This window comes from Tenrec ecaudatus, chromosome 6 (assembly GCF_050624435.1).
Source record: "Tenrec ecaudatus isolate mTenEca1 chromosome 6, mTenEca1.hap1, whole genome shotgun sequence".
NCBI classification, from domain to species: domain Eukaryota; kingdom Metazoa; phylum Chordata; class Mammalia; order Afrosoricida; family Tenrecidae; genus Tenrec; species Tenrec ecaudatus.
Window position 1 is genome coordinate 162399914 of NC_134535.1, and position 1056684 is coordinate 163456597.

Consider the following 1056684-nt stretch of genomic DNA (forward strand, 5'->3'; position numbering starts at 1 on the left):
TGTGAATTCATCTTCATCTCAGAATTGGGCCACCTGTTTCCTTAGGCACTCCTCTCTCTTTTTTAAATATCGTTTTATTGGGGGCTCTTACAAATATCACAACATTCCATAGTTCAATCACATCAAGCAGCATTGTATAATTGCTACCACAATCAGTTTCAAAACAATTTCTTTCTTCTTGGACTCCTGGATATCTGATCCCCTTTATCCCTTACCCCCCCCCCTTCCAGGAACCCTTATTCCACTTTTTCCTTGCCATATATTACACAATCTGATATATCCATTCACACACAGTTCTGTTGTTCAAGCCCAATGAGTGGGGTTATACAGTAATCAATGCTATAAGCTCCCCATCCCCCCCTTCCCCACCTCACCCTTCCTCTACCCTCAGGGACCCAGTACTCCTGTTGCTGTTTCTTATGGGGTCTCTATATTGACTTTAGTGTACCAAATGATCTTAAATATGCAAATTAACATACATAAATCTAACATGTTAATAAGGTAAAACAAATCAAAAATCTTAATAGTAAGGGGAGGAAATACCAAAGAAATAGAGGATAGTTCTATGTTCCACCAGTGCTATGCCACACCACATCCCTTCTGTGTGGCCCTTCTGAGAGAGACTGTCCAATTATCTTACAGGTGGGTTTTGGAACATCACTATATCCACACCTCTTCACATCAATTTGGTTGCCTTTTTTGAACTTCTGACATCTTCTCCCATCGACACCTCATGATCCCACATGCTGGTATGCTTCTTCCATGAGGGCTTTGTTGCTTCCCTGATAGATGGATGCTTGTTTAACTACAAGCCTCTAAGACCCCAGATGCTATGTCTTTAATTAGCCAGGCACCATCTGCTTTCTTCACCACATTTGCTTATGCATCTGTTTTGTTTTCAGCGATCATCAGGAAGGTATCATACAGGACCACATCTATAGAGCAAACCATTCTTGTACTGAGATAAGGTTTAAGTAGAACTTAGGGACTCTTCTAACAATGCCAACAGTTTTAAGGTACTACCTGACAAGGGCAAAGAAGAACTTGTTCCCAAGTTGGCTAGTCCTGGGTTCAAATCCAACATCTGCCATTTACAAATGGTGAAACATTTGGGCAAATCATCTCCTTTTCCGTGTCTTGGCTCCTAAAACGAAAAACAGGTGAGTGATTATATCTATCTGGCAGCATGGTTGCTGACTGAATGATAATGTATGCAAAGCCTCTGCCAGCGTTTGTACATAAGTATTTAGTGATATTTCAGAGCATTGAAAACATATTGCTTAGACATAGAGAAACCATTTAAGGGTAAAAACGAGGGGGCCGGTGGAGATGAAATCATATCTGTTAGATTAACAACATCCAGAGCCTTTGTGGTATAGTGGGTTACACATTGAACTGCTAACTGCCAAGTCAGTAGGTTGAACCCACAGGCTGTTCTGCAGGAGAAATATGAGGCTGTCTGCTCCCCAAAAGATTTAAAGCCTCAGAAACCCATATGGGAAATTCTACTATGTCCATCGGATCACTGTGAATCAAAATCGACTCAATTGCAGTGAGTGTGTTATTCTAGGGTGTGTGTGTGTGTGTGTGTGTGTGTGTGTGAGAGAGAGAGAGAGAGAGAGAGAGAGAGAGAGAAAGAGAGAGAGAGAGACTAGTACCACATCAAAATCAAATGATTATATGATTATGATGATTATGATGGTCAGGGCTAGGAAAAGCCAAAAAATACCAAATTATCAATGAGCAAAATTAGATCTATGTGCCTAAAATAGCCACACATGACTCAAGATAGGTTGGTGATACATCATTTGATGATTAGTTGTGTTTCACAAGTCAACTAAATTTGCCTCCATTATTTTCTTGCTCATTTGAAAGGGGTCACCTTTTTATAAAAGAACCCCCACTTTCTTGAATCTTTAGAAACTCATCATTTCTCTGATTGATGCTTCCACAGCATCTTTTTTGTGATGTATATATTTTAAAGTACCTAAAAATATCTTTGCAATATATAAAAATCGTTCCAGTCTGTATTTTTAAAAGAAGTTGAGTGCTAAAAACACAAATAGTTTAAAGAATTAGATGCCAGAAAAATAATAAAGAAATGCATTGCATTGTTGAACCCATTTGTAAAATGGATTTCCTTATGCCGAGAGCAATGCATTAATGATAATCAGGGAAGGTTTGGATATAAATGCATTCACATTTTTTCATTTCAATACAATATGGGATGAAATTTCACTGTGTCTTAATTAGGTGCTGAGTTGGTAGGCCAACGTATCCTTTTACTGTAACAAAAGTCATGAGGAAAATTATTGAGTAGCCTCAAAATAATAAAGCGGTAGCTGACAATAGCATTTTGCCCCTACCAGATGCCTTCCTAATAGCTCTATGCAACCACTATTACCCCAAGCCTCAGTGAGGAGCGTCAGTGAAATTAAAACAGACAGGCTTCTCTTTTAGGCACTTGGTACAATTTAGTTTGACTTAATAGGGTCTTTCTTCAGGAGTCTGAATAGAAAGAGAAACCGTTCCATCCAAATGCACAGGTCTCGGTTGTGGGGAAAATGTCAGCTTCCTTTGATCATGTTCACATAGTCCCTTAATTTCCCTTGTACGTAAGGTTGGGCTATTGATATTGCCTCATTGCTTTACACGCTTAAATGTTTCTCTGGTTTTTGCTTCCAGTTAAATAAATGCGCATGCAAATTATGAGATTCCGCAGATCTGAATTCTACACACATCTTCCCAGGCAAGACGGTTCAGTTGTTATGTATGTCTCCCTCTGCATCCATTTGTAAGTCATGTATGTTATCACTCTTAGACTCAGCTTTATCATTCTATTTTCCAACAACTACAAAAGAGATCTTGCCTCTACCAAAATTACAAATGGAGATAACTTCTCTTTTATCTCACTAGAAGAGAAATGCTATACATTTTATTTTAAAATGCTGCCCTCTGTTTTAGCCATTCAGAACATCCGTGCACTTTGCTTTTTTTTTGTATTGTCTATCCTGTATCTAAAATTTTTTTAGGGTGCATATCCTGACTGTGGAACATTTCATAGCAACATGATATAAGAAAGGACACAATTTCTTTTCTTTTTTTTTAAGGTGAAACATTTAATGTTACTTTGATTCTTGTTTTTCAGTTACATTCCAGCAATATTCAGAAGGAAACACCCCTAAATTTATTTTGTGTGTCTCAAAATCAACTAAGTCAGTCCCTCTTGTCAATTAAATGTTTAATTATGACAGGTTCTAGGTAATGAATCTCAGCAAAGGAAGATTCTTTTTCTATACTAGTCACGTGAAATAGATTATTTTATTTTTATGTAATGCATAAGAGAGAGAAAGTAGACATGTGATTGAGGAATCTTCTTACAGACAGATTTGCCTCTAGGATCTGTATCTTGGCTAAAGTGTACTGAAGGAGAAATAGGGCAGCATGGGTTGGTGTGTTGGGGAGACTATAGTGGCTACATGGATGGTCGAGTTCCTTTTACTGGAGGAAGGTTCATGAGGACAGAACTTTCAGAGCTCAGTGCTGTTTTCTTACCTTACTAGACATTTGGCATCTTATCTCATCGGAACAGAGAAGCTCAGACAAGCATCCTCAGAGAATCTTAGATAAGCGTTGAGCTGCTAAAACCACAAAGCCAGCCACTGGCAACCACGAGCAGGAGAAAGAGGAGGCTTTCTACTCCTGTCAGTTTCCGGACGCAGAAACCCACAAAGGCACTTCTAACTTCTCCTATACGGTAACTAAGAGGTAGAATCAACTCGAGGCAGTGCGTTTGGTTTGGTTTGGTGTGAGTGTTCTATTGAAGGATCGTTTTCACAAAGCAGTGCCCAAGTAATGATGCTTAGAAATGAATCATTGCACTCATGACTCAGGAGATGAGCAAGAATAAGCCCCGATTTCAATATTTGTGAATAAAAGAAAATTGTTTGCCTTCTTCCAATGAAAGGAGCTAAGAATAATTCTGGAAGGTGATGCTATGAGAATCTGGCACCAAATTACACTGTTTTCAGAAATGCATACCTAACCTAATCCGTGTTTTGTGTAATGCTCATTTGCTGTAGCAAAGGTATTCACTACATATTTGTTGATACTCTCCTACCTTGTGTTGTTGATGGTGTTTGGGTTTTATATGGAGAACCTGAAAAGTACAGGGTTCTGTCTCAACACTCTCATAACTCTTCCTTTTATTTCAACACGGAACTCTGTAAAGACATAAGGATATATGAAAACACAAATTAGGAGAAAAAATTACTACATCGTAAGATAGGTGTGCCCTCAATGCACTTTTTAAAAATATTTTTATTAAAACTGAATGTATTCCAAAAATATTGATAATGTCTATTTTTTAAATGGGTATAAGGAGTTACAATAAAATGAACAGACCTAGGCTGGCTATCCAAGAAAAGAAACAGAGTGTTCTAAGCCCCTTTGAAGACCCCAGTATGCTACGATATACTACATGGAAAGAAAGCAAAACCCTTGCAAACAGACCAGCAAACATCATGAGAAATGGAGATCAGATGAGATTGAAATCGTCAAGGCTGTCGTATTACTGGGATCCATAATTAAAGATGGCAGCAACAGCAGTGGAGAAAAGCAAGGGAATTTCTGGTGAGGAGATTCCCACTCATGCAACCTCCTGCGGAGCAGAGTAGAATGTGTATCAGGGGACTGTCAATGACTAATTGTTTTTCCAGAAATGGATCACCCCGGTCTTATTTGAAAGGCACATCTGGGTAGACTCAAAGTACTAATGTTTCAGTCGGCAGTTGATTGTGTTAACCTTTTACACCACCCAGGATGCCAACCAGGAGTCCACTGGGGTAATATATATTGCTATGATTGGGTGCCGTCTAGTTAATTCTGACTCATATAGACCCACGCACGACAGGCCTGCCCTGTGGTATCTTCACAATTGTTGTTATGTTTGAGCACGTTGTTGCCGCCACTGTGCCCACCCATCCCAGACCCTCTACTTGACCACACACGAAGTCCTTTTCCAGAGACTGATCTCGCCTGATAGCATGTCTACATTCTACAAGCTGAAATGTGGCCATCTTTACTTCTCCAGAGCATCCTGGCTGCACTTTCACATGCAGGTTTCTTTGTTGTTGTTTTTTTGAAAGCCCGTGCTTTTCTTGATAGCTTAGCAAATATGCCCATAACCTTGCATAATAAATAACTTAGTCTTGAATGTTTTGAGGTTAGCATAAATGGCATCGCTGTCTAAATGCTTCTTAAATTTTCACTTTTTTAGCCTATTTTCTGGGATTCATCCACCTTGATGTGTAGAGTTTATAGTGTATCACTTACTCTTTCTCATGATCATATGTATTGCTACATTTCACTTTTTAAATAAAGATCATCTAGAAAACAATGCATGTTCTCATCATTTGTTGTTGAAAGGAATTCTGATCTTCACTGCCATTTTAGCTTTTGGTCCAATCTTATGTTTCCCTTGAAGAAAAAGTAAGAAATATTATGTTGTGCAATGTGGAGTCAATGTTAATGTTTGGTTGGCCCTACGGAAGAGAGTCCAACAATCAACCAACCCCTTTTTTCCCCAACCTTATAGAGGGTGTCCTAAACTACAGAACTAGGCCACCAGATTTTTTTTCTCTTATGGGATCACTGAAAGGGTTCGAACTACCAATCTTTTGTTCAGCAGCCACGTGCTTACCTCCTGCACATCCGGAACTCGAAAAAATTATTCAAATTTTCTACCTTATGTAGAAATATTTGAAACCCAGTGAAATGAAGGGATCCTTCCAAGGTCTCACAATAGCCAGGTTTTTAGACATCTAGCCCCCGCCTGCATTATGCAGCCCCTCAAACAGAAGAGGGTAATCCCTCTGCCACTCTTACTGCACTTTCTTCAGGAGTATTTTCTCATGATACTTAAGAAGGTCTCTACCTAGATTCACTTCAAAGTGGCCATGGTGCCTGATGGTTAGAAATGCACATGAGATTTGTTTATACAATGTGTATTGGAGCCTCTACGTGCTTGATTGTGCTCTGTAAATTGCAAAGTCTCCCTTGCCCACGAGCACTGAAAGAAATGAGTGAGGAATTAAGTTAAAAGGCTAGAGGCTGTGACTCTTAAACCTTAGTATATGCAAGAATCACCTGGAAATTCAGAATCAAGAATCAGGCCTTCGAAAGCACTGGTTTAGGCAAACTAGGGATGAATCCATAGTTTCCACTTTTAGCAAACACAAAGATAGCTGACAGAGGCATTTAACAGTAACTTACTCAAGAAAATGTACAAACAGAGCAAGCTTGTGAGTGTGTTAGAAAACTGGTTGCCCTTTCTCAAAAATAGAGTTGGAACTGCATAACATTGGAAATAGAGAAGGAAAAGGTAAATTTGTTCCCGTATATGCTTGATACACAAATGGTAAGACTCCCTCCTATCAAAGGTGTGACCCAGGAAGACGACACAGTTCCATTGAGTTCTGCCTTGTCCAGCTTTCACTGTATTTCAAATAGGAGCAGCAGAAGAAATGGCTATTCCAGAAATGGCCTTAGTACATGTAATAAGGGAAATTTCAGCAAATATATGGGACAGAATACTGTTCAGTGGTATCAGTGCCAAATCTGATAAGATCTTGTAATATTTTTCAATATGTGAATATACATCACTTTCATAGTACAGTTTGATTTCTTAATAGTATCTTTTGAACTGATTGCAGATATAGAAGGTTTTTACAGCTATTGGTGGCTTGCTTGCTTGTTTGTTTTCATCTGGTTCATTTGGTTTTTATTTTACTTTTATGTGTGCATGAATTGATTTTTTTAATCATTTTATTGGCGGCTCATACAGCTCTTAATCACATTCCATACATACATCCATTGTGTCAAGCACATTTGTACATTGTTGCCATCATCATTCTCAAAACATTTGATTTCCACTTGAGCCCTTGATATAAGCTCCTCATTTTTCCCCTCCCCCCCTCCTTATAAACCCTTGATAATTTATAAATTATTATTATTTTGTCATATCTTACACTGCCCAACATCTCCCTTCACCCACTTTTCTGTTGTCCATCACCCAGGGAGGAAGTTATATGTAGATCCTTGCAATTGGTTCCCCCTCTCTAACCCACCCTCACTCCACCCTCCTGGTATCGCCACTCTCACCACTGGTCCTGAAGGGATCATCCATCCTGGATTCCCTGTGTTTCCAGTTCCTATCTGTACCAGTGTACATCCTCTGGTCTAGCCACATTTTCAAGGTAGAATTGGGATCATGATGGGGGGTGGGGGGGGGAGAGAAGCATTTAGGAACTAGAGGAAAGTTGTATGTTTCATCATTGCTACACTACACCATGACTGGCTTATCTCCTTCCTGGGACACTTCCATAAGTGGATGTCCAGTTGCCTACAGATGGGATTTGGGTCCCCACTCTGTACTCCCCCTCATTCACATTATATGATTTTTGTTCTTTGATGCCTGATACCTGATCCCTTCGACACCTCGTGATCACACAAGCTGGTGTGCTTCTTCCATGTGGGCTTTGTTGCTTCTGAGCTAGATCGCCATTTGTTTACCTTTAAGACCCCAGATGCTATATCTTTTGATAGTCAGGCACTATCAGCTTTCTTCACCACATTTGCTTATGCACCCTCTTTGTTTTCAGTGATCTTCAGTGATCATGTCAGGAAGGTGCGCATCATAGAAAGCCAGTTTAGTAGAACAAAGTATTCTTGCATTGAGGGAGTACTTGAGTGGAGGCCCAATGTCCATCTGCTACCTTAGTACTAAACCTATAAACATATGCACGTAGATCTATTTCCCCATTCTCATATATAAATATATTTACATATGTACATGCCTTGCTTTAGACCTCTATAACTGCCCTTTGCCTCCTAGTTCTTTCCTCTATTTCCTTTTATTTTCCTCTTGTCGCACCATCATTGCCAGCCTGCATTTGGATTTCAGTAATTTCTCTCCGTTACATTACCCTTGATCATGTCCTACCAGGCCTATACCCTCCTCACCACCGATTTGGATCACTTGTTGTTCCCTTGTCCCTGGGTTTGTTAACACCACTTCCTTTCTGCCCACCTCCCCATCTCCTATGTCCCTCCAGAACCATCAGTCCAGTTGTTTTCTCCTCCAGATTGTTCATCCAGCCTATCTTATTTAGACAGACCTGTGGAGACAATAACATGCACAAAAACAAGACAGAGCAAAACAAAGTAGCAAAAGAAAATAAAACAACAAAAACCAATGATAAAAAAGAAAGAAAGAAAAGCCTGTAGATCATTCAAGGACTGTTTGTTGGCCTTTAGGAGTGTTTTCTGGTCGAGTCTGATGGGGTCCCACTCCCTGACCCCAAAGTCTATTTTTGGTGTTCCCTGGGGACTTCATTGTTCTGTTCCCCTTGCTGTTCTGTTGCACGCCCTTAGTGATTTGCCTCGGTGTGGTGGGGTCAGATTGGGTGCAATTCCCACACTGCATCTCCAGTGTTGTCCCGTGTAAGGCTATGGGTCAGTGAGGGATGTCGTGTCTCATAGTGGGGCTGGCTATATGGTCTTCTCTGTGGATTGACTGCTCTGAGCAGGAATATCATCCTCAAAGCTTGGTGGGTCAGGAAGTGCTCCACTCTCTCTTCCTCCCCCTTCATTTGCTCCCATGTGTTCTGATCAGACTTGTCCCTCTCCCTGAGCTATAATTTCACTACTGTCCTCTGAAATAAATTCTTCTGAGCGGGGAGGGGGTGCAGGTTTTATTTTCTTTTTCTATTAATATGCTTCCATTTATTTTGCTTTTTGTTGGCCATGACTTGGATCTTGTCCTTGGTTGATTTTTAGTATGTGTAAATTGATAGGGGACAACACTCACCTCCCACTATGAAAATCTATAAATCCAAAAGCCTCCTTAAAGCTAGGCAATGCTACATGAGCATCGCGATCAATCAGGACATCAGACAGAGTGAGTGGCTTCCTTTGTTTAATGGTAGTGGCACATCCAGAGGTAATACAGGCAGACTTGACCTGAAGTTATACATACACCTTTGAGAGCACTATGAACCACTAAAGTAATGTCTTCCTCAGCTGCCATGTCTAACTATAGTGAATTCTACATTAATTCACAAGTACCTTCAAGACTATAAAGAGAAGCAGAGAAATTGATCCTTAGCACAATTAAGAGATATTATTTCTCTATGTAAGAAGATAGTGCATTGGCAATATCTGAAAAGGATCAGACAGGTCAATTTCTCACTTTTCCTCTCTAAGATGATATAGTAGGTTACAATTTGGATGACTAACCACAAAGTCAGGTGTTCAAACCTGCCAGCCACCCCATGAGAGAAACATGAGGCATTTTACTTCTGTAAAGAGTTACAGTCTCAGAAACCCACAGGGACAATTAACCCTTCTTTACAAAGTCTCATGAGTCAGAATTGACTCAATGGCAGTGAGTTGTCCTTTCTAAGCTTGTTTGCTTCTCAAAATCGCCATATGTTAGTTGCAGTATGCCTCCCCGATGTTGGGAGAGATACTGCCCACACGTGTTCACAGCTCCAGGATGTCGTTGCCTTCTGCTCAAGGATATAAAGCAAGAGGTGTGGGGAAGTGTTCTTCCTGGGCCCTGAACTGTGTTAATCTCACGAACAGACATTTTGGATTATGAGTCATACTACTCCAGCACTGAACACGGGGTCTCATATCCAGGGATGCCCACATGTTCTCTCATACATCATGTGCGTGTGAGTGAGTGGGTATTAGGTGGGAGTCCTCCAGTGGTTCAAATGGGTAACTCACTTAGCTGCTACCAAAAGGTTGCCTGTTTGACTCTACCCAAAGGTGCCTCAGAAGAGAAGCTTAGTGATCAACATTGAAAACCCTATGAAGCCCAGTGGCACAAATGACACACCGGTTGAGCTTTATGAGCTGGAACCAACTTAGGGGCAACTGATTGTTATTTCTTTTTATTATGTGAGGACCTCTAAAAAGCAAATGTTGGAGGAGCAAGTATCACATCTTTCTTTTAAAATGTTTTCTTCGGTTTTAACATGAACTTGCATATGAACAATTGACGATTGCACGGTGAGCCCCTGGCCTCCTTACCGTTGCTGATATTGAGCAAGGTATCTTCATGGTCTCTTCCCATTGCTGCAGTCCATTTGACCTCTACATATTCTACCTGGAGAAGTCCAGCTATACAGTCACCGTGAGGGCTGTTGAGAAAAGCTATTGGCAATAAAGGAGTCATTGGTATTGCAAAGTTCCTTCTGCTTCATTTCTATCCCAAGGGCCAAAATTTCCAATAACTGTTCCTTCCCTTTTGTTTCCAACGCATGCATTCCAATCGCCAGTGATTGTAAATGCATTTTGCTTGCATATTTGATCAATTTCAAACTGAAGAGGTCAGTAAGTTTTCAAATTCTTCATCACTACCTTTAGTGGTTGGGGCATACGTTTGAAAAATAGTTGTATTGACTGGATTTCCTTACATAGGATATTATCCTAACACAGACAGCATTGTACTTTCTGATAGACCCTGAAATGTCCTCTCTGACTTTGAATGTCATACCATAGCTCTGGATCATGTCATTCCCAGCACAGTAAACTATATGATCATCTGGTTCAAAAGGCCCAGTACCAATCTATTCCACCTCATTAACACCTAAGGTATTGATCTCTATGCACTGCATTTCAGTTTTGATGACTTCCACTTTTCTTAGATTCATCTTTTGTACATTTCAAGTTCCAGTTATTAACTGATGCTTGTAGCGATTTCTTCTCTTTTTGATTCGTACTCTATCAGCCATGGAATGTCTCAAAGATTTTCTTCTGAAGACGTTACCCTGTCTGTGTCACTAGGGTTGACTCTGTATTGAGAAAGCAGCTCTTCCTCGGCCATGTTTTGAGTGTCTTTCAACCTGAGTGACTCATCTTCTGGCACTATCTCTGACCACGTTCCCTGCTCTTCATAAGTCCAGTGGCTAACACCTCAGACCTGGACAAACTCTTCCTAGTCCGTTCTTAGTCTGGAAGCTCTGCTGCACTCGTTTACTTTTGGTGACCCTGTTGGTATTTGAAACACCGGCGACATGCCTTCCAGCGGCACAGCAACACCCAAGCCCCCACAGTGTAACAAACTGGTAGAAAGGCATTCAACTGTGTGCACCGTAACAAACTATGATAGCCTTGAGAAGAACGGGAATTCTAGAATGCTTCGCTGTGTTCATATAGACCCTGCACATGAATCATAGGCAGTTGTACTTATAGATTGAGGGAATGCTGCGTAGTTTACAATCAAGACGAGTGTGTTTCAGGGTTGTATCCTCTCACTGGACTTATTCAATAGGATACTAAACCAATAATCTGAGAAGCTGGATTATATAAAGAAGAATGCAGCATCAGGATTGGAGGAAAGCTTTATTTTTTTAATCATTTTATTGGGGGCTCATATAGCTCATCAAAATCCATGCATCCATATATTGTGTCAAGCACATTTGTACATATGTTGCCATCATTATTTTCAAAACAGTTTCTTTTTATTGAGCCCTTGTATTGGCTCATTTCCCCTCTTCCCCCACCCCTTCCCTCACGAACCCATGATAATTTATGCATTTTTTATGTCTTATACTAACTGCTGTCTTCTTTTACCTATTTTTCTGTTGTCCATTCCCCCCAGGGAAGGGATTATGTAGATCATTGTGATCAGTTCCCCCAATTCTCCCACTACCTTCCCCTTACCTTCCTGGTATCACTATTCTCATTATTGGTCCTGAGGAGTTTATCTGTCCTGGATTCCCTGTGGTTCATGCTCTTATCTGTACCAGTGCACATGCTCTGGTCTAGCTGGATTTGTAAAGTAGAATCGGGGTCATAATAGTGGGTGGGGGGAGGAAGCATTTAGGAACTAGTGGAAAGTCATATGTTTCCTTGGTGCTTTATTGCACCCTGACTGGCTCAACTCTTCCCTGTGACCCCTCTGTGAGGGGATGTCCAATTGTCTACACATGGTCTTTGGGTCTCCACTAAGTGCTCCCTCTCATTCACATTGATAAGATTTTCTTGTTCAGGATCTTTGATGCCTGATCCCATTGACACCGCATGATCACACAGGCTGGTGTGCTTCTTCCATGTGGGTTTTGTTGCTTCTCAGCTAAATCACAACTTTTTTATCTTCAGGCTTTTAGGACCCCAGACACTATATCTTTTGATACCTGTGCACCATCAGCTTTCTTCACCACATTTGCTATGCACCCATCTTTTATTTAACAATCGTGTTGGGAAGGTGAGTATCCCAGAATGCCAGGTTTATAGAGCAAAGTGTTCTTGCATTTAGGGAGTACTTGAGTAGAGGCCCAATGTCCAACAACTGCTTTAATACTATATCTATAAATATATGTACATAGATCTATTTCCCTATTGTTATATATAAATAGATTTTCATATGTACATGCCTATATTAAGATTCCCTATAAATTTCCTTTGCCTCCTAGTTCTTTCCTCTATTTGGAAGAAGGCTTATTAGCAACCCAAGATATGCAGATGACACAATCTTGCCTGCTGAAAATAAAGAAAACTTGAAATATTTACTGATGAAGAGCCAAGATTGCAGCCTTCAGTATTGATTGCAACTCAACGTAAAGAAAAACAAAATCCCAACCATTGGACAAGTTAGAAACATCAGGATAAATGGATAAGAGAAGTAAGGATTTTGTCTTGCTTGGATACACAATCAGTGCTCAGGGAAGCAGCAGTCAACAGCTCAAATGACACATTGCATTTGGTAAAGCTGCTGCACAAGACCTCGTGAAAGTATTGAAAATCAAGGACATTGCTTTGAGGATGACGGAGCATCTGACTTAAACCAGGATATTTTCAATTGTCTCAGATGCATTGCGAATATGGGCATTGAGAAATGCATTTGACTTATGGTGCCAGTAAAGAACATTGTAAGTACTGCGGGGTGCTAGCAAACAACTCTGTCTTGGGAGAAGTACAATCTCAATGCTTCTTATAAGCCAAGTATGACAAAACCATCCCACATATCTTGGGCACGTCCCTATAACAGGACACCATGCTCGGTAATGGAGAGGGGTGGTTAAAAATAGGAAAATCTTTGACAAGATGGATTGACACGTGTAGGCAACAATGAGCTCAAACACAACAACAATTGTGAGGATGGTGCAGGATCCAGAGGTGTTTCACTGTGTCGTACATGGTTGCTAAGAGCCAGAACTGACTAAAAGGCATCTAACAACAACTTCCTATGCAAGTTTTGATACCTAAAGTCAATTTTTATTCACGGATTCCCTATAGGACGGAGTAGAACTGCCTTCATAGAGTTTCCTAGGCTGTCATCTTTCCACAGAGCAGTTCGTGGGCTTTAACCAACAGCCTTTCATTCAGCAGGTGAGTAACTAACTGCTGGCACTATCTCTGACAACGTGCACTGCTAGTCATAAAGTCTTCGGTGCCTAATTCCTCAGAAGTTGTGGTCGTTATATAATCATTTGTCAATTTTAGAGGATTCAGAGTGAAGGGGTGGAGCCTTGTCTGTCAATCAGATCATAGCCCATGAGGCCTTTGTGTGGGCATAACCTTCTCCTGAGGATTCTGGGAACTACTGTATTCCACCTTGGAGGCGGGAGACATTCTCTCTCTCTCCCTCTCTTTCCTCACTCCCTGCAAGACATTTCTGATGAGAAGTCACATAAAGCTACCTGATGCAGCCAGATCTCTGGGAGCTAGAGAAGCCACGTGGAGACCCTTGCCAGCACTGAGATGCTTACAACGCTGCCACTGGATCCACAAGATTTCTTACCCACTGGCCGGTGACCTTCCTGCATTCAGCGTCATTGCATGTGCTTCATGCATCAGAAAAGGACTTTATAGATTGGTATTGGTCATATGGGTGAATATCGGACTAGATGTGGACTAGGCTGGGATGTTTTCTCAATGTTCAATTGCTTTTGTAAATAAAACCCTTTCTTATACACATACAAGGGTCTATAAATCTTGTTTCTCTAGTCTACCCGAACTAACACAGAAGTGGACAAACCAAAAATCCTTAAGTACCTTTAATATGGAGCTGCAATGATAATGAAACCCTTGTCAGACTGGTTCTCTGGGCCTTGATGTGGCTGTTTCCTTTAATTCTTAACCTACATTTCTATTTCCCTGCCTTCCTGATGACTCCTGCTTAAATCCACCAGGGTTTTACACAGCTTCCATGGCACTTCCCAATATGCCATGGGCCCTACAAGCACTGTTGGATTTGTTAGATAATAAGGTCCAAGTGGCATAATTGTTTGTTTTGTACCTTAGATCAGCTGGAAAGTTTCTTCTCTCTCTCTCTCTCTCTCTCTCTCTCTCTCTCTATATATATATATATATATATATATATATATATATATATATATATATATATATATATATATATATATATATATATATATATATATAGAGAGAGAGAGAGAGAGAGAGAGAGAGAGAGAGAGAGATATTTTTTTACTGAGAAATTCCAGGTAAGTTTTATTTATTTTATTTTATTTATTTCTCTGTCTGAGAGAGAGAGAGAGAAATAAATAAAATAAAATAAATAAAACTTACCTGGAATTTCTCAGTAAAAAATGCTGGATTTCTAAAACTTTTCACATACCTTGGGAATTAGATATATACCCACTTTTCTTATTAATTGCTCTGATCTGAAAGGGTAATAATTTTTCTTATCTCCTCAAGAAGACTAAATAGTTCTAGGCTACAGTAGGTCCTAGGTTAAGCCCCCAAGGTGCCTGGAGATCCGAATCACTAGCTCTTGACATTCACACTTCAGAGAGGTACAAGCACCACTTGAAGAAGTCTCAAGGTCTTTCAAGTGATTTTTTTTTAAAGCATACAGGAAGCCTGGAAAAAGAAGACCCGTTCTGAAGGGCAGACTGCAGCTGCCCCTGAATAGACAGCAAGGGACAGTCATTTCTTTTCCTGTCTAGCCCCTCACCTACTCATGCAGCATAGTTGACTTGGTTCTCACGATGTTGTCTCGGGGGTCACACAGAGGTAAAGGGTGGCCGATGCACTCATTATTCACGATGAGGTATTTTACAAGAAATCTATCTCTGATCCCAGAGCATCACGTGTGTGTATTCAGAATACGTATGATACAGATGACTATTAACAACCAGACAGATAGGATAGAAGCTGACTATTTTGAAATGCATTTGAAGACCACGTCCATCAAATCACCCAAGGAAGTACACAGAGAGGTGATGGAGTGGGTGTGCAAATTTTAATTAGGAAAATTCTTAACTCTGTCTCCAAGTGACTGCCTTACAATTCCAGCATGGGACCTAGAAATGTGCATTATGACCAATTGTCTCCTCTAACCCAGGAGTTTGGTGGTGGTTTGGTGGCACTATGGGTTAACTGCTTTGAGCTACTAACCACAAGGTCAGTGTTTCAAACCCAGGAGCTGCTCTGCAGGAGGAAGATAAGGCTGTCTGTGCCAATAATATTTATCCTTTCAAAAAATCTATGTAGGGTTGCTATGAATTGCAGTTCCCTCAATGGCAGTGAGTTGGGTGATTACCCATGATTTATAAGGCAGATCAAAATATAAGAGACTTGATGTTATTTTTAATTAAAAGATTCTGGGGGACTCTTACAACTCTTGTAACAATCCATACATCAATTGTATCAAGGTTAATTGTATATATCTTGCCATCATTCTTTTCTAGACACTTTCTATTGAGCCCTTGGTATCAGCTCCTCTCCCTGCCCCACCCCACCCCCATTGACCCCTTAATAAATTATAAATTATTATTATTTTTACATCTTACACTGACCGCTGACTACCTTCCCCCAAGTTTCTGTTGTTCGTCCCCCTGGTGGCGGGAGTGGGGGGGGGAGGGTTGTGGTTAAATGTCGATCATCACGATCAGTTCCCCCTTCCTCTCCTTCTCTTCCCACTTTCCCCCTACTTTCTGGTATAGCTATTCCTATTCCTGATCCTGGATTCTGTGTTTCCTGAGCTCTTATCTCTTACCTGTACCTGTGCACATGCTCTGGTGTAACCCGCAGTGAAAGCCAGTACTGGGGTCATGAGAGTGTGAGGTGAGGAAGCTTCCAGGAACCAGAGAAAAATTATGTGTTTCATCGGTGCTTTACTGAACCCGGGTTGACTCATCCCTTTCCTGTGACCCTTCTGTGAGGGGCAGTCCCATTGTCTACAGATGGGCTTTGGGTCTGTGCTCTGACCCCCCTAGTTCTCAAGATATAGTTTGTTTTGTTTGTTTGCTTATTATGGGTCTTCTGATGCCTGTTGCCAGGTCCCGACAACACCTCATAGTCTTACAGGCTGGTATGTTTCTTCCATGTTGGCTTGTTGCTTCTCTGCTAGATGGCCACTTGTTTAACTTCAAGCCTTTAAGAACCCAGGGTGCTATATCTTTTGATAGCCAGGCATTATCTACTTTCTTCTCCACATTTGCTTATGCACCCATTTTGTCTTCAGCAATTGTGCCAGGAGGGTGAGCATCACAGAATGCCAGTTTGTTAGAACAAAGTGTTCTCGCATTGAGGGAGGATATGAGCAGAGGCCCAAAGTCCACCACCACCTCAGTGTATTGCCATATAAATATATGTACATTGGCCAATAAATCTATTTTTATGAATTAATGTATTTACATATATGTGCACATCTATGCTTATACCTCTATCTATAGATTTGCTTCCCAGATCATTCTTCTGTTTACTTTTAATTTCCTCCTGTCCCACCATCACGCTCACCCTACTTCAGCCTCTTAGTAATTCCTCTCGGCTAGATTGCTGTTGCTCCAACACCCCCAGGATCTCTATGTCCTAGTTGTTGTTGATTTTAATTCCCTAGTTGTTCCCCTGTCAATGGCATTGTTTGCTCACCACTCCCTTCCTCTGCCTCCTTCTCCCCCAAGTCCCTCCAGGACCATCTGTCCTATCACTTTCTCCTCAAGTTTGCTTCCCTTGTCAATCTTATGTAAGTAGGCAAATGACATCGACCAAACAATAAGAAAACAAAAGATTGAAAAAAAGAAGAAGAAAAATATACATAATTCCAGGTCTGTCTGCTGAACTTTATCACTATCTCCCCACTGGTCCTGGGGGGATTCCGGGAGCTGCCCCTCCTAGCCTGAAGTCTATTTGGGGGGGGGGGGCTTTTTAAGGCCTTTGTGGCTTGCCTTTGCTCCCGTTGCTGATCTGTTATGTTCCATTATTGGTTCGCCCCGCTCTGGCGATTCAGAAGGTACTAACCCCACACCATGTGTCCCCAGTATTGCCCTCTGTCACAGTATGCTCCTGTAAGGGGACCGCATAGCTTGAGTTGTTGTTGGCCCTACAGTCCTCTCTGTGCCTTAGCAACTCCACGCATGAATAAGGGGTCTAGACCATTCATTTCCCTTTTTCCTTCTTGGTTTGCTTCTGTGTGAACATGGTATGCTGGCCCTTCCCCCCAACCTGTAGGTTTAGTGTTGTTCTCTGTCACACATATTTCTAGGGAAGGGGCCAATTTGGCTCTGATTGGAGCCGGCCCTTTAGCCCAAGCTACACACCCACCAACAGTGGAGTAGAGTTCCTATCTTGCCACATTCTCTCCAGCATGTGTTGATCTCTGATGTTCTGATTTGGGCTATCCTCAAGGGTGTTAGATAGTATCTCATGGTTATTTTAATTTTCATTTCTCTGATGGATGAATATCAGGAGCATTTCTCATATGTTTATTGGCCATTCATATCTCCTCCCTAGTGAAACTTCCTCTCAGGTGTTTGGCCCACTTCCTCAGGGGGTTAACTATTTTCCTCTTTTGAAAGCTAGGAAGGTATTATAAATATTAGTAATAAGCCCTTTGTCTGCTGTGTCATTGCTAAAAATCCTCTCCTACTCTGTGGTTTCTCTTGTTACGCTCTTGGTGAAGTCTTTCAGATGCACATAGGTGTTTTATCCTTAATATATCCCACTTGTTGATTTCAGTTTAATCAGTGTGTGTACCCTTCCCTCTTGCATTTAGCCTATGTATTCCCTGAGCCAAAGTTCTTAGGTTTGATGGCCCTGATAGTTTGGGGTTTTACTTCTGTCTGTGATTTACCTTGAGTTTTTTCTTGTGCATGGGGTGATGTCAACATCTTGTTTCATTTTTCTACAGGTGGATATCCAGTTTCCAGAACCACTTGTTAAAGAGGCCATCTGCCTTCCACTTGATGCTTTTGGGGTCCTTGTCAAAGATCAGTTGTCTATATGCTGATGGCTTTATTTCTGGGGTTTCTGTTCTTTTCCACTGGTCTGAGGATTTGTTATTATACCAGTACCACACTGTTCTGACCACTGTGGCTGTGTAATAGGTGCTTAAGTCAAATGAAGCAAGCACTCTGATTTTGTCCTTCTTCTTGTTGAGTTCTCTGCTAATTCTGGGTTTCTTCCCTCTCCATATGAAATTGGTGGTAAGTCTTTCCAATTCTTTGAAGATTGTTGGTATTTAAATCGGGATAGCATTAAACTTATATCGTGCCTTGGGTAAGATCGACATCTTTACTACAGCCTTCCAATCCACAATCATGGGATATTCTTCCATTTGTGGAGGTTGCTTTTGGTTTCCTATAGTAGGGTCCTATAGTTTTCTTATAAGTCTTTTGTTATTTGGGGGCTAAATATATCCCTAGATATTTCAATTTATTCTTAGCTATTGTGAATGGTACTGCCTTCTTGATCTCCTCATCCATGGTCTTGTCCAATGTATACAGCAAACCAATAGACTTCTGTTGATCTTGTATCCTGCTACTCTTCCGTATTCCTCTATTGCTGTCAGTACTCATGTTGTGGAGCTTTGGGGATTTTCAATGTATAGAATCATGTTGTCTACAAATAGCAATAGTTTCATATCCACCTCTCCCAGTTGGAGACCTTTAATGTCCTTCTACTGTCTTATGTTGGTAGCTAGGACCTCCAGTACAATGTTGAATAGAAGTGGGGGAAAGGGGCATCCTTGTCTGGTCCTCTTTTTCAGTGGAATTGTTTTTGTCTTTTCTCCATTGACTATGATGTTGGCTGTTGGCTTTTCATTGATAGCTTGTATTAACTTGAGGAATGTTCCTTCCATTCCCATCTTCTTGAGTGAGCCTAGACTTTGGAGAAACAGATTATTTTATGACAGTGGTTTTCCATGTGTGGTCTAGAGACCCCCGAGTTTCCCTGGGCCCACTTCTGATAGTACAAGAAGCTAAAACTCTTTTTATAACAATACTCAGGTGCTATTTGCCCTTTTCACTCTAATACTCTCACAAGTGTACTGTGGAGTCTCTCAGAGACAGCAGCACCCAGAATGGATTCTTGCTTCTCACAGAGATGTGTGATCAGACATCTTGTGTCTATAATTTTCCTGTGTGAATCTCTGATATCATGAATGTGGAGCAAGACCAACCACATTAACAAAAGCCCTTTGGGTTCTTCCATAAGCTTCAGAAATGTAAAGGAGCCTTAGTTATATCTAAGGGTAAGGCCACAAGAGTGTGGCTCTAACAGAAATGTATTGTCTCACAGTCGAGGAAGCCAGAAGCCAGATTTCTGAGTGAGAGCTCCAGAAGACTTTCTGAATGGGGATAGTCTTTCAGTCCTTTCAGCATCAGTGGACACAGTGTCCCTTGTAGACCTCCATGTGTCTTTGTTCTCAGCATAAGCACCCCAGGTTCAAAGGATTTCCTTCCATTCCTACTTTGCCCAATACTCTTTCCTTTTATCATTTGTAATATAAAAGGTGATGGGGGATGTACCCAAAAGTTTAAAAACTTCTTATATTGGTTGATATTAAGTGTGCTGCATCCCACCCTAAATCCATTAAAATAGACTTTCTGATTACATCAGATCACATCACTGGAAGTTATTATATCATTACATAACTGCCCAAGGTCATCATTATGTAACTATCCAACTACTGAGAACCATGGTCCAGCCATATTTGGACGTAGAGGGACACAATCCAATCCAAGTCAAAAAAGGCTTAAAAACTCCCGTATTAAATGATATAGTGTTGAAGGATTGCATCTCTCCAGGTAGAACTTTCACTTATATAAGTTGAACACAAACACAGTTGCCTCAGAGTGGCTTCTGCCTCCTACTGACTGTATGGATGGCAGAACAGGACTGTGCTTTATTGGGTTTTCAGTGATGGATATTTTGGAAGGATTGTTAAGCCCTTCTTCTAAGGAGCCTATGGGTGGCCCCAAACCCCAGTCTTTTGGTGAACAGCTGGATGCATTGACCATCTGTACCATCTCCATGCCCAGGTTTACCCTAGAGGAACCTCAAGTCAGTAACTGTAATTAGAAAACGTGTTGTCCACTAAACTTATCTTGCTACCAGTGGGTATTCCAGGCCACTAGACCTTCCTGTCCCATTGTCAGAACAAGAGGATTGGAAACTTGACCAGGCATTTCTGAATGGTCACTACTCCCCTAGTTTAGAGTCAATATTCACTGAAAACTCTGTCATCTTTTTGAATGTGTTTGGTAATTTCCAGCACCAGTAAACCTTCATTCAGAAAAGGCCTGTGTAGCCGAGAGTTAAAAAAGATAAAATTTGTTTATTTCCATCCATTTATTGAACCTCTTTCCAGAGTATATCAGTGCTTTTCTTAGAAGGTAGAAAAATAATCCTGAGTTTGTTTAGAAATCCAGGATCTTCCAGTGTCGCAGGACAAGCATTTGAAGTATCAATTCTTACCCTGGAGCATGGATGCACAGGGCTCACAGTGTTCCTAATGAAAATATCTCATTTTCATATAGCATTCTCCTAATCATCATTTGAATTATAGTAACAGTAACTTAATCTTCTTAGGTTTTCACTTTCCCCTTATTACAGCCCGTAAAATTTACAACATACCAGACACCAATATGTGTTCCTTTTGTACAAGGAGTACATTGAGATTTCTGGAGTTCATATAAACTTTCAGTTAGTCAAGTTAAACTGTGCATTTTTTTCAATTAAACATTCATCTATTTCTATTAGTAATACTTAAATTTTCCGAGTAATATCTTTAGAGTCATAGTCAAGGCTAAGAAAATATAGACAAATGTATCTTTTATGTTGTTGTTTTGGGCCATTCTGATTATAACTGTGTTTTGTTTTGTTTTGTTTTTCTCTAATCCTAGTTTGTTTTTTTAACCAAAAAAGAAAGGCCTCTGCCAGCCACGTAAGCTCAGCCACATACTCCAATGCAAGCTTGCGACGAGGAGAAAGAACATTTTATTGAGAGATCAGTAACCTAGGGGACGGAGGGGATGCTTTTTCTAACTGCCTCACGGAGGGGAGGAAAAGGGATCATTTTTCTGTGAGTGAAAAAGGGATTCATCTGGGATATGAACATTACGAATATTGAAACTAAGTTGGGAGGCATTGTTCAGCAAACATCATGTGTTCTTTCCATGGTGCTTTCTGTTTCAGAGGTCCAGGAAGGGCAACCATCAGTGACGGCACAAGAGAAAATTATCCTATGATTAGTTCCTCTACAAAGCATTTCATACAACTTAGTCTTCGTTAGAACTTGTATGCCTTACAGGAATTTAAGTTGACAAACCTATGTGCTTCTGCTTGTGTTCCTCCGTCCAATCTCTTCCCAAGTTAACATATAACCATGATTCCAATTCAATCTTACAAATCTGGCTAGTTCAGAGCATGTACACAGGTACAGAGAAGAGCTTGAAACACAGGGAATCCAGAACAGATAAACCCCTCAGAACCAATAAGGGGAGCAGTGATACTAGGAGGGTAAGGATTGGGTGGTGGAGTAAGGGAGAACCAATCACAAGGATCAATGTATGGCCCCCATCACAGGGAGATGAACAGTAGAAAAGTGGGCGAAATGAGTCAGCAGTCAGTGTAAGACAGGGGTGGGGAGAGAATAATGTATAAATTATCAAGGGGGCATGGGAGAGGGATGGTGGGAAAGGAAGGGGGTAAAATGAGGAGCTGTTGCCAGGGGCTCAAGTAGAAAGAAAATGTTTGAAAGGATGATGACAACATATGTACAGATGTGTTTGACAAAATGGATATGTGTATGGATCATGATAAGAGCTGTAAGAGCCCCCAATAAAATAAAATTAAAATCAAACATATAACCAAAACCAAACTCACAGTCACTGCACTGGTTCCAATCATAGTGACCCTACAGAACAGGGGAGAACTGCCCTTGGGGGTTTCTGAGACTGTAACTCTTTACTGGAGTAGAAAGCCTCACTTTGCCCCCCTTGGAGCAGCTGTGGGGTTTGAACTGCAGGCCTTGAATTAAGCAGGTCAAAATGTAACCACTATGCCAGCAGGGCTCCTAGTTAACATATTTTTTAATTAAAAAAACACACACTGTCATCAAGATAATTCCCACTCCTGGGGACATTTTACAAGAGAGCAAGGTAGAATTAATCTTTAATTAATTCATTCATCTTTCTCCGCAGAGTGGCTGATGGTTGTGAACTGCAAACCTTGGGAATCACAGCCCAATGCGTAACCACGATGCCATGCAGAGGAGTTTAATTATTGGTGCTATCCCCCGCAAGGTTCAGATTTACCAAGAGACACCAATCCCTTAGGTAGAGTTAGCATACCCTCTGGACAGGGTTGCAGATCTCACTGCTTAAATCTATCCCCACTCATAAGGCTATCCATGTTTATGAGAGCAGAAAGACTGATCTTCCTCGCATGGAGTAGCTGGTGGGTTTGAGCTCTCAGCCTTATGGCTAACAGCCTAATGCTTAACCCACTACCCTACCCAGGGTATTCGAGTTTCAGGCATGAGACTAAACATGGCTCATGGGTGAAAAGTGGTTCGGTCTCCACTTTGCCAGAAGCACAGTTCTTATGGATCTTTTATCCTAATTGCAAATAAATCACGGAACCTCCTCTTAGAAAAAGGCAAGCCATTTCATGCGCCTGAAATCTTAGTTGGGCAGATCAGCTTTCAAGTCACAAGCTGGTTCCTTAAGGAAGCAGACATCTACACAGCTTCCCCACAGAGTGGAGCCACAGCAAGGAGGCTTCCCACACGAGGAAGCTTCCAAACGTTCGCGGAATGATGGGGTTAAAAGATAAGGGAATTTTCCCAGGAACTTCCGAAGCCCATCATCTGATCACAGGTGATTTCCAGACCTGAGTGAGGACATGGGGATGGCTCGGTGACACACTCAGAGCATCAATGTTTGTCAAGACACACTTCCTTCTCCAGGTGAACAAGGTGGTCAATACTTAGCAGAGAGAAATGAGATACGTCATTTCTTTGTGACTGCTCATTCATCTTTCTTGAATGACCTCCTAGAAGGGGGGCTTTGAAGTTCCGTGACACTATAAAGGATGCATGAGTAATGTGTTTGAATGACTTAAAAACAGAATTGATCGCCTTCTGAAGGAGGCTGAATAAGAAAGCTAAACTACCCAAAGCGGGAGCAGAAAGTATGGCTCTGATCCTGACGTGCTTAAACCAAGATGCCACTACTGTATTTGAGATTGATCACAAACTCTAACCCAAACTCACTGCCATTGAGTTGAGTCTGACACACAGTGATCCAATAGAACAGTTGAGCTTCCACTTTGAGTTTCTGGGTCTGTAAAACTACATGGGAGTAGAAAGCCTTATCTTGCTTTCAGATAGCAACTGGTGGTTTTGAACTGTTGACCTTGTGGTTAGCAGCCCAACACAAAACCCACTATGCCAGACTGATACCATCAGATAAATCACTCTTTGGGGCGAAGGTAGTGTGTTGCTAGCGTGTTCTCCATTGAGCATTAAAGGGTGTTATACATGCTTTAAAATGGATTCCACAGACTCGTTGATGCTCATAAACATGAGCAAATCTAGTTTTTAAGCAAATAGTTATCTTTACAGTAGAACACATCGATGCTTTAAAAAGCTATTAACTTAAGTTGTTCTGTTGTTAAGTGACATTGAGTGGATTTCAGCTCATAGTGATCCCACACACACAGAACAAAACACTCTCTTCCCAGTTGTTCCTATAACTGAGTACATTGTTGAAGTCCTTGGGTCACCCCACTTCATTGATGGCCTTCCTCTTTTTCTACCTTTCCAAGCATGGCGTTCTTCTCCAGGGACTGGTCCCTCCTGATACCATGCCCATCATGGGTAAGATGAAGACTACCATCCTTGAGGATATAGTGCATTCTGGCTGTACTTTTCCATCTGGGACCTAACAGGTAGAATGTTGCTAATTTGAATGGCCATGGGCACTTTTAAACCAATCTTTTTAAAATTTTGTTTTACTCAGAATGAAAAATACATATTTTCAAGATAACTGCTGATAATATGAAAATATTCTATCTGGGTAGACAATTCATGAATCCATTATAATTTACAAATATTTGAGTGAAAGAAAAACTCCATCAAATAATTAGCTTCAGAAGACAGAAACCTTCTGAGAGGGGGGATTTATATTTTGGTGTGCTTGAAGGCAATAACTGATATCTGGAAGGTGCTGGGGCCAGGCAAAGAGTCTTGCTGGTTGAGCTCAGATGCAGCACTAGTCAGTAAACAATTCTAGAAATGCTAGCATCCAGGGAAGAAGGGGCACCACTAAAAAGATAAAAAAGGAAGTGAATATGGAAAATAGTAGGAAGCACAAAACACAAATTTTGTTCATGGCAAGTTTTGCCTTGGACTACTCGAGCAGGAGCCCTAGTGGTGCAGAGATTAAGCACTTGGCTGATAACAAAATGGTTAAGAGTTTAAACTCACCAGTGGCTCTGCAGAAGGAAGATGCAGCAGCTTTGGAAAACCTATGCACTGTATAAAATCACTCTGAATCCGAGTTGATTGGTGGCGACCCTTTCACCATGAGTAGGAAGCAAAGAATCCAGTCTTCCTTATTTCCAGAAGCAGCCTGCCATTGTTGTTCTAGTGGCTTTTGAGAAAGTCCCCCAAATGCAATGCTTTCTGGAAACACCTTTTTAAAAACCCATTGCTGTGGAGTCCACTCTGACCCATGCCAACCCCCTGTGTCAGAGCAGAACTATGCCCCCAGAGGGTTCCCAATGGCTAAAAAAAATTTTTTTTTGGCAAGTAGATTGCCAGGCCTGTCTTTGAAGTGGCCTCTTGGTGAGCTCAACTGGTCAACCTCTGACTAACAGCCTAGCATGTTCATCACTGATGTCACATGTAAGTAATGACAAAGTGCAAAATAATGTCAGCCTTGAGCCCTGGTGCCACAGTGGGTTATGCGTTTGGGGCTCCTATCAACAAAGTTAGCAGTTGGAGACTATCACTCTAGAGGATAACAATGAGACTTTGTCCTCCTATAAAGAGTTACAGTCTTAGAAACCCACAAGGACAGTTCTGCCCTGTCCTTTAGGGTGGCTGTGAGCCAGAATTGACCCAACACTCAGTCGTTGTTAAACTCTCCAGGGCTCCTAAGAATAGCATCAGGCACAATTTAACGCCTGTCTTCGATGGCAAATGAGTTCTTGCTTACTATTTTAAAGTCACCTCTCAAAGCCACTGACTTTTTAATTCTGTACTCTGAATGTTGAGAGTTGAATATCCGCTGCCAGGCAAAAATGCCTGCAAAAGTTTCTCAGGAAATATTCCTTTCTTTTGAAAGTGCACTTTGAGTCAGGACCCTGAATTAGTATGCGAACACTGTTCTAATTTTAAAATTAGCCTTCTCAAATATTTGAAATGCGTGGTGTTCCCTTGAACCCCCAAGGCAGCACTTTGACACTGCCTCTCGCGATAACTGACTGCCGCTCAAATGGTGGCGATGGGCATCTGAGTTTGGGATCTGAGCTGCCATACTGGCGTGATAGCTTGAGGAAACCAGCAGGCACGTGTAGATGGGGACTTGAACTACAGGCTTTTCTGACTGAAGGGAAAATGTGTCTTGCCATCCCATGAATATTTTTTTCTCACCTAAAGTCATGTTTTCCATCTTAAGACTCACATCCAATGAAATATTTTCATGTTCGGTTTCTCCTGCCTGACAAGAGGTGTAATCTGCCTGTTATATGATGTGCTAAGATATTTGTACCTTATCAGCTATTAATTAGCATGACAGCCTGCAAGTTTTTTCCGCTCTTGAAGTTGGTGCCGCTCTCGGGTGTCTAGGCTTAGGTTAAAAGCGCAGGCTGACATAACTGCTCTCCTTTTACACTGACACCATGTTCCTAGGGTGCTGACAGAAATAGTTTTATGCTGATAAGTCAGGCTGTCTTGTTATCTGAAAGAAGAAAGAAAGAAAGCCAAAAAGTTAGAAATCCAGCATTTCCCTGGCTGCTTCCACGCTAGGAGGAAAGCAGTAGTCCCATGCCTCAGGCACCCTAGGGACATCTTTTTCCAATATAATTTATTTCAAAAACATCTAGTTTTCCTAGCATTGCAAAATAAACTATATGAATGATACTAGTCACAATAGCTGCAGTTTTAAAAGATGCAAAACCCACTGTCATTGAGTGGACTGACTTACAGCGATGCTGGAGGACAGAGTAGAAACGCCCCTTTTAGGTTTCCTGGGCTATAAATCTTTAGGGGAACAGAAAACCTCATATTTCTCACATGAAGTGGTTGGTGGGATAGAACTGCTGACCTTGTGGTTAGCAGACCCATTCATAACCCATTATACCACCAGAAGCCCCTGATTAAAACCAAAGCTTGTATTTCCACCTATTCCTGTCTTTGCCATTCTCTCTATACCCCAGTTATTTAGAAGGCATCTGAAAAGGCTCTTTAGGGTCGTGCCTCTATGCAGAACCACGGGTGTCACTTACTGCAGGTGCAGCTGCTAGGTCAGGTGTAAGCAGGGAGGATCCAGATGAGGCTTTGGTGAAATGGATGGGCAAGGAACAGCTCCCAAGCCAACCAAAGGGACTTCCAGCCAACCTGGTAATCAGGTGCAGAAATTTTAGGACACCTTCTCCATTTCACGTGTCTACTTTAAAGCAAAGTACAACACAGACAGCTGCTTAGAGCAAATGAATATTAGCTACTGGCATCACCGTTCAGAGAAGTTTGCCAATGCTATTACTGGAACATCAATTCAAAGATACATATCTAGAGGCAGATGGAAATACATCAAAAATCAGCTAAAAAATACAAACACATAGTCCTTGAGTCATACACATGGTGGAACCAATGGTTTGTAACAGGCTATTAGCCAAAAGGGTTGACATTCCAATTCACCCAGTAGTGGTGCAAATATAAATGTCCAGGGGGCTAATTCCTAAAGATAACCAACACTGAAAACACTGGGGAGCAGAGCTCTATAATGGCACTCCTGGAGTGACTGCGAGTAGACAGCAATTGGTTTGGTTTTCAGTGTTATATTTGGGTGCACTGGTTAAATGCTTTGCTTAATGAGCTAACCTCCCTGGAGGTAATCCCAAGAGTGTCTCCTGGAGGTAACTGTTAGAAGCGGTAACCCCGAACCACACTCGGAATTACACTGCAGAGAAGTCCCTTAGCAAAATTACTGACATCATTAGACTCCCAGGGAGGTTAAAGTTTATCATAGCTGGAATGTCTACTAGAGAGATTAAAATGAGTAATTTCTTAAGAATTACAGGTCTACAATATAAAACAACAAATGTTATGCAAAACAATGTGCTGCTTTGGGTACAAAATTACTGACATAATGAGACCGCCAGGGGTAATAATGTGGTCATCTGCATACGTTCATTGTGTTCTTGTTTGTTAGTTAGTTAGTGTGTTAGTTAGTTAGTTAGTTAATGACAAAGTCAGCATTGGTTTGCATTGCCTTCTACTTTATTCTCATTCTACTGCCTGCCAAAGGCACATGCATTCTGATCTCCAATTTCCATGGTTTCTTCCTGTTTAATGAGTGGGTCAGGGAATTCAGCAGTTAGAGTCCATGCAGTCAATAAGATGGAACAGCTACAATTTGCCTTAGGAATCAAGGGGTTAATTGAGGTCCCGCGGATCAAGCAGGACCTGATAGTATATCCTGACTCTCCACACTGGTGATCCACACCTGCCCTGGTTCTAATTTCAGCTCGGAAGTCCGTGAGAGCAGAAACGACTTCGCTCGGTTTCGTACACTTCGTGCAATATTTTTTCAGTCATACCCCACATAAAAGCCAGAGTCTTTGCAGGACCCACAAGAGAGGCTTCACCCAGGAAAAGCTTGGGGTCTCTAACTTACGGAGATAGTGAGGCAGGAGCCTGCTCCATCCTTCCAAATTTTGCAAACAGAAAGCAGCCTCTGTTCTCTGAACACTCACTCTCTGAAGAATATAAATTTGTATGCATTAGTGTTCAATTGCCTTTTCTGTATGTAACTAGGCAGACATTACTCCTTAAAGAGTGAGGCTGTTGCAGCTGATAGGTGACATTGAGCTGATTCTGGTTTCTTGTGAACCTACAGGACGGAGTAAATCTCCCCGGGGTGGGGGGGTTGTAAGGCTGTAAATCTTTCCAGATGTGTAATGCCACATTTTTCTCCCCTGGAGCAGCTGGTAAGTTCAAACCACTAACCTTTTGGTTAGCCGCCAAGCATTGAGCCACTGCTAATTCTGACTGGATAGCAGCGCCTTGGTGTGTTAGTCTGGGTACTTTAGAGAAACAAATCTACAGAAACTCATGTATAAGAGTTTTATATAAAGGGTAAGTGCACATCAAAAAAACACCCCAACCCAGTGCTGCCCAAGCCCACAAGTCCAACATTAACCCATATGTCCAACACCAATCCGCAAAGTCCTCCTCCATCTCACAAAACACACATTGTGACATGGACTGCAGGAGGAAAGCAGAATCAGTGAACGTGTAAGCATCTCAGCACTGGCAGGGGTCTCCACACGGCTGCTCCAGCACCCAGGGATGCATCAGGGTAGGTCCATGTGACTTTTCCTTGGGAATGTCTTGCAGGAAGTGAGCCTTGCCAGCTGAAGGAGGGAACTGGCTAAGGTAACGGCACCCTGATCCAACCATCAAAAAGCAAGAGACCCAAGAACTCGAAAGACGAGGCTCACCAAGCCATTTATCCCTCTGCCCTTCATTTAACCCCACATGTGTTTATCAGCCAGGTTGGTACAATAAACTAATGACCTCACTTGGGTTGGTTTATAATCTGAGGTAAAGTCAGGATTATTCATTTCTTATAAAATTTAGCTTGCTCACTATATGTTTAATTCTATTCCTGATTCTGGCAATTGGGGGGGGGCTTTTATAAGTCACATTTATGCCTTCTTTTATATCTCTATGAATAATGTTGGCAAATGGGAAATAAAATGTGCTATTTGTTGTCACTTTTAGACTCTGATTTATAACAGTACTGCTTTTCCTACTATCTGGAATTTGGCATCGAGGAGAGGCTGGGGGTAGAAATGCCTTGAATGCTAGGTCTTGAGAAGACCATGTGAAGCCATTGTGACACCGTGGTTTTGTTTTAGGCTGCAATCTAAAGTGTTGGCAATTGGAAACCACCAGCAACTCTGTAGGAGAAAGTTGGGGCTTTCTACTCATGTAAAAAGTCTCACAAACTCCAGGGGCATTTCCGTCCTGTTCTATAGGGTCACTGGGAGCCAGCATTTACTAGAAGACCCTAAGTTGTTTGTTTATTATAAGATTATGTATGCTGAGCAAATATTCTGAGAATCTAGACTCTGTAAATAACACAGCAGCAGGATAGGAGGAAGGCTTATGAACAACTTTTGATATGCAGGTGACACAACCTTGCTTGCTGAAAGTGAAGAGGACTTGGACCACCTGTTGATAAAGATCCAGGACTGTCGCCTTCAATATGGATTGCAAATCAAGATAAAGAAAACCAAAATCCTCACAACTGAACCAATAGATAACATTATGATAAAGAGAGAAAAGATGGATGCTGTTACAGATTTCATCTTCTTGGATCCATAATCAATGCTCACAGAAGCAGCGGTCAAGAAATTAAATGATGTAGTGCACTGGACAAGTCTGCTGCACAGACGTGTTTAAAATGCTGAAGAACAAGATGTCCCTTTGAGGGCTGAGATGTACCTGATCAAAGCCATGGCATTTTGGATAATCTAGCGTGTGAACACTAGACATTGAATAGGGGAAACCAAAGAAGGATAAATGCATTTATATTATGATGCTGGCGTCGAAAATTGAAAGTACCATGAACTTCCCTAGAACAAACAAATCTTGGAAAAATACATAGTCAGAATACACCTTGGAATTGAGGATGACAAGACTTTATCTCATGTGCTTTGGACATGTTATCAGAAGAGACCAATCCATGGAAAAGGACAGCATGGCTTGGTAAAGTAGAAGGACAGTGGAAAAGAAGATGGCCTTCAATAAGATATGGATGTACACAGTGACTGCAATATTGAGCTTAAACTTAACAATTGTAAGGAAGTTGAAGGACCGATCAGTGTTTTGTTCTACTGTACAGGGGGTCACTGACTTGACAACACCTAGCAACAACAACCAAAAAAGGCCATAAAGGAGCCGTGGGTTAAGCATTCTATTACCTGCAAGGTTGATGGTTCAAATACACAATCAGCTCTGCAGAAGAAAGATGAGGCTCTATTTCTGTAAAAATTGCATTCTCAGAAATTCTATGTAGCAGTTTTGTTCTATCCTATAGGGTCACTGTGAGAAACATGAGGCTTTCTAAACCTTGACATTTTACAGCCTCAGAACCTAAAGTAGTCGTTTTACTTGTCCTTTATGGTCACTATGCATCAGCCTTGACTCGAAGGCAGTGGGTGTCTAATGTAGGGCAGATATGGCATGTACTCCAGAAGAAGTGTGAAATAGGAGAGCCACTGAAAAGTTTCTATTCGCCTTGGTAGTTTCCATCTCAGCTGTGAGCACTCACTCAGCACGTCAAAATGTAACACTTTCGTATTTGAGAGCCTCCTTGGGTCAAAGCAAACTGTGTGATCTTGCTCTGCTGGATGAATATCAAAAGAGGAGAAACTAGGGGCAGGGAGGATGACTTTGAGCCTTACAGACCAATTGACATCCTTGAAAGCAAGATAGGTCCGGATGCAGTTTTCATGTAGTGCCATAATGTGTTAAGGAAGAGATTAATGAGCTAGACTTATACGTTTGAGCTGATGCTTAGGTAAAGTTATCGGAAAGATGGGGGAGAGATGCTTGGAAAGGGCACAAATTCAGTGCTTGACCTAGGAGCTAGTTTCTGTAGATATGTTTCTGATTAAAAGACCTTTTGTAGTTTGCTTATTTCTCAGCAGTTGATGACTTCAAAACTCCCCCAAAAATGTCCTTTGCCTACTTCTAAGCGGAAAGGTCAGGATACTAGATTGTTTTTACAGATCCCCGCCCCCCACTCTGAAAACTTCTGAGTCTCTGACAATCCAGGAAAGTGTTAGCTTGCCTTGGCAATTTGTCAAAGCTTCTGGTCTGTTCTCCACACAACTGAAAAGTAAGCAGGATACTTGGAATTGGGAATTACAGTGCTCCTTGACTACGTACTTATTTATTGTCTCAAATGACCCGTATAACTCTCTACTTTCCCACTGCTGTCTGGTACTCTCTCTATGTACACACACACGCACGCGCACACACACACACACACACACACACACGAGATGTGGCATCCTGGCCACCTAGGGTTTCCATTTCAGCTCTAACTGTGCTTCAACTGATCGATGACAGGCAACATTCTTGTCTAGATAGCAACAGCTACCATTTCTCTACCCCTTTATCAGTCCCTATTATAAGCCCTGTATTTCTATTAATGGTAATCCCAAGGTGTCCTGGTAGCATTGTGTGTTAGATATTGACTTGCTAACCACATGATCCACATTTGCACTCAGCAACTGTTCCTTGAGAGAAAGCTAAAGGCTGTCTAATTCCACAAGGAGTTACGGTCTCGAGCACCCAATGGGACAGTTCGACTCTGTCCTATAGGGTCACTATGAGATACCATTGTAGTTAGTTTAATTCTTTGGTTTGAAGCAGGAGAAGGGAAGCTAGATCAATGAAAACAGGACAAGTAGAATGGAAATAATGAGAATGCAACACGTTGGCAAAATTGGAACCAATGTCACAGAACAGTTTACATAAAAGTTGTTAAGTGAGAACTAAATACATGGTGTTAATTTTCACTTTTAAAATAAAATATTTGAAAAAATAAAGATCATCTCAGGGCAATCGTTTCTGGGGTTCTTCAACTTTGTGACTCCAGGAGGTTTGAAATCCATGAATATTTGACGTTATGAGATCACATTTTCTCTTTTGATCAATATTCTTCTATGGAATCTTTGATTTTAAACTGTTCTGTTAAAAAAAAAGTTCTGTAATAGTATCTGGGCAATATTGAGGTCTGGTCTCACTGCCAAGGAGACAGTTGTTCATGGGGGCAATTAACCCGAGTCCATTAAGGAAAAAAGAAACAACTCACTGCCCTTGAGTCATTACTGACACACAGTGACCTCGGTGGGTTTCTGAGACTGTAACTATTTACTGCAGTCGGAAGCCCAGTCTTTCTCCCTCAGAGGTGCTGGTGGTTTCAAACTGCCAACCAAGTGGATCACAGCCCAATTCATAGCCACTACATCACCGGGGCTTCTAAAGATTCCATAGCCTCCTTTTATTCCAGACTCACCTTCCTCTGTGGTTCTAGATCAGCGGTTCTCAACTTGTGGGTCGCAACTCCTTTTGGGGTCAAACAATCCTTTCAAAGGGGTCAACCAATTCAAAACAGTAGCAAAATGACAGTGATGAAGTAGCAACAAAATCATGTTATGCTTGGGGGATCATCACAGCATGAGGAACTGCATGAAAGGATCGCAGCATGAGGAAGGTGGAGACCCACTATTCTAGATGCTGCATCTTGGTTGGGCACTTGGTAGTTTGGAGAGCCTGGCACTACACATCCAACTAGAAGATAGGACAGAAGCACTGAACATATCACTAGATCAATTAAACGGGATGTTCCAGAAGTGCAAATCTTCCTATATTGCTCTTCTCTTTCTACATTGCTTTAGCCATTTAGGGCCTCTTGCCATTCCTTCTGAAGTTAACGACTGGCTTTTCTGTTTCTATAAAGAAGTCTGTTGGAATTTTTAGCATTGAATCTATAGATTGCTTTAGGTAGTTTTGGCACCAGAACAATACTAAGTCTTCCAACCTATGAATATGGAATTTTCTTCCATTTATTTAACCCTTGTTTAATCTCTGTCAGCAGTGTTTTCTATTGGATCGGTTTTATGGTGTATAAGTCTTGCACATCTCCTATTAGATTTACTACTAGGCATTTTATTCTCTGACGACACTATTGTAAATGGAATTGTTTCCCTAGTTTTCTTTTCAGATTCCATATTGGTGGTGTACGTTAACCTGGCTGATTTTTGTTTGTTGACTTTGGACCCTAAAACTTAGCTAAATGCCTCTATTTACTCTAAAAGTTTTCTTGTGGTTAAAGTATTCTTAAAGCACTATGAGAATATAGACATGTACAGACTTCAATAAATATTAGTTATTGCTAGTGCCACTACTTTCCTACTATTCTAGCCAATATTTTTTAATACTTGCTCTTAGATAGTCTTCACAGAGCCCTGGCATTTTATTTGCCTGATTCCCCCTCCCCTCACTCACTCACTAGAGTATTAGCTATATTCTTCTGGTTCCCCCAACCCCTTTCTGTCTGCTGCTCCTTACATCAGGAGATCTCCACCTGCCCTCTTGCAGGAAAGCATTCACTTATTCAATTCTGTTGACTGTCATCTGAGTAGACTGGAAAAACAAATTCATAGACATTCATATGTGTATAAGAAAAAGTTTCATATAAAAGAGGAATTATATATTGAGAAAACATCCCAGCTAAGCCCAGACTAAGTCTATAAGTCTGATATCAACCCATATGTCTGATACCATTCTACAGTCCAGTGGGTGGAAAGTCTTGTGGATCCAGTGGCAGCAGATGCATCTCATCACTGGCAAGGGTCTCCACGTGGCTCCTCTGACTCCAGAGCTCTGGCTGCACCCATGTAGCTCCATCAAGCTCATCAGGAATGTCTCACAGGCAGTGAGCATGTGTGCTGCCTTCAGCAAGCTATTCATCTCCTTAGCACCTCCAAATGAGACCATCAAGCTGCGACCTGATTGACAGGCTCCAATCCACCCCTTCACTCTTCAGTCTCAAATTGACAACAGATTATGGAACTACCATGCTGTTTCTAACTGCAGTGTTCTTATACCATATAATCCCTTCTGCCTAACAAAACTTCCAATAATTGACAGGACACCATATAAGGCACCTTTCATCTATTATGTCCTTTTATACACAACGTTGTGAAGGTTTAGAAGCTCTCTTTGCCATCTTCAACAAGTAAAGCTTGTATACATACATATACACATCCACAAAACAACAAACTATCCAACAATGCACTGCTATCAAAATGATTCTAATTCATAGTGAACCTATAGGACAGGGTAGAACTACCCCTACTAGTTTCCTAAACTGTTACTATTTGTAGGAGTAGAAAACCTCATCTTTCTCCCTTGGAGCAGCGGCTGGTTTCAAACTACTGACCTTGTGGTCATCAGCCCAACACATAACCCACTACGTCACCATGGCTCCGTATGTAGAGAGGTTTGTCTCAAGAAAATGGCTCATACAATTGTAGATCCAGGCAAGTTCCAAATCTGTCGATCAGATGTCAGGCTGATGTTTCTTCCTGACTTACACGTACCTTCAGAGGCTGATGAATTCAAGAGTAGTAGGTTAGACAGCAGACTTGTAAGTGCAGAAGCAAAAGAAGCCAAGGTTAGCAAGAAGGCTATTGACAACTCCCAGGGTCAGCAGGAGGCAGAGCGGACCCCTGGCTTACTTGCAAGGAACTAGAAGTTGGATGAAAAGCCCATTGCCAAGAACCAGACCCAGCAATCTTCAAGCAAGCTTTACCACAGAGTGCACTTATATTGGAAGCAGGTCATATCCTTGAGATTTCACCATACAGAATTGCTATGTCTTAACTGTCAAACCACTGAGAATCCTAGCCAGCCAAGTTGACCAAAAAACCGTCCCTATCACATCATGCATGGTGCCATTAATTTAAAAAAAAAACCCTGATTCCAAAAGAGCATTAAAGGTATAGGGTCCCGATCCAGTTAATTACACAATTGCTATCACAGTCTTTGTAGAAATTCTTTCCAAACAGATGGCTATGATTTTTTTTACTTTATTCTAGGTGGAGGACAGAAGTAAATTCTTATCTGCAATTATCTTAGCCATAACATGCTCTTCATATACCCTAGTAATTCCTTGAACAATATTTAATGAATAAGAGATACATTTTTGCAAATGACACAGGCAGTAGGACCCTACTGAGACTATGATTGAAAATGTATTCCTTACATAGTATATCTCATTTTAAAGCAGTATTTTAACTGTCTCAGAATATAAATTTAAACTAATTGGGTGAGAGAAAATAACAATTAAAAAGATATCCAAATGTAAACAAAAATTGTCCATATGACTTAAGGAAAAAATGAATTCAATTACTTGAATTATAAATTCAAGTCACCCTTTCGATGTTTGCTTGAAGTCTTCATTGTTTTGTTTTTCAACACTTAGAAAACTACCAGTTGGTATTCTTCACAGACACACATGTTGAATTTACAGTTCATGATTTGGTGGGGGGAGGGGGTTGGTAATTTCATTCTGTTTAGTCTTGCTCTCCACACTATTTAGTAGCGTTCAATAATTACATTGTTCTGTGCAAATATGAGGCGATGTCAAATAGCTCATAGAAACAATGGAATTAAAAGATAACAGAATTTTTCCAAGAATTTTCAGAAGCCCCGTCACAGTTGCCTTCAGCACTGAAATATACTTTCAGTGACCATTATATCACCTACTTCATATTAGTTATGAGTGATTGGCTATAGGAGGGCAGTTGTGAGTTTCAAATTGTGAATCCATCTAATACTCTTCTCAGGGCCGACGCTATAATCACAGTGCAAATGACACAGACACAGGCAGTCGAGTGCTCCCGGGAGTGGGATTATAGAATTTACAGGCTATCTGCTGGAACAAAGACCCCCCGACCCACCTGCCTTTGAACAAGTCCATTTCTCATTGGCACCAGCTTAGAGGTGAGATTGGTAAGAATGCTCAGCTTCACATGCCATTCAGAGTTTCCTTTCTACCTGGGGCTCCCTCCCCTGGGTCTAAGGCATTCTCTGTCCAAGAGAGGATGGTACTCAAATAGTACCCATGCCACTTGTACCCACATTCCATTGGAATTCAGTGGCGTGGTCTCCCTTAACCACAAAGAGACTGGGAAGTGCGGGCTAGCTGCGTGCCCAGAAGAGAGCATGAATTTCATAAACATGTACCAACATGTCACAAATACTAACATGATAGCTGCTTTGTGGGGTGGGGAATTATTTTTTTTTGTTTTAAACGTTTTATTAGGGGCTCATACAACTCTTATCACAGTCCATACATATACATACATCAATTGTATAAGGCACATCTGTACATTCTTTGCCCTAATCATTTTCTTTTCTTTCTTTCTTTTTTTTTCGTGGGGAATTATTTTATTTCAATAAAAATATTTCAGTACTGGAGTTGATATGGAGTCCCGGTGTGGTGCAAAAATGGAAGACTCAACGATAGTGGAAACGTTGGTAGTTCAAATCCATTCAAAGGTACCTCAGAAGATCCACTTCTGAAAAGTCCCAATCGTTAAAAATGCAAAACAAAACAGTACCCCTCTGGAGGCATCGCACCCTGCACACAGGGAAGGGGTCACCATGAGCCAGGGTTGACTCCGCAGCAACTGGTATTTCACCCTGTCGAAAATACTGAGCAAATGATTTGAGAAAAATGAGGGCAATGAATGTACAGATGTGCTTTACACAATTAATGTATGTATGGATTGTGATAAGAGTCGTTTGAGCCCCTAATAAAATGTTTTTAAAAGAAAATACTAGCCTGAGCAATAGAGGACTGTTTCACTGCAGTGGGGGTAGAACCACTGGTAGTACAACGGTTATGCTTTGGGCTGCTAACAGCAAGATGAGCAGTTCAAAACCTCCTGGCACGTGTCGGGAGAAAGATGCAGTTCCCTGCTCCTGTGGGAAGGTCACTGCCTGTCAAGTAGATTTAGCATTGTGACAGGGATCATGTGTTTCTGGTTGCCCTCTTTCAGAGACAGCATTTTTTAATGTTCTTATTTCTTTTGCTTCTAGATGAAGTAATAAGATATGGTGAGTGGCTAGTTGTATTCTCTGGAGGGATAAAGAATAGGAATTTTATTTACAGGAGAGCAATTTCCTAGAAACCAGGAGAAGCGGTTATCACACCAGGTCTAGAAATTACACCAAGCAAATCACCATGGCATTATAAGTTGTTACTTCCAATGAGCAATTAAAACTGACAGCAGTACCATTTACGGGCTGGTATCATAAACTGCAGCTTCTTCCTGTCGCTTATCTGGTAATTATCTGATTTACTTTATTTTCTGGCCTCTCTAGATTATGTCCATGGGCTGTTTTTGTGTAAATATTTAAAACAATGAGCTAAGGTGATAACAGCTTGTGTTCTTTGCAAAAGCTGAGCCCAAACAGCGAGGGCCTTTAGATGTCTGGTTTGATTCTATTCCCTGTGCCAATTTGGTGCTCCTGAGTACAGGTAATGGCAGAATTCAAAGATACTATGAAAAAGAAAAGCAGGCACTGTGGAAATGGAGGTGCATTTGAACTAAACCCTTAACTGAGGGATTGATTTAGGAGCCTTTGGTTCCTTGATAACGTGATTTTTAACTTAGTCATTGCTTCACAGGCATATGACAGTGCATTGATATTCCAGGATTCAAAGGGCATTTCCGAGGTAAGCTTCTCCAGGAAGAAAGGCTGTCAAATGAAGTTGGGCACAGGGCTTGAGGCTACATTTTCCTTTTTGACAGCAAACCATCCTAAAAGACGTCTGTCATCCAACATTGTTTCATCATTTAGTATATGTCTGTGCCTGTGGAAGCAGATTTGAGCATGGGGGCTGAGGAATGTTTGTTACTTTTTTGTTCGATACCTGGAGGGTGGAGGGAAGGTGGGGGGAAGAGGGAACCGATTATAAGGATCTAAATATAACATGCTCCCTGGAGGATGGACAACAGAAAAGTGGGTGAAGGGAGACATCAGACAGTATGGGTTCATGAGGGAGGGGAGAGTGGGGAGGGAGGGGGAAATGAGGAGCTGATATCAAGGGCTCAAGTAGAAAGAAAACGTTTTGAGAATGATGATGGCAACAAATGTACAAATGTACTTGACTCAATGGATGGATGGATGGATCGTGATAAGAATTGTATGAGCCCCCAGTAAAATGATATTTTTAAAAAAAAAACAATAGCATTGGTGCTTAACAAATCTTAGTTCTTAAATCAGTTCTGAGGTCAAATGGAATCACCGTCTAACCCAGATGCCGTCTACTACACCAGGTTTTCCTGGTTATATATTAGATTTCCCTGATCTTCTCCCTTGTTTGAACATCCCTGTTCGCAGGTTTGATAGACTCCTTGAAAGAAAACGCCTGCCTAGCTATGTGAAGGGTGTTTCCAACGACAGCTTTCAAAGAGAAATACAATCTGAAAGCGTTCCACTTTACTTCCAACGTTTGAAGGCGTGAACCAAAAAAGGACACAAAGAAACCAAATCCCCCGTCAAGGAGTCCAGTCTGACTCCGAGGCCCTGCAGGACAGAGCAGAGCGGATTCATAAGTTTCCCCGGGGGCAGGGATCTCTGCAGAAGCAGACTGCACCTCTTTCTCCCACAGAGCAGAGAGGCATGAGGATAAAACAGTTGACCTTTGAGGTAGCAGCCGAGCGCTGTCAGCACTGCCCCACCAGGTTCCTTGCCAGAAGTAAAGCCGTAGAAATGAGAAGCTGCGTGGGAAATCCATCACGAATCTCATCTCCTGGGTTGAATGCGGCCACGGGAGACTTTGGTCGCATCCATAAAGAAAACCTGAAGTCATTTTTTAACATGTGTATAATTTCACATCGGGTAGCATGGGCAAAGTAAAATATATAGCCTGATAAATAATGGACTTTGAGGCCTCTCCTTAACAACCGTTGTCAGGTACACATTTATATGGCTTCGTGATTGGAGGGCGTGCAAAGCAGTAGCCCGCACTGAAATCGCCGTGGAAGCTACTCTCCATGATCCATCTATTCATTATACAGTCTCAGTATAAGCCCCAGTCATTCCTAGTAATATTCAGTTCCCCGATATCCATCCTTCTAGGATTCTTAACCTCTAATTTTATTCTTGTCTCCTTTATCGCTGGGCCCTAGTTTTATCCCTTTTCCTGTTCCTAGGATTTAACCAGTCACCATCCTTTAGAACCACTGTACTCTCTCAATATGTTCCTTTTTTTGTTTCCCAGCTCTCTTTTTCAATTACATCCAGGACCGTCCAACACCCTAAAAAATAAAATTAAATCTTGAAATACTTCTCTCCTTGTCCTTTCATGATTTACATGAATTCACTTGTTTCATAGCCTCCTTTCAAAGTGTCATTCAACTAAGAAACGATGGTGTTATGATGTCAATCAAGTTGGGCCCCAGTCATGGACTGAGACCCGGCACCTCGATCTCCATATCTATTTTCGTATTTGTAACGGGGGAAGAAATGATGATGCTGTTGCTACTGCTGCTGGTGGTGCTGTTGCCAGGTGCTGTTGAGTCCGTTCCAACCCACAGTGACGGCAGGCACAAAAGGACAAACCCTTGCAGGATACTGCCCCATTCTCCCAAGTGTTCTTATCCTTGCACCCGTTGCTGCGATCACTGTGTCACCTCTTCTCTTCCACCGCTCCTCTACTTTACCTGTCACAATAAAGAAGACAAAGTCTCGCCATCCTTGCCTCTAGAAAGCAACTCATCAGTCACAACTTCAGTGCCTTCCAATGCCAGCGGCCCATTTTCTGACACTAGATACGACATGTTCTGCTTCCATTCAGTGGGCCCTCGGTATCTGGCAATGTTTCCTGCTATGCATAAGATTTCAGCAGTTACTTCCACCTAACTGGGCAGCTGACTCCATAATCTCTTCATAGTCTGGAAGCGCCCCTAAAACCTGTTCCCTTTGGGTGACCCTACTGGCATTTGAAACATAGTGACAAAGCTTCCAGAACCACAACAACAAAAGCCAGGGACTGGTCTCTCCTGGTAACCTGCTCAGAGTCGGTGACACAAAGTACCACCATCCTCGGTTCTAAGGTGTATTCAGCTGTACTTCCTCGCAAACAGATTGTTTGTTCTGCCAGTAATCAATGGTATAACTCGATCTTTTTCAGCAACACCATAATTCAAATGCATCAGGTTGTTCTCGCCTTCCTTGTTCATTGTCCGGTTTCCTTCTGCATATGAGGCGATTGAAAAGACCATGAATTGGGTCAGCGGCACCCTGGTCCTCAAACAGAAGCACGGCGGCCAGTTAAAACGCTCCAGTACAGTGCAGTGATTCTAAAGGCACAGGAAGACTCCTGGATTCAGAGACATGAAACAACGGAAGAATAAACCCCAAGTTGTATGTACTCTAGATCGTGACCCAGATCCTGCGTGTGATTCCAAATTGCCAGTGCAACCCCTCGGACTTGTTACCCTGGGAGAAAACCAGAAATGCTACTGAAGCTTTATGAAGACCTTGCATCTGGGGAAAATGCTGCTATCTCCTTTCCTCTTGCAGGTCTAGGCCCCTAACTCTAGCTATCAGGTCAGCCAAACCAGGAAGAGACAAGAAAGCTCTCTGCAGAATTTGGGAGCGCCCATAGTAGACTGGTGCCCAGTAAGGGCTGCCAGTGAGCAGACAGTCCTTGCTAAGAGGTTGGTCAGGCCTTTAGTTTTGGAAGAGCAACTCTGGCCTGGACCCTGTGTCTTGGCTGGGGCTCCTGGAGGGAGTGTCCCATCAGGGAGGGCGTGACACGCCAAGGGGTGTGGCCTAGAGAGTGGGCATGCCAGGTGTTGGGGGTGTGGCCTCTGGTGGGCGTGGCCCGGGTGTGGTGAGCATCCTGGGGCGTGACTTCAGGAAGGTGGGAGGGATAGGCGCAGAGAGGAGGAGTGGGGACACAGCTAAGTGCACACAGGTCATGAGGTCCCTTTGCGCAAGCTCACCGAGGGGAGTGATGGCGTGGGTTACAGTAGCAGGAAGGAGGGGGGTGGGGGTCACTGGTGACCGGTGGTGGCTGCTGAAGTCCTGGAGTCTTGCCTGCGGGAAGTCAGTCTCCTCCGCAGCCCACAGACCCACAACCGGGAGAAGCTGTTTAAAGCAGCCTCCCTGTGGCCCTGTTCCCCAAACCCCACGGGCTCTCTCCAAAACCAGGCACAAAAGGTCCTGGGCGCCAAGAAAGCCCCGCCCCCTGTTTCTCCGCGAATTTGGGGATGAAGGCATGTCCTTCAGGGCTGTCGCTCCTAGAGTGAGCTTTCAAAGCCAACTCCCCTAAGCCTTGAGCCTCAGCCTTTCCGTTTATTGTGACTGCCTTGTGGTCTACTATCTTAAAGACATTACAGATACGCTCACTGCGCGCTCCCTACGGAAGTGAACAAGGTCATTTACAGCCAGGGCGTCCTGGGGATATTCTTGAAGAGGCCCCCGTGCAGTGACATCGTCGAGAGGGAGGGCTCCTTTACAAAGAGCCCTCTCCTGCCTTGTTTGTGAACTTCAGGGTGCTTGTCCTTAAACCCCTGCTAAAGCTAGGAGAAAATTGACTGCACTTAACTCAACTCGCCAAAGGGAGCCACACACGCGTCGCCTGTCCTGTAGCATGAATCTGTAAGAAAGGGGCGCCCTAAGACTTCCTCTGCTCCTTTTTGTTTGACACAAACTGGAGGGGTGTGCTGCAGTTATCTGAAAGGTCTGGTATAACCCCGGAAATAACAATCCCTCCCGAATTAAATTTTAGCGTACCCTGAGAAGAAACAGATAGCAGACGACTTGCTGCCTTTTGATGGCAAGATATCAAGTGAGGTTTTTTGTTTGTTTGTGGTTTTTTTCTTTTAAAAAAAATCATTTTATTGGGGTGTCATACAACTTTTATCACAATCCATACATACATCCATTGTGTAAAGCACATTTGTACATTCATTGCCCTCATCATTCTCAAAACATTTGATCTCCACTTAAGCCCCTGGCATCAGCTCCTCATTTCCCCCCCTCCCTCCTCACTTGCCCCTCCCTCATGGACACTTGATAATTTATAAATTAGTATTTTGTCATATCCTACGCTGTCCGAGGTCTCCCTTCACTCAAGTGCGTTTTTAAAAGGGAATTCCAACCCCAAATGCACAACGTGTTACTCTCAGGATTTAGGTTTCATTTGTGAAGGCTGGATGGTGCTTACCTGTTATAAGTTTCTAAATATGCATCTAAAATATATTTTGGAATGACGTGGTAAAGCACGTTTTACTTTATGCCCTAGGTTTTAAATTGAACATAAGGATATCTAGATTACTAGATTACATCTAGTAATACATGTATGTTTTAATAACTACAGAAGGCAGCCCTAGTGGTTACGCATTGGCTTAGGAGCCGCAGTTTGAAACTACCCGTCTCAGAGAGAGAAAGCTGGAGCTTTCTACTCCCCACAGACAGTTACAGTCTCAGAAACCCACCAGGGGCCATTCTACACTGTCCAATAGGGTCTCTAGGAGTCAGCATAGGCTAGAGGGCAGTGCAGATTACTACAGGTTCCCAAGTTCCCTCTACCACAGATCTGAGGCTGCTTCCTGTAACAGCCCCTTCCTGTGGGTTGCAGGTACAGAAAGGGTAGCTGGGAATTTTAAAAGTGAGACAATGGAGGCCTTTTTGCTCCAAAGCCTTACCACGTGTTGTATGCCATCAAACTGATTGCAACTCATGTTATTGTGCTTGTTGGGTCCCTTCTAACTCAGAGTGCCCCTCTAGGACAGAGCAGATCTGCCTGCAGAAGATTTTCTGGCTGTAATCTTTTTTTAAAATCATTTTATTGGGGGCTCATACAATTCTTATCAAAATCCATACATACATCCATTGTGTCAAGAACATATGTACATTTTTTGCCATCATCATTCTCAAAACATTTGCCTTCTACTTGAGCCCTAAATATCTGCTGCTCATTTTCCCCTTCCCTCCCCATTTCCCCTGCCTCATGAACCCTTCATCATTCATAAATTATTATTTTGTCATATGTTACACTATTTAACGTCTCCCCCTGCCTTCTTCTCTGCTGTCAATCTCCCAGGGAGGAGACTATATGTAGATTCTTGTAATCAGTTCCCCCTTTCTACCCCACATTCTCTCCACCCTCCAGGCATTGCCACTCTCACCACTGGTCCTGAAGGAGTCATCTATCCTGGATTCCCTGTGTTTCCAGTTGCTATCTGTACCTATGTACATCCTCTGGTCTAGCCAGATTTTTAAGGTAAAATTGGGATCATGATAGTAGGGGGAGGGATGAAGCATTTAAGAACTAGAGGAAAGTTTTATGTTTCATCGTTGCTACCCTGCCCCACAACTGGCTCATCTCCTCCCCATAACCCTTCAGTAAGGTGGTGTCCGGTTGGCTACCAATGGGCTTTGAGTCTCCATTCTGCACTCACCCATATTTACAATGATATGATTTTTTGTTCCTTGATGCTCGATACCTGATCCCTTCGAAAGCTCGTGGTCACACAGGCTGGTGTGTTTCTTCCATGTGGGCTTTCTTGCTTCTAAACGAGATGGCCACTTGTTCATCTTCAAGCCTTTAAGACCCTAGATGTTACATCTTTTGATATCCGGGCACCATCATCTTTCTTCATCACATTTGCTAATGAACACATTTGTCTTCATTGATCGTATCAGGGAGGTGGGCACCCATTGATATGATTTTGGGTTCTTTGCCATCTGATAACTGATTGCTTCTACACCTCGTGGTCAGACAGGCTGGTGTGCTTCTTCCACGTGGGCTTTGTTGCTTCTCAGCTAGATGGCTGCCTGTTTATCTTCAAGCCTTTAAGACCCCAGATGCTGTATCTTTTGATAGCCGGGCACTGTCAGCTTTCTTCACCACCTTTGCTTATGCACACGTTTTTCTTCAGCAATCGTGTCGGGAAGGTGTGCATCCTGGAATTCTGGCTGTGATCTTTATGGGAGTGGTTTGTAAGGTCTTTCTTTCTTCCTGAGCAGCCAGACCCTGGGCGGATTCGAGTCCCAGACTTCTCAGTTAGCAGTTGAGCTCCTCAACTTTGGTACCAGGAGGGTTCTTTGTCTTTAACTCTGAGTCTCCCCATATTTTCTAGTCACACAAGTTTGTCCGTATCTCAAATTCCTCTAGTCAATTGCAAATCATAGGGACCCTAAAGGCCAGGATAGGCCATATGGGACACTATAGACCCCTCTCTGATGCCCCTGTCTAAGATGGTACCTCTTTACAGGAGTAGAATGCCTCACCAGTCTCCTGCAGAGCCACCAGCGATTTCAAGCAGCTGACCTTGCATTGGGTTCGGTATTCACTACCCACCATCAGTGTTCATGTCTAGGAGTAACTAAATCTATGCTCTGTGTAAACAGGATAGTAACAGGGTTCCTGTTTCAAAGAACTGTGTGGCCCTGTGGCGTAAGGGTTAGGCATTGAGCTACTAACTGCAAGGTCAACAGTTCAAAACCACTGGCTGCTCTGCAGAACAGTGAGTCTTTCTACTCCTGTAAAGAGTTAGAGCCTTCTATAGGGGCAATTCTATCCTGACCTCTAGTTGGTATTGACTGTCTGGCAGTGAGTTTCGAGTTGGGGTGGGTTGATGATAACAAGCAGAGCTTAACACAAACCTACTTAGCTTTTCTAGATACTCAAAGGTAAATGATCTATTGGTTTCTAACAATATCTAAAAACCTAAGGTTTTATGATTATGAGATCCTGATTTTATTTAGCAATACCTTTTCTCCTCAAAAGTCGTTGAGGTTTAAATGACAAGGTTCTCATGAAAGATCAATTTATTCATTCAGTAAATATATATTACATGCCTGGGTATTTCAGGTACTGGGCCTGGAGCCAGAGCTACAAGAAAACAGGATTAACAAGAATGCAATCCCCTTGACGACTACATCGACTCACCTGAGAGTTATTACAAGTTCAGTTCCAGATCACTACACTAATGTGAGACAAATGAGTTGTTGGCTTCTTAGTGCCTATAAGCGTTATGTTTACCTTATATTAGAATCCATTAAATGTGTGATGACACTGTGAGAAACTTTGAAATACTGTGAGAATTACCAACGGCTGATACAGAAACACGATATGAATGAACACATACTCTTGGAAAATGGCACCAATTTACTAGTCCAAGGAACAGTGGCCACAAATTTATAAACAAACTCACTGTTTATCACATGCAATAAAGGGAGGGGGGGCTGTGTTTGTGCTGGAAATAGAAGAGCCTGAGTAAACAAAGAAGGAGCCAACAAACAAATCAACAGGCAGTTATGGGGTAACTTTCTTTCTTGAGAAAGAAAATGGGGTAGTACTTTGAGTATCATGGTTAAGAGCAGTCCTTCGGAAAAAAAGGGACCTAACCATGTTCATTCACTGTACTGTGAGGCAGTACAGGAACTGTCTGAAGGCCTTTCTGCCTGGAACCTGGATGACACTGAAGATGCAGGCAGGGACCAGGGCTTTGTGCAGCCTGGTAGGGGCTCTGGATTTTAATCTAAGAACCGTAAGGAGCCTCTGTGCCATTGTAGGAAAGGATGGGGAGGCTAAGGCTATGGTGGTGGTAGCAGAGGGAAGGGAAGGGTTTTTCAAATGTCACACTATCATTGAGGTGTTCAGACTACCCTATTTATATGACCAGTCATCTGTGCTCCAATGTTTATTGCAGCACAATTCACAATCGCGAAGACTTGGAAACAGCCTAAGTTTCCATCGATAGACGAGTGGATGAGTAAACTCTGGCACATACACACAATGGAGTACTATGCTGCACTGAAAAGCACAGATGATCACATGAAACATGTCATTTCGTGGGAAGAGCTAGAAGGACTCATGTTAAGCAAGGTAAGCCAATCTCAGAAGGACAGGTATAGCATGAGTCCCCTGAGGTAAGTACAATCAGCACAGCAGGAATAGAAGAATAGACACTTCTCTCTCAATAAACAGGTGGAAGCAGAGATAGTTGGGGGGAGGGCACACCACACCCAGGGAGGTACAGGAGAGTCCAACATAACGAAGAGGAAGGGGGGTAGTAGGAGGCAGACTACCCTATTTATAATAACACTCCAACCACCTCCCACAGCCGGCATTCCCCATCCTCCTACTCAATTTCTTTTTCTCTATAGGACTTATCTTTGTATAGCATGCTTATTTGTAAATTGTGAATGGACTCTCTCCCTCCACCCATCAGCCACATCTTTAGCCACCCAGTTGATCTCAATTCTACTCTGACCCACAGTTGACCCTATCGGACAAAGTAGAATTGCCACACAGAGTTTGCAAGGCTGTAAATCTTTATGCAGTGGCTAGTGGGTTCGAACCACCAACCGTCTTCAGCAACAAGCTCTTTAACCACAGTACCGCCGGACTCCTTTAGTCCCTCCCAGAAGAATATAAATTAAATGAGGGCAGGGTTCCTTTCAGTTTTATTTGCCACTGTTTCCAAGGACCTCATAGTGTACCTTGCACAATGTAAGCTCTGAAGAAATACTTATCGGATGCATGGATTTCATATACTTTTCTGGAGTTTGATTCCATAGAATTTACTGTTGATTTGTGTGTGGTAATGTGAGAAACAGAAAGAACAAGCATGGTCCTCACTTCGCAACTATACTTCCTATAAGACAAATTGTTCATTATTTGGGCATCTATGATATATTCAATATTCTTTGCCAACACCATAATGCCAATGCATCAGTTTGTCTCTGGTCTTCAGTATTCATTGCTCAGTTTTGAAGCAATTGAAAACGCCATGGTTTGGGTCAAACACACCTTAGTCCTCAAAGTGAAATTGCCTTTTAAGATTTTTTTATATTAAAAAATTATTTTATTGGGAACTCTTATAGCACTTATAACAATCCATATATCAATTGTATCAAACATATTTGTGCATATGTTGCCATCATTCTTTTCTAAACATTAACTTTCTATTGAGTTTTTGGTATGAGCTCCTCTTTTTTTCCCTTCCCCCACCTTATGACCCATTGATGAATTATAAATTATTATTGTTTTCATATCTTATACCTACCACTGTCGCCCTTCCCCCATGGTTTCTGTTGTTTGTCCCCTTGGGGGGTGGGGGGGGTTATAATATTTTAAAGAGATCTTTTGCCGCAGATTTTCCCAATGCAACACCACATTTTCTTTCTTGACTGACTGCTGCTTCCATGAGGGTTGATTGTGGATGCAAGTAAAATTAAATCCTTGACGATTTTAATCTTCCTCCATTCACTATGATATTGTCTATTGGTCCAGTTGAAGACTTTTGTTTTCTTTACTCTCCATTTCAATCCATGCTGAAGGCTTTGTCTTTGCTCTCCACTCGAAAGGTCATCAAGTCCTCTAACTTTCAGTAAGCAAGGCTGGATCATCTGTATATTGAAAGTTGTAATAAGCCCTCCTCCCATCCTGAGGCCATATTCTTCCTGATAATGATCCAGCCTCTCAGATTATTGGTTTAGCATATTATAGATAGAATAAGTATGGTGCTAAAAAATAATAAAATAAGTATGATAGAAGGATACAACCGCGATGCACACAAACCTTTTTCTGGTTTAAGCCATTCGGTATCCCCTTGCTCAGTTCAAATGACTGTCTCTTAGTCTGCGTATCAGTGCACATGAAGTGTTTTATCATTCTTATTCTTCACATAGTATCCCTAGTTAGTTATGATCCACACAGTTGAATGTCTTAAGATGACTTAAAGCCAGGAAAGGTGTGTGTTGTGATTGTATCCTTTCTAGTTCTTTTCTGCTTTAGCCAAGATCCATTAGGTGTCAGCGGTGATATCCTTCTTTCAATATTCTCTTTGGAATCCAGCTTGAGTTTCTGACAGCTGTCTAGGTCCTGCTGCAAGCCAGCAAACTTCTCCCTGCATATTGTGGTGGCTAGATTTTATGCCAAATTTATGATACCTGTGTGGAGGGAGGGGTGGAATCCAGCCTGCCAATAGCCTGGTGATGCCTCTTGGGGGGATGTGACATTTTCATAAGAGATATACTGGGAACTTCTCTTTCTTTCTCTCGTCATTCACCCTTCCTGCTGCTCAGACTCTGTGTCTGCCTCCAGTGTCACCTCATATGAACTGCTGACTCTGAGAGGCAACCTGGGAGCTTGTAGGCACCCTGCCATGTTCCCATCAACGTTGGATCCAGGTGATTCTGCCCACACCCACTGCTTTGTGATTTCCCTGCTTCCTACTTCACCTTTCTGCATCATAGAACTGTAGATTCTTGAGTCTCAAGAAGGTTACATCTAGCATCAGACTCATAGACTTGAGTTGAAATGGACTGGGATGCCTTCTCAATATAAATGTCTTCTTGGTATTATATGCTTATTTCTACGTGTCATTGATTTCTTTGCTTTGTTTTTCCGCTAGAAAACCCATCCTAACAAACATGCCTTATCTTGTTAGATAATTTTCACGTTCTACTTTCTAGGTCACCTTTCTTTGAAAAGGGCACAAATATGGATCCTACCCTGTCTGGTAACCAAATAGCTGACTTTCAAAGGTCTTGGCATTGACTAGCAAGAGTGCAGACTGCTTCCAGTGTTGCATATGTTTATCGAAACACTTTTATTTGTATTTCATCAATTCTTGAGACCTATATTTTGCCAATGCCTCAGTGAAGCTCTGTATTTTTCCTTCAATGCCATTGGTTCTTGATCATATGCTACTGAAATGGTTGAACATTGACCTGCTCTTTTTGGTATAGTAACTCTTTGTATACTTTCCATCTTCTTTCATTATCTTGGCCATGAAATCCTTCAAAAATTGATTTTTTTCCAGTTCTTTCAGCATGAGATCTGCTGAGTATGTTCCTCTCTGTTGGTTTTCCATCTCCAGGTCTGTGAATATTTCATTATAATAATTTACTTGGTCTTCTCAACCTACTCTTTAGAAGTTTTCTGTTTAGCGATTTTACTTCATCATTTCTTGGATCCAAATCACATTCAAGAGCAAGTTTCAGAGTCTCTTCAGAGACATAACACTTTGATTTTTTTCTTTAATTTCTGTCTTTTTAATGACTTTTTATTGTCTTCGTGCATAGTGTTCTAGATGTCATCCCACAGCTCACCGTCTCTTCTGTTGTTCAAATTCTATGCATCATATCTGTTCTTGCGTTGTTCTCTACATCCAGGTGGGCTATAGTCAAGGTAGTATTTTGGCTCTTGAGGACATGTCTTAATTTTCTTCAGCTTCAGACTGAACTTTCATGTAAAAATCTCCCTTTTGAGCTATACAGGATATTAAAGGAGGCATAAAAAAGTTTGTGGAAACAGAATTTAAAAATTATTTTTCCACAAACATTTTTAATCTACCCGCCCCCTCATGTTATTAGAAAAATTGGACTCTTGAGAAGTACATCCTTTCAGCTTAGAGTTCGTGTCCATCGTATATTCCTATTCTGAAGTTTGGTCATAAGATCTCTCTCTATAAATATAACAGATGGGGACTTTGTGCGTGGATTGTAAAAATTTGGACATTAACTGAAGCCAAAAAATTTATTTCATGGGAGTAGTTGCTGACCTTGGAAAATGTCAGAACTCTCCCATATGCTTTGAATTTAGAACATGAGGAGGTTTCTCCTCAACTGAAACACAGTGGACTATACAGCAGTAAAGCTGAGAATCCCTGATTCTTACCATCTCGCTAAGTACCTCTAGGAACTTTACTGGTGGTTAGAGAAGTGGCCATATTCTTCTGTTTTCTTTATAATCTCTTTGTGATACATGAAAAATGCTCATGTTTTTCTAATTAGACTATATAACAAAAGCTGTATTTTTATACATACTACCCTCATTTAAAAAAAAAAGGAAGAAGAGTTTAAAAACAAGAAAAGCTATCTCAGTTGACATGAACGAGCTATTTGGTCCTGATTCTCCATTTCACAAAAGCAGCGCAAGTAACCTCTGCATGTAAAATAATTTCTTTTAGAAGAATGAATGGGCAGAAGTCCCAAGGTGGTAGAGATCAAAGTAGTTCCAAATGTCTACGTCTTCCAAGGTGCCCTTATGCTCCACTTCCCCCTCCCTCCTCCTTCAAGTGTATTATTTTCATGCCCCTTTGTTCTGTGACTCACTGCAATCGCTCATAGAAACTCATAAAATTGAGGACATTTCTCATGTGGTCATGGGTTCTTCTCAGTCCCAAATCCAAAGGTCAAACAGAAGCAAGCCAAATGTAGGGTCCAGGGCCAGAAGCGAAAACTGCCCAAAAAGGTCACAGCAGCTCTTCTTTCTTCTATCAAAACTCAGTCAGGAAATAGAGGTATGGCTTTTTGGGTGAAGTGATGTGTGTCTCTGGTCAGACCCTCTGCTACGGTTGGGTCTTAAAGATACCCTCGAGAAAAAGGGTGTGACTAGGTTCACAATCTCACCTTAATCCTTTCCATTTGTAGAGTAGAGAATGCCGTCCAAAATGGGATTTTATAATGGAGGGAGTGTGGGGTGGAAAGGCGGAACCAATTACAAGGATCTACATACTCTGTTTCCCGAAAGTAAGACATCCCCCGAAAATAATACCTACTTACAGTTTGCCTCTCATTGAAATATAAGGCATTCCCCCCCAAAATAAGATCTCCCTGAAAATAAGCCCCCCAAAGCTACCGTAACAATGGACTCTGGACCATAGCAGTGGGTGCTGCCATGCAGCTCACTGTTGGCCACAGTGCAGCTGGAGCAGACAGGAAGTGCAGGGTCTCTTTTAATAAAACAATAAATGTGTACTGTATTCTTCTGGATGGAAAAATAAGACGTTCCCTGAAAATAAGACGTAGCGCATCACCGGGAGCAAAAATTAATATAAGACACTGTCTTATTTTCAGGGAAACCGGGTATAACCTCATCCCTGGGGGATGGACAGCAGAAAAGTGGGTAAAGGGAGACATCAGACAGTGTAAGACATGACAAAATAATAATTTATAAATTATCAAGGATTCAGGAGTGAGGGAAGAGTGGGGAGGGACGGGGAGGAAATGAGGAGCTGAGGTCAAGCGCTTAAGTGGAGAGCAAATGTTTTGAGAATGATGAAGGCAATGAATATACAAATGTGCTTTGCACAGTTGAAGTATGTGTGGATTGTGATAAGGGTTGTGTGAGCGCCCAATGAAGTGATTTTTAATGGGATTACAGGCTAGATAAACAATCCGGAGGAGAAAGCAACGGGACTGATGGTTCCGGGGGCACATGGGAGAGGGGAAAGCAGGGCAAAGGAAGTGTGTGTTAACAAACCCAGGGACAAGGGAACAACAAATAATCTACAATTCATGGTGGGGGTGGGGGCGGTGTAGGAGGCCTGATAGGGCTTGAAACCCAAATGAAAGCTGAACATGATAGTGGGACATGAGAAAGATAAAAGTAAATAGAGGAAAGGACAAGGAGGCAAAGGGCACTTTATGTACAGACATGTACATATGTAAATATATGTAAATATATTTATATATGATGATGAGGAAAGAGGTCTACGTACATATACACATAGGTTTAGTATTAAGGTAGCAGATGGACATTGGGCCTCTAATCAAGTACTCCCTCAATGCAAGAACACTTTGTCCTATTAACCTGGAAATCCATGATGCTCACCTTCCCACATGATCACTGAAGACAAAGTGGGTGCATAAGCAAATGTGGTGAAGAAAGCTGATGTTGCCGGCTATCAAAAGATATAACATCTGGGGTCTTAAAGGTTTGAAGATAAACAAGCAGCTTCCTAGCTGAGAAGCAACAAAGCCCACATGACAGGCTTTGTTCATGTGATCATGTGGTGTTAATAGGATCAGGTATCAAGCATCAAAGAACACAAAGTCATATCATTGTGAATGAGGGGGAGTGCAGAGTGGAGACCCAAAGACCATCTGTAGGCCACTGGATATCTCCTTACAGAACGGTCACGGGGAGGAGATGAGCCAGTCAGCGTACAGTATAGCACCAATAAAACATACAAATTTCCTCTAGTTCTTTGTGCCACACAAGGCTTTTGCTGTGTTTTCAACCCTGACATTTGAGGGTGCATTAGTTCCTGCGCCGTAGACTAGCCTAGGTTGACTAATATACTCTGTAGAGTCTGAGTCATGTGCATATAGGGATCACTGGCCCTCACTTTATTAGATACTTCAGATCTGGAAGGTGCTGTATTATACCTAACAGAGTGTCATGACTAAGCCCCTCTTCCTCCTGGTGACATAGTAAGTGCACTCATGATTTTAAACAACATGTTCTAGTAAACTTCACGATCTTCATCAAACGTTGCAAAAATATCCTTTAATGTTTAGGTGCACTCTGTAAGGGTAGCAAGTACTAAAGGGTAAAATATACAGACTGGATGCTGAAGCATTCAGAATCAGGACTCTCATTTATACTTTTAAAAGCATGACTTATATACTTTCTAATTTCAGCACATGCCCAAGTTTCCAAAGAAGAGAACTACTCATAGGTGATTTTTAGAGAGCAGCTCTCTCCTTGATCGTGTTAAGAGCTGAAAGGCAAGCATTTACCCAAAGGTCAGGTTCAGAGGGTCAGGAATGGAGGACAAGAGGAGCAGGAACCATGGGGAGGAAGTGGAAGAAATGATTGTCCATCGAGAGGATTGTAGCTGATGAGTAGAATGTAAAACTGATGACCAGCTGCCCTGTAAACATTCACCTAATTCACAATAATTTTTTTTTTAAAAGAGCGTTGATTCTTCCCAAACGTAGTGGCAAATCGGTACGTTTCAGAAATTATTTTGTCGCCTAAAAGCATTTGAAATGAATCATCTATACTTATTTTCAAGTTTATTCTGACACATGGTGACCCTATAGGACAGATAAAACTGCCCTGTTTTCCAAGGTTGTAAATATGTATGGAAGCAGATTGCACATCTTTCTACCACGAACAGGCTTCTGGGTTTGAACTACCAACCCATGTGTTAACAACCAAGCACCGTAACAGCTGTCCCATCAAAGCTCTTTAATCTACACTTGCCATTGACTAACTTTTTGATTCGCTCCAAAAATATTTTCAGTATGAATTTCTGGCTGTCATATTTTGGCTCAGACCTAGGCTTTGCTCTTTAAGTCCTAGAGGCAGCATGTCACTCTTTTACTCTGACTTAACCAGAAGTGAAGCAGGGAGCATTTTGCTCTGGGCAGACTCACACTGTTTTCTTAAGGGATGTTGGCTATAAATCCATGCTCCCCAGAGGTTAACAATCAAAGTTCTCCCCCTTTCTTACTTAGAAGGAGTGAGATGATAGTGATAAATTGCTTGGACATGACTGCCCCAAGCACTGGTGTGATGAATGATGTTGTTTGGGCCATGACCAAAGATTCACCATTGTCAGTCTGAAATCTGGAGTATTGACAATGTTTATAAATAGCCTTCTGCCAATTTTGATCTCAGCTTTGCATATTTAATTCTCTGTTTTCTTGGATAATAAGCCTTTGTTCTTAACCATCTTTTCTTCCGATGAATTTACTTAGCTAATCACCCTTTCCTTTTTTTTTCTTCCTCCATACCAAAGGGCGGGGCTCTATATCCAGTAAACAGTGAGCCTGTCTTTGCAGAAACTGTTAAAATAGCAATTGTCGGTCCTTTTCACTAAATCTAGAGTAATAATAGCTTATCTTGCCACAGGATTAATCAAGTAATTATTTCGTGTTTGAAAGGCACTTTGAAGAGAATACTGATAAATATTGTTGTTAATTTACTGCTTTTTGTATGTAATTGAAAGTTCATTGTGACCACAAAATTCTTTATATAATTGTGTACCAACAAAGATTTCTTTCTTGATATTGCTTACTCTTTTCAAAATTATGTATGTATTGATTTTTAAGTATTTTAAATGTTTTCATTAAGTCTCAAAGTTATCTCATGCTTTCACCGTCCCATTTCTGCATGTCTCATCTACTGCACCCTTTCTATATCTCAGAGGTTAAATATTGCATGTGCTCTCTAAAAGTTGGGGGGAAATATGAAGCATGACCACCAGGTCAGGGATATCTCACATCAAACAAGCTTCTACATTATATTGTCTGTGGTACTTGCTTAACTTTTCAACAAGATTTCCTATTATAACCTGAAAAAAAAGAGTTGAAATATGATTTATCCCCTGATTGTTATCAAAATATATCCAAATGGACTAGTCTGAATTGTATGTGCCTATGTACAAGGTTTATAGATGCTTTACAGATCCAGAACCTCCTGGGGTAATTAAGGATCATTTCTTTAGCTTAGATTGGATGACCTCTGTTACTGACCTATAATAGTAATTGTCTTTGTTTGGAGATGACCCTTTTTGGAGTTATGTTCTGCGATTATCAAATTTGAGCAACCCGGTGAGGGCTGCACATCTTTAGAGAGCCCACTCAATTCAGGAACTTCTTCTTAACCCTTCTTGGAAGACAGCTTTCTAGTTCTGATTTGAAACACTGAAGTAATGAGATAAAAATAGGGGCAGCAGTATTAAATACGTTGTTTATTAAGCCAATAACATAAGCCAAAAGTACATACTCAAATAGCACTTAATAACTGAACTATGTGCTTGTAGGTTGTAGTTTGCCGTAACCGTCCAAATATTTGCTGTAGCAACTGGCAACTCTCTTTTACCCCAAAGTGCCTCTCTGAATCAAGCATTAAATCTTTCACCATCAAATCTGTTCTGACTCAAGGCGAACTCCTCCATAGGGGTATTTTTTGGCCGCCAGCTTTTCAGATCACCAGCTCTTGCTCCTATGCAACATTTGGGTGAGTTTGCACTGCCAGTCTTTTGGTTTGTTTCTGCTGAGTGCCATCAACACAGGTCCAACTCATAGTGAGTGGATATACAAAGACCGGGGTCTTTCATTGTCCTCCCAATTGTTAGACGGGAGCCCGTTGTTGCGGCCACTGTGTCCATCCATCGTCCTCTTTTTCACTGCCACTCTACTTTACCAAGCATGGTGTCCTTTTCCAGGGACTGGTCTCTCAGGACAACATATCCAAAGTTCATGAGATGAAGTCTTACCATCCTGGCTTCTACAGAGCACTCTGGCTGTGCTTCTTCCAACAGATTTGTTTATTCTTCTGTGGGTTCACGGTATATTGACTATGTTTTGACAGCACTATAACTCAAATACATTGATTCTTCGATGGTCTGCCTTATTCAATGTCCAACTTCCATGTGCATATGAGGTGATTTACAATAAAACAAGCCACTATCTAAGTGAGGCATTAGCTAAATCCACAAGGAAGAAGCACGCCACCATGTTTGATTCAAGGATTATGAATAATAAAATGCAAACCAGGAGGAGGGAATTGGTTTACAGAATGCTGCTGATGACAGTGAAAAATCTAAAACCCATTTGCAGGGCCCCCCCGCTGGAGAATTCTCTTCTATGGATCAGAGATGGAAAAGGTCTAGTCACCAGACAGAGGACACGGAAGGGTGGATACCTGCCATTGTAGTGAGGTCAATATGTGACACCTTGTCATTGAGCTCCCTCTTGATACAAGCTATAATTGCTCCAGTTATTTTTCTGAAGACTATCATGTTATTGGGGACTCTTACAGCTCTTGTCCCAATCCATACAGTGATTGCATCAGGCATATGTTGCCTTCATGCATTTGCAGACATTTACTTTCTATTGAGCCCTTGGCAACAGCTCCTCATTTTTCCCCCTTCCATCCCCTGCTCCAGACCCCCTTGGTAGATTATAAATTATTATTATTTTCATATCTTACACCGGCCACTGTCTCCCTGCCCCTGTATTTTGTGTTGTTCTCTCCCTCCCCCTGGAGAGGGGTATATGGCTATGTGTCAATCATTGTGATCAATTCATCCCTTCTCCCTTCCCCCCACCCTTTATTCCTACACTTATGGTATTGCTATTCCCACTCCTGTTCCTGGATTTCTTGTGCCTTGAGCCCCCATCTCTTTCCTGTACCTGTGTACATGTTCTAGTCTAATCTAAATTGAGAAGCAGCACTGGGGTCCTGATAGTGGGAGGCGAGGAAGCCACAAGGAACCAGAGGAATATAGTGTGTTTCATCGATGCTTTACTGCACCCTGGTGACTCATCCCTTCCCTGTAGCCCCTCGGTGGGGTAATTGTTCCATTGTCTACAGATGGACTTTGGGTCTCTGCCCCACCTCATTCTCCACAATATGTTTTTAGTTTGTTTGTTGTGTGTCTTCTGATGCCTATTACCCGGTGCCAATGATTCCTCTTGATCGCACCTGCTGGTGTGCTTTTTCCATGTGGGCTTGTTGCTTCTGTGCTGAATGACAGCTTGTTTAACTTCAAGCCTTTATGACCCCAGATGCTATATCCTTTAATAGCTGGGAACCATCCACATTCTTCACCACATTTGCTTATGCACCTGTTTTGTCTTCAGCGATTGTGTTGGGAGGGTGAGCATCTCAGATGACCGATTTGTTAGAACAAAGTGTTCTCGTATTGAGGGAGGCTATGAGCAGAGGCTTGAAGTCCATCCACTTCCACGGTGTATTGCTAAATAACTATAAGTACATAGGCCACTACCTCATCTTTTGTGGATGTTTTCTGCTTTGTTTTCAATTGAGTTTTTTCTTTGTTTCATTGTGTCATTGTTGTGCCATTTGTTTGTATTCTATCTTGAGTTTTTATGGTGTTCTGTATATGAAACCCAGATTGGACAAACCTACAGAGGCAACAAATGGATTAATAGATTCAAAGGGACATGACAGAAGAGGATGACAAGAAATGGGGAGCTAATAACCATGAGTACAAGAAAGAAGAAATTTCCTGGAACTGATTGTGGTGCTGGTTGCCCAACTCTTATGAATGTGATTGAGCTATTGAAATGTATGAGGTAACAATTGCAGTTCAGTGAAATTGGTAAAAAATAAAATAATTAATTGTTTTAATTTTTGGAAGATATTAAATAAAAGAAAATACCATGGCTTGGATCAGGTGCACCTTAGTCCTCAGAGTGACTTCCCTGCTCTTCAGCATTTTAAAGAGGTCTTGTGCTGCAGATTTGACCAATTCGTCATTTGATTTCTTGACTGCTGCTTCCATGAACATTAATTTCTGTGGTTGCAAGCAAGATAAAACCCTTGACAATTTCAACCATGTTTCACCAGTTCAACGGTCTTATCTATTGGTCTAATTGTGATAATTTTTATTTTCTTTACGTTGAGTTGTAAGCCATACTGAAAGATGCAGTACTTGATCTTCAGCAAGTATTTTGAGTACTCCTCACTATTAGCAAGCTAACAAGCAAGGTCGTACCATCTCCATACTGAAGGTTGTTAATAAGCATTCTTCTCATCCTAATATCACATTTTTCTTCATATGGTCCAGCTTCTCAGACTGCTGGCTCAGCAACCTAGATTGAGTCAGTATGGTGTGAAGATACAACTGTGACACATACCTTTCCTGATTTTTTAACCAAAAATGTTTTGCTTATTTATTATATTTCTGAAATATCACCAATGTCAGCATTTATGTTTAAAACTAAAATACATGTTTTCATAAAAAGCAAGTGTCAACATAGAGTTATTCTCAAGATTACTGAAATTTTCTGTTTAAGAAATTAACCAGTTGCTCTTAGCGTATCCGAAAAACAGTTTTGACATTTATTCAATTAACTAAGATTTGAATGCATTCTATGTGGCTGGCACTGCTTTTCAATGCTGGGGATAAAGCAATAAACAAAAGTACACAAATCTTTGACCTCCCAGTTTACATTTAGACCATCCCAAAATATAATAGACTCCAAAAATATCATAGGGAACACTTTCCCCACATAAATTAAAAATAAAAAAGAAGGGGTGATAAATTAAAAAAAGAGGGAAACGAATAAAGAAAAGGAGCAACCCTGTCTTTTTCACTCGGCATTCCCTTGTGCTCCAGTGACTGCCTCTTGTTCAAGTACAGGTTGTGCCGAGCACCATGAAGTGTTCTGGAATTTGGTAGGTAGTTGTGGCAGTCACATAATCTGTCAATTTGAGTGGAGGAGTGGAGTCCAGATTGCCAATCAAATCACAACCTGATCCCTCTGTGTGGGTGTGGCCTTCTCATGAGGATTCTGGCAACTCCTGTCTTCCTCCCAGGAGGCTGGACACACACTCTCTCTATTTCACTTTCCTGGCAACAAGCCACATAGAGCCATGCTGATGGCTTCCAAATCACTGGAGATGCTTCTACCAACACTGGATCCACAAAACTTCCTACCCACAGGCCTGTGATCTTCCTGCATTCGACATCATTGCATGGGCTGCATAAGTCTAAAGAGGAATTTATGGACTAGTATCGGACATATGGGCTAATATCGATTTATGGACATGATCTGGACTGGGCTGGAATGTTTTCTTAATATACAATTACATGTTGATATAAAGTTCTTTCCTGTACACATATAAGTCTCCCTGGATTTATTTTGCTAGTCTACCCAGACTAACAATGTGACACCAAGTCATTTTGCGCCACTCAGGCAAAACTATCAGCAAACAGGTCAGAAAGAAATAGGACGCCGTGTAATCCTCTCAGTTTTCCCCCCTATAGGGTGGCAGCTCGTGTTTAGGTTATTTAAATGTGTAATTCCCATTTTAGCAAGTGAAAATATATAAGGCCGTGGAATGTCTCTGATGAGAGACTATGGGTCAAAGAAATTATTTTAATTCAAAGGTGTAGGAAATATGAAAGCAAAATAAAAGTTTTTTTAAACATTATCTGTCGATCAATCATACATACAAATATTTTATCTGTGAGAAAATTTAGAATATCATTACAGTATTCCATCAGAACTGTAAATGGTTGTTTTTGTTTTAATCTTATGAATGTACATTGTACTGCAAATAGTGAGCGATCCTTAGAGGATTGTTATGCGGATACATAAGAGTGTTAACAATTGGGGTGATTGGTTAGGAATCTTCATTAAACTGTAAAAATTAATTTTTCCTGTCAACACTGTTTAAAATTCAAACTTTTTGCTGAAGCTCAGTCATGGAAACTTAGAGGTTCAGTCTACTATCCTCTCTCAATGTTTGTATTTTTTAAATGTTTTTATTTTAGAAATGTAAATAAAGGACTTTTTTAAAAGGAGGTGAAATGAATGTAAAAGCATACATAGTATCTAGTAGTGTCAACTTTGATACTCATCACGCTCTCAGAGAGATTAAATTTAGTAATGAGATTTGTGTGCACATGTAAGATAATAAGCATGTAAGCCGGATGTGATTTTTCACTATCAGTTCTTTAAAAAGTATGCTGAAACTCTCCGCTAGGCTTGTCTACGAGAGTGTCTTTATTAGAGTTGGCCTAGATGATTTGACACACGTCTTCATTTATCACTCCCTGGTACATGCCCTGTCGTCTATTGCCCCCCTTGAGTCCTGACGTTCCTACGGTTACAAAGCTTCCCAAGCTTGCAGTCGGTACCTTCGCAAACCTCAATCTTCCATTGCAGACACTCTGTTTCTGTTTACCAGCGTGCACATCTGATTAACACAGGAATTCAAGAAGAGGCCCCTGCTCCAAATGGACGATGCATGATTAAAGCCTTTTATCCAGTACCGTTAAAGATATAATCTGCTGTTTCGCTTTGAGAGAGCTTACGGGCGGTACTGTCAGGTAAGTGTTGGACTGTTGATTGCGAGTTTGGCAGTTCGAAACCACCAGTTTTTCCTTGGAACGATGTAGAGGGTCCATGGGAGTCAGAGTTATTTGATGGCAGGTGGTTTGGTTTGGGGGGACGGTTGTTGTCCCATCAAGTCAGGACCAATCCATAACAACTTTTTCTATGGCTGCACAAATTACTTCTGTGTCTTGGGTCATCCTCGCCATCTTTGCCAGGTTTGAGCTCATGGTTGCAGCCACTGTGTCGATGCATCTCATTGAGGGGCTGCCTCTTTGTTGCCGATGCTCTGCTTTATGCAGCATGATGCGCTTTCCAAGGGATTTCTCGCTCCTAACACGACCAAGGCGCATGAGAAGTCTTACCATCCTCATTTCTAAGTAGTGCTCTGACTGTACGAGGGGATATGCCCCCGAAAATGGAATTGTGCTGGATGGAGTGGAGCTTTCACTGTACTCATTTTTCCCACGAGGACTTCAACAAGCTATTTGTCTCCTTAGCACCTCCAAAGAAAGTCATCAAGCTGAGACCTGATTGACAGGCTAACCTCCACCCCTTCACTCTAATTGTCTCGAATTGACAACAGATTATGTAACCACCACAGCAAGTATCCCAATAAAGTCAGTCTCACCCTTTTTTTGGTTTGTTTGTTTCTCAGAACATGTAAGTTATGTTCGAATCTACTAAGTCTGAATGTGGTGCTGGTGAAGAATATTAAGAGTGCCACAGACTGCTAAAAGGGCAAACAAATCAGTCTTGGAAGAAGTAAGGCCAGAGTGCTCCTTAGAGGCAAGGTTGACTAGACTTTGTCTACATACTTCGACATGTTGTCAGGAGAGAGCAGGCCCTGGGAAAGAACATGTTGCTTGGTCAAGTCAAGGGGCAGCAAAACAGAGGAGACCCCTCGGTGAAATGGATTGACACCATGGCTGCAATCATGAATCCCAGCATGGGAACACTTGTAAGGATGGCACAGGACCCGGCATCTGTGGTGCCGTGGGTTACCATGACTCAGAGGGGATCGATGCCACCTAATGATGTCAGCAACAAGAGGATGGAAAAGTTTGAACTCCTGTGGGAATTACCGAACTGCGACAGGCATCTGATGTGAGCAAATGCTGGAGGAAAAAAAAAACCATCACGGATAGACTTGGTCCTTGGAAGGTTGCCACAAACCTTCCATATGTAACAAATGTATTGTCTGTGAAGCACAAGGAATTGAGATGGGCTTATACATATCCTTGCTATTCAAAAAAATAACGGCGATCCTGTCGATGCTGACTCGTCGTGACCCTATAGAGAGTCTCTGAGGCTGTAAGTCCTTATAGGAGCAGACAGCCTTATCTTGCTCAGGGCTGCTTTGAACAGCTGACTTTGTGGTTAGTAGCCCAGTGCTTACTCAATAACACCACCGGAACTCCTTTATGGTTAGCATGAAACCAAACACACTGATGACACATGGCGACCCCTGTGGGTTTCTGAGATTGTACCTGTGTATGGGAGCAGGAAGACCAGGCTTTCTCCCTCTGAGCACGAGTCCTTTCAAAAGGCTGACCTTGCAGTTAGCAGAACTATTTTCTAAATTCTCCCCATCAACCCTTGGAAATACTACATCCAGAAGGGTACTGACCTAGAGATGGAGGCGATGTTGAGAAACAATCACTTCACATGTTGCGTAACAAAAGTTTCTACGATTTTATAGTAACATAGTGTTACTTAGTCTCCTACATGCGTGTAGGGGCGCATATAGGAGGGATGCTTAAAATAAAAGTTTGTGGGATATTTTCATTACGGTTTATTGCATTTTCAATGATATTTTGTAAACCCCCTTGGATACATATGGTTTTAGATAGATGGAGTGTTTTAGCTATTATTTGGGAAATAGCCAATTATTTTCTGTTGCTTATTCGACCAGTATCTTAAGTTGAGGGCTAGTAATGCTCTTCTACATGAGTGCCTAATAAACAACTGTGTCTAGACACTATTACACCAGTGCCTATAAAAGGGCCTTTCAAAAATTCATGGAAAAAATTTCATCATCTTTAATTTCATCTGTCCACAAACTTTTTGAGACCCCTTCGTATTTTCTAACCACATCAATAGCTGAATGTGTTTAAGGTGTAAACAAGTGGAATTCATGGGAAAGCTGTTTGGTGCCATGGAGTCCAGTCTAACACCATGTGACAGGGTGTAACTGCTTCACACGATTTTGTTGCCGATAATCTTTATAAGAACAATTGCCAAGTCTTCTCTGTTGAAACTGCGGAGTGAAATTGAACCACCAATCTATCAGCAACAGTTCAGCGTTTAACTATTGCACCACAAGAATACCTTTAAAAAAAACACCCCACCTCACTGCCATGTGACCCACTCACTATGACCAGGAAAAGGTAGAGAACTGCCCATGTGCGTTCTGAGACTGTAACTCTTAATTGGAGTAAAAAGCCCCATCTTGCTCCTATGGAGTCGCTGGTAGTTTCGAACTACTGACCTTGAAGTTAGCAGTCCAAAAAGCAGTCACTAGCCCACCAGGGTCCTTAACTCTCACTGCCACCGAGTCAATACTGACTGATGGCATCCCCCCTGTGGGTTTCTGAGACTGTGACTGTTGATAGGAGTAAAAAGCCTAGTCCTTTCCCTGCGGAGCTGTTGGTGGTTTCAAAGTGACACTCATAGAGATTGCAGCCCAACTTGTAACCACTACACCACATGGGTTAGGTCTTCTTCAAGACTATTTAAAGTCTGCCTGGAGCCACAGAACTTGTATCTCAATGAAACTTCAAAGATCACCTTGGCTCTTTGTTTTTATTAATTAGAAAAGTGGTCCCACTGACTCATATTTTTTTTAACATTTTATTAGGGGCTCATACAACTCTTATCACAATCCATACATCAATTGTCTAAAGCACATCTGTACATTCTTTGCCCTAATCATTTTCAAAGCATTTGCTCTCCACTTAAGCCCTTTGCATCAGGTCCTCTTTTTCCCCCTCCCTCCCCGCTCCCCCCTCCCTCCCTCCTGACTTTTTTATATACATTTTATTCCTAATCTTCTGCAGTTGGTGAAATACTAACTTTTCTACCTCTTGAGGCACCGAAGTTCATTTTGTTTTCCATTCTTCTATTTTGAAAACTAGTAAAAAAATAAAAATAAAACAAACTAGTAAACCAGTGTTATTCTTTACTGACACGAAACCTATTTTATAACTACTGACTGGCCTTGGTAGCTCCTAGCGACCCTGTAGAACCCAATAGCGATCCCACGCTCTCCTAATGCCCCGGTGGGGTTTCTGGGGCTGTCAGTTTTTATTGTCGTAGAATGCCTTAAATTTGCCCTGCGGGAGCAGCTGGTGCTGTCCATCTGCTGACCTGTGGTTAGCAGCTGGACCATGGTGCCTGTCAGGGTCACTGGGAGGTGGAATCAACTTGAGGTTTTGTTGGTTGTTCTTTTAATTTAGGGGAGGTTTGGTTGTTTGTGTCAAATAAAAAAATTACCTATTGATTATTAGAAATGATTTATATTGCCCTAGTACACTTGAATGAGAGAAAAACTCTTTTGTTTTCCTAATTACTACCAATACATATTTTATATAATGATTCACATGATTTCTGCTCTTATGGCAAGTACACTTGGATTGACACATTCTAGACCAGCAGTTCTCTACCTGTGGGTTGCGACCCCTTTGGGGATCAAATGACCCTTTCATGGGGGTTAAATGACCTTTTCATAACTACAGTTATGAAGTTTTATGTAGTTTTAGCTACAGTTATGAAGTAGCAATGAAAATAATTTTATGGTTGGGGCATCACCATGACATGAGGAACTATATTAAAGGGTCACAGCATTAGGAAGGTTGTGAACTGTGTTAGTCTGGGTAGACTAGAGAAACAAATTCATAAACACACATTTGTATATAAGGGAGAGGTTTATATATAAGAGGAACTGAACATTGCAAAAACATCCCAACCCAGTACAGTCCAAGGTCATAAGTCCAATATTGGCCCATATGGTAGACAGCAATCTATAAAGTCCTCTTCAGAATCACGAAACACATGCAATGACACTGAATGTAGAAGATCACAGGCAGTGGGTAGAAAGTCTTTGGTGGTAGAAGCATCTCAGCTCTGGCAGGGGTCTGCACGGGGCCATTCCAGTTCCCATGGCTGCATCAGGTAGGTCCATGTGGCATCTCCTCAGGGATGACTCGCAGGGAGTCAGCCTTGTCAGTAGAGAGTCTCCAAGGGAATGAACCGGGAGAGAGAGTGTCTCCTGCCTCCAAGAAGGAAGTCTAAGGTTTCCCAGAATTCTCAGGAGAAGGTCATGCTGACACAGAAGTCTCATTGGCTATTTCCAGATTGACAGCCGACACTCCACCCCTACATTCTTAATCCTTAAATTGACACCAGATTGGATGACTACAACAAGAACCACTGTATCTAGACTCTTCGTTGTTAATACACAATTAAGTCTAATACTGCAAACAGCAATAAAACTGTCATGAGAGTACATTTGAGTATTCGTAGTGGGAAACTATGAAGATGAGTTATTGTGAAGATGTCATGGGGGTCATTTAATTAATGCAAGTTTGAAATAGGAGTAGGGTTGGCACAGATGCAACAATATGTACAACTAGGAGATGGGGTCACTTTTATTTATATTCCTATGGAAACTATTTGGCATTTGTTTTATATTGATTTTTATTTGCTTTTCCTTAACATGCTACTTAAAATATGCACCCCACATTTGTTTTGTGACCTGTTTAGAAAATAAAGTATCTTGAGAATTAAAAAAAAAAAAATCTCAGGGAGCATGTAGGATAGCAAGTGCCACAGAGACATTACCTATGAAGTTAAAAATAACTTCTAACAGAGGAACAGCTTATTTTGTTTATGTAATAGATTTCTATTGCTCCACAGCTTGTTTGGAAAAGTGGCTCTGAGCACTTAGAGAGTATATCTTCATCTTTACTGTGTTCCAATTAAAAAAGTGTTATTACTTCTTTTCAGAAACTCAGCCACAGAGCAATCCCGAGGTCTCCCGGGCACGTACAAGTGGAGAGAGGGAAATGAGCAGCCACGATCCCTCAGAGCGCTGGGATGCTCCCGAACCAGTAGGACAAGCCAATTCTTAACAACACCAGACACGTCGCCCATTGCTAATCCCTCTGCTGTGAATGTAACCTGGGACTACGAATTCCTGATCTGCTGCCCGTGTCTTCACTCCCACGCCTGCTCTGAAACCTGGGCACACTTACCTGCCATAAATGAATCGATGTATTCAGCCACCCAGGAACATCTTCATGATGGATATGCCGTGCGCCTTTGTGCTCAAAGTCCGTTGTGACGTTGTTCTCTCTTAAACGCTGAGGTGAGGGGATTCCTTGATTTTCCCCGGGGGTATTCACCGCCCTGCCTGGGAATGGCACAGGATTAGGGGTTCCTCAAATGAACACCATTCCCTGCCAGTCTCTGGAGCCAGTGCCGTTAGTCACTGATACAAGTCTTTTCCACCGTGACTCCAGCTACATACAGAAAGAAAGCCAAAGCGCATGCCTGGGCTGGGGCAGGACTTCCTGGGCTGAAGCTTCGTTCTTCTGGCTCCTGATCGGATGCTTCCAGGGACGGTCTGCTCAGTCTCATATTAGCAATAAAGCGCAAGGCCCAGCTTTCTCTTCAGGAAAACCTTTCCTGGTTTCCCCTTTTACCTGAAAAATGCCACTTATGTCCAAGACTCCGTTTATCCCACGAATATTAATTGTGCTTACTTAGACTGTGCATAATTTGTGTGAACTAGATTCACCTGTGAAGTCCTTGAAGTCAGGGACCGTATCTGGTTTTACTGCCCTACCACAGAGAGGAACTGGCTTGAATTGTACGGTTGTGTGATCCTAAGCAGACAAACTGGGTGGGGTGGGCAGGACCCTACATATTTTAAAAGGATACGCATTCTATTTAGGGTTCTATGGGGACCTTTGGGAAAGGGTCAGGCTTTGGTGCTAAGCATTACTTAAAAACATTTTTTAAGCTTTCATATCACAGCAACATGGTTCAATCACACTTAATCTTATATGGTAATGCAGTGACAATGAGGTGCTTTCTCTGGAGAATCTGTGCTAATACTATTAAAATGCTCTTACAATGTCAAAATGATTGCAATGGAGGCATGTGGGGACCATGCTTATGTGATTATGGTATTACAGCGATGGGCGATTACCATAGGAAACTACTAATTCAACTCTGTAGGGACTTGCATTATGAAGCCATTATAACATGAGATTATAATGACACAATAACTCGGATGCACATTCGTGATGAGAAAACTAAAAGCTAATTTGAATGTGAGTCGTATTTCCATTAAATAGTAATTAAACACAGAAAGCAATGCTTGTTTAAGTTCCAGGCAGAGACATACAATCCAGAAATGAAAATTGTTCATGAAGAATAGATGCCAAGGATAAGCTTGGATATGAAATGATGAGAAACAATTTGCAACGCTGTCCTGTAGTTTTCACTGGGCGTGCGTGGAAGCTCACATCCAAGTGGTCTGTCTCCTCATGCTTTCTCTCTATGTGTAAAAACGTGAGTCCCTCAAACTGCTAAAAAGAGGATTAGGACCAAAAAAATCCTGGATCTACTACCACCACTTCATATTTTAGACTTTTCCCCTTCAATCTTTGAATTGAGCATACTAGTATCTTACCTCCCTCAACACAGGAAACAAAAGAAATTATATGGGCTCTTTTCCTTCCCATTACAAAGAATGTGTTTTCTTTGAATACTACAAAATTAATTCGCATTTAAAATCAGACAACACAGATAAGCACAAAGGAAGAAATTAAATTAAACAAGTCTATCCTCTGAAGATAATCCATATTTAACATCTCTGGCTATTTTCGTTCAGATTTCTTTCTATATACAGCACACACAAGACAATTTTTCTTCAACAGAGTATATGGCACTTTTAAAGCGTGTTGCTTCCTCCCATCCCTTCCAGTTATAAAAGCCACTTTTGTACAAGAGAATGAGGTGATACGTTTCTGTTTGTGTCTTGAGGGACAACTCCAACTCAGTTGTCCTCGAGTTGATTCCAACGCTAGCGACCCTTTGCACAATAGAACAAAGCACTCTCTGGTCCTCCACCATCCTCCCGATTGTTCCTAGGTTCGCGCTCAGTGTTGCCGCCGCTGTGTCAATCCATCTCCGTCAAGACCTTCCTCTTTTTATTGCCACTCTACTTAACCAAGCATGAAGTCCTTCTCCAGGGACCAGTCTCTCCTGACAATATATCCAAAATACGTAAGACAGTCTCACTATACTTGCCTCTAAGGAAGATTCTTGCTGTACTTCTTCCCAAGACTGACTTGTGGGTTCTTTCAGTGGTTCAATACTCTGCCAGCATCATAATTCAGACACATTGATTCTTCTCATTCTTTCTCACTCAATGTCCAGCTTTCCCATGTATACAAGGCAAATGAAGAAAACATGGCTTGGACCAGGCATAGCTCAGTCCTCAAAGTAACCTCCATACTTTTTAACACTCTAAAGAGATCTTGTGCAGCAAATTTACCCAATGTAAGGTGTCATTTAATCTTTCAACTACTGCTTCCATGAACATCAATTGCACTGAATGCTACCCTTGAGAAGTCAGGTAGTTCTACTTTTTCAGTTGGTACTTGCTATACGGCTCAGGTAAGCATAAAGAGATATTTAGAAAATATCATTAAGTATGATTGGAAACTAACAAAATTTAGAAGCAAATGAATTTTTTAGATACACATCTAAATTATCTTGTTTAGATGCTATAACGATCCAAGCAACCCCAAATCCTTGACAACTTCAATCTTTTCTCCGCTTATCATGGTTACCAATTCTTGAGTTGTGAGGAGTTTTGATTTCTTTACATTGAGCTGGGATGCATTCAGAAGACTGCGATCCATGATTGTGATCCGCACGTGTTTCCCTGGTAGTGAATAGTACCTGGCAGGATGTCATTCTCGGCATAATTGAGTTTCAGGATGGTGCTAAAGTCTATTGTTCAGAAGTGATGAACAATACTATAGATACTTAAGGTCCTTGGGCGGAGCGCATGATGTGCACTCGAACACAAGCCTAAACATTGGCAATTCAAACTCACCCAGCAGCGTGGCAGGGAAAAACCTAGCAATCTACTTCTGTAAATACCTTTGTTCTTAGGTGCCATCGAGTTGAGTAGATTTTCTATTCATAGTGACTTCATGTGACAAAATAGAATTGTCCATAGAGTTTCTAGTCTCTGTTCTTTTTAAAAAAATCATTTTATTGGGGGCTCATACAACTCATCACAATCCATACATACAGCAATTGTATAAAGCACATTTGTACATTCGTTACCCCCATCATTCTCAAAACATTTGCTCTCCACTTAAGCCCCTGGCATCAGCTCGTCATTTCCCCCCTCCCTCTCAGCTCCCCCCCTCTCATGAACCCTTCATAATTTATAAATTATTATTTTGTCATATCTTACACTGTCCGAAGGCTCCCTTTACCCACTTTTCTGTTGCCCATCCCCCAGGGAGGAGGTTACATGTAGATCCTTGTAATCAGTTCCCCTTTCTACACCACCATCTCTCCACTCTCCACCCTCCCACACACACACACACAGCCAGTATCACCTCTCTCACCACTGGTCCTGAAGGGATCATCCACCCTGGATTCCCCATGTTTCCAGTTCCCATCTGTACCAGTGTACATCCTCTGGTCTATAGCCAGACTTGCAAGGTCGAATTGGGATCATGATAGTGTGAGGAGGAGGAAGCACTTAAGAACTAGAGGAAAATTGTGTTTCATCATTGGTACACTGCCACCCTGCCTGGCTCTTCTCCTGCCCACAACCCTTCCATAAGAAGATGTCCAGTTGCCTACAGATGGGCTTTGGGTCCCCACTCTGCACTTCCCCTCATTCACAATGATATGAGTTTTTGTTCTTTGATGCCTGATAACTGATCCCTTCGGCACCTCATGGTCACACAGACTGGTGTGCTTCTTCCATGTGGGTTTTGTTCCTTCTGAGTTAGATGGCCGCTTGTTTACCTTCAAGTCTTTAAGACCCCAGATGCTATATCTTTTGATAGCCATTTTCCATCAGCTTTCTTCACCACATTCACTTATGCACCCGCTTTGTCTTCAGCAATTGTGTCAGAAAGGTAAGCATCATAGAATGCCAGTTTAATAGAACAGAGTATTCTTACATTGAGGGAGTACTTGAGTGGAGGAGGCCCACAGTCCATCCGTCTAGCCTCTGTTCTTTATGTTAGCCACTGCATGGGTTCTAACCAGCAGTCTTTCAGTTAGCAGCCAAGAGGTATCATGCAAACTACATGAGAGCAGTTCTTCTTTGCAAAACATGGGGTCACCATGAGTCAAAATCAGCCCAACAGATTTATGGGTTTACAGGTGCTTAACAGATCTCTCTGTTTAGGAGTGACTGTTGCAATGAGATGGCATTGAGGTCTATTCTCTCCATTGGTAATTGCTATATGTCCATGCTAAACATAAAGATCAATTTAGAAAATAGCATTAAACATGACTTGAACTAAGCAAATTTAGAAACAACTGAATTTTGCAGATATAGACCTAAATTATCTTGTTCAGATGCCATAAGGACACATAGAAGCTAATACAGGCCCCCTCCTAATTATGACTAGAAATGTTCATTAGTTGAAAGATAGTTAAGATAAGGTTCTTTTGTCTTAAGTATTTAGTTAGCATTTAGATATGCTGTTGGCCTTACAGCTATTTTAACACTTCTTGCAAGAAGTAAATTAGACACATACGTCTACGTTACTAGGGTCCTTATTTTTATAATTATTAAAAGAAACGCACAGTGCAATTAACTCGCTCCCTTCATGTCGCCCAGCCAACAGTGGAGCTGGGGTTAGATTTTCTGGTCCTTGATTATTATAGCCTCTTCTTGAGTCCTAGAAGTGATTTTACATCTGCTTAGCACTCCCATGACAGTGGAAACAAGGATAGCTTACTGTGATATTCATAACAAAAACATCCATATAACGCACTGCCATTGAGTTGATTCTGTCTCATAGTGACCCTACACAGGATAGTCTAGAACTCTCCCTTCGGGTTTCTGAAGCTGTAAATCTTTACCAGAGCAGACAGCCTCGTCTTTATACCTCCAAGTGACTGCTGGGTTCAAACTGCCCACCTTGTGGTTAGTAGCTCAATGTGTATCGCTCTGCTACCAAGGATCCTATATACCCATATGGTGTAACAAAAATAACTCTAGACTAACAAATAGGACCACTGAGCTTTCCTCTTGGCTCCCTGACCTCCCAAAGATCAAGGATTCAGTTTACAACTCAAACAATTAAGTCTGGGAATTGAATGATCTCCATAGTCCTTCCACCTCAGAAATTCTGAGATCAAGCAGTATTTAACACTAATTGATTTGTGATTATTTTCATCATAGACATCATACACCTTATTAATATGTCCTTGAAAGTCATTCATCTAAATTCAAAAGCATATCTTCCTTAGGTGGCCTGTAATAAATTGGCATACCCTAATAGTAGATTTGTAATTTGACATAAATTGTCCTTAAGGGATATATTAAGATTCTTAAAGTTGCAGATATAAATTTAATCCCAAAGTGATTAAAACAAAACTCCTTTGGTCTACGTGTTATGCTGTTAAAAAGAGTTTGACCAACTTTAAAGGGAAATATATGCTTACCTACTTTTTCAACAAGCAAATTAGGTGGACAGTTAACAAATATTTACTAGTTTAGTTGTCTTTAACAATATTTAAAACATATGGTATGACATGAATTCTTAGGAAACAGATGATAGTCATGATTAAATAAATAAAAATAGTGTCCTAGACAAACCTTCCTTTGATCAAGCATGCAATCAAGACACACTGATAATTATTGGTGCTTGGAGTGCAAAAGTTGGAAACAACCAAAGTTGAAAAATATGGCCTGAGTGATAGAAACAAAGCTGGTGATCACATGATATAATTTTGTGAGATAAACGACTTCATAGAAAATATTTTCAACAGCACAAAGGACAAGCACACAAGTGGATTTCTCTGTATAGAATACACAGAAATCAAATTGACTACATCTATAAGAAGAGACCATTGGAAAGCTCAAACAAGGCCAGAGGCTGACTGTAGAACAGACCATCCATTGCTTATATGTAAGTTCAGGCTAAAGCTGCAGAAAATGAAAAACAAGTCCACAAGAGCCAAAATATGACCCTGAGTCTATCCCACCTTTTGTTCTGAGAATATCTCAAGGACAAATTTGACAACTGAATTTTACTAACAGAGACCTAATGAGCTTTGGGATGACGAGAAAGAAAGAAAGAGATCAAAGTGGAGGTCAGAAGAGACAACTTCCTCTTAGTTACAGAGTCGTGAAGGCATGCAGAAGAAATGAAGGAAAAGAGATGAAGAGAAAATTTCAAAGGGTAGCTCTAGAAGACAAAGTAAAATATTATAATGAAATATGCAAAAACCTAAGGTTAGAAACTTAAAAGGAAGAATAGCATACCTTAAGTTGACAAAAACTTGAAACTTCAAGTTGCAATTTTGAATGATTATATGGGTGAAATATTGAATGATGCAGGAAGCATTAAAGAAGATGGGAAGAATACACAGAATCCTTGTTCCAAAAAGACGTAGTCGACATAAAACCATTTCAAGAGAAAGCATATGAGCAAGACCCAATGGTATTTGCAGAAGTTTAAGCTGTGAGGAAACATTCATCTAAAACAAGACTTCAGGAATTGAAGTAATACCAATAAAATGTTTCCACACGTTGATGACGCATTGGATGCAGTCACTTGGTTCTCCCAGGAAATTTGGAAGACAGCTAGTTGGCCAACTGACTAGAAGAAATACATATTTGTACCTATTCCAATGAAAGGTGACACTACAGAATGCTTAAATTACAGAACAATACTTATTAATATCACATGCCAGTTAAATGTTGCTAATGAGCACTCAAGGACAGATGCAGGATTATATTGACAGAGAACTGCCAGGAATTTAGGTAATATTCAGAAGAGGACATAGAACAAGGACAGTGGTGGGATTCAGATAATTTAACAACCAGTTCACCCTTTCCACTTCCGCTGAACTTAAAACAATAGTTCTGACAATATCTTGAGCTCTTTGAACACTTCCAGGAATTGAACCATTCACTCATAATGTCTTCTGGACATTTGGGACCTAACACAAAGCTGAAAAGAATGCCAGCGTGTCATTATTTTATATGTAAATTCTTTATTTTATATGTAAATTTACTAACAACAAATGCAAGGGAATAAATATGTAGTATCTCATCGAAAGTATAGTGAATTTTATGAAATGAATAAACAAGCATAACAAACATAGTTCTGTCTAATTTTTTTATACCTATGGATGGAAAGAACATTACTTTGGGCACTTAGAAAATGCCACTGCACAGATAACCATTGGGTGCGATATAGTACGGATGAAGAACACAGCTTCCCCCAGATCCTGGATGCTTCCTCCCCCCAACTACCATGATCTGAATTCTACCTTGCAGGACTGGATGGGGCAGAGGTTGTACACTGGTGCATAGGGGAGCTGGAGGCACAGGGAATCCAGGGTGGACGATACCTTCAGGACCAGGGGTGTGAGGGGCTATGTTGGGAGAGTGGAGGGTGAGTGGATTGGAAAGGGGGAACTGATGACAAGGATCCACACGTGACCTCCTCCCTGGGAGATGGACGGCAGGGATGGGGGTGAAGGGAGACTCTGGATAGGGCAAGATATGACAAAATAACAATCTATAAATTATCAAGGTCTTGTGAGGGAGTGGGGAGCGGGGAGGGAGGGGAAAAAAACAATGAGGACCTGATGCAAAGGGCTTAAGTGGAGAGCAAATGCTTTGAAAATGATGAGGGCAAAGAATGTACGGATGTGCTTTATACAATTGATGTATGTATATGTATGGATTGTGATAAGAGTTGTGAGCCCCTAATAAAATGTAAAAAAAAGAGAGTTGTATGAGCCCCCAATAAAATGAATTTTTAAAAATAAAAAAAAGTCTGAGGAATGTAAATGTTTTATCTCCACCTTGAGAGGCTGTATCACCGCTCACCTGAGAGAGAACCCTGATTATATGTGTCATTTTAACAACCAGTTGACCAAACTCAACAACAACAAAAAATTAGGTATCTGTTCGTCTCAACCCATGCAAACTTGCTGAATCCCACTGCTGGGCAGGGGCCATCATCGCGGATGTCAGCTGGATCTTGGCTGATAGCAGAGAATAGCAGCAAGATGTTGACTTGTGTTCTATTGACTCTGCTAAGGCATTCAACTGAGTGGATCATAACAAACCATGGACAACCTTGAGAAGAACGGGAATTCCAGAACACTGCATTGTGCTCATGCAGAGCTTGTACGTGGGTCAAGAAGCAGTGGTGCAAACAGAATGAGGGAATAATACATGGATTAAAATCAGGAAAGGTACATATCAGGGTTGCATTCTCTAACCATACTTACTCAATCCGTATGCTTAGCAAATAATAAATTAAGCTGGATTATATGTCAAATTTGGCATCAGGATTGGAGGATGGGTTATTAACCACCTGTGATATGCAGATGACACAACCCTATTTGCTGAAAGTGAGGAGGACTTGAAGGGCTTGCTGATTAAAATCAAGGATTGCAGCCTTCGGTAGGGATTATAGTTCAATGTCAAGAAACCCCAAATCTTCACGCCTGGACCAACAGGTACAATTGTAGTAAACTGAGACAAGATTAAAGTTGTTGAGGATGTTGTCTTGCTTGGATCCATAATCAATGCTCATGGAAGCAGCAGTCAAGAGATAAAAGGAATGCTTTTCATTGGTTAAATCTGCTACACAGGGCCTTTTTTGAGAATTAAAAAGCAAGGATATTACTTTTAGGATTAAGGTGCACCTGGTATTTTAGATCACCTCGTCAGTAAGTGAAAATTGAATATTGAATGAGGAAGACAGAAGAAAAATCGATGTATTTGAATTATGAAGAGTTTTGAATGTACCATGGCCTACCAAAAGAACAGACAAATTTGTCTTGGAATAAGTACATCCAGAATGTTCCTGGAAGTCAAGGGTGGTAAGAGCTCGTCTCACACACTTTGAGCAAGCTATCAGGAGAAACTAGTCTAGAGAAGGGGACCACCCTTGGCAACATCATCTAAGTAGAGGGGCAGCACCAAGGAGAAAGGCTCTGGACAAGATGAATGGACACAGCGGCTGCAACCATGGGCTCAAATATAAGAACAAATGGGAGAATGGTCCAAGACAGGGCAGGGTTTCGATCTTTGTACGTATGAGTACATTTCTACTTCTTTAGTGGGCCTGTTATTAGCAAGATAATGATACATAATGAAACCCCTTTTAAATTTATGTATATTCAGATATATCCAGAGATTAATCCATTTAAGTTTTGTTATTTAATTCTGTTGAGTTTTTTATAATTCTGTGGAGTTTCTCCTCTATGAAAGTTAGCATTACTGTCTAACGTGTTCTGTTTGTTCTCATCTTTAAGATTAGGAAAGAGTGCTATTGCTTATGTCATTATGACAGAATTGTCCATGGTCCCAGTATAATAGACTGGCTTTCAGGAGTGGAAATAACTTGTAATATTCCATTGTTAGTACAGAAAATCCTAATCATTTCCCCAAAGAGGATTCTGTCACACTCTTAAGATCAGGCAAAGTTTGTCATCTTTCCTTTATGTTCCTCCTGACTCCTGAAGACTCGTAAGAGCTCGCTCTAACAGATTAGCTCTCAGGCTAAAAGATCTACAGATTCTCAGTATTTTTATTTTAGATTTAAATTCGTAGGATACTATAAAGAACTTCAATCATATCCTGTCTCCAAATAACCATTTTACAACCAAATATTGCCATAGGACTCTATCATCTGCATTTCTGCTTCTTTGGGGGACTTTAGCAATAGCAAATAATTGCCTAAAACACCAACACTTACTTTTTACTAGGAAATGTGTTTCTAAACTGGGGTCTCCAGCTTCCTTTGAGGCCCCTGGCTAGATTGTCTAAGACGTCGTATAGTGCTGGACTGCAACCAGGGCGTCCTAGTCTGTGAGGTGGTTTGGGCCTTTTCATTTTCTAAATAAGTTGTTAACTGTATCATATGTGCTAGTTGCAGGTGTTGGTTTCTCAGGGAGCCTAATAGGCCTTGTAGACTATATGATTTTAGGATCTCTAGCAATATTCTCAGGAGAAAGATGAGGCTTTCTATTCCTACAAAGAATCTAGAAACCCCATAGGGGTAGTTCTACCCTGCCTTATAGGGTTGCTAGGAGTCAAAATTGACTCAATGGCAGTGATTCTGAGTAATACCAAGTGTCAGGACTTATTCAAAATGTATAGCCTGTCCAAGTTTCCTCGCTCTTGATTTGCACTATTTCTTTAACGTCACCAATCCTTCTCTGTGTATTGTGAGTCCCTGGGTATTTCACCTGCTTGACTGCTAACTAAAGGACTGGAGAGTTGAAACACATTGGAAGAAACTCTTGACACTCTTCTTCCAAAAATTCAGCCACTGCAACTCTATGAAGCACTGTGACACCGATGAGATCATCATGAGTCCAAGTTGACTTCATGGTAACTGATTACTCAGAATATTGCCATCTTAGGACCTGTGCTAGTCTGGGTACACTAGAGAAACACATTCATAGACACTCATATGTAGATAAGAAAGAGGTGTATATACAAGAGCAATTGAATATTGATAAAACATCTCATCCCATTCCAGATCAAGTCCCTAAGTCCAATATTAGCCCATATGATACCAATCTATAAAGTCCTCTTCAGACTCATGAAATACATGCAATGATGCCAAATGCAGGAGGATCACAGGCTAGGGGGTTGGAAGTCTTTTGGATCTCTATGTGGCTTCTCCTGCTCCAGAGGTCTGGCTGCATCAGGGTAGGTCCATGTGACTTCTTCAGCTCACAGGGCTTAGCGCCATGTGTCTTGTCGGTAGAGCGTTTCTCAGGGAGTGAGCAGAGAGAGAAAGAGTCTCTCATTCCTCCAAGGAGGAAATCCAGAAATTCTCAGAATCCTCAGATGAAGGCCACACCCACCCAAAGGCCTCATTGGCTATACAATGATGGACAGACTAGACTCCACCTCTGCACTCCTACTCCTCAAATTGACAAATGATTATATAACTACCACAAGACAGGTACCCGCTCATCTGGAGGTAGATAAGAGAGAAGGAAGTGGTAGAGAGAACTCAGACAAGCTCCTGACAACCCAGGTACGAAAAGTAAAAGTAGGATAGGGTGGTTTGGCAAGAATGTTTTCTTATTGGTGTTGCATATTTGTATATTTCCTTGGGCACACATTTCAGGCATTCCTGAGTTAGTGCTGGTTGAATCTCAGAGAGGAAACCACTGAAGTCAGGGGCTTCATCCCCTTTTTAAAGGGCTCCCCGGGGATGCCCACAGAGCCTGCGGTGGGATATCCCGCCTTCAGTGCAAATGGAAGAGCGTTCATCGTTTTTGTCTGAACAATAACCCAATTTCTTCACTGGTGAAATGGGAACAATAATAATAAAAGCAGGTTTCATCTAAAACTGTTTCCTATCATTCAGTCTTCCGCTGTTGGATACTTTTAGATGACTCACCTTAGGCTGGTCCCCTGCCTACTTCACAGGGACATTAGGAGACTTAATTAAAGTGTGTTGAGTGTCTCAAGGTCCTCAGAGAAACACATAACATTATTACTGTAAATAATACTTCTGATATTCCATTATCTCTTGATGGGAATAAAACCAACAGTATAGAAAGTGGGGCTTCAATGCAGTTAGCTTTGTGTCACACAGCGTTATATTAATAGCAATTGTGACTGTGGGTTTACAAGTCCACACTTCAATTACTACAAACTTACTAATTGTACAAAATATTTTACTGGTTTTTTTCCCAAATGCAAAAAGCTTTAGTAAGTGTTTGAGTAACGTGGCTTTCAGTCAACTCTTCATTTTTCTTTTCTTAATCTATAAAACTTGTTTTTATTTCATTTAAAAATTTTCTGCTAATTTGTTAAAGGATATTAATTCTGCGTAGAAAAATATCCTTTTTATAGCTATATCCTTAGCTGGTTTATCTAGGTGGGGGAAGAAAAGGGGAACCAATCACAATGGTTTACATATGACCCCCTCCCACAGGGATGGATAACAGAAAAGTGGATGAAGGGACACAGCGGTCCGTATAAGACATGAAAAAAATTATAAATTATCAAAAGTTCATGAGGAAGGGCATGGGGAGGGGAGAGGGGAAATGAGCTGAAAACAAGGGCTCAAGCAGAAAGAAAATGTTTTGAAAATGATGATGGCAACATATGTACAAATGTGCTGGACACAGTGAGTAGATGTATGGATTATGATAAGAGCTGTATGAGCCATCAATAAAATGATTTTTTAATTCTTAAAAAACAATTAATCAAGCTCCTAAAGCTTTTCCAAAAGTCTAGAGCAGTCAATTAATAACTCAATGCAGCAGCTTAAATTTAATCAAAGGGAAATGTAGCCACTGAAAATGTATCTAATTTGAACTAAAATATTTGCATAAAGACAATATCAAATCTCAGACATAATTGAGAATTAGCAACTCTGTGCAAATAAACATTTAAATATCTCTGAAACTCATAAATCTTTGCTTCTCTATATGTTCTACTATAGATATTGGCTTAAGATCTATACTTTTTATTGCGTAGGTTGCATCAGTATAGGAATCTATCTGATTGGTTTTCTTTGGTAACATTAACCTTTTCCTGCAACATTTTACACCATTAAAAAACAATTCATAAACATAAGCAAACCGGGAAAATACATTAAATTATAATGAAGAAAATATTACATGTCTTCTCTCCTCTTACTATGACATTTATTCATTTCAATTACCAAACATTTCATAAACATAACATTTTAGTATTTCTACTTAAGCTCTGCATGTATGTGAATATATAAACTCACTAAAATGTGTTCCAATCCTTAAGCTAGAGTTTTGTAGTCTGTGTTTCACATGGTATAAGAAGAGCACTTTTCTGTATCATTATTCATTGAGAGTATAATGGAATTGTTTGCACAATATCCCTTCGTGTATGTACGTATCCCACAGTAGAAAACATGTTGGGTGGCCATGAACCACGCACCGTACTTTCTACGTGTGTATCTTGCGGTCCACTTTTCCAGAGGGGTCTTCCCGTCAGCTGGGATCAGATGTTCGACAGAGGAACAGTGAAAGATTATCATTAGTGGCTGCCACACAAAGTGAGATGAGGCCCCCGGAATGGCACACATTCCTATCAGAGTAAGGAAGAATACTGATGGGGAAATCAAGTCAGGAAGGGGAAAAGGAAGTACACACATCTTGGAGAAGACACGTGGATGACTGTTGAAAGAAAAGTCAGGAGAATCAACTCCCTAGTGGGTCTAAAAATGACTATCAATACTTTCAAAGACCCTAAGGGGGGGGGATGTGCCTGGTACTATGCTCCTAATAGGCCACCATGGTCTGAGTTTCTGTACACCCCTCAGGAACCCAGGCCATGTGGCATAGAATACTAGAACATCGAACCCTGTATCTTTAAGGCACAATGCAAACTCCAAAGGCCATATCATTAAGATGAGTTGAAGAAACCCCATTAGGTGAACTAGGTTCTACCTCAAATGCACATGAAAACCTTAAGGACTTAAGAATGAGATGGCATGATGTGTTAAGAAGCAGAATACAACCACACCAAGAGTATGGAACTGTAGGTAGGTAGACTCCCATTTACTTACTACTTCAATGCCATACTTGCTGTATTAGGATATGGATTATTCTGGAAGACCTGTGTCTGGCATTAGAAGTGACTATAATTGTAAGTTTTGCCTGACTACTCACTCCCATTGTTTGTATAAATCGCATCTTGTCACGTAAGGATTTAGTCTAAACAAGTCAATAATCCATGCATTGTGATATGGAGTTAGGCTACACTTGTTCAATCTCCCTTTCTCAATAGTGTTTTTAACTTATTTCAATAGGCTACTCAACATCAACATAAGTGGAAGGTCCAGGGAGTTGATTGAAAAGACTCTCTACCATCAAATAATAGGAATGTTTCTAAGGTGACCCAGAGACAGATAAGAAACATAGACTCAGGAATATATTTTGGGCTCACACTTAATTCTAGCTCTAATCTAAGAACAATTCATTCTTATGACATGGCCCTACTCGATATTTTCCCTCAGGAAGGGAACATGGAAGATATGGGTGCTATAGCAAAGTGTGGTGAAGAAATTAGATGGTTCCCAGCAATCAGAAAAAAATGGTGTCCGGGGTTAAAGGCTTGTTTTCAAACTCAGAATCGCCAAAGCTATGACGCCTCACACCATCGCTGAGGATTTACTGTGGTCAGTGGCCAAACACATTGTTTGAGTTATGATTGGAGAAGAATTTGTTATGAAAATGAGTGTAATTTCCTTATGTACCAACACTGTCTGCTGATATTCTTGATCAGGTAATCCAGGAAATTAAATCTGCTCCACTTCCAGCTTGATGGGCTACAGATGTTGCAAACTGTTCACAGATACTGGTCTACGTGAGATGTATTAATGATGGCGACTTTAAAGATTTCTCTTTTGCAAACCTCTTAAAATGACAACTAGTGGACGTGATGTATTTGACACAGTTGGTTCCTTTCTGAAAGAGCATAAGAGCATAAGGTTAGTGGTGTTTTCACAGATGGTGTTCCAGCTATGTGTATGCTAGGATGTCGATCTGGATTTCAACGTTTGGTACTGAATGAGTCACCAAAAATCATCGGAACTCACTGTATGATTCATCAGCAAATATTAGCAATGAAGATGCTGCCACAAGTTTTACAAGAAGTCATGAAAAGCGTCATAAGTTCTGTGAATTTTGTAAAGACGAGCACTTTAAACAGTCAACTGTTTTCACAACTGTGCAACAAGTTGGATGTGCTGAATAATGCTCTGCTATTTCACACTGAAGTGAGATGGTTGCCAAGAGGAAAAGTTTTAAAACGTGTTTTTGAGCTTCCTGATGAACTCAAAATGTTTTTTAATCAGAAAGCAAGACCACAGTTCGATGCACTTTTCAGCGATAAAAGTGAACTGCAGAAAATAGCTTGCTTGGTTGACATCTTTGCCATCTTGAATGAGTTAAATTGATCACTACAAGGACCAAATGCAACATGCCTTGATTTGTCTGAAAAGATCCAATCATTCAAAATGAAACTTCAGCTTTGGCACATACACACACAAATTGGATGAAAATAAAAGTTACATGTTGTCAACCTTATCTGATATATTTTAGGAACATGACATTGAACCAGGCAAAAGGATTGCGATGATAATGTCTGTGAAAGAAAACTTGCACATGCTTGCAGACAAAATTTCATCGTACTTTCCAAATCTACCTGACACCCCATTTATACTAGCCAGAAGCCCAGTCACAGTCAAAATTGAAGATGTTCCTGAGACAGCACAAGAGGAGTTCATTAAATTTATTAATAGCGATGCAGTGAGAACTGATATCTCTCTACAATGTCAATTACAAAATTCTGGATCAAGTATTTTCAGTCACCTCTTGTTCTGTCTGAGACTGTGATGCACCTTCTTATTCCATTTCCAACAACATATCTTTGTGAAACAGGGTTTTCCAGCTTGTTGGTTGTCAAGTCTAAATATAGAAGTAGACTTGTTGTGAAGATTAATTCGTTGTGCTCTTGCAAAGACTACACCGAGAATTTCTGATCTGGTGAGAAAGAAGCTATCTCAACCTTCACACTGATGTTGGCTTTTTAGGCATAGTGTCCCAAAATGTAGCAACAATGTAGTTTATTGTTGTTATATTAAGACTGCTCCCCATGCTACACCACGCTTCAAGACAAAATTTCATTTATTTGTAATTAGAAATAAATATTTCACAATATATAATTACATATTGTTCTGCGATTAATCACTATGCTTTAATTATGTTCAACTTGCAACAATGAAAACTCCTCCTGTGTATCATATATTTACATTATGATTCATAGCAGTAGCAAAATTGCAGTGGCGAAGTAGCAACAAAAGTAATTTTATGGTGGAGGTCACCACCACATGAACGACTGTATGAAAGGGTCGCAACATTAGGAAGGTTGAGAACCACTGTCCTATAGCGTCACTGTAAGTCATTATGACTTGATGACGGTGAGTCTGGTTTATTTATTTTAGGTTTTTAATTTTGTTTTTGCTGATCTATTCAAGAGCCACTGTTGCAATTGGACATTTTATTGGAAGGGTTTTCTAATGAAAAGAACAGAACAGAACAAGGTAATACTGTGTGGTTTAAAATCAGGTAAGTTGTGTATCAGGCTTGTATCCTTTCAGCATAGTGATTTAATCCATGTGCTAAGCAAATAATTTGAGATTATAGACCATAATGAAGAAAAATGCAGCATCCGGATTGGAGGAAAGCTCATTAATAACCTGTAATATTAATATAGCACAACCTTGTTTGCTGAAAGCTAAGAGACTTTGAAGTACTTACCAGTGGCTATTAAAGATTGCAGGCTTCTGTTTAGACTGCAACTCATTGTAAAGAAAGCCATACTCAAGTGATGAACAGAGAAAATATTGAAATTGTTTAAGATTTTATTTTTCTTGGAATCACAGCCAATGTTCATGGAATCAACTGTTAAGAAAGCAAATGACTGCATTGCCATGGGCAGATTTGCTGCACATGAACTCTTGAAAGTTTTGAGCAGGGTGTGTTGTTTTTGTACTTATTATTGTCTCTGCATGTCTATCTAGATAAGATAGGCGGAGTAAGCAATCCGGAGGAGAAAACAACAGGACCAACAGTTCCAGGGGGGACACAGGTGAAGGGGAGGCAGGGAAAGGAAGTGAGTGTTAACAAACCCAGGGACAAGGGAAAAACAAGTGATATAAAATTGATGGTGAGGAGGGCATAGGATGACTGGTAGGGCTTGATCAAGGGCAATGTAACCAAGAGGAATTATTGAAACCTGAATCAAAGCCAAACAAGATAGTGGGACAAGAAGAAAATAAAAGGAAATAGAGGAAAGAACTAGGAAGCAAAGGACATTTTTAGAGGTCTAAATACAGGCATGCACCTATGTAAATATATTTATATATAAGGATAGGGAAATTGATATATGTACGTATATTTATATGTTAAGTATTAAGGTAGCAGATGGCCATTGGGCCTCTACTTAGGTACTCCCTCAATGCAAGAACACTTTGTTCTAACAATCTGGTATTCCATGATGCTCACCTTCCCAACATGATTGCTAAAGATAAAATGGGTGCATAACAAAAGTGATGAAGAAAGCTGATTGTGCCCGGCTATCAAATGATATAGCATCTTAGGTCTTAAAGACTTGAAACAAACAAGCAGTCAACTAACTGAGAAGCAACAAAGTCCACATGGAAGAAGAACACCAGCCTGTGTGATCATGGGGTGTGGATAAGTTCAGGTATTGGACATCATCAAAGACCCAGAACAAAAATCATATCAATGTGAATGAGGGGAAGTTCACAGTGGAGACCCAAAGCCCGTCTGTAGACAATTGGACATCCCCTTATGGAAGGGTCACAAGGAAGACACAAGCCAGTCAGGGTTCAATATAGCAACAATGAAATGTATAATTTTCTTCTAGTTCGTTAATGCTTCCTCCCCTCTTAATCCCCTACCCTGACTATTAAGATCCCAATTCTACCTTATAAATCCAGCTAGATCAGAGCATGTGCATGGGTACAGATAACAGTTGGAAACACAGGGAATCCAGAAGAGATAACTCCTCTGGACCAATAATGAAAGTAGCAATACCAGAGGGTAAGGGAGTGAGGGGAGAAAGGAGAAACCAATCACAACATTCTACATATAACCCCCTCCCTGGGGGACAGACAACAGAAAAGTGGATGAAGGGAGACATCAGTCAGTCAGTGTAAGACATGAAAAATAATAATAATAAATTATGAAGAGTTCCTGAGGGAGGGAGGGTGGGAGTAGGAGGGAAAAAATGAGGAGCTAATACCAAGGGCTCAAGTAGAAAGAAAGTGTTTTGAGAATGATGATGGCAACAAATGTACAAATGTCCTTGACACGATGGATGGATGGATGGATTGTGATAAGAGCTGTGTCAGCCCCCAATAATTTTTTTTAAAGGAAAGCGTTGAGCAAGAATGTCACTGTGAGGCATAAGATGTGCCTGTCTCAAGCCACAGTATTTTCAATCACTTCATATGAATGTAAACATTGGACTATTAATAAGGAAGACTGAAGAATTGACGCATTTGAGTTATGGTGTAAGTGAAGAGTATTTAAAGTACCACGGATTTTTGCAGACCAGACATATCTGACTTAAAAGAAATTTGGTCTGAATGCACCTTAGGAGCCAGGATAACGAGACTCTGTCATGTATAGTGAACATGGTATCAGGAGATAACAAGCCAAAACCAAACTCACTGCCATTTAGTTGCTGTCAACTCATCGTCCCCAGAAAAAAGGTCATGCTTGGTAAAATAAGGGGGAAAAGTAAGACTCTCACCAAGATGATTTCAGGCAATGGCTGCAACAATGGGCTCAGCTATAACAATTTTGTATATGTCACTGGAATTGAGTCAGCAACATCTAACAACAAAAGCAACAATGCAACTGAGACAAATTTGTTATTGGGCGAATATGACTGCAGTCATCCAGTGGCCACAGAGACATATTCAAGCATGCTTGAGGAACAAATCTGTGTATGTATGAACTGGAAACCTAGCAAGGATATTTTTTCACTCACCTCTAGCGGTATTCATCTTGCTGTATCTTCTTAAACTTTAATGCTGCATTTGTACGTATGAAAAATTCCAGACTGTTATTTGATGTTTTCTGTGTTACTGATGTAAGTGGAATCTCTTAGTTATTTGGTATGTATATAGCTATTTAGAATTTGGATAGCTTTCCATTGTTTTATGTCCTCCAGAAATTATTCTTAAGACTCTACTGCACCTTATATTTACTTTGCAGTATGACAGTTGGGTATGCAACCCCTGTTGTCATTTACTTCTAGGAAGGTACAATTTAAATTAGATGGTCATATTTGTTTAGATACAAAATAAAAATAACTATTTATAATATAATTTTACTTTAATGGGATTTGGGGTATGGGTTTGCAAATTTCAGTAAAAGGAAAACATTCAAACGTTACAATTTCAAAGGTTTAGAACATTTTACTTTTTCAATTTGGAACATAATTCATTTTGGAATTTTTACATATTCTTTAATTAAGGTCACTTTCCTTCTCTCTGTTCAGTTTAGTTTCATTTTATAGATGATATAAAATGCTAGCTATAGTATATAAATGGGGGATAAAAGATCCTTATAGAGGAGTCAAATCTCAAAATAGATTACCTAGGTATAGTGTGGTATGCACTAGGATATCCTGCTGAATTTTGTTGCTTGAATGTTCATTATGAGTCCCCTTTAAAGGTTTTGTCAATAAACTACATCTGTGCATGAATGAACTGATGACACAAAAATTAATTCTCATATGTCATAGTTAAGGCTTTATGTCAGCTTGGCTGGGACAGGATTCTCAGTGCTTTGATGGTTAAGACCTAGTAATCCCTTTTGACAAAATCTAACACACTCCCATCACCTCCATAATAAAATGTGCTCTGAACAGATGATTAATTGAAATGATGTTTTCTTGGGGGCAGGGGTGGCCTACTTCCATAGAAGTAGATGCTGGGAAAAGATTGCTTGCTTTGGGCTGAATCTGGATTCTGAACCTGGCTCTTAAACCTCCAGTTCAACTTCTTCTTTTTTTAATCATTTTATTAGAGGCTCATACAACTCTTATCACAACCAATACATACAACAATTGTGTAAAGCACATCTGTACATTCATTACCCTCATCGTTCTCAAAACATTTGCTCTCCACATAAGCCACTGGCATCAGGTCCTCATATTTTCTCCTCCCTCCCTGCTCCCCTCTCTCTCATGAGCCCTTGATAATTTGTAAATAATTATTCTGTCATATCTTGCCCTATTCGACGTCTCCCTTCACCCACTTTTCTGTTATCCATTCCCCAGGGAAGAGGTCACATGTAGATCCATGTAATCAGTTTCCTCTTTCCAACCCACTCTCCCTGTACCCTCCCAGTATCGCCACTCATACCACTGGTCCTGAAGGTGTCATCCACCCAGTATTCCCTGTGCTTCCAGTTCCTATCTATACCAGTGTACATCCTTGGGTCTATCCAGACTTGCAAGGTAGAATTCAGATCATGATAGTTGGGGGTGGGGAGGAAGCATTTAGGAACTAGAGGAAAGCTGTATTTTTGATCATTGCTACATCGCACCCTGTCTGGCTCGCCTCCTACTTGAGACCCCTCTGAAAGAGGATGTCCAGTGGCTGACAAATTGGCTTTGGGTCTCCACTCTGCACTTCCCCACCCCACATTTACTATGGTAAGTTTTTTTGTTCTGATGATGTCTTATACCTGACCCCTTCAACATCTCATGATCACACAGGCTGGTGTGCTTCTTCCATGTGGGCTTTGTTGCTTCTGAGCTAGCTGGCTGCTTGTTTACCTTCAAGCCTTTAAGGCTCCAGATGCTATATCTTTTGATAGCCGGGCACCATCAGCTTTCTTTGCCACATTTGCTTATTCACCAACTTTGTCTTCAGCAGTTGTTTTGGAAAGGTGAGCATCGCAGAGTGCCAATTTAATAGAAGAAAGTATTCTTGCATTGAGGGAGTACTTGAGTGGAGGCCCAAGGTCCTTCTGCAACCTTAATACTAAACCTATAAATATAGGCACATAGATCTATTTTCCCATCCTCATATATAAATATATTTGCATATAAACATGTCTTTATCTAGACCTATATAAATGTCCTTTGCCTCCCAGCTCTTTCCTCTATTTCCCTTGACTTTCCTCCTGTCCCACTATCATGCTCAGTCCCCACCTGGGTTTCAGTGATTTCTCTTGGTTACATTACCCTTGATTATGCCCTACCAGGCCTCCCACACCACCTCACCACCAATTTGGATCACTTGTTGTTCCCTTATCCCTGGGTTTGTTAACACCACTTCCTTTCCCCCCACATCCCCCTATCCCATGTCCCCTGGAACTATCAGTCCCATTTTTTTCTCCTCCAGAATGTTCATCCAGCCTATCTTATTTAGAGAGAGCTGTGGAGATAATAACATCCACAAAAACAAGCAACAATATACAACAAAACAACAACAGCAAACCACTGACAAAGAACAAAACACAACAAGAAAGAAAAGCTCATAGTTAGTTCAAGGATCGTTTGTTGGCCTTTAGGAGTGTTTTCCAGTCCAGTGTGTTGGGCGCCATGCCTGGCCCCAAAGTCTACCTTTAGCTTCCCCAAGGGACCTCGTCACTCCATTCCCTTGCTGTTCCGCTGCACTCCCCCAGTGCTTTGCCTTGGTGTGGCAGGATCAGATTGGGAGCAATTCTCACACTGTGTCTCCGGTGCTGTCTCCCTCAGGGCCATGGGTCAGTGAGGGGCGTCGTGTCTCATAGTGGGGCTAGCCAGATGGTCCTCTCTGTGGACTGGTTGCTCTATTTGGGGTCATCGTCCTCAAGGCCTGGTGGGCCAAGATGTACTCCACTCTCTCCTCCTCTCCCTTCATCTGCTCCCATGTGCTCTGATCAGATAAGTCCCTCTCTGAGAGTGGCAGAATCAATGTCGTCCTTTGAAATAAATTCTTCTGAGGGGGGGAGACAGGCATCCACTTAATATTTGGGACTGGGGCCAGCCCCCCAGACCTCGCCACTGGTTCCCTCCTCCACTGGAATGTTGCATTCACACCTTGGGGAACTCCTCCAGTCCTTAGTACTTGTCTTATTACATGCTGATCCTGGGATTTATACGCAGCCTACCACCTTTCCTGCCGACCTTGAATTCATTCACCTCAGCAACCATAAACCTTCCTACCAAACATGACTTCATCAGCCTCTCAGCTACATAAATCAGAAGCCTTTAACTTAATTTCTCACTTGGAACTTACCTACCTCTATGCCTTTGTGAGCCATTTTCTTGACACAAATCGCCCTTTTCCTCTCTCCCTACACACACACACACACACACACACACACACACACACACACACACACACTCCTCACTGGTTTTGCTTCTCTAGAGAACCCAACCTAAAACACTATTCAAGCATTCCTTATTATTTCTTTCTGTTCCGCTTGCCATCTCAGGATCTCTTTCTCTTTTACAAGAAAATTCTAAATGAAAGTTCAAAATTTCTCTATATATCCCCAAATGTGTAATAAAATGTAAAGATAGGCAAAATAAAATAGAAAAGGAAGCAGTTTGCTATGAATTAATGAATAGGCTGTTGGAGTGAGGCTAAAATACACCTGAAGCCAATTGAGAATGTATTTGACTTTGGTGTCATCATCACTGAAGATGAAAATAAGTGCTTTTAAAAAGAACAAAATGTCATATCGATTTTCCAAAATTTTCTGGAAAAATAACATCTTTCATCACTATAAGGCAAAAGTCAAGTCAAGGTGCTATATCATGGTATCACATAATTGTGTCATAAAAGTCTACCTCTTCCTCTCTTCTTCCCATCCATGTCAGTTTGTAATACTGTGAAGGAATGTACATATCTATGAAGCTGGAGGCTATGCCATTGGTCATCGATGATTGACAGGCTAATGCAGAGGTTTCACACTAAGAGAGGTGAGGAAAAAAGATCTGATAACCAACTTCAAAAAATTAGCCGATGATAACCCTAAGTGACACAGGATAGGCAATGTCTCACTCTGTTGTATACACAGTTATAACAAGTCACCCTCAACTCAACACCAACAAGGTCCTCCCTAAAATGATACCCAACTTTGTCTGCACTATTTACTCTAAGAATTAGGACATACATATAATTATGACTTATTCTTTCTATTTTGTTCTTTTTAATCCCTTTATTGAGAGCTCTTACAATCCCTACATGCATCCATTGTGTCCAGCACATTTGTACATGTTTCCATCATCATTTTCAAAACATTTTCTTTCTACTTTAGCCCTTGGTATCAGCTTATTTTCCCCCATTCCCCACTCTCCCTCCCTCATGAACCCTTGAAAATTTATGAATTATGTTTTTCATGTCTTACACTGACCACTGTCTCTCTTCACCCACTTTTCTGTTGTTCATCACAAATTATTTTCATAACGCTTGTTTTTGTAATTTAAGCTATAAACCAACTCTTTGAAAAATGAGTTCTTATTCTATTTTGGTCTTTAATTATTTGGCTAGCTATTGCTTTTAAATAAGCCAGCTCAAAACTTACCAACTTCAAACAGCAACTGTTCTCATTATATGTTTCAATCCTGTGGCTTGGTCAGCTCCTCTGGGTTGACTGCAGCTGGCCTTGCAATCTCCATCTGGGATCTTGGATGGATAAGAATACCCACAATGGCATACTCACTTCCCTGTCCCTTTTCAAGGAAGCCACAACACTGAGCTCAGTGGGGTAGTGGATCACTTTCCATGTGGTGTCAGGACCTCTCTTTTACCTCAAGGCTTCTCCAAACAGTCTTTCCAAAAGCAGAAGCTGTCAGGTCTCCCAAAGGTTTGAATGCTACCATGTTCTTTTGGTTAAAGTGAATCACCAGGAGGCAAGGTTAAGCTCTCAACTGCTAACCAAAAGGGTGATTTGCACCCACCCCAGCAGCTCCCTCGAAGAACTATCGATCTGCTTCTGTAAGGATTACAACCTAGAAAATCCTATGGGAACAGTTATCTGTCTTATAGGCCACTATGAGTAGGCATCAACTCGATGGCACAGAAAATCACAAAGTGAGTCAGCTGATATTTAGTGTGTAAAAGGGCAGCATTAGGATCTGAATATTAGATGGTGTGGTTGAATGGAGGCCATCTTTGGAGACGAGCTAACACGCCGTATTAAGCACACTCATTTATAAAGGTATTTTCCAGTGCCATTTATCCAAGAATAATGAGGACCCCCTATAGCTGCAATCACTTTGGTGGGTCATATCCAATAGCCTAATGAGTTATGATGTCAATCACAACAGTCAATCTGCTTTTAACAATCACAAGCCTCAAGTGAAGAAATTCATTTATAAGCAAATTAGAGGTTCAGTTTGATTCATAAACCCTAGTCCCCTGTGGTTATTTTGTTAAAGAACAAGTTTTGGTTCATTTATCTAAGAATACTCAGCAAATATTTGGAAAACAATTCCAAGTGTGGACTAAAGTAATAATTCTGAACATTGTATAGTGCTTTATAATTATGATAAGTACTGCTTTCAGAGATCCAGGGGCTTGGTTTTTATTTCAAGCTTAATGTGGCAGAGCCAGAAGCTATTGCTACAGTTTTCAAATCAAGAAACTAACTCAGAACCTTTTTAATTTTCCAAAGTCATGCGGCTAAGAACTGTTGAAGCCAGGACTACAAGTTCAGGGTTTTTCAAACATTTATTCCTTCTTGTTGCTGTGGAGTCCACTCCAGCATGATGGACCCATGGTGGTAAAGCTGAACTGGGCTCCACTGAGTTTACAAGGATGGATTTTCGAAGCATTCAGTGCACTAGACCTTTCTTCCAAGGCACTTCTGCATGGATTCACACCTCCACCTCTTTGGTTAGCAGCTTAGCATTCATTGCTTTCATCACCTCTCTCTCAAAAACACACTTCCATTGAGTCAATGTCAACTCATGGTCACCCTTTAAGATTAGAAAGACCTTGAAATTTGCTCCTTTCCTTTCTTCTTTCCTTTCCCCTCCTTCCCATGACAATTCCCTCCATCTCCTCGGGGCTTTCTTTCATGTTCTCTCTCTTTTTGCTTTCTCTCATTCCACATGGCTGCAAATGAGTCTCCGTAGCATAGCAGGTTATGAATTGGGCTGTTAACCACAGGGTCAGCAGTTTGAAACCACCAGCTTCTCCCCAGGAGAAAGACGGGGCTTTCTACTCCCAAAAAGATATAGTCTCAGAAAAAACAGGAGGCAAAGGACATTTGTAGAGGTCTAAATACAGGCATGTTAATATTCAAATATATTTAAGTATAATGAGAGGGGAATAGATCTATGTACTTTATACCTATATGTTAAGAATTAAGGTTGCCTGGTGCTCCAAGACATGCATGCAACAGACCAGCATGCAGAAGAGAACCAATAACAAGTAACCAATAGAGAGGTCTGAGGGGCCAGTTCCAACCCCAACTAAGTGGAAAGCCCTCCCTCCCCCCAGAAGAATTCATTTCAAAAAACAGCCCTGAAGCTACAGCTCAGGGAGAGAGGCATGTCTGATCAGAGCACACAGGAGCAAATGAAGGGAGAGGAAGAGAGAGTTGAACACATCCTGACCCACCCAGCCCAGAGGCTGATATTCTCACTAAGAGCAGCCAAAGCACAGAGAGGACCATAGGGATGGCCCCACTAGGAGACATGACATCCCTGACTGACCCACAGTGCTACGGGGGACAACACTGGAGACACAGTGTAGGAATTTCACCCGATATGACCCCACAGACTGAGGCAAAACACTAAGGGTACGCAACAAAAGATCAAGGGGAATAGAGCAACCAAGTCCCCAGAGAATACCAAAAATACACATTGGGGCCAGGTTGTGGAACCCCATTAGACTCCACCGGAAAACACTCCTAAAAGTCAACAAATAGACCTTGAACTATTTCCAGGCTCTTCTTTTTGTCATTGGTTTTTGTTATGTTGTTGTTGTCTTTTCTTTTGTTTATTTGTTTTGCTCTGTCTTAATTTTTGCATATTATTATACCTGCAGGTCTATCTAGATAAAATGAGGAGCATAAACAAGCTGGAAGAAAAAACAATGGGACCAACAGTTCTGGGGAACATGGGAAAGGAAATGGGTGTTAACAAATTCAGGGACAAGGGCACAAGTGATTCAACATCTAGGGCAAGGAGGATGTAGGAGGCCTGGTAGGGTTTGATCAAGGGCAATGTAACTGAGGGGAATGACTGAAACACAAATGAAGGCTGAACATGATAGTGGGGAGAAGAGGAAAGTAAAAGGAAATAGAGGAAAGAACTAGGAGGCAAAAGGCAGTTATAGAGGTCTAAATATAGGCATGTAAATATATTTATATATGATGACATAGAAATAGATCTATGTGCATGTATTTATAGGTTTAGTATTCAGGTAGCAGATGGACATTGGGGCTCTACTCAAGTACTCCCTCAATGCAAGAATACTTTATTCTATTAAACTGGCATTCCATGATGCTCACCTTCCCAACATAATCGCTGAGACAAAGTGGGTGCATAAGCAAATGTGGTGAAGAAAGCTAATGGTACCCGGCTATCAGAAGATATAGTGTCTGGGGTCTTAAAGGCTTGAAATGAACAAGTGGCCATCTAGCTAAGAAACAACAAAGCCCACATGGAAGAAGCAAACCAGCCTGTGTTGATCATGAGGTGTTGATGGGATCAGGTATCAGGCATCAAAGAACAAAAATTCGTATCATTGTGAATTAGGAGGAGTTTGGAGTGCAGATTCAAAGCCCATCTGTAGACAATTGGACATCCCCTTACAGAAGGCTCACGGGGAGGAGACAAGTCAGTCAGGGTGCAGTATAGCATCGATTATACATACAACTTTGCTCTAGTTCTCTAAAATTTGCCCCCTCTCTCTCCACTATCATGATCCCAATTCTACCTTACAAACCTGGTTAGACCAAAGGATGTACACTGGTACAGATAAGAGCTGGAAACACAGAAAATCCAGGACAGATAAACCTCTCAGGACCAATAATGAGAATAGCAATACCAGGAGAGTAAGAGGAAGATGGGGGAGAGAGGAGGAACTGATCACAATGATCTACATATAACCCCACCCTGAGGGGATGGACAACAGAAAAGTGGGCGAAGGGAGACATCAGACAGTGTAAGACATGAAAAGCTATCAATAATTTATAAATTATCAAGGGAGGGAGGGGAAAATGAGGAGCTGATATCAAGGGCTCAAGTAGAAAAATGCTTTGAAAATGTTGACGGCAGCATATGTACAAATATGCTTGATGCAATAGATGAACGTATGGATTGTGATAATAGATGTAAGAGTCCCCAATAAAAGCATTTAATAATGATAAAAAAGAGTTAGTCTCAGAAACCCACAAGGACAGTCCAACACTGTTCTAAACGGATGCCTTAAGTCCAAATCAATTCAATGGCAGTGAGTTTGGGTTGTTTTTTAGTTTGGTTTTTGTTTTTGTTTTGTTTTTAAGTCATTTTATTAGGGCTCATACAACCCTTATCACAATCCATACATACACCAATTGTGTAAAGCACACTTATACATTCGCTGCCCTCATCATTCTCAAAATTATCTTTCTGCTTAGGTTCCTGGAATCAGCTCCTCACTTTACTTTTTCCCCTCCCTTCCCTCCCCACTTCCCCCTCCCTCATGAACCCTTAATAATTTATATTTTATTATTTTATCTTATCTTACACTGCCGAGCATCTCCCTTCACCCACTTTTCTGTTGCCCTTCCCCCAGAGAGGAGACTATATGTAGATCCTTGTGATCGGTTCCCCCTTTCTACCTCCTCTTCCCTCCAGGTATTGCCCCTCTCCCCACTGGTCCTGAGGGTTTCATCTGTCCTGGATTTCCTGTGTTTCTAGTTCCTATCTATACCACTGTGCATCCTCTTGTCTAACCGGGTTTGCAAGGTAGAATTGGGATCGTGATAGTTGGGGGAGTGGGGGAGGAAGCATTTAAGAACTAGAGGAAGGTTGTGAGTTTCATTATTGCTACACTGAACCCTGAGTGACTCATCTCCTCCCCACTACCCCTCTGCAAGGGCTGACCAGTTGTCTACAGATGGGCATTGGGTCCCCATCACGTCCTTCTCTCATTCATGATGATATGATTTCCCCTCCCCTCCTCCGCGTTTGGTGCTTGAAACCTGGTCCCCTCAGCCCTTCATGATCACACATGTTGGTGTGCTGCTTCCATGTGGGCTTTGTTGCTTCTGGGCTAGATGGCCGCTTGTTTACTTTCAAGCCTTTAAGATTCCAGACGCTATACCTCTTGATAGCCATCAGCCTTCTTCACCACACTTACTTATGCACACATTCATCTTCAGCATTTATGTGGGGACGATGATCACACAATGATGGTTTTGTTCTTTGGTGTCTGCTACCTGATCCCTTCAACACCTTGTGTTCATACAGGCTTGTGTGCTTCTTTTCTGTGGGCTTTGTTGCTTCTCAGCTGGATAGCTACTTGTTTGCCTTCAAGCCTTTAAGACCCCAGACGCTATATCTTTTGATAGCCGGGCACCATCAGCTTTCTTCACCACATTTGCTTACACCAGCCTTAACCAGAATTAGCCCAACCCCCACCATCGAAGGGAGTACCACAGAAAATGAAAATAGATCATCTGGTGTGGGAAAGAAACTGACCTACCACACCACACCCAGAAGGAAGCTGAAGCAAAGGAAGGAGGAAGAACGGAGTGGTGCACACCTGGGCCCACCAAGCTCAAAGGATGATAGCCCTGCTCGGAGGGTCCCAATGTACAGAGAAGACCATATAGCAAGCCCCATGGCAAGATGTGACATCCTGCAGTGACCCATGGTCCTACACAGGACAGCACCAGAGACACAGAGGGGGATGTGCAACTGAGCTGACCCCACCACACTGAGGCAAAACACTGGGGCGTGCAATGGAGCAGTGGGGGAAGCAGAGCAAGGAGCTCCCAAGAGAGTATAAGGGATGGACTCTGGGGCCAGGACGTGGCACCCCCATCAGACTCGTCCAGAAAACACTCCTAAAGGTCAACAAACAGACCTTAAACTACTAACAGGCTTTTGTTTTTGTTGTTGCCTTTTGGGTTTGTTTTTTTTTCTCTTTTTCTCTCCTTTTAAATCTTTTTAAAATGTCAGTGACTTTTTTGTTTGTCAGTTTGTCGGTGTTGCTGCCATCGATGCCATGTTCTTATATGCCGCTTTGGTGCTGGCAAAGCCATCTGCATTTTTACGCACATATTACTATATCTGCAGGTCCACCTAGATAAGATAGGCTGGACAAACAATGTGAGAAGAAAATAACGGGATTAACGGTCCCTGAGGGACATGAGAGTGTAGGAGGCAGGGGAAGGGAGGAGGTGTTGGCCAACCCAGAGACAAGGGAACAATGAGTGGTTCAAAACCAGTGAAGGGAGGGGATGGGAGGACTGGTAGGGAGTGACCAAGGGCAAGGTAACTGACAGAAATTACTGAAACCAGAATGAAGGCTGAACATGGTAGTGGGACAGGAGGAAAGCATAAGGACATAGAAGAAAGAAGTAGGAGGCAAAGGGCATACATAGACGCCTAAATACAGACATGTACATATGTAAATATATTTATGAGTATGGGGGAGATAAACCTATGTGCATATATTTATAGGCTTAGTAGTAGGGTAGCAGGTGGACATTGGGCCTCCTCGCACGCATTTCCTTAATACAAGAGCACCTTGCTAAGGTAAATGGTCATTCCATGAAACCCACCCTCTTAACAGAATCGCTGAAGACAAACACATGCATAAGTCTGGTTTTGTTTTAACGTGTCTTAACAGGAAAGTACATCCTCTTTTATATAGAAAATGATCTCTGAACGTTCTAAAAGGATAGACTTAAAGAGTTCCTTAGAAGCATAGTCTCAGTTGGAAGTCACCTTGTCGAAATTCACAGATAGGTAAGAGGCTCAAAGTGGTGAAGTTTCTTGACCAAAATTACCCAGGTATTTAGAAACTGAGTCAAGAGCACAAGGACACTGGCCTCATGGCTCTTTCACCTAGTCTAAGCCACCTCAAGAAATCTCACCTTCAGTGAAATTGGATGAGTAATATAGATATTTTATGCATTTAAGAGATTAATTAAGGCTTAGCAGGAATTAAAAATACCACAAAATTTCAGCTCCTTAATGACCAAATACAGTAAGAACCAGCTGTACATTTTGTTCAAAATATTGTTTTTCCCCGGAGACAATGCTTTGCTAGGAATCCGTGCAGCAGAAGCTTCCTTCTGGAAAAAGCTTAGCAGTTGGTACAGTGTGGGGAGTTCTTTGTGAAGAAACACAAGTGATAACTTGTATCAAGTAACTTGGTATATGTTTTTCCTCACAGAACTGGTATGTACCCTAGCCAAATCCAAAGATTTCCATCAAACACGCTTACAGCCTTTCGCTGGGGAATTGTCTTTGGAATAGGAGAAGGATTGAGATGAGATCTCAGTTTTTTTCAAATTCAGAAACTGAAAAGTCAGTTACAAAAAAACTTTGTAATGTGAGTGAAGTAGGGGTTTTCATATCAGATTATCATTGTGTATACAACCACATAAACATTTGGTCAAGTCTCTCTCTATGGCTTGCTCTACGTATGCTTCCTCTTTGCCCCATTTCGCCATTTTTGTAGGAGATTGCCTGCCCTTCACCCAAACTAATACGTACCTACCCTCTAACATATTACTTGCCCTGCCCACTCTGACAACCATCAAAACTTTTCTTTTAGTATGAACGCCTTCTCTAGATTTTTTTTTTCCTTCAATACTTGTCCGTTTGTGCTTGACAAACTTTACTTAGCATATTGTCCTCCAACTCCCCCCATATTGTGAGATGTTTCTCGGTTAAAGGTCAGGTTTTTTTTAATCATTTTATTGGGGACTCGTACAATTATCACAATCCATCCATCCATCCATTGCATCAAGCACATATGTACATTTGTTGCCATCATTATTCTGAAAACATTTGACTTCTACTTGAGTCCTTAATATTGGCTCCTCATTTTCCCCCTCCCTCCCCACTCCCTCATGAACCCTTCATACTTCATAATTTATTATTATTTTGTCATATGTCCGATGTCTCCCCCCTGCCCTCTGCTCTACTGTCCATTCCCCAGGAAGGAGGCTATATGTAGATCCTTGTAGCCGGTTCCCCATTTCCACCCCACTTTCCTTCCATGCTACAGGCATTGCCACTCTCACCACTGGTCCTGAAAGAATCATCTGTCCTGGATTCACTATGTTTCTAGTTGCTATCTGTACCAGTGTACATCCTCTGGTCTATCTGTACCAGTGTACATCCTCTGGTCTATCTGTACCAGTGTACATCCTCTGGTTTAGCCAGATAAGTAAGGTATAATTGGGATCATGATAGTGGGGGCGGGGGGAGAATTTAAGAACTAGAGGAAAGTTATATGTTTCATCGTTGCTACATCGCACCCTGACTGGCTCATCTCCTCCCCACAACTTAAAGGTCAGTTTTACGGAAGGCGTGTTTGACATCAACGTTGCACTTGTCCCTCTGAACTCTAAGGTGTCACAATAAAACGTCGTGAGTAAAATTCATTTTTAGTTGAGCAGGGATACTGGTTACTATTTTTCGTTCCTCCCTCCTTCCTTTGTCTCTCTTCCTCTCTCCCCCTCTCTTCCTCTTTTCTTTGCCTTCTTCCTGCCTAGATTTTCTCTTGTTTCATTTCCCTCTTCCTTCCTTTCTCTCCATCCCCACTTGCTCCCCCTTTCCCTCTCTCCTTCCTTCCCTTCCACACGATCTTCTTTGTCTGTGTTTTTGTCTTCCATCCTTTCTTTCTCCCTCCCCCACCCCTCCCACCCTTCTTCCCTTTCATCCCATTTTAATGAGATAATGTTTTCAGTTATTGGCAAAGAGCACACTTAAGAAACAGTAGTGCTAAGTACCAGGTCCACGGAGTGTATGTCTTGAAGGGTTCATGAGTCACCAAGCCTATCATGAATCTGTTCCCTTCAGTCAAGCAGACTGCGGTGGCCTGCATGCAGTGATGAGAGTTCACAGGGAGGAGCTCTGGACCAGTCTTGTCTTGTTTTGTTTTTAATTTGGAAATATCCCAGGTTGTCACTCCTCTGTCCTTAGTCAAGTAAATGGTGGGCGTGGGGGGGGGGATGGGTAGAGGAATTAAAACCTGGGCATGAAATGTCTTTCCCCTCCCTGAATACAAGACACAAGCTGCACGCCTGCATCTCAGCACTGTGTTGTTTTATTTATGCCACAGTTTGAAGAACTGGCTGTGTCCCCATTATTGCTCTGTGCACTGAAGTGCTTGGATTTCTTTCTCTTCACTCAGGAATGGTCATTGATTTTTTGACCGTATTTAATATTTAAAGTTATAAATCTACATGCGGCAGAACCAGTGAACCATAAATACCGGTGCTAGTGGAAATGTAACGTATACAGGCAGGGACTCTGTGTGGAACTGCTGCTCACGTCCAGCTCAATGTTGCTTGAGAAAAAGACTTGGTGCAAGGCTGAGCTGAGCGTGTATGCCATGGGAGTATTTAAACAGGCGTTAGAACAACACTATGCCGCTTTGTAAATGACTTTGTCACAAATCAAGTGTCAGCTTCACATGCGGTGTGTATGGAGGGCCACCACACAGTGCAGTCTCCATAAGTCTCCTTAAGTCTCCATTGTTGGGGTTTTTTTTGGGGGGGGGGTGATTTTCAAAGTACAAGTGAGTCCAGTGAGCACATTACATCTCCTTTGCCTCTTACTGCATCTGCTTTCTCTCCATCTCCACTGGCATCAGTCCCTGGCTTCCCCACCTTACAGCAGCACCCCACTGATCTCATCCCCCCTACCATCCACTCGCTGCGCAGCTGCCTGTCTAGTCCCTTCATATAGCTTCCCACATAGAAAACCTTCCATTGATTTCCTGCTTTTAAAAATTTATTATTATTGGTTAAGGTTTGATCTGGGGAACAACACAATTATAAGTGAAATGGAAGAAGAGATTCATTATGAGCATTCGACCTTACTCTGTTGTCAGGGAATTGATTTTCAATTCACCCAAAATCGACTTGCCAAAGGAACATTGATCTCCCAAACCAAACCCACTGCCATAGACTCGATCCTGGGTCATAGTGACCATTCATAGGGATTCTGAGGCTATAAATCTTCATGGGAGCAGATAGTGTCAACTTTCTCCCACAGAGTAGTTGATGGATTTGAACCACTGACCTTGCAGTTAGCAGTCCAGTGCTTTCCTAAGAGCACCACCAGGGTTCTGAAATAACCAATACAGCTGAAATTGCATGACAAATTCCTAGCACAGGACCAGATGTGACAGAAGCAAAGACAAGAAAAGATTACACAGCCGCACCGTACAGGGTTTGCCTTATGTCTGCCATCTATAATATCAAGGTTCTGAACAATCTAGCCTCTGGAATGTAATACGGCTGAAAAAGAATATTCGGTAGGTAGACAGAAACATTTTAAACATAATGATCAGGATGAAATAGTGGTGCAAAGCCTCAGTGAAACAAAGCCTGTCATCGCATTACCCACCCCGCCACCCAATTCTTTAAAAATATAGAGAGAGATCATTCATTATTAGTACATACACTACCAGCAGACTGGCTCTGTGTGCATTCGATTCTTTTCTTTTTCTGCTTTCCCAACATATTCAAAATGGCCCCTCCACCTGCTCAAGAAACTGTTAAAATGCTTTTCATTCCTTTGCAGTATGTACTGCCATTGACATTACCTTATTTGCCTAAATTATTTTATGTAATTGTTGACTGTCATCCCCACAAGGGGGTGGGGGAAGGGAAGAGATTTCAGGAGGTATATGTCTTGTCCATCTTCCTCTTTATTATATCCCCCAATGCACAGTAGATATCCAAAAAATTCATGCTTGAGTGGTTGAATGAATACATGAATGAAGCTGAAAAATATAATTGATCCTCAAAGAATTACATGAGGATTTACCAGTCCAGACCTTTTCAGATCTTGGATATGGCAATAAGATGTAGCTGATGACATTGGTACTGGAGTGTGATTTGTTAAAAGCTTTTCTTAGCAAATGAGGACTGATTTTTTAAAATTATAACACAGATTTAAAAGTATATACTGCTAACACTTATATAAACTTCTACATATATTCATCGACTTTATCCAGGCAATACTCTTATAAATAGATATAATCTCATTTTACAATACAGCTATGATTTTTAAAAAGGCAAATTATACATATGATCTCTAATCTCTGACCATAGGACAGAGAAGAACTTCTCCTTAAGGATTTCTGAAGCTATACATCTTTACATGAGCAGACAGCCTATCTTTCTCCTCATGGAGTAGCTGGTGAGTTTAAACCACCAGCACCTAACACATTACCCCAACAGGACACCTTTGAGCAGAACCGTATCCGTTTTATTCAGCCTTACAGTAGAATAAGGCACAAGAAAGATGAAATAGTCTTGGTTTCTACAAAAATTTACACCCTGGGAAACCCTAGGGGGAACCCCATTCTACTGTGCCGTCCAGGGTAGCATGATGAGTTAGAATTGACTGAAGTGCTTGGTTAGTATGAGAGAAGACTCAATGCCACTTGTTTGTTTGTTTACAATGAATGTTTTAATTGTGGCTCATTATAAATGTGTAGAGACATTTTAAAAACCACCTTTATTTAGTAACACTACTTGAAAGAGTGCATAAGTAATGAGTGAGAGCGATCACTTCTCCTAGAATTTTATTTATTTATTGGTAACTGGGATTTTATTGGGTGTCCTGAAGATCCGTACAAAGAAATGATAAACAATCTGTACATCATTTTGTTGTTTTCTGGGGTCACACTGGCTCTACTGCTGATGTTTGGGGTTGGAAGGGAATGTGAGGGCAGGCAGTTTGTGCACTCTGCTGCCATCAACTGGGGATGTCCTTGGACACTGTATCCACGGCCCAGGGAAGGCAAGCGCTCTGCTCTGGAGCTCCAGCTAACAGCCACGTGCTCGTCAGGGTGGTGGGGCTGAGTGTTCAGGGGAATAACACAGCAGTAGGCAGTAATCCAAGGTCTTACATGATAGTATACATTTCCCACAAGGTGGGCTGGCAGAGTCTGGAAACATCTCAGAAGAGTCAAGGTCTTGTATGGAGATCCAGGGGGAAAAAACGAAGTGGGGCTAACTGGAGCCATCTTCCTGGAAATCCTCGTTTTAAAGATTTAAAAGCTGCAAGTCCAGCAAATAATTGGAATTAAAATGTTGTTGTAAGAGGGGTTGGCTGAATCTTTTAAAAGTGAGGGCAAATTCACATAGCATTAAAGGGAAAGTAGGCATCGCCTGTAAGTCTGGAGTCTGTAACGTGGGGGTTTACTGCAAAGCATTTGCCAATATGTGTCTGCACTAGTTTCTGTTCAGGTATGCACATTGCTGGAACTTACAAGGAATGTTCTGCAGAATGACTGCAGACTACCTTTTCTTAGGGATTGCTTCTATCTGGGCAATTGTATGCTTGTATGCTACAGCTCTCAGTGTTCACTGATGTCCTCTTTGTTCTGTGAACTCTCACCTCTAGGGTGGTGGTGATTGTTTTTCATTACTGACAAATTGGCTTTAATTCATGGTGACCCCATGTAAACAGGATAAAAAGTTTCCTAGACCTTGATGATATTTTCAACTGCAGCCATGTTCTGATCACTATCTATTTGAAGTGTGTTATATACTAAGGGCTCCTCTTTGAGCCCTATATACTGGGCAATATTCTGTTGTGAGTCATAGGATTTTCATTGGCTAATATTAAAATCTGGATCACCGGGCCCATCTAATAGCCAGGTCCACATGAGTGGTGGCCTTTCTATTGTGGTGATTTTTTTAGATGCCATCGAGTCAAATGACCCTATGTACAACATAACAAAACATTAAGTGGTTCTTATTCATTATAAAGCTTTAACATGCATGTGAAGCCATTGAAAATACCACGGCACACTTTAATCTTCCAATAATATCCTTGCTCTTTGAAAAGTTCTTGGGCAGAAAATCTATTGACCCAATGCAAGAAATCACCTGCTTTTTTGAGTACAACTTCCCTGAGTGTAGGTTGGGGGTCCACGTGAAGTGAAATCCTTGGGATCTTCCATCTTTTCTCTGCTCACCATGATGCTGTTGATTGGTTTAGTTGTGAGGATCTTTGCTGTCTTAATATTGAATTGTAATTCATACTGGAAGCTGCAGTCTTTGATTTCTATCAGCACGTGTTTCAAACCCTTCTTGCTTTCAACAAACAAGGTCGTGCCGTCTGAACACGGCAAGTTGTTAATCACCCTCCAATCCTGATGCCATGGTTTTCGTCAAATAGTTCAGCTTCTTGGATGATTTGCTCAGCATACAGACTGAATAAGGATGGTTAAAGGATCCTACTCTGACACATACTTTCCCTGATTTTAAATCATGCAGGATTTTTAACCCACTGCCTCTGGATCTTCATCCAGGTTCCACATGGGCACAATGAGACTTCATACTAGACACACTGACTTTCTGGTTAGCAGTCCAAGGTTTTCATACAGGGCAGAAAGGCTACCCCAATACATAACCCCCCTCAAATAAAACCCCACTGTCATCCAGTCAATTCTGACTCATGAAGCCCCTGTATGACAGGGGAGCTGTGGCCTTGAAAGACTTACACGACTATCATCTTAATGAAGCCAACTGTTGAGCCTTTTCTCCCATGGGACTACTGGTGGGTTTGAACTGCCAGCTTCTCGGTTTTCTGACAGTGCCACCAGCACCCATTCTAACAAACTCTCTACCATCGAGCTGATTCCTACTCAGAGGGAGCTCAAAGGAAATAGTAGAACCAGTCCTTAGGGTTACTGAAACTAAATCTTTAAGGCAGCAAACAGTCTTCTGTCTCCCACAGAGAGGCTGATAGGTTTTAACCACTGGCCGGGTGTTTATCAGTCCAAATTATATCTCACAGAGTTACTAGGGTTTCTCTCATTTCATCTCACTGTCGGGAAGTTGGCGCTGACTCATATCAATCCTATAGGACCGGGTTGGACTGCCCCTGTCCTGTGAGTTCTGAGATAGAAATCCTGATACAGATACTGTCTTCAGACATACACAAATCCATGAACACAGGGTCAAGCCAATGGTTCTGTTTGGCTATAGTTTCTTCTTTATTATTGTCTTATTCTCCAAGTGTAGGTTGCATTTTGTGTCATCATTGGAAGCACCAACTAGCTCAGCCAGAAATCATTAGAAACATTTCTCGGAAGAGGTGACATTTCATAAGTGTTATCCTTTTTCACAAAAACTCAGCTTGTAATCTGGAAACCGACCAGCACTGTTCTTTCAAATAGACATTAATTAAATTTGCAGTTTGGTTTTCTTTCTTGTAAAATGAGAGTGTTTCAATAAGTTACACAAGCTTCTGTCCACCTGTGAGTGTCTGGAACACATCAGCCAGAATGAAGGAACCAGCGACACCACCCATATGGAAGATTGAACCTATTATTAATGGTACTCTGATTCCCTTAACTGAAGGAACTAACTACCTATCCCTTAAACTTAATAATAGAGAATAAAGCATTGAGCTGTCAGTTCCTGGATGTCGTCAGTGAGAAATATTGTGCTGTGTGACTAGCAGGCTGTTCTATAGTGACCCCGGAAAAGCAGATGGTATCTGCTTGTACCATCTCACATGTGATTTGACTAGATGTTGGAAACTTGGCTTGCAGAAGAACTTAATTGATTTAACCCATGTCATCACGTCCATTTCAATGCATAGAGACCCTATGAGTTAGTTTATTTTGCCAACCTGGCCAATAAACACATGTGGGGTTAATTGAAGGGTAGAGGGATAAATGGCTCCGTGAGCCTCGCCTTTCTAGTTCCCAGGTCTCTTGCTTTCTGATGCTCAGACCAGGGTGAGGCTGCCTTAGCCAGTTCCCTGCTTCACCTGGAAAGGCTGACTTCCTGCAAGACACCCCTGAGGAAAAGCCACATCAATCTACCCTGATGCAGCCCCCGGTGCTGGAGCAGCTGTGTGGAGACCCCTGCCAGTACTGGAATGCTTACACATTCACTGATGTGGCTTTCCTCCTGGAGTTGGCATCATTGTGTCTGTTTTGTGAGAAGGAGGTGGACTTTGTGAATTGGTGTTGGACATATGGGTTAATGTTGGCCTTGTGGGATTGGGCAGCACTGGGTTATGATGTTTTCTTGATGCGCACTTAACCTTTATATAAAGCTCTCTCTTATACATGAGTTTCTGTGGATTTGTTTCTCTAAAGTATCCCGACTAACACACCCTATATAGGGTTTCCAAAGGTTGCAAATCTTTACAGAAGCAGGCAGCTTCATCTTCCTCCCATACAGAGGCTTATGGTTTGAATTGTCAGACTTAAGCTTTGCAATCCAACGCCTAAACATAGTACAAGAAGAGCTCGTTGCTTTGCAGAAAAGCACTATTCTCTGGCAGTCTAAAGTCATAACTTATGCATTCCGGACCAATATATCTCAAGCTCTTTGATCTCCACTTTTGCCCTGCCTTTTGTGTACAATATATCTATGAAAGCCATATTCTTTGCCCATAGTTCCCTCCAATATTCTTCCATCTAATCAACCCCTTATGAAGGCCTTAGGTGATATGTCATAGCTCCTGCAGTTACAAGCTCACTGCCGTCAAGTTCATTCTGACCCTATAGGAGAGGATAGAACTGATCTCGTGGGCTTTCATAAACATTTATGAAAGTGGAAAGCCTCATCTTTCTCTATTTGTTATACTATACTTACACTATGTGCCAAGTGCATTTTAAGGTATTTTTATCTGAACTGTCTGATGTAATATAGTCTTTACAGCCCTATGAAATGTACATTATGATTGTCGTGTCAAAGAGAAAACTGATGCTCAGAAAGTTAGAGGTCTTCAAAGGACTTCAGGAAAAAATCATAAGGCCAGAGCATCTCTGGAAGGGGCCTTTAAAGATGCTCTCTTGTAATCAGTGTCTGGTGGTATTGGCCCCTTTCCTCAGTGAGGGTCCGGAGGGGCTCGTTGTGGAACCCTGTGTCCAGAGAACTTTTCGCTCTTGACATATAGGTGTTCAACTCATCGCCCTTCTAAAGAGCTTTCCTAGTGTATGTCTTGTAAGACCGATTTGTTCATTCTATGGAACAGCCAATACTCGTCACCAACCTGTGCTCTACAAAAAGGTGGAGAGGTGGTTTTATTTTACCATTTTATTATTTAAACCTAGGTGTGCTCCCTGTGGTCGGGGAATCATTGGACTGCTAAACACAATGCCAACAGTTCAAACCCACCAGCCACTCCCTGGGGAAAAGATGAGGCTGTCTGCTTTCATAAAAATTGACAGCCTCGAAAACTCTATGCACAGTTGCTATGAGTTGTCATCCACCAGATGATAGTGAGTGTTTTGGTGCTTGGGGAGGGTGCTCCTGACCTATTTTTCCTATGGGTTAAAATCTATAAAATCATCAAAGTCAAGGATCTTTCCTATGCTCTTTTATATTTCATATCTCCAGCACATATTAGGGCTTCTGCCCTAATATGATAGTGAATGAATATTGAATATTGGAATCGTTAGCTGCCTAAGTATATTTAATTTAGCTGAGTAAATGAACAAACAAAATAACTTGGTATAGGCCTAGTTTTTATATAAATTCTTGGTTATAGTTTCTTATAAGTGAAAATTATTGTTGTATTATCCAAGAAAGCAGAGCTATGACTAATGAAGCAAAATTAAGGAAAAGAAAAATGTGAACTGAATATCAAACCATATATGCAGTTGATGAGATTGGGGTTATATCCAGTGGAGGAGTCCCAGTGGAAGTGGGATGGGGAGAGATGCTTACAGCACATTAGTCACTCAGAGCGGCAGAGAACTCCAACAATTTGCAAGGGACAGATTTTGACTTTGTCAGGATGATAAGTGAGATCATATCTCCAATGCTACTGATTCTCTTTCTTGCACAATGCATATATTGACAGCCTCACGCTCGTCGCAGATAGGATTTATGCATGTGCTCAATTTTCTGATTATACTTTCTTTCCAGAAAGCACTCATTTTAAGCACCTCCTCACGGCACTCAGAAATGTCCTCCTTATGCAGCAAAGTGAAGACCATACTGGGCCTTGTGGAGCCAAGCAAACTGGGTCACACCCTGATCCATGAAGGTGCAACAATCAACTTGACTGCTGGTACTGCTTCCTTCTCCAGGCCATGAGGCATCTCCAAGGAAAACACTGTGATGAAAAAAAATCTATGTTCGATTCAGCAAAGCCTTTGGTCCCACAAACAGAGCCTTCGGTTGAATCAGGACACAGAAGTCATCATGGAAGAATTGTTGAATTTTAAGGCCAAGGACGAAGGGACGTTGGCGAAAACACAACCTCCGGGGTTAATGGAGACGCTAGCAGCATCCACGTCAGCTCTGAAGCTGGGCTGTATGTGGACAACAAAGTCAATAGAGCAGGTATAAAGTCCTAAATGCTTTAAAAATTGTGTATAAGTGTACAGTTGATTGGTACACTTAATGTGCTTAGCTCCTAAGTAAAAGATCGGCAGTTCAAGTGCACCCAGGCACATATGCCTTAGAGGCAGGACCTCAGGATTCCTCCTGAAAGATCAGCTATTGGAAGCCCTATGGAGCATTGTTCTTCTCTGACACACATCGAATCCCCACGAATAGTGATTGACTCAATGGCAACCGATTTTCCCCTTTTTCTCCTTTAACTATATGCGTTCAAACTAGCCAGCGCTGGAAATGTCATTGACTCAGGGGTACTGCGCGTGCTATCAACATTTGCAGGCTAACAAGGACCTCTGACAACTGGGATCCAAATCTGTACTGTGCACTAAGGAAAAGGTGTCAAGGACCATGATCTCAATGCAGTGGCTACTGCATTTATTGTATCAGATCAACACCGTGGCACCACCATCTATAAAAATCCCTCAGTCTTCCATTATAATCTTCAATTATGCAACTCAATTTTTTTATCTGGATTTCATAATAACCAGCAATAAAAATTCACTGTAGGGTGAAACTTGGCAGGCATAGACTTGGCACATTTGTGAATATGTTTCCATCTCCTTTTACAAAACAGGAGGGTGGAAGAAACTCTATTCCCCTGTTTTTGTCACAATATGAAGTTAAACAGGAATGGGCAGAAGCAATAGATCTTTTAGTGAACAAATAAAGAATGAGCCCCAAACTTTGTTTACACATGTATGTGCTGTCCTTCTATACACACGTGTGTCTAAACATATATGCTAAATAAATTTGATATGAGGAATATCAAATGTATGTATATTCCTGATATGAGGGAGCCTGATGGCTATACACAGGGATGCTAAACCAAAGGTCGGCACTTCAAAACCACCAGCCTCTCCCATGGGAGAAAAATGAAGCTTTCTACTCCTGTAGAGATTTACTGCCTTGGAAACGCATAGGAGTGGTTCTGTTCTGTCCGATAGGGTTACTTTACGTTCGAATCGACTCCATGGCAGTGACCTTGAGTTTGATATTCCATAGATGTATATTCCAGTGTGCATTAATTTAATTTAATGTGTATTTTACTGCCTGCTTGCTAGGCATAGAATATCAACAGAAGTCTTTGCATAACCCACCATTGCCATTGAGTTCATTTCAATTCAGGGTTTCCGGGGTTGCAAATCTATAAGGAAGCAGATAGCCTCATCTTCCTCTAGAAGAGTAGGGGATGGGTTTGAACCTCCTATCTTGTGATTAACAGTCTGACCCTTTCCCAACAATTGAATAATTTGAAATACAGAAAATTTCCTTTTCATATATCTATATTATTTGAAATCAACTCCGTTGTTAGGGATTACACAATATTTTTGACATTTAAGCAGTAAATAAAATCTTTCCAACTGAACAAATAAATAACATCATGATAAACAGGGGGAAAACATATTTTTAAGATTTCATTTTACTGAGATCCACAATCAACACTCAAAGAAACAGTAGTCAAGGTACCCAAGGACATGAGTCAATGGCAAAAGTTCCCATTCAAGTGTTAAAGAACAAAGACGTAGCTATAGGACTATGCACATGAAAGCTGGACAATGAACTTGGAAGACTGAACAATTGGCATCTTTAAATAATGCTGTAAGAGAAGAATATCGAAAAGGTGTCTACTGCCAAGAGAAAGAACAAATTTGTTTGGGAAGAAGTACAGTCACAGTGCTCCTTAAAAGCAAGAATGAATGACAGACTCATACTTTAGCATTTTATCACGAAAGACCAGCCCCTTTAACAAGAGGGCTTGGTATAAAGTAGGGGAAACAATCACTTATTGCTGTAGAGTCTTTGCTAACTCATAGGAACACTACACGACAGAGTAGAACTGCCTCTGGGGTTTCTGAGACTAATTCTTTACATGTGTAGAAAGCCTCATCTTCATGAGGAACAGCTGGAGGTTTTGAACTGATGATTTTGTGGTTAGCAGTCCAACTCGTAATACACTATGCCGCCAGGGATCCTTGGTAAAATGTAAGAGTCAAGGGGAAAGGTCAGACCATCTATGAGTTGGATTGGATACAGTGCCTGTAACAATGGGCTAAACATAACAACAATCGTGAGTGTGGTGCAGGACCACGTAGTACTTCAATGTGTTGTACATAGGACTTTTTCCATTAAGAGTTGATACTATGATCGCATGGGCTGGTGTGCTTCTTCTGTGTGGGCTTGTTGCTTCTCTACTAGATAGCCACTAGTTTAACATCAAGCCATTAAGACCCCAGACACTATATCTTTTGATAGCCACGCACCATCTGCTTTCTTCACATTTGCTTATGCACCCATGTTGTCTTCAGCAATTGTGCTGCAGGATAGAGCATCACAGAATGACAGTTTGTTAGAGCAAAGTGCTCTTGCATTGAGGAAGGATATGAGCAGAAGCCCAAAGTTTGTCCAGTACCTCAGTGTCTTGCCATATAACTATATGTACAGACCAATGCCTCTATTTTTATGAATTAATGTATTTACATATGTATACACCTACGCTTATACCTCTATCCATAGCTTGGCTTCCTAGATCATTCCTCTGTTTTCTTTTGCCTTCCTCCTGCATCACCATCATGCTCACCCTACTTCCACCTTTTAGTACTTCCTCTCAACTAGATTGCTGTTGCTCCAACACCCATAGGATATCTACGTTCTGTTGTTCTTGATTTAAATTCCCTAGTTGTTCTTCTGTCTGTGGCATTGTTTGCTCACGACTCCCTTCACCCACTTCCTTCCCAACAAGTCCCTCCAGGACTGTTAGTCCCATTGCTTTCTCCTCAAACTTGCTTCCCATGATCATCTTAGGTAAGTAGGCAAATCAACAATAACATAGACCAAACAATAAGAAAACAAAAGATTGAAAGAAAAAAAAAGAGACATACATAATTCCAGGTCTGTCTGCTAACTTTTATGACTATCTCCCCACTGGTCCTGGGGGAATTCCAAGAGATGCCCCTCCTAGCCTGAAGTCTATTTTAGGGGCTCTTTAGGGGCATCGTAGCTTTGCTTTGCTCCCATTGCTGATCTGTTATGTTCTCTTCTTGGTTTGTCCCATTGGGGGGCTTCAGAAAGGACTAACCCCCCACTGTGTGTTCTCAGTAATGTCCTCTGTCGCAGTATGTTCCAGTAAGGGGACAACATGTCTTGAGCTGTTATCAGCCCTAAAGTCCTCTCTGTGCCTTAGCAGTTCTGTGCAGGGACATCATCCTTCAGGTTTGGTGTGCCAGTATGGAGTCTAGACCATCGCTTTCTCTTTTTCCTTCTTGGTTTGCTTCCATGTGAGAGTTGTAAGCTGGCCCCTCTCCCCTACCTGTAGGTTTAGTGTTTTTCCCTGTCACATATACTAATGGGGAGGGGGTCAGTTTGGCTCTGATTGAAGCCAGCCCTGTAGCCCCATCTTTTCATGCCTTTCTCCACATAGTTGTGTTGCCCTCAAGGTTTGGTGCACCATTATGGGGTCTGTATGCACATTCCCAATTCTGTGGAGACATAACCAATACTCTCCCCCAAGGTGGGTCATGTCCTGTTCCCCTCCCCCACCCCATGCTATCATCTCTCCTCCCCCACTCTTTTCTATCTCGCCGTTCCCCCTTTCCCTTTCTTTGTGTTGGAATAGCATGTACCTTCTTGGGTTTGCTCTGACCTCTACCAGACTGCCTGTACCTCAACCTGTAGAGTGTGAGATAAGTGGATTCTTCTATACCTACTGTGCTGATTCCACTTACCTCGAGACTCAGGTTGCACTTGTCCTTTTGTGATTGGCTGACTTTGCTTAGCACCATTTCCTCCAACTCTTCCCATGAAACAACCTGCTTCATGTGGTCATCTGTGCTTTTAAGTGATGCACAGTACTCCATTGTGTTTATGTGCCAGAGTTTACTGATCTGCTTGTGTACCAATGGAAATTTAGGTTGTTTCCAATTCTTTGCTATTGTGGTTTGTGCTGCAGTAAACACTGGAGTGCAAACAACTGGTCATGATTTATTTCTTACCTCTTCTGGGTATACTGCCTTTCATTGCAAGTTAGACCAGAGTGTGTGCACAGGTACAGATAAGAGATAAGAGCTCATGGCACATGGAATCCAGCAATAGGAATGGGAATAGTGATACCAGAAGGATAGGGTGAAGGTTGGGAAAGGAGGGGAGAAAGGGAGAACCAATCACAATGATTGACACATAAACACATGCACCCCCCCACATCCAGGGGGACAATGAAAACTATGGTGGAAGGGAGACAGCAGGCCATGTAAGATGAAAATAATAATAATTTATAATTTATCAAGGGGTTCCCCGGGTGGGATATGGGAGGAAAAAAAGGAGCTGATGCCAAGGGCTCAATAGAAAGTAAATGTCTATAAAAGAATGATAGCAACATATGTACAAATAAACTTGATACAATTGATGTATGGATTGTTATAAGAGTTGTAAGAGCCCCAATAAAATGATCTTTTAATAAAATAAAAGGTATAACAACTCAACAGCAACTAATAGCAGAAACAGCATGCATATTAATCAAAAGGTGTAATATTAAAATTGTGCATTGTGCATTTTCTGTGCTATATTGGGTAAAGGACTGAATAAAGAAGGGGGAATTAAAGAATTACTTGACACCATATAGACATATGTTCAGTGGCATCGTTAACATGTTTTAGATGCTCCCCAGAGTGGATGTTGTTTTCTTGTTGTTTTATTTTCTCATTCTGAAAGATCCTTTGTTGTCGCTGCTGCTGTTGTTGAGACTGTGTTAATCCAGGTAGACTAGAGAAACAAATCCATAGATAATCATATATGTAAGAGAGAACTTTATATCAAGAAGTAATTATGCATCAGTCAAACATACCAGCCTAGTCCAGATCAAGTCCATAAGTTCAATATTAGCCCATAAGTCCCACATTACCCCATAAATTCCTCGTCACACTCACACAGCACATACAATGATGGTGAAAACAGGAAGATCACAGGCCAGTGGGTGGAAAGTCCTATAGATCCAATGGCAGTGGACCCATCTCCAGGGCTCTGGCTGCCATCATCAGTGTGGCTCCATGTGGCTGGTCAACAGGGAAGTGAAACAGAGTGTGTGTTCCACCTCCAGGAAGGAATACAGGAATTCCCAGAATTCTCAAGAGAAGGCCACGCCCACACAGAAGCATCATTGGCTATGACCTGATTGACAGGCTACACTCCATCCCTTCACTCAAGTTGACAGGAGATTATGTAACTGCCACCGAGACTTTGCACAGCAAAACATCCACCAATGCAATCACTTCTACATTTACAATTTAAGGACATGCAGAGAAAATAAAGTAATGGATTATATTGTTTGGATTGTGCATCCATCTTCACCCTCCCTTTCTGAGTTGCTCCTCCCTCACTTACATAAACTTACTTCCTCCTAAGGTCACTATCTAAATCTTGGAGTTGCTGGAGTCACTTGGATCCTATACAGATACTTCTTTTTAAGCATGTAATGCTTAAGGCAGACATTTTCCCCCCTCAAAGCTAAATAATTGATTTTAAAGAATGCTTCAGGGGATATTTTTTGTTTGAGGTTTAAAGATTATCTTAGGTCACCTGAGTTCATCCAGCCTCAATGTCTGAAGCAAATCTTTCTTCCAAAAAAACTTGAAATGTTGTTTTCCCCTTTTGTCAGGATTCTTTTATCAAAATGCTCAGTGCTGATAGCTGGGCATTAAATCTGAATGTTTCTGATTCTCAGTAAGTCACTTTTATTTTTCCTTACAGTTTCCCCTAAAGCCATACATTTCCCTTTCATTGATCAATCTTAATGAGTATTTGATTTAGAATCACTTGTTGGAGATTAGATTTAGTTAATACAATGCCTTTCTTATTGACTAATATTAATTGAATGTTAAATACATAAATTGAATGACAAAATGTATAAATTCATTTATATTCTGGAGTAAGTTTAAATGGATAAATTTCACTGTAAAATATTTTTATTGTTCCCATTCCTTAGCTCACTGGTACTCTTATTAATGACACTTTACTGGGAGTTGATAGGACCAATATTGAGTGTGGTGTTATTGGAAAAAATGTGTTGCTCTTGGTTTTAAGAGCAAGGGAAAGAAAAGTTCTTTAAGCAACAGCTCAGACCTAGGCTCAGCTGGACTATCCTTTTATTATCCATTCTGAAAGGAATCCAAGTGCATCATTTCAAATGATTTATTCTAAGAAGCAGAAATTTCCAAAACAGTTATCTACCCCTGGATAGAGAAACTTTACAAATTAATAAATTAATATCATCTGTCAAGCAAGCATAGCGGTGTGTTAGGAAAAGGACCTGGTGTTCTCTTTCCAAAGGTCAGAACCATGAAACCCCTATATTCTGCTCTCTATCGGTCACCATGGATGGGAATTGACGTTACAACTTGGCAACCAGTTGTTGTTCTTACTGGCCATCAATTCCAACTCACAGCAGCAACTTGTTACCAGATCATTGATGATTGATCAAATAAATAAAACCACCAATAAGCAGATCGATGAAAGAACCACTAACTACCTGGAAGACAGTACTTACAAAATTCTACAATTGATATTGTGGTACAGTGAACATTTTAATATGGCTCCTCTATCCATGTCTCTGTAATTCCCATCAAGTGATTGAGAGGGACTATGCAAATAGAGTGCATGTAACACTAAGCAAAGGCATTGGTCAATGTTGTTGTTACCCTGGCTGTAAGCAGAGAGAGAGAGAAATCCCAGAACCATTCGGGGAACAGCCACAAGGGTAGTATGTTGGAGATCTCTGTCTGCTGTCCGAAGTGCTGAAGGCCCAGATCAGATTCAACAGAAACTTAGGCAAGGAAACCATCAAACAGAACAGAGGGGCAGCACTGTGACTAAGGAGCTGTGAGACAAAGTGGCAAATGGGCTTCCTGGTCCTGAGAGGCAGCAGCCAGCAGACCACATGGCTAAGAGGCTGAGAACCAGAGACTCTTGGCTGCTAGCTGAGGACCAAGGACTGTCTCCTTACTGTTTATTGACCCTGACTTATGATCCTATCCTGAACTATTAACTTCCCTAATAATCCCCCATGGTTGTGAGTTTTGTCTGTGGGTTCTCTGTGGCCACTGCAATGAATGATCAAACCCAGCATAGAAGTGGAGTGTCATGGAAAGCATGGCTGGTGTCAGAATAGGTGGTGTCTGACCTCTGCCTCAAAGCCACAGTGCAGCCAGAGAAGGTCAGATATGGCCACCTACTCTACAGTTTTCATAGCTAGAACAGGAGCTGCTGTCGATTATAAGTCCTCACTCTGTGTTAGATAGTGTCCTTGGTATTGTGCACAACCCATCTCATTTAATTAATTTCTCTTAACCCTTTAGTCATGAACAAGTGCTAATGTCTGTTTCACTGCTTTAGCTCAGGATCCAGTAACCCTGTAGGAGAGCGTCGAACTGCCCCTGTGAGTTTCCGAGGCTGTAATACGTTACGGGAGTAGAACGCCTCATCTTTCTCCCTTGGAACAGCTGGTAGTCTCAAACTGTTAATCTTAAAGTTAGCAGCCCAATGAATAACCCACTATGCCCATGCCACTGCCGGTTCCATTTGTTCAGTATCTGCCACTGGTTAGTGATGCATTTATCTGAAAATACAGAGAATAGAAAGTGAGTGGTGCCATCCTGAGAAGGGATCCACGAATGCAAATGTCAAGCTGAACTACAGGTTGTAATTGGTGGCTTCTATCACCCAACTTTTGGAAAAACGTAATGTTGAAAAATAATAATCATCAGTAGAGTGCTGGTTGGTGGTATTGTACACTAATTACTGATGTAGACTCTAAATTTTCTCTAATGATTATGTGGATCAGAATTTCTAAACCAAGATATTAGCAGGATCATGTAAGAGAAGACTTACATGCCTGTGGTGACTCTAGGCGTACTTTGTCTTATGTCTTCATAAATCCAATTGCTGGCTCATCTTCTCTCTACGTCTCTATGTATCTGTTTCCCAGTCTATTCCTTGGTAAGGGTTTATCCTTAGATGTAGGTCCCATTCTAATCCTAGGTTATTTCCCAAGATCATTAATCTAATGGGTTCCAGGGCTTAGAAAATGGGCGTATTGTTTTAAAGGTCACCGTTCAACCTACTAAGGAGCCCTGGGGGCACAGAGAGTTACAAAGTGGCTGCTAGCTAATCACAGGCCAGCAGTTCAAACCCACCCATCATTTCAAGATGAGATTTTCTGATTATGAAAAAGATTTATAGCCTCCAAAAGCCAAAAGAGAAAGTTTACTCTGTCTTATTGGGTTGCTGTAAGTCAGAATCAACTCAATGAAAGTGAAATAGGGTTTTCATTTTTAATTCAACCTACTACATATTATATTAAATGTTTAGAGGGCTAGGAAAACAATCAACTATATAAACAGATGTTGCATGTTTGGAATTTTATGACTAAGCCTAGCAATGTTCCTAAAGGTAGTCATTAACCTTTAATTAATTTATTAACACAGTACCAATGAGACTACTATTATATTGCATTTATTTCTATCATGCATATTGAAATAAAGCTAGGTAAATAAACTGATAGATTGTAATCTTCAGACCTGATATTCTACTATTTAATAAACAAATAGCCCTACCAAATGTATTGATAAAGTACTTCTGTCCAATATAAATATTGTAAAATCAAAAATACACACATTATAGTTGTGGCAGAACAGAGTAGGCAGTATGAATGGAGAAATGGAATAACATAAAGGTAATGGCAATTATTCTGACAACTGGGTTGGTATCAAGATCAATAAATATATGCACTCATTTCAGTATTCTTTTGGTAATGCTAACGAAATTGAGAAATTTTTAGAAACTTGCCATAGAAGAGGTGTATCATTGTGAAAAGTCAAAAATCTTTGGACACAGGAAGACTTGAGTCTATGTATTAGCTGTACCATTTGGTGTGAGATCTTAGATGGCTTCATTTACAAGGAAAATTAAGTATGTGGTAATATTACATTTATGATATAGAGCATGTAGCATCTTTAATCAATAATGAAGATTCTTTTTTGATACTTTTAAATACTGTTAATTATATCATCCATACAAAAGAGTTTATCAATATGCTTATTGATAAATCTTGCAAATGTTCCTTGGTTCTTAAAAGGATTATGTTCTCAGAGCCAGAACAATAAGATAGAAAAATAAATTAAATGTAGCCATGTTGGAAAATAAAAATAAGAAGTAAAACTGTCTATATTCAAAGACAAAGTGATCCTATATATGGAAATTTCCAAATGTCTCAGCAGCTTCTAGAGTTAACAGAGGAATTTAGCAAAGTTACAGCATACAAGATCAACAAACAAAATTCAGTTGGGTTTCTAAACACAAAATCTGAAAAACCCAAACTCACTGCTATCTAATCAATTCTAAAACACAGTGATCTTATACACCAGCAATGAGAAATCCAAAAGGGGAATTGGGGAAACAATCCCACTTACAATAGTATCTAAGAAAAGAAACTATCAAGGAATAAATAGATCTAGGATGTGAAAGATTTATACAAGAAGCCTTCAAAAAGTTCATCGGGAAATCCCATTATCTTTTAATTCCCTTATTTTGTGACTTTTCTGAAGCTTCCTCATACAATGGAACTACAAAACACTGTTGACAGAGATTAAAGAAGACTTAAGTAAAGTTTAATGTTTCTTAAGAAGACTTAATAAAATGTTTAATGTTCATGAACTGGAAGACTTAATACTGTTAAGATGCCAATGCTACCTGAGTCAATCTGTCGATTCAACACAACTCTGAACAAAATGTCCACAGCATGTCCTGACTTTCCAACATACAATGCAACTATAGTAACCAATCAGCCTGGTATTGGTAAGACAGACACATAGACCAATGGAATAGAATGGAGAGCTCAGAAATAAAGCCGCATATCAAGGCTCAACAGAGAGGACAATGGGGCTGGGCCCAAGCCGAGCTGTTAACCCCTCTCTCCCAGAAGAAGGCAATACAGAGGACAGAATTGAAGATATAGCCTGGCAAGAGAGACAGTCCAGACCACATGGGAGCAAACTAAGAGAGAGAACCTTATCATGGCCCACCAAGCCCCAGGGAAGACATGCCTGCTTAGAGCTGCCATTGCACAAAGAGAACCGTAGAGGCGGCCCCACCACGAGACACAACATTCTCTTACTGACCCAGAGCACTACAAGGGACAGCACTGGAGACACTGTGCATAATGTGTGCCCGGTCTGCCTCGTGCACAGTGGGCTGAAGCACAAAGGGAGTGCAACAGGACAGCAAGGGGAGCAAAAAAAATGAATCCCAGAGGAATCCTGTAAATAGACTTCTGACTTGGGGCACAGGGCTTGGCACCTCATTAGACTTGATTGTAAAACATATATAAGAGTCAGCAGACAGACCTGGAAACATCTATTTTTTTCCTTGTTTTGTTTTGCCCTATGTCTATCAATATGAGGTAAGCAGAACAAACAATCCTGAGGAGAAAACAAAAGGAGCAGCAGTTCCAGGGAGACATGGGAGAGGAAGTGGCTGGGAGGGGGAGTGCAATGCCAACAGACTCAGGGATAAGGGAACAAAAGATCTAAAATTGATGTTGAGGAGGGTGTATCGTACCTGGTGGGGTTTAATCAAGTGAGTACAATGTATTTGAGAAGAATTACTCAGAGCCAAATGGAGGGTGAGCATGATAGTGGCATGGGAGGAAAGAAATAGGAAGCAAAGCTATTTATAGAGGTATAGCTATAGGCATGTAAATATATACATATACCAGTTTATAATGAAAGGGATAGAGGCCAATGTACATATATTTATATGTTAAGTATTAAGGTAGCAGATGGACTTTGGACCTCTACTCAAGGCCTCCCTTAACACACAAACACTTTGTTCTAATAACCTGGCACTTTTTTATACTCACCTTCCTGACATGATTGTTGAAGAAAAAAATGGGTGCATAAACAAATGTGGTGAAGAGAGCAGATGGTGCCCAGCTATCAAAAGATATAATGTCTGGGGTCTTAAAGGCTTGGAGTTTAACACTCAGTCATCCAGCAGGGAAGCAAATAAGCCCAGATGGAAGAAGCACACCAGCCTGTGTGATCATGAGGTGTCAATGGGATCAGGTGTCAGGTATCAAAAGATCCAACACAAACAAGTATATTGATGCAACTGAGGGGGTTTGGAATGGAGACCCAAAAGCCATCTGTAGACAATTAAATATTCCCCCACAGAAGGATTATAAGGAAGGGACGATTCAACCAAGGTGCAGTATAGCATGGACGAAACACCTGTCATTCCTCTAGTTCCTGAATGCTTCCCCACCCACACCCCCACTACCATGACCCAGTTCTACTTTAAAAACCTGGCTGGACTGTAGAACACACATTAGTACAGATAAGAGCTCTTGACACATGGAATTCAGGACAGATAACACCCTGAAGAACAAGGGTAGGAGGAGCGATATCATGAGGGTAGGGGGATGGCATGGGAGGATGAAGGGGGAGAAAGGGGAAACCCATCACATGGTTGGATATATAGCACCCCCCACCCCTGAAGAGGAGAAATAACAGAAATGTGGGTAAAAGGAGACAACAGTGTCAGGTATGAAATAAAATATAGTTGATCAAGGATTCACAAGGGTGAGTGGGTGGAGGAGGGCGGGGGGAAAAAGAGGAGCTTATACCAAGGGCTCAAGTAGAAAGTGTTTTGGAAATGATGGTAGCATGTACAAATATTCTTGATACCATTGATGTGTGGAATGTTATAAGGACTGTAATAGCCCCCAATAAAATGATTTTTTAAAGAAGAAAAGAAAACAAAGCAAAAAATATTTAAAATGATCTCAATTAAGCATTGGATCAAGAAGAAGATCAATGACAGGTGTCACATTTTGACCTAATCACAACATCAGTAATCCACCTCACAATGAACTCTGTTGGAAACAAGGCCCTTCCCCTCTCTGGTCCACAGTCAGAGAAGATTTGACAGAAGCTTACTCTGACAATTAAAAAAATTTGTTCATCTAGTGACCTTAACAAAATAGTAAAAGATAAGCTACCAAGTTGGAAAAATGCTTCTCAAGCCACATATCCAATAATACTATAATAAACAATATATAATATAACATATATGATAAGTTAAATACGAGGGGGTACCCCCCTAAAAATAACAGAAAAAAGCTCTGCTCGGCAGAACTTTCATAGTACGCATTTTTCCCACTAGGCAAGCAACTTACTCTGAGTTAGTGCACACGGTGGTGTCACCTGGGAAGGTTCTCTCTGGTTACAGTAATTTTTTTTTTGTAAGAGTAGTTTCACTGGAACCTTGTTTGGGTGATGGCTGATTTCAGAGAACAGTGTGCACCTGTGACATTTTGTTTCCTGCTCAAGAAAAATGCCACAGAAACTGCTGTGATGTTGAACACAGCTTACAAGGACAGCACTATGGGAAAAACTCAAGTGGACCAGTGGTTTTCTCATTTCAAAAAAAGGTGAAATGTCAATTGACAACAAACCTCATTCTGGACAACCTCTGTCAGCTTCCTGAACAGAACAAAATGTGGACTCGTGCTATATTTGGGGTTCATTCCACCAACTCAGACTGTTAATCAAACTTTCTGGTTAGAAGTTCTGAAAATAGTTCTGAAAGTATTGTCTAACCATGTGAGAAAAAATGCCTGATCCGTGGCAGATGGGGGTCTTTTTGCCATCACAACAATGTACCTGCTCACACAGCCATCTCAGTGTGCTGGGTTTTGTCATAAAACGGCATACCTCTCTGGACCCATACACTTTACTCACCTGACCTCACTCCATGCGACTTCTTTTTGTCTCCACAAATGCAGAGGGACATGAAAGGACAGCGATTTGATGATATAGAAGAAGTGAAGAAAAAATAAGGGAGGCACTGTCAGTCATCCAAACATGAGTTCGAAAAATGTTTCCAAAAAAGGAATCAGAGATTTAACAAATGGCTTAAGTGTAATGGAAAGTACTTTGAAGGTGATAAGTCTGTTGGTTTGTTTTTTTAATTATATATGTAGCTTTGAAAAGAAATTTTGTTTGGGGGGGGTACCATCTTGTATATACATGTATAAACATCAACAACTTAATAATCAAATAATAAAGTGGATAATGTCTTGAATAGACATTTCACCCAAGAGGATGTTCAAAAGGACATGAAAAGATGGTCAACATCACTTGCCGTCAGAGAAATGAAAATCCACCCGACAATGGAATGCGATTTCACTCTCACTACCATGGAATGACTGAGGTGAAAAAGGAAAAACCAGAAAAGAGCAAGGTGAAGATGTTGGGAAGCTGGAACACTTACCTTGTGAGGGTGGGAATACGAAATGGTTAGCTATGAGGGAGACTGTATGGTCCTTCCTGGAAAAGTTAACATTACAGCCACACATGGCCCAACAATTCTACTTCTCTGCATATGTAGCCGAGAGTTGAAAGCAGAGGCCCTAACACGGGTGTACACACAAGTGTTCACTGCAGTACTAGTTACCATAGTGGTATCGTGGGTTACGCCCCAATTGCAAGGTCAGTGGTATGAACACACCCTCTGCTCCCTGGCAGAAAGATGAAGCTTTCTACTCCAGTCAAAATTTATAGCCTTGGAAACCCACAGAGCTGTTTTACTCTGATCTGTAGGATTTCTATGAATTGGGATCTGCTCGATGGCCATGAGTGCTTTTTGATACTACTCTTTTGTGTTAGGATGACACTTACATTTCCACCCATATTTCAGAGTCCTTCTTTTTTAGCAGTGTCTCAGATTAATAGTATGTACTGGATTTGGGGGGTCTTACCTGGAACCTTTTTAATACTGAATTCAGTTCACTTATAATGATTGTGTCTATTGTTGTATTTGATCTACTTTTATCATAACTATTGTTAGAATGCTTTTTACTCCCCCTTTTTCATACTTCTGGCCCCTTTACTTCATTGAAAGGCATGTGTGTTTTGTCAATGGTTACAGTAGAACATTTGGTGTATATATTTAGTGTATCAAATTCTAAATCTAGTAATAATACATTTTACCAGCCTTCCTAGAAATACAAGGAACTTAGAACCCTTCAACTTCAACTATTTCCCCCTGATATGTTCTCCCCTTTCCTTCCATGATGTTAGGACAACTTGATTTTTTTCCCTTAATCTTAGCTCTTTCTGGGATTATTCTCCCTCTTTTTGAGTTATGGCATTTGGAGTTCCTTAGTGAGAGTGCATACTAGTAATATACGCTTAGGTTTTGTTTTATAAAAACATATTTACTCATTTGTGAGACATAATTTAATGGAATAAATAATTTTTATAACCAATAAAAATATAGTTCTGTTTAAACACTATGTTCATAAGCACTTTAGAAACATTCCATTTTCAACTGACACATATTATTGCTACTAATAAGTAAACTGAACATTTATTTTCCCCCCTTTTTTCTTTGTTTAATTTAATTTTGCTCTCTGGCTGCTTTTTGAATCTTTGTTTTTGGTATTATGCACTTTACTCTGATAAATCTCAGAGTAAATTTCTTTTTTATTGTATATACTTGGGATTCTTTGGAATTGCAAATCGGTAGATGTGACTTTCAGTCCTTGTTTTCTTCATTGAGTGTATAGGAAACAGTGTTTGTTACATGTTACACCACCTTTTCTGTTCCCCATATCTCTTAACATCACTTTCAGTTTTCCATCTATATGCATCTTTGAGCTGTACTTCTTGCTGGTCCTCTTCCTAACCAGCAATCAACCTGTTACTCAGTCTAACAATTTAGTTTGTAATATTCATAACTATCCTTTTGAAATTTATATGTGAGGTATTTAGTTACTTTTCAAATACAGTTAGTCATATTTAATTATTTATTCAACATATTTCATGCAACCTTTAAAAATATCAATGAATTTTATAACTTATAATTGATCATTCCAAACTCTATTATCTGTTTTCATTTTTATTATTAATTACTTCTACTAGCTGTCATTCATGCAACCTTGTTTTCTTATGTTTTGGTTGCTTTTTTATTGTGAGCTTAGATTTCTTGTAAATTATTTAAAGAAGTCCTGGAGATACAATGGATTATGCATTGGGTTGCTAACTATAAGGTCAGCAATACGAAACCACCAGTCATTCTTTAGGAGAGAGAGGAGGCTTTCTGCTTCCCTAATGAGTTACAGTTTCAGAAAACCATGGGGGCCCTTCTACCCTGACCTCTAGTGTCCCTATGAATTGGAATCGACTTGAAAGCAGTAAGAGGTTGGGTTTTTTCACCATGTGTTGGTTTCTGGTAAGCATTACCAATTGACAACCTTGAATTAGATGATAAACTCAAGGGATTTAGAGCTACACGAGTGCTATAAATTCTGGCTCCAATCTAAATGGTTGCAGAGTATGGTTTTGAATTCTCCAGCAAGATGTTTTCACCACCCACCAGCATTTCACCAGAAGATAAAACTGAGACCAACATATCATTTCTATAGACTCCCTCTATGGGCCAAGTTCATTCATTGAAGGAGTTGTCTCTGAGTCAGGGGCTTGCATCCTTCATGTATTCAAGGAGGAGGTGTCTGCAATCTGATCCTCCACAATTGGAAACCAGTCTCCAATTCACTTGGTGCATGGAAACCCTGTTATTTGTCCTCAAGGATCTTACACTAGCCTCCTAACTCTACTTCTCATTAACCCTGCTCTGCTTTTTGTTTCTGGTTCCTTTATTTTAACACACCAAACATTTAGATATTGTGAGAAAAAAATTTTTTTCCTCTTTAATGCTACCCAACATTTTACATGTACTGTGTAGCAAAGTAGGAGCCTGGTGTTGGTATGGATTGCATGTTGGGCTGATAACTACCAGGTCAACTACTGACACACACCAGCTGCTCTGAGGGAGAAGCTGAGGCTTTCTACTGCCGTAAAGATTGATGCCCTCGGAAACCCCACGGGGCAGTTACCCTCTGCCCTATCGTGTGGGAAAGTAAATGGACTGTACTAAAAATAAGGGAGTCCTGGTGGGCTCTGCAGAGGGCTGGTAACCTTAAGGTCAGTGCTATAAGCCAAAGAGCTGCTTTGTGGGAGATAAACGCATACATATATATTTCTAATTTTTTTTTGAAAAATCATTTTATGGGAGGCTTGTACAACTCATCACAATCCATCCATCCATCCATTGTGTCAAGCACATTTGTATATTTCTTGCCATCATCATTCTCAAAACATTTGCTTTCTACTTGAGCGTTTGATATCAGCTCCTCATTTTCCCCTCCTCCCCACCCATCTATCATGAACCCTTGATAATTTATAAATTATTATTTTGTCACGTCTTACACTGTCTGATGTCTCCACTCACCCACTTTTCTGTTGTCTGTCCCCCAGGGAGGGGGTTATATGTAGATACTTGTGATTGGTTCCCCCTTTCTATCCCACCTTCCCCTTCCCCTCCTGGTATTGCCACCCTCACCACTGGTCCTGAAGGGATCATCTGTCCTGGATTCCCTGTATTTCCAGTTCTTTTCTGTACCAGTGTGCATCCTCTGGTCTAGCTGGATTTGTCAGGTACAATTGGGATCATGACAGTGCGGGGAGAGGGAGCGAACATTAAAGAACTAGAGGAAAGTTGCATGTTTCATTGGTGCTATACTGCACCCTGGCTAGCTCATCTCCTCCCCATGGCCCTTCTGTAAGGGTTTGTCCAATTGGGTCTCCACTCTGCACTCCCCCTCATTCACAATGATATGATTTTTTTGTTCATTTAATGCCTGATACATGATCCTGTCAATACCTCATTATCGCACAGGCTGGTGTGCTTCTTTCATGTGGGCTTTTTGCTTCTGAGCTAGATGGGGCCACTTGTTTATCTTCCAGCCTTTAGGACCCCAGGAATTATCTCTTTTGATAGCCAGGCAGCATCAGCTTTCTTCATCACATTTGCTTATGCCCATATTTGTCTTCAGCAATCGTATTGGGAAGGTGAGCATCATGGAATGCCAGTTTAATAGAACAAAGTGTTTTTGCATTGAGGGAGTACTTGAGTAGAGGCCCAATGTCCATCCGCTACCTTAATGCTAAACCTATGAATATATTCACATAGATATATTTCCCCATTGTCATAATATTATTTATAATTTTTATTTCAAATAATAAATATATGTTATTCTTTCTATACATCTTCCTGGAATTGGTTCAAACTTGAATGGCGTAATTGATGGGACATCAGGCAAGCTCTATCCACTCTAATTTAAAAAAAAATCTGGAGGCCACCCTTCTTTCAAAGAGTTTCAGGATCCAAGTCCCTGAAAAAGAAATATATGGTTGCATAAGCTTGTCAGCAGGGAGGCAACTGGGGAAAATGAGTTTAGAAAGCAGTGTATTTGAAAAAAAAATTCAGCCAGATTATGTAGGAGACAAAAATCATGGAGGCAGATGCAAGCAACTTTAGCTTTTTGAGGTGAGTATTCACAGCAAGACAGTTGTCAAGCTGAAGTTGGACCAGGTCAGCCTTTCACAGAGGTCTGCTGCTCTGGGCACATAGTCTGATCTGCACTGAAAGGGAGCGGGCTTCGGCTTTCAGTAACGGGGACAAATCACAAAGGGCATGTATTTCATGCGACAAAATTCACAGCGGACACACAAAAAGCAGAGTACCCCCAAAACAAGGCCTCCAGGAAGGAAGGGAAAAAAAGAAAGAAACAGAAAATCCTTTCATTTTTTATTCCCACCATGCTTTGGGGGGCACAAAGGAGAAGATTCTGAAGCCACTGACGATTGTGGTTGCGAAGCAACAAACCCAGGAGGGGCTCTACCCTGTAGTCCCTTTGACAGTCTGTTGGGGGATTGGGGGGGGGTGTCTCTAGCAAGCCTGAAGCTGAGCCTTGACTATCTGTAAGAATCTGTCCATTTCCTCCCTCAGGAGAAATACATCTATCATCAAAAGGAAGGGTTACAGGATGTACACATCCAGACTGAAGCAAATAAAATCTTTTCAAAAGTATGTCCATTTTTATTCACTAGGATTCATGCATAAGATACGATACCTGAAAATACACACACACACTACACCATTCACTCACTCACATTCAGTCAGTTCTGACTCGTAGTGGAACTGCCCCTGTGAGTTTCTGAGACTGTCCCTCTTTATGGGGGTATAGCACCTCATCTTTCTCCCTCAGAGTGACTACTGGGTTCCAACGACTGGCCTTGTGGTTAGCAGCCAGACTCATAACTCACTATACCACCAGAGCTCCTTCTACTACAATGATATCAAATTCAAAGGCAAACCAGAAAAAAGGAAACTAGCTGCCTCCTCTAAGTTGGACGGTTGAGTCCTAAGAGGGAAGAGAAAACGAACAGCCATCACCTTAGGAGACCCCTGAACCATATTATGGTCATGTGACTATTGATGACCTGCCCAAGGTCATTTGCCTAGAGATAACAGCCTGACCAGATAAATCTGCTTCTGTGTCTAGGCCCTCCCCTAACCATCTGTTCTCTGTAAGAAATGTGTGTGTGTTGAAGTGCCCGCTGGCGGCTATCAATTTAACCCCAAGGAGCATTGCAGGGGGCTGCTCGTGGCAGTTACTGTCACCCAAAGTCAATGTTTGCAGACATCACAAGGGCTGAAGTGTTCCTGTTTGGGCTTTTAATCCACAAAGGCCTTGCACCTGTAATCACTTATTATTATTTTACAACCTGTTTAAGCTCTGCATTTCTAGCTGGCAGGGAAGCCCATCACTGCCTGTGCCCCTGATCCATACAGGGGACAGGAGATTGACAAAAACACCCTCAGGTGTCCTTCCTACAATTCATCTTCAAGTATTTTTATGACAAGATTATTCCATTACTAACAAAAAGCTGGGCAAAGCACATGCCTGGAAGGTATTATGGGCACCAACTATTTACTGATGAAATATTTAGTCCCCCAGTGGGCAGCAGACAGGTGCTGTGGTTAAATTGTTTTTCTACTTGGTTCTCTGTTTAACAAGTCAAAGGTTTTGCTGGAAATCTAGGGCCTAGAGTTTGATGAGGGCCATCGTGGCAATTCAGTGTATGACAACAGCACAACACTCTGTAAACTGTTCCCAGTAGAGGAATTTGATTCAAGGGTTTGTGAAAGAGGAAAATCAAGAAGGAGGTACTACCACATCTTTTTCCCTTTTCATGAGATCAGTCATGAAATACAGAACTCTGGGAAAGATAATGCTTTGATACATTTTAAAAGTTATATTTTGTGTTCATAATTAGATGGAGATGGCGAAGTACAACTTTATTCATTCACTTAGCAATTTTTTATGGACAGCCTAATTACCATAGAAGAGATGCTAGGATGTAGTAAAGAGATTGGTCCATTCTCTTTCAAAATGTTTCCACCACTTGTCTGTCAGTTTGTCATATGTCACTGGCATTTAAAATACCAGCAGGGTAACCTGGGGTGGATAGGTTTCAGTGGAGCTTCCAAGCAAACATGGGGACCTGGTGATCTATTTCTGAAAAAAGAAAAAGACAAGTGAAAACTTTATGGATTGTAGTGGACTGATGTCTGATAAAGTGTTAAAAGATAAAATAACCTCCTTGTGTTGGAAGGCACTCACAATACTACTAAGAAGAATCATCCATATAAAGAAGGGTCAACTTTCATGATGTGGGTTGAGAAAAGCTCTTGGAATATTCATTTGCTAATTGATATGACTTAAAACATAAAAGCAACAACCACAAATATCCAGTGGTAAGATGCAGCCAGTTTTCTCTGATGTGGCAGAAGCTATAGCGAATTCTTTGTTGAGTTTCGTGAATGGGTTGTTAAGATGACCTAATCAGGGTTCTCTCTAAGGTGAATGGCTGTAGAAATCACAAATTTTACATTCCTTACTCTTGAACAATCACCTGTGCAATAGCGTCTTCTAAGTGCCCATCGTTATGTTCATCCCATGCATAGATACACAAAATGAGACAGAACTGGGATTGCATTGTTTATGTATTCATTTCCTAAAACTCATTATACTTTTGATGAAAGACTACATGTTTTATTCTTTTGCATGTGTTACTGCAGTAAACAAATATATAATGTAAAGAGGAAAAGTGCCAGCCAGAGCGTGACAGGTTGTCATTACTTTCAGGTTTGTGTTATATCCCAAGTTTCTACAAAATAGTTTGAGTGAATTATTCAATTCCTGAAAGCATTCAAAGAATGCAAAATATTATCAGGAAGATTGCTGTAAGTTCAGCATAAGAATAAAGGGGTTTTTCAAAGATGAACATGATATGTTCAGAGAGAAGTCACTTGTTTATAATCTATCACACACAATGTTGTCTAATTGCCCTGTCTCTAAAGGAATTGGATCCTACTTCTACAGGGAAAAGATGGCTAAGGATAAATAACACAGCTGATGATGCTCAGATTAAAGTGATGAATATTACAAGTGAGGATGCAAATCAAGAAGAAATATAGAACGGGGGGTAAAGGAGAGATGATGTCAAGAAGTTCAGGAAGAAAGAGAATATTTTCAAACTGATTGTCACAGCAAATGTACAGAACTATGCAATGATATGATATCTGTATTACTTCTCAATAAAAATGGTTTGGGGGGAAAAGGAAGAAATATGGAAATATCTTAAACAACAGCTTTATTATTTTGTCAGGTATTTTTAAATATATTTTCATTAACATTTAAAGCTATTATAACATAATGCAGTTGTGTACCTCTTTAGTTCTTATTTAAGTATTAACTGTATGAAATTATAAACTATGTCTTTGTATGTATATTTTTATACTTAAAACTGTCATTAGGGCAGTGAGCTGGTTGTTAAGTTATCTGAATCCCACCACTGCAAATATCCATTATTAATCAGAATGACGACTGTACAAAGTAGGAATGTAGGAAAATTGAAAGTCAACGGAAATTAAATGGAATGTATAAATACAGACTTATTTGTTCTTCTGGTAATTCATAGTATTTTTACTATTCTTCATCAATCCTATTAGTCAAATAAACCAATTCTTCTCTAGTCTTCTTATACCCTGATTCCATGAGCATTGATTATGAGTCCAAGTAAAATAATATCCTTGATAATTTGAATCTTCTCCATTTATCATGCTGCTGTCGAATTGTAAGGGATTTTGTTTTCTCGAGTTTTGACCCACCCAGAAGGTGATAGTCTCTGGTCCTCATCAGTAACTGCTTCAAATCCACTTGATTTCAGCAAGGTGTGCCATTTTCACAGTGCAGGTGGATAATAAGCCTTCCTCCAATCTTAATGTCGAGTTATCTTCACATAGCCCAGTTTCTCAGACGATCTGCTCTACATACAGAATGGTGAAAGGATACAACCCTGATACACAACTTTCCTGGTTTAAATCATTCCATGTCTCTTTGTTCTGTTTGAACAACTTCATATTGAATACAGTTAACTGTTCTGGAATACCCATTCTTTCCCAAGACTATACAGACTTTGTTGTGATCCATGATTTTCAATAGTGAATAAGACACAAGTAAACCTCTTTCCGGTATTCTCTACTTTCATCCAAAATCCAGCTGGCATCAGCAATGATATCTATCCTTCCTTCCAGGCCCTCTCCTGAAACCAGCTAAAATTTCTGGCAGGACTCTTTTGACATACTGCTACTGCAAATGGTTTTGAATGGCCTTCAGTCAAATTTTACTTGTAATAGGAATGATATTTTTACATAATTTGCATATTGTATTGGATTACTTTTGTTTGCTATAACACAGATATAGATCTCTTGCATTCAATCACTCTTCCTCATTTACCAGGTAGCTATCTTTCAAATTTCTTGCTATAGACTAGTAAATGCCTCTAGTGCTTCATCTACATATTAAAACATTTCAATTGGTATTCTTTCAATTCTTGATGCCTTGTATTTTGGAAATTCCTGCAGTGAAGTTTGAACTTCCTCCTTTAATATCATCAGTTCTTGATGATATGCTATCATGTGTAATGGTTGAGTGTTGACCAATCATTCTTTTTGGTACTGTAACTCTGTGGTTTCCTTCCATCTTTTGTTGATGCTTTCTGCATCATTTCATATTTTACCCAGAGAATTCTGCAATATTGCAATTCAAGGCTTCGATTTTTTTTTAGCTTGAGATATGCTTGATGTTTTCTTTCCTTCTGATTTTCCAACTCCAGGTCTTTTCACATTCCCTTATAATGCTTTACCTTGTCTTCCTTAACTGCCTTTTGAAATGTTCTTTTTTTTTCATATGTTTGAAATGAACTTGTATGTCACTAAAGACTCCAATTCCACTTCAGCTTTACATTTCCTCCCTTTTTTCACCATTCAGACCATATTTAGATTTGATGGTAAAGTATCTGGAGGGTTTTTCACATTTTAAAAAACGTTTTGAAATGTTTTGTTTGGTTCTTTTACTTCATGATTTCTTCAATGCATTGTCGTCGTCTGAAAACTGTCTCTCAAGGATGACCCTGCTGGTATTTGAAATACCAGTTACATAGCTTCCAATATCACAGCAACATGAAAAACCACCACAGCACAAGTTGACAGACAAGTGGATAACTTGAGCACATTCCACCTGAATGATGAGGTAATCTCAACAATGGATTTGATGCCTTGAGTACTAATTTCCAATGGCCAGATAAGGTATAGAAAGACATCAAAGACAGCATACATGAGTAAAGCAAAAAAGTCATTAAGAAGCTGGTAAATCAATTTTTTAAGTAGATGTGGAAAAAGACTATAAAACTTAATTGTGAAAATCGTGTAACTAAACAGAATGGAAACAATGATGACATAAAAGAGCCTAGAAGAAAATTTCAAAGGCAGGTCAGGAAGACAAAGTACCATATATATTCAAGTACAAGCCATGTTTTTCAGCACATTTTAATGCAGTTTTTTTGTGGTGAAATTAGGTGTCTCGGCTGATATTCGGGTCAGCTTATACTTGAGTATATACAGTAAACAGCTATAAGGAAAATATCTGGAGTTAGAAAACTGAAAGGAACATTTCTCTGCTCTCTACACACTCTGCCGTCTCATGACTCTGGCAGTAAAGGAAAAAACAGGACCAGATCAGGGACAGAGCACTAGGCAATAGATGGGAAGTGGGTGTTTGCTATGGTTGATATTTTGGCTTTATCAACTGAAACATGAGGAGAAATATCACAAAACAAAAAGAAGTCTCATGGAGTGAGGTAAGGTAAGTTGTGTGGAAAAGAGAGACATTCTGCTTTTTTGCCAAAAACTTGCACACTGAGAAGGTTGTGTGAGCAGGTGCATTTTCATGGTGGTAAAAGCAGTCCCCAGTCTACCACAAATCAGGCAGCCTGCAAAAGCATTCCTATGACTTTCCCAAAGAGACAGTCCCGGGCTCTTTGTCTCTCTGGAAAATGGAACTGAGCTCCTCTAAAGTGACACTTAAACAGCAACCAGCCCAACAATCACAATGAAAAAATAACAACAAAAACCCCCAGGAGAAACAAAAGGCAATATCAGAAGAAGTCCAGAAACTAATGACGTGCAGAAAAGAAGCAGATATTGATCTGCAACAGAAAGAAAACTTCAGAATGCTGTTTGGAATCATACAAGATATGAGGGAAGCAGTACAGAAAAAGGATGAAATGATAGAGGAGATGAAGACCACACACCAAAGGGAAATACAAGATTTAGGGGATGAGCACAAAAGAGAAATACAGAATTCAGGAACAAGGGAACAAAAGCAATTACCAAGTTAACAGACATCACTAACGGACTAGAAGAAGTGGCGAACCAGATCAGTGACATCAAGGACAACCAGGCAGACTTCAACAAACAGGAAAGAGTCAAACAAGTTAATCAAAGAAGCTGAAGAAAACCTAAGAACAATGGCTGATTCCATGAAGAGGCACAACATTTGAATAATTGCATTACCAGAACAAGACACAACTGCAAATATAGCAAGGGGATTCCTGGAAGAAAAAGTTCCCCAGCTTAGTGAAAGAGAATTAGGCTACCATTCAGGAAGCAGAGAAAACACCAGTTAGACTGAATCCCAGGAAGGAGTCAGCAAGGCACATAGTAGTTAAACTATCCAAATTTGAGGAAAAGGAGAAAATCATAAGGGCAGCAAGGGACAAAAAAGGTAATCACCTATAAAGGTACTCAGATAAGAATATGCTCAGACCTATCAATAGAAACCATGAAGATGAAGAGATAGTAGAGTAATCTCTCCAATAAGTTTAAAGAGAACAATGTCAATCCAAGAATACTCTATCCAGCCAAATTATCTATCAAGATAGATGGAGAAGCACAAGTCTCCCCGGACAAGGAAAAGCTCAAAGAATACAGTAAAAGAAGCCAAGTCTTAAAAAAGAAACTTGCTGACCCAGTATGGGCAGAAGAACAACATTCACCAAGCACAAATAAGAGACCACCACATAAAACAACAACACCCACAGGTCAACAAAGAGAAAACAACCCCCAAGATAACATTGACTCAAGGGTGAAAAGAAGACAGGAATGAAACACAGAAACACACATGCACAACACACTGATAAGAAAGGGAGGTAGGAAACACCCAACACAAAAAGTACAAAATGAAATCACAGAGTCCACAGATGGATGTAATTAACCTGGGTATCAATGGACTAAACACAGGCATTGAAAGACTGAGGCTAGATGACTGCCTTAGAAAACACAGCCCATCAATCTGCTGCCTATGGGAGACATATCTCAAGATTACAGACAAAAGTGGGCTGAAAATCAAAGGCTGGGGAAAAATATACCAAGCAAATGGCTATTTAAAAATAGCAGGGACTGCATTCCTAATCTCGCACAAAATTGATCTCAAGGTGCAAGCCATAACAAGAGATAAAGATGGGCACTATAAAATGCTCAAGGGAACCGTAGACCAAGAATGAGTGGACATAATATACATAAATTCAAATATATTTGTAGAGAGAATAATAAATATATACTCAAGTATAAGTCGACCCAAATATCAGCTGAGGCACCTAATTTTAACACAAAAACTACATTTAGAATGTCCTGAAAATCGGCTTACACACGAGTATATATGATATACACTGCCAATGGGAGACTCACAAAATACATCATTCAAACACTCAAAGAGATGACAAAAGAAATCACAGACTCAACCATTATATTGGGTGGCTTTAATACACTGCTCTCTGAGGAAGATCGATCACAGGGGAAGAAGCTTAATGGGGAAGCTACAACTCTAAACATTACAATTATGCAACTTGACCTGACAGATATTTTCAGAGCTTTCAACCCAAATGCAAAAATGTTCACATTCTTTTCAGTCCCCATGGCCCATACTCGAAGATAGACCACATGCTGGGACACAAGTCGAATCTCTGTATATTCAAGAACATAGAGATCATACAGACGTCTCCCTCCAAACACTATGCCATAAGTCTGGAAATCAACCTAAGGACCATTACGAAAACAAGGCAAAAACAATTAGAGGATTAATAACTCTCCATTGCAAAAAGAGTGGGTACTGGCCCAGATCAGAGATGAAATTAGGAAGTTTCTAGAAATCAACAAGAATGACAATTCAACATACCAAAACCTTTGGGACACAGCAAAGGCAGTTATCAGAAGAAGTTTGGTTGAAAGAAATGTACACATGAAAAAAGAAACAGAGACTTATGATCAATATGCTGACACAAAACTTACAGTAATTAGAGCAGAGTAGACAGAATAATCCTACTATTTGCAAAAGAAGAGAAAAGAAATAATAAAAATCAGGGAGGAGATGCATAAGAGGGCAATCAAGAAAGCTACAGAAAGCATTAATGCAACTAAAAGTTGGTTCTTTGGAAGGATTAACAAAATCCACAGATCACTGGCAAACCTAACCAAAGAAAGGAAGAAACAAATTTCAATAGCAAGGAAGAGGGATAAAATGGGGACATTACAACAGACCCTAATAAAATCAAAAGGATAACAACACAGTTCTACAAAAGCCTGTACTTTAATGAATTCAACACCTTGGAAGACATGGACAAATACTTGGAAAAACAATCCCTCCCTAGACTATCCTTCCCTAGACTTTGCCAGATGGACGCCAAAAATTTCAATAGATTCATAGCAATAGAAGAAATAGACAAGGTTATCAAGGAATTACCAACAAATAAATCCCTCAGGTCAGATGGCATCACAGAGAAGCATACAGGGAAGAAGTGACACCAGTCCTACACAAACTCTTACAGAGTATAGAAAAAGACAGCAACCTCCCCAACTCTTTCTATGAAGCTAGTGTAACTCTGATACCTAAAGCGGTGAGTGGTTCCACAAGAATTGAGAACTACCGACCATATTCCCCAATAAACATCGATGCAAAATCCTTAACAAAATACTGGCCAATAACCAGCCTGTGTGATCACGAGGTGTCTAAAATATAGGGTATAAGGCATCATCAGACCAAAAAATCTTACCATATGAATGAGGCGGGGAGTGCAGAGTGGAGACCCAAAGCACATTTGTCGGCCATTGGAGATCCCCTTGCAGAAAGGTCTAGGGGAGGAGACAAGCCAGTCAAGGTGTGATGTAGCAATGATAAAAAATACAATTTTCCTCTAGTTCCTAAATGCTTCCTCCCTAGCCCCTCTATCATGATCCAAATTCTACCTTGCAAGTCTGGCTAGACCAGAGGATGTACACTGGTACAGACAGGAGCTGAAAAGACAGGGAATCCAGGGCGGATGATCCCTTCAGGACCACTGGTGTGAGTAGCAATACTGGGAGGGTAGAGGGAGAGTGGGTTGGAAAAAGGGAACCAATTACATGGATCTACATGTGACCTTCTCCCTGGGGGACAGACAACAGAAAAGTGGGTGAAGGGAGATGTCAGAGAGGGCAAGATATGACAAAACAACAATTTATAAATTATCAAAGGTTCATGAGGGAGGGGGAACTGGGAAGTGAGGGGGAAAATGAGGAGCTGATGCCAGGGGCTTAAGTGGAGAGCAAATGTTTTGAGAATGGTGAAGGCAATGAATGTACAGATGTGCTTTTCACAATTGATGTATGTATGGATTGTGATAAGAGTTGTATGAGCCCCTAATAAAATGATTTTTAAAAATACTGGCCAATAGAATACAAAAGTATATAAAACAAATAATTCATCATGAACATGTGGGATTCATGCCAGGGATGCAGAGATGGTCCAACATATGATGACCATTAGTATTATTCGCCACATTGACATGAAAAATTCTATGAACTACATGATAATATCAATAGATGCAGACAAAGCATTCGACAACATCCAACACAAATTCCTGTTAAAGAGATTCAAGAAAATAGGAATTGAAGTATAATTCCTCAATATAATACAAACTATATATGAAAAACCAACAGCCAACGTGGTATTCGATGTAGAAAAGATGAAAACAATCCCACTGAAAAACGGGAACAGACAAGGATGCCCCTTTGCCCAAGTCTTATTTACCATCATGCCAGAGGTCCTAGCTAACATTATAAGACAAAGAAAAGACATCACCCGAGTAAGGACGAGGTGAAACTAGCATTATTTGCAGATGATAGGACTTTACATATGGAAAATTCCAAAAGATCTACAAGGGAACTACTGGAAGCAATAGAGGAGCTTGCCAGAGTGACAGGATACAAGATCAACAACAGAAGTCTATCAAACTGCTATACAAATCAGACAAGACCATAGAAGAGGGAGTCAAAAAAGTAGTACCCTCCACAATAGCCAAACACAATTGAAATATCTAGCAATATACCTGACTCAAAAAAACAAAAGATTTGTATCAGAAAAACTACAGAACACTATTACAAGAAACCAAGAGTGACTTCAACAAATGCAAGAATATCCCATGTTCTTGGATTGGAAGGCTCAATATAGTAAAGCTGTCACTTCTGCCTCCAAACTATGTAAGTTTAATGCTATCCCAAAACAAATACCATCATCTTTCCTCAAAGAATAAGAAAAACACACTACCAACTTCATGGGGAGAAGGAAAAAGTCCAGAATTAGCAGAGAACTCCTCAATTAGAAGGACAAAGTGGGAGAGTTTGTGGTACCTGACCTCAGCACTTGTTATACAGCCACAGTGGTCAGAACAGTGTGACATTGTTATGATGACAGATGCTCAGACCAATGGAAAATCACTGAAAACCCAGAATAAATTCATCAGCATACAGAAAACCAATCTTTGATAAGGACCCACAAAATATCAAATGGGAATCAGATGCCCTCTTCAACACGTGGTACTAGAAAAAAAATGAATATCTATCTCCAGAAAAATAAAGCAAGACTCTTACCTCACTCCAGGCACAAGAATAAACTCAAGGTACATCACAGACCTTGAAGTTAAACCACAAACTATTTGGCCATCAACGAGGGTATTGGGACAAACCTGAGAACTTCGGCACAGGGAATACATAGGATATTGGAACTAGGGAAGGACACAAACACAGAGGAGGCACAAATTGACAAGTGGGATATACTGAAGATAAATCACCTGTGTACATAAAAAGATTTCACCAAGAGAGTAATAAGAATGCCCACAGACTGGGAAAACTTCTTTAGCAATGACACATCAGACAAAGGCCTTATTACAAAAATCTACAATACTCTGCTAGCTTCCAAAAAGAAAAAAATGAATTTCCCACTGAAGAGGTGGGCACAGGACATGAACAGAAGTTTCTCAAGGGCAGAAATCCTAATGACCAATAAACATATGAGAAAATGTTCCAGATCGTTAGCCATAAGAGAAATGCAAATTAAAATAACTGGAAGATACCACCTAACACTCTCAAAGATAGCCCAATTCAAAAAATCAGAAAGTAACAAGTGTTGGAGAGGCTGTGGGGAGATAGGAACTCTCATCCACTGCCAGTGGACCTGTAGGTATGTACAGCCATTAGACAAATCAATTTGGCGATATATAAAACAGATGGAAATTGAGCTACCATAGGACCCAGCAATCCCTGTTCTTGGCATATATACAGAAGAGGCAAGAAACAAACCACAGCAAGACATCTGTGTTCCAATGTTCATTGCAGCACAGTTCTCAATTGTACGGAGTTGCAAATAATCCAAATCTCCATTAATAGATGAATGGATTTGTAAAATGTGGTACATACATAGGATACCTAAAAAGCAGTGATGAATGCATGAAGCACATCACCACAAGGGAAGAATTGTATGGAATTATGCTCAGTGAAGTAAGTCAAGCACAAAAGGACAAGTACAACATGAGTCCATTGAGGTAAGCTTTAAAAACAAAAGGGGAAGCAGGGGAAGAGCTACTACATACACACATTCCTGGGGCAAGGGCCAGGTACTGTGGCAGGGGCCAGACCCAATCCAGGGATATATATGTCAGGCAACTAAAAAGGAGGAGGGTAAAAAGACATGGATAACAGGGGAACAGGACACTAACCCACCCAAGGGGAGGGTATTGTTTATATCTCCACAAGAGAGGGAGGGAGGGACCAGACTTCAACCTGGTGTGCCAAGATGTGAATGCACCATACCAGCATAGAAGAGCGAACCAATGGAGAGGTCTGCGAGGCCAGTCTCAATCCCAGCTACATGGATACACACCCACCCAGAAGGATGCACTTCAGAGGACATCACTAAAACTACAGCTCCAGTAGAGGAGTGCCTATGTTCAGAGCACATAGGATCAAACAAAGAGCACAAGAGAGAGAATGGAACACATCCTGGCCCACCAAGCCCTGAGGACAATATTCCTGCTCAGAGCAGCAAATGCACAGAGAGGACCAAAGGGCTTGCCCCACCACGAGGCACTGTGTCCCTCACTGGCCCATAGAGCTACAGAGGGCAACATTGGAGACACAGTGCGGGAATTATGCCTGATCTGACCCCATCACACAGGGGTGAAACACAAAGGGTATGCAACAGAGCAGCACAGGGAGCAAAGCCTGGTGGGGCTTGATCAAAGGCAACATAGCTAAGAGGAATTACTAAAACCAGAATGAAGGTCAAACATGATAGTGGGACAAGAAGAAAGTAAAAGGAAATAGAGAAAAGAACTGGGAGGCAAAGACATTTATAGAGGTCTAAATACAGGCATGTCCATATGTGAATATATTTATATATAACGATAGGGAAATAGATCTATGTACATATATTTATATGATAAGTATTAAAGTAGCAGATGGACACTGGGCCTCTACTGAAGTACTCTCTCAACACAAGGACACTTTGTTGGGTCTTAAAGGCTTGAAGATAAAAAAGCGGCCATCTATCTGAGATGCAAAAAAGCCCACATGGAAGAAGCACACCAACCTATGTGATCATGAGGTGTTGATGGGACCAGGCATCAGACATCAAAGACCCAGAACAAAAATAAAATTATATCAATTTGAATGGGAGGGAAGGCAGAGTGGTGACCCACAGCCCATCTCTAGACAAATGGACATTCCCCTTACAGAAGGGTCACAAGAAATAAACTAGCCAGTCAGGGTGCAGTACAGTATGAAACATACACCTTTCCTCTAGTTCTTTAATGCTACACACACACACACACACACACTATCGTGACCCCTTACAAATCTGGCTAGACCAGAGGATATACACTGGTATAGATAAGAACTAGAAACACAGGGAATCCAAGACATATAAACCCCTTAGGACCAATAATGAGAGGAGTGATAACAGGAGGGTAAGGGGAAAGTGGGGGGAGAAAGGAGGAACTGATCACAATGATTGACATATAACCCCCTCCCAGGAGGATGGACAACAGTAAAGTGGATGAAGGGAAAGAGCAGTCGGTGTAAGACATGAAAAAAATTCGCAATGGCTCATGAGGGAGGGAGGGTGAGGGAGGGGAAAATGAGCTGATATCAAGGGCTCAAGAAGAAAGAAAATGTTTTGAAAGTGATGATGCAACATATCTACAAATGCGCTTGACACAATGGATCATGTATGGGTTGTAATGAGAGCTGTATGAGCACCCAATAAAATGATTTTATAAAAAGAAAGAAAGAAAACCAAAAGGGAAAGATATGATCATCATTCCTCAAGCTGAATGGACTAAAGAAAAACTCGTTTCCACTTGCAATGGTCAATGATTCCATAGTAAAACGTTGAATAACATTGGAAGCATCAAAGGAGGATGAATGAAAGGCATGAAATCATTGTACCAAAAAAAATTGTTGTTCAACCATTTCAAAGGGCAGCATGTGATCAAGGACACTGAAGGAAGAGGTCCAAGGTGAACTGAAGGCCTTGGCCAGAAACAAAGTTCCAGTATTGACAGAATATCAATTGGGATATTTCAGCACATGAATGCAATGCTGAAAAGTCTCAATCATGTATGCCAAGACATTTGAAAGATAATTGTTGCACAATTTGATGAGTATAATAAAAAAATGAGGTATGCACCTTTCTGACATGATCGCTGAAGACAAAGTGGGTGCATAAGAAAATGTGGTGGAGAAAGCTGATGGTGCCCAGCTATCAAAATAGAAGATAGTGTCTAGGGTTTTTAAGATAAACCAGCAGCCCTCTAGCTGAGAAGCAACAAAGCCCACATGGAAGAAGCACACCAACCTGTGTGATCATGAGGTGTCAATAGGATCAGGTATCAAAAACCCAGAACAAAAATCATATCATTGTGAATGAGGGGGCAAATTGAGTGGAGACCCAAAGCCCATCTGTAGGCAATTGCACAGCCCCTTCCAGAAGGATCACAAGGAAGAGATGAGCCAGTCAGGGTGAAGTGTAGCACCAATGAAACATACGACTTTCCTCTAATTCGTTAATGCTTCCCCCCACTCCACCATCATGACCCCAAATGTGCCTTACAAATCTGGTTAGACCAGAGCATGTACTTGGGTACAGATAAGAGCTGGAAACACAGGGGCTCCAGGACAGATAAACCTCTCAAGACCAATATTGAGAGTAGCCATATCAGGAGGGGAAGGTGAGGGGAGATAGGGGGAACTGATCACAATGATCTACAAAGAACCCCTTCCCAGGGTGGATGGTCATCAGAAAAGTGGGTAAAGAGAGATATTGGTCAGTGTAAGACATGAAAAAATAACAATAATTTATAAATTATTAAGGGTTCATGGGGGAGGGAGGGCCAAGGGGGTGGAGGGGGGAAAATGAGGAGCTGATACCAAGGGCTCAAGTAGAAAGAAAATTATGGCAACAAATGTACAAATATGCTTGACACAATTGATGTATGTTTGGATTGTGATAAGAGTTGTATGAGCCCCCAATAAAATTATTTATGTATGTATGGATTGTAATAAGAGTTGTATGAGCCCCCAATAAAATAAAAAATAATTGAGCTGTACATTTTAAGCAGGATAAATGGCATGGCCTGTGAATTATAGCTCAATAAAATTATTACATATAAACAATATATACTATATGGCATATGTTATGTTATATGTCACAATTGTATGTAATCGTTATCTGTATATATATATATATATATATATATATATATATATATATATAAAAGAAATTATTTTGGAAGACAGTTTATTGAAGGCTTGTTTATCTTCAAGCCTTTAAGACCCAACAAAGTGTCCTTGTGTTGAGGGAGTACTTCAGAAGAAATAATTTTGGAAGTAACTGACTGGAAGAAATCCATATTGTGCCTATTCCAAAGAAAAGTCATCCATCATAATACAGAAATTATGAGTGCTTCTCGTGCTTCATCAGTTTATTGAAACATTAAGTGATATCATTAATATCATATGCAAATAAAATTTTGCTGAAGATATTTCAAAACTTGTTATCTGGAAAATTTGTGAACAATTCACAAACATAACCAAACACCTTGAAAGAATGAGTTGCTGATCCCAGGGATTGAGGACCAAAGTCTTAGTGGAAGATATGCCAAAGGTCAAAGGGCATAGCATGGTGCACAGAGTAATGCTTTATGTTTTACTTTATTGAGTAGCGATTGGGTTTTGAGAGGTCATGAGAGAATATCTAAGGTGGAAATATGGATCTCTCCCTGTCTGAAGGAAAGGAAGGGTACCAATGTACTAATGGGCCACATAGGCATCAGCTGCCACAGTGCTTAGACCAAAACAACTTGATGGGTACCCAGCATTCACTACCAACTACTCTGAAAGGAATCACCTTCAAAGGTCCTGAATAGAGTGGGGGGAAATGCGGCAAAAACTCAAAATTGTTTTTATAAACAGGTTTACTGGTTGACTAAAGACTGGTGAAACTTGTCAGACCTTAGCCACCCTTCAAGTCTGAACTCACTCCATGGCTCAATTTTCAACGAAGAGCCAACAGGTCCATACTGAGGTACACACACCTTAAACAAATCAACCATCGGAAATCACAAGGGCAGCATTTACCCAGGCCCAAAGTTCAAGTGGATTAAGAAAGAAGGAGAAATGGAAATTCAAAACCAGGCAGGAACTGGAATAAGTGATGTGACATTGTAAGAATTGCAATACTATCTGGCATATGGTAAAGCCAAATGTTAGGAATTGTTTGAATGAATAATTAATATGCCCCTTTAACCTTCACCCAATTCACATGGAAAAGTTCATCAGACAAAACAAAACAAATGGTTGCAGCATTACATCAACTGGAAACTGTTCAAAATTCAAGCAAGATTGAGAAGAAGTTGTGGAATAGGGTAATTATTACTAACATGACCTAGATCTTTGCTGAAAGTAAAGAATACCAGGAAAGTATTTATTTATGTTTTATTGACTATACAAATGACTTGTTATGTGAATCATAACAATTATAGATAATACTTGCAGGAATGAAATTCCAGAACACTTTTTTTTGTGTGGACCCAGAGCCTGGACATGGACCAAGAAGCAGTTGCACTAACCAAACAAAAGGAAATAATGTGGTTTGAAATCAGAATAGATGAGCACAAGAGTCCCTTCCTTTCCCCATACTTATTCAAGCCGCCTACTAAGCAAATGATTAAAGAATCTGGACTATGTGAAGAAGGACATGTATCAGGTTAGGAAGAAGACTCATTAATAACCTGATATTGCAGATAATAGAAACTGGCTGGCTGAAACCAAAAGGGCTTGACGTTGTTCTTGATGAAGTTCAGAGATTATCGCCATCGGTATGGGTTATAGCTCAACACAAAGCAAACAAAACAAATCAAAAACACCCTCCCCATTAGACCAATAGACAGCTTCATGATAAAAGAACAAACTATCGAAATTATCAAGGATTAAATTTTACTTGGATCCACAATCAATAACCATGGAAGTAGCAGGCAGGAAATCAAATGGTATCTTGGAAGAATCTGCTGCAGAAGACTTCTCTAAAGTATTGAAAAGCAAAGACGTCACTTTGAGGAGTAGGGTGAGCCTGATGTAAGCCATGGTTTTGTCCTTCATCTCACCTGTATGTGGAAGCCGAGCAGTGACTAAGGAAGACCCTGGACTACCGAAAGACAGACTACAAATCCATCTTGGGAGATGTGCAGCCAGAGACCCTTTAGAAGTGAACGTGGTGAAACTTCTTTTCATATACTTTGGACACATTATCGACAGTGATCAGTCCCTGGGAAAGGACATTCTGCTTGGTACAAGAAAGGGTCAGCAAAATGAGGAAGACTCTCAATGCCCTGCATCAACAGAGTAGCTGCAAGAATGGACTCCAAAACAGGATTGATTGTGAGGATGGCACAGGATGGGGCAGGGCTTTGTTCTGCTGCTTACAGGGTCACTATGAGTTGGAACCGGCTTGATGGCACTTAACAATAACAGCGTGGTGACTTTTAATCTTAAGGATGTCTTTTTTGAAAAAGAAACATCTGACATCCTTGGACCCAAACATTTTAAATTTCTGTGAACACTAGTGAATTAATATGAAGTTGTTCACCGAAAAAATCCTGGTGAAGTCTGGCAAATTTAAAAAGATCCACACTTCTTTGTATATTTAAATATTCTGAACTGCCCTTGTGTTTCAGTGGCTAAAGCACTGGGCTGCTAACACAACGATTGGCAATTCGAACCCACGAGTAGCTCCAGGGGTAAAAGATGTGACAATCTACTGCTGTAAAGACTGGCAGCCGAGAAACCCTATGGTGCACTCTGAGACTCGATTTTCAGTCAAAGAATAGATAATTCTATAATTTCAACAATCACACTAGTAAGGTACACACTTCTCAGAATAATCAAACAGTTGAGATCAAAAGGGAGGTGTTTGTCCAAGGATGAAGTTCAGAAAGGTTAGGAAAGAAAGGAGCATAGAGACAGGAAAGACAGGAAGGAAGTAGGTTAAGAAACGATTCATTCTGGGGATTGAAATGAATGATATAAAACAAAATGTGCATGGATTGTTTAACATCAACCAATGAAGTGTTGTGTAAACCTTTGCCCAAATCACAATGGAAGGCTTTTTTTCTTTCAATTCAGGCAACGAGAACGTATTTCTGAATCCTTGCTGACCAGTAAAGACTTGCTAAAAAGTATCATAGTTGGAAGTGTTTATTTGTGTTCGTTTTGGAAATAGATATGATTTCAATGATGCTCTCTTAGGAGGGCTGGCGGCACTGGCAGGTAAGCACTGGACTGCTAACCACAAAGTCTGTTGTTCAAACCCATTAGCTGCTCCACGAGGAAAAGTTGAGGCTGTCTGCTACCAGAAAGGCATCTAACCATATAGAGGGTCATGATGAGCTGTAATCAACATGATAGCAACGAGGTCTACGAGCATGACCACGGTGGGGATTGCCAGAGGGATCACAGAGGTTTTTATTGTGATTTCAGTAAAAACATACCTTGTTGGAAGAGAAAGTATTTCAAGGACATATTTACTCAGATGATGATTACAAAGGACAGTCTGAAACATCTTTCATTAAAAACTTAAAACCCGATGAGACAGTGCCACTCTGTCTTATTGGGTCACTCTATCAAAACCAACCCGACAGCAGTGGTTTGGTTTTCTGGGTTTGGTAGCATCTTTTTAAAGAGTCATAGGATATTATGCATATGAAATGATTTTTAACATTCAGAACTCTGGGATCGCTATGTTGCATTTGCTGGCAGTTAATTATAACTGTGCTCTATACTATGCACAGAGAGGAGTGGATATGAATTGTGTTCCATGCATAACGCAAGAACAACCTCTAATTGCTCCACCCCACCCCCATGGCCATCGATGATGAAAATGAGTTCCAGCAACAAAATACAGGTCTAATAAGTAAGTGCAGCTAAAAAAAAAACAAGATTTTTTTTCTTTTTTTTACATTTTATTAGGGACTCATACAACTCATCACAATCCATACATATACATACACCAATTGTATAAAGCACATCCATACATTCCCTGCCCCAATCATTCTCAAGGCATTTGCTCTCCACTTAAGCCCTTTGCATCAGGTCCTCTTTTTTTTTCCCCCTCCCTCCCCGCTCCCCCCTCCCTCATGTGCCCTTGGTAATTTATACATCGTTATTTTGTCATATCTTGCCCAATCTGGAGTCTCCCTTCCCCCCTTCTCTGCCGTCCATCTCCCAGGGAGGAGGTCACATGTGGATCCTTGTAATCAGTTCCCCCTTTCCAACCCACTCACCCTCCACTCTCCCAGCATCGCCCCTCACACCCTTGGTCCTGAAGGTATCATCCACCCTGGATTCCCTGTGCCTCCAGCCCTCATATGTACCAGTGTACAGCCTCTGTCCTATCCAGCCCTGCAAGGTAGAATTCGGATCATGGTAGTTGGGGGGAGGAAGCATCCAGGATCTGGGGGAAAGCTGTGTTCTTCATTGGTACTACCTCGCACCCTAATTAACCCATCTCCTCTCCTAAACCCCTTTATGAGGGGATCTCCATTGGCCGACACTTGGGCCTTGGGTCTGCACTCTGCACTTCCCCATTCATTCAATATGGTATATATATACACATACACACATATATCTTTTAAAAATGATCTTTACTAAAGACATTTCTCTTGTCCCACTTACTAACGTCCACTAGAATAAGAGAAGTACCCAGTGTCGCAAGGTGTGAATGCAATATCCCGGCGTGGAGGAGGGAACCAGTGGAGAGGTCTGGGAGGCTGGCCCCAGCACCATAAATTAAGTGGATTCCTGCCCCTCCCCCAAAAAGAATATGTTCCAAAGGACGACATTGACTCTGCAGCTCTGGGAGATGGACATATCTGATCAGAGCAAACGGGAGCAGATGAAGGGGCAGGAGCAGAGAGTGGAGCACAGCCTGGCCCACCAGGCCGTGATGATGATGTTCCTGAGTAGAGCAGCCAGTCCACAGAGAGAACATGGCTGGCCCTACTATGAGACATGATGCCCCTCAGTGACTAAGGTCGATACATGGGACAGCACCGGAGACACAGTGTGGGAATTGCACCTGACCTGATCCCACCACACCGAGGCAAATCACTGGGGGAGTGCAGCGGAACAGCAAGGGAATGGAGAGGCAAGGTCCCCAGGGAATGCTGAAAGTGGACTTTGGGGCCAGGGCGTGGTGCCCCAACAGACTGGACTGGAAAATGCTCCTAAGGGCCAGCAAACGATCCCTGAACTAACTACAAGCTTTTCTCTTGTGAACTGTTTTGTTCTGTTCTTTGTCAGTGGTTTGTTTTTGTTGTTTTGTTGTCTGGTTGTATACTGTTGCTTTGTTTTCCTCTGTCTTGTTTTCGTGCATGTTAGTGACTCCACAGGTCTGTCTGAATAGGACAGGCTGGATGAACTATCTGGAGGAAAAACAACGGGACCGACAGTTCTGGGGGGACTTGGGGTGGGGGGTAGGGGGGGTAAGGAAGTGGTGTTAACAAACCCAGGGACAAGGGAAAAACATGGGACCCCAAATGGTAGAGAAGGGGGAGTGGCAGGCCTGGTGGGAAATGATCAAGGGTAAAGTTGCTTAGAGAAGAGGTATACTCTAGCCCAGGTGGCGATGAAGCATGGTAGTAGGGCAGGAGGAAAGTCAAGGGAGATGGAGGAAAGAGCTAGGAGTCAAAGGGCATTCATGGAGGTCTAGACAAAGACATGTACATGCAAATATATATAGGAGGATGGGGAAATAGATCTATGTGTCTATATTTATAGGTCAAGTATTAAGGTGGCGGAAGGACCTTGGGCCTCTACTCAAACACTCCCTCTATGCATGAATACCTTCTTTTATTAAATTGGAACTCTATGATGCTCACTCTCCCGACACAACGGCTGGAGCCAAAGTGGGTGAACAAGTAAATGTGGTGAAGAAAGCTGATGGTGCCCGGCTATCAAAAGAGATAGTGACTGGGGTCTTAAAGGCTTGAAGATAAACAAGCGGCCATCTAGCTCAGAAGCAACAAAGTCCACATGGAAGAACACACCAGCCTGTGTGATCGAGTGGTCCCAAAGGGATCAGTTACCAGGCATCAAAGAACAAAAAAATCATATCATTGACTGCACACCTCCATGATAGGATCGCTGAAGACAAATGGGTGCATAAGCAAATGTGGTGAAGAAAGCTGATGGTGCCCGGCTATCAAAAGAGATAGTGTCTGGGGTCTTAAAGGCTTGAAGGTGAACAAGCGGCCATCTAGCTCAGAAGCAAAAAAGCCCACATGGAAGAAGCACACTGGCCAGTGCAATCAGGAGGTGCCAAGGGACCAGGTATAAGGCATCATGCAAAAAAAAAAAGATATAAGTGTGTGTATGTATGTGTATATATGTATATATGTATATGTATATATATACCATATTAAATGAAGGGGGAAGTGCAGAGTGGAGACCCAAGACCCAAGTGTCGGCCAATGGAGATCCCCTCATAGAGGCGTTTAGGAGAGGAGATGGGTTAATTAGGGTGCGAGGTAGTACCGATGAAGAACACAGCTTTCCCCCAGATCCTGGATGCTTCCTCCCCCCAACTACCATGATCCGAATTCTACCTTGCAGGGCTGGATAGGGCAGAGGCTGTACACTGGTACATATGAGGGCTGGAGGTACAGGATGATACCTTCAGGACCAAGGGTGTGAGGGGCGATGCTGGGAGAGTGGAGGGTGAGTGGGTTGGAAAGGGGGAACTGATTACAAGGATCCACATGTGACCTCTTCCCTGGGAGAGGGACAGCAGAGAAGGGGGGAAGGGAGACTCCGGATAAGGCAAGATATGACAAAATAACGAGGTATAAATTACCAAGGGCACATGAGGGAGGGGGGAAAGGGGATGGAGGGGGAAAAAAAAGAGGACCTGATGCAAGGGGCTTAAGTGGAGAGCAAATGCCTTGAGAATGATTGGGGCAGGGAATGTATGGATGTGCTTTATACAATTGATGTATGTATATGTATGGATGGTGATAAGAGTTGTATGAGTCCCTAATAAAATGTAAAAAAAGAAAAGAGGAGAAAAAAATGATTAGGGCAAAGACTGTACAGATGTGCTTTATACAATTGATGTATGTATATGTATGAACTGTGATAAGAATTGTATGAGCCCCTAATAAATTGTTAAAATTAAAAAAAATCTGACCTTGAAGAATTTTCTTCCATGAATTTCACTTATAATGAAATGTGCAAAGATCTAGAGTTAGAAAACAAAACAAGAACACAGTAAGCATATGTTATCTGAAAGAATCCGAGAAATAATTCAAAGCTCAAGTTCTAATACTGAAATATTCTATGAATAAAATAGTGAAAGATGCAGGAAGAGTCAAAAGATGGAAAGAGTATGCAGTCGTTGTAACAAAAAGAATGATTCAGCATTCAACCATTTCAAGAGGTGGCATATGAACAAAGAACCAATGGTACTGAAGGAAGATGCCCAAGCTGCACTGAAAACATTGGCCAAAAATTAGTGTCCAGGAATTGATGGAATACAATTTGAAATATTTCAACAAGCACTGGAAGAATTCATGTATATATGCCAGGTAATTTTGAAGACAGCTACTTGGCCAACTGACTGGAAGAGATTCATATTTGTACCCATTCCAAAGAAAGGTTACCCTCACAGAGTGTGCCCATTAGAAAACTATATCATTGATATCACATTGAGTTTGTGCTGACCTTGGCGATAAATACATGTGGAGTTAATTCAAGGATGGAGGGATAAATGGCTCAGTGAGCCTCGCCTTTTGAGTTCTTGGGTCTCTTGCTTTCTGATGTTTGGACCAGGGTGCAGCTGCCTTAACCAATTCCCTGTTTCAACTTGAAAGGCTCACTTCCTGCAAGACAGCCCTGAGGAGAAACCACATCGATCTACCCTGATGCAGCCCTGGGTGCTGGAGCAGCTGTGTGGGGACCCCTGCCAGCGCTGAGATGGCTTACACGCTTACTGATTCAGCTTTCCTCTTGCAGTCAGCATCATTGCGTGTGCTTTGTGAGATGGAGGAGGACTTTGTGGATTAGTGTCAGGCATATGGGTTAATGTTGGACTTGTGGGCTTGGGCAGCACTGGGTTGGGATGTTTTCTTGATATGCACTTTATATAAAACTCTCTCTTATACATGAGTTTCTGTGGATTTGTTTCTCTAAAGTACCCAGACTAACACACACATACAAGTAAAATTTTTCTGAAGATCATGCAACAACAGTTGCAGCAGTACCTTGACAGGGAGCTACCAGAGGTTCAGGCCAGATTCAGATGAGAACATGGAACAAGGGATATCATTGCTGACCTCAGATGGATCTTGGTTGAAAACAGATAATATCAGAGAGGTGTTTACTTGTGTTCTATTGACTATGCAAAGGCATTCGATTATGTGGATTATTAAAATACCATATTTTAGTAAAAGGGGAATCCTAAAACACTATATTTTTCTCATGGGGAACCTGTACATGGATCAAGAGGCAGTTGTGTGAGCCAAGCAAGAGAATAACACAAGGTTCAAGCTCAGGAAAGATATGCGTCTGGATGGTATCCTCTCACCACACTTACTCAATCTGCATGCAGGCAAATCATCAGCGAAGCTGGACTTTATGAAGAAGGCCATTAGCAGCTTGCAATATGCCGATGACATAAGCTTTTTTGCTGAAAGTGAGGAGGACTTGAAGCACTTGCTAATGAAAATCAAGGATTGCAGCCTTCTGTGTGGATTACAACTCAGTGTAAAGAAAATCGATATCCTCACAACGGGGCCAATGGGTACCATCATGATAAAATGGAGAAAAGTTGAAGTTGTCAGGGATTTTGTCTTCTTGGACCCACAATCAGTGCTCCAGGAAGGAGCAGTCTAGAGATCCGAAGCCACACTGCCTACTACAAATGGCGAGTGGTGTTGACTTGCTGACCTTGCTGTTACCATCCCAACGTGTAACCCACAACTGCACCAGGGTGGAGAAATACTCATATTACTCAACCAGCCAAAGTCACTGTTATGTTGAGCCTACGTAGGGTTTCAAGGCTCTAAATCTTTACCAGAGCTTCGGATTTCTTCAGCTGAATGGCTCCTTTGTTTGAACCAGTTGGCCACTTATTTATACTTGGCTGTGACGATTGGCTACATGTTACATAATTGTCTGTATCTATTTGCAGAGACTATTCACTGACACACTGTGGTCCAGTTGAATTTTTTTTTTCTATCAACATGATGACCGAGCGTAATCCTTGAAAAATAAAACAACTGGATGGGAAACTAAAGCCTTACGTGGTGTGTGTTTTTGTTTTAATATTTATTTTTATATTTTTAATTTTTAAAAAACATTTTATTAGGGGCTCATACAAATCTTATCACAATCTATACAGATACATACATCAATTGTATAAAGCACATCCGCACATTCCCTGCCCCAATCCAGTTGAATTTTTAATAGGACTTTTCTATCCATGTCTCTAATTCCCACTAATGATTGGGTGGGACGATGTACATAGGGCATCTTTAATACAAATAGAGGTCCGTTTTCTTTTCTTTTTCCCCCTTGGCATCCATTTTAATCTCTTCATTTTCTTTCTTGTCTTTTTCTTTTTTATTATTTTTAAATCCTTTTTGGAGGCTCATACAACTCTATCAAGTCCATACTTCCATCCATTGTGTCAAGCACATTTGTACATTTGTTACCATCATCTTTCTCAAAACATTTGCTTTCTACTTGGGCTTTTGATATCTGCTCCTTATTTTTTCCCCTCGCTCCCTCACCCTACCTCCCTCCCTCATCCTTGATAATTTATGAATTATTATTTTGTCATGTCTTACACCGTCCGACATCTCTCTTCACCCACTTTTCTTTTGTCCGTCCCCCAGGGAGGGTGTTATATGTAGATCATTGTGATTGGTTCCCCCTTTCTCCCCCACCTTCCCCTTGCCCTCCTGGTGTGGCTACTCTCATTTTTGGTCCTGAGGGATTTATCTGCCCTGGATTCCCTGTGTTTCCAGCTCTTACCTGTAATAGAAATCAGTTTTCACTAGCACCTCCTGTATGATTTAAAATTGGGAAAGTTGTACACTGTCATCATACTTGTTCAATCTATGTGGGGAGCAAATCTTCACAGTGCAGCATCAGTATAGGAGGAAGGTTTATTAATAACCTGCAGTATGCTGAAAGTAAGGAGGAATTGAGCACTTGCTCATGAAGATCAAGGATAGTCTCCTTCCTTGTGAGGGAGACTGAAATCCTCACAACTGGATCAAGAGGTAGTATGATAAGATGGGGGAAATGTTGGAAGTATTCAAGGATTTTATACTATTGGATCCACAATCAATGCTCATGGAAGCAGCAGTCAAGAGATCAAAACATGAGAGAAAGAGAGAGAGAGAGAGAGAGAGAGAGAGAGAGAGAGAGAGAGAGAGAGAGAGATCAAAAGACATATTGCATTGGGTAAATCTGCTGCATAAGACCTCTTTAGAGCATTGAAGAGCAAGGATGTAACTTTGAAGACTAAGGTGATTCTGACCCCAGCCATGGTGCTCTGCATTGCCTCATATGCATGTGAAAGTTGCACATTGTATAAGTAAGATCAAAGAAGAATAGATGCGTTTGAACTGTGATGCTGGGGAAGAATATTGAACATATCATGGCTGGCTCAAAGGATAAACAGATTTGAATTGGGAAAAGTAAGGTCAGAGTGCTCCTTAGAGGCAAGGATAGCTGGATAAATTGTCAGGAGAGACCAATCCCTAGAGAAAGACATCATGGAGGAGTGGTGTAAAAGAAAAGAAAATCCTCAACAAGATGGCTTGTTGCAATGCTTCATCAATATGCTCAGGCATCGGAATGATTGCAAGGATGGAACAAGCCCCGACTGTGCACAGGGTCGCTATGGGTCAGAGCTGACTTGATGGCACCTAAAAACAGCAAGAACATCTTCGAATGAAAAAGCCCGGCAGCATCTGAAAAGCACTTCATCTGAAGAACATGTCTGAAATGGCAGATTCAACAACCAGGCCTACCAGAGACTGTGGCCCAGAGACGACTGGGCAGAACAAGTGGAACAGGGTGGAGACTGTGAGACAGAATGACAGGTGGGTTTTGAGGCCAACAGATCATGTGACTAAGAAGCTGAGACTCAGAGAGAAACTCAGTGGTTGGGTGAGGAGAAGTGTTACCATGGACCAATGACTGTATCCTTACTGTTTAGCGGTCTTAACTGTGAGTGCCGTAGGAGGAATGGGTGAGGCCACAGTAAGTAAAGACTGGTGTGGAACTATGCCTGATTTCTGTCTTGTGGCAATAGGACAGTCAGAGGAGGTCAGATATGGCTATCCCCATGCTGTTTACTGCACCTATAAGCACAAACCTGGAATAAATTTGAGGGTGCAATTAGGTGTTCACATAGACAACTGCTTTTCTGTTTCTTAGTACAGTATATAGTTTATGTGCATACATAACTGAGGAAAATAGAGGCTATTAGAATCAAGTCACCTGGTTTCAAGTTCTGACATTTACTTGCTCCGCAAACTTTGGCAAGTCACTGAAATCCCCAAAACTCAGTTTGTTCATATGTCAAAAGGAGTTAGTAATAGTAATTTTTTTAAAAAGGTCCTTTACAAGAAACAAACCAAGGCCAGACATCTGTGTGCCAATGTTCATCGCAGCACAGTTGACAATTGCAAGGAGTTGGAAACAGCCCAAATTGCCATCAACAGACGAATGGATCAAAAAGCTGTGGTATGTACATACGATGGAGTGCTACGCGTCCCTAAAATGCAGTGAAGAACACATGAAGCATATTGCTACATGATAAGAATGGGAGGAAACCATGCTAAGTCAAGTAAACCAAGCACAAAAAGACAAGTACAACATGAGTCCCCTGAGGTAAGCCTAGAAAAAAAATGGGGCATAGGGGAAAGCTACTATACACATACATCCCTGGGGTGAGGTCCAGCAACTATGGCAGGGGCCAAACCCAATCCAAAGATACATACTGCAGCAAACTAAATAAAGAGGGGGAAAGAAAGAGGAAGGAAAAAAAGACATGGGTAGGAGGGGAGAAGGGCACTAATCCACCCAAGGGGAGGGTATTGTTTATATCTCCACAGGAGGAGAGAGAGACCAGGCTTCAACCCCATGCACCATATGCTGGTATACAACATACCAGCTTATGAAAAGGAATCAATAGAGAGGCCCACGGGCCGGCCCCAATCCCAACTATCTGGACATTCCACCCCCAACCCTCAGAAGAATGCACTGCAGAGGACAGCACTGGGGCTACAGCTCGGGGAGAGGGGCACATCAGATTAGAGCACATGGGAGAAACACAAAGGGATGGAAAGTGGGGAGAGGACATCCTGGCCAACCAAACCCCAAGGATGATGTTCCTGCTCAGAGCAGACAATGAACGGGTATAATATAGGGCTGGCCCCACCACGGGACATGGCGTCCCTCACTGAACCATGGCAGTGCAGGGGACAGCACTGGAGACACAGTGCATGAATAGTACACAGCCTGGTCCATCACGCTAGGACGCGGCACTGAGGGCAGGCAGCAGAGCAGCAGGGGGAGAAGACTGGTGAAACCCCCCAGGGAATGCCAAAAATAGACTTGGGAGACAGAATGTGGCACCCCATCAGACTCAACTGGAAAACACTCCTAAAGGCAAACAAACAGACCTTGAACTATTTATAGGCTTCTCCATTTTTGTCAGTGGTTTTCTTTTTGTATTGTTATTTTGTGTTTGATTTTTTTGTTATTGTTGTTATTGTTTTGTTGGTTTTGACTTCCTTTGTTGCTTTGCCTGGTTTTTGCACTTATTAATGTATCGTCATGTCTAACTAGAAGAGCTAGGTGGGATAAATAATTCAGGGATGAAAAGAATGGGACCAATGGTTCTGGGGGAATACAGGAGAAGGGGAGGTGGGAGAAAGGATCCAAAATCAGTGGCAAGGATGGTGTAAGAAGCCTGGTAGGGCTTGATCAAGGGTAACGTAACCGAGAGAAATTATTGAAACCCAAATGAAGGCTGAGCATGATAGTGGGACAAAAGGAAAGTAAAAGAAAATAGAGGAAAGAACTAGGAGACAAAGGGCATTTATAGAGGTCTAATTACAGGCATGTACATATGTAAATCTATTTATATATGATGATGGGGAAATATATCTATGTGCATATATTTATAGGTTTAGTATTAAGGTCACAGAAAGACATTGGGCCTCCACTCAAGTAATTCCTCAATGCAAGAACACGTTGTTCCATTAAACTGGCATTCCATGATGCTCACCTTCCTGACACAATCACTGAAGACAAGGCAGGTGCATAAGAAAATGTGGTGAAGAAAGCTGATAGTGCCCAGATATCAAAGGAGATAGTGTCTGGGGTCTTAAAGGCTTGAAGATAAGCAAAGGGCCATCTAGCTCAGAAGCAACAAAGCCAACATGGAAGCACACCAGTCTGTGTGATGATGAGGTGTCGAAGGGATGAGGTATCAGGCATCAAAGAACAAAAAGTCATATCATTGAGAAGGAGGGACTGTGCGGAGTGGGGACCCAAAGCCCATCTGTAGACAACTGGACATCTCCTTACAGAAGGGTCGCAGGAAGGAGACAAGCCAGTCAGGGTGCAGTGTGGCAACAATGAAGCATACAACTTTCCTCCCACCCTCAACTATCATGATCCCAATTCTACCTTACAAATCTGGCTAGATCAGAGGATGTATACTGATACAGATAAGAACTAGAAGCACAGGGAATCCAGGACAGATGACCCCTTCAGGACCAGTGGTGAGAGTGGTGATACTGGGAGGGTAGAGGGAAGGTGGGGTAGAAAGAGGGGACCAATCACAAGGATCTACATATAACACCCTCCCTGGGAGAAAGACAACAAAAAAATGGGTGAAGGGAGTTGTCGGATAGTGTAAGACATGACAAAATAATAATTTATAAATTATCAAGGGTTCATAAGGGAGAGGGAAGGAGGGAGAGAGGGAAAAATGAGGAGCTGATACCAAGGGCTCAAGTAGAAAGCAAATGTTTTGAGAATGATGATGGCCACAAATGTACAAATGTGCTTGACACGATGGATGAATGTATGGATTATGATAAGAGTTTATGAGCCCCAATAAAATGATTTTGAAAAAGAAAAAGAAGAAAAAGTGTGATTCATAAGAGGAAATTTTAATAGAGTGGACTTTTTAAAAACAAAAAAGGTCCTTTATAGTGCTATGCAAATTTGGGTTCCTAGTATTGTTTATTATGAATTTTCTCCCATTGATGCATTTTTTTTTTAAGTTCTGGAATCTCTTTAACCAATTGAAATGCATCAGAACCTCTTTATATGCATGATATGTTACACTCAATAAAACCCAAGTGAGCTATGGGGTTAGATGTTGGCAACTGATACTTATTGCAGTCCCAAATTGTTCCCTAACCCAGAAACATAGGCAGACCTGCCCAATGTCGGGACAAAGGAAAGCAGTGGCCACATATTCTATTCTGTACATCATACCTACTCAAGCCTTTCACTTGTAATTTTTTTCCTAAAGCAATTTTTTATGGCTCTGACACCATTCCCATGAAATGTGACATTTTAACAAATAGGATTGCCATGTCTATGAGATTTATCTTCACTCTCTTCAATACCATCATTTCTTGAACTGTGTATCGCTTTCCATGACAAACACAACCTCTTTTGTGCTGCGTGGCAGCTGGACAGCTCATATGACAAAGAGCCCTTCCTAGGCTGTATAAACTGCGAAATATATTTTAAAATAAAGTTTTAATTAGACTTTGCAATCCCAAGCCAACTTCAAGCTTAGTCTAATTGAAACAAGTTTTCTCTCTTACAGCCATCTGTTCCTCTACTTAAGTCATAATATTGAAAGTGTGACATCATTTCTCTTTATGATGTCATTAAACATGCCTCTCTGGACCCCCATAGTCAGAGAATGGAATAATGTGTCGACACCTGCTAGTTCATATATAAATAATGGAATAAAACAAATACTTGACTCTGAATTATGTTCTGATGTTTTCCATTCTCAAATACTGAAAATTCTGCTCCCTAAAAGTAAACCCTACACACAAAAAGAATCATACAAAAGAAGACAAGTATAGTAGAAAGAAAATATCAATAGCTATATGCATAAACGTGTATGTTAATGAGTGCACCTCTCTAATTGATGGCTGTTATTTTGTGTAAAACAAAGTCCCTGGTAAATATTTAATGGAAGTAACAAATGCTGTCTTTTGAAGATAAGTAGCATCTAGGCTATGCATCAAGAAGTTAAATCATTCCTATTCACTTTCCTTTTTTGCCATTAAAAGAAATCAATTAAAATCCATCCATTTAGAATTTGTCCGATTTCCTAGTTGTAGTGGAGCAGCTCTAAATAGTATAGGAACAGACATGGATAGTGTTTCTAAATTATATTAACATGGAATATATTCAATTATAATTCTATTAGTCATAGCAGATTTGATTATGATCATTTGATTGTAGTAACATGCATTAAGTTCGTATGAACATTGAATTATAAATGCATAAAATTCATTTTTAGGTTATCAGATGAATAGCTCTAAGTGTTTGGTAATTCTTTTAAGTAGTTGTTGAAAAAATTATCATAAAATAACAAAGGGCCCCTGTAACTCTATCTGTACAAATATCCATTGGTTTTACGTTAAGAAATTCATCAAGAGAAGGACACAAATAGATTCTTTCTTATTATCAATCTTTAGCATAATCAGTCATTGGAATTCAAAACTGTTTAATAAATCAGTTGTTCATGCAAGCATTTTCTTATTCTTGTGTCTGGATGCCAATATTTAAAAGTCTCTGGATCACTTTTTAAGTTTTAGCAGGGAATGTATTTTCTACCAGCCCCTGAACTAGCCTCATGGGACAACCAAGCTGTCCTCAGAAGGCGTCCTTTCTGTCCCTAGCACTTATAGGGGGCAATGGATGACTCAGTGTGACAGGGGCATAGCACTTGACCACTGTCTATTGATTAAACTGCTCTTAACCATCATCTGCTGTTCGGGGCATTTTTGTTTTGTTTTGGGATGTGTCTTATCATTAGTACTATGCATCTCACACAAGGTTGCATAATTTGGTTATAATGTTTTCATTCCCGTGCCAAGCCCCAAACAAAAATAAGTATCAAATTTATGAAGTATTGATAATGAAAATCAATAATAATGAAAATTTTAAAAAGGGAAAAAATGAGGCATTCAACTTACATCAGAAGCAACTTGTGACAGTCATTGGAGTGGAACCCTGTTGTAAGTTGGGGACTAACTGTAATGGAACGACACCGCACTAAGAGTTGCAGTCTCTGGGTTCAAAATCCCATGCTTTAGTCCCTTCGTTTGTGAAGCTATGCTAGTCTGTAGAAGAATTATTTCATCCATTTATTGAGTTTCACTCTCCTGTCTATTGGTTCTATTTAATAAACTTTAGCATCTTACTAGAGTCCCGGTGGCATAGTGGTTATGCGTCAGGCTACAATACACATGGGCAGCAGTTGGAAACCACCAGCAGCTCTGCAGGAGAAAGATGTGTCTTTCTACTCCTGTGAACAGTCTCAGAAACCACAGGGGCAGTTCTACCCTGTCCTATAAGGCCGCTATGTCAGTGTGGTAGTTACATAATCTGGTGTCAACTCAGGACTTAAGAGGATCAAGAGTCTAGTCTGTCAGTCGGGTCATAGCCAATGAGGCCTCTGTGTGGGCATGGCCTTCTGAGAATTCTGGGAACTCTGGTATTTCCTCCTTGGAGGTAAGAAACATCCCCTCTCTCAGCTCCCTTCCTTGGAGACTCTCTACTGACAATACACTTGAAACTATGCTAGTGCCCTGAGTCGGAGAAGCTATGTAGAGACCCCTGCCAGTGCTGAAAGGCTTACAATGCCACTAGATCAGGAAGACTTCCAACCCACTGGCCTGTGATCTTCCTGCAGTCGGCATCATTGCATGTGTTCGGTGAGTCTGAAGAAGACTTTATAGATTGATATCGGACATATGGGCTAATATTGGACTTATGGACTTGATCTGGACTGGCCTGGGACATTTTCTCAATATTCAATTGCTCTTGTATATAAACCTCTTTCTTATTCAAATATGAGTCTCTATGGAAACTGTTTCTCTAGCGTACCTGGACTAACACAGTCAGCATTGACTCAATGGCAGTGAGCTTGAGTTGATCACCCTACTGAAGAAGACAGACACTGGTTTCTTCTCCTCCAGCATTGTCATTCTAGTCACACCACCCCATGTCTATTCCTCCTTCTGCTTTTTCTGTTCTAGGTAATAACTGACCTATTCACTAGGATGTTAGCCTACCCCCTCCCCGTATAACCCCACATGGTAAGACCTGTCTACCTCATGAAGATTTCTGAGCACAACCGCCCCCCCCTCTCATCCATTCCTCTGTTGCTACTGTAATTGTGTCCTCATTCATCATCTGAACTATCACAATAGTTTACAAGCAGGACACACTCCATCAGTTCTGCTGCCTAGTCTATCCTCCACATGGCTTCCAGATTGATTTTTCCAAACAGCAATCTGATTATAGTCTTTCTCCTGACTTAAACATCTTTCAGTCACCCTCCTGTGCTTTCAGCACAAAATACTAACGTCTTGAACTTCTGGTCTCCATCCATCCTTCCTGTTCATTTCCAAGCACACACACACAGACTGATAAAGCCACATTGACTGTTGATGGTGCTTTTAAGTCTTTCATGCTGGTTACTCTTCCATGCTTTTGACATGCACTCCCCACTCTGTTGCAAATGTCCTATTCCCCCTGATCTATTTGGCAGAGGCTTTCAATAGGCAACTCCATAGGGTTTTTCTTCTCTGAGACGCTTTTCCTGGATGATTCAAGCAGAATTTAGTGTCTCTTTCTTTGTGCCAGCCCAATTCCTGGAAATGTTTTTGTTATTACACTTGTTAAGCCTTCCAGAGTAACTACTTGCTTCCTGTCTCTTTTTTTTTTCTAGTAGAATGTGAAGTTCTTGAAGGATAGAACTGTGTCTTATTATCTTTGTTTTCCTGAGACCTGGCTCACATCTCATAGTAAGTAGATGGTCAACTATTTCAAGTTAGATAAATGGTGTCTTCCCTTGTGTCTTTAGTCCTGAACTACAGTCATATCCTCAGGACCAGCCAATTATTTCTTATCTCTGAACCAATATCCCTACACGCTGCGTCTTCCATTCCTCACCTAACACCTCAGCTCCCCCCAATTGCTCTCTGAATAGTATACTTCAAACTCAGATGAATTACTTCTTTCACAATACGCTGCCTTTATATTTATGATGGCAATGTTTAGCACGTTAATTTATAACTAATAGTTAGTGTATCTCTTTCCTTCCTAAACATCAAGCTCTTTGAGACAGGACCTTAAATTTCTTATCCATAGTAGTATTCTCGGCACAGAACACAGTGCAAGTTAGACTATTTCTGTTCCTTGAAGGGGTGTGGCCTTGGGCTCTGGCTCCATGAAGAGTATGCTGACCTTAGAACCACTACATCTGCTTTGTTCTCGGATGTAGACTTTTTCTGGAGAATAACCAGGCATCTGTGGAGTAATAATAGAGATGTGTCTGGACGAAGCAGCCCCTCTTGGTTTCTGACCAGGATCAGGCCACCTGCATTTCATAACAATCTGCCTGCAGCCCCTTGCAAAGTGTTTCTGGGAAGGAAGTGTCTTGCAAGCTCCCTGCAATAAGGATTTTGTGAGTTTCAACACCATGGTCATTGTTACAACTGAAGAAAGGAACTTTGACACTTGGGCATAAAGTGAACACTCCAAGCACATGGGGAATTGAGTTCTAGGCCACGTACAGAAAATACCACGGTAATATACCAAAAGGAAGTTAATAGTGTAGATCACCTGCTTAATTATTACTATTTTTATAATGGGTTTCCTCTTGTCAAAAGCACTAAGGAGGAAATGAAGTTTAAGTAAGAAGGGAGCTATGGGCTTCGTAGCTAAAGGCCAAGAGTCGACCTGATGGAAGTACATGGAGTACCTTAGCCCATGGCCAGAGGAGGCTTTCATGGATTCTTCTGCCAGCTGCAAAACCCACTCTGGGTTCTTTCAGAAAGCAGACAAGCAAGATACAAACACAAGATACAAACACAACTGAATCTGATGTGGGGTCCACTTTCAGATCACACAGCAAAGTGATAGCAGATGAAAACTTTTCATTTCAGATAAAACAAAAAGCTCACTGCTATAGAGGAAAGTCCAACCCACAGGAATGAGACAGGACAGTGTAGAACGGCCCCTGTGAGTTTCTGACACTGTGACTCTAGGAGAGCAGAACGCCTCATCTTTCTCCCTCAGAGTGGCTGTTGGTTTGGAGCTCCTGTAATAGTAAACAGTATTCATGGTCCTCTTAAAGACTATAACAAGTAGGTGAGAGTGAATGAGTCCATGAAGCTGTGCTTAATGTTTTAATGTATTAAGTATATGAAATGAAATGCTAGAGTTGAGAGTGTTTTTGAAACTGTAGCGGCCAAGACAGAGGTTAGATGTTATTATCGTCTTCATCACATGCACGAACCATGTCCTCTCCTTTGCCCCTCTGTTCTTTCTACTCAGCTGGCCTACAGACCCTGCACTAAATCATCGCTTTACACACGTTTCCTTGCTCTCATTCAGAGTGTTTTTGACACTGAACCAAAACCTTCAGCACAAGGATAAGACCTGGAATACAAAGGGATTTTCAAAGTAGAACCAAATGTTTTCTACCAGCCTTAAAAGACAAAGTAAGTGATAACTGTATATACTTTTTTCTTTTTGTGTATTCTTAAAGAGCTCAATGCCATTGAGTTGATACCAATTCAAAGTGACCCTATGGGACAGGGTAGAACTGCCCCTGTAGGTTTCCCAGACTGTAACCATTTATGGGAGCAGAATGCTTCATCTTTCTCCCTTCAAGAGGTTGATTGTTTTGAAGTGCTGATCTTGAGGTTACCAGTTCAAAGCATAAGCCACTACACCAGCAGGGTTTCTTAAAGACAGCCAGATACTATTATGGATGGAATTGTCTCCCCTGAAAAATATGTGTGTCTAATTCTAGCCCCCTATACCTCTGGCTATAATCCCATAGAAATTAAAGAGCAATGTACCAAGCAGAGATACAGGAAGAGAAACGCTACACTACCTGAAGATCGTCAAGGAACCAGATTGTTCCTGAAAGCCAATAGGCATAGGAAACTTTCCCCTGAAGCTGACTCTCTGAATGTAGACTTCTAACCTGTGAGAAAATACATTTACTTATTAAAGGCACCCACTGATGATGTTCCTGTGATAGTTATGGTAGTACCAGGTAACGATGACATATTCCATTTTCTTAGCTGATGACCCTAGGTTTACCATAGATCTATAACTATTCTTTATTGAGCTTATTTATTTACTTATTAGTTGTGAATCAAAGGTGCTGGTCATGCAAGAGAAGAAACCATTGAACATGAATGATAAGGAAACTACTTGATATAAAAACTTCCTCTTCATCCTGGAAAACCCCATCATATTTTACAAACAGCATTGCAATGGCTTTATCCACCTTGAAGAAAAGACTTTCTTCTATGTGCAATGCCAAAGCTCTTTTGCCTCTCCTAATCACCTCACTGACTGTTTAGGGCAAGAAAGGAAAAATGCATGCCTTAAAGGATAAGAAATTGAAGTAAGGACAATGCAATTGCTTATGGGTGTGGAATATGGAATGAGGAAAACTGGCCGAGGTTAACACCTCCAAGAATCATGAGCTCACTGATGACTGGGGGGGCAGGACCTCTGGTTAATCGTTGTCTGGAATACGTCAAGAAGAGTACATTTCCCCATGAAACAATCCTTTCTCCAAGGGAGAAAACTCAAGTCACTTGCAAAAATGCAACCTCCATCGCACCTTGGCAGTCCTGAAAGTCATCCAAATGAATGTCAATGGAATGTAGTTCAGTCACCTTAATAGACGTCCATGGCACAGAAGGCTCTCTAGGTCTTTGTCATTGGATTTCGTTCTCCATAGAGTAATTGCCAAGCAAGAGAAATAGGGACACTGTGGTGAGTGGGTGAGGGGACATTCTCATTTCAGAAGGGGTACTGTGGTCTAAGAATGTGGATTCTAAAAAAATAATAATGATTAATTTTTTAAAAGAAAGTGGATTCTAAAGACCAAAGCAACTTAGGTTGATTTGCAGGGCCCTTGGTTTGGAAGCTGAGTTACTTAACTTCTTGGATCCTCGGTTTCCTCATACGTAAAGTGAGTGGCTACACTGTTCTGATGTAGTTTTTGCATGAATGAAATAGACATATACTAAATATCTGATAACTGGTGTTTATTTCCTTGCTTCACCTACCTCCCCAGCCTAACCCTCATCGACACCTGACACCACTTTCTATTTCTTCCAACTTTCCATTGGAAATGATCTTTTTTAGTTATATCTCTATTAATTTCTATTCTTGTTTGGCTTTTTTTCTTTTATTATTAGGGGCTCATACAACTCTTATCACAATCCATACATACATCAATTGTGTAAAGCGCATTTGTACATTCATTGCCCTCATCATTCTCAAAACATTTGCTCTCCACCTAAGCCCCTGGCATCAGCTCATCATTTCCATACATCCAAACCTTAGCTTTTTAAGGACAGTAAATTTATCTGCCCCTTTTCTTTAGCTGCATTTTCCTAAGATCCAAAATTCTAACTTATTGTTGTTGGGTGCCAGCCACTGAGTTGGTTCCAGCCCATAGTGACCCAATGTACAACAGAACAGAACCCTGCCTAGTCCTATGCCCTGGTCATCATCGTTGTTATGCTGGAGCCCATTGCTACAGCCCTGGAGTCCACCTCATCAAAGGTTGTCCCCTCTTTTGTTGCTCCTCTACCTTGCCAAACACGATGCCCTGTTCCTGTGACTGGTCACCCTCTCCTGATAACATATCCAAAGTATGGGAGATGAACCCTCACCATCCATCCTTGCTTGGAAGCAACATTCTGACTACACTTCTTCCAAGACAGATTTATTACTTCTTTTGGCAGTTTTGGTACTTTCAGTACTAGCTCAGATGCTCTTAACTAAAGAAATATTTCTCCTTTGTAATAATGATGTGTTTATGCTTGTGTCACATGCTATTCTACAAAGTAAGAATCTTCAGGGGTCAAGTCTATGTATCCCTGCAGATGAGTCTTATTGAACAGTGTTACATCTTCTTCTACCTATAGAGACAGTCTTTATATAATATTCATATTAGAGGCAACATTTATATATATGACATTTGGAACACTTGGTCCTCACATTCCAAACTCCTTATATTTTTCCTTGTATAATTTTTATATCATTTTATTGGGGGCTCATAGAGCTCTTATCATAATTCATATATGCATCCATTGTGTCAAGTCCATTTGTACATTTATTGCCATCATCATTTTCAAAACATTGTCTTTCTACTTCAGCCGTTGGTATCAGATCTTCATTTTACCCCCTCCCTCCCTCATGAACCCTTGATAATTGATAAATTATTATTTTCCATGTCTTACACTGACCAATGTCTCCCTTCACCTACTTTTCTGTTGCCCGTCACCCAGGGAGGGGGTTATATGTTGAGGTAGTTAGTTTATTGTGCCAGCCTGGCCAATAAACACATGTGGGATTAATGGAAGATATTGTGATTGGTTCCCCTTTTCTCCTCCCACCTTCCCTTTATCCTCCTAGTATCACTACTCTCATTATTGGTCTTGAGGGATTTATCTGTTCCGGATTCCTTGTATTTCCAGCTCTTATCTGTACCCGTGTACATGCTCTGGTCTAGCTGTACCCAATTCCTCTTTGAATGAGACTTGTCTAAGGCTAGAGCCACAGGTCTTCCATTTGGAAGCTGAGTTTTAACTGGAGTTAAACATTTGAGGCATTTAACATTGCCCCCAAATGATGCGAGGTCTTGGGGTCCATGATAAGATTTTGGCTTCTCCTCTGGGAGAAATGAGGAGTCATTGGAGGTAATGACGCACAGAAAGGACCTGATTTGACTAAGGTTTAAAGATGACACTTTGGTTGCTGTCTAAACAAATTCTGTGGAACAAATTCAGAAGCAGAGAGGCCAGTTGGGAAGCTGCCATAGGGCTCCTGCAAGAGACAGCAGTAACTTGGACCAGAAAGGGAGTAACTTGCATGGATTTTATTTTGAAGATCAAGTGCTAGCTTGATATGTTATACAAGGGGGTACCCCCCAAAACCAATGCTCATTTGTTTTCTTAGGTGAGGGGGATAGGGCATTTGGAGTTTGTGCCACCAGGTCAGACTGTTCATCAAGGTTTCTGTTTAGAGTTTCTGAAAAGATTGTGTAACAGCCTGATTTGTGGCAGCTGTGGGGCTGGTTTTGCCACCGCGACAATGCACCTGCTCATGCAGTCATCTCAGTGTGCAAGTTTTGAGCAAAAAAACACACAAATAAGCCAGCAGGCCTCTCTTGCCCCATGCACCTTACTCACCAGATCTCACCCCATGTGACCTTTTTTGTTTCCACAAATGCAGAGGAATTTGACGACATAGAAGAGGTGACGAAAAGAAACTAGAGAGGTGCTATGAGACATCTAAACAGATGAGCTTGATAAATGTTTCCAAGAATAGAATCACAGATTTGACAACTGTATTAACTATAATGCAGAGTACTTTGAAGGTGATAAGGTTGTTGTGTTAAAAAAAAAAACAGTTAAATACCATATATACTTGTGTATAAGCCAAGTTTTTCAGCACATTTTTATGTAGTTTTTGTGGTAAAATTAGATGCCTCGGCTGCTATTCGGGTTGTCTTATACTCGAGTATATACAGTACATAGCTTTGGGGGGGAAATTCCATTTGGGGAGGGGAGGGAATGTGAAAGTGAAAAAAGAAAACAAGGATGACAACAAGAAATTTGGCCTTGGAAAGTAGAAGGGTGAACTTGGCACGAAATAATAGAGAGAAAGAAGTTGGAGCAGTCGATTTAAGACAGAGGATGAAGGATCAAATTACTCAGCTTCCAACTAGAGATGGCAAGCAGGCTGTATTAGTCCAGGGACCTTGTTCAGAGATGTGCACTGGAGCTCAAGATAGAGGCCTGGTAGGAAGCCTCAGATTCTTCGGCAACAGCATCAGCAGTACCTACCCCACTGAGCACTTATGAGGATTAAATCAGTTGGCATTTGCAAGTGGTGTAGAGCAATGTCAGGTTTGTCATAAGGAAGTGCCTGGTGGTCATGATCAATGTCCTATGTTTCTTCCCTTCAATCCCTTGACCATGCCCCTTAAATTGTCCAAAACAACAGCAAAGGCCTAATCTTTCTTCTATGTAGCCACACACTAGACCAGCGATTAAAGACCTCTCAATTAAAGACCTCCTTTCTTGCCTTCCTGAATTTATCACCCCCGAATTTCCCCCATGCTGCCTTATGTGGCTAATTTTTCTTTTTTTTTTTGTTCCCAAGTATATTTTGAAGTTACTAATATCCAAATAAAGAAAATGACTATGTGGGCTTTCATTCAATACAATCCTGGATAATATACTTTAAGATGAAAAATATTACAGTAGAAGTTATATAGTACAATGGTTAAGAAAATAGAGTCTAGCCTTGAACCAAATTCAATTTCCAATGTGTCACTTTGAGTATCTAATCTCTCAATTATCAATTTTCTCAATTTTCAGATTAAAAGTAGATGGCATTGTGGAGAGTATTAAATAAGATAATAAATGTAAAACAGTTAGCACAATCACAGACACATAGGTATCTGTTCTGGAGAGGACTTAGACTCATGGTGACTTCACATACAATAGAATAAAGCATTGTTCAGTCCTCCATCACACTCACGAATGCGAGCATCTTTGAGACTATCACTGAGCTACTGCGCCACTTCATTCCACCAAGGGTTTCCTTCTCCCTTGTTGGCTCCCTAATTTGTCAAACATGACGCCCTTCTCCGGTGATATATTCTTCCTAATGAGGTGTCCAGGTGCTTTGGTGGCACAGGGAGGTACACCTTGGGCTGCTAACCACATGGAAGTAATGTGCAACTACCAGGTGTTCCATGGGAGAAAGATGGGACATTCTACTTCCTAAAAGAGTACAGTCTCAGAAACCCACAGAGGTAGCGGTACTCTGTCCTACGGGTTCACTATGAGCCAGAATTGACTTGATGGGAGTGAGTTGGGTTTTCATAATGATATTCCCAAAGGAAGAGAGTCAGACAATGCTCTGTGCCATCCATAAAATTTCAGTAGCTACTTTTTGAAAGTAGATCACCAGGCCTTTCCTCCAACTCTGTCTTTGTCTGGAATCCTTGCTAAAACCCGTCTAGCATCAATGAATCCACTGGTATGTGAAATACCATGGTCATAGCTTCCAGCATCACCACAACACATGAGTTACTGCAGTACAAAAACTGAACAGGTGTGTAGTGGGGGCACATACGTGTTTGTACTGATTGGGCGATATGATGATGATGATAAGCAACGTCCCTTCTTGCTTTCAATTGGAACAAACACTTAAAAGATGTTTCTGATGGCTTTAGAGCGGCTAAGTGGACTTCTCACTGAAGTGCATTCCATAACATAAAACTTAATATGTAGGACACTTAGCACCAAGGACCTAAGCTAAAGACAGAGAAGACATTAGAAGCGGAGACAGGGTTGGAGCCCATTTGCCATTAATGCCCACCCCCTCATTGACTTCCCTTCTTTGCCCAGCTCCTCGGTCAGATAGACTAGAATGGACTCATTGTGCTTATTTTATTTTGAAGTTTGTTCTTTGGAGAAAACACAAAATATATTCTACCAAAGGGCATGCTCTTTTAACTCTGTCATTTAGAAAGCAATGGATGGTCTCCATGGTGGGAAGACAGAAACAGAGTAATGCTGATAAGAGATAGTAAAGCAGTAATGAGCATTTTCTAGTATAAAGGAATGTTTGGTTTGGGTTGTTTTTTTTTATCCTCCCTTCCTAAAACTTCAGCGTGAAGTATAAGTTATGGTAACGTGGTGACTGGAATAAATGAACCAGTCACTCCTCAGGTGTGGTTGCTCAGATTGAAAGTCAGTGGTCATTTCCAGGGTGCATCCCAGGAAAGCAGAAGCCCCTTGCACCCATGGCCCACAGAGCCTCAATTAGCCCCCGCATGGTTTGAAAGAAAAGCTTTGAAAATACTTCTGACCTCTTACTTCTGACCTCTTAGCAATAGATTTATACTTATATTAGTGTTTTAATCCTTGCATCGTGGAGTTGCCAAAGTATAGAACATCAGAGCTGGATGAAAGCCTGATAAGATAATGGGTGACAGATATTCTCAACTCTTTTCCAGAACAATTCTGGGTTCCCAAAACACTTTCTATTGCTAAGTCTCTAATTCCCTTATACAATGTCCCTTGGATATATTTCCCCTCACATTTCCTTTTTACACATTGTTTCCTCAGAGTCTGAATCTTTGGAGTCTTTTAGGTTACCTTCACCCATTCCGTGGCCTAAATGTTTTGAGATAATCTATTCTCACTCCAGTTTCTCTGCTCCCGTGTCTGTCTCCTGTGTTTAATTTGAATTTCTTTCCCTTCTCTCTTCACTTACCTAGCCTTACCCTCTGAAATCGTGATGTATAAATAGTCTCTCTAATGAAATGAAAGACATTCTCAAGAATGACTACAAAGTAATTCAGATTATTTTAGAAAAGCATCCTTGAGTGTAAATAACCCTATTAATATTTCCCCTTAAAGGAAAGATAAAATAAACCTCTAAATGATATTCACATAGGCTCTGGAACTGATTTCAGAACCATTCATGAAATTTAAAAGAAAAGACTTGGTAGCTTACAGCCAAATCTTAATATCATTATATTTTTTTACCCAGATTATATCATTTGCCTAACTCACCAGGCCGAATACCAAATTTCCTTTGATCGTTTTCAAAGTTCACAGCAGCGCTCTTCAAAGAATAACAACATACCCCATTAAGGAATTTCAGGTGGTGCTGTTGGGTAAGCCTTGCACTGCTAACCAGAACAAAGACGGACTGTCTCCCCCCACAAGTACTCACAGCTTCAGAAACCATCTGTAGGGGTGCTATGAGTCAGAATCCATCCAACGGCACTGGTTTTGATTAGGGACTTTCAAGGATTTTCAAAAGGGACATCATGTTTAGAAAAGTAAAGGGTCAACAACAACACAAATGAAGACCCTCAACGTGACCGATGGACACAGTGGTTGCAATAACGAGCTCAAACACAGTGGCAATGGGGAAGATGGTACGGGGCCCAGCAGTGTTCCCTTCTGTTGTAGATAGGGCCACTGGGAGTTGGAGCCAACGGAACAATGCTCAAGGACAAGCATTTTTTTCAAGATGGTGGCACATATTCTAAAAACAATTCTGAAGGCGATTTTTTTATTGACAGCATAATTAAAACAAGTGTATAATAATTCCTTAAGGAAAGTCCTTTAGAAAAAGGAAACTTCCTTTTGGATGGGTAAGTTCTTTTCTGTCCGGTAACAAGTTGAACTTATTATTTTGTGGTCACATCACGAGAGCCAACTAAAAGTTGTGTTCCTTAACTTAAACTATGTTCTAGTACAGACTGTGCTTAAAACTTCTAATCTGCGCGTGTGGAAACGATGCTCTTACTCAAACCAATATGTCTGTTTTATTGTCTCTAGGATAAGCAGGAACTACTGGAGTCTGCTCAAGTTGGCTATTACTTAGAAAATGATTTCTTTCATACTGAACTCCTTCATTGTCAATTCAACCCAGAGACTGACATGCCCAATGATAATAAAAGAATTAGAGAGTAAATATAATGAAATCTCTCACCGTGTTCCCTTTTTTACTAGCCCGTGCGGATTGTCATATCTGGGTGAATATTAGCAAAGATTCAGGCTGAATCCGAACCCTGCAGAGAAAAAATATATTTAGACTGTTTCAGGGAGAAAACCTCTAGATATTATTTCTAGGAGAAAATGAGTCATCCTGAGTAGACAAAACCTTAGCAGAGTCTTAGAAGTTCAGTATAGATGGACAGCTGACTGGAAACACAGATAAAACTCCACTGCTGCCTTCATAATAAGAGAACAAAATACAGTCTCCTCTTGTTAGCCCTAACTAATAAACAACATCTTTCTCACAATGACCACCTTAAAGTCATCACGTACACTGAATATTTGAAATTTTCCTTAAAAGTATTCACTAAAGTGGTAACTACAACTTCAGTGCTAAAAGTGCTGCTGAAGACCATGTGAAAACTCCACCACGCACAATTCTTGAGTATGTGGTGAAAGTAAACAATGATAGGAATCTTTTCCTGCCAACAAGTAGAAGATCTCAGGGTGAGAATGTCTACCTGTTTGGGCCTTGGTCTATATATATATTGTGAGGTAAAGATAACCCAAAAATAAACACTGCCATTGAGTCAATCAACGGAGACTCTAAAGGACAGAGTCTGTGAGATTCTGACTTGATCATTCTTTAGGGGAATAGAAAGCCCCGTCTTTCTTCTGCAGAGGCCTTTGTGGTTTCAAACTGGGAACCTTGCAGTTAGCAGTTCAATGTATACCCACTGCTACCGGGGCTCCTTAATGATAAGGATGAGTTTAGCTTGGGAATATTTCAGTGCTGTTCTCCAGTGGGCCCTGAGATAAGGATGGGAAGTGCAGTGTAGATATTTGTGCTGAGACATACATTTTAGGCTATGTGACAGAACTATGGGAATAGATGAGATCACCCAGAGAAGAAGATGGGGACAGAACCCTGGAGAACACTGACATTTCATGGATGAACTCAGGGACAGTAGCTCAAGAACAAGTCAAGGAGGAGTTTTCAAGTAATAACAATAGCAGGGAAATACATTATTATGGAAGGCAGCGGAGAGAAATGCTTAAGTGAAATGTATCCATTAGATTCCGCAGCCAGAAGGCTCACATTTCACAATAAGTAGGAAAAACTTGATCTATGAGAGGTAGGTGGGGGAAAGGAGAGAATGTGAAGAAGCTTGGTAGCAAAGGGAATTAGGGACCTAAGACCAAGTCTAAAAAACAATACAGGATGATTTTGGTAAGACTTGAAGGATGCTCGTGTGGCTGAGAGCAAGCGGAGAGGGAGAATGGATGGATGGATGGACGGATGGACGGATTAATGAGGTAGTCGTGACTATTTGTTCAGGTTGCTAAATAGTTTATATGAAGTATTAATAAACTACCAGGAGTTTTTAACTCAGTGTGAGGCATTTCAATGTTAATATTTAAAAACCTGCAGACATAGTCAGTGTAGAGCAAAACTCCTGAGAAGCAAACAGTAGGTCGGATGAAAGGGGGGATGTTTCCTCCATTGAAATGAGAGGGGATGAAGTGGGTAATGGTGTGAATGCAAATAAATGTCTTAGATGATGGGAGCAGGAAGCTCAGGCCAGCAGTGAACATATTCTCTACTGTCCCCGTGAAGTAGACATGTAGTCACACACCGGAAGAAGGAGTCAGGCAGAATCATGGAATGAAGAACAAAGACTGGGAATGGTGTTAGGCAAATGAGAGAGCTATGGACTACAGACATGTTGCTGAGAAACCCATTTAAAGTTATAGCTCGTGGATTTCTATTGGCACTCACGCATGTAATTTGGTGATTTTTTTTCCCTTCCAAATTTATTTTAGTTTGGTAGTAAGACTACAGAAGGTTGCGAATAGATGCAGAAACTGTGAACAGGTAGAGAGATCCAGGTTGGGGTTCCATCTGAAAGATGCGCTGATGGCCAGTGAGACAAGGGAGCAGTTGAGATAAGAGTCACGAGGGAAGTTGGAAAGAGAAGAGTATGTAGACAGAATAAGTAGCTATAAATAAATAAAATAGCATGGGGAAATAAGCTCAATAAAATGGGTAAATATACATAGTAGAGAAAATATTGTGACAAAGGTGAAGGATGTCTCTTGTAGCCAGTTTGGGAACTTGAACTTTAAGCTTTCAAACTGGGAGTAGAAGTAGGACATAGATATGACTATTGGAAACTCACTAAAATGGGAGTAAACAAAACTGGGGTTGTTAAGTGGAGTCCAGAAACCGTGAATCTCAAGTATTGATATGCATTCATTCTGGAGCTGAAGGGAAGACCGTAACCTCTGACAATTGGACCAACCTTAGGTCCTTTTCGTGAGGCAGCAGAACTTTAGATGTGTAGGCTTTCTGACTTCACCTCCTTAGTTACCTCATTAACAATAAAAATGCTTCAAGATTAATATTGTTAAAAGGGTGCAGTACATTGAATTATGTAATAATTTAATGCTTTAGCTATAAACATGTAACTTCCACCAAATGTCTGGCTAGAACTAGGCAAATGAGGTGTCTGTGGCCCACTAAGGGTACTGAATAGTTTGTTAAGAACGTAAATAAAGTACGTGTGGCACCCTTGTGGGACTAGGACCATGACAATAAGGTGTATGTAACCCTAATCAGGAGATTGAATAGTTATCCCACTCTGCTAGGCTTAAAATAAGCCAATAGAGAGGCAATAACATTGAACCTCATGACCACTCAGAAAAACAAATCCATATGTAGAGTGGATTCTTTGAACCAGGGATCCTTGAGCTGAGAACCTCCTGGACCTAGGAAATAGAGAAGAGAGCCGTAATGTTTTTCTGAGAATGAATTACAGAAAGAAGCAACTGAGCAACAGTAGCAAAAGACCAACCAGAGGCCATGTGATGAGCTTCCATGTCCAAAGAAGGAGAAAGCTGAGTGACCCCAGGGGGAAGTTTTCTGGCCAAATGAGATGCCTCTGGGCAATTAGTGGAGCTAAGTTTGCCCATCCATAGTGCCAGATCGGAGCATGATCAGCCTGAGACTTTCAGACTGAGTAGGGGTACCTCTGGACACTTATCAATAAAGCTAAAAGAGCATGGTTATACTTGCCTGGTCAGAGCAACAGTCAAAGGGCAATGAGACCAAGAGGCTGAAGGGCAGAGAGAAGTATCCATGTGGACACTGCTGTGAAGAAGCTGTCCTCATTGAATAGCTACATCCTGAGGCTTTTCTGATCCTGAAGTACATAACCTGTTCCTTCCCTAAAAAATCCCATTATTGTGCATATTGTCTGTGAGTTCCACATGGTCACTGGATTTTATCAAATCAGCAGAGAAGTAGAGTGTGATGTGGGAATTGGAAAAGTGTTTGGAGGATGGACACACGTCTGACCTTTACTTCATAGGAATCAGCCTTGGGCTGTTGAGCTTGACCCTCCTCCCCTCTGTGACGTCAGAGGATGGTAGAGCCCTTTGACACACTCAAGACTTACAGAGAACAAGTTGATAAATATTACACCAGTTGTAAAAGGAAGGCTATTCTGAGTTCTACATTCAAGAACTACTTTGACTTGATCAATGATGCTAAGACTCTTTTGCTTTCTTAGTCCTCAATCAGGTCCTTGCCAAACCAATCTTTTATTTCTTTTGTTTTATGTTTTTAATTTATTGTCCAAGAACAGCATTCAATATGGGCAAATATGTTTTCCTTACTAGTTGGGGCTATATACAGAAGTCTTTATTTTTTACTTGAACTCACTGCCATAGAGTCGGCGCTGGCGCATAGCAACCCTACGGGTCAGGATAGAATTATTCTTGTGAGTTTCTGAGACGCTAACTCTTTACAGAAGTTACAGGAACCCCATCTTTCTCTTACCTTCACCCACAGCTATCTGCAATTCAAGGAAGTAGTGCGGTAGGTCTTCCTCATCATTCATGGTCTCAAAAAAAAAATTGAAGGATTCCCTGAAGGATGGCCTCCACACATGCTTTCCAATTCACCTGGAGCAAACCTAGCCTGTGCCCAGGACCCACTTACTTCTCCTAAGCTTCTTGTGGTAGAGAGGTGTCTTTTTCGAAACCTTGTGCCTTCTCTGAGGCTTGTAGATCTCCTGGGACACAAGAAAGAGGATCCATAGAGGAGACCCTATGATGGAAATCCACACAAGGCAGGTGTGACCGCCCTCTACAGAGTTCCACGCTGCTGAGGAAACCTCAGTCTGGCCTCTATGGTGATCTTGCCAATGTAGGGCAATTCCGCCCAACACCGGTGGGACCCTGCACTAAAAGGGCACACAAATGTGCCACCTTGGGGTAGGGTTTAAACCCCTCCAGCCCCACATTCAGGGCATCAGGGCTCAGCGATCTCTTCCCTCTTTATTTTTCTCTTCTCTTTCTTCTCTTTCCCACCACAGTCAATCTTAGCAAGCAGTTATGTCTTTCTCCCTTTTTCTCTTTCTTCTTTCTTTCTTCTTTTCTGTTTCTCTCCTCTCCCTCTCTTTCCTTCAACACGCCACTGCTGGCTCCCTGGCCCCTACTGTCTGCCTAGGAAAACTCCACCCACCCAGTGGGGAGAGCTCCAGCCTGCCCCTGTGCCAGTGCTGCCCACACCACAAGGCAATGCTACATACGACATGACATAGAGCTCAGCTATCTCTTTATCTGTTTTTTCTTCTCTTTTTTTGCTTCCTTGTTTTCTTTCACTTTTTCTTCTTTGTTACCCCTTCTTCTACCTCTTCTCTCTCTCCTGCCACAGTCTCAGCAGATTCAGTTTTCCTTTTTTGTTATTTACTGTTTTTGACTGTTTTCACTTTTGTCTTTGCATTTTCCAGTGTGTGTGTGTGTGTGTGTGTTTTATTTTTTTCTTGTCTTTGCTTTCTCCTTTCCCTATTTTTATTCTCTTCTCCCTCTCTTTCCTTTCACAAGCCACTACCAGCCTCCAGGCCACTCCCCTCTGCCTAAGGCAACTCTGCCTGCCCAGTAGGGGGAGCCCCATTCACACGTGTTGGCTTTACATGCAGCTGGGGAAATCATGCCCATCCTCCACCGTACCCCAAGCAGCTGGAGATCTCTGCTTCAAATTGGGGAAACTCCAGCCTACACCCCAAGGCTCTACAAGTGAGTGGAGGAACTCATGCCCACCACCGGTGGTGCTCTATGCTGCTGCAGAAACATCCACCCAACCTCCATGGCAATCTCTCCAACTAGGGTAACTCTGCCTGCCATCTATGGTGCTCTTTGTGGGTGTACAAAGTGGGGTACACCCACACACCCTCTGCAGCACCCCAGTTGCAGAGGGAAACATGACGTGCCACCTGAGGCACTCTAAGCACCATGAGACACACCACTATGGCTTATTGAGAGATCATCCATTGAAACTCCACCTTCGTGGGCCCACAACCACCTGACCAGCATCCCGTAAGAGGACTACCCAACCCACATTCCAAATAACAGAAAACTGACTGGCTAGGGTAAGAGTGAAACCACAGTAGGATACAGCAGTAGCCTGTCTCTCCAGTGCAGCTACCTGCAGATGGTTCGTAGAAGAACTCATATCAGTCCCCCAAGAGAAAGCCCAGTGCTCTTCAAATCTGGAAGATGGCACCAGGCTCCTCTAAAACAACACGTAAACTGCAATCAGCTTCAACAGCCTCAACAAAAAAGCAGGATAAACAGAAGACAATGCCAGAAGAAATGATGAACCTACTGACATTGCATAGAAGTGGACATTGACCTGCAACAGAAAGAAATGTTCAGAATGAATGCTACTTGGAGTCATATAGGATATGAGAGAAGCAATACAGAAAAAGGATGAAATGATAGAGGAAATAAAGGCAACACACCAACAGGAAATACAAGCTTTAAGGGATGAAGCAACAAAATCCAGTAGCCAATTAACAGAATTTGCCAAAAGACTTGAGGAGGCAGAGAATCACACCAGTGACCTAGAGCAAGAGTGTGACGCTAGCAACCTGTGGGCTGCATGTGACCACTGAGGTAATTTTTTGTGGCCCACGATGCTCTGAAATAAAATTGAAATAGAAAAAACATTGTTATGAAGAAAATAGCACTTAGGGGAGATTGAGGCAACACTGTGCACACAATTCCCTCATTACATTTTATTCAGAGTATTGGATTATTGGAGTAACATTCCAAAAATTGAAGGGAAATAAAGCAAACCCAAGAATGCTATTCCCGGCCAAGTTTTCTATTAATATAGATGGAGAAGTAAGAGTCTTCCCAGACAAGGAAAAAACTCAAAGAATACATATAAAGAAACCTACTAAAGATCCTTGCCAACCCAGTATGAGCAGAAGATCAACACACACCGAATACAAATAAGTGACCATCACATAGAACCACTCCACCCAGAGGGCAACAAAGGGAAAAAACACCCCAAGATAGCATTAGCTCAATAGTGGAAACCAGGAGAGAATGAACCACATACACAGCACAAACTGATAAGAGAGGTGGGTAGGAAAACACCCAACACAAAAGGTACAAAATGAAATTACAGAGTCCACAGATAGATGTAATAACACTGAATATCAATTAACTGAATTCAGGCATTAAAAGGCAGAGGCTAACAGACCGGCTCAGAAAACATAACTGATTGATCTGCTGCCTACAGGAGACACATATCAAGCTTGCAGACAAAAGCAGGTTGAGAATTAAAGACTGAAGAAAAATATACCAAGCAAAAGGCAATGCAAAATAAGCAGGGATGGCCATCTTAATCTCTGAAAAAATTGATCTCAAGGCACAAGTCATTACAAGAGACAAGGAGGGGCACTATATAATGCTCAAGGGAACAGCAGACCAAGAACCAGTGAGACCATGAGCATAATAAATATATATGTGCCCTACAAGAGACCTTGAGACTTTGAACTAGTTACAGGCTTTTCCATTTTTGTCAGTGGCTTTCTTTTTGTTATTGTTATTTTGTATTTGGTTTTGCTGCTGTTGTTATTATTTTGTTGTTTTATTTGGATTTGCCTGTTTTTTGCCCTTTTTAATGTATCTGCATGTCTATCTAGATAAGAGAGGTGGGGTAAATAATTCAGAGATGAAAAGAACAGGACCAATGGCCCCGGGGGGGATACGGGAGAAGGGGAGGTGGGAGAAAGGAAGGGGTGTGGGGAACCAACCCAGAGACAAGGGAACAACAAGAGAACTAAAATCCATGGAAGGAAGGTCATAGGATGCCTAGCAGGGCTCAATCAACGGCAATGTAGCAGCGAGGAATTACTAAACCTGAATGAAGGCCTAAAATGATGGTGGGACAAGAGGAAGTAAAAAGGAAATAAATGAAAGAACCAGGAGGCAAAGGACATTTATAGAGGCCTAAATACAGGCATGTACATATGTAAATATATCTATAATGAGAGGGGAATAGAACTATGTACTCATATCTATATATTAAGAATTAAGGTTGCAGATAGACATTGGGCCTCAACTCAAGTACTCCCCTCAATGCAAGAACACTTTGTTCTAACAATCCAGCGTTCTGTGATGCTCAGCTTCCCAACATGATCACTGAAGATATGCTGAAGATTGCATAAGCAAATGTGGTAAAGAAAGCTTATGGTGCCCAGCTATCAAAAGTTATAGCATCTGAGGTCTTAAAGGCTAGCAGATAAACAAGCAGCCATCTAGCTCAGAAGCAGCAAAGTCCACATGGAAAAACATCAGCCTGTGTGATAATGGGGTGTCAATGGGATCAGGTATCTAAGGCTCAGAATAAGGTGAATGGGAAGGGGAGTCATGGACTGTAGACCCCACAAGGTGAATGGGGAGGGGAGTCATGGAGTGTAGACCCAATGCCCATCTGTAGACAATTGAACACTCCCTCACAGAAGGGTCACAGGGAAGAGATGAGCCAGTCAGGTGGCAGTATAGCACCGATTAAACGCACAACTTTCCTCTAGCTCTTTGGTGCTTTCTTCACCCCATTATCATAACCTTTCTACTTTACAAATCAGGTTAGACCAGAACCTGCACACTGCTACATTTAAGAGTCTGCAAGACAGGGAATCCAGGATATATAAGCCCCTCAGGGCCAACCAGGAGAGTAGAGATACCTAGAGGATTAGGGGAGGGTGTGGGGAGAAAGGGAGAACAGATCACCAGGATCAAACTAGAACCCCCTCCCAGGGAGATGAATAACAGAAAAGTGGATGTGGGGCAATGGCGGACAATGTAAGATATGGAAAAAATAATCTATAACATATCAAGGGTTCATGAGGGAAGGTGGGTGGAAGAGGGTGGGGGAAGAAATGCCAAGCTGATGTGAGGGGCTCAAGTGGGAAGAGAATGCTTTGAAAGTGATGATCACACATATGTACAAATGTGCTTGACTCACTGGAGGAATGTATGGATTGTGATAAGAGATGTAAGAGCCCCCAATAACAGTATTTTTTTAAAAAGAAAGAATGTATTTTCTGTTATCATTTATAAGGTCATATGTAAACATTCTAGCTATATGACAATACAGCAATAATCTATGTGTATATATGTATACCTATGTATATATGTACGTGTACCTGTATATACTTACTCTTCCTTATATTAAAAGCATGCATTAGGTCACTTGACTCAGGTGTGGTGTTATTGCTAGCGTGGAGTCAGCCACCAGTGTCTGTTGAGCCCATTCACAGTGAAATGAAATGTTGTCCAGGTACCATCTGGATCAGTTGGGGGTTGGACCATTATGGACAGTAGGGATTTCATGAACTGGTTTTAACCTCCCCTGAGAGATGGGTGATGTCTGTGTGTGAGGTACACTGATCAGGAATTGAACCCAGGTCTCCAGCATGACGGTGAGAATACTATCAATGAACCACCAGTGTTTCCTGGTGTACATCAGGTTTATCCATGGATGACCTTTTGGATGGTGCTGCTCTGGTACCCCATGACCCTAACCATTTCAGGCTGTTGATTTTCATCATTCATCTGCAGTCCTTTTTCAATCCACACTAATCTAGCATGAAAGTGCAAGAACGCAGAAGCATGCTTCTGCCTACCTCTGGTTTTTAGCACCAGAAATTCAGTGTCTAACACCTGTCTTCAATCTTATGCTCCATTTCTCAAATCTTATTATATCTCTGCCTTTTTCACACTTTGTAGGCTCTCTAATATTTGTTTGCAAAACAGTAGCTCATTTGTATTTCTATAATTACTGTAATTTTTTGTCTTCTCATCTGTAGTGGTCCCTCCCTTCTGGCAGCATCTCTGTAGTCACTGTTCTTCTGCACAATAGCACAGCGTGAGGGAGGAGCTCTGATTCACGAGTGGCCAGGCTGTATTTCTTGATAGTCAGCATGCGATTATGTTTCTGTATCCATAACATTATCTTTCTTGTGAGAGAACTCGTCTGCAGATTCTTGATTGGATGCGTTCTAATGGTTCCTATTTTAAAGTAAGAGTATCTTCTCCATTATATCCTCTCGTTACTGCTTGAGAATTCACAAATTTTGTGTTTCAGGCTATCTCACAGTAATTATTTAACTGCATAATGTGCCTTTATAGTAACACCCTATCTTTTTTTTCTCAGACAAGGAAAAGAAACAAAAGCCTTTAGAAAAGACTCACAAATATAATGAAAAATTTACCCGAAAAACCTTTCCTGTGATTATCACCTTCCAGGCGGGAGACCTGGGTTCAATTCCTGATCAGTGTAGTGCACCTCACACACAGATATCGCCCATCTCTCAGTCTTTTTAGTTGTGGATTGAGATTTTTACGCCAAGTTGCAGCATGCCGAATGCGTTTTCGCCAAATCTTTCTTTCTTTTCTAAATTGTTTAACTTTCTTAGACACGTCCCCTAAATAGAACTGTTCCAAAAGGTAACTGAATATCAGAATTTTAGAACGTTACAGAAACTTCAGTGAGGCCATTGGCCCTGGTGGTACAATTGACATTTTATGTGGCACAGGCGGAGTGTATGTGCAGGAATGCAGATTTCTGGACAAAGCACCAAATCGGTTCTTCTCTGGCCTTTGCATCTCCATGGCCTGAAAATACACTGTTTTTGTTGATTTAAACTTGGGAGCTTGTGTTTCATGGGGTTTTAAATGACTGATATTTTTGGAAGTAAATCCCTAGGCTTTTCTTCCCAGGCAGTTCTGGGTGAACTTGAACCACCAACCTATTGGTTAGCAGGGAGTACATGAGCTGATGGCAACACGTAAGAGTTCTTTTTGCTTACCATAGTCATCAAAATGTTACTTGTAGGCTATACTGCTAAGAAATGCTATGGAAACAAAGAAGGATGCCTTCCTTTCAAATAGCCCCTGGAGGAAGTTGCTGCCTTCTATTTTTTATGGTGGGGATATGGAGACTGACAGGATCCTACAGAGAATCCCACAGAAGAGTATCTGCCTCCAAGTTGCAGCTCCTGCCCTTAGAGACCCACGCAAGTTAACGTGGGCACCGTCCAGAGTCCAGACACATACAGGTGATGATTGTCAGGAGGCGACACGCAGGAAAGATTACAACAGAGTGTAGCATTTTTAGATAATCTTTGGGAAGCTGTTCTTTTGTATGTTGATTAGAAATGTAAAGGAACTGCTCATAAGATAGCGTGGATTTTTATTGGTTGATTTAATGCAAAGCTTGAAGACAACCACCAAGTCAGAATTCCCATACCCTTCGAGGGGACAAATTGCTCAAAGTACATTTGCCTCCCTGCGTGAAATGACTGTCTAGCTTTGCACAGATTGTTCACTTTTATCCCAACAGGGGCTTGCTCTCAGAATGTTTTACTTGGACAAAGATTCCTTTTGTTCGCCAATTTTAATTCCCAATAGCCATTGATTTTATTTGCTAAATGAAAACAGAGAATGAGATCTGAAAAATGAATACAAATTCAGAACCAAGTTATTTAGTGAGATGTTGAAGTGGTCATTCATTCAAGCTGGCATATCCTATTAGAGGCTATCTTTGGTTCAGAATTGCCAGGCAATGTCATAAATATCACAGGCTGGAAATTTCTGTGTGCATGGAAAAGGGATCACGTTCCTGCCAGGATGCAGCAATATCTTTCTCACCACCACGCACTATTTATTAAGGGTCTCCTGGTCCTCATGCCACAAAAGTAGGCAGCATCATTACAACAAACATGATAGGTTTACCGGTAAAAAGTTTCAAGCACCCTGAAATTTTTAATGTCAACATCTGCCAGATAAAGAGTTAACGTTTTACAAAGGGTGCAGCTTCTGGTGGATGAGAGCTACCAAGATTGAATTCTGATGGCACAGGACATACAAGCAAAGCATTGACTGATGAAATATGGCGGTCACAGCAATTTGCATATCCGCGCCAACATTGTTCCTAAAATGTTACTCAGAGCTATGTCTGAGAATGCACTTGATCAGATACCAACGGAGAGCCCTAAGCAATAGCTAACATTCACGTTGGATGACTGCTGATGAGTTTACACCTTGAGTATAAAATGCAGACCGGCTGTGGGATATTAATCTGAGCTACCTAGGACTGACTAATGACTGGGAATTTTCTTTCCACGAGAATTAGAATTCTGCCTTCTTCAAAACTCACTATTAAACTGACACATCAAGAGAATGACTGGGTTGAATTGAGCCCTACAATTTTGCCTTTGTAAAACAAATAGAGAAGCATGCATATCTATTTCCAAATAACAATCTAAAGTCTGTCTCTCCTAAAGGGAGTGCTCCCCCCACCTCCTTTTCTTACTAATCTATCAGCTGCAATACTTGAAAAAAAAAATTGTAAGTGTTTCTGGTTAAATTATTCCCTTCTGGAGCAATCTACTGTTTCCTGTAATATTGATGATCCTACTAATTATCCTGCTGTTCTTTAATTAATGCTTAATGAATAATATGACGCTTTAAAATAGCTTTGGCAGCAGGGAAGTTAAATTGTGAGGCCTGTTTTTCAAAGGCCACTATGCTACAACAACAAATTTACCAAGATGAAAATATTTTGGAAGTCTGACTGTACGCTGATTGCCCATCAGTGTACTCTGTCATTTTTTGATACCTTTGAGAGTTGGGTATCCATTTTGTGGTAAAGTATGCTGTGCTTTGAGGAAAAAAAATTGGATGAGTAGGCATGAACGCACAAAGTACTGAATTATAAAATCAAATCAAAAAGTCAAAATATATTACATAATATAGTTTAATGAATTGTTACATTTATAATAACAAAGGCCACAATTTAATTAGTAAGATATAATGCAAAGAAAAGGGGGAAGAAGAAGAAGAAGAAGAAGAAGAAGAAGAAGAAGAAGAAGAAGAAGAAGAAGAAGAAAGAAAGGTTTGCCTTACATATATTCCCTTTATTTCCTTCAATTTTGTGTATGTGTGTGTTTGAATGGGTTTTTTCCCATGGGGCTAATGCAAAATAAAAATAATGCTTATTTATCTGGATTAAAGGTCATATCTATTAGAAATGACAGTCTGATTCTGGGGCTTGCTCTTTGAAATGTGCCCAGTCCTGGTATTTGTGAGTTAAGGAATAAAAATTAAAATGAGCTCTCAGTTGAAACTTAGTTGATATACACTGCTACTTCCATACTACTCCTTTGCTCCCAAGTCTCACTCTGCTACTAGGTGCCTAAAAATAAATAAATAAAAATGCAACTTCTGCAAGCCCTTGGTGTGAATTCCTCCTTCACAAATGCCTGTTGTTAAATGGAAACGAAATCTACTAGAACTCCTCCTTATCTTACATATTAGAAAGACCAAACAGAATTGGTCATCATTCTCGATGAACCGGGCAAATGCTTTTAGTCATGTAAACCATGACAGTTCCTCAGTCCGAGGCATTTCAACAAAGAAAACAACATCTTCAGATGGGAATGCCATGCATAGCTCTTTTGGAAAGTTGAGATTGCTACATAAAAGATATTTTTGGTTGATTGAAAATAATCAAGCATCCCATGTATTAGAACAGACAATACCAAAGAGGAACAAGCCGGGAGAATAAGCTAATTTCTTTAAGTGAAACAAAACAAATGCCCTTCACCAGTGAAACAAGCAGATTTTTAAGTCTCTCTCTCTCTCTCTCTCTCTCTCTCTCTCTCTCTCTCTCTCTCTCTCTCTCTCTCAACTTACTTGTCAAGAGACTTCAAAGGCAACTGAAAGAGGAGCAGATTTTTCATTGTAATTGTGGAAGTTGTCTGATAGATAGGATATATCAACATGCATTGCTAATCTTTTCCTTAGATTAAAGACATGGCTTTTGGCAGTGTAGCTAAACCAGAGAAAGGATTTGCACTACTCTCAAAATCTACTTTACTGTCAGCTTAGATCCACTTCAGGAAAAAAAAAAAAGCTCATTCAAATGCAAATAATTCATAGACATTGCAAAGGAGCGTCACCTCAGTTCTGAAGTCCTAGTCCAAACCATCTGCTCAGAGTGCAGGTAAGGAATTGATTGGTATATGATGATAAAGAAACCATAGCTTAACTTACACAAAGGTGACGACATGTGAGGCATTTTAACCTTTTTTGAAAAAAAATCAACTTTCTGAATAATCAAAGAGAAGTCATTTAAGCTATTTTGCTACTCCATTTATTTGTCATCCAAAATAAGTCCAATTATGAATATATATGTATATACACATGTATACATATATATATATATCTTTAAGTTAACTTTTGAGGCTATATAGCCATTGTGCCTTGTGTACTAAAGCCATATATATTATATTTCTTCTAACATATATATGTAGCAGGTATTGGTATAAAATATATACACTTTGCTGTCATATTAGCTATGCGTGAGACTATAGATCGTGAAATATTCTCAGGCCACAGACTTGCAGAAACTGTTCGAAGGCCTTGCCTGGTATCCCCTTGGCAATGCATCCAGCAGCTCAGATTAAACCTTTGTGCCCTGGGTTAGGATTACTCTCTTGTTCTAAAGAAGGCAAATGCCTCCATCTGATTTTGTTTTTAACCAAAGAATAGGTTTCTCAGACTTTCCAAGTAATTCTAAATGTACTCTATTGACAAAATGGAGACAGAGGATTTTCTAAATACCATACATAATTACACAGTAACACACTTAGAGGGTAACCCTATGGTACACTATCCATCGCTATTTTTTAAAGATTATCACCAAAAAGAGAGAAGTGAAAACCCATAAGAAAAAGAAAATGTGAAAGAGGTCACAGGTTTGGGAATTCCCTCAAATCCAGAAAAATCTAGGTTAAGGCTTGAAGTTGAATCATTCCCAGAACTAGCTCGAGAGTTAACAAAAGTACAAGGCAAACCATTTCTTTGGGGGCAAGCGGCATCGTTTCATGTAGACCTTCTCCTGCAGGGTAAGATCCCTTTCCCCACCCTGCAAATGGATCCCCAAGTGTCATAGTAAGCAGGTAAACTCACAAGAACCAAAGCTGACGTATGGGCAAAAGCAGCAAGATCACAGTACACAAAGTATCCTATATACTGAAGAAATAATTCATTGTCTTAGAATGTTCTATAAAAATTTGTGATCTATATAGGACTTCATTCACGTAGACACTAACAATAAGGAGTATTTGCTTTGGCGGTAGTGGATCACACATCTGCTTATCTTGCTTTAAATTTTTTTTTTTTTACAGAATGTTTTTTTTTTCTGAGTGATACAGATGTGAGTCAGGTAGCTTTTGATACACACAACGGAGGTGCCCCACATTTGGCATCTCCTGGGATCCTTGATTCGCTGACGTTAGCCGTACGAATCCAGCGTTCCAGCTCAGAAGAAGCAGCTTCGTCTCCGCATTATCAGTCCGCATAAATAATAAATCCAGAGAAGGTGCTGTATTTGTTGTTGTTGCCTCCATGAGCTTTCCCGCCATCTAACTTGATATAGACTTCATCGCCTGGCTCCAAGTGAAGGACCACACTGTTACTGGCATAGTCGTAATTCTGATCGGCATCTTGTGCAATCGCACTAGCGCGCACCTATGTGAAACAGACAAGAGTTAATATTCTCAAAAGAGAGCTCTCAAACGTCCTTCTCTTTCTTTATTTCTTTATGTCATTCATTCATGCATCCAGAGCACAGAATTTAGCACAGGCAGGTTTGCAGTTTGTCTCTTGTTGGGAAAGAGGAAGGAGAAAATAGTGTACTGATGGGGCTAGACTAACAACTTCTCCTACCGTAGGAGTACATTGGGAATGAAAGCCCGCCAGTCTTGCCTCTTCCTAAATTACTACTTGTTCTGATTCCCCCAAGTCCCTAAATTCCTATGCCCAATCACTTCTTGAAATAAATGAAGTTTTTTTTCTTTTCATTTTGCATTTTAATTTAAGCCAAATAGCAACATCCTAGCCAGCCGCTTATGCGTGTAGAAGGTCAAGGTGAACTTCAATAGTTCTCCACAATTACAGAAATGGGTAGAGATCTCTGGTAGATTAAAAACCCAGGCAACACTACTATTCACTGAGACAAGGAAAAACAAAGAAAAAATTCTTTGATTTGGGTCTCTCAAAATCTAATTCAGGTAAAGTCCCTTTGCCAGACTCCTTCAGAAGCCTGATTCATTGAAACCTCACTCAATTTTTAGAGTTCTTTATGAGTGCCCTTTGCTCACTTAATTGTGAGGCATGCATGTAAATCAACTATTTAAATCTCAACACATCTATTAAAAGTCATGAGAGGGATGACGTGTCTATGTTTGAACTCTTTAAATTGTCTATGTTTTTTTAACTTATTCGGGAAATGCACTTTTTATATTTAGGTGGTTCTTAATGCTTGGTTTGCTTCAGGGATGAGAGTTACATGTAATGTGCTCATGTTGAGCCTATGATCTCATTAGGGAGTTGATAGACGTTTGCAAACAGTCAAATTGCCTATCATATCAAGTACTATGGACAGTCTGTCATGTCCTAAACTCAAATTAGGCTCCGGATTCATTTAGCTCTATTTCGATTCCGCCTTGGAAAATCTTTCCATGGGTATTAGATTTATTTCAGTAAAATGTACTACTTTGCGGCTTGTTTCTATTCGACTATCATGATATCTCCCTTAATAACATAGTCAGTGATTTAGTGGATTTGTCAGCCTGCGCTCTGAAATAATGCATGACCTGGGGTACGAGATGCTGGGCTTTATCGTTTGGCCAAATGAGGGAAATGAGACATAGGTCAAGACATTGCCATATGCATTTATTTCAAATTTCAAATGAAATTCTCATGTGGTTGGTTCTCACATTAATGCTGAAATGCTAAAAAAGGAGAAGGCTCTTGACACTGGGGAACTTGTAAAGTAATTTGAGTTGTATTTTAAAATTTTCTTCCTGGATATCGGATAGCAGAAAGAGAAAGGGCTTAAAGGATTTAATATAACTTAGCACTGTGCTCTCACTAATACATCATGCAATGAAAGCAATACAGCACGCCATCATGCTCTGAAGCTCTGATTCCAATGTGGACGCCAATTTAGTGAGGGGATCTGTTTGGACCTTAAGAAATAATACAATCAAACTTTGTAGTATTTTCTAGGAAGGAATCATCAGTTTACTGGAGCTGAATGATGTGAATCGTTCATTTTATGCAGTTCTTAATTCTCAGAGGAAATAAATATATATAAATATATATAGGAGGAGGGTATTGTTATCATGCCCTGGTTTTTTTAATGTGGACTTGTAATGGATGAGAAAAGTTCAAGTACAAAATGGTAATTAGCCGTGCAATGAATAGGCTAATGAATAGTCAGTCTAGCATCTACTTCTCCCCTATTATTAATAGCTGGACTCGCATTTTCTTCAGTTTTTCAGGCAGTGCACTGTGTGTTCTCAGAGCCATGCTTTGACACTGTTTTTGCTATGAAGTCATTTAGGAACTGGGACTCATTAAAGTGACTCAGTTTAGAGACAACAATCCTAAATATAAATCCACAAAACCATGAGGATGTTACCATTTTTATTTAATAGGTATAACCACAAAACCCTGCCGATGCATTAGTGTGATCCCACAGACTGGAAAGTTACCCTTGTGGTCTTCGCTTCCTTTGTTGGATAAAGCCAGTGTGATTGTTTTTTAATGAAAGTAATTCTCTAAGATCTTAACCTAGACTCTACCCTAAGACTGTCTCCCAATTAAACAGCTGCCATGTCCCCGTTATATTTTACATGATTTTCACATGTCTGTTCACCTGATTTCACTCCAAAGGAATAATGGGACTTCAGATTGCAAGCCTTGGGATCTAGCTGAATGACTTCAGCAATTCTCCCTTTAAACCATCAAACTATTGAGGATGGGTAAGGACTTCACCCTGGAAGTCATTGTCAGGTTCCCCAAAGCACACTGATTTCAGTATTTTCCCTGGGGAGTCCCTGCATCCTTTCCTCAGCCAGCAGCCCCTGTTCTCCCTGCAGATACTTGTGTCAGCCCACAAGTTAACTCGTTAGATCCTGCTTTTTTTATATAAGCCCCTATTTCACTGTCCTTCCTTAAAGAAGATAATTAATTTGACATTTCATTAATATTGCTAATAAAAGAATTTCAACCCACAGACCATTCACTGTCTCTCTAGCATATTTCACGTTCACTGATGCCATAGCTAATAAATTCTGCGAGTGAAAATTGGTCTTTAATTATTTGACGGTGATCATGCTAAGCCAGTTTTATATTATAGCCATTTGGATATAGTGGCATTTGGGGGTTTGTCTTCAAATGGCAAGCTTTTGATTCAGGTTTCTCTGCTGAAAGTATATAAGCCTATTAAAACACAAAACAAAACACAAAAGCGTTTCCTGTTTCTATGTAAAGCTATTTGGGTCTGACTTTTCCTTTTAATATCCACTGTCATATGGATTCTCAGCAAATGGCAGGATTAAATTTAAGTTGCTGGTTTCATGGGGAAGTAGGGGAATTGTAGTTCATCTCGTGGCACGCCTGTGAGAAGGTAATCTTGTATGCAGCTTTGGCATGATCTTATTAGGGAGGATTTATCGTTAGAGGCAATATTTATGGTAACATTTGCTAATTTAATTAATTACTACTGATGCTCTCATAATTTCATTTTCATTGTACTTCTGTGGAATCATAAACAAAAGGTTAAGTGGCACATCCGGTTAATTTACTGGCCTTTGATGTTTCCATCTGTGATCCTGCATTCGACACAAAGCATAAATAAAATGGCTTTCTTACGGATCCGGTCCAGAAGCGCACCTCCATCCTAAAGAGAACTAAGTGCAATTTGAGTTTAATTTTTGTGCTTCTCAAAATCCACTAAAGCCACAGAACATGGCACTGACACGGATCGCTGAGTTTTTGTTTTATGAAAACAAAGCAGGTCAACTCACAGGGAGAAACCGCCCTTCCAGGAAGCGATGGGGTCGATTGGGATTCAAAATCAAGAGTATCTATTTACTGATAATAATAATAGTAATGATAATCATAAAACCCTTTAGAAGATTTCTCTTTTGTAAATGCCTGCAGCCAAGTCTTTAGAAAATAGCTCATTTGGGGAGACAAATGTTCTTCATAGTAAGATGGTGTTTCCCAAACTGGTCCAGACTGAAGTTAAAGACATATTGTTTACAATGATATATTTATATTTCTGAACGACCTGTTGCATACCTTTTGCAGCATACCTTTGGGAGCTGCTAAGTCATGCCAGTGGGGAGCAGTATTCAGATAAGGTCGGCTGTTTACCTTTTTATTTTCTCTCTGCCCCTTCTTGAATGCATACGCCAGGATCATACAAAGACGTGGTGTGCACGCCAAGCAGTGACATCATTTTAAAACAAAATGCATCTAGAACACCTCTCTGGAACGGTGTGCGCGGAGTCGGTGTAGCACACACAGGTTCAGCAGTGTAGAAACCAACGCGGAAAGTAACTAAAACAAATCCTTCCCTAGTTTTCCACGCCGTCATGATTTGTAGATTACATTTAAAGACGGCCGCCTCCTCAAACCTTTACGAATAAAACTCCAACCTTATTCCATTTTAATTAGTCTCTTGAGCTTATTGGTGCTTTCCCAACCTAGCCTTTGGGTGGAAAGAGAGCCCATTTGTAAATAACTGGGTGCCTGCGAGCTGCCTGCAGAGGGGCCGCTGGTAGACCACTTTGTTAGGGTGATAGAATTGTTCTATTTTGGAACGGTGAGTCACGCGCTTTGAAACCATTTACCATTTACCTACACCAGGGCTCTGTGAATAATTTTTATTTATTTTAATCTTCTTTTTTGGAAGGATAACTATAACAAAACAGCCATGTCAGTGCCTCCTGGTGGCCATGTTTCCTCTTTTTGTTCATTGTGTCCTGAAGGTGCCTTAAGCTATTTCTTTAGAAGGAAAGGAGTGGGTGGGGAGAGAGAGAGAGAGAGAGAGAGAGAGAGAGAGAGAGAGAGAGAGAGAGAGAGAGAGAGAGAGAGAGAGAGAGAGAGAGAAGCAGGATTGTCGGTCCTTTCTCCCTACCACATTTGGGACCCTTGTGTTCACTTCAGAAGGAATCCTGATACCGAATTAAGTGTTCAGAAAACAACCTGTTTTATGCTGCTAGTGGAAACCGGAGTTGTAGCATAAATGGTCTGAATTCCCCAAAGATGGGTGGCTGGAAGCCCCCCAACACTTATTCAATTCAAGATCGAAATTGCTGCATAAAATGAGGCCTCTCTGGCAGTCGCGGGGGAGGGGGGGCAGTCGCGGGGTGGGGGGTGGTTGTGGGCCATACCCCCGTGCCACTCAGTAGAGTTGCCTCCTGGAACCCAGGTAGCGAGACACCAGAGTGGTAACTGACTTCACACTGAGACGGGGTCTGATTACCCTTGTAGATTATTACAAATATTCGTTTCCTAAGGAGGATTTGCAATTTTCTATTAGGGTCACTTCAGTGTTCCTCTGAGAAATTCTCGGTCATAGCAAATCCTCCTTAGCCATGCGACCAAAGAGAGCAAGCCCTTGTAGCCATGGCTAACCTGAGCCGCAGCTGCCTGTGGTGGGGTCGGCAAAGATTGGAAAGCTTCTCACGCACGTGCTCCCTGGGGCAGCGGGCCGCGAGGTGCAGAGCGCTGGGGCTCCAGCTACTCTAGCCCCCGGCCACCATCGTGGGCGTCCTCCTAGGCCATTCAATAGCCTAGGCGCTTGTGTTTGGGTGTGTTTTACAGTGTAAGCCCCAGAGCCTCAACTTTCCCCTTGGGTATCACATTCCTGCCCTCTCCTCTGTCCTCTCAGCAGGAAACTGCAGTTTGAGGGCCTGGCGAAGTCTAGCCACACGGACTGGCCGTGGCTCTGGATGCTCCCCAAGTGGCGTGGGCCCTGCAGACCTTTCCTTTCTCCCTGGGGTCCCAGTCTTCCTTCCCGGGGTTTGTCACCCTGGCCCGCGCATTCTGGGCTACCCCAGCCCTTACTTTCCTGAGAACGCCTACAGGTGATTCTAAGCTGATCGCTCCCTGATCGTTTGCTCCTTTCCTGCTGCAGCGGGCCAGGGGGCGGCGGTGGGGTGGGTAGGAGGGGGGACACCCTGCTCCTGGCTTGCCGCGCCTTAAGGGGTCGCGCTCTCAAGCGAGTGCCTGTCCTCGCCTTGGGAACCGCCCTCTCCAGCCGCTAGACGGATGGACACCCTTCCCAGTGGACGGCCCCCTGCCTCTCCAGGGGGGAGCCACGACCTTCCGGGGCGTCTTTCTCTCTCTCTCTCCTCCCCGGGGGAGCCCGGCGGCCGCGCCCTTCTCTGTCGGCTCCCCAACCTCATTTGCGGGGTCTCCTCCCTCTGGCCCGCACCTGGGCGCTGGCTCAGCCCCGCACGCACCTGGTTGTTTTTGCAAAGATCAGCCCACATGCTGGTGCCGTCGCCGCCGCGCATCAGGACGTGGTAGGTGAAGAAGTAGATGCCCGGGATGGAGCAGGTGAACTTGCCCGTGGTGGGGTCGTAGTGGTTCCCGAGGTTGGTGACCACGTCGTCGAACTTGAGCACCTCGTAGCCTTCGTGCTGCCGCTTGAGGCCGGCGTAGAAGGCGATCTTGGGCACCGTGCTGTAGGTGGCGGCGCTGATGGCCCCGGCCGCATTCAGGCCGGGCGCCCCGGGCGGGCCCGGCAGGCCTTGGCGGCCCGGCTCACCCTTCTCTCCCGGGGGCCCCACGGGGCCCGGCGGCCCAGGTTCCCCCGGGGGCCCCCGCGGGCCCGCTTTCCCGGGCCGGCCCGCCTCGCCTTTGGGTCCCTGGATGAAGGTGGGCAGGGACTGCATGAGGCCGCGGTCGGGCGTGGCCGCCGTGCTGGGCGCCTTGGTGCCCCCGTAGGGGTCGCAGACCATGCGGCAGGTGCCCAGCATCTCGTAGTGCGCCGACGTGCCGGCCGAGCTCACCAGCACCGGGATGAGGATGACCAGCAGCAGCACCATGACCACCCCCAGCGCCCCGGCGGCGATCAGGCGCCTCCTGCTGCCCACCAGCCGGCTCAGCGCGGGCCGCTCCTCTTGTCTGCTTTTGGACAAAATTTTGAAGGTTGGGCGGGGACCTTGTCAGAGCCGAAAACAAGCCCCCTGCGAACCCCCCAAGTCCCTTGGGCCGGTGCGCTCCGGCCGCTCCTCTTCGGCTCTTGCTGCCCCCGGCGGAGGCTGCGGCCGGGGAGCGAGCTCCGGGCAGAAGTGACTTGAGCTGAAGTCCCGAGCTGGGCGGGGGGGTCAGGGGGGGCGGCGGGAGGAGGGGCGCGGCGGGCGCCCTCTGGCCTCCGGCGAACCCCCTCGCACCTGTGGCTGCGGCGGGCTCGGAGCGGGCACAACCAGCCGACGCTTCTGGCGCTCGCCGGGCTGCTCACACTTTTCCGCGGCTGTGGTCCGGGATCGACTTTTCCGAGGTTTGGGCAGACTGCGCCCGATCGCACTAACTTTCCGTCCGAAGTTGCCTTTGGCTGCGTCTCCGGCTCCGCCGCTCTCGCTCCCTGCGTTGTCTTCCTCGGTCACCCCCCCCTTTTTTTTCCCTCCCCTCTTGCAACCACCACAAGTCTAATAGAGGCGCACCCCAAAGCGCGGCTCAGCCAGCTCCGGCAAGGGACCCCTCTCCGGGGCTGCAAGGAGCAGCGGTGGCAGCGGCGGCACCCGGGGCTCGGGGAGCTGGTGAGCGGTGGCGAGCGCCTCACGGCCGGGAGCGCAGCGCGCGCGAGACTGAGCGTGGAATTCTGCTTGGGTACCACCTGCCAGGAGGCGAGGAGGCTGACAAACGCGCGCCGGAGCAATTTATAGGCACCCAAGGCACAGAGGAAGGGGAGCCGCTTTGGCATCTCATTGTAGCATCTGCTCTGCTCATCCCACTCAGAGAGAGTTTGGCATTACTCTGACAATGTGGGGATTTTTTTTTCGGCCTCTCCCCCCCCCTCTTCCTCGCCCCCTTCTGCACATGGATGAGCAGTGAGATCCCTTGTGGAAGCCAGGCGATGGCAGTGCTTTCGCGGGACAAACCCTGGGGGTTGGGAAGGGGCAGGGGTGGAGACAGGTAGGCCACAGCCTTCAGGACTCCAGGGTCACACCTCAGCCCCTAGCTCCCTACTGCCAGCAGCCCTTGCTAGATTAGAGGAGGAGGTGAAGGTTGAAAGGAGGCTGGTTGGGTGGACAGTATTTCCCTAGTGAGTCACCCACTCTCAATGCCTCAGGTGTTCTTCAAAATGCCACTTATGACATAAGGAGGACCCTTTAGCATGATCCAGCTGGTAGATGTGATTTTTAAAAAACCCCAACTCGGCAGTTTTCCTGATCCTCCTAAAGTGCAATAGGGCTGTGACTACGAGCACATGAAAGTGTTGAAAGTCAGAGGACATGGTTTCTCCATCGTTTGAAGCATGTCTATCACTGCCGTAAGGAGGAGGGCTGTGTTCTTTGTGGAAATACTACACGGTGGCCCATGGATTTGCGAGTGTGCCCATGGACATACATACGCTGCTTGCACTTGCTCCTGGCAACCTTTCAGGAGCTACTACTGCAAGGACCTGAAGCTCAATGTACTTAAAAAGAGCTCCGCGTGCAAGAAGACATCACTTGTCAGAATGCCTTCAAAAGTCTTAAGTCAACGAAGACAGTCTTGCCAAAAGTGTGTGGCTTGGTCTTTTCTTAAGGTATGGAAATAGTTACTAAAAGAGCAGTAGGGTGGGGTAGTATTGAGAAAAAATATGAGAGACAAGAGGCCTGATTCACGGTGGGAAAGTAGGAGAAAGAAGAGGCTGGATTTGTCATATTAATGAAAAGTCCCCAGAGTAGGTATTAATTATCCCACCAACAAATGCGTAAGGTATACAAGGATGGCTTTAAATAAATAAGGAGAATTGATTCCTAAATCATATTTCTGCATTCAGGAGCAATGGATGTCAATCAAACGTGGGTGACATTTGCTTGTCAATACAGGGATGATGGCTGGGCAGACGTGATTTACTCCATCCAGGCGAGAATGTGAAATGAGACACAGGAACAAATACGATTACAACAAGCAAGCGGTCACATCCCAGGTGGCAGCCTGTGATCTTGTCTGTGGTGTCCACAGCACAAAGTCTCCTCTCAGTTCCATCTGTCCTTGTCCCCTCTTCCCTCATCACCCTCCTCGTTTAGGTCTCTCTTCCCTTGTTCTCTAGCTCAAAATAAATAAGGTCGAATGAGCACACAGAAGGAAACAAGGATTCAGTGATTCTTTTCAGGAAAATGTTCGCAGCTCCTTGAGTTCTTCCGGGGAGAAGCTGCGCCAGGAAAACTGTCCTGGGTCTCCACGTTCTCATTCTCCCCTCCCCACCCCGACTGCTGATTCGCCTCTTCCCTGTTCCTGGAACTGGAACCTGCTCTTGGCCCCTCCCCAAGGCTATAACATGGATTCTAAGGTAGTGGTTGTATCAATGTGGGGCTTCAATACACACATTTTAGTCGTACTTCTGCTAGCATGAGCTGTCTGCTTGGTGGACTTTAAAGCAGAAAGCACATGATCGCTTATCTCCTGACCATAATATTTCTTTTCTCAGCCACCTCTGGATGGCTTTCCCAAAGTCAGCGCTCATTTGGGGACAAAAGGATTGGCCTCCGTTTGCAGCAATGGAGGTTAATACCTCCAGTTATCAAAATTGCTAAAGAAAACTTGGTGGCAGAGAAAAGGAGTTTTAAAAACAAACAAACAAACAAAAACTGTAGTGTAGAGGTGGGTAACATATTAGTTGCCATTTCAGCAAGTTTCATATGTCCAGGTCAGTGGCATTAAATATGTTCATTATGTTATTTTTCCACTAACCATTTTTTTTAATCATTTGATTGGGTCCGCTAACCATTCTTATATTTTTCCTTTACCCATAACAGAAGGTCCCCTTTGCCTCCTTTCTTCCATTGCCTTTCTCTCGCCCATCCCTGGTAACTACCAATCACCTTATACTCTCTACATCTTCGTCTATTCTAGGAATTCTAGAAAAGTGGAGCTTGTCCAGTACATGCCCTTTTGTGACAGACTTATTTCACTCAGCATATTTTTTTCAAGGCTGGTCTATGTTGTATGTAGTATGCATTGGGACTTGGTTTCTGAAAAGAAGAACTTTGTTAACAGGGAGTTCTGTATTCTTGAACTCTCAGCAAAAGCCTCAGGATAACTAGAACTTTCCTGCTGGAGAGTGCTTACATTGTGGAGGAACTAATCAAGGATCCTATGAAATATTAGAGATGAAACAGACCCTAGCCTTTAGTCTGCTCGCTTTGCAGATAAGAATACTGAGGCAGAACAGAGCAGAGTGGAATCCGGGCCATGGAGTGAGATGGTGGTGAGGGGGTAGTGGGCAGGGGTTCCCTAATACTGGGAAGCTCTGTTGGGATTCAGAAAGAGGCACAGAAGTTACCACTCATTATGAAGCCACGTGTTGACCCCAGCTTTTCCGTCATTTGTACAGATTTGGCCAATGGACACTTGCCATAGACACTGTGTGTGCATGTCAAGAGTGTGAGTGAGTGAAATTGGCTTAAATCATCGGTGCTTTCCTCTCTAGAAATTTCCCCATTCTGGACTTTTGGGGACACTGACTTTGGTTCTCTAAAGAGTTTCGGGTATGGTTGAGTGTTAGATGCCCTTGTGGAGGCTGAGGCCACTGTATGCTGCCTGGATTTCTCAGAAGGTTCTCTGGAAAGTTACTCACGCTTCAGCTCTCATTCTGACAGTTTGAATAAGCCGTCTGATATGGCATATTACTCATCATCTTTATATGTCTATAATAATAGAAAATGTGTCCATTTAAAAAATCTACTTCATTTTCTTCAGTCCTCATCAGAGAATCAAGTTTTCTCTCTTATTTGGTATTAAGCTTGGAAATGGGCCCTAGACTCTATCTAACTCTCCCAGAATTTCCCAAACATTCATGAAGCAAACAAACAAACAAACCACATTCCTCTTCCTTCTGTAGGAGACTTTGGGAGGATTCCTTCAGAAGTCAGTGTTCATCCCGATGATCCTCTGGGCTTCACTTTACCGGGATCATCTCTCCTCCTTTCAAAAAGCTGAGTGGCTCCTGAGCACACGACTCCCACACAGACGTGCCCCCCCCCATCCATCAATCTGTAGTGAGCGCCCACTGGCAGCGTGGTCCGACACAGGGCGAGCCTAGCAAGCAAGCATGTAGTCATGAGACTGGTGCCCAATCCAAGCAGCACTTAAACAGAAATAGCTTTTCTCGGAACAGGAATAAATAAATTAACTGAATTAAACTCAAAGGCTAGCTAGAGAAATCGAAAAAGTTGAGACTGGGTCCACTATTTATCATTCAATCTTGCATCTATAAATTGCGTTTCAGAATGCATGCTCCTCCAACGGAAGAATGATAGGCTTCCAGCCAGAAAAGAGCTGATTAGAGTCATGTGGGAAGACAGCATAGCCCTGTAGCTTTGGACGCAGGTCTTCATTTGAATCCAAGCTGTCTATTTACTAGCTGTGAATTAACACTAAGGCTCAATTTCCTTTTCTGTTAAATGGGGTAAAATGAATACCTGCCCCGGAGGTTGCTGGGAAGAGGAAGTGAGATAGGGCACTCACAGTGCTATCTGAGAACGTCCCTAACAAGAGTCTAATAAACGCCATTCTTCATCTGAGCATGTTGTATGTTCAGGAGGCCTGTATGAATGCAGGATTGGTTAGAAAAAGACAAAGCGCAGTCCAGGAAACTGAAGCTGAATGGTCAGACTTCAGGCAAATGGACACATATTATAGACACAGACATTGCTAAAAAGAGCGCAAAAGTCCTCCAGGAGAATTGTGTACATAAGCTGTTCAATGATTCCAAGCAAAACAAGGCAACACTCAAAACAAGGGCCTCCTGCAAAGTAAGAAAGCAACGATTGATATCAAGATCTTGCGATCCTTTTTAGTTTGATAAGCCATGTTTTCAGACTCCAAGGCTAGGAGGCATTCTATGGTGGAGCGCGTTTTTGTTGTCCTCTGCAAAGACTCCCAAGGCAACATGCTGCAAGAGGACTGCACATTTCTTGAAGCAGTTAATTCAGAAATTCCTTTTGTGGATGGTTTCCAAAAATTCAAGCATACTTACCTTCAGAGACTAGGACACTCCTGCACAGTTGGCCCTGGGAGCCATCACTCCAAAGAACACTTCAGTCATTGCCACATTCAGTGTGGGCTGATCAACACTGAGAGAGTGAGGTGGAACGCCATCTTAGCAAGCACATCGTCAAAAATTACCCAATTGCCAGATGGTAATAGTAACCAGAAAGGTAGATAAAACCGAGTTACAATGTTTCACTTTAAGCTAGTCTCAAATTCGAGCTGTACCAATCAATAGAAATATGAAATCCCCAGGGTAGAAATGATATTTGATACTTGCCATGGGTGGAATGTTTGATCCCCGCGGCCCTACTTAATACATCACACTGAAGGAAAAGCTATGAATGAGGTCTGAAAGGGCACTAAGTCTTCCCACAGTTAAGGTCTGCTCATGAGAGTTCAGGTATAAGAGGAAGATGGATGGATTCAAGAAACTAAAAGACGCTCCTGTGAGACTTTAGGGAAACTTGGAGCAGAAGATATAGCAGAGGGACACAGATAAGCAACTGGGTAGCAGACAGATAAACAGGGCAAACAGTGATAGGAGTTGTGATAAGCTTGCAGTTTTGATTCATTTCAAAAATCAAAAGCCTCATGCATTTTCAGAGACTCTCAACAGAACAGACACTGCCAAAAGCAGCTGATACTCTACAATCTGTCTCCAAGAGTAACTGGGCTAGAGGAGACCCTAGCAGCAAGTCAAGGCAGACACAGCCACACGCATGTGTGAGTGTAACCCTAGAGGAACTCACCTTAAATTCCGGATGACGCGCACAGTGACTAATTATCATGCCCCTTGTATGTAAACAGATAACTTGTATGCAGATAGCCACACCACCTTTTCCCTAATGCACGCAATCTCCTGAGGACAGGTTTAATCTACATAAAATAGAGATAATTGGAAACAATAATGCTTTGTACTTGTAATAAACTGCCAACGAAAGAAAATTAACCCATTGGAATATAGATGTACTATAAGTGAATGAATAAATAAATACATCTAATCATTGGCTCTGGGAAGTAGATAAAATCACTAAAAGCTTATCCTTCTGAGATGCAAACTTCAAGTGCTGTGATTTTTTTGGTCTCCTTCTTTTGTTCCTGAATATTTCAAGAAACAAGTGCTAATTCTGACATTTGCCACAGTACACATTTGCCAATATTGAAGGCCCTTTTAACCACACGTCAAAGGATGGGAAGAGTCTGAGAAACTAATGTGTCTCGCGTTTTAGCATCATACTGTCTGCTGCGACCTTCCTTTGCCAGCAACTTCGTGGAGACTGGAACAGAGGCAACATTGTCCATTGTGTTACAAATGGCACCTTTCCAGAGAAGAAGCTTAAAACTATTGGCGAGATTAAGAGTTTTCTGAACATGTTCATGGTTCAAAAGCTACCATAATGTGTGTGTTGATATAGGGGTGTATGTACATAGGATATATAGACCCTATAGATATATAGGTTATATGCCCTATGGTTTCTTTTATGCTTAGATGATATAGAACTTCTAATAAGTTGTATATTGAGTACTTTAAGGGGCATTACCATAACTCCCTTTAGGCAAGTAGGTGAGATGAAAGTTATTGTATAGAAGTGGGAGTGCATACTTTGCTCTAGGTCAGCGGGTCTCAACCTGTGTGTGGATCAAGATCCCTTTGGGGTTGAACCACCCTGTCACAGGGGTCACCTGATTCATAACAGTAGCAAAATTACAGTTATGGTGTAACAACAAAAATAATTTTATGACGGGTGCAATCACCACAACATGAGGAACTGTATGAAAGTGTCAAGGCATTAGGAAGGTTGAGAACCTTCTACAAGATTAGTTTTTGTAGATGGGCAGAAGACCTCAAGGACCAGGGAATGAGAGCAAGCAATTGATGGCTCCTGATGGCTTTTCTCCATCTGAACCCCCAGATGAGTTTTGGCACACCCATCTTAAGAATTAAATTGTGCCCTGCCTCAAATGTTCAAGTTCTATCTCCTGTACCGGTGAATGTGAACCTAGGGTGTTTCTTTTACTGTGCTAGTGAAGGCATGCTGGTATTGGGGAGATTGCCAGCCCAACCTCTTCTGGGTGGGTGGTTGGTGTATCATGAAGGGGAGAAGAGACCCAGAAAGAGAAACACAAACAGGGAGAAGACAGCAGATGACTATGATTGTACATGTGTCTATAAGCCTGAATGCCCAGAAATGTCAGACAAGTTGGGCCACTAACTCCAGGCTCAGCAGTTCAAGTGCACACACTGCGCCCCAGGGAAGAAAGGTGTGCCTTTCTGCTTCTGTAGTGATACATAGCCTCCGAACTCACAGGAGTGGTGCGTTTACCTAGAAGCTGAGAGGCTTAGAAAAACTTCTCCTATGTGGAAGGGCCTGAATTTGGACTTCTCTAGAACTACGAGAAAATAAATGTGTGTTCTTTGAAGCTACCCACGTGTACTTTGGGTTTGTTTGCTTTGTGTGTTTTGGCAACTAGGACACTAAGACAGGAGCACATACCAGCACTTACACTGGCATCTGACGGATCACTGATGTCTTAGCCCGTTTTCCTCAGGTCCGAGGACAGCGCCCACATTGGCTTTCAGTGGGGGAAATACTAGGAAAAGGAAATTATTAGCCAATTAAAAGAAAACTCAGAAGTGTGATTTCTCAGGTGTTGGGAGGAGGAACACACCTTAGGATTAAATTGCATAATCAATGTTTTCTTAAAAAAATTCAAAACAGGCAAAAAATTCAGAACAGGCACAGAAGGGCCTAATCTAATGTTTTATCTGGTGGTTGGCTGTACTGGTTAGAATGAATTCTCAGGATTAGTCCACTCTATTATCTTCTCATTGATGTGTTCAATTTAACGTAATTTTATTTACTGCACCAAGCAAAGCACTGGAGTTTGCTGTTTGCTACTGCTTCCTCCAAACTCAAAAGGCAAACTCAGTGCTTTGGCAGTGATCCAGTCAATTCTGAGTCATAGCCACCCTACGGACAGAGTGGAACTGCCCCTGTGGGCTTCTGAGACTAACTCTTACTGGGAGTTAAAGCCTCAAGGGAATTGCTGACCATGTTGTTAGCAGCTCAAAACATAATCAGTACACCAGCAGGCATCCAGCCAGTTTCTCCAGGTGGTTCCATTTCCAGGTCATCCCCCACATGGCATTTGCAATTCCCCTTCCCTCAGGAATGCTCAGAGCATGGCACCACTCTGTCCAAGCAATGAGTTCCTCAGGATCAGCATGGCCCCAAAGCCACTGACATCAACTTGAAAATGCAGTGGCTTCGCCTCTAGAGGTCTTGGTTTTCCATCACCTACCTTCTCCTTCTACCACCCTCCGAACCCACTGACCAGCATACAAGCCAGTTGCCATGACGTCATTGTTCTGTGGGATTTTCTTGGCTATCATCTTGATGGCTGAGGATGGACAGACCTTTTTCCGGCCACTGGGCGGGTTCAAACCACAAACCTTTTTAGGATGGTAAACCACACAAACAGCAAACCCCATGCCATCAAAGCACAACCACCCCTGATGGTTTCCAAGACTAGAAATCTTTATGGGAGCAGACAGCCTCCTCTTTCTCCTCAAGAGTGGCTTGTGAGTTTGAACCAATGACACTGTGGTTAGCAGTTCAGCCTTGATGTAGTACACCACAAAGACTCCCAGGCAAAACATTTGCTATTTGTCATCACCAGTGACCTCATTCCATTCTCCAGTTCTCAGTGATGTATGCCTGAGACTAATGTATGGTTTTGCCAGTTGTTTTCGTCTTTCCTTCAATCTTTTCAGCTTACTTCCTCTCCTGATGCCTCTAAATACCCATCTCTTTCAAGGCTCTGCTGCCATGGCATCCCCTTAGTGTCTCCTCCCAACAGCGCTCTCCGCCTTCCCCTGCCTTCCCTCCCGTGGCATCTTTCTTCCTTATGATTCCAGAAAGGATGCTGTCTTTCACTCCTAGCAACGCCCCTTGGCTCACCTTTGTTATAGGTGCTTGCCCTTCCTCCTGGTCTTGAAAGAAACACCAGAATTTTTCATCCTCAGCTGCCCACCCTGTGCCACGGCCACACAGCCACTAAGCACATGTTTTCTAGGGGCTAAATATGAGTTTGTTGATTGGAATTGTTGAATTGAGAAGGAACAGCACTTCTTTCAAAAGAACTTTCTAAGATTTAAGAATAAGCCTGGATTGGACATTAAACATTTCTAAGGTCTCTATTTCCCTCTAGTTTCCCTAGAAACTATTTAAACTTTGCCCTAAAGGCTAGATTAAGAACCAGCTTCGTATCAATTCCTCGTTGGAGAAGCAAAGATAAATGTGGTTTGAACCGTTGAAAGTAGACTTGATGACGGACACAGGCTGCCAGCCGAGCTCAGCCGGACAGCTCTGTCCACGTGGCAGAGTCACATCCAGCCTGGGTCCCGACAGCAGAAGGCCATCTGTCAACTGCGAATGTCTGCGTCACAGTAGAGACAGTTCAGAGTGACAAACTGCACGGCATGCACACATAGGTGTGTGTGCACACATGTACACACGCACAGGCACACACATTTAATACAAACCAAAAGCCTAAAATAAACTCTAGTTCTTCACAAAGAAAGAAAGTAGACTGGGTGGCCTGAAATGTGACCCCCTACCACCGCCTCATCCACAATCCAAGAATCACTTAATTTTTATTTTTTCTAGTCAAAGAAAAATAATATATGAAGAGAGAAATAGAAGAACTTAGAAGCAAATCTCACAGGAACTGCAGTTTAGAATGTAGTCGGGTTTTGTGGGGGCCCTGTGGGTACGGTGGTTATGCACTAGGCTGTGGTCCTCAAAGTCAGCGGTTCAAAACCACGGTTTGTCCACGGAAGAAAGATTGGCCTTTCTATCTCAAACTCACAGGGCTAGTTCTACCGTGTCCGATAGGGTCACTGTGAGTCAGCATTGACTATATGGCAAGGAGTTTGGGATTCAGAAATAGACTTTCACTACATTAGACAGAAAAAGATGCTGTGGACCTGTCTACATTTAAATCGAGTTAAAATAGCAGTTAAAAATACTGCTAGATTTGTTTAACCATTTCATTTTCACAATGCCTTGTGCTCTGTGTGTGTGTGGTAGTAAGCAGATATTCCCAAGACCATTGCAAAGGAAGGTGAATTGGGGCATTTTCCCCCCTATGATCCATCTAACTTACATGTCCCAGGGGATTCACTCCATGTTTCATCAGTTCTTTTCTTTTTTTAAGATTCAGAGTGAAGTATTGCTTATATCCTATTTTCTTATTTGCTCTTAGGAAATAGGGGGGGGGGTTGTTTCTTCTAAACTATAGATGAGTTCATCATATTTATTCTCTCAGTGCTACCCATTTCCAGGAAAATATTTTAAGTTTCTTACAAGAGGGGGGAAATGTATAATGTAGATCTTTTCAAATAAATATCCAAACCTAGAATTGAACTCACCCTAGTGGCTCAACCTGCAGCCAGACAATTGACAGGTCTATAAAGTGAACAACACTACCCGGGAAATACGCTCATCTTAGACCAATTAACTTCAGAAGATCAGAAGCCCCAGTGGCACAGGAGAGTCCAAGTTGAGCTAACAAGCTGGATGTCAGGAGTTTGAAACTCCCAGCCGCTCCTTTGGGTAACTTTGTGGTTGGCTGCTCCAGGAAAGATTCACAGCCTCACACACTTGCTGGGACAGTTCTACTTTGTCCTATAGGGTCACTCGGAGTCAGAATTGACCTGATGGCAGTGGGCTTTGTTTTGTTTTGAAAGCTCAGAAGCATGATTGGAAGAAGTGTCAAGGAGAAGGGGAAGTCAGTGTGATAGAAATATTAAGTCAAGGTTGGTGGATACCACAGAAAACACGGTAAACGTTCTGCTTCTCAGTAGCAAAAACGAAGAAGGAAGCCTGTGTGACTCATATCTGATTGTTTATAAAAGAAATATACCTTCTGGTATTTCAGATGTAGGGCCATTTTTCTTTTCTTTTGTGGTAGGGGGGGTCGTATCTTTTCATTTTTTATTTTTTAAGATCATGTTATTGGAGGAAGAGTCATTTTTCTTACCTCAGCAGTCTAAGAATTTGTCAGATGTTGACAATGAAACAATAGCATTGTGGGGGGTAGGGGGAGGTGAAGGGGAGGAGCTGACACTAAGGACTCAATAGAAAATAATGATGGCAACATATGTACAAATGCGCTTGATGCAACTGATGTGTCGATTGTTACAAGAGCTATAAGAGCCCTCCGTGAAATGTTTAAAAAGAAAAGAAACAAGAGCATGGATAACAGTTAAAGACAGCTTGACAGGAAAAGAAGAAATGTTCCCTAATGTGGAACTCGAGTACCAAGTCTTGTTCAGCTTGTCATGTAATATGGATTGAATTGCATCCTCCAAAATGTGTATTGCATCCCCAGCGTCTATATCTTTAAGTCTGATGCTGCCGGGACATAGGCTTTCTTTTGTTATGCTAATTAGGCCTTGAGTGCCTTGGGTGGACTTTAAATCTAATTGTTTCTGGGTTACAGAACAAGCAGGTTAGATACACAGCCCCCACTCAGGAAGAGGGAAGCCATGTGAGAATCATCTACGAAGCAAGGAATGCCAAGGAAGCCAGGAACACCCACAGCCCCCAACAGGAAAGGAATAAATGAGGTCAAGACTCTGATTTGAACTTTCAGACTCCAGCACTGTAAGAAAACCAATTCCTGCTATGCAAAGCCACTCACATTGAGGTTACAGTAGCACTAGAAAGCTAAGACACCATGCCCAAGCTCATCCCAAAATTCATTCAGAGAAAGTTGATGCTCGGAATAATGAGGCAGACACTACCTCAGAAAACAACCAGTTATCTAGAGCAGAGTAGATGGGAGACATTGAAGAGGAGAGAGTAACAATTTAAACCAGAAGGAATGATGGCTCATTTCTACAAATGCAAATCAAAAGTGCAATAAATGCTACCATTGGAGTGAGAAAAGCTCTGCAGCTAGAATACATGCAAATAAATTCCAGATTTCTCTTTCCTTTTAGTTTGTCATCTGAAAAGATCAGTCAAATGTGACTCGCTACAGAATAAAAAATGTGAAACCATTTGGTAGATTTGTTCCCAAGTCATGCCTACAATGTTTTGACCTGTGAATTACTACAGATATAAAAGTGTCACTACTTGTAATATAAAAACATCAAAACACAATCTTGAGCAAACATGGAAGTTAAAGAGAGTCACACTAACATCTCCAATTTTGAAAAGGAAAATGATGGCATATATTATTTGATAACCATGATCAAAATACCATCAGTACTCATATAAACAAGTGAACAACTGTATGCTTACCTGGGGTTTGCAGACACTGGATTGTTGTACAGCTGAGCAGATTATTTCTCATAGCAACCCCATGTGACAGAGTGGAACTGTCCCCTAGGGTTACCTAGGATGTATTCTTCTGGGGAGTGTAACCCCAAGCCTTTCTTCCTAGAAGCCTCTAAGTTGGTTCAAAACTTCCAACCTCTTGGTAAAGAATCAAGTACTTAGCCATTATACCACATGGATTCTTTAAATATTGATATACTTAATAAGGGCCCCCAGACCTGGAGGCAGATGCCCTTTTTAACAAATGGTGCTGGAAAAACTGGATATCTACCTGCAGAAGAATGAAACAAGACCCTTACTGAACTCTGTTCACAAGAACATATTCAAGATGGATCACAGACCTCGAGGTAAAGCCCAAAATTATCAGGATCATCAATGAGAAAACTAGGACAAAGTTAAGATCTGAGTGCAGAGAATCCATGGGCTATCAGAAATAAGGAAGGATAAAGGAGAGGAAGATAAAATAGACCAGGGGGACAGGCTAAAGATACAACACTGTACACGTCGAAATAATTCATAAAGAGAGTAATATGAGATCCTACAGACTGGATAAAGATATTTAGTGATGACATATCAAGCAAAGGACTTTGTACTAAAATCTACAGAATCCCAAAAGCTTACAGCAAACAAACAAATAGCTCACTGAGGAGGAGGTGGGCAAAAAACTTGAACAGAAAATTCACAACGGAGGAAATACAAATGGCCAATAAACCAAAATGTTCCTGATCTTTAGCCATGGGGAAAATACAAATCAAAACAACTATGAGATACCACCTAACACCCACAATGACAGCCAGTTCAAAAAAACAAAAGCAACAATTGGAGGGGGTGTGGTGAGTTAGGAACTGCCATTCACTGCTGGTGGTCTTGTGGACATTACAGCCACTGTACAAATGATTTGGAAATACCTAAAACAGTTGGAAATCAAGTTACCATATAACCCAGCAATTCCACTACGCGGCATTGACCCAGAAGAAATAAGAAACAAACCAGGACCAGAGACCTGCTCATCAGTTTTAGTTGCTATGCAGTTCACAGTCACAAACAATTGGAAACAGCCTAAATTTCCATCAGTAGACAGAGGGATTAAAAAAAACTGGTATATACACACAATGGAATACTATGCCTCCCTGAAAAAAAAATAGTGACGAAACGGTGAAACACCTTATCTCAAGGAAAGAGTTGGAGTGAAGTTAGCCAAGCACAAAAGGTCAAGTACAACATGAGTCCACCGCGGTAAGTTTAAATAGCAGAATAGGCATAAGGAAACTTCATACAACACACAATCCCCAGGCAGAGGACCAGATACTCTGGCATGAGCTAAACCAATGATGTCAAAAAGCACCTGTGCTGAAAGGCATCCCCCCACCCCAACCCCACAGCACTCCCGCAGCTCATTTGCCTTTAAGACCCACAGAGTGGGGGAATTAAAAAGATAGCACTGGGGTATCAGGGCACTAAGTCAGCTAAGGAGAAAGTATTATTTATTTGTCCACTGGAAAGGGAGAGCAAGAGTAGACCTCATTCCAGTTTGCCGATCCTTGAGAGCAATGGTCCTGCTCAGAGCAGCTCCTTCCCAGAAATGACTACAGGGCAACCTCTGCTCCAGATGTGGTGTCTTCTCCCTAGATGACAGAGCTACAGAGGACAGCCCTGAGGATACAGCTCAGGGAGAATGGCTGACCTGACCCGCCCACTTGGGGCAAACCAAGAGGGGAGTGCCACAGACAAGTGGGAGCAAAGCCACAAAGGTCCCGAGGAATCCCGATTATAGACTTTTAACTCGGGGGGAGGGGCAGCACTTGGCACCCCATCTGAACTGGTTGGGGGTTATACACAAAGGCACCACACTGAAAGTCTAAAGGTGGAAGGGGGAAAGGCGGGGTACTAGACCACTTTTAGGATGTGTGGCTTTCGGACATGGATGCTGAAGAGCAAAAAGGTGTATGTGTTGCTAGGCAAGCGGGACCTAGGATATGGAACCTGAAAGAAAAGGCGGCTGGACTGATGGATTATAACACGTCCTTCTCTTTATTTAAAAGAGAGCTATTCATCAGCTCTGTGTCAGGATCCCTGATAGACTTGTGACTACTTGTATGTTTTTCTTCTCTCTCTCTCTCTCTCTCTCTCTCTCTCTCTCTCTCTCTCTCTCTCTCTCTCTCTCTCTCTCTTGTTTAGGAGAGTGGTGAACCAGTGAAGACCAGTACAGGGGAATAGTAAGTGTTCTAAAATGGATGGAGAGGAGGATATAGCTTTTCCAGTCATGTCTGATCAATAGAATTGTATTTGAGAGGATTTCCTGAGAGGTGAATGATGGGTGAACATGATAGTGGGCAGAGGAAAGAAAGAAGAGGAAAGAAAAATATACATATATAGGTCTATATGCATGTATAAATATACATATATAGGTATATATGTGTACAATATATTCATATATAGGTATATGCATATATGTAAATATATAACTAGTTAAATATAGGTATATTTGTTTATATATGTGTATAAATGCAATGCCACAAGGAAACAGATGGATTTGGGGCCTCTACTTCAATCTTACCTCAGTACAAGAATGGTTTGTTGCAAGAATGGGGCATTGTATGATACCTTCCTGACATGGCCGCTGAAGACAAAATGAGTCTACAAGCAAATGTGATGAAGTAAGCTGATGGGGCCTGGCTATTAAAAGATACAGTGTCTGGTTATAGTCAAACAAGTGGCCATCCAGCAGAGAAGCAACAAATCTCACATGGAAGAAGCATCTGTGATCATGAAGTGTTGACTAGAAAAGGTATCAGAAGTTCAAAATCAAGCAACCAAATCGATGTGAAGGGGTGTGGATGTAGTGGAGACCCAAAACCCACCTGCAAGTTGATTGGACAGTCCCTCTCAGAAGGGTCATATGGAAGGGATGTGCAATCCAGGGTGCAGTAGGGCACTGATGAAGTGCATACCTATCCTCTGGTTCTTTAATACCCCCCCTCACTATTACGGTTTTTATTTGGTTCACCTCATTAATCATGTTAGACTTGCATGTGTTCGTTTGTTTACTTAAGATCGTTGGATACATGAAAGCCGAGAGAGATAACTCCTCGGAAACAGTAACAGGAGTAATGGTTCCCTGAGGGAATGGGAAGAGGGGGACTGGGGGGAGAGGGGGCCACTAATAGCACTGTTGGCTGTATGACACCAGTCAGGGGAGCAAACCACAGGATGGTACATAAATGGATACATTGGGTGGTGTAAGGTGTGGCAAAAAATAAATAAAAATTAGCATTTCTGGGGTGGGGATAAAGAGGAGCTAATATCAAGGAATTCAAGAAAAGGTTTTGAAACTGATTATGGTAGCAATTGGACAATGTTACTTGATGTGATTGAACTATGGAATGTTATATTTGTAAGAGCTGCTAATAAAATGATAAAAAATTATCTACCTACTGTAAATATAAGTCCTTCTACCTCACACCATTTATCTGAGTGCTTCCTTTTTGAAACGGTTTTATTTGTATATATGCACATATCGTGCAATTTAATACTGCAATCATATCTAGAGAAGCTGTACAATCATTACCACAACCAATTTTAGAACACTTTCTTCTTTTTGTACTCCTTATTACCTCCCCATCCCCTCCGCTCGCCTTCCATACACCCAAGAAATGTTTAATCCAGTTACCGTCTCTATAGGTTTACCTATCCTGAATGCCGTAAACACGAAAAACATAAAACAACAACAAACACTAACAACAATAGCCAAGTAAAGCAGAGAAAACCCTCAATTGAAGAGAAAGAAAAGATTAAAAACTAGATCAAGTTTAATTATAGCATTGTTTCAACCCAGAAGACATTTTATTTAGCTTATATCAAATTCACAGCCAGCACGTCGGCTCCAATTTATAGCAACCTCAATACGGTTTCTGAGACTGCGAATCTGTACAAGAGCAGACAGCGTCTGCTTTTCCCCAAAAAAGGGAATGGTAGGTTTGAACTGCCTGCCTTGTGGTGAGCAAGCCCAGTGTCTACCCCACAGAGTTACCCACACATCGCCATCAAGTCAATTCCGACCCGGAGCAACACTACAGGACAGAGTAGAAGTGCCTTTGAGTTTCCGTTGCTGTAAATCTTTATGAGATCAGAAAACCTCACCTTTCTCAAGTGGAGCCCCTGGTGGGTTCAAGCTGCTGACCTTACAGGTATGCTGACCTTACAGGTAGCAGCCAGCGAGTCAGCGAGTACACCACATTGATGTATCCTATAGGAAGTCATTCAATATGTACTCAGAATATGTGAGGTCCAGATGTCACAGTGCTTCTGAGACAGCCAGGGCATTCCTGGAAGACTTTTAAACAGGCAAAAGAAGACATGTCTTCATGCATGTCACCTCCTGTTAGAACTTCCCAGAGATACAGGAATATGAACTGTGATATGGACATAAACCTGAAATGAGTGCGGTGCCTGGCGATCCCACTCAAATGCGCCGAAGAGAAAAGACGCCCTGTTCCTAACAGCAGTCCACAACACAAAGTGGGGGGATATCTTAGACCATCCAAAGGGAACGGAACTAGAGAGATTAAAAATGCGAGAACAAATAAAGGCGGTTTAAACCAGGAAGGGAGAATCTAACCAAGAGATGAAAATGATTTGTGGATTTGCTGTCTTTGACAGCTTTCCACACCAGCTTTTCTGAGAAAAAGAACTCAAATTGTGAATATGGCAGCACATTTAGGCTTTGTACTTAAATTTAGTCACTGTCACGGAAAGATTTTGTAGCAATATGAGCTTATCTGAAGAATTTGAATCATTTCGAGATGACAGGGACACTATTTATCAGTGCAATTAGAAATCAGTCAAAGAGAAGGATGAGAGCAACTGAGTATTTGCCACATTGTCATCCAACTTTTCCTAACTCCTCATCCATGGTTATCCTTAAACAGCCCCCTGGTGGCATGATGAACCGTGGTCCTTCAGATTCATCAGCAACTTGATGGATGTGCTCTCTGAAGGAATTGCTGGGAGTCGGGCAACTCCAAATTAAAATCTTTCCTGTTTTGTTGGACAGAAGATTCATTCCCCCCCCCCATCACCCACTCAATATACTCCTCCCTTTGTTTCTTGATTATTAATTTTGGAATCATTACTGGTTTAATTTTTCAACCACAAATGTGATTATTTTAATGATTCATTTGTATAATATATTTTTTAATTTAATGCAAGAGAGTGCTTAATCTAAACAGAGCTTCCTGCCATGAAGTGGCCTCTTGATGGAGAACGGCTTTATTTGAACAGGATCAGAATCTTTTTGAGGAAGTGAGCTACAATCAGATAGCAGGATGCTTAGGGGCTGTCCCAGGGAAGTCTTAAAATGCCATGAACAAGACTGAAGTTGAAAACCCCTTTTTAGAAGAAATATTTGTGAAAGCAAAATAGCAAAGGGATTTTTATTTTCGTTCTCACTAGTAAAACTTTAGACCATGCTAAGGTGTTATAAGCACTGATCCTGGAGAAAATAAATAGAAAGGCTACTTTAGAAGGGTGAGACTTAGGTTTGAAGGCTGTTTACTCATTTGTTTTGCTTAGTGCTTAATAATGATGATGCAGACTACTTATAGAGAGGGAGACTATTAAAGTAAGGGGTGAAGAATCTCACTGGCATTACCTTTCATCTTTCAAATTATCCAAGTTATAGAGCAATTGTGTATTACGGGATTAGATCCTTTTCTTTTTTCTTTATTTATTGAATAATTTTATTGGGGGCTCTTATATCTCTTATCACAATCCATACATTCATCCATTGTGTCGTGCACATTTGCACGCATGCTGCCATCATCATTTTCAAAGCATTTTCTTTCTACTTGAGTCCTTGATATCAGTTCCTCGTTTTACCCATCCCCCTCCCACGATCACCCTCCCTGATGAACCCTTAATAAATTATAGATTATTATTTTCATATCTTACATTGTCCTCTGTCGCCCTTCACCCTACTTTTCTGTTGTTCGTGCCCCTGGGAGGGGGTTATATCTCCCAGGGGCATATATCTTGATCCTTGTTGTAGATTCCTCCTCCACACCCACCACCTTCCTCTTATCCTCCTGGTATCTCTACTCTCATTGTTGGCCCTGAAGAGTTAGTTTATCTAAACTGGACTCCCTGTGTTGAAGGCTCTTAACTGTAACAGTGTGCATATTCTGGTCTAATCCAATTTGTAAGGTAGAATTAAGGTCATGATTGTGGGGGGAAGGAAGTATTAAAGAACTAGGGGGAAATTGTGTGTTTCATCGGTGTTATACTGTACCCTGATTGGCTCATCCCTTTCTTGTGAGGGGATGTCCAATTGCCTAAAGATGGGCTTTGGGTCTTAACTCTACACTTCCCCCACCCCACCCCTGCCTCCATTCACATTGGGTATGATTTTGTTCTGGGCCTTATATGCCTGATACCTGAAGACCCTTTTCTTAGCAAAGTCCATCTTATTCCCTTTCCTTTTTCCCATTGCATCTATACCAGCACCTGCACACCAAGTAACTTTTCAATAATTGTTGAGATAGTTAAAGAAAACCATAATTTCTGGTGCTTGTGCCCAACTAAAATAGAGAGAAATTATAAAATTTGTTCAGCAATACAAAGTTCAGGATCAACTACTAAGAAAAACCTTCATCCAGAGAAATTGGCCCCCTAATGAGGTGGAATTCCCTTCCACACCCCCCTCCCTCCCCAAAGGGACTCCCTGCTCTCTGGGAACACTGGAGAGACACTGGAATAGACAACCTGTTCACACTTCTGTCCTTTAGGGCCCACTTCCATCTCTTCACCAACCACGTTCAGCCCCAAATGAGCCAAGCTGATCCCCTTTCTTAGCTTTGAAGAAGGCGATACAGTAACTGGGACCAGTGGCAGTTCCAAGTGCCCGGGCACCATAAACCATTAAGCATTGGGCTGCTTACTAAAAGGTTGCTTGCTCAAATCTACCCAGAGGCTTCTCAGAGAAGAAAGGACTGACAATCTTCTGAAAGATCACCCCAAACCCAAACCCACTGCCATTCACACAAGTCCAGCTCATAAGGACCCAATGCAGGATTCCCTTGGCTGTAAATCCTGGTGTGAGCAGACGGCCTCGTCTTGCTCCATTGGAGTGGCTGGTGGGTTTGAAACACCCTTGCAGTTAAACAACAGCATCAGGGCTCCCAGAAAGATCATAGGCATCAAAAACTTCATGGCGCATAGTTCTACTTGTGAGTTGTCATGAGTTAGAATGGATTCATTGACAAGTGAGATGCTTGTGGTGGTGGTTTTGGTGGTGGTGTATGGTTTGGCAGTTCCACAGAGGAAAGACCTACAGACACCTTCTGTGAATGTCCTTTGAGCTGTCCTTAGTTCTGTAACCAGTTATTCTGTCCTGTGGGATAGTTTATATCTTCCCAGGTGTACCACAACCTTGCTATTCCAAGCATTATTTATTTTCATATTTATTCTCTGCATAGAGTGAGTTTTAAAAATTATTTTACCACCCAAAGAACCTTAACAAGTAACCATCAGGTTAGAGCTATAAGGGAGATTGAAGGTACCCTCCATCCTAGCAATATCCCATAAAACTTTCTGCAATGATGGGGCTTTTGTATGTGCGTGCTATCCAATAAGCTACATCTGGTTCTTGAGTCTTGCTGAGTGGTTAATACAGCAGGGAAACAAGATTTCCATTGTTATTTTAATTGATTTTAAATTGAAATCGCCACAAGTGGCTAGTGGCTAGACCATCGGATAGTGCTGTGTGGTGAGGCTGATAGGAATCCTTTGTCTTCACTAAAGGAACAATTTCAAGAAAACGCCTTAAATTAAAGCAGTGCGTTTGCACATTGGCAGTGAGAAAAATCTCAAGAAGTTTCCTGGGTACCCTGGGATTCTGAGAAGTGGGCATCAGAGTAGAGTGGTTTAGTTCGGGTATGCCTGAGAGACAAGGAGTGATGAACATTCCAGTCACTGGTTGTCCAGGAACTTGCTGTCCCCCGAGACTGGAGACCTGCTCAGCATTCCAGCCCAGGCTTGGCTGCACCTCATGCATTCTAATTGCAGCATCAGATGGACTATAGACATGGGCATAGTTTTACTCTAAGCTACCATTCCTAGGGGGGATAATGAGTATGACTTATTTCATGTAACTAAGAGATGTGAATGTTGATTTTGACTCAGCTCTGTCTTCCTTTGAAATGTTCTCTAATGTTGAATACCTCTTCCTCCAAATGTTATCTAAAGCCAAGACTTAATCACCACACATTGTAATTCTCACAATAGTGTCCTGCATGATCTCCTGGGCTCCAGCTTGTCCCAGTTTGTTCTATGTAGCAGGTTTATTTTCTTCTCTCCAGGAGACCACGTCCATGGTTCCTCCTAAGGACTCTCAGTCCTGGTGCCTTGAGACAAACCTCAAATCCCTGACTTCACACCAGGTCACTGTATCACCTAAGTTCACCCCACAGATATAATGTCACTATCTATTGCTAAAACAAAACAAAGCAACACCCCCCCCCCCGTCCCAAACACCTATAGTTCTGCCTGCATCTATTTCCTCACTTTCCCCTGACACGTCTCATCACATCCCTTGCTCATGTCACCCTATCTGGAATGCCTTCCCAGACTCCAACTCTGGGATGCTTTCAAACGCTCAAGGTGTGTGCTATTGCTTAGGAATGCACATTTATAATCAAATGTTACTTCCCTGGAAATATCTTCCCTGCCCATCCTGGCTTGAGCTGTGCCATCTTTGTCTATCTCCTGTAGCCCTGCTCTATTTATCCTTATGATGTATCTAGCAGTCCCTGGTTGTTTTTGTTTTGTTCTAGAGTGGGAGGAAGGTCATTGCCCTTTCCACTCATCAAAAAGTCAAACTCATAAGGATAGACCCTTGGTTTTCTCCCTCCTATCTCCCTCGTGGAGTGTGGAGTGTTAGACATGTTTTTCTAGCTCCCTCCATTGTCATTAGGTGCTGTCGGTTCATTCCCGACACTTAGAGACCCCATGTACAACACAACGCAACCCTGCCTACTCCCCCGTGCCATCCTCACAATTGTTGTTAAGTTTCAGATCATTGTTGCAGCCACTGTGTCAATCCCTTTCATTGAGGGTCTTCCTCTTTTTCACTGCCTTTCTAGTCTTCCAAGCATGACGTCCTTTTCCAGAGACTGGTTCCTCCTGATTGTGTATCCCAAGGACATGAAGTGAAGTCTCACCATTCTGGCTTTTAAGGAACATTCTGGTTAGACAGATCTGTTTGTCTTTGGTAATCCGTGGTACTTACAACATTCTTCACCAGCACTGTCATTTAAGTCTTCAGTCTTCCTTATTCATTGAATGTCCAACTTTCACATGCATATAAGGAAATTAAAACACCCTTGCTGATTCAGGTCAAAGAACAAGGATGTTACTTCCAGGACTAAGGTGGCTCCTTCATCTGCCTCATTCTGGGGTTTAGTACGGGAGGCCCATTTGCCTGCAAATAAAAACTTCATCCTCAGCCTAGTATTGATTCATAATAAAAAGATATTGGTCTGTATATGCTTAATCTCAATTATCAGTTGGTTCAGAATTTGAGAGGACAAAAAGGGAATGGGTAGGTATCAGTTACTTTTACCCTCATTCTTTAGTGCCCAAAGTATCTTGCATATAGCTGAAATCAATAAGACCTTTATCAACTCATTCCTATTTATGCCTTATAGCAATTCCATACCTGCATATCTTCTTTCCTAGCTAGATTTCTAGCTTCCTCATTTCCACAACGCTGCCCCTGTAGAGTTCCTGTTATGTTGTTAGGTGCTGTCATCGATTCTCACTCATTGTGACCCCACGTGACAAAGACCAACAGCCACAGGGCTGCTTAGTCTATCATAGTTAGAGAAATAGATGACTTGGTATTTTCTCCAGTGGAGCCATTGAGTAGATTTGAACTATCAACCTCTTGGTTAGCAGCCAAGTACTTGATCACTGCACCACTGGGGCTCTTGTTGTTCCAGTAACAACTCAGCAGATCTATAATGAATAAATGACCAAATTAACAGCTTGAGGTCTGTGGACAATAATATATTTCTTCTGTGGAGCCAAGGGAATTTTGGTCTGGATCCCAGCAATTTCCCTTTCTTGTGCATTGTCTCATTCCCCTCTCCTTCCCTCCCCTCCCCTGTCTTTTCTTCTCGACAATGTACATAGCACGCAGGTGGAAGTAAGTGAATTTGAACCGTGAGTTTTTGCCCCTTTCTCCATGGCCCCAAGGGACCAGAGATGGGTGAGATACTACTGCGATTACTTCTTCTGGGACCAAAAGACTCAGGTCAGCCTGTTCTGACTATTGTATGCATATTGTGCAAATGTATGCAATATTGAGGGATAGTGCAAACTGATGCCTGTTGTCTCCGTTTTCTAGTGCTACTCTAACACAAATACTACCTGTGTATGCGTTTTTAAAGAGCAGAATGTTAGTTTCTCAATGCGAGATCACAAAAGTCAGAATGAAAGTGAGGTCTTTCGTACCTCTTCTAGGTTCCAAACCAGAAAAACAGAACAAAACCCAACCCACTCCCATCAAGTCCATTCAAACTCATAGCAACCCTATGCAGGATTTCTGAAAGTCTAAAGAAACAAACAGCCTCATCTTTATCTTGACAAGCAGCTGGTGGGTTTGAGCCACCAACTTTGTGATTAGCAGTGCAATGTCTAACCCACAGTGCCAACAAGGGTGCATAATCCAAGGCCTAGTACCCAGCCAGGCGTGGAGATTTTAGATTTATCGTTTCATCTCCCTTCTTTGTTTTCACCGGACTTGTCTTCTCCCAGGGTGTTCCTTGAACTCTGTATTTATGCTTTTCCAGGTCCTTATGAGCCAGAATCGACTGGGTCTCTGTGAGCTTGCATTGGATTATAACTCTGAGACCGTTAGATTTAGAGCACACCCTATGCAGATATGATCTCATTAACATAACAAAAACCCTATTCCCAAATGACATTACGTCTACATTTACTTCGTTGCTGTTGGTTGCCAGTGAGCCGGTTTAGCTAGATGAAAATGGGGTGAGGGGGGAAAAGGGGGGTAATAGCAGGAATCCTAAAATAATTGAGAGGTAGAGGCACATCCCCTGCCCCGCCCTCCAAACCTCTCCAGCACAAAGGAAGGCGAAGGGTGCATAAGAGAATGTCTTTATCAACAAGAGGTCAGAGATTGCAAAAAGGTGTTGCGGTTTAGGAAGAAAAGGGATTTTTCACCCTACTCCAACAATGACTAAAGAGATTCTTGGGTTGGGTGCCTAGGGACAGGGAAGATCTTGCAGTCTGCATTGCAGCGGTTCATGTGACTGGAGAGGGGAGGTGCAGGCCAGAAAAACAGCCAATAGCAGAAGACCCCCTGGAAAGGAGACCCCCATCATTAGCAGAATAAATGGCCTACTTCTACATGCTACCAGACTAGCTGAGGGCCTTTGGAGTTCTATATCAAAACACCCATTTAATAAACTCACTCTTTTCATTCAAACCTTGTCTCTGACTCTGGTCTGAGTGTTGTCCCTGCCTGAATTCATCCTTGTGAGCAGGACAAGAACAGAAGTGGAGAGGTTCAAGCCTTGACTCTCCTTCTGGTAACACATGGTGGCCCGTGTGACAGAGCAGACCTGCCCCATATGGTGTCCTGGGCTTTGGTCATCATAGAAGCAAATTGTCAAGCCTTTCTCCCATAGAATCGCTGAGCAGCTTTAGACCCAGCAACCTTAGCAGTGAACGGTTGGTTGTGCCAGTATGATTCCAACATATTATTTGGAGGGGATGCAATTCAATCCATAATGCCCCCCCCCAAAAAAAAGTAGCTTGCTGCAAAAGTGTAGAAAGAAGCAGTCAGGCAGAGGGGAGCAATATGGAGTTCCTGAGGACTTCCCAGACTTCCTGAACTTCCCAACTAGCATTTCTGCCCGAGGCTTCCAGGAGACCCTGCTGAGTGTGTGTCATCAATCCCCCTTCTTTGCTTAATGTGGTTTGTGTGTGTTTCTGTTGTTTGCACCACCAGCAGCAGCAGCAACAACAACAAGACAAACAAAACCATCAACTGACTCACCCTTGTGGTAAATTTTTTTGAAAGAGAGGTGATTCCCTTCTGATAACGAGGCCCAAAATATTGCTGCCTACCTCCCTGTATCTCAAATCGCCTATTAAAGCCCATTTACTTTGAGGTAATTTAGGACCCCTTCCCATGCATCAGTTAATGCACAGTGTTGGACAGCATTTCTTTGCAGTTCTTTCCAAATAGACGATAGTACACCTGTGCTCCAAAATCTACCAGGAGCACTCAATGTTTTTAAATCTATCTCTTTCCAAATTGCCTCATAAATTCTTGCTGTGCTCAGGATCACCTTTTCTCAACTCTACCAGCTGAGAACAACTCAGGTGGTTGCCCTAACCATTCCAAGATGTTCAAACTGGAACACTAAACAAAGATCATTATGGGCAGAAGGGCATTTGAGTTTTTCTTTGGGTTTGGTGTGCATTTATGGCTACACTGTTCAGCAGAAAAATATTGGGGGGGGGGGGGCAAATCCTAAAACGAAGTCCTAACTGGACCGAAAGAGCAGTTATTGGAATGACCGTCAAGGACTCGCACCCATCTTTCTTGGTATCATTTTTGATAACCAGTGAGGCGGGTGCAGCAGGAGATCAAGTCAGATGTTATTTCTCAGTCTCAATGGTGACAAATGGTCAATGGGTCTCATGGAGAATATGTATCCGGGACAGAGCACGAAGGGCATACACAGTAAAGGCAAAAGCAAAACCTACTGAGGAACAATCAACTCTGAAGAAAAGTGTGTTAGTCACCTAATCTGGTGTCGATTTAAGGATTGAGAGTGTAAGGGTGGAGTCTAGGTTGTCAATCTGGAGATAGCCAATGAGACTTCATGGCCTTCTCCTGAGAATTCTGGGAAATCTGGTACTTCCTTCTTGGAGGTGGAAGACACCTCTCTCTCTCTCTCTCTACCACTCCCTGGGAGACATTGCAGAAGACAAGCCACATGGACGCAACCAGACCTCAGAAGCTGGAGAAACTACAGAGAAACCCCTGCCAGCACTGAGATGTTCCCAGTGACACTGGATCCAAAGACTCTCTACCCACTGACCCGTGATCGTCTGCATTTGGCATCACTGCATGTGTTTCGTGAGTCTGAAGAGGACTTTATAGATTGATATTGGACATATGGTCTAATATCGGACTTATGGACTTGATCTGGACTGTGCTGGGATGTTTTCTCAGTATTGAATTGCTCTTGTATATAAACATCTCCCTTATTACATATGCGTGTCTGTGAATTTGTTTCTCTAATCTCCCCAGACTAACACCAAAAGGAAAACAGGATGATGTAACAATGTCCTGTGGACTAGCCTACGTTAAGAGAAAAGAATTCTCTGAGGAAGTCACGTAAAAGTCAAGCCCTGTGTCATGACTCAGGTGGCCTTATCAGTGTAGGCACTCCTTGGGAGAAAGTTAGGCTGTCTGCTCCCATCAAGATTCAAAGAGTCTATTTGGGGTTTCTGAGACCCTCTTTAGGATTGCTAGAAGATGGGACCGGTTCCACGGCAGTAGGTTTGGCTATTTTGTTGTTGTTGTTGTTGATGATGATGGTGGTGGTGGTAGTATCATGAGAAAGAATCAGACCTTGCTGAGGGAAGAACTAGCAATGGGGCCCTTCAGTAAGAATATAATGGACAAACGTTAGAAACGGAAAGATCAATGTAGCTAGAGCAGATCAATCAAAAGGGAATGAAGTCCGGGAGTCAGAAGAGGTTCACATGACCACAGAACAAGTTGCTGTGGACTCCAGAGTCACCCATGTGTGTCAGGACAGAACTGAGCCCCCTGGGGTTTTCCACGGCTCACTTTTCAGCTGTAGATCACCAGGTCTTTCTGGTGAGGCACCACTGAGTAGTCCTGAAGAGACTGTTTTATTCAGTCCTATCTCCCTAGCACCTGAAACAGTGCCAGCAAGTCCATAAAGATGTGTTGAAAGAATCAATTAAGCACGTATATTTATTCCATTTCATAAAGATATGTTCCCTGCCCATGTCCGGATTCAAGCTCCTTTAACAAATCTTGGTACCAGCTTTCTTCAGATGATAGATGCAAATTCTCTGATCTATTCTTTATTTTCAATGAACAATTTACAGGGGGTTGGGGTCAACACCATCCAGAAGAGGTTCTACCTTGATATCTTTATCTTCCACAAGTTTGAAAAAAATGACATTTGCTCCGGATGATTCTGTTTCACCTAAACTTTATAGTGTTTTTCTATTTATATTTTCTCCAAACATAAAAAAATCTAAATATCAGGAGCCATTGTATGCAAACAAATACTTCTGCTAACGACTCTGACCAAAGAAGTCTCTAGAGGCACATGGTTCTCTCAGGGGATAGATGGCAGCCAACTGAATTCTCTGGAGAACTGTCTCTATTCTTTGAGTTCTGCTATACCCAGAGATTCCCTATTTCTAGAAATTGAGTCAAAATATTATCAATTGAAAATGACAACGGAGCATTTCTTTTCTCTATAGGTTTAAAGTAGATAATTAAGTTTAACAACAATGTCTATTTTTCTTCTCTATGGGTTCAAAGTAGATAATTAAGTTTAACAACACTGTCTATTAAAAAAGCTCACTCCCATGGAGTCAATTCTGATTCATAGAGACCTTCTGCCTCTGAGGAGCTGCTGATGGTTTCAAACTGCTGACCTTGCGGTTAAGAGCCTGACATTTGTCATTATGCCACCAGGTTCCCATCACCGTCCTCAAATTCTCATCTGTGACACTAGAAACATTCTCAAAGGAGAGTCACCAACACAGAAGGGTCTGTATCACAGACATACACATATTTTAGAGTAAATACCATCAGGAATCAGCTGGGCACGCTATAATACCTTCCTTTTCCAGTCTGTATGTTCTAGCTCAAGTTTCTTTCTTTATTTTTTTTCCATTTTCTAATACCCTCTCTGTGTAGGCTTAGTTCTCCCATACACCCTCAGATTCTGGAAGAACCTAGTCTTTATCTGCTTAGCTAATTGCTGTAGTGACTTGGGGATACAGTCCTAAATATGAGGTCACATTCGGTGATTCGGACAGATTTAAGGCCAGGCTTCCCAGCCTTCCCAAGACCACGTGACAGAGTCATACAGGTTTTGCATAGTGGCCCTAAGTGAACTGGGTGGGGGTCACATCTCACCTCCTCTGGCTACCTTATAGAGGAGAATGTGTTTCGACATCAGCCCAAGGTAAACTGACACAAGACAGAGGTCAGACATGCCTACACTTCCCATCTTTCTTTTACCCACAACACTGTTCTGACACCCACGACATTCTGCTTTTCTGCTGGGTTGGGTACACAATTGGAATGGCCACACAGAATTTACAGACAAAATTCATAATTGTGGGGGTTTATTGGAGAAGTTATGAGAGTCTGGATCCGTAAATGGTAAGATACAATCATTGATTGCTCCCCAGCAGTGCCTCTCCTGAGCCAGCAATTAAGTTTCTCTCTGGTTCTCAGTCTTTCTGCCATGTGGTCCCTTAGCTCCTGCCTCTGGGGGCCAGGAAGCATGCCTGCTCCCCTCCCTCACTGTCTCCTGGTCTCAGATCTCAACAGCAAAGCCCTAGGCGAGGTCTCAGCAGAACCTTTTTGCTCTCTGTCCCCTGGTCTCCAGGCTGGGGCCTCTGGGGCCTCTAGTTTTGGCCTCTGCCACTTCAAGGGTAGAGTCTCTGCTGGTTGTTCTTTTCCCTAATGGTCCTGGATTCTCTTCTTCTGCTCCGAAATGCTTCATTCTTTCACCCACTAACCACTTCTATTAGCTTTTTGTGTACCCTACTGGCATGGTCCCGCCCAGCCATTTGGGGGGAGTTAATTGTGCTCATGGGATCCCAAGGCAGTTGTGTGAACAGAACAAAGGAATGTTGCATTGTTTAAAAGCAGGAAAGGTGAATTATATGAAGAAGAATGCAGCATCTGGATTGGCGGAAGGCTTATTAACAACTTTCCATATGCAGATGACACAACCTTGCTTGCTGAAAATGAGGAGGATTTAAAGCACGTGCTGATGAAAATAATGGATTCCAGCTTGTGATAGTTCCATAATCCGTTGTCAATTTGAGAGGCTTAAAGGTGAAGGGGTGGAGTTTAGCCTGTCAATCAGGGGGCAGCTAGATGACCTTATTTGGAGGTACTAAAGAGATAGGTGGGACACATGCTCACTCCCTGTGAGATATCCCTGTGGAGAAGACAAATGGGCAGAGGCTGATGGAGCCAGATCCCTGGACCAGGAAAAGCCATGTGAAGACCCCTACCAACCCTGAGATGCTTACACTGCCACTGGATCCACAAGACCTTCCACCCACTGGCCTGTGATCTTCCTGCATTTGGCATCATTGCATGGGTTTTGTGAGTCAGAAGAGGATTTTATAGATGGGTATCAGACATATGGGCTAATATTGGACTTATGAACTTGATCTAGACTGGGCTATTTTCTTAATATACACAATTGCTCTTTGTATAAAGTTCTTTCTTATATACACATGAGTGTCTTCCTAAATTTGTTTCTCTAGTCTACCTGGATTAACCACAGCCTTCAGTATGGACTGCAACTCAATAGAAAAAAACCCAAAATCCTCACAACTAGACCAATAGGTAACATCATGATAAATGGAGAAAAAGATTGAAAGTGTCGACGATTTCATCTTGCATGGGAACATAATCAATACTCATGGAAGCAGCAGCCAAGAGATCAAATGACATGCTGCATTGGGTACATCTGTACAAGGCCTCTTTAAAGTCTTGCAAAGCAAGGGTGCCACTTTGAAGATTAAGGTGTGCCTGACTCAAGCCATGGGAGTTTCCAGTTCCTCATATGCATATGACAATTGGACATTGAATCAGGAGACCAAAGAAGAATCAGTGCATTTGAGTTGTGGTACTAGAGAAGAATATTGAAAGTAAATGGACTGTCAAAAGAACAAACAAACAAACAAAAAGAAGCTCAGCGAGCAGGCTACTGAAAAGCAAAGATGGTGGGACTTTGTCTCACCTACTTTGGACATGTTATCGGGAGAGATCAGTCCTTGGAGAAGGACATCATGCTTGGTGAAGTCATAGGGCAGTGGAAAGAGGAAGGAAGACCTTCGAGGAGCTAGATTAATACAGTGGCGGCAACAATGGTCCCAAACATAAGACCGTTGTGCCATTGTGAGCATGCACAGGATTAGGCAGTATTTCATTATGTTGTACATAGCGTCATTTTGGGTCAGAACTGACTCAACAGCACCGAACAACTCAAAACAGAGAGAGAAAAACCATTCCGAGTGATTGCATTCCACCCAGGCTCTGAGGCTGACCTTGGCCCATGTACACACCACTGATTGAGGCAGTCATTTTCACTGTAGAAGGAATCATTGGTCTTTCTGCAACCATGATTTCACATCCAGGATGTCTTGCTGGACTGGAAGCTCAGCTTCAACTTCTAGTGTAATTTAAGGCTCATCAGTCTATGATGGTTTAAGGGTTGGACGCAAAGTTAACACAGTAATGATAAACTCCTTATTTATTACAATTATTTCTACTTACTATATTTGGTAAATTATATTTTATTTGATAGTATCAGTACATTTTATAATAATTTGAGATCAAATAAATTAAATTTACTTAATCACCTGAATTAAATTAATGAAATACAAAATATAATTTGAGAACACGATTTAAATTTGTAAACAAAAGTCTGGTAGCAAAAAATAAATAATTTTTTAATTGCCACAGTGAAAACATTGTCAGAAAAACTATAGTTTAAGAAACCGAAGATAAAACTAGGGTCTCTAATTCCCTTGCCACATGAATGCACATGATATTGGCTCACAGGATTTGATGACAATGGAAAGTCCCAGGATCCGAAAGCAGAATTCATGTGGTGTCTTCCCACAGAAGAAGGGCATATTGTCATTACACCTCAGAGAAGCGCCCTATCCCAAGGGGGCAAGGAGAAAAGAGTCTGTCTGCTGATGAACACATGGCTATGGTCTTAAAGAGCACCCCAAAGGATCTTGCGTGTTTTCCAGGCACTTCTGAAAAACCCGTTAAAGAGGCATGTTATGCAGAATCCAAAACCATGGGAGTAAAAAACCACTACCAATACTACCTAACAGTTATAAACACACTTAGTCATTTAAAAGTCACACGAAGGGAGTACTTCACAGCTGTCTGAAAGTCTTCTTTAGCCTCTTCTTGGTTATCTGGAAAGGGTAGAGGTGCTAAACTTGAAAGATGGCAGCTTCCACCCAGTGTGTGAAGGAAGAGAACAGCTGACTTGCTTCTTTCTCGCTTTCACTGGGAAGAGGCTGCCCTGCTTCTCTGGTTGCTGAATGCTTAGCAGCGCTTCCGCCAAATTTCCTTCAGGGGAATGAGAAGCAAAGTCTGAATTAGCCAGCCGTTTCTTTGGAACTAGCGGATACCGAGGACTCAAGTAAAAACAACGTGTTTTGAGAATGATGATGGCAACAAATGCGCATGACACAATGGATGGATGGGTGGAAAGTGATGGAGTTGTTACGAGCCCCAATAAAATGATTTTTTTTAAGTTGTTAGGTAGCCAGAATAGAGACTAAGGGGGTTGTCTCCCCAGATGCCTGCATAGAGTCACAACAAGGAGGTTGGGAAGAAATCAGGCACCCATTAGACACCTATGGAAAGATCCAAACTGAGCATGCTCAGACACAAGCCCCTAGGCCCAGGTAGGAGGTCCACCTGGGTGCACAGAGTAGATTCATCCGCATGATAGCACCCAAGTGTGCTTAAACTCAGCCAATGAGGTTGGCCAATACCTTCAACCGCGCCTCCCCAGCCGGAGGAGAAGGACCTGCTAGGGGAAGGCCAAGCCTCTTTGACACTTTTGACTCCTCGCTTTCTTGTTCGGTTGTGCTTGTGCAGGTCGGAGGGTGGGAGCACATGTGTTTGGGGCTTGGGCTCCCACTCAGACCCGTCTCTCTGGGCGCTCTTTTGGGATTTCCTGCTCTCAGCCCCTGGGATTTCCTGTCAATACCGGAAATTTCCCTTTTCTTCATTAAAGTCACTTGGATGACAAATGTGCATTGGCACCGTGGATTCTTGCAGCTTGCGGAGCAAGACCTGAGGCATACCACTTCAGAAACTAACAAAATGTGTTCTATCTTCATATTTCCCAAGAAGGCCAACTTATTTATTTAAAAAGAGAAGTTACTTGTTTCTTTTGATATCAACTGGCAAGTCTTTTTTTTTTTCTTCAAAAAAGATGTTAGCTTGATCTTTGTTATTTGAACTCCGATCTTAAAGTTTCGTGTTTAATTTTTAAATTTTAAAGTACATCCGATGTAAAGTCATGGATTTCCTTTCTCCTTTCCGGTTCAGCTTGAATCCGTTTGGCAGAGACTTTTCAATTTCCTTGGCTGGGTGACAACAGAGGCCAACTATGATATTTACTTATACTTCCTTGTTGTGAGAAACAATGTGGATAAGCCGCATCTTCAACCATCCCTGTTATGTGGAGGAAAAGGTTTGTCAGAAGGGAAAAAAAAAAAAGTAAGCTCCCTCTGCCGGTAGTGAGCTTCCAATGCAGAAACAAATTAAACATCCGTGTAAGGGCTGGGTTTTTTCAGTCCTTCTGCCCAGTCACAAAAGCTTTCTGGCCACAGAGGTAGGAATGGTCAGTGAACTTGAGACCACAGCGAACCTGCCAAGCAAAGGCTGGAATGTTGTCTCTGCAGATACTCTCTGAAGCTTCACATGTCAAACCTGGGATTCTGGGCAGTGAAATTAGAGCTTCACCACTCTGAAAAGGACAGATGGCAGACCTACCCTGAAATAGCTTTTTGTGGAAGAGTAACACATGGTAAATCGCATTAATTGTAATAATTGCTTTTTATGCCTGGATAAAAACTGGCAAAGACCTTCAAAGATCTTCTGATCATGGCAAATTAACTCAGCTCCTGTTAGCAGTGACATAACCAGAGAGCTTTGGCTTTGGCTTGCAGCCTGCAGGTTTTAAAAAAGCATAGGAACCACTGACGGAGGGAAGGGGTGGGCAGCTGAGGCCCTAAATACAACAGGGAAGTATCTGATCCCTTTGAGGGCCAAGTTACAGACATGGCTTGTAAGACCATTGTTCTTTCATTTAATAAGGCCTGGAGGCACTTCACTTCTGTACACATGACAGGTTATGTTGCTTTGAGAGTTTCCTTTCAAACCCAGCAGCAAAGTGCGGAAGAATGGTGGAGGGCAAACTTCCCTGCCTTTCTTGATTTTTCCTCTTTTATTTAACTAACCATGTGCCTCCAGGAGGATTGCTATTATCTCACAAAAGCGGTTTGGTTTTTCTTTTTTCTCTCCTAGGAAGGTTTTCATTGCACCCCCATTTAGTCGGTTATGTCAAACCCAGGCTTGTGGAATGGAAAATACAGCATTGGGCATTTCCCATTGCTTGTCGACCCACTCCTCACTGCTGTCAAGTAAGTCCTGACTCAGAGCGACCCCATGGGAGGGAGAGGACTGCCCCCGTGGGCTTCTGGGACTCAATCTTTAGGGAAGCAAAAAGCCTCCTTTTCTCCCATGGAATGGCCGGTGGGTTCCCTCTACTACCCTTGACGTTGGCAGCAACATGTGACCACTGGAGCCCTCGGGGCTCCTGTTCTTTGACGATCCCAGTCATATTGATGTCTGTTCCTGCACATTCATTCATGCAAAAATGCAAAAAGAATAAAAAGCATCTTAGGGCGATTATACCATATTGCAGGCACTGTTAAGCGTGGGGGATTCAAAGATTACTTATTGTTAATATTTTTTTGTTCTGAACACTATCCTGAGTGCTTTACAGCATCTCCCCTAATTCTCACAGCAACACGATGAATGTATTATTGGCCCCATTTTTACATGAAATATTTCCAGATCAGATAATTTCCCCAAGATCACACAGTGACAAAGCTGAACCCTGAAATTACTTAGTCCTCCTTCTGAGTCCCTTCCCTTCCTGGACTATCCCTCAAAATAGATCATGATCTAAGTGGACAAAGTAGAAAGTAAGCAAGCAATCAACTTCAGCCCCAAATGACCCCGTAGTACATGTGCAAATGTGCAGGAGGAGGTCAGTAACCTTTTCTGTCAAGGGCCAGATAGTTAGCCTTTAGGTTTTACCATTGCAACTGCTCATCTCTGCTGTACACACACAAGAACCCTGGGCAGTATACAAACAAAGGAGGTGGCTGTGTCCCAATAAAACTTTATTTACAAAACCAGGTTTGGCCCACAGGATGATTGTTTGATAACCTCTGCAGAGGATGACAAAAAGGGAGCATCAGTTCACCAGAGGTAAGAGACAGACGTTCTAATTAAGCCTGGATGCCAGACGATCAGGAGAGAGCACTGCGGGATGGAAAGTAGACCCCTGGGAAATGCATCCTGTTCTGAGTGACAGAATATGTGTGGGTCAATGGCACAAAATGAGCTCGGAAAGGAGATGCTTCTCTTGAATCATTTATTATAAAACAGCTGCTAACTGCAGTTTATTTTGATTTTCGTTAATTTTTCATTTTTCTGTGTACACAACTCATTTCTCTTTCCCAAATACAACATTTATACTTCTTCCTTTTAGCTGGAAAAAATTTCCTCCTATGCCATTTTACCAGCAAATGAGCGAGAAGAGAAGGCACAAAGGGCCAACCGTCTATACATGAATAACCATCTGGCCCAAGAAACATACATGCTATTTCAGCTATACGAGACTGAAGCATTCAAGGACATACTCAGAGCTGAGGTTGGTCCAATCAACTCAGTGGGATCAGGAAATACTTAGAGAGAAGATGAGGACAAATTTTTCTTTTGTAAAACCCTGTGGGTGTAATTTTGCCATTAGTCAAGATGGATGTTTCAGTGTTAAGACGTGAGGAATCGTTGAAACACCAATGGCATAATAAGAATGCTGCAGGGAAACAAAGTTGATTCTATTCTTTGTCTTGGGCTGTAAGTCAGCTAAACCTGCTTATGACAGCTTGCTGATGAAACATGATTTATAATGTTCACCGACACTTGTCTAAATTATTGAGTTTATTAGGATTACTGCATAGGTGTTAAAGCTATTGAGTACAGTGTTGGATTCTAGTCTTTAAAATCAAATGATCTTCCAAGGGATATATCTGGAAGAGATTCTCATAACAGCTGAGTCTCTTTATGGGAGAGGGGGAAAAAGTGGGGGGGGGAGCAGAGCTTGAAGAGAGATGCCTTTCTCTTGAAATGTAGGGTCGGTCCACTCTCTGTGATCAGGGAATTCCACTTATCTTAAGATTCCCTACCTGGGGGAAACAATTACAATTTCAATCAAAGCATTAGGGTAAACTAGCTAATATTTCTAAGTAAGGTGCTGGATCAACATGCAAATGTTCAAAAGTAAATCTCCTCCAAGCAGTCCACCATTCTGCATTCCCTCATCCCCAACTTGGGAACAAAAGGGGATGAAAGAGATAATGGGCTGTGGTGTGTCCCCATGCGCCACAGCCCATCCAAGAGAGGAGTAGGGTAGAGTGGTACTGTTCTTCAAGCCTTCTATGAGTTCCTCCTTAGGACCCTCGATAGCTAGAGAAAAATTGGAGGGGGCCCAATAGACTCCTGATCCTAAATGATGGGATGCAGGCTGCTAACTGAATGTGGGAAGGTTGAGCTGGGAATCGCCCTACTTTCTTAGAGTCTGTCAGGGTCAAGGGTGCATGCACGTGTCTCTTGTAGATTGGATGGGTCATGTGAGAGAGAGAGTTAACAAGGGATTGGCTAATTCAGTCCCAGGCTGTGGGGAAAGGGACTTCAGAGGAGGGAAGCTGCAGTGCATTTCAGAGTTTGAGGAAAGTTGCATGAGCTATCAAGTGGAAGAAAAGTAATTTTCCTTCCTTAAAGGAACTGTAGGTGGGAGTACCGAGTCTCTGAAGAACCCACAAAAGTGTCCAGAAAAAGAAAGTAGTAAGCATCTGCCAGGTTCACAATCAGGGTGTTGGCAGTGCCAATCAAAGAAGACCTTGTCTATCCCATCCTCAAACCCCATGTTGGCTCCTTCCCTCCTCTGCTCCAGTAGTGGGGGTGCAGAACTTGTGATTGCCAATATGGTAGAAGAGGAGTAAAGGAATGATGTTCAGGGAAATAGTGAGCACCTTCCCTGATCAGTTCCTCCAGCTCATTGGGCTGGAGTTGGGAGAAGACATGGAAACATCAACTTTAAAATACTCATCCATTCATGAAAATGGACATTCTAATCACTATATTAGGGGCCCGAGTGGCACAATTATTAAATGCTTTTCTGGTGATGTGAGTATATCAAACGAGTCCATAGAAGAACGCTCTGATGATCCACTTCCATAAATACTACAAAACAATAACAACAACACAAGACACACAACTACCATCTATGTGATAGTCATCCACTCCAAGGTTTACAAGATTGCAACTCTTTACAGGAACAGAAAGCCTCATCTTACTGCTGAAGAGGAGTTGGCAGGTTCGAAACACCAGCCTTATGACCAGCAACCTAATACCCAACCCATGGGCTAGTTAACTCTGGAGTTTTTATCAATTGAAAATATACTGGAGGACACACAACAACAATCACTACATTGACACAATGTGTTAGGACCCAAGAATTATCAGAGAGGTCCTGAAGTCTGTTAATATTTTCATCCAAGGTAAAGAAAGGTGAAATGAAAATAAATTTGCAGCAATTTTTCATCTGTCCTGGTAGGCTTGACCCTCGTTATCCACACATCCATTTCCTGTTCTACTCTGTTCTCATGGGTAAGTTAGCCACAACGTCTTAAAATGGCTTCTGAAATCCCCACTCCCTAGTGTGACAATACTACCATCGAGTAGTCAAAGAGAACGCATATTAACCTTATAATAACACAGAGCAGGGCTGCTATTTACAAAAGCTGACTGCCACATCTTTCTCCTGCGTTAGTGTCTGGTGGATTTGAACCACTGAAGTTCAGTAAGCAGCTGAGTCCTTAACCTCAGTGCCACCAAGCTTCTTTCCTCCGAGTACAGGTTCTATATAATCTCCTACCATTGAGTGTGGATGGAACCGGAGAGTATAACAAAGTAGTTACTTCCTTAGCATACCAGAGAGGAAGAATCTTCTGCTGGTTTTGAAGCAGGACTTTGAACTGGTTCTGCCCAGGTCAGTGCTGGCCAATGACTGTAAAATGTGGGGGCATGGGAAACTAATCGGTGGAAAAAATTGCAGATCAACTCCCTGCTAGAAACTTAGGTTCCATTTCATAAACAGAGGAAAGAGCTAGGATGTAAAGCTATACATAGAGGTATAAATGTAGGTGTGCACTTATGTAAATATTTTAATTAATAAAAATAGAGGTATTGACCTAGGTACTTATAATTATACGGCAATACATTGAGGAAGTGGAAAGACTTTGGGCCTCTGCTCAAGCCCTCCCTCAACACAAGAACACTTTGTTTTAACAACCTGGAATTCTGTGATGCTCACCCTCCAAACCACATTGCTAAAGATGTATGGGTGCATAAGCAAATGTGGTAACGAAAGCTGATGGTGCCTGGCTATCAAATGACATAGCATATGGAGTCTTAAAGTTAAACAAGCAGCCTTCTAGCAGAGAAGCAACAAACCCACATAGAGGAAGCACACCAGCCTGTGGGATCAAACATGAGGTGTTGATGGGATCAAGTAACAGGCATCAGCAGACCCCAAACAAACAAACATATTGTTGAGAATGGGCTGGGGGTGAGCAGAGACCCCAAACCTATCTGTAAACAATAGGCCATCCCTCACCTAACAGTCACAAGGAAGGGATGAGTCAACCAGGGCACAATAGCACCGATGAAACATACAACATTCCTCTGGTTCTTTGAGGCTTCCTCACCCCCCACTATCATGACCCCAGTCCTGCCTTTCAGTTCTGGCTAGACTGGAGCATGTACACTGGTACAGATAAGAGCTCACAACACATGGAATCCAAGTCAGATAAACCCCTCAGGAACATAATTGGGAGTAGTGGTACCAGGAGGGTAGGGAGAAGGTGGTGGATGTGGGGAAGAAAGGGAAAACTGATCTCAATGATGGACGCATAATCCCCCACTCCACCCAGGGGATGAACAACAGAAAGGTGGGTAAAGGGAGAGAGCGGTCAGTGTAATTATTCATGAAAACAATAAATAATTTAAAAGTTATCAAGGGGTCATGGGGGAGCTCATACCAAGAGGTCAAAAATAAAGTAAATATTTTTAAAATGATGATGGCAACATTCATGGTGAAGAGCAACCAAATCTCTTGCCTAGCAGAGTCACAAATAACACTGCTTTGCTCAAAAAAAAGATATTGACCACTTTGAATGAATATCATTTTTCACGGTCCTGACAATAATTTGATCTGCAGCATCAGACTCCTGAAAAAGCTTACTAAGCCTCTTCTAAGGCTCCCATTCCAGGCTTCAACATAATTTTTCCCACTTTGGATACTGTTCCAGACAATCATATTTTGAAAATTCCTGTCTGAATGAACCCGTTCGAATGGGTCCAAAGTCCTGCTTCAAAGAAATAAGCTGTCATGTTGTGAGAGGGCCAAATGACAAGGTAAAGGCGTCTTCTGGGAGCTACTCCAGGCTCCATGACAAGCAAGAAGAATGCCAACAACCATAAGGAAGTTCTATCAGCAACCTAAATGAAAAGAAGAATGCCTACAACCATAAGGAAATTCCAACAACAACCTAAATGAGCAAGACAACCGGACTCTCAGTTCCACCAACACAGCCAATGGAAGTGCTGAGGAAAGATGGAAGGGCTACAGGGAGAAACCAGAATTTGCTAGGGTTATTAGCTCATCACACATGTACATATATGTAATAATTTTTGAGAATTTTAAGTAAAAGAATGGCTTAAAATTGAGTCAATGAATTATTATTACCTTCTAGGAGGCTTTCATATTGGTAATAAATTACTTGAATTTATAAAAAACACATTGAAGACTTTATTGGAAAAAATATGCTTTCTTTGAGAATCTCAATTCCTATCTTAACATCCAATCTGTGTCAACATAAATCTTTGAATATCCCCTAGGCTGGTGCAAAAAAAATCCTGAGCCCATTCCAGAGACCTTGATAAAGGATTTCACCTCCTCCTCCCCCATCATTCTCTGATGCCTGCAATATGAACATGCACCATTCCCTAGAGGCACAAAGTCAGGACACTGCTGAATGCCCTGAAAGAAATCACACTAGGAGATCCTGGATAGCGTGGGAGAGGAATGTGGAATAAAACTCAACATTTAAAAAATGAAATTAATAAGAAAGGTCAGGCTGACTGGTCTAATGGAGACTGGTGGAGTCCTCAGGGGCATGGCAGGAAGGGCTATGGAAAGAGGAAGACTGGAAGCAGTGAGCACATGGAGGAAGAGGAAGAGTGCTGTGCCGGGGGGGGGGAGGATCACAATTGATGTCATGAATCACAATGTATATGAAAATTTGAATGGGAAACCAATTGGATCTATGAACATTTTCCAAATCACAATACAAAGCTCTTTCATTTTCCCTTTTAAGCCCAGCATTTGTAAGCACACAGAGAGCAAGTATCTCCAGAGTGTACTGGTTATTCAACAATGTATTTTACCCAAGGTAAATAAGACATTTCAGAAACCTGACTGATGACATTTCTTAAACCCTTCTCCTTTGCTAATGCTGGAAGACATTGCTGAGTGGAGGAGGCCCTTCCTCAAAGGAGTGAATTCCTAAGCCATTATAGATTTTAACTTTCTAACTCCTCTTCTGGCATGCCATTTGTAAAACAACAGTAATAAAGACTCTGAGGAAGGGATGCTCAGATACAAAAAATCATTAACCCCACAAAAATGAAGTTGTTGCACCATATTTGATTTAACATTTGTATTTGTTTTAACTAGTCATGATATCCTGGTTGTGATAAGTCGGTTTATTGTGTCAACCTGGTCAATAGGAACATAGGATTAATCAGGTCACAGTTGACTGGAGGGTAAAGATATAAAAGGCCGGGCAAGACCCGCCCCTTGCTCTTTTGCTCTCTGGTGATCGGACCAGCATATGGCTGATTTAGCTAGTTCTCTGCCTCAACACTACCTGTGGGACAGCCAACCCATGGATCATGTTGCTAGGGCTTGAGGTTCCTTCAAGACCTGCTTCGCCATGCTGCTGGTGCATACATCACTTGAGCTTGGGACTGGTGGATCCTGTTGTCTTGCATTGCTTGCAGTCAATATCCCATCTGGGCCTGGTTCACTAAGATCCTGAGTTGGTGACTCACCCTACTGTCTGTTGCCTGTGGGCAGATTCTGCCTGCATTGTCCAAGGGAAGACTCAGCTGTCTACTTCCTTGACCTTGACCAGGCAGCCCTCATGAGTTGAAGAACTTCTAGTTTATTAATTATTCCATGGAAGTGAGTTGAACTGGGTCATCTGTACTGCTGTGTGGACTAATTAGCTATTATATTCCTTCATGCTGTATGTATGTATGTATGCACATAATAAATGTCCTGGTTTTTTTTCCCCTAGAAAACCATGCCTAACACACCAGTGGTTTAGTGATTATGTTTTGGGTTACTAACCATAAGGTCAGCAGTGTGAAACCACAAGATACTCTTTTGGAGAAAGACAGGGCTGTCTGCTGTGATAAATAGTTACAGTCACAGAAACTCACAGGGCAGTTCTACCCTGTCCTATAGGGTCACTAGGAGTTAGCTTTGACTTGATGGATATGGATTTGTATCCAGGTGTGTTAGTCCAGATAGACTAGAGAAACAAATCCATAGAGACTCATATATGTATAGGAAAGAGCTTTGTATAAGAGCAGTTTTATATTGAGAAACATCCCAGCCCAGTCCAACTCAAGATCATAAGTCTGATATTAGCCCATATGTTCAATACCAATCTGTAAAGTCCTATTCAGACTCACAAAACATATGCAATGACACCAAATGCAGGAAGATCACAGGCCAGTGGGTGCAAAGTCTTGTGGATCCAGTGGCTGTGTAAACATCTCAGTGCTGGCATGTGTCTCAATGTGGCTCTTCCAGTTCCCAGGGCTTGGGGTCTATCAACGTAGTGCCATGTGTCTTGTCAGTAGAGTGTCTCTCAGGGAGTGAGCTGAGAGATAGAGACTCTCTCACCTCCAAGGAGGAAAAAACATGAGTTCCCAGAATCCTCAGGAGAAGGCCACACCCACATAGAGGCCTCATTGGCTATATCCCGATTGACAGGCTAGACTCCACCCCTTCACTCTTAATCCTCTCAAGTCCCCAATTGATACCAGATTATGTAACTACCACCCCAGGTAATGGCTTGGATTGTTGGTTAGTGCTCCAGATAGGAAACCAGCCTGTGTTGAGTAAAACTATTTTGTGAGTGTTGCTTTCATCCGTTTAAAACAGAAAACAAAATCAGTTGTCATTGGGTTTAACACATGACAACCCTGGGTGTTACATATGTTACCTAATAGAATGGTGGTGTAGGACTTTCTTGGCTCTGATCCTTATGGAAGTAACCTGGCTTTTCTTCCCCAGTACTGTCAGGTGGGTTCAAAACTTGAAATTAGTACAGTATATACTCAAGTATAAGCCAACCCGAATATCAGCCAAGGCACCTAATTTTACCACAAAATCTGCATTAAAAATGTGCTGAAAGATGGACATTGGGTCCATCTGACATGATTGCTGAAGACAAAATGGGTGCATAAGTAAATGTAGTGAAGAAAGCTGATGGTGCCCAGCTATTGAAAGATATAGTGTCTGGGGTTTTAAAGACTTGAAGATAAACAAGTGGCCATCTAGCTGAGAATCAGCAAAGCCCACATGGAAGAAACACATCAGCCTGTGTGATCATGAGGTATTGATGGAATCAGGTATCAGGCATCTAAGACCCAGAACAAAATCATATCCAATGTGAATGCGGGGAGGGGTATGGAGTGGAAACCCAATGCCCATCTGTAGAAAATTGGACATTCCCTCACACAGGGATCACAGGGAAGAGATGACCCAGTTCAGGGTGCAGTAGAGCACCGAGGAAACACACAACTTTCCTGTAGTTCTTTAGTGCTTCCTTCCCCCCACTATCCTGGCCTCAACTGTACCTTACAAATCAAATTAGACCAGAACATGCACACTGCTACAGATAAGAGCCCACAACACAGGGAATCCAGGACAGATAAAACCCTCAGGGTCAACAAGGAGAGTAGAGCTTCCAGGAGAATTAGGAGAGGGTGGGTGGAGAAAGGGGAATCAATCACAAGGATCAACCTAGGACCCCCTCCCAGGGGGACAAGCAACGGAAAGGTGGGTAAGGGGTGATGGAAGATGATGTAAGATATGAAAATAATCATCTAAAACATCAAGGGTTTGTGAGCGATGGAGGGTGGAGGAGGGAGGGGAAAGAAATGGGGAGCTGATATCAGGGGCTCAATTGGGAAAAGAATGCTTTGAAATTGATGATGGTAGCATATGTGCAAATGCGCTTGACACACTGGAGGAATGTATGGATTGTGATGAGATGTAAGAGCCTCCAATAAAAGTATTTTTTTAAAAACCCACACAGACTTGACAGAAAGAGAAGAAGATGCCATGCGGCCCCAGAGGGTGGCGTCAGGAGCAGAGGAGTAGGGTTGGGGCAGGCTGAGTGTCTTCAAGCAGGAGATTGGCCCGCAGGCTGGAGTGACCTTTGAACATGTATCCGTCCTAAAGGAGTTTCCTGACGCTTGAGCAGAGGGACCACACGGATGAAGCTAAGAACCAGACAGAGACATGCCTAAAACATGGCTGAGAAGAAGCAGTGTGGGCAAAAGAATTGTATCCTTAATGTCTTTTTGCTCTGTTACTTTCCCTAATAAAGCCCTTAATCATGAAAAACTCAGCTTATACACAAGTATATATGGTAGTTGGGTACAAAAACGTCTGCACCACCCAGTGGCCTTTCCCCTTAGACCTAATGATTATTGCTGTTCTTTTAGGCCAATGGTTGACTCTCAAGCATATCAAATGACTCATCTACCAGTAGCTCATCAGTAGCAGCAGGCAGAAGAAGATAATGATTCAACACATTCATCATCAGAAACCTAGACACAAACTTCACGGTGGAGTCAGTACCTCCTCACTTCGTGTTCTTTCTCACCTTTTCATGTACCTCCTCGCCTGGGACATATTTAACTCTGACCGCCTCGCCCAGTGTTACGGGAAGAACCATTAGTCCCGCATTTCTATAAGGAGGCTTCCAAAAAAATTCATGGAAAATTAGGATGAAAAGAGAATGTAATTTCCCCAGAAATTATCAGAAGCCTTCCTATGTGTGGGTGTGCTTTAATAATATCAAATGTGTGTTAAACTTACATTTTAAATGATATTTTGGATTTCTCTGTATTGCTTGAGTTTATCACCAGTTTGTACTTTGTTGTGATTAAAATGTAAGTCATTCTTGGTTACATATAGCCCACTTCCCTGGGGGATGAATAAGAGAAATGTGAGTGAAGGGAAACAAAGGACAGTGTAAGACAGGAAATAACAACAGGAATATATACTGGACCAAGGATTCACGAGGGTGGGAAGGTGGGGGAGGAAGGGGGAGAAGAGGAGCTGATACCAAGGGCTCCAGTAGAAAGTAAATGATTTGCAAACGCTGATGGCAACATATACACAAGTGTGCTGAGTGCCATTGCATAATGGATGGTCGTGACTTTTAAGATCCTTTCAATAATATGATTAATAAAAAGATAATCAATCTATAAGTCATTATTGAAGAAGAAGGGGAGAAACCAGAAGAGAACCAGCGGCAAAAGCAGAGCTTTTACAACAGCGTGGAAACGTTTGGCCCTTTAGTCATTTCCAGTTTGTGACAGTCTCAGAAACTCACAGGCACGACCCTCCAGGGTCACTCTGATTCAGTATGGACTCCATGGGAGTGAGTTTGCTTTGGTTTGATTCCGGGCCAGGGATGGATTGTCAGACCTTCTTTTCACACCAGGAACGTTTTGCATCGCTCAGGGCTCCGAGGGCAGTGGACAGACTTCCGGAAGAAAGAGCTTGGTGAAAAAAAATCAAAATATGAAATAATATAAAGGGGCCAGAGGTGAGATGAGGCCAGAGAGATGCTAATTATTTAGGGCCTCCAGATTGCTTTCCGGATGTAGAAGTGTATCCCAGTTTGAAGCAGGAGACTATAATAAGATTTGTGTACTTAAAGGAACATCCTTCTGGTGTTCCTTAAGGGAGTACTGAGTTTCCATTTGGGATGAGAGCAATGTTTGAAACTAGTATGGAGATGGATGCCCAACCTAGTGGATGTAATCATTGTCATTGGGTTATATGCTTAAAGATGGTTACAATGGCAACAGTTTTGTTCAAAATAGTTTGCCACAATACAGTTAGAGCAACAACAACAAAAAATTTGAACAAAACAGCTGAGGTGGCTGCTGTGTTGCAGATGCTTAGTACTAGGAAGACAGGAACTGCTGGCAAGTTTAATTAAAAACAAACAAAACAAACAATAAACAAACCAGAATATAGAGGTGATTGGGTCTGACTTGGACCCTGTTCAACTGTTCTGTGTCACCAGCATTTCTGCTCCAGCTGATGTTTGTGGTCTTCACATGTCTGCTCCTGCAGCCATCAGATCGTATGGACAGGCTAAAGTGTGGGCTTTGTCCACAATAGGAAAACTAGGCTTTGGTTAGTCACAAAGCTTGAGTTCCTCATTTCAGACAGGCAGAATTAAGAAGAGGGAGAAAGGAAAGGAGGGAGCAAATATTGCTCTGCTAAACAGACTTAAATTAAGTATGTGATGGAGTGGAAGGAGGAAAAAAAAAACAGAAGGGGGGAGAGTGGAAAAGAAAATAAAGATGAAAATAGCCGATGCTTACAAACCAGCATTAATCTCTTCAGTCTTGTAATTATTTAGCTCAATGGGTCTAGGCACCAGGTAAGGGACCCCAATGGGCTTGGATTAGAGCCATCGCTGTGACCAATTAGTGTCGCTGCCTTCTCTGCTCTGCCTCAACCATTTTTCATTGCCTCAGGTCAAGTACTTTAGTTTTCATGCCTCAGATTATTTCTCTATAAAATGGGGGCAGTGATATTTTGTTCTACTCAGAGGACTGCTTTGCAAATTTTGCCGAATTTACTAGAAGGAAGCTAGGTTATTACTATATAAAATAGAACTCTCAATTCAGGGTGAGTATATATACTTTTTACTTTCCTAATTTTGACATTGACAAAGATTCACTAAAGAACTACTTTGGGTTCACAATGCTGTTTAAAGTTCAAAGCTGTGAGGAATTTTTAATAAGGAATTAAAGGGTGATTTTTCATCAGAATGAACAACATTGGTCTTCGAAGCTCAATGCTTGCCACAGACAATAAAAACTGTTTTCAATATCTGTATCTGGCAATGGGCTATATCTAGAAAAAATAAAGAACTCTGAACAGCTCAGTTATAAGATGAGCAAATCTATTTAACATTTTTAACTTAATTAAAAATTGAATTAAAGATATGAATAGAAACTTCACAAAGAGTTTTATGAACAGTGTACTTGAAAAGATGTGCAGTCACCCACAGCTAGTTATCATCATACAGATACTCGTTTGGGTGACCAAAATATAAAAGACTGACAATACCAAGTGTTGACAAGTATATGGAACAATTTGACCTCTCAAATCTGCTGGTGGGGGACACCAAATTGTACAGAGACTGTAGGAAACCCCTTCACTGGTTTCTTATAATATTACATAGATATATCCCACCATTCTACTAAAGAGAAATAAAAATATGTGCCCACTTAAAGATGTATTCATCAATATATAAACTATCTTCGTTTATAATAGCCAAAACACCGGAAAGAAACCACATGTCCATTGTCAAATAAGCATGTACACAAATTGTGCTGTATTTATATAATGGAATGCTATGGAATAGAAACAAAGAAGAGGATAAAAATATTGCGCTATGCAGCCATGTGCATGAGTCTCAAACTAATGAGCGAAAGGGGCCAGATAGGAAACACTATTATACACCATAATAGCCCATCTATATAAAACTGTAGAAAAATACAAATCCTATCCAGAGTGACAGAAAATGGCTTAGTGGTTAAGGAGGAAGGCTGACTGAAAAGGGACAAAAGAGAGCCATTTGTCCTGCTGAAATATATGTTATATCTTGGTTACATGCATATATAAATTTGCCAACATTCATTGAAATGTACCATTAACATGAGTTCATTTTATTGTATATAAGATTAATTTAATTTTCACATTAAAATTAGAAGATGATTTTTTCCCCCCATCAAAGGGCTGCAGTTTAAGATGCATTGTATCCTCAGGACACTCTCTTCCAGATTATCAATTTGAGGAGGGGGAGCAGTCTCCAGCAGGGGATCTTAAAGCCTGTTCTAATATTAACATACTTTCTATATTAATGTTACCATCAATCATATTTCAATCTATAAAGTGACAAAGATGCTAAGTAAATCAAGTAGCATACCACGTCCCTCTCGACTATCCTTTCAACTGTCATCTACCTTCAAACAAATCACATTTCCTCTTAGGAGGTGCTATTCATAATATTTGTCCCATCAGTTTCAAATTTACTGTGCATACTGGTTAATAGTTAGACTCTTTTTTAAAAAGCTTAACAGACTTCGGTGGCATTTGAAAAATATCTGCATTGAAAAATATAGTAGGTGAGTTATTTCTTTAATCAGTATAATCTCAATGAAATTGATTATCTCAGTTTACAGCTGGTCCTAGCAAATATCTCCAAAGTCCCGGGCCACTGTCAAAATAAATGCATTACACATGATCAGTTTTATTATAAAACAAAAGAGAATGCATAATAAAAAGCTACATTTTCATAACTCTTCAACCAAAATTACTTCCAATTACTGTCACTTATTTTGTTCCTGAAATTTCTTGCCATTCCCTTTTCCTGACAAGTTTAATCTCTGATGTATCCACAGGGAACAAGAATCGTGGCATTGATATGGAGACCACTAGGTATAGCAAAGTAACATTTCAGGTATGCCAGAATGACGATATTTTCCTAGGGAGTGCTGCCTTAATTATTATGGGATGTTCATAGTCTAGTTCATGTGAAAAGTTCCGATGGTAGCGCTACCAGTGGTTGGATCCTTACATCCCATGCAGGGACCTGATTTTGGTTCCCAGCCCATGGACCTAATGCACAACCACCACTCACCTGCCAGTGAAGGCTTCTGCATCACCAGGATGCTGAAGCTAGTTCAGCTGAGCTTCCGGACTAAGATAAACTTGGAAAGCCTTGTGATCTATTTCTGAAGATTGGTCAATGAAAACTAGGGCTCACAGCTTACCATGGGATGGCACAGGACTGGCCAGCATTTCATGTCTTTGTGCACGGGGTCTCCTTGAACCCAGGTATGAGCCAATGAGGACTCAAGGGAAGATAACAAGTACAACCAACATGTGGTAGAGAGGTCCTTTGCAGTCCCCAGATGGATTAGTTGCTGTGTTATGGAATCCACGGATCCCACTTCTCCCTTTGTTTTCATTTGGACATGGGGAGAAAGGCATGATAAGGAAGAAGTGGAACTCTTACCACAACCAGTGCCTGTTATGTAATAGAAATTTTATTGTGGCATCCACCATCTATTTGAACGTACTTGAGTCATGTCTATTATTTACTTGTGTCACAGCCAGTATATTGCTAAAGTTAGGAGGAAAATTAACTAGCTAGTATCTTTTGTGTGCCAGGCACCATAGAAAGAGTTTCCAATTCATCCTCAAAACTTTATGAAATATTTATTGTTACTATTTCTGTTTTACCAAGGAAGAATGGTTACGTCATTTCTCCAAGGCCACACAGCTACAATTAGAAGATGTTGGCATCAAATGTAATCTCTTGGACGCTAACGTCACCAAGGCATGCTACTTTCTTACTAGGGACTGTGGAGCCTATTTATTCCACATGGACAATCTTATTATGTTCCATGGGAGATACATTTCGCACAGAGGAGATGCAGTGTATTTAAACAAGATCTAAAAGTCACTCTGGGATATAATTTTGACTTTATAATATACCATAAAGATATTACAATAAAATAGTGAAAATATGTGTTAATCTATAACTATTAATTTTTAACAATATTGCTTCAAGTAAATTTGCTTTTAATAGCTAACTAGCAGATAATTGGGAGGGCAGATTATTAATGTCTTTAAAGTAAGATAGCTCAGTTTTCACCCGACAATTACACTTCTAGGATCTGTATTAAAGAAAAAATTAGCCCATGTAGACCAAACTGCTTGTACAAAAACGACGCTTGCAAAGGTGATTGTACGAGCAAAGCTTGCATCTTTGCTGAAAGTTTACAAATTAACTTAGGTTCCCATTAGACGGCTTGCATATGAATATGTTCTGTGATCTTAGTTACAATATTAGTTAGATTTATCACAATGACTCAACATTCTCTTAGAATTTCTTCAGTTTGTTCCCTTTTGGGTAGTCTAGCTTTCATACACCTGGTCTTTTTAATAATTATTGAACTTTAAGTGATTTTTTTTTAGCAAAGCTTTGAAATTACTGGTAATAGCTTCTGTTGTGTTTGCACTTGCTATTTTGCTGAAAGATGATCTCAGTTGATAGGCTTGATGCTAGGTTTAAAGAGTGTCTCAGGGTGCCCTCGGTTCTCTACTGTTAGAATTTGTCTGGTTCTTTTTTTGTTTTTAAAGAAGAATTTTTGTTCTGTTGCGTATTTTTCTACCACTATTTCTGGTACTAAATATTGTGACCTCAGCCAGAGGAATCTGTGGTGATAGTGGGACACCATCTAGTTCTTATGGTCTCAGAGAAGATGGGGTTGTGGCTTCTGTCGATTTGTTTCTGCTGTTACCTAGGGTCACTCTGATTTGGAATCAAGTAGACGGCGGTGAGTTGCAATGATTGGATAATGGTCACGATTATCTTTCAATGTTCAACAAACATTGTATTTTCTCTTGGTAATGGCTTGTATATCCTCTTGGTAATGGCTCCGCTCATGTCCTTTGGCTATCTTATGAGTGGATTGTTTACCTTTCTGTTGTTGAGTTGTTTCCATTTTCCATACATTTTAGAGATTGGACCCTTATCATCTGAATCTTTTCTGCAAAATTTATCCAGGTTGTAGTTATCTTTTAATAACAAATTTTTGATGAGCATAAGTTTTTAATCTTGATGAGGTCCCAATTATCTATCTTGTGTTCTATCATGCATTTGTTGTAATGCTTGCTATCTTAATTTTCACAAAATATTAGGTCCCATAGTTTTCTTCCTGTGCTGTCCTGTGAGAATTTTATAGTTTTAGGCATAACATTCAGACTTGATTCATCTTGAGTTTGTTTTGGGTCTAGTGTGAGATATGTATCGGTCTTGTTTCGTTTTTATACAGGTGAATATCTAATCCAGTTTGCCAGAAGCAATTATTAAGAAATTGTTTCTGCTTCACTACCTGAACTTTGATCTTTTATTGAAAATCATTTCCCATAGAGACTGAGGTTAGCTCTGGGTTGGTATTCAGTTCTATTACACTTGCTTATATGTCTATTCTTGAATGAATACCAGTTGTTATGCTTTCTGCCGCTAACTGCAAGGTCAACAGTTCAAAACCACTCAGTGGAAGAAAGATGGGGCTTTTTATTTCTGTGAAGAATTACAGTCCCAGAAACTCATTTGGGCAATTCTATCCTGTCCTACAGGGTCACAATGAGACCTTATCAACTTCATAGCAGTGAGTTTGGTTTTTGGTTTAGTCTATATAGAATCCTTTGTTTCTCTTCTTCTTCTTTTCAATATTGCTTTGTTTATTTGTAGTTTCTTACCTTTCCCTATGATGTAGGTTATTAATTTTTCTATTTCAGTAAAGACTATTTGGGGAATTGTGTTGGGATTTCATTGAATCTGTAGTTTGCTTTAGGAGGAATTGATATTATAACTGTATTAAGTCTTCCAGACAATGAGCATTGGGTGTCTTTCTATGTTTGTAGGTTTCTTTTTGTCTTTTGTAGCAATGTTTTTTTTTGTTTTGATTGTATAAGTCATTCATGACCCCTCAGTAGGCTAGATCCACTGTATTTTCTTGATTTGAGGGTTACTGTAAATGGTATGGTTTTCTTTTCTTCTTCTTCAGAGTAGTTTTGTAAGTGGAGATGTGCCCAAACTGTTTTTTGTGTGTTGATCTTGTCATCTGCAATATTGCTAAATTCTTCTTTGAGTTTCAAAAGTGTCCTTGTGGCATCTTTACAATATTCTTCATGCTGCACCCTATCACCTGCATGAGATGATAGGTTTATTTCTTCATTTTAAATTTGGATACCTTTTATTTATCTTTCTTGTCTTACTGTTCTGACCAGGACTTCCAGTACGATGTGGAGTAACAGTAGTGAAAAGGACATCCTTGTCTTGTTCCCATTCGCTAACAGAATGCTCTCAGTCTTTCTCCCTTGAGTACAATGTTGGCTGCTGGTTATACATATATGCCCTTGATGATGCTAAGCCTTTTCTGTTCTAGTCTTATTTTCTTAATAGCTTTTATCAAGAAAGAATGTCCATTCTTATGGAATGCCTTTTTAGCATCAACTAAATATCATATGGTTCTTGTCTTTTGCTTCATTTACCTTGTGATCTATGTGGACCAATATTGTAATATTGAATCATCCTTGTAATCCTGGTATAAATCGCTTTAGTAGAAAGCATCGTGTATGATATTTTTTGCTGACGTCTGTTGGCAAGAATTTTGTTGAAAATGTTTGCATCTGTGTTCATATGTGATATTGGTCTGTGATTTTTTTTTCATGTGATGCCTTTGCTTGGCTGTTCAAACTTACATTCACGTCATAGAATTTAGTGGTGCTCTATATTTTTTTAAATGATTTAATAAGACCAATGTCAATGCTTCTATAAATGCGAGACAGAATTCTCCACGGTAATAAGCTGATCCTGGGATTTTTGTTTTACAGATTAAATTTTTTTTAATTTAAAAATGTTTTTAAATGATCTGTCTTCTGTTGTAAAGGGTTTGTTAAATTTTCTATTTTAGTACAAATGTGCTTGACACACTGGATGGATGGATAGATTATGATAAGGGCTGTACGAACACCCAAAAAATGATTTAAATGTATTTTTTCTATTTTGGTTTATTTTAGTTTGGATAGGTAGTTTCTAGGAATTTTCCCATTTCACCCAAATTTTCCAATTTGTTAGAGTATACATGTTTATAATAGTTTTTTTTAAAAAAGAAAGGAAAAATCTGTTAGATTGATTGTAATGTCAACCAATCATAATTTGGTTGTTTTTGTTTTACAACTTTTTACCAGTATCAACATAGCTGGCCGTTTGTCTATTTTGTTGATACTTTAAAAGAACCAACTTCTGGTTTTGTTGATGCTTTTCTTTGTTTTCCTATTGCATTTATTTCTGCCCTGATCTTGATTATTTTAGTAGCTTTTGGCTACCTTTACTCTTCCATTTTTATTTAAGTTGTTGTTTTAAGGCAGTGGTTCTCAACCTCCCTAATGACACAATCCTTTAATACTGTTCCTCATGTTGTGGTGAACCCCTACCATAAAATTATTTTCATTACTACTTCATAATTTTTTCGTTGTTATGAATAGGGCAACCCCTGTGAAAGGGTCCTTCAGCCCCCAAGGGATGGCGACCTATAGGTTGAGAACCACTGCTTTCAGGTAATGGTTTTGGATCTAACTTCATTTTAAATGTAGGTATGGATTTCTATGAATTTCCCTCAGAATATTGCTTTTGCCGTATCCCAAAAGTTATTTTTTCATTTTCTTCTTGAATTTTTAAAACTTTCACTTTTGATGGCTTCTCCAACCCAATAGTTTTTTCAGCTGTGTATTATTTAGTTTCACTTGCATATTTGCTTTTCCTGTTTCTAGTTGTGTACTGTTTCATTTCATTTATCTATTTATTTATTTATATTTGCTGTTGCATTTTAGCTTCATGTCACTGTGGTTAGAGAAGACAATTTTAGGATTTTAAAAACTTGTTGACACTTGTTTTGTTTTCAGCATATTGTCTACTCTGGGAATTTAGCCACGTGCACTAAAGAAGAATGTGTATTGTTCCCATCCTGGGTGTAGTATTCTGCATAAGCCCATTATGTTCCTTTGACTTATGGTCTCATGTAAGCTCTCAAAGTCTTCAGTGATCTTTTACTCAGATCAGTGGTTCTCAACCTTCCTAATGCTGCGACCCTTTCATACAGTTTCTCATGTTGTGGTGAACCCTTCCCCCCCCCCACCATACAATTATTTTTGTTGCTAATTCATAACCATAATTTTGCTACTGTTATGAACCGGGCAACCCTTGTGAAAGGATCATCCGACCCCCAAAGGGATCGCAACCCGCAGGTTAAGAACCACTGTCTTAGATGTTCTATATAACTGAGAGTGATTGAGTGTTTGAGTCTCCTATGATTATTGTGGAGTTGTCTATTTTTCCTTTTATGTTAGCCAGTATTTGTTGCATTATTCTTAGGTGAATGTATATTTTTAATTGTAATACCTTTCTTGCTCATTTATTCTGCTGTTTGTTTGGGTTATTTTTGTGGCATGCTGTGTACAATGTACTTTAATGAAGGTATATGACAAGTTTGTGTTTTGTAAGACCCCCTTCTTCAGGGGGGTATGGATGGGAACTATCAATGGGATATTCTCAGTGTGTTGGGGAATAGTTGGAGCAAAGACACCCCCCCCTATAAAAAGCTGAGGACATATATATTTTTACCACTGTAGCTAGGCCTGGTGGCCCAGGAGGCTCTTCCCTTGGAGGCCTGTTGACTGTGAGGTCCATCTCTATGTTGTTGTCAAATTCATGGTCATACCAGAAAATTAGCTTCATAAGGTGGTTCTTGAGGGTAATGCTGGTCCCAGCGTCAATGGTGGAAGAGTGGGTCTTTCAACTTGGCAGCTTTCTACAGATGGCAGGTGAGAACCACAACGGACACTTTGGCATTCAGCTCTGGGATAACCTTGCCCACAGCTTTGGCAGTGCCGGTAGACTCAAGAATAATGTTCTGGGCAGCCTCATGGCTGTCACACCAGAGTTTCCAAGAGGGGCCATCCACAGTCATCTGGGTGGCTGTGATAGTGTGGACTGTGGTCACACGTCCTTCCAGGATGCCAAAGTTGTCATGTATGACTTTGGCCAGGTGGGTCAAGTAGTTAGTGGTTCAGGAGGCATTGCTGACAATCTTGAAGGAGTTGTACTTCTTGTGATTCATATCCGTCACAAACATGGGGCCACAGGAAAAACTCGTCTGCTGGTGGCAAATTCACCTTGTTTTTGAATGACAGCTTAGTTGGAGATTTATTTCTTTCAGCATTTCCTATATGTTATTCCACTGTCTTGTGACCTCTGGAGTTTCTGGGGAGGTGTCTGTACTGATTTTTATGAAGACCTTTGGTATGTTACATTGAATTTTTCTCTCACTGCTTTCAGCATTATCTCTTTGTATTTTTCAAGAATTTGTTAGGAAAAAAGAATTTTATTAGATACTTCATGGATTTTATCTGTTTGTGTCTCTCCTGTTTGGTACATTTGACTTCCTGTATTTTCAGGCTTAGTTCTCTGTTCAGATCTGAGAAATTTCTTCTGGTTATATCTCAGAAAATTATTTCTATGCTTACTGTTGTCCTGATACTCAAGTTCTGATAATTTTAATTTTAGATTCCTTAATTGAACTTATATTTACTTTTAGATTTGTTCACGTTTTTTGTTCTTTAATTTTTCTTGTAACTTGATAAGTTTACTTATTCTGTCTTCTAGTAAGTTTTGTTATTCTGTCTTCTGGTTAGTTTACTTATTCTGTCTTCTGATAACTTTAGTTATTCCGTCTTCTGGTTAGTTTATTGTAACTTCCATCTGCTCTCCCCTATTGTTGGGTGTTTCGTAGCTTTTTCCAATACAATTTTCTTCTTCATCTGCGATAGTTCTCTCTCTTTTAAAAAATGTTTTCAATCTCCACATTGACTCATGGTGTTCCTCCATTTGCTTTCCGAACTCTGATCACTTGTCTTCCATGCAACTTTTGCTTTCTTTAAAGAAACAAAAAACAGGTGGGCCTATCTACAATAAAAAAGACATCTGAAAAAAATGTAGGGAAACAATACCATTTACAATGGTCATTAAAATGAATAAAGCACAGAGGAACTAATCTTAGTAGGGATATATGAGGGCGTATCCCTCCAAAATGGAATTTTTTTCCAAAGCTGTATATTTAAATATTTTTACCAAACAGCCTTATCACCTTCAAAATACTCGCCATTACATTTAATACCTTTGTAAAATCTGTGATTCCATTCTTGGAATCATTTTTCAAACTCACCTCCCTTGTTTTTTTCTTCACCTCTTCTGTGTCATCCAGTCATTGTCCTCTGCCATCCCTCTTTGATCACAGACACAAAAAGAAGTCGCACGGAGTGAGGTCAGGTGAGTAAGGTGTGCCAGGTAAGAGAGGCATGATGCTTTTTGCCCAAAACTGGCACACGGAGATGGCTGAGTGCATAGGTGCATTGTCATGGTGGCAAAACCAGTTCCCCATCTGCCACAAACCAGGCCTTATTACGCAATCTTTTAAGAACCTCTAAATAGAAAGCTTGATTAACTGACCAGGTAGAACAAATTCCAAATGCATGATCCTCACATCAAAAAACAAATGAGTATTGTCTTGATCTTTGATTATAGTTGATTAGCTTTTGGGGAGCAAGGTGATGATGGCATCTTCCACTGTTGATTAATGTTTGCTTTCAGGGTCCTAAGAACAGCATCATGTCTAGTCACTGGTAGTGACCTTGGAGAAATAGTCTGGGTTGCTTCTGAGCTGTTCTTTCAAAGCACAGCATGTTTCTAGGCGATGCTCTTCTTGTTGGTCAGTCAGAACCCAAGGCACAAATTTCACAGCGACCCTTCTCATTCTTAAAGAATGTCAATCTTTCATGAACATTTGCTGAACCGTGCTCCAATATAGTCCACATAACTCCCCATCTCTTCACGGGTTCACCATCTTCGGTCTTCAAGCACAAGTGAATGAATTTTGTCAACATTTTCATCTGTTCAGGAATTTGACAGGCGTCCAGAATGAGGTTTGTCATTAACTGACATTTCACCTTTTTTGAAACAAGATAACCACACGTACACTTGAGATTTTCCCATAGCTCTGTCCTTGTGAGCTGTATTCAACATCACAATAGTTTCTGCAGTATTTTTCCTGAGAAGGAAACAAAATTTCCTAACCATACACTGTTCTCTTAAATCAGACAGCACAAGGTTTATGTGAAACTGCTTTTATGGAAAAAAAAATTCACGGTGACTAGAGAGAACCTTCCCAAGAAATGCCACTGAGTGCACTAACTCGGTGAGGTGCTCATTGCTTGCCTAGTGTGGAAAAGCGTGTAGTATCAATGCTCCGCCAAGCGGAGCTTTTCTCCAGTTTTATTAGGTACCCCTATATAAGTGACATATCATGACAAAAACAAGAGACTAACAGTGATGTACAAAAATGGAAAGGTATCCCATGCTCATGGATTGAAAGACTTACTATGGCGAGAATACCAATTATTTCTAAAGCAATCTACTGAGTCAATAAAATCCCAGTACAAGTACCAAAATAGTCTTTACTGAAATAGACAAACTAACAACCAACATCATATGGAAAAGAATCCCCCAAACTGAAGCAATATTAAGAAGATGATGATGATGAACAGAGCATACTATACTGACACACTTTACTTGAAACAAAAACACTACCACCACCCCAACTCCAATATTTAGTTAGACACATAGACCAGTGGAGTACAACTGAGAACCAACTCAGAACTCAATAGACTGAGCAGTTTTCATTCTGTTGTCCATAGATTGACTATGAGCCAGAACCAACTCATGACACCCGAGAGCAAAAACAAGCAGCATGGTCAGAAAATCATCAATTCTTTCTGTTATTCTCGCCTCCATACAAAAAATGTCCTTGTCCTGTTTTGCTTTTGACTGGACATTCCTTACTGTTTTGTATATTTTGCTATAATTTGTTGGACTTAATTCATTTTGTCATCATTTTATTATTAATACCATATTCTTTTTTGTTTGTATAAGCCCCCAATAAAATGATCACAAAATTAAATTAAAAACAAACCAAAAAATCATCTGTTTGGACACCTGGGAGGCACCAGGGTCAAGTGATCAGCTGACAACTAAAAGGCCGGGACGCACACCCACCATCCAGTCCATGAGTCAAAGATGGACAGTTTGCCTCCATAAAGAGTCACAGGCCTGGGAAGACCCACAGGGCCTAATTTCTTTCCCACAAACCACTAGAAAGCACTATAATCTGTAGCTTTTTTCAGTGTTGATTCGGGAGATTGCGTGATGTCTAGAATTCAATATGCAGGTGAAGGAGTATTTCAAATGTTCATAGACTCTAATATAAGCAGTGGGGCTTGACTTTCCTGTGGTGAAGGTAAGGGACTCTCTAGGACTTTTCCTCCTGGTGACCCTGCCCAGCTCACCCACAATGTCCTGCTGTGGGCTGTTTGCCTGACAAAGGGAGGCATCCTCCTCCCCTACTGCCCTTGATGTCCCTCCTAGTCCTAGTCCCAGTGCCAATGCACTTCAGCAAAGTTCAAGAGCATTCTCGCCCAGCTCAAACACCGCCCTTTGCCCCCTCCCAGTTGCCCAGCCCAGGAACTCCTACAATTGCTTTACACTGCCTAAAACACAAAAAACACACTGGGGCACGGAGCGGTTGGTGGCTTATAGTTTTCCCAGCTTAGTTCCTTTTCTTTGCTCCCTGTTTGCAGTGCTCCCTGGGCCCCACATGTCTGTGATAAGCAGGCACTCTGGATGGTAGTGGGAAGGCTTTGTGCCACCCTCACTCCCCCTCTCCCTTGATTCTGGACTCATCCCAGCAGCCCCCCAACACCTCAGCTGCTGTCTGGAGTCCTGAGATCTCAGACTGCACTTGTTTAACTCCCTGTCCAATGCCTTAGCTGCCTGGGAAGTGAGAGCATCCCCTTAGGTGGCCCCTTCTTCCTCCTCATTCACTGGGGATTGATGTCAAAAATATCACTACATCTATTGAGTTCAGTGCATTAGGACTTAGGTTTCAAAGAAAGAGGTAGATGTATGTGATGTAGGAAGTTGTCAGAAATTTATTAGGAGGAGGAAAAACATTTCTAATAACGTGTACTTTGACCCTATATTTTGTTTCAATGAAAAGCTATGCATTTGTATATGCAAAGAGAAATCCAGAAGGATACATAATAACAGTGATTACTTCAGTGGAAGAAAATTGATGTGATGCCCTTAAAACAAAGCCTAATCATTGCTTTGTCCATTACTGTTCTTATTTTATTTTTGACGAAATACTTTTATTGGGGGCTCTTACATCTCTTATCACAATCCATATATTCATCCATTGTGTCAAGCTCATTTGCACACATGCTGCCACATTATGATGCTTACACCAGTTATATCCTTTTTCCTAAAAGCAAGATTCTCAAATTTACACTTTTTAAAACTTCCTTTACAACATATTCAGATATGCATATTCATTTTTTAAAACTGAACGATTAGATCAAAATGTTAAACGTGATTACCTCTAGGTGGTAGCACCAAGAGTTATTTTTATATTTCGGCTGTGCATATTTTTATATTTAAAATTTTAAACTAAATGAATATGCATTCTCTTTATCTTCGTAGTAAATTCTGTGTTTTCCTGGAAAAACAATCCTTTTCTCCGGAATTTGGCTCTACCAGCCATCCCAAGTGAGTTAGAATGAAGGAGCAGGTTGTTTCTTTACCTTGTTAGGCAAAACAACGCATCCTCAACATAAATATTTGGCTTGACCAAAAAAAAATGCTATGTTGGCTTTCTGAACACGTACAGGCATATTCTTATGTTTCAGATGGTGTGAGAAAGAGACTTCTTCTGCTATGTAGAGGAAGTGTGTTTCCTATAAAACATTTCATAAGTTAAGATGGCTTAAAGTGTAGAAACAGTTGCCATTAATTTATAAGGTGGGGCAGGGTGGAGAATTGAGCCTTCCTTAACACCGCCCCCCCCCCACCACCAAATAACTCTCCAAATCATACCAAATAGTACACAACCCCTTCAGCAATACTGTGGGAAACTGAGAACCTGGAAGAGAATGGAGGTGGCCAAATATACTCATCATAGAGTCTGGAAGGCCAACTCTAGTGGAAGAATGCCTTCACATCTGTGAGATAGAGATGACTCCTAGTCACATTCTCCTAACTGAAAATCGCCCCACTAAAAATCATCCCCAATATTACCTCCACGATAGTGCTACTTTAAATATGCCTCTTACAAGCACATGCTGGTTTCTATGTGGGCAAAGGCTAACTATCTCTAAGAAAAAACAAGTTCTATCATTCTCACTCAAAGGGTGGCTGACTCCTCTCTGCCTGCCCCCAATACTGCACTTGGGTTACTCCCCCAATGAACTCAGGGACATCAAAGGGTAAGAGACTGCCCATCTTGTCATGTGTGTAATTGATGGAACTTGGCTGCCCCAAGACTATATAAACCGGCTGGAAAATACATTCGCTCTCGTTCCTGACTTCAGGAAAGGTGAGCCCTGTCCGTATCTTTGTTTTCCCTCAAATTCACAGCTGCTCCTCAGGACCCATTTGGCCATGGGAGTGGACCTCACAGAATACTAACGTGTACTATTTACAGACCCTGCGCAAAGCTATGGCCACTGGATGCTAAAATGCTCAGTCTGGCTTCTGGACAAGGAGCCTGTGCTAGATAGACCAGGCTGATTTGGGGCAGGCCAAAGGGAACCAACACTTAAGGCAGAAAATGAGATAGTGGGATAAGGTACTTAACTGGGAAGATGACCAATACCACTGATGGTCTGATGGAGCAGTGCATATTGGGGAATAGCGGAAAATATGACTACAAGGGCAAAGTAGTGTAAGACTCGGGAGATACAGCTTTCCTGAGCAGTATTTAAACTGTGACGTTTTAAACAGATGCGGTTGTGATGAAATAATGTTTTAAGAAGATTGGCTTATGTGCAAAATATAGGATCCATTCCTTGGGGGCCAGCTTGGACCCAGAAAATAAACTGGAAGGCTGTATCCTTGATAGCTAGGAAACGGACTGCAGCGGTGTCGAAAGAAGTAGTGAAGAATCAGAAACATTTTATCGAGGAAAAAATGGACAGAACTTGGTTTAATATGGACGTGGAAGGAAAGAGATGAATGAAAGATCACTTAAAGTTATTGATCCCGGGTGGCCACAACGATGGATGGAAAAGGGCCACGCATGGCAAAGCCAAGAGCGGAAGCCAAGTTTTGCTCACAGGAAATCATGTGAGCTTCTTCAGGAACACATTGATTGAACTTGGGGTCACAATGACACATCCGAATCGAGAGGACCACTAGGCGACTGGGGATAAGGTCTAGGATCCCGAGAGAAGCATGCCACATTGTACCCCACCTAAACGTGGCAACGTGACTTCAGCCCAGTACCACCGATTTCATGGACGACGTGTAGATCTGAACTGGCACAATGTACACAGGACATGGACTCAGAAACTTGAAAGAAAAGAAACTTGTATGTGAACGAAACTCCAGGTACAGAATGTTTTCAATTCTGATAATTTCTCATTTAGCCATTCCATAGGATAGGGAGTGGGAAGAGACGATTAATTCTCTGAGAGGTTCTTTTAATATTTTCCAATAACATCATCAAGCAGAGGATTTATTTATTGCCAAATTAAGTGGGAGCTATCAGCAACTACACAGCGATCGTATCACAGATGTAGTCCCTGGCTTCTGGACTCTTCACTTGAACGAAGAGCTGAAGTATTTACACACAGAATGAAAGGTCCTAAGTGATGACGCGCGGGGGTACTGGCTGTAAACACTGGAAAGGAGAATGAGGACATCAGGTGTGGGCGAGAGTTCTACAGCCACACACATGGTACAAAAGGTGGTAGGAGCCATGTGGAAAAGGGGTCCGAAGGCCCCTCCATACCTCTGAGTCCCTGCACCATCTTTGGCAAATCACGGTGTTTTCATCTCTCCATCTGCTAAATGCCACTGGTCTTATCTGTGTGAGGAGACATTCGTTTGTTTGCTGTTTCAACAAACACAGGCTGCGTTTGCCTCCATATGCTGGTCCCTGTGGGTTGAATCTAGAAATGAATAAATGAGAGGAGCAGAACGCTTACTATCTCCTGAGGTTGTTTTTTGTTTAAATTTAATAGGAGGGAAAGGCATCAATTAGTAGGCTTTTGATTGTGAGTAATAAAAAAACAAATGAAACATGGTTTCCATAATAAAGTACCTATTATTTCACATTAGAAGACAAATCTAGAGATCCAGGGGTCTCTTGTTCTGACTGCGAGCTACCCTCCACTCAGGCCCACCTGTGGCTTCCTTACATACCATGGAGTCGACAGCGTTTTCACTGGCTGAATTTGCAAAAGTCACCAGGTTTTTGGTTCAAGGCCCTCTTAACCATGCTATTGAAACTGGGTTAGCATCACAGTGACATGCCAGTCTCCACTGACTGTGAACAAACCTCAACAAACCAGGAGGTGCTTTGCCTGGGTATCAACCCTTCGGTTGCATGGCTGGCGAGAATCCCATCGCTGAGCCGCCATCGTCTCTGGGGATGGTTAATTCAGTGACTCAGGGGCATCAAGAAGAAGCCAGGTGCTTTCTATCGTTCCACTCTGACGCGCCAATTACGTTGGCTTCTGTCTTCAGGTGGGTTCCCATGCATGGATAGGGGTCACCGTCTCCTGCAACGGAGGCACCCTGAGAAGTAAAGCAGAGATCAAGAATAGATTCTGGCGCGATGGAGGCTACATTTTATTATTTTAAAAATATTCTATGACAATTTCTCAAGATAAACTGCTCACCGATGTGCGCCTTAGCTCGTGTGCCTTGCCTTCCTAAGGCTCCTTAAAGGACCTTTCGCTCGAAGGGCAGTGAGTGGGGAGACTAGGTTGGGTCTACGTTGCCCATGGTGGCTTTCCGACCTACTCGGAGGTGAACGCTGCTGTGGGAGTGTCACTGTTTTTGACTAAGAATTGGGTGGTCTTCCTTTAGTTTTATTCCCTTCGCACCTTTCCCCTCAAACTGCGCACTTACTTTCTTGCTTTTTCGGGGGGGGGGGAGTGGGGGGGAAGGGAACTTATTTGCATTTCTTCCTAGCAAGTGAGAGGAAAAGCAACCAATGGCCAGGAGCCTGTAAGAAGAGCATTCTTGTCTTTACTCCCTCCTTTCCTTCTGCTGGAGACGCTGCCTAGCATTGGACCACGCCTCACGTGGAGTGAGTCAAACAAAGCACCTTAACAACTTCCCAGCTCTCCTGGATGCCAGCCGGTGTGTAAGCTATTTCCAGTAGAAAAAGTGCTCTCAAGGGTTTGGGGGAAACAGGCAGGTCATCTGAATGGCCTCTCCTGTTTTACTCGGACCACAAACACTCTGCCCTTGGGCTGGAGGGGGGAAGGCGGGTGGGGAAGAGTCCTGGCTCTCATTTCTGGAAAGAGGCTGAAGGGAGAGGCAACTTTAGAAGGATCTCTCTTGCTCATCGGTAGGTTGGCCTCCCAGGTTGCAGCTCCTTCACTGTCCCGGCTTTCTGTTTCCCCTTCATCCTTGATCGTCCTCATCCACCGGCCTCTTGCTGTTTGAGAATCGGGGTTGATTAATGTTGTAAAGACCAAACATCTAGCCCAGACCTAATTCCACTCGCACACACCGGCACGCTCTCTGCACCCCTGCGCTTCCCCATCAGAGCGCGCAGGTGGGTTCAATGCGTTTACTCAGAGATGCTTTATTAGCAAGATGGGAATAATTCTTAATTTCAAACCAAGCTTTCTGAAAGCCAAATTAAGTGCCTTTTCTTCTTCTTTTTTTAATGATTGCCATTAATATTTTAAAGGGGAAAATGATGGGGAATTTTTTGGGGTTTTTTTTGCATTTCCAACTGTGTGTTTCCATGAGTTTCCTGGTGGGAGGTGATGAAGGCATTTTTAAAAACTGACTAAAAATGGTCAGCCACAGCATCATGAAAATATCACAGAATGTTTTTCAACGGAAAACCCTGGGATGTGGAAATAGCCATTTCGAGGGGGGTCCAAGGGTTGTTGGTGCCTTTGAGTGGTGGATTTTATTCTTCTCTGGACCTCCCTCCTGATTTCCACACCAATGCTCATCTGCTTCATAAAGGCAGGCATCCTGGGGCAAAGAGGGGGTGGGAAAAGTGGGGCCATTGGTTATTTTGGACACCGATGATGCCAACGGAGGGAGGACATACATTAAAATGTTTCAAGAGACACAGCCTTTGAAATCCAGCAATAGATTCACATCTATTACAGACTCGTCCATAATGTAACCTCCCCACCCCCTCCATCGGCCGCAGAACCCTTTTGTGACTCTGCGTGCTTCAGATACTACCACCGAGCCACCTTTGTCAGGAGGTGGACTTCAGCTCGCTGCTTTTACTGATGTTGAACAAGAACTTGCACCACACACAGATCTAAGCATAAACTCATGGGAGACAACATCATTCTAGACATCGCTACCATTTTTAAACTTTTCTGGAAGTACCTTGCTCATTCCCCGGGGGGGGGGGGGGATGAACACCACCACGCTCGCAGGGTGCTTGGCATCTCTCAGCAAGGAGGTTCCAATGGATATGGCTGAAAACCCAAGAGACTTTAACTTCATTTGCATGTCCAACACAAAGGTGTGATGAAGGAGACTTAATTATTATTTGCTGTGACTTCAAGTAACACTAAATACAAATGTGAATCCTTTCATTTTAGCTGTTAATGACCCAAATGATTTTATGAAAATACAGTGTGTGTGTGTCTGACCTTTCCTGTCTCCTCAATGTTATTCCTAGTGGCTGTAGGATTTTGATGCCTGGACACCTAGCATCACACAGTCATCTCCCTAGATATTTATTTTTTCTGGTCACTCCTCACGCTTAGGACTTGTCACCTCATTTTGGAAGATTTTTAAGGAGGGTGTCAAGGCTGCAAGAGAGCAGGGAGGGTACGTTTGCAGCCAGGTTATCTCTGGACATTTCAGCAGGTTTAATGTTTCCCCCAGCCTGGAAGGCTGCAAACTAACCGTGAACCGAGTGACACAAAGGATGCTATGTGTAAATCTGGAGGGCCCTTGAAGCACCAAGGTGCTCCGCACCCAAGTCATGGCCTTTTCAATCAACCCACATGCGTGGGAAAGCCGACACTGCGCAAGGAAGACTGGTAAGTAATGGATACAGTTGAATGATGGTGCGGGCAAGGAATATTGCACGGTCAGAAGAATGAACGAAGAGGTAGAGTCACAGTGCTCCTTAGAAGTGAGAAGGGGGAAAGTTGGGCTCACATACTTTCATACGCTATCAGGACCGGCAGGGTATCTGGAGAATGAGGAGGCTTTCTGGTCCCATGAAGAGTTAGTCTCAGAAACCCATGGGGCGGTTCGACTGAGTAGCGAGGAGTCATAACGAACTTGATGGCAATGAGCTTTGCATAAGGACAGACCGATCGCCTGAGGAGGTTATCACGCCTGGATGTCAGCCAGCAAGAGGAAGACCTTCAATGAGATGGACTGATAACAGTGGCTGTGATAATGGATTCAAAGAGCAGGGACTGTGAGGATGGCCCAGGACTGGGCCGTGCTTTGTTGTAGAAATGCTCACGATGAGTCAAAATCAACCTAGTGGTACCTAACAGTAACAACAATATATACTGTATTGAATTGACTTAAATTTAGGTGAGGCAACACACTGAGCCAGGTGCCTATCAAGGGCCTGGTAAAATGAGAGTTCACTTCATTTGTCTTCTATCTATTTGTTTGTTTGGGAGCGAAATCTAATCCCATTTTTCATATTGGTTTACAGAGATGCGATGTTGGCATATGTCCCTGTAAGTTGTTCTAGAGAGATCTGTAATTCAAATATCGTTCTTTGCTCAGATAGACTTCAAAACGTGTCTGAAACCACCATTTCCATTCAGTAGCCTTGCTTTAACTTTCTCTTTAACTTTTTGTTTTGTTTTTCTTTGTTCTTCCTAACAAAAGTAATCTTTAGACACATGCTTTTTTTCCTTTTCCTTAAATGATGAATGAAGGCAGCTTGGCTTCACTTTGTTGGGCTGTGTACCCCCATCAAAAAGAAATCGCTGGCATTACCTAAATCTACTCAGGGGCTTCACATGCTTTCAATTGCACTTTTCCCCACACACGTGTTGGAGCCTCTCCTATGTCTTGTGTGTTGCATTCCAGCTGTGAGTCTTTGGCCATGTGCTCACTGAGTCAGGTGTGACTTGATCGGAGGAGTTTAGCTTCAAACCCGGTGAGGGGACTGAGGGACTATGGCCAACCCACAGCCACATCACGTTCTTAGGCTACTGATATGCTGCCACTGGCAATCCTGGACACTTTTCAGCTAGCAGATCTCCCAAATTACTCAAGTGCTTGTAGACGCAGCAGGGGAGACCACTATCATCATCCCCCCTTTTCAGGACACACACATGATATTCATGGAGACTCGTGTAAGTATGTTTCTGTTGCCTTGTTTGTATTCTTTCCCTTTAATATTTTATTTACATGAAACCTGAATTATGTGAAGACACTCAGATTCTTGTCCTAATTTTCTGTAAGACTGTGGAATTTCCAGGGTCACTTAACTTCTCTGGCCTTCATTTTTTCCCACCTGTCAAATAAAGTGGTTGGATGAGATGGTCTCTAAGAGCTAACCCTTGCCTGTTCTCCGACCGCCTGTTTTCATACTGTGATTATTACTTCAAAGAGGAAAGAATGTGGACCAGATGAAGTATTGTATTTCCTAGTGAGGAAAGTAAATTGGCTGAGCAGGGAACTTCTATCTCTCCCCACTTGTGTCCATATATAACAGTGTCAATCTCTAACTATATGCAAGGGAGCATTCCCTGGGAAAACGTGAAAAATGTAAATGTGGAGAGAGCTCTTTTATAATGCACACAGATGATCGCTACTTCATAAAGCTAGTGATCTCCATTCCCTTGCAGTCAGAAATCATAAAGGGAAAAATGTGCGGACTGGTAGGAGGGCAGTGTTAGTGCTCTTGAAAAATGAAATGGCAAAATAAAAGTTATCACAGAAGTGCTCTTAATTGACGCAGTGTGAGGTCTTGGTGCTTTGTCTGATTTGGCTTCCTTGTAAAGCATGGTTTGATGAGACTTTCCTAAGTGATGGGGCCACGGCGAGCTTCATTTGTGCTGATAACTATTCATGGTGAAATGCGCTTTATTCGATTTCTAAAAAGCTAGTGGTCTGCATGGATCACCAGATTAAAAACCACCCTCTCGATCCCTGGTCTCTTCCTGCAACAAACAGCGGGAGGGACCACATCTGACCTCTTCCAGCTTCTTGTGGCCAAGAAGCAGGAGTCAGACTCGCCTTCACACTCATCCTTCTTCACCGACCCCAACACCAATTGTTCCTCCCACGCCACTCTCCTTCTATGCTGGGTTTGGTAATTCCTTGTAATAGCCACACGGAACTCATTGGCAGTACTCAAAATTTTGGGGATTTATTAGAGAAGCTTATAGGTTCCCACAAGTCCAGATCAGTAAATAGTAAGGATACAGGCATGGATTCATAGCAACCCCTTCTCTCAGCCAGTAACCAAGTCTCTCTCTGGCCCTTAACCTCTCAGCCGCATGGTCTCTCAGCTTTTGCCTCTGTGAACCAGGAACCTAGCATGCTGCACTCTCTCTCAGGACCACAGTCTCGATGCCTCTCTTGCTAAGTTCCATTGTCTCCATGCCAGAGTCTCCGCTGCCTCTGGCCCACCACCACCTCAGACAAAGACGTGGAATGTGCTCTTCCAATGGTCCTGGGCCTTCTCTCTCTGCTGCTCCAGAGATGACTCATCATGATAGCCAAGGGTGTTATGAGAAAAAGAGTCATATTAAGAATTTTTAGGCCACCACACCTACAAAGATTATTCAGTGTGGACCCACTGTCACCAGGGAACAGACTGCTGCCATTTTACTTTCTTAGGTCAATACAGTAAGCATTAATAGTGTTCATTTGTGGGAATATGGTGAATCTGATTAGCTGCTAGCCAGAAGTTGGATGTTTGAATCCATAGAGGAGTACCTCAGAAGAAGGGATGCTGACCTACTGCCCCCGAATTAGCCACTGAGAGCCTTATTGGGCACTGTTCTACTCAGGCACCCATGGCAAAATGATCGTTGCTCACCTTGGTATTAATTTAGCAAAGAGCTCTCATAAAGGACTCTTCATTGGGGTACTGCAATGTCAAACCAGTGGGAAGCTACACCTTTCACCATGTCTCCTATGCAGCCTTTTAAATATCTGTGTTAGGGCATATGGTTTCTTTCCTGGAAATCCCCAATGGACATCTACGGGGCTTATAACAAACTTCAGAAGATGACTGAGCAAGCCTCCGGTGCCAGTGACCATGCCAAGCATGCCATTGGCCTTCACTGAATGTTTGCTCTGTGAGTGAAATTTCTGCCTGATCTGACCCTTGCTCACCTGTCCTAAGCCACCCAACCTGCTCCTGCAAGGCGTCTGCCAGGTCAAGAAATGGCACCGGTGCTTGCTTTCCTTATAGGCTTCAGCTCAGACACACGAACGCTCGTCTTGTCTGGTTAACATCAACTTTCTTTCAGGTCAAGCACCATTTCATCCAAGAGGCCTGCAGGGATGTAGCCATCTATGGGGTCCCTCTTCTGACTGCTTTGCAGTTCCTAGGATCACAGTAGACAGAAGAAAACAAGAAGTTGTCCTTTGTCCTAGGAGCATCAGATTTGTAATGATATAATTACTGTTTTGTCATCAAATCTTTGTATTCGACAAGACTATAAACTTCCATGATGGCAGGGTTGTCTCTGTCTGCTTGTTTCAGATTGCATGCTCCAGTTTCAATAGAGGGTCTGCACGTCTTAAATGTTCAAGACATATTTATTTCAAATTTAAATCAGGAAAACCACTGGCGGGATAAAATCCAAATATTTTACTTATTTATTTAAAATACCTAATATATATAGATAATAAAAACGCCAAGACATCAAAGCGGTATAGAATGAAGACTTAATCCCTGGGGTCTAACACCAGATGTGACTTTTGCAGCATTCCTTGGAATATTCCCTCAGGGACAGCCTGTATGTGCACATATCACGTGTTCAATTAATATTACTTTGATGAATATTTTTATGAATCACTCTCTTGTAGCTACAGACTTGAGACTATTAAGAGTGAAGGGGTGGAGGTTAGCCTATGAGTCAGGTCACAGCTTAATGACCTCATTTGGAGGCACGACGGAGATAAATAGCTCACTGGAGGCCAGACCCATGCTCTCTGCTACAAAAGCCACATGGAGCTACTCTGATGGGGCCAGAGCCCTGGAGCTGCAGGAGCCACGTGGAGACCAATGCAAGTGCTGAGATGCTTCTGCCGCCATTGGGTCCACAAGACTTTCCACCCACTGGTCTGTGATCTTCCTGCATTCGGTGTCATTGCATGTGTTGTGTGAATCTGAAGAGGAATTTATAGATTGGTATTGGACATATGGGCTAATTTTGGACTTATGGATTGATCTGGACTGCACTGGGCTTTTTTTAATATACGATTACTCTTTTATATAAAGCTCTGAGGTAGTTAGTTTGTTGTGCCAACCTGGCCAAGAAACACATGTGGGATTAATTAAAGGACAGAAGGATAAAGGGCTCAGTAAGCCTCGCTTTTCTTTTTCTCAGGCCTCTTGCTTTCTGATGGTCAGACCAGGGTGCAGCTGCCTTAGCCAGTTCCCTGCTTCAGCTGGCAAGACTCACTTCCTGCGAAAAAATCCCCAAGGAGAAGCCACAGGGACCTACCCCAATGTAGCCCTGGGTGCTGGAGCAGCCGTATGGTGAGATGCTTACATGTTCATTGACTCGGCTTTCCTCCTGCAGTGGGCATCATTGCCTCTGTTTTGTGAGATGGAGGAGGACTTTGTGGGTTGGTGTTGGGCATATGGGTTAATGAGTTAACGTTGGACTTGTGGGTTTGGATAGCACTGGGTTGGGATATTTTCTTGATGTGTACTTACCCTTTATATTAAACTCTCTCTGATACATATGAGTTTCTGTGGATTTGTTTCTCTAAAGTACCCAGAATATCACAACCTCTTTCCTATATATATATATGAGTCTCCCTGGATTTGTTTCTCTAGTCTACCTAGACTAACATACACTCTTATTATAAACTCATTATGAATGCTTTCAAAGTCAACTAGGAAATATATATATATGTATATACATACACATATATATACATACATATACACACATACTCTATATATAACAGAGTATAAAATAAGGCTTACCTAGGCAACAAAGGGTAAAAAAAAATTTAGTCAGCTCAGAAAAAAGGAAAAGCATATTGATTCTTTTTGTCCTTGTTTATAGCTCTGGACCAGAAATTAAGCATGAATGCGGCATGTCATCCAACACCTATAAAGAAATGAGACCTCTTTAATGAGGTAACCAAGACATGCTTCTTCCCCCGAAAGAGATGGTTCCATTTTTAGCCTTTTCTGAAGCCGTAGATGCTACCTGATGAGATAGAAACCACTCAGGTTGTTAGCTGGGGAAGCAGAGGCATTCGCCGGGAGAAGAGTTGAGGGGACACTCCGGGCTGGTTCCCTGGGTGCGACCCCCGTGGGCCTAGATAATAAGGACAGCCCCAGTTTGCCCTGGCTTCTCAAGCCTGACCCGAGACGCCATCACCAATCACTGCTAATCACTCCTTGCTGTGGTTCCTTGGCTTCTCCGGAAGCAGCCCGAACCTCCTTTGAGCTGATCGAAAATGCACAGGATCGGTCACTTGTGATCAAAGAAAGGCAAAAAAAAAAAAAAAAAGACAACCAATCAACCAACCAATCAATCAACTAATTGCTGGGAGCTGATAGTCAGCCCATGTGAGTCACACAGTACAATAGGGCTCCATAAGGTTTTCAATGACTGATTTTATTTTTTTTGGAAGTAGATATCCAGGCTTCCTTTAGGGTCTCTGGGTGCTCTGGGATCTCTCGCCTTTCAGTTAGCAACTGAGCACATCAGTTTTCTGCACCCTCAAGGACCTCTGAGAAAGGTTCCCACCTTGACCGTCCAAGGTAATTAACTGTACGCTGACCCTGCAGCTCCTTGGCAGTGGACAAACATCTTCACTTGTGCGTCCTTCACTAGTCGGCAAGGTAAATGACCACTCCCTCCAGCTGATTGTTAGAAGGTTAAGTGTGATTTTTCTCTGTCTTTCACACAAATCCTTTCCATGGCTGGCCCTCACAGGGACAAAGCTCTACTTTGCCCCGGAACTGCTAACTGATTTCTGTTATTAGGTGCTACTGAGTCAATTCCAATGCACTGTGGTCTTGTAGGACAAAATAGAACTGCCCCCATACAGTCTCTAAGTCTGTACTTCTTTACAGAAGCAGAATGTCTCCTCCTTCTCCTGCAGTCACCCATGGGATTGAACACCCAACCTTCCAACTATCAGCTGCGTGCTTACTACTGCGCCCTTAGGCCTCCTTGCTACATGGTTAGACAACATCAAAGCTAAAATCTGGTCAGGTGGCAGGGCCTGCCTTGATGGAAACATTGGTCCCACTGCTGGCGACTCAAGAAGTAACTCTGTTAAATTCCTGGTGGCGCGCTGACAAATCCAGCAGGCAGCCCACACAAGCAGTGAGACTGCCCACTTGGCATGGCAGGGATATTGGGGGTGAGACTCTGAGGGAGGTATGAATGGATTGTGCTTCATTCCCCACGTTCAGCCGTTCATCAGTGGAAGTATCTTGCTTCCTGGGGCAGAAATGAGGCTGCTTTGCTGACAACACCTGCACAGAGAAAATGTGAGTTTCAGAACATGCTGGGCCGTGGGAGCATTTGAAAGACAGTGCCTCCAGAGGCAGACTTGTTCCCGTGAATGTGGAAATGGCCATGGCTTCAAGGGTGGGGTTTCAGGACAACAGGATTCTTGACCTCAAGGAGCCATGTGTCCTGTCCACTGTGTAAGCCAAGCTTTGCCCAGGTCTCAGCTGAGAGGCTGGCTTATTCCCTCATTGGCTAGTGGTGAGCAACTCTCCTAATTAGAAGTCTTTTTGGATAACACTAGATTGCGAATTGTTTCTGAACCTATAAAGTTATGGGTACGACCTGACTCTTCAGAAAGCATCTAAGCATCCGTTCTTAGGACCTGGCTTCCCCATCTGTAAAACTGACGGTCCATGCTCCTGTAAAATAGCACCCAGGCACGAAGACCTCACATGCTCTTAGATTTAGAACGATGCTAGGTAAGACGCTAACAAGCTGAATCCGAGTGGATCTCTCCTCAGTCTCCGACCAAAGGCACAGGTGGTCTGAGCACAGCAGACGAACATGAAAATTACAGTTGAAAATCAAACTGTCTGTTGTCTCTTTCAGGAAAGACTGCTCTTAGGGCGAGTCGTGCATGGGGATCCCCTTTGGAGGACAGCACTTCTGAGGGGAGCGCATTTGCAGTGCTGCAGTTCTGGAGGAGAGATGCAAAGGTCAGAGCGCGTCTCTGGAGGGAGGCTTATCTGCTTTGGTCAAGAAAGAGCTGCTGGCTTTCAACTGTCATCACACCAAGCCAGGGGTGGGGTGGGGTGGGGTGGGGGATGCAGAGACAATAGTAACCAAAGGTCCTTTATTGATTGAAAGGGGATAAGTCTCACTGACCTTACTGTCATCATGCACTGACTTAAACATGTTAATCACATGGACATTTCAGGAGATCAGAAGCAAGAACTGCAGTTGAATAGATGGAGAGGGGGGGGGTGGGAAACGGCCTTTTGGATGGACTAAAGGAGACATGATTGGCAGTAGTGTAGCGTGCTTTTCTTGATGCTAGCTTGCCGGAGAGTTGATTGTGATTCATGGCAACCACATGTGGAAGAACAGAGGCTGTCAACGGAATCCTTCTTTACATTTTTTAAAAAAGAAATGCTTAAGTTTATATTAATATTTGAAACAGATTTAGAGAGTAAAACATATTCTGCCTAACCATAACTTTAGGCCTATACGTACAGGTCTAATACAAGTATGCATAAGGCTTGTATTATTCAATTTGTATTCTGTTGGGCAACAAATTCAGAGATTTTTAGCAGTAAAAAGGTAGTAATAAGGTAGTCACTACTAAAACCAGACTAAATACATAAACTGTATTTTTAAAAACCCAGTGCTTTAAAACTCTGAGGTGGATGACACACTTGGCTTAAGTAACAGCTCATGCCATACTTCATGATATATTAAGCTATTGTTTAAGGGGAGGAAGATTCAAGAAGGCAACTTTGGAAGAATTGCTCATTGATCATTACCATGAAACAAACCAAATCCCAACATCTCCCCTCAAACAATAAACCAGCTTGCCTGTCTCTACATAAACCCAGGTTCCCAAATACGGGAACTTCCTTTACATCTGTGTTCTTCTCCTTGCTGGCTTTGGGAAAGTTACTTCATCTCTCCATGGTCAAATTTCCTATAAAATGAGAATGACCAGTGAGCGAAAATGTAGGAGGGAAAAGGTGAGTGACACATGCAGGTCCACTAAATATTGAGCGCTGTTATGAATCATATATAATATATTTATTAAGGAGAAAATGACCACATTCTATTGGACATAAAATAAACATGGTCTGTGAAGCAATATCACACCATATGCATACTTGATCCTAATGGAAATCTGACTTCTTTCTAAAGAGCATCAGGATTTCCTAAGAAAGTTATGGACAGAAAGATGAGTCATGCAGAGTTAGCTGGGGGGTCAAGGTTACATACTCTGCTACGGATGGACAAGTCCATGGTTGGAATGCACCAGTGGGTCCAGAGAGCAAGACCTGGCAAGCTGCCTCCACAATGATGATGATGGGAACGATAGCAACAGCAAGGAGACTGACCCCATGAATCAAGTTCTGTGTCACATGGGGCCGCCGTACGTCAGCCGAGGCTTCATGGCTACTGATAAGATATGCAACGTAGTATCTGGCTATCCGGTGTAGGATATAAATGCATTGCATACATTGTATACATGCATGTGGTATATCGCACACAAGGATGTATCCATATGCATGTATGTATTTATCTAAAGATCTATTTGTATGATCATCTTGGCCCTGTTGGCACTGTCTGGGGTAAGCAGTGGACTGCTAAGTGCAAGGCCAGCAGATTAAACCCAGAAAGATGAAGGTCTCCGTCCCCATAGAGATGTACAAAATCTCAGAAACGCTGTAGGTTAGTTATGCGTTACCATCGACTCAATGACAGAGGGTAGTCATACGATAAGCAGGTTTGGAGCTGCTGTCACCTCGCTGATACTGATTTATAGATAGATAAGGTAGAGTGGTACTGGTTCATAGGATTCGCAAGGTTATAATCCTTATGGAAGCAGATTGCCCAACTTTCTCCCACACTGGTGGGGAGGTTCAAACAACTGACCTTGTGTTTAGCAACCAAATGTTTAGCCACCATACCCCCCTTGCTCTCTCTGTTAAAGAAGGAGGGAAACATGAAGGATCAGTTGTGCACTTGTCAATCTTTCCAAGCCTTTAACCATCAATTTCCAGAGAAGTGCATTGTGGTGGAGATCGACAGGTTCCTTTGACGTGAACCCGAATTGACAAGAACATGTTGAGTTTTGCTTTGGATGGGCCCTTCTTCTGGACTCTTAGCCAGGCATGTGGTGGCAGAGACCTTGGTTCAGGTGTTTTCAGCAGTCAGTGACCGCTTGAGACAGGCTTTAATTGCCTCATTGTGTGACAAGTGGAACCCTTTAAAAGAAGCCAAAACTTCAAGTAAAAGTTTGCTGAAACTGTTACAGGATTGAATAAGCTGTCACCTATAATACTATTCTGAAATCACTTCCTCTGATTAAATTATTTGCTCTGATTAAGAAAACTCAAGTGATAATGTAGAAAACCCCAAAAGAATGTCTAGGAATCTCTTCCATCCCTTCTCTTAATATTTTTATATTTTCCGAATAACAATAGTCTTGAATTTAATTCAAGTATTTATCGAGTCCTTACTCTACCTATCAGGCACCATTGTAGGCGTGAGGCTGACATAGTTGATTCTGATTTTTATTATCTGTGGTAGTTTTGTTTGATAAAGTTTCTGTGATCACGGACATGGTGAATAGTGAATTATTATGGCTCCTAGAGGAAATTCGGGGCTAGGTACACGTGAGCCTCTAGTTACAACAATTTCATCAACTAATTAACATGTAATCTTGTTTGGTACGGGTTCCTGTTTAAAGACACCTTATGAAAACATGCTACTGATCCATTAACATTGATCTCGCAGCCATCACCACACATACAAAGCTTGTGTAATAGAATACATTGGCTCTGCAAAGCATGTCTGTCTTCTGCTTACAAACATTGGGTGGTACTTCAGCACGACACAGGGGGCCCATTTTAAACAGTGCAATCACCAACATCGAGCACAAAGGTGTGAAACACGTGCACTAAACAGACCATGAAAAGAACACTCGCTCTCTTGTTCTTGGATGCAAGGGGAAACCACAAGCCAGAGCATCACCTGACTGGCTGAGACAGGAATGTGTGCATTGAGTAACTCAAACTTCTCACCACCATCTCCTGTTTGCAAATGGCCGTGTTCGTATTTGCTTTGTGGGGTGGTGGTCCACAAATGAAAGTTAAAAAAAATAGATGGATCCACAAATATAAAATCGACAAATGATGAAGACTGGCTAGGACAGTTAACAGAACAGAAGAGAGGTCATCAGACTTTTAACTAGTTTTGGCTTTGCATGCCATGTCTATAACACCCAGCTCCGCAGCCACAGACAACACATAAAACTGTGGTTTGCTGGTTTCATCTTTTCATGCACTGTTTTAAATTAATTGTCTTTTGGATTAACCAAAATATAATCCCCAACTCAAAAGGTAGGCCCCGTTTTTCCCCCCAGGAAGGAACCCTGCTGGCAGGTGGTTCTGTGCTCAGCTGCTAAGCGAAAGGTTGGTCGTTTGGACCCACCAGCTGTTCCTCAGGAGAAAGCCATGGCGTCGGCTTCCATAGAGATTACAACTTGTAAACCCCGTGGGGCAGTTCTACCCTGTCCTATAGGTCACTGGCTATTCTTTCTGACAGCCAGGTACCATCTAATTTCTTCACCACGCTTTGCTATTGCACCCATATCTTCAGTCGTCTGTCGGGAATGGTGATATCAAGTCAGGCCATGTTATAAGAACTTTGTTCTTAGATTAGGGCTATAGGATTAAGTGTGAGCCCCAAGTCCATTCATGAATGTACAGTTTATATATGTCCCTGGATCATCTGAGAGGCGGCATTGTCATTTCACTGGAGAGCATTTAAATCATCCTCAAGGCACAAAGTAATTCCCTTGATAGTATCAGTAGTTTAGCTAATGGTACAGAATTTACAATACTGTTGAGAAAAGGAAATGATCCATGTATAAGCTAGATTTTTAGACCAAAATATGTCCATTGTTGACTTGTACAGATCAAAAGCTAAAGTGATTAGACACTATTCACACATGCATGAAGGACAGGGGATAGGGTAAAACTTTCAGTAATACTCATTCGCCAAGGCAGACTAACATGTCATAAAAAAGCAGAGAGAACATAAAAAATAGAAATATCCCTGTTTTGTATTTCATCAACTAATTAACATGTAATCTTGTTTGTTACGGGTTCCTGTTTAAAGACACCTTATGAAAACATGCTACTGATCCATTAACATTGATCTTGCAGCCATCACCACACATACAAAGTTTGTGTAATAGAATACATTGGCTCTGCAAAGCATGTCTGTCTTTTTCTGCTTAGAAACATTGGGTGGCACTTCAGCACGACACAGGGGCCCCATTTTAAACAGTGCAATCACCAACATCGAGCACAAAGGTGTGAAACACGTGCACTAAACAGACCATGGAAAGAACACTCGCTCTCTTGTTCTTGGATGCAAGGGGAAACCACAAGCCAGAGCATCACCTGACTGGCTCTGAGACAGGAATGTGTGCATTGAGTAACTCAAACTTCTCACCACCCTCTCCTGTTTGCAAATGGCCGTGTTCGTATTTGCTTTGGGGGGTGTGGGGGTGGTCCACAAATGGTTTTCTGGTTTTCAGTATCGGAAACCCAGGATGGATGAACCTACTGAGACAGCAAGTAGAATAAGTGTTCCTGGAGGGTCTGGTGGGGGAGTGACGGTGGGAAAAGGGAGCCAATATCAAACAGTTCAAGAAGGAAGAAAATGTTTGGAAACTGAGTGTGGGAGCAATTGGACAATACTGCTTGATGTGCTTGAACTATGGAATGGTCTGATATCTGTGTTAGCTCCCAATAAAATAGTTTTGGGAAAAAAAAGAAAAATAATAAATATATGGTAGTCCAGGCCACCATACATCGGGTACCCTTAAAGGGAGAGATTCAAACCAATTCCCTAGTCTTGAGATAGCCGTCATCTGCTTCTTCTCACACCAGGGCATTCCTGCCTTGAGCCCCAGGGAGTATTTCATTCCCTTACATGTGATACAGCAGAGTTTAAAGTCAAGTCCAGCTTGCCTTAGAAGCGTTTCCAAATCAGGTCCCCCTGGTGTGGCCATGAAAGGTATTGCTACCTCAAAAGGTCTGAACCCAAAGTGCCAGTTGTCTATAGCCAGTGGCCTTGTTTTCTTACATCTGGATAGAAATCAGGTCAAAAACATCCAATTAGGAACCTAGTACCAGACACATTCTCCCCTTGGCATCTACATACACAATGGTAAGCGTTTTCCCCAACAGCTGGTGTCCCCAGCGAGTGTATCCACCAACAGATGTATACTTTCCTTTTCTGAGACAAGCATGCCCCTTCCCCCCTTGACTTGGATTCCCAATGGTGTTTCGCAAATCACCCTTGAAAGAAGGCTGACTTGGGGTGACCACTGAACAATGTTATGTAGCAGGAACTGACTGGATTTCTCCCTCTCCCCCTATCCTGAGAAACTGGTTTCAGCTGAGGCAAGGTCTCCTCCCTATCCGGAGGGGGGGCTGGAATTCTGTTCACGGACACTAGGCAAACTCACTATGTCATGGCTTGGGAGATGATTGGAAGAATACCTGAGCAGAGAGCAGGAGTCTGCCTTGTCTCGGCGTGTCTCCTTATAGGAGTGGAGTCACACAATATATCCCTTTTGTAATTAACTTCACTCAGGACAATGCTTTCCAGGTGCATGCATGTCATGAGGTGGTTCACCCTTATTTTTCAGGGATGCATAGTATTCTATCACGTGCATGTACCAGGGTTTCTTTATCCATCCTGCTGGGCAGTAGGGCTATTTTCAGGTCCTGCGTATTGTGAACTACGCTGAACAATGAACAAGGGAGAGTGTGCGTCTGTTTGTGTTGCGTCTCTTACTTCTTTGGTGTGTGTGCCTAGCAGACAGAGAGATCGCTGGGCCATCGACTGATAAAAGTTCAAGGTTTTGTTGCACATTTTCAAATTAATATTACCTTTCTGGAGAAAAATTTAAATTCTCCTAGCTGTGTATAAGAATGTATATCTCATGCCTCTCCTCCTGAACTCAATACTTTCTTAACACAATCTTTACCTCTTTCTTAACCTTACATATTATTTTTGCTGTGACTTTTGATTTCTTGGATGAGCAGTGATGCTAAGCGTTTTTCTTTTCATGTTGCTCAACCATTTCCTTCTTGCGAATTCATTTTGCCTCCTAAAGCTGTTCAGAAGCGACCTTCATAGTGTTCGACTCGACTAATCCAGCGTTGCTGGTTTCAGTTATGGTTCCCAATCAACGACAGAATCATTCTTTTCACATCAATTTCACAAATTAAAAACAAAACAAAACTCAGGCGTTCTATGCATGAGGTAGACATGATACCTAGAAAAATTACATTAGCACTATCCCCAAACAGGAGATGGCACCTGGGGAGTCTCCTTCTACAAAGGGGCCCTGTGAGTACAAGGATTAAATGTCCGGCTGCTAACCAAAAGGCTGATCATTGGACCTACCCATGGACACACTGGTTACTGTGAGTGGAAATTTAAGTCAACAGCACCTAACACAGTAACAGTCTGCGATCAGGAACTTCAGTAGAAATCAGAGTCATTCCATCTTGTTCATGGGCCTCTCCCATTTGGATACAAAGCTCATCTCCGCGGGAACTAAGGAGCTTTGTCCGGGTCTGGTTTTCTCCTGGGCCCACGGCTTCTAGGTGCTCAACTGTGTGAAAAAGAAAAGGTGATACAGGGCTAGGGGGGTGAGGGTGGGCTCTTGATACCAGAGAGAACGATGTCACACCTTGACCCATTCTGGTCTGAGGCATGAGGATACTGGCAGGCTTCTCAGAGCCCCGTTTCAGTCGGGATTGGTTTTCCCTTGCGTACCTACATGCCACTGTGTTTAACAAGGAAAGCTGTCTGTCACAGGTGTTCAACAACTGGGTGGCTGTTGCCTCTCCAAGTGCGGCTTCCACTCTGGCTGTGGTGTCGAGTGCACATGCTGAAAGCCCTTCTTTGGCACACTCCCATCCCTTGCAGGGAGGCACGGATCGGTGCTGCCAACCATCCGACTTGGGCTTTCTCTCTCTTCCTTCCACAGCCACTGGCAGAAGTTACCGTTTCTTCAGCTCGCGAAGCTGCTTTCCAAAATCTTTTGGCAGAGGCTCCCAGAGATTTGTTTTTTCGTTCCTTCCTAATTTAGAAACCAACTTCAAAGGTGGGGGCGGGAAACAAAACAGAACCAAAACTGAGGAAATTACCTCTGATTGAATAATTTTGCATTTCCTTCAAGGGCTTTTGATCTTCCATAATCAATTAAATTTGACAAGATCCTCTTTAGGGGGGAAAAGTAAACACATTTGTGGACCTCTCCTCAACCCTGCCACCAAGATCCGAAACGTTCTGTCTATCTACTAAAGAAGCAACATGTAATACCAATTCAAGGTTTTATTAAAGCCATTTGGAAGTTAAATTAACACAGTTTCTCGAAGGTGAAGGAAAGCGTGTAACAAAGCTACATCATGACTTCTGTGACTAAGCAGAAGAGTGAAGCGTGTTCAGGGTGACATTTAAATGGTTACATGATTTTAATTATTCTTTTTATAAGAAGCGGCTTTGTGGTATCTATTCAAGGAAGCGAGACCTGGGCCTGCTGTGGAATTTGAAGTTGAATTAGTGCTTTGTTTCCTGCTTTGGGCAATTTTAAGGAAACAAATGGAAATGGTTTTAAGAACTTATAAAAATCTACCACCTACCGAAAGAATTTAAAAGGCAAGGAGGCTAAGCATTTTTTTAAAAAGAGAGGAATGAGAGAGGGAGGGAGTGGGGGAGGAAGGAAAAACAGGCACAGGCACATTGTACATATTTGTGAGAGAGCAAGCGAAGCCAGGAGTGACCGTGTGAGAGACGGCCGAGAGCCCAGTCCATGCCACACCCTCATTTGTTTTTGGCTGTCAGGGGTTTCCGGCTGATCTTTTTCGATTTGTCATTATTCTTCTTCGGCGGTTCTGGGTTTGCCTGCATGTGTCTGCCGTAGAGGCTGAAAAGAGAGAGAGAGATGAAACCATGAGCTACTTTGCTCACACCAGAGAAGCTTCTATTGGCAGAGCTTTAAACGATACATCCATCTCCAGAAATATTCAATGAAGCTAAAACAAAAACAAAGCAAAAGTCATTTCTCTTTTCTCTGGGTCATACACTATATTTAAGAGTATGAAAATCTCTCTCTCTCTCTCTCTCTCTCTCTCTCTCTCTCTCTCACACACACACACACACACACACACACACACACAATGCCATGAAGTCCAATTCTGGACAAGTCTCTAGGAATTTCACACTCACTGGACAGGTCGTGAAAAGCAGCACTGGGCGAGATCTCAACGAGGGTAGGAACTGGGAGCAGGCACCCCAGCTGCTGCACGCTGCAGCTCCAAAGGCAATGAGTGTTTACATCGACAATGACAAAAATTGGGTTGAGCTGCAGAGATAGAGTGTCCATTTAGTGAAAAGTGAGCATCCTGCCTGGCCTGAAAGCCCGGGGGCTGGATAATGTGACAAAGAGCAATGGTGTCAGCCAGCTCTGGCTGCTCACACATGATGGATGATGCTGGGATGCTCTAACACATTGATGCCACATTCATAAGTACCGCTGATTACATGTTGACAAAGTGCCCTACGATTACCGTGCATGGTCTTCGGCAAGGCTAAGGTAGCTCCATGGCTGAGAGCATTGAACTGAACATCAGATATTAATTAATTGATAATTTATGCATAATTCTGATCAAACGAAATTAAATGCCACCTCACGTAAACCCAGCTCAGCCCTAATGCTGCTTGTGTTTTAACTGTCACAGAGAGAGCTCTGTGGGTGTCCCAGTATCTTCTCTACAGCAAAGGCGTTATCTGACTCTGTTTGTGGCAGCTGCCTGGTGCCCACTAAACAGGTGTTGACACCAAGACTAATTTCCCTGTACAACACACTCCTTATGGGTATCCCCTCAAGGAACTGACCCCTTTCTTGATTTGGACATTCTGCCAGGTGAACTGGTGGTCATGCACAAAGAAGCCTTCTTTGATGTCTACCGATACGCTAGATGACAGCATCACCTTGGTTGTTGACAGGCTCAGGGGAGGGTGTTGTATATGAAATTGTCAGGCCAAGTGATGGGGAAAGTTAGACACTAGCATTTGTTTTGGTAAGTCATATTGTATTCCATCTTCTCCAGAGTCTCCCAAGTGTCTCCTTCGAGGCTGAACTAACAAGGTCAACTAGCAACAATGATTAAGACTGGTCTCTGTTCTCGAGCACCACCCAGATCGTCATACTGAAGGGGACGTGAGTGTTGTGCTGGTGCTACTAGGTATGTGACTGGTAATGTGGGCAGGTTTCAGCAGGGCTTCGAGAACTAAAAAAAAGACCTGGTGATCTATTTCTAAAGATTAGCCAATGAAGAGTATAGATCACAAGAGAGTATCATTAGCTATCGTGCTCAAAGATTACTCCCCAGTCCCCCAAGGTTGGAAGGCACTACACAGTGGCTGTGACAAATGCGGGTAACATGAAGGCATTGCCTGGCCTTCTGGAAGAACACATCATGAGTGGAAGCCCACTTGCCAGCATCTACCAGCAACAACCACTGCCTGTTTCTCAGTGTGTTGGACTGTGGTCGTTGGTGTGTTGCGGTGACGCTGAAGACGGTGTGACTCTGATATTTCAAATACCATCAGGGTCACTCAAAGGAGACAGGTTTCAGCAGAGCTTCCAGAGTAAGAACAAACGACGGAAAAGAAAAAAGCTGCCCACTGCAGAGGAAGTGGCCACTGAAAACCTTCTGGGCAGCATTGGAACAGCGTCAGCAACTGCAAACCTCATGAACAGAAGCAGAAGATTGTCAGAGAGAGTGCCAGACGGTGGGCCCCACAGGTCAAGAGGCACTCACAAAATTGCTGAACAGGTGTTGAGACAAAGACTGATTTCCCTGTACAACAGACTCCTTATTGCCATCCCCTCAAGGAAGTGACACCTTTCTTGATTCTGACATTTTGTCAGGTAAACTGGTGGTCACGCACAACGAGAGCCTCTCAGAGCAGAGTGAACCATAAATGATGTGGAGCAAAGCCCGTGAGAGTAAAACTTCAGGGATCTTCATTTGCTGATGGGGCAGGACTCAAAATGAGAAAAAAAGTAGCTGCAAACATCAATTAGTAATTGGAACTTGGAATGTATGAAATATGAATCCAGGAAAACTGGAAGTCATGAAAAATTAAATGGAACAACACATCAATATTCTAAGTGTCAGTAAGCTTTAATGGACTGGTATTGGCCATTTTGAATTAAGAAATCTTCTGATTTACTCTACTAGGAATGACAGAGCGAGGACTCACATTGCATTCATCACCATAAAGGACATTCCCTGCACTATCTTGACATACAACATTGCCTGGATAGGATCTTTGTATGTCTATCTGCATAGAAGGAAATACAATTAATACAACTCTTATTCAAATTTATGCACCAACCACTAAAGTTAGTGATGCAGAAATGGAAGAATTCTACCAATGTCTTCAGTCTGAAAAAAGACCAAACATGAAATCAAGATGCATCAATGATTATTGGTGATTGGAATGCAAAAGAAGAAGGAACAGAAATTGAAAAATAGGGTGTTGGTGATAGAAGTGAAACTGGAGAGTGCATGACAGAATTTTGGAAGACCAGCAATTTGTTCACAGCAAATGCCTTTTTTTCAACAACACAAAAGGCAATCATACATGTGGGCTTCTCCAGGTAGAACACAGGTATCACACTGACTACATCTATGACACCATCAGCTAAAAAGAGACCAGAGGTTCATATGTAAGTCTAGTTCGAAGTTGAAGAAAATGAAAAGGAGTCCACAAGAGCCAAGAGACAACCTTGACTACCTCCCACCTGCATTTCGAGAACACCTCAAGAACAGATGTGATACATTAAACACTAATGACAGAAGACCTGATGAGCCGTGGGATGATGTCAAGAACGTGACCCACAAAGTAAGCAAGTGGTCATTAAAAATACAGGAAAGAAACAAAAGATCAGAGTGTGTCCCAGAAGGGACTCTGAGTCTTGCTCTTAAAGGTGGAGCTGCGAAGGCAAATGGAGGAAATGATGAAGTCAAATAGCCGAATGGAAATATTTCAAAGGGTAGCCTGAGAAGACAACGGAAAACACCATCATGAAATGTGCAAAGACCGATAGGCATGAAACCAAACAAGAAGAACATGGTAAGCATATTTTAAATGATAGAACTAAAGAAAAAAATAGAGTTTCTAGTTGCAACATGGATTCTATGGGCAAAACATTAAATGATGGAGGAAATATCAAAAGACAATGGAAAAAATACCATATTGCTGTATCACAGAGAAGTAGTTGACACCCAACCATTTCAGGAGGTAGTAATAACCAATGGTACTGAAGGAAAAAAAATCCAAGCAGCAGTGAGAGCATTAGTCAAAAGGATACAGGAATTGATGGAAGACCACGTGAAGCATTTCAAAAAGTGATGAAGCACTGGAAGAACGCAATCATCTACGACAAGAACTGACCGGAAGACAGCCAGCTGCATGTCTATTCAGGTGACTCCACAGAATCCATACATTGCCATTGATATCACATGCAAGTAAAATTTTGCTGAAGACCATCCAACAGTGGTTGCGGCAGTACATGGTCAGGGAGCTGCCAGAGGTTCAGGCAGATTCAGAAGAGTACATGGAACAAGGAATATCATTGCCCATGCCAGGTGGATATTGGCTGAAAGCCGAGAATACCAGAAAGATATTTACTTGTGTTTCATTGACTAGGCAAAGGCATTCTATTTTGTGCATCATAAAAAACTATGCACTTGGGAAGAATGAGCTTTCCAGAACACTTAATTGTGCTCACACAGGACTCGCACATGGATCAAGAGGCAGTTATACAAACAGAAAGGGGAATACTGCATGGCCTAAAACCAAGAAAAGTGCACATCAGGGTTGAATTCTTTCATCTTACTTATTCAATCTGTGAGCTGAGCAAATAATCAGAGAAGGAGGATTACTTGAAGAACGTGGCATCAGGATTGGAGGAGGAGTCCCGGCGGCATAGTGGAGACACATTGGGTTGCTAGCTATAAGGTCAGCAGTTCAAAACCACCAGCTTCTCCGCAGGAGAAAGAAGGGGATTTCTACTCCCATAAAAAGTCACTGTCCCGGAGACTCACAGGAGCAGTTCTACCCTGCCCTTGGGGCAGTTATGAGACAGCACGGGCTCCATGGCAGGATGCTGCTGAGTTTGGTTTAGTACTATGCAGATCGCACAACCTTGCCTGCTGAAAGTGAGGAGGCCTGGAAGCACTTGCTGATGAAGATCAAGGATGCAGCCTAAAGTATGGATGGCAACTGCCTGATCAATGAAGCATAAGAATGTATCTTTCCCTTCCTTCCTACCTTCCTTCCTTCCTTCCTTCCTTCCTTCCTTCCTTCCTTCCTTCCTTCCTCCTCCTCCTCCTCCTCCTCCTCCTCCTCCTCCTCCTCCTCCTCCTCCTCCTCCTCCTCCTCTCTCTCTCTCTCTCTCTCTCTCTCTCTCTCTCTCTCTCTCTCTCTCTCTCTCTCTCTCTCTCTCTCTCTCTAGTATTTTCTGCTTTCAGCCAAATGTAAAGAAACTCAAAATCCTCAAACTGGACCACTATGAATATCATGACAAATGGAGAATAGGCTGGAGTTGTCTAGTGTTTCTGCTGGCTGGGATCCACACTCCACGCTCCTGGAAGCAACAGACGAGATAGCAAATGACACGTTCCAGGAGGTAAGGCCGCTGCACAAGATCTCTTTAAACTACTGAAAAGCACGGAGGTTACTTTGAAGATGTAGGAGGACCTGACCTTCATCATGGTACTTTCAAGGTTGAAGTTGGATATTGAATAAGGAACTCCAAAGAAAAGTCGATGCATTTGAGTTATGGTGCTGGTGAAGAATACTGAAAGTGCTGTCAAAAGAACAAAGACACTTGTCTAGGAAGAAGTACAGTACAGCCTGAATGCTCCTTGGAGGCAAGGGCAGAGGGACTTCATTATCAGTACTTTGGACATGGTATGACGAGATATGTGGAGGATATCATGCTTGTTGATGCAGAGGGGCAGTGAACAAGAGGATGCCCCTCAACAAGATACATTGACACCGTGGCTGCAACAATGGGCTCACAAGGGAACACTTGTGCAGACGGCACTGCGCCAAGGGCTGTTTCATTCTGTTGTACAGAAGGCTTGAAACGTCCGCATCAACTCAAGGTCACCTAGCAACGAGAGCAACAACTGATGTCAGGGCATCTAAAATCCGGACTGTGACGCCCAAAGTAGGCAGACACTTAGAAGTGACATCAGATAAGGGAACAAGGCAGTCTCCTAGGACATTCTAGTCCACAAGTGAGCTCTCAACTTCCGTCTAGATTTATGCACTTAGAAGGCTTGCCCTGTTAGTCTTTGCCCTGCTTCCTGACAGTACCGCAACGGTACATCAGCCTTCTCCCTGTCCTCACCGGAGAACCTCCTCCTTCCCCAGGAGAACCTGCAATCCAGACAACCCTATAAACCCACATATGCTTTCAGAGCCTACAATGGTGAAGGGCCTCACTTGGATATCTTGGTCTTCCTTTGCTATTTTCACACCCTCTTCAGGGAGCCCTGGGTCTCAGGGAAAGAGCCGTTGTTTCAAGAGTGGAAAAGTTCCCCAAGTCACACGTTTACTGCAGTGGTGTCCCTAATCATGTGCTCTTTCCTGTCAGCATCTCTCCCATGCACACTAGTTCGGTGGAGGCCAACTTGAGCCCAAGTAGATTCACCAGTTAAATTCCCTCTGTACTCCACACATTCTGAAACACATTTCCCTCTGGATAGCCTTGTCCTCCCCTCCTCCTTTATTCAAAGTCACTCTTTCCATACTTGTGGCTTAATACTGCTTTAATTTGGAGGACAGTGGTTCCCAAATTCCTCTGACTTGGAACAAAGCCAAGCTTGGACTATGATCTTGCATCCACAAAGAAGCCTACCATCTCGGGATGTTCAGTCCTAAAGCTTTCTCCCAGCTTCGTGTCCCTTCCTTCATTTTCCAACTGGGTGGCCCAAATAGCTTGTCCTGAATGACTAGCCACCACATAGACAGTTTGAGTCCCACTAGTGGGAGTGGAGAAAGAACTGCTCATTTGCTTTTGTAACGATTACAACCAAGAACACTCGATGGAGTTGGTCTACGCTATAAATCTGGGGTTCCCATGGGTTGGGTTTCATACAAGTCCAAGGGCCTGCTCTAAAGGGGAAACAACTGCAAACATCTTCCTCGGAGCTCACAGAAACTACCAGGATTACAAGCAGCTACAGAAATACAACTGTACACATGCCATACACCTGGGAACAAAAGATGGAGTCCGGCAATAAATACATGTTGGGAAAGTTGTATTGGCAAGTTAGAAATCAGAGAAAGGCAGAAGGTCTTGACAAAGACCCTCTGAATGAGCCGAGAGTGCGGTGGGTCAAGGGATGCTTCAACAGAAGAGGTGGGCGTGCGCCTGGGCCCTGCAGGTGGGTCTACGGGACTATCATTTCTACAAGGAGGGCAAAAACCACCCTGAGGCTCTCCTTTTCAAGCTGGAACATTCCAAGGTTTAATTCCTACCTTTCAGTATCCAGACCCTACTCCACTGGGATTAGACTTCCTAAGGCTACAGAGCAAATCACGACAGAGGGTCAGCTGGGGACTGCGGCTCTGGACATGATGTTCAACCCTACATTTGCCACTTTATTATCAGCCACCCTCACCTGACCATGCCTTGATTTCCTCATCTGGAGAGCAAGGGTGGTATTCCCTGACAGAGTGGCTGTGGAGGTGATAGAAGCCCAGCAGCCGGGCAAGCCTACTGGAGGTAGCCAGTGATGCTTGGTGAAAAATTGGACTTACGTAGCTTAGCATGAGCATGTGAGATAAAGGTAGCCACATGATTCCCTTATACCTTAAGGGCTTTTTCTTCTCCCTGAGAAACTCAACAGACTCTTGGGGTGTCCTGATGGCCCCGTGGTTAAAGCTGTGCATGGCTAAACCCAAGCGTGGCCATTGGAACGCACCAGTTGATCTTGGGGCAGGGTGTGTCCATCGGTTTCTGTGAACAGTTACAGCCGTGGACTTACAGCAGTTCCACTCTGCCTACAGGGCTGCTCTGAGTCGGCATCGACTGGAGAGCAGGGAGTTTATTTCCTGTGAACACTGAGCCTCCAAACAGCTGTGTAAGAAAGGCGTGCGTCCTCTTTGAAAGCAGCAGAGGAGGATGAGCTAAATGCATCGCCCCACTTCTTCAGTGAGTCAGCGGCAGAGCAGGGATGGCGCTGTGGTCCACTGTGCAATCCTTTCAACTCCTCCCGCTGGCTGGGCAGAGGGTCATCGGCAAGGCACAGAGCGGCTGTTCCCATTTGGGGACGTGACTGTGGTAAGGCAGAAATAACAAGCCTCGGGGCCCAAATCTGGGCCCCAGTTCCTGGCCTTCCCAGCTAGGAGCCCAGAGTCTTTCTTTGGGAAGTATGGTAGACAGAAGAGGAATGATGGCCACTGAAGATCTCCACAGGGAGTCCCTGGACCCTGTGAATGGCTTACAAGGCAAAAGGCACTCTCTAGATGTGATTAAGGATCCTGAAGTATGTGTGTGTGTGTGGGGGGGGTGGTGGTGGAAGGAACTATCCTGGATTATCCAGATGGACCCAATGGACTCACAAGGATCTTTATAAGAGGAAGGCAGAGGTATCAAAGGCAGAGCAATTTCCAGATGCTACGCTCCTGGCTAGATCTGAAGATGGAGGAAGGCGCCACCAGCCGAGGCAGCAGGCAGCTTCTAGGAGCTGGGAAGGCCTGGAGGCAGAGCCTTCTTGAGCCTCCAGAAGGAATGTTGTCCTGATGCCGTCTGTGTTTGAGTTTCTCATGTCCAGAAACTGTAGGCCAGCCTGGTATTGTGTGAAGCCGTGAACGCGGTGGCAGTTTGTTAGATCAGCACAAGGGGATGCATTTCGTGAGTGAGTCTCTCTGGGGCGGACTGGTCAGCTCGGGTGAGGAGAGGCGAGAATCAGCTCACCTTCAGCATAAAAAGGAACAAGGTATGCTTCTGGAGTAGGAGATCACTGAAGGAATGAATGGAAAGTTGAAGAGCCAGTCTTTCCTGCATGAAAATGGGGTGCTGTTCCTACCAGAAGAAGCAAGCTGGGGCAGGCAAAGCAGTGGCTGGCTACTCCAGCTAGACTGGAAGGTATTTCACAGCTTCAATGATTCCTGAAAGCCCCCAAGATACCAATGCCTATGGCCCACACACCGCCTTCAGGGCAGCCTTCCGCCAGTCTTGACTGCCTGCCTTTTCTGCTCTCATGACACGCCCTTTTCCTCCCAGGAGCTTGGTGAATTCGGCATCTCTCACTTGCTCAGCCAGGTCTTTCCCACTCACCACCCTTGAGAACCCTCAGACAGCTTGGGGACCCTGGCACAAGTGTCATCTTCAAGACAGCAGGTCCTTTCTGTGCTCACGTCTCACCTGTCTGCCCAACAACAGATTCCTGGATAACCATCACAGGCCGCCACACACCTCTGACCCCCCCCCCCCACTTGGCCTGGTCTTGAATGACCTGTAATCCTATGAAAGTTACTAGCCAGCTACACTCTTTTTAAATTCTTTTGTCTGCACAATGAGGAGGACCATCCCCATCAGCTACCTTGCAGGGTCCGGCCGAGGATGGACTTCGACAGGTAAACTACTTTGTGTAGGCTGGCTCACACAGGTGCTGCCAACATGACTGCTACCTCCTTTAACATCTGTAAGGTCTGTGCCTAGAGTGCTTGGTCAGTGAATTCGTTCCATTTTCCATGGGCTGCCCTCTGCACACCCTGCTCCTCAGAGCAAGCCCCCCTCACTGAGAACTGCCCAGGGAGCACTGCTGTCTGGCTGAGGCAGGTAGGGAAGCTGTTGACAAAGGGAGTCCGCTGGCTCAAGGTCACCCACAAGGCAGCAGTTCCTGGTAGGAAATGTTCCACCCAGAAAATGGAGCTGAAGTTCCAGGCACCTCGAAAACCTTGCTTCCTGTAAAACTTGAGGTCCGCAGAAGGAAACTGGGAGATGACTAAGGAGGGGGTGAAAACCAACAGAGAGCACTCAAAGTGACAAGAAAGGATCAACTGCTCTCAGGAGTCTGGTGAATAGGCTCAGGCTTGAAAGAAACATGAAATGCAGCAGAGCTGCCTTGAGCAGCTCTCAGCTCTGTGAGGCGGGGGGAGAAGTGCTGCTGGGACCCAAGGGCTCTGATTTTCCCTGTGAAGCCCAAAGTAAAGAGTCAGAGTGGCCTTTGCCCTGAGCAGCCGCTCGACGGGTCCCTGAGGAAAACCGTTCTGGGAAGAAGGGTTAGCGGATGATTTCCCAGAAAGCCTGTTCACCACGCTGATCACTCAAGAGGCAGGCTGTTAAAAGCCTGCCATGGTGAGCTCCAAATGACCGGACCTCCCTGCCTGCTCGTATGCTTGTTGAAGGTGAAGCTGAAAGAAATTAAGACATGTCTGCGAGAGCCAAAATACAAGGGGGCTGCAAAGAGTTCAGGGTACACATGGGCTTTTCCCAGCAACATGTGATGTGTCCTCGTACAACCTTGACTAAGTCCTATCTCAATGTCAACATCATCTTAAGAACAGATGTGAGGCACTGAACATCAGTGACAGAAGACCAGACAAATGCGGGAGGACATCATACATACACAAACCGAGGAAAGGGGTCGTTAAAAAGACAAGGAAGAAAGGCAACAGAGCGCCACGGATGTCTGAAGGGACTAGGAAATTTGCTCTTAAATGTCGACTAGCAAAAGAGAGTGGGAGAAATGAAAGAGTTAAAAGAGCTGAACGGAAGATTTCAAAGGGTGGCCGGAGAAGGCAAAGGAGTAGAATGGAATGTGCAAAAACCTAGAGTTGGGAAACCCAAAGGGAACAGTATGCTCATCATTTCTCAAGCTGAAAGAACTGAGGAAGGAATTGGAGCCTCGAGCTGCAATTACGGAATAATTGTAAGGGTCAAATATTGAACAATGAAGGCAGCATCTGAAGAAGATAGAAGGAATACACTGTCACTGTAGCCAAAGGAGTGGATTACTCTTCAACCATTTAGAAGGGAGCATATGAACAGGAACTGATGATATTAAAGGAAGAATTCCAACAGGCGTCACTGAAGGTACTGACCAAACACAAGGCTCAAGGGAATTATGGAACACTAATTGAGATGTTTCAACAAATGGAGGCCAGTCCAAAAACACTCACTCACCCATGCTAAGATATCAGGGATACACTACTATGTTGCCAACACCCTGGAAGAGATTCAAATTTATGCCCATTCCAAAGAAAGATGATCCATCAGAATTTGGAAATCGTTGGAGAACATCATTAGTATCACAAGCAAGTAAAATTTTGCTGAAGATAATTAAAAACTTGCTGCAGCAGTGTATTGACGGGGATCTGCCAGAAATTCAAGCCAGAATCAGAAGACGTGAGACGAGAACATCACCATCGTCAACTGGCTCGTGGCTGACAGCAGGGAATGTCGGCATTATATTGCCTAAGAAAGGACGTATGACTGCGCGGATCATAACAAACTGGATACCGCTGCAAAGAATCTGTATATAGACCAAGAGACAATTGCTTGAGCAGAACAAGGGAAACCCCATGGTTTAACATCAGGAAAGATGTGTTTCAGGGTTTCACTCTTGTACCATATGTATTCAATCTGTATGCGAGAAGCAAATAATCCAAGAAGCTGCACTATGTGAAGAACAAAGTGGCATCAAGATGGGAGGCCGACTCAAAAACAAGCCACAATATGCAGATGGACATAAATTACTTGCTGCAAGTGAAGAGTCCTTGGGGTTATTACCGATGAAGATCAAAGACAACAGCCTTCAATAAAGATTACACCTTGATTACAAAAAGAAAACAAAAACCCTCACAACTGCAACAATAAGCAACATCAATGATAAACTGAGAAAATATTGAAGTTGTCAAAATTTACTTGGATTCATAATGCCTGACCATGGAAGCAGCAGGGAATAAAGGAAGTGACATATGACATTTGGCCAATGTGCTAAAAAAAAAAAAAAAAGGATATTTTAAAAAGAAGTGTTTAAAAATAAGGGTGTCACTTTGAAGGCTAAATGGCCCTCACACAAGCCAGGGTCTTTTCAATCACCTGTGCAATGTGAAAACTGGGCAAGCAATAAGGAAAATTCCAGAGACTAGATGATTTGCACTACGGTGGTGGCCAAGAGGACTGCATATACCATGAACTTCCAGAAGAATGAGCAAAACTGTCTGAATGCTCTTCAGAAATGAGAATGACAAGCATTGTCTTCCATAGTTTGGACATGTTATCATGAGGGAAAGGACTTTGTGCTTGGTAAAGGAGAGGGTCAGAAAATAAAGAAGCAGACCTTTGTGAGATAGACTCACACAGCTGCTGCAACAGGGGGTTACAACATACAATAACTGTGGGTGGCCGAGGTGGTACCCAGAGTCCTTATGAGTGTGAACCGGTTAGATGATACTCAGGTAGTTAATTTATTGTGCCAACTTGGCCGATAAATACATGTGGGGTTAATGGAAGAGATAAATGGCTCGGTGAACCTTGCCTTTCTAGTTCTCGGGTCTCTTGCTTTATGATGGTCAGACCATGGTACAGCTGCCTTAGCCAGTTCCCTGCTTCAGCTGGCAAGCCTCACTTCCTGCAAGACATTCCCAAGGAGAGGCCACATGGACCTACCCCGATGCAGTCCTGGGTGCTGGAGCAGCCGTGTGGAGACTCCTGCCAGCGCTGAGATGTTTACACGTTCATTGACTCGGCTTTCCTCCTGTAGTCAGCATCATTGGGTGTGTTTTGTGAGATGGAGGAGGACTTCATGCATTGGTGTCGAACATATGGGCTACTGTTGGACTTGTGGGCTTGAGCAGCACTGGGCTGGATGTTTTCTGGATGTGAACGTAACCTTTATATAAAACTCTCTCTTATACATAAGAGTTTCTGTGGATTTGCTTCTCTAAAGTACCTAGACTAACGCAACTTCCCTCCTTCAGTGTATCACGCATATGAGGAGACTTCAGGAAGTCCATAGAAAAATAGAATGAAAAGATAAAGAGATTTTCTCACGAACTTTTAAAGGTCCCCTCGTATATGAGTGATGGAGAATCTCTCCTTGGATTATGCACAGAAAACAGCATCTATCAGCCCATTGGATCTGGTCCGCAGCTGGTACCTGGCATAGAAGGGACATAGAACACACTAGAAGTTGCCTTCCTTGGTCTAATTTCACCATAAAAATAGTGGTCCAGTGGCAGGCAGTATGTAGTGCGGAAAAGAATAGTGATCGAAAACCGAGATGATGTTAGTAGTGATTTCACCACCAATTAGCTGCATGCCCTGTAATTAGTTCTAGTATCTCCAATATCTCACCTGGAAAATCTGGACATGCTTGACACGGTCTACCTCTCAGGAACTTTGGTAATTAGACAGGGTTGGCTCTTTAAAGTGCTTTTAGAAATAAGGTACGACAGACCTCGGCTGTGTGAGATCAGGCATTTCTGCCAGCTCATTTTCCTGTTGGTCTTCCTGCTTTTGCTGGTCTGTCTTAACCATGGACTGGCACACTTGCCCAGGCCCTTTGTGCCAGCCAAATCTCCTGCCGACTTTCAAGACTCACAATCCTTGCTTGCTCCTTCCAGGCATGGTAGTCACCTAATCCGGTGTCAATTTAAGGATCAAAAGTGTAGGGATGGAGTCTAGGCTGTCACCCCAGAGATAACCAATGAGCCTTCTGTGTGGGCCTTCTCCTGAGAATTCTGGGAAATCTGAGACTTCCTCCTTGGAGGCAGAAGACACCTCTCTCTCTGCTACTCCCTGGGAGACATTGCAGAAGACAAGCCACATGGACGCAACCAGACCTCTGAAACTGGAGAAGCCACAGAGAGACCCCTGCCAGCGCTGAGATGCTTACAACGCCACTGGACCCAAAGACTTTCTACCCAGTGACTTGTGATTGGCCTGCATTTGGCTTCATTGCACGTGTTTCGTGAGTCTAAAGAGGACTTATAGATTGGTATCGGACATATGGGCTAATTCAGACTTATGGACCTGATCTGGACTGGGCTGGGATGTTTTTTCAATGTTCAATTGCCCTTATATATAAATCTTTTTTCCTATACACATAGGTGTGTCAATGGATTTGTTTCTCGAGTCTACCCAGACGAACACACCGGGCAATCCTGATTTCGGCCTTTGCAACACACTTGGATTGGTCAGGGTCTAATGACTGGGTCCTTGAGATGACATGAAGAACCCCTGCTCTCGGATTGGTATTTCTAAGCAGGTCATGTCACGACACGACCATTGTGGCTTGTACTCGCCAGCCTTCACTGTCCACTCCTCATTGACACAACAATCCGAGGCGGTAGGTGCACTTAACAGCCCCATTTCTCAGATGGATAAACTGCCGAGTACCAAGTTTAAGGCCAGGATGAACTTACATGACAGTTACTCCAGGGTTCAGACTCAATGCAGTAAGCTACTCTCTCTCCCGTAGCCTTGGGCTTCTTTGGTATTGCTTTAATAAGACTAAGATTGTTTCGAGGGTGGAGACTGTCGGTTCAATTTCTTTTGTATTCCACAGACTTGAGGCACTGCAAGAAGCACATTGTGTGCGATGTAAATATTGTGCTTCAGAATGCCAGGTATATGAGAGGTACAATATGCTGTTCTTAAGTCATTTGCTCGTGTCATATGCCTCCCTCCTGTTGTTTTGGGTGTTTCCATGGAAAGTCCTTGTACCGACCGAGATGAGAACTAATTTTAAAAGCTAAGTGTGTGGCCGGTAAACAATGGAGAGAAATACATTTGTTTATAATCTGTAATCTTAGGGTAGGAGAGCTAAATTTAAAATCCCCACAAATAAATCTGAGGACAAAACGTGAAGCCTGGATTATTAATAAGCACATGCCATATCTTTATTTATCCTATCTGGCAGCTTGGAGGTGCTGGTGACAGAACCGTGGCACATAAATTACTGAGTCTTAAAGAAGGGAAGAATGGACGGTTACCCTTTTCCCGGGAGAAGTTTCATTCATTCAAAAGGCTACGATTCTTTTTCAAGCCAATCTCGGAGAGATGATTCCGAGCAATTCACGAGTGGCTGTGCATGTCACATTCTTCTCCATGATAATCCTCACTGACCCTCGCCCCCAACACACAATGCACAAACGAAGTGTAAACTTCCATGTGCCAGTGACATCCATATAAATAACCCAGAGGAATTGGGAGCTGACTTAAGACAGACATCCAGCTATGTAAAAATATAAAATCTAAGGCAGCTTAAAAAAACTATCCCATACATTCTAGACTTGCTCTCTGCCCCATTGGAGGGGAGACATGAGGGTCCTGGCAGAGGCAAACTAACAATATCATGCACAAAGGATGCTCATTAAACTTTATCATCCTGTCGACTTTAATGATGCTTTTCCTTAATAAGAATTCCGTGAGCAGTTGCAAGGATATTAGGCAAGGTCTTTGGTTATGTGTCAGAGGTCCCAGCTGTCACCTGCAGGCATGCCGCTCAGGAGGGATGCTCCCCAAGGACTGTGCGGCTCTCACAGAATACATGCAGAGAAAGCAGTAGCTGCAACTTGCTTCCCCGCTTAAGCATTTCCGGAAATAGGCAATCCTTTTCAATTAAACCGCAAAGTGCTAAACATGGCAATTTCCAAAGTGCACTCAAAAGCGGGAAGGAAACGAGGGAGGGGCCATGGGAAGTTTCCACACACAGAGACTTCATCACCCTGGAGTGATTTTAGAGTGACCTGATGTGAACGCGGAGTCATTTCTCACAGAGATTAAAAAGGGATCCTCGGTTATATATGTATATGTATACGTATGTATTTGAAATGCACAGATGTACAAACCTAAACGCTATCTGAGGGGATCTCAAAAATTTCATGAACAAATGGAATGAAAAGATAATGGACCTTTTCGATCAACTTTTTGAATCCCCTTCATATAATTACCAGGAAAAAACTGAACTCACTGTTACTGAATGGATTCCCACTCACAGTGACCCCACAAAACAGGGTAGACCTGCCCCTGTGGGTTTCTGAGATGGTAACTCTTTACAGGAGTAGAAAGCCCTGTCTTTCTCCTCTGGAGCGGCTGGTGGTTTTGAACTGCTGACTTTGCAGTTAGCCCACCTCAGGACCCCTATGCCACCAGGACTCCTCATAATTACTAGAAAGGAAGTGAGAAATTATTTTTATTTGCACCAAAAATCATTCTTAAAAACAACAAAAACACTAGCCTGGAAAATTCACTCTAGTGAATCTAGGCTTCACACCTAAATTATCAGTATTTAATAAGAGTCCTCAATAGGGATAACTGGATGCTAACACTATACAGTCACAAATTATTGCCTTTCTCTATATTATGTAACCTACCTTAAATTTCCGATGCTGCCAATATAGACTTGGCTGAGGAGATTACTGTAATTGGGGCAAGAATGAAGCGCCACCCAAGAACTTGAATTTTAAGGGAAATAAATCCTCTGAGCATTAAATTATAAAACCAACACAAAATGGGTCAAAGCAGAAACATGAAAAGTCACCCCAAATAACCCTAACACAACTCCCAAGCCAGCAAGACTTGACAGTTAAGTAGATCCAGAGAATTAACAAAGGCAGAGACTTCTCAGGAGGCCATTGACCGGCAACGAAAGCCAGGGGATAAGTGCAGGTCAAGGGCAGGTAAGCACCGTCCAGGGAAAGACAATGAGGACCCACAGGCTGTGAAGTCTTGACACCACTACCTCCTAAGAGGAAGCATGGCCGCCTCAAATTCAGAACCACATCTGCATGGCCCCACTTCCGGGCAGCTCCCTTCTCTTCAGCCAAGACCTTCCATGCTCGCAATGTCCCAGCACAGTGGCACAGGTTCAGCTCTGCCTCATTCTGAAGTCTATATTTCTATTTACTTATTCTTTCAGAGATTTTGTTGTTTGAGCGACCTGATCCACAACAGAAGGAAACACTGCTTGGTCCTGTACCATCCTCACAATTGTTGTTATGCACCATCCTCACAATTATCTGTTGCACTGTGGTGGCTTGTGTGTTGCTGTGTGCGAAAGACTGTGTCACTACTGTCTCATATACCAGCAGGGTCACCCAAAGTGAAAGGTTTCAGCAGAGATGCCAGACCGAAAATAGACGGCGAAGAAAGAATAGGCTGTCCGTTTCAGAGGGATTAGCCACCGAAGAGCCTATGGAGATCACAGAAACACCTTTCAGAGATAGGCTTTATTAAGTAGAAAAAACAGTTGCTTTGAAGTTGATCCCAATTGTTGGCAACTCCATGTGCGTATGAGTAGAATTGTGTTCTCTAGGGTTTTCAGTGCCTGATTTTTTTCATAAGGAGATCACCAGGTCTTTCTTCTGAGGCACATCCGGGTCGACTCAGTTGTCCAATCTTTCATTAACAGCTAGTTGTGTGCATTAACCATTTGTACTCCCCAGGGACTATACCCACTGTTACTATCTTGTGATAGTTAGGTTTTATGTCAACTTGACTGGGTGGTCTGATGATTAAGATCAGTAATTCCGCATAAAGTGATCTCACATAATGCAATCACCTCCATAAGAGATCTGTAGTGAGCAGATAATCATTTGTAAGAAGATAACCCTCCTGCAATTAAATCAAGGAAGTTTCCTCAGGGGTGTAAGAGGAAACTTTTCTTGCTTTCAGTATGTAAATGGATATGGTGAAAAGATGTGCTTGAATTTTGCTGGGTCTGGATCCTGCCTCTGGTTCTTTGGACTTGAGCCAATGGCGTGCCATGTTGCCTGCTGATCCTGAGAGTCATTAGTGGCATGTCCTATCTGCAGCTGCCAGTCTGACCTTCTGATGTTGGCGTGTCATGTAACCTGCTATCTTGGGTTCATTCCCCTCTGAAGCCACCAGCCTGTCATCTTCATCATTCCGAAGGTCCCGAGTTCATCAGTCTCTAAGCTATGCGGTTCAGGACAAGCCTTAAGCCTAACACCTGACCCACACACTTGGAACCTGCCCTTTCTACAACTGGGTGAGCCATTTTCTCGATTAAAATTTTTTTTCTCTCCCTCTCCCACACTAAGATATATCCCTAGTGTCTAGGTGAAGAAGCAGAGGTAGATGGATCTTTAAAACCATTTAATTGGATGTGGAGAGGATTTCAGCAAAGCTGAATCCCCTCATTTAAGCTGTGTTCGCGTTAGAGTGGTAAAGACCATCCCTAGAACAAGGCACATCGCATCGATTGGGGTTTACCTTCCATTTCTGATCCCAGTCTGTAAGGTACTGGGCAGTGATTAGGCTAAGAGGGGTGCAGCACGCCCAAGACGACGAGTGATTTGTCAATGTGAAGACAAGGTGATCTTTGGGAAGAAGGCCTCAACTGTCAGAGGAAGAATGAGGATTGCAGCTCTGAGAGCTCAACAGTAGATGAGACTTTGGACCACACCTTCCTTTTATTGTCACATCTCCTCTGAGCTTTATAAGGGAAAATACCCCAACAGGGAAGGGAAAAAATTTAAATACCTTAATCTCTGATATCAAAGGACTTCATATGAATCAGTTATTTCTTCCTACTTTTTAAAAATTTTTCATCAGATTTCCAAAAGTGTCTTAGAGACACTTGGACGGCTGAAGAAGAATCGGTGCATTTGAATTGTGGTGCTTAAAGAGATGATTTGAAAGTATCTAGGACTGTTAAAAGGGCAAACCAATATGTCTAGGAAGAAGTCTGGCCAGAAGGCTCCTTAGAGGTCAGGATGGTGAGACATCATCTTACATATTTGGACATGTTGTCAGGAGGGACCAGTCCCTGGAGAAGGACATCTTGCTTGGTAACACAGAGGAGCTGGGAAAAGGAGGCAGGTGTCTCAAGGACACGGAGGGACCAAGGCAGCATCAAAGGGTTCAGGTGTCGGAACTATCGGGAAGATGTTGCCACACTGGACAGTATTTCGTTCTGTTGTGCACAGGGCACTATGGGTCGGAACGGATGCAATGGCACTTAACAATGACAACATCGGGTATTTACGGTGTGCAACTGTAAAACAAATATCTTAAAATGAGCTATAAACAACTGCAACGTTTAGGGTCTAAGTTGGATGTTAGAAAAAGATTTGCTATGTTAAGAACTGTTGGTACACTTGCTCCTCAGAAAAATTCAACCAGGGGAGACCGAAGGGAAAGGGGGATCCCGGGAGGAAGCGGAAGGCATGCTGTTCCATCGACAGCATTGAAACGCAGGCATGAAACAAAGTGTGTATAAACTGGTGACTTGGAAATGAACTTGCCCTGCAAACTTTCACCCAGACCACAACATGACATGCAGAACCAAAAGGCTTTACAGCAGCGGTTCTCAACCTGTGAGTCGAGACCCCTTAAGGGGTCGAATGACCCTTTCACAGGGGTCGCCCGATTCATAACAGTAGCAAAATCACAGTGATGAAGTAGTAATGAAAATCATTTTATGGTTGGGCAGTCACAACATGAGGAACTGTATGAAAGGGTTCCGCATTAGGAAGGTTGAGAACCACTGCTCTACAGGATTCCAGACATTAACGATGCCCCCAGGGCGGGGACCTTGGGCGCGAGTGGGAAGACAAAGTTGCCTCCCTGGGATCCAGCTGCACTTGTTTGATGCCCCCCAACAGGCGCACACTCTGGGAGCCAAACTGTGCCTGTGGGTGGGGGAAGGAGGAAGGCAAGCTTGTCACAACATACCCTTTCATCCAAGAATCGCGAGTGTTTCGTCTAAGAATCTCACCCACAAAACACCCCTGTAAGGTGTTGGAGCATTCTAAACACAGATGGTGGAAGTAAACTTGGGGTGGGGTGGGGGGTGGAGGCGGAGCCACAGGGTTTCTGAGCAACAGAGTCAAGGGCTGGTCCTCTATGTCAGTTTCCAGTACAATGGTCTGATCACTAGGTGGCCGGGGAGACCGCACAGTGGATGAAAAGCCACAGAGGGTCCGCAAGGTACAACAGTTACTCTCAAATATTAACAAAGTGTGCTCTGTTAATACATGACTCAACTTGATGAGGTTTTCATGGGGAAAAATTTTTGTTGTTGTTCAATAATTATAGTTTAAGAAGATTCTGTCAACAATATTCTCTCTGGAAATGGTCAAACAAGGCCCTTTTATTTAGTAGTTGCAGCTAACATGAGGCTCTCCTAGAGAGAGTGAATATCTACCATCATTTAGGTATAAGTGAGGGGTACTGAAAATCTCATTACTTATTAGATTGGTCCTCCAATTTGGAGAGGCGCACATGCATATCACAAAAAAAGAAAAGGCCTGTCCATAGGAATTTATGGTGAGGCACACACGTAATGTTAAATATTCTAGTAGCCACATGGGAAAAATAGTCAAAAATGAAACAGGTGAGATTTATTTTAATAAGAGACTTCATTGAAGCCAACCCACTGATTATTTTGACATGCAATCCACATAAGAACTAGGAATAAGATGCTTTACTTTTTTTTTCATCCTGTGCCTTTAAGATACAGTGTATAATTTATACTTAGAGAAAATGCCACGCTAGGGAAACTACAATTAAAATGGTTAGTGGTGACATCAAGAGCACAGGACAGAAAGCGACACCATGTATAGGGGGGGTCTGATGAGCTACCTTCTCTTGTCCTTAGATGAAAGGCACTTTGATGACTGGAAGACCCTTTATTGGCACTTGGTTACTTTCAGTGCTTTAAAAAAAGAAGCGTTATATACCGTATATACTCAAGGATAAGCTGACCCGAATATCAGCAGAGGCGCCTAATTTTACCACAAAAACTGCATTAAAAATACGCTGGAAAACTTGGCTTATACACGAGTATATACAGTATATGAGGGGCTTCAAAAATCCGTGGACATGTGGAATTAAAAGGAGAATGGAGTTTATTCATGAAGGCCCCTTGTATGTGTGTGTGTATATATATATTTATTTATATATATATACACACACACACATACACATATAGGCATATATAGGGACAGTGTACACAGAGGGATTCTAAAAGTTCATGGCAAGGCCTGGCAATCTGCTTCCCTAAGTTTACAGCCAAGCAAACTCCATGGAGAGCAGTTCTCCTTTGAAGCACACAGGTTGCCAGGAGCCAGTTCAACCTGATGGCATTGAGTTTGGTTTTGGTTTTGGTAAGTCTAAAGTTTTACACAAAGCCTGTTTTGTTTTGTTTTTCCCTAAAGAGCTATTTAGATACATACTATGTAATACCTCTTAATGAATGCTCGAGGAAACTAGCAAATGGCAGTGAACGCAAGGAAGAGTCCGGGACCTAGAGCTACTGACAAATGTCTGGTGTTGGTTGAATACAATGTCTTCACCGTGGTTGTCAAGAGAGTGCAGGTGCAGAGTGGTGAACGGTGCTGCTGCTATTTGGAAGGCAGTTGGTTCCAACCCACCAGCTGCTCTGTAGGGAAAAGGTACGGCAGTCCATTTCCTTAAAGATCCCAGCCTTGAAAACCCACCAGGGGCTGTTCCACCCTGTCCTAGAAAGTTGGGATGCGTCAAAATCAACTGGACACCATCTGGTACCCTCCCCCACTGTCACTGAGTCGATGTCGACTCCTAGTGACACCATAGGATGGGGTGGAGTTGCCCCTGTGAATTTCTGAGACTGTTAACTCTTTACGGGAGTAGGAAGCCCCGTCTTTCTCCCACAGAGGGGACCAGTGGTTTTGAACTGCTGACCTTGCAGCCCAACATGCAGCCACGACACCACCAGGGCTCCTATCTGGTACAGCAGTCAACATCAAAGACAGTCATGGAGATTCTTTGAGGAAGAAGGTCTGGTCTCCTTTGCTCTGCCTGGCACTCTGAATGGGCAGCTCACCAGGTTAACTGAAGACAACAACATGAATAAGGGTACTGAGCACATCTTCAGTCCTCCTCTGGCTTCCGCTGGCCCATTCACAGGCTAAGTGGTTCTCCAAGCTATTCAGATGGGAACCCCGTTACGTAAGAGTCAATAATCTTTATGGTAACTGCAGTGAAAGTGTCATTTGTTGTAATGAACACTGATCATCAGTTAAGCCCTGAGCTGCTCTCTCTCTTATTTTTCATTAGACTGTTCCTTGCTCTGTTATATTTCAGGAGTACTGAGGGAATTCATCCAACTATGTTCACTAGTCAGCTCTTCGTTACTCAGATTAGATTCTGCTAAAATGCAACGGAGCAATTTGCAAACACACGAATGCTTAAGGAAATGCATCCGACTGGTTATTCGTTCTGCACTGCCCGTGCCGGCGGGGCACCCCCAGCCCCCTCGGTTATTTGTCCCTTGAACTTGCTATTTCCCTCTTTCTCTTCCTCCCAGTTCACACCACAGTTCTGCATGTCTCAATCTGAGAGCCCGGGCAGTGCTTTTCTGGGTGTCCCTCCCCTCTGCCCGCGTCTCTTTGTTCAATTCAACACCCAGAATAATGTTTCCAAAATCGTCACCATCGCCTCTCAGACAGCCCTCCCCTGCAAGCGCCAGTCTGCTGACATGACCGTCTCTCCCCCGCCGGCGATTTTAAAGGGGACTAATTCCAAGAGGCCTGCCCGCCATGGAAAACTGGAACATTTCCATTCTCTTAAGAATCCAATATGAAATATTCATTTTACATGTAGTGTGTTAAGCCTGCAAGTAGAATTTTCATGTGCCTCTGTGTTTCGTGCTCTTGGAAATTCTTCTAGCAGAGTTGCAAGTCCTTGGAGAGACGGCCTCCGGGTCACATCTCAGAGGTCACCGAGTCTGGGCTGTGTGGGCCTGCGTCCACACCAGCGGTTGACCCTTGACCAGGAACAACCAGCAGGCTTTGCCACACTTACGCTCAACCCTATCTGGCACTGGGCCTCATTCCTTTTCATTAGACTGTTAGCTCTGATCCTGTTTCCCATTGGGCCAGACGATAACATTGGAGGGATCAGAAAGTGGCACCTGCAGGCACCAATGATTCTGGGTTTGCCGCGCAGCCAGGGTGGAGGTGGGGGCATTTTTAGGGCAGATTTGGCTGGTGAGGCTACTTTTCAGGGGCATCTAGCTCAATGAACTCTGATGTATTCAGACAGGCATGGCACAGTAATGCTATATTCTCTGTTACTGTACTTTTTCCTGACACTTCTCAGAGGAAGCTGAGAAGAAACTTTTATTAAAATGTCTACAGATCTTTAAAAACAACATTTAAAAGTGTCTTTCCAGACATGACAGAGTTCTCCTGATGAGCGTCAAATTGTTATCGATGGATATGGTGCATGTGTGTATTTTGAATGCACATGAAGCAGTTCTACATCAATCAAAGTCCTGGGAAATTTGGGGTTCTATGCCAAATTAGTGAGATGGGCTGGGGGTCGTTGTGGAGAAGGTGGGGCTAGAGCAATAAAGAAGGAGTTAAAATCGGCTAATGAGGTGGATTCTTTTCATGTTGGGATCAGCTATGGGCACCCTAATGATATGAAAAAGAAGCACAGAACAGGTAAACCGAGTCAGCCTGTACTAAAGGCAAATAACCCTGCAGTGTGATTTAATTCACCCAAATTTCCATTTCAAATTAGATACACACAGAAAAACGGCAAACAAGCATCAAGAATGAGGAAAACGTAGTGACGATTGAATCCACGAATAGCTAACAATTGACAAGAACTCTACACAGCAGTAGAAATCAAAACAGAACACTGCTTTAGAATGAGCGACTCCCACAAGAATACATGAGCATTCACCTTCCCAACACGATCGCTGGAGACAATGCGGGTGCATAAGCAAAGGTGATGAAGAAAGCTGATGGTGCCCGGCTATCAAAAGAGAGAGCATCTGGGGTCTTAACGGCTTGAAGATAAACGAGTGCCCATCTAGCTCAGAAGCAACAAAGCCCACATCGAAGAAACACACCAGCCTGTGTGATCATGAGGTGTCGAAGGGATCAGGTATCAAAAATCATTGTGAATGAGGGGGAGTGCAGAGTGGGGACCCAAAACCCATCTGTAGACAACTGGACACCCCCTTATAGAAGGGTCTCAGGGAGGAGATGATCCAGTCAGGGTGCAGTGCAGCAACATTGAAACTTACAACTTCCCTCTAGTTCTTAAATGCTCCCCCGCCTCACCCCCCACACTATCATGAGCCTAATTCTACCTTACAAATCTGGCTAGATCAGAGGATGTATACTGGTACAGATAGGAACTGGAAACACAGGGAATCCAGGACAGATGATCCCTTCAGGACCAGTGGTGACAGTGGCGATACTGGGAAGGTTGGGATAGGTGGGGTAGAAAGGGGGAACCGATTACAAGGATCTACATATAACCTCCTCCCTGGGGGATGGACAAGAGATAAGTGGGTGAAAGGAGACTTTGGCCAGTATAAGACATGACAAAATATTAATAATTTATAAATTATCAAGGGTTCATGGGGGGAGGGGGGGAAAGATGAGGAGCCGATACCAAGGGCTCAAGTAGAAAGCAAATGTTTTGAGAATGATGAGGGCAACAAATGTACAAATGTGCTTGACACAATGGATGTATGTATGGATTGTGATAAGAGTTGTATGAGCCCCTAATAAAATGATTTAAAAAAAAGAATATATGAACATTCATTACTAGAGAGGCAAGGATAGTCACCCTGCCTGAGCCTCACTTTACTTACCTCTGAAATGGGTATTCTGCCCACTATCAACAGAGTGGTTGAAAGGATTACATGTCAAATGCTTAGTACCTTCCTGAACATGTGCAAAAGGCCCACAATCGTTAACAAAAGACTCCGCCCCAAACACATCCGTTCATTATGAGGAGCCCTGGTGACACACTGGATCAATCATTGGGCCACTAACAAGAAGTCTACCGAACCGTTTTCTTTTGTCCCAGAGGCTTGCTATTGACTGGTAGGGAAAATTTAAAACTGAATGGAAAGATAAACATGGAAGGCTGAAAACAAAAAATACCCGTTGCTGTGGAGTTGCTTCTGACCCCTGGGGATACCATCTGAGGGAAACTGAGGCCCAGAGGGTTTCCAGGCTGGAACTTTTCAGGGCCAGATTGCCAAGCCTTTCCTCCCAGCGGGAGTAGAACTATCAACCTCACTGAATGGTTTGTACAGCCCAGGGCCTCCTCATGGGTAGATAAGGCAAAAATATTATCATGGGCTTCAAAACACACACTTGGAATTGTGTCAGCAAACAAGGACCTTCTTGGCAGGATGCAAGAGCCCGCCATGGGATTTGGTGGTACTTACAGGTCTTCAGCAATGAAAACGTTGAAGATGATGTGGCCCCCCAGGGAATGACTCCCCTATGACAGAGACATGAATAATCGATGTGCCCAAGAGTGAACCAGTCTAAGCTTGTATCAAGCTTCTTGCCCTGTCTCTTGGTAAGCAAGGCTTAATCTCAATCCAGAGACATTTATTAAGTACAAGGAAACAAACAAACAAAAGAGAGAGAGGGAGTCAATCCTCTGCTCTGCTCCTCATCAGTCTATCCTTTGGTTGGGTGCTCCACGCAAGTATTATGGGTATTTGCGTGAACAAAACATGTGGTAGAGGCCGCCTCTCGGCCTAATGGTAAGCCCAGTCAGCTCTAACAGACCGTGACCCCTGACATACAAAGGCATGTATATTTGTACATGTACAAAGTACGGAGACATTGCTTAACTGGAATGTGAATTTCATTTGAAAAGAAATACAAATAAATCACAACAGAAGAATGTTAAAAAGATATGTCTATCCTATCTATTTACCTATCGAGAGAATAAAAAACCAGGGACAAATGGCTGCACCCTCTCACCTCCCCTTCGCCCCCTACAACATAGCATGTCCCGCGAGGGGTGTGTCTTCAAAGGTGTCTGGGAGATGACTATGCCACATGGCCAGGGATGCAAAGTTTGCAATGTCAATCTCAATGGATCTATTTTAATTACTGGTAAGTGAAACCAATTTATCATTCAGAATACTGAACGCTATATATTGAATACTGAACGGTATACATTTTAAAAATTGATTTAACATTGTGAATAATTTAAGGGACAATCGTGTATCCTATAACAACTCTTGTTGTTAGGGGCCAACCAGTCGGTTTCAACTCCTAGCAACCCCACGCACAGCGGAACGAACCATGAACCACGTCCTCACAATTGCTCTTAGTGTGAGCCCATTCTTGCAGCCTCTGCGTCAACCCATCTTGCTAAGGGCTTTCCTCTTGTTTGCCTAACAATACAGGGGCTATTTCGATTTAGCCATGAACAAAATCATTGTCCTTGAATAAAGGTGTCCCTGTGATGTTTTCAAATAACAGATAGGGAGCAGCAGTGGCTTAATGGGTTACAGAGTTGGGCCCTAACTCCAAGGACCTAGGCGTGCTCCTCTGTCGTACAAGGTTGCTCGGAGTCACTATTGACTCGGTGGGAGCTAGATCCCCACAGAGCTGTTTAACAGACTGAACTTGGGAGTGATGATGGCATGAGATGTGGTCCATCCTCCAAGCTACAAAATGAAACCGGAAGTGCAGATATATTTCCAAGGGTTCTGTTTCTCGGAACTGTGTCCTAACAGTACGAGGAGGGGTGTGAAAACCACGGCATTAAGGCAATGTTCTAGCACTCTCAATATGGCAACTGACCTGGACATTAGCATCCCGCAGGAGCACATAGGACTCTGGGAAATGCAGCAACATCTTGTCTCAGTTGGGAAAATGATTGTTCTGGGTGAGGCCTGGGCTAATTAAAAAGGCTTCTTAACTTGAGCTACCGAGGGTTGATGCACAGACACACGGGAGTACAGGAATGGAGACCAGCATCCCTTCAGAACGGATGCCAAAAGACAGAGCTCCATGGAGAGAGAGATGCAGCAAAAGGCAGCTCCCCAAGATGAATCTAAATCTTTAGGCCCTTGTGAATGGGCCACCACTGGGGCTCAAAGTTAAGTACCTTTGACCCAGAGGTGTACTTGCTCCTTGAATGCTTTCATGACTGGATTATTTCCTGCTTCAAAAAGAACTGATTTTTTTGTCAGTACCATATGTTTTCATTAATGGCAGGCATGATAAAATCACAGGGAAAAAATTAAGGAAAAAAATATGGATTTGATGTAAGGTTCCCAAGGAAACTGGTGGTAGGATTGATGGGGAAAGACCCATTGCTTCAGGTCCATGTAGCTATGTGGGTGTCCAATGTAGCAGGTACGACAGCTGGGGCGGTAGCTTTCCAAGAAACCCGAGCGCCAGAAAATATGGATGGGCCTGAAACTGTTAAAGGAATTAGTATTCAAGAAAAACCCCAACACTCCGATAATTAAAAGAATTTCAAGTTCACACAAGACTCAACAATCTGAGTCTCAGGTACTGAGAACATGGCAAATTAGATCACCATTTGAGCTTGGGGGCAAAAAAAATCACAGATCATTAGCAATCATTAGCACTCTATGTAAGGCAGAATCAAGAAAAAGTACCTTACAACTTAATCTTCACATGATCTTCCTTCAATTACTTGTAACTCAAGGAACGTGGAGTCAATGGATATTAACATAGCCATGTCAACAGAGACTTAGAATGAGGCGACATGGACAAAGATTTTGAGGTGTCTCATCTGAGAGGTGCCTTCTATGAAGCTCCTTGTTCTGGGTATAATTTTATTAGCAAGCTGGGTGACCCTGCCAGCTAGACTTCTGTTACGTCGCTGCTGGCATTCAGAGGGTGGTTCACGTCTCAGTCCTAAAATACTGGTTTTCCTTGTATATGCACAGCTCCTTGATGTGGCACTGATTCTGAAGGCAACGATAGTACCTTCTAGATCTCTGTCCACACAGCCAGGTCCCTGCCACACAAAGTATACTTAATAGATAATTGCTCAGGGGCTGATTGATTAGAAGAGGCTCCGATTTGCTCCGTTCTCAGCTTCATTAGAAGAAATATACCAAGAAGCTGAAGGCTACAGCTGGCCCCCTAATTAATATCAGTCACTTGGTGGTTCTTAATTAAGAACTCCAAAATAAAGACCCACCTTTCTACCATGCCAAAGAGGTATCACCCTCATTAGTATGGAAGTGATGTAACCACAACTTAATTTTTATGCTCTGTCCTCTGCCCTGCCAGATGGGAACATTAGATCATAGTATTTACTAATATAATAAACAAAGACAAGTGCAGAAGCTTAGGGAAGCTCACAATCAGCCCGCTTGCATTCCTATAGTACAAGTTTTAAATCTACGTGGCGGAAAGCCTTTTCATGTCTCACCCCTGGATAGCAAGAAGACTGGTAGGAAGTAGGCTCACACCCCAGTCATCAATTACAAGTAGCGTCTTCCTCTGGGGATCCAGTGCGTCTCCAGCAGGGTCACTCCTACCTGCTCTTATAGGTGAGGTCTAAGGAGGCTTGTCTATCGAGCCTTACTGCTCTTGGGAAGGGTGGGGTGTGGGTCTTCTAAAAAGGGGTCTCCACGAGATGAGATATTGTCCTTCTCTAACCGTCACTTTCACAAGGGGCTGAGTCTGGCCAGCTTGGCTGCTAATGGAAATGCCAGTGGTTTGCATCCAGTCACAAATGCCTTGGGAGTAAACCCTGGTGAGCCCCTTGCAAACAAACAAACAAAACAACAAACAAACAAAGCAACAAAACACCCAACCAATGGAGCACAGTCTTACTCTGACTCGGTGCGGTTCTACGAGTCAGAACTGACCCAATCGTGACCATTTGTTTGTTTGTTTGTTTGTTCTTTAATTGGTTAGAGTGGGGAAAAAGTAAAGGGAAATAAAAATAGAGCGAGAGCTGAATTTGGAGGTGAGAGAATAACAAACAGATGTCTTTGTAGCCCCTTTATAACCTAACCTTTCAGCCCCAGAAATAGAAACTTTAATAGCTTTTAGCTCTGAGATAATAGATTAAGATCATATTAGCAAAAGTGCCAGTCAGCAAGTGGACTTTGGGGCCAGGGCATAGTACCCCAACAGACTGGACTGGAAAACACTCCTAAAGGCCAACAAACTATTCTTGAACTAACTACAAGCTTTTTCTTTCTTGATGTGTTTTGTTTTGTTCTTTGTCAGTGGTTTGTTGTTTTGTTGTATACTGTTGCTTTGTTTTCCTCTGTCTTGTTTTTGTGCATGTTATTATCTCCATAGGTCTGTCTAAATAAGATAGGTTGGATGAACTATCTGGAGGAAAAACAACAGGACCGACAGTTCTGGGGGGACTTGGGATAGGGGGAGGTGGGGGGTAAGGAAGTGGTGTTAACAAACCCAGGGACAAGGGAACAACATGGGATCCAAATTGGTGGTGAGTGGGGAGTGGCAGACCTGGTAGGGAGTGTTCAAGGGTAAGGTAATGTAACGAAGAGTTATAGCTGTAACCCAGGTGGGGACGGAGCATGATAGTGGGGCAGGAGGAAAGTCAAGGAAAAAGAGGAAAGAGCTAGGAGGCAAAGGGCATTTATAGTGCTCTAGACAAAGTCATATACATGCAAATATATATATGAGGATGGGGAAATAGATCTATGAGCCTATATTTATAGGTTTAGTATTAAGGTGGCGGAAGAATCTTGGGCCTCTACTCAAGCACTCCCTCAATGCATGAATACTTTCTTCTATTAAATTGGCATTCTATGATGCTCTCACCCTCCCAACACAACCGCTGAAGACAAAGCAGGTGAACAAGCAAATGTGGTGAAGAAAGCTGATGGTGCCCGGCTATCAAAAGAGATAGTGTCTGGGGTCTTAAAGGCTTGAAGGTGAACAAGCGGCCATCTAGCTCAGAAGCAACAAAGCCAACATGGAAGAAGCACACCAGCCTGTGCGATCACGAGGTGTTGAAGGGATCAGGTATAAGGCATCATCAAAAAAAAAAAATCTTCCCCCCCTTTGGGGGAAGGGAGACTCCGGATAGGGCAAGATATGACAAAATAACAATCTATAAAGTATCAAGGGCTCATGAGGGAGGGGGGAGCAGAGAGGGAGGGGGAAAAAAAAGAGGACCTGATGCAAAGGGCTTAAGTGGAGAGCAAATGCTTTGAGAATGATTAGGGCAAAGAATGTACGGATGTGCTTTATACAATTGATGTATGTATATGTATGGATTGTGATAAGAGTTGTATGAGTCCCTAATAAAGTGTTTTTTAAAAAAAGTGCTAGTCAGCAGGAGGAGGCTTGGGTTAGCATCAACTTGACCTTTAGCCTGAAGAAAACAGTGCATGACTTGCGGACCTTTCTGGACCTTTGGGGGAAACTGATACTTTCTGATTCAGCACAGTGTTTAGGGCCCGTGGTATCTTGAGAGTCCTTATCAGTTTTAAGTATAGGGACACAAGATGGGGTGGGGAAGCATTTTTTTTTTAAGTGAAGGTGAGTTTGAAGGCCAGATCTACTTAACACAAGCTGGTGGACCTTGAAGAAGGGCTCAAGGTCTCAGACTCAACTTTCCTGGTCTGTGAAAAGGGAGTAAAAGCAACTGCATTTAAGTAACATTTAAAGAACTCCGCGTTTTAACACCACAGTTTTGAAAACAGTTCTAGACACGTGTGTGTGCTCTAACGTGGCCATGCTCCCTCTCTTCCTGCTCAACAGAGAAAGCAGGGCACGGGTAAAATGCATGGGCTCTTGGGTTGGACAGAGTGGAGTCTGAATTCTCACCCTACTGCTTTCTGGCTCTGTGCTTTTTCCTTATTTAAAAGATCACTTTATTGGGGGCTCTTATAGCTCTTATAACAATCCATACATCAATTGTATCAAGCCTATTTGTACATATGTTGCCATCATTATTTTCTAGACATTTATTTTCTATTTTTTAATCTCTTTATTGGGGCTCTTATACCTCTTATCACAATCCATACATAGATCCATTGTGTCGAGCACATTTGTACATTTGTTGCCATCGTCATTTTCAAAACGTTTTCTTTCTACTTGAGCCCTTGGTATCACCTCATTTTTTTCCTCCCTTCCTCACTCTCCCTCCATCATGAACTCTTGATAATTTATAAATTACTATTTTTTTCATGTCTTACACCGAGTGCTATCTCTCTTCACCCACTTTTCTGCTGTCCATCCCACTAGGAGGGGGTTATATGTCAATCATTATAATCAGTTCCCCCTTACTTCCCCCACCTTCCCCTTCCCCTTTTGGTATCGCTATTGAACCTTTGTTATCAGCTCCTCTTTTTTCGCTCCCCTCTACCCTCGTTATCACTTAATAAATTATAAATTATTATTATTATTTTCATATCTTACACCAACTGCTGTTTCCCTTCCCCCAAGGTTTTTCTTGTTTGTCCCCCTGGTAGGGTGTGTGGTTATGTGTCGGCCATTGCAATGGGTTCTCCCTTCCTCTTCTCATCTTCCCACCTTCCCCCTATTCTCCTGGTATTGCTACTCCCATTCCTATCCCTGTATTCCATGTGTCATCAGCTCCTGTCTCTTATCTGTACCTGTGCACAGGCTCTGGTCTAGCCTGCAGTGAAAAGCAGGACTGGGGTCATGATAGTGGGGGGTGAGGAAGCCTGAAGGAACCAGAGAAATACTGTGTGCTTCATCTGTGGTATACTGCGTCCTGGTTAACTCATCCCTTCCTTGTGTCCCTTCTATGAGGGGATGTCCCATTGTGTACAGATGGGTTTTGGGTCTCTGCTCCCACCCCCCCCCCATTCTCAATAGTATGGGTTTTTTTTGTGTTTGTTTTGGGTCTTCTGATGCCTGTTAGTTGATCTTGTCAACACCTCATGATCACACAGGCTGCTGTGCTTCTTCCACGTGGGCTTGTTGCTTCTCTGCTAGATGGCCGCTTGTTTAACTTCAAGCCTTTAAGACCCTAGGTGCTACATCTGTTGATAGCTGGGCACCATTAGCTTTCTTCACATTTGCTTATGCACCCATTTTGTCTTCAGCGATTGGATCTGTGCTTTTGGGAAAATGAGCTAAGTTTCCGTAGTCATATCCACAAATAAGGATAAAGACAAAATACCCTTGCCTCATGGAGTGGCATGCTCCTTGAAGACTTTTGAAAGTTTTGTGGGGGCATCTGCCTTGTCCTTATAGTTAGAGGCTCTACTGCCATTTACTGCAGAAGGAGTGAGATGCCAGGTGTCTTTCAATAAGCAGGCAGACCCACCACATTAAGAGTCACAACACAGGCTTCACGGCAAAGCGTCTGAAAACTCTAGCAGGTAAAACCCATGTTCCTAATTACTTAGTCCTAGAGCTTGAATTGATTTTACATGTCAGTAATTCAGTTTTAATGCAAAACAAGGTGAGACTCTGTGTATGTATTTGTATATGCACACAAGCAGGCTTCAAAAGGCTTGTATAAAAATGGGATTGAACTATAATGGATTTTTCCCACAGACTGTTTGAAGTCCCGTTGTATGCAGCGTGCTGGGGCTGTACAAAGATGTTAAGCACTTTATTAGTAGCCAAAGGCTGGCAGTTTGAACCTATCCAGAAACACCGCCAAACAAAGGACTACAGAGAAGCTTCTGAAAGGTCCCAACTTTCCTTCTCCATAGACACAGATCACAATGAGTAGAAGCAGCTTAGTGGCTATGAATAAGCCCCCCACCCCATCCCACCCCCACCCCACACACAAAGAGAGCGAGAGAGAGCGTTGTATGCTGTACTAAGTATTGCTTGCTATTTGGAAAGAGAAAAAAAACCCACAACACTGACATCAAAACCACTTAAAGTATTTGAATAACCTGTATGTCACATCTCCCTCCATCTCATTTAGACCTGTTGAGCTTGCTGGGTTTCTAGTTCCCATCCTCTAGTGTAGTCAGCCCAGGGGCTGTTGTGGTGCTATGGATTAATGCTGGGCTTCTCAACAATGGTTGGTGGTTCAAAGCATCTGCCACTCCATAGGTGAAAGATGAGACCGTCGACTCTCATAAAGATTTACAGTCTGTAGAGGATCTCTAAAAGTCACAATGGACCTAATGGCAGTAATATCCTGCCAGGAGTCTTGATGGTACAGTGGGCTAATTGTTGGGCTGCTAACCACAAGGTCAGCGGTTCTAAGCTACCAGCCTCTTTGAGAGGGACAGACGAGGCTGCCTGTTCCTGTAGAGATTTACAGTCTCTGAAACTCCTTGTTGCCATTATATTTTGTCCTTAAGGGTCCCTGTGAGTTGGAATCAACGCTACTACAGTTGGTTTGGTTTTGAATGCAGCCATCAGTGGGAATACCTATATCTAATCTATATCTAATAATGAACCTTGGTGGTCTTAGTGGGTTATGCATTGGGCTGCTAAGCTCAAGGTCAGCAGTTTGAAACCACAAGAGAAAGATTTCGGCTACCATAAAGAGGTAACATTCTTTGAAACCTAGCTCATTCTATAGGGTTGCTATGAGTTGGAATTGACTCAATGGCAGTGAGTTTTTAAATATATATCTATATAATGCATTTGTGATAAATCATATTCCTTTTTTCTCGATTATGGTTTGATTGGGGTATTACAATGATTTTTTAAATCTATGCGTCAACAAACTCAGCTCTCTGCCATCAAGTTGATTCTAACTCATAATGACCCTATCGACAAGATAGAGTAGAACTGTACCTGTGGGTTTCTGAGTGTATTAGACAGGGTTCTCTAGAGAGATAAAACCAGATTGCTATTAGATAGATAGATAGATAACACAAGAAATGAACTGTTAAATTATATAAAGCAGTACAAATGGCTCAGTACAACTCACTCCCATGAAAGAGTTGTGAGACACTAGCAGTCCTTCAAGTCTTGAGAGCCACCAGGTAGTCCTCTGTAGAGAGAGAGAGCTAGGCTATCCCAGCACAGGCAGCAAACAGCAAGGCAGTTTACCAACTGTTAGCTAGGTCACCAACTGTCAGTCCCCAGCTCCAGAGCTGTACATTCCAATCGTGTGGTCTTAAAGGCACCTCATCTTACAGCGACACAATCCACAGGCTAGGCATCCCACAGGTAGTGTACCCTTTAAACTGAGGCACAGAACAAGCAAGGCAGCCGCATACTGATACAATGATTAAAGAGCGAGAGACAAGAAAGGCGAGGCTCACCGAGCCATTTATCTCTCTGCCCTTCAATTAATCTCACTTGTGGTTATCGGCCAGGCTGGCACAATAAACTATCTCACTCAGGTTGTAAATCTTTATGGGAGTAGAAAGTCTCATTTTCTCTAGTGGAGCAGCTATTAGGTAAGGAGATGGTGACTTTGTGGTTAATGGCCCAACATTTAACCTTCTCTGCCACCAAGGCTCCCTAAAATCTATATGCAGAGTAGATTGTGTTAGTTATGAATTCTAGTGTAGGATTACAAGATATGGAGACATATTTGTTACATAGGCCTGAGAGGTTGGAGAATCGGTGACCTACTTCATGGGTCATGGAATTGAACACCCAGCAGCTGTCACTGTCATTAGCACCATCACCAGCAAGCACTCTTTGTAACCCATCTTCTTTGACTAAAGGAGCCCCGGCGGCATCGTAGTGGTTCCGCACTGAGCTGCGATCCGAAAGGGCAGCAGTTTACAAAACTACCAGCTGTTCTGTGTGAGAAAGATGGGGCTTTCTACTCCCATGAAGCGTTGCAGTCTCAGGACTTCATAGAGGCTCCTATAGGGTCACGATGGATTGGCATCAACTCGACGGCAGTGTGTCTCATTGGGTTAACTTGACAAACTCACTTGGATCACTGCTGGTCTTAAATGAAATTCTGTTTCCTATCCCTTCTCCAGATTCCCGGGGTGAAAGTGGTGCTGGTGAAGGACACGTTCCCTTGAATCAGGGGACAACTAATCACGGATGGCAAGCCACCCAGGAGGGAGAGAGACTTATTCCCAACAGCTCTGACACTCACAGAGGCTACTTCATTAGCCTGTCTATTACAAACCACTTAAGACGTGGATTTATTGACAACAATCTGCCAATTGATTAAACATCTCAATATAGGAAGCTGACTTCACATTAATTAGCAGTTTGGAGAACATGAGCCTGGAAGGCAGAATGGATAGTTTTGAAAATCCATTTACTCTAACATTCTGGACAATATCCGCACGCTGTGGAGTCAGAGTACAGAACCATCTTTCTTCGTGTCAGACCACCATAAGAAGGGACGCAATCCCCTTCTTCCTCAGTAGCTTCCGTCTACACTGCAATAAAGCCGCCTTTGCACATAAGACTCCAAACATTTGCTTTCCAATGTAATAAATCTTAAAAACTTCACTGAGCACAGATTTTAATCCCCGCCCCCCGCCCCGAGTGAGGTAAATTTTGAGTGTCATTTGTTAACTAGAAAAAAAACTGGAGGACATTTTATATTTTCACGACCATGTTAGGTACAATTGTGTAAGTTTAATAAACAGCCACGAGGCAGACAGGGAAGGAACTCGTGCGTGTTGCACATCTGTCGTTGACAATCAATATGAGGGCAACACATATTTCTTCTGACACATATGCCTTTTCAGTTTGTGGTTGTTACATTAGAAATGTGAACTTTTAGGGGAGGGGGAAACACTAAGAGGCAGAGCGTCCTAGGATTTGCTCAAAACAATAACCTCAAGGAGTTTGATTTATAACTAAATTTCCACCTTCACTTTTGATTAATTGTTGCTTTGTATCGATTGAACGTTATCATTTGAATTTCCAAACTATGTAGAGGTTACTTTTTTCTCCAAAGGATTAAAAAAAAAACACACCTCATGTCTTCCTCAACGACCAAAGGAGAGCATATGTTGGCCCATAAGAAGCGAGTTTGTTTTAATCTCTGCAGCCTCTTTTGTGCTTGGGTCTTGTTCGTGACTCACCACGGTCATGTTCGATGAGGCTCCTCACATCTATCCCTCGCACCGTCCCCTTGGACGACAAAATGATGAACACTTCATCACGGAGACAAGCGGGAGAAGGATGATGCAGTTAGCTTCCATGAAGATTGGACACATTATGGTGCAGTCCTACTCTGTCCCATGGATTGGTATGATGAGAGATTAGACTTGACAGCAGTGGGTGGGGGAGGAAGAATTACTCCAGGTGGATATGCAGAACGTCCCAACTTGGCTGTGCACAGGAACACCAAGGTACATTCTGAGCCTGTGCATCTGGGGCAGCGCTTAATCTTCAGCATTTCTGACTGATCGTAAGGTGGCGCAGTTACATGACTTCAACTTGAAGATATAAAAGTGTATGGACGGATTCTAGCCTGCCAATCAGGTCACAGCCTGATGGTGCCTCCTTGTGAGCGTGACCTGCTCATGAGGAGGGTCCAGGGACCACACACGCCCCTGCCCCTGCCTTCACCTTTAAGCCACCATCATTGGATCCACATGACTGCACTCATTGGCCAGTGATGTTCCTGCATTCTACATCATTGCATGTGGCTTTGTGAGTCTGGCAAGGGTCTTATGGACTCGTATCAGGCATATGGACTTGAGTTGGACTGGGCTTGGATGTTTCCTTGATATATAACGACTTCTTGATATAAAGCCCTTTCTTAAACATACAAGAACATTCCTGGATTTATTTCTCTAGTCAACCCGGCCTAACACACAAGAGATGCTGATAGTGTCAGCTGAGAGGTACCACATGATGGTTACCAAGACAGTAGAGGATCAGGTCACAATCAGATTATATTGGAACTAGAACCATGGGCAAGAAAATGGCCTGGGGATATGGCATCTTCTACATAAAACATATTTAAGAATGTGAAAAAAAAGAAAAAGCTGGGCTACAGTTAGTAGGTGTGATAAAAAATGGTTTAATTAAATATTTCTGTTTTATTCTACACACTGGGTACCAAGAGCTACGGGTCCTCTCTTGTGGGATGGGTGTTGTGGACGGAAACAGAATAGAAAAGGTGAGTGGTTTTTAGAGTCACAGAGAAATCCCAGGGTCAAGTCACCACTGAACATTCACTGATGTGTGACCTTAAGGAAGTTCATCTCTCTGCACCTCTGTTTGCTTCTCTGTGCAATGAGGATAGTACCCACATCCTAAGGACACATGGGTAGTAACTTTGTACGGTTGTGGGGAGGATGAAATGACACCCCGTTTGTTAGACTGGATGAAGAATAGCTACTTGGGAAATAGCAGTTGCTATTATCCAAACAAGTAGCCCTCAGCCAAAAGGTCAGTGGATCGTACCCACCAGCCACTCAGTGGGAGAAAGACGGGGCAGTCTGCCTACAAGGTCCAAAGAGCAGCATTTACGCAGGGACGGGCAGGGAAGAAGGATGAATGGAATCAGGGTTAAGGAGACAGCAAGTAACATCGTGAAATAAAACATCTAACTGTTGAATGAAAAGCTAACTTGCTACATCAACTCTCACCTGAACCTCACTCCCATCCACCCATACGCACACACTCACACACACACACACAGACCCTTGGAAGCTCTATAGGGTTGCTATGAGTTGAAGTTGACTTAGGAGCAACAGGTTTCTTTTAGTGGTTCGGGAAGCTGACTTTGAGTCCTTTTTGTCCTACATCAAAACTGGGTTTTGTTGAGTTTTCTTGCCAATTTTCATCCAACAGCCAGACTGCCAACCAGGTGGTGCATTGGGTGCTTTATGATGGCACCATTTTTACCATGGCAGAATGAGGGCAGACTGGGGACTCACAGCTGCTGTATACCAGGGCTTCGAATTGGTCTGTTCTAGTTGAACTCTGCTGAGAATCTGTTTCTACCCCAGAGAAGGCAGAGCATCAAGAAGTTCAAGGAAAAATGAAATTAAAAGATTTTTTTCCCCAAAAATTTTTTGAAGGATACTGCATCTGAATCTACATCTTAACCCAATTCCCAGGTGTCTCTTAGGTATGCGTAAGAACCACCTGGGCGTCTGGTTACAGTTTAACCGTTAAACTGTAGGTTCTGATTCAGTCTGTCTAGGGTGGGAAATCAAGGTTCTCAGCAGGCCTTTGAACTGGAAGGGGCCCATATGAAGCCCTGCTTGAAACGAGGGCTCTCTCCTCTCGGAGGGAGAAAGGAGGTCACCAAAACACTGCATGACTATCATCAAGACAAGGGAGATGAGGCAGAGAGAAATGTGAATTAATAAGTATAGCTGGTCACCATGGAGCCGATTCTGACTCATGGCGCCCCATGGGTGTCAGAGGGGCACTGTGTGCCACAGGGTTTCCAAAGGCTGATTTTTTTTTTCTTTTTTCAGAAGTAGATGATCAAGCCTTTTTCTAAAGTGTCTTGGGTTGTCTCGAACTGCCAAGCTTCTAGTTAGCACTCAAGTAGGCTAACCATTTGTCCCACCCAGGGGCTCCTGACTAAGTATTATTAAGCTCCCTCTAAGTTTGCTCCTGGGAATCCTGGTGGTGTTGTGGGTTATTTATTGAGCTGCTAACTGCAATGTCAGCAGTTCAAAAACAACCAGTCGCTCCAAGGGAGAAACACAAGGCTGTCTATCCCATAAAGTGTTCAGTCTTGGACACCCATATAGGCAGCTCTACCCTGTCCTACAGGGTCCTGAAGAGTCGCAATCAACTTGCGGACAGTTGAGGTTTTGGAAACCTGTTCTCAAGAGCCCGGTGGTGGAGAAGGTAACGCATTGGGCTGTTTGCAGCTAGCAGTTCAAAGCCACAGGCACTCTGCGGGAGAAAAAGGAGGCTGCTGGCTTCTGTCTGAGAAACCCACAGCAGCAGTTCCACCGTGTCCCACAGGCTCACTGGAAGTTGGACTGAACCCGATCTTAAATCTGATCTTGCATTTTTATGTTGGATGAAAAGTGGCGATGGGGGGTTGGGGAGCGTCAGGAAATTCAGCCCCCCAAAATTATGATTGGGGGATTTTCATGGGCTTTTAAAGGACCTCTCTGTAGCATGATTGTTTCCACAACCACAGTTTGTTCTGCCAGGCAACAATGCAGCTCAAGCACACATCGCTGCTTCTGAGTGGCTTCCCCCCAGACCTGCACCTGCTTCGGTCCTCCGAAGCCTTCGTGGGTCTCTGACTGAAATGGGCTCACTGCACGTGGGCTGATTTCCCAAGGAAAGCCCGGAGGAAAGTGGATGTTTCTGCCCAACATTCTCAGCAAATGATGAATTATGGAGATGCCGCATTAATTAGACAAAATTTATGTTTTTTAATTGTTATGGTGGATCAGCCACCTCATTAAACAAGAAATTACAAATCACTTAACTTCCTTGGTGGAAAAACAAAACCTATTTTAAACAAGCCATGGAGTGATTTATAAAAAAAAAGTATTTGTGGGTTCCTTTTATTAGCTTATTGGTTAAAATTTATTCTAGGATGTATCTTTGGAATACATCCTTGCCAAAACTCTATCATAAGTCCCTTTAAGGAGCCAGGAGCCTTAGTGGCGTAGTGGTTAGGAGTTATGCTATGAACCGCGTGGTCAGCAGTTCAAACAACCAGCTGCTCCATGGGAGAACGATAAGGCTTTCTAGTCCCGTAAAGTGTGACCGTCTTGGAAACTTAGAGGCAGTTCTATCCTGTCCTATAGGGTCCCTATGAGCTGGAATCAAATGAATGCCAGTGAGGTGGTTTTTTAAGTCATTATTTTAAATCCTGCTAAAGAAAGCCAATCCGTTCAAATACCTCTGTGGAGGGATCAGAAGTTTCCTGCTAAAGTCTTGCTTTCCCCACAGATACCGGATCTCTTGTTATTTAGTTTGTGACAAAGTACATCTTGTCACCTTCCAATGGCTAAAGGGTTGGGCGACCTTTCCTGTTAGCACACGCCCCTTCCCCCAGCCCCCAAAGCCAGTGACGACATCTGTCTCCTTGAGTCACACAGTCCTGTGAAGTAGCAACCTGCCTTCATCTTTATCCCTCATTAATGTAACTGGTGATGGGGAAGAACAGAAAGTTACCCACAGCCAGTCTTAGCCTGGGCCGACTGCCCAGCCGTCCCTTCGTGAGCTGGGTAGCTTTGTTCACGCCAGGACTCCACACTACAGGTGCGTTTCATGATTCCCTCTCATTGGTCATGAGCCGTTTAATTGAGAATAATTCTTCCCAGGTGGGACCTGCATTACAGGTTTCACAAACCAGGGCCACAGTGGGAAGTCCACTTGGATAATCAGACATAGACATTCTGGGAACACCTCCCCTAAATGTTGCCTCAAACTTAATCCATGCAAACTTTTGCTTACCCCTAATCTATCCGCACCTCGTCCCTTCTTTGGCCAAAATGAACAATTCACTAAGCGGCTCTCCAATCCCTTTCCCCATAACCATGAGGTGGAGCAACTCTAACTCAGATGAGTTCTCGCCGCCCAGTTTCCGGGCGCAATACGCACGGCTTTCAGGGGCTGGGGAAGCATTCCTTCCACAGTTTTGTTTGTCCCTTTCCCAACCACAACACACGCCAACCGATTTGGCCTTCAGGGCCCCAAAGGTTCTAGTCATAATTAGCTTCCAACTGCCTGCCAGCAAACCATTTCTGATCATTAATCTGGCCGTCACAGAGAAAGCTGTCATGTTCCACGGGACAGGATCAGAAGGGAAGCTTTCTCATGAGCGGCAATGTCATCAGTGGGGGAGAAGGCTCACATCCTGTCACCAGAGGGGAGAATTCAGCAAGCTGATCTAAGGCCTGGACAAGCCCAGGGCGCACCTTTGCTCGGTCCTGCTCACGTGGCAGGGGGCACAGCCACACTTCAGAGCGTGCACCTGCCCCGCAGCGGCTATCTCAGGACCTGGCTGTGTTGGCGAGCCCCCGTGTTTAACCACGCATCAATAGCACTCACTATTAAAGAGCCAACCTTGCCGGCTGCCCTAGCCACACCTCACTGTGCCAACTGGCGCACCATCCCTTAACAATCCCTCGCTAATTGCTTCAGCTCTGCCAGTTTCATTTAAAAGTGAAAATATGTAGGGCCTTCAATAAGTCTGTGGCTAAACAGAATGAAAAGATAATGGAATTTCCCCCCAAAGCTTTTTGGAAGCCCCCCCACCCCCTCTTAGTCATTCGATCATGATGCTTAAGGAGTGAACTTGATAACAGAGAAAGAAAGAAATTCACCTGGTGGGACCGTTTACAATCACATAGTCCTCTGCTTGTGCTGCCAGGTGCTGCCAGGAGCCCTGGCGTCCGTTTGGGACGCCCAGTGCCTTCATGGGAAAGCAGCACGGCCTGGTATGGTTCTCCTGGCGACCATCTTCAAGGAGGCAGATTGCCAAGTCTGTCTCGATTGGAGCCACGGGGTGGGTTGGAACCTGCCACCTTTCCCCTAACAGCCTCACATTCAGCCACTTGAGCCACCTCAACTCCAGGCACTCAATGGCCTTTCACTCGGCGATCATCATCCACTGCGGGGCCTGGACTCCCTTAGACCCGCCTTCCATGTCTCCATAGCAATAGGTTCTCTGTTCCCCACTGTCCTTTGCCTACTCCCCATTTAGAACAGAGTGGACACCCCAGAAACATGAATTCCATTGAAAGTCCGGATTGGTTTGAGGAAAAGGAACGGGGGCCGGGGCACTCAGGGAACATGTGACGGGGGCTGCCTCTGGAAGCCTCACAGAAGCACTACAGCTAACCTCATTAGCGGCTCCCCTGATTGACAGACATTTCTGCATTCTCTCTCAGCATGGGTTCTACACTCGAAGGCATGTGTAGAAAAGTCCTCAATGCTTACATCTGTCACACTACTATTTTTTTTCTTTATTAAAGCTTGCATCAATGTTTCTTTTGCCTTCCTGAGGCAATGGAAAAAAATTCTTAGAAATTTCCTATCATCTCCCTTACTCTATCAACAAAACAAATCCCCTACCAAACAATAAACAATGTAGCCGACTTAGAATTCCATGTAAAAGATGAAGAACAAACTGCTCTCTGAAACCTTATGAATAAACTATCGGAAAACAAAGCCTTTTAAGACTCTTGGATCCTGACTCTGCTCGCCATTCTCTTTTAATTGGGTGGAACACGGACCTCTTTGGTTTATTAGTAATACGTTAGATGTATCTGAAAAAAGCAAAACCAAATCCTGAAAGATCTCTTAGCGATAGGTTTCAATTTACATGTGGGAGGCATCCACCAACCTAAGAGGAAAGATAAAGGAGGACGCAAGTTGATGTCCACTGCGACCAGCAGGTACCACTCCAGCCTCCCAGTAACATGCTCCAAGAATTATCTCCGTGGCACATTGCTTGGTTCTTCTCTTCTGGAGGGACTTGAATGCAAGGTAAACTCTTAGGTTATGAAACCCAAACTCTTAGGCTTTCCAAGATATGAACTATGTTTGTTACATGCTGTTAAATCAATTTTCAAAATAAAGTAGCCATCTGCAGGGGTCCTCAAACTTTTCAAACAGGGGGCCAGTTCGCTGTCCCTCAGACCCGTTGGAGAACTGAACTATAGTTTAAAAAAAACTGAACAAATTCTTATGCACACTGCACATATCTTATTTTGAAGTGAAAAACCAAATGGGGCAGAAACACCTGATGGGTCAGATAAATGCCCTGTAAAGTATTAACTTCCCCAAGGGGTTTGCTAGGCTGTAAGTAAACAAGCGAACAAACAGAAGCCCAAGTTCACTGCCATTGAGTCACTTCGGACTGAGCCACCCCACAGGCAGAGTAGGACTGTCCCTGTAGGTTTCAGAGACTGTAAATCTTGACAGAAGTAGAATGCTTTATCTTTTTTCCCAGAGCAGCTGGTGGTTTCAAATAGCTAACGTTAAGGTTTGCAGCCCTATGCTGAATTCACTATGCCACCAGGACTCCTAGGGGTGGAAGTAGCAATTAAAAAAAACATACAGCTTTCCTCTAGTTCTTTAATGCTTCCTCCCCACATCCCCATGATCATGACCCCAATTCTACCTTACAAATCTGGCTAGACCAGAGCTTGTACACAGGTACAGATAAGAGCTGGAAACACAGGGAATTAAGGACAGATAAATCTCTCCAGACCTACCCATATATACTCGTGTATAAGCAAAGTTTTTCAGCACAAAAAATGTGCTGAAAAACTGGGGTTTGGCTTATACACGGGTCAGTGGTACCCCAGCGAGGTGTAACATCTCATGGGCGCTTGCCGTTCCTCCGCTGTTCATTCAAAGCCCTGCTGACACTGCAGGGCTTTGAATGTTTGTTTACTCACATCTAACCAATCAGAGCCGTCCTATGACGTGGTCAGCTTCAATTCGCAGAAGCACCTATAGTGATTCCGGCAGCTGAACTGGTAAGGATGTGTCTGTGGCTGCTTTCCGTCTCTCCCCTCTGGTCTCTGTGTTGATTCACATCCTGCATTTCCAACCCTAGGCTTATACTCGAGTCAATCAGTTTTTCTGGTTTCCTAGGTAATAAATAGGTACCTCGGCTTACACGCGGGTCGGCTTATATTCGAGTATATACGGTATATTGAGAGTAGCCATACCAAGAGGGTAAGGGGAAGGTGGGGGGAGGAAGGAGGAACCGGTCACAATAATCTACATATAACCCTCCTTGAGGGATGGACAACAGAGAGGTGGGTGAAGGGAGACTGGTCAATGTAAGATATGAAAAAAAACAACAAATTATCAAGGGCTCATGAGGGAGAGAGGGGAAAATGATAATACCAAGGGTTCAAGTACAAAGAAAATGTTCTGAGAAGGACGATGGCAACAAATGTACAAATGTGCTTGACACAACGGATGGACGTATGGATTGTGATAAAGAGTTGTACGAGCCCCCAATAAAATGGATGTGTGACACTGGGCAAATCGGCTGTCGAACAAAGAGGTCACTTTGAGGCCTAAGGTTTGCCTGACCCAAATCATGTTTGTTTGTATGATTTTTTTGTTCTTTGATGCCTGATACCTGATCCCTTTGACACCTCATGATCACACAGGCTGGTGTGCTTCTTCCATGTGGGCTTTGTTGCTTCTGAGCTAGATGGCCGCTTGTTTACCTTCAAGCCTTTAAGACCCCAGATGCTATATCTTATGATAGCCGAGCACCATCAGCTTCCTTCACCACATTTGCTTATGCACCTGCTTTGTCTTCAGCGATTGGGTCAGGGAAGAGAGCATCATGAAGAATTCCTATTCATATAGGTTGTTATGATCCACACAGTTGAATGTCTTGGCGTAGTCAATAAAACACAAGTAAGCACCTCCTCTGATGTCAGTCAAGATCCAGCTGACATGAGCAGTGAAATGCCTTGTTTCATGTCTTCTGAATCTGGCTTGAGTGTTTAGCAGCTCCCTGTCAATGCACTGCTGCAACCATTGTTGGATGATCTTCGGCAAAATTTTAATTGCATTTAATAGCAATAATATTGTTCTATATTTCTGTTGGGTCACCTTTCTTTGGGATGGAGACAAATACGAATCTCTTCCGGTCAATTTACCAAGTACCTGTCACCCAAATTTCTTGTCATACAGCAAATGAGTGCTTCCCGCACATTATCGGGAAACATTTCAATTTGTATTCCATCAATCCGTGGAGCCTTATTTTTGGCTAATGCCTTCAGTGCAGCTTGAACTTCTTCCTCCAGTACTATTTGCTTCTTGTTCATATGCTACTTCCTACAATGGTTGGATGTTGGTACAGTTCTTTTTGGGACAGTGACTGTGACTTATTCCCATCTTTTTTGGATGCTTCCTGCATCATTCAATATTTTTCAGACAGAATCTTTCGATATTGCAACTCGAGGCTTGAACTTTTCTTTCAGGTTAAAGATACGCTGAGTGTGTTCTCTTTTTGTTTTCTAACTCTGGGTCTTTGCACCTTTTATTGTAATATTTTGCTCTGTCTTTGTGAGCTGCCCTTTGAAATTTTGGTTGCTCTTTGACTTCATCGTTTCTTCCATGTGCCTTTGCTTTCCCACAATTAAAAGCAAGTTTATCTCTTCTGACATTCACTTTGATTTTTTCTTTTTTTCTATTTTTAATGATCTTTTGCTTCTTCAAGTATGATGTTCTTGATGCTATCCCAGAGTTCATATCGTCAGTGCTCAATGCATCAAATCTGTTCTTGAGAAGTTCTCAAAATTCAGGTGGGATATGCTCAAGGTTGTATTTTAGCTCTTGTAGACTTGTCTTGATTTTCTTGAGCTTGACCTTGAACTTGCACGTAACTAATTGATGGCCCCATTTTAGCTGAGTACATTGAGCTTCATCATCTTCTCACAAATGTAGTCATCTGGAGAAGACCATGTGTTTAACACCTTTTGTGTTGTTGAAAAAAATGTATTTGCTCTGAAGAAGTCATTGATCTTGCAAAAATTCTATCATGTGATCTCCAGCATCGTTTCTATCACCAAATCCATATTTTATAACTATTTGTCCTTCCACTTTGTGTCCAACTTTTACATTCCAATCGCAATAGTTATTGAAGCATCTTGATTATACATTTGATCAGTTTCAGACGGAAGGTATTGAAAAAATTCTTCTATTTCCGCATCACTAGTTTTAGTGGTTGGTACATAATTTTGAATAACAGTTATATTGACTGTTCTATATAGAATTTCCCAAGGCTGTTTTTTCAGTGATGCCAGGATTTTCTTCTGCATTACCTCTGAGTGGACTCCAAATTCCACACTTTAGGTTAGCCAAGTGAGTGTGTTATGGTTTTCCCTGGCATAGGGACTCCCCCCAAATGTCTCTAGACACTGCCAAATGTTGAGGGCGAGCATTTTAGAAATACAACCAAGTGAACTTTGGAACAGATTTAATGAGTCAACCAAATACAAGAAATAAACTGCCTTGAGAAAGGCGTCATCTATATGAAACAATGTAAAGACAAATCAGGCCCCTTGGGATAAGGTGGTGCTTGGCTGGGAAAAGCATCCAATGTGTACTTCTGTAGGCCCCCAGGAAGAAGATGAAGAAAATGTCTATGGTGTCCACTCTCCATCCTAGAGAGAAAGACAAGCCAGCCAGGGCAAACGCCTCTGTGCTAGCTGTGGGCATGATTTTGGTTTTAGATCCTTCTTCCCTGAAGGTTACAGAGCCCTGGCTTGGGAAGGTCACTCACAGAGTGAATTTTCTGAAAACCCCATGTACGGAGGCAGCGAGTTGCAGGTACTGTATTAAAGCAGATGCCAGCTGACAATCAGGCCAGGGGTGTGACGTTGTGGGGCAGACTCCACAGTGAACAAAGGTTTGACCTAAATAACCTCAAATGTTCTCCAAAGAATGCTAAAATTCCACAGGCACATTACATTGCATACCTTTCAATGTACAGATTTTTCCGTCTCTTCTCATAAACCTTTGACACGCAAAGGACATCCACTCTGCCCTGGGTAGGTCAGACTCTCTCATCGGAGCCCCAAGGATGACTGAGTCCATAAATGGGCACTTCCATGACATCTACCTCCATGGATATCCACCTCCACCCCCAACCAAGGCCGAGTCAAGGTGCCCCGCCTGGTTCAGCACAATCTCCAACTGGTTTCCCCTTCTCATTCCCAATTCTCATTAACAAGGCCAATCACAGAAGTACACGATCTCACACTGATGTTCAATCTGTCTTTTTTAGCATCTTCTATTTATCAGATGACTTCAATCAAGTTATCCACGGCCCCGCATCCGTTGCCTAAGTGCACCCTTCACAGTGCCGAGCTGAGGGATGGGAGCAGGCCCTGCCTTCTCTCTGTCTCTGTGGATGAAAACCCAGAAAGCGCAGCCAGAGGAGGTGAGTTGTGGGAATGTCACTGCCATATCCGTGTCATGGGAATCTGTTGTTAAAATCCACCACCACCCCCTTTTTAAAAAAGGTTAGACCAAGCTGTACAAGGCAGGTACCAAAATTTAAAAAGAAGAGGAAGAAGAAAAGAAATGGAGAAAATACAGAGAAAGGACTTGTGACAAGGCCACCATGCTAGCTGCATTCTGGATCCTAACTCTCTTACACAGTGACATCGTTCCAGCAATTCTCCTCTTTCTCCGGCAAAATCTACTTATTGACCTCACTCCGCTAGCCATCCACATGAGCATCATCACAGCTCTTAAAAGGACACTCCTTTACCCCAGCAGCCTCCTTCAGCTATTGCCCTTCCAGCCTTCACACTGAGCAAACTCTTCAAAGATTTACCTACACTCCCTGTCTCCAATACTTCTTCCTCCATCATCTGTTGAGCGCACCCCAGCTAAGCTTCCAGCTCCATTAAGGGCCCAAACAAGCTCCTGGGCTTGTTATGACCTCTTACACCACGAACTCCAAAGTCCCTATCCCGATCTTGCCTCACTCCAACTATCAATGGCAACTGGCAGAGCTGATCATTTCCACCTTTGATGAGCTGCACACTTCACTTGGTTTCTGGGACCCATGTTTCCTCCCTCCTGCGCTCATCCCTCCTTCCTCCTCTCCCCGCCTCCTGAACACTGGCAGGCGGGGAAACAGCCTGTAGAACCCCACACGCGATACCCACTTCTTAGGTGACCCATCTAGACCAAGCAGCCGACCACAGTATCCCCCAAATGCTTCCACACTCTTATCTCCAGCCGAGATCTCTATTGGGTCTCCCGCTTCAGGACAATCACTTCACCTGGATGTCTGAGAAACAATATCCAGGGGAGAGTGATTACGTAAGTTCACTGGCATCAAGTCAATTCTAATGAATAGCAATCCTACAAGACAAGAGAGAACTGCCCGGGTGGGTTTGTAAGAATATGCTATGAGAGCAGAAAGCCTCCTCTTGCTCCCTTGCAGCGGCCAGTGGTTTCACACAGCTAACCTTGCAGTGTGCAGCCCAAAGTATAAACCACTATACCAGCAGGGCTCCTGGGAAGGGAGAGCAATTTAAATCCGGGTGGAAGGAATAAATGAATAATAAAGGCATACTATTACGTTGGATCCAGTGAAATACAGCCCTCCGAGTTCCAGTAACTGAAGCATACAGATGAATTATCAACAAACCAGCTCACAAAGGCCACTGTTGAGGGGCTCGGTGCTCGGGGGTCAGCACAGTCAACAGCGCCAAGTCCATCGCTGCAGAAATGAAACCCTGCCTCTAAGTGAAAGCAATACGGCATCTTTAGCGCATCTGACGCTGAGTACTGATTCAGTACACACCTACCGTTGTGCAACTGCAAGCGCGAACTGTAAGGCAAACAGAAACGCTGGTGGCAGCTGAGCCCTGAGGAGGTTTGCTGTGGGGAATCCTGGGGGCCTATCTGGGCAGCGGGGCATTTGTTTGAAAGTTTAGAGCAACGTGGCAGAACTGGGCTCCAAAGGCGGACGGAAAATACAGACTCCCTGTAGACACACACTGAGAGATGGAGGGGTATCTGTGGACAGCAGTACCCATGGAATCTACTGAAATTGTACCCTGCTCTCATCATCTTTTAGAGAATGTTGCCTTAATATCAGCTCAAAATGACAGGTCAAGTTTGTGGATCTTTCACTTCGCACATGCTGGCACCACGTGAAAATGACAGCAGCACTTTCGTTGCTTTTCTCTGATGAAAATTGGCCTATGATATGCTCCGTGTCTCCCCCCACCTTTCTGTTCCTTCTCTCTAACAGAACATAATCACACGGCCTGCCTTGCCCCATGGAGGATCTGAGATACGAACATTCTCGGGGTCAACTTGCTGAATGATCTCTCCTGGCCAGCAGTAGAAAGCGAGCTGGTTAACCAGCATCTCAGTGGTACCCTCTCCTCTCCTCAAGGTCCCTGGGGCGCGTGACAGACCTCTGACACACATCTACCGACAGAGCTGTATTGGCATAAACACGGGTTATCTTGGCACTACAACCACTGGCAGTGAGCATTTAGAAGGCAGTACAAACCCCACGTAAAATGAGACAAGCAGATGGTCATTTCCCCGCAGTGAGTAATACATACCCTTCAAATCAAAAGCAATTATCCCAGCACAGGGGTGAGGGGGACAGGAAGGGTAAAGGCCCACCAGAGCATGGGGACCTGACCTGAACAATGAAGACGGTTGACACTACTTTCATTTTATGGTGCTTCTAAAAAGAGCACAGGAGATAAATAATCAGAAGATAGAGGCATAATACTTTATAGTTTGCAAATCACACTCACACATTTACTCTACCTTGAAACCATTGATGTGGTCGACAAAAGTTGAACTCCAGTTTTTTTTATCAATATCTAGAAAGAAATGAAGCCGTGGGGGCTTGGGGGTTACAGGTGGCTGGAAACAACTAGCCACATTGCAGGAGAAAGCTGAGGAGTCTCACTCCCACATGGAGTGAAGGAGGGAATAGTATCAGTCGTCGAAATTGGGAGAATTTGGTTTGCAGAAGGTTGTGGATGACCGTGGGAGGCCAAGATACATTTGTGGAAACTGCATAGGAAATAAGCCTCAGGTGATCTCCCTTTATCTATAATGGAGTGCACTGGGGAGGAGAGTACAGACAATCCAATGGATAACCTGGTCTTGAAAGGTTAACACCGTGTTAGTGGATTTCCCCCTTTGAAGCATGTTCGGCCTGATCTGGTTTTCAACCTTTTCTGTGTCTTTCTGTTTATTCATATTGGAGTTCATCTCAGATGTGCTTTTGTCAATGGGGGTGACCCTCTTGGATTTACATTTTTGTTGTTAAGTATATAAAACCCAGGCTTGATAAACCTATAGGGACAGGAAGTTGAATAAGCATTTCTGGGGTGGGAGTGGGGGTGGGTAGGTAGGTGGGTATGGTGGTGCAGGAAGAGGAGGTAGTAAAAGGGAGCCGATGTCAAGGCGTTTAAGAAGGAAATGAATGTTTGGAAACTGATGGTGGTATCAACTACACAGTAGTGCTTAATGTGACTGAGCTATGGAAGGATGTGATATCTGTATGAATTCACAATAAAACAGTTTTGAAAAGAGAGAACGATATAGTCTCAGAAGCCCACAGGAACAGTCCTTCCCAGAGCTAGAGGGTGGCTGTGAAGCAGTCCTCCCCTGTGCTAGAGGATGGCTATGTAGCAGTCCTCCCTGTGCTAGAGGGTGTCTATGCAGCAGTCCTCCCTGTGCTAGAGGGTGTCTATGCAGTAGTCCTCCCTATGCTAGAGGGTGTCTATGCAGCAGTCCTCCCCTGTGCTAGAGGGTGGCTATGCAGCAGTCCTCCCCTGTGCTAGAGGATGGCTGTGAAGCAGTCTTCCCTGTGCTAAAGGGTGTCTATGCAGCAGTCCTCCCCTGTGCTAGAGGATGGCTGTGAAGCAGTCCTCCCTGTGCTACAGGGTGTCTATGCAGCAGTCCTCCCTGTACTAGAGGGTGTCTATGCAGCAGTCCTCCCTGTGCTAGAGGGTGGCTGTGAAGCAGTCCTCCCCTGTGCTAGAGGATGGCTATGTAGCAGTCCTCCCTGTGCTAGAGGGTGTCTATGCAGCAGTCCTCCCTGTGCTAGAGGGTGTCTATGCAGTAGTCCTCCCTATGCTAGAGGGTGTCTATGCAGCAATCCTCCCCTGTGCTAGAGGGTGTCTATGCAGCAGTCCTCCCTGTGCTAGAGGATGGCTATGAAGCAGTCCTCCCTGTTCTAGAGGATGGCTGTGAAGCAGTCCTCCCTGTGCTAGAGGATGGCTATGAAGCAGTACTCCCTGTGCTAGAGGATGGCTGTGAAGCAGTCCTCCCTGTGCTAGAGGGTATCTATGCAGTAGTCCTCCCTGTGCTAGAGGGTGTCTATGCAGCAGTCCTCCCTGTGCTAGAGGATGTCTATGAAGCAGTCCTCCCTGTGCTAGAGGATGGCTGTGAAGCAGTCCTCCCTGTGCTAGAGGGTATCTATGCAGTAGTCCTCCCTGTGCTAGAGGGTGTCTATGCAGCAGTCCTCCCTGTGCTAGAGGATGTCTATGAAGCAGTCCTCCCTGTGCTAGAGGATGGCTGTGAAGCAGTCCTCCCTGTGCTAGAGGATGGCTATGAAGCAGTCCTCCCTGTGCTAAAGGATGGCTATGAAGAAGTCCTCCCTGTGCTAGAGGATGGCTGTGAAGCAGTCCTCCCTGTGCTAGAGGGTGTCTATGCAGCAGTCCTCCCCTGTTCTAGAGGGTGTCTATGAAGCAGTCCTCCCTGTGCTAGAGGGTGTCTATGCAGCAGTCCTCCCCTGTGCTGGAGGATGTCTATGAAGCAGTCCTCCCCTGTGCTAGAGGGTGGCTGTGAAGCAGTCCTCCCTGTGCTAGAGGGTGTCTATGCAGCAGTCCTCCCTGTGGTAGAGGGTGGCTATGCATCCGAAGTGACTTGATGGCAGTGAGTGAATGAGAGAAATGGAGGGTCTGATATGCTGCAAAAGGGAGTCAATAATCAGTGAAGTCTGAGAAATTCTAAGGTGTCTGGCCAAGAAGACATGCCTCCCAAGTGGAACCCAGAACCAGCTTTAGCATCACGCTTACCATATACTGCCTCGCACACAGACCAGTACAGTCTAAAGATTCTCCGCTGTCACTCTGTGGCCTCAAAAGCCTCCCCAGAACGGAAACCCCTGTGGGCCTATGATTTAAAATAAAATCTTTATCAAGATGACAAGTATACACTAGCACTGCGCCTGCAGCAGAGTGATCAATCACCAAGTATTTGTTTCCACACTCTTGTCCAAGGACAGGGGCTGGAGGTGCTCTCGCGGGGGCTCTTTGAGAAGTTAGTTTGGGATGGGATCAGACTGCGCTTTCCCCAAGATGGTAATGTGTGCCCTGAGGCTGGGGTTCATGGAGGCGGCTTTGCTAGCCCTGAGGTATAATATGACACACATGCTATTAAGATGCACACAGCTCAATCCAGTCCGTGCAACAGTTTCTGGCATGTGCCGGAGCCTAGCAGGGACTGGTGCAGGGAGGGCAGGCTGAGTTAGACAAGGAAATCCTGAAGCCCAGCATCAACCCAGATGCCTTTGGTTGTCATACCTTAATGAATGGAGGTGGATGCCACTGGATCATTCAGGCCTATTCCATGTATGTGATAGGATTGTTCTTCCTCTCCTTGTCTGTTTTCCAAAATGAACATAATGCAGGGTAAAATGACATCATGATTAAAAACATCCTTTCGGGAGAAATGCTCTTGGACAGTGATTTGGTTGTGGCCCTGAAGGATTTTGTTCTTGTTGATGAGCGGTAATGTATGGGGAGAATTATTTCTCCGATATCATGCAAATGAAACTTCTCGACTAATTACATATAAATTATTAAGTTATACAGCAACATTGCCAATAAAAAGTGGCTACAATAAGAAGTGTGATTAAACACACACGTGGCTTAGACTATTAAACAATAACGTATTAATCCATAAAGCTGTACGCAGCTTATCCAGTTACTATAATTAAAATATGCTTCATCATTAATAGCTTTCCCAAACCTTAAATTTCCCCAAAAGCATTTTCAAATGATGCCAAAGGAGCCCTGCAGTCTTCCCTCTGATAAGTCTCTTAGGCCCGGGAACTAAGAAATCCCGTGCACTAAAAAATTTTTATCTGTGTCCTAATGCAAAGCTATTGATTAGTAATAAATTTATAACCAGCAAACTATTTTGGTGAAATGAATGGGTCTTTAAAGGCAGGGAACCTATGTGCAGAACTGGAGGGGAATAACAATGTTTCACATATTTCTGCCAACATACTAACTAATCCAGCAACAAAGATCCTTGATATGTCATTTGCTGACTGATGAGTGCACGGAGCTGAGAGTCAAGCGCTGGATTTTATTGCCGAAGACATTTTCATCTCCAGCCAAATCACCAGGGAAACACTTTGTCAAACAATTTCCTTCTGCACGGAGACTTTGTGACAAATCTTGGCACCCTAAGAATTTGCTCTGGTGTTTCCTGTTGCATCTACCTGTCTGTGCCCGAACAGATTTACAGCCACGCCGCAATTCACGCAGGCAGTCGGTTAGCAGCCAAGCAACGGCCTAGCCAGCACCTGCTTCATCACCAGCGAGTTTAAAATAAGTGTTCCAAAGTTGTATGTTTTTAATATAAATGAGACAATATATTTCAGAGAGGTCTAGTGCCAAACTCCCGGTTCATATTAATCAGAAATGATCTAGCACGGCGCATCTGCACAGTTAGGGTCCAAGGAGTCTTTAACAGCACTGACTCTTCCTGCCTGGCGTGAGCCAGGAAGTTAGGAAAATGGTCACCCGCAGAGAAAAAGACAGAGGGAGAGAGAGAACAACCAACATTTAGGTCCTAGGTGAGTGCAAAGTGCTTGTGCCACCCAGGGAGCCCAGCCATCAGTTGCTGCCAAATTCTCGTCTCTGCACCATTCTCTCAACTCCATTCTTCACTTCCACACCATCACGCAAGCTCCTTGTGGCAGTTGCATAATTGCATGCCAACTTGAAGTGTAGGGGTGGAGTCTAGCTTGTCAGTCAGGCCACAGCCTGATGGTGCCTCCTTGTGGGTGTGACCTCCTCATAAGGAGGGTCGTGGGAACCTTCCCCAGTGCCTCTGCCTTCACCTTCCTATCCGTGAGCCACACTGGGACCTGCGAGAGGCCTCTGGTGCTTCCACCGCCACTGGATCCACACGGCTCTGCCTCCACTGGCCTGTGAACTTGCATTCTGCATCATTGCACATAGCTGCGTGAATCTGCAGAGGGATTTGTGGACTAGTGTCAGACTTACGGACTCGATCTGAACTAGGTTGGCATGGTTTCCTGTTGTATAATGACTTCTTGATACAAAGCTCTCTCTTACACAGATATGAGTGTCTCTGGATTTGTTTCTCTAGTCAGGGGTGTTTCTCTAACACACCCCTGAAACTGTCTACCTACCGATCTCTCAATTCCTATTTACCCCTTCGATCTATCCTCTATGTGCCTGTTAATGTATTCTGTTCAAAAAAACCCAAAACGTAACCACCACCCCCCCCCCCCAGCCTTTCACACTTGTCATTCATGTCTCTTTGCTGTGGAATACAAATCTGTAGTGTGGGCTACTGGGCAGGAAGGATGCGAACGGTTCCCTGAGTTCTGTCTGTTCCTGGGACAGCCCTTCTTGCTCTGAGCGGTCACTTCCTCAGATGTGCCCTGTCCTCACCCTGGTCTCTCACAGGGTCTTTCCACGTGTGGCTTTCTGGGCTGGGAATCCTCCCCAGGCTGCCCCTTCTAGCTCACTTACCTTCTCAACCTTTTATTTAGCGGCCTCGGCCACTTTTAATGCCTCTGTTCAACCACCAGGTCTCCTGTTAAAAGCTCTCAGAACCGAGTACATTATTAATACTGACTGTCATGTATAATCTAAGTTTATTCATGGGGTTATTTTATTATGGTGTGTATCCCCCTTAACTGTGAAGTTCACGAGGGTGGAGCATATATATACACCTGTAGCCATATATATATATATACACCTGTAGCTAGGCACCTGTGAACTGCGGCACCTTGGCCAAGGGGCTGCTGTAAATGTAAAACAGGTGCTCAACCCCATCTCTGTAGAGAAGGAAGACTCTTATACATGGACAATGTCACTATTAGGCAAGAAGACTTTCACACACACACAGTGGCTTTTGACAATTTGTGGAAAGTAGAGTTACAAGATAAGAGAATGAAAGATATTGGTTGTTGTAAGCACATCTGGATTGGGACCACTGGATGGCCAAAGATTCAGTTGGTGATGGCCAAAGATTCAGTTACTTTCATGGGCCTCTTGTAGCCTGAAGGATGTTCCCTCCAATCTCTCAAATGGATGCTGGGATGCTAATCCCTCTCCTGTGATGGAACTCCATTTGGAACAGGATTTTGCTGTTATGTTCATGAGGCCATAGGGCAGTGGTTCTCAATCTGTGGGTCGCGACCCCTTTTGAGGGTTGAATGACCCTTTCACAGGGGTTGGCTAAGACCATCAGAAAACACATATTTCCAATGGTCTTAGGAACCAAGACATTGCTCCTGTGTCTATCCCCAGGCGGGTCCACCCACATGCAGATACACCCATATACGAGCACATGGTGTGAAGACTGTTCCCCATGTTATACCATGCTTCAAGACAACATTTCATTTATTTGTCGTTAGAAATAAGTATTTCACAACACATAATTACATATTGTTTTGTCCTTTACCACTATGCTTTAATTATGTTCAACTTGTAACAATGAAAATATATCTTGCATATCGGATATTTATATGACGCTTTATAACAGTAGCCACATTACAGTGATGAAGTAGCAACAGAAATCATTTTGTGGATGGGGGGCACCACCACATGAGGAACCTTATGAAAGGGTCGCGGCATGAGGAAGGTGGAGAACCGCTGCCGTAGGGTAGAAGGTATGTCTTAAACCTAATCATTTCTGAGTCCCAGATGGAGCAGTGCAGTCAGAGAGAGACAAGCAGAGAGGGGAGAAGATGGAGGATACAGGAAGATCTCCAAGGGCCAGAGCATCCCCAGGGCTAACGGAGGGAGATGAATTCATGACCTTCTCTCAGAACCGAAAGAGAGCCTTCCTCCAGTGCCAGTGCCCTGGTCTCAGACTCCTCGCCTCCTGATCTGTGAGGAAACCCATTCTGCGCCTTAAAGTCTCGTGTCCCCTTGGGGCACTGTTGCCACAGGAGCAATAAGCTGGCTGGCTTTTAAAATTCTTTACTAGCTACACATCATCAACAGCCACATACCCACCTCCCGCCATACATGCTTTCAGTCCAACCCTCACATTGAGCTCAAAACAGTGCTTCGACAGCTGCCATCACCACCCTGGAGATTCAGGCAGGTGCCTACGCTAGCCCACCACTAGCAGCACCCACGTGGGTTTTCCTAGCTGACCGAGTTCCGCTCAGCTAAAAGCAGGAGGTGCCTGCCCCGGTATGCAGCTGGCTCATGAGAGGAGGCAATGCTCAGAGGGTGGGGGAAAGGGAGGGCTGCATCCTGGTGATTCCTCTTGGCTCAAACCATCCTAGATCTTGCCAACTTTTGTTTGTAAAGCGTCTTGCTCTGGCTTTTTCTTGTGTGAGGAAACAGGGATGGAACCGCGATAGCAGTCAGTCGAGTTTTACTCTCAGATTTCCTCCATCACCGAACTTATGACCTGAGGAAGGGAAAAATACCAACGCCCACTTTGTCCTGAACGAAGTTACCGACGATCACTCGGGCACCCAAAGAGAGCAGGTAGGGAGGAGGAAAAGAGGCGGTGGGCACAGGTAACAGGTATCTGGGAAACCGAACTCGCAGTGACCCAGAGAAGGCGTTGGCGAGCAAGGTCGTGGGCCGGGCTCTGTGGAGATTTGCTGAGGACACGTTGAGGGGTGAAGCCTACACGGGCACCCAGCTGCTGATGCTGGGCTCTGGGCAGCAAGTCAAAACACAGCAGAACAAACCATGAACCCACTGCTGTGGCGTCCACTCCGAGGCAGAGGGAGCTTACCCTGGATTTCTGAGATGTAAGTGTTTATGGGCACAGATGGTCTCATCTTTCTCCTGGTGTAAGGATGCTGGGTTTGAACTGCTGACCTTGTGGTCAGCAGTCCAACAACCAGGCCAGAGCCACCAGGGCTCCTTTGGTCGGCAATCGTCATCTTCTATTGGCTATCGGATTGGGGCCTCGAATCTTTACCCTCAGTGGCTTTCTCCGATTGTCCGCTGAGGAAAGAGCCACTTTCCTTTATGTTAAATTTTCTGGCTATTAATTATCTCTGGCACGGCAGGTTTTTATCCAGGGGGAAACCACAGAAACATCCTTCCTGGCTTTGGAGGGATAGCCTTGATATCGGATCCATGGCATTCTTTTCTTTTCCTATCGATAAATTCTAAAAAGAAACCACAAATATTATGTAAAAAACACACATCTTAAACCTAGCTTCAAGAGACTAACCGCTATATTAAATAAGGTCCCTGTGAGTCCTCTATTTTGAATTTATATATGAGTCTTTGCCACCTTCAAGATTTCAAATATTTATGGGCTTTCCCGTCCTTTTTAAAAGCTGGGTGTATTGAGGACTAATTTACATGCTGTGAAATGCCATGCTTATTCTTTCAACATTAATCCAGAACCAAAATTTATCAATGCTTAAAATTTAAATACCAATGATAAAGGCTGGAGGGGTTAAAAAAAAAGACCGTGAAAAATGCCTCTGTTTGGTATTTCATTTCCTTGAGACAAAACGAGAGCTATATTTTCATAATGACAAGCTTTATAAAACAGCCCAGTGATTCAGAGATGTTCCTTTGAAGGACTGAGACGAATCTGTGGAGAAGCGGTTCTTTAAGAACCTGATACAGTCTACAAAAGTCAGTCCAATAACGCCTGGCTCTGCGGCTCGTAGGAAGTTGGTGGGACGGCAAACACAGTCTGATGCTTTACAGAAAAGGGCAGCAGACGTGGTCTGCTGCTGAGAGGCGAAACGCCACGGCTACCTTAAATCTGATGGCTGGCTTCCACTTCAGAGTGACTTTCTCCTGGACACTTGAAGATGGAAAAATTATTTTCAGTTTATAAATAGTGCTCAGACATGAAAAGAATTCGTTAATATTGGTTCGTCGTGCACTTTAGGAATCAAAGCATAAGTTCTGATAATGTCTAAAAGCTCTCTAAAGTAGATTACATGAATTGCTATATTAAAATTAGACCACGGAATAAGTAACCGGTGAACTCTTATTACCGTTGTCCTCTTCCTCCTCCTCCAAGGATTAAAATGACCAACAACTTCTGCATCATATTCATTTTCACTCAACTAACATCAAAGGGTCAATATGTAAACGAATCCACATAGCTATTGGTCCTGGAGCCACCGTCAATAACTAGGTGACCTTGAGGAGCTGCTCTACCTCCTCCTTTGCCCTCAGCGTCCAAGTTTCCATAATAAAGAGAGTAAGAAAACCCAGCCCAGTGCCACTGGGGAGGCTTCTCGTCCTAGAGTCTCCGAGGCTCTGAATCTTTATGGGAGGCTCCTCTTTCTTCCATGGAGCAGCTGGTGGATCGGGGCCACCGACCTTTGGCTTAGCAGCCTTATGCTTAACCCAGTGTGCCACCAGGATCCTCGAGGAAACAAATAGCACCTGCTTTCTAAGGTTGTGGTTAAAACTAGATGAGAACACTGCGAGCACATAGGTGTAAGCTGTAGTTGCTAGGGTCAACCACTGTTCTATGTCACACCCTAACCTGGGTGTCTCTCACCTTACACAGGGAGCTCATGCTTTTGACAGAAGCCACCGCCACAACAAAACCATTTCTTGATAGCTTTGACTCAGCGCCATCGATTGGATTCCAACGCGTGGCCTCCCCTGCGTTATGGACTAGAACTGCTCCATCAGGCGTCCTGGCGATCACCTTTACACCAGCGGATTGCCAGACACTTTTTCCACGGCATCTCTGAGTTATTTCCAACACCCAACCTTAAGGGTTAGTAAACGAACGTTAACTATTCGTGCCACTCAGGAACATTCTGAGTAGTCCAGGAAATCTGAATTTAAACACTCCCTTTTCCCACTAAATAGATAGGGTCATGACTGGATGCTTCCCATATGCCAGGGCCTCTGCAAGCTGTCCATGTGCGGTCTTCTCGATGTGTGTGCACTGTTGCTGATTTGCCTGACTCAAGAGAGGACACTGAGATTGGAGAGAGGGGAGGGGATGCTCTCAAGGTGATGGAGCTACAAAGAGATGGTGGCAGGATCGGAACCAGACTGTGTGGGTCTCCACGGCCTCAGGGACCACCCGCCTGGGAAGCTATACGGTGAACTGGGGAGCAGCATTCAGTGCAGAAGGGGGCATGAATGGAGGCTCTCGCAGTGCGGGTAACAAAGGTGGTTTTATAAGCACAACTCTAGATTATAGGCTGCATTGCATTTACGAAAACACTCGTCCAAATAATTGAGCTTTAAGTATTTCATGGCTTTCCTGCACGACCCAATTTTTCACGAAAGCATTCCAGGAAACTCTTTGTTCCTGCTCGAATTTTATCCACGGGAAAATAAAACCAAGGAAGTTTTGTGACAATGTTGAATGGCTTGGCTTTCCAGTACCCTTCTTATAGATCTTTAAAAAAAATAAATGAAAATTAAATAACTTAGTGATTCCTTAGGCTTCAAGATACCAATCTATTTTTTCCCATAAGCCAGTGGGAAAAGCAATTTTATATGGATTTCTAAAATATCATGGCAGCATGCCAAATTTAGTAAACACGCATCAGGATCTGGGATAGTCAAGTTTGCTCAACGTCACCTCTCAGGTGCACGTCTTATGAGCGAGAACGGAGATTCTTTAAGGGACTGACATGCCCTAGGTGAGAAGGTAGTCTAGAAAGTGGTTTTATCTGAAAGCTTGACAGAAGATGACCTCGTCCTCCAAAACCATGACACAAGATCTCAGAAGGAGAGAGAATAACTTTTAAGTCAAAAATGAAAACACCCACAAAATAGAAAGGGCTGGAGAACCACTGCTGAAAAATCAGTCAGCGACAATCTAGTCTCTCTGCCCTACTCCTTTGCTTGAAACTTCTTCAGGTGGGATCCGTTCCTGGAGAAGGTCATTATGTTTGGTGGGGGAAAGCACCAGGCATACCCTCAGTGAGACGGACTGCCACAACAGCTTCAGCAGTGGATTCGAACATTCGGCCCCTGGTGGGAATGGCACAGGACCAGGTACATGCGGTTGCCATGTGGGAGAGATGGCTGGATAGCACTATCGAAGATACATGCTTCAGGTGGAAGAGTTTCTTTCAGGCATGTAAGGGACCCAGTTCCTATTTTATAAATCGGACATTACAAATGATAGTTTTTTCCTTAGAAGGATTTTTTTTTTCCAGATAGAAGTTTAGTACTTCCAGGGATCTGTATGCAAACGCAAACAAGAACAGGGTGTTTGGGGCCAAACGGATACAGGTCCAGTCCGATGGTCTTGCCCCGTCTTACACAATATAAGAAGGCATGTGCCTTCATCAGGGTGCTTGTAGCAATGGTGAAACAGATGAAGAGTGTTATTCGTTGTCTGTGAACTTGGGGGCAGGTGAAGGCAATATACAATCAGAGGGAGGGTATTGAAAAATGATGAGGGCAGGGGAGCAGTGGGAGGATGGAGAGCACGAGTTAGAGGCAACTGAGGCAAATACTGTTGTGTCGCTATAGGTCAGAATTACCCAGATGGCAGGGAGTTTAGTTTCATGTGCAGATGCATGGACAGACATGCAGATTGAATAGGTACCAATTCGGGGAGCATGGGAGTACACCCACACATATAAATAGGTTTGACAGAAGATATTAGCACATGGGTATTTACAGGGGGGGGCACCGTTCTGCAAGCCTCTTAGATATATATAACCCAACATAGTGAGGGAATGGGGGGTTGGGGATGATGGCTATAGGGTATACGATTTCTTTGTGGAGTTATGAAAATGCTCTGAACCTGACTGTGGTGAGATTAAAGACTGTGAATATACTTAAAGCTAACGGACTGTAGACTATCAACAGGCGAATTGTAAGCTATGCAGACGATAGCTCATTCAAGAAAGCGATGTTTAAAACACAAACACACACGAAGTTTGCTAGAATCATACCCTTCGTTGGTTGGCACCTAAGCTGGTCCCAGGATGATAAGTAAACTGCATTTATTTGAGGATGAAATCTCTTTGAATGCATTGCGACTTCAGTTTCTCAAGGGCTGATCATTTTAGGGAAAGGAAGGCAATGAAAACAACAGTTTTTTAAAAAATGAAGGTTCCCCCAGAAGATTCCACCATAGAAGACAGCACAAAGATACAGCCTGGGAGAGTGGCGGGTACCTCGGGAGCAAACTGAGAGGGAGGGAGAGAGCAAGAGTGAGCGCAAACTGCATCCTGGCTCCCCAAGCCCTGAGGATGACACTGCTGCTCCCAGCAGTCAAGGCACAAAGAGGACCACAGGGCCGGCCCCACCAAGAGACATGACATCTCACTGACTCACAAAGCCATAGGGGACAGCACTGGAGACAGTGTATGGGAATTGTGCCCAATCTAAACCCCCCTACCCCCACAGGGGTGAAACACAAAGGGAACAGAACAGAGCAGCAAGGGGAGCAAAGCAACGAAGTCCTTGAGGAATCCCGAAAATAGACTTCAGATTCGGAGGGCAGGGCTTGGCACCTCACCAGATTCATTTGGAAAACATACATAAGGGTCTTCAGACAGACCTGGAACTATTTATATGCTCCTCTCCCTTTTCTTCATGTCTTGTCCATATAAGATAGACAAGATAAACAATCCTGAGAGGAAAACCATGGGACCAATGGTCCCAGGGAGACAGGGCAGATGGGGGAGTGGGGAGAAAGGTAAGGTAGAGTCAACAAACCCAGGGACAAGGGAAGAACAAGAGATCTAAAAATCGATGTCGAGGAGGGTGTAGAATGCCTGGTGGGGTTTGATCCAGTGCAGTGTAGCCAAGAGGAATTACAAAGAGCCAAATGAAGGTCGAACATGATAGTGGGACAGGAGGAAAGTAAAAGGAAATAGAGGAAAGAACTAGGAGGAAAATGACGTTATAGGGGTATAAATATAGGCATATATAAGGACATAGGTCTATGTACATATATTTTCATGTTAAGTATCAAGGTAGCAGACTCAAGTACTCCCTCAATGCAAGAATATTTTGTTATAATAACCTGACATTTCGTGATGCTCACCTTCCTGACACAATCCCTGAAGACAAAATAGGCACATAAGCAAATGTGATGAAGAAAGCTGATGGTTCCTGGCTATTATAAGAAATAGTGTCTGGGGTCGTATAGGCTTGAAGTTAAACATGCGGCCATCTAACAGGGAAGCAACAAAGCCCACAAGGAAGAAGCACACCAGTGTGCTTACGAGGTGTCAATAGGATCAGTATCAGGCATAACAGAAGACCAAAAACAAACAAGAAAATCAATGTGAACAAGGGGGGTCAGGTGGAGGCCCAAAGCCCATCATCAGTAGACAACTGGACATCCCCTGACAGAAGAGTCACAAGAAAAGAACAAGCCAGCCAGGGTGCAGTATAGCGCCGATGGAACACACAACATTCCTCTAATTCTTTAATGCTTCCTCCCCGCAACTATCATGGCCCCAGGTCTACCTTACAAATTCGGCTAGACCAGAGCATGTGCACAGGTACAGAGAAGAGCTCTCGGCACATGGAATCCAGGACAGATGAACCCCTCAGGAACAGTAATAGGAGTAGTGATACCATGAGGGTAGAAGGAAGGTGGGGGGTTGAAAGGGGAGAAATGGGGAACAGATTGCAATGATCGATGGTCACACACACACACACACACACACACACCAGAGAGACAAGCAACACAAACCATGGGGGAAGGGAGACATTAGTCGGTGTAAGATGTGAAAATAATAATAATTTATAATTTTTCAAGGGGGCGCCAGGGTTGGAGGGTGGGGGAGGGAGTGGATAAGAAGAGCTAATTAGAAGAGATCTAGTAGAAAGAAAATGTTTAGAAAATGATGATGGTGACATATTTACAACTGATATATGGATTGTTATGAGAGCTGTAAGAGCCCCCAATAAAACAATCTTTTTTAAAAAAAAGAAATAGCCCTTTTGAGTCAAGTGGACACATGATCAGCATGTGTGAAAACCATGAGCTGAATTACTCTCCTTCTCTGAGAGAAGCATCTTATTTTTTCAATCCAACCAACCAGGACAATTTATTGCTGCAAATAAATGAGCAAGAATAAAAACAAAACAAAAAAACTTCAAAAGGGAGCCTGTGCCAGTATTTCTAGAGGAAGGAAGATGGGACTGAAGAACCCAAGATATGGCTTTGTGTATTATCCCGAGAGGCCTGTGAAATCAGAGCTACTGAAAAAAGAGAAAACAAATTTGAACTCTGCTACATGTTGTTAAATGCTTTTGAATGCTTCTCCTTGCACGCCAACCTGAGAGAGGGAAGCCTGAGGTAACGGAGTCTCACAGGGACAAACATTACTGCCCCTGCAATGGAGGTAGACACAACGTGTTCCCGACAGGCAGCAACGTTCTGATGTACGGTGATCCATGTGTATCTGTGTGGATTTCCAGGCTGCGACCTTTCCAAAGCAGATCGCCAGACCTTTCTTCCGTGATGCCACTGGGTGGGTTCAACTAGCAGTTGAATGCTTAACTGTTTGCACCACCCAGTGACTCATTCTTAAGTCAGAGACAAAGGAAGAAAGAAAGAGAGAGAGAGGGAGGGAATGAAGGAGAGAGCACAGGAGAGAGAAATGGATGGATGAACTCCACACCCTTATTGCCATGATGCCACACATCAGGATGGAGAAATGCCAAAGAGCTGAGTAATCTCCTGTCTTCCTACTGAGCTCTTTATAGAAGTGATTTTGGGGGTGGGGAGTGGGTTAGACAGCAGGACTCAATTATTAACAGAAGTTAGCACACAAAATTTCTACAGAAAAAAAAAAAAAGACCAAACAACCAGCTTCACAAAGCATCAATGCCCAATTTTACAGGCATTCACTCCTTTCATCTAATTGGAAGTGAAATTCTGTAAGAAATCTAAAGGCATGTCTTTTCTAAAAAGGAGCCATCATGGCGCCGTGGTTAAATACTCCGCTACGAGCGAAAAGGTTGGTGGTTTAAGTAATGTGTGCAGTCTTCCATAGGTACAGCTTCAGGGCCCTGTGGCGCAGTTCTGCTCGGGCCTTTTGCAGTGTCATGAACCTGACTCTGACTAGCAGGCAATGGGTTTAGTTTATTCCATCCTTCTCCCCGCAGCCCCATGGAAGAAAAGACCTGACAGCTGTCTCCTTAGTGATAGCATGTGGGCCGGGTCTCCTCTGGTCTGACTGGGTCGCTCTGAGTAGGAACGGACATGACAGCAAACAACATCAGCAACACTTTAGAAACAAACAGCCAACATTCACCCACTCGTTGTCAGGTGCTCTGACCCATAGGGACCTTATGCACAACACAATGGAACACTGCACAGTCCTGTGTCGCTCTCACAATGGTTCCTGTGCCAGAGCCCACTGATGCAGCCACTGTGTCCATCCATCTATTTGAGGGCCTTCCTCGCCTTCACGGCCCCCACACTTAGCAAGCATGATGTCCTTCTCCAGGGACTGAACGACACCTTCATTGGCACACACCGATCAATTCCCAACCCCCCACTGTTCAAGAATATAATCGTACCTGACATTGTCCTAGGATTTCTGTTTAAAACACAAAACACGAGCTGACACTTAAACATTTTCTTAAATGCTATCTCCTCCGAAGGATGGATTAAACCAGACCCGTTGCAGTCTAGGAAAAGTTGAACTCACAGCAAGCCAAAGGACAAAGAAGAACTGCCCCCACAGGATTTCGAAGATTATACACCTTTAAGACTTTACGGATGGTTTCAACCCCCCATCCCCACCTCCATCCCCACCCCTACCCCCAGAACAGCCAATGCAAACCTAAATTGATATGTGCAGGCTTGTCCATTCTGTGCATGGCAGAGACCATCTCTTTAGCTTATTATTACTCTTGAAAAAAAAATCTCCCTACATGTTCAAGCATTGTCAGAAAGCTGAGGGGCATAAGGAGGGTCACTTAGTCTCATTAATCATCTTTCTGTTACCGTCCAGAAGTAAATGAAGACTCTCAATAGCACAGTTAAGCATGCTTTACGCAGCACATTGTTTTCTGCTTTCTTAAAACACTGCCCACCTATGGATATCAGCTACGACATGCAGTAGGTGCTGCACCAATTCTCACTGATTAAGATAAAAGATGATGGCTATCTTTTATAGGCGAGATAAATAATCTGGATAAACAATCTAGGGGGCATGGGGGTGGGGGAGCTTGTTTACTTTCAAGCCTTTAAGACCTTAGACACTATACCTTTTGATAGCCAGGCACCATCAGCTTTCTTCACTACATTTGCTTATGCATCTTCTTTGACTTCAGTGAACCTGTTGGGAAGGTGAGCATCCTGGAATGCCAGTTTAATAGAACAAAGTGTTCTTGCATTGAGGGAGTACTTGAGTAGAGGCCCCATGTCCATCTGCTTCCTTAATACTAAACATAAATATATGTACATAGATCTATTCCCCCATCATAATATATGAATATATTTACATATGTTCATGCCTGTATTTAGACCTCTATAATTGTCTTTTGCATCCTAGTTCTTTCCTTTATTTCCTTTTACTTTCCTCTTGTCCCACTATCATGCTCAGCCTTCATTTGGGTTTCAGTCATTCCTCTCAGTTACATTGTCCTTGATCAAGGCCTATCAGGCCTCCTACACCCTCCTTGCCATTGATTTTTGGATCACTTGTTGTTCCCTTGTCCTGGTTTGTTAAAAAGAAAGTGGGGAAATGGCTACCTTTTAGAAAAGTGTTCCTGGTAGCACACTGGTTAGCCGCTCAACCGCTAACCAAAATAGTTGATGGTTTGAATCCACTGAGCAGCTCCACAAGAGAAAAAAGCTAGTGATCAGCTCCCCCAGAAATTACAGCCTAGAAAACTGTATGGGGTAGTTCTGCTCTGCCGCACGAGATTGCTATGAGTGAAAACATACTCTCCTCTATATAACAACAACAACAACAATGAAACAACCATCTTCATACAGAGATGCTCCTAAGGAGATAGTCAGAGAGCCTCACTGAAAGCCAGCACCCATAGGGAGTCATAAAACACTTAATTTTCATGTGTTTTTTTCCTAAAAAGAGAAAGCAGTAAATATTTCATAATATATATTTTATACATGCCTTTAATATTTATAACAGACATGTGCAATTTATGAACAAAAATGAAGACTATGGAATTTATTTAGATTTGATTTACTTGAATCAGCTTTATTAGATAAATTAATTTTTTATTGTCACATATCCAAGACGATTTTCTGCACATGAATTTTGTAGTATAAAACAGGTTAAAAATTTAAATGCTCCGTGTGTCTTTTTACTACTGAGCTATCTTGTTTCTTTTTATGTATTTATAAAACATATTTGTCAGGCTTATGTCAAAGAAGTCATATATGATTGAATTGATGAATTGAAGTAACCTCCTTATCCTCTTCTTTCTAGGCTCAAAGGTGTTCTGTGTTTAATGATGAAGCTTATTCCTTCATTTATTTTGCCAACTTTTCATCTAAAATTTATTTATGGAAGAACCAGCTCAAATTTACATTATTTGAAAGAAAATTGCCGAATGCTCATCCTTCGGGATTATTATTATTTTTTACCTTACTTTAGCATGCACAGATAAATTCTCCATGTCACTGCTGCTGAGTTGCCCTGCTAGTCTTATATTCTACTGACAGAATATCCAACACTGACAAATGTTGTAGAACAGACATAGTTATTAAAAGCTTCAATGTACAGTGAATAGTGACAATTGCTTTAGATGCTCATAAAGCAAAATCGACGAGGTACACATGTATAGGGAAGGTGGAGCGCACACACTGAAGACACTTTAGAAAAGCATTCAAGTAAGTAGCACTCATGTAAAATATTACAGCAAGGACAGTAATTTAGGTATTAGTTCACAGAATGAAGAGCAATGACAGCTTCTATTCGGATTTTTACTTATGAATATCTTGTATATCCACAGAAAGCTTTGAGAAATCACCAATCGCAGCATTGAAATGCAGCACAGGTGTTTTTTTTAACTAGTCAAGAATCACATCCTTATTTAGAGGAAAAAATAATCAAGCAAATAGGCATACTATATCCCTAATCGGAATTTCTTAAAAATCTTTTTTTAAACTGAATTTCTTAAAATGATAACAACTGAGATGTTTACTGTATTTTACTGCTCCATTTCTCACGGGAGAGAAGACTTCTAAGTGCACAAAATCTAAATAAATGCTGGGTGGTGTCAAGGGGTCAGATCATGTCATAAATTCCAGGGACAACACTGAAAACTATTTCTTATATGCATCGTCAGTGACCTCTCTGGGAGGGAACTCACCACGGACTTTCATCCACGAAACAGATGGTGAGCAGGAGCGGAGGGAGAGAGCACAGACCTGAGGAAGAACGATACTGGACAATCCATCAGTAAAAGGCAGCTACCTTAGAAAGTGTGCTTTCTGTATTGAAGGGGCGCAAATCACACAAAGCTGAACCTCACCTGAGTCCAGGCCAGAAAACGAAGTCAGGATCTGAGCAGATTTGGTTGGATGTCCCGGGAGGATGGGGCTGCTATGTGTCTTGACTGGGATGTTGGTTACATGGGTACAGGTATATTTCTGAGGGCTGGAAACACTAAAGTCTTGTGATGTGCACTTTGTGTATGTAAATGACACTACCATTAAAAATCTCATCAATGTGTGCCAGGGGTATTAGTTTATTGTAACGCATTACGCGCAAAGATTAAGAATCTCTTGCTAGTTTAAAAAAATGCTTTTCGTGTCTAGTGAATAGAAAATATCGACTAGAGAGCTAAGAAAATTTAGGAAAAACTTAGGGACAGCGCATACTGACAAATCGTGAAACTTTGAATCACCTCTGGGGGAAAGAATCTGCCTACAGATCCTACAGTCAGGAAACGATGCTTATATTTGTATAAATTTCACTGGGTACCTATTTTTACTGAGCAACCTTTTGTGTTATGATGTGCTAATAACAAAACACTTATTTTAAAAGGGAAGAGACACATGCCAAACAACCCAGTAATGTGCTTAAAACTCCCTGCCATCGAGTCAATTCTGACTCAGAGACCCCATATAAAGTACAGAGTCGAACTGCCCTTGTGTGTTTGTAAATCTTTACAGGTATAAAAAGGAGGCCTCATCTTTCTCCTTGGAGTGTGGCTGGTGGTTTCAAACTGCTGACCTTGTAGTTAGCAGTCCCACGTGTAACCCTGTACACCACCAGGGCTCCTCTATAATGTTCCTAAAAATAGACAATGAAGAAAAGCTTAGACTATAAGTAGGTCTCTAAGATTCCTACATACAATTCTTCTCATAAAGCAATACTCCGTGTGTGTGAAAAACAAAACCCCAAACCACAAAGCATTCAGTTACTAGGTTTAATGGCGTCTCTTCTAAATTCAGGTCCTCCCTGGAACTAAGCATGTGGAATCTGCTTAGAAAATACATATACACTACACTACACAAGTCATGTAGCTATACAGCTTCCTCTCCTTATTGGCAAAGAGTGTGGAAGAGTCTAAATATACTAAAATATGTTTAAAGTAAGGGAATGGCTTGACACCATTAATATACATATGAATGCATCTATATATTCACTCATTGCTTTTAAAATCTTCAATAAATTATATCTGGATATGTAAATACATATAAGCTAAATACTTAATTTCTGGTAATCGACTTCTACAACTCAGCCAACAGCAAAGAAAGATCCACAACTAACCGGGCGTGGCACAGAGCCAGTCATTTACAGGATATCCATGAGTCTGGGCCAGAGGCAGCTAGCAACAATAACAAAGGGGCCCTGAGGCTTCAGAGATTCAGCTTACTTTTATTATTTCATACCACTTTTATGATGATTTCATTGAAGTGAAGGATACATGATTTCAAAAGATGGGGAAGACTCTCTAAGCGGACATGGCCTGTGGATTGGGAACAAGATATACTTTTAAAACAATCTTAATAAGAATTGGAGAATACTACTCTCCAGGAGTTTCGTGGAGTCCACTCAGAGCCAATGGGACACATGAGATAACAGACTCTTGTCACACTTGACCTCTCGGATTCCTAAACACACAACAAAGCGTCTGCATTCATAATGCCCTTTTCCCATAATGCCTTTGCCCCACTGGTTCCAACTGCTTAGCATGACAGGATCAGCAGGACCATAGAACTTAAATGGTTTGTCCATTTGGCTCATTATACTTCCTTCCAATCCCCGAACCTATGGGGCATCTCTATTCTGTCCTATACAGTTACAATAAGTCAGAATCAACTTAAAAGCAGAGTTGTGTAATTTGTAAACGTGTGTGTGTGTGTGTGTGTGTGTATGTGTGTGTGTGTGTTGGGAGGGGAGCTTAACTAAATTGACTTACCTGACCTAACAGAATCTACTTACCATATATACTCGAGTAGAAGTCAACCCGAATATCAGCCGAGGCACCTAATTTTACCACAAAAACTGCACTAAAAATGTGCTGAAAAACTAGGCTTATATATGGTGTAATGTTTCTAGAAAAAACATTATGAAATGCAGCAAAGAAAAGTAAAATTGGGAAATTTTACTCAGGGCTCGGGAAAAAATATTTTGGAAATAATGTCATTCAATTTGAAAAAGCCAATTTTTAACTTCTTGTATTTTTTTAATCAGCAGAAACCATGTGACGGGCTGTTTAGCTACTGTCAATATTGTTTCTCAGTAACACATAGACTGAGGTAGCAAATGGATAAATAATGTTCAAAAAATGCCCTTCGCTTTATAGCTTGAAAATATGCAAATACAAGATGGCTTCAGAACACTGGAAAACTGGTTCTTTATTCCGTAGAGATCTTTCTGTCAGCGTAACAAGCTAAAAACAAACTATGAATGACAAGTGCACATACTTCGCTGGTGGGGAACAGAGTCCAATAGTAACCACATTAATCTCTCATACAGATTCCATGACTCCAGGGCAGAAATATTGATTCAGACCCTGTATGCAGCCACAAAGCCTGACAAGTATTCCAACGTGTGTTGGGAAGTTTCTCCTCAAAATAGGCACTTTTAGTTTAATTTGAGTTATCAAGAATTTCTATGAAAGTTTGTTTGTTAATAATAAATATCTCTATATCTATCTATCTATCTATCTATCTATCTATCTATCTATCTATCTATCTATCTATCTATCCACACACCTCACTAGATATGGAGAGCCGTCTTGGTGGCGTAGTGGCTATTATGTTTTGGGCTGTTATTGCAAGGTCAGCAATTCGGAACCACCAGCTGCTACACATGAGAAAGACAGGGCTTTCTACTCCCTTGAAGAGTTAAGTCTCAGGAACTCTCATTTCTACCTTGTCCAATAGGGTCACTATGAGTTGGCATCGATGTGATGGCTGTGAGACAGATAGGTAGGGAAAAACTAAAAAGAACTAGACAATTGTTAGTACATGCTCAGTGGGTTGGATTTCTAGTAATTTCTTTCCCCTCCCTTCACTTTTAATATTATCTTAACAACATAGTATGTCCAACAAAGATACATGTAATAGGTTAGATTTTATTCCTTCTGGATTAGTTTTTTTTGGTCTATTTATTTGAATAAATTGAAATTCAGAACATTCTCTCCCAAATCTTCTTCAGCGACTCCTGAAGCTAACCCTCCTGTTTTTGTTCGTTTAACTTTTGCGTGTGATTTGAGTGAAAGTTTACAGAGCAAACTGGGTTTCCATTCGACATTTGATGCACATTGTGTTTCATGGCACTGATTGCAATCCCTACAACATTAACAACGCTCTTCCCACTTGTTATTCGTGTTTCCTGTTTTCATTTTTCCGTTCCTGTCCTTCCTGCCTTCTGAATGTTGTCTCTGAACAAATGTTGCCCTTTCCATCCTTGATAGTGGATTGTTCTAAGGAGCACGTACCTTCCTGATGTTCTTGTTCTCTATTTAGGCTTATCATCTGGCAGAATATTAAGCCAGGAAAGTCTGTTTGGTTCTAGATGTGAGGCGTGACGAGAGGCCAAAGTCTGGGGAGTTTTGTCAGTCTCTATCAGACCAGTTAGCCCAGTCTTGTGATTTAGCATTTTGTTTCACATTTTCCTCCCTTGCATCTAAGATCTTCTAATGCAATAGCCTTCACAGCAGTTAGTGGTGGCTGGGAACCATCTACTTCTTCTGGTCTCATTAGTTGTTTGTACTAATTTTTTTCACGTATCATTCTGCTTTGCTCCAGACAAGGGGAGATCAATCGTTGCATCTAGAAAGATCCCTACAGTTTTTAACTCATGGCTTGAAAAGTCTGTGACCCATTCTTAGTGCTGCATGGCTAAGAATAACTGAGTTGTCTATGGGGCATTTCTAGTAACTTGGTTTTACGACTTAATCTTCTCTCTAAAACAGGGAAATTTAAGGGGCTTGGTCTTTTCTTTATTTTACCCAGTTAAATAGTTTTATCTTACTTTTCCATTTGGCTTGTCAAATTTAATTACAATAGAAATAAAAGCACAATACATGTTTTAAAGGACTATGCCTTAAAGTCCCCTTTCATTCAAAATAAAGCCTTTTCCATTCAGAATGGCCAAAATGTACAAAGAACCTGAGTGTTCATGAGCAGGTGATGGGATAAAATTGTGATTCATGCATACAATGGAATGAATGATTCAGCCCAAAAGGGGAGTTCTGATACATTTTATAACATGTAAGGAAAAATTTTAAAACTGCTGTAAAATATCCATATACCATGGATGATCCAGGAAACAGCTGTGTGAAAGAGATCTGACACAAAAGGGCAAGGACATGGTATGGCCCCACTTATACAAAATATCTAGTGCAGGCAAGTGCCTAGGAATAAAAGCATATTTCTGGTTATCAGGGGCTACAGAAGGTGGGCAATGGGGAGATATTGGCACTTAAGGGGTGCTACACCTCTCAAAAGGGCAATGAGGCACATTTGGAGATGGAGAGGAAGACACCTAGCCAAAATGGTCAATGCAATTAATGTCACTGAACTGTTTTCTTAAAAGTGGCTAAAATGATTACTAATCTGTTACATATACCTTTTGCCATGATAATAATTATTTAATGCTTTTGTATTATATTACATCTAGTTCTTTCACAGATAGAAGGCTTTTTAGAATCTCTGAACCTCGTAAACTTCATTTCTGTCTTCTCTTTTTATCCACATATTCAATAATCAGAACTCTTTCCTTTCTTGGAGATGTCTTTTGGAAATGACTCCTATTAATTTACCACGCAGGTGAGCAATGGGGACTATGGAACAGTTTCTCTATAAAATACAAGATTTAGGTCAAAGCTGTTCTACAATATCCATACACCTAGCAGGACCTCATGCATTTATCAGATTGACAGAGGTATGTGGTATTTTATCACCCCCCCCCCTTTGTATTTTGGAAATTTCAAGATGAAGAAGTTTTAGCGACCATCTTACATGAGGTGCCCCTGGCCACCACAGGCAGAACTTCTTCATCTGTAAGAAACATATCAGTGATTTCTTAATGAATACATTCTGATCAAACAAAAGACTAGAAATTATTGTTGACTTGTATTTGTGTGAGGGGCGTCTTAAACTATGACTCCATTCTTGAACGAGAAGTTCCTTTATACTTTATTCTTCCACATACAGCTTCTTACTTATTCCATAAACAGAACTCCGTACTTAATTTTCTAGTAAATTTACACCGGAATTTTTTTTTTCATAGTAGAAATTAGAGAAGTGAATCTGTTTAATTGGAACAAGCTATGAAGCAGGAAAATGACAACTGCAAGGTCAACTTGACGTAATCCTCTCTGTGACTTCACTAGAGTCCCCGGGCTGTGTAAATAGAGGCTCTAGTGCCCCCAAAAGCTCCTTGAAAGAAAAGCCTGGAGACCTCTTTCTAGGGAACGACAAAAAACACCAGCAATGTTTAGAGAAGCTTTGGAGCCCAGTCCCAGTCCACCACATAGCAGATCTCTGTGCGGCAGAGCCGACCTAGGTTCTACGGTAATTTCACGAAATGGATGTTTATCAATGGTCTCTACAAAGGGCATTTTTAAACCATCCTTCATGCATCCATTCTCACCCAGCTAACTATTAACAGTCTTTCAAAACACTGAAAACTCACTGTTACCAAATCAATTCTGACTCAGGGCAATCCTGTAGGGCAGAGGAGCCCTGCCTTTAGAGCAGGGGTTCTCAACCTTCCTGATTCCGCGACCCTTTCATACAGTTCCCCGTGCGGTGGTGACCCCTCTCCCCCAACCATAAAATTATTTCCGTTGCTACTCCATAAATGTAATTTTGCTACTGTTATGGATTGGGCGACCCCTGTGGAAGGGTCGTTCAACCCTCAAAGGGGTCGCGACCCACAGGTTGGGAACCGCTGCTTTGGGGTGTCTGAGGATATAAATCTTTATAGAAACAGAAAGCCTCACCCTTCTCCTGTGGAGAGGCTGGTGGTTTAAAACCGTTGACTTTGTAATTAGTAGCCCGACACATAACCCGCTATGCCACCGCGGCTCTTTCATACATTCTAAGTTGTTTTAATTTCCACAGATTTTAGTCACCGCTTAAAAATACCTTTGATGCCTTTGTATACATTATATCTTTTAAATCTCAGATTATAGTACACAAAAATGCTCCTGAAATTCTATTTGTGCTGAAACCAAAGACTTTTGAAACTGCAGTTACTTATTTTCTGGTAGCTCATATGTAAATTTTATAGAGCCTTATTTTAATTAATGAAAAAATTGTGTTATATATTTTCTCCCTCTTAAAAATTCGTAAGGCACAATAATAAAAGAACTCGGGCACAAAATGAAGTTTTGATGAGATTAAATTGGAATGCATTCTATAAAGTTAAAGATGAGATTAAATTGGACTGCAATTTATGACTGAGTCAGAAAGTTGTTGAAATAATTTGGGGCCCATCCCTCGGTAATCCTTCAAAAAGGCTCTATATTTGAAAGGATGAGAGCGTTATTTGTTCAATAGCACAAAAGAAGACAGAAATAATGACGTCAAGAAGAGGCCATTCTTGCTCTCCCACTGTTGCTTTGATTTCACGTGGTCTGTGCAGCTTTAAATATCTACCAATAAGACCTGTATGCACAAGAGGAGCTTGGCAGACATGTTTACGATTGTTCTGAAAACCTATTCAAGATGCTGCTGGTCTCATTAGGGCCTCTGACTCATGTCAACCCCAGATACAAGGAACAAAACGTGGCTCAGTGCTCCACCATCTCAATGCGCACGTGTGGATACGGCTGTTTTCATAGGCAGCCTTTCAGAAATATATCACCAAGCCTTTCCGGTCCTTCACAGCATGGAAATGCTGCGGAAAGCCATTAAGCATTGTAACAGCACACAAATTGAGCATGAGATTTCTTCCGGTCCAGATGCCGCACTCTACCTCAGGTAGCCCAGCTTCTCAGGTTATTCATGCACCACATATGCAGAGTACGTGTGGTGAAGGGAGACCCCCGGACACACACCTGCCCTGATTGTAAATCACCCGGTGCCCTTTTGCTCTGTTCCAACAACTGCCTCCTGGTCTATTCAGGAGGTGAAAGTGTCTGAAATTCACATTCTTTGATATCATTGATAAGAATCTTCATGTCTCCTTCTTTGGCATTAGTGGTTGGAGCACACATTTACAAGGACCTGGTGTTCCCCGTTGGCATAGGGATATTATTATCCCATGACTGAGAGTGTTACACTTGCAGACAGATCTGGAACTGTTTTTGGTGACAATGAGTGCCATGCAACGTGTCTTCTGTGTCGTTCCTGGCAGGGTAGACTGGATGACTGTCCAATAAAAAGGACCAAGCTTAGGCAATTTTAGCTCACTAATGCCAAAGATATCAATCTTCGTGCATTCCATTTCATTTTTGAAAACTTCCAATTTTCCTAGAGCCAGGCGGTCTTGGAAGAAGTATAGGCTTACAGGCGGGGCTAGTAAGTCCTTCCCTGGGGAAGGACAGCCTGCTTAGTAAAGTAGAGGGGCAGACAAACCAGGAAAGCCCTCAATGCGATGGACTGACACCGAGTGCGGGGAGGGACTCAAGCACCGGAACAACTGTGAGGATGCTGCAGGACTGGGCAGTATTGGGTCACTGCGGGTTAGAACAGACCCAATGGCACCCACAATGACGACAACATTGTACACAGCACCTTCCAATTCTTAATCGAGGCTTGCGGCTATTTCTTCTCAGTCTGAGTTGTCCCACACCAGTCAACAAAGGTCCCCAGAGCTTTACTCCTTCTGTGGCAGTGAGCTTGACTCCACTTTGGGTAGGTAGCTCCTCTCCGGTTGTATTTGGAATGTTTTCCAACCTAAGGGGCTCATCTTCCAGCACCGGAGCAGACCAGGTTTTCATTGGGCATTTTTATCCTCCAGAAACAGACTGACAAATCGTTCTTCTCCGTCTATCTTAATCTGGAAACCCCACTGAAACTGGTCCGCCATACGCTACTGTTGGTATTTAAAACACTGGTGGCATAGTTTCCAGTATTACAGCAACACGCAAGCGTGAAAAACCGTCAGCTGAATTACAGTTGTTAGGGATAGTCTACTCTACATCACCCTGCCTTCAAAAGGGGCGGGGGTGCAGGGAGGGAGGTACTATGTGTTCACATAAGGTAACAGAAACTTCATTTATAAAGCTCTCGCTTTTCTGCCCCATTTCACACCCTCAGAGAGAAGAGAAGGTTTGAGTCTTTATGTTGGAAAGATGAAAGGATGGATTACCATTTAAGGTTTTAATTTACTTATTGGGGCATCTACTTCCTTAAATTGTAAGAGCTGCACGATCCCTCTTTGAACATTTCCTCCTAATGCTCTTCCACGTGGCTTAAAAATATTCTTCCATTAAGTCTCAAACGGCTCTGCGGAATAAGCCGGGAGCCATCTCTCTCCATTGTGGAGTGTGGGAGTCGGCTCGGGCTGGGAGGCCATGCTGACAACCTCAAAGGTCACAGAGGGGGCCACTCCCAGCGAAGAAAGAGCACCTGTGCCGTCAGGATGCAAAGGTCACCCGGAGGGCTGGTTCATTTTGCACACAGTCTCGATGGACCTACAGAAGCACCCCTCTCTGCACACTGCACAGTGTGACATCCCCCCACCCTTTTTACTTTAGCTTCCACACCAAACTGCTGGGGAATCAGAAGGGAAGCTCCTCCCACGCTGATAACGAGGTCAAATCACCCCTTCGCTCAGATTTCTCTTTGGCTCCAAGCTGGCCTTACAGCCCGGGGTTGACAGTACTGCAAAAAGAGAGAGGCTGGGTGGTGGTGGGGTCTCTTTGTGGCGATGATGAGTAATGGGTATTTGCAAAGAATTCGACACTCAACCCTCGGGGAACCACAAAGAGCCAGGGGTTAAATATGCCTCCACGAACACGGTGCATGGTGCCAACACTGACCTTTCCTTTATTGAGAATTTTATAGAACCCAGTAAAATAGACAGCTCAGAAGCATCTAACGCATCTCCTTTAACACATTACTCAGTTTGATATAGGAGGAAGGGTTCATTTTAATTTTAGAAGTTTATGAGATCTCCAGGGAAACTCAAGACGACGTTGTAGACACTCTCTTTTCTGCATTCCTCCCAGGTACAGCTCTCCTTCACCGAGGGCTTCAAATGGGGCTGCACATGCTACTGAGGGCAACTCGAGCTCTGGGATGGCCAATTATTCTCTGCTGAGTGGACGTATGGATATTCTTAAATGAATTAATAATCACTAGGGTACCAATCACCACCCATCTGTTACTGAGTTTCTCTATGGTTGTTCACATATTGCTATGAGTCTAGGAGCTAGGCTGCTGGCATGTCACATACCAGCAGGGTCACCGCGATGGACCATTTTCGTGAAGTTTCTAAACTAAGGCAGACTAGGAAGACTGGTGAGCTACTTCAAAACTCAGCCAGTGAAAATGCTCTGGATCAAACAGGATAATCCTGGCCAACACAGTGCCAGAGGATGAGCCTCTTTGGTCACAGGGCACGACAATATGGTCGCACCGACGGGCTCAAGCAGAAGAGTGATCATGAAGATGTGCAAAACTGGAGACGACAGTTCACGCTTTGGAACATGGATTCACCATGCGTTTGAGGCAATGAATGAACAACTGACAATCACGGAGCACCCAATGAAGAACAGCAACAGAACTTCCAACTCACACCGTTGAGTGGACGCCGGCTCACAGTGGTCCTAAAGGATGGGGTAAAACAGTCCCCTTGGGTTTCTGAGATGGTAACTATTTATGGGAATACAGAGCCCTGTCTTCCTTCCTCAGAAGTGCTGACCTTTTGGTTGGTAGTTTGTGTTAGTCTGGGTTGACTAAAGAAACAAACTCACAGACACGCATTTGTGTATAGCAGCGGTTCTCAATCTGTGGGTCGTGACCCCTTGGGGGGGGTGAGTGACCTTTTCACAGAGGTCGCCCAATTCATAACAGTAGCAAAATTCCAGTTATGAAGTGGCACTGAAAATATTTTTATGGTTGGGGGGTGACCACAACATGAGGAACGTATTAAAGGGTCATGGCATTAGGAAGGTTGAGAAGCACTGGTGTACAAGAAAGGGCTTCATATACAAGAACAACTGAACATTGAGAAAACATCCCAGTCCAGTCCAGATCAAGTCCATAAGTCCAATATTAGCCCATATATCGGATACCCATCTATAAAGTCCTCTTCAGACTCATGCAACACTTGCAATGACACTGAATGCAGGAAGAGCACAGGCCAGTGGGTGGGAAGTCTTGTGGATCTAGTGGTGTTGTAAGCATCTCAGCACTGGCAGGGGTCTCCACGTGGTTCCTCCAGCTCCCAGAGCTCTGGCTGCATCAGGGTAGGCTCATGTGGCTTCTCATCAGGAATGTCTCACAGAGAGTGAACATGTGCCCCACCGCCAGCGAGCTATTTTTCTCCGTGGTGCCTCCAAATGAGGTCATCAAGCTGCAACCTGATTGACAGGGTAGATTCCACCCCCACACAAATGGAAACCACATTATGCAACTACATAGCCCACTATGCGACCAGGATCCTATAGGACAGGGTAAAACTGCCCTGTAGATTTCTGAGACTGTAATTCTTTACAGGAGTAGAAAGCATCGCATTTTTCCAAGGAGCGACTTGAGGTTACAAACTGCAAGCCCCACAGTTAGCAGCCCAATGTATAAGCTACTATGCCACCTGGGCTCCAAGGGCTTATTTTAAGGGTACTGGAAGGAGTCCTAGTGGTTCCATAAGATAAAAGTTAGGCTGCTGACCACAAGATAGATGGTTCAAACCTACCAGCTGCTCCACAGGAGAAATATTTTGCTGTCTGCTCCCATAATAATATATAGTCTCCATAACACTGTGAGTTTGAATTGACTCAATGGCAGTAAGTTTATTATATACTGGCTAGGATGACACATACTTTTGAGTTTCTGAAAAACTAACTACATGTGGGATGTGAAGTTTCTGCTGATCCGTCAGTGCTTTGCCACTGACAGCCCTAAACTTTCAGCCAGAAGACCAGGTTAGAGCCTGGCATTCTAGTGAGGTCATACTGGGGAAATGACCTTTGGGGGTTCACTTTCCATCCTCACAGTGAGAGAATATTATCGGAGGCTTCCTTTAACTCTAATATATGATCATTATTATTCTAGTGTAAAAATTACTGTATTTATTCATGTATAAGCCGAGTTTTTCAGCACAAAAATGTGCTGAAAAACTGGGGTTCTGCTTATACACTAGTCAGTGGTACCCCAGTGAGGTGTAACATTTCACAGGTGATTGCCATTTCTCCACTGTTATTCAAAGCCCCACTGACACTGCAGGGCTTTGAATGTTTGTTTACTCACATCTAACCAATCAGAGCCGTCCTATGACGTGTAACTTTGAACAAGCCTTTTAAAGACCATGTGCAAAGGATGAGGCATGAATGGATGGCATCTGGTCAAGCCAGACTAACAAAAGGAGGAAATCTCATGAAGCCTGACATAGAGTTAATAGCAAAATGGGTTCGAGATGCATGAGAAGACATTCCAGAAGACATGGTGCGACATGCCTTCCAGAAATGTAGTATAGTAATGCTATGGATGGCAGTGAAGACTGCGCTTTGTATGAAAATGACAGCAGTGATGGTGATGACGGCGATCTCAGTGAGGACAGCGTCTATGATGACCTCACACCAGCTGAAGCTCTGCATTGGGATACGGATGATGTTGAGGAATCCAGTTTTGAATTAGCTTGGTTGCTGATTGAGCTCAGGGAATAGTACTCTTAAGGTATTATTGTTGATACCTTATTGTTTTTGTTGAACCTATTTTCCACTTACTGTGCTAGTTTACTAAGGTTAAATGACTTGTTGTCCTTTTATTTATGTTTTTTTATTTAACATAAATATTTAAATACATTACCCCACTGATGTCTCAATTTTTAGAAATTTTATTTCCATTTGTTTTGATTATTGAAACTCACCAATACCTTCTGCATTTTCCACCCTAGGCTTATACTCGAGTCAATCAGTTTTTTCTGGTTTCCCAGGTAATAATTAGGTAGCTCGGCTTATACTCAGGTTGGCTTATATTTGAGTATATACGGTATATATATTTTTTCATGATCAAATCACCAACTACATTGTTACCAGTTAACGACATGCTGCTGGAGACTGGCTTTTTACTGTACATTCCTGTTAAAACCCTACTATTATTATTAACACACACATCATCTGTTAATCTTTACAGTGTGCACTCCATACTGCATGCAGGTCCGTCGCAGTTTGGGTGCCTGATACACATTCTCTTAAAGAATCTCCCTAACAACACTGAGATATACACCACTGTTGGTCAATTTTATGGGTGAGATCATGGACGGTCAAGGAGTTTCAAGGACAGAGATAATAACCAATGGACTCTGAAGGCATTCTGACTCCCAAACCCACAGCTGGACCACACAGCTGCAGCGATGGGCTGTGGAGGCACGTTCAAAATCCAATACACTAGACCAAGAGCCAGCAGAGTTCTGTACAAAACCCATGTGAAGACAATGAACTCCTATTGCTCTTCCGACAAAGAATTCATAGCTTGTTCAAAATTTTAGATAACAGGAATATTGGGACAACTAAATATTAATATTATTGCACCTTTCCATACTGAATATTTTCATCTATAATTTATTGCTTAAAAGAAAAAATATCCCTATAATTTTTCCATAAAGACAATTTCTTCTAAACCCATGTAAAAGATCATATTAGGCAAAATGGAAATGATAAAATATGTATTTTAGGAGACTCTGACACTAAAAATATTCCATGGATCATCCTAAAATGTGGGCACATTTCTATTACAACACCATGGTAAACCAGGAAAGATAATATATACTGGGTCAAGAACAGGAACGCAACAGTTCATCTAGACAGCTATGCAGTTATGAATAATTTTAATAAATATGCAAAGCTGGTATTCTGCCACATAAAATAGCTAGTCAATTGTGAACTTGAAATATATTTTTAGACTATAATGTGCCTGTCCTTGGAATTAAATAATTAATTGTCACTTTCATGAATACTACTCTTTTTGATTCTAGTCTGTCTGTGTTTTGTCTTGTGCATTTTAAAGATTCATTTTGGTCTCACCATTCTATCTGTGACTAGTTTATAGATTAATTTTATAGCTCCATGTGTCTTCTACAGCTAGATTCTGTGTGCTGGAATACATTGCTGCTTACATGCCACATTCATCTCTGGACTCCAGAGGCAACGCTACTGGACTCGCCTCAAGGATGTGATTTGAAACAATAAATCATATCGGCCCGGTACAAAACATTAGAGGATGACATGGAATACACGTGTAAACAAATGTAATTAAAAGACCCAAGAAAGACTGAAGCAAGTTCTCATCTGCTGTAACTGAATAAGGACATAAAACAAACAAACCCAAAAATTGTGTCTAGTTGAAAACACTTAACCCTTTTGAATGCTTCATGCTTGCATTTCTAGTTCATATGTTAACCCCCACCGGTCCATACAGGTACTGTATCTGCCTTGATCCCAAGGAGCAAATATATTCTTATCAAGAAAGAAATGTTCGATTTAGCTGCCTTCACAGTGAAGAATTAAGAATCAGTACTGGGATGCAGTTCATTTTCTAAGACGTATGCCCTGAGCGATTTCACCGTCATGGTTAGAGGCCATCAAGCAGGTTCCAACTCACCGTTGCCTGTGTGGCAGGGCAGGACGGCCTCAGAGGGTAGGCTAGGTGGTCATCTTTACAGGGACAGCACCTCCCGTCTTTCTCCCCTGAGCTGTAAGGGGGAATTAATGACCCATTTCCCAGTGAGCTCAATGAGCCACCAGGGGCCCTTGAGCTATGTTCATTACATGATTCAAAAAAGGGGGTATTGAATAAAGAGTGTAGAGACCTGAATGTTAGGCTCAGATCCTGTCTTCTGATCTTATGCCAAGTTACTAAAAAACCTGTTTACTGTAATTATATCACTTCAGTATTGAGTATTAGCTAGTAGTGTTGAGTATTAAGGCACAAGAACCATGGGGAAGTTGGTGCATATTATCGAATTTAATCCTCACAGCCCTCACCATTTACAGATGGAAAAAAATGTATCTAAGGTGTGCTCTATGTCCCGAACTATCTTAGAAGCAAAACAGAAATGCTGAACCAAAAGATATATAGTATCAGCTCTTCTGAAAGTTCGTAAGACCATGTGTATTAATAGGAAAACAAGCACTAATCAAAGAGTCACACAAATAAATATACATGTACAGAAGTAATGCATTCTAAGAGAGGTACCAGAATCTTGACCACAGAGAACTGGTAGACCGGGAAAGTGAATCCCATTCAGAACTTGGAGCGAGGCTGCTGGGGGTTGAATTTCAGCTCGCCACGTATGTGTGTGACCTGCAAAGTTACTCGTGTTCTTTTCATGTCAGTCTCGCTCTCTGTAAAAGGAGGGTAAATATGACCTCCCTCCTGGATTGTCATGACGGTGATGAAATAATAAGTGTTGGAGAGACATGGGTGATGATGGTTTCCTGCCTCTATTGCATCTTGTCAATGGTTGGGTGGAGAGGCCACGAAAGAGTCCTTTGAGAGAAAGGTCAATCTCTCAAAATCTACGGACAGGAGTGTTCATCAGGCAGTGGGAGCATATTAGTGTTGGCTAGGAGAGGCCTGGCGGAGGGAAGCAACAGCACTTGGCAAGGCCCTGTGGGCAAACTATGATATTTAAAAAACAGGTTATTTTATGTAGGTAATTTAGCTAACTAAGGGAAGTCAATTTCATCATCTGAGAGAGATTCTCTTACTTTTATGCTTTCACGAGTTTCATAATTATATATAATTGTACAAAAGTTGAACACAATGAAAACCAAGATAGCTAATATAGACTTCAATTGAACACGTCCCAGCCTTCCTCCCCAAGTGTTTCTCCTTTCACTGAATCTAATTGTAATCAAAAGGTACTCCCCACCCCCCCCCCCCCAAAAAAACAATCTAAAGCACTTCAAATCCAGCACCATCAAGTTAATTTTGAATCATAGTGACCCCTCGGAACAGAGTAGACCTCTCCCTGTGTGTTTCTGAGACTGTGACTCTTTATGGGAGTAGAAAGCCTCGTCTTTCTCCTGCAGAGTGGCTGGTGGCTGCAAAATGCTGACCTGGGACTAGCAGTCCAACAATATGTGACCCACTTACACCAACAAGACACCTAAGATATGAATTTTTAAAACATGCAAATTTTTCCACTGTCTCCCCCTTCCTCGGATTAATTTCCCCATATGTGGTAATAAAAGGAGTCACTTGCAAATGCCCACATCTGCTCCATTGGACATTCCATCTCCAACTGTGATATCAATCTGCTCTTTCAGGATTATCATCCGTTGAGATAATTCCACACAGATATGCCCTATCAATGGGCCTGCTGTGTACAAACATGTTTGGATGCCTGTGTTATCTGGCCGCACTGCCAACAAAACCTTACATGTATTTATGAGATACGTCAACTCACTGAGAAGCAGCAGTGGGCTTCCCCCCCTTAGTACTCTTTGCCTGCGTTCAGCCTCAGTATTTCAGAACCTTTGAAAGAGCATTCGCAAATGTCTACGTCTTAAGAGACACATTTATATAAACCTCAGACTTGCGCAGTGCTGGTGCTACCACGTCTATGATAGATAACCTGATGTTAGATCCAGGCACCGCACCAGGCGGTCCATGGACTGCCGCTGGTCCACAGACTGCTAACTGTCTGCAAAGAGACCAGCACAGACAGAGATGAGCCTGAGAAACACTGATGGGAATTCGACAGAGCAACATTGTGTTAGCTGAGTCTAGCAATAAAAAAGATATTTTGAACTTTCCTTTGAAATGTCTTTAATTATTCTAAAATACACTTTATAGCTTAAGATGGTTTTAAATTTTTAAAAAATCCAGATGCTAGTACAGTTCCCATACACCCCTACTAAGTCAGTGTTCTTTATTTTTAACACCCCACATGTTAAAAATGATATGTTTGTACCAGCATGGAGCAGGGAACCAGTGGAGAGGTCAGAGGGGCCGACCCCAATCCCGACTAGGTGGACACCTGCCCCTCCTCCCAGAAGAATTTATTTCAGAGGACAGCACTGAATCTGCAGCTCAGGGAGCGGGACATGTCTGATCAGAGCACACGGGGAAAATGAAGGGGGAGGAAGAGAGAGTGGAACACATCCTGGCCCGCCAAGCGTTGACGATGACATTCCTGCCCAGAGCAGCCAATCCACAGAGAAGACCATATGGCTAGCCCCAATATGAGACAGACATCCCTCACTGACCCATAGCCCTACAGGGGGCAACATTGGTGGGAACTGTGCCTGATCTGATCCCACCACACTAAGGGTGTGGAACAGAACATCAAGGGGAACAGAACAACAAAATTCCCAGGGAATACCAAAAATAGGGCTTGGCGCCCCATCAGACTTGACCAGAAAACACACCTAAAGGCCAATAAACAGTCCTTGAACTAACTACAGGATTTTCTATTTTTTTCTTTTTTTTGTTCATTGGCTTTTGTTGTTTTGCTTTCTTTTGTTGCCTTGTTTTGCTCTGTCTTGTTTTTGTGCATGTTATTATCTCCGCAGGTCTGTGTAAATAAGATAGGCCGAATGAACAATCTGGAGGAGAAAACAACAGGAGAACATGGGAGAGGGTGAGGTGGGGGAAAAGGAAGTAGTGTTAACAAACCCAGGGACAAGGGAACAACAAATGATCCAAATTGGTGGTGAGGAGGGTGTAGGAGGCATGGTAGGGTGTGATCAAGGGCAATGTAACCGAGAGGAATTACTGAAATCCACATGAAGGCTGAGGATGGTAGTGGGACAAGAGGAAAGTAAAAGGAAAGAGAGAAAAGAACTAGGAGACAAAGGGCATTTACCGAGGTCTAAATAAAGGCATGTACATATGTAAATATATTTATATATGAGTATGGGGGAATAGATATATGTGCACATGTTTATAGGTTTAGTATTAAGGTAACAGATGGGCATTGGGTCCCCACTCAAGTACTCCCTCAATACAAGAATACTTTGTTCTATTAAACTGGCATTCCATGATGCTCACCTTCCCAACACAATCATGGAAGACAAAGCGAGTGAATAAGCAAATGTGGTGAAGGAAGCTGATGGTGCCTAGCTATTAAAAGATATAGCATCTGGTGTCTTAAAGACTTGAAGGTAAACAAGCGGCCACCTAGCTCAGAAGCAGCAAAGCCCACATGGAAGGAGCACACCAGCCTGTGTGATCATGAGGTATCGAAGGGATCAGGTATCAGGCATCAAAGAACAACAACAACAAAAAATCAAATCATTGTGAATGAAGGGGAGTGCAGACTGGGGGCCCAAGACCCATCTGTAAGCAATTAGATATCCCTTTACATTAGGGTCGTGGGGAGATGAGCTAGTCAGATTGTAGTGTAGCAACGATGAGACATACAACTTTCCTCTAGTTCTTAAATGTTTCCTCCCCTCCCCGTTATCAAGATCTAAGTTCTACCTTACAAATCTGGCTAGGCCAGAGTATATACACAGGTACAGATAGGAACTGGAAACACAGGGAAGCCAGGACATATGATCTCTTTAGGACCAGTGCTGAGAGTGGGGATACTAGGAGGATGGAGGGTGGGTGGGGTGGAAAGGGGGAACCGATTACAAGGATCTACATATAACTTCCTCCCTGGGGGATGGACAACAGAAACATGGGTGAAGGGAGATGTCAGACAGTGCAAGATAGGACAAAATAATAATAATTTCTAAATTATGCAGGGTTTATTGGGGGGAATGGGGAGGGGGGGAATGAGGAGCATATACCAAGGGCTCAAGTAGAAAGCAAATGTTTTGAGAATGATGATGGCAACAAATGTACAAATGTGCTTGACACAATGGATGTAGGTATGGATTGTGATAAGAGTTGTACGAGCCCCAATACAATGATTTTTTTAAATGGTATGTTTGCTATAATTAACAAAGCAGTAAGCATATGCAGTTAGCAACTAGAATTGATGTCCTAATTTATTCTGATTTTTCTAGGTGCACCTAAGGCCTTTCTCTGTTCCAGGTCTCATTCAGGATACCAACCCCATCATATTTACTCCTCACCTTTCCACAGGTTCCTCGGGGCTCTGGTGTCTTCTCGGGCTCTCTTTAATTTTGATGGCCTTCAGTTGTGAGCCATCCTCGCCACACTGTGTTTGTACAATGTCCCTCGAGTAGCATTTGTCTGGTTCTCCTTTCAGGATTACACTGAAGTTATAAGGACTTTTGAGAGGAAGACCACAGAGGGAAAATTCCATTTTCATAGTGTCATATCAAGGCTACGTACAGTCAACATGATTTATCATTGGTAACACTGACCTTGATCATCTAGCTGATTTTTCCAAGCTGTAGTCTTTGGAAGGAAATGATTGTGTGTAGTCCATACTGCACTGAGGATTTACACTCATTTATTTTATTATATGATGTATTTTTAAATACCTATATACTTGAGTATAGGCCCACCCAAATATCAGCTGAGGCACCTAATTTTACCACAAAAACTGCATTAAAAGTGTGCTACATTACATGAGTATGCACGGTACTTGTTAATATGAATTGGGTGAAGGTTTAGAGATCAGCTTAATATTGTTTGCTTCAATGCATCTATTGCAGTCCCTTAATGTGCCCCCATTTAACCCACTTCCTTGCCATGTGTCCATCTAGTTCTTTCCCTAAAGGAGCCCTGGTGACGTAGTAGGTTACACGCAGGGCTGCCAATCACAGACTCAGCAGTTCAAATCCAGCAGCTGCTCCTCAGAAGACGTGGCTCTCTACTTCCATAAGACTCAGAGTATAGGAAACCCACAGAGTCGGTTCGACCCTGTCCTGTCAGGGTTGTTACGAGGAGAAAATGATGGCAGTGAGTGGGTTGGTGTTTTCTGTCCCCTTCTCTTTCCCAAATCCCTGAATCTTGACTTTGGGTAAGAGCTCTCAGTTTTATCTTAAATGCTGTATGATTCCTAACATAGGGTGACTTCAGTTCTCGACCTGAGGGTAAATCAGGCCATAATAGTCTTGGGGATACTGCCAGCTTCTAGCTAATCAATAGGAATAGTCTCTTTTATGATTTTTATATTCACTGACTTATTTGTCACCATTTCATTAAAAAATATGTGATGATCCCTTTGTAACCAAGTGTTAGTATAGGATTAAAAAATTAGGAAGAGTTTTATTATAGTTTGAAAAGGACTATATTAGAGAACACTAAACACCCCATAAACAATCTAACGCTTACTTCCCAAACGTTGGTCTACTGACCCTTTTTCAGAAAACAAACAAACAAATTTACTCAGCACCCCCTGGGAATGAAAATCTTTTGTAATCTTGCCCAGAATCCAGGATAAACTGTAACTAATTTTGCAGCCTCCTTGGATCGTTCCAGTGCATCCCCCCCAGACCCCTGGTTGGTAGCATCACCCACTTTCTGAAACAAAGGCTCCAGGGAAGCCTCCAATAGCTAAGGGTAGAACATCTCAGAGGATCTGTGTCAGAGCCTGGTTCCCAATGCAGGGAGGCAGGCTCCGGCTTAGTCAGGATGCTCCAAGACATGGCTTAGTGATGTCCCAACTCTGTCCTACCACGTCCTCCGTTGAGAAAGAACCAATAAACCAATTCACAGCAGCTGCTCTGTAACCTGGAATGGACAAGTCTAGAGTCCACACAGGGAACCCCGTGTTAATGCTATTTTCTGCAAGCCTCCTTAGGTCTATCCTGAGTCTATGACTCTCTCATCTCTCTTCCTCACCAAGCACGTTTGGGATACAGACACAGAAACATTATACATAAAATCCAAATCATTCCCTTCTACTTACATCTCGAGCTCTCGTATGTAAAAGGGAAGACTAGTCATAAATAAGTAAAAGCAGTAAAAAACCAACCACCAGGAAGAGTCACAAAGTGGAGTCCTATTACCGAAGGTAAAGCTGTGGTAGCCGGGAAATTGTACAAACGGACAGAAGACTAGAAGAGAACAAAGAGACACCCACAAGGGACACAGCTCAATGCATCTGTACCCTAAAAATGGGCCAGCACACTTCCTGCAGATGCCTAGCATACCTCTGCAAGGACGCATACGGCAGACCGTGCACTTCAAGGAAAAGAAACAAGGTGCCTTACGTGGTAATCCATTGAACAGTTTTGGAGCTGTGCATGTATGCATGCATATTAATTCTAAGGAGGGGACACTGAAGGAAAAAAGCAAGATTTCTTTTTAAAAAAATTCTAATTAAACATGCTTGACTGGCCAAAATGTGTACATGGAATCATTTTTTAAAATCGAATATAAACCTCCACTGCAAACAGTCATCGAACAGAAATGATTCTCATCCCAGGAGTCGCTCTGGGGATGAAATGCCGCCGAGTCAGTTCTGAACAAAACCATCTTGCGTAGAACGGAACAGCACAATGCCTAGTCCTGGGCCACCTCACCACCACGGTCATGCACGAGCCTGTTGGTACAGCCGCCTCATCGAGGATCTCCCAATTTTCCGAAGCTCTTTCTGGTCCCGCCTGACCATGTGCCCAACATCTGGGAGTTGAAGTCTTGCCATTCTCATGTCCAAGGATTTGTTTGAACACAAGATGTGTTTGTTCTTTGGTCGTCCGTGGTACATTCCATAGCTCCACCAACACAGTCGTTCAAATGCATCAGGACTTTTCCAGTCTTCCTTACTCATTGTCAAGTTGTGTGTGCTTATGAGGCGACTGAAGAAACTCCTAGCATGGGTCAGGCACACCATAGCCCTCAAAGTGACATTCTAACTTTTTTTTTTAACACTTTAAAAAGGTCATTTGCAGCAGATTTGCCCAATGCAATATATATGACTTTGTAACTGCTGTTTCCCTGGGAGTTGGTTGTGGAGCCAAGTAAAATGAAATTCCTTTAATAGCTCAATTATTTTCTTTCCTGATCATGATGTTGCTTATTAGTCCAGTTGTGAGAATTTTTGTTTTCTTTCTATTCAGGCGACACCCCTACTGAAGGCTGTAGTCTTTGATGTTGATCAGAGTGTGCTACCCTGAAGCCCTCCTCACATTCAGCCAGCAGTTGGGTCATCTGCATAAAGCAGACTGTGAATGAGCTTTCCTCAATCATGATGCCACATTCTTCACGTAGCCCATGCTGTTGGATCAGAATACAGACTGAGAAGTCTGGTGACAGGACACGGCTCCATCTTATACGAGCTAGCCCTTTTCCTCCAGTTCAAACAAGTGCCTTTTGGTCTGTCTACATTCCCAATACTATGTATGATTTCACACCGGTTGACATCATGTGGCACAGTGATAATGAACTGAAATGGTTAAAGATGTCTATTAGATCCAATGTTTAGTTTCATAAAGGTGGTATTTATAACAGGTAGGGAAATACTCCTGCAAAAAATTAACACACATACACACACACTGCTTGTGCTAGGTTGTATAATCTCTATCAGAACTTTCTCCAAAAGAGCTTTCTTACATGTCTGGTTGCAGAACATAATCATCTAGCGTGGCTTCTTTCATAAACGCTCCTGTCTGATGACGTCTGAATGGTAGATAGGAAGCTATCTGCCTTCAAAGTCAGGCCTCCTTGAACTTGCTGTCACAGGCAGATTACTCATGAGTACAGCGTTTGGAGCAGCAGCAACCATGAAAGGCCTGGCACCCTTCCCTCAACCACGCTGATTCGAAAGGAATTAAGCTCGGGAAGGCACGCGGAGAACAAAAGTGTGGTCAAACAGAAGGGCTACCCTAACAATGCGAGAGCCTAACATGACATTGCTTTCCTTACCCCTTCCTATGTCCTAGAATTCACACGCAGCATTTCCCATGGTGCAAATGATTAGGAAGTGAACGGCGACATTAGATTTATTCCTCACTCCCTGAACTCAAAGGCTGAGCCTGTAGCAGTCTTTGACATGGGGGGCAGGGGGGGGGAGGTCAAGAGAACTCTGAGTCACTCTTTGAAGTGAATTTTCTCTACTCCCACGTGTCGCTCCAACAATGCCACCACCATTACGTGGATCGCTTCGCGAGCAGACAAAATAAAAGTTACCGAGACTCTATAAGTAATAGGCATTTACACACATCTTATTTCATTTTCTCAATGACTTGTAGTGATTAATATTTTATCAATGGAGATATTGATGTAGAACATGTGATTAACATGTTTCCAATTAATTAGCCAGCTAGAGTGTGGAGCTGGGTTTCAAAAACAGGCCTATCTCACTGAAAAACACAGTCTACCTCCCTTGTCATGTTTTCTTGAAATTAATTTTTTTCTAATTTTTCTCACCCCTAAAGGACTAATTACCCTAACTTTTCTCAATTTTTCATTAATTTTAGTCCGAGCTTCTGGCCTGCTGATCCTTTAGGGTGGGGTACTGCAACCAGCTAGGGAAAGCCAATGTCTTCCTCCCATCCAATCCAAGGGACGGCTCAGTGGCTAACAAGGACACTCTCCACAGAGATGGCTATTGCTTAAGTTCTCTTCATCCTTGCTTACATATCAAAAGTTGGAGCAACAAAGCCCTGGGACTTAGCACAGCGGTTCTCAACCTGTGGGTCGCGACCCCTTTGAGGGGGTCAAATGACCCTTTCACAGGGGTCACCCAATTCATAACAGTAGCAAAATTACAGTTATGAAGTAACAACGAAAATAATTTCACAGTTGGGGGGTGTTCACCACACGAGGAGCTGTACTAAAGGGTCGCGGCATTAGCAAGGTTGAGAACCACTGACTTGGAAGTACCCATTACATATTAGCGTTGCTTGCTCACAGATGGTTCCCAGGTCACTTTTTAAAGTGATAAAAATAAGAGCTAGACAACGCAGTTTCTACTGAGGCCGATGCAATACAAATCAATAGGCTGTTTACTAAAGGTGGCCAGGTGACTGTTGGCCTCTTCGGCGTGTGCTAGGGACCACCAAAGGAGGTCAATTCAGACACATTTTAAATTACTGAAGACAGCACAGGGCCTAGGAGATCTGGCTGGTGCTTAAGAGTAGAAAAAAAAAAACTAGGTTAATCCTAGCTTTACTGTGCTAGCTATGTGCTCGCTCCTGATGGTGACTCCTTTTTATTCCATGGTAGATGACTGGCAAATTCTGCAAAGGGCGTAGCAAGGCAACAAAAGATAGATGAGACTCTCACTCTCCAATGCCCAGAGCCCAACAGGTGGAGGGTCTGCTGCCGCAGTGTGTTAGCAAAGGGCCAGACAAAGCAGGCGCCCTCTAAAGATTCAGCCACAAGAAGGCAAGTTCTACTTGGATGATGAGTCAGCTTCCTGAAACCCAAACTCCTAAAGCCTCTTCCCGATTAGATATCCCCCCTCCTGGGAGTACCCAGGAACCTCAAATTCAGTGTCTACAAAAACAAACTTATTTTCCACACACCCCTGTCCTGCCTCCTCTCCTTTCCCCAGGTGCTCCCTCGGGCAGTGAGGTCAGTAAAGTCCACACTCAGACAGCTCTGCGGGGAATGTGGGTTACAAAGCAGATTGCAGTGAAAGAAGAGCTGATGGCTGAGTGGGGATGGTAGTGGTGTTCAGGGGGTTGATCTGATCGGGGTGGGATTTTAGCAATCTCCGCTTTTCTTTTGTAAGTGCACGTATTGTGATGAGGACATTACATATTCACACACTACCTATCATGTTCAATACTCACATTGCGTTATTCACAAGCGTCCCAAACTGGGCAAGCGTCCCATCAGCAGCAGAATGGATGAGCCAAACAGACTGCGTATCCGAGGGTAAGCGAAAGAAAGAGTAGTGCTAGAAGAGATTCAATGCCTCAAGACACAGGTTTCTTCCAAACAAATGTGCTTACAATGCCTCATGATCAGTGGATGACAGCAGGTAAGCTCTCCCAGTAACACACTTGTCTTCATTTCAGGAGGATGCCTTCTTTAAAAAAGGCCCAAGGCCCAACCCAAAATGGAAGCTTCTGATTGCCAAACTCACTGCTGCAGCATTGACACCAACATAGAACCATCTTCTCTGGGTTCTGAGAGTGTAAATCTTTACAGGAGCAGGCAGTCTTCTCTGCTCTCCTGCAACAGCGCATGGTCCTGAACCACCAGCCTTGTGGGGAGCAGCCTAGCATCCAGCCTGCAGCATTCCCAGGGCTCCTTAGGCTCTGAGATAGTCATTCTTAACAGTTTCAATATTTTACCATGGTACATTCATTTTAGAACTTTCCCCTTTATTCGAGAAAAGTTATCCCGTATAAAAAAGCCCCATGTGTCACCACTACACCACCAGCGTTCCATAACATTAGGGGTGAACTAATGAAATGTTTCACCAAATGGAGCAGACGAATTTTTATCATGATGATTTTGTATGGCCTATGAATGACGTTATAAATCCAAATGCCCTCCCCCCCCCACCCCGCAAAAAAAAAGGTTTCTCGCCCCTGCTCTACAGCATAGGCTCCAAACTTACCAGACCTTTGTCCCCTTCACCCAGCCTCCCACTGGTATCGAAAATTGTGCTGGCTCACAACCCAGGATAAAGTGTAGGTATCTGCTCTTACAGCCCCCTGGATCCTTCCGGTGCCCCCAGGGAGAGACTGCTAAAGATTCCTGCTTCCTTTTAGTGGACAAACTGTATTTAATGGCAACAATACAGGTGGTGCTCACTGCGCCTGGGTTGTTGGTCACCTTTTCTTAAGCCTCTTGGAAGATCTCTGTCTGTCTATCTATCTATCTATCTATCTATCTATCTATCTATCTATCTATCTATCTATCTAAGAAACAAAACACATAATGGGTCCTCACCGTAATTTCAATTCAAATTTAGGATTACAAAATGCAACTGACTTACTTGCTGTTTTCATTTCTATCGCTTTTGCTAAGAACTTTACTTCCTAATGGCTTCATCTTGTCATAAACTATAATATAGATAGGGCATTATGAAATGATAAAAATATTACTCAAAATGAATACCTCCCACTCCACCCTAAACCCATTGGCATTGAGTCAATTCCAAGTCATAGTGATCCCAGAGGGTGTAACTGCCTCCGGGGGTGCTAAGGTTGCCCGTCTTTAGAGAAGCAGACTGCCCCAGCTTGGTCCTGCTTTGTAACAGCAGCGAGCGTAACCATGGCACTACCAGGACTCCCCACTGCTCACCATGCAACATGTGGGGAAAAGTTTTCATATTTCTGCCTCTGTTCTTCTTTTTAATCATTCGGGTTTAAGACACCAGGCATTTATAATCAAAGTACTAAATTTGGAAGTCATTTAATAAAAAATATTTTAAACTGTAAAATATAACCTGTTACCATAAAAGCAAGACGTTTTAAAATGAACTGTCAAGTTCTGTGTCAAGCAACAGAATAAAGCGAACTTCCTAGAAATCCTCTCCCCTGACTGTGGAGCTAACTGATCTCCTAACTTACAAAAACTGTTATTCTCTACTGCTTTACCACCTGTGCATAAACCCAAAATATTACAGTGTAATTTTGCTGGGGTTTGGACTTTATAGAAAAGAAAACCCCATATAAAAGCTGGTACATTTGACACATGTACTAGAATTAACAGACAAGGCCAGGGAAATGTCTTATAATTGCATTCGATATTTTTATGGATTGAATTATGTATCCTAAAAGTTATGTTGAAGTACTACACTCTTTTTTTATTTAGAAGTACTACACGCTTTATGTATAAATATGACCCTATTTGAAAGAGAAGCTTTCTGTGTGTGTGTGCGCGCATATGTGCACACCAGCATGTGTGTTAATAGGGTCATACTGCTTTAGGATAGCATCTAAACTTCAACCATTGAAAGTGGTATCTTATAAAAGGAACACAGAAGACAGAAGCACACACCGATGGACACAGACGATCTTGTCCCCGTGCAGACGGATGCATCCACAGGCCCAGAGACATTGAGGGTCATTGGCAGCTAGTAGGTGGAAAAGAGACAGAGAAGGGCTTTTGCCAGAATTGATACCCCAACTTTGCACTAACCATAAATCATTTCTCTTCCTGAAGCCACTCACTTGTGGTGCTTTTGTTATGGTGATACTAACAAACCATGTTCAAAAGGTAGACATGGAAGATTAAAAACAACACTTGTTCAGTTATGAAAAACGAGAACACTAATGTGTAACATAAAGAAATTATGAATGAAATTAGACACGGTGACATACAGTGTCAGAAATGAAAGGCAGAAAGGAAACAATGAATAGATCATAAATAATGTGTGAAACAACGACAAGACACCTGAATATGTATAATCATATTCTCCAAAAGAGATGTGAATGGGAGTAAATGATCAGAAAAAATTACTTAAAGAAGTAATGATTGGGGAAAAATTCACACTGATTAAAATTATAAACTTAAGGGTCTAAGAAGTACAACAAACCCCAATACAAGAAACATGCAAGAAATTATACTACATTACATTAAATTTAAACTACATAAAACCATTAGAATAAAATTGCGTAAAGTCTTAAAAGTAGCAGAGGTGGTAAAAGGCTTCATACAGACGAACAAAAACAAGGGAGACAGACTTCGTCTCAGAGACAATGCAAATGAAAAGACAGTGGACCAAAATCTTTAAAGTATGGATACTTAAAAAAGTTCATGATAAAAATGGAATTAAAAGACAATAGGATTCTCCCATCAACTCTTTGAAGTCACCTTTCATTAAAAGACAAAGGCTCTTTTACTAAAATTCCACAGTGAAAATAATTTTTTTAGAAACAAAATAGCAAAAAAAAAAAAAAAAGCTAAAATAAGTCATCAATATCAGATCAGTACATCAAGAAAATTAAACATAGTTCCAAAGTTCTTCGGGTAGAAAAGAATTATACCAGGCAGAAATAAGGATCTACGGAAAGTAATGAAGAGCAGTAGAAAAGGTGAGTGCATAACTAAATATATAATTTTTCCTATTTACATATACTTGAAAATATTTGACTAAGTGAAAGTAGTAGCAATGGTAACCAGTCAAAGCAAATTGTACAATAATATAAAGGCTGGGAGAGAAAAATTTTACATTATGTTAAGGCTTGAGTATCATATGTGATATATATTACTTGAAGGTAGACTATGAAAAGTTAAAGATGCTAAAGTTTCTATTATAAGCCCTACAGCATATATTAACGGATAATGCACTATAGCTAATAAGCCAGCAAAGTAGATAAATATCATCATAAAAATACATTAGCAAAAAGAATAGAGGGACAAATACAAAAGAAAATAACGTGAGAATAGACTCAATCTAACCACACCATGAACCGTGAAATGTAAGTGATTTAAATACCCACTTAAAAGGCAGAGATTCTGACATGAGTATTAGGTACCTGGTGCTGCTCTAACAAAACGTATCGTACCACACGCGAGTGACTCGTAAGAATAGAAATGTAGTTTCTCACAGTTCAGGATGCTCTCTCTCACACTGTTATCATGTCGATTGCAGCTCACAGCCACCCTATAGGACAGAGAACTCTTACAGCAGTAGGAAACCTCACCTTTCTCCCACAGAGTGGCCGGTGGTTTTGAACTGCTGACTTTGTGGTTGGGAGGGAGCCTACCGTGTAACCCACTACATCACCAGGGTGCCTTTCAGGAGGCCAGAAATGAAGGTCCTGTCTAGAGAAAGGTCCTTCTATGTAGCAGTCCATAGCGTTCCTTAGCATTCCTCGGTACTCTTGGCATTTGTCTCCCCTCTGCTGCCTCTGATTTGACTCTGCTCTTTCTGTAATTCACAAACCAACCTGGTTCGGCCTTATTAACACAACAAAGAATGGCCCTAGAATCCCAACGCATATTTTTAGGGGACACCATTCAACCCATAAGAGATGCGATTTTAGAAAGCATGAGCTCCGTGGTCGCTGTTGTTAGGTGTGAGAGTGTCGGTCTCAGCATGGCGACCCCATCAACAACAGAAGGAAGCCCTCACTGCCCAATCTCGGGTCACCCTCACAACCCTGACTATGCGGCTGCCTACTACGTGCATCCATTTTAGTGAGGCTCTGCCTCCTTTTCACTGTCCTATTTTAGCAAGCCTCATGTCCTTCTCCAGAGATCTGTCCCTCCTGATAACATGTTCAAAGGATGTGAGACAAAGTCGGCCAGTGCACAGGACATCCCCTACGCTGTGCCAATGCCATTGTTTAAATGCACCAATCCTTCCTCAGTATGACTACTTACTTTCCCATGCATACGAAGCAACGGGAAAACATCAACATATGCTGCTTATTTTTAGATAAATAAAAAGGTTGGAATCAAAGAATAGAAATAATATGCCATGTTAAAACTGTTCAAAAGTAAGCTGAACTGGGTCTATTAATATGTGAAAAAGTAAGTTCTAGAAAAAAAGTACTAATAGGGGAAAAATAATTTCATTTCATAATGACAAATCAATTCATTCAGAGGACATAATCTTATATATTTATGGGTCTAATAACAGCACTTCAAGATACATGAAGCAAAGCCCGATGGAACGGCAAAGAGAAATAACACAAATCCACAATTATAGCCTGAGATTTCAAAGCACTCTCTCAATAATTGATAGAACAACTAGATAGAAAATCAGTAAGAATATTAACAACACAAGTAACCAATTTGACTTAATTCATAGAACACACCACCACCACAGCAAATATGTGTGTGTATATATATATATATATATATATATATATATATATATATATATATATATATATATATATATGTATTCTTTTCAAATAGACAGAGAACATTCCCTCACCAAGAAATATATCCAGGGAGATAAGACAATATGTTTAAAAGGGTTCAAATCACATGAAAATGAATCAAGTCATGCACAGTAGGTTCTCTACCAAGAGAATGAATACCAGTTCAGTAAAAGGACCAATGGGTTCTTCTTTTAAAAAGAAATTGACAAGCTGACTCATATGGAAAAGCAAAAAGCAATAATAATAAAATTGGAACTAGCTAAAATAACTTTGAAAAGGAACACAGTGGAAGAATTAACACTGTCTACTCACAAGGCTTCTTACAAAGATGAAGCAAAGGCAGGCAGCAAGACCCAAAGAAGAGAACTGAGTCCAGTAAGATCGTCCCCAACACACAGTGACAACTCACCTTCAACAACAATGCACGGGTGATAGACAGTGGGGAAGGGCAGAGTCTTCCATAAAGGGCATGGAAGCCATTGAATATCCATATGAATTTCAATCCACACTTAGCACCAAACACAAAGATTGACTCAAGATGGCTCATGGACCTAACAGTCAAGCCTAGAATTACATAGTTTCTGGAATAAAATAAGAGAGACTTTTGTGATCTTGGGTTTCACCCAACAACGCTTGGAACCAGAAACTTCAATACCCATGGGGAAGGCTTGCAGACCAGAAGCTGAGCTGCTGACAACTGTGGTATAGTTAGTCCCTTGCTTTTTTTGTAAGAGATAAAGCTACATTTCGGCTTTAAAGCAGAGATTTCCTTATAACTTAGACACGGCAGCTGTGATTTCCTTCTCTATCAGAGACAGTGCACATGCTAGATGGTGTGGTGCTCTGCGTGTCTTTGAGCTGATTCCAGGGCACACCAACCCCACTGAGGAGCAGGGGCTGCTCCGTAATGCTGCAGAGCCAGCTCCTTTCTCCCCCGGCGCTGCTGGTGGATTCAAACCGCCGACATTTTAGTCATAAACATTATTCGTGAGGAAAATAGCTAAAGTTCTATCTTTTCTCTTAAACAACTCATTAGCAAGGAACGTTTGGCATGGAGAATTTGGTTTGAAATACGAGAGGGCGTCAGGAAGTTCATGGAGGAAATTCCCTTTTCCTCTCATTCCATGTTTCCACGGGGATTCCGAAGATGCCTCCTATCGAACATCAATTCGATCCTTGAGAAAATGTCATTTAAAAATTGGTGTTGGGAGTATTGACAGCATCCTTCTTTGTATGACAGACCACCATCATTCCTCTCATCGGAGGGCCATCTCCTGGGCACCACTGGTCAGCCTGCACCTTTAAAGGGGGGCGGGGGATAAGTATGATGCACACCTGTCGCAGGTTACATCTCCTTGTCAACTAGGAGTGAGCTAGGAGTCCTCTGGTTCCCTAACAATCAGTGATCACTGAGGGACTGCCTAAGCCACTTCACAGATGGCAGAGGATCTTGGGTGCAGAGACCAGGCTCTAGTTGTTTTCCTGCCTTACTAACAAAACCTGGCACATTTTCAGAAGTAGGAGGAAGAACTGCCTCTGCTCTCCTCCGCTTTGTTATTTATTTCTGAGCAATTACTGTAGTTTCATTGCTGTCAGTTCACCTTTTTATAGACTCTTTCACACCACCACGATGCAGACAAAAGGCACACCTGCGTCCTGGGATGCTCGGCGGCCAGTACCAAAGTACCTACACGCGGAGGCACCTGTTTGGGGATGGAGGCCTGGTTGATCCCAAAATCAAAAGAGGCTAACGGGCTGAGGCCAGGTCAAAACCTTCGCAGGGCGTCTGGTACTTTCTTCCATAGTCTCCTCCAAAAGTCTAAGTGGAGACATTTTCTCATGCTGACAGAAGGGCTGGATTTGATGGGGACGACCAAGGGCAGGAAGATGGCTGGGGAAACACTGCAGAGCGCTGATGGTGACGGAAGCAGTGAGGATAACCACATGAAATCTCAGCCACCCAGTCACAAGAAGAAGAGGGGAAACACTAAGCAAGTGCAAGGTTGTGTGGGACGGGAAGGTTTTTGTTTTGTTTTGCTTTTACATTCCCTCCAGCAGCAACTTCTACTAGGCCACAAAGTAGAGCTGGAAGAACAATATTTCCCAAATCAATTATTTCGAGGGTTGACCAGATGTCAGGCCCTGTCTGAGGTTACTGGGGATAGAGAAACACACAAAGCAACGTCACAGCTCTTGGAGGGAGATTCTATGCTAAGGTGGGGACAGATAACTGCAAGAGCAACAATGACATGAGGGGTAGGTGTCAGGGGTGGGCTGTGAGGTCCATTTAGGCAGAGTGACACAGAGGATATTTGGATGAAATCACATCTGAGCAGAAACTTGAGTGAAACGAGGGAAGAAGCCAAAGCTCATTTAGAAACTGAGCAAAAGCATAAAGGTTGTGGTAGTTACATAATCTCGTATCAACTTGATATTAAGAGTGAAGGGGTGGATCCTGTCAATCAGGTCACAGCCTGATACCTCCTTGTGGGCATGGCCTTCTCATGAGGATTCTGGGAACTCCCTCTCCTCCTCTCTGGAGGTCGGACCCACTCTCTCTGCTTCCTATCCCCAGTGACAAGCCACATTGAGCCATGTTGACTGGCAGCCAGCGGCCTGGAGATGCTTCCACTACCACTGGATCCACAAGACTTTTCACCCACCAGCCTGTGAGCTTCCTGCAGTGTGAATGGCTCTGTGAGTCTAAAGAGGAATTTATGGACTAGTATTGGACTTGTGGTCTAATATTGGACTTGTGGACATGATCTGGACTGGGCTGGGATGCTTTGATATATAATTGTTCTTTGATATAAAGCTATTTTCAATACATATATGAATGTCCCTGTATCTGTTTCTCTAATCTACGCAGACTAGCACAAGGCTGTTTATGGTAAAAAGCCAAATACTAGTGCCCAAGAAAAAGAAGTAACAGAAAAAAAGTCAGAAAGTTGTACTGACATGCATTCTCTTTCATTGTTGTTCATGTCATTGCTGTGTACATACCAGACAGTTAAATCTTTCTGTAAATGAGTGGCCCACACTTTTAGGCTTCATTAGGATAAAGCCTAGAAAGACGTTTCTTATTTTCAAATAGGTGGGGGTCTACGGCAGACTGACAGGGATATTTCCCAAGTTCACACACTCAGTAGACAATTCCAGAACACTTGGTTCCAGGGTCAGAAAGAGAAAAGAGAACGAAGACTTTCACATGTCGGATCACTATTCATGTCAACCCGTGGGCTGACTTAGTATGGATGGCTTGGCCAAGGGGGAATTGGATTCATACATTCTGGTAATAGAGTGGGCCACAGGGGACTTAGCAACGCTAGGGGTAAATTGGAAACATCAACAAGGATGCACGCTCCTTTGAATAAAAGGTTCTTTTTCTGCTCTGCCCTTAAATGGCTGGCAGGTCTCATTTCACCTGACTCTATCCTGTGTGCTCATTTGGAAAACATGTGCTCCTGATGCTCCGATTTTGGATCCTCATACTATTTTCCACTTAAAAGGGTGAGGGCTTCTTGGAGAAGAGCCAATCCCTTGTCGGGGTAAGATAATTCAGCCTGGACCTGGAGCTAATAGGAAAGCAAAGGCCCACCAAAGAGACCAAAGAGAAAGCTTGCGAGGGATTTTACCAGCCAGGGTGATTTCGGTACAAGATGAACTGAGCAGGGCCAGACCAAAATGCTACTTCCACCTCCCCCCAAAACAAAAACATACAAATGAACAAAACCCAACTCACTGTGAGGCCCCTGTGAGTTTCTGAGATGATAACCTTTATTTTTTCTTTAAACCTTAAATGCCTTAAAAGATAAAGTCATATCTTTTCCTTGTGAGGTGGCTGGTGTTTTGGCATGGCTGACTTTGTGACTGGCAGCCCGATGCGTCACCCACTACACCACCAGGGCACCTTCACGGTACCCAAAGGGAGCGAATAACGGAGCTTCGGCTACTGAAAGGCCGTACCTGCAATAGGCTCACTTGGAAACGGATTGAAGGGTACCTAAGAAACCATGTATGTGGCTCATCTGCAGGCGTGACGCACAGAGGGCAGCCTGCGGCGTCTGACATGCCCAGGTTAGGTGGTACTAAGTCAGAGCCGAAACAGTTTGCAGGAAGGCAGTTCTTCGGGGACTGAAAAGCTGGCAGTGGAGATGCAGTTCAGGGACCCCTCATTCCTGCACACACCCTTAACCTAAGAGAATGAAGTGGCCTTGCAGGTGACCAAGTCTGAGTCAAGCACCAGAAAAGCCAAATATTCGTGCAGGTAGCGTAGGCTTTGCATACTGGCTTCCTTTTGAGGATGTTGCCCTAAACTCAACATTTCCTCATTTTCTCCCCAAGATTGTCCACCAAAAGCAGCCTGGAGGCCAAGGGACAAGAGAGTTCTTTTAAATAGGGCAGGTTGGGTTTCATTCCAGGCTGTACCCCTAGGTCAAACGATCAGTCACTCTACTCCTGGACACTCTGCTTTCCCATCTGAGTGACCAGGGGAGCAGCTACGTCTCAGAGAATCCCAAGGGGACTGGAGGTGATGGGTGGGAGGTCTCCTCCGTGTGCCAGTCCCCTCTATTGTAATGAAGGTAAGTTTGGTCACCCATTCATCTATTCTGATGACAGTGCACGAAGAGAAGAAACGTGAAGAAGAACCCTTTCTAGTAGAAGCTACTCAAGATTCTCAGTATGCAACCCCTCCCCACCCCCGCAGTGAAATGGAATTCTCCTGATCTATACACACCTAATGCCTCCAGGATCTGGTCTTTGAAGGAGCACGTTCCCCATCTGTCAATCTAGCCATGCTGCAGTATAAAATGAATAAAGTGTGCTTTGACTGTCAGATTGATGACTAGTAGTTTTCTTGCGGCCCCGTCTTCTTCCTTAATTTTAGAGGAACAGAGCAGAAGTGTCAGATACCAAAACAACAACAAAAAAATCAGAAACCACAGTTAAAAGGTCTTAGGTATCTCAAAACCCAAACTTTTATTATTGACAGGATTTTCACTTCTTCGGAATTATCTAGAATTTGGAACCGGAATAAATTTGCTACTTGCAAGACACATTCTATTAAAAGATCCCCACTCACACAGTTTCTGTTGAGAATGCACAAGAACAGATTATAAGCGTTTATAATCTCACAGAGTCTGAAGCACTTAAACACACATGTCATTTTAATCTACAGTAAAAAAAAAAAAAAGAAATGAAGGTTGAGAAGAAAATAAAAGAATCCAGGAGTCTTTAGAGGAACTGAAGCTCAATCCCATTCTTTAATACACAATCAGTTCAATAGTCCACCATCCTCTGTTTCACACCCTTTTAATTATATGACGCTTATCTCACAAGCACTTAAGATCTTAGGTGACAACACCCTTAACAAAAGGAACTCCATGAGATGGCCCTTATTTATTCCCTGCCTCCCTCCCCTTCTTCTGTTAGGTGTTTGTGTGAATGATCATCCCCCCCCCCCCCCCCCGACCACCCCCCCCCCTGTTGAATTCAGAAGGACTAAGGGATTGCTGTTGATACAGGAAAGCTGGCTGGTATCCGAACAGGTGTTTTAAAACCAGGTGAGAATTCAACACACTTCCGAAAAGAGCCCTGCTTATGCACTGGCCTGCAAACCACCAGCTGCTCCAGGGGAGAAAGATGAGGCTGTGGGCAATGCTAAAGAGTTGCAGTCCTGGACTCTGGGCTGGTAGGGCTGCTGTGAGCGGGAATCAACTTGGTGGTAGTGAGTGTGTTTTGTGGTGTGTGTGTGTGTGTGTGTGTGTGTGTGTGTGTGTGTGTGTGTGTGTTAAATCAAGACTAGGAATGAACACTGCATTAAGGGAGAACCTTTCTCTACAGCTTTCACCCAGAAATCCCCCTTCCCAGGTCTCAGGATACGTTTGTAGAGAGACTGTCAGTACCCTGGACTTTTTGGGTATCCCTAGTCAAAGAGAGACTTGTAAGAACAGGTCCCACACAATCTAGAAAATGAATGAGAAATGGAAGCTACAACAGACAGAGGCAGGCTATTTCAGACATATTTCTAAATACAGACATATTTCCCTGTGATTTCTTTGTTCGTCATGGGCCTAGGGTTTAACTTGAGGTTTCTGTTAATTGCTTGAACTTTGTTTTTTCAGGGAATACATGTACAAAAGAGAACAGTAGATACACAAGAGTAAGTGGCTTCTAGACATCTCGTTTCTCTCCCTGATGTTTACTGTGTGTCCCTCAGGACTAGCTCACATTAAAAAACACAAACACATGCCACACAGACCCCTGGATGGGCCCCAAGAGAAGGCACACAAAATGAACCACGGAGTCTGTGGGTTCCCACTGAAGGTGGCAGGCTCACTTCTAAACATGATTCGTTTCTGTGTGAAGTTAAGGAGATGCTTCACTTGCCACATGAAGTGTAGTGAGAAGAGGAGATCTATAAAAAGTAATGAAAGACGATTTGCAAGCCATAATCTTGACTTATTATCATAAATAGAAAATGTACTATCATGTCTCAAATATTATTTATAATCCACCATCCACCACCAGCAAAAACTAAACATAACAGCTGGGTCCATTCTGGAGGGTAAAATGTTTCTATCTTTGGTAAATCCAGGTGGCTTGGCAAAGTCTCCTCTGTGGGCATGAGAGAGGGTTCATTCAGAGAAGACGACGTACAGTGAACGTCACGTGCAAAACACAGCCAGGAGCCATGTCTTCAAAAAATAGTCCCAAGTCTTCAGGGAAACAAAATATACACTGTCCATTCCTCGCCCTCCCAGAATATAGCTTTTTTTTTTCTCTTTCAAGGTAACATTCTTTTGTAAGTTTAGTGTCTAGTGGAGAAGGCAAACCAAAACATTAATCACACAGATAGACTTAGTGACACATTGCTGATAGTGCATAGAATGCACTTAGCACAATGGCTAACCAAAGCACAGCAAACCCAAAACCCACCGCCAGGGAGTCCATGCCAGGTCGCTCACTTGCAGAGACGCTACACAGAGTTTCCGATGCGCTTGTCAACTTTTACAGGAATCGACAGACTACAGACTTATATTTAGCAGTCTCAGGCAGCTGTTCTCAACCTGTGGGTCGCGATTCCTCCGGAGGTCAAACGACCCTTTCACGGGGGTCGCCCGATTCATAAAGATAGTAAAATTACAGTTACGAAGTATCAACGGAAATAATTTTATGTACCTGTTTTACTCTGTCCGTCAGGTCAATGTGAGTTGGAATCGACTCGATAGCTGTGGGCTTGGGTTTCTCGCCAGTATTGTTTATTATGATTGAAATTGCTACAAGGGGAAAGTAAAGACTCTGGAGACAGGTGATAAAAGGGACCTAAGATTGAAAATGATGATGGCACAAATGTACAAGAGTTCTGGACACAAAGGATGGATGGTGATAAGAGGTGTATGAGCGCCCTATAAAAAGATTTTTTAAAGGGGACCTAAGAGTAACGGGAAATAGGAAAACGTTGGGGAGAATACAGCTCTGAAGTAACGATATGCTAATCTTGGGGAAAAAAAGAGCAGTTAACAGGTCAAGGTGGGGGTGCGATGGGGGTGGGGGTGGGGAGAACATTCCATGCCCAGAATATGGTGTGCATGAAGACATGTGATAGATAGGAGGTTATATTTCTGCTGGGAGGCAACCCACCTGTCTGCCTGGGCCCATTCCCATCAACCTGAGTGGAGACGGAAGTGCTAGTTCAACTTCCGCTTGGCCGGCAGCCATCACTCCTGCCCTGGGCAGTGGTGAGATACCGGTGCACACAAGACAGAGTGGTCATGACCTGGCTGCCACAGAGTTGGGCCCTGACTCATGCGGGGACTTCAAGCACACCGGAACCTCGTGCTAGCCAGTCCGGTCCCATCCCTGCCGTAGGGGGCAGATCAGACCACTGTGAATCACGGGGTTTCCCTGGTCCAGGTTCAGAATTAGCTCAGCAGGCCTGTCTTCCAAGACAGAGCTGGGATGATGGGGGAAAGGACATGACAGTAACAACAGTTTCTCCCCCAAGGAGTTCGCCTCACATAACAAAAGACACAAGGCTCTAACGCTACGGTCCGTGTCTAAAACAGGACCAAGAAGACAGTGGAAGGAAGCCTGCTTCTCATATTTGTCAGAAAGTACACGGAGCCTGCCTCCAGCAAAGGCCATTTGTATCCCACAATCCCCCGCCCTCTCAAAGAGCTCCAGTTTAGCAGCCTTGCCCCAGAGGAAAAGACCAAGCTCAATAATTCTTCAATGTGGATGACAATCATAATGAAATGCCAAAGAAAATGTAGATAACGTTTCAAAATAAATGCTGTAAGCTTAGCATTGGAAAATGATGTTTCCTGCCTCTGTAGACGGAGCATTTCCAATTGTACAGCTAGACCAACGCACAATATGCTGGTGGATATAAACAAAGAGAAAAGGTGTTACCTTAAAAGATAACCATCGCCCTGCTGGCTCTTCGCACGAAATTATGAGTAAGTTATCTGATCTTGGTTGTAAATAGAGCACGCAAACCGACAACAAGCCGTCTTAAGTGATCCTTTGCATGCCACTTTCTCTACCCTATTAAGATGCTCGTTGTTTCTTTGATTTATCTGGTAATAAATTTTTGATGACTGGTAAGTCTCATAAAATTGCTCTGGTGCTGACTATACTGATTAATAATTCTGAAGAATCAAAAGTGTCAGGAATTCATGTATAAGAATAAGTTACTGCCAAACATATATTAGATAGTCCATAAAATATAGAATAAAAAGGTTGATCTGGTAATTTTATCTTGTTTCCATTTTCCTGGAACAATTTATATGCAGGGTCATCATTGTCTTCCATTGCTTTAAAAAAATGGAGAAAGTCAATAAAATAAATCCAGATTTAGGGTAGGGGGGAAGATGGCAATTTCAAGAATTAAACTAAGTTTCAAATATAACAAATAGGCTGTAAATGTGTTCCTTGGGAAAATAACGCATGGGGAATTAGAAAAGATCATGAAAACAGTGGTATGAAAAGACAGTGGAATTTTCTCTGCAAATCCTTTGAAACCTCAAGTGAGAAGTGGGAGAGGCTGGTGGAAGTGATCTGACCTGGAACTCTCATTTGGAGAGGTCATTTGCCACTGGCAGAACTGGGACCAATGCTATTTCGAAGAGCATATCTCTGAGAACAGACCTGTAATGTGCTACACACACGTATACTTGTACCAAATATACAATTGTATATATAGGTATGTATAATTGTGTATAGGTATATATGTATATGTGTGTGTATATATATAGATATATAAATCACTGCTATTGAGTCAATGCCAACTCATAGACACCCTATAGGACAGGGTAGAACTGCCCCTGTGAGCTTCCGAGACCGTAACTTTACTGGAGTAGAAAGTCCTGTCTTGCTCCTGTGGAATGGCTGATGGTTTTGAACTGCTGACCTTGCAATTACCAGCCCAATGAGGAACCACTCCACCACCAGGGTTCTTGGGTTTGAACCACCAACGCGATGCCCTGATTAGCATCTGCGTTTTTTAACCTCTGAACCATCAAGGTTTCAGGACACACGATTCTCTTCTGGTCTATTTCTGGCTGGTTTGCTTTCTCAGGGTGGAGGAGTATTTATTTTCATATGAAGCACTCGGGCATAAAGACAGGAACATCATCTGTCATAAAGTTCTGAGGATAAAAGAAGGGGAATAAGGAATATTTAATACATTTAATGTTATAGAGGAAAAATAGCTTTAAATTGATTGATAATCCAGGCATCAAAGATCCAGAACAAAAATCATATCAATGTGAATGAAAGGGAGTACAGAGTAGAGACCCAAAGCCCATCTGTAGATAATTGGACATCCTCTTACAGAAGGGTCACAGGGAGGAGATGAGCCAGTCAGGTTGCAGTATAGCACTGATGAAACATATAACTTTCCTCTAGTTCTTTAATGCTTCCCCCTCCACCCCATCCCACACTATCATGATCCCAATTCTACCTTACAAATCGGCCAGACCAGAGGATGTACACTGGTACAGTTCAGAGCTGGAAACACAGGGAATCCAGAACAGATAAACTTCTCAGGACCAATAATGAGAGTAGAGATACCAGGAGGGGAAAGGGAAAGTAGGAGGAGGAAGGGGGAACGGATCACAAGGATCTACATATAAGCCCCTCCCTGGGGAATGGACAACAGAAAAGTGGGTGAAGAGAGACACTGGACAGTGTTAAGACACAGAAAAATAATAATAATTTATAAATTATCAAGAGTTCATGAGGGAGGGAGGGTGGGGAAGGGAAAGGCAAAAAAAGGGGGGGGGTTGATACCAAGCGCTCAAGTAGAAAGAAAATGTTTTGAAAGTGAAGATGGCAACCAATGTACAAATGTGCTTGACACAATGGATGGATAGATGGATGGATGGATTGTGATAAGAGCTGTACAAACCCCAAATAAAATGATTTTAAAAATGGATTGATATTCATGATAAACTAGATTTATGAAAAATTAAAATATGTGATCTGTTTAGTTTTACACACAGGGAGGTGTGAGTGTATATAAAAATATCTCAAAGCCTATTGTCATCAAGTCAATTCCAATTCATAGCAACCCGTGGAGGGGTCCTGAGGCTGGGAATCTTTATGAAGCCGGACAGCTTTAACTTTCTCTCTGGGAACAGGGGGTGAGTTTGAGCCTTGCCGTTAACAGTACAGTGCTTACCAGACAGTGCTTTATATATTATTGAAGACTCCTTACATAAGGATGTGTGTGTGTGTGTGTGTGTGTGTGAGCTGAGGTGCCAGCAGCATAAATATTTGATGCATTTTAATTATGCTGTTGGTGAATATCCATACATATGCATATCATTGTATAAATGAATACACCTTATATATGTGGTTTATATGTATACATGTATATTTCTTTCTGTCTATAAAACAAACCAGATCACATATTTTGATTTTTTAAAATCTAGTTTTATAATGAAAACCAATCAGTTCAGAACTTTTCTTTCCTCCAAAACATTAAATATTCCCTTTTTCCCATCTTTTTTCTCAGAAATTCCTGACAGATTATATCATTTTCTTTTTACCAGGGTGCCTTATATTAAAATATGTGCTCTTCTGATGCATCCACCCTGAGAAAGCAAACCACTTGTAATTAGACTAGAAGAGATTTGGATGTCCTGAGACCTGGACGATGTCGGAGTTAAAGAACTAAGCCACTAATAAAAAGGTCAGGTTGGTGGTTCAATCCCACTTGCAGCTCCAAGGTACAAAGATACAGCAGTCTGCTTCCTAACTACATGCATTTTGGAACTGCTACTGAGGGTCATTCTATTCTGTCCTCTACATTGACTATGAGTTGGAATCAATCGGAGGATAATGGTTTTTTAGGGGGTTATTTATTAATAGTTTTGATCTTAACCATCTATCCAGAGATATCCTAAGACAAGGTTGGGGTGCTCCAGATGTGCTCCTGTTGTAGGTGCCTTGTAGCGACCTTCTAGAAAACAGACAGAACAGACTCATAGCAACCTCCTAGAAAACAGACTGAACAAGCTCATAGAAACTTCCTAGGAAACAGACTGAACCAGTGCCCCGTCTGGTGCCATTCTCACAACGGAGTTACGTGTGAGTCCATCGGCACAGAGACTGTGTCTTTCCATCTGGTCAAGGGTCTTCCTCTTTTTTCCTTTGCTTCCCTTCTACTTTTCCAAGCATGATGTCCTGTTCCAGACACTGGTTCCTCCTGATAACATGTCAAAGTATGTGAGATGAAGTCTCACCATCCTTGCTCCTAAGGAGCGTCTGGCGGACCTTCTTCCAAGGCAGATTTCTTTGTTCTTCTGGCAGTCCCTGGCACGTTCAATATTGCTCACTGACACTATAATCCAAATTGATCAGGTATTTGTGACACTGGCACCCCCAACAGGCCAGGAGATCCCTGACTCCTACCAGATGGAGCAACACCCAGACAGCCTGAAAGGTCCCATGCGAAGGATCTGATTTCCAGAAGGGGACCCACTGCAGGATGGAGTTGAGAGGCACAGAGGCCTCCAGAGTTCAGTTCCTTTTAAAGAGTGTTGTGAACAAAAGGATGTGGTTCAAAGATTAGTGTTTTTCTTAGGCCCAGCAATCCCACTCGAACCATCCAGCCAAGCATGGCCACGAGGGACATCCTTCTTTCCAGAAGAACCTTCTGCTCAGACCCTCAGCTATGATCTATTCTTGGAGACCTCAAGAGATGGTGCTTTGACATGACTACGCTTCAAAGAAGATGTAAAATGAAGATGACTGGCTCCAGAGCCAGCAACAGGGGCCTATCAGGAATGAATCCGCATGTTCCAGAGGAATCGCTCAGAAAGCCATACATCAAAGACCGGCATGGGGTGGAGGGAGGGCCGTGGGCGAAAGTATACCCACGCATTGAATCACATTCGCAAATGAACAGAAAACACGTATGCGGTCACCCGGTGGAAGAATACAAGAAGGTGTGATAGAGCAGAGTAATACAAAGGAAATGCTATTTCTAGGCATTTGCAGACAAGTGGTGAGCATTGTGGCTGCTAACTCACAGTGGAGGTGTGCGTTCACTGACAGGTGCCTTGAAAGAAAGATCTTCCTCCCAAAAGCCAGCCAGGAAAGCCCTACGTGGCACAGTGCTGTCCGACACACATGGTGTTGCTGGGTGTTGGAATGAACCACGCTGATTTTTTTTTGATGTTTCAGTAATGAAATATCATGAGAAAAAAGGAAGGAAGAGTTCTTTCCATGATATTAGGTGAAATAATTGAACCCCCAGTCTTTAAATCTCTAAACAAACACCAAAAGCATAAACAGAAGACACGTACATTTGGAAGGTAATAGAATGTTGGATACTCCAAATAAGACTATTTACAAATTAGTGACTACAATAGAAAACATGCTTTTTCTTGACAACAATCTTATAATATGAGTATTAAAAAGAAGCATGAAATAATATACAAGCCAAAAAAAAGAAAGAAATAGTATACAAGCAAAAGATAAAATAATGTGGAGGATTATTTTCTTGAGCCTGATGAGTAATTTGCAGCATCAAATGTTCCTGAATATAACTCCTATTTTTAACTTCTTGAAAACTCATTTGATAAAATTTCTTTCACAATAACCATCCAAATCAAAGCACCTGATAACATTGAAATACCTTCAACTGCCAACTCTTACCAAATCCCCTTGCCACAAAGTCTACCCAAAATAGAGACAAGAGCTCAAGAAGACAGTATCTAATAAAACAAGATATTGCCAGAAAGAGTATAGAAATCACAGTTTGTTTGTTTACAAAAGCGCCACTTTTAAATTTATCTCTCAAATAAAGGCAGCAAATGTAGGCAATAACTCAGCAATACAGAAAGCATCAAGCACTGAACTTTAAGATTATGGGGAGTTAATAAAGGTTATCAATATTTAGAGTTGATTGATTTCATGTCATTTTGTAAGTCAATAGCCAATAGTTCAATATGATTATATCAAATGAATAATATCTAAAAATGTAACTCAAAATTTCTTCTTTTGTGTCAGTGGATGAATATATCTTGTTGGTGTACAGAATTAGTCCAATCTGTGCTTATTTTCCTTCTGTCAAGTAAAGCAACTTACCTATATTCCATTTACCTTAAATTGATACTGTAGTGATATATGGATATAAAATATGCTGAATGCAAGCTTGATATTTAACGATCAAGGGGGGGTCATGGAGAGAGAAGAGAGAGAGGGAGAGGAAAGCATGAACTACTATTTACAGTCATATATTAAAGTCTTTTGTAGGACATGGTTCAGAATAAACATCTTTCTCTCTTTCCCCATTGACAGAACAATACCCTTCCAACCCTGGCCCCCACCCGTTACTCAAAACTCTTTCATGGTAAACAAACTAGTCTCTAGAGAAGATGCAAACAGACTGACAAATAGTGGATCTTATTGAGTCCCTGAGGAATCCTCAGGCAAACTTGAGCATGGTCACCATTTAAGGACCAAATCAAGCACAGAAAAGAATGTGTGTAGGACAATGAAGGGTTTTTCTTCTTCTAAGTCTAAGGACTCCTAGCGGAACTGTGGTTAACCTTGGGATGCTACTTCACAGGTGGCGGCTCAAAGCAGGTGAAAGAGGTACTAGTCTGTTTCCTTAACTGGACACCCCCTTACAGAAGGGTCGTGGGGAGGAGATGAGCCAGTCAGGGAGCAGGGTAGCAACAATGGAACATACAACTTTCCTTTGGTCTTAAATGCTTCCTCCCCCCACTACCATGATCCCTATTCTACCTCACAAATCCGGCTAGACCAGAGCATGTACACTGGTACAGACAGGAACTGGAAACAGAGGGAATCCAGGCCAGCTGATCCCTTCAGGACCAGTGGTGAGAGTGGCGATACCAGGAGGGTGGAGGGAAGGTGGAGTAGAAAGGGGGAACCAATTACAGGCATCTACATATAATCTCCTTCGTGGAGGATAGACAACAACAGAAAAGTGGGTGACGGGAGACATCAGACAGTGTAAGATATGACAAAATAATAATAATTTATAAATTATCAAGGGTTCATGAGAGAGGGGGAGCAGGAAGGAAGTGGGGAAAGTGAGGAGCTGATATTAAGGGCTCAAGTAGAAAGCAAATTTTTTGAGAATGATGATGGCAACGAATGCACAAATGTGCTTGACACAATGGATGGATGTATGGATTGTGATAAGAGTTGTATGAGCCCCCAATAAAATGATTCAAAAAACAATCGCAGCCTTGGAAACCCTATGTGGTGGTGCTTTTCTGTCCAAAAGGCCACTGTGATTGACAATAAATTCAACGGCGATGAGCTTTATTTTTCCCACGTTTGGAGCAGTCTCCACGGTACATCAGAATGAAAGTGTTCGACAGTATGTGTAAAATGTGATCTATCAGAGGCCTTCTGGAATACCAGGTAGCTTCCTGAAGCTGTCGGTTACACTCTGAGATGACTTGCCTGTCCTTCACAGATTTAGAGGAAGCATGTTCCGGATGCTAACTCCCAGATCTGGACGTATCAGGTGGACCGCACTTCCCACTTAAACAACTCAACCATTGTGCTTGAGCTGCCAAAGTAGAGGAAAGTGGGTCTTCAAAGTCCCGGGAAAACGTGACAGTCATTAACTTGTGACAGAACACCATGACAAAGGGGAAAATGCCAATGTGGCCGTGGGAAGAGGTATCGGAAGTTAAAAAACATGCAACCAACTCCATGTGAATGGGTGTAGATGCAATGGAGACCCAAAATTCACCTGCAAGGTGATTGGTCAGGCCCTCTCTGAAGGGCCACGTGGAAGGGTTGATAGAGCCAGGGAAGGGGATGCCACTGATGAGACACATCACTGTCCTCCAGTTCTTTTAACATTTTCTCCCCTTACTAATAAGGTTTTTATGAGTTTCACCTCTTTCACCACGTTAGACTTGCGTATGTTCATTTGTATATTTAGGATCGCTTGGTACACGAAGGTCAAGATGGATGACCCCTCGGAGACAGTGACAGGAATGGTGGTTCCCTGAGGGTATCAGTGGGGGTGGGGGGTGGGGGAAGAGCAGATAGCATCGATGAATGGATACTCCTACCTGATGGGCTTGAATAACAGAATTGTATGGAAATGGGTATATTGAAATGTATAAGATATGTCAATCAAACTATTATTTTTTAAAGTTAAAAAATGGACGATGATAAAACCTTTCTAGATGTAAAATTAAGTGACCTATCAAAAAGTAGGAAGAGAAAATTGTTAGGTATACTTCCTCACAGAATCTAAATTCTTCCTGGTACATGAAGGGTGAAAAGTATGAATTCGCTGAGGTCATAAAGAGCTCACAACTGTACACCAAGAGAGCAGAGACATGAATTCAAAGATCAATAGTTCAAAGTCTGTCCTGACTCACATTTACTCAGTCGGCTGAACCTTCTTCAACTCCTTGAGGGGATGGCATACTTATTACAAGGATCTACAAGAGACTTTACCATTTAAAGATGTGGACATTACAAGATTACCCAAGTGATAGCCTGTCTTATGGGTTTACCTTTTCTCTCCTATGTTTCCTAGTAGCATGCATAGTCAAATGCAACACACTCACATGCATATAGGTGCAAAAGTTTGAACCATATTTTGTCTATAGAGAAAATGTGCTAATACACTTATTAACATTCTAAAACAAGGTAACCAAAATACTAATATATATAGTATAGATTCACATACATATATATGTGTGCACATATATACATATGTACACATACATATTAGCATCTAAAAAGAAAACAACGTACCAGGGAAAGAATATAGAGCATACTTTTGAAAATAACTATTTTTTATCAAAACTTTAGGAAGAAAAGTGGTTCTTCATTTTCAGGTCTATAACAAAGGAGAATTGCTTTCCCGCTGCTTACATTGAGCCACATTCAGATATATTAATGTAAAGGAGAAAATCCCCTTTTTCTGTCCACTGATAGTCACCTTGGAAAAGCTACTCGCTGCAGCAAAGGTCTGAAAGTTAACCCTCTCCCCCATCCTTCTGAAGACAGTTATCAAACCGTCTGCTCCTTCTGTGTATCCATTTGTACTTTACCAGAAAATAATGTCTACAGAGTTTGCATTAGCTAGAAATTCTTTCTGCAAAGGGCTATCTTACAATACATGGGAGCACCTATTAGATTCGCAGTGTCCTAGTCTTTGGTGGACTGGATAAACCCGTCAAATTATTTCAAGATCTTCTCTACTACTGAGTCAGCAGCCAGGAAAGGCGATAGCCGTTGCTTAATAAAGCCCATGTCCGACCATTATGGCCTGTTACAGGTTTGCACTTGGTGCAGAAACAAAGCCAGCACCGCCCAGTTTTAATTCTACAACTTGAGCAAAACAACAACAGGCAGATAAAAAGCATTCTTCCTTCCAAGTCAAACGTGATCACTTATTTCGCTAGGTTTCTCGTGGAGACAGATTTCCAGCGTTTTTCTTGTCTTTGCCCACCACACACACTACACCATTACTTTGTGAAAAGATTCCCATTAACGAACACGACTGACCGTCCGGCCAGTCTTCATTTAGTATTACAATAGAAAGCTGCCAAGCCGCATGGAAGGTCTCCCCAGAGAACAGAAAGCCACAGGCAGGAAGGGGAGGCAGCCTCGGAGTTCTGCCACACTGCAAAGGAGGCTTCAGGACTGCTGGGTTCGGCAAATTGCAGCCTGCGGCACGGATGCCTCTTTTCCAAATGTCTCTCTCCACCAGCGCATTTGCAGCCTCCCATTTGTCAAACCTCTCCTTTTGTTAGGCGTTAACTTGTCAGCTTTTAAAATGGCTTGTGGTTTCTATCCATCTTCCTTGATGGAAATGTGAAAAGTGTGAGTTAGTCCCTTTCACAAAGCATCTTGTCAAGGAGCCAAACTTCAACTTGACTGGCCCTCCGGGGGGAAATCTCCCTTCTGGAAACCTAACAAGTAGTGACTGCTCTATCATAATCCTGCCGGGCAGAAATCACAAAGGCCGCACACTAGGAGATGCGCACCTGCAAAGCAAGAGTTAAGGGGTGATGGCAGCATTCAACAACTTCCGGAACAGGTTTAAGCCTTGCAGAGGCTGGTCGGCCACCAGCCAACTGAACAAATGGTTTCACCTTCGCGGAGGAAAGACCTGAGAATGGGCAATGCAGTGGTCACACCCAATGCGCTCCCTTAGCCGGAACGATGGGAAAGGCACAAAGAGCAATCTCCACATGAGGATTGCAGAGGACATGATTAATGTTCACTGTGTACTCGAGAGAACACTGGAGACAACTCTACCTCAACATGCCACCTGACACACCTGCCCACACTGCCTCCTGCTCAACAGCACAAACGCACAGCTTCCTCAGGGTAAGCCCTCTCAGTCCATTGTGATTCTTCCTAAACACGGACTTCGCTGTTTGGGTTCAAACGCCATGTCTGTGGCCCCTCCTGAAGTCCATTAGGAGCTGTGAAGCAGATAATCCATCATCTCTGTCTGTCGAAGCTCTGGACCCAGAGGCCTCAGAGGATGCGCCTGGCACGTCAAGGTCACCTGGAGAGGCGCCCACTGTCGCGAGCGATCATGAACACTTCCTTAAGCTCTCCACGAGGCTCACGGAGGCAACGGGATTTGTGTTTGGTGAGCGGCAACGGGGAAGCTTTATTGGCATTTTCAGTACACTCATGGTAGTCTAAAGATGTTTTCTTTGTTTTTTTTCAAGGTGGGATTTATTTTTTTTAATAGAAAGAGGTGTAGCTGCCATAAATAAAATCAAGCAAGTCAGTGGGAATCAGGAGCTACAGGTTTCCACAGAGGAAAAATTTCCAAAGAAAACTTTAAAACATAAGGCTGATGACTACACAGTGCCTTCCCTGGAGGCCACCATATTTGCAGCTTTCGAAATTGGCCAAATATTTGCTAATTAGAGCAGTGTTTCTGTGAGACACTTGGGAAGGGCACTGAAAGTCCTCTACTTATGAAGTGGTTGTTGAAAACAAAAGCATTTAACTATGTAAGTTGGCCACGGGTTATGTGAGGATACACAAATATGTATTTATTCATACAAACTCACTGCCATTGAGTTGGCGCCAATCCATAGCAACCCTACAGGACAGGGTAGAACTGCCCCTGTAATTTTCTGAGACTGTAACTCTTTATGGGAGTAGAAAGCTCTGTCTTTCTCCCATGGAGCAGCTGGTGGTTTTGAACTGCTGGCCTTGCAGTTAGCGGCCCAATGCGTAACCACAATTCCACTAAGGCTCATTTTCCAGGTTTCTAGCCTGTCTGTTTGATAGCTACTGGGCTGATAAGCAAAAGGTTAGTAATTTGAACCCGAGCTGGGCTGTGATCTGCTCCTGGGGCAGAAAGACGGGACTTTATCCTCCAGTAAACAATTAGCGTCTGGGAAACCCACAAGGGGTTGCTGTAATTCAGCGCTGACTCGATGGCAGTGAATTAGTGTCTCCAAGGGAGAAAGATGGGGCAATCTGTCTCCATCAAGATGTACAGCCTCCGGAACCATAAGGGTCGGGTCTCCTCTGTCCGCCTGGGTCACTGTGAGCTGGAATCAACTGACAGCACTGGCCTTCTGATTGTACAATGGGAAGGAGAGGGCAGAAACAGAGAATGCAGCCTATATTGTCTCCCTTCCGAGATGCTCAGTCAAGCATGTTCTCCCAGCAGAGGCTCCCCAGGCTGGACTCGAAGCAGCCACCAGGCACTGGCTGGCCCCATAGACAGAGGCCATGGCTCTGCTAACGCTCCTCTTTGGTGTTGACTGAACTGAAGAAGAGGGAATACAATGCTTCCTGGGAAAACAAACACACAAACACAAGCTAACAGGCAAATTGATAAGACGACTTCAAATCTCAAAACAACAACAGGCTGCGAATGGCGGAGATAAGAACATCTGCAATAAATACATTACCGAATAAAACTTGCCTCGTGTTCCCTTTCAAGTAGGCTATCAGTGAACTCAGCCAAAGCCACACAGCACATCCATCCAGAATCTTTCCCAAATTCAAATGACTGTAAAATAGTTTCAATGCCATACGATGATCGTGGCTCAGATTCCACTGCCATTGAGTTGACTCCCAGTTGTAGGAGCCCTAGTTTCCAAGGCTGTAACTCTCTAGGGGAGTTGACAGTCTCATCCAGTGGGTTTGAACAACCTTGTAGATGGCAGTCCAAGGCTTACCTGGTAGCACCACCTGAGCACCTTAAAATGGCAATGTCTTGCCTAATAATGATTTACAGCGATTAAAAAAATATATCCATCAGCCCACAACTTGGTAATTAAAAATGAATCTAGGACTAGTAGAGCATTCATGTGCAGCGTAGTCTAAGGTTTTGTAAATTCATAGGTGGCAGGCAGGGGGAGCTAGAATTTCTTTAACGCCTCACCTGCAAATGAAAGAAGGAAGCATACCTAAGATTTGGGGAATAGTTTTAGCCCTGGTGGCAAGGTGGTTATGTTTGGGCTGCTAACCATTAGGCCAGCAGTTCGAAACCAACAGTCTTCTCCATGGGAGGGGGAGGCTTTCTACTCCCATAAAGAGGCACAGTTTGGGAAACCCACAAGGGCAATTCTATCCTGTTCTATAGGGTCACCGTGAGTCAGAATCGACTCCATGGCAGCGAGTTTGGTTTGGGAGGGATGGTTTGGGCTCTCTGGGTGGCAACAATGGGTAAGTACTGGTCTCTGAACCCAAGGATTTGTGGTTCAAACCCACCCAGAGATGCTTTGGAAGTCAGGCCTGGCGATGAGGTGACAGGCTTTTACTCTATGGAACAGTCTGCGCTGTACAGATGGGGGTCATCTGAGCTGGGATCCACTCACCAGGGATGGTCACCCCCAGTTTCCTGAACTCAGGACTTGGGGTCTTTGACTGAGTCCTCTTTCTTTCACCTGTCTTTCCTTTTCACTTGACATTACCCTAATCATTACAGTAAAATGTCCAGAGAATGGGCTATGTTGCTCTCCTAGTATTCTCTACTGATTTTACAAATAAACTGCTTAGTTCAGGAGTCTAACTTTGTGGGTAACATTTGTGTTTTTTTGAATTCAAAGAGGAAAAAAAATATGTTCTGATCTTAATATGTCTATTGAATTTCCTGAAGTGCCACAAATATTCAACTAGTTTAACATTTTAAAAATGCTCTAAACAGAAGTGGCAGATTCCATTTCATGTTGTAAATGAGGGATAATTACCACATGCATTTTAAATAAAACACTTTAAAAGACTATGAGTTAACTGACATCAACATGACAACATCATATGATACATTTGTTAAATTGCACAATTATACAAATACTATGAAACCAGAAGCTGCCATTTTAGAACAATCAGAGGGGACTTACTACTTGTATGTCTCAGAACGGATGTATTCAAAAACATGAGACACGCCCAGCTGGAACTGGTCGGCAATTGGAGTGACCCAGGGGTTGTTCTCGGCTTTGAATACTTGCTTCTGACCAGTTAAATCTAAGTTTCCTGGAAAAATGGTGAGGGGAAAAAAGAGAGAGAGAGAGATGAAGGCCATTTCATCCAACACAAATCTAATATACTGTGACAGTTACCATAGCACTACTCTAGGTACATGATTTCACGTTTCTTCGACTGCTTACCCCAAAGCACCGCTAGTGCACAATGTTAGGACAGTAACCCCCACTCGCCGCCACCCAGTCAATGTTGACTCACAGGGACGCCAGGCAGTTCGGAGACTAAATGTTTACAGGAGTAGAAAACCCAGACTCTTTCTGAGCTGCTGGTGGTTTCAAACCGCCAACAATGTGAGTTGACGCCCAACACGTAACCACTGCACCACCAGGGCTCCAGAGGGCAATACCCTGGCCTGAGAAATTCAGAAGGAATAATCAGGTGATGGGTTGTGGAGTGAAGGAGGAGACCACCTGGAAGAGCTCCTGGCATTGTTCATACGCCTTATTCCTTCCAGGTGTTTGTGGCACAGACTATACTGACTTGTTCGTGATTGAGAGAAGTCACGGTAAAAAAAAAAAACTCCCTGAAATTCTTGGCAGTCAATGTGTATCACTGCTTACCAAATCTGATCAACCCAGTTACAAAAAATAATAAGCCAAAGTAAATAAGAATGAAGCGCATTGCTGGAGTCAAATGATTGCTTTACTTATGTGCCATGAGCACATCTGAGAATCAGGACTAAAGGAATTTCATTAACATGATAATGATAGAAACTAACATTCATATAGCTCTCATCAGTTTACAAATTGTCTTTTGAAAGCATCGCTTAGTTCTGCAGCAATCTTTAAGGTCAGTTATTAGCATCACATTCTAGGTCAGGAGATTGAAATGTAGGGAAATCTAAGTACGTGTGTAAGATCAGAAATGTCTGTGTGGAGATATGAATCTAAGGATTATATGCCCTGACTCCAAATCTGAGATTCTTTCTACAGTACCTGGTGAGGCAATCGTATGAAACTGCCAATCAAGGAAGAATTTATGATCAATCAAGGATGAGTTTATGAAAGCAGCATCAATAGATCGGGCAAACCCCAAACCCAACCCAACGCCGTCCAGCCCTACACAGGGTTTCTGTGACTTTAATCTTTACAGAAATAAACAACTTGACCGTTCTTCCAGGGAGTGGCTGGTGGGTTTGAACTGGTGACCTTCAGGGAGCAGCCCAATGCCTAATCACAGTGTCACAAAAACCCCAGAGTCAATGACCAAACTCAAATTGCCAACAAGTCAATTCTGCCTCACAGGCTCCTTAAATGAGGCCCACGGGCACTGCTTTATCTGGATATTATCTATGTTAATGGTCAGGCCACCCTATTTTATGTGTATATGCACATTTTTAAGTGAAAAAGACATTATGCGTGTGGGGGGGCAGAGAAGTTCTTTAGCGTCTTCACTTATGAATGAGAGAGACCTTAGCCACTGAGATGCGTGTGGCAGCAGACTCAGTGAAGGCCTCTCTCTAAACTACCGTCCATACCCGAGTATAAGCCGACCCGAATATCAGCCAAGGCACCTAATTTTACCACCAAAAAAGGCATAAAAAATGTGCTGAAAAAAGTCAACTTACACACGAGTGTCTGCGGTACTGTACTCAGGAAGCCCATTTTAAAGATCCTGGCTCACGGCCAGGAGCCCCGGTAGTGTAGTGGGTTATGTGTTGGGCTGCTAACAGCAAGGGCGGTACCAGTTGGTACCTATCAGCTGCTCGTGGGAGAACGACGAGGCTTCCTATTTCTGTATGAGATTTAGTGTCAGGAACCCACCTGGCAGTTCTGCCCTGACCTACAGGATCACGGGAAGGTGGAGTCTACTCCATGGCAGTGAGTTTGAATTTGGGGTGCACGGACACAAACAAATGAATCAGCCAGTTGCTGTTGGACCAATTCTGCCTCAGGCAACTACACGTGTTTCGGAGTAGAACTAAGCCCTTTGGGGTTATGTTTATAAATGTTTCTTATGGATATATAAGCCAACCTTAGTATAAGCCGAGGTACCTAATTATTACCTGGGAAACCAGAAAAACTGATTGACTTGAGTATAAGCCTAGGGTGGAAAATGCAGAAGCTATTGGTGAGTTTCAATAATCAAAACAAATGGAAATAAAATTACTAAAAATTGAGGCATTAGTGGGGTAATATATTTAATATTTATTTTAAATAAAAATGTAAATAAAAGGACAACTCATTTAACATTAGTAAACCAGCCAGTAAGTGGAGAATGGGTTCAACAAAAACAATAAGTTATCAACAATGATACCTTAAGAGTACTATTCCCTGAGCTCAATCAGCAACCAAGCTAAAATGTAAAGAGTTAAAATCCTTCAAAACTGGATTCCTCATCATCATCCGTATCCCAATGCAGAGCTTCAGCTGGTGTGAGGTCATCATAGACGCTGTCCTCACTGAGATCGCCGTCATCACCATCACTGCTGTCATTTTCATACAAAGCGCAGTCTTCACTGTCATCCATAGCATTACTAATACCACATTTCTGGAAGGCACGTGGCACCATGTCTTCTGGAAGGTCTTCCCATGCATCTCGAACCCACTTTGCTATTAACTCTATGTCAGGCTTCATAAGATTTCCTCCTTTTTTGTTAGTCGGGCTTGACCAGATGACATCCATTCATGCCACATCCTTCGCATATGATCTTTAAAAGGCTTCTTTAAAGATACACGTCATAGGATGGATCTGACTGGTTAGATGTGAGTACACAAACATTCAAAGCCCTGCAGGGTCAGCGGAGCATTGAATGACCAGCAGAGAAACGGCAATCACCCATGAGATAACGGGAACTTTTCCCATTACCTCGGGGGTCCCCAGCGAGATGTTACACATTGCTGGGGTACCACTGCCCCATGTATAAGCCGAACCTCAGTTTTTCAGCACATTTTTTGTTCTGAAAAACTCAGCTTATACACAAGTATATATGGTAGGTAAAAATTTATGGAACATGATAGTTTACTACTCAACAATTCTTTTTTTTTTAAATTTAATCATTTTACTGGGGACTCGTACAACTCTTATCACAATGCATACATCCATCCATTGGGTCAAGCACATTTGTACATTTGTTGCCATCATCATTCTCAAAACATTTGCTTTCTAAAAAAAAATCCAACAATTCGTACACATTCTGATTTTACTCATCTACTGCAATCCCCTCACATAATCTCGCCTCCTTCTAGTTTCCTATCTCCATTCTTCCTTCTTTCCTAACTCTGGTCTTTGTCCTTGGGTAAATGCTGCCCTTTTGAACTGAAAAGCTGGATTATTTTAATGTGGAGGTGCATTCAGTTCCAGAGATGACAGATATGGCCAATAGACTTAGAGGTCTAACAAATCTTTATTGGACCAGTAAGCCTGGTCTCTTGTGTGATTTCGAGTTCTCTTCTGAATTCTTCTCCCACTCTGCCCAGAACCTTCCAATGTCATCATTTCCAGAGCAGTTGCCTCTGGCCTCAGGGTTGTGGAGATTGATGTCTGTGTGTTCTATCAGTGCACTGGACTAATTGTTTCCATATGTCTTTTGAGTTCCATCATTCCTCTTTCCTCTGGATGGGACGATCCCAATAGTTGCTGGTTGTGTCTTGGTTGTAGCTATAGCTGGTTGTAGCTACTCACCAAATTAGAATATATACTATTTGTCTTTGAGAAGTATGTTACCATTAACATTGACCTTGATGTCCCCGGGCACTAGCTCCATCGGGTTTGCTGAAGTTGTGATCTTTTAGTGTTTTGCCAAGATATTTGTGGGTCTGATCACTGCCCTCTTGGTTAATGTTCAAATGCTTTAACCATTTGTGCTACCCAGGGACCGATTTGAACATAAATATCCAACAATTATTCTTTCCAAGACACAACCAAATTAACCTGTCTGTCCTCTTCTGCAACTCTACTACTAATGTTATTATAACTGATAATTTGGGAAAACAAAAGTGTTTCCTGGGATGTACGTACCACTCATTTCCTAGCTTATCTGAGTTTGAGAAATGAACCGTGAATGAATTTTTTTTACTAAGAAGATGATATAATCTTTTTACTTAAAATAATAGAATTTGTAGTTTGAATCTTTCTTCTTTTTGGTATAGGAACTTGTACCCATTCATAAAAATAGAGTAAGAGCAAACAATAAAAAAGACAATTTCACAAACCGCTTTAAAAGAAAATAGATATTACTAAATAGTACCAGGGAAACCCCTCAGGACCAATAATAAGAGGAGTGATACCATGAGGGTAGGGGGAAGGTGGGGAGAGAAGGGGGAGAAAGGGGGAAATGATCGCAAAGATCAACGAACACCCCACCTCCAGGGGGACAAACAACAGAAACGTGGGTGAAGGGAGACAGTGTACAGTATCAAAAAAATGAGAATAAAAATAATTTATAAATTATCAAGGGTTCACCAAGGTGGGAAGGGAGGGAGGGGAAAAAAGAGGAGCTGATACCAAGGCTCATGTAGAAAGAAAATGTTTGGGAAATGATGGCAACATATGTACAAATGTGCTTGATACAACTGATATATGAATTGGTATAAGAGCTGTAAGAGCCCCCAATAAAATGATTTATTAAAAAATAAAATAATAAATAGTATCAGAGAGCGATTCGCCACTGACTTTGCAAAACTACTTTAGACCTTATTGGCATTAAATAGACTGTCAATATTGTCATTTTCCTCATATTAATTGTTAAACATTATTTTAGTCAGCTCGTAGGACTTTGGAGGGTAATTGATTAATTTGATTCTCCAAGCCAGGAATCAGAAAGCTGTCTAAAGCAAAGGAAAATCTAAGCGTTGCAGTGATTCTACAGAGTTGGGAATCTTACCTCGGTTTATTGGAAATGGGCTATCATTTATGGTTTTTGTTTTTAACTTTACTTGGGGATAAGGTGGGAGAACGAGAGGGCTTTCTATTACAGCAAAGAGTTACGGTCTCAAAAACTCCCAGGGGAGGTTCTAGCCTGACCTATAGGGTTGCTGTAAATCAGCATCAACTCAGTGGCAGTGCATATTTTTCGGTTTTTCAAGAGAGGGCTCTTCCTTCTCAAGCATGAAAATGATCTCTTAGACCTAGTTTGCTCTAATGTATGGCTTCTCTTCCAGAACCTTCTCTCCTTATTTCCTTTACTCCCATTTCCTAATATTGAATATAAATTTCTGGGTGAAAAGCCATGCATTTCAAAACAATCTGTACTTTTGAAGAGTCATGTTTTTTTAAAACATTTTATTAGGGGCTCATACAACTCTTATCACAATCCATACATATATACATCAATTGTATAAAGCACATCTGTACATTCTTTGCCCTAATCATTTTCTTTTTTTTTTCCCTTTTCTTTTTTTACATTTTATTAGGGGCTCATACAACTCTTATCACAATCCATACATATACATACATCAATTGTATAAAGCACATCCACACATTCCCTGCCCCAATCATTCTCAAAGCATTTGCTCTCCACTTAAGCCTTTTGCATCAGGTCCTCTTTTTTTCCCCCTCCCTCCCCACCCCCCCTCCCTCGTGTGCCCTTGGTAATTTATACATTGTTATTTTGTCATATCTTGCCCTATCCAGAGTCTCCCTCCCCCCCCTTCTCTGCCGTCCATCTCCCAGGGAGGAGGTCACATGTGGATCCTTGTAATCAGTTCCCTCTTTCCAACCCACTCACCCTCTACTCTCCCAGCATCATCCCTCACACCCTTGGTCCTTAAGGTATCATCCACCCTGGGGGCTGGAGGCACAGGGAAGAGTCATGTTTTATATGCATGTATATTTTACTCAAGCACTGGGTCAATCTACCTAGTTGAGGACCTTACTCTTTTTTGGCTGCCCCTCTACTTTACCCAGCACAATGCCCTTCTCCAGGGACTGGCCTCTCTAAGCACATGTCCAAAGTACGTAAGATGAAGTCTAGCCATCCTTGCCATTAAGGGGGAATTCCGGCAGTACTTCTTCCAAGACAGATCTGCTTGTTATTTTGACAGTCCATTGTACTTTTAATAGTCTTTGTCAGCATCATAATTCAAACACATCCATTAGTCTCCCTTCTTAAAGGTCGACTTTCACATGAATATCACGTCACCAAGAATGCCATGGCTTGCCTCATGCACACCTTGGTCCTCCTGCTTTCCAACACTCAAAGGCAGTCTTGACTGCTGTGTCCACGAGCATTGATTGCGGAACCAAGCAAGATGAAATCTTTTTGAAAACGCCCATCTTTTCTCTACTGATCGCGCTGTTACCCAGTGACACAGTGGCTGCAACAACAGTGCCTCAAGCATAGGAACATCTGTGAGGATGGTCAGGACCGGGTGGTGTGCTGAGCACAGGGTCACGGTGGGACAGAACAGACCCGGTGGCCACCACACTCCTTTGCCCATTGTCCATAAGAGGGATTCTTGGGGAATGAAGCTTAATGCGGCAGGCTGTTAGCCAAAAGGCTGGAAATGCTGCTTCAACCAGCAGTGCCTTAGACGAGTAACCTGGTGTTCTACCTCTGACTGAAAGACATGGGATTGTCATGACTAGGAATCCTGGGAAGGTGACTCTTCAGGGCTGGTTCTTAGAAAGCACGGCCATTGAAGGAAGGGCCAAGATACCAGGCAACCGTAACCATGAGGTAGAAATTCACTCAGAAGGTGAGGGTGGAAGCACTGGAGACCAGTAAATGTCTCGTAAAACATCAACTAATACTTAATGGATGCTCACATATTATCATCTCCCAGGGCTCTCAAGACCCAGCCCTACCCACTGACCATGGGAAACCGAAAAGAGATTCTTAGGGAAAGTGTATGTGTGCCACCAGAAATTTTTTAAAGAGACCCTTGAAAACCATATCAGAAAAGGAAGCAAAGCAAGTCCTAAGCCAAGGGATAGCTTTGTCGATTTTTAACATCGATTTCCCTCTCCCCTCCAAACGGGGTTCTCCAACTCAGACTCAGACTCTGAATTCTTCATTAGTAAAATTTCACCCGATGAGCACGCGTTCAAAACTCCCCAAGATGAACGAGTCCATCCAGATTGAGTCCCTCTTAGCATCTGGCTCAGAAAGGGGGGGGGGGAGGGGAATACAAGCTTTCCTTTGGGGAGAAGAGTGGGGGAGGGGGGCTGCCGAGTCGGTACAGTTAGAGTCCAGAAAAGTGCTTGTGTGTCCATCACTTGGAACAAGAGGGTCAAGGAAGGGAGGGGGCATCCCGCAGACAAGTCTCCATCGTCTGAACGATGCCGAGGCATGTTGTGGGATACACGGCGAGCTGGAGACGACTTATTCTTCCCCCTAGGTTGCCTTGCAAGTTTGTCCTCTGCGGGTCCAAGGCTTTCACCAATAATCCAAAAGTAGTGCAATGACAGGACGAATGGAGCGGGTCTGAATCCCCTGAAACTCTCCTCTGGGAAAGAAGGACCTGCCTTCTACTGCCAACAACCTACAAGCCCACGTGGGCGTGCACACCGGCTCTTGCTGAGTTTGCAGTCGTGGTAGGGCTGCTCCGCTGGATACTGAAGTTCGGCGGTCCCTAATTGCCCCACGGAGAAGGCGGATCTGGGGGAATCATGCCAAGAAAGGTCAGCCAAGACTTCCTTTCAAAGGAAGCCCTCGAGAGACCTGTCATCCCAAGTGATGTCTTCATTTGGGTGCTGTCAACGGAGATGGACGAGGCAGGAGGACAGTGCTAACTGGAGCGTGTGGGGGGACTCGGAGTGCCAACGAGATGCAGCTCCTTCAGGGAAAAGGAGTCGCATCCTGATGTGTGAAAGTCGGGTAACCAGAGGGAACCCCGAGTGATCCAGGAGCATTTTCACTGGCCTGTTCAAACCTATCTGCACACTGTAGCTGGGGTGGAGGTGGGGGCAGGTTGCCCCCTCCTATTGGTTTAATTTAGTATAAAATGAAGCTACTACAATCACATCGGCAGGCCTGGGGGCTCTAAGAGGAAAGAATGAATCAGGCTCGGGATGGGAAAGTAAACAAATCCAAGGACTTCAGGTTCGCTACTGTTTCTTTCCTTTAAACAAACAGCCCCTGGGCCCCGTGCTTAATGCCCGTGACAAACCTTGAAGGAAGAAACTATTAGGGATGATGGAGATGCAAACACAATGTGAGCCAAATAGAGAGCCGGTGCTGTGGAGCCATGGCCAGGCATGGGGAGGAAACGACGTGCTTTCTTGGTTCTTCAAGTTCACGTCGCTGGTGGATCACACGGACCCGCTTCTGCTTCTGCATAGCTGTCGCCCTCCCTGGCCCTCCCTGCCCGTGATTTGTCTCCGCTGAACGGGGCCGCTTTCGAGGAGAGGGTTAATAGAAGCCGAGGGCAGCTAGCCCAGTCTATTGTGCGAAGCAATGACACCCATCTCATATCGGCCTAGCAACAAGTTACCATCACCCCAGCCCAGCTCATCCGTCAGCTGTCGGCAGGACGCTCCCTTTTAAGTAACAACATGCGGGAAGCATGTCACCCCACTGTCAGTCAGGCTGCCAGCGCAGAACTGCTGCACGCTTCAGTGCCTCTAGTTAGGAGTCCTCACCCAGCTCCTTTATTAGAAGGCTGAACCGCACGCGGGTGGTGTTCTAACAAGGATCTGGCGGGCAGGATTAAGCACTGTGACAAAGAGGATCTAATAAGCTAGAAAGGGGCGCATCTACAGACACGCTGGCTGGCTCGCAGACGCAGATTCACGCGGCTCCCTCTCGGGTCGGGAGGCACAGGCCACTGGGGAAGCCAGCCGGCAACGTGATTAGCAGTGACCCGCTGACCGGCGAGGCTATGAAGATCATATATCACTCAGAGGCTTATTCTGAAATTGCAAATTGGATTTTCCACTTTATTACCTGCAAAAGAAGCTCCTATGCTGCTTCCCAACGCCTCTCTCTCATCCAGTAAGCTTTCCTGGGTGACCGCAATGTTGTAAACACTAAATCACGCAGAACAATCTCCTGCTAGTTATAACTGTGATTGAATGCAATAGGCAACCGTGGCCCCATTAATAAGCAGGTTCATTTTCACTTATGGAAATCGGTTGTTTCCATAATCACACGTGCCAGAATCCTTCCTGGCGTCTCCACATACTGAACCATGTGGACAGAAGGATCATTTGTCACGGACATTAAGCAATCAAGGGGATTTCGTCAAATTTCTCACATGATCAAAAGTCTCAGTCTCTCCCTTCATACTTTCAAAATCACCACAGAGACCTTTTTAAAAAATCGGTGCTAAAAGGCAGGTGGTTAGACTCGTAAAAATCTACGGCCGTGGTCCTACAAGGTAAAGGATGCAAGCCTTGCTGATTGGGCTGCCCTGTGTTGGGGCTAGTTTCGCCACACAGTTACCGACACGCCCAGTGAGGGATCAGACTGCACGCCATGGTGGCAGGGACAAAGGAATCCAAACACAGAGGATAGCCACATGGGACCCAACACAAGAGGACACCCGCCCTGAGGGCTGCTTCACCCATACCTCAACAGTTTACCCTTCAAAGCCCATGGCCATGGGGTCAATGTTGACACAAAGTGACACGATAGGGCAGGGTAGAATGGCCCTCTGGGAGTTTCTGGAACTGTGACTCTGCAGGAGTAGGGAGCCCCATCTTTCTCCCGAGCAGCAGCTGGTGGTTTCAAACTGCTGGCCTTGGGGCTAGCAGCCCAAAGCTTTCTATGGGGCAGAATTCTATATTGACAAATATGAGTTTACCATGAGCGAGAATCAATGCAATGGTAACTATTATGGGTTTTATTTGGTTTTCATTTATTACAAGTTCTATTCAGGATATGAACACCCCCACCACCAACATCACACTGGTGCATATTTATCACCATTTTCTTCTTCTTCATCTGCATAATTATAATTATTATTTAAAGGGGTGCTATGAGTCAGAATTGACTGGAGGACAGTGAGTTGGGTTTGTTTGTTTTTTTTGGGGGGGGGCTGTTATTTATTGAGCACGTATTATGTACCAGATGCTATTTCAGAGCTATGCATATGTCATTTCAAAGTCTGGTACGGGCAATAGTTTTATTAGCTCCTTTAAAAAAGAAGAAACAACTAAGATTCAGGCAGGTGAAGAGAGAAACTCAAGGTCCAGGGGCACAGGTGAGAGGCCCATCCTGTGGCTTCCCCACAGCCCTCGCGTCTTCCTGTACACAGCAGTTGTGCCTTTTCCCCCGACTGTAAAGCGATACTGAGATATCCTGGGAACAGTCAGTACTGAAACCTGTTTAACTGGAAGGTTGATTTACATGGGGTTTACAAAGAACAACAACAACAAAGGCCATGTATGTATACATTGAACAAGTCATCATTTTTAGAAAAATGAATACAATTTCATTAAGTCAAGGCTGTTCAGGAAAATCATCAAACAGAAGCTCATAGAGAATAAGAGTACCCTAATTTCTGTCCAATGATAGGAAAGGCATGAGCAGGGCAGCACAGAGAAGCAAAAAAAAAAAAAAAGCCACACGAAGGGCAGTGGGTGCCCGGCTCAGAGGAGGATATTGAGAGAGAATTCCTGAAGTTCTTAAACTCACTCACTACCATGGAGTCCATTCTGACTCCTAGCATCCTAGCATCCTTCCAGGACAGAATGGGACTGCTCCACAGGATGAAACTTCATGGGAGCCGACTACCCCATCCCTCTCTCGGGAGCAGCTTGGGGGTGGGTGATGGGTGGGGGGTGTTGAACCACAGGCCTTTTGGTTAACAACCCAACCCTGGTTAGGTCACCACCAGGTTTCTGTAAAAATCGCAGTAACCTTCCCCAATGGCAAATGTATCTTTTAAATTGTTCACCTCAGAAACAGTTGCTTGTTTTGTTATTTTTTAAACATGGCAATTTTCAGCCAACAGGACCAATATTGAAGTGTAAATGCTCGCTGTTTTACTTTACTAGGTACTTGCGCATATGAAAGTAAGAAAGGAAATTAACTTCACTTTTTTATTTATATAAAATACCCTTGAATCCAATTTTATTAAAGGTTAAGTAAGGGATCAACCCGCTACACGGAACCTAAACTTAAGTGATATGTAAAAACGGCTTGTTTCGGCTTTGCTGCTCACTCAGCAGCTTACATTTTTATTACTTTGGTGCCCGGCATTGCGCTCTCTGCAGGGGTCGTGAGAGGGCCAGGGTGTGGACATTGTGTCATCTCAGTTATGCGCCAAGGTCATTAAGAAACATGAATGACTCAAACGCCAAGTCTACATGGAAAACTGTTAACAGCTATGACTTAATTTTCAGTATATGAAAAGTATTCATGCTCAAAAAAAAAAGTCCAAATGGTTTTAGGTGATATATTAATGATCCCTTCTGGTGACACTTATTTTCCTTTGTTTCGGGTTTAGTAATAAACTCTCAGTGGTAAGATGCAACAGAAACAAAAAACACAAACAGCTGAAAGCATCTATTTCCACGTGGTCTTATATGTAAACACACACACACACACACACACACACACAGTCAATTCTGATTCCTAGCCAGCAGCCTACATAGCATTCTCAAGGCTGTAAATATTTGTGGGGATAGATAGGTCCCTCTTTTTCCCGAAGAGCAGCTGGTAGGTTCGAACCAGTGACCATGTGTTTAGCAGTCCGAGGCATAGCCACAGCACCACCAGAACCCCATACACACACACACACACACACACCTGCATATATACACACACACCTGCATACACACACACACACACCTGCATATACACACTTACTCCATTTTATGGTCAGGAAATGCCAACAAAGGTAAAAACAAATTATAAAGTAGGGAAAAGTATAATTAACAATAGAAAGAAAAAGATAAATTTCTTATTTCATAGCAAGACATATATACATTTTATTTCCAATATATTTTAAAAGTTCAAAGAAGCATTCTTAAACCAATAATATGCAAAGTTTAGATCTAGTCTATAATACAGTGTTACTGTAGAGTCCCTGGACAAAGATAGAAACTTTTAAAGTATGATCAGGAGGTGTCGAAGGGATCAGATATCAGGCATCGGAAGACCCCAAACAAACAGATATATCAATGCAAATGCTAAGGGTCGGAGTGGAATCACAAATCCCATCTGTAGACAACTGGACACCCCTCACGGAAGGGTCACAAGGAAAGAACAAGCCAGCCAGGGTGCAGCACAGCACTGATGGAACACACAGCTTTCCTCTAGTTCTTCAATGCTTCCTCCCCAGCCCCAGCATCAAGACCCGGTTCTACCTTACAAATCCAGTTAGACAGGAGCATGTACACTGGTACAGATAAGCGCTCTCGACACACACAGAATGTTTATCCAGGACAGATAAACTCCTCAGGAACAGTAATGGGAGTAGCGACACCATGAGGGTCAGGGAAGGTGAGGTGGAGAAGGGGGAGAAATGAGGACTAGACCAGAATGCTACAATAACTGACATATAACTCTCCCACCCCCACTCCCACAGGGGGATGAACAACAGAAGTGTGGGCAAAGGGAGAGTGGACTGTGCAGGATATGAAAATAATAATAATTTATCATTTATCAAAGGTCCATGAGGGTGTGAGGGTAAGGGAAGGAGGGAGAAAAGAGGAGCTGATACCCAGTACAAATGTATTTGATACAACTGATGTATGGATTGTTATAAGAGCTGTAAGAGCCCCCAATAAAATGATTTATTAATAAAAAAAACCCTCTTTTAAAATTTGACAGTAAGACAAGAAAAATAAAAGTAAAATAACTATATATAGCCAGGGGGGAAAGCCTACCCAATTCCTATGGATCTACTTACACAACTTAAAAATTTTTTTAATTCCATTCAAGCACACAGGCACACAATACACAAAACCCGCTGCCAAGAAGTCTACTCTGACTCACAGGGGCCGAACAGGGCTGAGTAGCACTGCTCCCCGAGCTGTACAGGGCTGTGAGTCTTTACGGAAACAGACTGGCACATTTGGGAAGAAGCTAATGGGATTTGAACTACTAATCTTTTGGTTAGTAGTTGAATGCTTTACCAAACACATCACCAGCGTTCCTCTTATACAATTTACTAGCCTTAAAATGTAAAAAAGCATTAACTATAAATAACAGATCGAAAAGGGAAGTCTAGCACAATTCTGGATGCGGGTGGGGATGATGACATCATGAATTTGTTTCCAGTATTTTTGGAAAGCCAACTGTCTTGAGTTAAAAATACGAAATACTGTCACAGTAACAAATACCGAAAGAGAGAGACAGAGAAAGTACTATGATACGCTACTCAAGATAAAAACAATCAACAAATACAAAATGTTTTCTTAATACAAAAAGGTATTCCAGAGGCTTGACTTAATTTACACAAAGAGTCTCACTTACCTAAATCCCCAATTAGCTCTAAGCACTGTTTTAGAAAGCCCTTCTGATTTCGACTGGTTTGAGCAGCATTGTCAGTCCTAAAATTCCAGCTTGCGCAACCAAATTCACTGCTGTCAAGCCAATTTTGACTCATCAAGATTCTCTGGGACAGAGTAAGGCTGCCCCGGTGGGTTTCCAAGGCTGTGACTCTTTATAGGAACAGATAGCCTCATCTGGCCCCCAGAGAGCAGTTGGTAGCTTTCCACTACAGCCCAACACACAACCCACGACGCCACCTAGGTTTCTGTCCAGCTGGCTACTTACGGTCAATCCTAGCATATCCTGACATGTCTTATCATGATCATTATAAAAGATCATATCTAAAAAGGGAAACAACCTTTTTTCCCCCTTTAAAATTTTCATTGTCATTTTGGTGGGTACTAATATGTCAGATGATTTTTTAAAAATTCAATAACTTAAACTACTGATCAAACCTCCCAATGGCTGTGCTGTTCTCCCTTTTCCCCACTTCTCCTTTTTGTAGATTATCACCCTCCTCTGCCCCAGGTGAACACCTGCCCACCCTCTAGCATTGTGTCCCCTTCCCTCCCTTCGTCACAGCCTTTTTCTTTAATTCATTTATTTTCATCGTTTTATTAGGGGCTCGTACAACTCTTATCACAACCCATACATACATACATCAATAGTGTAAAGCACATTTGTACATTTGTTGCCCTTGTCATTCTCAAAACATTTGCTCTCCACTTGAGCCCCTGGTGCCTTTTTCTTTGAATATGAAGACCTTTTCAATGGCGAGAAAAGGTTGTTTATGGGACGCACACGGAGAAAGGGAACATGGATACATCCTGTTACACTATGTGGAGCTGCCATCAATCACATGGAAGATAAATGCGTATTAATTATTGAATGGAAAACTTACTGGCTCTGTACATGTTTACCTAATTCAAAATAAAAAGGGAGAGACTGTTTTTAACAAAATAATAAAATCATAAACAGTGGATACACTATTTGAATTGCAATCACATGTTATATATTATTCACATATATCCTTTCATTTATTTTTTGTTGTCAATTAAGTGGAGGTTTACATTGCAGATCATCAACATTGCATTCAATAGTCCCAACGACTAATCAAACTCTCTAGTAACCCACCCAGCACCTGCTTCCCAACACATTCTCTGCCCTCCTCTAGATTACCACCCTGCAGTTCACCCAAGTCAAGAGCCATCAACAGTTCAACCCATTGCTCCGTGGTCTCTCCCCTGCCCGACACCTCCTTGACAACCTCCAAAGTTTGTTCCCTTTGATATGAGAATTTTTACCCTGTCTTTCCATGCCCCCCCTTATATCAATAATTTCATATAATGTGTGCCTCTTGGTGATTGGTTATTTTCACTCAGCTAACTGTACTCCAGGTCCATCCGTGATATGAGCGGCTTCCTTTTTTGACACCGTTTTTCAGTGACACACAGAACTGCATCGTATGTGTGTGCTGGAGGTTCAGCATCCAAGCTTTTTATTCAGGTTGCTTCCAACTCTTTGCTATTGTAAATCGAGCTACCATGATCATGGACGTGCATATACATGTTTCTGTCATGACTCTTATTTCTTCATGACACAAAGAAATACGAGTCATCCAAGAGATGCAAACACCAGCCACGATGAGATTGTTTATAAATAAGAGCAGTGATACGACTGCCTTACGTGGGCTTTGACAGTCAAGTTAAACCCACACACAGCCCAAGAGGCAGTCACTAGAAAAGAGGGAGGGAAGACTGCAGGGCTTAAAATCAGGAGTTGTGTGTATGAAAAACCGGACTATTTGACAACAAATGCAGCGTTGGAGGAAGGCTCATTAAAACCTGAGAAATCCTTGTTTCTTTAAAGCAAGAGAGATCTGCGGCATTTGCTCATAAATAATCAAGGACTGTCTCCTTCGGTATGGATTACAACTCAAGTTGGAGAAACCAGAAATCCACAAAACTGTCGTTAGACAATATCAGAGCAAACAAAGGAAATCGTGAAGCCAGCAAGGATTCCACGGTACTCGGATCAGCTATCAATGCCCGCGGCAGCAGCAGTCAAGACGTTAAATGACACAGTAGGCAAATCGATCGCAAAATATTTCTTTAAAATGTTAAAAGGCAAAGATGTAATTTGAGAGCTACGCTATGCCTGCCCCAAACCATGACTTTTCAATGGCCTCATATGCATGCAAAAGATCAACGATGGAAAAGGAAGATGGAATTGTTTATGCTTTTGAATTATGTTGCTGATGAAGAACACTGACTAGAACACACTGCTGGAAGAAGGAACGAATCTGTCTTGGAAGGAATACAACTAGGAAGCTCCCGAGAAGTGAAGATGGGGAGACTCTGGTCATGTACCAGGACATGTTACCAGGACATGTTGGACATGTTACCAGGACAAAGAATATAGCCACGGTTATGATATAAAACATATAGATTGTTGTAGCAAATGTCTGGGGTAAGAAATTAACATATATATATTTCCAAGATTTATCTAGAAACAGCCAGTTGAAATTAAATGTGAAATAGAAATGTATAAAATTCTTATAGATAGTGGGTATCTACATAGATAATATTCTAACAACTCATCATACACAACACCATTAAAAACCTGTCAAAAATGTCTACGTAACAAACAAGTTCTATTGATTTTATAGCTAATTCAGATAACACAGAAAATACTCATCAATACTTGCCTACGATTTTTTCATGCCCTAGAGCTTTTCATATGAAGCACACAGAAAACAAATTACTGGATAGGGCAGAGGTTGTACACTGGTGCATATGGGAGCTAGAGACAGGGAATCCAGGGTGGACGATACCTTCAGGACCAGGGGTGTGAGGGGAGATACTGGGAGAGTGGAGGGTGAGTGGGTTGGAAAGGGGGAACTTATGACAAGGATCCACATGTGACCTCCTCTCTGGGAGATGGACGGCAGAGAAGGGGGGGAAGGGAGACTCCGGATAGGGCAAGACATGACAAAATAACAATGTATAAATTACCAAGGATACACGAGGGAGGGGGGAGTGGGGAGAGAGGGGGGAAATAAAAGAGGACCTGAAGCAAAGGGCTTAAGTGGAGAGCAAATGCTTTGAGAATGATTGGGGCAGGGAATGTGCAGATGTGCTTTACACAATTGATGTATGTATATGAATGGATTGTGATAAGAGTTGTATGAGCCCCAATAAAATGTAAAAAAAAAGAAAAGGAAAAAAAAGAATGATGAGGGCAAAGAATGTACAGATGTGCTTTATACAATTGATGTATGTTATATGTATGGATTGTGATAAGAGTTGTATGAGCCCCTAATAAAATGTTTAAAAAAAAAGAAAACAAATTACTCTCAAGATGGCATCACTCATGTACACAAGTGTGTGCACACACAGACTCCCAGGCACTCTTTCTTCATGCTTTTAATGCCTGAGTGTTTGGAGCAGTAGAGAGTCTGATCTGATTATACGAAGAGGCTTCAAAAAAGTTTGCAGAAAACTTTTTCTTTTAATTCAAGCTTTATCTTTTCATTCAATTTTTTTCCATGAGCTTTTTGGTTCTGGCTCAAATCCTACAGCTCTGGCTAACAGGTACTTATTTATTCCATAAACATTTGCTTTGCAACAGTTCTTGTCACAAGACGGAGAAGAGACGGTCCCTAATGAGCTCACGGTCTAGTGGTTCAAACTGACAAGCAAAAAGGGCTAATTAGAGGAGAGCAGGTGCTTGGCCCGTAGTGGAGATGATGGAGACGACACTGGGGATGACTTCCTACAGGAGGTGATACTCAATCTGACCGCGGTGGACAAGGCGGGCTCCAGGCAGAGGGGAAAAGCAAATGGGGGGAAAAAAAGCACAAACAGCACAAAAATAGGCAGAAATAGAAATGAGTCTAGAGAGGTAGGCAAGGAAGGGTAAGAATCACTGAAAGCCTCATAAGGCATGCTAGAACGAGGGACTCTCTGGTTTTATCTGCACAGGAACAAGGGAAAGAATAACTGTATGAATGGTGACGTCACTAACTCAAATACAGAATTCAAGCGTGTACTTTTAGGAATGTTAAACGCTACCAGCCTGCAGCTCATTGAAGTGGACACACTCACCAAGCATTGAAATAACCCGGAACACGAGATAAGTGCGAAACAAAACAAAACCTCGCTGCCATCTAGTCCATTCCGAGTCACGGTGACCACACAGGACAGAGGAGAACTGCCCCTGTGGGTTTCTGGGACTGTACATCTTTACAGGGACAGAGAGCCTCGTCTTTCTCCCACATTAAGTGAGAGGCTTAGCGAAATTGGGGATAGAAAGCTGGAACTCAGAAGTAAAAAAAAAAATTAAAAATAATAGTTCAATGTCTCCAAGAAATGAGCCAATGTAACACTGCGGAAAGGACAGGTAGCCAATATTGTAGATGATAAAGGTGAGAGGTAATCAGGCTATCCAAAGTGCCCACTCTTTCTATGTAATTCACACCACTCTGTTTTTATACAGCATATCAGCTGATTTATCGTGTGACAGATGGAATCTAAGCCAGGAGAGCAGGGCGCCCTGGCAATCTGACTTCATTATTCTTACTGACATACTTTCAACTATGGGGACCAGGGTTACAGAGACAGGCCCAGCCTCTAGGAGTAGAGATGCATGTAGAGACAGTAGAGACAGGCCCGGCCTCTAGGAGTAGAGATGCATGTAGAGACAGTAGAGACAGGCCCAGCCTCTAGGAGTAGAGATGCATGTAGAGACAGTAGAGACAGGCCCAGCCTCTAGGAGTAGAGATGCATGTAGAGACAGTAGAGACAGGCCCGGCCTCTAGGAGTAGAGATGCATGTAGAGACAGTAGAGACAAGCCCAGCCTCTAGGAGTAGAGATGCATGTAGAGACAGTAGAGACAGGCCCAGCCTCTAGGAGTAGAGATGCATGTAGAGACAGTAGAGACAGGCCCAGCCTCTAGGAGTAGAGATGCATGTAGAGACAGTAGAGACAGGCCCAGCCTCTAGGAGTAGAGATGCATGTAGAGACAGTAGAGACAGGCCCAGCCTCTAGGAGTAGAGATGCATGTAGAGACAGTAGAGACAGGCCCAGCCTCTAGGAGTAGAGATGCATGTAGAGACAGTAGAGACAGGCCCAGCCTCTAGGAGTAGAGATGCATGTAGAGACAGTAGAGACAGGCCCGGCCTCTAGGAGTAGAGATGCATGTAGAGACAGTAGAGACTGGCCCGGCCTCTAGGAGTAGAGATGCATGTAGAGACAGTAGAGACAGGCCCAGCCTCTAGGAGTAGAGATGCATGTAGAGACAGTAGAGACAGGCCCAGCCTCTAGGAGTAGAGATGCATGTAGAGACAGTAGAGACAGGCCCAGCCTCTAGGAGTAGAGATGCATGTAGAGACAGTAGAGACTGGCCCAGCCTCTAGGAGTAGAGATGCATGTAGAGACAGTAGAGACAGGCCCAGCCTCTAGGAGTAGAGATGCATGTAGAGACAGTAGAGACTGGCCCAGCCTCTAGGAGTAGAGATGCATGTAGAGACAGTAGAGACTGGCCCAGCCTCTAGGAGTAGAGATGCATGTAGAGACAGTAGAGACAGGCCCAGCCTCTAGGAGTAGAGATGCATGTAGAGACAGTAGAGACAGGCCCAGCCTCTAGGAGTAGAGATGCATGTAGAGACAGTAGAGACTGGCCCAGCCTCTAGGAGTAGAGATGCATGTAGAGACAGTAGAGACAGGCCCAGCCTCTAGGAGTAGAGATGCATGTAGAGACAGTAGAGACAGGCCCAGCCTCTAGGAGTAGAGATGCATGTAGAGACAGTAGAGACTGGCCCAGCCTCTAGGAGTAGAGATGCATGTAGAGACAGTAGAGACTGGCCCAGCCTCTAGGAGTAGAGATGCATGTAGAGACAGTAGAGACTGGCCCAGCCTCTAGGAGTAGAGATGCATGTAGAGACAGTAGAGACAGGCCCAGCCTCTAGGAGTAGAGATGCATGTAGAGACAGTAGAGACAGGCCCAGCCTCTAGGAGTAGAGATGCATGTAGAGACAGTAGAGACTGGCCCAGCCTCTAGGAGTAGAGATGCATGTAGAGACAGTAGAGACAGGCCCAGCCTCTAGGAGTAGAGATGCATGTAGAGACAGTAGAGACAGGCCCAGCCTCTAGGAGTAGAGATGCATGTAGAGACAGTAGAGACAGGCCCAGCCTCTAGGAGTAGAGATGCACGGTGATGGATTGGAAAGAAAAGGATAGAAAGATTAAGGTTCTCTTCAATTGCAGAGCATTGAAGGTTTTTTCATCCCGTAAGTAAAATATGTTCCCCCAAAAATGCTGCTGCCACTGTAAATCTTTAATGTGTGTGTACATGTGTGTGTGATATATTTAGACACATTTCCTTTCTAAAAGTTACAGTTGTGTCTTACCGGGGGTGGCCATGTGGCATCAAATTACACACTAGAACAGAAAAGCACCTCACTACACACAGTCCAATGGAGCCTAAGAGCAGGAGCTTTGATGGCCATTCTCAGATACTTCTTGATGATGAACGATAATGTTAACTACCTACTCCAAGACAGCATACAATAATTCTCCACTCCCTGATATTAAAAACCTATACAGGAACATAAATCTGGCACATACCACAATTTACCCCACCCTGGTGAAAGCACTCTTCAGTGAGAAAGCTGATGGTGCCCGGCTATCAAAAGACATAGCATCTGGGGTCTTAAAGGCTTGAAGATAAACAAGTGGCCATCTAGCTGAGATGTAGCAAAGCCCACATGGAAGAAGTACACTACCCTGTGCTAGTGTCGATTAGATCAGGTATCAGGCATCAAAGAACAAAACATCATATCATTGTGTATGAGAGAGAGTGCAGAGTGGGAACCAAAGCCCATCTGTAGGCAACTGGACATTCCCTTACAGAAGGGTCGCAGGGAGATGAGCCAGTCAGGATGCAGTATAGCATCAATGAAACATACAACTTTCCTCTAGTTCTTTAATGCTCCCTTCCCCCACTATCATGATCCCAATTCTACATTACAAATCTGGCTAGACCACAGGAGGTACACTGGTATAGATTAGAACTGGAAACACAGAGAATCCACAACAGATGAACCCCTCAGGACCAATAATGAGAGTGGCAACACCAGGAAGGTAAGGGGAAGGTGGAGTAGAAAGAGGAAACTGATCACAAGGATCTACATATAACCCCTTCCCTGGGGGACGGACAACAGAAAAGTGGGTGAAGGGAGACGTCTGACAGTGTAAGACATGAAAAATAATGATCATTTGTAAATTATCAAAGATTCGTGAGAGGTGGGGGGTAGGGAGGGAGGGGAGAATGAGGAGCTGATACCAAGGGGTCAAGTAGAAAGCAAATGTTTTGGGAATGATGATGGCAACAAATGTACAAATGTGCTTGACACAATGAATGGGTGTATGGATTGTAATAAGAGTTCTATGCACCCCCATAAAATGATTTTTAAAAGGAAAAAAAGAAAAATATAGATGCTCACCAGATGAAGTGAGCTACTAGGTTCAAGATAAGAGCAAGCTTTTAATGGGAGAACAGGATCCACTACTCCATAATGAATTGCCTATGATTTGGTTGTTTTACAAACATGACATACTCCCAACCTTTTGCTCTTTATCCAAACCATAGACTCTGAATTCCAGAACATTTTCTCCAGTAATTTGCCTGGAGTTAATGAGGGAAGAATTTCAAGTGACTAATTAATGTGCATCTCTCACAATACAAGCTGCCAGGCGGTGGCTCTTGCAGAGATACCCACTGGTATAGTAACTGGTAAAGGAGCCCAGTGTGACCCTCTCCCCAACATTGACAGCTACTACCTCCAAGTACGTGCTCACCGGGCTCTGAAGTGGGATGCTGTTCCACCTGGCTGCATTTTCTGTTATAGCGACCTGCAGTAGATAACTTGGATAGATACAAAGCCTCCCAGAGCTCTGCATTAAGCTCCGCTCTAAGAAACGCCTTACCTTTTCTAAGAAAGTTGTGTGTTCAAGCCAACCCAAAACCATATTAAAGGCCAGTTGAAGCTGCAAACCACCCGCTGCCCATCACCTGGCACTGTGTCCTTCTGTCATAGGTGGTCTGTCCCTGATGTGGCCAGAGGTTGGAAGACTGGAAGAATTAATAGCTGACCCAAAGAGACCAACACTTGTGAAGATCGTGCAGAGCCAGGCAATATTTCTTTGTATTGTACGTGGACTTGTCTTGGGCCAGAGCCAACCCAGGGGCAATTAATAACAAAGCTCACGGAGAAATCAGTAGGAATTTTAAAATTCAGTTTCCTTAGAAACAGCAGGAGGCTCTTCCGTCTTAAACTGCAAAGACAAACGTATACACACAGTAGCTCAGTCCTACTGATCATGTGAAGGAGTAATGGAGGTAGAATTCTGAATTTCCCAGCTCTTGAAAACGCACATGGAGTAACCAGTAAAGCACTCAGCTGCTAACCAGAAGGTGGGCAGTTCAAGCAACAGCTCCCTGGCAGATTGACCTGGGATTCTGCTCCTGAAAGCATGACAGGCAAGAAAGCCCGAGTGTCTTGAACATGAGTTGACGGCTCCTTAAAACAAAAATATGCAGAGTTCCACTCGGCTGATCCCCACCCCAACCCCATCACACAAATTTCAGAGCCTTGTGACGAACATGTCTAGAATTTTTCTTCCCAGATCCATGCTATGTACCAGACTTCGAAATTTCCAGTGGTGAAATGAGTAAACATGAACAGGAAAGCGATGAAATAAGGAAAAAAAATGTTGAAAGTTGTGTTCAAGACACCCCTAGCCAAACAGCATCTTGTTAATGACTGCTACTTTTAGATGACAAGCCGAGCTATTTAAACCACCAAATTCCACTGCAGACGTCCTTCAGGAACAGGTACCAAGGCAACCAAGTCGATGCCAGGGTGTGGGTAGCTGTGAGGGACTAGAGGAGGAAGAACACACTCACGATACCGATAAGAATCTAAAACACCACCACAAACTCCAAAAAAATGATCTGAAAAAACAGAAAACTGGACTGAATTCAACATCCATCTGGCATCTCTGAAGAGGAAAAAAAATTAAAACAAAAAAAGAAGTCTTTCAAGCTCTCGGTCTTCAAAAAGTTGTATGTTTCAAAACGGCAAGTAACGAGGATTTAAATTCCCTGCATGTGATTATTTTTAAGGGATTCTGTGGTTGACATTTCATGATATTTCTGGGCATGACATCTTGGCTTGATTACCTAGGTATGAGATATTAAACGAGCCGACTCCTGTTAGAATTGCTAAAAGGAGGACACAGCTACTGTCAAAATACGTCATCAGAGACTCGTATTTCAAAATAGTTTTGTGTTAAAAACTATTAATCATACTATCAATATATAGAATCAGGGAGGCCAGCGATATAAACTCCACTTCTCCCCACTATGAATAATAAGAATCTTTCCTGTGTTCACCCAGGCTCTGCATCAAACCTTGAGAAAATCCCAATGACTTAGCCTCCGGGAGTCAAGCACTTTTGTGGAGAAAACCTGACAGCTAACTGAAACCTGGGGGCAAGAGGTGGGCCCACTAAGATGTGAGGGAAAGTTATATTGCTCTCCCGAAAGACACTGCGTGGTGAAGCTCAAGGACACGTGACTGTGCTGACATGGGGGCTGTATTATAGCGCCTGACCCTCTTTACCTGTGAGTGTTACTCTGTGGCAAAAGGAACTTTGCAGATGTGATTACGTTGAGGATCTTGAGGTGAGGATGTCAGGTGGTTGGGTCTGATGGATTCTCTAGGACCGATGGACAATACGTCCATTCTGACTCATGGGGACCCTCTGACATGTACATCAGAGGGGAACAGGACTCCAGAGCGTTTTCAGTGGCTGACTTCTGAGACGTGGACTACCAGGTCTTTCCTTCAGGGTGCTTCAGAGGACTTAAGCTTCCAACCTTTCAGACAGAAGCCAAGTGTAACTGGTGGCAACACCCATGGATTCTGGCATAATCACAAGAGTTCTATGTCAAAAACACAGACGTGGGGGCCATGCAGGAAGAGGTGATGTACTTTGAAAATGGAAGGCGTCACAAGCCAGGGAACGCAGACAGGTACTACACGCCCTGCCACGGAGTTAATGCTGACTCCTAGGTAGATTCTTCAGGACAGAGTAGGGTTTCTGAAACTTTCAATCTTTAGCGGGAAAGACAGTCTCATCTTTCTCCAGCTGAACAATTGGTGGGTTCAAACTGATGACCTGGCTGTTAGTAGTTCAATTCATAACCCACTACACTACCATGACAAAGAAATGGATTCTCTCTCAGAGTTTCTAGAAGGAAAAGAACCTTGTGGACACTCCCCTGAGTCCAGTGAAGCTGATCTTGACTTCTGACCTCTGGTTCTAATAGAGGATCAACTCGTGTTGTATTAAGCACTCCCTCACTGCCGCTGAGTTGACACCAACTCATAGTCACCCGATAGGCCGGGGTAGAAGTGGCCCTTTAAGCCGAGACTGCAACACTTTACGAGAGTAGAAAGCCCGTCTTTCTCCCTTTAAGCTACTAGTTTTATAACATCATTGGGAAGCTATGTATTAAATAGTCCCGGCGCTTATAAAAGCTCTTTTGGCTATGCACAATTCCCCCTTCTTTAACTTAGTAACTGTTTCAGGGCCTCAGTAAACTATTTCTAAGAAGCCTTTGAAAGTTGTTGCCCCTGATACAAAGAGTAAAATAAGATATTTTGGTCTTTGGCGAAGCAAATTCTCAAATAAAACAAAATATGCTTTACTTCTTGTTATTAGTGTTAGGTGCCGTTGAGTTTGTTCCAACTCGTAGCAACCCGGTGTACAACATAATACAACACTGCTCGGCCCTGCCCCAGCCGCTCGGTGGTCCTTATGTATGAATGCATTGTTGCAGCTACCCCCTTTGAGGATCACCCCCTTTTTCCATGGGCGCTCTTCGACTTTACCAAGCATGATGTCCTTCTCTAGGATCTGAATCTTCCTGGTAACAGAGTATGTTTTTGCAATATTGATAATATTTTTTTAAACTCTGATTCTTGTAGCATACGATAAAACATTATTACCAATATTATAAGACATTGTAGTCCTATAATAAGAAAACAATTATCAGGCAGGTCCAAACACCTGGTGATTCAGGGTAGCGGGATGAAGGCTAGCCCAGAGATTCAGGGTAGCGGGATGAAGGCTAGCCCAGCCACATGTCAATTAGTTTGTTGCCTCCCTTTCCTAGTCATAAGGAACTATAGTGGCATAATGGTGAAAGTGTTACCTGCTACCTAAAAGATGGCTGGCATGAGTCATGTGATGCTCTTGGGAAGAAAGATGAGGCGATCCCTTTGCCCTGAAGATTTAGTCTTGGGAATCCTATAGGGTACTTCTACTCTGCTTCATAGGGTTGCATGAATTGGAATTGCCTGGACCAGCGGTGACTTTTATTTGGGCCCCTACTTATAATCAGAAAGAAATAAGGAGCCAACAAAAGCAGTCAAATCAGAGGGATACTGTGACTCACAGACAATAAAATCAGGATGTCAAGGAAATGAGAGGTTTCTTTTTCATGCATTTTGTTTTACTTTTTGTGCATAAGGCGATCAGCGAAATAATTATCATCTCCCGTCCCTAAACCCAGGCCCGTGGAAGTTCCCCATCCTCTTTGAAGCTGGCACAATCGTGGGGCTTGCTTTAGCCAAGAGAACCAGTAATGACACAGCAGAGACCAGAGAACGGCTCTAGACAAGCACTAGAGTTCGTCCTCTTTTCTTGCTCTTTCAAGAGATTGCCACATAAACGAACCGCAGTCCAGTTGCCAACAGATATGAACTCCCTTTGAAAGAGAGTTGAGCTGCCTTGGCAGATGACCTGCCAGTCAGCCACCTGGCTCAAGAGTGAGTCCGTCGTAAATCACCAACTGTCAAGTCTGAGTTATATTCAATTAAGATTGTCCTTCCATCCATGATTATTTATGTGATATATTGTAGTTCTGGAGTTTATATACCTGTGGCTTTAGTCTCATTTTGGAAGGATATCAGCTGCTTATACACAGGGATAGGATGGGATTAAGGCCTGACCTTCATAGAGGGTGTGCATTGGGCTATACTCTTGCTTAATCGTTATCTTGGTCACTGTCGTTTATAATGGATAGAAGGAATGATATGCTACTGCTTAGAGGAGAAAAGCTGCTGATGGAGTGTCTTGGTAAATGCCTGGCTACTTAAGATTAGTAGGAAGACAGTGCCTAGGGGAAACGTCCTGCCAGAGGCTGCAGGTCATATGTGCATCAGTAAGATACAGTCCAGAAGTAGAGAATAGATTATTATGTAATATATATATTTATATTACATGTAAAACATGAAAGGTTATATGATAATTTGCTTATATTGTTGATACTTAATGTAATTCCCAACAAACAACCTTTCCCTGCATAAGTCTGGTAAGAAAGTGGAGGAAGAGACTGATCGGATTCACCTGTGAGTAATTTTGAACAGGATTGCCTGCAATGCTGCATATAAGATAAGCCCACTGAGAAACAGGGGGTGGATACGATCACTGGCAAGAGCCAGGAGTAAAGTACGTCTTCTGAACCAAGCAACTGGGTCACCCCTGCCTGAGCTTCAGATTTTGGACTGAAGAGCACCCACTATTACATGAGACTTTTCTTCAAAATTTTTTAAGTTTCTGTGGGACTTTGTGGTAATTTGCAGAATCCAGGAACCTGAGAGAATAGACTCAAGGGGGAGTCGGGAGGTGGGTGGTAATAGAGCTGAATGGCGTCATGGAAGAGCTGGACATTAGGGGCACCATCACCCCCAACTCCTTGGAAATAGTCTGGTATACGTCCTTTTCAACGAAATTATTATCTCAAAGCCCAATACACCACCTAACCGCAGATTCACCAGAAAGCCTGGGAAATATCAGTTAAGATAGTTCAGACCCATAGGAAGGTACACAAAGAAAACAATTTGGTTTTAATATGCAAAATGCTAGGGTTATACACTGGCTGTAAAAGCAAACTTAATGTAGTTTCTAAATCTAGCACAAACACATGCAGAAAATTTGAACAATAATTAGGAGGAAGAAATTTAAAATCTTGAGTCCCCACATAGTCATTAATAATATTTTCACCAATTTCTTTATGCACATGTAAAATCCTCTATAATTTTATTCATGTTAGAAACTCAAATTGCTGCTATAAGCATTTTTCATGCCACGTTATATTGCATAAACTACTGTAGTTATCTACCCATTCTTTTTTTGTTGTTGTTTTTGTAAAGGTCGTTTTATTGGGGGCTCTTACAGCTCTTTTAACAATCCATACATCAATTGTATCATGTAAATATGTACATATGTAGCCATCATCATTGTCTAATATTTACTTTCTATTTGAGCCCTTGTATCAGCTCCTCTTTTATTCAGTTCCTCTATCCCCACCTTCATGACCCCTTGATAAATTATAAATTATTATTTTCATAGTTAACACTGACCACTGTCTCTCTTCACCTTTCTGTTGTTCGTCCCCCTGAGGGGTGTGTGTGTGTGTGTGTGTGTTCTATGTCGATCATTGTAATTGGTTCCCACTTCCTCCCCTCCACCACCAACTTCTCCCTACCCTCCTGGTATCACTACTCCCATTTCTGTTCCTGAGGGATTTCTCTGACCTGGAGTCTGTGTGTCATGAGCTCTTACCTGTACCAGTGTACATGATCCAGTTTAGCCAGAACTGAATGGCAGGACTGGAGTCATGATAGTGGGGGTGAGGAAGCCTCAGAGAACGAATGTGTGTTTCATTGGTGCTATGCTATGTCCTGGTTGAATCATTCCTTCCTTGTGACCCTTCTGTGAGGGGATGGCCCATTGCCTATAGATGGGTTTTGGGTCTCTATTCCAACCCCCTTCATGCTCAACAATATATTTTTGTTTGCTTGTTTTGGATCTTCTCATACCTGTTCCCTAATCCTATAGAGCAGTGTTTCTCAATCTATGGGCCACGACCCCTTTGGGAGGTCAAACGACCCTCTCACAGGGGTCGCCTGATTCATAACAGTAGCAAAATTACAGAAAAATAATTTTATGGTTGGGGGTCACCACAACATGAAGAACTGTATTAAAGGGTCACAGCATTAAGAAGATTGAGAACCACTGCTGTGGACACATCATGATAGCACAGGTTGGTATGCTTCTTCGATATGGGCTTGTTGCTTCTCTGCTAGAGGGCTGCTTGTTTAACTTCAAGCCTTTAAGCTTTTGGTAGCCGAGCACCATCAGCTTTCTTCACTACATTTGCTTATGTACCCATTTTGTCTTTAGTGTTCATGTCGGGAGGAGGAGCATCACAGAATACCAGGTTGTTAGAACAAAGTGCTCTTGCGTGGAGGGAGGGCTTGAGCAGAGGTCCAAAATCCATCTACTTCCTCAATGTATTTCCATATAAATATATGTACATAGGCCAATATCTCTATGAATTAATATTGCACACCTATGTTTATATCTCTATGCACAGTTTTGCTTCCTAGATATTTCCTGTTTCCTTTTATCTTCCTCTTAGCAATTCCTCTCAGCTAGATTGTTGTTGCTCCAATAACACCAGGATCTCTATGTCTTCCTCATTGTTGCTTTCAATTCCCTAGTTGCTCCCATGTCTATGGCGTTGTTTGCTCACTGTTCCTTACCCCTGCCTCCCCCATCCCCAAGTCCCCCTGGAACTGTTGTTCTCTCCTTGCTCTCTCCTTGGGCTTGCTTCCCATGCCTCTTAATTTTCTGATCTAACAACAGGATCACTGGATGGATGATTCTACCTGGACGCCATCTTGACTCTTTCCTATCTACCATTCTTACATTTTCAGACTTTTGAGATAGTTTCAAATTTTTCACTATTTTAAATAATGTTGGAAAAAAACATTTTTTTAAAACAAATCTTTGAGTTCTTGACTATTACTTGAGGATCTATTCCCAGAAGCGAATATCTTACAACAGAAAATAAGCAGCATTTGTGGGGCCTTATATATAGATACAGTACTTTGTGGGACAATACTATCACCTTACACTGGAGTCTATCAAGTAATCAGGTAGTCTGAAGGCCTTCAACACCAACCTTGTAAACTTTCCTAATCTGTACTTGTACACTTTTCCCAATCATGGTACTTTCCCCCCTTCTGTTTTCCCACCCGAGACAGTAAAGAATTGATTTGCCATCCAAAATTCTGTGAGGATTCCTTGTTTTTCATGCTCAAGAATTACACATGGGCCATGAATCCTTTGGCCTCAAGCTAATGGTCTCCCTTATCTGAATAATCTGTCTTTATATTGCCTTGGTCCTTGTTAAAACTTATATATTTGGATTTGGGATCTTCCTGAGATGTCATCATTTGATGTGTCCTGTCTAGCCAAATTCCCCATGTGTGACAGTTAGGTTCATTGTACCAACCTGGCCAATAGGAAAAAAAAAAACATTGGGCAGAGATTAATGAGGTCACAGCTTGATTGGAGGTTAAGAGATAAATGGCTCTGCAAAGCCTGGCCCCAGTCCCTCTTGGTCTCTGGTGACTGAACCAGCATAATGCTGCTTTAGCTAGTTCTCTGCCTCAACCAGTGTGCTGTACTACCTGTGGACCAAACCAACCCATGGATTGTGTAGCTAGAGCTCGAGGCTCCTTTGAGACCTAGTTCGCATGCTGCTGGTACATACATCGTTTTGAGCTTGAGGCTGATGGATGCTGTCACTTGGCATTGCTGGAGTTCGATATCCCATCCGGGCCTGCTTTGCTAACCTCCCATGCTGACCCACTGTGCTATTTGCTGCCTGTCGGCAGACTCTGCCTATTTTACCTGAGGGAAGAGTCTGCTGTCTGCTTCCTTGACCTTGGATCAAAGCTCCCTCCATGAGTTGAAGGACTTTCAGTATATTAACTGTTCCACAAAAGTGACTCAGCCCTCTGTACTACTGTATGGCCTAATAAGCTCTTATATTCCTTCTCGCTGAATAAACCTATCATATATATATATATATATATATATATATATATATATATATATATATATATATATATATATATATATATATATATATAAAATCATAAGTGTCCTGGTTTTGTTTCTCTAGAGAACCTTGCCTAATAATTCTGAATTCTATGGCTGTTCCTGTAGACATGACTCAAAACAAAACCGAACTCACTGCCCTCGAGTCAACTCTGACTTACAGTGAGCCTGTAGGACAGAGTAGACCTGCTCCCGTGAGTTTCCAAGACAGTAATTCTTTATGGAAATAGAAAGCCTCGTCTTTCTCCCACAGAGTGTCTGCTGGTTTCAAACTGCTGGCTTTGCAATTAGCAGCCTAATGTGTAAACTCTACACTACCTGGGCTTGTCCTGATTTTAGTAGAGAGTGTGAATCAAGTTATATCCTTTGTTTCTTTGGGGGAATAGTCTGTTGCAAGCCAAAATCTACACCTCCATCGATGCCATTACTCTGTGTATAAGAACAATATACCACACAGAAAGTCCAGGACCATGCAAAGAAGAGCCCATCCTACACCTCTGTCTTAAGGGGCAAAGGCTGAGAGCACAGGCCTCAGAGACGATGGGGCTGAAAGGCAGAGTGACAGGTGAGCCTCCTGGCCCATAGAGGCTAAGTGACCATGTGACTGAGAGGCTGGGGGCTGGAGAGAGACTTGGCTGCTGGCTGAGGAGAAAAGTTGCAGTGGACCGATGACTGTTCCTTAATGTTTCCTGATCTTCCTTGTGGTAGCCTCTGAGATTCCCTAATATCAACCCTGCCCATTATTTAAGAGGATTGTTGTCTGTGAGTTCTGTATGGCTACTATAAGGAATTACTGAGCTCAGCAGAAAACGAGAGTGTTGTGGGAGAACAACTGCTACATAACTAGGTAGGAAGATTGGAGAATGCAGGCTTGTTGGACCTTTGGCTTGTAGCAAAGAGAAAGCCAGAGGCGCTCAGACATGGCTCCCTCCATACTTTCATGCATTCCCCTAAAACATTAGTAAGGTTGGTGGTTTTTTGTTTTTTCACACGATTGACTGTCTTCCTTTATGAAATATCTGGTCTTGCTAATTTTCCTACTGAGGAGTGAAAATGAGCTGTGTCGTTTATTACTCATGTCTTTGGAAGTAGTTCCAAAGAAGCTGACATTGTGGAGGCAGGGCAGTTTTTCTTAATGTCAATGGCCCAATGGTTATGTCTATTTTTTTTTTTATTTTTGGCTAGAGGATCCCATAGCTTTTGTTAGCTTTCTCAAGCAGTTCTCATGATGGAATAAGCTCTGAAAATGACTAAGTTAAATATCACAAAGTGGCTCTGCCAGTAACAGATTACCCAGCTGAATGAAAGGTAGAAATCTGGATGTGTGCTGAAGGAAGATGTATGGTGTACTGCCCCTTTGCAGTACACAATGTGACGTAGGTCCTGGTCCCAGAGAGCAAGAGATTAACTGAGGCCAATGAGAGGGGCCAAATGAGAGCCCCTCATTTGCTGACTACAGCTGAGGAGGTATGAAGTCATCGACTGTGGCTCTCTGTTGAGGTCAATAAGAGGTCTGGGAACACAGAGGCGCCGGGAGCCCTTGGGTGGTAGGGGCTCTCAGAATGGGCTACCTACAGACATGAAGTTCTGCACCCAAACTCCCAAGATTCCACAATGTGGGTTTGTATCCCTTTTCTCCTAGATGAAAGATAGCCCGTTCCATGCAGTTAGTGGTTTACCCATTGGGCTGCTAACCTTAGGCTCAGTTGTTCCAAACTATCAGCCACTACATGGGAGAAAGAACAGGCTTTCTACTCCCATACAGATTACAGTCTTACCAGTGGTGAGAGTGGCAATACCGGGAGAGTGTAGGGAGGGTTGGGTAGAAAGGGGGAACCGATTACAGGGATCTACATATAACCTCCTCCCTGGGGGAGGCACAACCGAAAAATGGGTGAAGGGAGATGTCGGATAGTGGAACATATGACAAAATAATAATTTATAAATTGTCAAGGGGTCATAAGGGAGGGGGAGCTGGGAGGAAGGGGGAAAATGAGGAGCTGATGCTAGGGGCTTCGTGGAGAGCAAATGTTTGAGAATGATGAGGGCAATGAATGTGCAAATGTGCTTTACACAATTGATGTATGTATGGATTGTGATGAGTTGTATGCGCCCCCAATAAAATGATTTTTTTAAAAATTCAACCAAGCTTTTAATATAGTTTGAGAAGTCCAATTTGGCTTCAAATGAGTAAACCTTATACTACAATATTTAATGCCCAATTGTTTTAAAAGGAATTGTTGATTATTAAAACCTTTAAGTGTCATTAATTAGTTGCATAATCTGTTTAGTACTTGTGAGAAAAAAATTCACTGTTAATATGGCTTAAAAAAAAAAGATTACAGTCTCAGAAATCCGCAGGCTCAGTTACCCTGTCCTATCAGCCAGCATTGATTCGAATGCAGTGAGGTTTTCCGTTTTTCAAGGGGTTATCAGACCCAAGCAAGAGGGAACAAGCTGGTGCCCACTGCACCAGCTCCTGGTGGAAAAGGACAAAAGGCCGCGTGGCGCAGCTGTTGTCTGGATGAACAGGAAGGGGAACCAAAGGCTTCTCCAGGATGCAGTGGCTTGGTGAGTAGGATTCCTTGTCCACCATACTTCTGGTGCACGGGGCGGGAGATCGCAGCTGTGTGGCCTGACACGGCACATAAGGCAAGAAGACACAGGGATGAGAGCCTAGTAACCGATTACAACATTTGGTTTTTAAATTATGGAATTTAACACAGAGTGCTGCTTCCCTGCCCCACGCCAGCCCTTTGATCTCGTTGTTGATTCTGGAGACCCAAAGCCCATTTGTTGGCCACTGGCAATCCTCTTGCAGAGGGGTCTAGGGGAGATGAGCCAGTCAAGGTGTGATGTAGCAACGATGAAAAATACAACTTTCCTTTAGTTCCTAAATGCTTCTCCCTCCCCACCCCTCGCCCCCACTATCATGATTAGAATTCTACCATGCAAGTCTGGCTAGACCAGAGGATGTACACTGGTACAGATAGGAGCTGAAGGCACAGGGAATCCAGGGCGGATGATCCCTTCAGGAGCAGTGGTGTGAGTGGCAATACTGGGAGGGTAGAGGGAGAGTGGGTTGGAAAGATGGAACCGATTACAAGGATCTACATGTGACCTCCTCCCTGGGGGAGGCACAACAGAAAAGTAGGTGAAGGGAGACATCGGACAGGGAAAGATATGACAAAATAATAATTTATAAATTATCAAGGGTTCATGAGAGAGGGGAGATTGGGAAGGGAAGGGAAAAAATGAGGACCTGATGCCAAGGGCTTAAGTGGAGAGCAAATGTTTTGAGAATGATGAGGGCAATGAATGTACAGATGTGCTCTACACAATTGATGTATGTATGGATTGTGATAAGAGTTGTATGAGCCCCTAATAAAACAATTTTAAAAAAAAGGCTGGCTGAAATACCAAGTGGGCCTAAGTCTTGGGACTGTTTCAGGGCAGCTGCTCCTTAAGTTTCTTTGGGTTATTAGCACCATCAGAGAGAGAAAAAAAATCATAGCTTTTGTGTCTTTCACAAGAGCTAGAGTAATTAGATAAGTATTTATTAAATAATGAACAGATTCCGAGATTTTCTTAAATATTGCTCCCACGGAACATAATTGATGATTAAGAGCCCGGACTATGAATCATTTCTTAAAGTGTCAGCTTCCTTCCTGGCAAAAGTGGGCTAACATGAACTGTGAGTCAGGATCGACGCGATGGCAGGGGGGCGGGTTTGGGTTTTGGGTGCCTTGTAGGGCACTCTGGTGGTGAAGTTTTGGGTGCCTTGTAGGGCACTCATTGGGCTGTGACAGCAAGGTCGGCAGTTCAGAGCCACCAGCTGCTGCTCTCTGGAAGATGAGGCTTTCTACACCGTGACAGTTAGCGTTTCAGAAAGTCACAGAGACCGTTCTACCCCGACCTGTAGGGTCATTTTGAGTCGGAGCTGACTCAGTGGCAGGGAGTTTTAGATGTGTCTTCGTTAGGACAGTCAAGAATGAGGGTCGCTATCATCATCATGCCAGGTTCACTTTACCTCCCTTTATTAATTTATTAAAAATAAAACCAGTACATAAAAATTAAAATAATTTTTTTAAAACCTAGTACATTTGGGGCAATGAATTGCAAAGTTATAAAAACCGTATTAACACAGAAAACCCAGTGTCATTTGGGGGCTGCTTGCCACAGTTCATGCGGTGATGCAGCTAAGGGTATGATTGGGGGGCAGAAAAACCTGCTGATGGCCAGCAGACTCGGAGAGCTGGTCGACATGATTGTTCAGAGAAATGCAAACACAGACAGGAGACTTCTGGTTAAACATGTCAAAGAATAGCAAATATTAAAGGACTGAAGCACCAAGCCCCCAAACATAAACCCCCAAACTACTTGTGAAACTTGATCTTTTGGTCGCTGTCCTGAGACCTCAGGAAGCCGAGAAGGAAACCGCAATCCCCAAATGGTATAAAGTTAGGCACCTCACTTTTCTCCATTAGTTTACAGCAAATTACTGCTGCCTGCGTCTTTGGATAGCAATTGCTTTCACTTGGGTCAACGGAATGACCAAGCAATGGACCTTTAACAGTCGCCATTGATCTTGCTAATTGCACCTGCCACTAGGTTTGCTGCTTCTGCTTCCAGGCAGCTCTCTCTCCCAACACCATTCCAACTGCTAAATAGTCAGAACACACAGAGTGACAGATTTAGTGTTTCCCGGACCATTTATGTAACGGACTACAACGCTGTTGTTGGAGAGTAAATCATGATTTATTTGTCTCACACTGTAGCACAGAACCTTTTAAATGCATAGGGAGTGGGGGGCCAAGGGCCTCTTTCAAGTTTCTGTATGACCATCGACTACTATAGTCTATGAACTCGATTCGAAAAGAGAACCAATCACGCGAATGATGGACTGTCTGTCCCTTTCTGTAGCTGTCAGTTCACGCACAATCCATTCACGCCTCCTGGACTCTGACTGTTCTTTGCTTTAATGTGACTCCAAGGAAAATCTGCAAATGCACCCATCACATCTAAGCCCCGCTCACAATGCAGCAATCTAAAATGTACAGAGAACGTCAGGGACACTGGGGTGAGACTCCTACATCGAGGAGTGTCCGGATGGACAGACATTTTGAGGGACGTGCCTCTGTTGGTTTCACAGGTTTTTTAAAGGGTTCACCGGATTTTGAAACTCATGAAAATGATATCTTCGTGGAATTAACCTGTCGCTGCAAAAGAAAAAAGAGCTGAAGGCATGCATATGGCTGAGACTAATGAAACCATATCAAGAGGCATCAGAGGTTTATAAAGAAAAAGCAAAGCGATATGATGAAATGTTTGGACAACGCTATAGCCACGGATTAGAGATAATTTGAAAAGAAATGATGACTAAGGGGGAAAAAGTGGCCATTTAAATACAATGGTGGACAGAGTCTTCTTTACATTTGGAAACAACCTAACATGAAGGGTGCTGAGCACCATGACACTTCTGCGTCTGCTGTGCAATCAGCTAATGAATACAACATTGGGGGCTAACTAAGAATAAAAAGAACATTTGCCTCAAGATATCGGTGAACAAAAAGCCTCTGAAAGAAGGTAAATAAATGAGCAGAACTCCATAATTATCCTTGTTTCCTCCCAGAAGCATTTCTAGACACGGATCAAGAGTCAGGGAGAGAGCAAGCACTAGGGTGATATTGCTGAGCTGGAAGGGGGGAGATCGAAGTTTAAGGTTACCGATGTGGCTGGAATTGGTGGGGCAGGGTCACAGAAAAATGCAGCTCTGAAATAAATGAACCCCAGAAAACCACATCAGTGTGCCCAGGAGTCTTTGAAGGAATGCAAAATAAAGCATGCAGGAGAAGTCTTTGAGGACAAGTCTCCTTACAGCTGGCTGGAAAAAGGCAAGCAAAACTACCGGGTAAAGAACAGTTACAGGGGAGATGGAAGCCGTGGGGCTGTACGGTCAGTGACAGCTGGTGTGGTGATCACAGGGTCACACACAAACAAACAGCTCCTTGAACCTCTTCCCATACCACTCTATAGAGCAGGGGTCCTCAAACTTTTTAAACAGGGGCCAGTTCACTGTCCCTCAGACCGTTGGAGGGTGAACTATAGTTTAAAAAAAACTATGAACAAATTCCTATGCATCTGCACATATCTTATTTTGAAGTAAAAAAACAAACAGGGCAAAAACACCCGCCGGGGCTGCATGTGGCCCACGGGCCATAGTTTGAGGACCCCTGGTCCTCAGGAGTGCTTACGGTAATTTTTTGATGAATGCACATGTAAAATGCTTAAATGTAATATTTCTTAGATTATATTAACACTGGGAAATGTTTTGCAAAATCGTTTTTCACTGAACCACAATGCTTCACAGTTACAACACTATTCGTAGCCGAGAGGAAAATTGGAAAAAAGAAGAAAAAGCTTTTCCTTCGTTCCCTTGAACGACCACCTCATCATCAGAGGACTTATTGATATGGGTTAAAAATGACGATTACTGATGTTAAGTGCCGTCCAGTGGGTTGTGACTCATAGCAACCCTTGTACAACAGAACAACACGCTGCCCAGGCCTGCTCCGTTCCCAGAATTGCTCTGATGTTCAGTTCACAACTGCAGCCACCGTGTCCATCCATCCTTCCTCTGTTTGACTGCCCCTCTACTTGACCGAGCATGACTGTGGTAATTAGTGAAAAATACAGATTACCACAATATAATAGCTAACGCACTGAAAATCCAACAAGATCAGCAACTACAAAAGCAGCAGAAGCACCGCAGAGGATAAATGCATGCTTGTCGCACGTTCAGATAAGACAGCGTGACGCGAAGCATCTTTGAAATTGGACGATGATGACAGATCTGACCCGTGTGCATTAGAAAGTTATAAAGCGAGGAGCTGATACCAAAGGATCAAGTAGAAAGCAAATGTTTTGAGAACAATGAAGGCAACAACTGTACAAAGGTGCTTGACACAATGGATGGATGGATGGATGGTGACAAAAGTTGTACAAGCCCCCCAATAAAATGATTTATTAAAAAAGAAAGTTAAAAGCACATATGGCTGACCCCACTATGAGACATGACACCCCTCACTGACCCATAGTGCTACGGGGGACAACACTGGAGACAGAGTGAAGGAATTGAAGCCGATCTAAGCCCGCCACTCGGGTACAAAACACTAAGGGCATGCAACAGAACAGGAAGGGCAACAGAGCAATGAAGTCCCCAGGGAATACCAAAAATAGACTTTGGAGCCAGGATGTGGCACCCCATCAGACTCTATGGGAAAACACTCCTAAAGGTCAAGAAACAGACCTTGAACTATTTACAGGCTCTTCCCTTTATTTGTCATTGGTTTTTTTGTTGCTGTTTTGTTTTCTTTTGTTGCATTGTTTGGCTCTGTCTTATTTTTTTTGTGCGTATTATTATCTCTGCAGGTCTATCTAGATTAGATAGGCGGGAGAAACAATCTGGAGGAGGAAACAATGGGACTGGCAGTTCCAGGGGGACATGGGAGAGGGGGAGGAAAGGAAGTGGGTGCTAACAAACCCAGGGACAAGGAACAACAAGTGATCCAAAATCAATGGCAAGAAGCATTGTAGGAGGCCTGGTAAGGCTTGATCAAGGGCAGTGTAACCTACAGGAATTACTGAAACCGGAATGAAAGCTGAACATGATAGTGGGACAAGAGGAAGGTAAAAGGAAATAGAGGAAAGAACTAGGAGGCAAAGGGCATTTATAGAGGTCTAAATACAGGCATGTATATATGTAAATATATTCATATATGAGGATGGGGGAATAGATCTACGTGCATATAATTATAAATTTAGTATTAAGGTAGTAGATGGACGTTGGGCCTCTACTCAAGTACTCCCTCAATGCAAGAACACTTTATTCTAATAACCTGGCATGCCATGATGCTCACCTTCCCAACATGATCGCTGAAGACAAAGCAGGTGCATAAGTAAATGCAGTGAAGAAAACTGATGGTGTCCAGCTATCAAAAGATATGGCATCTGGGGTCTTAACAGCTTAAAGATAAACAAGCGGCCATCTAGCTCAGAACCAACAAAACCCACATGGAAGAAGCACATGAGGTGTCAATGGGATCATGTATCAGGCATCAAGGAACAAAAAGTCATATCATTGTGAATGAGAGGTAGTACAGAGTGGAGACACAAAACCCATCTGTAGGCAACTGTACATCCCCTTACAGAAGGGTCACAGGGAGGTGACGAGCCAGTCAGGAAGCAGTGCAGCAACGATGAAACATGCAATTTTCCTCTAGTTCTTTAATGCTTCCTCCCCTCCCCGGCCCCTACACTATCATGATCCCAATTCTATCATATAAATGCAGCTAGACCAAAGGATATACCCTGGTAGGTAGACAGAAAGTGGAAACATAGGGAATCCAGGATGGATGTTATAATATTATCCATAATAATCCATTATGGATTGTTATAATATTTGAAAGAACTCCCAATATAATGATTTTTTTTAAAAGAAAGAAAGCTAAAAAGCCAATTAGCAGAGAGTTTCAATTGTGTACATATATTGACGCATGTTAAAACATGTTCCTGGTATAACCAGGTACACCCCCCTGGTCTGTCAGTGTGCTGTACTGTAGTGGCTCGCCTGCTGCCTGGGACACAGGTTTAATGGCACTCTCAGACGAAAAAAAATATTAGAAGGAAATTCTGGTACAATTCTGAAAAAGTAATCACTAAGCCTTTATAAATACTAGCAGAAAATAGTTTCAAATCATAAACCTCCTTGGGTTGGAAAGTATGTAAAATGGGACTGGGGCAGAGCTGCATCTTGAAAGCAGCGTTCACCTTAATGATGTGGGTAGAATAAAGCTTTGAGGACTTCTATTTGCTCATGGGGAGTGATTCAAAATTTTAATATCTGTTGCATTCATTGGAGGTGTACAAAGTATGAATCTAAGAAAATTGGAAGCTGCCAAAATAAAAAGAACTGGAACACACAAAGATCGATCTTCTAAGCATCCGTGACATGAAGTAGACTAGTACCAGTCATCCTGATTCAGATACAGTTTGAACAGAAATGAAAAATTCCAGAGAAATCCTGTCAAATTCATTGTGAAAAGGCACATTTCACAATCTTTTTTGAAGTATAATGCACTCTGCCATAGGGCACCACCTACACACATATAAGAAAGACCAGTCAATACAACTATTATTCAAATTTAAGCACCAATTACTAAAGTTAATGATGCAGAGACCAAAGAAACAACCACTTCAGTATGAAACTGACCAATCATGTCGTCAAGATGCATTAATAATTACTGGTGACTGGAATGTGAAAGATGAAAAGAAAGAGGTAGAATCAGTGGCTGTGGTAACAAACACAGCTGAAAATCATGCTATTTCAACCGCTTGATACCCGTAAGAAAGCTGGACAACGCATAAAGCAGCCTAAAGAAAGACTGATGCATTTGAGTTAGGGTATTGGTACTATGGAGGGCCAGAAGAATAAACAGATCCACCTTGGAGGAAGGACAGCTAGAATGCACCTCAGAGCAGGAGTGATGAAACAGCATCGCATGTCCTTCGGATGTGTAATCAGGAGAGACCAGTCCCTAGAAAGGGGCACCACGTTTGGTAAAGTGGCAGGTTGGCAAAAAGAAGACCCTCCCTTGGATGGACTGACAAATGACTGGCATAATGGGCTCAAAAATAATGGATGCAGGGTGGCTATGAGTCATAACTGACTTGAAGGGGACATTTTCCTGCTTAAAAAAATACTAAATTTTTGCTGAAACACTGAACACACATCTTAGAGATAGTCATTGTGGTGTCCTCCTCCGTGACATCACGTGTGAAAGAGAGATCATTGCTGGAGCTAGCATAGCTTTAGGAAACCTTCATATTATGATCAGTCAGAAATTACAGGCCTCATTGAAGATCGGGGTAATTAGTTTGAGAGTCCAGAAATTTGAATAAGAGAGCTAGTCTAGTCCAGGAGTGGAGTCTCTTGGTGGAACAAATGGTTATTAGACTTGACTTCTAATCAAATTTTGGAAGTGTGCATCTACCCATGGAGCTCTGGAAATAAAGGTCTGATAATTTTCCTTCAAAAAAACTCGGCCATTGAAAACCTTATGGAGCACAGTTCTACAGACAGTCACCACGAATCAGGGCTGAATGGAGTGCAAACAATCGGTGGAAAAAAAATCTCAAAAGAATCAAGTGGCTCACACATAAATTGCTTGCCAGAAAGAAACTCAAAAGCCCACCAAAAGAGAAAAATGCCTTAACTCTGGGAAGATACTAGGAAACACTGAGTTGTACCCCTTAAATGGATTAATTTTATGGTATATGAGATATGTTTTAATAAAGTTGCTATTATAAAAAACAATGTAACACGATCAAGTGCAGTTTTACATGTAAAAACAAGATTGGTTTAACATGGAAAATCAAATAATTCTTTAAATTAAAAAAATAAAGGATATGTATTATGACCACCACCAATCTGTCGCTTGTTCAAGGTACGGTGGCTGAAATGTTGCTGTCATATTGGAAGCTATGCTCGTAGTACTTCAAATCACCGCTGCATTACCCCTGTTGGACAACTGTTCACGGAGCTTACTGAATACAGCAACCTGCAAAGGAAATGGCCTGGAGATGGACATCCAAAATCTAGCCAGTGAAAACTCCATGCATCACAACATAGCGCCGCCCCATAAAGAGCTAGAAGATGATACTTCTCAGTTCAGCACTCAAAATACACAGGGGCCATAACAACAGACCCATGACGCCAAGGACTGTGAAGCTGGCACAAGACTTGGCAGTGGCCGGCTCTGTTGCACATGGGGTTGCCATGAGTTTGAGCTAACCCGATGGAAACTACGAACAGCATATTTATCTGCTGCTGCGCAACCGAGTACTTGGAAAGTTAACACAATGAACATTTACGATCTCACACAGCTTCGTGTGGTACAAGTGTGGTACAAGTGTGGGATCTTACATAACTAGATCTGGATCAAGGTCTCTCGGGTGAGAGTCAAGTCAGTCTGGTGTTGCAGATCTCCCAAAGCGTAATACAACTGGAAGATTGTAAGGGAACCAGCCCCTAACGCATCACCGCGGGTCCAGTAGGCGTACTTGTACAGTGATGATAATTACAGATTATAGTAAAGTCATAGAGAGCACGAGAGATAGTGGAGTCAGACACATTTCATAGTAGCATGCTTACCTCAGCCTCACTTGGTGGTCTACGTGGAGAGAGAAAGATATTTATAGCTAACGAAGGCTTTTCTATCCTCTGGGGACATGCAAGTCCCCTAATTACAGGTGAAGACATAGGTAGTACAGTAATGGGAGGGGGTGATCTAGGGGTATCCAAGTAATAGGAAGAAGAGGGATTGGGGATTTACATGTGACAAGATCCTAGATTCAAGATGGCAGCCTAACTTTGGATGTCACTGAGCCGGTCCCATTGTCCTTAAGAGCAGGGAGTGGGCTCTACCAGTGGTGGGACCAGACAGTAGTCTGGCAACTGACTGCCTCCAGGGAGGCACCTTGACAATCATTTACCATTAGCTGCAAGCAGTGTCCTAAGTCTAACATACATTTGGGGGAAGATGACTTGGGAGGAATCTTTCTGTTTCCCACAGAAGATTTACTTCTGAACTCACTCATGCGGTTGTAGACATACGGCTCAGTTCCTCCCTGTTAGTGCTGGTCACAATATGGCAGCTGGTTTTCACCACATTAGGGATCCAAAAGGAAGTGAAAGAGAATGCATACCAAAGACAAAATCCCCTTTCTTTTTATAACCTAATTTAAAACACTCGAAGGAACTATACGCAGTTTAAATTTGAAGTTATAAGGATTATTGAGGGCCATCTTGGAGGCTGACTATAAAAGGAAATATATATATATATATATATATATATATATATATATATATATATATATCTCCTCATTAGATTGAAGCAAAGGCATCTATTTAAATAGGAAATTTACTACTCATTCTTAAAAACTACCAAGCAAAGTAGGAACTGAAGGAAACATAAGCATTATTAACTGAGAACTTCTAGGTTACTTCACATTTAATCATGAATGACTGAATCCTTTCCCTACAAGATCAAGATATGCAAGCTTATTCACTCTCATCCTTTCTATTATGAATGGTGTCAGACCCAGCCAGGGCAATAAGGCAAGAAAAACAAATAGCTTAGATTAGAATAAAATACACAATTCTTTTTATTTGGAGACAAAATAATTATATACTTAGAAAATCCTGAGGAATAAGTGCCTGACCCTGAGAGAAAAAAACCAAACAATCAAAAACTACTAGAGCTAACAAGAGAATTAATTCTATTCAAAAACAAAAAAGGAATCATGGTCAACTTAAAAAATGTGTTGTATTTCTATATACTAGCAACAATTGAAAATGAAAAAATGTAACATACAATTTACAACAACATCAAAAACAAAATATTTAAGAACAAAATATAAGATATCAAGTATGAAAATGACTGATTAGAAAACAATTTAAGAGATATAAAAATGCAGAGATATGCACATACTTTAGAAGATTCAATTTTGTTATGACGCTATTTCTCTCCAAATTTATCTGTCAATTCAATTGCTATCAATCAAAATCCCAACAGACCCACTCTAAAATTTATATGCATGTGCAAAGAATCCAGAACAACTAAAACAAGCTTGATAAAACCTGAGAACCTAAAGTATCCAATTTCAAGTCTTACTATGAAGCTACAGTAATCAAGACTGTGGTTTTGTAATGGAATGTAATCTATAATCCAGAAAAACATCCCCTCTTAGATAATCTGTTTTTTGATCATGGTCTTAAAGCAATTCTACAGTAAGGTTTTGTCTGCATATAGTGCTGGAGTAATTATTTCTATGGGAAAAAAATAAAATCATGTCATACTATTTACAAAAATTAATTTGTGATGACTATGGCCTGCAGGAGCCCTGCTGGCACAGTAGTTACACACTGGGCTGCTGACTAAAGGTTAGCAGTTCAAAACCATCAGCTGTTCCATGGGAGAAAGGGTAACAGAGTAACTGTTACCCATAAAGAGTAACAGTCTCCACATGCTATATCTTTTGTAGCTGGGCACCATCAGCTTTCTTCGCCACATTTGCTTATGCACCATTTTGTCTTCAGGGATCCTGTTGGGAAGGTGAGAATCACGGAATGTCAGGTTATTAGAACAAAGTATTCTTGTGTTAAGGAAGTACTTGAGTAGAGGCTCAATCTCCATCTACTACCTTAATACTAAACCTATAAATATATGTACATAGATCTAAGCAAATGGCCATCTAGTTGAGAAGCAACAAAACCCACATCAAAGAAGCACAACAGCCTGTGTGACCATGAGGTGTCGATGGGATCAGGTATCAGGCACCAAAGACGCAGAACAAAAAAAATCATATCATTTAAAAAAAAATCATATCTAGACAACTGGACATCCCTTACAGAAGGGTCGCGGGGAGGAGACGAGCCAGTGAGGTGCAGGGTAGCGATGATGAAACATACAACTTTCCTTTAATTCTTAAATGCTTCCTCCCTCCACTATCATGATCCCAATTCTACCTTACAAATCTGGCTAGACCAGAACGTGTTACATGGGTGAAGATAAGAGCTGGAAACATGGGGTATCTGGAACAGATAAACCCCTGAGGACCAATAATGACAGTAGGATAGTAGGAAAGTAGGGGGAAAGAGGGAGAAAGGGGAAACCAATCACAAGAATCTACATATAACCCCCTCCAGTCACTGTAAGACATGAAAGAATAATAATAATTTATAAGTTATCAAGGGTTCATGAGGGAGGGAGGGGGAAAATGAGGAGCTGATACCAAGGGCTCAAGTAGAAAGCAAATGTTTTGAGAATGATGAGGGCAACAAATGTACAAATGTGCTTGACACAATGGATGGATGGATGGATTGTGATAAGTGTTACACGAGCCCCCAATAAAATGATTTTTTAAAACAATGAGAACAACCAAAAAAAAACCCTCATCTTTCTCCTGAATCGTAGCTGGTGGCTTCACACTGCCCACCTCCTGACCAGGACACCACCAGGGCTCCTATGTTATCCATTGTTTGTTATAATACACACAACCGAAAGCCTGTGTGTAATCAATAAAACAAAAGTAAACGCCAAAAAAAGAAAAAGAATAACGGTCTCAGAAACTCACAGGACCCGTTCTATCCTGACCCAGGGTCCCTATGAGCTGGCATCCTGACCCAGGATCCCTATGAGCTGGCATCCTGACCCAGGGTCCCTATGAGCTGGCATCCTGACCCAGGATCCCTATGAGCTGGCATCCTGACCCAGGGTCCCTATGAGCTGGCATCCTGACCCAGGGTCCCTATGAGCTGGCATCCTGACCCAGGATCCCTATGAGCTGGCATCCTGACCCAGGGTCCCTATGAGCTGGCATCCTGACCCAGGGTCCCTATGAGTTGGTATCCTGACTCAGGGCCCCTATGAGTTGGCATTGACTCAGTGGCCGTGAGGAAGCAAGGAAATAAAGACTTGAACCTCCATGAAAATAATAATTTCACGGGGGCGCTTCTTTTTATTTTCTTCCTGATAGCACACAAAGGACTTAAGAGACATGCTCATGGGTGCTGAGCAAATACTTGACGAAACATGCTTTCACGTGGCAAAAACAACACGCTGTGGTGGACAATAACCGAATGAGAATTACTGTCCTAGAGGGTTGTCAGCTAAGGGTTCGCTGTGGAGCCCTGCATGTAAATGGGTACCTGTGAGCACGTGCTCTGCAAATACTTTGTGGAGGTGACAATTCCCAGCAGATGGAGGCCATAAAGCACGGCTGCTGTTAGGTGCCATTGAGACCCTCCCGACCCCTCATGATGCTATTTTGAGAGAATAACAGAAGCAAGCACAGCCCCTCGGGCTCAAACTCGCATGTCATCCCCACATTTGTTCTGTTGAGCCCACTGTTGCATCCACTTTGTCGCTCCTGTGCATTGAAGAGCTTCCTCTCTTGCCTCGATCCTCTGCTTTGTCCAACAGGATGTCCCTCGACGGGGCTGAGCTCTCCCGGGAACATGTGCAAAGTACATGAAATAGTCCTTCTGTCCATGCTTCTAAGGGGCATCTGCCTATGCTACTTCCAAACCAAATGCGTTTTTCCTTCTACTAGTTTCTGGTACAGTTGATAGTGTTCATAACACTGAATAACTGAAACGTCATAAATCAAAGATATCAATGATTTCCTCTTCTTGACTCGCTGTCCAGCTTTTGCATACATATGAGGAGACTGAAAATACCATGGCTCCATTAGGCATACCCGAATCCTCCACATGTCATCTCTCCTTTATGCACAACAAAGAAGTCTTTCGCAGCACATATGCCCAGTGCAAAGAACAGAGAGGCAACTGAAATTGGACTGTGAGAGAGAGGGCAGAACACCCAGAGATTCAGAGCTCAAGAGAGTGCATTAAAGAATCTTCATCCTGGAGGAGTCTGGGGGGAGGATGAAGAAAAATGGGAGCTAATAATTAATACAAGAGAAAAGAAAATGTTCTGGAATTGATGTTAGTGATGATTGTACAACTCTTTTTAATACGACTGAACTATGAAATTGCATAAAATGTGAACCATAGGTCAATTCTTAAAAAAGGTTAACCAGTTTTAAATATATATATATATATATATATATATATATAATCCCCAAGTCTTTCAACCCAATTTATACTGTGGTTTTGATAAAATTACCTTAACAACTCTTATGAAGAATGAATTGAAGGGAGCAAGGTAGGAAGAGGAAAAGCCATAACCCACGTGAGAGATGGAGGTAGCTTACACAGGTGTGCTATCCAGAGATTACAGATGTTTTGAGTAATAGTTATAATTTCCACTGTGTAATTTTGAATTATTTGCTTAAATTTTAACTTTTTTTAACAAGATTATCCTCTGGGAAGGCAAGGACAAAGGTTATGCGTATTTAATTTACCACTATTCCCAGACTCATCAAGTTATAGGTATACGCTTAGATAGTAGCCAAACGTGATCTGATATAATTGGTAAATAAGAGTTCTTCAAAGAGAGGAGGCATTCTTCCTAAGATAGTGAATGCCAAAACGTCTGTGAGCTCGTGTTTCAACCTGTGAATGGCAGTTAGGAGTGTTGAGACTGAGCATGGACTAGATCACTCATATTAAAATATGAGTAAACTCAATATGAGTTACACAAATTAGAATATTAGGGCAACGCTCTAACACTCAACCAATAGCACAGTTGGATGCTTTTGTACAATCGTTATCCACTTTTAAAATTAATTCCTGATTGAAAACATAAACTCTTTTGGAAAGGTTAAGTGAACATACATAGCAGGCAGGCCTTTAATACATTATAAGGCGGACACTTACTTTACTTGTCCATCCCTAAATGTCCAGTGTTGATAATATGAAGAAAAACCGTCTACCACTTGACTCTTTCCCCAACTCTAGTACCCCAAAAGAAATGCTAACCGCTTCAGGTATGCCATACCATTTGAGAGTGACTTCGTGTAGCATTATTTATGATATATACACAGATATAAAAACATAGCTATATAGCTATATGAACATAATAATATATAGGACACGCTATATAAATGTAAGAGATAATATATGCATTCAGGTGATAGGAACTATATTTACAGACATGCTTCTGGAATTTAAAAAAAATTAAATATGAACTCTTAATACCGCCAGCAATTCTCCCAGGGCTCGAATACATTTAGTACCCTATTAAATCAGAGGATGGCCCACTGCGCACAGTGGCTTGCTCTGCCAGCTAGTGCTAACACAGATTGATGCACATGCTCAATCACACTGAACCTGACATTGGGTTTCCTGAAATTTATAATATAGAATGGAAACATTTTATGTGCTGCAACTTCCCACCCCCTTTAAGCCAATAAAACCCACCAAGTAGAAATATAATTCACCTAGCATTTTTAAAATTCATGCTTAAAGCATTTTCTGGGCTAAAACTCCACTAAAATATATATAACGAATTTGTTTAAAATTTTCACGTATGATTCTTGACAGGGGTCATTTTGATCATCAACGAAGACCATGAGTACAAAACATACATATTGTTTTTGCGATGTATGGCAAGGGGATATTGAAACATGAAATGGAAGTGCTTGCAATACGATTGAAACCAAAATTCAAAATCTGATCAAGATTTTCTACCATCTATGCTTAGTTTTTGTCAAAAGAGCTCTGTCATTCGATGTTAAATGACACATTTAAAAGGTTCTTGGTATTGATATGCATATAGCATTGGGACGGATATTTTGTTTTGAAGTCAAAAGACATGAACTCTAAATTGGATTTTGGCAACAATAGACCACATCAATCCAGTAACATTAGGCAGGTCACAATCTCCTTATATCCTTTGGCTTTACCACATTTGTAAAGAGGCCAAGGTTTTTCTTTGTATCCTTATTCTTAAATGTGAGTATTAAGGTTTTATGTCAACTTGGCTGGACCAGAATTCTTAGTGTCTTGGCAGCTAACACTTAGTAAACCCTCATAACTTGACTCCCATAACACATTGCGATCACAGCAAATGCGCTGTCAGCTTCCATGATGGATACGATTAGGTTATGATGCAACATCCTTACTCAGGTCATAGCCATGATGCATTTGATTGCCTTGAGGATGAGGTGTGGGGGTGGCCAGCTTCCAGTGTAGTGAACACTGTCTGAAGTGTGTTTGCTTTTTGCTGGTCTGGAGCCTGTATCTGGCTCATCACTATCTACTTCTTTGACAAATGTGTACATAAGTAAATGTAGTGGAGAAAGCTGATGGTGTCTGGCTATCAAAAGATATGGCATCTAGGGTCTTAAAGGCTTGCAGGTAAACAAGCGGCCATCTAGCTGAGAGATAACAAAGTCCACATGGAAGAAGTACACCAGCCTGTGTGATCACGAGGTGTCAAAGGGATAAGGTATCAAAGAATAAAATTCATATCATTTCAAATGAGGAGGAGTGCAGAGTGGGGACTCAAAGCCATCTGTAGGCAACTGGACATCCCCTTACAGAAGGGTCACGGGGCGGAGACGAGTCAGTCAGGGTGCAGTGTAGCAATGATGAAACATACACTTTCCTCTAGTTCCTAAATGTTTCCTCTCCCCGCCACCCCACCACCACCCCCATCATGATCCCAATTCTACCTTACAAACCCGGCTCCCAATTCTACCTTACAAAGCTGGCTAGACCAGAGGATGTACACTGGTACAAATAGGAACCAGAAACACAGGGAACCCAGGACAGATGATCCCTTCAGGACCAGTGGTGAGAGTGGCAATACTGGGAGGGTGGAGGGAATATGGGGTGGAAAGGGGGAACTGATTATAAGGATCTAACCTCCTCCCTAGGGGATGGACAACAGAAAAGTGGGTGAAGGGAGATGTCGGCCAATGTAAGACATGACAAAATAATAATAATTTATAAATTATCAAGGGTTCATGAGGGAGGGGGGAGCAGAGAGAGGGGAGCAGGGAGGGAGGAGGGAAAATGAGGAGCTGATCTCAAGGGCTTCAGTGGAGAGCATATGTTTGGAGAATGAAGAGGGTAACCAATATACAAATGTGCTTGACACAATAGATGGATGTATGGATTGTGATGAGTTGTATGAGCTCCCAATAAAATGATTTTTTTAATAAATAAATATACACACACAAAGTATCTAGTTCTTTGAACTCGAGCCAATAGTCTGCCATATTGCCTGCTGATACTGGGCATCATCAGCAACATTGACGTCTGACCTGCCTCTACAGCCATACTCCTCTTAGGCAGCCACCAGCATATGGTTTTCCTACCAAATATCATCCCCCACAGCTATGGGATCAGGGGAAACCTCCGGCCTAACATCTGTTACATCTGACCCGTGGACTTGGAACAGTGTGGGCTTGGAGTTATCTGTTTCTACAACCATGTAAATCATGTTCTTGAACATATACATCATGGTTTTACTTTGCTTCGACAAACGTGTAAGTCATGTTCTGAAATATATATATATATATATATAACTGGTTTTACTTCTCTAGAAATCCCAGTCAAAGAGAATACATAACTGAGATCAAGTATATGAAATACGTTTATAAATTATGATATTATCTACAACAAGGCATTTATGTAATTTTATCCACCTTAAAAGTAACCTCAAAAATATTTGTGATCAAATGGAAAATTCAATTTTGTACATATACATGTGGCACTGTTTATAATTCCGTATGAAAAATAAATTAAACCTGCCACATCCTATTTTATCTTTTGAGGTAATATATCAAGATGTGCACCCATTTTCCAGCTTAAAAGTGATACCTTTTGGAGTATGCATCGCTAATTAAAGGAGCCCAGGTGGTGTAGGAGACTAAGTGTCAGCTGCTAATCATGGTGTTGGCAGTTCAAACCCACCAACCGGCCCAAGAGAGAACGATGTGGCTGTTTGTTCCTATAAATTTCACTTAAATTCTTGAAAATTCTATATAGATTGCTATTAGTCTGAATCAACTCTGTTGGTAGAGGGCTTTTGGTTTAGTAGGTGGGTTGTTTTTCATCACTCATCATTAGTTCAGAGAGTTTTTCATAAAAAGCTACGTCTTCATTCAGACCAAGATTCTGTCTCACCTATAAATAAAATCAGCAAAAGAGGTCAGCCCTTGGCACAGATTCCATGTTCCAACTCTTGGCCTCATTTCTCGCATGACCTCAGAAAATCTGTTCAGAGCCGCCTTCATCATCCACACAACGGGGAGAAAGTCCCCAACTGCCTCCGGCTATTGTGACATACATTGGTCCACAGCACTTCCTGGTCCCTATATCAGGAGCCCCTAGCCTTCTCCCCCTTCTCCCTGGAGACCTCAGATGCCGTCTCCAAATCCCCCTACCCTTCACGAGCCAGACTCAACTACTCCCGTCCCTTTAGGGGGACTTCCCGTGAAGGTTCCTGTGTAAGAATCTCAGAGCCGGCACGACTTCCTGTAACGGGCGGAAACAGAGCAGACGATAATTATTAATGATTTTATGGCAAGGGCAGTAACAAGAGCAACAACAATGAAGCTAATGGGTGGAATGCCTCTTTATGTGCTGGATTCCTGGCTCCTCTATGAGGTGGACGTCTTCCACATTAAAAGACAGTGTCCAATGAGGGACCGTTAGCGGGTACCAACTTAGGGAATAATCAACCCCCATCCCCTAAATAAAACAAAACCCAAACCAGTCTCTGTGGAATCGTTTCTAACTCATGGCAACCGCCTGTGCATCTGAGGCAAGCTGTGCTTCAGAGTGTTTTCAAAATCTGATCTTCCAGAAATTGCCAGGCTTTTCCTGCAGAGGCTCCTGTACGTGCTTGTGAACTGCTCACCTCAGTTAGGACCCCCAGCAGGTGACCAATTGTGCTCCCAGGAAGGAGTTCTACAAGTAGCGATGGGAATCAGTGAAAGAAACAAGAACAGGGTGAAAGAAACAAGAACAGGGTGCCTGGACTGAAAGAAACAAGAACAGGGTGCCTGGGCTGAACTCAACAGCCCCTTCGTAGGCATCTCAGAGAAACAGTCTGGAGCCAACTGAGGGAGTTTGAACGGAGATGACGTGCACGGTGTTGTTTTCAACTGTGTACCATTATCCAGACTATGGCGTTGGCCGCATTCCACTGACTTGATAAATGCCAGAGCTATCCAGTAAATAAAAGAATAACTGTGTTGTGCTGTTGCATGTGTGTTGATGTGTAAATGTTTAAAGGCAAACAAAATATACAAAACAACATAGCTGCCTGATTTGCCAATTTCTTCATTTCCATTGCAGCCCAATGCCCAACCACTATGCAACCAGGGGATAACACACAGAAAAAAATGGTAGCAAACACATTGAATGTGCTGTGTCCTTGGAGTCTGATTATTCTGGAAATAGCCAATGACCGCCATTACATCATTTCCTGATTAAAGTTTAAAAATCGGACGTGACAATTCAACTGGTTTGCCCACCTCCGGAACCGTCAGACAGCCCTCTCTAGAACGGTTTTAGTTTTAATATACAACAAAATAAGCGGGATTTAGTAAGATGGATTTGTGTGGTGTATTTCAAACGCGAAATATATTACAAACACAATGAGCAAAGACAAAGATTAAAGCGTATGCACACGTCAGTGATATTAAAAAGATGAACACAATCGCTTGGGGACCATGTTATCCATGAGTTTTGCAAGGAGAAAGATGCCCCGCGAAATGAGCAGCTAAGAGGCGGGAAAGCAAAGCTGCTGCTTGTAAAGCAACAATGCACGAAATGAACGAAGAAAGGAAGGGAACAAGCAGTAAAGCAACCGAAGGCCCAACCAAGAAGCTAAGCACAGACAAACCCAGGCAACTTGCTCCAGGCTTAATATTTAAAAAAAAAATCACAAACTGGATTAAGGGCTTGGAAACTAATTGTGAAATTAAAAGGTTTTCTTCTTTTTTAATCATTTTATCATGGGCTCTTACGAGTCTCATCACAAACGATACATCAGTTGTATCCAACATATTCGTACAGATATGTCATGGTTCTTTTCTAGACATTTACTTTCCATTGAGCCCTTGGGATCAGCTCCTCTTTTTTCCCCTCCCTTCTCCCCCCACCCCCAACCCTCGTGGCCCCCTGATAGATTGTAGATTGTTAATTATTTTCAAATCTCACTCTGACCACTATCTCCCTTCCCCTCTGGTTTCTGTTGTTCTTCCCCCTGGCTGGGGGTGTGTGTGTGGTTATGTGTCATTCATTGTGATTAGTGCCCCCCTCCCTCCCCACCTCTCCCCCACCTTCCCCCTACCCTTTTGGTATCTCTATTCCCATTCCTGTTCCTGGGTTCCATGTGTTGTGAGTTTTATCCCTTGCCTATACCTGTGTACATGCTCCCATGTAGTCTAGATTGGGAGGCGGCATTGAGGTCATGATAGCGGGGGTTGGGGGTGGGGGTGGGGTGGGGTGGGGAGGCCTCCAGGGAACAGAGGTATATTGCATGACCCATTAGTGCTCTACTGTGCCCTGATTGACTCACCCCCTCCCTGTGACTCCTCTGTGGGGGGATGTTCCCATGTCCATAGATGGGCTTTGGGTCACTGCTCCACCCCCCCTCCATTCTCACCAAAGCATTTTTGTTTGTTTGTTTACTGTTTGTTGTGAATCTTCTGATGCCCATTGGCCAGTCTCAGTGACACCTCATGATCACACAGGCTGGTGTGCTTCTTCCATGTGGGCTTGTTGCTTCACTGTTGGATGGCTGCTTGTTTAACTTCAAGCCTTTAAGACCCCAGACACTATTAACTTTTAATAGCCGGAAAAGGTTTTCATTAAAATGATTTTGACAGGATTGACAGGTGCACAGAGTAGAGCCCAGGCCATGTGATCGCCACTCGCTGCTGCTCACCTCTGTCCCCCGGCTATCTCCCAGAGAGTCTGCTGTTTCTCGGCTTTCACAAAAGGCAGCGCTGTGTGAGGTGAGAGCTGGGCCTCAGGATCCTCTTCCACTAGGTCCGCAGTGCCTGGCAGCTTCTCCAGACGGAATGGCGCATGCGTAGACAATTTCAGAAGAGCCCACGTGTGCAACTTCTCCGTCTCTTCTGCCTAAAGTCGCCATGAGTCAGAGCTGACTGGATGGCAACTGACAACCACCATGCGTGACTGTGTGCACAGGCAGAGACATACACACACGGTTTGTGCACTTCCAACGAACTGAGGAGTGCAACATAGGCCATCACTGGGCCAAATCCTCTGTGTGGATTCTTAGGTAGAGTAGAGGGTCAGTCAACAGAAGACCCTCAACTGAGACAGATTGGCCCAGAGGCCGCAGCAATAGGCTCAAACATAACGACGTTAGTAAGGGTAGAGCAGGACTGAGCAATGCTTCGGTCTGTAGTGCCCAGGGTCAGAGGCAATGTGATGGGATCTTACGAGAATCCTCAAGTCCTCATAAGAACCCTCTGCGGTAGTGGGTACCCTCATTCTATGTGAGAGGCAGACCATAAAATACCTTGTTCAAAGTCCGGAGCAAGACACTGGGATAGTGAGTGAGCAACAAAGCCCAGTGAGGGAGGAGTCACATCATTGCCCCCCACACTCCATCATGCATGGTGTGTCCTTCGGGGCCACGCTGCATCGGAACCAACACCACAGCGCACCACCCCTGCATTCCACTTTTCCCATTTTTGAAAATGTTTCCATCAGCTAGCTAATTGGGAATCGCTTAACAGAGTGACAATAACACAAAAGATGAACGAGACACTCATCACCAATGATTAATTGACCACACATGAATCCGAGGTTTCTTTTCTCCTGCCTCAGCAAAGATAGTGTTTTTCTTTAGCGTCTCGATGTCTATAAGGAACAGGATTAGAGACGGAATGGACAGGACTTTTGACAGGACCAGCCATTCTTCCTTTTAAATGTGTTCCTTCTGGGGAATCCAAGTTAGGAGTGGGAAGAGGAGGGTGTCTCAGTTTATGACATCACCTACTCTTTAAGATTATGGTCTGTTTTCATCCCTCAAAAATGCGCCAGAAAGAATGCCTAGGCTTCTCACGCCTACTAAAAAGTGCAATTGCTTCACAGTTCATGAAACAGGGCACCAAGCCAACTTGCCTTCCCACCCTTCCAAGTCATTGTGAATGTACCATCCACAGACCGTGGGGTTAATGGTACGGGAGATCTGACATGGAAAACACTTTGCTTTAGATGCACCCTGAGCTGACCAGTAGGATTCCCTTCTCCAAAGTCAACTGCAGGAGAAAGGGGTCCCAGGGTCGAAGCCAAAACACAAGAAAGGGTTCTATCACGGGCAAAGAAATGAAACCATGGGGAACTCTAGGAAAGAGAGCCATGCAGAAACACAAACTGCTCACCCCACGGGACAGCTCTGCCTTTCAGTTCGTCAAGTTGCTGTGTGTGGGAAAATGCACAAGCAGAATGGACTACTTCACCCAGCCATGAGGTGCAGCCCCGCTCTGAAATCACCTGGAGGCTGGCTGCCCTGGGCTGTCTACATCTACCCCGAGGACTGGCCGAAACACCTGCCTTCCCTTGCTCTTCTCCACCAATGCAGGCCTTTCATCTACTTCACTAGACATGAATTCTTCCAGAACATCAAGATGGGGGGGAATGGATGAAACCACTACTTTTTAGGAAGAGATTGGACTTGAGCTGATATTTAAGCCTCCAGAGATTTCAATCAGATATAGTCACTCTCCTTCACAGGTGGAACTACCTGTCAATGTCAGGGGGAAAGGTGAGGAGTTTAATAGGCTTTAATGAAGAGAAACCCAGCCCTTTTCCCTACAAAGTAAAAGCATCTGGATACAGGCAGAGAACCCAGGAGCCATTGTGGGACCACCAGATGAAGTCACAGTTCCTACTCAGTCAATATTTGCTTGGCAACCAGACCTACCTCAAATATGGCCCTGGCTTCGTTGTTTAGGACCTGCAATGTTTCAAGGTCCAGTCTCCTGGACTCTAGGGTTACCTCTAAAGGATATCATCCACTCTGTGTCATGAAACTGATGCTGACCATCCCCCAATTAGATCTGCAGCCTTGACCTCGCTTCCGAACTCTAAAATCTAATATCTACATGCTTTCTTGACATCTCTTGGAGGTCCAAAATTCACCCCCTAAGTGACTCTGCTCCCATCTACCTAAGCTTCCTATCCTACAATCTTCCTCATCATTCTAACTTCTGAGGGCACAAACCTCACTATCAACCTAGACCTCTCATCCCTCCGTCTAAACCACCATCAAAGCCTGTTAGTTTGACCTTTGAGATAGTTCTAGAACCTGATCTTAATTTGCACATCTACCATTATGCAAAGTCGGTGTTCACCTCTACCATGATACAAAGTCAGTGGTAGCGTGCACCTGTATTTTGATAACGGCAAGCAAGGCTATGCCATACCTTCACTCAAAACCCTCCCAATGTCTTCCCATCTGTATCAGTTTCTTGTTGCATCTGGAACAAACTCCCACAAGCAGTGTCTAGAAACCAATGCAAACGTACTCTCTTAGAGTGCCAGAGCTCAGAGACTTGAACTGGGCCTCCTAGAGCTAAAATCTAGGCACCAGAGACTGCATTCCTTCTGGGGGCATCATGGGAGAATCCACTGCCTTGCCCTTTTCAACTCCTGGAGGTCTCAATTCCTTGGCTCCTGGTTCACTGCCATCTCTTGCTTCCATAGCCCCATCTCCTGCTCTTGGAGTCTGGACTGTGATTAGAGGAACACTTATGGTCACACTGAGCCTCATGAGTGATCCAAGAAAAGGTGCCCATCACAGGATCCCTGATTCAATCACACCTTCAAAGTCCACTCTAGCATGTAAATGAACACATTCACAGCTTTGGGGGTCCGGGATGTTGAAATATTTGAGGCGCCAATATTCAGCTTATTATATACTTTCTCTATCAAAGTCAAAATCCAAGCCTAACGAGTTCGCTTGTGACCTGGTCACCACTTTCTATCTCAGCTCAGTGTTACAACTCTCCACTTCACTCCTTCAGTTCCAGTTACAGGAGATGTGTAGCCACACCTTAACACAGGGGCCCTTCTTAGGACCTGGCACTTGCTAATGCCTCTACTGGGAAGAGCTCCTCCCTCTTTTAGGTCTTTGCTTGGTGACACCGGATTACAAGTGAGATTTTTCCTGATGACTCTGGGTAATCAGGAAACTACAGCCCAGCCCCATCCTCTGGCAAGCCTATGAGTTGGGATGGATGTGCGGGCAGTGGGGATGGAATCGGGAGGATCGGTCCCCTTGAACTGGAATACCAGCTCCCAAAGGGATGATCTGACGCTTGCTGCCTCCCCAGGAAAGAAAACCCAGAGCCAGAGCCCAGTAGACATTTCCTGATGAAGTCGATTTCCTTCATTAAAAATAGAACCTCTTTGCAGACAAGACCAGGCTGAAAGTAGGAACCTGATAAAGCTCTGACTGAATAAGTGAACGAGTGAACGAGAGGCCCAACTAATATCTAATTCTCTAAAGGTACGTTGAACCTAACAGCAAAGCAAGTGCTTTACTCTTCAGGCACCAGACACGACAGTTAAAGGAGTGTATTCAAGGGTGCACGATAAGAGGAATATAGTAAAATTATATTTGAAAACCCCAGGCGAGTCCCTGGCTTTCTTCTGCTGTGGTCTCACAAACCAGCGCTCCTCTAGATTCCTCTCCTGGTCTGAAATACTGTTAGCGACAAGACGTCCATTTAATAAATCGCAAATGTGTTTTTCCAGGAAATCTCAAAAACATGAAACACGCTTGTCCTGATATTGAAAAACACTAAATGTACAGGGCAGAGAGCATGATCTACCCCATGAAATGCACCCCAAGCAGCCGTGTAGCCAGTGGGTGCTGGAGGGCAGCTGCAATTAGCTTCGAGAATGTTAGGACGCAGCGCTGCTCCTGAGCTAGTCAAAAGCAGTTCTGGCTTACCACCTTAGGGACGGGCTAGACCAAAAGACAAAAGTAAATTCCTGTCCTGCCTAAGTGTTGACTGGAGCAGGGCGAATACAGGGACAGCCGGCTGGCTTGGAACGGAATGGCAATAATGGTATCGACCCAGAAGCCATCCTGACTTCATTTTGCGGTGCTAGGTCCAGTACAAAGGAGCCCAAGTGGGACACTGGGTCCGTGGTCAGCCACTCACTGAGATTGGTAGGTGGGACCCACCCAGTGGCTTCTTGGGAGAAAGACCTGGTGACCTGCTTCTATAAAGGTCAGTGGCAGAACCTCTATGGAGATGGTTCTAGGCTGTCCCATGGGATCACTGGAGATGGTGCTACGCTGTCCCATGGGATCATTGGAGATGGTTCTATGCTGTCCCATGGGATCATTGGAGATGGTTCTACGCTGTCCCATGGGATCATTGGAGATAGTGTTACACTGTCCCATGGATTCATTGGAGATGGTGTTACGCTGTCCCATGGGATCACTGGAGGGGCAATCAATTTCAACGGCACCTGAGAGCAACACTCTAGCCTCGCCGTTTATGCTCTACGCATAATAGAATGAACTACTGCCTTGTCCTGCCCCTCCTTCACAATCGTTGCTCTGTGTGAGCCTAGGGTCATAGCTACTGGGTCAATCCATCTCACGGAGCGTCTTCCTCTTGTGTGCCGGCCCTCGGCTTTACCGAGCATGATGTCCTTTCTCCAATGACCGGTCTTCCTAGATAATATTTCTAAAGTAGGTGGGACAAAGTCTTATCACCTTCGCTTCTAAGGAGCAGCCTGGCTGCACTTCTTCTAAACTGGTTCTTCTGGCAGTTCATATTCTTCATGAGCACTAATTCCCAGGCATCGATTCTTCCTTGGTCTTCCTTTTTCAGTGTTTAACTTTCTCATGTATATGAGGTGACTGAAAGGGCTTCGGTCAAGCACAGCTTTGCCTTCAGAGTGGCCTCTTTGCTTTGTCACCACCTTAAAGAGGTCTTTTGCAGCAGCTTTGCCCACTGCAACACACTATTGGATTTCAGGACTGTTGCCTCCATGGCCGCAGCTCTGGGATTCTGTTTACCAGGATTGGCAATATAAGGAGTGCCCAGCCAGATCCCACTTAACAATCCTCACTGAAGCCGGCATTAGAAGAGAAACAGGGGCTCCAATAGAATGTAAAGGTTTAGAAAATGAAGATGGCAACAGAGGTACAAATAGGCTTGATACAATTCATATATGGATTGTTATGAGAACTGTAAGAGCCCCCAATAAAATTATATTTAAAGTAAATTTAAAAAATAAAATGAACTATGCTGGAAAAAAAAGAGAGAGGGTGAGAGAGAAGAGAATCAGACTGAGGCCCAGGAAAGGTGCATTTTAATTGCTGTAACTAATAATTTACCCGGTAAAACTACAAAGCAATTGGAAAAGAAAGAATGGTGGTGTGATAAAAGTTACTGATCATAGAAAAGACAACCAGGATCCAGAGAGTGGATTGAGCATCCTCCAGCTATGAGGAGGCCTGGATCCAACCCTAACAGATAATCCCAGGCTCCCTCCACTCCGCTGAGCAGGGAACGGAGGCAGGTCATCTTCTCAGCTTCCGGACACTGGGCAGTGGAACAGCTGAACACAGCATCAGAACAGGCCAAACCCAGACCCGCTGAACTGTGGTCAATGACAAATGATACTCAGAAGAACCGCAATGGAGTATCTTTGTGGAGGGCATTTGCCAAGACAGAGAGTTGGTCAGAATCGCTCTATTTGGATAATTATTATTAATTAAACTCAGAGCCAAGGTGATTCGTCAGCAAGCTTACCTAGTTCTGGAGGCAGAACGGTCAGGCGATTGCCCTGAATGTGAAGCTCCTTGAGCTGAGTAAGCTCCCCGGTTTCCTTGGGCAGTGAGATCAGGTCGTTGTCCCTGAGGCTGAGCTAAATATAAGTAAACAAGGAGTTGTCAAAACAATGTTCACAAAAAGGGCCCCTCAACACAACCCCTTTCCCCTCCCGGGCCCTCTCTCCTTTTAAGGCCCAAGCCTTTCCATTTATTTACAAGTGTCGGCGGATAAACAAGAAACCGTATCGGGCGTAGTGGTTTATTCCTGCGAAATAAGCCTTACTCCTTCTCAAATTGACTTGATTCTACTCCTACAAGGGCTGCGAGAGTGAATTGATTTTCTAAGGATTTAGATAAATTACTTACTATCTGCAACTTTGTGAGCTTCCCGATATCTGGCGGCAGGATTTCAAAATCGTTGTCACTTAAATAGAGTGCACGCAGGGTGGCTGCAAATTAAACAGCAATATATAAACAAGGTGGCATGGAACCCAACCGTTTGAGGTCTGATCAATACAAGGGAGTCAGCTCTGATTAATAACCCTGCCTTGGTGAAAAGCCTGTGACATACCTAGGGCTCACAATAATAACAAGCAGGTCAAACTTAGATTTACTGGCTTACTCTATGGCTGGGGTGTTCAGGAAAACATCTATATCCAAGGGGACTGACACAATTAACAATTGTGGGCGCCGGGGATTGTTGGCACAGAGTTTCCATACATTCTCAGCAAAGACAGTTATTTTTCTCTATTGCTTCCGATCCCCGTTTATTCCTCCATTTGCATCCAGAGTAAAACAAAGAAAGACACTGGGCCACTTATATCAATACACAGAGCAAAGGGGCTCTTTCATGTAAATAAAACTATACTGAAAAAGAAAGAGTCTTTCAAGAGTGAGAGCCCGCAGGCCAGCTCACCATGTCCCTATCAGACTGCTTGCCATTACTGGTTTTCGCAGCCTCAAGGACAGAAAGAAAGAGAAGGGAAAGGGACTACAATAATGATGTCCAGTTGGGTTTAAACCGTGGTGCATGGCTAGGTCCGACAGGACCTCTGTATAAGAACATAACAAATGTTTTCTACATAGTTTGTTTAATTTCAGGGCAATGTTTTAAATTCAACTGAACCATATGTATATAACTAGAACAGTTTCTAAAACCCCAAACCAGACACCTGGCACAAAAAAATCTTTTACAGCTGGTTTCAGGTGCTTGAGAAAAGTCTGGGAGAGACGGTGTGTATTGAGAAGGCAGGAGGTTAAAAAAAAGTTCAAAGTCTAGTTCAGAAAACGCAGAATTCCTGGATATTATATATATCCCTATTTTGAAGTAATAGAACACTCCCTTAAGGAAGCTAAACTTTCTTAAGTCTTTCTGGTATACGAGTCCCCAAAGGTTTTTTTGTTATTTCACTTTTAAGCATATCATCAAGAACAACTTGGTTTGCAAGTGAAAGGTTAAAGGGTACTCATTTGTAATGAACAAATTCTTCATGTATGCTTGCATGTGGGCAAAATAAACTAACTCAATAAAGTGTCTTTTTAAAGACATAAAATGAGAATCCTGGCTGAAAAATTTTAAAACTAGGCTACTCGTTTATTACTGGACGCTTCGTAAATAATTGATTGGAATGTGTATGGCAAATGTCTTACAAAAAGATAATAGCAACATGGGAAGAAGCAATAGGCCTGTGGGGGCACAGCTTTAAAAGAAAATCAAGTCTCTTAGCTAAACTTGAAACTTGGTCTTATCTATGTACATAATCTCTATTAGAAAGTTAATATGGCATTACTAAGTCCACTTCATCCCAATGGTGTCAGATGACTATATATCAAATATACATACTGCTGAGCTTTGAAGGAATATTACAAAGGAATCTATAAAGAAAAAAGTATATATGTCCAATAATTCCACTTAGCGTTTGGGTCCCAGCAAATAAATTTTACCCTGAGAACACAAAGTACCATTCTAAAGAGATTTATGGAATTAAAAGTTTCTTACTAAGGTAGAAGAAGTTTCCTGGAAGAGAATTTTCATTCAAGTTGTTGTAAGTCAAGTCAAGGACCTCAAGAGCTGGTAGCGAGCCAAATCCTCGAGGCAAAGTGTTCAGCCTGTTCATGCTGCAGTAGAGAAGAAACTCTTAAGCCATCACCCACAAAGTACGTAAACGTCCACTTAAATCCCAGCACATTCATACCTTATTTTATTGTGCTTTGCTTATTGAGATTCACAGACAGTCTTTTTTACAAATCTGTGACAACCCTGCATTGAGCAAGTCTATCAGTGCTGTTTTTATCCAAGAGCATATGTCCGAGTGTCATATTTTGTTACTTCACACAATACCTCAAATCTTTTCAAATTTCAATATTTTAAATTTTTTGCCTTGGTGGTGGTGTCGGGTAAGCAATGAACTGCTAACTGCAAGGTTGTTGGTTCAAACACACCAGTCATTCTGCGGGAGACAGTTGAGGCTTTCTGTCCATATGAAGATTTCACAGAGTCTTGGAATTCTTATATAGGGTTGCTATGAGTTGGAAGTGGACTTTATAGTATCATTAATACATTACAGTATAGTATAAACACACTTTTCTATATGCTCTGGAAAGTCAAATATTTGTGCAACTTGGTTTATTGAAACATCCAATTGACTGCAGTGGTCCTGACCCAAATCTACACTGTCACCTGTACACAATACTTAGATCGGCTCTGCACTGCAGGATTAATCATCATGCATGAGAGACGGAGAGCTCGAAGGAGTATCAATGTTCTATAATCACCTTTTGCTACTTTAAGCAGCTTAGTCATTTTAATTTTGGTCGAGAACATGCATGTTGAAACATCAGAAAATTTCTTAGTGGTAATTTATTCCCAAGGTGAAGCTTTTCACAAAGAAACAGAAATCATCATCACAAAATGCCTGTCTATGATAGGATAATGTCTGTCTGCATATAAGGAAATCCCATCAATACAATCAATATTAAAATGTATGCACCAACCACAAAAGCTAGTGATAAAGCAATTGAAGAACCCTATCAATGTCTTCAGTCCCAAATTGACCAAACATGCAATCAAGATGCATTGATAATGGTTGGCAATTGGAATACAAAACTTGGAAACAAAGAGGAGGGAATAGTCGTTGGAAAATATAGTCTTGGTGATAGAAAAAAAAAAAGCTTGAGATCCCATGATAGAACTTTGCAAGATCCACGACTTCTTCATCACAAATACTTTTTCAACAGCCCCAAAGACTAGACTGGTGGACTCCTCCTACATTCGTTGGGAAGAGTCGATGAAGAAGCTCAATATCAGCAGCTACAAAGGCCAAAGGCTGGCTGTGGCACAAACCATCAACTGCTCATATGTAAGTTCATCTTGTAGGTGAAGAAATTAAAATAAGTCCAGAAGGGATAAGTCCAGAGGGCCTTGAGGTGTATCCCACACAAATATGGAGACTGCCTCGAGAACTTATTTAATCATTGCACTCTAAAGACAGAAGTCTTGATGAGCTGTGGGCTGATAAAAAGATCATCAGACCTGAAGAAAACAAAGCATCAGACACTGAAACTTGCTCTTAATCACAGAGTCCTCGGGCAAATAGAATAAATGATGACGTCAAAGGGCTAAAGAGAAAATCTCAAAACACATCTGAAGAAGATAAAGTAAAGTATTACAATGAAATAGGCAAAGACAGCATTATAAAACCCAAAAGGGAGAACACACAGCTTATCTTTAGCTGAAAGAACTAAGGAGAAAAAGTCAAGCCCCGTAGTATTACAAGATTCTATAGACAAAATATTGAGTGATACAGAAAGTATCAAAAGAAGATGGAAAGGACACACAGTCACGGTACCAAAAAGAACTCATCGATATTAAACCATTTCAGGAAGTAGCTTACGAGCAAGAACCAAGAGTGCTGAAGTCCATGCTGCACTGAAATCATTCGCCAAAAACAAGGTTCCGAAAATGGATGGCAAGCCAAATGAAATGTTTCAACAAGCTGATGAAGCACTGGAAGCATTCACTCATCTATGCCAAGCAACTTGGAAGACAGCTATTTGGCCCACTCACTGGAAGAGATCCATATTTGTACCCATTCCAAAGAGGGGTGCCCCGCCAAAATGCTCACATTATAAAGCATTATCATTGATATCACATGCAAGTAAAATATTGCTGAAGATCATTTAGTGTTGACAGGGAGCTGCCAGAAGTTTAGGTTGGATTCAGAAGAGGGTGTGGAATAAGGGCTATCATTGCTGACATCAGCTGGGTCTTGGCTAAAAGCAGCGAATACCAGAACGATGTTTACTTGTGTTGTCTTGACTGTGCAAGGACATTCGGCTGTGTTGACCATAACAAACTACGGACAGCTTTGAGAAGAACAGGAATTCCAGAACACTTCATAGTACATACACAGAACCTGGACATGGGCCAGGAGGGAGTTGTTTAAACACAACAGGGACTAGGTCATTGTTTAAAATCACGAAAGGTGTGCATCAGTCTTGTGGTAGCCTCTCACCATGTTTATTCGACCTGTATACTGTGCAAACAATCAGAGAAACTGGATTATACGAAGAATGTGGCACCAGGATTGGAGGAAGGCTTATTAACTACCTGTGACACGCAGATGAACACAACCTTATTTTCTGAACCTGATGATGTGAAGCACTTGCTGATGAAGATCAAGGACTGCAAACTTCAGTATGGTCTACAACTCAGTGTAAAGAAGACCAAAATCCTCACAACTGGACCAATAGGTAACATCAAAGTTATCAAGAATTCCATCTTGCTTGGATCCACAATCAATGATCATGAAATCAACAGTCAAGAGATGAAATGATTGGGTAAATCTGCAGCACAAGGTCTCTTTAAAGTGTTGTAAAGCAATGTTGTTACTTTGAGAACTGAGGTGTGTCCATCTTTAAACCATGGTATTTTCAATTGTCTTGTATGCATTTTAAAGTTGGAGACTGAATAGGAAAGATGTATTGATGTATTTGAACTATGTTGTTGGTGAAGCATATGGACACTACCAAGGAGTGTCAAAAGAATAACCCAATCTTTCTTGGAAGAACAACGGCCAAAATGATCCTTAGAGGCAAGGATGGCTTGATAATGCCTCAAGGACTTTGGGCATGTTATCGGGAAAGACTAGTCCACGAAGAAGGGCATCATACTTGATAAAATGGAGTAGAAGCAAAAAAAAAAAAAAGCCTCAATGAGATGGATTGACACAGGGGCGGCAACAATGAATTGACGCACAGGAACACTTGTGAGAATGCCACTGGCCCGGGGCCGTTCTGTCCTGTTGTATATGGAGTCACTATGAGTCAGAACTACCTTAATTGCACCTGACACCAAGAACACTCCCGGACTTCTAAGTCTCTAGGTTTCTCCCTGGAAACCTGAAGTTGCAGTGAGAGCTTACAGTGGGGGCAGACAAACAAATAAACACACAGAGTTTGAAAGTTTCAGCTAGGTCAGAAGTTCAGCGCCCGCATTTACTAGCTGGGTGACCTTGGGAATCTGAGGCCTGTCTTCCTCATGATCTCAATACCTTCATGGCTGGACTGCTGGGAAAATGAGCTATAAAATATGTGAAACAGCTAACATCTCTGTAGCTTAAACCAGGGTCTGTAAGATTTTGCCAGCAGCTTGATAAAGATTTAGACTCAGTCCCAAATAAGCAAGCTTACCTTCACTCACAGCCATGGAGCCATTGCTGGCTTAGAGTGACCTTACAAGACAGAGGAGAACTGGCTCTGTGGGTTTCTGACACTGGACACTTCTTTATGGGAGTAGAGAGTGTCATCTCTCTACCGTGCAGTAGTTGATGGTTTTGTCTTCCCCAAGCTTTGGGATAGCCACACCACTGTAGAGTATGTTTTTTCCTATGTGCACCACACCACGTCAACCTCATGTCATTTCAGATGTTTAAAGAGCAAGTTGCATAAATGTCTCTCTGTGCCTAATGGTATTCATTCTTTTGTTTGCATAGGAACATTTTCCACGTGCCTGATTTTTAAAAAAAAAAGAGTGGAGGAAGTCTGCTGCTGGTGGAGCAATTTATAAAACCAGATGCTCTGAGGTCACTGAGCTTTTTTTGAATTTTTATTTTTGCTTTCTCTACTCCAAAAGCCATGCAAAGACCCGTGCGGATGCTCTCTATTGGAGTTCATTTGTTGTTCCTTGGAGGTTCCTCTTGAGCTACTTAGACCTGTTTTAATAAAAGCTTCTTGACTGTAGACAGCAATTTTTCTTTCCTCCACGGTGTCTTACTTACCTACTTAGGTAAGGTCAGGTGAGTAAGGTGTATGGAGCAAGAGAAGCATGCTGTTTTTTGCCAAAAACTGGTGCACTGAGAAGTCTACTTGAGCAGGTGCATTGTCGTGGTGGCAAAACCAGTCCCCCATTCATCACAAATCAGGCCTTTTTTTGTCACACATTGTTAAACAATCTTTTCAGAACCTCCGAATAGAAAGCTTGATTAACAATCTGACCTAGTGAAATAAACTCCAAATGCACTACTCCCCTCACATCAAAGAAACAATTAACTACCGCCTTGATCTTTGATTTCATTTGATGAGCTTTTGGGGGGTGAGGGGATGATGGCTTGATTGATGTTTGCTTTCAGGGTCATAAGAATAGCACCATGTCTCATCCTCAGTAATGAACTTCGGGGAAAAAAGTGTCGGTGGCTTCGAAACTGTTCTTTCAAAGAATGATGTTTTCAACCAATGCTCTTTATGCTGGTCAGTCTGAACCAAGCTAGTCCAGACAACTTTCCCATCTCTCCGACGGTTCAATGTCAGCCTTAGAGCACAAATGCATGAATACTATGGATATTTCATTCATTTGGGAAGCTGACAGATGTCCAGAATGAGGTTTGTCATCAATTGACAGTTCACCTTTTGAGAAATGAGAAAACCACTCATATATCTGAGTTTTTCCCAGAGCACTGTCCTTGTAAGGTGTATTCAACATCACACAGATTCTGCAGCACTTTTCCCAAGCAGGAAAAAAAAAATCACAGTCACACACTGTTCTCTTAAATTGGCCATCACACACACACACACACACACAAAGTGTAGTTTGAGCAAAACTGCTTTTACAAAAAAAATTCACTGTGACTAGAGAAAACCTCCCCAGGTGACACCACTGGGTGCACTAACTCAGAGCAAGTTACTTTATGTTCACCTGGAAGGGAAAATGAGTACTATGAAAGGCTGCTCAGCTGAGCTATTTCCCATTTTTAGTGGGGGTACCCCCTCATACATCAACTCAATCATTTCTATATGTGTCATTTAGTGACATTGATTGTTGAGACAGTTATTTGTGCCAACCTGGCCGATAAACACATGTGGGGTTAATTGAAGGGTAGAGCAATAAATGGCTCGGTGAGCCTCATCTTTCTAATTCTCCGGTCTCTTGCTTTCTGATGATTGGACCAGGGTGCAGCTGCCTTAGCCAGTTCCCTGCTTCAGCTGGCAAGGCTCACTTCCTGCAAGACATCCCCAAGGCAAAGCCACATGGACCTATCCCGATGCACCCTGGGTGCTGGAGCAGTCATGTGGAGACCCTGCCAGCGCTGAGATGTTTACATGTTCACTGATTCCACTTTCCTACTGCAGTCAGCATCATTGTGTGTGCTTTGTGAGATGGAGGAAGACTTTGTGGATTGGTGTCTGACACATGGGCTAATATTGGCCTTGTGGGCTTGGGCAGCACTGGGTTGGCATGTTTTCTTGATGTATACTTACCCTTTATATAAAACTCTCTTATACATGAGTTTCTGTGGATTTGTTTCTCTAAAGTACCCAGACTAACACAATTGTGTTCTTTAACTGTAGCACAAATATATTGAAATCCATCTTAATTCTTTCCCAGACCACTAAGAATCTTGTGACACCAAGAACACGCCCGGACTTCTAAGTCTCTAGGTTTCTCCTGAGACCTGAAATTGCAGTGAGAGCTTGCAGTGAGAACTTACAATGGGGGCAGACCCACACTGCTACCTTGTTAAATATAGAAAGCTGTACACGATCAAAAAAGCACCGAGAGCCAGAAATGCAAACTCCAAAGAGGACCAGGAAGCAACTCATATACATTCCCCAAAAAGCTTACAACTCCATCCCGAGACATCTCAAACCCAACTGAAGAAAACGTGAGCTCATTATCATCTTCCAAAGCCTACCTCCATCCATATTTCTATTTCAGCTCCCCGAGGCAGTAATCTAAGTATCATCCCATCCCATCAATTACTACTGCCTTGTCAATTTCTCTTCATACCTATTTTTCATACACAATTCCCCCTCTGCTTCCACTGACCCATTCCCCTGGAAGCTGATCTAGCATCTTCACCAGCTGTCTGACCACTCGTTTACCTCCTTGCAGTCTCCTCTCCACATTCATCTTTCAAACAACTGTGTGAGCCGATCTCACACCAATTACTCCACTGTGCAAGTTCTACACTCCCTAGGATGATATCAAGAGCTCTTTGATTTGGCTCAAAAGCCAAACACTCACTGCCATTGAGTAGATTTAGGATCATAAACCATGTAGGGTTTCCAAGACTATATATCTTTACTGAGAAAACAGCCTCATCTTTCTCCCATGGAGCACCTGGTGCGTTTGAACTGCCAGCCTAGCAGATAGCAGTCCAAGGTCTAATCCACAGAGCCACTCTTGAGCTCCTTATTTAACAAACAAGGGCCTTGATTAGAGTTTTTCTTCAATCAATCATTTTATTGGGGGCTTTTACAGCTCTTATAACAATCCATAACCCAATGTGGCAAGCACATTTGTACATACGTTGCCATCATCCTTTTCAAAATATTTCTTTCTACTTCAACCCTTGGTATCACCTCCTCTTTTCCCCTCCCTCCCGTAACCATTTAGAATCTTTTTTTTTTTTTTGAGGTCTTTGAACCAGTTCATTCCAGTTCCCCCTGTGGTGAGGATTTTCAGTTCTAACCTGGTACTAGAGCTTCAGTTCTGGGCATCACAGTTTGTAAAGGGCTATGGATGGCCCAATATTCATGTGCAGGGTCCCCACGCCGATTGGGCTTCCAGTGAATTCTTTCTGATCACTCACCAAGTATATAGATAATCTTGTCCTCAGGCAGAGGGTATTAGAAAGTAGATCACCTCCGCCCTTTTCCAGGCAGCCCAAGGAGGGAGCAGTCTTGATCTTCGAGGCTTGCCTGCATGTGTCATTGCTGGAGTTCACGGTACTAGGGACAGTAGGGAAGGTGTACTACAGAGGGTGGCAGGCATGAGTCACGCCCTGTCAGCCTTGCTTGGACTGCTTAGGCCAGAAGTTCCTGGATCAAGCTTTTAACACCTTCTGCTGAACAAGAGATGTGTCGCAATCGTGGTCTAGTTGGTACCACCAATCACGAATCTGTGGTATTTTCCTTTGTTTCCCGTGCCTTCTTTGAGCAATTGGGTGGCTATGAATCCTTGGACATCATTTGGATCAGATGTTAATGGCTTCCCTGATCCAGACGATATGTCTGTCTTTGTGTTATCTTTTAAGACTTAATAAATGCTCTTCTTAAATTATATATGAGATTGGGGGTTGCTTTTGTACCCTAAAACAATATACTGAATCAAAATTTATATTTAAAAAAATCATTTTATAGGGGGCTCATACAACTCTTATCACAATCCACACATCCATCTATTGTGTCAAGCACATTTGTACATTTGTAACCATCATAATTTTCAAAACATTTTCTTTCTACTTGAGCCCTTGGTATCAACTCATTTTTCCCTCCCTCATGAACTATTGATAAATTTATAAATTATTATAATTTTTTCATGTCTTTCACTGATGTCTCCTTTCACCCACTTGTCTGTTGTCTATCCCCCTGGGAGGGAATTATATGTAGATCATGATGATCAGTTGCCCCTTTCTCCCCTCACCTTCCCCTTCCACTCCTGGCATTGCTACTCTGAGCATTGGTCCTGAAGGGTTTATCTGTTCTGGATTTCCTGTGTTGCCAGCTCTTATCTATACCAGTGTACATGCTCCCATCTAGCTGGATTTGTTAGGTAGAACTGGAGCCATGATAGTAGGAGGGAGGGGGGAAGGAAGCATTAAAGAACTAGAGCAGCAGTTCTCAACCTGTGAGTCGCAACCCCTTTGAGGGTTGCCTAAGACCATTCCTATGGTCTTAAGAACCGAAACACCGCTCCTCTACCTGTCTCCAGGTAGAGGTCTGCCCACATGCAGATATGCTGATCTAGTGAGAAAGAAGCTATCTCAACCTTCACATTGACATTGGCTTTTTACACATACTGTCGTAAAATGTAGCAATGTAGTTTACTATTGTTATATTAAGACTGTTACCCATGCTACACCATGCTGCAAGACAAAATTTCATTTATTTATAATTAGAAATCAATATTTCACAATACATAATGACATATTGTTTTGTGACTCATCACTATGCTTTAATTATGTTCAATTTTTAACAATGAAAATACATCCTGTATATTGGGTATTTACATTATGATTCATAACAGTAGCAACATTACAGTTATGAAGTAGCAATTAAAATAATTTTATGGTTGGGGTTACCACAACATGAGGGTCAAGGCATAAGAAAGGTTGAGAACCAATAAACTAGAGGAAAGTTGTATGTTTCAACAGTGCTACACAGCACCCTGACTGCTTGTCTCTTCCTGGTGACCCTTCTATAAGGGGATGTCCAATTGTCTACAGATGGGCTTTGGGTCTCCACTCTGCACTCCCCCTCATTCACATAGATATGATTTTTTGTTCTGGGTCTTTGATGCCTGACACCTGATTCTATTGACCCCTCATGATCACACAAGGCTAGTCGTATGCTTCTTCCATGTAGACTTAGTTGCTTCTCAATTAGATGACCGCTTGTTTATCTTCAAACCTTTAAGACCCCAGATGCTATATCTTTTGATAGCTGGGCACCATCAGCTTTCTTCAACACATTTGCTTATGCACCCATTTGTCTTCAGCAAACTTATTGGGAAGGTGAGCATCACAGAATACTTGGTTACTAGAAAAAAGTGTCCTTGCATTGAGGCAGTTCTTGAGCAGAGGCCCAATATCCATCTGCTACCTTAATACTAAACCTATAAATGTATGTACATAGATATATTTCCCTATAGTTGAATATAAATATATTTACATATGTACACACCTATATTTAGACCTTTATAAATGCCCTTTGCCTCCTAGTTCTTTCTTTTCTTTCTTTTTCTTTTCCTTGCGTTCATTATCATGGTCGGTCTTCACTCGGGTTTCAGTAATTCCTCTCAGTTACATTGGCCTTGATCAAGCCCTAGCAGGCATCCTACACCCTCCTCACCATTGATTTTAGATCACTTGTTGTTTCTTTGTTTTTGGGTGTGTTAACACCCACTTCTTAACCACCACCACCCTGCCTCCCTCTCTCCTGTGTCCCCTAGATCCATTGGTCCCGTTGTTTTTTCCTCCAGATTGTTTATCCAGCCTATCTTATCTAGATAGGCACTCCTAAAGGTCAACAAACAGACCTTGAACTCTTTATAGGGTTTTTTTTATCATTGGTTTTTGTTGGTGTTTTTTTTGTTTACTTTTGTTGTTTCTTTTGCTTTTTTGTTCTTATGATTATCATTTTCTCTGCAAATCTATATTTTAATGAGATCCCCAGGGGATTCTTATAGATCTCCATGTAATTCTTAAGTGCCCACAAGGATCACTTGGGGATCTGGTTAAGATGTAAATTCTGATTCAGTATATCTGGCGTGTAAATGCAAATCCTAAGTAGGGGGTTAAACTGGAATGAAACCACTGGAAGATCTGCTGTCAACTAACTCTGTCATTGTAGACACCTTATTCTTCATAGTGTTACCGAGACGGATGAGGACAAAGGGAGGAGAGGTGATGCTAGCAGGAACCTGGCTCAAATAGCAATAACATGAAGCAGAGATGGAGACTGGTTTCAACATGTACCTCTCCAGATGAAGGAAGGTGAAGGGCAGAAATACACATTTCCTTACCAGTTGGAAGAGACCTGCGATGGTATAAAAGTTGGGTGGAAAAAGACAGGATATTCACACTACCCTCACAGGGACTGAATAGATCTTGAGTTTTGTGTCTGGAGAAAAGGGCACTAAGTCTAGCATGCTGGGGTACAGGGATGCACATGTCAAGAAAGGCTATACCAAAGAGGACGAACCAATAGTACAAGACCCAACAGAAAGCCAGTCAATGCTGGGATGTGCACCACTGGCACATCCCACTGTAAGGTTCAGTGCTACATTTTGCCAGGCCTTTCAGACAGGTTAAAGGCCTTTTGGACCTCTTTTCCATGGTATCCTCTTCACTGTTCAACCCTTTTTTTCTGACTCTGGTCTGATTTTATCTCTGTCCTGAACTCTTTCATGCAAACAGGACAAGAACGGAGAAGCGAAGAGTCTCACAGTCCTGAGTGGCCGCCCAGTCACCATAGGCTATTCTCTCAATGTGTGCTCCACAAAGGCTGGACAAGCAGTACCTGGAACAGTGCTTGGTCCATAAGGAGAGCACAATAAAAATTCACTAAGTGGATGGCAGACACCTCACTTCCTTGTTCTTTGCCTCATATTTTTCACAATACTACTCCACCAGGGCTCCTTAGTTTGGTTTTTTGTTTTGTTTTTGTTTTTTGGTTACACAATAGAGCACATCCCAATATCCCAAAAGGTTAAACATAGTGCTACTTTCAAACAAAAAAACTCACTGCCATCGAGTCAATGCTGACTCATAGTGGCCGCTTGTGGGTGCTGTGAATATAACTGTTTACAGCTATAGAAAGCCCAGTCTCTCTTCCTAGCAACATAAAAAATTCTGTCATTTCCAGAATATGCAATGATTAGAGTTCTGAAGTATATCAATCTCTCAATCTAAGGCTGAGAAATTCCTTCCCATGAATCCAGTATTGGCTCAAATGCTCCCTCCTTGGAGAACCATTATCCAGTCTCTCACCTGTAAGCCCCTCGGCTCCTGCTTCTCTCCTACAACTTCAGCGCATCAGGGACCCAGCTGTGTTGCTCTGCTCCCTCAAAGCTTCCTGGCCCCAACCCCACTGCATGCCCACGCCTTGGCTAGGGACTGTGTGCCGGACCTTGATGTAGCCTAGGTACTCGAATGATCATATAAATGAAGCAATAAACAGGGAGGATGATAATGACAATAATACTATTATCCTGCTTATTATAACTGCTAGGTTCAATTCTACTACCATAAATGCATACTCTGTGGTAATTAATCAGGTTGTGCTGTTAGGTGCCACCAAGCCAATTTCAACTCATGATAAAACCTCATATGTCAGAGAGAACTGCCTCATAGGGGTTTCTTGGCTGTAGACTTTATGGGAGCAAATTCTCAGGCCTTTCTCCTGCTAAGCTGCCGGGCGTACTGTACTTTCAGTCTTTTAGTTAGCAACTCAGCTGAGCACTTAACTGTTGTACCACTGAGAATGACTTATACATATATATAAATATTCATATATAATCAGCTAATATTTATATTAATTATATATATATGCTTTGGTGGTGCTGTTGGGTAAGTGTTGAGTTGCTAACCTCAAGGTCAGAGGTTCAAACCCAACAGTTGCTACATGGGAGACAGTTGAGACTATCTGTTCCCACAAAAATTTACACCTTGGAAAGCCTAGGCACCAATGCAGGGTCATGATTAGTTGGCATTGACTCAACGGCAGTGGGAGATATATCATATAACATATACATATATATATATATATATACCATCATAAGTCTCTTCCAACTGGTAAGGAAATGTGTGTTCTCTGTCCTTCATCTGGAGAGGTACATGCTGAAACCAATCTCCATCTCTGCTTCATGTTGCTATTTGAGCCAGGTTCCTGCCAGCATCACCTCTCCTCCCTTTGTCCTCATCTGTCCCGGTAACACTAGATATATCTCCCACTGTCATTGAGTCAATGCCAACTAATATACATATTATATATATGCATATATTAATATATATATATAATATACTCGAGTATAAGCTGACCCGAATATCTGTGAAGGCATCTAAATTTACCACCAAAACTGCATTAAAAATGTGCTGAAACATTTAGCTTATACCCAAGTATATACAATACACACACACATACACGAACTATAACTATATGTGTGTGTACATATACATTTCCTAGACATTTACTCCTACATTTTTATATAGACACAAAAACAAAAACATAGAAATACTATCTAAATTTACACATACAAAATGGAATTTTTTTCAAAGCTATGTATTTAATTTTTTTTACAAAACACCCTTAGCACCTCCAAAGTCCTCTCCATTACACTTAATACATTTGTCAAAGTTGGGATTCCATTCTTGGAAACATTTTTCAAACTCATCTGTTTGGATGACTGACAGCACCTCCCTTGTTTTTTTCTTCCTCTCTTCTATGTTGTCAAATCATTGCCCTTTCATGTCCCTCTTCATTTGCAGAAACAAAAACAAGACCCACAGAGTGAGGTCAGGTGAGTCAGGTGCATGGGGCAAGAAAGGCATGCTGGATTTTGCCAAAAACTGGTGCACTGAGATGGCTGTGTAAGCAGGTGCATTGTGGTGGCAAAACCCCCATCTGCCACAAATCAGGTCTTTATTCCCCACAATGTTAGGCAATCTTTTCAAAGCCTCTAAATAGAAAGTTTGATTAACAGCCTGACCTGGTGGAACTAACTCCAAATGCACCACGAGTCAACATTTTTGTTCATTCAGAAAGTTGACAGGTGTTCAGAAAGAGTTTGTCATCAATCAACATTTCACCTTTTTTTGAAATGAGAAAACCATTCATACACTTGAGTTTTTCCCATAGCACTGTCCTTGTAAGCTGTGTTCAACATCACAACCGTTTCTGCAGCATTTTTCCAAGCAGGAAAACAAAATTTCACAGCCACATGCTGTTCTCTTGAATTGGCCATTGCTACAAAGGAGGTTCAAGAGAAACTGCTTTTACAAAAAAATCCACTGTGACCAGAGAGAACCTTCCCAGGCAATGCCACTGGGTGCACTAACTCAGAGCGAGATGCTCATACTTGTCTAGCGGGGAAACTTGTCTAGTGAACTATGAAAGCTCTACTCAGTGGAGCTTTTTAGCAGTGTTATGGGGGCACCCCCTCATATATAATCTTCTCAGAGGATACCGAGGTCCACTGGCATAACAAAGTTCACAAAGGGAATGGTCTCCGTCCTACTTCAGTCAGTATTGCTGGGGTCTTAAGAGCTCATGAGTGGCTATCTATGGTGCGACTACTTACTGGTCTCTCCCTGTCCAGAGGAAGGAAGATATGGTGCCAGGAGACCAGTACCAGTCTGCTCTGAAAGGGATCACATTAGAGAGCCCTGGCTAGAGTGGGAAAAACTGTGGAAATCTAAAATCAAAAGAGTCTAGATTTAAATCAGTAAGAGGAAAAATGCTTTAAAAGTCTACATTTGCTGGCTAGATACTGTCTCCTGCTGAGCTGCTGGGTGCACTGAACTTTCAATCCTTTAGTTAACAGCTGAGCACCTAACTGTCGCACCAGTTAGAGGCTTGGTAGGACCCCAAGGTTATGATCCTTAACGCCCTTAATATTTAGAACTGAACTCACCCCAATGGCTCAGTTTTCATCTACATAGGTGACTGTTGTGAAAGTGGACTGATGACATTAGAAAGGTATGCAATCCTCAGAACAATCAGCCCCTTGAGACCCAAAGGGAAGCATTTGCCCAAGATAAAGTTCAGGATGGTGAGCAACGGAGAATGGTAAGAGAGGAAACACAGGCAGGAAACGGGATACATGATTTTACATTGTGGGATTGCAAATGTAACGTGAAGTACAATGTGTATGAGTTATCGAATGGAAAACTGACTTGCTCTGTAGACATTCACTTGATTCACCATGTGTGCAATCTCCATATATTTACACCCAACCACGTCCATCATTCATTGTGACCCTGTATAGAGGTTCTGAGACTGCAAACCTTTATGGGTGTCGACAGCGTCATCTCTCTCCCCAGTAGCATTCTAATGGTTTGAACCTCCAACCTTGCTGTTAGCAGTCCAATGCTTCTACCATGGTACCATGACTATATGAATATATACTTTATTACCAACAAATTAAAGCTATATTACATGTAGATACAAAAGTCAATAAACAAATAAAGAAAATACCTGAAAGTAAAACATATATGAAGTTTTAGCTGCTGTCTTATATACAAATTAAAGATTAGGGTTTAGTAGTCTTCAAAACAAAGATATCCATGTGTAATCTTTTCTACTTCTACTCTGCCTGAGAGGTTCACGGTCTCCACCCGATTAAAATAATGTCTTAAGAACCATCATTAGCCAGGGCTGCGGCTTCAACTAAGGTAACTAACCAACTCCATGTGGGAACAATGAACGCAAAATCAGTGCATGAGTGGATTTTTTGTTTCATCATTGCTGCATATTGCATTAATAAAAACCTAGGTAGCTTCCGTTACTGCTTCCTGTACGCCACGATCTTAACTGGAGCATTTAGTGGCTATAATATAGTGAAAATATTACTTCCCACGGGTGGGGCAGTTTCATCTAATAGCTGCAACAACGATGAGGGAATTCAGAGAACTCTGGAAAGTCCAAGCTCCAACTGACGCATGCAGAGGGATTCTCTCCTCCACTCAGTCACCAACCAGAGGGTCCATCGGATCTCCTCACTTATCCTCTTGGAAAGGGTGTCCCTCCCTCCCTATGACACAAGCAGTATGTCCACCTTCCCTTCCTCCCAACTGTGGAGAGGGTCAGGCACTGGCTGGACGGACTTTGAAAACTGTGAAGCAATGGAATGAATATAAAGGATTATTTATTATTACTGCTCCCTGGTTCCACAAACTCAGCTGAATCGAAACTCTCTTCGTTTTTGTGCAAAGAAAGATGGGGGATTATGACCTCTCTCCTGCCTGAACCAATGGCAAGAATGAATGAAGCATTGTTACGAAATGTACCCCGGCCCCCAGAAGAGGAAGGATGTGGTTGTAGAGGATATGTTTTTCCTGATACAGGGTGAAAAAACAACGACCCTGATATTACAAATGATCTTAACAGTTGCCCCTAAAGACAGTAATGCCAGGCAAATAAGTGCCCACTCCCTCAACTTAACTGAAATAAAAATTTTATTGGAAACAAAAAAACAGCAAAAAGAAAAAAAAACAACCATCTTCCTTATTACTGCACTAACGATTAGCTTCTCAATTAGCTCTCAAATAACTATGCAGGACAACGAACGGCTATATTAAAACAATAAAACTTTTTACAAAATCTAAAGCGTAAAAATAAAATAGAAATTAGTTCCGCCCATGCAAGGAGATGCAGGCCATCCCTTGCCCATACTCTTCTCCCACCTCCTCCCCTCCCACCCCCCCTGGGGTCTCCCCTCCACGGCCACTCACCCAAGGTTTAGGTGTTTGAGTTTCTGGAGGCTGCTGATCTGTGTGGGCAGCTCCTCAATCTGGTTATTAAAGAAGTTGAGCACTTCCAAGTTCTTCAGTTCGGCTACGTTGGGTGGTACAGCTAGGGGAACAAAAGCACTGAGCGTGAATGAGGAGCCTCACTCCCAGGAGCGAACAGACACCACACATTCTCCCTCTCTCTCTTGCCAAGGAAGGAGGTGCAACTCCAGTGTGATCCCGTCCTGCACAGGTTAGATTAAAAGCATAATAGACAAATATTTGTTACATTAAAAAAATAAAGGCAGAAAACTCATAGCCACCGAATCGATTCTGACTCATGTGACTCTACAGAACAGAGTAGAACTGCCCCCTCCTCCCTGCTACCCCCTGCTTCTGGTTTCCAAACTGTAACTCTTTACAGGAGTTGAAAGCCTCATCTTTCTCTCTCAGAGGGGAAGGTGGTTTCAAACTGCTAACCCTGTGGTTAGCGGCCCAACATATAACTCACTAGACCACCAGGACAGGTCCATGTAATGCTTTGTTCTGTTGTACATAGGGTCGCTATGGAACTGACTCTTTGGCACCTAGTAACAAACTGAAATGTATTTTCTGATAGCTTAGAAGGCTAGAATAAACACCCTAGTGATGTTGTGGTTACCCAATGTGCTGCTAACTGCAAGGTCAGCAGTTCGAAACTACCACCCACGTGTCGGGAGAAGGACAGGGTTTTCTACTCCTGTAGAGAATTACAGTCTTGGAAATTCACAGGGCAGGTCTCTCCTGCCCTATAGTATTGCTGTGAGTTGGCATCGACTTGATGGCAGTGAGTTTGGTTTGGGTTTTTATTAGTAAACTAGAAGTCTAAATTCAGGTTGCCCATCTACTCTAGGGAAAGGCTGTCCAATGGATGGATGCAGGGACTGTGATAAGTGTTGTATGAGCCCCCAATAAAATGAGTTAGAAGAAGAAGAAGAAGAAGAAAGAGGAGGAGGAGAAAAAGAAACAACAAAGGCTGTCTCTCTGTCAGATCTAGAAGGAGGTCTTTGCTTCTTTGAATTTCTGCTCCTTGGAGATCTTCTTGTGGCCTGGAATCTTCCTTCCCCACTCTCAGCTTCCTTCCCCTGCTTAGTTAATCTCTATCTCAAGAGTCTGATTAAAGAAACACCCTGTACCAATCCTGTATTATTAACATAACAAAGACAACCCATCCCCAAATGGGATAACAATATAGGCATAAAGGTTAAGATTTACAACACAGTTGTTTTTTGGTTTGGGTTTTTTTTGGGGGGGGGACATGAGTCAATCAATAACAGTCCACCCAGTGCCCCCCCCTTCATGTCCTTGCCATTTGCAAAACACAGTCACCTCATTACTATATCCCGTAAGTTTTACATCAATTGCAAGTTCAAAATCTCATCTTCGGAAGCGCCTAAATCAAATATGGGTGATATAGGCATAATCCATCCTGGGGCAACAATCCTTCTTCATTTTATTTTTATTTTTTTACATTTTATTAGGGACTCAGACAACTCTTATCACATTCCATACATATACATACATCAATTGTATAAAGCACATTCATACATTCCCTGCCCCAATCATTCTCAAAGCATTTGTTCTCCACTTAAGCCCGTTGCATCAGGTCCTCTTTTTTTTTCCCCTCCCTCCCCGCTCCCCCCTCCCTCATGTGCCCTTGATAATTTATACATTGTTATTTTGTCATATCTTGCTCTATCCGGAGTCTCCCTTCCCCCCCTTCTCTGCCGTCCCTCTCCCAGGGAGGAGGTCACATGCGGATCCTTGTAATCAGTTCCCCCTTTCCAACCCACTCACCCTCCACTCTCCCAGCATCGCCCCTCACACCCTTGGTCCTGAAGGTATCATCCACCCTGGATTCCCTGTGCCTCCAGCCCTCATATGTACCAGTGTACAACCTTTTCCCTATCCAGCCCTGCAAGGTAGAATTCGGATCATGGTAGTTGGGGGGAGGAAGCATCCAGGATCTGGGGGAAAGCTATGTTCTTCATCGGTACTACCTCACACCCTAATTAACCCATCTCCTCTCCTAAACCCCTCTATGAGGGGATCTCCATTGGCCAACACTTGGGCCTTGGGTCTCCACTCTGCACTTCCCCCTTCATTCAATATGGTATATATATATACACACACACATATATATATACACACATATATATATACACATATATATATACACATATACACACACACATATATATACACATACATATGCACATATATATACATACACATGCCTTCTTCATTTTAAAGCCCATGAAATCTATAATACAGGTTTGCTTGCTTTTTTCCCAAAATACAGTGGTGGAAGAGGCACAAGGTAGATATTTCCATTCCAAATTGGGGGGAAGGGGACAAAAAACAGGAGGAAAGAAGGAACAGCAGCACTAAGCAAGACCCAAACCCAGAACAACACTTGACATTCACTGAAATGTGAAAATAGCCTTTCATTCTCCGGCGATGTTCTCCCCCCAGACAGGGGGCACTGGCCGGGCTCTGTGGACTTGGAAAGGAACCCCCTCTACTGCCTTGGTTTCAGTTCTACCTTCCGTGCTCCCTGGAATGCTCACTGCGCGCCCCAGTGAGGCTGGCCCCTTTTCCTGGTCCACCCGAGAAGCCAGGAAGGCTGTTTCCGGAATTCCCTTCAACAGTTCTGCTCATCCCTGAGGGACCCAGAGATGGTGATTTTCTCAACAGACATAGCTCTTCGGGCATGTTTCCTGCCATTTAGGAGGCCAGACATCTGAATTGACTGTTTGTGCCAGGGGAAAGCTTTCCTTCTCTGTTCCCTCTCAGGGACACAGTTTTGAGTTTCTGCTCGTGGAAGATCTTCCTGTGTCTTGCCGTGTCGCTTCCCCATCGCTGCATCCTCACTTGTGGAATCTCTTCTACATCTCAAATCTATACTAGCTTATCTCATTGACTCAATAGACACTATATGATTCTTGTCTCACTGGCATATCAAAAACAACCCGTCTCGAATGGCTGATAACCACTGGTGGACTGCCTACTCTTGGAGCCCATTGTGACCCACAGTGACCCCATACAGGGCTCCTCAGTTCTCTGCTGGGCTTGAACCACTGACCTTGCAGTTAGCAGCCTCACCCCTCATACACAGGGCTCCTGAGCCACAAGCACAGGGACTAGGAATTATAACACATATTGTTGCAGGACGCAATTCAGTTCTCTCAACGCTGCCCTACATCATAATCACAAAAGTTGAGTCTTAAATGATTAAAATAGTCAACATAGCCAGGTTTTGATGGTGGTCTCTGGATGAATGCAATTTGATTGACCCATGTGGGCACACACAGATTCACGTACACACAGGTGCATCAGATTATCAATAGATCAAAGCAGAAATTAGAAATACGAAAGAGCTAACTTGAGTCCTGTGAAGTTCCTCCTTCGCTAGAGAATACAGAAGGGGCTTCAAAAAGCTCATAGAAAAATGGTCTTACGAGCCAGTCAGGGTGCAATGTAGCAACGACGAAAGATACAACTTTCCTCTAGTTCCTAAATGATTCCCGCCCCTAACCCCAATTCTACCTTACAAATCTGGCTAGACCAGAGGATGTACACTGGTACAGATAGGAACTGGAAACACAGGGAATCTAGGACAGATGATACCTTCAGGACCAGTGGTGAGAGTGGTGATACCGGGAGGGTGAAGGGAAGGTAGGGTGGAAAGGGGGAACCAATTACAAGGATGTACATATAGCCTCTTCCCTGGGGGACAGACAACAGAAAAGTGGGTGAAGGGAGGCATTGGACATTGTAAGATATGACAAAATAATAATTTATAAATTATCAAGGGTTCATGAGAGAGGCGGTACTGGGGAAGGAGGGGGAAAATGAGGAGCTGATGCCAGGGGCGTAAGTAGAGAGTAAATGTTTTGAGAATGAGGAGGGCAATGAATGTACAGATGTGCTTTACACAATTGATGTATGTATGGATTGTGATAAGAGTTGTATGAGCCCCCAATAAAATAATTTACAACCAAAACAAAAAAGAAAAATGGTCTTAGAAGAAAACGCCATTTCCGATGAACTTTTTGAAGCCCCTCATATCTGTAAGTCCAAGTGTAAAAGCCAAAGGCATCTTTAGCTCAAAGTATCAAATTGGTAAATTCAATTTGCCTATGACCACATCTTATTGGCTGTGAGCTTTGGTTTGTATGGATTTCTAACTCTATGACTATTCAGAAGACCTGACTGGTTCAAGCCTCATGTCAGAAACAGGCAACATGTTTGCATCAAGCTACTATTAAAGTATGTATGAAATTCCAAACATGCACCTAAGATATTAAGCAAATAGCAGTTCCAACAGCCCAGTTTATAAGCCCCCGTGGAAATAAAGGCAAAGCGAACAAGCACAGGGTTCTCTAGGATCCTTTTTAGTCTCGACGCACTTTTCAGCTCTATGAAACATCTGACGTATCTGAGAGCTGGTCTCTTTTAGAGAAGGTGAAATAAGTCAGCTTTGAGGGGAGGCCTGGTGAAAGGGAAGGGATGTGCTCTTATTTGAGGAAAGTACTGTGGTGAGATGGGGGACTCACTCACTGTACTAGGATGAGCTGGAGGCAGGAGTCGAGATAGAGGTGACTGGGAGCTGGATTAGATACTGAATTGCTGGTTGTAGGGACAATGAGGAATGGACCCGATTTTAATGGGATGAAGGAGCCAGTCGGGTGTTACCTCCAGAAACTGCACTCTTGGGTAGTGTGTTAGTCTGGGTACTTTAGAGAAACAAATCCACACAAACTCATGTATAAGAGAGAGTTTTTTATAAGGGGTAAGTGCACATCAAGAAAACATCCCAACCCAGTGCTGCCCAAGCCCACAAGTCCAACATTAACCCATATGTCCGACACCATCCGCAAAGTCCTCCTCCATCTCACAAAACACACACTATGACGCTGACTGCAGGAGGAAAGCCAAATCAGTGAGTGTGTAAGCATCTCAGCGCTGGCTGGGGTCTCCACACGGCTGCTCCAGCACCCAGGGCTGCATCGGGGTAGGTTCATGCGGCTTCTCCTCAGGGATGTCTTGCAGGAAGTGGGCCTTGCCAGCTGAAGCAGGGAACTGGCTAAGGCAGCTGCACCGTGGTCCCACCATCAGAAAGCAAGAGACCCGAGAAGTAGAAAGGTGAGGCTCACCGAACCATTTATCCCTCCGCCCTTCAATGAACCCCACATGTATATATCGGCCAGGTTGGTGCAATAAACTAACTACCTCAGGTAGCACCATGTGTGAGGTTGACGTGCACAACTTGACTGCAAAAGACAGTGGCTAAGCACTTGGCTGCTCACTGAGAGGTTGACGGTTCAAACTCACCCTGTGGCTCTAAACCACAGTCCGGGAAATCTGCTGGCATGCAGGCGACAGTTCAGAAGGCCCTTCCTGTGGGGCAGTTCTCCTCAGTGACATGGGGCTGCCATGGGGTGGAATCGACTCAACAGCCCTCAACAACGCTCAAGAACACAATCTGGCGCCCCTGATGAGTGTGTGCAACTCATCCCCCAGAAAATGGCCAGGCTGGGTTGCTGGGGGTCATCGGACCTGCTCTCTCTCTCACTAGCCCAGCAAGTGGGTGGAGCCAGCTTCAGAATGAATGGTGCCAAGGCCCCAGAGCCCGCACGTTCCCGACCCGCAACATCCTCCAGCCACCACGGAGCTTGCTCGCCTGGCATTCATCTGATTGGCTTGAGGAGCAATAAAGACAGTCGGTGACCCCAGGAGAACATGATGATCTGAATTTAGCCACAACCAAGACGAATGCAGCCAGGGTTACGGCCGCCAGCCCCACACGCCTTTGCCAGTGCCATTCAGTGCTGGTCTGAAGGCATGGCCTCTTTGACGGGCTGAGCGATGCTATCACTGGCCTTGCTGGTCAGTCCAACTTAGAACCACACATTAAGCTTCACGTGCTGTAAGGCTTTGTTTTGTGGGTACAAACAGTAACCCCACACTCAGTTTACTAACCCCCTCCCAGCTTTTTGGCATGCCTGGGGATTTGTGGCTGAAGACTCCAGTCAAGTTAGTGGGGGGTGAGGGGAGGATTTAGCCAGAAAACCTCTGCACATGCTAAAGGTAAAAGGAAACAAAACATTTAGATCTATATGAAGGGAATCGCATTCATTCTTTCAACCAACTATTGGAGAACTACTATATGTACAATACCGTACTCTCAGCACCTGATATTTCAATACTTTTGGGATAAAGTAAGAGAGGCTTGTCATTTAAGATAAGCAAGTTATAAAAGGGTGAAATAAGTCAGCTATAAAAGGCAAGCATTATATAATTCCAGTTATAAATGGGATTAAATATTTAGGATGGACAAGTTTACACACACCTTAGAGTATTAATAATGGAGGGAGGGACACTCCTCTGGGGGGACACTGAGCTTCCACAAAGGGTGAAGAAGAATGTTGGAAACGGATAATGGTGGTATCTGTACAATGAGCACAATTCATGTCCCCAAACTGTATACACAATGAATGTTATTGTCTTGTTACCTATCTGCAAGGGGCTGCAGAAATCCCATGGGAAAAAGTCTGCTATCTTTTAATTCCATTTTTCCCCACGAAATTTTTGATGTCCCCTTGCATTTACTGTGATGAGAAAAACTAAGTCAACAGAAAAAGGCCATACGTCACAACAGTGCCAGTGTTTGCAGAACCAATCGCACCAGAACCGCCCAGGACAAAACAAGCAGTTAACCATCAGAGTTCCATTGAGTCATAACAAAACCACTTGCATAGGAGGCATGGGCAGTTTCAGCTGCCACAGTCACTGGTTAAAATGCTCAGGGGGGATTTTCAAAGTTGTCTCTGTGACATAGCAGCAAGAAAGGGTATTTCAAAATACAAATAAACATTGAGTATCAATTGATTTCTTTTGCTGCCTTTGAAACTTTCCTTTTTGGTCACGCACCCAGCTTCAGATAGTTAATGCAAGGGCTGAGCGCACAGCCGAGACAGGCAAGCGGGTGGTGGCACAGAGTCCCTGGCCTGACTCATGCTTCCCCTCCCTCAGCCTTAAACCCACTGGGGGTTCTCGTTCAACTCACAACCCGAGTCTCCGATTCTCTGAATGTAAGACTGCACGCTAACTCTTTCTAAGTTCTCTTCTCTCCAGTTTGGATAGTCTATAAATCCAAGTAGAGATGAATTACTAAAGTCAAAGGTATAGATTGAAATAGCTCAACAAAAGAGGCCCTCCGTTATGAAGCTCAGTCATGAAGAGCACTTTGTTTATGACAAAGAAAAAATCTTTATGGCGTATGGACTGGGGCAAGGTCAGCAGTTCGAAACCACGAGTCATTGCACCGGAGAAGGATGAGGCTTTCTACTCCTGTAAAAATTATAGTATCACACACAGATTGAGGCAGCTTTACAGGGTCACTGTGAGTCAGAATTGACTCAATGACAGTAAATTTGACATAGAATTCAGCACCAGTTCTTGGCTGGCCAATGCCTACTGTTTCCATTTAGACACTTTCCTTACTAGATTTGGGAGAAAGGTCTCTCAGCACTTTCAGATATTTCAGCCTCCAAAACATCACATTCTGCTCTAGTCACAGGACCAGACGGCTGCCAGACTATGCTGGTGCATTAGAAAAGGCGACAAAGACGCAGTTGTGTAACCCCTGGGAACTGTGCCTGGTGACTAGTGTCAAAAGTCTCTTCTGGGATTTCTGACTAGCCAAACCAACCAACCTAGCAAGATCCTCTTTTTCTTCAAGCCCTCCAAAATTGAAGAAGCTGAAAGCTATTAAAAAGTTTGACCCACCCACCAGCCCTTGGTTGTCCGAGACTTGGCGATCAGCTACCACCAGGTTTCTAGCTGGGTCCCAACAAGAACCCGGAGGTGTATACAAGGTTTAGAGGTGGGGGACAATAAGGACTCTGATAATATCCCCCACACTGCTGCTGTTATACTTGTTATTAGTGGTCCTTGCACACTGTTGTTGTTCTTGTTGTCAGCGGTCATCGGATCAGTTCCAACTCTGGGGGACCCCATGTACATGCAACAGAATCGAAGGCTGCTCGGTCTTGCCCCGTCGTCATGATCATTGATATGCTCAGGCTGGTGGAGCAGCCACTGTGTCCTCTGAGTGCTTTCCAACCTGGATGTCTCATCTTCCAGGCAACATCAGACAATGTTCGCCTGTGATGCCTGGAGGGGTGGGGAGCTGGGAGGGGGTTTACAGGAGAATTTTCAGAAGTTGATCACCAGGGCTCTTTCTTCCTTGTCTTAGTCTGGAAGCTCTGCTGAGACCTGTCCACTGTTGGTGACCCTGCTGGCATTTGAAAGGCTTCGGTCCGGCACCATAGAACATCCAGGTGACCGCCGCAGTGCGCACCGGCAGAGAGGGGTGAAATCTCTCACGTAAGCATCTCCTCAAAGTCCTCCTTCATGCAGCACGCCTCAGAATGCTCTGCTCAGGAGACACACGGAACTCACTGCAGCTCTCAGTGCAAGGAAAACCCTTACCCCCGGAGCTCTGTTTCTGAGTGACAGCTCTGCGGCTGCAGCTGCTGATGTTGGGTCCAGTCTTTTACAGAGCAGCACAGTCCCAGAGGATGCTCTTGCTGTAATCTGTAAGAGAGCAGATCCTCAGGTCTTCCCCCCACATGCCCACTGGGGGCTTGATCCAACAGCCACTGGGTTAGCAGCTGGGCCCATGGCAGTTTGCACCACCAGGCCTTTTTGAGTAAACACCTTCACTCCTCCCAAAAGGCAGGCATGAGCTACCAGGCACTGCGTGGCTGCGAACACTCACAAATCCAATGATAGCTGGCTCAAGAACAGGCTTCCCCCAACAAATTAACACCAGCCGTCTCTTCCCGAGAGAAGGAAACGCCACTGTCATTGTAGATGTTGGAACTTTGCTCTAGCATCACTTTGTTCCATAGTATGAGATTCATAATGGTGTGAGCTATCATCGTGTGTGTGTGTGTGTGTGTGTGTGTGTGTGTGTGACAGAGAGAGAATGCACACTAGAGAGAGACAGTGAGTGAGAGAGAGGTTAAGCATTTCAGCTTAACCACACAACAACCGCAGGGCTATGCTGCCAATGTGCAGCCACCACGAGCCACCTGTGGCTATTGCGAGACAGACCCAAATGAAATGAGACCCTCAGTTGCTCAGGGCACGTGTGCCTAGTGGCTACTGTATTGGGCGGTGTGGACAGGAATGTTCCCATCAGTGTGGAAGTTGCCGTCACCCTGTGCTGCCTAGAGCGGTGGATCTCAGACTACTGCTGCGCCAAGTGCAACAGGGTTACTTCAGGGCGCTCACTGAAACGCAGATGTGGGTGTACAGTCTCTGGTGCCACTCTGTAAAGGGGGCTCCCAAATGGTTCATTTCCAACAAGCTTCCAGGGGATGCTGAAGCTGCTGGTCTGAGGGCCACATTAATGTTCAACATGCTTTTGGTGATGTGCTTAGTGATCTAAAAATCATTGAATCTAATCCATCCGAGGGGCCTTCAAAGAGTTTGTGGAGAATTCCCACTAACTTTTCATTCCATTCTTCCATGAACTTTTAGAAGTCCCCTCGTATGTCCGCTAGCCTGAACAACAATCTGATAATACTCCATCCTATCTAAATGAAGACTTCTCTATTCCCCCTCTGTGGAACACAGACCCTGGGGACACCCAGTTAAAGTGCTGGGCAGCTGACCAAATGCTTACAGTTCAAGTCCACCGCCAGGTACCTCAGAAAAATGTCCTGCTGATCTATTTCCAAAAATAAAAAAAATCAACTACCGGAAATCCTATGACCCACAAGCGGGGAAGCCGTGAGCTGGGTGAGCCCTGGAACGGCTGGCTTTGGTCCTCTCACTTAGCTGGTGACACCCAGGGCTCATGCAAAGCGAGAAGACAAAACAAAAGTTCTAGGAGACGAATAACTCCCCGTGGACTGCAACAGTCAAGCATGGCAAGTGAACTCGTCCTTCCTCACAGAGAACAAATTTAACAGACAGACAATGTTGTGGTGAAATTGGGATGGAGGCGTTCAAATGACGATGCGGGAAGGTTAGCAGAACAAAAAATCAACCCACTGAACCCCCTAACACGCACACAACACACACACCACCATTCCAGGGAGTCACTGCCGACTCACGGTGAGGCAGTGGACGGCACGGACCTGGTCCGCAGCCCTCCGAGGGTTATGCTTGTTCCCAGGGGGCTGTCGGGCCTGGGTCTGAACCGACAACCTTTCAATTAGTAGCCCCGTACTTAACTCTGTGTGCCATGCAGGACCCTCTAAAACTCCCCAGTCCCTCCGAGCTAGGTCACTGCCAGCAAATTCATGGTCACCCAGCGTGGTTCCGTGACGAGATGGCACGGGCTCCACGGAAGCCCTTCAAAATGCCAGGGCCTCGCTGCAGAACGCCGGGCAGCAGGAGCGGCACGGACAGACCAGCCTCGGTGCAGCCGATCCGGGGGCTTGATGAGCAAAAGCATCTTGTGGCCCCGGAGGCGAAGACACAACGCTGCCGGGAGTGACAGCTCTCAGAGCAGCCAGCACCACGCAAAACAGAAGGACGGGAGCTGGGCGTGCGCGCAGCCCACGGAGGGTCGGTGGGTCGTGCATTGGTCTTTACAGCCATCTGTCTGGCGCCGGCATGTGGGTCCTCTTCCGATACAAAAGGGCAGTCTCCATGTTCGCACCCACGTGTGCTGGGCAGCCAGATGCTGCTCTGAGCACATGTAGGCTCTTGTCCTAAACACAGACTTGAAATCTGGGGATGAAGTCTACCCACCGCCACCAAACTCGCAAGTAGTTGTTGCAGCTCCGTGTCGCTGTTTTTGCTGAAGCACCAAGGCTGTGAAGAGTCCAGGGACCCTCGCCCAGCCAAGCGACCCTCCTCGGTGGGTAACGGTTCCGCCATGGCCTGCTGATGGCAACCAGTGCCGGATCAAGAATCTCCACAATCTACCCACAGCAGCGAGTTAAGGAGAAGCAACTGTAGGTGACCTACCTACTGGGAATAACCAGCTCTGGTTTTCATCAACTCAACGGCAGCGAGTTTAGTTTGGTTTTAGTGACCTAACGCAAAACAGGAAATGCAGGCTTGGACACCACGTTACGGATAGTGCGCAATAGCCACCTGGCATGCTCCCGTGCGACGCTGGAGTCATGATGGAATCAAGACCCCCGCCGTGGTTAGCACCGGCACGCTAACCGAGGGCAGGCCACAAGCTGACTATGCTCAGGCCCTGAGCAGGCTGGCCCCCCCTCCTTCAAACAAATGGCTCTAGGAAAACCGCCAGCCCACCTTACAGACATAGAAGTGACACTGCGAGAAGCGGAGGCGGGCTTGAGAGTTCCCCAAGGGCACAGCTGGAGAGGCCCTGGTGGAGTCGTGGCGACATTGGCCCAGGTACACCTGCCAAGCTTCAGAATCCGAAGACACCAATACACTGCGCAGCCAACGTTCGAAGGTATCATCCACCTCCAACCCCAAAGAAGAAAACATTCAGATCCCACCTCTATGTGGGGTTTGGGGGCACGGGGATTATAAAATACTAAGTTATAACTCATGAGAAACCCGTATTTCCAAACAACACTTACATGTGTCAAGGAAAATATCAGACACATAAGCAGGGCAAGTCCGATGGCGCCACACTGGAGGGAGACCCCAGCTGACAAAGCATCCCAGTCCGTTACAAGGAACGCCACCTACAGCCATCAGTTTCTGTTTGCTGCTGTGCAAACGCTAGGGATGTGTACAACGCACGGGGTGGCAGTGTGCGATTAGCCGGTGTTGGCCCTGGCAGATGTTCGATTTGATGATTTACAGCTGCAAACACTTCCGGGCAGGTTTCGCTTTCTGAACTCAAGGCAGAAGCTTCGGAGGCTTGAAAACCACGAACCCCCATACCATTCACTTTGCTCAGATCAAGAAGCAGGGAGCTGTTACAGCAAGGTGTGCGTGGAGAAATAAAGGGGAGGCCCACGCAGATGACACTCACTCATTTTCTGATTAGACAAACCATACCCATGCCCAGGGACTCTCTGGATCAGACACAGCTCTGCGTAAAACTGAAACTCAAAATAAAACTATCTGGATTTCATTTATAGCATTACTTTAAATTTTCCTTATTTGTAAAAATATACATAGGGCTCTTGAATACTTTTTAAACTGTTGTGAGAGGCAGGATTGGCTCTTGCAGCTCAGAAGTTTGCAGACCCTTGCTTTAGATGATCCAGAACCTTCCACAAGTACAGTTACCACCACCACCAACAAAATGCCAAGTCTGTTCATGATTAGAATACACATTTCCAACTTTTAAAATGCATGCCTGTGTGTATGTATTAAAATATACTGCAAACTTAGAAGTAATGTTTCCAACCCTCAGAGACAAAGAGAGCTCTGATTGATCATGATAGTGAAAATAAAAGGCAACAATGATGAAGACTAAAAACGAGAGAGATGTTTGACTTATGTCAGAACCAAGGGAGTTAGCAGAGGAGAACTACTTGTATTTAACTTCATTGCATAATACTTGTTGATCAAAATTCAGAAGGGGATCCCGCCACAAGGTGGGTAAATAAGAAACGATTAACATTTAAATGCCAAGTAGCCAGGTGGTCAAATTAAAAATTATAGCAAGAAGTATAATGTCATCAAACTGGAGGGACGTGATGTACTTACTCCAAGAGTTTACTCGTTCATTCCTTCCACAAGCACGTATCGAGTGCCCATCTGTTGTGCCGGGAGTCCTGGGGTTGGTGTGCTCTGTTGCTAACCAAAAGTTTGGCAGATCGAGTCCACCCAGGAGAACCTCAGGAGAAAGGTTTGGCGATCCCCTTCCAGAAAACCAGCCATTGCAAACCCTGTGGAACAGCTACACCCTGACACACACGGGTCACCATGACTCGGAATCAACTCAATATAACCAACCGCCGCTAGGCTGTGACTGTGAGAGACTACGGATAGAGCAGTGAGTGCGACAGACAGATCCCTGCCTTCTCCCAGGGGGAGGGACAGACAGGCAGGCAAACGTGCATTAACAATCAGACAGTGTTGCTTATATGCCCTGGTGAAAAGAGTGAAGGTAGAAAACAACAGAGCGCACCAGTGGGAAGAGGTCAGTTTTTATTAGGGTGGTTATGAAATGCTCTCTGCTCGGGGGACATTTGAACAGAGACCTGCAGGAAGTAAGAAAGTGACCACGGGGACATAGACAGCTAAAGAACATACTTCCTAAGCAGAGGGCACAGTCAACGTGAAAGTCCTGCAGGGAATGTGTGCGCTCTGACTCTGAGCAAAACAGAAACCTGGATGCTGCTTTAATGCATGCATAAATATACACATGCATGCATACATATATACACATGGTCTAATGCATGCATACACGTGCGTGCATACATATGTACACATGGTTTAATGCGTGCATACATATATACGTGCATGAATACATTTATACACATGGTTTAATGCATGCATATACGTGCGTGCATACATGCATACACATAGTTCACTCACTGTGATGGAGTCGATTCCGACTCATGGCAACCCTATGGGACAGAGGAGAACTGCCCCTGTGGGTTTCAGAGCCTGCCACTCTTTACCAGAGTAAAAAGCCTCAGATTTCTCAATGAGGAGCTGGTATTAAGGGCTCAAGTGGAGAGCAAATGTTTTGAGAATTATGGCAGCAAATGTACAGAGGTCCTTGGCACAATGAATGGATGTATGGATTGGGATAAGAATTGTACGAGCCCCCAGTAAAATGATTAAATTTTTTAAAAGCCTCATATTTCTCCTGAGGAGCAGCTACTAGATTTGAACTACTGACCTTGTGATAAGCAACCCAATGTATAACCACTACACCACCAGGGTTCCCTTACATATATGAATCTTTTGCTTAGCAGTCTAGTGCTTTAACTTTTTTATATGTACATATGTATGTGTGTGTACATATGTACATGTGAAGATGCTCACTGTTAAAAGTGGTGACGTGCTAGGCAAAAGATTGATGATTGGAAGCTACTAGCCACTCCAAGGGAGAAAGTATCTGGCTGTCTACTCCCATAAAGACCCCAGCCCAGGAAGGTCAATGGGCAGTTCTACTCTGGCCTCTAGGGCTGCTGTGAGCCGTCTCAACAGACCAAAACATCAGGATATCATGTGGCCAAGGAGGCGGTCATAGGGCGAGCAAGGGCACGTGCCACAGCAGCAGAGAGCAGAGGACCCCTGAGGGTGGGGTACATTAGGGGTGGCCTTGCAGGACACGAGAAGGACGTTTGGGCTTTACCTCTGAGAGACAGAGACCCACTGGAGTGACCTGAGTGAGAAGCGATAGGAAATCATCTCAGGGATCTTTGTTTGTTTATTTTATTAAATTAAAAGATCATTTTATTGGGGGCTCTTAACAGCTCTTAGAACAATCCATACATCAATTGTACCAAGCAGATTTGTACATGTGTTGCCATCATTCTTTTCTAGACATTTACTTTCTATTGAGCCCTTGGTATCGGCTCCTCTTTCTGCCCCCCACCACCCTCATGACTCCTTGATAAAACATTATTATTTTCATATCTTACACCAACCACTAGTTACCTTCCCCCATGGTTTCTCTTGTTTGTCTCCCTGGAGAGATGTGTGTGTATGTGTGTGTGTGTGTTTGTGTGTGTGTGTGTTTGTGTGTGTGTGTGTGTGTGTGTGTGTAAATCAATGCAAACATTTCCCCCTTCCTCCCCTCCACTCCCCATCCTTCTGGTGTCACTATTCCCATTCTTGTTCTTGGATCACTTGCGTCATGAGCTCTTATCTCTTATCTGTACCTGTGTACATGCTACGGTCTAGTCAGAAGTGAAAGACAGTACTGGGGTCATGATAGTGGCGGGGGAGGGTGAGGAAGCCTCAAGGAACCAAAGGAATATTGTGTGTTTCATCGATGCTGTACTGTGTCCTGGTTGACTCATTCCTTCCCTGTGACCCCTCTTGTAGGGAGATGTCCCATTGTCTACAGATGAGCTTTGGGTCTCTGCTCTTACCTCTCCAGTTCTCAACAATATGGTTTTTGTTGTTTGTTTGTTTGTTATGGGTCTACTGATGCCTGTTTCCTGGTTCCAAGGATACTTCATGATCACACAGACTAGAGTGCTTCTTCCATGTGGGATTGTTGCTTCTCTGCTGGACAGCCGCTTGTTTAACTTCAAGCCTTTAAGACTCTAGACGCTATATCTTTTGATAGCCAGACACCATCAGATTTCTTCAACACATTTGCTTATGCACCCATTTTATCTTCAGTGATTGTGCTGAGAGGGTGAGCATCACAGAATGCCAGTTTGTTAGAACAAAGGGTTCTTGCATTGAAAAAAGATATGAGCAGAGGTCTGAAGTCCGTCCACTACCTCAGTGTATTGCCATATAAATATATGTACATAAGCTAACACCTCTGCTTATATGAAGCAGTATATTTATGCATGTACACACCTATGCTTATACCTCTATCCATAGCCTTTGCTTCCTAGATTGAAATTATCTCCATCTTTTAAAGGGTTTCCCCGGCTGCTGTGTCACAACAAGACAGTGTGTGTTGTGTTGGAAGGGGCGTCAGACCAGACACAGGCTTAAGGGCAGAGAAGAAAAAGAAAACAGGAAGCCAGTGTAGTCATCTGTGCAATAAATAAATAAATCTCAGGGGAAAGAAAACACAAAGATAAACTCACCGGCATTGAGCCGATGCCCACTCATAGCGACCATAGAGGAGGGGATAGAATTTCCCTGGTGAGTATCTGAGATTGTAACTCTTTATGGGAGTAGAAAGCCCCTTCTTTCTTCTGCATATCATCTGGTGGCTTCAAACTGCTGACCCTGCAGTCGGCAGCCCGACTGGTAAGCACTGTGCCACCAGGAGTCCTAAGAGATGGCAAAATGGCATTGGCTGGAAGTGATCCCATGGTGAAACTGTGTGAAGATGGGTGAAAGGATTCTTGATGGAATCTATTCAAAGACAACGAGTTCCGTCTGTTGTGGTCTGTCTCTTAACAACACACTCTATCTTTTCCCCCAAAAACCTAGCCTGTGACATCCATTACACCCGCTACACAGAACTCACCATATTCATGATTAAAAAGCTTAGGAAGAAGGTTAATAGCTTGCAATGTAAATGAGATATGCAACAGATCCAGTTATTAATCATATTACAGAGTTCTCCAGGTCTGCTCACAAACAATTGAAGGCATGCCACTCTACTTTAAGCCTCAACCCAAAGGCATTCGGCTCACGCTCCCTGAACTAAGCACCCAGAGGCGCTCCACTCCGGAAACCCTCAGCCAGAAGGCACTCCATGCTATTCCATTTCGTAGGTCAGACAGCCCAGCACCCTTCTTTTCAAGAGAGCCTCTGGCCCCAAGCACTTGGTTTACTTGCTCTGCGGCCTGGGAAGGGCACCACTCTGTTTCGTGCTCTGGCTCCAGGTTCTGCTGCTGCTTCTTGGAGGTCACAGCTGTCTCCTGGATCCGGGAGGCTCATTGCGCAGAGATCTTGGGTCCAGAGGATGTGCTCTCCCCCCCCCCTCAGCTCTCAATGGGAGTGAGATTCCACCTGTTGCTTCTCAGAGGGCTCATTTTAAACCCAATAGGACAGCATCCCTGTGAATCCTCATTACGCTGACACACAGGTGAATTCTGTCCATCTCTTCCACACTCCTACCACTCCCACACAGGGAAAGGTCGTCTGGGGAGGAGTTAGAGACTTTGAGGAGAAAGACACATTAAATAAGTCACTGCCCCTCAAGTCCTGAGGGCACACTGGTCAGCACTCAGTTCAGGTTTGGTGGTTCACACTCAAGACCTCGAAGTCTGCCCCCATCGGTGGGATAGCCTAGGAAACCCTATGGGGTGTTCTACTCTGCCTCTTTGGGTAACAATAAGTCCAAAATCAGTGCCATGGCACCTAACAACTGGATGTGTGACAATAAGAGAAAGAAAGAGGTTTGGGTCCTCAGTAAGATAGATTGCCATGATGCATTTTCAGACATGGGCAAGACAGCAGGAAGAAACCACTGGTCAATGTGGGGGTGAACGTTAGGGGTTATCTTCTGACCATATCACTGGGTATGGGATGCCTTAAGACCTCTAAGTCTGAGCAGTACAGGGAGCTGTACTAAGGTGTAGAAGCAAAGTCGAGACTTTTTGAGCCGGGTGGTATGGAGAGTTCACTCAATAAATCGTGGTAAGGGAAGAGGATACAGAAGACAGAGCCTAAGACACCCTGGGGTTCAGTGGGCAGAGGACTAAGGCAGAATGAGTCAGGGAGCTGGAGGAGAGAGCAAAGTGAGAAAGGAAAGCTAAGCAGGTGACGTCCTAGAAGCCAAGGAAGTCAGGAAAGAGGACGGGATCGTGTGCGTCAAATACTACACTGAACGTTGAGTCGAAGACAGCTCGAATTGACCATTGGCTTGGGGGAGAGAGAGCTCAGTGCTGCACCTGAGAAGGTTGTAGGTGGTGGTAAAAACTCTCTCAAAGTCACCACCATCAAGTTGATTTGGGCTCCCAGCAGCCCTAGAGGACAGGGTAGAACTGCCCCTGCGGGTTTCAGAGACGACAACTCTTTACGGGAGTAGAAAGCCTTGTCTTGCCCCAGTGTTGTGACTGGTGGTTTTCAATTACTACCAGGGCTCCCTGCGTGGAGTTATTGAAGAAAAAAGCCTGACAAGAGTGTGGTGGAGAGAACAGGTGGAGTTTGGAGTTTAGACGATTCTATCGTGGTGTTCTGCTCTGAAGGGGGGGCGAAAAACAAGGTGGCAGCTGATCTGAATGTGGAGCTAAGGGGAGCTGATGGAAGAGGAGCAACTACAGCATGGCTTTCTTCTGACAAGAATGAACTAGAAAGGAGGGTAAACTGTGGGTGCAAGAGAGAGGGGCTAAGCGGCCAGGCTGACTTTAGGTAGGCGTGGAGAGTCCCCGGTATAAATGGCCGGCACTCAAGGGCGAATCCCGCGGTGAGCAGCTTGAGTGCACCATGGCCTGGTGCTGACGAAGAAAGGCCTGGCAGGCTACTTTGGTAAGGTCACAGCCATTGAGAGCCCTACTGACAGAGCCGTGCTCCTGAACCCTGTGGGGTCACCAGGGGCGGAAAGAGGCGCTGTGTTCTCCACAGAAGCAGTGCAGAAGGCTGCTTTACAGGGGGGGGGGGGGGGGGGGGGGTTCAGATGCACTCACTAGGAATGTAACAAGGGGCAGGGTGGATGCTCGCTCTGATCGCCCCTATATCCTCAGGGAAATTAGAAACAAGTTGGGAGACGGGGGTGAGGGGAAGATGGGAGGTTTGCGTCAAGGATGTAGTTGTCTGGGGCCATAAAGGCAGCAGCACAGCCAGATGGCACTCTGGTCCAGCAGAGGTCAGTAGCCACAAAGGTAGCTGAAGGCCGGTCCTTTTCTAGTACATTTGATTCTAGTCACATTCAGCTGCCCTGGGGGTGAGCAGGAAAGAGCTGCCTAGTCAAGAAGGGGAGTGAGAAGAGGGCGAAGGGAACTAGGGGCGGAAGTACGGGATCCGTTGGTCGTGGGAATCCAGGCTGGTGAAAAAGACAGTGCAGACTTAGGAGCAGGAAAAGAATGGAGAGGAAGAATGCAGTCGGGTCCCAGGGGGGTCAAAACACCACAGCAGTGCACGACCTGCGGGAATCCAGGAGCGCCACGACGCAAGGCCGGGGAGGGAGGGGAGCCAGGGGGTGTGGACAGAGGTCTGGAGGAACCACCAAACCAAACACCAACTCACCAAGCCAAAAGCCACACTCACTGTCCTCTAGTCGATTCTGACTCACGCAACTCTACAGGGCAGTGAGATAGTTAAGGTTTATTGTGCCAACCTGGCCGACAAATACATGTGGGATTCATGAAAAGGCAGAGGGATAAATGGCTTGGTGAGTCTCGCCTTTCTAGTTCTCAGGTCTCTTGCTTTGTGATGGTCGGACCAGGCTGCAGCTGCCTTAGCCAGTTCCCTGTTTCAGCTGGCAAGGCTCACTTCCTGCAAGACATTCCTGAGGAGAAGCCACAGGGAACTACCCCGATGCAGCCCTGGGTGCTGGAGCAGCCGTGTGGAGACCCCTGCCAGTGCTGAGATGCTTACACGTTCACTGATTCAGCATTCCTCCTGCAGTCAGCATCATTGCGTGTGTTTTGTGAGATGGAGGAGGACTTTGTGGATTGATGTCGGACATATGGATATGGGCTAATGTTGGACTTGTGGGCTTGGGCAGCACTGGGTTGGGATGCTTTCTGAATGTACAGTTACCCTTTATATAAAGCTCTCTCTTATATACATACAAGTTTCTGTGGATTTGTTTCCCTGGTTTGCCCAGACTAACAGGGGCAGGTAGAGGCTGCAGCCCCTTATTGGAGTAGAAAGCCCCTTTCTTCTCCCCTGGAATGGCTGGTGGTTTCAAATGGCTGCCCTTGTGGTCAGCAGCCCAACGCGTCCACACTATGCCACCAGGGCTCCCCGCAGGTGCCACAGTTGTTAGCAATGGCATGGCCATGGACACAAGGCTAAGAATGAGTGGCCGACGCTGGGCAGAGGCCTGAGATGATGGAGCGGTCAGGCCACAGTGACCGTTCCACAATCTGAAGCAAGCATAGTTATAGAGTGTCTAGTTAACGGAATACAAAAATTACCAAAGAATGAGAGGAAACTATTTGAAGTTGAATAAGGATGGGTCACGGGGAGGTGGTGTGCACGGGGAATGTTCAAAGGGTGGAAAGTGGCACTGTCTGTTCAGAAAAGGAAATCATCGACTATCATAATACTGCTTTCTTGACTACCTAACGATTCCAGTTTACCAAGAACTGAGAAGATCCTATTTAAGGTCTAGATCCAGTGAGCAAATGCCTCTAAAAATCCACTGCCACCGAGTCAACCATGATTACAATGAGGGTTGTCAACAGTTAGAACTGACGACGATACCTAACGGTGACAGCAACATTACTAAGATCATAGCATGCATGAAAATGAATTATGTTATTCAATATGCATACGGTGGGGGAAATGGCCACTTAAGAAGAAATGGTGCAAACATGTCTTTGCTTCAATATTTGGTGCATATTGCATGAGATAACAACTCCCCCTCTTTGGCCTGAATACTGCAAAGCGGAGGGATACCCAAATTAACAGAAACTAAGCGACAGCCTGGAAAGAGATCAGATGATGCGCTACATTAGGCAAATCTGCTGCACAAGACCTCTTTAGAGTACTGAAAAGCAAGGAGGTTATTTTGAGGACTAAGGTGAGCCTGATCCGAGCCATGGTATTTTCAACCATCTCATATAAATGTGAAAATTGGACACTGACTAAGGAAAACCAGAGAAGAATGGATGTGTTTACATTACGGTGCTGGCAAAAGATATTGAAAATATCACAGACTGTCAAAGGGCAAACAAACTTATCTTGGAAGAAGTACAGCCAAGATGCTCCTTCCAGGCAAGGATGGCAAGGCTTCACCTCATGTACTTTGGACTTGTTATCAGGAGTGATCGGTCCCTGGAGAAGGACATCAAGCTTGGTAGAGTAGACGGTGAAGGCCCTCGACAAGATGGATTGACACAGCGGCCACAACAATGGAATCAAACATAAGCATAATTGTGAGGCTGTCGTGGGACCTGGCAGTGTTTCGTCTTCTTGCTCGTAAGATCACTATAAGATGGAATTGACTTGTTGGCACTTAACAACAACATCAACAAGAGGGGCCCTCGTGGCACGGTGGGCTGCTCGTTGGGAGGGGAGGGGCTCTAACCACAAGGTCAGCAGTTCAAACTCAGCAGCTACTCCGTGGGGTGAAAAGGTGAGGCTGTCTGCGAATGCAAAGATGTACCGTCTCAGAAACCCACAAAGGCAGCTCCACTCCTCCCTATGTGAGGCTGCCACGAGTCAGAATCAACAGCAGGGCAGTGTGTTTGGTGACTGGGTTTGAACGTAGAAAATCCTGTGGCAAGGTCTGCCCTGTCACACGAGTCAAAACCAACTCAAGGGTACCACACCACAACACCACACAAATTATGATGTGAAGCAGAGCGATCCCGGCTCAAGTGAAAACATAGCCCTTTAAATCCTTAGCCACAGTCGCTGGAAAACATTAGTCTATTCACACCACAGAGCTGATGTCTAGACTAATTATATAGATGCCAATTCTTTCTGCAAATTAGGAATCATCGTCTTGAATGCCATTTTAATGATTATGTGGATAGAAGAATCTCCTCAGCCTCGCATACAAATAATTACACTCATCAGACTTTTTATAGGCAAAAAAAAAGGTCATTTGTACTTCTAATGATTAATTACCTTTGTTTTCTGGCCAAAACACACAAGGTGGATAATGAAGTAATTATAGCTTACCATAAGAATTTGAAGTTCAAAAGTAAACTAATGATAACAAGCTTTACAGATTTTATGGGATTTCCCCCAAAGCAGCCATTAAAACAGTGAATTACAGTAGTGAGCGGTTATTTAAAAAACATAAAGTTTATGAAACCGTGACGCCAATTCCCATCTAAAAGGAGCTACATGTTCCTTGAGGTAAAAATAAACCAGCGGAATATCTAGACAAGTCACAGCAGCGTCCCCAGACGTTCTTAGCTTTACAAATGACGGTATAAATGCAACTTGCAGTTACTCAACAAGTATTTGCCGAGCACCCCCACTCAGAAATATATACTTAGGTCTCCTATTAGGAGTCTCTTTAGGATTCTGCAAGGGAAGTCTTGGTTATTTCAAGAAGAAATCAACCAATATCCCTGGCTTAATTCACTGCAAAAGAAAAAGAAACTCCTTCCGCTCCAAGGAGAATAATCAATTATCCCAAAATTAAAGGGGGAAAGAAGGTGGCAAACAAGGAGTTCAGCAGATTGTATCATGCCAAAATTACAAAAAGACGCCCCAAGGAATCCTGGTGCACAGTGTTAAAGAACGTACTTTAGAGAGGTCAGCGGTTTGACACTACCAGCTACTGAGAGCACTGTGGCCGTCTGCTTCCGTAAACCTTAAAGCCCTCAAAACCATCTGGGGCAGGTCGACTGTGTTCCCCAGGCCTGCTGTCAAGCCAGTGTGAGTTCTAATCCACTGGAGCGTGGGGGCTTTTTCTGCGGCATTCTGAAGTAAGTGTGCTAGCCAAAGGAATCTCCTGAGAAGCTCGCAGCAGGGATTTCTTCCCCTGTGGGGCTGCAGAAATTAGGTAATGTCTGAATCTTGGATGAGTTTCCGGAGAAAGCCCAGGAATCACCCCAGCAATCATTGGGGGTGCTTACAAACCCTCGATTCTTCCAGGGCACTCGTTCTAAATTACACGCCAGCCCTGATGGGCTGCACTGCGAGCAAAGCCATACATCACCAAATGGCTTTAATTTGGGAGCCCGATCAAAGAAGAGGCACTGAGAGGAGAGGAAACGGCATTCGATGGCCTGGGGGAGAAGTGACATCCGGGAAGGGCAAGGAAAGGACGGAGTCTCTTCCAGCAAGACGGCCTAAGAAGTTCCACACCACCACGCCAGAGAGAAGCAAGAAAGAAAAGAATTCAAAGAAGGAAGGTAACATAGTCAGTAAGGAAAGCGGAGCACCTGCCATTCCTGGGGCGTAGGCGCCCGCACAGACCTAATTACAGTAGATCCAGGTGATCCGCAATTACTTCCTTCCAAACCAAGCTCACAACCATCGAGTCAATGCCAACTGGCAGCTAGGCCATGAACCTGTAAGAGGGAGACGATCAGCAAATGAATTTCTCAGAGACAGGAGCACACCAGGCACGCACTGTCCATAGTTTCCAACTTCTTTACTGTTAAGAATCACCTCCGCGAGGGGCCGCACTGGGCTGCCTGGGCACGTGGCATGATGCTGGCGAACCAGGGGCATCCGGTAGGAGGAATGAAAGACACCCAGCGCCCGGAAAATCCCAAGAAGCTTTCATGATCCTCCTGAACTACTGAACGCAGAGTCCTTCTAAACACAGGAAGACGTCTTGCTGGTCTATTGGAGTAAGCATCCACCAAGGGCTATAAAAATACTTTGCCCGCGAACTCCTCGATTCCCTTTCCCGGGCTGTGGAGGTAGCACACGCGCTCCTCTGTAAAGGCAGCGTGGGAATGACCCGTGCAGACTACAAGCTCAGAAGCCATCCAGAAAGCTCCACTGCCGGGGACGCTGAACCAACCATGCTTGTTTCTTGAACAACGACACTTCTTGACCGCTTGAAGTCTATTTCTTCTACCGAACACAGAGCTCGGGTGGTCAGGTATCCTTAGGGGGATTTCAACCCCCGGTGGCCCCATGTGAAAGAGCAAAACGGCCCCCTAGGGTTTGTAGTTCCACGTTCAGGCTGTGAACTTGACGAGAGTAGGATGGCCAGGCTTTTCTTCTGCAGAGCGGGTGGGCAGGTTTGACTCTCCTAACTGTTCAGCTGGCAGCAGTGCTTAACTTCAGCCGTCGTGTCACCGTGGTGCCTTGGGCAAAGACTCGGGGATTCCATAAATGAAGATCTTTTTTCTTCCCTTCCTTTTACAGGTAGTAAAGACCCAGAGCACTGGTTCGGGAAGGCCAGAAGTCATGGAGACAACGGAGCCCTTACCTCACCCTTCGGTTTGGAGACTTTTGGAGACATTGGCGCCACAGGGCCGGCCTTTCAGATAGGAGAACAGCATCCAATCAGAACGTGCATGCACCTAGGAGTGGGAGGGGGAGACGAAAGCAACAGGGAAGCGCCAGAAAGGAAAAAGAGAGGGGTGTTCCGATGGAAACAGCGGAAAATTAGGTAGAAGAAGAGTTTGTTCCCTGGTGACATTTATGAGCATTTGTAAATAGCTATCCAGAATGAGCTTCGTGCTGCAAGCAAAAGCATTCTTTTGTAGTTTTACACAAATGTCCAGAAACATCTTCGTTAAGAAATGGCATCAGCTGCCAGGGGCTTACGTGGAGAGCAGGAGAGCAAATGTTTTGGGAAGGATGAGGGTAACGAATGTACAAATGTGATTTATACAATTGATGTATGTATGGATTGTGATAAGAGTTGTATGAGCCCTCAATAAAATGCTTTTTTTTAAAGAAACGGCATCAGCATATCCATATTGTAGATACACCCTCTCTCGGCTTTCTAATTCTGAGGCACAAGGGCCCCTAGTGAATTAATGGGCATGCACAACAGGACAGGAACCCTGTTGAAATTATAATTAGTAGGTATGTTTTTCTAGGGAATCATTGCGACAGTTTTCATCCTAGTCTTTAAGAAGCCTCTGACCTTCAGGAGAGTCAAGAGCAACTGCTCTAAAAGACTGCACATCCCCTTCCCATAGCATGGCACCCCAGGGAGGAAGCGCTCCCACTGGTCTCAAGCGCGTGCACACACACATACACACACACTCACTCACTCCCTACAAATTATCTCAGGGAGATACTCAACAGAGAATAGAAATAAAATATGGCCACTAGGTCCATTTTGTTTGAGAGGAGTTACAGTAAAAATAGTCAAAGAAGCCCTCTTATAGACCCGGTCCCCAAAGGTACCAATTCTGATTTGGAAGGTGGCAGTGTCACCTGGCCCCAAGTCCACCTCCATTCTGAAAGTCTCCAATTGAAGCTGTTTCACGTTTAAAATGTGGAAGAAGGAATATGCTGCTCTTTAGTGAACAGCCTCTTAGTCCTGGGCAGGCAAGCTTCTCAAGGAAGTGTATGTTGGTTGGGGGAGGCAACAAAGGGGTAAGAGGGCTCCCTGCTATTCGCTGAGGATGTGATACTACCTAGAGCAAGACTCTCCAAATGCACGGACTGACTGGAGCTCTTTAACCTTTCCTTGTGATGATCTCACTTGCTTACTTAACAAGGCTCCAAATAACAACAAGTTCCCAAGTGCAGACAATTTTTCATGGTAACCTAACTTCAGGGACCATTAGAGGGATATTGTCTAATTAATAGCTGTCAGGCTCAAAAATACAAAGTATAATTTTTTTTTTCAAATTCAATCTTTCAAAAGATGGCTCGGTAACAAACTGATAAATGTGCACTAATTAAAAAAATAAGCTATTGATCAAAGCTTCTGTGTTATAAATACATTTATCCTCCGTTAAAATGCAAACAGCACGTTGTTTTGATATTGTCAGAAGATAAATTCATGACACGGGAACAATTTATTTTGCATATTTTCCTTCGTGGTTTAATTTCATACAAACTGTGTGCAATAACTTTTTTTCATAAGGCGTGATAAATAACCCATGCAAGAGGAGATGACTAGACACTTAGGAACAACAAGGTCATGGAGGAATGGTGAAGGTCATTGAAATGAGGTGAGACACTTAATTTTTCTCATCCGTCTCAGCAACCCATCCTGTCTCTAGAAAAGGGCTTCAATTTCTTCAACTTTTAAAAAACTGCTTTTAAAAAATAAACCTGCTTAATTTCCTTCATATAAATGCCGCCTGCATATTTTGGGAATACAACATTTTCATGAGACACACACCATTTCATTCACTTATTGTTACTTACGGTCAATCTCCTAACCAGGTATAGATACATCTGCCTGAAAGGTTGAAAGAATGCTAGAATGTTACTTAGAACACTCTCTTTGAGGAAGAATTTCTTGAAGTTTCCTTCACTGAGGAAAATATGCAAGTACTTTTTTTGTTCACCGTTGTTCCCAATTCACAAGTAAGCCATCCTAATATGAAAGACTTGCTCTGCCATGGAGGTCAAAGCTGCTCCTCCTGGGGGTTTCTGACACTGTAGTTGTTCACCGGAGTAGAAAGACCAGTCTCTCCTACAGAGCTGAGGGTGGTTTTGAACTGTCAACCATGTGGATTGCAGCCCAACTCGTAACCACTACACCACCAAGACTCCAATAAGAAATGGGCTGTAAAACATGAACCCAAGTGTTGCCATGAAGCTTAGGTCTACTACCAGCCAAGCTTCTTCCGATACATTAAATGGTGGGATTTGGTCACAGTTAAATTAAGATCCGAAACTGCAGGCACAAACTGCCAATATCTCTGAAGAAGGGTTTACATGACAGTTGGAAGTTCAAAGTACAACACTGTACAATCGTATTCTGAGACCCAAATTTATGAAAGGTTTACATAGCAGGCTGGCTTCGCAGTATGTTTGCACCAAACAAAACGCGATACACACACACACACACACAATATATTTAAGGCACTAGCATTACTTTCATGTGGGCCTTGCTACTGAATAAAATGATTTTTTAATTAAGAAAAACATCCCATTAAAAATGAATGCTCAAAAAAACTTTTTTTAAAAAAATGAATGCTCAAAGATTGCTTATTCAGGAGTTCAAACAGTACAAGAATCGGTGTACAGCACACACACACATATACAAAGTACATTTTTTCAGGGTTTTCATGGTTAATTTTGAATTAAAATCTGGGTAAACTTTCTATGTGGGGGCGTTACACATGGGTGGGGATCCAATATCAAATTCTATATTAGGCAATATAATCCTTATAACTTAAAGATATCAGAAGGGAAATTTTCAACTTGAGAGAGTAGTCATAATAAGCAAGAAGAAATAATACATGAATCTGTGTAATTTAATTTGGGGAGCAAAAGAGGAAAATTAACAACATACCTCCTTACTGAGTGAACTATCTTAATTGCAGTAAAACAGCACTATTCAAATTGCATCTGAAATGTGCCTCGTGGTACAGAGCAGAATATTCTGCGAAATATTTTGTCGGACAACAAAGTTGGTTTTTGAGTCTTTGGGAAACCTGGAGACAAATAAGTGCCTCAACAGTGACCTCTAGTGGACAAATCTTAGAATGGCTGTATTTTTTTTTTAAGTCCTCTGCATGAAAGCAGGTAGAAAAAAACCATTTACAAGACTAACACTAGAAAGCATAAACCAAGTGATCCGTTTAAGGAACAGATTGGAAAAGGCTCAGTCAACATCGATCTGAAAAGGAAGTTGGTAGTCACATGGGCAGATGGCAGGGGGTAGTAGAGAAAAGAGAATTTGGAAGACAACCTTTGGAATCATGTCTACACACACTTACCAGTAGGGAGAGGGCTACCAAAGTGTGTGGACACATAATATTACCTTCTAGCTCCATTTTCTACAAACTTTTTTTGCAGCCCCCTCATAATGGGGAGGGCAAGTCCTTGCAGAAATCGCCTCAGGCGGCTTGGAATTAGCACGACTCTTTATCTCATCCCAGTTGTCTGTCAGTGTGTCATACTCTGGTGGGCTGTGTGTTGCTGTGATGTTGGAATCTATGTCACCGGTATTTCAAATGCCAGCAGGGACAACCAAAGTGAACGGGTTTCAGCAGAGCTTCCAGACTAAGAACAGACAACGAAGAAGGGATCGGCTGGCCACTCCGGAGGAAGCAGGCACTGAAAACTTCTGCGTAGCCTAGGAACACTGTCCAGTACTGCAGAGCTCGCAAATGGACACGGAGCATTATCGGAGATGGTGCCTCTTCTGCATGTGAAAATTGAACACTGAGTAAGGAAGAGTGAAGAAGAATTGGTGCGTTTTCCTTGTGTTGCCGGAGAAGATCTTTGAGATTACCATGGACTGCCAAGAGAACAAATAGATCTGTCTTGGAAGAACCACGGCCAGAGTGCTCCTGAGAAGCAAAGATGGCAAGACTTCCATCTCATGGACTTGGGACATGTTGTCAGGAGAGACCAGTCCATAGAGAAGGACATCATGCTGGTAAAGCAGAGGAACAGTAAGAAAGAGGAAGGCCCTTAACGAGATGGATTGACAGTGGCTGCAAAGATGTGTTCAAACCTAAGAACAATGGTGAGGATGGCACAGGACTGGGCAGTGTTTTGTTCTGTTGTGCTGTTTGTGTTTTGTCTGTGTTTTGGTCGCTGTGGGTTGGCACCGCCTCAATGCGCCTAGCAACACCAACAATGTCATCTAATCAGTGGATATTAACGGCGCCCCTATTTCATGTGCCACATGCTTCCGGCACGTTCCTGGGAGGTGGGATGCGTAGTAGGAGCTCTGAGGGTGCTGTGGGCAAGGGGAGTACTCTGTTCATGGAAAGGGTGATGGCTCGGCCTCACCAGTTTCCCCAAGGGAGGAAAGCCCTGGCCAACAGCTCCCATTGAGATCACAGCCCAGGACAGCTTGGGGGTGGTTCTAGTATGTCTAATGGGGTCATCGTGAATCAGAATCGACTTGAACGCTGGAGGCTTGGGTTGTGAATGATTTGGGGACTTTGATACATAAAACTAATTTTAAGTGACCAGTCAGATCTACAGTAGTGAAAGGTTTTCTGGGGGAAGGGGCATGTAGGGCACACTGAGAGGGCTTGGCGGAGCCCAGGGAGATGGCGGAAGGGGAATAAACACCCACTGCTGGGCTGTGAAACCAGTTTCCTTCTGCGCAGATTCCCTGGCGTACCTGAGGAACAGCTGTCTCAGCACATCATCCCTGAACCATAAAGGGAACCATCGATGGCAAACTGATCCTCTCCGTAACCCCTCGCCCAAGTCGCAATGAAACTCAGAAAGTTAAAAGCATCAACAAACCACTCTTAACATCCAGTTCACATGGTAAATCTCCAGGGACCTGTGGTAATGTGGGAACCCTGGAAGCAGAATGAGTGTCCCACAGGATCACAGTGAGTCAGAATCAACTTGAGGGCAGGGAGTTAGGTTTTTGGCTGTTTGGTTGGTTGGTTGGTTGGTTGGTTGGTTGGTTGGTTGGTTGGTTGGTTGGTTGGTTGGTTGGTTGGTTGGTTGGATGGCTGGTTGGCTGGTTGGTTGGTTGGTTGGTTGGTTGGCTCGTTGTTTGTTTGTTTGGTTGGTTGGTTGGTTGGTTGGTTGGTTGGTTGGTTGGTTGGTTGGTTGGTTGGTTGGCTCGTTGTTCGGTTGTTTGGTTGTTTGGTTGTTTGGTTGGTTGGTTGGTTGGTTGGTTGGTTGGTTGGTTGATTGTTTGTTTGTTTGTTTGGTTGGTTGGTTGGTTGATGTGCGGTAACGTTGCATCAGAAAGCTCATCTGACATGAGCACATGATGAGGAAGAAACACACATTCACTATGCCTCCAGACACTGAAGTTGCTATGCCCTTTACCCCAGAAGAAATCAGCCTGTCCCTACCTGTCCCAGCTATTTCTTCTCTGGACCACCTGCTCCTATGTCTGCCTCTCTCCACGGACACTGTGGATTCCCTAGATGATCACTAGGAAGCCACTGTGGGGAGAGGAATGGGCATGAAGGAAGAATCGGCGGTGGCTGCTGCGTTGGAGGAAGTGGAAAGTCTCTTTGGGAAGCACACATTTCAACAGGCCACGGCAGTCAGTAGGAGACACTGAGAGGGCTGGGTGGCGCTGTTGAAGGAGGCTGGGGAAGGAGGGGCTGACACAGGAATAGAGCCCCCTTCCATCCACCTTTTCCCAGCAGGCTGGGTGTGGGCAGCCAGCGGAGGCCAGGTTATGAAGCTCAGAAGGAAAAAGAGTCAGTAGCCAGGTCTGCATGTAGCCGGTGCTCAGAGTCAGTGTGGTTTGAGGAGGGATAGCCCAGCAGGAGACCCTCCCCTCTTAGAAACGCTTCCCACTGGGCCACAGAGAAGCTTGGTGGGCTTCCTGGAGCAGCACTTAACCAACCAGAGCAAAAAGGCAGAAGAAAAAGGTTCACTGGCTGCTCTGGGCATGGATCGAGGAAAGCAGTCCCATGTGGATGAAGCAACTCCCCGCTGACTCTAAGAGCCCAGCTTGTGGGCCCTGTGGGCATATAACACGCATATAACCCCATGGGCATATAAGGCAATGTATGTGATATGTCATGAGAGATTAAGACCATGGTAATGCCATGAATTCGGATTAGGAGTCTTTCTGAAGCCAGTGGCTATGAGAGGATTAGCATCTCTTCAAACCCCTGAAGGCCCGAATAGCAGTCAGGCAGGGTACACAAAGGCAAAAACCCTATCCCATTTCACAAACTGTAATGGACAAGTCTCCTCTTGCATCCTGGTTTTCCACTCAGATGAGCTTAGCATATGACAGAAGCTAAAAGAAGCATTCGTCTACAATACCATGCTGAAACAGGGTGGGAGTACAGAGCTATCGCAAGGCCACAAGGGTAGGCTGGAAAATTACCAGGGCAGGTTGGCGTAGGAAGCTGCCAACAGGGTAGGGGGCTCTAGAGGACCTGGCCTTACAGCAAGATGGCATTACCCACACTTCCCCGGGGTGGGGGTGGGGCGGGCTGTACATCAGAATATTGGGAGCAGGCTGGAACACATCTCAGAGGTTTTGCCGTGAGGGTGACGAGGGTCCACCAGAAATGAGCCTCCACGCGCTGAACGTTTTCATGAGCTAGAACTCGGAAGGTTTCGAGAACCCCTGCTCCAAAATCTCACTGACTAAGGATCCTAGAGTCCAGCCGTCTGCTTCCTGGTGGCTTCACTCTGACTGCCCTGAGTTGACCTGTTGTGGGTCAGAGCCCTGAGCAGGGGCAGGTCATCTTAGCACCACAGGCTTCTGACATCCCCCCGCAATGCCCCTCCCCCTGCAGATAATTCATTAAATTCAGGGGCCAAGGGTAGACCCCAAACCCAAGTCCCAGTGTGAGGAAAGCCAGCCATTCATTGCACAAGCACACAAGAGAAAATGTCAAAGGGCAGTTAATTGGCAGCAGAAAAGGAAAACACAGATAGGGTTTGCAAGATCAAAGCAGGGCCCAGCGCTTGATGTCTTTCGAGGCCCAGTGGTTTCCATGTAGCACTGTCAGCGGGTCCCTATTAAAAGCAACGGGAAGTGAAAGGCACTGATTACAAGAAGAAATAAACGGCAGAGGGTGTGCTATGCCACTTGCGTCCGATGCATATTTATATGCCCATCAGATGGACATATTTACTATAAACACTTGAAAGTCCATAGCGGAGTCACTCGTTTAAATGGCAGAACAATAGTAAGAGATGCTAATTTGACCTTCGTGGACCAGATCGCGTGTCACTGACACTGGACCCACGGTGGCCTGAGACAGAAGTTACCAAGACGGGTAATTAGAGTTTACTGGATTAGGTCAAGAATGTCTTAAATGGGAGGGAGAGGAAAATAAAAAAAATAAGGAAGGAAGAAATAGGAAATTTGGACTCTTCAGAGCTGAATATTTTAAGAGCAGACACAATGTACCAACCAGACTCTGCACTCATCCCTCTTTCAATTAATTTCCTATTATTGCTCCTCAGGGAAAGACAGGTTTGAGGCCCAAGATGTCTATCTTTGTAAACAAGTAAAATCAAGAGTCTACAACTATTAGAAAAATGTGGGGGTTTTTCTCATTTATTTGTAATTAGAAACAAATATTTCACAATATATAATTACATATTGTTTTTGTGATTAATCACTATGTTTTAATTATGTTCAATTCGTAACAATGAGAATACATCCTGCATATCAGATATTTACATTATGATTCATAACACTGGCAAAACTATAGTTATGAAGTAGCAATGAAAATCATTTTTTCCCATTTTTTAGAAATCTATTTTTTCTTTTTAAAAATCATTTTATTGGGGACTTATATAGCTCTTATCACAATCCACACATACATCAATTGTGTAAAGCACATTTGTACATTCATCGCCCTCATCATTCTCAAAACATTTGCTCTCCATGTAAGCCCCTGGCATCAGTTCCTCATTTTCCCCCCTTCCTCCCGCTCTCCCTTCCGTCATGAAACCTTGATAATTTATAAATTATTATTATTTTGTCTCACTTCACCCACTTTTCTGCTGTCCATCCCACAGGGAGGAGGTTATATGTAGATCCTTGTCATCGGTTCCCCCTTTCCACCCCACCCTCTCTCTTCCCTCCAAGTATCGCCACACTCACCACTGGTCCTAAGGGGTTCATCTGTCCTGGATTCCCTGTGTTTCCAGTTCCTATCTTTACCAGTGTACATGTGGGGTTGTTTTTTTTTTAATCTAGATGAATTGGTACTAGAAATAAAGCTGCTTTCACTATCGTGTTGATATGCAAATGCTTTCCCTTTAGCAATGTTGCAGACGGAAGAGAAAATTTAGCAATGAAGAAGGATGTTCATGAACTAGGGAGAAGAATGGGACATTCTATTCCTGTAAAGACTTACAGTCTCAGAGACACACAGCAGGCAGTTCTACCCTGTCCTACAGGGTCGCTGTGAATGGGCATCATCTCAATGGCAGAATTATTGTTTTTGATTTGGGGTTGTTTGGGAGTGTTTTGGGTTTGTTTGTGGGGTTTTTTTGGGGTTTTTTTTGTTGTTGTTGCAAACTATGTGTAGGAAACTGCAAGAATGTGTACTCACTAAAGCTTGGGGTATTTAGGGGTCATGACATCCAACATCAAACCAGGCTGCAAATCCCCCTGAGCCAAGATCAGGGTTTTTGGGGACCACACAACCACTTGCTACCAACACAATGACACTCACAGCCTCTGACCCGCAAGACAGAAATCATCGCGGTGCCTAGTAGCCCTCACTTCAGCTTCTGTAGTCACTGCAGCTCAAACAGGACCAGGGCACCCCTCTGCCTTTGCGTGACAAATGTGCGTGTCTGCCACAGAGCTGGCAGATCCACCTGGCCCGGACACGAGAAGGGCACTGGCCGGCACTCCTCAACCTCCATCATCAACAGCTCTGTGGCACCGCTGCACGCTGCACATTGTGCACATGCACGCACATTCACCGCACAGATCCCCCCACCTAGCATTCTGCGCAAGGTCCCAGGACTCCCTCACACATGCTTGCCACGTGATTAGAAGATCGGTCAAGTCTGTGGGAAATGTGGCAACAGCGAGGACGCAATGGTCCATTAGGGGTGAGTAAGGGCACCTCCACCCCCTCACCACCCCCTCCCCTCACCCCTCCCACCACCAGCCCGTTCCCATCAAAGCCACAGAGCGAAGATTAAAATGGTCCCTTCTCACTTGGCAGGAGAGGTTCTTAGAACAAACAGCTAACGTCCCACCATGATAATAGGTCTAAAAATTACTGATGCCTCAAAGCACTTCTTGCATTCTTGGAAACCAGACTCCAAAACTTCACAACCACAGGGGCGAACGTGTACAAGTTGGTAGCTATTTTTCTTTGCTCTGCTTTTTCTTTTAAACGCTACCAAGCAGGAAAGGGGAGCAAGCCCGATAGTGAAATGTTCCCCTTCTGAGAACAAACTATAAATGAAACCACCAGCCAACACCAAGCCCATTACCAGTCAGCTGATTCGGGCTCAGAGACCCTGGAGGGCGGAGCAGGCGTGTCCCTGAGGGTTTCTCTGGCGGCAGTCTTTATGACAGCAGGGTGGCACCCCGGCCTCTCTCAGAGGGCTGCAGCCCTCAAGCCCCTGACCAGTGGAGGGTGCTAAGCACTGCACCAGTCGGGCTCTCCATACAGATTAAAAAGACACAGCAAAGAAATCGGATCCTATGTTTTGCTAAGTCTTTCACAGATTGCTACTCATCAAGGGCACTGCCATTTCAGTCACCAGTAGGTGCCAAACCTGACCCGAGCGAGTTCCGGAGAAACCGTGCCCTTTTCTCTCTCCGGATGACGAACTATTGAGCCAAGTGCGGGCAAGGGCGATGCTGGAACGCAGCACGTTCAGGCCACTAAAATCAGTTTTACGTTCCCGACAGCTACCACTTGGCAATGGCTTCTTTAAAGAAAGCATTAAAGTCAGCAGGATCCTAAAAGCACTATAAAGTCAAAAGCCGGGTAAGCAATCAGAGAGTGGACTTACTTGTTAGCTTGTTGTGACTGAGCACCAGTTGGGTGAGATGGGCTAAGGAGACTATAAAAGAAGAAAACAAAGAGAGGTCACAGTCAATGAGGGACCCAGATCTTTCCACCCCTCCCCCCAATACCCGCCCACTCAACTGCTGAATCCCTGTCATGGGCCGGCATGTCCCTGCTCACAAAATAAGAGGGGGAAGGAGTCCTATACCACTACCTGCTAGACGTTCAAAGGAACTAAGGTCATGGGCTTAACAGTGCAATCCGCACAGCAAGTTAGAACTCAGGAGATTAACGTCAGGAGATCAACCATCACAAAGTCAGGTAGCTTCACGGGGCTCCTTTATCCTCACTTTAGTTACCCGACTCGAGAGTCCGTGAGAAAAACGGGCCATGAATGGGGGGAGCGTGCTGCCTTCCCCGTGCCTTAAAAACGCGACAAAACAAAAGGCAGCAATATCATCTAACAGGAGGGGGCAAGCACGCTGCTATATCTGTCCACTGTCAGCCCAGGAATTTCCCACACATTATCAGCGGATCAAAGGTACACCTCTCCCCAATCTCCCTTCAGCATATTTTGGTTGACTTTGAAAAACACATGCAGATTCCGTGCCAGTTTCCAATACGACTGCAGAGATGTTAGTCTGCTGAACAGGATCATGTTGCTCACATAACAGTTCGGCCAATGATCAGGAGAGGAAATGTACACACGTCAAAAAACATAATAAAGTGATCTTCCTTCCACTTTGGGCTCAAATACTCCTGTGGTTGGCGTGATAGACTTATATTAAATAATTAATAGATGTGCAGAATCTGCACATAAGAACATCCTCTTTTTTATGCTGCATGAGATCACTGTTATAAAAAGTCAAGGAAAAGTTGGCACAGAGAAAGAAATATCCTTTAATGGTTACGAGGGTTTTTTTTTGGGGGGGGGCGTAGGGAGGAGAGGGAAAAATCACTCACTAGATATAATAGAAGTGAATCATATTGCAGGAAAGGAGAGGCAATATGCAAGGGGGCATCAAAATTCCGGGGGGAAATGGAATGAAAAGATAATGGAATCTTTCCATGAAACATTTTGAAATCTCCCCGTTTAGTAAGGATGTGATCAGCACAGTATCCTTAAGGCAGAGGTGGGCCCCGAGAGGTAGACAGGAGTTACCGCAGAGGGAAATAGCCTTACACAGACAATCTTGCAATGTCAGTAATAACACATAGTAGTCTACAAGTAGATCTACAGGCAGATTTGGCAGACTTTTTTATGCATATGTATTTATATATGTCATCAAAGTATCCATGTATATAACACAGCAAATGGGACAACGTTATGAAACTTCTTGGTCATAAGCAAACACCTAGTGGGAAATGAGGGTCTGGTCTAGAGGGCTCAGGACCACAATCTCAGGGGAGGGCTAGCTCCACTGATATACTTTAGTTGACAAAGATTATGCCCCCGCCCCCCTGCTGTGGTAGTTAGAGACTAGAGTCTTACAATCTAGCAAGTGCCCATCAAAGAGGCAACTTATACATAGAACAGAAATTCAAAGACTCAAAGACACAATTGGTCCAAAGGACCAATGAATGGGAGATGCCAACTATAGCCAGCCCCCACGAGCCTGGGACCAGAGGAACGAGACAGTGCCTGGCTACCACGGACTGTGGCTACCAAGGGTCCCGGACAGAATGGAGGGCAAAATTCAAGATCATAAAAAGTCCAGACTGTGTGCTCTGGCAGAGACTGTGGAGCTTCACGATGGATCCGCAGACACCCTTCAAACGCAGAACTGAACCCACCCTCAGGGAGCACCTTGTAGCAAACACCTAACAGGCCTGTGAAAACGAACAGGGGTGAGCCTCCTGAGAAAGGTACAGTGATACAAGCCAGGAGTGAAATGGGAACAGTGTTCTGACACGGAGGGAATGGCAATAAGTGTTACAAAACAAAATGTGTACAAACTGTTGAATGGAAAACGCACCTGCTCTGTAAACTCTCGCCCAAATCACAAGTTTTAAAAATCCTGTTCATTCGGGAGGATCTTTTATTGGGTGTACGCTTTCTGCTACTGTTATTTTCCAAAAAGGAATCATAAAAGGAGCGTGCTACTCAAGACGGGTCGGGATCTTGGACCCAGCAGGCCTAGAAAATAATGAGTATTTTCCATTCCTTGAGCACACTTGTTTGTTTCAAAATCAGGACAAAATTAGAGAAGAGTTTGAAATATGGTACAGACAGAATTTTTTTTTCTCCCCTTGAGCCATTTCAGATTAAACCGATGCTCTGATGGCCCAGAAAGTTTAAAGTATACGAGGGGGCTTCACAAAGTCCAGGGACTAACCCTATTACCTTTTAATTCTACTTTTCCACATCGTTTTGAAGTCCCCTCATATTTCCTATCAATGTTCTCCCATATAACTACAAGAAACATCAAAAAAATTGAGCAGGACACATTGTTACTATCTTAGCATAAAGTTTTGCCATCTATCTCAGTAATTTATTTCATTAAAAAAGGACCCAGCTCAGAAACGCCTTTAATTTGAAACTGTTTTTGATGATTTTTATGGCATCAAAAATGTTTAAGATTGCGGGCCAAATGATGTTGTATTCTCTCCCAAGCAGTAAATGTTTCTTTTGTTTATTTCCTGTGACAGTCAGGTTTCCTGTCTTGGGCAGAAACGACACAGACATGCAGTTCTTTTTACTGTGTCCCCTCGGGTAGCACTGCTGATGGGACAGAGAATCCTGTCTGCCAGGTTCCTCCACTTTAAACTGACTTCACTTCCTCTTTATAATTACTAAGGACATTGTGAGGAATGCCACAATGGGTCAGTTCCTATGTGCCTGGGTTTATTCCAAACAAAATGTGTTTAAATGGGTCTCTTTGGTCAAGGGATGGCTTCAGGCAAATTCACTCAACAATATACCTTTAAAAAAATAGCCCAATCAAAGCGGTGGCTTCCAGCAGCTTCTGTTGGCCAATTACACTGAAAGCAAAGAGGTCAGCTCTGAAGATTCTGGTGAGGGTTTTCTTTGGAATTCCAAGGGGGTGATCTTGATAGATAATCTCCCAGGTGTAGGAAAAGCATAGACGTTTATTATAAACAAGTTTTGTTTGTTTGCTTTTTGAATCATTTTATTGGGGGCTCATACAATTCTTATCACAATCCATACACCCATCCATTGTCAGGCACATTTGTACATTTGTTGCCATCATCAGTCTCAAAACATTTGCTTTCTACCTGAGCCCTTGATATCAGCTCCTCATTTCCCCCCCCCCATGAACAAGTTGTTAATAGCCGCCCCCCAAAATGAATTGGTAGGAAAAATACCAGAAAAGTGACACCCAGAAGTTTGTTCCCCTCATCACATTACATGGGCTCATTCTCCAAGGGGAGCAAGGGTTGCCCTAGGAGCGTTCCCTTAGGAAACATTCTCCCCCACCCTACAGTCCTCCTCGGGCCCCTTCAGGTTTCTTTGGTTCCAAAAACTCAAAGGATATTCCAAAAGGACTCAGTGTGTGACCCTTTAAGGGTCCCTACAGGGCTGCGCTGTGTGGCGGTGTCAATCCGAGAATGCAGAACGCTGTGGCGAAGGGTTGGAGAGAAGAAAACGGAATCTTTAGAAATGTAGAGAACTAGAGGGAGGGTGTGTTGAGAACCGCATTTTCCTTGACTTTCCTGATAGCCCATAAGTAGATATAAAGTATGTCCTGGAAGAAACATGAGAAGCTGCTGGGTCACCCGAGGCTTGCCTGTGCTTGCTTTCTCCGGCTGGGCCGTGTCCTTGGATTTCGTGACATCCATCTGCAGGCGGTCTCTGGATTCCTGCTTATCCTTTCTGGTACCCAACCTGTGTAACCATGGCAATAACCATCCCTTCTCTCCAATCCTGCCCCTCCCCTACGCAGACATCCTTCTCGCTGCTCAGACTCCACTCCGGCGCCCCTACCCAATGCCCTGCCACAGGGAGACCCTCACCCCCCTGCTGCTTTGCCTTCTCATGCCAGGTTACACCCTGCAGAGGCTTCCCTTGCCAAACATGGAATCTCACAACATTCTAGGCCACCATGCTCCCTTCTGCACCCTGAGTGTCTACCTACCTCTGACCCACATACTGGCTCCAAGAGTGAACTCCCAGGAAAGGGGGAAGAGGAAGGTCAAAGGAAAAGAGGGCAAACTTTTTCATCTGTAAGAGAGCCCCCCGGCAGCGGCATCGCACATGACGGTTAAGATTTTAGAGGCCGCAGGAAATGTCACCCCTTTTCATTTCAACGTGTTACGATATTCCTTTCCATTACATAAGGCATTCCGCCCTCTCTGAGGTCTGTGGAATTATATGGGGGATGGGACTGGCAAAGAGCTGCCCTCATGCTAACATTAAACAGACTCATCGGTCAGATCAGGGGAGGTTATGTTCCGTTTCAAAGGAGAGCAAATCCCAAATGACAAGACTTCCACAAACTAATAGCATCTGTTTCCCTTCGACATATGTCTCGCTGCTCAACCGTCCTCAATCCCTCATGACCCAGGGCGACCGCGGGAGCTCAGCTTCAGCCTTCCCGTGGACATTGGCATCAGCGAGAAGCAGGAAGAAGGCTTCTTGGTTTTTTATTATTTTGGTTTTTTTAAAACCATTTCATTGGGGGCTCATACAGCTCTTATCACAATCCATACACACATCCATGTGTCAAGCCCATTCGTACACATGTTACCATCAACATTTGCAAAGTATTTTCTTTCTATTTCAGCCCTGGGGATCAGCTCATTTCCCTACCGCTCCCACAACTTCTCCTTCTTAAGAGTGGTAAAACCATTTTAGTTAAGAGCATATACCCAACATATCATTCCACCAAGTGCTTAGTGTAAATGTTTAAAGTGTTTCACGGAATCCTCCTCCTTTTAGGGAACCAACAAACTGCAAACAATACGCCCACTGCCAGCGAGTTCATAAAACTGTGGAGCACGGTGATGCCTACCTCCACGGGAGGCACAAACACCTTGTGGTGCCCAGAGGACCGTGAGCGCACTCTAAATGAGGGACTTTCTTTGTTGGCACGCAGGGAGGGCAGGAGTGAGTCCCTGGGGTAATTACTGCCTCCCATGCAAGAGACCCGGGTCCATTTCCCAGTTAACGTGCTGGACCTGGAGGCTTGTGTGTGGCTGTTGGAACTGGTTTCAGCGGAGCTTCTGGGACTAGACTTTCAAACGAAAGGCCTGACCATCTAATTCCAAATATTAACCAATAAGGATGCTGTGAGTCCAACGGTCTAATCTGTCCCCCTCCTGGGGAAGGTGCAGGACTGGCCAGTGCTTTGTGCCACTGTGAAGGTTGTTGGGGGGCTGGGGCTTGGCTGGACGGCCCCTAACAACATCAGGGAGAAGGATGGGGCAAACCCTGACAGATAGCTGGCAGTCTCTCCCTAGAGCAGATAACTCCATTGAGAAGTCACAGAAAGGGATCCTCATCACCAAAAAAGAAAAACAAAGGATAGTCCTCTCACCTCAATAATAGTAATAACATTATGAGTTGACTAATTAGTAAAAAAGGAAAAACAAAATATTGCCTTATCGAAGTTGACATTCTCAATGAGAGAGTTAATTTTGAGAAACAAGAAACTTCATTCGGGAAAACCAGGTCTTTTCAATCATTTTATTTTGCCCCCTCCAACAAATATCTACTGGTCATGCACAGAAAAAGGCACAGACGAATTTCTCTCCGTTAATTCAAGGAGAGAAATAATTCAGCTGTCGCGTTTCCCAATGGCACCGCGAGGGTGTATTTTTCTTTCTCACCGTGGTGAGAGAGCTACACACTAAAATAGCTAAGAGGGAGGTAAATACAGCGGAAAAGAGAAAAGTTCATAAAAGATCTTTGAGAAAATATTGAGGCCAACAAAGGACCCCCGAGCTGAGCCCACAGGGAGGGCAGTTAAGTTGGGCATAATCGTAAGGAACCCACAAAGCCCAGGAGAGGCACAGCCATAGTAGCAGGGGAGGTATTTACAGAGCTGCCCCGCCCTTCACTGTTGAGTGCTGGCACATTGTAAGACTTCTCTGGAAAGTGCTGCTCACAAAGCAGACAGAGACAGGCGGGCACAATAGAATGGGTTCTTTCAAAGAACAAAAGCAGCCCGGGACGCACATCAGGAAAATGGAAGTGGGCTGTGCCCACCGACCTGCTGCCCAGGCTGCTGGGGCTTCTGCTGAGTCAATCGTGGCCCACTGACAAGGAGCAGCTCGCCACAACTGTGAGGACAAACCACAGTGACCATCCCTCGAGCGTCTGCCACTGTGCTCGGCTCAGGCCTCTGACAAGTGGGACGATTTCTAAAGCCAGCCAAGGAACGGGGACAACGTGTAGAAAGCACCACAGAGGGTGGCCGTGCCGTGGCCATCGGCGTGCCTCCAGCAATGGTGTTGGGGTGCCGGGCCAGAATCCTCAGGGCGGGCTGGGGGTGCCTCTGTGGAGAAGAGGGGGCAGGTAAGGCTGCTGGGGTGGCACACATGCTGGCTGATCATTTCACAAGGAAGACAACCAAGGGCAACCAGACCCAGACTGGCTGCTCTGTCCTGACCCACGCGCAGGGCCAGCAGCATTTACCTTTGGGGAACATCCAGAAGGAGTGTGGTCCACATGCCCTGGTGAGCCTCAGTTTACATGTGCTGTGCTCCCCAAAAAATGCCCTGGGTGAGATGAGAAACTACCTCGTCGCTGGACTTAGAATCCAGAAAGCTTGCACCGAAGACCCCAACTTCAAGGTCTAAGAGAGCATGGCACGGCAGCTCTGAGGAGACGTGGCTTGTGTGCAATGACAAGAAATGCGTCGGAGAAGAGGCTGCATGATACCCAGAATCCAGTTTTGAAAGAACCTGGACACCAAGCTGGGTTAAGAAAGCCACCCCGGAACAAAGCAATAGGACCAAAGGAGCATTAGGAAAACCAAAGGGTTAACTAAAGTCCCCTAAAAAACACTCATTGTGCTAGACACTTGTTTAAAATCATTGGATTTTTTTTTGTCCTCCTCAGCATCAAACCAACGGAGGGAAACAACAAGCACAATGAAATCCACAGCCCCCTACAGTGATACCATGGGCTGGTATTCCAAATACCAGAGATGCGACATGCTGGAAACTGTGTCTACAGATTTCAGTCTGGCCAATCAGGAAGCGCATGGCTCTTGTGGTACCACGTTAGTGATTGGGGAAATATCCTAGCACCAGTTATAGACAGAGAAAAACACGGGGCCAGGGTAAAGCCAGGGGACTCCAGGCTTGAAAACATACAGCGATCAGAGACTTAAAAGATTCTAAAATTCTGCCATCAGATTAGAAGTAAAAAGTAAATCAAACAAATAACAAACAAAAGCAAAACTCAAATCCACTGCCATCGAGTTGATTCCGACCCATGATGAACCTACAGGGCAGGGTAGAACGGCCCCAGTGAGTTTCCGCGTCTGTCACTCTTGACGGGAGTAGAGAGCCTCAACTTTCTCCTGTGGAACGGCTGGCAGTTTCGAACTGCTCACACTTGGGGTTAGCAGCCCAATCCATCACCCCCTGCGCCACTGGGCTGCCTCAGGTTAGAAGGAGCAGCTCAATGTCAGTGGCCATCTTCCGTTCCAAATGAAAGGTTTCGTAACCTTGGCCAGAGAAAGTGAACTGTAGACACAGTCTATTCCAGAGTGTGTGTTCTGGGCACAAGTTACCTCTGAAAGGCATTGGTGCCATCGGCAGGCAAAGAGCCCAGCATATTCTGACCAAATCCAACATGAACACAAAAGAGAAGAAGAAACCCATTGGTTAGCTGTTGGAGACTCACACTCTGCATACCCTCCTCCCACACACATACATACACACATGCCGCCCCCACACACACAGGGTACACACACACAGGGCCCCACGTACCCACACATGGGGTCCACACATACACACGGGGCCTCCTCCAACACACACAGGGGTCCACACACACAGGGCCCCACGTACCCACACATGGGGTCCACACATACACACGGGGCCTCCTCCAACACACACAGGGGTCCACACACACAACAGAACAAAACGCAGCCTGGTCTCGCACCAACCCTGTGATCAGAGTGCTTCTTTGTGACCCAGAGGTTTTCACGGGCTGATTGTCAAAAGAATACCAACAGGCATTTCTTTCTATTTCATCTTATTCTGGAAGAGCTGCCAAACCTGTCCACCATGGACTGCCACAGAAAGAGGTGCCAGCTTCCCATGGTCAGGAATTGAACCCAGGTCTTCTGCATGGGAGCTGAGAATTCTACCACTAAGCCGCCAATGCGCCATCGAGACACCACTTGCGTGGTGTCAGGTGCTCGTGTACTGGTTACACTTTGGGCTGCTCACTGCAGCGTCAGCAGTTCAAAGCCACCAGCTACTCCGAGGGAGAAAAACAAGACGGGGCTTTATACTCCCATAAAGAGGTCTAATCTTGGAACCCCTGTCCTATGGGGACACTGTGAGTCAGCATCGACTCAACGGCTGTGAGTGTTTGACTCCAGTTATAGCGACTTACCGAATTGTCAGACTCAGACACTGCCTGCAACATCTTCATAATTATTGCTGCGTTTGAGCTTCTAGCTGCTGTCACTACCTCCTAGAGCTGCCTCCTTTTACAAATCCCAGGACATCGCTCACATTTTGCCCTAGTCTAGTCTTGCGAGTGATATCTTTCAATGCAGCACGGGGAGGAAGCCATGCTATTTCAAACCCTCCCAAAGTTATGGGAGAAAAGATTTCATTTTCAACTTAAAATATGGGAAAGCCCAAATGGCTTTTCCATGCTTGCTCCCTGGTGGGCTAAAGACAGCCCTAAATAACCCTGGCTGTGACTCCCCACCAGGGTGGGAGCGGCAAGATGTCAGCACCAGCACGCAGGCTGACCAATGGGAGCCGTGCGTCTCCGGGGTGCACGATTAGGATGCCTGCCCATGTCGCACGCTGAAGTTATTTCACCCGTGGCAGTAGTATCGAGATTTGGATCTTCTTAAATATGCAGCTTCTGACAATATATTAAGATGAGAACAGACAATAAAAGCGTTGCTACCAAGATGTAATACAAATATCATATTCATCAATGCACATGAAAATGTAAAAATATTCCTTTGGAAGCTAAAACCTTGAAAGAGCCCACCAGCGTGAAAGCTTTATTTTGTAACTACTGACTGTGGAGGACTGGGAACTCGTTTCTAGTACATGTCCAAAGGAGAGAGTTATTTGAAAAAGCCCAACTATCTACAGATGAAGACTTGACCAGCCGTAATGAACTGCTCTCCTGCGTCAGGACACAGCGAGAAAGAAGACCCGGGAGGAGAGGGATTGACGCAGTGGCTGCAGCAACGGGACCACACATAACAGCAATTGTGGGAGGTCCAGGTCGGGGCAATGTTTCACTCTGTTGTGCACTGGGTCGCAGTGGGTTGGAATCGATTTAATGGCATTAGCAGCAACAACAACGTTTCGTGGGAAAGTCATTGATCAGATGGCCATTCCACAAATGTGATACCTCTTCACAGACATAGGTAGAAAAGTTAGAGAACTCACGTGAGTCGAATACCCACCCGTGACCCGGTCATTGCCAGGGACATTGTGCGCAGTGAGACATTGTTTATTGTTCTTAGCTGTCTCTCATCAGCCCTTGGCTCCTATCAACCACAAGCACATGCTGGGACAGAACGCTGCCCAGCCTTCATCGGCCCCATGATCACATGAGGATCAAACCATGGGGATCCATAGCATGTTCACTGGCTGATTTGGGGAAGCAGACTGCCAAGCCTTTCCTCTGCTCTACAGCAGCTGCTCGGTGTCGTAGTAACGCACTTCCACTGGCAGTTGGGTGGGGACTGCACCACAGGTGTGTTGACTGGGGCTCAAACTCGGGTCTGCCAGGGAAACACCTACACACCTCACTGAACGGAGAGCTACAACATCCAAGGCCCAGGTTACTAACACTGGGCAGCCCCCATCATGCCTAACCAAACTCATCTTTCTGTTTCTTCAGGGGGCAAAAAAAAAGCATGATTATTTTTTCAAATGCCTGCAAGAATTTAAGAGAAACATATAGTAACCCACCTAAGTAAGCACTGGTCAGTCACTGTCCTGAGGGTTAAGTGGGATGACACTCTACAATACACAGTGTGCACTACTTTGCAAGGCAGCGGGCACTGTGCTGACTGGGTGTTCCTGGGGTGTGCTATGAAAGAGACGTGGTTACTGCCCTCCACAGGTTGACTCTGCACTACTCACAAGGGGAGATGTAGATGCTGGGCAACAACAGAGAGCCGTCAGATGGTGCAGTGATTACGTTGGACCCACAGCCACCATGTGAAAGAAAGATGTAGCAGTCTGCTTCCAGGAAGATCACAGCCTTGGGAGCCTTTAGGAGAGTGGTGCTCAGCCCTATAAAGTCGCTACAAGGTGGAATCAACTCAGCAGCCTTGGGTGTTGGGTTTATTCAATACGGAATATAGCCCATCATCTTTGATTTCAATCCAATCCACAGATGCCATAAAAGAAGTGAACTAATACCAAACTCCCAACTAACGGAAAAGGTCTCAAAGCTTTCACAAGATTAGTAAAATCTTCAAGAGCAAGAAGCAAATTTATTCTAAACCTAGATGCCTCAGCAAAACCAAACTTGCTGCGAGTCCATTCTTACTTGATGAGAACTCACTGCTCCGTACATAGCATGGCTCTCCTCCTGTCCATCAACTGTCCTCCTCCCAAGAGGCTGTGCTGCTGCAGGTGTGGGTGTCTGGCACAGTTAAGGTGATGGTTAAGGTTTTGTGTCAACTTGGCTGGGCCAGGAGTCTCGGTGATTCGGCAATAAAACTGAGTCCGGTAATCCCCCGCGGTACGACCTAGCACCATGTGATCACCTCCACAACAGGCTCCACTATGAATAGTCAATCAGGGATAAGAAGATTTTTGTGGACTGCAAACCCCTCATATAAAACACTGTCCTGCCTCAATTGAATGATAGGAAGTTTCCCTGGGGATGTGGCTTGCTTCCACTATAAGTGGATGCAGTAGAAAACCTTGCTTGCTTTTTGCTGGGTCTGGCTCATCCTCCTTCCGACTGCTGGTTCTTTGAACTTGAACCAGTGGTTCATCATATCACCTGCTGATCCTGGTGTCATCAACTGCCAGCCATCCTGATGACGAATCTCGGATTCAATTCCGTCTGCAGCCAGAAGCCTGTCATCTAACTTGTCAGTCTTGGGACTATCAGTGCTACAAATACATGAGTAACATGCAAACACAAACCTGATTTCTGACCCACAGCCTTGGAACTTACCCACCTCTATAGCCGTGTGAGTCATTTATTTGATAGAAGCCCCTCTCTAGCTGTCTCTGTCTCCATCTCTCTCTTTAGAGACGGAGACATACAGACACACGTGCTTCACTGGTCTTGCTTCTCTAGAAAACACAGCCTAATAAAGGGTCATAAAGGAGATCTGAACTCACAGTGACTACATGTGACAGAGCAGAGCTTCCCCATAGGATTTTCTGGTTGTAATCTTTATAGAAACAGATAAGTAGGTCTCTCTCCTGCACAACTGCTGGGGGAGCTCAAGCTGTCAAATTTTACATTCAAAGCTGAGCGCTAAACTGTTGTGTCACTAAGACTTCTTCAAGCGCTGTAGTGTCTCCTGGTGGAGCAAGTCCTCTTTAGATGCAGGAAGACGCGCTGTGTACACAAGCTCGATGATGCTCTGAGACTTGTAAAGTATTCATCACTCAGGAGGTATGTGAGACCCGACCTGCTCTACCCCTACGGCATGATTCAGTCTCCAGAGAAGCTCATCCAATGTCTTGTGCCTTGGCTCTCAGCTTCTCCTCCCACATGTCGCTGCGAGTCCTGACCTCCGCTTTGTGTGACTCATCATCTGGATTGACCCTCATGGCCACGTGCCTCCTAGAGCAAACCTGCGTATACCTTCTTGGGATTCACTACGGGGTTTTCCTTGATTTCTTTCCTCGATGATACCCTTTCCTACTATCCTGCTCTCATCTGTGTCTTTTGCCTCCTGCCCCAAGATCCAGCAAACAAATATGCCACTGAGGGACCCACGAATCTTCAAATCCCCTCCTGACCCCAAAGACCCATAGATTTTCTCACCAAATCCCTAGCCCCACTAGGGCACTTGTAATGAAATGTTAAGACAGCAGCTGTGTCTCTTTCTGGAGAAATGGGAAAAGCTTTTCTTACTGATCATAAACATCATTTATAAAGTGCCTACTCTGTACCAGGTACTATTTATATAGTATGTTTTACCTGCGAAATGTATGTTTTCCCTTTACTATTGAAGAAATTGAGGTGTAAAGATGCTAAGGAAATGTTCTAGAGATACACTGCTAGTAAATATGTTTACAAATAAATAGCATGGTTGGGATAATCAGTAAAAGGTAATACTCCAACAAAATCATTTTATATATTAATAATTTGTATAAATAATAACTTATAAATTATCAAGGGCTCATGAAGAAGGGGGAAATGGGGAGGGAGGGGAAAAATGAGGAGCTGATACCAAGGGCTCACGTAGAAAGCAAATGTTTTGAAAAAGATGATGGCAACAAATGTACAAATATGCTTGACACAATGGATGGATGGATGTATTGTGATAAGAGTTGTACGAGCCACCAATAAAATGATAAAAAAGTCAAGACTCCAAAAGCTCATGCATGGAGCCATCATACAACGCCTTCTGCTGATATCAATCTTCTATACACTGGAAGGAGCCCTGGTAGTGCAGAGCTGTCAAGTAAGTGTTGGACTGCTAACCACAAGATCAGCAGTTCAAACCCACTAATCTCTGTGCAGGGCCCAGGTGAGGCTATCCGCTCCCTAAAGACAAACAGCCTTTGACACCCTATACGTGGTCACTGTGCGTTGGAATCTAATAGAGGACAATGCGATTGGGTTGTGGTCTTTGCTCTGGTTTGTATGTTTGTTTTGGGGATGTTTATTTGGGGAAGTAGGAAAACATGCAACTAGAAGAGTGGCATGAAAATGGAGCTCTCTATCTCCACACGGTTCTATGGGGAAAAGATTTCCCTACGATTCTAAGGTTAAAAATTACAGGGAGAGGAAGGAGAACATTTAGCTACATACTCCCTCATCTACCAGCACTGGTTCTCCCTCGCTCATGTCAGACTATGTTGGGGGAGGGTGGTGAGTGGCCTGGCTAAGGGCAACTGTGTCAGCCTGCCCTGCAGTGAGTATAACATGTTCTTAGAAAAAAAGAAGGAAAAAAAGGCATGGGTAGCAGGGGAACAGGGCACTAACCCACCGAAGGGGGGTGTGTTGTTTATATCTCCACAGGAAAAAAGGGACCAGACTTCAACCCAGTGCTTCAAGATGTAAATGCAATATACCGGCATGAAGCAGGGAACCAATAGAAAGGTCTAAGGGGCCAGCCTCAATCCCAACTGGATACTGACCCCTCCCTCCCCACAGAATTCACTTCAGAGGACAGCGCAGAAGCTACAGCTCCAGGAGAGGGACACTTCTGATCAGAGCACACAGGAGCAAATGAAGGAGGAGGGAGAGTGGAGCACATCCTGGCCCGCCCAGCCCTGAGGACAAAATTCCTGTTCAGAGCAGCCAATGCACAGAGAAAACCATAGCGCCAACCCCACTATGAGACACAACATCCCTCACTGACCCATAGCTCTACAGGGGCCAACACTGGAGACACAGTGCAGGAATTGCAGCTGATCTGATCCCACCACACCCAGGTAAAACAATAAGGGCATGCAACAGAACAGCAAGGGGAGCAGAACAAAATCCCCAGGGAATACTAAAATTAGATTTGGGGGCTAGGGCATGGCACCCCATCAGACTTGACCAGAAAACATTCCTAAAGGTCAATAGACCTGGAACTATTTACAGGTTTTTCTTTCTTTTTTTTTTTCCAGTTGGTTTTGCTGTTTTCTTTCGTTGCTTTGTTTTGCTCTGTCTTGTTTTTTGTGCACATTATCTCTGCAGGTATATCTAGATGAGATAGGCTGGATAAACAAAATGGAGAAAACAATGGGCATAGGTGAGGGGGTGGCAGGAAAAGGAAGTGGGTGTTAACAAACCCAGGGACAAGGAAACAACAATTGATCCAAAATTGATGGCGAGAAGCATGTAGGAGGCCTGGTAGAGCTTGATCAAGGGCACTGTAAATGAGAGAAATTACTGAAACTGGAATGAAAGCTGAACATGATAGTGGGACAAGAGGAAGGTAAAAGGAAATAGAGGAAAGAACTAGGAGGCAAAGGACATTTATAGAAATCTCTATACAAGCATGTATATATGTAAATGTATTTTTATATGACGATGGGGAAATAGATCTATGTGCATATAATTATAGGTTTTGTATTAAGGTAGCAGATGGGCATTGGGCCTCTACTCAAGTACACCCTCAATGCAAGAACAATTTGTTCTATTAACCTGGCAGTCCATGGTGCACACCTTCCCATGACAATAGCTGAAGATAAAACTGGTACATAAGCAAATGTGATGATGAAAGCTGATGGTACCTAGCTATCAAAAGGTACAGCGTTTGGGGTCTTAAAGGCTTGATAACAAGCCTTTAAAGATAAACCAGCAACCATCTAACTGAGAAGCAACAAAGTCCACATGGTAGAAGCACACCAGCCTGTGCGATCATGAGGTGTCGAAGGGATCAGGTATTAGGCATCAAAGAGCAAAAAAATCCTATCATTGTGAATGAGGGGAATGCAGAGTGGAAACCCAAAGCCCATCTGTAGGCAACTGGATGTCTGGTAAAAGCATGAATCGGCACCCTTCCCCCAGACTGAGTTTCCCAGAAACGGTCTAGTTCTGCGAACAACTGTACCCTCTAAAAGCACAGACCGCTCATATCATTGTTCCTAGAACCAGAACAGACTGACCTTGAACAACGAGCCATATATGCCCCACTGAGCAAAACCGCACCTCACGTCAACTCTCCAAAAGCTTCAAGGGGGGGGAGGGGGTATAAAAAAACCCTCAAGCGCTGCCCTGGGGAGGCTTACACAGCTTCACTTTACTGTAGGCTGTTGAGCCCGTCCGCTTGTCCCCAATAAAGCCTGCTTTTTAATCAGTCCTCAGCGAGTATGGTCCATCTCTTCTCGTTCCGTGCCTCAGTTTACCTAACACTGGACATCCCTTTACAGAAGGGTCGCAGGGAGGAGACAAGTCAGTCAGGGAGCAGTATAACACTGTTGAAACATACAACTTTCCTCTAGTTCTCAAATGCTTCCCCACCACCACTATCATGATCCAAATTCTACCTTACAAACCTGGCTAGATCAGAGGATGCACACTGCTACAGATAAGAGCTGGAAACACAGGGAATCCAGGACAGAGAAACCCCTCAGGCACAATAATGAGAGTAGCGATACCAAGAGAAGAAGGGAAATGTGGGGGAGAAAGGAGGAACCGATCACAATGAGTTACATATAACCCCCTCCCTGGGGGATAGACAACAGAAAAGTGGGTGAAGGAAGACATCAGACAGTGTAAGACATGAAAAATAATAATTTATAAATTATCAAGGGTTTGTGAGAGAGAGAGGGTGGGTGAGACAGGGGCAAAAATGAGGAGCTGATATCAAGTGCTCAAGTGGAAAGCAAATGTTTTGAGAATGATGAGGGCAACAAATGTACAAATGTGCTTGACACAATGGATGGATGGATGGATGAATGATGATGGATGGATGGATGGATGGATGGATGGACGGACGGACAGACGGATTGTGATAAGAGTTGTACAAGCCCCCAATAAAATGATTGTTAAAAAGAGAACTTGAGTAGAAATGAGCCTTCGGGGTCTGTAAAATGAATACTCAGCAGGCAGTGGGGACAGTGTGCTGTTTTCTGTCCCCTTATGCTACTCTTAAACGCTGGCCACCGAGCTCTGAGAAAGTGGATGATGACATCTCCAGGTGGCCCAAAGAAACAGGTGGAAAGGATGTGAGGACCCAAATGCCTCCCCGGAATACAGCGGTCCACTGCTGTATTGAACAGGGTTCTCTAGAGAGACAAACCAGATTGCTAGTAATTATATGTAAATATATTTATAAAGATAGATATATAATACGAGAAATGAACCGTTAAATTATATACAGATAGATAATACAAGAAATTAACAGTTAAATTATAAAGCAGTGAGACACTAGCAGTCCTTCCAGACTTGAGAGCTGCCAGTTGCCAGTCCCCTTCTATAGAGAGAGCTGGGCTATATATCCCCAGGCAGCAAACAGCAAGGCAGGTCCCCAACTGTCATCAACTGTCAGTCCCCAGCTCCAGAGATGAACATTCCAATCGTGTGGGCTTAAAGGGACCTCAACTCACAGCAACACAGTCCACAGGCTAGGCATCCCACAGGTAGTGTACCCCTTTAAACTGAGGCACAGAACAACCAAGGTGAGGCTCACCGAGCCATTTATCCCTCTGCCCTTCAGTTAATCCTACTTGTGTTTATCGGCCAGGCTGGCACAATAACCTATAGCAACTGCCCTGCCACATTCACCTCAGACGGCGAAACCATTCCACTCCTACCGCATCACTGTCAGGACTCCTGTGCATGCCCATTAGCTTCTAACTCCAAAACCCGTAAATCGTGGAGTGACACCCAACCCACGGGGAGCCGCTGTGTGCCACAGGAGGACAGGGCTCCACAGCTGAGCACCAGGCCTTTCTTCCAAGGCACCCTGGATGGGCTTTTCAGTTCAAAGCCTAACTCATTGATCTTTTTCCCCACCCAGAGATTCCACGAACTCTAAATCCGTGCCATCTCATGACTAAGCGTGAAAGCCTTGGAAAACCACCCAGCAGCCACATCTGCATGGCAGAACAGGAGGTGGGGAGGCCAGCCTGGGGGATTCCAGAGCTCAAGCTTCCAAACCTTCGGCTAGAAGGCCCAGATGCCACTCGCTCATAGAAAAGGAGGCCGAAAGCCATCCCCTCTGTCTGCTATCTTCAACGCGGGGCATGAGCTCGCGAAGATGACTGCGGGAGAACAGCCCGTTTTCTGAATCTCCACTCCCTATGTAAGCAAAAAGTCTACACAGCAACTAGTCAGCCTTCAAAAATCCAAAGCCAGAGCTCACAAGCTAACTGGGTGATGAAGCCTACAGACTCCAAAAGACAAGTGGGTGAGGGAAGCGCCAAGAGCCACCAGGCAGGCCGGATACTGACTCTGTGTGGGAGGAAGCAAGAGTGGATAGCAAGTCTGAGAACAGGGATTCCTCAAGTGGCCGGCCAGCACTCACTAGAAAGCAGTGTGCCCGGGTCTTGCAAACAGTCACCGTGCTAGGCTGCTCCTCAAAGGGTGGCCGCTCAGGTTCACCCCCAGGCTCTGCACAGAGAGCCCTGGGGACGTACTTCGGAACCAGCAGCCAGTGGAAGCCAGTACCAGCTTTACTTTGACGCACACGGTGCTGCCATGAGTCGGACCTATGTCGTTGGCAATCGTCTCTGTTTTGTTTCCTTACATTTAATCCCAAAAAAACAGTGGACTGATTCAAGAAGAGCAGCAGAAACTAGGCAGGGGTGGCCCGCTCCCAGAGCCACAGTCTGCATGGGGATCTGACGGAGCAGGACAAGCCTCTGGGACTAATGGGCACTGGCCACTGAGAGTCCCCTTCCTGCCTCTGACCAAGAATCCACACTGAGCAGGACAGGACCACCAGGGCTGCTCCGTGGCAAACAGTCTCGTGGCAGGCAATGGCAGTAGGGGCCACGCTGTGTTGTCTGGTTTTGTTTCCTTAAAGCTCTGAAAGAATGATCAAGAGTCGAACTTCCAAGCTGGCCGGCTGGTTGACTGGTGCATTTCATTTGTGGTTATGTGTGCACAGCCCTGGTAGTGCAAGGATAAAGCACTCAGCCGCTCGCCACAGGGTCAGTGGCTTGAATCTACCAGCTGTTCCAGAGGGGAAAGATGTAGCAGCCGCCTTCCCTAATGAGGATGTCCGTGGAAATTCTCTTTTTTTCAGGTGTGATAGTGGTGCCAGCTTCATTGTCTGGGATGGGGTCTGGCAGGATGGGGTCCTGAAGGATGGGAACGGGGGGACGGGGCGCAGCACACACTGCAGGCTCAAGCAGTGGCCATTGGTGTCACCTGTGCAGCCATTGGGGACGGCAGGTACTGGGACTTTTTGGTACCGCACAGGATGGGCCACAGGCCCGGTTTGCTTGAGCACAGGGTCTGGGCGCTCCATCTTGTGCTCCAGCAGCATGTGGTTCTGTGGTGGATGTCCCAGACAGGCCTTGAGAAGATTCTCGATGCAGCTGCGTTAGTGGAAGAGGACGATGACCACAGGGCTGTCTGGGGGCACTAAAGGCGCCTTAAAAAGTAAGTCAAGCAGGGCCAGCATCGAGTGGAAGCCCTGTGGCTCAGGGTCCCCATCTGTGCAGAAGCCACTCGCTGGGACAGCTCGGTCAGCAGCACCAGGTCCAGCATGATGGGTGTGGCCAGCAGCGAGTCTTCCCAGGTCAACACCAGGTGCTGGTGCCGCCCAGTATCAGCTCTGATGTGTACTCGTCCAGTGCCAGCTTGCTGGCACCCACGTAAGGCATGTACTTGATTTACACACAGTGGTCGGGCACTTCACCAGGCGAGTCGAGCACCGTGTCATCCACCACATGGCTCATTGTAGCTCATGATGGACATGATCTTGAGACCAGAGCTGATGAGGAAGTCCACCAGCACAAACTTCACCTTGGTCTGGCCTGTTATGAAGCTATCCCCGCCCACGAAAAGCGGTGCCACCAAGCTAGCTCGAGTGCCCCCAGCACCAGGGTGTTCTGGGGGGCCCCACTGAGGAAGGAACAGCCAGCCCTCCAGGATGCCGGCCACAGCAAAGAGCGTGGACGGGGGCACATCCCCGCTGGACTCGGTGGTTCAAAGCAGGTTGTCAGCTGTGTCATTACAGGCTGGGACCACACCAAAGAGCTCAGTGTTTGCTGTCCACAGGACAATGACTTCGCCCAGTACCCTGCTGGTCCAGAAGTCTCGGATGTCCTTGCAGATCTGTGCATGCGTGCCCAGGATGAGGTGGTCTGCACGGGTGCCCTGGTTGCCTCGATGAACTCTGGAAAGTAGACAGAGGGGCTCCGGCACAGGCGCTGCATGTGCGGCCACAGATGCTCCTGCAAACCCCAATCCAGCACCTGCCCGCGCTACATCACCTGGGCCAGGTTCAGTCATGAGATGTCCCAGCTGTCAAACACCAGGTCATCAAGAGTCACCATGGGCAGCAGAGCGCAGAAGGGCACGTGCACCTCCTGGCCTTCAGCATCCAGGCCCAGGTTCAGGGTGCCCACCTGCGTCAGCAAACCATAGTACGTAATTGGCTTCCTTGTGACCCATGCGTGTGAGCCAGGACAAGCGCAGCCGGCTGTCCAGCACAGCGGCGGCCAGAGTGGAGCCATTGTTGCAGTCCCAGCCGACGAACATGACCCCGAGGAGGGGTACCTGCCGGCTCGTCTGGAAGGTGAAGTGTGTGGCCGTGCGGTGCACCCTGAGAACACCTCCCTCGCAGGTGACACAAGTTGTCCGGTACTTGTACTGAGTCTAAATGGCTCGGGGCTCTCAAGCACCAACTCAGCGGCATGAGGATAGTTCAGAGCTGGCACTGGGAGTAGGCAGTGTGTGCTCCCATGGAAATTCTTTAACCTATAGTGTCCCTGTAAGTCTGAAATCACTTTGTTCCCTATGAGTCTGAATCAATTTGTTGGCAATGGGTGAGCGAGTGAGTATGTGTGTGTGTATGAATGCACTTATAAACACATATATGTCCATATAAATCACACACATTACATATAAACACATACATATATACACACACATTTCCCATATATACATCTTAAACTCTTGGCCACCAATTCAAATAAACTTATAGCGTCCTGTGTTAGGCCAAGTTGACTATGTGTAAGGAAGAGCCTTACTTCAAGGGGTAATTATATAACAAAACATCCCAGCCCAGTCCAACTCCAGTCCATCAATCCTATCTGAGTCCATAAGTCCCTCTTCAGACTCACGCAGCCACATGCAATGATGCAGAACACAGGGAGATCCCAGGCTGGTGGGTGCAAAGCCTGTGGATCCTAAGTTGGTGGAAAGCACAGCAGGGCTCCAGCCCCTCTCGGGGTGGCCAGCAGGCAAGAAGGTGACGGCAGAGAGTGAAAGGCCAGCCTCCAGAGAGCTGTATGTCTCGGTTGCACCTCCTGTGACATGACTGACAGGCTAGCCCCTTACACTTTTATATATCCTCAAGTTGACATGAAATTATATAACTATCACACATTCCTACTGTATACACACATTATACATACACACAACTAAATAGCTCTGACATGGCCTAAAGGCTTCAACAGTTGTAAAAAGTAAACTTAACATATGGTGGTATGAGCCCCCAAGACTAACTCCCTCCTGGACTGCTAGCTACACTAGTGGGGGGATTCACTGGCCAGGGGCACTGAGGGTGGGGGTGGGGTGCTGTGCAGGCACATGACACCACAAGGTCCTGCACTGGAAGATGCCCCCTCTAGTGGTCCACTGCTGGGAGGCACCCCGAACACACACAGCTGCTGCAACATTGAGCATGCCAACCATGGGAGGAGGGCACAGGAGCGGGCGAGGTTTGCTGCCCCTGGAAAGTCTACGAGGGGAATGCACTAGGTGACAGTTCACAGCTAAGGTTTGTTTCACTGTGAGGTATGCATCTCTTTATTGGAAGAAAGAGGCCTGAGGCCCGAGAAAGGAAGCAATGGGTCACCCTGAAATAAGAAGTTGGGAGTAAACTGCAGAGGCTCGATACTGACCTCCACTGGTCAGGCACTTAAACTGCTCCTCAGCCACATGTTTATTAAGTTATCTTTCACCTAAAGAGAAAAACTGAAAAAAAAATTAGCACACTTGATATGGAAAGAAACAACAGGATTTCTGGTGATAAAAGAAATAATCACTGATTTTTGCTTCCTGACTTAGGAAGCCCATCATACATCTAGTTTTCTTTCAACCAGGTTTGTGTGCATTTACGACAGTCAGATGCAGGGCCTGATTTTCAATTATCAACAATTTCTACTTCTCATTATCCCAATTAAGAGCTAGCTATACTGGCTCTCAAAGCACTGGGTATTACAGGTTCTTACGGTGAACTGCTGCAGGTGCACTAAATACCTTCCAGCTTTCTTAACATGGCAAACAGCTGTTCATCTCTATGTAGTTCATATACAAGCCCTAGTGGAATAGTGGTTACACATTGGCTGCTAACCCCAAGGTCAACAGTTCAAAAAACACCAGCTTCTCCGTGATAGAAAGATGAGGCTTTCTACTCACTTAAGAAATTACACTGCCGGAGACTCTCAGGGGCAATTCTATCATGTCCCACAGGGTCGCTAGGAGTCGACAAGGACTGGATGGCAGTGAGTTTGGGGTTTTTTTGCTTTGGTGCAATTTATATAGTGGCCCCAGTGGCGCTGTGGTTGACGTACTTGGTGGCTAACTGACAGGTCGGTGATTTGGATCTACCAAGAGTTCCATGAGAGAAAGACATAATTATTTGCTTCTGTGAAGACATAGCCTTGGGAACCTAATGGGACAATATTACTATCCTACAAGACTGCTATAATTTAAAGCTTCAACATGGAGAAAACGGAACAGAGCAAGACAAGACTGCATGATTGAAAACCAAGCAAGGTGTGTCACGGTTGTCTCCTCTCACCACAATCTATATGCTGAGCAGATCCTTAGAGATGCTGGATCATATGAAGAACATGGCAAAGAATCAGAGGAAGGCTTATTAACAGCTTGATCACCTGCGATATGTAGATGACTCAGCCCGGCTTGCTAAAAGATGAGAAGGACGTGAGGCGCTTGCTGATGAAGATCGACGATCTCCAGTATGGATTACAACTCTAGGTAAAGAAAACCAAAATCCCCACAACTTGATTAATATAGAGAGAGCATGATGATAAATGGAGAAAAGATTGAAGTTGTCGAAGATTTCCTCTTGCTTGGATCCACGATCAACGTTCATGGAAGCAGCAGTCAAGAGATCAAAGGGCGCACTGTTGTGCATCAATCCACTGCACACGCCCTCTTTTAGAGTGTTGAAAAGCAAGGATGTTACTTTGAGGACTAAGGTGCACATGACCCCAGCCAGGGTCTTTCAATCGCCTTGTAGGCATATGAAAGTTAGACACTGAGCAAGGACGACCAAAGGGGATTGATGTATTTGAACTGTGGGGCTGGTGAAGATTACTGAACCTACCAAGAACTGCCAAAAGAACAATTCCACCTGTCTTGAAAGAAGGACAGCCACGATGCTCCTTAGAGGCAAGGACAGGTAGGCATCTACTCACCACCAGTCTCTGCAGAAGGACATCTGCCGGAAACAGAAGGATTTCTTCCAAGTTGTCTCCCCCAAATACATGCCAAACTTAGCTGCTTGCAAATGACTATATACTTGGAGGTCATCAGAAGTAGGTCAGAGTTATTCTCCCTAAGGGATATCAGCCATCTAGATCAGGCAGACACCACTATTCATCCCACAACAAGTAGGGCCCACTCCCTTCTGATAAGGATAGTAGTTGTCTGGTTCCTTGTAGGAGACTCCAGAGAGGTCAAACCCACCCAAGGATGACTAAGGCTAGGCTGCCATCATGAATCTAGGGTCCGCCCATATTGTCACATGTATACCCCTAGACCTTCCCCTTCCTATGGGCACACCCCTAGCTCATCCCCTTCCTGTCTTGCTTATGCCTATCATACATCCTCTTCCTACGATGTGTATGCCTATTGGACTGCCCCTTCCTGTGACATATGGTGACATGCAATTACGTCCCCCTAAGAGGTAGAATGCTTGGTTAACAATAAGTGGGGTCCTCCAACCTCGTGCCCAGGGCTCCAGCATCCGGCCCGGCTCTCCAACCTCCTGCCAGGTCTTCAAGTCTCCTGCCAGGTCTCCACCCGACCTCCCCTCGGCCCACGCTGTGCGCGGACCTGGCTGGTAAGAGCATGGCCATCCAGGAGGTGAGCATGCTACCATGAAATGTGTCTGACTCCCATTATTCCAGTCTCTCCTCTACCTCTCATGCTCTCTGTAATTTTACTATAATCCTTACGTATTATCGCTGTACAATTGCACCTACAGGACCTGTGAGGATTTGTGGGGACCCTCCTCTCCCCACAGACATCCCGCTTAGAAATGTAGAAGGGCAGCAAGAGAGGAAGGCCCTAAAGGAGATGGCTTGACAGAGGGGCTGCACCCACGGTCTCACACGTAACAAGCGAGGGCCGCCCAGCCGATCTGTTGTATACCTGTTGTACACCGGGTCAGTGTGAGCTGAAGTGACTGTGCAGGGAGTCTGACAACCACACGGAGAAGACTGCTAAGGGGACTGTTTACATAGTGTCTGCTCACCGTGGGAAAAAAAGAAAAGACGATGCATTCAATAATTACTGTTGAATAAATATAATGATCAGATAAAACTCACCAACAGGAGTGAATGCCTACAGCCTTAATCACACACAAATAAAGTCCTGTGGAGCCAAAGTCACCCCAACACCCTGTCCCTGGTCCTGAATTCCATGAGGCCAGTGCCCCACTGGGTACAATCACCTGCCTCCTCCTGGAATTCTGCATCAGCGAGGAATCGGGCAGCTCAGCAGATGAGCTGCCAGGGGAAACCGTGGCACAAGGAGGCCAAGGTCACCGGCGAAGTTCCAGCATTGAATCCCACGTAGCACAGACTTGCTCTGCACTTAGTAAACCATCACAGATAAAATCATGTGTGAAAGAGTACTAATAGTGACGAGTAGACTTTTACGGGCCAGGTGGACTGATAGGCACTTTACAGAAACTGACTCACATGAAACCTCATCTGTGAGGACGGCACTCATTACCTCTAGTTCACGATGAGCAAACTGAGGCTCAGAGAGCGCATCACTCACACAGCTAGTGATGAAAATTAAAAAGAGCTGTTTATATAAAATATGCTGCAATTGACTAGAGTCAAATGTCAAATGATTTGATAACAGTAAAATATCATAATTAGTTCTGTTACGCCAAAGATGTCCTCTTGTTTTATTGTTATCTCCTATCTTCCTAAAAAGGGAGCCCGAGGGGCACAGGGGTTACGTGTTGGGCTCCTAACCTCAAGGTCAGCAGTTCAAACCCACCAGTCACTCATCAAGAGAAAGGCAAGATGGGTTACAGTCTCAGAAACCCACAGGGGCAGTCCTAGAGGGTCGGTGTCCTATAAGGTCGGAATTGACTTATGGGAGTGAGTATATCCTGATGAAATCTATGTCCTACCTAAAACGGAATATTGGACAGTTCAACCAAGTTTCTGATAGGAGTTGGGGAGAAAAGCCTATTTCTAAGTTAAATGTCTTTAGAAGTAGTGGTGGTACTGGTGCTTGAGGTGGTGGCGGTACTGCTGCTGGTGGGAGCGGTGGTGCTGGAGGTGGTGGCCTCAGTGGTGCTGGTGCTGCTGGAGTTGGTGAGGGTGGTGTGGGTGGAGGCAGTGCTGGTGGTAGAGGTGGTGGTGCTGCTGCTACTGCTGGCTGCTGGCGAGTCGATCCCCTTGCATGGAACCTGCACCCAGGTGTGCAGAGCAGGCCTGCTCTCCACAGTTAGGAAGGCTGTGACCTCTTAGGAGCAGGCGTCCAGGCCTGGTTCCTGAAGAACTACTCACTGGGCTCCAACCATCCACTTCTAAGTTTGTGGTCAAGCACTGAACCATTTTCACCGCCCAGGAAATCCAACATTCGTCGCTGACTCCCATCACTTCCCTTCCTTCATAGCCTTTTCCAGAGCACTCAGCCAAGGTCAGGGTGAGGAGAAGAGACCGAGTGAGCAGAGAAAGCCATGTCAGTCGCTGTGCGCGCATGGGCGTACCTGGGGTGAGGGACTGACATTTAGCCTTTCTAGAAGAAGGGCCACAGGAATGCTGTCCGGTGGCTGTCCAAGCCACCCATTCTTTCCCCAAGCCCTGCCTGCCGGGGGCATTGAGCTGGAGGGAGCAGCAGACAAAGGTCCTCGAGGCCGGGCACAGCCTGATCAAAAGCTGCAGATGGAGATGGCCGTACCACTTAGGAAGGTTAAAATAAAGGGGAGATGGGGAGGGCCGCTTTTACTAAAGATCACTGCTTCACACTACAGGCACCTCTTCTGTTTCCTCCAATGACAGCCCCTGTGGATCAACCAGATGATGAACAGGGGGTTCTCAGGGCTCCGGAAGTCGCCCCAATTTCTCAGGGGTACTGTTGTCGACTACTGGGCCTGGCCCTTGGGAAAGACCACTCCCTTGGTAGGTTACTCTCCTTTCCAGCTTTCTGTGAAAGGCATGTGAGTCTAACCTGGCTTGGGGGGGGGGGGGGAGGGGGCACAGAGAAAGAGAGATAGGAAGAGTTCGATAAAGGCTTGGGCATCCAGAGGACAATAAACAAGAAGAGATCAAAAAGTCACCAGAGACAAATAAACAGACACGGAAGTCACTGCACCAGGCTGCCGTGGGACTCCAGGCGCCCGTGCAGGGTGACGCTGGGGCCCTTCAAAGGCAGCTTTATCGCCCAATGAAGCCCCTGGCTGCGGCAGCATCCTTAATAAAAAGGACACAATTGGTGACATTACTCATGCAGGCTCTATGGAAAGCAAGTGTGCAGATTGAAATGCTGCTTAGGATGGGGAAAAACTGAAAAGAAGTCAAAATCAGGACGGATTTAGAAGAAATAGCAAATTAAATCTATTAAGTATCACAGGCACAAGTGTCAAGTTCTACCAGCCCTGAAAGTCCACACAGGAACCATCGACCTAAGACACTCTTGCCTGACATCGTCTCATTGTCAAACCACACAGAATCTGTTGCAACTGGTGACGGCTGGCTCTCACCACAGGAATATTCATATTAATAGTCGGCAGCGAATGGACACTCGCTGAATTCCACACTGAGCGTGAGATCTACGTGCATGACGGCATTTAACACTCAACCTGGGAAAACCAAAGCCCAAACTCACTGCCGTTGAGTCCATTTTGGCTCCTAGTGACCTTAGAGGAGGACAGTATAGGACTGTCCCTGTGTTAGACAGGGTTCTCTAGAGAGACAAAACCAGACTGCTAATAATTATATATATATAGGGAGAGATAGATAGATAGATAACACAAGAAATCAACTGTTAAATTATGTATACATAGATAGATAATACAAGAAATGAACAGTTAAATTATAAAGCAATACAAATGGCTCAGTGCAACTCACTCCCAAGAGAGAGTTGTGAGACACTGGCAGTCCTTCAAGTCTTGAGGGCCGCCAGGTAGTCCTCTGTAGAGAGAGAGCTAGGCTATCCCGGCACAGGCAACAAACAGCAAGGCAGGCCCCAACTGTCAGTCAGGTCACCAACCATCAGTCCCCAGCTCCAGAAATGTACATTCCAATCGTGTGGTCTTAAAGGGATCTCAACTTACAGCGACACAGTCCATGGGTTAGGTGTCCCACAGGTAGTGTAGCTTGCAAATTGAGGCACAGAACAAGCAAGGCAGCCGCATACTGGTCTGATGATCAAAGAGCGAGAGACAAGAAAGGCGAGGCTCACCAAGCCATTTATCTCTCCACCCTTCAATTAATCCCACTTGTGTTTATCGGCCAGGCTGGCACAATAAACTAACTATCTCAGTCCCCTATAGATTTCTAAGACTATAAATTGTTTCCTGCGGAGTGGCTGGTAGTTTTGAACTGCTGACCTTGGGCTTGGCAGTCCAACATGTAACCCACTAGGTCACCAGGACTCCTAGCAACCTATGTACTAAAGTTCCCATTTAATGATGAAATCTCTGTGAGGTTACATAGTTTCTCCAGGTTACAGAAAACCAAACCAGAATCACTGCCATGGCGTCAATTCTGACACATGGGCAAGGAAGGGCTACCTTGGGGGTTTCTCAGACTTTAAGTCTCCCCTGGGAGTAGACTTCATTTTCAGAAAGCAGTTCCTGGTCTCTGAGCAAACAAAGTGCGATGTGTACAACACAAAACCTCTACTACTGTGAAGAAAGAGGACGCAGGAGCAGAACGTCAGAACACATTCTTTGGACACGGGGTCCCTTCTAGTCCGCGGGAAGATTGATGGCTTCACACAGAGATCTCCAAAGGGCCTGTGGATGTTGAAAGGAGGCACAGACCTGGCTCCAGCACCAACAAAAGGAGAGAAAACTGTCCCCTAGAGTTGGCGCTCTGAATTTAGTCTTGTAGCCTCCCCAAACGTGACAGAATAGATACAGTTGTTTGTAACAGCAAAGCAACACATTCCTATCCAGCTGAAAGGCAGACGCTTAGAAGAAGCCTCACGCCCTCATTCTATCTTCACAACTTAAAATGTGCTTCTTTTTTTAGAGAAAGTGGGCAAGGGAAGGATGAGGAGTGGAAAGCTTTCAGACTCCAGAAGTAGCCATTTCCTATGCTGCGAATTTGTCTTCATGAGCCTATATCAAACCTCACCCTTCACAGTCACATCAGTGGAACGTGTTCAGAATGGTTTTACTTTTCATCCCCAATGCCACACCGGAAACTCTGTTTTTTCCAGGAAGCAAGTGGCTATCTTCTCTTCTTCAATAAGAACCAAGGCCTCCGAGAGATAATGGAGCTGAAGCCCCACAGCTGTGCCACTTTCTCTACTTGGAACTATTACACTGAGCCTACTCTTCAACAGCTGAGAAGTGTAACACTCTTCTGTTGGAAGCGACCTTTCCCCACAACCCCATGGGAAAAGGCAGAGCACCCCAAAACCAGAAATACAGCAGTGTGCCAGGTCCTGCTTGTGGCTTGGCCTTTCTTCCTCTGGAGTGTAGGCTCTCAAACTTATTTGGTCGACCACGCACTTTTCAGAAAAAAATATACATATATTCAGCAGGCCCCTGACAATGAAAAAGGTTTGACCTGAACATGAGAGTGGGGCAAGAAGAAAGCCAAAGGAAAGCGAAAAGAACTAGGAGGCAAAGAACACTTATAAAGGTCTACATACAGGCATGTACATAGGTAAATATATTTATATATGATGATAGGGAAATAGATCTATGTACCTATATTTATAAGTTAAGTATTAAATAACCCAGAATTTTGTGATGCTAGCCTTCCTGACACAATCACTGAAGACAAAGCGGGTGCATAAGCAAATGTGGTGAAGAAAACTGACGGTGCCCAACTATCAAAAGAGATAGCGTCTGGGATCTTAAAGGCTTGAAGATAGACAAGCAGCGATCTAGCTCAGAAGCACCAAAGCCCACATGGAAGAAGCACACCAGCCTGTGTGATCATGATGTGTCGATGGGATCATGTATCAGGCATCAAAGACCCAGAACAGAAAATCATATCTATGTGAATGAGGGGGAGTGAGGAGTGGGGACCCAAATCCCATCTGTAGACAACAGAACATCCCCTTACAGAAGGGTCACAAGGAAGAGACAAGCCAGTCAGGGCGCAGTATAATGCTGACGAAACATACAACATTCCTCTAGTTCCTGAATGCTTCTTCCCCCCAACTATCATGAACCCAATTCTATCTTACACCAGAATTCTATCTTACACATAATGTACACAGAGCATGTACACTGGTGCAGATAAGAATTCACAACACAGAGAATCCAGGACAGATAAACCCCTCAGGACCAATAATGACAGTAGCGATACAAGGAGGGTAGGGGGAAGTTGGCAGGGAGAAAGGAAGAACCAATCACAATGATCTATGTATAATCCGAACCAATCACAATGATCTACATAAAATCCCTCCGCCAGGTGTATGAACAACAGAAAAGTGGGTGAAGCGAGACAGCAGTCAGTGTAAGACATGAAATAATAATAATAATTTATAAATCATCAAGGGTTCATGAGGGAAGGAGAGTCGGGGAGGGGGGGGGAATGAGGAGCCAATACCAAGGGCTCAAGTAGAAAGAAAATGTTTTGAAAATGATGATGGCAACATATGTACAAATGTGTTTGATACAATGTGATAAGAGCTATAAGGACCCTCAGTAAAGTGAGTTTTTAAAAAATAGCTCTTGAATGCCATAAGAAGGTGGATATTTAAATTTGAGATATTTACTTCTGTTCTACAGACTGAAGCTTCAGAGGTTTATAAATATGACATGAATATGGGCTATTTGCAGTGAAACTTGGCTAATCATATTCTAGGCAATTCTGTTGAAGCATTTTCAAAGGTGTGTTTTAGAAGGTTATTTTAAGCACACACACACACAAACCCATGCTAACTTTTTTATGAGAATATTTGTTACCCAATAATAAAGTTTGACTCAATGAAGAAGAATAAAAGAAAAAATTTGATTTATAACCTAGGATGTGGTCTCACCCACTTTAGGAAACCCTGCTCTGCAGCATTAGTGCCCGTCCACCCCACCTCCCACCCCCAGGCGATCGAGACGGCAGCGTGGCTGGGCAAACCCAGATCCCATGTAGCCAGTTCAGTACCAGACTTCCATGTACTTGTCAACACCAAGAATCGATCACCACTGAGAAGCCAACATCTACCAGGAAGCCCAGTGTAAACCCTAAGTTTCACGGCAGACTTCTTGCCGGAAGTTACCAAACGCAAACTGTCTATAACTTTACATCTCCTTTCCTATTGCTAACAAGGATCAATAGCAAGGCATGCTTGGTGAGCTGTTCCTATAAATATTACAGTCTAAAAAGCCATATGGAGCCATACTTCTCTGTCACATGCGTTGCTATGATTAGAGGCAAAACGTGAGCACAATTAATAGCTGCAAGCCCAATCTGACACAAGCCACGAAGTTAGAACACTTAGCTCCGCTACCCGCATGCCCAATGAGCAAGCCATCATCTATGAGGTCGCTTGGACATCTCTCCTTGAACACCCTAGTCTGGACCTCCAAAACTTTCCTGCCCCTTCATCTATCTTTCTTCTGTCCATCAAGCACTTTTGAGACACGACTATAAAGCAGACAAACATGAATACTGCACAGCTTAAGTCCTGCCAGGTCCTACGTCTATAAAGGAGCGTCAAAATGTTCATGGAAAAACGGAATTACAAGGTGATAGGATTTCTCAAGTAACCTTTGGAAGTCCGTCTTATATAACAGGAGATGAGCAAGACGCGCCCAGTTTCACAGAGGAGCGAGTGACAGAGAAGATGTCCCATTGGTTGGGATGGCCCAGCTGACTTGTGACAGGTAAATACGATTTTCAGTGAAGAGGAGTATTTGTAGACAGCAAGGTGTCAGAGGATGTGCTCTGATTCAGGAAGAGCTCTGTGTTCAGTGATGGGAAATGTCACTGTGTGGAAAAAAGACAGAGCTAGAGGAGGTGGGCAGTGAGACCATGTATCATATCAGACAGCATGGACCATCACTGACAACTAGACGTGTTTAAAGGAAAAGGTCCAAATCAGGGTCAGGGTTAGCCTCTGTGTATTTTGCTTCACCTACCAGTGTTTTACAAGTATGGGAATTAGTTACTAATCTTTACAAATTAGAAAATGTCACAGAAGAATCTGTATCACAGGCTTCTTAATAAAAAGAGAACAAACAGGCTTGTGAGCCTAGTAGAATCTGGTGGGACCCCAACATGTGGCTCTTGGACAACCTTGAGTCTGGTGGCTTAGTTTTCAAATAAACTATCGACCATTCTGTAAGGTATGCAATAACCCCAGGGCTGTATGCACGTCTTAGAACCATCGACCACTGGTGACCAAATGAGCAGTATTTGCCCCAAATGCATCTGAAGTTGCAATGATTGTTTTAAAGGGAAAAATTAACATAAAATAGGAAAAGGACTTTGTAAGAAAGATAGTGATGAAACTACAGGGTCAAATGAGCACGTGTGGAAGACATCACAGTAACACAAAACCACACAAAACACACATTGAGTGGATATGCATTCATACTGACTATAGGGCAGAGTACAACTGCCCTGTGCATTTCCAAGACTGTAACTCATTACAGGAGTAGAAATCCCCATCTCTTTCCTGTGGAGTAACAGGTGGTTTGGAACTGCTGACCTTGCAGTCAGCAACCCACAGGGTCACCACTATGCAGCGCAATAACACAAGCCTTAGCAAAGATCCCAGAAAATGAGGAGTCAAGCACTCCAATTAACCCCGTAACCTTTGTGCGGCATTTGTTCATAGACCAAAGACTATATACGGAGAAGGGGGGGCGGGGCTTAAAATAAATCAATTAAAGAGGTTATTAAAATAATTGTTAGAAACTGGACCCAAATGCCACTATCCATCCTAGGCAATGGAGGAGGCACAGCAGCTAACTGTGTCTCACCCTGTAGCTCAGGCTCCTTTCCCAGAGGGAAAGGAACAAATGGTGAGCGCAAACTTTTTGCACGAAACTCCTGCAGGAAAGTGAGAGTTACAAGCAGCCAGGAGCTCTAAATCAGCAGGTGGTTGGGGGTCTTTAGAGCCCCCTCGCCTACCCTCCAAGGGCAAGGTCTTGGCCAAGCACTTACACAGACCGTTGACATCCAGCATGTTGGAGATGCCCCGGTCACTCATGTCCACTTCCGGCTGGTTCTTCTCCCGGCTCTCCTCCACCAACTTTTTCAGCGATTTAGACATGGTCTATATCAAACGACAACAAGAAAACACGTGGGCGATGGCCAGGCGGGTGTGGGGGCAGAAAGGAAAGAGCCCCCTCTGCGGCCACTCCCCATCTTCCCGGCCCTGGAAAGTGGACCGCGCCCGGCAGAAGCGAGGCAGGGAGGGGGATGGGTTAGGCAGAGAAGCGGGTGGGAAGGGTCCCGTGCCCTTCCAGCCCCGCAGCAAAGTAGCAAACCCGAGTGCCATGCCACACTCACCGCTGATGGCAGCACCTAACAGCTGGGCGGGGGGGAGGGGGATCGCAGGTCCAGCAGAACACACTCAGGCGGCAAGAGATGCACTCGCTCAGGGCAAGGCTGCACACCCTAACTAGAGACACGCCCTGTCCCGGCACTTGGCGCAGGCGCACACGCGGCGGTTGCCAACCCCACTCCCCGCCCGCGGCGGGCCCTTCCCAAATTAGGAGAACCGCCGACAGGGCGCGGCTTCAGGGCGCCGCTCCTCCCCTTTAGGAATGCATACCCTGCGGCCGGCCAATCACGTCCGTCGGTGGGCTTGGAGACTCCACCTCTCCTCCAAGTTAGCCCCATCCTTTGTGGTTCCCCGCGTTTGGGATTCCGATTGGGCCGGCGTTGCGCATGCGTGCGCGCGCGTGTGCGCAGGCTCAGTGTGGTTGTGGAAGCCGACCGCGGCGCGGGACCCAGTGGGCAAGGTTTTCGCCCAGAGGCTTGAGGAACAGTTCTAACAGATGGGGAAGGCTGGAAGAAAAGTAACCTGTCAGCGTCCTGCTTCGAATAGGAAACCGTGCCTGGCTGAAGTTGTCACCCTGAGTCACTTCTTCACAATTATACGTTTGATAGTCCTTGTCTGGCCGGCCACCCAACCTCGGGTCATACGTGAAAAATCGGAATATTCCGTGGACTGTCCCAAGAAGGAACAGATCTGTTTTGTAAGACATACAGCCAGAATGCGCCTTAGAAGCCAGGCTGGCAACACTTCGGCCTGCCTACTTTCAAGAGATCACAGAAAAAGGCTAAATGCTAAAAATGTAGTATGATGTTTGATAAAGGAGAGGGGTCAGCAAAACATATATATATATATATATATATATATATATATATATATATATATATATATATATATATATATATATTTCCTATATATATATGGGAAACCCTCAATGGGGCGCTTGACTTGCCACAAGAAGGAACTGACTTGCACAGTGGCCATGAAGGTGGCACAAGGCTCGGCAGCCTTTCCTTGTGTTTGTTAAGATGAGTTTCTGAAATCCTGTAGCATTCTGGGCCTGGACTTGGCACCTGCCCCTTTTGGTTTTCAGCAATTGTAACCACCCTGAGTTACAAGTAACATTAGAAGCAAAACACAACCATTAAAAAGTCCTAGTTGACCTTTTAATATCTGTGAAACATGAACATGATCATTCCTACGATCTCTCACTTTCCCTCTATAAAATCCATGGGATTTTTAATCCTAGTCTCACTACAGGCCTCTGCCCCCATTTTCTGATTCAGGGTCAGTCATCCAGTCATGTGCCAACCCCGATCTACCTTCCCCCAAAACCCTTATTAATGTCAATTTCATACTATGGAATAAGGGTTGATACCACACATTTCTCTTCACTAGATCGGTATATCTGTTTCCATATTGCAGATTGAAACAAGGATCAAAGCTGTAAAAAGATGTAAAGTAATAAAGAAATTACAGCTCTCAACCAGTGGAGTAAGAGACAGACCTGCAGCATTAAATTTTAAAACGAGAGGAATTACAGAAAGCCGATGAAGGTTGACAGTGGGACAAAGAGGAAAGTAAAAGGAAATAGAGGAAAGAACTAGGAAGCAAAGGACATTTGTGGAGGTATAAAAACAGTCACGTACATATGTAAATATACTTATATATAGCGATAGGGACATAGATCTATGTACATATGTTAAGTATTAAGATATTTTAAGATAGCAGATGGATATTGGGCCTCGAATCAAGTCTTCCCTCAACACAAGATCACTTTGTTCCAATACCCTGCCATTCTGTGATGCTCACCTTTCTGACACAATTGCTGAAGACAAAATGGGTGCATAAGAAAATGTGGTGAAGAACGCTGATGATGCCCCGGTACCAAAAAATATAGCATCTGGGGTCTTAAAGGCTTGAAGGTAAACAAGCGGCCAACTAGCTAGAAAGCAACAAAGCCCACATGGAAGAAGCACACCAGCCTGTGTGATCATTAGGTGTTAACAGGATCAGGTATCAGGCATCAGAAACCCCCAAACAAACAATGGAGTGAAGACCAAAGCCCATCTGTAGACAATTGGACATCCCCTGCCTCCCCCAGAAGGGTCACAAGGAAAGAAGGAGCCAGTCAGGGTGCAGTGTAGCATCGATGAGCCATACAACATTCCTCTAGTTCCTTAATGCTTCCTACCGCCCCCTGCCCCCACTATCATGACCCCAGTAGTACCGTACAAATCCAGCTAGACCAGAGCATGTACACTGGTGTAGATAGGAGCTCTCCACACATGGAATCCAGGACACTTGAACCCCTCAGAATAATAATCGGAGTAGTGATACCATGTGGATAGGGGGAAGATGGGGCGGGGAGGGGGGAGCTGATTTCAATGATCAATGTAAACCACCACCCCACCAGGGTGACAAACAACAGAAACATTGATGCAGGGAGACAGCAGACAGTATAAAATATGAAAATAATAATACTAATTGATCATTTAACAAGGGTTCATGAGGGTGAGAGGGTAAGAGTGGGGGGAGGGGATGAGCCGATACCAAGGGCTCAAGTAGAAAGAAGATGTTTTGGAAAGGATGGTGGCAACATCTGTGCAAATGTGCTTGACACAGAGGATGTATGGATTGTTACAAGAGCTGTAAGAGCCTGCGAGAAAATGATTTTTTTAAATTTAAACACGAATTATTCTAATTAGAAAATATTCCCTAGGAGAGGCATATACTTGCATTCATCTTTAATCTGGTACCATTCCTTGGTTTTACGGTTCATTAACTAGACATTATTAAAGAATGTGGGTCACCGATTTTCTTGAATGGCCTTCCTAGTGAGTCGGCCTCATGTTTCCTCATGACTAGGTTCAGATGATGTCTTTTTGGAGGAGTATCACCCAGGTGACATTTCTTTGCCACTGTGTCAAAGGCAGGTGACGTCGGTCTCTCCCATTATTGGCAACATTTGATCCCCTGATTAAGGTGCTGTCTGAAAAATTCCTTCAATGTAAAGTTGCTCTGGAATCAACGATGTGTGGCGAGACTGGTTGCGGGCAGAGGGGTGTAAATATCTCATTCCTCAAGTTTTACCCACAAGTCTTGGCACCCAGCCGTGATTTTCTAACTTCATAGTTTTGTCAGTATGTATTTGGTGGTACTCTATGGCTACATTCACTTACTGAATCATTATGTTTTTTAAAAAATTAATAAACATTTTAAAATATTTTTTATTTATTTTACATTTTATTAGGGGCTCATACATCTCTTATCACAATCCATACATATACATACATCAATTGTATAAAGCACATCCATACATTCTTTGCCCTAATCATTTTCAAAGCATTTGCATCAGGTCCTCTTTTTTCCCCCTCCCTCCCCGCTACCCCCTCCCTCTTGAGCCCTTGATAATTTATAGATTGTTATTTTGTCATATTTTTCCCTATCCGGAGTCTCCCCCCCCACTTCCCTGCATTTTTTAAAGGAAACAATTGAGAATTTGCTTCACTTTGCTGTTCCTGCATCTAATTCTGAATGTTATATTTGTATTATTTTTGTTATTAACTTTAACCAATCTGCTGACAATTCCTATTCTTCATTCTATCCTTTCTGCTCATGAATCTTGATTGTATAGGTTGAAGGCATGTATGTCTCTTCAATTCTGTTTCTCTCCTATAATTCTATTACTTTGTCTCAGGTACTACCATTAGCTTTTGAATCTTTTAATCACATTTTCCCAATCATTCTATAAATAGCTATAAGTTGTCCATGTCTTTTATAACCATTAATTTTAAGAGCTGAAAATTAAAAATTAAAGGAATTTCATAATTCAGATTATTTTAATATTGCTTACTGAAGAAACAAATAGTGTGACAACTACTCTCTTATCAACTTTTTCATTTTCCAACATTTTTGCATAAATGATAGTAAAAAAAGTTTTAAACAAAAAAGAACTATCAGATGATTGTGCATTTAAGGACCTACATCTGGTCAGAAAGACACTGAAGTGTGAGGGCAGAGAAGCCCCGACTGTGAGTGTAAGGATTACTTGCTGGCGTGTCAGGGGCATGACTCTCCGTGGTTTGGCAGTTATGTAAGGATGTAGCCATCATCCTCCGTGCTATGTTCTGAGGTGATCATGCTTCATTTCCTCACAACAACATGGCCTTTGGACCCTGATCATGTTAAGGGGTGAGCATGACTTCTGTGTCACTTGAAGGAGATTATACCCAGATTAAATACACTGCTTTTCTCTTTTTTTTTCCGACTACACTAAAATTAAGCTGAGCTTCCTATTAGATCAGGGTTCTCCTTATACAGTTCTATTATTTTTAACTCGTTTCTGATTTCTTCCAGTCATCTTTACCTTAGTGCTAAGCTCTTGTACCTGCTCACTAATTTTGTTCATTGTGTAAAATTCAATAAGTACTTCTGGATGCAGGGGTGGTGATTCCTACCACATCCCTGTTTAACTCATCTCTTTGACCAATAAAGAAGGCAGATGGATTCTGGAGAATGACAGTGGATTATCATAAACTTAACCCAGTGGTAATTCCAATTGCCGCTGCCACTCCAGATATGATTTCATTGCTTGAGCAAATGAATACTTCTCCTGGTACTTGATATGTAGCTATTGATCTGGCCAATGCCTTCTTCTCAATACCAGTCTCAAAGGACTACCAGAAGCTGTTTGCCTTCAGCTGGCAGGGGGGGAAAGTTCACTTTCACAACTCTCCCCCAGAGGTACATCAGCTCTTTCGCCCTGTGCCATAATTTAGTCCCAAGGGACCTCAAATGCTGGCTCTTCTGAAAAATGTCACACTAGTCCACTATATTGATGACAATATGCTGATTGGACCCAAAAAGGAGGATGAATCAAAGACTCTAGATTCATTGGTACAACATCTGCATGCAAGAGATTGGAAAATCAACCCAACTAATTAGTTGTTATATTCCTTTGTGATGTGTATTCACGTGCCCTGGTTTTGTTTGTCTAGAGAACACTCATTTGCATTGAAATGGTTGTTTGTCTGGGGTCTTCTGATGCCTGATACCCAATTCTGTTGACACCTTGTGATCTCACAGGCTGGTGTGCTTTTCTATGTGTGCTTTGTTGCTTCCCTTCTGGATGGCTGTTTGTTTAACTTCAAGCTTTTAAGACCCCAGATGCTAATCTTGTAATAGCCGGGCACCATCAGCTTTCTTCATCACATTAGCTTATACATCCGTTTTGTCTTCAGTGATCGTTTTGGGAAGGTGAGTATCACAGAATGTCAGATTATTAGAAGAAAATGTTCTTGCATTTAGTGAGGACTTCAGTAGAGGCCCAATGTCCATCTGCTACCTTAATACTTAACTTATAAATATATGTATTTAGACCTATGTCCCTATTGCTATATATTAATATATTTACATATATACATGCCATGTTTATAGCTCTATAAATATCTTCTGCCTCCTAGTTCTTTCCTCCATTTCCTTTTACTTTCCTCCTGCCCCACTATCATGTTCGACCTTCATTCGGCTCTCAGTAATTCCTCTTGTCTACATTGCACTTGATGGAACCCTACCAAACATCCTATGCCCTCCTTGCCATCAATTTTAGATCTCATTGTTCCCTTGTCCGTGGGTTTATTGGCTCCCTTTTCGTTTTCCCCCACTTCCTCCTTTCCTCTACCCTCACCCCCAACCCTGGAACCAATGGACTTGTTGTTTTCTCCTTGGGATTGTTTATCCTGCCTGTTTTATATAGATAAGAAAAAAAAAGGAGGGGGAGAAGTCTATGAATAGTTCCAGGTCTGTCTGCTGACCATTATGAATGCTTTCTGATCGGGCCTTATGCAGTGCCAAGCCTTGCCCATCGAGTCTGAAGTCTATTTTCAGAATTCCTCAGAGACTTTGTTGGATTGCTCCCTTTGCCGCTTTGTTGCATTCCCTTCATGTTACGCCCTGGTGCGGGGGGAGGGTGCGGGGGTGAGGGTGAGGGATCAGAACGGGCACAACTTCTGCATTGTGTGTCTGGTAGTGCTAACCCCCTGTAGCACTGTGAGTCCTTGAGGGGACTTTGTGTCTTGTGGTGAGGCCCACCTTATGGTTCTCTCTGTGCATTGGCTGCTCTGAGCAGGAATGTCATCCTCAAAGCTTGGCGGCCCAGGATAAGGCTGTTTTCTCTCTCTCTCTCTCTCTCTCTCTCTCTCTCTCTCTCTCTCTCTCTCTCTCTCTCTCTCTCTCTCTCACTCACTTGCTCGCTCTCGCTCTCATCTCTCTTTCTCTCTCTCCCTGTTAGTTTGCTCCTATGTGGTCTGGGCAGACCAGTCACACTTCCCAGGCTATATCTTCAGTGCTGTCTTCTGTACTGCATTCTTCTGGGGAGGGGTGGCAACGGAGATGGGATTGGGGCCAGGCCGGCCTTGCAGACCTGTTAGTTCACTGCTTCGTGCCAGTATGTTGCCCTCAAGGCATGGTGCACCAGGTTGAAGTCTAGTCCCTCTCTCCCATTCCTGTGGAGACATAAACAGTACCCTCCCCATGGTGGATTAATGCCGTGTCTCCCCAAACATTTTTCTTGTCCCCCTCTTCCCCCACCCCTCTTTTCCCCTTCTTTATGTTGGTATGCTGTATGCATCATTGGGCTTGGTCTGTCCCCTGTCTGTGTGCCTGTCCCTCAACATGTACATTATGTATTTAATAGTTTTTCAAATAGCTAACCATTTTTATGTCAGTTACTCCAGTCATTTTTCTGTTGGTTACCAGTGATCTCTGGTGTCAATAAGTAGAATGGCCCCATTGTCTAGATTGCCTGGAATATTTTGAGAAGCATTATTATTTTAATCATTTTATTGGGGGCTCATACAATGCTTATCACAATCCATACATACATCAATTGTATAAAGCCCATTTATACATTCATTGCCCTCATCATTCTTAAAACACCTGCTCTCCATGTTAGCCCCTGGTATCAGCTCCTCATTTTTCCCCTTCCCTCCCCACTCCCCCTTCCCTCATGAACCCTTGATAATTTATAAATTATTTCATCATATCTTACACTGTTCAACGTCTCCTTTCACCCACTTTTCTGTTGTCCATCCCCCAGGGAGGAAGCTATATGTAGATACCTGTAATCTGTTCCCCCTATCTACCCCCACTCTCCTGGTATCACCATTCTCACCACTGGTCCTGAAGGGATCATCTGTCCTGGATTCCCTGTGTTTCCAGTTACTATCTGTACCAGTGTACATCCTCTGGTCTAGCCGGATTTATGATGTAGAATTGGGATCATGGTAGTGGGGGAAGAAGCATTAAAGAACAAGAGGATCGTTGTATGTTTCATCATGAGAAGCATTATTTTTTACATTAAAAATTTTAATTACATAATAATTGTAGCTTTTGCTCTCTTCAGCTTGCTACACACACCTCTAGGACATTCTGATATTCCTCCTCGGGAACTGTCTGTGCTCCTAGTTCACCGTGCTTCTGACTGAAAGGACTCGTAGAGATACTGTCATGCTAGCCCTGAAACTCAGGGTCAAGTCATCCTTCATTTCCAACAGCCACATTGTGCAACACTTACTTTCAGATAAAATTCCTCTGTCATTTGGTGTATCATTGTAACATTTTCTCCATATCTGAGCCTTCCTAATTCATGTTTCAGTAGGAAAATAAGATGTGACATCTATTCCTTTCAGAATGCATCTGGTTAGATGCAGTCCATTGTTGCAGCCTGTCGGGATGCTTCAGGTTGATCCTGTTATTCACTGAATTCACTATACTCTCCAGTAACATCATTCATAATGTGTGTGTGTGTGCACGTATTTGTCATACAAAGCAGGGTTGTTTTTTTTTACTGAGAGAGGACTTTCTGTGGCTCTGTACTCTATGTATGAACCGCTGGTCCTGTCAGGCGAGCATTGGAAGGCTATTCCCAGGTTTGATGCATGAACTGCACCAGCCACCTCTGGAGAATGATGAGGCTGTCTGCTCCCATGCAGACTTCAAGCCTCCAATATCCTATCGAGGTGGATACGAGTCAGAACCAACTCCCTAGCCATGGGTTTGGTTTTGGGTTTTGTTCTCTTTGCAGAAATAATTTCTCTGTCATTATTAGAGTAAGATGAGGTCACACAATTCATAGCTTCATGTATTCACTGGGTTTCATATGGTAGTAAGACTTAACTTTGCATATTAATATAGGCAAAGGCTCCTTTATAAAGCCTTTGAGTTTGTTAGAGCCAGTCGGAAGCTTGATTAAAGGGGAGAGGAAGCTCTCAAATAAAGCTGGAAGAAACACATGGAGACTTGAACTTTCTACGTATTGACTAGGAGCCTACATTCACTACGGATTCACATATTGTGTTGTTGCATTAAGACTATAGAATGCCGGTACATATGGAAATATATCCTTGAAGCTAGATACATACACATGTACAGTTTTTGTTATATAAATAATCTCAACAAACCCTATGGTTATATACAAATGTTTTATGACTCATAGGTGATTAGTTTATGCAGTTCTTTACATAATTAAGAAAAACATAAACTCTTAGTCCTATTGAATTCTTTATGCTCCACGATGAATGTCGTTTTCCATGGTAACGGCTCTGTCCTCTTATGTTTATCCTGAGTAGAAATACACAGAGCTTGATATTGATCTGGAATTAATCCTGCTGAAAACATTGTTTCTCTGGGAAGGTATTTTGCCAAATACATTAAAATGTCAGGATGTCTCTTCCATATGGATGATTTTAAACATGCTCCTGAGGGCTGCCAAGTTTAGGACATACTTAGGAAGTTTCTCCCAAAGTGATCTAATTTCAATGGCTTATTGCATCCACCCGAAGAATTTTCTGAATGAGGCATTTTTCGATAAGAGATTCATAGTGAATGTGTGATAAATTCTGATCGTGTCCACAAATTAGAAACACAAGACACATGTGAAAATAACATTCCTCTTCCTTGGAAATTTACCCACAGAAAATAATTGTACATGCACAGACAGGCGCACACGCAAAAGTGGAAAATGGAGAGGAACTTGGGGAAGCCTGTCTGAGACCTCTCCCCTATCTTTTCAATGCCTCCAGGTTTGGGTCGGAGCCCTGGTGCCGTGCTCAGTCATGTGTAACACTGGCTGTAACCAGCAGCCAGCGGGTGGAAAGGACCGTGCGGGTGGAAAGGTGAACCTTTGCACCCCATTGAAACAGCTTGGGAAACCCAAGGGAGCAGTTCAGTCACCTCTTTAGGATTCAGAATTGCCTCGATAGCCCCGAGTTTGTCTTGAGGGGGGTGCTATAATTATTTCAAAAGGCAGAATCTAAAAAAATCACAGAAAACGATGCTCACCTGTTAGAGTCATCAAATGGAACCAATAGAAGTCAAAAATCACAGAAAACGATGCTCACCTGTTAGAGTCATCAAATGGAACCAATAGAAGTCAGGAGGTGACACAAAGCACAGTCTAAGAACTGACCCATCGTTTACAAGTATAGTTATACTCATGGTATAATGCATGCAATATATGGACTATAAAAACTTGTGGATAGTACCCAATCTTGGTGGCATAGTCTTTCCGAGTTCAGCTGCGGTATGCAAGGTCAACAGTTTGAAACCAGACACTGGGAGAAAGGCGGCTTGGCAGTCGTGTGAAGTTTCAGTCTTGGCAAGGCACGGGCAGTTCTACCCTGTCCTATAGGGTCCTCGGGAATCGGAATGGACCCGACAGCAGTGAGTTTGGATTTTGGTGGGTTTGTTGTTGCTAAAAGAGAAGACTAGATAGGTATGCCAGGGAAGCATGTGGGAGACCTTCCCCGTAAGAGTTTAAGAGTTTGGATTTTGCCCCCACACCCACACTCCCACTATACATAGTAGAGAGTCATCGAAGGCTTTGGCATAGAAACTTTACTGGGGGGGAAATAAGTCATATTCATAAAGCGAAATCTGACTGTAGTCTAAATGGCAAAGGGGAAGTGGGGAAGTTGAGCGTACTCTAGGAGGACAGTAGTTGGGAATGATTCCAAGGCAACTGAGTGCAAAAGAGGGAATGGAAGAAATAAGAGGGGAAACCAAACCGGATGCTGGCGTACGGCAGGGAGATCAATGCGAGGAGAACCTGGGGAATTACGGTTCCAACCGCCAAAATTTGGGGAAAGAAAAACTAATTTTCTTAGGAAAAGGACAAGCAGATGATATAGTGAGTTTGGTTTTAGTGAGGTTGAACAAGTACCAGAGCACTCGATGGCTCTGAATCACCCTTGGCCATTTGAATCCCCCCACCCCACCCTACCCCCATGGCTCCCAGGAGAGAAGACCTGGGTGTCAGCTCCCATGACAGTCACAGCCCAGGAAGCCTTACCTTTGTCACCCAGGTAGCTGTGGGTTGGGACTGGCTCTAAAACACGCAATAACATAAAGCAGGCCGTCAGAGCGGAGTACTGAATATGAACACGTGAATGCATGTGGTCTGTGTTCTGGTTACAAACTGGTTACTTCAGGGCACCTGAAGAAGTCAGCTAAGAAGTCGCAAGCCATCTGAGGGAGAAGAGGGCTGAAGACAGGATCCTAGGCAGTGTGCTGCATGTAATGGGCGAAATATCAATCAGATGAATGCACAGAAAGAGAAGCCACCAGCGAAGTACTGGGCCTGGGGATGCAGGGAAGGGGCGGTTACATGAGCGAGGGAAAACCAGAGAAGTTAGAGGTTACTACAAAACGAAGTGGCAGCTACTATTCATGGATTATGAATATGTACAGATAAGGAGCCCTGGTGCTATAGTAGTTTAGCATTGACTGCTAACAGCAAGGTCAGCAGTTCCAACCCACCAGCCCCCGAGGGAGAAAGACTTAGAGGTCTCCGCTCACAGTTTCAATTCTGGAAAACCCGCAATGGCCGATCTACTCTGCAAGGTCAGTCTGAGTCAGAATTGACTCAAAGGCAGCAGGGTTTTGGTTTGTTTTGAATCTAAAGTATTGTTCTGAGTACATTCAATTCATAAACTCATTTAGTTCTCATAGAAACCCACAAAATAGGTCATGATCTCATTTTACAGAGGAGGAAACTGAGGCAAAATGAGCTCATTAACTGTTAGTGCTGAAATTCAAACCTAGGCAAGTTGGCTCCAGAGTTCATACTCTGAACGATTCATGCATCCAAAGGGGCTTCAACAACACCTTGGGAGAATTCCGCCATATTTTAATTCTATTTTATTTTTATTTCCCCCGCCCCTAAGTTTTCTGTACTTTAGAGTATGAGAATACAATCCCCCCATACAAACTTCTTAACAAGTCATATCAAACGCAGTTTTCTGCATTATTTTCATGATCTTAGAAGTTAAATTCTATTTTCTATTAACTTTTTGAAGCCTCTTTATATATTTATTATATACCTCACCAAAATGTACACCATCAAGTTGAGAATGTTTACATACCTCAGAGCAAAAGACGAAATGTCAGTGCATTAAAAAACAACTAGCAATACCATGTACAATTCTGTAATGTTTATTATTCTGCCTCTGATACTCCATCAAACCACACTTCCGTGTTTCATCAACTTTTTAAAAGATTGGTGCTATATCATGCCAACAATCTTTTCCAATGTTGTAAGGATAATTTTATTTCTGATCAAAACACTAGCAGCCTGACGTGCACAGTTCCGATGAAATAAGCTACATTTTTACATCCCAGAAGAAGTGCTCCAACACGGACTCTACACAAGCAGTGGCGAACGTGTACAAGTTCAGATCATTTTCAGTGGCGCGGTGGGTCCCCACCAAGCAGGATCCAAGGACTCTGCCCAGGGTGGTGTCCCGCTGTCTGCAGGAGGGTCGCGGTGCCAAGACAGCACGGGAGGTTAGCTGGCCCACGTTAACCAGAAGCCCGACGGCAGCACGGCATATTCCGCGTGGAATCTTACGAAGACACGATGCGAGGAAAACGCAAATGAAACTATCTCAGTGTCCTAAAATAGAAATAACAAGTGTCATGATTTTTCCAAGTGTGAACATTTGAACACGTTTTCTATCAATGTTAGTGTAGTTTAAAAAGTAAACGAAAAAAGATCTAACATAAAGAAGTTTTACCGGATTTACCATAAACCAGTCTATCTTTCTAGGGGGGAAAAAGGCCTTACTAAGAATAAATGGGGATATTATATAGTAAAATATATTGATGGGGGCAATGCGGGGAGTGCCTGCTAATGGGGTAACAAAAATGATCTAAAACCAAAGTTCTGAGTGATTTCTTCTTGCAAGTCTGAACGCTTTGGAACTTGATGGCTACCAAACTTGATGGCTGAGCTAAAAACCCTGAAGTGTGCACTGTGAAGAGGTAAACTGCGTGGTCTGTAAATTGCATTGCAATAAATTGTTATGAAAATTAAAGTGACATTCCTAATTCAAGTTCTTAGAGGACATTTTGTGTCTGATGAAATCTATAACAAAAATGAATAAAGTATATTATGTGAGTAAAACATAAGGCTTCTCATCCTTAATGTCTACAATTTACTCCTGGGATTCATTATAATATCCTTGCTGTGGAACAGTGGGTGGGGGGAGGGGGTTGCAGGGAGAGGGAGGCTCACACTGGTCATGTTCAGTCACTCATTTAACAAATATTTATCAAGAAACCAGCAATATCGCAGGTATTGTTGAGAGCTAGAGACATAAAACAGTGGACACAACAGACAAAAATCCCTGCGGCCATAAAGCTTTAAAAAAGATTATCAGCAGGTTGCCTGTAGTTGAAGCGAAAAGTTGAACAAATCTAAAATTCCAAATAGAGAGAATTAGTTGCATGATTTACACTGTACCGTGAAACAGAACACCACACAATTAAATATGACGTGCACAGGTTCTTATTGGTTTGGGGAGATGTGAAGTAGATACAGATGGCCCTTTTAGGCACAATTGTACCTGACTGAGAAAAGTTTCAGAATAGTGAGGTACAATTAATACCTAGTTTCAGTTGGTCAAATGTTTGAGCATATCGTATGTAATATACATACCAATGCATAAGGAATATTACACACTTCCAGATACACGAAAACATCTTTAGCCTAATAATACAGTGACATAATACTAATGTTTTGATGCATGCTGCAAAGTAGTAGCATGTACTGTGTGGATCTTGAATTTTAATATAATAAGCTGTGTGGGGGTTGTTTCATAAGTATGAGGTGCGTGTAAGTTGGACACTGCCAATCGAAGGACGGTTGCTTTTCTAAGTGGGGAAAAGCCCAGTGTGGAGAGTGTCTCCCTAGTCAAACACATGTCAATACAAGTGGCTAGAGGAATACGTAGAACTATCAGGAATTTTGTCATTGTTGTTTGTCTTATCCTTTATTCTAATTTTCTGAAAATGGTATTTTTAATGTCACAGGAGAAAAGGGACCTTGGTGGTAGTGGGGTCCGCACGGAGCTACTGACTGCAGGAGGGGCAGTTTGAACCCACCCGTCGCTCCGAGGGAGAATGATGCGTCTACTTCTGGAAAGACTTAAAGGCTCCGAAACCCAAAGGGGACATTCTACTCTGTCTTACAGGGTCTCTACGTGTTGTAGGACGTTACTCGATGGCAGTGGGTTTGGGGGAGGTAAATAACACAAAAAACAAAAACACAGCAGCTGTCTAGCGGACATAATTCTGCATCTGGTTTGATTGGAAAGCCGAAGTGAGTAAGGAGTGGAACAATTAATGAGAGGTCTTCTCATAAGAGGGGGGCGCATTTTCCAGACTCGAAAGCTCTTTATATGTTTCCTTTCACACAAAATAAGAACATGGAGAGCAGATGCATACAGCTTTGCGTCAATATCAGAATGCTCACTAATGCATGAAGAAGAGACGAGGAATTTAGAAAAACAATCGAACTGTTGAGCATCATACTAATCTTTCCCTGTGTGTTTCTGTAAGAAATCCTTATACATTTCAGCAAGTAGATGAAGTAGAACCAGGAGCACAAGCTTTCTGTAGTTTGATATTTTCTCACAAAAAATAAGCATGTGTATTCCACCCTTGGGTGGTGCATAGGAATCATCTAGAGCTTTAAAAACATCTCTGCATCCAATAATTCTGATTCCGTGGGTCTGGTTGATTAGTGGAAGTCTGGATTGCTAACCAACTCCAAGTTTGACGGCCATCTTCACTCAAGTACTCCCTCAATGCAAGAATACTTTCTTCTATTAAATTGGCATTCCGTGATGCTCACTTTCCCGACACAACTGCTGAAGACAAAGTGGGTGAATTAGCAAATGAGAAGAAAGCTGATGGTGCCCGGCTATCAAATGATATAGCATCTCCGGTCTTAAAAGCTTGAAGGTAAACAATCGGCCATCTAGCTCAGAAACAACAAAGCCCACATGGAAGAAGCACACCAGCCTGTGTGATCACCAGATGCCGAAGGGATCGGTTATGAGGCATCAAAGAACAAAAAATCATATGATTGTATGCTCATCTCCATGATAAGATCGCTGAAGATAAATGGGTGCATAATCAAATGAGGCGAAGAAAGCTGATGGTGCCCAGCTATCAAAAGATACAGCATCTGGGGTCTTAAAGGTAAACAAGTGGCCATCTAGCTCAGAAGCAACAAAGCCCACATAGAAGAAGCACACCAGCCTGTGCGATCACAAGGTGTCGAAGGGATCAGGTATCATCAGAACAAAAAATCTTACCATAGTGAATGAGTGGGGCAGTGTGGAATGGAGACCCAAAGCCCATTTATAGGCCACTAGAGATCTCCTTGCAGAGGGGTTTTGGGGAGGAGACAAGCCAGTCAGGGTAGCAATGATGAAAAATACAACTTTCCTCTTGTTCTTAAATGCTTCTCCCCCCTCTACCTCCCCACTATCATGATCCCAATTCTACTTTGCAAGTCTGACTAGACCAGAGGATGTACACTGGTACCGATAGGAACTGGAAACACAGGGAATCCAGGGCGGGTGATCCCTTCAGGACCAGTGGTGTGAATGGCGATACTGGGAGTGTAGAGGGTGGGTTGGAAAGGGGGAACCAATTACAAGGATCTGCATGTGACCTCCTCCCTGGGGGATGGACAACAGAAAAATGGGTGAAGGGAGACGCCGGACAGGTCAAGCTATGACAAAAAAATTTATAAATTATCAAGGGTTTTTGAGGGAGTAGGGAGAGGGGAGGGAAGGGAACAAATGAACTGATGCCAGTGGCTTAGGTTGAGAGAAAATGTTTTGAGAATCATGAGGGCAATGAATGTACAATTGTGCTTTACACTACTGATGTATGTATGGATTGTGATAAGAGTTGTATGAGCCCCTAATAAAACGATTAAAATTTTTTAATTAAAAAACAAGTTTGACCGCCATTAATAGTAATTTAATGTAATACCCACTAGATGGCACTAGTGTTCCCAAAATGAAAAGGAAGTAGGAAGACTGTAGCTTGTGTTGAAAAGGCTTCTCTTCCATACCAGCCTGTGATCAGGTATGGACATCAGACAGTGTAAGACATGACAAAATAATAATTTATAAATTATCTAGGGTTCATGAGGCAGAGGTGGGGAGGGAGGAAAAAATAAGCAGATACCAAGGGTTCAAGCAGAAAGCAAATGTTTTGAGAATGATGATGGCAACATATATACAAATGTGCTTGACATGCTGGATGGATGGATGGATGGATTGTGATAAGAATTGTATGAGCCCCCAATAAAGTGATTTTAAATAAAAAAGGGCCTCTTCCTTTGCATTTTGCATGTCACCTGCCCGGAGAGGTCTACTCTCGAGTTACAGTTTTTATTTAAAGATAAAAAACACCTGAAAACGTTCATTTTACTCACTGCTCCACAATAAGGTCCAATGGATGGAGACTCGGCATCTGGCCCATCGTAGAGTATGAGGTAGTTCTGGACACAGTCTCCTGGATCATCAATGCTGATATAGTCAAAGCTGACTGTCACAGGTCTCCCAGCAGGAGCAGTGATGGTCCACTCACAGTGAGTGTTGTTCCGGTAGGTCCCTGGATAGCCAGGGCTGGTGAAGGAGCCGCTGTCTCCGTAAAGTGTTCCACCACAGCCTGTAAAACAGCACACCAACAATGGCCGGAGGTGGGATTCCGTGAAGACACCATCCTGTCAGCTTTAGCGCACATGTGCCAGGCTATAGGACTCAATTGCATTTCTGTAAGGTGCTGAGATTTAAGCAAATCTCCAAGAGAGTGGAGGTAGAAACCCTTTTCCTGTCCAGTCTTCAGGTTATAGCCCTCACTCTCACTTCTATAGTCATGTCCCTGCACTTCACAGCTGGGGGGCAACTTCCTCCAGGGCTACTCTTCGAAAGGAGACAACAAAATGGGCAACCAAAGGACTTCATCAACCATCTGCTGTTGTTTGAGTCAGCACAGCTTCACATGTGTAGATTAGAACCCTGCTCCACAAGGCTTTCCAGGCTGTGACCTTTCCAAAGCGGATGGCCTTTTTTGCTGAGGTGCCTTTGAGAGGATCTGAACCACCAATCTTGTGGCTAGTCCTTAACTGCTTGCACCATCCAGGAAGGGCAAGGCATGAAAGTCGTCTGTGTGCTTATACACTCTCCACACGCAATGAGATGATGATAAGGGTGGAGGTGTGATGAAATCGTTCTATTTCAGGCCAGAACTCAAAGAGAGTATTAGTGTAGGCTAGGTAATAACTGCTTTATTATAAAAGTGAATTTACCAGGCTTATAACCAATGGCTCCAAGACTGACGTACTTAAAGTTCAAGCTTTTTAAGAACTATCCTCAATGTAGGCACTTGGTTAGCTTATCTACTAACACTATTGTGATTCATAGCTAGCAACCCAGGGGAAAACCAATGTCCCACCCACATGGGGGGAAACTCCATGGTGTCATAAAAATGCCCCTGGACTGGGAGCCTGGAGTTCAAATCCTGCCTCTGCCCCAACCTAGCCGTGCACTTTGAGAACTCATCCATCTCGGTGTTTGATTTCTCTACTGTAAAAGAAGGGCCTTGGAGATGATCCTTATATTGCCTTTCGGAGTGAGGATTTCATGATCTATATAGTTGTCTTGACACACCCCCTTCCTTGTCTCTTAGTATACTTAAAGGAGTCCTTCTTTATCTCTTATTTGAATAGATCCTACATGCTGAGGCTCTTTGGGTGTTGTAGATAAAGATGTACTGACGTGGCTTAGCTTTCCTTCAGCTATTTGCCAGACATACAGCCTCAGAAGCCCACAGGGACAGTTCCACTCTGTCCCATAAGTAAGGTCACTGAGTCAGAGTGGACCCTAAGGCAGTGAGTTTGTGTTGTAATTTCCTTTTAAAAAAAGTCTGCCTGATCATGCAAAAAAAAAAAAGAATATGTGTGTGTGTGTATATATGTATATATATATATACACACACCACATTGAATGAAGGGAGAAGTGCAGAGTGGAGACCCAAGGCCCAAGTGTCGGCCACTGGAGATCCCCTCATAGAGAGGTTTAGGAGAGGAGATGGGTCAGTCAGGGTGCAAGGTAGTGCCGACGAAGAGCACAGCTTTCCCACAGATCCTGGATGCTTCCTCCCCCCAACTACCATGATCAGAATTCTACCTTGCAGGGCTGGATAGGGCAGAGGTTGTACACTGGTACATATGAGGGCTGGAGGCACAGGGAATCCAGGTTGGATGATACCTTCAGGACCAAGGGTGTGAGGGACGATGCTGGGAGAGTGTAGGGTGAGTGGGTTGGAAAGGGGGAACTGATTACAGGGATCCACATGTGACCTCCTCCCTGGGAGAGGGACGGCAGAGAATGGGGGGAAGGGAGACTCCGGATAGAGCAAGATATGACAAAATAACAATGTATAAATTACAAAGGGCACATGAGGGAGGGGTGAGCGGGGAGGGAGGGGAAAAAAAAAGAGGACCTGATGCAAAGGGCTTAAGTGGAGAGCAAATGCTTTGAGAATGATTGGGGCGGGGAATATATGGATGTGCTTTATACAATTGATGTATGTATATGTATGGATTGTGATAAGAGTTGTACGAGCCCCTAATAAAACGTTTTAAAAAAAAAGTCTGCCTGAATGGCCCCAAATGATAGAGGCTGCAAGGAAACAGCCGCTGTGTACACACAAGTAGGTGCACTTTTCATTACTAAATACCATATATACCCGAGTATAAGCCCAACCGAATATCAGTCAAGGCACCTAATTTTACCACAAAATAGCATCAAAAAGGTGCTGAAAAGCTCGGCTTATACACGAGTATATATGGTATGTTTACTAAAATATATAAAAATAAGTCTATTTCATACTAAACATGTTTGAAGGTCTAAACATTAGGGTATTCATTTATAAACTCAGATTTGGGAGGGGAGATCTTGAACTTAAAAAAATCCTGGATATTGAAGTGGTTCTGTGTTGGGCTGCTAAGCACAAGGTCTTTAGTGGGAGAAAGATGCGCTTTCCACTCCCATGGGGAGTCCCAGGGCACTTCCACCTTGTCCACTAGGGTTGCTATGAGTCAGAATCAACTTGATGGCATTGAGTTTTATTTGGGGTTTCTTTTTTATATAGAACATAATAGAAACACAAAGAATTTATGCACTTTCATTGATAAGATTCTTAAGTGTCCCCTATACAAAATAGTCGAACCCAAAACTTTATCTAAAAACGACAATGTCGTCCAAAAATCCCTTTTTCTATCAGACACTTCCTCTTCTCCTCCCAGGCCCTGCTGTCCCTCACAAGTTAGGAAAGCCTTACCAGAGGGTGACGAAGTCCATACAATTTCATATCCGCGAGCAGAAATCGCATTATTACTCTTGAATCGCAGGTACAATTCGTTGCTTTGAGTGAAGACAGGATTGGGAAGAAGATTTCCACAATATTTGCCAAGCAGCGGGTAACTGCTATCCGGTCCATTCCTTACCTGTGAAAACCAGAGTCCCTTGTTACTATGTCCTCAAACAACTATACACGTTTCTGTCTGTCCTTGCTGTGCATCACTCGAAGGCCCAAGGCCGAGGCGTTGGGCTGTAAACCCGTTGGTCAGTGGTTTGAACCCATCAGCTGCTCCCCGGAAAAAAGATGAGGCTTTCTGATCCCATAAAGATCCACAGCCTTGAACAACCGAGGGCCAGTCGCTCCAGTTGGAATCTACTTGCTGGCGGTGAGGTGAGAGTGGGTGCAGGGTCATCTTGATGAGATGGGGGGTAGGGGGTAGGGTGTCTCTTTATATCCGTATAAGGAAAGCCTTCCTGCAAATCACTCTCGAAAGTCACTTGCATGTTCGAAGGACAACAATGTCTAATTTATACAGCAAAACCATGTGCGTCTAGACTCAGGTAACTGTAACTTACAGTAATTAAAACACCAGGGCACTTATTTTATATACGAGTTGGAGTTTGATCCTACAACTTTCGCTCTTGGCGAGGCATTTTGAGGAATGTAGTAAAGGTTTAAAAGGTGGTGGAAGGGAGGCCATGTTGCCCAGTGGAAATTTCAATCAGTTCTATGAGATGATATGGTATCATAGTTGGTTTGTTTTCCCCTTCATTGAGACTGCTCTGCTGTCAGGAGACTTAAAACCATATACAAAATACACTTAAGTTGAGAACAAAAGGGATTTTTTTTTGGTATGGGAGAAGCAAACAATCCAAGAAAAGGATATCATTTCTGACTTGTTACATATTCTCAAAACACATTCTGAAGCGCAGGATTCCCGCTCCCCCCCTTTCAATGAACTGTCAGGGGAGAGTGGAACAACAACGGGAAATGAGTCAACGTGTGTGTGGATAAGCACACTGTGAGTTCAACTACATTCTCCATCCAGACGGCTTCCCACTGCCCAGTCGCACTCCCTCAAGGCCTATTAAGGAAGGGTTTTGTAGGCAGTGCGCTCTTAGAACCAAGTGAGCATGTGTGAATGCTACTTTAATTGACATGTGTGTTCCCAAGATTCCGATAATTTCCCCTACTCTTTGTGATTTCATCATTTAAAGCAGGGCCCGGCGCTGCCTGTCTGGAGTCACAGGGGGCGGAGGGCAGTGCTAGGTGCAGCTTGCCTGGTGGTGCTGATCAGGAGAGAGATCCTTTGCATCTGTGGAGCAGCCAGTGAAAACTCAGGAGCACTGGGGTGGGCCCAGACATGGGTGCCACAGTCGTACTGTGTTCTATCTATAGGGTTTCTGTGGTTGCTTTGTCTGGAAGTAGATCACCAGGCCTTTCTTCAGCAGCACCTCTGGGTAGACTTGAACCTCCGACCTTTTGGTTAGCAGCCTGAGCACTTTAACTTTATACACCAACCAGTGACCCTTTGGCAGCCACGGAAAATGAATACCTTTCTGGTATTTTTGATAACTACTTTCCAAGTATTTAAACCAAGGGGCCCTGGCCTGGACACAGTGGTGAGTTCCCCTCCCTCCCCCTCCCCCCCCCACCCGCGCAGGAAGAGGACTGCTAGTATGGTGAGTGCTGGAGGGCCTGACCCGTCACCCCTCCATCCTTGGGTTTCCCTCACCGCCAGCGTGCGGTTGGTGGGTTTGAATCGCTGACTTTGTGGTTAACAGCCCAGATCTTACCTCCTTCCAAAGTTTTCTTCCAATCTCCAAGGTTGAGTTAAAAAACAAAATTAATCGCTGTAGAGTAATCTGTGACTCACAGCCACTGCACATGTGGGTGCTTGTACCACGTCCACTGTGAGAGCTGTTGACATGGCGTTGTCACAGTCTGCCCTTGTCTGCTTTTCCCCTGAGACTTGGAGCCTTCTGAGGCCCCTGCACGTGGTTTCTTCCCTAATCCCTGTACAGTACCTGAACCTAGAAGGTACCCATGATGTATTCATGAACCGAAAGACTAATGAGCCCCCAAATGGAATAAGGAGATCCATGGCTAACTAGCGTCAATGGTAAAAAGTCTGGTGTCTTTTAAATCCTTCAGTGATGATATTTCAGTGCATGTTACCTCCAAGAAATCGTGCGTGCATCCGCTGGACGCCTCGATGCCAAAGGAATGGAAGAAGAGGGAGATGGAGTGGTTCCGCGGTGCCGCAAGAGTCACCGTGCAGTCCAGCTCATTGTTATACTCAGCTGGCCACCCGGGGCTCTTCAGACTGCCAAATGCCTGCTTATATTCCCTGCTGCAATCTGAGAGGGGAGAAAGAGCCGTTAACAGTGCATGCCTCCAGATAGGTCATGCTCTTTCCGCTCAGTACCAATCGTTTTAAAAGGTCACTCGAATGTGAACACGTTAGATACAGAAGCTAGTTCTGCCTCTGAACTTACCTCGGAGGCAGTTGAGACCCCAAGAGGTGACGTCACTGCACCCAGAGAAAATACAGCAGAGTGGCCAGTGAGCACAAAGTGCCCTCACAGGAGATATGGAAAAGGCGCACTCGCTGTGGGGGGTGGGGGTGGGGATGTTCTAGAAGTCTCTGCATTTTTCTCGTCAGACCAAAGTGGGCAATGAAGGCCTTTAGATCATGACATGAAGGCTCAACCCCCAGGACTGAGTTCTGTTTGAAATTATTTAGTGAACGGTTTGTGCTGAGGAATTTGGCAAAGGGTTCGCTTTCCCATGTTTAGTAACAGCACCAGAAGTATTTTTCTTTGTTTGCCTTTCATCAGAAGCAGCGTTCATTTCAATTGGGCTCAAATTAAAGTTTCTCTGGAAAGAAACATCTAATGAGAGAAGTCAAGAATCTTGGTGTTGACCCAAACCATGTTGTAAAATCCATGAATTTCTCTCAATAAAGCTGTAAATATGTATAGTTACATACATGAAAGGGCTTCAAAAAGTTCATGGGAAAAATCCATCATCATTTAATTCAGTGGTTCGCAACCGTCCTAATGCCCTCGTGCTACGGCGACCCCCCGCCCCCAGCCATAAAATTATTTTCATTGCTACTTCATCACTGTCAGTTTGCTTCTGTGATGAATCGGGTGACCCCTGTGAAAGGGTAGTTCAATCCCCAAAGGGGTCAGGACCCACAGGTTGAGAACTGTTTAATCCCATTGTTCTACGACCTTTTTTGAAGCCCCCTGTGTATGATACACAGATTTAATATAGAGTAGTTCCTAAACCAAGTCATAGAGACCTGTTGGCATAGTGGTTACGTATTAGGATGCTCACTGGAAAGTTAGCAGTTTGAAACCACCAAGCGCTGGTCCACCAGAGAAAGACAAAACGCTCTACTCCCACAGTTACGGCCCCCCAAACCCACAGGGGCAGTTCTACTCTGTCCTCCAGGGTGGCTATGAGTCAGAGTTGACTCGATGGCAGTAATAATTGTTTTTAATATAAACTCAAATGGATTATTAGTAAAATAACTGGTATATTTTAACATGAATTTTGACGAATAGGCTGATATTCTGAATATTTTAGTTAATAGTTTGTTCCGTGGGGATTTCTGCCAGGCACTTTTGTAACTTGCTATATATAGTAGACCTGGGTTTTAGGTCTTGTCCCCTGTAGTATTTTTGTCGGTGTTAACAAATCTTAATTGCCTCACAAGAGGGCGCTCCACCCACAGTTCTTCTGAATCAAAGACACAGCTCCCCCGCTTACCTGCAATTTGATAAGTAAAACGCAACCTCGAGTCTCTGTTAAAGACCTCAGATTTGAACTTGACAACTGCCGTACGGGTCAAAGAATAAAATTGGGGAACAGTGGAGACGTTTCTGCCACAAAGTCGGACTCCCGGATGCGCATTTATCTAGAATGAAGAGGAAGCCACGTCACATTGGTTTTAAAGTCTGCACAGTCAAACCAGTGCACGCTAGAGCCTGGGAAAGACAGAATCCTCCAGCAAAGGAAAACTTGAAGGTTTCCACTAAATAGAAAGTGAGAGAAAAGTGGTGACTGCACCCCATCAGAGATGAAAAACTTGTAGGACCTAGAAAAACAAGGCTACTCATTCGCTGCCATTCAGTGGATTCTGACTCAGATGGACCCCACAGGGCTGGGTGGAACGGCCCCATGAATGTCCAAGACTGGAAGCCTTGACAGGAACAGAAAGCCAGGCTCTAAAGAGGCTCCCTTCTAATTAAGGCATTCACGGGGGTCATTGTGTAACAGCATGGCTTAAATATTCAGCACGGAACTAGTTTTGGTGTTTCAAGGGCTCAAGATGGATGGACTACAACGAGACGGAGATTGGCCTTGACACTGGCAACTGTCCCGGAAGGAAGCACTGCCCAGTCCCGAGCTGTCTTCACAATCACCACCATGTCTGAGCCCATGGCTGTGCCCACTGTGTCGATTGTACATAGTCCAATACCTGTCCATTCTTTTGTAAAAACAACTCTTATGGAGGAAATCTTTTGCCTCTAACTTCCGATTATGCCTCTAGTATTTTTTTTCTAACGCTAGCCTTTTGATGTTTTACATGGGATCCATTAAACACCCTAATGTTGCACTCTCTAAATATGGGAGGCTTTCGTCTCTATTGTGGCTACCTACCCCCAGTGCCGGCTCTCCAGACATCTTCTCATCATCATCTGTGCAACACATGGTCTTCTTTCCCACTCTTGGACGTGTGAGGATCCCCATTTCGCCCGGCCCATGGGTCACCTGCCTGCCTGTCTTCCCTGCCAGCCCACTCGTTTCATTCAGTGACACTATCCATGCTTAAGAAGCAGCAGGGCTTAGTTGAGGGCACTCTAGCTGCTGTTTTGTCCCAGAGTTTCCATGTGCCTATATGAGCGTCGCTGTGCTTGCTGGGTGTTCTTCCATGATTCCTAGGGTCTCGGCTTCCCGAAGCCATGGGAGGTTGTAAGAATCTTAACACCAAGAGCTTTGTCCCACTTGGATCCAAGTTCTTTCAGCAAGGGTCCCACTAGGGAACAGAAGATTTCATTGTGGAAACTATTATCAATGGCGTAATGACCCAGCCACTTGGCTACTGTGGAAACCTGGGATTTATCTCCATGTCTGTGCTTTGGACACAACTAGGGAACCCTGATGGTGTGGTGGTTAGGAGATGGGCTGCGATCTGTGTGGTTGACAGTTCAACACCATCAGCAGCTCCTTGGGAGAAAGACTGGGCTTTCTGCTCCCATAGTCACGGAACACACAGGGGGGTCACTGTGCGTCCGCATGGACTTGATGGCAGTGCAAAGCAATGCCGGTGTCCGTTCAGCAGCCAGCATTCTCAGACATCTACACTTAGGTCATCAAACCTTTCCCCACCAAGACTTGTTTGTGAATCAGGGGACCGACTGTGGCCGAGAGCGAGGAGTACCTTAAAACCCATGAAGATAGTAGAGCAGATGTTACTGTTGCTAACACATGGGATGTAGCAGAGTAGTTGCTCCCCAAACTGCAGTGACACCCTCCTGATAAGCTGGTGTTCAGCAGGTCTCCACCTGCACTTCATGGCCCTTCACTTTATAGATTTTCCCGGGGTCTTCTAAGTACTTTCATCTTTTCAACAACTTAACTCCATGATGATGATGGCCACATTTTCAGGTCTTCTGTCAACTTGACCCCCCTGTGTTCTTTACTGAGTTTTAGTAGCTCCTAGTCCATGGTGCCCTGATGGCACTGCTGGGTAAGCATTGGTCTCTTAAACACAAACACAAGGTTGGTGGTTCAAAGACACCAGCCATTCCTCGGGATGAAGGTGAGACTGTTTGTTCCCATGAAGATTTCCAGCCTGAGAAATCTAAAGAGGGAAGTTCTTATCCATCTTAAAGGGTCACTAGGAGTCACTTAGCATTGACTCTATGGCTGGAATAGATAGATAGATAGATAGATAGATAGATAGATAGATAGATAGATAGCTCACTATTTGCCAAAGCATAAGGGTCAAAATAGGAGAGGTGCTTGCTATAGTTTATTGTGCCAGCCTGGCCGATAAACACAAGTAGGATTAACTGAAGGGCAGAGAGATAAGTGGCTCGGTGAGCCTCACCTTGCTTGTTCTGTGCCTCAGTTTAAAGGGGTACACTACACCTGTGGGATGCCTAGTCTGTGGACTGTGTCACTGTGAGTTGAGATCCCTTTAAGCCCACACGATTGGAATGTTTATCTCTGGAACTGGGGACCGACAGTTGATGACAGTGGGACCTGCCTTGCTGTTTGCTGCCTGGGTATATATAGCCCAGCTCTCTCTATAAAGGGGACTGGCAACTGCCAGCTCTCAAGCCTTAAAGGACTGTTAGTGTCTCACTGCTTTATAATTTAACTGTTAATTTCTTGTATTATCTATCTGTATACTATTTAATGGTTTATTTCTTGAATTATATATCTATCTTTATAAATATATTTATATATAATTACTAGCAATCTGGTTTGTCTCTCTAGAGAACCCTGTCCAATACAGTTCTCATCAAATATATGTATTAATAGCTAATTTCTGGGGCATGAGCCACTAAATGTGGGGCTCAGGGATATGCGTATTGACCAAGACACCCAGCTGATTCTGAGGTACACCAACCAAAGTTTGAGAGCTACTGACCAACAGGATCAAGCCCAAGGTCATTAAGCTGTCATAAGTAGTTCAGAAAAAGATATTCAGCTGTGAGTAACTTAGAGAATTTCGTGAATCATGCCCTCGTGATTCTAAGTGCTTTGCAAATACTGGTGGAACGGTCACCAGGCATGACTGTCAGTCATGCTGTCATGACTACCTCTGGGGAGTCCTGGAACTCCACGTAATTCTGCGAGCAGTCCTGGGGGCCCAGCCGCACTTCCAGCACACGGATGTTGAGCTGCTGGTGAGAAGGGGCTTCCATGACCCATGTGCAGGTGTGCAGCGGAGCATCAGGGTCCGATGAATTTGGCGACACGATAGTTTGTGGGGCCCAAGTCGCATTGTAGGTTCCTCCACACAGCACTGAGAGGGCAAGAAAACAAAAAATAGCGAATGAGACCATCTGCTCATGTCCTTTTCCCAATCCCCATACTCCCAGACCCCAGGAGCTATATTTACATAATTAGATTGAGGCTGTTGCTTTCCTACACACACACACACACACACACACACACACATTGACTAACCTATATCCTTGATACACATGCATCTCATTACATACAACAATGCTTCAAGGTACTCACTGTCCACGATGGTATATGTAGCAGTAAATCCTTCTCTTTCTAGAGTTGGGTCGCTGACAAATTGAACCGTGAGGAAGTTACCAGAAGAGATGAAAGGAGCAGGTACAGATGAACCACAGAACGTTCCCACCAACTGGGCATTTTCACTGTCCCCATCAAACAGCTGAAAAGGCAAACAGCTCATTAGATCTTCTTTGTGCACCAGGAAAGTCTGTGCCTTGCACTGCATGGTGAAGGCAAAACAGGCCATGATGAAGAATCGTGGCATCAGTCTTCTTAGAGATGTTTTAATTTAGGAACAGAATTCCTATTCAATTGATTTCATTTTGAGTCTCCAGTAAAGACCTGGTAGGATGCCTAGAATCTGTCCTCAATGGGAAAACAATTTATAAGACATCTTGAACTGTGTCGTTCGCGTCAGCAAGTCCATTATTTCTACGGTGAAGATGTACCTAGAACCTGACAATCTGTTCCTCCTCCCTCCCTACCACCTGACCAAGCCGCCACAGCCTCTTGCTGGGACTAGAGGCTTCACCCTACTATGGAAGACCCTTTCTCTGCTCCTCTCCCACTGGTCTAATCTCGACATGCCAGCCAGAGGCTCTTGCTAGAATGTAAATCAGACCAGATTCCCACTCTACCCAAACCCCTGCTAACTGCTTCCCATCTATTCCATATATAATCGGGAGCACTCAAGGGAATGTGATCGACATTCACACCCCTTGGCATTTTTACCTAATTTCTGAATATTTCCCCACTGTTCCCTCAGCTCCTGGAATAAACCACTGCTCTCCTGCTTCATGGCTGGTGCGTTTGCTGTTTCTTGTCTTGGAACACAAGGCGGTTCCCTTGAAAATCCATGTGGTTTGTTCTCCTACTGCCTGGAAGTACCATCCAATTATCCCTGACAGAGGAAGGCCTTCCCTGACCGCCCCTCTGAAAACGTAAATGACCTTGAGATTATTTGTTGGGCTGCTAACTACAAGGCCAGCAGTTGGAAGCCACCAGTCACTCAGCAGGAGAAAGATGGGGCTTTCCATTCCCATCAAGAGTTGGTCTTGGAAACCCACCGGAGCAGCTCTACCCTGTCCAGTAGGGCACTATGAGTCAAACTTGACTCATTAGCAGGGAGTGAGTTTCCTGAGGACATTTTATCTTCTCTAAAATAGATGGCACTACTACAAACATCATAGAATATAAGTTCCCTGGTGGCACAGATGGCCGCCCGTTTTGATTAATCCTGTGTCCCCACTTACTTGCTTGAAGAATGCCGAGCACACTCGATACCTATTTGATTAGTGAGCAAGGGCTTTGATTTCTCTCTGCAGGCACCCATCCCTCCCAAACCTGTTCTCCTAAAGTCTTTTTTATCCTTGTCAGCCACCCTTGGCTGCTCTCGCTTTCTCCAATTCCTACATCTACTGCACTCTGCTTCCCCAATTAATCCCAACAGCACCATCCCAAATAGTAACACCGTTGCCCTTCATTTTCACTATCACAGCCTCTTGCTAGGAGATGCTGTCAACTGCCCCTGGACCTGCCAGCTGACATCAGATTGTGCCTGGTACTCCGCTTACAACTGCTCAATAGAGAGCCACTGCACTGAAGCTACAACCCACACACTCTTTCCCTGGTCTGCACGTCCCCCACCTCCATCGCCTCTCAGACCACCTTCCATTCCATTCACCTGTTTTCCACAGCTCTACCAGGACGCTGCCCTTCCCGGGGCTACTGCAACTTGCTATTACTGCTACCCAGAATACCCTTTCCTCTGCTCTGGACAGCAGATTCCTTCTTGAACTGAAATCTTAGTCCTGCCTCAGAGAGACCAATCATATCTAGTGTTGCCTTCCGCCAATGTCCATTTTATTACGCTTCTTACACACTACTTGGTTCCTTTTTCAGTTTTTTGGTTTTTCCCACAAGAAGGTCTGCACCACAGGGACGGACAGCTTCATCTGACTTCGTTATGGCCCTGGCACCAGCACCCAGCACAATTCCCACAACCTCAGAGCTTTGCCCCTTCTTCTTTTACGAAATGGTGGTTTGGGTCAACGTTTACAGAGCTCAGTAATTCCCCATTCGGAAACAAGCACACCTTTTGTTTCATGGCCTTCTGTTGCCATGCTAACAGCATCCTTTCAATTTTGTCCCTGTTTGTCATTCTCTCCTGCCCCTTCCTGCCTCCTGAACTTTGCTCTTGGGCCAATACTGACTCTGTGGTCTCATACTGTTGCCTGTATGGACCGTGGAGCGCCGTCTCCTCTGGTGTTACTGCTCACATCACAGGCCTGCCTGTTGCTTGGCTGATCCCCAGGATGTGGTTAATTCCCATGGGCGGAAAGTTATCCAAGGGCCATAGTCTCAGAGGTCATTTTTATGATTTTGAGTTTTGTTCTCCATTTCCCCCCACTTTGTGCAGGACTTTGAATTGTGATCTACATCAGAGCAGGCAGTACCTTCAGGTGATTCTTCTCAGCTCAGGGTCATGGGGGTGGGGGTTCCTCTGGACTAATTCATTGTTTCCTTGAGGCCTAAGCGCTGAAGACCTCAGTTGCCACTCAGCCCAATAGGATGTAGAACATTCTCTTTGGGGACTAACATGCTTTTTGAGAAACACTTACTGGAATCATGAGTATTTGGAGTTCACTCGCACATAGCCATAAAAATGATTTTCTAGCTAAGTAATCTTCATTGTGCATATAAAGTATCTGTACGTATAAAGTTCCAAATACTGAACAGATGTGTCAAAATCCTGGCAGCATATGGAACCAAACTAAAGCAGTACAGAGACTCATGGTTGTTGAAAACAGGCAGCAGGTTACCCTCCCTATCTGGCATAGAAGTGGTTAGGAACCGTCACTTCAAAAGGAAAGGAAGCGCGCCAGAGGGCACCTCCTTCAAGGTGTGAGGGACCTAGGCTTCCTAGTGGCCTGGAGGCAAAGCCAGAGGCCTTTAACTGAAAGGCAGGCGATTTGAATCTTCCAGGTGCGCTGGGGCGTTGGGAGGGGAGAGGGAATGTGAGGTGTCCTTGGCAAATGACAACCTTTGGAAAGCAGCTCAACCCAAACTCACTGCCAGTGAGTTGATGGACTCAAAGCGACCCTACAGGACAAGGTGAAATGGGCCGTGGGTTTCTGAGGCTCTAAGCTTTTGCCGAGGAAACAAGGAGCCCTGGAGGCATAGTGAGCAGCTAGCAGCCACTGCATGGAGAAACCCAGCACTTTCTATTCCCATTACATCTCAGGTAATCACGGGGTATTTCTACCCGGTCCTAGGGTCATTGTGAGTCGTGAGTTTTATTGAGATTTCGTTTCCATTTCAGGGAGAAAAAAATTATTCTGCACCCCCTTGGCCATGAAACACTACAGCCCATAATCTAGGATAAAGTGTCGGATTGAGGGGCAATGCTGGGAGAGTGTAGGGTGAGTGGGTTGGAAAGGGGGAACTGATTACAGGGATCCACATGTGACCTCCTCCCTGGGAGAGGGACAGCAGAGAAGGGGGGGAAGGGAGACTCCAGATAGAGCAAGATATGACAAAATAACGATGTATAAATTACAAAGGGCACATGAGAGAGGGAGGAACGGGGAGGGAGGGGGAAAAAAAAGAGGACCTGATGCAAAGGGCTTAAGTGGAGAGCAAATGCTTGGAGAATGATTGGGGCGGGGAATGTATGGATGTGCTTTATACAATTGATGTATGTATATGTATGGATTGTGATAAGAGTTGTATGAGTCCCTAATAAAATGTAAAAAAAGAAAAGGGGGGAAAAAAAGAAAATGATTAGGGCAAAGACTGTACAGATGTGCTTTATACAATTGATGTATGTATATGTATGGACTGTGATAAGAGTTGTATGAGCCCCAAATAAAATGTTTAAAAAAAAGTGTCAGATTGTTCCAGCCCCCATTCCCCCCCCCCCCCCCCCCCCCCCCCCGGCAAGGTATAGCATTACCCACTGTGGGAAACGCTAACTGAAAGGCAGGTGTTTTGAATCCACCGGCTGCTCTCTGGGAGAAAAATGAAGATCTGTTTCCATAAAAATCGCAACCTTGGGAAATCCACAGGGCCGTTCTCTGCTGGGTCGGTATGGAGTGGGAAATGGAGGTTAAGCACCCTGCTGCTGATCAGAGGTTGCCATTGATTGGGAGGGAGATGTGACAGTTTGCTCCTGTAAAGACTGACCCAGCCATGGGGATCTGAGGAGCAGTGTCTACTCTTCCCTCCAGGGTTGAATCAACAGTTAGGGTAGCACTATACATGTATAGGAACTATTTTCCAGAAGTTTACAGAAAATGTGTATGATGAAAAACACTAAGCATGGGTTTCTATTTTTGGCATAAAAATAAATTCATACTAATTTATGATAACAAGTCTGAACATGATCTCGTGTGAAGCATTGAGGAGAAGATGACATCCATTTGCAAAGAGGCCCATCGGAGCAACCTGAAGTCTGCTATCATTGAAGCAAGAGCAGACATCAAATTTATGGTGAGGCTTCGCGGGAGGAATAGTGAAATCAGTGCTGTTCCCTGAGAAGTCTGTGAGGGCAAATGCTCCAGAGACATCACCAGCTATCAATGGCTATCGTGTTTCAGAAGCGAAGCAGAAGAACATTCGTCTTGTACATGCTTCAATTGAAGAGGATCAACTCTTAGCAGCAGAGACAATGGTCAACACCATAGACATCACAATTGGCTCAACTCACACAAGTCTGATCTCCAAATTTAGGTTGAGCCAACTCTCTACTCAACAGGTATAAAGACTGTTAGTGCCTCGATGATCGACAGACAAAAGCAGAAAATGTTTCCAATTTTCAATTGGAAGCACTTTTTTGAGGAAATGAAACATGGGTTGACTATTGCTATTCTGAGGACAAAGCAACGGGTATCAAGAGGTAGAAGTGGCCCAGCCAAAGCAAGAGCAAAGGTCGTGACAGTTTTTGAGATCTCCACACAATTTGCTTGTTGACTCTCTGTGCGGGCAAAGAATGATCACAGCTACATAGTATGGGAGTGTTTTGACAAAGTTAACCAAAGGTTAGCAGGCACTTGCCCAGGAAAGCTTCACCAGAGAGTCCTTCTCCGGCACAACAATGTTCCTGCTCATGTTTTTATCAATGAGAATTTCTTGAGGAAATTATTAGGTATTTCTCCGACACTTCCAATTTTGCTCCTTCTGATCTCTTTCTGTTTATTAATATTGTAAAAACTTACATAAAAAATTACCATCAAGATGATTCCAATCCATGCAGCAGAGGAGAACTGCCGCGAATGGGTGTCCAATGCTGTACATCTTTACGGCAGCAGCTAGTGATGTCAAACTGCTGATCTTGTCCTTGGCAACCCAACTAGCAGCCACTATGCCAAAGGGCGCCCATTTTCCTTGCGTTATAAAGGTAATAAATGACTACACTGACATGGTTGAATTGCCAGGACCCTCAGTTCTTTAGGGATAAAATTAGATGACTGATAATCATCACTTGGAAAGTATCTTGAACTTAGTGGAATTTGAGTTGAGAAATGAAGTATATATTTTTATTTTCATCTTTTCATTCCATACGCTACAAGCTTTTTGTAGACTCTCTATGCATATGCATAAACATGTGCATTAGTTCTACAGAGAGAGAAAAATAAGGGCTACAATAAAGATTGAAGGCAAGTGAAATGTAGAAGGAGAACCCAAATGATGGAGTCAGAAAAATCTTTAAAAAGACATTTGAATTGGCACTTTTAAGTAAGTAGACAGCAAAGGTGAATGCCATAGATATGTAATCTTGTGATAATAGTACTCACAATAATCTGTGGGTGGATACATAGATAAACATGCAGGCCGAACAGGTGTGGGAAGGTAAGTAGGACTACCTCCATGAATGTACATAGGTTGGACAGAAGATATTTCACACATCTATTTACCCATGCTGCAAATATATCCATGAATACAAGAAACCATACAAGAGGCAACGTTGTGGATACATCAGCATCATAACCAAATACTTTGAGGGAGTGAGTCATGGGGCTGGGGGTTCAGGAACATAGATTTGGGGGCATCAAAGTCAGATGGGATAATGTAGTTCACAAAAACAACAACCATGTAAATCCTACTATGGTGAGTCATGGCGGGGGTCTTAAAAACTTGCGAGTTTCCATTTAAGATGTAACTGCCGGTGTCTTCCTGAAGGAAGCAGAGGAAAATCTCCAAGGAAACAGAGTGAAAAAAGACCCATGGGAACAGTTTAAAGGACTAAGGGACCATATGAACCACAGAGCCCCCCAAACCTGATACTAAAAGAACTTGGTGGTGCCTGGCTGCCACGGCTGCCCTCTTGTAAAGGCATCATAGCAGAAGGAGAAAAATGTAAAAAACCCTCAAAAATAATAATAACAACAACAAAAAATCCAGGCTTACTAGTCTAATAGAGACTGGAGGAACTCCCAAGACCATGAACCTTAGATATCCTTCAAACCTGGCACTGAACTTACTCTTGAGGCTCATTTTTTACTCAAACAATAGCGTGGCTATAAGGGAACAGTAACAACCAGGATGTGTGCACTTTTTAGAACAACCAACCATCCAAGATCAAAAGGGAAGGAAGAAAGCTTAGAAGACACCAAGAGGCAGGGACGGAGGGACCAAGGGGAACAGTATCCACAGGCAGGAAGAGGGACACGTGCTATTTTATGGTGGGGACTACAGTCAGTATCACAAAACAAAACGTGTAGGAATTATTGAATGGAAAAACCAATTTGCTCTGTGAATTTTTCCCAAAACACAATAAAAACTGGTTTTAAAAAGTAAGTAGAAATTCTCCCAAACTACAAAGGGGAAAGTCCATGGCAGCCATGCAGAACAAGACGAGGACTCTCACGGAAGCATGAGAGGCATGGCACATCTCCACGAGTCTAGCCTGGAGATTACAGCGAGAGAGGATCCGGAAAAGAATCCTGGCGAAGTACTTTATGTTTCATGGCCCAGAGTTCAAGCGTTACGTAAAGGGTGGATAACGTGTGATTTGGGCTTTCAATAGATAAGTGGTAAATGTGAAGGACGGATCACAAAAGGAAGTGAGGACCAACTGGAAGGGAAATATATATGTACAATGAATTGAAGTAGACAGGTAGTTGGTTATGGACCACTGACATGGGCTGCCCGGACTACTATTGTACTTGAAACCAAAATGCTCCCCTTCTGTCCTCCCTTTCTTAGACGATTCCATGTCTATGCAGCGGTTATTTCACCGCTTAGCTCCATAGAGTATGCAGATGGTGCACTGTAAAATGCAAAGTCAGTTACCACTCGGATGCATTCTGGGAACAACTGGCGTAGTGCTGGAACTTGAATTATGTTCTGAATTCTATGGGTGTGCTGTGGGGAGTATTGTGATTTCTCATCTTTTAAAACTCTTCAATAGGTGAAGTTCTGTGTCAAGTTGGTAGGCTGGGATTCTCAAGGGTCTGGCAGTGAACTCCTACTTATCCCTCAAGACTGATCTAACACAATGTAACCCACTGCATAACGGGATATGCTATGACCAGCGAATCGGTTGTAAGAAGATTTAAGTACAACGTACCGCCCTCTCTTGGGTCACAATCTTTATGCAATTGAAAGGAAATTTGCTCAGGTGTGTGGCTTGCTTCTTACCTAAGTGAACACTGTCAGAAAGCTTGCTTTCTTTTTGCTGCATCTGGATCTTGCAACTGGCTGATTGGCTGCCTGGTGTTTGGACTTGAGCCAGTGGCCTGCTATATTGCCTGCTGACCCCGGGAGCCATCACCAGCCTTCCAGCTAACCTACCGAACTTGGATTCATTCACCTCTCCCATTAGAAACTTGACCTGCTGACCTGGGATTCATCCACATGTGCGAGCCACCAGGCTGTGGTCTTTCTGCCAATTTTGCCTTCATCAGCCCCTAAAGCTAACTCAATCAGGAGAAGCCACCAGTTTGAACCTGCTTGCCTGAACTTGGACTTGCCCACTTCTATAACTGTATAGGCCCTTTACTTGATATAAATTTATATATACATATACATATATAAGTGTGACTGGTTTTGTTTAACAGAGCAAATAGGCCAGACTTCAGCTCACAGCTTGAAAAATCATTCCTTATTCACTTTCCCAGCCCAGTCAGATTTTCTATCATCAGCCTGCCAGAGATTCTGTAATAAAGGAATCATGAAAATATGAAAATGACAAGACACATAGGGATCCAGCCTAAGAAATACTGAAGCATTATGGAAACTATGTTTCTTGTCATTCAATATCTTCACGATCCTTTTATTCTAGAATCTCTGACAAGCTCATTTGGACAACATGACTGGGCACGGAAAGGGAATAAAGAATGGGTTTTTAGGTTTGTAACTGGACTCTGTGTTCAGTCTACATCAGAGCTCTCGGTTACAATAAAAAATCTGTAACTCCATTGAAGGCCCTAAGAAAAGGGAGAGAAACAATGGTTAGAACTAGAACTAGCTTAACATCTGCAGGAATCTTTTTATTATTGTTGGTGGATTTTGTCTTTTTTTTTTTACCTCAGTGCTTTAGTCCTGTGCTTGGAACAGTGTTTAGAATACAGTGGGTACTCAATTTGGCATTGATTGATTGAATGCATGAATGCATAGTAGCTATTACTTCGTAAAGGTGGGAACTCTACACCTTGCCAGGTGGTTGATTTTATATTATTTCCTACTGGGAGGAGAGATTGAGAGCTCCCAGTAGCTGACCACACACTGAGTGCCAATCGCTTAAGACAGAAGTTCTCAGTAGGGACCATTTCACAGAGAAGTGCTAGCAAACAATACAAAAGCACCTCAAAAGTTCTTTAAAGGTGTGGTGTCTTTGGGGTCATCATAATAATTTGGGGTTATAACTGGCATTTGGTGGAGAATCCAGTCCTATACAGCTCCCTATATACTAAGTCTTGTATAACTTTTGAATGTCCTGGCAAACATTCATGTACTTTAATTATCTCAGCACCTAAACCTAGTCTACAGACACAAAAATACATTTGTACAATTTCTGTATGTACAGAATACTCCAGAATGCAATTATTTTGTAAGATTTTGCTGTATAACTAACTTCTATTAAGGCAATGTCTGAGCTATAAAGCCTATATTAAAAGCGTGAGGTAAATAATACAATAATTTATAATAACAAACAGGTAATACTCTATGCTGTGCATCAAAACATGATTTTTACTCACTATATTATCTTGTTAAATAGGTTTTAATTTATCTGGATGTATTTATTCTTTATGCACAAAAAGTTACAGCACATACTCTATACCAAGCCAAATAATTGACTTGCATTAGATATGATTCATTTTAACCAATCCTACTTAGGTACACATCCAACTTAAAGATAAATTTAACAATGAAGCTCACTCATAATTTGGTGGGTTATAAATGACCCGTATATAATATATGGTTCTCACAACACCCAACTCACATAATGTACTATTTCACAGAACATATTATAGATGTTACTGAGCTCCAATGGCATAGTGATTATACATTTCGCTGTTAACCACAAGGTCAGCGATTCAAACCTGCCAGCCACTTCTCAAGATAAAAACTTGGCAAGACTGTCCTTTGAGTCTTCCCACCATTTTGGAAATCGCAGGTGGTGATACTGCTATTGGCATGTGAGTTTTGTATAAAACCTATCCATATTTTTCTAAATTTGGATTTTTATATCCACCATGTATTTATTAGTGGGAGAAATGTTAAGTTGTGTCAGAGTATTTACATATCAAAATGCACACTTTTGTTTGAACTTTCCTTTTTATGTCATTTAGTATATTCCATTGAATTTATTGAAATTATATATATTGATAGGCTTTATTACAGAGTAAGGAACTGTAAAAATATTGATGATTAAAAGGGGCATTGGGCTTGATTATACTGAGCAACAAAGCTGGGAAATGTTAGGAGGGAATCATCTTTCTCGGACAGCCACGCGTCTGAACTCTGACACCCCCGACTGCTCGCTGCAGGAGTGACTGGGCTGACGGGAACTGGAGGTGACAAGCTGGCTTCCTAAATTAGGTAGCCAGAACCCCTCCCTCTCTATTCCTTGCAGTTTCCAGTCCCAAGAAGGAAGCACGTTTTTGGTATGCTCCTGCAAATTTTGCAGGGGAAAATTGTTTCCTGTGTAAATTATCAAACCACGTGCACTGAAATGGATCTTGGGAGTACATTTCCATTTACTTTAAAAAACCCAACCCAGCTACCCTTTCTCGGAAGCCCTCCCTAAACCCCAAATGGAGTCAGTCATGCATGCCATCTTCCACGATACTGTTCTGCACTGTTCGTGGTGTGTCATCCATGTCATGTGGCACAGGGATGGATGTGCTGCCAGAGCCATCTCCTCCACATAACTGACAACTCCTTGAGGAGCTGCATCTTTAACATTCCAGGGCCAGGTACAGTACCTGGCACACAGTAATGCCAAGTAGCTCATTATAGGAAGGTGCAAGTGGCATTAATTTCAACTGTAAATTGTTCTAGTGAAACGTATATTTCACTGACTACTATAGTTACTTTAATTAACTGTAATAACTCTCCAACTCAACCCTTTCCGAAAGATGGTAATAAAATTAAGAATGATGAATAGAATTGTCATGTTTTCACTTGTAGAATTTAATTAAATAAAATTAGCTTTCCTGAAAGTAATTCCATTATATCTAAGGAATAATCTGAAAGGAATCAAATATCTCACTTATCACTAGGGAATCTTTTAAATAAAAATACCTCTAAGATCCACATTCCAAGGATGGTCCTAACATCTGTCACTTTAGTACAAGTTGGAAAAGTGGTCAATTTAGGAAAATTCTTTTTCTCAAGAGAGAAAGGAACAGTGGATCTGAACAGAATTTCTTGGGGGATGGGGTGGGGAGGGGAAGGGTTGTATTTTATTCAGAAGCTGGAAAGCAATTCCTTGGTTTTGATATGCTGTGTCTCTCCTCAGTGTCTTGAAGAAATTCAGGAACCTACTAGTGGATTTAATGACATTATCAAATCACACTCATGGAAATGGCTCTTGAGCATAAATAAATCCAATCAACATTCCTGCTAACACAGGCACACCCAAAACACTTTCCACGAATTTAAAGGTATCATAATCTAACTGCAAATGAATTGTTTTAGAAATGCTCAGAAGCAGAAATTTCATAGCTTCCGGGCCCAACTGGGACCACTCTAAAAAAAGAGAGGGCAGAAACTTTGTTTACAAACACTGCACCGTTGTTTACAAACACTGCATCTGCCACAGTGCTCAGCACGCTGGTGTATGCTAGTGTGGTCCTGAAAACAGCCTCACAAGGGACATACTATAGTGACTTAAATAAGAAAATATAGTAGCTAAGACTCAGGGAGGTTAGAACACTTCTCCCTCGGTACAATTAGGATTGCATTCCTAAACCACCTGTCTCTCACGCTTTTTCTATTCCTGGAAAAACAGGGCAGCTCATGAATAGGTTTGAGTATCCGTTTTACTGCCGTTCTGCTCATTTTGGTTGTGTTTGAGAAAAGGAGACTTCAACCTGCATTGCCATGCCTCGTTATCTCTAATCTTTCATGAACTCCCTCTACTCTGACTTTTGCCCCCAATACTCTGTTAAGATGGTTGTCAGAGAACATAATGAGTTTTTCTTGGTCTTAACCTTCCTTGGTCCTTCATTTACAATTTAATAGTATTGACCACACAACCTTTGTAAAAGAATCTTCTCCTGACTTCAGTAGTACACTGTTCGTTCTCTCTCTCTCTCTCTCTCTCTCTCTCTCTCTCTCTCTCTCTCTCTCTCTCTCTCCCTCCCTCCCTCCCTCCCTCTCTTTCTGTCTCTCCCCCACACCCCGCCCTGAAATGATTCTGTTTCCTTTTCTGTCTTCTGTGCCTTCAACTGCTTATTTTTTAATCTGTCTTGAGGCTGAGCCAAGGTTGAACTTTTTAGCTCAACAATGACTTTCTCAAAGAATGTCTTGTTCTTCTTGATGTAAGTAAAGCCTTTTTACTATCTCTGTTTTAATTTTTTTTAACATTTTATTGGGAGCTCTGACAGCTATTGTAACTTTCCATAGTTCAATTAGATCGGGAATAATGGTACATTTGCTGCCATCATCAGTTTCAAAACATTTTCTTTCTTCTTTGAGATCAGCTTCCCTTAATCCCCTCACTCCCCACCATACCCCACAGGAACCCTTGTTAATGTACATATATAATGGATTTGCTTATTTTGCCATACACCATCCAATGTGTTTGTTCACCTATCAACCTGTTATTCGTTCCCCTCAAGTGGGGTTATTTAGTCATCATTGCTTTCAGTACCCCCACCACCACCACACACACACGAACATATTGCGCCCTCTGGGAGCCATTACCCCCGTTACTATTTCTGAAGGGTTTGCCTATCTTGGCTTTCATGCATCGAACGATCTTAATTATACAAATGAACACACGCAGAACTCATGAGATTGATGAGGTACAAGTAAGACCATAATAATGAGATGAAATATTAAAGAACTAGAGCATAATCATGTGTTTCCTTAATGCTATACTGTACCCTGGATGGATCGTCTCTTCCACGTGGCCCTTCTGTGAGGGCCTGTCCAGTTATTTTACAGGTGGGCTTTGGTTCTCCACTTTGCCTGTGCTCCTTTACATCAATTTGATCCCTTGCTTTTGAACTTCTGATACCTATTCCTGTCGGCACCTCATGATCACACCGGCTGGTATGCTTCTTCCATGTGGGCTTTGTTGCTTCCCTGCTACATGTTCGCTTGTTTAACTTCAAGCCTTTAAGACCCCAGTCGCTATGTCTTTTAAGAGCTGGGAACCCTCAGCTTTCTTCACCACGTTGGCTTATGCACCCATTTTTTTCTTCAGTGATCATGTCAGGAAGGTGAGTATCACACATGGCCACATTATTAGAACAAACTGTTCTTGTGCTGAGGTCAGATTAAAGTAGAGGCCCAAAGTCCATCTTCCTTGTTGTGTGTGTGTAATTAGGGAAAGAAACCTATCAAATATACCTATCTTTATATATTTTACATATCTATGGTATATTTATACCTATATATATAATTTTTACTTTCTTGATCTTTCCTCCGGCCCCACCATCATGTTTACCCATCGCTCACCTCTCACTCTCTCTTCTATCAGCGGCGCTTTCTTTACCATGCATTCTCTCCCCATTGACTGTCCTGTCGGCCTAGGTTGCTATCACCAAACCAGACTCAACACCTTAGAAAGTCAGGGCTTCCTCCTAGTCATACTGCCATTCTCTGGTTGCCTAGGCTTGACACTTGTCGCGGTAAAAAATATAAATTAATCTTTAATGTAGCATGCCATGTGCCTTCTGACATTAGCTTTCAGCAGGCCTGCTCACCCATAAGAGCTTTGTCCAGGGACAACCTATGGGAGGAAGTGATAGGTGGAGTACCCTGGAAAATCTTCAAATAAATGACAATGCGTATAATAAAAATAATTACCATTATGTTTCATGGGTTTACATAATCACTTTTATGCTTCTTTGCTTCATGTCATTTGGCTTACATGCTTAACTTTCAGATCGTGGGGGAAACCTGTATCTTGTCCAGTAATCCTAGACTTTTGGCTCTTTCATAGTGACCCAACAGGATAAGGTAGAGTGGCTGCTATGGCTTTCTGGGACTGTAACTCTTTCACTGTCTTCTGATTAAACGTTCATATTGCTTCAAGCTTGTATCTAATACATCAGCTAATATCTACATAGTAACTCTTCTGAAATGTTTATTGTTGATTTTTATGTCTCATTCCTTAATTTCCCAATCAGATTCATCCTCCATATTAGCAGAGATATTTACCCCCTCATGAACAGAGGTCTTGCTATGCTTGCTAATTTCCTTCCCAAAGTGTGTCATAGCAGTTCTATGGGTAATGGCTGATTTCATTAATAATTGCTACCACTTGTATTTTGAAATCATCATGTCTAATAAGGTAAATGATGTAACATAAAAAGTGATTTTAAAACTTGAACAGTCACCATAGAAATGGGAACAACATAAATGCCCCTCAGTGAGTGACCAGAGCAGCAGACCACAGCCCACCCACACATTGGAATACTACATGATTAAATTAAAGGATAACCGCGAGCCTGTGGAACACCTCACATTGTGGAGGCTCTTGCAGGACCATGCTGAGTGAAATATGTCAACTGCAAAAGGACAGGTATCACATGTCAGATCACTATCATAAAAAGCCAAGAAGTTTTCACATAAGAAGAAACCTTCAGGACCAGGGGGGTGAGGGGTGATACTGGGAGAGTAGAGGGTGAGTGCGTTGGAAAGGGGGAACCGATTACAAGGATCCACATGTGATCTCCTCCCTGGGGGATGGGCAGCAGAGAAGGCGGGGGGAGACTCCAGATAGGGCAAGATATGACAAAATAACAATCTATAAATTATCAAGGGCTATTGAGGGAGGGGGAAAAAAGGACCCCATGCAAAGGGCTTAAGTGGAAAGCAAATGCTTTGAAAATGATTAGGGCAAAGAATGTACGGATGTGCTTTATACAATTGATGTATGTATATGTATGGATTGTGATAAGTTGTATGAGCCCCTAATAAAATGTAAAAAAAAAGAAGAAGACACATTTTTTAAGGTTATCAGATTGAGAAAGAAAGGGAGCGTAAATCACTAACTAGAAGGTTGACACACATTAACGTGGGTGAAGGGGAAGGCAATAGACAATAAAGGAGGCCAACAAAAAAGTGATGAAGGCAGAAGAATACACGGAGGGGAATATAAGCGTTAAAGACAGCACATTATTATTATTCTGATAATAATCCAGAAGTGCATGCTTAGACACGCAAGCTGAACCGGTCCAGGAAGCCTGGGACTATACTGTGAACATATACAGGTTTGACAAAGGATATTTCTACCTAGGTAGTTATATGTGCTGCATACCTATCTATGAATATAGTAGAGCAGAGGTGAAAGTTATGGAAACGTTTTAAGCCATAACTCAACTCCACGAGGAAGGAGTTGCTGGGTCTGCAGACTCAGGACCCTAGTCTTGGGGGACCTGGAGGTCAATTGACACAACACAGGCCACAAAGGCAATGTTCTACATCCTACTTTGGTGAAGAATGACTGAGTCCTAACAGCCTGTGTGGCCACCTGGTCTTTCTCTGTGTGCACCAAAGAAGAGGGAAGACAATCAGAAACGCAGGGAAATGGTTCCCATGACTCAAGCCTCTCCGAACAATAGACTGGCCTCTCGGGTGACCACCAGCACCGGAGACAGATGCACTCCTTAGAACAATCAACCATATGAGGTCAGCAGGGGCGCATCTGCCAGGGGTAAAGTTCAGAAGGCAGGAAGGGACAGGGAAGAGAGATAAATGGAAAGGGGAACAACACGAAGACAACGGGAAGGGTGCCATGATACTGTAGGCTTTGTATCAATGACATGAAACAGAACACATATGAATTTGTGGATGGGAAGCCCATTTACTCTGTAAACTTTCACCTAAATCACAAAGTGAAAAAAAAGGAAAAAAAAACCTACGACTTGACGAGAGAGGTCTCTTCATTTACTGTGAACCTTTCCTACTAAGATACAAGGATATAAGGTAATGTAGGGCGTGAATATATAAATTCACGAAACAGGTAAACTACTTGTGGTTATAGTCATCATAGATTTGGTCATTTATTTGAAGATTTTCCAAGGTCAGCTCCACGTAACCCTCCCTCCCATAGATGGTCTATGGACAGAGCTGTGATGGACACTCAGGCACACGTAAAGCTAAGCTCAGAAGGTGCATGATGTTCTGAAGTCATTTGATAGGGAGATAGAGCCTCAATGGTGTTATACACAGCATCTTTGAAAATACGTCATTTTAAAAGCAAATATTCAACTTATATCTGATACGGTATCGATTGGAATACATGATAATTAAAGTCTGGGATGAGTAGAATATGGTAAATATAAGAACCTTACCTTTACATAATCATAAACACATCTTTGCAAAATGCTTGCAGCCTCCAGAGCAAATGTATTGAAGGTGAGCTTTATTAATTTGTTTACAGGTGCGCTTATGAACCAGGCACAGTTTAAATTCGCGTCATATCTTCCATTTGAATCGGAATCAGGAGAGGCAAAGGTATGGTTTGAACCTGTCAGATAACCTCCGCATCCTTGCTGAGGCCCTGCGTGAAAACAGAGGACACGTCAATGTACAGAGCAAACAGGACATATTTCCATTGTACACGTCTGGTTAAAGAAATCATTCTTATATTTCTGCTACTCCTTTATGAACAGTCTCAGATCCATCACTGGCTCCTGTGGATTTATATGCATGTTGCATCCACTCACTCTAGATTCTTCATGACCTCTTTCCTCTCCACACCCTTCTCCAGCACTTTATCCACGCGGTCGCTTTTAAAAGATGTGTAGTGGTAGGCCTTTTGAGAAATGAGGATGCAGTTTATTGAAGCTTTCTCTGGCCTTGAAAAATCCAATATGACATAAAGTTTGTGCATAATATAAGAATTGGAAAATGTGAACATGTCTTATGTTTATGAACGTGATCAGATTGACAACTGAATTTGTGAAGAATTTGTGCAACTTACTAGGAAAAGTGGTTTTTATTTAAGCACCCTGGTAGAAGGGCTCGAGGGGCATTTAATGTGCAGTGCACTTTATCCTAGACCACATTCTTAATTTGATTTTTCTCTTTTCCAAATAAAAGTGGGTGGGGCAGGAGGAGCATTTTGAGGGGGAGAGCATAGAGAAAATAGCCTACTAAATTTGAGATTAAAAAAAAAAAACCCAACCCTAAACATTGAAATTCAGGATAAAGTTACCCCAAAAGTGGCAGGAAGTACTCTCAAGCTGGTTAAGAGTTTTACTATGAATGAGAAATGGAACAGAGCCATCAGCACATAGGATGTACTTTGGTTCCGTGTTTTCCAGTCGGCAGTGAGGTAAGAAGACCATAAGAGGAGCCAGGCTTATGGAGCTAACTGCCAAAGAGTTCAAAGTGGGAAGAGGAATCAGACAGGTACTCAATCCAATGGTCAAAGAGAGACACTATGTAATTCTATACAAATATAGGCCATTCCTAGTTCCAAGGGTAATCTTCACAGGCATTGGCCTTTTGTCTACTTGTCTCAGTCCATCTATTTATTTTAACAAGGACAGAGCTCCTTTCAGCCTTAGGGGCACTGAGACTTGGCACATAGATCCTGGAAGGCAATGCAAGCAGAGGCAGCCCTCCTCAGCACTGCGTCCAGTCCCATGAAGATTGAATGTCTATACTGCCTTCGTCAATAAGCTGCTTTGGTCAGAGCTTCCAAGTCAGAGTGCCATGCAGTACCTAAGGTGTTTGCAAGTCAGGCATTTCCCAGAGTTGAAATGTGTTCATAAGTCCGCGCTCTGATATAGCCATAAGATAAATCATACTGCGACCTCTATGCTCTGCACAGTGGTGCCCCACCTATGGGTAATGATTCTGCTCATAAGAAAAGGGCGTGAAAAGGATAGTGTGTGAATTTGCATAGCTTTTATTCTGATGTGAACGGATTGTGATTTCAGGAAACTACTGTAGCTTACTGAAATCCCCAGCCAGCCAGAGGTATGGCTACGGTATTTGTGTACCCAATATTTCCACCCGAATATTCAAAGTACAATTCTTAGTGTTGACATGGGGGGAAAAAAGATTAATCAGGTAGTCCATTTACGGTGACAAGACATAGATGACTAATGGCCATGGCACAATGTAGGACCTACGTGCCCCCAAAGCTCCAGGAACAGTCATATGAAATTCATAAGAGTGCAGATTAATTCAGTGGATGAGGCTCCACATAGGATGAGTGGTGCTGACTCTAAATGGATAGAATCACACGAAGATTAATGGATAGGAATTAATAGTTTCCACGTGAGAACGGTTAATGCTGTTTAAGGAAACAGCGTGGCACTTGAAGAAGAATAATGTGAGAAGGCAGGCTAGAACAATAAGGTCGTGTCATTCTGCACAGGAGTCTCAAATCCACATTAGAAATAATGTGGAGGATTGAAATCCATTTGAAAACCCCTGACCCTGCCTCGAGAATGGTAGGATCAAAAGTACTTTCCAATTAAGTCTGATCTAAATATTAATCTGCAAGCAGCATTTGACAGGTCAAAGAACCGGACTGGAGGGAATGAGAGCAGTCATGAAGATATTCTCATCTAGAAGTAATGAGACAATGAAGAGTTGACAATAATGTTATTAAGCATTATTCGATTCATGCAATCACTTTCACAATTTAAATGTTATTTAAACAAATTCAGCCTACTGTACATACTCGAACATAAGCCGACCCGTCTATCAGCAGAGGCACCTAATTTTACCACAACTGCATTACAAATGTGCTGAAAAAACTCAGCTTATACTCAAGAATGTAGGCATGTATGTTATCACTATTTATTAATAGTAACTAATAAGTAATAGAGGACGAATGACCATTGTAATTAGGCATACGGAGTACCACTGATCATGCAGAAATTATCATTGTATGAGTAACGATGGTGATGTCTTAAGGTGCATCGACCCTCTTTCCAGAGAACCCCAGAATAAGACTCCTTACATTTTGGGCCTGGGTTGCCCAAGATTGAAGGGTAGATGAGATGATTTTTAATTCCTCATGCCCACCTGTCTCTGCGCAGTGCCCTGGCATGCCATGGGGTGTGTTGGCGCATCCTTTTCATGGCCTGCTTTGGACAATGAACTGTAAGGAGTCATGAAGCACGCAGAGGTTTTAAGTGTGTTTGAGAGGGTTGGCTTGGCCATTTGTGCCTGGAGAGATCCTGGCCCACATAAATCCTAATCCACATTGTGGAGCCACCCTAAACAAAGCCAACCTGCTGCCTGAATGGAGCAGAAGCAGGCCAGCCAGTCTGCAGACCCTAAGTGATCAGAAGAGATGCTGTAGTTATGTAAGCCGTTGAATTCCGGATGGTTTGTTACACAGGATTATTGTGGTAAAAGCACACCAAGATGCACACACAAAGAGCTTGTTTGGCTTATGAAACAAAGCACATTGCTTAGTTCATAACATATTGGCCCTCTACATCCACAGATTCCATCAAAATAGAGTATATTGGTTGGGGTGGAGGGAGCAAGAAAGTAGTCAAAGCAAAGGCTCAGAGGCCCAGAAAGAGCAGGCAGTGCTATAAACGGAGCATTGACACTGCCTTGGGCATTCTAAGTAGTGCAGCAGAGTAACTACTAACCCCCTGCCATCCAGTTGGTTCTGCTTGATAGAGACCCTATAGGACAGAGTAGAAGCGCTCCTTGGAGTTTCCAAGACTGTATATCTTTATTGGAGCATAGAACCTCAAATGATCTAGAAATGGTCTCAAGTATCCAGGAGTAGTGCCTAGGTTATTTGAAAATATCATGACTTTAGTTTTTAAGGGACTTGATCATCACCAATTTTACCATCGGAAGGCTTCCTGAAAGCACCCACTGAAGGAGACCCAGGGACACTGTACAGAGAAGAAAAGAAAACGGAGGCCCAGTGATATCATTAAATAATCCTCGCAAAACTATTCAAACGATTGAATAAATATATGGATTGATGGGAGTTTGCGTGGGTCAGAAAAGGGTCACAAATGCTCTCATTCCCCTGCTGAGATGTTCACGCCTTTTCCAATGGCTCAGTTCTTCATACAGCAAAATAGCCATGTTAACATATTACGTCATTGGGAAAATGAAGATGAATGTTAGCAAAGGAAGTTTGGGGGGTTACTCTCCCCCCCCACCAAAAATAGCTATTTTCATATGTCAAAGGTATGGAAATAACAGGAGAAATAAATAACTTCCATTCATAATAAAATTATTTATGTGTGTGTATGCGTGTGTGTGTGTGTACTGGTAGGACATGTTAACCTTGGTGTATTGCTGAGCACGATAAATCCATCATCTTCCTAGTTACTACACATTTCTCTATCATGCAGACACATGCCATCCATCAGCCCTGACTTCGCCAGTCAGCTCGCGTCAGTCGCTGTATCTTACAGCGCGTGAATGACATGCCCTGTGCCCCACAACAAATGCTACTGTAACCTCTTCTCCATGTTGAAAAAACTCCACACAAAAGAGCTATTTCTTTTTTTAAAAAGAATCTGTTTGGGACTAACACAATATTGGAAACAGAAACCCCTAACAAGCTGTACATTTGGGTGCAGAATGACTTAATTAAAAATCAGTAACCGAATCCTACATTATTTCCCTTCCAATTATGAAACGTCCGAAGGAAGCATAAGCCAGGGTAAATGTGATAAAGTAAGAATGAGTTACATTATCTCAGTAAAGGCATCTTTTTTTTTTGTTTGGTTTATATAAAGAAATATATTTTTGTATTTCTTTTTTTTTAAAGATTTTATAAGGGGCTCATACAACTCTTATCACAATCTCAGCGAAGGCATCTTAAAGGTGTGAGTGGAGTCAGATAAATTGCCGTGAGCATTGACATTTTTATGGCTGACCTTACACGTGGCTGGAGCTATTGAGGTCTCCTGGATGGTATCTCCATTAGTTTCTGGACAAACGTTACTTGGACAGATGGTGGGTGGCTCGCCGTACTTAGGAGCGGCATTTTCCAGGGCCCCCGTCAGCCATCTGTGACTCAGGATGAGCACAAAGAAAGCAGCAGCAAAGCACAGCAGCACAGGAAGAAGAACACGAAGCCGTTTAAAGCCTGCACCTTCGGGAAAGGCGAGTGCCCCAAGCATTTCAACCACCCAGGGATATACAGGGCTACCTCTTCCTAACTGCTATTTGACTACACCTCCTTGGAGAATACTGTGATCTCCAAAGCAGCCGTAAACAACGGATCCAACAGAGTGATGTCATTTAAAACAGTAAACTGAGTTCAAAAGATCCTGTTTTGTCTCTTGTCTCTAAAAATAAACATTATGTACTAGTGTGTGCTCACATCCAGACCGGGCCATCTGCTTCCCCTCAACGTTAGTTACAGCCTAGGAAACCCCGTGGGGCAGTTCTCCTCAGTCACAGAGAGGTCTCTGGGTCAGAGTGGACTTGATGACAATCACCACCACCATCAACAATGCTCAAACTTGGACGTACTGTACGTGTGATGTTTGTCGTACGCGTGAGAAACCCGCTACTCGGCTCACAACATGATTTGTTTCCCCTGAGGCTTCTCTCCATGAGGCTCACTTAGCTATAACGGAGAATTTGTGGAGCCTAAAACAAAATACGGAAAGACTATACATAGGTACAGATAGCAACTGGAAACACAGGGAATCCAGGACAGATGACTCCTCCAGGACCAGTGCTGAGAGTGGCGATGCCTGGAGGGTGGAGGGAATGTGGGGTGGAAAGGGGGAACTGATTACAAGAATCTACATATAGCCCCTTCCTTGGGGGAGGGACAGCAGAGAAGAAGGTGGCGGAAGGAGACATTGGACAGTGTAATATATGACAAAATAATTATTTATGAATGATGGTTTCATGAGGCAGAGGGGAGTGGAGAGGGAGGGGGAAAATGAGCAGCAGATATTAAGGGCTCAAGTAGAAGTCAAATGTTTCGAGAATGATGATGGCAACAAATGTACATATGTTCTTGACACAATGGATGGATGTATGGATTGTGATAAGAATTGTATGAGCGCCCAATAAAATGATTTTTAAAAAAAAAGAATGAGAAGCCAGAGCCCACAGAGCTAAATAGGATCTAAAGAAAACAGAGTCGGGGAAGCTCTCTTACTGCTCCCTATTTTGCATTATTTTGGTATCACTGAAAACACCTTATACATCCATTGTTAATCCAGGGGCACTTCAGGAAAGCCATTCTCATCAACTTTGAAATTAAAATAAATGATTTATTAAGAAAAATTATACAATCGTATCGATTGATGCCAAAAAAAGGTATTTTGCAAAATCTAACACACATTCCTGGGAATAGCTCTCAGCAAACTGGGAGTAGAAAGGAATATCACAAACTTGATAAAGAGTATCTATAAACACAATGTAGCTCATATCAGACGTAATGGAGAAGAATGGAATGTTTTCCTCCTAAGATCAGGAATAAAACAAGGATATTTGCTCATCAACCATATTCAGCACACTATCAAAAATTCTTATCAGTGTAAATAGCAAGAAAGAAAATCATATATTAATTGTTAAAAAAAATCATATACACTTGTAAGGAACAAATAAAATGGAAGGTAACTTGATTACCCATGGAGATGATTGCAAGAAATCTACATTAAAACCTCCCGAAATCTGTGGATGGTGAGAAGAGCTACAAGAGCCCCCAATAAAATGATTTTTAAAAAAAATACGAATATCAATTTGGAGTTCAAAAATGTCTCAGGATGTAAGAACATATGCCAAAAAAAATCAATAATGATTTCTGTCTCTACTAACAATGAATATGTAAAAAATAAAATTAGAATGCAATACCATTCATAATCCCTCCAAAGAAAACAAACCACTTACCGGTTTGTTTCCTTAATGAAATATGTACAGTGTAACTGCTGAAAATTATGAAAGAATTCAAGGAAAATCTAAATCTAAATAAATTGAGACATCCTGTTTAAGAACCGTGACATAGTAAATGCATAAGTTTAACATAACTATCAAAAATTTTGTACACCAAAACAAGCCTATGCTAAAATCACATGGAAAGGCACAAACCCTCCTCCTGACAAATAAATAGAACACGGGCAGAATCCTTCTACCTTGTTACCCAATAGTAAGGGTTACTCTACAGCTGCAGGAGCCCCGGTGGTGTAGTGATAGCAATGTTGAGCTGCTAACTAGAGGTTAGAAGTTCAAAGCCAGCAGCTGCTCTGTGTGGAAAAGATGAGACTTTCTACTCTGGGAAAGTTACAGTCCCAGAAACCCATATGGGCCTTCTCTTTACTGAGGAAAAAGTCTCATTTGTCTCCCATGAAGCTCCTGTTGGTTTCAAACTGCCAACCTCTTGGTTAACAACTCAATGTGCAATCAACCTCGTCATCGGCCACCATTTTCTGTTGGAAGGGGTGGGGGTAAAAGTGACTGTACAGTATTCCAGTCTTCTCTTTGTTTTTCCTAAGTCATTGAATATTTGGTTCAAGTAATCCTTCATTATTGCAAGTTAGGCTTGGTGTTTTTCTAGAGCTCTTCCAGCTTGAGAACTGTGGAGCATCTTCTCTTTTGTCTGTCTAACTCCCATGTCATCGTAACAGCCTACTTTGTCATCTCAAACTGCCCTTTGAAATTTCCTGTTCAGCCCTCTTACGTCACCATGGCTTCATTCACTCATTTCTCTTTTATGTTCAAGAGAAAGTTGCAGAGTCTCTTCTGACATCTATTTTGGTCTTTTTCTGGGACAGCTAAACCCTGCCGCATGTGAGTGCTGATAGCGCCCATGACAATAACCAACAATGGCTTCTTCTTTTTGTCAACCTTGAGTGAAGTGATCCAAAGAAATGGGTTTACCATTCAAATTCATTTCAAGACACTGACTGTAATCCCTACAATGATCTAACCCTCTTCCCAATGTATTCACTGTTTCCATGGATCCTTCTTTTCTGTTTCTTCTCGCTACTGAGTTTACCCTTGAGCGATGGCTGCCATTTTGATTTCATGTGCTTGGTTTTTCTATGGGGCAGTATCTTCCCCGTGTTACTTTGATCACCTTCATGGCCACCTATTGTTTGGGTGAAAGTTGAGTCATTGGGGTGAGTTGTTTGAACTCTGTTCTGTTTGAAAGGGTGTGTAAAGGATACTACCAGTCTTTCTCCAATGTGTAAACCTATTCTTGTGATTTTTAGTTTTGTTCTACATTTACCTCCTCATCAAGGTCTCCTTTGTGATCCTGTCTGAGTCAGGGGAGGGAGGGACCAGGAGCCAGGCAACACTTAGTTCCTGTAGTCTCGGGGTCATGAAGACTGAGGTTTGACTGGGACACTTCTCTTGGGCTAATTGGTTCCTTGCATGTTTGGTTTTCTTTACTATTCTATGTTCTGATCAAGGAGAGACCAGTAGTTGTACCTTAGATCACAAGCTTTGAAGACCCCAGTCACGACTTACCAAAGTAGGTAAGTTTATTTTATTTTTTGGATAATGCTTTCTTCTGAGATTAAGAGTCTTGAGCCTGCAGTTCAAGCAACTCATTCTCTCAAAATGTTTGGATACAGCTGGGAAGTTTGTGTAATTTTACCCCCTCTGTATGCTGTACTACATAGGCACCTGGGTAGTGTGAAATTACAGAATCTCAGAAAGGTTCATGGGTATAATCTAGTTAGCATCTTTCTCACCCCTCCCAACCTTTCCTGGTAATCATCAAAGTGTGAAAAACCTTTTCGTGACTTTTTATATTAATGGACTCATACAATATCGGTCCTTTTGTGGTTGACTTATGTAACCCAGCTTAATATCCTCCAAGCTCAACCATGTTATAAAGAATTTTGCAGATCCGCCATTATCCTTTAATGTTACATAGTTTTCCAATGCACATAGATATCTTAGTTCTTTTATCCATTCTTACCTTGACTCACACTAAGGTTGTTTCCATCTCTTTGCTATTATAAATAGTACTGCAATGGATACAGGTGGGCACATATCTGTTCATATCCTAACTCCTTTCTTTAGCATACAAAGCTAGCACTGCAGCTGCTGGGACAAATGGTGATTTGATTTCCAAATTCTTACGGAAGCAGCATTCTGCTGTCCACAGTAGTTGTACCAGCAGTGTCGGCGAGTTCCAATCTCACCCCATTCACACCAGCACTCACTGCTTTCTGTCTTACTGAACGTTGCTATAATTGTTGGGGTGAGGTGAAACCTCCTACTTGTTTTGCTTTGCAACTCTCGAATGGCTAATGATTGTGAGCATTTTTCATATGTATGCTGTCAGCTGAATGGTTCCTTTGCTAACGTGTCTGATCATATCCTCTGTCAGTTTCCAGTTTGATTGTTGGTCCTTTTGTTGTTGAGGTATTGACGTTTTCTATAAATTTTAAGATCAGTCTCTTATGGGAAATGTTGTTACTAAGTATTTTATCCCAATTTCTAGGTTCTTTTTTTATACTCATAAAAAAGTCTTTTAACATTCATTTAACTTTTAGAAGATCCTATGTCTAGTTGAGTGACTGTACATTTTTTATAATCTTTGATAGTCTGTGCCATAAATTAGGGATCCTGTTTGTCTCTTTTTGTTTAGAATCTTTATTATTATAATTTTAGGTTTGACATATTGGTTTTTTAATTTCTTTTGATTTATGATGTGAGATGTTGACCTTGCTCTATTTCTCTGCAAATTGAGATCTAGTCTTTTACTGGATTTCAGCCCTTTGTTGAAGTCGGTGGTGCCTAGACAGAGATTTTATTTCTAGATTCTCAGTTCTGTTCCTCGGTCACTGAGTCTGTCGTTGTACAAGTACTAAATGGTTTGACCACCATTTCCGTACAGTTCAGCATAACCAATAGATGTGTGTAAAATCATGAACAAAGAGTGGTATTCAATGACCAGATATATAGGGCAAATTTAATTCAAGAAGTATAGTGTAGATTTAACAGTTGTTGTTTTTTTTAACCCTCCGCCACCCTTTGTACATACTACTGTTAAAAAAACACTTGCCATGCTGGATTTACAATTACTTTTTGAGTCCTTTTGTAATTGTGAGATTTTCAAGGGTAGGGACTGTGCTAAATTCATCTTTGTATCCCCCAAGAGCAGCTCGTGTTCTGCATAGTAAGTGGAGGTTGAATATTGTTGCATAAATAATTGAACTATGAATAAAAAATGTGTAGTTTCTGTTAGACTGCTCATTGCTTTGTAGTATGTTTATAAATGCTTCTTTATAAAATTGTTTCCACTTTATCATATATTATGTATATTTTTATAAATGTATATGCTTGTGTATATGCATGTATGTGTACATGGCAGTGTATACTGACAAAATAGGTTTGCTTTTACATACTAACCTGTATTTAAGAGCTAATTTAGTTGACTGGCATGGTATATTTGATTATAAAGGAACAGTTAATAGTCAGCAATAAAAATTTTACAACAGGGTTTTAAGCACTACTTAAGGGAGTAATGTTTAGTGGGAAAATACTTCTTTAGCAAAAACTTTGCAGTGATAAATACTGCCTGCTCTGTTATTGAAGAAAAATTGATCTCTGAGTATTAGATTTTAGCAGATTTACCACAAGTTTCTACAAATTTATAAGTTTACAAATTTGTAAAATTTCTACTAATTTATAAAATCCAAGATGCATATTGTGTATCAATGCCATTCAAAGAAAACATTTTATTTTCTCAACATTGACAATTAGAGAATAAAATGCTTTTAATTGAACATTTCCTGTTTAGACAAAGTAGGGTTTTTAATAATGTGCTATTTAGCAAGAGTAAAATAGATTGTAGTCTAAACAATGTGGAGGATGAGTCTATAAAAGCAGAGAAATAATTCAAAAGCTTTTAAGTTTTAAAAATTAAAACATAAAAATGGATATGTGATGTTGATGATGTATTAGATTAACACTGAGCTATTACTATTTTAACCTTTATTACTCCAGCAAAAATATTATGTAATAGAGATTGGAAATACTTTCCGCATTACTGCTTACGACTTGCTAGGTGACCTGGAAGTCAAGTCATATCTTAGTGACTTCCCCCAGGTGTAAACAGAATGAATGAACACCAAGACAAGATTACATCATAAGAATACACATGCAACTTCCATGGTCTTGACAGGTAAGGATAAGGAATTTGACTTGAAGACCATCATTTGGGACCAGAGATGTTTTGTCAAATATTTTCATAATCAATATCTTTCTGTGCCATTATACTCTGCATAACTATGCTAATTCTTGTCCATTATGACTTCAAGACAGATGGAACATTTGCTCCCCAACGCCACATATCTACAATATAAATTTTTATTGCACACTCATATCCAATATAACTATAGGAAAGGATTTCAAAATATTTGTGGAAAAACAATGAAAATGACAATGGAATTCTTCCATGAACTTTTGAAGCCCCCTCATAGATCTATGTTGTGTGCTGTCAATTCTGACTCCTTGTACATTTTCTATGACTAAGTAGACCTGCCCCACAGTGTTGACTAGGCTGTTACTCTGTGAGAGAGAGATGAGGCTGTCTTTTTCGATGAAGATTTAGTCTCAGACATCAGACAGTGTAAGACATGCCAAAACAATAATAATTTATAAATTATCAAGGGTTCATGAGGGGTGGGACGGTAAAGGAAGGGAAAAATGAGGAGCTGATACCAAGGGCTCAAGTAGAAAACAAATGTTTTGAGAATGATGAGGGCAACAAATGTACAAATGTGCATGACACAGTGGATGTATGTCTGGATTGTGATAAGAGTTGTATGATAACATGATTTAAAATAAACATACACACACACACACATGATTTGATCTCAGAAACCCCAAGGAACAGTGTGTGACTAAAAAGGCCTGGTTTGTGGTAGACGGGGGATGGGTTTTGCCACCACGACAATGCCCCTGTTCACGGAGCCATGTCAGTGTGCCAGCTTTTGGTGAAAACAGCATGCCTCTCTTTTCCCAGGCACCTGACTCACTTGACCTTGCTCCGTGTTATTTCTTTCTGTTTCCACAAATGAAGAGCTACATGAAAGGACAGCTATTTGATGACATAGAAAAAGTGAAAGAAAAAACGAGGGAGGTGCTGTCAGTTATCCAAACAGATGAGTCTGAAAAAATGTTTCCAAGAATGGAAACGAGGATTTGACAAATGTATTAAGTGTCATGGAGAGTACTTTGTAAAAAAAATTTAAATACATAGCTTTGAAAAAAACCTTGGTGTTTTTTTTTGGGGGGGGACTCTCATAGATTCATATAAACACATGCATATTTATACTTCTGTTTTCCTCTTCTCTTCTCCTTCCCTCTCTCTTCACTTTGTAATAGAATTAGGTTTAGAAGCATAATGACTATAGACCTGACTCAGTGGCAGTGAGTTTGGTTTGGTTTTGGGAGGTACAAATTGATGAGGACAGTGTCAAATGAGAAGACAATGAATGTACAAATGTGCTTAACACAATTGATGTATGTATGGATTGTGATAAGAGTTGTATGAGCCCCAATAAAATGATTTTTTAAAAACCAAACAAACAAACAAAAAAAACCAACAAAAAATTCCAAAAAAACAAAACAGAATTGGAAAAAGTAACTCTATCCCAAACAGTTAAGGAGAGAAATGATTCATCTTTCAGAATACCCCCAGACTCCCTCTTTATGACTGTGTATGGTTCTTGATTATGCAAAAACTAATGAAAGGTGATTGGGAAAGCATTACTTAGAAAGAAAAGCATGCGTCATTCAGAGATTGGCTTTTCCTGTTATAAGATCTTTGCCCTCAAACAAATTACTGAAACTTTAACTGCTAATATCTCATCCATAATATGGATCATCCCTGCCTCCTGGGGTAGTCATGCAGATTAAGTGAGATAAACTATGCAAAGCATGGAGTGCTCCACCTGGCACATAGTAGGTACTCAACGACAGATCGCATTACTATTATGCCCTAGGATTTTCAGGCAAATGCTCACTTGCCAGTGAGCCACTGTACAAACCAGGAGGAAAGCACAGTCATACAGCCCTAAGAGGGTTATATGTCTACACAGTTGATTTGTAACCAAAGAACTTTTGAAAATTCTTATCATGGACAGGATGATTTTGCTTTAATGCTCCTGAGTAGACTAAATGAACGCCAAGCTATCAGAAAAAATATATATCACGATGATTATAGGGCCTCTCCAGTTACAAGTAATCTAAACCCAAACATCCAGTTATCTGAGACAAAACTGGGCTGCATTTTGGGGAGTGTGGGTGGAGCTTAGGTCATGCAAAATAAAATTTTTTGGTAAGGTCATAGAGAACGAAACATTTGTTCATTTCTGTATCCCATTTCTACAGCTCCAGTTCAGCAAACACAAATAACAAAAATACCACCTTTTCAGTGAAACCCGCCAAGAATCAGCTGCAGATAACCTGGTTGTTGGCACCCTCTCCCAAGGGACGCCGAATCCCCAGGGAATGTTAGCACGCTTACTTGAGCTTAGTCTCATTTTCCACAAATGGGTTTACAGTTTCTGCTCATCTCATTCTCTGACTTTACCAGACAGAGCAAGGGCATTAAGAGAAACAGAACAATATCATGTCTTGGCTGCTTTCAAGTAATGCACCCATTATGACTAAACTGCGTTATGTGAGCAATGATTTGTAAAATGGCTCAAGTGATAATTCCGCTGGCTTATTGTACTTGTGCTTCTAAAAGTGATTTGTACCTGCAGCTACTGTCAGCCTGCTAAGACATGCACACAGACATGCCCAGCCACAACTAGTGTCATTGAATGTTGATGAGTTTATTTTTGTATTTTCAAACTACAGACGTGTAGACGGCCTCTCTACATTCAAACACCCAAACTGTGAGACTGAGGAAATAATTAGCAGCTGGCGCCTGCAGTGGATGTCTTTGATGGCAGTATTTTCCAGCTCTGTGTCCCCAGGGGTCCTTCAGCCCTCTCTGCCTCCCTATCTTTCTCGTTCCCATCTCCCCTGATAAGTGAACCCTGCCCAGCTTCCCCTGAACATCCTCTGCTGTCTCCTGAAGCATGTTTCCCAGACACTTTCCAGATGCTAAAGTAAAAGGTAAGAATCCAGAGACATGTCACACCAAATGTTGAGTCCAATCAAGTACTCCTCATCCTCAGAAGATGTAAGCAATCCAATTTAGTACCCAACATAATAGCTGAATTATCTGAACCATCATTGAATTTCGAAAACGAGGCTAATCTAGATATAATGGAGAACATATGGTATGTTTTACCTGTACTACGATATGATGTAATTATGAAGTTGGCATAATTTGTCTACTTATTTTTCTCCCCATTTTTATTGAAAGGTAGTCTTTATTTCATACAGTGAATACTTAAATAATGGCAGTAAAATAGGTGCATGAAACTATATTATGTTATAAGAAAGAGCTTTAAAGTAGTAATGAGAAATAGTCAATAATACCTGACCAAAACAGTAAAACCGACATTTAAGATATTTCCATTAGGAGGGTGGGAGGGTGCAGGAGGGAGGGGAAGAGAGGAGCTGATACCAAGGGCTCAAGTAGATAGAAAGTGCTTTGGAAATGTCGATGGCAACATTTGTACCAGTGTGCTTCAAACAACCGCACGATGGATTGTCATAAGACTTGTAAGAGCTCCCCAATCAAATGATTAAAACAATAATAAAGTAATTAATATATAAAAATATATGTCCATATTGCTTCTTTTTTATTTGGGTTCTTTGAGTCATTTATTTAGCTAGTATTGATAGAGCCCTGAGGATGATTTTCAGTAAATTAATGCTGTTCGGTGAATTAATGCTGTTCGGTAAGCTAGTCTGCAGCCTGGGTGGTTCAAAGCCCCCAGTTGATCCTCGGTAAGCTAGTCTGCAGCCTGGGTGGTTCAAAGCCCCCAGTTGATCCTCGGAGAAAGATGAGGCTCTTTGCCCCAGTAAAGATTCACAGTCTCGGAATGAATGGCAATGAAAGTCAAAAAGGCCTCAAATCTATCTGCAGAGACCCTCTCCCCCCAGGGGATTAAGCCTCCAATAACTATCCTTAGACCATTGAGCAGAGACGTGAGAAACTCTGCGCATAGACAGGGTCTGTCAGTGAATTAATATATATAGGCATAGCTGTGTTAAGTTGACATCTTATCATTTGTTTTCCCTATTAATCCATTCTTAACTTGTTCTCTTTTTTGTTGTTATCTATGGATTAAAACTATACAACCAATGTCACTGGGCAGTTGCATAGAAACATGAATGAAAAGCTAATATGCTCCGTAAACTTTCACTGCAAACATAATAACATTTTGTATAAGAAAAAATGATTCACAGTCTCAGAAACCATAGTGCTGCTCTGCGTGGTAATTAACTTGGTGGCAATGGATTTGTTTTTGTTCTTAATGGGTGGAAGAACAATTACATAAGTGGCAGCTCTCTGTAAGGCTTTATGATTTCATTGGAATTTAACTTTGGATAAAATTCCAGTCATAAGTGTACTTGAGAGAGGGATGGTTTCAAAGACTAGGAAGAATAGCAGGCAAGTGCACAGTGAAGTGGTCCTGTGGAGAAGGATGACCACCTGGGACATGGCTTCATAGGAATTCCGAACATCACTTTCCAATCCATAAGGCCTTTGTCTTTGATGTCTAAGACAAGCTCACGGAATTTTCTACTGATTCCTCAGTGTAGTCTTACGAAAGAGTGGTAATGGTTCAAATGGATTTTTAATACAGTAAATAAAATTTTAGCTTAGTTACCTGATGGGATGTTTCCAATGCCACATAACCAGGCAAGGCACCAATCGGATCTTGCCCACCTGACTCCTGGTCTCCAGCTCTTTCCGTTTGGCTGTGTTTCCACCTTTGTTGGACTATGATTCACTCTGTCCTTGCTAAACAAGTACTTGGATATTTTTATGTTTGTCTCATAGGAAAAGTCTCTGAGTCTGACCTTCATGCCACCTGACTCATCCTCCCTATGGCATCTACCCCAGGTGGGGGAAGCCAGATAGCGACCGGAATGCCCAGGATGCAGGGTGTGGGCAACAGTGGGCTGGGAGCTTTGAGTCACTCGTCCATTATTTACAACCCTTGGGGAACTGAACCAACAGTCCCTCCTAGTGCCCTCTCCCTTGATCCCTCAGCCAATCAGCTCCTCCAGGAGACAGCCCTGTGCCTCTGGGATGCTTTCTCCAGCAGGGGTCACTCTTTACTCTCTCCATGTCAACTCAACCATCCAATCATCTACAAGCCTTTCTCCTAATTGGGTCAAGTGCAGGTTTTCTCACTGAAGTTTTGCTGAAATGTTACAAAATGTATTATTTTAGAAAGATACGATATGACTTTAGAAAGCTATGATGTGATTATGGTCATGCACAGTAAACGCATTATCATCCTCTACCCTAGAAGTCTAGTGATGCCGTGGTGAGCACATGTCATGAATAGGCTGACTGAGTAACGCTCTAGACATGACACCCGTATACTGAGCAAGTAGGGGGATTTTATGGTTAAAACACATTCACTCCCTACAAGGTTCTTGGTGAGTTACAGACAGAAGCATACTCATGGCTAAAGCTGACTGGAGTTGTGCAGAGGTGGCAGAAATTAAAGGCGTGGCAGTGCCAATTTATAAATGTCAATTCCTTGACAGAGCACGCCCCCTGCAACCAAATCCTCCGAGCTGACGGCTTCTTAAACTTTGGGTCCTCACACATTCCACTAAGAATCTGAGCAGAGCTATGCATGCTCTCCAAGTACAAAAAGCAACCGGCCTCCCAGAGATCTGAAGATCATTTCCGTTTTGAAGATCCCTGAAGTGCAGTATTATCACTTCCTTGGTTGTCGTCACTCAGGATCAATTATTCATGTGGTGTTGCATTGTTTCGGGGAAATGGGAAAATTAAATTTGCATTGCAGGAAGGTACTAGCCCCAGTGAATGGATTATCTTGTTTATTTATTGCTGCTTTCTCCTATCTTAAATCCAGTGTATTTGGTCCCTTAACAGCAGATGCTCCATGAAAAGAGACTTAATTTCACTACATAGTTAAGAATAGAGAAAAATAAATAGAGAAACCTCGAATTTATTCTGACCCACTATCAATGCAAATATACCCACTGGTGAAAGAGAAGTTTTAAGATGTTTATTGTTGATAAAATCAAAACTCAAGCCCACAGGCCTAGACTGGATTCTGACTCAGACCATCAACCGAGTGCCTCTAGAAGCTTCTCTATTAGATTGACAGGGCGGGGAGACCTTTCAGAAGTGGATCGTCACACCTAGTCCTGAGATGACTGAGTGGGTCTGAACTACCAACATTTATGGCTAGAAGTGGAGTGCTTAAGTCTTCGTACATCTCAGCTAAGAAAGGTCACAGAGTACAGTGGTTGTCATGCCACTCCAAGCATTTACACAGTGACGATGGAGTTTTTTGTGTGTGTGTGTTTAAGTAAGAGCTTTACACAAAGAGTAGTTGAAAACAGTCCAGCCCAGTACAGATCAAGTCCATAAATCCGATATTAGACAATATGTCTGATATCAGTCTATAAATTCCTCTTTAGACGAATGCAATCGTGCCAAATGCAGGAAGACCACAAGCCAGTGGGTGGAAAGTCTTGTGGATCCAATGGCAGTGGAAGCATCTCAGCACTGGCAGGGGTCTCTAAATGGCTCCGCCAGCTCCAGTACTCTGACTCCTTCGGTGTAACTCCATGTGCCTTGTAAACAGGAATGTCTCACAGGGAGAGTGTGTGCCCCACCCAGAGTTTTTTGCAACCAAATGAATAACCCTTTCTGTCTGGCCCAGCCTTTCCTTCGATTCCAGAAACCGAGCAGTCGCCACGAAGTTGTCCTCCTTCTCTTTACACAGAAGGCAATGCAATTTTATTTTAAAATTTATTAATGTATTGTTTCATTCTAAATTAGGGGGGAGGTTTTGGCATTTCTGGTCATCAACTTTGTATTCAACAAGTTAAACTACTAACTAACCCAATCCCCCATTGGCTTACCCTTCATCTGCTCCCTGATATCTCTTCTCCTTGTGGCGGACTTCCTTCCTTTTCACCAAAGTTGGCACTCTTCAGCAGTTTAGTCCTTTGCTTGATCCTCTGACCCTGGTAACTCCCTGCTGTCCAGTCGATGCTGACTCATAGTGACCCTGAAGGACAGGGTAGAACTTCCCCTGTGAGTTTCCAATACTGGAACTCTGTACAGTACCAAAAAGTCCCATCTTTTTCCCGCAGAGGCACTGGGGGTTTTGAACTGCTGATTTGTGGATTTCAGCCCAACACATAACCACTGCACCACTAGGGCTCATTCTCCTTCCTATAAGCAGTTCTAAATGGGTAAGGGAGTAAGTAGTCAGGCTGAGTATCCTATGAGCCAAGTTTAAGTCTTTTCTCCAGACTTTTAGCTAGAAGGAGCTCTGGTGCTTACACCTGGGGCTGCTTAGCAGTTCGAACCCACCAGATTCTCCAAGTGAGAAAGATGAGGTTTTCTGCAACTGTAAAGATTTATAGCTTCAGAAACAAAGTGTTAGTTCCACCCTGACCTGTAGGGTCACTATGAGTCAGAACTGGCTTGAAGGCAGTGGGTTTGAGTTAGGGAGAAGGCACTACAAAACCTAGAATTAAATTTCCTCCTATTGTTCCTTCTTCTTTCCCTCACCATACATAATCAAAACCAAACCACATAAAAAGTTTATAACAGGTAAACATAATGACTGGCAGACTTCCATGTGTGGCATGGAAAGCCGAGTACCATCAAGATCATGAGATGTTCTACTTAGTTCCAAATTACTATCAGCAATTACCTTAAGTTCCTTCTCAAGTATTTCCAGGAGGCCCAAGGCATTTATGCAAATGGAAGGAGATAAAAGCCATTACCATGAAAAGTGCGATAGCCCAATCTCTACACTTCAACTTCCCTCCATGACCAGGGGACAACAGCTCTGGACTGTACACGTTCGGGGCTCATGCTCAGGCAATGCTTCTGACAGCGAAAGATGTTCCTTCTGTGAGATTTCAGTTTAGAAAAGCCACAGCTAGTGGCTTCTCTGTAGCTAAGAAACGAGTTACTTTCAGAAGTAACGGACGGCTGCCTTTGGGACACTTCTCATAGATGGTGAGGAGATGGAGAGTTTATATATATATATAATCATTTTATTGGGGGCTCGTACACTGTTATCACAATCTATACATCCGTCCATGTGTCAAGCACATTTGTACATTTGTTGCCATCATCATTCTCAAGACATTTGCTTTCTACTTGAGCCCTTGCTATCAGTTCCTCATTTTTTTCCTATCCCTCCCCTCCCTCATGAGCCCTTGATAATTTATAAATTATTATTATTTTGTCATGTCTTACGCTGTCCGATGTAGCCCTTCACCCACTTTTCTGTTGTCTGTCCCCCAGGGAGGGGGTTATGTGTAGAACCTTGTAATCAGTTCCCCTTTTTTACCCCACCTTTACTCCACCCTCCCTGTATGGCCACTCTCACTACTGGTCCTGAGGGGTTCATCTGCCCTGGAATCCCTGTGTTTCCAGTTCTTATCTGTACCAGTGTATATCCCTGTTTTAGCTGGACGTGTAAAGTAGAATTGGGATCATGATAGTAGCAGGGAGGAAGCAGTTAAGAACTAGAGGAAAGTTGTATATTTCATCATTGCTATACTGCACCTTGACTGGCTCATCTCCTCCTTCTTCTGTAAGGGGATGTCCAATTGCCTAGAGATGGGCTTTGGGTTCCCACTCTGCACTTCCCGTCATTCAAAATGATATGATTTTGTGTTATTTGATGCCTGATAACTGATCCCTTCAACACCTCATGATCACGCAGGCTGATGTGCTTCATCTACGTGGGCTTTGTTGCTTCTCAGCTACATGGCTGCTTGTTTATCTTCAAACGTTTAAGACCCCAGACACTATATCTTTTGATAGCCAGGAACCATCAGCTTTCTTCTCCGCATTTGCTTATGCACACATTTGTCTTCAGCAACCGTGACAGGGAAGTGAGCATCATGGAAGGTCAGTTTAATAGAACAAAGTGTTCTTGCATTGAGGGAGTGCTTGAGTGGAGGCCCAATGTCCATCTGCTACCTTAAATACTACACCTATAAATATATGCACATAGATCTCTTTCCCCATCATCATATAAGGCAATTCTTTCAATGGTCGTGTGAAATGCATCTGGAAAAGGACCCAGTTGTGGTTAAGTTGATGCTGACTCACGAAGACATAAGGCTTATCAGAGTAAAACTCGGTCTACTCCATCGCATTTCCAATGGGTGATTTCTGAGAAGTAGACAGTCAAGCCTACTTTTGAGTGGTAACAAACTAAATATTTGCACCACCAAGGAGTTTTGAGGGAATGACAGGAATAAGGGAAACAATTTGAAAGCAGACAACACCAGTAAATGCAAGCACACACGATTTGATTCGGAAGTCTGTGCTAAAGGCAGGAATCTAGGAGTGCCTTTGTGCAAAAAAAATTTGCCAAAGGAAAATTAACTTTTCTGTCAAAATCGCCCGCTGTGTGTTGTATGACACTTCCCTCAGGAAATTTGTTTAAGTCTGTGTTCTCCCTCTTGTCTGTGTGACAGGCTCTCAAGTTATTTGGAGGATAACTAAATAAAGTGGGTTTCTGATATAATTTGTCGGGACGCCTGTGGTACATTGGGAAGACCTCAATACACAAATATCTCACTGTGTCCCTCAAGAAATGCATGAGGGAGCTCTCCTGAGTCCAAGGTGGTGAGTACGGCCGGGTGGCCACTGTAGCTGAGAGTGTTGAGGTGGGTTGCATGTAGGATACAATTAAGTATGGGAAGATGAATGAGCTTGAATTCTTTGAGGCCAATGCACACTTTGCCCCAGGAATCATTTTGTACAGAAATCTACTTCATAAGTAAAGCTATGATTGTACACAGAGGGGTGTTGAATTCCCAAGCTGGAAAAAGTGGTAATCGGTGGCAGAGTATTTCCTTGTGGAAGAAGCAAGTTTCCAGATCCTATCACTGAAGGCCAAGTACAAGCACAAATGCTTCATCTTTCTGTGAATGCGTACACATTGGCAGGGATGACCTAACACCCTAACAGCTGTCTCGAGTGGTTGATGGTGGAGGTATTGGAATTATAGAAGAAGCAAACACATGCAACACACTAAAGGTGATCTTGCGACTTCATTCTGTTGGCCCTGGGAAGTCAAGGCTATTCTGGATGGAAATCTCCTTGAAAAGGTAGACCCATAACTTGTGGATGGGCACCTTTCCTACTTTCTTGGAGGGACAGGAATGCCCGGTTTGACTTCCTTGACTGGGATACCAAGAAGAGGCCATGGAACTGCTGGCTCCAACCAGACAATGGTTGTCGCTGGGGCTGCTGGTGCTAGTGGATCTTTGGCATGACAGATTGGCCACTTGCTGGGCTGTTCCCGGGTGGTAGGAATTTGTGGGACACCTGAGAAGTGCTTCTGTTTGCCCTCAGAACTGGGTTTTGATGGTGCAATTAATTATAAAAAGGGGAGCATGGCAGAACAACTAGGGGAGCTGTGTCCAGCTGGAGTGGATGTCTATTTTGACAATGTTGGTGGCAACATCACTGAAACAGTGATATCAGATGAATCAGACCAGACATGTCATCCTGTGTGGTTGTGGTAGTCACCTAATCTGGTGTCAATTTAAGGATGAAGAGTGTAGGGGTGGAGCCTAGGCTGTCAATCTGGAGATAGCCAATGAGACTTCTGTGTTGGCATGGCCTTCTCCTGAGAATTCTGGAAAATCTGGGACTTCCTCAATGGAGGTGGAAGACACCTCACTCTCTCTGCTACTCCCTGGGAAACCTTGCAGAAGCCAAGCCACATGAATACAACCAGTCCTCAGAAGCCGGAGAAGCCACAGAGAGACCCCTGCCAGCACTGAGATGTTTCCAATTACACTGGATCCAAAGACTTTCTACCCACTGGCCTATGATCTTCTGCATTCTGTGTCATTGCATGTGTTTAGTGAGTCTAAAGAGGACTTTATAGATTGATATCGGACATATGGGCTAATATCAGACTCATGGACTTGATCTGTCATGGGCTGGGATGTCCAATGTTCAATTTCCTTTTATACACATGTGTGCTCATGGATTTGTTTCTCTAGTCTACCCAGACTAATACAGCAGTCAAACAACTCAGTACAACAAGGATGCGCCTTGTCCTCCCCAACCAGCCCCTGACATAGAAGCAATTAGGAGAGCAGGCAACATCACAAGGGAAAGGTTTATGGTGTTAAACTACAAGGACAGGAGTGAGGCTGGCATTCCACAGCTGAGCCAATGGATCAAGATAAAGAAACTATAGTATATGGATTGGAAAACATAGGAGCTGCATTCCAGGCTTTGATGATAGGAGGTAACATTAGAAAGCAAGCAGTTTTCATTTCAGAAGAATTCACATTGTAGCCTCTGGAAGAGCAGTCATACAGGACATCACACAGATCTCTCCCCATTTTGTACAAAGATTTCTCAAGATATAGTTACCAAACAAACACACACACTTTTAAATTTAGTGTGGATAATTCTGAATTTAAATAGGAGCACAGGTTATGGGAACATAGGTTCAAGTCAACATGTTTTTGTTTTCTTTGCTAAAATTATTATTTCAAAAATTGTATTAGATATTCTAAAGCCACTATCGGTTTGGTACAACATTTTTACGGATCTTAAAGTTTGACGTAAGAAATTATTTTTGAATTTGGAATTATAGCATGCTTAAGACAGACATTTTTAGTTCAGATATTTTAATATACTGCTAATATTAAAATTGAACATTTTTGTAGCCATAAGTGTCAAACATTTATTGGAATATCCCTAGACCTCTTGGAGAAGCCAATGTTCAGAGAAATTCGTTTTTGAAATAGCCAAACAAGTTCATCTTTTCATTTTGAGACTTATCTGTATCTCCCAGCTATTGGATCACATAATTTGTACTTCTCTATTAAATGGGATTTGCCCTCTGATTAATAAAGCAAGTACATAAAAATTCAGAAATACATGATAGAAAACAACTCCAATGTAAAGAAGGTTACAGTAAGTTCTGCATCATATCACACACAGAGATGAATGTTATCCACAGCAAGAAGAGAAAGAGTCTGAAAAGTGGGTGAGGCTAACATGCAAGAACATGTCCTTGTTCTGAGTTTTCATAGGCATTTTGTTGGAAGAGTTATTAGTTTTCAGAAGAGTACTCACACCTACATTTAAATAGGAGAATCCAAAGTCAAATATAAGTTATACTACACTGCGACATCAACAGGCTCTATTAGTATGAAAACACAGGGAAATGAGTAATGACCATCTATGTGAAATGATTCTAAGTTTGTGTTAAGTTTATACAGGTAATTATTTTTCAAGTGTGTAGTAGTTATATAATCTGTTGTCAATTTGAGAGGATTAAGGGCAAAAGGTGGGGCTTAGCCTGTCAATCGGGTTTCAGCTTGATAACCTCATTTGGAGGCGCTAAGGAGATAAATAGCTTGTTGGAAGGGGCACACACACTCACTCCCTGTGAGACATTCCTGCTGACAGGACATATGGAGCTACGCTAGAGCCCTGGAGCTGGGGGAGCCATGTGGAGACCCCTGTCAGCGTGCAGATGTTTCCCTGCCACTGGATCCACAAGACTTTCCACCCACTGCCCTGTGATCTTCCTGCATTCGGCATCATTGCATGTGCTGCGTGAGTCTGAAGAGGAACTTACAGACTGGTCTCAGACATATGGGCTCATATTGGACTTATGGACTTGATCTGTACTGGGATGAGATGTTTTCTGAATATAAAATCACTCTTTTATATAAAGTTCTCTCTTACACATATATAATTGTCTCTGGATTTGTTTCTCTAGTCTACCTAGACTAACACAAACCAAACCAAACAGCCAAACACACCCTCTGGAGCAGCTTTACTCTATAAAATAGTATCACTATGATACGGAACCAACTTGAAGACAACAGGGTTTTTGTTCGTTTGTTTGCTTGATTGACTGGTGATACCAAGTTCAGGGATCACATGATGTGATCCTGTAGATTCTGACTTTGTATGCTGGAGGAGTAGGTTTGTTGACCTCAATATCATCAAATCGCATCCTTTATCCAGACATTATACAAAATACATCCTTTATAAAACCACGACATTACAAGACATACCTCTTTAAGTTTACATGGAATGCAACGAGTCAAGTGAAAATCAAAATGAAGCAAAATGACATAAAACACAGTCACGATTCACATGTCGGACATCCTTACCTAATGTCTGTCGGAAGGATATCCTCCAGCCTCTCGCGGTTTGAGATGAATCTGTCTTGAACACCAGGAGCAAAGTGTTATTAGTGCTCCTGACATTTGGCGGCAGCCTGGAGCCACAGAACTTGCCAAGGAGGGGGTCACTGCTGTTCGACCCATCATAAATCGCCAAGTAGTCTTGGGAGCAGGAGGCAGAGGGAACCACCGCAAAATCACTGAACCTGTGAACGGTACCCGGTTAATATTCATTTTCTCCATGCATATTCTTTCAAGTTGTGCCTCTCTTTCTTGGGGAGAAAAAAAAGGCAAGGCAATGACTGACATTAGAGAAGCTAGACCTTACTATATTATAAATGATACATTGATTTACTTAACAATTCAAAGTTTAACTGCCACTTCCCACCTCCGAAAAGAAAAAAATATCAAGTACCTTCAACAACCTTCTGGGAGCTAGAGATATAAAGACGAGTGAGATACAGACCTGGAGATCAATGAGTTTATAGTTCAGAACTTAAGCAGTTGTCTTCAAAACGTTTGTGGGGGAAAAGAGTATTAAAATACAAGTGGACTTTCCTCATTAAATTTTTGAAGGCTCTTTGTATTGAGCCATTTGAAATCAATTTTGACAAGTTGAACTGATTTTAGGTAAGATTTAAGCAACACACCCATTGTTCTGTATCAGTAAAAAAATTGTGTGTTTACTTCGCTCCACCATTATTTGGAAACATAAGCAATACTACTTATTTACAGGAAGAGAACTGGTATCATAGGATGGATTCAATCCTGGCTTTCAATCGGAGATCAATTTTCTCTCGCTCAGTCTCTGCGTTCCTGTTTTTAAAAATGCTGGTGCCAGGAGGATCCAGCGAGACCCCATGCAAACGATAAAACTGGCATCGAGTGAACATTTACAAGTGAAAGTTACTGTTTTTGCTATGCTTTTGAAAACCTATTTCAGACTATGAAATGCATGGTTTATCATAATAGAACACCGGTGGTAGAAAAGCAGCTCACGTCCCTTGAGAGACATTTGATTGCTCTAATAAGACGTTCACATGTGCACACCGGTGGTCACTGGAGACTCCCCACACCCCCAGACTTCATCTAACCTGCACTTGGGAGAACTTCTCACACAGCCGAATAGTCTCTCAGGTTTGACATGACCATAAATTTGCTTTGGCCTGTGGAATATGAGCGCCATTCAAATGTATTTCTATTTGGAATAAGTAAAAACAAAAACAAACCCCACTCCATTTGCCACATTCCCTTCCTATGCACTGACAGTCACGGAAGTTCCAGGAGCCTGGGATTCGGCAGAGTTTCCTCACCAGGCCCTACTGGACACAGAGCACAAGTGAGAAATGAATATATTGAATTTAACTACTGTGCTGTGGGGGAGATTTTACATTTATAATCTGACCAGACAGATAAATCCTTGAATCTTCCTATAGAGTCTAACACCCATTTTTAACCCAGGGCCTTCTGTTTTTTCATTTCAAGCAACTATTCAAGTTATGTCTATATCAAGTAATGAATGCAAGGCATTTGTCTTTTGGAGTAATTTCCGTAAACCTTAAGTAAGACTTTCTATGTATATTTTTTCCTTCAGGATTTAATGGTGGTACTTATTGTAGTACAATTTATTTGAAAAAATGTGCAAAGTCCTTGGTATCCTCTCGTCATTTTTGTATGCTCTTTTGCTTTCTCAAGTTTATTGTTGTTTTTAGAAGCTGGAGTAAGAGATTGAAGAAAAGGACACTGGTCTTTTTCAAATAGATTTTGTTGACTACAATTTTCAAACTGAAAATGAAGATCAAAATAAAATTGTTTTCTCTTCCATTTTAATCACATACAATGTGTTCTTGTAAAATAAGATTAGGTTGAGCCATAGTTATACAATTTTTTTTAAAGCATTGTATAGTAGTTACTCATTGGGCTGCTAACTGCAAGGTCAGAAGTTTGAAACCCCCAGCCACCCTACAGGAGAAAGACTTGGCTTTCTCTTCTCATAGTTGCCACCTTGGTTTATTTCACACCATTAGCCCAGAAAAGTGCCAAAGATATCCGGAAGGACATTATGTGGTCAGCATATTTTGAGACACACACTTGATAGAAGCATTTATGTTTCTTTTAAAAGGCAGTGCCTTCTGCAGCACCCAGAACAATATCCAAACAATATAGATTCTTAAAAGGCACATAATAAATGTGTTTCTAAGATATTAGTGTGAACTTTGAGAAGGTGAGCCCTAGCTATCGGTCAAAAAATGGAAAAAATATAAATGTACATGCATGTGTCTTTATGTGTTTATATACTCAAAACTCACTGCCACTGATTCTGACTCAGCAAACCCATAGGACAGAAACTGCTGTGAGTTTCTGAGACGGTTAATATTCATGGGACTAGAAAGCCCCATCTATCTCCTTGTGGCTATCAGCACAATTATTGACCCACTAAAGCACAATGGCTTTTAATATTGTGTGTGTGTGTATCCCTAATTAAGTGCTCAGATATTTACCAAAAGGCTGGCAGTGCACGCCCACCAGAAGCTCTGTGGTAGAAAAGACTTGATGGTCTTCTTCAATAAAGATCATAGTCTTAGAACCCCTATGGGCAGTCCTAATATGTCCTATAAAATAACACCATAAGAAAAGTAGATAGGACATGGGAGAGGGAGAGGTGGGGGAAAGGAAGTGGATATTAACAAAACCAGGGACAAGGGAACAACAAGTGATCTAAAATCAATGGGAAGGAGGCTGTAGAAGGCCTGGCAGAGCTTGATCAAGGGCAATGTAACCAGGAGGAATTACTGAAACCCAAATGAAGCCTGAACAAGATAGTGGGACAAGAGGACAATAAAAGGAAATATAGGAAAGAAGTAGGAGGCAAAGGGCATTTATAGAGGTCTAAATACAGGTGTGTACATATGTAAATATATTTTTATATATTGGTAGGGAAATAGATCTATGTACATATATTTATAGGTTTAATATTAATGTAGCAAATGGACATTGGGGCTCTACTCAAGTACTCCCTCAATGCAAGAACACTTTGTTCTATTAAACTGGCATTCGATGAGGTTCACCTTCCTGACACGATCGCTGAAGACAAAGAGGGTGCATAAGCAAATGTGATGCAGAAAGCTGATGGTGCCTGGCTATCAAAAGATATAGCATCTGGGGTCTTAAAGGCTTGAAGATAAACCAGTGGCCATCTAGCTGTGGGATCATGAGGTGTCGAAGGGATCAGGTAGCAGGCATCAGAGAACAAAATATCATATCAATGTGAATGAGGGGGAGTACAGAGTGGAAACCCAAAGCCCATCTGTAGGCAGCAGGACATCCCCTTCAAGAAGGGTCGTGGGAAGGAGACCAACCAGTCAGGGTGTAGTATAGCACCGATGAAGCATATAACTTTCCTCTAGTTCTTTAATGCTTCCTCCCCGCCAACTATCATGAGCTCAATTCTACCTTACAAATCCAGCTAGAACAGAGGATGTACAGTGGTATAGAACAGAGGTGGAAACACAGGGTGTCCAGGACAGATAAACCCCTCAGGACCAATAATGAGAGTAGCGATACCAGGAGGGTAAGGGAAAGGTGTGGGGAGGAAGGGGGAACAGATCACACTGGCCTACATATAACCCCCTCCCTGGGGGACGGACAGCAGAAAAGTGGGTGAAGGGAGACATCAGTCAGTGTAAACATGAAAAACTAATAGTAATTTATAAGATATCAAGGGTTCATGAGGGAGGGAGAGAGTAAAATGAGGACCTGATACCAAGGGCTCAAGTAGAAAGAATATGTTTTCACAATGTTGATGGCAATGAATGTACGAATGTGCTTGATACAGTGGATGGATAAGAGTTGTACAAGTGGAAGTGGGAATGGGGAGGGACCGGTTCCTTACAAATAGCCCATTTGTAGGTCCAAAACAGACCAGTTACTGATGTGTGACCAAACCAGACTTGATAAAAGACATGTCTGGCGTACGATGTCCTTCAGAGGTAAACTAGAGAGAAGTCACCATGCTTTGGGAAGAAAGGAATCATAAATGTATTGCAGAGGGAAAGGAGGTATGGCTCCAGCCCATGAGCTTCTATATGAAATCTTATATTGCCATGAAGAATCTGATCTCCAGAATTTCCCCTAACATGTTGTGGGTCACTGAAGGATAGAGTTAGAAAGGAAGACATCATCCAAGAAGTAAACAGCCTTGGTCTTTATCGCTCTAGTAAACTAGAGGCTGCATTCCACCCCTCATTCTTGTTGGGGATCAATGGGGTAAATAAAAGAATTTTAATGAGGATGTACAGAGTCAGCTCGAAGGTGTTCTGAACCATGACTCAAGAACAATTCTCTAACCCTTTCAGAGACAACACGGGGCAACAGGAAGGAAGTGATCTTTGGAGGAAGCCTAAGAAGGACTCAAATGCTAACTCTTCATCTCATTTTATGTGTACGTCCTCTCCACGCTTCCCTTTTCACACGGGTGAATGATAAATTAATGCCACCACACGTGACTGTTTTAAGAGTGAAATAAGATAATAAACATGAGTTAAAATTCCTTGTTAGGCATGTGTGAGGGGGCTTCAAAATTTGGTGGGAAAAAAACCCAAATATTTTTATGAAACATATGTATTTTTCCCATAAACTTTTTTGAAGCCCCCTGGTACCAAAAATGCCCAAGTAATAGAGCCTTCTCGTACGCTTGGTGCCCCTTTGCTTTCAAACCATTCCATAAATCTCTATTGCAAGTGTTGGGGGTGGGGTGGGTACAACAGTTTTAACTGCCATGGTGTATGTTCTTCAACCTTAAATATTATTTGCTCGTTGGAAAGTCAGAAAGCAAGTTCACCACAAACTTGCTCCTCCTTCTTGAGTCCCCTGTGCAAGAGGACTTCAAAAATTTCATGGTAAAATGGAATTCTTTCCACCATTTTTATGAAGACCCCTTGTGGCACAGGGGTCACCAGAAGCTCAGCAGTTTGAAACCACCAGCTGCTCTTTGGGAGAAAAATGAGTTTTCGACTCCTACCAAGAGTGACAGTCTGGGCAACCTACAGGGCCAGTTCGACCCTGTCCTACAGGGTCACCATGAGTTGGCATCGACTCCATGGCAGTGAGTCTGGAGTCAGTCTGCTCTGTTGTCTACCTCTGATGAGAATCATTCCCCTCCATCAGTAATGACATCTCTTATCTGTAAACAGAGGTAAAGCAATTTGGTCAAAAAGGTCCATTTTCCTACATACTTGAGCTGAATCAATTTGTTTTCTTCAACGATGATGGTGTACAAACAGTACATGTGGTTAGGGTAGTCTGCATGTGAGTAGGCGGGACTCCGGATGATGCCCACGGAGAAGTTGAACACACCACCACAGGCTGCAACAAAGACAAGTGCAGGTCAGAGTTATTATGTCGGCAAAGATAATGCTGAAATATTCTACACCTGTCTTCTTTTCCATACGCGAGAGAATGATTTTTCTTAAAGCAACTCAAACATCCCTTCATGGTGTTTACCAACGACTGTGACTTTTCCATGGAGGGGAAAGAGAAAGCAATGAATTAGGAAGTTGGGACCTCCTAATTCAGGTACATCTTGCAAAGAAATAAATCGGAGTCAAATTAATGGCCATAGTGAGCATTGTCGTAATCCCGATATTCAACTCAAAGACTAAGAAGAGGGCAATAATGGGAAGTTTGGAAAAAAAGGAAGGATTCAAAACATGTCGTAGGAATATGGTCCCAGACAGGACCAAGATCTAGAACTCTTCAGCAATAGATTCAATTTTCCTCGATTAAGGATATAATTTTATAAAGTATTTTATAGAGGAAAGAATACTATAAAGGAAATCATTTTGGTGTTTTCCCAGTTGGGTCCCACTGTGAGTTTAAGTGTGGAATTCACAGTTCCTGTGCTTAGAGGTGCTTTCAGAAGTTCATGGAAAAATTCCATTATCTTTCCATTCTATTTTCCATAAACTTTTGCGAACATCCTTGTATTTCTATTTAATTGTGAGATGGGAAAGGACTACCTTTGCCCAGATTTATATTACTCATCAACAAGCAATAAGCAAGCACACTCCCCAATCTGACATCAGAAATCAACAGCCAGATTCCTCAGTGACTCCTATTAGTTAATAACAAAGATAATCATAAAAAAGTCCTAAAGCTATATTACAAATATTTAAAATGCATCATGATTTCTTGGTTTTCATCAGAAAAGGATCCAACTATGTAGAAGCACTCCACTTTATTGCAGTAAAAATGCTATATTTATTTCATATTATAACACCAAAATTATAATGAACTGTGTGCATTTTGACGCTATTTCGGTGTTTTATACACTGTCCATGAGCATATCTATTTTCACCTTTGGGAAATAAGAAAGTGTGGCCACCTTTGAAAAGGCCTATTACCACTCAGCTGAACCCACTTTACAGGGAAAGCTATTTTCTTTATGCCCATACGTAGTCATGTGCTGAGACTCCTGGGATATGCAGCTGTAGTGAATTCAACATAGACTTATGTAGCCATTTCTCTATTTATTTTTAAATAATCCTGTGTTCCATGAAAACTTACCCAATGCTTAAATATCTCCCATTGTACATTGCAAGAATTTGAAATCTTAATAAACACAAACCAAGAAAAAACAAAAGAAAAGGGAAATTAAATTTCAAATTGTATATGTATGGCTACTCACGGGCTATCCTATAGGAAAACTTGAATCCATAGTCCGTGATGCGTGCATTAGAGTAGAAGTTAAGCAGCACTGGACCAGAGATGGAGACAGGAGCAGGGGTCTCATCACCACATAGGGTTGCGAATGGTGTGGAAGACAAGCTGTAACCTCTAATGATGTGCACTCCATCGTTGACACAACTCCCTGCGATGGCTGAGCGTGCTGTACAAAGCAGAACCGGCCAGCATTAGAAACAGGAACAGCATTCAAACAAAATGCCAAATACATTCAGCCAACAATGTACTAAAGATTCGTGTATTGTACTTTGCAATTAAAATGAGAACCAAGCGCTACTTTAATAAGTCAAGACTTAATCTTGTTTTCTGTTGAAAGGCTAGTTATGCTCGTACCCAAATAAGTGGTAACAGAAAATAAGTAGACCTTCCCAATAGATAAATCCCATTTTGAAACAACACAGATATATTGCTTTCCTTTACAGAATAGCGTCTCTAATTCAGTGGTTATAAATCAAGAGTCATTTTCCACTCGAGACGTTTTGCAATGGCTGGGGAGATTAGTTTTTACAACTTGGGGCTGTGCGTTGTTGTAGTGACCCTGTGTACAGCGGAAGTTAACACTGCCCGGCCCTGCGCCCTTCTCCCAATTGCTGGGTTGGAGCTCATTGTGGCAGCCGTAGTGTTGGGCCATCAGTTGAGTGGATGCTACTGGCATTTAATCAAAAGAAGCAGAGATACCCTGACACACCCTGCCATACCATCTCCCAAAATAATAAAAAAAATCATATGGTCAACTCTGCTAAAACTCAGAAACCCTGCTTTGACTTAAGGTTTTTTGAACAGAAAAGAGACTACTCCCACAGAAAGGGAACTTGAAATTCCTTAAAGACGATTTAATATCCAATACAAAGATTCTTTCTACAATCAATGTTAGCCTAAGGGCTTCTGGATTTAAAACCTAAAAACACTGTTTTGTTTTATAACTATAAACCCATGAGGGGGCTTCAGAAAGTCCATAGAAAATGGAAACAAGCAATTATGGAATTTTTCCACAAATTATTTGAGGCTCCATCATATATGTATTCTGCTCCCTGCCCCAAGAAAAAGATAAAACAGAATAAGAAATTAAAAAGATTTGGACTAGTATAGCCTCTCTAGAGAATGTTGTAGGTCAATGTATAGAATAAATCATCAGGATAATATTCAGCAAAACCTTTTATAATCAATTTTATTAACCTCAAATATGTATTTTTCATATGACTAAAATATGTTCTTCTAAAGCACTATACTTAGGAAAAAGAATATTTTATTTAATCAACAAATGAAATTCTAATGCACAGATGATGTCAGCAAAAATATCCAGAGAGAACTTTCAAAAATTTGCTTCTCCATAAAAACAAGACAAGTGCTAGAAAAATTGACTAAAGAAACTTTCAGAACTCTGAAAATTAAGCAAAAATGTGTAGCATATCAAAGAGTTCACTGCTCAAGGATATCTGATCCTCATTTCCATAAGTACAGTTAGCTTTGTGGCATTTTAATTTATAAGAGTCCCACCACCTGCTCATGAGTAATCTTGAAAGCTAGCCTACATTTCCAGTGTCGGGGAGCAGAGTGGAGCTATAAGCTCTTTAAACCCACCTCACCCTCACCGAACTGTGAGCATCTGACTTGGCCGAGCTTCCCCTACCTTGAAGGCCCCACTCCAAAGGATTGCCTTTATTTAACCTGACCCAAAGCTCGCCCAATGCTAAAAAGCCTCTTCTAAGTGGATGTCTGAAATATTTAAGGGGCAAATGTTTTCACATCATGGCGGCTTGAAGCACAAATAGCCATTGGGGCCAACAAGAGACTAACCAAGAAGTTTAGAAAGAACAGCTGATGGAATGAGAAGTCCACAAAGCAGTCTGTCCGCCGTGGGACACTTGACGGATCCAGGAGGGCGGCAAAAGCAGACACTTACACTATATCTGGGCTGTGGCCTATAGCACAAGAGTTTTTAATTGCTGGGGTGAAGGCACTGAGTATTATTATCCTCCCCCTGCTCCCCCAGAAATAGCTGGTTATTGGCCAAATCGGTTTGGGAGCCTATGCACTAAACTTTGAAGATAGTTATTATAGTTCACATTCTCAGGACATGCTTTAAATTCAGACACCCTTCTGTTTGGGATTTTACAAAAAGACTCTGCTGTTTTCCTAAAATAGCAGGACATTAGTTTTTATATGAATTAGTTTGCTCCACACAAGGAATCCAGAGGAGGAAAAGCAAGGGAGTTCTAAAAACATTTCGGTCCCTGGTTTCACGTGGTCAGGAAGCCTCTAAAACAGTCCTTTAATTAGTTGAGATAATCCAATAAAACCGCACTGCCATAGAGCTTATCCACCCACCCCACCCAACCCCCAGCACCTCTACAGGACACAGTTGAACTGCCCCTGAGGGCTTCTGGGTCTTTGACATTTCAGAGGCGCAGACAGCCCCCCCTCTCTCTCCATTGGCACGTTGTTGGGTTCAATCAGTCGACCTTGTGGTTAGCAATTCAGGACATAACTCTCTGTACCACATAACCCAAGATCGTCCCTATCAAGTTTCCTTTACATCTAAGCTAACCTGAACAAGATCTGCTACTTGTAACTGGAAAAAAAAAGAAGTTAAAAATGTGAAAGCTTTCACTTCAATGTCTTTATTAGGTAATTTCCAAGCAGTGTAATGTTGGAGAAAATAGGAAAAGGGGAAGTAGATTAAATTCAGATTCATGGTGTGAATATGGCCAAAATATATACTCTGATTATAACCTCAGTTTGTCTTCCAGACACTAAAAGCTCTATTGGGATTTTAAGACTTCAGAGTAGATGGATTAGGGCATCAAACAATAAATACGCACTCATTCATTACAACAATCGCTTTGGACATCACCAACATATACACTTGCGAAACCAACATCAGAAGTGAAGTGGAATATCGCTCCCTTTCACTAGATGAACATGCTGCTCCCACAGTAGTTTGAATGTCCTACAAAGCACATGGCCCCTGTGTGTGTCATCCAAGACACATAGAGTATCCCTTCAGTGGCTGTCTTGGAAATTATGGAACCGGTCACAAACTAAAACAAACACTGAGTATTCTTTATCACGGAGTAATTGACTAAACCTATGGTTGTTGCAAGTAGGTGTCGTCCAATTGCTTGCAACTTGTGCACGGCAGAAGGAAACACCACCTGGGGCTGCATCATCCTCACAGTTGTATTTGGGATGACGTTCTGCAGCCACTGTCAATCCATCTTGTTACGTCCTTCCTATTTTTGACTGACCCTGTACATTATCAAGCATGCTGGTCTTTCCCAGGGTTTCATCTCTCTTCGGATCGTGTACATGAGGCACAGTCATGCCAGCCCTGCTTGTAGGAAGTATTCTAGCTCTCCTTCCTTCAAGACAGTTTTGTTTGTTCTTTTGGCAGACCACGGGGCTTGCAGTCTTCTTTGCCGACCCATAATGCAAATTTGTCAAATCTTCTGGGATCGTCTGTATTCATGGCAAAATGCTCACATGCACATGATGCAAATGCTAATACCATGGACTGGGTCAGGCACACCTTAGTTCTCAGATTGACACCATTGTTCTTTAACACTTTAAGGAAGTCTTGTGTGGTAGATTTGCCCAATGCAAAATGTTGTCTAATTTCTTGATTGCTGCTTCCACGATCTTTGATGGTGGATTGCAAGGAAAATGGAATCTTTGACAACTTCACTCTTTTATCCATTTAGTACATTGTCTATATTTTTATATTAAGTTAAAATCCGTATGGAAAACTAAATCTTTTCATTTATTCGTACATGCTTCCAGTCCTCCTTGCTTTCAGCCAGCAGGGCTGTGTGATCTTCCTCCAGTCCTAATGCCACACTTCTGCATGGGCTCCAGCTTCTTGTATTATTTGCTTAGCATACAGATTGAATAGAAATAGGGAAAGGATACAACCCAGACACACACGCTTCCCGATTTTCAACCATGCAGGATTCCCCTGCTCTGTTCAAATGATCGTGTCTTTGTCCAGGTCCAGGTTCTGCATGACCATACGGAAGTGATTTAGAATTCCTATTCTTCTACATGTTATCCAGCTTGGTATGATCCACACAGTAGTCTGCCTTTGCATCTTTAATAAATAAAGCAGAATGAAAATATCTCCCTGGTAATCCTAAGTCAAGATTCACCTGCAGTCAACAATGATATCGCTCATGTCATGTCCTCTTCTGGTTCTGGCTTGAATTTCTCACAATTCCCTTCCACAGCTTTTTAAATTATCTTCAGCAAAATTTTACTTGCATGCGATTTTAATGACATAGTTGGATGATTTCTGCATTTTCTAGGATCGTTTTCTTTGGAATCGTTTCAAATGTGGATCTCTTCCAGTCAGTCAGCCAGACAACTGTCTACCAATTTCTTGGGAAAAAACTAGAAAGTGCATCCCATGCTCCATCAGATCGTTGAAACATTTCAATTGCTATTCCATGAATTCCTAAAACTTCACTTTTCTCTAAAGTTTCCTGTGCCTCTTGGACTTCTTCCTTCAAAACCACTGATTTTTTATCATAACCCTTGGATGTTTTGAACCTTGGCCTGCTGGGGTTTTTTTGGTCCAGTGACTGTATCGTCCTTCCACCTTCTTTTGATGCTTCCTGCATCATTTAGTATGTTGCCCATGGAACTAAACAGAACAGACAGAATGTAATAAAATAAGAGAGGACCCCTGACAGAGCATAGGGGGTAAGCCGTTGGGCTACTAACCACAAGCAGTTCAAATCCACCACCACTGCACAGGAGAAAAATGATGTGTTCTAATCCAGTAAAGAGTTACCATAGCAGAATTCCATAGAGGCAGTTCTATCCTGTTTTATAGTGTTGTGCTTGTCAGAAGTAATTTGACAGCAGTTAATCCAATAAGATCTTTCCCAAAAGAAGAAGAAGAAGTTGTGTTTGGGGGAGCAGATGAAGTTGGGGGGACTTTTCATTGTTTTTCTAGAGAGCGTTTTAATATCGAATACTGAAACAAATGGCTCAAAATAATCTATTCATGGCCAAAGCCTGATTCAAATAAGCAGAAAAGTTAAGACTTTGGGTCATGTTCCTCATAGATGAAAATCTTTTTGATCTTTTACCAGTAATCATTTATTTAAGGTAAGTAGAATGTCCAATTTTTCCCATAAAACATAAAAAATCATCTATACACTTCCCAAATTTGATGAAATCACCTAAAGTCTTTTCAGGAGCCTCCTGTGTATGTAGCAGTTGAACAGTGAAGGGGAAGACTGAAGAAGAATTGATGCATTTGGCTGCTAGTGTTGGCAAAGAATATCAAATATACCAGAGACTGCCAGAAGAGTAGATACATCTGTCTCAGAAGAGGCACAGAAAGGATGCTTCTTAGAAGCCAGGGTGTCTAGACTTCATCTCACAGCTTTTGGGCATGTCATCAGGCGGGACAAGTTTCCAAAGAGAAATATCACATCTGGTTGAGCCAAGAGTCCGCCCAAAAGAGGAAGAAGCTCCACACAGCGGACTGACAATTGTGCTGCAGCGATGGGCTCACACGTAGTGATGACTCCAAAGCTGGCACAGGGCCGGGCAGTTTTTGTTCTGTTGTATTTAGGATCCCTATGAGCAAGAACGCATGCTATGGCACCTCACCACAATAACAATAACCCGAAGTCTAGGAACTTATGAAAGATTATTTTGAGTAATGTGATCCACAAGAACATAAGATATGTTTCACAGGGCATCCAGGGATTTCTACACACATATTATTCTCAATCTCCATCCACATACCACATCAACCTATAAGAGTCATTCAGTCTGTCAATGAGAAGATATTTGGTGACAAAGACCAGGGGCACCAGAAAATAATGACAGCACATACTTTTCCTGCAACGATAGGGGGAAATCAATGCATAGAGGAACAAAATGTGCACAGAACTCTCAACTATAATACAGTTAAAGTAAACCAGGAGGCCAAAAGCAAACGAGAAAGACCGTCTCCTAAGGAGGTGATGTAGTGGGTTATGAGGTGGGCTCGAACTACAAGATCAGCAGTTAAAAACCACCAGCCACTCCAAGGAAGCAGGATTGTTTCGTAAATCCAGAGGGGGGGTGGTATTTTTACTCTGTCTTACAGTGTTGATGTGAGTCACAGTTGACACAATGATGGTTGAGTTTGGCTTTTGAGTTGGTCTTCCAGGGCGAGAAGATAACATAGTCAAGCCTAGAGCAAGTTTCCCAAAGAATGTTGTTATTAGGTGCTCAGGGGTTGTTGAACAAAACGCTGTCTGGTCTGCAGAGGCTTTAGAATGCCTAGTATTGCAAAGGCAGGGATACTAAGTTTAGACAAATGCATCTGACATGAAGTATCATAGTATTCTTTTTGAGCAAATTATTTTATGTTAATGGTAAGTAGGCTACAGAGCCTCTCATACCTGCAAGTAAGAAAGCATGCTGTATGGATGAGTAATCATACCTGCCAGTAAGGAAGCATGCTGTATGGATGAGTGATCAGAAGATAAGGGTAAATCAGAAAGACTTAGAAATCACACCCTAGGTCACACATGCATGGATTTATCCCAAACACATTGTGTTCAAACATGACTGTGAAACCAGTAAGTTGGTGGCAGTAGATGGGTCCTCTCATTCAGGTAACGCAAAACAAAAAGCCCTCACTGCCATCGAGTGGATACTGACTAAGAAAGACAGGTATTCTCATTTTAGGGTTATTGAAAACAAAGTCCAATTAAAACTATGGTTTCCAAAGGGATCGGCTGGACCAGTAAAATTCAAGTCCAAGAGGTCAGCTCAGAAGGGTGTGGCAACTGTTTGGGGGGCAGGGATGACGATGGAGTAATCGCCATGGATTTTTCCAAAGGACATAGGACAAGACCAGGGGCTTCTCATGAGGAACTTTTAAGAAAATGGCGACCTGGATCGGTGAGGAAAAGGCCAGGGAAGATCTTTGGAGGAATTTCCTTCTACTTGACATTCCCATTCCTGCTCATTCAAGTGTAGCAAGAACTGTCCTAGGACAATTTCCTGGATAACCTTACCCCATCCACACTAATGCCCTGGTCTTGCCCAACACTCAACGTTTCTAAGGAACATCATTTAAGTCCATCCATGATGCCCATACATCCATGTAGACGTGATATAAACTTAAAAAGTGCAGAATTCCACTCAACAGGGAGACAAGGATGCCATTTGGCCCTTTATCAAACATTGTGCCAGGAAGTCTTAGCCAGAGTTATGATATAACAAGAAGAAATCAAAGGCATCCAAATTGGTGAAGAAAAAGTTAAAGGTTCTGTATTTGTAGTTAATATAATTCCATATGCAAAAAAAAAAAAGACTCGGGAAGGAAACTGTTGGAACTAATTGAAAAAAATGTGGTGGGGTACAAGATTGATGTGCAGACATTAATCAGATTCTTATATACTATCAAAGTCATCTCTGAAAAGGAATTCAGGAAAGCAACACCATTTACAATAGCCACCCACAAAGCAAAATAATACTTAAGGATAATCTTAACCAGAGAAACAAGAACAAAGTTCTCCCTTCCTGTACAGCCACAGGTGTCAAACCCGCTTTGTACATAGACCAGAGCACCAAAACAATACATCTGCTCACCAATAGGCAACATAAATACAAAAGAGACAGACTCTTAGGGAGGGTGGCTTGGAAAGGGAGAGCCTATTTCAAGGATCTGCATGTGACCTCCTCCCTGGGGGGGGGGGCACACAACAGAAAAGTGGGGGAAGGGAGACATGGGACAGAGCAAGATATGACAAAATAATAATTTATAAATTATCAGGGGTTCATGAGGGAGGGGGGAAAGGGGAAGGAGGGGAAAAATGAGGACCCGATGCCAGGGGCTTGGGTGGAGAGCAAATGTTTTGAGAATGATGAGGGCAATGAATGTACAAATGTGCTTTACACAACTGATGTATGTATGGCTTGTGATAGGAGGTGTATGAGCCCCTAATAAAATGATTTTTTTAAAAATAAAATGAGGGCAATGAATGTACAGATGCACTTTACACAATTATGTATATATGGATTGTGATAAGAGTTGTATGAGCCCCTAATAAAACGTTTTTTTTTTTAAAAAGAAAATAGACTCTTCCAAAAATGGTGCTGGCAAAACTGAGTTTCCATGTGTAGAAGAATGAATCAGGACCCCTGCCTCACTCCATAAGCAAAGTGAACTCAAGGTGGGTTAAACGCAATGCATGATTTGATCTCTTGACTGCTGCTTCCATGAGCATTGATTGTGGATCCAAGCAAAATGAAGCTCTGGACAACTTCAACCTTTTCTCCATTTAGCATGACGTTACCTCTTGGTTCAGTTGTGAGGATTTTGGTCGTCTTTACATTGAGTTGTAATCCATACTGGAGGCTACAGTCCTTGTCATCAACAAGTGCTCTAATTGTCCTCATTTGCAACAAGCAAGGTTGTAACATCTGCATATCAGAGGCTATTAAACAACCATCCTCTAATCCTGATGTTACATGCTTCTTCATATAATCCAGTTTCTCTGAGGATTTGCTCACAAACAGATTGAAAAAGTGTCCCGAAAGGGTACACCCATCTTTCCTAATTTTAAACCATGCAGTATGCCGTGTTCTGTTTGCACAACTGCTTCTTAATCCATGAGGCCAATCGAGTGTTCTGGAATTTCCGTTCTTAAGGCTATCCAGAGTTTAGCATGGAGCACACTGTCGAAGGCCTTTGGATCGTCAATGAAACACAAGTAAACATCTTTCTGCTCTTCTCTGCTTTGAGCAAGACCCCTGTAACATAGATAGCCCTTGTTCCATGTTCCAGACTGAACTTCTCAAAGTTCTGGTATTGCTAGGAACTGCCCTAGTATTACAAGGTCATAAAAAAAAAACCAGGGGGCGAGGAACTAAAATATGGAATAAATACAGTATCAAACATAATGAAAATCACGCACACAGCAAAAGACACAATAGACAACCGGGGCCTCCCAAAAGTAAGAAACTCGCAAGCAACAAGATTTCACTGAAAGACTACAATGAGAAATCACAGACTAGAAAAACATGTTTGGCAATGACCCATCAGACATGGAAATAATTTCAATAATCTATAGAAATCTTCTATGCCTTAACCACAAAAAAGATGAATAGCCCAAGTAAAAACAGGCAGAGGACATGAATTGACAGTGTACCATAAAAGACATTCAGGTGGTCATAAAATAGATGTTCAAATGCTCATAAGCACAAGTCATCCAAGCGATGGAAACCAAAACAGCCGTGGATACCACCGCATACTGGCAACGTTCAGAAAGGCAGACAACAGTAAGTGCTGGAGCAGGAGAAGAGAGTGACCCCCCAGGCACAGCTGGGGGGAGCATGACGCAGTACCATCATCGTGAAGAGGGGTAGCAGTAGGGCACTCCCTCAAACAATTGGAGACAGAAGTGCCATATAACCCAGGAATAGTCCTACTTGGCATGTATCCTCCAGAAATAAGGAGCCTAGTATGAACAGATAAATGCACCCCCCCATGTTCATCCAAGCACTGTTCACAATAGCAAAAAGATCGAAACAACTTAAAGGGCCATCAGTGAGAGAATGCACAAACAAAACGTGTAGGTACATACACACACTGGAAAGCTAGGCATTGTTTAGAAATCATGATTCCACTGGGAGACACCTCGTGGCCCGGGTGGATGTGGAGGACATTCGGTTGAGGTACTCAAACATAAGGGACCATGTTGTATGAGACCGCTATTATTATTGTTTTTAATGCAGCAACAGCATTCATACCCAAAGAAACAGACTTGATGGTCACCAGAGGCGGGAGGGAAAGAAAAGAAGGGGAAGCAAAAGGCTAGAGGGTGGGCAGGTGTTCACTTGGGGCACGAGGCGGGAAATAGAGGTTCAGTGTGAGATGTCAAAGAAGTCAGCGGGTGGGGAAGGACACAGGGCAAGCCATTGGGAGGTTTGGTAAGTTCTTTAAGTTGTTGAATGCAAAAAAAAAAAAGATCTGATACATAAACCGCAACCAAATTCACAATAAAATGAAACATTGATATTTTTTTTGGTTGTTGTTGGATACTTGTGTTTCATTGACAATGCAAAGGCATTTGACAGAAACGTCCGGGAAGGGAGACAGCGGTTGGTGTAAGACATGAAAAAAATATATACATTATCAAGGGCTCATGAGGGAGGGAAGGTGGGGGAGGGGGCAATGAGCTGATATCAAGGGCTCAAGTGGAAAGAAAATGTTTTGAAAATGATGATGGCGACATATGTACACATGCGCTTGACACAATGGATGGATGTGTGGATTGTGATAAGAGCTGTAACGGCCCCCAATAACACGATTTTTTAAAAGTGTATTCTCCAGGGAAGAATGATGGAAACACTGCTCCCAGGATTCAGAGACGGAGATGAAGGCCATGCTAAGAAACAATAACTTCACATTTTGATGTGTTTGTCTAATAGACGTCTCTATGATTTGGCAGCAATCTGGCTTGATGCACATTCCTATTTGACTGAATCTCCAGTAAACGGTTCCTGAGCACATGCCAGTGTTCCATAACGCCATGGATGGACACACGTATTCCTCTCTAGCATTCTGTAGCTGGGCTGCAGTCCAATTCTGCCCCGTGTGCAAACAGCGCACAACACAACAGATTGGTAACCCCAATCACTGCCCAAGGCAGGTCAGTCCTGCTGGTGTAGAGGCTCAGAAATGCTCGGGCATTTTTATGTTTTTTCTCAGAAACAGCCCCCATTGCCTGCAGCAGCTAGAAAGGCCAATGTTCCTCCAAGGCAAGCTGTGACCTTCCTGGAGAGCAACGTTAAACTTGAACCAGCAGGTGCTGCACGTGACTTCCCCAGGCATACTACCAAAGGGCTGGACAGGCGATGCTGAATGCCGTTAGCGAATGCTTAGCTTGTTGATGCTATTCAAGAATGTCAGTATTGATATCATAGGGATGAGAGCATGACTTAAAATAAGTGTGATTAATGTTAACCTTGGGTGGGCGGGGAGCAGAGGGCCGAACCATCATAATGCAATAAATATATAGCCATCAATTACTGCTTAGCAGTTGGAAAATGGAGAGCACTCATAACTCTGAAAATGTCACATTATTATGCCACACACACACACACACACAATCCTACTACTACCACAACCCTCAGTCTAGTCAACTGGTTGAAGGTTAGCAGATTCCTTGGTAGAAGCAGGGATCACATCTGGGGAATCCACATATCTGCTTTCACAGGATTGTGCGTGCAGGCACCCCCAAAGATCCTCCACAGTCACGGCAGAAACGACAGTGCTAACCGCCATGATGAAGAATCCTCATCCACACAGTGTTGTTTCACCAGGCAGGATCTCACTTTCACAACACTCAGACTGAGAGAGCCTAGGAAGAAAGGCCTGGCAATCTACACCTGCATATTCCTTTGCAAAAGCCTCATGAATCACCAGGGCCCAGTCCACAAGGGAGGGTGAGGTTGGCTCAGCCCTGGCAGCCTACCCTTTGCGTCCCCTATGGAAGTGAGCTTGGGGGTTACTGTTTAGGCCAAAGTCATTCTGTGGCAGGAACACAGATACCAGTGGTACTCGCAGTGCCTGTTGTGACTTTTATTTCTTGGTCCCGTGGTCTAACCGCCGGCTCTTGACACATGGCATTCATTCGAGTGCTGTTAGTTCACAGGAACAGATGCACATACCAAAGAACAACCGTCGTCTCATCTGATGCTCTCCTTTTTCCTCCTACACTACCAATCCTCCTGATTATAAAAATAACGCGAGAGCTATAAAGAAGGACTGAAAGATGATCGGTCCGCACATAACACTCATAACACACGGCTTAAAACATCTGGAATTTTTCACGTGTAGTATTTCATGTAGAAAACGGGATGACATTATACATGGTATTTTCAAACTCTCCCCCATAGCCCTTTGTCATGGGCAGCTCTTTATAGCTAGCAAAGTTTTGTGCTCACAAATGCCACAAAGATCATGCGATAGGACTCCCAACAGTTCATGAAAAAATAGAATGAAAAGTTATGACTATTTTACCATGAACTTTTTGAAGCGACCCTGAATTTCATTTTTGGTTCTAGACTGATAGAGACATACATCTGTTTATACTTGGCATTCTGTAGCAAATGCTTGCGCCAGGAAAGGCCTCTGTGGAGATGACAGAACCAGAGGAGAGATCACAGAAAAAGGGAAAAGGAAGACAGGCTTTGTATAACTAATCCATCGATGGATTCCCCAGAGTGAGTGACCGCATTGCCTGGGGGCCGCTGGGAAAATCAACACACTCGCTGCCCTGGACACCCAGAGAGACTCTGGAGGGCAGGAGGGAGCGGCTTCCGTGGAGTGGGAAGACTGTCACTGATTACAAGGGGAGAAATCCTCCTGTTTTTCCCGTGGATCAGTGAGTGGATTCCAACTACCACCAGGGATCCTGGAAAGATTCAGGAGGGAGCCAAGGAGGCTGTGAAAGCAGAAAACCACACTTTATCCTGGATTATGGGCTCTGGCATAAAAATTATTAATTTCCAGGGGGGCATTAAACAATTCCCCCACCCCCTAAAAACAGGGTAAAAAATCAATGAACTTTGGGACCATACGCTAAGTGTAACACATCCCTGACATACAGGACCAACTCAAACAGAAAAAAAATAATAAAGGCAATCTCTTTTTGAAATTGTCCTACCGATGAAAAGCAAACCCACTGTTCCACCAGGTCTCGGTCTCTCTCTCTCTCTCTCTCTGTCTCTGTCTCTCTCTCTCTGTCTCTGTCTTTGTCTCTCTCTCTCTCTCTCTCCTGGTGTTCTTTACACATCAGGGTGCTTCTATTGTCAGTGCCCTACAAGCCAGCAAGTGTCTGACACTGTTAGTCACTCACTTAGCATGATTGAGCAGCTAGTCTGACGCAGCCAGAGAACTTCTAGTTTACAGTAAATGCATGCATGTTGGAGGGTGTGCACAGAATGTAAAAGAATGCCTTTTAAAACTTTCAAAAAATGCAATACCCTTTCTTTGTTTTCTCTCTCAGCAGTTTATGTGATATTTATGTTCTGGAATGATTTTTATACTTTGGAATGGAATGTATAGAATGGTATATACAGTACTGAATGGGATTTTAATTATGTTATGGTAAGTCTTCTGTAACGTGTGTGTGTGTGTGTGTGTGTGTAACCAAACGTCAATAAAACACCTCAATTCTAGACTGACATTGTCAGCGGGACACTTTGGACATAGACTCTGGGTGCAATGTAGAGTGATTTCTACTTAAACACAAAGGCTCCCATAGGGGGCTTGCCATCAGGAGCTTGGCAGCCCCAGAACAAGGACAGAAGTAGACATGGAGGAACCAATGCTACTTGTTGGTGACATCTCTATGACTTCATTCTGTGTGGTCGGAAGCCTTGCAGGTCATCACAAGCTCCCCTACCTGCACACCTTATTGTCCAGGAAGGTGACCGAGACCAGTTGGACTTCCCATAAGTCTGGGAACAAACCAGCATGAGCAACTGGCTTGCTTAGTCTCCTCTGGCAGACTGGCGATGAACAAGGTGTGCTTGCGGGGGAGGGGGTTTCTGAAAGAGACCTTTCGAGCATCTGTTCCCGCGTAAGCTGCTGTGCGGGCATGGCCCTGGGGAGATCTGGCCAGGTGTATGTACAGACCAGCAGCAGGATCATGCTGTGGGAGGCATGAACAGAGGCTGGCCTGGCATGAGGTGTTTGAGGGTCTCTTCGTCATTGGTGGTATGCTCCACGCAGGCCCTCGGATGCATCCCCCAAACAGGCACATACCATACACTGCATGGTCTTCTAGGGGCTTCCCTTTCTCCCCTGCTCCATAAAGGGGTTCTGCACCATAAAGGGGCCCTTTATCCGGGCACTGGACTTGTTGGAAAAGGGGTAACCCAGCATGAAGTACCAGGTATCGGTAGTATTGCTGATCGCTTCACTGGTGGCAAAAGCTACCCCTTTTCAGGCTCCACGATTGCAGGCTATCTAGGATCTGGCCAGATGAAGAGAGGCGGGCTTATAGCTCAGGCATTTTGGTCTCAGTGTGGTTTGCGGACATCTTGGCAATGGCCATGGAATGAGATGCGGAAGTAAGGGTGCTGGGCAGCCACTTCAACAAGCAGTGTCTTCCAAGATGTGAGATCTTACGCTCTGTAACATATTTGGACTATTTTCTTCTCGTGATGATTTTAAATGAACTTCCTCTGGCTTGCCCTCTCTGGGCTGGCTCTTCGGTCTCCTATTAAGTAGGAGAATGAATTGCAATTTACTTAAGAAGACACTTACCTTCCAAATGGAAAGACACAAAAGTCAAGAGGACCACTGAGTGAGAGCTAGCCTCGATGACATAGGTGCAGTTCATATTGTTGTCGTACTGTTTCGGGTAGTTAGGGGAAACGATGTCCCCGGACGGGCCAGTGAAGTTGCCTCCACATCCTAAAGAGGAAGAAAAGGCATATCATCACCACCACATTTGTTCTCACACATACTATCTATCTTATCAGTGAAGGACAAAGTTAAAGTTCCTAAATTCACCACAGACAAAATTTCTTGAGACGCTCCAAATGATATTAAAACACACCCTTATGCATCAATACCCACAGGGGACACCAAACCAATCAAAGACTGGCTAGGTCTAAGACTAGGTCGGAATTGTCCTCATTTTGGCCTTGTCAGACTCCATTCTGTTATCCCTGCCTGCACTGCTGATGTGTTTCAAAGCTTCCCCTAATGTCTTTAATCAAACGTTTCCCTAAATGCTCATTTCCAATGAGTGACCCCTTAATTTAATTCCATCAACAAGCACATTAGCCAAGAAAATAACTACTTTTTTTTGCTTGAACCTAATTTTTGCTTATTACTTCGAGATGTAGGCCCATGTGCTGACTTTGGAAGGGAAAAATTCCGAGCAGATTATCTCGATCTTTGAAGGTCTCAAAGTCTACTGAGCATAAGACATAAGGTGAGAGGTAAAATATGCCAGTTACTAGTCCCCGTCCATGGAGATTCTCATCATGGGGTCCCTGATGAGACTGGGTGAGTGGTGGCAAAGCACCACAGACATTTTGATGCAAGACGTGAATGTGCCATGCTGGGGTCTACTAGGAATTAACCTTTGATTTCCTGCTCAATACCTGCCACTGGGGATTTCGGGCTTATTCTCAGCCTGGAAAACTCTATGGCGTTTTCTCTGAAACCATTAACTGGAGTTGACTCAATAATAACTGGTTTTTAGTGTCACCTGTGTTTTTCATATTCGCTCACAACTGGCCTAATATTGAACTCAATGTCATGCTCACGGCCTTTCAAAGGAGTAGGCCACCTTCTTGGATTCAGGCCTTCTTCGTTTTCTTCTTCTTCTTCAACTCCGGTTCCCATGAGCTTGGTTCAGCTTTCCCACTGCTCTCAAAGCCTGGTTGTGGCCGACACACCTTTCCAAGACCTGTCAGGTTTCAGGGCTACTTACGGCTGATGAAGGATGCAGAGAAGCCCCGAGCTGGAGCCCCCTGGGCCTGGAACACAGCAGTCAATATGTTTCGCGGTGTGACGATGGGGCTGGGAGCCACGTTCCCACAACTTGTGGCTAACAGAGCTTTTTCGGCCTCCTGAGGTCCTGCCCACACCTGGTAGAATCATAAAAAGACTTAATGCTTTCAATATCCCCCTGTCAATATATTAATGTGCCTAGACTGGAAAATAATGGTACTTGGGAGTATCTAGAAGTAAACATAATAGAAATAACACACATAAAAATCCTCAGTATATTCTGAGAGTCATTTTTAAAGCTACTTTTTATAGCATTGCTCATTCTCCGGGAGACTGTGTCTATTTTTATGTAGCAGGATAATAGCTGCTTTCAATCATGACTTGGTTTCCTCGTCACTTTTCTGGGTTGATGTGATCTACCCAGGCTCCAGACTGATGGAGACACAAAGGCATGGTCACAGTGGCATGGACCATTTGCCCTGGGTGGAGGGAGAACGGCTCGCTTTCAGCATTTGTTGAGCCAGGAACGGTGGGGACTGGCAGTCCAGTGCCATCTTGCCTGAACCAGATGTCTCAATCTCATCCCCGGAGAAGAGATTCTATTTATCTCATGTACAAACCAATGAACAGCCATGTGCATTTTCATAGAAAGCATGAATTGAGATAGTGTGCAGAATTCAAGAGGTGATATAAAATAGTAACAAGGTCAATGACCACGACCCGAAAGGCCACGACCACACAATCATTAGGTGGTTTTACATTCTCAGTAGTGAGCACTTCCTGTGACACTACTTCAAATTACCTCTGCTCTTTCAAACAACCCTGCTACAGTGGGAATTAGTCTATTTTAGAGTTGAGCAAGTGGAAGCCTAAATACTTAATGAACTCACAAAGGAACAAGCAGATGGTAAGTTGGAGAGAAGACTAATCAGTGGGGCCAGAGTCAATGCTCCTTCCGCTAAAGGACACAGGACACAACCTGTTGGAGATGTAACAGCGAAGATCAAGAGGAGGAAATGTAGGAGATGAATTTATCATCGCTCAGCTTGTTAAAGTCAGGCACAGTGATGTGCCAGAGCCCCTGAGCAGCACAACCTGACAGAAATTGTGATGGGTGGCTCACTGACACCATGTGTGCGTGACTCTCTTGTGGTCTTTTCAGCACGTGGACTCCTAAGGCCCAAAGTAAAAAGGTGCCGGCACACACATTTCTAATCTTCAGTCATTTGGGGAGCATACATTAAATTTTGCCTACAAAATTGGCTGGGAGGCACCCAAAGGGCAGCTGTCCTTAAAGATCTACTGGGGCAGAGGGGAGTGAGGGGATGGGGAGGAGAGGGGACCAAAAACAACTAGCCTTCTCTCCAGTTCCCACAAGAAAGAACAACCAAATGTTCGTAAGACCATAGAACAAGCTCCAAAAATTAAATGTCTCGTCCAACCCAACTGCATGGAGCTCATTCCGACTCATAGTGACCCTCTCTGGCAGCGGTTCTCAACCTGTGGGTCGCAACCCCTTTGGGGGCCAAATGACTCTTTCACTGGGGTCACCTAATTCATAACAGGAGCCAAATTACAGCGAGGAAGTAGCAAGGAAAATAATGTGATAGTTGGGGGGTGGTCACCACAATATGAGGCACTGTATTAAATGGTCAGGAAGATGGAGAACCACTCCTCTATGAGGTTTCTGAGGGCTGTACATTTTTGTGGAATCAGACAGCCTCATCTTTCTCCCTTGGTTCGGCCAGTAGGTTCGAACTGCTGGCCTTGTGGATAGCAGTCTAATGCCTAATTGCCTGTGTACCAGCCACTGAGAAGTCACCATATCATGACAAGGAGACATGACGCAGTTCAAATCTTAACTCTCAACCTTAGAGTTTTCTCACTTTTTCACGCGGAGAATCCAAGCAACAAAACGGTCCTGTTCTTATTTTGCGAGGCAATGAGTCATTTCCAGTGTAAATGTTTATGTGCCCGGAACCTGGTCAGCTCCAGTGAAATAAACAAGCGTACGAACCTTCACAAAGCTGTCCTGACACTGCCCATCACCACTGGGGATTAGGAAGTCGCTGTCAAAGCTGAGCTCCAGGTGTTTACTCTCATGAGTGACGACTGTCCACGTGCACCTGCTGTTCTCGGGGAAATGCTGAGGCCAGTGAGGGGACCTGATCGTACCATTGTCAGAGTGAAGGATTCCACCACAGCCTGAAAGAGGACCAGGAAAAATAAATCCCATTTGTCTGGAAGGACAATAACCATTTTTAACAACTCAAGACCTCTAGGGAAGGAACACTTCTACATGCGAGATGTCAGTTTATCTTTCCTGACACGGGTGGCACTTGTCTTTGGGAAGGTGCCCAGCAAGCACACCCACTACATGTAAGGTCCAGTGAAGTGAGAGGAAATTTCAGGTGTCAGGGTTTTGCTACAGCTACGCAGAGCATGGCTGAGCCCACGAAATCTGCCACCTTAGAAGGCAAAAGTCTATCTGGTCTTCATTGGCAATATTTGACTTCCCTTGAGTTTACATAGCATTTCCGTGATGGCAAGGCCAAACTCTGTATTGTATTACCCCTAGCACAAGAGAATACAACTCGATCGTCATTTGTAATTTTCTTCCAATACACTTAACTAGAGAATATGATCCTGGAGAGGCTGAAACTCTTCCACGAAGCAATTGGGTTCATTTATATTGAAACCAATTAAAGGATAACAATAAAGAACACAGGTAAAAACAAAAAGAAAAATCTAGAATTAGTTTGTCATATTAAAATGTGTACCTAAGACATGGCAAAGGTGTGCGCAGCGGCAGTAACAAAGCACAAACAAGCTCAAAACCAAAACCAAACAATAACAAAAATGACAAATGATGAAGATAAATGCAAGATAAAATACAATTTTCTTTTCAAGCCTTAAAAAAACTAGTGGCTCAGGAAGGGAAAAGGAAGGTGGGGGCAGCAAGAGGGAAGCGATCACAATGATTGACATATAACCTCCTCCCGGGGGACGAACAACAGAAAAGTGGGTGAAGGTAGCTAGCGGTCGGTGTAAGACATGAAAAAATAATAATGTCTAAATTATGAAGGGCTCTCAGGGGGGTGGTTGGGGGGAAGAAGCTGATGTCAAGGGTTCAAGTAGAAAGAAAATGTTTGGAAAATGATGATGGCAACATATGTACAAATGTGCATGATGCAATGGATGGATGGATGGATGGATGGATGGATGGATGGATGGATGGATGGATGGATTGAGATAAGAGCTGTATGAGACCCCAATAAAATGATTGAAAAACAAACAAACTACTGGCTCATTTAAATCTCCTCTCTGATTATACCAGTCAGTATTTAACAATGGAAAGTTTGAATAGATTTGATTCTATTAGTAAAATTTACCCTGTGCAATATTGCTAAGCTTTACAGAAATCCTGGACAAAATATCCAGGACAAATCCTTCTATTTTCTGAGAAATTGCCAAAACTTTACACTTTTTATGCACAAAGCTACTGTTTTCAATCCAATCTGTGTTTGTTTAAAATTTTTCATTCCAAGTTTATTCCCATTTGTTTCAACCTACAAAATTTGTCGCGTCACTAGTTCCGGTCTCAAAGTGCTTCAATGGCTCCCCATTGTTCAAGGGGCAACAGATGAAGCCATGGCTCTTTCCTAATGTGTCTAACTTTCTTTCCTCCCCTCAGCGGTGATTTCAACACACATTCTCTCTCTTGTGAGGCCGTGGTTGCTTATGGGTTGAATGGTGACGTGTTAAGATGGATGTTTCTGCACTTGCCTGCCTTTACCTAAATGCTGACTCTACCAGTTATCATCTGTGTGACCTAGAAAACTTACCAACTCATTTATCCTCAGCTTATGCCCATACAAAATGGGGGAAAATGTGTCCTGGTATTGTGTCTTCCACACAGGGTTGCTACAGGAGAAGATAGCTATAAAGATCTAGAATTGAGCCAGACTGTGTTTGTACTTAGCGCATATTTGTTGGATTAATGAATAAATATTGTTAAATACATCAATGTCAAAATATAAGTAAAGAGAGAGTTTCTTTTACCTAAAGTTTGGGTGACCCAGGTCGCATAAAATCCACCACGTTGCTCTGAATAGTCTGAGTTAAAAGACACCACCAGTTGATTGGATCCGGACTGGATCGTCCCGGGGTTGGACTGCCCACAATAGTGTCCTATGATGGGGGATCCAGGAGAGCCACCGTTCCTGACAGTGACCGCATCCCAAGTGCAAGTTGCATGGGATTCGATATCAAAGTCACTAAAGGTAAGCTGGGGGAGAAAAAAATAATAAAGAAGAGGCATTATGAATTGTAAGTGAATTGATCTACCTTGAGGTTGCTATTCTTACAAACTGTCTGCTTTCCTCAAAACCCTATATGTCTGTTTTAGTTTTGTCTCATATTGAATTCTTCCCTCCTCCCCCTTATTCTTTACTTTTTGAAGATTCTCTTGAACGGTTTGAGATGGGATAGTTGGCTAAGACGGAACTTATTATGTTAAGAACATGAATACATCTCTCTGAGTGTGGAATTATCATCTCTGAATAGCTTCTCCGATGCTGGAGAAGACACTTCTGTCATCATACACTGAGACCTGTATCCCAAAGAGAGAATTTCACAGAAAAAAACAGCAGGGTGGTGCTTTCTGATGGCAGCAACAAAGTCTTCTGTAAGTGCTTGGGTTTTCTGTAATCTCAGCAGCATCTTGAATCCATCAGTAGCACTCACACTGATGGTGTGGCCAGGTGGGGCTTCCAATAGCCAGGAGCAGTGAGCCAAGCTGCCATAGGAGGCCGGATAATTGGGACTTGTGATCACTCCACTCTCGCCCATCTGTATTCCGCCACAGTCTGAAAATAAAACGTACAACCCTCTGAATAAGGTAAAGGAAAACACACCTGCAAAGCCAAAGAAAACAGTTACACTTTACAATGAAAATAAATGATAATCGAATCCGAGTCACGGTACCCCACTCCCCAAAAAAGAAGATAAATGATAAAATAAACTGCATAAAAGCTAAGTAAAATTTGGTGGAAGCTTGATTAAATAGCATATCACACTACTTCTACATAGCGAGGGCAGGGTCGGTACAAAAAGAAGGAAGATAAGCTGTATCCTAAGTGGAGAAGAATCAGACATGTCTGTCACTGACAGTTTTTAAGCCATAGCATTTGCAATTGCCTCATCAGCAGGCAAAAACTGGACAATTCATAAGGGAGAGTGGGGAAGAATTACACCATTTGGCTCACGGTGTTAGCAAAGGACATTGAGCGCACAGTGAGCTGCAGGGACAAACTGGTGTGTTTCAGGAAAAGTTCAAGGCTCTAACCATGGCTTAAAGATAGGAGAGAATGGGAGGATGGGGCAGGACTGGATAGGGTAAAGTTTTTTAAAAAAGGGAATGACATCATTGGGTACAGGGAGTCTGGAAGAATATTACCAGGACAAAAATTAGAAACTTTGTTGTTTGATATTAAGCACATAGATCCATAAAATTATACATTAGCAAACATGTTGACAAACAGACACCTTTCTAAAGCATTGTCTGGTCTGTTTCCTGAAGCCTGACTCTTTTCCTTTGATCTCTAAATCAATATCAACAGCCAAGTAGAAGCAGAAGAGGTGAATCTGCCAGCAACTGCTTTGTGGAATGAGGGATCCAGTGAGAGAAATGCATCCATGTGCCCATCATGCCAGGATAAGTCCCTGCTATGTTCTGAGCCCTGACCAAAGCTTAGGTCTGGCATTATTTGACGCCTGGAACAACAATAAGGAGCCCTGGGTCCACTGCTGGACAAGAGTTCAACAGCTGGCATCAAGGTCAGCAGTTGAAACCAACAGCTGCTCTTTGGGAGAAAATGAGAGCTTTCTGCTCCCTTAAAGATGGACAGCCCTGGACATGTAGGGCCCCTATCAGTAGCAATCAACTCAGTGGCAGTTGGGTTGGGTTTTTGAGCAAAGATGGTTTTTTGAGTAGCTCTCAGTCACGTTCATTCCCTCCTCCAAAAAAAGAGATGGTTGGTAATAACACAACAAAGCACTAGACAAAACTCTAACATGAACATGTGTTTATACATAGCCAAACTTGTTGGAAAGAAAATGGAATATCGAAAAATCTTCAGCAATAAAACCGAAACCCATTGCTATCTGGTTGGTTCCAAGCATTAGTGACCCTATATAACAGAGTGGACCTGCCCTGCAGGGTTTCCGAAGCTACGACCTTTTCAGATAAAGACTGCCAGCAACACCTTTGTGGCACGAAGCAGCAGGTGGGTTCAAACTGCCAACCTTCTGGTTAGAAGTCAAGCATTTAACCCCTGCATCAGCAAATCTGTTTCCTAAGCAATGAGTGAACTCAAATTTAGAGGAACAATCCACAACTGAAGATGTGACTGTCAGAGAAGCTATAGAAGCAAGGTACCAGTCCCAGAGGTGGAAACCTGCGGTTTTGCTGATCTTTGAGTGAAGGAAGAGAGGATATGGCTTTGAACCCAAAAGAAAAGAAAGGCGGGAACAATGACTTTTATTTACAATTGAGGATAAAACAGGAATGAGGCAAACGCTTGACCCACGAAAGCAGGAAGGACTAGAGCTGCCTCTCTTGGATCAAACATTTTTAGTGACAAACTATGAATCGCACGGGATGCAAGGAATACAACGCAATTCATAAAAGAGCATGCTTCAAAAAGTTCTTGGAAAAATGGAATGAGAGGATAATGGGAAAAACCTCAACGGGTCAAAGGGGAGATCAAGTGATAAGACCTCAGGACCTAACTACTGGTGCCATACTTGACTTTACAATGGTCTCTGTCTGGTAACAAGGCTATTCCGGCCCCTGGACTGTGGTCAGAGGAGAACCAGTGGAGTTTTGATCTGTGTGTGTGCATCCAGCAACTGGAACTGGGGCTTACACGATCTTCCGTAGCCTGCAAACTGGGTGTTCAGAACATACACTCTGATACTATTTACTCCTCCAGATTCGTATTATATTATTTACAATCCTTAGATCATAAGGCTGGTGTATTTCTTCCATGTTGACTTAGTTGATACCTCACTTAGAGGGCTGCTTGTTTGAAGACAAGCTTTTAAGACCCCAGATGCTATTCTTTCTGATAGCCGGGCACCATCCAGTTTTTACACCACACTTTGGTAGAGGACTCATAGCTCCAGTGACCCCTTCAAGGGGATGAGGATGAAGTAGGTCTATGTCATAAGAATTAATTATTCTTCATTGGAGCTACAATTAAGTGCAAGCCCTCAAATCCAAGATAATGGACTTTTCCACGAACATTTTGAAGCTCTCATACCTGGCAATGAAATGCCATGTGTTCCTATTAAGGTAAGAAATAAGATGCTATCCTACCTTCTGTCGAATATTATGATGGTGGACTTAGTCAGTAAAATAAAACCAGAGGAAGAGTGAAATATCAACATATAAAAATAAAACAATTCCTAAAGAATGGCAATAGCCAGTTAGAAAACACTTTAGAAAATCTCATCGATCCTGATTGTCCTTTTGGATTTCCAGAGTTATAAATATTTAATGGAGCAGAAAGCTTCATCTTTTCTCCACAGAGCTACTGATGGGCTTAACATCCTGATCTGAGAGCTTGCCACCCACTATGCCACTAGGGATCCCCATAACATAACTGAAGCTACCTTCAAATAAACTTAAACCAAAAAAGAGGAGATTTTAATGGGGAAATAAATGATGAAACTTTGAGGTTTTAAAAATCGTCTGTTACTTTGTGATTAATGTTTGAGAACTCAGCCATAGCTCTTACCTGTGAAGGAGTAACCTGCAAGGAATCCAGTGTCTTCTCCCTGTTGATTGGTGACAAAGCGGATCCAGACCTGAGGGTAAGGTGTAACCAAAGGCATTGCAGGTTTTGAATGTCCACAAAGTCTCCATATCAAAGGCCCGTCAGCATTTCCTACACAAAATAACATTCCAAGCGCCATAATTATATAGCTTTTAAAATAAGTTTCCATAGTATATTATTTATTAAATAGAATATTTAAAAGTTACTATATATACATATTAAATCATATAATCTAGATAGTGCTATTCAGTTATTCTTCATTAATTATCTCACCTATGAATGATGTCATTTGTCATGAAGTAGAATTATTTAGCACAGTGCTTTTACCCAGAGTCTTTGACTCTCACATAACACGTGAGGGAGACAACACTAACAGTTGTGAAAGTCCAGTTAAGGGGGTCATTGATGCCATCTCGCTGGGTAGAAAGGGAACATTTTCAGAAGGAAGAGCAGAGAATCCCATAGCCACCCAAAAAGGCAGGTGTGAAATGCATCACGGTGCCTTCATGGAGAGACTGCAGAGGAAAGGAAGAGGTGTAACAAGCAGACCTTGACCTTGAAACTTTGTGAAAGGTGCGGTAGCGGATCACAGAGTGGCAGGCCTCGTGGGCCCCAGAAAAATTAGCTAAATATGAGTGCCTTCACACAGGAGACTCGTGTGCCCAGTAGGAGGTCGTCCTCTGGGTACGTATCAATGCTAACAGGGCTTGGTAACACTTTCTTGAGTAGGGCAGAGGCCAAGGGGTCGTGAGGCTGAGACTGTGGATGTCAGAGAGAAGCAAAAGAGGTGCCGCGTAAAAAACTATATCCTTAAACTTTCTGATCCTGACTTAAGCCTTACAGCTTCCCTAGTACACTCACAAACATGATATTGCCTGAGCTCTGGGTGGCAATATTATTGAACCCAGTGGAAAAGCAGAGTGCCTGGAGGGGGTGGTTGATGGCAAGAGTAATGTCAAGGGAATTGAAAAGGGAAACTGAGTCTCTCTCAGCATGACTAAATCTGCCCTGCTGAGGATGGTCTGGAATTAGACTCTCCTTCCCACTAGTGTTGGCAGAGAAGGTCCGGCTTGGCCTCCATGCCATTTCCTCACCATTACCCACATTGCACATTTATAATTGTAAAATGCCTACTATCCAAATATCTTGCACTGAATGATGTACTATATGAATGGCAAGGTGTGAGGTAAGAGTAACACTGGCTGGGATGATTAAGCTAATGTGTTGACTTAATTGGGCCGTGGTGTTCAGTGGTTTGGTAGTTGTGTGGTGCTGTGGCTTTCCACCATTTTGTGATGTGATGTGGTCAACCTCCATTTACACGAACCTCACTGTGTCCAAGAAATGAGGAGTTGGTGCATATAACATATTTCCTAACTTCAAAATTATCTATCTGCATACATTTAATTGATTTAGTAAGACCCATTTCACAAAGTTCCTATCTGTCTTTGTCACAGGGAAAAGAATAAGTCCCTCCAATTGTGTAAAAATCCCGTATTTCTTGGTGTAGACCTCCCTATAATGGAAATGTCACGTGTTTCTAGTTGGTGCTTTCATAACATGAACAATTTAAATTGCATAGAACTTATTTTTAACACGAAATTTGGATGCGCCTCTTTTAGGGAGTGTGAGGTAGTATACAATGGGGGGGATAGAAAAAGTGATGATGACCTCAAAATGTAAGGATTTCTTCATTATATTTGATCAACAAAGGGAAAGAATGGTCAGTATTCAGGCCAAGAATGATTACACCGGAGTTGAGCCACTTCTTAAAAATTAGTCTCCACAGAAATTTATTCTTGTAGGTGTGGCACACCTACGAGCTCACATTCATCAGTTCGCTGTTTATTATTTCAAACCAGCATCGCTGACTGTAGAAATCGCCGAAACACAGTATTTGAATGGTCATGAAGATGAAAGGAAGACCACATTTAACTGACTGGAGTTGACCCACAGCTGCTCTGCTTGATTCTATAAGCCAGGGGGCTTGAAACAGGTGGGCCTCACGAGAGTTCAGCAGAATCACATGAAGGTCATTGTCAAGTGTCAACACCCATTTCCCTCATTAACCTTGTCTGAACCCATCATCTGCTGCAGAAAGCCAAGAGAATGATTGCACTTGGTCTACGGCCGTCCTCAAACTACAGCCCGCAGGCCACATGCAGCCCACTGAGGACATTTATCCAGCCCGCTGAGTGCTTTTGCCCCATTTGGTGTTTTACTTCAAAATATGCTATGTGCAGGGTGCATAGGAATTTGTTCATAGTTTAAAAAAACAACAACTGTAGTCTGGCCCTCCAACAGGTCTGAGGGACAGTGAACTGGCTCCCTGTTTAAAAAGTTTGAGGACCCCTGGTCTAGGGTCTCATACTTCACCTGATACTCCTTGACAATTCTGCCTTCCATGTTCACTAAGGTATATAGCTCTGATTTCCATGGCTGAGCCAGGTCATCCTCACTAGCTCGTTACACTATCTCTGAGGGTTTCACCCTCACTTTCTATCGCCATTGTTCGGTACTACTGAGTGGCTTCGGACTCATTGTAAGCGAATGAACCATCGCCTGCTCCTGAGCCGTGCTCACAATTGTTCTGATGTCTGAGCATTGTAGCAGCCTCTGTCAATGGTCTCCCTATTTTTCACTACCCCTCCGCTTAACCAAGCATGATGTCCTTGTATTTAAACATTGGATAATATGAAACGCATTGAACCATTGACAATAGAGTAGCTCTACACTATCATTTTGTGGTGTTGTTGGTTCCACATCAGGCTGCTAACTACACGGTCAGCAGTTAAAAGCCACCAGCCTCTCTGTGGGAGAAATATGGGGCTATTTCTGTCAAGCCCTGAAAACTCTAGGGAGCAGTTCTACTGTGTGCTGTAGGGTCTGTAGAACCAGAGTGGATCCCACAGCAGAGGGTTTGTTTGCTTCTTGATTTTACACGTGTGTACCAAGGTGTGTCGATGGAAGTGTGTCAATGCCTTAAATCTAGGAAAAAAACTAAAATGTATTCATTTTTCATGAATGCAAACATTGACCAATTCTTAAGAGAATAATGGTCAACCAAGTTCAAGACAATCCTTTTCTAGTGTGAAAACTTGAGAGAATTCCCCCCCCCCCCCCCCCCCGCCCAAAGCATCCATATGCTTCTTCATCTGGCACATTGCAAAACTTCTTTGCACTTCTAATTTCAAAGTAGGATTCCACAGTTTCTTGGTAAATTCCATCATTTTATGAAACTGCAGATACACTGTGACTATGCTAAGTGCCACTATCCCGGGAAAGGAGCCTTGAGTTGGAGAAGATTTTTGAAGGACACTCTGTACTCATTATGACATGGAGGCAAAGAATTCTCTCTCGGGAGTAAATCTCACATGCTCCAAAACTGATCAGGTGTGATATAAGCTCTAGTTGTAAGCACAGATCCATCTCATATACTGTTCACCTGGGCATATTATCTTCATCTAGGCACAGAATGGCAACGTTGTTTTCCTTAGGATCAGTATATATACATATACATATATATATATATACACACACACACTGTAGCATTTAGTTCTTCATTGTTGCTTTACAGGAACAAAAATTATAAGAAAAGTGTCCATTGATTGAACTCACCCACTCGAAACTCCAGCACATCAAATCGACAGTCTTGGTGACTCTCTACATTAAAAAACTCAAAATAAATGTAAATGGATGTGTTTCCCTGATTTGGATTAGTGAGACTCCATTCACAGTTCAGGTTTCTGGAGTAGTTCCTGACGCCATCATAGCCAGGTGAAGTAAAGTTTCCTCCAGGGAAGGCTGTGAGGGGCCCACCGCACACTAAGAAAACAAAAGGCAACAGAGAACACAATTGGATCCATTCCATAATAGAAGATCGAGACAATACCAAATCAGTAACTGAAATAAAGCCACCAACAGATTGCTTTGGTCTTCGAGATGCAGCGCCAGTAGAGGTTATGAATGGAACAGTGGGGGAAATATCCGCGTTTTACAAAAGTAGGGTATAAAAATAAGCCAACCGCTCCTTTAGCCCCTGGAGCCACGGTCATGCTGTCCAGTCAGCTTGAGACCGTTAACTCCAAGATTAGCCCCTCCAAGGAAGAAGAATGGAGCTTGCTGCTCCACTAAAGATGGGCAGCCTCACGCGAAATCCTCTATAGGTGACTATGAGTCTGAATGGTCTTGAGGGAAGTGGGTACATATAGATTAAGGGGGTGAGGTTTGGCTGTGCATCAATATTTCGAATTAGAGCCAATCATTTCATGGCATTTAATTTAGAGAACTACCCAAATACAACTGTTGTAGGTCTTCTACCTTCTGTTAAGAAATCCTCTGCTCATCCTAAGGGTTTACTTGGATCAAACTGAGATGATGATTACATTGGAAAGCCAATTAATCTGCTCCTTTTAACAAGGGAACAAATGATCCCTTTTCAAGGAAATCACTTAAATTTGAAATTCGAACGCCAGGACAGAATGTCACTAACCCAGAAAGTAAAAGGATGGTCACAGTAAAAGGTGTGCAGAGGAGAGGCCACGCCAAATGTGAAACTCCCTCTCCCATCTATTGCACTGAGAAGGGTGATTGAGAAACAATGAAATCTGCCTTCCTTGAGTAAAATTGTTACTCTCTAAGAGTAAACTGAGTTGTAAAATGTAGATAGCCTCTTTCAGCTCAAAAGAATCAAGGAACGACTGAAAACTAGGCAACCATGTAGCTGTGTCCAGGAGGCTTTCTGCGAATGTGGAACTGTGCCTCCTGAAAGCCCGGGGGCAGAGCTGGAATCAGTGTGAGAGCAGCTAATGTGGTTTTCTTCTTCCTTTTCAATCCCCAATCACAGTCTTCTTTCTTGCTTTCTTTTTTTAATTGAAAGATCATTTTATTGGGGGCTCTTACAACTCTTGTAACAATCCATACATCAATTGTATCAAGCATATCTCTATATATGTTGCCACCCTTCTTTTCTAGACAGTTACTACTTTCTATTGAGCCCTTGGGATCAGCTCCTCTTTTTCCCCTCCCTCCCCCTGACCCTTATGACCCCTTGATAAATGATAAATTATTATTCTTTTCATATCTTACACTGACTGTTGTCTCCCTTCCCTCAGGGTTTCTGTTGTTTATCCCCATGGAGGGGAGTGTGTGTGGTTGTATGTCAATCATTGCAATCGGTTTCCCCTTCCTCCCCTCCATGCCCCACCTTCTCCCCACCCTTCGGGTATCGCTATTCCCATTCCTGTTCTTGGATCCTGAACAGTTTTTGTTCTGATACCATTTAATTTCCCCCTATCTGAGTTGGATTTTCTATCTGATTATATATCTTTTCCTCATGTAGAGGACCCCAGGTATAACGTTTTCACTAAAGGGGGAAACGGGGATTCTAATGCCGTTGGCAGTCTTTGTAGAGCATCTTTAGTGCACCAAAGCAAGGTGTATTTATAGCATCCCCTCTTACCAGCATCTTCACTAGATGTGTAGGAAGCAAGGAAGCCTCCATATGGCCTGGACCCATCTGTGAAAAAGATGACTTTCATTGTATTTCCTGAAGATTGTATCTGGTCGCTTACATTCACACTACTGCACACTGTCTCTAGTAGGGGCGAGTCACTTCTAATGCCGTTGAATACCTGTTAGAAAAATAGGTTAGCCTTTAGGACCCAGTCCATCTCACTGAGCATTTCCCTAAGAAGTGTTATTCTCAGCTTGGAACCATTTCTTTCCAAGAAAGCACTGAGCTAAAATGAATTGTTTAACACCCCAGGGTCCTGTCACAGAGCTGCAAGGCACTGTGTCACTTGGAGCACATTTGGTGGCCTCAGGGTCATTTCACTAAAATGAAAGTATTGCACTAATGCCCACCTGCCACACAGTGACAAATGAGAAGCTGCTGTACACGTTGCAACTGGAAGCCAAGTTCTAAATGTAAAGTAGAGGCTCCACTGTGCTTACATTTCCACTGTACAGAGCTGCCAGGTGGTTTTTCACAATAGATTAGTGCACTGAATACATAGAGAGGAGGCTTAAATGTTGGTCTCTGATAATATGAGGCAATAACTCAAGCACCCCCAGATTGCCTGAAAAGTAATTTTTTAAAATAATCTCATTATACACATAATAGTTGTTCCTACTTACTTAGGGAACCAAACCATATTCTTACTAATTAAAAAAAATGTTAATGGCCTACAGTATTGTACATTCCAAAATATAAAACCATAACCCTAGCTTTCAGGCTACTCTAATAATTGCCACACAGTATTCTTCTGTAGTATAAAACCAAGGTGAATTTTTAACATAGCTGCACTTATAGTTCAGAAAAATAACAATCCAGGAATAACTAAACAGCTATTGCCTGATTGACATTCCCATTTCTACAAAAGATTTTGATTAGTTTACAATTGGAAATAGTTACTCAGCCACTGCCACTAAGAGCGATGCAGAAGGTGAAGTGAACACAAGATATCTCTTTGTACGTTCCTTTATTTAGTATGAGTAGACATTAAATTGAGCCCTGTGGGCATCTCTCAGCTCACAGGCTCAGACACGGCATTGCTGGTCCTATGCTGGGGATGCACAGAGACAAGATGCCCAATTGTGTTTATCAACTCCCACTGAGATCATCTTGCCCATAAGCACAACTCTCTAGGGAAAATAATATTGTTTCTGCTTTCCAGACCACCTCAAGATTATTTTTTCAGTCTGATTACACTCAATTTCTTCAGATTCATAAAGCTGGTTAGAGAATTGGAATTCAAACCCTCCGATTCTGATCCATGAAACAATGCCAAAAGAAATGCAAAATGACAAATATTTCTACAAATATTTTGTTGAAAAAACGAAGAAGATGTAAAAATGACACAATGAAGCACACTACCATAGTACACTACTGACTCGGTTGTGAAGAATATTTATGCAATCATTGTAACGGAAACACTGAATAAACATGTAAACAAAGTTCCTGGCATTTGGGTCTTCTGAGAAGCAGTTAGAGGAAGGAGTGAAGTATGGACATCCGAATGCTGTAGAAAGTAATTAAATCATCAAAATCTACAGGAGGATATCACTTGAAAATGCTGTGCATTGAAAATCATGACTCAGCAAAAGAAGAATACCATTGTAAATCATGAAAACTATCCAAACTGAGAGTTGAAAATAAACATATTTGATATCCTGGGTTCAGATTTAGTCAGAGTTCTGATTTTGTTATTGCTGCTATACATTTTCTTTTAGTACTTGACTTGTAAAACTATGTACCTCTTCAAAAAAGCAAACTTTTATTATAGGTTGTGTGAGGGTTTCTTACAGAGCAGATCAATTAGTTTTATACCCAACACTTACACACCTGTAGTGTCATTACCTTGATTGAAATCCCCTCTAGGTACCATCATGTATCCCACTTCTGCCCTGTGTTTCCTGAAAAACTTTCCTGTAGCACATGGGAATATTCTGTTGCTGTTTCCCAATATTCACTATCTTCAATATGAACTCAGTTGTGTAAGACATTTTGTTATCATTAGGTTTATTGTGCCAACCTGGCCAAGAAGAACATGTGGGATTAATCAGGTCACAGTTTGATTGGCGGACAAAGAGATATATGGCTCTGCAAGGCCCGCCCACCTCTCTCTTGCTCTCTGGTGATTGGATCACACTGCAGAGTGGGTGCTGCTGCTGCTGCTGCTGCTGCTGCTGCTGCTGCTGTAGCTAGTTCTCTGCCTCAACCTGTGAGCTTCACTACCTGTGGGCCACGCCAACTTGTGGATCCTCTTGCTAGAGCTTCAGGCTCTTTCCGGACCTGCTTTGCCATGCTGCTGCTGGTGCGCACATTACTTGAGCTTGAGACTGGTGGATCCTGTGGCCTTGTATTCCTTGTGCTGGATATCCCATCCAGGCCTGCTTTGCCAAGCTCCTGAGCTACTGAATGTTGGTGACCCACTCTACTGCTTGCTGCCTTTGGGCAGACTCTGCTTGCCTTGCCTCAGAGAAGACTCTGCTGTCTGTTTTCTTGACCTTGGGCCCTGCTACCCGCGAGAGTTGAAGGACTTCCAGTATATTAATTGTTCTATAGAAGTGAGTTGAACTTAACCCTCTGTACTGCTGTGTGGTCTAATTAGTTGTTATATTCCTTCTTGCTGTATGAACCTATCATATATATAAAATCATCAGTGTCCTGGTTTCGTTTGTCTGGAGAACCCTGCCTAACACAAATTTCAAAGGAAAAAAAGCAGTATATTAATACAAATTTTACTAACTATTGTATAGAATTTTGTATATTTGTATAATTTTTATTTTCTGAACTCCAAATAGTATGCAATAAAAACCTATTATGTTTCCGATCAGAAAAATAGATTAAAGTGAGTACACAAATAGATTAAAGTGAGCACACAAATATATGATTATAGCTATATAAAATTATGTTCTATCAAGAAATGTTATGGAAATGCATCAAAATGTAGTCTAGTAGGAATGTTAGTATATATATATACTATATATATACTATATATATACTATATATATATATATTCACCCCATATATACACATATATGAACTTGAAGTATGAAATCAATAGGAAATTGCAATATACATGCTGAAATTATTCGGTTTGTTTGTATTCTGTGTATATCCTCAAGAATAAAGTTATATATGTATATATTTATATTTAAATAAATATACTTTGTCCAAAGTTTGCTGTCTCTCAAACAAAATAAAATACTAGTTTTCATAATTTTAAATGCCGTATGAAAGATAATATAGATGTGTGTGTTAAGGGTACACATCCGTAAATGTGAATGTCATTGTCTTTCTTCAGCTAAGAGGAGCTAAGGATACAAAGGGCATATCTTACAATATTTGAGTAGAAAACCATGGGAGACTGACATGGTAGGTTTTCCATACCCCCTCAGTGCCCCTGGCAGAGAAAGCTATTTAAGTGAGAGGACACTGGATGTGCTGAAATTTTTAGGTGGTGGCTTGTGTGTGAGTCTGGTCCAATTCAGCTATGTGCTACTGCTTGGGTTTGCTTTCCTCTCCCTACCCAGTTTTGGCATATGCAATGATCTAAGAAGCAGACAGACTTCTTAGGCCTGCTTTTAACATTATTGTAGCGGTGTTATGATTTTGTTCTATCTCAAAAACTTAGATTCTGTTGCACATGGAAAGACACATTCCTGACCTGGTTTTCTGCCTATGACGTATGGGTCACTAAACTTAAACAGTAGACAGAATTCCCCTGAGTGAACAGAACACTTACTGTCACACGCTCATTGTTGCAGGACGGCTGAGCTTCCAGCCTCAGGTTGTTGAAGGTGAGCGTGATCCGCCTGCCTTCCTGCACAGCGATTCTCCACTCACAGAGCCGGCGGCGAGGGTTGGGGTTCGGGTAGCTGGGAGAAGCAAATGTTCCAGTAGGGGTCTGGAGATCCCCGCCACACTCTATAGGGGGGAATCAAACATGGACAATGCAACACAATCAAAATGACCCAACTTACAAGGAATGCTCTCAAAACTACAGTTTTATGTAATTACCTGGGGACTTTTAGAAAATGCTTGATTTTGTTTTCTATCTCTATTAACACTTAACCTTTGCACTCATGGGCGATAGCCACTGGCAGGATTTTAATTACCATCACGTACTAAGAAATATGGGAGATGAATCTAAATAATTATCTCCGTTTTTCTGGCAGGATACTTATTTCACCTCATCTTGCCAGCATATTTGGGACTTCAAATTCTGAAAACCTACAAGGCTAGAGGTTTGGCTTTCTCAAGATGCCTATTGTTGGGAAAGACTCATCTCCTTGTTACATAGTTGTTTCCTGATTACAACCTTGGATAATAATCCTTAATTTACTGGTGTGACTGATGAATATCTATCTTGTAACTAAACATCAGAGAAAGATGAGGCTTTCTGCTCCCACCAAGGTTGATGGTCTCGGAAACGGATATGTATAGTTCTCTTCTATCTGATGGAGCTGCTGAGTCACACTTGACTTTGGAGTAAGTTTGGCTTTGTTGTTTCCCTAAACATACTTGTTTTACCTTCTTGCTATTGCAATACTGGTGCCCAGTGAAGTATTTATCAATACAGGGGCTCAGTGATGTTTTACTTTTCATTTGAAAAAAAAAAAAGAGTGACTTACTTTCTACACTAGACTCAAAGCGCAACCTGAATCCTGAGGCAGTAAGCGAACCATCAGTGACAAATCTGACCAGGGCGACGTTGCCAGAAGTCTCCACGCTGTCAGGAAAGGTGTTTCCACAGAATCGGCCCAATGAGTTTCCTGTGCGAGTCAAATGACGAAGTAAGTATACGTCCAGGTAACGGCTCTAACCTCTGCTTGTTTCGGACTTTCAGAAAAGAAAATAACAAACGGCAAGACCTTTCCTTCCCAGGAAAACATGGGACTCTCGGTCAAGAAAAGTAAAGGAACGTGGATAAAAAAAAACACTTTCGAATATACTGAGACATTCACAAAGCTTCCAAGTCGGACAAAACCATCTAACACAATGACAACGTTCATTTGGTGACAGAAAAAAAACGCTGAGAGTGACAAGGGGCCCTGATTTCTAGGAAAGAGTTCCCTCTCCTTGCCTTGCCTTTCGGAACGCCCCCAAAGTCATCGTCTGTGGCACCAGAGGGACCAGCACGAAGAGGATGCATTCCCAATGCAGAGTTCTAATGCTGTGTGTGGTCTCCAGTCACACCTGGGCAATGCCCCTGGGTCCTTCATGGGTGAGGGTCAAGGGCAAGAGCTGCTCCTGCCCAGCGCTCTTTGGTTGCACTTCTCGGCATAATCTGAGTTTTCGTTATTGCCTTTCTTGGAAATCAGGAAAACTCAGATGCGGTTACGTACATGTAAAAATACAAACTTCCAAAGACATATTTCACTAACCGTTGATATGGTTGTCCCAGATCTCCACGAAGTCCTTCTCACAGCTGGTGGAATTCTGAAGGTGGAAGTCTTCAAAGTGGACGGTGATAGAGTGCCCCGAGGGGGCCTCGAGCTGCCACTCACAGAATAAATCGTCCTGATAGGGAAGTGTCGGGTAGCCAATGCTTTCAATGATACCGCTCTGCCCAGTCACTCTTCCTCCACACAGGGCTGGAAAAGCAAATCACCACCACCCCCCACACACACTTTAGTGCAGATTGGTAACAATGTTGCCAGAACATTTGTCTCCCTGGAGGTGTCCCATGAAGGTGCCCTGAAATGTTTTCCACTCTGGATATGTCCGTGCTCCCTCTTATTTGAGACCTACCATGGATGTAAGGAGAAAAGCCAACACAAGTTCAATCCAAGGTTGGGAATGGAACACCGATATATCCTGCAAAGTCACAGGAATTCTGTCGGGACACTGTATGTGACCCCTCTGTGGCAGCTAGATACCACTGGAAGAGCCAGGAGTCCGGTGTGCTGTGGTTGATGAGTGATGCGTGTCATTCCTAGTTTCACTATCAAATCGTCACCTGACAATTGTCTCCGGGATCTTTAACACTTGAAGATTACCAGGCAAGCCTTTCCTCAGCTGGAGTCAATAGCTGCGTTGAATTAGGTGCAACTCACCTCTGGACATAAAATGATCTACTAAAACCCACTGCCCTTGAGTGGATTCGGATACTCGGTGGGTTAAATAGTCTATAATTTGGCTTTCTCGATTGCTAAAATAAATAAACAAACCCATGAGTGGCTAAGCCAGACCAACCATGTACTGAATTTGAGGCCATGGTGGATCATAGTATAGTGGATTTTCAGTCTGCCCATTTTGGGGTAATTTTAGGAATCAGTTACTCAAAACACTGAGTGGCCATATGGTTTTGGGAGTGGGATAAGAGAAGGTGGGCTGCTAGTCCATAAAGGACAAGTTTATAGTCTTGATTCTAACTTTCACTGTTTGGTTATATATATTATAATACTAGATATAATATTATTTGACAGAGAGAGGAAGAAATGAATTTTTAACTGGGAAGTTTTCAAAAACAAGTGAGGAAAAAAATCATACAATACCTAGTTTTACGACAATAATGTTTTAAAATGATCATCCAGGTAAAAATTAAAAATAAGAAATGACTTGTTTATAATAAGCACATATCTTACCTATCAATTCCTAAAACAAACTAGCTCATAAAGAGAGAGATTTCTTAAAATAATAACCTGGCTTTAAAAAAATGTCTGAACACATTCGATTGCTCTATTCCAATTAAAGATAAAAAGCATTCTCACCTACGGAATACTTAGCCTTGAAGCCAACATGCGCGGGGCTGTTATCAGACCGGAATCTTAGGTACATGACTTCTTCTGAGGACAGCTGACTGCCGGGCAAGGATGTCCCACAAAACTTGGAAATCAACCGGGCATTGGAATCAGGTCCGTCCCGCAACTCAAGGTAATTGGCAGTACAGCTGAAAGTGGGGCATAAAAAAAAGTCTGTAATTTATAAGGCTGATTGCTTTGGCATATTTTGATAATGAAGACATTACTTACTGACTTTCATGGAGGGTATTGCTAAATTTCTCCTGCAGGGTCAAAAACAGTGCAGTCTGCTCAAAATGCGTGCCACTTTAGAAGGACATGTCGTGTTTTTCCTAATAACAATAACCCCCTTAGCTAGTACCTCCAAAAAGAGAGGAAGGACACGGAAAGACACTGACTTGCCCTCTGTGTGATCCTGAGTTTCATAAATATAAAGGCATCTCAATTTACCTCCTGGGTATGAAAAAAGCTACAAATACTTTTCACGTAGTGATTTGGTTCATTTTACAACGCGGATGAACTCTTGACAGTTCAGAATCCATGCTAATGAGTCTCAGCTGGAATTGTCTGAATGTCCATAAAAGTGAACACGTATTTAGCCAACATTTCTGAGCAAGTCCATTAGCTGGTGAACGCTCAGGGAGCAGAAAAGTACCCTTCTATCAGTTACTCACAAAGAGAAGGAAAAGCTCTGTATCCAAGCCGTGTACCACACGCGGATCAGGCAAACACCGATGTCCTTTACAGGAGCCTTGGTGGCAAGATCAGTTAGGCATTGAGCTGCTAATGCAAAAGTTACCGTTCAAAACCACCAACTGCGCCAAGAGAGAAAAATGAGGTTGTCTGCTTCCGTAAAGATATGCAGCCTTGCACATCTAAAGAGCAGTGCTCCCCTGTCCTATAGGGTCACTAGGAATTGGAATCAACTCAAAAGAACTGAGTTTGGTTTGTTCTTGTGAACACTTTTGCTAAATGAAAGAAGAAAGGGAAAAAAAAGACTACAGATTTCCCCCCCAGAAAATGTAATTATCCTTTGTTTTCAGCCTGAGAAGACATCCTCTATGACGTGTCATCTTTCAAGATTTCTTATTAAAATCAAACCCATTAACATCTAGTTAAAAGTTCGATAAACTTATGGTTAACAGCCCAACTCGTGAATGCTTCCTCCCCTCCCAATTATCATGACCCCATTTCTGCCTTGCGGACCTGGTTAGACCAGAGGATGCATAGCGGTGCAGTAGGGATCTGGAAACACAGGGAATCTAGGACAGATGAACCCCTCAGGACCAGCGGTGAGAGTGGCGACACCGGGAGGGAAGGGGGTGTAGAAAGGGAGAACCGATCTTGGAGATCTATGTGTAACCTCCTCTCTGGGAGATGGGCAATGGGAAGGTGGGTGAGGGGAGACGCCAGGCAGTGTAAGATAAGATCAAATAATTATTTATAAACTATTAAGAGAGCAGGGGGAAGGGGGGGCGGGGAGGGAGGGGGAAGCGGCATAAAAGGGAAACTGAGTGTGTATGCATGTGTATATATGTGTATATGTATATATGTATGTATATATATCATATTAAATGAAGGGGGAAGTGCAGAGTGGAGACCCAAGGCCCAAGTGTCGACCAATGGAGATCCCCTCATAGAGGGGTTTAGGAGAGGAGATGGGTTAATTAGGGTGTGAGGTAGTATCGATGAAGAACACAGCTTTCCCCCGGATCCTGGATGCTTCCTCCCCCCAACTACCATGATCCGAATTCTACCTTGCAGGGCTGGATAGGACAGAGGCTGTACACTGGTGCATATGAGGGTTGGAGGTACAGGGAATCCAGAGTGGATGATACCTTCAGGACCAAGGGTGTGAGGGACGATGCTGGGAGAGTGGAGGGTGAGTGGGTTGGAAAGGGGGAACTGATTACAAGGATCCACATGTGACCTCTTCCCTGGGAGAGGGACAGCAGAGAAGGGGGGAAGGGAGACTCCGGATAGGGCAAGATATGACAAAACAACGATGTATAAATTACCAAGGGCATATGAGGGAGGGGGGAATGGGGAGGGAGGGGGGGAAAAAAAAGAGGACCTGATGCAAGGGGCTTAAGTGGAGAGCAAATGCCTTGAGAATGATTGGGGCAGGGAATGTATGGATGTGCTTTATACAATTGATGTATGTATATGTATGGATTGTGGTAAGAGTTGTATGAGTCCCTAATAAAATGTAAAAGAAGAAAAGAGAAAAAATGATTAGGGCAAAGACTGTACAGATGTGCTTTATACAATTGATGTATGTATATGCATGAACTGTGAAAAGAATTGTATGAGCCCCAATAAATTGTTAAAATTAAAAAAAAAAAAAGGGAAACTGAGTTGATTCCAGGAACCCAAGTAGAAGGCGAATTTTGAGAATGACAAGTGCAACGAATGTATAAGGCTGCTTTGCTCAATTGATTTATGTATAGATTGTGATAAGAGTTGTATGAGCTCCAATAAAAAGATTTACTAATTAAAAAAATATACAAAGACAAACAATAAAAAAATCGATAAACTTTTGACATGAAAGAGCCAATCCTGTACCTCACAATAATTTTAAAATTATTTTAAAATTTTTTAATATTTTAAAATTATTTAAGAGCCATAAATATATTTTTATAAACAAATGAGATCGCCATGATCTGAACACTATCCATTAAATGTTTTTCAATTTTACTTCAGAGCCACAGGTAAGTCCTGCAAGAGTACAATACAGTTCAAGAGATGTCGTTTGCTGACCCTTGATCTAGTTGTTTTTGAACTCCTACGGGCCCTGTACTACCGAGTAGAACTACCCCATAATATGGACTGCCATATCTTTCTTCCCTGGAGCAGACTGTGGGTTCAAGGTGCTGACCTTTCGGTTCAACGCATGGCACTGGAAACTGGGCTGGATGTGATTTAATCCTGTTTCTGACACTGGGTCACGGCTGGTGTCTAATCACACACATTCCCATTTGTCAAATGGATATTGTCATCATGTATGACATTGAGGAAGAGACTGGGCAAAGAGATAGTCATCAACCGGAGACTATCCTTCTCCTGCAGAAGGACAAGTGAGTCCCAGAAAACTCAAGCAGCCATGCTCCTGACTCAGGGAGGATGCAGCTAGGGTTCTCCAGGAATAGTGTCGGTGCCTACATTTGCTGGGGGAGAACATGGCTGTGGACAACACTTCTCAGCCTCAGGGCATTGAGCATTGCCCACATTCCAAATGTCCTACACATATGCAGGGTGAGAAAAGAAGTAAATTGTCCTAAGACAAGACAAGCTAGACAAGTTCAAAAACAGTATCTCTGGCTAAGAGAAAAACTGAGTAGAAGTAACCTACTTGGGGTTAAATTCAATGTTGAATTGGTCTTCAAACTGAAGCTGTATGCGGTTTCCAGGAGGAGCAGAGAAGATCCAAATGCATTCAGCATGCTGGGGATAGTTGTCCGGGTAGTTGGGGGAGGTCACATAGCCAGCGGCATCAGCATCGTGGACATAAATATTGCCCCCACAAGCTGTCAGGAAGCACAGTTAAATCAGTCTACACTCTGCTGAAGGAAGACACGGTCAACTGACACTATGGTGTTTTTTTAAAGTCAATTTATCTACATTTCCAACCTCCATTTCTTTTAATCTTGAACTGCCCCTATTTTATTATTAAGCCAATGACCTTGAATTTTCTACCTAGTCAACAGGTATATCACGCTTTACTTGGCCAAGTAATTTGCCAAGTTCTCACTCTTTTAAAAAATTCAATTATCGCCCCCACATCCACTTTTCTTTAACGACAACAAAATAATTATGGTACAAGGTACATGCAGGTCATCTTTGAGGCCCTAACACACACTGGGGTAAATATGTTTATATCTTAGTGGGCATAAGTTCCCAGTGGATTGTTCAGTTCAATAGAATGGCCAAGAGTCTTCTGATCTTTATATGTTAAAAATAAGTAAGCAAATTCCTATACCTCTGTGGGCATTTGTTTAGTATCTTTTTGTAGGCGGTAGACACATTTGAAGAATAAGAGACCAATGGCATGGGACAATTGGATGATCATTTTTGGGCAAGAAAGCAGACAAGATTTATTGCTTCCTTTCTAGAAGCTATATAAAAACACTTTCCTTTTATTAATAAACACTCATTGGAAGGCCCAACAAATCAATCATGCAAAAGTGAACTGCATGCCTTCACTGCAAATGTAATTATCCTGTCCAAAACTGTAGCCTCGCAGAAGAGGCGCAACTTTACAAATAGATACATAGTGTATCTGGATTACCAGTCAATGTTGACACTGAAATATGAATCGATAAAACTTAACATCCAGTCATTTAATTTCCCCTTTGATTCATTTTAAATTTGATCTAATTTTTAATATTGTATGCTTTCTTATCAAATGAGGTTTTATTTTGTTAGTATTTGTTTTTTAAATGGTTTTCTGTATATGAAATCCATGATAGGAAAATATATAGAGACAGTCCCTAGATTAATAATTCCTTTCAAGGATGATAAGGGAAGGTGGGCAAAACAGGGAGCAAATAATCATGAGTACAAGAATGAAGAAAATATTCTAAAATTGATTGTGTTGACAATTGTACAACTCTTCTTGATGTGGTTGAGCTATTAAATTGTATGATATATAATTTATATACCAATAAAATTCTAACAAGAAAAGGTAACTAAGACTGAGATGTTCAAGGGGAAAATCAAGAAATTAAAAAAAAAAACAACCACAAAGGTCCTGTGAGGTGGACAAAGCCTAGCCACTGGACAAGAGGCTCTGACAGCCTGACCCTGTCTCAGTCCCAGGTGGATTCCTCCCCACCAATGACTCCGCAGCAATGTTCAGCATGGAGCTGAGGCAGCAGGAGAAGCATATATCCCATAAATAGTGGTGCTGGTGTTTAAGGAGCTCTGCTTTGAAAAGCTCCTTCAAGTGCCAGAGCAGGGTGTACTGCCAAGTGTCAGACATACACTCCTGAGTCTGAGAACCTATTGCTGAGTCAGCTGGGGGAGAGTTCTCTTTTCAGTCTTCTGTTACCCAATGTAGAAAGACTGCGGGCACTTTTAAGTTCTCAGAGTTTGTATCACTGCAATATAATAGATGGTTTCATGCAGAGCAAAATGTAGCTTGAACTTAAACCAGCAGTGTCCCATGAAATCCTAAAACCAAATAAGAGCTTAGCTCAAATAAATTAAATACATGTCTAACTGGAGCAATGATGTTTTTGGAAGAACTAGCTATATGGTGTGGGAAAGAGAAAGAATTCTCCCCCAAATATATGTTAAACTTAGGACATGGCTTGCAGCAAAGGTAACTGATTGTCAACTTACCTCCCTGAAAGCAGTCGGTCGCCAGATAACTGTCTGCTCTCACCACAGGTAGGCCCCACTCCCTGCTGTAAGGACAATGGACTACTTCTCCCTAAAGGCTTGTGGCCATTAGCCTGGTCCCTGTGGATTGGTTTACACCCTACTAATGATTTCTATGGTGAGCCAGAGACCAGGTCAAACCAGCTCAGTGACATGCAAATATAGGCTGCCATCCTGAATCTAGGATTTGCCTTTCCTATTACGTGGATACCCTCAGATCACCCCCCTCCCATTACTCTATTACCTATAGCACAAATCTTCCCTGTGACATGTCTTCGCCTATAATTAGGAGGCTTGCACATCCCCAGAGACCATAAAAGCCTTGGTTAGCAACAAATGTCTCTCTCTCCACATGGACCACCAAGTGAGGCTGAGGTGAGCATGCTACTATGAAATGTGTCTGACTCCATTATTTCAATCTCTCTTCTGTCTCTCTTGCTCTCTATGACTTTACTATAATCTTTACTTATTATCTCTGTATAATTGCACCTACTGGACCAGTGATGATGTGTTAGGGGTGGGTACCCTGACAATATGGAATGAAAGTGGCACCAGCGACTTAAGAAATTATAGAAGAACATTAGGGGACCGTGTTTAGGTAATGAGGGCGGGACAACTCAGAAAAGGAGGTTAAGAATGGCTGATATATTGGAAGAAAGTTTGCTGTACAGATGATGGATTGGTATAGGTTTTGCTGTGTCTGTACTCAACAACAGTAACAAAATTGAATTTAAAAATGTACTTTAAGACATATTCAAGACTCTCGAGAGTACTAAAATCATGCCAAAATCCACAATAATCCTGACTTTTTACAAACAAGCCAAGGTTTATTCTTTGTATAGTTCGCTCCCGGTAGGTCTCCATTTTCTTGAAATTATGACTATTTGCTTATTTACTTAATTGAACATTGTACAAAAATAAATGTCATGTGAATTAAATCATTACACTAGAATTAGATATAATTTTAATCAAATGTAATTACGCAAAGGTAATCAAGTAAAGATCACTGCAGTAACATATAATTTAATGGGTAATAATAAAATCAGATGATAACGTGTTCTTTTAAAAGGAAGCATACACATTATTGCAAAACAAGGCAATTACCATTTTTACACTGTTTCTATAACTGGATGTAGCGTATAATTACACATTTTATCATGAAAAAGTCTAAATAAGTTCAGGGAATCATAAAGCACAGTTCCATTCATAATCATGGAGAATCTCACGTTGGTCACTCACTACAGATGTGGTCTGGGAAAGGTCTAGGTATCCTTTTACTTATTGGTAGCAGAAGTAACGATGCCTCCCATTAAAAAGAGCCATGCAACAAACATGCAAATGTGCTTGACACCGTGGATGGATGGATGGATTGTGATAAGAGTTGTTTGAGCCCCCAATAAAAGGATTTTTTTTAAAGCCATGATGAAATACTGAATGAAGTATCAAGAATTTACTGGGTAGTTATTCTTTTTTTTTTTTTTTTTACCGCTTTAAGAGGTTTATTGGGTTCAAACCCAGACTCAGTGCTCAGGGACCACACCAGACTGCAGAGTGTCAAGTGTGGACCCCAAGCTTCCACCAGGTACAAGCTTTTTTAAAAAAAAAACAAACAACATTTTATTAGGGGCTCATACAACTCTTATCACAATCCATACATATACATCCATCAATTGTAGGTAGTTATTCTTATTAGCAGTCTTACTTTTGCTGCAGAAAGGGAAAAAATTACATAACTTTTCTCAAATCTACACCTTTCTTAGAAAAGAACAGGCTTCGATCTGAATAAAAGTACTTACCTAAACTCTTTGCTTCATATTTGATCTTAAATCCTTGCCCGCCACGACTAGTATCAGAAATAAACTGAACAAACATTTCATTGTCAGAGGTGAATATAGTAGACAAAGGACGACCGCCACAAAAATGACCATTTCCTCCGTGGGGTCCCAAGGGTGGAGAATAAATATCAGGTCCGTTTTTCAGCTGCAAAGACAAATCAGAGTTGCATAATTTATGTCACACTGTGGAAAAGTGGAACTCAATGCTTCTGATCAATTTGTATCTCAGGAAGGAAAAATATCCTTTTCTCGGGCTGAAGTGTGCAGAGAAAGCAATTAGATCAACAACCTACCACCAAATAATCCCCCTGGCTGCAGGAAGAGTCTTCGTTTGCAATCTGGAATGGCTGCTCAAAGTGGACCGCGATGGTCAGACCACTCTGGACCAGGACATGCCAAGAGCAGTTGAGGTTGGGAGGGTAGGTTTCGGGATACATGGGTGACGTGATAATCCCTCTGTCGGCGTGCAAATAACCACCACAACCTTCACAGGAAGAAACACAGAGAGGGCATCACCACAGATGCAATGTACATCCTTGCTGTGTTTTCAGAATTTTCAACACATAAGCAACAGAAATTTGGCTTGATCTACATCTATCCTCCTCCGTGGGGGGATGGACAGCAGAAAAATGGGTAAAGGGAGACGTCGGACAATGGAAGATATGACAAGATAATTTATAAATTGTCAAGGGTTCATGAGAGAGGGAGGGAAATGAGGAGCTGATACCAAGGGCTCAAGCAGAAAGCAAATGTTTTGAGACTGATGAGGGCAACAAATATACATATGTGCTTGACACAATGGATGGATGTAGGGATTGTGAACAGAGATATAGGAGCCCCCAATAAAATGATTAACATTTTTTTGAATTGAAATGAACTAGGACAAAGAATAGGGCATCTTTAGTGCAGTAACTTCTACTGAGTACCCCTAACCTTCAGTTAGATCTGTGACTCTAGAGGGAAGCAATGGAAGCCAATTCCTTACTTTCATGAAGCTCAACATATGCATGGGGAAATAGGCTTTCATCATAAATATAGAATATGTTTATTTTACGTTCCCTAGAGAAAAATGAATGGTGGTCATGTGGAGCAGGGTACCATACTGTTGGGTGAAGTTATGGAAGGTCACACTAATGTCAGAGAAACACCTGCGCAAAGGCATGAGTGAAATAAAAGCTCAAGTCACAGAGCTTTGTGGGATAAGAGTACTCTGGGCCAGAGAACAATGCAAAGACTTTGAGTATTTGAGGTGTGCAGAGTGGAGGAGCCAGAATGGGTGATTGGAAAGGAAAAGTAGCAGGGCATCCTTAGACAGGATTTCTTCTGCATAAGAAAAGGAAGACATGCGCAGGTTTGGAGCAGCAGAATCACATAAGTTTTCTATGATTTCTCGGTCTGCAATGCTTAGCCTAGAAAAGAAAGGACATAAAATAGCACCACTAAGGAGGTGAGGGTTACCCAAGTCTATAGACGATTGGACTAGGAGGACAGAAAAGGTGGTTTGACTCTAGATAAAATTTAAGAGAAGGACCATGGAAAATTGTTGACGGCTAGGATGTGAGAAAAAAAAATCAAGGATGGTACTCACTTTGTTTATGTGCTTAAAAATTAAAATGTACTTTCTACTTACCAAGAGTGTGTAAGGAACAGTTTTGGGAGGAGGGGTAGAAAAGAATGGAATCAAGAAGTCTGTTTTTCACATGGTTACATTTTATCCTTATGATATGGAACTGTCACACACAGACACACACACAAACACACACTGGCCTTCCCCTGGCAGGGCAAATGATTAACAACTTAACTGTTAACCAAGAGGTTAGAGGTTGATTATAGCCAGAAGTGTCTACGTGGAAAGGCCTAGAGATTTACTTTCAACCATTCACCCACTGAGGGACGAGAGGAAAGTACAAGGAAATAGAGAAAAGAACTAGGAGGCAACAGACATGTATAGAGGCCTAAATACAGGCATTTCCATATGTAAATATATTTATATATAATGATAGGGAACTAGGTCTATGTACATATATTTATTCATAAAGTATTATGAAGAGGATGGACATTGAGCCTCCACTCAAATACTCCCTCAATGCACAATTTGTTCTACTAACACGGCACTCCGTAATGTTCACCTTCCCTGACACAATCGCTGAAGACAAATGTGCGCATAAGCAAATGTGGGGAAGAAAGTTGAGATGGTGTCCGGCTATCAAAAGATATAGCATCTGGGGTCTTAAAGGCTTGAAGATAAACAAGCAGCCATCTAGCTGAGAAGCAACAAAGTCCACATGGAAGAAGCACACCAGCCTGTGTGATCATGAGGTTCAGGATCATGGGATCAGGTATCAGGCATCAAAGATCCGATCCAAAACAAAACAAAACAAACAAAAAGCATATCAATGTAAATTGAGGGGGGCATAGTGGAGACTCAAAGTCCATCGGTAGTCAATTGGACACCCACAAGGAAAAGAAGAGCCAGTCAGGGTACAGGGTATCACCGATGAAACACGGAACCTTCCTCTATTTATTTAATGCTTCCTCCCTCCTTACTACCATCCTCTAGTTCTCTAATGCTTTCCCACTCTCCTTACTACCATGACCCCAATTCTATCTTACAAATCTGGCTAGACCAGAACATGTACACTGCTACAGACAAGAGCCTGCAACACAGGGAATCCAGAACAGATAAACCCCTCAAGACCAACAAGGGGAGCAGCTGAAATAGGAGGGTAAGGTGGGTTGGTGGGGGCAGGGGGGTTCGGGGGGGAAGTAAGGGGGAACTGATCACAAAGATGGACTTATGCCCGCCCCCATCCCAGGGGGACAGACAGCAGAAAAGCAGTTGGAATCAGACAGCAGTCAATGTAAGACATATGGGGGGCTGGGAAAGGGAAGGAAAAAGAATTTATTGATTATGAAGGGGGCATGGGAGACGGAGGGGGAAAATGAAGAGCTGGTGTCAGGGGCTCATGCAGAAAGAAACTGTTTTGGAAAAGATGATGATAACATACGTACACTTGTGTTTGACAAAACGGATATATGTATGGATTGTGAGAAGAGCTGTAATAGCCCCAATCAAATACAATTTTTTAAAAATTCACCCACCGACAACCCAATGGAACATAGTTCTACTGTGACCCATAGTGTCCCCATGAGTGGAACCAATTCCAAGCTACTGGTGCTGGTGGTGGTCAAATGTAACCAGCTGTCAAGTACGCATGAGCATACAATCAGCTGAGAGCGATTGGGAGGTGGAGGGCAGAGAGCAGAGAGAGCAGGTATTCATTGGCTGCTTGACAGGCATTCAACAAATCATGGGTGAGTGCCAGAGTTCACACACAAGTTAAATCACAGCAGGGAAAATGTTCTTATATCTGTTTAATTCAAAGGCCATTCTCTCAAACAGCACTGCAGATTGTCTCTCTTGAATGTGAGAAGAATCATTTACTTTCAACTGCTTCCCACTTCATAAAAGGCATGCATAAGAAAGGAGGAAAAATTCAATTGTTTTCTAATGTCTAGATTGAGAATCTACTTACAAATTTTATTTTTCGGTAAAACACCTGAGAGTGTTTAGACACTTCATGGATTACTTCTTTTAACATTCACCTATCAGGGATATAGAGTTATTATTGGACTTCACCTTTTGAACATCTCAATCACACTCGATATTACAATATTTCAAGATGCTGGGCCTATTCTCTGAGTTAACACGTTCGTAATTCAAGTATCACAAAGTCTTCGTTCCAACACTAAAATGGATAGTTTTCCCCCAGAGCATTATGAAGAGTTCTACTCTATTATGTAGACTAGTTGTTCCTCAGAGGGAAGAGAACTTTGGTTGTCATTCCCCTGATGAGTGATGCGTCCATGTTGTCTTCTAGATCCAGCCCTCTGAGAGGTAGAAGCTTTTTCTTAAAAAGTAGATCTTATAGGCGACTTTCTTAACCTAGCTCGTTCGGTTGTAGAATCTGCCCGGGAGTTATTCCCTGTCTTAATAAAGTCTTTTCTTCTCAAAAAAATAAAAAGTAGATCTTATGATGGTATCTACAGGAAACCCCTATCTCCTTAGGGAGGAAGATGCCCCTACCACGGAGACCTGAAGTCTATAGAAGACTAGTGCACAATTTGGCCAGTCTTTCTGGATCTGGAATCAGGACATAGCTCCTGGACTTAGAGGATAGCCACCCAGAGACCCGTGTCTTCTGATTTATGACTGTGTTCTGTCATGGAAAAAAGGAAAGAGGTTGGACGAGAAGAGGGGGGGAGTCGTCTGAAAATATTACTTTTGTGAAAGGATGCATTGAAGCCGGCCCCGGTGACAGTGGCGTCGGAGGTGAAACGCAGCAGCATGTACATGCCAGTAGACCTGATGGGACCTGGGATGTTTTTGCCACACAGAACTGCTAGCTCCTGGGCCTCGCTGTTGTCTCCTGTGAACAGAGAAGAGAAATGTCAACAGGAGCATGCAGGGTCTGCAGGATCTACTCCACTGTTGTTGGCTCACATATTTCCCACAGAACAGCCACAGTTCCCAGGAGATGTGATTCTCAGAAAAGGAAGCCCCAGGGTTACATCATCCTCTCCACAGCTTGGAAGGGCACCGCATGCCTTTCTTTTCCTTTACTCTTTTTGAGAAAGCCTTCTTTGACAGTTCCTGCTGCTTTTCTAAAATCAAACACTGGCTGCCAGTTCTTCCTGGCATCCAGCTCAAAACCAGAGTGCATGGGATTAGGAAGTGGTAGAGGGCCCAGGCTTTTATGAGTGTTAAATGGCGTCTCCGCCTTAATGTCCTCTGGTTGGTGAAGGTCAAGTATCCAAGACAAACACAGGTCCATTATTAACATGATGAGGCCACTTACTGAGAGGTGGCAACTCCTCATGTCCTTTCTTCAGCGATGAAGGCTCCCTTTTTTCTTGTGTTTATGTTATTTTTTTGTTTTTCAGATAATAGAACACACACATTCCCATGCGTCCACGTGCCCATATATGTGCAGAAGCAGAAAAGAAACCGCTCAGGCCCCTTTCAACAGGTGTGCCCTTCGTGGAGGGCAGTGAAGCATGCTGGGACACCGCAGAGTGTTCTGTTGCTTGTCTAGGAGTTGTTCCCCTCAGACCAATTGTCCTGGCCCAAACCAGAGTGGCGCTAAAGGAAATTAGAACCAAAGTGGAACCCTTCACTGCGAAAATGCAGGAGTGTTTTCCCCTACGGCAGAGAATTAACAAAATACCAAGCCTATAAAAATCAGACATAGAAAATGAGGAAATCTGCCTTTTTACAAAAACAGCAAAATGAACGTTTTAAAACACAGACTCCTACTCAGAATTCACTCTGAACTGCTGTAGAAAACAAATGATTCTCTGTTTCAGTATCATAAATGTAATGGCATGGTTGTAAATACAGACGCTTTAAATGACCTCTGGAAACTTTTGTCTTTTTTGCCATTCAAATTTTTATCTGAAAGGATACATAACATAATAATATATAGTAGTTGCATATATATATATACCATTAAATTTGGCAATTAGGAAATAAATAAGAGTTATTTTTATTAATTGAATTTACTGTTATGAATTTAATTGTCTCTTCAAAAATATATAGATGTGCTGTTAATCCTCACTTCTGTGCCTGAGGTTTTAATCCCATTTGGAAGGCATTGTCTTTGTTATATTACTGAGGCCAGGTTAGTGCAAGGTGTCTCAAGTGTAGAGCTTTTTTTGAGATACTGAAAATAACAAGAACTCACTCCCATCCAATCACCGCTGACTCATAATGGCCCTACAGGACAGAGTAGAATGGGCCCTGTGACTTTCCAAGACTATAATTCTTTGTGCCAAGAAATAGTGATTTATTCTATTTATATATGTGTGAATTATATACATGTGAATATATTTTATGTCACTGTGCCTGGAAAAGGTCTACAGGGCTTTAATTCTCCTCTAAACATAACCCTAGACTGTCCGACCAAACAGCAGTTCTGATCTGGAAATAGTGCTTATTTGTTGATAAGGTTGTTATGAATCAGAATTGACGTGATAGCATTGAGCTTGGTTTCTGTGTTGGTTGATTAGCTAACCCATGAATTAGTAGATAACCCCACATAGTAAGTAACCCAGTAAATAAGATTATGGGTTCTTTCTGAATTCCCAATTGAATATTGGGTATTTCTATAATCTTCCAGAATATAAAATATAGATAACAGAAATAAAGAGAAGGGCAAGTCAAAGAACTGTAAAAACTAAGGCTAGAAGATACTTAATGATTAACTCTCTAATCCAAATTCATTTAGCAATGTGGAAAATGAGACCCCAAGATTATTAACAAGTAATTAATAGCCCTAGTGTCATAGTGGACTATGTGCCTACCATAAGGTCAGCAGTTCAAAGCCTCTGGTCACTCTGAGGGAGAAAGATGAGGCTTTCTACAGTAATGAGTGACAGTCTTGGAAAGTCACAGGGGCAGTTCTACTCTGTCCTATAGGGTCATTATTAGTCAGCGTCACCAGGGCAGAGAGAGGGAGAGAGAGAAGAGAAGAGCACAGTTACTGATAATTTCTATGTGTCACATACCACTGTAAGTCTTGAAAGAGTAACTCCAGATGCCCCCACACTCGGCAGAAAAATTATTTATCCAACATTCTAAGAAGAACGCACTTCAGACCAAAGACTGGATATAAGGATTATAGATGTTCTTCCTTCTTTCCTGTCTCCCTCCCACTTAACTACTTTCATTCATCTCGTTCTGGCCCAGTAGAGTTACATGAAACTTAAGTGTGGGGGGCTGGGGAGGAGTGGATCTTTGATATGTAAAATGAATTGGTGCCTGGTCTGGAAAAGACAGATTCGGTTCTGAAACACGATACCTCAGCAAAAGGAAGGGGCCCATACCATTCCTCCCTTCTTCCTGCGGAGCAGCAGGCTGAAAGTGTAGGAATAAGGAGATGGAGAAGGCGGCACCCCTTAGTTCTACCTGTTTGCTATGGATAAAATTATGCCCCTCAAAACTATGTGTTGTAAATCCTAAGCTCTAGGACAGTCGTTATCATCTCATTTGAGAAAGAGGCAGGGTTACTGCAGCATGCATCCTCAGTGCATCACTTTTGAGATCTAAGAGATTAAACAAACCTGCAAATAGAGAGATTGCAGTAGATGACTGGAAATGAATACACTGCCATTATGAAAGTGTTTCAAACGTGTATCTAAGATCCAAGCGCACCATAGCTCTATAAACTAGGTAAGCCCCAAACCAAATTCATGGCAATCAGGTCAATTCTGACCCATAGTCACCCTATAGGACAGAATAGAACTGCTCTTGTGGGTCTCCTAATCTGTAAATCTTTGTAGGAGTAGAAAGCCCCATCTTTCTCTTGTGCAGAGGCTAGTGGTTTTGACCTGTTGAGCTTTTTTGGTTAGAAGCCCAACATATAACCCACAAGGGCTATCACACTATTACATGCTTCTGAGGGGAAGATGCTTCTTTCTTGGGTGATCTTGCTAAAGACAACCTAATGCTTTCTATACATTCTTGAGAAATTGAAGCCAATGTTGGCATTGGACACTTTCATTGGCCACAATATATGTAGAAGTCTGCTCCCAACCATAAGTTGTTTTAAGTATTCAACCCAACCCAATGAGCGCCTGTTTTTGTATTTTCAGTGAATTGTCGACTGCTACTCACCATCTCTTATTACAAGCTTATCATAGTGACAGGATTCCTGCGACTCAATGTCCAAGGAGAGGATGTTGAGTTCCACAGTAGAGTCAGGGGCGTGGATGAGCCATGAGCAGTCAGCCGAATCATTGTATTTTTCAGGCCAGCCTGGGGAGAAAAGAAAGGCAGGCGCATCTCCTGTCCTCAGATACCCACCACAAGCACCTGTGAAATGAAACACAGCACCTTTGACATAGCTCTGCGGAAAAAGAAATCAGACATTTGTGTTTTCCAGGGACAACCCCATTCTGAAAAGAAACCACCACTTGAAATGAAATAACTGTTCTTAAAGGACTGAAAGCCTATTTTGTTAAAGCTAAAGATTCAGACAATGATTTTCATATTTTATTTTCTTGTGTAAGAAAAACATTAAAGCCTAATTTTCACCATGATTTTGCCACACAACCCATCTCTTCTTGAATGCCTATCAATGGATTTGATGTGTAGGAGGTTAAAAATACTGAAGGTTCTGTGGACTGCTAAACCTGACTGATAAAGACATTAATTGAAGGGTGGAGAGATAAATGGCTTGGTGAGTCTCGCCTTCCTAGTTCTCAGGTCTCTTGCTTTGTGATGGTTGGACCAGGGTGCAGCTGCCTTAGCCAGTTTCCTGCTTCAGCTGGCAAGGCTCACTTCCTGCAAGACATCTCTGAGGAGAAGCTGCATGGACCTACCCCAATGCAGCCCTGGGTGCTGGAGCAGCCGTGTGGAGACCCCTGCCAGCGCTGAGATGCTTACATGTTCACTGACTCAGCTTTCCTCCTGCAGTCGGCGTCATAGTGTGTGTTTTGTGAGATGGAGGAGGACTTTGTGGATTGGTATCAGACATATGGGTTAATGTAGGACTTGTGGGCTTGGGCAGCACTCGGTTGGGATGCTTTCTTGATGCGCACTTAATCTTTATATAAAACTCTTATACATGACTTTCTGTGGATTTGTTTCTCTAACGCAACCCAGACTAACACAAGAACAAACATCTGTCTTAGAAGAAAGGCAGCCAGAATCCTTGTTCGCCTCAAGGATAGTGAGACTTGGTCTCTGGTACTTTGAACATTTTATCAGGAGAGACCAGTCCCTGGAAAAGCGCATCATGGTTGGTAAAGTAGAAAGTCGGCCACAAAGAGGAAGACCATTGACTAGATGGATGGACACAATGGCTGAAACAATGGGCTCAAACATAAGAACAATTGGGAGGATGGCACAGGCCTGGCTCGTGTTTCCTTGTGTTCCACAGAGGGTCTCCAACAACTACTGGTGTATATAAAGTTAACGTACTCATTTACACTGTTAGGGAAGAACTACATTCACAGCTATTACATAACTTAATTCTCATTGTGCAGCATAGGGACTTGTCCTTTATTTATTATTTCAGTTTGGTAAGCTGAAATCCACACATAAGGGCTGATGATAGTTACAGCTATTTTAAAATTCAAGCACAGTTTTATATTTCCATGACTGTAAGTTTTACCCTTTTAAAATGTCCAAGTGTGTAGCTCCCAGTGTATCCACCAGCCCCATCTTATTCAAGGGAAATCATTTCCCATTTACACTGTGCCTATGAACTTACTAATTCTGCACCCTGTATACAAGCAGATCCATACAATACAGGACGTTCCTGACAGTCTTCTTTTAGCTTCCATAATGTTTCCAAGACTCATTTACGTTGCAGCAGCTGTGAGTACTAGAACTTTCGCCAAGTTTGGTTTACCCATTCATCAGTTGTTGAGTTTTGAGTTGTTTCCCCCTTTGGGTAAACTATAAGTAATGTGTCTATGCATGCATATGTTTTTTGGATTGATGTTCTCGAATATATATCTAGGAATAGAATTTCCAGGTCATATGGTAACTCTACATGTAAGCCGCTGAGAAACTGCCAGACTGTTTTCCAGAGGCTGAACCACTTGCCCACCAGCAATAGATGAGGGCTCAAATTTCTGCACATACATGCCAACACTTTTAATTGCTAGCTTTTCATTGTGAATGTGAAGTGATGTTGCGAATCTTTTCACTCACTCATTGGCCATGTCAGGAGCTGTGCCCTAAGGTCAGCAAGTTAGCTGTTTGCTGGACTGTTTCCACATTGCAATCTCTGTGCCAAGTTAAATAAAGATAAGCCTAGTAAATGGGGCTTGTCCAGGATGCTTCCAGGCATGTTAAAGAAAGACATTTCTTGGGAATGGGGCATTCTAATGAGCTCTAAATCTGTTCTCTCTACAGTGGCTTCCAGCTTGCTAGTTCTCAAAGCAACCATAAATTGCAGTCTTGTTGTGAAACTACTGTAAATCTGGAGGGGTTGGTGAGGATGGGGCAGAATTAAAAAGTCGTTAATTTTATTGAGAGTCAGTCCTCAGTTAAAAAAAAAATCACTCAGATGGCTTCAAATCTTTGGTTAATTCTCATGGTTCTCAAAAAATTGATATTGAAATGTTGGTACCAATATTCTCTTTCTCTCTTAAAGAAGAATAGAGTTTCAGAGGTGTTTCTTCTGCATTCTGGATATTTATGACTCTTTGGATCTTACTAGGGCCACCAAGGAGTGAATAGAACACGTTTAGAGGACTAGGCCCTAATTCTTTTTATCAAGGGCAAAATTCCAAAAAGACGTCTAAAGGCAATTTCCATTTATAAGGCTGTTGTCCTGTGTCATCCCAGGCAAGAGTTGTCCTAGGTCATCAAATTAAACCATTGTGTATCCTGAAAAGGGAAGATAGCTTTCACACTAACTGACTAAATGTTACAGTTCTTCCCATCCAAAGACACGGTAGGACTCACTTGCTGACAGTCCTATTTGGGTGAAGCCATCTGCCAGTTTTGATCCATCAATGAGGATAAAAGAGCACGGTGTCATTTGTGAAGTTCACATTTTCAGGCTGAGCTGTTTCAAGTCTCTTTTTCTTTCTACTATGGTCTCTGACAGTGTGACTTCCCAGGGAGTGATGATGGTCCAAAGACTCCCATTTACACTATGGTGGCTATTTAGCATGACAAAAAAAGACCTTCCTGTTTTCAGTCACTGAGACACTGAGACTTTGCCATTGTGATCCTATTTATTCTCTTCTCCATTTAATGGTACAATGGTATCGAATATTTCCTTAGAAGAGAATTAAACAGTTTTATTGCTATCATCTTTTTTGTGAGTAATTCCTAATCTAAGATTTGTAGGCACAAAAATAATACATCTTAAGGTTAGTAATTAGAGCATTGGCTTTATCTATCACGTTTTAAATGTGTCTCTAAATTGCACTTGGCAAACATGCACATAGTTCCTTGCGCTTAGATAAAACCCCAAACTCCAAGCTCACTGCCATCTAGTTAATGCCGGACTCATAGAGACCCCCTGTGGGTTACCAAGACTGTAAATGTTTACGAGAGTAGAAAGCCTGGGTTTCCCCCCCATGGAGTTGCTGGTGGCTTTGAACTGCCAACCATGTGTATTGCAGCTCATTGCTTAACGATTACATCACCAGAATTCTTACATAAACAGGTTAATATTTTAGGAAGAGAATCACATTCACTATAATGAAAGAACCTTATAAAGGAAGAATTATATGAGTCCTTCAATGTTCTCTGCTGATATAAATTATAAGCACCTAAACCCTAACATTTAAAAGTGTATTTAATACTAGAGTAAACTCGCAATGTAAATATCCTTCAATGAGATCCTTTGTCCCTATTAAATATTTCAAGGGCTGAAAATGACCTCTGAGAAATGTCTCCCAAATTTTTCTGAATCAACTGTCAAAGTCATAGTTGATGCAAATATTTTTTGAGGAAAAGCTATAAATTTTTACTGAGAAAAAGATGTCTTTAAAAAAAGTAAACTAATTTAACCCTAAAGCATAAGAATAGCAGTCAGCAGAAGAGAAAATGAGTCATTTCTAAAGTTACACTAAAAGTTTAACACAGAAAACAATGTCAGCCTCTGTCTGTCAGTTAATGCTCAGTCGTGGCATGTGTGTGGTGTGCGTGCACTCATGTACTCATCAATCTGCAAAGCAAATTTCTTAAAATTTGTAAACTAGTCTTTAGAAATTATACTGAAAATATATGTGGCTATAAAACCCCTAACCAATTTTATGCAGAGTATGTAAAATCTGCTGACTTTATAGACAGAAGCATATGTTTTAAACAAAACAGTGTATGAATTTATAACAACATTTAAATATATGAGGAAAGGATGTGAGGCCAAACCGATTCTTCTTATGATTTGTGTGTTTGGGTCTATTATATTAAGACTTTGAAATTTCTGTCCACACAGATCAGTCCTGAAAATGAACTCCATTGATTGCCAAACACACCTGGAGCAATAGTAGGTAAAGGTCCATCAGATGCAGCCACGGCAAACCACTCCAGAAGAAATCCTTTCCCAGTGACTGAAGAGTCTGAGGAAAACTGAAATGTCAGAGAATTTCTAGAGGACACAAAGGACGCAGTCTGGGTACCGCAGAAAATTCCAATTTGGCGGGAAAGAATGCCAAGTCCATCAAAAATCTGCATTTAAAACAAGAGAATAGAGCACTGTGTTTAGACAAGTCCCTTTTCTTCATAATAAAAAGAAAAGCACAATAATAATTTTAAGGGAAAAAATACATTATTGAAATGTAAATTTTCAAAGAGCCACGAAAGATGTACTTATGAAACATTTCATGTTTTTCAGAAGCATTATCCTCTTGGCTCGAACCTATGAGCTGAAATAGATGAATACAGTAAAAATGGTGGCAGAAAAGTCCATGAAGGAACCTTGGCAGGCTCACAGCAGGCAATGAAGACATGGCAGAGTAAAGAAAAATGGCCAGGTCCCCTCAACACATTCATATCTCCACAGAAGTAAAGAAGTGATGGGTGTAGGTGGGGTTTTATTAAGTGCAACGTAGCTGAGAGAAATTGCTGAAAGTCAAATGAAAGTCGAGCATGATAGTGGGCTAAGAGGAAATTTAAAAGAAATAGAGGAAAGAACTAGGAGGAAAGGACATTTATAGAAGTATAAATACAGGCATGTACATATGTAAATATGCATAATGATAGGGACATAGATCTATATACATATATTCATAGGTTAAGTATTAAGGTAGCAGACAAACATTTGGCCTCTACTCAAATACACCCTCGATGCAAGAACACTTTGTTCTAATAACCTGGCATTCTGTGATGGTCACCTTCCCGGCTCAATTATTGAAGACTAAATGCGTGTATAAGCTAATGTGGTGAAAAAAGATGATGGTGCCCGGCAATTACAAGATATAGACACATACAAAAAAGATATAGCATCTGGGGTCTTAAAGACTTGAAATTAAACAAGTGGCCATCTAGCAAGGAAGCAACAAAGCCCACAAGGAAGAAGCACATCAGCCTGTGTGATCACGAGGTGTGGACAGGATCAGGTATCAGACAGCACAAACCCAAAGCAAACAATCACATCGATGGGAATGAGGGGGTTTGGAGTGGAGATCCAAAACCCATCTGTAAAGAATTGCACGTCTCCTCACAGAAGAGTCACAAAGAAGAGATGAGCCACCCAGGGTGTAGTGTAGCACCGACAAAACAAACAACATTCCTCTAGTTCTTTATTGCTTCCTCCCCCACCCCCACTACCATGACCCAAGGTCTACCTTACAGAGTAGAACTGCCGCTGTGGGTTTCCAGGAGTGTAAATCTTTCTGAGAGTAGAAACGCTCATCACAGAAGAGAGAAGAGTAAATATAATCCCAGAATTAGCTGTGCTTACACAAACTGGAATGGGTAATCATGATCGGGCCAAACCATTCCATAAGATATGTCAACACTGAGATAGACATTTGCTTAGCTTTACTTTGGCCAACAGCAGTTTACAATACTTAGACGGGCATTTACTTGGATTTACTTTTGCCACAATTTACATATCACAATGTACCTTTAATTTGTCATAATAGCAGTTGCTTGATGCTTCAATGTTCATCTCTAAGATTCGACCATGGATAACTTGAGAGGCGTTGACATTTACTATCCACTGATAATTGGAGTTATGGGGGTAATTACTTGGCCATAAAGGAGAGGCAATTTTCCCATGAGTTCCCACGATGTTGTCATTGCCAAATACTAGGAGGGAAAGCAGAGTAGGAAATCAGACCTACTTCAACAACTCTTTGATCGCATGTAGGAACCAAAAGGCCAGGGTTGAGGAAAAGGATGGACTTTTAATTGACTGTGATTTCTTTCCTGGATAGTGAAAGAAATACTGCTTCCCTTTTGGCTTCGGTGCTATCTATTAGTGCCTCGGAGAAGAGTGATTTTGTGAATGGAATTCTATGTCCTTAGAAGCTTGCAAGGGGTGAGAAGAGGCAGGACCTTTCCATGTAGAGCAAGCTCTAAACCTTCAGGGAACCTGGGGCCATTAGAAGGGATGGATTACCAAACCTTCAGGGAACCTGGGGCCATTAAAAGGGATGGATTACCCCTTTCGTTCCTTGGCTTGGGTTTACCTCTTATCTTGTGTTGCAAATGAAATATATATTTAAAAATATTATAAGAAAAATCAATAGCTTAACATCAATTATCAAGTAACTGATTTTAGAAAAGTTGAGAAAAAATTAACATAATTAGCATTTTATGCTATTGGAATACTTTATTAAGAATTGTAGATCTGTAAGTCAATCTGGAAATTACCCTGAATGTCTTTAGTTTGAAGAAAAAAATAGTTAAATCTGTCGAAATGAGACCAATTTGGTCCAGAGATACCAAAACCAACACTAAAATATACTAGTGGCCTGCATAGCGAAACAGCACGAACAAAAATGATTCAACAGAGGTTAAAAAAAGGACTTAAAAATATTAGACTCCACTGACTGCCTCACTCACTCTCTCTCTCTCTCTCTCTCTCTCTCTCTCTCTCTCTCACTCACTCACTCACTCACTCACTCTCTCACTCACTCAGAAAAAAAAATTAGACCCATAAGCACATGCTTTTCCTTGCTCTTAATGAGCCATTCACATATCATTTAATTTTCCTGATGCATTTAATAATAAAGTCATTCTAGACAGATAATACCAATTGGGGGGAAAAAAGGTTTAAAGTAAAGCTAGCTCATGCTAAGTGCACTACTGAGGGTGGTTTTGCCTTGTTTCGTTTGTTTGGTTGGTTTGAATCAATTCTCATCTGTAGGACACAATCTAGAGGGTATCACTAAAAGAGAAGCAACTCACCATGAGTAAATGTGGCCTGGAAGCCTCTTCCACTGCCCGAGCCATCTGAGACAAATCGGACCCATAGGTTCTCGCCCACAATGGATGAGTAATTGAGAGGCAGGACGTGGCCACAGTACCGTCCCACCAAGAGGCCTGTGGCATTGGCTTCCCGCATCTCCACAAAATCTCTGCTACAGTCCTGAGAGTCCTCCAATTGGAAAGTTCTGAATGGGAAGAAAATACACAAAAATCTTAGGGAAATTAATATTATAAGTTTCAGGATAATTCGGAATCACTGGCAGGTAGGTATATATGTTCCCTTAAGAAACAACAAAACTGTAACATGGATCACAATGTCTTTAGCTATCTCAAAAGATTTCTGTCACTTCCACGTTGCATGCCTATTCAAGAAGCAAAAAGACAATGCATGGGTACAAGGCAAAAATTGGATAAGACTATAGAAAACATTATTTTTCTGATTTTTCCACCTCGGTGTTGTTTATTAGCCTTATTTCCAAACTGATATCTTTTCTTTGGCCCTTGTTGTTATCACTAGTGCTACTTTCGCTGTGTTGGGGAGTCTTGATATACTTCACTGTAACATTTTTGAAAGAAAAGTAAACACAGGGAAAATGCTGCCGCACTCAAGAGATACAGGATACATAAGATTGGATGCGGTGGCCTAAAGTCAAAGCATACACTGTTACCTGATAAGCTTTTTTTTTTAATGAGGGGCGCATACAACTCTTATCACAATCCATACGTCTATCAATTGTGTACGGCACATCTGTACATTCATTGCCCTCATCATTCTCAAAACATCCGCTCACCACCCAAGCCCCTAGCCTCAGCTCCTCATTTTTACCCTTCCTCCCCGCCCCCCCCATGAACCCTTGATAATTTACAAAATATTATTTTGTCATATCTTGCACTTTCCGACGTCTTCCTTCACCCACTTTCCTGTTGTCCATCCCCCAGGGAGGAGGTCACATGTAGATCCTAGTAATCTGTTCCCCCTTTCCAACTCACCCTCCCTCTACCCTCCAATTATCACCACTCACACCATGATCCTGAAGAGATCATCCATCCCGGATTCCCTGTGTTTCCAGTTCCTATCTGTACCAGTGTACATCCTCTGGTCTAGCCAGACTTGCAAGGTAGAATTGGGATCATGATAGTGGCAGGGAGGTGGGAAGCATCCAAGAACTAGAGGAAAGTTGTATGTTTCATCAAAACAGAACAATTATTTTAAATTAATATAAAAATCCGGAGGCCGTGTTATCACAAGCAACCAGTGGAAGCAATTGGCCCAGTAATAGCTTGATTGGAAGATTTCCTGAGAAAAATGTAAGCAGGAACAGGGTTTAAGGAAAAGAGACGGCAAGCTGAGAATGAAGCCTGGCAACAACACAGATGTGAAAAGGGGCACAGCATTATTAGAAACTTGAGAGATATTTAGTTTCTTGGCAACACTGTGCACCTCTAAGAAACCATTAAGAGTTGTAAGTGAACAATATGATGGGCTAATTTTAAGGGCTCAAATGGGGCAAATGGACCTCACATGAAACGCAACAGCACATGTAGTTAATTTTGTGGTCCAGCAACTTTGAATTAGTCCTATGTACAACAGAAGAAGATAACAAACAATATACAAACAGCAATCGGGTTTCTCTATATCAGCAGACAAAAAGTTAGAAAACGTAGATTAGTCCATATTCACTCAATGAATCTTTGTTGGTGCTTTTCAATACTGTCAGAAATTCTTTAAGATGAGGACACACACACAAATAGATAATATCCCTCCCTTCAGAGATTTTACATTCTAGAGCAAGAGTGGGGACTATCTGGCCCATGGGACGTGTAAAGCACACAAAATCATCAAGACCAGCTAATATCACCCACTTCACCAAAGAGAAGCTGTTCCAGCCATCACAGTGTGGTGGGGTGGGTGGGGGGTGGAGGAATTGATTTAATACTTGATCAATATGGCCCACAAATGATGTTGTAAGCATCCAAATGGTTCTGGCAGAAAAAAGTTCCCCACCCCTGTTCTAGAAGAGAAATAGACAATAAGCAAATAAATAGACATCAATAGTCAGGTAAGGCAAAAGGAAAGCAGAGAGGAATTGATGTGTTCAAGGGGTTACATTTATTGTTAGCTGTCAGTGAGTCCGTTTCCACTCACAAGGACCCGGTGCACACCAGAATCTAACTCTGTCCCCTCTCACAATTGTTCCAATGCTTGAAACTATTGTTACAGCCGCTTTATCAGGTCATCTTGAGAGTCTTCCTCTTCCTCGCTCTCCCCTTACTTCATCGAACATGATGTCCTTCTCCAGGGAGAACATGTCCAAAGTATGTGACGGAAAGCCTGCATATCTTTGCCTCGAAGGAGATGTCCGACTGCACTTCTTCCAAGACAGATTTGTTTGTCCTTTGGGCAGTCCCCGACCCATTAATATGCTACACTGGCACCTCAATTCAAAGTCATCCACTCTTCCTCAGTCTCATCAAAGTTCCAGCCTTCACATGCCTATCAGGCAACAGATAATATAAAAATCACATCCTGCCTTTTGAAAAATGTAAAGAGGTCTTGTGCATCATTTACCTAATGCATCATTTGACCTCTTGACTGCTGTTTCTATGAACATTGATTGTGGACCTAAGCAAGATACAATTCTTGACAACTTCAACCTTTCCTCCATTCATCAGGATTTTACCTTTTTGTCCAATGATGAGGATTTTGGTTTTCTTTATATTGAGTTGCATCAATTATTGTGTGGGATTATCTATTTTTAGCCAAGTTCTATCTGACATGACATCCTCCTTAAATCCAGCCTAAACCTCGGGTAGCTCCCTATTATGTACTGCTGCAACCGTTCCATTGTTGATCTTCAGCAAAATGTTACTTGACAGTGGTCTATAATTAATTTGCGCATTCTGGTAGGAATGCTCCTTTCTTTGGAATTAGTACAAATATGGATCTCTACCAGTCAATTAGCCAAGTAGCTGTCTTCCCAAGTTCTGGCAAAGATGAATGAGTACTTCATCAGCTTGTTGAAACATTGCCATTGGAATTCCATCAATTCCTGGACCCTTGTTTTGGGCAAATGGCTTCAATGGAGCTTTAAGTTCTTCCTTCAGTGTTATAAGTTCTTGCTTAAATCCTACCTCTGAAATGGTGGGGCATCCATTAGGTTCTTTTGGGGTACAGGGATTGTGTACCAGACCATCTTCTTCTGACGCTTCTTGTATCATTCCATATTTTGTCCATTGAATCTCTCAGTATTGCAATTCGAGGCATGAATGTTTTTTCTTCACTTCTTTCCATTGAAGATATACTGAGGATGTCCTACCCTTTAGGTTTTCTAACTCTTGAGGTCTTTGTACCTTTCATTATAATAGTTGATTCTGTCTTCTTTAGCTGCCCTTGGAATTTTTCTATACAGCTCTCTGCCGTCATCATTTCCTCTATTTGCTTGAGCTCCTCTATGATGTATCACAAGCGTCAGAGTCTCTTCTGACATTAATTTCTTCATCACTAGCTTTTGTTGGTGGTGCAAAAATATAAATAATAGTTTTATCCACTAGATTTCCTTGAAGGCGGATAGATATATTTCTATCATATTATACTTCAGGATTGATTTCTGAATGTTCTTTTTGACCATGAAAGCAAGGCCAGCATGGCATTGACTGTGTCATTCCCAGCACAGTAAATCCAAGCATGATTTTCTGAAGAAAGGCAGTTCATACCAGTGCATTTCAGCTCACTAATGCCTAAGATATGTATGTTTTCCACTTCGTTTTGGATGACTTCCGATGTTTCCAGATTTACACTATGCACATTCCACGTTCTGATCATTACCAGACTTTGCAGTCACTTCTCCTTCTTCTCCTTACCTTGAGTAGTGCCCCCTTGACCAGGGAAGACCCCCAAGGCTCTGCTATTACAGGCCTTTCCCCACTCCTGTCACCATGGTTGACTCCACTCAGAAAGCAGCTCAGTCACATTCCAAGTATCCTCAAACCCGAGGGCCCATCCATTGGCACTATCTCTGCTAATGCTCTGCTTTCACTCATTGGGCCTTCAGTATCTGCTAATATTCTGAAGCTATGCATAAGGCTTTTAGCAGCTACTTCCTCCAACATGGACAGCCAATTCCTTCTTCCATGTCTATTCTTAGTCTGGAAGCTCCGCTGAGTGACCCTGCTGTCATTTGAAAAGCCAGTGACATTGCTTCCAGCAACACAGCCACACATCAGCCACTGCAGTATAACTGACAGGTAAGTGGTGGTTCAAATGGTAGTACTGTTATATGAATATATGAACTATGCTCTGGATTGACAGAACAAGCAAATCCACCTTAGAATAATTGCCATCAGAATCCTTCTTAGAATTGAAGGCAGTGGGACATCTGCTCAGGTACACCACACACAAGTCATCAGGAAAGACCCATTTCGTGAAAGAAAATCATATTTAGTAAAGTGGAGGGTCAGCCAGGACAAGAGAAGTACTCCGTCAGATGATGGGCACAAGAGCCACAACAATGAACACACGGTAACGAAGGTGAAGTGAAGCAAGGGAAGGTTTGGATCTTGGTATAGAAAGTGGCACCATGACTCATAATTGACTGGACAGTCGCTAACAGGGACAAGGACACTAAGATGACAGATGGAATCAGATGCCAAGCCAAACAAACCCACTTCTGTGAAGCAGATTCTCACTCACAGTGACACTCCACGTCACAGTACATCTGCTCCATACGGGTTTCAAGACTGAAATTCTTTCTGGAAACACACTGCCGCCCCTTTCTCCTAAGGACTCTGGAACTACAGATCTGTAATTGAGCTTCCTTCCCTGTTATCACTTTATCACCAAAAAACAAACTCACTGCCATCAAGTTGATGCTGACTCATAGCGACCCAATAGGACATGGTAGAATTGCCCCTGCAAGTTTCCAAGACTGTAACCGTTTATTACAAGACTTTAACAGTTAACTGGAGCAGAAAGCCTCATCTTTCTCCACAGGAGCGGTTGGTGGTTTTGAACTCCGGACCCTGTGGATCATAGTCGAAAGTGTAACCACTGTGTCATCGGGGTTCCTTAAAATAGGTGAAAGGAATGCTGTTTTAGATCGGGTGGTAAAAATACATCAATTAAAGGAGCCCGGGTGGTGTGAATGGTTAAGTGCTAGGCTGCTAACCAAAAGATTGGCAGTTTGAAAGCACACAGTGTTTCCTCAAACAAGACATCCGGCAATCGGCTTCAGTAAAGTGTACAGCCAAGACAATTCAATGGGGAAGTTTGTTCTGCTACGTGGCGTCATTGGGAGTTGGCATTCACTCGGGGCCGCCTAACCCAGCAGCAACACCAGTCAACAAATTGACTGGATGACACTGGTTTCTAATCTCATTAACCATTACTTTCATCTGCCTCTCAGGAAACAGAGAGAGACAGGATGATCTTCCTTGGCAGGTGAATTAAATTAAATCACCTTTTAACCATTCTACGCAGAGTGTGGTCGCAAACCAGCGGCATCTGCACCTCCTGGGAACTTGTTTAAAGTGCAGACTCATGCCGCCTTCACCCAACTGAATCAGAAGATGAAATTTAACAAGCTAGCAGGTGATCAACATGTACATGAAAATGTAAGGACCAATAGTCCAGAAGATTACTAAATATAAGTCTATTCTGTTGTGAGTACCAGGCTTTTACAATCCAGTGCTAAATGATGGAGAGGCATTCTATGAGAAGGAGGATAGGAGGAATAAAATAAACCTTTTAAAAAGCTTTATTGCTGGGGGAGTGTCTTTGTTTTAGACAAGTAAATTTTATCAGTGAATTTGTCATCTTCGCAAAGACAGAGTATGATCTATTAGCGGAAATCTGGTACTTCCTCCTTGGTGGAGGTGGAAGACACCTCTCTCTCTCTGCTACTCCCTGGGAGACATTACAGAAGACAAGCCACATGGACACAACCAGACCTCAGAAGCTGGAGAAGCCAGAGAGAAACCCCTGCTAGTGCTGAGATGTTTCTGATGACACTGGATCCAAAGACTTCCTACCCACTGGCCTGTCTGTGACCTTCTGCATTTGGCATCATTGCATGCGTTTCTTTGATCATGGTGATTGATGGGTTACCAATTGAAAGGTTTCAACAAGCTGCAGAAGCACTGGAATCACTCACTCATCTATGACAGGAAATTTGGAAGACAGGTACTTGGCCAACTGACTGGAAGAGATCCATATGTGCACCCAATCCCAAAAAAAGGGTGAACCAACAGAATGTTCAAACTGTACAACAATCTCACTGATAGCACATGCAAGCAAAACTTTGCTGAAGATCATCCAACAATGGTTGCAGCAGTACATTCACTGGGAGCTGCCAGCAGTTCAGGCTGGATTCAGAAGAGGATGTGGCACAAGGGATATTAATGCTGATGGCAGATGGATGTAGGCTCGAAGTAGAGAACACCAGAAAGATGTTTAGTTGTGTTTCATTGACTCTGCAAAGACATTCAACTGTGTGAATCATAACAAATCATGGATAACCTTGAGATGAATGAAAATGCCACAAGTTAGAATTTGTACATGGATCATATTGTGCATATACATTTATGCATGGATCAAGAGGCAAGTGTGCAAACAGAACATCCTCTTACCATACCTAATCAGTATGCTGAGCAAATAATTTTTAAAGCTGGCTTATATGAAGAAGAGTGTGGCATCAGGATTGGAGGAAGGCTTATTAAAAACCTGGGATAAGCAGATGACACAACCTTGGTGGCTGAAAGTGAGGAGGACATTCAGTACTTGCTGATGAAGCTCAAGTGGCTACTCCGATAAAGACCAAAAATCTCACAACAGGACCAACAGGTAACATCATGATAAATAGAAAAAGGGTGGACGTTGTCAAAGATTTTGGCTTGCTTAACTCCACAATTAATGCTCCTGAAAGCAGGAGTCAAGAGATCAAAAGATGTGTCGCATTAGAACTCTGCAAAAGAACTCTGCTGCAAAAGAACTCTTGAGGGTACTGAAAATCAAGGAAGATACTTTGAGGAATAAGGTGTGTCTGACCTAAGCCATGGTATTTTCTATTGCCTCATATGCACGTGAAAGTTGGGCATTGAATAAGGAAGACTGTAGAAGCTTAGAGACATTAGATTTGGGATGCTGGCGAAGAATATTTAAAATGTCATGGGCTTAAGTAAAACCAGAGAACTCCGTAGAGGCAAAGGTGGACATACTGTCAGGTGAGAGTCATCCATGGAGAAAACATCATGCTGTGTAGGGTGCAAGGGCACCCCAAAAGAGGAAGGCCCTCAACAAGATGGATTGACACAATGGCTGCAACAATGGCCTCAGACACAGGAACGATTGTGAAGACAGCACAGGACAGGGCAGTGTGTTGTTTTGTTGTGCTATGGGTTGCAACCAGCTCAATGGTACCTAACAAGAACAACCGCAGCATGTGTGCAATGCTGGGGTTTCAGAAAAGAGGAGACCATTTGGGGCACAAAGTTTTCTGGTCCCTTCAAATCACTTCACATTGACCACAGGACCTCACCAGTAGGTAGAGGACTTCACCAGTAGGTAAAGCTGGTCCAAGTCCCCAATTTCATTGAACTCTCATCTGTAGCTGAGGCTATTTTTCTAATAAAATTCTCCTAGCATTAAAAAACAGAGAGAGAGAGAGAGAGAGATCTGGTAGCAAACCATGGAGCAGACAGAAATGATACGATTGCTGTTTCTCATTATGCCGTTTTGATTCTTGAACCATGACCAATCATTTTTTTAGTCACTCCGCAAGTATAAAATGCACTTTTGGTTCGTTCCTCTAAAGCTCTGGTTTATGAAAAAGTCCTTTTAATAAAGGAGTTTTTGCAACCCTACCACGTTGTCATAGAGTCAAGCATGACTTCCCAATTTTCTCTCCCCTACTCCATTTCACCGCAGTGTCCACAAGCCAGGCCTCTCGTTTTAGAACTTGATGTGATTCATATGTTTCTCATACGCTGCTCGCACACACGAAGGGAAGGTTTCCACACGCCCCATCTGGATGCACTTTCAAGCAAGGCAGAAATAAAGTTTACAACTTTCAGAAAAGACCTTCTCCTTCGTAGCCACACAAAGAGCAACTTTGGGACATCGTGAAAATATTTTTAAAACTAAAACTGAAGCAATGAACACAAAGTGCTTACAGTTAACTTCTTCGGGATGAGAAAGGCAATAGCGAATGCATTAACATTGTCCTTTAAAGTAATGAAAACCTTATAGAACATAGTTCTAGCTGACACGGATGGGGTAGCCATGAGTCAGAACTGCCTCATAGAAACTTTTTTGAAAATAGATTTCATGTCCGTTAAATAATAAAAAAGACAAAGCTAGCTTTTTGTGCTTGCTTTTCCCCAAGTTCTAAAAGGACAGCCAAGATCTAATGTTATTTAATTATATAAACTGCTACGGATGATGCTCCCAAAATGCAAAGGGTGAAAGAATGAACTTTTATTGGACATCTACTGGGCTCTCCTCATAGGTTATGCATTTCATATTTGACATCTTCTTTAATAAGCCCAATACCTACTGCCATCCAGTAGAGTTTAACTCATAGCAACCCAGAGCACAGAACAGAATTTCCCCTTTGGGATTCTGAGACTGTAAATTTGTACAGCCTCAACTTTCACCCTAGGAGGCGCTGGTGGTTCTCAAACTGCTGACCCTAGAGCTCAGCGGCTAACTGAAGTGTGCGGGTTTAAATCTGGCAGCAGCACGGAGGGAGAAAGCTGTGGCAGGCTGCTCTGTAAAGATGACAACCTTGGAAATCTTATGGGAGCCGTTCTATGTCCTATGAGTCAGACCTGCCTCAACAACAGTGAATGTAGGAAGGGAGTCTCGATGCTGCAGTGCATGAGGCTAATGTGATCCTACTGAAGAAGCTGGGACTTCAAATCCATGCAGAGGTATCCTGGAGGTAAAGCCTGAAATCGCTATGATTGAGAATTAAGTCTACTGCAACTAGGACAGTATAGCATTAGAACAAAGTAGGAGAAAAGTAAGTCCACATTGAATTAGATACTAAAAGATAAGATATATATTTGTACTTATTCCTATACAGAATTTTTTATTTTTAGTCAATAAAAATACAAAAAAAATCCTTTCTATGAGGCAGCCTCAACTTGCTTTGCCCTTCTGGCTAGAGGTGGGTCTTTATTTTAATACAATATCACTTGTATAGTGTTGCTTGATTTTGCTCTGTCTTGTTTTTGTGCATGTTATTATCTCCGCAGGTCTGTCTAAATAAGACAGGCTGGATGAACAATCTGGAGGAGAAAACAATGGGACCAACAGTTCTAGGGGGGCATGGGAGAGGAGGTAGTGGGGGGAAAGGTAGTAGTGTTAACAAACCCAGGGAAAAGGAAAAAACATGTGATCCAAATCAGTGGTGAGGAGGGTATAGGAGGCTTGGTAGGGCGTGATCAAGGGTAATGTAATTAAGAGGAATTACTGAAACCCAAATAAAGACTGAGCATGATAGTGGGACAAGAGGAATGTCAGTGGAAATAAAGGAAAAAGCTAGGAGGCAAAGGGCATTTATAGGGGGTTTAAATAAAGACATGTACATATGCAAATATATTTATATATGAGGATGGGGAAATCGATCTATGTGCATATATTTATAGTTTTAGTATTAAGGTAGTAGAAGGAGATTGGACCTCCACTCAATTACTCCTTCAATGCAAGAATACTTTCTTCTATTAAATTGGCATTCTATGATGCTCACCTTCACGACCCAACCGCTGAAGACAAAGTGGGTGAAGAAGCAAATGTGGTGAAGAAAGTTGATGGTTCCTGGCTATCAGAAGATATAGCGCCTGGGGTCTTAAAGGCTTGAAGACAAACAAGTGACTATCTAGCTCAGAAGCAACAAATCCCACATGGAAGAAGCACACCAGCCTGTGCAATCACGAGGTGCCGAAGAGCTCAGGTATCAGGCATTATCAGAACAAAAAATCTTATCATAGTGAATGAGGAGGGGAGTGCAGAATGGAGACCCAAAGCCCATTTGTAGGCTACTGGACATCCCCTTACAGAAGGGTCTCGGGGAGGAGATAAGTCAGTCAGGGTGCGATATAGCAATGATGAAACATACAACTTTCCTCTCGTTCCTAAATGCTTCCCCTGCCCCCCCACTATCATGATCCCAATTCTACCTTACAAATCTGGCTAGACCAGAGGATGTGCACTGATACAGATCGGCACTGGAAACACAGGGAATCCAGGGTGGATGATCCCTTCAGGACCAGTGGTGTGAGTGGCAATACTGGGAGGGTGGAGGGAGGGTGGGTTGGAAAGGGGGAACCGACTACAAGGCTCTACATATAACAAGGAAAGATATGACAAAATAAAAATTTATAAATTATCAAGGTTTCATGAGGGAGGGGGGAGCGAGGATGGAGGGGAAAAATGAGGAGTTGATGCCAGGGGCTTAAGTGGAGAGCAAATGTTTTGAGAATGATGAGGGCAATGAATGTACAAATGTGCTTTACATAATTGATGTATGTATGGATTATGATAAGAAATGTATAAGCCCCTAATAAAATTATATATATATAAATCACTTGTACCCTGAATAGACAGGGTCTGTTGGGCCAAATGAAAATTTGAGCCGTTTGAACTTTGTGTGTAGACACGGCTTTTCGTACATTCATTGAATCATTACTGATGCACAGAGGGACAGCTCCAAGAAGAGGAAGAAGACTTTCCCTCAAATAAAGCAGAAATAGCACGCCCGGCCAGAATGGAGTAATCTGCAATTTAGTACTGTAAATCATGTTTGAGTAAAGATGGGAAAGGGGCATCTCCTACCTGTGTGGCATAACATAGATACCTCTGCACCTGATGAGTCCCTTTTCATTTAGGATAATATTATATACTATCTACATCTGGGAAATGCCAAATTGTTCTGCTTGATATTGTCTTAAGAATACTCAGGATTCAAGAAAATTCCATCGCTAAATTTAGATCCATAGTAAATACAAAAGTCTACAAATGAATGAGGAACATAAGAGTGATTTTCACGAATCAATCACTAAATTGCAAAATCTTGCCCTGGATCTCAGAGGAGGAAAGATGGATTGGGGTGGAGGTACAGGAGCGACTATATGGTTAAAAGTGGCCCAAGTACCAATCTATAGGCAACAGGACATCCCCTTACACTAGGGTCGCTGGGAGAATATGAGCCAGTCAGGGTACAGGGTAGCAACGATGAAACATAAAACTCTCCTCTAGTTCTTAAATGCTTCCTCTCCCTGACTATCATGATCCCAGTTCTTCCTTATAAATCTGGCTAGACCAGAGGATGTACACTGGTACAGATAGGAACTGGAAACACAGGGAGTCCAGGGCGGGTGATCCCTTAAGGACCAGTGGTGACAGTGGTGACACTGGGAGGGTGGAGGGTAGAAAGGGGGAACTGATTACAAGGGTCTACGTATAACCTCCTCCCTGGGGGATGGAGAACAGCAAAGTGGGTGAAGGAAGACATCAGGCAGTGTAAGATATGACAAAATGATAATAATTTATAAATTATCAGAGGTTCATGAGGAGGGGGAATGGGGAGGGAGGGGGAAAATGAGGAACTGATACCAAGGGCTCAATTAGAAAGCAAATGTTTTGAGAATGATGATGGCAACATGTACAAATGTGTTTGACACAATGATTGTATGTATGGATTGTGATAAGCATTATATGAGCCCCCAATAAAATGATTTTATAAAATGATCCAGGTGAGATGGGTGTCTCTCTATGATTATCAAAAAATAAAGCAAACCCCCAAATGATCCAATTCTATAAGAGAAGACAAAAATGAACTACTCTTTGAATGGGAGCTTTCCACGAGTGAATTCACCAAGAGTATAGAATGCCCTGCTGATCGCCATGGGCAACACTCCAGAATTCTCTAGAGCAGTGGTTCTCAACCTGTGGGTTGTGACCCCTTTGGGGGGGGGGGTCGGGTCAAATGACCCTTTCAAAGGGGTCACCTGATTCATCACAGTAGCAAAATGACAGTGATGAAGTAGCAATGAAAATAATGTTATGGTTGGGGGTCACCACCACATGAGGAACTGTCTTAAAGGGTCGCGGCCTTAGGAAGATAGAGAATCACGGCTCTAGAGATTTTTAATGCTCTTTATACCCCTAAGTATGACTCTCAAAGAAGATATTTGAAAACGGACATCCTTAATTTCCCGCCATATTCTCTTCAGCAGTTCCTCAGAGACAGGTGCCAAGCATTGTCCATCCTATTAGCAAGGATGCTTCTTTCCTGTAGATTCATTAACCGGGAAACAACACCCCCTCAAAACAAGCACAACAATGCAAAAGGATTTACGTGAAAGACAGCTGGAGCTGGTTGCCAGGGGAACTGACGATATTCCAGACACATTCCACGTGCGGAGGGTAAGCATCTGGGTAGCCGGGGCTGTTGAAGGTGGCTTCCGTCATGGAGAAGGTCCCGCCACAGGCTACAAGGAAAGGGGGGTCGTGAGTGCTGATAAAAGACTGAAGACAAGACACCTCGAGTTAAAGGAGAAACCACGGCACAGCATCAAAGTATCCTATTTCCATGTTACATGAGGAAAATTAAAAACCCATGCACCATAGATGATCACTGATAAGCACTGGGCTGCTGTGCTTAATGAATCACCAGTTGCTCTGAGGGAGAAAGACGAAGGATTTCTGCTCCCACAGAGATTCAAGACTAGGAAAGCCGAGAAGCCAGTTTACTGTCCCACGGGGTGGCGATGACTCGGGATGGACTCCGGGGCAGTGGGTTTGGTGTGGTGTGGTGTGGTGTAGTTTTGAATAGCAAACAACAATTATCGGCAGTGGAGCAGAAGGCATCTCTTCCATGCCTTTGAGAAAGCTCTTTCTCCCAGGACAGTGGGGAGCCCAGCACCCATCTGCCAAGTGCCTTTGTGGACTAAGCCTCCCGCAGATCCCATCTGACTGCGGTCCAAGGATGTAAACAGACCTACTGTCAGAAAGAGATGAGTGTAAACTTGACTATGCTGGAGGCAACTACGGTATAATCGGGCACCTAGTCAACTGATCACCATCTTGACCCATTCCGGATTTGTTCTAGGTTTAAATCTTTCTTTTTGGTTTGTTTGTTTAAATATTTCTTGCTTCACATCTGAGGTTTTTCTCTCTGGTTTATTTTAATATTGCCAGCAGGTCTCTCTCTCTCTTTCTTTGTCTTTAGTTTCTCTCCCGGTACATAAAGCACAGAAGGGGCAGATGTATAAAGACAATCGTTGTGATGGCTTGTCTGGGGCATCGAGGGCAGGGAGGTTGAGGAGGATTGGGGAGCAGTGGATGAATACCAGTGGATGGAAGATGTGCTGGAATGCAATGTGGTGATGTATATCCAACTCTTTAAAAATACAATGGAACTATGGTATGTCCATTTGATCGCAATAAAGCTATCAAGAAAAAATAAGCAAAAGCTCTTTCTTCCAGTAAACTATAATATTTAGTAATGAGGACTTATCTTAATCAATACTTCTGATCGGGATTATTTTCAACCCTAGCCTAGAGGATAAGACCCTATTCCAGCTTTGCCCCATCAGTAGACCTTCGTTTGATACACAAACGAGTCTAGATCTTCCGAGGCGTTGAACTGCTAGGACGGAAACTAGCAGTTAGTAAGCAGGCACTGTCTTGGTTAAGACACCCGGTATTGCATGGATTTCGTTTCATGTCTGCCCTGGTAGACACTGGGCAGCAGACACATGGGTGCTCACCCTAAAGATATATCCTTGACAATATCATTCAGGGACTGCCTGAACAATCATTACATCAAGGACACCCCCAAACTGATAAGCAGGCCCTCCCAGATAGTACCACACAGCACCTGACATAACAGAAGGCCAGGTTTCCAAACAAGTGTCTCTGTGGACCAAACTATTAGAAGTTAAACGTATCCTCACCTTAACTTGGAAGATCATCCAAGTGACCGCCAGAAATGGAAGTCCCCACTTTGAAGAGTCCCAAATGACAGTACCCCGATGTCTGCCACATTCGGTTACTCTAACCGAACCCAGTGCTGACCTACTTACCTGAGGAGGAGGCCACGTATGTAGCATGAAAACCAGTGTACGTCCCCACGCCATCCGAGACGAACTTCAGTGTCAGAGCCTTGCTGAAAGAAGTGATGGGATGTGGCAGCGAGTTGCCACAGTGACGGCCTGAAGGGTGACACGGCAGAGGTGACAGGATGGAGGGAAGTTTTAGTAAGCATGTCTCTACTTACAAGAGACCAAGGCAAACAAAGGAAAGCATTCTGAGGAGAACCATTGGTCGGTGTTTGACAAATACCCAAGGATTGACAATCAACTATAGACACGAGCATAGGTAATCCACAAACATGATTCAAAAAAACAACCACAAAACACAGATGATCTGACTCCAGATGAAACCTAAGCTACAGTCTCCGGGCCTGTAGCTAGGGACCTGGGGCCTGTGTAAATAAGTGACTAGTCCTTAGAGACAATCTATAGTAACAGAGAAAAAAACATGGATGCTGGAGCAGACCATTCACTCTTTAGGTGACCCACAGACTCAATTAATTGCAAGACCCTCATGATCTTGGTATTATTATTCCCAAACATGTAACCCTTTTGTAAATGGGGACACAGACATGGAGCACTTATGGTGACATTTCTGGCAGAAGGGTGGCTGCTGCTGGACGGGGTTATGGGTCACGAAAAAGCAGTTATTTATTTTTTTTCGAATAAATACGAGCTCTTTGCGCTCTTTGACTAGAAACAAAACCTGTTTCTTGAATCATAAGAAACTGCATACTGACTCTCAAATGATCTTTACTTAACAAACGTTGCCCTTCCTATTCACCGGAAACACTCTCACCCTTCAGGGCAGTCTGTGAAGATGCAGGCATAGAAATCAAACACGCCCACGCGCTAGAAAAGAGCCCTCGGAGGGGAGTAGTGTGCTCGCTGGGCTAATTGCAAGGTCACCAGTTGGAAGTCCTCAGCTGCTCTCTTTTCTACTCCCTTAGGGAGCTCCAGCCTTGGTAAACCAGAGGGCCAGTGCTGCTCTGTCCTGTGGGGTCCCTATGAGGCAGCAGCGGCATTGGGGTTTAGCAAGGCCCTGACATCAGTACCTCGAGAAGAAGCATCATTGTCGTTGCCGTCCAAAATGTCTACAAAGTCACTCAAGCACCCCGTGCTACTCTGAAGTTCAAAATGGCTGAAGGAGAGGGTTATATGATTGACTGTAAGAACAAAAAAAGAGGCATCGTTCAACAAGGGCATGACAAGCAAAGAACACAAGAGAGACATCTGACCTCGGGTAATTTGCCCAAAGGGCTAGGGAGATGGACAGCCAGTATAGTGAGTGAGAGAGAAAGCAAGGACAGAAGGGTTTCCTGTGAAGTGTGATGGGATCAGGGGGTTTTAAAGTGTCTGTAAGCTCAACTATGGCTAATGATAGATAACAGACACTCTTGGGTAATCTCATCCTGGAGACCACAGGGAAATAGCTGGTTGGAAAGACGCTGGGAACGAATATTTTTTTTTATGTAGGCTATTGTATTCCCTTTGTAAGCATTTTCACGGACTGGTAAGACTCCCTTCCCACTGGCACGTAAACCCCAGACCTCTCTGTTTTATTTTGAGGCCGGTGCTGGAGAGATGCAGGGCATTTATAGAGGTGGCTTTGAATCACTGGCACAACAGGAAGTGCCTGGGTACATTTTCCTTTTGTTGTTCTTCCAGGGTCCCTAATCTGCAGACTGTGATCTTTTCCTGTTGCTGCAGCTTGAACCGGGAGATCTTTCCTCTCAGCCCTTTGTAACTCATTAGAAAAACAAGCGGCAGGCACAAGACTGCTCTGCTCCAGAGGGGAGGCTGCTGTATCTATGGCTTAATCTCTGCCGGGCAATTGTCTTTGACCCTTCACTCGCCCAGCCTGCAGTTGGCTGAGAACCACATCACCAGCCTCCCAGCCCTATGCCTGTCAATAAAGACCCGATCCATTTCTTAACTCTTAGCATCCCTTAGGACAGCTGTTAGAGATGATGTCAAGCAAACCCTTCCTTTTGTGAATTAGAATATAGGGTCCAGCGAGCTTCAGCAACTTGTCTACTCTCCTGTCATTAATAACAGAGCTGAGTGCAGACCCTGAGGTCTTTCCATGTCATATCTAACAATCATAAAAGCTTCCTGCTAACCTCAAAGGCGGGAGGGGTGCGTCTGAAATGATTCGTAATCGCTCAGGATTGCTTCTTCTGAAGCCCTTTTGTTCTGTCCTTAAGGGTTTCCTGACATTATCCGTCTTTAAATGTAGCTGGTAGCCCTTATTAGCAGAGGGCTATCGGGTCACAGAGTGATGCTGCGATTCAAACAAGAAAATATGCCAGCCCGTAGTAAGTGCTTGTTCTAGGCCTGTGCTGGGTTTTTTTCTAAGGAGATGCGAGGGTCCATCATTAGTGTCCATCTTCATGGAAGATCGATAGGCACCGCATTCTTGGCCCATGAATTATTAATTTTACACTGTTCACTCAAGCAACTATCTATTGCAATTAAGGCCCGCGTGTCAAAATATCAGTTATATTTTTGGCATATCGCTAATCCCACATCCCCTGTGATACTGTGGCAAAGTTAGGGTTTTTGGTTTTCTTTTGTGTTCGGCTTTTTATTTTTGCTTTCCCCTCCTTGGCTAGGTCTTGAGACTTCAATCACTCTCATAAATTAAGAAGATACAGTAAAAATGACTTCCTTTTCAGATTAGGGAACACTGTTCTTGTGCACATCAGGATTCAGGACTTCCAGTGGGAGAGGAAACCCATCCATTGCGTCTCCAATGAGGAGAGAAGTGTGAATCATGCCTTTTCCACAGATAAAAACCTGTCCAGAGAGCTTTGCATGTGCGCTACTTACATGGAGGCTGAGCTTGAATGATCCAGCTGCAGTTCTGGTTGTTGGGATACTTGGCAGGGAACAACGGGGAGGAAATGGTGTCGAGGGAACTGGTGAGCAAGAAGCCGCCACAGACTGGAGAGAACACAGACACACACACATCAGTCACTTTTCCTGGCCACCCATTCGGGGAGGGGAGACGTACATTGCTTTCCTAGCCCCGAAAGAAATGCTAATGAAGTCACGCACAAATCGAATGGGAACACACTTTGTATGTAGAATACTATTTTTTTAATGGCAGGAAATAGACCAAGTGTCCTACAGGATGAAGTGGCCATGGAAGGCCAGACAAGGTCAAACAAAATGCTGGCGTTGACTCACTCACTCAGTCCACTCACCAAACTGCAGCTACCAGGCTAGCCTTGTCGTGAATGGCCTATTCTTTTAGGGAAATAAACACTTCATGAAAGCAGCCTTCCTGAGGATGACTGCATCTTCTCAGAGGCTTGCCAAGTTCTCTGGGAATCCGGGAGAGGTTGAGGTGGTGGCCAGCGGGAGCACAGAAGTAGACAGTTCGTGAAGGAGGGAGAGGCAGAGTCAAGGGGTTGGAATGTGAGGATGAGTCATCCAGGGAGAGGACAAATGAGCAATGACCCCCAGCAGGGTTGAACCGCATCCATGCAGACTTGGTGGAAGCACGAGGAAGCTGAAAAAATGGAGTAGAGTCCATTTCCAGGGCCCCTGGATGACACACGGAGGTATTTGGACATCCTTCTCTAGATAGTGTTGAGGCAACCCAAACAATTCGAACAAGAAATGACCTGCTCAGAGCAGGATTTCGCGAATGGGCTTTGGAGGCAAAGGGAGAAGGCGTGGGTGAGATTGAAGAGGCTGTTGTAAGAGTCAAGGTAAGAGGTAGAGGGGACCTGATGCTCTATAAAGAGTGTGCCATTGAACGGCAGGAACGCATCTGAAAACCTTTCTGTGAAAGAGCTGAGGGTGGTTGGTTGATGCAGTTTTGTCTTGCTGGAAAGTTGATATAGGTCCAGAGATTACCCCCAAACCAGAATGCTTTCCTGTCGAACACAAGTCCATCCAAAAAACCAGACTCATGACCTCAGCATACTTAGCTGGTTTGAAATGACAGGGAGCCCTATAGAAAACAAATGCCAGCCACGTTGAGAAGGAGCAAACGTTCCTCCTGTAATAGGGTGTTTCATTTTGGCTTCTTCTTCCTCCCTTTTCCGGAAATGGAAAGAGTAGGCCATCGCTAAGAATGGCCACACAGAGCTAATGGCGATAAAAATCTTGCAAGAAGAACTGGGACGTGGTCATGTAAGAAGACAATTAATGGGAAACAATATCATTTCCTCTGTTTAAGCCAGGGGTTACTACTTCCAGCGTTAAAATGTGACGACACAAACAGCAAACCTGATCCTTTATTTTGATGTATCTCTTTCTTGTGTCAAAACAGGAGGGAGGCCAGATAAATTATTTAAATGACTTTTGTATTATTTCTAATATTAAAGTTACTTTTTGGCATCATCCTGAAAGCGCATTTTAGATAGACACCTATTCAAAGGAATTTAACATCATCTAAATTAGTCAGGGCCAAAGCTAAAATTATTTTTTAAAATTAACAACATGGCTGGCCCCACTATGAGAAATGATGCCCCTCAGTGACTAAGGGCGATACAGGGGACAGCACCGGAGACACAGTGTGGGAATTGCACCTGACCTGATTCCCACCACACTGAGGCAAAGCACTGGGGGAACAGCAAGGGAATGGAGTGGCAAGGTCCCCAGGGAATTCTGAAAGTGGACTTTGGGGCCAGGGCATGGTGCCCCAACAGACTGGACTGGAAAACGCTCCTAAGGGCCAGCAAACGATCCTTGAACTAACTACAAGCTTTTCTTTTGTGAAGTGTTTTGTTTTGTTCTTTGTCAGTGGTTTGTTTTTGTTGTTTTGTTGTCTGGTTGTATACTGTTGCTTTGTTTTCCTCTGTCTTGTTTTCGTGCATGTTAGTGTCTCCACAGGTCTGTCTGAATAGGACAGGCTGGATGAACTATCTGGAGGAAAAACAACGGGACCTGGGGGGACTTGGGGTGGGGGAGGGGGAGGGGGTAAGGAAGTGGTGTTAACAAACACAGGGATAAGGGAACAACATGGGACCAAAAATGGTAGTGAGGGGGGAGTGACAGGCCTGATGCGGAACGATCAAGGGTAAGGTTGCATAGAGAAGAGGTATAGCTGTAACCCAGGTGGGGATGGAGCATGATAGTGGGGCAGGAGGAAAGTCAAGGGAGATGGAGGAAGGAGCTGGGAGTCAAGGGGCATTTATGGAGGTCTAGACAAAGACATGTACATCAAATATATATAGGAGGATGGGGAAATAGATCTATGTGTCTATATTTATAGGCTTAGTATTAAGGTGGCGGAAGGATCTTGGGCCTCTACTCAAGCACTCCCTCAATGCATGAATACTTTCTTTTATTAAATTGGAACTCTATGATGCTCACTCTCCCAACACAACTGCTGAAGCCAAAGCGGGTGAACAAGTAAATGTGGTGAAGAAAGCTGATGGTGCCCGGCTATCAAAAGAGATAGTGACTGGTGTCTTAAAGGCTTGAAGGTGAACAAGCGGCCATCGAGCTCAGAAGCAATAAAGCCCATATGGAAGAAGCACACCAGCCGGTAAGATCACGAGGTGCCAAAGGGACCAGGTATAAGGCATCATGCAAAAAAAAAAAAGAATATATATATATGTGTGTGTGTATATATGTGTTTATGTATATATATCATAGTGAATGAAGGGGGAAGTGCAGAGTGGAGACCCGAGGCCCAAGTGTCGGCCACTGGAGATCCCCTCACGGAGGGGTTTAGGAGAGGAGACGGGTCAGTCAGGGTGCAATGTAGTACCAATGAAGAACACAGCTTTCCCCCAGATCCTGATGTTTCCTCCCCCCAACTACCATGATCCGAATTCTACCATGCAAGACTGGATAGGGCAGATATTGTACACTGGTACATATGGGAGCTGGAAGCACAGGGAATCCATGGTGGACAATACGTTCAGGACCAGGGGTGTGAGGGGCGAGGCTGGGAGAGTGCAGGGTGAGTGGTTTGGAAAAGGGGAACTGATTAAAAGGATCCACATGTGACCTCCTCCCTGGGAGATGGACGGTAGAGAAGGGGGGGAAGGGAGACTCTGGATAGGGCAAGACATGACAAAATAACAATCCGTGGATTATCAAGGGCTCATGAGGGAGGGGGGAGCAGGGAGGGAGGGGGAAAAAAAAGAGGACCTGATGCAGAGGGCTTAAGTGGAGAGCAAATGCTTTGAGAGTGATTAGGGCAAAGAATGTACGGATGTGCTTTATACAATTGATGTATGTATATGTGTGGATTGTGATAAGAGTTGTATGAGCCCCTAATAAAATGTTTAAAATAAAGAAAGAAATGATAATAAAAAATTGGATAATTATAAGTCATAGGTTCCTAATTCTATTTAAATTGTTGTAGGTGACGTAGCAAGCTGCTACCCATTTCTGAGAGACAGTGTCATTTGATTGAAGCACCAAAAGATGCACCAGAAAGACTTCTCCTGTACCTCAGAGAGGACCCCCCCAACCCCCTCATGGCACTTGCCTTGCCTGAATAGAGCTCGGAAGCCCCTGCTCTGTCTGGCAGCTCCAGACTGAAATCTCACAAAGAGAGTATTCCTTAAAGAGGTGATGGGGTTAGTCGGCTGTTGTCTTCCGCACACACTGGCCAGGCGGGTGGATGCAGAGTTCAAACCATCATATGCCTACGGAGAGAGACAGAGGTAAAATAATGGCTGAGAGTTTCAGATGCATATCTCTAAGACCCTTTCCATGGATTATCTGCTATATTACTGAGCTAATGGAAAACACCACATTAGCTGGATCTAGTGAGCTACTGGCTTTGTCTTACTGTCTTACCACACTGCTCTAGGGGAGCCACGGACTCTTCAGCTGCTTCTAAGAAGAGTACTGTGGTTTTCCGTAGGACTTTTTCTGCCAGAGTCACGAATAGATCTTTGGGTGTCTCTGTAAATACCAACACTATCACAGTCCTCCTCTCTGCCCCTGAGGATTGACAGCATAGGCCACCCCTGCTGTCCACGTTTGTTAAAGTAGATGGTCAGCCAAGAGCAGCAACACAAAGGAAGACCTCAATGAGACAAAACTGACTCCAGGGTAGTAGTGGGTATGGTTTTGGGCAAGGAGTAGCATAAGTCTTTTACTGCAATTAATTAAAAACAAATTACTCTGGATCACATTTCAATTTTTCTCCTCCTTTGATATTTTGACTGTACATTCAACTATTTATTCAAAAGAAAATTTCTTAAACAAATTCACAAAAACAATTTCCAACCTAGTTTCCTATCAACAGTCAAAAAACCTCACATGGCGGTCAACACAACACAAAACCAGCATTACAAAGGCCCTGGTGAACTAATTTTCTTTATGCTTGATTTTATACGCTCCTAACGATTTCAGTAATGTTACATTAATACTATGGTTACAGCAGCAAAAGACAAAGAACCCCTTCTTAGAACACACGCTTACAAGGGTGAGAGAACAAATCACTTAATTTGTGGTCCAGGTAAAAGCCCACATGTTTTTCTCAAGTTAATGAATACATTTGTCTACTTATTTACAAGAACATTTGTTAAAACCTAATGAAGCAGAGGTTCTCTGAACAACTTAAAGATTTTTTAAGAGTAAACAAGGAGACAAAAAACACATTTTGAATATGATAAATAAGACCATGAACTCTCAAAGGTAAGAATGTTATCATTTTATTTATCCACCCATCACCCCGAGTGATCAGAGGTTCAGGGGCCCTACTGACATAGTGGTTATGGGTTGAACTACAGTCCGCATGGTCGGCAGTTTGAAACCACCAACAACTCCTCGGGAAAAAGACTGGGCTTTCTACTCCCATAAACAGATACAGTCTCAGAAACTCACGGGAGGCACTGTGAATCAGCCTTGACTTGATGGTAGCGAGTCTGGGTTGGATGGTATAAGTAAATAATGGGTTTTGTCTAAGTCATCTCTTTCTTTCGTGGCTATTGAAATCCTTCAATTGAAAGGAGGAAATAAAGCTAGAAAGGTAAGGCAAAGACTCTTCAGGAAATCACTCAAATCAGTAATTTTCCTGGGGATCCTTTTAAAGCGACGGATTTTCTAGGGGATGGGGAATGGGAGATTTTGTAGGCTTCCCCCTTCAATCGAAGACATTGGTTCTCGACCTTCCTAATGCAGTGATTCTTTCATACAGCTCCTCATGTTGTTGTGATCCCCCCCATCTCCAAACATAAAATTATGTTCGTTGCTACTTTATCACTGTCATTTTGCTACTGTTATGAATCAGGTGACCCCTGTGAAAGGGTCTTTCGACCTCCCAAAGGGGCTGTGACCCACAGTTGAGATCCGCTGATCTTAGACATCTGAGAGCTCTACTTAACTTCTCGCGGCTGTGTTACTTCATACGAGATTGATCCAAGCATCACTGAGTCACAATCATATACCAAGAATACAACAAATTTGATTCCCCAAAATAAAACTCACTTCCATTAAGTTGATGCTGACTCATAGCAACCCTATAGGACAGGGTCACCTTGCCCCTCTGGGTTTTCAAGACAGGAATGCTTTTTTTGTTGTTGTTATTTTTACTTATTTATTTTTTAATTAAAAAATCATTTTATTGGGGGCTCGTACATTTGCCTTCTACTTGAGCCCTTAATATCTGTTGCTCATTTCCCCCCTTCCTCCCCACTCCCCCATCCTGTGAACCCTTCATCATTCATAAATTATTATTATTTTGTCATATGTTATACTGTCTGACATCTCCCCCTGCCCTCTTCTCTGCTGTCCCTCCCCCAGGGAGGAGGCTATACGTAGATTCTTGGAATCAGTTCCTACTTTCTACCCCACATTCTCTCCACCCTCCAGGCATCACCGCTCTCATCACTGGTTCTGGAGGAGTCCTGGATTCCCTGTGTTTCCAGTTGCTATCTGTTCCAGTGTACATCCTCTGGTCTAGCCGGATTTGTAAGGTAGGATTGGGATCATGATGGGGGGGGCAGGAATGCTTTCTGGGAGTAGGAAGCTTTTCCTTTCAGCTGGTGGTTTCAAACTGCTGACCTTGTGATTGACAGCCCACGATGTCAGCACCAAGCCACCAGGGCCCCTATAAGGTAATGCCATCTCCGACAATTAGTCTCTTTTTAAAAAATCATTTTATTAGGGGCTCATACAAGTCTCATCGCAATCCATACAGACATCCATTGTGCCAAGTACATTTGCACATTCATTGCCCTCATCATTCTCAAAACATTTGCTCTCCACTTAAGCCGCTGGCCTTTAATCTTTAAGAATCCTTCCCCTACGTCCTTGCCCCCCAGTAAAAGTTTGCTTGTTTTAATGAAGAAAGTGAGATTGAACAAGCATGCTAGCTTTTAAACCGAATAAGGCTAGAAAATCCCTTTAAAAAACATTCACATTTTTATGTGGATTCCAAATGCCAGCACACACATTGAAAGCACTCAAAATTAACTCCAGCATATAAAAACAAGAGACTTTTCAGACATAGAATCTGACACAAAACAGATCATCAATGTCCGATTTACAATTAAATATAATATCTGTGCATAGGGTTGAAAATTAACATTACCCAAATAATTTGGTCTTTATTTTTGATTCCTGAGACACCCTCTAAACTTTTGGGATTTCCCTCAATGATCTTAAGAGACCTCCAGCATACCAGGATTATGCTGGTGAAGTCACACCAGTCGCTACTGGTTAGAAAGACCACTGCATTCTAGTAGTACACCTAGAACCTTTGGAATGCCCAAGTTTATAGCTGGTAGCCCAAAGGAGTGGTGAGATAATCCTGAACTCAACAACCCTGTCAGAAGTAAGGTTGTGGTGGGGACCCCTAAGCTCGTGGCTAGTATTCTGGTGTCTTGTCTGTCTGGAAGAATGTGCCTTTTTACTTGTAAGGTCTGACCTGACTCTAGATGGACAAAGACTTTAAGAAGATTTACTACTGTGCTTTCAGAATTGATCATGATAGGGGAAGTAGTATGTCATGATGGACAAGTTGAGTACAAAGACATACTCAGGGAAGGTTTTAGCAGCTAGTAAGTGCTCAAGAGGCATTACTAGCCAGGCCTACCTATGAAAAGGAGATGGAGAGATAGCTATGTGGGTTATATAAGGATCGGATAAACCTTTCAAAGGTAGAGAACTTGAAAGCTACAGAATCAATATAGAGGACAATGTCCAAGGAGAAGGACAGTCACGGGTGGAAATGTCTCCCTAATTCTTGGATCCAGATGTTATCCTTCCCCTTGAGTGTAGGTTCGAGCTAGTGACTTGCTTATAATGAACAAGGTATGACAAAGTGATGGGCCAGCACTTCTATGATTTAGCAAGAAAAGACGGTGACCTCCCTGTGGATAGCCTTCTCGTGCTGACACTGAGTCTTGCCCTCTCTATCATTTGCCCTGATGGGCCACTGCTCTGTAGCGAGTCCCATGGGACAGAGTTGAGGGAAGGCTCTGGCAAGAACCATAAGGCACTGAGGAATGCCAATATGCAAATGAGGGATCGAAGAAGGACCCCAGCAAACAGCAGCGGAATTCCTCCTCCGCAAAAACTAGAGACGTTTGAATTCACTAAGCATTTGGGGTAATTTGTTAGGCTGAAAGAAATGACTGACACAGGAGTGAAGGACTCATGAGTGAAGGATTTTAAACACAAAGATTTCTAATATTGCATTGAAACTCCATTGTGATCTTGCTCTTTGCAGTAATCAGCTACTAAAGACTAAGCAGCTAGGCAAAATCTACCACGCACAATAAGATGGCCCCAGTCCATAGTTCACTCTTAGCCTGTCTTCACGCATTATTATTCATGAACTTGTATTCTCGCTAACAAATAGTGATACTTTAGAATCAAACACTAGTATTTAAAAATCACGGCAATGACAGAGAAATTCCGCAGTCAACGTAGGCACAAAGGAGTCATTTGTTATCCAAGTATTATGACCAAGCATATGGAATCAAGAATTCCCTAAAACCTTAGAGGTGATATAATCCATTTACATGGGAGGAACTATAAAGCCTGAAGGAACTAAGACCCTTCTGCTGCTGCAACCTGCCTGGCTCCCTTGTCTTCTAGGCTCTCTGTGCTCCCAATCTGGAGGATCAAGTCCCCTCCAAGAGGTTCATCAAAGCTCCATATCTATGACCAAATTGGACTTTTACCCTGGTTTCCTTGTCTGTCAAGTTTCTTCAGGACTTAAGTAGATCTTCGAATTCCAGGTCTGGTGGCAAAGCTTGCCACTTGTAACTCTCAGTCTACTTGTCTGGTTGCAAGTGATTGGGCCCCAAGTATTGATCATCTGGCTATTCTACTGTTCCTTTGCCTCCAGACCCCATGGACTAGTTGGAAATGAAATTGTTCCTGGAGAATCAATAATTAAATAGAGTAGCATTCGGAAAACTCTCCCAACTCCCAACTTCTATTTCCCTGTATAATCTGTCCTAGCATTTCACGCTAATGTTGGGATCTTTATGCAGCTTAATGTTGTGAGGGGAAAGATGAGGCTTTCTACTCCAGTACACACTTACAGCCTCATAAGCTTATAAGAGAACTTCTACCTTGCCTTGAAGCTCACTGTGAGTTGGAAATGAGTTGATGGCTGTGTTGCTTTTGGCTTAATGTTTGAGTTAACATTTTCTTGGGTGTGTGTTATTAACGTACAGCAACTTGTGCGCATCCTTGTTGTAGCTCAGTATTGGAGAGTATGGATTTCAGATTGCCTACATAGGTCCATTCTCTAGTGCTTACTTGTACCTTGTGCAAGTTATTTAATCATGAGTTGCCTTTTCTGTATCTGCAGAGATAACTGGGTCCAACTTTACTGAGAAGATAAAAAACAAGTTGTTCGTTGTAGTCACAGGCTCAGAGATCACAGAAGAACTAAGAGAGAGTGTGTGTTGTTTGCATGACATGATAGGGACAGAGGCTGCAAGAAAGCACATTGAGTTATGAAAGTAAAGCAAGGACACGAAGACAGTCAGGCCCTCCTTCATTCTCTTTTCAATAGTACTCTCTCACCGCACCCAAATGAGGAGTTACTGGAATAAATTGTGGCCCTTGGCATGCATTATACATTCACTGAACATGAGTGACCCTCAGGGGGAACCTATTATTCTCTTCCTTTGTTCTTTGGAAGCTATGAGATCCATTTACATACCAAGTTGGGTTTGGGGTGCCAAGACGTTAAGTATAGTTTAGGAAGAAAAGGATTTTTTGAAAAACAATTTTTGTGTTTCTTGTGAAAATCCTTCCCTACAACATCGACTACATTCTATACCATCATTTCCTATGTAGAACGTGGAACCCCAAAGGATGCCAATACCCATGCTCAGATCAAACACATTGCTGCCATTTCAAGTCCACGGACTAGGCTGCCAAACTATATATGAAGTTTAGGCCATGTTAAATTCTTAAATTGATCCACTACAGGTCCAGTGAAAAGCTCACAGATGTTAGGCATCAGAATACCCAGATTTGAGTCCTAGAACCATGTGGACTTTTGTTCTTGCCAAGACATTGAACAAGCTTCTTGGTGTTAGTTTCAGCATAAAAATCATAGGTAATTCCTCTGCCATGCCTTATCAGGTTATTAAAAAAATCAAAGCTGGCAGTATATGTGAGAGCTGTATGGGAGTTCTTAATTATTAATATGAAGTCTAGTTTCTCAGATATCATTATCGGAATCCTCATACATACATTTTAATGGAATTTGATGACATGCAGTAATGGTAAAAGTGAGTAATACCACTTCTAAGTGTCTACCCTAAGGAAATTCTTGAACAGTTGCATGCAGAAATATGCTCAAAAATATTCATTACAACAAAGACAATCAGTCATGAAAATCATAAAGCCAAAATTCTCATGAGTACTGTCCTCTGGGCAGAGAGGAACAAGACCAGTATCAGTGATGAGCACACACGAGACTGAAATGTGACTTTACCAGTTCATTTATTCTCAGAGGACAGGGAGAGAATTGAGGCAAATATGGAAAACATTATCTGACAACTGTACACACTGATCGGGATTTTTTTGCTGTATATTATAATGCATTTAGTGTCCTATTTTCATACATACTGAAAAATTTCATGAGAGAATATTCAATAAAGAGAATCTATAGACTAACTATAGAATGTTGTAGCAATCTCTATAGACAGAAAATAATCAGAAATATAAGATTAACATGGAAAAATGTTTTTCATAGCATCTTGATAATAAGCAAATAATGACAATGATAAAAAATAAGCTAGAGGTTACTTCAATTATAGTCTGTCTATATATAGATTTTCAAAATCATTTTAAAGAATAACTATTCATATTATATAGGTGAAAAATGAGAAAGTAAAATTATATGCAATATTAGGTTATCTATGTATTCTTGATTAAATCTGCTGCATAAACTTCATTAGCGTGTTGAAAAGCAAGTGTGGGATTTTGAGGGCTAAGGCGCGTCTTACCCAAACCAGGGTATTTTCAACCACCTCTTATGCATGTGAAAGTTGTATATTGAATAAGGAAGACTGAAAAAGAATCAAAGTGTTTGAATTGCAGCGCTGAAGAATACAGAAAGTACCGTGGATCGCTAAAAGGACAAATGTGTCCTAGAAGAAGCCATTGAGAGAAGTAGAAGAGGAGGAATGGAAAGACTTCATCTCATGTACTGTGAACATGTGGACAGGAGAAACCAGACCCTGGAGAAGGACATGATGCTTGATAAAGTATGCGGGCGGTGAGAATGAGGAAGGGCCTCCGTGAGATGGTATGACACAGTGACTCCAACAATAGGCTTAAGCCTAGAAACAATGGTGAGGATCGCACGGGACTCGGCGTTTTTGTTCTGATGTGCATGGTTAGCTATGCGTTGGGACCAACTCAATGGCTCTCTAACAACAAAGTATGCTCAGGTGTGTTTGGGGAGTGTGTGCCTGTGCTTGTGTAGGAAAGAAACCAGAGTTTTATAGCTATCTCTATATCATTATATTATGGATGACATCAATGTATTCCTTCTTTTCTGTACTTTACAAATCTAATGTGAGAACTGTGTAAACTTTTAAAGTAAAATATCTTTCAAAATGTTGGGTGCTTAACCCATCAGGGAAGTAAATGATCACTTAAGAACACATGAAAATGGGGTATTTTCATAACAGCAGTGCTGCAGTATCTATGTGAAGACTATTGCCATTTACCAGGCATTTACTGTGCGACAGGAAAGCATCAGGTTCAATGGATCTGGCTTCTGTTTTTAGACAATTGTTAGTGGACCAATATCTGTAACTGTGCCCAGGCCTCTCTCCTACGTGCCAGTCTCTATATACAACTGCATACCAGACACAATCTTTAATGTAGCCATAAACTTTGCAAGACAGCATCTGAAAACCTGAAAGCATCTTCTCCTCCCCCTCTCATCTCCTAAATCCAGCTCCTCCTGCTTTGCACCCCAAGAAGCAGAAGTACATCTAACAAATTGTCCACCCCCCCTTTACGTGTTTTTCTTCCCTCCCAAATCCAATGAATCTGCCTGTTCTCCCTACTGCTTAGTGAACCCAGGTGGCACAGAGAATGACTCATTTTAGGTTGTTTTCAGAAAAACCTGTGGCTCATACCCACCCACCACTCAGCAGGAGGAAGGTCAGGCTCTCTGCTCCTGTGAAGAGGTAGAGCCGAGGGGCAATTCTGTTCTGTCCTCGAGGATCTGAGTGAGTATGTATGAATTGAATTCCTCCCATGACCTTACTCCTAGCGCCTCATCTTGGTGTCTTGGGGGTCCTCACGGAGTCTTGCCAACGTCCCTGCAAGTAAAACCAGTTGACCCTGACTCTCAATGTCCCCACTGAGGGTGAAATGTTCAGTGACTGTTTGGAAACAGATCCCCAAGCCTCCGATCTGAGACAACTCTGAGTGCACTGGGACCTCCGTCTTGTGGTTATCCACTGAGTGAGAGCAACACTTGCCCCTTTCAAGGATCTAGACGACAGCAGCAGCCTGGAATTCTCTTTGTTCAATTATTGTATCCTTCACATCTCCAAATGACCGCTACACAACAGCAAACAACTGTGCTCCGTATGAGCGCTTTCTGAAACATAGGCTAAAAGTGGCCCCAGGACATCTCCTGTCCCATCCACAGCCTGGCATGCTTGAATGACTCATGAGCACCCGACTGAAATTGCAGTCATCCTTCAAACGGCGTAACACACATGACTCAGGAGGGAAACCCAGATGTTTGCTTCCTGGGTAATACTTGTCATTTCACTCCTAGAGATTGGAATCTGTTTCTCTAGATGCTTGGTGGGCTAGGAGATGGTCTTCACAGCCTGGAAGAAGAGGACACTTTTACTTGCTGGGCTTTCAGCTCCAAGGTCAGCTGTTCAAATCATGCAAATCCGGCTAGACCGGAGCATGTACACTAATACAGATAAAAGCTCTCCACATGCAGAATCTAGGACAGATAAGGCCCTCAGGACCAATAATGAGAGTAGCGATACCATGAGGGGAGGGGGAAGGGGGTGGGAGAAGAAGGTGAGAGGGGTCACTGATCACAATGATTGCTGTACAACCCCCTTCACCCACCCCCCCAGGGGGGATGAACAACAGAAACGTGGGTGAAGGTAGACAGTGGATGGGGTAAAAGATGAAAATAAAAATAATTTATAAAATTATTAAGGGTTCACATGGGTAGCAGGGTGGAGGAAGGAGGGGGGAAAAGAAGGAGCTGAGACCCCAATTCTATCTTGCAAATCTGACTACACCAGAGCATGTGCACTGGTACAGAGGAGAGCTCTCGACACAGAGAATCCAGGACAGATAAATCCCTCATGTCCAATAATGAGAGCAGCAATACCAGGAGGGGAAGGGGAAGGAGGGGGAGAAAGGGGGAGCCAATCATAATAATTGACATATAACACGACCCCCATGCCTACTCCCAGGACAAATAACAGAAAAGTGGGTGAAGGCAGACAGTGGATGATATAAGACATGAAAATAATAATAATTTATAAATTATCATGAGAGAGAGGGGGGGGTGTGGGAGGGTGAGAAAAAATGGGGAGCTGATACCAAGGATTCAAGTAGAAGGAAAATATTTTGAAAATGATGATGGCAACGTATGTACACAATTACTTGACACAATGGATGGATAGATTGAGAGAAGAGCTGTAAGAGCCCCTTGAAAATATGATTTATTTAAATAAATAGAGATTTTTAAAGGAAATTCTTTTACCTGGATGTGTGTAGGTTCAGATTTTCACAGACTAGAATAAGAAGAAACTTTTACTTGCTGGGCTTTCTGCTCCAGGGTCAACAGTTCAAAACCACCAGCCACTCCCTGGGACAAAGACAAGGCTTTCTACTCCCATAAAGAGTTACAGTCTTGGGCCCACAGAGGCAGTGCTGTCTGTCCTACAGGGTCACTATGAGTTGGAATCCCTTCACTGACTTTAGTTCTGGTTTTTACGTCAAAGGAAACATCTACAGCATTGTGTATAACCCACAAAGTACAAATGTGAAATTTTTAGACAAGCTAAATATCAACACACATGAATATACTTTTATTTCCCATCTGCCACATATTTTATCCCCCCTTCTTAATCTATTTGTGGATATTCTGGAAGCTAAGAACTTAAAACATAAAATAAGCGTTAAAATTAATTACATGACATTGAAGAATGTATAAAATATTTATATATTTGTCAGATTAAATATTACTTCAAAATTGCCCAATCAATAGTTGAAGCAGCAGCAATAATAATAGAAAAGTTAAGCGTAGTTAACATTTATCTGTGTCAGACCCTGTAATAAAATCTTTAAGTACGTTTTAATGTAACCATCTTTATGATTCCGTTCTGCATTTGGAAATGCACTGGGAAAGAAGGCTCATACTAACTTGCTCACAGTCACACATTGAGTGGTACACAAACCCCATCTTTTCTTGACATCTGGACAATTTTCATTAAATTCAGAGAAAGGTCAAATTGGATACCTATGGTCTTCTAAGAAGATTATTACAGTAGTGCTGAAAATAGTTTGGCAGTCTCCCAACACTTAGCTAGACCTGCAATCAAGCATGGTCAGTGGCATCTTAGCAAGTCTCACATTAGTTCTCTCTCCACACCCCCCCACACCCACCCCACCACTATTTAAGAGGCCCTGGCATCTGTCATGCATTCCATTCCACTGAACATGCCTGGGATTCTCTGCCTGGCTAAGTGAGCTAGAGGCTTCACAAAGAGCTCAGTCTAGCACCAGTAAGTAAACCCAGAATGCATCGCCTTGGTTTCTAAGCTGGATTCTATTCCTGAGTGGAGACAGGCATCTACTTCTTCCCTTTCCGTTTCTACTGCAACTCGGTCTTTGGTCAGGCTTTGTTCCTCAACCTGTCTCTGGCGGATTTGGTCATCAGTCTGGTCCTTACACTTTACTTTATCCAGTTCCAATTCCACCTGAGAACATACAGCATACATCTTTGATCTGCCATAAAGCTTACCAAGGTGGGCCGGGGGTGGGGGGAGTGGACCAGGGATAAGCTATTTAGTGGAGGATGACACAGACATGGTGTTAGGTCAGTTTTGAAGATGAAGAGCCGATGGCATCGCACTCATATGTTCTATGTGGCAATGTAGCCGCAAATGGAATTCCCATATTTTTTAAAATGCAAACTGCTCCACGATAGAGGAAATATTAAGTGATAGGGACGGGATTCCCTCAGGAAATTATCCCAGCTGCTAGGGCCATAAATAAAAGGAAGGAAATGAAAACATTACTCATTAAAGTGGCTTGTCTTAGAGCTGGGGAGGGAGGAAGCATCAGTGTCCTCGATCCGTTATATTTTCCAGGTGTGCGCCTCTGAAATGATATCCCGGGCAAATCTGTAACCGCATGTCGGGAGAGCCACTCCTTTGCCTTTGTTCTCCACTAGCCCGCTCAGTGTTTGAATTTCTAACAATGGGCTATTGCTGCTGGCAATGACTGCAGAAAGACCGGACAGGCTGAAATCCAGGGCACTCACTTATTTTCCCAGGCCCCTTAAGGAGATGGTGAACTGGACTTCTAGCAACTACAAGCGCATGTCCCCCCGTATGTGGCTTGGAGTCCATCCTCCTGGGCTGTACGGGTGCAAAGCAGTCACGCTGGAATGCAGAGGAACTGTCAAAAGGACTCTCCACACAGCATCCTCAAGTATCGAGTGGAAACTGTGAGGGGCAACGAGAGCTGGAAAGAGGGCCAGACGAAAGGACCAAACCAGGAGACAGAGGGATAGAAAGTGTGAGAGAAATAGAGGGGATGGGGATGAGAGGGAGATTGATTTTTTTCTTAATCGTGTTATTGGAGGCTCTTGCAGCGCTTGTCACCATCCATCCATCCACTGTGTCCAGCACATGCGTACCTGGGTTGCCATCATCATTTTCAAACCATTTTCTTTCCACTTGAGCCTTTGGTATCAGCTCATTTCCCACCTTCCTTCCCCTCCCTCCCCACGAACTCTTGATAATTGATCAATTATTACTATTTTTCATGTCTTCTTCTGACTGCTAGGTTTATCTGTAAAAACAAGATCCACTGCCATCAAGTCGATGCTAACACATAGCAAGCCTATAATAAGACAGGGTAGAGCTGCCCCTCTGGGTTTCTAAGACTGGAACTGCTTAAAGGAGCAGAAACCCAGCCTCTCTCCCCGGAGCGGTAGTGGTTTTCAACTGGAACCTGTGGGATGGCAGCCTAACTTGGAAGCACTACCTCAGCAGGGCTCCTCCGATTTTTATTTTTTTAAGCAGTAAATATTTAAAGAAGAATTATTTTCCTTGTCTCTTTGAAGCACCTCGTTCTATTATTCCTGGTTCCAGGTGGTCTGCATGGGAAATAATCCTTGTTTTAAAAGGAAACACACATCATGGGCGATGTTGTCAAAAAATAAATAAAGCATGGATCCTGCCCTGCTTGCCTGGCCTGCTGGTCCACCCTGTGCTGAACTGTGAGAAACGGGTAACAAAAGCAGAGGACGGTGCTTGAATTGCTTTGGGGAATGTGGTTTGCTTCCGTTCAAATCAGATATGTAGCGTTCTTCCTCCTCCACAGGCACACAGGGCTTCATAAAGAAATGTGACTTGTCATTTGCTGCCCTTTTTGGTGGGGGGGTGGGGGGAGGCCATGGGGGAAGAGGGAGTATTCGAGGCTCTGTTAGTCCTAGTGTGTATTTCTCCCAAATGAGAAGCTGGATCCGGACTCGGGTCTGATTTCTTTTCTGGAGTTCTCACTGATTTCTCACCAGGCAGACATTCCATTGTGGTGAGCAAAGGGGATGTGGGAGTCGGGGAGGGGGGATGATTGTGGGAGTGGGGTGGCCCGCTGGAGCTGCAGAACTGACCTCTCTCATAGCTAGCTCTCTGGCTGAGCGACAGCCAGCATGTCACAGAGCTATACGGATTGCAGGCTCAGAAGAAGGGCTCCAATTAAGCTGTCATTGGGAGGTCACTTTAATCCGCAGCGTCGTGAAAGGCAATATAATAGGAACACCTCCCTGCGGAACATATAGTCTGCCCCAGCCAGTGGGTCTCCTAGGAAGAAGTTCTCACAATACGTCCTTCAGGGAGCTCAAGGTGAATTACATCAGACTCTCCCCCCAGCGACTGAGCAGAAAGTGCAAACATCTCATCGAATTAGCTGAAACCTGAGTCGGCTTTCTGATTTGCACCCATGATGCCAACATCGGCTCAATGAAAAGTTCTTTCCTTTTTTAAGAAGTCAGCCACTCTATTTTTCATTAGAGCAGCATGTCTGTCTAGAAAATGCATTTCTGCGATATTATCACCATTCTCATGTGGCTCAAAAGAGTGAGATTGTGTATCAATAACCCCGCTAGGGAAGCAGCTCAGCGCAGCACCATCCCACAAGCGTCCTCTTCCAGTTTCCACTGAAACTCTGATCATTGCAGGAGGAGAAACAGCCATAATTCATTTATTCAGCCCGGCATCTATCAATCATTCATGCATCAAACACACTGCTACCTCCCGGATGCGAAAATTGCTGTTGTGGATTGAATGCAAGAGGCTGTGTATAACTTTCTTTCATTAAACATCCATTAGTTTTCCCCACTTGCTGGATTTTGCCTTTGCTCGCCGAAAGTCAGGAGTAATTGCCTGGAGTTACCTGTGTGGGCTCCCTGTGCCCACCATGAGGGCCAGTGGGGACCAAGCCTACTGCAAAAGGAGCTCTGCAGTACAGCAAGTGGTGTGTGGAGAGAGTCTCCTAGCCAGTACCTTGTGTACTTGTACCCAAAGCATCAATGCCTCACTGGCTGTCTGATTCTGACTATGACTTCCGGGAAGAGGTCCATGGTGACTGCTTCTGCCACTTCCGCCTCCCTCTCACCAACCTACTCCCAGAGTTCCGTTTTCTGTTGCTGCGCAGGGACACGACTGGATCAATGAGCCCACGGAGATTCCCAGCGTGTGGGTGGTGCCTAGCCCAGAGCAGGCACCAGGACGGAAATGACAGAGTGGAACCCAGAGCCATTACCTGACACGGATGCTGGAACGCTTTCCACTTCATACTTGAAACCCTAAAGCAGCAGTTCTCAACCTGTGGGTCGTGACCCCTTGGGGGGAGTCAAACGACCCTTTCACAGGGGCGGCCCGATTCATAACAGTATCAAAATGACAGTGATGAAGTAGCAACGAATATAATTTTATGGTTGGGCAGTCATCACATGAGGAGTTGTATGAAAGGGTCGCAGCATTAGGAAGGCTGAGAACCACTGTCCTAAAACTTTCCTCTCACCTTCATAAAAGAAGTCAGTAGACTTATCTGATTACAGAATTCAAACGGATTGCAAAATAGTTCTACTTTTATCTTCTGCCTCTTCCGATTTTGCTACTAAAACACTTGTTGCTAGAAGGCTCGAGTCACAGCGCTGGCCCTGCTTTCGGTTGCCATTGACTTTCACTCTGATGACGGTGAAGGCTCCTTTCAGGCAAGGATGGTGAGACTTCATCGCACATACTTTGGACAGGTTATCAGGAGAGACGGATTCCTGATGAAGGACATCATGTTTGATAATGCGGCGAGGCAGCAAAAAAGAGGAAGGCCCTTCACAAAATGGCTTGACACGGGGCTGCAGCACTGGGCTCAACTATGAGAATAAATGTGAGGGGGGCCTGGGACGAGACAGTTGTTGGTTCTGTTGTGCATAGAGTCCCTGTGAGTTAGAACTAACTCAGCGGCATCTCACAACAATGACTGTGCGCCTGAATATTCTTATTTTTAAAACAAGGAGGGCAATATGAAATGATCTTCTTAAATTAATATTTAAAGATCATTTTATTGGAGGCTGTTACAGCTCTTATCACAGTCCACACATCAGTTGTATCAAGCGCATTTGTACATATGCTGCCATCATTATTTTCTAAACATTTACTTTCTATTGAGCCTTTGGTATCAGCTCCTCTTTTTTCCTCCCCGGAAACGATCTGCTTCAGCCTTCACATTGTATTTATCTATGTCAGTGACTGTCAGTCAAGTCACTTAAAATTATTTCCATATTTTATGATTCAAATTTTTATAGAATTTTTTTAAACAAAGAATATGATATGTAGAAAATGTTGAATTGGTATATGTTTTCCTGTGTATATTTTAACCAAAAAAATTAAAAGCATGGTGGCATGCCCTACCCAAACATAATTCACATTGCTATTGAACAGTATATTTCAATGAATGAAAAATCCCCTGGACCAAACATTATCTGACAGCATCATTGGCAGATAGGTGTTTTTTCACTTTGCTAATGACTCTAAGCAACAAGGCCAATAAACTAATTTTAATGTCCCCAGGTTAAACGATCAGCTTTGTATAAATTAAAACCCCAGAGATGTTATGCAAGATATTGGACCTTCTACTAAGTTTCACATCCAGCTTCCAGTTGGCTATAAGAGAGATGGCCAGTGTCTCAATGCTCGCCTTCATGAGTCCCTGGACAACAAATTATAACTTGGAGCCTAGCTTCAATCTTGCCAAGGCACCACCTTGCCTGGTTTCAAACCTCTGAAGAACTCCCATCTCCATAATTGGGTCCACTTGGCAACCCACAGCAGACCTCTTTCCCAATTTATAGGTAAGGCACTCATAGATTTGTCCTAAGTTTACCCAAATAGCCTTTTTTTTTTTCACATTTCTTTAAGTTTCTGTAAAATCTTTTTTGCCTATTCAAGATGAGGTATTATTTTACCAGCAAGCTTCAAACTAAGTTCTTCTTTTACTGAAAAACTTGACAATCTTGGCTCCTAAGTCCATTCCATTATGCCTCCTGTTCTTCGATTGGGCGTTGAGCCTACCTCTCTGAGACACTCATCCTTAACCTTGTTATCATTATGGCTAGCACCAACAGCAAACTTTCTATATGATAAGTAGGTCCCCTACATTGTTTAAAATATCTAGGCAACAAAGCTGACCCAGGTACTACTATTATTATCCATATTACAGAGTTGAATAAATTAAAATCGAAAGACCAATCATCTCCGAAGGAACACAGGTGGAAAATGGCTTAGCCTCAAGCCCATCTTACCACACTTTACTTCTATTTATTTGTTTATTTAAAACATTTTAGTAAGGGCTCTTACACCTTTTATAACAAGCCATACATCAATTGTATCAAGCATAAGCAAATGTGGTGAAGAAAGCAGAGGGTGCCCGACTATCAAAAGATATAGCATCTGGGGTCTTAAAGGCAACAAGCCCACATGGAAGAAGCACACCAACCTGTGTGATCATGAGGTGTCACAGGGACCAGGGAACAGGCATCAGAAGACCCAAAACAAACACACAAACAAACACAGAGCTACATATCTTAAGCAGAACACTAACTGGCACTGGTAGAGTAGTTCACGTTCTTCGCTAACTTTTTAAATGAATGCTTCCATAAAGTGCTTAGAGGTATCTGCATCTGATACCCCACTTGTCTGCTGACTGAGACACACCAGCTACTTCAAATGGTATTCTCTGATTCTGGTCACTTGTTTGAACTATGTGTGATTTTTGAACTATGTGTGGATTTGATGCCATCTTCCCACCCATATTGCTGTGCGATGTAAGAGCCTATGTGAGTTTTCACTTCCTGTCTGCTTAGCCAAGGCAAGCTGTATGCGTACTTAGGCCAGAGATCCATTTGACTTTAAAATAAAGAGATAAATAAAGCAATTTCTGCATCTGTAGCCCATGTAGATGGAAAATAAGATATGTGATCAAAAGATGGAAAAGAGCCACCACCAAGCTGGGTCAAGGCACAGACCATGCTTTTCTTTGGTCACACCTGGCGGGCTTAGGCCTTGGCTAAGAGAATAAATGGTGGTTGACATCATAAAGGCTGGAGGGAAAGAGAAGATGGTGAAGAAACGCCTTCCACAGGCAAAAACACGATGCAGTCAACTGATCCCTGGCACATTCGTACTTCTTTTGGAGACTTACTCTGTTTCAAGACTTTATTTTGCCATCAATCTCAATGACTTTTAGTTCCTGATTGGTCGTTTCTTTATCCTGAAGATAACATTCCATTGTCTTTCTCCTTCCAATTGCCATTGTTACAAAATGAGGAGTCACTCTGTCATTTTGTAGCAGATAATCTGCTACCTGACCCACTATTGCTTTAAACACTTTTTCCTTTGACTTCCCCTGTTCTTTTTGTTTTATGCGGATATCTTTTTATCTTGCTCGGCAGTTTGTATTTCTTAATATTCTTCTCTCATTCAATTGATGTCTTTGATCAGTATTGGAGAAATTTCATTATCTCTTCACATATTATTTCTCTTTCTCCTTTCTTTCTGGGGCTTCACATATTGGTATGTTATGCCTTTTCTATGCGTTTTTATGTGTCTTAGCCTCTTGGGTAATTTAAATTATTTATTTATGTTTCATTCTGGATAGATTCTTCTGATCTATTTTCCAATTCACTCTATCTCTCAACATCTGTCTAATGGGTCTAATTTGACAAAAAATACTTTAACTGAGGTCCTTAATCCAACTGTTGTCTATATCAGTTTTAAAATTATTAATTGGCTCTTCTTTATATTTTCCATGTTACTTTTTTTTATAGTAGGCAGTTTCTTGCCAAAAGTTTTAAAATTTTAGTTTTGACTGTTGTCTCCATGAGCATGGTAAGAACCAGTGTTTAGCAACCTGCCCCTGGTAATAGTAATAGTAATATATGATCTGGCATATTAGTGAGTTTGTTTCCATTTTTTCTTACTTACATCTTATTAATGTTATATATTATTTACTAAATAAATGTGACTGTGTGTTGGCTATTACATATGAAAGGTTATTGGTATTGAAACAAGACCTAGGATGATTTTATCTTTTTTCAAAGTAGATTTTTAATTGCTCTTGCCAGGTTCCAGATGCCTGACTACATTAGCAAGACAAAATCTCTTCTCACAATTCCAAGATGAGATTTTGGGAAGACTTGACAGGTGACTGAAACTGGACTGCAAACTCTGTGCAGCATATTTTACCACGATAGGGAAAAGTTTCACAGAATTCACACCTTACTCAGGTTCTTGACTCAAGCTCTGGCCCACTGTGCCTTGAGAGCTCACAAAAGTATCCTCTTTCTGGTTAGCAAACCCTATAATGCTCATAACAAATGTAGCCCACAATGCTAGACCCAGCATTTATCTATCTTAGTTTTGACTATGAAATTTCACACTACCGTGCGAGTCCTATATTTCTTTTCTTTTCTTTTTTTTTACAGGGGATAGCGCGAACGCAGTCTCCCACTACCACAAATTATGCAGTCGAGTTTCCCACATTTGGGGAAATCGCAGGGGTCAGCACACCCAGAGTGCAATGGGTGAGCCTCGCCCTGGGAAAACCACCTTCGTGATCATGGTATCTCCCCTGCCAGGTAAGTATGCGAGTCCTATATTTCTTAAAGGTAATTCTTATTATTCTTTACAAGTTTTATTGGCATATTATCCAGTTATCATACAATCCAATGGCTCAATCTCATCAACAAGAGTTATACGATCATTGCCTAAATCAATGTTAGAACTCTCTTCTTTTACTCACTTTTTTTTTCATTCTAAGGGGCTTCTACTCATTGTTATTAGCTTCTCATTTTCCCAAAACACCCCTGCCATGCTGCCCCAAACCCATGAATCCAGTTATTACCCCTCTACATATACCTCTCCTGAATTTCCTATATAGAAACACATACAAAAAACAAACAAAAACAATAATAAAGCGAAACAGAAAAATTCCCATCTACAAGAAAGCAGAAAATATTAAAAATGAGGACAAATTTTAATGAGATGGGTCAAAAGGAAGCTCAAATGGTAAGGTGTTCCATTTGAACCTAACTGTATCGGCAGTCATCCAGTTTCCAGTGCGCTCTGCAAGGATAGCAAGGCTGTCCATACTCCTGTCCTATGATCATAAATTAATACTATTACTGTTGTTATTAGGATTTTAGTTTTCCACATCAGGCAAGTTGATCCAAATTAACATTAGAGAAGCTATTCGGTTTGCATACTCCTTTGTCTACCCGGACCCTGAAGATTCATTTAGAAGACTTTGCCATAATAACCTTTTAAATAGACCAGTGATCTAATCTTGTAAAAATAACACATGAACTCACACCATTAGATGAGAGCACTCTCGAAAATGTAAGTTTTGACTTTTCTTCAATGAAATTTGAAAGAAGCTAGCCAGTTGGAGTTTATGTCGGCCAGTGCCAGGAAATGGAAATTTAAAACTCCATTAGTCAAGACATCTGGCTTATATTTGGATAACATCTAAAAATACAATGTGAAAGATGGAAGACATTTTATTTAAAACCAAATAGCAAAACAGTTTAAATCCAAGAACAAATGAAAAAAGAGTACCTCAAAATAAAACCTCATTCACTCTTACAGTAAGCAGAAAATACTAGTTTCAGGAGAAAATGGACAGATGCAATAGAAACTGTCTTCATAAAGTCCCCTGGTGGTGCAGGAGATAAGTGTTTGACTGTGAGCTGCAAGGCCATCAGTTCAAACCCACCAGCCACTCTATCTGTCCATTAGCTTCTGTCAAAACTACAGCCTTGGAACTAATCCCTTAGACAGGTTTGGTGTTTGGTTTGGATCAACAAATAGTCATATACTTTCATCTCCACCCCCGTCACACAAAATATTCTATACCATCAGAACACTGAGTTGTCCAAGTAGCCAATAAACATGCTGTTCTCAACAAGCACAGAACCCTGAGAGAGAGAGAGAGAGAACAAGATGTGAGGTGGGACATGGGACCCCAAATGGTAGAGAAGGGGGAGTGACAGGCCTGGTGGGAAATGATCAAGGGTAAGGTTGCTTAGAGAAGAGGTATACTCTAGCCCAGGTGGCGATGAAGCATGGTAGTAGGGCAGGAGGAAAGTCCAGGGAGATGGAGGAAAGAGCTAGGAGTCAAAGGGCATTCATGGAGGTCTAGACAAAGACATGTACATGCAAATATATATAGGAGGATGGAGAAATAGATCTATGTGTCTATATTTATAGGTCAAGTATTAAGGTGGCGGAAGGACCTTGGGCCTCTACTCAAACACTCCCTCAATGCATGAATACCTTCTTTTATTAAATTGGAACTCTATGATGCTCACTCTCCCGACACAACGGCTGGAGCCAAAGTGGGTGAACAAGTAAATGTGGTGAAGAAAGCTGATGGTGCCCGGCTATCAAAAGAGATAGTGACTGGGGTCTTAAAGGCTTGAAGAGAAACAAGCGGCCATCTAGCTCAGAAGCAACAAAGTCCACATGGAAGAACACACCAGCCTGTGTGATCGAGTGGTCCCAAAGGGATCAGTTACCAGGCATCAAAGAACAAAAAATCATATCATTCACAGCACACCTCCATGATAGGATCGCTGAAGACAAGTGGGTGCATAAGCAAATGTGGTGAAGAAAGCTGATGGTGCCCGGCTATTAAAAGAGATAGTGTCTGGGGTCTTAAAGGCTTGAAGGTGAACAAGCGGCCATCTAGCTCAGAAGCAAATAAGCCCACATGGAAGAAGCACACCGGCCAGTGCGATCACGAGGTGCCCAAGGGACCAGGTATAAGGCATCATGCAAAAAAAAAAGATATAAGTGTGTGTATGTATGTGTATATATGTGTATATGTATATATATATATCATATTAAATGAAGGGGGAAGTGCAGAGTGGAGACCCAAGGCCCAAGTGTCGACCAATGGAGATCCCCTCATAGAGGGGTTTAGGAGAGGAGATGGGTTAATTAGGGTGTGAGGTAGTATCGATGAAGAACACAGCTTTCCCCCAGATCCTGGATGCTTCCTCCCCCCAGCTACCATGATCCGAATTCTACCTTGCAGGGCTGGATAGGACAGAGGCTGTACACTGGTGCATATGAGGGTTGGAGGTACAGGGAATCCAGGGTGGATGATACCTTCAGGACCAAGGGTGTGAGGGACGATGCTGGGAGAGTGGAGGGTGAGTGGGTTGGAAAGGGGGAACTGATTGCAGGGATCCACATGTGACCTCTTCCCTGGGAGAGGGACAGCAGAGAAGGGGGGAAGGGAGACTCCGGATAGGGCAAGATATGACAAAATAACGATGTATAAATTACCAAGGGCATATGAGGGAGGGGGGAGTGGGGAGGGAGGGGGAAAAAAAAAGAGGACCTGATGCAGGGGGCTTGGGTGGAGAGCAAATGCCTTGAGAATGATTGGGGCGGGGAATGTATGGATGTGCTTTATACAATTGATGTATGTATATGTATGGATTGTGGTAAGAGTTGTATGAGTCCCTAATAAAATGTAAAAGAAGAAAAGAGAAAAAAATGATTAGGGCAAAGACTGTACAGATGTGCTTTATACAATTGATGTATGTATATGTATGAACTGTGAAAAGAATTGTATGAGCCCCAATAAATTGTTAAAAAAAAAAAAGATGTGAGGTGGGAAGTAAAAGTGTCTGCAAAAACGTTGCCTTTCTGATAAAATGGGGAACAGGTAGCAGAAATAACCAACTCTATTCTTTCCTCCTTTGACTAGATTTGACTTCAAACAGGAGGTTCGAATCTTCTAAAGACATTTTATTTATAAGAAAACTAATATTTAATACACCAAAAATAATAGATCACAAACCGAGTGGCTAAATCCTAAGGCTATCTATGTTCATCTGTTTGTAGGTAAAAAATCAATGCCCTTATGTTAAGTTACTAATTGCTGGAATTTTATGAGCTGACATGGAAAAGAGCCATAAATATCCATTAAATGAGCCCCAAATGGCACTGTTTTGACCCTAGTATGACTAGAAACGATGCTGGACATTTCTGCCACTTACCGCAATACAAGAGTCCTGGGGTTCAAGGTCAAAGTCGGTGAAGTTCAAAAGAACACGGTGGTTTTTTTCTACCTGGATGATCCAGGAACACTCTGAGTTACTCCTGTACGGACTGGGGTAATTTGGAGAATGAATCTCTCCACTGGGAACATTGAAAATCCCACCACAACCTGTGAATGAGAAGCATTCAATGAGAAGACTCTCTGATATTATCTGTAACCACAGGTCAATAATGTATTTCTCCACTCTTCCATTAGTTCATACTAAACATTTTTAAGAAGTAAATATCTTTCATGTATTTATTCCCAAAAGATGAAAAAGGATCATATCGCCACACTCAGAAAATGAATTCAAAACTTTAAATACTGATGCCAAGTATGATAAAAATAATTAGAAGTGCCAATTAAGCCATGTGTTCATAAAGGCACATATTCATAAAGCCAGGAGACACCTCTTCATGGTTTCCCCAAAACAATACTGCAAGAATTAGCGGACAGACTAGAATGCCGCTGTGACTTCTCAGGACTGTAACTCTTCACAGCGGGATAAAACCCCATCTTTCCAGGAGAGCTCATGGTTTCCAACTGCGGACCTTACAGTTGGCACAGCAACGGGTCACCATGATGACGCTAGGGCCCCCTCCTGTTCTTCAAGAACTGTTGATCGGGGTTCAAACTGTGCAGCACCACAACAAAGGTCGGAATCTCAGGGACCACTGAGTTCATGATAATGAGGCGCAAACTCCCCAGCCCAGGGGGAGGAGAGTGGCTGCCCCGCTTGTAGAACGCCATTGCTGTCACAGGAGGGTCCATGCAGACACTGGGGGATGGGTGCGGGTTTTGCTGGGTATAATCTCAACGATGAAACAAAATGGACAGAAAAAGTCAATACCTGGGACGACCTGCTCAGCTTTGTTCCTTCTCTGATTTTATCAGGTTCCTCTTGGCACATGCCGACACCTGGGATGCATCCTGCCTGGATTTTTTTCCCTTATCATATTATGGTACATGAGTATCTCTCACATAGGGACTTTCTGATCCTGAGTTTAATTCTCCCCAAATAATTGGTCAGGCTGCTTCTCTTCAATTATTTACTAGCCACATAAGTAGCCTGCAATCACCTGGCGAGATTCATTGACGGGATTATTCGGCCGAAGTCCTACTGCAAAGGACATGCCTTGAGGGGATCTACGTTGAGACCAATCTCAGATGTTTGGTTTGGGGAGAATCCGAGTGAGTGGACTAAGAAGAATGCTATAGCAATCAGGACTTGAGGGAGGCTTATTAACAGCCTTTAATTGACAAATGACCAAGCCTTGTTTGCTGAAAGTGGGAGGACTCAGAACCACTTGGTGATGACAACCAAAGATTACAGTGTTCGTTGTGGATTATAACTCAAGGTAAGGAAAAACCCAAATCCTCACCACTGGACCCATATGTCGCATCAGAATCAATGAAGAAAAGATCGAGGCAGTTAAGGATTTTATCTGGCTTGGATCCACCATCAAGGCCCCTGGAGGCAGCAGTCAAGGATGCAATGGGCTATGAATCGCACTGCTCACCCTGAAGTCGGCAGTTCAAACCTACCAGCCACTCTGAGGGAACAAGATAAGGTTTTCTACTCACATAAACATTTATATCCTTAGAAACCCAAAGGGCCAGTTCCACGCATTCCTTTGCAATGAGATGGGTCAGAATTGATTCAGTGGCAGTGAGTTTGGGTTGGTTTGAGATTTGTTTTGGGGGTTTTTTGGGCATAAGACTATGAGCAGGAAGTCACAATATAATAATACACAATAATTTTTGTGTATTTTCTTGTAAATCTAAAATATACCCCCAATAAAAACCCTCCACTGCTGTTGAGCTGAATTCTAACTCACTCATTCATTCCATCACTCACTCACTCATTCACTGCCGTTGAGGTCATTCTTGTTCATAGTGGCTCTATAGAACAGAGTAGTCCTGCCTCTTTGAATGTTCAAGACTTTACATCTTTTCACCAGCCGAAGAGTCTCCAAGAAGCAACTGGTGGGTTTACACTTCTGACCTTGAGGTTAACAGCCCAATGAGTAGCTCTTTACTCCACCAAGGCCCTTCAAGCAATCCTCTACAGGGATTCACGGCTGCAAACCTTTGTAGGAACAGACAGCCTCGTCTTGCTCCAGAAGAGTAGCTGATGACTTTGAACTGCCAATCTGGGGCTTCGCAGCCCAACAATTACCCAAGAGGTCTACCATGGTGTTACTGACCAATTTGTCAATGCGCAAACAGGAGACTGATGAGTTGGCACAAGCCCCTTACAGATTAAATATGTCAAGTCAGTTCCCTGCTTCCACTTTCAGCATGGGTTTGCCGGCTCTAGTTCTCACATATGCAGTGGCTCTTTAGGAAGTTACGGGAATATTATACGACAACGTCCTATTCACCATTTGGTAAGACAGTGTCTTCATCATCCCTTTCTACAATTAGGTGAGATTTCCCTAACAGTTCAGCGAATGCACTTTGTAATATGTACTGCCCTGATTCGCTCACCTCCAGGAACTGCATGCCAGGAGACGTTGAAGCCTCTCCCGTTGATGGAGCTGTCTGTTTTGAATCGGATGGCAAGTTCGTTTCCAGTGCTGGAAACTTGCATGGGGTTTTCAGATGATCTTTGGGAACACAGCTGGGCTATTCTCGGAGAGTGGAAATCAGGACCTCCATAGACCTAAAGTGAGGTAAAAGGTGGCGGGGGGGGGGGGGGGGGGGTGGGGGGGGCGGGGAGAGAAGACCTCTAATTAAGAGAGACATTACATAAAGACTACTATTCCCCTCGCCTATTTTTAACATCAGCTCTGGGATTCTACTGTGATTCTAGATTATCACCTCAGTTTCACTGGGTGGGGATGAACTAGATAAAAACTTGAACTGGATTTTTGAGGCTACTTCTCTGCCTTAAAAACACACTAGGCAAACTCCTGAGAAATTCCTGTTCATTTCATCCATCAGAATTATAAAACTGAACTGAGTAAATTTATCCAAAATCTCCTCTATCCTCCTTCTTCCTCGTTTTCCTCTCCTCCTGGGATTTCTTGCTTTCTTTAGCAGAGAGAGGAAAGATAATAGATGAGTCCTGGGGTCACAGTGGCTAGGAGCAGGACTGCTACCCACAAGGTCAGCAGTTTGAAACCACCAGCCACTCCACAGGCGGAAGATGAAGCGTTCTACTCCCGTAACGAGTTAGTCTCAGAAGCTCACCAGAGGCAGTTCTATCCTGTCCTATAGGGTCGCTGTGTGCCAGCACCAACTTGATTGGCAGTGAGTTTGGAGGGTTTGGGAGTTTGGTGCAGATAGTACAGTGTGGAGTCTGAGACCCTTTTCCTATCGCACCTGTAAAGGAGCACTGGTGGTGCAGCGGCTGAGCACTCAGGTAGGAAGCGAACGCTTGCCGGTTCGAGCCCACCATTGCCTTGGGAGAGGCAGAGGGGGCCTTGTGCCCCATAAAGATTCCAAGCTTGGAAAACTGAGGCAGCCATCAGTAACAGAGGCAAATAATGTTGGCACAAAAGCATTCACATATGAAAATGAAGATCACTGAAGGCTGTTGATGCCCTGGTTATATTGCTAGAATCGTCCACTTACTGGGCAGCCTGGGGGGGGGGGTGTTTTATAAATTAGGAATTAAATACTGTGTTTTTTGCCTCTTCAGACAACTCCAAGCCTGCAGTCAGAATCCACTGCCAAGAATCTGGCCAGTGTCATCAAAATGTGTCTAGAAATTCCCCCAGACTGCATCCTGTTGCCTGGATGGCTCCTTATGGATCCATGTCACCTGGATTCAGAGCTCCTAGGCTCCCCTAAACTGGTAAGTGTTAGGATTAGAGACCCAGATGCCCAACAATACATTCCTCCTAGTATATAGCCCATTGGTCTTATTCAGAGACAGCACCCTGTGGCCACTCTCAAACCATCCGAGTCTCCGGGACACCTCACCCAAGGGTTTCTCAACCTCCCTGGGGCCCTGCTGTGTGTGTGTGTGTGTGTGTGTGTGTGTGTGTGTCTGTATGTCTCAGATTCCTTGAGAGAAAGATGAAGCTTCCCAGTCCCACAAAGAGTTAGTCTTGGAAAACAGCAGGGGCAATTCTACCCTGCCTGTCACCTGCTATGAGTCAGAATTGACTTGGGAGCAGCGGGTTTGGGTTGGATTTTGGTGTGCAATAGAAAGAAAGAAGGTACGTGGTGAGAGGTGAGGGTAGAAATACACAGAATCAGGCTGGTCAAACTTGCGCGTACACGAGGGACTATTTTTGAAGACCATTCCCAGATATATTGGTGTCTGCATCCTTTACAAGCGCCCCTCCCCGACCCCTCCTTCCACTTACACATAACAGACCAGAACAACATCTCTCAGTGAGGTTTGTGCAACACAGCCCACAGTGCCTTCCCACCTCTCCTAGCTGAGCCCTTTCCCACCTCTGAGTCTCTCTCGCCCTGCTGCCAGGGCACCCTGGGTCCTTGTGGGGTCCTTGTGGATCCCAATAAGGGAATCACTCAAGTGCTCTGTGGGGTGAGCGAGTGAGAACAAGAAGCCTGCTTTTGGAGAGGAGGATGTGACTGGAATCTATAATGATTTCTTTGTCTGGTGAATTCCCCTCTAGCCAGGAGGGACTGACCCAAATGAATGCAACTGCTGTTCCACAGAGTGCTGGGGCTGTAACTGCAAAGGAATGAAGCAGGCTGGCCGCTCGCTCGGGGGTCTTTTCATTGCTCTGCGGAGCTGAGCTGGTGTTTGTGTGGCCTCCCAAGTCCCATCAAAGGCAGCCCTGGAGAAGAGCCCTGTGGGGATCCCTCCATGGACACACAGGCACATGGAAGCCCCAGCGGGCAAGGAGTCTGCCTCCCCGCTGGTTTGGTGTGCTTGAACCTTTTCAGGATGGGGTTACCCCCCCCCCCACCTCGACCCGGGAGTGGCACTCCAGCCTTCAACAATCATCTAAGCCCAACAAACAGCACATATTTGGGGTGAAAATTGTGCTCCAGGGCTTAGTTCTAACAATAAGAGCTGGCATGTCAGCAAGATAGTCTGTTTTCCCTGCTCGTGGGTCCCTCTTGAGAATCAAGGCATAATAGGTACGGGTTGGCAGGGCCAAGAAACTTCCTGAAGAACAAATGTTGGCACTTTTGACCTTCTCCGCTCTCCCATGTACAACGATGGCATTCACCAACGACCCGGGCTCCAGACCCAGCTAGGTGCCCCAAGCAAGCAATTGTCTTGGTATTATTGCACCGAGGTGGGGGTTTCCTTTCCTGTGCTATATCTGTTTGAGTTTTCTCAAAGATTGAAGGGAATGCGCATGCGCACACACAAACACACACACACACACAAACACACACACACACACACACACACACACACGAGGTTTTCCATGACAAGAACAAGAGAAAGGCACTCTGGACTTCCCGAAATAAAACTAATAGTTAGCACGTGGCTCTGAAGGAAGAACGAGATGGAAAGAATGTCAAGGTGTGGTTCATTCAGCCGATGACTAAAAGTGTCGAAGAAAAAGATTTGAGCTGAAGTTCAGAGCTGTATGCTTAAAACAGCAATGTTAGCGATGAGGGGGCGGGGGCGGGGGCGGGGGGGATAGAGCACATTCCAAAGCCTATAGTTTTAATCTGTTGGGAACAGCTGGTTCTGCTCTGTTAGTTCCATTTATCGACACAATCAAGTCAGCATTCCCGAGTGATGAGTAACCAGGCACTGCTGTTTTCTCTAACTGGCCTGGCCTTTTTTTTTTTTTTGGACACTAATTTTTGAAGGGAGAGTGAAAAACCACTCAAATCTCATGGTGTAACCTGGTGAGATCCAGATAAAGCCTCATAACGCCTAATGCCTGGTGACCATCAGGTCTCACTCAACTGCTCTCCACAAAAGAAGAAGGAGGGAATGTGGAAGCTTCGACCAAACGGGTCCAGAAAGCCAGCAGTACTTTTGAGCCACACAACCCCCGGGGATGACAAATGACAAACGTCTACTGCTAACACGCTGTGAGCCTCTCATACCTGAGGGGAAAAGAAATCTTTATCAGTATCAACCCAAACGGATCAGAACATTGCCCACCTGAGTTGGACATTTGCAAAGTCAAAATTGAAGCAAGACATCACAGACTATTCACTGAGCTTACAAAATGAGCCTTCACAAAAGATTTGAGCAAGGGCTCAAAACCTCGCCCCAAGCATTGCTTTTGCTATGACAAGGGAGGCCGTCGTCATGTCAGCTTGTGCTGTGACCTCTCCCCTGGGCCATTTCAGTCACACACAGGGACGCTCGCTGCCTGCTGCTGCCCGGGGTCCTAGAGGTTGCCCCTCTGTGCGGGAGGCCCTTTGCAGGAGACAGCCCGGCCTTGGCTTGCTTGTGTCATGGATGTGCAAAAGCTCCCAGCACAATGAGCCCATTTACATTTTGCCAAGCGGACAACAATCACATGCACTTTGAAAAATGAACATGAAGAGCTGAGAACATTGCACATCGCTGTGGAAATTTTATTTATTACTAGCCCTCTGTAAGTGTTAAGGGGATTGACACAACCAGGGAGTAGCCTTGTTGGCAAGGAGACTCTCTGAACATGCCGCATGTGCGTGTTATTTCTATTCCACACAGTGAGTGTGAAATTTGGGCAACGTCTTGCTCTCTCGTCTTTAAAAAAAAAAGAAAGAAAGAAAGAAAGAAAGGTTTGTCCTTGGAGCTGACTTGGCCGGAGCACTTACATAAAGACAGAGCTGGAAGTTGACCCAAGATGCTATCGGTCTGTACGCCTAAAATGACACAGCGCTGTCCTCTTTCTGAAAGAAGTGACTCGGTTTATAATTCCTCAAGACTGCATCCACTCAGTGAGGACATGATTACAGAACTCCACCCCCCACCCCCCAGCCCCCAAGGAAACAAGTCTGTGATTTAATAAAGTTTCTGTTATAGCTTCCCATAAAATTCATCATATGAACTGTTCACTAATGGCTGGGATTACTTCTCAGCCCTTTGATTTACTATCTATGTGGTGATGGGGCGGGGGAGGGGACCGTTAATCTCTCTGAGCATTAGTTTCCATAACTGTTAAATGGGGACAAACTTGAACTCTGATCTCACAGGATTATTTCACATTCAGATGTGAAGATGGAACTCCCAAAAAATAACCCTTTAAAAATAAAAATAGACATATGGGATGGCAGTCTGCAATCTGAAATGTGGTTGCTTTCATTTATTCAAAAAATATTTTGCGTATGCTACTCGATGGGTACTCTCTGATATTAGGTATTTAACATTAAAACAAATAAGTCAGGCAGTCAGTGTGAAAATAAATAAATAAATAAAAGAGGCAGCGGGAGAGAAGAAAGGAGAGGCGACAGTAGGAGAAGGAAACAGCAAAAAAAAAAAAAAAAGAACAACAACAACAAAAATAAAACACAGTCAAAATCCTTACCTCCAGGGAGTCGTAGATGCAGCTTGCATGCTGCTCCACATCGAAGTCGTGGATGGTGAGCTGAATGCTGCTTCCCATGGCTGTGCTAATGTACCAGATGCACTCTCTGTTGGCAGGGTACTGGTTCGGGTAGCCGGGGCTACTGAAGAAACCCATGTCCCCAGACAGCTCCCCACCACACCCTGTGACAATAGAAAGGCACCATTTGCTCAATGTACAGATCAGTAAAGAGTAGGGGGGGGGGACTTAAAAATTCAAATAATAAAAAGATAACAAAATTAGAGTCCATTTTGGAGAAAACCCAAAGCATTCTAATACAGTCACGCTTGTATACTACTTAGAAAACAATGAGAAAAAATTTAACAACAACCTTTTCAAAAAGTATTGGTTATTGACAGTGGTCTACTCCTCAGTTATTAATCTCATGGTGTCATATTTTTGGCACGTTCTTTTCAAATAAAATGTCATTAAAATTTTTATATTTTCCTTGGTATATTTACATTAGAATTACATGGTTTGAAGTCTGTGTTGGACAACTTAGAGCCCCAGGTCTTCGGTTTCTTTACATCTAAAAAACTGAGTTTGAGAGAATTTATTTCTAAAGCTATTTCATCCTAATAACTAGAATGCTAAGTGTTAAACAATCTTTAGCTTTGTACTGATGACTGTAAGAAATGGCATAATAGATAAATCTTGACTAAAAGCTTGATCCACGAAAAATACATTAGAAAGTAGGAATACTTTAAAATTAAAAACCCTCATTCCATGAAAGACATGGGACAAGGGTTAAGTGAGTAAGACAAATCACAGACTAGGAGAAGATATTGGTATCCAAAATATACAAAGCTCTTCTGAAATGGGCAAAAAGAGCCAAAGAAACACCATAGAAGATGTGCTTACTCCATGTAGTTTGAGAATGATGAGGGTAATGAATGTACACGTGTGCTGTATACAATTGATGTAAGAATGGATTGTGATAAGAGTTGTATGAGCCCCCAATAAAATGATTTTTAAAAAATATTTGCTCACACATTGCCATTGCATGGATTCCATGAGACACAATAGAACTTTTCCTTGGGGTGTCTAAAACTCTAAATCTCTACAGGAGCAGACAGCCTCATCTTTCTTTCACAAAGAAGATATAGGGATGACAAACAATCATATGAAAAGATGCTCAACATCATGTATCTATAGGAGCTACAAATTAAAACAAGAAAATACTAATGCACACTAATTAGAATGGTTCAAATATAAAACCTGACACTATCAAATACTGGCAAAAATGTGGAGCAACCAAAACTCAAATTTAACATATGACCTGCAGTCACACCCCTATTTATCTGAATGTGGTGAAGAAAGCTGATGGTGCCTGGCTATTAAAAGATAGTGTCTGGGATCTTAAAGGCCTGAAGTTAAACAAGCAGCCATCTAGTGGAGAAGCAACAAGCCTACATGGAAGAAGTATGCCAGCCTGTGCAATCATAAGGTGTACACAGGATAAAGTCGCAGGCATCAGAAGATTTAAACAAATAAAAGCATATTGTTGAGAATGGGAGGGCTAAAGCAGAGACCCAAAACCAATCTGTAGACAATGACCCTCACAGAAGGGTCACAAAGAAGGGACGAGTCAGTTAGGGCATGGTATCGCTCTGATTAAACACACAATATTCCTATGGTTCCTTGAGGCTTCCTCAACCCCCACTATCATGACCAAGTCTTGCCTTTCAGTTCAGGCTGGACAGGAGCATGTACGCTGGTACAGATAAGAGCTCACGACACATGGAATCCAGGTCTGATAAACCCCTCAGGAACAGAAATGGGACCAGAGACACCAGGATGGTAGGGAGAAGGTGGGGGGAGAAGGGGAAGAAAGGGGAACTGATGACAATGAGCCACACATACACCCCGCCAAGGGGGAGGAACAACAGAAACTAGGAAAAGGGAGAGAGGGGTTGATATAAGATCCAAAAATTCTACCTTACACATCTGGCTAGACCAGAGGATGTACACTGTACAGATAGGAACTGGAAACACAGGGAATCCAGGGCAGATGATCCCTTCAGGACCAGTGGTGCAAGTGGCAATAGCGGGAGGGTGGAAGGAGGGTAGATTGGAAAGGGGGAACCAATGACAAGGATCTACAAATAACCTACTCCCTGGGGGACAGACAACAGAAAAGTGCGTGAAGGGAGACGTTGGACAGTGCAAGCTATTATAAAATAATAATTTATAAGTTATCAAGGGTTCATGTGGGAGGAGGCAGTACGAAGGGATGGGAAAAAATGAGGAGCTGATGCTAGGGGCTTAAGTAGAGAGCAAATGTTTTGAGAATGATGAGGGCAATGAATGCACAAATGTGCTTGACATACAATGGTTGTATGCATGGATTGTGATAAGAGTTGTATGAGTGCCTAATAAAAATGATTAAAAATATATATGAAAATAATAATTTATAATTTATAAAAGGGCCATGTGGGTGGGAGGGGGGAAAGGAAGGAAAAAAGAGGAGCTGATACCAAGGGCTCAAATAGAAAGTAAATATATAGAAAATAATGATGGCAACATATGTAAAAATATGCTGGATACAATTGATGTGTGGACTGTCATAAGAGCTATAAGAGTCCCTGTTAAAATGATTTGTTAATAATAAATGAATGGTACTGTATCATTGCTGGTGTAGCTATCCATATAATTTGGGGGTACAAAATGGCGAATACCAGCCCATTTCATTTCACTGGTGCCTAGAATATTGATAGGCATGCATTTTTGATGAGTTGCAATCTTTCTAGATTCATGTCATACATTCAAATAATTAATCCAATTATTAATTGATGTTGGTAGTGCTTTCTTCTCATTTTGAGTGGTGTCTCATCAGCAACTGAAAGCCCTGAGGGCTTTAACCGATCCTCGTCAGTTGACTCTTCTTGAGAAGGCAGCAACCTCCTGTAGGCGGCCTTCAGGCAGGTGGAGGGACAACCCCTTGTCCCTGCTTCTTCCTACCCAACAGAGGTACATCAATAGCCTAATTTTCTTTGGCACTAATTTCTAATCTACACAAGCCCAGCATGTAGCCAACGCTACCACAGTCTCCTCAGTAAGGCTTCTTTTCCCTGGATTTTGAGAACCTTGAACCAGGGTGTGATTTGCAGCAAGGCAAAACACAAACCATGTCACAATGGTTTTTCTGTTGTTGTTTTATGTGAACAAACAAAATTTGCTTGGTTGTTTGTCTGTGTGTCTGTTTGGCTTTTCCTGCGCTCTCCTTTAGTAAGAAGAGAGAAGGGTTCACAACACATTAGATAACTTGAAGTCATTGGATTTGGAATTGTGTGATTGTGAATATGAAGAAGCAGGACAGGGGTTGTGCCTCTCCATGCCTGAAGGCCCCCTACAGCAGGTTGGAGGAGAATCAGGCAAACCCTTAGCCAGCCATAAAGACTAGCTGGGCATGCCCCAATTCAAACCCTAGCCAGGTAGGTGGTGTACCTGGGCAGCCCAAACTAGGCCCTGGTGGGCTTAATTCACCCAATGGGGTTAACCAATGCCTTTGACCACACCTCCCAGCCAGAGGCCTCAAATACTTTGACCTCAAAATCTCCTGAGCTTCTCCCCCCTTGGCTCCTGTCCTGTGCCCAATTGGCCATGCCGTGGTCTCTCTGGCCTCAGGCTACCATGGGTGGGATGCAGTCGCACAAAGGGTTGCCTGTATTTAGTGACTAAAACCTGAAACTTCTGTCCTATATAAAAATCCACGTGGATCACAAACCAGCCTTTGGCGTGAATTCTTTCTCAGGGCAATCCAAGAACCGTGGCATTTCCCACCCAAGAAATCTAACAAATACACATGCAAGGCTTCGAGTTGGCAGCAGGAGTGGAACTTTTAAAGCCATAAATGAAAATATCTGTAGACGGTATAGCCAAGAGAGCCCAGTGGGGCAGGTCTGCATTCAAACACGTGGTCGTCAGTAGTCAGCGTTGGACTCAACAGCAACTCACAACAGCAACGGTCTAAAAGGGATGGCAATGACCTAGAACAGTGACCGTCTGAGGAGGACATCAGCCCGGAGTAAACAACGGAATGACGGATGGATTGTTCCAACCTGGGGAAAACTGGGGTTAGCCATGGTGGCTCTTTGTAGCCAAATGAGGAGAGGGCTTTTCTTGGGGAGACAAGCTCTCAGACTGCTTGAGTTTTCCTGACTGCAAAGCTTTTGGAGAGAGTGTAGCCAACTGGGTAAAGCATGGGTGGTGGCATTAGGCAAAGGCATTCCAACCTGGGTGTGTTACATTTGTATTTAGTCTCCTATGGTTTCGGTCCTTGGGCTTATTTTCATCTCTAACAGACCTAGTCCTTACAGCCTAGGGCTGTTGCAAAAACAATCAAACGAAGGTGTTCACCTAAGTCTCTTTTATATGATGGTCACCCTCTGAATGTTGTTTGTAGATTTTGATGAGAGTCTATTTAAATATGGGATGAATTAAAAAAAAAAAAGACTTGGAGCTAGAAGAGAAATTCCATGTTAAAAACACTATCAAGAATCATCCAGAGTTAATAAAAAAAATAAAAAAAATAAAAAGAATCATCCAGAGTTTAGAAAAGAGGTGTCCCCTCCGACACAATACAGATAAAGTCTATATTTGTAAAGTGATTCACAGTTTTCAAAATGCTCTCGATAAGCACATTATCTTACTTGAAAATACATAAGAATGTTAATGGCAGGCCCAGAGAAGCGATTGAAACTCAAGAGGCTGCAGGACTTCAATGACTGGGACAGCTTGGGACAGAATGACCCCTGGCCCTGTGCTCTCTCTCTCTCTGCCAGGCTGAGCACTTCAGCCCTAAGGCAAGGCAATGGCAATGTTGCATACTGCCCTCAAACAAACAAACAAAAACAACAGCTTGATGCAGTGGATGTATGTATGGATTGTGATAAGAGTTGTACGAGCTCCTAATAAAACAATTTTTAAACAAGAGTTATACGAGCCCCAATAAAATGATTATTAAAAACACCATAGCAACCTAGAAAAATAAAGTAAAACTCTCTTCATGGACATTCACACATCTGACAGTCTATTATGTTCATGAATATCATCAGACACCAACTGCACTGGAATAAAACACTGTCCTAAAGAGAATCATATGCTTTTCAGTCTTTCCCAAACTTTGAGGGCCTGGTGACTGATAATCTATTTGATTTGATTTGCGTCCAGACGCCCACTCACCAGCTGAAAGGAAGTACTCACCTTATCACCAGGAAGCATGCTGATCCACTGAATTCATGGCCAGGAAGAGGTAAAATCTATTTCTAAACCTGCCTCTTACTCATGCAGATAATGTGTTTTAAGTTTTCACATGAGAATTGAGCTAATACTTTTTTGGTTTGTTCCCCACAAAGCTAATTTTTATAAAATCCTAGGACAACATTGAAAAAACATTTTTTTTCCAGAATAATCTAAGTTCTGTCTTCAACTTGGATTTCCTTTGTTTTGTGCTGTTTTAACAAAGGGATTTACTTGAATGAATAGAAAATCTGCAACGAAACAGCTAAAGGGCCATTGAAAATTATAGATTATTTTCATATCTTACATCATCTTCTATCTCCCTTCACCCACTTTTCTGTTGTTATTTGAAAATAATTTATCAGTGATTCATGAGGGAGGAAGGGAGGGTGGGGGAGGGAAAGGAAAAATGAAGAACTGATACCAAGGGCTCAAGTAGAAAGAAAATGCTCTGAAAATGATGAAGGCAACAAATGTACACATGTGCTTGACACAAGGGATGAATGTATGGATTGTGGTAAGAGCTGTAAGAGCCCCAAAAAGAGTATTAAAAAAGAAAGAAAAGACAGCACATGAAGAAAATTAATTCCTCAGCAAAAATCTGGGGATTAAAGCTTCAGGGGGAAATAGGCGCTGAAGGGAATCACAAGCGCAGGTCTTTAAGAGGACATTCTGTCTTGACCTATGATTGCTCAAATACAGCCAGCTCTTCACACTGGGCATTCTCCTGGAAGCAATGCCGTATCCCGACAGTATCAAGGGGGTCCAACTCTAAGGCCCATCAAAGGAATCAAAGAGGAATCGAAGACTGGCCCAAACAAGACATCCTCACACCTTGATCCTCTCATTTCTGTGTTTGATTTTAAAAGAGGCCAAAAAGCCACAGTATAATTAACTAGAATAACTAACAGTCCTCCCATGTTTCATTAAAATGATTATTTTTAAAATGTCAAAGCTATTACAATGAAAATCAAACACTCTTGGTTCTGCAATGCTGTGATCAATTCTGTAAAAACAGCAGCATGAGGGGGGCGGGTTCAGCTGAAGCTGCTACTGATGTGGATTCATGTTAGCCCACATGGTATGTGAGCCGGTAATGCTGAATTTGGGGGCACTATAAACTTAGACAAGGTCAGGTGTTTCCTAGAGTATACATTTGATACCAAGGTCTCACTTCCAGATCACCAATGAAATATGAGGGGGCTTCAAAAAGTTCATGGAAAATGGAATGAAAGAATAATGGAGTCTTCCCATACACCTGTAACATTTGACCAACTGAGATGCACCCAAGAGGAATTAAAGAGATGCAAACAATGAGCAAACATGATAGTACAGCAGGAGGAAAGAAAAAAGAAATGGAGGAAGCAAATAGGGAGGAAACAAATTATGTGTAGGTATATGATATGCATATATGTAAAGATATAACTATATAAATTTTGGTGTATTTATGTATGTACGCATATATAAGTAAATACAATAAGTATGCAGATGGACTTTGAGCCTCTACTTAAACCTTACCTCAGGGCAAGAACGGGTTGTTCCAGTAAAGTGGCACTGTATGATACTCATCTTCATGATACGATGACGGAAGACACAATGAGTGCACAAGCAAAGGTGGTGAAGAAAGCTGATGGTTGGAGAAAACAACAGACCGATGGTTCTGGGTGGGCCAGGGGAGAGTCAACAAACCCAGGGATAAAGGAACAATGATACATCTAAAATCAATGGCGAGGAGTGTCTAGAATGCCTGGTGGGGTTTGATCATGTGCAATGTAGCTGAGAGGAATTTGAGCCGAATGCAGGTCCTACATGATAGTGGGACAGGAGGAAAGGAAATAGAGAAAATAATTTGGAGCAAAGACATTTATAGCAGTATAAAAATAGGCGTGTATTTATATAAATATATTAATATATAACAATAAGGATATATATATTTATATGTTAAGTATCAAGGTAGCAGATGGATATTGGGCCCCTCCTCAAGTCCTCCCTCAGTGCAAGAACACTTGCATTCTATGTATTCTAATAACCTGGCATTCTATGAAGCTCACCTTCCCAACTTGATTGCTGACGTCAAGATGGGTGCATAAGCAAATGTGGTAAAGAAAGCTGATGGTGTCCAGCTATTAGAAGATATAGTGTTAGGTAGCACAACAGGGACCAGGGGTGTCTAACTAGGCATGCACCAATTCAGGCCCCAAGCCAAGTGGGCGGTGGTACACCTGGGTGGGCCCAAACTAGGCCAGGTGGGTTTAATTCAGCCAATGGGGTCCACCCGTACCGTCAACCACGCCTCCCAGCCAAAGGCCCCAAAGGCCAGAACCTGGAGACCACCACCCTTTTTCCAGCTGCTCCTCTGCCTTCCGCTTGGCCATGCTGCATCTCTCTCTGGCCTCAGGCCACCATGTGTGGGTGTGCAGTGCCCCGAGAGTGCCTGTGTTCTGTGACTGTATAGTCTGAAATTGCTTCTGTCCGTTATAAAAACCCACTTAGATCACTAACCAGGCTTCAGCATGAATTCTTCCTCATAGAAAGCCAAGAACCAAGGTTTATCCTACCTGAGACATCTAACAATAGCATCTGGGGTCTTAAAGACTTGAAATTAAACAAGCGGCCATTGAGCAGAGAAGCAACAAGGCCCACATGGAAGAAGCACACCAGTCTGTGGGATCATGAGGTGTCCACGGGAATCGGTATTAGAAGTTCAAAAACAAGTAATCAAACTGACATGAAGGAACATATGCATGGTGGAGACCCAAAGAGGGACAACCTATCCAGGGTGGAATAGAGCAATGATCCTCACAACTATCCTTCGTTCTTTAACATTTCCTCCTCCCATTATTATGGCCTTAGTTTTACCTCCCCTAAACTTCCTAGACCTGTTTATACATTGATACAAACCAGATCTTTCCATGCATGAAATTCAAGATAGATAAGCCCATCAGAAACAGTAAGGGAACTAACGACTCCCTGAGGATAAGGGAAGAGAGTGGGGAAAAGGGGGAACTGATTGCAATGATGACTGTATAACCCCACTCGAAGGGAATGAACATCAGAATGTCAGGTGATGGGACAACTGGGAGGCTGTTAGTTTTGGCGAAAACAACCACAACAATTATAATATATAATAATATTGAGGGATTGAGGAGTGCTAGGGGAGGGGCAGGAAGGGGTTAAAGGAGAGCTGATATCCAGGAGTCCACGAAGAAAAGAAAATGCATTGAAAATGATGGTGGCAGCAATTGTACAATTATGCTTGATCTAAAGGAACTATGGATTGAAATCCTATATGTAAGAGCTCCCAATAAAATGTTAGGGGGGGAGGGAACCAAGAACGGAACCCTAAGCAAACCATTTGAGGTCAATGGCCATATGGGCTGGAAAGGAATGTGGACGCCTTCAAATGAAGAGGCTGACTCTGGTAAAACATCAGAACCACAAGAGGCCAGTGCTCTCTGACTTGATTTCACCATTTAACTCTTCAACAGTTTGAATATATGCTACTCTGGGAAAAAAAGTACGCTGCTCTCCAGCGAGACAACAGGACGGCCATGATCAACATCCGTCCTACCAGGAGAGAAGACAAAGACCAGAGTCTCAGTCATGCTTTCTGAAAAAAGGAAGTGTGAAGTACCTCCGTTCCTAAGAACCTGACCTTAAAGATTTGCAGACAACATGTCTGGGGAAATTTGTGAGTTTTCTGAGGGGCCAGAAACACAACCAGGCTGGAGGTCTTTGGGGATGAGATCTGACAGCAAAATCATACACTGTCAAGATGGGGGACTATGAAAAACCCCTGATGGAAATTAACGGAAGAAAAAAAGAGAAATTAAAAGAAAGGAGACAGACCATGATACCTCCACAAGAGGAGATAATTGTCAAAAGCCAAAGGCCCCCTGAGGATCCTTGGTGAACTAGCGCCGTACGCATTGGGCTGCTGGCTAACGGCAAGGTCAACCGTTGAAAACCATCAGCCTCGCCAATGGAGAAAGAGGAGGCTTTCTACTCCCATAAAGACTCATAGTTTCAAGAACCCATGGGAGCAGTTCTACTCTGTCCTACCATGGGTTGCTATGAGTCAGAACTGCCGAAAAGGCAGTGAGTTTGGTTTTCATATTTCTATAGAACTGGTAGATAGCAAGAAGCAGGGATGTCTAATCAGCCTGTGACAATTCAGGCCCCTGAGCCAGGTAGGCAGTACACCTGGGTGGGCCCAAAGTAGGCCAGGTAGGCTTAATTCAGCCAATAGGGTCAACCAATACCTTCAACCTTGCCTCCCAGCAGAAGGCCCCAAATAGAGGGACTTAAAGACCACCCAGCCCCTCGGCTGCTTCTCCACATTTTGCTAGGCCTTGCTGCAGTCTCTCTCTCTGGCCTCAGTGTGGGTGGCACACATGTAGGGGTGCAGTCCCATGAGTTGCCCATGTTCAGTGACTCTATAACCTGAAACTTCTTCTGTCCTTTTATAAAAACTCACTTAGATCACAAACCAGGCTTCACTGTGAATTCTTCCTCTAGCGAAGCCAAGAACCAAGATTTTCCCACTCAAGAAACCAACAGAAGCCCCTTGTTGAATGGGGTCGTGTCCCCCCAAGTTCATGTCTCCCCTCCAGAATCTGTGAATGTAACCTTATTTGGAGTTCAATTCCTTGCATATGTAATCAATGAAGCCAATGGGTGGTCTCTGCCCTCTGCTGGATACAGACATGGACTCATGCTGCCCAAAGCCAAGAATTGCGGCAACTTCCAGAAGTTAAGGATAGTCAAGGAGGGAGTCTCTCCTGAAGCCTTCCCTTTACAGTCTCCGGAACTATGAAAGAATGCATTTCTAGTTTAAGTCACTCAGTTTGCAACCCTTTATTGCAACCCGAGAAAGAAACATTTTTTTGTCTCACAATAAATCAGATGACAACACTTGCAGACAGGCACAAAATGGTAGCAACTATGAGTGTCATCTGAAGGCATTGTGGGCTTGCTTCTAAGTGATTCTTACTCCATTTGTATTGAATACTTCATGTTTACTGTATTGATGCTTAGGTGAAGGTTCATAGGTAAGGGTAGCAGACATAGAATCCATGGTTGGAAAACTAGAGATCAATGTAGGGCTAGGCATTATAATAGGAGAACACAGCTAAGATCAACAGCCTCACCCAGTAGTATTTATAGCAGTGAGGGGTCAGGTAGACTTAGAAAGCTTCATCTTCCACAGAGACTCCATCCTAGACAGAGCATCTATTATCATCTATTGGATCATATTTCGCTCTCTTGACCAGACCAATCAGTGTCCATATAGCAATAGATATGGGGTGGAGTTATCTGTTTTCAAAGGCAGGGAATAAAGAAAAAGTGAAGGAATATAGACATAATATGAAACAGTGAGTCAGAAAATAGATCCATATGAGTGAAAAAAATCAATGTTGTCCATGCTTCTAAAGATGATGTTTAGGTTACTGTAGAGGATGCCACGTGGATTTTGCAAATGCAGCTGATCAGCCACCTAAGTGCCTGAGATGCTCTGCAGTCAACCATGGAAATGCTTTGCTTTAGGGCACAATTAAAAGAGAAATGAATCTGATAGTTTTCACATGATACAAAATTTAATTTCCTTGCTTTTTATCCTTGCGTATATAAGGATAAAATCTTTCATTTTAACCCAGAGAAACACAATCTTGTTGTCGTTTCATTTTGGTGAACTATATCCAATATTCCTTCTGGCCCACTCTAATCAAATTTTAAAATGGTTTCCCAGGATAAATCCATCGGTCCTGATTCTTCAACATCTATCAATTGTTCTTAGACATTTTTTGGAATCACGGAAATTTTGTAGGCAAAAGATAGTATAAAAATATCTGCTAGTGAAATTACATGAGACCAAAGTGACCGGACTAATCTCCCCTGAAATAAGTAACTGCATCTAAGACAGAGGACCATTCCTTTATGAAATCCCCCAACAGGCAAAGACCTTGGAAAACTACTCCCGTTATATAATTTCCAAGTCCAACACTCATATCCTTACTCATTCCTTCTAAACCTTTTTCCTTTCCTTTGTTCTAATTTCAGTCTCATTATTTCCAAATATTATGCTCACCCAGGCAGAGAGGCTGGAAAGTCCCAGGGCCCCAGCTCACTGCCACTCCTCAATGCCCTCTCACCTTCCCCCACAAGAGGAGACCTCTCCTCCAGAGAGCGATTACTCAACACCAACAGACAGACAAACATGGGCAGCACCATGTACACCACAGAGCTGCCCTCTGGGCCTCCACACTCTGTGTGTGATGATATGCAGACGTACGGGTCCCTTGGAAGGTAGATGCTGGAGCCTTCAGCCTCTGGCTCACTGATTCAGCCCTTAAAGCAACCAAGCTTTCATCCCATCTCATCCCTCACCCTCCTCTCAGTCAAACCTGGACATAGCTACCCTTCACTCTTTGCCTGCCAAGGGTCCCAGCTCTTCCGCTTTGTAAACTAATTTGCATGGTAACAGACCAGAAAAACCTCTCAGTGTCTCCCCATCTGGGCCTATCATTCATCAGCCAGGGGAAGCAACCTCAGATGAAGCTGGCTTTAACAATGAGTAATAGCACAGACATTGGGTAGAGAGACAGAGAAAAAAAATCCGCTACTTTTCATTGGCCATTTGCCAAGCAAATGATCACCCCAGCCCTCCCATACAGAGTGTCCCATACTGTCCGTTGGCCCAGGAGTCTGAAGAATGAATAGTGTAATTCAGTGGGAGCCCCAGGAACATTACAGGGAAAGACTGTCCAGATTTCTTTTTCGCAAAGAATCTTCTCTTCGATAGAAATTTAGCTATAAAATTACCTATTTCAAAAGTGGGTGATAGGAGACAGCAGTGGGTGAAAGGAGTCAGCATAATGCGTAAAACATAATAATGTATAAGTCATCAAGTGTTCATAAAAGAAGAGGGGAAGGAGGAGGGAAAAAATGAGGAGATGACACCAAGGGCTCAAGTAGAAGGAAAATGTTTTGAGAATGATGAGGGCAACAAATGTACAAATGTGCTTGACACAATGGATGGACGTATGAATTGTGATAAGAGCTGTTCAAATGAGCTCCCCCCAAAATGATTTAAAAACAAACAACACCTTCCTCAAGCTCTGACCTTCTTATATTGCAATTATCTTTTCATCTTCCTCGTTGGGGCTTGGGTATATATGAGTTTGAGCACAGTACAATTATTTCCAACCTGGGCTGTGGAGTTAGACACCACATGCCTAGTTTTGAGGCCTGGTCACATCACCTGTTAGATTTGTGAGTTTGAGCAAGTTACTTAGCTTCTCTAAGCGCTCCTCTTCAATTTTCTTGTCCATCGGCTGGGGGCATGCGGATGACCGTTTCAGAGAGTAAGTAGGAGAAGGTATGAGACAGTATTTGTAAAACACTTTTCAAAGTGCCTAACAAGCAGTAGGCATCATTGTTTGATATGATGAAATCATCGAGAGTATTAATGACGAAGATGTTAATTAAATCAATGCAGTCATGTTAAATCACAGTTCCATTGGGTTCTGTGGCTTTTCATCATAAAGAAGGTCTTACAATAAATTTAAAACCACATGTTCACATGAAAACCTATGTGTTCTGCCTGTGATTTACCCTGTGAGTAGTCTGTATATTTAGAAGGAGAAAATAAAATTAAGGACAAAGTATATAGAGGGCTTGATGTAAATCATGAATATAAAATTCTACAAACTCTTTTGAAGAGGAGTCACTACCAGACTCCAGACAGTCATGATTTATTTAGTGAGACAATGCCAGAGACAGTTTGTCTGGCTCCTACTCTGAGTACACGGTGGCGTACGCATTAAATAAAAAATCCTTGGACACGTAACGTTAGTGAAAAATATGGCGCCATTTATGTAAACGCTAAAAAATAAATAAAAGAAAGAAAAGAAACCCTCTGGGGCCCAAATTTAACTTTCCACACTGAACATCGTGTTTGTTCCAAGTTGGCTTAGTCATTTTGGGGATGATATAAAATTTGAAACTGTGAAAAGAAATGCGTGGTTTCTCTTTTCATGTTAGAAACAAAAAAAAAAAGGAAAGAAAAACTGTGGAATCCCCTGGAAAGTATGTGCAATATCAATCAGAGATTTTGTTGCCAGGGAACCAGAACACAAATAGAAGATTCAAGAAAGCCCTTCCTTTGACTCAAGTCTCACAGACTGAATTACACATTGTGCAATATATGATTTGGGAAGGTCATGGATGTTTGGAGGTTACTTTTTTCTTTGCATAACTGTGGAAACAGAATTCAAACACTTTCCCAACAGCAGCCACATGGGACTTGGGCTGGAAGACTCTTGCAAGGCCCCAGCCGGCAACCAGAGTCAGAGGTAACACCAAATGAAGGTCAACTGTGTGTATGTGTATTTACTGTTGTTGCCAGGGAAAGAGCGAATGGCAGGATTTGGCTTTTCCACCCATTCTGGTGTCTGTAATGTACTCAAGGCTACCTTTGAGGCCTGAGACCCGGCTGAGAAAGCTCTGAAACCCAGGCAGAAAGATCCGCGGGCTTCCCTCAGTCCATTAATTATTCCAATGTTACAAATAAGAGTTCACTTATAGACATATTCACTCTAAACAAACCAGCATGGTCCATGAAAACTTAGCAGGAGAGAAATAACGAGATTTTTAAAAATCAAACAAAACCACATATAGTTTAAAAGTGCAGAAATTTGGGCCTTCATTCCATAGGATGATAAAATTCATTTTCCATTCTCATGCTTCGAGACCCTAAAAATATCCCAAGACAAAAATGCAAAAGATTAAAAAGGTTGAAATGGCCACTAGAAATAAAATGGACTGGACCATGCATGAATGGGAAAGAAAGTCTTGTCACCATTCAGGGAAATGATTTTTAACTAAAAGCAGAGTAATGGTTATTAAAAAGCTTTTTTTGGCGGCGGGGGGGGGGTGTTGTTTGTTTTTATTTCCACTTATATCATACCATAATTATAAAACACCCACAGAATTCTGTATCTGTACCCATTTATCTTTACCCAGAGGTTGGGTACAGACTTATTGATGAAGGTGACTTCATCAAACAGGAGGCCACTGCAGAATCAGACTGGGACAGGCAGTTTCCACTTCTCTCTATATTTTTGGACTGGCCACCGCCTGGTAGGAAGCGGTACTTTGAAAGCAACCTGTGGCCAGCAGAGGAAATTATGTCAATGCTTAGCCCCCAGCAATGTGATTCCTACACGCAGCCTTGGGAGCGTGCCCTGGACCCTTTGCGGATCACGGTTCATAAAATCTCTCGTAGTGAGCAAGACAGACTGACTTCCAGAAGGTTGTGAATTTTTGCACTCCACAGTAGCAAGAATCAGGACACCCAAATATGAAAAAGACCTTAACATGGTTTTCAAGCACGGAAATCTATGAAGCAATGATTCTGCAGTTATACTTTCTCTGAAAGAAATAGAAAGGAGAAAAAGAAACTGAATTAGAAAAGGGAATGAAGCAATTCCTGGGAATATTTTTGGTGCCAGTGTTTGCGATGATGTCCACAACATAGTTCTTCAGTGTGTCTGTTGAGCATCCATTAGAGGTTTGCCAACCTAAATCTTCAGCTATCTTAACCCTGTGAATATTTCCATCTCTGTTTTCATTCATCTTGGGATCCAGCACAAGCCCCTCCTATTTACCACCACCATGACTTCCTCCTTCTCCAACCACAATCTCCTGCTCTAGAATCACACCCTTCTCCAAGCCGAAGCACACCCTGCTCTCAGATCAACCATGACTATTTCTCACCAGATTAAGTCCTAAATAAAACCTCTCCCCACTATGTTTGCAGTCTTACACCCCGCTGTCTTCATGATCTGTAAAGCTAGCTTCTCTCTGGTTCTTGGTTGATGCTGACCCAGGCACCATCCATCCATTACAGTTCTGCCCTGTCTTCCAGGGCTTTAAAATCCCACGGAGTCCATGGGAAGAGTCTACGATCCCTCATCCACAACTCGGAAGCTTTGTGATTCTCACAGGAACGCTCCAGGTTTGCGGAATCACCTAAAACTCCTGACCAGGTTGCACACACCTTGAAACCACAGACCAATTCTGTGCTTTTGCTGTCCTTCCAACGCCTCCGACAGTTTGGGACACAAATGTCTCATCATGCTCAGAACTCCAAACGCACAGATAACTCATTCATTCCAAAATATTTTTCTCTGCCCCAGGCTCTCAATTTTCAAACCTATACAGCCAATTGTCCAAAAGCCACATCCCTGGACTATTTCACCCAAACCAAAACTCACAGTGGATGATTTGATTCCAACTCACAGTAGCCCTTTTGGGCAACTATCCCTCAACGGCCATGTCCTTCTCCCACAAAGCTAACAGTGGATTTGAACCACTAATCTTGTTGTTAGCTCTTAACCACTGTACCAGCACCACCATCTACCCGCTGGCCTTCAATCAATTCTAATTCATATCACCTCTGCAGTTTCCAAGGTTGTAAATCTTTATGGGAGCAGCTAGCCTCGTCTTTCTCCCTCCGAGCGGCTGGTGGGTTTGAACTACTGTCCTTGTGGATAGCAGTCTAACATTGCCACCACAGGCATCACAAATTCAGTATATTCAAATTGGATCTCACCTGACCCCCAGGCACCATCTGTCACTGGATCCTTTTCCAGGATTCCCTATCTAATCACCCAAAGAGTACCCAATCAGCTAGTGCGGAAATGTGGGCACTCCCTGTGATACCTACCTTCATCTCACAGACACATGTGTCTACTCTGCCACCACATCTGCTTGTCATTCGTTCTAAATGGCTCCTCCATACATCGTGGTGCCTTCTATCAGGGGTCCTACCTATTCTTCCCGTTCTGTTCAGCTAGCCCCCTAATGACACTTCCAGTATCCTCCTCTCTCCCTTTCTGCTCACCCCTCTACCTTCTCGCCAGAGTTTTTATTCTAAAACTCATCTGTTCACATCAGCCACTGTCCTACTTAAAAATCCCTCAGTTTACCCACAAAACGCACACCTCCTCATTCTAGTTCCATTCTTTGCTCATGTTTGACCCCACAGTCACTCCCACCCGACAGAGTCTTTCGGGGACATTTTCGAAGTTCTCCCTACTCCCATGGGAGTGATCTTGTCCCTGTTGAGAAGACATTCACTAGTCGAGCTGAAGTACTGACCCTCTGTTCAAACTCTGTGCAGCTGGCTTGAACTCAGCCGTCCCCTCCTCTCCTCGGATAATCTTACAATGGGATTCATTCTGACTTGTTGGACAAAACTCAATGCAAGGATCCAATGTTTCTGGATGTTCTCTGCAACTTCCTGACACTCTCCTGTGCCTGTAGCCCCCTGGCGTAGCGAGCCATTTGAACACTGTTGATCTTTGTCTGCCTCACCTACTCGATGACAACTCTTCTCTGTGTGCCAGTCTTGACTTTGGGGTCGTGCAAACAGGCTTGGCTGCTAACGGAAAGATTAGTAGTTCAAGTCCACTCAGAGGTTCCTCGGGGTGGAAACTCAGGGAATCTCTTTCTCAAAGACCGGCCATTGAGAAGTTTAGGGAGCACGGTTTCACTTTGACACATGGGGGTCACCATGATTCAGAATCAACACGTCAACTTGGTACCAAGCCATTTTGCTTGTTGACGGAACGTCATGCAACGGATGATGACTGAGTGAAGATGGTTTGTAATAAGTATCTGTAATAAGTGTATGCCAGTGTGATCCCTGTCCAGGAATTCATGGCTGAGGGTCCACTGTTCTCAGGAAGGCAGCCCAGCAGTGTGACAGTTTGTTCACATTTCAGCACCATAATCTAGCATTTGAACGTCAAGACATCTTCCAAAACACATACTCGAATTCGCAGAAGAATTAAAAGTGGCAAATGGAAAATAATTCACTGAACGCCTCCACATCAGCAAAGATATTGAAAAGACCATTTGAGGGAAAGGGAACTGGGGCGAACATTTAATTAAAAAAAACAACCAAACCCCACTGCTGATCTCATGGGGGTTGCGTGTCAGTGCTGTGAAATCAGGTTCTTAAAGCCTTCGCTGCCATGTAGCAAGAAGATGCTGCTGTCTCGTGCGCAAAGCACACCCGTAAGAGTGCCAGGTACCACTCTTGAATGTCCTCAGCACGGGATTCTGAAAATCCTCCAAGCTTACTAACTCCTATTCAGGCTGAATAGAAACAAATGGAAGCAGGCCCGATCACCCGGCTGATGTCATCTATCTGCCCCCAAGCAAAGACCACACTCTCCTTTGTGAACACGGATGGTGACATCACCTCCTGATCACATGTCGCTGAGCCCTTCCTGCTCATTGCCAGCTGAAGTCTTTGCAAATGTCACTCTTTCACTCCCAAAGCTCCTTGACCTTGTTTGTGTGCAGAGGGGGGTTGGGGTGTGGGGTAGGTCCAGTAAAAGAAGGCCTCTGGGGGCTGAAAAGCAGAGGAGACAGGGGTGTGCCCAGGCAGCTGGGAGGCCGCGCCATTCACACAGCATGAACGACTTCTCAATATGCCCGCCCACAACCCAGACAAGGCCCAGCGGCCGAATCCAGCCCCTGGATAATGCTGTCAATGCTGAGTGCCAGGAACCGATTAGCCAGGCAGGGCAACTGTGGCCGGTCCATTCTTTCCAGGGCGAGACTCTCTTTGATGAAATGCATAAAAAGCCGTGGGGCTGGGCTTGAATCTCTCCTCACCACAGCACTGCTTTTTGGCGCCTTCCAATGGCCGAGCAGACAGTCAGCTCGTGGATCCATCTTCCCAGAGCAAATAGAACGGGTGAGGGGACAGGGTGGGAGGCTGCTGTGGTCCAAGAAGTAATTCCACAAAGAGGTTTTCTCACGGGCTTACTGAAATGAAGGGGGGTGGGGAAGGGGGCTCTTCTTCAGTAGATAAGCTCAGGAAGTGGGATCACTACTTCTGCTAGCTCTCAGCATACATCTTGAGCTCTTATTAGTACAGAGTTTGGAAAGAGTAAGAGGGAAAGGCGGGGTGTGGGAGGAGGGGTGCTGTCTCGGGACTGAATTCTGATGCAATGGGGGTGGGGTTGCAAGCCACTTCCTTTCACGGGGTGAGGAAGAGCCGCTCTTGACCACAAGGCCAAAGGCCCTGCCCCCTCCAGCTTGGTTCTGGGAAGATACCCTGCGGAGACAATGTGCTGGAATAATTTTTTCCTTGTGTGTCTCACACACACACACACACACACACACACACACACGTAAGTCTCTATACACAGTGCTGGTACACTTCTTCAAAAAGATCCCCAACTCGGGTGCTATTGTCAGTACTTGTTAAAGGGTCGGAGTGCCCAACTTGCTCAGATGCTTCAATCCTGCAAGACCCTGCTCAAAATTCACTTCCTTGCATTACTATAAACAGAACGTGCAGACCCTGTTCCTGTCGGGGCTGCTAACTGCATTTATCACCCAGGTGGGCCTGCTGCTCCCTTAGCTTGTCAGACTTCCTCTAGCTTGGCTTGTTGGTTACCTGCCAAAGGAGACCTATAGGGCTGGGGGCAGGGGGGGAGAAGGGGAGGGGAAGGGTATGTGCTGGTCTGTGAACCTGATGCCAACCCACTGAAGGCATGGGAGAAAGATCAGGTGGGTCTGCTCCAGTACACAGGTGCAGTCTCAGAATCGACAGCAGTGAGGGTAGGGTTTGTTGATGGTTTGCGTGTTTCCATAGCCCCTTCACCCATTTCCTCTCTCCACAGGGCGTTTCTTCCCTCTGCCATCTATGACTTCCGTTTACCTAGGCAGCTCTTGCTTATTTCCAGCTCTTTGTTCAAATGATCCATTCTCATCGAGGTCTGCCCTGGCCTCCTGACTAGGTCAAGCATCCTAAAGTGGGCACCTTATATCTCTCCCTTGAGGCCCTTATCATACTTTTTATTTTATTGGTGAGCTGTGTCCAGGATGTCTGGGACCGTAGTGAACCTGGGGGCCCAGAAAACAGGAAGTATCCTTTGGTGTGAGTTGTCCCCAACCAAGCACTACCAGGTACAACATAGACCCTTACTATTGGTGGAATGAACAAATCAATGACTAGCTCATGGTGGATACCTGCAATTGATCTCCAAAGGGTTAAGAAAGAACAGAGAGAGAGAGAAAGAGAGGGCTGCAAGGAGGGGCAGTAATAGCTCCCCCATCGAAGACCTTTCTCCTGCTGCTTGTGGTTAAGAGTTGGGCTGCAATGTGTGTTGAGTCAGCAGTTCAAAACCACCAGCTACTCCTCAGGAGAAAAGTGAGGCTCTCTACTCCTGTTAATGAGCTACGGTCTCAACACCCCTCAGGGGCAGCTCTACCCTGTCTTAGAGAGTCACAAGGAGTCAGAATCGAGTGTACAGCAGTGAGTTTTTAAAGTGTCTTCTCGGACAGACAGAGTTTAGAGGAAGGATATAGACACTGTGTGGTTATAACATGGCATAGTCATTACTTCACAGGTTTATGGAGTTTGCGTAGAGGGAGAAAGACGGGGCTTTCAACTCCTGACACCAGGCACCATCTCAGAAACCACAGCAGTTCTACCCTGTCCTGTAGAGCCGCTATGATTTGGCATAACTTGATGTCCGTGAGGGTTTTTTGGTGGTTTTTGTTTCTTCTGGTAAAGCACTAACAATTCCACTCTAGAAGATTCTTTCCACTATATTTTATGAGTATTCACAAATTGTACATTGTGGATAGCAGTCCATTAAAAATGTTTCCCCCAGTTTGTGTCGCAGTAAACAAAAATTGTATTTCACAACTCTGTGTTCATGCTTAGCAAGTTTTCAGCAACGGGGAGAACGTTTTGAGTCACCAGGAAAACAGCGGGGGGTCTTTGACTCAACCCAGAAACAGGTAAATTCTCAAGGGGGCTAAGCTTTCATCAGAGGCCTGAGTTTTGTCTAAGTTCCTGGCAAGAAGTATACGATGGCTGCAAGATCCAAATGATGCAGTGATGGGGGAAAGGCCACTAATGACTATAAATGAAAAATTCCTTCGGGCGGGGACTTGGGATAACTTGACCAGAACAGCCTGAGCTGTTGAGCCCATTGAGGAGGAGTGTATCAGCAAAGTCACTCTTCCCAAAACTTTCAACCCAGTTGAATTACATACATAGGGAGCGTCTTGAAGGTAGCTATAGCGAAAGTTCTACCCTAGATCAATTGGCTCCAGTCAGTCTATGAAGGTGGGTTCGGGTCATGAATAGTTTTGAAGACTCCCAGGTAAAGACAAAGCAGGCTCAGGGATGAGAACCCTTCTACAGCATCCTGAGCCCCAGGCTTGTTAGTTCAAACCAAACTAAGACTCGATTCGGACTCAGAGTCAACCATAGGGTTTCTGAGACTGCCCATCTTGATCTGAGCATGTAGCCCCCTGTTTTCTCTCACAGAGTGGCAGGTGGGTTTGAACCACGGACTTCAGGGTTTTAGCAGGTCAGTGTCTATCCCACAGCACCAGCGGGGCTCCTTCGCAGTCTTTCTGTTTACCACTCTCTGTCCAACACTGAAAAAGGCATTGCTAATACAGATTACCAGCTTCAAAATTCCTACGGAGGGGTGTTAAAAGTCAGCAAGCACTCTATGCCAATGAACTTGCTTTGGGTCCCATAGAACAGGAGGTCTGGTGGTGCAGTGAGCTAAGCATTGTCTTGCTAACTGCTAGGTCAGCAGTTTAAGCCCACTGGCTGCTTGACAGGACTATAAAGAACTCCAGTCTTGGAAACCCTAAGGAGCAGCTGTATCCTACCTTGTAGGTTCGGTGCGATCTGAGTGGACTCGGTGGTAGGACACTTAGTTTTGGTGTGACCCCCTGGGAAACCTTCCTCCCCATTCGGTCTCTGAAACACTGAGTTTCCTTTACACAGGGGCCCGGCTATCTCTGTACTATTCTTGAAGGAAAATGTTGGGGCCGCATGCCCTTTTGGCTCCTCCAGAAGGATGCTCTTGTCTCTAGGGATCCTCGATCTTTTCTAATGTTGTATTTCTCAGCATTCACATCGGCTTTTGCCCGATTCTCAAAGTGTGGTCCACAGAGCAGCAATAGGTCTGCCTGAGAGAGAGGGTTGGAAAAGCCGATTTTCAGGTTCCACCTCGGGCCTGCTAAATCTGCATCTGCCTTTTAACAAATCTCCAACATGATTCATAGAGATATTAAAGTCTGAATCAGAGAACCACTGCTCTGGTAACTCTGCGCAGTTTCCTAGGACTTTCCTGTCCCCTCTGTTTCTTTTCACAACTGTTTCGATTTTCTTTCGAATCAATGCTGTTTCAGAATCCCAGGATAAGAGAAATGGACCGTGTTAAATCTCTTCAATCAATAAATTGGCCATTCCAACCTGGCTGCATTATTTGTTGACTATATTGATTCCAAGTTTGAAATCGGAAAGGAAAAATATGTTGGTCAGATCACAGCTGCCAAGCACAAGGTGAAATCTATCCACGTGCCATAAAAGGGCATCCCAGATGTCCCCCAGTGTAATCACCATAGCTCCTGTACTGTGGGGAATCATAATCTACATTTCAAGCTGTAAGGAGCTCTGTGTCTCATCCCTGACCATTTTCAAACACTGATAATCCCATCCTTACACGGTTCCAGAAGCATACACTCAGTCCTCGATCAGGATTGATTTGTGAAGAGATGTATTTTTAATAATTTACCATAGATCTTTTCAGGTATATTGAGCTGTGTGGTTCACACCATTAGCTCACTATAATGTCAGCAACCCCCAAGAGTTTTTTCACCCATCGGGCATTCGAGGGCGCGCACACTGGGCTGCACCTGGCCTCTGACAGTGTGAGGACAGCTTAGGTGTCTGAGTATGATCCCAGGCACAATACTGCCACTGTCTTCGTTATTCAAATTGACTGGAACATACTCCGGAGCCCTAACAGCCTGGCGGAGTCCCGTTGCTATGGCTGAGTATTGTTGCCATGGTTTCTACAAGGAGGATATTATGCAGATTTGGGTTCCTCTGGGACAGTGGTCCTCAAACTTAACAGGGCAGACGAGGTAAAGCACACCTCGCTAGCCCTCCCCTGTATTGATCCTATATTACTGCATCAAGGATGAGGCCCAAGTATTTTTATATCAAATAAGTTCCAAGTTGATGATAAGGCTGTGGTTTGGGGACCAGGTTTGTAAACCAGTGTTCTGGGGCCCTTTCCTTTTAAGACTGGCCTCCATGAGGTCAAGTAGAGACCTCTCTGTTTTCTAAACAGCAAAGGTTGCCATCGGTTGCCATTGGTTTGGTAGCTGCACTGCCCACGGTTGGCTCAGTGCATCCATCACTAAGGGACCCCCCGGCTCAGCCCCTCCTCTCACCTCTTCCCTCCCACTCCTTTCTCGGCTTCCTGTTTTCATTATACTTCCTTCTATCACTGGCATTCTTTCCTGAAGTCCTGTCAGCCGTAATCCCCATCCCATTCACTGTGCCTAGGATAAGTCCCATCCCATTACTGTGCCACTTTGTAAACTTGCTCACCACACCCAGGTATACATGTTCCCCCCTAGACACATTATTCTGCCCCCATTTTTTGTTTAAGCCCTACTTATTTTCATTCACTGCTTCTCTTAACCCCAACTGGATTTCATTTTCTAAGTTCTAGGAATGTTGGAATAAGCTCTCTAAACGCAGCATATTATAGCCTGGCTCCATGATTTGTTGACCTGCAGCAATGCCAAGTAAGGAAAAGTGTGCCCGTCGGGTTGCATCTGCCAAATATAACTGAGATAGACCCAGGACTCACCATGAATGAACCACTGCATCTGAAATCCTTTCTCCTGGTCACCAACCCCATCCGTGTGGAACAGCACATGAAGCTGCGTGCTTGTGGTACTCCCCGAGGTAGGAATCTCTGTTCCACAGTAGCGTCCTATCCGGAGTGATCCATCATACAGCTGAAATAAATCAGACGTCTTGCCAATGAGTGGGTGGGGTGGGGGAACGGCAGCAAACACTTCACATAGTATGTCACACGGGACACGTTCACCCACAAAGCCAAAGTCAGGAGCAAATCTGCTGGGGTAGGTTGGGTATAAGAAGCTTAATCTTAAAAATGGCTGCTTATCTAGAGTTCCAGGGATCAAGCTGCTTCCAAGGCCCAATAAATTTGGAAATCCAACTGTGACTGGTTTTCTTTTATGTCAACTTAGCAAGTCCACTTCAAAGTATAATACAGGCCCGGAATAGGGAAATGTGGGTCAAGTGGCCACCTTGACATCTTCGAGCGCCCTAAAGAGGCTTGATTAATGGAGAAATGACGGCCCTGTTGGGTGGCTGCATGTATTCGCAATGCCCTGCAGACAGAGCCAAGCAAAATGGCCTGATGTAGAAGAGATGCTCAATGAGTAACAGCTCTTACAATAATAAAAAGATATGTAAATTTCTATATAAATATTTAATGATTTAAAAAAATAGATTATTTAAATAGTTACTAAAAGCAAGAGATATCTATACCAGTAAAGATAAGTATTGTTACACCAATGATTAGTGCCAGAATTCTTTTTTTCTTTCCAACAATTTTTATGAGTATAGGTATACCCTGGGGCCTTCAAAAACTTCATGGCAAATTCCATTAACTTTCGATTTCATTTTTAATGATTATTTAAAGCCTATTTATAGGCTTCATTTGGATCTACGATCAATACCTATGGAAGCAACAGTCCGGGAATCAAATGACATCTGCACTGGGCAAATGTGCTGCAGAAGCAGTGATGGCATTCTGGGGAGGACGGAGCGCCTGCCCTGAGCCATGGGGTGTCGGGTCATCTCATAAGCATGTGGAAGCTGGACCCTGAGTGAGGAAGGACACGGAAGGATGGATGCATTTGCGTGATGGTGCTGGCAAGGAACACTGGGAGTTCCGCGGACTGCCAGAAGAACAAACAAATCTGACTTGGAAGAAGTACAACCAGAATGCTCCTCGGAAGTGAAGATAGTTAGATTCTGTCTCACATGCTTTAGGCTTGTTCTGAACGAGAGATTGGTCCTTGAAGAAGGAGCTCATTGCATGGTAGAGGGGCAGCAAGAGAGAAGAGCCTCAACTTTTAACATTGGGGGCTGTTTCTCCCTTTAAGGAAGATTTCTAGACATAGGAGTCAACTTGTATAAGATTTAATGGCTCATGATATACATAATTAAAAATCTTACCAAAAGTTTATAATTTAACTTCTCAACAACAACAACAACAAATAGTGGACTTTGGGGAATGGGAACTGTGATAAATTTAATGAGTGCTTATAAGTATCTTTTTAAAATATGTATATGCACTTAGGGTTTTCTCTTGGAACTTCTTTGCTGAGTTCTTTCCCATCTTCCACTGGAATATTTATATCCTGCCTCGTTTAATAGATTCATCAGATATATATGTCCAGCACAGAAAAATAGAAAGAGACTAATGGATTAGAATTGAGAACTCAGAAATACAAGCAATTACCAAAAGACCCCAATCGTTGATAAAGGACTAAAACATAGTAAGTAGAGAAGAGATCATCTTTTCAATAAATGGTGCTCAAAAATTTTTAAAATGGTGCTGCAAAAGTATGAAACAGGATCATGTGCTTGACACAATGGATTTTGTATGGATTATGATAAGTTAGACGTGCTCCCAATAAAATGATTTTTAAAATTGTCTCCATATTTTATGTCATATAGAAATGAATGCAAGATGAGTTAAAGACCTATATATATATAACCTAGAGTTATAAACCCTAGAACCATGAAGAAAATCAATAAAAAAAATCAGGACAACCTAAAGGCCCTAATATAGTGGTTCTCAACCTTCCTAATACTGCAGTCCTTTCATACAGTTCCTCATGTTGTGGTGTCCCCCCCCCCACCCCCACCCACCATAAAATTCTTTTCTTTCTTTTTTTTCCATAAAATTATTTTCATTGCTACTTCATCACTGTCATTTTGCTACTGTTATGAATGATGTGAACCTGTGAAAGGCTTGTTCAACCCCCAAAGGGGTCACGACCCACAGGTTGAGAACCGCTGCCTAATACAGGGCATAAATACAGTACTGAACATAATGAAAAATACCCACACTGTAAAGACAAAATAGAGGACTGGGACTATCTAAAAATATAACATTTACGCCCATCAAAATACTTCATAAAGAGTAAAGAGAAGAGAAAAAAAAAGAGTAAAGAGAAGAGGAGGAGTCGAGATGGCTTCCAGGTAGAATCACTCTCCTGGTAATGTTGTTGACCAGAAAATTAAGAGACAGGCATGGGAAACAAGCCCAAGGAGAAAACAACAGGATGGGGAAGAAGGAGGTGGGGGAAGAGAGAGGTGAGAAAATAGTACCATAGACAGAGGACCAAGTAGGGAATTAAAGTCAATGACCTGGAGGACATAGTAATCGGGGGCAGCAATCTAGTTGAGAGAAATCACTAAGAAGCAGAAAAAGGTCAAGCGTGATAGTGGGACAGGAGGATGGTAAAAGGAAACTGAGGAAAGACCTAGGAAGCAAAAACATAGGTGTGTAGATATATAAATACATTAATTCATGAAATTAGAGATATTGGCTTATATACATATATTTAAATGGACGTTGGGCCTCTGCTCAAGCACTCCCTCGCTGCAAGAACACTTCATTCTAACAACTTTGCATTCTGTGATGTCACCCTCCCGACAAGATCACTGAAGACAAAATGGGTGCACAAGCAAATATGGTGAAGAAAGCTGATGGTGCCCAGCTATCAAAAGATATGACGTCTGGGGTCTTAAAGGCTTGGATTTAAACAAACAGCTATCTAGAAGAGAAGGAGCAAGCCCACGCGGAAGAAGCACACAAGCCTGTGCGATCATGAGGTGTCCACGGGATCAGGTAACAGGAATCAGATGACCCCAAACAAACAAACAAAACATTGTTGAGAATGAGGTGGGCCAGAGCAGAAACTCAAAACCCATCTGTAGACAATGGGACATCCGCTCACTGAAGGGTCACAAGGAAGGGATGATTCAACAAGGGCATTGTATAACTCTGATGAAACATACAATATGCCTCTGGTTTCTTGAGGCTTCCTTAACCACCCACTATCATGACCCCAGTCCTGCCTTTCAGTTTTGGCTACACTGGAGCATGTACCCTGGTACAGATAAGAGCTCAGGACACATGGAATCCAGGTCAGATAAATCCCCCTAGGAACAGAAATGGGAGTAGTGAAACCAGGAGTATAGGGGGAAGATGGAGAGAGAAGGGGAGGTAGGGGGAACTGATCACAATGATTGACATATAACCACATACCACCACCACCATCTCGCTAGGGGGAGGGACAACAAAAACCACAGGGAAGTCACCAGCTGGTATAAGATATGAAAATAATAATAATTTATATTTTATAAAGGAGTCATGAGGATGGAAGGGGGGATGGAAAAAAAAGAAGAGCTGATACCAAGGGCTCAAATAGAAAGCAAATGTTTAGAAAATTATGCTGGCAATATATGTATAAAAGAATATTGATACAATTGATGTATGGATTGTTATAAGAGCTATAAGAGCCCCCAATAAAATGATCCTTTTAAATAAGAGAACAAAAAGAGAACTCATAGATTGGGAAAAATATTGGCAATGATATATAAGATCCAGGGCTAATTTCAAAAATCTATAGAAAACTATAAACCTTAATAAGAAAAATACGGGTACCATATAGCACCGAGGAAACATACAACTTTCCTATAGTTCTTTAAGGTCCCCCCCCCACTATCATGACCTCAGTTCGACCTTACAAATCCAGCTAGACCAGAGCATGTACATGGGTACAGATAAGAGCTCACAACACAGGGAGTTCACGTCAGATAAACCCTTAGGACCAATAATGAGAGTAGCAATACCAGGAGGGTAAGGAGAAGGGGGTAGAGAGAGGAGGAACCAATCACGATGATTTACATATAACCCCCTCCCTGGTGGATGAACAACAGAAAAGTGGGTGAAGGAAGACAGTGGTCAGTGTAAGACATGAAAAAAGAATAATAAGTTATCAAGGGCTCATGAGTGAGGGAAGGTGAGGGAGAGGGAGAAATGAGGAGCTAATAACAAGGCTTCAAATAGAAATTTTTTTGAAAATGATGATGGCCACATATGTATAAATGTGCTTGACGCAATTTATGTATGGCTGGATTGTGTTAAGAGCTGTCAGAGTCCCCAATAAAATGATTTTTTAAAGAAAAATACAAATAACCCAATAAAAGTGTGCACAAGATATTACTGGACAATTTACAAAGATTACGTCGAGGCAGCCAACAATCATGTAAAGAAATGTTTGTGTCCATTAGCAATAAGAGAAATTTGACTTTAACCCCCACCCCACCCCACACTGACATTCTTAGAAAAATTCAGAAAATAATACATGCTGGACAAGATGTGAAGAGATTGGAACACTCAAATATTGAAGGAGGGATTGTAAAATTGTATAAGCCTGATGGAAAACAATATGGTGCATCCTTAAACAAATACAAATTCTTATGATCTTGCAATTCCTCTACTTGCTATATCCCCTAAAGACATAAAGAACAAAACAAGAGCAGACATATCCACACCTACGTTTATTACAGCAATTTTGTTTAAAGTTTTAAATTTGCATTTTTAAATTTTTTGTAAGGATTTATGTTGTGCTTTAACCTTTTTAAAACTGATGTGTGTGTAGACTATTACATATGTATGTTCATGTTCAAAGAATGGCTTTGATGATAAAATAAAATCAGCTTTCATTTTTCTAAAAAAAAACTCAAAAATTATAGAAGCAATAAAAACCTCTGATAATAGAGCAATGGATAAACAAACCGAGTAATTCATACCATGGAATATTATGCACCCGTAAAAAGCAATGACGAGTTAGTCACAAACATTAAGACATGGGCCAAATGAGAGAGCACTGTATTATGCTCAGCAAAGTTGGCCAATCTCTTACAGGGCAATCTGTTACGACATCATCATAAACGAAAAACAGAAAACAAGCAATGGCTTCCACATCAAAGGGTGGGACTTCAAAAATTATGAAGGTTGGGGTGGAGGCGGCAGTGGGTGGGAGAGACGGGGTGGGAAACGGAAGGAAAAATAACCACATGTAGAAAGAAGGAGGGGAGATTAATGGGATTCTGCCCCTGATTTGAACAGATGGGCCATGTAACTACATAGAATGTGTTTTCCTTTCTACATATTCTATTCCACAAACTAAAGGAAAGATATACATTTAACATCCACCAGATTTAAGCACTGGCCTTCGTGGCTATAAAGGAAGGACATGTAGAGCTGAAATGGGCTTGGGTTCTTCTGTGAACTGTGCAACTTGCATGTGGACTTTCATGCGAGTTGGTCCTGAGCAAACAAAGAAATGGACTCCTTCACGGGCTTCCTGGACCCTTGGTTTGGAGCACGTCAATGTGTAAGAGTACGGACGTACCCGGGAATGCTTGCATTAGCTCTGGATAATATGGACCGTATGATTGCAAAACAGTACAAAATGACAAAGTCATCTTTAGCACCAAAACATTATGATATAAAATACTGTCTGAAATGCATTGATGAGCCTGTGAAACTCTGAAAACAGAACCCATTAAGTATTCCTAAGGTCCCTGCCATAGTTAGGATAGCCGGAAATGAGTTGGTTATTCCCTGAGACCCCTAAACGCTTTCTTTGCCCTCCTTTCGTGGGCATAGTCGCATAGCTTTGTACTGCCTTGACCAGTCAGTCTGAAGCTTGTGTTGGCCTGGCATGTGAATGAGCCTTCCCTCGATGTACACATCCCCGCCTGCATCCCCGACCCTCACTGTCTATAGCAGGTCTCTATGCAGAGCACCATACTCATACGGAGTGGGCTTTTAAAAGTCCAAAGAAAAACTCAATGAAATTTTTGAAGCCGCCTAATCACTTTTCAATGAATGTACACTATGGTTTATTTGAATAATGTTAACAGGATTTGATCTGTTCTACTTGGTTTCTGTGGGCTATGTCTCAAGCTTCTAACCACGGGATCAGCAGCTTGAAAGAACAGCAGGTCTGTGGGGATTTTAACTCTCTGCTGACTTGAAGGGTAGAATCGGCCCTGTGGTTTCTGAGGCTGCCAGAAAGTCCTGTCTTGCTCCTGCAGGGCTGCCGCTGGTCTCCAACTGCAGGCCTTGCCGTTAATAGCCAGCCGCACAGGTAAACACTCTGCCACCAGCCGTCGAAACCCACGGGCATTTCTGTTATGTCCTATAGGGTCGCTATGTGTCAGAACTGACTCATGGGAGTGAGTTTGATTTTTTGTTTTTATTATTTGAACTCTACCGGTACCTAGACAGGCACGTCCGGCAGTCCGAGCCCTGTTTCTGCAGCGTTTCCTAAGGGGCTGTTCATCAGACAAACAGTCTTAGGAAGTGTGCGGGGGGTGGGGGGAATCAGCAGATATAAAAGACGCTCAGGGGACCATCATTTCTCTTTTAGGAATAAACATGAGCATTTTAAGCAAATGGATACAGATGAGATTCACTTCCCAGGATTGTCCCTTCCTTTTCCTTTTATTGTTTATATTTTTTCTAACAGCACTGCTCTGATTATATATATTTATCATCAAGTTTGTCATAACTCCAAGGCCACTGCCACTGAGTGGATTCAGACTCATAGTGACTCTGTAGCACAGAACAGAATTTGGCCTGTGGGCTTCAGAGGCTATAAATCTTTACAGCAGAGTTGTATGAGCCACCAATAAAATGATTTTTTTAAAAGAAAAGAATGATGGCAACATATGTACAAATATGGTTGATACAGTTGAAATATGGATTGTTATAAGCACTGTAAGAGCCCCCAATAAAATGATCTTTAAAAAAAACAAAATACCCTAATAAATTGTTTTAAAAAAAAAAGAAAATGATGATAGCAACATATGCAAATATGTGTTTGACACAATGGATGAATGTATGGATTGTGATAAGAGATGGAAGAGCCCCCAATAAAAGTATTTAATAATTTTTTAAAAATTAAAAAAATAAAAAACAACAAAAGTACAGTAAAAAATAAAAAACAATTGAAAACGTTTTAAAATAAATAAATAAATAGACAGAATAAAAATGTCAACACTGACAGCTTGGGAAGTTCTACTCTGTCCTACAGGGTTACTTTGCACCAGAACCAACGCAGCTGCAAAAGATTGTGGGTTTGGCGAGAGCATTTAGCCTCAAGGTTAGAGTTTTTCTTCATTCTAGTATTTTAGTTTAGGGATTCATGTTCAAACCCTTAAAAAAAAGCTGCCATAGAGTCATTTCTAGACCATGGGTACCCCATGTGTGCCAGAGTGGACCCCATGCTTTTCTTAGGGTTTTTAGCAGCTGTTTTAATAGAGGTAAACCACACAGTCTTTCTCCTGAGGCATCTTGCAGAGACTAAAACTCTCAGGTACCAGGTAAGCTCATCCACCATTTGTACTACTTCACTCAAAACGAGTTCATTCAAAAACAAACATACTTCTCCCTCAGCAGAGACGGATGAGCAGAAAAATCCTTTGTTACTATCCTACCCCCAAAAGGATTGATTGTTCGGTGTCAAAAGCTTTCAATATTTCACATGCACCCAACAAAACATAAGTTAAAAATTCTCTATCAGCGTATTCTCTCTACACGTGATGGACCTTATAAAGCACTAGGTATCTCAGCGCTTGAGGAATTATGTTGTTTGACTCTACAATATCATGAACTGTATAGTATTTTTGTCTTTGAGCTTAAGCTCAATGAGGCTAAGAGGAGTGACATTTGCACATGACTGAGAGAGTTTATCTCACTGCCTTCCAGACTGGAGGAACCTAGATGGCGTGGTGGCTAGATGTTGGGCTGCTAACCACAAGGTCAGCAGTTTGAAACCACTAGCCACCTCTCAGGAAGAGGAGGCTTTCAACTGCCGTAAGGAATGACAGTCTTGGAAACTCACAGGGGCAGTTCTATCCAGCCCTGGAGGGTTACCATGAGTCAGAATTGACCTCCAAAGCAGGGAGTAGTGAATTCCAGATATGATTAGTTCACAGACTGAAAGCCCCTGAACCCCAGGCATTAAGGATAACAGTGTGAATGGAATCTGAGGGGAGATGCAAAGGGAGTGGGTTTAGATTAGAAGGAACACTGATGAATGACAATGAGTTTCCTTCTGCTTCTGGTGGGGACTAAGTGATGCATTGAAATTCACTTCCAATAACCACTGATGAAAAGGCCTAAAGAGAATGTCATATTCATGATGAACTTTAATCATGCAGAACAATGGCTCAATGGGACAAACAAACGCCCTAAAGGTGTCCCTAGATCAGGCTTTTCTGTTTCTATTCACAGATGGCTACCATCACTGCTAGAATTCATCCCCGCGGAAATGGACCACACAAAACGAAGCAGTCACTTTTCAAAGTACACAAATACTGGTTACCATGGAAATCAGTTGGGGGGTGCTGTCTCTGATTCCGTTTTTTTCAGGGCCGAATATCCACCACAGGACATTCCAGCCCTGAGTCATTGCAGCTATGTGCAAGCACGCTGGTTTGGTCCGGCGAAAAGTAAGACTTCCCCTGCTTTCTGAGGGCCCACCATCCCACTTATGATGAACAGGATTGGAAGTAGAATGAAGACCACATACAGGAAACTATTAGTAATTAAGAGAGAATTAAGATTTTCACTTTGAATGTGCCGACCTGAATTGTATAACTACTTCAACCCCAAACCCACTGGCCTAGCATCTATTCCGACCCATAGCAGTTACGTATGGGGTTTCCAGCCTGCAAATCTTTAAGAGCACCACCAGTTTCCTCTTTCTCCTTGAAGCCATTGATGTATTCGAACTCCAGCTTGTCCATAGCATCCCACTACCCAACCCACAGAGCCACCACGTATCCTTGTAACAGTGTTTCTCACTCACTGCCATCGGGTGGATGACAAGTCACAGCAAAATTATAGAACAGAGTAGCACTCCCCTTGTGAATTTCTGAGACGGTAACGCTTCAGAGGAGTAGATAGCCCTCATCTTTCTCCAATGGACTGTGGGTGCTTTCAAACTGCCGACCTTGCAGTTAGCAGTCCAATGTCGCCACCACTATGCCACCAGACCTCCTATGACCAGGCTCAGAAGTAGATATTAAAATATCAGAAATGCCCCATGACCCCACTACCCTTTTCTTCCTTGTATTCATCCTTTTGTTTTCCTTTCCCCACCTCCTCCACCATTGTCTACCAGACTTCAACCCAGTGTCGCAAGGTGTGAACGCAATATCCCGGTGTGGAGGAGGGAACTGGTGGAGAGGTCTGGGAGGCTGGCCCCAGCACCATAAATTAAGTGGATTCCTGCCCCTCCCCCGAAAAGAATTTTTTCCAAAGGACGACATTGACTCTGCAGCTCTGGGAGATGGACATATTTGATCAGAGCACACGGGAGCAGATGAAGGGGCAGGAGGAGAGAGCCCACCAGGCCGTGATGATGATGTTCCTGAGTAGAGCAGCCAGTCCACAGAGAGAACAACATGGCTGGCCCCACTATGAGACATGATGTCCCTCAGTGACTAAGGGCGATACAGGGGACAGCACCGGAGACACAGTGTGGGAATTGCACCTGACCTGATCCCACCACACCGAGGCAAATCACTGGGGGACTGCAGCGGAACAGCAAGGGAATGGAGTGGCAAGGTCCCCAGGGAATGCTGAAAGTGGACTTCGGGGCCAGGGCGTGGTGCCCCAACAGACTGGACTGGAAAACTCTCCTAAGGGCCAGCAAACGATCCCTGAACTAACTACAAGCTTTTCTCTTGTGAACTGTTTTATTCTGTTCTTTGTCAGTGGTTTGTTTTTGTTGTTTTGTTGTCTGGTTGTATACTGTTGCTTTGTTTTCCTCTGTCTAGTTTTCGTGCATGTTAGTGACTCCACAGGTCTGTCTGAATAGGACAGGCTGGATGAACTATCTGGAGGAAAAACAACGGGACCGACAGTTTTGGGGAGACTTGGGGTGGGGGGGTAGGGGGGGTAAGGAAGTGGTGTTAACAAACCCAGGGACAAGGGAAAAACATGGGACCCCAAATGGTAGAGAAGTGGGAGTGGCAGGCCTGGTGGGAAATGATCAAGGGTAAGGTTGCTTAGAGAAGAGGTATACTCTAGCCCAGGTGGCGATGAAGCATGGTAGTAGGGCAGGAGGAAAGTCAAGGGAGATGGAGGAAAGAGCTAGGAGTCAAAGGGCATTCATAGAGGTCTAGACAAAGACATGTACATGCAAATATATATAGGAGGATGGGGAAATAGATCTATGTGTCTATATTTATAGGTCAAGTATTAAGGTGGCGGAAGGACCTTGGGCCTCTACTCAAACACTCCCTCAATGCATGAATACCTTCTTTTATTAAATTGGAACTCTATGATGCTCACTCTCCCGACACAACGGCTGGAGCCAAAGTGTGTGAACAAGTAAATGTGGTGAAGAAAGCTGATGGTGCCCGGCTATCAAAAGAGATAGTGACTGGGGTCTTAAAGGCTTGAAGATAAACAAGCGGCCATCTAGCTCAGAAGCAACAAAGTCCACATGGAAGAACACACCAGCCTGAGTGAGCGAGTGGTCCCAAAGGGATCAGTTACCAGGCATCAAAGAACAAAAAATCATATCATTGACTGCACACCTCCATGATAGGATCGCTGAAGACAAATGGGTGCATAAGCAAATGTGGTGAAGAAAGCTGATGGTGCCGGGCTATCAAAAGAGATAGTGTCTGGGGTCTTAAAGGCTTGAAGGTGAACAAGCGGCCATCTAGCTCAGAAGCAAATAAGCCCACATGGAAGAAGCACACCGGCCAATGCGATCACGAGGTGCCCAAGGGACCAGGTATAAGGCATCATGCAAAAAAAAAAAAAGATATAAGAGTGTGTATGTATGTGTATATATGTGTATATGTATATATGTATGTATATATATGTATATATATCATATTAAATGAAGGGGGAAGTGCAGAGTGGAGACCCAAGGCCCAAGTGTCGACCAATGGAGATCCCCTCATAGAGGGGTTTAGGAGAGGAGATGGGTTAATTAGGGTGTGAGGTAGTATCGATGAAGAACACAGCTTTCCCCCAGATCCTGGATGCTTCCTCCCCCCAGCTACCATGATCCGAATTCTACCTTGCAGGGCTGGATAGGACAGAGGCTGTACACTGGTGCATATGAGGGTTGGAGGTACAGGGAATCCAGGGTGGATGATACCTTCAGGACCAAGGGTGTGAGGGACGATGCTGGGAGAATGGAGGGTGAGTGGGTTGGAAAGGGGGAACTGATTACAAGGATCCACATGTGACCTCTTCCCTGGGAGAGGGACAGCAGAGAAGGGGGGAAGGGAGACTCCGGATAGGGCAAGATATGACAAAACAACGATGTATAAATTACCAAGGGCATATGAGGGAGGGGGGAGGGGATAAAAAAAGAGGACCTGATGCAAGGGGCTTAAGTGGAGAGCAAATGCCTTGAGAATGATTGGGGCAGGGAATGTATGGATGTGCTTTATACAATTGATGTATGTATATGTATGGATTGTGGTAAGAGTTGTATGAGTCCCTAATAAAATGTAAAAGAAGAAAAGAGAAAAAAATGATTAGGGCAAAGACTGTACAGATGTGCTTTATACAATTGATGTATGTATATATATGAACTGTGAAAAGAATTGTATGAGCCCCAATAAATTGTTAAAATTTAAAAAATAAATAAATAAAATAAAATATCAGAAATGCTGTGTAGCTATTTTCTCAATTAAATACATGTATATTCAATGTGGCTTTCCGTATGTTGCAAAGCCTGCTGGGCAGACTGTTTTCAATTGTTCTCTTACAGTAGACCACCAGGACTTTCTCTGCTTTTTAGTCCCACCCTGGCCTGACTCATCTCAACAGCTCTTTGGAGACTCAAAGAGGAAGGAAATCTCTTACCCAAGCCCCATTTATCAGTTTCTATGGACTTCCTGTGCTTCGGTTTCCTAAGTTGGCATATGCGTAGTTGATTAAAGCAGACTCCGATTGCAATAGGAAAAGGCCTGCAGAGTTGGTCCAGAGTGAGAGATAGGACAGTGCAGACAAACCAAGTGTGGTAAATAGCTGATAGACAGTCCAATGTGCATAAAGTAAAAGGTTTCGTTGGGCTTGTACCAATCCCTGGGACTCACGTGCTAAAGAAACAAATCCCAGAGGCAACTCCCAGGTACCTAACTCTTCTCCCTCGGGAAGCATCAATGTTAGAACGGCAAGGTTCCAAGAACACGGATGTGTTTCTTTTCGATGCCTCTTTTTGAATATGGCTTTAAAAAGGTGTAACTCTAATGAACAGAAATCTCACTACCTTGCCTCATATAATTAAGAGAATGGGATAAGTACATTGATTGACTTATGACTTATTCTAAACGCCTTTCTGAACTACGGAAACCAACTGCGAACTAACACACAGTCAAAACTGTCTATTTTAGATGGGCATCTGGTGCTCGATATTATTATTTCCTTGATGCTTTTCTGGAAGAAAGTTCAGATTTCTTTTCTATTTATGTCAGAGGATCCATTTTCACCATATTAAAAGATATAGCCCAAATAAAGAACTACACCAAGTGAGCATCTTGAGTGGCTCAGAAATCACTGTCTCTGGTACGTTATTTTAACCGGAAGCAGGGAAAGAAGTTTCCAAATAATATATTCTTTGTGGTTAAGTCAGGCCCTGGGTTAAAGATCAGTTCTAAAATTCTCTTCCAATATTGTGGAAAAAAATACTTAACGTCTCTTAGTCACAATCCTTATCTAAATGTGGCACCACGATGGTACTTATCTCAGAAAGCTGTTGTAAATAGTCGATTGGACAAGCCATGTAATAAGCTTCGAAAATGTGCCCAAGACGTTATCCTGAATCTTGAGCAGAGACACTGGGAACAAACATTCTTCCCCCGCCTAAAGAACACAGTCCAAAAATATCTTGCAGAGAAGAAATATGATGGCTATAGAGAACTTGAGATGACCCACGTAAAACATTTCGCAGAAACCCACCCTGGCAATGGAGCCCAGGAAGCAATGAACCCAGAGAGGAGGAGACGCCTTTACAGGTAGTGTGTTGCTATGGCAGCCCGACTCTCTGTGGGGATCCAGGCATCCTCATGGATGGGATGCTTGAAGCTTATCACACCACGACTGTGGGGGTGACTGTAAGCACAGCGTGTGCGATGGGTGCAGGGTGAACAGTGGTGTCAGAGTAGGGGACAAGGAGAGGAGACTGTTAGTCACTACAGGCTGTTGGGTGTGTGTGTTGGGAGGGGGGTGTTTCTGAGATCAAGTGGATAAGGATGTGTCAGCTATAAGGAAATGGTTCTACACTGTAACAGGAAGTGTGGAATGTTCTGTCAGGCCTGCCCCACCCTGCCTTTTAGCTATATGGAGCCCCGACCGGTGGGGGGTGGGGCGGGTCAGGGAGCTGGTTGATGCCCAGAGAGGCCCTCAAATTTTTCCCATCCTAGGGGAGTTTCCTCGTTGCTGTAGTTATTAAGAATTATATTGCTGAACTTGATACACACATCTCCTGGATAAACATGGAACGTCATCATCTGGCTTGGAAAGGCTTTTGAAACATTACTGGTAAGAATGGAAACCACCCAGCAAGAACCCGAGCGTAGGGTGCAGGATCCATACTCCCATGGACTTAATGACGGGTCAATGAGGCAGGCCTCGGAGGGAGGTCTACTAAGTAGAGCATGGCAGACCCAACTCTGCCCCTTGATGGCCTCAGGAGGCTTAGTTCCCCCACCTCCAGTGGACACGGGGCCACTCAGAGCTCCCCACTGCGCAAGCGCGCCTCTTCCCCAAGGCCCCAGCAGAGCCACCCTGCCATGTGCCGCCAGGGTGGGGCAGGAAACAAGAAATGTCTACCTAAAATTAAACAATTACTCACGCTGCAGGGCTTGCTGAAGAGCAAACCATGCAAAGGCGGAGATTGGGGTTACTTTGTGTCACTCTGAATTAGAGGTCTGTCTGAAACACAGACCAGAGACTCTCCTTTCTATCTCTGTTTCCTTTCTATCGCTTGCTCTTAGTAACGGGTTTGCATTTTAATCTGCTTTCTGTGTATGCTTCCTACTCATTTTAGAAGCCGGAAGCTGACTTGGCTTTCGTGTGTAGAAACCCTGTTGTCTAATCAAGGATGTGCACAAAGACTTAACTACAAGGATCTGCATTCCAGCCTGTGGGTGTAAGTGGGACGGTTGGGACGGTTCTTGGTTCTATGTGTTGCACGCACTGCAGAGATGGGGGACATAGATGCATTGTGAGGACGGATTGAGCGGCGCCCTGAAATAAACAGCATGGAGTCATGTTCACAAGTTTTGTTAGAAAGAATATGGTTGAAGTGTAATATGTACAGAAAGATATCTTTAGATTCTTAAAATAAATATTTAGGAAGAGAGGGCAGAACACCAACTCAGTTCACTGCTATCAAGTCAGGACTGACTCATAATGACCCGGCAGCACAGAGCAGAACTGCCTCTGCGGTTTTCTGAGACTAATTCTTCATGGGAGTAAAAAGTCTCATCTTATACTCGGAGTGGCTAGTGTTTTCGAACTGCTGACCACTATACTACCCCACCAAATGTGATTAGTGGTTATATCTAATAACCTGGCCTAGTTGTCAGCTATTCTTATTTCATTTCTATTTTTCTATATTTTCCAAATTCTCTTAATGACTACGTGGTCCTTTAGGCTTTGCGCTCAGATAAAGGTATTTTCAAAACATACCTTTGGAGACTTGTTGGCCTGACTCTGGTGATGTAGTGGTTGTGCATTGGGTTGCTAACCTCAAGGTACACAGTTCAAAACCCACCAGGACTCAATGAGAGACGGGGCTTTATGTTCCCATAAAGTACAACCGTCTTGGAAACTGCGGGGGCACTTCGACCCTGTCCTACAGGTTTGCTATGCGTCAGCACCGACTCGATGGCAGCGAGGGTTGACTTGGCAAGATAGATAAATTTTGGAAATTTTTTCCAATCTCAAGTCCCTATTATTTATTATGTGGTTAAACAGCTAAGTGGCTCGCAAAAATAAATCTGAAAAATACTTTGCTATCTATCTCTACAATATTTTTTACATATGAAGGGCTACCCCCCCAAAACCAGAATTGTACTGGGCAGAGTGGAGCTTTCGAAGTACGAATTTTCTTGCTAGGCAAGCATCAAGAAACTTGCTCCCCATAAGAAGGTTCTCTCTGGTCACAGTGGATTTTTTCATACAAGTAGTTTCACTTGAACATTGTTTCTTTGTGATGGCTGGTTTAAGAGAACACTTGCCCATTCCCCAGCCTAATTTTATGACATTACATTCTTTATTCAACTATAATTCACTGGTTTCAAATACCTGATCACATTCTAAATTGTCTGATTTTAACAATAATACAATGCTCTTTTTTCATGAGTGTGCTGTTGAAGTTCACCTTGTTTTGTTATCTCTAAAGCAGGTCCCTTGTCATCCTTGCTTTTCCAAACTATCTTCTTGACTCGTCCCAACTCCCCCCCAAAAAGCCTTTGGGATTTGGCATGGAAATGTATTTCCAGTTTACTCTTATGGGAAAACAAAATAATCTAGTTAATATCGTTGCTGTTTTGTTTCCAATTGTATAAAGTCTCAAGGAACATAAGGCAAAGCATACACTGTCGGCCTGCTAATCTCAAGGTTGGTGATTTAAACCCATCAGCCGCTCCTCGGAAGAGAGGGGTGTCTCTAGGCTCCCGTTACAACGATGCTAGGCTGGAAAGCCTTTTCAGGTCTCTGTAAGGTGGAGGAACTCAGTGACGGTGGGTGGGCTTGTCACTGGGCCATGGTGGTGGTGTAGGTCTTTTTATTTGCTCTTGGTGTTTTTTACTTTTCTAAACTTTCTATAATACATTGGTAGCATTTTTTTTAATCGAGGGGAAAGAACCTGAAACACAGTGATTACGTGAAAATCTATCTGTTCGTAGCCTCATGACTAGCCACTTTTTGTCACAGAACCAAACTGTTAGGAATTACTTGTTCCCCGTGGAATATAAACACGTGACTAGCGGAGAGTGAAGTGTAAACCACAAGAACAGCCTTGTCCAGAAGATGCCCGGGAAGGACTGGGTTAAGGGACAGAGGTCAAACATCTTTACCCCCCTCCTCACTGAGACTTGAGAGTCAGCCAATTCACCAAGCAGCGCTTCCGGACTATTTCCTGTTCTCTGAAGTACAAGCACACCTGGCTTCCTGGTTTGCTTCATTTCAAAGACTCAGATTCATATGACCTAGCCAGCCCTTGAGATGCACCATGAGTTGGTGTGGTCTAAATCCGGCCCTCATATTTGTTATCTTACGATCGGCATGCAGCAAAGAAGTGCCAGGTCTGTTTCCAACTCTTTGATATATTTGGACAAGCAGCATGCTAATTGTTGGTTCAGCGGAACTAGATTTTATCAGCATGGAAGAAAAATTTGGCCCTCGATGCTTTCCACCCTGCTCTTTGTGGTGGTCTTATCAATTGCATACAACAAACTAACCTCTTTAATAACTTCACCAGAGCACTAACATCTCAGATTAATTATACATTTTCTCCGTGCCGGACATCACACGAAGCACTGCATAGCACTTTCACATTCAGTTTGCAAAACTGTCCTTTATGTGTTCTTATTGTCCCCGTTTACAGGTGAGAAAGCTGAGGCCCACGGTGGTCAATCCCCTGCCAATGAATAATTAGCAGAATTGTCCTTGAAACCCAGGCACCGAAACTCCAGAGTTCACGTTCTTAATTAACTTTTTTAAAAAAATGATTTTATTGAGGGCTCATACAACTCTTATCACAATCCATCCATCCATCCATCCATTGTGTCCAGCATATTTGTGCATTTGTTGCCCTCATCATTCTCAAAATGTTTGCTTTCTACTTGAGCCCTTGGTATCAGTTCCTCATTTTTTTCCTCTCCCTCCCCGCTACCCATTCCCTCATGAACCCTTGATAATTTATAAATTATTATTTTGTTATCTCTTGCCCTGTCGACATCTCCCTTTACCCACTTTTCTGTCCATCCCCCAGGGAGGGAGTTATATGTAGATCCTTGTAATCGGTTCCCCCTTTCTACCCCACCCTCCCTCTGCCCTCCTGCTATTGCCACTCTCACCACTGGTCTTGAAGGGATCATCCTCCCTGGATTCCCTGTGTTTCCAGGTCTATCTGTACCAGTGTACATCCTCTGGTCTAGCCAGATTTGTAAGGTAGAATTGGGATTATGATAGTGGGTGGGGAGGAAGCATTTAGGAACTAGAAGAAAGTTGCTTCATCATTGCTACCCTGCACCCTGACTGGCTCATCTACTCCCCGCGTCCCTTCTGTAAGGGGATGTCCAGTTGCCTACAGATGGGCTTTCGGTCTCCACTCTGCACTCCTCCTCAGTCAAAATGATATAATTTTTTTGTTCTTTGATGCCTGATACCTGATCCCATGGACACGTCGTGATCACACAGGCTGGTGTGCTTCTTCCATGTGGTCTTTTTTGCTTCTGAGCTAGATGACTGCTTGTTTATCTTCAAGCTTTTGAGACCCAGATGCCATATCTTTTGATAGCCCAGCACCATCAGCTTTCTTCACCACATTTGCTTATGCACCCACTTTGTCTTCAGTGATCATGTGGGGAAGATGAGCATCAAGAAATGCCAGCTTAACCGAACAAATTGTTCTTGCATTGTCCATCTGCTACCTTAACACTGAACCTATAAATATATGTACATAGATCTATTTCCCCATCATCATATATAAATATATTTACATATGTACACGCCAATTCCAACTACGTGGATAGCCACCCCTCCCCCCAGAAGAATTTACACCAACTTTTTTTTTTATTTAGCATTCTGACCTACCATATATACTCAAATATAAGCCAACCTGAGTATAAGCCAAGGTACCTAATTATTACCTGAGAAACCAGAAAAACTGATTGACTCGAGGTGCTTCTGTGAACTGGAGCCGTCCACGTCATAGGATGGCTCTGATTAGTTAGATGTGAGTAAACAAACATTCAAAGCCCTGCAGTGTCAGCGGGGCTTTAAATGAACGGCAATCACCTGCGAGATGTTACACCTCGCTGGGGTACCACTGACCCGTGTATAAGCCTCATACATGAGTATATACAGTACTTGTATTTTCATTTGTATTCCTGAGAGGTGCTTGTTAGATGGTGGAAGGGTTCTGGTATGCACTTGCCCCCAATAGTCTAATTTTCTGAGGAGCAGAGAAAGGCGAGGATGAGCAGGAGCTACAGAGGTGACGCCAGAAGTTGAAGTAGACCTATTCTAAGCTTGATATCACTGATGGAATTTTTATTGGCCTAAGGGAGCCCTGGTGGTATAGTAGTTACACGTTGAGCTGCTTAACTGCAAGATCAGTAGCTCAAAACTACCAGCTGTTCCTCGGGGGGGAAATGAGGTAAAGAAATCCACAGTGGCAGTTCTGCCCTGTTCTATAGTCCACCTGGGCTAGAATTGACTCAATGACAATGAGTTTGGTTTGGGTTTTTGGAGGCATAGTCTTGAAACTCTCTGTAGAATCATCCTAATTCTATCTTTCATGTTTGATCAAAGGTGGAGAAGGGCGACACACAACGTCCCTTTTGAACCCAAGAGCAAATGCTCTTTCTGAAGGCTCATTAAAGCAGTGAATGAACAGTTATTTAAAATTCTCTATTGTGACACCAATGCTGAAGACAAACGGATACATAAGCAAATGTGGTGAAGAAGGCAGATTGTGCCGGCTATTAAAAGATATAGCATCTAGGGTCTTAAAGGCTTGAAGTTACACAAGCCACCATTCAGTGGAGAAGCAACAAGCCCACATGGAAGAAGCATACCACCGGTGCAATCATGAGGAACCATCAGGCTGGGTAATAGGCATCAGAAGACACATAAGTACAAATAAACAAAAATATATTGTTGAGAATGAGGGGGCCTGGAGCAGAGACCCAAAGCCCATCTATAGACAATGGAACAATCCCCCCACAGAGGGGTCACAGGGAAGGAATGAGTCACCAGAGTGCAGTACAGCATCCATGAAACACACTATATTCCTCTGGTTCCTTGCGGCTTCCTCACTCCCCACTACCATGACCCCAGTGCTGCTTCTCAATTCAGACTAGACTGGAACATGTACACGGGCGTAGATAAGAGATGGGTGCTCACGACACACCGAACTGAGGAACAGGAGTGGGAATAGTGATACCAGAAAGGTAGGAGGAAGAAGGGGAGAGGAAGGGAGAAAGGGGGAACCAACTGTAATGATGGACACATAACGATACACCTCTCTCCAGAGAGAAGAACAACAGAGAACATGGGAGAAGGGAGCAGTCTGTGTGAGATATCAAAACAATAGCACTTTATAATCTATCGAGGGGTTCTGGCGGTGAGGGGAAGAGGAGCTGATACCAAGGGCCCAATAGAAAGTAACTGTCTAGAAAAGAATGAAGGCAACATATGTACAAACCTGCCTGATGAGAGCGATGTATGGATTGTAACAAGAGTTGTAAGAGTCCCCAATAAAATGATCTTTTAATAAAAAATATTTTTAAATAAGTCAATTTGTAGGTTAAAAAAAAATAAAATTCTTTATTGGGAAGGCTGCTCACCAAAGATCTGTGTTCCTTTTTGAGTTTGGAGTTTAGAGCTCACCGAGATGACTATCCTTTCCCTTCATGTTTTGTCTTTGAAAATCACATTAGGCATACAATTTTAGAGCCCAAGTGTCTTCTAAAACATCTTTTCCTGCCCTTAGTGACAAATGGTTTGGTTTAATTAACCAAAGGATACATTTCATGTTACTCTTCCTTGTGTCTAGAGCAGGCTTAGGATGGTACAGGACTCTACCCTGCTGTTGAGACACAGAATGAAGTGTCTGGTACGTATACCTTTTATGCACATTTCTGGACAACACACCACCCCTTCAGTAAGGGCTCTCTTGGCTCAGAAGATGTTCCCGTCAGAAAACTGTTTATGAAGGGATTGTTCCTGAATGATGAACATGACCTGAATATCAGCCCCACAACACGGAGTAGGCAAGTGGAAGAGCACCATTGATTGAGTCTAACATTTTCGGCCCCGTCTCCGTGTTTCTCCTCTCCAAATGCTCGACCTGCTTGGCTACTGACGGTCAAGTAGAAGTTTGGGTCCACCCAGGGATGCCTCAGAAGAAAGACCCCCCATCATGGGCCTAAGTATATTCGAGTGGCTCAGGATATAAATTTTGAGGCAAAGAGGGAACATTCTAGAAAAAAAAATCAATCAACCAAGAAACCTAGCGGGCTATACAGGAGATTTCTGGCCACTTTATGTGCACACATGCAAATGAACTAAACTTTGGGAAACAACGCGATTAATGAAAGGGTCAGTATTTGTCAACTAAGATTATTGGTACTGTTTTTGAAGAAAGGCACCGTTAAGGCAAATGGAAGGTCAAAATATGGATTGAGCTAGCGTTTGGAGGAAATAGAACGGCATGGCCAAAGGGGAAGCAAACACATGTCTAATATGATTCTTGAAAATGAGATCATTAATGAAGACATAAAGTGAGTCTTAGAAAACAAGGAAGCAGAATCCTTTAAATGAGCTTTTCCAGGCCTTAGGTAATTCATCCCGCAGTGCAGAATTAAAGTCATTAAAGAGCTGTTTGAAAGCTTAGTGAAGTCAAGTGAAGCCAGGGACTGCTAACCGCAAGGTCAGTGGATCGAAGCCACCAGAAGCTCCACAGGAGAAAAATGAGGCTTTCCACTCTGGTAGAGAGTTCGTCTCAGAAATCCACAGGAGTGGGTCTATTCTGTCCTTCTGGGTCACTATGAGTTGGAAACTGCTCAATGACAGTAGTGAGTTGGTGAATCCAGCAATATTTAAGAAACATTCAAGTGCATGTACTGGCAAGTACCCTTATCCCTGCTCAAACATTGTCCATCTATCTATACTCAAGATTTTTCAACAACCCTGGAAGTCTGAGCAGCCAACTGGTCACCGCTAACTGCACCTGTCCTGAGGAGCCCATCCAGAGGGAGCTACAGACCCAAGCCTTTACTGTCAAGTTAAAAAAAGGTTCCCAGCTGCTTTCAGGAATTTGTCACCAAGAACAATTGTAAGGTATGCTCAAATGGTAATGTTGTAGATGCTTAGAGAAGGTCTTTTGAGGAAGAAGCTCTGAATAGAATTTTCTCATGTAGGAAAAGAAGCAAAACCTTCAAACACAAGAGAGGGGCAAGCCAGAGTAGTTGCCTTGGGTCCTGGCCCTCGCCTGTCTCTTTGCTTTCATGAAGTCTATTCCCGGCCACAGAGTGGCTGTCCTTTCACAAACATTAATCCTCCGACATGCTTCCGTTTCAATGTGTTTGTGTATCTAAAAACCAGAGTGCAAACCCAAACTGTGAGCAACAGGACAGCCAGAAGTCTCTGTCACGAAAAGGTGTAAGTTTCAAACTGTGAGAAAGACATTCTGGAAACTCAAAGAGCATTAAGATTTGCGAACATTTTTTTCCATTAAATTCTAAATTGGATACTAAAAAAGAAAAAAATTAAGCATATAGCACAAAAAAAAGAATCTATGAATTGAATTCAGTCCCCCCTCCCAAAGTTCCATCGAAGCCATAATGGTTGTACCTATGAATGTGACTCTGTTTGGATGTAAGGATTTTCTTTTGTTATGCCGATGAGGTCCTACTAGAGTAGAGTAAGTCCAAGATCAAATCCCTTCTGAATGATAATTCAATTCCCTGCCCTTGAGCCAATTGAGACTCTTCAAGATCCTATAGGCCAGGGTAGAACTGCCCCTGTGGGTTTTTCAGACCAAAAATTCCTACAAGACTAGAAAACCTGATCTTTTTCTTGCAAGTGGTTTTGAATTTGCAGCCCAAGAATAACCAACTAGGGGAGCAGTGGAGATTTACATCTGAGTGGAGATTTAAAAAGCAGAACAGACACTGATAAGCACTGGGGAGAAGTTGTGTGTGTGAGGAAGTGCCAAGGAGCACCTGGAACTGCCAACAATGAAAGACCCTTCCCTTAGAGAAAGCTCCTTGATTTGCATTGCTAGACTCCAAAAGCACATGGCAGTTCATTTTTGTTCTTGAAAGTCAACTACTTGTGTGTGAGTGTTTTAGTTGTTATAGTGGAATAAACACATTATTTTAATAAATGATCTGCTACCGGCTAGCATCCAATTGATGGCAATGAGTTTGAATGGTTTCATGTTTTCATCTATGGAAAACACACATTAGAACCACAGAGTTTTCTGTTTGCAGTTGTGTCTCTAGAGCAATAGATCGGAGAGCTCAATGGACTCGGGATTCCTCTCTGGATGAGAGGAAATTGGGGAGGAATATCCAGGGAACGTAGCATGATCACCTATTTGTTTGAATCAGCATTACTCCCCAAAGGTTCTTAAACTAACCAAAATGAACGTGGCACTTGAGAGCATCTGCAAGGTGGACCGCTCTGCTTGACATGTTTATCGATTACTTTTCAAAAACTGCAGGCCAGAAATTCTGCAATCAGAAAGTCAGGAGGTACTGCAGTCATGACTGATGGGGTTCTTCAGCAAATCCATCAAATATAACTTACTAGAAATAGTATCTCGACTTATGTAATTAAAAGCATATCTAGAGTAAAACCTGTGAAAGTAGAACCCGTGTAAGGCAGAAATGTCTCAGAGAAGGGAAACTCAAATGTTTTCCATTAAAAGGTATCATAGAAAAATAAATAAATAAAAGGTATCATAGAAAAGTGGTAAGCCTATATTTTGTCAAAAGTGAAAACTTGAGAGACCTCGGAAAAACAAGGAAATCCAGTGAATGCTGGGTCACACATGGGTTTCACTGATAAGCTTGCAAATCTCTGAATGAAAAGCCTTCAGCTTTGTCTTGCACGAACCTACTGGGGGAAAACCTCACTCACAGTGACTCTGTAGGAAGGACAAAATGACCCCAAGACTCTCAACGTTTCAGAAGGCGACTACCTCATCTTTCTCCCACTGGTGGATTCGAACCTCTGACCTTACAGTTAGCAGCCCAATCATTTCACCCACCATACTATCAGAGCTCCTTGTCTTGTACCACCGTAAGGCTAAAGAACCATAGGCACTTCTTTAGTTTCACCTACAAATTCAAATTACAGACACACTTAGGAACAGAACTCAGTCATAAGTCCGGACCCAGTATAAGGCCAGACATATGAACCAAGTCTTACAATCTCAATGTGCTTGCCACTGACCCAGCTAATGCAGTCTTGTGTCCAAGTCTGGAGACCATGTATTAAGATCCAGTGACATACAAGAGAACATTCAGAGAAGGATGTCACATGAAAACCTTCCTCAGGTAGGAAAGTCAGGGAAAGAAGGATAAGGGACTGGAGTATGAAGGACACAGTTTGTAGGGTTTGCTCCAGAGAATAAGAGTAAGGAAAGTATGACTTAGTCTTTTTATGACTTTTATAATTTTAGTCAATTGTCATGGCCTCTTCCTGATGCAACCTGGCCACTCTTCCCATCTCTCCAAAACCACTGCTGTTCCCACAATCAAAATGATCTTCAAGAGACACATCTCAACTGTTACTATCTTTAACAGCTGGGGAGCAGCTCAACTTGGGGGTTACTGCCACCGTCTATTGCTCTCTCACCCTGTGATCCAGCACCCTCCTAGCTGTCACCACGGGATCTTTCACTCAGCATCCTTTCTAAGCTTCTGGTCCTTTAAATGCCAGTGTCCCCAGGACTCTGTTCCACTTCTCACCACACACATTCCCTGGTGGCCAATCGGCTGCTTTAGTGTCTACATCCAACTACCCACTCACCACGTCCCCTTCTGTGTGTAGACACAGAATAAAAACTACAAAGAAAGTTTGGGAAGATTCCTTAAGGTTGCTGTCTCCTGGCTGTATCACCAATGCTGCCTTACTCCTTTAAGCCAATCACTCTTTTTGTGTGATTGACTATTGCAGGGTACCAGCCCCACAGTCGAACGGGTCCAAGGAATGGTTGTGTAATTGAGGGGTAACATTAAAGAGACATCAGACAAGACAAAGCATGTGAATGCTCACTTTCCGGACGGCCATCTCAGCAGCATATATTATGGTGGGGTGGGGGGCGCTGGGGTGGGCGGCAACCTGGGAAAGAAGTTTTTGAATCCCCACAGAATATTTTGTTCCCAAAGCTGGTACATTTTATTTTTCCCAGAGGAAACATTAATAAGGGATAGCAAGGCTTCTCAAAACCTTTCCTCTCAGCAAAGTTAGGCACAGTACCCAACCAGGACCCAATCAAGTCTTTTCAGTTTCATTAACTCAAAATAACTAAGGCCTGGCTACAGTCATGGTCAATCACTGGGGACTTGGCTAAGCTATGTTTTAAAAAAATCTTTTAAATAGGATTCATTACACACAAAAAAAACTAGATTTTGTGTTTGTGGCTCTATATTCCATAATTGGTTATTTGTGCTTTTAAAGTTTATAACAACTAGATTTTGTGTTTATGGCTCTCTCTGTTCCATAAATGATTATTTGTGCTTTTAAAATTTCCATCCTACACCAGCCCCTGCAGTTACTGCTCCGGTCTGGCCCCTTGGCTTGCAGAGATGGAAAAAGTGCCCTCCCTCTGGCAACCGCGCTGCTCTTTGGGAGGCTTTCCTAACCTCTGGCTTTCACTGCTTTTGCCGCTTTGTCCATTGATATTGCACAAGAGCACTGTCCTGCACAGAACACGACACAGACATGCTCTCTGGAGGGTTTCGAATTCGCTGCTTTGTAGGGAGTGAAGTGGGTGTTTGATTTGCTTTCACAGTTTTCAAATGCCTTCTTAAATGATTTATTGGGCCTTTTCTGTTAGCGTGTCACCCTCAAGGGCACGCCAGGAATGAGTATGCTCTCTGCAATCCGCTCCACACATAGATTGAATCAGTATGGTGAACGGATTTGTATCCCAAAGCACATATAGATTGAATCAGTATGGTGAAAGGATTTGTATACCAATGCACACATAGATTGAATCAGTATGGTGAAAGGATTTGTATCCCAGTGCACATATAGATTGATTCAGTATGGTGAAAGGATTTGTATTCCAGTGCAAATATAGACTGATTCAGTATGGTGAAAGGATTTGTATCCCAGTGCACATATAGATTGATTCAGTATGAGGAAAGGATTTGTATTCCGATGCACATACAGATTGAATCAGTATGGTGAATGGATTTGTATCTTGATGCTCGTATAGATTGATTCAGTATGGGGAAAGGATTTGTATCCTGATACACATATGGATTGATTCAGTATGGTGAAAGGATTTGTATCCCAGTGCACATATAGATTGATTCAGTATGGTGAAATGATTTGTATTCCAGTGCAAATATAGACTGATTCAGTATGGTGAAAGGATTTGTATCCTGATACACATATGGATTGATTCAGTATGGTGAAAGGATTTGTATCCCAGTGCACATATAGATTGATTCAGTATGAGGAAAGGATTTGTATTCCGATGCACATATAGATTGAATCAGTATGGTGAATGGATTTGTATCTTGATGCTCGTATAGATTGATTCAGTATGGGGAAAGAATTTGTATCCTGATGCCAATATATCCTGATTTTCTATCCCACAGGATTACCTTGTTCTGTTTTAACAACTGCCTCTTGGCATGTACACAGATTGCTCACACACAAGTGCTCTGCGATTCTCATGTGTGAAGAGGTTATGTAGAATTTGTGGATAACCTAGCTAAGTAGAATGTCTTGGCATAGTCAGTAAAATACACATACGTGTCTTTTGGGTATTCTCCATGTTCAGGCCTAGTGGATAAGGAACATTAGTAATGATATATCCTTTGTGCCATGTGCAAATGTACTCCTAAAACTTAGAACATTCCACAGAAGGGTCACAAGGAGGAACAAGTCAACGAGGGCACAGGATTGTACCGATTAAACACACAATCTTCCTCTGGTTCCTTGAGGCTTCCTCACCCCCACTATCATGACCCCAGTCCTGCCTTTCACTGCAGAGTAGACTGTAACATGTACACTGGTACAGATAAGAGATAAGAACACATGACACAAGGATTCCAGGAATAGGTAGGTAAGGGAAAGGTAGCCACAGGAGGAAGGGTAAACAGACTGCAGTGATCAACACATAACCACACCCCTGCGGCCAAATAACAGAAACCGTGGGCGAAGTGAGACAGTAGTGGGTGTAAGATATGAAAATAGTAATAATTTATCAAGGGGTCGTGGGGAGAAGAAGAGCTGATACCAAGGATTCAATAGAAAGTAAATGTCTAGGAAATAAGGATGGCAACACATGCGAAAATATGCTTGATCCAATTGATGTATGGATTGTTGTAAGAGCTTTGAGAGCCCCAATAAAATCTAAAACTTCAATCATTCTTTGTAGATCAAGTGGCCTTAATATTAAGATAAACTAGTCAAAGAGGCATAAAATATTCAATTTCTGTGGGTATCTGGTATAATACAGATGTATACAAAGTATGTGGGGCAGGAGGAAAGTCAAGGGAGATGGAGGAAAGAGCTAGGAGGCAAAGGGCATTTATAGAGGTCTAGACAAAGACAAGTACATGCAAATATATATAGGAGGATGGGGAAATAGATCTATGTGTCTATATTTATAGGTTTAGTATTAAGGTGGCGGAAGGAACTTGGGCCTCTACTCAAGCACTCCCTCAATGCATGAATACTTTCTTTTATTAAATTGGCACTCTACGATGCTCATCCTCTCGACACAACTGCTGAAGCCAACGGGGCTGGGGGTGGGGAACAAGTAAATGTGGTAAAGAAAGCTGAAGGTGCCCGGCTATCAAAAGAGATAGCGTCTGGGATCTTAAAGGCTTGAAGATGAACAAGCGGCCATCTAGCTCAGAAGCAACAAAGCCCACATGGAAGAACACATCAGCCTGTGTGATCGGGTGGACCCGAAGGGATCAGTTATCAGGCATCAAAGAACAAAAAATAAAATCATTGGCTGCACACCTCCATGATACGATCGCCGAGGACAGACCGGTGCATAAGCAAATGTGGCGAAGAAAGCTGATGGTGCCCGGCTATCAAAAGAGATAGTGTCTGGGGTCTTAATGACTTGAAGGTGAACAAGTGGCCATCTAGCTCAGAAGCAACAAAGCCCACATGGAAGAAGCACACCAGCTGGTGCGATCACGAGGTGCCAAAGGGACCAGGTACAAGGCATCATGCAAAAAAAAAATATATATATATACATATATATATATATATACCATAGTGAATGAAGGGGGAAGTGCAGAGTGGAGACCTAAAGCCTATTTGTCAGCCACTGGAGATGCCCTCACAGAGGGGTTTAGGGGAGGAGATGAGTCAGTCAGGGTGCAATGTAGCACCGATGAAGAATACAGCTTTCCCCCAGATCCTGGATGCTTCCTCCCCCCAATTACCATGATCTGAATTCTACCTTGCAAGTCTGGATAGAGTAGAGGTTGTACACTGGTGCAGATAGGAGCTAGAGGCACAGGGAATCCAGGGTAGATGATACCTTCAGGATGTGAGGGGTGATACTGGGAGAGTAGAGGGTGAGTGGGTTGGAAAGGGGGAACCGATTACAAGGATCTACATGTGACCTCCTCCATGGGGGACAGACAACAGAGAAGGGTGTGAAGGGAGACGCTAGATAGGGCAAGATATGACAAAATAATAATCTATAAATTATCAAGGGCTCATGAGGGGAGGGGGGAGCAGGGAGGGAGGGGGGGAAAAGAGGACCTGATGCAAAGGGCTTAAGTGGAGACCAAATGCTTTGAAAATGATTAGGGCAAAGAATGTACAGATGTGCTTTATACAATTGATGTATGTATCTGTATGGATTGTGATAAGAGTTGTATGAGCCCCTAATAAAATGATTTTTTTAAAAAAAAAGAAAGTATGGTGGTTTCTGTATTGGATCATCTCCCTTCATCTGCAAACAGTGATGTGTTTAGCGTCAGGATACATACCTCTAAGTAGTCTGCAGAGCAATTTGTGTGATGTTCTACTTCAAAGGCTAAGAAGGTGTAGTTCACCGTGTTGCCCCGTGTTGCTTGAATGGTCCAGTTACAACGCTGGTTGGCGTAATAAGGATTTGGGTAATGTATACTTTCCAAGATGCCGGAAGTTCTATTGGCAATCGCCACATTCTCACATACTGGAAAAACAAACAAAAACCATAATTGTTATGAATCATAATTATTTTATGTATTACACACATACATATACATACATAATACATATGTCTATAGATGTAAGAATACTGTGTTATATCAAGATCAGTCATTTGAAACCACTAGTCACTCTGTAGAAAAAGCCAGGGTGTTCTACTCCCATAAAGAGTTACAGTCTTAGAAACCCACAGAGGCATTTCCATGCTGACCTATAGGGTTGCTATGAATCAGGACTGACTCCACAAGGGTGGTGAGTTCTGGCTTTGGTTTCCCTGGTATACACATTCACATACAGTAAAACCTGGGGAAAATGGAATCCTACAAAGCAGACTCTTCTTAGAGGAAGAAAACCTAAATTTTCCTACTAACACAAGTGGTAAGAAAATTATGAGTGTACCCTGTCATGGGGGGAATGCTTACAAGCCATGGAAAAACAAGGCAGAATCATTGAATTCTGGCTCGGAAAGCTTTCCCTGTAGATCCCGTACAGCAGCATGATAATGAAAGGGTACCCATTCAGGAAAAAAGAGGCAAACACCTTCAGTGAGTTCATCAACTACAGAGACATAAAGCTGAATAGTCATATTAACGTAGACATCAAATTCCTCTGGATTGGTGTGGAGCAGGATAATGTAGCACCATCTACAGATGCATGTGTTCGTTTAGAGACGTGTATTAAACAGTGTCTGTCTGTCTGTGTGTGTGTGTGTGTGTGTGTGTGTGTGTATGTTTTCTAAATTTAGCATTTGGAAGGGACAAGCAATCCTGACCTTTGAAAATCCATTCGTTTAAAAACACAAAGTACTATGGGAATGCTAAAAATGAATAACAACATGGCTTTGTTAAGCGCTCAAAGGTCAGCATGAAATTCACAATAAAGCCTCCCTTATTCTGCTCCTAGTCATCAGGAGGGACCCAGAGAATAGAAAACGTTAAGCTCGCTGCCCCGGAGTGGACTCTGACATTAGCACCCAGGGGAGCTGAGACAGAAGTGCCCCCCGTGGGTTTCCAGGCTGTAAATCTTTCCTGGGACAGAAAGCCTCGTCTTTCTCCCAGGGAGAAGCTGAGTGATTTCGACCTTGTATTTGGCAGTCCAGAGCATAACCCACTATGCCACCAGGGTTGCTAAAAGACGTAATGATGGAAAAAAAATCTTAAATTTTCGTGTCACTGAGTTTTATACAAAACGACATCTATGCAAACTAAATCCTTGAAGTAACGGCTAAAGGCAGCCCATCTGAAGGCCTGGGTCCCAGCATGGGCCTGACCTCTCCTCTCCGTCTTCACATTGTGATTGTGAAATGGAAAAGTCCTCTCATGTCGAGAGAGCGGGTCTCTGAACAACATGATTCATAGATGCCCTTCGACTATCACACGACTCTCTGACGGGTGACTGGTGACTGAAGTGCATGAGTCGACTTTGGAAAAGTAGACTTCATGCTTCTTCAAAACCTTTCTCTCTTGGAACAGGAGAGATGGTCTAGAAACTCTCTAGGTCGCGTATTTTGCCCACAAAGCATTCCTAAAGGACAGTGTTGTTGTTTTAGATGTGAAAAGTTACAGCTCTCAGGCAGGTGGTAACGTCTCTTAAAGTCGAGAGCCAAAAGAGCAAGGCGGATGAATATCAATTTCCCGTGGGTACACATGCGCTGCTCTCTGTGCCCAGAGATTACACTATCGGCAAAACACCAATTTCCAATTAACTTTTAGAGACAACCTCTCTGGTAAGCAGTGATTTCACTATGAAGGACCTACATGTGCTAATTTACTCCTTTGGTGTTCTGAAATTATGTACAAGGGGGAAAAACATCAGTGAACTAAAAAGAAAATTAAATAAGTAATTTGATTACAACCCAGAAACAAATTAGCACCACAATAATAAAGTTAGAAAAACATTCTAAATTCCGTCAACAAGATCAACTGCTAAGAGTGGAGACTCAAAGCCCAATGGTAGTCAACCGGACACCCATTACTGAAGGGTTGTGGGGTTGAGATGAACCAGGTAGGGTGCAGGGTAGCAACGATGAAACATATAACTTTCCTCTAGTTCTTAAATACCTCCTCCCCCCCCCCACTATCATTATCCCAATTCTACCTTACAAATCTGGCTAGACCAGAGGATTTACATAGGCACAGATAGCAACTGGGAGCACAGGGAATCCAGGACAGATGACTCCTCCAGGACCAGTGGTCAGAGTGGCGATGCCTGGAGGGTGGAGAGAATGTGGGGTAGAAAGGGGGAACTGATTACAAGAATCTACGTATAGCCTCCTCCCTGGGGGAGGGACAGCAGAGAAGAAGGCGGGGGAAGACCTCGCACAGTGTAATATATGACAAAATAATAATAATTTATGAATGATGACGGGTTCATGAGGTGGGGGCAGTGGGGAGGGGGAAATGAGCAGCAGATATTAAGGGCTCAAGTAAAAGGCAAATGTTTTGAGAATGATGATGGCAACAAATGTACATATGTTCTTGACACAATGGATATATGTATGGATTGTGATAAGAATTGTACGATCCCCCAATAAAATGATTTTCTAAAAAAAAAAAAAAAGATGAACTGCTAATAGACCTTTAGGTGGGGGAACATTTTCAGATACTCATTGATAGAGGACTATAGCTAGGTACTACTAAAACTAAGCATTCTAAATGATCTAGATTTAGATCGAGATCTAGATTTCAGTCAAAACCCAACATGTAGATGAATGAGCATATTAAAATTCACAGGCAGTCAAAGAAGCAGCGCATACTACTACTTTCATCGAACCAAAGTGATACTATATATTCAAAATAGACTCTAGTGACTTTCAACTCCATTGTTAGAGAACAGAATCAAAATTACGGGTACATTTAAATGCAATGGTACACGGAACTTGACTTTCAAAAATCCAAGTAATGCCTATATTCTATAGCATGAACTCAAGGAAGGCTTGTTTTCTTGAATTTCTATGTAAAAACAAACTTTCAAAAGTATTTGATTCTAGTTCTAAAGGTGAGCTTCAGAGATAACCTCATATAATCAGTATTTGATTCTAGTTCTAAAGGTGAGCTTCAGAGATAACGTCATATAATCTCTTACTTTTCGACATCTAAGGATGGACATCCAGAGGAGAAAAGTGATCTCAAGCTAGGAGTCAGAACAAACCCCAGACGGCTTGGTTCTTTGATAAATTAAATGCCCCTTTGATTCCAGCGTGCTGCCTACTGCGGATGGAGCCCTGCTGGTGCTCTCCTGGGTTAGGTGTTGGGGGACTGAATTCAAGTTCAAACTCAATAGTCGCTCGCTCCTTGGGAAACGGATGATGCTGTCTACTTCTGTAGCAATTTACAGTCTCCCAAGACCCTAGTAAGAGTCACTATGAGTCAGAGCAGGAGCCCTTGTGGCATAGTGGTTACAAATTGGGTTCTTAACCACCAGGTCAGCAGTTCGAAACCACCAGCCTCTCTGAGGGAGGAACAGGAGGCTGCCTCCTCCCCAAATCACTCTGCCCTACAGGGTTCCTCTAAGCCAAAATTGACTTGATGGCTGTTGGAATTGACTCATTGGCAGTAGGGAGGCCTCACGAGGAAGCAGATTTTACAGTGTTGTCTTTCTCCTCAGCCATTCTCCATGTACAATTCAAAATACCACAATTTCTTTTCGGGTACTTTTTAAGGGCCAGAAAATTAGTGGGGGAAGAATGTGATGTGTAGTGGGAAAATGTCTAATTAGAAGCTGTGACGCCAAGGTTGGCACAAAGGGAAACCTCTCAGTCGTTAGCCTGTTAAATTACCCTTCAGCTGAATGGCAACCATCTGAACATACTAAATAGTCTTCTATATTTTTAGTGTTTATAAACCTTTAATTTCATGTGATTAAATTAAGTGTGTAAGCATTTCTCTCTCAAATGAAGCTAAATTCTTCACATGATTAAAAGCAGCTTCATTTCCATGGCTTAAGCCAGTGGGTTGTGCTTATTTCAGTTTGTTTTATGAAGAATTTGAGACCAGTAGAGATGCCCAGCAGGCAGTACTCACTCTGTCTGTAGCTGGCCAGGAAGCCACCTCCTTGTTGTCCTTCATCTGTCCGAAGTTTAAGAAACATGCTGTCCCCACTAGAACGGATGGGAAGTGGATTTTCATTCCCACAAAGCTGAGTTAGCAGGTGAGAGCTGGTACTTGGGCCATCATATACCTTTAATAAAAATATTTCAAATGTTAGAAAATGACCTGTAATCCATAAATTCAAAACAAACTGCCGCCACCCACAACAGCAAAACATCACAATTGCCTGTTAAAAGCAATTGTGATGAATCATTTGTGAGCACAGGTTGGTCCAATTAATTCAAAAAGTCAAACTCACTGCCATCAAGTTGACTGATAGACACCCAATCAGTTCAAAAGGAGGGGCATTTACAAATCTTAAAGGGCAAATTGGAGCTGTCCCAGCATCCCTGGTGGCAAAGAGGGTTGCGTATTGAGCTGCTTGCTAACTGCAAGGTCAATGGTTCGAACTCCTCAGGGGCATCATGGGAGACAAATGAGGTTTTCTGCTTGGAAACCCAGAAGAGACGGTCTACTCAGTGTTATATAGTTGCTGAGTCACAATTAACACAAGTGCAATGAATTTTGTTTTTGGACTTGACTTGATGACGCTGTATTTTTTTGGTTCAATAAGTCAGATTGTTGGGAACTTAGGAATTATCTGTAGTTCTTTCTCAAAGTATGTACAGAAATGACACTGAGAAAAATGTTATTAAATCTAAAATCCCTTTGAGGATCTTTTAACCGTGGCCACATTTTCCATGTGCAACATACTTAGTGTACCAAGCAGCACATGCTTCCCCGTGAGATTGTTAGTCCCATTAATTTCATGTGTTTGTTTATATTGCTTAATTGTGTGTGTGTGTGTGTGTGTGTTCTGTTTAAATGCTCGCCTTCCTTCAATCTCAACAATCAAAAGCACAGTATGTGCGTTGGGTGAGATGGCGGCAGCCAGTGACAGAATGGAAACGTCGTACGTACAGCCAGATAATCGGAAGTGCAATTAGGATGGAACTCCAGGTGGAAGTCTTCGAATTCCACTTCAAAGAGGCTGCCGTGGCTGGATTTCAACCACCAGTAGCACTCAGAGCTATGGTAGTAGGGCATCGGGTAGTTGGGAGACATGAAGCTGCCGCTGGGGGTTGTAAGATTGCCACCACAGCCTGTAGGGGGAAGAGACAAAGAGACACTTAGATTTTCCTTCTTAGTAAATGTCAACTTCTTGGCGGTACTGCGACTCAATTTTCAAGCAGGTTGCAAATGAGGATTGCATCACAGGAGAGAGGTTGTTTCCCAATTCCATCACTGCCCTTTCCTTTTTCGAAACAAGATGGCCAGTTGATGAAATACATCAGGGAAGGAGAAGAGTTTACTTACCTGTTCAGAAATACTTAGGGGGTGGAAGCTCAGTACCAACAGTGATGGCAAAACCAACAGGAAAAATAATGCACCAGTGATGGACAGGGACAACCCAAGAAGATATGAAAATAATAATAGTGTATAATTTATCCAGGGGTCACAAGGGTAGGGTAGGGAGGGAGGGAAAAAGACCTGATAACAAGGGGCTCAAAAAGAAAGTAAATGTTTGGAAAATAAGGATGGCAACATATGTACAAATAAGCTTGATACAATTGATGTATGGATTGTTATAAGAGTTATAAGAGCCCCCGACAAAATGATCTTTTAACTAAAAAAAGCGTGAGGGTGGAGTCTAGCCTGTCAATCAGGTCACATTGTCTGTTGGTGCCTCCTTGTGGGCGTGGCCTTCTCCTAAGGAGGGTCCTGGGAACCTCCCCTTCTCTGCCTTCACCTTCCTGCTATTGAGTCACTCAAAGAGCTGCCAAAACCACTGCCGTTGGGTTCACAGGACTTTCCACCCACTGGCAGGTGATGATTCTGCATCATTGCATGTGGCTGTGTGAGTCTGAAGAAGGATATATGGGCTATGCACTAGTATATGGCATATGGACTTGAGTTGGACTGGGCTGGGATATTTTCCTGATAATGACCTCTTGAAATAAAGCTCTTTCTTTCACATAAAAAGAAAAGAACCCAAATCAGATGAGTCTCCAGAAAAGATAGCATGCTTAGCTAATTACCTGTGGCTGATCCATCCCAGTTAGCTGAGAATCCAGACCTTGAGCCAACTAGGTCACTCTTAAATTTTATCCATAGTTTGTTACTGTGAGAGATGATTCTTGGAGGCAGGTTTGAACCACAGTATATTCCAAGGGATGGTGAGGTTTCATAGCCACCATCTCTGAGACAAAACATAGATGATAATTTAGTAAATTATTGATAGCATACTGTATAAGCAGTTAACATAATTTTAGCTTTAGGATGAAAAACAGATCAAGTTATGCCAATTAAATGATATACAAAAATACAGTAGAAAACACAATTTGAAGTTTTTGACTTTATTAATTAGTATTTGAAAAACTTAATAAAGGACAACTAAAGGTTAACAAATCAATTGACAGACCAAATAAAAATTAAGAATGTGTTCAATCTTCACCCTCTTAACTAAAAACATCTAGCAAATCTGTCAAAGAGTGCAGAATTTAATAGCACTAATGAATGTTGCTCAATTATAAAGAGAACCATAAGTATTTTCTAATTTGAAAATTTTGAAAATGTAATACCACACATTTGACTTATTTAGGAAAAGTTTATCATTTCTTCCCTCAAGAACTTTTGAAGTCTTGAATCTAGTTTATAATATGTAGCTGTTCAAATGAAAGGGGAAAAAGTAATTTACCATTAAAGTACAGTGATTAGATTTAAATTTAGAAGACTACATTAATCCATCATGACATGCTATAGCATAAAAAGTCAAACATTATAAATTTCCAGATTTGGGGTTGTTGTACAAACCAAATGTTTCTGTATGTACACTTTGACCACAATTTTTATAAAATCCCTGTTTTTGAAATGTCATATGGAAAAACTTACACACGTACTTGCCAAAATAATTAGTCACATTTAACTGGATATCATGATCTATGGAACTACTAACATATAAATGAACTTTCCTTTCCTTCAACCATATCTTTTTAAGTACTTTTTTCCAAAATGAAAAATAAAATCTTACATTGAAATTCACAAGCTATGCCTTTTACTATCTGAGCCCCCTTACATAAATTTTAAAAAACCAAATTTTTGGGAATGCTTTGAAGTACATTGTCATCTTATCATCAGGGATATAATTAGACTACACAGAGAACAACCTAAAATTGGCATTGATTTGACATAATGCATATGTTCAATGTCTAACTGGGGAGTAGAGGTTCCTCTGTTTATATGTATAAACAAAACTTGTGGTTTATATTCAACTTCCTATGAAGAATCAATGAACAACTTCAAACAATCACTGGGTTTTATCTCATGCAAGAAAGTTACACAGCAAGGCATTTTCTAGAGGATATCTACGTTTTTCAGTGCTGTTTCTAGGTGTCATTGAAGCCGATTGGGATGGAGTGTACAACAGTAATTTACCTGATTTCTACAAAATCTGCACAGTGCCCGATGGCTTCCTCCAAAGAGAAGTTCGTAAAGTGCAGTGCAATCTGCTGGCTGGTTCCCACCGTGATCCGGTAAATGCACTCCCGGTTGTCGGGATAATTATTGGGGAAGTTTGGAGACGTGAATGTTCCAGATGCCGTGGAATAGTCTTCTGAACATGCTGTGAAATAAGGGAGACATCGTCCCAATAGAGAAAGTACAAAATACTGTGTTTCCAATATATTCAGTTATATAGACTGTCTTGTGGATGGCTATATGCTTAATTCTCAATGGGCGATTTGGAATGTGCCAAAAATTTATTTTGAAGCAAAAATTTTTAAGATCTCAAAGGTTAAAAAAAAAGAATTAAAGTTAAACTCCACAGTGGAAATTGTTGCATAATCAGATCCGAAATCCATACAAAATATCCTAACCCTTAAAAATTAGGACAACCTAATATGATATGATGTATATCAAGTTCTTGATATGATAGGACCCTAGTTCTGAGCAGGGTCTAGAATTGTTTCAGTTCTGTGTTTCTTTGCACAGCCTTCATTTAGACATGGATATCACCAATGCTTGCATGTATGAGAAATGACACCCCATGAGCCTCAGCCATGGATGGAACATGGAAGAGACTGAGGCATCAGAGTGATCCTGAACCAAAGCTCAACTCAAACACTCTCAAGCTATGCAAACACGCAGGCTGAAGGTTTACCTCTTGAGCCTAAGTTTCCTTGCCTCTAAAATGGAAATGGTAACTACCTTTTATTACAGATGTAAGAACTGGAAATAATGTAATACGCTTGATCAACAATAATACTGAATCGTCGCCATTTCAAAATAAAAGAGGTTGGTATAGAAAAAGGAGAAAATAAGTTACAAAGAGTGAGTTGGAAAATGCATGTAAAACATTTAGTATGCTAATTGGTCAACGTTATGCCCTAAAATATTATCTATTCTATCGAGTCAGTTGCTGTTAGGTTTCATTGAGTCCGTTCAGACTCATAGCACCCTTATGTTCAACAGAATGCAACAAGATCCAGTCCTGCGCCGTCTCCACAATGGTTTTTAGGTTTGAGCCCGTTATTGCAGCCACTGTGTTAATTCATCTATGGGGGGCCTTCCTCTTTGTCACTGCCCCTCTCCTTTACCAAGCATGATGTCCTTCTCCAGGGACTGGTCTCTCCGGACAACGCGTCCAACGTCATGAGACGAAGTCTTCCCTTCCATGCTTCTAAGGAGCACTCTGGCTGTACTTCTTCCAAGAAAGATTTCTTTTGTTTCTTTTCCATTCTACTTTAACCATTTCATCCTACCTATTCATTCTTTCCGCCTCATTATTTACTAAGTCATGCAGTAGCCCCTATGCCCTTCAAGACACATGTTTTTACAAAGGAAATTTTATTTGAGTAGATTTTTAGTATCTTAATTGTATCCAGTGACACTCAAACACATTGTGTATATGAATTTGAATAATTAAGAGGTATTAAATTACTCATGCAATATTTAGCCAATATAGAATAGAGTCAATGAGTAGACTCCAAATTAGGGGAGGGGGGCTTAACACATTTTATACTGTATTTTGAGTTAAAAAGTAGGGGGGTGTTTAGGTAGTCCCAATTGCTACTATATAATTATAGTCAAGAAAAAAAAGGAAGAATTTCTGGTATTGAGAGCACAGAATTGCATAGAAAATACTACAAGTTACCAGTTCGCTGCACTCGAATAGCGCTTGGAGGAAGGGTATTCATCACACTTTGGTTCCCTCTAGCATCACGGCTTTTTTCTTTTTACCCCAGTGATACTTAATTTCACATGATATGCTTCCAGAAATATCGAACTCTAAAGAGGAACATCCTATGCTGTCTTTATAGGTAGCCAAGATCTTTCCACATGGCTTCATCAACCAGTCCAAGTGAAGATAGTGGGGTGTGTGTGTGTGTGTGTGTGTGTGTGTGTGTGTGTGTGTGTGTGTAAAAAGAAGGGCAGAGAGAAGGAGCGAGGGGGTTTAACAGTTATACTACTGATGCATAAGTTGCTGGAGGAAACAGACAATACATGCAGGCAGTGACCTCCTCCCCCTGCGCTGAGAGGCTTGAAAGGCACAGGCAACCACAATCCGACAGCTTCAACCAGCATCGAACGCTTCGAGCAAGCTGTGTGTTCATCTGCATACCAACTCCAGTCCTCCAGGTGATACAAAACTGCCCTGGCCATTTCTCTCTTGCCTCTAGCCTTTAGTCTACAGGAAGTTTCATTGCATCAGGATCTCACCTGGAAGAACCTGATTTAAAGGTTCTTGAGAGGTAGCAGTGAACACTTTCCCTATACCTTGTCCGTGTGAATTTGTCCAGAACCACCGGTGAAGGTGTGAGCATTCCTACCGAAACTTTGATTGGCACATCACGCTTCTTTCCTTTGTTGGCACAGAGGCCCGGTGTGTTCAAATCATCTTCACGTAGTTCACGTTGTCTTCCCCTTCCCCTACTCCCATCCTCTAACAAAGACACTCTTACCCACCATCTGAACATCCCAAGCATAACAGCCCTGTGAAACCTTTGCCCAACCGGGCAGAATTAATTTCTCTGTGCTCGGTAAAACTGGATGCCATTGGCGCTCCAAGTAGATTTAATCATCATTGTTTTTATGTGGGAATATTCTCCCATACGAGGCCTCGGGATACGGAACTTATTAATCATTATTCACTGGCACTCACCATCGTACCTGGCTCTCTTACATATTTAATAAAAGGGTATTATATAATGCCTTAAAACCTTAGGAGATGGGTGGACTGTAGAGCCCCCCCATTCTTTGCCCACAAAGTTCCTCCCTTGCAGGCTCTCATTGCCCATCAGCACCGTGAGGCCGCCACGTTGTCTAACCCCATTCTCTTCGCTCTCTTTCCTAATCTCAAATAATGCAAACCCACTGCCACGGAGTTGATGATGACTCACAGTGACTCTGTAGGAGAGGGCAGAACCGCCCCTCTGGATTTCTGAGACTATCATTCTTTACAAGAGTATGAAGCCTCCTCTTTTCTCCTGAAGAGTGACTGGTGGTCTTGAGCTGCCAGCCTGGCAGTCAGCGCCCAATAAGTAACCCCCTACACACCACCAGGGCACTTTTACCAAGGTAGGCTTCAATTCTTTAATATATTTTTTAATCATTTTATTGGGGGCTTAAACAACTCTTCTTCCAATTCATATATAAAGCACATTTGTACATTCGTTACCCTCATCATTCTCAAAACATTTGCTCTCCAATTCTTTAATATGTTATAATATTGTTAAATCTAAATCTTAGAGCCTTCTAACTTCCAGCAGGAAGTGGATGAGGCCTCTGTCTATAACAACTATAAAACTCCACCAGATGATTAGCTCAGTTGGTTAGAGCGTGGTGCTAATAAAACTCCACCAAATATATGACACTTTGGGCAACAGGCAGTGCCAGACTGGTGAGACCTGTGGTTCTGTCCCTGGGGAGGAAATCCTGGCCACGGCAGAGAAATAAAGCCCAAGCAGGACATGGAATCCCTGCTGAGCTGAAGAAGGTGTCCAAAGCAGCTGGAGTCTGCAGGGAAATGTTCAGGAGAGGAGTTGGGTGTACAGATAAGAACCAAAAGCCTACATACGCTCCCCTTGGGTTGTGGGCTTCTCAGAGACACAAAAGAGCAGTTGCTCATAAGAGAGAGCAGACTAAAATGCTGGAGGTCATGAAAAGACTGGATGACTTTGGCCTTCGGTCTCAACCATCATGGGGATAGCTCATTGACACCTCAAGCATATGTACCTGAGGTAGCCGAAAAGCAGCACCATGGCCCAACACAAGCCTGCTGTAAACATTCTCTATCAGTGATTTCCAAAATGGGTCCTGGGGGTGCTGGAAGAATTCACTCACACACTACCAATGACACATAAGACCCTGTAGGGCAGAGTAGAACTGTACTTATGATTTACTAAGATTGTAAAATTTTTGTGGGCATAGAGGCTTTCTCCTGAAGAGTGGCTGGTGGCTTTAAATTGCTGACCAACCCAATACATAACCACTAGGCCACTCGCATTCCTGGTAGAACAATCACAGGAGTTGACAAAGCAGATACCTATACTTTATTCTGTATTGTAGGCTATAGACAAATATTTTTCATTGCTAAGGGGTGCTGAGTAATTATTTTTTCTGAAAGGAGGGCAGTAGGCAAAATAATTTTGGAAACCTGTATCCTCTATCAAAGCATAGGTCCAAGTCTTAAAGAGACCGGCAGAAGCAACAGAATGTAGATGCTGAAACCTACCCAAGATAATATGGTTTGGGAAACAGTTAGAGATTTTCACAAATATGCCTTTACAGCAACCTACATAAATACAAGATAATCAGCCAAATCTTGAGTTATCAACAGAAAAAGAATCTGTAATCTTTATCACACATATCATGTTCAGTATAAAAATGAGAAGTATGGTTAATGCCAAGATATAGAGAGATATGAACTATAGAGAACATGTTCAATCATCAAAAAAATTTGGTCAGTCAAGAAAAAATATGTATGCCTCCAAGATGATCCAGATGTTGTCTTTAGTACACCCTGACTTTAGAACAGTTATTAGAAATATGTTCAAGACGTTAGAAAATGTACACCTTCAGTGAATGAGTCTATAGATAATGAGTCTTAGTAGGTAAAAAAAGACAATCAGATGCAAAACAATCAGCTGAAAATTTTTGGAGCTTAAGTTAGATGAACTGAAATATAAAATACATGCGGAGGCTAACATTAAATTAGAAATAAATTAGAAAGGTCAAAATCAACAGAACGAATTCCGCCCGATTAAGAAAGAGGAAAGGGAAAGCAGAAAACTAAAGGAAGCATCAGAAACCCCGCGGTGGGGAGGGAATTCCACAGGTAATTAGAGACCCAGCCTCCTTGGTGACTCTGGCGGTAATTGTTCAGAAGGTCAGGAACTCAAAGCTTTCTCCAAGGGAGAAAGATGAAGCTGTCTGCTCCTGTACAGATTGATAGCCTTGGGAACCCAAAAGGGCTGTTCTACTCTCTTCTACGCATATCGTTGCTATGAGTCAGACTATATTCCATGGCAGTGAACTTGAGTTTTAATTAAGGACGCAGGAGAAGAGGAGAGCGAGGGCAGGTCAAGGACAAGATGAAGAGCCTTGACCCGCGGAGCCCTGCAAAACCGAGTGAAGCGCGCCAACACAACAGTCCTGAAATCCTGCACATCAAATGAGAGGTTGAAGAATTAGTTAAAAACGAACTGGGAAGGGAGACAGAACAAAAGCCGTTACCGAGGGGAGCGGTGGAGGAGGGAATAAGACACACAGGAACGAGGAGAAGCCCCTGTGTCCCCATCAGAACAGAGAAACCGTAGACAGAGCCTGTGTGAAACAGGGTGCTGCATTTGCAAGAGGAAAGCATAGCAAAGCTTGCAGGACTTCTAAGGTGACAAACCCCCACCTAGCCAGGACGTAGCCAGGACGGAGTCCGTGCAGAAAACACACACCTGCTAGCAGAGAGCCCCAGTCTTTGGGGCTGAAGACTCATGTTAATGGGATAGCCTGTGGGTGACAGAAATCTTGGACTGGGACATGTCCCCACCAGTTGAGTCTGGCTAGGAAATGCATCACTTAGCTGCACCATACAGAAGTGCGCCAGGCTCCTGTCAGCAGACAGAGACTGGAGAAGTGCTTTCTCCTGCTTGCCTCTCCACACCTTCTCTGTGCCAGGTTTCCCAACCTCCATTAGTCAGCTGCTTAGAACACACACACAACTCAGAGACCTCAGACCCATCTGGATCACTCGAGACCCCTCCACACGTACCCACGCACCCTCACCCACCTACATCCCAAGCAGAGTTAGCTCTCAACTTGCAGTATCCATGTGATTGACAGATCATGCTTCCTAGGAAACTCAAGATTGAAATCCCTAGTCCCCACTGTCAAAGCTACATGCATGTTCAAGCAAGTCAGCCCCTTGCCCTGGACACTTTAGTTTCATGGAACACATGCTACATCCTATGTCTGCAACATCGTTTGGGAATTTTTTTGATTTTTTCCCTCCATCCCTCCTTTTTGTAAGTATTTTCCCCTCTCATATTCTGCTTTACCCATTTATTCTAATCCTCCCCATTTTCCCCCCTTTTCTTTCTCTGTTCCAATTGACAAGAGGACTTGGTTTCCACAATAAATATCTATGTACCCAAGAGATATTGGGTAAAGACCACAAAATAGATAGAAAAATAAAAGAATTGAAAATAAAATTAGACAGTGCCATAAGAAGACATTTTGAAAACCTCAAACTCACTCCCAGTGTGTTGATTCCAACTCATAGGAACCTTGTGGGGCAGAAGGATAGAACTGCCTCTGGGACTGGGTGGAACTGTCTCTGTGGGTTGCTGTATTGGAGTGGAGAGCCTCATATTTATTTGGATGTGGAAATACAAAGGATCTAGTACTGCTGAAACAGGTTTGTTTGTTTTTCATTTTGTTTTGTTTAATTTGGAGGATTAATATTTCCTGATTAAAGAGACATAATAAAATAAAATATTAAACATTATCATGTCCTATTAATACATAGACACATAGATCAATGAAGTAGACCAACAATTCCAAAAAAAGACGTACATACACGAATAATTTGCTTTCAACAACAATATAATGGGAATTCAGTGTGTGTGTGTGTGTGTGTGTGCGTGCGCGATAGAAAAGGACATTCAACTAATGACATTTGAATAGTTAGTTTCTATTTGTAAATAAATAAACTTACATAACTCCAACTATATAGAGAATTTAACACAAAATTAATCATAGGCATAAATGCAAACTTCAAAATAAAAACCTCTAACATTTAAAGTCTGGAAAATCTGTGCAAATATTGGTTAAGCTCTCTGCAGAAGATTTTAAAAATTCAGAGTTGCAATAAATATTTCCCAGATATTTCAGTAAATATTTAATGATACTTAATACTAACATTTTATTGGAGTTTTATGGGATTTAACTACAATGCTATAGAAAGAAAAAGAAGTGCTCGCTTCGGCAGCACATATACTAAAATTGGAACGATACAGAGAAGATTAGCATGGCCCCTGCGCAAGGATGACACGCAAATTCGTGAAGCGTTCCATATTTAAAAAAAAAAGAAAGAAAAAGAAATGATTCCCTGAATCTAATATAGCTATATATTTAAATATGGTTATTATATATTTAATAACTTTTCTTACTTCCCATTGTAGTCTAAACAATATTACATTTCCTTCCCTTGAGTACACATGGATTTTTCTAGATTAATAATACTGAGAAATACCACTGCTAGCCTTTCTTGTTTCTTATGCTTTGCAAGAAAGCACAAATAAGTAATTTAGAATGTGTTCCCACAGAAGGATATCCATGTCTTGTTACGATGCCTGTTAATCAACATTAAAACCAAATATAAAAATGTCTTTTGTTAGAGCTTAAGTCACCAAAGGAAAACTAGCATGTTTTTGGTCCGGTATTGTGATCTGAAAACATTTACAAAGTGATAAAAAAGAAAAATACTCTCGTCTACTATGTTCTACTGAACTAGCCTCACATAACTTTCTAACCAAGTCTAGTAATAATAATATAGAAAATATACAATTATCCTTTGTGGACTATTTTTATGAAAGTCACAAAACTAGATTTTTCTCAAAGTTACAGCAGATCTCTGCCTCCACTAAGCATTTACAAGATGTGTTTTTGTAACATCACATTTAAAGAGGGAAATCAGAAATGTGGAGATCCTGCAACCCATGGAGAAATGATGATGTCAATCCCACTGGATTTGAGCCACATGGATATGATTAATTGGTAAGATTGGATAGAAGAATACACCCCCTCTGATGCATATGGGAGAGCGTATATAATTAACTTCAATTAGTCCAATTAGGCTGTGTTTTCTGCAAGGACTTAAGAAACTTTGGGGTTGTCCATGAATGCATGTGTCCTCAGACTCTCTGGATGTATGCTCAATAAATAGTCAGCACAGGTAGCATCTGCTTTGGCTGATATATTTGGTTTAATAATCCTCCTAGTGAGAACTGGGAAACAATGTAACCCATAGGCTCAAGTTCTCCCTTAGCAAAGAAAAGGTCTTTGAAGCAAAAGCTAACATTACGTTACAACCCGTTGCAATGTGGTCAGGGCACTCCTTTTCTCTTTGTCCTCACAAATGGTCATTCCAAAGACAGCAATGCAAACCAATCCACTAAAGCAGGTGCTGCGAGGAGTGTGGAGTGCCTGTAGGCAACTGGACATCCCCTTACGGAAGGGTGGTGGGGAGGGGATGAGCCAGCCAGGGTGCAGTGTAGCAACGATGAAACATACAACTTTCCCCTGGTTCCTAAATGCTTCCTGAACCCCCTCCTCCCTGCCTCACTATCATGATCCCAATTCGACCTTACAAATCCAGCTAGACCAGAGGATGTACAACTGGGACAGAGAGGAACTGGAAACACAGGGAACCCAGGGCAGATGATCCCTTTAGGACCAGTGGTGAGAGTGCCGATACTGGGAGGGTAGAAGGAGGGTGAGTTGGAAAGGGGAAACCGATTATAAGGATCTACATATGACCTCCTCCCTGGGGGACGGACAACAGAAAAGTGGGTGAAGGGATATGTCGGACAGTGTAAGATATGACAAAATAATAATTTATAAATTATCAAGGGTTCATGAGGGAAGGGGGACTGGGGAGGGAGGGGCAAAATGAGGAGCTGATGCCAGGGGCTTATGTGGAGAGCAAATGTTTTGAGAATGATGAGGGTGACGAATGTATAAATGTGCTTTATACAATTGATGTATGTATGGACTATGATAAGAGTTGTATGAGTGCCCAATAAAATGATTTTTTTTAAAGCAGGTACTGTAAAATTGTGCGTTGTTATTACCAAGTAGTGTTCTCATACTCAGGAACATTAGCGCACTAGACCACAATACAGTACATTTCATATCATGCCTTGTTTGATCTGCCCCAAGTATGTGAGACAGTCAGGCGCCAACTCTCCACTTTTTAGAAAGTAGGTCATGAAGGATCTACAGCTCTCAGAGGTTACTGACTTTAAAATTCACTCCATTCTCAAGTAGAACGCAAATGTTTTGAGAATGATGATGGCAACAAATGTACGAATGGGCTTGACACAATGGATGGATGTATGGATTGTGATAAGAGATGTACGAGCCCCCAATAAAATGATTTTTTAAAAATAACTGAAATAAAAAATAAGACAAACAAAAAAAGAAACTAGCTCCTCCCCACCACACCAAAATAAAAACTCACTGCCATCAAGTAAAAGCTGACGCATAGTGGCCTTATAGGACAAATTAGACTGTCCTGTGAGTTTCTCAGCCTGTAACTCTTTGTGCGTGTGTTTGAAGAGCATTTTATTGGGGGCTATTGCAGCTCTGATAACAATCCAGACATCAATTGTATCAAGCCGATTTGTACATATGTTGCCATCATTTACTTTCTATTTGAGCCCTTGGTATCAACTCCTCTCTTTTCCCTCTTAAACCAACTGCTTTCTCCCTTCCCCATGGTTCTTACCCCCTCCTCTCCCCACCCTGCTGCTCTTGTTGGAAGTAGAAAGCCCCATCTGTCTACTCTAGAGAAGCTGGGGCTTCCTAACTGCTGGAATCTAAAAATTAAAGTGCTCTGTGTGGCATTATTATTCTAAGTTCTAAGAAGTCAAATAAAATAAGAAAATTACTAAGCTCGGATAAAATAATGTACCGGGATAAAATAAGGTCTATTGAGCTAAGTAAGACCTATTAAGCTGGGACATGCTGGGATGTGCTGCCTGTGGAAAATAAGAGAAACTGTAGGCCGATAAGAAAAAAGATAGAAGAGTCAGGCAAGCAGCTTGAAAAAGATCAGAGATGCAACAGTGTGATAAGAACTGAAACAGCTTCATAAGGGACAGATACACAGAATTGGTGGGTGTCAGTGTTGTAAGGCGCCATTAAGTCAGTTCTGGCTCATCGGGACCCCACGTGCCGGTCCTGTGCCAACCTCAGGATTGTTCTTATTTTTAAGCGCCTTGCTGCAGCTCTGGAATCAGTCCGTCTTGTGGCAGGCCTTCCTCTTTACGGCTGACTTCCTACTTCACCAAACACAACGTCCTTCTCAAGGGACTGGCCTCTCCTTGGCAACAGCTCCTAATACTGGAGATGAAGTCTCACTATCCTGGTCCCTAGGGAGCATTCTGGCTGTTCTTCTTCAAGACAGATTTGTTTGTTCTCTCAGCAGTCCCTGGTTCTTTAAATATTCTTCGCCAGCGCCAGCACCCAAACACATCATTCTCCTTTGGGTTTCCTTCGTCATGTACAACTTTCACATGTTACCATGCAGACTATGTCCAGTTCACCTAGAGAAGACCTTCCAAGCACTAGTCTGCACATAGCAAAGAAGCGGCTCTAATGTGTTGATCTAATAGTTTTCGTTTAAGTTCAAACCAAACCTAAACTGTGAAAAGAACTGAACTGGTTATGACAGATGCTTCCATTTTTTATTCTAATGCAGAAAATATATCCAGTACATATTTCTGTAACTGCTTACATTTTCAAGGTCACCCCTCCATCCCCGCATGCTGATTTTACCAAGGTTTGTATATACATAAGTCACAGATAGTAATAGCTTCTAATTAGTAAAGTTCATGCAAAATTACATTCTCAAGATTTCAATGTTTTATAGCACTTAAAAATCTAGTCTCCTAATGAGTTACTAAGAATTTCTTTAAGCTTCTACCTACTGGCATTTTTCTTACTAGTTCGGTCATTTCCATTTCTCCAGGCCCATCTGGGTGGGCCCAAAGGAGGGACCTAAAGCAATGAAAAGGCAACCTCTTCCCTCCCATACAGATATTTAGAGGTTGACGTCATAGCAACATGGCCTGAACCACAGAAGGAAAAATAACTCACGTGAGGACCTGAAATCTTTATCCAATAAAGACAGGGGAATGGTCAGAATCAGAACTCCCATCTATTGGTCTGGGGAGCTAGACGCCAACAGCCATAACCCATCCCCACTCTTCTGAAAAGAGCCTCTACTAGAGCAGTCAAATAAGAAGAACGTCAATCATTGTACTTCCACTGATGCTTTTCCCTGATGCTATTATTCTGCAGACCATATTACACACAGGAACCTATGAAGAATGGCCGACCACCATATTTCCAGGCCCGAAGCTCACACAGACTCAAGCTGGACTAGGGGTCTGCCACGAAATCCAACTGCCATTTCAGTCTCCTGAGTCCCACCATGCCTTCTCTGGGCAGTCCTACGGGGGTCTTCTTCCACAAAGTTGGAGGAAAATGTCACTCACACCCAGCTCTACAGGACAGCTGTGGCAATCTCAGAGAGACGATAAACTGAAGCTTCCGTATAACTGCCTGGAACCAGTACTCTGGCTGCCGTTCAGGAAGGACTGACCATGTGAGTCAAGACGTGAGTTCGTCAAGCAACGGCAGGACCACAGTGACCAGTCAGTAACCAAAATATGAGAAATTACAGAAATACGTGATTTCGGGCCCGTTTGGACCAATCAGAGCCCAAGGTGATGATCACGGAGGCAGGTTGGGAGTCTTTCTGATCTGCTGCGTCCGTTTTCCCTTCTCTTTGATCACCTCCCCTTTCTTGCATTGTCCTCTTCCTCAGTTTCCTTTTCTACCCACCCTGCTTCTTTCTCTGCCTCATTTACTTATTTGACCTAAAGCTTATATTTTGAAAAAAATTAACTAAAAATTAACCTCGTTCCTGCCAGATTATTTCCAGTGCTTTTATTCCTTGCTGAAATAACTAAGACCTTACAGGCTAGTGAAGTCGTTTTGAAGTTATCATAGATATGTTTCCATTTGCAGGTTGTTAATAAGATTTTCATCATCTTTTCAGGAGGCCCTGACTGCACCATCTGTTAGCTGAGATACAGCTAATGTACCCACGCAGCAAATTAAAACTTGTGTTCATCGTTGATTAGAACCGGAAGATATCGCAAAGATCATCAAATCAAACACCATCATTCTACAGTTGGGAAAACAGTGGTCTAGAGCATTCGAACAATTTGCGTCAAATCCGAATCTAATATTCAGTGGAGTCTGAGGCCCAATAGAGAGTCAGGGAAAACCACAAGCACGTGGAAAAGTGTGTACACACTATGATTTCTGGAGGAAAGAGTTTGGGCCATTGGGTTTTAGAGATCTGAACAAAATAGGAGAACATTTATAAAAACTTGAAAAAGTAACATAGTTATAACACATTGATTAATCATAACTATTTTTTAAAATAAGAAATTTAAGCCCGTACATTTTAGTCTGTGTACCTTTGATTTTCACAAAAAGAATTCTATTAGTTCTATTTTGTTATGGAGTAAATCAAAGCAAGTATAAAATGTTTTGTTACCCGTTGCTGCATTAATCACTTCATAAGTTATTTCAAAGCCTTCGTAAGCCAGGTGAGCATCGGCCACAAAGAGCAGCTTTAATGAGTTGGTACTGCTGGTGAGGGATGGTGGGATCGATCTTCCGCAATACCTGTTCCAAACCCGAAAAGATGCACAAGTCAAAATGACGTGCTGAAAAATTAGGATCCCCGAACCCACCGCCAATGGTCCTCCACCTTCCTCACGCCGCGACCCTTTCACAGTCTCTCATGTGGTGGTGACCCCCCAACCTAAAAATTATTTGTGCCGCTCCTTCATCACAGTCATGTTTCTACCGTGATGACTCGGGCGCCCCTGTGAAAGGGTCGTTAGAACCGGAAAGGGGTCGGGACCCATAGGTTGAGAACCACTGCTCTACAGTGTTTCCAAGGCTATAAATCTTTATGGAAGCAGAGAGCCTCATCTCTCTCCCGACCCACAGCGGCCCCTACAGGACGGGGGAGAACTACCCCAGTGTGTTTCTGCGACCATGACCCTATACAGCTATAGAAAAGCCTTCTCGGTCTCCCACTAAGTGGCTGGTGGTTTCATACTGCTGAGCTTGCAGTTATCAGCCCAGTGGGTGACCTCTAGGTCACCAAGGCTTCTGCAAAGGGATACCCGCTTTGGGTGGCCCTGCTGGTATTTGAAATTCCAGCGGTATCTCCTCCACTATCACAGCAATACACCCGGCCTCACAAAATGATACGAGCACTTGTGTTGGCTTCGGCAGCACATATACAAAATGATATAAGTACCACCAACTGATAGATGCGTGACAGTCAAAACATATGCCGTGCCATGAAAAGCAGTGGCCAGAGGCCAACTGATAGCATTGGCTCTTTAGAGTTTAAAAAAAACAACAACAAACAAACCCAAACCTACTGCTTCCCAGTCAATTCCACATCACTGTGACTCTCTGTACAGAGTAGCATAGGTTTTCTGAGGCAATACATCTCTGTGGCAGCAGACAGCCACCTCGCTGTGCCATGCAGTGGAGGCGGGGGGGGTGGGGGGTGAACCAGCACCTTTCCACTGTGCCCCCGGGTCTCTTTACACACTTACATCAGAAAAGGAAAAGGCATCAAAGCTGTGGCCTCAACTTTCATCTCACACACACACACACACACACACACACACACACACACACACACACACACAAAGAGAATAAAGACTGAATTAAACAGAAAGGAACTACCAGCAATCAATAAAATAGAAATGTAGCATAATATAGAAAATCAATCACACACCAAAATACAGCTCTTGGAGTATATGTTTTAAAGATGTTAAACGTGTAGTCTGCAGGTTCGGGAGGAAGACAGGAATAAAATTATAATGCCCAGGAGCAACGTGTTGGGGGTCATGAACATGTGTGGGAGAGTGATTTGGGTGTTTGTTTTATGGCTATGGAAACACAGAAGTAAGTCTAGATAAAAACTTAACAAATTACTGGAGGCCAACAGAAATTATGATCGACTCAACAGCGTGACTGTAAGACAGAGATGATTGCAAACTTGATTGTGGCTGATCGAACCACGCAGTACGACCGTACCTGGTCCGCTGACCTCCCTCTCGACTCAACCTGAATTGGATCTAGACTCAAATATTTCTTGCTCGTTCCATGATAGAAATTTCTTCTATTTAAAAAATATTTTGGTGGTCTTTTTTTCTCACTGTTCATATTTACTGTTACCTTTACATTATTGTTACTGCTTTTTTCTTTCCATTTTGGTTTGTTTTTTATTGTTTCTGTTAGGTTTCTGAAGCACAGGAGTGGATGCTTAATAACAATATAACTGAGGGAATGATTTATCAAGAATGGTTGGGGGCAGGGGAGGGCGACTGGGGAGCAAGCAATGAATGCAGGAGAGGGGAGAGAGCATTACAATTGATTGTGATGATGTATGCAAATTCTTTTTACAAGCAATTTAGCTATGGAAGTGCATCATAGGTGAACATTATCTCAAGGAAACTACTAAAAAGAAACCAAACTTAACCAACGGTTTCCATGGGTGAAGGAGGAGGAGGAGGATTTGCTTAGGGGGCCGTGAGCTTATGTTAATCATGGTGGACTAATTGGGAAAGGGTTATCGATAATGGCTGGACAACACAGACAGTATTATCAATGGCACTGCACTTTACACGAGGTTGCTGAATTGGGAAGAAAAAAAACACGATCACTGGAAAAGCATGATGATCCCATACCATTTTTATAATAAAGTGTGCTTAGATTGTAACATCTTTCATGAAACGAAGAAAGCAGGAAGATGTTTGTGTTTTGAAAACAAAACAAAAGAACCTCACCTCCCAAGCGAGGTCCCAGCGCCAGGGTCAACAACTTCCAGATAATCTTTTGTACAATTGTAATGAAACTCCAATTGAAACGTTCTGAATACCAAACGAATCAGTTGTCCAGGTTGGACCACTATACGCCAGGTACAATTGACACCATGAGGATAGACGTTTGGATGGCCCGGACTTTGAATGGTACCTGTTGGCTCTGTAAGAACTTCTCCACAAGCTGTTGAAGAACATGGTCATATTGGTTACAACAAGTTACTAGGAAGCTCCTTGGATTTCAGGGGGAAAATCATCTGCTTATTACTGCTTAACCAATCAAGAAAGTTTCTGTTCCTTGCACGCTACTAAAGTGAGCCTGCCTGTCCTTTCACTAACTCTAAGACTCCAATTAACTATTGCTATAGCTATTGACTGACGTGGTCCCCAGCAGTGTCTGATTCATGGTGACCATACAGACAGCAGGACCAAATGCCATCCTCACCATCATCGCCAGTATGCTCAAGCGCATCGCTGCAGCCCGGAGCCAGTCGATCTCCCCAAAGGTCACCCTCATTGACCTATTTGACCATACTGGATATTTTCCTCTTGTGATTGATCCTGCCTTCTGACATGCCCAAGTCAAGTGGCTAGGACAATGTTTTCTCTTCACCTCTAAGGGGTTCATTGGCTAATATTTGATAGTCAATTGCAAAAACTTTCTTCCTGGTGTATCTGCTGGAATCTGTCCACCCTGGGTGACCCTTCTGGTATTTGAGATGCCAATGACATCACTTCCACTTCATAATGACACACAGCACCACCAGACAGCAAACTCCCCCCAGCAGATGTTAGATTGTTGATTAGGAAATGAATACAGTCTATGGCTTCTGAATGCACTTTGGACGATTTTTTAGTAATAATTTATTTTCAACATAAAGTTACTCTGATAAGAGCCCCACAGGGAAGCCTGGAGAAAGAGAAAGCTCCTTACTGAAGTCAGCAGTACTGAACGTAGCCACGAAGCCATGATTCTGAGTAGAAGAGCTTTTCACGAAGGTTATGTATAGAAAATTATACACAGATGTTATAAGGGAAGGTATTTCTGAGCCACAATATTTCTTATTTTCAGGAGAACCCAAAATGGAGCTGCTACCAATCTTTAAAAAGAAAAAAGATATACACAAGTTTATTTGGTAAACATCAAATTTTGAAAACGGTACCAAGAATCAATATTTTTGTAATATTTTTACTAAGTAGTAAAAACAAATTAGAAAATACCAGGCATTCTTCAAACCTGGAAGACACAAAACTTGATAGTATCCTTTAGTCATAAAAAGGCATAATTATTAAGAACTCATCATATTGGAGGCTTGATAATTTTAGGATATAAAACATATCATTAAATTTTATTAAACATACAATACATATATAAAGAGTAAAAGTATACAGTCAGGCTCTAGTTTGGAATTTTTGAGAAAGGGGTATGTGAACATTTGTATTCATGCTAACAAGTCCATTATTATTATGCATTTAAAAACTTTGTTTAATAACGTTAGTGTGCAATAGCTCAGATTCCATCCAACTCCTCCTTTTAAAGGATACAATCCAATGTCGTGGCAATCAAGTTTTAAATGTTTTCATTTATCACAGAAAACAAAGCCCTTGTCTCTAGAGATGTGTCTATTCTAGGCATCTTTCAAAAATAAGAAGGTGGTCTTCTGTGACCGCATCTTTCTCTTTGGAGGTCCTTCCATGCTACAGTGTCTATCAATACTTCGTCCATTTTTAGGGCCAAACAGTATTCCATTGTGTACAATGTTTGTGAGGGCTGAGGGAGGGGAGGGGGGTACTTTCTTTGTTTAATCCCCCCGCCCCCTATTCATCACTGATGGATATTTCATTTGGTTCAACATTTTGGCTAGGTTGAATGAGCGTATGTTTTCATTTCTCCTGAGTGAGTTGCTGGCGCTGATAACAAGTCTGTGTCTACCTTTCTGAGGAACTGCCCGACTTTCCCAAAGTTGCACTGGATTCCATTCCCATCGGCATTAGTTGGTGATTCTGTTCTCTCCACATCTCTGCCAGCATTGGATATTATCTGACTTTTCGATGATACCCATCTTATTGGGTATGATATGATCTCTCACTTTTATTTTATCTACATTACTATAACTAAACATGTTGAGCATGTTTTTAAGTGCTTGTTTACTATTGATATTCATGATTTCAAGAAATTTCTATTTATACGCCTTACTTCTAAATCAGCTAAAATTTCCTATTTTTTATTCATAATTTTTTTAATATATGGGGGTTAAATAGAGAACTAATGGAGTATATGAATGAAGAATGCTCTCTAAAATTGTCATATTAAATGTGAACTCTTTTTCATATGTGTAAGCTATTGAATCGTATGATATGTGAATTGTTTGTTAATAAAACTATTAAAATTATTTTTGAACATCTCTATATATCCTGGAAAGAAATTCCTTCTCTGATTTGAAAAATAATGAAACTCCCATCCTGTGGGTTGTCTTTTCTCTCCTTGATAGAATATCCTTTGTGGTGAAATTCCTTTTGCTTTGTACTTGAACATTTGGGGTTCATTGTAGTTTGATTTGTAGTTTTCTAATATCTGATGATGATGATGATGATGGAGTCTCAGAGAGCAAATAGTAAGTGCACTAAACAAAAGGTGACAGGTTCAAGTCCACTCACAGGCAACAAGGAAGATAGGCCTGGCTACTTATTTCTGAAAGCTCAAATCCACTGGGAAACCCTGTGGTTCACATCTCTCCTCTACCAGACATGAAATGATTCAATGGCACCTGGCTTTCTGTCTCCTTCTTACAAAAGCTTCATTGATGTGGAATGCACATATCTTACAAGTCAATCAATCATTCAATCATATTAAAAGGAGTGGTGCAATCTCACCACAATCAATTTTAGAACATTGTCTTCTTTCTGTTCCTCCTTGTTCTTAGCTATTTTTCCCCAACCTCCTCTGCCACACTCCTAAAAAAATTAATCCAGCTACTGTCTATAGATTTACCTATCCTAGATTTCACATGTAGAAAAATATCCCAAAAACCCAACAGAAACAAAATAAAACCAACCAGGGAAAACCTCAATTGAAAAGAAAGCAGAAAGTACTAAAACCCGGAACAAATTTAAAGTGGGTCAAAAAAGAGATCAAACAATTAGGTGTTACATTTTAATCTAATTATGTTTGCAAATAAAAAACAATAATGTTGGCTTCTTTTTTGTAGGCTTATTGGAAATCAGTATAAATTCTTTATGGAACTCAAGTATGTTGCTCTTTAAAATTGGGTTATTAAACTATTTGTTATTGATCTATAAAAGTGTTATGTGTATTGAAAATTAAAGTTCCTTATCAAATATATGGCTTGCAGATATTTCCCTCATCATGTGGGCTTTCTTCTCACTTTCATAAAGGTATCATTGGCAGAACCAAAGTTTTAAGATTTTGAGAAAAGTCCAGTGTTTCTGTCTTTATCCTTTTTTTCCCTGTGATTTTCACATCATTTCTAAAAAGGCATTGCTTAATCCAGTATCATAAAGATTTACCCCTATCTTTTTCTGAGAGAGTGTTTATAAGAATCCAACTTGGTGCTTTGGCATGTTGATGTTCATTGTTCTGATACCATTTGTTGAGACTCTTTGTCGTCAATGAAGTGACTGGGCATCATTACAATAATGGTTTATTTCTGGACTCTCAATTCTGTTCCATTGATCTGTACTGATATCCTCATGCCAATAACACACTCCAATAAGATCTCCTGTGGTTTCCTTCAATGACGCTTTACAGGGTGCAAAGGACAGGTTTTGCATTTCTGTTCTGAAATGTATTCCTTAGTATTTTATTCTGTTTGAGGCTACTGTCAATGGAATCACCTCCTTGATTTCATTGTTTAATTAACTGTAGTGGTGATCTTCTATCCTGCACCTTTGCTAAAGCCATTTTCTAGTCCCCATGGGCCCTTTTCTATGGTGTTAATTCCTATGATTTTCTACATACGATATTGTGATTGGGGATCATTTCACATTTTTCTCCAATCTGGATTTTTTTTTTCTTTCCCTTGCCTCTAACTTCCAGTATTGTGTTATCTAGAAACTGTGAGAATGGACATCCTTCTCTTATTACTGATCTCGCAGCAAAGCATTGGATCTTCATCCTTGGATACAATGTTTGTTACCTGTGGCTTTTTGTAAATGCCATCATCAGGTTAAGGGAGTTCTCCTTTACTCCCGATTGTTGAGTATTTTTATCATGGAAATGTGTTAGATTTTATTAAATGCTTTTATAAATATATTGAGACAAACATGAAAAGTTTTCTTACTTCATTCTATTAATAACACGTATTACATTAAATTATATTGGCAGACTAAACCAGCCACACACTCCTGAAAGAAAGTTGGAAGTTGTGCATAATTTGCTTCACTGTATTTTGTTGAGAACTTTCAGCTATATTCACCAGAGATGTTGCTACATACAAATCATGGAACTAACCAACCGGAAGACAACCTGACATATTTGTCACAATTTAAATCCAAATACAATGATTCAAAGATGTCATCTCTCACCTCCATATAATCTGTGTCACAATGGGCAGAGGTCCCAATGTCAAAAGCAGTAACATTGAGAACTACACGGCCTTGGGGTTGGTGGATGGCCCACCTACAGACCCTTTCTCCGGGATACACGTTAGGATGTAAAGGAGAGCGGATGACTCCTTCTCCAGTCAGTTCACCTCCACATGCTGGAAATATGAAAACAGCATTAATGTTTGTCCAAAGATGAAGTATTCTTGTTCTCACTGTATTAAAAATTCTAATTTTGCCCAAGGAGTTAAATGATCACAGACGTATCTATAGTGATCAATTGGCATGATGTCACAGGTCTGACGACATTTCCATGAGAATATTTTTTTCTTGCCCCATGAGAACATAAAATGACAGTCTTAATTCAAGAAATTAAAATGTTACCATCAGGCAAATTTGACGTTTGAAAAGTAAGGGATAGGTTTCCTTACCTACTTGATAAACTGCTCTGAAACCAGCTTTTTCAATGAAAGCATCTATTTTAAACCTAACCCAGATTCTATTAGTGATGGAGTTCATGTGAGATATGGTTGAATCACCACAGAATTTTCCAAGTAGAATGTCTTCATCTAGAACCTAAAGGGGAAAATAAATAGAACTATAAGCCGAGTCAATAAAATTAACTCAACAGTGGTGATATCATTTAGATAGGGGGAAACGACATTCAAAGTGAGTGGTGGTCTAATTTGGAGATATCTGCATATACTCTTGGCATACTAAGTATTTGTAAAATCATACTTATCAGTAATACCCAAAATCACTAAGTTTGACATTTTTTCTAATAATTTCCCCAGTGCCACTGAGAAAGTAAGTTCAAGCTTTGCACTACTAGAAGAGGAAAAGGAGATTACATACGTGTTTCCATGAAATATGCTGTCTCAAGAATTCATTATCTAAATTGATTTAATTATTGCAAGAAAGATAGGAAAAGATAGGGAGGATGATAAGAAAAAGGAAGAAATGTATGATAAAAAGAAGTTATGTAACCAATTTTAAAAGTGAGAAATAAAATAAAATTTACAGCAAAACATAGTAAATAGATATTTTTAAAAGTAGGATGAGACCCGCAGCAACAACAACAACAAAAAAAAAAGTAGGATGAGAAAACGTTTTGAGGACGTTTAAAAATAGGCATGTAAAATAAATATATTTCTGACAAGTTTAATAAGGAATAAAGAAAATAATCACAAACACTTAAAAATGACAAAAGTGGTATAAATACAGAGATTGAGAAACATTCGAACATAATAATTTTATGTAATAAACTTTATGCTAGCATTTGAAGTTGGTTATTTCCAGAATAATGCAGATTACTATAGTTTTAAGAAGGAAAAAAGAAAATCTGAAAAGATCAAAAACCAAAGAGAGGATGAAACATTATCAAATAATTACTGTCTGCCCTTGCGGGGCTGGGGGCGGGGGAAACCTACCTGAGAAACAGATAATTTTGTGCTACATAATTGGTTTAAAGGCATCGTTGGTTACAGAACACTTCCCAATAAATATTTGGTTTTAGAATCTTGACCCCAAAGCCCAACAGACAACCAAAAAGAAATAAAAAAAACAAACTCACTGCCATTGAGAAAAACTGACTCATAGTGACCCTATAGGACAGGGTAGAATTTCCCATGTGAGTTTTGAGGACTGTAGTTGTTTATGGGAGTAGAAAACCTCGTCCGTTGATGGTTTTGAACTGTCGATATTCAGGTCACAGTCCAAAGCGTAACCACTATGCCAACGAGGGTCTTCCAAATACCAACATATGCCACATAAATTAAAAAATAGGACTGATCTCATCTATGAATAAAGGCACATAAATCTAAAAACCACAATTCTAAAAAAACCCCACAATTCTAGAAATATAAATTCACAGTGCATTAATAAGCTTAAATATCAAATCAAATATTGGAATAGAAATGCAACGGTTATTTGCAATCATAAAGTTCATCAGTAACTCCAATAAGGAAAACCAAATGATGACAAAACACATTAGCATTTCTGAATCTATTTTTAAAAAATTGACAAGTTAGGAGCTGAAATTTTTTTAAGTATAATAAAAATTGCTTGTTATAAATTATAGATGATATCATTATGGTGTAGGAGCCAAGAGCATAATGTATGGAGTCTTACAGACATAGCTTGAAATCCTAGCTTTCATGTACAATCTTGCTCACTTACTAGCCTCAAAATAGTCATTAAATAGAGACCTAGCTCATGAAGTGGTTGAAACAATTGAACAATCATATGAATTCTTTAGTGAAATATCTTCTAATAGAGAGTACTGGCTAAAGAATATCTTTTGTTATGCTGAACAAAATGTAAAAATTATTGCACAATATCATTATCACATGTTAGAAAAAACTTTACTGAAGTTAATTACAAGACAGCTGAAGCCATACATCAACAGTGAATTGTCAGAAGTTCAAGGTGGATTCAGAAATAGACATGAAGTACTACTGGTATCAGATGGATCTTAGCCCAGAGCAGAAAAAGCCAAAAAGTTGTTGGCCCGTTTTATTAACGGCATGAAGCCACCACAGTACAATCAAGTGACAGGCAAGTGGTGAAATGTAATACTACTTCTGTGACATCAAATTATTCTGGAAGATCCAATTCATGTACTCAACTCGTTATGAAGGACTCAATGAATGGCAGGAACTGTGCTGACCACTGGTGCTAACAGTATTACCAGTCACTACTAACAAGGAATTTTTTTAAAGCATTTTTGTTTATTCTAGCATGGTGAACTCCAACATTAGGAACATTCAGGATGCTATATTGTGACTGGACACGAGTAGGAATATGGAAGCTTATGAGGGTATTTTAAAGTGATCGCATTATAAGGATAGTGGGGCACCACTGGTACTTATAAAGTAGCTGGAGAATGAGAACCCTAGACAGCCAAAATAGAAGGGACCGTTTCACGCAGCCCAAATCCTCCTCCAGCCTCCCAAACAAGACATCAACAGGTAAAAATACTGTTAATAAACCTGAAATCAAACTGTATCTTAACATCTAATTCTGTCCTACATATTAATCACAAAACAGCCCTGCACAATTTCCATACGCACTTTTCCCCGGGATTACAGAGTGGAATTAAAGGAAGTCTTTGCACTCATCCCCTGAATGGTCCATCCTTTCTTTCTGAAGTTGATTTAGTAACCTCATAGCCACGCCAGCCTGCACTTGATCTGCAGCATGCGAAAAGCCTTACGTTCAAGTGCAAGCAGCAGGCTGCTTTTGCCTTCAAGTGCCGCCTACTCGGGCTTTTACTATACTGAAATGTTACTTTATTGGTTCTTTATTTCTCTTCATTTTATACTTAGGGCTATATATTGTGTTTGTATCATGCATTCCATTTACTATCATCCGTGAATTCCCATTCAGAAGTGTGAAAGAGGGTATAAAACAATCTTAAAATGTAGAGAACACCTGGCTTACATCTCATCCAGTGGGTCAGGGATGCTTCCCTGTAGACGTGAGGATGGCAGAAGTGGGAATGATGCAGGGAAAAGAACTAGGAAAATATTCCAAGCTAAAAAAAGAGGGTGTTGGGATGGGCCAGTTAAGGGGATGGAAAGGGAGAAGCCATAACCCCATATAGAAAGGGGAGAGATGTGAGGCAGGAAAGAGAGATTAAAAAAATAAAAGTCAAATTAGGAAAATTCCCATTGATCATAGAGTTATTGAAGAGTGTTAGGCAGAGAAGTGACAGAATTTGTGTTTTCATACAGTAATAGAAAAGAGAAAATAAATGTACAATAGTCCTTGAACTAACTACAAGCTTTTCTTTCTTGTGTTTTGTTTTGTTGTCATTGGTTTGTTGTTGTTTTGTTGTATACTGTTGCTTGGTTTTGCTCTGTCTTGTTTTTTTGCATGTTATTATCTCTGCAGGTCTGTCTAAATAAGATAGCTTGGATGAATAATCTGGAGAAGAAAACAATGGGACCGACAGTTCTGGGGGACATGGGCGAGGGGGATGTGGGGGGAAAGGTAGTGGTGTTAACAAACCCAGGGGCAAGGGAAGAATAAGTGACCCAAATTGGTGGTGAGGAGGGTGTAGGAGGCCTGGTAGGGAGTGATCAAGGGTAATGTAACCAAGAGGAATTACTTAAACCCAAATGAAGACTGAACATGATAGTGGGACAAGAGGAAAGTAAAAGGAAAGAGAGGAAAGAGCTAGGAGGCAAAGGGCATTTATAGAGGTCTAAATAAAGGCATGTGCATATGCAATTATATTTATATATGAGGATGAGGAAATAGATCAATGTGCATTTATTTATAGGTTTAGCATTAAGATAGCAGAAAGACATTGGGACTCCACTCAAGTACTCCCTCAATGCAAGAATAATTCCTTCTGTTAAATTGGCATTCTATGATGCTCACCTTCCTGAAACAATCGATGAAGACAAAGGAGGTGAATAAACAAATGTGGTGAAGAAAGGTGATGGTACCCAGCTGTCAAAAAATATAGCATCTGGGCTCTTAAAGACTTGAAGGTAAACGAGCAGCCATCTAGTTCAGAAGCAACAAAACCCACATGGAAGAAGCACAGCAGCCTGTGCGGTCACAAGGTGTCAAAGGCATCAGGTATCAGGCATAGGCATCATCAAAACAAAAAATCATATCATCGTGAATGAGGTGGGCGGAGTGCGGAGTGGAGACTCAAAGCCAATTTGTAGGTTACTGGACATCACCTTACAGAAGGGTCTCGGGGAGAAGACGAGCCAGTCAGGGTGCAATGTAGCAACGATGGAAAATACAACTTTCCTCTAATTCCTAAATGCTTCCTTCCCCCCGCCCCCTACTATCATGATCCCAATTCCACATTAAAAATCTGGCTAGACCAGAGGATGTACACTGGTACATATAGGAACTGGAAACACAGGGAATCCAGGGTGGATGACCCCTTCAGGACCAGTGGTGTGAGTCGCAATACTGGGAGGGTAGGTTGGAAAGGGGGAACCAATTACAAGGATCTACATTTAACCTCCTCCCTGGGGGATGGATCACAGAAAAGTGGGTGAAGGGAGATCTCGAACAGTGTAAGATATGACAAAATAATAATAATTTATAAATTATCAGGGGTTCATGATGGAGGGAGGAGAGGGGAGGAAGAGGAAAATGAGGAGCTGATACCAAGGACTCAAGCATAAAGCAAATGTTTTGAGAATGATGATGGCAACAAATATACAAATCTGCTCGACACAATGGATGGATGGATGGATTGTGATAAGAGTTGTACGAGCCCCCAGTAAAATTATTTTTAAAAGAAGAAAGCTGTCACTCAATAAGTGTACAGTTGCACAATTAATTATTGTAATTGCTCTCAAAATCTTACTAGGCAAAAGCAGTGTGTTTGATTTACTTTCAACAATAGAAATATACCATAAGTCAAGGACAAAGAGTGGTAACTGAGTGTGCTTATATGCAACAAAAAAATCTAATGGAATTTGGTTGTTTGGTTGAATTTAAGGTCATGGTTTCATAAGATGTCCAAGTTAATTGACCTGATCATATGTTCAGTTCATTGTGTCATGCCTGGGCTCTTCAGTAGCCATGCCAGGCATGGTAACTGGTCTCTCGGTACAGCAATAAATGAAGGAGACTCAGAAACAGGAGGAGGATATGGAATGTGTGGCCCACTCACTGCCTCATGGACAACAGTTTCTTTACCCATGGAAGCCCACGGATGAAAGATTCCATAGCTAATCCTGGTCAAAGGAGGTGGCTGGGGGTAGGGTGATGAAGAACAGAATTTCACATTTCCGTAGCCTCCAGACTTTGTGGAGCCACAGAAGCTGGATGAATCCCCCAAAATGTTTGCCCTCAGCTACTCTTCACACATTAAACTGAAAATATCCTCCTTAGACTCAAGCAAAAGTTTACCTTACCTAAGAAGTCCAAAACTGCTTACTGGAATAAGCATGGTGCTCTTCTAAGAGTATTCACGGGATCAAGTAGACACCCCTTGAAAAAGGATATGGGAGCCTCAGGAGCAGTGAGGTTTTGTTACTAGAATGGCTGAGAAAGGGGTTTTGTGAGTGGTTGCCCAACGGCAGTCTCGGCCACTGAAGTATGTGTGTGGAAGCAGTTGAGTGGCTGTATGTTTTCTGTCTATATTTCAACAACCACCCTTCATCACACACACATTTATATATATTAATATATATAACTATATATTATAGTATATATAATAATAAATAATTATAATAGATATAGAATTACTGCTATTGAGTGGATTCTGAGTTCCAGGAGACTACAGGACAGAGTAGAACTTCCCATGCAGTCTCCAAGGCCATAAATCTTTGCAGAAAAGAATGCCACCTCTTTCTTGCTAAGTAACAAGAGCAAAATAAAATATTCTAAATGTCTAATAAGAGGGAGTTTTTCAAGTAGAGCCTTATGAAAGAGTCTGGCAGACACTAAGAATCACATGACTTTGCCCTGACTCATACTCAAGCCAGTTCCTTTCTCTGAGCTCTGCTGTCTGTACCACAGACTTCAAAGATTGTCATAAGTATCTGACAAATATTTGTGGGTTCATTAATTTTAAGATGTGACATACTGGGGCCTTTTTTTTAACCCCCTGGAAAAAGATGAAGATACACTATAGATCCTGGAAACCAAAAAGAATGCAAGAGTAGGTCATCACTCTGCTCTCTAATCCTCCGAGTTCCATTTGTTTCTTATCATGGTTCCTCTTTTCTATTCCGTCCATTAGAAGATGACAAGAAGGGAGAGAAAGCCAAATAGCATCAGAGCAAGCCAGAGGGAGGCGGCCCCTGGGGCATCCGCTAATGAAATTCAAGGACTTTGGCAAGGAGAAAGGCAGCTGTAAGCCAAATGTTGTAAAAAGAACATACAGAGAAAAAATTTTTAAAAAAAACCATACAGGGCTCTGGGGCCTCAAACCCAGATACAATTGATTTTAGCTGTGTTCTCTCTCTCTCTCTCTCTCTCTCTCTGAAATGAAACTGTATTCATTCTGAAAGCCTGCACTGTCCCTGGATTCCAGATATGGCAATATCTTAACCACAGACTTTTTGAAAGAGACATTAAAAAAAAAATCTCATCAAAATGACCTAAAGTACCCTCAAATAGAGTTGCAGCACATCCTCTATTCAATATTCTAGACCTGGTCAAGTGGCTTGCACCAAAAAGATTTCTTTTCTGCTTTGGAACCGCTATGGATGGCAGGAGTCCTGCTAATGACTCACTTTCCTCCCTGCAAGAGGATGAATCATTGATACTCGCCATTGACTGACTCACAGTAGCGGCCTCTGAAGAATCAATACAGCTTGCCATAGCTGTGGGCGTGGTCGAACTCAACCTCTTTAGTGTGGCTCTTACCATCTTTCCCTTCCTCCTGTCCCTAGACCAAGACAGGAGGCCCCACGAGAGGGAAGACATGGAGAACAGACTAGCAGAGTTGCAATTGACCCAGAATTAATATGTCACATAAGACAAAAAGATATGAATGGCGTGCCATGGAAATTTGGGGACCAATTGCTATCAGAATATAGCCTAGTGAAAGCTGATTTCCAAAAGTGGCCTGTGTTTTTTAAAAGTATTCTCAGAATGTCAAATGGGGCCGTGTCAAGGTCACTTCCAGAGGGGCCACCACAAAACCATTTTATACAATACATTGCATTTGCTAAAAATATTTACTAAAAACAAGGACCCGATTCAAAACGCTAGTTCTCGGTGAACCAGGACCAAATTTCTCATTGCCTTATTTATCCAGCAAATATTAGCAAAGAGATCCAGATGAAACCTGTGACCCAGGAATTTTAGGCTGGGGGGTATTCCAAATGGCAACAGATTTTCATATTCGTCAGATTGAATCACTTCCTGGATGAGAACTACTCATAGAAACCACATGGCTGTTGTAGAGGAACTGTTTCCCCTTGAGAAAGCAAAAATGAACTGGGCCAAAAAGCACATTTCTCTGAAATTCGACGTGTCAGATGCAGGGCCCAGTAAGTAGTAAGCCTGAACATCTGGAAGGGATCACACAGGTCCCAAGCAAAGCCATATCGGGCAGAGTATGTTCGTGCCTTTGCAATGTTGCTGTGTATCCAGATTTGGTCTTGTATAATAACTTCTGGAGTTCATGTAGCATTAACTCAAAGCCCACTCAGCATGTTTGCATATTGGCAACTCCATGCAGGTGCAGTGCAAACGCTGGGCCCAAAGATGACCATCATGCGGTTGTATTTAACGCATGGTTTCCTGTGAAGTGAACTTCAGACAAATCTCTCCCTTAACTAAATTCAAACTTAATCCAAGAGACTAGTTTTGGTGAATCTGGGTAAGCAGGCTGAAATGAGAGAATAAAGAGTAAGATATAAAAGATTCAAAAATTATTAATTTTGGTTCCTATCTGTGTTTGATGGTTTTGCTGTCAAACTCACGTATTTTATGTCTCATGAAAGTACCCTCTAACATCATTGTCAGTTGCCTGAATTTCTTCTCTGATTTCTTTGCTACAATCAAGGAAACATGTCTAGCGTTCCCAAGAAATGCCTGCCTCCCTGATCGCAAGCTCTAGGGTGTCACATTCTTCCCTGTGCTCTCTCCACCACCACTGTCTTCATCATCAGGTTAATGCTGAATGAGCCCTCACTGCGAGCCAGCCGCGGTGCTATGGAAGATTTCGTTTTCAGTCATCTCCCTTTGCATTCAGAACACAGTCCAATCTCTAGCCCAGCCTACAAGGTAGAGCCTGATCTGGCTCCTGCCTGACTCTTTGTTTCTCTTCTCTGTTCCTATGAGGAGCCTCTCATTAGAAGGGTCTGTTTTTGATTGTTTAACTATGTTAGGTTGTTTGTTTGTTTTCTCAATTCTATCTCTGGGACCATGTCAATTCCTCTCCTGAAAACTAATTCATTCTCTCTCTCTCTCTCTCTCTCTCTCTCTCTCTCTCTCTCTCTCTCTCTCTCTCTCTCTCTCTCGTGTGTATCTCTGTGTGTGTGTTATAGGGATGGAAAAGGGATTTTATGATTGAATGATTGAACTATTGAATTGCATGATATGTAAATTATGTGCCAATAAAACTGATGGGGAAGAAAAACAAACTGGGGGGATGGGGGTCACGCCAAACATTCCATGTATAGTCAGAAGTGTTATTAGATTCTCTCATAACACGGTTCCTTTACTTCCTGATTTGGAATTATGCAGGTGGGTGTTGCTGTGCTTAAGGTTTATTTCCATACTTACTCCCCAATATCTAAATTGTTCGATAAATATCTACAGAATTCATAAAGGACTGAATGATCTCCCAATCCTTTCTAGAAGAGAAATATTACCCCTCTGCACATCTGAAGAAACAAAGGGTTACAGATGTTAGAAAGTTTGCCTTTAATATTGCAGAGAGCTGAAGTCCTGTCTCCTGCTTCCATGCCAACTTTGTTTGCATTTATATCATGGATGCACTGGCCATTCTCTATTGGTCCAAGTAGTTTCTACTGTTAGTCATTAATGCTCTTTCCATGTCCTCCTATTGCCCCTAATTGTTCCTCTCCATCACACTTGTTCTGATGGGTTTGTGCCTTCTATGAAGGCATGCAACTTCTATACTTACAGCCAGTAAGTTTATATTACTTTATAAGATATAATAAAGTATTTTATAAGTATTTCATAATATCTACTTTATATAACCTCACATAACTCCAAAACTAGATACCTTTATTTGCTCACTTTTTCCTGGTTTCCAACATAATGAATTCTTCTACCTGAATAATGGCCTACTTTATCATCTCATTCAAGACCACCTGGATGGTTGACAATAACAGGGCTAAGAAATAGACCAAATGTTTCGAATCTCTGCCAAAATGCAAATCCAATACGATAAGGAGGCAAACTATTAAACATTCCTCCTTTCTCCCGATTCTAGGAAGCCTCTTCTTTGGACTGAAATTAATTTCAATTAGTCCCTTCCCTGACAAACAATCCTGTTGAGCCCATTCCAATGTGTTTGTTTTGTTCTAGTTACACACCTGCTTCAGTTGCCAGAGACCTCATTCTTTCTCTGCCATGTGGGTTTATACCCTTAAGCCTCCTTCTGTGAATCAGCCCCACGAGACTAATCAGCATGTCCCCTTGAGAGAAGTATGCATGCTCATGCAGACCAAAAGTCACAGCTTTCCCTGAACCAGCCATGCTGAATAGCTGCTATTCCTAACATCTCACCAAAAAAGTCCTTTGTGAATTTGGATTAATCAAGACAGCCCAGAAATGTGGGAGTGTTGTGAAGGGAGAGTCGGGCGTGGTGGGGTTTGAAGAATAGAGGGAGAGAGGAGATAGCAGGGTTTTCAAAAAGCCTCAGCAGAAGCAGCAGCTCCAGTTTCCCTACTCAGTTGTGCTCAACCACGTTCCTGATTCTGGGTTTGTTTTTCAAACTTTTAAACGGGAGATTTCACAGAGGGAATAAAGTTAGAGCACATCACGTGGGTTTGGAGATATGGGATTCTGTTTGTTATTTTTTACAGTCTTTTTATTTCATTTTTACTTCTCTCTTAATCCTGGATTTAGAGGAGAGTTTCTAGACTACTGAGTAGTTGGGTGGTTTTGTTTGTTTTTTATATAATTTTAGTTGCATGTTATAAAGAGATACGTATGTGATTTTTGCCTCATAGATTCAAGGAAATTGACATGGAGACAAAATAGAAATGATTTCCAATTCAATGTCATGCACTTAAAAATGGTGCTTATTTTAAATTTCAAAAGCTAAACTCAATGTCACTTGCTTCATCCTATATTTTTTCTTATAGTTTATCTTAGAGTTTTCCATTGTTAGGTGCCATTTTTTTGTTGTTGTTGTTGTTGTTGCTTGCTTTCCATTCCTAAGAGCACTTCATCCCCAACAGCCATGCTGTCCCCTTGGAAGCTAGTCCACCTGCTCTTCTTCTTGCCTTGGCTGTTGGGAGGGTTGATGATTCAGGGATGGTCAAGAAGCTTTGCCTCACGTCTGGTCTTAATGTCATCTCAGTTTTTGAAAGTATTACTTGCACCCTCTGGGATTAAAAATTAAACTTTCATTACTGCCTATGTGTCCTCCACTCAAGAGGTCTGCTAGCTGAAATCACCTGTGAAATATTAGCGAGAGGAGCTGGTCTATATTCTTTAGAGATGCTTCTGTCCCATGCAGGGAGCTGATCTCTATAACTTTAATGCTCTTTCAGACACAGATGAACTAATAGTTGGCCTGCTCTGGCCCCCCTCATTCTTATGTTACCACTCACAGCACATTAGCCACGGGCAGTGTGCGACTTCAGAATGGGGCTGTTTAAGGTTCAGAGAGGTATAGAAGAGAAAAAGTACCATATATACTCGAGTATAAGCTGACCCGAATTTTACCCGAAACACTGCATTAAAGATGTGCGGGAAAACTCAGCTTATACATGAGTATATATGATAATATATAATTGTGTACTTCTCACTTTACAAAGACTGGGGAGAGATATACTGGATTTAGGTAACACCACAGTCATTATCTCTTGTGGTTCGATTTTATTCCCAAACGAATGCTTATGGAGTTCTCTTATAAGAAAAATGTCAACCAAAATCACATTTTCATGAAAAAGAAACACATGTCACCGTGTCTAAGTCCTCATTTAAAAGATGGGTTCACACAGCAATAAAACACCTGGAACCCCACAAGGAGAACCCCGAAGCTGATCCATTCCTCTTATTGTATCTGAAATACCATCACTCATATTCTCTCCATTCTTTTACTGAAACACTGCACGTTTTAGGTACTACTTGTTAAAATCATGCCGTCGCTTTGGGGAGCAACATCCTGATTCGGAGTACTGCCATTTGGATTGAGTTCATGGACCACTTTTATCTACCAGCACTATCAAGAGAAGTGGACGTACTCAATCAAATCACAGATTTTCAAAGTGGATGGAGCTTTCATGACCATGGCTTTAGTCCAACTCAATATATCTGTCCAGACTTCTGTATCAGTACATCTAAGTCCTACTCCAACATCTACTAGAAGCTGACCTCCGTGACGCTCCATGTCTTCATTTGTAAACTGAAGCATTTAGATTGGATGACGGCTAAAGCTCTTGCCAATGGACCTCTACAAATAAATTGGATGTTTTCCTTTAAAGATATATTAAATGAGCTTGCTCAAAGTACTACAGGTTGCCTGTTCTCCTGAATATTGGCATTTTGATTTTTTCCATCAGGAACGCTTGAGTGTCATTTTGCCAAGACCTTATGATGTATATGCTCACATCAGAATATGCACACCTCAACGGCCAATCACAAAAGGGCTTCAGCTGCGAGCTCTCACCTGATAGGTTTATGAGAGGCACTGAAACATCTAACCTGGAAGACCTTGCATTTGTATGGTGCCTTCAATCTCTAGGCTATTTTACCATCCACTTCCACTATTTGGTCCTCACAAAAAGTTCAGGGAATAGTAGACCCTTTTATGAAAGTAATAACCGGAGAGTCCAGAGAAAGCGCTGAATTCTAAAACCTGCTTAGATGAATGAACTCCCACCCCATTCTTACTCCGAAGCATTCGGCCACTCTGTTTTCCAAAATGAAATCTTTTCAGACTAGTACTATAATTGCTTTCTGGGTCACTTTGTATAACAAGTCAGAGGTATTTGTACAATTTCCTGTACGTAGAAACTCACTTGGACGAGACTGCCAGCCAAAGAGGGGTCATGTCCTTCCAGAGGGATGCTTTGGTGGCTCTTCGAGGTACCACAGAAAGGATCTCACTAGAAGACACTCACCTTTCCTGCAAACTGGATTTGTAGACGTTTCTCTCCGAACAAACTCATGGCGCTCAATGCCATTGCTAGAGTACTGGGAACAGAGGCTGTCCCAGAGCTGGGAGACTCTGGGGACCTTCCTCCATGGGGACAGGAAACCAAACCAGTGGCCATTCTAAGTCATAGAGACCCTACAGGACAGGGTAGAGCTGATCGCTAGAGTTCCCGCAATTGTATGTCTGTACCAGAGGAACCTGTATGTCTGTACCCTTCTTTCTCCTGTGAAGCAGTGGGTAGGTTCCCATGGTGGGCCTTGTGGTTACAACCCAATGGGAAGCCCACTAAGCCACTAGAGCAAATTCTTCTGAGGTCCTGGGTACTGTACGTAGAGCAGAATGAAACAGGGACTGGCCCTGTGTCACCCCAATAGGTATTACTGTGCTTGAGTCCATGGTTGCAGCCAATCTGACCATCCATCTCCTGGAGGATCTCCCTCGTTTTGCCGGCCCCTCTGCTCTACCAAGCAGGATGTCTTTTCCAGGGACTGGCCTCACCTGATACCTGAACAACATTTGTCCTAGCTGGAAAGCCGAACAAATCACAGCTTGTTAAACGTGCAACCGTGGCCAAGTGGCTTAATATTTCTGGATCTGGTTCCTAATATTAAAAATGATGGATGCGAGGATTCCACGAATTCATTTATCACTTCCCTACTCCAGAGGGGGCGAGGCAAACGTTAACTACTTAGTTTATGAAACTGTTTCTTGGAGAGCGCTCTGCATAGCACACAGCATGTAGTAAGTGCTCTCACAATGTGAGTCATTTTTATGGTTCTCAAATTAAAACAACAGATGCCGGAAATTTAATTTTTTCTTTACACAAAATTGCAAAATTGCTCCACAGTGTAAAACTTGGATGCTCTTAATAAGAGAATTTAGAAAACGTAAACTGAATGGATCTACAGATTGGCCTTACCATCTGATATATATTTTTTAATCATGGATAATAAAATACATATTGTCAAATGCCCAGGTTAGGTTAAGTTCACATCCACTATTAAGGTTCTGTTTCCTCTAAATGTGAAAATTGCAGAGGGCAGATGGTTACCTCGGTTTCCTCCAGGAAAACGAACTGGACTATTATACACAAGAGGACAAAATCATCCTGCCTGAATTCATAGAAAACGATGGTGCCCCACGAAAAGACGTTGTGTTTATCCTGCGCAACATTTTAATTTGCGGCTTGGGCAATCATTGAGCGAAAGAAATACCAAGCCAAACAAACAAAAGCTGTCGGTTTCTGTTTCAGAGGCTTTAGTACAATAAGACACACTCCAATCCAAGACGAAGAGAGCAAAGCAGACGCATGAAGGGAACAAACCCTACACTCGAAATTAAGAAGAAGTAGTCAAGGCTTGAACTGCTTAACATCACTCTTTGCCACTAATGAGCTGAGTCAGCTAATCAAGCCTTTTGCTTCTCTGGACCCCCTTTCATGGAAACTTGTGGTGGATAATCTCTGAGTTCCTCGGTCCTATTAGTTCTGTGGGGGGTTTTGTTGTTGTTGTTGAGGGATTTCCAAATTGCTTCCTTTAAAAAAAATTTCCCCCACAGTTTGATTGCCAGAGAATTCAACAGCTCAGTCACATGAAGAAGAGCTGTGTTAGTTTTCCTCACTTACAGACAGTTTAGCTTCCAGGGCTGAGTTTAATATAATGCCTAGATAGAATGCCTGCCATGTAGCATTATTACCCAATTCTGACCTCCACTTTCATTGTTGTCCTTTGCCTAATTTTGTTATGAATCTTCTATTTTACCTTCGGGAGGTGATCTCTCATAGGCAGCTTCTTTCCTACACTAAGGGGTCCTTGTGGTTTGGTGGGTTCCGTATTGGGCTGCAAACCACAAGACTGAACCCATTAGTCCCTCTGTGGGAGAAAATGGAGGCTTGTTCCTCCCTCGCAGCCTCGGAAAGCCACCGTCTACTTTGTTCTATAGGGGATCAACTTGATGGCAGTGAGTTGGTTTGGTCTGTTCGTGTACTGGAAAAGCTGAACTAACCCCTATCCTGCATCAGAATCAACTCAAAAGCCAAGTAAAAGAGACTGAGTTGAGCCCCAGGGATCTGAGACTAAACCGAAAGTGCTGTCATCCAGTTGATTCTGACGGATGTCAACCCTACAGGGCAGGGTAGAGCTGCCCCTGTGGATGCTGAGGCTGTGATTCTTATAGAAGTAGAAAGTCTCATCTTTCCCCTGAAGAGTGGCTGGTGATTTCGAACTGCTGACTTTGCAGTTAGCAGCCCATCGTGTAACCAGGACATCACCAGGGCTCCCATGAGGGTAGGGGTGGAAGTGTCTGAGGCAGAGGACTGCAATTCGAACAAGACCCCAGGTGATCTGGAGGCTACTGGTCCAACCACCATTTGGGTAACACTGCGCTACGGAATGCAAGCCTGCTAATCCACGCCACGGAATGCAAGCCTGCTAATCCACGCCACGGAATGCAAGCCTGCTAATCCACGCCACGGAATGCAAGCCTGCTAATCCACGCCACGGAATGCAAGCCTGCTAATCCACGCCACGGAAGGGCAGTTGGGTAGGAAATGTTACCTCAATGTAACTGGGAGAACAGCCAGTCTGGCCTCCAAGCTCCACGTGGGTGAAGTTGATTTGAATGTGTTCTCCCACAGGTTGTTCGATGATGTAGATGCACTGCCTGCTGTGGGTCAATGGTCCAGACATGTCAGGAAAGAGGAGCTCGCCCTCCGGGTCTTGGTATATCCCTCCGCAAGGCAGATCCGCTGAGGAGAACATGGAAGAGAGAAAGAAATGGTCTTTCTCTAGAAAACAACCCTTTCTCTTGCTTCCAGGGTCACATCCACCCTCATACATTCATATACCCTGTATGGACGAAGGCCTCTAATCATGAGATTTTATGCTCATAGGATGTACCTGTACTGTTTAGGGAAATACATGCCTCCTCTATTTTCCAATCTATGGATTTCTTCTATAAATTGCTTTTTAAATACATCTGTGCTCTGTGTCATCCCCAGAAGGCACCCTGGTGTCACTGTCAGGTGTCAGACAGGTAGCCACAAAGTCTGAGGTTCAAAACCACCAGCTGCCTCTCTGAGGGAGAAAGATGAGGTAATTTGTTCCCATAAGGATGTACCATCTTAGAAGCCCCTCGAGAGTCTCTAAGAAGCTCTGGTGGCGTGCTGGGTGACATGTTGAGCTACTAATCACAAGATCAGTGGCTGGAAACCACCAACCACTCTGAGAAAGATGAGCTATTTCGGCTCCCGTAAAGAATTACAGTCTTGGAAACTCCTGGGTGCAAGTCTGCTCTGTTCTCGAGGGGTGTGGCGTCAGAATCAACCCCATGGCTGAGGGTTTTGGTTGGGGAAGGGGTGTCATTCAGAAAATTTTGAGGCTGTTTATAAACTATAAGTAGCAAAAATTAACTAACTAAATAGGATCAAAGGGGAAAATAAAACCTTATAAAATGGAGGGGGCTGGATTTGATGTGGGTTGGGGAAAATTGATCTGCACAAGAAACAAAAGCTCAACCAATGACAAAAAGCTTTTAGATTCATCCTGAAGCCAAGGGTGACAGAAAAAGGGGGTCGGTGAAGAAAATGCTCCTTGTCACTTCTGCTGGGACTGAGCTTTAGCGAAATTTTCCCTCTGCATTTTCCTTCAGGGCACGATGATTAATATCATGAACAAAGCCTACTACAGTCCCAAATTGAAAGAGTTTTGAAGTTTATTTGTTTTTGATTTTTTTGAAGCATGAACGGAAGACATACTAGCTGACAGGGGTTCCCTGGAAAAGAAATTGCAGGGGACAGTGTGATCCTGGGACATAGGTCCTGTGAGATGCCCTTGATCCAGGCATAGCTGTAGCCATGGCATCAGTTCTGACTCCTAGTGGTCCTCTATAGGGCTTCTGAGACTGTCAATCTTTACTGGAGCACACAGCCTCATCTTGCTGTCCCTTAGTGGCTGATGAATTTGAACAGCCAACCTTGTCATTAGCTGCCCAATAGGAGCACAGTAGGAAAAGCATTGGACTCCTAATCACAAGGTTGGTGGTTCAACCATCCAAAGAGATGAAGCTACAACCTTGGGAAAAATTATAGGGTCATAGTCATTAGAATTGACTCAAGGCTGTGGATCAGGATGGCAAACCCACAGAGCGACCAGGCATAAAATATCCCCCATACACTGCATTGCCACTGAGAACATCTCTCACAACAAAACCTCAAAAACATCTAGCGATGTAATGACATGAGCAATTTAACTTTAGGGGCCCGACTTTCTCTATCCTGATGTGGGCCCCACCGTACAGGGTCCAAGGACATTGCAGCTTCAATAACATTGGGAAGATGAAGAGAAAAACCTGTTTGCTACAGATAATTCAAGATGGTCATTACTTAATCTAGTGCACTAATTCTGTGATTTATTCATGAAGAATAGATGACATATAAGGGCAGGTAATTAATCTAAGAAAATGAAACCATCTCTAAGATCTCATTAAAATATAAAACAGCTACAAGCCTAGCCTTGTCCCTCAAGTTCACGGTAAGCTCCTAATTAGCAGATTACTTACAAGGTGATGTTAAGAAGTTGATGTGAAACCCTTGGTCACTAATCTGGGCATCAGAATGGAAATGAATTCTGGCCAAGGGGCCTGTTGTCTGGAGTGGTGGAGTAGAAAGAGTCGTACAGAACTTGCCAAGAACAGGGTCCGTTTGCATAGGCCCATCTCGAATCTAAAATAAAAGAATGCATCATTAAGCTCAAACTCTCCTGATTTAGTTAAAGTTTACTATGCCAGCCTGGCCAAAAAACACATGTGGGGTTAACTGAAGGGCAGAGAGATAAATGGCTTGGGGAGCCTCGCCTTTCTAGTTCTCTTGTCTCCTGCTCTCTGATGGTCAGACCAGGGTGCAGCTGCCTTAGCCAGTTCCCTGCTTCAGCTGGCGAGGCTCACTTTCTGCAAGACATCCCCAAGGAGAAGCCGCAAGGAACTACCCCGATGCAGCCCTGGGTGCTGGAGCAGCTGTGTGGAAACCCCTGCCAGCGCTGAGATGCTTACACACTCACTAATTCGGCTTTCCTCCAGCAGGCAGCATCATTGCGTCTGTTTTGTGAGATGGAGGAGGACACTTTGTGGATTGATGTCTGACATATGGGCTAATGTTGGGCTTGTGGGCTTGGGCAGCACTGGGTTAGGGTGTTTTCTGGATGTGCACTTAAACTTATATATAAAACTCTCTCTTATTGAGTTTCTGTGGATTTGTTTCTCTAAAGTACCCAGACTAACACATCTCCAGATCTCAATAAGCCAGGTCTTTGTTGACCTTAACAAACAACACGTTGTCAAAATGTGAGTTGCTGCCACATGTCTAACTCCTCTCAAGAAATAGGGCTGGAGTTTAACAATAAAGGATAGTCTTCTCCTGTCATCTTTTATGCTTTATCTTCTTTTTCAATCTCAGTTCTAGATGGGCCATTTGTATTGAGCCTGAATTTCTCTGGAATTTCTATACATCTCACTCAATGTTCCCCTCCACAGGGGTCTACTTTGAAATGACAAATGCCTAGTAAACACAGGAGAAGCCCCGGTGGCATGGTGGTGACCAAATGGGCTGCTGACCATCAAGTTAGCACTGGGAAACCACTGGCCACTCTCCTCTGGAGAAAGATGGGGCTTTCTGCCCCCATAAAGAGTAACCGTCTTGGAACCTCTCAGGGGCAGCTCTACTCTGTTCTGTAGGGTCACTATGAGTTGGCATCAACCTGATGGCACTGAGTTTGAGCGGGCACAGGCCCCTGGTGGCACAGTGGCTACCCATTTGGCTACTATTTGCAAGGTCAGCAGTTGGAAACCACCAGCTTCCCCCCTTGGAGAAAGATTGGGCTTTTTACTTCTGTAAACAATTACAGTCTCGAAAACTCACAAGGGCAGTTAGTTCTACCCTGTCCAATAGAGTCACTATGAATCATAATCAACTCAAGGGTAAGGCATTTTAGTTAGTGATCTAAGAGAAGCAAACAGCAAGACGCCAAGAGAAAAAAAAATAAGGGAAAGCCAGTGATGGCCAATGTACAACTTGGTATCGGTTGACGCTTCTCAACTTGTGGGTCGCGACCCCTTTGGGGGTTGAATGACCCTTTCACAGGGGTCACCCTATTCATCACAGTAGCAAAATGACAGTGATGAAGTAGCAATGAAAATAATTGTATGTTCAATTCGCTGTGCCACCAGCCATCCTGAGATTCAACATCAAGTCATTTAATGAATTGAGAAATTGAATTAAGGGTTGCAATAATGAAGATGCTTACCCAGAAGTCCTTGTTAAGTGTTGCCTTTTCTTTTAGGATATACCATGTCTCTCTAATTATACTATAAATTGCAAGTTCAGTACCAATTACACGGTCAAGGTGTCAATAAAGTAAACAATATTGCAAGTCCATCCTGGCTATACAAATTATTTTTTTTCTACTGATAGCTAATTGGGTAACATTGCTTTCCTCCTCTACTTAACTAGCTCCTTGAAATATTAGCTAGAAAAGTGAGTCTCTCAATGTTTCTCTGCACTTCCTTGTCAGAGCGAGTCATGCTTTTTGTTATCCATGTACCCTGGAATTCACTTGTAGAAATGAGTAAAGGCCTCTAATTTTTCTTTGATGCACTTTGCTAAAAATTAATTTCAAGAAAAGTCACTACAATGCCAACATTCAAGAGATTATTTTGCTAAAATCTTTCAGGAAATGGCAGATTTTCCCCATCACTCTCAAAGGTTTCAAGTCTATGATTAGAACTGCTACATTAGAGCTGGAAACCCAGGGGATCCAGGACCGATAAAGCCCTCAGGACCAATCATGAGCGTGGTGATACCAGGAGGGGGAGGGGAAGGTGGGAGGAGAAAGGGGAAACCAATCCCACAATGATCTACACATAACCCCCTCTCAGGGGGATGGACAACAGAAAAGTGGGTAGACAACATGGAGACAGTCAGTTTAAAATGGAGTAAAAATGGATAAATTATCAAGGGTTTACTAGGGAGGGGGGGGGTGGAACTGAGCTGATACCAAGGGCTCAGTAGAAAGAAAATGTTTGGAAAATGATGGCAACATTTGTACAAATGTACTTGACACAACGGATGCATGGATGGATGGATGGATGGATGGATGGATGGATGGATGGATGGATGGATGGATGGATGGATTGTGGGATGGATGGATGGATTGTGATTGGAGCTGGATGAGCCCCAATAAAATGATTTTAAAAAAAGAAGAAGAACTGACTGCTAAATTACTAGTGGCTGTAACTTGAGCTTACCCTTGTTTGAGCTCCTCCCTCTTCCATCCTTAGCAAATAATTCCCTAGCACTGCATTCTTCTCTAATGGGCTTGGGAAAGTTTATTATGCTTCCATCACTCCTTGAAAGGGTTGTACTGAGACTGCCGGCAGCAAAGAATACAGGAAGAACCTAAGAGCTCAATCATATTTTCTGGCTAGAGAAGGAAAGCAACACTTTTGGATATACCAATACATGATATTTGAATATATGTCCCCTTCCCATTTTTAATCTTTAGTAGCTAGTAAGAACATAGGCTTACTCTTTCTCTTCTCAATGATCACTATCAATGTTTCATCAAAACTCCCCACACATCAGTCCATTGAAACATATTCGCATTAATTTCATCAAGGAACACCACGGTCACCATGACCAACATAGTGTCAGTTCACCAGACAACTCAGGGGTGGAGTCTCCGCACGAGAAGATGACCATTACGTTGTGCCTACATCATTAATTCAGCAATTCCCCCGTTACGGCACTAGGCTTCCGGAAACCAACCAAGATGATAAGATAGTCTGTTTTCCTTCTTCATTAGGAACCCAGAAAAAGAAGCAACAAGCTCAAACAATGAAGAACCGGGACTCAACCAAAGTTAGACCGTGGCTGTGGATAGATCGCTAAGGAAAATACAAAACCGATTAGCTAGCTCTTGAAAAGAACTTGTGATCACCGCTGGGTATGACACCCAACCATGGTCGTCTGGTCATGATCCGTTCTATCGAAATGCAACTGCTTGCCTCAAGAAAGTCTTTGCTGCAATCAGCATGGTGCTCCAGACTCAACGTCCCAAAAGTAAACGTTATCAGGAGGCCAGGCGTGCTCATGATTTTCCAGACACAATCTCTCCCAGAGGGGTAGTTTCCAGGATATCCCGGAGATGTAATCGAGCCATAAGCACCGGTCAGTCTACCTCCACACTCTATAAAACAGAAATGAGACAATGATTTTACATTTTCATCTTTTAAAAATTCCTGTAAAAGCTATTTCAGATCACAGGGAGGGCAGAATAAATGTTATAACAAAGTGAAGGCTTTGATAACCATCACCCTTACCAATATCCCTGCAGTCCATTTACTACTTAAATATAGTTCAGGAACTTCATCTGGGACCCACAAAGATTTCGATTTTTGAACACTTCCATTTTCTCTCACTCTTCTTATCTCAGAACAACAACCAGAAAGGAAATTTGGATGAATTTTGACTTGTTGGTTCTGAACATAATTATTTTATAAGATTATATGTCAGTGGGGGAGTGCGGAGTGGAGACCCAAAGCCCATTTTTAGGCCACTTGCAAAGGGGTCTCAGGGTAGAGACAAGCCAGACAGGGTGCAACATAGCAACGATGAAACATACAACTTTCCTCTAGTTCCTAAATGCTTCCTCTTCCCCCACCCCCACCCCCCCACCCACTATCATGATCTGAATTCTACCTTGCAAATCTGGCTAGACCAGAGGATGTACACTGGTACAGATAGGAACTGGAAACACAGGGAATCCAGGCCGGATGATCCCTTCGGACCAGTGGTGTGAGTGGTGATACTGGGAGCATAGAGGGAGGGTGGGTTGGAAAAGGGAACTGATTACAAGGATCTACATGTGACCTCCTCCCTGGAGGATGGACAACAGAAAAGTGGGTGAAGGGAGACATCGGACAGGGCAAGATATGCCAAAATAATAATTTATAAATTATCAAGGGTTCATGAAGGAGGGAGGAGTGGGGAGGGAGGGGGAAAATGAGGACCTGATGCCAGGGGCTTAAGTGGAGAGCAAATGTTTTGAGAATGATGAGGGCAATGAATGTACACATGTGCTTTACACAATTGATGTAGGTATGGATTGTGATTAGAGTTGTATGAGGACCTAATAAAACAATTTCTTAAAAAGATTATGTCACTGAATCCTGAAGCATCTAATCTTGCTCAGGAAAATGTAAGCGCTCCAAGATCTTGCTCTGCTTTACCTGGTTGCTGCGTTGCCCATTGGACTGTAAAGCCTCTGCCGCTTCTTAAATGTTCCGAATAAAAATGGAAATATAGAGCATTGTCACTGCTGAGGACTTCCCGGGGAGGGCTGGAGCCACAGAATCTGCCAAGTTGGAAGCCGGCGGAGGAGTCTCCGTCATAAACCTGAAGAAACTCATGGGGACAATTGTCCACTGATTCCAACTGGAAAAAGCTGAAAGTGATGCGCAGGACCTAAAAAGGTAAAGCCCAGGAGATATTGCTCTTTATTTGCATGTTAATTCTTAAATATTTCTCTTATTATCTAGGAAATCCTCCCAGCAAGTCACTTTCATATAATTTCTGTAGCTATAACTTTTTATAATTATCCACAAATACAACGAGGCGGCTTTGGGAAGATCATTCCATTTTCCCAAGAATCTTTTCAAGCCCACTCATATGTACAACAATTCTTTATGACCTATGACTCTTTCAAATTGCCAAGACCCAGCTTAGCCAATATTAAAGTATAAAAATAATCTTATTATTAATTAAATCAATTTACTAAGATTTCATGAAGTGATCCATCAAACAAAGGCACATCAAATGTATGGCTGAAAATATTTCTAAATCGAGCAAAGTCAAATGGACATTTGAAAAATTTATCTTGAATTACATTTACTAACTGGCTAATATGACCATTCACAATACACAGTACCCTAATCACTGGACTCACTTTAGCATGTACCACATGTAGGGATGCTAATCGCTGATCCTTAGAGATGCTCACGTCCTATGAACCTCTTACCAAAATGCTAGTACCAAGCTCAGACTGACAACTTCAACTTGGGAAGTCGACTCTGGCCAAAGCATAAAGCGTGAATACTTCCCGTGGCTCGATATCAATAAAACTATTGTTTTTGAGTTGATCTCAACCCATGGCCACCCAGTATGTGTCATCTGAATGGAGCTATGCACCACAAGATTTTCCAATGGCTAGTTCCATGGATATGAGCACTGGGCCTTTCTTCCCAGGAGCTCTGGATGGAACATCAACTTTATAGACTTCAGGTAGGCAGCCAAGCAGGGTAACTGCACTAAATGGGTCATTCTCAAGGCTGAGACTAGGAAAAAGGTAAATGTTTTGAAATGTACTCAGCACATAAGTAGGAGTTAATAAAGACACACACACAGATATCTTAAGAATTTTATGAATATCCAATAAAACGATTTTTAAAAAAGAGTTAATATGTATCTATACATACCTTTCTATGGTGTGTGTATATGTATTTCTATAAATATATAAAATAATTCCTAGATCATTTTATGATGCTAGCCTTATTTCCCTACCAACATCTGAGAATATAAAGATGAAATATCATAGGCTAAGTCAACTTATCAGTAAAGCAAAAATCATAAAAGAAATATTAATCTACATTGATGTAGAAAACACATTCAATGTATTCAACATTATTCATTAAAAAAATAATCTTAGCATATTAGAAGTAGAAGGAACTTTTCTTAATCCAATAAAGGCCATCTATCAAACTAGCAAATATCACACTAAGAATGAAACACTTAGAAGATTTCCGTTAATATCAGGAAGAGACAAGATTGCTTCTTTTCAGCAGGTTGTGGCCTACTTATTAAAGAAAAAAACAATATACAGGTTGAAAAGGAAACAAAAATACTTATATTTAGGGAGAGTTCCCATTACCCTAACTGATAAGAGTAGCTGGTTCACTGTGCCTAAACAATAGCATTTAAACAATATAAACAATGTTTATGCTGAAACAATAACAATTACATATTTGCAAAACATATTATTGACTTCATAGCCAAAAAAAGTTAAAATGTAGCACCATAATTAATAAAATTGAAAGGTAATATATAAACAACTTTGTTCAAAATAAGCACATATTAGCAACTATATTTAACACAAGCATAAAAGGCTGTAGAACTCAATTCCCATTATAACTTGAGACCATAACTGTGTTCAGCTAAAAAAAGCATATTTTTTAACTTCTGTGCTAAGATATTGTTGAGATTTGTTGCCCAACATTGCTTCATTTTCACCTTTCAAAGAATTCAAATGAGAACAGATGCTCACAAATCAAGCTACCCAGATTTGTAAATATTTTCACCTACATTATACATGTTGTGGGAAGGAGGTGTCAAATCCTAATTAGGAAAAACAACATACATTTTCTTACAAGCTGGTAAAAAATGTATTAAAAATTTTAACGTATGATTTTTTAACTCTAGGTAAAAATGTTTTCCAAAGTCAGTAAATAGGATTCAAAGAGATGAAGATTTACATAACAAAGCCTCTGACATATTTATTGTGGAGTTTATTCTATTGTGAGCCATCATGTCCCGAAAGTACGCTTCCTTCTCAAGAGGCAGAAAAAAAAATATTCTCTGACTTTTTACAATGTCATCAGTGATATTAATTTTCAGGGGAAACTTCACAGAATTTTAAGATAAAATCTTATGTACCCAGATATACTACTTTATTTTACTGAGCCCAAGAGGTTGTTGAGAAATGACTTTTTAGAAACGTCTAAGGAATTAATGTTAGTCGAGTTAGTAATGAAAGCACTCAAACTCAAATGTTATTTGGACATGTCCGTGTAGCTGCTAAAGCACGGGCTTTAGAACAGAGTGACCTGGGTTTGAGTCACCGCTTGCCACTCATAAAATCACCTTGGCAAATGTCTGAGCTTCTCTGGGCTCTGTTTCTTGGTTGTAAAACTAGGATAATCACTCCTATCCATTTGAGTAAAAATACAAGGCATTATTTGAGTTGAAAGTACAATGGTATATAATGTATATGAAGTAGTACTTAACACATTACTTAGTACACAAAAAACATGTAGTAAGTAAAAAACCAAAACCAACCAAGTCACAGACTCAATGCCAATTCACAAAGACCCTATCGAACAGGGTAACACTGCCCCAGTGAGTTTCTGAGTCTAACTCTTTATGGAAGAAAACAGCCCATCTTTCTCCCGTGGAGTAGTTGGTGGTTTTGAACTGCTGACCTAGCAATTAGCAGCCCAATAGGGAACCACTACACCACCAGGGCTCCTATTTAGTAAGTGGATCACCTAATGTCAGTCACCAACATCATCCCCATAAAACTGAGTGATTATTTTGTCCGTGCATACAAATCATGGGCTTGGGAACCAGAAAAAAAACTGATTATGAAATCCATGGAATTCCACTGCAAGCTAAGGAGTGTTCTGAAAAAGTACTTAGCTTCTCTTAGTTTCCATCATCTCATCTATACAATCAGGATACTATAAGTGAATCCAAAGAGTTAGTAAAAGATTAAGAGAAGTACATACAAACTGTCTAGCCCAGTGCCTGGTGTTTGGTAAGTTCCCAATATGATAGTGGTATGTGTAAATAAATTAAATATAATAGATGCTCTTATCTATTATATTTAATTTATTTACACATAGGACGTATTCATATATAAACAGCTTATGCAATTAGACAGGAGATGCTACATTTACCTTTCCCTCTTCCGTTCGGATAACCCAGAAGCAGTTCACATCATGAGTGTAACCGACATCAGGGCTACCGTAGCTGAAGCTTCCATTTTTCGCAGACAGCGATCCTCCGCAAACTGCAAAAGAAAGAAGATGCGCTGTGTTTTACAGAGAGGCTACGCATTGCCAACCTACTGCTGAAATATGCAGACACGTTATTCCGGTTAAAAAGACCACTACCCTCCTATCAGCAGCCACCTCTTGTCCCAGTGTAGGTGATGACTCAGCAGTTCCTGCATGGCTTCCCCTGACTCTTTCTGCTTTCTCTGACTTCTGACCTCGGTGATACTTTGCCCCACGCAATTTCGTTCAGATCTTTAGTTCTGGTATCCCCTCTGATAGTTTGTGTTAGTGTTGCCACTCCCATTGGAAAGTAAAGTAGGCAACAGGTGGAGGCAAGATTTTACACTTCCATTTTCCCTACTGGGTCTTCCATAGTTCTAGGCACCGAGTGAAAGAGCAATATATCTCCATTGATTCCGGATCAGGGTTAATAAGTGAGGGGTGGGAAAGGGAGGCTTTAAAAGAAAGATGGACAGATGTCCTCTCCTGGGACAGAGATCCTGGGACAGAAAGGAAGAATGGACTTTCAGGAGCAGAGAGATATTCCCAAAAAGGACACTAGACATAGGCATGGGTGGCAAAGGCAATCTGCTACCCTCACTTAAGCAAGGATTGTATTTAAGAATCTCCTAAAAAATAAGGTTAGATGTGTAGGGTAAGTTCCAGTTAGATTGAAAATTAGCACCCCAACCTTCTTGGATCTAATCAAATACCTTGAACTCATCACTTGCTGACCCTGGGGGATCTGGACCATGTTCTTGGTGGGGCATCACGGTCCATTTGCCTAACAAAATGTGCTCCATTCTACTTTGATGAATCTTAAAAGCTCAAGAGGACCTATATAAAAACATGTGTAAACGATTAGTTCACGGCATGATGGGACAGCTGTCTCTCTGACCCTGAGGCAAGAATAACTAAAGCTTCTACTACAGATGTATCTAAAAGGGATCAGAATAGAAGGTCCTGGATAGAGTGGGAGAGAATTGGAAAACAAACCTCAAAATCACTATAAATACAAGCTTACTGGTCAGGTAGAGACTGCTGGAACCTCCAATACTTTAATCACCCGTCAGGTCTCACCTGCAAGCCTTGATTTTCATTAGTGAAGGGCACCTACTTTAGAAGAATCAGCCATTTGAGATTTTTTGAAAGGGAAGCATGTATCCCAAGACCAGGTTTATTTGGGTATGAAAGAAGATATCAAAACAGGACACCCAGGGAGAAAGTGGGAAATATGTTTATAAAGTGGGAAGAGTACAATTGATGAAAGGAAACAAAATGTGTATGAACTGTTGAGTGGAAAACTGATCTGCTCTGCGACTCTTCACCCAATCCACAACAAAAAGTAAGATAAAGGGGGAAGGAAGAAGGGGGGAAATGAGGAGTTGATACCAAGGGCTCAGGTAGAAAGCAAATGTTTCAAGAATGATGATGGCACCAAATGTACAGATGTGCTTGACACAATGGATGGATGTATGGATTGTGATAAGAGCTGTACGAGCCCCCCAAAAATGATTTTTCTAAAAGATTAAAAAGAAAACGCAGAAAATCAGCTCCACTCTTCATTTAACAGGTAATGGGGTGCCACTGTAAATCCGAAAACTAGAGAGTAACATGATTTAGGATTTGGGGGACATTAGGAATTACTCTATAAAACTTGTCTTTAAAAATTATTAAAGGGGATTTGTGGCATGTTTTATTTTCAGAAAGAAGAAAATCAAAATGACAAACATCCATTTTTCTTTGAAAAAATATTCTTCTGGCTCAAGTTGAAATATACACATGCTTACTTTGCGGAATGTTTTCTTACTCAATACAAATGCTTACTCAATAGATTTTTGCAAAAAAAGACTGTTCTAAGCTTTTGAGAAGCTAGTCATGGAAATAGGTAGTGTAGAAGACTGTGCAGAACTCAAATAATCATAATTTATAATTTATCAACGGTTCTCAAGGGTGGGAGCATGGGGGAGGAAGAAAAGTAGAAAGAAAATGTTTTGAAAATGATGGTGGCAACATACGTACAAATGCGCTTGATACAACAGATGTACGGATTGTTATAAGAGCTGGGAAAGCCCCCAATAAAATTATGTATTAAAAACATACTTTTTTTACAGGGGAAAGCTCTGTATCTCAGAAAAGCCTTAGATGTCATTATGATCTCATGCTAACCATCTCATTTGACAGGGACAGACCAGGGGCTTCTGCCCTGTCTGCTAAGAGGACCCTGTGAAGCAAATCATGAACAAAGGACTCTGTGGGAACTGGCTGGGTAAACACCTTCACCTTGAAGCCAGGCCCTGGTGAAATTCTGGTGCAGGACTACTTACAGATACTTCTGAGACACGCTGATCGAGAGCAACAACCCAGATAACACTGGAAGACACGATGCAGGAGACCCCAGAACAAACTGAGTACCGAATTAGAAATTTGCTGGACCATCTGAAGAGCAGCCACCCCTCTCCTTTGAAAGTGCTATATAAAAACTATAAACTATAGAAAAAAACTAGAAGCAGACTCCTAGACAACATTCACCCCTCCCCTCATGAGGGGGACCTGGCTTTGCCTCCAGAGCGAAGTGTATCTTATCCATGCTTAAGGTAGCCTTCTCGTCTCTTTGGAAGTGACTCTCTGCGTTAACAAACTTGTGACTTAACTCGAAAGAAAGAAAGAAAGAAAGAAAGAAAGAGAGAGAGAGAGAGAGAGAGAGAGAGAAAGGATGGATGGATGGACGGAAGGAAGGAAGGAAGGGAAGGAGGGAGGGAGGGAGGGAGGGAGGGAGGAAGGAAGGAAGGAAGGAAGGAAGGAAGGAAGGAAGGAAGGAAGGAAGGAAGACTGACCAAGACTGTGAAGAACTCATGCAAAGAGGATACTGTAGCGGTGTGAACATCTCTGGTGTCTGAAAGGCTGAGCAGCCTACCTTGCTGAGGAGTCTGACAGTGCGATCCAGTCCAGCCACTGGAGCATTCACAAGTGAAAGCATGAACACCATCCACACAAGTCCCCCCATTCAAGCAGGGGCTGCTCAAACACTCGTTGATGTTTTCTGTGCAGTTGATGCCAGCCCAACCTGGTGCGCACTCACAACGATAGCCAGGGGCTGTTTCCTATGGAAACAATAATCCCACACAGCAAATGGACAGACAAGACACTGGAATCAACCAAAGTAATGAAGAGGAGCTAAGGGACATGTTTTAAGTAGCTGCTGAAGTCGGTTAAATTTGCCTCTCAAAATTTTTTTTTACCTTTCAGCACCCTAGCACATAAAGAATAAGTTTAAATAACAATTGCTAGGAAGCCAGGTTTATTTTGATCAAACTGTGTGCTGGGTTAACTACTTTGTAAATCGCTGAGAGAAAAATCATCAACTCTAAATTTACTGCAAAGTGAAAGTACTACTTGTCTTTTATCTGACAGAGCCCTGGTAATATAGTGAGTTATGCTTTGAGCTCTAAACCCCATGGTCAGAGGTTCAAAGTCACCAGTCGCTCCTTGTCAAAAAGATGAGGCTATCGGCTCCCATAAAGACTGTCCTACATACAGAGCTGCTATGAGACAGAATCAACCCCAGGAAAACGAGTTTGTTTTTATGTTTTATCACACAGTTATTGGCAGGTCTCTTTCCTTATGCTTGAAACATAACCTTACATATATGATTAATATAGAAAATATATTTCCTAGAGGTGGAACTATCATTATCCTTAGGTGGTTGAATTTTGTAGGAAGAAGGAAGTACTCACAATGCATTGTCCATTTAAGCAGGGGTGACTGAGGCAAATATTACTGAGTTGTACACATCCATTTTGTCCATAACCATTTCCTGTATATCCTGGGCGACAGGTACAGAGAGGTAAGGAACCTGCTCAGAAAGGAAAAATGAACATCAGTTTTCTCCATCCAGATGAAATAGCTAAACTCAGGTTCTGCTATCTACACACACACACACACACACACACACACTCACTCACACACACACTCACACACACACTCACACACACACACTCACACACACACTCACACACACACACTCACACACACTCACACTCACACACACACACTCACACACACACTCACACACACACACTCACACACACACACACTCACACACACTCACACTCACACATACACACACACACACACCTTCAAATTCCCGGGAGCAAAATGACAAGATCTGGGGAGAAAATATCAAAATCTTTACTTTTCCATATTTCATCATAAAACGAAAAAGATGTTAAATTCTTCCAATATGGTCTCTATTAATTGACCCTGATTCTGTCAGTCCATATGTCCGATGATCCTGCATCATGAACAAATGTGAGAGAAGCTGGGGGCGGAAGGAGAGTCTCAGCATAGAGCACTGGCAACAGCAAAGGGGTATTAATTCTTCCTGCAATGTTGGCTTCAGTTGCAAACATGTTACATATATGGACTGATATGATCCCTTCACTCCCCCCCCTCTCTCTCTAACACACACACACACACACACACACACTATCTATTGTTGTTGAGTAGATTTTGACTAATAGCAACTGACTGTTGGATGGAGTAAAATCACCCCATGAGATTTCCAAAGAACTCTTCTTTTCAAATGAGACTGCCCCATCTGGCTCCTGCAGAGCAGCCGGGGTGTTTAGCCTTTCCGTTATCAGTCAAGGACATAACCAATGCCGCCCTGGGGTCCCTTTTTATTCTTTCATGAACCCTATAAATGGGTGTTGCGGTCACCCTCAGTTGACAGAGAAGGAAAATAAAGCACAGAGAAAAGCATTAAGTCTTGGTCAACGGATTCTGCAGCGTCCTCGTGTGCAACATGCCTGTGCCCCAGCGCAAAGAGGACCGTCTGCCTCGGTGACTTTATACTCCCAGTCTAACACCCATGCAGATTACACATTGTCTAGTGGGAATCAGTCTCGCCATCGCAAATGCCTTTGAGGCACCGACCGACACAGCTCCGTAAGCGCTATGGTTCTCGTAGTAAGGCAAACACAGTGGCAGTTTCAATCAAAGGGGAATTTGGTTAACCTTTTTTGAAATGCTTGACTATTTGTCACATAGATTAATATCCACTCTTTACGATGAAACTCAATCTAGGTTTAGGTTGTACACAGATAATTAGTAAAAATAGTCTGAGCACCAATAGATCTCTGTTTGTTTTCTTTGGTCAAATAATACTAGTTCTTGGACTTCACTAAATTGTCACTGATTTGCCAAATATGCTAGAGTCCTAACCTTAATATAAAACACCAAAATAGTTTCAACAAATATATGTTCTTCCTACTGCTGTAAAGTATCGAAATAACGCATAAAAACCCGCATGGTAACTAACTGAAGTGCTTTCCTGTCAGCAAAAATGTGGAAGATGAACAGAGGAAACCTCGTTGAACCCATTATGAAATGTAGCAGATATGAAATGGAATTGGACGACACTACAGTGTTCTTCACATCTTCAATTTCTTTTGCTAGCTTTTATTTGCTAGATTATAATATTTATTTGCTAGATTCCAATAGTAAAATAAAGCATGGAGAGATTAATAATAAAACAGGTATATTTTTAAAAATAAAATATTACCTAGAGATATGTTCTTTAAGTTAATTCTTTAAAGACATGTTTATGTAAACAAGAAAAGAGAGAGAGGGATACGTGACAACTAATGTTGGTGCAATTTCACCCAGAATTTTTGAAAGTCTCCTGGGGGAAGCTTACAGTTTAGAACAAAGGAGACCAAATTATTAGTACAAAAAGCACTACTTTATGTCATCCATCAGGTAGATTGCCTTTGCAATAAACTCAAAAAGCTGAACTCACTGCCATCAAATCAATGCTAACTCATCGTGGGCTTCTGAGATTGTAACTGTTTACCAGAGTAGAAAACCCCGTCTTTCTCCCGCAGATCCGCTGGTGGTTTCATACTGCCCACCATACGGATCTCAGCCCGACACTGCACCACTGTATCTGACAGTGTTAGAAGCTGTGCAAGCATTTTCCACATGTGGATTCATTTCATCCCTTCAAGAGCCCTTGTGAAATAGGTGCTCTTATCATCTGTATTTTACACATAAAGAAACCAAAACAGACAGATGTCAATATCTTGACCAATGATACATAGCTAGAAAATGATTGAGCCAAAAAACAATGAATTAACAAATAAAATAACAATAGAGGCAAGAGAGAAAGCCAACCAGTTTGTCTCCAGAATCCACTGTTGTGAATCCTGACAGTCAAATAGTCACAAGTATATGCACGCTCACACCTTTATATACGTATGCACACACATACATACTCCTTTATATATTCATATCTGAGTAAGTCAAAATCATCCTATAAAATCATAGAAAATATTAATAGACAAAAATAGCCAAAAGAAGCAATTGAAGGCCATGTTTCCATCAGTGTGATCCTTTCTTCGCCCTGGTGGCGCTGTGGCATAAGGATTGGGATGCTAACCACAAGGTTGGCAGGTCCCATCAGCCATTCCATGGGAGTAAGGTGAGGCGATGCTCTTCCATCAAGATGTAAAGTCTCAGAAACTCTCTATAGTGCCACTAAGAGTAAGACTCAGCTCAAAGTGGTGGTGGAACCTTTCCTTGGGGGTTCTAGGGAATTCTTCAACTTACACTACTTCAAAGTGGCAGTCTTGGCATCCCCAGGGCTCAAATCCTGTTACTTTACAAAGTTCTTTGTATTTGGGAAAGAAAAAGAAGTCTACAGGGGGCAAGATCAGGATGCAGAGCACCTGGGGTAAGGTTTCCAAACAAAATTCGTGGAGGACAGCCCTGGCTACCCATGGAGACTGAGAAATTACACTGTTGTGATGAAAAAGGAATTGCTCTTCACAGATTTCTTGGACTTTTCCTTAACCAATGTAGTTTTCAATCTCCTGAACACTTCTTCTTTATGAGTCCTCACAATTATCCTGTGTCGCAGGAGAAAATCTATCAATATGACCCCTTTGGAATTGGAAAGAAAGAATCAGCAGATCCTTCTGAGATGAACTCTCAGCCTTGAATTTCAATGGTTCAGTAGCTCCCACTGGAAAACACTGGTGTAGTGGTTATGCGCTGCTCGGTGGGAGAAAGACAGGGCTTTTACTCCTGTTAACAATTCCAGTGTCTGAAACCAACAGGGGCAGTTCTATCCTGTCCTATAGGGTTGCTAGGAGTTGGCATGGACCCCATGGCAGGGAGTGTGCGTGGTTTTATCTTTTGCTTTTGATTGGATCATGCCATCACCTTGGTTACAATCCATTCCATAAACTGCCTCATTACATTCGATCTTCCTTAAAAGACGAATAGAAAAAAAAAATCAGTTCCTTGAGGTGGCAAATCTTTATTCAATGCTTTGGGCACCCATTGTGCCAACCATTTGCTGAGGGCATGATATGTGTTTAAAATAGATGAACTCTCTGAGACCCCAAATTCCACAGTGATCAGTAGTAATTCGGTAATCTTCTTCCCCCAGTTTCTGAGCGTCAGTCAAAATGTTCTTATTTGTGGAGGTTGACCTTCTTCCCTCCCTTGGCTTACCTTGAAGGTCTTCCTGACCTTCCCGAAACTGCCTGTCCCAGCCAAAACTGTTGCTTGATGTGGGCCACCTTCCCATAAACTTGTTGCAAAATTTCAGTGATTTGGAATGATGTCTGCTTGAGCTTTATTAGAAATTTGCTATTAACTCTGATCTCAAAATCATTTTCCCCCTTGACACAAAAATTATATTTTTAAGGGACCTTTAACAAGACTGAGACTATTAATGAGACCTACTCTATACCCATCTACCAATTGCTGAGAAATATTTAAACACGCTTTGTTTAAAATAAACTCATGCATGTATATACAAGAACCCTGTTAAGGTTACATTTCTTAGCTATGCATGTATATATAGCAAGTTAGTAAAAAAATAAAGGTGGCATTTAAAATAGTGAGGTGTATAATACATTATTCTTTAAATTGAATTGAGTCCATCACTGTGCGTGGAAAAATAAATAAATCTCTAGTTGATGCTATAGATAAAAATCAATCCTAGAAGGATCAAAGCGCTTAAAGAGAGAGAAACATATCATAAAATATAAAATAAAATGTATTTGACTCTTTAAAAAGCATTCAGTTAGGAAGGTCTCCTAAACCTGACACTCAAGAGAGCAGCAATGAAGCAACTGACCTTTTTGCTTACACTCAAAAATGAAACTTCTGAATCAAACTCCCACAAAATTAAAAGAAAACTTTAAACCAGGGAACAAATGTCAAACCCAGGACATCATGGGTTACTGAGTTATGCAATGGCGTTCTCCCATCAGGAGATTCAGCTGAGAAAACTGAGCAAAAGGCATTAGCAAGTGGGCTGTAAGCGCACAAATGGCAAACGGCTGCTAAAAGGAAATGTGTGAAGGACTAACTATTGCTCGGCAGGACTCACAAACGGAGCCCTGGTGGCACAGTGGGTTAAGTGCTGGGCTGCTCATGGAAAGCTCCGCATTTCAAAGCCACTGGCTGCGCTTTGGGAGATGCAACGAGCAATGTAAACATTCTCTCATAAATACATCAACCCTCCTCGTGCATCCTAACAATAAGCATTCGAAGCTTGATGGTAGAGGTAATGTTCTCTTCGGGAGAGAAGTGAGGTTTTCTTCCCCTGTAAGGAGCTGTGATGTAGGGAAACCACCGCGCCAGTTCTACCCTGCCCGGCAGAGCAGCTAGGAACTGGAATTGACTCAGTGGCGGTGAGATCAGTGTGTCCTTTTGGTTTGCTTTAGGAATCAAAGGGTGAAAATGAAGGATAGGAAAACACTTCTGGCCAATAAGCTTGGCCAAGATTTAAAATAATAAAAGTATGCATTATTGTTCCAGCACTAGTTTCGTATAATGTTGTGGCCATCAAAGTTCATCTGACATTTGGGGGTGAAGAGTGAACACTTTTTAAAACCAGGCGGTAAATTCCCCTCCACACCATGTTGCAGGCACTGCCGGTTAACCACTGAAGATCATTATTTTGCGGCTTCAGCAACGGTATCAAATCCACAACAACTTCATATTTTCAGCACAATCCTTGGTTCCCTAGAAGAGACTACATTCCCCAACCTCCCTTGCAGATAGGGGTGAGCATGCCAATTAATTCTGGGCAATAGCATTAACATAGAAGCATCTTTAAAAGGAAGTGGCCTATCCTTCTTCCTGCCAGTCTCCTTCTTGCACCCTGGAATGTAACAATGGGTTCACCCTGTGGAGTCGTTCCTCCTGGTGTAGTTCATTGACTAGCACAGCCTTTTCATGAAAAAAATAAGCTAAACGTATGGCATCAAACACTTTTTGTTTGAAGATCCAAGTAAGAACATTGAAGATAGAGGATTATATCTTTTTGACCGGTATAGAAATACAGGGTCAGAGTAAAACCAGAAGGAGAGATGGCATTACCTAGAACCGAAGAGCAGGAAGCCTGCGGGTGACAGCCTCCGTTGTGGACCGAGCAGATGTCTATGAGGGTGCACACTTTGCCGTTGCCCTGGTACCCTGTTCAGAGCAAGAACAGAGACCATGAGGTTCAAGGTCAACCACATCTGAGAAGAACCCACCTGAGAACCAAAATAACAAACTGGAGATCTCCTTCATCAACACAAGCAATGGAAACATAAATCTCATAAATATACAGACTCTCCTAAGGAATCCCAACAAAAAGCATGACCAACGTGACTGTAGAGATCACTTTCTGGGTTGTTTCCCATAATAAGAAGATAGATAGATGGGTAGATGAAAGAAGTGCTGACGCTCAGGAACTTAACACTTTTAATGACAGTGACTGATACTCTTCGAGCTCAATTGCTGAGGAAGTCCAAAGTACTGTTGGGGCGGGTTATGAAGGCGCACCGGCCTTCGGTTTATGCCTTAGAACTCTCTGAACTTCTTGGATAGCAACTCCAGCTGGACTCCAGAACGGCATGAGGGACTTCATTAGGGAAGGGCAGGGAAACAAGCTTGTGGCGAATGCCCACGGGCAGGCTTTTATTATTAAAGCTTTTGATGGAAAACGGCTCAAGTGGTAATTATTTGGGAATAATGAAGCGATGGTGACGGAAAAGATGACCAATTTTGTATTTTCAAAGTAGGAGATTTCAAAACTTCCAAAAAAGTTATTACTGTCTCCCATTAATATTGAAAGCTTTGAAACATTTCATACTTAGATTCAATAATAAAAATTAAAAAAACACTGCTATTCAGTCCATAGCAAAGCATAGCAACCCTATAAGACAGGGTGGAGCTGCTCCTGTGGGTTTACTAGACTGTAACTCTTCCCCCTATCCCAACACTTTTATTTGCACAGAATTTACATATCATACAATTCAATAGTTCAGTCATTCAATCATATCAAGGAGAATTGTACAATCATTACATCAATTTTAGAACATCCCCACCCCTCCTGGTTAAATCACCTTTAAAATGAGTTATGTAATCACAATCTGTTCTAGTGCCCCCTCCCACCTTGATTATTTATTCCCGAAATCCTCTTTCCATCCTATCACATACACCCCCACACACACCCCTGTATCCGCGGTATCCCCTTGTATCCATTATTATTATTATGCATTCACTCCTTCTGTGCTGCACAGCTGGGAAACCCAGCAGAAAACAATGAAACATAAAATTGTATTAAGGTGGTAAGGATAAAATTATAATAGTATAAAGACAAAATGACAAATGACGGCAGAAGAAGGAAATGACTCTCATCAACATTCAAAAAGCCGGCGATGAAATTTCCTTCATGGAACCAGTAAAAGATACTTGTACCTAGATCCAATTCAGTTCATGTCTATAAGGTGGTCTACTGGCCTAGCATCAAGTTCAATCCAGCATAATCAAAATTACAATGGTCTCTGCCTGATAGTGAGGCTGTTCGAGTCTCTTGCCTGTGGCTAGACAGATGTCAGCCACTCAGTCTGACTAGATACTCTGCAGCTGGGTTTGGGGTTCCTGCCGTCCCCCATAGCTCTCTGCAAATTGGGCGTTCACAATTTTTGGTCTGATGTTTTTCTCTTCACCATATTCAAATTGTGTAATTGTCGTCTTTGGATCACACAAGCTGGTGTGCTTTGTCCATGTGGACTTAGTTGAAACTCCTCACTTATATAGCTGCTTGTTTGAATTCAAGCCTTTCAGACCCCAGACATTATTCCAGTTGATGGCCAGACACCATCTGCTTTCTTCACCACCCTTTTCTTCAGTAATCATTTCATGAAGGCCAATGTTGAGCAGGGCCGTGATGTAAGAACTGTTTTTAAGTTGGAGTTAAACCCCTTCGTGGATCTATGCTTTCTTTCTTTTTTTTAATTTGCTGTAACTTGGAAGTTAATACATATGTCATATCATTCCACAATTCAATCATGGCACACATAATTGTACAAATGCTTCCAAAATCAGTCTCCAAACATACTTTTCCTTCCTGGACTTCTTGACATCATCTCCTTCTTATCTCCCCCACCCCTACAGATCCCACTTTCCCCCAAACCCTCGTTAAAGTTTCTTTCCCTACAGGCTCAACATCCCTGGGTTTCATTTACTGAAAAACCAAGAAACAAATAACCCAGCTTCAGGAGAGTGAGCCCCAATAGCGATGCAGCTCTGGGATACACCCTCATATACAGAAGCATAAGCAGAATATAACAGAATGGTCATCAGGGTTGGTGAATAATACATATCTTAATACCGCACATTGATGTAGCAAGACCTTGTTTGTCTGCCATAGGACAAGCAAGCCTCATTTCTCTCCAAGGAATGGCTGGGAATTTTGAACTGACCTTGTGGTTAGCAGCCCAATGTCTAACCCACTCCACCACCAGGACTCACGAATGTATCTTGAATCAATAGATTAAGAAAAACTTTCTGCATGGTTTAATGTTTTCTTGAACAAGGGTTCTATTTGAAATAGACCACAAGACCCTGTTTCTCAAATGCATGTTTGTCTTGAGAAGCATCAGAGAGGTGGTTCATTACCTGGAGGACATGATTGACAGTGGTAAGATCCAATGGTATTTACACATTCAACATGTGGAACCTCAGAACAGCCTCCGTTATTGATTTCACACTCATCGATATCTTGGCAGTGATTTCCATTTCCTTGCCAACCTGGAAAAATAAGATCTAAAAGTTAACTTTGTGGGTAAGTGAAAACAAACAAACACAGATAGGCCAACAGTCAAAAATATTTTTAAAGGCAGCTCAACCCGAGAGACTACAGATTTAAAAGTAACAAGCAATACTCAACAGATTAGCATTAAAGAAAAACTTAGAATCCAGTTCTTGATGGGAAACTGAGGTACTCTCATAACTTCTTAGACATTAAATTTTAATCGCCTACTTGGGAAGAGAGCCAGAAGTAGGCATTAAAGAAAATAAGTATATATTCTGACAAACCAACCCACTCTTTGAAACGTATGCAATGGTGGTGAACTATAAGTATACAAAAATATAGGTAAATGGCTACCTTTTGCAGCACTGTTTAATAATGGTGAGGACGTTCTCAATGGTCAATTGTATATGAATATACTTTATACTTCATCGACATCACTGAATTTTAAAATCTATTTTTATTTTTTTCTTAAATAATTTTATAAGGGGGCTTGTACAATTCTGATCGCAATCCATACATCCATTGTGTCAAGCGCATATGTACATTTGTTGCCATCATCATTCTCAAAACATTTGCTTTCTACTTGAGCCCTTAGTATCAGCTCCTCATTTCCCCCCTCCCTCCCCACTCCCTCATGAACCCTTGACAATTTATACATTATTTTTTGTCATATCTTATGCTGTCCAACGTCTCCCTTCACCCACTTTTCTGCAGTCCATCCCCCAGAGAGGAGGTTATATGTAGATCCTTATAATCAGTTCCCTTAAAATCTATTTTTAATAACACGCACCCACATATGCTCCGAGACTGATACATACTGAGAGGACTTGCCTATGTATTTTAGCTGAAAATACCAAATTTTTAAAAATCCTTCAAAATATGATCCCCCTTAAAAGAATTGTACATGTCCACGTTTGTATGAGCAAAGGACAGGGTCACGGGGAGGCCAGACTGCGAGCAGGGTTCTCATTAGGTCGCGACTAATGGTGATGGAAGACAAGTATCCTTTGACCTTGACATTCCTGCTTCATGCACTCCTTAGAATGAGTTTATATACCACTCATAATGCAAACGGTTGAAACAATGATAAGAATGTTTAAACCTTGTTAAAGCTGATTAAAAAATCCATAGCCTTTCATCTTCATAGTGTAGGTATGTAGAGAAGGGAAGCAACAAGTACACCGATAGAGGGGAAGTGGGAGGAACATGGCCAAATAGGAATGGTGGTCCTCAAGTGACCTGTTCTTTTCTGCTTTGTGCTTAACAGTGTTGTGGTTTCTTTGTGTTTATTTTATTTAAATTTTTTTATTTTTTTTATTTTTTTGTTTCTTTGTGTTTAAAAGCTGCATCGATTACTTTGATGTGTAGGAAAAATACAGTGATTCACAGAAGTCTTTTATATCTTTTTCCTCCCCTAATGAAAAAAAGAATTTCAGACGCATTGCCCATGGGGAGTGCTGGTGGTTTCAACGCGCTGACTTCGTGAATGGCAACCTGACTGCAAGCACAGTGCCACTGGGGCTAGGAAGGGGAAAGGGTGATCTAAACTTTCCCTTTCTGGTTTTACCATATCTAAACTTACAGACATGCAGAAAACCACCAGGCCAATGGACTCCCTACCTGCAGCAATGGGTGTGTGGCTTGGCTTTGGCAAGACTGAATGATGGAGTATTCAGTAGCTTTGCTTGGACTTCAGAGGCAGGCAGCTTTGAGTTTGAATCCCAGCTATTTATAAACTATGTGTCCTTGGGCAAGTTATACAACCTCTGGAAGCCTCCAGTTATTTTATTTAAAATAGGAATTTTAATAAATCCTACCATTAGTTACCATTTCAAGAATTACAATCACTTAGTATAACTAAAATCACTTAGCACAACACCTTAATGATATTTTCCTATGAGTGGAGATGTGGTCGATTACCGAATACGGCCCTTCTAGCCATATTTTCATTTTCCATAATCCATTTTGTGAGATGTAGATTCTGGCCTGTGTGCCACAAGAGCTCCTTAGGCAGGCTTTGTACACTCTTGGAAGGTATGGTTTGTCTTCCCACTGCTGGTGCTGTTGGGTAAGTTAACCAAAAGGTTGGAGGTTCAAACCCACCAGCTTCTCTGTGGGAGAAAGATGAGGCTATCTGCTCCGTAGGGATTCACAAAGCCTCAGAAACCCTATCCAGGAGTGCTAAGAGTCAGAATCAGCTTCCTGGCAGTGGGGCTGGCACCTACTGTAGTGCTTTGCTCACAGTATGTGTTTTACAAATGTATGCAGAAGGGGAACGTCTGAACGCAAGCGCAGGCCAGCTCTGAGTCCAGACTCCATGGCTTTCCTGGAAGGTGGGTCTCTGTAGGGCTGGGAGGGAGCTGTGTGCCAATATTTACAGGCTGGTCAGACTACTCTGATACTCAGTCCCAGGGGACAGCTCCTGGAGTGGACCAGAAACATTCCCGGTCCCACGGTTTTCCCCAGTTTCCCATATTTGTTCGTATGAAAAGTGAGACTAGAGGACATGCCTTCTGACTGCAGCGTCATCCTTTGATGGACAAGATAATGAATGTCTGACTGTCCCAGCTCAATGGCCACCCCTGCCCCGAAGATCAACTCGAACAGTCAAACTTGACTTTGATCACATCTCCCCACTTGAGTTATTATATTGCCACAGCAATAAAATGATAATTGAATCCTGGCTACTCATTAGCTATCCCGGGCCTCTTCTTTCATCTCCCAAAGCCTCCAGGCTTATGTACATGAAAGCAGACATGAAATTGGGTTTGAACACCTTCTAAGAATGGGCTTATCAACCATTGGTGGTAGAAAGAAACTGGGTCTGGCGCCTTGCCCTGCCTGGCACACAGAGGCGGAGGGCTTAGCCCAGAGCACTTGACAGCAGTGGAGCTGGCGGGGCGTGAATGAACCCACGTACCTGACGGACAGGCCCCGCAATAGAAAGAGCCTGGCGTGTTGAAGCACTGCACAAGTGGGGAACAAGGCGCGGGCTGCAGGCTGCACTCGTCGACGTCCTGCGTGCAGGCGGGGCTGCTCGGCGGAGACATCCATCCAGCATGGCAGAGGCAGCGGTACTTGGGCTGGCAGGGGGGCAGCAGGGTGAATAATAACAATCAGGAAAACTAGCTGAGATGCAGAAACACACTAAAAGGCCTTTGAAAAAAATCTCCCGAAGACCCAAAATGTTTATCTTCTAGCGCTCAGTTTCCATAAGCCCAATGGAGCGGCATCTCGTTTTCTTCCCATATGATTTAAGCTTTACAGCAGACCACGAAAAAAGGGGCAGCATCTTTATTTCAGACGAAGAGAAACCTATCATTTGCCCCGACGATGCCAGGGGTAAGTCAATATAATTAAAGTCAATCAGCTCCACGGGCTGTGTTTTTAGAGAAGAAAACACCCACGTAGGCACGGACCTTGGAAAAATCCATTGTTTGTTTCTCTTTTTCTCTTTCCTTCGTTTTTTTTTTTAATCTTTCCTCTCCGTATCCCACTCCACCCACCCCACCCCATTCCATAATGGGATGATTTTCCATCACATGGGTAGGGAAAAAAATTCAAAATAAAGAGCAGCTCTTATGCCAGGACAAGCATGCAGGGGCGGGGCTGCCTGAAGTATCAGGGGTCCATGGCGAGTCCCTCAAAGCATGGGGGAGAGTGTGTGGGTTTATACTGTCTAAAGCAGGGGTTTGGGAGCAGGAAAAACAAACAAACAGACTCCTTAAAATTGCATCATAAGACCAGGTCTCCTGCATGTTTCTATCTGGCAGGGCCAAGGGACTGCGTGTCCCACCGACACATTCGTGAATAAAAATGAAGTGGTGGGATCATGCAATCAAATCTTAATGTCTGGGTCTACTTTGCAGCTTGCTGACACACCACCCTTTGTGGCCACTCTCCTCTGTGGCCCACTCAAGGACAGGCAGTGGCTTCTTCCCCTTGTGCTGCGGCTGACACCCATTTGGAGTTATGACAAACCACACTCAAGAGAGTCCCTTTCCGTGGGGCCCATCTGTTGGTATCATGCTCTGCCTAGGACTCTGTAATTTGATGATGCTTCCAACCTCTGAGGGCAAATGATGATAGGATGTATCAGGAGTCTGATAGTAAAAATCCATCATAATAGAACTTCACAAGACCTCAATACTGTTTTGTGGCAGTAACTGTAATGGAACCCCAAAATAAGTTTGGGGACTCCCTGTCCAAAAGTCAGGGACTATGTGATCCGTCACCACAAATTGGGAATGGACCTACCTGCCCAGCGTGCTCTCGGATCGAGTCCTCACAGATGCCACGGCCGCAGAGCACCTGGGAGCCCTGTGCACAGTCGTCGTATCTGGACGCGCACTGCGGTCCGTAGGTATCCGGGGAGCAGCTACACCTGTCGGTTACAGGAGAAGCGGCTGTCAGGATTCATGCTGGTGCTTAGCGCGGATGCGCCACATCACTCGAAAGGCAAATCGGCGATGTGACAGAGCCAGCAAGGGAGAGGCGCAGTCTCAGAAGAAAACCACTCTGCTGTGGTGGAGGACATGCGTTATCTTTTCAGACCCCGCCATAAAACTGAGATCGTGCAGGTTCTGTTCCAGACCACCGGTGTACAGCTAGACCGCATTACAACGGTTCGCACAGTTCAGTGGGGTTTCCTGGTGCCTGTGAAAGCTATGTGTACAGTGCATACTACACTGCAGTCTACCACGTGTGCAAAAGCCTTACGAAAGCATGCCAAATATTGTGACAAGTCCCAAATGTAACATACAAAACACCAAGTGAGCAGATGCTGTTAGAAAAATGGCCCCCATAGCAGCATTACTCAGGAGCTCTAGTGGCATAGCGATTATGCATTGGGCTGCTAACCTCAAGGTTAGCAGTTCAGAAACACCTGCCAGCTCTGTGGGAGAAAGATGGGGCTTTCTACTCCTGTGAAGAATTCGTCTCACAAACCTGTAAGGTCTCTCTCTCTGGGACTAGATTCCAGCCTCGGTCCTTGGCTCGGTGCGAGAAAGATTTCACGCCGAAGCCGGGCTTGTGATCCAAGTGAATTTAATGAGAGTTAAAAGAAGCTTCAGGTTTTACGCGGCACCCATAGGATTCCTCTGACCATGCCACCTGGCAGAGACTGCCCCAGGTCACGCAAGGATCTCTCACCTCCCAAGAAAGACCCTCTCCCTTCCCGTCCCTGCCTTTTCAAGGGTTCCCAGGGGAGGCGTGGTGAACGACCCCAGGTTGATCCCATTGGCTGAATTGCAGTCACCTGGCCCAGGTGGGCTGCTCCAGGTGTAACACCCCTCCGGACCCACCAGAGGGAAAATCCAGCTTTGTCCTTTGCTGGCTCTCCTGGGCATGCGTAAATGGACTTCCCAATTACCTAGGCTAAGCTACCTAACAAACCCACAGGGGTTATAAGGTCGGTATGGGGCAACATCGACTTGATGACAATGAACTTGAGTTTTGAGGGTTGTTTTTTTTTATAGACTTACTTGCTCGATCCAGGGTTGCCATAAACCCTCCCATTTGCAAAAAGCTAAAATGCTAACGAATGAAGCATGCCTATACTACTTTTGAAGAGTACCCATTTACTATTCAAGCAAGAGTAAGGCTATAAATTCTTCTGCTATCGAGTCATCAATCCGTACTTTAAAAGGTCGGAAATCTATGAACAGATGTCTTAAGCGAATCTTTACATTTTTAGTAGATAAAGGTCTGTTTATTAACATTTAGGAGTATTTTCCAGTCAAATCTGATGGGGCTCCATGCCCTGGGCCCAAAGTCTATTTTCTGTATTTCCCGGGCACTTCATTGCTTTGCTCCCTTGCTGCTGTGTTGCACACCCTTAGAATTTAGCCCGGGTGAAGAGAATCTTTTAAAGTGATGGAACTAGGTCAAGCAGGTAAAGAAAGATCAGCGAGGGCATTCATTGTTCACCTAACTGGATTCCTGAGTAAGCCCAGGTGACTTTGACTTAACTACAAAATCCCCATATGTACCATAGAATCATATACACAACCCTGCACACGCATGCATTAAACTGTGATGTCAGAAAAATGGTCTTTTGTATGGTCCACCCACTGTACAGCTTAATCGATAACTGTGTAAAATATGTTTGCTAATAAATCAAATCGTCGAGCCTTCCCATTGAGACAATGTAATATTAATGCCAATATATGTTAAACTTAAAAAGAGAAATTCAGTTGCTGGCTCCTTTAGCTGTTTTGCTTCTTCTCTTTCTCGTTTCACACTCTCATTCACATTCCACTCTATTTTCCATTTTCCCTTCTCCCTCTGTCCACAAGGAATATAATTGGGGAGAATGTAATTGGGCTCTTGCCGGCAACAAAATTTTAGAGCCGTCCATGTGCACAGTGGAGCATTTGACCCTGGATGACTTCACTGGGCCCAGTCCTTCTCAAAGGTTGCACTCCCTGCCACTGAGTGAATTCCTAAAGGTAGGTAAACTGTGGAAATGAGCACTCTCTTCACATTGATGTGTAAAGGCAGTTCCCTGCAGGAAGGACCAGAAAAAACTGTGCATATCTTATCACACTGTTTAAAAAGGACTTAGATGGAAGAAGAGATTGCAGTTCAAGGACGCTCATGGTAAAATACTAACTCATAGCTACCCTAAAGGACAAGGTAGACCTGCCCCTCCATGATTCTTTATGGGAGTAGAATGCCCATGATTCTTTATGGGAGTAGAAAGCCCATGATTCTTTATGTGAGTAGAAAGCCCGTGATTCTTTATGGGAGTAGAAAGCCCATGATTCGTTATGGGAGTAGAAAGCCCATGATTCTTTATGGGAGTAGAAAGTCCCCCTTTCTCAGGAGGTTCAAGAACTAGCCGTAGTTAAATTCTCCGTCTCTCGCGTCCTTCTCCTTTGCTCTTGTTAGTAAGAAATACAAAGACTTTAATCCTAACTAGTCTCTGCAAAACGAATCTTTTAGATGCAATATAAAGGAAGGTGACATACTTGGTAGGTTTCCAAACGGGGTTCTCAGAAGTTACTATTACTTTAGGGGGAAGAACAACAGAAACCAGAGGGGAAGGGAGACGGCGGTCAGAGTGCGATTTGAAAATAATTAACAATCTGCAATCTATCAGGGAGCCACGAGGGTTGTGGGGGAGGGAAAAAAGGAGGAGCTGATCACAAGGGCTCAATGGAAAATATATGCCTAGAAAAGAATGATGGAATATATGTACGAATAGGTCAGTTACAATTGATGTATGGTTTGTAACAAGAGTTGTAAGAGCCCCTAATAAAATGAGGGGGGAGTCAATATTGCTATACTATTTTCAGACCACGTTCAAATCGTCCAACACCACACAGTTAAACGTTGGCAGAAGATAAATTAAAACCCATCTGCATGGCTTCACTTGTTTTTCTACTTCACACAGGAATGGTATTCTGAAAAGCAGAATTATTTGGAAGCCTTTGCGTTTTTTATCTTTTATATAACAGTGTTTGCACAAAATATATTCTCCAGATGTCCTCTTGATATGCTTATTTTTAATAGAATTATAGATCACCCCAAATGAAAATAAAAGTCATGTATTTGATTCTTAATAATAAAGGACTCATATTTAGCTGAATTATTACTGATTTACTAGAAGCCATTATGACTTTCTATTGCTAATTGGATCCAGCAAAATAAAGTGAGGTTTTTCAGTCTCCAAAAACCCTTGCAAGTGCATTTGGCAATGAAGGAACATTCAAATCGACTTCCATCTTCATGGTCTAACTTGTGGCAGACCAGGATTCAGTATCACTACAATCGACACTTCAGAAGCCTTCACAAGGTTAACCCCTAACTACCACGTGGGGCTAAACCCAGATCCCCTCATCATCTCATCATCACAATCTGCATGTTTTAAAATCCACCAGAAAGAGGAATAAAACAAAACTCGCCATCATCAAGTCTATTCTGATTCGTAGTGACCCTACAGGCAGAGCCTGTAACTCTTTATGGGAATAGAAAGTCAGCTCATCCATCTCCCAACACCTAGGAAGAGAAATAAATATCACGAGCCCCCAGTTTAGGTCCTGATTCCATCCAAAATTGGCTCTGACTTAAGTGGAATACCTCATCTCTTCCCCCTCTCTATTATTACCACCTGTGATTACCAGTATCATATAAATGTGGCAGTACTCTGAACAGCGCCTGGTAAACCTCACTTGAATATCTGAGAACAAACCTGTAGAACAGAGAACACCACCACTCGGAATATCTTACAACAAGATGGGTGTAGGTGTTGTCCCTTGTGTTTAAGTTATGTAGAAAGGCTGGGGCTGCCTGAATACCAATCATATCATGGTCCTGGGTGTGGGAGGAGGATCCACACCCAAACCAAACTCAATGCCATTGAGTTGACCTGACACATAGCTTTGTTTTTGTTGTTTAAAATAAACTTAGCCCTGTAGGGCTTGATCAAGGGCAATGTAACCCAAATGAAGACTGAGCAAGATAGTAGGACAAGAAGGAAGTAAAAGGAAATATAGGAAAGAGCTAGGAGGCAAAGGGCATACATAGAGATCCAGGCATGTACATATGTAAATATATTTATAGATGAGGATGGGGAAATAGATCTATATGCATATATGTATAGGTTTAATATTAAGGTAGCAGATAGACATTGGGCCTCTACTCAAGTACTCCCTTGATGCAAGAACACTGTGTTCTATTAAACTGGCATTCCATGATGCTCACCTTCCTGACACGATTGCTGAAAACATAAGCAAACGTGGTGAAGAAAGTTGATGGTGCCCAGCTATCAAAATATATAGCATCTGGGGTGTTAAAGGCTTGAAGGTAAACAAGTGGCCATTTAGTTCAGAAGCAACAAAGCCCACATGGAAGAAGTACACCAGCCTGTGTGATCACAAGGTATCGAAGGGATCAGGTATCAGGCATCAAAAAATCATATCATTGTGAATGAGGAATTGAGGGCCCAAAGCCCATATGTAGACAACTGAACATCCACTTACAGAAGGGTCATAGGGAGGAGATGAGCCAGTCATGGTGCAGTGTAGCAACGATGAAACATACAACTTTCCTCTAGTTCTTTAATGCTTCCTCCCCCAAACTATCATGATACCAATTCTACCCTACAAATCCAGTTAGACCAGAGGATGCACATGGGTACAGATAAGAACTGGAAACACAGGGAACCCTGGATAGATAAACCCCTCAGGACCAATATGGAGAGTAGCAACACCAAGAGGGGAAGGGGAAGGTGAAGGGAGAAAGGGGGAACCGATCACAATGATCTACATATAACCCCCTTCCTGGGTGACAGACAACAGAAAAGTGGGTGAAGGGAGACATCGAACAGTGTAAGACAGGAAAAAATAATAATAATTTATAAATTATCAAGGATCTGTGAGGAAGGGAGGGTAGGGGAAGGAGGGGAAAAATGAGAAGCTGATACCAAGGGCTCAAGTAGAAAGAAAATATTTTGAGAATGATAATGGCAACATATGTACAAATGTGCTTGACACAATGGATGGATGTGTGGGTTGTGATTAGAGTTGTACAAGTCTCCAAAAAAAATGATTTTTAAAAGAAAATAGATAAATAATAAAATAAACAGACCTAAGTAGGAAGTGTAGAACATAAACCTCCCACATATGGCAACTTCTGATTTCTTGTAAGCTGGGAAACAAAAATTAAGTCACCAGAACACAGAGGCGATAACAGCGTGGAAATGAGGCAAGCCACTCTTCCTGTTGGTGTCAGAGCAGGTGAGCAGCACGACTCAAGAGCCACAAGAAGGTGAACAAGCGGCCATCTAGCTCAGAAGCAAAAAAGCCCACATGGAAGAAGCACACCGGCCAGTGCGATCACGAGGTGCCAAGGGACCAGGTATAAGACATCATGCAAAAAAAAAAGATATGTGTGTGTATGTATGTGTATATGTGTGTATATGTATATGTATATATATATACCATATTAAATGAAGGGGGAAGTGCAGAGTAGAGACCCAAGGCCCAAGTGTCGGCCAATGGAGATCCCCTCATAGAGGGGTTTAGGAGAGGAGATGGGTTAATTAGGGTGTGAGGTAGTACCGATGAAGAACACAGCTTTCCCCCAGATCCTGGATGCTTCCTCCCAACTACCATGATCCGAATTCTACCTTGCAGGGCTGGATAGGACAGAGGCTGTACACTGGTACATATGAGGGCTGGAGGTACAGGGAATCCAGGATGGATGATACCTTCAGGACCAAGGGTGTGAGGGACAATGCTGGGAGTGGAGGGTGAGTGGGTTGGAAAGGGGGAACTGATTACAAGGATCCACATGTGACCTCTTCCCTGGGAGAGGGACAGCAGAGAAGGGGGGAAGGGAGACTCCGGATAGGGCAAGATATGACAAAATAACGATGTATAAATTACCAAGGGCACATGAGGGAGGGGGGAAAGGGGAGGGAGGGGAAAAAAAAGAGGACCTGATGCAAGGGGCTTAAGTGGAGAGCAAATGCCTTGAGAATGATTGAGGCAGGGAATGTATGGGTGTGCTTTATACAATTGATGTATGTATATGTATGGATTGTGATAAGAGTTGTATGAGTCCCTAATAAAATGGAAAAAAAGAAAAGAGGAGAAAAAAATGATTAGGGCAAAGACTGTACAGATGTGCTTTATACAATTGATGTATGTATATGTATGAACTGTGATAAGAATTGTATGAGCCCCAATAAGTTGTTAAAAAAAAAAAAAAAGAGCCACAAGAAGGAGCCAGTGGAGTGGATTGTGACTTCCCTTGCTCTCTCATTGTTCTGGAAACTACTTTTCACCAGAAATTCGCTTAGGAAAGCTTTCAGATAATTAGCACATCCATCTTCAAATATTTCATAATTGTGAATTATTAATCTTATAAAATACACATACCCCTTTGTCTCCCCCAAATAAATGGACTGAAAGCAAATTCCCTGCCATTGAGTCAATTCTGACTTGTAGAGATACCATAGGATGGACGGAGTAGACCTGTCCCTGGGGGAGTTTGAAGTGGGGAAATCTGTCCTGGAGCAGAAGGACTGAGATTTCTCCAGACCCCTCTATTCCACCTACATCAAACCAGACATTGGCGGGGCCAAACAGAACTACTTCTTAGTGTTTCTGAGACTATAGAACTCTTTGGAAACAAGTAGCCTCATCTTTCTCCTGTGGAGCAACTGGTGAAGAGCCGCTACCTTGCTGTTAGCAGCTCCATGCTTAACTCTTTTTAGCTCAGGACTCATTAGGGAGCTAAAGAATGCCTGCAATCCAAGCAGACTGGCCACCATGCCCACATCTGAGGGTCCAGAGTATTCAGTGACAGGCCCCAGTTTTCCCTTAGTAAAAGTTGGCTGAAGTTCACAAAAGCATTTCTAGCTTCAGGGAAGTTACTAATTAACATGATTAATAGGACTTAACCTCACGTTATTGATAAAACTCAAGAAAGGATCTAAATGTTCAATATTTCATAACATAAATATTCCACAATGTATTAATTTAATTTTTTGAAAAATCATTTTATTGAGGGCTCTTACAGCTCTCATCCCATTCCATCATATTAATTTAACCTTATGAGTAGGCACACCGTGATATTGTCTTCCATTAGGTTCTGAGGCATACATGTTCAACCGGGATGTGTTCGGATTCAATAAACTATTCCCATTTCAAGATGAGAAACCCTGATTCCAATGCTCTGTTTTTGAGAAAGTCCTCTGAAGGCACAGAGTAGAAAACCAAAATCATTTCTAGAACCAGCACAGGCCCCAGAGGGCTTTTTGAAATCGGAGAGGCCCTGAGAAGGGAGTTCTGGTGGCCCCAGGTGAAGCACTGGGCCAGGAACCAAACGATCTGCTGTTTCTCCCTCTGTAGACTACAGATGCGCAGGCTGCTTCTGCAAATGTGCAGGCTTGGCACCGCCCTCCCCTGTCCTGCAGGGTCCCCGTGAGGTTCGCTCAACTTGCGGGCACATACACAGCAGCAATATGAGAAAATTCAGCCTTGCTCACAAGGCTGAATCTGCTATGGAGGCCTCTCCAGCCAAGAAGAAGTTGCTTTTCCTCTCCCTTCCTTGGGAGCTCCTGGATAGGACAATCGGTAAAGTGCTCAGCTACGAACAGAAAGGGTTGGCTGTTCAAGTCTCTCCAGAACCACCTCAGTTGGAAGGCCTGGAGGTCTGCTTTCAACAGGTGACAGCCACTGGGAATCCCATGGTGTAGAGTTCTAGTCTGGAGGTCTGCTTTCAACAGGTGACAGCCACTGGGAATCCCATGGTGTAGAGTTCTAGTCCGACACACGTGTGGCTCACCATAAGCCAGACTCAACTTGACAGCAACTGTTTATCACTCTTAAAAAAATGTCATCTTTTAACTCTATTTCTTCGAGGAATGTTTGGAAGGCTCTGTGTGTGTGTGTGTATGTACACATGTATGCTCACATCACCATAACTTCAGCAACTTAAAATTCTGATCTCAAGAAGTTTCCATCACTGAATACAAAAAGAATGATTCATTATCAGGATCAAAGAAAACAGCAACTCTAGCCCCTCTTTGCCATTGAATGGGTTCCTATTCATGGAAACCCTATAGGACATGGTAGAACTGCCTGTGAATTTCCAAGCATTTAAATCTTTATGGGAATAGAAAATCCCATCTTTTTCTTTGGGAGCAGTTGGTGGTTTTGAACGGCTGACCTTATAGTTAACAGCCCAATGTATAACCACTCATGTACAGCAAATAACTGTGGAGAGTTATGGGGGTGTTTTGGTTGTTTGGCCTCTGTTTTCTATCTTGTAGGCAAGGAAATAATGTGCTGCTAAAACAAAACTGTGCCTTGGGCGATGCATCTCACCCTATCTGGGCTTCTCCGGCATGCTGTTGACTGATAAGATCCTTTCAAGGGCATTTGTGTCCAAGGTTCAAGAAGCTCAGAGTGTGATGATAAAGAAAAGCAGAAGCAAGATCTTATCTCTAAGAGATTCCTCCTCCAAAACCCAAGCTCACTGCCAGGGTCCATTCTGATTCATAAAGACCCCAGAGGATAGAGTAGAACTGCTCCTTTGGGTTTCAACAAGGCAGTTGATGGGCTCCAACAGTTGACTTTGAAGTTAGTAAACCAATGATCACCACTAGGCCACTAGGGGTCAGGGGTCCTTAAGCTATTCCTAGAGACCTGAAAAATGAAAAGCCACACTCACTGCCCTTGAGTCCGTTTTGACTCTTCTTGACCCCTCTAGGATAGAGGAGGACCACCTCATTGCTCTCAAAGAGCAGTTAGTGGGTTTGAACTGCTAACCAAACTTTAATGTGATCCAGTGTGTCACCAGGACTCCTTAGGAACCTAGAAGTCCAGAAAGTCTAAAGGAATCAGAACATTTCCCCACTGGTATCTGCGAGTTGTAATCCTGGTTGATAAATGCCCATAAACAGTAATCAGGAGATAATGCTTTCAAGGGAATGAAAGATTAGGGAAGGCTTCTAGCCGAAGCCTGAATGCTTAAAAACAAACAAATAAACAAGGGTGGGGTAGCCATTTATTAAAAGTTCTGAAGGCTACAGGCTCTGTGATAACATAATACTCTATTTCAGGCTCAGCTGACTAATTTTGGTTTTGTAGACAGTTTAAATTTATGGATATAGATACCATAAATTGAATAATATCAAAGTATAACCTAGGATATGAGCAAAAATTTTTTAAAATCAGATCAAGATAATAAAAGGATCAATTAAAATATAAAGGAAGAATTATAGTCAGTTGTTTAAGAAATAGAGTTTTAACAGATGATAAGAATGAACTGAACTCACTTTTTCTGGAAATAATAGAATGGGTATTATAATAAGGGAATTGAAGATAGGACAGAAAATAGTAAGCAAATAATCACTTTTAAATCTTATGAGATTATCTCACAGAGTAGTAAAAGAGTTTGTTCATGCCATAAGAGAATCGATTTCTTGATTTTTTTCAATAATCACAGAAAGAAGAGCCCAGCCAGAAATGTGGATAGTAATATCTAGAGCTAGCTTTAAAATAAAAAAAGATAATAGTAAGTTTGACATTTCAGACTTGATTAATAGGAAGATAATTTGTGATCCAGTTTAGTTTTCATGACCAATATTCCTAGAGTAGGACAGGAACCCAGAGGCATTCTGATGTCTACTTTACCCTAGGTCGGACGGGGACGCTGAGACTTGAGCCAGCATGGGAGTGCTGTGGACAAGTCACTTAACAAAGTAAATTAGAAGGAAATATTTAAAACAACCAAACTCACGGCCAACCAGTTGATTCCAACTCAGACATCCCTATAGGACAGGGCAGAACTGCCCATTGGGTTTCTGAGACTGTCTTTCTCCCACAGCACGGCCAGGGGTTTTTTGTTTTGTTTTTCAGCTAGTGGTTTTGAACCATTAACCTTACAGTTAGCAGCCCAACACAGATCCACTACACCACCAAGCCCCCTAAACCTGAAAGAAACATAAGAGCTGTATAATGCTTATGATATGGGACCTTGCAGATAATTAGAGAAACTCAATGAGAGTTAACTGAAGACATTTCCATTGAATGGAGATATCCCGACTAATATTATTGTTCGGTTCAGTGCCAACCATTCAATTCTGGCTTTTGGAGATCCCCTATCGCAGAATAGAATTCTCCATAACTCTGTCAAGGCTGTGGGCCCTTTCGGGTGGGGAGGGGGGGTAGGGGGGAGGCCTGTTTTCCAAGATGTCACCGGGTAGGTTCACATCTGTGACCTTGGGCTAGCCATCCTGCACTCAAGTTTGTGCCACAGGCAACTCCTCAGGGAGACTCCTCAGAGACTGAGAACAGGTGTGATCAGTTCCTATGGTGGGATGGCTCTTTTCAACTCAAAACTCTGCCCTGGCTGCCTATTGTTATTAAGATAAATGCTTCTTGTTTGGCGTTTTCTTAGGAGCAAATGAATCCAGCCATCACACCACCCCACAGTTCAATGAAATCAAGCAGTGTTGTGCCATCTTGACCACCACAAGCAATTTCAAAACATTTCATCCTTCTTGATTGAACTCCTTGATCTCAACTCCTCAACACCCACCCACCTCCTTCCCTGGTACTAACTCTTCTCATGGGCCCATGAGAACTACAGGGTCTGACTCTTACTAATTCTTATACCATCTTGTCCCAGGACCCTCCTGCTCTATTCCAGACAGCACGGCCCCCTGGACACTAGAACCTTCACTGAGTTGAGGGACGTGTGAGCTTCTCTTAATTTACATGAATGATGAGAGAGATGTTAAATAAGAACTACATATTTCCACACAGTACTTATTTTCAGTAGTCATAGAGAAAGTAACTTTGGGTACTCTTAACTATGGGATAGATTCGTCCATCCCCAATACTCCTTGGTTTTAAATGAAAAAGAAAGGAGGGAGGAACAGAGGGAGGGAAAGAAGAAAGAAAAATTTACCTGTAACTCCCCATTGTATTTATACACGTGGCTCCATTCTGGCAGCTCAAGGGTGTTCCAGAATAAATCTCGCATTCATTAACATCAGCCAAACATAGAGGACCCTGTGTTCATATTTGAAGAAAAAAATTGCTTACCAGGAGTCACAGAGGCACCTGGGGCCCGATATTCATGGGATCTGTGTTAGAGTTTGAACACTGGCAATAGTAAGTCTTGAGGAAAGTCAAATGCACACACTAATATTAACCTCCAGTCGTCCTTTCTCTGGAACTCAGATTGGGCTAATAGAACCAAAGAGATTTTCTTAAGATCACACTAGTTAGCAGAGGACAATCTTTATACAAACTAATCTTGGTTTCCATCCAGTGCTGAGTCTGGGAATGCTTACTTAACAAAGTAGAGGGAAATATGCATATTGGGAATGTTTCCACCATTATTAGACAAAACCATGGGGAAAAAAATACCTGGCTGCAATTGAGCAGGTCAATGTCGACCCATAGAGACTCTATAGGACAGGGCAGAACTGCCCCTGTCAGTTTCTGACACTGTAAACTCTTTAGGGGAGTAGAAAGCCTCATCTTTCTCCCAGGAGAAGCTGGTGGTTTTGAACTGCCAACCTTGCAGCCCAATGTGTAACCGCTACACCACCAGGGCTCCCTGGCTCCCTTTCCATGGTAGGTATCTAATAAAGGCAACCCCTCCATCAGAGGGCTAAGTTTCCAGTGGGTTATGTAATAGACTTGCCATGGTTTTAATTTGGGCGCATAGAGGAGGTAGTTCATTTTGATGAGGGACGTCACAGAGAATTCAATAGGTCTGAGTGATTCCAAGGGAAGTGGCAGGTGCAGACTCCATGTCACCTTTAACCAAAGACTCCATTGACTCACCTTCCACTGTGATGGGCAGATACAGTAAAAGGCATCATGCAGGTTGAGGCAAGTTCCACCGTTTTGGCAGGGGTTGCTGCTGCACACATTCTTGTCCACCGCCTAAAACAAAGACAGGGCCAAAAGGGCTGTGAGCCAATTGCCCCTTCTGTGGGCGCCAGTACAAAGCATCATTGGGTGCAGATGCTTATGAGGTTTACAGCCTAATCCCAGGAAATCTGATGTCTTTCTCAATTCTTGAAAACAATTTCTCCCATCTTTAAAACGGTTATCCATCTTCTTCAAATCGACTGTATTGTGAAAGGAATTGTTGTTAGTAGACGTTGTCCTCAGTTTAATCATCAACTTTTTAGGGAATAAACTCAAACTAATTGCCAAGACCATAGGACAGGGTAGAACTGCACCTGTGGGTTTCTGAGATTGTCCTCTGCAGGAGCAGAATGCCTCCTCTTTCCCCTCTGGAGCAGCTGGTGGTTTCAAACTGCTGACACTACCCACTGTGCCAGCGGGAGCTGTGGAGGTGTCTATGGTGACTGTCGCCAGCTCAGGGCCACCCCATGTGTGTAGAATAAGGCTGCTTCCTAGGGTGTAAGGCTTGTGACCCTTTTGAAGCAGATTGCTAGGCTTGGGTCCAGAGGCATTCTGGGTGGGTTTGAAGAGGCAACCTTTGGGTAGGAGCCAAGTTCCTAATGAGTGCCTCACTGTGAGGGCCAGAGATGAACTCTCCTCTCTGAAAAGCATTGTTCAACTGAGAAGTATACAGGAGGGAGGGAAACAACAGTGAAAGCGGCACATCCTCGTGTCTATGGTGGTTTATCTTTAGGATGCGTGTTTGAAATGGGGTTGTCTTTTGCTGCCTCGCCTTCTCCAGCAGGTTAAGATAACGGACCTCTTTTCACTCTGAGCTCTTAGACTGAAATGTGGGGGCGTTGATACACTCCCACTCAACGCACAGGGCTGCTTTGAGAGGAGAGGCTCAAACAGACCTGCCATGTCTGCGCAGCCTGGAAGGTCATGCCACAGGGCCGCTCCCAGTTCTAATTGCGTCAGATTTTTAATGCCTCTGTGACCAGAAGAAAATGTCTTTACGGCATGCGGCACTCTTCCTTCCACCTACTCATAAACCAGTTCTGTGTTTCAGAGTTAAAATCAGAACACACTTTTTTTTTTTGACTTGGAAAACAATTTTTTTTAACAATTTATTGGGGCTGATACAATTCTTTTCACAGTTCATACATATACATACATCAATTGTATAAAGCACATCTGTACAGTCTTTGCCCTAATCATTTTTTTCTCTTTTCTTCTTTTACATTTTATTAGGGACTCAAACAACTCTTACCACAAGCCATACATATACATACATCAATTTTATAAAGCACATCCATACATTCCCTGCCCCAATCACAGAACACACTTTTTATGACATGTTTTCCCAATATCCAGTGACTCACACAGAAACTCTCCCTGTTCTTTTTGTCCCACTGAGGAACAAGCCAGAGGACATCCGACCTCACGCCACACCCTTTCGAGAAGAATCCATTTTTTTGACACCACACGGCAGTACCATCTTTGTCAGAACTCCGGTGACCATGTTTCTGGGGTCTCTTCCTGGATTCTTTTTCATGCCAGTATTCGCGTTGATCAGTCAGATCAACCATTTTGAGCACAAATTTGACTTTTTTAACAAAAAAATGTCTACATAAGCAAAGTGAGGCACAGGCAAGGCCTCAGTGTCACCACATGCACACATGACGTGGGGCATGGGTCTTAGGCGAGACCCTAGTCCAGGACCAGGTATCAAAGCCAATGTCACGTGCCCTTTCTTTAATTAAGCCTAGCCACTCACAGGTCACAAAACCTCCATAAACTACTAGATTGAGATTCAGAGCATCACATGCCCTCCCAAGTTGAAATGAATGTCTCAAAGCCAAATGCCTAACCTTAGCCACAGCACTGGCCCTGGTCCCTGAGCCAAGCCCTGTGTCTGGAAGCTGTCCCATGGAAATCCTTGGTCACCGCCCATCTTGGCTTATATTTGTGCTAGCCCATCACTTAGACGCTCTGTTCATCAAAGAGCACTGGGAAGGAAGTTAGCCACAATTGCCTTAAGGCCGGGAGCCTCTTGTACACAAAAGCAGTCAGCAGGAAGACAATAGGTAGGAGTGGCAGGGACTGTGGATCCCAAAGAGTGTGGTTTAATCCAAAATCATAAAAGCGCTCACATTTCTGGAATCATGTCAATCTGGGGGGGAGGGGGGCAGGAAGGAATCTCTGGGCTCATTTTGAGGACAGCCTCTAATTCTAAGTCTTTGGTAGAAATCGTCACACCATTTAGGCCATTCAAAACCAGCTCCGTGTCTTGTTCCTCAGATCTTAGCCCTTTCTCATCTCACGTCACTCTCTAAAAGGGTGAGGGCTGAAAGGACAACCAGTGACCTAAATCAGAAACAGGGAGAGATGGGCTGGATCGCCCAACTTAAGAAATGCCCAAAGTGGAAGACAACGCTTTGAAGGATAATCAAAAGAGATGAAGAACTTTAGAGCAGAAATTCTGAACCTGGACTCACTGGACTTTCCGGTTAAGAGTTCCAATTATGGGGGTGTTTTGTGTATTTCTCAGGGCAGAAAGACTTCCATTCCAGGAAAGACTTAAAGAGGCTCGCTAGCTGCACAAAGAGCATGAGGCCTAAAATCAGGCCATTCATATAGCACGGTAAAGTTAGGGAATGCTTGCTTTAAGAAATTGTTCCAATAAATAAGTAAATAGTGTAAATTTAATTGTCAGCAAATGACTTTAGGAAGTCTGAAGTACTTCATAATGTACTTGTCCCCACCTCTTGAGTATAGGGCTGGAGAAGATGCGCGGCCTTCGGGAACTTAGTGCTGGCTGTCACAATCCGCATGGTGAGGCCACTTGATCACAGTTAAAGGGTGACCTTGTAAGGGAAGGATCATACGGTCTGTCAAACTCAAGGTCAAAATGTCACGGGCTAGCCACTTCATTACTCTGGGACTGGGAAGTATAAACTGATGGGAAAAGGCAAACACATTCCTAAATAGGAATTGTCCGTGCATCCTTAAAATGAGGACCACCAGATGGATCTGTGATTCTGGGGTACTCTCAGTGAAACTTGTTAGCTATCTAGTAGCTAGAGGACTTACCTGCTGTAAACTTTGAAACTTTCTCTCAAGATCCGCAAGCTAGCAGGGGAGGAAAAACAAAACATCCATTAGCCACATCAAAGGCCTGTTTTATGGGATAACCTAACCCTGCCGTATTTTCCGCACCCTTTCTGCTGTGGATTCACTTCATGATCGTTCCCCACTTCCTGGCAGTTCCTCCCTCTCTGTTCTTTGTCCCCCGGGTTCCCCTTCCTTCTTATTCGTTTCCAGATCATACCTAAGAAAATTGCTGATTATTGAAAGAAGCATAACTGACTGAGAAGCTGAGCTGAGTGCATCGTGGCCAGGGCCAGGGGCACATCCGCTTTATCAATCCGAAAAGGGCTGGAGCCTGGAAGCCCTCAGCAAGGGGTCTTGGCAAGCCATTTCAGACCCTCTGGCTGTGACCACTTCTCCTCTGTCAGAAGGATGTCATGTCGCCAGAGTGCCAGTGTCACCTAGATTTCTAAAGAAGGCTACAGAACTCCAACACGGCACAGTTGAATTGAACGGAATGAAGAAGCCGTCCCTTCCAGTCATGTGGGTCTGACTTACCTTGGAATTAAGCTGATGGAGTTGACTGGTGATATTTTGAGGCGCACCAACCGCACCCCCTTTTAACTGCACGATGTCATCTTTGTTTCTCTGGATCTAATTTTTAAAAAGGGAAATGTTAGCAAAAATCATATTTTATAGGAAAAGGGTTTAAGGACATAATAAATGAGTAGTATGCCACTGCCTCGTGTTATAGAAACACAAATAATGCCATGTATCATAAATGTCAGACTAAACTAGTGATGACATAACTGGACATGATCTAACTCTTTTCACCGTCATAACAGTTTAGGGGACTTGTTGAGAAACCCGACTTGAGGTCACCTGACTCAGGTTATAAATCTAGGCTCCTCCATTGACTGAGTGACCGGGTCAGGTCACTTAACTGTTGCAGGGTCCCTTTGCCTGCCCTCTGAATGTAATAATACAAGTCCACCACATGGCAGCAAATGAAAATGCACATGAAGTGATCGACATAGCATATATAAACCAGCAAACAAAGTCAGGGCCATTGAGTCAATTCTGACTCATACGGACCCGACAGGGCAGGGGACCACTTCTCCTTGGAGTAACACTGTCACATGTTAAAGGAGTAGAAACCCTAGTCTTTCTCCCGAGGAGCCCGCTGGCAGTTTCGAACTGCTCACCTTGCAGTCAGCATCCTGGTGCTTAACCAACCACTCTACCACCAGGGCTCATAGGAAGCTCTAAATGGTGCTAGCTTCTAACGTTAGGGCTGACGATGCAGGCACGGGGTGGTACGTATTAGCACGATGTAGTGAATATGAAGTATTCACTGAACTCCTGAAAACAGTCAGCCAGGGGACTCTGGTGGCACCATGGTTAAGCGCTCATCTGCTGACTGAAAGTTCTGCGGTTGGAAACCACCAGCAGCAGCTGCCCAGGGAAAAGACCTTATAATCTGCGCCCCTAAAGGCTGCAGCTGAGGCAACCCCCTGTGGTTATTCCAGACCATCCTATAGGGTCACCATGAGTCTGAATGGACTCAGTGGACCACGACAACAAGGCAAGAGGGTTAGGAGTCTTCTCAGGTCACATCTAAACTCTTCCTGCCAGAGGCATTCTGATAAGACCTCCGGAACCTTCTCTAGCCCAGGGTATGTGGCCCTGGCCAAGGAGCCACTTTCCACTGCGATTAGTCCCTCTGGCTGTCCTAACCCCGCGTTCATTGTCCTTCACCAAGACTAGGCCCATCTCCACATGCTGAGGGCTAAGGTACAGCTTCACATAAGCCTAGTCAACAATGTCACCCCGCAGAGCTATGTGAATTTACTTCGATATATTATCATCAGCGTAGCTTACCTGTTGTAAACATTCGCTGAAGTCTTCATCATTTAATTTAATTCTCCCCAAGGATCCTGTCCTAAATTCTATGTTCAGGGCAGAACCAGTCAGAAACACCAAGTTTCCTCTCTCTGTAGCAATCCGGGGCCTATAGAATTCAAATAGAGCAAATCAGTAATCAGCACAGAAAGGCTAAAGAAGTTTCGCCTTTCTCTTTAGGGTTAACTCAGCCGAATTCTCCCCTCTCTGCTATTTCCTTCTCTGCAAGGTTTCTGGACATATTTCCTCCTAATGGCCTCTTTGACTTATTTGCAAAACGATACATGAAAAACGTCTGAGAAGGTGTCTTCCTGCCTCCCTCCCGATGTTTCTCCCTGTTTACTCTTCAATGAGTTTGCTTTCCTCAAGAAAAAGGACACCTTGGCTTCACCAGCTGGGAAAGCTGGAGGAAGCCCTGCACTGCTAACAGCAAGATGGACGTTCCACACTCATGAGCTGTCCCTTGCAGAAACTACCAGCCATGCCAAGGAGGAAAGATGTGGCAGTAATCTGCTGCTGAGAAGATCACAGCCTTTGGAACCCTCTGCAATCCATGGACGGGACGGCAATCTGTCATTCTTCTGTCCATCCCAGCAATGGCCCCTGCCTCTACTTACTGTTGCAGGTCAGTGTTTCTTCCGCGTCTCTGCAGCTCGGGTCCTCCAGCTTCACCGCCTAGTTCAGCGAATGTCAACCAAACAGCCAAACTCCACAGGAGGGGGAAAGACATGTTCCCCCTCACCAGCCCACCTGGGCGGTCAGGTCAGCTCAGGTGACTTCAATAGACTGAGTGTCGGAGACCGGTGAACGGTGCGCCGGGCAGCTGTACTTTGACCTGGGGAACATCCAGTCACTTTGCACTTCTTTCTTATTTGTTCCAGAAGACTACCTCCTCCCACCCTGCACCCAACCTCCCCTCCCCAAGGGATGTAAATGAGCTTAGATGTTCAACTGGAGCAAGGTTACAACCTTCCTTGCGAGGTGCATGATTTAATCATTATCTCTTTGACCTTTGAAAGCTAGTTAGGTTTCACTAGCCAAGATTTTCCTAAGACAAGAACACTTGCTGAGGATATGAACAACCTAAAGAATTCTGCTGTATTTTGATTTCTTTAACCAGATAAAGCAAAGGGAAACCGAGATTGGGATGCTGGGAAGGAAAAAAAAAAAAAACGGTTGCATTAAAACCAAAACAAAAGAGACTTAAAAAATAAAAGGAAATATTCCGTTTCAAACATTCAGAAAGACAAGCTGTGAAAACTTTTGAAGTGGCATCTGCAACTCCCCTCTCCAATAAGGCGCTGCATCAGACATCGCAGGAAAGAATGTCACACTTTTCCAACAGAACTATCCTAAAACTTCTAGAATTAAATGCTGGAAAACAGAACAAAGACTTCAGAGTTAAGATCTCTGCATTAATTAGAAAAATGGGACTGGGGCAGGGGTGGGAGTGGTGCTGGGATAACAAGCTGCAAGTGGTTGAATTAAGAGGGGAAAAAAAGAATTCTTTTTTAAAGAAAAGTTATCTGTTGGACTAGTACAAACAAGGAAATGAATTGACCTGTCTTGTGCTATCGCCACAATGAGCTTAGTTTATTCTCATGTTATTATTAGTCACTGACAGAGTTTTGAACTCTTGCTAGTCATTAATTTGAGTAATTTGTATGAATTGTAAGGAGCCCTGTGGCATAGTGAGCTACAGACTGAGCTGCAAGAGGCAAGATGAGCGGTTTGAATCCACTAGTCACTCTGAGAGAGAAAGGAGAGGCTCTGCTCCTGTAAAGATTTGAAGTCTCCATAACCTACAGGGGCAGCCCTATAGGGTCCCTATGAATCAGAATTGATTCATGACCACCGGTTTTGGTATATGAATTAGATAATATAATGCTTAATATGAATGAGAAAGTTATTTCTTAGAAATGAATCTTGAGGGAGGGTGTGTTGGAAAGGGGAAACTGATGACAAGGATCTACATGTGACCTCCTCCCTGGGGAACGGCCAACAGAAAAGTGGGTGAAGGGAGACAACAGACAAGGCAAGATATGACAAAATAATAATTTATAAATTACCAAGAGTTCATGAGGGAGTGGGGAGTGAGGAGGGAGCGGAAAAATGAGGAGCTGATACCAGGGGCTTAGGTGGAGAGCAAATGCTTTGAAAATGATGAGGGCAAAGAATGTACAGATGTGGATGTGCTTTATACAATCGATGTATGTATATGTATGGATTGTGATAAGAGTTGTATGAGCCCCTAATAAAATGTGAAAAAGAAAAAAATCTTTCATGGTACAACTTTCCTGACTTTTTCTCCCCAGTGCAGTTTGTTTGTTTGTTTGTTTAAAAAAAAACATCTGCACAAAAAGTCTGCTTGAGCATCTAGTTTCCACTGAGGAAAATTTTTTAAAAGTCAAGATTAGCCCTTTGCAGTCCCCAAAAGACACAATAACCTTCAAATCTGACCTCTGCTAAAAATGCCCCTCTGAGGGCTTCAGACCTTCCCGAAAACGCTGGAACCATTTAAACACCGTTCTTTTGCTCGGGCCAGCATTCCTGTATTGTTGTTGCATAACTTTGTTGATTTGGGGAGATCTGAACCTGAAAGTTTTTTTAATGGTGACATTTGCCACATTTCCCCTGTTTTATGAGCACATAATCCACATCGTACAATTCAATCGTTCAATCATATGAAGAAGAATTATGCAAGCATTACCACAATGAATTTCAGAACATTATCTTTTTCCCCTCTTGACTAAATCACCATTAAATTGAGCTGTGTAATCACATTCAGTTTGAGTGCTCCCTCGCCCTGGCTTTTGTTATAAGTCTTATGTTCACCCTTGCCTCAAAATCATCTTTTCTCATTGCACAAATGAATCTTTTTAAGCATCTTGGTGGGGCTAAGAGAAGTGTCTTATCGAGGGAACTTGTCTTCAGCCATCTGCTAATTGCAGAGACACCTTTAAACATGTTTTGTTTGGAAGGAATCCCTGCATGTGTGCACTGGAAACTGAGTAGTAGCAAGACTTCCTGACTTATCTTTGATTTTTAGCCCATGTACTTTATGTGAGACTTTCTGCTACATATTGCAATGGAGCCATGGATAAGAGACAAGGGTACCTGCTCACAAGGAACTCAAGTTTTGGAGCAAGGAAACAGGCAGGGAAGAAACAAGTTTAAAACTTAATGTTAAGCCACTGAATCAATCCTGAGGGGCTTCCTCCTTTTTGCTGCCTTAAACTTTTCCAAGCATAATAGATGAATGGTGGTATATCCCCTGTGCAAAACAGTTTGGCATGTCCTCAAACACTTGAGCACAAACCATAGGACCCAGCAATCCCAATCATGGATACACAAGGGTTAATAAAAAGTATATATTGTTACCAAGTATGGTGAGGAGATTAGATATGCCAGCTATCAGAAGGAATATCATGTGGTGTCTTAAAGGCTTGTCTAAGTGGGGCATCAACTACGTTCATATGGAAGTCAGCGTAGAGGCAGCACACTAGCCTATGTGATGTAAGGATTATTAATAATATCGCCCAAAACCTAAGGAGGGAAAGGTAGCAGAGAGTAAGTTGGGAACACCTGGTTTGCAGGGGGATATGGATGACTGTGTAAGTATGAAATCTTTTTGCAGGATTCATGTAGGGAACTGCGTGTCCCCCCACCCTGGATTTAAGCCATGTACGACCTTTATGAATTTACTCTCAGTTTCCTGCCATACATACTGCCCTGTGATTTTACTGTCCTTTGTCTCAATTCCCGCCAGAGGGTGGCTGCCCTGACCCTTGCTAGGACTGGTGCTCTTTCACCAGCAGCTGCTATGTTCATTGGTCAATACATGACTGGTGGCATCTCCTCCCAGGTGTAAGGTATGCTTCATTAGCATACTTACCTGTTTGATCAGTTGCCCGCTATTTCTTTCTTATCTAGAGATGCACGACTATTGGCTACCTCAGCTGTACCTTATTTTACATGTGACGTAATGGTGCCCACCCTTCGCTGGCTATTTAAACCTCTGCTCTCAGTTCAATAAAAGAGGCTTGATCAGAAAAAAACAACTTAATGAACAGTGTAACTTAATAAGGACCTATGTTGCTGCGGGAACAGTAAGGTGATGGGGTGCAGAGGAACTGGAGTGGCACGGTGCCCTTGCACTGGCAGGGAATATCGAAGACGTGCTATTTAGGCTGAGACAAGGAAGATGGTAAGGCAGCCACTCACACAGATCTGGGAAGCCCTTGTCGACCTTGGCTCCAGGAATCTTTACCTACCACCATCCGTCTAGTACTCAGGACTGCACTTGAAGTCTACTACCATATTCCCCTCTGGGTTACACCGTGTCCCAGCTGGAGGGCACCGGTGAGGTCATGGGCCACGGTGGCTCCTCCTTGACTCTGTGTTGGGAATACAGAAGTCACGTAAGGGCGAATATTGAGGAAATAGTCAATATCTAGATTCCAGAGTTAGTTGTGGATGCCCTCAAGCGTTGCAGGAGCACATAGGCCGCATTAAGAAAAGCAAACCTGGCTTGGAAAACCGGCGTTCTAAAAGCTCCAGTCCATGAAAATCTCCCAGGAAGCGGTATTGCGCAGGTCCATCAACAGGTAGTACCGTCCGCTCCTGGAGGACCAAGACAATCGTGTAACATGGAATAGTGCCTTGTCTGTGATACTCGTGGTTTCATCGGACTTTTTAAAAAGTTAAATTAGAAAAACAGATGAACTATGCCAAAGTGTCATTTAGTACATTCCCAGTATCACACAGTCACTTTTATCGAGGCAAACACATTCTCATCTCCCCAGATTCAAACCTCCTCTCATGTACTCCCATGCATCCTTGCCCCAGCCTACCTCCATCCCCAGCAACCACCAACCTCCTTGCTGTCTCTTAGATTGTATATCAATGCCATTACACAATATTTTGCCTTGTATGCTATTTGATTTCTGTAAACCTTCAAATTTCCCCCATGTCATCTTTTCTTTTTATTTTAAACCAGGGTCTTTCAGTCAATAGAGCTTCTGTGACTCAGCCATCTTTAGGGTGCACTCTTTTTAGTGCTGAATCATTATCGGATGCTTGGCTATTCCACAGTTTGATAAACCTTATTCCCAGTTTGGAACTATCAGAGACCAAGCTGCTACATTTGAGAACAGGTTTTTATATCAACATACATTTTCATTTAAATTGCTAAACACCGTGTATTGGTATTGTTGGAATGTTTTGTTCAACATCTGCTTAACTTTATTAGGCACTGTAGAAGGATACTCCCGAAAACTATCCCCCAGTTATGTCGGAGGCAAAGTTTGAGCCAGTTCATATATGCCCAGTTCCTTTGGCATTTTCAGTCATTTTATTATTAGCCATTCTAATATGTGTATTTAATTGTGATTTAAATTACATTACCTTACTGGATAATGATGCTGGGCTTATTTTTTTTCTTTTCTTTTTTTACATTTTATTAGGGGCTCATACAACTCTTATCACAATCCATACATATACATACATCAATTGTATAAAGCACATCTGCACATTCCCTGCCCCAATCATTCTCAAAGCATTTGCTCTCTACTTAAGCCCTTTGCATCAGGTCCTCTTTTTTTTTTTCCCTCCCTCCTTCTGGGCTTATTTTTATGCATATTTTCCTCTCTATATCTTCTTTGGCAAACTTGTTTGAATCTTTTTTATTGAGGTATCTTTAGTTTACTTTTTCAATTGAGATATCTTTATTTTAATTTTTCAATTGAGATGTCTTTATTTTAATTTTTAGTTCTTCAATCATTCTGGACACAAGAATAATCCCCAAACCTTTGGCATATCATTTCAGTTGCTTAAGAATATCTTAAACAAACAAAGTCAGATACAGAGGACTGCATCCTAAGACATCCACGCAGTCACGGTTCTATATGAAACTCACAGTGGCAGAAGAACAGCTCGGAGGTTTTCTGAGGTAGGAAAGTGGGTGAGCCTGACTGCAAGGAGACCCGAATGAATCATTAAGAATAATGGAAAGGTCTGTGTGTTGATTGTGGTGGTATCTGTAGGACTTGTCTAAATGTGGGAAAACTCATCCAACTGTAAACTTCAAAGAGGTGAATTTTAACGGAAATAAGTGATTTATGAGTTGGGCAGTTAATAGGAAAGTCGATACCTCAAAACCACCGGTCATTCTTCAAGAGAAAGATGGGGTTGTCCGCTCTCATAAAGATTCACAACTTCAGAAACTCTAGGGAGAATTCTACCATACCCCGTAGGATTGCAGTGAATTGGACTAGATTTGATGGCAGTGGGCTACATATTTGTAATTGTTCCCATTTATAAGAAGGATGACATATGAAGTCATGATATGGACAGTAAATCAAGGCCTAATAAAAAATGTCCACTAGCTTTTACATAAATTAAAAAAAATCTATCACAATGACTCAGATGTGTTTAAAAGCTTAACAACTTGAAGGGGGAAAATTTTGACAATCCAAGATATTTTCCAGCTAGGCTAGGTTAGGTATTTGATAGATATTTGCCAGATAGGCTAGGTTAGGTTCTTCCACTATTCTTGAAGCACTCTAAATCTTTGAGCCCCAGATCTAATTATTTTAGGGATTATATTTTCCTAAAGATCACTAAAGTCAGCTAATCTTTCTAATACAGTAGAAAAAGGTTTTCAGCATGATCTCAATCAGAGTTTTCTGTTTCAAGAATATATTATTAAAGCAAAGTAAAGACAATGCCTAGCTTCCCGTCTAGGCACATATTTCTAATAGTTTTTTGTGTTAGAAGGAAGAAAAAGGGTCCGGTGGGGGGTGAGAGCAATAGTCTTTCAAGGTCTAACTGACCCCTGCTGAGATAACTTATGGAAATTTACATCCAGTGCACCTACTCCACGCCAGCTCAGATCAATAGACAAGTCAGACTGCCGGCATATCATGCTCCCGTGGAACCAATATAAAAATCAATAGCTGTTTCCACAGCATTATCACTCATTCTGTCTACTTGCCTTAACCAAAAATTCTTTAAAAAGACAAAGTGAAATAGCTACAAAATCCATGACCTTCACCTTTATGAGATGAGTAATCTTCCCCCAAGGTATATAGTCTATAGACCTGAGGTTCTATCTTTCAGTTACTAGAAAACCTCTTATCTCCTCTATATCCACAATGCATTCTGCAAATTATATGCATACTGATAGGATGAAGGCAGCTAACCTCAACACAAACCTTTCTGCCCTTAGGACTCTGTAGACCGAGCGATCCCCTATTACTCTTGGGTCATCAGTCTGTGCCAGCTCACAGGGTCATCATTCTGTGCCAGCTCACAGGGACCCTGTGTACAACAGAAGGACACAATGTCCAGTCCTGCCCCATACTCACAATCGACCCAGCCACTCTGTCCATCCATCTTATCAACGCTCTTTTTTCTTTCACTACCCCACTTCTTTACCAAGCAGGACGTCCTTCTCCAGGGACTGGTCTCCCCTGACAACATGCCCAAAGTCCATGACACAAAGCTTTGCCATTCTTGCCTCTAAGGAGCATACTTGCCCTACTACTTGCCCAGAAGATAAGTTTGTTCTTTGACAGTCTGCGGTACCTTGAATATTCTTACCAGCACCCCACTCGAATGGATCAATTCTTTTTCAGTCTTTCTTACTCCATGTCCAACTTTCACATACTTAGGAAGCATTTGAAAAGACCATGGCTTGGGTCAGGGGCCCTTGAGTCTGCAAAGTGACAACCTTGAATTTCAACACTTCCGAGGGGTCTTGTGCATCAGAGTGACCTAATACAATGCATCATCCGCTCTCTGACTGCTGCTTCCATGAGCACTGGTTGTGGACCCAAGCAAGAGAAAATCTTTGACAAATTCAATCCACATTTATGGAGGAAAATAGTTCCAGCTTTTCCTCCACAACAATACTACCTTAGTATAATCCCTATAGTTGCCATTTTTCTATGTGCTTGTGAGGTGCCCTGAGTTGGTTCCAGCCACGGTGACCCAATGCACAGCAGAAGGAGGTCTGTCGAGATCCTGTGCCACCTTTCCTAGGCCTGAGCCAATTGTGGCCGCCACCGTGGTGTCAATCATGTCGCTGAGGTGCTTCCGCTCTCGCTATCCCTCCACTTTACCGAGTATGATGCCTCTCTCCGGGATTTTTATATATCAAGGTTCACTTTTCATTCTTACTAGTTTTCCCCCAAAATCCTATTGCAGTCTAATTTAATAAGCACAGAAACCATGCAACCACGAGGGAAATTCAAAAGGAGTGAAAATCACGGCCTTTTGTAGCTTGCACTAAAGTCACAAATGCACATCTAGAGAGCTGAATTAAAGTGGCGTTAGAAAGATGGGGGTGACAACATGAGACAGAATATATTCCCAACGTTAGGAAAACAGCCTAAGCCAAACTACAAAAGGGTCTTCGAACCAAGACAGGCAGAGTAAACTGCAAGCTTGCTAACCAGCCAGTGGAGTCGTTTTGAAGAAAAATGGTTGGGTAGGTGCAAGGGCATGGATAAAAGGTGTTCATTTTAGTGTGGTCCTTTTAATTGAACAGGGAGGTGCTCTAATATCTCGGGTGAAATATTTGATGCCCGTTTCTGGAAACGCAACCATACTTACCCAGAGAGCTGGGTCAGTGTGGGAGTCGTGGCGATGAGGAGGGAGGATAAAAACGGTCCAGTCCCCTGGAAGAAGAATGGCCAAGATTCTCATAACATTCATTCTAATTGCCATTACATTTTACAGCTTCAACCCAGCTTGGGTTCTTTTTCCTTAGCTCCTTTCTGCTTCCATATCAGTTAAAACAGAGCACTAAAATCAATCTGCGTTTGCTCATTAACGCGAGCATCATGAATAGCATTCTCTCCCTCGACCTCTGTGGCACTTAACTCACGCTATTCTCCAGAGACACCGCATTGCTGAAAAGGTACTTAAGCATCCTGGGTTTTGTGATTCTCCCTCCGCCCAAAGAATACTAGAGTGTTCCAATTGTCTATTCATTTTCCATGAGATGTTACATAAAGTAACTATGGAAATTGATGTAACTTTAAAACTATTCATGTGCTTATTTCACAGGAAATGTATTGCCAGCTAGGAAATTATCAGGTCAGCGGGATGAGCTCATCCTTTTTCACTGCAATGTGGTCTTGACTCAAAGTACATAAGCTACGGTCATTGTTAAAATGATTATCATTGTTGTTGAATAGAATAAAGAATTATGAGTTAATCATTTCCATATGAATAATTCAGGTTTCACAGAGGTTTCCTCAGAAAGTTTGAGATGTTCCTACTTCTTTCAGCTATTTTAGAAACAGTCCGATAATCTCATTTAAACACAGAGACTAGGTAACAAGAAAATCCACCTCCACAGGGGGGAATGCAGTTGGATAAGGAGCCTGTGCATGCTAAGGACGTGTGTACATAACACTTGCACACACATGCTCAAGCGAATGGCACGTGTTTCGGAAATCATATGCCTTGAGTCATCTGTCTTCAGGGATCAGCTTTTGGATGTGGTCCATAGCAAGAAGACCTAAAGTACTAGGATGACGGGTTCCCAAACCAGGGAACAAACAGCACCGTTTTCTCCATTTTCAACCAGTCCTGGAAGCAGAACGTCAGGCCTTTCCCTGGACTAATTGGTCTGACTTCTTACAAAGGGCAGTGAAGCGGTACCTGACATTCCTTCTCATGACAACCCAGAGGGCACAGTAGTTTGTTGACCTACCGACTGCTAACTGTCCCTGAACAAAGCAATGGAGGGGAAGACTGAGGCACCATTCATTCTGTAATCCAAGGAAAATGATCGGCTGCACCAGAACTTCTATGCCAGTGGCTACAGAAATGTGGTTGGGGAATAGATGAATGCAAATCATTTTTAAGAAGGGAGAACAATGAATCTTGTCACAAATATTTGCTTGGTGAAAGGTAGACGACAAAGGCGGGGGTCATCCTTGAGGAAGGGCAAGGGACACGTTTGGGTTACTTGGCATTTCCTGGAATTTCCTCTCTTGTATTTTAACCAGGCGATGCAATCAGAAGCAGCACACAGAGGGGAAGTACAGGAGGCTTTGCTTCATTGAAGTGATAGATGATGGGAGGGGGTGTTTTAACAAGGCTGACTTTTTACAAAGGGCCATCATTCCCCGGGGATTCATTAATTGAAGTGTCACATCGATCTGTGGGAAGATTTAAGATGTAGTCATCAAGGGCAAGAAGGAGATGACCTCACCTCTCAGACCTTTTCAGTACCATTATTTTGAGCTCTATAAAAACCCAAGTTTCTGTATATTTTCTTTCAAGGGGCCTGGACTAAGTTTACTGCAGAGGTGCTGCTAAATCAAGCTTTGCCAACAATTCCTAGTCTATGTTTAGAAGAGATATAAACAATCCCCTGAGAGTTATGCACAATTCTGGTGTTAAATACTGTTCCTATAACATTTAATGTGCTTCTCTCGTATGAGTTGACTGATTCAAACAATGAATTTGGAATGTGCTAGCTGACTAGTCAAACCATGGAATAAAATAGTGATCATGCAATATTATAATTCACAGAAAACTCATGTCCAAGTCAGTTTTTTTAATTGTTTATTAAACCAAAAAGAATCATTGCTTAATTTTTGACATGTAGTGATCTTACAGGACAGAATAGAGCCACCCCATAGGTTTTCCAAGGTTGTAAATCTTCATGGGACAGCTGTGGGTTCAAACCACTGACCTATTGGTTAGCATCACTGCGCCACCAGGACTCCCTAAACATTGATTCAGTGCCCAGTATTTGTTAGCATCTTTGAGAAGTAAATTCAATCTCTGACCTTGAAGAAAAAAGCAAGACTTCCCAGGTGTCATCGGAATGCAGATAAGGCAGCATCTTAATAGTTTATAGTTTGGTTTCAGATTTTAGGGTAAAAGCTAGACCTGGAGTAAACTATTAGTTCAGTTTCAGAAGAAAGGACTTTAAAATGATTTTTACACAATACAAGTAGCCATCACTGTCTTAGAGTCCATTTGGAAAAAAAACATGGACAGGAACAAGTATTGAATTATGTAACGTGGCCCTTCGAGCCTGTCTCCAACTCCCACCAAATCACTTTTTGGGGTATGGGTCTGGTAAGAAGGTGGGGAAGGCACTGATAAATTTCACCTGTGAGTCATTGTGAATCGAATTTCCTGGCGTGCCGTCCTGCTGTGTATAAGGTGACCCTCTGAGAAGCAGGAGGATTGTGAGTGGAGTGTATCCTCTGGACCCAAGAACTCTGCTCAACGAATTTCCTGGATCCATAGGACTCTCCTGCATGGGAGGAGCAGCAGTAGGACCAAGAGCCAATGCTTGGAAGAGAGGGACAGACTTCCCAAGCAGGGACCCAGATGAGGGCTTGTGTGCTGGAGGCTGGCTTGCAGAGTAGGGTGCCTCTGGGCATTTAATTGGGGAAGCCGGGTTTGCTGAACCACTGAAGCAGAGCTCAGTGCCTTTGGGATCAGGCTTACTGGAGTGAGGCTTCTGGGCACATATTCCCAGAGTTGGATTTGCTGATCCACAGAGCTTGACCTGAAGGCCTTTGGGCTGAGGCTTATAGCAGAATGGTATGCCCTTGGGGCATTTGTTAGGTGAGTAGTCAGAAGGTCATAAAGTGTCCTGAACACTCAACCCTGAGCGTTTATCACTGGTATTAGAACTTGTTAACGTCCTTAATAAAACCCTTTGAACATGAATTTTATGACCTTTGTGTTAGCTACCTGCAATAGTTATGAGAAATGAGAGGTAAAATGGTAGACATTGACAGTACATCATTTAATCTAATCTATTTTCAGATGAACACATTTAGATAATAAACAATGTATCTCCCTACCTTTTTTATGCTCCATAATCCTGATTGCATGTTACCACCTGGTTCCCTAATCACAATTTAAAAGAATTATAAAGCAAATTTTAGGATTACAATTGGTGTCCAGTTTATGCCAATACTTGGCTACCCATGTGTGTCAGGATAGCACTGTGGCCCATCGGGTTTTCTATGGTTGGTTTCAGAAGTGGGTCACCAGGCATTTTTTCCTAGGCACTTCCAGATGGACTTGAACTTCCAACATTTCAATTAGCAGCCCACAGCATTAAGCATTTGTAGTATTCATGGACTATGCGTAACTCCTATACCATATAGTCCACCCTTTTGATGTGTACAAGTCAATAACTTTAGTATATTCACAGTTTTACAACCAGCATCATGATCTGATGTCAGAAAATTTTAATCACACCCAAAAAAGTCCTATGCATCTCAGTTTCCCCCTTCCACCTGGTAACCAGTAATCTACCCACGGGTTTGCCTATTCTGGACATTTCATATAAATGAAATCATTCAGTGTGTGACTTCTCTGTGTCTTCTGACTTCTTCCACTTAGAACAGGAGGCTTATTATCATGTTGTGGCATGCATCAATACTTCATTCATTTTATGGTCAAATAATATTCCACTGTGGAGATATATCATTTGTTTTTTACCCATCAATCAATTGGTAGATATGAAACATATTTACCTCTCATAATTATGAATAATGCTGCTTGAATCTGCATGTCTGAGCTTTTTAACAGGCATGTTTTCAACTTTCATGAGTATGCTAGTACATGTAAGGTGGCACAGGGTGTATGGTAGTTCCACAATCTGGTGTCAACTTGAGACTATTGGGAAGGAAGGGGTGGAGTCTACCCTGTCAATCAGGTCGCAGCTTCATGACCTCATTTGGAGGCGTGACAGATATAAATAGCTCACTGGCGGACATACACACACACACACACACACACACACATTCTTTCTCTCCCTCTCTCTGTCTTCCTGCTAACAAGCCACATGGAGACCCCTGATGGAGCCAGAGCCCTGGAGCTGGAGGAGTCACATGGAGACCCATGCCAACACTGAGACGCTTCCACCACCACTGCGACGCTTCCACCACCACTGCATCCACAAGATTTTCCAACCAATAGCCTGTGGTCTTCCTGCATTTGGCGTCATTGCATGTGTTGTGTGAATCTGAAGAGAAAATTATAGACTGGTATCGATCATACAGGCTAATATTGGACTTAGGGACTTGTTCTGGACTGGGCTTGGATGTGTTCTTAATGTACAATTGCTCTTTGATATAAAGTTCTCTCATACACACGAGTGTCTCTGGATGAGTTTCTCTAGTCTGCCAGACTAACACAGGATGCAAGGTCAGCAGTTGACATTGACCAGTCACTCCATGGGCGAACAGGGAGGCTTTCCGCTCCTGTAAATATTGAAGGACTCAGAAACCTTGGGGAGCAGTTCTATGCTGCCCCACAGGATGCTATGGGTTGGCGGCAGATTTGGCTTGAGTTTGATGGTAACTTGGCTTCCTGAATGACTGCTAAACTTCTTCATTGTGCCTACGTCCTTGCACATTGCTTTGCTGCTTGGTTCCAGTCAGACACGTTGAGTATTTTCATCCGTTAGGATCGTGCTGGTAAGGTTGATTCTTTGTGGTCTCCCCAGCCTTCCTTCAAAATCATTCCATCCATCTGCACATAAGAACTGGGGCCCTGGCAGCAGTATGTCTTTCCTTACTTGGTATATTTAAGGCAATATATGACAGTAAGTCAAGAAGTATTGCTACTGGAGAACACGTTTTTATAGGTAGTGTTCATCAGAACGTATTGCTACTAGGATTTCAGTTTATGCAAGCCTGGGTTAATATTCCACACAAGACAGGTTTAACTGTGTCTCTATGCTCAGAGGAAGGCTGCAGACCAAGTGCTCCCAGTAATCCCCTTGTCTCCATCTCCTGAGAGTCCATTCCAAAGAAGACAGTGGCTTCTGCGAGTTTCCGATGGACCAGCAATGGTCAAGCCTGAGAAGTCAGCTCAGAAAACACAGTCTCTGGAATGACCACAGGGATGTCTGCAGGAGCTTATTAGGGTAAACTTGATGAAAACAGAAATCTGCTCTGGGAAGGAAAAGGCCACGAATGTGTTCCCAGGGACGTTTTCCCCATCATAACAATGCAACTCTCATCCTGTTTGGGGGTCTCAAGGACTGAACAATGGAAAATTCATGGAGAATCTTTAGTCCATTTACTTTAAAGGCCTGCTTTTGCCTCTTTAAGTGTTTTTGGTTCCCCTGAATCCTTAGCACATTGACAAGGAACACTATGGGAGTCCCCTGAGGTTGCCAAAGCTGTAGTGTTGGTGTGGTATAAATCTTGCGGAATTTGGGGGGGAGGGAGATCAGAGATGGAGACAACGGCTTCAGAAGTGTGTAGACTTAGAAGGATGATACATTGAGAAACAATGGCTTCACATTTTAATCTTAGAAAATGTATTCTTGTGATTTTTGTAACAATGTTGTATCTTACTCATGCCTGTGAATGTTTATACAATTGATATACATTCTACTGAACCTAGAGCTATCATGTAACTTGGCATGTTTGTTTGGTTTTTTTTTTAGTTTATCCGGTTTGAGATTTCTCGGCTTCTTGAATCTGCACACTTGTCGTGTGTCACATCTGGCAAGTATTCAGTCAATGTTTCTGGGAATACTCTTTCAGTTCTGCTCTTTTCCCTCCTCTACTTCTGGAATGCCAGTTATATCAATGTTGGGGCCTTTGTTCTTTTCCACCAGGTCCTTGAGGCTCTGTTCATTGCTTTTGAGTCCATTTTCCCTCCCACTCAGATGAAGAGGCACTGTTAGTATAGCAGTTAAAGTGTTGGGCTGTTACCCTGAGGGTGAGTGGTTCAAACCCATCAGCTGCTCCTTGGGAGAATGATGTGGCAATTTGCTTTTGGAGAGATGGGCAGCTCTGTGGGAGCTGTTCTTGTCTGCGCTCTAGAATTGTTGAGTCTGAATCTAATCAATGGCAGTGCTCAGAGGGGCTAAATTTTATTGATGTGTCCTCAAATTCACGGATTCTAGGTCATCATTTCCACTAATTAGTCCAGCCAGTAGATATTTATTTGGGATATTTTATATCCTTGTCATTTCTTTTTCTTTTTAAAAAAATCAAGATATAATTCACATGCCATACTAGTTCCTTACACACACACACACACACACACACACAACAGGCACAGACAGACATGCTTTTATTTCTTTGCGGAGCTTTTTAACTTTTGGTTTCAAGATAATTTGCAATTCCTTGATGAAGTGTTTTTTATGAAACTGCATGAAAATCCTTGTCAGACAATTCCGACATATTCATTTGGTCTGTGGATTACCTGGCCCTTGGTATGATGGATGGTCTTAGACTGTTTCCCAGACATTCTGTCTATTGCAGTGGGGCGTGTCCTGGTCCTATCTTAACATCAGCAGGCAGCCACTGTGAGCATGTTTGGCACACAGATTCCGGCCGGCTTTTGTGGCTGTGGTTCCAATAGCTGTTTAATTTCCAGAGGCTTCCAAGTGTAATTTTGGTCTGCTTTGTTTACCTGGGGCCAGTGGGGCTGACCCTAATCCCTGCTAGTTCTACCTGAGAAGAAAGGTTTCTGTCACTTTGTTGTGGAAGGATCCTCACGGCTAGTGCTTCTAACTGTCCAGGGTCTCTGGGTGGGAAAGGGTTAGCTCAGCCCCTAGAAGAGAGAGGCTGATGGTGAGATCCCCTTGCTGGCACTCCCGGGTGCCTAGCATCTCATTTCAGGTGAGAGGAGACCTAGACTTGAGAAGGAAATGAAGCATTTCCCTGGGGGCTCCGAAAGGGTGCCAGCTAGTGGTGCCAGCAGGACTTTAATTCCATTTTGGGTGGGAATGAACCTTTCTTAGCTTGCTTTTGTTTCGTGGGTGGAGGTATAGAAATTCCGGGCCTGGATCATGTTCTTGTCTTGTGTAGGGACTATGTTCTCTAGTACCTGGTTCCTCCAGTCTTGGGAGCCCGAACCTCTTCCCACCATGTAGAGCGCTCGCACAAGTAACTGCCTCTTGTATTCATTCCCGGGTGTGTGGTTGTGCTTACAAGGGTAAGAGCCTAGGCGTCTATGCCCTCCTGGGCAGCTCAAAAGTCGGAGCATTTGCTCTACTTCTAGCTACACCATTTCCCCCAAAGCCAAAGGTTTATATCCCAGCCCAGAGTCATTTTTTAAATCATGTGCACCAGACACGCAAAATTCAGGTGTTCTTTTGACTATGGAAGAACATGGATATTAAACATATAATTATCAAGAGAATGTCCTCAGCACACTGCTCGGACTCCAGGAGCAACGGTCTCCGTGCAGCTTCGGTGTCAGCCATGTGCTGTCACTGCATTTACCCTACCACTCAACAACTATTTACGGAGTGCTCCCTCTTTGCCTGGTCCTGATTTAGATATGGCGAACACAGCAAGCAAGCCAACAAACAAACAAACAAAACCCCTCAAACCTACACTGAGTCGACTCTACTCCTATCAACCCTATAGAAGTTTTCTGAGACTGAAAATCTTTACTGGCACAGCCTCGTCTTCCTCTTTCAGGGTGCTGAAAGGGTTTGAACTGCTGACCTTCCAGTTAGCAACCCAGCAGTGAGGGAAAAACAAAACAAAACACAAACCTCTGCCCTTGTGGAAATGTATAGTCTCTGAAACATAACTATTTTAGAGGTTATTGTTCATTTACAATACATTTAAATCATAGTTACTATATAGTTTATTATATATTCGTTCTTATCATTTGCTCTCATAGAGCAAATTCAATGCTTTTTGCCACAGTAAGAGTTTCACATTCCCTTCAATGTTCATAGCCAATTTTCAATAGGTGAAACAACTGTATTTAACAAATTAGTCCAGTGAACCAAATAGCAGTTGCCAGTAAAACTGCCATTTCTGAGAGAGTAAATTCAGAAGTCTCCACTGTGTTTCACCAAGCACACATATCTGCTTTTATTTTATGTATCGTTTCAAATTTCCAAGTGACACTTTTAAAATCTGTCTTCCTAAAAGCAAGTTATAACTCAGGGAAGGTTGCACTGTCAACAGAAACTGGAAACGGAACCCTGACTTACGGTGCCCTTGGTTGAGGGAGCTTGAACTTGGGTGACTGACTGGAAGAACAGCGGCACCTCAAAGAGAAACACAAAAGTCCCAAGTGGAAGTGACTGTAGAAGGCAGGGTGACTTGTTTGTTTTCTGCATCCACTAAACTTGAAGTGAACGCAAGCTAACCAAGCACAAGCGTCCCGGCTGTGAAGGCTCTGAAACGGGGCTCAGGTACAAACGAGACATGGAATCAGCTGGGAGTCAACTGCAAAAGAGCAAAAGCTGTAGGAAAGAGTAAGGTCTTTTTGGGGGGTGGGGTGGGGTGGGCGGAGTTGGGATGCTTGGAGAGTAAGAGAACGCAGGAGCAGAGCTGAGCCCCAAACCTCTGGTAAACGAACTCTGTGAGCTCATCTAATTGTGGAGTCCACTTGGCTAAATAGACATGCTCACGGCTCATACTCTTCAATTTCAGTCGCCCCTGATATGGAGACAGGATGACGCAAACACAATAAAATAGAGAATGCTTGAAATAAACAATTAATGAAGCCAAATGCTGTTGAGAAAGAGCTATGAAAACATCCGTGGACTGTAAGGCAAGCGGCCCTGGTGGAGCAGGAGCTATGCAGTGGCAGCTTACACGCACCAGCGACACCCTGAGTGAACGAGGAGTCGGCCTGCTCCCACATGCGGTCTTGGAAACCCAAAGGAGCAGCTCCACTCTGGCCGAGAGGGTCGCCGTGAGTCTGAGTGGACTCAGTGGCGGTGCGTTTTTTTTGAGGACGATAAAGAAGTTAGTTCTAAGGGAAAACTAACTTGCTATCTTTGTAGAGCAAAAAAAAAAAATTAGACTTTTAGAAGCTTCAGAAATGAAGTGTGGGGTAGCTGAAGGATTTCCATACAAGACTCAGACTACAGGTTAAGGATAAAGCAAACCTGAGAACTTGGGAGTGAGCAACTAAAAAATTCTTTGCACATGCTCAGATTTCTTGAACAATAAATTTGAAAAGGGATAAACTCACAAATTAAGACCCCAAGCATGATGGATTCTGGGTTATTGTTGTGGACTATTTTGAAGATCCTAGAAGTGCTAAAGACAGAGAGAGGCTACGTAAAAAGGATGTGTGGAAGAACTGAAGCGTGAATAGTTTTGTAGCAAAGGGAGGGAATGAAACGAAGGGACACCGCAGAGAAGCTGACTGGTGTAAACTGAAGTTGAAGAACGCACGCAGAATGCTTAGGCCTCTTAAGAAAACACACAGGGAGAAACTCCCATATCCGTCAATGAGTGCACTGGACAACAGAGCCTGGACTGGAGATGGATACGGAAAGATGCTTACCGAGAATTTGCAAGGAAGAGGTTCGTTCACAAGCAGAGGAAGGGTTAAAGATCATGTCTTTACAAAATTATGTAATCTGAGTTCAACCACAGGCTATGAAAAAAACCGCTGAGATCATCTGACTCTCACTCAATATCAAAGTCTAAAGCTATTAGGAAGTGAATGTTATTGCCTGCGGCCTAATAGTTCCAAGCTAAAGACCAAACTATAAAATGTTACCTTCTGTTACTACATAATCCAATCAGGAAAACACATTTTAACCACTTTGTCTATCGGATCTCAGCAGTGATTTTCAATAAAGCTTCATGAAATTTAAAAATCATTGAATATTTGAAAATACATTTAAGGACACATGGTGATTTTTTAACCTTAATTCGTGATAGAAAATATGTATTACGTAGCAAGCTAGAACTAAGCAAACAGACTTTCCAGGGCAGATGGCATGCGTATCCATTGCGAATAACATAAGTGGACATTCAAACAAATTCATACTTTCTAAATGAATTATGTATGTATGCATGCCAATTAAATAGCACTCTGGTAAATGTATCTTCATTATGGTGAGTTCTATGTCTGCTACTATCTGCTGTCTATTATGAATTAAGGTTAAAAAAAACCCACCATATGCCCCTGAATATTTTCAAATATTCGGTAACTTTAAAATTTCATGAAGTTTCATCGTCTTCTAGTTTGTTAGAGGACGTTTCCAGAGCTTCGCGTGTGTACAGTGGTGCACTATAACGTAGCTCTTAGTTACCACTGCTCACGGGGCAGAAGATGCTGTAGTTACACCGTAGCTATCAGCACAGCATCATGGTAAAATCCTAACGATTTTAACTGCTTCCAAATCGTGCAGCAGTGAGGAGAACCCGGGAGTGGGCCAGCGTGATGTGATTGTTGTCTGCGACAATCTGCAAGGCTTGTGATCAGGTCTGCCTTTAAAGGCACACGGCGTGTAGCTTGTGAGAGTTGACATACCCAGAGCTTCCCGATGCCCACCTATGTCTTGATGAGTTCTTCTTTAAAAAGTGGTAGCAAGAAGTAACATATGAATTACAAGGTTGCGATACGATTTCTAGTCTTCTTTATTCTTATTTTTCTATTCTCTGTCACTTGGTTTTATCACTGAAATCAAAACCACAGGATGTACAAGGCAATGTTTGGTCTGTTGAGAGAGCCTACTTGGAAGAAGAACACAGAGAAGCAGAGAGAGAGAAAGGTCGGTTATGAAAGTTCATTTGCAAGATAGAGGCTTGTGGAGCAGGTCCGGGGCAGCCTTTTCCTCCCGGAGACCTTAGGCTCAGGCTACTTATTTGGTGGTGCTGGAAACGCCCATTTATAGCGAGCAGAGAAAAGCAAAGCAAACCCTGGCCGGCCGTTGCAGACGAGGGCAGCGTCTGCAGATGACAAGGCACCGGTAGTTTTGCCCCTCAGATGGGCATGGAAGATAATTAGACAGCCTGCACCGAGCATTTCTGGGGAGCCCTGGGGGAGTAGTGGTTATGCGAACCGTGTCGCGGGCAGCAGCTGAAACCACCAGCGGCTCCTTAGGAAGGAAGAGGCTTTCTACTCCCGTAAAGACTTACCGACCTCACAGGGCAGTTCCACCCTGTCCTGTAAGGTCATCACAAACTAAAATTGACTCGGTGGCACTGAGGCTGTGTTTGTTTTTGGTGTTAAAGCTTTCCTGAGACTTCCTCTTGTAAAGGTCACTAAGGATTTAGGATTTTCATTATTTTGTTTTGTTTTACACATTCCTCAGACTGTTGTGTAAGTTGAACACTTTAAAATATAAATGCATTTATTTAGATAAAACACAGTACACAAGTTTAAGTTCAGTAAAACATTCGATATTTATAACAACCTAGAATTGGAATCATCATCTTAGACTTATAAGTAATCATTTGGTGCTTCCTTCGCCCCACTATCATGATCTCAATTCTACCTTACAAATCGGATTAGACCAGAACATGCACACTGCTACAGATAAGAGCCCCCAACACAGGGAATCCAGGACAGATAAACCCCTCAGGGCCAACAAGGAGAGTAAAGATACCAGGAGGATTAGGAGAGGGTGTGGGGAGAAAAGGGGAATTGATCAGAAGGATTAATTTAGAACACCCTCCCAGGAGGACAAATAATGGAAAAATGGGTGGGAGATGACAGAAGATGTTGTAAGAAATGGAAAAAATAATCTATAACTTATCAAGGGTCGTGAGGGAGGGCAGGCGGGGAAGGGAAGGGGAAGAAATGGGGAGCTGATGTCAGGGGCTCAAGTGGGAAGAGAATGCTTCGAAAATGATGACGGCAGCATATGTGCAAATGTGCTTGACACACTGGATGAATGTATGGATTGTGATAGAGATGTAAGAGCCCCCAATAAAAGTATTTTTTTTAAAAAGAAAACAACTTTAATTAACATTCATGAAAAAAATCTCCGGCTCATGGTATGGCTATTGGCATTTTATTTAAAAAAACCCAAACACTCTTGTAGACATTCAAATTCAAATGTTTCAAATTTGCCCAAGGCATGTGAGAGTATTTTACATATACAATCAATAATTTCATATAAAACATAATACCCATTAAGCATAACAATAGTTTTCATAAGATAACATATAGTAAATATAAATTTCGGAACCAAATTAATGGCATGTTTTGGGGGCGAGAATCCTATACTCCTTAATAAAGAAAGAGGCAAAAGAGAATTTTAGAATTGTTATCTGGATACCAGGGAACATGGCGGCCACTTGTCAGAATTATTCAAACAGGATTTTGATGAGTTTAGCGACTATGTGCACGTTGAGACTATTTCCTAGGAGGCGATAACGCTGTTTCACTGTTACATTCTCTGGAAATCCTGCAACAAAAAGGTGGTACTTCATAATGCAATCATTTAGAATACTAATTTCCAGACATAGACACACATACTTCAGTCAGAGCATGCATCCACATTTACAGAAATAAGTCCTTCAGGTAGACAAGAACAGTCAGTTAATCACGGAGACGTTTGCAGCCCAAACTCCCAGAGAAGTCCACATCGCCTATAGAATGTGATTTTATTGTCTGACATTACACAATTACCGTCGCATGCTCGGCACACACACATATATACACAGGAAATCCAGAGAGCTCATAGAAGCCCACTTCTCAGTGCACTTGAGGAGAAATGGTGGTGACTTTTATTCACAATTCTTTTTTAATAACAGTTATTAACAGTGGTGACTATAATAAAGCTGTATTTATAATAAACATGGCCATCTCTTGCTGTGCTAGAAAATATAGGCAAGCACACTGCTCACTGTTTCTGAAAAAACTGTCTAGTCCAAAGTAGCAAGAAGTTCAAATGTCTCAATAAACAAGTATTCCGTTTATTCCAGGGATAATCTTTTATGCAATTAAGATTACATTAGAAAAGAAATGCTTTAAAACAAAAGAACAGATTTGTAAAAACCACAGGTCCATGTTAAAATAGAATGGGAAAAATTACACTGTCTAAGCTAACAGGCGATTCGTTAAAAAAAATTCGGTGCATTAAAAATAATGAAAACACTCCTCCTCAAATACAAAAAAACACAGAATTAAAAAGGTCAAGAGAGGAGTTTTCACCCGGAAGGCTAGTGCTCCTCTAGTCCAGAGCCTGGCGTCCCACACCTGTATGCCGTCGGTCACAAGGGGGACCAGAACAGATGGTACAAGGGACCGATGTCAATTCCTCACTGCCAATGGACAGACAACTCAAACAACGCTCCCTTTGGATCCAGAGTCAATGATATCAAAAGCACACACAATAGACAGTTCACCTTGAGGTAAGTTGACTATACCACATTTCAAAAGAAATGGAAGTTAATAATGGCTTACTTTTTAAATTTAATATATCTGTATATATATATATATATATATATATATATATCTTCAGAAAACTGAGTAGCTTCTTCCCACTTAAAATTCAAAATCAATGAGAAAAATATTTACAATACAGATTACCAAGGCAAATAAATGTTTATCATCTAAAATTTTTAATGCTCAGAATAAAATCTTTGCCTATGTGTCACGCATTTGGCATATACTGCTCTGTTGTTACTATCACAACAACTCTATGACGTAGGTGCTAAACGATCCCATCTTACAGATAAGTAAATCGAGGCAGAAACAAGTTAAACATCAACAAGTATTCCAACTCAGACATCCTGGCTCTCGGGCTCAGCAAGCCGCAGTGCAATCAAAGTGGCGTGACAAAACAAACACCGCAATAAAAAACTTACAACTAAATTAATTAAATGTGTTGATGAGACAGTCTCTGCTCCCACTTTGTAAGGTATTATGTAAAGTACCTCTGATTGCTTATTCCCTGACAAACATGAACAGGCTGGGGATCACACTCTAGCTCAGAGTTCTGCTCTTCATTTACGTGCTGTTCTCCTTCCCTTTGGGAGAGACAGCGGAAGTCTGTGTTTTCCTTAATAACACACGCCGGGATGTTTGACACAGGGAAAGGAGGCCGGAGTACAAAATATGCCTGGTTGCTGTGACAACCGCAGGAGCATCAACCATCAGGAGGGTGGCCACGTGTATCACCAACGGACACAAAAGCCCCCAGTGTACGAAAAGGTTACATCCCAAACCTCTTCTTTAGGTCATTTACCAATAATTTGAAATACCTGTTTAACCCATTACATACTTCAAGAACGTCAATAAAATCAAACTGCCATCGAGGCGACTGTGACTCTCAGCTACCCCACAGGATGGGATAGACCTGTCTCGGTGGGTTTCTGGGATGGGCACTTTTTCTCTTTTAGTTGGGATTTTTAATCCATATACCATATCATTCCAAATTTCAAACATGCCAAGTAGAATGTACAATTGCTACCACAATCCGTTTCCGATCGTTCTTTTTCTACAGGGACTCCTTGACATCGTCTCCGTTTTCCACTGCAACCTAAGACTGTACTCCCCTCCGCCAGGTCCCTTATTCAACTTGCTGTCCCTATAGGTTCATCAATCCTGGGTTTCATCTACCAACAAACATATAGCACAGCTTCAAGAGGGTGACTGACCTCCATTGACATAATACCTGAGATACACTACACTCTGAAGGAATAAAAACCAATCAAAACAATACAAACCAAAAATTTGGACACCAGATCAGGTCCAGCCTGCATCATCGGGCGGGTCTATTGACAAAATTATAACTGTTCAGCTCAGATTGATGCCTTTGACCTCTCTACGGGAGTAGAAAGCCGTCTTTCTCTGGAGGCACAGCTGGTGGGTTGGGTCTGCTGACTGACCTTGCATTATCAGCGCAGAGTGTAACCATACCCCTCCGGGACTCCCTGCTTCCAGAACAGAACGGTGTTACTATTACAGCAGCAAGGGGCTTGGTAAAGTTGTGCTTCTCTGTGGGGGGCAATCCATTCAACCGTTCATATCAATCCCTCCTACGAAGGTTGTGAAGATCTATCCTTCAGCCTTCCCCGGCGCCAGGCACTGGGAACACCCCGTGCCCAGTGCTGATGCACTGGTGGCTCTTTGCAAGCCGGGCTCACGGGCGCATTGAAGTGAATGCAGGGTGGGCTGCAAATGGAGGTGAGGTCCATCTGCTCCCTCGACTCTTCACAGTCTATCTGGAAGATTTCTGGCTTCAGAGCCTCTGGTCCTTTTGCCAAGTCGGGATTTGTGTTCCTGATTTGACCTCTCCTTTCATCGCCTTGAGAACACTGTTCCCTACTTCCTTCTCCATCTCCCTTCCTCGCCTTTGAAATCTCAAGGAAGAGGGAAAAGGTACACGTTTTTAAAGACTCTATGTTGGAAGTCAATTCTCAATCTCTCTCTTTCTCCTCTCTCTCATTTCAAAAGGCAATCCATCCCGGACATGCTTTCACACAATCTACCATGCAGGTACTGTCTAGGGTACTAAGGCAGAGCCTCTGGACGCAAGAAAAGAAGCTGGCGAACAGGCTGCTATTAAAAAGAAACCGGGGAGAGGTAAAGAATTGCTCATTTCTTTCCCACTGTGGATGACTATTGGAAGAAAGGGGAGAAGACTTCAGTTAAAAAGAGTTCAATGTGGCAGGCTACAAGGAGATGGTAGTGGAGAGAAAGAAGCTAACATCAGGAACGGAGGCTGACATGTTGTCATCTAGCTGGTCTAGAAGACTCCATGGAATACCCGTGGGAGTCCCGAATACATTCTGAGACCGTTAACCAATGAAAACGGAGGTGTGCATGTCCTACATACCGAACTCGGGAGGAAACCCAAGGAGATTGGCTATCTCCTTCGGAGTGAAGTATCGCAGTTTAAGCAGTAACAATTTTGTTGCCTTTTCTTCTTCTGACAAGGTGTTAAGAGATTTGTAAATATGTTCGACCTGTAAGAAAAAGCCAGGATAATGGATAAAATAGTGTGCAACTAGATTCCTTAAAGTGAGATGGCCTACTGTGAGGCGGTTTCAAAGTGGTGGACATACTGTCTGCCCTGACACGTGGGACAGTAACATGGGCTTGTTATCCATGCTCACGGGGCCTCACGGCCTCACACAGGTAGCGCACGCCACAGGGCAAGCTGTCTGCACGCACACAGCTGCAGAACAGGCTTGTTATTAGCCACTTAGACGTGGGAAACGAGTTTGGTGTTGACTAACCCATAACACTTGCCAGTATTCTTCATTTTGAGCTCTCAAAGGTTAAATAATAATAATAATAATACATATAATAAATTATATTATAGTGCACGATAAGATTATAATGAAAGATCTAAAGTGACCAATGGAGTCAATTTCATAATGCTCATAAGTAGAGCATTAAAAAGTTTATCATCTATAATTAATTTCACCAAATAAGGATATTTTCTTAAATATATTAAATAAATGACTTATCCAATCCAGGCATTATTTGCATTTTAATGTCAAACAAAAAGTTCACTGCATTGGAGTCCACAAGATTAACAGTGACTCTACATCAGGTTTCCAAGTCTGTAAGTCTCTGCAGAAGAAAGATACAGCTGTCTGCTCCCATAAAGGGTGGCAGGCCTAGAAATTCTAAGATGGTCACTGTGAGTCAGAAGGCACACAACAGCATTTTATCAAGGGCACAACTGTGAGTAGAAAGAGGTGCAAATTAGCATCTGGGCGAGAATGGCGTCTCATGTTGACTATGTAAAATGTGTACATGCTGTGCTGTGGCAACATGAAGGGTTCCCAACTGAAGTACTCAAACGGAACAACACTACAACCAAGACTGTTTCCCTTATGAAGGTGGTTTCATCGAATGTCCTTCAAGGAATATTCCAATATTAAGATTCTTTGTAATTTTAGGGAACATTAAATATTGATGCTGAATTGCAATTTACTATTTATAGAATAAAAAGTGAACACAGAAAGTAAGAATAAGCAGAAAATTACTAAAATATAAAACATTCCTTGTAGACTATCCATATAGATATTTATATAAATTTATATATATATTTATTTTAAGTGGTCAGGCAATATTAATATCCCTAAATTAAGTGTTAAACATAATTCTATTTGAAATACTATTTTCAAGTGATTTAAAACTTACATAGTACCTGCACATCTTCTGAAGTTTGTAACACAGATCCTGTACCTTCTACAAAGCTTCCATAACTGAAAAATTAACAAAACATTATATAACGCCTAAAGTATTTGCTAATGCTAAATTTTGCAAACATTTCTGGACATTAATAAATCAATATAGTTACATCCTTCAGGAATCTTCAAATTAATGTTATATACATATGCCTTATGTTAAAATCACAATGTGAAAGACTAGGTGAGATATTTTTTGTGTGTGAGAACTTTCTATTTAAATTTCTTAGAAACTAAACTTGGAATAGTTGTTTTTTATTTTTTAAGGTGAGTAAATACCATTTAATTATGCATCTCTTTGTATGTATTATCATGTCTCTACAGTTGCCCACAAAGAAGCATGCATTTATTATGACTTTAAATTCAAATGCAACTCACTTTTGGAATCCTGGTCATATTAAACCAAATGTTTTGTAGGTGAAAATAAATTGCTCCTATATTTAAAAATTATTTTACTGGGGGCTCATACAGTTCTTATCACAATCCACACATCCATCCATCCATTGTGTCAAGCGCATTTGGACATATGTTGCCATCATCATTTTCCAAACATTTTTTGTCTACTTGAACCCTTGGTATCAGCTCATTCCCACCCACCCCCCTCCTATTTTTTATAATTCCAATGTAATCTCTTTGTAGGAACTTAAACGTGTACTTACTATACACTATAGCGGGCACAGCCCACCACCCGTCTGTCTGTCTCCCACTGTCATGCAGCATGTCTTACTGTCTTTTTCACACGTTAGGCTACTGCCTAACAAAAAAGGTGTACAAAAAGTACACTACAGAAATGCAATCTATCAGTAATAATGTCTTTCTAGCAGATAATTACCAGGTTGCTGTTGAGCATACTATCATTTTCCCAAATCAGTTGCAATAAAAATTAGAGAATAAAGTTACATTAGGGAAACATTTTTATCTCAAATGTTTTTCTCATATATACCATGTATTCACATGTGCATATGTATTCGTTCCACTAAAAGAGATGTTTACAGTAAAGCTTCTTTTATATCTTCTTTCTAATTACAGAAGAATTTCAAGGTTGTTTTTTATGACAAAATTGATGTCTTTTTTTATGAGAGTCCTAAACAGATCCTATTGAACTTGGTAACAGACAATGGCTGAGAGAAGTCTTTTCAGTTAATGGAAAGCAATAAACCCTTTCCCGGAAGGACACGGGCAGATATGATAAAGTCAGACTGAGTCTGAGAGGACTATCTCAGAGGCACGGTGTCTGTCGTGAGCTGGCAGAAGCTCGAGCTTACAGATTGACAACTTTCTCTCAGTGATGTTTCTGTGGCATTACCAACAAAGCAGACATCTGGATCATTTGTAACATGTTTCCGAGATGGCCTAGTTTTCTTTCGAGGTTTAAAAAAATGGATGAAATTCAACGAACAGCCCAAAGAAGCTACCAAAATGTCCACCAGTAAGTAACCAAAATGATGATGTGCTTATCCTATGTGATTTGAAAAGTTCTCAGTGCACTGACATGAAGTAGCATCATACTGATTCACACTGTGCAATGAAAAAGTAGGTAAGTGATCATGCATACAGGTACATTATGCTGTTTATTTAGAGGGGAAATAAAAACATGCATGTACATTTAAATGTGACCTCACATATATTTCTGGAATGTCACTGAGCAAACTGATAACCTTGGTTGGCTGTCAGAGGGGAAAGCTGTGAAGGAGGGGCAGAAGCAAATGGACATCTTACAACCTTTGAAACTACTGAATTTTGAGGCATGAGAACATATAATCTATTTTAAAATTTGAATAAAATTTAAATTTGGAAATTAATGTCTTCCAATGGATCCAGTTTTATTTCTTTGAGATAAAACATAAATCTATGAGTTTGGTGTGCCATAAAGAAAAAGCGGGGGGGGGGGCACATGGGAGTGTGGGGAGGGATTTGGGGAGCAAACAAGGAATGCGGGAGGTGGGAGGGAGCATTAGAACTGATTGTGACGATGTACATACAACTCTTTTAAAATGTAATTTAACTATGGAAGTGTGGGACACAAGAATACTCCATCAAGAAAGCGACCGAGAGGAAAAGGAACCAAACGTGACGGATGGTGACCATGGGTGCAGGGGAAGAGCTGCAGGGAGCACTGAGTTTATGTTAACAGTGGTAGACGAGTAGTTTGGAAGAGACTGTCCACATTGCTTATGCCCCGTGAAGAGTATAATCAAGAGCACTGAGTTGTAAATGTAGAAGTTTGGATCATATTTTCTTTTGTATATTTTTGCCAAAATTGAAAACAAATAATGATTACGTGAAGCACGGTGAGTATAAGGAAGAAAATGTCCTAGAATGGTTTGTGGGGATAACGCTACAAGTCTTCTTGATGTGACTGAATTATATGACAAGTGGATGAAGTGCCAATAAAATTGTTTTTTAAAAAAATAAAGCAAAAGAAAACCGGTGGTAGAAAGATGCTCAATTCATCATCTGTTCACCATATTTTCACCACTGACGACTAAGCTCCCAGGAAGGTCGCCAACCATGGCACTGGTGTTTATGAAGACTTTGGTGAGGTCTGCCAGCAAGAATGTCCACATGTGCATTCTACTGCAACACGAGGCATGCAATGAAGGGCAGGGGAAAAAACAACATTCTAGCAGAAACATTTTGTAAAATTCTTCTTGTTGTTTGAGACAAACTTTTAAAGAAAACAAAACAAAATCCATGAATCTAATTACTTTGGCTGTAACACGAACAGAGTCTCTTTAAAAGCCTACCTCTTGGTAAAGCACATGGATCTTCTGCAAGTGGGTGTAACGATATCAAATATGAGGGCGTAGCGCCGCAGTAACCTTGGTGGCAAAAAGTACTGATGCAGGTCAATGTCAGGTTCGAGGAACTCTTTCAGGGTTTGCACAGAGAGATCACTATTCTGCTGATGTTTCCTGTCTATGTCTTGTGTGGTCTCAAGTTTAAAAAGCACAGCTTCTTTCCTAGAGCATTTTGGGCTGCCATCCAGGCAAATGTTTGGTTCAATTTTCTTTTCTGCCTCTACAACATCTTTTTGTGGATTGTCAGATCCAATTTGGGGGAATTCCATCAGTACCTAGAATTCAGTAAACATACACAAGTGGTCAAAAGGTTTGTTATAAAGGAAGGCAAATCAATAATATCCTGTCAACATTATCCTGGTGGTACCGTAGGGTGTGCTTTAGATGGCAAATCTCAAGATGAGTGGTTCAAATTCACCAGCTGTTTTGTGGAGAAAGATGGAGCTGTCTGCTCCCATAAAAATGTATAGCCCCAGAAACTCAATAAGGGGTCACCAGGGCATTGGAGCGGAATCCATTGGATGGCAGTAGGAGTCAACATTATGCAAAAATCTCAATTGCTATTGGTTTCCTTGTTTTTGTTACAGGTTTTCACACATTTTTCACCACATGGCTCTAGTGTCATCGCTTCTCGTGGTTGATTACTGCTTCTTCTGTGAATTAATAGAAGCAATTAACAAAGTAGTAGAAAGCATGCTGACTATAGACACAGCACCATATTTTGGGGGGAAAGTTTAAAAAGCAACAATAACATTTTGAGATAATACATCAGGACCACAGTTTGTCATATTCCTAACTTTCATTAGAAAGTTCCTATGTCTTAAGAGAAAAATAGTGATTAAAAAAAAGGAAAAACACTTTTCACACTGAAAGGTTATTTATACTCAAGAGTTCCTAAGTGAAAATTATTTTCTGTACAATCCATATCATGCAGAAAGTCCTCTTTTTAAAAGACAAACAGTTGTGGGAATTTTTAACAATGAAACACTTTAAAATATATTTTATACACTAAGAAAACGAGAAAAACTGGCATTGTTGCAGGCAATTGAAGTCACATTATTAATCTCTTGTTAAAACTCCTAATAGTTCTTCGTGAAGAACTTGTGAATTCTTAACTGTGATGGATGTGACGCATTTCATGAACCTGTGTCCCATTGGGCCGCCCCTTTTCGGCAAAGTGCATAAAATCGCTCACATAATGAGGGATCCAAGCGATGGAAATGGAGCTTGATATTCTGGCTTGTACTGATCATTAATATGTTTTAACCAAGCTAAAGCGAAACTGTAACCATTGGGAACCAATACTCTCAAGGCATTCTTAAGATAGCCTACTGAACTTCAACAAAAGCAGCCGCCACTGCTGTGAAGTTGATGCCAAGTCAGTGTAATCCATAGGACGGGGTAGAACCGCCACTGTGAGTTCCCCAGACTGTAACCGTGCGCTGGAGCAGAAAGCCCGAGAGGCGGGCTGTGGTCTTAAAATGCAAGCGCTGTGGATCACAGCCCAGCTTGTCCCCACTACGCCACTCGCCATGCGGGCTCCTACCGAAGCAGCCAGTGGCGTCTGTTAGGGAAGAAAATGGTAACTGCACGGTCGGTCGTCAGTGGCCAGAGGGGCAGTTATGGAGAGGAGGGGGCAGAAGCAGCACTCCTGGTACTTTCACCTCAAACTTACTGTTTGCTAATGCTGAAACAAGTCTTTGTTTTGTTTAAAGTAACAAAAGTTCCATAAACGGTATCATCAAGTCAAGTATGACTTAGTAACCCTCCAGGACAGGGTACAACTGCCCCTGTGGGTTCATGGGAAGAGAAGCCTCGTTCTTCACCGGCAAAGCAGCTGGTGGTTTTGAACTGCTGACCTTGGGGTTAGCAGACCAATGCATAACCACTACACCACCCCTTGAAGATAGACCTACCCACTGCCACGTGGGTTTGAACTACCAACCTGATGGTTAGTAGTCCAAATGCTTACCTAACAGTGCTACCGGGGCAGCAGTTCTCAGCCTTCCTAATGCCACAACCCTTTCATACAGATCCTCATGTTGTGGTGACCCCCAACCATAACATTATTTTGGTTGCTACTTCATAACTGTAATTTTGCTACTGTTGTGAATCAGGCGACCCCTGTGAAAGGGTCATCTGATGCCCCTCTTTACCCCCCAGGGGGTCACGACCCACAGGTTGAGAACCACTGTCCTAGGGAGTCTATATCAATCTATACAAATTAGTTCTTGAAGATGAATTAGCAGACAATGGTATATTTGCAGGAAATAAATGAATGATGATCATACCTGACCAGGGGCTTGAAAAGGAAAGGGCTCAGCCTGAAGCTTTGCAAGGAGGAAGTAGCGCAGTCTGGAATTTGGAATGCCAAGCTAGAAGTCAAGCACAGCAGGGAGTTAGTTACCAGAGAGGTAAAAGGATCTTCACCAACTGTTAACCACTTGGAAGAACACTCATGCCGGAATATGTTTAGCTTCTTCCTGAGCAAATTCTGCTATTGATTTATGGAAGAAAGCTTTGTAGAAATGTCTAATCCTTTTCCTAGTTGTTCTGTACTCTGATTTGAATGTGATATAGAAAATGACTAAGACAGATGAATCTGATAAATCACATACTGTCTCTTAGTCACTTTCATTTTAGTTCTCAGGTAAGAAGTTATATAGACATTTTTCTACCCACGACTCAGAATAATAAATGAAATTCGAAGGTATTCTCGGTTTTGTATTACCTCATTTTATTAAAAAACACTAGGGGAATTTAATAAATTTCAGAAGTTAAAAGGAAATTAACCCCGCAGTCTGTTCTAATTCATAGTAACTTTACAGGACAGAGAGGGACTGGTCCATAGATTTTCAGAGACTGTAAATCGTTACAGGATCAGACAGCATCATCCTTTTACTATGAGGCCTTGGTGGGTTTGAACCACCAACCTTGCAATTAGCAGCCCAGTGCTTAAACCACGAGGGTGCCCCTATGGTGCCTTAAAGGCAATAAATGACATGCATTTAAAGAGCTGAGATATCGTTCCAATTTCCACAGAGTGTATACCTTGTTGCTGACATGTACTTTCTTTAAGTTTCGGGGAGGACTGGATGACGTGTCCAAGTGGTAAGAAGGGACAATAACCGACTGACACTGCAAAATCGAAGATCTGCCGAATACCGCCCATCACCAACCACTTCATTTCTTCTCCACGAAGCAAAAGTAGCATTATATCACTAAAGCGTTACAAACTGTCATGTACTCATTCGATTGTCTTTCCAATTCTGCCTTTTTCCATTTTGGATCGTTTAGAAGCATTATTAAGCTTTAGCACATGTACATTGTGCTAAAGCCACAGACTTGCTTAAAAACATTTTTTTCAAGCCACATATTTTCCAAAAAAAAAACTTTTATTTTTCATGTGGAGAAAAAGTATATACTTTATAAAACTTAAAGCTAATACAGCTAGCATTGTTTTAGCTTCAAGCTGTATACAGTATTAATATTCACTAGATTAGCTTCAAGCTATATAATCTACATAATCTTTTCATAAAACATGTATAAAAGAATCGACAGACATATACTACATTCTTCAGAAAGTTAAGATTTATGTCTCAACTAATTTCAAGGTTTACCTAAATAATTTTTTTAATTTACCTAAATATTAATTTATAACCATCCATTCTGTGTTGAATCAAATTCCTTTGATGAGAAAGCCTTCAAGTTAATATTACACATACGGGCTTTAAAACATTTGTAGAAAAAACAGAATAAAAAGATAATGGACTTTTTCCATAAGTTTTAAAGTCCTCTCATATATTCTATAAAAACGTTTTTTAAACAAAACATACATGCATATATTTGTGATACCTACAGAGGTTGGAGATAATAAGAATTCTTGGTACTGAAAGCCGCAGTTCACTAGTGTTTCTATTAATAATTCTCTAAAGGGGGGGAAAAAGTAAAAGTTTTCACCCTAGAGTTGGAAAGAGGATTATTACATTTACAATATTGCACATAAAATCTCATTTTAACTGAACATTGTACCTCTATTCAAGTTGTTTAGGAAAAAAAATGATCTTAAACCTTTACTAACCCCTGCTTTAAGACAATTATATACATAATTCTCTAAGGTAAATATAGAAAGCCACTGTATCCAAGTTGATGGGCCTTAGAAGCCCAATTCTTCTGAGGATGGATATGCTAAGAGAAATGGAACTTCATCACAGGCACCATATGAGTCAGAGCATATGGAAGCTTCCTCTCCAGCTGAGATGCCTTCTGAAAGGGCTCTGCCCCAGGGCTTGCTGCTTCAAAGGAATTCCAAACCCGCCTCTCAACAAGAGCAATTCCCACTGAAAGCAGGGGCATCAAGAACCCACTAACCCCCTGTCCTGAAGCCCATTCCTTCCCATACGGGCAACAGAGACAGAGTTGACCTGCCCAGTGGGGCTAGCAACCCCGTGCTTAGCCACTGCACCACCAAGGCTTCTTGAAAAGCACCCCAGAAAAGCACCCACAATTGAAGGAGACACAATTTTCACTTAAATTACTGCTCATTCTGGAAAAATTAAAATCGGTCAGGAGAGAGAATCAGTTGAACCAAACCTTGTACTACTTTACATTATAATCATTAAATCCACTTAATCCATTTAATATCATTAAAACCACTATTTAGGAATAAATTACCTCATATATAAAAATGTCTGAATGTACGTGTCCAATTCTAAGAGCTTTATTTCCAAACAGTTCCAACTATAAAACACTCCAAGTCTAAACTGTACACAAGACAAATACATTTTTTACCTTGTCGAGGAAACTTCAAAACCTTTGACGTTTTCTAAAACAATATACTTCGGTGTTTTTTGCAATCTAAACAACAAAAACAACATGAAATTCCAAGGGCCTCACTACCGAGAAGTTGTAAAAATGAGGGGAAAATCATTACCTGGGAGATACATGAGGCAAGTACACTTTTGAGTTTTCTTTTCACAAAGGAATTTTTTAAGGGATGGAGACAATTCATAATGCATTCATTTTTCCCAAAATACTGTACACCTAAGAAAGCTAACCTTTGATGGATTCACTTCCATTGGTGCTTATCTGAAAACAAGGATTCACAGAGAGCCTCTGTGTACAAAGAAGACCCTTAGGTTTGTACAAGTTTCTGGACAAGGGCAACTGCATTCATTCACATTAGCAACATTCACAGAAGCAACAACAGGACGTAACCGATAGACTTGTTATTCCCCGTCCCACCCACAACAGTGAGGTCAGGAGATGTTTGGAGTTACTCTATTAGTCAAGCTGTAGAAGATAAATGATAGACACAAAAAAATGTGGATAAGCTGCTCATCTCAACAAGACAACAAACATCAAATTTTTTCTGATTCCAAGTTTGAAAAGAAGATAAGCTTGCTTGTGCAGCAATCTAGGTTTTTACCTTGGGAGAATATCTAGAAGATACAAGAAGCTCCTCGCCCTTGGATCATCCTTATCACCTTGCAGGCCAATTCTAAGTCATAAAAAATGCACATAGAAGTTTATCACAGATCTTTTAAATAATCCAACTCAACAATTTTGTCCTCACCCCAAAAATAATCATCTTTGTTTCTATAAAAGCAGGTGCATTTGTTTAGTGATTTTAAATCATGCATATCTAATGAGTAAGCACTTAAAATTTTTTAGACAAAGCAATATGATAAATGACTTGGGTGAAGAAAAGAAGTCTTTAGGGGACATACAGACCACCCCCCACATATTGGCTACTAACACTTTTCGCTTTGCTCCAGATGAGACAAGAGCTCAGAGGAGCATGAGCTGGTCCTGCAGAGCGGTAACTTGTGTCTAGCGACCATTTAAACAAATCAAAATAGTGACTTAGTAATTGCTCATGTTGTCCAATGTAAACAAGAGACTTGAGGTTTTATTCTATAAGCAGAAGTTGCGCATGGTTTGACTAAGTCAAAAGAAAACAAAAAACCCACTGCCATCAAGTCGATTCTCACCTCTAATGATAATAGCAATGACTGTCAACAACTAGAAGACTGTTACTTAAACAATCAGGTTATTAGTATTATTTAAGATATCTAGAGACTTATTAGTCAAGAGTTCCATTTAAGCTACATTCCCTATAACACAGTCAAATTCTACATAATTAATAAAAATATACTCTACATCAGAACATCACTATTAATAAAAGTACATCCAAATTTTAAGAAATATAAAAATCACACACTCAAGCTTCATTAGTTTGCATCTGTGCCTACAAATACAGTGTGATTTTATTTAATGAACCCTTCAAAAGAATTCTTTCTCAGGAGAAAAATATTTATTATACCTACCTGGTGAATGGTTGACATGGCGGGCTCATTAAAATCATATCAAAAGATAATCTGTCAAACTCTTCCAGTGTAATGCCCTAAGGAATAAAAACAGGGGAAGCAGTGGGGGTGGGGGGGGTGGTATAAAAACATGGGTAGAGTGGGGAAGAAGGAAAAATATGAACTAGTTAGAGCTAGCAAGTAGTTTGGAATTATAGCAGTTTACAAAATATAGCTTTCTGATTCTATGACAGAAATTTCTTTCCTGGCTCTTGATAATTGCTGGGTATCTTTTCCTTCTTACGCATTATTGGTATTTTTGTCTGTATACTATTTTGTTTTTACCATTATCACTTTCGTGTAGTTTTGTTTCCTATTATTTTCTGTTGGGTCTCCCAGCTGTGCAGCACAGGAGGAGTGGAGGCATAATGATAAACACATACAAGGGGATAGAGGGAAGAAGGGGGAGGAGGAGAGGGGACTTCAGAAGACTGGAGGGAACCGGAAGTGCTAGAACAGATGGTGATGGCATGAATCATCTTAAAGGCAATTTGACCATGGGGCAGGAGGGATGCTCTAAAATTGATGTGGGGGTGATTGTACAATTCTCTGTGATATGATTGAATTATAAGACAAGTAAATTCCTTGTAAATAAAACTGCTGGAAAAAATAAAATAAAAACATACGAGAAGGAAAATTATACATATAACTTACTACTTTAAAAATAAACCAGTTAAGCTAACTTCTCAAATAAAATCCTGTGAAGAAACTGGATCAGCCAAGTAGAGCTTTGAGGAATTAACCAGCTTCCCTGGAACTCCCGCTAGTAATCAAAGCAGAGAAGCAATGCTAGCCTGCTGGATCCTACCCTCTTCTTGCCTTTATGACGCGTGTACCGTTAAGTGCGTGCTTGTTAACTGAAAAGTCTGTGCCTCAAACCCACCAGTGGCTCCAAGGGAAACGACCCGGAGATCTGCTTCCACTGCAGCCCAGGAGCCCTGGCAGGCAGCTCTACATGAGCCACTAAGCTGGGACCAACTCCACGGCACGCAGCCTCCAGCAAGGCTCGACTTTTGTGAGGCCACAAGTTTAGCGCTGTCCTGCCTTCTACGGTAAAAAAAAAATAATAATGGAGAATTACACAATAAAGACTTTTAAAAGCATGTGAGAAAATCCTGACTATCAATATTTTTATTAGCAAATAAGTATCACCATTCTCCATCCCTTTCATATATGTGGATGTTACTATATCACCAAATGGAAAAAGGTTCATTTTTTTCAGACATCTAAGCTTAATATATTATTGAGCATTCAAGTAACATACAATAAGAGCTTCAAAAGATTACAGACAAGATTAATCAACGCAATCCACTCAGTGCGGAAATGTGCTCATTTGTACCTGTTTTATATATCAGAAGATAGAGAAACAGGCATTCATCTACCAACTTTCACTCAGCATTTTTGGTGCACATTCTGAGCTGTGAAATTTTAAGTCACCGGGCCAGCGCCATATCCTTCCTACCTATGACGCATACTTAAGAAGTTCCAATATTCGTACAAAGCAGAAGAGGCTTTGTTCTGAGTTGTCAGGAATAGGCTACCCTCCAACATATCCATCGTCTTTATGATTCTAAGTTTGAATGTGCTTGTCCGCTGCTTTTTCATCACAAGGTGTTAAATAGTTTTAAGATTTATTTGTAAAATAAAATTAAAGCTAAATTTTGAAAAATTCCTAAAGCAGCTCTGGCAGCCTGGGATCCAAGGAAAACAGTGCAAAATCGCGCACAGAGCAGTGTGCCAGGAAAGTAGAAGGCAGGGCGGTACAACCAGAGAGCGCATCGCATGCAATCGTCTGTCAGCACGGGCCATGATGATAAGCAACTTCCTGGGGGGCATACTCACATGGAGGATGACAGCTTAATTCCTAAAACTAAAGTACAATTAAAACAATACTTTTTTATAATAGTGCTCCTCGGAGCATACGATGGATGTCTGGTAACTACAGATAAAGAGCGTCGGCAGCTCTACAGGTAAACACAGCTATTGTCACCCAAACAGTCTGACTCATAGCAACTCTATGTACAACCAAGCAAAACATCTCTCAGTCTGGCAGCCTCACAGTCAGCGCCTGTGGCTTGAGGCCCTTGTTGCAAGAACTGTGTCAGCCCCTCTCACTGAGGTTTGCTTTATCTTATTATAAAAGCAGAGAAATATTTTGTGCTTAACAGCTGTACTGTTTCTACTGTTTACTTAGCAGTTTTACTTTTCTTTTTAACAGGTTTACTTCATCCACATACCATAGAATGCAATCGTTCAACTGTATCAAGAAGAGTTGTACAATATTTTCTTTTTTTTAAGTTTGTAAAGTAAGTTTATTAATGCCTCCCGGTCTCATTGTTAGTCTTTAATGATCCTTACATCAAATTTTAAAAGATATTTCTATTTCCAAATCAAGATACTGGTTGGACTTCCCTATCCATCCTCCCCCTGCCCTCTTTAAATCGCGCCACCATGAAGGGATTCATCTCCACCCTATCCTGCCTGAGGACAGACATGGAAGGAGTTTGCAGGGACCCTGGTGGCGCAGTGGGTTACACCGTGGGCTGCTAACAGGAAGACCAGCGGTTCTATGCCACCAGACGTTCCTCTGGAGAAAGATGAGGCTTTCTACTCCTGGGAAGACTTACAACCTCAGAAACCCACAGCGGCAGTTCTACTCTGTGGCTCTGTGAGGCCACAGAATGAGATCAAGTTGTACGATCTTTACCACAATCAAGTTCAGAAGATATGCTTTTTCCTTGTACTCACTGTTAGTCGTATATATTTTTTTCAATTTGGCAAAAATATACGCAACAAAGCATTCTTCAATTCCACAACTTCTACATGTATAATTCAGCGCCGCTGATTACACTCTTTGTGCTGCACAACCGTGATGATTTCCCTCTCACAAGTGTTCCACCACCATTAAAATGAACTCAATGTCCAGGTCAGACTTACTCCTCTTTCCCAAACACTCTGTCTAGTGACTACTTTCCTCCCTTACCTCAATTTTAGATTCATTTTTAAAGATTTTATTCATCTCTTTTTTTTACCTGAGAACTCTCACAGGGATCAATTTACAATTGACACACAGTTTAAGCACACCTGCTGAGTTCATTATGGATGGGGTAGTAGGTTTAAGTTGGGCAAGCTTTCTAAACTAAGAACCATTCAATAATAGTCAATAATTGTCTTCCTTTGTTATTCCCATAAGGTACATTAGTATTAATCAAAAGTAAAGAAATAAAATAATTTGTTATCATAACAGAACTAAGCATCTAGAAGCTAGACCTTTCCTTACACTTTAATTCTCTCTTGGAGACCGCTTTTCATGATCTTCCTCTAAAGTTTATTTATTTATTTTAGACGCATGCTTTCTTGTCATAAAACAGAAAATGTTAATTTCCCTGTCTTGAACGTTTTCCCATTTCTATATCTTTATTAAGGATTATCCTTGTGATGTATTTGTTAAATTGGGAACCGGCATTACTCACGTCGATTGTCTTGGGCAGTAACACTGTGTCCGGGAAATTGTACTTGTACACGTCGTTAGCGACTGTGTTCACGTCAATGGCAGCCACCACGTGTGCAGGCACACCGCTCTCTGTAATAACGAGACAGCACTTAGAAAAGGCTTGGACGTCAATCTGTTCATTACAGAGACCAGCCCAAGTAACGGAGTTTTGCAGTATAAAGTCCTCGCTTCCTTAACTACCTCGCCTCTCATGGAGGTCCCGGCCACGAGGAGCTGGGCACGAAGTGAGATCGGTGTAGATGTTCTTCTGGTTCAACTCTCCGACTGCAGTCAGTGCCAAGGATAAAATTGTAATGTCTATTTTTTGTCAATATCCCTTTTATTTGCATTTCTCCATCTATTAAGATACACCAAGTGTAGTTTCCCTAAGTTTCACTAAACTTTCTAATTGACAAATTTATAAATGAAACATTATAAATGAATTACGATCTGGACCTCACCTTCTAACATGAGTAAATAACTGTTTCCAAGCACCACTGCAAATGATTTTAGGGTATGTGCACACATATATCTTTTTTTTTTACACATATATCTTTATTGAACTATAATTCACAACCCACCAACTCACCCATTTAAAGCGTAAGTCATTTTATGAATGAGGTGAATAATTACTTGGTGTTTAAATTTAAAGGTTTCACAGATCAAGTTAAATTCTGACAGGTGAAGAGAAAGTGCAAGGCCAAAGTGTCCATCTGTCTTGGTAGTAAAGGAAGGCCTCTCTATTTTTTTAAACATGCTTTTTATTATCCTTTTTTAATAAATCATTTTATTAGGGCTCATACAATTCTTATCACAATCCATACATACATCAATTGTGTAAAGCACACTTATACATTTGTTGCCCTCATCATTCTCAAAGTTCGCCTTCCACTTGGGTTCCTGGAATCAGCTCATTTTCCTTTTTTCCCTCCCCCTCCCTTCCCGCTCCCCCCTCCTTCATGAGCCCTTAATAATTTATAGATTATTATTTTATCTTATCTTACACTGCCCGGCGTCTCCCCTCACCCACTTTCCTGTTGCCTATCCCACAGAGAGGAGGTTATATGTGGATCCCCGAGATCAGTTCCTCCTTTCTACACCCCCTTCCCTCCCGGTATGGCCACTCTCACCATTGGTCCTGAAGGGTTCATCTGTCCTAGATTCCGTGTGTTCCCAGATCCCAACTGTACCGCTGTGTATACTCTAGTCTAACCAGGTTTGCAAGGTAAAATTGGGGTCATGATAGTGGGGGGAGAGGAAGCGTTTAAGAACTAGCGGATGGTTGTGAGTTTCATTATTGCTACATTGCACCCTGAGTGACTCATCTCCTCCGCACTACCCCTCTGCAAAGGATGTCCAGTTGTCTACAGATGAGCATTGGTCCCCATCATGCACTCCCCTCATTCATGATGATATGATTCCCCCCCACTCCCCAGCTTTGTTGCTTAAAACCTGGTCCCCTCGGCCCTTCATGATCACACATGTTGGTGTGCTGCTTCCATGTACTTTGTTGCTTCTGGGCTAGATGGCTGCTTGTTTACTTTCAAGCCTTTAAGTCCCCAGACGCTATATCTCTCAATAGCCGGGCACCACCAGCCTTCTTCACCACACTTACTTATGCACACCTTCGTCTTCAGCATTTATGTGGGAAAGGTGACCATACAATAATGGTTTTTGTTCTTTGGTGTCTGCTACCTGACCCCTTCAATACCTCGTGTTCACTTAGGCTTGTGTGCTTCTTCTCTGTGGACTTTGTTGCTTCTGAGGTAGGTGGCCGCTTGTTTGCCTTCAAGCCTTTAAGACCCCAGACGCTATATTATTTTGATAGCCAGGCACCATCAACTTTCTTCACCACGGAAGGCATCTTTAAACACTTTCAGAGTAAGAGAATTTTGCCATATTGCGTAAATGACACTCAAACTTGGGACTGCTTAAGTGGTACCACTAATATTTCACACTGACTCTTGTACTCCTTCCCCAAACACATACACATTCTATTCTGTGTTATCCTGTCGCAAATCAATGTGTGTGCGTTTGAGAAAAGCTTTAGAAATCAAAGTATTTTTAAAATAATAATAAAATTATTTGAGACTTAAGGAAATCATCAGTGACATTACAATATCACATAGTAGCTACACAAAGCTAATCATTTCATAACTGTTGTCAGTTAATCATTTATCTAATCTCAAGTATCAAACTAGAGAGAAATGAGAAAAAATCAGGATATGAGAAGCTAGGGTTCATAGAGGAGGACCCAAGAAGCAAATCCCATCTGTCAGGAGAAAGGCCCAGGAGAAAGCTCCCATGCACTCAGAAACCATCACGAGCCCAAGCCCGACCACACAGATGGGAGAGACAGCAAGAGAACAAACACCTCCAGGCACAGGCAGCCCTCAGGTAAGGCAGCTTCCAGTTTGTCTGCCATAAATGGATTCTAAGGGAGGTCTTTATCAATTTATGTTTTAGTTTTCATTATGATTGCCTTTTATTACGAGTGTCTTTCCAAATCTGATCCTCATATATCTTTGGGGAGTTGGCATGAGGTTGGTAACAGCTGAAAATTATGTGTTGCAATTATTAATGATAAGATAAACAAAAAATAAACAACCCAGATGAGGATGGCCATAACTGCGTTTCATAGTAACTAGACACATCGTAATGAAGTCAGGAATGCCGGTACATATTTACTGTTTACTAGGATCCAGACACTTGGCTGGGCTCAGTTATCCCCAAGCAGCCTGTTGGAAATAGTGAGGTAAGTTAGTCAGCAAGCTCATTGAGTAGTTACTTTACCTTAATATAAAATAAAGGTTATAAATTGTCCTTGTCAAAGGCATCTCAGATGTCTTCATAGGAAGACTTAAAAAGGTAACAGTGGTTGAAATGGTGTTTGTTGTATATATTTCACAAAATAGAAATTAAAGGAAAAGTAGGAGATAGCCTGCTTGCATGTATATGTAAAATAAACCAAAACCAAACCCATGGCCATCAAGTCTATTCCAACTCACAGGGACCTGATAGGAAAGAGTAGAACTGTCTCTGTGGGTTTCTGACACTGCAACCTTAAAAAAAACAAAAAACAACAAATCATTTTATTGGAGGCTCTTACAGCTCTTATAACAATCCATGCATCAATTGTAGAACGCACAGTTGTACACTTATTGCCACCATCATTTTGGAAACACTTTCTTTCTACTTGAGCCCTTGGTATCAGCTCCTCTTTTTGCCCTCCCTCCGTCATGGGCCCTTGATAAATTGTACATGATGATTATTTGACCCTGTAAACTTTGATGGGAACAGAAGGCCTCATCTTTCTCTCATGGAGTCGCTGATGGTTTCAAACTGCTGACTTCGTGGCTAACAGCCCCATGAGTAATTCGCGATGCCTCTATGCCACCAGGGCTACACATAGAAGGCCTGGAGCTGCAAGGCAGCAGCACACGTGGATTCTCTGCAATGGGGTGATATACTTCTATCTTTATTGGGGCTGGCTGAAAATTACAGAGTGATGTGCTAAAAGTAGGCCACAATCAATAATTAATTTTATGTTTTGTGCTGTGTGCCTTCAAGACTTTAAAACTGACAAAAGCAACTGCTAAATGAATGTTTCACGTATTGATATAAAACCTAATTAGATAAAAATTCATATTTCAGGGAAAAATGGATTTTTAAAATCAATAACCAAGTGAACTGTTTTCATTGATTGAAAACTTAATACCAGTTGTATGACTTAAAATATTATGTTATAAGAAATGGATATGCTAAGATATTATTAATACTAATTCAACCTACGCTTTCAAAACAAAATTGTTTTGGGGTCCGGGTGTGTTCCTAAAGGGAAAGTTAAACTTACTTAAATAACAAAAAGCAAAGCAAGCCTGTCAAATCTCAAAATCCTAATCTCCCACAAATTCTCAACTGTATAATCTAAACATGTAGGTCCCAGAGAAGCTTATTAAACTTGATATATACATTTTGAAAATGCCTAATAATATAAAAATATTATTGTGAAAAATAAATTATGTGATGTATTATAAATTCCGGCCTTTATGCCTGTGGCTATGCTAATGGACAGAATTAGGGGGTACTAAAGTCTCCTTGTTAGTAGAGGGCATGAGTCAGAGCACCCTTGGATTCCTAGTTAGAGAAACATAGCATGAATGATTTTAAGAGTTTCATATTGTATCTACAAAGAAAGGATTTAGATGAGGACTGAACTAAGGGGGTGAACAGGAGGGGATGAGTGAAATTACATCGAGAGACTTGTAGGGGAGATATAAGAAATTTCACTGAGGACGAAAAAAGAGTTCCTGTTATAAAGAATGTTTCTCATTAAAAGGAGAAAAGAATTACACGCTACATTTGAATAGCAATAATCTTCCTTTTCTAATCACTCTTTCATTAAAAGTCGTAAGGAGGAACCTCTGATTGACAGTAATGAAAAAGTACAAGTTCACATTCTACCTACTTTTTCTAACCAAACAAGTCAAAGAGTTTAATTGCTAATAATAATAGTTTATAAATTATCAAAGGTTTTTGAGGGTGGAAGGATGGGGGAGGGAGGGAGGGAAAAATTAGGAGCTGATACCAAGGGCTCAAATAGAAAGTTTTGAAAATGATGATGGCAACAAATGTACAAATGTGTTTGAAACAATGGATGGATGTATGGATTGTGATCAGAGTTGTACAAGCCCTCAATAAAATGATTTTTTAAAATTTAATTGCTCACTTGTATCATGCATACTTTTTCCCCAAAATATAACTATAGAACCAGCCAACTTCGAAATAAGATTTACCCTCTTCCTCATTTGCTTCTTCATCATTTATCTTCTAATCTGTATTTCCTATAGGAGAATAACACCTTAAATTAGCTCATTATAATCACACCTGAGACATTGAACCAGGTATGTTAACACTGACATCTAGTTGTGAAAAGGAAGATTAGTTGCATGCCTTCATGTCTATTTTCTTTCATGCAGAGTGAGATACACACTGGTACAGATAGCAACTGGAAACACAGGGAATCCAGGACAGATGACCACTTCAGGACCAGTGGTGAGAGTGGCGATGCCCGGAGGGTGGAGGGAATGTGGGGTAGAAAGGGGGAACCAATTATAAGAATCTACGTATGGCCTCCTCCCTGGGGGATGGACAGCAGAGAAGAGGGTGGGGGAGACATCATACAGTGTAACTTAAGACAAAATAATAATAATCTATGAATTATGATGCGTTCATGAGGGAGGGGGCAGTGGGGAGGGAGGGGAAAATGAGCAGCCAATATTAAGGGCTCAAGTAGAAGGCAAATGTTTTGAGAATGATGATGGCAACAAATGTACATATGTGCTTGACACAATGGATGGATGCGTGGATTGAGATAAGAATGGTACGAGCCCGCAATGAAATGATTTTAAAAAAAAGAATAAAAGTACTAATCACACCTTTGTAAGGATCATACACTTAAAATCAAGTGTATAATTAAGTGTATAATCTTAAATTAAGTGTATAATCTTGTAAGGATTATACACTTAAAATCGTTGTCAAATATTTGTATCAGTTAGGAAAATGTGCTCGTCTTGGGAAAATAATAAAACCAAACCTCTGTCATTCAGTCAATTCTGACTCACAGCAGCCGTATATAAAGTGCTCAAGACGGGAACTACGGACAGGAGCAGAGCAGAAAGCCTCATCTTCTCCCTGAGGAGGAGCCAGTGGGTTTGAACCGCTGACCTTGCAGTTAACAGTCAAAGCTCATCCCGCAGCACAGATTTTAGCATGTCAAAACTTATTCATAAATTATTTTTAAGAATCAAACAAAAAATTAACATGAATGTTTTTTAAAACATTCCTCTGATATTCTTAGAAGTTCAGCTAGTACTCAACCTATTTTTTTTAACTGAAGATCAAGATCATGATTTTATCGACTGAATACACGGATGGACAGGAAGGCCCTGAGTTCTGGGAACCAATCACAAACTTTGCACTGTGTCTCAGGAGTTAACTGAAACACTGCTGCTCTCATAAGATAAGAAAAAACGGGGGAAAGGAAAGAGATTGATTTAGTAAAATGCCTGGAATGGAGGCTCCAGCTATTGACGTGGTACAGAAAGAATGATATCAAATTAAGGTAGAAACAGGAGCACACTGGGGAAGCTCTAAGGGAAAAGAGAATAAAGATGCCAAGCCAGAAAACAGTGCAATTTATCGAAAAGGAAGCAGGTAATGTTGAGAAGGACCTTGAGACAGGAAATGAAGACATCAGAAATTTTCCCAATATTAACTCTAAGAAAAATCCATGTCAGGTGCTGGCAAGATCAGGTGGCTAGCGCAGGCTCTGCTCCCCTCGGCCCTCCTGCCAGACTTGCCGTTTCCTTGGCAGAACACAGGACGGCAAGCAATTCAGTTAGCTCCTTCCAGAAGAGGTTACAGAACCCTGCGCCAAACTCTATTACTTACTTATCCTCAGTTCTGAGCGGTCATGAGGCCGCACCTAGGTGTCCATGTTTCAGAAAAGCATGTCTAGATGTAGGTAGCTGAAATTCTAGACAACGTAAAACTCGGAAACAGCAAAGTTCTGTTTGATGATAGAAGTGTCTATTTAAAAGAACAAACTCGCTGCCATCTACTCAATGCTGGCTCACAGCAACCCTATGGACACAGCAGCAGTGTCCCGTTGACTTCCAAGGCTGTAAATCTCTGGGGAGCAGAAACCTTTACCGCTTTCCTGTGGAGCGGCTGCTGGGTTTAAACTGCTCGTTTTGCAGTTAGCAGGCCATTGGGTACACCCCAATACTACCAGTGTTCCTTGCAATGTCTGATGTGACAGCCATTAGCCACCTGTGGCCATGAGCACTTAAAATGCAGCTAGTGCAGTCAGGGAATTAAAACTGTAAGGAATCTAAAATAGCTACCTGTGGCTAAGAGCTACAGTAGTGGACGACACAGCATTATCATCATTGGAGCCCACCAATAATAGAAACCCCAGGCTGGAGGCAGCTTGGTGAGGTTGGAAAGCACGCCCTATGTAGCCAGAAAAATTCATGTTCAAATTCTGGACGTGAAAAGTACTAGCTGTGTAGTTTTAAGCATATTACTTCTTTTCTCCAAGCTTCCATTTCTTCATTACTAAAACAGACATTGTAATAATTCTCATAGAAGGCTATCAGGAAAAGTGAAATAGACTATAAAAGACATCTAGCGTAGAGTGTGTTAGTCTGGGTAGACTAGAGAAACAAATCCATAGAAATTCCTATGAGTATACAAGAGCAGTTGGATATTGAGAAAGCATCTCAACCCAGTCCTGTCTAAGCCCATAAGTCCGATATTAGCCCATATGTCCAATACCAATCTATAAAGTCCTCTTCAGACTCATGAAACACATGCAATGATGCTGAATGCAGGACGGTCACAGGCCAGTGGGTAGAAAGTCTTTGGATGCAGTGACGTTGTAAGCATCTCAGTGCTGGCAGGGGTCTCTACGTGGCTTCTCCAGCTTCCAGGGCTGCATCAGGGTAGGTCCATGTGGCTTCTCCTCAGCGATGCCACGCGGGAGTCCAGAGAGAGAACATGTCTCCCATGTCCACGGAGGAAAGTGCAGATTTCCCAGAATTCTCAGGAGGAAGCCATGCCCACCCAGAGGCCTCAATGGCTATGATCTGATTGACAGACTAGACTTCACCCCTTCACTCTACATCGTCAAATTGACAAACGATTATGTAACTATGACACAGAGGATGCTCACTGATGATTAGAACGATTCTGTACTAACTGGCACCTATATTCCACGTGATGGCTGTTAGCTGTTCTGGGGTAGCCCCCACTCACAGGCAGCCCCAGGCACAACACAGCAAACACTGTGCCATCCCCAAGCATGGAGAGCAAGAATTGGAACTGACTCTTGGGATCTGTGGGTTTTTCACTGGTTGACTTTTATAATACTAAACTATTTCATTTTTCTGGCACTTTCATTCACTCAACAGTTCTCTTAATAAGCTCATAAGCCCTTTTCCCAAACAACTGTGTTGGTGTTCTTCTGTCATGGGTGTCGTGGAGTCGAGTCCAACGCATGGAAAACGTGTGTTTCGCAGAAAGAAGCGTTGCCCAGTCCTGCGCGATCCTCACAATCACAACGGGGAAGCCCACTGTTGCAGCGACTGGGTGAATCTCTCTCTTTGATAACCCTCCTCTCTTTGGATGCCCTTCTACTTTACCAGTCACAATGTCCTTTTGTAGGAATTGGTCTCTCTTGATAACATGTCCAAACTATGTGAGACCGGCTTGCCATTCTTGCCTGCAAAGCCATTCTGGCTGTACTTCCTCCAAGATTGGCCTGGTCTTCCGGCAGTCCTTGGTACTTTCCATGTTCTTGGGCAGCATCACAATTCAAACGCATTCATTCTTCCATAGTCTTCTTTATCATTTCATTCAAAGTGTTTCTGAAACGTCAATGCTCCTAAAACGATGAAGCGCTCCTTCAAGTAGCTATCTGAGTGAGACGTCAACTAAACCTACATGGGAGAAGCACACCAATGTCTGTGATCCAAGGATTATACAGTATACAATCCAAATCTGAAGGAGGGAATAGGATCAGAGCTTAACCTGTGCGTTTTGGGTTTGCAGAAGGCTATGGGTGACAGTGGAAGCCCAGAATCTACACAAGGAATAAGCCTCCAGTGGATGTCCTCTCACAGTCGAGGGGCGGGAGTAACCTGGCTATCAGACAGAGAGCACTGGAGAGACGACTACAGCAGACCAAGACGACAAACATGGCTTCAACGGTGAAAACCTTCTCACTTGATCTTCCTTCTCATATGCTTTGGGCTTGATCTGGTTTTTAATATTTGTTGTATTTTTTTGCATTGGGGTTTATCTTGCTAATATTTTGTCATGTTTGGTAGCCTTCTTGACCCTTCATCGGTTGTTTTCCGATGATTTCTGGTATATGAAACCCGGGAAGGGTGAGTCTATGGAGACAATAAGTAGAGTTAGGGTTCATGAGGGGTATGCTGGAGGAGGTGAAGGGGGGGGGGGTAAAGGGGAACTGATACCAAGTAGTTCCAGGGTGAATAAAATGTTTTGAAGCTGATTTTAATAGCAGTTGGAAAACACTGCTAAAGTGATTGAACTATGGAATGATATGATGTCTGGATTAGCTCCTAATAACATGGTTTGGGAAAAAATTAATCTTACATTAAACAAATTTGCTAAACTCTCAACAAAAATAAGAAAAATAAATACTCCTTAAAGTTTTGACACCTTTAATGATAAAAATCAGTTAAAGATAATAGTTGAAACAGTTCGTGTTATGTGCCAGTTGGGTAGGCCATAATTCTCTGTGGTTAGGCAGATATTTTACAATTATCCTGAGCAACTCAACTGCAATAACCAGCAATCCAAGTGGATCTATCTGCCCTCCTCCTCTGGTTTCCCTATTGCCATGAGACAGAAGTCAGACCTGCCTCCACGAGCATCCTCCTTTACCTATCCTGACGTCGACGGCTCCCCTCGCCCACTCTACTGCAATGCTGAGTTCAAGAATTTGTTGCAATGGCCACACATAGTTCACAGACAACAATCACAAGGGAGGGAACTTATTTGGGAAGTGAACAGGTTACCACAAGTCATGATTAGCAAAGAGTAATTAGTCCACAGCAACGTCTCTCCTCATTCACTTCCAACAGACACCTTGGACAACTGGTGGCTTCAAGGTGCTTAGTAGCCCCACACCAGCAGAGATCCTCAGTTTAGGGCGCAGGAACATTATTATACGGTGGTCTAACTACCTATTCCAATAATATAAGGAGCCCTGGTGGTGCCGTGGTTACAACTTTAGGCTGCTAACCAGAAGGTCAGCAATTTGAAACTACAGTGACTCCGCTGGAGAACATATACGGCTTTCTACTCCCATAAAGAGCTGTCATTTCAGAAACCCACAGGGGCAGGTCTTCCCTGTTCTTTAGGGTTGCTATGATTCAGCATCAATTTGATAAGAGTGAGCTTGGGTGGGGGAGGGTGTTAATAGGCTACTAGTTGTGCTGTGACTGCAAGGTCAGCAGTTTGAACCCAATTGGCAGCTCCAAGAGAGAAAGGTGAGGCTTTCTTCTCTGATCGATATTTACAGTCTCAGAAACCCACAGGAGCAATTCTACTTTGTCTAATAAGGTCGCTATAAGTCGGAATTGACGAATAGGAGGGAGTTTGGTTTTAACTTATTCCTATATCTGGACATGAAATACAGTGCATCTGTGAGAGCCACAACTTGACCAGACTGCCTTGTTTTTCTGCGTCTTGCAAAATTCAAGCTCTAAAAATAAACACAGCTAAAACAGAAACTCCAAATTGTGGGCAATTAAAGAAAAGCCTTTGAGAGGATTGAAAACATACAAGGACGTTGGACTTATCAATAATGACAGTGAACCACATTGGTAAGCTTATGTATCATTCTGGCAAAAATTTAGTCTCTAGGCAATAGTGTTTAGGAAAACATGCTCCTCTTCATCATTGTGTTGTAGTATAAATTGATAAAACCCTTAGAGTTATTAAACCTTGCTCGTCCATCTCTGGAAATTATCCTAAGAAAATATTGTGCCATGTAAAGATGTAAGTATGAGACTATTGTATATGTTTGAGAACTGACGTACTAAAAACAATAATCCTCTACAATTACCATCAAGAAATGACATCGACACTGCTGATGCTAAAGGCAAGTTATACAATACCTTGTTGAGTAATGATCTCAACTATAAAGCAGCTATAAAGTCACAGAGTTTATCTCTTAGGAATAGAGTTGTGAATAATCCGTACTTCTTCCACTAAGATTTTTGGATCATTTAAGTTTTTGTTTTAATAATGAGAACACACTAGTTTTATAATCAGTATAAAAGCAAACAACAATATCTATGTTTATCTTGGAATAAAAGAACTCATTGCTTCTCTGTGACTTTCTCAGGTTATGTCCCTGAGAAATAACAAAAACAAAGTCAGTGCCAAGGCCAGTCAAGAAAAGCTTGGAAGCATTCTGGAAACAGGCCCATGAAGCTCTGTGGGAACGTACTCTCTCTCCCTTCCCCACTCTCCCTTACAGCGGTCCCCAGGAACCAATCACCGTACTGTATTGTGTTATCACACCAACTCTACCATTGTCAAAAGAACAGAAATCAGTAGGAATTCAACTACATTGTAGTAGTCAAAAAAAAAACAAACAACCCCAGCTTACACTGGCTAATGAAAATAGGAGCAAATACGTAATTATTTTCCTAACCTTCTCAAAAAGCAAATTAAAAGGACACAATGTCTCCTATCAAACTAGCCATAGTTAAAAATGGATGTGTAGTTGATGTGAACCAACACCAAACTCATTGCCACCGTGTCAATTCAGTCAATTATGACTCTAACAAGAATATCAAAATGAAACAGATAAACGCCTCAATTGAAAAGAAAGCACAAAACATTAAAACTAGAACAAATCTAAATGGATCAAAAGGGAGATGAAAGGATAGGGTGCTAAATTGTAACCTAACTGCATCTGCAACTGCCCACTCTGCATGTCTTCTGTGTGTCAGTAAGGCTTGTCACATCCCTGGTCACGGTCAGAGGGGCTTAAACCACTGGTCTTTCCCCTTCACTTTGAACTGAAACAGCTTTAAAACGGGTCAAAAAGGGGAGCAAATGATAAGAGACTCGAACTCAACCAAGTCTTGGAACCAGTATGCGCCAATTCTATGCCCTGGGCAAGTAGTCGTGGTCTTCTCACACTAGGGAGTTTCAGCTTAAGTCCAATGGCTTCTGGTGTGTTTGAGGTAAAGCCCAGTTCACTCGGTGGTGTCTTCACACTGAGTCCTTCTGGAGGGACCTGTGAAGAACGTTGGGTGCCTCACATGATAAGATAATACATTTTCAGCTGTGTCTGCTATGATCAAGTTCACAATGCCCTCTGTCTGACAGCGGAGCTGTTCCCAGCCCTCGATTATGATCAAGAGGGGTTCACTGGACGCTCAACCCATGCAGGGACTCCGCCAAATTGGTGTTCACAATTTCAGTTCTGATATGACTCCTTCCTTTAGATTTAGAGTATGTTATTTACAATCTGTGGATCACACAGACTAGTGTGCTTCTTCCACGTGGACTTAGTGGATGCCTCACTTAGATGGCTGCTTGTTTGAAACCAAGCCTTTAAGAATCCAGATGCTACTTTCTTTTCTCTTAAATCATTTTATGGGGGGCTCTTAAAGCCCCCAATAATGTTGTCATCATCATTTTATAAACATTTACTTTCTATTGAGCCCTTGCTATCAGCTCCTCTTCCCACCCCACCCCCACCCCCCAGATGCTATTCTTTCTGATAGCCAGGCACCATCTAGCTTCTTCACCACATTTTGCTATGATACCCACATCTTCAGAGATCTCTCCGTGAGGGTGAGCAGCAAGCAGGACTGTGTCATAAGAACGGATTGTACTTAGATTGGGGCTAGAACCAAGTGCAAGCCCCAAATCCACTCAACCACCTATAGTTTATAGGAGTTTCTGGTTATCCTTTGAGACATCATTGTCAGTTTACGTTAGAGAGTATTATTAATTATCCCCCTGGGCATCATAGGATTGTTGAGCCTGTAAACCTTTACAGAAGCAGATGGGTTTGAAATGACAAACTTTCAGTTAGCAGTCCGATGCTTACCTGCCAATACCACCAGGACTCCTGAACAATCATATACACGTCTTTATTGTAGAATGGATGAGTTCAACTTTCTCCTTAAGAGGAAGCACTCTCAATGAGAAAATGACTGTTCATGCCCAAGGATATAATTGTAGCCTATTTATATTTGCAATAAATTGAGAAATACTCTAAATGTTCAGCACTGAAGGAATGGAGGAGCTTTTGAGCCAACGATAAAGTAGTACCCAGCCTTTAAAGTCATGTTCAACAAGGGGTTCTAACATACGGCAAAATGCTGACATGATTCAAGCAGATAAAAGTAATTAGAGAACAGAAAATCATGTACTTTTTGCTGTTTGCTTTTAATTTGAGAAACGAGCACAGCAAACCAGCAAATTATTGGTAAGCCTTACAAAATTTGTAATCACTAAACAAGTCTAGAATCAAACATTAGTGTCTCTGTTCAGAAAATTATCCTGAACTGCAAAAAAAAACACAGCCTGTGTTATATCAGACTGCTCTTGTTACCTTTTGTTCTAAAAATAAGGGAAGCAGTGAAGTTTCAGAATTATTTGTGGTTGTCTTAGCAATAGGAGAATAAATAAACACGTTCATTCACAGTCCATTAGGCACTGGATATCGCCAACACAGTTCTTAACACTGAAAAGTCGACCAGTGGAAAAAATGCAACTAAAAGGTAATTGAATTTACATAAACTTTCTGAAGCTCCCTCATAGAACAGATTATAATACACACACCACTGCCACACCAGAGGTCTCCATGGGTGTTAGTCCAGGTTGACTAGAGAAGCAAATCCCGGGATACTTAATGTATGTAGAAGAGGGAGCTTTATGTCAAAGAAAAGTGTACGTGTCTTTTAAGGAATTTCACCAAAAGGAAACTTTTCAGTTCTAATGCAGCACCCTAGAAATTAAAAACTTCACAATGGAAGTAAAATTGAAAAAATATATAACAATAATATATACTATTTTTTCCAGTTGCTATCAGTAAGATTTCAACAGAATAAAAATGTTGTCATTTGGTCTGCAGGGCATCAGTTCCAATATCCACCCTGGCCCCTACCATGCCAACCCCACAAAAAACACTCCCTGCCATCTTGTCAAGTCTGACTCCTAGCGACCCTAATAGGACAGGGTAGAACTGTGCCTGTGGGTTTCCAAGACTCTAACTCTGTATAGGAGTAGAAAGACTTGTCTTTTCCCACAGAGTGGCTGATAGTTTCGAACTATTGACCTTGAGGCTAACAGCCCAACCTGCAACCACTATGTCACCAGGGCTCTTCAAGGATCTCCAAGGATAGCAGATTCTGCAGATCCCGACATCTGCTTATTGCCTGCACGTATCCTACAGCACACTTTTAATTCATCTCTAAACCAAACCAAAAAACCACACACACATACTGTGCAGAGTGATTCTGACACACATCAACCCTCCAGGATGGGGAGCACTGCTCCCATGGATTTCTGAAAGAGTCTTTCTTTACAGCCTCCTCTTCCTCCCCCAGAGCAGCCGGTGATGATCTCAAACTGCTGACCTTGAAGTCAGCAGCCCAATACTAACCACAAGGCTAGACATCCTTACACTCACTCACATCTCTCCAGTGGAGCTGCTAGTGGGCTTGAACCAATCATCTTTTGGACCAAATCATCTCTAGATTTCTTATAGTACCTAACACTATGTAAATAGCACGTTATGCTCCCTCCAAGCCTCTGAGGGAGAAAGATCAAACTTTTTTCCTCCCACAGAGATTTGACAGCCTCAGATGCCCATGGGGCAGTGTTACACTGTCCTATAGAATTGCTAGGAGTCAAATCTACTCAATGGCAGGACGTTTGGTTTCTAACATTTGATGAACTTCTTTGACCACCTAAATTAACTGTTCCCTGTCCCCGTCCCCAGAATATTTTCAAACTGCCATTGATTGAATTCACTGATGTGGAACATGCACATAGGAAGAGCCAAAGTATATGAAGGGGCTGAAAAATATTTGTGGAAAAAGTGCAATTAAAAGATAATTGAATTTATATAAACTTTCTGAAGCTCCCTCATAGAACAGATTATAATACACACACCACTGCCACACAAGAGGTCTCCATGGGTGTTAGTCCAGGTTGACTAGAGAAGCAAATCCCGGGATACTTAATGTATGTAGAAGAGGGAGCTTTATATCAAAGAAAAATTGTATATTGAGAAAACATTCCAGCCCAGTTCAGATCAAGTCCATAAGTCTGATATTAGCCCATATGTTCAATACTAGTCCATAAATTCCTCTTTAGATTCACACAGTGGCATGCAATGACTAGACCATAAATTTCTCTTAGACTCACACAATGAAATGCAAATGCAGGAATATCACAGGTAAGTGGGTGGAAAGTTCTGTGGATCCAATGGCAGTGGAAGTATCTCCAGTGGCCTGGCTGCCATCAGTGTGGCTCCATGTGGATTGTCAAGAGGAAGGTGAAACACAGAGTGTGGCCCTTCTTAAACGAGAAAGACAAGAAGTTCCCAGAATGTTCATGAGAAGGTCATGCCCACAAGGAGGGATCATTAGCCTGTGACCCGATTGACAGGCTAGACTCCATCCCTTCAATCTTAATATCCTCAAGTTGTCACACGATTATGTAACTACTACTATAGGTTAGAAATGAGTTGGCTTTTGATTTAAAAAAAAAGAAAGCTAAGATGGCTCATCTGTTTTGTGTACATTGGACTTGTTATCAGGAGAGTCTAATCCCTGGCAGAGGACATCATGCTTGGTCAAATAGAGGCTCAGTAAAAATGAGGAAGAACCTCCATGAGACGGACACAATGTCGATAAAAATGGGCTCAAACACAACCCTGATGGTGAAGAGGGTGAGGACAGAACAGGACAGAGCAGTGTTTCCGTCTGCTGTAGACAGAGGATTACTATGTGGATTACTCACGGGGCTGCACACCACAGGGGCCACAGTTGAAAACCACCAGCTGTCTCCCCAGAGAAAGAGGAAGCTTTCTAATCCCACAAAGATTTGCAGTATCAGAAAGTACGAGAAGCTATTCTATCCTGTCCAATAGTCAGAATTGATGCAACAGTTGAGAGAGATGAGTGGGAAACTGACTGGGAGGCATTTAACAACATGACTATTTCAGAATTCGATTTCATTTTTATGTTAATGAGACCGTGTCAATGTAGAGTGTGGGTTGTTTTTTCTAAAATCAATTTATTGGGGGCTCTTACAACTCTTCTCACAATCCATCCATTGTGTCAAGCACATTTGTACCTTATGGCCATCATCATCCTCAAAACATTTGCTTTCTACTTGAGCCATTGGTATCAGCTCATTTTTCCACTCCCTCCCCACCACCCCCAGTGTGTTTTTAAGACAAACACTTTTGAGATTAAAAAAAAGCACACACAGAAACAAGGAAGGTCAAGTAGGGAAAGAAGGAGGCCTCATCTGGAGGAGGCAAAAGAACAAAGATTTTCCCCAAGGGCAAAGAGAAAGAGGTTTCCTTTAACCACAAACCCCAATCAAACCAAACTCCTGTTGATTCCAATTATTTCCTGCCGTACAGGACAGAGCAGAACTACTCCATGGGCTTTCCGAGGCTATACTCTTGAAGGAAACTCCTCTTTTTCCCTTGGGGCAGGTAGTGGGATCCCAACCAGGATGTTCTGGTTAACCAAGCACTTAACCATCGCGCCACTAGCGATCCTCTCTCACTGCAATCTTGGAGCCCACTCCTGAGCTGATCTGGACTCATGGCGAACCCTACAGGGCCCAGTGGGACTGCTCCTTAGAAACCTTCATCCAGAGCAGACCGCCATAGCTCCCTTACCTCCCTAACCCCTGGAACAGCTGGGGAGGTCGGTTAGCAGCCCAATACTTAACCCCCTACAGAACCATAACCCTTAGCCAGATTCAGAAAGGTTAAGGAATTGGCCCAGCATGACCCTGCCAATTAAGTGGCAGGGTCAAGTTTGAACTCAGCTTTTCCAGCACCGTCTTCACTGGGCAGTACAGTTCTAGGGGTCTAAAGGGGTCTGGAGAGAACCCGGGACAGTCACTCAGGTCTTCGAATAGCAAACGCTCCGTGCCTGATATTATATATATATATATATATATATATATATATCTGATGCTTCTTCCTCCAAAAGTCAGATTGAACGCGGAAGTCTTCCAGGCTTCCCTTGGAAGAGCCAGTCCTTAGCCAGCACAATTCAATTTCATTAGTCCCCCGCCCCACCAACTTCCAGGACGGTAGAGGACCAGGTGCCCAAGCCTCAAGTTGACTTAGAAATTCTCTCAGGGGTCCTCAAACTTTTTAAACAGGGGGCCCATTCACTGTCCCTCTGACCATTGGAGGGCCGGACTACAGTTTTTTTTTAAAAAAAACTATGAACAAATTCCTATGCACACTACGCATAGCTTATTTTTGAAGTAAAAAAGCAAAATGGGGCAAAAACACTGGGTGGGCCGAATAAATGTCCTGGCTTGATAAATACCCTTGGCGGGCCGCATGTGGCCCGCAGGCCATAGTTTGAGGCCCCCTGAGAGAAATATGGGTTTGGAATTAGGCCCGGACTCGCCCCCCCCCCCCCCCCCCCCCCCCCCCGCCACTTCCTGGGCCGGTGGCATTCCAGCTTGACTCCACCCCGTAAAACCAGGAGGGCCGAGTCTCACCGACGGAGAACAAGAGCATGCGGGCCACGCCGGCCACGCCTACTAGCCCCTCCCACCACGGCGCGCCGAGCGCGGACGACGCGCTGGCGTGGTTTCCACGACAACCCGGACCCCCTCCCCCACCTCCGACTCCGCCCCCTACTCGCCGCTCGCCCCTCCCTGGCGCCGAAGGCTGGACGGCCGCCGAGGATGGGGAAAATCCTCGAGCGAGGGGCGCCGGGGCCCCCTCCTACCTCTCAGCGCCTGGTGCATGCCGCCAAGGCCGCTGTACAGCTCCAGGACCCGCAGGGGCTCCATTGCCGCGCCGCCGCCGCCGCCGCCGCCTCCGCCTCCGAGCTTGGCCGGCCGGTGCTCGCTCTACTCCCTCCTCCGCGCGCGGCGCCCCCTGCTTTTGGTTCCGCCGCTCGTCGGTTCCCGCACCTGCTGCAGCTCCTTCTTCACCGGGGTGTGCGGTGCTAGACCTGAAGGGGTCTCGAGAGGGCACAGGGCGGGAAACATTCAGGGTTTTTCTGCCATCTGCCACTTAGCTCCGTGCCTGCTATCTGTTTTTCCTTGGATCTCTTAGGGACCTGGGATGGGAAAGAAATCCTGAACTATGTCGTGAGATCTGCAGTGTGCTCTAAACGAGCACACCAAGTAGTCTGTACAAACTTGACTTTCAGGTGTACTGCTTTAGCACACCTTGAAAGCCAGAAGGGTCCGTCCAAACCCCGGACTGGCCTTGAGCTTGTACTACGTGCCGGGTAATGTGCCTGCGATGGGATTTTGGAGAAAAACCAAACCAACCTCTGGACTAGAGGGCACCGTTAAGAATATGGAGACAAATATGCTTGCTGCAGGGCCCTCAGGGTGTGCGAATACATTGCTGGTGGGTTAGTTACATTTTTTAGCTTGAGAAACATAACCCAGACATGTAGCTATTGTAAAAATATGTATAAGCCTCAAAACGGTTAAGACCTTGAAGTGTCCAAAGTGGTCTCCAGTGACCGAATTGTTAGCAGCTGAATTATGAACTAAGATAAGGTGGCCATGAGGAGAGGAAATGTTCTCATTGTAAAGAGCCTCCGATTGTTCCCGTGACTGCCACCAAAATTCCCATGGGACGAACTTGGGGAGACCACTTGTAATAGTTCCTTGGTTTATGCTTGCTAAAGGAAAACTGGTAACAAAAGTGTAATGACTGACCCTGAGTTGGAGAATTGATTATTGCATTTCAAAGTGTTCTACGAAATTAGCCTTTTATAGTTAAATGGATATTGGCCTTTAAATATTTATTTACACATCTCTGTGTCAAAGGGCAGTAGTGTGAAACTTTCAACCTGGAGAAAGATGTAGCTTTCTATTCCTGTGAAGAGTTACAATCTCAGAAACTCATGGGCCAGTTCTCTCCTGTCCTACCGAGTCGCTATGAGTTGATACAGGTGCACTGGCAGTGAGATGCTTGCATACATAACGTGCCACTGCAGGGAAAGAGAGGGCTGTGTAGTGGAAAGCTATTAGAGAAGGGATTTAGCATTAGCGTTACCAATAACTCTGTTGAGACTTCACACTGGGCGTCGTTTCCTCAACTGTAAAAGAGGAAGGAAGAAAAAAATTCATTTACCATAGTCTGTGGGTGAATTCTATCTGGAAAAGCGAATTCTTGTTTCGCTATATGCTAATTATCTGCTCAAATTGAAATACTCAGAAAGAAGGCAGTTTTCACCTGTTCTGAGCTTAAAACAACTCAATTTACACAAATCCCTTATACACGTACCATACGTAGAAAATTAATGAAAAAATTTCTAGTGTATTTAATTGTAGTATTTAATATAGGTTAATAATACATTATTAATAATTTATTAGTACCATAAATAAATATACTTTTGACGTGTTATGAGGAAGGACTAATCCTTAGAGAAGGACATCATGCTTCGTAGCAGTGAGAAAGCTAAAGGCGCCTTGACAAGATGGTTTGACACAGTGGCTGCAGCAATGGGCTCTGACATAACAATAATTCTGAGGCTGGTCCATGACCGTGCAGTGTTTCCTTCTGTTGTGCGTACGTTGGCTGTGATTCAGAACCAACTTCTGGCACTTAACTACCACTACAACTCAAAAAACATATAAAAGAAGCCACATGGCTTCAGGGACTGGTCTGGAGTGAACAAGAAATATATTCAAGAAATCTATGATCTGCTCCATGTTAGCACTATGAATCAAGATAAATGTGACTGAACACCTCACCTATAGTGGAGAAGGGGGGCTTACATATGGAACCTGGGGGAAAGACCCACCTCCTCGGAGAAAGAAGGTCTGATCCCAGCTCTACTCAGGCTAATCAGACAGCTTCCATTCGGACAACAGCTCCAAACTTTTATTTCTTCCCTTTAATTTCTCTCCTTTTGAATTCCACGACAAACCAGCTTGCTCAGCCCTCACCAAGCATATCTTCACGTCTCCATTTCACCACTTTTCCTTCTTATTGGGGGTGGGTGGGATTTTTTTTTCAAAAGTATGTATTTAAATTTCTTTAATAAAAGAACCTTCTCACCTTCAAGATACTCTCCATTACACTTAATACATTTGTCAAATCTGTGATTCCATTCTTGGAGACATTTTTCAAACTCATCTGTTTGAATAGCTGAGGACAGCACCCCGTTCGTTTTTTCTTTACTTCTTCAATGTTGTCAAATCGCTGTCCTGTCACATCCCTCTTCATTCGTGGAACCAAAATGAAGTCGCATCGAGCGAGGTCAGATGAGAAAGATGCGTGGAGCAAGAGAGGCATGCTGTTCTTTTACAAAACTGGTGCATTGAGATGGCTGTGTGAGCAGGTGCATTGTGGTGGCAAAACCACTCCCCTGTCTGCCACAAAGCAGGCCTCTTTTCGTCACACGCTGAAAAACGCAATATTTTCAGAACACTAAATCGAAGGCTTGATTAACAGTCTGACCTGGTCGGGCAAACTCTAAATACACTGAGTTGACATTTTGTTCCCTTTGGGAAGCTGACAGAAGTCCAGAACTAGGTTTGTCATCAATCAACATTTCACCTTTTTTGAAACAAGAAAACTACTCATACACTTGAGTTTGTCCCATAGCGCTGTCCTTGTAAGCTGTGTTCAACATCACAACAGTTTGTAGAAAACAAAATTTCACAGCCACCCTCTGTTCTCTTAAATCGGTCATCCCAAAAAACGAGATTAGAGCGAAATCGCTTTTACAAAAAAGTTCACTGTGACCAGAGAGAACCTTCCCAGGTAATGCCACTGGGTGCACTAACTCAAAGCAATTTGCTTGATGCTTGCCTAGTGGGAAAAATACCATGAAAGCTCTGCTCAGTGGACCTTTTTTTCCATTTTGGGTTTTTGTGGGGGGTGGGGTGGGGTGGGGAGGGCAGTGCCTCCTCGTATGAGTGGTTGTTGTAGAGTGCTCAACTATGATCATATATACAAAGCGCTTAAGCCAGTGCCTGCTTGGCAGGAGAGAAATGGTTAATATTCATGTGATGACCTTCTCGCTGTAACATAGGCTCAGTTTCCTCACGGGTTTCATACGGCATGATTCTGACCCTGGGGTCAAACACAACACCTCGCTCATACAACTGTAACTTTTTTTTTTAACAATTTATTGGGGCTCATACAATTCTTATCACAGTTCATACATATACATACATCAATTGTATAAAGCACATCTGTACAGTCTTTGCCCTAATCATTTTTTTCTCCTCTTTTCTTTTTTTACATTTTATTAGGGACTCATACAACTCTTATCACAATCCATACATATACATACATCAATTGTATAAAGCACATCCATACATTCCCTGCCCCAATCATTCTCAAGGCATTTGCTCTCCACTTAAGCCCCTTGCATTGGGTCCTCTCTTTTTTTCCAACTCCCTCCCCTTTCCCCCCTCCCTCATGTGCCCTTGGTAATTTATACATCGTTATTTTGTACAACTGTAACTCTTATGAGCAGTCTATTAACACATCAGGGGAAAGGCGAGGCTTTGTAGTCCTGTAAATATTTACAGCTTGGAAACCCTCAGGGGCAGCTCGACCCTGCCTTGTAATCAACATTAGTCATAATGGACATGCTGGCACCGTCAATACATGAACAGAATAGAAATCTGCAACAATTGCTTACGCATCGAATGTTGGTTTAAAATGAGTACCGCAAAAACCAAGTCCCAAAAGAGTAGGCCTTATCATTCAATGTCCCATGTATTTCTCTACTGTCTCTTTATTGTCTCTTCTTCGTAGGATGACACGAGAAGGAAACGGGAAACAGCAGATGTGTTCTATCACTGACAATGGAAATCTTTGAGGAGAAAAAAAAAAAGATGGAAAGTGATGCACCACGAAGGAATAAGGGCTGTTTAAGGACGAGGACGATCCTGTTATGAAATGTGGGCTAGTGACGTGTGATTGTGAATAGTGCTACTTTACATTTACTTCAAAAGTTAGGTTTTACAAAAGTGAGCCTGGGAGAGGGGATTCGGTCATCGATTTTCTGCTGAGGAACACGGAAACCCTGCAGTATTCCTTCCTATTTGCAGCTGGCTACTTCAAAGTGGCCGACTATAGATTTTCACATTGGTTTTGCCCTTTGAGGTTATCTTTGAAACGGTTTTGCAGTAAATATTGAAGTGGTCACTGAAATGTTCAGTTCAGATAACATGGTAGAAGTCTCTATTTTTAAAATGTTTTCGTCAGCTGATGGAAAGTTAGAGCTAGAAAGAACTTTAACCAACCTCATCAGCACCACCACCACCGCCAACAACAACAAACTGCCATTGAGTTGATGCCAACTCAGAGTGGCCCTATGGCACCGGGTAGAACTGCCCCGTGAGTTTCCAAGACTGTAACTGTTTACGGGAGCAGCAAGGATTTTTTCCCCACAGAGCAGCCGGTGATTTTGAGTTGTGGACCCTTCAAGTGGCAGCCAGTGTGTAACCACTATGCCACCAGGGCTTCTTGGACAAGGCTTTTGGAAGTATTTAATCAAGGGGCTTTGGTGGTGGTTGTTTTTACTTTTTGCTCTGAATCAGGCGAAGGTTTACAAAGTAAATCCGTTTTCCCTTCCATGTCATTGATTACAATCTCAAGAATGAAACAGCATTTATCTTACTTCCTCTGTTTCCCTCTTCTAATCCTAACCCCTCTTGCCCTTTTAAAGTGGTCCTGTCTCCCTCTTTTGGTCTCTAATGGTGGATTATTCTAAGGAGGAGTTGCCTCCCTAGTGTTATCATTCACTGTATAGACCTGTCTACTGTTTGGCTGAAAACAAAGCCTTGAGTTTCGTTACAGGGCAGTTCACTTGGTCAAAGACCTTCCAATGGGACCCCTTTCAGTAGAGTTGGTAGTGTAGTGGTACCTGGGCACCATCTAGTTCTGGTCTCTGGGTCACGGAAGCTATGTGAGTGTGGCTTTGATTTTCTTCACTCTTTTTTCTTCCAATGAGGAGGGCCCAATACTTGCACCTTACATGGCAACTCACAAGCTACGCGTCAAAGGACGATTCAGGACATTGTCTCTGTCGTCTGTACTATAGTTATTGAGCTTATCCCCCAAAGTCATGTCCCCCAAGACTTTAAGTCCTGAATCCCCAAGCCCAGCCCATCAAGTATTTAAAAAACTTGGTTAAACACACAACAATTGTTTTGTTCAAGCATGCATGGTAGATGAACCACAATGAGGCCACATCATTGCCCCGCCTTCCTGAACACCCTGGCTACCTGTAGGTGAGCATGGTTTGAATGCATTTATTCCATCCAACCTTCTCAGTTTTAGTACTTGTCCTGGTCTCACAATTACTAAGGAAACAGGGAATTTCAACTCAAGTTCCCTCCAGGGGTCTGATTATACCTTAAATGGTACCAAAGATAATAAATAGACTCAGTTGTTTCAATCTTGTGGGCTCCCAAACCCAGAAGCATGAGCCAAAACTCCAAACTAAGGCAGCCTTAGAGCCACAGAATAAATTATTTCAGGAGAAGAAATCAACCAAGGAACTTTCGAGATTTATGAAGTCGATGAACCAATACAGCAATGTGTAGTATGAAGGCCAGGGAAAAAAAAGTTAACACTGTTTCACAAAAGAGTTGCAATCGTAAAGACTAGCTATTAACATTTGTAACAGATTCTCTGCCCAGTAATTCCTGCAAAGACTGGAGAGATAATACAGTGCAAGGAATATATCCTGCAAGAAACAAATGGGTTAGTCAGAATCCTGCATCTAGTAGTTTCTTCATCTGGAAAGAAAAAGAATATTTGGCAACAAAGCAGATGTCTATATTCAATTATTAATTGAGATTATGAATATGCATACATACATATACCTGGATCCGTCCAAAAGTATTGCTGCAAAATCATAGAACTCTTTATTAAGCAAAAATATCACAATGCAAAGCTATCATTTCTAGACATCTCTCTAGCCCTCACTCAGAACCCTGGTGGGTTATGTATTGGACTGTTAATCACAAGGTCAACAGTTTAAAACACTGGCCCGTAGGAGGGAGAAAGATGGGCTTTCTACTCCAGTAAAGAGTTACAGTCTTGGAAACTCACGGAGACAATCCTAGTCTGTCCTAGGAGTTGCAAAGAGCCAGAATCAACTCAATGACAGTGAGTTTTGTTGGTTTATTTGTGTGTTTCTTAACCCTTCTCCCATACAGCTATGTGATTTCTAATTTACAGCACATCCGAAGGGTGCTTTGGGCATTCCTCAGGGACTCAAGATGTGTCTTTGCATTGTTTGAGTTCGGGGAACAAAAAGAAGTCTGGGGAGGAAAAATCAGGTCTGTAAGGTTTTCCAATGAAATTCTCTTAAGACACCCCTTACTATCAATTTCTGATTTTCTTAAAGCTTCTTGTAAACACTGGTGAGTAGCTGTGGCCTTCGTGGAGGCCGTCATGTTCCAGGAAACCTTCCGAGTTGAACTGTCTGCATTGGATTGAACCGGTCCAGCAAATCCCACTGAAAAGCATCAAGTTAAATGAGAGAAAGATTTAAGTGTGTGTGTATGTGTAAACATATGCATATTTTACACTCAATAACATGTTAAATAACATGTCTATAATCAAGATCTATGAAGGAGCTCCAAAATGTTTGTGAAAAAAATGGAATGACCCACAGAGAAGAAGCACACGGCCTAAGCGAACACAAGGTGTTGAATGGACCAATGCAGCAGATACAAAGGAACAAAAACAATCATTGTGTGATCACCTTCCTCACATAATGGCTGAAGACGAAAGTGTGCATAAGCAAGTGTGGTGAAGAAGGCGGATGGTGCCCGGCTACTGAGAGATATAGCGTCTAGGGACTTAAAGGCTTGAAAGCAAACAAGCGGCCATCTAGCCCAGAAGCAACCGAGCCCACACGGAAGCAGCACACCAACATAGGTGACCATGAAGGACAGAGGAGACCAGGTCTCCAACATCAAAGATGGGGTGGTGGTGAGAAACACATCACCGTGAAAGAGGGGGAGTGCATTATGGGGACCCAATGCCCACCTGTAGAGAGCTGAACACCCCTTCCAGAGGGGTAGTGAGGAGGAGATGGGCCACACAGGGTTCAGTGTAACAACAATGAAACTCAAAACCTTCCTCTAGTTCCTGAACGCTTCCTCCCCTCCCAATCATCATGACCCCAATCCTACCTTGCCTTGCGGACCTGGTTGTACCAGAGGATGTACAGCGGTGCAGTGGGGATCTGGAGGCACAGGGAATCTAGGACAGACGAACCCTTCAACACCAGCGGTGGGAGTGGCGACACCAGGAGGGAAGGGCATGTAGAAAGGGAGAACCGATCTCGGAGATCTATGTGTAACCTCCTCTCTGGGAGATTGTCAAGGGGGAGGCGGGTGAGGGGAGACGCCGGGGAGTGTAAGATAAGATATAATAATTATTTATAAACTATCAAGGGACCAGGGGTGGGATCGGGGAGGGAGGGGGATGGGGGGGGGAAGGGAAACCGAGCTGATTCCAGGAACCCAAGTGGAAGGTGAATTATGAGAGTGATGAGTGCAACGAATGTATAAGGGTGCTTTACTCATTTTATGTATGTACAGATTGTGATAAGAGCCTTATGAGCCCCAATAAAAAGATTTAAAAAAATGGAATGAAAAGATAGTGGGACTTTTCTATGAACATTTTGAAGACTCTTCCTATATATCTGTTTATTATAGATAGACTAACTATTTGGGATTTTATCCTTGATTTGGAGAAAGCTTTGATCATTGCATACTTAGGAAATGCCATAAAACCATATTCATAGAAATTGTCTGGGTTCTGAAGGAGGGTATTGGATGGTATGTCAATGGTGAAAAGGTGTGTGAATGTGTTGGGATGTGTGCACAAAGGAGTGATGAAGAGACACAGGTCTAAGATGCTCAGTGTGCACAGAGGTGGTACTAAGGCAACTATATTATAAAGACAAAAGAGTAAAGGCACCTGAACATTGATGAGGTATGTACATTTCCCTTGGACTGCGCAATGTTGAAGCTGGAGGACTATGATAAACTGCATACGCATATTGTAGTTCATGAAACAATCACTAAAGCAATTATGCAAAGATACACTCATGAACACTATAACTAAAACAGAACACTAAAGGATTTTCAAGTAACCCAAAGGGAGACAGGACAGATGGAATGGAGCAATGAACCAAGGGATGGAACAGAAAGCAAAAGACATTAGGTTTACATCCTGACTCATCCGTGCTGTTTTGGGTACCATCAAATAAATGGAGACTCATAGCAACCACACAGGATAGAGGAGAATGATCCCATATGGTTTCCAAAGCCGTAATCTTTCCAGAAGCCGACTGCCATGCAGGGGAATAGCTGATGGATTCTAAACGCACAATGGATTCTAACAAGCACAATCTATAAGAAATCAAGTAGAAATTCACTCCAAATATGATGTAGGTAGATTGAAGACAAAATGAACGTTGCTATTCATTTTTTAAAATGAAGGACCATTGAACATTGTGCTTTTTTAAAGAATCATCTATGTGAGATCAAATTGAGAACAGCAACCCAAAAGCTTGAGTGGGATGCTGGGTGGATAATAAATTGATGATGGTGATGATGATGATGGAGTCACTTGGGAAAGAGTAGAACAAATGGTAGCATAGCTTCAAAATGGAATCATGTCATTGAATTTTACATGTCTTTTGCAATTTCATTGATATGATGTGTCCTTGGATACATGTGTGTATTAGATAGATATGCTCTGTTGGTGCAAGTGGTTAAGCATTTGACTACTAGCTGAAATATCAGCAGATTGAAGATGTAGCAATCTGCTCCCATAAATATTCACAATCTTGGATACCATAGGCAGTCCATTACTGTCCTCGGAGGTTGCTATGAGTGAGAATCTATGTCACAGACACTATACCTTTTGATAGCCGGCCACCATCAGCTTCCTTTGCCACATTTGCTTATGCACCCGTGCCCAGCTATCAAAAGGTATAGCGTCTGGGGTCATAAAGGCTTGAAGGTAAACAAGCAGCCATCTCGCTCAGAAGTAACAAAGCCCACATGGAAGAAGCACCATGCCAGCCTGTGCGATCACGAGGTGTCGAAGGGATCAGATATAAGGCATCATCAGAACAAAAAAAAATCTTACCATAGTAAAAGAAGGTGGAGGTGCAGAGTGGAGACCCACAGCCCATTTGTCGGCCACTGGAGATCCCCTCACAGAGGGGTCTAGGGGAGGACATGAGTCAGTCAGGGTGTGCCGTAGCACTGATGAAGAATACAACTTTCCTCCAGTTCCTAAATACTTCCCCCACCCCCACCCCCTATCATGATCCGAATTCTACCTTGTAAGTCTGGATAGAGCAGAGGATGTACACTAGTGCAGATAGGAACTGGAGGCACAGGGAATCCAGGGCAGATGATACCTTCAAGACCAGGGGTGTAAGTGGATACTGGGATGGTAGAAGGAAAGTGGGTTGGAAAGAGGGAACCGATGACACAGATCTACATGTGACCTCCTCCCTGGGGGATGGACAACAGAAAAGTGGGTTAAGGGAGACATCAGACAGGGCAAGATATGATAAAATAATAATTTAAAAATTATCAAGGGCTCAAGAGGGAGGGGGGATCAGAGGAAAAGAAGAGGGCCTGATGCCAAGGGCTTAAGTGGAGAGCAGATGCTTTGAAAATGATGAGGGCAATGAATGTACAGATGTGCTTTACACAATTGATGTATGTATGGATTGTGATAAGGGCTGTATGAGCCCCTAATAAAATGTCTTTTAAAAAAAGAGTAAGTTGAAGAAGAAAAAAGAGTAAGTTGAAATGCAGTGCTACATGTTTGTCCCAAAGAGAACATGTTTATATTATATTTATATTTTATTATATTTTATATATATTAAACATGTCTCTGTCATCAGTAATATATATGCCTTATTCTCATTAAGGTCCCTTTTTAAAATCAGGTTAGACTAGAGAAATAAATGCATAGACATGCATATGTGTATAGGAAAGAGGTTTATATACAAGAGCAATTGAATACTGAGAAAACATCCCAACCCAGATCAAGTTCATAAATCCAATATTAGCCCATATGTCTGATACCATTCTATAAAGTCCTCTTCAGACTCATGAAACATATGCAATGACACTGAATACAGGAAGATCAGGCCAGAGGGTGGGAAGTCTTGTGAATCCAGTGGTGTTGTAAGCATCTGAGCGCTGGCAGGGGTCTCCATGTGACTTCTCCAGCCCCGAGGGCTGCACCAGGCTAGGTCCATGTGGCTTCTCTGCAGGGGTGTCTCGCAGGGAGTCAGCCTTGACAGTAGAAAGTCTCCAAGGGAGTGAGCAGAGAGTGTCTCCTGCCTCCATGGAGGAACACAGTAGTTCCCAGAATCCTCAGGAGAAGGCCAGGCCCACACAGAGGTCTCATTGGCTATATCTTGATTGACAGGCCTAGAGGCCAACCCTACACTCTTAATCCTCAAATTGACACCAGATTATATAACTACCACAGCCTTCAGGGGAAAAACAACCGATCCAATGAAAACTGGTTTCCAGGGAATCAGCAAGACTGGTTAAATTTAGAGCAGAAAGGAAAGGTGAGTTCAGAGGTTTTGCTGTCAGTTTCTGGTATTCCAAAGGGGTGATCTTGATAGCTTTTCTAGAAAGACACAGCACACATCAGGGGGACTTCTTGGAAATGTTTTAGGAAAATGAAAACTATATTGGTGAGAAAAAGCCCTGGAAAGTTGTACTGAAGAATGTTTTCCCCCTTCAAAATAATGCACCCGCTCATTCTTAAAGCGTTGCGAGGTCTGGCCTACCAGATTGTGTTGTGAACGTTTACCCCATGCACACTAGTTCTGATAATACTCCTACAGATTTATTTTTATTTATAAAGTCCAAGAACGTTTAGAAGAAACACGGTGTGAATCCCCCAAGGATACTCCAGACATCCTTACCACTCCCCACTCCCGGCCTTCTGTCGTCTGACCTTTTTTTTATTTAATCATTTTATTAGGGGCTTGTACGATTCTTACCACAATCCATCCCTCCATCCATTGTGTCAAGCACATTTGTTACCATCATCATTCTCAAAACATTTGCTTTCTACTTGAGCCCTTGATATCAGCTCCTCATTTCTCCCCAGACATTTTTTTGAAGTGGCGTATATATATGAGTACAGAATACTTTAGGAACAGGTGAGAGAGAGGGCAACTCCACCCCTCAGAAGTGTGTGCACCTAGAAGTAAGATATGTTTAGAAACAAGAGCTTTACATTTTGGTACTTTTGCTTAGTAAAGGTTTCTGTAATTTTATAGCAATGATTTTTGCTTTATTCTCATATAATTCACTTACATGCTTAGAACAATAAACAATAGTTTCCTTCCATTTCCTAAGCAACTGATAATGTAATAATATAATTTATATAATATGTAATGTTATATAATATACAATGTGATAATGTAATATAGAAGCCATTCCTTTTTAGCATTATACAGAGAGAACTATTTCCCTAATATATTTTCCCAAAAGATATGTTACAAAAGGTGCATTTGTGAGATAATCTATCTAGCAAGATGTCTTTCCTGACTGGTTTTGGTTGTAGCCCTTTGTACTGTGTCAGGGAAAACACAAGGTCCGTGTCTGAGACTTTCAGTGCTTCCCAGAGCTCTGATTACCTTGATCTCTTGCACCTGAGCTCTCGGAACTGCTGCACCCAAGCAACCTGATTTCACAAAGCAACACACACACACACACACACACACACACACACACACACACCCTCAGCCTCTTATTTTAATAGTTGCTATTGTTATAATTATATATATTATTATGAGTTGAAACTGATTTCAAGGGGGAAAATCATATATAAGGATTGTTCATTTTACCCTTGCTAGCCTAAAAATAATGAGCCCTGGTGATGTAGTAAGTTACAGGCTCGGTTGCAGACCACAGCTCAGCAGTTCAAATCCACCAGCCACTCAGTGGGAGAAAAAGGAGGCATTCTGCTCTAGGTAAGATTTACAGCATCAGATATCCAGAGGAGCAGTTCTACTCTGTCCTATATGGTCTCTGGGTTGAAGACTCCTTGATGGCAGTGAGTTTGTTTCTTTGGAATCTGAAAATGGCTCCACATTAATATGAACTAGAAGTTTATCATGTGATATAATACAGGGGAAAACAGAGTGAAATATAATTAACAATCGATCCATAGTACGACCGTTAGTATCTGTTCACTCCTGAAGAATAATTACACTCTGTATTTATTTTCAAATTTAACATTTTCTATTAAATTGTGCCGTGTCAATTTTCAAAGTGACTTATGTGGACATAACATTAGTACAACATAACCCTCAAACTTGCCACTCATACTTGAATACACCAGAGAACACGAATCCTTACTTTATAGAGTTAAACTTCTTCTTTAAGATCGAGGCTAGGAGTGCTTCATTTCCATCTAAGGTAATTACTTCTAAGTGAAAATATAGCCCAAATCCCAAAGGTGCTTGCTATGTTTAGTCATTCAGAGATTCTGAGAGAGTGAAATAGAATCTTCTCAGTAGATGGCAAAGTGATGTTTTAATAATAGGATAATATCAATAATGCATGATAATACAGACCTATAAATTTCCATCAGCTTTATGAATGTTTAAAATGCTTATTAATCCATTTTAGACCTGTCAGCTTTCCTTTTTTTAATATTACACTTTTAACCAGGACTTTAAAAAGGAGAAAACGTCACACCCTCTGCTCTATGTCATATAAATTTACACTGTTCAGATTAAGAGGTTTATGTACAGATTACAGAATCACACTTGGAAGGGAAAAGAAATTAAAAGAAAGCCCCAATTTTAAAAGTTTGGAATGAAGGGAGTCGATCCATACTTTAAAGAGAAAAAATAACTCAGGGTCGGAAAGATTGTTAGGCATCTCTATATCCTTTTTCTTTCTTTCTTTTCATTTTATGACCAAATCCTAGAATATAGTGGAAAATGAATACAACAGAGAGCATTCTTTATATTCTCGTGTAGAGTTCACAGGTTTAAAATACAAAAACTTGGGATTTCAGTTACTCCATTTTACTTCTCTATCAGAAGAACCATCATGAAGAGCTTTTCAACTGTGATTTGAAGAGCAAAGTGCTGGGTATCACTTAGTGAGAGGGGCCTTTTAGGCAGATTTGAAATGGCCAGAGACTTGAAAGTGCAGTTCAGCTGCACATCCTCCTTTCTGACCAGTCTTTCTCTTTTTCACTACTACCGGTAATAAAATATTTATGCCCATCATCCACACTTTGGAAGATAGAAATAGGTATGAAAAAAATCAAATGGAAAACCACAAAAGATGACCATGGGTCACATGTTGATATTGTTTCCTCTAGTCTTTGCCCTAATTTTATTTAACCCAAACCAGCATCTTATTGCATATTGGGTTAGTCCGGGTAGACTAGAGAAACAAATCCAGGGAGAATCATATATGTTTAGGAAAGAGCTTTATATAAAAGAGTAATTGTAGATTAAGAAAATATCCCAGCCTAGTCCAGATCAAGTCCATAAATCTGATATTAGCCTATATGTCCCATAGCAGTCTGTAAATTCCACTGCAAACTCACAGAACACATGCAATGACGCCAACTGCAGAGAAATCACAGGCCAGTGGGTGGAAAGTCTGTGAATCCAGTGGCAATGGAAGCTTCTTAGCACAGGCGTGGGTCTCCACTTGGCTCCTCCAGTTCCAAGACTCTGGCTGCCGTCAGCATAGCTCTGTATGACTTGTCAGTGGGAAGATGAAGCAGAGAGTGTGTGTCTGGCCTTTAGTGAGCTATTTATCTTCATAGCACCTCCAAATGAGGTCATCAAGGTGCAACCTGGTTGAGAGGCTAGACTCCACCCCTTCACTCTTGATAGTCTCAAATTGACAGCAGATTGTATAACTATCACACACATATATATTTTCTAGTTAAATTAGACATTTTAATAAAATTTAATACTCTAAATTAAAATTTTAATAATTGTTCAATTGTTCTAAATCACTTATAAAACAAATTATTAAAACATAAAATAGAAAGAAATGGTTACATGTAAATACTATTCCACTTTCTTTGCATGAAAGATAACCACATTTAGAAGTTTACCAAATAGTTTCCTACTTTGTTGCTATTTTCCATCATCAATATCAGTCATTTATTTCCCCACTGTTTCTAGCATTGGATATTTAAGATATTTCCAATTCTTCTCTATAAGAAGAGTGTAAAAAATCCTTGTATATTAATATTTAAGTGAATCTCTGACAATTTCATCAAGTAGATTCTAAAAGTGGGATTAATGAGTCCAAGATTTATACTTATCTAAATTCTTCATGAGCTTGTTGACACTGAGTTCATAATGACGGGTAGTGGTATTATCGCACAGGTAGATCTGCCCCAGGGGGTTTCAGAGAGTATAGTAGGGGCCCTGGTGATACAGGCAGTGGATGAGTTACTGGACCGCTCTCAGTCACAAAGTGAGGAGTTCCAAACCCACCAGCACTCCAAGGGAGAAAGAAGAGGCAGTGTGCTAGAGTAAAGATTTAGTCTCAGAAACCTCCCAGAGCAGTTCCACTCCGTCCAGGGTGTCTAGACTGACACAAAGTCCATGGGTAATCTTTACCGAAGCTGACTGCCGTGTTGTAATCCGACAGAGCACTGTTATGAATTCTTCAGAACCTCTAAATAGAAAGCTTGATTATCTGTCTGACCAGGTGCACCAAACTCCAAATGCACTATTCCCCTCACATCACATCCAGTTTTGGGGGAGTACCCCCTCATATTGTTATTTCACAATTTTATTAACATTAAGGATGAATTATTATATTTACTAGCCATCTGTAATTTTTTACATTTGTGGATGATTTGTGATACTCATCAGTTATTCCAATGTTTTTCCCTCCCTCCAGGCAGTCGATGGGTTCCAACCACAGACCTTTTGATTAGCAGCCAAGCTCTTAATCACTCCATCACCAGGGCTCTTGATAGTTATGATACTTGAATACAGAAGCCATCTTCTAAGGATAGTGTGTGCCATCTGAGTTTTCCCCAAAATAGCCCTCATCCCTTTTGCCTTTCATAGGATGTCAAAATAGTCAAAATCTTGACATGAGCAGACAAGGAAAAACCGCATTCCCAAGTGAAATACGACAGCAGAATTCATGATTTTCAAAGGAAGGGTCTCAGAAATACATACACTTCTTCTCAATCCGTTTACCATTGTGAAAACGTGAAAGAGGTGGACGTTGCTGAAGATGAAGAGAAACTTTGAAGACAGCTGTCTCTGTAGATAGTCTGGCCTTCCAGCAGGACCTCCAACTGGTTCTTTCTGGTTCAGTCGTGGCTGAGGGTGCCAAAGAGGGACAGATGTGAACCTTTAAAATATGTGTAAGCCAAAGAGGATGACCTTAGAGGAGATGGATTGACATCGTGGCTGCATCAATGGGCTCCAGCACAGGAACACCTGTGAGGACAGTATAAGACCGTGCAGTGAACTGTTGTGTTAGAGGATGCTGTGGGTCAGAGGCAACTCAATGGCGCCCAACAGCCACAACAATATTTTTGATTATTTCAATTTTCCTAGATTCTCCATATTGTTAATGTTCCCATTTTACAAATTCGGAACGTGAGGGTTACCCAAGATTTCCCAACCAGCTAAGCAGAAGAGCTTAGCATTTCTTTCAACCCAAGTAACTCAAGTAACCTGGCTCCAGGATTTCCCAGCTCCTGTGCGACCATGAATTCAATGCCATCTCCCAATTCAAAGAATTTAAAAAAAATTAGGAAGCTATGGCTTGCTTTCTTTAATAAGATCTACATGGATCTCCCCCATTGCATGGGAACATTGGAAACATTCCACTGAGGGTAAATTAGTAGAAAAGTAAACATCTTTCTATTTTGTAATTATACAATCTGCTGATGTACACCTTTATTCTAAACTCCGGGTGGATGATGTCATTACGTCAACAGCCACAGACGTTCTCAATGCAGACATAAAATAACAACAAACATAACTAAATACCTAAAGAAGTAATGCTGGATCGTTAAAAAGTATTCTTAATGCTTTAATTCTCCCGCCAACCTTCTGAGGGCATGTCTTCAATACTTTACTTTTATGAGGAAACTACGATAAAAAAATTGTTTAATGTGATTTGTCTAAAATTAAACAGCTAACAAAAGACAGAGTCAGGAATGAATAGGTTCTATCAGTTTCCTGGGCTATCTCATTGTTAAGGTTTTGTGTCAACTTGGCTAGGCCAGGATTCTTATTGGGTTTACTGTTAAAAACCTAGTAAGCCCCATAGTAATCTAGCACAATATATTCCTCTTCCGAATGTTAGGAATAGTTGACAATGATTAGAGTGGGAATTAAAATCTCTACTTACATCACAGTCCTGATTGAATTAATTGAAAAAAAAAAAGTTTCTTCAGGGGTGTGACCTATTCCAACACAAAAGGATTCTATGGAAAAGCTTGCTTGTGTTTTTTAAAATTAGGTCTAGATTCTGCATCTGGCTCATCGTCTGTTCTCTGGTTGGTTCTCTGGACTTGTTCCGGTACCCTGACATAATACCTGCCTATCCAGGGGGTTGTCAGCAGTGTTCCATCTAAATTTCTGATGTTGGATTCACTCACCTCTGCAGCTACAAGCCTGTTGTTTTCCCACTGACCTTGGTTCATCAGTCCCCGTAGTTGCGTAGTTGCGTTAGCCAGAAGCAGCCCCAGCATAGCACCCGACTCATCACCTTCTACAACTCTGTAAGCCATTTCAATGATGTAAATTTCCCTCTAAGTATGCCCCTATCAGCTTAGGGGTACTCTAGTAGCACAGCGGGTTACAAATTGAGCTGCTAATTGCAAAGTTAGCAGTTCGAAACCACTGGGAGAAAAATGAGGCTTTCTACTTCCATAAAGATGGATAGTTTCAGAAGCCCACCGGGTCATTTCTATTCAGTGAGTTTGGGTTTTTAGTTTTAAGCTTCTCTAGAGAACCCAACATAAGACAGGTTGCATTCAAAAGCAGCACAAATTGAGTGGCTTAGCAGAACAGAAATATGCTTTCTTCTAGTGCAGGATGCTGAAAATCTAAAATTTAGACTCAGCTATGGGGATTCCTCCTGAGGCTTTGAGAGTGAATCTGCTCCATGGCTGTCTCCTGGCTTCTGGTTGTTGCAGGCAGTTCTGTCTTTTACCTACAGTATCGCATGGCATGCTTCCTTCTTCTGTCCCTTGGAACTTTGTCCTCACTCATAAGGACAGGATCATATAGGCTTGGGACCCATGCTCTCCCGTGTGATCTTATACTAACCTAGTCTGACTACATCCCCAACATGGTCAAAGTCACACTCACAGGTATAAGAATTAGGATTTCGACAAACATTTTTAGAGAAGGGCACATAATAGGGAACATATAACAAAGGGAAGTTGAAATAACCCACTTTTTAAAAAACAATTTATTAGGGGCTCATACAACTCTTATCACAGTCCATACATATACATACATCAATTGTATAAAGCATATCTATACATTCTTTTCCCTAATCATTTTCCTTTTTTTCTCCTCTTTTCTTTTTTTATATTTTATTAGGGACTCATACAACTCTTATCACAATCCATACATATACATACATCAGTTGTATAAAGCACATCCATACATTCCCCCCCCCAATCATTCTCAAAGCATTTGCTCTCCACTTAAGCCCTTTGCATCAGGTCCTCTTTTTTTCCCCTCCCTCCCCGCTCCCCCCTCCCTCATGTGCCCTTGGTAATTTATGCATCGTTACTTTGTCATATCTTGCCCTATCCGGAGTCTCCCTTCCCCCCATTCTCTGCTGTCCCTCTCCCAGGGAAGAGGTCACATGTGGATCCTTGTAATCAGTTCCCCCTTTCCAACCCACTCACCCTCCACTCTCCCAGCATCGCCCCTCACACCCTTGGTATAACCCACTTTTATGTCAACTTCAAAACAATTTTTCAGCAGTTTGCCTGCATATAATTCACATACATATATCACACAGTTCAGTTCTTCAATTATATCAAGAAGAGTTGTACAATCACCACCATGGTCAATTTTAGAACATTTTATTCATTCTTGTACACAGTGTTATTAGCTCCCCATATTCCCTCAACCCTCCCTGCCATACCCCAAGGAGTCATTAACCCAGTTCCTGTCGCAATAGATTTACTTCTCCTGGACCTCACAGACAAACATCCGAAAACAAAACAAAAAACTAACAAAATAAATGATATAAACCTCCACAGAAAAGAAAGTAGACTATATTAAAAAACTAGAACAAATTCAAATGGGTCGTAAGGGTGAATAAATAATAGAGTGCTAAATGTTAACCTCACTGCATCACCAGCAATCCACCTTCCAATGCCCTCTGCATGTTAGCAAGACTCTTCACATCCCTCTTCCACAGGCAAAGGAGAATCACCAGAGCTTAATGCATGTGCATTTTCTTCACTTAAAACACAAACACATTTTTTAAAAAACTGAAACAGCTTTAAAATGGGTCAAAAGGAAAGCAAATGATAAGACACTAGATTTGACCTAACTCCTTTTGCTGCAATCGATTTTACAATGCTCTCTGTCTGCTAACAGGGTTATCCATAACCCTCAATTATGTTTGGAGGGGACTGACCGGAGACAATCCATGTGGGGATCCCCCTAATGGGCTTGGGGCTTCCACGGTCATCAATAGCCTTCTACAAACTGGGTGCTCACAATTTAAGTTCTGAAGTCATTGCCTCCTTTACATTTGGATTACATTATTTACAATCCTTGAATCACACAGGCTGATGTGTTTCCTCCATGCAGTGCCTCCCTTCGATGGCTGCTTGTCAAAAACACTTCTTTATATTAATGTTTATCTTAACCATTCTTCATCTTCATGCTTCACCTTTCTCTGCAATCAAAATGCTGCACCAATCCTCTTAAGCACACTGTCTCCCTCACATTATTCTAATGAGGTAATTCATGACAAGCAATGCATAGGACTTTCAGATATTGAAACTAAGGCCTCCGTCAGCAAATGAGTTGGCCAGATCACTAGGGCTTTACAAATCCAGGTCGATTATGCCCTAATATGGAAAGGCATGCTTTGCTAACTAGAAAAGTATTTTAGAATTTAGTATTTTAGTATTTAGAGCAAAAATAGTTCAGATTAATGTAGTCATCTGGATTGTCCTGGTCTAAGAAAGCAAATACTCCTGCAAGCAATTAGTTCTAGAAATTAACTTCTACCATCTTCATTTTCTCTCTTTTTTCCCCACAAACTATTTTATTGGGACATCATACCATTCATCATACCATTGAATAGTTTAGTCATATGAAGAAGCGTTGTGCAATTGCTAGCATAAGCATTTTCAAACCATTTTTTCCCTTCTTGTACTCCTTGATCTCAGCTTCTCATTAGCCCACCCCACCTCACGACCTCCCCTCTCCTTACATACAGTGCAGGAACCCTTACTCTACTTATTGTTTCTATAGATTCGCCCAACATGGGCTTCATACACCGAAAAATTGACATATGAAGGACATGATCAACAATAACAAACTACAACAGAGATAACCCCCAATTCGAAAAAAGGAACAACAGGTTAAAGCTCGAAGTGACAAAAGACAGCAGTACTTTGGTCTTTTCGTTCTCCGTCCCCTCAGAAACAGACTCATCAAACTCCTCCCTCTCTAGCCACTAAACTCGTCATAGTCCACGTGGCTTATGTGGCTTACGGGTTGATGGGGGTTGGGAACCACAAAGTCTGCATTCAAACCCTTCAGCCACTTCTCGACAGAAAGATGAGATTTTTTTTTTTTTTGCACCGGAAAAGATTTACAGCCTCAGGAACCCAAGGGAGGGGAGTGGTGGTGGGGGGGGGGGTGAGGGGGGCGGGGGCAGTTCTATTCTGTCCTACAGAGTGGCTGTGAGTCAGACTTGATTCCACAGCATGGCGTGTGGTTTTTGAGTTTTGGTAGAATCTCCTGGAAACACAGACTGCTGGCCCCCACTTTAGTTTCTCCTTCGTCAACCTCAAGTGGGGCTTGAATGTTTGCGTTGACAGCAAGTTCCCAGGGATGCTAGTGCTTCTAGGACAGCTACCCCACATGGAGGACCAGCACAGTAACCCTTCACCCCCCCACAGAGAAGCCTTCAACACGGCCAGCCATCACGGATGGGCACGTGTGTTCAGCATCCCTGTGTCACACTGAAGGCTTCTACACAAGGGAAAAGCAAAGCCAAACAGAGCGAGAGAGATGCCCGCGGTGACTCATGGTCCGTTTCAAGCTGTTCCAAGAACAAAATTCAAAACAGAAAAGGACTCAGTAGAAAGCAAACGGCAACCGCTAAAGCAATCCCGTGTACGTGTTGAAAGTGATGCGTGGTATCGGTCCTGGACTGAAGGGAGCCGTAGAGTCTTAGCAGTTCACGCACTGGCTGCCAAGGGAAAGATCAGCAAGTTCAACCCACCAGCTGCTCCGTGAGCGAAAGATGAGGCCGACTGCTCCTATAAAGATCACAGCCCCGGAAACTCAATGGAGCAGGTCTCTATCCTGTGGCGGGGCGGGGAGGGCGGGGGGAGCGGGCTCTGGGTTAGCATTCACTCAACAGCTGTGGGTCCTGAAATTATGACGAAAGAGGTCATAACCATCCAGGGGAGCCCTGGGATGACCACTGAGCCTGAGAGCACCATCTCCAGCCCATGCCTAAGCCCAAGCACTCTGCTGCTGGTCTCAGGAGGCAGCTCAGAGGTTTGTCCACCAGTTCTCTTTTATCTGTCAATCCCAAGTTCCTTCACATAGGTTTCCAAATTTATTAGCAACCTATAACTCTTGTCATTAGAGAACTTCTGCCACTTCTCTATTAGTTTTGCTATATGGGCGCCGGGGGAACCCAGAGCCTAACTTGTCAATAAATAAATGCTATTGTAATATCTGGAGGCCCTGTGGTTACACGTTGGGCTGCAATCCACAAGGTCAGTAGTTCAAAACGACCAGCAGCTCCATGGGAGAAAGACGAGGCTCTTCAGCTCCCATGTACAGTTGCAGTCTCGGGTGGAAACCAGTGGTTCCCTGAGAGGCATCATCGACTCGATGGCAGTGAGTGTGAAGTTAATGGGAATATCAAGCCGGCAGATTAAAAAATTAAAGAATAGAGTTGATTTTTAAAAGCCCTGAAGACACCTTTATTTTTGCAATCACTATTCCAAGACAACTTGTAATGGAGATTTTTAATTCACTTTTTATCTGCACCGGAGGAAAAAAAGTAAAGTACCTTACATTAAGCCACAAAATACATCAGCATTCCGGCTAGCATTTTAAGGAGCACTGTTATATTAAATACGAAAACGTAATTGCAGAGAAGGATATGAAATATACTTAGTCCCGTTTTCCATGTGTCAGTCAACTGCAGGAACTACGGACCTTGTCACTGTGATCGCCAGGAGTCCATTCCATCTCAGGACACGAGCGAACCAATACATGCTACACTCCTAAGTAATACACCTGTGCCCTGCCACTGCGGTTTTGCCTGGCCCACTTCAAAGCAAAGGGAAACAGAAGCAGAATGGTCAGGCTACCAAATCCACAGATTTTGAAACCAGTCATATTGTATGAGTCACCGAGAGGACTTCCCTAGTGATGGCAGTCGCCTAGGTAACGAAGATTTCTTACTATGCTCAGATAGACATGGTCAGAGTGTTGGCTTTCAAACCCACTAGTCATTTCCTTTGCTTAACTGCTAACGGCTCTTCCTGGCTGCTGTTGGGAGCCTGTGTTTTATGCGGTAACCCAGCAACTAGGACTCTTGATATATTTTATCAAGGCAAGCAGAACAGAACATTTTACATTTGCAGGGATTTCGGACTGAAAGTGAAGGCTATTTGAGACTGATTTGCTTCTTGCTGCTGTTCAGTGCCTGTGAGTTGATGCCAACGCATAGGGGACAGATTTGACAGACCAGACCTACCTGCCCCGGAGGGTCCTCTCTAGACGGATGTGTCTGGGAGCAGTCACCTGGTTCTTCTCCTGCCAACCTGCTGGGTGGGCGCCCACAACCAGGCTTTCTGTTAGCCACTGGGGCCCTATGAACCGTTAATCTAGATCTCAGTGCAAGAGGACGACACTAGAGTTAAAGCCAAAAAGCAAAACAAAACAAAAGTCTAATAGAGAAGAGAGCAGTAGGCGAGGCATCTCTTGAACTCAAGGGAGTGTGTTAAGTTGTCCTGTGTATTCACTGCCTAGCACAGAGCCTGGCACACAGAAACACTCCAGGAAGAGCACTGACTGGTGGATCATTCGTTCTTTCCAGATCATTCCAGGAAACTAAGTAATAGTGCCAACGTGGCTTCAGGATTTCATCAGGCTTGTTAACACTTTCGTGTTTTATTTTCTCTTTATACCTGCAATGGGATTGCGCTATGTGTTGCTCTGTGCATACGCGACAGACTTTAAGAATGTTCTATTTTAAAATAAAACTGGTAGGAGAGAGCATCGCTTAGGACAATTTACAATGCATAGTCAATGCGAGAGAAGTATTACACAAAGGAATCAAAGATCCCGATAGTAGACTGATGGGGTTTATCAGTAATGTTAGTTTGGGCATCTTGATTGGCAGGCAACTTCCCTGAGCCTTGTCACGTGGCACACAGCTCTTCTGTTACCCACTGACTTAGCATAATATTACCTGAATGACTAAAACATTGGCAACTATCCCTAACTCAAATATTGAAGTTATCAAAGATTTTGATTTCCTGGTCTCTACAGTCAAACTCCACAGAAGCAGCAGTCAGGAAATCAAATAGCATACCGCTGCTTGGCAATCGGCTGTGTAAGACCTCGTTACAGTTTTAAGAAGTAGAGATGTCACCTTGAGAACTGAGGGTGCCTAATCCACACCGTGGTGTCTCCAATCCCTTCAGTCGATGTGAGAGCCGAGCCAGGAATAAGGAAGCCCAAAGACAGACTCGACGCTATTACATCATCAATTCCCTAGTGGCACAGTGGTCACACGTTGGGCTGCTCACTGCAAGGTCAGCGTTTCGAAACCACCAGCTGCTGCATGGGGAGAAAAATGAAACTTTCTACTCCCACAAAGAGTCAAAGTCTCAGAAATCCAAGACCAAAGAAAATACGGCTGCCTCAAAATCATGGCATTGGGAGAGAATTTTGAATATACCATTGACTGGTCAAAGAACCAGTAAATCTGCCTTGGAGGAAAGCCAGTCAGAATGCTCCTTAGAGGCAAGGATGGCAGGACTTCATCTCAGGTCCTCTTGGCATGTAGTTTGGACTCTTTCCTAGGAAAGAGCTCATTCTTGGTAAAGGAGCGGGTCAGTGGAAAAGAGGAAGGCCATTGATATCTATTGGTACAATGGGTTCAAGCCCAGCCCTGACTGTGGCCATGGCACCCGGCTGGGCAGTGTTTTGTTCTACGGACAGAGGGTCACTAGGTCCCATGCCAGTTGGAAATGGCTTGGCAATGTCTTACCACCACAACAAAAATAGTCCAACTCCTAAAGAATAAGCAAAGGGAGAGGAAAGTCATTCTTCTTTGAGATAATACGCTCCCCAAATGTGGTCAGTTTACTTCTTTTGCACAAGCACACGTGGTTAAGCATTTTTACTCATTTCATTGCGGGTCACATACCAGAACCATCAGTTCATAGAGAACTCAGTCAGAATCAAGAAATCTCCACAGAATAAACCTTTAAAATACCCACAGAATGTTCCATGATTCATTAAGGGCACTGTATTCTCTGAATCAGAATGAATCAGAATCAGAAAATAATTAGTCTGAAGAGACAGGATGGTACCCAGATAGAATGCCAGAGCTGGAATGGTACCAAGAGTAGTCCAAAGGCACCATACCACTGAAGTCCCACAGTATAGTGCGGTGTAAAGGGTGGATCCTGGAGCCAGAAGTCTGCGCTCAAGTTCCAGATCCGCTGCTTCCTGGCTGTGTGGCTCAGGATTTTCACATGTCCCATGGGGCTTTGGTGAGCCTTGATTTCACACATCTGAAGCACTTGGCATACAGGAGGCGCTCCATAAATGTAAGTTATCATCACAACACTGTGATTGCCATTGGCCTTACCTGGGATAGATTCCAATTCTATGATTTGTGCAATGATGCACAAATGTGCTTGGTTACCATTGTTGGAGTTCACTAACAAAAGACTATGAATACCGACCCAGAGTTCACTAAATCAGACAAAAACCAACCTTGACCTTGACCTGCAAACATCTCTGTACTGTTTTATTTGCCTATCTCATCTCTTAAATTGTAGAGATGGCATGTAAGCAAATTAGAATACTTCGTCAGGATAATAGTTAGGATGTATGTTAAGAAGGAAAAAGTAATGTATATTTTGTACAAGATCCCACAATGAAATAAAAATCTCATTCTACATATCCCTATGGGCCACATAAAGGGGCATACTTCTCGTAGTTAGCTAATTAGAAATGTAAAACCGTCACTCAGTGTTCTAGAAATAATCTCAGGAGGATTAGTGGCCAACCCTTTATACTGCTACAGTTAACTCCGAATGCCCCATCCTTATTTATTTCTCATTGTAATTTTAATAGACTGTATTAATCCTTTTGCCTTGCATAGTTGTAGCATGGTGCCATTTACAGCTCCTTCCAGATTGCTGCATGACTTTGCTTAGTGTGGCTTTGACTTATGCGGGGTTTTTCCTACGACATTTTTCTGCTTTCATTTCTAACCTCTATAAGTCGGAAACTGATCTTTGTCAGCAAGCATCTAGGCAATAGACAGAAAGACCAAAGGGGGAGGGGGGGGTTGGTGGTGAGAGATCTTTCAAACGCTGAGTTTATCAGCCACGTTCAGAAACAAGCATAAAGCCCAAGCTCCCCCAGGAGCCCCCTGGCTGAATGAACGTGCCTCCGCAGAGCTACAGCTGCCCCAGCTTGGCCTTCTGAATGATGGGTCTGGGATAAGGTTAAGTGGGATGAAGGTCTTTTGTCGGTATGTTCCCCAAATGCACCAGAACGAGACTTGGGTCGATAGATGGCCAACGTTCTCCTTCTAACGCCTCCTCTGGAAACAAAGACAAATCAGAAGTTACTTATTCTAATCTCTACATTTCTTTGGAAGAAAGTTGTGCTATCAAACAAGGTTGTTAACATGAAATCCACTACCCAAGTCCCCTCAGAAACGAATCTCCCAGCACTTGGGAACTAGACGACCCTCTCCAAACAAGCAGAGTAAATTCCTCAGATACCAGCAAACTTGAGCACTCGATAAAAGCAATGGCCTTTCTTTTTCAGCCTAAAAATGTGGTAATAACAACATGAGAGACCACTGCACAAATAGCTGCTTCTTTTCTTGCAGTGGGCCGACTCAGCTAATCACTCTATCACTTAGATCTCTGGAATAAGGTCTACTTTCTATAACTGGGCTAATTTCTAGAGACTCAATCATGGTGTAGTAGTTAGGCATGGGGCTGCTAACCACAAGATCGGCAATTCGAAACCACCAGCTGCTCTGTGGGAGAAAGATGACTTTCTACTCCAGTAAAAGTTACAGAGTCAAAGCCCCACAGGGGCTGTTCTACTCTGTCCTATAGGGTCACTGTGAATCAGAATCAACTCGAGGGCAGTGAGTTTAGAGTTGGAGAGAATCAATACTGAAAACCTGGCCTCGCTTCCTCTAACGTCGATTGAGTATTTGGGGCGGGGGGAGGGGCAGGGGGAGGCTAGGTTTTTCAAATGAGCACCTTTTGCTTCTCCTCCATATATCCACCTTTTAATTTTCTTCCTTAGACTGTGAAGAAACTATAAATTCTAGAACTTTCACAAGGTTGGTGGCTGAAACCAGCCACTGTTTGGGAGAGAGGTGTGGCTGCCTGTTCCTGTAAAGGTGTACAGCTTCAGAAATTTTATGGAGCATGTGTTAGTCCGGGTTGATTAAAGAAACAAATCTAGAGACACTCATATGTGTGTACGAGAGAGTTTTACATCAAAGAGTACCGGTAATTTTATAGTGAGAAAACATCCCAGCCCAGACCAGATCAAGTCCATAAGTCTGATATTAGCCCATATGTCCAAGACCAATCTATAACCCTTCAGACTCACACAACATATGCAATGTTGCCGAATACAGGAAGATCACAGGCCAGTGGGTGAAAAGTCTTGTGGATCCAGTGGTGGTAGAAGCATCTCCAGGGCTTTGGCTGCCATCAGTGTGGCTCCATGTGGCATGTCCACAGGAAGGTGAAGCGGAGAGTGTGTGACCCTCCTCCAGGGAGGAAGAGAGGAAGCTCCCAGAATGCTCATGAGAAGGCCATGCCCACACAGAGGCCTCATTGGCTCTGACCTGATTGACAGGCTAGACTCCACCCTTTGACTCAAGTTGACAGATGATGTAACTGCCGCCGAGCAGTTCTGTGCTTACTGCCATGGAGTCTATTCTGATTCATTGAAATGCTATAGAACAGAGTAGAATTGCCTTGTGGGTTTCCAAGTCTGTAAATCTTTACAGGAGTAGAAAGTCCTATCTTTCTCCTAAGGAGTGGCTGGTGGTTTTGAACTCTGAACGCTGTGGTTGGCAACACAATGAGTAACAACCCCTCCACCCCCGGGCTCCTATTCTATTCTAGAGTCTTGGTATGAGTCAGAATAAACTTTGATGGCAGTGGATTTGTAGCAACGATAATCTAGTCCCCCGAAACTCACCTGCTCCCCCCAGGGAAAAAACGATTTGAAGACATTCTTAGGAATACGCCTTACATTTCTTTTTCTTTTTAATCATTTTATTGGGGGCTCATACAACTGTCACAATCCATCCATCCATCCGTGGCGTCAAACACATTTATTTGTACATTTGTTGCCATCATCATTTTCAAAACATTTTTTACTTGAGTCATTGGTATCAGCTCATTTTTCCCCTCCCTCTCCCACCCTTCATCCCTCATGAACCCTTGAGAATTTATAAATTATTATTTTTATATGTCTTACACTGCCTTTGAACTGCAAGGTCAACAGTTAGAAACCACCAGAGGCTCCAAAAGCGCAAGACAAGGCTTCCTACACCTGTGAAGAGTTAAAGACTCAGAAACCTACAGGGGCAGTTCTACTGTTAAAGGGTCGCTATGCATTGGCATTGACTCAATGGCAGTGAGATTAGCTTGGTTTTAATACAAGGTGATACTGTATGATTCAGCTTACACTATCCTTCATAAGGTTTTACTTTCTATAACTGGAGAGTCTTTCACCTCAAATCAATTTTCTACTTATATTGACTCTTTTCTGTGTTTGATACATGTATTCTTTTCATCCAGAAGGCTCAATCTGACTTTGCTTGTCCTGCCTCTAAATTCACAGTCTCTACCAATCACCCCTCCACTATGACTCGGACTCCCGAGACCCAGCAGCTCCTTTACCCAATGTCCTTCGGGCAGCCCTTGAATCAGTGTCCCCAGTTCACCTTCCTCAACATGCACAACCATCTTCCTCACACACCACAGGCGTGCCTGTCCCTTACTCGAAAGGTGTGGTGACTGCCCACCTCATTTACCAGCCACTCCTCTCCCTGACAGGCCGTCCTCTAAAGCAAGGCCCTTGATCAGCATTCAATTCCATTTCTGCCCAACACTACCTGCAAGATCTAGCCTGAGTGGGATTCCTTCCCATCCCTAACTGTCCCTTGGACTTTGCCTTCTATGCATTTGTCACTCATGCCATTTGATGAGCTAGAAACCATACCTATTCCTCAAGTTTATCACCTCTTAGGATCTATGTTAATCTCTTCACCCCCATGGAGAGGATCATCCCTTTGACTAAACCCTTTAACATGAATGAGCTATTCATTAATTTCTCTATCATCTCACTCACCCAGCGCACTCCGCCATGTCCTTCAGCTCTTTGTGTGGTTCAGCTGCCTGGTAGGCCTGGGCAGTGTCTCCACCAGGAAGCTCAGAGCCACCTAAAGGATCGGGAAGCAGGTAAAGTGGTATTTCGTCCTCATTGGAGCCAGAACAGTGAACAGAACAGAAGGAAATGCCTGCCCGGATGGAGAAGGCATTCTGTGGAGAGAATGAGTGATTCACTTGGACGCCTCAGGGAGAAAGGAAGGAGGGTGGGGTCCTCGGGCCAAAGAGGGATGCACTGGGTAGTGACCGCCTAGAGGGAGGGCAGCCAGTGGCATGATTGCAGGGATGCAGTGTGAAATGGGCTGGATTGTAATGACAGCAGCTTGTGAGTGGACGCGGGAAGTGGTGGGACAGGATCCTCTTTGCATCTGAGTGATGAAAAGTAAGGAAGTGGCAAAGATGAAGAAAGTGGCCGGCCCGGGCGGTTTGCTGTGTTGCTCTGAATAGACACAGGGAAGTGGGGAGAGGAAGCCTTTGTGGCTGGTGGGTTGTACGACGCGAGACAGTGAGCTACGGTACACTCGGGGCCTGATGCTTCTCAACAGGCAGGAAGGACTCTAGGTGAAAAGGTAGAACTCGCAGTTGAAGAAAAGTCAGGATTTGGAGCTCCTGTGGAAAAAAAACGAACCCACCCCCCTGCCCTTTGTGGCAAAACCTGGATTAATTGTTCCGCAACCCCAAACCAACACGAATCCCACTGCCATGGATTGTGACTCCTTCGCTCTAGGTGGGGTTTCTGAGTCTGTAACACTTCCCTGAAGAAGGTGCCTCAACTTTCTCCCAGGCAGTTGCTGGTGGCTGCGAACCACTGACCTGGCAGCTAGCATTCCATCCTTCCCCAACAGCATCCCGCAATGAGCCCTCATCAGTCTTTATGAAATGACTTGGTTAATCAAGCCACAAGAAAAGATTGCATTGGGAACAAAACACTCTTCCCTTTTCCCTCCCTCTCATCCTCTTACTGGCCAGGTGAGACGGCGCGCATGTTGGTAACCTGAGGTCCTCTAGTCCTCTGGGAAATGGATGTGCAGATCTGTCTTGCAGGACTATCCTTCGGTAGTATTCAATGCTCTATCACCATGCCTTTTATGTTTCCTCGTCCTTTCCCCATCTCTCTTTATTGACCTTCTCATCTCTAAAGCTTCATCCAGTCAACCATGCTTGAAGTGAAGCTGCCCTCGGGCCTTGGCTGCCAACACTTCAGCAGGATACTAAGCTTCCCCCCACATGGCCGGCCGGCTGGCCAGTCAGTGCAAATCACCCAGTTCAGTGGACATCACCGCAGCTTGCACATTCCAAAATAACTGTTCGTACTTTAGACTCAGGCGTGGTCATGTTTATGCATTGGGCAGGGCCTGGAGCGGCTTCAGTGCCTAGCCTTTAAAAAGACTTGAGATAGGTTTTCCCAGCAATCAAAAATAAAGATGAAAACAGAGAAAGCTAGGCTTGCTTATGAACCTTCCATTAGGTAACTAAAAGTGGGGAGATGACATGGAAGGATTAAGGATTCAACTCCAGGATGTTAGTTGAGGCATGTATGTACTTCACCGATGGCTAACGTCTACAGCTCTTGGCCCTGCTAGGCATAGTAAATTTCACTGAAGCACACACTTAATGCCTTCCAATGTTTCAGGCCTCTGACACAGATGAGTGGCCGTGTTTTTGTAGCCTTCACCTACCTCTCTGTAGTTCACCTGCAAATAGTGGAGATTTCTAATAAAACAAGAAACTACATACCGTATATACTTGAGTATAAGCCAACCTGAATATCAGCCAAGGCACCTAATTTTACCACAACGACTGCACTAAAAAAATGTGCTGAAAAAAACTCGGCTTATACATGAGTATATACGGTAATACAGGTGTACGTGTATTCACATAAGTTAAAAAACCAAACCCACTGCCATTGAGTAGATTCTAACTCCAAGTGACTCTATGTAGCCTTTTCAAGATTGTAGATCTTTGTCAGAGCAGGCAGACTCACTCACTGCCATCCACCAGGTTGACACTGATGCATAGCCACCCTACTGGATAGGGTAGAACTGCCCCTGTAAGTTTCCAAGACAGTAAAGACAGAGCTTTCTCCTTCGGAGCTGGCTAGTGGTTTTGAACTGCTGACCTTGAGTTTGGTTAGCAACCAGTCTCGGCTGATGGATTTGAACCACAGTCCAATGCCTTGTTTCCAGCAACACTGAGCAGTCTCACTTTCGCCTGTTCATTTGTGTTATCTATCTATCTATCTATCTATCTATCTATCTATCTATCTATCTATCTATCTATCCATCCATCCATCCTATCTCTGTAAGAGTAGATATAAATTTGCTGTTGCTAGCTGCCAGGATCCATACATCAAGGGACCATACCACTGTGGCTCATGGAGTTTCCACTGACTGATTTTTTTCAGAAGTGGATCATGAGACCTTTCCTCTTAGTACTTCCTTTCTTCATCGGGAAACATTACTGAGACCTTTTCAGTATCTCAGCAACACTCAGGCTCTGCACGAGTTTACACACACACACACACACACACACACACACACTATATACATATACACACAAGGGGCTTCAAAAAGTTCATGAAAAAAAAACACCCCACATCTTTCATTCCATTTTCCACACACTATTTACAGCTCACCCCTCACCTCCACACCCCTCCCCTAGATACCCACACAGTTGCTGGCAGGCAGACACACCCGCTGCGGGCAGGGAGCAGCTTACCACTGCGCAGAGCACACAGAATGAGACCAGGTGTGGGAGGAGAGGGGGGCTCCCCTCAGCTTGTGGGGAGCATCAGAGCCCATCCCACAGGCCGTCAGCACAGCCCCGAGGAATGTGCTGTGGGCACTGACAGGGCACACTGCCACACCGCATGAGAGCCTGGCCTTCGTTCTCCGAAGTGAGTTAGTCAGCAAGCAGCCCGACACTGCCAGCCACCACAGAGCGCCAAGATCAGCATTTTATGTAGGCGTCAGGTCCATCCCCCACCCCAAAGAGAGGCTCCTTTTCTCATCCAAGGGCTCCCCTCCCAGTGGTGACATTTGCTGAGCCCTGGCGTGAAGAAAGGGCTCTCAGAACACAAGATGGGAACATGGAGCATAGCCTTGTGTGCCAGGCCTGAAGTCCCAGGCATGCCCTTTGGGAGTGGCCCGCCTGCCCATGGACGAGGGGGTAAAAAGAAGGCACAGTCGGCGCGCTTGCAGCAAAGGGTCCTCAGGCTGGACCCTGCCAGTGCCCTTAGGCAGCGCTCACTGAAGTGAGGTAAACAGAATATTGCCCAAGAGGAGCACAGACCAAGGCCTTCATTGGGCTCTAAAGCAGTTTTCTTGACTGCCAGGTAGCTTCCAGCACTCCAACTCCAACTCCAAAAAAAAAAAAAAAAAAAAAAACCCCCGCAAGATTAACTACTTGTTTTCTTTCTCTCCTTCTAGCTATAGCAAAAGTTCCCAAACTTCTTTGGCCTACTGCGCCCTTTTCAGGAAAAAAAAAGAATGACTTGGTGTCCCCCTGACAGTTAAAAACGTTTGTCCTGTAGCCCGTAATTCGGGATAGAATGTAGGTATGTGTTTTTGCAGCAGGCCAGGATCATTCTAGAGCCCAGCCACCCCCACTCGGGGGGGGGCTAATATCCCCCCCTTTGGGAAACCAAGTCCTTGTTAGGTGCCACAGACTCATCGTGAACCCTGCACAACAGAACAAAGCACTGTGGGCGGTCCTTCCACATCCTCACAATTGTTCTTGTGCTTGAGATACAGTGACGGTGTATCAATCCATCTTTGGGGCCTTCCTCTGTTTCCTTACCAAGCGTGATGTCCTTCGCCAGGGACTGGTCTTTGCGGAAAACATGTCCAACGTATGTGAGACGAAGTCTTGCTATCCTTGCCTCCAAGGAACATTCTGGCTGTACCTCTTCCAAGACAGAAAACATCGTCTCCAGTCACGGGATAGAAATTAGAAACAACTTGATCCTCTTAGTGGGAACCATTGATCTCGAGGAATAGAGTGAAGGTGTTCTATTTTTACAGTGGTTCTCAAATGAACTCTTTCAGTACTCCAACATTATACTAAGCACTTTGGTTTTTAAACTGCTATTCAATCACAGGACTGATGCCTCTTTTCTCCCTTTATGTATTCAGCATTCTACTGTCACTGAAACAATCATCCCCTGGATGGACCTAGAAAAGTTAAGGTGATGGACTCTCGTGGATGGAGTGACTGACCTAGAAGAGTTACGGTGATGGACTCTCTTGATGGACATGGGTCATCAAGAACCGCACTCCAGGTCAAAATGCACAGATCCCAAGAAACTGTGACATTTCACAGACAAGTCACTAGAATTCTGCACTGTGCAGCTGTCCCCAAACGTAGCATATAAATCTATTTTCCCCAAACAATCTATCACTTGAGTTATATAACTGCCTTTCATTTGATCTTCTTAACCAACTCGGGGTGGAGAGGGGGTGTCAAAGCAACATCTGATTAATTTTTTAATTGGCAAAGATTATACCTGCAATGACTTCCACTTCAGCAGAGGTAAAAAAAACATCTATTTGATTTGGAAACCAAGGGCGCTCAGTTTCCTCTTTTACCCAGAACTTTCAGATCGCGTTAAAAAGCTGGGTGTGGTTCTGCAGGGGGAGGGGGGAGGGGAAGAGGGAGAGGAAACGGGTGCAAGGGAACTTTGTAAGGGAGGCCAAACTCTGATCCTGGTAACTGTTGGCTGCAGACTGTACCAAATGTGCCGGAAGTTCCCTTCAGTGTAAATCCCCACATGGACGCAAACTCACAATCCAGGGTGCGTGGGGCCCTTGGAGACTTGAGTCAATCTCATCTAACGGTTTCCCCTGAACCACTAGGCGCCCAAAGCCTCTGCAGGCTTACTGGGCTCAGTGAGTCACCGACAGAGACTCCGAGACCCCACCCTTCCCCTGGGCTTTCCTTGGCCACCGCCTAGGCGCAGGTTGTTCCGTTAGCTCAGACAGAGTCCGTTAGGTCCCCATACAATACCCCAAAAGCAAGAGAAAAAAGTCCAGAGAGACACAAAGTCAAGGCTCTGAGCTCTCCTTTCCGAGTGTGCAGTGTGTGAGGCTGCGCTGGGGCCCAGGGTCCCCCAGCCCGCGCTCCAATCTCAGGCGCTCTTTGTTCCTAACTCTCAGCCTTCCCAGGCCGTCACTCCCCCTCTTCCTGCCCCTTTGGCTGCGGGGCTCCCCACCCACCCGTTCCCAGCCGGCACAGCCCTGTGGCTGAGCGTCCGAGCGCGCCCCTCCCACCCGTGCGCCTCCTCCCACGCCCCCTTGGCGGAGTGCCCAAGACCCTTCTAGTGCAGTCAAGGCCACTTCCTCCTCCGCCAGGACCCTCGCCTTGGTCAGCCCCCAGGGTGACCAGACCTCGGGCCAAGACAAGGAAAGCCCCCAAAGTTCCAGCCCAACTTCACAAGTTAACGGAACTGTGCCCAGTCCCCAATCCCAGGCCGCCTGGAGCCTGGAGGGGGGAAGGCTTGAGGGCGCCCCCGCCCCAACCCCCCGCCCACCCACCCCTCCCCACTCCCCCCTTCTCGCTAGGTCCCCATTGGCTGGCACGCTCTGTGGCTTGCATGGCAGTGGGAGGGAACCCTTTTTCCAAAGGCGGTTATAAAAACTGCGCCCTTGGCGGGGTCCCGTCCTCTGCCACCCTTGCTCCGAGGTCCCCGCGCGCCAGAGACGCACCCTGCTCCCACCGCACCCTCGTCCGCATCTCCTCCCGGAGTCCGTCCGAGTCGCCGCCGTCTGCAGCCATGTCCACCAGGTCTTCCTCCTCCTACCGCCGGATATTCGGCGGCTCTGGGACGGCGAGCCGGCCCAGCTCCAACCGGAGCTACGTGACCACGTCCACCCGCACCTACAGCCTGGGCAGCGCGCTGCGCCCCAGCACCAGCCGCAGCCTGTATGCCTCGTCCCCCGGCGGCGTGTACGCCACGCGCTCCTCGGCCGTGCGCCTGCGGAGCAGCGTGCCCGGGGTGCGCCTGCTGCAGGACTCCGTGGACTTCTCGCTGGCCGACGCCATCAACACCGAGTTCAAGAACACCCGCACCAATGAGAAAGTGGAGCTGCAAGAGCTGAACGACCGCTTCGCCAACTACATCGACAAGGTGCGTTTCCTGGAGCAGCAGAACAAGATCCTGCTGGCCGAGCTGGAGCAGCTCAAGGGCCAGGGCAAGTCGCGCCTGGGGGACCTCTACGAGGAGGAGATGCGCGAGCTGCGCCGGCAGGTGGACCAGGTCACCAACGACAAGGCTCGCGTCGAGGTGGAGCGCGACAACCTGGCCGAGGACATCATGCGACTCCGGGAAAAGTAAGGAGGAGAGGCCCACGCGAAGCGCGAAGCTCCGGGGAGGGGCTCGGGGGCGGGGGCTAGGCGCGACGCCCGGGAGGGAGCGCAGGAGGGCGGGAGAGGGGAGCAGCACCCCGCGAGGGGGGTGCCACGCCCTAGAGGACGATCTGGGCGGTGGCCCTTGGGGAGCTGTGCTGGGGCTGGGGTGGCGCAGCCCCGCCCTGCACCCTGACCTTGCAGCGAGCGTTTCACGGTCCCCCCCCCCGCCTTGCCCCGCCCCCCTAGCATTCCGGGTTGCTGAACCCCCCACTTTGTCGGTGGTCGCAGGCAGCGGGGCGGGAGGAGGGGGAGGGGTTTGTTCAACCTGGCAGAAAGTTTCCTGGCCCCTCGCTGGCGGGCTGCCAATCTGGGGGGCGGGAGGCGGGGGTGGGGTGAAGTAAGCGGGACAAAGGACGGCTACCTCTAGCGAGGGAAGCGGGAGGGCCAGAGTCCGGGGGCGACTTTTCCAAGGGGCGGCCAGGGAGCCGGCTGCAACCTGCAGAGCGCGGCCGTGGTGGCGGAGCGGCCGTGGCGGACGCGCCCCAGCCCGCGGCGTCCAAGGGCACGGACGCGGTGGTTGGGCGTGGCCGCCCCCGCCCCCTGCGGTTTCCCGCTTCCCCTTGTGCGAGCTCACGTGCGCTGCTTTCAGGTTGCAGGAGGAGATGCTGCAGAGAGAGGACGCCGAGAGCAGCCTGCAGTCTTTCCGACAGGTGGGTCCACTTCCTCCGCCACCGGACCGCACCCAACCCGCCCGCGGCCACTCGCGAAGTTCCTTCCCCGCGGCTTTGCGGAGCCAAACTCCGAGCGCGTTTCGAAAGCCCTCTAGTGGCACAAAGACCTCGATCTGCAGCGTCTCCAGATGGAAGCAGCCGGGGGGGGGGGGGGGGGGGGGGCATTTACTCCCCTCTTAGAACATAAAGTTGTTTTTTTTTTCTTACCTTTTTACTTTGTTTCCAAAGTTTTTCAAGAAAATACGGCCATTTCGCTGAGGGTTTGCTCTGTGTTTGCAGGACACGCGCATTTTGATTTTGAGTAGTTAACAATCCTATGTAGATTGTGGTTTCTTAGAGTTATCCAGGTTTTTTTCGTTTTGTTTTATTTTTTGACACGGACACAAAAAGCACGACTAGGCTGTCCTTTAAAACGTAAAAGGCGTTCGAGGACGAGACACGTAGTTTACCTGGAGCGAAGCCAACGCGTTTCTTCTCTGCCAGCGCTCTTGTGGCATTAAAGTTAGATGGAAGTGTCACTGTGCACAGCTATTTTGTGATCTAATAAAGGAAGAAAAGCAGCCATCTGTCCCCTGGGCGGCTGAGGGGTATTAATGGTTTCTAAGGGATTCACTATGGAATGTAGATAGACATTCTGGCAAATGCGTGGCTCTGGGCAGTAATAATAGGAGTCTTTGTGTGCCAGGGAAGCTTCGCAGTAGGCTGCATTTAGTGAATATGTAATGATGTAAGCACCGTTCTAATTGGACACAACTATTTGCTAACATCCTAATATCCGTTATCTAAGATCTGGCTCAGACCTGTGAAGGACTTGATAGGAAAAGTTCTTAAAGCCACGGTCAGACCTACGATAGGTCAGACCTATGATATTGTAAGGTCCGTATGAGCACGTGTCCTTCAGTTTTGTCTTTACTTATCCCCACAAGTAAAAGAAAAACCTAAAGCTGATGAATACAATTTTAAGTAAAGGGTTTTTTTTGTGTGTGTGTGTGTGTGTGTGGCTCCCAAGTTATAAAATAGGAAATCAAAAGCAGAAAGTTTTCCCATCAGAGTTTCATTTGCCCAAACACTTCCTGGGATTGAGTGTAGCAGCTATGTACAAAGGGTAAAGAATGAAAATGGCAGGATGACCAATAACTCTGCCTGTGCGTCCTTCAGATGCAAGTGTAGTGACCAGTCATTCTGAAACAAACCAAGCAACCGAACCAACACAATGGCGAGTAGAAGATGAACAAGCCAAGGAAGTTTTTGATCAAAAGTTCCCCAGGGAAGCCAAAGCAAATACAGCTCCGAATTAGAGATAGTTTCTTTACCTGCTTGAGCTGCATCTCTGCAGGTGCACACCCTGAACTGCAGTAGTAAATTGATACATGATCTATATGTGGCCTTGTGTCATGGATGCCTGTTAACTAGGTGGTGCCAAAAGATGTGAGTAGAGAAAATGGAAATGAAGAAGCATGAGTTTCGGTTCCACATGTACTCCTGTGTATGGGAAATTGTGTAATTGACAACTCCTATCATGATATTAAACGCACACCATCTTTACAAATACCGTGGCCTTTACTTAATTAAAAAATAATTTAAAGCATTACAAGTAAAATATAAATTCAAAAAAAATTTGAATGCAGTTTATCATGAAAATGATGGGGCTGTCTGTATATACATTTATTTTTAAATTATCTGTTAGCCAACCTTCAGTATAACATACTAGATCACAATATAAGATTATTAACGAAGAAGAAAGTACAATATAATACAGTGCTAAAGCACAATCTTATTCAAGGAGCATGTTTATCAAAACCATTTTTATAGTCAATAGCCTAGGATAGTAAAATTAACAAAAAATAAAATAGATAAATGATATAAGACACTTCCGTTTCCTCTGTAATCCTATCTTTCCTCTTGTTAAAATTAGGATGTCGACAATGCTTCTTTGGCCCGTCTTGACCTGGAACGGAAAGTAGAGTCCTTGCAAGAAGAGATCGCCTTTTTGAAGAAACTGCATGAGGAGGTAAGTGGAGTAACTCTCCGAGAGTAACTGGGCGAAGCTGCTCCCGTCGATGTCAGCCTGACCTCCTTCTGTCTGTTATTTGTTCAGGAAATCCAGGAGCTACAGGCCCAGATTCAGGAACAGCATGTCCAAATCGACGTGGACGTTGCTAAGCCTGACCTCACGGCTGCCCTGCGTGACGTCCGTCAGCAGTATGAAAGCGTGGCTGCCAAGAACCTTCAGGAAGCGGAAGAATGGTACAAGTCGAAGGTACGAAGCACATCACGTCATCACGACTAGAACAAGAGTACACCCGTTGTTTCAACAATGCGGTGTCTGTGTGTATGATTCCTAAATATCATTTAGTTCCCGTCAATTCCAATTTTATTTGGAATTCCCTTTCCAAACGCCCTCACACCCATTCCACTGAAGAAGTTTCTCCTTCTCTCTTAGTGAACTCCACCGCCATGCCCTTGACCTGTCCACCCTTTTTAGACAGGCTAATGTGATGGAATCTACTTAAGAATATCAGTGTCATTCTCTGGCTTTCAATACAAAAATGTAGACAAATTCTGTAAGTCATTGAGATTCGCCCTTAAAGTAGGAAGTTTGGTTTGTATCATGCTTTACTGCTACCTTTAAGTTGGAATAGCTAAAAAAAAGTTTAGGGGATTTCTAGACACTCTTTTTACACCCACTAGGGACACATAGGAGCCCCGGGGTGTGGTGGGTTATGCTGCCTAAACCTGCCAAGGACAAGGTCAGCAGCAGAAACTCACCAGCCGCGCCACCGCGGAAAGATGCGGCTTTCTACTCCCATACAGATTTACAGCCTCAGAAATCCAACGGGACAGTTCTGTTCCGTTCTGGATGGTCACTGTGAGTCAGAATTGATGCTGTGACAGTGAGTTTGGTTTGGGAAACTCCAAGGACCCAGGCACAACGAGTTAGAACGACAGCTTGCTTTCCCGACACTCAGATAACTTGACTGCGGGTTCATCTTCGTTCCGATTTCTTCCTGCCAGTTTGCTGATCTCTCCGAGGCCGCCAACAGGAACAACGATGCCCTGCGCCAGGCAAAGCAGGAGTCTAATGAGTACCGGAGACAGGTCCAGTCGCTCACCTGTGAAGTGGATGCTCTTAAAGGAACTGTAAGTACTGCTCTGCAGTGACCGAGAAATGAAACATTAGCCACCCGTGACCCACTCACCGGAAAAAGGCAGTGGTGATACCCGAACAGAGCTTCAAGGGAAGAAAAATGAATAGCTTTATCCAGTGAAAATGAGTGGCCGGGAAAGATGGAAATCTGAAAGTTTTAGCCTAAATATTTTATTGTGTCTAATAAAAAGGGGCAGGAGAAAGATGAGGCTTCCTGCCTTGTTAAAATTTACAGCCTCGCAGATCCCCAAGGGCAGTCCTGCTTTGTGCTATAGGGTCCCCGCTAATTGCAATAGAGTCACTGGCAGTGAATTTGGTTTTTCGCTTTGTTTTGGGGTAATACACAATGGACTTCACACTTGTATTGTCCACTTAGAATCAGGGTCCTCATCACTTGACATTAATGAAAAGTATACACATGGTCATTAAATAACTCTGGGTTTAGCCGAGTTTTCCCTGGGAAATAATTTTGGAAACCCCTGTCACCTGCAGAATGAATCTCTGGAGCGCCAGATGCGTGAAATGGAAGAGAACTTTGCTCTTGAAGCTGCTAACTACCAAGACACTATTGGCCGTCTGCAGGATGAGATTCAGAACATGAAGGAAGAAATGGCTCGTCACCTGCGTGAATACCAAGACCTGCTGAATGTCAAGATGGCCCTTGACATTGAGATTGCTACCTACAGGAAGCTGCTGGAAGGCGAGGAGAGCAGGTATACAGTACCGATTTGCATGCTGGTAGCCCCTGACAGGTGCAGTTAATATGCTCAGCTGCTAACGGAAAGGTTGGAGGTTCAAGCCCACCCAGAGATGTCTTGGAATAAAAGCCCCAATGGTCTGCTTCTGAGAAATTAGACATTGAAAGCTGTGTGTAGCATAGTTCTTTTGTGACACACATGGAGATGCCATGAGTTGAAATCGAACCAAGGGCTACTGACTTTAGTTGTGCCTGAATGAATACCTACCGGTTCTTCACTTTGCATACATTATCCCTTTTCAATCTGTACAGTATTTTTGCAAAGTAGATACTTACCTGCAACAGGGACCTCACGTATTACAACAGTTGTGAGAAGATGACGTGTGTGCATAAGGATCCTTATGAGCTGGGACTGACACCATAACACCTAATGAGAACAGAATACTTTCTTTTCTTTATAGCTGATTACTTAGAGCCATTACTTTGCGGTAATCAGAGGTAATCAAAAGTAGAGCTAGAATAAGAACCCACAGCTTTCTGTCTTAAGTTTATCTTCTTGTAGTACATAGCCTGGGGAGTCAATGATTGACATAACATTTTTTAAGTACATGAATAAGAACAATCACGAGTAAGTCCATATTCCTAACATAACAAGGACACAAGTACATTTTCTTACTTGATTGGAACAAAAAGCATAAATAAATTCATTCGTTGTTCAAGTGGTTTTCCAAAAATTTTACTGTTTTTCTTCCTCTTCTCTAGGATCGCACTGCCTCTGCCAACCTTTTCTTCCCTGAATCTGAGAGGTAAGGATTTATTTTTCCTTTAAGAAAAATGTCAGCAGCTAAGAACCATTTTTCTGTATGAGAAAGTGCTCATTTTGTATGAACAAAAGAATGTTTTGTTCTGAGAAACGGAAGAGAAAATTCTATTAAAAATCTGTAGATTTTTTTTTTGAATCAGTAATTTTCAAACCCAGGCCCTGGTTTACACTTAGAGTTTCAAGTCAACTTTAAACTGTATTTAATTCTTCCTGATGGGGTGCACACATCCTAATGTTACCGTGGTGTCAGGCACTTGACTTTCAAATAAAAAACAGTTGTCTGGATTCTTTAGAAGTATTACAATTATTCTGCAGCCCTTTCAAGAAGCACTTTGAACGATTGCAAAAGATCGTGATTACTGGAATAAAACTTGTTTTCTCTACATGTGAGTTGTACTCATTTTTTTCTTTTTAATTTAGAAACCAATCTGGAGTCACTCCCTCTGGTCGACACCCACTCAAAGAGAACTCTCCTGATCAAGACCGTGGAGACCCGAGACGGACAGGTTGGTATCTTTCAAATCACAAGTGGAATATTAGCGGACAAGAATTACTGTCCCTTTAATTCAGCCACAAATCTGCATCTCAGTATAGTTCGTTAATTTGGGAACTTTCAGCTTTACACATGCCAATTGGAAAAAAAATACACCTCCTCTTCCAGCGACATGTAGCCTACTAGTTATTTGACCCCCTCGATATGCAAGTGAGGCGGCAGTCTTTTTGAAGTTCCAAATGAAGGCTTTTGCCATGGTGCTGACTTTGAAGTGGGAGTCAAGGTTGCTTGTGTTCTGCAGTTACTCCCAGACTAGCTCCAATGGACTATTTCAGTGCCAGCGGTGTTTTGATCCTGGACCCAGGTCTGTCCCTTTCTGCCATTCACCTCCTCCACCCTTCTCTGTAGTACAAGGGCTGGCTGTTTGGCCAACTCGATTCTTGCTTCCTCACTAATCCAGCAAATAAATTGTCATGATGTAGTTTAATCTTCGTGGAATCCTTACTTGTCCATAAATGCAGCCTCTCCTTTTCATGTCTCAACTGCTTTTGAGCATTGCTGCATCTGATTTTGTAAGACCTATATTTCAAAAGCAGAATTTTAAAAGTATGTTCAATCTCCGAGACCTGTCATTCCATTGCGGACTCCTTTGGCCTATGTGTGGAGAACATCTTTTCACCTCTGCATCTTCCCCTCCTCGCTGTACCCCTTGCCATTCAGAACCAATAAAACCTTATCATTTGCACAATAAATAATAAGAGGGGTTTCAGAAAGTTTGTGGAACAGAAGGACCACACCAACCTGTGCTATAAGGATGGTCAATCATCTGAAATGTTGGATCAGAGGAAGAAATTGAATTAGCCCTTAAATTCTGAACACCAGTTGGCAGAAGGCTGTGGCTGGCAGTGAAAACTTCAAGTCCATTCGCAGAGTCTCCATGCTGATTAAGCCTCCATTGAATTCCCTCAGACCCTTGACCAGCGATGAACAGTCGTCTTGCCCTCAGATAGAGTGCTTTGGGAGGAACTGGATGACTGCAGATAGGGTTAACTTAGGGTCACATCTAACACAGCATTGGTTTTGCCTTGTGACCCATGTTTAACTAGTACTCGTTTCTATTCTGCTTTCTCTTGGATTGAGGCTTTTCTGTTTCATTTTGTTAGCATTGTCGAGGTTTTTAATGTGATTTCCTTTAGATGAAATCCAAGATAGGTAGATCTACAGAGACACAGTCATTAGGTTAAATGTTCCTGAGGGCAGGGGAGGTTAGGGTCGATGGGGAGCAGTGCTTGGTGCCGACTGGAGGGCACGTACGTCACAGCAGCAATGATAATGAGTGCAGGCGGGAAGACCATGTTCTGACATGGACTGGGGTGAAGATCACACCGCCCTTCTTAATCTGTTGAAGCCACTCAGCTGCATGGTACATGAGACACCTGTCAACACACTGTTAAACATGAATCATCACTTTCAAAGTCGGTGTGAAATTTTCATTATCTTTTTATTCCATTTCCCCCCACAAATGTTTTGAAGTCCCTTCATAGATCTATAATAGGATCTTTCTTTCTGAGACTTTATGTAGTCGTCTAGCACATAGTGCTAAATCTTATTTGATTTTTTTGGATTTTTTTCTCCAACAGGTTATCAATGAGACTTCTCAGCATCACGATGACCTTGAGTGAATTGATGACCTTGAGTGAATCTTGCACGCACTCGGCGTGGCAATTTCTTACCAGCAAGAATACAAAATAAGATCCATATCGTAAAGGAACAGCTTTTAAGTGCCTTTCTGCAGTTTTTCTTCAGGAGCGCAAGATAGATTTGGAATAGGAATAAGCTCTAGTGTTTAAGAACCAACCTAAAACCATTAGAAAAAAAGTAAAGGTTTACACCTTAATCTAGTTTACAAAGAAGTCTTGTGCTAGAATACTTTTTAAAAGTATTTTTTGAATACCATTAAAACTGCTTTATTTCCCAGTAAGTATCTGGCCAACTGTTTCTGCTTCAATAAATTTTTGGAAAAACTTTTTTGATGTGTCATTCGTTCGATACTATTTAAAATATCCAAACCAAACCCATGCCATCCCAGCAACTCATAGCAATTCTGTGTAAGATTGGACTAGAACTGCCCCATAGAATTTCCCGTGCTGCAACCCACAGAGCAGCTGGTGGATGTGAACCACTGACCTGCCAGTTAGCAGCTGAGGGCTTTGCCATTACGCCACCACCACCCTGCCTTCTGATAATAGGAAGCATTGCTATAAATTATGAAAATAGATCTCAACTAAATTCTTTAGCCCCATTAGTTAATGTACCGCAGAAATCAAGTTGAGATTAATTTTATAAACAATGTATGCAAACTCATTTCTTTTAATTAAGTGGTTTTCTGTATACATGTTATATTTTGACTTACACAGAACAGTGATAGGTCTTTTCATAAGTTAGTGCCCTGTCCTTGTGTAATGTTTCCCAAAGTGAGCTATACCACACCCTACCCCACCTAGGGCCCTAGAAGGATCCAAGAAGCCTCCCAAAAGTTGACCACCCTTTTTCCTGGATTATGGGATATAAAACAAGTGTTTTTAATTATGCTGAGTAATTTCTGAAAAGGGAGCAGTAGATCAAATAAGCTTTGATTTATAGTTTCAATTCTAGCATCCTAATATGAGAAGCTTTGACTTAAAACATTTTTTTAATACACACTCCAGCATGAGAAGGGATAGAGAAATACTCTATATTTCTATCCTGCTTCAAAAAATGAGCCAACTCTTTGGGGAAATTTACTTGACGCAAAATAAAAATCCATGCCTTTTTTTCTGAGGCAATATTAATACATATATATCATGGAGCGCTGACCGCCTAGTAGGTTACACATTGGGCTGCTAACCACAAGGTCAGCAGTTCAAAACTAGCTCCTGCTCCAGAGAAAAAAGGAATCTGCATAGTCTCACAAAGATTCACAGCCGCAGAAACCTATAGGAGCCATGCTAACCTGTGACATGGGCTTCAGTCGGAATTGGCTCAGTGGCAGTGAGCTCGAATTTTTGGTTCATCATGTAAATCAGTGGTTCTCCACCTTCCTCATGCCGTGACCCTTTCATACAATTCTTCATGTCGTGGTGACCGCCCCCAACCATAAAATTATTTCCGTTGCTACTTCATAGTCATAATTTTGCTACTGTGATGAAATGTCATGTAAATATCTGAAATGCAGGATGTATTTTCATTGCTACAAATTGAATATAGTGAAAGCATAGTGATCAATCACAAAATAATACATAATTATATATTGTGAAATAGTTATGTGTTTTCCGATGGTCTTAGGCGACCCCTGTGAAAGAGCCGTTGGACCCCCAAAGGGGTCACGGCCCACAGGATGAGAACTGCTGCTATAACTTAAAGTAACGGAGTTGTTTCCCCTTGCCACTAAAGTGTAAGAGGACAGAGTAGATTTAAAAATGAACTGTGCAAACTGAAAGTGAAAAGGATTGGGACATTCTGCACTTCCATCTAAGGGCATGTGCCCCATAGCCTAGAAACCTCCTCAACAAGAGATCCACGTTCGCCATTGGTGGCGTAGTGGTGATGGGCTGGGCTGCTCACTGCAAAATAAGCCGTTCAAAACCACCAGCCCCTCCTCAGGAGAAAGATGAGGTTTTCTACTTTACTCCTACAAAGATCAATAGCCTCCACAGGGGACCCCCCACACTCTCCTAGAGGGTCACTATGAGCGGAAATTGACTTGATGACAGAGAGTTGTTTGTGTGATTCTTTTTTTTAAGTTGACCTTCCACCAAACCATCGATCATAATTCAGACAAATTCTTAGCCATTACATAAAAAGCAACGCCCCCTTTCCTCCATTGGCCTTTCACATCGTCATCTTTTTTAAAAAATCATTTTATTAGGGGCAGATACAACTCTTATCACAATCCATACCTACATCAATTGTGTAAAGCAATTGTGTAAAGCGTTGCCCTCATCACATAAGCCCCTGACATCAGCTCCTCATTTCCCCCTTCTCCCTCCCTCATGAACCCTTGATAATTTATAAATTATTATTTTGTCATATCTTACACTATCCAAGTCTCCCTTCACCCACCTGCCTGTTGTCCATCCCCAGGGAGGAGGTTATATGTAGATCCTTGTAATCGGTTCCCCCTTTCCACCCTACCCTTCCATCTTCTTTTTTTTTAAATCATTTTTATCAGGGCTCATACAACTCTTATCACAAACCATACATACATCAATTGTGTAAAACACACATATACATTCATTGCCCTCATTATTCTCAAAATTCGCTTTTCTCTTGGGTTCCTGGAATCAGCTCCTCATTTTCCTTTTTCCCCTCCCCCTCCCTTCCTGCTCTCCCCTCCCTCATGAACCCTTAATAATTTATAAATTATTATTTTATCTTATCTTACACTACCTGGCGTCTCCCTTCACCCACCTTTCCTTGCTCATCCCCGAGAGAGGAGGTCACATGTAGATCCTTGTGATTGGTTCCCCCTTTCTACCCACCCTTCCCTCCCTGTATCGCCACTCTCACCACTGGTCCTAAGGGGTTCATGTGTCCTGGATTCCTCACTAGAGGGTCATTTAAAACCTACGTTTCTAGCAGCATTCTACTGCTTGCATCATACTTCTAGCAACAATCTCTTCAGCGAAATCTAGACTTTTACTCTTGGCCACTTTAAAGCTCTTCCAGCCTCTGCCCACAATGCTGCAACAACGGCTCAAACATTGCCACTCTTATGAGGCTGGTGCAAGGCAGGCAAGCCCTTCAGAGGGGCAGCAGAACCCAGCGTGCGGACCGCGAGGCCACCAAGGCTGCCTCTGCGCTCTGGAGAGCTTCTCCAGTGGGTGAGGGGACCAGCAGGCTGGAATCCAGGACTCTGGAGAAGGAATGCAGAGAGAACTGGGCACCCTGACGAAGGAGCTGGAAACCCAAGCCAGGTAGCTGCAGGTGGCCCGTGGCAATCTCCCCGTGACAAGTCTGTACCGGAAGAAGAGAAGAGGCACCTGAGGCAGGTGAGTAAGGACTGGGTGAGGAGGCTAGAAATCAGCAACCGAGAGGTTGCAAGCCTGAGAAGGAGCCAGTGCTCTCAGGCTCAAGATGCTACTCGGGACACACCACAAGGCTTTGGGGGAAGATTCCAAGACAAATGTGCAGAATTTGGACTGTCAGGAACAGAAGCCAGAATTAACTGAGGTTCCTGCTTCCAGGATCCTGCAGGCGAGACCATGCAGTCACCTCAGGCATGAAGCGATGAAACATTGGTTGTGGAGAGATGGTTTGGGTAAGTGAGCCTGTCACTCAGAGAACAGCTGAATTGAGCAAGTACATTGTGTGTGTGAGGGACCCCAAGACCGCCTAACCTTACACACAGGAGAATTGACACGGTCAGCGTGGACGCCTGTCTTTTTCTTTTTAAAGCAGGGCTGCCCTTCCCAAGTGCATGTGCTGGACACTCCTCGGGAAAGCAAGGGAGCCGTGGTCCATTTGCTTATGGTACGTGTGCAGCAATGGGTAGCAGCAAGGCCCGGCGGATTCCAATCAAGACCTTGTACAAGTACAGCGGCATGACTGAGTACAGCCCCCTGGAGAAGAGGCGGATTGCCTGTGACAACTTCAACATGGTCACCTGTGAGACTAGGCCCTCTGTCATGTGAAAACGCTCCAAGATGGACCAGGAAAGGCCAAAGTAGATGATGCTCAGAATTTGTGAAGAAGCAGGCTGAAGGGAGAACAGGCCATCTAACTGCCCCCATCCTGCTTTTCTTGTTTTCCAAGTGTTTGTTTTCCCATTGTTCCTGTGCCTGGCTGCCTAAGAATAGAAATCTAGGAATGTAGATGGCTTCCTAATATACCAGCTATTCTTTTCTGAAGGAGTTGTTTAACTGAAGTAGTTTAAGTCTGCTAGGGAGTTGAGGCAAAAGCTGATTCAACTCTAGCTTTTTCTCCAGGGAAACCAGAGTTTTTTCCTAGTGGCCCTCCCTGACTAAAGAAGAGATGTCTGGAAAAGATTTTGGGAAAGATTGGTTGTCCCGTGTGGAACCCAGGACCATCCCCTGCTCTGTACTTCCAGGGAGCACTCTGCACTTCTTCAAAGATGGATTAGTTTGTTCTTCTGTCAGTTCATGGTACTTTCAAGGTTCTTCATCAGCACCATAATCCAATCACTCCCATTCTTCTCTGTCTTCCTTATTCGATGTCCAAAATACATATGAAGTGATTCAAAATACCAAGGCTTGGGTCAGGCACATGTTACCCATCAACTGGCTTCCAATTCACTGCCACATCATAAGACAGAGTAGAACTGCCCTCTGGGTTTCTAAGACTGAAACTCTTTATGAGAATAGAAACCAATAACACCACAAAAAACATACATTAAAATGACAGCAACAAACTCGGGCATATCAATAATGATGCTGACTGTGAATGGACTAAATACACCAGTTAAAGAGATGGAAAGTAGCAGATTGGATAAGAAAACAAGATTTATCAATATGCTGCCTACAAGAAACACAACTTAGACACAAAGACAAAAAATAGACTACGTTTCAAAGACTAGGAAAAATATCTCAAGCTAATGCAAAGGTAAAAAAAGCAGGAATGGCAATATTAATCTCCAATAAAATAGATTTAAAAATAAAATCCACCAGGAAAAAATAAATTATTAAAATTAGAGCAGATACCTTCCTGGCACGATCACTGATGACAATGGGTGTATACACAAATCTGGTGAAGAAAGAGGATGATGCCCGGCTATCAAAAGATATAGCATCTGGGGTTTTCAAGGTCCGAAGATAAACAAGTGGCCATCTAGCTGAGAAACATCAAAGCCCACATGGAAGAAGCACACCAGCCTGTGTGATCATTAGGCTTCGAAGGGATCAGGTAGCAGGCATCAAAGACCAAAAATGCCATAGCATTGTGAATGAGGGGAGTGTGGGGACCCAGGGCCCATATGTGGGCAACTGGACACCCCCTTGCAGAAGGGCTGCGGGGAGGAGACAAGCTAGGCAGTGTACAGTGTAGCAATGATGAAACATACAATTTTCCTCTAGTTCTTGAATGCTTCCTACCCCCTATGATTATGATTCCAATTCTACCTTAAAAATCCGGCTGGACTGGAGGATGTACACTGGTATGAATAGGAACTGGAAACACAGGAAATCCAGGATGGATGATCCCCTCAGGACCAGTGGTGAGAGTGGCGATACCGGTAGGGTAGAGGGAAGGTGAAGGAGAAAGGGGGAACAGATTACAAGGATCAACATATAACCTCTTCCCTGGGGGAAAGGCAGTGGAGAAGTGGGTGAAAGGAGACGTCAGTGTAAGATATGACAAAATAATAATAATTTATAAATTATCAAGGGTTCAAGAAGGAGGGGGGAGGGAGGAGCAAGGAGAGAGGGGAAAATGAGGAGCTGACGCCAGGGGCTTAAGGGGAGAGTAAATGTTTTGAGAATGATGAGGGAAACAAATGTACAAAAGTGCTTGACACAACGGATGTATGTATGGATTGTGATAAGAGTTGTACAAACTCCCAATAAAAGATTTTTTAAAAATTAGAGCAGAAATAAATGAATTGGAAAACAAAACAATAGTGGGGGAAATCACCAAGAACAGAAATTTGTTCTTTGAAAGAATTAACAAAATTGACAAAAATTAGAAAACTTAACCAAAAAAAAAAGAAAATGTAAATATCAACAATAAGAGAAGAGAGAGATGATATTGCAATAGATCCAAATGGAAGACATACAAAAGACCACATCAGATTACTACAAAGAACAAATCTGAAAACTTGTAAGAAATGAATAATTTTTTTAGACACACACTATCCAAATTAATACACACTAATGTAGATAGCCTCTACAAACCCATAACAAAAGAAGAAATAAGTAAGGTCATTAAAACACTTCCAACAAGACCAGAGCCATATGGCTTCTCTAGGGAATTCTAAAACGTTCAGACAGTTCTACACAACCTCTTACAGAGTGTACAGAACAGTAAACTCCCAAACTCATTTTATGAAGTAAGTATAAACCATTGTTCATAAAAACATTCAGAAAATAGGAATAGAAACATAATTTTTCAACACAATAAAGGTCAGATATGCAAAACGAATGGCCCAAATCTCGCTCAACATCCTCCTAGGGAAGGGGATCAGACCAGGATGCCCCCAACCACCAACCTTATTCTGCATGTTGCTGAAGTTGAGGGCAAAAACACTAGACAAAAAAAGAAAAAGAAGCCAAAGGAATCCAAATTGGCAAAGAAGTGAAACTCTTACAGATGATATGATTTTATACATAGAAAATCCCAAAGACTTAACAAAAAAATATTATTGGAAAAAAGAGATTTGGCAGCTTGACAGGATATAAGAGTAGCATACAAAAAACAATTAGATTCTTATGTACTAAGAGAACTCTGAAAAAGAAACCAAGTAATAGGACTTACAATAGCGACACAAAAATTTGAAAAATTAGCCATAAACCTGACCAGAGAAACCAAAGACTTAGACAAAGAAAACCACAGAGTACAACTATCAGAAACCAAAGGAGATCTACATAAATGGAAGAATATTTCAAGTTCATGAATCTCACTGGCATCAAGTCAATGACAACTCATAATAAGTAGAATTGGCCCTGTGATTATCTGTGACTGTAACTCTTTATGGGAGTAGAAAGCCCTGTGTTAATCCTGAGGAGGTGGTTTCAAACTGCTGACATTGCAGTTATCAGTTCAACGTGCAACCAAACCACCAGGGGTCTTTGTTCATGAATAGGAAGACATGATATTGTAAAAATGTCAATACTACCTAAAGCAATCCATAAGTACAACACAATTCTGATCCAGATCCCAACCTTAGAGAAATAGAAAAAGAAATTACTGAGGGAAGAGACCAAGGATCAACAAAAAACTTCTTAAGAAGAAAAAAGTAAGAAGCTTCTCACAGCCACAGTAGTTAAAATAGCCAGATAAATTACTGAAACCCAAATGAAGGCTGAATATGGGTAATGGGACAAGAGGAAAGTAAAAGGAAATAGAGGAAATAACTAGGAGGCAAAGGACATTTATAGAGGCCTAAATACAGGTATGTACATCTTCAAACATATTTATGTATAACAATAGGGAAATAGATCAATGTACATATATTTGTATGGTAAGTATTATGGTAGCAGACAAATATTGGGCCTCTACTCAAGTACTCCCTCAATGCAAGAACACTTAGTTCTAATAACCAGGCATTCTGTGATGCTCACCTTCCCTGACATGATCACTGAAGACAAATGGATGCTTAAGCAAATGTGGTGAAGAAAGCTGATGGTGTCCAGTTATCAAAAGATATAGTGTCTGGGGTCTTAAAGGCTTGAAGATAAACTAGTGGCCATCTAGTTCAGAAGCAAAAAATGTCCACATGGAAGAAGCACACCAGCCTGTGAGATCATGAGGTATCCATTGGGACAGGTATCAGGCATCAAAGACTCAGGCCAAAAAAAAAATCATATCAATGTGAATGAAGGGGAATGGGGAGTGGAAACCCAAAGCCCATCTGTAGACAATTGGACATCCCCTTACAGAAGGGTCACGAGGAAGAGATGAACCAGTTAGGGTGCAATATAGCACCAATGAAACATACAACTTTCCTCTAGTTCTTTAATGCTTCCTCCACCCCCAACTATCATGACCTCAATTCTACCTTACAAATCAGTTAGACCAGAGCATGTACATGGGTACAAATAAGAGCTGGAAACACAGGGAATCCAGGACAGATAAACCTTTTAGGACCAAAAATGAGAGTAGTGATACCAGGAGGGACCATGGAAGACAGGTGGGGGGTTGGGAGGGAGAAAGAGGGAACAAATCACAATAATCTACATAGAACCCCCTCCCAGGGGGACGGACAACAGAAAAGTGGGTGAGGGGAGACATCAGTCAGTGTAAGACAGGAAAAAGAATAATTTATAAATTATCAAGGGTTCATGAGGGAGGAAAGGGGGGAAGGTAAAAAGAAAAATGAGGAGCTGATATCAAGGGTTCATGTAGCAAGAAAATGTTTTGAGCATGATGATGGCAAAAATGTGTACATGTGCTTGACACAGTGGATATATATATGGATTGTGACAAGAACTGTAAGAGCCTCCAATAAAATGAATAAAACAAACAAACAGCCAGATACTATCATAACGATAGATATATAGACTAACAGAACAAAATAGAGAACCAGGAAATTAATGTATCCACTTTCAAACAACTGATCTTTGACACAGGGTTACAATCCATTTAATGGGAGACACTCTCTTCAACAAATGGTGCTAGCAAAATTGGATCTCCATCTGCAGAAGAATGAAACAGGACCAAATTTCCCTTCTTATTACAAAAAAGAACACAAGATGAATTAAAGCTCTAAATGTAAATGCCAGAACTATAAAGATTACCAGTGAGAAAAGAAGAAGGGATTTAAGGATCCCATGGCAGGGCATAGACATACCATCAAATATAATGAAGGAACATGGTCGGTGCATGGCAAAATAGATGATTGGGCCCTACTAAAATTAAGACATTTATATATATGTATCAAAAGACTTTCTCAAAAGGCTAAAAAGAGAACCCGCAAAATGGGTGGGTGGGCGGGGGGAGATTTTGACAAAAACAAAACAGATAAGAGATAAGCTCTAAACTCTGTCGAAAACTGCAACACCTTCTTAAAAATTAAAACATTAAATGACCCATTAGGATATCATCTTTGACCAACAAACGTAAGACAAAATGCTCGTGATCACTAGCCACCTGGGAGACACAAATCAAGACTACACTGATGTAGTTAGTACGTTCCATCAACAATGACTGCCAAGCTGGAAAACAGAAACCAAACCCAGAAAACAGTACATGCTGGAGAGACTGCAGACAGATTGCAACGCTCATTTCTGAAACACTGCCGGGGGGACTCTAAGTGAGGACAGCCATTGTGGACTCTTACTAAAGAAGCAAGAGTCATCACACGGAGAGACACGTGCACACTCTTGTTCATTGCAGCGTTGTTCACAAGAGCAAGCATTTGGGGAGAGCCCAAATGCCTCGCTATGGAGAAATGAATGAAGGCATTTGGGAGCATCCACTCAGTGGAATGTTAATGCTAAAAGGCAAGAACAAAGCTAAGCAACACCTGGTTGGATGGACCCGGAAAACATGATGCCGAGGAAATTAGCCAATCACAAAAGGACAGATGTTATTGTAGACCACTCCCATAACGAAAAACAAAAGCCACATGCAAGGGAACAGACTTTGGAGATAGCCACGGCAGGAAGGGCACGAAGCATAGGTCGAGCAGTGGGCTCGATTGTTGATGGGTGTTAACGTGGACAAAGGGGCAGGTTTCCACCAGAAGGAGAAGAGAAATCAAGGCGCGAAAGAAGAATAAACTTTTAGGAGGGAAATTTTTTGATAGTTTAAACTAATGACTACAAAGTTGGTTATCCGAAATGTGCACTCTCAATTGACAATGAACTTTTAAAAACTTAAAACAAAAGAAGCAAAAATGAGGAGGTTTTGTCTCATTGAATGGCCACCTGCATGCTTAGTGGAGAACCAAGGACAAGAGGACAATTCTCCTTGAAAGGGGCTGGCGCAGTGGCTGCAGCAATGGGCTCAAACAGGAATCATTATGAGGACCGCACACGACTGGGTGGTGTTGTGTGCTGCTGGCCACAGTCGCCATGAGTTGGAATCAGCTCAGCAACACCTCACAGCAACATCCTTCCAAGGTTTAAAACTGCTTCTCTTAGACGTGTAGATTATTATTTCACCCCCAGGATTCAGATCATTTAAAAAATTTTACTGGCTCCATGTTTCTAAAATGTATCAGCTGCTCTAGCACAATTAAAATCACCACATTCCCAGATTCTTCCTGATAAAATATCAGTGGTGAGAATTCACTGAACAAAAGGATTGGCACCTAAGATTACCTCTTTGTTGTTATACACTCAAATATAAGAAATTCAAATTACGCTGATCAATGTGATAGCTTAATAAAAACCTTAATAATAGAATCAAAGCTTTCAAAAGAACCTGGTGGTCCAATACATCACTCAATATAAAGCTTGGTGTCCAGCCATGACTGCAGCCAGGCTCTGAATGACGATTTCCAAGGATGAAGAACCAAGTTCAAATTGTCATTGGGATCAGTGCAGTTGAATCTTTTATTGCTATGTTGAATATGGGTCTCTCTGACTGAATATTATCTTCTTTGGGCTTTTGCTGTTCCAGAATAGTTGCATTACAATATGCATGGGTTTGGTTTTGGATTGTGATTATTTTTTTAAAGTTGTTTACCCAGGAAGGATTATAAGATAAATTATAAAAGACCCACCCTCTTTTTCTAAGGGTGATTGGTGAAGTGAGAGTGCTTTAGAGACATTCTTTCCCTTCAAAATGCAAAAAGCTTTGTTTACTCCCATGGGAAAATATATAATGTTCATACGATTCCGATTACATACTTTATTGACTACAGGATGCCACCATTTGCCTGTCAGTTTGTCGTAGTGTAGTGGCTTATATGTGGCTGTGATTTTGGAGCTTTGTCATCAATATTTCAAATACCAGAAATGTCCCCCAAAAGTTTCAGCCGAGCTTCCAGACAAAGAGCAAAGAAGTAATAGGCTCAAATTACAGAACAATATCATTGATATCACACACAAGTAACATCTTGCTGAAGACCCTCCAACAACGGTTGAAGCAAAACATTGACAGGCAGCTGCCAGGGTTTCAGCCCAGATTCAGAATAAGACACGGAACAAGGGATAGCACTGCTGATGTCAGATGGATCTTGGCTGAAAGTAGAAAATACCAGAAAGAGGTTCCCTTGTGTCTTATTGACATAGTACTTGTGGATCATGATAAACGATGAGTAGCCTAAAGAGGAATGGGAATTCCAGAGCACTGCATTGTGCTCATGTGGAGCCTGTACATGGATCAAGGAGCTGTCATGTGAGCAGAACAAGGGAATACTAGTGGTTTAAAATCAGGAAAGGGGTGGGTGAGGGAGCGCTTCCCTATGCCCCGCCCCCCGCGGGAGCTGCAGCGGGGCGCCTTGGGGTGTGTCTGGCGGTCAGTGCCCCTTCCATTCTCCCACCAGTGAGATCTGCAAGCCTCGCAGCTGGCACACGTGTCCTGCACGTTTCTCCACCACCCTGAGTGTGTGTTGCTCCGACTTCACCATGTCATCTCATAAGACTTTCAGAATCAAGAGATTCCTGGCCAAGAGACAGAAGCAGAATCGGTCCATTCCTCAATGGATTCGAACAAAAACCGGTAACAAGATCAGGTACAACTCCAAGAGAAGACATTGGAGAAGAACCCAGCTGGGTCTCTAAGGAGCCCCCTGAGGGATGGCATGCACTGCTGCATTTCCCCAGGCTCAGTAGCAGTCTGTCATGCTGAGTTGGATTAAGACTTTTGTTTCTTCCTTGGTTTTGATGCTTCCACATCAAATTTAACAATAAATAATGTAAGGCTGTTGGTTTGAAAAAAAAATCAGGAAAGGAGTGTATCAGGGTTGTATCCTCTCACCATACTTATGCAGTCTGTATGCTGAGCAAATCATCACAGAGCCGGCATTATATGGAGAAGAATGTGCCATCAGGATTGGAAGAAGGCTTACAAACAACTTGCAACATGCAGACGACGCACCTTGCTTGCTGAAAGTGAGGAAGACTTGGAGTACTTGCTGATGAAATCAAGGATTTCAGCCCTTAGCATGAATTATAACTCAATGTAAAGAAGCCATAACTGGACCAATAGGTAACATCATGATAAATGGAGAAAAGATTGACATTGTCAGGGATTTTATCTTACTTATATTGACAATCAATGCTCATGGAAACAACAGTCAAGACATGAAAAGACACATTGCATTGGGTAAATCTGTCGCAGAAGCCCTCTTTATGTTACTCTGAGGACTAAGGTGCACCTGACCCAAGCCAGGGTATTTTCAGTCGCCTCACATTCCTTTGAAAATTGGACATTGAATAGGGAAGGGTGACAAAGAATCGATCCATTTGAATCATGGTGCTGGCAAAGAATATTGCAAGTACCAGCAACTGCCAAGAGAACAAAGAAAGCTTTCTTGGAAGAAGTATAGCCAGAGGGCTCCTTAGAGACAAAGGTGGCAAGATTGTATCTCTTGCTCTTTGGACGTGTTATTGGGAGAGACCATTCCGGAAGAAAGAGATCCTGCTTGGTAGAGTGAAGGGCAGTGAAAAAGAAGAAGGTTCATATAATTAATATATGACAAAATCATAATAATATATGAATGATGAAGGGTTCACGGGGTGGGGGGGAATGGGGAGAGAGGGGGTAAATGAGCAGCACATATTAAGGGCTCAAGTAGAAGGCAGATATCTTGAGAATGATGATGGCAACAAAGGTACATATGTTCTTGACACAATGGATATATGCATGGATTGTGATAAGAATTGTACGAGCCCCCAGTAAAATGATAAAAAAAAAAAGACAAAGAAGGCTCTTGCCAAGATGGATTGACACAGCAGCAGCAACAATGGGCTCAAATCTAAGAACGATTGTGAGGAAGGCACTGGACCGGGCAGTGTTTCCTTGTTTTACATCAGACCACGCTGGTCCAGAGCCAGCTCATGGCACCTAACAACAAAAACATCGAGAAACTTGGCATATTTGAGAAGTAGAGGCATGAAAGCAGTTGCGTTTTAAAATGTTTGTCCTCTATCTGTGTCGTGAAGGATTAGATGCCAGTCACCCCTCTCTGAATCTCGTCTGGTTTCCTCACTACCACTAAACAAATCATTGCAGAAGTTGTTTACTTAGTTTATCTATACACAACTCTTTGTCAGTGAAATGAGTAAGAAGAAGGATCCTCTAATTCCTTCTGCTTGACATAGGAATTGTGTGACCTTGTTCAAGTTTCTTAATCTCTGTGATCTTCAGCTTCCTTTTATGAAAAATGGGTGCATTTGGGATAAGAATGCCTTCCTTGACTGTCTCTTCCTAAATAAAAAAAATTATGGAAAGTTTTATTAAATAAAAATATCAACATGTGACGCTATTGGTTCTTGACATTGTTTCTCCGCTTCCCTTAACTTCCATTTAGGTCTATATATTTCTTCTTTTTATAAAGTCATTTTATTAGGGGCTCTTATAGCTTTTATCACAATTCATCCATCCACCCATTGGGTTAAGCACATTTGTAAATATGTGACCATCATCATTTTCAAAACATTTTCTTTCTACTCAAGCCCTTGGTATCAGCTCATTTCCTCTGCCCCCCTCCCTCATGAACCCTTAATAATTTATTAAAATTTTTTTCATGTCTCACACGGGCCACTGTTTCCATTTACCCACTTTTCTGTTGTCCATCTCCCAGGGAGGGGGTTATATGTCAATAATTGTGATAGCTCTCTGCTTTCTTCCCCCACCTTCTCCTTCCCCTCCTGCTATCACTATTCTTATTATTGGTCCTGAGTGGTTTATCTGTCCTGGATTCTCTGTGTTTTCAGTTCTTATCTGTACCAGTAGCCAGATTTGTAAGGTAGAATGAGGGTCATGATAGTGGGGGGGGGGGACATTAAAGAACTAGAGAAAAGCTGTATTGGGTCTACATATATATTTTTATTTTTTTAAAATCATTTTATTGGCGGCTTATACAGCTCTTATCACAGTAATTGAATCAGGCATGTTCACACTCATGTTGCCCTCATTCTCTTCTAGACTTTACTTTCAATTATCGACATATTTCTGAAGGTGAAGTTTCCGTCCTCTAACTCAGCGGTTCTCACCCTGTGAACTCTTTGGGGGATCAAATGATCCTTTCCCAGGGGTCGCCTAAGACCATCAGAAAACACCTATTTCCAATGGTCTTAGGAACCGAGACACCGCTCCTCTATCGTCTCCAGGTGGGTCCGCCCACATGCAGATACGCCCACGTACGAGTACCCAGTGTGAAGACTGTTACCCATGGACACCATGCTTCAAGACAAAGTTTCATTTATTTGTACTTAGAAGAAAGTATTTCACTATATATAATTACATATTGTTTTTGTGATTAAGCACTATGCTTTCATTATGTTCAATTTGTAACAATGAAAATACATCTTGCATATCAGATATGTACATGACAATTCATCACAGTAGCAAAATGACAGTTATGAAGTAGCAACGAAAATAATTTTATGGTTGGGGCATCACCACAACATGCGGAACTGTATTCAAGGGTCACTGCTTTAGGAAGGTGGAGAACCCCTGCTCTAACTTTTCCCCAAAGAATTCCATTTCCTTTCATTTGCACCACATCAAAATGGTAGTCTGGGCATCCTTAAGGAACTCCAGTGATGCTTCTTTGAAATGTTCCTTCACTTTCAGGAATCAAAAGAAGTCTTAGGAGGACAAGAACAGGGCTGTGGGGTAGAAAAGACAGTTTCCTAGGGAACTTCTCATAAAATAGCCCTTGTTACCCTTAAAGAATGAGTAAGTGTATTGTGGGGGGGGATTCCATAATCTACCTTGCACAATTTTCTGGCCTGTTTTGTAGTCTGCATGTAGAACACTGAGCTAGAATTGGGAGAAGGAGCATTAGCGGATGACATACTTGGCTTGCTGAAACTTAAGAGGAGTCGAAGCACGTACTACTGAAGATAAAAAGTGCAGCTGTCAGGAGGGATGACCCCTTCCTATGAAGAAAGCAAAAATCCTCACAACTGGATGAACAAGCAACATTATGATAAGCGGAGAGAAGAAGTCAAGGATTTTATTTGACTTGAAGTCACAATCAATGCTTATGGAAACAGAAATCAAGAAAATAAATGGTATATTGCACCGGGTACGTCTTCAAGAGTAAAGGCGCCATTTTGTGGACTAGGGTAGCTCACCCAAGCCATGGTATTTTTAATCACCTCATATTCCTGTGAAGTTAGACAGGAGTACAGAATCTTACCGAAGAATGGATGCATTTAAATACGGTGTTGGTGGAAGATATTGAATATGTCACGGACTACTAGGAGATTGAACAGTTGCCTTGGACTAACACAACCAGAACGCTCCATAGACACCAGGCTGTGCTGTGAACTTCTCATCAGGAGGAGCCAGTTACTGGAGTAAAGGCCATTGCGCTTGGGGAAACAGTGGGTGAGTGAAAAGAGGAGGACCCTCGGCAAGATGAGCGGACACCCTGGATGCCAGCATGGGGGTCAAACCTAACGAAGAATGTGAGCATGGCACCGGCCTAGGCATTGTTTGATTCGTGGGTCCATAGGGTCATGTGAGTTAACACGGATTCGATGGCTCTAACAACCATGACCACAATCGTTACTTTAAGGGTTGCCTGTGATGCTCTGAAGGATTGACTTTGAAGGTCATTAACAGAACCAAAAAAATAGAGGCAGGAACATAAAAAAGACGCCTACTTTGATTTTATTTGAAAATGGATTTTTTTAATTACTTAAAAATCTCATTATCTCCTTTGCATTCTGCCAAATATAGTATCTAACAACCCAGCTAGTTTGGCCTAAGTGCATCATCATTCCAAAGCTGTCTTCACATTCTATCTTTAATGTCTCTTTTACAATACTGAGCAGTCTCTTACCCTGCTACTGGTCAGCAGCGGGTGGAGAGCGAGGCTCTCTCTCCCCTGTGTGGGTGCACTTGCACCCACTTTGGGCCTACTTGGGGCCCACAGCCTCTTGGCCCACATGCTCTTAGCCTCTTGGGTTCTTGAGCTTCTGGCCTCCCTGGATACCCCCAAGTTCTGCATGTATAGGTGTTCCTTTCCACGTGGTTGTTTTGTGCCCAGTGGTGAATCCCAGAGCAGCTTCCACATAGCTTGGCAAGCTTTACAGAAATAGCACGTACCCTTTTGAGGCTGTAAAACCTGAAACTTGTCTTGTCCTTCCAAAAAACTCACTAGGGTTACAAAAAAAAATACTGGGCAAAGTAGCTAGAATGCTATTTATACATGAAGTATCAGAGGTTTGGCAATGCCAGTTACTTATCAATATATATACTGATTTATTTAGAAGCAACCTAGAAGCCCCAAGCAGACCTTTGCCTTCAACTCAAGGACATTGTCATGGAACCCAGCTGTCTTTCCTTCTCTGTTCTTAGTGATTATAGAGTAGCTCTCGCATGTAGCACAATGATCAGCTGTTATTATTGTTATGCTCCATCAAGTCAATTCCAACTGGTAGTAATCCTATGGACAAAAGAATGAAGCACAGCTCAGTCTGGCACCAGCCTCAATAGTTCTGTCTGAGGGTCTTCCTCTTCACCTTGACCTCCACTGTACCAAGCATGCTGTCTTTCCCCCGGGGAAGTGCCTCACGATAACAGACAAAGTCTCATCGTCCTCATTTCTAGGGAGCACTATGCTGATATTCCTTTGAAGACAGATTTGTTCATTGTTCAGGGAATCATGGCGTATTTAATATTGGTTCTCAGCACTGTCATGCAAAGGCATTCGTTCTTTAACGCTATAATGCCAGGGCATTCCTTAGTCACCATTCAGCGTTCACGTGTGTTTGAGAAATTGAAAACACCATGGCTTCAGTCTGGCACATCTTAGTCCTGAGGATGAGAGGTATGCTTTTTAACGCTTTGAAGAGAGGCGTTGCCCCAGGCACTATGTGATTTGATTTCTGCACTGCTGCAGCCATGGGTGAGGATTTGGATCCAAGTAAAATGGAATCTTTGACAACTTCAATAGTTCCCCCATCATCATGATGTTGCATTTTTGTTCCGTTGTGAGGATTTGTATTTCTTTATCTTGAGATATGCAATCCATATGAGTAGTGTCAACGTTTAGGCTTACACATGTCCTAGTTTGGCCAATAGACTACAGGTGGCCACCTAAAACCATCCTGCTGCATGGTGGCCCCGTGCATGTCAGAATACCATTGTGGTCCACAGGGTTGGTTTATTTTCCCACCTCCATAAGGTTTTCAGTAGCTGATTTCTTTCTTTCTTTCTCTCTCTCTTTCTTTCTTTTTATTTTCTTCTTCTCTTCTTCTTCTTCTTCCTCTTCTTCCTCTTCTTCTTTTTAAGAAATAGATTGCCAAGCATTTCTTTTGAGGTCCCTCCAGGTGTATCTAACCTCCAGCCTTTGGTTGGCAGCCAAGAAGAGTGTGGCTCCACTCTTCTGTTTCTTTACAGTGACAAGAGCCAAGTCTGGGCACTATCTGGCTATCCTTCTGTTAGCATAATCTTTTAGGAAAAATAATCATCCCATAATTCCTTGAGTGTCACTGTGACCCTACCACACTCCATATTAGAACAATTAAAATATTATGTAAATGATGTAGTGAGATTACCAGAGTAAGCACCCATTCTTGGATTAGTCTCATCATGATTCGCCTCAGCCTCTGAATCATATTTCCCCCTGTCTGCTTGCCATCCATTGAATTATGTCCTTCAGAAAGAGGCATTGACACTATATTCCTCTGGTTACTTGAGGCTTCCTCACCCACCCCCCCCCACCACCCCCCTACTATCATAACACCAGTCCTGCCTTCCACTTCGGGCTAGACCAAAGCATGTGCACAGGTACAGATAAGAGATAAGCATTTACAACACACAGAATCCAGGAACAGGAATGGGAGTAGGGATCCCAGGAGGGGAAGGGGAAGGTAAGGAGAGGAGAGGAGGGAAGGAAGAGGGAACCAATCGCAATGATCAACACATAATCACCACCACCACCACCACCACCCCAGTGGATGAACAACAGAACTCGTGGGTGAAGGGAGGCAGCGATTGGTTTAAGATATGAAAATAATAAGAATTTATAAATTTATCAAGGGGTCATGAGGGTGGCAGGGAAGGGAGGGAAAAAAGAGAAGCTGGATTGAAAGTAAAGGTTTAAAAAATAATGATGAAAACATATGTACAAATATACTTGATACAATTGATGTATAGATTGTTATAAGAGCTATAAGAGCCCCCAATAAAATTATCTTTTAATAATAAAAAAACTAGGTGTTGGAATCTAACTGGTATATAAGTGGATATCATCCAATCTGGGAAAAGGGTTTTCCTGGTTATGTTAATGTGGTAGTTACATAATCTGGTGTCAATTTAAGACTATTAAGAGTGAAGGGGTGAAGTTTAGCCTGTCAATCGGGTTGTAGCTTAATGACCTCATTTGGAGGCCCTATGGAGATAAATAGCTCACTGGAGGCCAGATCCCAAATTCTCTACTTCATCTTCCTACCAACAAAATACATGGAGCAACACTGATGGAACCAGAGCCCTGGAGTTGGAGGAGCCTCATGGAGATCTCTGCCAGCGCTGAGATGTTTCCACCGCCACTGGATCCACTAAACTTTCCATTCACTGACCTGTGATCTTCCTGCATTTGGCGTCATTGCATGTGCTGCATGAGTCTAAAGAAGAATTTATAGACTAGTATCAGATATATGGGCTAATCTCCGACTTATGGGCTTGATTTGGACTAGACTGGGATGTTGTCTTAATATACAATTAGTCTTTGATATCAAGTTCTCTCTTACACACATATGAGTGTTTCTGGATTTTTTCTCTAATATTCCCAGACTAACACAGTTAATAAGGCCATATCAACATGGAGTGTGTCTTTAGTAACTCACATGTGAGATATCAAAGGAGCAGATTAGACACAGAAGCGAGCCACCACATCTGAGAAAAGATGGATGCCACTTGAAAATTTCTAAGGAACAAGTAGAAAGTGTTCTCTCTCAGAGCAGACAGAAAGGGCCTTCCACTATTGCTGGCAATCAGATTTCAGACTTTTAGCCTTCTAAACCATGAGAAAATAAATTCCGTTTATTAAAACCACCCACTTGGGGTATTTTGCATATTTCAGCACTAGGAGATTATGCTGCCTGTGGTTTGTGAAGACCCCCCGGGAAGATCCCCTCCTGTGCTTTAAGCATGTGACCTTTTACTATCTATAAATAAATAAGTCCCCAACAAAATCAAATTGCAGTTTGTGTGTTCCTAGAACAGCCCCCTGCCCCGCAGGCAGTAAGGACCCCAGAGGACGAGGGGTCCTTTAGATCATCCCTGGGGGTCTGCACATACTCACTGAAGTTAGTGGGCTCCCACCTGGACAACACTCCTCTCGACTCTCTCTCAAACCACCTTCCAGCAGAGGAAGAGGGCAGCTGACCTCCCTTCTCCGGGGCTGTTGGAAATTAGTGCCTCACTGAAAAGCCTCACCAGGGTCCACCTCATAGGACATACAATCTCTCCCTATTTTTATCATGCATCAAACGTTAGCTTTCCCCTTATCTCTCACTTTGGAAAACAAATGAAGAGAACCAGGCTCTCACCACCTGTGGTGCAGCAAAGATGCATGTTGGGCTCCTTTGTGTGCAGCAGTAAGCCAAGATGAAAGGAGGTTTCAAGTGGAGGATGGGGAGAAGGGAACGGTGACATCATGTTTAAGTCGGGGTGGGGTGGGGGATGTTACCAAGGGGAATGTGAAATTCCTGGAAATAATGTGACAATAAAGCCCTACTAACCTCTCCCACAGCAGTGACCGATGGGAACAGCTGCCGGAGGATGAAGCAGCCATCTGATATGGTGACAGCGTGCCTCAAATGAGGGGGTCTGATACTCACAAAGGCTCTTTCAGCCAGTGCTAGGGAGCTGACTCCAAACTCAGGCCAGGCCCCTCCCCCTCCCCACCCCACCCCACCCACCAGTGTGGCAGTGAAGCCTTGTACCCCTTCGGGTTTCTAATGGGTGATTTCTCAGATGCTCAGCACCAGGATTTTCTTCCAAGGCTGGACCCAAACTGCTAACTCAAACTGCCTTCATTAGTGGAGTCACCAGCAACTGCCACGGAGGGAGGGCTGAGCATGCCCAGGGGGCAAGAGGAAAGTCAAAGGGAATGGGAAAGAACAAAGAGGCAAAGGGCATTTATAGAGGCCTAGACCCAGGCCCGAACATATGCAAATATATTTATATATGATGGTGGGGAAATAGATCTATGTGCATATATTTATAGGTTTACTATTAAGGTAGCAGATGGACAAGTACTCCCTCAATAGAATACTTTGTTCCATTAAACTGGCATTCCATGATGCTCACCTTCCCCACAAGATCGCTGAAGGCAAAGCATGTGGATAAGCAAATGTGGTGAAGAAAACTGATAGTACCTGGATATCAAAAGATATGGTGTCGCCATCTAGCTCAGAAGCAACAAAGTCCACATGGAAGAACACACCAGCCTGTGTGATCGAGTGGTCCCAAAGGGATCAGTTACCAGGCATCAAAGAACAAAAAATCATATCATTGACTGCACACCTCCATGATAGTATCGCTGAAGACAAATGGGTGCATAAGCAAATGTGGTGAAGAAAGCTGATGGTGCCCGGCTATCAAAAGAGATAGTGTCTGGGGTCTTAAAGGCTTGAAGGTGAACAAGTGGCCATCTAGCTCAGAAGCAAAAAAGCCCACATGGAAGAAGCACACCGGCCAGTGCGATCATGAGGTGCCAAGGGACCAGGTATAAGGCATCATGCAAAAAAAAACAACGATATAAGTGTGTGTATATGTGTATATATGTGTATATGTATATGTATATATATATACCATATTAAATGAAGGGGGAAGTGCAGAGTGGAGACCCAAGGCCTAAGTGTCGGCCAATGGAGATCCCCTCATAGAGGGGTTTAGGAGAGGAGATGGGTTAATTAGGGTGCGAGGTAGTACCGATGAAGAACACAGCTTTCCCCCAGATCCTGGATGCTTCCTCCCCCCAACTACCATGATCCGAATTCTACCTTGCAGGACTGGATAGGGCAGAGGCTGTACACTGGTACGTATGAGGGCTGGAGGTACAGGGAATCCAGGGTGGATGATACCTTCAGGACCAAGGGTGTGAGGGGCGATGCTGGGAGAGTGGAGGGTGAGTGGGTTGGAAGGGGGGAACTGATTACAAGGATCCACATGTGACCTCTTCCCTGGGAGAGGGACAGCAGAGAAGGGGGGAAGGGAGACTCCGGATAGGGCAAGATATGACAAAATAACGATGTATAAATTACCAAGGGCACATGAGGGAGCGGGGGAAGGGGAGGGAGGGGGAAAAAAAAGAGGACCTGAGGGGCTTAAGTGGAGAGCAAATGCCTTGAGAATGATTGGGGCAGGGAATGTATGGATGTGCTTTATACAATTGATGTATGTATATGTATGGATGGTGATAAGAGTTGTATGGGTCCCTAATAAAATGTAAAAAAAGAAAAGAGGAGAAAAAAATGATTAGGGCAGGGACTGTACAGATGTGCTTTATACAATTGATGTATGTATATGTATGAACTGTGATAAGAATTGTATGAGCACCTAATAAATTGTTAAAATTTAAAAAAAATAAAAATAAATAAAAATAAAAAGGCAGGCAGATAAAAAAATAGAGATAAAAAAAGATATGGTATCTGGGGTCTTGAAGGCTTGAAGATAAACAAGCGGCACTATATAGTTGAGAAGCAACAAAGCCCACATGGAAGAAGCATACCAGCCTGTGTGATCATGAGGTGTTGATGGGATCATGTATGAGGCATCAAAGAACAAAAAATCAAATCATTGTGAATGAGGGGGAGTGCTGAGTGGGAACTCAAAACCCATCTGTAGGCAACTGGAAATCCCTTTACAGAAGGGTCTCAGGGAGGAGATGAGGCAGTCAGAGTATAGTGTAGCATACAACTTTCCTCCAGTCCTAAATGCTTCCTCCCCACCACTATCATGATCCCAATTCTACCTTACAAATCTGGCTAGACCAGAGCATATACATTGGTACAGATAGGAACTGGAAACACAGGGAATCCAGGACAGATGAACCCTTCAGGACCAGTGGTGAGAGTGGCGATACCAGGAGGGTGGAGGGCAGATGGGGTAGAAAGGGTGAACTGATCGCAAGGATCTACATATAACCCTCTCCCTAGGGGACAAACAACAGAAAAGTGGGTGAAGGGAGGCATGGGACAGTGTAAGACATGACAAAATAATAATAATTTATAAATTATCAAGGGTTCATTGGCGGTGGAGGTGAGGAGCTGATACCAAGGGCTCAAGTAGAAAGCAAATATTTTGAGAATGATGAGGGCAACAAATGTACAAATGTGCTGGACACGATGAATGGATGGATGGACTGGGGTAAGAGTTGCACAAGCCCCCAATAAAATGATTAAAATAAAAGAACTAAGGGAATACGTGCAGACACTGATGAGGGGCGCAAGGAACCTGGGATTCAAACAAACAAACAAACGAAAAACAGGTTCCACTTCTGTTCTTTGAGGCCCTCATGGACTTCCTGAAGGAAGCAAAGACATGGCAAATACGGACTTCAAGAAGACATTCTCTCCAACCGGTGTACTTCAGCTTATTTAATAAAGGGCCCCAGTTAAATGTTTTGAGAGCATTCTACTTGTTTTTCTTTGCATTATATTTGTGATAAAGATTTTTGAAAGGAACCTAAACTTAAAAAGCCACTGAAGGACCATATACTGCTTAGTGATGTGTGGCCAAGGGTGATTTTAATTTTAATCACTTCTCTAGGGCAGTGGATTCAGAGTCAGTATGAGTCAGACTAGACTCAGTTACAGTGCATTGTGTGCTGTTGGTATTGTAAAGGGTGAGAGTAATTTCAGATAAATATGTGGTGATGTTCCACAAAAAGTTATCATGAATAGCACGTGCTTTTTAAAATGCACTGTGAGAAGTGAGCACACAGCTGAGAAGGGCTGAGGAAGAATCACAATAATTAACACGTGGTCCCCAAGTGAAGAGTCGCTTCATTCTGAAGTCAGTGTCAAGCGATGCTCTCTTAGGAAGTTAAAGTTATCTATATGTCTGGCTCTGTGCAAGTTGCTGGCTGTTCAACCACAAGGTTCCTCTTCCACTGTTGATAGCCTGTCACTGGCGTAGGGAAGGATATCGTGGACAGTGTGTTGGGTACAGCTTAATAAATATTACAAAGCAACCCTTACAGCTCGGTTCAGTTCACTTCAATTCTCTGGACCCATATGGAGGAGGAGGGAGGTCTGTCCTTGGGCTCCGCACTGTGGATTTTAGTCCTGACTTTGCTCATCACTCAATATTGACTTCTCCATAAGAGAAAGAGGGTTTAATAATGTACCTATCAGGTTTCTTTCTGCGCTTTCTTCTTTTATAGTTTGACACACTTAAAATATCTTGTACTTTTCATATATTTATACAGTAAATTTCATTCTTTTTGGTTTATACTCATATTTAATTGCATTTTGATTGATGTATACAGTAGAAGAATCAATAACACATTCAAGATGCACAATAGTTTCTTCCACCTTTAAATTTATGTGCAAAAATCATATACATATACATATACACAAATACATATGAGGTATAATCAATCAACATGACAGAAGAATAACATTCTCTTTTAATTCCCTTCTTGAATGATCCTTTTGAAGCTCTTTCATATAGATCTTAGATTTTTAAATAATTTTTACAATGATTTATCCCACCAATATTTGCCCAGGTCCTACAACCTATCTATCAGTTGTTCTAATGACTTAAGATCCAAGAAGAAGCCCAATTACAATTCCACCAGAGCTACTCATCTTAGAAAAAAAATAAAACCAAAGAAGGAAAAATTAATAGAAACGAGAAGGAATGAAAATCAGAGAAGAGGAATAAGAAACACTAGAGTAAAAAGAAGGACAAAGTATAAGGAGGCAGAGAAGAAAATGACGAAAAAGAGGGATGTGTGGTTTGGGTATGGATGCTGACATCTATTGCTATAGCAACACGAACCTGGATTAGTATGTGCCTTCAGAGGAACGCATGAAGAAAAAGAGGGAAAAACTGGTTTGAGCAAGTTTGGGTGGTGTGCCTTGGTGTTGGTGTGAATACTTTTGTCCACCTTGGAATGGTGTATGTCCACAGCGTGCACACACACACATACACCCTCCCCATGGGATGAGGAAGTAAGAGGGAAACAGGGAAAGCAACAAATAAAAGCACTGTTTGAGTAGGCGAGGGGGTGAGGTGGGCAGGAAGGTCCAAGAAGAAATAATACTACTGCCTCTGTCCACATAAAGTTTATAGTGTAATAATCTGGATTAGACATACATTTTGCATGGTTCTGGTAAACTAGTTACTGTGGAATCATTGCCAACTTGTGAAGAGTTCCTACATGCAAAACTGTGCTCCATAGGGGTTTTTTGGTTTTTATTTAATCTTTTTATTGGGGGCTCATACAACTCTTATCACAATGCATACATACATCCATTGCGTTAAGCACATTTGTACATTTGTTGCCATCATCATTCTCAAAACATTTGCTTTCTACTTGAGCCCTTGATATCAGCTGCGCCTAACCCTAACCCTTCCCCCTCCCTCCCTACTCCACCCTCTCTCAGGAACCCTTGATAATTTATAGGTTATTATTATTTTGTCATGTCTTACACTGCCTGACGTCTTCCTTCACCCACTTTTCTGTTGTCTGTCCCCCAGGGAGGAGGTTATATGTAGATCCTTGTAATCGGTTCCCCCTATGTGGCTTGCTAGAACTTTCTTTCAAGATGCCTCTGGATGGACTCAAACTTTCAACTTTTCAGTTAACAGCTCAGCATATTAACAATTTGCACCACTAAGGAGCTCCATATGTCCCTGAAGCTGCCTGGTTTCTGTTCCATGCATTGAATAAATACAACTATTTTATGGATAATTTTAAAGTTTTTGTGAGGGACAAGATTGGTTCCTTCCATGATCGCTGAAGACAAAGCAGGTGCATAAGCAAGTGTGGTGAAGAAGGCTGATGGTGTCAGCTACCAAAAGATATAGCATCTGGGGTCTTAAGAGCTTGAAGATAAACTAGTGGAAATCCAGCTGAGAAGCAACAAAGTCAACATGGAAGAATCACACCAGCCTGTGTGATCATGAGGTGTCCATTGGGTCAGGTACCAGGCATCAAAGACCTAGAACAAAAAATCATATCAATGTGAATGAGGGTGTTTGTGGAGTGGAGACCCAAAGCCCATCTGTAGACAATTGGACATCCATTACATAAGGGTCACAAGGAAGAGATGAACCAGTCAGGGTGCAGTATAACTTCAATACAACTTTCTTTTAGTTCTTTAATGCTTGCTCCCCCCAACCCCTCACCACTATCATCACCCCAATTCTACCTTACAAATTTGGCTAAACCAGAGCATGTACACGGCTACAGTTAAGAGCTGGAAATACAGGGAATCCAGGACAGGTAAACCCCTCAGGACCAATAAGGAGAGTAATGATACCAGCAGGGTAAGGTGAATGGGCGGGGGGAGGGAGAATGGGGGAACCGATCGCAATGGTCTACATATAATCCACCCCCAGGGGGTACAACAGAAAAGTGGGTGAAGGGAGATGTCAGACAGTGTAAGACATGACAAAATAATAATAATTTATAAATTATCAAAGGTTTGTGAGGGAGGGGATGGGAAAGAAGGGGAAAATGAGGAGTTGATACCAAGGACTCAAGTAGAAAGAAAATATTTTGAGAATGATGATGGCAACTAATATGCAAATGTCCTGACACAATAGAAGGATGTATGGATTGTGATAAGAGTAGCAGGAGCCCCCAATGAAATGATTTTTTAAAAAAATGTCCAACAGTCCATTAATCTCACTGATGCCGAGGGCATTGATCTCTAGGAGTTCTATTTGGTTTTTGACCATGTCCAATTCTCACACATTCCAAGTTCCTATCATTAGTAGATTATAGTTTATTTCCTTTTTGGCTCTTTGATTATTTGGCTCTTTCTGAGAGCATGCTCATAATATTTTTATTGGCTGAGAAGCATTTAAAATGGATTCTTTTAAGGCCCTAGATGATGTTTTGTTCCCATAAAGAGCAAGACAGGTCCAGTTATTAGTCGAGTACTTAATTGCAACACTGGGACTTCATATGCAGCTCGCAGATTCGAAATTCTAAAACTAGACCAGGACACAGTAAAACAAAACAAACCCACTGCATTGAGTCAATTCTGACTCATAGAGTCACTGAGGGGAGAGTAGAACTGCCCTTGCAGGTTTCTGAGACGGTGAGTCTTTCTTCCACGGAGAGGTTAGTAGTAGTTTCGAACAGCTGACCTTATGGTTAATTATAGCACATTGCATAACCCCTAAGCTACCAGGGGATGCTGGGAGACGAAAGTTGCAGGGCCATCTTACCCCTGGATACAGGTTCAGATATTCTAACACAATGTTAGCACACCACAATGTGTTGCTGTAGGTTCTTTAAGAAGTAGAAGATGGAATTTAATGTACAAGAGAGTCATTGAGATGTCTTGAAAAGATGTGTGAGATGAAGCTGGAAGGGACAGATTAGCCATCAGCTGACATTACAGGTCTAGCAACCAGGAAAGGAAGGAGGAGTGGGTAGGAATGGCAGGCAGCAGAGTAGATTTAAGAAAATTTGTTTAAGCCAGCAGGAGAATTTTCAAGACAGTCACCCGTTAGAAAAGTTCTATACCCCACAGGCTGTCTGCTGCTGTAAAGATTTATAGTCTCAGAAACCCTATATAGGGTTGGTCAGAACTGGCATCGACTCAATTGCAATATGGTACATCCCCAGGAATGTGCTAGTGGTATGGCGTCACCATGCTCAGTCAGTTATTAGTAGGAGCCAGGGGAAATTTAATTTAGCATCTTAACGGATAAAAGAAAAGCATCACATGACCCGCTTGACAGACGCTGGAAAGCATTATGGTGTAGTGGTTTACACATGGAGCTGCTGCCACCACGCAAACAGTTGAAACCACCAGCCACCCGTCAGGAGAAAGACCAGGCTTGCGACTCCCATAAACAGTGACCGTCTCTGGAATGCACAGGGGCAGTTCTACCTAGTCCTGTAGGCTCACCAGGAGTCAGCATTGACACCATGGTAGTGAATTTGGGGAGTGGGGGGGGGGGGTTGCTTGTCCTGGTGGCATAGTGGGTTTTGCATCACACTGATAACCACAAGTCCACAGTCTCAGAAACACAGGTGATACAATTCTACTCTGTTCCATGATGTCGCTGAGTCCAGATCAACACGATGGCAAGGGGCTTGATTTTTTTGGTTTTCTAGAAAAGCACCTGCAATAGCTGGAACGAACACACACACACACACACACACACACACACACACACACACACACACACCTGTGTGGATGCATTTGAGACCTAATGATGCATGCAGCAAGTGGGGAAATCCTGGAAAGAAGGCACGTAGGCCAAGATAAAGCCCACACTCACCGTGCTTTTTACCTGCAGATCATTTCAAAGGTGTGCAGTCTCGTGGGGCTGCTATCCCCCTGCTGGCTGATTGAATACCCCTGTGGCAGACTGAGTTACTTGTGCTGGTGACAAGGTCAGAGGTTCAGACCCCCAGCAGCTGCTCCATGCGAGAATGGTGAGCCTGCTTGCTGCTGTAAAGATTTAGTCTCAAGATTCCTAAGGAGCTTTATTACTCTGTCCCACCAGGTCCCTATGAGTTGGAATTGACCCAATGGAAGAGAGGTTATTGCTGTTGTTATTAGATTGATCTCCAAAGAGGAGTGACTCATGATACCACCTACACCAGTCTTGCTTTATTAACATAACATAGGCAACTCAACTCCTACATGGGATCATAGCCACAGATATTGCCTTGAGGAGTTACAGCACAGGTTTCTTGGAGACTCCATTGAATCCGTAACAGTAAATATGTAAGCTAGAGTAAACTCTAGGAAGCCTGCCTTTTTCCATACAATACCCATTTCTCCCCACCACACAAAACCTTCTTTCAATCCCAATTAAATATGGATAATATTAATTGCTATTCTGTAGGGTAGTATGTATACAGCTAGGGGTAGAGTTAGATAATTAAATATTCTCCTCACTACCTCCAGACAAATTCTCTTACAAAAAAAATTCTCTTTCCCTCTGTGATTCACTGATCATAAACTGCTTTACTCTGAGAGGGGGAAAAAAAAACAAAAAATGGATAGATGGAAGATGTCCCCAGGTGGTAGAGAGGATGAACTGTCTTATGGAACAATGCAATCCATTCCACGCAGAATGCATTTCAAAATGTTTCCCCCCATGGGATTCGACAGAAACAGGCAATTTTGGTCTCATTTGCCATGTGCTTGAGCAAATCATTCTGGCCGTTAGCAGTAGTCCCCGTTCAAGCCGTTGAATTTACTGTTTGAGTTCTTTTGCTTCAAAGTGATGAAGCAAAGCTGAAACAGAGTGTCATCCATGCAGTCCCAGTCTGTTCTATGAAGGAATTTGATCTAGTCAGACCTACGGGCTTTTAGTACCATGGGGGCAGTGACATTTCTTGGCTCTGCCATAAAACTCTCTTGAAAATAATGCACTGACGTGATTTTATGGTTTCTGCTAAAGTCAACAACAAAAGTGCGACTTGGTGACGGGAACAAATGTCTAAAAAGGTTAATCAGAAAAACTCAAGGGGACTATTCCAAAGGAATTCTGTATTCGCATAATTTGGTTAGTGAATCTCCTTTCCAGCAAATCTGTAAAGACAGCTTAGGCTTAAATCTTCTTTCCAGCAAATCTGTAAAGAAAGCTTGAGCTTACTCAATTTGAATCTATCAGAGTGACACACATTTGAATTTCAAATACCATTTCTTTTGTGTTTTCAATACATATTGCACTCCAAGCTTATGACCTTCAGCCATCCTTCAGTCCTTGGACTTAATTCACCCCCTTTGCTCCATGTTCAGCCAAAGTGCAGACAAGCCTACAGGTGGGCAATGCCACTAGGGGAGGTACACATCCCTTACTACAACCAACCCAACAAAATCCAACAGGCAGCATTTGTCCAGGAACAAAGTAAAAAGACAAGCAAGGAAAGGGCGGAAAGATGAATACAAATGGTAAACACAAGGAGAAAGTGGGAAGAATATTGTACATTGTGGCTGTTGACATCAACACCAGGAATCTTAAGGTGTATGAAGTGCTACTCTATAAATTGTCACTCAAACTTATATACACATACACATACATATACATCCCCCAAACAGATTTTTGTTCTCCAAAAGCTATGTATTTACTTTTTTTTAACAAAATAAACTTATCACCTTCAAAGTACTCTCTGTTACACTTAATACATTTGTCAAATCTGCAATTCCATTCTTGGAAACATGTTTCAAACACATCTGTTTGGATGGCTGACAGCACCTCACTCATTTTTTTCTTCCCCACTTCTACATCCTCAAATCACTGTCCTTTCTTGTCCATTTTTATTGGTGGAAACCAAAGAGCGTCACACAGGGCGATGTCAGGTGAGTCACGTGCATGGAGCAAGAAAGCCATGTTGTTTTTTTGCTCAAAACTGGCGCACTGAAATGGCTGCGTGAGCAGGGGCATTGTTGTGGTGACAAAACCAGTCCCCAGTCTGCCACAAATCAGGCCTTTTTTGTTACATACCGTTACACAATATTTTCAGGACCTCTGAATAGGAAGCTTGATACAAGTCTTATCTGGTGGAATGAACTACAAATGCATCTAGTTGACATTTTGATCTGTTCCATAAGTTCACTTATGTCTAGAACAAGGTTTGTCATCAATCAACATTTAACCTCTTTTGAAATGAGAAAATATATACTTGAGTTTTGTTTCCATAGTGCTGTCCTTGTAAGCTGTATTCAACATCACAACAGTTTCTGCAGCATTTCTTTCTGAGCAGGAGACAAAATTTCACAACTGCACACTGTTCTCTTAAATTGGCCATCCTAAAAACGAGGTTTGAGTGAAACTGCTTTTACGAAAAAAATTCACCATGACCAGAGGGAACCTTCCCAGGCTATGCCACTGGATGCACTAACTCAGAGTGGGTTGCTTGATGCTCATCTAGTGGGAAAAATGTGTAGTATGAAAGCTCTGTTCCTCCCAGTGAAATTCCAGTTTTTTTGGGGGGGTACCCCTTGTATGTGTGTGTGTATTCTACGAAGGATGGGGTTTTAGCCCAACGCTGAAGAGTATGAAGTATAGCATGCAACCAGTTGCCCAGAAGTGAAAGGGAGGGAGAATTTTGATCTTCAGGCATGTCTTCAATACCAGAGGATTCCCAAAGCTATCACATGGTCCACAGGTAAGCAGGCTTCCTCCAACACACTACTCACCCAAAGTCAGTCATAGTTACAGTGCTCTTGAGTAATGGGTGTCCATGCTGTTGGGTCCATGTGCCCCTTCAATTCTGACACGATGACCATATTCCATTAGAAAGCCCATTGTGCAGGTTCCAAGGTGGCTGACAATGAAGGTGGGATATAATGTCATTGACCATGTCGTTTTGTCTACGTAGTTATATCAGGATGCTTGATAGGCGTGTGATAGAGAAGTCTTCATACTTCATCCCTACATCATGTGACCATCCATGTCCTTCTACTTTGTCAATCTCATATTCTGGTTCCTGTCTTTGCATCCAGCCAAACCACAGCCTCACTCCAGGGCTCTCGATGTCGTCTCCCATTGGGCTACTTCTCTTCCTTTTCCAGGTGCATCACTTTAATCTCTGCTCATTGGGAAGAGTCCAAACTCTTCCTGGTCTTTAACAGACTCCCCTCAAGGTATCGTTAGTGGAGATAGCAGGCATTTTAAATTTATACTCATGAATCAAGTCAACTAAGTCATCTTTTTTCCTCTTTTTTTGTTTTATATTTTTTAACATTTTATTAGGGACCATCTTTTTAATATTATTATTAATACAGTATTTATTTGTCTTCCCTCTGTTAAACCCTGAGCCAATTTCTTTCCCCGGGCTGTCTGGGGAGATGCAGGGAAAGCAACATACAGGGCAGATGAGACATAGGACAGAGAACTATGGGAGGTGAAGAAGTCTCCTTTACATCGCAAAGAACATGAGGAAGGACACCATCAGGCAGAAAAACCCCATGGCCTCTGAGAGGGCAAAGCCCAGGATGGCGTAGGAGAAGAGCTGCTGCTTCAGAGAAGGGTTCCTGGCATAACCAATGGTGAGGGTCCTAAACACAGTCCCAATGCCAGCTCCAGAGTCTGCCACTCCAACTGTGCAGCCTCGGCCCCAATGAACTTGGCAGCTGTGTCAATGTCCCTTCAGAAAGTGCTGGTTTGGAAGCTGCGATGAGGGATAAGTGAGGTCAGGGAATGTGGGGCTGTCAAGCTGCTGAAGCATTCCTCTGTCAGTGTCTCTGGGTCATTTCTGTACCGACACAGATAGTGGTAGGCTCAGCAGCTGGGAGGTGCTCCTGACTAGGGAAGGGGTGGAGACAAATTTGGCTCAGGCATATATTTTTAGGGGATGAGGGAGCAGTAGCAGACGAGCTGCTCCTAGTGCAGAGAAGACAGAGAGGGGAGGGGCCAACTAAGTCATCTTAAATCAAGTTCAAGTCAACTAAGTCATGGTAAATCAAGTTCAAGTTTCCATTCTCTGTTTGGGATCCCATCCCCATGCATGAGTCAGGAAAGGGGGATGGTTCAGTGATGGAAGGTAGCATGGGGATCTGGGCTATATGATTACACAGCTTCCTGGATGCTGGTCCTACAGTGGTTCAATTTTATTTGCACAAATTCCATCTTTGCTAGCATCCATTAATGGAATCTGTTCCTCAGAAGACATGTCATTCTTTGATGCAAATGATCCGACTTTCCCTCAGAACCAAAGTTGCACCCATTCCTCACTTACTGGCTGTCCTGTAATCTGACGTTTCATTGATAGCAAAAGTAAAAAATTTGATGTCCAACTATTTTGTGCATTAATGATGAATGGCTGAGTCTTGCAGTAATAAATACTGAGATGTTCACAGGGTAACACTGGCTGTCATATTTAAGGTTACATGTCAACTTTCCGGGCTGTGAATTTCTATCACTCAGTTATGCAATGGTAAAATTGGTAACTATGTAAAGATGTGCCTATTCTATCTCTCTTTCTCTTTTTTAATCTGTTGGACTCACCCTCCATGTTTGCCCAATGGCTACTTTCTCAAGTCAACCTGGATTTTGGAACTGAACCATGGCAGTCAGTGAGGAGTAGGTAAGATTCTAGGGCTTGCTATGAATCCCACACTGCCTCTTTCCTAACCATAAATCCTTTTAACACTGTAAAGGCAGTTGGATTTCATGACTTTATCAAGGTTGCTTGCATCACCGCTTGCACCTGATACAGAGCCCTTTTTAAAAAAACATTTTATTAGAGGTTCATACAATGCTTATCACAATCCATACATACATCAATTGTGTAAAGCACATCTGTACATTTATTGTCCCCATTTTCAAAGCATTTGCTCTCCACTTAAACCCTTTGCATCAGGTCCCCTTTTTTCCCCTCCATCCCCGCTCCCCCCTCCCTCATGAGCCCTTATAAATTAATAAATAATAATTTATAAATTATTATTTTGTCATATCTTGCCCTGTCGGTTGCCTCTCTTCACCCCCTTTTCTGTTGTCCATCCACCAGGGAGGAGGTCACATGTAGATCCTTGTAATCGGTTCCCCCTTTCCAACCCACTCTCCCTCTACCCTCCCAGTATCGCCACTCACACCCCTGGTCCTGAAGGTATCATCTGCCCTGGATTCCCTGTGACTCTAGCTCCTATCTGCACCAGTGTATATCCTCTGCTCTATCCAGACTTGCAAGGTAGAATTCAGATCATGATAGTGGGAGTTGGTGGGGGAGGAAGCATTTAGGAACTAAAGGAAAGCTGTATTCTTCATCGGTGCTACATGGCACCCTGACTGACTCATCACTTCCCCTAGATCCCTCTGCAAGGGGATCTCCAGTGGCCGACAAATGGGCTTTGGGTCTCCACTCTGCACTTCCCTCTTCATTCACTATGGTAAGATTTTTTTTGTTCTGATGATGCCTGATACCTGATCCCTTCAACACCTTGTGATCACACAGGCTGGTGTGCTTCTTCCATGTGGGCTTTGTTGTTTCTGAGCTAGATGGCCACTTGTTTACCTTTAAGCCTTAGACCCCAGACGCTATATCTTTTGATAGCCGGACACCATCAGCTTTCTTCAACATATCTGCTTATGTTGCCTTTGCCTCCTAGCTCTTTCTTCTATTTCCCTTGACTTTCCTCCTGTCCCACTATCATGCTCTGTCCCCACTTGGGTTTCAGCAATTCCTCTTTGTTACATTACCCTTGATCATGCCCTACCAGGCCTGCCACACCCACCTCACCACCAATTTGGATCACTTGTTCCTTTGTCCCTGGGTTTGTTAACACCAGTCTTCCTTAACCCCTACCTCCCCCCATCCCATGTCCCCCCAGAACTGTCGGTCCCATTGTTTTTCCTCCAGATTGTTCATCCAGCCTATCTTATTTAGATAGACCTGCACAGAGCCCTTTTATAATCTAGGTTTTACTCAGAATGGGCAGCCTTCTTGGTTAGCCCAGTATATGAGCCAGAACAGCATTCTTGAGTGGAACATCTTGTCCCTAGAACCCAAAGAGATCTTCCAGGGACTGTGCTCTCTCTGTGGAAATGAATGCATAGTGTCATTTGCTATCTACTGACTACTAAACATGTAAATACTTTAAAAATTCACTGACTTTCTGTGACAATTACTTTTTGGTGGCACTATTGGGTAAGTGTTGTACTGCGAACCATATGCTTGGTGGTTCAAACTCACTACCTGCTCTAGGGGAGAAAGATAAGGCTTCATACCTCCATAAAGATTTATGACCTTGGAAACCCTAGTAGGATCAATATGGGTCGGGATGGACTCAGTCCCAATGGCTATGGTTGTCTGTGTCTGTGTATGGAGCACTTGCTCTTTTCCAAGTTCTCCATTATAGCATCCGCCTCTTGTTTTGCCTGCTCCATCAGCATGGTGACATTGAGGTAGTAGATTGAAGTGATGCTCTCTGAGATGTCCAGATGATCTAGATCTATGAGAGTACCTAGAAAAATATTGCTACATATCATAGAAACCTATGAAGAACATATTAAGCAAGAATATTAAAATGGGATGCTATTGTTTTTCAACATATCTTTCATCTGGGTCTAAACATGTCAGAAAATGATGCTTCTATGTCTCTAAACTTTTCCTGGAGAATGTTATCCTCTTTGATTTATAGTACACCAAAATGGTAGTTTTGGCATTCTCAAGGATTAAAATAATGTTCCTGTTCAATGGTCTTTGTGCTTGGGGTACAAAATGGAAGTCCAAAGGTGCCAAATTGGGGCTGGAAAATGGATGGGGTAAGGTTTCCTCAGTGAAATGATCATCAGACAATTATTAATGTTAGGTAGGCTAGCATAGAGCTGGGGAATGTCCATTAACGCATGCCCTGAGAGCCAAGCAACCAGAAACAAAGGAGTGGCGCACTGCACATGCTCAGAGGCATGGTAGGCATGGGTGGGCACTGAACCTGGATTGACCCACCTAGGCCACCTGGATTGGCCCACCTAGGCCACGTGAATTAAATTCAGCCAATGGGATCGATCAGGGATCGTCCACCACGCCTCCCCCTGGAATCTTTAAAAAGGCAGGAGCCCAGAGTTGACACACACATTTTTCTGCATGAAGCTGAGCAGCTTCTGCCAGGCTGCATGGTCAGGAGGAATCCTATGAGTGCCGTGTAAACCTGAAACTTCTTCTAACTCCCATAAAACTCACTTGGATCACGAACCAGGCTTCGGCATGAGTACTTTCTCATGTGGAGCCAAGGACTGAGTTATAACTCTAGCACCAGAGAGATCTAACATTACTACCCTTGAAGAATGAGCAGGTGTATTGTAACGGAACAAAAAAAATTCTTTGGTGCAAATTTCCCAGTCTTTTTCTCACCAATAGAGTTTTTATTTCTCTAAAAAATTCTTCCTAATAAGGCCTGGTGGTTATCCTGTGTCCTGTGAGAAAATCTATCAAGTTCACCCCTCTAGGATGAATATGGATCCAAAAATCAGGCATCATGACCTTCTGAATGTCCTGACCCCTTTGCCTTGAATTTAACTGGCCTATCAGGTCCCTTCAGAAACGACTGTCTTGATTGAGTCTTTTTTGAAGATACACTAAGGAAACTAGCACAGGTGTATTACAGAGAGAGATTGCCGATAGCCTTCTACTGAGCACAGAGACATGCTTAAGCACCTTTTGTTTGTTATGAGATGGCATGTGTGAACTGGATCCCTAGTGGGTAGGAGACAGACACTATTCCCCAGGTTGCTCCCCTCCCCCCATATTATATGGCAAACCTAAGATGCTGCTTGCTAACTCGTGGTCAATGATTATACACTAGGAGGTCAACTGCTTTGAGGTTATCTGCCTGAGGGCTATCAGCCATCTAGAGCAATCAGACCCTATTGTCTGTTGCACCCTAGGTGGGACCCTCTCCCTATTGATAAGGATTATTCCCCTGAAGGAGAGCCCCAAAACAAGGTCAAGCCAACTCAAGGAGGGTCAAGGTTAGCCTGGCATCTTGACTTTAGAGTCCACCCATGTGTACCCCTACTGCCTCCCATTCCCATTGCGTGTACACCCCTAGCTCATTCCCCTCCTATTGCATGTTGCCTATGGTACATAACCCCTTCCCGTTATGATGTAATTAGGGGGGCTTACAAGTCCCCAATCTGCCTGCTGACATCATGGTCATCCAGGAGGTGAGCAATTCATGCTTTATGTTTTCTGATGCCTCTTCAATTTTACCCCTGAATTACACACCTGCCCCTTGGAACCCACACTAGTGGTAATAATTTTTTAGTTAGCCTTTTATTCGGATTATATTATGACCATGAGTAGGAGACTCAACAGAAACCTGAAGCAAATTTGGAAATGAATTTTCCTGTTCATTTCATTTAAATGTAAAATAATTTTGATTCTATTTACTGACAGGAAAGGGGTGGGGAAGCCACACACATTTGCCAACTCACTGGGTTCATTCCACTGACCTGAGGCCTTCTTAATCCAATTTAGCAGTAAGTCCTTGTCCACCAAGGCAGCTGAAATTGGGACTGGCATTTGGATGAGCCCACAGCAGTCTGCAGTCATTTTCCTGGATCGATTTATTTTTTGCAAGGTTCAGACTGGTAAATTAAAAAAGACATTAAACAGACCTTCTTCCACACATTCTTGTAGCACTGAATGCCTTGCTCTTTTTTTCTATCTCCCAGGATGAGCTATCTTTATACTTTGGCTGGGGACCAGGAGCTGCAGTCTTAGACACTTCCACTGGGATTTCTTTCTTTTTGTGGTAGTTACATAATCTGGTGTCAATTTGAGACTATTAAGAGTGAAGGGGTGGAGTTTAGCCTGTCAAATCAGGTTACAGCTTGATAACCTCATTTGGCGGTGCTATGGAGATAAATAGCTCACTGGAGGCCAGAGGCACACAGACTCTCTGCTTCTTCTTCCTGTTGACAAGACACATGGAGCTACACTAGAGCGCTGGAGCTGGAGGAGCCACGTGGAGACCCCTCCCAGCACTGAGAAGCTTCCACTGGATCCACAAGAATTTCCAACCACTGGCCTGTGATCTTCCTGCATTCAGCATCATTGCATGCCTGCGTGAGTCTGAAGAGGACTTTAAAAATTGGTATCAAACATATGAGCTAATATTGGACTAACACAACTTTGATAGCGACTACCTCATATGCCAAGGAATCAATGTAGGGATTCTAACTGTCAACGATGTCAAACCAATCACACAGAAACACCAAGCTCTCTGCCATCCTGACTCATAGTGACATACCTTGTAACCAGTATGTCACCAAGGCTCTGAAAATGACCAGTGGGTGAGCCTGTAGAACCAGCAGACCAATTGTAACTTGGACTTTACTCAGGACTCTGTTTGTCGCTTTATCCGCATAATCCTCCATTCTGGGAGGGAGACCATGATAAGGCAGTAAATGTCTAGATGTTCGTGTCAGTTCAGACCTCGTGTACAAAGGTCCTCAGAAGGATTGAGTATTCGCCGTTCTCCACTATACTCAAGTAAATGGTGACAGGTCCCTTTGGAGGAAGAACTTGGAAATAATTAAGGAATCATTAGGAAAATGCTGCAGGGTTTGTGTCTCCCGAAGACACAGTTGTTTCTTCAATTAGCGGGTTCTGGATCTGAAATCGGTTCAAGTCTGAGAACTGAGTAAGGGATCAATGTTGCTGTTGACTGCTTGCCAACAGCCTTCTGTTTTTCCGTTTTTGCTTTCGCCTATTTGTGGAAATTAAGAAGCATCCGAGTTAGTGAACTATGTTTCCTAAAGGAAGCCCAAAATTTCTATTAATTATCTTCATAACTGCTTGTGGGTCAGGTCCCTTTGGCTGCCTTTCCATCCCCGCTCATCATGGTAATTGGACTTCCATGGCTTCTGGTGGCTACGTGACACCAGATGGCCTCAGCCTCTTCCCTATTAAAAAGCACTACCACCATTCCTGAATTGTAAAGTTCATATTGTCATCTGCTTTTTTTAATAATCATTTTATTGGGGGCTCTTACAACTCTTGTTATAAACCATACATCAATTGTATCCAGTTTATCCGTACAGATATTCCATTGTTCTTTTCTAGACATTTACTTTCCATTGAGCTGTTGCGATCAGCTCTTCTTTATTCCCCTCTCTCCCTCTCTCCCCTACCCCTCGTGGCTCTTTGACAGATTGTAGATTGTTAATTATTTTCAAGTCTCACACTGACCGCTGTCTCCCTTCCCCCCTGGTTTCTGTTGTTCTTCCCCTGGATGGGGGTGTCTGATTGTATGCCATTCATTGTGATCAGTGCCCCCTCCCTATCTACCTCTCTTCCCCATCATCCTACTCTTTTGGTATCTTTATTCCCATTCCTGTTCCTGGGTTCCATGTGTTTCGAGTTTTATCTTTTGCCTATACCTATGTACATGCTCCCGTTTAGTCTAGATTGGGAGGCAGTACTGATAGCAGGGCAGGGTTGAGGAGGCCTCCAGGGATCAGAGGTATGTTGAGTGACCTATTAGTGCTCTCCTGCATCCTGATCGACTCATCTCTTCCCTGCGACCCCTCTGTGGGGTGAATGTTCCATTGTCCATAGATGGGCTTTGAGTCTCTGCTCCAAACCCCTCCGTTCTCACCAATGCATTGTTGTTTGCTTGTTTACTGTTTGTTGTGAGTCTTCTGATGTCTGTTGCCCGGTCTCGATGACACCTCATGATTGCATCGGCTGGTGTGCTTCTTCCATGTGGGCTTGTTGCTTCACTGTTAGATGGCTGCTTGTTTAACTTCAAGCCTGTAAGCTTTTAAGACCCCAGACACTATATCTTTTAAAAGCCATCTTCTGTCTTCACCACATCTCATTATGTACCCATTTTGTCTTCAGCAATCGTGTAGGGGGGGTGCCGGGTGAACATCACAGAATGCCAATTTGTTAGAACAAAGTGTTCTTGTATTGAGGGAAGGTATGAGACAAGGCCTATCTGCAGCGTCAGTGTATTGCCTTATAAATATATGTCCACAGGGAAATACCACTATTGTTCTGGATCAATGTATTTACATAAGTGGATACCTCTGTTAATCTTCCTAGAGCCTGGCTCTACTTCCTTTTGCCTCCTCCTGCCCCGCCATCACTTTCCCCCTTCTCCCACTCTTAGTGCTTCCTCTCCAGTCACCTGCTTTTTATGGGCCTTCCCAGGCCCGTCTATGTCAGTTAGACACCAGGCAGGATTAGACTTGTAGAACACCTACTGGGAGAGATTGCCTGTGAAGGATAAAGGGGAAGGGAGAAGGAACAGACAGGAAGATCCCAGCGTAGGTCTGAGCCCTGGGAAGGGAGAGAAGCTAGCGGGGAATGGGTCTGGGATGACAGAGCCGTGCTAAGACAAAAACTAGCCAGGAAGATGGGAAGTCTGAGCAAAGTGGCCTTCGGCACGAATGACCCTCTTCTGCATACCTGCTACAGTCATTGCCTGGGAAGAGCCGGTGTGCAGCGTAGGTGCAGAATAAATGCAGTTGTGGACTCAGCGCCGTGAGGCCTTGAGACTGGTGAGCAGCTATGTGCGTGTGCTTCAGAAGGGAGTTCTCACCCTTCCCAGTCACCACAGTCTCCTAGGACCATCAGGAGGTTCTTGTTAAAGAAGAACATTCCCTTACATGCCGTGCCACCTGAAGAGGTGGCTGTGATATTCCAATTTTTAAAGTAAAAGTTTCCAGGCACACGGAACAGAGTTTGCTCCTTTCTCACGCTCTGGTCTGGAAGGCTGGGCCGGGCACCGTCTTGGTTGGAGAAGAGGAAACCACCTAGCTCTCGATGGCCTCTCTGTAGCCACGTGCAAGTTCAGCTAAGGTTTTGAAAACACCATCTTTCTTTAAGGTCATTTCTTCTTCGACTTCACTTTTTTCAGCCCACCTTTCTTCCTTTGCTTCAACACGTTCATGACGATCTGTAATGTTATTGTATATTTGTTTGCTTCACTGTTTTGTTGTTTGTTTTTTTTCACTTCTGCAGAAGGTAAATTACACAGGGACAGGTATTTCCTTGTTCACTGCTCTATCTTCAGCATTGAGCATATACACCCACATAGTCTGTGTTTCATCCATATTTATCGAATCCCCCATATGCACCCAAAACAAAATGCCAGGGCTGTAATGGGGTGGGGTGTCTTCCTCATGACATGGTCAACTTACAGCCATTCCCTCAGCCAGGCTTATCCTCACCCTTTTGCAGATGAGAAGACTGATGAAGATGAACTTGGAGTCCAATGTCAAAGGGTGTGCTTTTGTATTAAGGATAGTGTTAAAATGGCACAGTGGTTAGACATTGGACCACTGCCTGCAAGATCAGCAGTTCAAAGCAAGCAGCCGCTCTACAGGAGAAAGCCAGGGCATTCTATTCCTGTAAAGAATTCCAGTCTTGGAAACTCACTGGGGCAGTTCTACCATGTCCTACAGTGTTCATATAAGTCAGCGGCAACTCAAAGGCAGGTAGTTAAAAATTTTAAAAAAGATTAAAGAAAGAAACAAATGAAAGAAGGAAGGAAGAAAATAAATTACCAGGCAATTGTCAAAGTAGAACTGTGATCATGAATTGTGTGTGTGTGTGTGTGTGTGTGTGTGTGTGTGTGTTTGGGGGTGGGGGTGGAGGTGTGGGGGGACAGTAGATTGCCAGCGTTTCTTTACAAAATGCCTCTGGTAGACTTGAACCACCAACCTTTCTGTTAATAGCAATTGTATTATGTGTTTGTACCACCAGGTGCTCCACTATACCACCAAAACCCCAGAGAGCTTGCTTGTAAATAGATGAAGTTCTGAGAATTACTAAACTAGTTCAAATTCCAAACTTCTTGAGCATAATGATTCTCACCAAAAAGCTACATACTTGTTAAATTATAAAACAGTCATTAAGAATTACCCTAAAGCGCTTCTAAAATTTCCAACCAACAATAGATTATGTCCTCTTTTGCAAAGGAAAGTACAAACTAATCAGGCCTCACAAGGGCTTAAATGTTCCACACAGGATATCAGAAAGCTAGAGAAATATTACGTCATTACCTAATGCCAAAATGAGCAGTACAATGTATCTTCTGCTATTTTAACCTGTCTAGCCTTTAATGACTCCGAAAGGGATTTTCTTATTAAATCCCTCTCAGGAATTGCCCCTCACCTAGAAGATACTAATAACCTCAATTGTCAGGGAAGTTAGTCTCTTTAGAAAACTTTCAAATGATTTTATGTGATTAATCTAAAGCAAAGGTTAAAATAGAGAGAGGAAGGAAGGAAGGAAGGAAGGAAGGGAGGGAGGGAGGAAGGAAGGAAAGAAGGAAACACAGAATAATTTTGGAAAGCAAACAAGCAAAAGCACTCAGTTGGAAAGAATCTAATTGCTATTAGCACATCCTCTGCTGGCAAGAGCATGAATAAAATCACACCAAACGGCAGCATCTAAAATCAAATGCATGTCAACTTAGATTCTAGTCTTCAGTTAACCTGATAAATTATTCAGCCTTCTTACACAGTTAACAAAGCTCTGAAACAGAGCCCAGAAAATATTTTCATGGAAAATACCATTTGAGAAATAAATAAAGCCATGGTAGAAGGCTACCCTCCGACCTAAACTGGGTCCTGTGAAAGTGCTCAAAGAGAGCTGTCTAGTCCTGACTGGTTTCCAACACAGCTCCTTCAGACAGCCATTCTCGGCTTCCAGGTTGGTGGTGACTGCTTTAATCCTGAGAGTGGACAATTAAGGTAAGTCGAATTGATTGAACAATAAGAGGGCTTGGGGAAACCTGTCATTTCCTAGTACCTGCAGTGAAAGTTCTCGAGAAAAGAAAACCCGATTTTCCCCATAAAAAGTCGAAGTGTGGCTAGGGATGTAAGGGAAAGAGAAGATAGAAGAGCGGCAGGGGGTAAGATAGGGAGGTCAGAGGAGGCTGAGAGAACAGTGCATAGTGTTTGCTCATTAACACCCTTGAAGACCTCTGTCTCCGAAGATATTTCAACCAAGCGAAAATGTAGAAGGACTGCTACCAAGTCTCCACACACTGGATCAAATGACACACTAGTAGGACAAAAGTCTTCCGAGGTCGTTGGGGTACCCAAAGCAATAGTGACATCTACTGGTGTGTCCCACAAGTCGCAGGATGTTTCCCAGGGCCACCCAGACCAGTTTGGAATCAGAGGGATTAAAATCCAATGGATACCAGTCAGCATAGAGTGTAAAGCCTATTTTAAGAACAAAAAAATAATTTAACATGATCAAGATTTTTTCTGAAATTTTCTATTACTTCTTTTATTTCTTATACCATATATAATTGTTCACATATGTAGATGAAAGATAATGGAATGTTTTTGTGAACTTTTGAAATCCCTTTGTATGAGTGTGTATGTGTGAATCTATGTGCATGTATATATAATATTTAATAAAATATGTGTAAACCTTATACCTGAAATAGTCTTGCTTGTGGAAAGTGAGGAAAACTTGCTGATAAAAATTTAAAAGCTGTAGCATTCGGTATGGATTGGAACACAATGTAAAGAAAATGAAATCCTCAAAACTGGACCAATAAACAACATCATGATAAATGGGGGAAAGGCTTGAACTGGTCAAGGAGTTTATATAACTTGAATCCACAATGCCCATTCTTGGAAGCAACAGTCAAGTAAACAAAATAAATGTATTATATTGGCACATCTGCTGCACAAGACCTTTTTAAAGTGATAAAGAATAAAGATTTCACTTCAAGGACTAAGGTATGTCAGACCAAAGGTCTGATGCTTCTAATCACCTTCTATGCCTGTGGAAGCTGAATTGTGTCTAAGGAAGACCAGAGAAGAGTTGATCCATTTGGATTTTAATTCTGGAGACGAATATTAAAAGGACCACGGACTTCCAGAAGGACAAAAAAAAATCTGTCGTAGAAGAAGCACAACTCGAATGCCGCTTAGCAGTGAGGATGGTGAGACTTCACCTCATGTACTTTAGGCATGTTATCAGGAGAGACTGGCCAGTCGCTCAGAAAGGACATCATGCTTGGTAAAATAGAATGTCAGCCACAAAAAGAGGAAGACCTTCAGAGAGATGGATTGACACAGTAGCTGCACCAATGGACTCAACTATGGGAGCAATTACGAGGACGGAACAAGGCTGGGCTTTATTCTGCTGTGCGCAGGTTCACGATGAGTTGAAACTGATGATGGCAAGACCAGCAACAGCAATATCTGGAATATTTGGCCCAAAGGTACAGTAAGCACAGGGGAGAGTACATTGAACCAAATTTCTTTTTGATTCCTTATGACCTTCCTTAGAAGACACATCTTCAAAAAACAGGGAGGACAATGAGAAAGAACCAGAGAGAGAAGGCTGTGTTCAAGGTCAGAACTCTCCATTCACTAGCTTTACAGCTTCTAGCAGCAGGAGTCCCTGGGTGGTACAAACGGCTAACGTGCTTTACTGGTTATGGAAGAGTTGAATGTTTGAGTCCACCTGAGGCCCCGCAGAAGAAAGGGCTGGCAATCTGCTGCAGGAAAACCAGCCCTTGGAAAGCTTGTGTAGCACAGGTCTACCCTGACCCAGGTAGGGTCTCCATGCATAGGAGTTTACTTCCAGCAACCTTTTTGGTCTTGTTGCGTTTCTGGCACACTATTCAATGTCTACGAAGCTCAGTGTTCGAGGCTGACAAATGGAAGGAACGATTCTTGTCCTGCACGGCTGTTCCAAGAACCAGAAACAAGAAACACAAATGCCTTCCGGGTGTTCAATGGTGAATAATGGGGCAGCTACAAAATGATAGGAAAATCCTGGAAGCGTTTGCTTCATTGATTGAACAAACTGCGATTTAGGAGACGGGCTCCCAAACATTGCACATGGACCAACAGGAATGTGGTTCCATTGAAGGCTCTCATTCAACAGGCCTGAGATGGGACCTGAGATTGGGGGTTTCTAACCACCTCCAACTGGTGTTGACCGCGGCTGGTTCTGGAGGACGCTGAACAGCAGGGACTTGCTGGGTTCAGCACCATGTAGGGGTCAGGATTCTTGGCTTGGCCCCTACCAGCTGCCGTCCTCTCTAAGGCCATTTTCAAAGTGAGAGTAGACAGTTCTGAAAGTTTCAGTTGTTTCAATATATGGGTGAAGCAGTGTGTTAAACAGGGTGCTCCAGAGAGATAAAACCAGATTGCTGATAATTTTATATGTATATATATTTATAAAGATAGATATATAACACAAGAAATGAACAGTTAAATTATAAACAGATATATAATGTAAGAAATGAACAGTTAAGTTATAAAGAGATTGATATATAATACAAGTAATGAACAGTTAAGTTATAAATCACTACAAATGGCTCATTGTGACTCACTCCCATGAGAGAGTTGTGAGACACTAGCAGTCCTTAAAGTCTTGAGGGCTGCCAGTTAAGTCCTCTGTAGAGAGAGAGAGCTAGGCTGTCCCAGCACAGGCAGCAAACAGCAAGGCAGGTCACCAACTATCAGCCCCCAGCTCCAAAAATGTAAATTTCATTCATGTGGTCTTAAAGGGACTTCAACTTACAGTGACACGGTCCACAGGCTAGGCATCCCACAGGTAGTGTGCCCTTTACATTGAGGCACAGAACAAGCAAGGCAGTCACACACTGGGTCGATGATTAAACAGCAAGAGACAAGAAAGGTGAGGCTCACTGAGCCATTATCTCTCCGCCCTTCAATTAATCCCACTTGTGTTTATCAGTCAGGCTGGCACAATAAACTCTCTCAAGCAGAAAGATGTATTTGCCTGCTGCAGACAAAATTTAAACTTGAAGCTGTGCCATTTCCAAAGTATGGGTTCTAGTTGTCATGAAGGAGAGCGCTTCAGAATCAAAGTTGCCCTTTCAAGGGGGGTTTGGGTTTGGGGAATAAAAATACAGCAGTTAATTTGCTCTGTCTCAACTTCAGACCTTCTTAGAATTGGTCAATGGCAGGCAGCCAAGATCAGGGACTTTGGATTCGCATGTGAGCTTGCATTCAGGCGTTGTTATCATCTGCAAGACATTGGGCAAGCTAGTTAACTTTCCGGAGTCCCAGAACTCTCAGAGAATATTGTGAACGTTAAATGCTCAGCGAAAGAAGAAACAGAAAGAGGAGCCGTGTGTCGACTTGAAAGTCATGGGTTCGAGTTCTGCGCTGCGACGTTTAGTGGCGATGTTCTTCAAAGCAGACTCTCTCAGAGCCCGTATCTGTAAGAGGAAAGCTTTGAATATATGCCAGGTTCTTCTTTCAGTTGTTCTTAGGTGTCTTCTCATTACCATAAGAAGAAAGGATGAAATGGAAGAATGTTTATGTTCTCTCCTTTTAAGTAGGTTTGTTTTTAATATTGGGAACGTGTGCCATTCGGTGGGTGTCTGACACTCAAAGCTACCCTCTGGTTATAGATCCCGTTGTGTTCACCCTCTAATATGTGCTGGACTCTGAGCAAATGGTGGGGTGCTGTGTCTGTATCTCCCCGACCCCCAACCACACAAGGTGGAAGTAGATCCCACTGCCACCACTGCCCAAGGACCATTCCTATGAGGCAGGGGCCAGACATGCCGCCACTCTTCTTCCCTTTTTTTGTCCTATTCTGACACCAGCCGTCCCTCCCATGGCATTGACCTCTCTTCTTTGTCTGATAAACTGTTGCCATGACCCCACAGATCTCACAGACAATATTCATGATTTTAGGAATTTGTTAGCAAAACGAACGGGCTACAAAATAGTAAGGAAGCAGGTCTTTAGACCACGGTGCTTCTTCCTAGCCATACTTCTTAGCCAGGTATGTCTCTCTGGTCTTCAACCTCCCTTGACCTCTAACCTGCTTGGGCAAGTGTTTAAAAATCTCCATTGGCCTTGGAAAATGCCCCACAGGTGCCTCACTCTGCAGGCTAGCCTGTTGCCAGCAAGCACTCAGCTTTGCTCATTGCATGGCTGGGAAGCACACTGCTCTGTCTGCTGGTCTCTGCGAGGCTCCTCTGCTGTCTTGTGGTCTCCGTGCTGTGGCCTCTGGTGCCTCTGCTACCTCCCCCACTTCTATCAGCGATTCTCACTCAGGCTTCAAGGGTGCCTCTTCTTTCTTCGTGACCCTAGGATTTCCTATTCCTACTTCTGACCTGGCTCACTCTTATACCGACAGGAATGGTCCAAACTGACCAATCCTCAAGTTAGAGTTTGAGCTTATTTGCAATCTCCCACCGGATCATTTGGTGGGAGTTAGGAAGATTATGGATAGAAGAGCCATCCCAAGTGATTTCACTTCACCACAGAATCCTAACCCCTATTCCTGCTTATATAATTCTGTTTGAAAGAATGTGATTCTGATGCAGAATAGGATTTCTCGCTCTATTAGTGAGAGAGTTAAAGTTTATTGTGCCAACCTGGCCGATAAACACATGTGGGATTAATTGAAGAGCGGAGAGATAAATGGCTCGATGAGTCTCACCCTTTGAGTTCTCGGGTCTTTTGATTTGTGATGGTCGGATCAGGGTGCAGCTGCCTTTAGCAGTTCCCTGCTTCAGCTGGCAAGGCTCACTTCCTGAAAGACATCCCCAAGGAGAAGTCACATGAACCTACCCGATGCAACCTGGGTGCTGGAGCAGCCATGTGGAGACCCCCGTCAGCACTGAGATGCTTATATGTCCACTGCTTTGGCTTTCCTCCTGCAGTCGGCATCATAGTGTGTGTTTTGTGAGATGGAGGAGGATCTTGTGGATTGGTGTCAGACATATGGGCTAATGTTGGGCTTGTAGGTTTGGGCAGCACTGGGTTGGGATATTTTCTTGATGAGCATTTACCCTTTATATAAAACTCCCTCTTATACATATGAGTTTCCATGGATTTGTTTCTCTAATGTACCCAGACTAACACAGTTAGTGAGGCTCTATCAGTGTATGGTGATTAGCAAACTTAGTCACTTCTGAGTTATAGAAAGAGAGCAGCTTCAGCATAGAAGCAAATGTAAATCGGGGAAGACATAAACTATGCGAAACTCAAGAAACCAACTGACAAGGAATGAGGGGCTTGGATGTAACCCTGCTTTGGATTTTTTAGCCTCTAGAATTGTGAGATAATAAAATTTCTATTATGCCACTCGTGGTATTTTTGTTACAACAGCAGTAAATAATAAGACACCTCTCTGAGTATATATTCTTTCTTGGGGACATCGCTATATATGGAAATCTTTCTGTAGAATTTAATGGACCAGCTCTTCCCTAGCTCTACCAGAGCAGTCCGGGGGGCAAGGACTCTTTCCTTGGACTGTTTTATTTTTAGCAAGTCTTAGAAAAACCAGAGATAATAATTTATAAATTATCAAGGGTTCATGAGGGAGGAGGGAAAATGAGGAGCTGATGCCAGGGGCTTACGTGGAGAGCAAATGTTTTGAGAATGATGAGCGCAACAAATGTACAAATGTGCTTTACACAATTGATGTATGTATGGATTGTGATAAGAGTGATATGAGCCCCCAATAAAGTGATTAAAAATAAATAAAACAAACAAACAAAAAGGAAAAACAGAGAGATGGCTAGAAGGCCTATTCGGAGCCTCTTGGTTGAGAATTAGTACACTAGAGTCAGGTGTGGCCTCACCTATGGCTCATGCTGTCTATCACTGTTATGCTCTGTTTCTTCCCTATTTTCCAAGTTTGGTCCTCCAGCTTCCCAAATCAATCCAATAATTTCCCTTTACAATGAAGAAAACTAGAGTTTTAGTATTTGCTTGCTTGTCATTCATCTCTTAACTAACTGAGCCAGCAGTGAGCATCTCCTTTGCTTGTTCTTCCTAAAAGCTACTGTGATGAGACACACACACACACACACACACACACACACACGTCAAACAGAGTTGATAATTAAAGTGTACATGAGGACCTTAGAAAGCTAGAGTAGGGAATTGAAAAGTAGTTCTTTTTCTTTTAAAATATTTAATTTGAATGTAATTTCATTTTCTCTGAGTTTAATAATCACTTTTTCTAAAAATGTACTACTACACTAAAGGAAATTCTTTTAGGTGAGATAGATTTATGCATTTGACTACTACCTTGAAAAGCGTAGTTGAAAACAGTTTTGCTTTTTATAAATTTAGAACTTCCTTGTCTACATGTCAAGGTTTGTTACTTTGGTGGTGGTGGTGGTGGTGGAGGTGGTGGTGGTAAGGGGGGTGGGGGGCCCAAAAGAAAAAAAATTCTATATCTTAAAAATGTACTGTGGCTTCCTTGATGAGACATTTTTAAGGATCATTAGATGTTCTACTAGAAATGGTATGTATATTCACATACCAGCACAGGATGTGAAAGATGGTTCTCTTTAAAATTTTATCTTGCAATTCGGTCAGTTTGTAAGTACAATCAGAAATTTTTGCATCCTGGTGATTCAAAGCCATCTTTTCTTGTTCTCGAACTCTCCCTTTGTTGCTTTCTGTGGTTGTTTTCATTGGCTGCTGTTGAATCAGCCCCCAATCACGGTCACCCCACATAGAGCCTCTCCATGTGGTTTCGTAGCTGCCATCTTTGTCCAAGTGCATCACCAGGTCTTTTCCTGCCTGGAGCCTCTGGGTGGTCTCGAACTAGCAACTTTCAGCCAAGCAGTCCACTTCAAACCATTCGTAGCACCAGTTTCCATTCTCCATTTTATCGATAAACGCATGTACAGCATCCTGCACATGACCAGCCTCAAGGGAAAGCGTAATAATATCAATGTCCTTCCCCTCTTCTTTTACTTAACAGGCAGAGTTGTTCTATTATTGTGATCTGAGGGTTAATTAAAACAAGCCCAACTTTGGGTTCCAAGGACATGAGCATCTTCTCTTATTGTTCTTGAAAATGGATTTTTCTCAGAAGAGAATAGTCTTTCTCCTATTTTTGATATGTTATTGTGCTTTGGATGAAAGTTTGTAGAGCACACTAATTTCCTTTGGAGCCATTGATATGCATTTCTTGTATGACAGAGCTTGCCACCCCTCAATGTATCCCCTTTGCCCCATATCTGTCCTGGGTTCCTTGTTTCTATTTGCCCATCCTGGCTGCCCCTTCCTCCCTTTTGAATTTTGTTTTCAAGCAAATGCTGTCCCGGTGGTCTTGTATGGTGGATTGTTCTGAGAAGTTCACGCTTCACAGATGTTGCTGTTCCCTGTATCGACTTGTCCATTACTTTTGGCTGAAAAGCAATTTGGAGGCATGAGTCTACTAGTGTCAGATTTGAAGAGGGTCTAAGGACATAAGTTTCAGTATCTCTAAATTTTTTTAAATTGTGTTTTAACAGTTTTATTGGCCTAGAATTTACATATACAATTCAATATTCTCTAGTTAAATCACACCCCAAAACATTGCAGTCATCCCCACCATCAATTTTAGAACATTTTAATTTTTCTTGTCCTCTTTGTTATAATCTCCCCAATTTCCTTCAACCTCCCTGCCAAACCTCCAAGAAACCATTCCTCCACTTACCGTCTCTATAGATTTAGAAGCACCGCACCATTTCCCACAGTGGCTGTGCCATTTTACGGTCCTGCCGTATTGTCTGAGAGCTCCCATCTCTCCACAGCCTCACCAGCATTCCGTGTTTTCTGGGTTTTGAACATTTTCTCTTTTGTTCCTCTTCTTTTTTTTTAATTAAAAAATCATTTTATTGGGGTCTCATACATCTCTTTTCACATCTATACATTGTGTCAAGCACATTTGTACATCTATTGCCATCATCATTCTCAAAACATTTGCTTTCTGCTTGAGCCCTTGGCATCAGCTCCTCATTTTTGCCCCTCCATCCTTGCCACCCTGTCCCTCATGAGCCCTTGATAATTTATAAATTATCAAGGGTCTGTTCCTCTTCTGCAGAGAGGTTTTTTGTTTTTTAAATCAGGAGTGAGTGTTGGATTTTATCAAATGCCATTGTGCCTTGATTCAGACAATCATGTGGTTTTCTTCTTTTGTTTTATGTGGTGGATTATATTGATTGATGTTGTAGTTCTGAACCGTCTTGGCATACCTGCTATGAGTCCTACTTGTTCATGATTAAATATAACTTTATAATATATTGGATTTTATTGCCTAGAATTTTTTTTTGACATTTTGCCTCTATTTACGAGTGATATTGCTCTGGAATTACCCTTTTTGGTTCATGTGTGGCATCTTTGTTTGGCTTGGGTATGATGGTTATGCCAGCTTCTTAGGATGGGTTTAAGAGTATTACTTTTTAAATTATGCTTTGAAATAGTTTAAGTAGTATTGGTGTGAGCTTTTCTCTGAATGTTTGCAAGAATTCTCCAATGAAGTGATCTGGACAAAGACATTTTATAGGGAATTTTGAAAAATTACCTCTTCCATCTTTTTTGTTATGGGTCTCTTCCATTTTCTAACCCAGTTTCTGTTAGCTCAGGAAGGAAGTGTTTTTCTAGACATTTGTCTGTTTCCTGTAGCTTTTCACATTAGTCGGTGTGTAAGTTTTCATAGAACTCTCTTAGAATCCGTTTTATGTCAACTGATTCTACTGTAATGTCATACATCTCATTTTTTTATTTGGGTTGTTTCCTTCTTCCTCTGCTTTTCTTTGGTCAATTTGGTCAGTGGCTTACTGATTTTTAAAATTATTCCAAAGAAACAACTTCTGCCTTTATTGATTCTTTCTATTGTTTTTGTTTCACTTATTTCCGGTCTAACCTTTATTATTTTCTTTCTGTGGGTGGCTTGCCTTCTTTTGGTGCTTGATTTTTATTGTTTGAATTGCCGGGCTAATTTTTGCTTTCAACTTTTGAGCAGTAAATTGACAGCTAAACGTTTTTCTTTTGCTATGCCTCAAAGGTTGTGTTTTCATTCTCAAAAAAAGTATATATACTATAATCCAGTGTTTTTTAAGCAAGGTATTATTTAGTTTCCATGCACTTATTTTTACATGATTTTAAATTGTAATTAGGTGAGGAAGGCTTTACCTTTCAGACCATCAACTCTGCATTCAATAGTTCAAGCCACTCATCACCCCCCTCAACTACTCCATCCTTGGCCCTAGTTTCTCTTCTCCCTCTTAGGGTCCTCCACCCTTATCTCACCCAAGCCAAGACGTGTTAACCTGGTCCATTGCTTCTTTGTCCCACTCTCTTCCTCCTTTCCTTGGGAACCTTCATTATCTCTGCCCTTTGGTATGCAAGTTTTTGTCTTAGTTTTCAGCAGTAGTGGGCTCATCCAGTATCTGTCTTTTTGTGATTGACTAACTTCACTCAGCATGCTGTCCTCCGGGTCCATTCAAATTATGAGGTATTCTGTGGTTTCGTCTTTGTTTTTCAGCAATGCATAGTATACCACTGTGTGTCTGTACCCAAGTGTGTTAGGGTTCTCTAGAGAAACAAAACCAGAACACTAATAATTATATATATATATGTATATACACACACATATAGATAGATATATAGCATAAGAAATAAACAGTTCACTAAATTATAAAACAGTACAAGTGGCTCAGTGCAACTCACTCCCGTGAGACAGTTATGAGACACTGGCAGTCCTTCAAGTCTTGAGAGCCACCATGTAGTCCTCTGTATCAATTCGGGCTATCCAGGCACAGGCAGCAAAAAGCAAGACAGGTCACCAACAGTCAGCCAGATGGCAGGGTCCGACAGTCCCCAGCTCAAGAGATGTACATTCCAATGGTGTGGTGTAGCAAGTCTTAAAGGAACCTATAATTACAGTGACACAGTCCACGGGTTAGGTGTCCTACAGGTAGTGTAGCTTGCAAATTGAGGCAAAGAACAAGCAAGGCAGCCACACACTGGTCCGATGATCAAAGACGAAGAGACAAGAAAGGCAAGGCCTGCTGAGCCATTTATCTCTCCGTCCTTCAATTAATCACACATGTGTTTATTGGCCATGTTGGCACAATAAACGTTAAATATCTCACCAAGTTTCTTTATCCGTTCTTCTACTTCAACTTCTTGCTATTTTGCACAGTGCTACCATGAACATGACTGCATGTGTCTGTTCATGTTATGGCTCTTATCTCCTAAGGGAATATACCCAATAGAGGTATTCCTGGTTCCACAATGGTGGTACATATTGACAGACCCATCAGCACTGTGTGAGAATCCTTATACTCTGCATCCTCTTCAGCATTTCTTGGTTTTTTGTTTGTGTTTATTTTTAAATCATTTTATTGGCGACTCTTACGGCTCTTACAACAATCCATACATTAGCGGTATCAAGCACATTTGTTTTGTTTTGTTTTTTAATCACGCTGTCATTGTCTGTGTAAAATTATATCTCATTGCTGTTTTGATTTGCATCTCCCAGATGGCTAATGGTCATGAGCATTTCTTTCCATATGTTGTTCATTTAAATGTCATTTTTGGTGAATAGTCTGTTTATGTCCTTTAATCACTTTTAAATAGATTTGCTTTAGATTTTAGAGATTAGCCCCTTGTCCATTGTGTCATTGCTGAATACCTTTTTCCAAGTCTGAGGGCTCCCCTCTTTTGATGAATTCTTTTGCTGCACATAAATGTCTTCTTTTTAGCAGGCCCCAGTTAACTGCTTTGTCTTCTCCTGTGCATACTTCCTTCATTGTGTTTGACCGTATGTCTACAAATCTTACAACAATGCAGACTTCAATCGTATTAAGCATATCTGCATATATGTTGCCACCATCATTTTCCCTCCTTCCCCTGCCGCCCACCCTTGTAAACCCTTGATAAATTATAGATGATTATTATTTGCACATCTCACACGGACTGCTGTCTCCTTTCAGACACGTTTCTGCTGTTCGCCCCCCTGGGGGCTGGAGGAGGGGGGTTTATACGCTGATCATTGTGATCGGTTCCCCCTTCCTCCACCTTTACCTCCCACCTTCCTCCTACCCTTTTTGTATCGTTACTCCTATTTCTGTTCCTGAGGGGTTCATCTGACCTGGGTTCTGTGTGTCGTGAGCTCTTATCTGTCCCAGTATACATGCTCCGGTCTAGCCAGAACTGAAAGGCAGGACTTGGGGCATGGTAGTGGAACGTGAGGGAGCTTCAACGAACCAGAGGAACAGTGTGCTATACTGCACCCTGGTTGATTCATCCCTTCCTTGCGACCCTTCTGTGAGGGGGTGTCCTATTGTCTACAGAAGGGTTTGGGGACTATGCTCCGGCTCCCTTGTTCTCAACAGTATGGTTTTCTGTTTGTTTGTCTTGGGTCTTCTGGTGCCTGTTACCTGCTTCTATCGACACCTCATGATCGCACAGGCTTCTTTCATGTGGGCCTGTGACTTCTCTGCTTTAAGGTTGCTTGTTTAGCTTCAAGTCTTTAAGATCCCAGACACTCTATCTTTTGATAACCAGGGACCATTAGCTTTCTTCACCACATTTGTGAATGCACCCATTTTGTCTTCAGTGATCATCACCAAATGCTAGGTTCTTAGAACAAAGTGTTCCTGGGTTGAGGGGAGCTTGAGCAGAGGTCCAAAATTTGTCAACTTCCTCAATGTATTGCCATATAAATATATGTACATGGGCCAATACCTCTATTTTTATGAAGTAATATATTTACATAAGTGCACACCTATCTTTATACCCCTATCTGTAGGCTTTGCTTCCTAGATCTTTCCTCTGTTTCATTTTACCTTCCTCCTGTCCCACCATCATGCTTGTCCTATTTCTGCCTCTTAGTAATTCCTCTCAGCTAGATTGTTGTTGCTCCAAAACCCCCAGGATCTCTATGCCCTCTTCATCATTGATTTTAATTCCCTAGTTGTTCCCCTGTCTATGGCGTTGTTTGTTCACTGCCCCCTTCCCCTGCCTCCTTCTCCCCCCAAGTCCCTCTGGAACACTCTGTCCCGTTGCTTTCTCTGGTCTTCTTGCTTTCTCCTCGAGCTTGCTTCCCATGCTTATCTCTCAAGTTTCTGCTCTAAAAACACGATCACCTGTGGGCAATTCTACCTGGACGCCATCTTCACTCTTCCTCTATATGAGCATTTTAATGGAGGGTTCTGTGGGGAAATCTTTCTCCCTGGAGAGTGTGTGTCTTTGTCATTATCAGTTCCTCATTGAGGATCATTAATGGGTTTATATTTAGGTCTTTGATTCATCTCGGGATCCTTTTTGTCCACGAGGTGAGGGATGGGTCCTGTTTCATTCATCTGAAGATGGAGATCCAAATTTGTCAGCACCATTTGTTTAATTAATTCCTCAATTAAGATATTTTGGCTTTTGTGGAAGATCAGTTGTCTGTGGGTTGCTAACCATAGCATCAGCAGTTCAAAACCACCAGCCACTCCATGGGAGAAAGATGAGGCTTTCCACTCCTGTAAATATTTACAGCCTTGGAAACCCATGGCCAGAGTTCTAATCTTTCCTATAGGGTTAGAATTGATTCTATGGCATTGAGTTTTTTCTTTTCCTTTTTTCCCCATTGTTCTATATACCCATCATTGAACTAGTACCAGGCCGTTTTTGACTACTGTGACCATGTAATAGGTTTTGAGGTCAGTTAGAGAGAGGTCTCCTATTTTGTTCTTCTCCTTAAGAAGTTATCTGTTTATTCTGGATTGCTTCCCTCTCCATATAAATTTATTAATTTGTCCATTTATTTGAAGAATGGAGTTGGGGGTCTAGATCAGAATTGCACTGTATTTCTAGATTGCTTTAAGTAATATTGACATTTTCATAATATTTGGTCTTCTTGTCCATGCACCTGCAATATTCTTCCATTTATGTTGGTCTGGTTTCTTCTAATAGCGTCTGTCATTTTTTTTTACACTTTATTAGGGACTCATACAACTCTTATCACCATCCATACATATACATACATCAATTGTATAAAGCACATCCATACATTCCCTGCCCCAATCATTCTCAAGGCATTTGCTCTCCACTTAAGCCCCTTGCATCAGGTCCTCTTTTTTTTCCCCTCCCTCCCCTTTCCCCCCTCCCTCATGTGCCCTTGGTAATTTATACATCGTTATTTTGTCATATCTTGCCCTATCCGGAGTCTCCCTTCCCCCCCTTCTCTGCTGTCCCTCTCCCAGGGAAGAGGTCACATGTGGATCCTTGTTTTTTCGCACAAGTATCTCATTTCTCAGGTTAGGCTTATTTGTAAGTATTTTGTCTCTTGGACAGCTACTGTCATTGTTCTTATTTTCTTGATTTCTTTTTCTGAGCCCTCTTCACTGGCGTACTGGAATCCAATGGACTCGCATGTTCATCTGGCATCCTGCCACGTCATAGGGAGAGTGAGACTTTCCCTTCGTCTTTGCACATTTGGATTCTTTCCGCCTAATGGTTCTCTCCATGTACTCAAATGAACACAACCTGATGCAGAGAACCTCAGTAGACCCATAGCAAGTGAAGAAAGAGACCAGATCATTAAAAAACTTACCATGAAAAAAGGCCAGAATCAGATTGATCCAGATTACAGATCCAGTCGGGACACTCCCAAGGTCATTTTATGATGCCATCGTCACCCTGATGTAAAAACCATGCACAGCTAGCACAAAGCCAGAAAATGAGAACATTATATCCTTTATGAACACGGTCAAACATGCTCAGCAAAATTCTGGCTAACAGAATCTAACGATATATTTAAAAAATACACTTAAGGTATGTGAGGTATAAAACTATGAAAAAATACCAGGTATACAATGATGGTTTACTATTAGAAAAACAATCAAGGTACTCTACCATATCACTAAAACAAAAAACCAGGAACTACAGGATCATAATAATCAACGTTATAATTAATAATAATAATCAACATAATCATAATAATCACCCTTTCTGATAAAACACTCAACAGAAAAGGAATAGAAGGGGAGTTTCTCAACACAATAAAGGCCATAAATGAAAAACCAAAAGTCCACATCTCATTCAGTGGGGGAAAACTGAAAGTGTTCCTCCTTTGAACAAGAGCTGTAGAAAGATGTCTCTCTCTCTCTCTTTTTTTTTTTTGGCCTATGGGTAGAGGACTCAAAAAATTGTGTATCTCTTTCCATGAAAGTGCCTGCTAAAAGGAGAAGGTTTACACAATCAAGGAAGCTAATTACCATTCTGAATCAACATTTTTGCTGTAAGTGATGTGTTTATTTTTGCACTTGCTCTTCCTGTTAGTTATGACTACTTTGATAGCATTGTAAGAAGAGAAAATGTTTTGCATTAGTTCAATGTTTTGGATTTTATTGAAACTTGCTTTGTGACCTAAAACGAATTCTATCCTGCAGAATTATCGATGTGCTTTGGAAAAGAATGTAAACGTTGTTACGATTGGGTGGAGTGTTCTATAGATTCCTACAAGATCATGTTGTTTGTGGAATTAAAGTCTGCTCTATCATTTTACTGAAAACCATTTTATTGGGAGTTAATATAGATGTATCCTGCCATAGTTCAATCACATCAAGCAGCATTGTACAATTGCTACCACAATCAATTTCCAACCATCTTTTCCTTCTTGAATTCCTTGACATCAGCTCCTTTTACACCCCCCCCCCACTGTAGCCCCTCCAAAAACCTTTCTTCTATTTGCTACCCCTATAGGTTCATCAATCCTGGGTTTCATATACTGAAAAACAAATTCAAGAGGGTCACCTCCAGTGACTTACATCTGAGATAAACCCCAATATGAACAAACAAAATACACAAAAAACCCAACTAGAAAACATTGAGAATCTGTTCACGCCTAGTGTGCATCAGAGGAGGGGATCAACTGGCAAGGTTTTAACCATTCAAGTCAGGTTGATCCTTTTGAAATTCTATCGCCATCTCTCCAACACACTCTGCTTAGCAACCACTTTCCTCCCATCCCTCTACTATGCATAGAGAGAAATCACCAGAGGCTTATTTCATATGTCGTTCCCACAAATGAATCTTGTACTCTCACTGTCATCCACAGCATCCTGCAAACTGGACTCTCACAAGTTAGGCTCTGACACTATTCCCTCCTTCGGCTTCAAGTTTTATGACTTACTCTCCTTTGGTGACTGATGATGGTGCGCTTCTTCCACGTGGACTTAGTTGACATCACATTTAAATGACTGCTGGTTGGGAAATAAGCCCTTAAAGGTCTTCTATATCTTTGTTGATTTTTCTAATTGTTCTTGCACCAGAGGTGGCATGTTAAATTCGCCTCCTATGACGATGGAACCATCTAGTTCTCACTTTAATGCTCATACAGTTTGTTGCATGCATTGTGGAGCCCTGTCACGGGGTGCATATATAGTTATTACAGCTGTTTCCTCTTGGAAGAAAATAATTAAAAGATTTTGAAACCCGCCTCAGATAAGGTACGTCCTTATCTCTTATGGTGGATTTTGCCTCAAAGTTGTGTCTTTTGTAGACAGCGGACTGATAGGTCATGCTTTTAAATCCATTCTTCCGCTGTCTCTTTTCTGGTTCACTTCAGTCATTTACATTGGCCATTATTCACAGGTATTAATTTACTGTCATTGTTTTGCTCTACTCTTTTTTTGTGTGTGTTGCAGTTTCTTTGTTCAAGCTAATTTTCTTCGCTGATTTCTTTTTATTTGTGAACTTTGCCTTTCTTTCACTGCTGATTTTGCATGACTGAGTTTTCATGTTTTTCTTCTTTGCTATTTTGATGGGAGGCCTTGCTAATGTTCTTTGTGGTCATCTTGGAATGTACCTTTATCTCCGGAAGTTGAAAGCAGTCCTTTATTTCTTGACATCAGCTTGACTTCCTTTCCATCAGTTATATTTCTAACTGCATCGTTTATCCCCCCTTTTTGTTTTGACACTGTTGTCATTTACAGGTTGACTTCTCGGGCTGCCTGTTTTCAGTCTTTCAGCTTTGTTTATTTTTGAGAGCCCTTTGTCTGCGTTAGAATCTGGCTGCTGTAGTCCTGTGTACTAGTCAAAGGTTATTGTCTGATTTTGCTGGCTCTCCAGGCAAAGAACTTCCTTTAACTTTTCTTGAAGATGGGTCAGGGTTTTATACATTCCTTTAATTTCTATACATCTGGAAATGTTTCATTTCACCATTGTAGTTGAGAGACAGTTTTATTGGCTACATAATTCTTGATGAATACTTTTTTCTGTTGGGGTTTTATATATGCCATGCCATTGTCTTCCTGCCTGGGTGGTGGGTGCTGAGGAGTCAGAGTTCAGTCTCACTGGTTCCTTTTGCTGGGTGACTTGTTTCTCCCTGGCTGCTCTCAGTGCTCATGTGGGGTGTTTGGTTTTGGTGAGTTTGATGATGATGTCATCGTGACTTTCTTTTGGGCTGGTAGAGTTTCTTGGATGGAGATCTTCTCATCTGTGATATTGGGGAAGTTTTCTTCCTGTAAACCTATTTAATTCCCTTTTTACCTCCTCCTGTTCTGGAATTCTAATCACATGTAAACTTTTTCTCCTGATACTGTTTACCACAGTTCTGCAGCTTGCTTTTCCCCATTCTTTTTCCCTGATTGTCAAATTGGTGTCAAGGGATTAATCTTCTATTTAGCCGATCCAACCTTGACTGATCCAATTCTATTCCTACATATTTCTTTTGGAGCCTGTGGCACAGTGTAGAAATTCTTGACTGCTAACCACAACGTTGGAAGTTCCAACTCAGCAGCCACTCTGCAGGAGAAAGAAGTAGCAGTTCTACTCTATTCTTTAGGGTAGATGTGAGTCAATATAAACTTGATAGTAGTGTACTTTGTCTAGTTTTGGTCCTTCTATCAGATCGTCCATTTCTGGGATTTCTTTGCTACTCCTTTGCATAAATCTAAATGTCTATTTATTTAGTCACTTTGTTCATGTAGTTCCCCTGAACTCTTCTGTTTTGTCTATGTTTTCCTTGATCTCTATTGATCTCTTGGACAACTCTGTGTATTAGGCTTTTGAATTCTTTATCAGGTAATTTTGTTACTATTTCTCCCTCCCATGGATTTAATTATTATTATCACTTTCTGTAGCCACTTTGTCCTCCTTCTTGATGTGCTTTGAAGGTGTCTATTGTCATGCTTATTGGTTTATTGCATGTTTGTGGCTGCATCCTTATTTTCGTTTGGTCTAGTTTCGCTGTATTTGAGTAGGGTGGTCATTGATCTTGCTCTGGGAACTCCCAGCACTCGCATCTGAATGGCTAAGGCAGTGGCTGGGTATGTGAGTGCAGGCTGGCTTCTGTCTGCTGCTCTTGGGGGGTGGCTGAGGCTACTGGTGCAGTGGTGTGTCTCCTCCCTGAGGATGGGTGCAGGGAGTGTCCTAAGTGATTGCTAGGTTGGATATTGGGGGTGTATATTGCCAGTTGCTAGGTAGGCCGGGCAAAGGCTTCCAAATTGTCAGTTACTGGGTTACTTACATGGAAAGTCTCATCAACATTGCCTGATAAGCAGGGCTGTGTGGAGGTGGTCAGAGTTGCAGGGGATATTGTAGAAGGGGCAAGGAAGAGAAGCTATTGCCCGCCCACCGGTACCTGGGGGTCTTCCTGTCTCCTAAAGGGTAGTGCAGGGAGGGTGTGCCACTACTCCACAGGGCGCCGGTGGTTTAGAAGGTGGTTTGAAAGGGTCGGTGTGTAGGAGTGGGTGGTGGAGTAGAGAGCATGGGCCCTAGTTCATAGGCTCCCAATGCTGGTGCCTGAGCAGAGCAGAGGGCCCTGCTGCTTTGTGAGCCCCCATGGTGGGTTGTCAGTCTTTCATGTGACTGTGGTGCTCAGGACCCAGTTTTTGTTATCTGTGCCACGAAGTGTACCTCTTGTCCCTTAGGCTGAGTGAAGAAACAGACATCTTTGGTGTGTGGGCCCTGGCTCAGGTGGCTAGGTTTAGAAACTGGTGCCACCTCTCCGCAGGAGCCCCATTGTTTAAATTTACGTATCTATTTTATCTCTAGGTTCTGGTGTCTACCATGATGGCGACACAGACTCACAGACAAGATTCATGATTCAAAAGATTTATTAAGGACATTAACAAGTTATAACTTTTTTTCACGTGTAGCAGTGAGAAATGCACAAGGCTGAGTTCTTTATTAGGATACATGACAAAGCTCTTTCAAGTCTGCTCATGAATGTCCAAAGTGGCACACCACTCTGCTGGAAGCCTCCATCTGAAGGCATTCCACTCAAGCTCTGAGGGTCAGTCAGCACACCTCCCTGAATTAAGTGCCCAGAGGCACCCTACTCCACTAAACCTCAGACGGAAGGCACTCAGCTCCACGTCCATGGGTCAGCAAGCACAACTTCCCAATTAAGTGCCCAGCGGCACCCCATTCTACAAGCCAGCCTCTGGCACAAAACCCCTCAGCTTTGCTTGCCCTACAGGTTGGGAGGTCCATCCTGCTGTCCCGTGCTTTGACTCCTGGTTCGGCTGCTGCTCCTCTGATTGCATACCTGCTTTCAGATCCAGGAGGTTCACTGCACAGTGATCTTGCGTCCAGAGGACGTGTTCCACTGCTGAATGAGATCCCTCCTCCAGCTTCTCAGGGGGCTCATTCTATCCACAGCAGGATGCCACTCCAAGGCATCCTGTTCACAATCAGTCACAGGTGAGCCCTATAGGTATCTTCCTCCACCTGCTCACCAGATCTCTGCACACAAAGGTGTTTGGTGCATGTGAGCCTTGGGCTGAAAACATCACATTCAATACTTACCTGCCTCTGCAGGTGGGGAGGCGAAATACGGGGATTTACAGGTTTCCAGCCTGCTCCATGGGAAGAAGGGAGGACTCTGCTCTTGATGGGCTCCCGGCATGGGGGGTTGGACAGAAAAGTAGATGCCACAGTACTGCCGGCTTCTCGTGGTTGGTTGGTGGGTAGTAGAGGTGACAGTGCCATTTCATAGGCCCCCAGGTGGTGAAGCAGGCACCACTTAGGATGGCCAGGCCATGAGCCTGGGGCCAACACTCCCTGGGTCCCCAGTGTGGATAGCTGAGCAAAGCAATGAGGTGCCAGTCTGTGGACCTTTGGCTCTGGGTGCAAGGTGCTGGTGGAGGTCATCAGACCACAACCACATGTTGGGGAGGGGTGGTGGTGGGTAGGACAGGAACTGTGTGTCCTTAGCTGGGGGTGTGGGTGCACTGGGAATATAGGTGCAGGGAGTGGACTTAACTTTCCCAGGGTAGGGGACAACCCTCTTGCCTGGCTAAAGGCATGGGGTGATGGAGTTTGGTCTGGGAGCATGGTTTGTCTTGTGTCAAGACGGCCATGCTGGGCAGGATGCTCAGAGCAGTGTCCTCTACATCCTCTATTTTTGTACACCCCTCCTTCCATTTGACACACACTCTGATTCCTCTGTGTTGCCTTTCAGGGTTCCAAAGGTGCCACCCTTCTCCTATCTGCTTACCTGCTTCATCTTTGTTGTACGAGTGACATTATGAGGCGTCTCTCTGCTGCTATCTTGGACTGCCTCTGAGAAAGGGCCTTCGGAAGAAAAAATTCTCTCAAGGCTTACGCTGAGACTCATAAAATAATTTTAAAAAATTTATATTCCTGGAAAGGAAGCCAATGGCTCCTGTAATTTCTTTTACATTTTGTGGGCTTTCAGTTAGGAGTCTGGGGAGTATCAATATCACAATGTCTGGAGGTCAACGTCAGCTGTCAGGCCTCCAAGCAGCTCAGCACGGCTCAATGTCTTATGGCAGATGGGTTATTCAAGGACTACCCTCTCCTCCACGGCCTCCTTCATTTCCACGTTCATTCTGCTTGCAGAGTCTGGTGGCTAGCCAAGGTCAGAGCTGATATCTCTTAGAAATAAATATTAAGAAATTTGTTTTGTGAGATATGCTTTCCCAAGTTACAAAACAAAGCAAAGCAAAAAAAAAAAATCAGAGAGTTCTTGCTGATGGATACAGGCTTTGAGACAAGAGCACTCAGCAATACGCAAATGAGAGCTTCTTTGGGGAGAGGAAGCCATCGGAGCTGACTTCTCAACCTCGCTTGCATAGATTGCTGAAGTGATTTGAGAGCGTTTTTTCCTGCCATCAGGGCTACAATCTCTCTCAAATGAGTGCTCACCACTACAAGCAGCTGGGACGCCTTCAGTTAATCGCTACTCCATCAGCCACCATCTATTACACAGCCTGTAGGTGCAGAACAATCACCGGTTGGTGCAAACGGGTAACACACTCAGCTGCTAGCTGAGGTTGGGGACTTTACCCGGAGGCACCTTAAGAAGAAAGGTTTTGCCACGGAGCCCCGAAAACTCAGCCCTTGAAAACCCACCCCAGCACAGGTCTGCCCTGACACATGGGAAATCACAACGGGTCAGAATCAGCTCCAGAGCAACTGGTGTTATTAAAACAAAACAAACAAACAAACAAAAAAACCCAACTGTACAGAACTGGGGGCTTTCCAATGGGAGCATGCCTTTGAAAACAATAGAGTCCAACCTATTGTCTGTCTCATAACCTTTGAGAAATGAGGCATTCTCATGGCAGGGAACAGAGACAGTGGAGCATAAAAGGATCCAGCAGGTGGTGTTCCCAAAGAAGAATGATTCAGCATCGCCATGAAGCGAGGCAGTCGCTCTAAGCAGGGACGTGGCAGCCAGACAGCCCGTGGAAGGCTTGCCTCCCCAATAGAACAGCATGGCGCTACTGGCTTAATCAGTTTAGCACCTGGCTCGATAATGTGATGGATTAAAAAGTCAGCAAATTGTGTCATTATCCTTCGACATCAAACGGATCTCCCAGGCGACTCATTGACTCTCCTCAGGACAGCTTTCCTGGGGTCTGAATAATTTAGGATCTTCCGCAGCTTCTCAGTTCCAAAGCATCCTTGTGACTGGATCGAAAGATGAGCTAGAACACAGATTTATGGTAGACCCATGCTCCTTTAGAGCCAATGGTTTTTGGAAAATGAAGCTTTGGTCCAATAGCTATAAAGATTATCATAAATTATCTCTGCTGATCTTTGATCGGGGCTCCTTTCTTAGCTCAACATGTGGAAAGAGACAGCACAATGAGTCTGAAGGCCAGATGTCGAATTGTGGTCCCAGCTTTGCTTATCCATCAGCTGTCTGCACGGGGTTTTTCTGAGATGCGGCTGCCCCAACTGCACAATGCAGACTAGCCCCGCATCTGTGCTGTGTGAGGTAATGGTGGGCAGAAAATTACTCTGAAAATTACACAGCTCCGCCCATGTTTCAATGCCCCACTATTATTGACGATGAATCAATGAGAAAGAATGGACACATCAGTTCTCATTTATAATCTATAAAACCCGTGGAGGCACACGAGTGAGGAATAGAGGTTTCAATAATCAAGGATAACGGGATTTTCCAGGACGAGCAAGCTTTTATGTCCCTTTCAAGTGACATGTGATTGTGGTACCTAAAACATCCTGGAAATAAGGTCGACTCCATCTAGGTGTGATGCGCAAGACAGGCCAATGCTTCCTATCGTACGTCCAGTCTCATTTCCAATCACAATTCAGGGCTGCTCAACTAGATGGGCAATTAAAAGGCGTTTTTTATCAGCACATGATTAATATTCAGAATGAAACAGGCATACACTCCATGGTAGTGCAGGGCTGCTGGCACGAGTAAGGAAGGATCAGCATGAAGCCATGTTACTTTTCCTTGAAGAACAAAAGAATTGAAGTTGAACTTGAGAAATAAAAATCATGTTACTATGATACAACCCACAGTTGGCACATCAAGAGCCTCATAAAATATCTGATATTTGGAGAATCATACGATTATTTAAAATAGCTACGGCCTATGTCCTCCTTAAGTCCTATAATTGCTTACTTAACCCCACACCCCATTTCAGTTTATTTTACTTTTACTTTTTTTTTATTTTACTTTTTCTTTATATAAGGTTTATCTGACATGAATTGGATCATTAGTTTGAGTGAGATGACCCATTTTCTCAGTTTCGGTTTTGCATTTGAAAAATGCACATGTTTCAAGAGCATTCAAGTCCCCACTTTTTTGGTACCCCCAAAGTAACATAGCTGGAGATAATTAATCAGGGGGGGAAAAACTCAGAGTAAAATAGCAATGAACATCTTTGACTTAGAAAGTTAAATGTTTTACAGCTAGTTTATTAGAGGATATGAGAATTTATGCTCTGCCCTTTAAAATACACCCTCAAGATTTAAATTTCACGTTAAAATTATATTGGCCTCAGTCTGGATCTTTTCAAACATTAGGACTTAGCCACCTCTTGGTTTAAGAATGTGACACAATCATCCTCTGTGTATCTTTTTGTAGATTGCTGTCTCTTGAGTGGTGGACATAAAGACATCAGGTTGATAAGGAGCTCAGATTGGATGGCCACACTAGCACCAGCACTGTTCTGACAGTGGAAGAATTTTCATTCTGCGGCCTTCGCCTTATTGCCCATCTCTCTTCCCAAAGAACCCGAATGTATCTCTTGCTTGCAGAAGATCAAAGTTATGAAGCGCACTTATTTGAAATCCTTTTGAAAGAGGTCTGAAAGCATGAAAGACGGCATTCTTTCTCTCTCAGGGAAGACATGGAATCGCAATACTCTTAAAATACTTACCTCAAAAAAAAATACTTACCTCATTGTACATCCTGGTCAGAAATACCGATTTGTTAATGAATAGAGAAAGTCTGGGGCATTGGAAGACACATTAGAAGCTTGATGAAATTATTTTTAGATTCACTGCAAAATTCACAAAGACTTTCAGGTAGATTATATACTCTCTTTTTTTCACTGTATATTAGAGTATGTTGTTGTTGTTGTGGCTTGTTTTTCCAACAGGCAAAAAACAATCTAAACCCCGTGGGCTCCCTGTGGAAATATAAAGAGATCTAAAAACGATATCTTTGAGTTAGCAGAGCAACGTGACTAAAAATAAGATGAAATATGATAAAGTGAGGGAAGTAAGTGAACGTCTTCCTGAGAAATAAAATACATATAAAACCTTGAGTTATTAGCATCTAAAATTTGATATGCACATTAATATCCAGTTAAGAATGCTCCATGGTTGCAGCTAGCAGTCAAAATTCAAACCACACGACTATAAGAGTTAAAGCCAAAGCAACAAGATCATAAGAATAAGAATATTCATGCACGTAAAATTCAAAAACGAAGTCATCTCTACTGTGTGCCTGTCATTATTCTCAGTCCTGAGGATACACCGTGAGCACGGCAAATACCTTGCCCTCCGTAAGCTTAGAGGATGAAGACATCACTTGAAATAGTTAGAAAAATGAAATTATATCCGTGGTTAATTCTTGGTTTTCCCTTTCCTGGATGCTGAGCTTTAGGAGGATTGTAGAAGAATGTTGACAGTTCGATTTTGTATCAAATTACGTGGGCCGGGGCTCTCAGTGAGGTTTGGCAGTTGAGGGCTCACCTGTAAGGTGATTTAACAAAATCGAATCGACTCCATCATGAGACCTGTTGTAAGTCAAGCAGTTCTTCAGGCCATAACCTTTGATGGTCTCTCCCTGAGGACGTGGCCTACTGCATATTTAAGTAGAGAGCTGTGGGGAGGCGCTTGCTTCTTGCTGGTCTGGATCTGGTGTATTGATCTCTCGGTCTTGAGCTAACTGCCCTCCAGAGAGCCTACTGCTCCTGGGTGCTACTGCTGATTAATCATGGGAACATCAGAGTCTGCGGACTTTAGATCCTCTGAGCCCACCCGCCACTGGCCTGAGCTGCGGACATTCACCAGTCTCTTGTCTTCCTGCCTTTCCTCCTGCCTCTTGGTGTGTCGACTCCAGCAGCTGCCCAGTCCAGCTTAACATCTGACCCTTACTGAGCTTACGTGCTCCTATACATTTGGAAGCCATTTTAGAAGTATAAACTTCTGTCTTTATAGACGTAAGTTTGCGCTACTGTGTTTGCCTCTCTCGGGAATCTGATCTAGTGCAAATATTTTTATGGAAGTAGATACCAAAAAAATATGATGCATCTCACGAATGAAACACTCACCAGAAATGAAATGACTGCTTCCTATTAACCACCTGGATATGCATTAGCGATAATCAATTACTAATCACTTATGAAGCTCCTGAGATTAATTGCAATGAACTCATTCACTGAATGCCATACGAAAAATTCTGTTAACACTAAATAGGGGCATATATCATGTGGCAGCATTGAATTTTAGCCTTCAAGCAACTTGGAATGTACATCTATGAAATGCAACAAACATACTGTGAAGACAAACCGTTTTCTAAATGAGGTAACTCAGAATGTCTTGCTTTGTAACTGAATAGCATACTTCAGTGTAAATCTTCTCTTTTGCTTTGGGACAGTTGAAAATAAATCATCCACCACTTCATAAAATGGTCCCCAAAATATCTCTCCGTGAACCCCCTCTTCTCAGCACCTTCCTCTTTCTGCCCTGGGAACACTGGCTCATGGTCTTCTATTTTCAGACATCTAATACATATATCGCCCGGAGCCCTGGTGGCACAGGGCTGCTGACCAAACAGCCCACAGTAGGTACCCGCTGCCCCATAGGGGAGGCTGACTACCTCCATCAGTATTTACTGTCTCAGGAACGCACGGGGCAGGTCTACCCTCTCCTCTTCCTCCAGGTCCCCGAGGCAGCATTGCCTCGATGGCAGTGCATTTGTATTTTTGAAGTGTGCTCTTTTTCCCACCACTCAAAGCGGCCATGCTGGTATCAGTCAGGTAGAGACTCTGACAGAAGCAATTCACTCTAGAGTGCTTGCTCACGCAGGCACGGTCTCGTCTTTAACTCTCTTGGCCTAGGTTTCCGAAAAAGGTGGCCTGGTTGCTTCACGGTTCTCCATATCGTTCTTAACCAAAGGTTGATGGTTTAAACCCGCCCAGTGGCTCTATGGGAGAAAAACCTTGTGATGTGCTTTGGTAAAGACTGCAGCCTAGCAAACCCTAAGACACAGGCTAACTCTGTCTGCGAGTCGCTGCGAGTTGAAAACAGACAGCAACTCACGACAGCAAAGGGGAGGACAGTTTTAGGGTGGAGAGAACTTCTGAAATCACACAGCGTTTCCACCGGTCGAAGGGAAATCTGATGTTGAGCTTCTGAGGATCTCTCAGGGGAAAGAAGGCAAATTAGGATTAGAGGAAGTCTTATTAATCATTTATAATATGCAGATGGTGCAACTTTGCGCACCGGGAGGGAGGAGGTCTTGAAGCACTTACTGACGAAGATCAGGGATTGCAGTATGAATGAGTACTCAATGTAAAGAAGACAAGTCCCTGGGGAAAGACACCGTGCTCCGTGAACGAGACGGGCAGAGAAAGAGAGGAAGCCCCTCCAGGAGGTGGATGGACCCAGTGGTTGTAACCATGGGCTCAAACATAGGAACAGCTGTGAGGATGACACACGACCAGGCAGTGTTTCCTTCTGTTGGGCAAAGGATGTCGCTGCGGGTCACAACCTACTCGATGGCGCCTACCAACACCAACAGGGGGCAAGTCAATCGGGCATTTCACCTCAGAAGGTCCCCTCCATGAGAGCTCAGGGAGACATAGGGGGAGGGCGGGAGGGGCTGGTAAAGACTGAATTTTGGCTGTGTTGCTATAGGAGAAACTTCCTGATTTCCTTCATCACCTTAAAAACGTTTGCCAAACTCCTAACTAAAACAGGTCTCTCTCAATAAGCAGTTCTCGACTTTTTCTTTCTTTTTGTTTTATATGATAAATGCAGCCCACTCTCAGGGCTACCTCATAAACACACAATTCTGCTCAGTGGCTGTAACAATCTCTTTCTAGCCCAAAGAAAATACATCAAAGCTGCTGGTGGGCATCCTTTCTATATTATTATTATTTTTAAGTATCTGTATATTTTGTGAATTTATTGTTAGCCACAGCTTACTCATAATGTCTCACACAGCCATCCCCGTGCTGCAGATTGACAGCTAGCTATTCATCGGATCACGGGTCAGCAGTTTCCCTTTTCCTGTAAAGGGCCACATATTAAATATGTGGCTTTGCGGTTACACTGCCTTGTTTACGACTCTTCAGCTCTGTTGTGGAAGCATAAAGCTATATATAGGCCGTGCATCAACACATGGGCATGGCGAGGCTCTGTCTTAGAACTTAAATTCTAAATACTTGGTTGGCCGCAGGCCATGCTTCCCAGTCCTCCGTAAAACACAGTGGGAGGCCGCTCCGTGTTGAATCTCCACGTAAATTCAGCCTCCACTGAGTTATGTCTGACCATTACCCAGCAATGTTCAAAGCTGGGCCTCGCGGCACAGTGTGTTCCAAGGAAGACGGCAGTTTCAGTAAGGCGGGGGATCGCATGCTCTGGTTTTGCCTGAGCCTGCCCTTCATGGAAACTGGCTGACCAGAGTCACATGGTGAGGAGCCTCCCCCCATTCACGGTAGGCAGAGGGTCCTAAAACTAATCTGCAGATGTCTTTAATCTCTAATGGTGTTCCTGTCCAACCAGGGGCCTCTTCCGGTTTCTGTCGTCCTGCCTGTGATAGCACTGAATTGATCGAAGGACAATCATGACTTGGTGATGAATGGCTGTCTTCTACAATTTAGCAGCATGGCTGTGAATCCTTTATACACAATTACGACCCATGCTGACGGTCTTCTCATCATGATGCTTTGTCCCGGTCCCATCTTTGTCTTCTTTGATATTTGATAAGGGATCTCTAAAGGAATTATTTTACTTTGGGGGCCTTTCTGCCCCCCAGATCATTTCCAGTAGGACCTTATTTGCAACAAACAGGCTTTGTTGAGTCTGCTACCACCTGCTCTTGCATCTTCTCTTACTCAAGTAGGACTCACTCTGGTTTATCTGGTCTTAGGCCAATCCCGATGGTCTTCTTTACTTGTATGCTACATGCGACACCCCCACTCCCATTTTGAAAAAGATAAACACCATCATAAACCTATTTTATCATTTTCCCTGACAGCATTTTACTTCATGTTTCCTGAGCTGCCGTTTTCCTTCAACATGATGTCCTGACATGTCATCCTGTAAACTCCCTGCCACGGGGTCCATGCTGATTCATGCCAACCCTACAGAACTGCCCTGGTCAGTTTCTGACACAGTAACTGTGGGGCTGCAAAGCCTCAACTTTCTCCCTTGGAGTGGCTGATGGTTCTGAACTGCTGACCTTGCGGCTAGCAGGCCGCCGAGTAAATCCTGTGCCACCATAGGCCTGTCCTGCTCTCTGATTTCTGATCATGTGACTGTGTAGAGAGATATTTGTACGAGAATGCATTGCTTTCATTAAAAAGAGTACTACTGCACTTACTCATTTTCCAGTCAGCAGGAATGATTGCCAAGTAAAGCAGGCCTTCTAATTAGCGAGCAGATTTCACATTCTAAACGGGATACCAGACTACTCAATTTGATCTGTTGACTTTTCATTCGCCTCCTGGAAGTCTCAGACTTGGCTTTCTCCTCACCCAGCCAGTTCTGTTCTTTAGCCTAACCTTGGCCATCCTCTAGGTGATGTTAGTTATTCCCACTAATCTGTTTGTTTACCTCAGATGGAGACCCTCCTTTATTTGTAAATCATTTTATTAGGAGCTCATACAACTCTTATCACAATCCATACATACATCAATTGTGTAAAGTACATCTGTACATTCACTGCCCTCATTGTTCTAAAAACATTTACTCTCCACCAAAGCCCTTGACATCAGCTCTTCATTGACCCCCTCTCTCCCTGCTCCCCCCTCCCTCATGAACCCTTGATAATTTATAAATTATTATTTTGTCATATCTTGCCCTGTCCGCCGTCTCCCATCACCTACTCTTCTGCTGTCCGTCCCCCAGAAAGGAGGTCACATGTAGATCCTTATAATCAGTTCCCCCTTTCCAACCTACCCTCCCTTCACCCTCCCAATATCGACACTCACAACACTGATCCTGAAGGGATCAACTACCCTGGATTTCCTGTGTTTCCAGTTCCTATCTGTACCAGTGTACATCCTCTGGTCTAGCCAGACTTGCAAAGAATTGGGATCATGATAGTGGGGCGGGGGCGCTTTATGAATGAGAAGAAAGTTGTATTTTTCATCATTGCTACATCGCACCCTGACTGGCTCGTCTCCTCCCTGAGACCCTTCTTAAGGGGATGTCCAGTGGCCTACAAATGGCCTTTGGGTCTCCACTCCGCATCCCGCCCCCTATTCACTATGGTAAGATTTTTTTGTTCTGATCCCTTCTATACCTCATGATCGCACGGCTGGTGTGCTTCTTCCATGTGGGCTTTGTTGTTTCTGAGCTAGATGACCACTTGTTTACCTTCAAGCCTTTAATATCCCAGATGCTATCTCTTTTGATAGCCGGACACCATCAGCTTTCTTCTCCACATTTGCTTATTCGCCCGCTTTGTCTTCAGCGGTTGTGTCAGGAAGGTGAGCATCATAGAATGCCAATTTAGTAGAAGAAAGTATTCTTGCTTTGAGGGAGTACTTGAGTGGAGGCCCAATGTCCTTCTGGTACCTAAGTACTAAACCTATAAATATATGCACATAACTGACTCTACTTCTAATAACAGAGGCCCTCTTAGCACACACAGTCCAAGGCCCATCAGGAGTTCGCAGACCTTTAGTTTTACATCCTCCCTCCAGCCACCCCCAAGAGTAAAAGTAATATCTGACAATGGCTTTGATTGCCTTTCAGGTTTGTCTTTTCTCTGGTTCTTCTGCACATCAACTTCTACATTTGTCACACTGTAAAAATATTAAAGTCTAAAACCCAAACAAAAAATATCTCAGTTTCACAACAGAAAAGAAGCTCAGGGATCAATATCAGACGAGAGAAGGATAGGAGAGAAAAAGAAAGAGGTACACTGGTGAGGTTTTTATCCATACTCTCTGCAGCCCTTCCCGCTCCTCTGAACTTCAGCTTCCAGCTGTCCCTTCATAACTTAGCACCAGCTAGCCCTGAGCCGACTGCAAGGGCTTTGCTCATAAATTTTCTACAGAGGCCAATGGGAGAGGAAGCTTGGGCAGGTTTCTTCCCCTTTTGATGCCGGATCAACTATTGCTGCTATAACATATGGTCCCATTACTCATGGTTTAAAAAGAACATGGACTGATTTCACAGTTCAGGAGGTCAGCAGTCCAAACTGCGCCCAGGCTGTGTTCCTTCGGCGGGGTGGGGTGGGGGGTGAGGGGTGGGTTGAGGCCAATATGTGTTTCCCTATCTTTCCTGGGAGCCCTGGTGGTATTGTGGGTTCTGCAGGGAGCTGCCTCACCACAAGGTCAGCCGTTCGAGACCACCAGCTGAAACTGCGGCAAAAGATGAAGCGTTCTGCTCCCATCGAGATTTAAAGTCTCAGGAATCCACAAAGCCAGTTGGACTCGGTTCTATAGGGTCACCGTGAGTCAAAGATAAACTCAAAGCAGTGCGTTTGGGGTTTTAGAGCCCCCCCCCCCAAGGGAGCTTTAGTGGCACAACGTTTAGGCCTTTGGTTGCTAATCAAACGTTTTGAGCCCATCCAACGGTTCCACGGGAAACAGACCTGGGAAAGATTGGAGCCTAGAATGATGGTGGCAACAAATGTACACATGTGCTTGACACAATGGATGGATTATGGGTTGTGATAAGAATTGTATGAGCCCCCAATAAAATGATTTTTTTAAAGATAGAAATTGTACATGTGTTTATCTTCAGAATGAACATGGAGGTTGATGGAATACCATCTACAAATGAATGGAGTGGAGCAGAGGGAGTGGGAATACCTGCCATCAAGAAATGGGGAGTCATCAGATACAAGTTACCCTACGAGGGAAAGAAGGATACATATAAGTATGCAAAACCTCGGAAAACACCTATGCACTTCATACAAGGCAAAAAACCTTTTGACCATATAACCAAATATTCACAAGAGACACCATAAGCTAAAGATAAAAAAAGAGAGAACAGTGGTCAGTGTTATATTTTTGGAATCCACACATTATTAAATATAAGTGAATAATGGAAGAATATGAAGTTTTGAAATTAGCTAATTTAGTTGATCTTAGCGATGGACATTTATTATTTTATTGGATGAGAAGGGTTGAAAGGACATGCATCTTGATGACATTAATAAGTCCACAGGGATATGTCAAAAGTGGCTTTGACAAGCTATGGAAGGAAAGGTTGAAGAATACGTACATCTTGGTGATCACTCCCAACAAAACCCTAAATGCTTTGCCATCTATTTAATTTTGATTCCCAGTTATCTATCTTTCTCCCGTGAAGGGATGACTGGGTTTGAGCCAGAGGGCTCCTGGTTAGCAGCTGTGTCCTTTACCACTGTGCCCTCGGAGCCCTCTAGAGAAACAAATACATGACTGAAAACTCGCCCGACGAGATCCTGTTTTACAAATGACACTCTAGGCTAAGTCAATCAGACAATATATAATATATAATTGATCAAGGTTTCACAAAGGTGGGAGGGTGGGGGAGGAAGGGGAAAGAAGAGGACCTGCTACCAAGGACTCAAGTAGAAAGACATTGTTTTGGAAATGTTGATGGCAACTTGCATATACAAGTGTGCTTAATACCATTGAATGATGGATTATAATAATAGTTGTAAGAGTCCCTCAATAAAATGATTGTATATCTATCTATCTATCTCTATCTATCTATCTATCTATCTATCTATCTATCTATCTATATCTATATATATCTATGATGTTCTGGAGCATGAGATAAAAAGTTCTTTCATTCTCGGTGGTAAAAATATGAATTGCCATAGCTTTTTAAAAAGCAATCTGGTAACATCCATGAAAATTTAAATATATGCTTAATATTTGATAATTATATATATATATTTGATTGGGAAAGTCCAATCTGGGGGATCAGTCCAATTGAAATAAATATACTCATTCAGAGGAATATATGTTTAAAAAAGGTTTGGGCTATGATGTAGTGAGTGATCGAGGTATAAAAGAAACACCCGGGGGGAGCGGGGAGGGAGGGGGAAAAAAAAGAGGACCTGATGCAAAGGGCTTAAGTGGAGAGCAAATGCTTTGAGAATGATTGGGGCGGGGAATGTATGGATGTGCTTTATACAATTGATGTATGTATATGTATGGATTGTGATAAGAGTTGTATGAGTCCCTAATAAAATGTAAAAAAAGAAAAGAAAATGATTAGGGCAAAGAATGTACAGATGTGCTTTATACAATTGATGTATGTATATGTATGGACTGTGATAAGAGTTGTATGAGCCCCTAATAAAACGTTTAAAACAAACAAACAAACAAAAAAAAGACAGACAGAAAGAAAACAAACAATAAATGACAATAAATTTTTAGAAAATTAAAAAAAAGAAACACCCATCAATAGATATATGACTAAAGAAATATTGGTACCTTTATAACATGTAGAACTGGGCAGCCATTAAAAATTAAGTTATTTCCTTTGAATCTACTGATGTTCAGTCCATTTCCATTCATGAGCACCCTCCAGGGCCAAGCAGTACCGCTTGGGTTTCCAAAAGGTAAATCTTTACAGGAGCAGAGAGCTCCATCTTTTCCCCACAGAAGGTCTGGTGGGTTTGAGCTTCTGACTTTGTGGCTAGCAGTCAAGTTATTAATCTAATAACTTCAATTTTTTCTCAGTAAGACTAATATATGGAGAAATGTATATAATATGATCCCATTTTATTTCTTTTTAATTTTTGTCAGTTGTATCAGGCATATTTGTACATATGTTGCTATCATTCTTTTCCATACAGTTACTTTATTTTCTTTTTAAAATCATTTTATTGGGGGCTCATACAACTCTTGTCACAATCCATCCATCCATCGTGTCAAGCACACTTATACCTCAGTTGCCATTATCATTCTCAAAACATTTGCTTTCTCCTTGAGCCCTTGGTATCAGCTTCTCATTTCCCCCCTCCCTTCCCCGCTCCCTTATGGACCCTCAATAATTTATAAATTATTATTATTTTATCATGTCTTACACTGTCTGATATAGTTACTCTCTATTGAGCCCTTGGTATCAGCACTCCTCTTCCTGACCCCCACCTTCATGACCCCTTGATAGATTATAAATGATCATTATTTTCAAGTCTCACACCGATCACTGTCTGCCTTCCCCCATGCTTTCCGTTGTTCTTTCCCCTAGAGGGGGTGTGTGGTTGTGTGTTGATCACTGTGATCGGGTCCCCCTTCTACCCCACATCCCCCCTTCCCCCTTCCCATCCGGTATCTCTCTTCCCATTCCTGCTCCTGCGATGCAGGTGTAGATAAGAGATAAGAGCCTATTTTAATAGAGTACTTTTGAAACATCATATTTGTGTACATGATCATTTAAGATGACAAGATCACAGAGGAATAGACAAAGATATATACCTTAGCTTGCTACACTAGGAACCCACGTAGTGATGGGGAGAGTTAGAAGCAATACCAATACTGAACTGAGGAGGAGGAGGAGGAGGAAGAGGAGGAGGAGGAGGAGGAGGAGGAGGAGGAGGAGGAGGAGAGAGAGAGAGAGAGAGAGAGAGATCTATGATTACATAACAACTATAACAGTGTATACCATTCTTTATGTGTGTGGGCATAAAGGGATGCATTGAAAGAAAGTCTCTATGCGATGGGAGGCGAGCTAACAGATTCTAACCATGTTTCTTATATTTTTAAGTATTTATTTTTAATAAATATGCCTTATTTTATTATTTGAATTAAATAAAACTTCATGGAATTAAAAAACTGTGTTGTGGGGGCTTGTGCATATGTGTTACATGACTATGCTGTAAATTCTACCTTTTTCAGGCTAGCACATCTCAGAAAGGCCTAATTCTGCGGGATAGCTATTCAATTTCACTGAATTGATCACTGGGGTCACACTGGTTAGGGAAATTGAAGTAAGTGTTGTGGAATGACTTTCTTTGCTTTGAAACTCTAAGGGCTCTGGTACAAAAGGTTTCTGATCTTAATTAACCATACAAGTGCCAGCCCTCCTTTTTTTTTTTTTTAAAGGAAGAGTACTTTGAGAGTTTAATATAGTATGTCTTAGCTCTCTGGGCAAGGGAAAGTTACTAAAGTTGTTTTGAGCAAACAGGTGAATAAGTGTTTTAGGGAAATGAATGTAAAAGTGATGTGTCAGACACTAATGTTTCCCTTTTCAGAGACATAAATCCCAGCTTGGCAGGTGAGCCTTTCACAGACTGAGCTCATTAGTGGAATATTTTTTCGTCACTTTGTCACTTGGCTGCCCCAAGTGATTTATGTAGCTTTACCTCTTTGTAGTTTCCGCATCAAGAGAACAGGAAGAAAAGGGAGAAGAGGTTAATTCAAACTTTTCCTGGTGGGAAAGAGACCGCGTGGAGTCCCCTAATGAAGTTTGCTATCATCGATGTTGACATAAATGGAATATCACTACAGTAGCCTTACTTCATGATATTCCAGTTCATTATTACAAACCAATGGGCACATCGTCCTAAAGGTGGCTAAGTCTGGATCTTTATTTTCACTCGTGGCTGCCTCATAGACATGGCCAGCTCGAATGTAGTCTCCCTTATGTCTATCAACGGAATTATCGGGTTCCTTTCTGAACTCTAAACCTCCTTAAGATTTAAGTTTCAGTGCAAATCCTCCAGGAAAGAGATGTCAGGAAAGAAGTACAAGAGATGTAGTGGTGGAGCTGCGGAGCAGCAAGCAAGCAAGCAAGCAGAGCCAATACACCACACTGTGACTCTGGTTCCTATGGACAAAAAGAGCAGGAGGATTAGTAAGAAGAACCTTAACCTGGCAGCGCAGCTCAGGGAAAGTCTCCCCAGAGGAAAGATTGCCTTTTGGGAGTCCCACAGTTGGCAAGAATGGGCCCTTTCCCAAGGACTGTCACTGGCTGCATAGAGCTCAGAGTGACCAGAAACCTGATCAAGTCTCTCTGCAGAGCATCCTGAAGGTGCAGCAGCTGAAGCCTGTCAGCTTGGGGTTCTCTTCTCCTGAAGAGCGATGTGCACGGTGGCCCCGGGCTGTCTCATTTTAGTCTTTCTTCCCATCTGTCGGACATCTTATACATCTTTCTTCCCTAACTATATTTTCAGGCTCTTGAACATAGCATCCCTATCTAATTGATTCTTGGAGATGCTCAACGCTTTGGTGTACTTGCAGGAGCTTACCAAAGAGTCATAACACTGTATGCATTGCTAGTAATTTATTTCTACAGTAATAATTATTTCTACAATGTAAAATGCCTCCTGGTGTGAAGTCAAGCACTTCCTCAGCAACATCAATTATTCCGTTGGTTACTCTCAGCACATTTTGAGTTGAATAGTTACTGTCCTGAAAACAGTCTCTTATTTACTGGGGAGTTAAAGTTTTCACATACCTCATAAATACTTCCCTGCTTTGACAGTAAGCTGGGCCAACTATCTGGCGCTGTGGACTTGTTCTCAAACACAGTTCCCAATCCACTCAGCGCCACATCCCCTTTGACAGACATATGCATGAATACATTTATCCTCTTGCCTCTTCCGCTCTGTGGAAGCAAATTCAGTGATAGCAAAAACTAATTTTATAACTTATCAAAATTTGCCCACACACCTGGTGAGGGCTTCAGTCACATAGGTTTACATCACTCTGATCACACAGATTACAGAAGGAATTCAATAAATATTTCTAGTCTGAATAAATCTAGTTCACTTGTTGGTTATACCTTGCACAGTCTGTGCATGATACAAATATGCAAACACGGACAGCTGCCACTCACACCAGGACACATGACCTCCCTTCTGCGCATTTTTTATGACGCTGGCTCTATATCATCAGGGAACATAATTAACTTTTTCCTTCTTAAAAAAATTAAAATATTGCTCTTTTAACTGCTGGTTGAGAGTTGTCAGTGTGAAGGCCTCATTGAAAAGCCAATAAGGTTAAGAATCCATAATTCTATTTTAAAATTCAGATATTCCCCAATTTAAAACAGGGTAAAGGATTCAATGATGCAATCTTAAGAGGTTTGGACCTCAGTCAACTATCTCTTTTTTAGTTTTTTTAGTTTTAATTATTGTTGACATTTATCATCATATCTTTTGTCTTCGGGGATTAGAAACATGATCTATAAACTTACATGTTTCTTTAAATTGTATTTGTTTTGCTGTTGAGAATGTGCACAGCTATCAGGCCATTTCTTCAGGTACAATTTGGTGACATTAATGACATTATTTGAGTTATTCAGCAGTTCTCACTCTTCTTTACTAACGTGAATGTGCACTCATTGTCCCCTCAAGATACTACGCACCCCCTCAAGCTGTTGTCAATTTGATCCCACTGAAATGGTTCTGAAAAGAATATAATGTTCAAGGCAGACCTTTTTAAACTAGTGAATTTAAACTATTGCTTGCTTTTAAGATGACTTCAAGGAATATATTTGGTTATCTCTAAAGCTTACCTCAGCCCAGTAGTTTCAGGAGTTCATCTAATCTCCTGAAAGTCTAGCGTCCATGAACATTTGAAATTCTGTTCTGAATTTATACCCCACTTGGTCGGGATTTTTCTATGGAATCTTTCTTTTTAAAATTTCCTTATTTTATTATTATTTTTTTAAACCATTTTATTAGGGATCTATGGAATCGTTCATCAGAGTGTTTAGCCCCTAATAGCCAGGGACCATCTGCTACCATGGAAATGGAAGGAGTTGTTCATGAAGGCAAATAACCATCCATTCTATGTCCTCCTTCCATTCCTGACTCTCTTTCTTCCTCTTAAGCCAGGTGAAGAAACACCACCGGTGTGACTAACATGGCCACTTGTAAGCAGTTGTTGACGTGCATTTAGAGTGTGTCCACCTTCTGACGAGTGTGAATCATGTTGCAATGAACACTGGCATACAAGTCTATTCTTGATCTCTATTTTCAGGTCTCTGTGGGTATCTATCTAGGAATATAATTGGTGGGTCTTATGGTAGTACGAGGAGTCCCGGTGGTGTATCATGGCTGCTAATTGAAAGGTAAATGGCTCAAATCCACCAATTGCTTCCCCAGAGAAAATTGAGGCAGTCTGTTTCCATAAAAAAAAATTCTACAGGCTCAGAAACCCTATGGAGCAGCTCCACTCTGCCCTCTAGGGTTGCTATGAGGTTCTGCTTCGCCAATACCATTGCTGGGATCTAGAATTGATTCGACAGCAATGGGCATTATTTTGGATGGTAATGCCATCCAAATGACCATATTTGGGATGGCAATTCTGTTTTTAGCTCCTTAAGGAATTGCCACACTGTTTTCTACAGTGGCAGTCCCATTTTGCACTCTGATTAATCAGGGATAAGGTTTCCTGTCCACCTACATTTTTGCCAGCTCTTTCATTTTCTGTTTTGTTTTGCTTTGTATTTATCATAGACATCCTGTTGAGTGTGGAATGGTTTCTATCTTGTTCTGGTTTTGATTTGGATCTCTCTGATGGTTAATGATGATGATCATTTTTTTCATGTGTTTGATGGTCATTTGAATGTCCTCTTTGGTGAAATGTACATTTAAGTCTTTTGCCCACTTAATGATTGAGTTGCATTTTAAATTTTAAGTGGCTGAGCATTTGGGTTCTTATTGGATATATAGTTTCTGAAGATAATCTCCCAGTAGAGAGAACAAAAAGGCAAAAAAGAATAGTCACTTATATGGGTAAATCAGTCAGAGTGAGCTCAAATTTTCTTATGGAAACCATGCAGGCAAGAAGGCAATGGATAGTCAAAACCTTGAGACACAAAAATACAAAATCCTGCCAACCACGATGCTTTTTCAACAAATGTGAGTAGAAACACCATCAAATCCAAATTCTCTCTATTTGGCATATACCCTAAAGAACAAAACACATAATGTTTATCACAGCAATTCCTACAATAGCAAAAAGATTTAAATAACCAAAAAATTAATCCATAGAGGAATGAATAGATAAACTCTGATACATACACACAATTGAATATTATGCATCCAAAAATGAGATTGTCAAACACTCTGATATGAACAAAATTGGAATATAATATAGTTAGCAAAATAAGGTGAAGATTTCATGACACCATTTTTATAAAGGGAAAATAAAACAAGAAAAAATTATTTTCACACCTGTGTTAGTCTAGATTGACTAGAGAAACAAATTCATTGACAATCATATGTGTGTAACAGGGCTTTATATCAAGGGGTAATTGTATATTAAGAAAACATCCCAGCCCAGTCCAGATTAAGTCCATATGTCTGATACTGACCCATATGTCTGATAATACTCTATAAATTCCTCTTCACTCTCACACAACACATACAATGAAGCCGAATGTAGGAGGATCACAGACTGGTGGCTGAAAAGTCTTGTGGACCCAGTGGTGTTAGAAGTATCTCAGGACTCTGGCTGCCATCAGCATGGCTCAAAGTGGCTTGTCAACAGGGAGATGGCGCAGAGAGAGAGAGAGAGAGAGAGAGAGAGAGAGAGAGGCTTGTCTCTTCTGATGGCAAAATCAAGAGAGAGGGAGTTTCTAGAATCCTCATGGGAAGTCCACGCCCACAAGCAGTGGTCATTGGGCTGTGTCCTGATTGACAGGACAGACTCCACCCATTTATTCTTTAATCAAGTTGACATGAAATTCTGTAACTACCATGACACCAAAGGAAAACACTTGAAGACTGTAATGAGGTCGATGAGGAGGACAGGGAAGAGACAGGGAGAGAAAGAAAAAGGGTGAGTGGGTAAAAAAAGAAGAAGAAAGAGCGCCATACATGGAGTTGACTGGAGTACTGTCACTGTTCTCATGCAAGGTGCTATGGAAATGTTCGTAGCAGGTTTTTATTTGTACGTGTTGTAGCCCCAAATAAATGGGGGAAATATCATTTAAAAATGTTAACTTAGAGAGAGAAGGGTCACAGCCCGAAAACCCTCCAGTTCCCTTACCCATCAGATCTAAACACTGGTCTGAGTGCTTAAAATGGAAGGAAATTGAAAATTTAAATGAAATCCTGTCCTTGTGTTATCATAGGACCTACTTTCAAGCAAAAAAGTTTTTAAATTAAAAAAAAAAACAACCTCCTCTCGTGCACCTTTTCTTGAAGACATAAAATTGACCCCGCACTTGGCTCTCAAGTTGATTCCAACTCATGACCACTCTATGTGTTACAGGGGAGAGCAGTGCTCCATTGGGCTTTCATGTCTATGGCCTTTCAGAAGCAGAATGCCAGGTCTTTCTCTTAAGGCATGTCTGGAAAGTTAAGTGGCTGACTTCGGTTATTAGGCAAGCCCTGGTGGTGCTGTTGGATGTGTGTTGGAATGCTAACTGCAGTCAGTAGCTCAAACCCACCAGCCACTCTGAGGGAGAAAGATGAGGCTGTCTGCTCTCATAAAGATTTACAGCCACACAAATATTCACAGAGGTCTAAATACAGGCATGTGCATATGTAAATATATTTATATAGAATGATAGTGAAATAGACCTATGTACATATATGTTAAGTATTAAGTTAGCAGACAGATAATGGGCCTCTACTCAAGTACTTCCTCAATGCAAGAACACTTTGTTCTAATAACCAGGCATTCTGTGCTGCTCCCCTTCCTGACATGATTGCTGAAGACAAAGTGGGTGCATAAGCAAATGTGGTGAAGAAAGCTGATGATGCCTGGCTATCAAAAGAGATAGTATGTGGGGTCTTAAAGGCTTAAAGATAAATAAGCGGCCATCTAGCTGAGAAGCAACAAAGCCCACATGGAAAAAGTACACCAGCCTTGTGATCAGGAGGTGTTGATGGGATCAGGTATCAGGCATCAATGACCCAGAAAAAAAATCCTATCAATGTGAATGAGGGGGAGTGCGGACTAGAGACCTGAAGCCCATCTGTAGACAACTGGAAATCCCCTTACAGAAGGGTCACAGGGAAGAAACGAGCCAGTCAGAGTGCAGTATAGCACTAATGAAACATAAAGTGTTTCTTTAATGCTTCCTGCCCCGCCCCCATCATGACCTCAATTCTACCTTACAAATCCGGCTAGAACAGAGCATGTACACGGATATGATAAGACCTCACAACACAGAGAATCCAGGACAGATAAACCTCTTAGGCCAATAATGAGAATAGCAGTACCAGGAGGGTAACGAGAAGGTGGGGGGACAAAGGGGAAACCAATCGCAATGATCTACATATAACCCCCTCCCAGAGGGACAGACAACCAGAAAAATGGGTGAGGGGAGACATTGGTCAGTGTAAGACATGAAAAAATAATAATAATTTATAAATTATCAAGGGTTCATGAAAAAGGGGGAGTGGGGGAGGGAGGGGTAAAAATGAGGAGCAGATACGAAGGGCTCAAGTAGAAAGAAAATATTTTAAAAATGATGATGGCAACCAATGTCCAAATGTGCTTGACACAAGGGATGGATGGATGGAGTGTGACAAGAGCTGTAATAGATTATTAATAAGCTCCAATAAGAGATTAAAAAAATAAGATTTTCAGAAACTCACACAGGGTCACTATGAGTGGGAATACATGCGATGGCAGTGGGATTCGTTGTTGTTGTTGTTGTTGTTGTTTTTTATAACCCTTTGCACGCCAGAGCGCCCATGTTCTTGCACGGAGAAAGGGAGATTTTCAAGTGCTCATGGAACTCAAAGGAGCATGCCACCCAGCATAGCCTGAGAAACCACGGAGAGGGAGAAGCTGTAGGTCTCTACAATCCCAAGTCACCTTTTGGGAAGCTCTGCAGGTTGCTAACAAGAAAGAGAGACGTGGTTTTGCTTCCTAATTCTCAATGATTCTAGGTTTTGTGCTATACGAAGAGAGAGCAGTGTGGGATTTTAGACTAGAGTTCACAGCGTGTCAGTAGCAAGAGGGCTCAATGAAGGAAAACCGTCTCTTGGAGTAGAGACCCTGCGCATGGCTGTCAGCCTTCTGCATTCAACCCATTTGGTGCCAACTACGCTCACCTTTGAAAACATAGAAATAGAAGCTTACATAAAATTGCCATTTTAGAGTGTCATGGAGTAGGGGCAATGAGAAAAAAAAATTGCCATTTTAGCACCTGCGATTTTGCTAATCCTTGATTTCAGTGCAAGGGCAAATCTAGCCACAGGGCTAGTTACTAGGGGAGAGTGGTGATTATAAAACTCACGTCCAGTGGTAGCTACTCTCAGCTAAAAAGTGATAATCCTTTAAGAAATTATGACTAAGCCTCCCTTCTTTAATCCTCAAATATTTGTTTTGTACCTCGTCAACAAAGTCAAATAACTTATTGAAGAAAATCTATTGATGGGAAGATTGAGTTGAAGACCTGCATGGCCTAAAACATTATCATTTCACCTCCGCTTCTCTGGTCTGATTGCAATGAGCTTTGGAGGCTGCAGTTCAGTCCCTAGAGGGCCCTACAGGACAGTAAATCCACATCAAAGAGTCATTGTGTGTATGAAATCATGTTGATTTTATGTGACAGCCAGTTTCCATTTAGAAAGACTCAAGCACCACCCAGCAAAATCACTTCTCTTTTTAATGTTCGATAAAAAGTATAGCTGTTTTTTGAATTCAATCCTTCACCTCATATTCCTCTTCAAGCTTTTTGTTTTGCCAGATTATAAAACACTGCGGTTCCCGATGGCAGCAAACATTTCGCCATCCATTCACCTTCAGTTCTCCTTGCAGAACAGAAAAGCCATACCTTTTAGAAGCTGGCTAGTTCATTTTGGGTCCAAAGGAGCGTGACATGCATCAAATCACAGCCTCGTGCCAGCCTTGAGAATTCAAAAGTTCTGACTCATAAGGAACCACACTATTTACTCATTGTGTCCCTCATATTTCTGGCTTCCAATGGATTAAGCCTTTTCAACCTTTTTTTTTGCACTTAATTTATGGTAAAGTTTACTGCTATCATGGGAAAATAAATTAATAGAAAGTCTTAATTTTTCCTTATTTCTTCAACATGTACTAGTAGTGGATACATGCTAAATGAAGAAAATGAGTGAATGGGAGAGGGGTGAAAATATCTGAATCAGGTTTGTATCATGATAATAATGTATTATCTAGTTATTTCAGATTTACACAAACTGAATCCAGAGGGATTTAGAACTGCTGATTAATATTCTACAGTTAGCCATGCTGCAAAATATAACAATACCCATGGGCTTGGGATTCAGACAAACCAGAGATGAAATCCCATGTGTTCTCCTCTTAATAGCAGCATGGATTAAATTGTTTCACTTTATCATGTCTCACTTTCTTTATTGTTGAAATCATTTCTGGGCTTCCTATCTTTTATAAGGTGGTCTTTGCCACAATAATATGCTGCCTCTTATAAAAGCCCTTGGTATGCTTTTCCGCAGATACACGGCTGCAGATTTCAGCAGACATGTTGACCATGGTGTAACTAACACCTTAACCCAAACCAGGGCCACCAGGTTTCTCACTTGGGTGGCAGTAATTCAAAAGGAGATAGAATCATGTATTGTTAGTTTGTGTCTTTGCGCTGGAGAAGAGTGGCGTGGCTTATGCCAGGAGAAGCACAGAAAAGCAGACACCCAAGGAGAAAGAAACCAGGAGCCAGATGTCAAAGTCAAAGTCAACGTGGTTCCCCCAAGGGAGGGCATGAGTGTGGATGTGACGATGGGTTTGTTGGGGACAGGAGTTTTAAGAGGCATCATGTTGCTAGGTTGTATTGAGTCGGTTCTGACTCATAGCGACCATAGGCACCATAGGACCAAACACTTCTTGGTTCTGCACCATCCTCACAACTGTTCCTATGTTTGAACCCACTGTTGCAGCCACTCTGTCAATCCATATCCTTGAGGGCCTTCCTCTTTTTCACTGACTTCATCTTTACCCACCATGACGTCTTTCCCAAGCAACTGCTCTCTCTTGACAACCTGCCTCAAGTATGTAAGATGAACTCTTGTCACCTTTGCCCGTAAGAAGCACTCTGGCCTTACTTCTTCCAAGAAAGATCAGTTTACCCTTTCAGCAGTCCGTGGTACTTTCAATATCCTTCTTCAGCACCAAAATTCAAGGGCCTCGATTCTTCTCTGGCCTTCGTTATTCAACGTCCAAGAAGCACCATATGCATCTACAATTCTTCTTGAAGTTTGTCCCTGCACGAGAGTGAAACACAGTTCTGGGTACCAAGTTTATGCAACGAAATGCAAATGAAATACACTTGACTGAATTTTCCCAAGTCATACTTCCTGAACCTGGCTGAAATAAGCAGAATCCACCTAACCTCAGCCAAACCACATATGTTAGACAGGGTACTCTAGAGAAACAAAACCAAAACACTAATAATTATATATATATAATATGTATAGATAGATTGATAGATATAGATAACATAAGAAATAAACAGTTCATCTATAAAGCAGTACAAATGGCTCAGTGCAACTCACTCCCGGGAGACACCTGTGAGACACTGGCAGTCCTTCAAGTCTTGAGGGTCACCGGGCAGTCCCCTGTAGAGAAAGTCAGGCTATCCGGACACAGGCAGAAACCAACAAGGCAGGTCAGCAACAGTCAGCTAGATGACAGGATCCGACAGTCCCCAGCTCAAGAGATGTAAATTCCAATAGTGTGTCGAAGCGGGTCTTGAAGGAACCTCAAATTACAGTGACATAATCCATGGGTAGGTGTCCCACAAGTAGTGCAAATTGAGGCACAGAACAAGCAAGGCAGCCGCATACCGGTCTGATGATCAAAGAACAAAAGACAAGAAAGGCGAGGCTCAGTGAGCCATTTATCTCTCTGCCCTTCAATTAACCCCACATGTGTTCAATGGCCATGCTGACACAATAAACACTAACTATCTCACTATACCTAACCCACACTGCTATATATGTGTGAGAAGTGAATATTTCCTGTTGGAAGAAAAACGTCAGTTTGGTTCCAGAAAGAATGAGCATGATTGAAGAAATGGCTGTCGTGGTGTCTGATGGCTTTTAATTTCTTAGTTTAACTCATACATGAAGTCGAGTTGCTCTGGACTGGGACTATTTGTACTATATTAATAACTTTTCATGGTTTAAGATTTCATTTTAAATGAAACAAAAATAGTCTTGTTCACATTGCAGATAATATTACTAATATATGAAGGAAATGGTGTGAGTTAACTATTGTAATAGATGCAACATGAAAATCATATTTATATTCAATAAATGATAGTAGACTTGCAGCACCTATTGCTGAGGAGCAAAGATTATCATCTTCACTGTGAGTTATACCTAGACATAAAGAGAACAAGAAATCCTCACAACTAGAATGATAAGCATCGTGATAGAGGAAAACGCATTGTAGTTATCAAGGAATTCTTTTACTTGGATCCACAGTCAATGCCCCTGAAAACATTAGTCAAGAAATCAAATGACTCATTGCACTGGGTAAAACTGCTTCAAAGGACCTTTCTTAAGCATTAACACACACACACACACACACAACAAAGAAGTCAACTTTGAGGACCAAGGCATGCCTGCCTAACCCAAGCCATGGTCAGTAAGTAAGAAAGACTGAAGGATTACTGATGCCTTTGAATTATGGTGTCGCTGAAGAATATGGAATCTACCAGGATCTTCCAGAAAAAAAATAAATAAACTGCTGTGTTAAAAGTACTAGAGATCTTCAAAAAGTTCACGGAGAAATGGAATGAAAAATATAATGGGATTTTTTTCCCCCACAAAGTTTTTGAAATTCCCTGGTACATCTAGATTGCTGTTTAGAAGCAAGAATGGTGAGAAGTCATCCCCTACGTACATGTTTAGGGGGGTGGTAATCTTTATGGCACCAGACTGCCATATCTTTCTCTCATGGAATGACTGGTGGATTTGAACTTGACATTTCAGTTAGCAGCCAAGCTGTTAACTAATGGGCTACCAGGCTTCCCGTTGAAAACCTTATGGGGGCATATCTGCTCTGTTCTAGAGTCGCTGTGGTTTGGACTAGGCTCGATGGCAATGGGTCCTTGTGGGGAGAGTGAGTGGATTCTGTGTGTGGGCAAGAGTATGCAACAATACTGTTTCTTACATACTTAGATCTATTCACCCAAGCCTGTTTTCTTTTCTTCATGTCACACTGGGGACATTTCTTAGCCTTCTGTACAGATCGATAAGGCTGTGCAACTATACCAATGGCAGGTGAACGGACGTGGTGGACACCCTCTTTAGATTCCTTTTTTTGTACGTTCTTTTTAAAATCATTTTATTAGGGTTCATACAACTCTTATCACAATCCATATGTACATCAATTGTGTAAAGCACAATTGTACATTCATTGCCCTCATGCTTCTCAAAACATTTGCTCTCCACCTAAGCCCCTGGCATCAGCTCCCCAATTTCCCCCTTCCTACCCACACACCCCTCCTTCATGAACCCTTGATAATTTATAAATTATTATTTTATCATATCTTGAACTGTCCGACATCTCCCTTCACCCACTTTTCTGTTGTCTGTCCCCAGGGAGGAGGTTATATGTAGATCCTTGTAATCGGTTCCTCCTTTCCAACCCACCCTCCCTCCAACCTCCCAGTATCACCACTCTCACCACTGGTCCTGAAGGGATCATCAGCCCTGGATTTCCTGTGGTTCCAGTTCCTATCTGTACCAGTGTACATCTTCGGTCTACCCAGATTTGTAAGGCAGATTTGGGATCATGATAGTGAGGGGGAATGGGGAGAAGCATTTAGGAATTAGAGGAAAGTTTTATGATTCATTGTTGCCACATCGCACCCTGGCTGACTGTCTCCTCCCAGAGACCCTTCTGTAAGGGGATGTCCAGTGGCCTACAAATGGGCTTTGATTCTCCACTCCGCACTTGCCCCCTCATTCACAATGATATGTTTGTTTTTTCTTTTGTTCTGATGATGCCTGATACCCGATCCCTTCAAAACCTCATGATCACGCTGGCTGGTGTGCTTCTTCCCTGTGGCCTTTGTTGCTTCTGAGCTAGATGGCCACTTGTGTACCTTCAAGCCTTTAAGACCCCACATGCTATATCTTTTGATAGCTGGCCATCATCAGCTTTCTTCACCACATTTGTTTATATACCCAATTGTCTTTAGCAATCATATCAGGGAGGTGAGCACACAATGATATGATGTTTTGTTCTTTGATGCCTGATAACTGATATCTTTGGTACTTCGTGATCACACTGGCTGGTGTGCTTCTTCCCTGTGGGCTTTGTTGCTTCTGAGCTAGATGGTCGCTTTTTTACCTTCAAGCCTTTAAGACCCCAGACACTATATCTTTTGATAACTGGGCATCATCAGCTTTCTTCACTACATTTGCTTATTCACCAGCTTTGTCTTCAGCAAATGTGTCGGGAAGGTGAGCATCATAGAATGCCAGTTTAATAGAACAAATTATTCTTGCATTGAGGGAGTACTTGAATGGATGCCCAATGTCCTTCTGCTACCTTAATACTAAACCTATAAATATGCGTACATAGATCTATTCCCCCATCTTAATATAAATATATTTACATATGTACATGCCTTTATTTAGACCTTATAAATGCCCTTTGCCTTCTAGCTGTTTCCTCTCTTTCCTTTGACTTTCCTCTTGTCCCACTATCATGCTCAGTCTTCATTTGGGTTTCAGTAATTCCTCTTGGTTACATTACCCTTGATCACGCCCTACGAGGTCTCCTACTCCCTCCTCACCACGGATTTGGATCACTTGTTGTTCCTTTGTCCCTGGGTTTGTTAAAACCACTACATTTCCCCACTTCCCCTTTCACATGTCCCCCAAGAACTGTTGGTCCCGTTGTTTTCTCCTCTAGATTGTTCATCCAGTCTATCTTATTTAGACAGACCTGCGGAGATAATAACACGCACAAAAATAAGACAGAGCAAAACCAAGCAACAGTATAAAACAAATCAAACCAATGACCAAAAAAAAAAAACCAACCCCATAACAAGAAAGAAAAGCTTGTAGCTAGTTCAAAGACTGTTTGTTGGCCTATAGGAGTGTTTTCCAGTCGAGTCTGTTGGGGCACCACGCCCTGGCCTCAAAGTCCACTTTCGGCATTCCTTGGGGACCTGGCCACTCCATTCCCTTGTTATTCTGTTGCACCCCCTTAGTGTTTTGCCTTGGTGTGGCGGCATCAGATAGGGTGAAATTCCCACACTGTGTCTCCAGTGTTGTCCCTTGTAAGGCTACGGGTCGGTGAGGGATGTTGTTTTTCATAGTGGGGCCAGCCATGTGGTCCTCTCTGTAGACTGGCTGCTCTGGGCAGGACAATTATCCTCCAGGTCTGGTGGGCCAGGATGTGCTCCACTCTCTCCTCCTCTCCCTTCATCTGCTCCTATGTGCTCTGATCAGACATGTCCCTCTCCTGGAGCTGCAGATTCAGTGCTGTCCTCTGAAATAAATCCTTCTGGGGGGAAGGGCAGGTGTCCACGTAGTTGAGATTGGGGCCAGCTCCCTCTCTATATTTCACCATAAAAAATGAAAGATAAAATTTTAAAACCTCTAAAATCTGTACTCTTCCATGCTTCTTCCCTTGCTGCTGGATGCATGCTGGAGGACAAACTGAGAAATTTTATGTAAAAGTCAGCAGAATCACAAGGTGCAAGAAGTCAATATCATAATCTGAGAAATGCTGTTGGAGGGTGAGCTGCCTACCAATCAGAAACCTATTACTGACCCGACTTTTTAAAAGCCCAATATTATTCGAGCCATTGTGCATCTTGAGGTTTGCTCATTATACTTTATATCATATATTTAATATTTTTTATTCATTTAATTTTTGATGCTATTTTCTGATAATGGTTACACTGCATTTCAGAAATTCTTCTCGCAGAAGGATAATTATATTCCACTTGATAATAGTCCAGGAAATTAAGTACAAGAGGAAATTTATAAGATGAACTTATATTGATGAAAGCACCATCTATCCAGTACAGATGATGATGAAACATGAATTATAGCTATTAATAACAGGTACAGGAATGGTCTAAAGGAATGGTCAACTGCATCTTTAGTTAAGCACAAGCTGTAATTATTAAAATATCTTAACAATACTTGATTACTGTAAAAGCTAGCAAAGCAACATTACTTTTCCCCCTCAAACATTAATTAACATTTTAAAAATCTAGTCATTCTCTATAACAGCTTCGAAGCTGCTTACACAATTAATTGATTTTGAAACATAATTTCATCCAAATATTAAAGTTGTAAAGCTGTGGGAAATGATGGTTAAAGAATCTATTACACAATAAGGAAAAGAATCCACGACTGGTGCTTGCTAACCATAAGATGTGCTTGCTAACCATAAGATGTGCTTCCTAACCATAAGATGTGCTTGCTAACCATAAGATGTGCTTGCTAACCATGAGATGTGCTTGCTAACCATAAGTTCTGCTTGCTAAACATAAGATGTGCTTGCTAACCATAAGTTGTGCTTGCTAACCATAAGATGTGCTTGCTAACCATAAGTTGTGCTTGCTAACCATAAGATGTGCTTGCTAACCATAAGATGTGCTTGCTAACCCGTAAGATGTGCTTGCTAACCCGTAAGATGTGCTTGCTAACCCGTAAGATGTGCTTGCTAACCCGTAAGATGTGCTTGCTAACCCGTAAGATGTGCTTGCTACCCGTAAGATGTGCTTGCTAACCGTAAGATGTGCTTGCTAACCGTAAGATGTGCTTGCTAACCGTAAGATGTGCTTGCTAACCGTAAGATGTGCTTGCTAACCGTAAGATGTGCTTGCTAACCGTAAGATGTGTTTGCTAACCGTAAGATGTGCTTGCTAACCGTAAGATGTGCTTGCAAACCGTAAGATGTGCTTGCTAACCGTAAGATGTGCTTGCTAACCATAAGATGTGCTTGCTAACCATAAGATGTGCTTGCTAACCATAAGATGTGCTTGCTAACCATAAGATGTGCTTGCTAACCATAAGTTGTGCTTGCTAACCATAAGTTGTGCTTGCTAACCATAAGTTGTGCTTGCTAACCATAGATGTGCTTGCTAACCACACTGTACTTGCTAACCATAAGATGTGCTTGCTAACCATAAGATGTGCTTGCTAACCATAAGATGTGCTTGCTAACCATAAGATGTGCTTGCTAACCATAAGTTGTGCTTGCTAACCATAAGTTGTGCTTGCTAACCATAAGATGTGCTTGCTAACCATAAAATGTGCTTGCTAACCATAAGTTGTGCTTGCTAACCATAAGATGTGCTTGCTAACCATAAGTTGTGCTTGCTAACCATAAGATGTGCTTGCTAACCCGTAAGATGTGCTTGCTAACCCGTAAGATGTGCTTGCTAACCCGTAAGATGTGCTTGCTAACCCGTAAGATGTGCTTGCTAACCCGTAAGATGTGCTTGCTAACCCGTAAGATGTGCTTGCTACCCGTAAGATGTGCTTGCTAACCGTAAGATGTGCTTGCTAACCGTAAGATGTGCTTGCTAACCGTAAGATGTGCTTGCTAACCGTAAGATGTGCTTGCTAACCGTAAGATGTGCTTGCTAACCGTAAGATGTGTTTGCTAACCGTAAGATGTGCTTGCTAACCGTAAGATGTGCTTGCAAACCGTAAGATGTGCTTGCTAACCATAAGATGTGCTTGCTAACCATAAGATGTGCTTGCTAACCATAAGATGTGCTTGCTAACCATAAGATGTGCTTGCTAACCATAAGATGTGCTTGCTAACCATAAGTTGTGCTTGCTAACCATAAGTTGTGCTTGCTAACCATAAGTTGTGCTTGCTAACCATAGATGTGCTTGCTAACCACACTGTACTTGCTAACCATAAGATGTGCTTGCTAACCATAAGATGTGCTTGCTAACCATAAGATGTGCTTGCTAACCATAAGATGTGCTTGCTAACCCTAAGTTGTGCTTGCTAACCATAAGTTGTGCTTGCTAACCATAAGATGTGCTTGCTAACCATAAAATGTGCTTGCTAACCACACTGTACTTGCTAACCATAAGATGTGCTTGCTAACCATAAGATGTGCTTCCTAACCATAAGATGTGCTTGCTAACCATAAGATGTGCTTGCTAACCATGAGATGTGCTTGCTAACCATAAGATGTGCTTGCTAACCATAAGTTGTGCTTGCTAACCATAAGTTGTGCTTGCTAACCATAAGATGTGCTTGCTAACCATAAGATGTGCTTGCTAACCATAAAATGTGCTTGCTAACCATAAGATGTGCTTGCTAACCATAAGATGTGCTTGCTAACCATAAGTTGTGCTTGCTAACCATAAGTTGTGCTTGCTAACCATAGATGTGCTTGCTAACCACACTGTACTTGCTAACCATAAGATGTGCTTGCTAACCATAAGATGTGCTTGCTAACCATAAGATGTGCTTGCTAACCATAAGATGTGCTTGCTAACCATAAGATGTGCTTGCTAACCATAAGTTGTGCTTGCTAACCATAAGTTGTGCTTGCTAACCATAAGATGTGCTTGCTAACCATAAAATGTGCTTGCTAACCACACTGTACTTGCTAACCATAAGTTGTGCTTGCTAACCATAAGTTGTGCTTGCTAACCATAAGATGTGCTTGCTAACCATAAAATGTGCTTGCTAACCACACTGTACTTGCTAACCATAAGATGTGCTTGCTAACCATAAGTTGTGCTTGCTAACCATAAGATGTGCTTGCTAACCATAAGATGTGCTTGCTAACCATAAAATGTGCTTGCTAACCATAAGATGTGCTTGCTAACCATAAGTTGTGCTTGCTAACCATAAGATGTGCTTGCTAACCATAAGTTGTGCTTGCTAACCATAAGTTGTGCTTGCTAACCATAAGATGTGCTTGCTAACCCGTAAGATGTGCTTGCTAACCACACTGTACTTGGTAACCATAAGATGTGCTTGCTAACCATAAGATGTGCTTGCTAACCATAAGTTGTGCTTGCTAACCATAGATGTGCTTGCTAACCACACTGTACTTGTTAACCATAAGATGTGCTTGCTAACCATAAGATGTGCTTGCTAACCATAAAATGTGCTTGCTAACCATAAGATGTGCTTGCTAACCATAAGATGTGCTTGCTAACCATAAGTTGTGCTTGCTAACCATAAGTTGTGCTTGCTAACCATAGATGTGCTTGCTAACCACACTGTACTTGCTAACCATAAGATGTGCTTGCTAACCATAAGATGTGCTTGCTAACCATAAGATGTGCTTGCTAACCATAAGATGTGCTTGCTAACCATAAGATGTGCTTGCTAACCATAAGTTGTGCTTGCTAACCATAAGTTGTGCTTGCTAACCATAAGATGTGCTTGCTAACCATAAAATGTGCTTGCTAACCACACTGTACTTGCTAACCATAAGATGTGCTTGCTAACCATAAGTTGTGCTTGCTAACCATAAGATGTGCTTGCTAACCATAAGATGTGCTTGCTAACCATAAAATGTGCTTGCTAACCATAAGATGTGCTTGCTAACCATAAGTTGTGCTTGCTAACCATAAGATGTGCTTGCTAACCATAAGTTGTGCTTGCTAACCATAAGTTGTGCTTGCTAACCATAAGATGTGCTTGCTAACCCGTAAGATGTGCTTGCTAACCACACTGTACTTGGTAACCATAAGATGTGCTTGCTAACCATAAGATGTGCTTGCTAACCATAAGATGTGCTTGCTAACCATAAGATGTGCTTGCTAACCATAAGTTGTGCTTGCTAACCATAGATGTGCTTGCTAACCACACTGTACTTGTTAACCATAAGATGTGCTTGCTAACCATAAGATGTGCTTGCTAACCATAAGATGTGCTTGCTAACCATAAGATGTGCTTGCTAACCATAAGATGTGCTTGCTAACCATAAGATGTGCTTGCTAACCATAAGATGTGCTTGCTAACCATAAGATGTGCTTGCTAACCATAAGATGTGCTTGCTAACCATAAGATGTGCTTGCTAACCATAAGGTGTGCTTGCTAACCATAAGATGTGCTTGCTAACCATAAGTTGTGCTTGCTAACCATAAGTTGTGCTTGCTAACCATAAGATGTGCTTGCTAACCATAAGATGTGCTTGCTAACCATAAAATGTGCTTGCTAACCATAAGATGTGCTTGCTAACCATAAGTTGTGCTTGCTAACCATAAGATGTGCTTGCTAACCATAAGATGTGCTTGCTAACCATAAGATGTGCTTGCTAACCATAAGTTGTGCTTGCTAACCATAAGATGTGCTTGCTAACCATAAGATGTGCTTGCTAACCATAAGATGTGCTTGCTAACCACACTGTACTTGCAAACCATAAGATCCACACTCAGCCCACCAGCTGCACCATGGGAGAAAGATGGCTGCTGGTTGTAAGGATTAAACATCGTATCGGGCTGCTGTAAATCAGAATCGACTTGGTGGCAGTGGGTTTCAGTTTTGGTCTAATATGAAGGTATTTACTAAAGTGCCCAGTTCCTCCTCTTCTGTGCCACATTCCACCCCTCCCCTTCTCCTTGAAGTAAATAAAAAAGACAAGCAATCCTTTGTGTACAGCAATAGAAAAATGTATGAAATATGTTATATTGTTGTCCACTAATTGCAAAGTAAATATAATTGCCATCTTTTAAAAACAATACTGAATTTATTTCGTTAGAAGTTACACTTTTGCAAATCATCGGCATTTAGAATTTTTCTCGTTGATGTGGGGGAAGCCAGCCCCTCACACTATCGTGGGTTCAGTAAGTGCAATTGTACGGTTAAGATATATAAAGATTATAGTAAAGTCATAGAGAATAACAGAGACAGGAGAGAGAGTAAAATGAAGGGGTCAGACACATCTCATGATAGCATGTTTACCTCCTGAACAGCCATGATCTCAATAGCCAGGTCCTTGCACAGCGTGGGCCAAGAGGATAGGAGAGATCGAGAGAGAGAAATTTATTACTAACCAAGGCTCGTTTAGGGGCATGCAAGCCCTTGATTACAGGTATACTCTAGATATACATCACAGGAAGGGGTTGTACTACAGGCATACCCATCACAAGAAGAAGATGAGCTAGGGGTGTACACACTATAGGAAGAGGAGGGACTAGGAGTATTCATGTGACAAGATGGGCGGACCCTAGACTCAATATGGCAGCCTAAGCTTGGCCACCCTTGAGTGGGCTTGACCTCCCTGGGCTCTCCTTCAGGGCCTTATCAGAAGGGAGTGGACTCTACTTAGGGTGGGACAGGCTATACAAGTCTGATTGCTCTAGATCACGGGTGTTAAACTGGCAGCCCAACAGCCACATGCGGCCCTGGAGATAATTTTTTGTGGCCCGTGATGCGCTGAAATAAAATGAAAATAGAAAAAAATGTTAGGAAGAAAATAGCGCTTAGGGGAGATTGAGGCAATACTGTGCACACAATTCCCTCATTACATTTTATTTCAGAGCATCATGGGCCACAAAAAATTATCTCAGGGGCCACCAGTTTGCCATCCCTGCTCTAGATGACTGATAACCCTTAGGGAGAATAACATCTGACTTACTTTTGTTGACCTCCAAGTGTACAGTCATTTACCACGTGTAGCAAGCAGCTAGGTTTGGCAGATATTTGGCGTAGACAACTTGGGAGAAATCTTTCTGTATCGTACACATTGATTCATCTCGGTTGCAGGATTTTAAAAGATATACCGAGAATGCTCGTGAGAGGATAATGGTCACAATCATGGCTGGCTTACTGAGCCAGTACGTGCTCAACGCTGGGTTTACTATTTACATAGATTGCTCAGTCTTGTTCTCAGTCCTGTGGGTAGGCACTAGCAACAGAGCTGCACAACTTCAGGGCGGGACACTCAGGTATCAGTCACGGTAAATCCAGCCCTCTGAATTGTGCAACCTCTACAACTGTATCCGAAGGGCTTGATTATTGTTCTTCTTACAGTTCATATGGGAGAAACTGACAGTCAGAGAGGGAAGAGAAAAGGAAACATTAAAAGAAGTAAAATCTTCATTAGAGGCACTCTGCTTGAAAAGCAGGATTAAAATTCAGCCATTATAAAAGACCAACAATGCCTACACTGCCAATAAGTATTACAGTAGTAAAACTAAATTTCCCAGGACTTATTACTCCTAGCCAATTCTTGGGTATTTGCCTTTAAATGGAAGGTGACATTTTCCATCTGCCAAGTAGCAATCAGACATGGGTAGGGACACTTCTTTGGTGTTCCCATAATCCTCTGGGCATTTCCCAGGTATCACATCACCACTTCATGTTGTAATTTGTTTAGCATATTAGTCTTCTCCCTGAAAGAGCAGACAGGTCCATCTTTGTAGCTATAGAAATTTTCACATAATCAGCATGACATTAATTTTTGGAGAATGAATGAAAAGGACATCAGCATCCATATAAAAGGAAAGGCTAGATTTAAAATTTTATGTTCTGTCACACTTGAAAACTCAAGTCGAAACACATTTCAGAAGTCAAGCTGACTTTTGTTTTGTTTGGGAGCAAAAAAAAGAAACAATATTACACAACTCATAATAAGGCCTGCTTAGCAGTAAAAAATGTTTTTGTTTGTTTTTCTACATTTATTTCCTCAAGTTTGTAAATAAGTTAGCTCATTTAATATTGAAGAAAATAATCTCACTTACAATTTGCTGTTCGGTGCTCTTCAGTTCATTGCCTAACGCCTTGTTGGTACAAGGGCTACCAACCAAAAGATTGCTGGTTCAAACCAGCCCAGTGACTTCTGGAGACAGGGAGTCACTAGGGAAACTTGGGGGTACGGGTTGTACTTAGTGGGATGACCCTGACAGAGGTGCTGATACCAAAATGACCATGTATAAAATATTTGTGTAGTGTTTCAGCAGAAATTTATTATCTTATAAAAATATTCCTATAATTAGCTCTCAATGAAAACATTTTTTAAGCCCCGCTTACATGTGCCAGTATACCTATGAGGTGAAAACCAAATGTTAATTTGCTTCGTCAGTCGGGAATGCCCTCCACTGTGGTGCATTATGATCTGTCTTTAATACCCAGTGACAGTGACACTTGGAATCACACAGTTTCACTTTCATGACAAGCACATACTGTGTGTTTATCAGTGTTTGTTTGCTTTTTTACCATTTTATTGGGGGCTTGTACAACTCTTATCACAACCCATACATCCATTGAATCAGGCATGTTTGCACATATGTTGCCCTCATTCTTTTTTAGACAGTTACTTTCTACTGAGCCCTTGGTATCAGTTCTTTGCCCCCCCCCCCATCAGTGTTTTTTATAGTTCCCTACCTTGCCCAATATCCTGGTGTTTTAGTCCTGGTGGCATGGTGGTTAAAGAGTGAACTGCAATCTGCAAGGCAGTTTGAAACCACCAGCTGGTCCACAAGAGAAAGACAGGGATTTCTCCTCCCATAACCAATTAGTCTCAGAAGTGCGTAGGACAGTTTGACCCTGTCTTGTAGGGTCACTGTGCATTTGCATCAACCAGATGGCAGTGAGTTTAGCCACAAGATTGTGATAATTACTGTTTTTGAACCTAATAACCTTTTTTTTTTGGTGAGAAAAATGTAGTATTGAAGAAAAAAGAAAAAAAAATTCTGCTTGCCTACCAATTATGTTGTAACTAATCATGTAATTCAATGTAGAAAGGTTTTACAAAACAATTGTTAAAAATAAGTTTTTGTTAGTATCTTGGGCTGAGTTCTCTCTAGAGAAGCAAAACCAGCGGTGCTTAAACAGGTATATGTAGAGAGACATCTGTATCTCGAAAATGGCTCTCACATAATTGCAGAAGGGGCAAGTCCAGGCCTGGGAACGTTCCAAATCCATGGTCAGATGTCGGGTGGAAGGCTTCTCTAGACGTGCGGAAGCTGATGAAACCAGGACTGGCAGGAAGACCACAGACTTGGATTTGTTAGCCACTGTACTCAGCAGTCTGTGGTCTTGCTTATTGTTGCAGAGGTGAAGTAATCCAAAGATGACAGGTCAGGTGGATGGCCACCGATGACTCCCAGGATGGCCAGGCAAGATGGAAAGTTGTTGGCTCAAGTCCAAAGAACCAGAGGTCAATGAACCATCTGCATGATCCATACCTGGCAAAAAGTAAGCAAGCTTTTCAACATTATCTACCTATCCTGGTAGCAGGCCCCACCCAGGAGGAAATGTCCATTCAGTGGAATGCATCAGGGCTGTGATCTAATTAAAGATGTTGCACTCCATACTGATCTTCTTAAAACAGATTGGCTGCTCATAGTAGACCCCATTGGGAAGGTAATTGCATTGTTACATCAGGTCATGGGGGATTACTACGTGTTTATTGTCAAACTACTGAGAATCCTGGTTCAGCTAAGTTGACACAAAACCTATTACATTTAGTATTTATATAATCCAAGAAATATTATACTTGAGCAGTCTATAACTATGTTTATTACATATTACTCTGGATAAAATGGATAGAAATGTTATTAAGGATTCTATAAGCCTATGTTATTACATGGAGATTGTGTCACCATGATTTACAACTTAGAGCTGTTTCCCCCCCCCCCCCACAAAATTTAAGGCAACTTGGAGAAATAATTATCTGTATTTATAATTTTTCCAAGTATCAACCTACCTATAACATGTCTTTTTTTCCTGCCATCGAATGCCCTTCATTGGTTTATTGAATTTTTTTAGGAGGGGGGATGAAGATAAAGTAAACAGTTTCTTCAGATACATGACAGCAAACCTCTAATAAGAGGTGGCCCCCCAAAGACCTCCTCCGAGCCCAGGAAGATTACTAAACAAGCTTAGTTGCCAGCAGGAATAAATTCAGTGGGGCTGATACAGAGGTGGAACATTGAAAACTTACAGATTATGACAGCTTTAAGCTTTGAGACCAGGGGTACATGAAGCAATGAAATTAGAACGCGGTCACTGTCTCATCAGAACTATGTCTTAAACTCGAGGTTTCCAAGGGAAAGACAGATATTAGGTTTAGTGTCTCAAGTGCCATTTTATACTGTTCATTTTTAACCAGAGGTGCTTTGCAATCCCACACGGCTCAGAAATTGACAGGCCGTACCTCCAAGTGTCTAATATTATTCATGCACGTTTACTCTCTATCTACTGAAGGACTGAGTTAGAAGTCAAGCTTGTCTGTTGTCATGGAGTAATGCGGCAGCTTGCTTATGCCTCGCTCTGGCGTGGCATTACTGTTGAAATCATCAAAGAGGAAACCATGTACAGCCTGACCCAGGCAATTTTTATCACTATAAAGGTCAGGATCCGTTGGTTTCAACATTTGTTATGGAAACGAAAGGAAAACCTCCTTAGATCACGTGCCTAAGCGAGGCGGTTCAAGGACATATGGAAAGCAGGGTGCTCCCTGGTACTGGAAGGGGCAGAAAAAGAAGAAGACCACAAAACCTTGCAGTCTTCAGCAATGACCCTCAGTACATCCGTGACCAAAAATAAAATAAAATAAAGAATGAGTTCAACGTCGCCTTCAAAGCGTATAGAAGAACATAGAGTGTCCTGACAGCCCGAGGATTTGTCTCCCTTTGATTCACTGCAGTGAATTTACCAAATGATCTTGTGACATAGAAAATCTGCAGACTTCCATCTCTTACTCAACTGGCTAATTTGCATCCAGAGACCACATAGGCAGTATGAAAACTGGCTTAAAATGAGTTATAATAATGAAAATTGTTAGAACTGTGTTCAGGCTGCCTTTCCTGTCAACTCAAAATAACACTTGCTGCTGGACTATAAATATGCCAAGATACAACTAAAGAATATATTTTCAGGAAAAAGACCAAATGCCCTGACTCAATGAATTTATACGCAGATAATGTTCTTGTTCCGTATCTATATTGGGGAGACTAGCTAGCATATTGGGTAAAAAGGTAATTTAAATATATATATTTTTGTTATCAACGATGTCATAGTTATGTAAGAGAATGAACTTGTTTGTTTGGAATACATGCTGATTTAGAGCAACGGATCATGATGTCTGTAATTTATTCTCAAACGATTCGCCTTCTGCTACACATACACACACACACACACACACACATACACACGCTCAAAGGAAGAAGAGAGAGAAGTAGAGCAAATGTGTCTAAGCTAACAACTGGTGATTTCAATTGAATGGGGTATGCAGGCTTTTATTTGTAGTATATTTTCTGTAAGTTTTAACAATTTTGACATAAAAAGTATGTTAAAAAATTCAGTGTATCCAGCTGTCCACTTAACAGCTGTATAATCTAGTTCAAGTTACCATTTTAAAACCACAATCTTGTTATCTATCATACAAGGTCAATTCTGGTGACAATCTCAAAGCATTCCATGAAATAATTGATAACAATCTTTTTTTTATAATCATTGGTGGCTCATATAAGTCTTATCACAATCTATACATACATCAGTTGTGGAAAACATATTTGTACATGCGTCACCCTCATCATTCTCAAAACATTTGCTCTCCACATAAGCCCCTGGCATCAGCTTCTCATTTTGCACCCCCCTCCCCGTTACCCCCTCCCTCATGGAGGCTTGATAATTTGTAAATTATTATTTTGTCATGTCTTACACTGTCCGGCATCTCCCTTCACCCACTTTTCTGTTGTCCGTCCCCCAGGGAGGAGGTTACATGCAGATCCCTGTAATCGGTTCCCCCTCTCTATCCCACCCTCCTCCACTCACCTGGTATCGCCACTTTCATCAATAGCAATCTTAAAATAGCTATATTGTATTACGCTTGGTTACTGTGTTTGGTTCTGATCCATGACGGAGCTCTTACACAGCACCTTCTATAGTAATATAATCTGTTGCTCTACATCAGCATGGCCACATTGCACAATGATACGCTATTTTTAATCTACGCAAACACTCTACGGCAGACTATTATTGAAGTGATCTGTTTAGTTATAAAACAATTATATGTCTTTAAAGATAATAATTTACTGTCAAAACTGTCGAATTTTTAGCAGCTTCTCAAAATCAGAAGGATAAAACAGACACAAAGAAGATATTTCCTTAAACTTCCCTAGATGCAGTCAAACTACTAATACTTGGTTTGGGCATTTCTAGACCACGAAGCCATGTTACTGCTGTGTCATGGGTGTCGGAGAAATATTGTATCAGCAAGGCAAACAAGGTCTCAACACCTTCTTGATTAGGTATATACTGGTGTTATAATTAAGACCAGCACTATTTTTCACACTTGCATTATTTCTCGATCCGTGGGAGAGCTATAATTACTCTAGTAACTCGAATGTCTATCTTTAATTCTATTTAGGAGTATTTTGACAAACTCACCATAGTCAAAACGACAGATGACTCCTGCCTTTAAAACACTGAACATAGTCATCCAGGAAGATATGCCATGGGACAGGTACCAACACTCACATTTCTTAGCAGAGAGAAACTGAAGGGAGATTAAATCTATTCATAGAGTCACAGCCCCAAAAGGAAGTCGGTGTCAGAGTAAACCTACGAAGTCCTGATCCTCACCCATCTTATATGTTTTCTACAGAATCGCACATTCAGATATCAGAATCCACTGGCTGTAGAGATAAAAGGTCTTCAAAATCAGGAAATTCTTCTGACTCTTATACTCGAATGTGACCAGACTTTTCTCTTGAGTCCCAGAGAAGTGGAAATACACAGTTTTGACTGTGAAATGGGTTGTTTGTGTGTGTGTGTATATATATATTGCTATCATCATTTTCTTTTTAATCATTTTATTAGGGGCTCATACAACTCTTATCACAATCTACACATATATCAATTGTGTAAAGCACACTTGTACGTCCATTGCCCTCATCATTCTCAAAACATTTGCTCTCCACTTAAGCCCCTGGCATCAGCTCCTCATTTTGCCCCTCCCTCCTTATTCCCCCTCCCTCATGAACCCTTGATAATTTATAAATTAGTATTTTTTCATATCTTGCACTGTCTGACATCTCCCTTCACCCACTTTTCTGTTGTCCTCCCCCCAAGGAGCAGGTCACATGTAGATCCTTGTAATCGGTTCCCCCTTTCCACCCCACCCTCCATTCACCCTCCCAGTATTGCCACTCATACCACTGCTCCTGACTGAGTTTTTTAAAAGTAAACATCAAATCTTTGACTCAGTCATAGGGCGCAATCTCAGTGCAGCCCATTGATGAAATTTCAATATCAAGGTATCTGTGTATCCACATACATTATCATTCAAGCTGAACAGTTCTGAGGATCAAGAGGTGTAAGCTAGGACTGTCAAGGCACACCAGAACAAGTGATTATTAAGAATTAGTTTTCAACAGCAGTTGTCTTGGTGATGCACACTGGGGGAAGCTGTCTTTTCAGCTGTCTCAGTGTTTCCTCTTGTCCATCAGTTTGTAATACTGTGGTGGTGTGTGTATTGCTGTGATGCTGGAAGTTAGGTCACTCGATAGAAAGAATAGGTCGTCTACGGATAGAAAGAATAGGTCGTCTACTTCAGAGGGATTAGCCACTTTATGGATAGCAGTGAAACATTGTCAGATACTAAAAAACTACATACGTTGCAGCAGAACATTGTCAAAGATCGTGCCAGAAGATTAGCCTCTCCTATTGGAAGGAACTCAAAATATGAGTGAGGAGGAGTCGCCTGCTGAGAGTAAAGTCAATCACAATGACATGAATGGAGTAAAGGCTTAGAGACCTTCATTTGTTGATTGGACGTAACTCAAAATGAGAAAGCTGCAAACATGTATCAATAATTGGAACTTGGGATGTACAAAGTATAAATCTAGGAAAACTGGAAGTTGTCAAAAATGATATGGGACATATAAAAATCGATACTGTAGGTGTTACTGAGCTGAAATGGCCATGTTGAATCAGAAAAGCATATGGCTTACTATGTCCAGAATGACAGATGCTAAAGAAATTCCATCACAGTCATCATCCAAAAGAATATTTCAAGATCTATCTTGAAGTACAATGCTGTCTGAGACAGGATAATGTCTATTCATGTCCAAAGAAATCCAATTAGTATAACTATTATTCAAATTTATACACCAATCACTAAAGCTAGTAATAAAGAATTTGAAGAATTCTACCAATGTCTTCAGTCGGAAATAGATCAAACCTGCCATCAAGATGTATTGACCCAGCTGAATGGTTAACAAGCACATAAGGAAATGCTCTTGTTCACTAGCCATCCAGGAAATGCAAGTTCAAACTATGATACGATCCATCTAGCTCTCAACCGTAGCCCAATATTAAAAAACAGAGAACAACAAATGTTGGAGAGGGTTGAGAGATTAGAACTCTTGTACATAGCTGGTGGGCTTGTAAATACATACAATAAATGTAGAAAACAATATGGTGATTTCTAAAGCATCTGGCAATAGAAGTACATATAACCCAGCAATATACCCCAAAGAAATGAGACAGATCATAAGCAGATGTATGCTCTCCCAAGTTCATTGCAATAACAGTTCACAATAGCAAGGAGTTGGAATCATTGGAAACAGCTTAAATTCCCATCAGTAGAAGAATGAATAAAAAATTATGGGGGGGTGTTATATACACATAACGAAATACTACACATCCCTAAAACAAGTGATAAAACCACAAAACACCTTACGATATGCAGGGAACTAGAAACCATTATGCTGAGTGACGTTAGTCAATCACAAAAGGACAAGTACTGTATGGGTCAACTGCTATAGGGCTGAATACCAGGATGGGAGCAGACTCAGACTTTCAAGATGGAATGCAAAAAGAAAAAGAATCAAATTAATTACATCTGTGGGAAGAAATGCTAGAGAAGCTTAATATCAACAGCTAAAATTAGGCCAGGGGCTGACTCTCAAATAGACCATCAATCACTTATATGTTAATTCATGTTAAAGTTTGTGTGAGTCCCGGTAGACAAGAGAAACAAATTCATAGACACTCCTATGTGTATAAGAAAGAGCTTTATATACAAGAGCAGTTGAGTACTAAGAAAACATCCCAGTCCAGTCCAGATCAAGTCCATAAGTCTGATAATAGCCCATTTGTCCGATACCAATTTATAAAGTCCTCTTCAGACTCATGAACCACCTGCAATGATGCCAAAAGCAGGAAGATCACAGGCCAGTGGGTGGAAAATCTTGTGGCTCCAGTGCGGGCACAGGGCTCTCCATGTGGCTTCTCCAGCTCAGGGCACTAGCGTAGCTCCATGTGTTTTGTAAACTGCAATCTCTTCCAGGAAGTGAGCCAAGAAAGAGGGCATCTCCCACCTCCAAGGAGGAATACAGGAGTTACCAGAATCCTCAGGAGAAGGCCAGGCCCATGCAGAGGCCTCATTGGCTATGAGCTGATTGACAGGCTAGACTCCACCCCTTAACTCTTTTTTAAAAATTTATTTATTTATTTAACAATTTATTGGGGCTCATACAATTCTTTTCACAGTTCATACATATACATACATCAATTGTATAAAGCACATCTGTACAGTCTTTGCCCTAATCATTTTTTTCTCTTTTCTTCTTTTACATTTTATTAGGGACTCATACAACTCTTACCACAATCCATACATATACATACATCAATTGTATAAAGCACATCCATACATTCCCTGCCCCAATCATTCTCAAGGCATTTGCTCTCCACTTTAGCCCCTTGCATCAGGTCCTCTTTTTTTTCCCCCTCCCTCCCCATTCCCCGCTCCCTCATGTGCCCTTGGTAATTTATACATCGTTATTTTGTCATATCTTGCCCTATCCGGAGTCTCCCTTCCCCCTTCTCTGCTGTCCCTCTCCCAGGGAAGAGGTCACATGTGGATCCTTGTAATCAGTTCCCCCTTTCCAACCCACTCACCCTCCACTCTCCCAGCATCATCCCTCCCACCCTTGGTCCTGAAGGTATCATCCACCCTGGATTCCCTGTACCTCCAACCCTCATATGCACCAGTGTACAGCCTCTGTCCTATCCAGCCCTGCAAGGTAGAATTCGGATCATGGTAGTTGGGGGGAGGAAGCATCCAGGATCTGCACCCCTTAACTCTTAATCCTCTCAAATTGACAGCAGATTATAGAACTACCACAAAGCTAAAGAAAATTAAGCAAGTACATGAAAACCAACATATAACCCACCTGAAGTTTGAGAACAGTTCAAGAATAGACTCATTGAACACTAATAACAGAAGACCTGATTGGCTGTGGGAGGACATCAAGATCATCATTCATGAAGAGAGCAAAAGGGTCAGAGAAAGACACGAAAGAAAGGAAAGATCAAAGTGGATGTCCAAAGAGTCTCTGAAACTTGCTTCACATTGGAGAGTAGCTAGGGCAAATGAGAGAAATGATGAAGTCAAAGAGCTGAACAGAACATTTCAAACAAAGTAAAATATTAAAATGAAGTGTGCAAAGACCTGGGTTTTTAAAAATACAAAAAAAAGGAGGAGCATGTTCAGCATATCTTCAACCGGTTCAAGAGAAATGGCAACAAGAAAAAAATTAAGCCTTGAGTTGCAATACTGAAATAGTCTAAGGGCTAAATAACTGAACAATGCAGAAAGCGTCCAAAGAAGACAGCAAGGATATAGAGTCACTGTACCCCAAATACTAGTTGACTTTGGATCATTTCAGGAGGTAGCCTATGAGCAGGGGCAGGGTTTTATCTTCCCACCATTCTAATTCAATCTCTATTCTGTGCAAATAATTAGAGAAGCTTGATTATATGAAGAAGAATGGGCATCAGGATTGGAAGAAGCCGTCTTAGCAACCTGAAATATGCAAATGATACAACTAGGCCAATAGTGTACAATTAAGAACATTGTACCAGGCATGTTCTCCTCTTGGGTTCTACATGTTTTTTCCCGGTTGGAAGGTTTACCCACCAACAGTAATCATTTTCTCCAAGGCTTACCTGGTCCTCTCTGCCCATCTAGACTTGAATTTCCAGTAAAGTTCATGTTTTACTTTTGTAAGCCAGTCTGTTGATGGACTTGATGTTTTATGGTAGTCACTGAGTGGTTTTCCCTTCCCCTGACATCTTGAAATCCCACTCCAGCTGAAGGGAGGTCTCCTCTGTCAAAGTGGTTTTGAGGGTGTACATAGCAAGGGGGTGATATATGATTCATGGGTGTTAGGCAGGTGTGTTTTGAGAGACTGAATTTAGATGATTACATGACCTGAATTTTACATCTCTTTGGCGTCCTCAAAAGACAATGAACAGAATAATACATTGTTCTTCTGTTTTGGTTTTTTTTTTGCAGCCCTGGTTATATGTTAGGCAAGGTTAGCAGTTTGACACCACCAGCTGCTTCCAAGGAGAAAGATGAGGCTTTCTACTCTGGAAAACAGTTATCGTCTCTGAAATCTGGCCCTATCGGGCTGCTCTGAGCTGAAATTGACTTGATGGAAGTGAGTTTGGGGTTTCTCAAACCTGGCCTGTAGAATGGAGTTGGGCTGCTCCATAGAGGGTCCCAGGCTTTACTCTTGACTGTAGCAGATAGACAGGTCTTTCTTCCTGTGGAGGGAGTGGTCAATGAGTTAAAACGAATGACCTTTTGGTTATAAGAAGAGCATTAACTTTTGTATCACTAAGGTTCCTGAAATACTAACATGCTGGTATTTTATTGGATGCCACAGTAAAACTTTAAAGCAAAGACAATGGAACCAGGCAGAGAAAAATAAATGAGTGGATATACAAAATGCATTTTTATCTGTAGTGTAAGACTGAAAATTCAATGGATGGATGGATGGATTGTGATAAGAGTTGTAAGAGCCCCCAATAAAATGATTTTTTTAAAAGACAGAAAATTTCCTTTATTTTGAAAAGTCAAAATTTGTAATTTATCAAGAAATATAAGGCAATTTTAAAAATAAGAACCAAATGTGATGAAGGTAAAATGTGTTCTTTAGAACTTTGGGTAATACCATTTTTCAAAACAGAACATCAACAAGAATCTCATTATAGAGATAATAAAATAGTAATTTATGATACAATCTAAATTTAAAAGTTGGCTCTGACACTATGCATCACATAACCTAGGGCAGTATTCATGCTTCTCTTACTCTCGTTATTTTCATCTATAAAATAGAGATAGCACATTGTGCTTTACAGACTTATGTTTAAATAAGATAAAACGCTGTAGTCCAGTGCTTAGTGGAATGGTGCCAGATTTATAGAAAATATTTAATAAAAACACTTTAATTATATTTTCAAAAATAAGATTTGCCCTATGAGATCTCCCTGACTGGGTTATGCTTGGAACTGCTACCCACAAGGTCAGCAGTTTAAACTCCTCTGGTGCTCTGCAGGAGAAAGAGGAGGTTTTCAGCTTCTGTAAAGATTATCTTTCTACTAAGACCTTTGATATCAACTCCTTGTTTTCCCTCCCACCCCAGTTCTCCCACCCCCATGAACCCTTGATATATTATATATATCTGTAGATAAATATGTTTTCATATCTTATACCATCCACTGTATCTCTCCACCCACATTTCTGTTATTCTTCCCCTCTGGAAGTGGGGGGGGGGAGCGGGGAACAGTGTTATACATCCATCATTGCTATCAGTTCCTCCATTCCCCCATCCCCCCACCCCACCCCCCATACTTTCATAGTATCACTTCTCTGGTTACTGTTTCTGAGGGGTTTATCTGTCCTGGAACTCGTGTGTCAAAAGCACTTATCTGTACCAATGTATATATTCTGGTCTAGCAGGATTTGTGAGGTAGAACTGGGGTCATGTTATTGTGGGGAGGAGGCATTAAGGAACTAGAGGAATGCTGTGTGTTTCACCTGTGCCATACTGCACCCTGGCTGACTCGTCCCTTCCACGTGACCCTTCTGTGAGGGGATGTCCAGTTGTCTACAGAGGGGCTCTGTCTCCACTCTGACCCTTTTCCTTCACATCAATATAATTGATTGTTTTAGATCTTCCAATACCTGATCCTGTCAACACGTGTGATCACACAAGCTGGTGTGTTTCTTCCATGTAGACTTTGTTGCTTCCCTGCTAAATGGCTGATTGTTTAGCTTCACAGTTTGGTGCCCGGGAATAAAGTCTAGTCTCTCTATTCCTTAATACCCTCCCTTGTGGTGGATTAGTGCCCTGTTCCCCCACTGCCATTGTCTTTTCTTTCTCTCTCTCTCTCTCTCTCTCTTTCTTTCTTTCCTTACCTCCTCCCTCTGAGAGTCTTAAAGACATGGGAGAGGTGGGAAAGTTGTCTTTCAACCCCAATGCTGTTTGCATCTTCTTATTCTTATTGTATCTTCTTTCCCTCCTTTTTAGTTGGATACCTGTGCATCCCTGGGCGGGGTCTGTCACCTGCCAGAGGGCCTGGACTTCAACCTGGAAATTGCATGAAGTAACTTTTCCTCTATGCCCATTGTGCCTTTTGGACTTACCCCAGTGGACTCCTACTGTACTTTGTTCTTGCCTAACTTTGCTTAGCATAATTTTCTCCAACTCTTCCTATGAGACCATATGCTTCGTGCATTTATCGCTGATTTTTAGAGATGTATAAAACCAGAGTTGTTTTAATACATTGCAACAGACAGAAATTTAGGTTATTTCCAATTCTTTGCAACTGTGTATTGCACCGTGATGAACATTGGAGCACAGATGTCTGGTCTGGGTCTATTTCTTACTTCTTCTGGGTATATGCCCAGTAGGGGGATTGCTGGATCATATAGTAGCTCAATTTCCATTTCTCTTAGGTATCCCCAAATCGCTTTCCATGGTGGCTGTCTATACCTACAGGACCACCAGCAATGATTGAATGTTTCTATCTCACCATACCCCTCCAACTTTTGTTGCTTTCTAGTTTTGTAAATTGGGGTATCTTTGAGGGTGTTAAGTGGATACTCATAGTTATTTTAACTTACATTTTCCTAGTGGCTAATGATAGGGAACATTTGCTCAGATGCTTATTGGCCATTTGGGTTTCTGCCCTTGTGAAACTTCTGTTCACGTCTTTTGCCCTCCTCCTATTAAAAAAAATATATTGTAGGCAAGCAGAGTATTATAGATTTTAGAAATAAGTCATTTGTCTGATGTGTTGTTGCTGAGGATGTTTTCCCAGTCTATGGGCTTTCTTATTGCTCTCTTGAAATCTTTTGATGTACACAGGTGTTTCATCTTTAGTATATCCCATTTGTCAATTTGTGCTTCCTCTGCATATGTGTCCTTCCCTATTTGTGGTAGCATAAGTATTCCCTGGACCAAGGTTCTGGGGTTTGTCCAAATGTCCTCATTGATGGCCTTAATAGTTTGGGGTTTTATCTCAAGGTCTATGATCCTCCTTGAATTTATTCTTGTGCATTAAGTGAGGTAAGAGTCTTACTTCATTTTTCTGCAGGTAGGTATCCTTTTTCTTGTCAATACTGTGTATAATATTGACGCACTTTCAGATGCTGAACCATCTTCGCATCCCTGGAATGAATCCCACTTGGTCATGATGAGTTATTCGTTTTACATACTTTTTTATTCTCTTGGCCAGTATTTTGTTAAGGATGTTTGCATTGCTGTGCATTAGAGACATCGGTCTGGGGTTCTCTATTCTTATGGGATCCTTGCCCACTTTATGTATCAGTGTTATCCTAGCTTCATAGAAAGAGTTTGGGAGTTGCTGCCCTTTTCTATGCTCTGGAAGAGTTTGTGTAGGATTGGTGTCAGCTCTTTTCTGAATACTTGGTAGATTTCTCCCATGATGCCGTCTGACACAAGGACTTGTTGTTTTTTTTTTAGTTGGTGGTCCCTTGATAATCTTATCGATTTCTTTCATTGCTATGGTCTGTTGAGATTCTTGATGTCTATCTGGGATAATCTAGAGAAGGATTGTTTTTCCAAATACTTGTCCACGTTTTCCAAATACTTGTCCACGTCTTCCAAACTGTTGTATTCATTAGAGTACAGACCTTCGTAGTACTGTGTAATTAGCTTTTTAATTTCATTAGGGTTCATTGTAATTTCCCTTATTTCATCTCTCATCTTGGATAGAGATGTTTGCTCCTTCCTTTCTTTGGTGAGGTTTGCCAATGGTTTGTCGATTCTGTTGATCTTTTCAAAGAACCACCTTTTTACTGCGTTGATTTTTTGGTATTGCAGTCTTATTTTCCCACTTGTTTATCCCTGCACTGATTTTTATAATTGCTTTTCTTTCTTTCTTTCTCTTTTTCTGTGTGTGGTATTAGTAGGATTATTCTGCTGACTTTGTTCTAATTGCTGGAGGTTTGTGACAGCGTATCAATCATAAGCGTCTCTTCCTCTTTCATATGTGCATTTACCTCTATCAAACTTCCTCTGATAGCTGCTTTTGTGTTGCCCCAAAGGTTTTGGTACGTTGTGTTCTCATTCACGTTGGTTTCAAAAAACTTCTCAGTTTCATCTCTAATCTGTGCCAGCACCCAATTATTTTGCCGAAGAATTATTCACCCTCCAATTGTTTGACCTTGTTTCCTTGATCATCCTTTGGTTGATTTCCAGCCTTATGGTGTAGTGGGTCAAGAGGGAAGTCCAAATTACCTCTCTGTGTTTGAATTTACTCAGGCTAGACTTGGTATAGACTCAGGCTAGACCAGCATGTGGTCTATTTTAGAATATATGCCATTTAGGTGGAGAGCTTTAAGAATGTGTATCAGGTTGAGTCATCTAATTGTGGAGTTTAGTTCTGTAGCCTCCTTGTTAAACTTCTTTCCCAGTGATCTTTCTCTGAGAGTGGTGTATTAAAGTCACCTACTATGATTGTTGATCCTGTGATTTCTTTTTTCATCTTTTGAAAGCTGGATCGACGAATTAGCAGGTCTCTCGTTGGGCGCATACTTATTTATTGTGCTCACTGGTTCTTGGTCTGCTGATCCCCTGAGCATTATATAATGCCCATCATATCTCTTGTTATGGCTTGCTTCCCTCATATCCTATATGACTACAAGCAACATTATGAAGATTTCTTTCTCTGGCAGATCAACATCTGCTTCTTCTATGAATGTCATTAGGTTAGGACTTCCTCTGTCATTGCATTTTGTTTCTCCTGGTTTTTGTTGTTGTTGTTGTTGAGGCAGTAGCTGTTTGTGTGTCATTTTGGAGGTGCCAGGCTCTCCCCCCCCCCCCAGGAGTCAAAGAGCCCTGGGATTTCTATATGGGAGGTTGGTAGGAATGATTCTGCAGACTGCCTGTAGCCAATGGTGCCGAGTAATTGGGCTACTACTTTATCTCACTGGCGTTTCATTCTCCCCCTAGTCAGCCAGGTCCATTTTTGGAGGGCTAGCTGGATTGTTCTCTCAGGGAACTCGGGCTAGACAGTTGCAGGCTATGAGGGTGGCACTCTATAGGCTCATGTGGTGAGGAGCTGCAGCTGTCAGACACTACGTAAGAATCTGGCCATGATGTTAAGTGTCTCAGGTGGACGATGGTGGGGTCTCCATAGGAGACTGTTCATGGCTGTGGAAAGCCGTGCATGGATGCCTAGTGGGCTCTGACTGTGGTGGCATGGGCCACGGTTGGGAGGTTAAGTGTGGCTCTTGGCACAGGAGCATAAGGAGCGGGGGAGGGGGGGCAGTATAGAGTAGTCCAATCATGGTGGGAAGTGCCACAGGTGGGCAGCAGTGGACAGGCCCATGCACAGCTGTTAGGTCTGCAAGCAGGCAGTGGAAGGGTTCTGGGGGCTGCAGGAGTCTGCCTAAGGTGACGGGAGGAGCCATATGCGGACAGCTGGAGGGTCCCAGATGTGGTCAGAGACACTGGGTGCAGATGGCAGAAGTGTGCTGGGCACAGCAGGGAAAGTGGTGGTGGAGGGCGGGAGGGTGCCAGGCATGATGGGGAAAGCTACAAGCGGGCAGCAGTGGTGTGAGGGTCAAGCTGCAAGAGCCACCGTTGGGTGGCTGGCAGTCTCCGGGCACAGCTTCTGGACCTGAGGTGGATGGCCGGTGGGTACTGATCCTGGCAGGGCCCACAGCGGCACTAGCGGTACAGGCTGGGGTAGCCCTTACACCAAGCTGCATTTCTCCAGGGTTTCAGAGGAGATACAGGAGAGGGGGGAAAAGTTGATTCCCAAGTCAAAGAAGAAGTCTGGTTTTTGCAGGGGTTAGACCGGGATCTCAGACTTTGCCTTCTGATCTCTAGACTCACCAATCACCATGGAGCTCCTAACACGAACTGCTTACCTGGGTGTCACCTTGCCAGAATTCCCTATCTTTTTTTTTAAAGGTAAAAGTGAAACTTTAAAAACTAACTTATTTTCATATTAGCAAAACTAAATCTGAGAAAATATTTTCAACAACCCTGAGAAAATATGAGAGGCAAACATTATAAAAGTAAAATCAAATGGTTCTGTCTGTATCTAATCAAACAGAGTAGCAAGGACTCAATTTGATTTCCTTTCCTAAAACAACTACAAAACAAAGACAAAATATGTGAAGTGACGGTTTTAAGATATTTGGAATTTCAGGACAGCAATTTCCAAGAAAGGAAATAAATGAGTTAGGCTTAAAAACGGTCTCAGTTTACTACCTAGAGTTCCCACACTACCATATAAGGAAACTGTAGGAAATGATCAGCATATGCATGAGGAAACTATTTACATAATATTTGCATCTGAGGAAAAACTGTCCATGAGGAACAAAAGAAATAATTCTTGAAATTAAGAAAGATTGGGGATATGATTCATCTTCCCTTTGGAAAGAATAAATAACCCTGAAATCCACAGAACATTAAGTGGTGTACTCATAAGGGTGTTGCCTCAGAATGAAGAAAAATTTCTCTCTAGATTAAGCTGCTAAAATATTAAAAGCAAACTTCAAAATGATCATATAATTTACAAGTACCTTAGTGGTGTATTAGAACAAAGCTTAACGTATTAGACGAATACAAGAATACTCAGTAACCAACAGTGTAAAATCCATAATGTCTGGGCGCTAATTAAAAATGTCCAGACTTGATAGGCAGCAGAAAAATGTGACTTCCAGTGAGGAGAACAGGAGTCTGCTGCGTCAATGACTTACACGCTGGGCTGCTAACCACAAGGCAATCAGAATCCACCAGCCACTCGGTGGTATAAGGAGGTTTCCTTCTCCAGTAAAAGTTTATAATCTCAGATACCCAAAGGGACCTTCCCCATTTTTTTTCTTTATAATTTCTTTGAATCAGAATAGACTCAATGGCAGCAAGTTTGGTTGAGTTTTAGAGTGAGGCGTAAAATCTACCAGTCAAAATATATATCAGACCTAGTAGAAAAGCCATTAAAAGTGTTATAACTCGATTTCTTCTGTTTAAGAATGAAAAGAAACAACCGAACAGGTTTTAAAAGACATAAAAGATATACAAATACACAAATAAAGCTTAAATGTTTGAGATAAAAAAACTGGATGAGATTAACAGCAAATTATCCATCATAGAAGAAAATATTAGTGAAGGTAAGACATAGGAATAAGAACGATCCAAAGTGAAACACACCGAGAAAAGAATGAACAGAGGTTCAGTGAGCACATCCGAGTCACTTACTGTATGTGTCATTTGAGCCCTTAGAAGGGAGATGAAACAGAAAAACAATTTTAAAATAACTGCCCAGTTTTAGTTTCAAGTCTGATGAAAGCTATCATTCCACAGAATCAGGAAGCTCAAAGAACTACCACTACAAAAAAAAATATGAAGAAATTACAGTAGCACACCCAATGATAAAAATACTTTAAACCTGTGCTAGACAGCAAAAGCTTAAAAGTAACAGAAAGAAGAAAAGATACAACACAGAGGAACAAAAATGAGAGTGATAACCAATTTAAGATATGAAACATTTTTCAAAATACTAAAAAAAAACCCACGTAATATCAAACTTGAGTTTCATATCCAGAAAATAGGGAAAGGTAAACAAAACTCTTTAATTTCTTCCTTCAAGTTCTTCTAATAGATGAGAAATCATAGTCAATGGAAATTAGATTGACACAAACACACTCACACAAAACAAAAACAAAACATAGAGCACTGGAAATGGTGAGTATAAAGATAAATAAAAAGGATTTTCAAGTTAAAAAATTCACTGTTAAGGCAAAACAATGCAATTTATTATAAAACATATACTTAGAAGTTAAATACAAGGCATTAAATACAAATGGTCTATGAGGGAGCAGGGAGGAGGGAGGGAGGAAGAAAAATGAGGAGCTGATGATGCCAGGGGCTTAAGTGGAGAGCAAATGTTTTGAGAATGCTGAGGGCAATGAATGTACAGATGTGCTTGACACAATTGATGCATGTATAGAGAAAAGAATGTATGGATTGTGATAAGAGTTGTATGAGCCCCTAATAAAATGATTTAAAAAATAAAACAAACAAGAATACAAGATAGGTGAGAACACACACACACACACACAAAATACAAATGGTCTGCACACCCATATGAAAGACAGAGCTCACTAGACTGGATAAGAAAACTCTTTTAAATATAAAGAAATAAATAAAAATAAGATTGTAGAAAATATTTTCTATGCTAACATTATTTTTTAAATACAGAGACTATTATAACACCAAACAAAGTATTTTTTTCAGAGAAAAGAGCATTGCTAGAGATAAAGAGGGTCATTTCCTAATGACAAAGGGAATAAATAGTCAAGGAGAATATACCAATCCTAATCATTCGTGAACTTCATAAAAGGTTTTTAAAATACATGAAGCCAAAATTGATTAAATATTAGGAATATATACATCCACAATGTCATACCTATAGTCATAGGTATAAAAATTTATCTTAATAATTGACAGAACAACTATACATAACATCAGGAAAGAAACAGATGACTAACAACTTGATATAATTAACATTCATAACTGATTACAAGGATCCACATGTGACCTCCTCCCTGGGAGAGGGAAGGCAGAAAAGGGGGTGAAGGGAGATGCCGGATAGGGCAAGATATGACAAAATAATAAGCTATAAATTATCAAGGGCTCATGTGGGACGGGGGAGCGGGGAGGGAGGGGAAAAAGTTTTATTATTTTGTCATATCTTACACTGTCCAATGTCTCCCTTCACCCTTCTATATTTTACAAGTCAATTTTTATGTTATTTATTCAAATGTTTCAATTTTTAGGCACTTACATTAAAAAGTCATTTTATTGGGGGTTCTTACAGCTCTTATAACATTCCATATATCAATTGCATCAAGCATATTTGTACATATGATGCCATCATCATTTCCAAAACATTTTCTACTTGAGCCCTTGGTATAAACTCCTCTTTATCCCCTCCCTCCTCCACCCTCATGAATCCTTGATCAATTATATATTGTTATTATTTTGTATCTTACACTGTCCTTTGTCTCCCTTCACCCACATTTTTGTTATTCGTCCCCTTTGGGGGAGTTATATATCCAACCTTGTAATGAGTTCCCTCTTTCTCTCCATTGGCCCTCCGCTATCATCCCCTTCCCTCATACTATTGCTACTCCCACTACTCTTCTGAGTGGTTTATCTGTCCTGAATTCCATGTGTCAAGAGCTCTTATCTGTACCAAGGTGTGTTCTCCCGTCTAGCCAGATTTGTAAGGTTGAACTGGGCCATGGCAGTGGGGGGGAGGAAGGAAGCATGCAGGAACTGGAGGAGTGATGTGTGATTCATCCATGCAAGACTGTTATCCATCCAGCAGTATGGACCTGCAGGGATTGATGGCCTGAAGAAAAAGAGTGGCTAGTGGACTGATGAGCCCTAGGCAAATTTTATTCCCAAAGCACAGCTTTATAGGTAACGAGGCAAGGGAACAGAGTGCCCATAGTGTAACAATAACATGGTGATAAAATTGCCCTAACCACAAACCATTCCTTGGGACTAATCCGATCTTAGAGAGTGCAGCTGTGGTCTCAGTGTGCTCGAGGCATTTCGGAATGTGGGAATACCTATGACCACCGTCCCTGTGTGCCAGGTTACACAGTGTCCTCAAATTCAGAGACTCTCTAGTATACTTCACCTTGGTTGAATCATCCCTCCCTTAGAACCCTTCTGTGTGGAGATATTCAATTGTCTACAGATGGGCTTTGGGTCTCCACCCCAACCCCTCTCATTCACATCCATATACTTGTTTATTTTGGATCTCTTGATACCTGATAACTGATCCTGTCGACAACTCACGATCATGTAGACTGGCGTGCTTCTTCCATGTGGACTTATTTGCTTCCCTGCTAAATGGCTGCTTGTTTAAGTAGAAAATATTCTTAATTGAATATAAAATAGCAACATTCCATGCAAAAATTTATGGACAACATTTTGTAGACAAAATTTTCAACATTAACTCCCCATGTTTTGTACCAAGATGGTTTGTCTTTTTTCCCATAGCGTGGGTGGTGGGTTTGACCACTGACCTGTTGGCTAGCAGCCCAACACTTAGATAAAAATGTGTACAGAGTGTATTATTCTATTAATATAAGATTATTAAAAAAGCAAACTAGTCTACCGTAACAGAAAAGCAGTTCAGCTGCTGCCTGGATTCCAGATGGGGTAGGCAGGAAGGAGTAGGAGGCAGGGATTGAAGAAGCACAAATATTTTCCAGTAATGGATATGCATGTTTTCTAATGGCAGGCTCCCGGGCACACACATGCCACGTTTCCAATTTAGACTTACATATTGTGGTTTATTTTATTCAACACTGCCTGATGATGCCGGCTTTACGCTATATTTCATGATTACATAATTGAAATACTATTGGCTTTAGATCTATATGAATTGAAATGTTAGTTTTGCTCTTATAGTGTAACCTGACACAATTTACTGACCTATGATTCCATTTCCCCATTTATCTCTTGAAAGAATACATTGTGATAATAAAATATTTTCATCAGACTTATTTTAAACATGATATACTGGATAGCACAGTTCTGGATTCAGTAGCAATGTTTATGTCCATCTGTTTCCTTCTCCTGTGTACCTGGACTCTGTCACCTGATCCTGCAAAACATACCGGCTTAGAAGCACTCCTTGGTTTTTTTTTTAGCATGACTGTTTTTCAGTCAAAGGATGTTCTCTTTCTTCCCTTTGCCAACTCATATAATAAAACAGAAAGTCTGATGTGATATAATATTAGAGCTTTTATGCTTTTCAAATTAGTGTACTGATGAATGTTTTTGTCCTTAATTTACATTTTGTATCAGAGAATCGAGTTCATAGGGCTCTTTGTTGACGTCATGCTCAGTCACTGTTGACTCTATACAAGGTTCTTTCCCTGGATTAGGCATTCCTTTTCTCCTGTTTCCCCAGCCCCCACTCCCATGACCCTCCTCTCCATGGGCACCCATCTTTGTGTTTGAGAGCTTTGAAAATGTATGCGTGCATGTCCTTTCAAGTAAGTGACATTGCGCTACAGTTCTCATTTCATTTGGTGTTCTATTCTGTAAGGAGCTCCGAGGTGAAATGTGGGTGAGCTGCTGACTGCGAACTCCCAAAAGGTCAGCCATTGGCACCCACAGGAGAAAGGAGGCTGGGGAGGGATCACCTCTGAGGCTGCTTGACTCCGTCACACAAGGTGGTGGCTGAGTCAGAAGCCACTCAACAGCACTAACGAATAATTGACTTTGGAGCTCCCTCCACATCCAGCAAAGGGTCCCGGTGGCTGGAGCGGGCTATGCACTTGGCTGCTAATAGCAAGGTTAAAGTTTTGAACATGTCAGTCACTCTGCAGGAAAGATGAGGCAAACTGCTCCCTAAATGTCTAACGTCTCCAAAACCCACAGAGGCAATTCTATGCTGTCTTACAATATTGCTATGAGTTGGCATCGATTTGATGACAGGTCTTTTTTTTTTTGCTCATAAATCCCTAATCCCCGGGTAGCATGATCCAGCACACTCAGCTGCTAACTAAGTGGCCGGAGGGTTGACTGAACCTAAAGGCACTTTGGAAGAATCCTGGAAATTTACTGCACCCCAAATCAGCCACTGAGAATTGCCAGAGTACAGTCCTAGTCTGACACACCTACAGTCACCATGACTCCCAGTGTTCCCCAGCGACTTAGAAACTAAAACCTGCTAGCATTCAATCAGTTGTTTCTAACAGCTGCATTGTCTTCTATACTACGTACCAAAGAGAGTGAATTCGTTGACTGTCTTTGAGATGGAGGCCGTATAGCCAACATCCTGCGAACACAAACAAAAATAAAATAATAGGCCTGTAACCAAAGTTCTCTGGAGCATACATCCCCCAGTGGGACTGCAGGGCGACTGGGCAGAAAATGAATCAATGCCACCAAATAACTATCTCCAGATGGTTTTAAAGATGGTCGAATTACTTATAGTCCCACTGGCATTGAAGGAGGATTCCTCTGTCCTTAGCACTTGGAATTAATCTTTTCTAACATATTTTTGATAATGCGATGGATCTTGTTTTGTTTGCATTTATCAAATTCCTAGAAAGTTTGAGCACCACTTCCTAGTCTTACCACCTAGGTACATTCCCTGAAGAGCACGGTGGGGGCAGTGGGTTGTTACATGCAGGAGGTCAAGGTCATGCTCAACTCAAGGTCAGCAAGTGGCAAGGTCAGCAGGTAGAGACCAGCAGCCACTCAGTGAGAAATTGAGGCTGTCTATTCCCATAAAACGTTAGTTTTAGAAGCCCACAAGGGAAGCTCTAGTTTCTTATAGGGTCCCCGAGTCAGACGTGACTCACAGGAGCCTTGGTGGCATGGTGGGTCATGCGTTAGGTTGCTAACCCGAAAGTAAGTAGCCGCAAACCTCCAGCTGTATGACAGGATACAGTTGAGACTTTCTAGTCCTGTAAAAAGTTACGGTCTCGGAAATCCATCGGAGCACTTGACTCTGTACTGTAGGATGTGTGTGAACGGACATCGGCTTGAAGGCAGTGAGAAAATACACTTTGCTTATGCACATGCTAGTCTCATCGCCTGCTTCCTTTTTATCCTGGGCTTCCTTCTGCTTGCTCCTTTGCAGTTTCTTGACCACTCTCTATAATATTGTCTTTACGCTTAGATAAAAAAAATTAAATCTATTACCAATCTATAAGCTTTAAGCTGTTGCTCACTTAATATAAAACCTCCATTTTGATTCTCTCTCTCTATATCTATATCTATCTATATATATCTCCAAAAAACTACAAACTCACTGCCATTGAGTTGACTTCCAACTCATAGTGACCCTATAGGACAGAGTAGAGTACATGTATGAACAAGAGCGAGAGCAAAGAAACTCAGTGGCAGGGAATTTGAGTATACATATAAATATATGTATATATACTCACATATAAATTATATATGTTATTATATAACATGTCTATATAATATAAAATCATGTATTACTAATTAATGTCATTATTAATATAATAGATGGTATATATTTCTTTCATATTTAAGATCCCAAGTTGTTCTTCACCTACATCTCACTCAGGCATAGACTACATTTTCCTCTATTGGACTTACTTTTACCTTTCAATCCACCTTCATCTATTTGAACTCCCAATTTTGTATATGGTGTAATAGAGGGACTTAGTTTTTCCTCGTCTTCCAATATTTTATTTTCTAAAGGATGTTTTTCTCTCCCCGTTATTTAGGTTGTGCTGCTTTATAAGATATGTTACAATAAAACAAAACATTAAAACAAGAACGGTCCTGGAAGGGTGAAAGCTTAGAAAAAGGACAGAGAAACACTGCTTCCCATTCACTCTCGGGTGGGCAGTACTGACACTGCTCTCCGCCCTGACCCCATTTGAAGCCAGGTGGACATAGGAACTGCTAACCATGCCCAGCAACTCAGAAGGGAGTTTTAATCCATATTGGGAGACAGCCTTCCATGAGCAGAACGCAGTTCACAAAGACAAGAGTCTGTACCCTACTGTGGTGAGACATGATTGAGGTCTTCAAGGGTAGTGGACGCCCACCTAGAGAAAATCAAAGATACAAGGAAACGACGAATGCAAAGGACTAACAGACGACGTGAAACATAACCTTGACCACCCTAAGCCCAGAACTGGCTAATGCCGGCCCACATGACCGGTTTCTTTGAGGAAACCACCGGAGGTGTTGAACAGCAGAGGAGAAAGTTGTAAAACAAAATTCAAAATAAAAGCAAATGACCAGATTAGTAGATTAGTGGAACCCCCACTGCTGAGATCCTTACACAACCCACTGCACAGAGTGCATGCTGACTCACCGTGACCCTATAGGACAGGGTAGAACTGGCCCTGCGCGTTTCCAGGACAACTTTTAGAAGTTAGAGAGCTTTGTCGTTTTCCCGTGTGATCCTAAGGCACCCTTTCCACCTGAAACTTAACTTGCCTCCAGAGGTCACCTTTCAACCAACACTCCCAGAGAGGCCTTTAAAGTGAATCATCACACCTGCGAGGAACACAGCCCTCAGAATATTTAACTGTAGGAGGCCCAAAGTTCAGAACCTGCCCTAAAATGCAGTTCCGCAGGCTGGAAGGGTCAGAGCAGGGTGCGCATGGACAGGAATGCAGGGGGACGTGGAAGGAGCGCTGCTTCCCTGAAGAAATGATAACTCGTGTTATGAAACGAAATGTAAATATATCGCCGAACACAAAACTAATTTGCTTGTAAACTTCCAATAATTGATAATAAGAACAACAAAAACGTGTGTGTGTGGGTGTGTGTGTAAAAAGAAATAAATGAAAAGTTAGGCTTACAGGACAAATGCCACCGCGGTGTGAATTCCTGTAATAGTTTCACTGCTCAGGGGCACAGCAATGTGTTTCCTTGTCCTGAGTCACATTAGAAGGAACTCTGGCAGCGTAGTGGAATACCTGGTGGGCTGCTAACTCAATGCTCCGCAGTTCGAAACCACCAAAACCTCTGAGGGAGAAAGCTGAGGGTCTCTGTCGCCATACATATGCAGGGCCTTGGAAACCCTGGGGTGGCTATTAGTCAGAATTGACTAATGGCACTGAGTTTGGTGTTCTGGTTTCTAACGATATTACATATGTCATAGTGTCTAGTACGCAGCAGTTATTTAGCATCTTAGTGAACCTGTTATTCAAAACACTTTCCCAGTTTTCTAAAACTTCCTAAAATTCCTTGAAGATGACCCGTTGCACTCAACCGGTAGTTTTTTGTTTTTCTCATGTGAAGCTATATTAGTCATATGGCAATATTTTTTCTAAGCAAGGAAAAAATGTAGCCCAACCCAAATCTGATTTATGATAAATCAGAATTCTGTAAACACAAAATGTCTCTGAAAAAGTATCCTTGGTTTTACATGCAGAAGAACACAATCATCCTGGAGAAGTCACGCTCTCTTGTCTTTGTCTTTTGTCAGAGGATAAAACGCCACAGATTTAATCAAGGATGATTATGTATTAAGAAGCTCTATGTAATTGTTCCTGGTGCCCTTCACAGAAATCCTATAGCCGTCTGGACGGTCAGCTTAAATAAATATAGGACTTACCTGTGGATGTGGACAAAAATGATTTCAGAATCTTTTATGCCCTTATTGCCCAATAATGCTCAACAATAAATTGGAAAACGTGATGGCAGTCAGTTATTAACCCGATAGCATTGTGTTCACCCTAAAGGTCTCAGCAGACTATCACTAGACTTCAGACCAGTCCTCAGTATTTTCAATGCTGATGAATGTACTTGAACTTTGAGAGCAGGAAATCAAGTTCAATTAACCTAACCC

At 42.7% G+C, this 1056684-nt stretch overlaps 7 protein-coding genes, 1 long non-coding RNA gene, 2 other non-coding genes and 2 pseudogenes across 14 annotated transcripts; 6 read left to right on the forward strand and 6 right to left on the reverse strand.

Moving 5' to 3' along the window:
- The first annotated feature begins 164615 nt into the window (after positions 1 to 164615).
- Positions 164616 to 176586, forward strand: PTER (phosphotriesterase related). The gene is given in 3 exon segments (XM_075553408.1): positions 164616 to 164627; positions 165034 to 165164; positions 176364 to 176586. Coding segments are annotated over 3 exon segments (366 nt in total).
- A 3314-nt stretch (positions 176587 to 179900) lies between these two features.
- Positions 179901 to 186473, reverse strand: C1QL3 (complement C1q like 3). Its single transcript, XM_075553183.1, has 2 exons — positions 185886 to 186473; positions 179901 to 180090 (listed from the first exon to the last, which is right to left on the reverse strand). Exons 1-2 carry the CDS (start codon positions 186471 to 186473, stop codon positions 179911 to 179913), a joined length of 768 nt encoding a protein of 255 aa, XP_075409298.1. The 3' UTR covers positions 179901 to 179910.
- A 77582-nt stretch (positions 186474 to 264055) lies between these two features.
- Positions 264056 to 521097, reverse strand: RSU1 (Ras suppressor protein 1). Of its 2 annotated transcripts, XM_075552446.1 has the most exons (9): positions 520958 to 521097; positions 520610 to 520721; positions 489111 to 489161; positions 455382 to 455502; positions 439931 to 440049; positions 438298 to 438380; positions 437912 to 438026; positions 380097 to 380229; positions 264056 to 264662 (listed from the first exon to the last, which is right to left on the reverse strand). In XM_075552446.1, the coding sequence occupies exons 2-9, from the start codon at positions 520716 to 520718 to the stop codon at positions 264560 to 264562; spliced, it is 834 nt and encodes a 277-aa protein (XP_075408561.1). In that variant the 5' UTR covers positions 520719 to 520721; positions 520958 to 521097; the 3' UTR covers positions 264056 to 264559. The 2 variants fall into 2 exon arrangements, with proteins under 2 accessions (XP_075408561.1, XP_075408562.1); XM_075552447.1 differs by lacking the exon at positions 489111 to 489161.
- On the reverse strand, positions 506559 to 508684 carry LOC142451322 (inositol-3-phosphate synthase 1 pseudogene; annotated as a pseudogene).
- Positions 521098 to 532449: 11352 nt separating the features above from the next.
- CUBN (cubilin) lies at positions 532450 to 839359 on the reverse strand. The gene is made up of 67 exons (XM_075552448.1): positions 839189 to 839359; positions 838551 to 838680; positions 837228 to 837323; positions 836673 to 836711; positions 833508 to 833609; positions 832621 to 832724; positions 821449 to 821575; positions 820112 to 820274; positions 817056 to 817187; positions 814485 to 814580; positions 808820 to 808938; positions 808000 to 808186; positions 804984 to 805096; positions 801483 to 801717; positions 800259 to 800440; positions 796761 to 796923; positions 794759 to 794949; positions 779839 to 779983; positions 779390 to 779565; positions 775779 to 775944; positions 774812 to 775028; positions 772489 to 772619; positions 760074 to 760260; positions 758678 to 758838; positions 757560 to 757741; positions 756573 to 756729; positions 752349 to 752536; positions 724108 to 724258; positions 701105 to 701286; positions 696180 to 696354; positions 693649 to 693818; positions 671845 to 672004; positions 668217 to 668330; positions 666440 to 666550; positions 665376 to 665504; positions 663647 to 663779; positions 651270 to 651475; positions 649981 to 650165; positions 648389 to 648581; positions 644058 to 644255; positions 640666 to 640812; positions 636676 to 636866; positions 636344 to 636527; positions 632518 to 632692; positions 629136 to 629314; positions 627807 to 628016; positions 627054 to 627194; positions 626165 to 626346; positions 622375 to 622546; positions 620532 to 620738; positions 616875 to 617024; positions 613819 to 613940; positions 613135 to 613360; positions 611090 to 611277; positions 609053 to 609209; positions 607873 to 608022; positions 593527 to 593727; positions 592076 to 592205; positions 586830 to 587047; positions 562925 to 563133; positions 546945 to 547107; positions 546518 to 546723; positions 543453 to 543600; positions 541851 to 542032; positions 539652 to 539817; positions 536740 to 536975; positions 532450 to 532896 (listed from the first exon to the last, which is right to left on the reverse strand). The coding sequence occupies exons 1-67, from the start codon at positions 839299 to 839301 to the stop codon at positions 532789 to 532791; spliced, it is 10857 nt and encodes a 3618-aa protein (XP_075408563.1). The 5' UTR covers positions 839302 to 839359; the 3' UTR covers positions 532450 to 532788.
- LOC142451323 (prostaglandin reductase 2-like) lies at positions 583459 to 584988 on the forward strand (annotated as a pseudogene).
- On the forward strand, positions 690020 to 702074 carry LOC142450487 (uncharacterized). Its single transcript, XR_012784944.1, has 4 exons — positions 690020 to 690216; positions 696186 to 696364; positions 697336 to 697491; positions 699447 to 702074. It is a non-coding gene; the product is annotated as an uncharacterized LOC142450487 (long non-coding RNA).
- LOC142452111 (U1 spliceosomal RNA) lies at positions 690061 to 690224 on the reverse strand. Its single transcript, XR_012785162.1, has one exon. It is a non-coding gene; the product is annotated as a U1 spliceosomal RNA (small nuclear RNA).
- Positions 767106 to 767212, forward strand: LOC142452024 (U6 spliceosomal RNA). The gene has a single exon (XR_012785090.1). It is a non-coding gene; the product is annotated as a U6 spliceosomal RNA (small nuclear RNA).
- A 19942-nt stretch (positions 839360 to 859301) lies between the features above and the next one.
- On the reverse strand, positions 859302 to 894834 carry TRDMT1 (tRNA aspartic acid methyltransferase 1). Of its 4 annotated transcripts, none has more exons than XR_012784945.1 (11): positions 894687 to 894834; positions 877100 to 877209; positions 873588 to 873664; positions 872687 to 872758; positions 872050 to 872115; positions 871118 to 871187; positions 869550 to 869633; positions 867205 to 867533; positions 864411 to 864475; positions 863092 to 863221; positions 859302 to 859713 (listed from the first exon to the last, which is right to left on the reverse strand). XR_012784945.1 is itself a non-coding variant. In XM_075552449.1 (11 exons), exons 1-11 carry the CDS (start codon positions 894748 to 894750, stop codon positions 859613 to 859615), a joined length of 1161 nt encoding a protein of 386 aa, XP_075408564.1. In that variant the 5' UTR covers positions 894751 to 894834; the 3' UTR covers positions 859302 to 859612. The 4 variants fall into 4 exon arrangements, 3 of the variants coding, with proteins under 3 accessions (XP_075408564.1, XP_075408566.1, XP_075408565.1); XM_075552449.1 differs by having other exon boundaries at positions 864418 to 864475; XM_075552451.1 differs by lacking the exon at positions 894687 to 894834 and adding an exon at positions 874510 to 874670 and having other exon boundaries at positions 864418 to 864475.
- A 33587-nt stretch (positions 894835 to 928421) lies between these two features.
- On the forward strand, positions 928422 to 937111 carry VIM (vimentin). Its single transcript, XM_075552452.1, has 9 exons — positions 928422 to 929173; positions 929841 to 929901; positions 931838 to 931933; positions 932021 to 932182; positions 932938 to 933063; positions 933563 to 933783; positions 934530 to 934573; positions 935011 to 935096; positions 936724 to 937111. The coding sequence occupies exons 1-9, from the start codon at positions 928437 to 928439 to the stop codon at positions 936763 to 936765; spliced, it is 1575 nt and encodes a 524-aa protein (XP_075408567.1). The 5' UTR covers positions 928422 to 928436; the 3' UTR covers positions 936766 to 937111.
- An 11183-nt stretch (positions 937112 to 948294) lies between these two features.
- Positions 948295 to 948546, forward strand: LOC142451324 (large ribosomal subunit protein eL39-like). The gene has a single exon (XM_075553185.1). The coding sequence runs from the start codon at positions 948310 to 948312 to the stop codon at positions 948463 to 948465; it is 156 nt and encodes a 51-aa protein (XP_075409300.1). The 5' UTR covers positions 948295 to 948309; the 3' UTR covers positions 948466 to 948546.
- The last annotated feature ends 108138 nt before the right edge of the window (positions 948547 to 1056684 follow it).

What these genes read in the sequence shown, in the direction of transcription:
- C1QL3 (XM_075553183.1), bottom strand. Translation starts at nt 186,473, where the DNA reads ATGGTGCTGCTGCTGGTCATCCTCATCCCGGTGCTGGTGAGCTCGGCC. An exon ending in ATCTTTGCAAAAACAACCAG is followed by an intron (nt 180,091 to 185,885) that starts GTGCGTGCGGGG and finishes TGTTTCACATAG; the next exon opens with GTGCGCGCTAGTGCGATTGC.
- RSU1 (XM_075552446.1), bottom strand. Translation starts at nt 520,718, where the DNA reads ATGTCTAAATCGCTGAAAAAGTTGGTGGAGGAGAGCCGGGAGAAGAAC. An exon ending in CTCAAACACCTAAACCTTGG is followed by an intron (nt 440,050 to 455,381) that starts GTGAGTGGCCGT and finishes TCTCTACTGCAG; the next exon opens with CATGAACAGGCTGAACACTT. An exon ending in AGCTCACAAAGTTGCAGATA is followed by an intron (nt 438,027 to 438,297) that starts GTAAGTAATTTA and finishes ACTTATATTTAG; the next exon opens with CTCAGCCTCAGGGACAACGA.
- CUBN (XM_075552448.1), bottom strand. Translation starts at nt 839,301, where the DNA reads ATGTCTTTCCCCCTCCTGTGGAGTTTGGCTGTTTGGTTGACATTCGCT. An exon ending in TTGCGGGGCCTGTCCGTCAG is followed by an intron (nt 817,188 to 820,111) that starts GTACGTGGGTTC and finishes TTATTTTTCCAG; the next exon opens with GTTGGCAAGGAAATGGAAAT. An exon ending in CTCTGCATCCTTCATCAGCC is followed by an intron (nt 608,023 to 609,052) that starts GTAAGTAGCCCT and finishes CTTCCTCTTTAG; the next exon opens with GATGTGGAGGCAACTTCACT.
- TRDMT1 (XM_075552449.1), bottom strand. Translation starts at nt 894,750, where the DNA reads ATGGAGCCCCTGCGGGTCCTGGAGCTGTACAGCGGCCTTGGCGGCATG. An exon ending in CCATGTCAACCATTCACCAG is followed by an intron (nt 872,759 to 873,587) that starts GTAGGTATAATA and finishes TTTATGACTTAG; the next exon opens with AATTGGCCTGCAAGGTGATA. An exon ending in CTTTTCAAGCCCCTGGTCAG is followed by an intron (nt 867,534 to 869,549) that starts GTATGATCATCA and finishes ACTGAATTCTAG; the next exon opens with GTACTGATGGAATTCCCCCA.
- VIM (XM_075552452.1), top strand. Translation starts at nt 928,437, where the DNA reads ATGGCAGTGGGAGGGAACCCTTTTTCCAAAGGCGGTTATAAAAACTGC. An exon ending in CTGGAAGGCGAGGAGAGCAG is followed by an intron (nt 933,784 to 934,529) that starts GTATACAGTACC and finishes CCTCTTCTCTAG; the next exon opens with GATCGCACTGCCTCTGCCAA. An exon ending in TTCTTCCCTGAATCTGAGAG is followed by an intron (nt 934,574 to 935,010) that starts GTAAGGATTTAT and finishes TTTTTAATTTAG; the next exon opens with AAACCAATCTGGAGTCACTC.
- LOC142451324 (XM_075553185.1), top strand. Translation starts at nt 948,310, where the DNA reads ATGTCATCTCATAAGACTTTCAGAATCAAGAGATTCCTGGCCAAGAGA.